Genomic DNA, 1153433 nt, shown 5'->3' on the forward strand with positions numbered 1-1153433 from the left:
ACATAAATAATTCACACTTTTGATAAACTCTAATATATTTAGATCAAACAACAATACAACTCACATTAATTCGTAACGCATCGTCTAATGGCGGCTAAGACCAGACAGAGACAAAAGAAGTCTACCCATTCGTAAAAAAACTCTTTCACAGTGTCCTACCGCAATGACTTCTGAACAGAGAAGACCAAAGAATACATAATGCATTGTGCTTAAATAGTATTGCTGACTATTAACATTTCTTTGCAAATTGACGATATTATTCTCTTCTGACAACATTTTATATATATCTCTGCTATCGCAAATACTGACACATTTTACAATCACATAATAAATACAGAAAAATTCCTATCCTAAATACAGAGAAATATTACAACAAAAAATATAAGGAGAATAACAAATGTCTTTTACACCACATTCAGTAATATTTTTTGTTCAATAATTACGATATATACAACTTGCCCAGAGCGGCGTATATGGTACAAATAAACTCTTGTTTAATAATGTGAGTTTGCCAGGGAACGTTACAGTATATGTAAACGTTTTAGTGCGATTTCCAAGTAAATAGCCGGACGCCGTAGCTGAGCGGTTCTAGGCGCTTCAGTCCGGAACCACACGGCTGCTACGGTCGCAGGTTCGAATCCTGCCTCGGGCATGGGTGTGTGTGATGTCCTTAGGTTTAAGTAGTTCTAAGTCTAGGGGACTGATGACCTCAGATGTTAAGTCCCATAGTGCTTAGAGCCATTTGAACCATTTTGAACCAAACAAATATTTCAGGTGATAGCAATAAACGCGAAGTTCATCACAAGCGACTTCTAATCAAATTGCGTGCCTATAGAGTTATCGTCTCAGTTGTGCGACTGGATGCGTGATTTACTGTCAGAAAGGTCAAAGTACGGCGCTACAGTTTGGAACCGCGTGACCGCTACGGTCGCAAGTTCGAATCTTGTCTCGGGCATGGATGTGTGTGATGCCCTTACGTTTGTTAGGTTTAAGTAGTTCTAAGCATAGGGGACTGATGACCTCAGAAGTTAAGTCCCATAGTGCTCTGAGCCATTTGAACCATTTTTTATGGTCAGAGTATGTAGTATTCGACGGAAAATCGTCGAATAAAACAGAAGTTGCCCAAGGAAGTGTTATAGGCCCTCTGCTGTTCTTGACCTTTATAGACGATTTAGAAGACAACCTGAGCAGCCCACTTCCATTGTCTGCAGATGATGCTGTGATTCACCGTCTTACAAAGATGACAAAAAGAAATTGCAAAAAGATTTAGGCAGGATATCTGCATGGCGCGAAAAGTGGCAACTGATTCTAAATCACAAGATGTGCGGAGTCATCCACAAGAGTACTAAAAGGAATCAGCTAAATTTCGGTTACAGGGTAAAACACACAAATCTAAAGGTTGTAAATTCAACTAAATGCTTATGGACTACAATTACGAATAACTTAAACTAGAGGAAAGTAAACCAAAAACTGCCATATATTGGCGGAACATTTAGAAAATTCAACAATTCTACTAAAGAGACTTACACTACGCTTGTCCGTCCTCTTCTGGAGCACTGCTTCCCAAAGTGGGAACCACGTAAGGTAGAACTGACTCAGGACATCGAGAAAGTTCAAATGAGGGCAGCTCGTTTTGTATTATCAGGAAACAGCGGAGAGAGTTTCACGGAACTGATACGCGAATCGGCGTGCCAATCATCAAAACACAGGCGTTTTTCGTTGTGACAGGATCTTCTCATGAAGTTGCAATCAAAAACTTTCTCCTCAGCGTGTGAAAATACACTCCTGGAAATTGAAATAAGAACACCGTGAATTCATTGTCCCAGGAAGGGGAAACTTTATTGACACATTCCTGGGGTCAGATACATCACATGATCACACTGACAGAACCACAGGCACATAGACACAGGCAACAGAGCATGCACAATGTCGGCACTAGTACAGTGTTTATCCACCTTTCGCAGCAATGCAGGCTGCTATTCTCCCATGGAGACGATCGTAGAGATGCTGGATGTAGTCCTGTGGAACGGCTTGCCATCCCATTTCCACCTGGCGCCTCAGTTGGACCAGCGTTCGTGCTGGACGTGCAGACCGCGTGAGACGACGCTTCATCCAGTCCCAAACATGCTCAATGGGGGACAGATCCGGAGATCTTGCTGGCCAAGGTAGTTGACTTACACCTTCTAGAGCACGTTGGGTGGCACGGGATACATGCGGACGTGCATTGTCCTGTTGGAACAGCAAGTTCCCTTGCCGGTCTAGGAATGGTAGAACGATGGGTTCGATGACGGTTTGGATGTACCGTGCACTATTCAGTGTCCCCTCGACGATCACCAGTGGTATACGGCCAGTGTAGGAGATCGCTCCCCACACCATGATGCCGGGTGTTGGCCCTGTGTGCCTCGGTCGTATGCAGTCCTGATTGTGGCGCTCACCTGCACGGCGCCAAACACGCATACGACCATCATTGGCACCAAGGCAGAAGCGACTCTCATCGCTGAAGACGACACGTCTCCATTCGTCCCTCCATTCACGCCTGTCGCGACACCACTGGAGGCGGGCTGCACGATGTTGGGGCGTGAGCGGAAGACGGCCTAACGGTGTGCGGGACCGTAGCCCAGCTTCATGGAGACGGTTGCGAATGGTCCTCGCCGATACCCCAGGAGCAACAGTGTCCCTAATTTGCTGGGAAGTGGCGGTGCGGTCCCCTACGGCACTGCGTAGGATCCTACGGTCTTGGCGTGCATCCGTGCGTCGCTGCGGTCCGGTCCCAGGTCGACGGGCACGTGCACCTTCCGCCGACCACTGGCGACAACATCGATGTACTGTGGAGACCTCACGCCCCACGTGTTGAGCAATTCGGCGGTACGTCCACCCGGCCTCCCGCATGCCCACTATACGCCCACGCTCAAAGTCCGTCAACTGCACATACGGTTCACGTCCACGCTGTCGCGGCATGCTACCAGTGTTAAAGACTGCGATGGAGCTCCGTATGCCACGGCAAACTGGCTGACACTGACGGCGGCGGTGCACAAATGCTGCGCAGCTAGCGCCATTCGACGGCCAACACCGCGGTTCCTGGTGTGTCCGCTGTGCCGTGCGTGTGATCATTGCTTGTACAGCCCTCTCGCAGTGTCCGGAGCAAGTATGGTGGGTCTGACACACCGGTGTCAATGTGTTCTTTTTTCCATTTCCAGGAGTGTATTTTGTTGGCGCCCACCTTTATGGAGATGAATGATCATCATAATGTTATGGCACAGAGTAATAAGAGGTTGAAAATTACAAAATATTATTTAAATTCATTTACCTTGCTACAGGCAAAGTGCGATCACGCCAGAGGCAGCGCCAGTAAATAAATTGGTATGTCGCAAGTGGATCAGGCCTCAGCACGTTACAACACCGCTCCGAGAGAGAGAGAGGACGAGCTCAGCTTGTAGCATGGGACAGAAAACCAACGGGAACGGGACACTCATATCCTTTAGCACGTAAGAGGTGTCGAAGGGAACAGTAGCTACTTCATAAGAGCTAGTATCAGAGAATCTACACAGCAGTTAGTAGCCTGTTAAGCGAATATAGCAGGATAAGAAGGACACATGCGTCCATTACAAACCGAGCATTGCGTCGTAGCTTCGCTTTAGCTCCCTTTAAATTCTCGAGCTCTCCAGCTCTCAAGCAGTTGATCATTGGGATCTATGGCGTTCACAGTATTAGCTCTCGATTCAATGATTACGATACTGTAGCGAATCTATGTCGTAGATACTTCAGAACAGACTACGAACCAGCCAAGTATGTACCTGAGGTGACAGTCTTTGTCTGTTGAACTTCATACTGTTCGCCGCCTACCGTTGCTGATGGAGGAGTTGACAGTCTTCTGACAACACCACATCGCAGACTGCTGACAGCACCTAACTTTAGAGCGGAAACCAGCAGCAGGGCCTTCTGAGGTTCACGTGCCTGTTCTACATTTAGGTGGATCCGGGTGCTGAAACCTACCTGGCCGGTTGGAAGGAGATCGACCGACCACACGATTTCCGACACCACATCGTGGGTGGATCATCAAGGGTCAACATAAAATTCGGAGTGGGATCGAGCACACTCCAGCAGTTAGTACGAGACCATTCGTACTGGACCGTAGCCGCGCCGGCAGCGCGACGCGGCGCGCGGTCACTCTTCGCCTGAGCCCGCAGTCGAGGAGCTGACTCGACAGCCGTCAGCGGGAATACAACACGCAGCTGAACGAGGCATCGGCTACGAGGCCGGTGTGGAACAAGACCACTGTAAACATGATTAATATGTAATTCAACTTTGACAAAGTTTTACTAGCCTCAGAGACGCTTCACAGGTCCCCAACTGCTATCCTGACTTCTTGCAGAGATGTCCCTCTGTAACAATAAAATAGAGAAATCAGAGCTCACACGGAAAGAGTTAGGTGTTCGTGTTTCCCGCGCGCTATTCGAGAGTGGAACGGTAGAGAAGCAGCTTCAAGGTGGTTCGATGAACCCTCCACTGCACACTTAATTGTGATTTTGCGGAGTAATCCTGTAGATGTAGAAGTAGATGCCTCACAAGCTGGCAAGGAGGTTTATGTACCGCATTTATAACTTTTTCGAATGTGAATCTGAAAGCGAGATTCTCATTTTTGACATTTTGAAGACTCTAGAAAGAACTGTAGAAGCACGTCTCGGCAAGGGAACTGTTCAGATAATAGTGAATGAAAGAATCAGAGCTGAAAAAACCTCAGGAAAATTTTTTTTCGTCCTGCCTGGAGAGCATCGAAATCGCAAGAAACCTGTAAGACAAATGAATGGTTTTGACAACATATTTTAAAGAGTTGCTTGTCTGAAATGGATGTAAGTAGCGAATACCTGGTATCTCAAAGACTTGTTACAATTGTGCACGTCACAAATTGGCTTCCAAGGTGACGCTTCATCAGTGCAACGAATTTTAAGACATTTCATTCAGACATGTTAAGAATAGAGTTTTGAATTGAAACAAGTGGCATACGTGCAGCACTAGCCACATCCCTTATAAGGATGCACTATACGAGAGGACATAGTTCCACAGTGTATCACCTTGACGAGATATAAGTGAGTCAGAATCATTCAATGAATACCTGCTGGAAAATGAGTAATGGTACATACGGTTTTGAAGTACCCATAGAAAAGGTTATGGGGATAATTATTCTGCATTCTGGCTCATCTTTTAATTTTGTGCCTCAGAGTAAACATGTAGCCGCGCGGGATTAGCCGAGTGGTCTAAGGCGCTGCAGTCATGGACTGTGCGGCTGATCCCGGCGGAGGTTCGAGTCCTCCCTAGGGCATGGGTGTGAGTGTTTGTCCTTAGGATAATTTAGGTTAAGTAGTGTGTAAGCTTAGAGACTGATGAACTTAGCAGTTAAGTCCTATAAGATTTCACACACATTTGAACTTTAAGTAAACTTGTATTAAGATATAATAATAAAAAAAACAGTGGCTGCCATACGGAAACGAACGCTATTACATTCAAGATGTGGCTACTTGAACAGTTCTTGTCGTACCTTGCTTCGAAGTCGGTCATTGTAATTACCACGACAGTTATTATTCATCTGTTACAGAGAAAACATCAAGTACAAGCACCAGGAAAGCGGCTATTGTGCTCTGACTGAAAAATAAAAATATTTCGGACAGAATAAAGCAGACTCACGCCGAACTTGTACTGCTCGTTAATTTATACAAGCCACGCGACAGAAAGCAGAAATTTGACTTTCCTACACGCGAATATGGTGACACAGTTTTGCTTTTACCAACATACCACTGTCAGTGTAATCTGATGGAAATAATTTGGGCACAGCTTAAAAGCTATGTGAGGGGAAGAGAGGAGGGCGGGGGATAGGACGTTCATGGTACAGACACAAACGCTTGTGCATGAAGCAATACACAACATAGCACTTCAACGTGGGTACACTGTGTGCGGCACGCTGAAAAGTTTCAGAAAGAAGGCTTTGATAGAGAGGTGAAGGTGGATATAAGCCTTGAATCTATCGCCCTAAATTTACAATTAGATGATTCGACATGGACTCAGATAGCAGTGGTAATGGTACAACAGTGCAGACTCTGTAACAAAGTAAAATAATAACACTTCTTGGTTTTAAAGAATCGTAGTCTAAAAACTATGTTTTTCGATATATCAACTGCATACATAGCATATTGAACTTCCTAGCCATTACTGATTAGGAAATTGTATTCAGACTATAATGTTCAATACATTGCCCAAGGAGGAGCTAAGCTTTTCCCATCATGGTATATGTTCTAATTACTGGCGAGAATGCGGTCGGATAAATTCGTCAAAACTCCAATATTTAGACCAATAAACTCATGTCATTTTTAAGGCACGAATCGGAAAATGCCTTAAAATGAAAGTTAAGGTTATACGTCGAGATATCGGTGGTTTTCGTCGTAATCGGTTAGCATTCACTCGAATTATTCACAGGATATGATTAATTGCTTTTTTTGTTCAAGGGATCATAGATGCGACCTCTCACTGCAATGTCGAAAGAGTTAGTTTTAAATCATACGAAAACGTAGGAAAACATACCGACAATTTTAACGATAGTCTTTTGCACTAGTTTTTGCTATCAGTAATTCGTTTTACGCTCAGCGATTTACATTAAACTTCAGTCAAACACACCAATATACATGAATTAAACAAATTTAAAAAGCAGTTGTCAAGGAAATATAATGATCTCGTTTTCAGTTTGAGGTTAATTTTGTTGTGTACTACATATACATATAGTCCAAATCGCACTAAGTGGCAATTATTGAAATCATTGTCGGTGATCTTGTCGTTAGATAATCGTCATTTTGAGAAAAATTGTACTTCACATCTCCGAAAATCTCGCCTGACAACGTTACAAGGACAACTTCTTTGAGCACTGGACACAGCGTCAACACGTGAAGTGAGATTTCTCTCATTTAGACGATTGATTCGAATCTGTTTTAAAATGTATTATTCTCCCTCATAGATTTGAATGTGTAATACGATGTACCAAAGACTTATGAACCTGATCGTTGTTTGCAGCGACACAGTTTGACAACAAGGACTTTGCCCACTCTCTGCCACCACACTTGCACAGACCGCTTCCAATCCACACTCATCCATCACTCCACCTCTCTGCATGGAAGCCTGTCGTACGGGACATGGACGATAGGATGGACTTTCGTCACACTTCCGGCATCAGTAATGTAGTGGCTGATTGTCTCTCACATGTCAGCAGCATAGTGAACCCTACCGAGTTTTCGGTACTGGCACACGCACAACAGGACGACCAAGAGCTCTAAACATTCGTTGACGATGTTACGTCAGCAGTAGGTCAAAGAGAGCACAAGGTCTCTTGCTAGTACAGGTTGCCTACATCAAGCGCAAGTATACATACATGGGCAAACCTATTGCTCTGCTATGTGGATTATGATCCCCTGGGGATAATCTGTCCTTCTGAGAAACCTCCCCACACCATTCCCCCTCCCCCTCCTCCTCCCAACCCCTCTGGAAACTGTTAACCGTCCCCCTCCTTCTCGTCAATATAAGCACACTTTCAGGCCTGAGTTATTTGAATAGCACCCTCCCATTCTCTCAATTTGATTGACCAATTAATTAAATTGATCGATTAATTAATCCTCCCCCCTCTGTTAATTCCACCAGCCCTCCTCTCCCCCACTTCCCCAATCCCCCCCTCACCAGGAAACTGGCGGCTCTTTGCTGGAGAGGAAGGATCTCACAACAGGAAATTCAGTTACATAGTAGAGGGTACTTATTTATAATAAATTCAATTTGCAGCGTTTGGATCTCTTTTGTTCATCATTCTCTGATGTTTGGGAAGATGAAAGTCTTGTAAAATACATCGAAAACAAGTAATTAAATCGATCGCTTTTTTAATCCCGATTGTACCAGGAATATCATCAACATAACTCATTGCACATAATTACACTGATAAATATCTTTCGATCTCGAAGCATGCGCCATCTGCCGGCCCGCACACAGTGCTGGCTTGTGCCACTGCTGCAGCCACTGGACTGCATTAATCCCATGAACAAAAACTTCAGGTTACGGCATCCCTTTGATATTTGTACCAGAGAAATTCGTGTCAAAAGAAATGCTGTCTCTCTCTCTAGTGCCCACATCCTGTCGCAATTCTTTGCTTCTTATGGTGGATACTAGCATTGGAATATTTGATGGTATTCGATCCTGCAACCACCCAGTTTCCAAACCATACTGGATTTTATTTTTCTCTTGCCTCCTATCAGTGGATACTGACACATTTACGTCATTTTGTAGGAAGTCCATTACGTTGAGGGTAGCTGAAATTTTCAAATTCCAGCTCAGTTGCATGCTATGTCCTTAATCTGCAGTGTGTGCTGGCAATGCCACTATCAGAAACAATAAATTGACCAATCAGGAATTCGACATTGCGATTGGGTTTTTGAAGCACTATAGTATGCCTAAAAGAGCTCCCCCACTTTTGTCAGCTCATGTCTGCAGCCCCACCCCACCCCCACTTCCCATGACGTAATAACTGTAATCACCAAGGAATGGAATGAGTTGTGGTATAGTAGGCACTGTTTGTATCTCCCGCATGTGTGTCTATCGCCAGGCCATCATGAGGGTCAAAATTGCCCAATGTCCGAATTACAGATCACTTTGGGGATCACTTTACTACACACTGACCACGGACCGGATATCGGCCTCCTTTAATCTTTATGCCCAAACAAATTCCAGACTTCTTCCTGTCTCTGTGTCTCTCAAGAGGCCACATCGTGTTTGTCCATGTGAACCAACTTCTCCAAACGTGCAGATGGAGTATGGAGGTTTCCATCTCTCCTCAGAATTCTATGTACCTATTGGTTAATGCTGGAGACAAAGGAAGAGCTCATAAAATTGTGATATCAAAAACAGAGTGAAATAATCCATTTGCACTACCCTATCAAACTAGTTGTTTAACAATTTACAGAAGTCAGATAGATCTCTTAAAACACTCACCTCCACCTTCTTTGCAGTAGAACATATTTCCAACGTTTGAGTATCACATGCAAATGCTACGCAAATCAAGTAATGAAATTTCTGCCCCAAACAGATCGCAGTGCTAAATAAAGCTTAGGTCTGTACACATAGACATTTGAGAACCCAAACACCTTCCTTCACCACGGCGTTTTCACTGCACATATCAGGTGGAAAAAAAAGGTTCTACTAGTCACACAAAGTCTCAATCGCAAAGAGCCCACCATCTGCTGACTACTGGGAGCCGCTGTCGTGCCATCTGCACCTGCCACTGGCAGGGACATCTCATCATGTCACAAGCGCTGTTGAGGAGAGACCCATACATGTATCCACCATGCCAGCAGCTGCACGCCCATCCCCTGGCCACCACACGCCAGCCATACCGAACACTCAGAGGTCAGAGAGAGAGACAGTCACCAAGTAGTCAATTTACATGGGGGGAATAATCGTCCAGCACAAACACCCATCATATTGAATTTTCTCATACAACACACACATCCACTTACATTGCTGCTCATACAGCACGCTGTTCACTTCGCCAGCCCCACTCAGTTTTAAAAAATCTGAGATAAGGATGTTGTTTTGTCAATACACCTAGAATTTCTCACAGGAAAGTTCGATTCCTCCTGTTAGCACGAGTTATTTTCGATGATAGAAGAAATAGGGGAACACACGAATTTTCACATCGCTAAACTGTCGTTACTTGTAGTGGAAATCTTGTACAACACTATGCCATAGGCTATATTTCCTCCAAGTATTTTCTCATCAGATAGAAAAATATCTTTTCTTATCTGTCATGTCTTGCATTACAGTATTAGAATATTAAACTTATTTTTGGCTCATAATGGAGTGCTAAGACCAACCACTCTCACAGGACGCCTCCTCGCTTTCAGACTCTTTCTTAAGGTAGCAACACAGAGAAGTTGTAAATATCAGGTTTGTATTATGTATCACTTTATGAATTCGGCAATACATCTGATTTTATTACAATGGTGGTCCCTCAGTGTGAAGGTGGGAGATTGAAATTTCATGAAAATATTTCACCAAAACGAGAAAACGCCTGATTTCTGCTCCTACTCCTGAGTCGTATCTGAGAGTCACTTTGTATGGCGAGCAATCTTTCTCCTATCAGCAGTTGGAGTACACTCACCAGGTAGTTGAAATGGGAATCCTGGATGGCAGACGATATTGTTTTCGAGGAACGCTATTGAGAACAAACATTTTAAGCTGACCAAAGAAGTATTCTATCCCCGGCAACATACATCGCGTAAGAACCACGCTATTATAAACATGATCACAACAAATATGTTACTGACACCATGCATAATAGCGGCGTGGTTCAACAGGCACACACAAGGGTCACTGATGATATCCATGATAACAGTGCTGTAGGGAGGGCTGGTCAAACAGAATTTGGGGATATCTTTCAGTCTCCAACTTTGTCCTAAGAATGTGAGAATACTCTGTGACTCCCATCTACATATGGAAAGACGGACAATCGTAATTGTAAATTCTGCACTATTATTGAAGTACTAGAAAAATGTAGATAACCTAACTTCGTCGCTATAGGATGCTGTCAGGTATACTTTGGTGTATGTGTTCGAGAATTAACCACGAATGGACATACTGCACAGTCATCAATCGACATTTGCGAACTAGTATATGGTGCACGCAAAGTAGTAGAGCGGTGGTTTAGCAATTATACAGAAATTGGGAAGCATGCTGCCATGTCATTGGTTCGTGTTGGAATTACGAAAAAACTGATAAAACTACTAAAATTGATCGCACTATCAACTGTGGTGCTTATTACAGTACATTGTCTCGTATCGACTGTGTCTTATCCATTCCATCCGTCCTGTGATATGCTGTTGATTCCCGTATAATGGTTGACTGACACCACTTGTTTGAGGTGGAGAGAGTCTTTGTGAAAGCAACATCTCCTGGGGAATGGCCAGCACCGAAAGAGTGATCACGTACATGACTGCAGTGTAAAGAATCAATGCATTTGGTCTCTTTGAGACAGAGCACCTACACATCTCTTAACCAATCAGAGTGGAAGATGAGATTAAATGTAGAGGCATCACCTTTGAACAGCTGTTTGGAAACGCTCCACAACGCCGCAAGCTCTTCCAGTTTCCATATGTTGCAATGTCTTCCATGTTTTTGTCAATAAGAAACACCGCCTCTGTCTTTTATTTCAACCTCCTAAGTGTTGTGGGAGCAGCATAGTTTACACGATGTGATATCCAACTTTCTGTGAGAGCCAAAGATCGAAACATGTCAATGTCATTTCAGTACCTTATACAGTCCTCGAAGCTGTGGTGGAAAACCAAAATGTATGGCCATGTATAAAGCTGTAGTCAGACACTGCTCACGTGTGTTACAGCAGAAAAAACAATGTATCAAACTTCTTAGGAAAGAACACAGGGACCCTCTCTTACGATTGATTGTGTGTGGGATATAGTCATCGGTGACGAAACTTTACACTGGTCTGTGCAAGCGACTTTGATCCCTGGCCACCTGCTCCAACAGACCAATATGTGTATATTTAATAGGATCACCATATATGTTCGATGTTCAGCACACTTATGGTATTTGTTTCAGATATATCGGAAGAGAGGGATGTGGTAATATCTTATTGGCTTCTCGACTGGTTGACGTTAGTGGAGTTCTTATAGTTCATAATTTTTCTCTATTGGATGGCACAAAATAGCGAGGACAGAGAAAAGGGGCAGGTGACCGACATGGATGCACCTTGAGTGATGTAGATCTCCTTCAGACTGCAGTATCAGTATGTAGTTTGGCGATGTGGTGTCACCGCCAGACACCACACTTGCTAGGTGGTAGCTTAAATCGCCCGCGGTCCATTTAGTACATGTCGGACCCCGTGTCACCACTGTGTGATCGCAGACCGAGCGCCACCACAAGGCAGGTCTCGAGATACGGGCTAGGACTCGCCCCAGTTGTACGACGACTTTGCTAGCGACTACACTGACGAAGCCTTTCTCTCATTTGCCGAGAGGCAGTTAGAATAGCCTTCAGCTAAGTCCAGGGCTACGACCTAGCGAGGCGCCATTAGCCTTACATAGTTTGATAGTTATCATATGAAATGTCTCATCAAGAATGCTGTATTCACATCAAAGAATAAAAGATAAGTATTCGAGGAGCTGCATACTTTTCTTATGAGAATTCACTACTTATCCTGTTCCAGAATTCACGCCCGTCTGCGTTAGATAGCGTGCATTTAGGCCTCCTCTATCTACAAGGTGTTGGCACATTTACCAACACATCAGGCGACACACTGCATCGCAGGAGCAAAATCCTCGTCGTTCTCCCAGTTCCTGTATGACGTGAAGTCTCCCTGATTTTTCCGATAAGAAACACCACCGTAACTGCTTGCACTGTCTTTTCTACTACCTTGTGTTGCAGAAGAAAGCTTCGTTTGCCGGTGGCCTTACACATTGTACATGGTTGGTGGGGTTATGACAGCATGTTCTCATTTGTGCCGAGTGGTCAAAAGATTGTCCTGTCACAGTAACTCAGTCTTCTTAGATATAGCGCTCTTCGACTCCTACACAGTTACAACTTAAATTGGAACAATCACATGGACCAACCTACAGGGAGTGTGGGAGAGAGACTAAGGAACAGTTACAGGATGCAGAGGGACTGTCTAAAACCACGCTGGAGTTTTGCTGAATGGGGTACGTAGCAGATAAGTTAAAAAAGTGTTACTCATTTCAAAAATGGTTCAAATGGCTCTGAGCACTATGGGACTTAAACCTAACTAACCTAAAGACATCACACCCATCCATGTCCAAGGCAGGATTCGAACCTGCGACTGTAGCGGTCGCACAGTTCCAGTCTGAAGCGCCTAGAACCGCTCGGCCACACCGGCCGCTGTTACTCGTTTCGAGATATGAAAGTGCTGCAAATATGATTTACCAGTGGCAGTAATTATTATAAGACATCTCATAGGACCCAGTGCAAGTATTTGGTTCAGTGGAGACACTTTATTCCAAATCACAGACAGCATTTCTACCAGAAAGCGTAAGAAAAGCCAGTGTAATGGTCATAGGATTTTGTATATTTCTTATGACCTCAGTCTAGCATTGCATTCTTTAAGTGATTCCTCACATAGCACACCATCTACTCTATGTATCATTCTCAATCAACCATCACCCTCCCTCGCCTGTGCATACATCACAGGACCTCCGATACCCTGTTTACAAGGTATCGAAATAGAATGTGTTACAAATACTGTTTGTTAGAGTGGAAAATATCTAGCAGTAGCAAGAGGGAGTTCCAAATATTGGCTTAGTACCATGTTACATAGCCGAACCACTTTCTAAATTCGATGGTAAGGGTGATTTTATTAGGAGCTTATCCTGCTGGTGACATGCCTCCGCCCTTTTGGTATGTCAATACTCACCCCGTGATCACTGTCTATATTCAATGTCGCGATATTTTTGTGGAAGATCACTTCATTCGGAAGCAGTACCATACGTCGATTTATAAAGCTTGTATAGTTTTTATCGTTGTATTTACTCATAGAACCACACCAATTTTATGTGGGGTAACAGTAACATAGTCGTTGTGATCATGTTTATGATAGCGCGGTCCTAATGCGATGTATGTTGCCAGGGGTAGAATACTTCTACGATCAGCTTAAAATGTCGGCTCCTCGAAAACAACATCGTCTTCCATCCAGCGACTGCAATGTCACCTACCTGGTGAGTGTACTCCAACTGCGGAAAAAAAATATTACTCGCCATACAAAGTGACTCTTAGATACGACTCAGGAGTAGGAGCAGTAATCAGGCGTTTTCTCGTTTTGGTGAAATATTTTCATGAAATTTCTGTCTCCCACCTTCACAGGGAAAGATGACCATTGTAATAAAATCAGATGTATTACCGAATTTATAAAGTGATACGTAGTATAAGCCTGATATTTACAACTTCTCTGTGTTGGTACCTTAGGAGAGAGTCTGAAAGTGAGGAGCCGTCCTGTGAAAGTGGTAGGTCTTAGCACCCCATTATGTGCCAAAAATGAGTTTAATATTCTAGTCCTGTAATGCAGGACATGACAGATAAGAAAAGATATTTTTCTACCTGATGAGAAAATACTTAGAGAAAATATAGCCTATGGTATAGTGTTGTACAAGATTTCCACAACAACTAACGACAGTTTAGCGATGTGAAAATTCGTGTATGCCCCTATTTCTTCTATGCACGAAAATAACTCGTGCAAACAGAAGGAATCTACATTTCCTGTGAGAAACTCTAGGTGTACTGACAAGGCAACATCCCTGTCTCAGACTTTTTGAATTGAACAGTCGATGTCAGGTATGCATCCCAGCCGCTGGTGAGTGAGCAGCGGCCAGAAGCAGGAACAGCCATAGACTCCGGCGACTGGAAGTTGTTGATAATCTCAGCCTGCGACAGGTGGTTATGTACCAAGAATGCACTGGCCTGTCTGATCTTGCCTGTGGCAGCAGAGGCTGATGAAGTGAATAGTGTGGTAGATGAGTGGCAATGGAAGCGGACGTGTGTGTTGTCTACATCTACATCTACATACATACTCCGCAATCCACCATACGGTGCGTGGCGGAGAGTACCTCGTACCACAACTAGCATTTTCTATCCCTGTTCCACTCCCAAACAGAACGAGGGAAAAATGACTGCCTATATGCCTCTGTACGAGCCCTAATCTCTCTTATCTTATCTTTGTAGTCTTTCTGTGAAATGTAAGTTGGCGGCAGTAAAACTGTACTGCACTCAGCCTCAAATGCTGGTTCTCTAAATTTCCTCAGTAGTGATTCACGAAAAGAACGCCTCCTTTCCTCCAGAGACTCCCACCCGAGTTCCTGAAGCATTTCCTTAACACTCGCGTGATGATCAAACCTACCAGTAACAAATCTAACAGCCCGCCTCTGAATTGCTTCTATGTCCTCCCTCAATCCGACCTGATAGGGATCCCAAACGCTCGAGCAGTACTCAAGAATAGGTCGTATTAGTGTTTTATAAGGGGTCTTCTTTACAGATGAACCACATCTTCCCAAAATTCTACCAATGAACCGAAGACGACTATCCGCCTTCCCCACAACTGCCATTACATGCTTGTCCCACTTCATATCGCTCTGCAATGTTACGCCCAAATATTTAATCGACGTGACTCTGTCAAGCGCTACACTACTAATGGAGTATTCAAACATTACGGGATTCTTTTTCCTATTCATCTGCATTAATTTACATTTATGTATATTTAGAGTTAGCTGCCAATCTTGACACCAATCACAAATCCTGTACAAGTCATCTTGTATCCTCCTACAGTCACTCAACGACGACACCTTCCCGTACACCACAGCATCATCAGCAAACAGCCGTACATCGCTATCCACCCTATCCAAAAGATCATTTATGTAGATAGAAAACAACAGTGGACCTACCATACTTCCCTGGGGCACTCCAAATGATACCCTCACCTCCGATGAACGCTCACCATCGAGGACAACGTACTGGGTTCTATTACTTAAGAAGTCTTCGAGCCACTCACATACTTGAGAACCAATCCCATATGCTCGTACCTTAGTTAGGAGCCTGCAGTGGGGCACCGAGTCAAACGCTTTCCGGAAGTCAAGGAATATGGCATCCGTCTGATACCCTTCATCCATGGTTCGCAAGATATCATGTGAAAAAAGGGCGAGTTGCGTTTCGCAGGAGCGATGCTTTCTAAAGCAGTGCTGATGCATGGACATCAACTTCTCTGTCTCAAGGAAATTCATTATTTTCGAACTGAGAATATGTTCGAGAATCCTGCAACAAACCGATGTTAAGGATATTGGTCTGTAATTTTGAGGATCCGTCCTTCTACCCTTCGTATATACAGGGGTCACCTGCGCTTTTTCCCAGTCGCTCGGGACTTTACGTTGGGCAAGAGATTAGCGATAAATGCAAGCTAAGTAAGAAGCAAACGCAGTAGAGTACTCTCTGTAAAACCAGCTAAGTAAGAAGCCAGTGCAGTAAAGTACTCTCTGTAAAACCGAATTGGAATCCCATCAGAACCTGGCGATTTATTTATTTTCAACCCATTCAGCTGAGAAGATTCAATATGATAGGTGTTTATGCTGGACAATTGTTCCCCCACGTAAATCGATCGGTTGACTGCTTGCTTGGTAAGAGTCTCTCTTCGACCTCTGAGTGTTCGGTAAGGTTGGCGCGTGGTTGCCAGGGGATGGGCGTGCAGCTGCCAGCCTGGCTGATACATGTGTGGCTCTCTCCTCACCACCGTTTGTGAGACAATGCGATGTCCGTGCGGGCGGCCATTGCGGATGGTGAGACAGTGGCTCCCGGCAGTCAGCAGATAGTGTACTTTCGTGATTGCGACTTTGCATGGCTGATAGAATGTTTTTCACTTGATATGTGTAGCAGAAACGTTTTGTTGGAAGAGAGTGTTCGGGTTCTCAAACGTCTTACAAGACCTCACATTTATTTAGCACTACGATCTATTTGTGGCAGAAATTTCATTACTTGATTTGCATAACGTTTGCACGTGATACTCATACGTTGAAAATATGTTTTATTACGAACAAGGATCATTGTACGGTGGAGGTGAGTGTATTAAACGATCTATTTCACTGCTGTCAATTGTTATACGATTAATTTGATAGGGTAGTGCAAATGGATTATTTCACTCTTTTTTTCTGTCGAAATTGCGTCAGCTTCCCCTTTCTTTCCAGCATTAGCCAACAGGTACACTGTATTCTGGGGAGAGATGAAAACCTCTGCTGCGTGTTTGGAGACACTGGTTCAAACAGACAAACGGGATGTGACCTCTTGAGAGAGCCAGAGACAGGAAGATGTCTGGATTTTGTTTGGGCATAGGGATCAAAGGAGGCCAATATTTGGTGCATGGTCGGTGGTATTTAGTAAAGTGATCTGTCATTAGGACATTGAGCGATTTTGACCTTCGTGGCGGTGCCCTGGCGATGGCCACACACGCTGAAGATCGCAAACGGTGGCTGCTATACCACACTTCATTGCATTCCTTGGTGGATGCAGTTGTTATGTCATGGGAAGTTGGGGTATAGGGGTACAGACGTTGGCTGTAAATAAGTGGAGGAGCACTTTTACGAATACTATAGTGGTTTAAAACCCCAATCGCAATGTCGAATTCCAGATGGATCAATTTGTTGTATCCGATAGTGCCTTCTGGTAGGGTTTGGAAACCAGGTGGTTGCAGGATCGAATACCATCAAATATTCCAATTCTAGTATCCACCAATAAGAAGCAAGGAAACGCGACAGGACGTGACCATTTGAGAGAGAGCATTTGTTTCGACAGGAATGTCTCAGGTATCAAATATCAAAGGGACGCTGCCACCTGTAGCTTTTGGTAGTTGGATTAGCACAGTTCAATGGTTACTGTTGTGGCGCAATTTGGCACTCTGTGTGGACTGGCAGACGCCACATGCTTTGAAATCGAAAGATTTTTATAAGTGTGATTATATGCACCGAGTTCTGGTGATGGTATACCTTACACAATCGATACTTAAAAAAGCGATCGATTTAATTAATTCTTTTCGATGTATTTTACAAGTCCTGTATCTTCCTAAACAGCAGTGAATGTTGAGCAAGAGAGATGCAACCCCTGAAAATTGATTTTTTTATAAACAAACAATATACCTTCTGCTATGTAATTGAATTTCTCATTGCGAGATCCTTCCTCTCGAGCACAGAGCTGCCAGTTTTCAGGTGGGAGGCGAGTGAGGAAGTGGTGGAGGGGAAGGGTGGGCTGGTGTATTTCCCAGAGAGGAAGAGTTGATTAATTGATCAATTTAATTAATTTGTCGATCAAATTGATAGAGTGGGAGGGGGCTATTCGAATAACTCAGTCCTGAAAGTGTACATTTATTGATGACGAGGGGGTGAGGGGGACACTTGGAGGTTTATAGAGGGGTTGGGAGGAGGAGCAGGAGGGGGAATGGTGGGAGGAAGTTTCTCAGAAGGACAGATTATCCCCAGCGGATCATAATACACTTAGCAGAACAAGACGTTAAGGATCTGTCAATCAAAAGAGAACAATAGGTTTGCCCCTGTATGTATGCTTGCCCATGACGTAGGCAACCAACACTAGCAAAATGGCCTCGTGCACTCTTTGCTCTCCTACTGATATAGCATCGTCCTGTTGTGCATGTTCCACTACAAAAAACTTAATAGGGCTCACTACACTGCTGACACGTGGAAGATCGTCAGCCACTACATTATCAATGCCGGAAGCTTCCCGTAAGTCCATATAAAGCCTGTGTCACTTACGACAGGCAGAGAGGCGAAGCGATGGGGAAGTGTGGAATGGATGAGGTCTATGCATGCGTGGCGGCAGAGAGCGGGCAAAGTCCTTGTTGCCGAGCTGTGTTGCTGCAGACAACAATCAGGTTCACTTGCCTTTGTTACATCGTATTACACAATCAAATCTATGACGGGGAACAATACATTTTAAAACAGAATCCGATCAATCGTCTAAAGGAGAGAAATCTTACTTCACTTGTTGTAGCTGTGTCTAATGCTCACAGCAGTTTTCTGCGTGACGTCGGCAGGCGAGAACAGCTGACGCATCTTTGTGAAGATATGATGTAAGATTTTTTCAAAATGACAATTGTCTAACGATAAGATCACCGATAATGATTGCAATAATTGACACTTATTGCGATTTTGAGTGCGGTATATTATGTATAAAAAATGTAATACACAACAAAATTAACTTCAAACTCAAATCGAAATCATTACATTCACTTGATAACTGCTTTCTTAAATGTGTATAATACATGTATATGGGTGTGGCTGACTGTAGTTCAGTGTAAATCGCTGTGGGTAAAACGAATTACTGGCAGTAAAAACTAGTGCACAAGACTATCGTGAAAACTGTCGATATGTTTTCCTACTTTTTTGTATGATTCTTCACTAACTCTTTCGACATTACAATACGAATCGCATCTATGATCCATTGAACAAAAAAAACTAGCCATCTTCTGTGAATAACTCGAGCGAATGCCAACCGATTACGTCGAAAACCACCGATATCTCGACCGGTAACTCTCTCTTTGAATTTAAGGCATTTACCAATTCATGCCTTGAAAATGACATGGGTTTACTGCTCGAAATATTGGAGTTTTTGACGAATTTACCCGCCGGCTTTATGGCCAGTAATTAGAGCATACAACATGCTGGGAAAAGCTTAACTTCTCCTTGGGCAATGTACTGAATATTAACGTTGGAATACAATTTCCTAATCAGCAATGGCTAGGAAGTTCTCATATACTATGTATGCAATTGATACATTGGTAAACATATTTTTTAGACCATGAGTCTTTGAAACCGAGAAATATTATTAGTTTTCTTTGTTCCAAAGTCTGCTTCGTAGTAGCACCATGATTGCTATCTGAGTACATGTTGAACCATCTAATAGTAAATTTAGGATGAGCACATCAACGCAGAACACATCAGTCACCAAGTGGTTTCGTGAATCCACCTTGAGAGCTATACTGACCTAGTTTTCCAAGATGGAAGTTAGGGAGTCAGCTAAAGCACTCAAACGAGTACTACGTCTGGACATCCACACACATGTCTATGAGCCAGTAAATGGAGAGTTCAGCTGTATCAAGCTTCCTATGGGCATAGCCACCAATCAGGCATGCATTAATGTTAATAATTAAAACCGATCAGTCCTCGTTTGCATGGTCAATCCTGGCATGTAACAGAAGTCACGAGAAAAATCCGCAGGGCACGTCTTGATACGGCATAGGTATCGACGTTCGTGAGTGTTATAACTTTGACAGTATCGAGTTCCTCTTTAAACTTCAGGATATACCTAAATTTGAAGCTCAGAGCACCTGAATATGGTTTCATGTCTATGGCCCGGAGAAATGTAGGTCAGATGGACAGAACAAGCATAAGGTAATCAGGCACTTGCATTTCTCAAAATCTGCAAGCTAGCGTAAGATGCAAGTGAACATGCTCTTATTCTCCGATGAGAAAAATGAGAACGACAATTTTTATTATTATGCTTGTTTCAAAGACATGTCCCGACTCCTATTCTCTCAGTTGAGCAAACATGAACATTAAAAGCATATTTGCTTCAGGTGCCTCAATGCCTTTTCCTCAGAGAGGTTATTAGCAAATCATCTAGTAGAATGCGATTACAAGGACCCGGTAATTACGTCTACTGAGGAAAACACATTCTTAAAGTTTAAAAATGCTCACCATCAAGAAAATGTCCGTCTGTGGCGTACGCCGACTTGACCCGCAGTGAGGGTGACCCTATGGCTTCGCATACTAACACGTATCATATGCGACAGCATTCCAAATTGTACGGCCTATGACTCAAGTCTTAAACACTACAAATCTTATTTCGGGGATAATCCTGCGGTTTGGCTTTTCACTGAACTTGAAAAGCTTTCATGGGAGGTTGATGAGGTTTACAGTCACAAATTTCCATGAGCAAATCGAAGGAGAATGAAGATTTGTACAAAAACGCGGTTGATTGTCATATCTGTGGACTGCCGTTAGATAGAAAAGTGGAAACTCCTCGTAGGGACCACTGTCATCTTACGAGAAAGTTCCATGGCGCAGCTCACAATACGTGCTATTTGAAGTACCATTTACGAAGGCATGTACCCATTTTCCTCCATAATTTAAGCGGGTATGACGCACATTTTCTTGTTGAGCACTTAGCTGATTTTGCTGGGAGAAAAATCACGTCATTGCCCTGCCTGACAGCGTCGAGAATACATTTCATTCTTCAAACGGATGACGCCAAGAATTCCGCTCCGCTCCTTTGACTCGCTACGTTTTATGCAGGGACCACTCCAGAAACTCGTTGAAACTCTACCTTGGTAGGATATGCACATCACTCGAGATGCTTTTCCTGACGAGGAACAGTTTCAACTTGTAACTAGTAAGATGGTTTTCCCATACGAGTTTCTCAATAGTAGTGCAAAATTCAACGAAACCAGGCGAGCCGACATAACTGTATTCAACAGAATCAGGCTACCGACATAGTTACTTTCTCCAGCAGTATTACTGGCAATGGTATAACGGATCCAGAGCGTGAACATGCTGTGAATGTCTGGCGAAAATTCATCTCCACTTTAGGAGAGTACGCATGGTTTTACATAGATACAGACGTGCGCTTGCTTGCGGACGTTTCCAAGAAATTCCGGAGTCTATGCATGAGAAAAGTAGGGGTAAGCTAAAAGAAGAGACGCGTAATATACAACATGTACAAGAGCCAAGACGGAATAATAAGAGTGGACGACCAAGAACCAAGTGCTCGAATTAAAAAGGGTGTAAGACAGGGATGTAGTCTCTCGTCCCTATTTTTCAATCTGTACATTGAAGAAACAATGATGGAAATAAAAGAAAGGTTCAGGAATGGAATCAAAAATTCAAGGTGTAAGGAGATCAGTGATACGATTCGCTAATGACATTGCTATCCCTAGTGAAAGTGAAGAAGAATTACAGAATCTGCTGAGTGGAATGAACAGTCTAATGAGTAGAGAATATGGACTGAGAGTAAATCGAAGAAAGACGAAAGTAATGAGAAGTAGCAGAAATGAGAACAGTGAGAAACTTAACAGCAGGATTGATGATCACGGAGTAGATGAAGTTAAGGAAATCTACAACCTAGGCAGCAAAATAACCAATAACGGACGGAACAAGGAGGACATCAGAAGCAGGCTCGCTGTGGGGAAAAGGGCATTCCTGAGCAAAAGAAGTCTACTAGTATCAAACATTGGCCTTAATTTGAGGAAGAAATTTCTCAAAATGTACATCTGGAGCACAGCGTTGTATGGTAGTGAAACATGGACTGTGGGAAAATCAGAACAGAAGATAATCGAAGCATTTGAGATGTGGCGCTAAATAAGAATGTTGAAAATTATATGGATTGATAAGATAAGGAATGAGGAGGTTCTGTGCAAAATGAGAGGAAAGGAATATGCGGAAAACACTGACAAGGAGAAGGGACAGGATGATAGAACATCTGTTAAGACATCAGGGAATAACTTCCATGGTACTAGAGGGTACTGTAGAGGGCAAAAACTGTAGAGGAAGACAGCAAATAATTGAGGACGTAGGTTGCAAGTGCCACTCTGAGATGAATAGGTTGGCACAGGACAAGAATTCGTGAAGGGCCACATCAAACCAGCGAGAAGACTGATGACTCAAAAAACAAAAAAGAATGCTTAGCCACATATTCTATGGATCCCGCCTTTTATTACATGGCACCTGGGTTGCTTTGCGATGCTATGCTTAAGAGAAGGAAGCGCAACATCGAATTATTGACTGATACTGACATGCTTCTTTTCTTTGAGCGACAGATCTGTGGGAGACATTGCTGATCTGTCCATAGCCATGCCAAGGCAAATATCCTATGGAGGGTGACAGGTTCAATGCGTCCCTTGAATCGAGTTACAGCATTTACCTGGATGTAAATAACTTACACGGGCATGCCATGTAACAGTCACTGCCGATTGACAAGTTTCAATGGGTGCGCAATGGTGAATGCAAAGGATTAGGGTGAAAAATCAAGGGTATGGATGCTGATTCTGATGTGGGGCACATGGTGGAGGCAGAAATCACATACCTTATAAATTGTCATGGCCCAGATGACGATTTGTAGCTGTGTCCAGAGCAATTGGTTCCACGAGGAGACTCCACCCCAAAAGCTGATGACAACGCCATGATACCAACTACATCAGATCTTGGTGTGTAATGAGCTTTTATAGGTAAATGGACGCTTGTAATAGTGATATATGTAGCCAGTATAATGCAATCATCTTACCGAATGAGTTAGAATGGCTACACCTTACATTATATAATGACAGGGCAGTTAAATAAGAAAAACAACAAAGATTTGCAATTATATATGCACACACAGATATATATATATATATATATATATATATATATATATGTATGTGTGTGTGTGTGTGTGTGTGTGTGTGTGTGTGTGTGTGTGTGTGTGTGTGTGCGTGTGTGTGTGAAATGGTAAATTGTATATATATATATATATATATATATATATATATATATATATATATATATATGTGTGTGTGTGTGTGTGTGTGTGTGTGTGTGTGTGTGTCTATTATTGCTGAAGTGTTATATAATTATATGACGATAAATTATATATATATATATACAATTTACCATTATATAATTTACATTTCACATTTCAGCATTAATAGATAGACATCAACAACAAAAATCACTGATTCATTTTTTTACTGCATTTCCCAAAAAACTGTTTCTTCGAAGCCTAAATTCTGCATCTGCTTGTCTCAAACTGATGGATGCTCCTTTAGCTTCTTTAACTTATTTAGCTTCTTTAACTGCCGCATCATTGTACAATGTAAGATGTAGCCATTGTAGCTCAATCGGTAAAATAACTGTGCTATAGTGGCTACATGTATTATTATTACAAGTGTTCATCTTCCTATAAAAGCCCATTACACACCAAAATCTAAAGTAGCCAGTAACATGGCCAAGTGGGTGAAGCATAAGGACTGTTGTAAGAGAGTGGTCCTGTGATGGTGTGGAAGAAGGCCAGAAGAAGAAGAGGAAGAAGAATGGGGTACTCCTACACAATAATATATGAGCAATAACTGTAAGTCTGCCCAACTATGGCAAGACAAATATAATTATGTCACTGCTAGCATACCCAGATGGAGTCTGCTTTGAGCATGTATGTACATTTTCAAAAACGCTATTTCAGCCCAAGCACCAGCTACTGCAAAAGATACTGCAGGGCATAGATGGTGTAATATAAACAACATTCAGTTAAAACAGTCAAATCTCCCCATCAGGAAAAGTAAAGCCAAACACAGTGTTCATATTTGACGATGTTGCTGTGGAGAACCAAGATCACATTCTATGATATTTCTGTTTTATTCGTCATATAGATATTGATGTACTTCATTTGAGTCAGCCATATCCCAGAATCCCAAAACAGTTGGTTGTGGGTAATGGAAATCTCATTATAGATTTCAGTCAAGACAATTTGAATCTAAAACGCATTCTCCAGGAGCATGTAGGAACTGACATGTCATTCAATGATATTGTAAATATATGTATAGCTGGCTGGAATCACACACAATACAGCTTTCTTATTATTGATAAATCAAGAGAACTGAATGACGGCCCAATAGAGGAATGTGTCAGTATCCATATAAAGTGACTTTGGATCTTTGAAATGAGTTTTCGCCAACTTATAATGAAAATGATACATGTGGAGTTTAGATAAGTCTAGTATGCACATCCCCACATACATAGGTTTCGTGAGCTCTACCTCAGTCCTCGCCATCTCCACTGCAACAAAGTCGTCATTGAATATTGTTCCCCATTTAAGATTTGGTCTGACAATGCATTTTCTTACACCCTTTGCCCATCCCATCCCATTCGATTCTAATCACAATTTCACATCATTCCCTCAAATTATCCATTGTTTTGCCGAAAATGTTATTCTTCATTGATTTATAAAAATCGTTTTCAAAGTCACACGTTGTGGAAACTCTCTGTATCGTATTCGGATCAATATACTCCTTAAACCAGGGGAATGCTTGAAGGAGATAGCCCAGATGAGTGTCACCAGCTCCATACCAAACCTGAGACACTGTTGGAGATTATGATAATGAATAATATATCTCTGCTCATTCCCCAGCGTTATCATCAGTTTTTGGTGGAGCCTCCTCACAGAACTAATTGCTCCAGACACAGCAGCAAATCGACATCGCATCATGCAAACTAATAGGGTATGTGAGTTCTGCCTCCGTCACATACCCCACATCAGAGTCAGCCTCCACACCTTTTATTTTTCCACCTTCCTTTCGTCATCAGGCACCCGTTGAAATTCGCCAGTGGTCAGTGGTTGTTACTTGGCATGCCTGTATAAGTTATTTACATCCAGGTACATGATGTGTTGAACCTGTCACCTATCCATAGGTTATTTGCCTTGGTGTGTGTATGGGGACATTGACATAGTACCCAGAGATTGACGAGGAAGAGAAGGTGGAGGAGGACGAGACACTTCGGTATCATGCCACTGCGTGTAGCCTGGCTGCAGCCACTGGTGCTGCTGCTGCAGCCCTGAACCGCTTCCTGGAGGGAGAATGGCCAACAGACGCCAGAGTGGTGCTGAGGCGGCGGTAGCTGCGGCGGCGGTGGGGGCAGCAATGGCGGCGACTTTTCGCGTGGCAGCAAGTGGCGCCCTAGCTGGCGAGGTATGTCTCACCAGACCCCACTTTAGCAAAGTGGGCTTCACCACCCCGAAAATTAAGTACAACATTCCAGACATGACCAGCTGCTGCAAGGAAAGAAGGAACACTGATTATTATTATTGGCAAGTAGAATGAGTACATGTACATAAATCTCCCATTTCGCTCTCGCTCCTCGGCATCTTCCTCAAGCCATCCAATACTTCGTCATGCCAATGAAGTTATCTCTCCATCCCCTTCCCCCCACCCGCCCCCGCCCCCTGTGGCATTTTGTCCTTGCCTGGATCAGGGAAGAGCCATCTGTCCATCTCACTAAAACCACATACTAATATTTTTAATAATAAACATTTACACATGCAGAAAACTATGAGAAAAAATTATTTTTTATAATATGCACTTACAAGAGATCTGCGATAGCTCCTCCTTATCCTCAATGCATACCCTACCCTCTTCCTTTTCTTCCCCCAGAAAATCGTTTACAACAACAACAAAGAATATGCACCATATTACATATACAATGAAATTGTTGTGAAACAGCAGTATATTATGAATGTACAGTGCTATGAAGAATAGAAATTTATATACTACTTACAGCGCTGAAGGTGCTGCTGTTGCTGGCTTTCAGGAGCCAGCTCACCAATTACAGGTTGGGTATATGTTGAAACAATAACATGACATGTACGAGGGTCACTCCAAAAGAAATGCACCCTATTTTTGTAAAAATACAGTTTTCATACTGCATGTGTGAAAGTCTTACAGTATGTAGATACATCCTTCCCACTCGTTTTCAAACTTAGTTCAACCTGTTCCAGTGAGTGACGCCATCACAGCATGTCTTCAAGATGGCTGCTACACTTGATGTTCGTCAGAAGCAACGTGCTGTCATAGAATTCCTGTGCTGTGAAAAAGAGACAGTGGGAAACATCCACAAGAGGTTGAAAAAGGGGCCTGGAGATGCTGCTGTCGATCGCAGTACAGTTAGTCGGAGGGCAAGCAGGTTACATGATGAAAGCGGGCACGGCAATATTGAGGATTGTCCTCGCAGTGGCAGGCCTCGTACTGCACACACTCCAGACATTGTGCAGAGAGTTAACGAATTGCTGACTGCTGACAGACACATCACAGTGAACGAATTGTCATGCTACATTGGGATAGGCGAAGGAAGTGTTTGCAGAATACTGAAAGTGTTGGCGTTAAAAAAGGTTTGTGCCAGGTGGGTTCCCAGGATGTTGGCAGTGACTCACAAAGGAAGAAGAAAAACGGTATGTAGCGCACTTTTGGAACAGTACGAGAATGGTGGAGATTAATTTCTTGAAGAATTGTGACACATGATGAAACATGGCTCCATCATTTTTCATCAGAGACGAAGAGGCATTCAATGGAGTGGCATCATGCAAATCCACCCAAGAAAAAAAATTCTAAACCACACCTCCTGCTGGAAAAGTTATGGTTACAGTGTTTTTCGATTCCGAAGGACTCTTGCTTGTGGACATCATGCCAAGTGGAACCACCATAAATTCTGATGCATATGTGATGACGCTGAAGAAATTTCAAGCTCGACTGAGTCATGTTCGAGCACATCAGCAAAAGCATGATGTTTTGCTGTTGCATGACAATGCACGGCTACATGTCAGTCAAAAAACCATGGAAGCGATGACAAAACTTGGATGGACAACACTGAAACACCCTCCTTACAGTGCTGACCTGGCTCCATGTGACTATCATCTCTTTGGGAAACTGAAAGACTCTCTTCGTGGAACAAGGTTTGAAGATGATGAGACGCTTGTGCACACTGTCAAACAGTGTCTCCAACAGGTTGGTACAGAATTGTACCGTGCTGGTATACAGGCGCTGGTTACAAGATGGTGTAAGGCAGTTGAGAGGGATGGAAATTATGTGGAGAAATGAAAATATTGTTCCTAAAGGATGTACCTACACACTGTAAAAATTTCAAACAAGTAGAATAAAATATGGATTTAAAAAAAGAAAAACAGTGTGCATTTCTTTTGGAGTGGCCCTCGTATTTAATACTACAAAATTCTTAGTGAAAAGTTACAGTTATCGATTTTGATTTTCGAAATCATGTACAACAGCAAAGACTCACTGACTGACCACGAAATTACAGCAACAAAGTGCATATATAAATAAGAATATATATACTACTTGCTGCTGAAACCTCTCCACCTCCAACAAATCCACAATTTGGTGGATATATGCTGAAACAATAAGACAAAAAGTATTTAATATCGCTACTACGAAGTTCTTAGTAGAAGAAAAAGTTACAGTTGTCGATTTAAATATTAACTTACCAGGTAATTCCCATTGCTTCAGGCGTTTGCTGCCACTGCTATTGCTTTATGTTGCCGCAGCTTCATGTTGGTACAGAGAAGGCCTCAACGAAGCAAACAGACTAGTAATGCATGAGGGAGGAATGAAATCGTGCTGACCAAACTGTGAATAATAGCAGAATGAGGTCGGGGGTGGAGGGGGCAGGCTTTATGTAGTCTATAGCTCTGTCCACTAATTTGGTAGGAACCAATCAGACTGCAGTATTGGGAGATATCTTGGTCGACAGATTTGGACAGGTTGGCTCATGCATGAACAGATGGGAAGTAACCACTGAAGAGAGGGTGAGGGGGAGATAGATAGAGTATGTATTTCGACAGGAATTTCTCAGGTTGCCACCACCTGTTGTTTTGTTTGAGGATTCGTCACAGTATTCCTTGGGCGATCGACGAAAAGTTATTTAGTTAGTTACTTCTTTTCAATGTATTTTACAAGATCTGCATCTTCCAAAACAGCAGAAAATGAAAAGCTTTTCCCGCCAAATAAAAGAGAGAGCCAACCCCTGCTAAATGAGTTTTCCACCAGTTTCCAGTTGGGGGAGGGGGACTGGGGGATTTTCCAAAGACAGAAGGGGTAACTAATTGATCAATATAATTAATTAGTCAATTAATTTGATATCAGATGTGTGCTTGTATTGGCGAAGGGATTTCCCAGAGGGGTGGGAGAGATGGAGGGTGAAGGTGAGGGGTGGGGGGCTTCTCAGGAGACTGGGTTATCCCCAGGGGGTCATAAGTCAATTAAAAGAACAATAGATTAAGGGGAGGGGGAACGATTACATGAAAATCACTTAGCAGTACAATAGATTAAGGCCATAAATCAATCACTCATTACAGTTTAAGTAATTTACGTATCAGTTCGATATCAAATGTCTGCTCATCACCATCAACCTACTGCCATGATATCGCATGCATATGACCACCAAAGCCTCCAGACACAGTGTGTCAACCACTTATATGCCCTGTGACTTGGAAAGCTGCATGCATGTCTTGCTTTGAATGGACAGCCACCACCATCCACTGGCCTGTACCATGTCCTATGATGAAGCATCCAGACTTAAGACATTGTGGTAAACGGTAAATCCATGATCATTGCCATTAACCATGTCAAATCTGCACTCGTGTTCAAAGAAGAGCCACCATGCACAGCACTGAGACTAAAGCAGCTTTCAGTACCATCGCCACAATCCCTACTACAGGAGCAATGACTGGCCATCGTCAACTGACAAGAGTGCCCAAGTCATGTACACTTCCCAGATCAGTCTCCTGACGATGCTCTGCTTCCACTGTAGGGGCTGATATAGCGTCTGCTACACTTGCTGGCAATGTTATTGTGTTCAGTGTACAGTGCTGTGTGTGTGGTCCGTGTTAACGAAAGATTCGCATCTGTCAAACAGCTTCTGCCCCAGTCGTAGAGATGCTCTGTTTTTTAATATGTTTTATATTCTTTGCCCGCATCTCGTGCTCGTGCGGTAGCGTTCTCGCTTCCCACGCCCGGGTTCCCGGGTTCGATTCCCGGCGGGGTCTGAGATTTTCTCTGCCTCGTGATGGCTGGGTGTTGTGTGCTGTCCTTAGGTTAGTTAGGTTTAAGTAGTTCTAAGTTCTAGGGGACTGATGACCATAGATGTTAAGTCCCATAGTGCTCAGAGCCATTTGAACCAATTTTTTATATTCTTTTCCATTGTTTAGTGGCCAGGCGACACAGTCTGTCGCCTGGCTACCGAGAGCTGTTGCAGGACGATTTGATTCACGGATCCAGTTATATGGCTTCTTCCATGTATAGTGATTTTATGACTATGACAAGTGGGGCCTGAAGATGGCATCAATGTAATGCTGAAACTGGTAGCACATAGAAGTTCATAAAATAAAATAAATTTCTACAATACATATGTCTGTTGGTAAATTATTGCATCAAGAAGTTCATGCCAGCCATCGTCCCATGATCCATAGTGGATCAACGAAGATTTTATTTGAATGGTTTGCAGAAGGTATCTGAGCATGCCCGCAAGTGTATTAGTGTATATGGGTATTATATTGGAAAATAAATTGGCATTATGAAATTTCTGTCATTCTTTATTTGTTAGGCTAGAAACTCGATCCTTACTCATACAACGAAACCCAAATGATATTCTACTATAAATATTGTAAGAATTATTTTGCCTTCTTCATTTAAGGATTTTCCAAGAAATATGTATAAAAATTATTAGGATGCAATATCTATTGTTCAACATTTCAGGAATCCTTTATTATTTTCTGCAATGACTTGCATTCCTAATCGCCCAGAAATTGTTAACAACACTGATCCACTTTAATCTGCTAATTTCCATTCAGAAAGTAGTGTGCAGGTATTCAAGACTAAATTAAAGGAGTGAATTGATGTAGTAGTAACAAGGCACATTTTTGTTGAAGTTCAAGCAATCATTTACACAACAGAATTCCAAAAAAGAGGATTGCCGTGTGCTCATATTTTAAACACTTTATGTGAAATCGATTAAATAGTAGACATTTGTGTAACTGATAAAGGTGTATGTGAAGAAATTCCAGATATTTGAGGATATCATGAACTGTATGAACATGTTGTGAAACATATCATGTGTGAACCATGTGGTGCAGTTAATCAAAATTCTGTGCGTATAAGATGGCAAATGCACAAAAAAAGTCCTAAGGATTTCTGAGAAACCACATGACAATTATTTAATGGACATCCATTGCCCAGATCGCATGATAATGGTGCTTGAGAACAATACAGTTAGCAAGGATACTTAATATATGATGAAAGAATATTTACTAAAAAATATTGTTTATTTGAGGCTTTTCATTGTTAAATTGAAGAATAAAGCAATTAATTCCCTCATTGTGTCTTTCACTCTCTTTTGCTCCCCCACACTATTTCTTACTTATTTGGGTAAGACCTGAAAATCTACATAGTGTTCCAGTAAGACGTAAGAATTTGCATACAAACAAACTAAAATTACTTATATTGAAAATTTTATGTTTTGTTACTTTATTCACATGATTGGTCGAATTTCGACCACAGAAAATACTAGTTAAATATCGTTACAGAAAGCTAACCTTTTAGGAATACGTGGTGAATCAAATAAGCGGTTACAGTTATGCCTCAAAGATAGGAGGTAGACAGTAGTACCATACAGAATAACGATTTTTGTTGTGGTCTGCCTTCATCAGACTGGGAATCATCGAATATAGAGTGCCACAAGGACCCATTCTTGGTCATTTGCTGTTCCTGATATTTATAAATTACCTAGCACAGTGTATGAAGCTACACTGCAATTTTACTATTTTTGCGCATGACATCAACATTATGATTGATGGATGCACATGTAAAAATCGGTAAGGATCTATTAACAATATACTCACTTATTTAGTAAATCGTTTAGCGTAAAAGATCTCTCATTAAACTTTAATAAAGCTAGATATACTTGGTTGACTGCAACTGCCAAAACTGAGGGAGAGATAACTGTTAAATGTGCCACAAAGACAATGGAAAAAGTTGAAACAATGAAGTTTCTGTGTGTTAGATTGACTGCAAACTAAACTGGCCTCATTACAACAAGATGGCGCCAATGGAGGTGGCAGATTATGTGAAGCATGATTTGTGGACTATGGTGTGGCAACTTCTTTCACAGAGATTGCGTTGACCTTACCAACAGGGAATTTCACTTAGTATGTTTTGTTGTGGTGCTTGTAGAGATAGGCTACACACTGGGCTTTCGGAAGTCATGTCTGCAGCAAAATATAAACAGTCTGTAATTGGAACCAGCCATATTAACAGAGAAAAAGTGGAGATAACTGACTATATTAAATTCATTAATGAGCACAAAAGTTTTGACATACAAGACAACTCACGAAATCAACCTCGTAAACCTTGTGGAGCTGAACTACTGGAGGCAGAAGCAGCATTTGTGATGTAAATAATACGAAAAATTAATTGAGTTCAATAGAGTCAGTTGAAGATTCAACAAAACAGTAAATCGACCAATAGAAGACAATTCTAAAATGAGAATACAACTCAATAGAGTGATCAACGTAAATTATAGATTAGAAAAACTAGTGTCACATCTGACAAAAACATCTCACAAAAGAAGTGGAAAAGGGCCAAAAAACGTTACATTTACAGCTCAAAATGGCTCCACTAAACGCTTAAATGCAAATCAAGAGCCGATTATTTAATCTGAAACACGTAGCTCTGGCACAAATATTTCAAATTCGAATCGAAGTATGTCACAGCCCTCAGCATTCCTTAAGAAACAAACTGACTGTGGGCATGAAAACAACATCATATCGATAAAATAATCTTGAAAATGATCTACAGAACATGACATAACTAATTACAATCACGATAGGCAAGTTGGAAGAAGTAAATAGTAATAAAGAGTCTGCAAGCCATGAGAAAATGCAGTATTCGTGTGTGAATAATGTATCTATTAACAAATGAAAAAATGGACATGAAAGGAACATTGCCTCTAAGATAGGTCTACATAACAAACTGAGACAAATAAAGAGACAAATAAATAACAATAAAGAGCCTATGGTTCATGAAGCACAGAGAATTGATTCTTGAATAATATTTCTTTATACATTTCAGAAACTGGTGTCAGTAACGATCAAAATAGTCTTCACAACTCTGTGTGTTTTTCAAAAGAGAAACTGTCACCCACCTAAAAATACAGACTGCCATGGAAACATCACAGGAAAAGAATTGCTCGTTGCACAGATAAGCAAGTGTCATCTGCTACAGCAAAACAACAAATTAACAACAGGCATGAAGTGACTCAGAATGGATCTGTACAGCCAACACTGCTGTATAAAACTGCACTTCAAAAACCTATTGAGAAAGAAGTGCCAATATCCCAAGCACCTGACATAGTTATTGTTGTATCTGGATCCCACTCCAGCTACTGCTGGGTCTGGGTAGTTACTATGGATTTTGGTAATATTAGTTATGGAGGGTGGCCAGATGCCCTTCCTGTCGCCACCCCATACCCTCCGAGACGGAAGTAGTATATCCCAGCTGTCTGCATCTAGTGTACAGTGGGAAAGAGTGCAAATGTGTGTCAAATATCTGCGCGTCATGGAACTGAGGCAGGACGTGGGGACCAGCCCGGTATTCACCTATGGGCATGTGGAAATCGCCCAAAAACCACATCCAGGCAGACCGGTACACTGGCCCTTCATCATTAATCCGCCGGGCAGATTCGATCCGGGGACGGCGCACCTACCCGAGTCCAGGAAGCAGCGCATTAGCGCTCTGGGCTAACCTATCGGGTCACCTGATATAGAAATTCAAGTGACAGCTACGGAAACAATCTGATAATAGGCACTGCTGATGAGCAAGGAATGCTATACAGAGATAAAAGGGCATGGTCCCATTTAGGAAAAAAGGCACAACTGGAAATGTAATAAGATTTCTGGAGAAAATCCTTCCAGAACATAGAAACTAGAAACTAAGGATGTCAACAACAGCTTCAAAATTGGCGTTGTCTTCCATCCAAAGGACAAGATAGTGAACACTGCTATGTGGCCTAAAAATACTGTAAGAAGGTGTTTTTTATTCCGCAGATCAACCAATGCCCCAATAAAAGAGAGTCTGAAAACCAGGACCACAGACTATCATATAGAAAGAACATTAGTGATGACTGTGTTATAGCAAGTGACACTGTGCATTGTTTAAGAACTGAGGTGAACATTCTATCATTCTTTATAGAAAAAGTGAGCCAGATTTTTATGTATAAGTGGCTCAAGGAGAAGGTGACTATTGCAAATCTATTGAATATTTAGATGTGGTAAGCTCATGGTATCGAGCTACTACAATTCACGGTGGCGTATTTACATATGCAGACAAAAATCTTAGTGTAAAGGAAACTGATTTAAAAAACTTTTGTATTGACCAGGACTCCAACTGGCTTCAATAGTGTTAGCAAATATTGGTCTCATTGTTGTCTTTGTGTAGCGTTCACCAGATGGTAACTTCGAAAACTTCGTTGCACAGATGGACAACTGTTTATCTTATGTTACACACCTTAAGTCTGAAATTGGATTTTGTGGTTACTTCAACATGCATGTAGGTGATGGAAGTACTAAAGAGAAAGTCTTCGTGAAGTTATGAGCTGTCTGTAGCAAACAAATTGCCAATGATGGATGATACTGTCTAGATGCAGTTATCACCACCCTCAGTATTTGGGATTAGTTGATTGCAGATCACAGTGCATTAGTAATGGAACTCAACATGAAGAGTAAGAGCAAACTGCAACCTAGCACAAGGCACTCAAGCTACACATTCAGTAACAGGTTTATCAAAGAAGAGAGATTAAATGACCTTAAGGCAGTGCTGTCTTATGTCAATTGACAACAGAAAATTGCAGAAATGGGGGCCAGTGACTCATCTGAATGTCTATTCACCCAAATCCCGAAAACAAAATTTGATGACATGTTCCCAGTAACCCTCAAGAAGTTTCCTTGGGGAAATCAGAAGAAGGGAAAAATCTATTACAGTGAAGAGGTCGTGTACACCTGAGCTAGATAGATTAATGGGCATTGTATTAATGTTCATAGACCATAGCTTTAGATCTTCCAACTGAAGATCTGCTTCATTGCAACTATTTGCAAGCGAAGGGGATTTACAGAAAGGGAGTGGAGGATGCAAAGAAGGAGTACAATGACGAGATCATTAAAGAGTCTCATAATCCACGAAAAGCAGCTTGAAATTTGGTAAATGAGCACAGAAAGAAGACTACTTCTACCTTAAGTTACTGTAGTCCTAATACCTTCAATCAGTACTTCATAAAGATAGTAAGAAATAGTGTAAATGAAATTAACTCATATAAAAAACATAAGCTGTTGCACTATTAAAAAGTGGAAGGAATTTCACCCTAAAGACACTTTAAAAATAGTGAACACATACAAACATTAAGAGAGTGCCGATATCTATGGCATGTCCCACACAATTCTCAAGAAAATTATTCCAGAGCTTGCTCAACCACTAGCCATAATAATCAACCAATATTTATTGTTTGGTGTCTTCCCAGAATTCCTGAAAGTGTCATGAACAGTACCACTCAAAAAAAAAAAAAAGAGTACCCATGTGAAGGGTCCAGTTTCAGACCAATTTTCATAATCCCCATTCTGGCTAAAGTTATGGAGTCTGTAACAAAACACCAGCTACAAAATCGCTTCTAAGGCAATAAACTCTTTCAGGACACAGCATGGTTTTTGCAACGGAAAGTCGACAGTTACAGCAGTAATGGACTTAAGAAGCAAGACAAGGCAAGTGTTTGAAGACAGGGAAAGTGTGGCACTGACACTCTGTGACCTCAGGAAGGCATCTGACTGCTTCTCCCACAAAATACTGCTTTTAATAAATTAAGGTGCTGTGGTACTGAAGGTGTTGTGCTGGCTGCTCTTCAATCCTATCTTGAAAACCGAAAGCTGGTAGTATCAGTTCATGGTGCAATCTCCCAAGAACAAACACTCGAGAATGGTGTACCCCATGGGTCCATCATAGGGCTTCTCGGCTTCCTTACTTACGTCAATGATCTGGGTTGGAACATACAAATATTACAGTTTGCTGACGACACCACTCTTTTTACTAAAGGAAACCTGCTGCACAAGCTCCACAAGCAACAGGTATATTGTCTGAAAACATCAAAAAATGGTTAATCGAAAATCAAGTGAAAAATGAATGAAGAAAAAACACAACATCTGATATGTATCTTAGCAATGTTGGATACCACGTTAAGATGGAGGCTGTCATACTGCTGAGAGTCATGACTGACCCAAAACAATCAAAAAATGAGCACACAGTGTATCTGTGCTCCAAGCTCTCCTGTGTAATATATCTCCTGGGAAGACTAGAAGGTGTATTAACTGAAGTAGACCTTATAGCAGTGTATTATGCACTATTTCATAGCCACATAAATTATGGTCTACTGTTATGGGGACACTCTGCAGGATGCAAGGATGTATTAATGGTGCAAAAGAAAGCAGTCACAATAATTACATCAAGCAAAAGACTGGAACATTGCAAGCCCGTATTCATACTGTTAAGAAAAATGACGATCTTCAGCCATTATATGCATCTATGTGTAATCAGTTTAAAATACAGCGAAGGAATTTTCAGCATGAGGCACGACATACATAATCATGACCCTCACTACAAGAGGAACATTGACATACCAAGCTGTCGACTGTCTGGAACTCAAGATAGTTTTCCAGTGGTTGCTTTCAAAATGTTCGGCTCATTGCCCTGACAAGTGGAGTCCCTGCCACCAGAACCATTCAAAAGGAAAATTTCACATGACCTGAAAGAACACCCATTATACTTCACTGAAAAATTCTTCAGTGGTGACCAAAGAGAATGAACAAAATAATACTGTCTCATTTGTGAACATTCTTCATTATATTATATGAAACGTGGTAAATAAGTCATATATATGTAATCCTGATGCAGTCTGTCCAGTCATGATAGGTAAACGATGCAGATCTGGTAGTGTAGTAATATACTAAAGGTCTTCACAAGAAACTTGGCTCATCGAGTTTTGCCATATGTATTATCTCTGAGAGTGGTAACTTCAGTACTATGACAGCAGCATACCATAGATATCCCTGTTCGATAATGATATATGAATTTTATGGAAACCTTTCACTACCAAAGAAAATATTCTTGGCCCAGAAGCGTTCTGTAAGGATAATGTGTGGCGGAGACTGTAGATCTAGTTGCAGAAACTTTTTCCATAAACTAAAAATTCTTACTATTGCTTCTCAACGTATATGTTCACTTACATGTTTCATCAGTAAAAATGCTGAGTTGTATAAAAGAAATAGCGACTATCATGAATATTATACAGGGCAAAAGCATGAATTATACAATGAATGTAAAAATTTGACAGTGGTGCAGAATGGTGTGCAGTGGAATGGCACAAGAGTTTGTAATACTCTCCATTCATATATTAAATGTAAGTTTGATAAGAAGTCCACGTGCCTGTGAGGCAATTTCTTCTAGAAAGAAGATGAGTTTCTTAGTCAAAATGAAAAAAAAAATCTTTTAGAATAAAAGCATATGTACAATTTAATATAACGTAAGATTGAACAATTATGTAGATACTCATTTTTTTAACTTTATATGTCGAAATAATGTATTACTACCTTTGCACGGTAATGATTTGTTTAAAAAGATCACAGATTGCCACATAAAACGTAAAAAAATGAATTGACACACTCTATTTCCTTGTGCGCTTATCACAGACGGATCGACGGAGTAAGAAATAAATAAGTAAATAATAAATAGAAGTATGCATTTTTATATCCTCTCATCAGTTATTTTGCTGCCCAAATGGTAAAATTCATCTACTACTATACTTTTATAGCTCGTTACGCTTTGCTACCGGTTGACTAGTGAGTAGGATATGCTTTCTAAACACAGTCGATTACAGAGTTTCTGAAAACTATTTACATCTACGCTTCCGTCAGCTGATTACGCATTTAAGTTTTCAATGTTGGCTTAACCGAAACCGAGCTGTAAGGTTGCCTGCCATGCAAATGTGCATGGAGGTTATTGTTTTGATATATATGGGATACAGACGAAAAGCATAAATTGGAAAGAAATATTTGCTTTTTTTCTGTTTAATATCAAGTTAACGGAAGTGAAATGGTTTTAACAGCAGATGTACAACTACCCACTGAGGAGGAACTAACTGTACAAGAAGTTAACTTAGGATCACCAGCTTTACGAGCTGGTGCCTTCCATTTAGGAAAATATTGTGAACAGGCAAATAATGTAAGTTGCCATTGAAAGAATAGGTAACCAGTTTTGAACGACCATAAATAATAATAATAAATAATACAAATAGCCATTGTTATTTATTGTCCATGTCTAGATTCTCGGAATACTGAACTTGGCCTACGTCCATGCCAGAACTTGGTAGAGGAGTCGTTTCACGACACTTTTTAACATTTCCTATGAACGTTGTAGTCAGGTCTCTTGCTATGTTTGGTGACTTAGTTTTTATCATGTCATGTGTGGTGTGAACTCAATAGTGAAATAGTTTTAATGCTATCTTTCGTGCCATTTGTTGTTTAACGAAGATCTGTATGTCAGATCCTAACTTTACGCTCCAACCAAAATGTGACCCCATTCTCTGTGATAATACTTTGTGCCATTTCTTTAACTCGCGACCTTCAATGCAGGAATTTATGCTATGTCGGACTGAATGGAAAGATCCCCGGAAATGCCTGGAAGAAGGAAAAGCTGTAACGAACTGCTCGCTTGAATTTTTTAGGAAAGTGAAAAAGTCGTGTCAGCAGGAGTTTGAGCAATACACAAACTGTATTGATAAGTCTAGCAGCCTTTTGGAGTACAAGTAGTAAGTGCACCACCTTTTGTGTACCTAATGACTTTTACAGTTCTTTCGTGTTGTGTTCTTTATTTTGTGGAAACTGCAAGTAGCTTTATAAAATACTAAAATCATCTTTATCCATTGTATGATGTGAGTGCAAGATTCCAATAACAAGTGCATTCAAATTGGAGATAAATACACTGCACTTGTTTGTAAATCTGTTCACCATAACTGTTGGGCCGTATAATTTAGCATGGCACTTAGATCATAGAGCTGCTTGCAGTTTTTCATTTGCAACAGAATTTTGCCACTGTTAAATAGTTTTTAGTTTTTTTCAAATATAAGAAACAGGTCAATTAAGGATACATATCTTAGCTTCGAGATGGCATCTGTAAATAAAAATTACTAGGTAATTTGTACTGAAGTGATGCTGACATCCTTGAAGTATAACATGGACAATTTTTCAATTTGAGCAGTCTGTGTTGCTTTTAGAAGTGTTGCCATATTGTGTTGTGCCTCTTTAGTGTGCAAAAATAAATAAATCAACAATAACAACACATAGTCCCTTATATCAGTAAAACATAATTGAATTAGTAGTAATCTCACATTGTTATGTATATCTGATGCCAGTACTTTTGTGTAAATAATAACTGAGTGTTAAGAAAGTAATAGTTGCTAAATTAAACTGCCTTGAAACCACAGTGCACTTTTTGAAAAGAAAAATTTCTGCAAATATTGATAAAGTATCTTAGGTGTAATGTTGAAAGTACTTTGGTGCTGTGCATGAGGTGCATTATCTGGAAGGATGATATTACTATCCCATATATGCTGAAGGAATCACTTGCCGCATAGCATGATAGTAACATATTCATCATTGCCAGAAGTGCTTCAGTTATTTCCTTTCCTGTTGCAATAGCATTGCACTTGCATAAAGATATAAGATAGCCTGTTCTACCTCTCGAACCCCCCCCCCCCCCCCCCCCCCCGCAAATGCATTATTTTCTAATTCAGAACTAGATGTTTCTTACAATTTTTTTTTTTTTTTTTTTTTTGTGTGTGTGTGTGTGTGTGTGTGTGTGTGCGAGAGAGAGAGAGAGAGAGAGAGAGAGGAAAAAAAATCTCAATTACGGGAGCTAAAAATCAGTGTACACAGTAGTTAGTTTTGATATGTTTTCATTGTATGAATGGTTTTGCAGCAGTAGTTTCATTAGCATTTGATCTGTAGTAAGATGTTACACATGTGAGCTCATACATACATAATTTTCTTCACAGCTGTCGCAAGACACAGGGAGCATTTGATAAATGTATGCTGGATAATCTGAACCTGGAACGCCCTCCATTTGGTTACTTCTGTGAAGCAAAAGTAATAGATACAAAACGACCAAAACCAGAGGAAGAAAAACCTGCAATCTATCCAGATGCTACTCCATATTTACCAGAAGATTACCCACGGCCACCAGCCAGATATGGTTCACGCTTCCACTGGTTCAACTAGATAACTGCAGATATGTTTTGTTCCTTGTGGAGTTGGCAACTTTTGTAGTAGGCCTATCTCAAATAATACTGCTGAGTAGGTCATATTTCTGTATCAATTTTGAGATCAGAATTAAACTAGACAAATGCTTTATTTAATTTGATGAACATGGTTCTCATTAATTTTCACAATATAATATTTGAGGGAAATTTTGAGGTTCCACCAATGTAACAAGTAAAATCTGGCTTTCCCCTCTTCTATTCACCTGTTTTGCTCAACAGTTTTATGACGTATGTGACATCTTGAGAGAGGTACAATTGCCATAGCAACTAATTTATAAGTTGCTCACCACAGTGCATTAAGGAACAAATGTAGTACCAGGTTCAAAGTGTTAGAAGAGATTATGTATTATATTTGTTACTGTTAAATAAAAATACGCCAATGCTGCTTTCAAAATAACTTTATTCTCTCATGGTAGAGTGACCATGAGGTTGTGTTATTCCAATATAAGTCTAATTTGTGACTGAACTGTTGTTTTTATTTTGGTTCCAGTGTGCAAAAATCGGTAGTTAAAGTTGTGTGCCAGTCATATTTTGCAATGTAGCCTCTAATAATGTATTCCATTTTTCAACCCAGTTAACCATATGTGTACTGCTATACCACTGGACCTATACAAGTAAAAGTTTTGCAATGTATGCATTAATTGTTACAGAAATTTGGTAATCAGCTTCATGTTGGGATTTTTAAGCATGTTAGCTTACTTCATACTTTTGTGAAGAATTGAAAATGCCTTTGAAATTACATTTTAAAGAGACTTCTGTGCAGTCTTGAAAGTATAATCAGAGATAACACATTATTTCTTGTGAGTGCTGGGTTTATATCTACAAGTAACTAAGTATTTGATCTTGCAGTATTAATCTAGTGATGAAAGACATTTGGTACGAGATCTACAATGTAGAGAGTAAAGACAGCTCAGCAGCAACAGCAGTGAGGCACATAAACAAGAAGCTGGGCATTGTAGCTAGCTTTCAAGCTTGCATTCTTTTTCAGACCCCATTTACACTCTGTGTGGATGCTAAGATTGAGTGACGGCCCTTCATTGATAGCCTGTGTCTTTAATGAGAATTACAATTTTTGAGCAGTTTGAATTCTTGGGAGTGGTCATGTATGTGCAGTAATGACAAATGCACGTCTTGTATCAAATAGTATTTTTCATTATCCCATTATGCATGTGGCATTACTTTTGTGGTGCACTTTGTCTACATGACCCTCTGTTTTATGTTACAAAAGTAGTTGTCTAGCTGTTCGATAGTGATGAATTTTCTGTTTTTCTGAGAATTGTTTTGTGATAAACACTATCTGAGTTCTCCCAAAGTCAAAACATGTACAAGAAAGATAATTGTCTTTGATTAAACTTGACAGGACTTCCTGTACGAAGTCATGTACATCTTCTTCCCTAGAGTGTCCATCACGATCATGAAACCAGGATGCATTTAACACATTTGTACACCTATAATGTGCAAGCCACTGTGAAGTGTGTGGCAGAAGGTACTTCCCGCTCTACCAGTTGGGACTTCTTCCGTTCCATTCAAGTATGGAACATGGAGTGAATGATAAGTTAAATATCTCTGTGTGAGCTGTAAGTTGTCTAATTGTGTCTTTTGATCTCTACGGGACTGGTATGTAGAGGCTTGTAATATGTTCATTGATTCCTCACTTAAAGCTCATTCTTGAAATCTTGTAAGTAGGCTTTCACTAGACAGCTTGCATCAACATGGAAGTGACTGCCATGTAGCATCACATGACACACACTCATTTGCTGCTCTTTTCTAGACATTCAGTATCCCTTGTTAGTCCTATTAGGTATTGCACACACTTGAGCAATATTCTAAGATATATCACACAGTTGTTGTAAGCAATCTCCTTTGTAGACTGAATGTGTTTCGCTAGTATTTTACAAATGAACCAAAGTCTGCCACCTGCTTTACCTACGACATATATGCTAAGTGCAGATAAAAAATTTTTTGTAGTTGATGTTCATGTGGTGCTAAACTAAGACTTTTCAAAAATACCTGTATCTATAGTCATTAGGATAATAAGTGAAGAGTGAAAGCAGTGTTTTCCATGGTTATTGCTCTTGGCCTCCAAGATCATTTGTTACCAGTATAAGATACATCTGGAATTCTGTGGATCAGTTCTGCTCCCCTCTGTTTCTTAATCACTGGGCACAGTTCTCCTCTCAAGGACTACGTGTATATTAGCACTATGAAGTTAATTCACTTGCTTATTTTTATACAAATTGACAGTGACTGTTTCGAATCTTGTGGCCTTATAGATTCGTTACTTATTTCAGTTGTGTTACACAAATCGCCTCCTATTTTTCAGCCATCTGTTCATGATAGTTCCAGTGTAAATATGATCATAGAAAGCAACAGATAAAGTAAGTTTTAGTTCAAGGAAGCCTTCATGTGCTTGTATGGTTTTCTGAGTCAGAAGAAACTTCACATTCATTAAATTGTTTCAGTCTTGTTTCCTCTGTAACATCGGAAGCTGATTATTTTGCTTGGATCTGATCTCAGGTTTTCTTAGTATATTGCTGATGAAAATGTCATTTATGTAGCCAGAAATCAAAGAGCCCATACACAGTACTTAATCATCACTCAAGCGATACTAAGTATACTCTGACTACACATGCACCATGGTCGAGGGGTAGTATCCTTGACTTATGACCAAACGGTTCTTGCACCGCTCCATCAGTTAAGCAGAGCAGTAGTTAAGTAACAAATAAAGTGTGTGTTATTTCAATTGAATTCAGTTAGAATTGGACCGTGCTGCAGATCTGATCCTTAAAGTAATCCTGCTGGCATGCAAGGACAGTAATGCAAAATAACTTTTGAATACCTCTACCCCAGCAGCATAGGACATCGGTAACTTTGTGCACGACATCAAAAATGGCTGTTATTTCTCATACCTAATCAGAAAAAAATTACTGATTATTAACAGTAATGGATGATTTATGGTTCACTACAAATAAGTAACAAACTATATTTTACATTAGTTTTATACGTTATATTCCATAGTTCTTCAGTGAGTGTAAGACTTGATCCTCAAAATTGATAGCCCAATGGCATATTAAATGTCTTAATGTGTGCAATTACAGGAGCAGGCAGATTTTTTACTGCTTTCAAACACATCTAGGCATGACGATGGTCTCGCGCGCGCGCACACACACACACACACACACACACACACACACACACACACACACACACACACACACACACACACACACACACAGCCAGAGAGAAATAGAGAGAGAGAGACTCACCATATAACACAAATGCTATGCAACAGATTTGCACCAGTGGTTTAATATCTTTTACGTGGATAGTAAATTTTCAAACAGAGATCAATTAATCAAACTAAAATTACACAAATTTACTTAAAAAAATAGTGATGGGTCCAAGCTTTGAACTCGGCCACTGCTTAGATTTTCATCAAAAATCATCAGCAATTGGGGCTGAAGACTTCCAGTATAAGATGTCGCCCTCAATCTGCCAACAGCCTTGTCAAAGAGGGACGAGGAGCAGTTACAGGTTCAGAGCATCCTCTTGCACTTGTTACGGAATCTGCCCCTAAAAATGGAAGGATCAGTAGGTGACAGCTTGAGTATGAAGAAGCCAATGGAAACCACTGCATTAAAGATAAATTATGTATATGCATAACAAATGTGATCTTTAACTGAAAGAGTGTTGTGATGGGGTATTCATTGACAAAATATTTTGGATTAATTACCCATTCAGATCACTGGGACCTGGCCATGAGAAAAGACTGAAAAACCAATGAAAGGGCAACATTCATGGGAGATAGTGTGAAGTCTCAAAAGTCTGGACGTGGTAGGGAAACTAGAAAATCTTAAAAGGGAAATTAACCCACAGAGCACCTAGAGGTCACTTTTAGTCACAGCAGATTGTTACACCTGCTGCTGTGTGCCAACTGGTGGCCACAGCAGGACACCCCCCCCCCCTCCCCCCACCACCACCACCACCACCACCACCACCACCACCTGATGATGTGGCCTGAATAGAGAAAGGAACAGTGTGTGTATTTTTATGTTTATTGTCAGGCTCTTTTTCTAGCTAGTCTGTTCTTTGCATCTGGCCGAAGTTAACATGTTTCTCTTGGTTTTTCAGATTTATATTAATAAAGTGGTAAAATTTCATTCAACAATCATCAGATGTTATTGTGCAGATTCATTGGAATGGATCTACCCACAATTGTCACACATGACAACACGTTGGTTTTACAATACAAGCAATAGAGCTGTCCAGCCAAACAGTAGATTATTCTGTCAGACAATTATTAGGACCAATAACTCAACAAAGTGATGTTTTTAAGGGATTGCAATATGTGATGAACTATATGGAGCAGACAGTTTGCAAGGCATTTGAAAATAATTGTTTCTTCTCTTGCATGGGTGTACGATCTCTTGGAACAACACTTTGATCTTGCTGACTTCAATACTGCTATACTGGCTTCCCAGATGAAGCCAAATGTGCTACCCTAAGGCAAATCTGTGTTCATGTGCCTGCTCCAGATTTGTTTATGTGAGTTTTCACCACCAAGGCAGCCCCCCACCCCTCCCCATATGATTTTATTGTACTGCCATCTCAGGCACTAAGCAGATGAATCCACATCCTTCCCATGCAGAACTCAGATTACCAAGTTACAGGAAAATAATATTGTGTTTTTTTTTCCGTGCCATGTAGATCAATGTGGTTGTGTATACCGACACCCTCAGATCACAGAACACTATTTTTGTGATGTTTCTACACCACAGTGTTCATTACCTGAATTGCCTTTATTTTGCTTTATTTCAACCTGAAATCCATAGACTTTGTTTGCTGTCACAGAGACTGCCAAAAGTTTTCTGCTTTGTTATGGAATATTGGTGACCACAAATATCTCATCAGTGATGTGATCCAGTCACTTCTGATCACATGTGTAAGATGTAGGTGCTTTGATTCCTGCGGTGACACTTTCTGGAGGTCACAACTGGCATTTGGGTATGAGCAAAGTGTAGAATTTTTGCGAGCATTTGCTCCGAAATGAGAATGTAACCAGCAAGAGTGTGCTCTCTGTCAGCTGTAATTGGGACCATGAGTCATGTCAGCTGAGAGCCGGTCTGCCAAACTAGAATTTGAAATGACAAAGGCGGCCTTACTGCAATGGCTGTGCAAATTGCTGGAGAATTCTGAGAAGCCAGGCACTGAAACGCCTTCCCAGTTGTGGAGGCACCTAGGATTATTGGTAGACACTACTCTTATGCCTGATGATGCATTATGGTCTACATGGTGAAGCAAATTATCTACTCAAATACCAGTTTTCTTGACTTCAAGTGAGACTGACACACAAGAGAGCAAACTGCACTTCACAGATTGAACTTTTACACTCCCACATCAGCACCATTAACATGAAGGGGCCTACAGTGACTTGCAACAGTTGCAGCCCTTATGCACCCCATCACAGTGAATTTCAGCCAAAGTGAGACACACACAGAGGAATTTGACATGGCTACCAAATGTAAACAACAGCCATCTCATAGGATCAGCTGCGCTTGGCAGTCTAGCTCTCAGCCGAGATGACTTTTGGTTCCAACTACACCCAACAGAGGGCACACTGTTGTTGGTTCTATTCTCATTTTGGAGCAAATGCTTACAAATATTCTGCACCTTGCTCATAGCCAAATGACAGTTGCGACCTCGAGAAGACGCCAAGGGCAGCAGAAAGATTCAAGAGCTCCTACATTTCAAGCATGTGAACGAAATTGGTTTGACCCAGTTTTCCAAGGACAGTGCCAGATTATCTGTTCTTGCCAAAAATACAAATCAGCATTTTCTTGTTGACAGACTCTGAAGTAAACACCACCACAGTTTAATCACATACCTTGGATTCTCTTCTACAGTTCTGGGCAGCAAACTACACCCCAATTAGACTGTATGAAACTACAGATTACACAGTCACTTGGAAACTACAAATTACACAGTCACTTGGTCGGCACATTCCGTTTACCTAGATATTCATGATGGCTGATGTCAATGAGCCACTGGGCGCAAACTATTTACAACGCTTCCACAAGTGCCCTGATTTGGCAAGTGACAAACTGTGCCAAAGCAACAGCAGAGATTCAGTGCCTGGCATTGTTGACAGACCACCTGTACATATGCCTCTGAACTCAACAGAATCCTATATTTCATCAACCAAAGAGGTATGGGACGTATACCACTTTTTAAAGACAGTGCACTGTGATGGATCAGGTGTACACAGATGTAAAGTTGGAACATTCAAATTTAGCAGATGAAAACCTGGTTTTACACAAAAACATTGCTGGACAGTAGTAGTGAGTTGGAAAAGGTCAAGCATAAGGTGATGCAGCTGAGGATTAGCACAACATCCGGACCAAAATTACCTCCATCTTTAAACCCCCAACTTGAAGCACTTTAGGAAGACATGGACAAACTACAGTGTATGAATGAGTGATTTTAGTGGCTCTTCCCAGGAGGAAGAAGAATTTATTCACCCGGAAGAGAAACTGAGACATTGTTGGAGTTGGATCTTGTGCACATGGTGCACAGAGGATGTGAAACAGATATGTAGGGACACGGTTCGAAATATTCACAAATACATTGACCAGTTGGAATCATCAATGACTATCATGAAGAAAAGGGATCTTTTCTGTCTTCCTTCTTCTCCCAACAGTGGACAACCTCAGAGCGAATACAGAACAGTGACATTAGTTAATCAACACTTTCTGTCACTGTTATATGTCCATGCCAAAAATACAAAGCTCGATATTGTTGCCAGCTATAATGGCAGGAGGTTACATTTCTAGGCCATTTAGTGAAATGGGGTGGCATTCTTGGCATATGGACTCATTAAACATACAGCACAAAGAGCCGAATTATGTACCACTAAAGCAGTTCTTTATCATTTCTTAAATCATTGGTACCTGACAGACTGCCCAGATCATTACCTGATGTTTCAGTATTCAGTGTTATTGACTGTGCAAAGGAATATCTGCAGATCCTGATGGCTCTGAAGGATATATCCAGAACTGGCATTATTACTCCTTTTGAACTATATTAATTCTTGTACATCCATCTGGGTGAAAAAAGGCTTCCCATACTTGGGAGTATTTCATTGATAGGACCCTTGGTAAACCCCCTTTCCACTTCCTGTATTTGAATGATATCCTGAGTGTCTCATATTCATTTGAACTGCTTGAAGAACACCTGCGCCAATTGGAATAGTTTTAAACAATGACAAATGTCAGCTACAATGACAGGAGGTTAGATTTTTAGTCCACTCAAATACATAGGACAGCATTCACCCCACTAAAGAAAACATAGACCTCATCAAACAGATGCTACAACTGACAATGTTTCATGAACTAGAAATGATGAAATTTTATTGGCATCATGTTCCTCATGCAACAAATATTCAGGCACCACTGAATAGTACCTTATGTGGGAAGAATGTTCATGTTAAACAGCTCCTGCAATGGATATCAGAGATGTAACATGCATTTGGTGCAATCAAAGACTGCCTCCACATCACCATTGCATTCAGCATACTTGTCCATAACAGTGGATGCTAGCGAAAACACAATTGATGCAATCTTACAACAAAGCATAGATGGCTAACAACAGCCACTTGTTTATAAAAAATCTTCTTGGGTTGATAGCAGAGTCAGTGCGTTGTTCTCCAGCAACGTTTTAGCAAGTTTCTTAAATGCCATCTTCAGGCGAAGTGTCGAGTTCACGTCTCGCTGAATCTTTATAGCCACTGGACCATGGGCTTCTCTGCATTCTCGGCGCCAGTTGGGCCAATTAGGCATGAGCGGAATCTGTGCGGCGGCACATGGGAGGGGGGGAGCTGTTCTTCTCCAGTATCCTGGCAATCTTGGCCGTGGGCGGCCCTGCCTATGGAAGGAACGCCAGACCTTTGTTGTTTTCTTCCTGAAGGTCCTCCTCCTCCTCTTCCTTCTTCTTCTCCTCCTCCTCCTCCTCCTCCTCCTCCTCCTCGCTCTCAAGATGAGCAAGGCGAAGAAGTAGGACCGTCAGGAAAAAGAGAACAACAAAGGTCTGGCGTTCCTTCCATACACAGGGCGCCCACAGCCAAGATTGCCAGGATACTGGAGAAGAACAAGATGAAAAACCATCTTCCATCCTCCAGCAAAAATCAGAAATCTGCTGGGCCCAATGAAGGACAACTTGGGTCTAAGAACACCGGGTGTCTATAGCATTTCCTGCAAATGTGGGAAACAATATATTGGACAGATGCAGCATTGCATAACACAATGCATCTCTGAACACGTGAGAAGCATTCGCCTTGGACAAAAAGAAAAATCCGCGGTAGTGGAGCACAGTCTCTGTGAAGAACACACATTTCAGTTTGAAGAAACCAAGAGACTGTGTAGAGCAAAAGGTTTCCAGGACTCTATTATTAAAGAGGCAGTGGAGATAAGGGTCAGTGATAACCTGGTCAATTGGGATAGTGGCTTCCAACTGGACACTGCGTGGAACACAACATTATCAAGAATAAGACAAGAGCGTACTGATGGAGGCAATTCGGTGGTAGCAGATGGAATAAACAGGCAGCACCAACACGATACGCCGGTACCCATTGCCAGCGCCCCCCCCCCCCCCCCCCACACACACACCCCTTGCTCCGCTGCATAGATTTTGCTATTTTGCTCACATCTGATTGGCCCAATCAGCACCGAGGATGCAGAGAAGCCCGTGGTCCAGCAGCTATAAAGAGATGGACGAGATGTGAACCCGACACATTGCCTGAAGATGGCAAGTAAGAAACTTGCTAAGACATTGCTGGAGAACTACGCATTTACTCAGCTGTCAACCAAAGAAGATTTTATCATCAATATTCGCCGAGAAAGCCTGCATTCTCATATAGCCACTTGATTCTTTTCTCAGGAACCTACAGTGGCTCAACAAATGTGGGTAGCCTACAGTCGGAGTTATTGGTGCTATATGAACCCATTAAACATTTCTGTGAGGATACTGAGGGATGCATACTAACAGTGTTCACTGACTGCCTTCATCTGTTACATGCAATTTGCAACCCAGTGAGAACTGCACTCTGCACTGTTCCCACATCTGCTGTACATGGACAATTTATTACGAATATTTACCGTGTTAGTGGTGCTGACAAAGTAGTTGCCAATATTCTGTCTTGCATTAACATGCTGAATGCTACAATATACTTTGGTGCAGGGTGTAGGCACAAAAGAATGACCAACAAATAACTGCACTCTTAAAGGTCAGCACCACTGAGTTGACTGTGGAGTGAATACCGATTCCTGGCACGAATGTACACCCAGGGTGCAGTACTTCAGAACATAAGATGCATCCTCCGGTCCCTTTAACTTCCACAGAATAATTTTTGATAACTTGTGTAACTTGTCACGCCCTGCCATCTGACCAACCACCAAGCTGCTCACGAAGCAGATTTTATTGATCAGCATGAAAGCTGGCTGCAGGAAGTGGACATGGACATGCATTAGCTCCCAGTGCAGCAAGCTCGGCCACCATGCTTTCCCACAGCAAGGCAAATGTGCTGTATGTAAAGGCATACAACATATACATCTAGACATAGTGGAACCACTGCCAGAATCAGACGGTTTCCATTACATACTATGAGCCACAGATAGAATAACCCGCTGGGTTGAAGCTGTTCTGCTAGTGAATATGACAGTTGAAACAACTGCTCTAGCTTTCCTACAGATGTGGACCATACATTTCAGCTGCTCTACATTGGTGAGCATGAACCAAGGTCAACAATTTAAGTTGCACCTGTTTGCTGAGCTATGCAAATTGCGTGGCCTCCAGTGGTTTCAAGTTATGACATACCACCCCGAAAGAAATGGCCTTTCCGAATGTTAATACTGCACTCTTAAGGCTAATCTCCTGTGCCACTCCACACAGTGGATGGAAGCACTGCCGTGGGTGTTGATTGGCATGCGAACAGCTTACAAAGAGGATCTGCAGTCATCATTGTGTTTATACTCACACCCTATCTTCAGACTTAGGGAGTTTAAGTTGAAGGATTGTGGTCACGTCATGCTTCGTGACATTATCCAGGCAGCCTTATAACTGTCTTATGTCAGACCACATACCCTTCCACAGCGTGGTGAACAAAAATTCAAAATGTTAGTGAATGGCAAGCCTTCCGCTGTTTCCATCCAAAGATTGAAATTGACATGGGTGCTTTATGAACCTGGAGTACATGAAGGACTCTCTATTCCACAAGAGGATCTCGTATCAACAGCCAACACACTACTCAGTGGGTTTCAACACAGTTCTTCTCCCACTGTCTAGTAGACAACGCATCACCACCACCAATTTTGGATGATACAGACCACACTCCCTGCTCCCGCTGTGGACAGAGCCTGCTGACCCTGCCCTACCTGACTGAGTACCTACGGGACTAAGGATACCACAACCTAAGGACAGTGAGGAAAGGTCCATCCGTGCACCACTTGGCACCCTGCATCTGTGTGGTTGACCACAGTATATCAGCTGACCACCTCTGTGGGGACAATGACCTACAAAAGATTGATTGTGCAGGCTGAAGTTAACATGTTTCACTTAGTGCCTCGCATTTTTGTTAATAAAGCAGTATAATTTTATTCAACCATCCATGAATTTTATTATGCATTTTCATTCACAGGGATCTACCCACACCTTTGTAGCTGATGACTCAAAACTCTAATTATGCATGTTTTATTAGTTTTGGATTATTGGTCTATGCATATGATATCATCTCTCTTTAACTACATGTCATAAAATGATATAATTTTTCAGGTACACTCTGTGGGTTAGATGGAAACTGTCTACAAAAGTGTTGCAAATAGAATTAGTATGAAGTAATAATAAATTAAGATGTCATGTCTGATGCTAAATCTTTACTGCATGAACAGCGAAAATATAGCTAGTGATAAACTTTCTTCCCTTCAGTATTTTGCGGGGGGGGGGGGGGGGGGGGGATAGATGGTGGAGGGGGAAGCTTCAGATGATTTGATGAAGATAAGTGTTGAGTGTTTTGATGGATGGTCATTGAAGAGGGTTGTGACAGACAATAACAGGATGACGTCTGCAGAAGTGACTGCAGAACTGAACGTAATTGAACCCTGTCAGCAACAAAACAACATGAAGGGAACTCCGTAAGCAGGAAACTGTAGAACAAGCTGGAATTCCAAAACCACTCATCAGTGATGCAAAAGCCCATAACAGGAAAACATGGTGCCGAAGCCATGGAGCAATGGAAGATTGTCATTTGGTCGGATGAGTCTCGTTTCTCATAGTTTCCAACTTACGGCAGCATTTACATCCAAAGAGTGAAACATGGTGAGGATTCAGTGATGAGGGTAGCCATATCTTTGTACTCCATGAGTCCCATGTTTACTGTGCAAGGGTGCATTACTGCCAACGAATATGCGACTGTTTTGGATGATCAAGTCCATCCTGTGGTACTATGTTTCAAGTCCATCCTGTGGTACTATGTTTTTCTTTCTTTTAATTCAAGTGCCATATAAGACACGTTATAAAATATATATGTGTTGTGATGGATGAGTGAAAATGTGAATGTTTTTTCTATTTCACTGCCAGATGTTTCAGTATGATGGTTGACTTAAGAGAATATAATTGTTATTTTACATTCTATCTGAAAGTTAGGAGCTCTTTTGGGATTTTTTACTAAATTTTTTGGTGTTTCAGGGGAATTTTTCATTATTTTCTAAAATTCTCCTTTTTACATTTTGGAAAATAGTTTAGGGTGGCATGTTGGGGTACAGATATCAATTCAGTTTATGTGTATTGAATATTTCCTTTATACCCTCTGGACTGAAGCCCACATGGTGTGAAAATGCTAATGTACTGTGAATGAATGTTAGACACTGTAAGGAAATTTTCTATGAACTTAGAAGTTTAAGAAATACAGTATCTAGTACAAATTGTTGTAATTTCAAGAGCCATTTCTCATTATTCTTTTGTGTGTTACTGATTTAGTTATTGGAACAGTAAGAATAGGAGTTTGACAGGGCAAATGTCACTGAGGCATGCGGTTAGGATCTTCATTACTGTGATACCTGTACCATGGGTTGTAAAGTTCCCCATCAGTGCTCTCAAGATCAAGGGTCTGATGCCAAAGCAATACAACAGCAAACTAAAGAACCCAGTATTCAAGATCCAACATTAATGTAAAACCTCTTGTACATAGCCCTTTGAAACAGGTAGCATACAAATATTTTTGTATAGCCTTGTCCTCACTACAGGTGGGTCCCCCTCATCTTTAAGTCTTCAGGGATCCGCTTTTCTTTTTAACCTTCCCCAACTCATACCTCTTGTCTCCCTGAGGAAGGAAATATTAGTTCTCTAAGCTAGCTCGTGTGTGACTTTTAATGTTTTATATCTGTTGGCCATACAAGACATTTCGCCTAATGAAGATAAGAACTGCCCAGCAATGAAGGTAAGTAATGGCCAGCAGTTCTGTCTCTCAATTTATTAGTTTTCGTGATTCAATTTTCCTGTGGTAAAGTATACTTATATATTGGCCACTACTGTAAGTGCATTATATTGTCCGTGAAACACAGTGTGTGTTTGGCCATTCAGATATACACTCCTGGAAATGGAAAAAAGAACACATTGACACCGGTGTGTCAGACCCACCATACTTGCTCCGGACACTGCGAGAGGGCTGTACAAGCAATGATCACACGCACGGCACAGCGGACACACCAGGAACCGCGGTGTTGGCCGTCGAATGGCGCTAGCTGCGCAGCATTTGTGCACCGCCGCTGTCAGTGTCAGCCAGTTTGCCGTGGCATACGGAGCTCCATCGCAGTCTTTAACACTGGTAGCATGCCGCAACAGCGTGGACGTGAACCGTATGTGCAGTTGACGGACTTTGAGCGAGGGCGTATAGTGGGCATGCGGGAGGCCGGGTGGATGTACCGCCGAATTGCTCAACACGTGGTGCGTGAGGTCTCCACAGTACATCGATGTTGTCGCCAGTGGTCGGCGGAAGGTGCACGTGCCCGTCGACCTGGGACCGGACCGCAGCGACGCACGGATGCACGCCAAGACCGTAGGATCCTACGCAGTGCCGTAGGGGACCGCACCGCCACTTCCCAGCAAATTAGGGACACTGTTGCTCCTGGGGTATCGGCGAGGACCATTCGCAACCGTCTCCATGAAGCTGGGCTACGGTCCCGCACACCGTTAGGCCGTCTTCCGCTCACGCCCCAACATCGTGCAGCCCGCCTCCAGTGGTGTCGCGACAGGCGTGAATGGAGGGACGAATGGAGACGTGTCGTCTTCAGCGATGAGAGTCGCTTCTGCCTTGGTGCCAATGATGGTCGTATGCGTGTTTGGCGCCGTGCAGGTGAGCGCCACAATCAGGACTGCATACGACCGAGGCACACAGGGCCAACACCCGGCATCATGGTGTGGGGAGCGATCTCCTACATTGGCCGTACACCACTGGTGATCGTCGAGGGGACACTGAATAGTGCACGGTACATCCAAACCGTCATCGAACCCATCGTTCTACCATTCCTAGACCGGCAAGGGAACTTGCTGTTCCAACAGGACAATGCACGTCCCATGTATCCCGTGCCACCCAACGTGCTCTAGAAGGTGTAAGTCAACTACCCTGGCCAGCAAGATCTCCGGATCTGTCCCCATTGAGCATGTTTGGGACTGGATGAAGCGTCGTCTCACGCGGTCTGCACGTCCAGCACGAACGCTGGTCCAACTGAGGCGCCAGGTGGAAATGGCATGGCAAGCCGTTCCACAGGACTACATCCAGCATCCCTACGATCGTCTCCATGGGAGAATAGCAGCCTGCATTGCTGGATATACACTATACTAGTGCCGACATTGTGCATGCTCTGTTGCCTGTGTCTATGTGCCTGTGGTTCTGTCAGTGTGATCATGTGCTGTATCTGACCCCAGGAATGTGTCAATAAAGTTTCCCCTTCCTGGGACAATGAATTCACGGTGTTCTTATTTCAATTTCCAGGAGTGTACAAACAGGGTGTTTACACACTGGAACAGCTGGGAAATCCAGGAAGACTCAGGAATTGTTTCATCTGGGAGAAAACTGTTAGAAACCTGGGAATTATTTAGAATTCCAGGATTTTTTCATTGTTTTAGTTTTGAGTTAAATTTTTGTAACCCACGAACCGTAATCTTTGCCATTGGTGAGGCGGCTTGCGTGCCTCAGCGATACAGATAGCCGTACCATAGGTGCAACCACAACAGAGAGGTATCTGTTGAGAGGCCAGACAAACCTGTGGTTCCTGAAGAAGGGCAGCAGCCTTTTTAATAATTGCAGGGGCAACAGTCTGGATGATTTACTGATCTGGCCTTGTAACACTAATCAAAACAGCCTTTCCGTGATGGTGCTGCGAACGGCTGAAAGTAAGGAGAAACTACAGCCATAATTTTTCTTGGGGGCATGCAGCTTTACTGTATGGTTAAATGATGATGGCGCCCTCTTGGGTAAAATATTCTGTAGGTAAAATAGACCCCCGTTCAGATCTCCAGGTGGGGACTGCTCAGGAGGACATTGTTATCAGGAGAAAGAAAACTGGCATTCTGCAGATCGGAGCGTGGAATGTCAGATCCCTTAATCGGGCAGATAGGTTATAAAATTTAAAAAGGGAAATGGATAGGTTAAAGTTAGATATAGTGGGAATTAGTGAAGTTCAGTGGCAGGAGGAACAAGACTTTGGTCTGGTGAATACAGGGTTATAAATACAAAATCAAATAGGGGTAGTGCAGGAGTAGGTTTAATAATGAATAAAAAAAATAGGAGTGCAGGTAAACTACTACAAACAGCATAGTGAATGCATTATTGTGCCAAGATAGACACGAAGCCCACGCCTACCAGAGTAGTACAAGTTTATACGCCAACTAGCTTCGCAGATGATGAAGAGATTGATGAAATATATGATGAGATAAAAGAAATTATTCAGATAGTGAAGGGAGACGAAACTTTAATAGTCATGGATGACTGGAATTCAATAGTAGGAAAAGGAAGAGAAGGAAACATAGCAGGTGAATATGGAATGGGGGTAAGAAATGAAAGAGGAAGCCGCCTGGTAGAATTTTCACATAGCCAACACGTGGTTCAAGAATCATAAAAGAAGGTTGTATACCTGGAAGAGGCCTGGAGATACTCAAAACTTTCAGATAGATTATATAATGGTAAGACAGATTTAGGAACCAGGTTTTTGATTGTAAGACGTTTCCAGGGGCAGATGTGGAATCTGACCACAATCTATTGGTTATGAACTGTAGATTAGAACTGAAGAAACACCAAAAAGGTGGGAATTTAAGGAGATGGGATCTGGATAAACTGACAGAACCAGAGGTTGTAGAGACCTTCAGGGAGAACATTAGGAAACAATTGACAAGAATGGGGGGGGGGGGGGGGGAAGAAATACAATAGAAGAAGAATGGGTAGCTTTGAGGGATGAAATAGTGAAGGCAGCAGAGGATCAAATAGGTAAAAAGACAAGAGCTAGTAGAAATCCTTGGGTAACAGAAGATATATGGAATTTAATTGATGAAAGGAGAAATATAAAAATGAAGCAGGCAAAAAGGAATACAAACGTCTCAAAAATGAGATTGACAGGAAGTGCAAAATGTCTATGCAGGGATGGCTAGAGGACAAAATTAAGGATGTAGAGGCATATCTCACTAGGGGTAAGATGGATACCGCCTACAGGAAAATTAAAGTGACATTTGGAGAAAAGAGAACCACTTGCATGAATATCAAGAGCTCAGATGGAAACCCAGTTCTAAGCAAAGGAGAGAAAGCAGAAATGTGGAAAGAGTATGTAGAGGGTCTGTACAAGGATAATGTACTTAAGGACAATATTATGGAAATGGAAGATGATGTAGATGAAGATGAAATGGGAGATATAATACTGCTTGAAGAGTTTGACTGAGCACTGAAAGACCTAAGCCAAAACAAGGCCCCAGGAGTAGACAACATTCCATTAGAACTACTGATAGCCTTGGGAGAGCCAGTCCTGACAAAACTCTACTATCTGGTGAGCAAGATGTACGAGACAGGCGAAATACCCTCGGACTTCAAGTAGAATATAATAATTCCAATCCCAAAGAAAGCAGATGTTGACAGATGCGAAAATTACCAAACATTGAGTTTAAAAAGCCACAGCTGCAAAATACTATCGTGAATTTTTTACAGACGAATGGAAAACTGGTAGAAGCCGACCTCGGGGAAGATCAGTTTGGATTCGATAGAAATTTTGGAACACGTGAGGCAATACTGACCCTACAACTTACCTTAGAAAATAGATTAAGGAAAGGCAAACCTATGTTTCTAGCATTTGTAGACTTTTGACAATGTTGACTGGAATACTCTCTTTCAAATTCTGAAGGTGGCAGGGGTAAAATATAGGGAGCGAAAGGCTATCTACAATTTGTACAGAAACCAGAGGGCAGTTATAAGAGTCAAGGGACATGAAAGGGAAGCAGTGATTGGAAAGGGAGTGAGACAGGGTTGTAGCCTATCCCCGATGTTATTCAATCTGTATATTGAGCAAGCTGTAAAGGAAACAAAAGAAAAATTCGGAGTAGGTATTAAAATCCATGGAAAAGAAATAAAAACTTTGAGGTTCGCCGATGACATTGTAATTCTGTCAGAGACAGCAAAGGACTTAGAAGTGCAGCTGAACGGAATGGGTAGTGTCTTGAAAGGAGGATATAAGATGAACATCAACAAAAGCAAAACGAGAATAATGGAATGTAATCGACTTAAATTGGGTGATGCTGAGGGTATTAGATTAGGAAATGATACGCTTAAAGTAGTAAATGAGTTTTGCTATTTGGGGACCAAAATAACTGATGATGGTCGAAGTAGAGAGGATATAAAATGTAGACTGGCAAAGGCAAGGAAAGTGTTTCTGAAGAAGAGAAATTTGTTAACATTGAGTATAGATTTAAGTGTCAGAAAGTCGTTTCTGAAAGTATTTGTATGGACTGTAGCTACGTATGGAAGTGAAACATGGACGATAAATAGTTTGGACAAGAAGAGAACAGAAGCTTTCGAAATGTGGTGCTACAGAAGAATGCTGAAGATTAAATGAGTAGATCACATAACTAATGAGGAGGTATTGAACAGAATTAGGGAGAAGAGAAATTTGTGGCACACCTTGACTAGAAGAAGGGATCAGTTGGTAGGACATGTTTTGAGGCATCAAGGGATCACCGATTTAATATTGGAGGGCAGCGTGGAGGGTAAAAATTGTAGAGGGAGACCAAGAGATGAATACACTAAGCAGATTCAGAAGGGTGTAGGTTGCAGTAGGTACTGGGAGATGAAGAAGCTTGCACAGGATAGAGTAGCATGGAGAGCTGCATCAAACCAGTCTATGGGCTGAAGACCACACCGACGACAATTTTGACACGTAAGAACTGATACTCTAACAGAGAATGTTACTTTAGACCGCTTCTGCAGAGTAAAAGTGCTGCAGCAATACACAAACAAGAGAAAATACATAACACGGTAAACTTAAAAAAAAATTGTGACATTCAGAATCTGTAAATAATAAAGTAGCAGAACCATTTAGTATTTTATCCATACTCTTTCAGTGTAGTCATTTCTGTGTTTGTCTTAGCAATTTTGTGCCCAGTATCGTTACTGAGAGTATTTGTCCAGTATTGCAGTCATATGCATCTCTCTTTTTTGTGCTGTGCCAAATATATACAGCTACTGCCAGGTAAGTACTCTTTCTTCATGGACATAGCAAAGGATAGTTTCCAATAGTCAGTCAATGTTGGATGCTACACCCATTATTTTACTGATTTTAATATTAGGAGACATTTTCATTAAGCGAATACTGAAGGTTGCCTAGTCAGTTTCAGTTAAACCAGACAATTCATAACCAGTGTTCTAAAATCAAATGAATTCAACAGCAGTAGTCCCTTTGCTGGAGGATATCTCCAAGTAGAACTTCAGCACTGCCTTTTTTCTTTTGGGTTCCTATTATTTGTTTTCTGCTCAATGTGTCATTATTAAATGTAATTTTTTTGCATCATATAGCAAGTTTGCAACATTTTTTAATTTTTTTTCTTTTTTGACTATTGCATGTTATTGTTTTTTCTCAATCTACATCTATACAAACTGGCACCCATAGCTTGAAACTCGCATTTGAAACAATTTTAATCATGCTTATAGTTTGGAGTTCCACTGTCGCATATGATGGCATTACTTCCCCATAGTGTTTCAGTAAACCCAACTCAGTCCAAAATTAAAAGAATATTAATACAATTCCTTGCAGACAGTACAAAAGAACATCTCGGAGGCCTATCTTTCAATGAAAACGTCTACAGCTGTTGAATTTGTTTGATTTCAAAATATTGAATAAGAATTGTGTCTACTTCAAATGAAAACAAGTAGACAACATTTAATGTTCACTTAATGAAACATCTTCTAATGTTGCAGTCAGAGAAATAATGGGCGTGCCATCAAACAGTAATTGAATATTGGGAAGATGTTTCCTTTGTTATGTCCATGAAGTGAGAGTACTCACATGGATAATGACAAATATAACACAGGTGTTACTATCACAGTTAGATTGGATTTAGCTTTCTGCCACCCTTGTGATGTCATTGAGAGAGGCATTTTCAGTTTTTAGCTCCACAAATACAGAAGTATATAAATGCCCTTTCTCCATGTAGGAACTGGGTTCACAACGCTACTTTCGATGATGAACATCTTATCCTCCTCTCTGTATTTAATGGAATTACTCATTTAAAATCACAGAAAGGCCAACTGAAATCTTCTGTTCAAATCTACATCTACATGATTACTCTGCAATTTACACATAAGTGTTTGGCAGAGAACCATTTTCAGACTATTTCTCTGGCGTTCCACTCTCTAATAGCACACGAGGAAAGTGAACACCTAAATCTTTCTGTGAAAGCTTTGATTTCTGTTATTTTTTCACAGTGATCATTTCTTGCTGTGTAGGTAAGAGTCAACAAAATATTTTAGCATTTGGGAAAGAAGGTTGGTGATTACAATTTTGTGAAAAAATGTTGTTGCAATTAAAAATGCCTATTTTCATGACTGCTTTCCGAGCTCACTTATCAAATCTGTGACACATTCTTCCCTTTTTAGTGATAATACAAAACAAACTGTCCTTCATTGAACTGTTTTGACATCCTGTATCAATCCTATCTGATATGTATCTGTACCACACAGTAGCACTCCAGAAGACGATGAACAAGTGTAGTACAGGAAGTCTCTTTAGAGGAGTTCAACAGTTATGGGAAGTATAGACTGCTATTCCCTGTAAAGATGAAATGTTGAATTGCAGACAGGCAACACACATGATCGCCATCTCAGGGCAGCCATAGGTATGCTGGTTCTGTGAATGTGTGCATGTTCTCCTTTTCTGATAATGGCTTTGTGCAAAAGCTTAAAGTGTAACAGTCTTCTCGCTGTGCCTGTCTGTGATTCAGTGTGTCATCTTTGTCCGCCACGGTAGCTGAGTGGTCAGCGTGACAGACTGTCAATCCTAAGGGCCCGGGTTCGATTCCCGGCTGGGTCGGAAATTTTCTCCGCTCAGGGACTGGGTGTTGTGTTGTCCTAATCATCATCATTTCATCCCCATCGACGCGCAGGTCGCCGAAGTGGCGTCAAATCGAAAGACCTGCACCAGGCGAACGGTCTACCCGACGGGAGGCCCTAGCCACACGACATTTCCATTTTTTTACCTTGAGTAGCAAACTATTCTTCCCATAATTGTTGACATTCGAACCTGGAAATCTTTAGAGGATTTGTTGCACCTTCTAAGCGTTCTGCCAATAAAACATTCTTTGATTCATCTTCCCCACAACTTTTTCTTTTTGATGATTTCAGTTTAAGTTGTTTATAACTGTGCATCAAAACGTTTAAATTTGTGTGATTTACCATGTAAACAAAGTTAATGGTATTTTTTTTTTTTAGTACTCATATGGAAGAAGTGACATTTTTTATTGTTCAGGCTTACCAGTTTTCAGATTTTTATTTTCACTTTGATTTTGATCTGATGATAACAATCTAAGAGGGCTGCTCAGACTGTCCCCGAAATCATTTATATAATGTATACTTGGGGAACCCCACATTGAGCTTTGGTTTCATTAGGTGAATTCCTGTCAGTTACTACAAACTGTCACCTTTCTACTATAAAATCATGAATCCAGTTGCACAACTGAGATAATACTCCAAAGGCACACAATTTGATTAGAAACTGCTTGTGAGCAATATTGTCAAAAGCCCTCTGGATATGTAGAAATAAGGAATTGACTTGAGGTCCCCTGTCAATAGCACTCATTAGTTCATGCAAATAAAGATTCAGTTGTGTTTCACAAGTATGATTTTTGAGGATCCATGCTTATTATGGATCAATAAGTGGTTTTCATTAAGGTATTTCATAATGTTGGAACATCTGAAATCCTACTACAAAGGATCAACTTTAGGTACAGATATTTTGTTGAGAGAGCCACTATATTTGATTGCTAAAGATGAAGCAATTTCATCAGCATATTATGAAAGGAATCTAATTAGTATACAATATGGAATGGAATACTTTTCTTTTTTAAGTGAGTTACATTGCTTCACTAAACCAAGGGTATCTACCACCAAATTATTCTTGTTGGCAGCTGTTCTTGGTTTGAATTCTAAAATATTTATTGCATCATCTGTGTTTAGTAACTCTGCTTTAGCAGCACTGTGATTAGTAACAGCGCCATTGCTATCATGTAGTGAAGGTATTGATTGATTGTGTCTTGCCACTGATGTACTGTACATGTGCCTATAATCTCTTTGGATTTACTGCTCAGACAGTGTTTCAATGTAGAAGTTATTAAGAACATATCACAGTGGAGTCTGCACTAAATTTCAGACATTTTTAAACTGTCACCAATCTTGATGATTCTGCATTCTTTTAAATCTGGCATGCTTTTCTCATTGCTTTTGCAATAGTTTCCTGACATGTTTGTGTACCATGGGGGACCTGTTCTCTCTCCTATTAATTTACTTAGTATGAAACTCTCAATTGCTGCCAATACTATTTCTTTGAATTTGAGCCACATTTGGTCAGTGATTGCATTCTTAGTAGGGAAAGAATGCAGACTGTCTGTAGGAAGGCATCAAACAAATTTTTATCTGATTTTTTAAATACTGTAGATGTGTTCTGTGTTTATTTTTGGTGGCCTTGTATGTTACTGTACTCAGTTTTGCTACCATTATTCAGTGACTGCTAATTCCTACATCTTTCGTGACACTGTCTCATTGCTCTGAATTGTTTGATGCTTATAGGTCTAGTATGTTATCACAACCATTTATCCTTCATGTGGCTCTGAAATAACTGCTCACAATTTTAAACATTTATTTTCACCAAGATATTGAGAGTAGATGTAGAAGTCTCTACCAACTATATTGTACAAGTCAGGTATCTATTTGAGATGAGACTTAAGTTTTCCCTGAACATTTCAGGAATCATAACATTTGAGTCAGGGATTAGTAAAAGCAATCAATTATTAATTTATTTTCAGTTGGCAAGTATACTACTTCTACACATAATAGTTTGCAGCAACTGGCTACTTAAATTTCATTACAAGACAAAGTACTTCAAACAGCAACAAGCAAACAGCCACAAATTGAATTTAGTTTATCCTTTCTGTAGACCAATAGACCCCCCCATGAACCATGGACCTTGCCGTGGTGGGGAGGCTTGCGTGCCTCAGCGGTACAGATGGCCGTACCGTAGGTGCAACCACAACGGAGGGGTATCTGTTGAGAGGCCAGACAAACATGTGGTTCCTGAAGAGGGGCAGCAGCCTTTTCAGTAGTTGCAGGGGCAACAGTCTGGATGATTGACTGATCTGGCCTTGTAACATTAACCAAAACGGCCTTGCTGTGCTGGTACTGCGAACGGCTGAAAGCAAGGGGAAACTACAGCCGTAATTTTTCCCGAGGACATGCAGCTTTACTGTAAGATTAAATGATGATGGCATCCTCTTGGATAAAATATTCTGGAGGTAAAATAGTCCCCCATTTGGATCTCCGGGCGGGGACTACCCAAGAGGATGTCGTTATCAGGAGAAAGAAAACTGGCATTCTACGGATCGGAGCGTGGAATGTCAGATCCCTTAATCGGGCAGGTAGGTTAGAAAATTTAAAAAGGGAAATGGATAGGTTAAAGTTAGATATAGTGGGAATTAGTGAAGTTCGGTGGCAGGAGGAGCAAGACTTTTGGTCAGGTGAATACAGGGTTATAAATACAAAATCAAATAGGGGTAATGCAGGAGTAGGTTTAATAATGAATAAAAAAATAGGAGTGCGGGTTAGCTACTACAAACAGCATAGTGAACGCATTATTGTGGCCAAGATAGACACAAAGCCCATGCCTACTACAGTAGTACAAGTTTATATGCCAACTAGCTCCGCAGATGATGAAGAAATAGATGAAATGTATGACGAGATAAAAGAAATTATTCAGGTAGTGAAGGGAGACGAAAATTTAATAGTCATGGGTGACTGGAATTCGTCAGTAGGAAAAGGGAGAGAAGGAAACATAGTAGGTGAATATGGATTGGGGGGAAGAAATGAAAGAGGAAGCCGCCTTGTAGAATTTTGCACAGAGCATGACTTAATCATAGCTAACACTTGGTTCAAGAATCATGAAAGAAGGTTGTATACCTGGAAGAATCCTGGAGATACTAAAAGGTATCAGATAGATTACATAATGGTAAGACAGAGATTTAGGAACCAGGTTTTAAATTGTAAGACATTTCCAGGGGCAGATGTGGATTCTGACCACAATCTATTGGTTATGAACTGCAGATTGAAACTGAAGAAACTGCAAAAAGGCGGGAATTTAAGGAGATGGGACCTGGATAAACTGAAAGAACCAGAGGTGGTACAGAGTTTCAGGGAGAGCATAAGGGAACAATTGACAGGAATGGGGGAAAGAAATACAGTAGAAGAAGAATGGGTAGCTCTGAGGGATGAAGTAGTGAAGGCAGCAGAGGATCAAGTAGGTAAAAAGACGAGGGCTAATAGAAATCCTTGGGTAACAGAAGAAATATTGAATTTAATTGATGAAAGGAGAAAATATAAAAATGCAGTAAATGAAGCAGGCAAAAAGGAATACAAACGTCTCAAAAATGAGATCGACAGGAAGTGCAAAATGGCTAAGCAGGGATGGCTAGAGGACAAATGTAAGGATGTAGAGGCTTGTCTCACTAGGGGTAAGATAGATACTGCCTACAGGAAAATTAAAGAGACCTTTGGAGAGAAGAGAACCACTTGTATGAATATCAAGAGCTCAGATGGCAACCCAGTTCTAAGCAAAGAAGGGAAGGCAGAAAGGTGGAAGGAGTATATAGAGGGTTTATACAAGGGCAATGTACTTGAGGACAATATTATGGAAATGGAAGAGGATGTAGATGAAGATGAAATGGGAGATAAGATACTGCGTGAAGAGTTTGACAGAGCACTGAAAGACCTGAGTCGAAACAAGGCCCCGGGAGTAGACAACATTCCATTAGAACTACTGATGGCCTTGGGAGAGCCAGTCATGACAAAACTCTACCATCTGGTGAGCAAGATGTATGAGACAGGCGAAATTCCCACAGACTTCAAGAAGAATATAATAATTCCAAACCCAAAGAAAGCAGGTGTTGACAGATGTGAAAATTACCGAACAATCAGTTTAATAAATCACAGCTGCAAAATACTAACGCGAATTCTTTACAGACGAATGGAAAAACTGGTAGAAGCAGACCTCGGGGAAGATCAGTTTGGATTCCGTAGAAATGTTGGAACACGTGAGGCAATACTAACCTTACGACTTCTCTTAGAAGAAAGATTAAGAAAAGGCAAACCTACGTTTCTAGCATTTGTAGACTTAGAGAAAGCTTTTGACAATGTTGACTGGAATACTCTCTTTCAAATTCTGAAGGTGGCAGGGGTAAAATACAGGGAGCGAAAGGCTATTTACAATTTGTACAGAAACCAGATGGCAGTTATAAGAGTCGAGGGGCATGAAAGGGAAGCAGTGGTTGGGAAAGGAGTGAGACAGGGTTGTAGCCTCTCCCCGATGTTATTCAATCTGTATATTGAGCAAGCAGTAAAGGAAACAAAAGAAAAATTCGGAGTAGGTATTAAAATCCATGGAGAAGAAATAAAAACTTTGAGGTTCGCTGATGACATTGTAATTCTGTCAGAGACAGCAAAGGACTTGGAAGAGCAGTTGAACGGAATGGACAGTGTCTTGAAAGGAGGATATAAGATGAACATCAACAAAACCAAAACGAGGATAATGGAATATAGTCAAATTAAATCGGGTGATGCTGAGGGGATTAGATTAGGAAATGAGACACTTAAAGTAGTAAAGAAGTTTTGCTATTTAGGGAGTAAAATAACTGATGATGGTCGAAGTAGGGATGATATAAAATGTAGACTGGCAATGGCAAGGAAATCGTTTCTGAAGAAGAGAAATTTGTTAACATCGAGTATAGATTTAAGTGTCAGGAAGTCGTTTCTGATAAGGTGGGTAGATCACGTAACTAATGAGGAGGTATTGAATAGGATTGGGGAGAAGAGAAGTTTGTGGCGCAACTTGACAAGAAGAAGGGATCGGTTGGTAGGACATGTTTTGAGGCATCAAGGGATCACAAATTTAGCATTGGAGGGCAGCGTGGAGGGTAAAAATCGTAGAGGGAGACCAAGAGATCAATACACTAAGCAGATTCAGAAGGATGTAGGTTGCAGTAGGTACTGGGAGATGAAGAAGCTTGCACAGGATAGAGTAGCATGGAGAGCTGCCTCAAACCAGTCTCCGGACTGAAGACCACAACAACAACAGACCAATAGACCACTGGTAAAACCTTTGGCCTCACTTCTCATCAGCTTTAGGCATCTTTCAGTACTGATAACAATTTCTGTGCTTCAACAGGAGCTTGAACCTCTGGCTCTTTGCCAACACAGCTATGATAATTTCCATGTGTCTACAGACAGTACTGGAATTTTGTCTCCCAAAGTAAGCATGGTCAGTCATTCTGCTATTTGATAATGTTATAGTTTTCTCAAGTGAATTCTCATTTTGGTGCAATTGATTATAATCAAATGATAAGAAAATTATGCAGAATGTGATGGTTTTGAACCACTTTAGAATTTCGAATGATCATAATCCAAAGCAAAATTATACACAAAGCGACAAATAAACCAACTCTTAAGTCAAGAAATATTTAAGAATATAGAAGTATACCAGATAAGATGAAGCCACAAGTTACTTATTTTAGGAAGTGAGAGGTATACAGACGCAGGCAAAAGAGACAAGTCTTTAATAAAAATACATAGGCAAACAGATGTTTTCAGGTACAAAGAAACCCAAAGAAAAGATAATCTCAAATGGAATGAGCTAGCTGCTAAAGAGAAGGCAAGAATTTCAAGTAAATGAATGAGATGGACTAGATAAAGTATGCAGTATTATTCAAAATCATTCATAAAGCTGTTTAAGAAAATGTGAGGTGACACTATGAAATTTTTTATAAGAAACAAATGACAAAAAAATCATATATAGGAAACATAATTTAGTTACATTTGGTTGACAACATATCATCAGTTAAGATATCACAGTAGGTAACAACAGTGAGAAAGTTGTAGAAGAATTGCAAGAGTTTTTAAAATATTTGTATAGTTCAAGATATGGATCACAAGTATAGATGGCACTAATGAAAATTAAGACATCCCAGGAGTAATGCTGGATGAAATGTATAAAGCCATTTGATGTCTGAAGAAAGGTAAGGTGCCAGATGATGGTGTTTCTGTAGGCTACGAAAGTAGGTAACTATTTTCTTGGAAAAATACAAATGTAATCATATGAATATTAAGTTACCATTAGAAGACAAATAGCTAGCTGAGGTGGCAACAAATACAGGGTTTTTATAATATTTTTGCCACTGACTGCATATATTTATTGTAAATCTCACTGTTGCAGTTTCAGCTTTAAGCGATTATCAAGTGGATTAGATAGGTTTCATTAATCAACAAAATCACAAGCAGTATCAAGATAGTTTATTGTTAATAATATGCCCAGTAGCAGTACACATTAAGTGTGCATGAGTTGCTTCCCTTTTGTTAGTGTTTATTGTGACTAGTTGAACACCCCTGAAAGTGCTCCTCCTTGATGGGATCCACAGAACATGAAGAAACTATAAACACATCACCTTCATCTCTATAATTTACAAAATATTTATTAAACTGACTAGCAACACACAGAGAAAGCATCAGATTTTAGTCAGGCAAAGGGACAAGCTAACAGTAGAAATGGATATAGTTTCGTGGATCATTAGTGTGTTATGGATGAAATTATAGAAAACAGCAATGGGTATAAATTACCACTTTCTCTTAAATCCATAGCTTTTGAGAAAGTTCAAGACTTAATGTGTACAAATAGCTCTAGAGAAACAGGACATTGATTCTTACTATGATTCTTACTATGGTAGTGCACTGAAGAATATATACATCAATGCTATAGCTTCCAATAAACTTAATATCTAAAATTGTGGAAAATAGAACCGAAAAACTTGTCTGTCAAGGAGATTCCATATCACAAAACTATTCTCTGCATACTTAGTGGAAGTTTCCAGATGCTTAAACTAGGAAAACAAAGATAGAATTCATGTTAATGGAACAAGTCTGAATCACTTTCATTTTACAGATGACACTGTACTGTCCGATACAGTTTGCCAACAAATGGAAGGACGTAAGAGAGGAATCATTTTAATTGATTCAACTGTGGGTTCTTGGTGAAACATTTTATATTGTATTAACTAAACAAAACAGTTATTTACTCTTGTTTCACAAACTTTATTATTACTTGATGGCCTAGGCTTTGAGCTATAAGCCCATTTCCTGGTACGCAACTGATTTCAAAGATGGCATCAAACATGCCTGAAAGAACAGACACCACACAACAACAGATATATCTAAGCTTGCATGGCTTTTCATGGTATCTTAAGTTAGATGTACCCTCAGTCCGACCTCTCACGGGAATAATGCAAGAAACTGAGAGCAATGAAGAAAATGAGCTAGGGAGTGCTATTTAAGTAGCATGCGACAAATTCCGACCTTTGGTTGGACATGAAGTGTGCTTGGATAGCTTAAGCAGTTCAGGCGGGAAATCCAGCTTTGAGTCTTGGTCCGGTACAAATTTTCACTTGTCTCCACTGAATTAGCTGCCATCGGTATTTCTCTTTCATCATGTAAATATGTGGCTGCAGTATTGTGACATTGTGGTGTCTGTCCCTTAGGACATGTCCAAAAGAAAAGAGACCACACATATGATAGTAATAAGGTTCTCTTTGTTGACAGTTTTGACACAGTTACGATTTGTACACTACAACATTCATTAGGGCAGCATTTACGATAACTATGAATAACATACACTGCAGTAGAACTATGTGAACAGTCATTTGTGTCATTATCTATTTATGAATAAAGGCATCCAAGTTCTTCCCTTTGTAGAGGTTGTAACATAGTCGAAAAGGGGTGAATAACAGAACTGAGTCTGCTCATTCAGTATCAAATGTGATGGTAGATACAACTGTGTGTAAATTTCTAATTTTATAATTATGTGAGCTTTGTACTCTTTGTCTCTGTGTGTAGGGCTTGTAGACCTATTACTTATTTGTGCTTTTGGTTAAAGCAATATTCAGCAAAGGATGAGTCTGGCTCCTTTAATCTCCAGCTTCTGTTGTGTTCTTTGAGCCTAGTAGAGAACAACCTCCCACTCTGTCTAATATAGCAGGACTGACACTCATTGCAGATGATCTTATAAATCTCACTTTTCATGATGGCCATTATTTATCTTTTGAACTGAAGCAACATCTGGATAATGTGTATAGGACAAAGAGAAACCTATTAAAAATTTTACCTATAAAAGGTAAACTGCACCATTTTTTTCCTTTTCAGTCTATCTGCCATTGTTCACTGCATGTAGTAAGAATATGGCTTGCATGGGTAAAGTGAGCTGTGTAATGGGGGTAACAAAAACTGATCATGTGGTCAAAATAAGCAGTGTGGTTCAAGAAATGGTCATCATCGCAGAGTTGAGGATATCTGCAGAACGGAAATGGTATGAACAGCTTTGTAATGGAGGTACAGTCCGTGACAGCATGTAATAATGTTGAGTCAGGTATCAACATACAGACTACTGGTTGTTGGATAGTGGTTGCACAGATGATGTTCATAATAAAAATTATTTTTCTGAGTGTGTAAGCTTAAAAGAGCATGTTAATGTAAAAATTGCAGATGGTATAGTTTTGCAAGCTACAAAAGTAGGAAACATATTTCATTGTTTTACACTTCATGGTGACATGATTCCAGTCAAAATGAATAACAATGTATTTTATGTCAATGGCATGGACAGAAATTTGATTAGCTATGCTAAATTAACAGAAACACTTAAAATTGTAACTGTAGACAACAAAGACAATAACTTACTTGTGATTGCTTTGACAGAAGATAGGCTGTACAAAATGACAAGTAGAATATACAAAAAAAAGTTTCATGTAGATGGTGTGAATAAAAAGGATAGTATATCAGTAAAGGAGAAATGGTATCATACACTTGAACATGTAAATTTTAACAGTTTTAATACGTTGTGTAAACATAAGATAACAGATGGGTTGCCAACAAATTTAGATCAGGATTTATTAAGTATAAAGTTTCTATCGAAAACAAAATGCACAATTTACCTTTTGAAAACAAAAGAAGAAAAGCAAACAAAACTTTAGATATTATTCATACTGACAGAAATGGGCCTCACTAACTCTCAGTTCACAAGGGGGAAGATGCTTTCTCACTTTTATTGATGATTATAGTAAAGCAGCTATTGTTCACATTTTCAAATCTAAAAATGAAGTTTGTGTTTGTTTTATGGAATATGTTAATAAAATTAAAAAATTAACTTGTAAAACTATTAAGGAATTGAGATATGACAACAGGAAAGCATATTTAAATTCAGATGTTTATCAGTTTATAAGAGAAAAAGGAATCATTTTAAATACATTTCCTCCCCATGTACATGAACTAAATGGTACAGCTGAAAATACTGGTCAATTATGGATATGCCACAGTGCTTATCAGCTGAAGCAAGAGTAGATAGGATATGTGGGCCTGATGCGGTTTGTGCAGCCACATGTCTCAAAAACAGAAGTTTTGTCAATACTATCAAAATGAAAACTCATTGTTTGGGAAGAAACCTAATTATAAAATTTTAAATTTGAATAGAAGTAGGGTTTTTGATGTGTACCAGAACAATTGAGGAAATCAAAGTGGGATTGTAAACCAGACTTGGGACTTTTAATAAGCTAAAGTGTTATTGACTAACAACAAAGTTGTTGCCAGACATGTTGATACTGTGGAAGAAGACATCAGAAAGAAGAGGATGTCAGGAGGATAGGACCATGTCCTGTCGTCTGTATGTCTGCTGCCTTTTACTGTGGCAGCTGACTCTTCCACATAATTACTTTAAATTTTGAAAGCTAGTGCAGAATCATAGACAATGAGTCTGTAAATGAGCAAATGGAAGAAAAGGGTATCAAAGGGTTGTCCAAGCAATCACAAAAAGGGCAAGAATGTGAGTTGAGAAGATTGACTCAACCACATAGAGTGCTTGATAGATCTGATGATATGTCATGAGTATCTTCATTTATTTAAACTTATGTAGTGCTGACAGTCCAGAAAATTTTGAAGGGACGGGAATAGTCCTGACTGAAATGTTTGGAAACAAGCAGTGGGTAAGAAAATTGCATACTTAAATAAAACTAGAACTTGGGAACTAGTAATTAAACCAATGAATGTAAATGTTCCGGAAATACATTGGGATTTTACAAGAAAGTCATATAACACTTGTAAAGCAAGTTTGGTTATAAGGGGCTTTCAACAATAGGAGGAGGAGGAGATTAGTGTTTAATATCCTGTCAACAATAAGGTCATTAGAGATGGAGCACAAGCTTGGATTAGGGAGGGATGGGGAAGGAAATCAGCAGTGCCCTTTCAAAGGAACCATCCGAGCATTTACCTGAAACAATTTAGGGAAATAATGGAAAACCTAAATCAGGATGGCCGGAGACAGGTTTGAACCGTCGTCCTCCCAAATTTCAACAAAAGGAAATTGTGGATGGTATTTATTCACCAGTTGCTATTGTTGCACGGAATGGAATTCTGGGTGAACACACACACACACACACACACACACACACACACACACACACACACACACACACACACACACACACAAAAATAGACACAAGCAGAGATGTCAGTCGAGGCGGAAGTACAGAGGCAAAGATGTTATTGAATGACAGGTGAGGTATGTGCGGCAGCAACTTGAAATTAGTGGAGGTTGAGGCCTGGTGGGTAACGGGAAGAGATGATATATTGAAGGGCAAGTTCCCATCTCCGGAGTTCTGACAGGTTGGTGTCAGTGGGAAGTATCCAGATAACCCAGACGGTGTAACACTGTGCCAAGATGTGCTGGCTGTGCACCAAGGGATGTTTAGCCACAGGGTGATCCTCATTACCAACAAACACTGTCTGCCTGTGTCCATTCATGCGAATGGACAGTTTGTTGCTGGTCATTCCCACATAGAAAGCTTCACAGTGTAGGCAGGTCAGTTGGTAAATCATGTGGGTGCTTTCACACGTGGCTCTGCCTGCGATTGTGTACACCTTCCGGGTTACAGGACTGGAGTAGGTGGTGGTGGGAGGGTGCATGGGACAGGTTTTACACCGGGGGGCGGTTACAGGGGTAGGAGAGGGTAGGGAAGGTGGTTTGGGGATTTCATATGGATGAACTAAGAGGTTACGAAGGTTATGTGGATGGCGGAAAGACACTCTTGGTGGAGTGTGTACCACCTCGATTGACATCTCTGCCCAAACTCTTTGCCTTTACATATGTCTGCTTGTGTCTGTTGTGTGCAGATGTGTGTGTGTCCCCAATGAAGTGTAAATTATGTAATGTGTCAGGGCACCAGTTGCCATGAACTAAGGCAGTGGCTGCAACACGTGTCCTATGTAAACAATTTGGTCATTCGGTGTAGGGCTGTTGCGAGTCCCAGTGGCTATGATACACCATAACACTAATCTAGTTTATTTTTTGTTATTTATTGTAAGTGCAGTTTTTCCATTTTCTTTTCTTTTGTTGTAATGGGAATTGTAGACTACACAAAATGCCACACACACGTGCAGCTGCTATGGGTTAGAATGTTGCCAAGTTTATTGGAATGGATAACCAGGTTGTTGTTGTTGTGGTCTTCAGTCCTGAGACTGGTTTGATGCAGCTCTCCATGTTACTGCCCATTAATTCTTAGCAGAAATAATACATTGAGGAGTTACGTAGGGAAGTGGAAGTATTGCAAGCCATTTAACAGAAGATACAGTCAGGATCAGGGGAAGCAAAACCAATGTTGAGTGTACTCCCTCCTTTAGTAGATCCATTAGCAGCCAATTTGATAACACCTTTTTCCAGGGATACAGTGGAGGACGTAACTGTGTTTATTAACAGTGTTGTACCTACTGCCATGTTGAGTAATTGGGCAGATGAAGCACGTCTATGTGTGGCTAATTTACAGTTAACAGGCATGGCTAAAAAATATGGTATGACTCATGAAACGATTATAAGGCACAAACATTCGAGCAGTAAGCTAATGGCCTGCACCAGTGCTGCTGAAAACAGAGTAGCATAAGATGCTTCAGGGAAAAACTTAGTAGCTTCGCTTAGAAGAATAATGAATAGGTGGAGCCCTTCTCAGATAGAATCTGGAAGGTTAATACACAAATAGATGAGCTGATGCAGAGTTCTGAGGCTGACAGGGTCATCGTGTGCGAGGCTGATAATAGGGCTCTTGATGTCCTTTTATTGTATGTTCCCACTGATATGTCACATGCAATCAGAATGGAGAATCTTCCTGATCTGGCTGCAGGTATTAGAATCACAACACGTTTAGAGGAAACTGATATCACTATAAAGGACATAGCAACTGTCAGGTCTTCACCTCTGAAATAAAATGTTACAGATGTGGACATAAGAGCCAGTTACAGAAGCAGTGTTGGCAGCCAGAGTGCTACAAGTGTGGGTGAGTCAGACATAAAGGATGGTAGTGTAGAAATAAAAAACAGGAACAAAAACATCAGCAGAAGTTAAAAAGTTTGCCAGAGGGATGTAAGCGTTTCAGAATAATTGGGCTGGACATTTTAGGACCATTTTAATAGAACACCAGCAGGGAATAGATATACTGATGTTAATAGACCATTTTCCACAGTTCATAACAGTGATCAACAAACTAACACAGTAGCAAAAGTGAAGGCAGATGATTGGCTTCTCAAGCTTGGCATACCAAATACCTTAATTACAGATAAAGGTACAAACTTTCATCTGCAGCAAATGGGTGAACAGAGAGGGTACATAGAACTATTTCTAAAATATTAAGCCACTATGTAAACAGCCAACACAATGACTGTGATTCGTACCTTGAGTTCGTAGTCTTACCTTGCAACTCCAAAGTACATACTAGCCTTTCACAATAAGAGGTGGAGTACAGCAGAAAGATGCCATCTCCTTTCAATGTGATAAAGTCTAAAATTAGAGCTAATAGTGAGTCAGTGAAGGAATTTGTGAAACATTAATGTAAAATTGGGCAAAAAGTGAAATGAGCCAATGTGAAAGCATTAGTGTGTCAGGAACAGATGGGGCAAAGTATAGGAAAACTACCACAGTGTAGAACTGGTAAGTGGGTACTAGTAAGAAATCTGTGTGTGTCTAAAGGTAGATCTAAGAGGTTTTCATCAAAGGGCCATGGTTCTTACCAAGTTATTGAAATGACTTCATGAGTAAATGTTAAGTTACAATTACTAATGAAAATGTCTATTGTTCATGTGAGTAGGGTCAAGCCAATCAAAGGAGTTTTGGATGCATTGCTACAAGTCCCATCAGCTGCACCAGTGCCACAGAAAACATCTAAGAAAGTTAGGAAACAACAGTCAGGAAACAATTACCTAATGATGATCACGATACACAAAGAGTGCTGTACACACACAGATCATGGGATAAGTAGTTTGTAATTAAGTTTTTATGCTGTTTCTGTGGTCATTGTTTACAATTGTTGCCTTTATTTTGTGATTTGTATTATGGGTTTTGGAAGTTTTTCTTTCCATTTTTTGTTGATGAGCAGGGTAGGAACTGTGTTTATAGTTTTTTCCCCCCTTGTTTGGACACATTTTTGGAAGTGGGTGGGGCTGATAAATATTCCTCTCTCATGGGTGGCATACCAACATGGACATCCGGGAGGATTGTCACAATCCTGGTGTTGCTACACTTCATCAGGGGTGGAGTACTAAATACAATTCATAACAAGCATTACAATTTTTTCAGCCAGAGTGGTACCGACTAAATCACAGGCATGTGAAGTGCAGTTGTTCATAGGTAAGCAGTGGCACAGTTTCACCTTCTGGATACAATTACCGGTCGACTACAATCAAGTTATCACACCCTGTGTTGTGCTGACTGGAAAAACCATCAGAAGTGTTTCCAGTGCAAAACCTCACTTTCCTAAATAACGCCTTGAACCCCAGGCTATTACACCCATTGGATGAACTTACAGCATCCCAGAGAGGAAAAATTTCTGTGGAACATACGTTTCAGCATATCCAGCTATACTGAGATAAACAATCTTATAACATCATGACTATAAGTATTACAACTACCAGCGTTGTCATGGTTCTATTAGACGTTCATGAACTCTACTTTTGCTATACATCAGATACCTGTGGAATGGCTTACTATTATCAATAAGGATCAGAGTGTGTAATGTAATGAAACTGTGAATTTGTATTAGCATATAAGAAGTAAACAGAGATAGTGTAGAATTAAGCTAGAGGAGTTCAATGAACCGAACATGATGAGTAGTGTCATAGGATTAACAAGCAAAACAAGAACCTAGTGATTCAGCTCTCATGAGCATTTAAATAATAAAACCTGTACACTATATAATTGTAAATGGAAAATATGTGGTGCAGCAGTCAAATTGCATTTTTTAAATGAGTGTAAAATAAACACAGATGCAAGTATCAAAATTTTATTCATACAATATTATTCTACGTTTAAAAGCATTTAAGAAACATCAACACATTTTTTTCATTGTTTGAAACTAACATCAGCAAGATGGCATCCTAATCAATCACGGCATTCATGCAGGCGATTTACGAAACTGTCTATCACATGACGGAGCATACCCTGAGGCATTCTCTCGATTTCCAGCCAGATTCTTGCTTTGAGATCACTACCATTGTGAGGACTTTCTATGTACACTTTGCTCTTACTGTAACCCCACAAGAAAAAAATCACAATCTCTAAGGTCGGGTGAATGGAGGGGGGGGGGGGGGGGGGACAAGCAGTCGCTCCATTCTTGGAAATCGCCCGGTTAGGAAAAACTTCATTGAGAACATTAATGCTCACATGGGCTGTGTGACTTGTTGCTCCATCTTGTTGAAATAATGTTTCATCATTCACTACATATTGATGAAGCTGAGGTATGAAGAATGTTCTTAACTCTGTTGAATAGTGCTCAGCATTCATTGTAACAGATTGTCCTCTTTCATTCTCAAATAAAAATGAGGGCCTATTATTCCCGATGAGGACATTGCACACCAAACTGTTACCTAGGTTGAGTGCAGGAGTTTTTCATGGATTTGGTGAGGCGTGTGATCAATCACATATCTAAAGTTCTGTTTATTCACATATTCATTGAGGTGAAAATTTGCCTCGGCTCTCATCCAGAGGTTGTGAACAAGCTCCTCATTTTCTTCAATCATTTGCAAAAGATTTTCACAGAAATGCTGTCGGAACACAAAGCCGTTATTATTCAAAGTGTTAACCACTTGGATTTTGTGTGGGTGGTCATGTAAGTCTAACCTCAAAATCCTTTTGACAGTCCTGTCAGAAGTTCCAAGTGCAACACTCTGTCTATGCACTGATCTGGGGGCTTCTTTCTACAACAATTCTTACACATTCCACATTCTTGGGAGTACACACTGACTTCGCTCTGCCCCCTCTTTTCCTTGTTGTTTCACCAACATTTTCAAAGTTTTTGACCCAGGTTTTTATTGAGTTAACTAAGGCACCAGCCTATTATGATTAATTTGGAAATTACGCTGAGCGGCTTTGGTAGAATGCTTTCACTGCAAATGAGCGTTGTTGCCTAGTCCACTGCTCCATGGCTACTGAAATGCTTTGTGTTGGGGAACGCAGTGGTGACCTTGGTTGCTCACCCCCCACTACTGCCAACACTCCCACGCACAAACAATAAATGCAAGTTTGGTTGCCACACCCTGTATGTGTAATGAGATTGTTTCAGAAGTAGCCTGAGAAATACTTTGGCTGAATGTTAGGGGAATGTTACACCACAGTATGGAATTCTGGATGAACCTACAATTTTTCCAAGTTTTTCCCCAGCAAACACAAAGCTGAGCTAAGACATTCAGGAATACAGTGTAAACCAGGGAGGAAAGCCAGTGCTGTAATAGCCACACACACAACTGGGGCATTGCCACACAACACTTGAGCAGAGGGTGCAGAATGCAACTGCAACCTAATGACCACACTATAACATAATTATGCCAGCACCATTAGCTGAAGTAAAATTGCGTGACACACATGCAAGAGTGCCTCGACAACATCCAGACAGTCCAGCAGAAGGTGCTAAGCTGAAGATCTGAATGCAACAGTCGGGATGGCGCAATACAACATAGAGCGCTAAAAAGCCTAGAAAAGGCACCAAATTTTGTTCATTGGCATGACTTGGTAACATCATAGGCATGAGTTCACAGTATAGTTTTGTAAGTTAACATTGAATATGCGTTGAAGATATTCCATGATGTGCCACTTATCGTTTGTTTGATGATTTCAGCTAGAATATACTACCCAGCCAGCCTGATGCACTCCACTGCCATGGATTGCTGTTACTGTCACCCTTGATGCTACTAACATAAGGACTGAGCAGCTTTGATCCACAATCCACTGGGGAGGGGGGGGGGGGGAGGTTTAGTAATCGAGGGTGAGTTCCGGCGTCACACATTCTGGGAGAGATGCCTTCTGGCTGCACCTGTGAGCAGCTACTGGTGTTGTGGGCGTCTCTCGTTGGGAGGCCAGGGCATATGTCTGCATGGTTACTGTCATCCCATGCAGGGTTGTTTACCACAGATCAGGGCATAAACAACAACATCAATGAGAGTGCCTTGGTGGAAAGGTTCACCAAGCTGTTAGTGTCCCGGTTGGATGGGCAATGCCTGCAGACCTTCTGGCTGGCATCCTGTTCATTGCTGCTCCCTGATCACAACAAGCAACATAGACACCTACTGAGTCAGACGAGTCAGCAACTCCCACCCACACATGCCACTCTACCTGCCACCGGTCAATGCCACAGAGAAGCTATTTTGTGGAGTATAAATCCTTATAATATTTATTTATTCACAGCCACTTCTGCCTTATGGACACCCATAGGTGTGCCATGGGACCACATTATTGCACTCAAATCATTGCATATTGCACATGTAGATATATTCCCTGGGTCTCCAAAATGTGATGAAAACCTTGAAACTTTTGTTGTCATACTGTTGTCAAAAGGGCTTAACTGTAGACCAAATCTATGTACAAATTGCACTTCTAAATGGAATGAAACAGATAGTTTGTAAGTTATTTAAGGCATGATATGGTTTGAAAGAAAGTCCCATAATGTGGTACACTTGTTTGGATGTGTTTTTAAAATGTCTGGTTTCGAAAGACATAAATATAATTGATGCTTTTAAGTACTGATAAGTGCAAATTATGTGATCTATGTAATTTGTGTGTGTGGAATAACTTCATTTGCTACAAGTCTACTCCTTAGTATTTTTTTTTTTCTTTTCCTGTAATCAAAATTCTTATCTAGGTTATGGGAACGGGCTCGGTAATCAGGATATAGAAAATAATTCCCATATATGTTGTAGCTCGTATATATTTACACTTGACACTACGCCCATACAGAATGAAGTATAAAAAAGAACTGACTAAAGTAAAGTTAAGATGGAGGCTCGACAGAGCCCTTAGAGTTCACAGGTATTAAGTTTCGTGGTCAATACGAACTATCGCTGCCACAAGGTGATAAATCATTGAACATCGTTACTCAGTAGCATACCATACTTGAGTTATGCTGATTCCAAGGGTAAAGTTAATTTTTCATACATTTTCCTTTAAAAAGTAGCTGTAATTTACAAAGTTCACTTTTCATGTGATTATAAAACTGTTGTGAGCTAATAACAGTTTATATACATAGTGACTTAGCTCTTTTGAAGGCTCCAATTTCCCTCTTCCCAGTAAACATTTTACTTTTTCTGAAAAGTTATTACTAGTAACTAAAAAGATATTAGTTATTAAATGTTCTACCATCCAGAAAGTGCTTTAGATATTTGAGCCTTTAATCTTGTTTGCTTCCAAGAACTGATGTCATAATTTTGTTGCTCATGTTTTTCTGATTCATAAGTAATTTTATTATTGAAATAGTATGTTAATTAAGAGATTAAGCAAATTAGGAAAACTATGCACTTGTGGAATTTACATGAAACTTGATAAATCCCTGCAGAGGTATACATGTTTAACAAAATAGTCCATATAACTTTATTAATTTTACAGTCACCTATCACACTGATAAACCAAATTATTACCTGGTTCTCTGTAATATCATTCCTACTAATTTTGACATTGTCATTTTTACGAACCAAATGTTTTTACTGACTTCTCTATATATTCATCCACTTGTCATTATATAAAACCACCAGACAATAAATTTGGCAGTTGGCACCTAATAATTGAAATGTTAACATCTGTATGCCATTCAACATCACTGTAAATGTTTTTCTCATAGTTCTTCAAACAGGACGTCTTTAGTAATCAACATAGTAATATCTATGCATGAAATGCATTCATAAAGCTTCGGGCCGGTCGGAGTGGCCGAGCGGTTCTAGGCGCTTCAGTCTGGAACCACGCGACCGCTACAGTTGCAGGTTCGAATCCTACCTCGGGCATGGATGTGTGTGATGTCCTTAGGTTAGTTAGGTTTAAGTAGTTCTAAGTTCAGGGGGACTGATGCCCTCAGATGTTAAGTCCCATAGTGCTCAGAGCCATTTGAACCATAAAGCTTCAGTGACTCAATCTGAGAACTATTTATAATTAATATTATATATGGTGATTTGTAAAGAAACACGGGTGCCATATTCAATACGGAAATGTGTACTTAGGAAATTGCCACTGTCTAGAGGTTATTCAGTGTAGTAGCTAACATAGTTTATTGATACTATTGCTGCAGAAGAAAGTTGACTGATCAAACAAGAATTAGAAATTACTTTTTTCGACAACATGAAAAGATGTTTGATAGAATGAGGTGATCATCACCAAAAAATTCTTCAGTATAAGACAACTTTCTGTTACTTGCATCTACGTTCTTAACTTGATATTTTATTTACACTGTATCGTTTATTGTATTTATGTAAGTTTATCTAAACTATATACAATTTGACACATTCCATATCCTTGCTACTCGCTTTCTATCTGGATCTGTGTAACACTATATAAATAAATAAATAAAATAAAAAAGGAATGTGTTTTGACACTATTAATGCAAAGCAATCTTAAGTGTAAATCAGTGGTATCATGTTCATTATTGAACTATTTCAGTAAATGAGACCTCAAAAAATCCAGGGTTACTGAAGACTTGGAGTAGTACAACCAGGTCAGCAACTTTCCAACTGCATTGGAAAATGTAATTTTGACTATTCAAAAATTAAATGTAGGTAGGCAGCTACATACAGCAAAGTTAATGAATGGTTAATGGATGAAGGAAATACTTGCATCTGTTTGTAGCAGAATCCTAGAACATAATCTGAGTTCAAAAATTATGATCTGGCTCGAACACAATTACTTTCTCTGTAAGAATCAGAACATGTTCCAAATGTTTTAGTCATGTGAAAATCTGTCTCTTTATGCAGTTTCCTCAGTGCTCTGAGTAGATGAAACTAGATTCATTCTGGGCTTCTGGACTTGTGATTCAGTACCGTTTTGGCCGTTTCTAAATTAAGTACATTCTTATGGGGTATCTAATGAGGATTGTAACTACACTGAAAAGCACCATGTTTTGCTAGGTGGAGAATCATACACTGACACTGAAGTAACATATCATGTGCTGCAGGGAAGTTAAATAGAATCATTGCTCGTCATGTTATACATTGACTGAACTGATACTACTATCTGAAAAACATTAGTCCTTGACAACAACCTAATTGTTGGTAGGCTGATGACTTTGAAATTTAGGCAGAAGCAAAAATTAATGTTTTTTTTTTTTTACTGAAAAGCATAAGGAGAGGGCATTAAGCATCATGGGTTGTCAAATGGCTGATAATGATGATGATGATGATTATAAGACTCTACTCCAAATAAGGGTTTATACTATGCATGTACTCAAATAATCCCTCAGATTGATAAAATCATTTGAGAGGTAAGAGTATGTCAAAGGTTATCACATTGAGACATTTATAGAGATTTTTTAGACAGCACTAGAAAAAAGTCCCTCACAGAGTCTGAAATCGTAGTCACACTCAAGAAACCAGAAATCTTTGGTTAACCAATCACTGAAATATATGACTCATCAAAAGGGGGTAAGTTACGTAAAGTACACAAATTATTTGATACGCCAAATGACAGGAGAACATTGTAGTTACTAAATGTTATTTTAGTATCAATCTTTATAATGACAAGGGATGGCCATGGTTCAAAAATAACCTACCCTTCGCCTGAGTTCATAAAATCTAGAAGCTTCTTAGTCCTTTCAGTGTAGTACCTTTCAACTTAGATAGCCTATTGAAATACCTACAACCAGGCAAACCTCATATACTCATGAACAGGGAGTGTCCAGCACTGTGGAGGGTGATTGTATAACATTGCATGAAATTGGGAAAAGACAAGGCTCATGAGTTCCTAAGTGGCACAACCGCAGGAAGTTAAAAAGAATGGAGTACAATGATTGAAGCTTTCCATGAGCCACTCATTTTCACAGTGATTACTAAGCTACACTTGAGGTAGTTTGAAGAGCAATTTCTTATATGGTATGGGGGTGCTTTTCATGGTTAGGGACTACTCCCCTTACAGCGCATAAGAAAACACTAAATGCAGAATGATATGAACACATTTTACAGCACTGATATGCATCTGGCCATCTAGATTAAGTTTTCCACGATTTCCCTAAGTCGCTCCAGGCTAATGCCGGAACGGTTCCTTTGGAAGGGCATGGCCAGTTTCCTTCCCCGTCCTTGAAACTTTCTGAGCTTTTGCGGCATCTCTAGTGACCTCAATGTCAACATATGTTAAACCCTAGTCTTACTTCCTTCCTTCCATAAGCATTGTGTACTATGTACAGTAGAGAAACAGGTGACAAATGTGTGTATGAGCATGGCAATGCACCCTGCTGTAAAGCAGAATCTGCAAGCCAATGCTTTGTGGACAGTGACATTCCTGAAATGGAATGGTCTGCCCAGACATCTGACCTGAATCCAATGGAATATCTTTAAGATGTGTTAGAGCATCAACTTTATTCCTAATCCTAGTGTCAGCCAAGTTGTTGTTTCCATTTTCTACATAATACAAAAGAGCATGAAAGAGCACAATGGACGTCAGGAATCGAACTCAGCTATAAATAGTACTGTGAGTCAAGAACAGATCCCAGTTTGGTTGTAGTGCAGGCAGTACGTAAAGAAGACAGCTGTGTCATTTGTCAAAATATTGTGCAGAAAATGGAAACAACAACTCGGAATTAATTAGTTAGTCACAGCTGGAATCAATTAACTTACACAAATACCTGGATGTAACATTTGCAGGGGTATGAAATGAAACAGTCACATAGGCTTAGTCACAAGTTAAGTAGCTGGTAGACTGTAGTTCATTGGTAGGCTACTGGAGAAATGAAATCATTCTACAAAGGAAATTTTTTACAAAATACTCATGCAGAGAATCCCAGAATACTGCTTAAGTGTGTGGAACCTGTGCCAACTAAGACTAACAGGGGAACTGAAAGTATACAAAGAAGGGCACCGTGTTTGATTACTAGTTTATTTGACCCATGGGAAAGTATCTTGATGAAGATGGAAAACCTTAACTGGCAAAAGTTCAAAAATAGACATAAATAATATTGTGAAAATTTTAAGTAAGGAATCTAGGAATATATTGCAATGCCCTACATATTGTTTCCAGATGGATCAGATAGACAAGATATGACTAATTACAGTGCACGTTGAGACATATAAGCAATCATTCATCCCACATCGATATGCGAATGAAATGAGAAGTAGCTCTAGTAGGTGATGCAATGGGAAGTAATCTCTACCATGTACTTTCAGAACGTTTGAGTGTGGATATAGAGCTATATTCTTTTTTCATTTTACCCTTTCTCCCCTCACTTTTCTTCAGATACTGATTCCGTGTTATTAACATCCAGGTCTGACACCTTTGGATGAAAAGATGATTTCAACAAAGGATTTGTTTTAAGAGTGGCTGCAATAGAGAGCTATTAAATTGTGACATCAATGGCTAGACATCCATGGATGATTTTTCTATTGTCTGTCAAGTGATGTGGTTCAATGATAAGACATTGGGCTTACACACAGGAAAATGAAGTTTTATGATTATAAATGTAGGTTTTCTTTGATTTTCTTAAATCACTTAAGTTAAAACCAGGTTGGTTCCTTTGAAAGAGCACAAACGATTTTCTTTCCCAATTCACACTCGCATCCATCTCTTTGTTGATGGCATGTTAAACCATAATCTTCCATTTTTTCTTCACTTTTCTGCTGCCCTTTCATCACTGTAACCATGGCTCATCAGCTGCACCTGTCAGTTAATAAGTTACTGAAGTGGACAGGTCATACTGATAGTAGTTTTATGTGCTATTCAAGAAAACTGTACTCTTTGGTACATTATGCAGCAACCATTATGTCATTGTGTAACATGGATATTTGAACCATCAGCTGTTTTTATTTTAAACCCAGACATCCACTGGTTTTTGTCTTGAACCCTCATCACGGATGAAGGATTAAAATGGTTTCAGCCACCATACTGCATTAGTCATTATTTACAATGTCATGTCATAAATGTAAATATAAGACGCAGGACTTTAAAAAGCAAACAAACTAATATATACAGAGCAGTACTGACATTATGTCATTGGTGATAGGGGCATGCTGGTATAATTGGTGCACTTGCAGTAAGAACAGATTCTGGTGCACTGTTGGTCCAGGCAGTGGTTCAAATGTAGCGGCAATTTTGGGTATTAAGCTAAATGATCCATCACTGCCATAAGGCTGGGGAGCCTGTCAACCCCGTACAATGCCATATTTCAGTGTCTACTGGTTTACTTCTCGGCTATTTCGCTTTCGTGCTAGTTTCTCATGCTGGTATCACTAGCAGCATTACTCTCTTCAGGGGATGTAATTCTATTGCAAATCAAATGTCATTTACAAAGTCGGTTTAGCCTTCTTTAAACGCCGGCCTTATTACGTTTTGAAAAAGAAGTTTTCATGCTGTTTTTACCATCCAGAAATAACAATACACTTCTTATATACAGATCGCCTATGTGTAGGCTTCTATTCAAAACAAAGCGTAATATCTTCTTTTTTGTCTCATAAATGGGGTCACAGTCCCGTGGATGATACTTCCAGTGTCGATATCGGTAACGCTGATATTAATTCACCGTGAAAGGGGCAATTAAACTGTTAATCAGTACTGTAACAAGAACAAGGTTGCTGTAGTCTGATTTTAACTACAGTTGACTAATGGCGTACCCGTTTAGATCAAAATTTCTCATCTCATAGCACTCTTTGATACTGAAAATCCATTTTATCGTAAGAGAATATTCATGGTCATAATCATGATTTTTCATCGCATGGAATTATTATTATTGCAACGCGTAATACGGGTGCAATGCGATGAAAGAAAACAGTGAAACGGACCAAACAATGACGAGGATTCCACGAAGAAAAGGAAAATGTTTGGTGTCGATCATCATAGGCCTTTTGTCAAGAAAAGCTTACAGGAGGAATAACAGGCCGACTTTCCTACATCTCGGAGACTGAGTCCTTGGAAGGAACTGGTGACCTTAACCCTTTGAACGGAACATCGGTCTGAGATACCGCCATAGTTGACATTAACAATGCTAACGGCGCTGCATTGTTCGTGAGGGTGGGGAGAAGCCCAGTAATCTTCAGTCGGGTCCCGAACCGCAGCTGGCCAACAACGTATTGTCGGCGCATGCATTGTTTTCAAGTAAGTAGAATTTTTGTTACGTATTGTCGGTCTGTGAGACCGTGTTCCGAAAAAATGCATTCCCCTCCCGGTCTGACAGACCGGGTGTTCCTAAAAGTGTCAAATTTTTGCCGGTCTCCCAGACCGGTGTTCCTAAAAGTATCACGCATTTGTCGGTCTGTATGACCGATGTTCCACTCTTTGAACTCTTCTGTTTTCTGTGTAGCAACATTTCATCTATTTGATTGAAATTTTTGCCACCACACGATGCTTAATACTTTTGTGTTCATAGAAGAACGAGAAAAAAGTGTAACAACTCGTATTTAACGTTTTAATTTTTCCTCTTTCCGTTTTTCACACACATTCTCCAATTTACCGCGCAAACTTATTACAGCGATAGAATTATCCCCATTAAATTTCGTTAAAACTCATTTTTCCCTTTTTCCTTGCAGGTTTACAATGGAAGGTCCGAAATATGTTTCAAATCGGTCGAAAAGAATTGTAGCCCTTGCACGCTCTCAAAATTACCTTGAAGAATCAGACTCGGAAGTGGATTCAGATGAATCATGCATTCCAGATGAGGACCTTACTATCCAAGATCCTCGCAATGAAACAGATAATGACGATGACTCTCCCAATGATGATGATCGCGATGATGAAACTATTCGAGAAATATTTGAAGTCGAAAATACCGCAGTTCGCGAAGAAACTGGAGAGCAACCACAGTCTGACATAACTTCTGGTGGAAGCAGACTAATCACTCCACAGAAGCCTGCTGATGTTGCTAGCTCATCTACGCGTTCTGATGACACTCTAGATGAGAGTCGTCTTCCAGTTTCTTACTACGGAAGAAACAAGTGTTTCACATGGTCATCAACTCCTGTTCGCTCTAAGACGCGAACAGCAGCATCCAATATAATAAAGGTACGGCTATCAAAGATACAAGGGCCTGCTCTTACCGTGGGGAAAAACCCACTCCCAGGTGAAGTGTGGCGCCTTTTGTTTACTGACGACATGATTGAGACGATTGTAAAGCATACTAATGAAAAGTTGGCCAAAATTCGTTCTGTTATTGAACTAAAAGAAAGTGTAGCTTACAGAGACACTACTGTGCAGGAAGTGAACGCTGTGATTGGAGTCACAGTTCTTTGCAGCATATTCAAATCTGCGAGGGAGCCTATGACCTCGCTGTTTTCCACTTCGGTCTTGGGGAGGCCAATTTTTCGATCAATAATAACAGAAAAGCGATTAGGAATATTGCTTAGGGCATTTAGATTCGATGACTCGAGCACGAGGGAACAGAGGGAAAAATATGACCCAGCTGCTGCCATTACAGACATATTTAATAAGTTTATTTGGAACTGCCAACAAATTTATAGCCCTGGAGCGCATTTGACAGTTGATGAAACTTTGGTGCCTTTCAGAGGGAGGGTTAAATTTCGTATATATATGCCGAATAAACCGGCTAAATATGGCATTAAGGTCATGGGTCTGGCAGATGCACACAATGCATATATTTACAATGCCTACATCTACTCCGGCAAAGGCTGTGATGGAGCCACACTTTCTACAGCAGAAAAGAAAAAGAGCATTCCCACGCAGTCTGTAATCCGCCTATCTAAAGGGCTGTATGGCACAAACAGAAATATTAGTTGCGACAATTGGTTTTGTTCTGTGGAACTTGCCCAGGAGCTACTAGCTCACAATTTGACATTAGTTGGGACACTAAAAAGAAACAGACCCCAGATACCAGCAGAATTTCAAGCAAGAAGCGATCGTGAAATTGGGTCCAGCCTTTATGGCTTTACGAAAGAAATGACTCTGCTTTCTTATGTCCCAAAAAGGAATAAGGCAGTCCTACTTCTTTCGTCAATGCATCATTCCAATTACACTGACGTTTCAAATGATAAACCTGAAATCATATCTTTTTATAACGCCACAAAAAGTGGAATAGACACGCTAGATATGAAGTGCAGTGTTTATTCTACTAATCGCAAAACAAGAAGGTGGCCGTTGGCTATTTTTTACCACATGGTGGCCATGGCTGGATCAAACGCAAGTATACTTTATGGACTTTTTGGAGAGAAGAAAACCGTATCACGTTTTGATTTCCTGAAAAGAGTTTCTCTATATTTGGTCTACGATTTCGTAAAATCCCGACTGGCAATCTCCAATCTGCCTCAAGAGCTACAAAGTATTATTTCATCTTTAGAAGAAGAGGCAGCAAAAGAAAAGCAAATCGTTAGCCAACGGAATAAATTTGTTGTTCGAGTTGATGAGTGTCCGACGGACACACTTGGTAAAAGAAAAACCTGTCGATTTTGTCCATATCAAAAAAAGAGGAAAACTGCCTACAAGTGTATTTCTTGCGAAGAACCAACGTGCTTGGAGTGTTCACGAAAAGTGTGCAAGACTTGTGCAATTAAAAATAAAAGTTAAATTTTTTCTTTGCATTACATTTTAGTATTCATTTTCTTTGTGTTGTAACTATAATAATGTAAAAAAAAAGTATTTCTAAAGGAGTAATGTGTAAACAACAAAACACTGCAAATTAAAGTTTTTCCTAGTAATAAACTTGAATTTACTGGTATTTTAACAAATATTATGGTTCAAAAACCTATTATTATGTTTAATTACACCTTAAAGAGAGAGAGAAGCAACGTAGAAGTGCGGAAAAGTCATAAAAATAGAGAAAAATACACTTTAAATGTCCTAGCGGTCTAGCAGACCGATGTTCCATCTTACCGCCGAGTAAAAGATGTTCCGGTTAGAGGGTTAAGGAACTATATGCTAATCAAAGCGATTTTATATTTTGGTTCCTAATCCAAGAGAGTGAACGTGTGCAAGAGCATCATTTAAGTTAGCTACCCGTGAACTAACACACCGAAATTAGGCTTTGACAGTTTTACGTTGTGCACTTATATTTTGTTACTTTTAATGCACACAGAAGCCAAAATTACTGTACTGTTGGTTGGTTTTAATACTAGCAAACAAGTTCAGGTGATTGCAACTCACATTCACCATTTCGTGTAGTCTTGCAAACTTTATATAAAAAATCCAGGAATATAACTAATTTTATCGTATCAGGTTTACATCATCTACCTATCAAGGAACAACTGTAATTAAATTTTCATTGTTGTTTCCTCGAAAGTATATTCGGACGCGATTTTCAGTTGCTTCTGTTCGCACACCTGTACTGAAACTGTTGCCATTACTTAGTTGTCAGCTTATTTTAGGTTCTACCACCGGTGCAAGATTTGAGACCCATTACAAGAACTTTTTCTTGGTAGTGGCGAAAATGCCATCGCACCCTGCTTACGACGGAGATTGATTTTTGTTTAGTTTTGCGGCGGACCGCCAGAGAGCAGCTGCTCTGCGAGGAAGGGTAGGCAAAAGGCACGGCAAGCGGGTTGACAGAGCCATCTGACCACAGTTACCTAAACCGTGTTTGAGAACATCAATGGCAGTGCACCTTACGAACTATTCGCGCATTGGCGAACAGCGCTCGAAGAGATGTGCGTCCTCTGTGTGAGAGCATAACTTAGATGCGTTGCAGAATCACTGTAGAATCGGTAAGTTATGAAATGTTGCCTGTTGCGTTTCTTTATGAATAGCGCATTGGCGAAAAAAAAATGCCGGCCCGATTGCTTTTTCGTCGCTGTTTCCATGAGCGGTTTTTTGGCGTGTTTTTGATATACGACTGCGAGTAACAATTTGTCTCTTTAAACAGCAGTGACGTACTTGGTGTTGAGATACTGTTTGCTGAAATTTTGTTAGATTTCACGGAAGACATTTGAATTTCTAGTAAATAGTAAGTAATTCACATTTGCGCACTTGTCATCGGTTCCACCAGCCATGGGATGGGCAAAACTTTATATTATTATGTGGCAATATATTTTATATTATAGCTCCACTCGTATAAAGGTAAACTCAACTGGCCAGAAAAACGACGCCAGACTTGGTATATGACAACAGATGATTGTAAGAGCTGCATTGTTGCGCTGCCTTTTGAAAATCATGACAGTGAAGCCTAAAATACAGTTCACACTGAGCGTACTATCGGATCTAGAGGTAAAAGCACATTTCTCGTCATAAATTAAATAAAATTTATCTGTGTAGTTAAATTAAATAAAATTTATCTGTGTAGTGTGGTGATAAGCAAAAAAGAAATTGTTGACTTATGTGAAAGGATCAACTTTCGACTTATTCAAAATTTATATACCACAAATATAAATGTGTGAAAAACAGTCGATATATAAAGCGAAGGTTCTTTAAGACGGATATCTCATTGTCTTTCGTACCCTGTCACTCCATGTATTTTGCAGAGGCGGGGTGAAATTTATGTTAAACGACTATTACGAAGTTCCATGTTTTAACAAGAAGGAAACAACAGTAGTTCAAATGTTACAGTGAGAAGGACTGGCTTAATTACAATTAATTGTTCTTTTATGAAATTACCAATGTTGCGTTATTGTAGACTGGCTTCTGACTAGTAACAGTAAATAAAAATGTAATTTTGTGCAACTGCCCAAATATAAATGTTTAGAGCTTGCTATATTTAAATATGTAGTTAACGTCTACAATGTAAAACATGTTCAAATGAGTGTGAAATCTTGTGGGACTTAACTGCTACGGTCATCAGTCCCTAAGCTTACAAACTACTTAACCTAGGTTATCCTAAGGACAAACACACACACCCATGACCGAGGGAGGACTCGAACCTCCGCCGGGACCAGCCGCACAGTCCATGACTGCCACGCCTGAGACCGCTCGGCTAATCCCGCGCGGCTCTACAATGTAGGTGCTTGAGTTTTTGAGATAAGAAACCGCACATTATGTCCTCTTATATTACGTCGAAATCAAATACCCTTGACTGTTAGAATTATTTGTTTGGTTCCTCTGGCACGAGAGGGACGTTTGTCGATATTCAGAGGCCGCTTACATTGTTTCTGATAGAAATTTGTTTTGTATGAAGTTACTGCGTATAGTTACGGTGCAATCCCTTGTGCCTTTTTCATCGATGTATACTTTGTCATTGACGAGTACGGAAGCATCCGTTCATTGTGTTGTCTCTCGCTAGTTAGCACGAGTTGAACGAACAATTAATGCCTCCCGCGTGAACCGATGCTATAAACAGAATACGAACGCGGCAAATGACTTGTAACGCCACTGAAAAAAATGAGACATCTTCAGCGGTTATACGTTATTTAGCGTTAACTGTTTCATTTTTTCTCACTTGGTTTCTATAGGCAAAAAATAGCTGGTAGTAACGAGGATGATTACACTGACGAAAACAGAATGTGTTAGTTTTGGTATTCCTAATTACGTTATATTGTGTTGCTGCGGAGGAGACAGATTTGCCCACACGATATTTCTAGAGACACTTAGAAATTAACACCTATGGTTCACTGGTTATAGTCAAACACGCTTTATTTATCGTGCATGGGATGTAATTATGGCTGATTGCTGCAGTGTTTCCAGACCGAGAAATTTAAAAAGTAAAGCACAAGATTGGGGAAGCGAAGACGCAGTTTTGCAGGTTTTTTAGTGGCTGCTGGAAACAGCATTGGGGGGAAGCTGGGTGGATAATTATCGCGTCAGGTTTCAACAGAAATAAGGAGTAAACTGTTACTAGACACACAAATCCATAATATTTGGCACGCGCGATGATTTTCTAAAGAAGCAAAGATGTGAAAGTATTGTTAAGGATGATCTTTTCTCAAGAAACCAGTAGCCATTGCTTGTTCGTCTGCCGTGTTGCCCCATGCTACTCCGGCTATCCGAGAGGTTTCGTCACACGGGTGTAACGTGCAGGTGATTAAAGCGTTCCCAATCGCGCATATCGTTTCAAGACTTGCTTCTGTATTGCCAAACAGTAAATCACGTAACAGCCGAAAAGGTCGACAGCTACAAAGAAAATTTAGTGATATCTCTTTTATTCATTTCATCGGTTCATTCTCTTTTCGGAAGTTGTAAAGTTACGGCGCATCAGGGCAACGTGTTATGTGAGGCAGTTATAATAACTCTGAGAAAATGTGAAGTCGTCGCTACGCAACATAAACGTGCAGTTGCGGTATACGGCAAACGAAGACGTAAAGCAACCTCGTACACAATGCAGCAATTTAGATTTTGACCGAAGTAAGATGGGAGCGGGCACCAAATATTGTATAAAAACATATTCATTTATTTCCTTTGGGTACTTTTTTTCGTGTTTTATGACTCTTCAGTAGAAGCGCAACACTCAGATGAGCCCAAGCTTTGGATGTGGCTGCTGCTTCATTAAAAGATTGAAAGTTAAGAGCTCAAAATCTCGTCGCGATCACTAGAGACGTAGCGCTAGCTAAAGTGAGCAAGGATAAGGAGAAAGAAGCTGCTGTGCCCTGTTTAATGAATCATTTCGGCATTTGCGTTAAGTTATTTAGAGAATCTTGGAAAACCTAAATTACGGTGACCGGGCAAGAACTTCAGTCTTTATCTCGCTCTGTGCTTTGTTAAAGAAAGTACTCCAGCATTCGTCTATAGTCATGCTACTGACTTCTACCATCTTAATAAGAGTCTGAAGGTATACTGAAGTAATGCTTCGTCTCCATGTTCTGACTGTATATTCTTTTAAGGGCCTATTGATCCCAGAAAGAGTAAGTAGGCTTGTTTCTAAACTCAGCCCAAGTTGTAGGGCTTGTCCCCACGTCCCGCCTCAGTTACACGGCTCGCAGACATCTGAACACTTTCGCACTATTCCATGGATTACACTAGTCGCAGACAGTTGGGGGTACACTAATTCCTACACAGGGGGTACGGGGTGGCGGTAGGAAGGACATTCGGCCACCCCTTCAACTAATATTGCCACATCCGATTAACCATGCCGACCCTGCGTATCCGCGGGGAAAACGGTACAAGCAAAAGAAAGAACAAAAAAGAAGAAAAGTTATAGTATTCTCACATATCAGCTGAACACGGGTTCTCGGGGACCTTGCGTGGTAGGTGCGTCGCTGTTCCTACGAGTCTGTTACCGAGGTTGGAGGTAAACATTGCTATATATATTGGGGTTCGAACTCCCACTGCAGATAAGGGCATTTGCGGCTGTGAACTGAGGTAGTAGGTACATTCTGAATAGGGTGTTGACTGCTGTTCAGGACGACAAGAATCTGAATCTCCGCTCTTGCATTCGAAGTTATTTTTTCTGTTTTTTCTCTCAAACCTTTCAGGCAGGTACTGGGATGGTCCCTTTAGAAAAACCATGGGGAGTTCGCCTCCCGTTCTTCTCCAGTTAGGATAGTGCTCCACTAGTAATACCCTCCATTTTTATACGAGATGTTACTTTTACCCTCCTTTCACGAGATGTTACTTTTACCCTCCTTTCTAGGTGTGGTTGTTTGAATCTTGACTGAACATACTTTTAGGCAAAATCTTATTCGTTGCTGATGAGATTGCTATTTATAAAACGAAAATGTACCTTATGAATTAATCATCGAATGAACTATGTCACGCTGGAGTTTTTCCACATTAGAGAGAAAAACAACTTGCAAAGAGATCGACCCACCTAGGAATAATACCATCATCAGTGAAAAATTAATAGAACAAACTTCACATTTCACGTACCTGGACTGTGAAATATTTTAATAAAAATAAGAACATTAGGAATTACTATCCATTTTTTAACCTGTGTAGCAAGAGAGAAACTGATTTTTTAAAAGAAATACGTATGGCGTTCTTCAACTGTATTTTGTCCAAAAGCTTAATAAGAGTAGCAAAAACAGGCGTAAATAAATTATGTTAAGGTAAGTTCACGACGAACAAGTGGGTGTCAGATCTGAAAAGGGCATATTGACGGAACGGAGTATCTGCCGTTGTCCTGTATGTAGAGCAGGGGTGCCCAAACTTTTAGTTTACTTGGCCCACATTGGAAAAAGACGAGGATTTTTGGACGTCTCATGATATACTTAACACTAAAAATAACTGCCAGAGGAAAGAAGAAACAAAACAGGATGGACCAACGAGAGAATAACATCATGGGGCGGGGGTTTCAGACCGAAAATATTTAACTTTATTCAACATAAACGGAATCGGCCAGCATATTGGACATCCCTCATGTAGGGATTTTGAAGATTACAGGGGAAGAGGAGTGTCAGTTTTCTGATAAACGAGATAATGGGTTGCATTTGACATGTTCATTTATATTGTTAATTCTGCACTTCAGTATCTCTGTGTCAGTTCTACATCAATATTCAGCAATACCTCCCGTCAATCTGTTGCAATAGGGACACAGTACAAGGGCATTTAAAAAAGGGCGGGGAAGGAAAGCGTCTGTGACTTTGCTGACGGAACCACCCGAGCATTTACCTCAAACCACGTGAAGTCAGTATCAGGATTATTTCACTTGCTGCTGTCACTGTAGCACCGATTTCAGATCTTCTGCATGAAATTCTGCGATTCACGTCCATCACCAATACAAGGACAGTATTGTTTTTCTATATTTGACGGGACTGGTACAAAATTAAAGTATTGATGTATTATGTATGCTGCTATCAAAATATGACTGCTCCGTAAATTTTTCAAAATGGAAAATATCTTTTTTTTTTTTTCAGTTCAAATAACTGCTAGGATGAAATTCACGATCGATCAGATTATGATTTTAAAGGCAGTTAGCTGTTTGGTTATTAGTCTCTCTATCGTTGGACGATCTGTCTGGGAATAATATCTTAATAAGAAAAGGGTGGCGTTTTCTGTCATATCATTCAACTCTTGCCTTTGTCGCAATGGACATCTTAAAAGTTAAAACTTGTCTTGTTATCTAATAGGCGTCAGTCAAAAGAATGGAGGAAGGCAGGCTGACAGTGTGGGGATAGATCCATCCTGAGCTTGTTTTAGACGCTAGAGGATGTAAATGTATGCTTCTCATTCTCATAACGTAACAACTAGGGAGCCGGCCGAAGTGGCCGTGCGGTTAAAGGCGCTGCAGTCTGGAACCGCAGGACCGCTACGGTCGCGGGTTCGAATCCTGCCTCGGGCATGGATGTTTGTGATGTCCTTAGGTTAGTTAGGTTTAACTAGTTCTAAGTTCTAGGGGACTAATGACCTCAGCAGTTGATTCCCATAGTGCTCAGAGCCATTTGAACAACTAGGGCTCTGCTTCTAACGACAATGATTTAAGCGAAAATTCATTTGCTGAACTGAGGTCAAAAGTTGAAGTTCATAGTAACGATATTGTTCCGAAGTAAACGAAAGTTACTAAGACCCAACGGGACTTCACTGATGCTGCTACAAGCGTCGTTTACTCGTCTCATACTGAACTAGTTAAGAGTTACCATAGATAATTAATTTATGATATTTATTAGCATTTCACATTGTTTCAGACTAATTTATAAAGTCCTTGTAGCAACCTTTTACACAACATAAAATACAACTTGGAGGAACACTCACTACAAATAGGATTCTAACCAGTAAACCCCGATTCTTTAAAGAGTCGAAATGCCACGTATAAAACAACTTCAAACGTCTGATTACAAATGAGTTACTGTATTAAATATTTACATTTAAGCATATAAGCGAGAAAAAGTTTAGGAAATGTTTGAAACTATGTTTAAAGTGCTCTCATTATGAAAAGCAGGATAATTTGCTCTCCATTTTAAGCAAAATTCTTCTAGGCAGCTCAGTGTTGCCGATGTCATATCACTGAACTACGTGTCGTACAGTGATATAATTTTGCGGGTACTTTCAGTGGTGTATAAGGATACTGTCTGCAAACTGTGCTGTGAGTAGAAGTAGTCAAGAAGTGATAAATTAAAACGCCGTGCCTAATTCTGAAGTTTGACTACACGAGAAGCGAAAATGACTAAGCGATAATTTTTTTCTTTCGTTGTTTTGTGGGGGTGCCAGCGAGAAGAAGTTACACGAAGGTTTGAAATTATGTGTAAACTTTGCTGGAAGTATTTAAGTGTTCTCTTTCTCAAATATTGGACGAATGAAGTCCGTGTATTTGCTCGCTGCCAGTTATGCTGCCGCAAGACAAACACAGTTTCTGACTGTGTAACTTGTTTTATTGTGTTACACTTTTAACATGAGATTATACCTCTTAATGAGTAGATTATGACAGCATTTTAAACTTTTATATTCGGTCAATAATTACGCGAAATATTGAAAATCGAATTTTTGTTGCCCCTACGCTGTAACTGGTACCGAGTTCCGGGATAGCATTTTACTAATGATTACACACTGAAGCGCATGCATGTTCAAATAGAGAGGTATGTAAACAGGCAAAATACGGCGCTGCGGTCGGAAACGCCTATATAATAAGACAAGTGTCTGGCGCAGTTGTCAGATCGGTTACTGCTGCTACTATGGCAGGTTATCAAGATTTAAGTGAGTTTGAACGTGATGTTACAGTCGGCGCACGGGCGATGGACGCAGCATCTCCGAGGTAGCGATGAAGTGGGGATTTTCCCGTACGATCATTTCACGAGTGTACCGTGAACATCAGAAATCCGGTTAAACATCAGATCTCTGACATCGCTGCGGCCGGAAAAAGATCATGCAAAACGGAACCAACGACGACTGAAGAGAATCGTTCAGCGTGACAGAAGTGCAACCCTTCCGCAAATTGCTGCAGATTTTAATGCAGGGCCATCAACAAGTGTCAGTGTGCGAACCATTCAACGGAACATCATCGATGTGGGCTTTCTGAGCCGAAGGCCCATTCGTGTATCCTTCATGACTGCCCGACACAAAGCTTTACGCCTCGCCTCGGCCCGTCAACACCGACATTGGACTGTTGATGATTGGAAACATTGTCCCTGGTCGGACGAGTCTCGTTTCAAATTGTATCGAGCGGATGGACGTGTACGGGTATGGAGACAACCTCGTGAATCCATGGACCCTGCATGTCAGCAGGGGACTGTTCAAGCTGGTGGAAGCCCTGTTATGGTGTGGGGCGTGTGCAGTTGGGGTGTTATGCGACCCCTGATACGTCTAGATATGACTCTGACAGGTGACACGTACGTAAGCATCCTGTCTGATCACCTGCATCCATTCATGTCCATTGTGCATTTCGACGGACTTGGACAGTTCCAGCAGGACAGTGCGACACCCCACACTTCCAAAATTGCTGCAGAGTGGCTCCAGGAACACTCTTCTGAGTTTAAACACTTCCGCTGGCCACCAGACTCCCCAGACATGAACATTATTGAGCATATCTGGGATGCCTTGCAACATGCTGTTGAGGAGATAACTCCACCCCCTTGTATTCTTACGGATTTATGGACAGCCCTGCAGGATTCATGGTGTCAATTTCTTTCAGCACTGCTTCAGACTTTAGTAGAGTCGATGCCACGTCGTGTTGCGGCACTTCTTCGTGCTCGCGGGGGTCCTCATGATATTAGGCAGGTGTATCAGTTTCTTTGGCTCTTAATTGTATAAGACTAGCGACCCCGGAAATGCTTCACAATTGTTAAATATGTATGAGAATTGGATATACGCCCTAATAATCTCCCTTCTCTTCCTCTGTCTATTCTTCTCTCCCCACCCTTCACTGTCCATCTGCTCCTCCCCCTCGCTCTGATCTTATTTATTGTTATTGCAGACGGACCCTTGATTGAGAATAGAAATTGAAATCAGTGAGTAAATCTACTGGAATTATTAGTACACGTGGTATGAGACAGAACTTTCTAGCTGCTGGATCTGTGAGGATAGTAGCTTTAATGACAGTATTTCGCATGGTTTTAATCTACGAAGAGACAGAATTATGAAGTAAGTCATAAACACAGATTTTCGGTTTTCAGTTAAAAATGACTGCGAAAAGGAGAACAACACCGCAAATTTTCACAACACAGCTAAACATGTTCGTTCTCGCTGCCCGTTTAACAGAAAGTGTTTATTGTATAATCCTTGTTCCAAACGCGGTCTATGCATTTCGTCAGTCTCATCATGTAGATGGCTTGCGATGCACATGCCCCGACCGATATTTCGACGTCTAACCAGTGGCATTTTTTTTCCAAATAAATAAGTAAAACACGAAATGAAATCAACTGAATGAGACCTCCTGGAAGATTAAAAACTGTGCGCCGGACCGAGACTCGAACTCGGAACCTTTGCCTTTCGCGGGCAAATGCTCTACCATCTCTTTTTTTATCGCGCTTTGTTCATTATTGGTCATTGTATTTATTCGGGGCGGACGCCTAATGACGCTTGTTCAAGTTCGTCGTTGATCCATTAACTCAGTTCTTTTATTACGGAGGGCAGCTTACCCTCTGGCCAAACACGCTGAGCTACAGTGCCGGCAAATGTGTGGTGAACTTGGATTCGAACCCGGGATCGCCTACTTACCAGACAGTTGCATTAACCACTGCTCCATCTGGGACACACCATCTGAGCTATCCAAGCACGACTCACGCCCCCTCCTCACAGCTTTACTTCCGCCAGTACCTCGTCTCCTACCTTTTAAACTTCACAGAAGGTCTGCGAAACTTGCAGCTAGCACTCTTGGAAGGAAGGATATTGCGGAGAGATGGCTTTGCAACATCCTGGAGAATGTTTCCAGAATGAAATTTTTGGAAATTTGTGTTAAGGTCTTATGGGACCAAACTGCTGAGGTCATCGTGCCCTAAGTCTACACTACTTAACTTCAACTAACTTACGCTATGGACAACACACGCACCCATGCCCGAGGGAGGACTCGAACCTCCGACGGGGGGAGCCGCACGGACCGTGACAAGGCGCCCTAAGACCGCGCGGCTATCCCGCGCGGCTGAAATCTTCACTCTGCAGCGGAGTGTGCGCTGATATGAGACGAGATACTGTCGGAAGTAAAGCTGTGGGGAGGGGGTGTGAGTCGTGCTTGGGTAGCTCAGATGGTAGAGCACTTGTCTCGGTCCGGCTCACAATTTTAATCTGCCAGGAAGTTTAATATCAGCGCACACTCCGCTGCAGAGCGAAAATTTCATTCTGGAAACATCCCCCAGGCTGTGGCAATGCCATGTCTCCGCAATATCCTTTCTTCCAGGAGTGCTAGTTCTGCAAGTTTCGCAGGAGAGCGTCTGTGAAGTTTGCGAGATAGGAGACGAGGTACTGGCGGAAGTAAGCTGTGAGGACGGGGCGTGAGCCGTGCTTGGGTAGCTCAGCGTGTTCGGTCAGAGGAGTAGCGGCTGTCTGTAATAACAAAAAAACAAAAAAAAAAAAAACTAGAGTTCATGGATGAACGATGAACTCGAACAAGAATCATGGAACGTCCGACACGAACAAATACAACGAACACCAACGCACAAAATGAGATAAAAAAATCAAAAAACGGTGGTAGAGCCCTTCTCCTCGAAAGGAAAAGGTCCCGAGTTCGAGTCTCGGTCTGGCACACAGTTTTAATCTGCCAGGAAGTTTCATATCAGCGCACACTCCGCTGCAGAGTGAAAATTTCATTCTGGAAATCAATTGAATGTTTGCAACACACCAAATTACCACCAACCGACATCGATTCAGTAATCACAACACACAAAAGGGACGATCACGACTAATAACACACTGAAATATAACTTTCAGTTATATTCTTTTTCGCAAAATATTAAGTTCATTGCGAATTTGTTGTTTTTGTTTTGAAAACATGCAACAGCAGTTCTGTCAAAGTGAACGTCATTTTTTTTTTTTTTTTATGAAGGCATATGACAGCAGAACTATCAAACCGACCATCAAATTTCTTTCATCGAGATTTTCATACAAAAATGCCATCCAGATTTCCGACTTTTGCAGTGGATTTTCTAAAAATTTTCTTTGGTACAAACCTTGTCCTGACAATTACGAACACAACCAGAAAAAATGAACCAAATCGGTCGAGCCTTTCTCAAGTGACGATCTTTCATGCATGCCTGATTTTAATTTATATAGGTAGATGTTGCGTCTGTTACTACAAATGAAACTCTCTCGCTTAGCGTATGTTCGATTTTTTTATTTTTCTTTTCTTTTTTCTTTTGTTATTCTGATCGCTCACCCAAGTTCTAAGAATATTAGGTTAAATTTTGTCTGCTCTGGATGCCGAGATCACTACAAACGAAGCGCACAGTTTTGCAAGCGAACCAGGCGATATCTGCCATGTCCATACTGACTGAAGCAGTCCGGCATTCGTCAGAAACCCTCGGAAAAGTTAAACGTTTGCGATTGTACGTAGATTTGAGCACCACTTCTCTCGACTAAGACTCCAGTGTCGTAACTATTGCGTTACTTGGATCGCCCTCAGTCTCATAATAACGGTTAGCAGTATGAATGCAGCTAATTAGTTGAATTATGGCCAATTAATTCTCTCCTTCGCGACCGTCCAATGAACTGTTATCGACCGATGAATGAAAGCCTTTCGCACTACTGGTCACCGTTGGCATCGCAACGACAGGTAGTATAAATACGACGCTTTGACTTCATAATCTGGAAAATTATTGCGTGGATAAAATATCAGTTCGCGAACGTCCAAATAAAACGTCATGCTTTCGATCAATGAGATATGAGCGCTGCCTCTACGTTATATGTTAATCGACAGTGTTTTTATATAGCTCCATCTCATGTAACAGGACAAAACTGGTTAATGTATCTGACTTCGTGGTCTGTCTTGGTTAGTGAAAAAGCAATACAGCTAACTTATCTACGGGAATTCACGTCGGTTTGAACAGGAGTACACACTGAGGTGACAGAGGACTTCCAACGACTTATTGAGTCCTTGCCACGTCGAGTCGGTGCACAATACCCGGCAAAAAGAGGTCCGACACGATATTGGGAGGTATCCTATAACTTTTATAGGATACCCCCTAATATCGTGTCAGACCTCTTTTTGCTAGGTATTGTGCACCGCCTCGAAGTTGCATGTACTCAATAAGTCGTTGGAAGTCTCTTGCAAAAATATTGAGACATGCTGCCTCTATAGCCGTCCATAATCTCGAAAGTGTTTGCGGTACAGGATGTTGTGCACAAATTGACCTCTCGTTTATGTCACATGAATGTTCGGTGGGATTCATATCAGACGGTGTGGGTGGCCGAATCGTTCGCTCGAACTATCGCTTACGTTCTTCAAACCAATAGCGAACAATTGTACCCCGATGACATGATATAGTTATTTGGGAACAGCAAGTCCGTGAATTGCTGCAAGTGGCCTCCAGGAAGCCGAACATAACCATTTCGGTTCAGTTGGACCAGAGGACCCAGTCCATTCCATGTAAACACATCCCACGCCATTGTGGCGCCACGACCAGTTTTTACAGTGCCTTGTTGACAACTTGGCTGGATGGCTTCGTGGGCTCTCCGCCACCGGTACTCCAATGATCAGTATCCATTGTTCCCGGACACCGTCCTTAAATGTGCAAGTTCCTTACGCAAATTCTCTGCATCCGACACCATATGTGCCCTGTGCATAAGGGTTTTAAGTACACTCATGGTTTGGGATGGGTGATGGCAACTTGGAGAATGTAGGTACAAATCAGTGTCAATGGGCTTACGATAAACATAGTGTCCCATCGAGCAGTCACTCACTCTTCCGTTTAACCAAAACATCTAGGAATGGAACGCAACCATCTTTCTCTAGCTCCATAGCAAGTCGAATATTCTCAAGGATGGAGTTAAGATGATGAAAAAACTCCAGTAACTTACCTTCTCCGTGGAGCCACACTATGAAAGTATCAATGGATACTCGACCCGGCAAATTAACAGGACCTTCTTAACTAGAGCCAGGAAGTGGATAAAGAAGAGAACGCGCCAGCCAGATCCCTTGTTTTTCTTCCATTCGTTGGAAATATCTCCTTCAAAATAGCGAGGATTCTTAATAATTTACATGTGAAAGTGGTTTCTCGTTCACCTTCTATGATTTCGGATTTTCTGCGATTGGTGAAAGATGATTTAACACTGCGGAAGGCGGGGATTTACAAAATACTGTGTCAATGTGTCATGACCTATATTGGACAGACAACGCGTACAGTGGAAGAGCGTTGTATGGAACATCAGCGTTGCACTCGCCTACTGCAACCCATTAAGTCTGCAGTTGCGGAACATTGTATTTCCAACGGATATTCAATGGAGTACGACAAAACTTCGATTTTGGCCACAGCAACAACTTTTTGGGAGTCCATCAAAGAATCCGTTGAAATACGCATCGTGGGAAACCTAATGAACCGTGACAGTGGTTACCAATTGAATAACGCGTGTAATCCCGTCATCTCCGAAATTTGCTCGAGTCTAAGACGCCAGAAGACTTCGATAGCTGCGACCAGCGACAATACCGACGGTAGCTGAGTCTTGCAGGTCCACCAGCGAGGGCGCTGTCCCTGGGCGGTGCGGTCTTTCTGTCTCCGCGACTGCAACGCATGCGCGACAGTACCATCCGCGCACTGTATAAGACGAAGCGAACGTCTTCGTTAGTCCTTGTTCAGCTCACCTGAAGGTGGCTGGCAGTTGTCCAGCCGAAATATCGTGCAACGAAGTTTACGACGACCGGCTGCAAGCCTGAAATCTTTTTGAACAACTACTTTTATTTGCTTCATGCAGTTTCAGCAAATAGTGTCTCAGATGATAGCATTGTCCTACAGCTGTCATCCATGAAAGCTATGTAGCTGTATCTATTTTATTTATTGATTTATGCCGTCTTTTATATCTTTTTCAATTTGCAAAGGTTTGTCAGAACATTGTATTCTCCACATTTACACAGCAAATGAACACAGCATCAGTACCTCACCTCGTCATCCTTGCGTGGTTATTTAATGAACAGTTTATATGTTGCTTGTAGCTTTATTTAAATGTGATTGCAAATGCTATTAAAAAGCTGACTGATTTAAGAGTGGTCAGTGTCTTGTGTTAGCAGACACCAGAGTTGAAAAGAGAATCAAAAGACTCTTCTCTCGAGAAGGTGTAAATAATTACTTAAATATCAGCAGTTCGTTGTCATTTAACGTTAGTACACTTGCACAAGAATACTGGCTTATTTATGTACAAACCTTTATTCATAATCATTGTAAATGATGTGAGTATAACTGAATGTTTATGACATTTCTTTCAAATGGTTCTGAGCGCTATGGGACTTAACATCTGAGGTCATCAGTCCCCTTGAACTTAGAACTACTTAAACCTAACTAACCTAAGGACATCACACACATCCATGCCCGAGGCAGGATTCGAACCTGCGACCGTAGCGGTCGCGTGGTTCCAGACTGAAGCGCCTAGAACCGCTCGGCCACACCGGCCGGCGACATTTCTTTATTTAAATATTATTTTAATGTATTAGTTTAGTCTGGAAAGTGGTCTATTTGAATCAAATCATGTCTGTAGAGTTTAAGAACGATGTATTTTAGTGGGGATGACTTTCAGTCAATGAAAAAAAAAAATGGAAATGAGCGTTTGGCGTCATTGGACGGGAGACCGCTTACGGGGCAGCTGTTATTACATTCGACGCCACATAGGGCGACCTGCGCGCCTATGGGTATGAAATGATGATGAAGACAACACAACACACAGTCCCTGAGCGGAGAAAATCCCAGACCCAGCCTGAAGTCGAACCCGGGCCCGTAGGACGGCAATCCGTCACGCTGACCACTTTTTTTTTCGTTGATCTTATTTTGTTTATATTGTTCGTTGAATTTGTTCGTGGCGGATGTCCGATGACACTCGTTCATGTTGTTCATTGATCCGTTCACTCAGTTTTTTTATTACAGAGGGTAGCTAAACCCTCTGACCAAACACGCTGAGCTACCGTGCCGGATACCACTCAGCTATCGGGGCGGATTTCAGTCAATGGAAAAGTAGACAGTAGCTGAACACTGCCAAATCAGGTGGAGACTGGGACTTTTCGAGTGAAGAGCACAAGGGAGCGATTCTGGAGACCTGATGTTGAGTTCTTGAAGAAGGCAGACCTGCCTGCACTAACATGCGTGATTCGGTATTTTTATTCTGGGCGGTGAATCGCTGCTACTATACTTTAATTTCTCTAGGGACGTTATATTTCGAGAGATCTGAAGGTTCTACAATGCAGGACTCTTAATTTATTCTGCTTGATTTACGGAACTGAGGATAGACAGAGTATGAGTTACTGTTCTTCGTATCATGTGTACTAATTTGCGAATCATCATGTTGGACTCTGAACTATTTTGAGCTGGTGAATCTCTGGTATATTGTGATCACGAAATGGATATAGTTTTCGCGAGTCTGATGACTGTTTAGTTTGGAGATGTTGCTACCATTCTCACAACGCCCTCAACGTAATTTTATTACATTTGATAACCATATTTTTCTTTGTATTTTAATTGAATGTCGTAGGACCACTTCCCATTAGTTTGAGATGTATTTTCGGGAATAAATATTATTCAACATAATTCTCTGTGCACTACCTCAATTGCAGATGTTAGAATAGGACCCTTGTTATTTATAACATGGTGTATACGCCCTGGGTCAAGCGGGAAATCGGATAAAAATTAGGGAATTTTTCATTATTTTAGTTGTCAGTTAAACGTCTGTAATTTTGACTGTTAAGAACTGAAACTCTAACAAAAAATTCGACTTTAGCCCGCTACTGCAGAATAATACTGCAGCAATAAAACATAAAAGAGATAATAACACCAAATTAAAATGTTAGTTGCAAAGAAAATTATCTGTTTACAACAACGGAGCACAGTGCACATACAAGCGTCTTCCGATAGCAAAATGTGGCAAAGGATTTAGGACGAAGACTATGCCATACTTTGTAACAACGAACTGCTTTCGGTGAGTGTGACGTAACAACTGTTTACATTTCTAATAGGTCGCGGCAATATAGCGAATGGTGGGTTCAGAAGCATTACTTTCAAAGTGAATTTCCACTTACGCAAGGCGATTTATGTTACGTGTGAGAATATGTGATGAATTTATTAAATCACGCAACGTTTGACACTCGTTCAGAACATAAAGCTTTGAGTACAAGGCACTTACTAAAATTCAAGCCCAGAGGACCAGCCATTTATGTCATAATTTAAAATTTTGCTAGCACTTTCGTGTTAGATATATTGTAAAGGGTAACACATGCCAAAAAGCCAATCTTCAGGGTTAGTTTTTCATATTTATTGTAGTTGTTGCACAGATAACAAATTTTGCAGTAACTATGGCAGTAAGTGTAATTATCCTTCCAAAAAAGTGCAGGATGAGTTCTTGAGCAATTTCACACGTAATCGGCTTTTCTGTGGAAAAGTCAAAGTCCTCGACGGAACATGTATTCAGTTAGGTGACCCACAAATGTGAATTTTACGATCGCGCTTGTCAAAAAAAAAAAAAATAAATAAATAAATAAAATAAAATAAAATATTATGACCAATATTACTTGATGAAAAATACTGTATCATCTAGTAGTCGTATTTCTCAAAGCAAGAATACATATTATCGCTCCATATTTTCCCGAATTCGAAGTTCAGTTCAGGCCTCTCCGAGCGCTACTACGGTGCTTTATTTGGTGATTTCGTATTTTTACTTTTATAATGCGAAAATATGCAGTGTAGGCGTCGCTACGCATTAAATATCTTTCCAAAATGTGTTAATTTTTGCTACGAGTGCCTGGTGTTTCTACGCCGGTATATAAAGCGTTTACCTTTCAAAGGGTTGATATGTTTTGCAACTTCGTCATTGTCACTTATCACGGAAAAAAGTGCTTTCACACAGCGTATAGTCTATTTTCACTCAGTAAACAGTGCATTTTCATCGAGAAGAAAGCGTATTTTTAACCGAGAAATCCGAGCACGTGTTTTTCTTGTGCGCGTGTACACCCTGTATTAAATTAATCATTTATCTTTTATTTTATATTTCTGGGTAATACATTACTTCCAATTCTAGCCAATGCTTAGACTATTTGACTGCAGGATCACAAGTTACCGGTTATTATTTGCAGCGATTTAGCTGCGGGGCATGAAAGTAGACGTGCACGGATCGACCTCATGACTACGTCTAGCCATTCTTTTTAAACAGCGCCGTGCACAGCCCAAGTACTTAAGTACGAGTAACCGCAAGTAAAGACGCAACTGGTTTGCTCGTTTGTATGCTATTAGGAAGAACAAGTACACAAGCAGTAACCGTTAGGTAACGTCGCAAGTTTGTGACAGTTTTTTCAAAACTTAGTGATTAGCATCAGTCCAGAGCAACTGTTATATTACTGCAGGAACCGCAGATTTAGCCGTGGGCAGTATTTTAGAGTAATCTTTGTCCGCTGACGGTGCTTTCTTACATAATGATTATTGCTTCGTGCGCGCGCTTAGCGTAGTCCTGTGGTAGCAGATATGACTGGAGTCTGTCGTTGTTGGGGGGCTGTACTCGATAATATGTTCGGGCTAATTACCCCCACCGCGTTCGCACGGGATTAAGGTTTCAGCGTGAAGTGATTAACGCCGTATTGTGGCATACGGGATGCTGCTAAAACTAAGAGTAGCTAAATTGATTTTGAAGTGAGAAATAATTTCAATATTAAGTAATACTATCAGTTATCCTTTCATCGCCCGCTTCCTAAACGTTACCAGCAAAAAACAGTATATCATTAGATCGTTGAGCGGAAGTTCTGATTAATAAAGCATCACTCAACGGTACGCTTACAAAATCTCTCACTGTTTGTGTGCATATCCCACAATTATGAAGAAGTTTCTCTGCAGATTCGCCCTTTTACAACATTTCTACAACTCCTTATCCCATTTTGATCGTTAAAACAACTCGCTTGCGTTTACCTCCTGTGGTCTTCTTAGCACATAGAAACTGCCCGTGAGTTCAACAACAAGAAATGTCGCAAGTGCTAACACTCATTTTCCATGACCCATTTTAGAAGGTGCGGAATTTTTGGGATCTAGAAAACAACGATCGGAAATGGTTTCGCCCTGGCTATATTTAACAGTATATTTTCATTTCGTAACAACATAAAATACGAATTCTGAAGGGAACCGTCCTGAAAGAAAACGTAAATCCTTTTCTTTTACTGTGTGCCTTAAGTCAGTTGGATATTATTAATTCTTAGCTCCTATGGAAAGGAGTAGAGCTTTTAGCTCCTAGGGAAAGGGGTAAACTAACTAGACAAGTAATCTGCTACGAATATGCTACAAGAGGAATCTGCCTCAAAATGAAATGGGAAACAACGAAAAAATATAAGGTTGGCGCTTAAGTTTGTAGCGTTTTTGTTCTGTTGGTATTCCGGTTGCTATGGGTTTATTCATCGATTGTCATTTTTTTATAACATTTCTGACATATTCTTCTGTTTGAGTCCGACAGTCGGGTGATAGCAGCGGAGGCAGCCAGAAACATTCTGTCCGTATATGGGGGTAATGCCATTGGACGGAGCAAGACAAGAAAATGGTTTTCTCGTTTTAAGAGGATCGTTTTGATATTAGTGACCTACGGGGTTTGAGGAAGATCGTTTAAACGCATTAATCCACAATGATACAGGCCGGCCGGAGTGGCCGTGCGGTTCTGGGCGCTACAGTCTGGAACCGAGCGACCGCTACGGTCGCAGGTTCGAATCCTGCCTCGGGCATGGATGTGTGTGATGTCCTTAGGTTAGTTAGGTTTAATTAGTTCTAAGTTATAGGCGACTGAAGACCTCAGAAGTTAAGTCGCATAGTGCTCAGAGCCATTTTGAACCACAATGATACACGTCCTTGTAGTCGAGAACTGGCAGATATGATGAACTGGTATCATTCGACCATCATGCGACTTTTGCTTGCAATCGGGTGTATGAGTACCGCATGCGCTAAGCTAAAATCACAAAAATCAGCGGCTGGCCGTACAGGCAACCCTGCTTGTTCGTCATTAGTTGGCTCGTGAACAATACCGGTCAAATGCCGGCCGAAGTGGCCGTGTGGTTAAAGGCGCTGCAGTCTGGAACCGCAAGACCGCTACGGTCGCAGGTTCGAATCCTGCCTCGGGCATGGATGTTTGTGATGTCCTTAGGTTAGTTAGGTTTAACTAGTTCTAAGTTCTAGGGGACTAATGACCTCAGCAGTTGAGTCCCATAGTGCTCAGAGCCATTTGAGCCAATACCGGTCAATCCAATCCTGTATCGTTACTGGCGACGAGAGATGCTGTCTTTATGCTAACATAAGTAAAAGAAAGGAATGAATGAGCCCATACAAAGACCTGCGCGCATCCACAAAAGGTAATGTTATGCATCAGGTGAAACAACGACGGCATGGTGTACTATGAATTGCTCCTCCGAGTTTAACCATCACTGCGGACATTTATTGTCAACAACTGGGACATCTTGCAAACGCAAACCAAGAACAACGACCAGGAAGACTGCGTAAAGTGATGATGCTTCACAATAACGTCCGCCCACATTCTGCTAGACTGACAGAAAAACACTGTACAGGCGTTGGATTGGTGATTCATTCCAGACCCATCTTATTTACCTGATCTTGCGCCCTCAGATTTTCACCTTTCTCGCTCCCAAGGAACTTCCTTTTTGGATGAAAATATGCTCCGAACATGGCTCCACGAGTTCTTCACCTCAAATCCAAGTGATTTCTGCAGTCGCGAAATCGAAAAGGTACACCGTCGTTGGCAGACTTGTAAATAGTGAAGGAGAATAAATTATTGATGACTAAAAGTCTCTTTTATGTGTATTTTTTGTGCTGTTTAAACGCATGGAAAAACGCTACGAACTTGTGCACTAACCTAACATTTCAGGGATGCCCGTCTGCGGAATTGGGGCCTGCATCCTCTTCTGGAGCTGAAACACGAGTCACATCTGTAACATTGTGTTCTAAACGAAAATTTTCGTTATAATCTATATTACTAACGGACTAACCTGGTCCATGGCCCCATGGTTCCAGTTGCAGGTTGCCTATCTAACAGCCTCCAGGAGCAACAACAGTTTGATATTCAACATTTCACATAATTATTAATCTAATTTAAAATCGTTTCATAATCTACTCATTAAGAGGCATAACCTTATTTTAAATGTTTTATATAGTAACACAAGTATTAGAGTTAGAAAGTGTGGAGTTGTCTTGTGGCAAAGTAGCTCACTATGCGCAAATTGGCCCGAGTATATTCATACAATATTTGAGAGTGAAAGCACGTAGTGACTTCTAACGAACTTTAAACATAATTTGAAACCCTTACGATTCTTTTTCTTGTCGATACTCCCAGAAAAATGACGAAAGAGAAAAAGTTTATCGCTTACTACGTTTTGCTGTCTTAGCAGTAAAACTTCGGCGTTAGGAATGACGTTTTAATTTAATAATTCTTTGCTACTATCTCTATTTGCAACTCAGTTGCAGACCCTATCCATATATACCACTGCCAGTACTTAAATTATATGATTCTTAGCCACATAGTTCAGGCGACACGACGTCGTAAACATTGACATGCGCGAAAAACTAGCTTTTGCTTAGAATGGAGTGCAAATTACCCACGCTATACTTGTTATGATGACGACGAACGAGACGTCGCCAATATTGACTGGTGGCCAATGGTAAAGAGAAACATATAAATCACAGCAGGTTTGTCAGTAACGTCGAGAAGGTGCTGGCTGCATGGTCTGGATCTGCAACGACCAAAATAATTAGAAGTCGTTGGTAAAAAGTAATATATATTGTATTTATCTGGTTGTACAGGATTCTTCTTGGCTGCATACGTATAATTGTAAACAGATAGCTATTGAGCCTCACTTAGGCCATACGTTACTAAGCGCCTTGTTAGAAGTTGCTTCCTGTCAGCTGAAGGCTATGCTACTTTACAACTTGACGTCCCGAGCAAGAGTGGACGAGAGCTCGTTAGAAACTTGATACAAGCCGCGGAGCGGCGCTGGTCGAGACTCGCGGGTCCAACGATATTAATACGGATCGCGGTCGATAACTGCAACCCCTAACAAGTGTGGTAGCGAACGTTGATACCACAATACTCATAGTGTGAAAGCACTTAGCGACTTCCAACAAACTTTAAACATAATTTCAAGCCTTTACTAATTAACTTTCTCGATTATATACTTAACGACAAATGTTCAACACGTTAGCTCATTTGTGAAGTACTCAAGACGTCTGAAAGTATTTTATGCATAGGAGTTCGATTCTTTAAAGACTCGGGAAAAAACTGGCTATAACGAAATACTGCAGGCTTTGATTTTTACTTTTTTTTCGAAAATCGCCGATGTAAGCAAGGATAATCCGCACACCGTGTAACCAGCGCCCTAATAACCGGAAGATTGCTTTATGTTCTAGTTTTTAGTGCACACATGGAATGCGGTTTGGTCTCTGTTGTTTTCCGTTGTTCTATCTGTTGTGTCTCCGCAGAACTCGGTACTCGCTACCTCAAGCGTCCAGTCGCTACTGCCTCGTAGTACGGATACACTCTGTGTAACGTAATACCGCGGCAGCGCCAGGCCGGGAAACTGCTGTGTCCGCGCACGCACTGTAGGTGACGTGTCTCTTTGTGCCGCCGCAGTAAGCAGAGGTCGTTAAGTGAACAAAGTAAGCCTCGGTTGCTTAGTGCTATGTGGCTTCCAGGCAGATGCGAAATTACATCTACCTCCTATTTAGCGGACAAAGCGGTGCGATGAACGTTTATGGCAATGAAATTGTATGTTTAAAACATTCTCGGTTTTCTTGCCACTTCACATCTGTCTAAAAACTTCTTTCGGCGATCACCTCTATTGTATTCGTCTGCAACAACTGACTGTCGCGGCTGCTGTTGTAAGGCCTTTTACAGCCCATTGGCAACTTTTGATTGGTCGACGTAAGTCATCATTACGTCATGTTTCCAGGGACCATATCAGTGACGCACTGGCTACACCACCACTCTCAAAGGTACGCAAATAATTCGGCGAACTTCTCCAGATGTGCAGGCGGATTTTAGGCATCTGTAAGTGTCATTGATTTGCTTGGATTTGCAATTCGATCGCTGTGGCTTCCACCCTGCTTACGTCATACTCATCTGCTAAGACCTAAGTTCTAAACACGCCTCCTGACGCTGATAGGCTAAAAACAGAAATAGACAGATCCTCTAGAGCTGTTTTCAGGCGCCGCGGAATGTCACGGTTGCTGTTCCGGCCACGTCCACTCATTTCCGTTGCAATCGTCTCTTCCGCCCTGATGTACTGGACATCATATAGCAGTACGAATTGTCAGTAATTAATGAATTGGACTCGGATCACAATTCTGTCCTCCTTACGTTGCGAGGCAATGCCCGCCGACAGGGCCACGGGCACACCGTCAGGACTACCCACACCAACTAGGAATGTTTCAACACCTTCGTTACCACTGACATTTCATCATTACCTATCTCAACTTCTAAGGCACCCATCAACAAAACCATTACTTCCTTGACGGACAACATTACAGAGGGCAACAAACGAGCAAGATCACACCAGCAGGTGTTTACTTCCTCACGACATCCAGGATCTTCTTTCAGGAAAACTGCTTTGCCACAGACGCTGCCAGAACTACTGCAATGCGTAAGACGGCCACCAGGAGAGTTACAGATGGCAAATCAAAGAGCAGCTCCGGCAACGTAGATTCTAGCGTTGAAAGGCATACCTTCAGCTGAGCGTAAGGTGAACCTGTTTTGGAGGATCATCAGATCGAGAAAACATCATTCTTCTACCATCAAACCACTTCATGGACGAAATGGGCTTGTTTACGACTCAGCGAAAAGCAGACGCCATGACTGACACTTTAAAACTTCAATTTAATACCTCTACCCCGGCGACCAGTAAAGCAAAAACCATGAATAAATTTTGATCAGAAGGATTAGCCCGCAGATTGTGTGCACCCATTATGGTAGACTGTCCTCACATTATTACGAAACAGTGTGCAGGTACTTCAGGCGACTTCATAACAATAAGGCTCATGAGCCAGACGAAATCACCTTCCGCCCCCCCCCCCCCCCCCAAACACCCACCACCTACTGGTTTTGCGTGCCTCACCAGCATCTATAACTCCTGCCTCGATATGTTCTGCTACCCACACCCCTGGAAGTTAGCAAAGGTTATCACCTTGCCTAAGCTGGGAAGGACTTTTCCCTTCAGTACTGTCCAGATAAAATCCTCGAACGAATCATTCTGCAGGTCCCCCCAAGAATTTATTACAGCCTGGAATGTCATTGCCCCTCAGCAATTCGGCCTCCGCAACTACCAAACCACCACTCACAAAACTCTGCGACTGTTCGAGCATGCCGGCCGTGGTGGGCGAGCGGTTCTAGACGCTTCAGTCTGGAACCGCGCGACCGCTACGGTCGCAAGTTCGAATCCTACTTCGAGCATGGATGTGTGTGATGTCCTTAGGTTAGTTAGGTTTAAGTAGTTCTAAGTTCTATGGGACTGATAACCTCAGATGTTAAGTCCCATAGTGCTCAGAGCCATTTGAACCTTTTTCTGTTCGAGCATGTTTGTGCCGCACGCCAAATCAGGACCAATACTAGTGCCGTATTTGTTTGTATGGAAAAAAACTTTCGAGAAGGTTTGATTCTGGGGCCTTACCTATAAACTTCTCCGTCATGATAATGCACATCATCAAAATAATCTTTCCCTTCCCCTGCAACAGGTACTTTTTTGGTCACTATTCAGTGCTGTGATAGCCAGCTACGTACAAAAGCTGCCTGAGTCCCTCAAGGCTCCGTTCAGGGCCAACTCTGTATTTCATCTACACGAACGACATTCCGCATCTGCTACGGTGTCATTTGTTTATCTTCGCCGATGGCATTGTGATTTACAGGACAACCTCTACCTAATGTACGCTGCACGGAAACTGCAGGAGTTCCTGAACTAATTTCATCAGTGGGTACATTATTGTACAACATAGCTAAAACGCGAGCTATTCTCTTCGCTTTCAAGCGCATACTCCACAATGTCAGACTGATGGCGTTTGGAAGTGACATATCGTGGAAGACAAGAATAAAATACCTAGACATCATCCTCCACTCCCGTCTAACATTGTGGAAAAGAGTACGTCTACAACATAGTTTCTGGATTGCTCTAACAACTATGTATGCTCCCTCAGGATGAAAACTCGATTTTTTAAAACGCTCTTGCTTCGTGTCATCACATATGGATCGTAAATCTTGGCATCAGGTCGGCTACTAGAGATGAAAAAGGTTCGAACTCTTTTAAAATCGATTTTTCCACATAGCGGCGGATGTTCTGCGCTTTTACTCCTCAGACTGCGCTGAACCATTTAGCACTTGTACCACAGTATGTTCATAAGCTCAGTTCCCTCATTCAAACCCCTAATTCTTCGACAAAAGGAAAGAGACTTAGCATATCCCAGGCCTTGAACCTTCATGGGGCTCGTCTCCATGAGACTCCGCTGTCGGTCGGTCTCTGTATCTTCTTAGCAACGAGAGATTTTGATGCCCCGTTGATGTTCCGCAACAGCGGTCGTAAATGGTACAGTTGGACTGATCGGTGTAGTTCCTTCCGCACTCAGACGTAATCTTTTAAATTATAGGCGCCTTGAGACTGTCCTTAACTAGACACAGCATCTTCTTTATCTTCTTAGACTTTTACACAGCAGTAAGAAAAGCGAGAACGCCTTATACAAGTACAAGGATGCCGTCGCGAGAAACGTCGTTGTAATAAAATGGTATGCCGCACTGGGAATCTAATCCGGATCCTTGCTTCCCGCAGGCGGTGTGTTTTCATTTGCACTGCCTGTGTACGCTCCTCGAAACGTCCCCTTTCTCTACTTGTCTTTACCGTACCTTCCAAGCTTCAAAGAGGCTGTGCTGCGCCGGTCCAATTGGGCGTGCATGTATACTGCATTTTCTGGCTCTTTGCCAGTGATAGCTAGGGATACTTGTTCGAGTCCCGGTCCTACTTGTAATTTTATCTTGATACACCTACAGCGGGAGTTTGGCGGTCATAAAGCGAAATGCTGTTTTGGAGTTGATTTGTCAGTGTTTTTTTCCCATGTAAGAAAAGATTGTGTAGATGACAGTGGCATAAAATAAAACACCAGACAAGTGCGAGTAGGACTGGCGGTGTGAGAATTCCTTATAAACTTAATTAGGCTTTAGGTAATTTTAATAATAATTTCGTTTGGCCCAATGGCCTGGTGCAGCTCTTTATTGGCTTTTTATGGGACGCCACTTGGGCAACTTTCGTGTTACTAACTTACTCCAGCTATCTAACGGGGAAAGGAGACCTAAAGTTTAACGTGGAATTCGAACCACGTGTTGTTTCTAGCAAATCATCACATCGTTGAGAGGAGAAGACTTTGAATAAAACCAAGGCTGCAAAATCCGTAGTTCAACCGAGATTTGATCCCGCGTTCTTTCGGTTGCTAGGTACGCACTATGCCGCTTTTTTCCCTCCATTTTCTCCGCTAGTGTTCTCGTCATTTGATCTGGGTGGACGTCACATGATCCACTTTCAAGTTCATCGTTGAATACTTCCATCGATATATATATACTAGCCCTCTGACCTAACACGTTGAGCTACTGTGCCGCCTTCGTTAGACCATCGGGCCCAATACATATGTCCGTATCTTCTGATTGCATTGACTTAGAAGCTTAAAATTTTACACCGCCAAGGGACCGTAGAACTTTGTATTTGACATGAATTTCAGCTTGATACCTGTATCTATTCGTGTTAAAAAGGGGTCTTAACAGTCGGATAGACAGGCAGACGGACAATGGTGACCTTATAACGATTTCCGTTTTTACTGACTGAGGTACAGAACCATAAAAATGATTTCCCAATGTGGTTCACCCGCCTACCATAGTAGACTACTGCAGTGCAATACTATCATAACGTCCACATCACCTAAAGACTCTCCGAACAGCCCGTCGTAGTAGACACTTTTACCTGCCTTGTGTAGAAAAATACCCAGTCCACGCCACAAAAGTGAATTATGCATATAAAGAACTGTTTATAGCCGGATAGCTTTACTTATGTACCAAGACCATGATTACAGCCTTCTAATCGGAGACCCACTAACTACAGAAGTGGGCGAAGAAGGTGATCTCAGTTCTCGGGATCACTAATGCTGTGAAACATTTTACTCAAGTACAAGATCATTAAATCTAAAAGTCTATCTAAACTAACAGAAGACATTGAAGTGAATTGTGGGAATTGCGCTCACAAATTATCACCCAGCTTTCAAACAGCAGACAGCAAAAATTAGTACTCGTACGAGCACATCGGAAATATAATATTTTATTTCTTGCTCTACAGTGACATGTTGGTTAGTGGTGTTTGAAAAATTCTTCATTAATTAGGTAAGATGGCTCTTCATTAATGATAACTATTCGCGTTTAAACAATGTGGCTGTCATCGAATCAGTTTCATAAATTGTGGCTCCTCAAGTTAAGGTTAATGGTCATCCCTTCTATATGCGCATTCATCTGTTACCTAGTCGAAAAGAGAGTACTTGTCTGTCGACACTAGGTTGTAATATTTTCGGAGCAGTAATCCCGATACCTGTATAAACTGATGAATGATCGGAGCTCAGAAATACTTCAGAGATGCATCCCATCCATGTTCCGTATCATGTCAGTTCAGCCAAAGTTTTCATCTTGGGGAATAGGAAGAGGTCAAACGAAGCATCTTGTTTTTAGTCGCAAATTCCTGAACAATGTAGGCCTTATGATGCCGTGTTCGTTTTCTTGTCACGTTCTCCTCAAACGTCTTAGAACATCGCTATGGAACTCTTTATTGAGCGGCCGGCCGGTGTGGCCGTGCGGTTCTAGGCGCTACAGTCTGGAACCGCGAGACCGCTACGGTCGCTGGTTCCAATCCTGCCTCGGTCATGGATGTGTGTGGTGTCCTTAGGTTAGTTAGGTTTAAGTAGTTCTAAGTTCTACGGGACTGATGACCTCAGCAGTTAAGTCCCATAGTGCTCAGAGCCATTTTTCTTTATTGAGCTCCGATCAGAAGGGACGAAATCAATGTTACTTTTGACTTGTGTCTTTTTTTTCCGAGGTGAAGAACTCATCCATCGCCACGATTGCTGCTTAGTTTCAGAGTCACAGCCATAATCCCAGCTTTCGTTGGGTCGTCTCTGACGTTTCTGATCAAGTCGATGCAGTAATGGCACAAACTTCACTGCAATCTATCTCATCTTCAATTCTTCTGATGACAAAGTACTTTCACATGTAATTAATGTTTGCAGAGGTCTTGGATGATCTCACTACAATCTTACAGAATCAGATACCTCACTTTCTGAATTTTCTCTGATGCGATGCCAGTTTGCTGCCGAGCGTAGCGGACTACGTCATCAGTCGACGTTCGCCCTGACCTAAAGTGTTGTCTCTATGAACTTGCTTGAACAACTGGCGCTTTTCTGCAGCGGTCAACCTAGTTTATAAAATTAAAAAACTTATTTCTACTCACGGAAACATGACAATGGAAATACCATGACCAACAACCAACCAGACCATTCAGCTCGCAGCCACTCGCTACAGTGAATCAAGAACAGAAAATTTCGGGAAATTTTGGCAAGCTGTTGAATTGAGTGTTCTCTAGTGGCTTTCGCATTGTCAGTGTGATGTGGCGGCGGAAACATAAGGCAGAAGTGTCGTCGCGCCGTCTACAAGGGCGCGCTAGTTATCACCTGTTACGGCGGGACGTCTATAAGCGACCGTGGCCGTAGGAACAGTGCCTGCTTTCAGACACCTCGGCGCTGCGCTGCGTCACACAGTTTGCAACGACTGCTCCTGGGGCACCTAGGTGCAGGATCCGGAGGCCAGCCTGCTCTTATCTTTATTGCTTCCGCTGTTTTCCTCTAGTTTCCCGTCTGCGCCCTACTATCTTCAGCAGAACTCGTTTCGCAGCTGTTTTTCTTGCCGTCGACGTTTATGACTTGCGATTTACCCGTCCACTCGGCTTTTAATGACACAGAGGTAGCAAAACCTCTGTAATGTCAACGGCACTAAAATCGACCTCTCCTTCCTCCTACGTTTCTGTTTGCTCGATGTTTCGTTAGCGTCTAGTCTGAATGTGCTATGTGGTGTGCATTCGAAACGCAGATTTGCCCTTTTGAGTGGTCGAGTGTCATTACATGTAAAATGTCGCCTAATCACCACGTCCGTTTCGATCTGCCATATGAACTCCGATGCGTAAATTATCGAATTCTCATTCTTTGCATATCACTTAATAGAAATCGAAGCGCCGCGCGGGATTAGCCGAGCGGTCAGGGCGCTGCAGTCACGGACTGTGCGGCTGATCCCGGTGGAGGTTCGAGTCCTCCCTCAGGCATTGGTGTGTGTGTTTGTCCTTAGGATAATTTAGGTTGTGTGTAAGCTTAGGGACTGATGACCTTAGCAGTTTAAGTCCCATAAATTTCACACACAATTTTTTGAGAAATCGAAGCATTTCCCATCTCAAAATGGATGATGAGGGTGCATTTCATACATCGTGTTCGGCCATTCTGCATAACGAATATCGACATACCATTATGACGAAGCTACAGCGGAACAGAAGGTGAAAGAAGGCCCATGGGGTGTCGACCGGCCACCGTGTCACCCTCTACCTTGCAGCGTCATGAGGGCGCGGTATGGAGGGGCAAGTGATCAGCACACCGACTTCCAGACCATGGAGCCGCTGCTACTCGGTCAAGTTTCTCCTCAGTTGGCATCACGAGGCTGAATGCATCCAGTATGAGCCCTCCCATCAAGGAAAAATACTTGTTAGTATCCAGGAATCGAGCCCGGCCTTCCTCGTGCCAGCCACCTTGCTGATCACTCAGCTACGGAAGCGGGCGTATTATCTAAGTGGTCGTAATTAACTGATTAAGCAACAAAGATTTGTTGCTGAAATTCTGTTTCTATAGAAATGTTCGGTCTCCAGTGGAAATACCTTTATTATGAAATCACAATAACACCTCACACAGCTGAAGGTACTAAATGTCTTCTTGAAAACTACATGAATCAGACGTGATTCCCATTTCTTACCCAAGATTGTCACTGTTCCGAACAGTTTAAATGCTGCTTTGGCAGAGTTTTAAAGTGCGCTTCCACTCATTCCAATTTATGACATTCCGTTGTTGTTGTTTTTTTTAATGTCTTCATTTAGGTAAGCACTGGGGTGGTACGTTCAACGTCAGTTTCGTCCCGTATCCTCCACTGGAACTACTTTTTCATCCCCATAGACATGATGCACGCAGCGCGGCATCCTTCGGCAATATGAAGATTGGAGATGCTTCAAATGACGTAGTGTATGCCGTTCAGGAAGCCTAATTCCTGCTGAATGGGTATATTATATGACGAGACTGGGAACCATTGAAGTCAATGGCAGTCAGTGCTGTGCCTTCTGAACTGTTCCTCTGCAGAAAGTAAGCGATTGCTAGCTGTATTGCCATGTTGAAAGATGACTTTATTTGGAAAATCAACTTGTTCCGGTGGAGATTATAAAAATCAAAGTCTCTCCACAGGTACTAAGGAGTCAATTTGTTGCTTCGTATATTTTTCTCACGCTATACAACGTTTACCACTGCCTTCCACATTTATTAGACCACATGGCAAACGAATCTTCAGCGTTATACGATTGAAATAAACCACGCCCCCCCCCCCCCCCCCAAACACACACACAAGCGCACTTGTAAAACCAGCAAACTTTTTGCTAGTAGTCACTTGGTTCGTTGGCATGCTTGCTGCACAGGCAAGTTGCTTTTGATGTGAGATGCTGGTGAGATACGGCTGATGGAGTGAACACATCCAGAACGAGCCCAGTACAACTAATAATTTGACATCTTTTCGTCGAGAATGTGTCGTCAGGTAAATGTCTGTTAAGTTGCTACTTATGACTCTACAATACTGCGTCATTGGATACGAAACAGTTACCTAATCCTGCGCTGTCCCTAATGTGAACGAGAATGAGATTTTCACTCTGCAGCGGAGTGTGCGCTGATATGAAACTTCCTGGCAGATTAAAACTGTTTGCCGGACCGAGACTCGAACTCTGGATCTTTGCCGGCCGCTGTGGCAGAGCGGTTCTAGGTGCTTCAGTTCGGAACCGCGCTGCTGCTACGGTCGCAGGTTCGAATGCTGCCTCGGGCATGGATATGTGTGTTGTCCTTAGGTTAGTTATGTTTAAGTAGTTCTAAGTCCAGGGGACTGATGACCTCAGATGTTAAGTCCCATAGTGCTCAGAGCCATTTGAACCATTTGTTAAGTCCCATAGTGCTCAGAGCCATTTGAACCATTTGATAACAATAGTGGGTGAAGTGCACGTGCTGCAGTGGCACCTTAAAAATCAAGGAATATTATTATATGACAACACGTAGAAGACACAAAACAAGTAATTCCGATAGTCTTACCTGGTTGATAAAACATTTTTATAGTTTTATCACCTTTATGATTAGCAATTTTATTTTGAAGTGGGTAAGATACAAACAATATTTTGTCAATGACTGCTGCTGCGAAAGACTCCATAATTATATAATCTTCCCGATAAGGGCTATTTTCAGAGTTTCCATGGCAAATGTTTTATTTAAGCTAGAAATCTAACTAAATGTGAGAGTAAGTTTTCATTGAGTACAATAAGTTTTAAGCCTTAGTTTTTCTGCAGCAGTTCATAAACAAACTTTCCCAAAAAACAGGTCTTTGGGGCAAATACAACTTTATTAGACACAAACTATGTTATTTATAACTAGTTATCTTCTAAATAATTTACTTTTAAATGAGATAATTAACTCAGAATACAGTAACTGGTCAAATTAGAATACAGTGATTATTAAAACATTTTGCTTACTCAAAAATCAGCTGAGTCGAAAATGTCGGAGTTTGTGTTGTTTACAGTCCTCGTTTGCTACTCTCTTTCCCATTTGGTGTAGAAAATTTTTTCATTAGCTGCTTGCTTAGTATTTGACCGAATAGTTACTAGAATACATGACACGTGCAGGTTTCCTGAATGACGTACACAACTTCGCTTGTATATCCAATTCAGATAAACAGATACCACACATAGGAAGGTAAAAGACGGCTGTCGAGACCATAGCTGTATGCCTAACTTACGAGCTACCTGCCCTACATGGTAACACGCACGAGTTGTTCAGCGACACAGTTGAAATTAGCCTTGTATGGAAGTGAAAGTTGGACGATAAGCAGTTCAGGCAAGAAGTGAATATAGGCTTTTGTAACGTGATACTATGGAAGAATGCTGAAGATTAGATGAGTAGCACGATTAACAAATGAGAAGAATGTGAGTCGAGTTGGGAAAAACTGTGCACAGCTTGACAAAAAGCAGAGATAGTTTCGTAGGACATATCCTGATGCATAAACGAATAGTCTTATGAGGTAATAGAAGTAACTGTTGTGTGCGGGGAAGGGGGGGCATAAAATTTATAAAAATACCAGTGTTTGAAAACAGAAAGCAGGTTCAAATGATGGATGTAGGTTGCGGTAGTTACGCAGTTTTGCACAGGATAGACTAGCACCGAAGGCTTCTTCAGACTTGTCTGCGCAACGACAACAACAACACAATTTTGACGGTATGGAGAGAAGGTGTGATGGGTTGCAGTTCTGAACGTCACAGCGTGAACGAATCTCATTGTATAAATCACAATCATTTACACAGTGTCTTAAGAAGTGGTGGCGTATGACACTGTTTGCGATCCGTCCATTCGACAGGGCCAAACACGGCGGCCAGCTTGGAGCTATTCGAGAGCAGTAGGGTTTCTGATGGTACCGGCTTTCACAATCTGTCTCCGCCTCTGTTGTTAACAACATAGCCGGCCGCTCTGGCCGAGCGGTTCTAGGCGCTTCAGTCCAGAACCACGCGGCTGCTCCGGTCGCAGGTTCGAATCCTGCCTCGGGCGTGGATGTGTGTGATATCCTTAGGTTAGTTAGATTTACGTAGTTCTAAGTCTAGGGGACTGATGACGTCAGATGTTAAGTCCCATAGTGCTTAGAGCCATTTGAACCATTTTTGTTAACAACATAAACACAACACTACGTTCCTGATGCACTTATCAGTCGCTTTCAATAAATAGATCCAGTTAAGGCGCGGTTCGTACTTTGCTAAGGTAATGTGACAATTTACGGTAAAGGAGAAATTCTTTTACATTAGACGTTTGAACTGCTTCTCGATGTCAGCCATATCATATGACTGTTTTCATATAATATACGGTTGGGAGGATTACGATTTTACCGGAGTCACTTGCTCCTTAAATGTTCATGCAGAAATGTACACACTCACCTAAGGTACCTGTACTACCCAAATTTAAGCGAAGCAAATTCTTTGCATTGCTGTAATCTGATCAGCCTATCTACAGGTTAACTACAACTCCGCAATAGCAGTTAATAGACTTGCCAAGCGTTGGAAAAAATAAAACCAACAGGAATGCTAAGTACCCAGAAGTATTGCGCCCTAAACACAAAATCATTTTCATGGTCATTATGGCACATACTCTGAGTCGAAGAGGTCTGTTTTACGAACGTCAGGAACAGGTTTGTTAGCATGCTTTGTGTTAGCTTACATGCCGTCGCTGAAACTACACTTCACTCTACTTGTGCAGGGTGAGTCAGGAGGAAAGGTAAATGTATTGAGGGGTGATAGTATCAGTGCCACTGGAGAAAAACGTCAAATGAACACATGTCCTGTTCTTAACAGTTTCCGGAACTAAGGAAAATAATGGTAAACAGGACAAATGCAGGTTATAATAAATGAAACACTGTGATCAAATGTTTTGTTTAATTACGCAAATTTACTCACAAAAATGTTCAAAAAGTCCATCTTCAAACGCAGTGCTTTTTGCAGCTCGTGTAGACAGCTATTGTGTTGCTGATCTGAGCTTATTCATACGGTCCTTTACATGAGCGCACGCTTGCAAAATACGAACGAGAAGTTTCTCCTTTGTGAAGTGCGCATTGAAATGCGCAGTAAAGAAAACGATACTTAGCCTAATGTCGCTGTGGTTATATTCGCTTGTGAGTGTTGACAGAAAAGGACATGCGCCCGACGCCCGTGTTTTTGAAACAGCTATTTGTCGGATACGGCGAAGAAAATATTCATTTGAATCACCAATACTATCACCCCTCAAAGCATGTACACTACTGGCTATTAAAATTGCTACACCAAGAAGAAATGCAGCTGATAAACGGGTATTCATTGGACAAATATACAAGAACTGACATGTGATTACATTTTCACGCAATTTGGGTGCATAGCTCCTGAGAAATCAGTACCCAGAACAACCACCTCTGGCCGTGATAACGGTCTTGATACGCCTGGGCATTGAGTCAAACAGAGCTTGGATGGCGTGTACAGGTACAGCTGCCCATGCAGCTTCAACACGATACCACAGTTGATCAAGAGTAGTGACTGGCGTATTGTGACGAGCCAGTTGCTCGGCCACCTTTGACCAGACGTTTTCAATTGGTGAGAGATCTGGAGAATGTGCTGGCCAGGGCAGCAGTCGAACATTTTCTGTATCCAGAGAGGCCCGTACAGGACCTGCAACATGCGGTCGTGCATTATCCTGCTAAAGGGTTTCGCAGGGATCGAATGAAGAGTAGAGCCACGGGTCGTAACACATCTGAAATGTAATGTCCACTGTTCAGAGTGCCGTCAATGCGAACAAGAGGTGACCGAGACGTGTAATCAATGGCACCCCATAGCACCACGCCGGGTGATACGCCTGTATGGCGATGACGAATACACGCTTCCAATGTGCGTTCACCTCGATGTCGCCAAACACGGATGCGACCATCATGATGCCGTAAACAGAAGCTGGATTCATCCGAAAAAATGACGTTTTGCCATTCGTGCACCCAGGTTCGTCGTTGAGTACACCATCGCAGGCGCTCCTGTCTGTGATGCAGCTTCAAGGGTAACCGCAGCCATGACTCCGAGCTGATAGTCCATGCTGCTGCAAACGTCGTCGAACTGTTCGTGCAGATGGTTGTTGTCTTGCAAACGTCCCCATCTGTTGACTCAGTGATCGAGACGTGGCTGCACGATCCGTTACAGCCATACGGATAAGATGCCTGTCATCTCGCCTGCTAGTGATACGAGGCCGTTGGGATCGAGCACGGCGTTCCGTATTACCCTCCTGAACCCACCGATTCCATATTCTGCTAACAGTCATTGGATCTCGACCAACGCGAGCAGCAATGTCGCGATACGATAAACCGCAATCGCGATAGGCTACAATCTGACCTTTATCAAAGTCGGAAACGTAATGGTACGCATTTCTCCTCCTTACATGAGGCATCGCAACAACGTTTCGCCAAGCTACGCCGGTCAACTGCTGTTTGTGTATGAGAAATCGGTTGGAAACTTTCCTCATGTCAGCACGTTGTAGGTGTCGCCACCGACGCCAACCTTGTGTGAATGCTCTGAGAATCTACTCATTTGTATATCACAGCATCTTCTTCCTGTCGGTTAAATTTCGCGTCTGTAGCACGTCATCTTCATGGTGTAGCAATTTTAATGGCCAGTAGTGTACTTCTCCTCCTGGTTCACCCAACATGCACTGCAAAAAAGAATTAAAGGATCATTTTCTTGAAATCCCTCATTCCCCCCCACCTTAATTGTGATGCAGAAGCGTGAAATTTGGCTGAAATTGCCTACTATCTTCCTTTGCAACGATGCAGAAACATGGCGCCGTGGGACTTCACTCTCCGGCTCGGCTACGCTTCAGACTGCAAAGTGTGGACACATGCGAAAAAAGCCCAGAGCTCACAAGTTCATGTGACGTGTAAGGTGAGTAAGTGAGATCACATTGGCACCGTTACGCCCATCGCCACCGTGGACGCATCACACAATGGGAAGGCCGCCACACCTCTCCTCCTCCCCTCCCCTCCCCTCCCCTGCCCTCCCCCCTTCCAACCAAATCTCACCCTTTATTTTGACGCCACCGCCATGGAGATCAGAACAGCGACTCATGGCGCTGAATCCACGCCATTTTCTTATGGGTACTTGAGGAAAACGTTTCAGACACACCGCCACTCTGAATCGTCACGAAAAGGCCTCGGGACATAGCATAAGGAGCGTGAATGAAACCACCCCTTCCTAGGGGCGATCATTTATACACATTTCGCGGTCGAAAAGGACACTTCACAGTGTGATGTGCAACAGAAAGACGTCCTTGATAATCTTAGACACTGTCGACACCCCCCCCCCCCTTACCCCCCAGATGATTCACCACTTCTATAAGGATATCGTGGGTCTGCAGCCCGACTGAAGTGATCTGACCCTCTTGGAGTGTAGCGCAACCACAATTTTTGCTGTGGTATACAGGATGGAACCCCTACGGACCATTGAAAGCCATTCAACGAAATTTGAGGTCCGAAGCAGCGAAGGGTGTTTAAGTTTTTCCAGCCCTCCTGTTTCGCGGACGCATGTGACATGATCAACCGGGGGAGGAGGTGGGGCGACATTGACACGTACATGAATAAAAGGTGTACTTATGTATTGTGTTTTTTACTAGCGTCACAAGGTATCTGTTCAAATGTTGTTTCAATTATAAAGAAAAATTTAATACCCAGGTTGTTGTTCTTTCACGCATTGTTTGTGACCTGTAAAGCTTTCAATGGTTTCAACGTTGGTACCGACTTTCATGATTCAGAGGGAGTAACTTTCTCTACTTTTCTCTTCAACTGCTGAACTGTGCTGACATCAGGTTACACTGAAAGATTTATGGTTAGTGGGATATAGAATCGAAGTCCCACACTCCGACAAAAAATTGACTCGTGTTAAGTATTCTACCCAATCCGTAATTTGATTTTAGGGTGTATCTTTTCTTCTGATCCTGTAGATCTTATCCGTAATTTTTCTGACAACGTTCATAGTCATGTTAGCCGTTATAAGCTTTATACGTGTGTTATGTGTTTAGTACAAACTCTAGGAACTGAGCGACGAAAGGATGCGGAACAAAAAAAACGTCTAATGAACTTACCTCCGGAAATGCATGGTTTCCATGCTAGAGACCATTTATTCAATCATACATTGTTACAGAAACTGCGGTGCAATACGCGCTGTACCGTGTAGCCACACCTGCAGCTACAGTATGTGTTGACAATGGTTTCCACGTGCCTCAACGCCTGCTTGTACGCGCCGTAGTACATTCTGTTTCATACGTTCACACCGACCAGGCTGCATCCGAACAGTGTCGAAGGGAGCATGAATACGCTGCTCAAGTGTCTCCACACCTGGAATGGGCTCTGCATACACGATACTTTCCAGATGGCCCCATAACCAGAAAACGCATTGGTTGAGGTCCTGTGAACGAGCAGGCCATTCAACTGGACCCCCTCGTCCGATCTATCGACCAGGGAAGACACGATTGAGATACGTCTGGACGTTAACGGCGAAGTGGGCTGGGGCACCACCATGTAGCAGCCACATAACCGTTCGAATCATCAATGGCGCTTCTTCCAGGCGGCGAGGCAAAGTCACCCGCAAGAAACGCATTTTAGGCGACGTAGAAGGAAGACTGGTCCCAAAATACGGTTGCCAATGACGTCGGCCCACACATTCCGGCTGCACCGATGCTGATGATTCGCTGTCACCATACCGTGGGGGTTCTGCATACTGTCCCACAGATGACTGTTATGAAAGTTGAAGATACCACTCCTCGTAAAGGTGGACTCATCTGCGAACAGGATGAATGACACAAATCCCGGAATCGTGGTTGCCTGGCGAAGAAACCAGTGATAAAACTGCTCCCCATGTGGATAGTTTGTCGCTAGTAAGCCCTGCACACGCTGTAAATGGAGAATGTTCCACACAGTCGTCTGGCTTACCCTGTGCTGGCGGCCCAACTGCCTGGTAATGACACGACGGTCGATTTCCACATTGTTAATCATATTTTCCGCCAAGTCTGGTGGCTGAACATTTCGGGTATGTCCTTCATGATTTTCTGCTTCCTGAAACGACACTGTCTCAGACAAACGGCGAAACACTGTTGCAAACATTGAATGCTTTTGAGTTGTCGGCGGGGCTAGGTCCAATACAACCTATGTGCCCGCCGCCCGTTGCCATATGCCTTTCCGTACGTCAACACCACGTCGGCAAGTTCTCGATTCGAATACGGAACCATTGTGTACAAAGCCGTATCGCATCCACTACAAGGTGAGTCAACAAGAGAAGTGAATCTTGCACAATATTACCAATTACTATAGCAGGAGAGGGCGGTAGTGCATGACGTTTGAGGAACAGTACCACCCTCTAGGAGGAAACCGTGCACACTAACTGTGGATGCGTAGTACAGCGCGTATTAGATTGCAGTCTCTGGAACAAAGTATGATTGAATAAATGGTCTCTAGCATGGAAACCATGCATTTCCGGACATAAGTTTATTAGATCTGTTTTGTTCCGTATCCTCACATCGGTCCATCCCTAGAATTTTATACGCTGGAAAAAAATCACCCTGTATAGTGATTGGTATTGAACGAATGAACAGTGTAGCACTGTGCAGCATGCACTGTTAAATAACTTCTTTGCAAGAATGTTCAGACAAAGGAGCATTGTACAGTAGGTAGAAGCCAAACGAAATTGCGTTGTTATTAAGAAACTGACCTCGTATTCAGGCCACCTTAATTTAGGTTTTCCGTTATTTTCCTAAATTAATTGCGACAAATGCCAAGATGGTTCACACACAGCCGTGTATAACAGTGACACAGATTTTTTCTCCATTTTGATATTCACGACATCATATATCCTTCAAAGGAAATACTGGGGACAATTAAGTTCGGATAAAATCGGCGACCTTGAAGTTACATCTCATATTTTCTCTTTGTACTGTTTTTATGTGCTTGCCTTCTTAATATGGCGTTTGAATTTCATCGTCTCGAAACGTCCAGCACCTTATCTTTTTACCATCTCTATTATAATTTCGTACTGCTTCAAATTCAACCTACACATAAAACTAGAAGGGAACCTATCTGTAGCGCTAAATTGTGAAACTATATTACCTTGAGACATGTCTAGGAGACTTTGGTGGTGCTCAGTAGCTTGAAACTGACGTGACATCTTTCTGGATCAGCTGGAAAATTTGTTAAGTGGCCAGACTGGCTTGCGCAACAAGAATCTGTGAGTACAGAATTATAAACACGTTCTCTCCTGGACTCGTTAGGACGGCCTAAATGACGTTTCCTGTAATTAAGGAGCAAAATCTACAACTGCGTGATCACACCCTACTGTAGTTAGCAAACACTATATCTTATTCAGACAGTACAAATTAACCTAGTGGAGTGAGACAGCAATAAACTTCTTAACTTGAGTACAGTAGTTAAATTTGTCTGACCGCTCAGACCTACAGTTTTTGTGTTTTACGGAACATTGTTCAAATACAATTTTCCGCTAGCTGCGTAGTCTCCAGCTTCTGTTTGTTTTAGACAAAATAGATATTGCTGAATTGCTTACAATTATCCGAAAATTTAGGCGTGCGTTTCACCGTGCCTTTGTGGGAAACAGTGATTTTCCATCTAGCTTTTCTATTTCCTCTTCGGCAAACCACTTGAAGATTTTCTTTTACATTTTTTAAATTAAAAAATCAGCGTCAGACGATGGTCACGCATCTCTCTGTCTCTAATTTCTGTTTCTTACAGTGTCAACAAGACGAGTTACAAAAACTGCAACAAAACTGTGAATGTACTGTTCCTCCACTCCATTTTTTAGTTTATATATAGAGAGTATAGAGCTTCTCAACTATAACTGAGCAGCCAGAACTATGATATTCTTTCTCTTTTTAGGAACATCTCTTAAAACATAATATCCTCAGAACTAATACAATTTGCCCACTCCTCTCGTCGACATTGCAGGTTCTGCAATAACTTTTCCATCATGTGACCTGAAGTACTTTTCATTGTTATTGTTGTTGTGGTCTTCAGTCCAGAGACTGGTTTGATGCAGCTTTCCATACAGTAAAGTTGGTTAGTGTTACAAGGCCAGATCAGTTAATCATCGAGACTGTTGCCCCTGAAACTACTGAAAAGGCTGCTGCCCCTCTTTTGGGAGTTTGTCTGGCCTCTCAACAGATACCCATCCGTTGTGGTTGCACCTACGGTACGGCTATCTGTATCGCTGAGGCACGCAAGCCTCCCAACCAGCGGCAAGGTCCATGGTTCACGGGGGGTCATTGTTGTTAGCATCTTGAAAAGAAATGAGAGTGAGCACATAATTAAAAATCTTGAAGCTTCTGCTAATCTGAGAAAGCCCTTCTTCGAAGCCACAACTGTTCCTGCATTATTTGTTATCTCCCTTTTTTCCACTTTATACAATTCCTGGACAAGCTGAGGACTTACACAGAATATGTGATATGCAATAACCCGAATAACTGATACCAGATGATTGGTAGATTTTCAAATAACAAATTGTATACCCAAAACTGTCTTGGCATAAAACAGAATATGATAAAACAAGCAGTTGAAAATATCAATTTACACCTATGTGTCTAAAAGGTTGAACGATCTTGGCTGCTCAGTAATTTGGCCCGGCCACGTATTGAACATCCGATTACCAACCGAAGTCTCTGGTATTCGAGCTACTAAATCTCTCATACGCCCCCACATTCAGTGTGCATTTCAGGTCATCGAGTACGTGTATTGTTCCAGCTCATCCAGGACACGCTCGCTTTTCTACAACATCGAGGAGATGAGGTACCTTCCTGCTGGGTAAAATAACAAATAGGAATCCACGGCAACGAACTGCCGAATATATCGTCCAAGGGGACTTGCGTAAGACCTAGTCCGGCCTTATATAAAGTCCCCCCCCCCCCCCCCCTACAAAGAGTGATTTGAGACAAAGGGCCATGCTTATTTGTGAGGCAGCGTGACTGGAAAGGAAGTTAATATGCTACAGTTGCTGAAGCCAACTACCCGCTAGTGACATAGCTCCTTATTGCACAAAACCAGAAGTCAATCACTCCTGCTCGACTAGAGGACTTGATAGTTTGCGTTGTGAGTGGCATCCGATTATGTAGGCGAAACGAATGTGTCTGCGCAGAAAGCACTCTGTACTTCACCAGATGGTAACGCTGTCTGTGTGCATACGTGAGTAGTGCTGGGCGATAATTAATATAGCGCGGAACACCAGAAGTTAAGGAGATTCTGTACCGCGAGTCAGTCTGGCAGATCGTAGACAACAATGACGACGCAATGCTTTGAAAGGCTCCGGAGGCGTATCATCATCTGAATCAATCCTCCCCCCTCTGCTATTGGAACAGCAATACCGTTGCTTTGCCCACCTAGGAAATCTGAGAGAGTAGTGACTCGATTCTTTTCTGGACGACGCTCCTCAACGAATGTGACTGTGTGCCTTCAGCCAAGGATTAAACCTGCTGCGCCGCGCGGGATTAGCCGAGCGGTCTCGGCGCTGCAGTCATGGACAGTGCGGCTGGTCCCGACGGGGGCTCCAGTCCTCCCTCGGGCATGGGTGTGTGTGTTTGTCCTTAGGATAATTTAGGTTAAGTAGCGTGTAAGCTTAGGGACTGATGACGTTAGCAGTTAAGTCCCATAAGATTTCACACACATTTTTTACACCTGCTGCAACCGAGGAGCCATGGAGAAAAGATGCAGACGGATACTTCTGTCCACCCAGAAACAGACGAAGAATCAGATTCTTCCACAACATTTGTAGTACACATCTACAGGCCGAGGTGCCACTGAGTGACCATGACGAGCATCTGATGCACAAAATTCTCAAATAACTAGTAACGATGGGCTTAGCGTGGTAAGGATAGATGTTATTAGCCATCATAATATTATTGGATTTAATAATGTTGGAGGTACACTTAGGCAGATGGAGTAGTAATAGTAACAATGGTGATGGTCGTATTATCATATTATTAATAGCAATAGCCCAACGAAAATAGTTCTCTGTATTTTTAATCGCAATGTCATTATTATTTAATTTAATGTAACTGTAAAAATAGAAGTTTAGAAAGAAAATGCGGTATGTTGTATAACATTAAGTTATAGGCTGCACTGTTGAACGAAGAAATGAATACCTGTATACAACGGATTGAAGGAGTGGATCCAGATTGATAACCATTAGGGTTGCCTTTGAGAGAAACAAGTGCCTGGTATTAAAGTTTCATCTAAGTAGAAACATAGAAGGAAGACTCATTCAGTAAGCCACTAATTATTTAGCTGAAGGTATTTCTGTATATTTTGAACAATATTTTTGTGTCTACTTTTTTCAAAAATGGTTCAAATGGCTCTGAGCACTATGGGACTTAAATTCTGAGGTCATCAGTCCCCTAGAACTTAGAACTACTTAAACCTAACTAACCTAAGGACATCACACACATCCATGCCCGAGGCAGGATTCGAACCTGCGACCGTAGCGGTCGCACGCTTCCAGACTGTAGCGTCTAGAACCGCTTGGCCACCCCGGCCGGCCCTACTTTTTTCAGCATTTTCTTTTATTTATCGTTATTTTCCTTTCTGATTGATGAATTTCCATAATTTATTCGATATGAGCCTCTGTTTATCCGTACTGGAACAGTAACTCCTACTCTCTAATCCTCAGCAAGAGCAAAAACCAAAACCGTAAGTACCATTTCGTAGGCTTTCGTCGGCTGCGCATGAATTAAAATTTTTAAATAGCTCTATGGAGGAGACTGGAACGGTATGCTGTTAACGTAAGGTTCTCTCACAAAGTGCACGGAAATCTTCGATAACAATGAGAAACAAGTGGCTGGTATTTCCCTAGCGACGCTGCAAATAGAGAGGAAAAAAAAAGTTAATACTTGGGAACATCCTGCCAGTGACATCAGCACAGTAACGTAAATGAGGCACTTGAGGGGGGAACACCCATTACAACAAGGTTTGTGGAAAGCTCAAGGTGCTAATACTCGCAGTAATGTGCAAAGTAATGTGCACGCTTTACCTTTTATTAGGTTAGTTAGAGTACAAGATTATAACTGAACACGATGGCCTTTCGTCTAAGAGATACTATCTTCACAATGTGGAAAAAGAGTTCATTACTGTCTCCTCTCCTTTCTTACATCAGCTTCCATTTGTGTTTTACAACTTTTACTTCAAAATAGTTCGTAAATGTTCAGTGTCATGGTACTTGGAAATCTGTTTAGGAAACCGAGGAACTACATTTCGTGCATTTATATCGTGTCATTTTAATTTACATTTTGGGGTTATTTCTCTTGGTACGCTTTCGTTGCGAAATACATTTTCCTTGCGGGGAAGGAAGCTTTCGCTAGCCAAAGTATTTTTTATTATTTTTTCAATACATAAAATTTAATTTATTGTGTTATCTGTGACATTCGTCGCCCTGAGCCAAGAGTGGATCAACCATCAGACATTTTTTCCCGCTCTGTTTCAATTTCTTTTTTCTTTACGGTAAACTTTTTTTCCTATTTTTTTTCAAAAAGTCGTCCATTTCTCGTCGAAATATATTTGTTATTTTTTCGCCTTGTTTAGGGAGTTAAAAAGCGCGACTATTAAAGGACCTCATGCTCGATTTCCTCCTCAAACAAAAACTAATAAGTACTGTATCGATTAGTGATTTCCTCACTACGAAAATATTCCATACTCTTGTTTTTCTGTACTCTTGCTTTTTCAGTGAGGAGAAACGTTTCAGTTTCATAGCATCAAAATTTCGACAGAAACCAAATTATCTACAACTTCAGTTTACATTTTTCAGTTGAATCGTTGAACTGCGTACATCGATAACTGCAGTAAGTAGTTTTAATGTTTGTTAGACAGTACTGTAAGTGTGTGTCTTAACACAAGTTATGCTGCTCGTATCCATATTATTTTCCGTCGGGAATTCATAAAAGGGCCTTTGCCTTTTCTAACTCAGTACATTCCCATACGACGTCTGAACATTTTGATCTGGATGCAGGGTACATTAGATTCATAAATTCCGTCGACGAGATAGTCAACACTGCAGACCCAACAAGGAAGAGTGACTTAATTGGGACGCTGCCTTGTCGAAGGAAGCATTTGCCGACAGTGATCTCTCGAAACGAAGAAAGAATCACATCTGTAAGCTCTTACGTGGATTTGCGCCTCATTCCTGTCGAAACCAGTGTCAGATACTGTGCCTCCCTCCTTGGCTCAAAAATGTTTCATAGAATACCAAGAATCTATAGTTCTCTGTAAAATCGCGTAATTAAAGTTTTCATCCAACATGTCGGTGATCAAGCTGACGTCGAAAGAGAAGACAACAGAACGGAACCAAAACCCTTGTGTTTGCTTATAAACGTTCTCTGACGGAGGAAGATCACTGCATAAAGTCTTAAATTAGTAATGCCATACAGCATAACCAGTAAGCAAATGATAAAATCAGACTCGCAGAAGAGAAGTAAAGGCTTTCTCGCCATGTTTTAACTTGCTTGTACTTTGGCATTGCTTACCTGTACCAGAAAATGGCTATCCCGGTTCGTAATTATTCGTGATTCACAATCGCAGTTGCAGGTTGCTTATCCAGCGGTTTTCACGGACAACAAAAGTTCTATTTTGTATATTTCATATAATTATTGACCGAATTTAAAAATTTGAAATGCTGCAAAATCAGCTCATTAAGATTTGTCTTAAACAGCACAATAAGAAAAGTTTTACTCTTAGAAACTATGTATATATCTTGAGGTAGCGTAACTCATCGTGCGCAAATATCCTGATTACACATAGTGACTTGCAACAACCTTTACACATAATTACAAGCCTTTCCAGACACTTTTTCTCGTCGACATCCCCCACGAGATAATGATATCGCGTGCCATATTTTCCCTGTTCATGCAGTAGAAACTATTAATTTATTACTTCTTTACTCCTAGCTCCATTGGCAATATAATTTGGAGATGGTATCGGCATATTACATTGAATGTATCCGTAAAATTAAGTAACTGTACTTATATTTCTGGAGATACGACAGCCTAAACATTGCGACTTCCTACAACTTTTAAACAAAATTTCAAACCTTTGCTAATATTTTTCTCGTTTACATGCTTAACGTCAAATATTTAACACATTAACTCATTTGTAATGTAATGAAAAGCTTGAGGTTGTTTTATCCATGGGAGTTCGATTCTTTAAAGAATCGACAGCGTACTGGTCCTCTCAGAAACAACTTATTTTTAATGTCTCACACACCGAACAGTTCCATGTGGTGGTAGTGTTAGATGTGGGAACAGATGTTAGTTATACACCGATGTTCCTAACGTCTGTCTGTTTCCCCAGTCTAGAATATTCTTCAGACTCCCGAGTAACGGCATTACATAAACTGAGAAACTTTAAAATTTTTCGGTTTTTATGCTCATCTCACTCACGAACTGACTTGATAAAGAAAAGACATTCCGTGTATCTACAGAAACAGGCGACTTCTCTGCATGTGAAATGACGTCTGCTTTGCATAATTAATGTATAACGCTTTTGCGAAGATGAAAGTTGGTTCATCTAAATAAGTCGTACGTTGAACAAGATTATGATTGCTTGCAGTGTGTACTCCGCCATCATTACAATCGAGTCAAACAACGGAAACCTCAACTCAGAATATCCGGACAAGGATTTGAACTGCGCTAGTACCGAAGTCAAGTCCGGTGCCTTGAGAATTAAATCATCCCACGCAGTCCGTTTCGGTCAAGACTAGAAACGGAGTAAAACAGTAGAACCGACTGTTAAGTTTGAAATATTTTTCGAGTGACTGTTTTGGTGTGATGGCGTTCTTCATTTAGTCTACGTTACCAGTAAATCTCCAGAGTAATCACGTAGCCGTAGACGCCCTATTCCTTAAAGAATCGAACTTCCATCTATAAAATATCATATCTCCCGAACTGTGTATCATACAATGGTATAATTTTTCCGGTACATTCACTGGTATATGTGGACAGTGTCTGAAAACTGTATTACGAATAGAAATAATAGTAAAGAGGTAATTAATTAAAACGGCATGCCTGGTGCTGTGGTTTTATTGTATGAATAGAAAAAATGTAGAAAGAGAGAAGCTTTTGTCCTTTCATGATTTTGTTGTGGCGTGTCAGCGAGAAAAAATTTTGAAAACGTTTGAAATTATTTATAAAGTTTGTTGGTAAGTCGTTAAAAGCTCTCATTGTCAAATACTGAATATAGTAATGTGTGCATTGTGAGTTTCTAATTTTAATACTTGCTGTGTGTGCAATGTAAGATTACAGCTCTTAATGAGCAGATTACGACAGAATTTTAGTTAATGTCAATAACTGAGAGATATATTGAAAACCAAATTTTTGTTGCCCCCGGAAGCTGTTAGATAGGCAGCTTGCTACTGAGAATGTGCCCCGGGTTAGCCGTTTGGGAATATCGGTAAGTCGGGCACTTGGACACTTCACACGTTTGTTGAAGTAACAGAGAAGGGAAAATATTTACACAATTTATTTTCTTTTACAATCTCGGCGAAATACGCTTGTTCGTACGTAAAATTACTCATTCAGAACATTTTTGACACCCAAGTAGAATGTGTTTGTTCTGAAACACATCGATGAGTTGTCATATCTTGTAACGTTAAAGCCGGCCATTGTGGTCGAGCGGTTCTAGGCGCTTCAGTCTGGAACCGCGTGACCGCTCCGGGCGCAGGTTCGAATCCTGCCTCGGGCATGGATGTGTGTGATGTCCTTAGGTTTAAGTAGTTCTAAGTTCTAGAGGACTGATGACCACAGATGTTAAGTCCCATAGTGCTCAGAGCCATTTGAACCATTTGTAACGTTATACACCATCGGCCAGTAATAGGAGAAAAAAAGTCAGCACGTCGTTCGTGGGGTTCTAACCTGAGAGATACCTGTATCCTTCTGTGCGACAGTCTGATCGCCTCGCCACTACCGCTCTCTGACGAGATACAAATATTTCACACGTACTGCACTGGTTATAACGCTGAAGTTGCAAGCAGCAACAGAATGCTTTTTATTAAAAGTCCACGCGACGAAACATACTGATAGACTTTCGAATACGGTACTCTTAGTTGGTTATTTTTGCTTTCAATACCTATACACTCCACTGTTCTGGAATTAAATCGAGACCATTTTTCAAGTTGTCCTTCCATACACTCTGATGAGAGCTTTCAGTATCAACATACGTGTTTCCGACCACAGATCCATCGGTCTCGGATTCTATCCTTGATCATCAGTCCTAGGTTTTACGTCACTTTCATTTCTTTCACCACTGGCAATGTTTGCTAATGTGAAAAATGCTGAGCTGCAACATGATTTCCAGTCCACGTTATTCTGTGGTCCCCCCCATAGCTGACTGGCTAAATCAATTCAGACGACGGAATAATGGAAGAATATACCTTTTCCGATAAGATCTTGTCTAGTAAATCCCTGCAGTGTCCAAACAAGCCTTTCTGCTTCCAAATATATCTAGACGTTTAGTACAAAAGCCAGAAGTTTAGAGAGATACAGTGTAATACGTTCAGTCATCACAGCAGTATGCGGAATTTCCACTGCGTATCATTTCTATTTAAATGAAAAAGTCTGAACCGATACAACACGTGGCAGGCCTCTCGCTTAAACTATTCGTATTTGTGTTCTTCATTGACGAGTGCTCATAAAAAACGGACCACGAAAGTATTATCCGAATGGGACGGAAATCGGCAGAAGTGACGTACACGATCAAACAAATAAAGGTTACGGTTCTGGAAATGAATGATTTATTCAAGGGGAAGATCTTCAGAAATTGAGGAAGTCAGTGACGCGTAGGCGCACCTTTGGCTCTTATAAAAGCAGTTATTATGCTTGGCATTTATTGATAGTGTTGTTGGATGTGGTTTTGAGGGACACCGTGACAAATTCTGTCCAATTGGCACGTTAGATCTCCAAAATCCTGAGATGGTTGGAGGGCCATGCCCACAATGCTCCAAACTATCACAATTGGGTAGAGACTGGCGACCTTACTATCCAAGGTATGGTTTGGCAAACACGAAGACAAGCAGTATAAACTCTCCCCGTGTGTAAGTGGACATTATCTTGTTGAAATGTAAGCTCTGGATGGCTTGCCATGGAGCGGAACAGAAAGGGGCGTTGAATATCGTCAACGTACCGCAGTGCGGTAAGAGTGCTGCGACTGACAAACAAAGAGGTTCTGCTATGGAAAGAAATGGCGCCCAAGACCATCAGTCCTGAGTGTCGGGCCGTATGACGGGTGACAGTCAGGTTGGTATCCCACCGGTGTCTGAGGCATCTCCAGACACGTCTTCGGCCTGGAATCTCATTGACTGGAGTACAGCCCTCTTCAGCGATGAGTCTCGCTTCGACCTGAGCCCCGATAACCACCGAAGACGTGCCTGGAGAAGCCCCAACAGCTGTGGATTACCAACCTGACTGTCACCCGCCATACGGCCCGACAACTATGAGTGGTGGTCTGCAGTGTCATTTCTTTTCATAGCAGGACTCCTTTGGTTGTCATCCGCAGCACCCTTGTAGTTCGTCGATGATATTCTACGCCCAATTTTGTTGCCCTTCATAGCAAGCCATCCTGGCTTTACATTTCAGCAAAATAATGCCCTCCTGCACACGGCTAGAGTTTCTACTGCTTGTCTTCGTGCTTGCCAAACCCTACCTCGGACAGCATGGTCACCGAATCTCTCCCAAACTTACAACATTGGTACACTATGGGCAGGCCCTCCAACCAGCTCGGGATTTTGACGACCTAACGCGCCAATTGGAAAGAATTTGGCACGGTAATCCGCAGGAGAACATCCAACAACTCTGGCAATCAACACCAAGCTGAATAACACCTTGCATAAGGGACAGGGGTGGGCCAACGCTTTAGTGATTTTCCCAATTTATGAAGCTATTTCTCTTGAATAAATCATCCTATTTTTCTGAAATCATAATCATTTGTTTGTCTGTACATGTGCATCACTTCCCCCGATTTCCGTCCCAATTTGGATAATTCCTTTGTGGTGCTCCGTTTTTTCCCTCTTAGAGGGTATTTTCAATAGTGACGCAAATTAGCCTTCTGCGCATACGAGTAGTCCTAACCCGCCTCCTTGGCCGAGTCACTGACACGATAATGTGGTCTGCTCCTCACGAAAATAGCCGATAATCTTGCCCTTATAAGAAATTTTCCTGACCGTTGTTTAGCTGAGAAGTGGGTGAGTTAGGGTGTCTTACAGTTCTTAATCGCCAATATCCTATGTTAAATTTCGAACGCATATACAAAATGCCTTTACACGGCAGAGTTGGATGATGAAAAAATGCTCAAATGTGTGTGAAATCTTGTGGGTCTTAACTGCTGTGGTCATCAGTTCCTAAGCTTACACACCACTTAACCTAAATTATCCTAAGGACAAACACACACACCCGTACCCGAAGGAGGACTCGAACCTCCGCCGGGACCATCCGCACAGTCGATGACTGCAGCACCTAAAACCTCTCGGCTAATCCCGCGCGGCTGGGTGATGAAAACGCCCGAGATACGAGTAGGGCCTCTTACCATTCCAGTCCGGAGTTCAATCAAAAGGCGTGAACTCAATGTTGTCAGCGAAACTAACGTAAACACGTTACGTGGAATATTTGATTTCCAAGGTCGGTCGCTCACACAGTATCATGCGAGTGGTGTCCCGCGCATGGTGGAGAGCTGATGTTGCAGTCCTACTCAATCTTTACCGAGGCAGGATTCATTCTATGTTGATTTACAGGTGCATATTATATGGAAATACCTCGACACATCTACAAAGCAACATCGGTACTCTGGAGTACCACGCCACCCGAATCTGAATTGAGGAAATGAATTCAAAAATGTTCAAATGGGTGTGAAATCTTATGGGACTTGAACTGCTAAGGCCATCAGTCCCTAAGCTTACAGGAACCGCGGGACTGCTACGGTCGCAGGTTCGAATCCTGCCTCGGGCATGGATGTGTGTGATGTCCTTAGGTTAGTTAGGTTTAATTAGTTCTAAGTTCTAGGCGACTGATGACCTCAGAAGTTAAGTCGCATAGTGCTCAGAGCCATTTGAACCATTTGAACCCTAAGCTTACACACTACTTAGCCTAAGTTATCCTAAGGACAAACACACACACCCATGCCCTAGGGAGGACGCGAACCTCCGCCGGGACCAGCGGCACGGTGGAAATGAATTGTGCAGCTGTGAATGCGCTTTTTGGTGGAGGCAAGGAAGATATTCCTTTAATTATGAAGGACTTTCTTAGTGTAGATATTCATACTTAGTATACAGCAATGCAAATAGTTTATCGTCTCCTTCATAATTGTAACTGCTTCAGTGAGGACAAGGGATTCGAAGGAGGGAGGCACCTCTACTAATGGAATGTTCCAGACAGCAAAGACATGTGATACTCGTCGTCCTAAAAGACTCTCCGTCTCCCGAATTGAACTTGAAATATGAAGTACTAAACTACCCGCCCAGAATCTTTTATCAGCCTGAAGGGTCCGATCCACCATTCACTTCTTCTACTGACATCTCCCATCTGTTTGGCCGTCATCGGTCATAATATTCACAGGCAGTTCAAAAACACAACAGGGCACTGGTTTTGCGTACTTCATCGGGGATCCACTACCTTGGGCTTTGTTTAAGCTTCCGACGGAAGCCACTATCTTTAGTGTCGAAGTTCTTGCAAATCAGTTCGATGACATTCATTTTGTCACAGATTCAAGGAGTGCACTGGAAAACCAAGAAAAGTAGCACTGGGACTACAACACTAACCGCCACTTCCTCAATATGATTAAGTTACTGTACCAGTGTGAGAAATAAAACAAATGTGTCCAGTTTTTATGAGTTAAGGGACACACCTGTATTGCATGTAACGAGTTGGCGGACCAGCCGACGAAACCAAGTGTGATTGATGACCAACTTTACTGCACTTGCCCTCAACATATAGATTTCATTGCTGGTGTAAAGAATTAAGTTCCTGAAGAGTGGTCACACTTATGACAGATCTTACGACAGTGTAAAGGAAGACATTTACCGCAATACAGCCGAGAATTCCGCTGAAACGCTGGTTTTATAACGCGCATCCAGCAAGGTCACGGCTGTTAGACCTGACATCTTTGTAGGATGAACTTTCGTCCGCCCCAGTACTGTAAAGTCCATCCAGCTGAGGTTGCAGGTATCATCAACGTGATATAAGAGTGTTCGCATTAAGACAGACAACCGTGCAAATTTCTCAGGGGGTTAGAGTTGGAATTCTCCAACCTACATCTGTGACGAACCTGTTCACAGCGGGCTATGTCAGTATATGCTTCTACAAGAAGCGGACATCCAATTATAAGTTATACACAAAGGATACAGCGTTAGAAGATGCCATTTATGGACTGTGTTGAGTCTATTAATTGATTAGGTGTGCCATGAAGCTTATTAATTGGTATCAATGTAATTTAATATGCCGGTACTGTATATACGATATCGTATACCAAGTGTGTAATTACTCTCTTCCCTGGCTAAAATGGTCCACGCCAAACACCAGTAACTAAACAAATGCGAAATTTAACCGACAGGAAGAAGATGCTGTGGTATGCAAATGATTAGCTTCTCAGAGCATTCACACAAGCTTGGCGCAGGAAAGTTTCCAACCGATTTCCAATACACAAACAGCAGTTGACCGGCGTTGCCTGGTGAAACGTTGTTGTGATGCCTCGTGTAAGGAGAAGAAATGCGTACCATCACGTTTCCGACTTTGATAAAGGTCGGATTGTGGCCTATCGCGATTGCGATTTATCGTATCGCGACATTGCTGCTCGCGTTGTTCGAGATCCAATGACTTTTAGCAGAATATGGAATCGGTGGGTTCAGGAGGGTAATACGGAACGCCGTGCTGGATCCTAACGGCCTCGTATTGCTAGCAGTCGAGATGACAGGCATCTTATCCGCATGGCTGTAACGGATCGTGCAGCCACGTCTCGATCCCTGAGTCAACAGATGGGGACGTTTGCAAGACAACAACAATCTGCACGAACAGTTCGACGACGTTTGCAGCAGCATGGACTATCAGCTCGGAGACCATGACTGCGGTTACCCTTGACGCTGCATCACAGACAGGAGCGCCTGCGATGGTGTACTCAACGACGAACCTGGGTGCACGAATGGCAAAACGTCATTCTTCCGGATGAATTCAGGCTCTGTATACAGCATCATGATGGTAGCACCCGTGTTTGGCGACATCGCGGTGAACGCACATTGGAAGCGTGTATTCGTCATCGCCATACAGGCGTATCACCCGGCGTGATGGTATGGGGTGCCATTGGTTACACGTCTCGGTCACCTCTTGTTCGCATTGACGGCACTTTGAACAGTGGACGGTACATTTCAGATGTGTTACGACCCGTGGCTCTACCTTTCATTCGATCCCTGTGAAACCCTACATTTCAGCAGGATAATGCACGACCGCATGTTGCAGGTCCTGTACGGGCCTTTCTGGATGCAGAAAATGTTCGACTACTGCCCTGGCCAGCACATTCTCCAGATCTCTCACCAACTGAAAACGTCTGATCAATGGTGGCCGAGCAAGTGGCTCGTCACAATACGCCAGTCAGTACTCTTGATGAACTGTGGTATCGTGTTGAAGCTGTATGGGCAGCTGTACCTGTACACGCTCTGTTTGACTCAATGCCCAGGCCAGAGGTGGTTGTTCTGGATACTGATTTCTCAGGATCTATGCAGCCAAATTGCGTGAAAATGTAATAACATATCAGTTCTGGTATAATATATTTGTCCAATGAATACCCGTTTCTTGGTGTAGCAATTTTAATGGCTAGTAGTGTACATACACTTAGCACACTATGCAGTGGAAAAAGAGAGTCCACTGCAACATTTCTGTATTTACAGCGAGAGCTATTGAAAGTGTGTAACAGTATTGAGGTCCAACTATTGACTAGGCATATCTATACCTAGCCGCCTGTCTATAACGCTCCAATAGCAAGATCACTCATGGTGCAAAAACTTAAAGATCTCGCCGCTGCTAGCCTTTGTTTTTTGAAGAGTCGCTCGACCTTACCTTCCCAGCGCGGCACTGACTTCTCTCTCTCTCTCTCTCTCTCTCTCTCTCTCACACACACTCAGCAGACGTGCCGCACGGGCGTGCTGGCGGCAGACTCTTCCTGAAACTCGTGCCAACACCACGCCCTCAACCACAGGCTCGTCCACAGATGTCCTCGACGTCAAACAGCTCCTCGCTAATGTGTCTGGCCGGCGACAACACGCTGTCCTCTTATTTATACATCAACGTTCCTGAAAGACACTGAGGCATCCGAACAAAAGAAAAAGCTGTCCATTCTGTCTAGAAGAAAAACAAACGTTCATGCAATTTGTGCTGTCACTTCAAAGAGTTCGCTTGGGCGAAGTTTGAAACTTAGTAGCAGATCACTCACAGCATGTCTAGAAGAAAAATAACTATTATGCAATTACGCTGTTATTTCAAAGAGTTCACTGGGAGAAGTCTGAAACTTATTAGCAGATCACTCACAGAAGACCGCCGCAAAACCTGTACGACTTTTGAAGTCTAGCATATGCAGATTGTTTTCTTTATGTTTTAAGAAACTACACTTTCAGTCTCCTTCCGAAAGTCACCTTCAGTAAATACGTATGTAACGTCACAGAAACTGGGAACTGCTTTTCATGGAGCCATGTTGTTTTTTCCCTTGCGAAACGGGAAAGTTTGCCTTGTACTCCATCTTGAGGAAGCCGTTGTTAAGTAATATGCCTTCCTTCAGCTTAAAGGAGAACCATGAAAACATTTTTTTATGAATAAAGGTCTCTCCTGCGCTTTTGTATCTTCGTATATTTGTTAAGAGTTGAGTAGCACTACAAGGTTAAATTTCTGTTCGCACGATTCGTACTTTTCATTACGTAAGAAATTTCTTCTATTTTCTCATTAGTGCAATCTCTCCAGCGAAAGAGGCGCTATCCTTCTTTTTCACATGTACTCTCGCTTTCTGTCAGCAATTATATCCACGTGTTGAGCATATGTATTAGATTGGTGCATATGTTCGTCGCGTTTTTGTTTTGCACGTTGGTATTCCCGTTGCTACCCGTATATTTATTGATTTACATTTTTTTATCCGTAGTTCATTGTTTCCACTTGAGTTACATTTTGTCATTTGTATATAGTCAGTGGAGCTCTTGACGCTAGAAAATGCAGATCCAAGTCGAGAAATCGGAACATTTCCGACATGTTCTACTGTTTGAGTTCAATAGAGGGGTGATAGCAGCAGAGGCAGCCAGAAACGTTTGCATCGTGTATGGGGATAATGCTATTGGACAGAGCACGACAAGAGAAGGTTTCCTCGTTTTAAGGAGCATCGTTTTGACGTTAGTGACTCTCCACGTTCAGGAAGAACTTAGGGGTTTGAAGAAGATCGTTTAAACACATTAATCCACAACGATCCACGTTAGTATACTCTAGAACTGGCAAATGTGGTGAACTGTTATCATCCCACCATCATGCGACTTTTGCGTGCAGTGGGGAAGTTTCAAAAATCGGGTGTATGTGTACCGAGGCTCTAAGCCACAATCTCAAAAATCAGCGGCTGGCCGTATATGCAACTCTGCTTGCTCGTCATCATTTGGTTCGTGAACAACAGCTACCATTCCTATCCTATATCGTTGCTGGTGGCGAGCAATCGTGTCTTTATGCTACCATGAGGAAAAGAAAGGAATGGTTGAGCGCAAACAAAGCAGCGTTCACAAAAGACAATGTTGCATATCTGGTGGAACTGCGATGGTGTGATGTACAGCGAAGTGCTTTTCCGAGGTGTAACTATCACTGGTGACATTTAGTGCTAACAACTGAGACGTCTTGCTGACTCAGTCCAAGAACAACGACCAGGAAGACTGCTTGAAGTGATGCTACTCCACAATAATGCCCGCCCGCATTCTGTGAGACTGACAAAGAACACTGCACAGGTGTTTGGAAGGGGAAGTCATTCCGCACCCACCTTATTCACCTGATCTTGCGCCCTCAGATTTTTCAACTTCTCCGCGCTCTGTCGAACAACCTTTAAAGAACTCCCTTTCCGGACAAAAATGGCTCGACGTATTCTTCGCCTCATATCAAAGTGATTTCGGCAGTCGCGAAATCGAAAAGTTACTGCAGCGTCGTCAGACTGTTGTAAATAATAGAGGAGAATATACGAGTGTTATTGACGAGTAAAGTTACTATTATGTGTATTTGTTGTGTTTATTAACCTTATGGAAAAACGCTAAGAACTTACGCGCCAACGCAATAGTATCTTACGAATTGGCAAGAACTGCAAGTGCTCGACAGAATGACGTACATATTTTCTTTTAAAATTATGAACAGGTTAATTCAAGTAATATTCGTATGTATTGCAGACTCTTTTTGCAATAATAATATATGAGGATTATCTAGCTATGCAAAATATGTAACATGCACTTGCAAATCATCTCACTGAACACATTGTAAAACTCTTTATTCATTCAACAAGACGCAATAAATTTTCTGTTAATATTCGGTGTACATGAAGTACCCAATTTTCTGTCTCAAAAACAATATAGCATGATCATCTGGAATACCGTTCTGTGTTCCCAGGATTTCCGTTCAAAATGACATATCTATTTTATTTAAAACTCCAAAGGTATTTTTCTCCACACATCCTGTTCCATCCATTACTCCGTTAACTTTTAAAATCCTCCACAGTCCTTACAAGCACCTCACATGCGCAACTATTAAAATTTTGTACACCACTTTAGCCTGTTCATTATGCCGGAGCACGGACGGTAGGCTTACGCCTAGCCTGAAATTTCGTCAGCCGAAGTCGGATTTGGTAATTTACCGCCTGTACACATAACCATATTTTAATGTGACTAAGAAAGTAGAAGCCAACCATGACCATATTTTAGTGCAACTTTCTTGATAAAACTATCTGTCGTTATTACTAAAGCGGATTTTGTGAAATTTTTTGAGATATTTCCGCAACACTGAGAAGTCGGATGAAGCCATGTTACAAAATGTTCAAATGTGTGTGAAATCGTATGGAACTTAACTGCTAAGGTCATCAGCCCCTTAGCTTACACACTACTTAACCTAAATTATCCTAAGGACAAACACACACACCCATGCCCGAGGGAGGACTCGAACCTCCGCCGGGACTAGCCGCACAGCCATGTTACAAGTTGTCGTATAGGTTCAATACTGTTAAATGTTATTCAAATAGTTCGTTTATAAAATGTACGTTCATTTACAGTAATGTAAAAACATTTTAACATGTTCATTTCTCAGTGTAATAAGCTTAGCACTGTGTACTTGTAAATATATTTAAGAGAAATATTGATAGTAGATTCATTGATTTCTCGTGAAAAATTACGTATGCGCATGTAATGCAATAGAAGAAAATTCTAATACTAATCTGGCCCCTTAACTTTTAGCCTCGAAGTACTTACAATTGCGGATATCTACAGGTATATCTGCGGATATCTATAGTGTCTAGGCTTTTATCTGGAAAGTAATTAATTAGATGTTGTATTTGAAATTATTGGTGTCTTAAACTAGACTTGTAGGGTTCACTTTCTTTTGTATCTCAGAGTTTGCAAATCAGCACCAAACACTTTAGTGCCTTCTCAGTCGGCAGCGGAGGGTCCATCACCACATCCGATACAATGACGAGTTGCCACTACTGTTAAAACAACGGCGGCGCCGATGACGACGACGGCAACAACAACGACGACATTCGCGATGGTGTTTATAATACGTAGAAAATACATTACAAGAACTAAGTATTCGACATAGACGTTCCGAGTAAATAAAACTCAGCATCTAAATCCCTAAAATTTATTGGTAGCGTTTAATGTTCGGTGTCAATCTTGATAACTTCCAAATACGAGTTCAATGTTATGGCACTAGACAACCAAACTGGTAAATTTCAGAACTCTCTGTGCGCCTTAGTTCTCCCACAGGCGGGCGGAGAATAAATTCTCTGTGGCTTTCAGTGGCATTTGCATCGTACATCCATTTAGCTGTTTACGGATTCATTGTTAGCTGGCACGAGATAGGCGTCAGTTGAGTGGAATGGCTACCAACGTTTTAGCGGCAACCAACCACAAAATAAACAGCCATCATGTTCAAACGACGCTTGGTGTTCAGCGCACGCGCAACTGAAAGTAGTCAGTTTTACTTCTTTACTAGGTTTTTGGCCGCGGCTTCGTCTGTGTACAAGTACGCGCGCGCGCTTGTGTGTGTGTGTGTGTGTGTGTGTGTGTGTGTGTGTGTGTAAATGGAAAAGATAGTTTTAAAACTGTAATAATCTGTTTCATCTTATTTCTTCATAGTCATTCACATTCCTTCTTTTTTTTTTAATTTTACCTATCGCTGATGTGCTGGCTCGTTCCCCCATTCCTTATAAAAGTGACTTTCACGTTGATTTTCAGATACACTAGGCCACATTGTGGCAGGAACGCATAGCCTGAAATCGATGGTGTCGTTGATAATCAGTTTCACTTCTTCGCGATAGTTTTTCATTCCTTTCCGCTGAATCTAACCGACAGTCTTCCGTTTCGTTTCAGGAGTATTGAAAACAGTAACTAACTGGCGTTTCGAGAAAAACGCCTGTCACTGGCAACTGTTTGATTTTCCGCACACAATGTGATCCCACAGAGGACGTTAAACGTGTCTGTGGTATTCAGCCGTGTGGCATGATCTTTGGCCCCAAAATTCTTTGACAAAATTATTGGCTCTCTGCAGTGTTCATTCTCGCGACCTAATTGACGCACCGAAGAATTTATATGAGGGACAGATTGTCCTTCATTCTGTAAAATATTCCAAGTCAATCAGATACAGGAAAGAAATGCGAGTAGGTTTTTTTTCCATGTCCCCACTTCCAATCCCAACCCCCACCTACATGTGTAGTAAACTTCTGTTGTTCGCACGGTAGATGTGTGGAAATAATGAGTCATGTTTATGCCAGATTTTGTTTAAATTACTCCAGCAGTTCATAACTTATCGTTTTACGCCACCCCTTTTCAACCAGCGCTCGGTCAGGGGGTAGTACAGGTGTCTTATTGTCACGGTAATTTTTCCAGATAGCAAGTGATACATATCTCAAGTTTGGCAGAAACTGGTTGAGGCATTGCAGAGACATGCAGGTGTGTTACAGTCTTTACATCGCCCCTGCTAGGAGTGAAACATCATCGGGACCGTCACCAAGGAGCCTAGCGACCGCAAAAACTGTTTATTCGAAATTTATAGCGGTCGTCATCAAATATTTTTGCGTGTCACGACTTCCCATCCGTCCCCCCACTCACCGTCTCAAAGTTGGTTGGGATGTATCCCCCCCCCCACAGAATTTTTATGCACAGAATATAAACAAAATTTAGTCGATACTGCTACAGACGCTCCGGAGGTGTGCTTCTATGTCCCTCCATTTTCACCCTCAACCTACCCCTATGGGAGATAGGTAGTTGCCCGCATCTCGTGGTCGTGCGGTAGCGTTCTCGCTTCCCACGCCCGGGTTCGATTCCCGGCGGGGTCTGAGATTTTCTCTGCCTCGTGATGGCTGGGTGTTGTGTGCTGTCCTTAGGTTAGTTAGGTTTAAGTAGATCTAAGTTCTAGGGGACTGATGACCATAGCTGTTAAGTCCCATAGTGCTCAGAGCCATTTGATAGGTAGTTCTTAACCTCACAGTGATTCATCCTGTGATATGTGCACCCCGTTTAGTTGAAACTGATTCGGTGGTTTAGGAGAAGACGTTGTATGTACATACATACATACAGACATAGATTTTTATAAATATACCAGTCATTGCTCCGGCTTCGAACAGCTAGCAATAAGCATCTACATACGGATAAATTGTCTGGCAAAGCGGTAGATTTATTTGTAGCTCACTGTGTAGAGTTATGATTAAAATTCAGAGAACAACATTAGGTAGTTGAACACCATCTCTTTCATATTAATTACACGTTTTAAGCAGCACACAACAGGTAAGTTCTCAAGAGGGACGAATGTTATCTCTTCCGCATTAAACTGGCGTTTGTAGTGGTATCTTTTGGCAATGGTGGGAGCTGCGATTTGCCGCACCGCTCGGTCCTTTGCCGGCAACCAAACTCCAGCGCCAGTCTGGCGCCAGCTTCGTTTTCTGCGTAACATTTTAGTCGCACATTTCCCTTCACATCAGACTCCAGTGCCAGTCTGGCATGAGATGCAGTGACATTTTCCTGCATTTCCCTTAACACCCCTTAAACATTAACTCTACACCAAGAAAGTGTTCTGATCAGCTTAGTTTCTGATACGTTTCCATCGCAGGTCGTTTAAGAAATCGTCGTAACTTGGCGCCGACCTCCCGTTAGCGGTAGCTGGGGCTGGCTTGGTACTGTAGTCGGGCGACCTCACCCATATAATATATTACACTGGTATCCAAAATTAAAGCAACAAACAGAAATTTTGAAAAGTTGCGTTTATTTTTCCACAAAATAGCATAAACAGGTGATAGTAAAGTAGAAACAATGTAAAGAATACAGAACGTAAACAACTGCAACTTGCATAACAGTAAAAATTTATGTTCTTGGTTTTTTTCCAACTTAACGGATTTAGACACACATACTGACAACGGGTTAATGTGCTCAGAATAGGGTGTGACCACCTCTGGCAGCCGTACAGGCCTGACAACGATGGGAAATGCTGTAAATCACGTCATCAATCTCATGTTAAGGTAATAACACCCATTCTTGCTGCAGAGCTGCTCGAAAGCCTTGGAGAGTGGTTGGTGGATGCTAACGTGATGAAACCCCTGTCCCTACTGCATCCCAGAATTGCTCTATGGGATTAAAAACGGGAGAGAGAGCAGGCCACGGCATGCGTACAAATTCTTTCGTTTCTAAGAAAATATCAACCACCCTGCTCTGTGAGGTCGAGCATTATTGTCCATCAGTACGAAGTCTGAGCCTGCAGCACTTTGCAACAACCCCACATGAGGTCCGAAGATCTCGTCGCAATACCTGACAGCAGTTAAACCTTGCCTGTTCAACTGTACAAGTTCATGAAGTGGTGTTCGAGTGGTCAACATAATCCCTGCTCACACCATTAGGGACACTACTCGATATGTCTCTTTCCGCAATGTTTGGGTCCCTAAACTGTGTTCCACATTCCATCTAGATGGAAATCCGTCGAGAATCACTCCCCAAACGAAATCGGGACTCATCCGTGTAAAGAACATTGCCCTACTGTTCGATTGCCCAGGTGGTGTGTTGATGACTCCACTGTAGACGTTCCCTTCTGTGAAGACGCTTCAGAGGTATAACTTTTGCCTCTATACAACACGTCCAGTGAGTACTGCGAGGTCAGATGCCAGTTGCCGTGTAGTATTAAGACCGCACCGTAGTCGCCTTTCAGTTAAACAACGGTCCTCTCTTTCTGATGTCACATGTGGTCAGCGCTGTTGTGGTCTTCGGGATGCAGTCTGGTCTCTATGAACTGTCGCCACATCCGAAAAACAATAGAACGTTTCACATTAAGCCATCGGACCACATCAGTTTGCGACTATCCTGCTACCATTCTATCTATGTCACTCCATCGCGGAGAGTCTGGCAGGCGTCTTCGCTGTGCCATACTGCACCACCTGTGATTGTGTACACTGCGATTTTGGATGTAACACTACCCAGCAAACAGTACTCCGTTTCATGGTGCCGGCCGTTGTGACCGAGCGGTTCTAGGCGCTTCAGTCCGGTGCCGCGCTGCTGCTACGGTCACAGATTCGAATCCTGCCTCGGGCATGGATGTGTGTGATGTCCTTGGGTTAGTTAGGTTTAAGTAGTTCTAAGTATAGGGGACTGAAGACCTCAGATGTGAATTCCTATAGTGCTTACAGCCATTTGAACCATCATCTTCGGCGTGGTTTTTCGTTGACCAGAATGCTATCTTCCGTGCAGAACACGATCGTAAAGACATCTGTTGACAGTTTGTACGATTATATCATTAATTAGACACAGGACGGGGAAACAGTGGTTTGTTGCTTTAATTTTGGACACCAGAGTTGGTGATTCAGCTGCCCCCACCAATGGGTTTTATGCAACCCGCAACGACTACAATTTCATATTCTCTCGGTCGCTACGTGCAAAGTGATTCGAAAACTACGGTCTCTAGCAAAAACGTATCACAGTACAAAATTTAACTCTATTAAATTTCTTACAAAAAGATCGTCTTCATTTTTTCTGTAGGACTAATAGTTTGCATGTAGTGAGCGAGAGGAGATGAAAATTTCTGCATGGTATTTGAAGATGTTATGGGTTGCACAAAACTCATTGGTAGGTGCATCTGAATCACCTTGTATACGGATGATTCCAAGAAGTTCTCTAGTCACTGCATGATAGCAATGGCACCTTTTTCACAGTGGCAGGTGACTTAGATTCATTGTGGTTAAGCTAATTTGCGAAAAATATTTATAAATTACATACACACACATTCCTTGTGAGACATTTTATCTATTAGTGAAAACTGTATCCAAATCTCCACAGTGGTTCCTAAAATTAGCCCGAACATACACACGAGAACCATTGCAGGTTACTTTATGTATATAAATAGATTGTCTGTTACCTGTGACTGCGCTCCTGTATCAGTAGTTTTTTTATGATGAGTGATGGTGAGCAAGTAAGCTATTTCTACATGCGCACGCACCTGTCTGCCTGTACGGGTAATCATAGCTTGTAATATGTGACCCTCCCCCTCCCCAAACACTACAACGCACAGCGACGCAGAATGGGGAGCATCGCTGCTGAGCGGTGTGTTCAGAGGGGCGTGCACGGGAGTGCGCGTATATGTATTGTGCTGCTGTAGCAGCTATGCATTATACAAGGTGTACAGTATGCGACAAACATAATAATTTTTAACACGGTTTATGTTCACTGATTTAAAAAAAATTCCAATCCTTACTTCACCATCTTAAGGATGGATTTATAATAATAATACTAATAATAATAATTAGTATTATTTGCTCACCGGCCGTGGTGGCCAAGCGGTTCTAGGCGCTTCAGTCCGGAACCGCGCGACTGCTACGGTCGCAGGTTCGAACCCTGCCTCGGGCATGGATGTGTGTGATGTCCTTAGGTTAGTTAGGTGTAATTAGTTCTAAGGTCTAGGGGACTGATGACCTCAGATGTTAAGTCCCATAGTGCTCAGAGCCATTTGAACTATTATCTGCTCCTGAAGTAGCATATGTTCTTCCTCAAGTTTCTAGCTATCTCCAAACCATATTATACCGAAATTGGTTCAACAGTTTAGTCGTGAAAATGTAACAGGCAGTTACTTACGCATTTAATAATATTAGACGGATGCGTGGATTAAACACATTGAAGATTGTATAAGCATTGTATTTGTTGTGTTGAATCGTATCACGTAGAACATATCAATAAATGCATGTTCACGAACACGACAAAGTTGAAGAGTCAAGCCGGCCTGGGTGGCCGAGCGGTCCTAGGCGCTACAGTCTGGAGCCGCGCGACCGCTATGGTCGCAGGTTCGAATCCTGCCTCGGGCATGGATGTGTGTGATGTCCTTAGGTTAGTTAGGTTTAAGTAGTTCTAAGTTCTAGGGGACTGATGACCTTAGAAGCTAAGTCCCATAGTGCTCAGGGCCATTTTTGAAGAGTCAAAGAGTAAATAGCTTTTTCAAATAGTATGTGGCAACGTCATTTATCCACTGCGCCAAAAACAGCGGGTGAAAGCTGCAATTGATAGATATTTATGCCGCGAGGGATTAGCCGAGCGGTCTAAGGCGCTGCAGTCATGGACTGTGCGGCTGGTCCCGGCGGAGGTTCGAGTCCTCCCTCGGGCATGGGTGTGTGTGTTTGTCCTTAGGATAATTTAGGTCTAATAGTGTGTAAGCTTAGGGACTAATGACATTAGCAGTTAAGTCCCATAAGGTTTCACACACATTTGAACATTAGATATTTATCTTTGCCGTCGTCGGCTTGGTTACGAGTTGTTTATTCTTGCTAGTTTTTGATCTGTGCTTGGAAAATAAAATGTTTTCTCATGTCATGAAAAAGCTGTTACTTCATAAAATATAAAGGCTCCCATAAGTAAATATTTTTCCCTGATTCGCATAATATACTTCAAATCAACGTATATCTTGTACTACACACTTGTTTGAAACCGCGTGACCGCTACGGTCGCAGGTTTGAATCCTGCCTCGGGCATGGATGTGTGTGATGTCCTTAGGTTAGTTAGGTTTAAGTAGTTCTAAGTTCTAAGGGACTCATGACCTCAGATGTTGAGTCCCATAGTGCTCAGAGCCATTTTGAACCTACTTTGGCACTCTTTCTTCCGTTCTCTGCACATGTCCAACCACTGAAACCTTCATACCCTTACGTCTGCGGTGATTGGTGGATTTTTATAGAGTTCGTACAGTTTTGCATTTGTTCTAATTCTCCAAGCACGATTTTCACATTTTGTTGTACAGTAATTTGCGTTCACATGCATCCAAGACTTTTCTGGCCTGTTGTGTTACTGTCTGCGTTTTGGACCCATATATAACAAGTTTTATAATCGTTTTGTGAACTCTCATCTTCAGTTTTCTTAAAATGCTGGAGCATTACAATGCGTTAAGGTTGCCATAACGATTCTTGCCTTTACACTGAGGTCACAAAAGTCATGGTACAGCGATGTGCACACATAAAAATAACGGTAGTATCGGCTACACAAGGTATAGAAGGACAGTACATTATATTTCCAGTTATTAAGGAGTTCCTTTTGCAGAAATTCGCCAGTTGTACCTGCATTTATTTAATTATTTTAACCATACTTCCTATACCATTATATCCACCAGTTGTCATTATTACAGTTGTCTGTTATCCTCTTTCTTCTTCAGATTTTCTAAATTATCGTAATTATCGAGATTTCTTAATCAGGCAAGTTTTATGAAGACTTGGCTCGATCTCAGAAACATCGCTACCTCGTCCATAGGCTCCAGTACCGGTATGTTATATTTCACACTTCGGGTTGAGACCGTAGCCACACCACGTGTAGACCTCTTTGTTCTGAGTTTATCTCTTGTAAAATCGTACCGATCACGTGTTCGAGAGTCCTTTCATGATCTCTTGGTCACTTCTCATATCGTCTTTTCGGCTGTCCTGTTTTCCAGCGTGTAACCTAATTCAACCAGCCAGAGTTCCATTCCGTACGCTTCCTGACTTCTACCCGCCCCCAGTACAGTCCATGCAGGCATCTGATTAACGACAGTGTGTCCAAATTTTGTTTCGGACCATTTTTTTGTCTCCCTGTTTTTCTACGGGAAAGATACATGTCACAGCCTCTTGTTGCTTTCCACTTAGGTAAACGGGGCGCCCACCACTTGCATAATTTTGTGTTTTGTGATCTACCGTCCGAAGAACGGCGTGGTGCTATTCTTCACCCTATTTATCCTGTATAAGTTTCTTCGCCTCTGCATAACTGTTGCAATCTGCATCCACTTGAACTAGTAACTGTAGTCAAGCATTGGCCTCCTCCTACCATTTTCATGCCCCACACTCCCTTCCATTAACAAACTGACAGTTCCTTGGTGCCTCAGTATGTGTTCTGCAACCAGTACCGTCTTTTAGTCAAGTTGCGCCATAAATTTTAATTCTCCCCAGTTCTGTTCAGTACTCGTTGATTAGTCTCCTCGCGTAGTGTTCAGCATTCTTCTGTGACACCATATTCCAAATGCTTCTTTTCGCTTCTTGTCTGAACTGCTTCTAGACCACGTTTCATTTCCGTGAAACAGTACAGTTCAGGCAGCTACCTTCAGAATGGAATTCCTGACATTTAAATTTATATTCTATTATATCTAAATTTAAATATACACTCCTGGAAATTGAAATAAGAACACCGTGAATTCATTGTCCCAGGAAGGGGAAACTTTATTGACACATTCCTGGGGTCAGATACATCACATGATAACACTGACAGAACCACAGGCACATAGACACAGGCAACAGAGCATGCACAATGTCGGCACTAGTACAGTGTATATCCACCTTTCGCAGCAATGCAGGCTGCTATTCTCCCATGGAGACGATCGTAGAGATGCTGGATGTAGTCCTGTGGAACGGCTTCCCATGCCATTTCCACCTGGCGCCTCAGTTGGACCAGCGTTCGTGCTGGACGTGCAGACCGCGTGAGACGACGCTTCATCCAGTCCCAAACATGCTCAATGGGGGACAGATCCGGAGATCTTGCTGGCCAGGGTAGTTGACTTACACCTTCTAGAGCACGTTGGGTGGCACGGGATACATGCGGACGTGCATTGTCCTGTTGGAACAGCAAGTTCCCTTGCCGGTCGAGGAATGGTAGAACGATGGGTTCGATGACGGTTTGGATGTACCGTGCACTATTCAGTGTCCCCTCGACGATCACCAGTGGTGTACGGCCAGTGTAGGAGATCGCTCCCCACACCATGATGCCGGGTGTTGGCCCTGTGTGCCTCGGTCGTATGCAGTCCTGATTGTGGCGCTCACCTGCACGGCGCCAAACACGCATACGACCATCATTGGCACCAAGGCAGAAGCGACTCTCATCGCTGAAGACGACACGTCTCCATTCGTCCCTCCATTCACGCCTGTCGCGACACCACTGGAGGCGGGCTGCACGATGTTGGGGCGTGAGCGGAAGACGGCCTAACGGTGTGCGGGACCGTAGCCCAGCTTCATGGAGACGGTTGCGAATGGTCCTCGCCGATATCCCAGGAGCAACAGTGTCCCTAATTTGCTGGGAAGTGGCGGTGCGGTCCCCTACGGCACTGCGTAGGATCCTACGGTCTTGGCGTGCATCCGTGCGTCGCTGCGGTTCGGTCCCAGGTCGACGGGCACGTGCACCTTCCGCCGACCACTGGCGACAACATCGATGTACTGTGGAGACCTCACGCCCCACGTGTTGAGCAGTTCGGCGGTACGTCCACCCAGCCTCCCGCATGCCCACTATACACCCTCGCTCAAAGTCCGTCAACTGCACATACGGTTCACGTCCACGCTGTCGCGGCATGCTACCAGTGTTAAAGACTGCGATGGAGCTCCGTATGCCACGGCAAACTGGCTGACACTGACGGCGGCGGTGCACAAATGCTGCGCAGCTAGCGCCATTCGACGGCCAACACCGCGGTTCCTGGTGTGTCCGCTGTGCCGTGCGTGTGATCATTGCTTGTACAGCCCTCTCGCAGTGTCCGGAGCAAGTATGGTGGGTCTGACACACCGGTGTCAATGTGTTCTTTTTTCCATTTCCAGGAGTGTATTTAAATTTATATTCTACGTTAACAAATATCTCTTTTCAGAGGTTCTTTTCTTTTTATCACCAGTCTTCATTTTATGTGCTGTCCATTTCGGCGATCGTCAATTATTTTGCTGCCCAAATAACAAAGCTCACTTACTACTTACACTATCTCACCCTCCCTAATATGATTCCGGTATCATCGCTTGATTTTGTTCGACTATGTTCAGTTATTATTGTTACACTTTTATTTATTGCCATCTTATAGCCTCTTTACACTACACTACCTGACAAAAAAAAAGAGCGCCCAGCAATCATGGTCGCACGTCAGTGTAATTCCGTACATTTATACACCATCGGAGATTACGTAAATTATTAGGATTGCAGTTCTCTGTGACAAGTAGAACGGCCACCAGAGTGTATTGGTGTTGTTCGTGTTCAGTGTTGTAACGAGGCCTCGTACGGTATACAAGGGGCCTAAACAGCGTCGGAGGTGGAGTGATTACTATAGGGTACGTATATGCCACATACTGAGCGCCTGAGTTCGAAAGTGGCTTTATTATGGAACTCCATTTGGCGGCTGACAGAATAGCACAGCATCAATCCCGCGTCCGGCCATCCTGATTTAGGTTTTCCGTGATTTCCCTAAATCACTCCAGGCAAATGCCGGGATGGTTCCTCTGAAAGGGCACGGCCGACTTCCTTCCCCATCCTTCCCTAATCCGATGAGACCGATGACCACGCTGTCTGGTCTCCTTCCCCAAAAACCAACCAACCAATAGCACAGCATCCAGATTAAAGGGGCACTCAGAATTGGCAGTGGCTCGATTTTGGTCTGAATTGGAACTTGAGGGCAGGCATACTCGTCGGCGAGGTTCCAGTCGACCATGTCTGACCAACATAACCGTATAACGCAACCAAGCACACACTCCCATCACATCTGCACCTGCCATCTGAGAACACATAGTGGACTCCCAGCAACTTTCTCTGTCATCGCGCGCCATTAGTCGGACACTATCAGCAACCGGATTAGGGATTTACTATCACGTGAGCCTGCCTTGAACACCACAACACAAACGGCTGCGTTTGGAGTGGATCGAGTGCTATGAGCTAGAAGCATGGAGTGGTGATGAATGGCATCGCGCTGTGTTCGGTAATGACCATAGTCAGCAAGTATGGCGGCGATTTTGGGCGGGGGGCGTCCTATTCTTCCAAGTTTTTCAAGAGGCGCAGCGGTGTCGCTCAGGACGTCATAGTGTGGGCAGCCATCGGCTAGGACGTGACGTCACGGTTGGTAGCGATGGAGGGAACTCTGACGACACAACGGCCCATCATGGACATCCTGCATCCTCATGCTAGAGTGTAGTATTGACATTTTTCAGCAGGATAATGGTACATGTGTCTGTTAACTGCCTGCATGATGTTGAGCTACTCACGTGACCAGCAGAATCTCCAGATCTGTGTTTGACAGGAAATGTATGGGACCCGCTTGGACATAATCTCCGTCCCAGTGCCGTTATCTAGGATATTAAGGACCTGTAGGAACGTTTGTGGCCATGTCGCTTCAGGTGAGGATACAACACCTTACTGACATCCTTCCCAATGGAATGAGTGGATACATCCAGGCCTGAGGGGTGCAATGTCACACTGATTAGTGGGCTCATACTGCAAAGTTCTTTCTAAATTTGACTCAATTTTGCAATGACTGAATTAACATCAGAAACCCACTCAACCTGATGCTATATTTCGTTTCCACCTCCCCTTTGGGTGCTTCGTCTTTTTGTCAGGCAGTGTACTCCGATCAACTGATCTTCAAACTCCTTTACCATCTCTGATGGAGTTACAATGTTTTCTCTCATTTTTAATTCCCATTCGAAATTTCTCCTTTCCTTTACTGCTTGTTCATTGTACTGATTAAATAATTTTGAGGAAAGGCTGCAACTCTGTCTCACTCATTTCTCAACGGCTATATACTTTTCATGTCCTTTGATTCTTATTATTACAGTGTGATGTCCGCACAAGCTGTATATAACCTTTCGCTTTTTAAGGATTTTTCGCGTACTAAAACACAACATTGCGCTGTAGTAGCGCTCGTCTGTCATCCACATAACGCAGAAACACGTGACACCTTCCTAAGAAAAAAAAGAATGGAAGCCCCCCCACATAGTGCTTTTCTTGTGACTCTTGAACACGTATTAAAATCGTTCGTAGTGATCCGATTTGCGTCGCTAACAACACAGTAAATTCTGCTCGTGTGTAAAGAATTAGCACGTTGTGTACCGGTAGGCCCCCGGAAAGAGACGTTCAGCAGGGTCTCCGCGAGAGTGGTGACCCCGTTAAGTGGCGGGACGAGTGTGTCGCAGTGCGACGCCAGCGGCTAGGTGTGGGCGCGACCTGCGACCCGTGACCTCGGCCGTGTGACGTGACGCGACTCGCCGACCGCAGCGCACGTACACAGTCGCCGTCCGTCCCCTGTTCCTGCACCTCTATCTGTGTTGGATGAATTTACGTTCCATTAAATCAGTGCACTAATTTCCGCCTGTTAATTAAACTTGAGGTCGTTTCGGTAGAGCAGTGTCATCATCAAACAGGGGCATCCGTAAGAGACTCCAACCTGCCCCCCACTCCACCCTTAGCCAAAGAAGAGGGGCGCTTGCCTCCGCCTACCATCTTGAGTACAGACTTTATTCATTATAGTATTCTCACGTATTTATACATTATCTGATCAAAAGTTTCCGGACGGCTACTATGGAGGTTAATATAAGGTATGTCCAATATTCGTCTTTATAATGGTTTGGACTCTGCTGGGGACGTCTTTACTGAGGTTTCTGAATGTCCCTGGGGGAACGGTAGCTCATTCTTCCTCAAGAGCTGAAACCAGAGAAGGCAGTGATGTAGGACGCTGGGTTCTGTAGCCAAGTCGACTTTCTAGCTCGTCCCAAAGATGTTCCATTGGGTTCAGGTCGGTACTCTTGGAAGACCAGTCTTTTCAGGAACGTTGTTTTCCACAAACCATTGCCTCACGAGCCAGCTTTATAACATGTGTGTTGTCATGCTGATATTATCATAGTCTCCAAACTGTTCTTCTACTGTACGCAGTACACACTGCTGTAAAATGTGTTAATATCCTCTCCCATATACCGTTTTCTTTAGCGCTATAAGGGGACCACACCGCAATTACGAAGAACACCCCCATACCGTAATGGCATATCCTCTGTGCTGCACTGTTGGCTTTACACATTGATGGCAGGTAACGTCCACCAGGCGTTTGCCAAACCCAAACCCTTTCATCTGGTTGCCACATGGTGCACGTGATTCATTAATCCAAATCACTCGTTTCCAGTCATACACTGTCCAACAGTCGAGTCGCTCTTTACACCACATCAAGCACCACGTTGCGTTGACTACAGTAATGTGTAGCTTAAGCTAAGCTGCTCGACCATTATACCCCATTTTAACTCCCTACGCCCAGTTATTCTGCTACCTGGACTGCTGACAGCACTTCGGAACTCATGACTGATTCCTTCCGCTGATTTCATGTGACTTTTCTCAACCACCTTCCGCAGTGCTCGACGGTCTCTGTTCGTCAGTACATGTAACCTGCTTGGGCTTGATTAAGTGTGGTTGTTCGTTCTCGTTTTCACTGCACACTCGCATCAACTACAGTCGACTTGCAAAGTTTTAGGAAGGCTGAAATGTGCCTGCTGGATTTTTTACTCAGGTAACATCCAATCACTAGTCCACGTTCAGAGTCACTGACCTGTCCTGACTGACCCATTCAGATGTCACTCCTCCTCCACTGACAAAACAGTACTAAATGGTTGCCGGCCGCGGTGGTCTAGCGGTTCTAGGCGCGCAGTCCGGAACCGCGCGACTGCTACGGTCGCAAGTTTGAATCCTGCCTCGGGCATGGATGTGTGTGATGTCCTTAGGTTAGTTAGGTTTAATTAGTTCTAAGCACTATGGGACTTAACTACTGTGGTCATCAGTCCCCTAGAATTTAGAACTACTTAAACCTCACTAACCTAAGGACATCACACACATCCATGCCCGAGGCAGGATTGAACCTGGGACCGTAGCAGCAGCGGAGTTCAGGACTGAAGCTCCTAGAACCACTCGGCCACAGCGGCCGGCAAAACAGTACTCCCCATTCCCTTTTACACTGGCCTGTCTGCCTCTCTTGGTGGTCAGTTCCGCATTATATACGATGATGAGATACAAATATACCTTTGCTGTTCTTGGATTCTAGTAAAACATAGATTTAGAAGTGATAACTTTTTCTGCCCGAACTGTTACTAACTATTGCAGGACTCTGGATGCCAATAAACAGAAAATAATAACTGAATGTAACGGGTCACACTGTTGCTTTAGGGAGCGCTACATCACTTGAATTTCTTTGGTTGCCAGGCTATTCATGGGAAGCTATGCTATTTTCTTGTCGCAATGGTGGTTTCAGCGCTGTTTTGCAATCGTGATGGATGCAAACATTTACAGAATATCAGAATATTTCATAAATACTGCCTCCAGTCTATTCTGTCCGCAGCTCGTGGTTCTATTCCCGGCGGGGTCAGGGATTTTCACCTGCCTCGAGATGACTGGTTGTTTGTGTTGTCCTCATCATGAAAGTGGCGGGATTGGACTGAGCAAAGGTTGGGCATTTGTACGGACGCTGATAACCGCGCAGTTGAGCGCTCCACAAACCAAACATCATCATCATCATCATCCAGTCTATTCTCTGCCACTTCCCCCTAGAGGTATTTTTCAGCTGGAGAAATGGACGGTTCCAACAGCCAGCCCAAAGTAAATTTAGCTGCAGTGTACATGCCTGACACCTGTCCCCAGTTCTCACAAGGACAAGATCTTCCCCTGTCGCACAACTTAATCTCAACAATACGTTACGGTACTATTTGTTTGTGGACAGAGAAGTGCGGTCAAGGCTTGCTTAGTCTGTGTTCAGTTTTACACAACTGAGAGTTAATAGAAGAGTTTCAAGAGTACAGTCATGCTATACTGGTGGGTCATCTATACATGGTGCTCAGAAACAGTCCGAAAAGCTTACAGTTGTGTTGTAGGGTATGCTGTGATGAGAAATAATTGTTAAGAAAAAAATTCGATACATTGCGCTATTTACGATTTAGTTATTGAAGTTCACCAGTCACGTCGCGGTGCTCACAAATTGAAGCAGCCTACTACAGATGGTGTTGTCCAAGTGTTCCTTGTTTGCTTATCTCGAACCAAACGAGGGATCCTTACTACCACCCTGTGTCCAACTTCGATATCGCTCTCTTGGTCTGTTTTACGAAACCAAATAAAGAATACTTTCTGCACCACCGCCTCTGGCGTCGTCTGTGGCAGGCTGCTTGAATTTGTGCGCACAGTGACCTGTTTAACGCTAATTAACTCGGATATGGCGCAACGTATCGAATTTTTTAATAATTATTTCGCAGCACCCTTACAAGCTTTTCAGACAGTTCGTGAGCCACCCTGTGCATCATCTGCACTGGTGAGACAAACTTTGTGAACTCTTCCCTCTGCGACACTGAATGCCGCCCGGTGGCGTTGCGAGCACGTAACGTGGCAAGGAAAGTGTACAAGTCGAGCAGAGACGAATGGAGACTCACATGTTGTGCTGCAAGTCCGGGCTGCGGGCTGTCTATAGATGTGGTTTCACTAGGCACGGCCTACACCTAAACAGGACAGGGAAGGGAAGATGCTGCAACTGATTTGTGAAAGTATAGGGGGTGCATCACCGACGCGTGCTCAAATACCTGTTGTCATGGTTAGGAGAAGTAGACTTTTTTTTTTTAACTCCGGCAGCAGATTCCGCTGCCTTAAAGAGTTTTTTCATCAGTTTAAAATTCCGTCATAATCACAAGATAGATTCTGACACACCAAATGGCACACTTATTACAATTCACAGACTGAACAGTTCTTCATCATCAAAACATACAATCAATAGCTATTAAAATATAGGAATGTGAAGTTGAGCTCGAATCGTCGAACTGAACAGCACTTTGCGTCAATGAGCAAAGGTGTAGAGACATAGAAATCTAACATCTAGTATTATAGTTGTATGAAAGGGAGACTTTTACTGGGGACTACTTCAGATGGTGGAGGATTGTGCATTTGTACCAGAAAAGGAACACAGTTCAAATAAAGACATGAGGTTAGTACAGTGAGTAAAGACAAACACTTGGAAATATCAGCTGTAGAATTTAGAGTCCTCGACATCAACAAGATATTAATCATTTTGTTATGAATCGATCGCCCAGCGATAATGTGGATCCTTTCCTCAACAAATTAGCAGAAGTTCTAGATAAAATCTCATGTACAAAAGTTAACATAATTTTGCGTGGAGACGAAAACACAAATACAGATGTTACAAATGAAAGTAGTGGCACCCTCATAAATATCCTTCAGAGTCTTGGCGCGTCCCGTTAGTCAGTAGTACAACAAGTGTAACTACAGTGACTGCATGGATAGTCGATAATTTGGCCACAAGTATTGACAGAGAGTAATTTGGTGTAACTGTAAATGATGTAGGACTCTTAGACCATTTCTGTCAAATCAGGTGTGGAAAGAACATCTAAACTGCAGGCGTAAGACAGATGTTGATCAGCAATCAAAAAACAAGATTTTTTCATGGGAACCAAAGTTAGGGTGAAGTATGTGGAAAAGCCAATGTTAATGCGAAATTCTTTAAGTTTTCAACATTATTTAAATTGAACTCTAAAAAGACATTTCCAAAAGTATCCACATTAGTAGCAATTTCTCACAAAAAATAGGTAATAGGAGGTATTAGGAAGTCCTGCCAAATTCGTAAGTACTTCAGCTCCACGAGAAGGAGCCAATATAGGCCACAATACTTAAATTTCTATCATAGACAAAAAAATATTTGTGGCAGGGTGCCGACTGCTGCAGAAAATCTATATAATGTCAAAATAATATACAATGCAAAGCAAAGAAGTCTGACAGGAAATAGGTAGAGACAAAGAAAAGCATAATAACATACTAATAAAGGCGGAGTATAAAGTAATAAATTATTCACACCAACTAGGAAGCTGTGCGAATAGTCATTTTTTTAAGTACCGCAGAAAAATTACCACAAAAATTTCCAAAATCAGATGTAACACTTGCAAGTAATTATGCATTAAGTACAAAGATATTTTTACAAACTACAGACCATGATGTCACTAAAACTGCACAAAGCGTAAAATGTAAAAAGTCAGTAGGCGAACTACTCGCTGTTGAAAGGAATGTCGTTACACGTATTGCCAAGTGCACTGAGGTTGACGGACATCATTTTGAGCATTTATTGCATTAATGTGGTATTTACAGGTAATCACGCTGTAACAACATGCGTTCTCAGAAATGATAAGTTCACCAAGGTACATGTATCACATTGGAACAACCGAAATAAAATGTTCAAACGTACCTACGTTCTGTATTTAAAATACTTGTTACCAACTGTTCTTCTAAAATTCTGAGCCATATGTTTGTGACTATTATAGCGCCATCTATCACAAAGCGAAAAAAGTGGTCCAACGAAAACATTCATATTTCTTTACGTACTACACGAATATGTAATAAAAAAATGGGGGTTCCTATTTAAAAAAGAACTCAGTTGATGTCCGATTGACCTATGTCAGCGCCATCTATCGGGCAAACCATAGCGCCATCTGGTTTCCCCCTTCAAGCTAGACGAGTTTCGTTCTTTGTAGTTTTTTCGTTTGATGCTTATTTCGTGAGATATCAATGGACCACCCTGTACATTCCACGACTCGCTAAATATCTCAGAGTTTTCTACTTCGAGTCTCAGCCAGTTCTCGGTCCCAAGAATAATTTGAGCACGAGAACTTTCCTGGAGGGCAGAATGTACGGTCGCAAGATGTCAAGGCCCCGGACGCCACGTGATACTGCTGCGGGGGAAGACCATCGTGTTCGGCGTATGGCTCTGGCCCTTCATACTACAGCTGCAGCAGTAATTTGAGCAGCAGTTGGCATCACAGTGACACAGTGAACTGTTAAATATCTGTTACTCTAAGGACAGCTCCGAGGCAGACGCCCTGTAGCGTGCATTCCACTGACCACCACCATTCGCGATTTCAGTGGTGCCAAGCAAGAGCTCATTGGAGGGCAGGGTGGACGTCTGTTGTGTTTTCTGATGAAAGCTGGTTCTGCCTAGGTGTCGGTGATGGCCTTGTGTTGATTAGAAGGAGGTAAGTTGAGGGCCTGCAACCAACCTATTTGCGTGCTGGACACACTGGCCTAGGCCTGGAGTTATGGTCTGGGGTGCAACTTCGTATGACGTTAGGAGCACTTTCCTGGTTATTCCATGCACTCTGACTGCAAGTTTGTACGTCAGTCAGGTGACTGGACCTGTTATGCTACCATTCTTGAACAGGAATCCAGGTGGTGTTTTCCAACAGGATAATGCTCGCCCACATTCCGCTGTTGTAACCCAACATGCCCTACAGTGTGTCGACATATTTGCCTTGGTCTACTCGATCACCAGATTCACTCCAGTCGAGCACGTATGGGACACCATCGGGCGACAAATCCAACGTCAACCACAACCAGTATTAACCGTCCCTTTATTGACCGACCAAATACAAAAGGCATGGAACTCCATCCCACAAACTTGCATCCGGCACCTGCAGAACACATACACGGACGTTTGCATGCTTGCATTCAACGTTCTGGCAACTACACCTGTTATGAATGTACCAGCAAAATGGCTCTGAGCACTATGGGACTCAACATCTTAGGTCATAAGTCCCCTAGAACTTAGAACTACTTAAACCTAACTAACCGAAGGACATCACACACACCCATGCCCGAGGCAGGATTTGAACCTGCGACCGTAGCAGTCCCGCGGTTCCGGACTGCAGCGCCAGAACCGCTAGACCACCGCGGCCGGCAATGTACCAGCATTTCACATTTGCAGTGTTTTATCTCGCACTTACATTAACGTGTTATCTTGCTATGTTAGTCACTTAAATAAGTTACCTATACAAATGTATTCCCGAAACGTTATTACTCTTTATTAATTATTTTTTGGTGTCGACGATTTTTTTCCGTCAATGTATTAAGGCATAACACAAGTTCAAACACGTTGAGACAGGCAGATTTTGTAGTGATCGTAGAAGTTTGTGGTTGTGAATTAATATTGAAAAATAGTTCACTTTTAATTCTGATTGTTTACAGATCCCAAATGGGATATTTTCAAATGTCTGTGAGGAATTTGGATTCCTTACTATGCTATATGTCAGACAGCAGCAAGCAGTCAGTAGTCTGTGGTGACTTCAATGTAGATTTTCTAAAGGATTCTGGTAGAAAAAATAATATGGAAACGTTAATTGGCTCCTGCAATTTTATCTCAGTGATAACTTCGCAACACGGCTGGATGAACACGTAGGAGTCTAACTGATAGTATTTACTTTGGTGAAGTTCAAAGAAAGAAAATAACTGTTTACCAAATAACAAATGCTCTCTCTGATATTGATACACGGTTGGGATAAATAACATAGTGCCTTACTGTATGGATACTCCTCAGTGAAAATCAATTAGAGTAATTAATGGGTCCAGGACAAATGTTTTTAGAAACATTTTACAAGAGATGACCTGGGATGAAAATTATAATGAAACGAATAATAGCGTAAAGTTTAATCTATTCCATGATAAACTGATATTATTATTTAAAAATAGTTTTCCACATAAGGTAAGAAGAAATGGCACTAAATGGCCACGTAAGAAACCATTGATCATTAGAGAGTTAATGTATGTTGTGAAAGGAAAAGGGAATTGTGTCTTTTGGCAAGAACAAATAGAGATCATGCAACAGTTGCTACAAAATTACTAAGAAAGATTATTAAAACATTAAGGAACATGCACATAATGTCTGAAAGCACTAATTCCGACAACAGACTTAAGGCTACGTAGACTGTAGCGAAACGAGAGAGAGGACAAGCCACAGAAGAGGATAACACCAATGTTTGACTGAATGCTGAATGCTGAATGCTGAATCACAGGTAACAGATGTATTTAATAACCATTTCGTAAACATAGCAGAAAGTATAGAGAAAAACAGTTTAAGATAAAAATCGCAGCAGTATGTGGAAAATATAACTCTCATAAAATTCAGTCACAGTAATGTATCACCAACTTCTGCTTCTTAAATGAAGAAAATTATATATTCTCTGGTTTTGATGGTATTTTCAATCGAATAATAAAGATCTTTTCCCGTACAATAAGCCCGGTCTTATATGAAATGTGTAATGCATTACTAACTCAAGGCATTTTTCCAGATAGACTGAAATATGCCGTTATCAAACTATTTCAGAAAGATGATACAGATGATAATAATTACCAATTTCACTGATGATATCAGTTTACAAAATTTTTGAGAAGGTGATGTATTCTAGAACATATCTCACCCGAGCAACAACAATATCCTCAGCAAATCATAGTTTTGATTCCAGAAAAAATGCGCTACTGAGAATGCCATTTACATTTTACTCACCAAATTTTACGAGCATCATTAAATAATAAAATTGCGCCGGTTGGTGTTTTCTGGTGCCTATACAAGGCATTTTACTGTGTGAATTACAGTAATCCCCTAGATGAATTGATGTTTTGTAGGATTGATGGTATAACCAGTCATTGGACATCATACCTAACAAAAAGAATGCAAAACGATGCTCTTAGTAATTCAAGCTATATAGTTCGGATACGTTATTCTGGCTAGGGAGAAATCATGTATGAGGTCCCCAAGGCTCAACCGTAAGTGCACTAGTGTTCCCCATACATGTAAACGATCTTCCGTCTAATATCAACATGCAGAATTAGTTCTTTTCTCAAAGGACACTAGTATTGTAATCAATCCAAGAATACATACTTAAACAGAAGAAATGGTAAACAGTATTCTAAAAGGTATCATTGACTGGTTTTCTGCGGATGGTCTCGCTCTCATTTTAAAAAGACACGACATATTCCGTTCTGCACGTTCAGGACCACCACATGGCGAGGAAATAATAGTGATGGTGGAAATCAGAATTTTTAGGTGTCTATATTGATGAGAATTTAAACTGTTAATACACATTTTGGAACTCCCAAAACAAATTAGTTCAGCAACATTTGCGCTTAGAGTCATTACAGATCTTGGACGGAAGTTGACATAGCTTGCGTATTTTCAATCAATAATTTCGTGTGGAATAACGTATTGGGGTACTCATCTTTAAGAAAGACGTGCTGTAAGAATAATATGTCGTGCTCACCCGCGTTCATCTTGTAGACATCTCTTTAAGGTGTTCTGACCACTACTGCTTCACGGTGTATTTATTCTCCCATAAAGTTTGTTGTGAAAAATCCCCTTTAGTTCAAAAGAAACAATGATGTACATAATTACAATATCAGAAGGAAAAATGACATTCTTTACTCCAAATTGCGGTATTTTTTGCACAAAAGGGGGTGCACAAAGCTGCAACTGAAATCTTTGAGCACTTACCCGGGGATATGAAATGTCTGACATACAGCAAAGTAAAATTTGAAAACAAATTGAAAAAGTTTCTCCTTTACAGCTCCTCCTATTCCGTAGAAGAGTTTCTATTATCGTAATGTGTAAAAGGAGCTGTATATTTAAAAGAAAGGCTTATACATGTTCAGCATTTAACCATATTTACAAACTAATTCGCGAAGCGAATGTAAAATGACTCGTTCCACATCAGTACGATTCATCGTGCAGAATGAACCATGGAACATTAAACTAACTAACACCTTCGATAAGTCTCTGGTTTACGTCATTAGCAATGATGTGAAGAGAGGTTTTGTAATAGTAGTGTATGTAAGTATGTACCATCATTGTGTGCAGAAAAGATCACTGACAATCTGATACGCGTATAGCTTATTAGTGTAGGTAGTTTTGATTTATTGCATTTCTGAAACGTACATGATGAAGAAAACAGATCTTGACACAATAGTAACTGTACGTCTGAGGTAAAACGCGAGAATCTTCTAGTTAACTAATTTAATCTCGTAATAATAACGTCACTGAAGAAACTGCCATTTGCGGTGTATGCTGAATAACGTAATTAGTTGAAGTGCGTCGTGATGAAGGCCTCTAATGAAGTCCGCTGTGTGTAGTACAACAGAAAAAAAAACCGCCCGTGAGCTGTGAGGTCACGCCCTCTCTCTTCTCATGATACGTGCACACGTGCCGGAAACTGAAGCACAAACACACTCGAATAATGTGCCTGTGCCTGTGTATACATTAACGCAGGAAGTTGCACATCTTTAGATTCCTTTCCTATTCCGCTGCGGCTAACTGGTCCAGATAAAAAATAAATAAAAAAGAGCTACTTCACTTGCGTAAGGAGCTGGGCTCTTCATACGCTTCCTCATGGATCTGCTATGTGTGTTTGGTTGGTAGTTGTGTTTGTGTCAGTATATCACCACTACGCATTTTACGTACACGAAACGACAACGGTACGTTTTTGAACTTTTTGAGATGCTGAAGATGACTTTGACTTTCGTTTTATATGCTCATTTTTGGAGAAAAAAGTAACAGTAAGGATTGTGGAGATTGTACGTAGCGTTCCATTTCTTCATGTGCCTTCAGTAAATGACTAGCTTGATTTTTCTGCTCCAAAGGACGTCTTGGTATAGTGCCGTCCTCGTAATTAAGCAAATGCTTCTCCCGGTTGGTCTATATTGGCTTAGTTAACGAATAGTAAGATACAACACTTCTTCATAACTACAAGAAATAGTCTGTGGACGCAGGCGCATACTTCCTTTGCAGCGAAGTTCATACTCATTATCCTCATCCAAATATGTTTTTTTTAAATGTATAACAGTGTTGAGAAAATTATTTCAGACAGAAAGAAAATGCCATCAGCTTCCAAAGGGAAAACATGGCCTTGAGAAGAGAACATAGTCTTTTGAAAGAAACATGTAAAGTAATTTAAGGATTCCAAAGGAATCTTGAATTCGGATGCTCAGATGGGAATATAAATCCTGCTGCTACCGAGTCGAGTCTTCTGCGTGAATCATTGAACCAGCTGCCTCGGTATTGTCGATTTCAGGATGTTCGACAGTTGCTCATCAGGCAGCCTCCAGGTTCCATCAGCGTTGTTTTTTTTTTTTTCCTGTATCTCTTTTCTCTGTGCTTCTTTCACACTTTTCGCATAGGTTCCTTCGATCCGACGCAAACATTAGACAATATATTGCGAATTAGTTTTCTTTTGCTAACTTCGGTACAAACTGGTAAGTGGACGCCTGCCCAGTTTTCAAGAATGTTCACGAATGAACTCTGCTCAGTCTCTGGGTGTGTGCGAATATAAATGAAACCACGTGGAACCAGCAAGAGTATAAAAGAAGGGAGGTTTTAAAGTCAAATATTAGTGAAGCGCTTTACGAGCTGCGCATAGGACTGTAGGTACCACGTACACGGATGCGCAAATGGATGTTAGAGATGGTTACAATGCAGCCCGGACAAAAGTTCTCTGCGCATTTGATAATGTCAAGATCATGAGACCAAACAAATTGGCCACTTCATCTCCAAGGTCGAGTGGGCGCAGAGTACTTCGTCGGAGGGCCCATGCAAGGGGTCACCTTGAACTAGGTTAAACCACTGACGCTAGAGCTAACTGTCGTAGTACGTAGCGTGTGAATGAAGGAAGCGACCATCAGTTAAGTGTCTCACTTCAATTATTGCCCGCACGTGCACTTTTCAGTGCAAAGTTTATATAACAAAATAATTAGAAGTAGTAGAAGAAGATGGAAATGACAAAATTCTTTGCCAGAATTATATTTAAGTGCCCACTTTGTCACTGCTGAGCGGTAATAACTGATGATTATTGTGTTAAGTTTACTAAAGAAAATGCTTACGTGTCGTTTATTACTTGCCTTCCTTTCCTCTAACAGTATTGGGACCCGGTAATATTTATGGTACAGAACATTACTCATTGCTCGTTGCCATGTGCCTGGCTGGATTTCTACTTGTAATAATTAAATAATTATTGCTCTGTTATTATTACCTGTATTAAGTATATTAACCGCATCATCTGTCATTAGAACGAATACCACGTCTCACAGTACAGAAATATTTGAGTACCAGACTTTCATTGAGTATTGGCCTGAGAGTGATCATTACATTTCATCAACTATTTCACATGTTATGAGCAAAAGTATTATTTCAGGTGCAGGTTTAACAGATAGCCATGTGACCGTTAAAGTGGCCACACCTGACATTCCGAACACTACAGAGATGTCTTACTTTTTAGCTCACATTATATGCCTGTCCCTCCCCCATCCCTCTCTCTCTCTCTCTCTCTCTCTCTCTCTCTCTCTGTTTGATTATCAACTCGTTACTACGTTTGTATGTTCTGTATCCATTTTAACCTGCTAAATGTGACACAATATCTTTTTTTCTACGTTCCGAAAACCATGCTGTTATTTGCTGTGGCAGGTTGGCAAGCTTCAGTAGTATAACAGTATGAGACGGCAAATAAGTCTCTGTTTCCTTCGTAACCGTTTTGATTTCTTGAATTACGGCAAATACAGCGTACTTAACGTCTCGTTATTTACAGGACTTCGACGTTTTGTCTGGGTCAAGATCTTCTGAGTGCAGAAACATTACCACTCTAGTGCCACAGGACGCAACCAAGAACTGAAAAGTTATAAGTTTCTATTTCAAACTAGATATTGATAACAGTAGCAGAATTCTAAACTCGGAACACTTAAACAAGATAAATAATATGTCCTTCATCTTGATATAAGCAGTAATGTTAAGTTTTCCGTTAAATGAACTGGAAAAGAAATGCTTAAAGCAATAAAATAATAATAATAATAATAAGTGCTTGTATATCATATCAGCAGTAATGTTGCCAGAACCTGCAGGCACACTATTTAAAAAATAGTTAGTAGTCAGTAAAATTAGATATTCATTACTGATATTGTGTCAGGAAATATTAGCTGTAGCAGAAAGGGATCTATGAAACATTTCTGTGTGCATTGTTAGATAAAAAGATTATTAATTAAAAGCACAGAAGTGTAATCTGCAGTAGTTCTAATGGTAGAAGATTTGTGGTTATATGAGCAGTAGAAGAAAACAATAATTTAAAAATAGTTGTAATCTGTTCCAGTTCTCTCTGTTTGTAGATTTCGCTGCATTGTTATTTCACTATCCCCAATAATACATCGTCTAATCACAGCCTTTAAAGACTGTTTAATTTCATACAGATTACTGTGACATTTCGACTGTTGGTAGATGACGGATCGAAAGTCCCATACTTTCTAAATTAGGCAAATGTTGCAGGGTCGAATTCAGCCTATTTGTTTACACGCCCTATGCTTCAACCTTGCGTAACCACTTTCGATGTAGCATTGCCGAAGCTTTAGAATAAGTACAAGTCTTTCTGTACTCGTACTTGTGCGAATGAAAGCCGACTGTGATGATGTCAGACTGTGTTAAAGCTTGTTTGTAGACCTTCGAGTCCCACAGTAACGAAGCTGCCGTGTTACAGCAGAGGTCCATCTTCTCGCAGACCGTACTTGGTTGACAAAGCCTGAATATACTTGAAAGAAAGCTTATTATGATCGCAGTTATCCTTGAGCCTGAGCTCCTGTCCTTTTTTTAACTGTAAACGCAAAATTCTATTTGCAAACCACGAAAGCCTCACTTTCTGGGTACAAAAAACTAGACATAATTAGTGCTCTGCAAAGCACCAAGGCTATACTAGCAAGATGTATATTGTCGTATACTAAACAAAAGTCGTCGTGTTCTTTAATTGATTATTGTTCTATTCGAACAAAATGTCTTAGTTCAGCGTTGGTCGTTCGTTGCCTTTATTTCTGCTACGTTAGGAAAGTACATGATAAACTTAATATTTTTGAGATTTTAACGATAAGTTCATATCGCTTGGAGGCAACCTTTATCATTTGCTGGAATGTAAACAAACTCTGAAAAATCTAAACCCAGTGGACACAGAAATAACACGTCTGTGTTTTTGATAAGGCATTAATATTTTATGGCACTCATGCTATACCTGAGATCCGCTTAACTTCAGTTGCTGAACAGAAGCATTTGGCAAAAGTGCGTATTCAGGCTGCTTTCTTGTTTGATGCTTGTTCTGCTTTAGCTGTGATGCAGTTCGACAAGGAAAGTTTGAGCATAATGTTCTGTAGGTAGCGCATTTAGAAGAGCAACAGTGTTAGTTGTATAAAGATGGTAAATTAAATAGAGCAGTTGTGTGGATGGACATGTGGGAAACAAGTTGAGAACTAAACCAAAGTGTCCATATTTCACCAAAGTGAAATATTTAGTTAGAACTACTGAATCAGAAAGAATTTTGTGTAGTCTCAGTCACATAATTCAGCACTGCCTCGCATCATACAGAGGAGACCAAGACGTGACTTTGCTAAACTCCGTGATCCCACTTATGGATGCAGCGTTCAGTTCGGATTGGTGATGGCACTGAAGCGAAAAAGAGACAAACCAGTTTCTGTCACAGCATTTTGATCTAAATTGTTTTTATCTTATTTCAGGTGAAATACCTGGTTTTTGCAAAGGACAAGCTAAAGTCATAAAGGTTTTTCTGCTTATGTTCGATATTGAAGATCGAAAGGCTCCTTACTGAGTTTCAGTACATTTCATTACATTATTAACATTCAGTTAAGCTGTATTTTATCACACCGCAGCTTTACAATTTAGGTGAGCAACAACAATTTGTTTCGTTCCTTTCGAGCAACAACAATTTGTTTCGTTCCTTTCGAAAGTCTGTAAGGCCAGACATTATTCAGTCTCAGATGCGCGGAACATCGTCTACGGAAACACTGCAAGATGTTATCGCTCCGGATGGATTCTCATCAAGCGAAAATAACAGCGTTGGATTCATTGTCAAGAGTGTCGTCAATTTTAATCACTCTGATGAGTTTTCTTTCTATTCCTCTCTTTTTTTCTTTCTATCCATCACCATTCGTGTATCCACGTCTGCATTCGATACCGGCACTCGTCCAGAAATATAGTACTAGGAAAGCGGCTCCGAGCGGCCTTAGGACGCGTGACGTAACAAGCTATTCCCGGCTAGAGCTGTACCACCTTCCTTCCAGGTACGAGCCTCGTAGCGCCGGCAGTGATAGCACCAGTGGACATAATCTTCCCTGAAGGCCACAATTTGATATTTCCTTCAATATTTCTCATTATCAGGCAGAAAGATAATTTGCTGTTTTGTTTTCAGAACGGTTTAAAGCATTGACTGAAACGCCACATTCAGTTCCGGATTAGCTCAAAAATTCGTTTGGACCCAACCTCATTTCCATTGTTCATGCTATTACTCCAAGCGAAGCTTAGGTTGTCCCGTCAATATAGATGTGGCCGAGTACCCTATCCCCTTCATGTATTATTACTTAAACCCTCTCTAAATCATTAGGAGCATATATGTAACGATCTTGGTGTAGGCAATCTATTAAACCTTAACAAGAAAGGGAAAAATTGTCTCTTATTACAAACGTAATATGCCAGAACGTTTCTTACCATATCATCGTGATATACAGTTTCTGTTTACTCATACATACAGGGGGTGGGGGGACAGGGATAATAAAATAATGTGTGTATAATCTTTCAAAACACAGTGACAGCAGGTTGTGTTAAACATGAAACTGAAGGAGAGCACGGCAAACATGACTGCACGATCCAATTTTCCGGATGCAAGCGTAGAAATAAATCAGTAATCAAAAGGTGCCGTAGCATCAACTAAAAGCTCCGTTGAAAAAACTCGACACAAACCACTGTGAATCGTGATGTGTGCAGCAAGCAAAATAGTGAGGATTATCCATCTTTCAGTAACAGACTTGGAAACCTGTTAATGACGATCCGAAAATACACCGCGGATCTGATAGCAGTAACGCATACACCGACAAGTTAAAGACAAATAAAAAAATATTCCAGTATATAAACTGGCGTGCGAAACTTAACGACGAAAGTTAACTTCCGCAAGCCATGGCGCTGCCAAATAACGTAGTTTGATGAAACTTTGGACCATTCAAAGAGAAATCTGCTACAGTATAGTACAGAAGGTAAGTGAAAGAAATACGCAATGAGACAAACAGAAATGACAGTTTTATTCAAAGACCATAGCTGCTGCGCTGAAGGCACCGCGGTTTGTGGTGGTTCCCTGGAAGCAAAACACGGTTCGTAATAGGAGCTATGATCACCATAGACGGTAGGAAATGTTCTGAAACGTTCTCCCATGCTAGACAAGGTTGGTAAGGAATTTTTGTGGTATGGAGTTCTATTTCTCCACCAGCGCGGTTGCCAAATGCTGCATGGTAATTGGTGCACATGGACAAACTGCAGTACGTCCCTCCACCACATCCCACACGTTCTCGGTAGGATTTAAATGGGAGGCCAGTCCATTCGCCGAATATCCTCTCTTTCCAAGAGCTCCTCCCCCCGCGCTTTTCAATGCGGTCAAGCGTTATCATCCATAAAAATAAAGCCGGGGCTGAAAACCCTCTGACAAGACTCACATGGGGAAGAGTACATTTTCGCAATAATGTCGAGTGGTGAGCGTAGATTTGGAGGTAAGTGTGTCCATGCAACATTACGCCTCACTACACAGTAACGCCTTCACCATCAAAACGACCATGTTCGACAATGTTCCTGGATGCATTACGGGTTCCCACCTCTCGCGATATGAGGGTACTCAGACTGAATCTGCTCTCATCCGAAAAGAGCACCTGATCTCACTCCCCGTTGGTCCAGTCCCTTTTCTCTTGGCACCAACGCAGACCTGTGCCCCCGATGTGAGAGTGTCGGAACACAACGTAGTAATCACCCAGCAATGAGACCATCCCTACGCAGTCTCAATGCCACTGTGGAGCGTCTGACTGGGTGCCTTGCAGTCCTGTTAAGTGTTGCAGTTTCACCAACTATTTAACGTGGTTCCTTCCTTGGCTTTTGCACAATGTAGCGGTCATCTGCTGCTTTAGTTGTCCGTGGTCCGCCACCTCCTCTCCTTCAGAAAGCAGTACCCTTGTTGGAACGCTCGCCAAGCACGTGAAACAGTGCTGTGGGCAGTACCAAACTCTTGGTCTATACTAGTCACCCTTCGTCCTTCTTCCAGTTCCCCGATGATTCTGCCCGATGTGAAGTCTTCCAAATGTTGTCTCCAGGCCATGGTATAATGAAGAACACCACAGTGCACTGTAACTGGTCGCTGACTGACACACACTGTCTTTTCCCGTTCTTTCAACTGCTTCGTGTTACAGTGCCAGGCCCATTTGTCACTAGTCATGCTGACCTAGCGCTAAGGGTGCGACATTGTACCCTCTGGCAGCACGCTCCTGCATTGTCATTCATTTACATCTTGTAATTAGTATGTTGTATACTCTACCTAGCTCGTTCTTAAGTTTTACAGGGCAGTGTATATATACAAGTAACTTGGAGAACAAATTACTATAATGTAAAATTTACTATGGAACCCATTGAAGTATTGGCCAAAACTAAAATTAGTTAATGGATCTAAATGTACGTTCTGTTGTTGGATGACGAAACAGATGATAGCAAATCGAACGTGAAAAATAAGTTTTATTTGCGAAATTATTTTATTGACCAAAAGAATATGTATCTCGTCTGTTCGTGAGTCACATGGTTTGCAATGATAGAAGTCGCAGCAGTTATTGTTTACGAAACTAAAAAGCGCGCTAAAGCGACGGATAAGAATATGATTTCCGAAATAATTTGAATTTTTTGTTTGTTTCTATTTTGTGCATGAAGAGCTGTGAAGTAGTCTCAATTTTTCAGTATGCATAAACGATTTATCATTCAGGCAGCACTCTAAGATTGCTCTCTGAAGAAGATGCTGTTTCGTAGAAGAGAGTGTAGCCGTTGCATGTTCGTAAGGAGTTGCGGGAATATTTGGAAAAAAATTCCACTTTCTATCATGAATGACAGCTCTCTTTAAACGCGGGTAAATGTAAGTTAACGCCTATAACAAACAGAAAGAACGCGGTAGCGTCTGATTACAAGGTCAGTGGGGGACATTTTGAGCGCGACACGTAGTGTAAATAATTACACTAATAGTAAGAAGAGATATGAAATGAACGGTCACGTAAATAAGTATAGGGGAAGGCGAATGGCAGATTTAGATTTGTTGGAAGTATTCTGGGAAAATACAGTTCATCTGTTTCTCTGCCTCGTGATGACTGGGTGTTGTGTGATGTCCTTAGGTTAGTTAGGTTTAAGTAGTTCTAAGTTCTAGGGGACTGATGACCATAGATGTTAAGTCCCATAGTGTTTAAAAAAAAAAGTTCATCTGTAAAGTAAATCGCATAAAACGCAATAGCCCAAACAATTCTGACGTACTGTTCCATCATTTGGAGACGTTTTCAAGTGGACATGACAAAAAAATTGGAATTAATTCTGAGGTATGGAGGTAGGATCGTATCAGGTGAGTGTAGCCCATACGAGATTGTTAACAAGAATTCTCGTGTGACTTAATTGTGCACCGTTGGAAGAAGTACGGCATAGTTCTCGTTAAGGGGACTGGTAAGTAGACAGAAGTTGAAATTTTGAAAAATATGTCAATTTCCTAAATAGTGTAACTCAAAGAATAAGACTTGTAAGCCCATGTAATACTTACCATCTTTTAACAGGTCTATTGGGAACATTTTGATGTATGAACCACAGTTTTTTTGTCTCACACTTTTTTCTGAGTTGTATTTTTTGTTGCAAGTGAAATAAAGCATGTCAATTATAAATGCACAGAGTAGGTAAGCATATCTCGAAATAAAAACAGTAAAGGCTTGAATTTTTTTCTGTTTAGTTTCTTACACTATTCTCTTTTAAATGGACGTTTAAAGAGACGCTGCTATCATAAACTAAGATTCAGAATTTTTTAATATAGGCTATAAAAAATTTCAGTTATTAACTCAAAATTTTTGTTTAAAAGGTCTTCGATTTTAAAATTTAACTTATAAGAATAGTCAACTTTAAAAGAATGTTTTAAGACCGTATACAAAATTTTAGGCCTCTGTCTTTACTAGTTTTTAACCAGCGTGTACCAGAACATCAAAAAAACGAGCTTCCGGGAAATCCAAGATAAAGTTAAAAAGTGTTTCTATACCTACCCTCTGTAACACTAATTCGTCGCAGCTCCACATTCATCTTGTTTATGGTGTTTTTTCCCTCCCTTTTCTATTTCAGACTTCTTATTTCTGCTTCTTTGGTGGCTTCCAACACTGGTTCCTCTGCTTCGAAGAGTCTCCTGTGGTCTGTGGCAATTAAAACTCCTTGCGTATTTAGTCCACCAGGCCTCCCACCAATTTCGTAACCTTAAACCTTGACACTGAAACATCACTGATCATGCAGCACACCTATTTTCAAAGTATTTGGTTGTCCTAGAATAGTTTTTGGTGTGTGTTTCTTTATACAGCTGTTAAAACTCACTTTTTTGTGTTGAGTCCTACCATTTAATTACTTCTCTAATAATACTGCCCTCCCCCCATGAACCATGGACCTTGTCGTTGGTGGGGAGGCTTACGTGCCTCAGCGATACAGATGGCCCTACCTTAGGTGCAACCACAACTGAGGGGTATCTGTTGAGAGGCCAGACAAACGTGTGGTTCCTGGAGAGATGCAGCAGCCTTTTCAGTAGCTGCGGGGGCAACAGTCGGGATGATTGACTGATCTGACCTTGTAACATCAACCAAAACAGCATTGCTGATCTGGTACTGCTAACGGCTGAAAACAAGGGGAAACTACAGTCATAATTTTTTGCCAAGTGAATGCGGCTTTACTGTACGGCTAAATGATGATGGCGTCCTCCTAGGTAAAATATTCTGGAGATAAAATAGTCCCCCATTCGGATCTCCGAGCTGGGATTAATCAGGAGGACGACGTTATCAGGAGAGAAAAAAACTGGCGTTCTACGGATCGGAGCATGGAATGTCAGATCCCTTAACCGGGTAGGTAGATTAGAAAACTTAAAAAGGGAAATGGATAGATTAAAGCTAGATATAGTGGGAATTAGTGAAGTTCGGTGGCAGGAGGAACAGGACTTCTGGTCTGCTGAAAGTAGGATTACAAATACAGAATCAAATAGGGCTAATGCAGGATTAGGATTAATAATGAATAAAGAAAATAGGGACGCGGATAAGCTACTACGAACAGCATAGTGAACGCATTATTACAGCCAAGATAGACACGAAGCCCACGCCTACCATAGCAGTACAAGTTTATACGCCAACTAGCTCCGCAGATGATGAAGAGATTGAAGAAATATATGATGTGATAAAAGAAGTTGTTCGGATAGTTAAGGGAGACGAAAATTTAATAGTGATGGGTGACTACAATTCGATAGTGGGAAAAGGAAGAGAAGGAAAAGTGGTAGACGAATATTGAAAGAAGGAAAGGAACGAAAGAGAAAGCCGCCTGGTAGAATTTTGCACAGACCATAACTTAATCATAGCTAACACTTGGTTTAAGTATCATGAAAGAAGGCTGCATACGTGGAAGAGACCTGGAGATACCGGAAGGTTTCAGATAGATTATATAATGGGAAGACAAAGATTTAGGAACCAGGTTTTAAATTTTAAGATATTTCCATGGCCAGATGCGAACTCTGATTACACTTTAGATTAAAACTGCAAAAAGGTAGGAATTTAAGGAGAAGGGACCAGGATGAACTGAAAGAACCAGACGTTATAGAGAGTTTCATAGGGAGCGTTAGGGAACAATTCAAAAGAACAGAGGAAAGGAATACAGTAGGAGAAGAATGGGTATCTCTGAGAGATGAAATAGTGAAAACAGCAGAGGATCAACTAGAAGACGAGCCGGCCGGAGTGGCCGAGCGGTTCTAGGCGCTACAGTCTGGAGCCGCGTTACCGCTACGGTTGCAGGTTCGAATCCTGCCTCGGGCATGGTTGTGTGTGATGTCCTTAGGTTAGTTAGGTTTAAGTAGTTCTAAGTTCTAGGGGACTGCTGACCTCAAATGTTAAGTCCCATAGTGCTCAGAGCCATTTGAACCATTTTTGAACTAGAAGACGAAGGCTAATAGAAATCCTTGGGTAATACAAGAGATATTGAAATTAATGGATAAAAGGAGAAAATATAAAAGTGCAGTAAATGAAGCAGGCTAAATGGAATACAGACTTCTCAAAAATGAGATCGACAGGAAGTGCAAAGTGGCTAAGCAGGAATGGATAGAGAAAAAAAATGTAAGGATCTAGAAGCATATATGGGTAAGATAGATGCCGCCTAAGGGGAAATTAAAGAGACCTTTGGAGAAAAGGTAAATAAACCTGTATGAGTATCAAGAGCTCAGAGAGAAAACAAGTCTTAATCAAAGAAGGGAAAGCGGAGAAGTGGAAGAGGTATATAGAGAGTGTATACAAGGGCGATGTACTTGAGGGCAATTTTATGCAAATAGAAGAGGATGTAGATGAAGATGAGATGGGAGATATGATACTGCGTGAAGAATTTGGCAGACCACTGAAAGACATAAGTCGAAACAAGGTCCCGGGAGTAGACTAAATTCAGTTAGAACTACTGATAGCCTTGGGAGAGCTAACCATGACAAATTTCTTCTATCTGATGAGCAAGATGTATGAGACAGTCGAAATACCGTCAGTCTTCAAGAAGAATATAATAATTACAATTCCAAAGAAAGTGCTGACGGGTGTGAGAATTACCAAACTATCAGTTTAATAAGTCAAAATGTAGGAACACGCGAAGCAATGCTGAACCTACGACTTATCTTAGAAGAGAGGTTAAGGAAAGACAAACCTAAATTTATATCATCTGTAGACTTTGAGAAAGCGTTTGACGGCGTTGACTGGAATACTATCTTTCAAATTCTGAAGGTGGCAGGCACAAAATACAGGGAGCAAAGAGCTATTTATAGTTTGTACAGAAACCATATATCAGTTATGAGTCGAGGGGCACGAAAGAGAAGCAGTGGTTGGGAAGGGACTGAAGGAGGGTTGTAGCCTAGCCCCGATGTTATTCAATCTGCATATTGAGCAAGTAGTAAAGGAAACAAAAGAAAAATTTGGAATAGGAATTAAAATTCAGGGAGAAAAAATAAAAAACTTTGAGGTTTTCCGATGACATTGTAATTCTGTCAGAGACAGCAAAGGACTTGGAAGAGCAGTCGGACGGAATAGACAGTGTCTTGAAAGTAGGATACAAGATGAACATCAGCAAAAGCAAAACATGGAAGGTAGTCGAATTAAATCAGGCGATGCTGAGGGAACTAGATTAGGAAATCAGACACTTAAAGCAGTACATGAGTTTTGCTATTTGGGCAACAAAGTAACTGATGGGGGTCGAAGTAGAGAGGATATAAAATGTAGACTGGCGATGGAAAGGAGAGCGTTTCTGAAGAATAGAAATTTGTTAACATCGAGTATAGTTTTAAGTGTCAGGAAGTCTTTTCTGAAAGAATTTGTGTGGAAGTGAAACATGGACCATAAACAGTGTAGACAAGAAGAGAATAGAAGCTTTTGAAATGTGGTGTTGCAGAAGAATGCTGAAGATTAAATGGGTAGATCACGGAACTAATGAGTGGGTTCTGAATAGAATTGGGGAGAAGAGGGTTTGTGGCACAACTTGACTAGAAGAAGGGACCGGTTAGTAGGACACGTTCCAAGACATCAAGGGATCGCCAATTTAGTATTTCAGGGAAGCGTGGAGGGTAAAAATCGTAGAGGGAGACCAAGACATGAGTACGCTAAGCATTTTCAGAAGGATGTTGATTGCAGTAGTTACTCGGAGATGAAGAGGTTTGCACGGGATAGAGTAGCATAGAGAGCTGCATCAAACCAGTCTTTGGACTGAAACCGCAACAGCAACGATAATATTGTGTCACTAAGACATTACAGACAAAAAGTCATAAATAACAGACAAGTGAGAACAAAATTCAGTTTTTAAGAGCTGTTTGTGTGTCACGGCTGTGTTGTCATGTGTGCAGACGCTTTTAAATTCCTATGATTTTGGGGCTTTGGTTCAAATAGCTCTGAGCACTATGGAACTTAACTTCTGAGGTCATCAGTCCCCTAGATCTTAGAACTACTTAAACCTAACCAACCTAAGGACATCACACACATCCATGCCCGAGGCAGGATTCGAACCAGCAACCGTAGCGGTCGTTCGGCTCCAGATTGTAGCACCTAGAACCGCACGGCCACTCCGGCGGGCTTTGGGGCTTTCTTCCGTACAGTTTCCTCGAAGTGAACTTATTCTTGTTCAGAAAAATTCAGATAATTTTTAAGCCAAAAAAGTAAAAAACTCTATTTTTAACGGTTTTTCACATTCTAGTCCCATTAAATCGGTTGGGTCGAGTTAGAGAACCTGTGGTGGAAGATGACTTTGCGACCATTATACGACCCCATTGTATATCTCGCGTAAGCATCATGAGAACAACAGAGATTAGGGCACGTAGAGAGCATGCCCGCTCGAATAACCGAGCACATTAAAGCGCCACTGTCGAGGTACTGGGAGACGAGCTCGATCCGGATCGAATCTGCTTCGCAGATTTACAACGAGGTGAGCCGGCCAGCCTGGCAGTGGTTTCCCACATACCAATACGTGGATACCTGGCTGCAATTTACAATCTTCATCCTTTAGTTTTTTGAGTTGGTGTATTGAAGTTTCTGTTCTCACACTTTTAGGCACACAAGGTTTCTTTATGCTGTTCTGCAATGAATTGCGCAGGCGTCTATCGTTCTTCCTTGAAGCAACCTGGGCGCTACTCATAAGACTACTGGACACTTCCCTCGACACTTAGTCATGTTCAAGCGTCAGTTCCTTATGGAGCACATGGGTATTCACAATATTTGCAGTAATAAAGTGCGAGAAGATAAGAGGCTGACATTTGCAGCTCTTACTGTCAATTTCCTACCTTGATTTCCTTTGATCAATACCTGGAAATATTACAGCATAGAGTATTGCCATTATATTCACCATCTTTCAGTAGTTCCCTACAGCGATCCACTACAAACGGAAACGAAGTTTATTAGCGCTCTCAAGCAATTTGACTGCACAGACAGTTCACGAAATGTGGTAACTCTACTCGATATTCCCCGCAGTATGTAACGCGGTGGGGAAACATTCACGTATGGTGGTACATATTTTGAAGTCAGAATTATTCACGAAATACTCCTTTTCTGTAGAATATATCTTAGATCCGTAATTCAATAATTATTCTCAATCCATAGAAATCATTATCTCACGTGTAAGAAAGACCCAAACCACAAAATACCACATAAATTGGAAACAATTACGCACCCCGGTTGCAGTGGGCATAAAGCAGAATTGTGCACACCGTGGGAAATAACTATAGTTACAGACGAACTGTTTGGCAACATGCTATTTCTGACCCCTTTCGGTCGTAGTGCGACCTGCCACATTACTTACAATGGGCGGTTCAGCAAACAAACCTTCATGCTGGATGTGTGAAGACTTGAAAATTAAGTGGTATGTTTTTTGTATCACCATGCACCGAAGGAAGGAGGAATGGTGGTGCCCCTTTTTACCATACACCCTGAAAGAGGTAATAGACTGATGCCAATAGATATTTCGTCACTTTAAATCCCATAATCATCCTCGTCAGTACAGAGCATTTAAACAGTCGTATTTTCCTCGTTCAGTACCCAGATGGAATAGGAAATAAAATCGGTAGTATTGGTACGATGTACCCTACGCCGAGCTCTATAAATTGGCTTGCGGAGTATTTATGTAGAGGTCGACAGTTTAACACCGAAAACGGTACTTCATCTACACGCAGTACTGATTGCACACCAAACCTAGTCCCACTTCTTGTTAACTAGGTCGAAGGAAGGGCGTTGTTTTCCACTCCACTGGAACGGAGCGCAAGTCACATCCGTTTCAGAAAAGTGTCGCAAGATAGGTCAGCCGTCTACGAATCCGTAGCCATTCATTGTGTAGGCCTACTCGAATTCGTGCTTGGGTGTGATGGCTTTTCTTCAGGATAGACAACGGAAGGATTTCAGAACCAACCCTGATCGAAACCAAATATACTTTTTTGTTGTTGTTTTCCAAAGACAGGAGATCAGTAGGTCTCTTGGAAGTAGATTTTCCCTAATTTTGAGAACTCTTTGGACACAGTTCCACACTGTCTTGATGAAGAACGTACTCACTCACAGAACATCACATACATCTGCTACAAAATAGGTGATTTCTTGACTACCAGTTGAACCTCGACGGCCACCCGGGGTAGCCGCGTGGTCTGAGACGTCTTGTCACGGTGCGCGCGACGTTAGTTTAAGTTAGATTAAGTAGTGTGTAAGCTTAGGGACCGATGACCTCAGCAGTTTGGCCCCATAAAACCTCGACGTCCGAACCTTTAAAGAATCGAATTCCCATGTATAAAGTAGCTTCGTAAGTCTGATTAATATTTAGTTAATAATTAAATATTAATATTTCACGTTAAGCGTGTAAGCGACAAAAAGCTTAGAAAATGTTCGAAGCACAATTTGCCATTCAACAAAGAAAATTACCAAAAAGAACTTGACATAATTATACAGATAGCCCAAAACAGCTGTTACAGAAGAAGTCATGAAAATAATTAGAATCAACCATAAAAAAAGTCATAGCCCTGCAAGAACATTACCACCTACAGAAAACCAAAGCAGAAAAGATAACTCGCACTGAATAAACAATGGCTCTGAGCACTATGGGACTTAACAGCTGTGCTCATCAGTCCCCTAGAACTTAGAACTACTTAAACCTAACTAACCTAGGGACATCACACACATCCATGCCCGAGGCAGGATTCGAACCTGCGACCGTAGCAGTCGCGCGGTTCCGGACTGCGCGCCTAGAACCGCGAGACCACCGCGGCCGGCCCTGAATAAACACCAACGCCTTCACTCCACAAGAAAAAAAACGTGCATAAATACTCCCCCCACCTCTCTCTCTCTCTCTCTCTCTCTCTCTCTCTCTCTCTCTCTCTCTCTCTCTCTGTCACACACACACTCAAGAGAGAGAGATAAACGTAACAGAAATGAATAGACGTTAGTTTTCAGCATATATTTCATTAGATTGGCAACATATACGTATACAAACCAAACAGAGTGAGACTCATAGTGAACTCACAGTAGTAACGTCTTGAAATCAGAGTTTTCGATCAAATATCTACAATTAATGACAGTAGAATGATAGTGCATCGCAATAATAAGAGCAAACAAGCTGAAAAGTGGGAAGAAAAAAGCTCTGAACATAAAACATGCTTATGCTTCGTGAATAAAGCTGTAGTGCAACCTCCAGCATGTGTCCAGATGAGAGGAAACACAGATGGGAATCAAAAACGTGAAGAACTGTAAGTTATCTCTTATTTACATAAATAATGAGACGTGAACTGTTTTGTAATCTACAAATAACACATAACAAAACAAAAGCGTATCATTCTACATCCCACTGATGATGCCTCACAGTGAAAAAGGCGAAACGCATCTGGGAGAAACAAAATACAGTGCAACAAGAAAATACGTCTTTTATTTACAGAACAAATGTTTGAAATTATGTTTAAAGTCTGTTGTAAGTCGCCAAGTGCTCTCACTATGAAACACTGGATGAATATAGTCTGGGTAATTTGCACTCCGTTTAAAGCAAAAGCTGGTTTTTCACATCAGTCCATGTTTATGTCATTATGTCTCCTGAACTTTGTGTCGTTCGGTGATTTAATTTTTCAGGTACATTTATTGGTACGTGAAGACACTGTCTACAAAATGTGTTGCGAATAGAGGTAATAGTAAAGAAGTAATAAATTAAAACTCAAGCTTGTGTGGCAATTTGACTGAACGAACAGCGAAAATGTAGTAACCGAAAAACTTCTTTTACTTTCATAGTTTTGTTGCGAGTGTCAGCGAGAAAACGTTTCGGAAAAGTTTGAAATTATGTGCAAAGTTTGTTGCTTTTCGATAAGTGTTCTCATTCTCAAGTGCTGGACGATCTGGGTGTTTGTACGAGATGAGTTACGGTGCCTCTAGTCATATACACATTTTCTAAGTGTAGTACTTGTTCTAACGGTGTTAAACCTTTAACATAAGATTATAACTCTCAGTGAGTAAATTATGACAGGTTTTTAAATTTTGAAATTCTGTCAGTTATTACTTGAGATGGGCCTACTAAAAACCCAGGTGTTGGTTGCCCCTGAAAGACATTACATAAGCAACCCTCAGCTGAATCTGGGTGCCTTGAACGGGACTAGTCGTGTAGTAATTATCAGATGCGTCGCTTTAAATATTCAACCATCTCTAAAAGTGAAAATATAAAAAGAAATTTATGGTTTCCCATTGTTCACTCTGTGGTGATTAATGATACTGCGGACTCACTAATCTTGTTAAATGACGTTGTTTCATAAATACAGGTTGATCGCGAACCCCACCGATCAAATTTCGGAGGCTGTTAAGGTGTACTTTTGAGTATAAGGGTTCCTTGATCGTTGATTCGCTCTTCCATTGTCTTCAGTGAACGCATACACGAGATGCATATCGGTCAAATTTTCAGCAGTGAATTTATCCGTACGGAAATGTATTACTTTTGACCCATCCCTAATAGAGAACAGCCAGTCCGTACTGAATGAAAGCTAGAGGATGAACAGAGTGGGCATTACTTTCCTCGAAAGAAGGTACCATGTATGAATGGAACAAGTTTGTTTTCAGAAATGATATACAGCGCATACCGTCCACATTTACAATTTTGTACAGATATTTTCGATGGTACAACGAAAAATTGGTACCAAAAACCTGGAGGGGGGGCAGACGAAATGCAATTACTCTGTAACGAGTCACCGGAGACATGGTTCCCGGCGACAAAATATTCAGGAAATATCCTTGAACGAAGTCAAACATTTAACCGGTGGACTTCGGGCCAGCCTGTAGAGAAGTGATGTTTCGGAATTGTAGTTGCGAAATGCAGGAAGACGCAGTCTGTGCTGTGACTAGCAAGTGGCTTGAAATATAGCTGAATTAAAATGGTAACAGTGAACAGGCAAAAGGCATCCACATCACACTGGTGATAAATCTCTCGACTCAGCAATGTCGTTGGTCGTATCCTGCGTCAAGGCGGCATCGATATTGTGGAGAGGGGGCGGACAAAGGAGAATCATGCAGGCGTAGCGTTTCTATTAATAAAATAAAATTATGCAACTAAAAGTTTCCAGACACTCGCTGCTATTAATTGACTAATAATGTGTATTATCTCCTTTCGCTTCTGTTACAACAAATCTTGACATTTAAGTTCTGCTACAGTGTAGAGTCTATTTTTCCTGCAACAGTTGGTGCTTCTGGCGAATTCAACTGACAAGCAGCAGACAATTTCAGAGTTGTTCGATGGAGTTCCAGACAGTCCCCAAAACGGCCATTTGCTATCTTTAGTTCGATTTGATCCAAGAAATTGTTCGGGTTATGGCGGACAAAAAACGGTTCTAACCTTCAGCGAGCCCGTTTGATTTGTCACGTCATGTAGAGTGACGCATCACTCAGTTCACTCAGTAAAATCTTATTCTGCTGGGCCACATAATAATGACCGCTTTGTTTATGCCACTCTGATGACCCGCGTTCTTCTAATTATGAGTTGTGACCACGGAGATACAGTCCCATCATACGTGACTTTCTGCTTCCCACTGACCTGTGCGCCCCTTGTGCAATGGATATCTGACGAGTGGTCCGTACAGCATGTTTCACTCTGCAACCAAGCGTGCGCTGTTTTGAAACTTTCTTGAAGATTAGTAGAACTGCGTGCAAGACTGGGTTTGAACCTAACGGTTGAGCTATCGAGGCAAGACGACCTCACCGCAGTACTGCAGTTCTACCATTACCTCTCTACTATTTTACAAACTTGACAGAAGCTATCCTTAGAATACTTGCTTGAGCAACATTTGTAGAAGAAAAGATGTCGCAAAAACATTTAGCCACAGACAGGGCGTTGTGTCTAGAGCAGGCAGAATTGAGGCGGGTGGTGAATTGTGTCTGGATAACTTACGTTAATCGCTAAGAGCATTGCCCGCAAAAGGTATAAGGCATAGTTCCAGGTTCTAATTCTGGTCCGGGAGACAATTTTGAAATGCGTAGAAGATTCTGAATAATGAACAGTTCTTCGCTACATAGTGATACATTTATTCTAGGAATAATCTTATAGGCTATGTGGGCTATAGTTATGGCTTATCACCGTGGTATCCTTTCTTCAGGGATGGAAGGAAGGCATATTAGGGTAAAGTCCATCGGCGACTAAGTCATTAGCGGAGAATTTCTTCCAAAAGTGCTGTCGAGCAATGTACGTAGCAGAGCGTTTGTGTAAGTTTGCAGAACAGGAGAGAAGTACTGCCAGAATGAGGCTGTCAGGGGGAATCGTGAATCCGTGGCTGAACAGTTCAGTTGCCTCGAAAAGCGGTTACACAGAGCGCGTCTAGTTGGGTTTGCAGAGGCTCGTTTGTAACATAACGTAGAATATGAGGCACTCTTACTAACTTTAATTCACAATTGTGTGTCATCTGCTTAGAAACGTTTCCATGTGCCACTGACAGAACAGTATGGTCCGAAAAAATTCACGCTGTTTTTGACGAGTTTTATCAGCATGAACAGTTACAGAATTGTCGAAAGCACCTTAAAAAAGTATCGTACGTAGCATTAAAGACCACTTACAATATGCTGACTACCCTCCTTCGCAGAGGGTGCTAAAAATGTCCCGTGCGGGTGTTGCTCAATGATACGACACTTGTGTCTTATTCTTGTGGAACAGAACTTAAATCCCGATTGAGCTTTCAAATATTTAAATGTGTGTGAATTCCTAAGGGACCAAACTGCTGAGGTCATCGGTCCCTAGACTTACACACTACTTAAACTAACTTAACGCTAAGGAAAACGCTCATGCCCATGCCCGAGAGAGGACTCGAACGATTAGTAACATGGCGCCACTAACCGCGCGGCCTCTCTGCGCGGCGATTCAGCTTTAATGATGCAAGGTCTCTATGCTAAATCACTTCAGTGATGAATGCATCAGGAGCAATTTCCCTCTCTTAGTGTGAAGTGATGTGATCTCTCTGGTTTTCTCGGCGAAATTCGTTAGTGGTGAGCTTTCAGAAATTCTGCCTAGTTGTTGATACCATTTTATGCACAGTATTTCGACGACTGACCCAGTCGTCTTCTCCGAGTTGTGCCGTGAAACTGAATTTCGCGGCACGGTTGGCTTTCTTCTCACCCAGCCGGCTGCAGCAGCACCGTTCTGGCGCTCGTAGTTTGGCCAGAGGGCGCAGTTGACGGCGTCGGAGCCGCAGCAGCCGAGCTCCGAGTTGCTGGGGCGGTGTGACGCAGTGGTAGTTAGTCAGCTGTGCCTAGTAGTAACGACGATTGGGGCCAAGGATCAAAGCAGCGGCCGAAGTTGTCCGTATCAACAGGTTGGGCCTGCATATGTATCGATAAACGGGAAAGGAAAATGTAGCGAATACAACTTCAGCCGCCCCGGAAGCCGCACTGGCTAGCAGCGGACGAGTCGTGGGGCATCACCAGTGTTGCTCTGGGGCATTGTCAGAACTTGTTTAGGGTGCGGCGTGGCGGGCCGAAGTTGTCGTGGGCCACAATTGGAGCAGACCAAAGAGATGGCTGTTGGCCAGAAACCGACACGTAAATCGAGCGGGAACGGGGTGTGCCAAGGAGATGAGCAGCCTGTATAGTCAATGGTCAACACAGGGCGTGGCGAAATTGCTGTGGAATACGGAGCACTAGGAGAGTGCTATGGTGACCTGTAGTATTTGATGGGCAGCTAACAAGTTGTCAGATTGAGAATATTGTATGGTGCGTGCTATGTACAGCGAAGACAGACAGTGGCTGGTGTATGTGTATGGATGTGAAGTATTCATTACTACTACCAATACGGCATGGAGTGCCTTGAAGGGCACAAAAGTGTGCTTACCTACTGTATCTTTCCTGCTTACAGAAGGAGTGCTCTACCATCATGCGAGGGGGAGAGTTCTGTATTTTGCTTGAAATCATCGTGAAGCCGTGTTCAACTATTGTGCATAACTAAGTTTTTTAAAATTTTATATTGCTGTTGTTGCCCGTAGACTATGTAGTCTCGTTAGGCCTATTGTAGGTAGCAGCAGTAAATTACTGGTGGAGTTGCGTGGCAGTAGAAGTGCATCTTTTTTATTGTATATTCACGCTGCATTATGACTGCCAGTGCCATTTTATTACTTTATGCAGGCCGTAGTACTCCGAAGCAGAACTGTGCTACACAGTTGAGGTTGGAAGTAAAAAATTAAAAATGTGTGGCGTATTTTAACAAGAGAACAAAAAGAAGACATGGAAGAGGGCTGTAGACGTCCCTTCACTCACATCACCTGAGGAAGAGGACTTGACACCGTACGTCAAGATCGGCATCCCTCTGTGTTGGAGGCCATGTTTGTATTACCCACATGAACATCACTCCTCACGAAAACTCAATTTGTTCAGTCCATGTAGATGTAACCTAATTTATATCAGTGGTGTTTATCACTGTGCTGTGTGTGTTGATGTCTGTACAGTTACAAGGCAACAACAACTACTACTAGGTTAGTATGTCAACAAATTTTGCATGGCATTGGAACAATATCCTGCCACAGGGATAGTTATGAATACATCTTATGTGGCCTTATAAAAATAATGGTTTATAATTATGAATACCCGACTGTAATGTACTACAGGTGTGGTGTGTGAATATTGTGCTTTCTGTTTTGATGTTCTTGGTTGATACCTGTTGATGTTTCACAGTAATTGAATCACACACACACACACACACACACTCACGCACACACACACACACACACACATATATATATATATATATATATATATATATATATATATATATATATATATATATACACAGGGTGTTTCAAAAATGACCGGTATATTTGAAACGGCAATAAAAACTAAACTAGCAGCGATAGAAATACACCGTTTGTTGCAATATGCTTGGGACAACAGTACATTTTCAGGCGGACAAACTTTCGAAATTACAGTAGTTACAATTTTCAACAACAGATGGCGCTGCAAGTGATGTGAAAGTTATAGAAGACAACGCAGTCTCTGGGTGCGCCATTCTGTACGTCGTCTTTCTGCTGTAAGCGTGTGCTGTTCACAACGTGCAAGTGTGCTGTAGACAACATGGTTTATTCCTTAGAACAGACGATTTTTCTGGTGTCGGAATTCCACCGCCTAGAACACAGTGTTGTTGCAACAAGACGAAGTTTTCAACGGAGGTTTAATGTAACCAAAGGACCGAAAAGCGATACAATAAAGGATCTGTTTGAAAAATTTCAACGGACTGGGAACGTGACGGATGAACGTGCTGGAAAGGTAGGGCGACCGCGTACGGCAACCACAGAGGGCAACGCGCAGCTAGTGCAGCAGGTGATCCAACAGCGGCCTCGGGTTTCCGTTCGCCGTGTTGCAGCTGCGGTCCAAATGACGCCAACGTCCACGTATCGTCTCATGCGCCAGAGTTTACACCTCTATCCATACAAAATTCAAACGCGGCAACCCCTCAGCGCCGCTACCATTGCTGCACGAGAGACATTCGCTAACGATATAGTGCACAGGATTGATGACGGCGATATGCATGTGGGCAGCATTTGGTTTACTGACGAAGCTTATTTTTACCTGGACGGCTTCATCAATAAACAGAACTGGCGCATATGGGGAACCGAAAAGCCCCATATTGCAGTCCCATCGTCCCTGCATCCTCAAAAAGTACTGATCTGGGCCGCCATTTCTTCCAAAGGAATCATTGGCCCATTTTTCAGATCCGAAACGATTACTGCATCACGCTATCTGGACATTCTTCGTGAATTTGTGGCGGTACAAACTGCCTTAGACGACACTGCGAACATCTCGTGGTTTATGCAAGATGGTGCCCGGCCGCATCGCACGGCCGACGTCTTTAATTTCCTGAATGAATATTTCGATGATCGTGAGATTGCTTTGGGCTATCCGAAACATACAGGAGGCGGCGTGGATTGGCCTCCCTATTCGCCAGACATGAACCCCTGTGACTTCTTTCTGTGGGGACACTTGAAAGACCAGGTGTACCGCCAGAATCCAGAAGCAATTGAACAGCTGAAGCAGTACATCTCATCTACATGTGAAGCCATTCCGCCAGACACGTTGTCAAGGGTTTCGGGTAATTTCATTCAGAGACTACGCCATATTATTGCTACGCATGGTGGATATGTGGAAAATATCGTACTATAGAGTTTCCCAGACCGCAGCGCCATCTGTTATTGAAAATTGTAACTACTGTAATTTCGAAAGTTTGTCTGCCTGAAAATGTACTGTTGTCCTAAGCATATTGCAACAAACGGTGTATTTCTATCGCTGCTCGTTTAGTTTTTATTGCCGTTTCAAATACACCGGTCATTTTTTAAACACCATATATATATATATATATATATATATATATATATATATATATATATTACTTAGGACGTTTTATTAGCTCTGGACCGCATGATGTTCATTTGTTATTACTTGCCCAATATTCTGTTGATGGCATTGTGTTTGTGTGAAAATACATACGTTAGTAATAAATGCTTTTATAAAATAAGCGTACAGCAGCACAACTCCCAGGCCCAACACCACTCCATCCAAAACCAGCGCTATACAGGGTCATGGCAGTCGTCCTGTTATGTCTAAACTCTGCCTGGACAAAGCCAACAACTGGGCTGAACACCAGAAAGCTCACCATTAATTTCCCTTCCTATGTTCCTGCAACTGAACTGCCGGCCGGAGTGGCGGAGCGGTTCTAGGCGCTACAGTCTGGAATTGCGCGACCGCTACGGTCACAGGTTCGAATCCTGCCTCGGGCATGGATGTGTGTGGCGTCCTTAGGTTAGTTAGGTTTAAGTAGTTCTAAGTTCTAGGGGACTGATGACCTCAGAAGTTAAGTCTCATAGTGCTCAGAGCCATTTGAACCACTTTTTTTTTTTTTTTTTTTTTTTTTTGCGACTGAACTCATGTTCTGTTTGTAGCAACGTTAAAATGGCGTGGAACTCTAATCTTACCGTCTTCCTAGCCTTCTTTCTTGAGGAAAAATCACACCTCTTTCCCCTTCGTGTATAATGCACCAAGACCGCAAAACTGCACCATTTAAGACATATTCAAACTCTCATATACACTGAAGAGCCAAAGAAACTGGTACACTTGCCTTATATCGTGAACGCAGAAGTGCTGCAACACGACGTGGCATGAGCTCGACTAATGTCTGAAGTAGTGCTGGAGGGAATTGACACCATGAATCCTGCAGGGATGTCCATAAATCCGTAGGAGTACGAGGGGGTGGAGATCTCTTCTGAACAGCACGTTGCAAGGCATCCAAGATATACTCAATAATGTTTATGTCTGGGGAGTTTGGTGGCCAGCGGAAGTGTTTAAACTCAGACGAGTGTTCCTGGAGCCACTCTGTAGCAATTCTGGAAGTGTGGGGTGTCGCATTGTCCTGCTAAAATTGCCTCAGTCCGTCGGAATGCACAATGGAAATGAGTGGATGCAGGTGATCAGACAGTATGCTTACATACGTGTCACCTGTCGGAGCCGTGTCTAGATGTAACAGGGGTCCCATATCACTCCAACTGCACATGCCCCACACCATTACAGAGCCTCCACCAGCTTGAACAGTCCCATGCTGACATGCAGGGTCCATGCATGGATGAGGTTGTCTCCATACCCGTACACGTCCATCCAGTCGATACAATTTGAAACGAGATTCGTCCGACCAGGCAGCATGTTTCCAATTATCAACAGTCCATTATTGGTATTGACGAGCACCAGGCGAGGCGTAAAACTTCATGTCGTGCAGTCACAACGTACATGAGTGGGTTTTCCGCTTCGAAAGCCCATATCGACGATGTTTCTTTCTTGCCCAGCACTGCAATCAGCAGCAATTTGCGGAAGCGATGCACTTCTATCACATTGAACGATTCTCTTAGTCGTCGTTGGTCCCGTTCTTGCAGGATCTTTTTACAGCCACAGCGATGTCGGAGATTTGATGTTTTATCGGATTCCTGATATTCACGGTACACTCGAAAATGATCGTACGGGAAAATCCCCACTTGATCGCTACATCGGAGATGCTGTGTTGCATCGCTCGTGCACTGACTATAACACCACGTTGAAACTCACTTACATTTTGATCACCTGCCTTTGTAGCAGCAGTATCCCATCCAACAACTGCGCCTGACAATTGTTATCTTATATGGGCGCTGCCGACCGTAGCGCCTTATTCTGCCTGTTTACATAACTCTGTATTTGAGTACGCATGCCTATACCAGTTTCTTTCGCCCATCAGTGTGTATTGTGAAAATTAATGGATCTATAACACACCGAAAGAGACTTTTACGCCTGAAGACTTCTCTCCATTGAGAATGAATGACATGATGTGTTCTGTATGCTAGAAACTCTCCATTCGAATCACGCAGTTGGTGTGATATTCCGTACGCTAGTATTTTATTCATTAGGCGGCAGTTCGGAATTATATCGAGTGCCTTACGGAAGTCAAGGCACTCGAAATCTAGCTGGACGCCGGTGTCTGCCGCCCGACACGAGTGACATCTTCATTACTTGCAGGCTGTTTCATTGGCGGTCGCGTAACTGTTTCTGAAGCGCTTGCAACGTGAGCTGAATAGCTATTCAGCCTGGATGCGCACAAAAGAAGGCTGTCACACGGTACATCCCTTTCTGTGTGTTCACTCTGCCTGTGCCATGAGAAACAAAGCGCTGGGAGAAGCATCTGAATGGGCTGAATACTCCGCTTTTGCAAGGCGCTTGTCTGCTATACGCTACAGCACGCGTTCGTCGGTAACTTTTGTCATTTCTCCGCACATTGAATCCTTCATTAATACACTGATAGGTGAAACAGTATGACCAATACCCACCGCGAGGTTGGATATCGCCTGTTGACGTTGCGGGAGCGTGACACCTTAAGTAAAGTATATAAGTGGCCAAAGACGGATGGGGACTCATTCTTGCGACGACGCGGGCTGCAAATGGAGAAGTCTACTGTCACAAGAGACTTTGACGAAGGTTATATTATTATTACCCAGAGCTTGTGAACGAGTATCTCGAAAACGGCATGTAAGTGATAGTACGACAGTGAAACAAGTGAAACTACCACTGGGCGATAAGTGGTTGAACGTCCACGACTCCTCACAGAATATGGGATTTGGAGGCTTTCCTGCTCTGTAAAGCAGGACAGATGGCGATCTGCGACATCTCAGAAGCTTTAGGATTACACAATCACATTCGTACACGAGAGTCATCATAACTTTCACCATAATGGGGCTCTGACGCACTTTCGACTTTCGTGGGATCCATAACGACACCATTCGTTGGTGGCGTTTTAGTCTTGGCTTCGTGGCATTCGCTTCAGAACTGTTCCAGAGATTCGACAGGCAGATGACCGCTCCAATCGCAACAAACAGGCTCTGCTAACAGTATACTATCTCGTAGATGCAGCTGCCATAGAAACTGTGGAGCCCACAGTAATAAAGATACGAAGATGCAGGGTGCTGTACATCTGGAAATTTACTGTGACATCGACTTGGTCTCCATGAAAAACTGATGTGCTAAAGAAAGTGTTGTCTTCGCCCCTCGTAATAGACTGCCTCTAAAAGGCGGAGTGCAAGGTTCATACCATTGACTGTGATTCAAGAGATTCGCAGCATTGCGTGAGAACCTTATTACTGTCCGTGCCCTCACATAAACAATAAATGATACGTAATGGCTCTTCAAAATGCGGGTCAGAGAATCTAGCCTGGCTTGCTGTAACACTGGTGCTCACCAAGCACACTCTCGGAGACTGGTCGTTAAGAGCGGCGTTAAAGGTAGTCAGTTGTCCTAGAGCGTTACTTCCGTGTTTAATTAGATCTAGGTTCAGGGACCCCTTGACATGTTCTCTATATCTGTATGTCCATCTTTTCAGAGATGTTTGTCCAACAGTCGGAAGGTGATGTTTGAAGAGATCGCTCCGCTCTCTCAAAAGTCTACAGATACCAGTCTTTAAATTCTGGTCCCTATTTTGACGGCAACCGAGGTTAATTTTGCATAGTGTCATCGCTAAACTGCAGCTGTCTCAGTACCCCCAATGGTGCGTTTACACCTGTGCGCCTTGTGGTTAGTCGCCATGCAGCTCCAGCTTGCCCCAGAAGGAAGGAGAGGTTCGAATGGCTCTAAGTACTATTGGACTTAACATCTAAGGTCATCAGTCCCCTAGACCTGGAACTACTTACACCGAACTAATCAAAGGACAGCACACACATCCATGCCCGAGGGAGGATTCGAACATGCGACCGTAGCAGCAGCGCGGTTTCGGACTGAAGCGCCTAGAACCGCTCGGCTTCAGAGGCCGGCTGGAAGTAAGAGGCGGCCAGTGTGAACACAGGTGTGAATGAAATCACTCGCACGCACGTGTTGGGGAATAGGCATGCAACCTACATGCGTGCCTCTATTCGCATGTGGGGCAAGCACAGTCGCATGGCAACTAGCCGCAAGGCGCATAGGTGTAAACGCACCTTAAGAAAGGCATGAAGTGGCATCACACTCCTTAAGAAAACACATCAAACGAGAGTAATAGCAATGCCAAGTCACTCGTTTCCACAGTACTAGAAGGGTTCTAACGTGTCCCAAGGTACGCCAGACAAACAGACGGTGTGAAGCACTCTCCTTGTTAAACGACCAATGAATCATCGATAGGACAGTACCTAACTGTTACCAGGTCCACCCTGACAGCGAAGGCACCACATTCTGTAGCCACGCGGGCTTTTGTGTGTGGGGAACACTTCTGGCGGATCGCTGACTACATAAAACAACCTCTCGAAACCGACGTTACACCGCTTGACGGAGGAAGTGTGAAGCAGTGGCGACTTCGATGTCTCTGTGTCGCGCTGGTGCTGTACTGGTTGGGCATATTCGGGCAGTTAAGGCGAGATAACTATCCTGGGGCTGTATCGTGCTTAATGCCTGACCTTGCTGCTGAATGTTTCCTCTCTTCTGGGATCTTCTCCACTACTCTTACCCTACTGGCGACATTGATCTCCCACCCTCGTACTGACTATGCTTGACTTCTAATCTATCAGTTATGCGGCCATACATGATGACAGTCTACATCTACATCTATATGGATACTCTGCAAATTACATTTAAGTGCCTGGCAGAGGGTTCATCGAATCACCTTCACAATAATACTCTATTACTCTAACCTCGTACAACGTGCGGAAAAAACGAACACCTACATCTTTCGGTGCGAGCTCTGATTTTTCGTATTATAATTATGGTGATCGCTTCTCCCTATGTAGGTCGGTGTCAACAAAATATTTTCGCATTCGGAGGAAAAAGTTGGTGACTGAAATTTGGTGAGAAGATTCCGCCGCAACGAAGAACGCCTTTGTTTTATAACACCTACCCCAAATCCTGTATTATTTCACTGGAACTCTCCCCTGTTTCGCGATAATACAAAACGTACTGCCCTTCTTTGAACTTTCTCGATGTTGTCCGTCAATCCTATCTGGAAAGTATCCTAGACCGCACAGCAATATTCTAAAAGAAGACAGACAAGCACAGTGTAGGCGGTCTCTTTAGTAGATCGGTTACATTTTCTAAGTGTCCTGTCAATAAAACGCAGTCAGTAGTTACCCTTCCCCACAACATTTTCTGTGTCTTCCTTCCAATTTAAGTTGTTCGTAATTGTGCTTCCTAGGTATTTAGTTGAATTTACGGACTTTAGATTTGACTGATTTATCGTGTAACCGAAGTTTAACGGATTCCTTTTAGCACTCATGTGGATGACCTCACAATTTTCATTATTTAGTGTCAATTTCCAATTTTCGCACCATACGAACATCTTTCTAAAACTATTTGCAATTTGTTTTGATCTTCTGATGACTTCACTAAACGATAAACGACAGCAACATCTGTAAACAACATAAGACGGTTGCTCAGATTCTCTCTTGAATCATTTATATAGATAATGAACAGCAGAGAGCCTATATCACTACCTTGGGGAATGACAAAAACAACTTCTGGTTTACTCGATGATTTCCGTGAGTTACTACGAACTGTGAACTCTCTGACAGGAAATCACAAATCCAGTCCCATAACTGAGACGATATTCCACAAGGATGCAATTTCTTACAAGTCACTTGTGAGATGCAGTGTCCGCAGAACATACAGGGCACTATGAAGCCGCGCAAGTGCCACAATGATACGGATGTAATTTTACTCAGTTTGAGCTAACCCGCTGCCACAAGGCTCAAGTGTCGTGATCAATAACGTGCGGATGTCAGAGGTCATCGCCTAGTTCGGGCTGCATCAGTGGGTGAACGAGCCACAATGCAAAAGGTCGTTCTGCAGCTCACTGCTACCTGACGACAATTAACGAGCGGACACACCATTCAGAACGTTTACGCCTTACAGAGCACAGGTGCCTTTGTGCCACAAGAGTATCTCTAGCCACAGAGATAAACATGGATGCAGGAACATAGGCATTGATTACTCGAAGTTTTGAAATAGCAATCTGCTAAGCTGGGTCGTCATACGTGTTTGTAAGAGTGCGTCTAAGAACAAACCGTGCAGTGGATTCCTCTGATCGGCGTAGTCAAATTCAGCCCAATTTTGGCATCCTTCTATAGGAAATATTTACACAGTATGACGTTGGCAACTGTTAAGTCTGCCACCGACCATCACATACAACAGATACTAATATTTTGTACGAGGATGGTTTGATAAGTCTGATAAATTTCGAAGAAATACTATGCGACTTTATTGTACAGTGTGGGTAACCGTGATACTTATGATGGCTTTGGTGAAACTTTATGTCTCATTATGCATAAACGAATAAAAATCAATTTCATGTAGTGTTCAGTCATTTTTATTTTTAAAAAAGTTATATGTCCCAAATAGAGACTGAGTGGCGGAAGTGTGTAGGGTCTTTCTACCAGATAGTTTACTTGCAGATAAGTTTAAACGGGAGTCTTCTTTGAAAAATGTCCGATAAAATTCGTAGTGTCTTAACAGAAGACCGGCTCGTCAAGATTCGTAATGCTGTGATGAACGGATGCGTGGTATATTGTATGGATCACTGTTTATGTGCAAGGTGATCGCATGATCGATGCCATGTCCGTCGAATCTACCATTACAACTCCGTAAACAAAACTGCGATCAAACCTGTGGATTGGGGAAAAACAGGTTTGTCGGTGGTGGTATGCGGTTATCTTTGGGACTCACAATATGTCACCATGACTGACTATGTGGGAGAAGATGAAATAGAGGAGACTGTATCCTGTGACAAATAATTTTTGAACCTTTTGCATAGCGAGCAGTAGCGACACGGGCAATGTGCCTGCACTATACACTGAGGTAACAACAGTCATGGGATACCTCCTAATATCGTGTCGGACCTCCTACTGCCTGGCATAGTGCAGCAACTGGATGTGACATGGACTCAACAAATCATTGGAATCCTTGTGCAGAAATAAGAACCCATGTGGCCGCTATAGCCGTCCATAATAGCGAAACTGTAGCCGGTGCAGGATTTTGTGCACGAAGTGATCTCTCGATTATGTCCTATATCGGGCGATCTAAGTGGAGAGATTATGCGCTCGAATTGTCCAGAATGTTATTCAAACCAGTCGCGAACAATTGTGGCCCGGTGACATAGTCCATTGTCATACATAAAAATTCCATCGTTGTTTGGGAACATAAAGTCTATTAATGGCTGCAAACGGTCTCCAAGTAGCCGAAAATAACTATTTCCAGTCAATCATCGGTTCAATTGAACCATGTAAACACAGCCCACACCATTATGGAGCCATCATCAGCTTGCTTAGTGGCTTGTTGACAACATGGTCCGTGGGGTCTCATCACGCTCGAACCTTACCATCAGCTCTTACCAACTGAAATGAGACTCATCTGGTCAGACCACAGTTTTCCGAACCCACGAGAGGCGCTGCAGGCGATGTCGTGCTAACAAAGGCACTCGCATCGGTTTTCTGCTGCCATAGCCCATTAACGCCAGATTTCGCCGCACTGTCCTAACGGATACGTTCTTCGTACGCCCCAAATTGGTTTCTACAGTTATTTCGCGCAGAGTTGCTTGTTTGTTAGCACTTACAACTCTGCGCAAACGGCGCTGCTCTCTGTCGTTAAGTGAAGACCGCCGGCCACTGCATAGTACGTGGTGATAGCTAATAACTGAATTTCGTTATTCTCGCCACCCTCTTGACTCTGTGGATCCCGGAATATTGAATTCCCCAACGATTTCCGAAATGGAATGTCCCAAGTGTGTAGTTCCAACTACTATTCCGCGTGCAAGAATCTGTTAACTACCGTCGTGCAGCCATAATCAGCTGAGTGCAAATGACAGCTGCGCCAATGCACTGCCCTTTCATATCTTGTGTACGCGGTACTGCCGTCATCTGTATATTTGCATATCGCTATCCCATGACTTTCGTCACCTCAGTGTATAGGTCTATGAGCTTCATCCCACGTCGTCTCCTCTGATGGCAAAACTGCTTGACCCGAGCTTCGAAATAGTCGCCCACATAGAATTTTTCTGTCCCCTCCCATCAAAAAATAATGTGAAAGGAAGAAATGTTAGTCTGTTTAGGAAGTGTGTGCAGTGAATAAGTGTTACGTTGGAAACAAATTTCCTTTCTGAGGGAATGAAACAGTTAGATCCCCTTTAACCAAATGCATGTAGAATACGATTTTTCTATGTTAGGCAGCGGTAACAGTGGCACAATTTTATCAGTAAACTTAGTTGCAGTTAAAACTGACATAATAGCTATGTGACTCTACGAGTCTCGACTGTATAGTACAGGGTGAGCACAAAGTCTTGCCCTGATTATAACAATTTATTACAGAATAACCGTTTGACATAATAACTTAAATTTGATGCCGTTACATAGGTTAGTGTTGCTAGTTTTTTTTTAGACCAGTTACATTAGTAAACCTTAACGTGTACTCCATTGGTAGTTCGGAGAATGTCGAGGCGGTATTCCAGTTCCCGCCAGGTGTTTCGTAATATGTGTTCTGTCACGGTACCCACGGCAGCTTGTGTCCTAGCCTTCAGATCGTCGACGTCAGCAACTGGTGTGACGAAGACTCAGGAAAGAAAGTCAAGGAGCGTAATGTCTGGAGAGGAGGGTAATGTCCGGATCGGTCCAACACCCTGGCCACCCCGCTGTCCAGAGATTACGCCCCTTGACTTTTTTCTGGGCTATATCAAGGACAGAGTCTTCGGCACACCAGTTGCTGACGTCGACGAACTGTAGGCAAGGATACAAGCTGCTGTGGGTACTGCGACAGAACACATGTTACGAAACACCTGGCGGGAACTGGAATACCGCCGCGACATTCTCCGAGTTACCAAGGACCACATGTTGAGGTTTACTAACATAAGTGGACGTAAAGAAAAACTAGTGACGCTAACCTATGTAACGGCATCAAACGTAAATTATTATGTCAAACGGTTATTCTGTAATAAATTTTTATAATCAGGGCAAGACTTTGTGCTCACTCTGTATTTTCAGTAGCTCATGTGCGTCGTCATTACCGAGCGCTATAATGCATGCGAGACTTCTACCACCCACACGTTGCCAAGGGTGTTATGACTACGCTGCGGAAGTTTCGCTGAGAAGTCCATATCCCATACACATCCTCCATGCAGTCCCGATCTCTTCCCAAGCGATTTACATATTTTTGGAGCCCTGAAAAAAAGACATTCTTGTCCGTTGATTTGTTTCGGACGAAGAGGTGCACGCTTGAGTACAATCATGGTTCTGCAGGCAACCGCAACGTGTCTCCATTGACCGTCTCGTTTTACAGTGAGATTGATGTATTAACAGTTATGGATTACTTTCGAATAATAAACAATTTACTTACTTTTTCCATCTGCCTCGTTTTCATTTGACTGTCCCTTATACACATGCCGTCCCAAACTAAGACCATTGTGCAACAACAGTGGCGCATTGTGAGAAGAGTGTACATACACTGATCAGCCAGAACATTAAGACCACCGACCTACTATCTATATCAACCTGCCTAGGCCAGTGGTTCCCAACAGGTGGTCCGCGGACCCCCAGGGGTCCGCGAGCTATGCCAGAGGGGTCCGCAAGATGCTATTAGAATAAAAAATATATTAAATATATTTCGTATGATTACAGATTTTTTTGTTTTGGCCGCTTCCTGCATGAGCAGAGCTTTAGCGAACGCTAACTTCTGCGTCTAACTTCTTCCTAGAATGTAAAGAGATCGGCAGTAAGCATGAGCAACTTCTTGTTCATATTGAAGTAAGATGGCTTTGTCAAGATTTTTTGAACTTAGAGATGAGGTTCGTGTCTTCCTTCTTGACACAAAGTACGCGGATTCACTCACTAACTTGGCTTTGCTCAGTTGCGTACTTAGCTGATATGTTTGAACACTTGAATGTGTTAAACTTGAGTTTACAAGGAAAAAATGTAGACATGTTCAAAGTTGAGGATAAGATTAGTGCTATGGTCAAAAAGTGTCAGATCGGGGCGTCAAGGATAGAAAACGAGTCACTAACTTTTCTACTTTAAAACAATTCTTGGACTCATCGAAGGAGACTTTGCCTGACCAGATCAAGATCAATGTAGCCGAACATCTACGCAGCCTAGCCACCACTTTTAGAGAGTATTTCCCAGAACCTGACCCTGACGACAGATGGATTCGAAATCCCTTTAGCTGTGAAGAAATAGACAAAATCCAAGGAGTCACTGAAGAAGAGCAAGATCAACTTGTGGATCTGTCCAGCTGTGGGACGATGATAAAGATTTTCATCGGTGATAAAATTAGACTTCTGGGCATCAGCACGCAAGGACTACAAGAAACTTGGAGATAAGGCAATGAGAAAGATCCATTTGCAACCACATATCGGTGTGAGCAAGCATTTTCTTCCGTGTGTTTCATGAAAAACAAATATAGGAATCGGCTCGACATGTGGTCGGATTTCAGAGTGAAAATTTCAAGTTTGGAATCTAATATTTCAGAAATAATTGACTCAAAGGTCAGATTGCACTCATTTCATTACGAACTGAAAATTAAAACTAACTGTATACTGAAGCCTACACGCTATGATTAACTGTATACTGATGGAGTACTCTGCTGTAACTATATTTTTTCAAATAAATAATATCTTGTATGAAATTAGTGTTTTCGTACATGTCTACTCAATGCAATCTCAAGTGTAGTACACTTGAAAGACCAATACACTCAGTTTTAATTTTTTCCTGTAATTTTCAGTTCATACTCAATTTTTATTTTTTTAAGGAGTTTGTTATACTAAACACCCAGATTTGAAGACAAAGATTTTGAGCAATAATCAAAAATTTAACAATAACAATGATGGCTAAATTGAAAGCTCATTATTTTTTCAATAATGAACATGTCAATGTTTTTTCTAAGTACCAAAAACAGAAAACGTGTAAAAAGATTCTTAATTCGGCTTTTTTAGGTACTTGACACTGTGATATGACAAGGTACCAATCATGTTGGATGTGGGGGTCCTCGAGAAAATTTTGTTAGGAACCCCTGGCCTAGGCGATAGCAGCGCCACCTGGCGAGGAATGACTGCTAATCAGACACACGAACGGTGCAAGTATTTTCAGTGAGCGTGCTGTCCACGTATGGAATGGGGAACCGCGCGATCTGCCTGAGTTTGACCGAGGGCAGATTGTGACATCACGGAGGATTGGCAGGAGCATTTCGGAAACTGCATGACTTGTCGGATGTTCGAGGAGTGTTGCGGTGCGAAGAGTGCTGTGGTGAGTATCTTCAACACGCGGCGACACCAAGGTGAAACCACGTCCAGGAGTCGTGGGGTTGGGCGGCTAACCGTCATTACAGATGTCGGACTTCGTAGGGTAGGCGGACTGGTAGAACAGAACAGGCGACGAACAGTGCTAGAGCTAACATCAGATTTTAATTTTAGGAAGAGTACAAATGTGCCTGAATACGCAGTACATCGAACACTCCGAACGATGGGCTTCCCCAGCCGACGACCCATGCAAGTGCCAATGTTGACACCCCACCATATGCAACTACGACTGAAATGGGCACGTGACCGTCAGCAGTGGACGTTGGCGCAGTGGCAGAGCAATGCATGGTCTGATGAATCCCGATACTTTGATCATCATGCCGAAGGGAGGGCACGAATCCGTCGTCTTCCAGGGGAACAGCTCCTTGACACCTATACTGTGGGACGGAAACAAGCTGGCGGCGGTTCCATTATGCTCTGGGGAACATTCACGTGGGTATCCATAGGTCCACTGGAGTTTGTGCAAGGCACCATGACGGCCAAGGAGTATCGTACACTGGTTACAGACCACGTACATTCCTTCATGACAGTCATGTTTCCCAACGGCGGTGGCATTTTTCAGCAATGTAATGCGCCATGTCGCAATTCCAGTAGCATGATAGAGTGGTTCGAGGAACACAGTGGCGAGTTCCAATTGATGTATTGTCTCCCCCCCCCCCCCCCCCAATTCCCAGACCTGAAACCAGTCGAACACATTTGGGATGAGACTGAACAAAGAGTCAGAGCTCATTGCTCCCCAGCCCGGAATTTACGGGTATTAGGTGACTTGTGTATGCAGATGTGGTGCCAACTCCCTCCAGCGAGCTACTAAGGGCTCATTGCTTCCATGCCACGACGTGTCGAAAGGCTGTTGGGTAGGTAGTCATAATGTTCTGGCTGATCAGCGTATTACGGGTTTCCTGCAGACACCGCTCTGATGTGGTACGGATAACAGGCGCATCGCTGTGTGCGATTGAAATGGCACTGCAACTGGAAACGTACTCAGAATACAAAGTACGCGAGGCAGTAAGATGGGCAAAACTCCTAAACTGCTCATAGATTCACTGTAAATTTTGGCGGTGTATGGACCAAATTCAATGTTGCATCCAGTAGTGAAGCAGAGCGAACAATCTGACCAAGGCCGAATAGCCGTGAGTGATCCTGATCGCCGAGTCTATATCTTGCACCATTTCATTTTCGTGTTTTCGGCAAGATGAAAGAACATCCGGGGGAAAGTGGTTTTCCAACCACGAGGACGTTCACACAGCGGTTCTCGACTGGCCCCGTCACCGGAGAGCAGATCTCTGTTGTCGAGGAATTAAATGATTGGCAGCACGCTCCGACCGTTGTTTACAGATAGGTGAATATGTTCTAAAATAGGGTCAAGTATCTGTGTTGCTTTTAAGTGTAATGCTGCTTAAAGCAAAAGTTATTTGGCCTGTCACAATAATGTGTAGTTTATTTATTGAAATCCATCGGTACTTACCATGTTAAAAAGTATCCGAACGACTGGAATTAAATTCTGCCTGAATTGCATGCAACTCACATAACGTAACTCTCTTGCGGGTCCTCTAATGTCTTTTCGGTACAGTCGTTTGACAATATAAAATCGCTACCAAAACTGTTCTATGTGTCAAATTAATATCACGTTATTATAGATAACAGGCAGGCAGGCACTCCGTCTTCAAGCCCATCGGGACCATCCGACCGCCGTGTCATCCTCAGTCTAGGATGCGGATAGGAGAGGCGTGTGGTCAGCACACCGCTCTCCTAGTCGTTATGATGGTTTTCTTTGACCAGAGCCGCTACTATTCGGTCGAGTAGCTCCTCAGTTGGCATCACGATGCATTGCAGGCAACAGCAAACATGTTATTAGAGATTCTGGTTGTAGACTTATATTTATTACAACAAACGACATATCAAAAATGTTACCACTCGCATTAGCATTTGACACAACTAACATTCGTAACTCTGTGACAGAAATAATGTTGAGATCTTTAGCCAAAATTAAATTTTTGCCTATAAGAGATTTTGCAAGAATATGTGGACTTCCAAAATTTGGTGATAACTCGACGTATTCTTTCTCTCTGAAAGGTTTTCCGACTACTTGTTACTCATTGTTTGACTGGCAAATGGCTTTGCATAAACTAGTCAATGACCTAAACAGTTAAAAAAAAGATTAACAGTTTCAAGCGCTCTATGGAAACCGCAGCGTCAACAGCACATCACCAGTCAGTTTTACTGTACTGTGATAGCTCTTGGATGGCATGATGTACAGTTCGACAGTAACTTGTCACTCTTGTAATCCAGCACAAAGTAGCGTTAAATGTTTAAGGGGTTCATAGGCAGGTAGTTGTACACATGTTGGAATTGTAAATGACAAGCCGAAGTGTTTTTTTCTCGTTTTAGATTCAAACCTAACGCCTATGGTCAATGCTAGGCAAGTACAGCTTTCGTGTCTGACCGAGCCTCGAACACAGGACCTATCGCCATTGGTGACTAGGCGTGAAGAGACGTGAGGTACCTAATCTCTGGCCACTATTAGTTAGCTAGTCTCATCTTATAACTACATGTCAATAACTTTTCTGTTCACCTTGGATTCCTATCCAGCAACTAGTGTTCGTGTTAACGAACCACGAAAGATGTTAAACATGGTTTAATTTGGAAGTAACAAAGGGTGCCCATGTTTAAACTTGAAACGACGTGAAGCAAGTAGTTGTATTGGACGGGGATTCAAAATGAGCACCTTGTCAACTAAGCATAGTCAGATGTTAAAGTATCGAATTTTTCACAAACAGTGATATGTTTCAACTCAAAATAACGAGGAGACTTTTGTATTGTTATTTATTTATTTATTTTACTGGGATTCAAAGCCAGCACCCACCACCATTGTTTTCTAGCTCGAATAGACGTTAAATATAGGTTTCCTTCATCAGTAGCAAGAGACGCGCATGTTTGACCTAAAAATAACTTGACTAAAAGTTTTGTACTGACTGTAAATCGAGCCCTGCACATATCGTCGTTGTTGGCTGCACCCGATGAAAAGTTAACTACAAATTTCTTTTTTATCACTGTCTGGGAGTCACAATACCTGAAACAATGTGATGAAAAATTATGTCCGACTGAGAGGCAAAACCAGCTTTTTTGACAACCCGTGAAGATGGCGAAATCAAAATTATTTTTCACTAATAGTTAAATGCATGCAAGCTATAGCTTGAAATGACATGATCGAAACTTTAGTACCGTGTCCGGATTCGAACCCAGACACACGCCTTTCATGGAGACATTGAGGAGTTTTAATATATGGACAAACAACGAAATGATGGAACTTAATTGTTCCAAAGGGGTCAAATCTCACGAAAAGGAAGATCCGAGTTCGAATCCCAATCTACCAATAATAATTTTGACATATCGAGTTAAAATAATATAAGAAATAAGTGCCCTGTGACATTATACGAGGATTGGTTTATTAACCAAAATAAATTTTCTAGTGTAATAAAGCTTACTGGTTCCACTTTCGCCTTTGTCGTGGGCAACAATTAACAAAAAAGTCAGAATCTGTCAGAACAGAAAAGGAAGTAGCTTCCACAGACTCCATGTTTGTATTTTATTTAACTAAAGAAGTTTTGCTTCTCGATCTTGATATCAACTGATCCACACCACATTAAGATAAGATAGGAAAAAATGTACATTATTTACTATTACTAGACATATCTTAGTTTTCGTAGTCCGTACCTGATAAGTCTCTTTACTCATCGATATTCAGGTACTTTTTTGTAATTCCGTATGACTTTCCTGACACCACAACGTCACCTTCATATGAGGAGACGAATGTCGCGCGTTTCATCTGTAGAAGAATCACGTAAAATAGCATGCAAGACTGCAGTCGTTACCCCTCTCTTTTGAGCAGTATTTCAATACACCACATCTCACTAGCGCCGCGTACTCGCGATACCTTAACGGCGTACTGCATGAACTCATGGAAGATGTGCCACTGTACGTGCGCCAAAACATGCGGTTCCAGCACGATGGCTCACCACCTCATTTTTCGCTTGCGGTCCGAGATCATCTGGACGAACGATTTCGGCAAGGATGGGATAGACCGTGGTGGCCCGATTGCTAAGTCTGCACGTTCCGATTTGAACTCGCTAGGCTTCTATGTGTGGGATCACATTAAATCTTTGACCAACGAGACACTTGTGGCCTCCGAGGAAGACCTATTGGCGCGGGTTACGGCTACGGCGGATGCTGGGGCACGAAGTATTTGTGAGCCTGTGTACCGGAACGTTGTACGGTAGTACCGAATCTCACATCGAGCCCTACTTATATATGACCCCGGACGTTGAGCAACACGAGTCAGAGAGCAATGTGTGTTGTGGTATTTTGCGTGTAGAGGGAAAACGGTGCGTTTCCAAACATAGGTTCCTATGCTAAACTTAACCGTCATGGTCTCTACAATAAGTCCTCAAAGCCAGTAAAGGGAATTTAGTTATACCCTGTATATTCGAAACTACGAGTGAGTGAGGCTCCGTTGGATTTGCGTTTTTCAGGTCTTCAGAACGAGCAGTTTGAAATAACGAGGTCGATACCTTTATCTCTGTGAAGAATATTACTTTGATAGGAGCTATAAATCGATTATCGAGCTAGGAGCTATAAATCGATTATCGAGCACTTTCTTAAAATTCAAAGGATCAAGTAGTTGCAAGGTATCAGCGCCACGAAGGACGGTCCCACCGTCAGGAGAAAAGCCACCGCAAACATCTGTCTTACTGTACCAAATGTAAGCAAGCATGTAACACCGGTAAGGCTGGCTTGAAACCGTTGTAGCGATCAGACAACTTGCTCGCGAAGCTATTCAGACTTCAAAATATATAGAACATTCGGAAAAGTGGATATAGCTTTATTTTAGTACAGGACCGTACCGGAGGGCGCTAATAGAAAAGGTGTATCAGCTTAGGCAAACGTCTCGGCACCTCACCTCAAAGATGTAGATGTCGCGGAGCCAGCGGAGTGGTACAGCCCTAACGATACTACAGATTAAACAGAGAGGTGGAGGCCAGAATGACCACTACAAACCCAGGGACCTCCAAAAGCCACAATAAATACATACAGACAACGCTTTAGAGAGAAAGTAGCGGTGCGGTTCTAATGCTGAATGGTATCCTGACAGCGCGAAGCCCTCACGATCTGTCTTTGCAGACATTATCCATAGACTGGAAGTGTGTGGGATATAATGAGCCAACGGAAAAGAATGTCACTGCGCAGAAATGCGATTACCATTTTGGCAGCAATAACACAAATCGGTACCTCAATCAACCAAGAGAGTGTTCTCAACATCGGATCTCATTCTTTCCACATTTTTCTCCACTAACAGCTTTATGGACACGATTCACAAAATCGGTTACAGTCCTCCGAACTAAGTCTGTGAAAACTGCAAAGTGACGCCACGTTTCTGTGCAAGAGTTTGTTTACGAATAAATGATCGTTCACAAACCTTTCGTAAATTCATCTTCATATATGCACTACCGGTCAGTTGAAAAACCACGTTGGTTGAAAGACACGAATGTGTGGTGCGGGCTTTTCAGCACTCAAAAAATTTGTTCCTGTTTCATTGATGAGGTCCTAAATAGCAAGAAGTATCTACAGTTTATAACAGATATGCTGCTGCAGTTATTAGACGACATCCCACTGGACATAAGGCAATCCATGTTTTACCAACATAACGGATGTTCCACCCATTCTGCGCAGACAATTACAGACCTTTTTAACAAGAAATTTGAATATCGTTAAATCGGTCGTTGGAGAACACAAGATTTAATACCTCTGGAATTTGCGTGGATAAACTTAAAATAAGTTGTCTGCAAAGAAACCCCTACGACTCTAGAATACATGAAATGTCGTATACCAAGCGTCTGTGCTACAATAAGCCCAGATCAGATTCCACATGCAGTGTTACCTGTACGGAATGGCTTTACAGTAGTATCAGTGCTCAAGGTCAACATTTTGTGCACCTGTGTGTGACAGTAATAATAATAAAAACACGACCCATACTGGAGTTACATGTTTGCTCACATTTGCTACAGTAGAGCAGTGGTTCGCAGCTTTGATGTCGTGTTCCTATTTGATCCAGTTGCATACATGTTATGTCATTGAGGTCCAATTCGAAGGCTCTTTCCAGTGCTACAGAAAAAGTGTATAGTTCCATTGAAAAATGTCATAATTTTGCAGCTATAAATGTTAAAATTTACTTGAAAATTCGCCACCTAGACCGCTATAACTTAGCGAAACTCACATTTCGATGTATTTAGTCGTTCAGGACATATTTTGGGGGAGGGGGGGGGAGAGGGCTATCTTACCAGTATGGGTACAGCTTCCGACGGATTTATACCTCTTATTAAAACAGTCAGTGGCCCAGAAAGAAGTTCCATTTGCAGCAAAAAAATTTTTTCATCATTTGCGCAGTAACATAAAATGTCTGAGACATATAATTTTAGAGGTCGGGATATCACAGCCAAAATTCCACATGGTGAATAAAATCTTCCGCACTGGCTGTTAAAATCCTTGTATTAAGAAGTCACTACCCGGTTGGCATCAGTAGAAATGCATCTTCAGGTGACAGATTTTTAATAAAATGATTGCGCGGCAAAGTGGTTGCATAGGGCCAAGTCCCATCGTCCATCATCTAGATAAAACCGATAGCACGTTTAAAGCGGTTGTCGGTGGTTTAACTGATTGGGATCGCGCGGCATGTAATATCGACACGTCAGTACAGTTTACACTGCGGCCTTGCACACCTCTATGCTGTCTGCGGCATGGTGCCGCGCGAGCGCAGTCGGTTTAATCATAGACAATCGCTTTTAGCGTGCTATTGGTTTTATCTGGATGACGAACGGTAGGACATGACTAAGCAATCACTTTTCCGCGCCACGATTTTTTAAAATGTTATCACTTGAAGATGCGGCACGGTTAGTGCGGAAGATTTTATTCACCAAATATCTAACAAGGGGACCCTCCGTACTGTAAATCATGGATTTTGATGCGCTTCAATAATGTTGTAGAGGCACTTACCCTGAGTACTTGGCTATCCGGTTTTTTAGCGACGGGCCTCGGTTTTTGAGAAAATCGATTTTGAAGTTCATTGCGCGCTTTGTATACCCGTAACATTACATACATTCCGAGCAAGGCTGGCGTCAAATCGAAAGACTTGTACCTGGCGAACGGTCTACCCGACAGGAGGCCCTAGTCACACGACATTCTATTTTAGCGTAGCGCAGCTGTAAAGGTTCACGGCTAGCGCGCTGGAGGTACCGTGTTCGAATCCTGCTCGTGTTCAAATGGTTCAAATGGCTCTGAGCACTATGGGACTTAACATCTATGGTCATCAGTCCCCTAGAACTTAGAACTACTTAAACCTAACTAACCTAAGGACAGCACACAACACCCAACCATCACGAGGCAGAGAAAATCCCTGACCCCGCCGGGAATCGAACCCGGGAACCCGGGTGTGGGAAGCGAGAACGCTACCGCACGACCACGAGATGCGGGCCTGCTCGTGTACTTTCGTTTTTTTTTTGTTTTTTTTTTTTTAATCTACCATATTTTCCAATTTTATTTCAAAGAATATCAACAAACAGTGTAAGGTGTGCGAAATTATAAACATATATTCAGTTATTAATTTTTTCTGTCATACAATATTATAAATTCTTATTTTTCATCGTCCACATTGTTTGATATGCCAGAACAATATTGTGGGTGATACTTATCATAGAAAGAACCGAAGCACAAATTTTCGCAACACCACGCGCATTTTATGAAAGCAACCGTCTTGCAGACGGTTCTTCGTGAGTGATACCGGGAAACACAGTTCTTTTGCATTCAAAAATATTTGTCTTTCATCCGCTAATTTCGGTGCAAACCATGCGTATCTAATCATGCTTTCAAAATTAGTTGCGCTGAATTGATGTTGGATTAGCGAATGCAGTATTGTCGAATATTCCCTAGAAGGGATCTCTCTATTGTCAAGTCGGGAGTATTCTGACTAATTTTCTTGAAGATTTTCACCTGTCGGTAAAAATAAACATCGCAGGACTGGCAATAACGAGTGCACACTTTGGTGGGACCACTTTTAGGGTGCAGGCGCTCGCTTTCCTTTCAGTAGTGAATAGATGGTCTTATATAGTTGAATCGGTTTGCCCTCCCCACGAATCGATAATGTACAACAATATTTTTCTGTCCGACGTGCGGAAGAATTACAGAACGCAAAAATTCTTCGTACACCAGAGCTTCCCGGATTTCGTGCAGGACACGCCTACATTTCTGTATTTCACAGTTAATTCGTCTACTCGTTTTTGAACGTTAGGACCAAATTTTCCGGACGGTTCTTGCATTCATAAAAAATCATGGGAGCAGGATTCGAACACAGGGCCTCCAGCGCGGTAGCCGTGAAACTTTACCGCTGCGCTAAGCTGACTTGCGCGGAATATATGTAATGTTACGGGTATACAAAGCGCGCAGTGAACTTCAAAATCGATTTTCTCAAAAACCAAGGCCCGTCGCTAAAACACCGGATAGCCAGGTACTCAGGGTATGTGCCTCTATAACATATTTGAAGCGCATGAAAATCGGTGGTTTACAGTATGGAGGGTCCCCTTGTAAGAGGTGGCAAAGCAAGTTTTAAATGTAACTAAAAATGTTTCTCCCTGACAACTGCTTTATTACAATGATGTATTTCTACTTAAAAACTAGTTGTCAATTTTATAAGAATGATTTTTAAATGTGTTGCATGAGTAGGACTAAAAAATGTGTCCATTTATGTTAACACTAGTCGTGTGTACATACCCTGTAACCTGTCTCGTTCCGTATAATTTCGATGAAACAATCGTTCAAATGATTTATGGTGCATGCAGCTAACTATCGTTAGGATAGCTTTGCTTTTATACAAAGTGAGGTTTCCCATGCAAACGTTTTATACGAATATTTCAGTTTTTCATTTCATTATCCGTATTTTCGGAGGAAAAGCGGTTTACAGGGACTTAATTTAACACTGGTAGCCTCCATAAACCGATAAGACCAAGAAAATTAAAAATAACTTCGTTAACAGACTTCACATGCCTGACCTTCAACGTAACCCTGGAGACATTGTGTAACATTTCGTCATTCAAGGCTGCAGAGAGAAATAGCATTTCCTCGCTCTCACCGCATCCGTCTTGCTGTCCGCTGCTAGGCAAAGGCGGCTCGTAGAATCCAGCCAGCTCTTTCAGTACGGATATAGCTGAGCGTCCGAGCTGGGGTCAGTGACGACCCGCAGCTGAGCGGCGTTGCTTTCTGTTTACGAGTAAGTGGAGACAAGTCACTGGACTTTGCGCATAGTCGCAAACTAAATGTTCGTTATTTGTCAACCTGTAGTCCAATAAGCCTTAAGGTGTCCTTCTCACATCTGTCGGCAAGTGTATGAATCGACAAGAATTGAAATCTTTGTCTCGCATAACATGTGCTTCGGTCGTGAACAGTTGTCTAACTTTACATTAATGCAGATTTTCGTCGCAGTTTCACTCTGTGAGTTTCTCTTGAACAACGTTTTTGACCCACTATAGTTCGGTTATGAGTGGACTTGTCGTATTATGAATAGAGAGGCACTGTGCTTTGATGAAACACAACAGTCATTTTACATCTTTGTGAACGATGTTGGTGACATGACCAGGAAAAGAGCCGTCCATTTTACATTTATATCTATGCTTGTAAAGTACGTGGCAAAGGATTCTTTATGTAATAGCATTATGCAACAATTTTCCTTCGTTCTTTACTCGAATCGAGCGTGCGGAAAAAGTGATTTATTATATGCTTATTGGCAAACTGTTATCAAAGTGGGCTTCTTTTGAAATTATTTGTAGGAGGTTGAAAAATATCTGTAGATCCTGCCTTAAAAAGGCGTTCGTAGAATTTTCTGAGTAGCTTTTCGCGAAATGTTCACTGTATTTTTCGAGTATCTGCCAGTTCTGATTTTTCTGCGCTTTTGTTACACTTTCCCACCGTGTTTAACCAGCCTGTGACCTTTCGCGCTGTTCTGCTTTGTATACGATCGATAGACCCCCGTCATTTGAGCAGTATTTCAGTATAAGCTGAAAAACTCTCGTGCAAGCTGCAGATGTCTGGTATCCGCCCAATAAATCACAGCTTGAAGCCTGATATACCTACAGTTAAGCACATACGGTCCTTCCACTACACTGCACCATAAATTGTTGCTACTAGGAATTTAAATGATTCGTCTGACTCCAGATGTAACTTCTCGATCCTGCAATCAAAGGGCTGTAATTTTATGTTTCGCTACTTGCTGAACTTAACGTATACAGTCTGCTAAGTAAGCTCGTTGTCTGGTTGACCTACTGCATATACGAATAAAAGAAAAATGCACCCTCAGCGTCGATAATTGCTTGGTATCTCAGAGGCATGCTTGAAGCCGAGTTTTCCGCGTATTCACAAGGAAGAGACCTCCAGATGTATCGAATTTGTGGTGACAGCTGTTTCAAAGTAAAGATCTTTTTTTCCTTGCAAACTTCTTTTTGAGGTAATACCATACATTTTCAGTAGGATCAGCGCCGGGTAACTGTGAGAGCCAATCAGTACCTGCACATCTATCTCTTTTTTCCACGCGCTGCAAAGCCTGCTGGGTGCTTCGAATTATTGTCCTCCAGCAGTATCCAGTGTTCAGTTCTGCCAGTGCACTAACGTTTGGCAGTTGGCATCAAACATCTTTGATGAACACGACGCTTAATCTGCCCTCATGTCTCTTCTTGTGTATCTCAGTCGAGAAAACAAAGTAAACTAATGCTTTATGGATACTGCAAGATGTACAAAGTCTTGGGTTGCGAAAGAACTAAGGCGGTATCTTTTACAATCTGTGTGTAACGCCGACCACGCTCTGACATAGCCGACTGTATATGCTTAAGGGCTCAATGCCATGCTTTGTAATAGGATACTGATACAGTTTAATCTGGTTACACTGAGGCTGCAACTTATCGTAAGCATTATGATTACCCGTTACACAACCGCTCACTTGCTTAGGATCTCCATCCTGTCACCTCCAGAGTATGTCACGTGGCACAGGATTGGTGCGTTAGTGAATTAAGAACATTTAAAAAACTACCAAAGTAGCTGATGTAATTCTAAAGTAAGAGGCTGTATCTGGAAGGAAGAAGGCGAATGACGGTAAGTCAAGTACCTGAACATTAAAGTAATAATAATATTTTTTCGCATTAAAAGGCCGTCTCTAACAGCCGTAAGTCAAAACTGATAACACACATTATTATTGTAAACTTTGCGTTTCAGGCGCTTCAGTAGCTTAGTTCTGAGAACTATTGAGGTTATCACCAGCACACTAACTCGATTATATGTTCATGTGTGCTCTGTCGTTGTCTACGAAAACTTACCAACTGGTTCTCTGATGCCATTTTAATGCTTTTCAGTGTGTTCACTGCATAATTTTCTAACCTGCATTCAAACATGCTACATGATTGTTGAAGTTAATGTGCACCTAATGCAACTAATACTATATGCGAAGTACGTAATATTAACAAGAACGGTCGTGGGGCTATTCCTATATCTCTTACTGCGACGGACGAGTCCATGATAATGTGCTACGTTCCACCAGTCAAGAAACTGTCAGTCCTTTGTCAAACCTCGCCAGATTCTCATTAGAATCCTTGATAGTTATTTTAAAAACACACAAAGAAGCCAGATGACCTCAGAAGTCAGAAAAGCTAGGCCTTCGATTAGCGTCGCAGTGTATCTTCCCGTCTAGGAGAGGGCCAACAAGAAAGTAGTCAGACTTAAGACGATACTGTGGAAAAGCGTTTTGGTAAATTCCACGTAAATTTTCTTCAACTGCGATCCCAATAGAAACTCAGAGATGGAGAGGAAGTCGCTGCCTGCCTATCAACAGTCACGCTAAACAGTTCATCCGTGTGTAGTACTCTCTTAAGCTGCTATATTAATAAAACCAGTATGCTTGCACCTGTAACTAAAATGTACTCTTAAGGCTCTCTGTGCTCGTTAAAGCACAAAGGCTCTTAGGTTGAAATTAGTCGTTGACCAAGTCCTGTTAACAGCGCTCTAAAACATAATTTTGCTGCGTACAACGGGAACACCACATGCTGATGTTTGTAAGTAAGGAGATTCTTGTATACATTGCTGTATGTCCAGAGGAACAGCCGGCCGGGATGGCCGAGCGGTTCTAGGCGCTACAGTCTGGAAACGAGCGACCGCTACGGTTGCTGGTTCGAATCCTGCCTAGGGCATGGATGTGTGTGATGTCCTTAGGTTGGTTAGGTTTTTAGTAGTTCTAAGTTCTAGGGGACTGATGACCTCAGAAGTTAAGTGCCATAGTGCTCAGAGCCATTTAAACCATTTTTGGACCAGGGGAACAAAATAAAAGAGCTGCCATTGAAAACTGATTCCCAGTGCTCTACAGATTAATGGACATCTTGCTTCAAATAACTAAATGGACATTGTACTTTATTAAGTTGCTTTCTGGGAGACTTTTTTTTCTTAATTTATCATGCTGCTCCTTGTGGGACTGGGCCGCCTGATGGAGACGAAAGTCTTTCCAGCCATTCGTGGTGTTATGTTCTTGGAGCACAGTTAATTTTACAAAATTTCTGGTTTATTTAATAATTTCTTTTCTTCTTTCAAGTACCTTTGGGAATAGTTCACAGGCTCTTGCCTTGCAGATGATAGGATCACCTCTAAAACTTCACATAAGATTTGATTATGTTCGATTTTTTTTTTTTTTTTGTTTTCGTGTACTTGTGACCCTGGCTTTCTTGTGACTGAAGAACAGCAACACGGACCACCAAAAGATATTGTAACGAAATTTTACTCACAGACAACTACTTTTGGTAAAGTGTCCATCTTCAGGTCACAGATTGATACTACATCAAGTGTAATGTTCGTTCTTTGTCGTCAAATACATATCTGCTGTCAGTTGCAGCATCTGCCACACAACCGTGTGTCTGTTGTCTTTTCATGCAAAAATCGACAGTCCATTGCAGAGCTAAGCGTGCTGCCTGGCCGAAGTCATGTCATACACGTGGGGATTGATGAAAAATGCGTAAGATAACAGACACTTGCACGTGACAGATACTGAAGCTAAAAGCAGTTAAATATGTGAAGCCAAAAAGCGTTCTCACTTCGCTTGATCGAAACGAGCTCTCTATGAATAAGTGTTCATTGACACAGCTTTTGCCGGCCGGTGTGGCCGAGCGGTTCTAGGCGCTTCAGTCTGGAACCGCGCGACCGCTACGGTCGCAGGTTCGAATCCTGCCTCGGGCATGGATGTGTGTGATGGCCTTAGGTTAGTCAGGTTTAAGTAGTTCTAAGTTCTGGGGGACTGATGACCTCAGATGTTAAGTCCCATAGTGCTCAGAGCCATTTGAGGCATTTGAACACAGCTTTTGGTGCTTCCACCATTCCGCTCTGTAAGTACACTATCTGATTAAAACAATCCGGACACCTGTTCGTGGACATCAAGGGTTAAGTCTTTATGAAGACTGGCACTCTGCTGGGTCACTTTCAGTGAGGTGTGTGAATGTTTGTGGCAGCCCATTCTTGATCAAGTGCCGAAACTGGAGATGATAGTGATGTCGGACCCTGAGGTCTGGAGCGAAGTCGACGTTCTGATTTCTTCCAAAGGTGTCACATTGGGTTGAGGTCGGTACTCTGAGCTGGCCAGTCCATTCCAGGAATGTTATTGTCCACAAACTATTGCCTCAAAGGTGCTGGATTACGAGATGGCGCATTCTCATGCTGATACAATCAGTCTTAAGTCCCCGAACTGTTAATCTGCTGTTCGCAGTACACAATGCTGTGAAGTGTGTTCGTATCCATGCGCATTTAGCAATTTCTTAAGCGCTGTAAAGGGAACACATACAAACCACGGGAAACACCGCCAGACCGCGACACCGCCTCCTCTGTACTTCGCTGTTGGCTCTACACATGATGGGAAGTAACGTTTTCCAGGTTCACCAAACCCAGACCCTTCCATCAGACTGCCACAGGATGTAGCGTGATTCATCACTCCCTTTACACCATATCAAGCGTCGCTTAGTATTGATTATGGATACGTGTGGCGTATGAGGAGCTAGTCGATTATTGAACCCCTTCTTTTTAACTCACTATTATTGTCAATATGCTAGCTGGCCTACTGGCAGCACTTTGAGCTGTGCTTGTCCCTTCGAGTTTTCATTTCTCAATGACATCACCAACAGTTCACTTGGGCAGTTTTCGAAGTGTTTAAATGTCCCTGTTGGATGTTTTAGGCGGCACCCAATGACTAGCCCACGTTCGAAGTTACTGAGCTCACCTGATCGCTCATTCTGTTGTTACTGCTTCTCTACTGATAACACAGTACTGGCCTCTTTTTGTACTGGGGGCTCGGGGGCGTGGGGCCCGTCTCTCATGGCTAGTGGTCAATTCCGCAATGCATAGCGATGTCCGGATACTTTTGATCAGATAGTATACAGTGAAGGTGAACAACAAGGTCTAAACATATTTCTTGTTAATCGATGTTCTGGTATTTATTTTCTCTCTTGTGATCTAAGGACGCATCACATCATTCATTAGCAGTATCTGTAAGAAATTTCCGATCCTTCTTTTCTTAGTGGCATCGTCGCCTGAGCACTTCTAATGACGAAGGTGCTTAACAGACGATGGAAATTACAAAGCCCTAGGAGACAACAGAGCTATTATTTTCAAGGAGGCAAAAATAATGTAATTACTTTTTGTTAATTGCTGGTTTCGGAACCACCCGTGTTGTAAGAAGCAAACAGTCATTATGCCAGCTCGGCTGCACAATATCGCTTGCACTGTTTATTTTCAAATGGTTCAAATGGCTCGGAGCACTATGGGATTCAACATCTGAGGTCATCAGTCCCCTAGAACTTAGAACTACTTAAACCGAACTAACCTAAGGACATCACACACATCCATGCCCGAGGCAGGATTCGAACCTGCGACCGTAGCGGTCGCGCGGTTCCACACTGAAGCGCCTAGAACCGCTCGGCCACACAGGCCGGTCACTGTTTATTTTACTTCGTCGTTAGTCATTTCAATCATTAGGCCTACCTGGATAGAAATCACCGTCACACGCTATCCAGCGACAAGCTACAAGCAGAAAAATTAAGCATCGAGATGAACAATGTTATCCCTGCAGAGTGTGTGACGTTGGTTTGTATCCGGGTAGATCTTGAAAACGGTTATGGGCAAAACTACTCGTTTTGTAAATTTAATGATGACATCCGAGGTGGGAGAACGGTTGTGTCCTCCTCACAATGTAATTAACTCGTGCCTTGACTCAGCGTTACACGCTAGATTTCTGCTGTCAAGCGCACATTTGTACTCTGCTGTGTCAGATGCGTTGGGCCATCCAACTCACAATAACTTTGTTGTCACCAAGCGATCCGTTTGCTGCTCCGCGCTCCATATTGCAACAGTTCGTTGTAGAACGGCTTACTCCTTCTTCTACTCCCGCTTTCTCAAAACGACTAACGAACGGCTGAAGTAACACCTTCAGCTATCGAACGCTACCAGGGTTTATCTTTTAGGAACACTGCTGCCAGCTACCATTACTCTTGGACTGTAATCATTTACCATGATAGTAGAGCAAATATTAGTACATCACTATAAACTGCCGAACTTCAAGCACATCTTTATAGTTTAATTTTACTCAACTATCATGGTACAGACGGGGAAAATATTTTCAACGTACTTTTCGGGCACTCACCGTATTTGTTAACCCTCGCTGCAGTGACACGTGTGTAAAGAATTGTATCAATTACGAGCTTCGTGAGACTATGATATTTGAATATAATAACTTCTCATTCATTCAAAACCAGACTTTGTGGTCTGTTCTCGTAGATATTTGTAGTGGATACAAAAATACTCATACACTGATTTCAGAATAAAGTTCAAGGAACACAACCGGGCTTTGAGAACAGTCAGTCTACATTTTACATGCACCTTCGAAACTAAAAACACAAAGCAGCAGAACTAGAAAATGCAGTAAAAATTCTACATAGGATACCCACGGGGCATACACCTCTGTGCCTCTCCAAAACGCTGGGAGAATGCGATGTCGCATCAGGTCGCCGCCATAATCACTGACGATGATAATACAGGGTGGAAAAGAAATGCAATTTCTGGCTGAACAGAGTGCAATGCCATTTATCAGTAATCCATGCTTTCGGTTCGCGGAAACACTCCATCGGTTGGCGGAAACACTCCAGACCCCGTTTGGGTTGTGATGTTAACGGCAACCTACGTTTGGTTCGGTAATTTCGTAGTCGACTGCTGCTTGTAGTCTCAGATCGATGTCACGGGGCAATCAGAATGTTACAGGAAGTCCATTACTTGTTGTCGGATAGCGATGCATATGTGAAGACATATGCTTGGTGCGCAATACGGCGATCCTCCCTTGTGTTGGTCAGACGTCGATTACGCCTGTCCCCAAGTACCCATGCAGTCCAATGTCAGGCCGCTGTCACAGCCGAATGCCCCACCTTTCTTCCAAGCAGCCAAATGGAGACCTCCGATGATGCCCCATTCGAACTCTGTCAAGCGCTGATAACACTGTCTCACACGGATACGCAGTATCTGTACATCTACGTCTACATCTACATGGATACCCTGCAAATCACATTTAAGTGACTGGCAGAGTGTTCGTTAACCACCTTCACAATAATTCTCTTAGTTCAATTTCGAACATCGCGCGGAAAAGACGAACACCTATATCTTTCGGTGCAAGCTCTGATTTCCCTAACTAAGTCGGCGTCAACAAAATATTTTCGCATTCGGAGGAGAAAGTTGGAGACGGAAATTTCGTGAGAAGATCCTGCCGCTACGAAAAACTCCTTTGTTTTAATGGTGTCCACCCCAAATGCTGTATCATTTCAGTGACACTCTCTCCCCTATTTCGCGATAATACAAAACGTGCTGCCCTCCTTTGAACTTTCTCGATGTACTCAGTCAATCCTGTCTGTTAAGGATCACAGACCGCGTAGCAGCATTCTAATAGAGGACGGACAAGCGTAGTGTAGACAGTCTCCTTAGTAGACATGTTACTTTTCTAAGTGTTCTGCCAATAAAACCCAGTATTTGGTTAGCCTTCAAAAAATGGCTCTGAGCACTATGGGACTTAACTTCTTTGGTCATCAGTCCCCTAGAACTTAGAACTACTTAAACCTAACTAACCTGAGGACATCACACACATCCAAGCCCGAAGGAGGATTCGAACCTGCGACCGTAGCGGTCGCGTGGTTCCAGACTGTAGCACCTAGAACCGCTCGGCCACTCCGGCCGGCGGTTAGCCTTCCCCAAACGCAGTCTTTGGTTAGCCTTCCGCAAAACATTTTCTGTGTGTTCCTTCCAAGTTAAGATGTTCGTAATTGTAATTCCTAGGTATTTATTTGAATTTACGGCCTTTAGATTTGACTGATTTGTCGTGTAATCGAAGTTTAACGATTCGTTTTAGCACTCATATGGATGACCTCACACTTTTCATTATTTAGCATCAGTTGCCAATTTTTGCATCACACAGATATCTTTCTAAATTGTTTTTCAGTTTGTTTTGTTCTTCTAATGGCTTTACTAGTCGATAAACGACAGCATCATCCGCAAACAACGTAAGACGGCTGCTCAGATTGTCTCCTAAATCGTTTATATAGATGAGGAACAGCATAGGGCCTATAACACTACCTTGGGGAACGCCAGAAATCACTTCTGTTGTACTTGATGACTTTCCGTCGATTACTGCGAACTGTGACCTCTCTGACAGGAAATCACGAATGCAGTCACATAACTGAGTCGATATTCCATAAGCACGCAATATCACTACAAGCCGCTTATGTGGTAGAGTGCCAAAAGCCTTCTGGAAATGTAGAAATACGGAATCACTCTGAAATCCCTTGTCAATAGCACTCAATACTTCGTGTTAGTAAAGAGCTAGTTGTGTGGCACAAGAACGATGTTTTCTAAAATCTGTGTCAATAGACCGTTTTCTTTGCGGTAATTCCTGTCTCCTTCTCAGTGGTCACTCAAAATCTGACGCTTCTCATGCTCCTTATTTACCGTAGCAGGCGTGATAACAGCACCCAGTACGAATAACGCATATGTCCTCTGGTGGCCGTTCTACCTGTCACACAGAACTGAAACTCCAATTATTTGCATACCCGCCGATGGTGTGTACGTGTACGAAGTAACATTAACATTGATATATCCGAAAGAACAGATACCATCTTCATATTTATATATAGTTAAGGCTCACCGCCCATTTGTTTAAATGTTCAAATGTGTGTGAAACTGCTAAGGTCATCAGTCCCTAAGTTAACACACTACTTAACCTAAATTAACCTAAGGACAAACACACACACCCATGCCCGAGCCGGCCGGAGTGGCCATGCGGTTCTAGCCGCTACAGTCTGGAACCGAGCGACCGCTCCGGTCGCAGGTTCGAATCCTGCCTCGGGCATGGATGTGTGTGATGTCCTTAGGTTAGTTAGGTTTAATTAGTTCTAAGTTCTAGGCGACTGATGACCTCAGCAGTTAAGTCGCATAGCGCTCAGAGCTATTTGAACCCATGCCCGATGGAGGACTCGAACCTCCGCCGGGACCAGCCGCACAGTCCGTGACAGCAGCGCCTTGGACCGCTCGGCTAATCCCGCGCGGCCCGCCCATTTGACCATCTTCTTCTGTGCGGATGCACAAACAGTCCCCGAACTCTTACGGGAATCGGCAGTAAAGCCGCAAGTAATGAGTATAATGGGCAGGGGCACTATGAATATAGTACGAGACAATAAGTTGCGAATGTGGGTCTCACGGGAGGCGTGCCAGAGAGAAGTTCCTGCAGTCGCACTAGCCTCTGTGTCCTCGGTGGCGCAGCTGGACGCCGGCACGGTAGCTCAGCGTGTTCGGTCAGAGAGTTGGCTGCCCTCTGTAATAAAAAACTGAGTCAGCGGCTCAACACTGAACTTGAACGAGTGTAATGGGACAACCGCACCGAACAAATGCAACTCGCAAAATCGAACAAAATGAGAACACTAAAAAAAAAAAACAAAAAAAGATGGATAGAGCGTCTACCATTTAAGCAGGAGATCCCGGGTTCGAGTCCCGGTCGGGGCACATATTTTCAACTGCCCCCGTTGACTTATATCAACGCCTGTATGCAGCTGGGACTATTCATTTCATTGTAATTATATTAACATTTGACTGTGTCAAAATGTCCTCTGGTGTACTTCCGGTCTACAGTGTCCAACGGGCACAATATTTCGGCGATCATACATGTCGCCATCATCAGGTGAACTGACGGACTGAGCTCCTGTGAACGTGCCGGTACGGAGAACCGTACGCTATGGCTGTTCAGGGGGAACTGGGTTCGGTCGCGGCGGCGGCCGATTTAAATACCCTCCGCCCGCGGCTCTCTCCCTCCGCTGTCCGCGCCACGCGCCACGGTCGTGGAACAGATTGCGACGGCGTCTGAGATGACGGTGTGATGGCTCTGTCCGCCGTGGTCGTCACAGCTATACGTTTGCTCGATTTACTCTTGATTAACCCAATCGCTGGTTCCCAAGCCTTGCTAAGATTATAGCCACAGTCACGGTTTATGAGGTCTTCATTGGTGCGAATTTCGATGGCCTCTCACACAACGCTGTCCCAGTATCTCGACGTCTGTACCAGAATCCTCGTGCGTTCATACTCCACAGCGTGATTTTCCGACAAACAATGTTCAGCGACCGCCGACTTGCTCGGATACATCAGTCGAGTGTGCCTCTGGTGTTCCCGTTGGACACTGTAGACCGGCAGTACACCAGTGGATATTTTGACTATCAAATACGCCGGGAGAAACTCAAGAATCACATTTGACTGTGTGTTCGGGGTGCTTCACTTTTTTGTCAGACAGGGTAAATTCCTGATGACGAGCAGTGTGTGTTTGTTTACAGGTGACGAGATGTGAGCGAACGGAGTTTGTACGTGGTTGGTGTGCTTGCAGGAGCGGCACCATGCCCCGGGCAGAGTGAGCGGCCGTAGGCGGCGCCGTGTCTCGGCGATGCGCCAAGCATGACCGCGGCCTGCTGCAGCGCCACACGTCGCCGCGCCGCGGACACACGTGAGTCACGAGCCGGCACCGGCTAAAACCGTGGCTCGCGCTGGACTTGGACACTGAGGGGACAGAGCTGGGTAGCTGGACATGGATGCGGCCGTTCCGGGTTCGAATCCCATTCCAGCAAACTGTATTTTTTTTTCCTCCTTCTAGGACGTTTCAAGTAGCGCACACTGTCTACATCTACATGATTACTCTGCAATTCACATTTAAGTGTTTGGCAGAGGGTTCATCGAACCACAATCATACTATCTCTCTACCATTCCACTCCCGAACAGCGCGCGGGAAAAACGAACACCTAAACCTTTCTGTTCGAGCTCTGATTTCTCTTATTTTATTTTGATGATCATTCCTACCTATGTAGGTTGGGCTCAACAAAATATTTTCGCATTCGGAAGAGAAAGTTGGTGACTGAAATTTCGTAAATAGATCTCGCCGCGACGGAAAACGTCTTTGCTTTAATGACTTCCATCCCAACTCGCGTATCATATCTCCCACACTCTCTCCCCTATTACGTGATAATACAAAACGAGCTGCCCTTTTTTGCACCCTTTCGATGTCCTCCGTCAATCCCACCTGGTAAGGATCCCACACCGCGCAGCAATATTCTAACAGAGGACGAACGAGTGTAGTGTAAGCTGTCTCTTTAGTGGACTTTTTGCATCTTCTAAGTGTCCTGCCAATGAAACGCAACCTCTGGCTCGCCTTCCCCACAATATTATCTATGTGGTCTTTCCAACTGAAGTTGTTCGTAATTTTAACACCCAGGTACTTAGTTGAATTGACAGCATTGAGAATTGTACTATTTATCGAGTAATCGAATTCCAACGGATTTATTTTGGAACTCATGTGGATCACCTCACACTTTTCGTTATTTAGCGTCAACCGTCACCTGCCACACCATACAGCAATCTTTTCTAAATCGCTTTGCAACTGATACTGGTCTTCGGATGACCTTACTAGACGGTAAATTACAGGATCATCTGCGAACAACCTAAGAGAACTGCTCAGATTGTCACCCAGGTCGTTTATATAGATCAGGAACAGCAGAGGTCCCAGGACGCTTCCCTGGGGAACACCTGATATCACTTCAGTTTTACTCGATGATTTGCCATCTATTACTACGAACTGCGACCTTCCTGACAGGAAATCACGAATCCAGTCGCACAACTGAGACGATACCCCGTAGGCCCGCAGCTTGATTAGAAGTCGCTTGTGAGGAACGGTGTCAAAAGCTTTCCAGAAATCTAGAAATACGGAATCAATTTGAGATCCCCTGTCGATAGCGGCCATTACTTCGTGCGAATAAAGAGCTAGCTGCGTTGCACAAGAACGATGTTTTCTGAAAGCATGCTGATTACGTATCAATAGATCGTTCCCTTCGTGGTGATTCATAATGTTTGAATGCAGTATATGCTCCAAAACCCTACTGCAAACCGACGTCAATGATATAGGTCTGTAGTTAAATTGATTACTCCTACTACCCTTCTTAAACACTGGTGCGACCTGGGCAATTTTCCAATCTGTAGGTACAGATCTATCGGTGAGCGAGCGGTTGTATATGATTGCTAAGTAGGGAGCTATTGTATCAGCGTAATGTGAAAGGAACCTAATCGGTATACAGTCTGGACCTGAAGACTTGCCCGTATCAAGCTATTTGAGTTGCTTTGCAACCCCTAAGGTATCTACTACTAAGAAACTCATGCTAGCAACTGTTCATGTTTCAGTCTGCCACACTGCAGAGCGAAGCACTCGTTCGGGAAACAACCTCTAGGCTGCATTTCTGTGTGATGTCCATTCTTTCAGAAGTAAGAGCATCTGGACTATCAGACCAATTGTCTGATTGGTTTGAAGAGTTCCTAGATAACAGAACGCAGGATGTCATTCTCAATGGAGAGAAGTCTTCCGAAGTAAGAGTGATTTCAGTTGTGCCGCAGGGGAGTGTCGGAGGACCGTTGCTATTCACAATATAAATAAATGACCTTGTGGATAGAATCGAAAGTTCACTGAGGCTTTTTGCGGATGATGCTGTAGTATATCGAGAGGTTGTAACAATGGAAAATTGCACTGAAATGCAGGAGGATCTGCAACGAATTGACGCATGCTGCAAGGAATGGCTATTGAATCTCAATGTAGACAAGTGTAATGTGCTGCGAATACATAGAAAGAAAGATCCTTTATCATTTAGCTACAATATAGCAGGTCAGCAACTGGAAGCAGTTAATTCCATAAATTATCTGGGAGTACGCATTAGGAGTGATTTAAAATGGAATGATCATATAAAGTTGATCGTCGGTAAAGCAGATGCCAGACTGAGATTCATTGGAAGAATCCTAAGGAAATGCAATCCGAAAACAAAGGAAGTAGGTTACAGTACACTTGTTCGTGCGCTGCTTGAAAACTGCTCACCAGTGTGGGATCCGTACCAGGTAGGGTTGATAGAAGAGATAGAGAAGATCCAACGGAGAGCAGCGCGCTTCGTTACAGGAAAATTTAGTAATCGCGAAAGCGTTACGGAGACGATTGATAAACTCCAGTGGAAGACTTTGCAGGAGAGACGCTCAGTAGCTCGGTACGGGCTTTTGTTGAAGTTTCGAGAACATACCTTCACCGAGGAGTCAAGCAATATATTGCTCCCTCCTACGTATATCTCGCGAAGAGACCATGAGGATAAAAATCAGAGAAATTAGAGCCCACACATAGGCATACCGACAATCTTTCTTTCTGAGAACAATACGAGACTGGAATAGAAGGGAGAACCGATAGAGGTAGTCCCGCCACACACCGTCAGGTGGCTTGCGGAATATGGATGTAGATGTAGAGTTAGTCCAGCAAGTTATGCAGGAGATCTGCGACGTCTGAAAAGTACCAAAGCTGCTGACAGATCTGCAGCTGTGAAGGTGAGCCACGTGTCACGTCTGGATAGTTCAGTCCAGTGCTTCCGAACCTCTAAAGGTGGGGGGGGAGGGGGGGGGGAGGTGTTGAGAGATTTATAAGTGGGGCACCGACATCTCAGAAAAAAGCACAAAAATGCTACCGAGGCCTTTGGGACGCTATAGTTTAGTATTACTCTACATTTGGTAGCCCTTCTTTTACTAAAGTGTCGATCGCAGATTACTCTCAAATAAAGTTTTTCGAAAGAATCAAAAACGCTTATATATAAAATTCTCGTGGCACAGTTAGTTGCCATACTCCTCCGAAACGGCTTGATCGATTCTGATGAAATTTTACATGTATATTCGGCACATATGAGAATCGATCGTAATCTATTTTTCATAGCCCTAAGTGATAAGGGTGGTCCACCCCCAAAATTTTTTTTTGGACAGAACTTTTTAATTTTTTTTTATGATGTGGCATTAAAAAATACACACAACCCTAAATTTTCACCCTTTTACCACCAACTCCTATATATATCGTACGATCAAATTCTTTTAGTGGAACAAAGAAGTTCCTATGCTCTCCTTTGTTCCTCTAAAAGAATTTAATCATCGTACAATATTTTTACGTACGATAAAAATCGGTGCGTGTGCGCTTGGCCTTATTCATAATGCTGGAGAACACGTTTCAACACGAAATTGCCGCTACCTTTGTACGTTCATGGACGAGCCGTGTATCGGTTGCAATTGTTAAATCCGCGCGGTCTACCGTAGAAACACTAGAACTAATAGTGGACGATACTGCCGGTCTTCCCCCTAAGCCTTTTCTCACTCCCTACGCAGTTTTCGGCCATTGTTATTGTTTGTGTCACGACCTCCCGCCAACAACGGCTATTGTGTTACACGTATACATTGTGTTACACGTAAACATTATTCTTATAGACTAGAGATAATTTATATGGCAAATCAAACGTTTGCCGCGTCAGCTATAACATATAAAGATTTTCAGAGGCGTAACGAAGTTCGCCGGGTATAGCTAATCAATCAATAAATTAAATAAGCATTGAGGGGGGGGGATATGAGATACTGTGGCGTTGTAAAAGAGGGCACCACGTAGAAAAGATTAGGAGCCCCTGGTTTAGTCAGAAAGAGCATTCTCCGCTAGTTTCAGAGTTCCAGGTTCGAGTCTCAGTGTGGCAGGCTGTTTTCATGTGCCATGAAGCTAGAGTACAGCGCACGCGGCAATGCAGAGTGGAAGATTCTTTGTGGATGCAACACGAAAAATGGTTCTGAGGTGGTGAAGTACTGTTAAACAGAAATATACCGCTGTGTAAAAGAATGGCATTGCTGCCCTCTCCCTACTGAAGGCGGCAAGTCTGAAGCTGTTATTTGCAACGTCTCTACGTCAATAGCATGCCGGCTAATGTTGTTGATTAATTTCAGTATGAAGTATCACGAGACAGGAAAATGAAGTCTGGCTAAATGTTTCAATGAGACATGATAATATTAACAGAATAATTTTATTTTGTGTGGGGGGGGGGAGAGGGGGGGGGGCAGGGGAGGGGACATGTGTATTCCGTACTGGAAAACTGTTACTGACTTGTCAACAAGACGATCATGAATGCAGAATTCTCTGAAGCTAAAACTTTTCATTTCTCCCGATTCCACATCTTGTTTCTTAGAAGTGACTATCTGCGAACTTGTCGCCTGACTACTTGTCTTCATAGCGCCTCCACAGTTCCACGAACGACTGATTCAGCGCTTGCCAGCCTGCAGCTTTTATTTACTTCTCCATTAGCGCCTCCAGGAATGCCAACAGGACGCGCCAACCATTGGACTCAAGCGGTTACTCATAACTTAGAGAGCCGGGCTTCGAATCGATAATAGGCAATGAAAACCCTCGTGAATCCATTTCATTAAATTTTACAGGAGAAGCAAAGACAGTTTCTTAAAAAATAACAGATAATGTTGTTACCTGTGTAGTATATAGTAGAAGCCTAGTTTAAATTTATCCAACACTTTCTATCGTCTACGTGCTTGGTGACGTTTCTCAGACATTGCAAATTTTCAGTGCTCCAGAGCGCGTGATTCTGCTATGGTGTAGCACTACTATTTCGGTTACTGTTATTCTTGTCACAAAGAGATGTCCTCAGGGATGGGACCGACTCTTTGAAATCATCTATATGGTAGTGTAGGTTAGGTTGGGTTTTTGGGGGGGAGAGACCAAACTGGTAAGTTATCGGTCTCATCGGATTAGGGAAGGACGGGGAAGGAAGTCGGCCGTGCCCTTTCAAAGGAACCATCTCGGCATTTGCCTGGAGCGATTTAGGGAAATCATGGAAAACCTAAATCAGGATGGCCGGACGCGGGATTGAACCGTCGTCCTCCCGAATGCGAGGCCAGTGTGCCACCTCGCTCGGTGTAGGTTAGGCTCCCAGGTATCTCACTCTGGAGCTATTCACCCTGGTGACCCCTTGTTTGCGAGTAATCGACGAAAGAAGTCCTAATTTTGCGTGATTACCCTTAACATTGACAGCTATACGTATAGTGTTATTGCAGCGAAATGGTTAGCATACAAGACTAACTCAAAAGGCTGAGGGGGCAACTCTAGTCAACTACTAAGATTGTTTTTATTTTTAAGTAGTTATCGAAACGACTTTGATTGTTATTTTTATTCAGTTAATTCGTTTTAATGTAATTTTTTCAAATTTCTAATCCTTTGTCACGTCATTTTAATCATCGTATTAACTTTTACATTTGCTTTTTCTTTTCTTCCTATCATTCTTTTTCTATTTGGAATCTTTGTGCGTGCGATTTGAATTAGTTTTATTTATTCATCACAATGTTTGAACGTTAGAAAATGCCGATCCACAAAAGACGAAACAATCTATATTGGCTCTGCAATTTTGCCCAAAATGCATTTTTTGTTACGTGTAAGATGCACAATTTTTTAGGTGGTAATCGTCATGCAAACATTTAAAACACAAATTCTTGTTGCACTATGGACAAAAGAACGCAGATGAACATTCAAAAGAAAGAAGAGATTATTAATAAATGCGCAAAATGAGGAATAGAAATAATGAATGCTATAACGTGAACGAAAATATAAATATAAAATAATCAAAGGGAGGAAATTAAATCAAAATTAATACAAAAAATTGTTAAAATCAAGTTCACAAAAGATTCCAAAGGAAAACAGAATGATGGGAACAAAAAATAACAGCAAACGAAAAAGTTTTGCTATGATGAAAATGACAAGACAGAGGATCAGAAATTTCAAAAAATTAAATTCAAACCAATTGACCGAATAAAAATAATGACTTCAGTCACTTCGATAACTATTTAAAAATAAAAAGGGATTGAAGTTTTGAAACCAGGACCTTCTGCATGTCAATCTCTTATACTAGCCACTAAACTATAACATCACTCGTTGTATTATTTTCAAATTTAAGGCCCTACAAGGTCACTCAGAATAACGAAATTTTTTTCGTCGATTACTAACAAACGAGGGCCAATCCGAGTGAGTGGCTGCAGAGTGCGGTGCCTGGGACCATAATTTATATTATCGTGTTGATAGTTTCAAAAAGTCGACCCTACTCCTCTCCTTGTCAGAGTGAGTGCATGTTCACAGTCGGTCTTTGTAACGCCTGCCGGTCATTAGGAAGTCACAGAATCAAGCAATATTACGCCTTTAGTGCGCTGCCTAGTACGAGAAACATTCTTTCGAGTTCGCGTGTCGTGTCCAGACAAAGGAAGAGAATTTGCAAAGGACTTTTACTTAGGAACGTCGTCGCATTTTCATCCCATTGCGTTAAGTTGTAGTAGAAGAGCCCTCGAAAAACTTCCCGTTGTTTCATTTCTCCTGCAGCTCCGCTACCATGTCAGTTCGCAAAAAATTGCTGTAGACGATTATTGCCGAGTCATGGAAGAACGTTCTGTAAGGGAATTCTTCAAGCAAGATATCGCAGAACCCTTTTTACTCTTTGCGATGGTCATTTTCTTTTAAATGACGTAGCGCTAATGGAGCACTGTTATCTCAGATAATTAACACAAGCTAACCACCCGCTACGCTGTTGCCAGGTTTGTGGATTTTGTTCTGCAGGTGGTGGAGACGTGCAGGACGTTCATGAAATGTTACAAGGACCGTATGTTACTGGTTCTGCCACTGAACAGTTAAAATACCTGTGAATTACTTAGTGAATATTCATCGAAATTTCTTATCGAGAACAGATCTAAGGAATACTGAAATGAAGCTCTCATTATATCCTTAATACTGTTAAGTCACCACGAATTCGTAATTAGTCAACTGATGGCTCCTTGCCCTACGGGGGCTAACATTTCGTGTGCACATGAACATTTTTGTGCCCCGTGTTTCTTTTCGTGTGTTAGATTTAACTCTATTTGAGATTTCGTAGTTTTGTCCGTCCCTTTATCTCTTAGTTTCGTTTTTGAACGCCAGTAAAGTATTATTTGCTTATTCGTGGCTGACACTTTACTGCGTGGTATTTAATATGACTACTGTCGAGAAATCTTTCTTTTTTGTGAATTTCGAGAACTGTTTGATGGCTGTAGTAGTTAATGTACTCCGAATTTTGACGGACAGGAAATTTGGTATTTCGGAATCCGCTAAGACTATTCCAGACAGCAGACTGACTGTTTCACGTTTAACATTCTTTTTCCAGATACTGACAGCAATGGAAATGTAGTGACGGTCTTGGATTTAAATGAGGAAGGACAACGGTTTCTTTTCTTCGACAAATTAAAATATGCAACTTACGCTTGTTACATAAAACAACTTTATGATTAGGCAAAGGAGACACTGAGAAAAGTTTAGTGATCAAAAAAGTTAAAGTAGCGTATCAGATGCAGGGTACTAGGATATTTTGCAGCAGCACCTTACAATTGGGAAAATTAATTAAAATCGAAGACTTGAAATAAAACAGGCTCTAAGAGCCAAAAATCATGAATTTGAGGAAAATGAGTTTTTAAGTGTACTAGGTAGGTAATGGCCGTAATTGTACTCATTAACGTGTTTTATTTGAAAGTTCAGCATAGTATTGATCTAGTTTCCAAAGGAAATGACAAAGGTTGAACTGTAAAACTATGAAAAACTTACTAAGTGCGATAGTTCAAAAGTCAGCAAAAAGATACTAAAAGTTCATTCTTCTGTTGTAAAACTATATGTTGTCATTATTTATCAGGTACTGCATCATTTCAATCAAATCTTTCGTCTGTTCTTCACAGATCTGGCTTGTAACCCCATGGCAGGTAGTTGAATTTTGTTGACGTCCTGTACTTGTACACCTTTTCTCAAAATAAAATGGGAATACCTTCCCAGGCCCCAGTTTCATTTAAGCGTCTGGTTCTAACTACGTGAAGCTTATGTTTGTCTAACCATAGTAACTGTACTTTGGATACATCTGGATTTGCTGTGTTTGTATTACAGTCTGCTGCTTTCTTCGGATATAAGAAGTCCGATGCATTTACGTTACTGACGATAAATGGCTTTATTTGCCTTGATTGCAATATCATGCCCCTCACATCGGAAACAATACGCTTGGTAAATCAAGAATAAACAGTCTGTCTGTGATTTAGGTTATCGATCAGTAATGAGACTTGCTGCTGAGCTCGATGAGCTTTTGCAGGAATATATTTATTACTCGAACTTCTGTATTCATCCCCTCCATTTTTCATTTTTTTCCTCATTGCTGACATAGTATCTGCTCCTTTAACTCGCCGTTTCTTTCCAGTCAAACTGTTATAATCATCTGCTGCCTTCGCCATTTATCTAACACTGAGGGGTAATCGCGCGGAACGTTGAGCCTTTCATATTTTAACAGTAGTGGCTGTTAAACCACGTGCCAGTTGTTGATTGCATTGAAGTACTGCATTTCCATTCGTGGAGTCTTAACCTTAAACGTTGTTGGGCTTTTCATGTAGACCCCAATTCACACAAAACTTCAAAATTTCTTATTATGGCACCTAGAGCCTTTTATATTCCCAGTCTTCAACTGTCCGTTGTAAGCTGCATATGAAGGTACTGTTCCAGAGAATGAGAGAATATCGATAAAATGGCTCGTAGCTTCATCGTGCAATAGAAAGATAGACTTTGAAAGTAAAAACTAGCCCACTAGCCCACGTCTCTTCAAATTTCTTCTCAGACAATAGACGTTGCGACTCCTCTATTGCGATCTCCTGGTGTCCCCAGTTAGCTGAACACTTACAAAAGGAAGTAATTGCAGTCTTCTCTGTGGAAATTAAGTTCATTCTTAGAAAGCTCAATCGCTTCTCGGACATTCCTTCAATAAATATTGCATTCTATGGCCAGCAAACACCCATACGTTATTGGAATTTATATCTTGCCGCATTTCTCCAGGTGTCCATTTACTGGATATTTCACACTTTGTTTTAAAAGCTTGTGACCTTTGTGCTCTTCAGTCCTTCTCTCACTGTCCCAGTTTCAGTTATATAGGCTTTCCTACAGCAGCATGTCACTCCATACGAGGGCTGTTCAATAAGTAATGCACCACATTTTTTCTCAAGGCTAGTTGGTTTTATTCAGGATTGCAATATTCCATATTATTCCCCACTCTTTTGGTTACAAGACCCCCCTTTTTTTTTTACAACATAATCTCCGTTCAATGCGACGGCCTTACTTAACTTACTGAGAGGGCCAGTGTACCCGCATGGTACCACTGTACTGGTAGACGCCAGAGCCAACGTCTTGCTGCATCAGTAACCTCCTTATCATCCACGTACTGCGTCCCGCGGAGTGTGTCCTTCATTGCGCCAAATAGATGGAAGGTGGAAGGTACGATATCTGGGCTGTAGAGTGGATGAGGACGAACGGTTTATTGAAACTTTGTGAGCTCCTCTCGGAAGAAGCGCCGACTTGTGTGAGACCTTGCGCTGTCATGAGAAGGAGAAGTTCGTCTGCACTGTTTTGGCGGCGAATGAGAGTGTCCGCACGTTCCAACATTGCAGGCGTCACATCTGTTTGCGGCCAGCCGGCACGCGAGGGATCGGTCAGGTTTGCGCAACCTTATTGCGATGATGACAGACGTCTCGTCAATGGCTCACCGTGCTTTTGTTCAATGCCAGGTCTCCGTAGACATTCTGCAAGCGCCTTTAAATATGTACGATGCTCTGGTTTTCCGCCAAAAGCAACTCAATGACAGCTCTCTGCTTGGAACGCATGTCCGTTTCAGGCGCCATTTTGATGGTATAGCTCCGCCACCTTCAGAAGTTAGTGAGACTATAAGGGCAGAAGTGGGAATATTCTACGATGTCTCACAGCAAATTGCGTATTTTTTCAAGAGAAACTGGCCGAGAAAAAATGTATTACTCATTGAATTCTCCTCGTAGATTCCTGCAATGTGAAGATGATCTGGCGCGTCCGTTTTACGTCGGAAAGAGACCTTCATTTCCGTCAGCCTCCGTAACTCGGTGCTCAGCGTTTCTGCCTCCTATGCGGAGGACATGGATTCGATTCCTGGTACTGCCACGAATTTTCCGTGGGTGACCTGACTGGACCAGGGGCAATGTCTGCCTCGTGATGCCAACTGAGCAACTACTTCAGCGAGAAGTAGCGGCTCCTGGATAAAGAAAGCTGACAACGACTGGGAGGGTAGTGTGCTGACGATGCGCCCTTTCATACTGCATCCGGTGATGCCACTGGCGAAAGATGAACGGCGGTCGATCGATCCACCAGCACCAGAAGATGGAACTTTGCTTTTGCTTCGCAATGGCATTCTCCCGAACAATGTTGCTTATGCTGTCAGTAGCTCGGGAAACAAACTTTAACCTTATAGAGCGTTAAGGTGGTTCTTTGACCTTCTTATTAGCATAATTAATTCTATTTCTTACATGTAACTCAAAGATGGAGAGGGGAGAAAGGAAAGGAAAAGAATTATTGATGATGTCAGCCGCATCAGAACATTGCGCGGAATCAGCGCGGACTAGTATAAATATGTGCCGGAATGGGATTCGAACCCGGGATCTCCTATTTACTAGACTGGTGCATTAACCAATGCGCCATCCGGACAGTGTTCAGCGCAACTTAGCGGACTGTCTCGGCACGCCTCATGGCCGACCTTCACTACCACCGACTGCCACCTATCAGCATTCCCTGCCCATTTCCTCCATGCTCGCTACTCAGAGATTCCCACAGGAGTTCGGACGTACTTGTGCATCCACATTGAAGGAGGTGGATCTATTCTGTTCTTTCGGAGGTATCCGAAAGAGCAGACACCACGCGGAATCCGTAGCTGCGAAACATTATATGTAAATTGAAGGTGGAGAGGGGAGAAAGTAAAGTACGTCCGACCTCCTGTGTTAATCTCAGAGTACCGAGCATGGAGGAAATGGACAGGGACTGCACATAGGTGGCGCTCGATGGGAGTGCTGATCGCCCATGAGGCGTGCCGAGATAGTCTACGCCAGTGGTTCCCAATAGGTGGTCCACGGACTTCCAGGGGTCCGCGAGCTATGCCAGAGGGATCCTCAAGATGCTATTAGAATAAAAAATATGTTAAATATTTTTCGTATGATAACAGATTTTTTTTGTTTTGGTCGCTCAATATTTTTTCAATAATGAATATGTCAATGTTTTTTCTAAGTACCAAAAATAGAAAACGTATAAAAAGACTCTTGAATTTGGCTTTTTTAGGTACCTGATACTGTGATATGCCAAGGTACCAATCATGCTCGATGAGAGGGTCCTCGAGAAAATTTTGTTGGGAACCTCTGGTCTACGCAGTTGCGAAGAGTACTGTGTCCGAATGGCGCAGTGGTTAAGGCACCTGCCTAGTAAGCAGGCGATTTTGTGTTCGAATCCTGGTGTGGCATACATTTTTAATCGTCGCTGCTGATTCCGCGTAATGTCCTAATGCAGCTGACTTCAGTAGCCCCTTACCTTTCCTTTCGTTTCTCGCCCCTCCACCTTCAGTTTACATACAATGTATCATAGCGGCGGATTCCGCGTGGTGTGTGCTTTCGGACACGTCCGAAAAAAAGAGACACCACGCATTGGTATAATACTATTTACTTTGAAAGCAATGTCTTTGGACAAACATCTTAGCTGTTGGCTTTCAGTGTCTCCTTTAACAAATGCAGCTGCGATTCCAAGCTGTTATTGCCACTGATGCGGAACGCACCCGAAAACTCAACGTCAGGCACTGGTTGCTTCTGGGCTGGGTGGTAGTGCGAACTAGCATCTGAATATCTATTTGAGTTTGTGGGATTTCCGCACACTCTTTGCCCTAGAGTATTATCAGATCTTGTGTAAGCCAACACCTCATGATTGTGCCACCCACATAATGAAGCCAACAAAAGAAGGTCCTTGTGGAGCGATATTTAATTCATGTTGTCCTAAATGTGGAAGAGCTTCGTGTTTATGGTCTTCGCCCCACGCTAAGGCTATTGTGCAAGTGTGGCGCGTTGTCAGAAGAGCGCAGATGTTTCGGGTTTCTCGCAGTCGCAGATCTGCTGCGGTACAGATAGCAGGTGCGTCACAGCGTGCATCTGAAATGGCGTGGCAGCTGTAGATGTTCACCAAAGTCGCACTACGCGGGGAACAGGATTCTTATGGGTGAAAAGTTAAATTGCACACAGGCTCTCAGTGTGGCAGTACATGGACGGAACGTAATGTCGCATCCAGCCGTCGTGAAATTAAATTGCACGCAGATTCTCAGTGAAATTATGGCGTTGTGAAATGGTGCCACCAATTTGACCAAGGCTACACAGGCGTGGGTGATACTGATCCGCCTAACACTCCAGATATTGCAGATGAAATAACGTCTGAGGGAAATAGATTTTCCAACCATGAGGACGTTTATACATCGGTTTTTTCGAATGGTTCCGTGACCAAAAGCGGATTTGTATCGTAAGGAATTTACATCTACGTCTACATTTACACTCCGCAAGCCACCCAACGATGTGTGGCGGAGGGCACTTTACGTGCCACTGTCATTACCTCCCTTTCCCGTTCCACTCGCGTATGGTTCACGGGAAGAACGACTGCCGGAAAGCATCCGTGCGCGCTCGAATATCTAATTTTACATTCGTGATCTCCTCGGGATGTATAAGTAGGGGGAAGCAATATATTCGATACCTCATCCAGAAACGCACCCTCTCGAAACCTGGACAGCAAGCTACACCGCGATACAGAGCGCCTCTCTTGCAGAGTCTGCCACTTCAGTTTGCTAAACATCTCCGTAACGCTATCACGCTTACCAAATAACCCTGTGACGAAACGCACCGCTCTTTTTTGGATCTTCTCTATCTCCTTTGTCAACCCGACCTGGTACGGATCCCACACCGATAAGCGATACTCAAGTATAGGTCGAACGAGTGTTTTGTAAGGCACCTCCTTTGTTGATGGACTACATTTTCTAAGGATTCTCCCAATGAATCTCAACCTGGCACCCGCCTTACCAACAATTAATTTTATATGATCATTCCACTTCGAATGGTTCCGTACGCATACTCCCAGATATTTTGCAGACGTAACTGCTACCAGTGTTTGTTCCGCTATCATATAATCATACAATAAAGGATCCTTCTTTCTATGTATTCGCAATACATTACATTTGTCTATGTTAAGGGTCAATTGCCACTCCCTGCACCAAGTGCCTATCCGCTGCAGATCTTCCTGCATTTCGCTACAATTTTCTAATGCTGCAACTTCTCTGTATACTACAGCATCATTCGCGAAAAGCCGCATGGAACTTCCGACACTATCTACTAGGTCATTTATATATATTGTGAAAAGCAATGGTCCCATAGCACTCCCCTGTGGCACGCCAGAGGTTACTTTAACGTCTGTAGACGTCTCTCCATTGAGAACAACGTGCTGTGTTCTGTTTGCTAAAAACTCTTCAATCCAGCCACACAGTTGGTCTGATATTCCGTAGGCTGTTACTTTGTTTATCAGGCGACAGTGCGGAACTATATCGAACGCCTTCCGGAAGTCAAGGAAAATGGCATCTACCTGGGAGCCTGTATCTAATATTTTCTGGGTCTCATGAACAAACAAAGCGAGTTGGGTGTCATACGATCGCTGTTTACGGAATCCATGTTGATTCCTACAGAGTAGTTTCTGGGTTTCCAGAAATGACATGATACGCGAGCAAAAAATATGTTCTAAAATTCTTCAACAGATCGATGTCAGAGATATAGGCCTATAGTTTTGCACATCTGCTGGACGACGATTGGTACAATGTCCCGATCGTTATTTACAGAGACTCGGCGACTATGTTTATACAGGGTGTCATGTATCTTCCTCACTTTGAAGTGTAGTGCAGCATCCAATAAAAATTACTTGTTGTTCAAAATATTTCTTCTAACAGTCAGTTCCAAATGGTCACACTTGATGACTTGTTTCGATCATAAGTAACGATCATTTTCAGATCTAAAAAAGGATATTAATTAATAACTATTTCTGTAGATGACATATTATTTTACAGATTTCTCTATGTTATTTTGAAGAATATTAACTTTTCACATCTCGTGATTAGTCAGGTACAATTTTTGAGAGTATTAAATTTTAAATATTGTGAGTCTACGTTATCTGCATGTTCAGGTTCAGTTATAAAATGTTTAAAATTTTAAGTAATTTCATTTTATGTCATTTCAGAAATAGTTATTTGTTAATGTTTTATTTTATTTTAAATCTTAAAATGATCGTTACTTATGGCGGGAGCTAATTATCAAGTGTGACTATTTGCGCCGGCCACTGTGGCCTAGCGGTTCTAGGCGCTTCAGTCCGAAACCGCGCTGCTGCTACGGTCACAGGTTCGAATCCTGCCTCGGGCATGGATGTGTGTGATGTCCTTAGCTGAGTTAGGTTTAAGTAGTTCTAAGTCTAGGGGACTGATGACCTCAGATGTTAAGTCCCATAGTGCTTAGAGCCATTTGACTGCTTGCGACTGACTTTTGTAATACACTTTTTCCAAAAAGGAAACAGTTGCGGAATATCTCGTAATCCATTTATCCTGCCAAAACACTATTTGATTTATTTCGTGAAGGCCCCTTGTAGATTCCACATGGCCAACTACTTGCTCCAAGTACAGAAATGCTGATAGATATGTATTTTCCTTTTTCCCTTGGTCTGTAACGCCATGACATAGCAGATATACTTGTAGAAGTGATATGAATGTTAACTGTCCATAAACTATTGCCTCGCAGATGCTTATTTATGACATGTTGTAGTGTCACGCTGTTGCAATTAATTATCGTCTCCGAACTGTTATTCTAGTGTATACGGTACACAGTGCTGTAAAGTGTGTTCATGCCCTTCAACATTTAACGTGTTCTTAAACATAATAATAGGACCACGCCCTAACCACGGAAAACACCCCCATATCATAGCAGCATCAACTCTGCAGTTCACTGTTGGCCCTATACCTGATAGAAGGTAACGTTCTCCAGGAATTCGCCTAACCCAAACCCTTCCATCAAATTTCCATACGGGGTGTGACCTGATTCATCGCTCCAAATCACTCGTGTCTAGCCATCCACTGACTAGTGGTGTTGCTCTTTGCATCACCTCAACTATCGCTTAGCGTAGAAATGTGTCGCTTATGAGGAGCTGCTCGACCACCATACTCCTTTGTTTTTCACGCGCTATGCACAGTCATTGTGCTAGCTGGAGTGCTGGTAGGACTTTGGTACTCACGAGGGATTCTTTCCGCTGATTTCATGCTATTTTTTACAACCATTCTCCGTGTTTCTCAACACTCCCTCTCCATCAGTACATGAGGTCTGCCTGGTCTTGGTTTATCTGTGGTAGTTCAGAAATTGGAAATTTGTGATAAGTTCTGTGGAACCAAACTGCTGAGGTCATCGGTCCCTAGGCTTTCACACTACTTAATCTATCTTACGCTAAGGACAACACACACACCCATGCTCGAGGGAGGACTGGAACCTCCGACGGGGGGAGTCGAGCGGACCGTGACAAGGCGCCAAAGACCGCGCGGCTACCCCGCACAGCTATGTCGTAGTTCCTTCGCCTTCCACTTCACAGTGACATCACCAACATTCGGCTTGGGCAGCTGGATTTGTTACTCAGGTGACGTCCAGATTTCCAGAAGGCTTTCGACACCGTTCCTCACAAGCGTCTTCTAACCAAACTGTGCGCCTATGGAATATCGCCTCAGTTGTGCGACTGGATTCGTGATTTCCTGTCAGAAAGGTCACAGTTCCTAGTAATAGACGGAAAGTCATCGAGTAAAACAGAAATAGTATCCGGCGTTCCCCAAGGAAGTGTTATGGGCCCTCTATTGTTCCTGATCTATATTAACGACATAGGAGACAATCTGAGTAGCCGTCTTATATTGTTTGCAGGTGATGCTGTCATTTACCGTCTTGTAAAGTCGTCAGATGATCAAAAGGACTTGCAAAATGATTTAGACAAGATATCTGTATGGTGCGAAAAGTGACAATTGATCCTGAATAAAGAAAAGTGTGAAGTCATTCACTTGAGTACTAAAAGAAATCAGCTAAATTTCGATTACGCGATAAGTCAGACAAATCTGAAGGCTGTAAATTCAGCTAAATGCTTAGGGATTACAATTACAAATAACCTAAATTGCAACGATCACGTAGATAATATTATGGGTAGAGCAAACCAAAGACTGCGATCCATTGGCAGAACACTTAGAAAGTGCAACAGGTCTACTAAAGAGACTGCTTACACCACGCTTTTCTGCCCTATTCTGTAGTATTACTGTGCGGTGTGGGATCCGCGTCAGATGGGACTGACGGAAGACATCGAAAAAGTACAAAGAAGGGCACCTCGCTTTGTATTATCGCGAAATAGGGGAGATAGTGTCACAGACCCGATACGTGAATTGGAGTAGCAATCATTAAAACAAAGGCGTTTTTCGTTGCGACGGGATCTTCTCATGAAATTTCAATCACCAGTTTCCTCCTCCGATTGCGAAAACATTCTGTTGGCACCCACCTACATTTGGAGAAATGATCATCACGATGAAATAAGAGAAATCAGTGCTCGTGTTTCCCGCGTGCCGTTCGAGAGTAGAACAGTAGAGAGACAGCTTGAAGGTAGTTCATTGAACCCTGTACCAGGCACTTTATTGTGAATAGCAGAGTAATCACGTAGATGTAGATATGACTAGTCCACGTTCGACGTAAATGATTTCTCCTGACCGACTCATTTTACTTTAACTGCGTCTGTAATGACAGTGCAATTCTTTGGGGGGAAGGGGGTCCTCCACTCGTGATCAATTACGCATTACATTGGGGTGTCAGGATACGTTTGCTCAGATAGTGTAAGAGTGCCCAAGTAGATTCCTTACTTTACTTTTACGCGATCACGCCCAATAGACAGCACTGTGCTACAAGTTTCTTTCTCCATCGCCTTCTATCCACCGTTGCCATTTGCCTTCCATCCACATCTATTGGTGAGTATTGCAGGACTTCATAGTGGACATACCTTCCTTGACATTTCTGGGGGTCTCCCAGCTATGCGGGTGAAATCCAGGAGCTGCCATGGCCATCTATTGTCTTTCAAATGACCACATGTCTCTTGCTTCCACTTTCTTCTCAAATACGAGGGTGAGTCAAATGAAAACCTTAAATATTTTTTTAAATATTTTTTATTGTGCAGAAGTGGTACAAAGCTGTATCACGTTTCATCATAATCTCCCCCACGCTCAATGCAAGTCCTCCAGCGCTTGCAAAGTGCATAAATCACTTTATAAAAAAATTCTTTTGGTAGTCGGCGCAACCACTCATGCACCACGTGGCGTACCTCTTCATCAGAACGGAACTTCTTTCCTCCCATTGCGTCTTTGAGTGGTCCAAACGTATGGAAATCACTTGGAGCAAGGTCTGGTGAGTATGGTGGATGAGGAAGACACTAAAAATGCAGGTCTGTGATTGTTGGAACTGTTGTACGGGCAGTGTGGGGCCTTGCATTGTCATGTTGCAAAAGGACACCTGCTGACAGCAATCCACGTCGCTTTGATTTGATTGCAGGCCGCAGATGATTTTTTTTTTTTTTAGGAGATCTGTGTATGATACACTGGTGACAGTGGTCCCTCTAGGCATGTTGTGCTCCAAAATGACGCCTTTTTCGTCCCAAAAGAGAGTCAGCATAACCTTCCCTGCTGATGGTTCTGTTCGAAAATTCTTTGGTTTTGGTAGTGATGAATGGTGCCATTCCTTGCTCACTCTCTTCATTTACGGTTGGGGGAAGTGAACCCAGGTTTCGTCCCCAGTAACGATTTTTTCAAGGAAGGCATCACCTTCTCGTTCAAAGCGCCGAAGAAGTTCTTCACAAGCATCAACACGTCGTTCTCTCATTTCAGGAGTCAGCTGCCGTGGCACCCATGTTGCAGACACTTTGTGAAACTGGAGCTTATCATGCACAATGTGGTGTGCTGACCCATGACTAATCTGTAAACATTCTACAATGTCATTCAGTGTTACTCGGCGGTTTTCCTTCACTATGGCTTCAACTGCTGAATGTTCTGTGGAGTGACAACTCGTATCTGAACTGGACGAGGAGCATCTTCCATTGAAGTCATATCGTTTGCGAACTTCCTACTCCATTCGTAGACTTGCTGCTGTGACAAACATGCATCACCGTACTGAACCTTCATTCGTCGATGAATTTCAATAGGTTTCTCACCTTCACTACGCAAAAACCGAATAGCAGAACGCTGTTCTTCCCTGGTGCAAGTCGCAAGTGGGGCGGCCATCTTTATACTGATACTGCGACGGTATGTGTGCATCTGCACTATGCTGCCACCTACAGGCCATTCTGCACGCTGTTTGTAGCACGCTTACCAACTTACAGGATAACTGCGCGAAATTTCGATTTGTTATTACAAATTCAAGGTTTTCATTTGACTCACCCTCGTACGATAAGTTCCTGAAAGCCCTGCTTTCGGATACGCTACGTACCACACGTACGTGGCACCACAGGTTGGATCTGGGTTTTATACAATCGAATCTTGAACCGAAACTAGAGAGTTGTGTCCGGCAGTAGAACGATCGCTCTCCTGCCAGAATCCTGGCGTTGATCTCTACCTCGCATAATGAGTTCTCCGTGAAGACCGCTCCCAGTTCGCTAACTCTTTTGTAGGACTGGTCTCCCACCCACAGTGGCTGTAGTTGTGCGGTATCATGACCCTTCTTGACTTCGTTTATGAGTGCCCCAGATTTTCTGGCGACCATCTCCAGTGCACTGGTCATTGCTGATGATGACCAATGTGTGTTCCTTTACAGAAGATGAGCGGATTTTATAAGTTCCTGCCAGATGTTGCGCTGTGAAACGGTGGTGTGCTGGCGGGAACGGCATGCCCCGGACAGAGCGAGCGAATACTTTTGATCAGATGGTATACTTTCAGAGCGCATAGCACGCGAACGGTATTCACGACATATTGCCTGTGTGTAACAAGCGCAGCGGAGGAGCCGTGGCGGCAGATGTTTGAGCCTGAGCTGTGGAGCTGCAGCGGCCGCGATTGCTTCATTTCCCGTGCGAGGCGCGCCTCTGCTTGTGCGTCGCAATATCCTGTGAATAGCCGCAGGGGACGCCGGCACTTTGGTCCGGTCGGCAGTAATTTGCCGGCTCAGGCGAAGGGCGGCAGCCGGGGTGTGGCGGCAGTCCTCGCAGTCCCGGGGCAAAACATTCCCCTCTGTATTTAGCAGAGAGCGCTTGCGTCAGCCGTCTCCACACAAGTTGGTGCCGCTGCCTGCGCGCGTGTGTATTCGTTAGCCGACGCTGTCGTCTCTTTTTAATCTCGACGAGTGCCAAAAGCAGCTGCAAACGGTTCTAGTTTACGCTTTACATCTATGTACGAGGGGCGTTCAATAACATCTATATCTACATACTCCGCAATCCACCATACTGTGCGTGGCGGAGGGTACCTCGTACCACAACTAGCATCTTCTCTCCACGTTCCACTCCCAAACCGAACGAGGGAAAAGTGACTGCCTATATGCCTCTGTACGAGCCCTAATCTCTCTTATCTTTGTGATCTTTCCGCGAAATATAAGTTGGCGGCAGTAAAATTGTACTGCACTCAGCCTCAAATGCTGGTTCTCTAAATTTCCTCAGTAGCGATTCACGAAAAGAACGCCTCCTTTCCTCCAGAGACTCCCACCCGAGTTCCTGAAGCATTTCCGTAACACTCGCGTGATGATCAAACCTACCAGTAACAAATCTAGCAGCCCGCCTCTGAATTGCTTCTATGTCCTCCCTCAATCCGACCTGACAGGGATCCCAAACGCTCGAGCAGTACTCAAGAATAGGTCGTATTAGTGTTTTATAAGCGGTCTCCTTTACAGATGAACCACATCTTCCCAAAATTCTACCAATGAACCGAAGACGACTATCCGCCTTCCCCACAACTGCCATTACGTGCTTGTCCCACTTCATATCGCTCTGCAATGTTACGCCCAAATATTTAATCGACGTGACTGCGTCACGCGCTACACTACTAATGGAGTATTCAAACATTACGGGATTCTTTTTCCTATTCATCTGCATTAATTTACATTTATATAAGTAGTGCAACACATTTTTTCTGAAATCAGGTTGGTTTTATTCAGGATCCCAATACGTCAAATTATTCCCCACTCTTTTGGCTACAAAACCGTATTTTTGAACAAAATCTCTGTTCAGTGCGACGGCCTTACGCCACCTTCCTGGAAGGACCAGTATGCCCGCGTGGTACCACTCCACTAGTCGACGTCGGAGCCAAGGTCTTGCTGCTGCAATAACTTCCCTCGTATCGCGCAAACATTTCCGCACAGATTGCCCTTCATTGCTCTTTATGGTCTTTTGTTAGGCGGCGAGAAACTCAGCGGGCACACACCTTTGAGTACCCCAACTGGTGGACGATCGTGTCAGCATTAGCAACAGAGAAGTCCTGTTGTGCATTGAGGTGTTTGATTGTGATCCGTCGATCACCTCGAATGAAAGTGGCTGCACGTTCCAACATTGCTGGAGTCATAGATCTGTGCGGTCGGCAGGCACGCGAGAGATCGGACAGGTTTGCGCGCCCTTGTAGTGATTATGACATACGCCTTGCCCAACGGCTCACCGTCCTTTTATTCGCTGCCAGGTCTCCGTAGACATTTGACAAGCGCCTATGAATATCTGCGATGCTATGGTTTTCTGCCCAAAGAAACTCGGGAACAGCTCTCTGCTTGGAACGCACCTCCGTTACGGACGCCATTTTGAAGGCTCGTATAGCGCCGCCACATATCATAACTTCATAAAGCTATAGGGGCTGAAGTGGGAATATTCTACGATATCCCATACGTAATTCTGCATTTTTTCAATCTAAATTGGCCGAGAAAATTATTGCATTATTTACTGAACGATCCTCGTAATTACTTTATGTGGATTGCAGGAGAACTAAGGTAGTCGAAGCATCTGAGACGTGTTGTTGCGTGAAGATGCTGACAGGAACACGCCTAGTCTATCGGTCGATGGAAGAACAGCAGTATTGCCCTTCCCCCTCCCCCTTCTGCCATCCAGCTGATATTGAAATTATATTGATAAGCTACGGGCATATTGATTTTGTTTTAGGAGTAACACAAAAACACATTCCGTAGAAGCTTCATACACCATATACTCATACAATACTAAATATAAAATTAGTCATTCAGTTTTAAAAATAACAAAAATATTTACGGCACATCTGCTTTGCGTGCTTTGTTATCCAGAAAATTTATAACGACGTCACTAATTTTAATATGAATATCTTGTTGAGTACTAATCAAAGATAAATTAATTAGTCTACTTTGTGGTAACATCGTACTGTTATTTATAAAAACATATTTCACTGTGAGCTTCTGTGACTGCTGATGTTAGCTAAATTCTAACGTGCTTATCGTCCAGGCCTTGTTGGTCGAAGGGATATCGACCAGCCGCTGTGTTATCCTTTGCCTTGCAGCGTCACGCGGATGCGGTATAGGTGGTCATGTGATCTGCCGACTTTCCAAGACTTCTCATTCAAGCAGCTCCTCAGTTGGCATCACGAGGCTGAGTGGATCCCATACCATACCTTCCTTGGCGATACTGCGAACTGAATCCGGGCCCTCCACATTGCAGCAACCTACACTGACCACGCAGCTACGGAGGCGGACGTAAATTATAACTGCTATCGATAAATTCAGAATTGCTGAAATTAACATGTACAAATTAAATAATTCAGCATGTCTAACTGGGTCGTGTAATCAACAAGCAAGATACGTAAAAAATTTGTTTCATTAAATACATTGCCTGACAAAAAACTTAAGCACTTAGAAGACACGGTTGGATGTCAGTGTCACTTCACACGGACACACCATTGGCGGGTTGTTGTTGTTGTTGTTTTGGTGGTGGTCTTCAGTTCAGAGACTGGTTTGATGCAGATTAAATCTTCACGGGCTTCCATACGGGTAGCTGCGTCGAAAATCCGCGACGTTCCGATGGGTGTCATTCTCATCATCTTCTGGCGAATTCCAAAGAGATTTCATCAGCAGTATACACCGGAAAAGCCAACCTTCACATATGGTTTGATGCAGCTCTCCATGCTACTCTATCCTGTGCAAGCCTCTTCATCTCCGAATAACTACCGCAACTTACACCCTTCTGAATCTGCTTAGCGTATTCATTTATTGGTCTCCCTCTACGATTTTTATCCTCCACGCTTCCCTCCAGTACTAAATTGGTGAATTCTTGATGCCTCAGAAAGTGTCCTACCAACTGATCCCTTCGTCTTGTCGAGTTGTGCCACAAATTCCTCGTCTCCCCAATTCTGTTCAGTACCTCCTCACTAGTTACGTGATCTACGTACCCATCTAATCTTCAGCATTATTCTGTAGCACCACGTTTCGAAAGCTCCTATTCTCTTCTTGTCTAAACTGTTTATCGTCCATGTTTAACTTCCATACAAATACTTTCAGAAACGACTTCCTGACACTTAAATCTATACTCGATGTTAACAAATTTCTCTTCGCCAGAAACGCTTTCCTTGCCGCAGCCAGTCTACATTTTATATCCTTTCTACTCCGACCATCATGAGCTATTTTGCTCCGCAAATAACATAATTCATTTACTACTTTTAACACTTACTGTGCGGCTGACTTAATATTACTGCGCTGGCGGGAGACGGGAATGTGCGACGGATGTCACACTACGTCACGTAAGTTATGGTGATTTTCAGCGGTGTCAAACTTACATTTACGGCTCCCGCAAACGTGTCTCATGTCTGCTGTTTTCGTAGTTTTTGCTGTATGGTAAGAGTGGTATGACTGGATAAATTCGTCGTTTTTGAAACCTTTGTTATCGTCTCTCGTAGGCGGTTGCTTACGTTCAGGTTCTCTCCCTTTCGTGCGTGTTGCATGCTTTTGTGTTGATTCTGTGTTCAAAACTTGCAATGAAGAGAAGAAATGACTGGAGCAAATTATTTATGAAGCCTCTGACGAATCTGAAGATGTTAGGAACGGAGTATTTGATGACGATTCAGCTTACACGTTTCTCGTGCTATTTTCACAGATTGTATTGTTATGTAGGAATTCTCTGCAGGTAAATCAGGATATCAATGCAGTGTATCATTCTAGTGAGTGTAATGTTTGTATCACACTGTACTTTCGATGAACACTCTGCCAAGCAAGAACTTAACTGTGAATTGCAGAGTAGCATGTAGATGTACCAATGTCTTACACAACCGAGCGAGGTGGCGCAGTGGTTAGCACACTGGACTCGCATTCGGGAGGACGACGGTTCAATCCCGTCTCCGGCCATCCAGATTTAGGTTTTCCGTGATTTCCCTAAATCGTTTCAGGCAAATGCCGGGATGGTTCCTTTGAAAGGGCACGGCCGATTTCCTTCCCAATCCTTCCCTAACCCGATCTTGCGCTCCTTCTCTAATGACCTCGTTGTCGACGGGACGTTAAACACTAACCACCACCACCACACTGTCTTACACCCTAATTCTTATTCTATTAACGAATGAGGCTCGTGAAGAATTGATCGCTGCTAAAGCTCCTTATGAGATCTAATTTCTCTAATTTTCTTGTTGAATCTTTGCTTTCTTCTTGAGTTTTTTGTCTTCCTTTAGGATTAAAAGGACTGTAACAGAAATTTAAACATATAGATCACTTGTTTATTTACTAGGGTATGTATTTGAATACGAGGACACCTTTTTAATTATTTTTATGCGATAATTAGTATTAATTTGAACTTTTACCTGTGGACTCAGATTTAACATAAGCATTGAGAAAATATGTATATTTAAAATAGAAAGCCCAATAAACCTAAAAACGCTCGGAAATTCGAACTACATATTTGTACACTCGAGTTATTTCTTCCCAGAGCCACATATTTTAGCCTTACCATAGTTAATGGCAGCTGTGTGCAAGACTAGCACCGTAAGTGTTAAGTTTCTGATTTCCTAATCTAATACTCTCAGCATTGCCTGATTTAATTCGACTACATTCCATTATCCTCGTTTTGCTTTTGTTGATGTTCATCTTATATCCTCTTTCAAGACAGTGTCCAATCCGCTCAGCTGCTCTTCCAGGTATTGCGGGATATTTAAATGATGAAAACTGCAATTGTCTGTGACTGGTAGAACGGCCACCAGAGAACGTTAGTGTTTTTCGTGCTTAGTGTTGTTATCAGGCCTGCTAGGGTATATAAGGAGCGTGAGAAGCGTTAAAAACCGTGCGATAGTTGTGAAGGACACGGAGATGGGAGATATGTCAGAGAAACAGTGTTATCAGCGCCTAACACAGTTTGAAAGGGGCCTCATGGCTCATCTCCATTTGACCTTCTAGCCGAATCTTGCAATATCAAGATTCATGGGGAATTCGGTGATGACAGTGGCCCCACGACTGACCACCTCTAGGGATATTCACCGCATTGTGCACCGAGCATATTGTAATCCCCTCATACATTATGTGATAAAAAGTATCCGGACACACCCAAAAACATACGTTTTTCATATTAGGTGTATTGTGTTGCCACCTACTGCCAGGTACTCACATCAGCGACCTCAGTAGTCATTAGACATTGTGAGAGAGCAGTATGGGGCGCTCCGCGGAACTCACGGACTTCGAGCGTGGTCAGGTAGTTGGGTGTCACTTGTGTCATACGTCTGTACCCGAAATTTCCACACTCCTAAACATCCCTAGGTCCACTGTTTCCGGTGTGATAGTGAAGTGGAAACGTGAAGGGACACGTACAGCACAAAAGCGTATAGGCCGACCTCGTATTTTGACTGACGGAGACCGCCGACTGTTGAAGAGGATCGTAATGTGTAATAGACAGACATCTATCCAGACCATCACACAGGAATTCCAAACTGCATCATGATCCATTGCAAGTACTATGAAATTTAGGCGGGAGGTGAGAAAACTTGGATTTCATGGTCGAGCAGGTGATCATAAGCCACGCATCACGCCGGTAAATGCCAAACGACGCCTCGCTTGGTGTAAGGAGCGTAAACATTTGACGATTGAACAGTGGAAACACGTTGTGTGGAGTGACGAATTACGGTACACAATGTGGCGATCCGATGGCAGGGTGTGGGCATGGCGAATGCCCGGTGAACGTCATCGGCCAGAGTGTGTAGTGCCTACAGTAAAATTCGGAGGCTGTGGTGTTATGGTGTGGTCGTGTTTTTCGTGGAGGGGCTTGCACCGTTTGTTGTTGTTCGTGGCACTATCACAGCACAGGCCTACATTGATGTTTTAAGCACTTTCTTGCTTCCCACTGTTAAAGAGCAATTCGTCGATCGCGATTGCATCTTTCAACTCGATCCAGCATCTGTTCACATTGCACGGCTTGTGGCGGGATGGTTACACGTCTATAACATCCCTGTAACGAACTGACCTGTACAGAGTCCTAACCTGAATCTTATAGAACACCTTTGGGATGTTTTGGAACGCCGGCTTCGTGCCAGGCCTCAACGACCGACATCGATACCTCTCCTTAGTGCAGCACTCCGTGAAGAATGGGCTGCCATTCTCCAAGAAACCTTCAAGCACCTGACTGAACGTATGCCTGCGAGAGCGGAAGCTATCATCAAGGCTAAGGGTGGGCCAACACCATGTTGAATTCCAGCGTTACCGATGGAGGGCGCCACGAATTTTTAAGTCATTTTCAGCCAGGTATCCGGATACTTTTGATCACTTAGTGTATATGCGCTTGCCAGTGGAGAACGAGTAATGGACCCGTTGCAACATTCTGTATAATCCCGCATCTTTTGTCGTAGACTAGCAGCAACCAGACTAGGGAATCACTATCACAGCACTGGCCTTTCATTTATGTTCTAAGCACCTTCTTGCTTCCCACTGTTGAAGAGCAATTCGGGGATGGCGATTGCATCTTTCAACACGATCGAGCGTCTGTTCATATTGCACGGCCTGTGGTGGGATGGTTACACGACAATAGTATCCCTGTAATGGACTGGCCTGCACAGAGTTCTGGCCTGAATCCTGTAGAACACCTTTGGGTGTTATCGTCCGGTGTGTAGGCTAATGTTAACACCACGCACATGCAGCTGCGTTTGAAGTGGTGTCATGATCTGGAAGCATGCATTACTGATGAATGTCATAAATTTGTCTTCAGCCCGGATGACCTTCGTCGTCGATCATGACAGTGACCTGGGGAGAGGCCGGATTCATTGGTTTTGGTGAGGCACTGCGGTGCTTCTCCTATCCTCATGGTGTGACTTCAGCTCACGACCATTAGTGACTGAGGGAATTCTGACGCCACAGCATTACCCCGGGGACTCCTGACTCCTCATGTGTTGCCTCTTATGCGACATCATCGTAGTGCCATTTTTCAACAGGACAATGCTCATCCACACATGGCACGGGTCTTTATGAACTGTCTCCGTGATGTTGAGGTATTCACGTGGTCAGTAAGATACCCAGATCTGTCTCCGTTGGAACATGAGTGCGACACGCTCGGACGTCAACCCTGTCGCATTGTTAGTATCCAGGATATTAAGGACCAGTTACAACATTTGTGGGCCATTTTGCCTCAGGAGGGGGTACAACATCTTTATGAAACCCTTGCCAACATCAGTGCTTGCGCCCAGGCCAGAAGAGGTGCAGCATTATACGTGGGCTCATGTTGAGTAGATCTTCGTAAATCTGACTCGATTTTATAATCACTGAAATAATATATCGTACCTTCTTAACTTCTGCAGTTTCGTTTCCGCTTCTCCTCCACTCCTGAGGGTTTCACTTTTATCCGCAGGCGCTATAGGTTGAGATCAGTATCACAGTTTACGCCGCTGCTCACTCTATTTGAAAATTTTTCGCGGGCCTTTCTTCAAGTTTGGTAGACAGGAAAATCTGTACAGCTTCATTTAAAAAATCGAAATAATTTGTGGAGTTATGTTATAACGGTAACCAGAAAGTAATAGTAACAATTTAATTTCAGATATGTTTGTTGGTCATTCTTCGGCTCGTTTGTAATCTCGTTTTTTTTTCTTTTTTTCCTGAGCGGAGGATGGGTCGGTGGGGGAATTAACCTCTTTATTCAATTCTTTTGCGCCACTGATCATTTCTTTGACCGCACCCAGGAGCTCGTGGTTTTGTGGTTAGTGTTGCTGACCATCAATCACAGGGCCATGGGTTCGATTCCCGGCCGGGTTTTGGATTTTCGGTGCTCGGTAGTCTGTGCGAGTGCACGCGCGAACATTCAAGATGCGGTCTTCCGGCCAATAGTGCTATACGCACATTTCATTCTTTTCTTTTTTTTCTCTCTGAACGCAGATTCAATTCGAATTTCAACTAATTTTTCTTTCGCTTGAGATGTCATTTAGACAGCGACTGATAGAACAACGGTGTATTTTTTTTTTAAATTTTTGCTCATAGTATTAATTTTCAACAGAACACCGTACCAAAGAATTATGGAGCTGATTAATTTGAACGACTTTAACTTCACCGTTGATGAACTGACCATGTTATTTGTTTCAGTGCCCCTATTTTCATCACAGCAAATTTTATGTGAAACATCATACATCTTTCCTAAGTTGAAACGAGGTGCTTTTAACACCTGTACTCAGCCCTCACACCGAGCAGTGGACGACGGGTTTAGACTCAAAGTAGGCATTACACTAATAAGTAGTTACGAACTTGCCGATGGATGGCGAAAGAAATTATCGACGTTTCTTGAACTACAGAAAAAGTCTGTTATTTCTACTGAACTTCTAGTGGCGTTCTTTATTTGTAAATTGAGACTCTGATGTTTTAGGGATAGGGATGCGAAATGCACGTGGGTTAAGGTCTAGCATTCGTTTCTCTCTTTACCTCCAATTTTCTAGCCGTTATTATAGCCTTGACCACGCGTATCTTGTGAAGCAGTGTTATACGACGATGAAAAATCAAATGTAAATGTAGTTAGCCTCTGGCCATTTGCGTCTATTATAGGGGAAAACGGGAAAAAATTGTTTTATCTCGGCTTTCTTTGTACAAGACTTAATAAAATCTAAAGTGATAACAACTCAAGTAAGTTCATCGTGTGCTAAGTCGGCTGCCCCGTACCAAACGACGTTTGCTACGCTCTCCACAGCAAAATAGAGCCGTACCCACGACTGCAGGATATTTACAGATCGGAATTGCTAAAGGAGGACCCATTTAAATATGTGAACCACACGTCTTCTGAAGCCAGCCACTCATATAGAACGGATCTATTACCCATATTTGTATGTTCTGACTTTTGAGCTCTCCTGGAGCCGGTGCTTGGATGCAATTCACCGCCGGGTAGAGCCATCTTTGTGTGCTGAAAACTATGTGGTCTTAGATATGAAATGAGAAGGTTCTTCGCAGAATCGGCGGGGAAAGGTATACATGTAAAAATCGATTATAAACAGGGACGGGATGATAGGATACGTGTTAAGACATCAGGGAATAACTTCCATGGTACTAGATGTAGTCGTAGAGGGGAAAAACTGTAGGGGAAGACTGAGATTGGAATCTGTCCCACAAATAATTGAAGACATGGGATGTTAGTGCAAACTTGGACATGAAGATGTCGGCGCAGGAGAGGAAGTCGTGGAGGCCTGCATCAAACTAAAAAATAATAATAAAAATCCATAGGCTCTGTATTCAAGCTTCATTCGATGATAAGATTTCTTTCTTTATTCATCTGTTCTTTTACCTCTGGCTATGGTTTGTGTATGCGAGAACTGTCAAATTGCCCTATGTTTCGGAGTCCACTTGAAACTGCTGAGTCAGCTGTCACTGGTCATCATTTCTAAGACCACAGAAAGGCAAGGGCATATCACTTCCAATAGGACAATGTCTAGTAAGGCACTGCAATGTTCAAATCAACATTCGGGCTCATGGCAGTTTCACTACACCTTAGCAGCTTGCCAAGGTTATCGGGAGTTTCGACAGATGGCGTCGCTAAAACTGTGCAATATTTTGACTGGGCACTTACTCATAACCATCAGACGAAGGTGTCGACTAGACATATATCCTGGCAGGATGGTAACTGTCGTGCAGAAACTCTATTCACTTCCCTCAAGCAGTAAAGCTCTAGCACTCCGGTAAAAGCCCGCTTTGTTAAAAGGCGAAAGAAATACGTCTCCGTGTGGGCAGCCGTATCAGTGGGCGCAAAGTAATAGCTTCTTAGCTCTCTTATTGTTTCATCGTCTGTAGTCCACATAGTTTCAAACTATCTGCAAAAACTGTTAGTTAATATTTCTAGAGGAATTTTAGTTAATATACTGACGTCACTTGACGAAGGAAAGTGCTGCTTTCGTTTAGGCCAATGTGTCATTTTTTACGGCATTGGAAACTTGAAGAATTTATAGGGTATCAGATCACATGCATAATGTGGGTAAAGCAACACTCGTGTCTTTTCTTTTCGCAAAAGGTCGACGCTTCTCGTCATTGTAAAGCCCTGGTACATTTTCGTCGTACAAAAGGCGATAACTTTTCTTAGACCTCGTTCCCTTCGAACCCCATCTGCGAATGGCTTGAGAGAATCAGTGAGCAACTTCTTCTACTTCAACGATGAATTTGTTAGTTGAATCAATTGACGTTTATATTATTAGTAGTGACAAATAACTTCTATTTTAGGTAAAATCTGACCCCTGCAGGTCTCCAGAGCAGTAATGTAATCAACGTAAATAAGTGTTTTATACTGAGGTGACAAAAGTCGTGGAATAGTGTTATGCACGTAGACAGTGGTGTCAGTATCACGTACATAAGGTATAAAAGGGTAGAGCATTGGCGGAGCTGTCATTTGTACTAAGATGATTCGTGTGGAAAGTTTTCTGACGTAATTGTGACCGCACGACGGTAATGAACAAACTTAGTACGCGGGATAGTAATTCGAGCTAGACTCATGGACATCCCCTTTTGGAAATCACTAGGGAATTCAATATTCCGCGATCCACAGTGTCAAGAGTGTGCAGAGAATACCAAATTTCAGTCATTACCTCTCACCACGGGCAATTCAGGGACCCGTAGCCTTCACTTAACGACATATAGCAGCGGTGTTTGCCTAAAGTTGTCAGTGCTAACAGACAAGCAACATTGCGCGAAATAACTGCAGAAATTAATACGGGACGTACGACGAACATATCTGTCAGGACAGTGCGGCGAAATTTGGCGTTAATGGGCTATGGCAGCAGACGACCGACGCGAGTGCCTTTGGTAACAGCACGATATCGAATGCAGCTCATCTCATGGGCTCGCAACCTTATGGGCTGGACCCTAGACGACTGGGAAACCGTGGCCTGGTCAAATAAGTTCCAATTTCAGTTGGTAAGAGCTGATGGTAGGTTATAATGTGGCGCAGACCTCACGACGCCATGGACCCAAGTTGTCAACAAGGCACTGTGCAAGCTGGTGATGGCTCCATAATGGTGTGGGCTGTGTTTATATGGAATGGACAGGGTCCTCTGGTCCAACTGAACCGATCATTTACAGGATCTCGTTATGTTCGGCTACGTCGAGGCCAATTTCAGTCATATATGATCTACATTTATTTATTTATGCATTTATTTTACCTGGCAAGATTAGGGCCCTCAGGCCCTCTCTTACACCTAACCAGGCATACTCAGATTGAACGAATTTCAGTTTGTACAGAACATTATGGACATACCACGTGTTATACAGTATTAACGTTAAAGAAAAAAATAGAGATTATAACAGTAGTACAAGGATAATTATAACAATCAAAAAATAATTATAACAGTCAAGAATAATAATAATAATAGTTGTTGTTGTTGTTGTGGTCTTCAGTCCTGAGAGTGGCTTGATGCAGCTCTCCATGCTACTCTATCCTGTGCAAGTTTCTTCATCTCCCAGTACCTACTGCAACCTACATCCTTCTGAATCTGCTTAGTGTATTCATCTCTTGGTCTCCCTCTACGATTTTTACCCTCCACGCCGCCCTCCGATACTAAATGGGTGATCCCTTGATGCCTTAGAACATGTCCCACCAACCGATCCCTTCTTCTAGTCAAGTTGTGCCACAAACTTCTCTTCTCCCCAATCCTATTCAGCACCTCCTCATTAGTTATGTGATCTACCCATCTAACCTTCAGCATTCTTCTGTAGCACAGTAATGACTATGTATATGAAAGTAAACATATTTTTCTATTATGAATGTCAGTCCTATTGCTAGTTGGGAATTTTCTCGTTATGTTCTTGCAGCTTGAGAGTTATTCACATCGAGCAGAGACATAAGACGATAGAATGGGGTGAAAGAGATATAGAAGAGGTAGCTAGGTTAGAGGAAGAGAAATAGAATGGTAAAATTCGAAGCTATGATGGAGAGGAGAAAGAAAGAGATGAGAGGGGCACAACAATGGTGGCTATACCGTCCCTAATATTTAAGTTTTGAGTTCCCTCTTGAATGTTGAGTGGTTCTCGATAAGACGCGGATCACAGGGGAACGCGTTCCATAGTCGTATGGCTGAGATGAAGAATGACACGGAGAAAGATTTTGTGTTATGTAAAGGTACAGCCAAGATGCTAGACGTATCCGATCTGGTATTGCGGTTGTGGAATGATGATAGGTGTTTAATGTGAGAAGATAAGTATTTGGGGCACCAGTGACTAAGAAATCGATGAAGTAAGCACATCGTGTGGAGGTCGCTTACCTTATGTGGGCGTATCCAACCTAGCTGGGAGTATGAAGGACTGATATGATCATACAACCGTATATTGCACACGTATCTAACGCAAGCATTCATCACTCAACCGTATATTGCACACGTATCTAACGCAAGCATTCATCACTAGCTCGAGGCATCTCGAATTTTCACTATTTGTGCCGTGTTGAACAGTGTTTGGGCTAATTCTTGTTTAACATGGGTTGGAAATATTTTTCTAAATTTTTGGATTTTATGTAGGGAGGAGAGCTATTTCCGGCAAGCTGTGACTGTTTGTTCTTCCCAGTTTAGGTGTTCATTCAAGATTATTCCAAGGTCTTTTACTGTTTTTTGGTATTGTAGTTGGGTACCATTGAGGAGTATTTGAGGGACTGTTTCGCGAAAGTACCGACTGATTAACTTTGGATGAGATATTAGAATGACCTGGGATTTCTTGGGGTTTAGTTTCAGACCAAGGTTCTGTGCCCATCGAGAAACAGAGCAGAGATCCGCGTTCATACTCGCTACTGCGTCAGCAATGTTCTTGGGGCTTGCACTTATGTACAGTTAGATGGTAGTTGCAGGAGTGAATCACTGAAGAAATATTATTAATGTACAGTGAGAAGAGTAATGGACCAAGAACGGAGCCTTGGGGAACTCCAGAGCGCACGTTTCTCCATGATGACTTCTCTGACCCACAAATGACTTGTTGACTTCTGTTTTTGAGGTAGCTGTTGTTCCCCAAACAACGTTGGCATTTTTATGGACCTTATGTCACCGGGCCAGAATTGTTCGCAATTGGTTTGAAGAAAATTCTGGACAATTCGAGTAAATAATTTGGCCTCTCAGATTTCCCGACATGAATTCAATCGGACATTTATGGGACATAATCGAAAAGTCTATTCGTGCACAAAATACTGCAGTGGCAACACTTTCGCAATTAAAGACGGTTGTAGAAATAGCAGGGGTCAATATTTCTACAAGGGACTTCCAACGACTTTTCATTCCATCTCACGTCGAGTTGCTACACTAATTCAGGCAAAAGGAGGTCCAACACGATATTAGGAGGTATCCCACGACTTTTGTCACCTTAGCGTTGATTGATTTCTCTCTGATAATGCGGCACTACAGTAACCTAAAAACTATCGTACGTATATCATATGTACATCAGTGTATCATACATTTACACGTTTTGTGACAATTTTGTTAATACCTTTCAAATGGAAATATGTTTAAGATTTTTGACTTATTTCACATCCATGAGGATAATTTCACTTACCATCTGCGGAAGGGACATTAACATAACCTTTCTCAAGTCTATTATTTATTCTTCTTATATGAAATTCTGTTTCCTAGAACAAAAATTGCATCTCCTCCAGTCCCATGGTTCGAATAGTAGGGAAAGTAAATGAAACAGTGGGCTGATTCGGTAACTGGAATTTGAGTTCTGATTATAATGTGCATTAATCTTTTACGAAATAACAATTTTCATTAAAAGTGCATAAAAGGAAATTGTTAGTAGCCTTTCAAGCTGCGTTTCGTCTAAATCCTAATGGGTCTGCGTTACTAGGAATACAGCAAATAGTGAAGTGTCTTATTGCTTCTGATTTGTTAGGGTATAGTCATCTATCTTACTAGGAAAGGGGGGCAGGCCTTGCCAACCTTTCCAGCTGGCGGACCCTTTCTTCAGTAGAAAATTGTAGCGTTGCTCTTGGGGGACAAAACATAAAAAGAATTGTTACTTTTTTTTTTTAATGTCGAAAAAGTGAATATTTTGGTGGGCCACTTGGCAACAGAATCAGGGATTTATTACACTATTATAATAACATACGTTGACCATTAAATACCTGAATAAGAGCAGCATATTGATATATATATATATTTGAGATCGCTCGGAAGAAACATTATCATTTCTGTGCATTTTTATAGTCGCGATGTAGTCATACCCGGATCAACACTAAGGGACCAGAAGATTTATAGACTTTAAAAGAAATGCAACACTACACGATTAAGAAAAAAGTTGGTTCAGAAATAATAGGAAAACAATAATGTTCCTTCTTCCTCATGCTGCGTTCGGCCCATCAGCGTGATCGTAATTTCTGATGATGAAGTAACACAAAATAATTAAGTTAAGTAAATAAGGAGATGGACTCATCAAGGTTAATTTACGAAAATAAGCACACTTATCTTTAACACACTTTTTTTTTAATGCTACGTACCTTTTCATATTAAATTACAATAGATGACCATTGTGGTTAAATACTTTATACATAACAGTCAAAATGTCCTCTTGATGCTGTCTGTTCGATATCAGTTACAAGAAACTACATCTTTTCTGATTAAAAAAAATAACAATTAGCATATTCACTCAATATTTTCACATCAAATATAAAATACATTTGTGGAACGCAGCAAGTCCGCGTCCGCCTCTCCTGGAAAACAAACAGTAAAAGGTGAGGCGCCAAAAGCCTCATTTGTCTTGAAACAACAGAATTCTTTTTTATACCATTAATCGATATATGTACATAGAGATTTACTGGCACCGCGCAAGAACGGCAAAGATAAAGAATAATAGATTCTGTCGCTGCTATGCGATGATTCATTTCTTTTATTTTACAATTGTTCGATAACTTTAGGCCATCAGGCGTTTACTATTGAGCGTATATTAATGTTTGTGAGGCGAAAATTACTAATATTACACTGCCTCCCATGAGGAGGGAAGGAATACCGAAGGTATTACTTTCATCCTCATGCCCATTGGAATATTTGTAATTTTCGGATGTAACATACAGGTTATTAAAAGTCTCATTTCATATTCATTCCATAATAAAAGAATTAATGTTTCAATTTGTAATTACTGACGGTGGATCATTGTGAATTTGTTCTGTATGTCTATCAGTGTTTGTATGGATTCAGTCTATCTTGATGATTCTTAAAATTAAGGCTATAAGTACACATATTTACAAGATTTATAAGGAAATAGAGTCACACTTCATTTTTCATCGTTGCAAAAGTAATTTGACTATCACAACTGGTACACAACTTTCAGTTTTGACAGTATTCATTATATTGTCATCGTCTTGTCGATTGATTGCCTTGTCCGTCGTCGCATTTAATTATACATTTATTTTCGTCGCACATACACTATTTATGATAGACTTGGATTGTAGAGCGGCCACTGGTGATGGCTTCGAAAAGGAAGTCCATATCTTTCACTTTCAGGGCTCGAGTGTGGCTCTCCGAATTATTTCACATATGAAACAGATAAAATATCTTATATTAGAATAGCTTACAAAACTAATTTTATATACATGTGGGATGGGATATAGGAAGGATCGGATCCTTTGACGTATTTTCGTGTGCTTATTTTCATTCGTATCGTGACCTCTCGTCAAAGTTTACATTTCAACAGTGTTCAGAGGTGACCTTGTGACTTGTCTCTGTGTACAATCAGTCATTATAATAATTACGTTAACTTCTCTATTTTAGAGTCTCTCGGAAGGTTTATGATACATACAAAATGTTTTCAGTACTGGGTGTGAATGTTTTTGCTACAGAATGTAGCGCACAGCAACTGTGTTGGCGGTTGAACGTTTACATTATTTCGTCACGTGGTGGCTGTCCGCCTCCACTGTTGCGAGCAATCTTGAAATTCAGTCTGTGCGCGCGCACGTGACCGGAGCTTTCTTGCAGAGCGTTGATTTCGCGCTTGAGGTGCCGTGCGTCGCTTTTGTTCGGCGGATCGTGGCTTTGTGCTTTTTAGATTGCTGGAGGGAGCTTCTGCCACCGAAACTGCCTCACATCACTTCCTGTCCACTATCCAGTTACGGATTCACAGGTAAGTGGTAGCTACCGCTGCAACTGCATGTGTGGAATGACACTGATTGTTACACACTGCACACATCAACGAAATTTTCACACATATGGTGCAGTAGAATACTGCCACTGACAATCGTCGAACTTTAAAACTTCACTTGCACTGTGGTGAGCGTCTGCGTGAACGGTGTATTAAAAGAAATTTTCGCGTCATAACATCACACGGTGTTTACAAGTTGATTTACATACTAATATTTACAAGAGTTCATTTAAATCGATAAATAATCTAATTGACCACTTTGAATCAAAACAATTGTTTCTCAATTAGTCTTTTTTTTTTATTTAAGCCTACGATCACAGGTAGGCTATTATAAGTACTTTTTCTTTGACCAAATCCATTCCAATCTCCTTTACAAATTAATTTCATTCATAGTAATCTTTATCACGCTTGCTTATTCGTTTTGTAGGACCAATACTTTTTTTTTTTTTTTTTTTAGTGCTCGTCTTATTTAGTGTCAAAAGTTTTTCTCGTATGTGCTTGTCTTTAAAGAAAGTTCGAGGACAGATTTGAAAATAGCAATTCCGCCTCTGAGTTTCGTGTAGAAATACAAACAGTCGAAAAAAAGAAAGGTGGAAAAAGCGGGTCTACTCGCTGATCGTCGACAGAATTTAAATTACTCCTCAACCAGGTCGAAAATTTAATTTACCTTGCGCATTACAAAAGCAATATGCGCGTCGCGAACCTACTCATTTTTATATGTAGTGCCTCACTTCCTAAGCACACGTGCATCTTTACAAGTTGATCCTGAGGAGTGGATAGGATCAAGGATCTTAAAGGATTTGCACTTAGGAAAGGGATTCAATAATCACATAATCACAGAGAAAACAATAAATATTGCAGTGCACACTTAAAATAAAATCTATCACTTCAAGCATGTATATCTAATATGTATCTTGCTGCAGCTTGCTTACTACTCTTTGCTCATTTCTTAGACTAAGTCAAGTTTATGCATTACGCATTTGGGTATTAATTATCATTTGTATATATAAGCCTCTCACTAGAGTGTTGTTTTTTGCTGCTGTCGCTACCTGTGAAGCTTGGGCGAGATCCTTATTCTATGTGCTGCTAGCTTGTGAATTTGCAGTATCGCTAATGCTCAATAGTACCGTGAAGTTGGCATAATAAACCATGTTACTCATATCTTCTTTGACTCAGCTTGTTTATAGTCTAGACTCATCTTACTTTGCGTTATACAATAAACTTCCTTTTTATTCCATCACGCTTTTACTTAAGGTTAACGTCAGGCCTTTTTTAGAACAATTGCACTGCGTCATCAATCTGTTCATGCTTAATCCTAGGTATCTGTTCACTTCAAAGAGATGTTATTTTATCGCTGGCACAGCACTGTGCTGGAATTTACAAGTTAAATCTACCGACTGTTTTACGCTAACAGGTGGTGCCTTATTTACGTCACCTTTGAAAATAGGGAATAACCTCATGGAATCGAATCTTTTCTTACAACTTTCCTATTTTGTCTGGACGTTTAAGTATTTCCTTTTAAAACAGGTCATTAATTTGTCCTCGATTAAATTTCACTTACTAATACTAAGCACATATAATCATCATTTTCATATTACTATTTAGTGAGAGAAGTGCATTATTCGCTCCTTCCTGCTCATTCTCAAATTACTATTTAGCGAGAGAAGTGCATTATTCGCTCCTTCCTCTTTCCTCATTTTAGTACCTCGGGGCTAATTAATACCTCTCGAGTACATCATTTTCCTTACATACTAACTTATAACTAGAATTGAAAATCGCCTCTAGGACATGTCCTCCTGTTTACATAAAGATTATTCATGTAAATACTTGTCTGCAACTTATTCTGTATTTTATTTTCCAGACACGTTGTTTTGATACATAAGGTTTCCTTTCAGCACCGGTTAACGTCCGTAGTCAGTTCAGTTCCGTTTTTGTTACTCATTGGTTAATCCTGATCTCCAATACCTTAGAATTTTCTTACAGCTTAAATTAACTTAATTCCTGGCGTTATAAAATTTTCTTAAATCTTGATGGTGGAACAATCCTTTGATTTTATTCGTGGCAGGGTCAGATAACAAATAGCTACCAATGTGTGGTTTCCTCATTATCACAAAGGGACCTTCATAAATGTGTTGCCACTTACGATTCTTCTTTAACAACAGGGATGGTTTAAAGTGAGTCCTGACTAATAACTAACTCCAAGAAACTTCTGCAGATGCTCTTCAAGAGCCTCTGGTCTCGTTCTTATGGGTACTATAATTTTATTGATTAATGTTGCATCTAGGACTAGCCTTACGCTACCATCTGATTTTAGCACAGACAATAAAGGACTCGAATAAGGTGAATGAGATACTTCTATCACATTCCAGCGTAACATTTTCTTGATCTCGCACTTGACAGCTTCGCGTCTCGCATATGGAATGGAATAGCTTGTTCTACAGTAGGTTGAATGGGGCAGGACATCCATTCGATATTCAAAGCCTTTTATTAGTCCAGGTTTCTTAGAAAATACTTGAACGTAATCTGTTAACAAATTGTAAAGCTCATTCTTCTGTTGTTTGGATAATTCAATGGACTCACTAGCTTTACCGTATAATTCATTCTGACCGGGAATTAGGTCTTTATACTCATCGTCATTAACACTTTCAAGATCTGTCATGTCTTCTGTCTGACTGTACTGTTGTCTTTTAGTCCATGGCCGTACTGCTGTTTGAAGCACCCCAAAGTTTGTCTTCACCTTACTTCTTAACAAATTTACAGTTACTTGTTACTGGCTCGCTACTAGAGTACAGATTCCACACTCGATGTCAATTTTAGCTTTCGTCTGCCTCAAGAATTCCATACTCAGGATACATGGCACTGATAGGTTTTTAACAATAAGAAAAATGCACGTTACTGAAATAGACTCTCTCTGGATTTGAAGCTGAGTCTGAAGATTTACACGTTGTGTTAGTGGACCAATTGCTCCCGATACGGTGCAACCTTGAATTGGAAGTGATAAAACTTTGCATACAGAGGATATTTGCTTAAATAAACATAAAGATAAGACATTTATATTAGCTCCTGTATCTACAATAGCTGTTACTGGTATGTTGGCAATTGATACCCTTATGGAAGCTTGAACTTGTTCGTCCCATACGTCATCATTGTCTTTCGTCTCAGTGTCTGCTACTAGATCATCCCGTAAGTTTGTCTCTTTGTCATACCTAATTGCTTTAATTTCGTATGGACTAAGGGACAGGGTGCCCCCATTCAAACCTGCAGCATCCTCTAGGAGGCTCAAAGGTGCTGCTTTTAATTTTCCGCTCGACGCTTACTTTCCTGCTGATTTATATTTCTTAATGTTTCTTCCGTCTGGAACTGGTGTTGGTTTTGTGGTACGAACTCGGTTGGAAACAGATCTTGTTGTCCTGGCGTATTCGCTTGCGCATAATAAATTTGCGTATTATGCGGGCGTTTAGGCTTCAGAGTTCCCGAAGGTCCGTTCGCTTGTTGCGTGAAGTGTATATTTTGTGGCTGAAAGGTATTTTGCTGTGGCTTGTGTTGATTGTAACCGTTACTGAAAGGTGTACATTGGTCTCCACCTTGATTATGCCATTTATTTCTTTTCCACTGACGATTTGAATCGTAAGACTGATCGTTTTGATAATTACCGTTGATCGGTTGCGTGTTTCCGTATTGATGGGGCTGTGTGCTATAATGTGTATTTTCGTACTGAGGTGGTGACGAATTATATATTGGATTGTATCTCTGGCCGTTATTGTACTTATTTTTGTATTTGCTGTTGGAGTACGTAGTGCGTTTATTTTTGAAACCGTTGTGGGGTTGGTACTGGCTGTCGCTGTGACGCGCTTTCGCTCGGCCACCATTGTTGCCTGCGTATTCTGTATTGTGCTGGCCGCCTGCACTGAAGTGGGCGTTGCCAACATCAACTCTAGCGTCCTCGTAAATCAGATCTAACGAGTCTAACACAGATAGGAAAGTGTCCGTATCGTCCTCAGACACGTTTACTAACTTTTCTCTGATCGCAATCGGTAGCTTAGTTTTTAGAATCATAATAACGTCTTTGGCGGTGATCGGCGAATCCCAGAACTTGATTTTCGCTAAATACTTTTCAAAATATCTTCTCAAACTACCGCGCTTACTGTTAAACACTTCGGCGTTGTAAACCTCTTTTCTCAGGCGCTGCTGCACACCAGAACTCCAGAATTTAGCTAAAAACATCTGTTCAAACTCTTTGTAACTTTTACAAGAGTCGACCATTTCGGTTCCCCATAAGGCAGCATCGCCTACGATAAATCCACTAACAAATTGATTTCGCTGGCGGTCACTCCAGCTACTCGGGAAAATTCCTGAAAAATTTCGGAGGAACACTATAGGATGAATTTCTCTTTTCTGTGGGTGAAAGGTCGGAAAAATACGATGTTTGATCACGCTTTCCTCCTGCATCAAACTGACAAAAGTGGGTGGGCTGGTACTCTGGTTAACTTGTGCTTCTATAGAACTATGAGTTTGAGCGTTAACAAATGGTGAACGGTAATGTACCTGCTGTTGTTCATTACTTCGTGGTGAATTATTTCAGTTTCCTGACACGGGAGGTGGGGAATTTTCAACTTGACATTTTAGTGTACGAACTTCATCAACTATCTGTTGACGCCATTCAGGTAAATCTTGAGCTAACGCTCGTCTTATCTGGCCTAATTCTGACATCACCGTGTCTCCTGTTTTTCCAGGGGCTGCCAATATTTCAAAGGTCATGTTTTTGACAGTTTCCCTGAGTTCGTTCTTGACCTTGTTTTCTATGAATCCGTCTTTGTTTTTAATCCACTCTTGGTAGTGATCAGACAATGCTTCAGCATGTGCCTTAACAGTATTCTTTATTTGGTCCTCTACATTAAGAGTCTCAATCTGTTTCGAAAGATCATCAACAACATTCTCGATCGTGTCTACTGCGGTTTTAACTCCTTTGACCTCATCAGAGATTGCAGTATAATCTTTTTTTAAGGTCGCAGCTTGTTTTTGATATTCTATCACTTTTGAATTTATCTCCCCCTTGGCTGCTTCGATTTTTTCATCTAACCGTTTTGAAATATCCTCTATTTTTGACTCTACTTGTGTGTCAATTTCTAGCCTCATGATCGTGATCTGACTGCTGATTTGGCTTTGGACATTACCCAACAGGGTATTTAAATCAGCTGTTATGTCTGCCTTTAGTTCGACCTTTACCGAATTTAACCGTGTATTTAGGTCATTTATCTCCGTTTGCAGATCTGTTTTTACTGAATTTATGTCTGTTTTTTACCGAATTTATTTCTGTTTTTACTGAATTTATGTCTTCTTTTACTGAGTTGCACAGATTTGTAAGGACCTGATTTTTATTATGCCGTCTTTCGGCCTTCTCTTTTTCTTCGCGGGCCTTTTCATCTAATTTTTCCTGCTTTTCACGTTCCTGTCTTTGCGCCTCTCTCTGTCTTTGACTTTCGAACTTGCGTTCCATTATTGCTTCGATCATTGCAGCCAAGTCATTTTTTTCAAAAGCGGGAATAGTTTGCACACTAGGACCAGCTTCTAAAACTTCGGTCGAGGCTGCTTCTGCCTCCGCTCGTGTACCTATCGCGCGTGATCGTAATGGATAGTGAGGTCCATTCGCATCACCGCTGTCGTCTGGTTTTGTTTGTGTCCGCTGTTTACCGTCAGCCATGTTCATGAATTATTTGTCAAACGTCAAAATGCTACAGATATTGTTTGTCACTGCCGTCAGTCGTTTGTCTGTGACGTAGTGCTATGGCTTACTGGGACCTAAGATAAAATTTTAACTCTGGGTAACAACTGACGTTCATTTACGCCAAGAAGACAAGATGGTTCCTACTAATTACAAACAAATGAAATATCACACGTTTTACCGGTTTTGAGCGTAGTTATCCGCCATATCGTAATTTTTTTATGCACTGACAACAATGTTACACTTTCACTGAATTTAACTACGTAAGAATGGACTATGGACAAATTGAAATAAAGCTGTTTCAAGGCAAGGAAAGACAGGTTTACGTTCTGATCAACTCGAAAGATGCTACGTCACTACGAAAGCTTGGCTACTGCGTATAAAAATTTGACTTACTATGACTGTCTTGATAATGATACAGCTGGATACTCGCGTTTTTTGGTAATTTCATCAATCGTTCTTCTGAATTAATTAAAAGGTTTTCCCACTTCTCTTTCTCGGTTGAATTGCATCCACATGAAAAAATGAAACAGTTATTAGAACAAGCAAAGAAAATTTTTTAAACACATACATGAAATGATTTTTTGATCAAGTCCCTGTTCGGGCGCCAAGTGTAGCGTTGCTCTTGGGGGACAAAACATAAAAAGAATTGTTACTTTTTTTTTTTAATGTCGAAAAAGTGAATATTTTGGTGGGCCACTTGGCAACAGAATCAGGGATTTATTACACTATTATAATAACATACGTTGACCATTAAATACCTGAATAAGAGCAGCATATTGATATATATATATATTTGAGATCGCTCGGAAGAAACATTATCATTTCTGTGCATTTTTATAGTCGCGATGTAGTCATACCCGGATCAACACTAAGGGACCAGAAGATTTATAGACTTTAAAAGAAATGCAACACTACACGATTAAGAAAAAAGTTGGTTCAGAAATAATAGGAAAACAATAATGTTCCTTCTTCCTCATGCTGCGTTCGGCCCATCAGCGTGATCGTAATTTCTGATGATGAAGTAACACAAAATAATTAAGTTAAGTAAATAAGGAGATGGACTCATCAAGGTTAATTTACGAAAATAAGCACACTTATCTTTAACACACTTTTTTTTTAATGCTACGTACCTTTTCATATTAAATTACAATAGATGACCATTGTGGTTAAATACTTTATACATAACAGTCAAAATGTCCTCTTGATGCTGTCTGTTCGATATCAGTTACAAGAAACTACATCTTTTCTGATTAAAAAAAAATAACAATTAGCATATTCACTCAATATTTTCACATCAAATATAAAATACATTTGTGGAACGCAGCAAGTCCGCGTCCGCCTCTCCTGGAAAACAAACAGTAAAAGGTGAGGCGCCAAAAGCCTCATTTGTCTTGAAACAACAGAATTCTTTTTTATACCATTAATCGATATATGTACATAGAGATTTACTGGCACCGCGCAAGAACGGCAAAGATAAAGAATAATAGATTCTGTCGCTGCTATGCGATGATTCATTTCTTTTATTTTACAATTGTTCGATAACTTTAGGCCATCAGGCGTTTACTATTGAGCGTATATTAATGTTTGTGAGGCGAAAATTACTAATATTACAAAATCCATGGCGGACCCCTAGTCAGTCAAGAGCACAGTAACTTTAAATTTCAGAGCGAAACCCATGGGAACTGAAAGCTTCTTAATGCAAATGCCATGTTCCTAATGAGCTCCCCTTCCCCCCCCCCCCCCCCCCCCTCCCCTCCAGAAGTATCAATAGTCTTTGGTTTAGAGAGCAACCTGAAATTAACGATCCAATTATGAGACTTTCTTCAATGGTATGAACTTTGCCTGTTTTGCCACTCGATAACTAAGCAAGAAAGAAGATTTTAATGAATTTTCATTAATTGTTTTTGCATGAGTTTTCATGCAATGCTGAGAAGCAGCTAGTTCAGCACTCTTCCTTTTGAAAAAACCGATGTCTGTAGCAGGGAAATCCGGGTAAGTACCTTCGCAATGACGGCGCAATTTAACTGGAACCATTGAACTGTTCGGAAGGACTCGCGCACAAATTACACACTGAGCTTTACCCTCCTTTGTCTCATAAAGCCCATTTCTAAATAGCTTTCATTATACTTACGCTTCTTGGTTATCCTACTTCCACAGGATATTGCAACCAATGGAGTACTTGCAGCGTTTTCACATAATAAATCCGGCTGTGGAGCTTCTTGTGATTGTTCTTCCTTTGGTCGTCCTCCTTCCTCATTCATTTCAACTGGAAACTTCCTTTGTCGTGAAGGCTACGGATAAACTGCACCCTTCTTCAATGATCCTGACTTCAGCGACCGATCCACGTTAGAAGTAATAAACTGGTCAAAAATCGGCGTATGAAATAGGTAGTGCACTGCCAAAGCAACTTAAACATTTAATGATGCCTGCGGCCGCTTACGTGCCAGCGAGCGCTGTGATTGGTCGACAAGGCTCGCTCCGCGCATGCGTAAAAGGTTTCAGCGAATCTAGCGCCGTGAGCCGGCGCACAAACGACCCCCGTATTGTTGCGAAACAGTCCATCAGAGAAGCGGCATTCTCCGGCACTAAACTGTGTATGCGTTCTCACTTAGGAACCGCAGAGGTTGCTTGGGAATACGACCTGAAGTAAAAGTACAAATGTTTTTCACACGAAAAAAATAGTGAGAATTTGATTTTCACATTTTTATTCAATAATTTTACTCATTATTTTACGCGATTTGGTGAAAGGTGGCCGCGGACCCCCTAGAAAGAACCAGCGGACCACACGTTGGGAAGCCCTGTGTTAGGGTATAGTCATGTATCTTAAACAGATATCCTTCTACCTCTCAGCTGTTAGGTCAGGAACCGTGGCACTCACGTTTCACATGGTTAGCACACTGGACTCGCATTCGGGAGGACGACGGTTCAATCCCGTCTCCGGCCATCCTGATTTAGGTTTTCTGCGATTTCCCTAAATCGTTTCAGGCAAATGCCGGGATGGTTCCTTTGAAAGGGCACGGCCGATTTCCTTCCCAATCCTTCCCTAACCCGAGCTTGTGCTCCGTCTCTAATGACCTCGTTGTCGACGGGACGTTAAACACTAACCACCACCCACGTTTCACAGCGCTATATTTTCTTGTTCTTGCGTCAATTGCTGTTGAGGTCCAGAAAGGGTATTATCTTAGAAATTGCCATTCTCTTCTAAACTCATGACACTAATTTTGCTGATTATCTTCATGGACGGGACGCACTCTCCTAAACATGTATCTGGTAACAGTAGTAGTCTTTTACTCGTACATTCAAGATTTCATTACTCAAACATAGTACGAAAACTACGTCAACAGAGGTCCGTTTCTGAATGTAGCGTGTCTCAGCTGACGTTTCTTCGCCCATTCCATTGTACAGAACGCCCTCGGCTACTGCGAATGCAATGAGACTAAAAAAATAAACAACGTTTCATATCCCAACAGTTCAATTATTATCGTAGACGTTGTGTAGCGATGCCGCTAAAAAGTTTAGCGCCAATAAGAAAACCAGCATCAGACGTAAGAGCATCGTATGGAAACCCCGAAAATGAGTAAAGTTTCTGGCGTTACTAGCAGGCCTGTGTTCGTGGGTATGTGAGACCGACAATTTTCTTACATTTTCAAATTGTGGGGATGTATTTTTTAAATTAAAAACCGTCATATTTGCAATTTGTAGGAACGTAAGTGCTTGTGCTTCTACAACGAGAAATAAAGGTTACTTTTTACTTAATTATTAATTCAGTGCTACATCTTGTATAATTTGTAAAAAAAGTTTACTATTTGTGTAGTAATTAAAGGAAAGGAGCTTAAAACAGGATGTATGTTGCTTTTCCTTCTTTCTGTTTTGGGTTTATAGAGACGACGTAACATAATGAAATGGATTCACTGTTTCCCGTTTTTCAGCTTGTTTCTCGCTTTCTAAGAGTTCTTCATCATCTAACTTTTTCCGCCTTACTCTCGCCAACAGTCGTTTCTGTCCCTCCTCTCTGAAAACCTTAAAAATCTGTACCAGATTTCTAAATATAGTTTTGTATCGTATTTATGATTACTTTTCCTACTTTTGGAACACAGACGAAATTTTTTTATTGGTTGAATTCTTTGGTTAGTCTACTGTTGTCCATCCTCACTCTACGTTCAAGGAACGTAAGCCAGTGTTTTCTTGCTCTTTCAAACATTTATTCACTTTCTTAATTCTTCTAGAAATCTTAGACTCTCAGTATCTAAACTCGTCTTTCTTTGTTCCCACTTGCCCCAAGATTTTTCTTAAAACGTGTCTCCCCTTTTTTCTATTTTTCTTTGTGTCAATAGGACTATTCATTCTCCAACGTAATGACTTACCATGTTGAAAAATGCATTACAGTGTGTGCTGTGTGTTGATTGTGTGTACCTTCATTCTTTTCCCATCGTCGCTTGTTGCTCGTTTAAACAAATTACGATCATTTAACTGTGTCAAAACATGGAAAAATTAAGCAATACCATTATAACAGAGAGAGATTAGTACAGGAAACCAGAGCCGGTAAAGACGATTAAATAAAAAAAAGGAAAATTTAAATGAGTTGCGTGGAAGGGAAAAAAGGATTCAGAAGGAAAGAAGGTCGGGATTTAAAATCACGTCCACATCTAGATCATTAGAAACGTAGCATTAGATCAGCTGAAGAAGTTTGTGGGGGTGAATCTTCCCCCATGACCAGTCCTGCCGTAAGTCAGAACGCAAAGTTGATTTATACTGTGTCAAAACATGGAAAAATTGAGTAGTACTGTTATTTACAGAGAGAGTAATAGTATTGGAAAATAGAACAGGTGACGTCTGATTAAATGACAAAAAGAAAATGTATATGCGCTGCGTGGAAGGGAAAAAAAAAGTTCAGAAGGAAAGAAGGTCGGGGTTTACAATCACGTCTACATGTAGATCATTAAAGACGTAGCATTAGATCAGCTGAAGAAGTTCATGGGGCTGACTCAGCCGAGACCGTTTTAAAGAGACTATCCGATATCATTTAAAACCATTTTACGGAAATAACAGAAAAACACAATCAGGAAGACTGTACGGGGATTGAAGCCCACTCCTCCTGGATGTGAGCCCAGTAGCTTAACTTCTGCACACTCTTGCTTGGTACGAGATTTGTTGTTTAACCTCTTGCCGTCGTATAACACCTTAAAGATGTAGGAGTGACGAAACTGAAAAAAATTAGGGACAAATCGTTCGTAATGTAATTGAAGGAACCATCCAGTCATTATTGTGAAATAATTTAGAGGTACGATGGATACATAAATGACTCTGACTTGAATACTACTCACCAGCAATAAAAAACAGACTCACTTGCAAATGCGAAACCACATGAACCTGCAATATACAACTGACGCCGAGGTGAACAGTTTAGTTTCGATGCGTAAGTTAAAATTCATCCTGAGTTTCTAGAGTAACAGGTGCTTCAAACAGGTCATACTTCCATGTCTTTCTGTTGTGGAGTCATGAGCCTTCATCATAGTTTGTCGTAGTTATTGTAGAGCAAAGGATTTAAATGGTTATCGATCTAACACATTTCTCGCGTTTTACAACCGTAGTATCCTGTTGCGCACTAGAGCCAACTTCGCACCACAGAGATTCATGTTTGTTTGTCGAATGGAGACCAATAATACACTGCTTACTGCTTCTCTTTACTACTTTTGGCATTCGCCCACTGGCTTGTGCACTCAAAAGCTGCCTATGATGTATGACAGTGGCGCTTGACAGTGGATAACGTGGCACACTTCCAGTTCCACCGGCAGTCAGATTTCGGCTAAATCACTTGCCTACGAAATCTTGACGTTTGGTGAATTTTCTCTAATATTATGTACATAGTTAACGTATGATTTATGTTTAGGGAGAAGATGTTGTTTATTTTGTCTACCTAGACAATTTGTCGGAGGCCAACATTTCCTGTTTCTCATTTAGCTAATGGAATGCACTTTGGCACTCGTGCAAACTAAACAAACCTGAAACGAATGCTGCAGCATGCTCATAAATTTCCTTGCGGCCATTATGACTCTTTCGTAGATGATATTGCCTCGAATTTCTCTCGAAAAATTAAGATTTTCAATTTCGCTCTCCTATTATAATACCACTTCGTCGCTTCATTTTTATTTATTTATTTGTTTCACATTGTATGATCAGTGCGAGATACGCGGCCAGTGTGATTGGTTTTTATTGACGTTTTTAACAACCCTAGAGGCTTTCAACTAGTTACTTGTGTGACGTTGCATTTTTTTACGTAGAGGTTGGACTTGTGTGACGTTGCATTGTTTTACGTAGAGGTTGGGTATAGGCCATTGCACCAGCCGTTAATAAGTCTTCCCAAAACTACAGGGTTCTCAGAAACTATTTCTAAACAAATTACACCTTCTCCTGCGAATTGTCTTAGAGAGCTACTTACATTATTTACTGAGATTTCATGTATACTGCGAATTGTTGTCACGAATTAGTTTTCCTGACATTAAGAACTTTGTGCGATATTTATTTTTAATTTTTTAGTTATTTTTCCTGCCTTCTTATTGTGGTTGGCAACGTATTCCAGCGATGTGCAGTGCGGTGTACTATTTATCGGACTGACTGTTAGCACCATTATTTATTTTTAATTAGGCTGTGAAAAACCTATCACACGATAATTGCAGGCTCAATGCGCACAACAATCAATCTGCTAAACGTTTTGCCATCCCACCATATGCGAAATTTCCATACAATATGTTTATCAGTAACTGAGTATAACTACATAATGAGAAGAGTAAATTACAAATTTATTGAACGTCCAGTAACTCTAGTACGATGCAATGTCATGAAACTGAGAACAAAACGTCTCTCTTTCTCCTGTCGACATAATATAAGCAACAGCTCTTTTTTCTTAATAATATTCCTTTACGAGAAGTAGTGGACAGTTGAACTGCGGCCATGTAAAAATTATGAACCAGAAGCGTCTATGACTCTCACAGATAATAAACTACTACCCTGACCTCGCGCGAAAAGCGAGCAACAATAATTGTTGAAATAAGCTAATAAGCCCTTTTGGGATGTTACAGCGACCCGGCAAGGAATATTGTAGTGTTTAAGCAGACTGATACGTCGGCATACCTTCCGCTTCGTCACCTATCACGTCACGTGCATGCGAGTGAGAAATACTAAAGGAAGTGGGAAACAGACAAGGAAAAATTAAACTGACTGTATATTCTAAGTAAGGGGGTTCATAGAGTATGTTCCAAACAGAGTCATTCGATTTCACGAAACTATCTCCGGCATTAGTGAAGATATAAACTTGGGGTAAATTTTGGCTCACGCATTGGATTCCGACGTTTTTATTTTCAAAGAAACCTTCTGATAACACCAGAATATATCATTTACATGCGTTCACGTGCAATCTTGAGGTACTTTTTACAATTACGTTGGGGATCGAAGTTTTCATTTACATCTGCCCCACCACCAGGCGCACGACAGTAATTCTGACGATAGTCAGACTCGTCGTGTGAAGTTGGGTGAATCTTTTTGAAAGAACCTGAATTATTACGACGAAAGTGGCGGATTTGTCAGTTGTTTAATGCGCAAAACACTAACCAGTAGTTACCGGTGTGCCTCGTTCGCTAGCGGACCAAGACGGACATGCGGCAAACGCTGTGCAGTGTAAGCACCGCGAAGCGCGCGTAGTCGCTTCGCGCCTTGTCCGCCCCGGGGGAGGCTGCGCAATCGATACTGGCTCTCCGCCCGCATACCGTGCCGCGGTCGCGCTTTACGTGCTACGAGCGACACCCTGTTATCTACTCCACTAGCCAAACTGGCTCCTACTCTAAAGGCATGTTCTCGCCTAATATACACACAACACTGTTAATTACACTACTGGACATTAAAATTCCTACACCAAGAAGAAATGCAGATGATAAACGGGTACTCATTGGACAAATATATTATACTAGAACTGACATGTGATTACATTATCACGCAGTTTTGGTGCATAGATGCTGAGAAATCAGTACCCAGAACAACCACCTCTGGCCGTAATAACGGCCTTCATACGCCTGGGCATTGAGTCAAACACAGCTTGGATGGCGTTTACAGGTACAGCTGCCCATGCAGCTTCAACACGATACCACGGTTCATCAACAGTAGTGACTGGCGTCTTGTGACGAGCCAGTTGCTCGGCCACCTTTGGCCAGACGTTTTCAATTGGTGAGAGATCTGGAGAATGTGCTGACCAGAGCAGCAGTCGAACATTTTCTGTATCCAGAAAGGCCCGTACAGGACCTGCAACATGCGGTCGTGCATAACCCTGCTGAAATGTAGGATTTAGCAGGGATCGAATGAAGGGTAGAGCCACGGGTCGTAACACATCTGAAAAGTAACGTCCACTATTCAAAGTGCCGTCAATGCGAACAAGAGGTGAACGAGACATTTAACCAATGGCACCCCATACCATCACGCCGGGTAATACGCCAGTATGGCGATGACGAATACACGCTTCCAATGTGCGTTCACCTCGATGTGGCCAAACACGGATGCGACCATCATGATACTGTAAACAGAACCTGGATTCATCCGAAAAAATGACGTTTTGCCATTCGTGCACCCAGGTTCGTCGTTGAGTACACCATCGCAGGCGCTCCTGTCTGTGATGCAGCGTCAAGGGTAAGCGCAGCCATGGTCTCCGAACTGATAGTCCATGCTGCTGCAAACGTCGTCGAACTGTTCGTGCAGATGGTTGTTGTCTTGCAAACGTCCCCATCTGTTGACTCAGGGATCGAGACGTAGCTGCACGATCTGTTACAGCCATGCGGATAAGATGCCTGTCATCTCGACTGCTAGTGATACGAGGCCGTTGGGATCCAGCACGGCGTTCCGTATCACCTTCCTGAACCCACCGATTCCATATTCTGCAACAGTCATTGGATCTCGACCAACGCGAGCAGGGACAGGGAATGTGATTTGCTGTGTTCGGATGAGGACAAGAGTTGGCATCCCTTCGCTCACAGCTGCAAGCGGCGCTGACTTCGGTCGCGCAGCTTGAGGCTGTTGCCAATGGGCACCACTGTGGGGAGCCGGACTTGGGTATCACGGGGATGTCAACCTCGTCCCGTCTGTCCCCAGATCGGTGTGCCGCTGTGGTTGCCCCGGTTGCTGCCCGCAGTGGGGCTGAGCTCTCGCCTGTGGTTGATTGGGAGGTCGTTCCAAGGCGTGGCAGGCAGCGAAAGACGTCCCCGGAGGCTGATCAGAAAGCCTCCCCGGTGCGTCTGACAAAACAGGTTTCAGGCACTGTCTCTGGCTGAGCCAGATGCAGCTGCCTGCCCTGTTTCAGAGGTTCATTCTCAGCCTTCAAGGTCCAGGCAATCGCAAAGAGGGTGGGCTTACTGGTAGTTGGGAGCTCCAATGTTAGGCGCGTAATGGGCCCCCTTAGGGATATGGCGGCTAAGGAGGGGAAGAAATCCAGTGTGCACTCCGTGTGCATTCCGGATGGAGTCATTCCTGATGAGGAAAGGGTCCTTCCGGATGCCATGAAGCCAGCCAGCTGTAGGTGGTGGCACATGTCGGCACTAATGACGTGTGTCGCTTTGGGTCTGAGGAAATTCTCTCTGGATTCCAGCGGCTATCTGATTTGGTGAAGGCTGCCGGTCTTGCTTACGAGATGAAGGCAGAGCTCACCATCTGCAGCATCGTTGACAGAACCGACTGCGGACCTTTGGTGCAGAGCCGGGTGGAGGGTCTGAATCAGAGGCTCAGACGGTTTTGCGACCGTGTTGGCTGCAGATTCCTTGACTTGCGCCATAGGGTGGTGCGGTTTCGGGTTCCGCTGAATAGGTCAGGAGTTCACTACACTCAGCTGGCGGCTACACGGGTAGCGGAGGCTGTGTGGCGTGGACTGGGCGGTTTTTTAGGTTAGAAGGCCTCGGGAAAGTGCGGGGTGGGCTGCAATCTCAAAGGGTGCATGGCAAATACAGGACGTGCTTGGATCAAGGAACAGTCGGAATTGTAGTTGTAAATTGTTGTAGTTGTGCTGGGAAAGTCCCTGAGCTACAAGCGCTAATAGAAAGCACAGAATCTGAAATCGTTATAGGTACAGAAAGCTGGCTAAAGCCTGAAATAAGTTCTGCAGAAGTTTTTACGAAGTCTCAGGCGGTGTTCAGGAAAGATAGATTAGGCAGAATTGGTGGTGGAGTGTTTGTGTCTGTCAGTAGTGGTTCATCTTGTAGTGAAGTCGAAGTAGATACTCAGTGCGAATTGGTAACAAATAAATACCCCACTCATACGGTTATAGTTGGTGGGGACTTCAACCTTCCCTCGATATGTTGGCAAAAATACTTGTTCAAAACCGGTGGTAGGCAGAAAACATCTTCCGAGATTGTCCTAAATGCTTTCTCAGAAAATTATTTCGAGCAGTTAGTCCACGAACCCACGCGAATTGTAAATGGTTGCGAAAACACACTTGACCTCTTAGCCACAAACAATCCAGAGCTAATAGACAGCATCATGACTGATACAGGGATTAGTGATCACAAGGTCGTTGTAGCTAGGCTCAATACCGTTTCTTCCAAATCCACCAGAAACAAACACAAAATAATTTTATTTAAAAAAGCGGATAAAGTGTCACTAGAAGCCTTCCTAAGAGACAATCTCCATTCCTTCCGAACTGACTATGCAAATGTAGACGAGATGTGGCTCAAATTCAAAGATATAGTAACAACAGCAATTGAGAGATTCATACCTCATAAATTGGAAAGAGATGGAACTAATCCCCCATGGTACACAGAACAGGTCCGAACGCTGTTGCAGAAGCAACGGAAAAAGCATGCGAAGTTCAGTAGAACGCGAAATCCCGAAGATTGGCTAAAATTTACAGACGCGCGAAATTTGGCACGGACTTCAATGCGAGATGCCTTTAATGGGTTCCACAACGAAACATTGTCTCGAAATGTGGTAGAAAATCCGAATAAATTCTGGTCGTATGTAAAGTACACAAGCGGAAAGACGCAGTCAACACCTTCGCTGCGCAGTGCCGATGGTACTGTTACCGACGACTGTGCCGCTAAAGCGGAGTTATTGAACGCAGTTTTCCGAAATTCCTTCACCAGGGAAGACGAATGGAATATTCCAGAATTTGAAACACGAACAGCTGCTAGCATGAGTTATTAGAAGTAGATACCTTAGGGGTTGCGAAGCAACTCAAATCACTTGATACGGGCAAGTCTTCAAGTCCAGATTGTATACCGATTAGGTTCCTTTCAGATTACGCTGATACAATAGCTCCCTACTTAGCAATCATATACAACCGCTCGCTCACCGATAGATCTGTACCTACAGATGGGAAAATTGCGCAGGTCGCATCAATTTTTAAGAAGGGTAGTAGGAGTAATCCATCGAACTACAGACCTATATCATTGACGTCGGTTTGCAGTAGGGTTTTGGAGCATATACTGTATTCAAACATTATGAATCACCTCGAAAGGAGCGATCTATTGCTACGTAATCAGCATGGTTTCAGAAAACATCGTTCTTGTGCAACGCAGCTAGCTCTTTATTCGCACGAAGTAATGGCCGCTATCGACAGGGGATCTCAGGTTGATTCCGTATTTCTGGATTTCCGGAAAGCTTTTGACACCGTTCCTCTCAAGCGACTTCTAATCAAGCTGCGGGCCTATGGGATATCGTCTCAGTTGTGCGACTGGATTTGTGATTTCCTGTCAGGAAGGTCGCAGTTCGTAGTAATAGACGGCAAATGATCGAGTAAAACTGAAGTGATATCAGGTGTTCCCCAGGGAAGCGTCCTGGGACCTCTGCTGTTCCTGATCTATATAAATGACCTGGGTGACAATCTGAGCAGTTCTCTTAGGTTGTTCGCAGATGATGCTGTAATTTACCGTCTAGTAAGGTCATCCGAAGACCAGTATCAGTTGCAAAGCGATTTAGAAAAGATTGCTGTATGGCGTGGCAGGTGGCAGTTGACGCTAAATAACGAAAAGTGTGAGGTGATCCACATGAGTTCCAAAAGAAATCCGTTGGAATTCGATTACTCGATAAATAGTACAATTCTCAAGGCTGTCAATTCAACCAAGTACTTGGGTGTTAAAATCACGAACAACTTCAGTTGGAAAGACCACATAGATAATACTGTGGGGAAGGCGAGCCAAAGGTTGCGTTTCATTGGCAGGACACTTAGAAGATCAACAAGTCCACTAAAGAGACAGCTTACACTACACTCGTTCGTCCTCTGTTAGAATATTGCTGCGCGGTGTGGGGTCCTTACCAGGTGGGATTGACGGAGGACATCGAAAGGGTGCAAAAAAAGGGCAGCTCGTTTCGTATTATCACGTAATAGGGGAGAGAGTGTGGCAGATATGATACGCGAGTTGGGATGGAAGTCATTAAAGCAAAGACGTTTTTCGTCGCGGCGAGATCTATTTACGAAATTTCAGTCACCAACTTTCTCTTCCGAATGCGAAAATATTTTGTTGAGCCCAATCTACATAGGTAGGAATGATCATCAAAATAAAATAAGAGAAATCAGAGCTCGACAGAAAGGTTTAGGTGTTCGTTTTTCCCGCGCGCTGTTCGGGAGTGGAATGGTAGAGAGATAGTATGATTGTGGTTCGATGAACCCATTGCCAAGCACTTAAATGTGAATTGCAGAGTAGTCATGTAGATGTAGATGTAGATGATACGATAAACTGCAATTGCGGTGGGCTACAATCCGACCTTTATCAGAGTCGGAAACGTGATGGTACACATTTCTCCTCCTTACACGAGGCATCACAACAATGTTTCACCAGGCAACGCCGGTCAACTGCTGTTTGCGTATGAGAAATCGGTTGGAAACTTTCCTCATGTCAGCACGTTGTAGGTGTCGCCGCTGGCGCCAACCTTCTGTGAATGCTCTGAAAAGCTAATCATTTGCATGTCACAGCATTTTTCTTCCTGTCGGTTAAATTTCGCGTCTTTAGCACGTCATCTTCGTGGTGTAGCAATTTTAATGGCCAGTAGTGTACTTCATCTGCTATGCTGTCAATTGCTCTTCGCACTACATTGTTACCAACTCCTCGAAACCAAGCGGGTGACTCAACTGTTAAGGTACTGGACTCGAATTTGGAAACATTAGGCTTTAGATACCTGTTTTACGATAATCATCGTCTCTGGCTACTGCCGGAAGACGACGAACATACATTGCAATGGGACTCGAAACCTTAAAGTTTGTTTGGTGGTACTCGCCTAAGCGATGAAGGCTAGGCACACAAAAGGCCTGTTTGCATTTGGAATTACTTTACAATGTTGGCAGTTTAAAATCCAACACCGTGTAGCCAACTTGCACGCAACAAATATCACATTAGCATGAGGTGTACAATATACTTGGATATGCAAATGATTAACTATACCGGCAAAGCGCACCAGCATGAAGCAGGTACAGAAACATCTACATGCATACATAGTCCAGAAGCAACCGTACTGTGTGTGGCGGAGGGTTTGTACCACTACTAGTCATTTCCTTTCATGTCTGACTCGCAAATAGAGCTAGGGAAAAACGACTGTCTGTACGCCTCCTTATGAGCCCTAATTTCCCCTACCTTACCTTCGTGATCCTGACGCGATATGTACGTTGGTGGCAGTGCTGTCAGCTTCAAATGCTGGTTCTCTAAGTATTCCCTATAGTGATCGTCGAAAAGATACCCTTATCTCTAGTGAACACTCGCCGTCGAGGACAACATACTGGGTTCTATTACTCAAGAACTCTTCGAGCCACTCACGTATCTGGGAACCTATTCCTTATACTCGTACCTTCACTAACAATCTGCAGTGGGGTGCCGTGTCAGAAGCTTTCCAGAAGTCTAGAGACAGGGGCTCTACCTGTTTGCCCTCCGTCTTGGTTCGCAGGATCACATGTGAGGAAAGGTCAAGCTGAGTTTCGCACTAGCCATGTTTTCTAAAACCATGATGATTCGCGCACGTAACCTTCTCGGTCTCAAAAAACTTATTGTATTGCAACTAAGAATATATTCCAAGGATTCTGCAGCAGATCGATGTTACGGATATTGGTCTGTGATTTTGCGGGCCCGTCTTGTACCTTCCCTATACGAGGGTTGGAACTTTAAAAGTGGTAACTATTTATTTGCAGCTCGTACAAAATACATACTTGTTTCAAAGTTTTACTGACCTTCAAAGTAGTCACCAGCATTGTGTATAACCCGTTGCCACCGATGTGGAAACCGAGCGAGGTGGCGCAGTGGTTAGACACTGGACTCGCATTCGGGAGGACGACGGTTCAATCCCGCATCCGGCCATCCTGATTTAGGTTTTCTGTGATTTCCCTAAATCGGTCCAGGCAAATGCCGGGATGGTTCCTTTCAAAGGGCACGGCGGACTTCCTTCCCCGTCCTTCCCTGATCCTATGAGACCGATGACCTCGCTGTCTGGTCTCCTTCCCCAAACCAACCAACCAACCAACCGATGTGGAAGTCGTAGGATACTCTTAGCAGTCCAGTCGTGTTGACAGTTCGAGCGGCGCGGTCTATTGGCCGACGAATTTGTAGCAGTTCTGAAGCGAATGCCTTGAAGTGTTTCCTCCAGTTTAGAAATCGAGTTGAACTCACGAGTGCTTAAGTCAGGGGAGTGCAGTAGGTGGTATAGCACTTAGCAGCCCCATCAGTCAAACAAATCAGTATCAGCTTGCACTGGACGTGCTCAAGCATTGTCCTGCAAAATGATGGTCAGGTCCTACAGAAAGTGTTAGCACTTCTTCCTCTAAGCTGGTCGTAGGTTGTGTTCCAAAAATGAACAGCATAGAGACAGAAGTGATGACACTTTCTGCCGGACCTGACCATCGTTTTGCAGGACAATGCTCAAGCACGTACAGAGCAAGCTGTTGCTGATTTGTTTGACTGATGGGGCTGCCAAGTGCTATACCACCTACTGCAATCCCCTGACCCTCGTTAAGTTCAACTCGATTTCTAAACTGAAGGGAACACTTCATGGCATTCGCTTCAGAACTGCTACAAATTCGCCGGGCACCGCCCGAACTATCAACACAGCAGGACTGCTAAGAGTATCCTACGACTTCCACATCGCTGGCAACGGGTTGTGCACAATGCTGGTGATTACTTTGAAGGTCAGTAAAATTTTGGAAAACGTATCTATTTTGTACGAGCTGTAAAGTTCCAACCCTCGTATACAGGAGTCGCCTGCGATTTTTCCAGTAACTTGGGATTTTGCGCTGGCGAGAGATTGTGATAAATGCAAGCTAATGCCGTAAAGGACTCTTTGTAAAACCGAATTGGGATTTCATCCGGACCTGGCGACTTATTTGCTTTCAGTTCTTTCTCTGCGCCAGGGATGCTTATTACTCTGTCGTTCATAGGGGAGCACGTTCAATTGTCAAACGACGGTATGCTTGTGCGATTCACCTGCGTTAACGATTTCTTAAATGCGAAATTTAAAACTTCGGCTTTATTTTCGCTATCTTCTATTGCCAAAGCAATTGCGAGAAGCCTCAGTCGCACTTCGCGGTTTTACAAAGGACCAGAATTTTCTCGGCTTCTTGGCAAGATCTATTGCTAAGATATGACGGTAGCATCGATATTTTTTCAGATGCAAGAATACTGTTAAATTTTGCCTGTTGTCATTACTGCGTTCTTGTTTGAACCGGGAATGCAACGGTCATTGCTTCCTCAGCATTTTCTAAATTTCGTTATTGAACCGCGGTGGGTGTTTTCCGTCCGTAATCCACTTTACTTGGCACATCGTTCTCTAGAGCACGATTTACAGTCTCTTTACACCTTGCCCATAATTCCTCTATGTCCAAATTACTGGAACCAAATGATGTCAGTTCAGTAAGTGAGATCGGTTCCTCATTCAGAAATGGCATTTGAATGTTGGTTATTTCGAGAAGGTGATTCCATGCCTTGTGTAAAGTGAAGAAACGTGTAGCAGTACGGAATGTCAAATTAAACACATTTCAACTGTCTAAATTTCCAAATTTTTATTTTATTGGGCTACCAGCTTCGGCTACACCACCAACTTGAAAAGAAAGCACGTTCAGACATAGAACTTATTGGTGTGAATTAAAAACCTTGCCAAGTCTGTCCCATTCACTAAACACACCTGTGCACAAGGACACATTCACAGAATCTGTAAATTTCCCAAAATAGCAAGAAATAACTTGATTGATGACCATGGATCACCTGCTCCCAACTTCTGAAATACACTACATCCACCCCAGGGGCCACAACACTGCTTCACTAGACAAAGGGAGCCAGCCGGCTCCTCAATTTTGTGAACTCCAGACGACTTCACAAAATTATTTAACATTCAGGCCTCCAGCCAATTTGAAGCAGAGGCAGAATGTAGGCATTTTCATGTGTTTTCTGATAGAGCTTCTGTAAGGTACTGCTTCTTGGACTATCATGGGGAAATTATTCATCCTTACAGTCAGCCTAGTTGACGCCTACTGCCACCAATTTTGGAGGATTATGGGAATCAAGGGATCACAAATTTAGCATTGGAGGGCACCGTGGAGGGTAAAAATCGTAGAGGGAGACCAAGAGATGAATACACTAAGCAGATTCAGAAGGATGTAGGTTGCAGTAGGTACTGGGAGATGAAGAAGCTTGCACAGGATAGAGTAGCATGGAGAGCTGCATCAAACCAGTCTCAGGACTGAAGACCACAACAACAACAACATGGGAAGATGGGCTCATTGTCTTTAGACTGAACTAAAATACCTGTCCCCTGCAAGTGGAAACAGGCCAAGGTGACTACAATAGTAAACAGGTCTAGCACAAATAGGCAGCCAGGAAATGAGGCGTTTTATCACTTCATTTGTGAGGTACCAGCCTTCGAGCACTGGGGCATCCCCTTACAATTCCTGGTTCGTCACAGAGAGATGGTCAACCACAATGTTCTTTGTCATTCAGACTTGTTTGAGCACAATGGAACCTAAGACCATCTGTGCCACCTAACGAGTGTCATATGATGTTGCATTGTTGCCGTACACTGCCACCAACCCAGTATGGATTGCTGCAGCATTGTACACTTCAAATGCCACCATACTGTTGGAACAGTCTATCTATTCCCTTTATTTGAATAAAAACTTTAGTTACAAATTCTGTCCGGATTAAAGAATTCGGTGCGCAGCAGAAGCTTCTTGCTGGTTGCACTTACATAAAGGATCAACACTGAAATTTTGCAAGTCCTTATGTTCAAAAATGGCTCTGAGCACTATGGGACTTAACAGCTGTGGTCATCAGTCCCCTACTTAAACCTAACTACCTAAGGACATCACACACATCCATGCCCGAGGCAGGATTGGAACCTGCAACCGTAGCAGTCGCGCGGTTCCGGACTGCGCGCCTAGAACCGCGAGACCACTGCGGCCGGCTCCTTATGTTAGGCTCAAGTCTGTTGTAATGCTGTGTGAATCTCAGCCAGAGACAAATAACAAATATAATCCAGGTTCACAGTGCAATTTGTTGATAGTGCAATAACCAGTGCATATTTGATGAGCATGTGGGGAAGAATGCCAGAATGAGTTGTCTCTGTGCATGGAACTTTATCCTGCTCCAGAGATGACAGTATCGCAGCATGTGACATGGCATCATAGAAGAGGGTTTATCTCTGGCCCATTGCTGTGTACTTCCTACTTGCTGCAAGTATGTGCACTAATTGCGGCAGTGAGTACATGTCTCATTCTCTGTGTCTGGCTACAGCAAGCATAATACTCAACTTTATAAATGGGCTATGCTGTTTTGCTTTGGTTCCTCTAACGGCTTGCTAAGGTACTGTGGCATGGGGATTTCAAGTGTACCAAGACTGCAGAGATTTATCTGTAAGAAAGCAAAAAGCCACACAGCGAGAGGACACCCTAAAAGGATTTCTCAACCATCTGAACAGCATACATGAGAACATCAAGTTCACAATGAAATTAGAAGAAAATGAGTGCCTAACCTTCCTCAATATCCTAATAAAGAAGAAAACAGATGGCACGCTGAGACACTTGGTCTACTGAAAGAAAACACACAAGAACCTGTACCTCAACACCCACAGCTTCCACCACCCAGCACAATGGAAATCCATGCTCACTGCCCTTGTCCACAGAGTGCATGACACGCAACAAGGACAATCTACCTACTGAGAGCCTTTCAGAAAAATGGCTACACTGGAATGCAGATTAGACATGCCCTCAAAATTAGCAAGAAGAAAGATGACCTACAGTACAACGAGGACAACAAGGGCCTGGCATTGCTTCCATACGTGGGGCTGCCCACGGCAAAGATTGCCAGACGATCAAGATCAAAACCATCTTCCATCAGAAATCAGGAACATGCTGGTCTCAATGAAGGATAACTTGAGTCTCAGAACACTGGGTGTCTACAGCATTTCCTCTGAATATGGAACATAGTATACTGGACCGATGCAGCCTTACATCACACAATGCATCTCCGAGCATATGAGAAGTGTTTGCCTCAGACAAAAGGAAAAATCTGCGGTACCGGAGAACAGCCTCCGTGAAGAATACATGTTTCAAATGGAACAAACCTAGATGCTGTGTAGAGCGAATGGTTTCTGGGGCTCAATTATTAAAGAGGCATTAGAGATAACCTGGTCAGTAGGGATAGTGGCTTTGAACTTAGCACTGCTTGGGACACAAATTAGCAAGAATAAAATGAGAGCAAATCCATGGAGGCAGGACAGGGGCAACTGACGGAAGAAACAGGCCGCACCGAGACAAGACAGTGGAACCCACCACCCACGGCTCCCACCTACCACACGCTGCTGCGCTGATTCCACTCACACCTGATTAGTCTGACCAACGCCAAGGATGCAGAGAAGCCCATGACCCAGTAGCTATAAAGACCCAGATGATTCATGAACCCAACACATTGCCTGAAGATGGCAAGTAAGAAATTTGCTGAAACGTTGCTGGAGAATGATGTATTGACTTGACTGTCAACTCGAGAAGATTTTATCATCAAGATTTGCTGAGAAAGCCAGCATTCTCATGTACCTTAAAGTGTTGTAATCAATTAATCAGAGGTCTAAAGACGTATTATATAGAAGAGTATGTCTACTGATGTGAATTATACATGAGGCACATGGATCTTAGTGAGGTTGTGAAACACTGAAACTTGATTTCTTCTAGCCAGTTTGAGATGCTTAACTTATAAACACTTTCTATCTAGTAGAGTGCAGCAAACATGATCATTCATTGTTTCATTAAGTTGTGAAACACTAAAACTTGATTTGTTGTGACAGTCTAGGACACTTAACTCATAAATATGGTTCATGTAGTAGAGTGCAACATTCATGATCGTTCAGTGTTTCATTAATATTTAAGAATAACTAGTAAATAAAAGCCACCAAAACACTGACAAAGTTCTGACCAGAATAGAACAGAATAAATCATTATTCACCTATCAGAACTGTCCAAACAATTGACTTTACCAAAGTTTACATTATAGTCAAGTTTTATACAATAATCAACTACATACACAGAAAATAACTAGCTTAGTTAAGAATTTTAAGATTCTCTTTAATACTTGTGAAACACATATATTATAAAGATTTTTTTCTAGGAAATCTTCAGTTGAATAGAATTTGCTGTATTTTAGCTAAGTTTGTAATACACTCTCATATTTATTTGGTGGTATTGTACAAACTGAGTATGATAACTTCGTGGAAAATTTTATGCTTAAGTACAGTACTTATAACAGAGCAGCATATATATCACTGATCAAAGCAGAGTCAATTCCACTCTTTAAAATTGCATGATTTGTTCATTTACTTCATTTGGTCCAAATACTATGATATTCCTAGTTGCTTTAACAATACTGCAGGTAAATCGGTGCTTGAAGAATAGACATAAAACTTACGGTTCACATCAAAACCAGTAGTTGCCGACTATTTAGAATTTGTCTGGTTCTTTCCTTATATACAGTGACAGTTATTCACCTATAAGTACACTGGTGACATTTGAAACTGTTTCGCCATATCCATCCATTCAAATATTAGCCACTGAATACCTCATTGTTAAAAAAACAACATGTCAGTTCTGTGGCACCAAATGTCTAATTCCTCTAATACATCACTTTGCTATCATACATTCTGTTTACTTTAACATCCCTGAAAGTTCTACTTCATAATAGAATGTGCAGAACTTGATGAATGAATCTTAGTTGTGCATGTGGGTTACCAATGTTCTAGTCATTGTCTTGTTGGATGTAATGTTTTCTTCGTCTTCTTATGTATGTTAGATACTTTCTTTGTTTAAAAAAGTACAGTATTTAAATATTTGTCACAAAACAGAAAATTACCTGACACTCATAAGTTGTTTTAGTCACATGAGTCTCACTAAACAACAGTGTGCGTGTGAAAAGGAGGAAGAACTTAGAGCTACAAAACATAACAACCTTAATAAGAATAAGAATCTTTATTAGCCGTTCAGTATTTTCGTATACAATGGGCTTCGTCAGTAAGTTCAATTACAGTATGAAGATGGTTATATTCTCATAACAATGTATATATAAATCATATGAAATTTAGTGTAGTACAATAGCACACATTTGGAATTTTATATATTATTAATTTTACAATAAAAAGGAAAACATTATACAGATTCATATTAAGCAGGGAGTGTTCATGTTGATGACACTATGTCATTATCCTAAGCTATTGATACAAATTTAGGTCCTACTACAGGCAGAGGTACCTTTCTCTATGTTAAAACAGCAAATCTGCCATATTACAATCTTTAAATTCATCAGCTGAGTAAAATGGTTTACCTTTGAGCCATTGACCCAATGTTGTCTTAAATTTACTTTTAGATACTGTTTGTACAATTTTAGGGAGCATATTAAACAGTTCGAGGCCTACAAATTTATAACTATAATGTATCTCAGACAGTCTAGAGTATGGCAGATCAATTGTGTGGTTTCGTCTTGTATTGTGGGTGTGGACAGATGACCTAAGGGGATATTGAGCTATGTTTTCTTTTACGTGTAGTAAGCAATAATAGATGTACAAATAAGGAACTGTCATGATGTTAAGTTTTTTGAAATGTTTCCTGCATGTATCACTAGGAGATAAACCCACTATACATCGAAGAGCTTTTTTTTGCCATCTGAAAATTGATATTGAATTGGGAGAATTTCCCCAGAGCAGAATACCATATGAAAGATGGGGGTGGGTATAAGCAAAATAGGAATGCAGCAGTAAGTTTTGGCTGACATTACTCCTAAGCTTATAAAGTAGGAACATAGCATAGATTGGGTTGTGCATTCAGATACACCATTTGCATATATGAAGACATAAAAACATTATGTATTCTTCATTAATTTATATTTGGTACTCTCTGGTAGCCCTAATTTAAAAATATTCATGTTTGTTGTCCGATTTCCTTCCATGCTAAAGAACCATTTGAGGCATTTGCAATGAAAAGAATTTGTAACTTTGTGTAGTGTTATGTTAACTTGATTTTGTGTGTAACATTAAAGATTTTCAATAGGGTTGTGCTAGAGTGGCAGAATTTATTTCTGCTCTTGTGCTTTATTGAAATTAATTTTTTTCTTCTGTAGTTACTAATATTTTTACTGTTTGCAGTTATGCTGTTGCTGCTCTTTTTACCGTTGCTGAATGTAACATCTGGAACCAAGGAGACAGAAGAGGAAGATGTGTACAAAGTCTTACTACCATCTAGTCAGACGTTCTTGAAAAAGCATGTACAAGCCATATCCAGTTACCAAGATCCAAAGGCTGTGAAGAAAGAGAATTCTGTTGCTATTGTAAATCGACCAGGAGTTACATTTGTCCATAAAAGAGCTATTTCAAGTGGTGAACTGGATCTATTAGAGCTTAATTCTGTACAGTCTAATAATGGGCACAGTGGCAGTGATTTCAGTAGGAAAGCAAGTGTCTTCCATGAACAATTCACTACTCCACTTTCTGCTGACCCAGACAAACTATTGAACCCAAATAAGGAACATCCAAGTTTACAAGTTGTAAATACTGCAGCCATATGGAAGAATGTGTTTGAAACAAGTGCAAATGCCCCAGTATTAAAGAAAGTTGGAGACAAAAGTGTATTTTTGTACAACATAAATTCAAACACAAAAAGTGAAAGTTTTAACAAAGTGGACAGTGAATTTCAGTATGGTTTCCAAAACAAAAATTCTCATAGTTTGAAGAAGAACAAGAGGTCTGTCATTACCCTTGGGGATTCAGAAACTGTACAGACAGCGGACTGTGTGAACAGATCATCAGTAAATAGCACTTGTGGAAATGATGGTAGGTTTAACTTTGTGCCTGGCAGTGATGATTCCAGCAGAACTGCAAGTAATATTCAGCTGAACAATACTTCCAGTGACAGAAATCGTAAAAGCGTGAAAGACTTCAGCATGTTTTCGCAATCAAGACTGACATTGCCATTTCAAAAAAAGAAGTTAGTTGATATTACAGATAGCAGTATGGGTTACAGATCACCATCAACTATTGATTCTTCTCAGAAACATCAACCACCTTCAGGGAACAGCAGTGAAACCAGTGCCACTGCAAGCAGATCAATAAACATATCATACTCGATCCCCAGTGTGAAGTCAGCTGGAAGATTATCAGCTACAACCATCCCTCCTGAAGGTCTGGATGCTGCATCAATAACAGGAATTACTGTGGGATTAGTTGTCTTCCTTGGCATAGTAGGTAAGTTTTAATGACCATCTGTTTTCATATTCATGATGAAATACCATGTAAAAAAAATTGCATCTTAGTACATGTATGTGCTCATATCTTGTATACTGCAGGGACAAAACCAGAAGCTGTAATGCAGTAGTATAGAAAGTAAACATACTAATAACCAAAATTTGATACCTGAGCTTTCAAAATTATTATTAAAGTTTGAATAATCCATTTTTCTTTGTTCGATAATTGAATGACAAAGGAAATAGCAATAAATGTGATGCATTGATTCTTAATGGTCAAATAAATAGGCTTGGAAGAATGGATTCAGAGAAACTGAAGAGTGTTTTGTGATAGAGGCACTATAATAATAAATAATAATAATTTTATTGTCATTCGGCCATTACAGCAATAGACAACGTCATATACATACTAAAATACAATTAATAGTTTGAAAGAAACAACAGGTTTCTTGTTAACATTATAGTATTATATTACAGTTGATAAATTCTCTTATGTCATAGAATGGGTGGAGGACTAGCCAGTCATGAATTGTTTGTTTGAATAATTGTTCAGGTAATTCTTGAACAGATTGACGAAGATTATTAAATAATTTGTACCCCATGATTTCGTAGCTGTTGAGTGACTTTGACAATCTGTGGTAAGGAATATAGAGGCACCTATTCCTTCTTGTCTTGTGGCTGTGTACATTTTCTCTGGTTTTTGTTTCTGGTAATTTCTTCTTCGTATAAATTAGAATATAGTATATGTACAAGTTTATAACAGTCATGATTTTCTGTTCACAGAACAATGGTTTACAGTGTGCCTTACATGCAGAACCAGTAATTATCCTAATAGCTTTTTTCTGCAGTATTAATATGTCATGTACACAGCTAGAGTTCCCCCACAAAATAATTCCATATGTTATTATACTTTGAAAGAATGAAAAATAGGATGTTCTAACATATTTTTCAGGAACACAATCCATAAGTTGCCTTAACAGGTAAATAACTCTTGACAATTTACCACTAATATATTGTACATGTTGACCCCAAGATAATTTATCATCAATGTATACCCCAAAAATTTGACATAACTTGGATCATCTGACAGAAGCTTGTCTCTAAGACTACAGACCATCTGCTGTGTTTTGTTTTCATTCAGCAGGAATCCATTTGCCTTGAACCAATAGGATGCTTGGTCAATTGTCTTTGCTGCACAAGTTTTAAGGCTATTGAAATCCACACTAGCATGAAGAAATGTTGTATCATCTGCATACAACACAGTGGTGGACTTGATAAATGACGGCAGATCATTTATCATTATCAGGAACAAAAAGGGGCCCAGCACAGATCCCTGCGTAACACCTACCTTGACTTGCTCTATACTCGACATTTCTCTCCCTACACAAACAACTTGCTTACGATTCTGAAGATATGATTTTATTAATTTAAGGCTGTTATGTCTAATGCCATAGAATTCCAGTTTTTCTAGGAGTGGCTTATGCTTTACACAGTCAAAAGCTTTGCTTAGATGACAAGATGTGAGTTGAGCATAGCCCTTATCCTCAAACACTTGATGTAAGTATTTGACTAAAAAGTCTATAGCATCCACAGTAGACAACTTTTTCCTAAAACCATACTGAGATTCACTAATTATTCCTAATTTTTCAAAATAGACAGATAGCTGTCGGTAAATTACACATTCCAGTATTTTAGAAAAAGCTGGGACTATGGAGATTGGTCTGTAACTGGAAGGTAAGTCCATATCTCCCTTTTTATATATTGGAATTACCCTAGCCACTTTGAGTTCTTCGGGAAAATATCCTTCAGATATGCATTTATTTATACAGAATGTTAAGGGGTACACAATATAGTCTATTACTTTCTTTAGTAAATTACAGGATATGTCATATATATCTATACTGTCTGAAGATTTCTTCCGTTTTACAATGCTTAGGACATGACTAGGTGAGACCTCGGAGAACATAAACGTACCTGTGTCTGTTGGTGTTCTGCAAACATTTTTAGAAAGTAACTCTGATGAACTGATATCGGGTTTAATTATAGTATTTCCTACATTTTCAACAGATTTAATAAAGAAATCATTGAATTTTTGGGGACTTATATTAATTGTTTTGCTTCTTACATCTTTAGCAACACCATTTATTAATTTCCATGTAGCTTTGCACTTATTTGTGGAATTATCAATGGTATTGAAATTATGTGCTTTTTTGGCTTCCACGATGGCTTTTTTATACTCATTCCTGCATTTTATATAGGCTAATCTGGCATATTCTGTTTTCTGATTGCTACATATATTGTGCAACACCATAACTTGGTTTTTCATATTTGATAATTGTTTAGTGAACTATGAATTTTGTCTGTTTGTAGCCCTGTTTGTAAAGCCTTTGTCAGTTAATTTGCATTTCTTTATGGGGATGCTGTCATTAAATTGTGTCAGAAATGTTTTAAAAAATCTCTCAAATAATAGTTTCCCTGACAAATCAGCACTAAGACTATATCTTGTGTCACCATGACATTGGTTGAACCAGTCTCTTTCAGCAAGGGACTTACAGAGCTGAACAATTTTGTCATCTGTGACAGGTCTGGTGATTATAACTTTTGGGACAGGCTTAGGAATATTACTATTATCAATACGGAACCTACTTGTATAGTTTAAAGATACAGAGTCATGATCTGAAAATGGAAACGCTGTAACAGCACATGATTCTTCTGTAGTTTTAAAGTTGACAAAAATATTGTCAAGACATGCTTTATCTCTTGTGGGCCTGTTATTGATTGAGTGCAAATTGCACTGTCTTAGAAGGTTTTTCAACTCAGTCACAGTACGTTTATGTGTTGTTATATCAAAATCTGCATTCAGATCTCCACCAATTACTACGTCATAATGCAACCATCTCATCCCTCTTAGTACGTCTAACAGCACGTCCAATTTTTCTAGAAATACATTGATGATACCCTTAGGTGACCTGTAAAGGGATACTATTACTAACTTAAGATTGTCCATAACTATACCAGTGGCTTCAAAGTTCTGTTCCTCACATAAATAATCTAGGTCCAACTTAACAACGGAGCTTCTGAATGACTGATTAATATATATTGCCACACCACCTCTTATATGCAGTTTTCTACAGTAACTATTTGCTACATTATAGTTATCAAGTTTGACAACTGGAAGTACACTCTCAGTAACCCAATGTTCACTCAGACAGAAAATATCAAATTTGTTATGTAGTCCAAAACTGTTTACAATAAATTCTTTATTTATTAGTCCTTGAACATTCAGATAACAAATTTTAAGATCATAATTGTTGTTTATTTTAGATTGAACGTTTTGGTGAGGTGTTATGAAATTTGTTACACTACTTATCTCGTGGGCTTCTTCATCTTGCTGCCTTCCACTAAAAAATCATTTAGATGGACAGGAGGTGCTGTTTTCCGTCTACCCGTAACACTTGATGCTGCTTCTCCTGCTGCAATTCTCATTTCTCCTTTTAGAGGCACTATAGTTACTGTTGCTGGTGAAACTTCTGCTGTTGATGCTACTGTTACTTCCTTTTCCACTGCTGCTACTGATAATGCCACTGGTGACTGTGACGCTTTACATGTTTGCACAGTTGTAATTTTTTCATCGTAGGGTGTATCTGCAGATGTTTCTTCCTCATATGCTGTTGGTGCACTTTTCTTTTCTGTTGTCATTGGCAGAAAACCTGTTGCAGGTAGTGCTATTTTTACATAGGCATCCACTCCTGCTGTCTTTATCACCTGGAGAATTTCTTTGGCCAGCACTTTCTTGCCTAGGTTGTTTCTGTGCAGTCCATGTCTAGTAAAACGCTCTCTTACTGAATTCATTGCTTCAGTGAAAGTTGTGTGCACAAAACCGCTACAAATCTTCCTGAATTTCCGATTTGTTGCGATGATTTCTCTGTTTACACACGAGTCTTCCATTAAGTCGTGTCTGTAGGGAATGTTTACAACAAATACCTTCGCCTGTGAAATTTTTCCTAGCGATTCTTTCAGTGTTCTTATAGCAAGGCTGCTTTCATTTTTATAGACATCATTTCCCCCTCTGATTATGGCGCAGTTGACGTCGCTTTTCACAGAACTTTCACAGTTTTTCAGCACTTCCCGTAGAGGAGCACCAGGTTTCGAAATTCCAGTCACTTTATATTCGGACTGCATATCAGACATGTTTGTAGCCAGTCCCTTGCCATGACTCTTCAATAATATGTATATTTCTTCCTTCTTCTTCTCTGTTTCCTTTTTTGTCTCGTATTCAGTTTTATTACAAGTTGCTCTCACACGATTTTTTCGTTTAATGGTATTTGATGGTAATGTGTTTCTGCTGGCACTTTTTTGTTCAACAGATCATTCCGAGCAGTTACCTGTTACACTGAGATTTTTTGTCCGTGATTCTGAACTGTCTGCACTTAGAACATCGTATTTATTCATTAGTGGAACACGAAAAACATTGGTATTTAAGACAGGTCAAGAGATTTTCGTAGGCCTAGTATATACACACTCTCGTTTGCCTGTTTGCGTATCTGTGGGGGCACTGTATACAAAGAGAAAATTATAAAGAAGTTAACAAGCAGACATAAGTGGAATGTAATGTGAATGCATGTGACAGCGCCAACAGTTGTAATAAATACATTTTCAAGAGGCTAACCACTAAGGCGAGAATAAATAAATGAGAAAAATTGGAAGCAGAAGCATTTTCGTGTATAAACATTGATAGTGTCAATATAAATTAAAATGGTGAACTAAGGTGTTGAAAAAAGAAAAATAAGAAAGAAGGGTAAGAAAGGAAGTGACAGGTAGCAGGAAAATCAGAAAATGGAAAAAAATATTGAGCACATGTACAAGAGTACTGGTGAACCAAGCCAGTGAAAAAGATAAACTTTAGAGAGTAGCAGACTGAAGAAACCAAGTGGCCCAGGAAATATGAGGTTAGTGGGAGTCAAGAGAAAATGCCAGAACAGGAAAAGAAATGACTACAGAATGAGTTAAGATAATTAGAGGAATGTCCTTGTATTTTAGTAGTTATTTTACTGTGTCTGCCACATTTTGCGTGTATTTCTATTGTTTACTATGTACTTTACCTTATTCTGTGCAAAACTCAATCTCTAGGGTGATACTTTTTAATATGTCAGTCATTAAATTTACAATTGTGTGTTCAATCAAGCAATGGAAAATCCAGGTGATTATGAAAGTTGCTACTCACCATACAGCGGAGATGGTGAGTCGCAGATAGGCATAACAAAAAGATTGTCACAAATAATCTTTCGGTCAATGAGGCTTTTGTCGAAAATAGACAACAGTCACACACACACACACACACACACACACACACACACATGCAAACACACATGCAAACACACCTCTCACACACACACACACACACACACACACACACACACACACACAACTGCACTCTCTAGCAGCTGAAGCCACATTGCAAGCAGCAGCAAATGCAACTCACACACACAACGGCAGTCTATGGCAGGTGAAGCCACTTACATGCTACACACTTATCCATCTGCGATACAGCTCCCAGTCATGGCAGAATTCATTTGGCGTCATATCACAGGGGCAACTAAATAAACTCCCTCAAACATTTTTAAATTGGCATGGAAATAGAATAGTTTCCCAACTTATGAAATAAGTAATTTTAATTTTCCTCCTGCAAAGGACTGAAGCTTCTGAAGCAATTACCATAGTGCTGTCCTTACTAGCACTGCAAAAAATACCATGAAACAGATTATGAACACCTTCTCTGGATATTAAAATCAAGTAAACTCTTTATCTGCTGTTAATGTGAGTAGATGAGATATTATTCCTTTGTTGATAATGAGGTACTACCTGTGATAATACTTGGATGAATAATGTTTCCATGCAGCTTAAAAGTATGAGGCTTATCATAGTTATGAGGTTCCAACACAAGTTTAAATACCGAAACCGTAAAGTTCTATCAGACTAGTTTGAACAAAAGAGCAGTGACAAAGTACATTTTAAGCATAACTAGCTCTGTTATTAATTATTAATTAATACACATCTAATGAAAGGAGAACTGTTGCATTACCTTCTTCCTCTGGTACAGTTAATAAATCTGGATCAGATTGCTGTCCTTATGACAGAGGTGATATTAGCTAACTAGGAGGAGCCTACCTCATTGTATGAGTAAACTCATGTCTGATTTCTTCCCCAAAATTCAAAGCATGTCATCATCAGTATCTTTACTCATGAGGTTACCAGGGGCTGTTGATGGGTGTAGTCACCTGATGTTGAGGGTCGAGAACAAATGTGACGAAAATTTGAAGATTACCTAGTAGCGATGCTCCTGTCACTCTATTAGATAGAACAACCCACACATTCACAAGATGCTGCTGACAGTGGAGACAAAACCTCCAAGTACAAGTAAAACAAATCTTTAAGAATAACATCGAGTTGTGTATGAACAAAACGAATGTGCTCTACAACACATTCCTTGTGCTGGAAATACGTACCTCGGCTTTTCAGTGTAGTAGTGTAAATGTATATTCCAGGTTGTCATTTAAAATGTGCAAATCCATCACATCTTGCAGTTTTTCTTAAATCCACTAACCTTGTGTCTTCAGAGATGTCCCTTCACTGCAGTGGAGGTGCTCAGTCATGGTCTTGTACAGAAGCGGTAGATGTAGCTCTGTAGTGGTGGTATTTAGAGGATATCCTTAACTACTTGCCCTGCAGTAAACAGCACACAGTTTAACATCACAGTTCACTGTCCACTTAATGCATTGCACAAGATAGTTGTTATCAATAAGTCTGCAATTATGGGCAGATGGCAGTTTAATTACTTCCAGCACCCATATGGTACAGCACTATAGATCGGCCTGCACCTATGCAATCATAAATGACATTTTAATGATAAATCTTAACAGCTGATGAGAGCCACTACAGATGCAACTGTACACTGTGGACTCTGCTCGTAGACTGCTTTTACAATGTAATGATTAGCCTAACTGGCAAGTGCCTCCACTGATACAACTGCTCACTGTGGGCCCTGCTACAGCCCTGACCTTCGAGTTCCTGTTGACATAGGAGCTCTTCTGTGTCAGTCATTTCAGCCAGTCCCAGCCATGAAAATTTTATGTTATTACATATAACTTGCTCAACTAGTAGTAAGCTTCTGACTTGGGTGATGCTAGTCCACATCATCAAGGTGCCTTGTAACATCCACATCATTCATATATCATATTGTACCTCTAGGCAGACAGTAGGCTTTGCACAGTATCACATTTTGCACAGTATTGCACAAGCTTGTGAAGTCCTAGATACCTTTTCCATAACATAAATGTTATAGCTCCCTTACTGGGGCAAAATTAGCATGATTCTCATAATAATGGCCATTTTGGTGTTTATAAAGTTTATCAAACTTAATGTACAGGTTAAACCATTTCCTTCCCACACAGACACTTGTGACCATGTATAAATTACCAGCATATAAATTAATTATATTCTTGTTGGGTTGCAGCTGGATCACACAGTAATATTGACACAATATTTTCAGCATTTTAACTGGCCACTATCTTCAGGTGAGAAAATTTTTTGGAAAATCTCACCTGAACTGATTCCTACAATGAACAGTGGGTCTTTTATACATGGAGAACCAAAGCACCAGTGAGAGAAACTATTGCTCTGCCTCTTAATACAAAGTGAAGGTACAGCACCTCACTGGTGAAACCTGGCAGAAATGATGAATCACTGCAGAGTATATGCCTCTGCCAGCCAAGCCAAAGACAGTTGTTTAAGTCAAGATAAAACAGTTTTCATCTTTTACTTTAATTCACATAATTCCATTTTTATTTACAGAGTTTTGAGTTATAGTCTTTATGAATCAGTGGAAGTTGATTCACTGCTCATGTTCATTTCCAGGAATATTTTTAGCTCAGGAAAGGTCAGTAGACGTATCTGTGGTGTCAGTTTGCATACTCCAGTTCTGTGTGTTAGTTCCTCATAGTAGTTAAAAACTTTTCTCTGCGACATGTTATTTATTTTTACACTCTCTCATAATTCTTTTTCATCTTTTATTGATTCCTTAATTCTTTTGTTCATAAATTTTCTAATCAGCCTTCTGTAAACTAAGCACTAACTCATTCCACAATGAAATAACTGTAAAATATGTGTTTATTGTACTGTTTTCACTTTTTACAGGAATCTCTTTTGCTGTTTTAACTTTCTTGTTACTATTAGGCTGGTCCAATAAATAACATTGCTTCAGAAATAAAAATAAACTGATTGACTATATGAATTAAGTAAGTTAATATTCATCAAAATATAACCTTCATACATCCAATATGATGTTATCGCTTTTTCCAGTTTTCATATGCCCTTCAAAAGCCCATCAAAACCACTTGGACAATCTCAGTCATACTGAAACAATTTCCCTTATGTTTCTGGTTGATCTGAGGGAACAAAATGAAGTTGAAGAAGGCCAATCTGGACTGTATATGGCTGAGTTAGCTCTGCCACATTGTACATAGCCAGTTCCTCCCTCATAGTTAGTAAAGTGTGTCTCTGTTCATTGTTGTATCAACAAACAAGGTATGTTCTTCTGTTAGAAAAAGTGGGCCCTAATCTTTAAATGTTTGAACACTTCAGTATAAATTTTTCTGTGCACTGAATGTCCAGCAGGCACAAACTCCTTATGAATCACACGTTTTTCAGTGAAGGATGCAATGAGCATGAAATTTACTCTTGATTTTTTTAATACATGCTTTTTTATTATCTGCAAATATTCACAACAAGGACTGATGCTGCTGAGATGTCATATGGTGCTTTTTATGATCACCTGACAAAAATTATCTGGGTTATTGGTGTCACCTTTGTGCACCACTTTTGCATTTGCAAATTAGTGATAACTGTTGAATGAACAGTTGATTTCAGTTAATCTAACTTCTACGCTATTAAATGGACTCTTTAATTGGTGATCACAGTTCAGACATTCCCACATTCTAGCCACATTTTTGTAATTTTGGTTAGATGTCAGAGATCCTGGGCATTTTCTGCCTTCAGTGTTCCTATTCATCTTTAAATTTTTCATCTTACACAAAACAATGTGTGTTCTGATCAAGACTTCATCCTTGCAACCTACACAGATAATTTTAAAAGTTTCTATAGCAGATATGTTCAGTTTATTAGAAAATTTTATGGCTCACTGGTTTACAGCATCTTGGCTCACAGTGCAAGCATTAACAGACATTCATTTTCAACATCATCTACATGTTCTAAGGCTAAGAGGCAACTGAGCTGAGTCTTCTAGATCACCTGATATTCTCTACCACTTATCTCATCCACAGACACTATCCTCTACCCTTCCCCCCCTTCCCCAATGGCTGGGAAAAATCAGTTCCTGAATTTTATCCAATTATTCACTCACTTCTGTTATCAGAACGCAACTCTAAAGCATCATATTGATATGAATTACCTTGATTCATTTCAGGTGCCATGTGCTTCATTCTTTATAAGCGGAGGAACCAAAACAAACCACAGACGCTGAGTGACAAAAGCAGCAACCCTGATTCCAGTGTATACATCGAAGAAAGCTCTGTAAGGGTATGAGTTAATTAGGGCATGAAAATATGAGATGCAAAATTCAGTGTGTGACTGACAATGTCAGCATTAATGCCACTTTCAAATACTTGGATGCAATCCTTGGTATTTGTTTTGTAGTTGCGTGCTTTGTTAGATGCTATTCATTGACTATCACCCAAGTTTTTCTTTTAATTTCTGATCAACTTATAATCCAGTTATGAAAATGAGAACACTGTGCGAGTATTTATAGTTATTGAGGAAATAAGGACAATCACTGCTATTGGTAATGCTATTTTGTAATTCTCTCATACTTTTGTAGCCATTTCTGTGCACTTTTTCAGTTGTTTCCCGTAAGAAATTTTGTCATCCTTTCATTACTTGAGCAGAAAAACTTATGAATCAAATAACTTCCAGAAATTTTAAATGATTTCTACACACATTTCTTTTGAATGCATGAGTATGAACAAGAAATGCACCCTAGGAAATGAAGTTTAGAATGTGTAATGATTCAGTGGAAACTATACTTGGAATCGACAGTGTGTGACTGTTTCACACCAGAGTAAACAGACACACAACTAATTTCTTTTATGATGACAACTTACAAATAAGTCGAAACAAACTACTAGCAGAAGTAAAGCTGTGAGGACGGGGCATGAGTCGTGCTTGGGTAGCTCAGATGGTAGAGCACTTGCCCATGAAAGGCAAAGGTCCTGAGTTCGAGTCTCGGTCCGGCACACAGTTTTAATCTTCCAGCGCACACTCCGCTGCAGAGTGAAAATCTCATTCTTGAAGTTGAAACAAGTTTACCATTCATCTAACCCAAACTGAAAACCACAGTAAACGGATTTTTATCCCTCAGGTTTTCTCAGCACATTTCATTAAAGGTGTGCATCCAGGTGTTTTGCTGAGTTGTTGTTTCAATGACCCACCTCGCTGTCTTCTTCAGATGCTGTGAATTTTGCTATTATATGTATTCACTGCCTGACTGTGAACTATTGTTTGTCTCCTGCCACTGTTTATAGCTGAATTCAACTCCAGATGCCCACTATGCCCTTTGATACTCATTTGTTCACACTGATATTCTGTGAAACAGAAATTCTCTCAGCATTTTCCAGATTTGGTGGATGTGATTGCGGGTAAGGTTTCAATAAATTGAATGCTGGAACCCAATCCATGATCAAATTGAAACCTCTACCCCTGTTTATTTGGTTTTCTATCTTTATTTCAATAGACTCTGTGGAAAACACTGATAGAATTTGTGTTACATGGAATTTCAACGTGAGCTATGTCCGCCTCAATAGCTGAGTGGTCAGCGTGACGGATTGCCGTCCTACAGGCCCGGGTTCGATTCCCGGCTGGGTCGGGGATTTCTCCATTCAGGGACTGGGTGTTGTGTTGTCTTCATCATCATTTCATCCCTATCCGGCGCGCAGATCGCCCAATGTGGCATCAAATGTAATAAGACCTGCACCAAGGCAGCCGGACCTGCCCCATAAGGGGCCTCCCGGCCAATGATGCCAAACGCTCATTTCCATTTCCAATGTGAGCTCTGAAAAACAAAAAAGCATCAAACGGCATAGCAGGCTTCACTTACAACTTCCGGGTTGATAGGCCATGGTTTATGTATAAAACTCTTCCCTGACGTTTCATCTCCAACTGCGGGAGGCATACTATGAGGTAAAGCAGCAAACTGTTCACCTCTTTACCTCAGAGAATGTTTCCTGCAGTTGGATACGAAATGTCAGGGGAGAGTTCTATACACTGACCATGGCCTACCAGCCCAGAAGTTTTAAGTGAAGACAATATCAGTCGTGAAAGCCTACAGTGTATGACTGGGTGTAGTGGACATTGTAAGTTGAACTTGGATATAAATACCAATGTGAGACCAACAATAGTGCCCAGTACAGGTGAAATGTAATCAGCAAGTACACATAACAGCAAAACTTGCAGCACCTGAAGAAGATGGCTGGGTCAGTTGTTGAAATATTGTTCATAAAATGGAAGCTGCTTGGCAGAACACCTGGAAGTACACCGTTAAACAATAAAAGAAATCTGTTTGTAAGTCAGTCACTGAGTTCTCCTAAGGCAGTATGCTTATTTGGTGTAAGACACAGAAATGGAACAAAGTTGCATATAATTTATGGTTCAAATTTTTAATATCCATGTAAAATACATTCTAGTAAAAATATTTTGTATGTATTAAGAATATGTTTTAAAGATCAAGGGACTACATTTTCATGAAAAATTGTACTTCAGGAATTGAGGGGAATAGTGCGAAAGTATTTGCTGAATTTTAAAATTCTGATGAACTTGTTAGGCATGACATCATGTAAAAAAAATGGCACTGGCAGAAGTGAAGTATGTAAAACAGCAAATATAATGTAATATGAATGGAACACATATTGGGCCATAACCACCACTGTAGCCCAGCATTTTGTTACTTGGCTATGTTGTTCAGTATCTGAACTGATAAAGCAAATGCCTTTTCTACTAAGACATAGCAAGTAGTCACACACTGAACATGCTCATGGCTAAACCAGTTGGGACAAGTAGATAATGTTACTTACAATATTTTCATAGCCATTAAAATGATATTCAGTTTTTCACTTGAACATCTGTGTTTGGATAGATGACAGTATTATCAGTAGATATCGATGTATAACTGATTGGCATCATTCTTTTTATTTTCAGGATGACTCAGAGGAAATGTATAGTTTAGATAATGATTCTTTCTTGAATAGTCTAGAAGCCATGACTATCCAGAACTACTGGACAGAAAATGTCAAACATACCAAACTATAGGAGAGCTATTATATATTATTTAATAGAAACTGTAAGTAAAGCAACTCTGAAAACTATTTTAGTGTTATGTTGCATCAAAATGTGTGTTTTACACGAGAAGAAAGCAAATAAAATTTGGTTATTTCCACTGTAGCTACATTTTTTTTTTCCTTCAAATTAATGAGCATAAATAGAATAGGCACAACTGCCATGACAAATGTTAGACATGCAATTAATTTGTGGCATTCTCAGTTATAGGCAGACTTGCTTCCTGGAAAACTTCCTGCTTGTTAATTCCTTGTAACCTTAATTACTATTATTTGTAAATAGTTTTTCCATTACATTATTGTTTCTTCTCATACGCTATTCTGAAAATGAAATAGTAACAGAAGCAAATCTAAAGAAATAAATTAAATTAAAAAAGTAGTAATATTTTTACTTGATATTGATTTCTTCATGCATGTTTTTGGTTCTTCCTAAAATAAGAGAAACAAGAAAGCAGGCTGTGTAATTATCTTCAGTTTTAATGTGCCAAGTCGTATTTTAACATAGAACAAATTTCAATTTATTTTTGAAATAGATGTTCCACAGCTGCAGTTCATTTTTATTGTATTTATCTTTTGTTCTTTGCTAGTATTTTCAGGGTCAGGAGCCCATTCTCCAGCAATCACCTGTCGTCATCCAAACTGTAAAGCTGGAATCCTCATGACCAATAGTCACTGCCAAACTAAATTGCCTGTCCGCCCCCCCCCCCCCCCCCAACAGCTTGGCGTATGACAGGAATGACTGCTTGAGAGTAGGGGTGCAACCCCAAAACTAAAAGCAAAGAACAAAAAAATCATAAATAAAATATAACTGTGAAACATCTATTTCCAAATAAATACTTTTGTCAGCTATTGTTCCACCAATAAAATTCTGCTCCGAAAGTTGTGAAGATCATTAATTATCTTTCAGCTTCATTAACTATCTTTCAGCTTCACAATTTAGCTTTGTTAATATGGAAGAAGGAAGTCACTTCTGTTGACAATTATTTTGTTACTGTGTGTCATGTGTGGTTTTACATTTGCCTGAAGCTAATTTTATAAAAAGACACTAATGCATAAGATTTGATTTGGCTTCGTAAAGTACTTCCATCTGATATAAAGTCTGATGTGCTCTTCCACTGACCATAATGTTCGAGAAATCAAAAATAATGGTTCTTCTCATTTTCAGATGACAGATTTTAGATGTCTGTTTAGTAGACCAAAGATGGTGGAAAAACTGGACTGCTTTATATTAAGGTTCCACTAGTTACAGGTAATGCATATGTATTTAATTCTTTTCAGATTTCTTTTTGTGTAGATTGAGAATGTTCGCTTTAGTTACAAACTACTTGTCACAGTACAAGTCAACATAACTAGCAGTTCCTTTACACACACACACACGCACACATATACACACAAACAGAATGAAGGAAAGTTGGAAGTGAAACATAAAGCAGCAATTTTCATTCGTAAATTCACAGAAAAACAATGTTTAGAAACTGAAAGGGTGAGAAATGCTGAAGAATTCCATATCCTGAAAGAACTTAATCACACTTTTAATGTTTATGTAAGCAAATGGTATCAATTTTAGAAGTTCAACTTTGAAATTACGAGGGCAGTTCAATAAGTAATGCAACACATTTTTTTTCTCGGCCAATTTTGGTTGAAAAAACCGAAAATTTCTTGTGGAATATTTTCAAACATTCCCGCTTCGTCTCGTATAGTTTCATTGACTTCCGACAGGTGGCAGCGCTGTACGGAGCTGTTAAAATGGCGTCTGTAACGGATGTGCGTTGCAAACAACGGGCAGTGATCGAGTTTCTTTTGGCGGAAAACCAGGGCATCTCAGATATTCATAGGCACTTGCAGAATGTCTACGGTGATCTGGCAGTGGACAATAGCACGGTGAGTCATTGGGCAAAGCGTGTGTCATCATCGCCGCAAGGTCAAGCAAGACTGTCTGATCTCCCGCGTGCGGGCCGGCCATGCACAGCTGTGACTCCTGCAATGGCGGAGCGTGCGAACACACTCGTTCGAGATGATCGACGGATCACCATCAAACAACTCAGTGCTCAACTTGACATCTCTGTTGGTAGTGCTGTCACAATTGTTCACCAGTTGGGATATTCAAAGGTTTTTTCCCGCTGGGTCCCTCGTTGTCTAACTGAACACCATAAAGAGCAAAGGAGAACCATCTGTGCAGAATTGCTTGCTCGTCATGTGGCTGAGGGTGACAATTTCTTGTCAAAGATTGTTACAGGCGATGAAACATGGGTTCATCACTTCGAACCTGAAACAAAACGGCAATCAATGGAGTGGCGCCACACCCACTCCCCTACCAAGAAAAAGTTTAAAGCCATACCCTCAGCCGGTAAAGTCATGGTCACAGTCTTCTGGGACGCTGAAGGGGTTATTCTGTTCGATGTCCTTCCCCATGGTCAAACGATCAACTCTGAAGTGTATTGTGCTACTCTTCAGAAATTGAAGAAATGACTTCAGCGTGTTCGTAGGCACAAAAATCTGAACGAACTTCTCCTTCTTCATGACAACGCAAGACCTCACACAAGTCTTCGCACCCGAGAGGAGCTCACAAAACTTCAGTAGACTGTTCTTCCTCATGCACCCTACAGCCCCGATCTCGCACCGTCGGATTTCCATATGTTTGGCCCAATGAAGGACGCAATCCGTGGGAGGCACTACGCGGATGATGGAGAAGTTATTGATGCAGTATGACGTTGGCTCCGACATCGACCAGTGGAATGGTACCGTGCAGGCATACAGGCCCTCATTTCAAGGTGGCGTAAGACCGTAGCATTGAATGGAGATTATGTTGAAAAATAGTGTTGTGTAGCTAAAAGATTGGGGAATAACCTGGTGTATTTCAATGCTGAATAAAACAACCCCTGTTTCAGAAAAAAAATGTGTTGCATTACTTATTGAACTGCCCTCGTACTTTTAATTCTGTAAGCCAATAGATACATACTGCTACATAAATATGATAGCCAGTGTGCTAAGACCCATGTAAATAAAATTTTGCTGAGATTTTGACAACAAATAATAGTTATCATGATAAAGGCTCTCATGGAAAAAAGTGTGCTACTTAGCTGTAGTAATTTATTCATCAAAGGATGACCATTTTACAATGATGTGGGATTTGTCAGCTTATTACAAGGAAAACACGTGCAGACACTTGTGAATATATGCACGGGGTGAGTGGGAAAAGGAGAAGCAGTTGGCTGAGACTTCATTCAATGAATAGGCATGTAACTGAAGTGGTCCCAACATGCAACACACTTTTCTGGTAATAGGTTGTGCTCAGTCTCATGGCTTGCTGTGTGGTCTCATAATTATGGATGGTTCCAATTAAATGAGTGAGCTGTTTTTGTTTAATAGTTACGTCTTAAGAAACGATTAGTATTGTAAATATATACAGATGTTAGAGTCAAAATGCTAAGTTTCCTGAAATGTTGTCTACATGACTCATTTTTCCCAGACTGAACGTTGTACAACCTGCCTTTTTTAAGATATCTGTGCTGCATGGTTAGTTTCCCCTCAAGCCGATTCCGTACTATAACATGAAGTGAAAGTAAGAATATTTTATTTGTAATAGAACTGAATTGGGAATGATTTGCTGAGTACTTTTAGAATATAATTAATTGACAGCTAAATTTAGATATAGTTGACATCGGTATTCCATTTAAGATTTTCTTCAAGCCTTATACACAGAAACTGGCAGTACTTATATTAGACAGCTCTTGGTTCTTAGGAACAGCCTTGGAATTACTTGTTTTTGAGTTGAGATGGTGCAACTGATAATGGATTTGTACATTTACAGTGAGATTGTTCTCAATGAACCATTCACTCACTGATGACATAAACTGTTTAATCTCTTGGTCATGATCAACTTTGTCAGTGACTGTTATCAAAATACTTGTATCATCAGCAAATAGTGTAGTATACCCTGCAGTAAGCTTTGTGTTTATGTCATCAATATATAACAAAAACAGTATGAGACCCAAGATTTTGCTGTATGGTACACTATATCTAACTAGCATTATGTTATTTTCTGTAATCTGTTTGACAGATGTAATTCTAACCATTGGTTATCAATACCAATCATAGCTTTACCTGGTAGCTTTCTTAGGAGTATGGTGTGATTAGTATCATAAAGGCTTTCAACAAATAGCAGCAATAATTTCCTTATTATCTAATGATTTTAAGGTTGTGTAGAGATATTCATGTACTGCTGTGGATTTTGTTGCAACACAACATGAACAAATACTAGTTTTTTAATGTGTTTGGTAGGCTACAACACACTAAGGCATAATGCAGAATAACGTGAAACTGACTGGAGACAATACAAGGCCAATAGCATAACAACGTCCAAATCTTGAGGGCTGCACAATCAGTAACAGTTGACAGCACGACGCAGTAGGCTCATGTCAGCCATGATGCAGGCAAGCATAGACATCACTGGTAGTGGTGGTGCTAGTTTTGAGTTGGGACATGCAGCCAGTGTTGTAGGCTCATGCTGGAGGCTGATGATGGAGTCTCTGATGTTGATCTGCACATCCATGGCTAGCAAGCCATAGATCAGTGCATCAAGTAACATCTGTGATGAGCCAGCATGCCCATTTGCAGGCACTGCCAGCACAGCTTATGGATCTGGAGCAAGGTAGATGGTGAAAGCTAGCAATATAGCTGTGGTTTTACAACACCCTTTCCCTACCAGATAGTGGCGGGGGGGGGGGGGGGGGGGGGGGGGGGGGACTGCACTGTGCACTGTGGCCAGCCCCATGCCATGTGGAGAGTGAGGTGTAAGACATCCATTCATCCCTTCTGCAACCCACTGCCTCACCCCCCCCCCCCCCCCCCCCACCCCTCCCAACAGTTTAGGCTCCAGGTGCTTCTGGTCTGTGTGCACTCAGTTGTAAGGCTGAAAGTGACCTGGCCAATGGTGGCTGTGCTGGGTGGGCAGTGTTGGGAACACTGGTTAGGTGGTAGACACTGGAGGTGACATTGTGATGACATTTGGGCTCCAGTGTGTCATCTGCTCTGCTGGTACAACCACTGCGGATGTCCCCCATTGTGGTAACTCAGTCTGAAGTGTTGGTCTGCCCTGGGGCAGGGAAGCCAGTTTTGAGACCAGACTCACATCCTGGGGCTGTGGTGGCCTGAAATAACTAAAATTAGAATTAGAGGAGTTTGGTGAAGGAGGATGGGGCGAGTGGGCTCCAGCATGATCTCTTCTTCTGCTGAAGGGTGGGAAAATGGACTGCGGTGTAAGGGATGGGGAGAAAAAGATGGGGAGGCAGTCACGTAACCAGAGCTGGTTCCAGTGGTGGGTGATGGTCCAGTCTACAGTATCGAGAATAAAAGCCTGTTAGCCCCATTGCTGATGAATGTTAGCTTGGAACCAATGATCTTGTTGGCCTAAGCCACAGGCCCACAAACGTATGCCAGGCCAGGACTTTCGGGAGGTAGCAGGAACCAGTGTGCTGGGAGTGGGCAGCAGTAAATGCAGGACAGAATGGGGTTGACACCCATATAAGAACTCTGATGGGCACTTATCACCAAATGGTGTTGCCCAATATGAACTTTTAAAAAATGTCAGTGAAACTTGCCTGGAAGCATCTTGTATGTATTTCTTTATCTGCTGTTTGGGTGAACCTCTCTGCCTTTCCTTCGATTGTGGATGAAAAGGAGGTGAAGAGACGTGCTTCATTCCACTTTTAGCATACAAATCCTCAAAGACCTCTGCTCGAAATTGTGGACCATTGTCTCTCACTAATGTCTGTGGCAGGCCGTCAGTGGCAAAATTTTTTAACAGCACCCTCACTGTGTATTTCACTGTGTATTCCACTTTGGTTGTATGGCAGTTAACAATACTTGGGAATCTGGAAAAAGTGTCAATGATAGTGAATCATGTAGTATTCAGGAACAAAACTGCAAAATCGAGATGCATTCGTTTCCAAGGTTTGATGGTTGCTGGCCAAGGAGAAAAACTGATGTAGGAGCACTATGATTTGGGACATGAGCTGTTGTGTTGAACACCGTGATCAAAGCCTTATGGTCCATTGCCAGGTGGACCTTGGTGTCATAAAGAAAGACATGAAATTTCTTCAAAGTGGGTGTCATTGCCAGTTTTTCCTTCTCTATTGGAGGGTATTTCATTTGTGCAAAGGGGAGGGTTTTTGAAGCATATGTGATGGGGTGTTCTGAACCATAAACCTCTCAGTGAGCCAGGACATCCCCCACCCCATGCTCCAATGCATGCATCACAACCACTGTCTGCTTCCTGGGTTGGAACATTGCTAAACAAAGTGCTGAGTGTAGACACTGTTTGAGCTCAGAGAATGCCATTTCACATGCTGCCAAACACATGAAAAATCACTCCTTTCTTATACAAGTAATGTAATGGATGAGTTATTTGAGATGCTGCTGGAATTAATTTTCCACAATATGTAATATTTCCCAGAAATGCCTTGAGCTGCTGAGATTCACCAGCCAAGGCTTGGTTGTACTTGCTTTGATGTGTTTCTGGACTGGTGATATACCTTCATGAGAATGTATGTGGTCTAAACTTGGCAGAAATTCCATTTTAATCCTGCCTTCTAAAAAATGAAAATGAGAGAGTTCATGGTGGCTAAAAGTCACTTGGTGGAAATTCCCACAAGAGAAATGCCTTCCAAACAGTTAATGAAACCCAGCATGTTGTAAAGCAGCTCTTCCAGGAGTCTGTAGAAAATCGCGAGGGCACTGGAGACCCCAAAATTCAACCATTTCTATTTGTGTAAGCCATGTGGTGTATTAATCAACAATATCTTTCGTGAACATTTGTCTAACGGGAACTGTAAGTACACTATGGCAAGGTCAATTTTAAGAAGAAGTGTCCACCCTCTAGCTCTGCATGTAGTTCCTCAGGCTCTGGAATGTGGAACATGTCCACATCAGCTTGAGCATTCAAGGTGACTTAAAGTCCCCACAAAGTCTTGAGTTTGTCAGATGGTTTCTTGGCAACATCAAGGGGAGTATCACATTGACTCAGTGATATACATTCTATTACATCCAGTCCCTGCAACCTGTTTGATTAATCATTGACCTGGTTCTAGAGTGCCAGAGGAAATGGCCAGGGTCAAAAAAAGTAAGGCAGTACCATAGGTTTTCAGCGAAATGTGAGCTTTAAAATGATTCGCTTTTTGTAGACCACAAGAAAAAAAAATCAGGAAATTTGGTGCAGAGCATGTCCAGTTGTGGATAAGGACTATTCTCAGTGATCAGAGTTACTGTATCATTGGTGGAAAATCCAAAAGACTTCTGTGCGTCCAGACTGAAAAGGTGCTCAGTGTCAGTACTGTTTATGATTAAGTAAGTTATGTCCCTGGTTAAATTTTTGTTCAGGGCTTCCATGGTAAATTGACCTTCCATGGTAAATTGACCTATCAATGGAATGTATTGCTTATTATAAGTTACCAACCATCAAACTGTTAGAAGTAGTATGGTTGCCCCTAGTTATAAATATGTTTGAAAATTGATGTCTGGCAGTGGCATCCGTATTTACTTAAAAGCAGACTCTCTTGCCAAGTATGAAGCTGAGAATTTAAGTGGTTTCTTCCTACAGTATACAGAAAGGTTTTGTTCCTCTTCTATGACAGAATGTCACTTGCTGTGTAAAGAAAACAACATTTCAGAAGTGCTATTTGTGAAATCCAATTTCCTATTTATGTCCCATGAAACAGAAAGGAGCTTACAAGTTTGGTGACTACACAACATTAAGAGTGTCAGTTTGAATTATTACAATAACCCTTCAAGCAAATAGCTGCCAACATGCCTAGCATGTTGGTGGTAGTTTATATGGCTAGTTGGTACAAGAATGCAACATTTTGTTTAAATTGCTATAGTGCAAGAATTCATTTGTTGAAAATCAATAAAATTTCAGGAACAGTTAACAATAGACCTCTGTTACATTTGAAACATACATGATCAATGAAAACTAAAGCTCAGTGTGGTATATTTGGTAACAAACTTCAAAACAAAAGTCCTGCACTGCAGTATCTTCCCATGTGTTTCTAGCAACCAGTTAATATATGAAGCCTGAAATTTATGTGTATAGCTTCCTTTGCCTTCTCAGTATCCTGATAAACAATAAATGCACTGTGCACTGACATATTTCGTAGCCATCTAAATATTTTCATGCATCACGCCATTTTTTTCTTTTTCTTTGAAGTTCCTGATTTCTTCTGACTTGTTCACTTTCCAATAAATATCTTAATGCTACATCAGCATAGAAACACAGCTGACAAAGTAGTGTTCCTGCTATTAACTGATGGGCAAGCAATGCAGCTTTACAGGTGATACTACAACTGATGAGTATGTGGTTGAGTAACCACCAGAGCAGATGCCTGCGGCGCATGATTACATACTGAGGTTCCAAAGGTGTAAGAGACAGCAAAGAAGTGTTTCTGGAGGTTTCATTGCAAATTGTTGAAACAGATAGGGTAGGTGCTGAGTGACTACTTGCACACTATTGGTCAGAAAACTTCTTACAATGGGTTGCCATAAAAAAAGAGGAAGTATTCCTTATCTCCCAACATTTCCAGCTTTTACAAACTCCATATCTCTTCATTCATTGCTCTTCATACTGACACACTGCAAAACATGTGAATGTGAAACAAGTATAATTGTACAGACTCTAAAGTGTGACTTCTATAAACAATTTGATGAGAAATGTACCTAAATTATCACTACAGGAAAATCTCATAGTGCTCAGAAACTACACGGTATACCCTACAGGAAAAAACACATGGATTACTGTAGCTAATTGTTGCTTAAAATGAGTAGTCTGTTATTTGAGGTTCCATTCTCACTTAAGTTTGCTCATCTTCTGAGTGCATATCAAGTTCACAGTCAGTTCTTTCACTGTATTAATATTCACTGCTGTGTTCCTAATGCTCTGTTTGAAGTAATCTCTTTCTCACTTCTTCTGAACAGTCTTTAACATAACATTCAAATCTTTTTCTGTAAAATGTTCCAGAGCTTCATCGGTAAAGCGTGGAACACCAGCAAACTTAAAGGATGTATTCCTGTTTGCGACATTCCTTTTTACTTTGACATATATCAGCTCAGTCGATTATATTCCAGTTCTTATATTTTCATTTATCCTTTTACATGGTGGTTGGATAAAGGAGCATCCCTAGATGTGGGAAGGGAGAATGTAACCAGTCTGCAGTGGTTGCTTTAAGCCTGGGTAATATTGTACGTCAACTAGCATGGATTGATGGCTAAAAAATCATCCATTACTATAAGGCAGCATTCTTCCATTAAGGGCAGCACAACACATTAACTATAAAATTCTTAAAAAATGTTACCATTCCCTTCTGAATGCTGATTGGATCAACAGGAGTGTTAGAGCCATGAAAAACAAGTTTTGCTCCTGGTATAAAACATATATTTACTTAAGTACCATGGACCACAGTGAGGCAACCACGTCTATCTGTAGTTACTTTCAGGACACTGCTCCCCTTGGAGACAAGTCGAAAGTAATGTTCATCTGTAGGTACTTTCAGGACACTGACCCCAATGGCAACAAGTCAGAAGTAATGTTTGTCTGTAGGTACTATATACACAAACCTTCCTCGTGAATCAGTCTGACCATTAGTGGAAACTGTATCAAAATCTTACCGTAGTTCCTGATGTTAGTCCAAACATATATGCTCAAACTGTAGTAGGGGACTTTAATGTATATTTGTATATAATAAAATTAGAAATTGTGGCTGTTCTTCAAGCTTCTTTATTTTTTATGTATACTTTGGCAAGTTATAGGATTGTGTGTCAGCAAAAAAAAAAAAAAAAAAAAAAAAAAAAAAAACAACAACTTTCCTCGTAAGCACTCTTCTTGGGACAATGGCCATTGCACACATGTTGGAGACTGATAAAAAAGTTTGGCAATGACAATGCAGAAAGTGATTGCTTATCAATACATTAAACTTGATAATAAAAATCATGCATGGGCACGTGCATGTCTACAGTCATATTCATGGTCTTTTTTCACACTCAAATAAAGCCTGTAATGAAATCATGATACAAAATGATAAATAAAATGAGAATTAGCTCAGATAAATGCCAAATGTTATTCCCTAGTACATGCGGCTGGCTGTCCACTAATAAAAATGGGGAAAGAACCAGTCAATATTGAGATTAAGTAAATGACGGTTAACAGTTCTATACATTAATGTTAAAATGCTTAGGAAGAAACCACAGTTTAACAAGATATATTAAAAGAGAAATGGATGCTATAACATGCTGACTATTGTCCTAAACACAAGTTTTAGAGTTTACATTTCAAATCCAAGCACTTTTTAGCTATATTGATGGAACTGCTAATGTAGTGGTTTAACTTACATGCAGAGTGGCACAGTTATATATAGACACCACAGAGTACATATTTTACACAAATCAGACTAGGGATGATTTGGACCCTGGGAACTTGGTGCATGATTAAAGATGTAAGTATAATTCTGTTTCAGTTCCCCTCAAACTTTCACAATGACTTAGAAAATGTTTCACCACAGCCCATCATACCACTCAGTTTGTAACAAAAATCCAAACTACAGTGGAGACAAAAACCCCCAAAGATACTAAGCCAATACAGGGACATGCTGTCACAGCCACAATCATGTTTATAATCTTTCAACAGTTAATAAATGTCTTACTTTTTTAAAATGTAATTATAATTAAGACTGTTAATTTATGAAGTGTTGCAACTTCTTATAATGTTTTTGTGTGCTTTAACCTTAATATTCAAAAATGCAACTGCCTGTGAATATCCATAAATAATCAATGAAATACATAAAATTTGTAAATTTACAACTCTAGATTTTGTATAAGTAATTTACAATTTAGTACTAACATTACATGTGTAATTTTTTCCCATATGTTTCCTACTGAACCTAGAAATTTAATTAAAGGCTACTGGAAAAATGCATATCTTGTATTAATGGTCAACTATTAATGAAATGTAGCATGTTACAAAAACTGAAACTACCACAAAATAAATATAAAATACACAGAACACATTAAAACAACTCATCGTAGTGGAATGAAGCATCTTCTGCAAATACAAATATGAAAAGATACGAGTAATACATTACAATATTGTGAAGAGGAAAGTTGCTGCACACCATATAGCAGAGATGCTGAGTCGCAGATAGGCACAACAAAAAGACTGTCACAAATATGTCTTTCGGCCAGTAAGGCCTACACAGTCACGCACATACACATGACTACAGTCTCAGGCAACTGAGGCCACACTGCCAAGAGAAACAAAGGAAAGAAGAGAAAGAAGAACGGGCATTGAGTATAGAGAAAATAGTAAGAAAGGAAAACAGCACTGGTTGAGGATTGAAGAAAAGCCGTCAAGCAAAAATCGAACAATGAAAAATCCAGGAATGGAATGTAATGATATTGTGAGAAGGAAAATTGCTACTCACCATATAGTGGAGATGCTGAGTTGCTGATAGGCACAACCAAAAGACTGTCACAAATATAGCTTTCGACCAGTAAGGCCTTTGTTGTCTAATTTGGACAAAGGCCTTACTGGCCGAAAGCTATATTTGTGACAGTCTTCATGTTGTGCCTTCCTGTGATTCAGCCTCTCCACAATATAGTGAGTAGCAAGTTTCCTTTTCACAATAATATTACATTCCATCCTGGATTTTCCATTGTTTGTAATACATTACAAGCTGGCAAAGGTGGTTATATTTCATCACACAGTCAATATTGTAAAACTGATACAAATGGCTGGACAGGTGAGCGTCTAAAAAAATATGACTCAGCCACTCTAACAAACAAAATAACCCACCCAATTGTCTGCGCAGCAGTCCTGACATGACATAATAACTTAAGATCATTTCCACACTCCTCTTACTATTATGTAATAAATTTGTTTAACCACAAAAAAATTCAGTAACTTGGCCATCCTGTATTAATTAAAATACCACTCAGTTGTTATAAAAATAAGTGTTACTAATGGAATATTACTGCTGTTAATTTAAAGGATGCCAGAACTATGTTGTAACTAATATTTTTGCCTTTCAGTTTAGATTCCTGGTAGTTGAAGATGAGAGAAATCCCTTTACTGGACAATTATGAACACTTTGTTGGGACTGAAGACTTCTGTGTTTGACCAAGGAAAGAGTACAAATGACTGAATATAGTGATCTTTTTATGTATTAAATGAAAAATCTCATATTGTATTCTGTAATTTTACCTATTTTGACATATTACATTTCATTAAATTAATCATTAAAAGTATTTCTTTAGAAATATTGCAGTTAGTTATTGCTAGGAACACCTTACATCCTTAGTATGAATACTTGCAGCAGCATAATGATGCAAGATTTCAGTTTAGAGTGCTCAAAAAAGAACTTTTAAATTCTGAAATATGTTTGATTGATAGTACAAGAATGTGCTTGAGTGAGAAACATTGAAAGTGTAAAATCGTGTTTTGTGTGAAAAATTACTTTTATAAGTTTCAAGAACCAGACATCAGTAAGGATTATAAATAGTGTCATGTTGTCTTCATCCAGTATGTCACCCAACAGGGAAAGGGGGTGGGGATGTTAATGCCCCATCAACAGTTACTCAATGGATTTATTTGTGTGCCCCTTTATAATGATATATTTTTGTATGTTTCTTTCCAGCTTCCAAATGTTTGTGCTTTAGGATATTTAACAATCCAAATTTGTGAACAAACTTGTGTTTACATATTGTTGACATAACTTTGCTTTTATTTACTGAACTTGTCACATGGAAGCTTTATAACATTTTGTTACCTTTTTGTCTTTTGCATCACACATAATAGTATACATTCATCAGTGAACAGACATTGTTTACTGTTGTCCAGATTTGTCCTTTTTCTATGAGAAATTCCACATCCTTGTTTAAGACCGTGATTAGTTTTTAAGTAGAGTTGTTATGATTTTGACTGTGTTACGGCATTTACTAAATATATAGATCTGTATTCTTCCAGTATTTCTCACAAGCATTATATAGAAACTAACCCTACCATAAACATTCTCCTAATACGGATAGATAAGAACAGAAGATATATTTTCTATGTTTCTTCCATTAACAGTGTAGTCATAAATCTTATACCTGTACATAACCTTCTCTTCCTGAATCAACATTGTACACCCTATAGTATGTTTTCTCCAACTGGTTGCAATTTCGATTTCATTTCAGATACACATATTTGTAGGCAGTATTCAGTAATGATGTGACTGTAACTGTTAACCATTTTTTCACTCATTAACACTACTCAAAATGAACATGGCATGAAGCCTTGACAAAATTCCAATTAGATTTTATATGGAACAGAAGGCAACATTAGTGCATTTCCTAAATCATATATATTGTTGATCTCTTGCATAGCAAACAGGTTTGCATACTGGAAAAGGACCACAAGTCATTCCCCTGTACAAGAAGGGGAAAAGTGGATGCACTGAATTAACAACCAATATCACTGATGTCCATGGTCATTGAGAACATTCTAAACTCAAAACACTATAACGTTTGTGGATGAAAAGAACCACCTTCAAAGAATGATCATGGAGGAAAACCAACTAGTGTGAAAAACAGCTCACATTATTCATAAGTGATACCTTGAAAACAGTTAATGCAGATGAACAAGTAGATTCTATTTTGCTAGCTTACCAAATGACACTGGATACACTACCACAGTGTCAACTGATACTGAAGGGCATATGTTCAACACAAACAAAAGGAATGTTGGGTGTGCCCCAAGAAAGTATGATAAAACCTCTACTATTCTCAGTATACATAAATAAATTATAAACGGGGTAAGCAGCACTACCGGGTTATTCACTGATTCTTTTCTCTTCTTAAGATGATGGCCAACATAAAAGAATTTTTTACAAGTCAAAATCAAGCATGTGCAAATTGTAAGAATGAGGTTTCAGAACTGAAAGAAACATGTGTCAAGTCCGCAATTTAATACCAGTGCACTGAAAATAGATATTAATAAACTTAAAGCAGCAAAATGTGTATGACTGACAAAGACGCTGAAAAATCTACCAGAAACATTTCCTTTGTTCTGATAATGGGTCTGAAGTGAAACACAACAATAAAGTTAACAACCTGCTGCAGGAAGAAAACAGTGTTATGAAGCTTAAAACGGGGATTTGTAAATAAAAGTAGATTACTACGAACAAGCTGTAATGAAAAGACCAAGGTGTGATGCACGTAAAACATGTGGCCTGTTAAGCCTAAAAAAAAGTGCTATTAAAGATACTAGATAACAAGTCACAATAAACAGTAAATTTGAAGTGCAAACTAATTTATGTGATGATCCAGAACTAAATCATTCACTGAGAATTGGAAAAGAAAAGTTTAGTGCACTGACAGTAAATAATCAATGAAATGAAGTACTTTTCATAAGTGATAGTCAAGGAAGAAACCGGGGGAAGATACTGGAAGACAAATTGGGTAATCATTTCACTGTGCAAAGTATTATAAAAACTGATGCATCAATCAAGGAACCTGTTAAAAACATGGACGAATTAACTAATAACTTCTCAGTGAATAATACATTAATTATTATTGATGACTCAAATGACAAAACAACAACAAAAAAAGAAAGAAGCTGCAATACGCCTACCGAGCTGGATTTCAAACCAACTTAATTAATGGATAGATGGGTGAAAAAAGACTGTAATATAGTGGAAATTGGAAACATGTCAACAGAAGAAAGGCAGAATCCCACATCCAGTGAACCAATAAGCCAAAAGTCAAACACCTTCAATCCCACCATTGGCAGAAATGTGATTTTTTCCCACTATAGACACTAGTGCAAAGTGTGAGGTAAGTGATCAAGAAATAAATGACACATAATTTTAAATTGCTACATTAGGCTTAAACAAGATGTACTGAAGGAAAATATCAGGTTATATCAAAGAAAATATGGAATTCAACAGTGTAATTAAATATCATAACCTGTACAGTGAAAGAGATGAATACTTTGTAGTTGAATTTCTAGGTGAAATACAATTATTATTTGTATGTACACTTCACCACATTAAGACAAAAAAGTGTTTTGTAATCATGTGAAGGAACTTTTGGAAGAAAGTAACTCCCCCAAGAGAAATATAATTGTTTTTGGTGATGTTAATACTGATTTCTCAAAATCTAATCAGTTCAAAGAGAATATAAATTTACTACAGTCACCCAACATAAGCTCAGTTGTACCTGAAGCAACAAAGAAAACAGCAACTTCTGAATCTATCATTGACCAGTTTTTGGTACAAGTGGTAAACACAGATTTTAGTGGTCACTAGGCTCAAATTGTATACTGAATGTAGGAGTACACTCAAAACTCCATGAAGTAAGGTGGACAGTAAAAAAATTCAAAATTAAAAAATTTGAATATTTTAGTTTTCTCCTGAAGAATGAAAATTAGAATGATAAAATAATGGCAAGTTTATCAGCACACTAGCTTAGTGCCTGCTACTTTGTTCAAACAGAATGCATGGTCTACAAAGGTTTCTATTTTCCTTTTTTATTTTTTTATTTTTATTGTTTTTTAATTTTTGTGTTCTTCACAAATTGCAACACTTTCTAAACTTTTCACAATAGTTAAGGCCATATAAGCCAGTCGTTTATGAATATACTTCTGATCAAAAACTGATTCTGGTAGCTAGAGTCCAAGGTTTCTGTTAACCATGCCGTTTGTGTTCTTGTGGTGATATTTCTCTAGAACTTTCATCCACTAACACTTACTTCTTTACATCTACCTGAGAAGCGAAATACCAGTTTTCATAGATTTAGCTTTCAAGTTTCTTTAATATAATGAAATATGTTCTTAGGTTCTTTAAGATAATGAAATATTTCTTAAAAATGTAAAGCCACTATTTCACCCCCTTAGGGGATGAATTACCAAAAACAGTGAAAAAAAATTTTTTTTTATTTCTAACCAAGAAGTGAAATACAGATTTACATAGACTTAGCTTTGAAAATGCTTTCATAATGAACTAATTTCATAAAACGTATGATCCTCTATTTCACTCCCTTATGGGTTGAATTTCCAAAAACACCAGAACATGAATTTATTTTATTTCTAACTGAAAAGCCAAATATCAGTTTTCATATTTAGCTTCAAAAACGCTTTCACAGTGAAATTTTTTCATAAAACATTCCATCCCCCTAAGGGGTTAAATTCCAAAAATAGTGAAATGAGTTTTTGTTTTTAACGGGGACGCCAAATACAAAATTTCACAGATTTAGCTTCAAAAATTCTTGCATAATGAAATGTTTCTGTTAAAATTTCCATCCTCTATCTCCCCCTCCCCCCCCCCCCCCCCCCCCCCGATAATAACGGCTGAATTTGAAATAACGAGATGCCAAATGCAATTTTCCATAGGCTTAGTGTTAAAAATGCTTCCACAATGAAATATTTCATAAAACATTTCATTCCCTATTTCACCCCCATAGAGACTGGATTTCCAAAAACACTGAAACAGTGTTTTTTTCTTTTGTAACCATTTTTCATAGCTGCAATTTTAAAAATACTTTAGTAGTTCTTTAATAGTGATTTATTCTCAAAAAGACTTTCACCCACTATATCACCCCTACAGATGTTAAATTTACAAAAACTGCTGAAACATGTATTTCTTTATTTCTGACAGAGAATCCAAATACCAGTTTCTTAGGTTTAACTTTAAAATTGCCTTAATAGCAACATATTTTCAAAACCCTTTCGTGTCCTATTTAACCACAATAGGGCTGGAATTTTTTAAAATCCTTTCTTAAACAATGCCTACAGTATAAGATCAACATCTTCTCCAAACTTAAAGTTTCTATCCTTAGCAGTTTGGGCAGGACGGAGATGAGTCAGTGAGTGAGTCAATCCATCAGTACATTGCTTTTTATATGTAAAGATTAAAAAAATTTTGAAATAGATTTTCCCTTCAAAACAACTACATTGAACTCTGTTCGAAAAACAAACAAGCAAATCACAAAAGGAATAAAGAAATCATGCCAAAATAGGAGGATATTGTATTAGTATTCTAAGTAACATACTAGTCTCGATTTTATTACTTACTTCAAATGATACAAATGGATACTAACCCAAGTTACATCAGAAACAAAGAAACTTAAAAGAGACAATCTATTGTGCTATTCCAAGAATGGAACTAAAGCAGTGTAGCACATTATAAGAGGGGAAATAGGTGCTAGTTCAGTTAACCGCAGCAAGATAAGATTGATTAAGAATAACAATAAACTAACTGACTCCAGATTGGTAGCTAGAGCTTTAAAGATTATTTCTCAAACATAGCTATGCAGTAGGAAATGCACATCATGACAAGTAGCCAGACAAGAAGAGAGTACAGTCATATAAAAAAATTCATGCAAATACATTATTCATGTATCCAGCAACACCTGAGGGACTGTCTAAAATTGTAAAGGGTTTCTTTTTCTTGTGCCTTCATTCCGCATTGTCGCAGGGTCACCATGGTTATTAACAGTTTGATATGGTTAGTTTAAGAGATGGTCAGTTGCACTTCCTGTCACCATCATGTTAACCTCCCCCCAAATGCAATACGTGTACCCCAACTGTCTGCATGTAGTGTTATTCATATAAAAGTGAGATAAAGCTTTTCAAAATGTTTTCAAATCGTTTATTTGAAGCTGTACTTGTGTACCAGGCCAGTTTTCACCTAGTGGGATGTGGAAAATTACCTAAAAGCCTCATCCGGACTGGCTGGCACACCAATACTTCTTATTAATACATCAAGCAGATTAAATGAGGTGATAGTGCACCACCTCATTCAGTGGGTGCTGGTCCAGTGGGTGCTGATGAGATACCAGATGCTATCATCGAAGCTAATGCAATACCTATTGTAGAACCACTAGTAGGAGAGAGGTGTATTTCCAGTTTTAAAACTGCAAAAGTAACCCCTCTGCATAAGAAAGCTGAAAATGTGAAATTGCTTATTATAGGCCAGTTTTTCCAGGCTTCAGCAAAATTATGGAAAAATGTTCCTTATAAGATTAACAGCCTTCTTAAATAAAGAAACGCTAAGTAAATGACTCACAACGTGGGTTCAGAGCTGTAAAGTCAACCAATTCAGCAGTTTTTGCCTTTTTAAATAAATTACTGCAAGAGATGATGATACAACATGTATCTGGGACATTTCTTGATCTTAATAATGTCTTTGATATTAATCATCATGACATTCTCTTGCATAAGTTAAGTAACTATGGATTTCAAATGGCTCTGAGCACTATGGGACTCAACTGCTGAGGTCATTAGTCCCCTAGAACTTAGAACTAGTTAAACCTAACTAACCTAAGGACATCACAAACATCCATGCCCGAGGCAGGATTCGAACCTGCGACCATAGCGGTCTTGCGGTTCCAACCTGCAGTGCCATTTACCGGACGGCCACTTCGGCCGGCAACTATGGATTTCAAGGCAGACTGAAAAGTGTATTCAAACAGATTACAGAAACAAAATACAAAGACAGTGAACCAAAAAATTCTAGTTTTTACAGTAATAATTTCAAGTATAGAGTCCCACAAGGGTCAGTTTTGGGACTTATGCTATTTCTTATGTATGTAACTGACTGATAAAATTAATGATGGAACAACAAAACTCTTTGGAGATGACACGAATATTCTAAGTAAGTCACACAGACACGAAAATCTGCAAGAAATTGCAACATTGCTTATGTATAGTTTAGCACAGTGGTTCAGAACCAACAACTTCATCACAAACTCTGAAAAAAGTGTCACATTTAACTTCTGCACCACACAAAATTTGCATCCTGCAGACCCTGTTTTCAATATCTCAAATGTGAGTTACAGAAAGTTTTTAGGTATACATATTCAGGAGGGCTTGAAGTGGGTGATCCTCTTAAACAATCTAAATAAAAAAGTGCTCACCAAGCGGCAGCAGGAGAACACACATATAAAAAAAGGTGTTCTCCTGCCGCCACTTGGTGAGTAGATTTTTATCTATCCAATTTATACTGTAAAAAAAGTTTACCATATTAGTATGCCATCACTTCTGATCTAAGGAATAATTTTTTGGTGGAATTCTGCATCTTAAAAACCATTTTAAAAAAAGAAAAAGATTATCGGGGTGATAGAGGAACCTAACAAAGGAATTCCTGTGGACCCCCTTTCAAAAGTCTGAAAATACTGCCTTTTCCTTGCTTGTGTAAATAATAAATACTGATTTTTAACAAAAGGGAGCATCTTTAAAAATCAGCACGTTTTTAAGCATAACTATGATTTACAAACATATGACAAGCAGCAACTTAACCTGCATGTAACACGGTAAGTACAAACTTGTGCAAAAGAGGAGTATACTATAGTGGATTTATGTTATAAAACCGTATGCATATCTAGAGCTGCACTAGGTGACAGTGAGGTAGACATACAATAAAATGACGCAAGTTAGATATAAGACACGTTTTATTCCGAGAAGAAGTATGCAGTAAAAGGCAACCAAATACACCAAAGCTATTAAGCTTACTGACTGTCAAAGACGGCTTGTATGGCCTTGGTTGCCCCATCAGTGATGATCTTCAGAGTTCCCACAGAGAACACACCCCATTTCCCTCTAGTGGAAACCACTGAGAGGGAAGGCAAATGGGGTGGGATGGTGTCAAGCCACTGTGGAGGGGGACTGTTAGTCCATGCAGTGTCTGGGTGTGATAGATAGCATGTTGCCAGCTGTGGAGTCAATGTTGAGCGGCAATGTACAGCACATGGCATACAGGTGATAAATCATGGAGGTGGGCAAGCACAAGGGGGGGGGGGGGGGGGCTGAAGCGAGAGTGCGAAATGGCATCTGGTCAGGAGCAGTAGCTGGAGTTGGATGACGCTGGTGGCAAAACACGGTGTGGTGGGTACAAGCATCATGAGGATACCATTGACCAAGAAGCAAGAGGTGAGGGCAGCAGTGTCAACATTGTGCGAGAATTTGACTGTTTTGTGAAAGCAGCGGGCGACAGAGCCAACCGTGGTCTGATGATCTGGATGCTACCCTTCAATGAAGATTTCAGTATCTACCAGGCTCCAGGCAGGAAATTGTGGACATCAATTCACAAGTTGAAGGTCAGAGGTGCACCAGCAGCAATAGCTGAGACATCAAAGGAAGAAAGTGTGTAAGCTCAGAAGGAATCAACATCTGGAAGAACCTCTTGCTGTGTCCATACTGGCTTAAATCACTTGACAAATTCTGGGAGGGGGGTGGGGGGGGAGTGTGGAGGTGCAATACTGGTGGTACTGTGTTGTCACTCAACTTCTTGACAAACACAGTCTTTGAGGGCCTTGTGAATAAAGGCTTTAGGCATTTTGTGTGGGAGAGGGGAGGGTTCCTTGGAGGTGAGCGATATGTTGCTTAACATGTGAGACTAGTTCAGGCAGGTCTGGAGTTGTAATTGGAGATTATTGGAGCACAAAGACCACCTGCAGGGTGTGCCTTCACCCTATAGGATCTCAATTAACGAGTCTCTCAGGTCATGACTGTGGGCCTTATGGATTCCAAGAAGTACCCACAGCAATGCCTCAGGCTGTAGTCCTTCATGGCACTTGACAGTTGGTTTTGCTGTGCAGTGCCATCGTTCAATGAGACCATTACCCTGCAGGTGATATGCAGAATTCTGACCATGTTGTGCGGCTCAAGGAAGAAGGTGCATTCAAATTACCAACCATGGTCACTTGTGATCGACGTGGGAGAGCCGAAGTGCAAGATCCACATGTCAATAAAGATTTCGGTGGTGGACTCGACTGTTAATCCTTAAGCAGCACTTCTTCAGTCCATTGCATGATGTGATTGATCACTGACAGAACATAGTGATAGCCATCAGAGATGGGAAGGGGTCCCGCAAGGTCAAGTACACAAGTGAGAATGTCTTTTTGGGACTTCAAAGTGGCCCATCCTATAGGATCTCAATTAACAAGTCTCTCAGGTCATCAGGTCATGATTGTGGGCCTTATGGATTCCAAGAAGTACCCACAGCAATGCCTCAGGCTGTAGTCCATGGCACTTGACAGCTGCTTTTACTGTACAGTGCCATCATTCAATGAGACCATTACCCTGCAGGTGATATGCAGAATTCTGACCATGTTGTGCAGTTCAAGGAAGAAGTTGCATTCAGATTGCCAACCATGGTCACTTGTGATCGACTTGGGACACCCGAAGTGCAAGATCCACATGTCAATAAAGATTTCAGTGGTGGACTCGACTGTTAATCCTTAAGCGGCACTGCTTCAGTCAATTGCATGATGTGATTGATCACCGACAGAACATAGTGATAGCCATCAGAGATGGGAAGGGGTCCCACAAGGTCAAGTATGCAAGTGAAAATGTTTTTTGGACTTCAAAGTGACATGAAATGTTAATCTTTTGGCATGGAACTCATGCATGAGTCCAGGTTTGCAATCCTTCTTTATGTTTGGTCATAGAAACTGTCTGTCATGAGTGTGTAATTGGACGTAGGCTGGGGTGCCAAGCTATTTAATTGGTGAAACATGACATGATGAAAAGATTGAGGAATGAGGGCACCTGATTGATTTTGCAAAACATCACAGCTGATCATATGATTCATGCCCAGGATAGGTCAAAGTTTGATACGTAGGTTTGTAGAGGCATTGTCCAGCAAGTGCTGTATCCACTGGTCTTGTTGTTGTGTTACTGTCAACTGTTCATCATTGAAATAAGATGACATGGTGCTAATGTGCGAGAAATAATATGTGATAATGTGTTTTGTATCTTTCAGTTGATGGATGTCTGTCATGAACTGAGCAATGTTGTCAAAAGCATGGGCAAGTGTCCTTGGGTGAGTTATGGATAGTCAGCGAGTGAACGATGATCCATGTAAATGATCAGAGGGTGTGCTTCCACATCTTGCCAGAAGTAGCATACTGCTTCATAAAGTGCCAGTAGTTGCCGATCATATGCTGACCACTTTCACTGTCAAGGCAAGAGCTACAGAAGGTTGGGTGAGACACCTCTGCATGAAGTCAGGAGGGTTAATCGCAACCTGTGAAGCATCAATGACATTAGTAAAATATCAATAATCGCTCAGTTCAGTCATTTATTCTCATGGTTAAAAAGTCATCATTCTTCCACACCAGTGCTGGCTGTAGGTCATTCAGCTGCATGTTGGATTCTAGCTGACTTTTGTCCAGTCAACTTCATGGTTGCACGCTCAGGCAAGGCTTAGTGATCCTGGTGCTGTGGCAGGTTGCTGGCAAACAGGTGCAGTCATTGCCCAGCACAAAGTGGTCTTGGGCCGGCTGCTGGAGTATCCAAATTCAACACTGTACCTTGATGACCAATCTGTGATGTATCTGGTGTCGGCAGACGTGTGGCTGATGGATTTCCTCCCTACCCCTGGTAGGTTTCAGCACCCTGAGGTGCGTGAATGTTCAACAGTAGCATGGAGCCCAAGAGGTCCTGTTGCTGACTTCCACATTGAAGTTCATCACCCTGTGATGTGATGTTGTTGGAAGACAGTCAGTTGTTCCATCAGTAGATGCTGAGCAGCATGAAGTTCATGAGGTGAAGGCTATCATCTTGAATACATCGTCAGCTAGTTCATTGCTGGAGCATCTAGGACATAGACTCAGTATGGTATCATGGAACTGAGTACTATTACTGTAAACAACATTGACCACAACAATCAACTCATGACGAGAGTTGGAGTATTTAAAAGGAGCTGGCATGAGGCTATAATGTGAGGCTTAGTTCATAATGACTACACATGTCCTCTTTATTCTGCTGTATTCACTTGACGGGCTGCCAACTGCTGTGTCAGTTCCTCAACATGTAGTCTTGTGAAAGAGGTAGAGTTTCTTGCAACATGTCTTATGAGCTAAAGAATATGCTTGTCTCATTTCCTTTGGTTGTCTGTCAGTCTCCTTTATACTGAATGTGTATTCTCACATGGCAGATAGTGCCATAATGTGTTGACAAGCTGACCCACTTGCGACATACTGGCTTGCTTTCTACTTCTGCCTCAGTTTCTGGAATGACTTGATTTTGCCTTTGGCAATGGGAGTGAGTTTTAATAAAAATTTTCTAATTTCTGCCACTTACTGTTCTGTGTTGTAACAGAGCTTATTTGAAAAAAAAGTGGCCTTTGAACACCCCATATCTCTAGATGCAGGGCAATTCTGACAGCAGAGTCACTCGCATCTGCTGTTATTATCAACTGATTTGGATGAAGCAGTCTTTAATGTGTCCAAAGGCAGATTGCATCTCTATTACCCACTAGAATTTGCTGACGAGGGCTTGAGTGAGTGGTGCCTGAAGGGAAGCTTCCTGTGAAAAGTGTCTTCAATAAGAGTTTACTACGACTAAGAACTGACATAATTCTTGATAATCCTGTGGTCACAAGAGTTGTTGAATGATTTCTGTAAACTGTGGTGAAAGGTGGATGCCAGAATTGTTTACTACGTGATCAGGAAAGATGACTTCTTTGAGTCAAGAGTTGACATTTCTCTTTATTACTGGTGGCACTACTGTCAAAAACTAGTTTTAGATGTGTGTCGTGGGAGTGACCGTCTGGTGAATAAATAAGGATATTGTCAAGGTAGGCATAAGAGAATGGAAATGTGAATATTCACCATCAATATAGCATTCCATGTTTGTGCTACTTCCTTAAGTCTGAACAGCGTAAATGTAAACTTGAACAGGCCAAAAGTGTGACAATAGTTGTTTTGTGAACATTGTCTGAGTTCAATGGGATTTGCAGGTATGCTTTCTTGCGGTCAACAATACTGCACACTGAGGAATTCTCCTGATAATGAGTGAAGTCCTGAATGTTCAGAACTGGGTAGTTGTCCAGGACAGTATGAGGTTTGAGAACTCTGCTACACAACCTGACAAAAACTGTCTTTTTTTGGGGACCAGTTTGATGGGTAAACCCCAGGCACTGTCAAGGGTTGAACAGTGCCAGTGAGTAAACGATTGTCTACTGCTGTTTTAGTAGTTTGAAGTAAATGCAGCAGTAGTTGGCACAGTCTGTAGCACGCTGGGGGACCAGGCATAGTGCAGTCTTATGGACCGTTTAATTCTTAATGGCACACTGCTGAGAAGCAATCAAAGACACTGTAGGACGTGGGTTAGCAAAAAGTCTAGTAATGACCTTTGTGTCGATAAGCGGAGAAAGTGCTGCGAGTGTGTCTACAAGTACTGGAAGGACTGTTGGATCCATGCAATATGAAGAGGTCAGTGTGGCTACAGGATCAAGAGGATGCTGATGGAGTAGCCCATCAAGGTACCATTGTGCTGCTCTGCTGGAGTTCTGTCTCAGTGTCACAAATTCTGTGGCAGATAGCATTGTTGTCATATTGCAGGCGGAGTTCAATATGCACATGCCCAAGTAGAGCTGTATTACTTTTTGGATGTAGTCAGCAGTGCGGAGGCAGTCTTGAAAGAGCCAATGGCCATTGGGCATTTCCGAGAGTGTCCGGAACTGCTGCATAAAGTGAGCCACATTGTTGTGCCGAGTCACTGTGGGATCTTGGCGAGGGACACTTCTGGCAGAGTGGCTGCTAGCAGTGTGAGTTGAGACACCATTTTTCAGGTCAGGGACCAAGCAGAAGTGGCAGAGGAAGGTCACTGACAACAGCAACCTGTCCAGGTGAAGGCATTGTCAAATCCTAAGTTCACTGTACATGTATAGGATCTTTAGACTCAGATTGTTGAGTTGTTTGCTGCACAAAGCTGACTGGGTGAGCAGGTATGCATTGGAGAAGATGATGAATGCAGCGAAGTACTGACTTCCAAGCCAGAGTCAATGAGGAAGTGTCATCCACTGATGTGATCAGGTATGATGAGTCTATTTTTGAAACAAGAGCAATGCTGAAGGGGCCAGTGTCATCATTCTGGGTGCCTTGGGAACTTAAATACCGTGCACAGTTTAGTGCACCTCTTGTAAACCATGTCAAGTATGGGAAGTTACATGGAGAATGGCAGTTGTGAGCAGATTCACCAAATTGGTCATGGCATCAGCAGAAGCAGTTCTGTGCAGGTGCAATGCAGTTGATGATGTTCTGGGCAGATGTAGGTGTGGCACAGTTGGGAGCGATCTGCATGGGAATGGCTGCAGTGTAAGGTAAGATCGGCTAAGACCATGGTGAGCAAGAGAGTGGTTGTGCTCCTGCTGCAGTTGCATATCATGCTGGCTGCCATTATTATCTGAATTATTTATACAGTGTCAATGTTGAATGGCGGAGAATATTCTATCCACAAGTTTAAGTCATGAGTCCAGTGCCACATGCTTATGAGAAACAGTGGGCATCTGAACTTGCAGGAGAAGCTTGACAACCCATAACGTCCATAATCTGTCATCAGGCATGAAGTCAAATCAATTTGTATATGTAGCCAGTACCATAGCTTTGATGGATTCTTGTTCTTAAAATCTCAGTCATATATGACACGTTGTAATTGTTCTTCTGGGGAGTGGATGATGCAGCAAAGTAATGCAACTTTCACAGTCTCATATTTTGTCTGCAGGGGTGGCAAGGATGATATTGCTTATCATATCCCTGAAGTGACTAACTGCAGAGATGAATTTTGTGCTGTCACAGATGATGTTACTTGAAGTAAAACTGCTGTCCACAATGGTAAACCAAAGGTTTGGCTGACCTGGCCGTAAAAGTGGTAGCTTAGAATTGTTCCTGTCTGAAAGGGTGCCAGGGTGACAACTGTAGGGGGAGAGCAGGAGAGCAATTAGAGTCCATGCACAGCGTGACCAGATGTGCATTAGGTGGGACAGAAGACAATGCAGCCACTTTATGAGGCCCAGAGCAGCTGTGAGGGTAAGTCAATTATTATAATCTATTGTAATCAAATAGGAAACTTCCAAGAACATCATTTTTCAACATAGTCTCCTTGGATTTCAACACACTTGGTCCATTGTTGTACAAGCTTCCTGATGCCCTCATTAAAGAAGATTCTTGGTTGAGCTGCGATCCAGGAATGCACCGCTTCTCTCATTGCTTCGTCCGAGGCAAATCGACAAGTGATGGTCAGAAGGGACATGATCGTGACTATGTGGAGGATGAACCAGTACTTCAAATTTGAGTTTCTGGAGAGTTTCAGCAGTGTGGGCAGCAGTATGTGGATGGGCATTGTCGTGTAACAACACAACACCTTTTGTCAGCAATCCTTGGTGTTTGCTTCGAATTGCAGTCTTTAGCCTGGCAGTAGGCACCTCACTGTAACATACACTGTTTATTGTTGTGCCCCTATCCCCATAATGTCCTAGTACTGGACATTGTGCATCTCAAAAAACTGTAAGCATCAGTTTTCCTGCAGAGGGTTGGTTCTTGAACTTTTTCTTGCACGGCAAATTTGGATGTTTCCATTCCATACTCCGCCATTTACTCTCCAGCTCATAATGACTGATCCATGTTTCGTCACCAGTAATGATCCTGTCTAAGAAGTTGTCCCATTCATTACCATAGTGATCCAAATGTTTTTGCGGATGTTCAAGCACATTTGTTTATGCAACTGTGTGAGTTGCACAAACTTTATGAAACCCAATTCTGTTGTGGATGATAGTTAATCGACTGTCTAAGAGAATCATTTCATGTGAATGATCAATGGTTTCTTCATTTGCGGCGGTAAACAGTCATCCAGCTCCTCATCGTGTGTAACACTTGTGTGACCATTTCAGAATTTTTCAATCCAGTCATAGACAATCTGCTGTGCCAAACACTGTTCATGTACTGTAACAAAAGTCTTTGATGAATTTCCGCCCCTGATACATCTTCTGACCACAAAAAACTTCTTTGGTTCAAATAGACAGTGGAGCAGTCTTGATTAACAGCACAGCAGCAATAACGAAACTAACCTAGCAGCTTTAAAACTGCAAAGACATAACAACAAATAAACAAAGCATGCATTATCAACGTAAAATGGCAGTACTACCAAAATAAATAAAAATATAACTAAATTGCGGATAATAATTGACTTACCCTCGTATATTCACCTGTGGTGTGGATGATCCCTCACCTAAAGTGAGTGGACATGAATCCAACTGGTTGTTTGGACATAGCCTAGTTTGTGAGTGAAATGGAATTCATTGAAAGATCACAGAGTAAATTTTGGATGCGCTAAATTGTTTGGCACCACTGTTCACAATCAGAGCACCGAAAAGAAGAGTGGCAGGGTCACTTTTAATCACTTCAGGTGTGTTATCCGTAGCACCTGATACTGAAGCATGAGAAACATTGTTCAAAAGCATGAATTGTCAGCAGCATTCTAGTTGCATAATAATGATAAATGTTTGAAATAAGCTCAAACACGGTCATCGGAGGTCAGCAATGTAGAGCTACACTATGTTTCCAGTGTGGTAGATGCATAATAACAGATGTATAATAACGCAATATGAGTCAGATAGAACACCCTTTTTCTTCTGCAAGAAGCTTACAGGCAAAAGGCAACCAAAGCAAGTAAGCTGACTGACTGTCAAAGATCACACTTATGGCCTTGGTCAATCACCATTGGCGATCTTTGGAATCACAGAGTTCTCACATCTTCTTACTTAAAATGCATACTGACATGAAATTCATTTACCTTAAAACTGAAACACTTTTTGCGTGACCCCTTTTTCTAAACCTCTTAGTCCTTTTCCTTCACCCTTCTTCTTTCCCCTTCAACCCTTCTTCCAGAAGAAGGACCCAGTGGCTCCAAAAGTTTGCCAATTAAAACCGTCTTTTACATGTGTGTTCTGCCACTGCTCGGTGAGTGGATTTTTTATCTATCCAGTTTAATTATTATATTCAAAATTAATATAAAAAGTCCTAGGTTTGATTTAAAATTTCCACTAGTGTTAAAAATGGCCACATATTCAATGCTGCAGGAAACCTATCTCTATCTGGCAACTTTAGATTCAGTTGGCAGCCACAGTGCACCAAGGTGATGAACATGAGTTGCAGGAATTCACAAGTTTTCTAACACTGTCTCCCTCCTGCCCACCCATCACAAACCCAGCACTCTGTCTAGCCTGTGATGCATGATTGCTGTCTACAATGCTAATGAACTTGAACTGAAAGTGATTTGTGTTATCGGTAAGGGTACAATATTTTTGTTAGTAGCCAGTTTCATAATGGAAGAAAATAAAAGATATTTGTATGAGGTAGACTATAAATTTAAAGTAATACCATATGCAAAAGGACATGAAAACAGAGCAGCTGAGTGGCACTTCGGCGCTCCACCAACAAAAAAAAAAAAAAAAAAAAAAAAGAAAACATTTAAGATTGGCAGGCTAGTGAAGAAAAAGTGAACAAAATGAGGAAGACTAAATTTGCAACTGGAGGACTGATTGCAAAATGACCAAAACTAGAAGATGATGTACTGAAATGGATACAAGGACATCGTAAAAATGGCACTGGGACTAATACAAAAATGATTCAAATGTATATGACGTCATGATGAAAATATGTTGTATGATATTGTAGTTATTTATTCTAACAAATATTTATTTATACTGTAAGAACATTTACTGAGGAAATAGTTGTGGACAGATCCCAGTTCTGCAGTACATAGGTGCTATGAACAGCTGCTTTAAATGCTGAGATATTTTTGATTGTTTTGGTCTCACAAGGTATTTTGTTTTACAGCTTGCTTACTTCTTGAAGTGGTCCACTTTGTTTCAGTGTTGTATTTGAATACTGGATATGTATATCCTAGTTTCTTCTTGTGTTATGTGAGTGAATACCCTGGTTTCTAACTACAGGTTGGCTATTATCATCTATCGTCAAGTATTACTTGCAAAACATATAACCAAGGCAATGGAAGGACTTGTAGTTTTTTGAATAAAGGCTTGCACAAGCTTCTAAGAGCTGCCCTTTCCATGTTTCATGCGATTCTCTTTTGGGCTGTGAAACTTTTCTTTTAGAATTCGAGTCTCACCAGAAGAAAGAATGAACCAAGCTCAATCAGCAGAGGGTGGTAACTGGACCTAATGTGTTATCTGTATAATTCTGTATTAATTTCATAAAGGAACTTCCTTTTCTCATAGCAGCAGTTTTTGTAGGATGCTGGAGCAATGAAGCATTCTGAGCAATTCGAAAAGGTGCTGGTCATTTCTGTTTTCAGTAGGGTCGCAGACTGATGTGCATAACTATAGGCCTAGAGAGCTGATGTCATTCTGCTGCATAATTATGAAACATGTTTTATGTTTGCGTATTATGACCTCAGCCGAGACCAAAAATCTCCTATGTAGCAATCAACACAAATTCCGTCAACAATGACCACATGAAACTCAGCCCATCCATCCACCTATAAGACCAATATAGGAGCAGCCAGATTGGTGCCATGTTCATCGATTTCAGGTAGATATTTGACATAGTTCTGCACTGTTGCTTAGTGAACAAAATGGAGTGCATGAAATATTGGACCAGCTTTGTGAGTGGATCCAGGATCCCCAAGCAGTTAGAACCCATACTGTGAGCTCATGATGAAAATCTCATCTCTCAGAAAAGCTATGCGTGGTTTTCTCTCTTATTATGGTTGCCCAGCAGTGCATGTGGTTTCTCTATTCCCACACCTGAGTGCAGGCAATCTCCTGTTGGCTTACTTGTGGCTGAAGTGCAAGGTCTTCTCCCCGATAATGGAATAAAAATATTTTTGTTTTACTTTTCAGGTATGAGGTTTTCATTCTAAGCTGATGATATGTCATTTTTAACAGCGCGAAATCATCAGATGTGAAAGTAACTTCTGATGTACCCATGGTAAAGGTATCAGACCATTTCTGTTGGATAATGTTGGTAGCTCTGTGACGCTGTAATGAATTATACTGTTGAATATATGGAAGTTGCATTGCTGGAAAGTTGAGGTATTGGCATGGAGAGCTGTAGAAGATTGACACTTGGTGTAGTTGAGCCTCAGCAGATACAAATGCAACATATTGTATATAAAGGGCAGAAAGACCTATTATTTTTAAATTATATGACAGATGTTTAATCACTAGAAATGATAAAAACCACAAAATATCTATGAGTCTGTGTCTAAAATGACCAAGTGGAAATAAGGGATGTACAAAAATAGATTCACTGGCAGAATCTTAATAAGATGTAGATCACCAACAAAAGGGGTAGCTCACAGAATGCTAATTTGATCAGTTCTTGAGTATTGTTCATTACTGAAGGGCTCTCATCAGGTAGGATTAATGAAGGTGAACCAAAGGAGAATGGCTTGTTTCAGTATGGGTCCATTTCATAAGCTCATTAAATTCCAGTGACAAAAGCTCAAAAGAATTGTTAGGCATCAAGGAGAGGCTTGCTGTTAAAATTCTGAGGGTGTAGACTTCTTGAAAGGTTTATTTATTTTTTGCACAACCTTTATGGTTGCCATCTACACACTGTGTCAAACTGTAGATTCCATTAATAACACAATGAACAATCACAGCTGCAGTAATAAAATCACATAAATTATGGTGTTTAGTTACATTTTACATTACAATTATGAACCATAGACTGTGCTGTGTTGGATGGCTTGTGTTCCTCAACAATACAGGTAGCCATACCATAGTTACAACCACAACAAAGGGGCATTGTGGAGAGGCCAGACAAACACCTGGTTCCTGACGAGAAGCAGCGGCCTTTTCAATAGTTATAGGGGCAACAGTCTGGATGATTGACTGATCTGGCCTTGTAACATTAGCCAGCGTGGACCTGTTACACTGCTACAGCAAATAGCTGAAAGCAAGGGGAAACTACAGCTGATATTTTTCACAAGTGCATACGTCTCTGCTGGCTAAATGATGATGACATTCTCTTTGGTAAAATATTCCAGAGGTAAAGTAGTTACCCGTTTGGTTCTCTGGGCTAGGACTACTTAGGAAGGTTTCATTATGTGGATAAACGTAACTGGATTTCTATGAGTCAGAGTGGCAAGTGTTAAATTCTGTAATCTGTTAGGTAGGCCAGAGGTCTGACGAAGAGTTGATAAAAAATGATACTATGACAAGAATTTGGCAGAACACTGAAATATCTCAGTGAAAACAAGGCACATGGTGCAGACAACATTGTCTAGAATTATTGAGGTCCTTGGGAGATCCAGCCATGACAGAGATATTCCACATGATATATGAGGCAAGAGAAATACCTTCAGACTTCAAGAATAATGTAATAATTCCAGTTCCAAAGAAAGCAGGTGCTGAGAGGTGTAAGCCTAACTGAAGCATCAGTTCAATAGCTCATGCTTGCAAAATACTGACATGAATGATTTACAGAAGAATAGAAAAACTTACAGAAGCCAACCATGGAGAAAATCTGTTGGGGAATTTGGAAAAAATGTAAAACTGCATGAGGCAATACTGCCTCTATGACCTGTCTTAGGAGATAGACTGAAGAAAGGCAAACTCATTTATCACTTTTGTAGATTTAGAGAAGGCATTTGACAATATGGACTGGAATGCATTCTTTGAAATTCTGAAGGTAACAGGGATAAAACACAGAGTGTGAGAGGTTATTTACAAGAGAGGACATAAAATGTACACTGGTTGCATCACAAACAGCATTTTTTGAAAAGGAGAAATTTGTTAACACCTGATATAAACTGAAACTATGGAATATTCAGGATAGAATAACAATAAAATTAAAAGTAAACACTTTAGGAGTAAAGGAGACAACTTACCATAAAGCAGAAGTGTTGCCACCAATAAGAACACACAAAAGGAAGGAAAATTCTCTAGCTTGTGGAGTAATCCTTTTTTGAGCTAGAATACAAACAAGACCTGCCAAATCTATCCACTGAGTACTTCCTATTCTATTCCTGTCACACGCTTATCCTACCCCATTAGAGGCTGGCCACCTGTGAATGCAGCCATGTCATATACCAATTCTGCTGTGAACAGTGCACAGTTTTTTATGCCGGGATGACTACCAACCAGCTGTCCACCTGGATAATGGCCACTGCCAAACTGTTGCCAAGAATAAAGTTGACCACACAGTAGCACAACATACAGCTGAGAATAACATGCTCAATTTAAACAGCTGCTTCACAGCCTGGGTTGCCTGGATACTTTCCTCCACCACCAGCTTTTCTGAAATGCACAGATGAGAGTTATCCTTGCAAAATATCCTCTCCTCTCTTAACAGTCCTGGACTCATTATCCAGTAACCACAACCTCAAGCCAACAGTTTCCCCCTCCTTTAACCTATCACCACCTCCCAATTCACATCCCCATGTCACCTTCAGTGTGTGCCACTCCCCTTTGGCTTCGGCACATCATGCATTACATGCCCAACCTGTGCACCTGACAACCATCCCTCTCACATCCTGAGCTGATAAACCAGCAGCCACCCTGCGAGTCAATAGCCACCCATTCCCAACCCCTCTCTGTCCCCCAACTCTCTCCCCTTACACACACCCTACTGAACACAACCCCAACCCCCAACCTAGTCCACCTGCCAAAATGTAGCAATAGCGTGCATCCAGCTATCACCATGTAAGGGCACAGGCATGCGTATGTGTGCTTGTTTTTGTGTGTGTGTATTTTTTGTGTGTATTTGCACTCTAGCTCGAGAAAGGATTACTCAAAAAGCTAGAAAGTTTTCTTTCATTTATGTGTGTGGCTGCCCACGATTCAACTCTTGTGCTTTTTGGTGAGTGGTCTCCTTTACTTCTAAAATATTTACATTCTACCAGAACAACAGGGAAAGGATAGATTGGTACCCACCACATAGAGGAGGCATTGAGTCACAGAAAGGCACAACAAAAAAGAATACTAGAAATATTTAAGCATTTTGACAAAAGTATAACTGTCATACATTCATAAAACAATAATGCCTCAATGCCCAGAGACATCAGCCATGTGAATGCGAGTTGTTGTTGTTGTGTGAATGTGTGAGAGTTCTATTTCTAAGGACTGACTTTGTCCAAAAGCTGAAATATTTCTAGTAATATAAATGTAAGTGTTATTACATCTTTTATGAAGGTAATTGACGGGTGTGTAGCTTTTTATGGAAGTGAAATGCGGAGGGTAAGCAGTTGACACAAGAAGAGAATAGAAGATTTTGAGGTGTGGTGCTACAAAAGTATGCTGAAGAATAGGTGACTAGGTTAACTAATGAGGGGGGTACTGAAGTCAATTGGTGCAAATCAACTAAAAGAAGGGATTGATTGATGGGACACATCCTGAGGTATGAAGAAACTGTAAGTTTGGTAAAGGAGTCACCTATTGCCAGTGTGGCCATGTATTCAGTACTTAGGATAGCCCGTTTTGGGTTGGTTACAGCAACTGGCACCTTAGCATTACAACAACTTTTTATGACTCCAACACTAGGCGGAAAAGACTACAGTTGATAGTAATGGACTTAGGGTTCTTGAAGACACAATTTTTCCACTCTCAGCTCCTGGAACATTCTTCTCAGCTCTGCAGAGACTAGTATGCTCCTTACAGCATTTATTTATAGTAATTTCTCACTAGATGTTCCTTGTAAATGTGTAGCATTTCAGAGCTGCCTGTGAGGTGTAAAAGTACACTGTTCCATGGCTCTCACTAAATACCTATATACCTTGTTGAGATTCAATTCTTCAAATCACCACATGTGTATATGACTAAGCAATTCACTAAGCTCTTGGGAATTTATTGGCAGTTTATCAGACTGAAGGACCATTTGACCCATTTGTTCTGTTGTAAGTCAGTCTTGTTAATAGCCTTTGTATTGTTGTATGGTAATTTTGTTCACTACGCTGTTAAGTTTAAATTCTTTGTATAAATCTTTGTAGGATTACTGGTTGCAGTTTTTAAGTTATAAGGTCTCGTCTCCAAGATTATCCTTGCTACTGAAGACTCTACTAATTGAAAGTGTACTATCAACTTTTCCATATTGGCTCTTTGGGTTGCTAGAGCCAATTATATTTACCTAATATCAAATTTTTTGGGTATATTACTCTTACTGAAATGTAGCAGACTGATTTCACCACTTTCTCACTTTCAGGAGTGCCACATACAGTTGTACAAATCACTGTTGATGATTTTTCTCATCTTGGAAGAAAGCCATTTGAATAGCTTTGTGGATACCCACACCCATTTCCTTAGCTGTCTCCTGTTCAAGCAGTTTACCTTCCAGCTCCTTCATATGTGAAAGGAACTGCAGTTGGAAACCGGCCTGCAAGCAGTCAGTGCTTAATGCATTCAGCAACTGTGGGCTCAATGTGTCATCGCTACTATAGGTCGTGTCCATTTCTATTAGGGATGTGTGTATACCACTTCCATCTCAAACACAGACTGCAGTGCATTTTTATCAATCACTCTGTCCTGCTGGAGAAGCATCAGGTGTCACTGCGTGGCAGTGGCTCACTGTTACGTAATGGTGCACAGTCATCTATGGTCTCAGGTGCAGTGGGATTTGTTTTTTCTGTTCTTCTCAGTTGTGTACCAGGCACAAAATTACTAGGAGAAGCTACATTATATTCTGGCATTTCTCTTGCATTGAAATCCACACATAATTTACTAATTGTACTCCACTTAGGCAGCTGCTGGCACATTTCACATTCTCTTTCTGTTATACTGACACCTACGCATCGCACATGGTATGTACCTCACCTTACTCTCATTTTTTTACGGCCCCTTTTTTGGTAACTTTTGTCTCTAAGCTTCACACATTATTCTGTCATGGAATTTCACTGGGTGACCTTAGTGAGTGGTCAAACGACAGGCTTATCTCAGTAGCATGATTTGCTTACACCTAGATCCCATTTTGAATCTAGCCTTGATCTAGCTTTTAAATTCATGTTTACTGATGACCACAGTCAGTTTTAATTTATAATTTTCCTCCATTTCAGTCCTCTGCTGCAGAGTCCGGTAACTGATAAATTGTGATCAAGAAATTTCTCTTTTTAGGCTCATAACACCTTTCATATTTTTTTACCTGGAAGCTTTTAGTGTCTTTTTGGGACACAGTTTCCACTATGATTGCATTTATAGGCATTCTGATTTGTCTAATCCTTAAAAGATCCATATGAGAGCTAATCTCTCTGATGAGGAGTTTCTGTACTTGCTTGGTATCCTGCTTGTTAGTGGATCTGGTGTAGAGCGAGTGACATTTGTGATATAACAATACACAGTGCTGTGGTGGCTGCATCTAGTATTGTATAAACTGTAGAAAGCAGAGTCTCTCTAGCTCCTTGCCACATCAATGAGACATGTGCATGCCTGTGTACCTGTCAAGTTAAATTAAAATGGAATGGAGGAAGTTTCTGGAAAAACAGCATGAGCAGCTGTCATAGCACATGGTGTCTTTTTGTTTCTAAAGAATGTGAATGTTTGTGTAACTGAGTGCTTCATGAAAATAAATTTATTACTCAACATGTTGACTGCTATGACTGGTATCTCTACACAACTGTAGCTTGTGCCCATCCTCTAATCTGACAACAAGGTTCCTTCCAGACCTGAAACATATTAATTCTTAAATGTGCAGGACACAAGGAACGAACACCAAGAAAGTGGGAGCTTACAAGTATCATGGCTTGTCACGATTTCGCCTATTGTACCTTCGCCACAATGAGGCACCTGTTTTTCCCTTCAGCTAATGCAACAGATGGATGAGACTCCTTGATGCTGCTGCTTTTTCTGTTCCAATGGTACAAATGGCTCTGAGCACTATGGGACTTAACTTCTGAGGTCATCAGTCCCCTAGACCTTAGAACTACTTAAACCTAACTAACCTAAGGACATCACACACATCCATTCCCGAGGCAGGATTCGAACCTGCAACCGTAGCGGTCGCGCGGTGCCAGACTGTAGCGCCTAGAACCACTCGGCCACTCCGGCCGGCTGCTTTTTCCGTGGAGACGCATTTTCCACCTCTAATCACTGTATTCACATGTTTGCTTCTGGTGACTTACAAGTGTGGAACTTCTCCTCTGCTATGAGATAGTCGAGTTGTCCTTCAAGTTTTGTCTGGCAGCATGGGCAGACAAAACTTGAAGGACAGCTCGACTAATTCATAGCAGAGGAGAAGTTCCATTCTTGTAAGCCACTGGAAGAACTAAGTTCATGATGACTGGAGAGCCCTAACAAGTTTTAAAATATGACAGTGATTTGATTTTCCATTTCACCTAGAATGTTCAGCATGGTGGATTCCAGACAGAGGTGTAAGTCAAGGCAGAGGACTTCAGTGGTGTCAGTTGGTGGTCTATGCAGCTGTGTCATTCCATGAGGACTCAAGCAGCATATTATTTCTTTCCACATACATCTCGTGAAAAACCATTGCAGTAAAACTGGAGAAATTTGAGCTCATATGCAGCCTTACCAATAATCATAATCGTTCATCTTGTGCACAATTCATGAGTGGAATAGGAGTAAGGGAAAAATGATAGTTGTACCCAATGTAACTCCTGCCACAAATCGTAAGGTGGTCTGCACAGAAAACAGCTATATACAGATACCATCAACCTGGCTTCAGTGCTACTATACAGGGTGGTCGATTATTCATGACTGGGCCAAATATCTCACAAAATAAGCATCAAATGAAAAAACTACAAAGAACAAAACTTGTCTAGCTTGATGGGGGAAACCAGATGGCGCTATGGTTGGCCCGCTAGATGGCGCTGCCAAAGGTCAGACTGATATCAACTGTGTTTTTTTTAAATAGGAACCTCCATTTTTTATTACATATTCATGTAGTATGTTAAGAAATATGAATGTTTTAGTTGGACCACTTTTTTCGCTTTGTGATAGATGGCGCTGTAATAGTCACAAACATATGGCTCACAATTTTAGACAAACAGTTGGTAACAGGTAAGCTTTTTAAATTAAAATACAGAACATAGGTAAGTTTGAACATTTTATTTCGGTTGTTCCAATGTGATACATTTACCTTTGTGAACTCATCATGTCTGAGAACGCATGCTGTTACAGTGTGATTACCTGTAAATACCACATTAATGCAATAAATACTCAAAATTATGTCCGTCAACCTCAATGCATTTGGCAATGTGTGTAACGACATTCCTCTCAACAGTGAGTAGTTCACCTTCTGTAATGTTTGCACATGCATTGACAATGCACTGCGCTGACGCATTTTGTCAGGCGTTGTCGGCGGATCATCCAGGGAAGTCAGATCCGGTCAACGTGTGGGCCATGGTATGGTGCTTCGATGACCAATCCACGTGTCATGAAATATGCTATTCAATACCACTTCAACCGCACATGAGCTACGTGCCGGACATCCATCATGTTGGACGTACATCGCCATTCTGTCATGCAGTGAAACATCTTGTAGTAACATTGGTAGAACATTACGTAGGAAATCAGCATACATTGCACCATTTAGATTGCCATAGATAAAATGGGGGCCAATTATCCTTCCTCCCATAATGCCGCACCATACATTAACCCGTCAAGGTCGCTGATGTTCCACTTGTCACAGCCATCATGGATTTTCCGTTGCCCAAGAGCGCATATTATGCTGGTTTACGTTACCACTGTTGGTGAATGACGCTTTGTCACTAAATAGAATGCATGCAAAGAAATCTGTCATCATCCGATAATTTCTCTTGTGCCCAGTGGCAGAACTTTACACGACATTCAAAGTCGTCGCCATGCACTTCCTGGTGCCTAGAAATATGGTACGGGTGCAACTGATGTTGATGTAGCATTCTCAACACCGACATTTTTGTGATTCCCGATTCCCGCGCAATTTGTCTGCTACTGATGTGTGGATTAGCCGCGACAGCAGCTAAAACACCTACTTGGACATCATCATTTGTTGCAGGTCGTGGTTGACGTTTCACACGTGGCTGAGCACTTCCTGTTTCCTTAAATAACGTAACTATCCAGCAAACAGTCCGGGAACTTGGATGATGTCGTCCAGGATACCGAGCAGCATACATAGCACATGCCCATTGGGAATTTTGATCACAGTAGCCATACATCAACAGGATATCAACCTTTTCCGCATTTGGTAAATGGTACATTTTAACACGGATAATGTATCTCAAAGCAAATACCGTTGGCACTGGCGGAATGTTACGTGATGCCACAACTTGTCCTCACAGCCTTACTTTCTCCAGTACCTTATCTCCTACCTTTCAAACTTCACATAACTTTTCTTCAGTTATCACACATTGAGATCACCCCTAGACTGACAATGTCAGGAATATAAGTGTGCACTTGTTGCACCAAGTTCCAATTTGTTATTGTTGTGTGGAATGTTAGAGACAGCTACAATATATCAATAAAAATGTATGAACAGCTACTGTAGCAAAAATTTAATATTTGCACTGAGTTTGGGGCACTCTACACAAATGGTCCTGTACCTTCTATTCTCTCAAAGATTTTATAACTGGAAAAACCAAATCTCACATGTCTTCTGTAACAAGATGGAGAATGAGTTTCTGCTCTTACAGCTTCAAAACACCCTCTGGTCTTATGGATGCAGATTACTTTCTACAGATACTAATGTGCCACTGAAACTTACACTGAGAGACAGATTATCTCCTACTTACTGTTTGTCCAATATTTATAAATTTTTAAAGTCCTTTGTTAGGAGAATATTCAAATCAGCAGACTAACATCACTTAGTCAGAAAAGTTTGTATCCTTTAGCATGCTTGAATGGTATTTCAGAGTGCCCCCAAAGTGTCACTAGAATGCAAAACAATATTTTTTGATTACTCAACCATATAAGACTATTACATCACATGCTCTTTCTGGAGAACAATATGCTCCAGATTTCTGGAGAACAACAAAATGAACTGTTTCACCACTGTCAATAGGTCTGCTGTATCTTTTGAAAACTTTAGTGAGAAAATTGATTGTGCTTTATTTCATTTGTCCTTTATTCATACAGTCTCTTGTGCAAACACCGTGAGGTGCAGCAGATGTTGATAAACTAGGCATTATATTTACCAAGCCCCATTAGTAGCCTATGTATAATTCAAAAAATCAGGTGTTGTAAATTATCCAGACACCTCTTGAACAAAGTTGACATTGTTTGCTCAGACATACCACTACTGATGACAAAAATAACGAGTGAAATGTGCAAGGGTACCTACTTCTCAATTTCGTTAATAAATTACGTACTTGGAATCTGAAGTGATGCATTCCCTAGCAGCATTTATGCTGCCACTCAGTGTCATGAAGACATGCACTGCAAATGAAGAATGATATTTCTCTCAATGGGACATTAAATATTAAGTTTTCAAGGAAATTATCTTCACTTTGGAATACTGCATGTGGTCTATTTTGGCAACAGACAAGGTTGCAGACAATCTGTTTGAGGAATAATGTTACAAATGCTTATCAATTTTCTTCTGAACACAAAGAGTGAGGATACAGAAGATATGAAGTTTTTTTGGAGCACTATATTTTTTGGGTGCTATATGCAAGAACAAAATCACAAGAAAGATTGTAAAATTTGTAGATTATGTGAAAAATGAAATAATTCAAGTAAATAAGTCTCGGTCACACACAGAACAATGGGAACTTTTTACCTAACTATGGTACATTGGATGTTGCAGACATCAGCAATCTGCAGATGTGCTGAAGTTCTATGCTACAAGATCAGAGTTCTACTACACCTAGGTAAAACAGAAATCACTGTGACATTGATAGAGCTTTAAAGACAATATGAGAACGACAGCAGCACACTGTAACTCACTCTAAATGATGGTTGGAACGCATATGGTACAACCATTAGTGGATGCAGAAGGCCCAAAATTTTGTCTACTAATGACTTAGTAACAAATATTGTTACCCATTGCTGCCAGGTACTGTTGATAATGACATGAGTGCTACTACTTGCTTTGCAGTAACTTCACTTACCTTCACTGATACTTTTTTCTTGATGATAAGAATGCAGAGTATGCTGATGACACACAATATAGCCAAAAATGGCTCCTATTTTGGGCAGCAAGGAACCAAAGTACACTCAAATCTAAGTAAACTTTCATAAAAACTCTTTGAGCTTCTTCTCTCCAGCCTGAAGACAGGCTTCCATTCTCCCCACTGAAGATGCACACAAACACAACGGAATACCTCCGTACTATAATGAACTACAGCTAATGCTTATCTATCACTGCAATTGATACCTGATATTTATACTCATTCACTAATCTTCTTAAGTGTCCCCATAAAAATCAGATGAACAAGTCTAGAAATGGAGAGCATGGTGGTAATGCTGCAGATTAGTGTTAATGTGGTGTCTCATTAAAAATGAAACGGAGTGCTATCTTGCATGAACTGCATATTCAGTCTTGCAGCCATATACAGCAAGATTTAAACAGAGCTTGAAACACTTTTTGATAGGCAACTCATTCTACTCTATAGATGAATATCTTAACAGACTGTTAGGCCAGCTTAAGTAAAAATGTCTGTTAGATTTCAGTTTTGACAGCACTTTGTCAGAACAGTCAAGATTAGATATTTTGTGTATGATAAATTTATTAATAGTGCATAACAATGATTCATTCTGACAGTGTATTAATTCTGTAAATATTAGCCAGTTTACTGTATTATATTCACTTAGTTTGACAATCTCCTGACAAATGATGAGGGTAGTAAGTATTATATTAATTTTTTAATGTTTTTATGTTATAATTTCTGACATGCTTCGCACCCACAAGAATCATCTTATTTTTTGGGTCTATGGAACAAAATCTGAATCTAACCTAATCTAATCTCTCAACGTCTTCCAGTAAGTCTGGGAATTATACAGCAGTAGATCAGAAACTAAACTGATTTAGTGTGTAAGTGTTGTTGGTAACAACTTGTCTAGTGTCGTGGAGTCTTCTCCGCTTGTCAGTGGATGGTTCTTGCCAGCTCGAATTCTTGGTCAACACTCACTGTGCAGATAGATGCTTCATAGGACCCAGTTCCACCTCCAAGTGCACTGACAGACAAATGTATTACTCATGGGCAAGTGCTCTACCAATGGAGCAGGAGTGCTAGTCCTATGAGTTCCACAGGAGAAGTTGTGTTAAGTCTGGAAGGTAGGAGATGAGTCATTAGCATAAGTAAAGCAGTAAGGACTTGCTGTGAATTATGCTCAGGTTGCTCAGTTGCTAGAGAACGTGCCACAAAAGACTTGCACACAGTTTCAATCTGCCAGGAAGTTTCATATCAGTACACAATCTGCTGCAGAGTGAAAATTCTGTCTGGGATTGTGTTATTGCTGGCTGGTGGCTAAAGGCAACCCTGTGTGGAGGATATGTTCCCTTCAGTGCAGTAATCTTTCAAGTCTAATTTCTGAGGTGATATGTGAAACTGGTTGTGGATACCCCTATACTTGACAACTGACAGATTGTGTGACTCCACACTGGTACAAGACACTTTTTTGACTAAATGACATTCCACTTCTATGTGCAATTCTGCAAAAATGCTCCCTGCAAATGAATGTAATTAGTTAGGGGCATTAGTTGAAATACCACTGGAGAGCAGTTGGAACCATAAAGTCACTACTGGCTTTGGTACAAACACATTACACAAAGTACTATAGCAAAGCTCTCCCAAGGCTCACCTCGCATTTCCAACAAATGTAACATATATTATTAATACCGAGCCTAAACAGTATCGTGATGAATACTACTTGTTGTTGTTGTTGTGGTCTTCAGTCCTGAGACTGGTTTGATGCAGCTCTCCATGCTACCCTATCCTGTGCAAGCTTCTTCATCTCCCAGTATTTACTGCAACCCACATCCTTCTGAATCTGCTTAGTGTATTCATCTCTTGGTCTCCCTCTACGATTTTTACCCTCCATGCTGCCCTCCAATGCTAAATTTGTGATCCCTTGATGCCTCAGAACATATTCTACTAACCGGTCCCTTCTTTTTGTCAAGTTGTGCCACATACTCCTCTTCTCCCCAATTCTATTCAATACTTCATCATTAGTTATATGATCTACCATCTAATCTTCAGCATTCTTCTGTAGCACCACATTTCGAAAGCTTCTATTCTCTTCTTGTCCAAACTATTTATCGTCCATGTTTCACATCCATACATGGCTACACTCCATACAAATACTTTCAGAAACGACTTCCTGACACTCAAATCTATACTCGATGTTAACAAATTTCTCTTCTTCAGAAACGCTTTCCTTGCCATTGCGTCTACATTTTATATCTTCTCTACTTCGACCATCATCAGTTATTTTGCTCCGCAAATAGCAAAACTCCTTTACTACTTTAAGTGTCTCATTTCCTAATCTAATTCCCTCAGCATCACCCGACTTAATTCGACTACATTCTATTATCCTCGTTTTGCTTTTGTTGATGTTCATCTTATATCCTCCTTTCAAGACACTGTCCATTCCGTTCAACTGCTCTTCCAAGTCCTTTTCTGACTCTGATAGAATTACAATGTCATCGGCGAACCTCAAAATTTTTATTTCTTCTCGCTGGATTTTAATACCTACTCCGAATTTTTCTTTTGTTTCCTTTACTGCTTGCTCAATATACAGATTGAATAACATCGGGGAGAGGCTACAACCCTGTCTCACTCCCTTCCCAACCACTGCTTCCCTTTCATGCCCCTCGACTCTTATAACTGCCATCTGGTTTCTGTACAAATTGTAAATAGCCTTTCGCTCCGTGTATTTTACCCCTGCCACCTTCAGAATTTGAAAGAGAGTATTCCAATCAACGTTGTCAAAAGCTTTCTCTAAGTCTAAAAATGCTAGAAACGTAGGTTTGCCTTTCCTTAATCTTTCTTCTAAGATATGTCGTAAGGTCAGTATTGCCTCACGTGTTCCAATATTTCTACGGAATCCAAACTGATCTTCCCCGAGGTCGGCTTCTACCAGTTTTTCCATTCGTCTGTAAAGAATTCGCGTTAGTATTTTGCAGCTGTGACTTATTAAACTGATAGTTCGGTAATTTTCACATCTGTCAACACCTGCTTTCTTTGGAATTGGAATTATTCTATTCTTCTTGAAATCTGAGAGTATTTCGCCTGTCTCATACATCTTGCTCACCAGATGGTAGACTTTTGTCAGGACTGGCTCTCCCAAGGCCATCAGTAGCTCTAATGGAATGTTGTCTAATCCCGGGGCCTTGTTTCGACTCAGGTCTTTCAGTGCTCTGTCAAACTCTTCACGCAGTATCGTATCTCCCATTTCATCTTCATCTACATCCTCTTCCATTTCCATAATATTGTCCTCAAGTACATCACCCTTGTATAGACCCTCCATATACTCCTTCCACCTTTCTGCTTTCCCTTCTTTGCTTAGAACTGGGTTTCCATCTGAGCTCTTGATATTCATACAAATGCTTCTCTTTTCTCCAAAGGTCTCTTTAATTTTCCTGTAGGCAATATCTATCTTACCCCTAGTGAGATAAGCCTCAACATCCTTACATTTGTCCTCTAGCCATCCCTGCATAGCCATTTTGCACTTCCTGTCGATCTCATTTTTGAGACGGCTGTATTCCTTTTTGCCTGCTTCATTCACTGCATTTTTATATTTTCTCCTTTCATCAATTAAGTTCAATATTTCTTCTGTTACCCAAGGAGTTTTACTAGCCCTCGTCTTTTTACCTACTTGTTCCTCTGCCGCCTTCACTACTTCACCCCTCAGAGCTACCCATTCTTCTTCTACTGTACTTCTTTCCCCAATTCCTGTCAATTGTTCCCTTATGCTCTCCCTGAAACTCTGTACAACCTCTGGTTCTTTCAATTTATCCGGGTCCCATCTCCTTAAATTCCCACCTTTTTGCAGTTTCTTCAGTTTTAATCTACAGTTCATAACCAATAGATTGTGGTCAGAGTCCACATCTGCCCCTGGAAATGTCTTACAATTTAAAACCCGGTTCCTAAATCTCTGTCTTACCATTATATAATCTATCTGATACCTTCTAGTATCTCCAGGATTTTTCCATGTATACAACCTTCTTTCATGATTCTTGAACCAATTGTTAGCTATGATTAAATTATGCTCTGTGCAAAACTCTACTAGGTGGCTTCCTCTTTCATTTCTGTCCCCCAATCCATATTCACCTACTATGTTTCCTTCTCTCCCTTTACCTACTCTCGAATTCCAGTCACCCATGACTATTAAATTTTCACTACCTGAATAATTTCTTTTATCCCATCATACATTTCTTCAATTTCTTCATCATCTGCAGAGCTAGGTGGCATATAAACTTGTACTACTGTAGTAGGTGTGGGCTTCATGTCTATCTTGGCCAGAATAATGCGTTCAAAATACTGACCAAAAGTCTTGTTCCTCCTGCCACCGAACTTCACTAATTCCCACTATATCTAACTTTAACCTATCCATTTTCCTTTTTAAATTTTCTAATCTACCTACCCGGTTAAGGGATCTGACATTCCACGCTCCGATCCGTAGAACGCCAGTTTTCTTTCTCCTGATAACGACGTCCTCCTGAGTAGTCCCCGCCCGGAGATCCGAATGGGGGACTATTTTACCTCCGGAATATTTTACCCAAGAGGACGCCATCACCATTTATCCATACATTAAAGCTGCATGCCCACAGGAAAAATTATGGCCGTAGTTTCCCCTTGCTTTCAGCCGTTCGCAGTACCAGCACAGCAAGGCTGTTTTGGTTAATGTTGAAAGGCCAGGTCAGTCAATCATCCAGACTGTTGCCCCTGAACTACTGAAAAGGCTGCTGCCCCTCTTCGGGAACCACATGTTTGTCTGGCCTCTCAACAGATACCCCTCCGTTGTGGTTGCACCTAACGTACGGTCATCTGTATCGCTGAGGCACGCAAGCCTCCCCACCAACGGCAAGGTCCATGGTTCATGGGGAAGGGAATACTGCTTAATGACAGTGAAAAACTCGAGATGTTTTCCATTCTTTTGGCTAATTTAAGAGGAGCATAATTTCCTTTCTGCACTTAAATGCTTGTACTTTTTATGTACTGTTTCTGCATGCATGAAACAATTTTTTAACAAAAATGACTCATGTTAAGTGGTCTATTTTATTTGTTGCTCTAGATATGATTCAAATGGCTCTGAGCACTATGGGACTTAACATCTGAGGTCATCAGTCCCCTCTAGGATTCCCATTATATAGTTAAGCAGAAGTAATTTAAGTGTTTTTCGTGTATTTGTAGTTTGGTTGTTTTGCTGTAGGGTATAATTCACTTTATGGTTATAGATTCAAGTGCCAAAATTGGCATAGTCCTATGAACTAATCAAAGTTCCACATTCTGGTCCCGATGGGCCAATCAAGACTGACTGACCTCTATGTCATCCTCTGCCACTGCATCAATGGATGCAGTATGGATGCATGTGGAACCAACACACCGCTCTCTCATATATTGTTGGCTTTCCTGATCTTGGACCAACTACTTCTTACTCCTCAACTGGCATTGCAGGGTTGATTGTACACCATTACTGTCCTCCCAACAAGGAAACCATACTGGCTGTACTGCAAATTGGGTTAGGTGAGTCTCCATCCAATCCAAATAATCAGAGCTGCATGAAACCCAGCGTAAGATCAAAAGAAATGCCTTTCACAGGTGAGTGTATTAAAATCCTAATGGTAAACTGCAGAAGCATTCACAACAAAGTGCCAGGATTTGAAGTGCTTATGAAAAGTAGTGAAGCTCACATAATACTATGTACAGAAAGCTGGCTGAAACCTAAAAGTGATAGCAGCGAGGTAGAAACTGAAGCTGCATGTGAGACTGTCTGAGTTAGACTCAGTATCAGTGGTGGGCGTAAAATGATAACTGGATCCTTCTATCACCCAGCAGACTCATCTCCTGATGTAACTAAAAACTGTAGAGAAAACCTCAGTTCACTTGTACATAAGTTCCCCAATCATACTGTAATCATCCAACAATTAATTGGGACAATTGCAGTTTTGTTAGTGGTGGGCATGGTAAGACATCCTGTGAAATAGTACTAAATGCCTTCCCTAAAACTACCTAGTAGGTACTCAACTAAAAAGGTTAATATGTAATATGTAGATGTTATAATTCTTTCAGTGAATAGGCTATAGACATTTATTTATTTCTAAAAAAATATTTTTTTTATCTCATTTCAAATGAATCTCCAGTACCGTATATATTCATATTGATTCTGGCAATCTGTTGTACCGCATTAAGCCACTGGTATATGGACTGCGCTCTGTTACTTTTAATTTCGTTTTCTGTTTCTAAAGGCGTTTTGTTGTTTCTTGTGTTGTGATTAGCGATATATATCAGACATGACAAGTGAGATATTTTTTTATGATAGGTGCATCACAGAAACTCTCTTTTGTAGAAACAGTATTCTGTTCAATTGCACGTGTTGTAATTTCTTCACTCCAGCTATCTCCAGGGATCATCAATTAGTAATAATAATTTGATTTCGTTTTGTAATTTACGTGAAGGTTGTAGGATCATGTTTTTACTGCTTACTGATTTTGTGCTGGTCGAAACTCTGAAGTGCACATTTGTTGTTGCCATGCCACTTGCTGAAGCCTTACAATAACGTTTGGCAAAACGTGCCGGTACCGAAAAATCTGCTCTATCACCGTTTTTCCGATGTCTCTTTCCATTGACGCAGAGTCCAACTGAGGTTATGTTCTTCATGTGCAGCGCGCAAATTATCCATCTAATCACAATAACACGACTTCGAGGTGCGCTTTACGTTGAACCTGTGTGTTTCGTTTACCTTTTGATGGTAGACACCCCTGTACCCTTTTGCACTTCATGTACATCGACGAATGTTCATAGAATTTTGTCGGCCACTACAATAGTCTGTATTTCATTTCATTTATTTTCATCCTTTTCATCATTTACATGATACAAATTTCCTTCCCCCCGGAAAAAAAATACTGGCAACTCTTTTCACTTTTATAATATAGTATTATGTTAGTTTTTGACACCTCTGTTCGGCTCAACTTTTGATTACTTGTAACAGTGTCTGCGTTTTGTATCAACAAAGCTCAACAATCTTGTATCTTTTCGTTTCTGTCCTGTTTACGTTACCTATGATAAAAAGGGATCTTGTCATTATGGCAAAAATCTACATTTTGTTATGGAAACAGGCCTTATAACATAATATTTTAATAGTTTTACGGCCTACAGATGTACGGCATAGAACAGAAATACGAAAAGATTAATGCAAAGTATCATCCGATGGCAAAATGTTTATAGACTTTCCAATGGTATTAGAACACCGCCACCTTTTCCTCTATCCGCGAAGCCTTCAACGAGGTGTCCCACCAACATGCCAAATAATCCTACCTAGTCTGCCGCATTGCCGCTAGATGGCGAGGTCACTGACGAATGCCGGAAAAGCTGCAATTGCAGCTGCTGCGACCTGGCGGCAAGTTCGGATACATTTCGCGTTTACCTGTCATTGGTGTAGTGTTTGTTGTCAAGTGCTACAGGTTTAAACCATCGGGCTTTGGTGCTCTCGTATCATTGCGTTTGTTTACATGAGGAGCATTCTCTTTGGCGGTGAGTCGCTGTATATTTACTTTGTTTATCTCACTAAAATATTGTAGCAACTTGTTTTGAAGCAAATAAAACGCTAAAGCTGGTAAACGTCGAACAGGTGCTGTTGTTTGCTGCAGGAGCGCGGCGGCTTTTGAAATGTTGTCAGTTGTGTTCATTCATTTTTGTGAGTGGCTAATCGCTTTGTTTTAAAATATGTGTAAATTACTATTGCGTTAAAAATGGCTTTCATAATTTTAGCGGGCTATGCAGCTTTAGAGTTGCAGAACCAGTTTTGTATGTAAAAACAGCAATGAAGACCCGCGTAGTTTAAATTGCGGTCGTAAAATTATATTTGCTTGCTATGGTTCCTTTTTATTTATTAGAAAAAAATGCCTTGTACACTAAACTACGTATTCAAAGCAAATTTGTTGCACACGTAGGGAACATATTTTGCTCCAAGAGCAGATTGAGACAGAAAGGTGGACTTTCGTTAGACATATTATCGTCTATTGCTGAAAACGATATATAATGTGCACTTTTGTGTGGAATGCCGCGCTACTTTCTGCATCTTGCTAGTAATCTAAGTCGTAATGTACCCATTTTCATTGTTCAAAGAATCGAGAAAAAAATTTCATAAATAATATTTCTTTTACTAAGCACGGTTTGGCTAAATAAACTTGTTACGTACGACACAAAGTGGTTAAATCTGATTGGAGACGGCTTGAACAGCTTCCGTATACTTTTCTTTTTAACCTTAAAATAAAGTTTTAAATGATACAGTTGCGTCAACCTCTACTTTCTTGGCAATTTGGAAGTAAGAACAAGAAAGTTGTGTTCGTTCTTTTGATTTTAATTTTCCTCGCCTTTCAGTATTTACTTTCGGGATGGTCTTTGTTAGAATGCTTGTCTAGTCCCTGGAGTTTCCGTCAAATTGCTTGGACAGGAACACTGGTGACTTCTGTTTTTATGTCTTCCTAATTTTGCATTATTTCCACTTTGAGATCATTAAACACTTCTGGGAAATGAGGCGCATTTTATTGGCTTCTATGGAGTGATGTTCAAATTAGCGTTCAGCCACTTTTATTTAGTGTCCTGTCGATTCCTTCTTGTTATTTCATCATTTTTTGTCCCTTCCCTAGCAGAGTTCACTAATGCCAGACTTAACTCATCAAATGTTTAGCTGTCATTTTTCTTTACTTCCTTGCCTGGATGCGCTTCCAGTCACCACCGCGGTTTCCATTAATGTCTGAAGGTCTATACGAATATGATTTTTTAGATAAGTGCATACTTCATTTCTTCCTACTAATCGTACTTTCAACCGAGATAAGCGTTCATTCACAGAACTATGGAAGGTTGCAATTTTTGTTTAGTTGTACGTTCGAAATAATTTTCTTCGATGTGCATACGTTCTTTAAACACGTAACTGGCCAAACGACAATAGGCTATCCGAACAAAACTAATCGACTTTTTCTAAAGTACAAGCTCCGAGCGGGTGGAAAACTCTTAACCTTCCCGCTAGCCACCTTCCATCTGATTTATTGAAGTGAGTGATGTTTATCCTTGGATCATTTTTGTTCAATTTATTTCACCGTGCACTCAGAGCATCTCTGCGTCCTTCAAATTCTTGTATCCGATTACTATTTCCTAGGTGTCTTTTAAGGACTGCGCACATTCGTTATCATAAGACTGCAAGAGGTTTTCATCCGCAGTACGTTAGTTTAGCGTAACTTCGATTCGTGAACGGTATTTGATAGTGGACACAACACATTTAAAAGATTACTCTGAAGTAGGCTGTGGTCACCCACTCGTCGGTGGGCCAAGATTTTGAAACGGCCACATTCGCCTTCAGATGCTCATTTCGAGTTTCAAAACTTTGTTGGAACATCAAACTAATGTAGGACACGTTCCCAACAAATTGAATCACCAAAGATTCATCTGACTGTTAATATTTCTCTCTCTCTGTCACACACACACACACACACACACACACACACACACACACACACCGCACATTTCTTCCTTTGCAATACTCAGTGTGTATATGACGGATGGAGGAAAAACAGCGGAAACAACCGACATCCGAGTTTATGGCTTCTGCTGACCAGCCAAATAACTTACGGGATTTTGTTAGCATTGCAAATCTTAATCATCTTTAGCAGCATCTGTGTTGTTGTGGAACATTCTTGTTGTTCCTCTGCGTTCCGTCTTTGGCTGTACGACGTAACCATGTCGGAAAATAAACGTGCCCCCGTCGATATCTAGACTGCATATTTTAGTAATCGTTACCGGCGTGTTGGTGCACGTCGATAATGACGGAACTCTATACAGATGCGTCACACTCCATGCGGGAAGATTAGAAAACGGATCTGGTTACTGCGTTTGTGGTACGCTTCAGCCTGTATGTAGGGGAAAAAACGCACAAAACTGAAATTACGAATGATTTAACTACAGCAAACGCTTTATATGATTATCTAGTGCTGCTTTATCTTAAGAATCGAATAAAAAATTTTGAAAACTGATCTAATACTCCCTTCTTTCTGTCCATTGACCTGTGTTGAGTGCACCAACGCTGGATCAGTCGAAACTGTGTTCGTCAGAATTCCATACTCTTAACAAATTTTTTAACTTCATTACATACATTATTTGTATGTTTTTCTCTGCAAAGACCAGTGTATCATTGACATACATTGTGCTGAGTGAGTCCTGAGTACTTGGAACGTCATTTTAGTTTGTCTAACTGTGCTTCCAGTAGCGACAGCACTCGTTTTCTAATTTTAATTTGCTGCTAAAAGTTCTTGCCCGCAGTACATATGCAAAGAGGGTAAAGAAAACTTTTTGATAAAAATCTGACTAAGTCTGGTAAATGATGTTCCGCGATATGATGTACTGAACCCTCCCTCCCCGTCGCTGAGGTGAACCGCGTCTCGATAGGGTGATTTGTGGTCCTTATCGAAGCAGAAAGCTGAACGATAGGTGTAACCATTTCATTTATTCATCCGGGGATCATCTAACAGCGATATAGGATTTGTCATCAAAATACAATGAAAATAAATACATTCATATCGCATACAAGTGCATAAGTATGCTTTCAGGATATGACAGGGGATGGGCCGTAGCCTTGATGAAGGAAGCATCCCAGTGCCTCCCTGAAACGTTTTAGGAAAACGTAAGGAAGACTGGACGGACAGAGAAAAAAAATTCCATCCTCCTGAGTATGAGGCCAGCATCTTAACGACTGCACCGCCTTATTCGGTTGGTCTCTTTTGTATAGTGTTCTGTTCACACGTAATTTGTACAAGATAAGTTATAATACGATAATAGTTTTGCACTGTTTTTTCGCATCGCAACCATGTTGGAACTAACGTATGGCTCCTCAAGAGGGAGATGAACCTTTCCTGCAGTTTCTGAAGCAGCAGTCTAGAATGTTGACTGATATTGCTTGTTAATATTAACCATCACTGCCTCGACATGGCAAAAATCAAGGGAAAGTACAGCCGTTATATTTCCCGAGAACATGGACCACTACTCCGTGGAGTAGAGAGCTGCATCAAACCACTTTTCGGATTGATGCCTACAACACCATTGTGCACTGCATGCTACTTTGAAAGTTGCTGAAATTCTTTTCCTTTACCACAAGCGCTTATTGACGACTAACACTATCATAACAGCCAGGAGTTTAACTAGTAATCACGCCATCTTCAACGTCACTAAAATATGTTCACAGATATTCAGCTCGAGGAATCATGAAGAACTGGGCAGTGGCCCACGACTGTCAAAACAAGAACTGTCTAAAATATAGTTTCGATTGAACTTCAAACGAACATTACATTAAAGTATGCAGTGATTCCATCATGTTGCAGGTAGTACAGTTCTGTAATATTATGTAACTTGATGGTGGAGGGGGGGGGAGGGAATTTATCAGCTGCATCGGGACCTGGGAATCAGCGGCGGCGAGTGAAAATATGTGCCGGACCGGGACTCGAACACGGGATCTCCTGCTCACTATGCAGTTGCGTTAACCATTGCGCCATTCTGGCATAGTGCTTCTCGCAAATACGCAAACATCTTGACACGCTTCCCACCCGACCATGTTCCCACCTAGCGCCACTTGCCCGCTGTCCCCGTCCATGCCCTCCATACTCGCTGATTTTTAGATTACCGCAAAAAGTCGAACGAAGTGCGCATCTGCAATGAAGATTGTGGATTCATTGTCCATCAAGGCGAATTATTTTTGTGAACGCGTGACGTATGTTCTTTCGCGTTCAGATAATCAGTTCTGTAACAGGCAGACGGATTTTCTCCGACACTTCCAGTAACACATGCAGATATACCAGACAGATTTCTCCTAGGAGCGTCTTTGGAAGAAAATGTCTAACGAGACTTGTCTCTAGCAGGAAAATCGTGTAATAGACTGTCGTCATATATTAATAGTCCTAAAGCTTTTGGCAACGATCATAATAGGAGAAACATTTTCACTGCAGAATTTTACGTGGAAGATGACTAATCCATTTGATTGACTGATTTATCACAGTCAGTGCTTGTTATTGCGGTTAGTCTCTAGACGATGTCCCTTACCCTGCATTAGGCGTACGCAGTTACCCGCACAATATCTAATTTTTTCTTCGCGATTTGTGATAACAACTGTGCGACTAATGGAGGACGAAAAATGCAGGTTGCGCGAATGATTTTAATCGTCATTTCGTTGCACAGCCAGTGTTAAGGATAGCCATAGGTCTTTGCCCCTCTTACGCGCGACAGAATTATTTCATGAATAGTTTATTCAGTACGCTTGCCAGATATTCACATAGCTAGAGAAAATTCATATCTTGTAACCACGAAGATCGACGTGTTCCCTAGAGAAGGGAAATCCGCGTCTTGGACTGATCATCCGCTTAGTGCCTTGTCTGCTTTTAAGACACTGACCAAAGAGTCTGTTCCTCGTCGTTACTCGTTACTCGTTGCTCATTTTTTTTCCGGTTACCTGAAAGCTTTCAAACCAAAACGTAAAATTAGGGGTTAACGTCCGTCGTTTACAAGGTACCTTGAGAGACGGAGTACAAGCTCGTATTATACAAAAATTGGGAAGCAAAACGACCATGTCGTCTTCTGGAAGGAATCATCCCAGAATTTGTCATAATACGTTTGGGGAAATGGTGGAAAACCTAAATTATGGTGGCCAGACGAGAATTTGAATCCAGCTTCAGTAAAATGCGAGTGCAGAGTCTTATCTACTATTCGTTTTGCTATAGTTCTAGACTGACAAATTCGCGGATATTGCGGAGGAAAATCCAATTTGGTTAGCTGCAATATATTTCATAATTTTCATTAGTTTATCGCAGTGCTGCTCAGTTCATAGATATTCTGATGAGAGTTTAAAAATTTGCCCGTCAGTGTATGTGAGAACCCCTTCCTTGCAAGCTTCATCTACAGTGTGTTGATTGAGCACCTTTTTATGTTCTTGTGCCGAGAAAAATATCGTAAATCTTGCAGCTATTCTCAAGAGTTTTTCAACTACATCTGTGATTGTCACTTCTTGTGGCCTCCGATGGACAGTATTCAACAGTGATTCGCTCTCTCAGATATGACCAGTTTCGACAGAACGTTTCCGATGGGTAACAGTCTTGAACGTCGTCTTCAGTACAGCAGACGTATGATCGCCCAGTGTTGGTTCTCTTTAAGTACTCGAGCCAATGTATTTAAATGAGATTGTCTCTTAACATACTCAGTGTACGAGATTTTGATTTTCGCGTTATGTCGATTGAAGGAAAACGTTTCGAGGATCGCACCTGATGTATCGAAACATCGTACCATGTTGACACACCTGGCTTGATGACTCCCGAGAATTTTTCTTCAAGATATCCTCTAGGAGAAGACTTCGCTCTCACTGCGTCGATTGCTAACTATCGGGTGGTGTTCCATAGTTTCATAGGACGTTTAGGTTTTCGTGGAAATTTCCTGCCCTACTGTCATAGAGCATACTTGACTTATTCTGTGTATATCTGTATTTTGAGCTGTTGATTGTGTTACCATGACAATCCCTGTGTCATTCTGACATGGTTCTTGGATGAACAAAAATAAATATGTAAATTACATCATTGTCCACTGATCAACTTGGGTACATACAGGCTAGATACTAATATTCTACTGGGCAATGAAAAATGAAATCTCTTCAGCAACGATCTCAAGCAAATGACGATTTGCTCTCATGTTATACTAGTTTTACGGATAATCACTGAATCATACATCCATGGATAGATTCTCTTGGACAATAACTACTGCATCTCGTGTGTAGCCACGTTCGCTTGTAGTGCAGTCTTGCATTCGTTCAGCGAGACGGCCATAACGTTGGATAACATTATTGTTTGTCGTAGATATTGCAAAAAGTTGAACCAATATTTGGGTCGGTGCAACAGTTGTCGAAACGTTGGTTCAACTTTTTACGATATGATGCTGCTTAAGAATTTTATGTATCTGAGACCTGCCGCAGAAGCCTACAAACTTTCATAAAACCGTCAGATGTCATTCTACGCCACGCTCACAGATGGTTGCAGCTGGACTCCAAGGAATGCCGCTGACCGTGCAGAAATGAGAACTGAAGCATGTGCCACATCTTCGTGCTAGCCAGGGCAGTGCGTTGGGTAACGCGAAAAATGCGCACTCTGGAATTCTCCTGCTAAGAACACAACTCTTTGATTTTGCAGGAACGGTGACGTAATGGATTGCACAATCTTCTGGACTTGCTCTGCACACTTCATTGTCCTCCGACAGACACTACACGCACTACAATGGCCAGAGCCTCTCCAGTATGGTATTTGCTGGTCTGCGTAGCATCACTGTTTGGGACCTGAGTTTCTTTCGGCATATACAATTATCAGATATGTTACGAGAATGCAGCCGGGTCATCGACAACGGCCGTATTTCGGCAGGTGACCACCCTGTCATTTTCAAGGCACCCCCTCTCTCTCTCTCTCTCTCTCTCTCTCTCTCTCTCTCTCTCTCTCTCTCTCACACACACACACACACACACACACACACACACACGTGCGCCCTCGCGTGCGTGTACGCACACTATTGTAAAACTATCACCATCACTACACCAGAAGCTATTGATAGTGAAAATTACTAAGCATCGGGCGCAGTAACATTGACTTTGCCCCTCTGTTTTTTGACAAGGTGAAGAGCAGGCTTCCACGCAGAATTTAAGCAAAAGCCTCCATCTAAGTAAGTTTTGATGCAGTGTTCCCCTGTCTGATTCGTGACGGTTAATTGAGATTACGCTTGATGTTGAATTAAAAAATCTATTTGACACGAATTGATTTCCACTTTTTATTCAATAACCAGTGCTATTGGCAAACAGATGGAGTTACGATGGGAATCGCGTTGTCGCCAATTATTTCTAATTTCCTTATGGAATGTGGCTTGGAGTCGGCGGCTTTGAAACTTGCGTTTTTCTTTTCTTTTCTTTTTTTTTTTTTTTTTTTTTTCTTCTCCATATGTGTAGACGATACGTTTGCTGTCTGGTCTCATGTCAGTGAGAATTTAAAGGACTTTTCACTACACCTGAATCCAATCCAACCGAATATTCGTTTCACAATGGAGATGGAAAAGGATGGCTGCCTTCCCTTCTTTGACTTGGTCAGGGGGCAGGTTTATTGTACGTTGGTATATGCTGTTTATAGGGAGCCTACTCACACTGATAGGCTGATAGTTGTCACCATCTGGCTCAGCGTGAAAGGGTACTTGGTAACTTAGTCCACAGTGTCGACGTCATTTCAGACTCTGAGAGTTTACAAGATGAGTTAACTCATCATGACGTCACCTTCATTCAGAATGAAAGACAGAGCAGAGGTGCGTTGACCTATCTACTAACCGTGCATCGCGTGAGTGATGATAAAACGAGTTGGCACCAGGGAGCATCTCCAACAATATATTTCGTATTTTGCGGAGATACTATGTTAAACGCGTTATCCGCCCTCCATCTAAGATTAGGCTCCGTTTATGTCCCTTTAAGGACGATTTTAGTCTGCGTAAGGCGGCTGTCTACCGCATTCTTTGCAGTTGTAGCATGTCCTATATTGGTCACACTATCAGAAATGTGGAGGGCAGTTGTGCTGAGCGCAAGCGTCACGCCTGCTACAACAGCTGAGTAAATCTGCTACTGCGGAACACTGCCTTGGCACTGGCCATCCTATGGAACACGACATCACGAATATTGTCATGCACTTCCAGCTGTTGGGATAGTGTTACTAAGGAAGCAGTTTAGAGTAAATTAGCAGGTAACCTCGTAAACAGATATGGAGGTTTTTGCTTGAATTCCGCTTGGAGTCCTGCTCTCTCCATTATCAAAAAAAACAGTAGGACAGAGATAAAGCTACATCACTCATTGTTTAGTGATTTTCACTATTGATAACTTGGGTTGTGTGGTGGCGCTAGTGTTGTGTGTGTGTGTGTGTGTGTGTGTGTGTGTGTGTGTGTGTGTGTGTGTGTGTGGGCGCGCGCGCGCGTGCCCGTTTGCTGTGTGGATCGAGGTTTCACTTGCACACCGCTTACTTGCTTTGTCTTGAAAATGACAGGATGGGCACCTGTCGAAATATCGGCGGTTGTCGACGATGTGGCCTGGTTGCATTCCCGTAAGTTATTTGAATAACCAACAGTGTTTCTCGCATCCCTAACAGATGAAAGAACGTCCTCTGGCACGGGCACGGACTTGGTCCGTGTTCTCCAATTGGCGCCTCACGAGTGACTGAACTTTGCCAGCCTCCAGTAGTTAACGTCACCGGCGTGTGGGAAAGAGAACCCTATGGTCAGCCGCGGGAATTAAATGTCGAACGGTCGCCCGTACCCGGCTGCTTCTTGGCAGATCGTGAAGTGACACACAAAATTTTCGAACGCGCGGAACTTCTGAGCGACGGTACCAAATACACTACGAGGTGCATTCAAGTTCTAAGGCCTCCGATTTTTTTTTCTCCGGACTGGAAAGAGATAGAAACATGCGCATTGTTTTAAAATGAGGCCGCGTTCATTGTCAATACGTCCCAGAGATTGCAGCACCGTACGGCAGATGGAATTTTACCGCCAGCGGCGAGAATGAGAACTGTTTTAGATACTTAAAATGGCGACGTTTTCCTTACTTGAACAGCGTGCAATCATTAGTTTTCTGATTTGCGTGGTGTGAAACCAATTGAAATTCATCGACCGTTGAAGGAGACATGTGGTGATGGAGTTATGAATGTGTCGAACGTGCGTTCGTGGGTGCGACAGTTTAATGAAGGCAGAACATCATGTGACAACAAACCGAAACAACCTCAGGCTCGCACAAGCCGGTCTGACGACATGATCGAGAAAGTGGAGAGAATTGTTTTGGGGGATCGCCGAATGACTGTTCAACAGATCGCCTCCAGAGTTGGCATTTCTGTGGGTTCTGTGCACACAATCCTGAATAACGACCTGAAAATGCGAAAAGTGTCATCCAGGTGGGTGCCACGAATGCTGATGGACGACCACATGGCTGCCCGTGTGGCATGTTGCCAAGCAATGTTGACGCGCAACGACAGCATGAATGGGACTTTCTTTTTGTCGATTGTGACAATGGATGAGACGTGGTTGCCATTTTTCAATCCAGAAACAAAGCGCCAGTCAGCTCAATGGAAGCACACAGATTCGCCGCCACCAAAAAAATTTCGGGCAACTGCCAGTGCTGAAAAAATGATGGTGTCCATGTTCTGGGATAGCGAGGGCGTAATCCTTACCCATTGCGTTCCAAAGGGCACTACGGTAACAGGTGCGTCCTATGAAAATGTTTTGAAGAACAAATTCCTTCCTGCACTGCAACAAAAACGTGCGGGAAGGGCTGCGCGTGTGCTGTTTCACCAAGACAACGCACCTGCACATCGAGCTAACGTTACGCAACAGTTTCTTCGTGATAACCACTTTGAAGTGATTCCTCATGCTCCCTGCTCCCTACTCACCTGACCTGGCTCCTAGTGACTTTTGGCTTTTTCCAACAATGAAAGACACACTCCGTGGCCGCACATTCACCAGCCGTGCTGCTATTGCCTCAGCGATTTTCCAGTGGTCAAAACAGACTCCTAAAGAAGCCTTCGCCGCTGCCATGGAATTATGGCGTCAGCGTTGTGAAAAATGTGTACGTCTGCAGGGCGATTACGTCGAGAAGTAACGCCAGTTTCATCGATTTCGGGTGAGCAGTTAATTAGAAAAAAAGTCGGAGGCCTTAGAACTTGAATGCACCTCGTACTGGCCATTAAAATTGCTACACCACGAAGATGACGTGCTACAGACGCGAAATTTAACCGACAGGAAGAAGATGCTGTGATATGCAAATGATTAGCTTTTCAGAGCATTCACACAAGGTTGGCGCCGGTGGCGACACCTACAACGTGCTGACGTGAGGAAAGTTTCCAACCGATTTCTCATACACAAACGGCAGTTGACGGGCATTTCCTGGTGAAATGGATCGTGCAGCCACGCCTCGATCCCTGAGTCTCCAGATGGGGACGTTTGCAAGACAACCACCATCTGCACGAACAGTTCGACGACGTTTGCAGCAACATGGACTATCGGCTCGGAGACCATAGCTGCGGTTACCCTTGACGCTGCATCACAGACAGGAGCGCCTCCGATGGTGTACTCAACGACGAACCTGGGTGCACGAATGGCAAAACGTCGTTTTCTCGGATGAATCCAGGTTCTGCTTACAGCATCATGATGGGCGCATCCGTGTTTGGCGACATCGCGGTGAACGCACATTGGAAGCGTGTATTCATCATCGCTATACTGGCGTATCACCCGGCGTGATGGTATGGCGTGCCATTGGTTACACGTCTCGGTCACCTCTTGTTCGCAATGACGGCACTTTGAAGAGTGGACGTTACATTTCAGATGTGTTACGACCCATGGCTCTACCCTTCATTCGATCCCTGCGAAACCCTACATTTCAGCAGGATAATGCACGACCGAATGTTGCAGATCCTGTACGGGCCTTTCTGGATACAGAAAATGTTCGACTGCTGCCCTGGCCAGCACATTCTCCAGATCTCTCACCAATTGAAAACGTCTGGTCAATGGTGGCCGAGCAACTGGCTCGTCACAATACGCCAGTCACAACTCTTGATGAACTGTGGTATAGTGTTGAAGGTGCATGGGCAGCTGTACCTGTACACGCCATCCAAGCTCTGTTTGTCTCTATACCCAGGCGTATAAAGGCGTTATTACGGCCAGAGGTGGTTGTTCTGGGTACTGATTTCTCAGGATCTATGCACCCAAATTGCGTGAAAATGTAATCACATGTCAGTTCTAGTATAATATATTTGTCCAATGAATACCCGTTTATCATCTGCTCTTCTTCTTGGTGTAGCAATTTTAATGGCCAGTAGTGTACTTTCTCCGGGACTGCGAGTGTTCGACAGAGGCAAAACTAACGTCCAGGGTGCACCCTAAGTAGTGAGATAGAACTGCTACTGTTCTCCACGCACATAAACGACATGTCGGACAGAATGGGCAACTGTCCGAAACTTTGCTCATCATGATGATGTGTAAGATAAACTGTCGTCGCTGAGTGACTGTAGGACAGATGGTTTATTCGGTACGGGTACAGCGAGAAACACCGCCTAAATTGTAGTCCTTCTGCGCGATTGGCTGCTGCGTTCGGTAGTAGCGCGTCAAAATGACAAACTTTTGATATTGATATCAGAAAAACTAAACAGTGAATTTACATGCCTTTCGTATAAAATCATCTCACAGTAGCAGGATATTATTCCATTATTTAAAAAATGTTAATTACCAACAGAATAATAGACAATTGCTAAACGAAAAGGGAAACGAAGCACTTCGATTCGTGTCTAACTTGGATGGTGGGCGAAGTGGTACGGCTGTAAGAGTAGAGCTGGTTCGGCAGTCTCGGTGGACAGACATGTTTTCTGCCTTGGTCGGTGTCGGTTAAGAACTTAATTAGTAATCTCTCATTATTTGGACATGTATTTGTGAACAGTTGGATAGCAGTTACGCTAATATGCAGTTCATTATTTTGTTTACTTTCTATGAAAGTATGAAGAATGGAAATTATTTGTGATTCATAAAGTGAAATATCTATGTGCAGTTTCTCGTATTCTACTAATAGAAAACGAGTGGCGTCCCATTTAAAGAAACCAGTTCAAAATTTAATTATTTATACAATACCAGTTCCTCGCTAATAGTTTATTACAACCTCAAGATAACGGACTTGCGACCTATGTGCTGTTTTCTGCGCAAGGGACAACTATAGAATACTGCAGGTTCGTAAACATTAATCAGAGCTTATCTGCATTCCACTCAGAGCAACTAGGCACCTCGCATTTGTTGCCTGCTTAGTAGAAATGAGATCAGTGACACGCCATCTGTGGTAACACTGCGAAGATACGGAGGAGGGAAATTATCGAGGGAAGGAATTGGTCATTCACACGTGAATCCCGCTCGCTTTCTATCTCTCCCTCCCTTTCACTTGCCGTACGCTGTTTAGTATCCGATGGTGATTCGGATTCTCCGCCCAGCTCAAGTATCTATTATATTAATATTAAAAGCCTTATGTGCTATTTGGACAGTGCTGATGACAGTACAATAAAATTTATTAGTATTTAGTGCCATGAGAATTATTAGCTATTGTAGATATATATAACATTACAAGATTTGTTTCTTAATCTGCAGATAGGTGGAGAAATTTTATTTATATTGGAATGTGGGAATTACTTACTGGAAGGTTCCCAGAAAACACTCAAGTACCAATAAGTTTCTCCACCTATCTGCAGACCAAGTAACAAATCTGGAAATATTACATGTTTCTACAATAATTAGTAATTTTCATGCCACAAAAATTTTTAAAGTAATCACCAACACTTTTCAAATAGCGCATATGGTTTTCACGTACCTTCTTGTCCACTTTCATTTTTGTACCATTTTGTAGATTAATTTCGCAATACTGTAATTCACTAAATCCCATTTCTTTCTGTGTATTTATTGTCCTATATTTAATATAAAATACGTTTTCAATTTAATATAATAGAAATACGCACCCCCTTTCCCCAAAGGCAATATTTTTGAAAGATATCATTGAATCGCAGTATCTTTGACACTCGTGTACTTTGTAAAGAAACTGTATTTCTTTTCATATGTTGTAAGTCAAACACGTGGTGCGCATTGGTAATATTTGTTTTGTAGCCCAACGAGTGTGTTTATTAATGAAAACCAACGTGTGAGAGTGTGAAAATACAAACAACATCATGAATACGTTTCGTCGGAGAGAAACTCCAGACGGACATTTCACGTAACTTTCATTCTAACACAAGTCTGTTGCGCAATCATCTTTGATATACGTTTGTAACTGTAAATTATAGTTCATTTTAGGATAGCTGAGCAGGAAACCAAAATAACATGCGTTTTGACGAAAGCATGAAAGCCATCAGACGATGAACTGTATTAATTGAAAACCGGTAATAGGGTATTTTGGATAAAGTAACGTAAAACCAATTTGTGGCTGGTTGCTGCTGTACACCTGTTCCATTCTCTTATGGAGGGTGGAAAGAATGATTGGTGAAATGCACCTGTGCGCGCTGTAGTTTTGACTTGTCCCCGCTATATCAGGCTGTAATGCATTCCAAGATTCACCATTTAAAACTAGCACTAGAAACTTTACAAGCAGGGTTTCGCGGGATAATTGACGTCCATCTTCAGGCATCTGCCAGTTCAGAATTTTCAGGATACCCGTGTCGCTCACTCAAAGCCAAAGGAAGCTGTGGCCATTCGTGATGCCCTTCCTAGTATGCGTCTAAAATAACACGTCTGTGTGTTACGAGTCAAACTGAACAGATTTCATACTACAAATGTATAGGGAGGAGGGGGAAGGGAGGGACATATTAATTGATAACTGCACAAGTGAAAAAGAAATAAGGTGAAGAGTCAGACTGGCAAAGCAAGTTCTCCAGAAGAAGAAACGCTTATTATGCAGCGAATTTGTGCTAGAGTTCAGTAGGTTGGTGGTTGAATGCTTCATATGGAGTGTTCTCGTGCACAGCTTAACCAACGAAGAGGAGCGGAGAGAGAGAGAGAGAGAGAGAGAGAGAGAGAGAGAGAGAGAGAGAGAGAGACCAAAATTGAAGCATTTGAGATGTGGTTTTGGAAGAGGATGGAACAAATAGAGTGGATGTATGAAGTGAAGAACGGTGAAGTACCGGAAAGACCTCCCCTAAATGTTGTTAAGAAAGCGAAAGTTGACTGGATGGAACATGTACAGCGAGGAAAAGGAATTCTAAAAAACAGCTATCGAAAGTACAGTGGAAGGACAGAAGGAGATACAGAGGAAGAGAATAAAAATGCTGGGTAAAGCCAATAGTGGGTGATACCAGACTGCGAAGCGGATCAGGTGGAGACAGCAACGGTGTCAGAAACCCGCCAATGGGCAGAACATCTTGTGGTGGTGGTGGTGGTGGTGATATGTGTGTGTCACACTTGGGCAATATGCAATGATAGGTTGCACGAGTGTTGAGTAAGCAATCACCTTTGTAAACCGTAACAGAATTTCCATTTCTGGACGCCTGTAGTATCCCAGGCAGTACCGAGAATTACCTTCGCTTAGAATTGCAGTGTTGCTTGAACAGTCCGTACATGGATGACGGAAATGATGAAAGAAAGGTTTCAGCTTAATGTTGCGTTGATGTTGAAGTCGTTAGAGACAGAGCATGAAACCATATTGGACAGTATTAGGGAAAGCAATTAGCCATGGCCTTGCTTTAAGGAACCATGGCACAAATCGCCAAAAATTAGTCAAGAAACCACGGGAAACCTAATTGAAGGCATCCGAACGAGAATTAATGTCTGGGTCATCTTGACGTCCTGTACCTCCGAAATTGTGTGTGTGTGTGTGAGAGAGAGAGAGAGAGAGAGAGAGAGAGAGAGAGAGTGTTCATCGGCCCCTAGACTTACACACTACTTAAACTAACCTAAACTAACTTACGCTAACACACACACACACACACACACACACACCCATGTCCGTGGGAGGACTCGAACCTCCGGCGGGAGGGGCCGCGCAGTCAGTTACATGACGCCTCAAACCGAAATTCATCGATGCCGTATTCTCTCTCTCTCTCTCTCTCTCTCTCTCTCTCTCTCTCTCTCTCTCTCTCCTCCCCCCCCCCCCCCCCCCCCACTTTATAACTATATCTTGTAATTTCTTTTAAATTATCTTACAATTTTCTGTTCCTACTTATGAAATCATCAATACATCTTAAAATTCAACATCAGGATCTTGTAACAACAGACCTCAATTCAAAACGTAATCAGTAAATCGAGCATACAGGTTTATTTCATGGCTCCTGTACACAGTGATTTTTGTTCAGAATACATGGGAACAAAGTCTACCAAACTCGATGAATTTATTGCTCTTGTCGATCAGAGAGCACCCCGGTAAGCTTTTACGTATCATAAACAGTTATTTGTAAATGCCGACAAAAACTAATCGTGTTTGTTCCAGTTTTGCTTTACACCGTGTTATTTGTTTTATTATAACGAGCTTTTTGTTGTTGTTTTCATGCATACCCTCAGAGTTTATATCTGCCATGGGATTTGCACCTTTAAAAAACCGAACCCAGTTTATGAACTACATGAACATTTTCCGGCGATGTATGTGTACGTGGGAAGCCGTCCAGTGGTATCATGTGAAAAAAGCTGCTCTGAAGGGTGTTATTGTGGATGACGGTGATAATCCTGTTAAATTAACGTAGGCAGCGATGCGCCAATTTCAGATTATTCGTGGTCCGAAAAGCTTCTGAGGCAGCTAATAGGATACCCCTGTCTTGTCACGGAGAAAAAAGCGATTAAAATGATGAATTACTGAGATTTTTCAGTACTGTTTCTTTATAACTTGGAAGGTCCTGAGATGACACCATGATTAGCACTCTGACTTCATTTTCAAGGAAACTCGGATGCGAATTAGAAGGCCTCAGCCGATTTATTTTCCTGCTGTTGTCCGAGCCCAACTTGCCCTCTGTTTTTAATGACTTGGACATCAACGGAGTAAGTATCCATTCTGTTACCCAGATGTGCATTGTTTAGGAAACTTTTAATTCTAAACGGAAGTAATGCTTAACACGATCATAAGCTTATGAGCAAAATTCCATTCTTTCAATCCAAAATTTTAAACATGGCTGCGCCTCAGCAATGGTGCACATAGAAACTTGACAAGATTGGAAAACTGGTTGGCTGCTGTTTTCCAATCTTATCAAGGTTCTTTCAGTTCATATAGAACTCCATCGGTAAACTTCAGTCACTTCGTTACGGTGGTCGGATAGATACGTCAACAACAAAAGTTTGTATGGTGTTTTATACATCCGGTTTCTTAGTATGTACAGCATTCTCATTTGAAGAGTCTCAGTTTCACTGCCACCGAGCGAGGCGGCATTCGAGAGGACGACGGTTCAAGCCCGCGTCCGGCCATCCTGATTTAGGTTTCCTGTGATTTCCCTAAATAGCTTCAGGCAAATGCCGGATGGTTCCTTTTAAAGGACACTGCCGATTTTCCTCCCTGTCCTTCCATAATCCGAGCTCCGTCTCTAATGACTTCGCTGTCGACGGGACGTTAAACACTAAATCTCCTCATCTTCAGGCTCATTGCCTACATTTGTCGAGGAATTTCAATCTAGCAACTTGAACAGAGGTGAAATATGCTTAAGAGTTTTGTCTGATATACGAGAAAACTGTCTTTAAGAATTATTTACGTGCTTATAAATTAATTTAAGAGGTAGTGACTGTGGAATAGGCTGCGGATTTGTTTGCGTTTAAACGTACGCTGTAAGTGGGCTGCTTCTGTGTAGGCAGCGCTGTGTAGTGCTTTGCATTGGATCTCTGACTGCGCATTCTTTGTATGTGACTTTGTGGCTGGTTCGACTCGTTGTTGAAGGTTAATCGCCAGTAGTGTTCGGCAGTTGGAAGTTAGCCGCCAGCAGAGAAGGAAGTACTGTTGGGCAGTTGGAGGTGAACAGCCAGCAGTGATGGATGTTAGATGTGAGAAGTTATCATTGATGGAGGGTAGAGGTCTGAAGTGTTAGCGTAGGCTAACGATCTGTACATGTTCGACTTGGAGATTGAATATTATTCATGACCTTTGTACTAAATGTCAGTGACGATTTATATTCGTGGTTCAAATAGCTCTGAGCACTATGGGACTTAACATCTGAGGTCATCAGTCCCCTAGACTTAGAAATACTTAAACCGAACTTAATCTAAGGACATCACCCACATCCATTCCCGAGGCAGGATTTGAAACTGCGACCGTAACAGCAGCGCGGTTCCTGACTGAAGCACCTAGAACCGCTCGGTTACAGCGACCGGCTATATTCGTGTCTGAACTGGATGTCACGTTATTAAGGCAAAAAATACATTATTTGGTTTGCAACAAAATCTTTCCTTTGCTAACCACGTGCCTATTAGTAGTTAGTGGCTTTAGTAATTAGAATCTTTTGTTTGGCTGGCAGTATCGGCGCTCGCTGTGTTGCAGTAGTTCGCGTAATGAAGATTTTTGTGAGGTAAGTGCTTAATGCAATGCATAGGTTACTGTTAAGATTTTTTAGTCAGGGCCATTCTTTTGAATTAATTATTTGAAGTCAGGTTGTAATTTCTTTGAGCAGTCAGATTGCGTTGCGCTAGAATATTGTGGGGCAGTGTTGACATGATAAGAAAATAGTAAGAGAAAGTAGGCTCAGTACGTCCAGTTTTACTCAGCTGTTTCAGAATCAAATAACGTAGAAGTTTCACCTTCTCAGTCATTCTGCAATTTAAGTACAGACAAACTCATTTAAATGAATAAGTTTCAGTGCATATTTGCAACTTGTAGCTCCACCGTATGTCTCTGAAACTGTATTGAGGGAATGGAGAGAGGAGAACACTTTAAGTATTTTGCAGTGAACAGTACAGTCTTTCATATACATTACTGGTTTGCAGAATACACTATGTGATTAAAGGTATCCGGACGCCACTGTGTAACGCAGAATTGACCACTAGATGTCAAGAGAAGCGGACCCGCCAGTATAAAAGGAAGCGGAGGGGGGGAGTATTGTGTTGTCAGTGGAGAATACCAGAATGAATCGCGCAGGAGAGTTCAGTCACTTCGAACATGAACTAGCCATTGCATGTCACCTGAGTAGAAAATCCTTCAGGACATTTCAACCCTTCTAAAGTTGCCTAACTCGGCTGTTATGCTGATTTAGTTGTAAGGAGGAAACGCGAAGGAACAACCGCAGCTAAACCAAGATCGGGAATACCTCATGTAGTAAAGGACGGGGACCGCCGAGCATTGCGGAGGGTGGATGTAAATAATCTCATGAAATCGGCGGAAGGAGTCATTCGTGAGTTCCAAAGTGCCGCCAGCAGTCCAGCTAGCAAAGTAATGTGCGTAGTGAGTTAAAGAGACTGAGACACAAAGGTCGAACAGTCCTCATAAGCCGTACATTTCTTTAGTCAGCACTAAGTGACACAAGTTGTGGTGTAAAGAGCGACGCAACTGGACGGTGGATGACTGGAAGCGAATGATTTGGAGAGATGAACCAAGCTATTCCCTAGCGCAATCCTACTGAAGGGTTTGGGTTAGGCGAATGCCGCCGGCCGGTGTGGCCGAGCGGTTCTAGGCGCTTCAGTCTGGAACCGCGTGACCGCTCTGCGGCCGCAGGCTCGAATCCTGCTTCGGGCATGGATGTGTGTGGTGTCCTTAGGTAGTTCTAAGTTCTAGGGGACTGATGACTTCAGATGTTAAGTACCATAGTGCTCAGAGCCATTTGAACCATTTTTTTAGGCGAATGCCTAGACGACAGTACCTGCCATCATTTGTAGTACCAATAGTGAAGCACGCAAGACGTGGTACGGGGTGTTCAAAAAGTCTCTGCGCAGTGCCGCATGATTGTTACCCGCGCGTGCCGTATGCTGCAGTGAAATATACCGAAATGAAACTCAGTGAAATACAAGTTATTAATTTATTGAATATTCAATTTTACTTACAAATTTTCATATAAATGTTGAAAGTGTCCCCCCCCCCCCCCCTGTTATTGAAAACGCAATTCAATTCGTCTAATCGTGTTTCCAAACACAAGCTGTAACATTTCTTCTGTAACAGAAGCAGTAAAAGTGGATATTGCAGTTTTCAATTCATCGATGGATTTTGGACGGTTTTTATAGACAGTTGTTTTCGCTACACCCCAGAAGAAAGTCAGTTGGTGTTAGGTCAGCCCATCGTGGAGGCCAAAGCCCCTGTGAAATAATGCGATCACCAAAATCAGCAAGTAGTGACATTGAAACGCGAGCTGTATGCGCGGTTGCACCATCTTGTTGAAAATAACCGTTCAGTATTTCACTTAACACAAGTTCTCCTATGAATTCGTACAGAATATCACTCCAGTATCGTTGTGCGTTTATTGTTTCGTTGAAAAATATGGGACCCACAATCCGACGTCTAGAAATTGCAATCCAAACTCCTATTTTCACAGAATAAAGTGGTTACTCATGAATACACAATATAGATTTGCAGTACTCCACATACGAGAATTTTGCGAGTTCATGAACCCGGATAAATGAAACCACGCCCCATCAGTGAAATTCGTTTCATTAAGAATATCCCTTCCATTTTGTTGAACGAAATTTTTGAACCATTGACAATAATGAAGTCTCTTGCCATGATCAGTATTTTTCAATTCTTGCACGACTGTTACTTTGTATGGGTAAAGTTCAACTTTTTTCCTTACAGCTGTGTGGGCCGTTCCGACACCAACTTCGATTTCCTAGACGAGTTTTCTTACTGACTTGTTCGGACTCATGGACATTTTATCAGAAATATCTTGTAGTTTATCCTCAGACAAAACGCTAGGACGACCACTTCTCGGTGCGAATCCGTACTTCGAAATTTGTTAATCAAATCTCGCACAGTATCGCGATGTGGGAGTGTTGTCTCCGTAAAAACTGAATTAAATGTTTGACGAACCGAAACTGTGTATTTACCGCCAGCTTTGTAACACTTGTTCGACTAAAAACACACGTTCTTCAATGGTTAGCATTTTAACAGTGACAAAAACGAAACAAACGAACAAAGGAACAAAACTTAAAACTTCACGTCAGCACGTAACACCACCACTCACACACGATACTACTGACGCTGGCTGAGATTAACGAAACAGTGGAATACCGAAAGAGTCCACTTGAAGGGAAGCAACCCAGGCAGGCGAACAATCATACAGGCGCGGCTAACAATCATACGGCACTGCGGAGATACTTTTTGAACACCCCGTATTACTATATGCAGGTGTTTGTCGCAGTTAATGTGTGGTCCGCTTATTCCATTTAAGAAAACGCCAAATTCGGACGGATAAGAACACATTTTACAGCATTGTGTACTGCAGACAGTAGAGGAGCTATTCGGACAAGATGATTGTATCGGCGTGACAATGTACCCTGTCATAAAGCACCATGTGTGAGACAATGCCTTGTGGACAGTAACATTTCTGAAATGGATAGGCCTGCCCAGAGTCCCAACCTTAACCAGATGGAGCACCTTTGGCATGAGTCAGAACGTAGACTTCGCTCCAGACCCCATCGTTCCTCTCTGGTTTCGGCTTTTGAGGAAGAATGGGCTCCACATACATTCAGACACCTCATTAAGTGTCCGCAGCAGACTCAAAGTGGTCATAAAGGCGAATGGTGGGTCACGCCCATTCTAATGTCAACTAATAAGGGTCCAGATACTTCTCGTCAGACCGGGACTCGAACCCCGATTTTCCGCTTGTTGCGAATGGTCGTCTTAACATCTTCGGTTATCCGAGCGCGCTTCCAGGACCGACCGAAATCTACACATGTCCCAGTCCCGGTTAGGGGCAAATTTTCGTACGTTTCCAGTAAATTGTATATCTGCTGCGGACCGCATTCTCAGTCTGCGAATACATTTCATGATTTAATATGGCTATCGATCGTCAGCAGTGCATGTTCGTTCGGACGTACCCCACATGCATACATTTCCGAAGGAACCTTGCATCGAATTATACAGAAACTGTCAGATATAGATACTGTACTATTGTAATGTGTACATGCATGAAAAGCTGAGGATCTGAGACGTTGTCTTGGATGTATCAGATGTTCAGTGGCGTATTTTATGGATTCCGCGAAGAGGATAGGAGCTGACGCTGTAGCCGACGCAGCATTTTTCTTAGCTCGCAAGCATATTTGAATTTCGACTCCACTCCTGCAAGCAAAACTAAAGAAATAAAGCTTCTCGAGTACAGGCAATAACATAGTTTTGCAATGAAACCGCAAACGCGGAACAATCGTTACGCAAAACAGAAGCGAGGAAACCGTCACGGCCGTTTTCTATAGGTCTCTCCACAATTGTCTGAGTGGGCTTGCAGTAGGGCAACCCACTTCCTTCATTCAATGAACAGAGAACCTTTTCGGCCTCGATGAGTAGCTTAAAAGAAACCAACAAAAAACAAACCCATATAGACAAATGATAGTGTGGGCTATGCCAAAAAGCAGAGGGCGAAGATGATGCGAGCGGGGGGGGGGGGGGGGGGGGGGGGAAGGGGGCGTGAGAAAAAGATGGGAAGGAAGACTTGACACCTCAGTCCCATTTCTTATTGTCTCAATATAGTTTCCCCTATGCTTATTATATCTCTCCGTCCTTCAACGCCACTTGTCAGATCATTTTCACTCCAAATGTGTAACGGGAGCTGCACATATTCATCGTCTTAAGTATGCAAAAGTTCTGCAGTGAGTCGTCATTCTTTTACATGAGTTGTTGCTTGTGGCAGTAAGGCAAAACCAGATGAGACATAATCTGAGCTAAGGGGGGATGCTCAAGAACTTTGAAGGCCGCTGCAGTTAAATAGTTAATAAAGATTCTGACATATCGATGTGGTGAGCCACTATAGCGCTGAAAGAAAAAGCTGGCAGTTACATATCTGTAACGGATGTTTCTAAACAACTGATAGTCTCGATACTGCATTGTTTAGCTTTGCGTTAACTTGTTAGAGGTTTGTTATTGGAACACCATACGCTTCAAGATTCTCCTAGAAGAAAACTTTCACCGTTATCATCTTAACAGGCCAGAGTTTATTTTGTTACTGTGATATGTTGCGCTATCACACATTGAGACCTTCGCTTCTCGTTCGAAACTTGCTAATGATATCATCAAGAGAAAGTCAGAATGCGCCGTTCGCAACGAATCTAATTACACAGGACAATACCTAACATTAAGAGTAGAAAAGTATTGCGTGAATAGTTAGGCCATGCCATTCGCATGACACAAACTAACGAGCCGAAACATTATCACTGCCCACTGCGAGACTATCACCTGGTGGCGTTGCCGGATGTAACACGGTAAGGGCCAGCCGGTGTGGTCGAGCGGTACTAGGCGCTTCAGTCTGGAACCCCGCGACCGCTCCGGTCGCAGGAACGAATCCTGCCTCAGGCATGGATGTTCAAATGGCTCTGAGCACTATAGGACTTAACTTCTGAGGTCATCAGTCCCCTAGAACTTAGAACTACTAAAACCTAACTAACCTAAGGACATCATACACATCCATGCCCGAGGCAGGATTCGAATCTGCGACCGTAGCGGTCACGCGGTTCCAGACTGTAGCGCCTAGAACCGCACGGCCACTCCGGCCGGCGGCATGGATGTGTGTGATGTCCTTAGGTTGGTTAGGTTTAAGTAGTTCTAAGTTCTAGGGGACTGATAACCTCAGAAGTTAAGTTCCATAGTGCTCAGAGCCATTTTTTCCTAACACGGTAAGGAAATTATGTTAATTATCGGAGCAGGGGAGAATGGGGAATCATTCTATCGACGATACCGGCCGAAAATAGATAAATCCACTGATCCAAGCGACTTTGACAAATTGAAGATTATGGCCTGGCTCCTCGGAACGATAATCTCAGAAATGGCAAAGCTGGTCGGCTGTTTGTGTGCTACTGTCGTGAGTATATATGGAAAGTTGTTGAACGCTGAAACCACGAGTAGGTGGAAAGTTATTTGACGTCGGCGCCTCATCACAGAATGCTGGCTCTGTAAATCAGTCTAGGCAGATCTGTATCTGTGGCAGATCTGACAATAGCGTGCAATGCTGGTGCAGGCGTAATTTTTTCGGAGCACACCCTTCAGCGCACATTGTTGAACATGGGGCTTCGCAGCAGACGACCCCTACATGTTACCATGTTGACAGTTACGATTGCAGTGAGCACGGGGCCGTAGAGATTGGACCTTAAATCAATTGGAACGCGTCGCCTCATCCAATGGATCACGTTTCTTGTTGAAACAGTTCGATGGCCGAGTCCAGATACACATCCCTTGATGCCTGATGTCTTTCACAACGGCGATGACATTTTCCAGCGGGGTAACTGTCCTTGTCACAAGGCCAGGATCGTGCTACGGTGCTTGAAGGAGTACGATAGTGAATTAACGTTGATGTCTTGGCAGAAAAATTCGCCTGATCAGAACACATCTGAGACGCAACCGTGCGCCAACTCCGCGCCCACAAACCACCAGCCCGTAATTTACGGGAACTGCGTGAATTGTGAATAGACATCTGATCTCTCATACCTACGGAAACCTACCGAGGTTTGCTGAATCTATGCCGCACAGAATCATTTCAGTATAGCGTTCTAAGGTGGACCAGCTCACTTTGAAGCAGGTGGTCACAATTTTTTGGGTCATCGGCGTAATTATCGGTAATACATCTTTTACTTTTTTTATTGTTTGGCATGTGCGTCTTCGAAAATGTCAGGATTTATCGGCTGTGCCAGCAAACAAGTCATGCACTTGAGTTTCGCCAAAATAGTGTAAGAATACACGATCCATGTACTCATTGACTGCAGAAGACCGTTGTATTGTCGAGGCCCAAGTAGAGGAACTCCGTCACCAGTAAGCACGTAACGAAGAGAGAGGCAAGAGTGGAAACCAGAGCCGTCACATAGCCTACACCTCGAAAAGAACGCGAAGGGCCATAACACAATCGTAGCAATGAAGTTGTCCAACATGTAAGATTTATAGCCAAACAGGAAAAGACACACACACGAGAGAGAGAGAGAGAGAGAGAGAGAGAGAGAGAGAGAGAGAGAGAAGCAACGAGGGGCACGATAGCGCTTACCTAACCCTTAGCATCTCGCCGTATTATGCAGACGGCAATTGGCGATTGTTTTCGGATCACTTGAATTACGTATATTGTTTACGTCTCGCGAATAGAAAACAAAATACGTGATTTTCAACTGGCTCTCACTACCTCTACAAGTGCATGAGACCTTACAGTAGGACTTTCGTCAATAAGGCACATACCAAGAGGTCCTCTGTCATCAAAACTGTCTAAGAGGACGCTACATGTTGACTGTTCTAGGACGCCGACAAAGATGGGGCTGTTGATCCTGCTGGGTCCTGTTTAAAAACTAAGTTCCAGCAAGAAAACAGCAGACTGTTGAAATAAGTACATTTAAACGGCCGTTCCTGCAAAAGCTATGCTCGTCTTTAACGAGTTCTGGCGGAACTCTGCAGACCCGTTAGGTTGCTATTACCTGGTTGGTCGTAACCGCCAACATCGTCCCAGGCAAGTGCTCCTGAGCTCCTAGTCTCTTTTTTTCAAACCAAGGATCCTCTCTGGCGGTCAATGTCATCTTGCTGATCACCGGTAATTACATTTTCAAAGCCGTTGCGTTAAAGTTAACCTGGCCCAAAATTACTCCTGTGCAGAGTTATCTGTAATTCCTGTTTCATTCTCTCCTTGAGGAGACACACAAAATCCGGAGGCGATCAAAACTTTTTGTTCAAAGGCCGTACAATTCATAATCGGTATGTCCCACTGACGCACTAGGTTAAAGATACCTGTTTGATAAAAACACTGTGTCCTGTGGGTGAGGCTGTGCTCCCAGATCGGCCGACGTTTTATGTCGAATCGCGACCATCACGGCACTTGGACCACCATTTGACAACGGCGGTTTTCGACGGATATGCTGCCCCCATACACATTCTTCGTTCTCTATTGGGTGTCTGACGGTATTTTTCTTTCGGAAGCAAAGAAAAGAATAATAGTACGTTGGTCCTGTTTGGATACATTTGGTAATAACGTCGCCGTAGTTCACGTTTCCGCATTTACCACACGCACATCGGATAGATACGAATGCCTCACTGTCCCTCGCCTATATGTCGGTGCTCATATGTTCGTATCGGAGTCATGCTACGTTGCATATACGCTGCAGCAGCGCTCTCAAACGGAAACTTTTTCGTCGCCCCCTTATAAATTACAACTTAACTAGCGACACCGTCCTGCTTCGCATGAGTAGCACTATGTGACTACGCCTGGACGACTTTTTTAGCGAACCAATAATGCATTTCCTCACAAGGGAGTGGAGCGCCCAGGAGGGAAGGAGGAAACGAAATGAAACTTGTCGGACTGAGGTGGTATATGACGTTATTTCAGTGATTAAAAAATCGAGTCGAGTCTTCCAAGGACGTGGCAGTACGAGCTGACTTACCAGTATGACGTTGCACCCCCCTCTGGCTCGGATGTATGCACTGATTGGGTTGGAAAGCAGCTCACCAAACCGCCATAGCCTCTACTGAGGTAAGCTGGCCCACAGCGGTTGTAACTGATGCTTGATATCCCGGATAACGGCACTGGGACGGAGTTGACATCTAAACTGGACCCACACACATTCTATCGCGGACAGAACTGCGGATGGTGCTGGCCAAGGGAGCACCTCAACATCAAATATGCAGCTCTTGGAGACATGTGCCCTACGAGGGGCGTTTGAAAAGTCGGTGCAAAAATAAAAACTACTTACGTGTTTGGGGTAAACCTTTTTTATTTTTCGACATAATCTCCTTTTAGACTTATACACTTCGTCTAACGCTGTTCTTATTTGTTGATCCCTTCCGAATAACAGGAATTGTCAAAGTCTGCAAAACAGCTATTAGTTGCTGCAGTCACCTCCTCGTTTGAATAAAATCTTTGTCCCACCAACCATTTCTTCAAATTGGGAAACAAATAGTAGTCCGAGGGAGCCAAGTCTGGAGAATAGGGGGGATGTGAAACGAGTTGGAATCCTATTTCCATTAATTTTGCGACCCCAACTGCTGAGGTATGTGCTGGTGCATTGTCATGATGGAAAAGGACTTTTTTGCGGTCCAATCGCCGGCGTTTTTCTTGCAGCTCGGTTTTCAAACGGTCCAATAAAGATGAATAATATGCAAGTGTAATAGTTTTACCATTTTCCAGATAGTCGATGAGGATTATCCCTTGCGAATTCCAAAAGACAGTCGCCACAACCTTTCCGATCGAAGGAATGGTCTTCGCCTTTTTGGTGCAGGTTCTCCTTTGGTAACCCATTGATTTAGATTGTTGTTTGGTCTCAGGAGTATAGTAATGCATCTATGTTTCATCCACAGTGACGAAACGACGCTTAAAGTCTGCGGATTCTTCCTGAACAACTGCAAACAATCCTTGCAACACTTCACACGATTCCGTTTTTGGTCAAGCGTGAGCATTCGCGGAACCCATTTTGCGGATAGCTTTCTCATGTCCAAATGTTTATGCAAAGTATTGTGTTCCTGTTTATTCGAGATGCCCACAGCACTAGCACTCTCACGAACCTTTACTCTTCTGTGATCCATCACCATATCGTGGATTTTATCAATGATTTCTGGAGTCGTCATCTCCACAGGGCGTCCAGAACGTTCAGCATCACTTGTACTCATATGGCCACACCGAAAATTTTGAAACCACTTACAAACTGTTCTAATCGAAGGTGCAGAGTCACCGTAATGTTTATCAATCTTCTCTTTAGTCTCCTGAGGCGTTTTTCCTTTCATAAAGTAATGTTTAATCACCACACGAAATGCTTTTTCGTTCATTTTTTGACAACCACTCGACTTCCTTGATTCACACGAATGCCAAACACAAAGAAATAGACCAATATGGCTGAAACTTGGTGTGCGTTCGTTCCAAAGATGCTACTAACTAAACATGATCTCGATACGTGCTGGTGGTGCCATCTCTCGGACTTTGCACGGACTTTTCAAACGCCCCTCGTGTGTGGACGAGCACTATCCCGTTGAAAAAAGGCAATGCGATACTGTTGCGTGAGAGAGAATACTGGGAGTAACAAGCGGTGCCGCTTCTATCACTGCAAGAACCGGACTTCTCCTCAGGTCGCCACCTTACTCTCTGACGATGGTTATTCTGGATAGTGCAGATCCGCGATTCATCGCTGAACACATTGCGACGCCATTCATCAGCAGACCATGCTTCCTGGTTACGGCACACAATTGTTTGCGTTGTTTTGTTAATGGCAGCCTACGCATGGGACAGTAATCTCCGAGGCTAGCTGCGGTTGGTCCCCGATCAGTGGTGCAGGATGACAAAGAATCTTACATGGAGTCCATTACTTGTCCTCGGATCACAGGAGCAGATGTGAAGGGCTTACCATGTGCATGGGGGCACGTTACGGTGATCCTCCCTTGTGATGATCAGACGTGGTAGGCCGCAATCTTGACGGCGAGTCTGGCAGCCCTCGCGTTGCCATGCAGTCCAACATCGGTTTATTGTCACTTCCTAATGTCCGACAAATCTGGATATTGCACCATTCGACCAGCCGGCCAAGTGGAAATCCACAATGAGACCATTTTCAAATTATGACAGGTGCTGATACCCCTCTCTCTCACGAGTACGTGACATTTCCGCGTTCTTACAGACATCACTCAATATCTAAAACTGTTCTCACGCCTTATATGCTCACCAGCCCTGGTAAAAACACTAAACACGAACAACACTATTGCAATCTGGTCGCCGTTCTACGTGTCACGACGAGATGCAACTCTAGTCATCTGCAGATTCGTCGATGGTGTGTACGTGTAGGAAGTTACATTGACATCCTATCATGTCTCCTGGGTGCATCTTATTCTTCGTCACGAAGTGTAAATCATGTACGCAAAGCTTCCTCGTGAATCAGTATATCTATTAGTGGCAACCAAACCAAAACCCTTACAGTTGTTCTTGAACTACCCTTCACTTACAGACAGATAAACGCGGCGTGTATGTATAGATGATCTCAAGTAGCCTGTTCTAAGAGGATCAGTTCAAATAAACACCGCTCCCAAGAAATTAATGTCTTCCATTTGCTTTTCTTCGTACTAATTTCGTGTGTTCTTCCATTTTCATGTTTCGCACTATCTTGTATGAGGGACAATCGCAGCCATAAATAGACGTCTTGAATAGTAACCACTTGGGCTGATCTTGTAAATAATTTATTTAACGATCGGTTTCGTAGCCTATAAGCCACATAATCGGGTTAAATGGTATACTTCTCCTGTTGTCACTCAGTTCATTAAGGAAGTTTTTACAAACTAATCACAAGATTTCAGAGACTTTACTAGTCTCGTACAGATATGATTTTACGTATATAGACTGAAGCGGCGAGTGAAAACTTGTATCAAGGCCGCGAATCGAAGACGGGTCTCCTGCTTGCTTGGCAGGTGCGTTAGTCACTAAGCCACCGTGGCAAGCGGTTCACACAACAGCATCAATTACCCTGGCACGCTCCCCTCCTCGATCCAAATTCTCCAGTTGAGTGAATTACTGTGCCAAAGTGGATTAGTGGCTAATGCACCTGCCCAGTAAGCAGAAGACCACAGTTCTACTCCCGGCAGTGGTACAAATTTTCACTCGTTGCTTCAGTCTATACAAATAAAATCATGTCTGTATGAGATCAGTAAAGTATTTGAAATTGTGTCATTTCATGTGTGTAAGTACCCGCACATGGGTTTCAGGTTGGATCCTCCATTTACTTTCGATGCTGATGTGCTCTTCCAGAACATGGAGAGCCTCTGCAATTCTATTCGTGTGTAATGGGGAATTTAAAGTAGACTGGGGCGGCAGTGAGAATCTGGATCGAGGAAGGCGGCTTGCTAGGGTAATTCATGCAGTTGTGTGAACTGCTGTTCTAAGCTGGCTTAGTGGTTAACCCACTTGTATAGTAAGCAGGAGACCCAGGTTCAATTCCTGGCTTCGCTACAGATTCACTCGCCGCTTCAGTTTATACGGGGTGTTACAAAAAGGTACGGCCAAACTTTCAGGAAACATTCCTCACACACAAAGAAAGAAAATATGTTATGTGGACATGTGTCCGGAAACGCTCATTTTATTACTTCTCTTCAAATCACATTAATCATGGAATGGAAACACACGGCAACAGAACGTACCAGCGTGACTTCACACACTTTGTCACAAAAAATGTTCAAAATGTCCTCCGTTAGCGAGGATACATGCATCCACCCTCCGTCGCATGGATTCCCTGATGCGCTGATGTAGCCCTGGAAAATGGCGTATTGTATCACAGCCGTCCACAATACGAGCACGAAGAGTCTCTACATTTGGTACCGGGGTTGCATAGACAAGAGCTTTCAAATGCCCCCATAAATGAAAGTCAAAAGGGTTGAGGTCAGGAGAGCGTGGAGGCCATGGAATTGGTCCGCCTCTACCAATCCATCGGTCACCGAGTCTGTTGTTGAGAAGCGTACGAACACTTCGACCGAAATGTGCAGGAGCTCCATCGTGCATGAACCACATGTTGTGTCGTACTTGTAAAGGCACATGTTCTAGCTGCACAGATAGAGTATCCCGTATGAAATCATGATAACGTGCTCCATTGAGCGTAGATGGAAGAACATGGGGCCCAATCAAGACATCACCAACAATGCCTGCCCAAACGTTCACAGAAAATCTGTGTTGATGACGTGATTGCACAATTGCGTGCGGATTCAACATTACCTTCCTTCAATTGGGCCAACTGGCGGTGAATCGAGGAAGTACAGTACATACTGACGAAACTAAAATGAGCTCTAACATGGAAATTAAGCGTTTCCGGACACATGTCCACATAACATCTTTTCTTTATTTGTGTGTGAGGAATGTTTCCTGAAAGTTTGGCAGTACCTTTTTGTAACACCCTGTATATATAAAAAAAAGGTGTTTATTATCCAAGAGTATGTGTTAAAGATAATATGTAATGCCCATTCTAGAAACTCTTTTAGACAGCTTTGTAACACAGTTGGTACCGTGAACAACACAGTCTCATAGTACATTTACTTTCGTAACACGTTTCTTGTCCTCATCAATCACAGTGTGTTTAACTCTGTGACGATTGTCATCAAGTTCCGTGACACGTCCCACAGCTTCTCAAAGACCTATAAATTATGTACAAAAGCAGTCAAGTGATTATTATTCGAAATTTCATATTTGTTGATATTTTAAGTTACGTGTCACGCTCTTGAAATTTTCTACTGACCTTCTACATGTACATTCCGCAAGCCATTTTATGGGAGATACACGTAGGAGGGAGTAGTATATTGGGTGACTGTTCTAAGTACTTGCGCTCTCGGAATATTAACAGTAAACTACATCGTGATGCAGAACACCTCTCTTGCACCGTCTGACGCTGGTGTTGTAACTCTTTAGCCCTTTCTAAACGAACCCGTAACGAAAAGTTTTGCTTTTTTGTGGAACTTCTCTGTTTCATCTAGCAATCCCATCTGCTGCGGATCTCGTACTGACGGGCAATATTCAATTACCGCTCGAGCGAATATTTCGTAAGCTACTTCCTTTGTAAATGGACTACATTTCGTGAGAATTCTTCCTCTGAATCTGTCTGGCTTCTGCCTTACTCGCGATTAATTTTTCACATCGCTTAGTACGCGTACTCCTAGACATTTTATGGGAGTTACTGCTTCGAGTGAGTGTTCTGCAACCGTGTAATCACACACTTTAAGGTCGTGCCTGCCATGCCATGGCTGTGAGGAGGGTCAGCGCAATATGCTTTTACGCTCAATCGGTGCTTACAGAACATCTCCTGGGGGGGGGGGGGGGCTGGCAGGTACTATTAATTCTCATGGGATTATGCCCCTTGGACATTAAAATCAGGGAACAAGCAGCCTGGTATTGGGTTAAAAGAGGGGAAGTTGCAAAAAAACGAACACATTCTGTGGGAGACAAACCTGCAATTAGAAGGAGTGGGGAAGAACTGTGGCAGGAATTCTTGGAAAGAGAAGAGGCAGGAAGGAGGACATACCAGCTGCTGCCAAATATTGAGGAATGACTTCAACTCTCGCACTTAAAACCGAGCAAGGGATTGCTGCACTTCCTTACATGTCATGGGCCGTACCCTGCATATCTTTGCCGGTTCGGAAAGACGGCTACCCCTCGTGTGACTGTGGTGCTGAAATTGGCACTCCGGACCACTTGATATACTAGTATCCCATTTTCGATGCCGTAGCCACCGATGTAAGACGCCAGTTACCCAATAAAGACACACCATCTGATTACAGACCTAACCACATTGAAGATCGTCGATAGTCTTGCCAGAGAGGTATCGGCAAAGGTCCTGCAAGAATATCGTCGAGACAATCTATACATCGTGATCGAAATATGAAATACCCGCACCTACCCCATTCCGCCGGGGCGTGGACTAGCCCGTCGCCGTGACGGTCGGAACTCTCCAACATCTTGGAGCAGGGGGAAGATGCGAAAAATCCCGGATTTGACTTATGCACACCGATAATGAATCCTAGTAGGTAGGTAGTTTTTTAAGTAGACAGTAGATTTCGGACACCCATTAACAGTACCTGCAGCGGTTTGAATGTTAAGGCCAGCCCAGTGCCTGGGGCGCGCCCACCGGGGTTAGGTCGGTGGGCACGGCCAAAAGTTGTAGGTTTGTAGATCATCTGACACATCTGTGACGCTGCAGGAGTAGCTTGTTAGGACAGTAGAGTAGATAAAGTAGAAAGGAGAAAGTAGACTTACCCATGGCAAACAAACATTTTCACATCCTGTTGCAAGGTAGAAAACTTGTAATTGTAATAATGCTGCAATGTAAATAACTGTACTGTAGTAATTAAGACCCACTAATGTATAAGGTGATGGGTTATTATGTATGAATATCTTGGTTGAATAAAGAATTTAAAAAAAAAATCATACAGTTAAAGACTTTCTCTGCAAAAATTAGGAACACTTTACATTTGTTTATGTTGAAGGTCAATTGACTCTCCCTGCCCCAAGTGTCGATCCTCCGCAGATCATCATGTATTTTGCTTCACTTTCCTAGCATTGCGACTTCTCTGCGTATAAAAGCATCATCCGTGGAAAGCCTCGTGGAACTTCCCACGTCATCTACTACGTCATTTATGTATACTGTGTAAAGTAGTGGTCCTGTAATACTTCGTTTGGCCTCGGCTGAAATTACTTTTCACATCTAAGGATCCTCTACGTTGAGAAAGACATGTTACGTTCTGTTTACTAGAATATCTTCAATTGCACAATTGATCTGATACTCCAAAAGCTCTTATTTTGTTCGTTGTGGGGCAGTGTGGAACTGTATGAATGCCTTCCGGAAGTCGAGGAACACACCATCTACCTGGGCGACTGTATCTACTGCTTCCTCGGTCTCGTGAACGAACAGAGCGAGGTGGCTTTCACTCGGTCATTGTTTTCGGAACCCATATTGATTCCTACTGGGGAGATTTTCGGTCTCCAGAAATGTCGTAATTTGCGAGCATAAAACGTATTCCAAAATTCTACAACAGACGGACGTCAGAAATATAGGCCTATAGTTTCGTGCGTCTGGTCGACAGTCCTTTTTCAAAACGGGAAAGACTTGTGCTTTTCATTGTTTTTTCGGTTATTAGGAACGCTTCTTCCGTCCAGATGCCTACAATGAGAGCAAAACTTCTTAGGATTTTCTGTCAAGTCGGTGGATAGGATTTTACTTTCGAATTCATTGAATGCTTCATGTATATCGGTCACTACGGTAATATTGGCTTAGTTATTATTTGTCTGTGAGGGTTTGGCTACGTTTAAATTTACACTGAAGCTCTCTTTGCTTTTGTAGCAGCTTTAAAGCAGGGTTGTCGAACCATTGTGGTTCTTTTCCATTTACCACAACTCTCCTCGACCCGTACCAGTGTAAAACGTGTTGTACAATTCTGTTAAACTTCATCCATTGATAATTAACAATGTCAGTGCTGAAGGTGAAGTTTTCATGTTGACCTGTCAGGTAATCTGAAACCTATTGCTTATCGCTCTAGCTAAACAAAGACGGCATTATGATCACCGATTCCTTGTTCTCTGCTGAGTAGAAAAGTTTGGGCCCGTTTATCACCAGCAGGTTCAAAATATTACCTTCACGGGTCGGTTCTTTCATTAACTGCTCAAGGTGATTTTCAGATAAACCACTCAGAACAATTTCACATCATTTCCTGTCTCTATGACACGTCCTAATCACTTGAGTATTGTAATCTGTAGCTGGTAAGTTGAAATCTCCACTTAAGTTATAACACGACCAAGAAATTTACGCGATATATTCCCCAATTCCCCCCCCCCCCCCCCCTCCCCCCAGATACTTCGCCAGTACGGTTGCTGAGAAAGGGCAACCATAAAACCATCCGACGACCATGTTTGATCCACATTTAACACTTTTCAACCAAATTATTTCACATTCTGAATCTGTACTAATATCACTAGATATTATCGTCACTTCTGTTGCTATAAACACGCCTCCACTACCAGCGTTCAACCTATCTTTAGAATATACGTTCCAGTCAGAGTTTAGAACTTGGGTGCTATTGACATTTGGTTTCAGCCAACTTTCTGTCCCTAGTATTGTATTAGCATTGCTACCGTTTATAAACAAGATTAGTTTCAGGACCTTTCCATAGATGCTCCTGCAGTTAATTCTGTATTAATATTTTCTTTCTCCGATCTGCTATGAGAAATTCTATCGTGTATGGACTCAGGACGTCTTTTCGGGTCTATGGAGGGATTTCTCTCTCGCAAAAAGCCCACATGTACACGCCTCACGTACTCCACTACCCTAGTAGCTGCCGAGGTGTAGTGAACGCCTGACCTATTAAAAGGGTCCTAAACTTTCCCACCCGATAGCGGAGATCGAGAAATCCGCATCAAAAACCTCTGGTATAAGCCTTCCACTCGACTACAAACCAGAAATCAGAACACCGCTACCGCCTCTGAGAACGATGCTACAAAACGATAGTTCTGCTTCTACCCTGTAAGCCAGCCAACAGCCTGCAGGAACCGATGACGGCCTCTGAACCCAGGCGAGAGGCGTCATTCGTGCTGACATGAGCCACGATTTGCAGCCGGGTGAACGCAGCGTGCTCGGTCGCTGTCCGCGGTGCCTTCTCCACGTTTCGAACGAGATCCCTCCGCCCAGCAAGCAGGCAGAGTAGTCACTGGACATCTTTCCTGATCTGGCCGATATTTCCCCGAGGGTCTCCATCTCCTCCCTAACGTTGGAATTCCCAATGACAAGCAGTCTCACGTCTGCACTTGCCCGGACGACACAGGAAGATCGGACACAATCCCAACAGGTGAGGCAGCCTGTACTGGCTCAGATGTACTTTCATCAGTGGGCGTCCGCCCCTGGTAGCTGAGTGGTCAGCGCGACGGAATGTCATAGCTAACGGCACGTGTTTGATTTCCGGCTGGGTCGGAGATTTTCTCCGCTCAGGGACTGGGTGTTGTGTTGTCCTAATCATCATCATTTCATCCCCATCGACACACAAGTCGCCGAAGTGGCGCCAACTTGAAAGACTTGCACCAGGCGACCGGTCTACTCGACAGGAGGCCCTAGCTACACGGCATTTTAATTTCTATCAGTGAGCAATACCTCAGGCATCATTTTGAGCCGTGAGGGGACAGCTGTGTGCCAGGCACCCACTTTCACCTTCCGCCCTGTAATTCGCACCGTCGCCACTGTTCCTCAATCACCGTCATCTGAGCTGTAGTCGGCCGGAACGTGTGAATCTAAAGGCATAACGGAATCAGGGATCCCTGACAACGCTGTAGTCTCCAGAGGTGCCAAAGCATTCGACTCAGGTGCCCCAACACCACAAACCCGGGGCAGCAGCTTTGAAGCCTGTCGACCGCTACCAACACAGATTCCAGCTGTTTACGGGCGTTGGCCAATTTCCCCTGCATCGACACACAACAGGCACAGTCCCTATCCATTTGTAATCATTTTTTTTTCTACATCACAATTACTTAGCTGTAACCCAAGAAGTCGTAGGGTGGAATCTAAGTTCTGCTGCTACGTTATTCTAGCTTATACTACACCAGAAAGTTAGCTCTCACACACAGGTCCCCCCTGCGGGTCCGGGGATTAGAATAGGCCCGCGGTATTCCTGCCTGTCGTAAGAGGCGACTAAAAGGAGTCTCAAATGTTTTGGCCTTAATGTGATGGTCCCCCTTGGGGTTTGACCTCCATTTTTCAAAATTCTACAGAAGTACGAGCCTTTTGGGGAAGGACACCTTACATGGTGTACCACTGGTCCTAAGTGCACTAAGACCTTGGCACTCAGCATTGCACCGGCGTTGTCACCATACCCATTATTCCTCAAATTGGGCCTAAACGCCTGATGGGTTGTCCACGTTACGCCCATAGTGCCTCTCCATCTGCACCAGCGATCATGATGGACTTTCCATGGCACCAGAAATCCAGCACGGTAGCCAGCCCGTTGTGGTGGGGTCGTCATGTACCCTCTAGGTTGTAGCCCCCTGACAACACAGGGATCGTACTGCCGATACCTGAGCTGCACCCTCCCCACGTTGGCCAAGGAGTAGATGCCCGTCTCCTTGGGGCATCAGGACTCCCGGCAATGGTCATCCTGCCAGGTGGCCCTTGCTGCGGCTGGGTGGCGCCCGTGGGGAGAGCCCCTGGTCGGAGTGGGTGGTATCGGGGCGGACGTTTCGCACATGAAACGTCAACACGTATCAGGTCGCTCTGCGGCCGAGTCTTCCAAAAGAAAAGGTACCGTTTCTAGTTCTGGTTCTCCTGCCCTTTCCCCCTTGGCCACTCCATGGGAGGAGGGACAGGCCCGCCGGCTTGGGGCGAAGTACTTCCCCCGCTATTTGGTCTGTTCTCGAACAGATGGGGCGACGTTCGCCACCTCCAAGCCCATGTTCTTTGTTCAACACATTGAGGACGTCTTCGGGGAAATCGAGGCTCTCAGCAAGATGCGATCTGGGTCCGTTCTTATCAAGACCACCTCTGCCACACAATCGGCGGCACTCCAGGCGTGCGACCGCCTAGGGGACATCCCAATCTCCATTGTCCCACATCTGGCACTAAATAGGACGCAGGGGGTCATTTTTCATCGTGACCTCCTGCTACAATCTGATGAGGAGCTCAGGGCCAACCTGGAGCGCCGCGGCGTGCATTTCGTCCGGCGAGTCCAGCGCGGCCCCAAAGACCGTCGCATCGACACCGGGGCCTTTATCCTCGCCTTCGAGGGGGACGTTCTCCCGGAGAAGGTAAAGGTGATGTGCTACCGGTGCGACGTGCGACCTTACGTCCCGCCTCCTATGCGCTGTTTTAGGTGTTTGCGTTTTGGGCACATGTCGTCCCGGTGTGAGGCTGAGCCCCTTTGTGGCGACTGTGGACGTCCTCTTCGTGAGGAACATACTTGCACCCCACCACCTCGGTGCCCTAATTGTCCTGGCGTCCACTCGCCTAGGTCCCCAGACTGCCCCGCCTATCAGAAGGAGAAAAAGTTACAAGAAATCAAAACTTTGGATCGGCTCTCTTATTCTGAGGCCAGGAAGAAGTATGACCGCCTTCATCCCGTGTCACTGGCCACTTCGTTTGCCTCAGTTGTGTCCACTCCTTCCGCTGTATCCTCACCTTTATCCTGTCCCCCCTCCGTCTCCTCTGCCCGTCAGGGGGCTCTGCCTCCGCCTCCCAAATCCCTCCCTTCTAACTCCTCCTCCCCCGTGGCCCCCACCCCCCCTGCCCCAGGGGCCACCCTTCCTCCTCCTCCTCCTCCCCCCACGCCACCAGAGAAGCGATCCTCTTCTCAGGCGTCCATCGGGGAAACGTTCCGGACCCCAGCTTCCGAGGTCCGGCGTTCCAAAACGGACCCCGCGCGTGAGGACCTTCTTCGGGTCCAGCCCACCATCCCTGTGCCTCCTCGGCCTTCCAAGAAGGCCTCCAAGAAGAAATCTCTATCCCCCTCTCCACCCCGGCGCGTTTCATCTGACGCTTCATCCGTGAGTCGCTGCTCCCGGCCGTCCTCAGTTTCGCCAGGACGCTCTGCTGCCAGGCGTTCCGCCGGCCTTTTGTCGGCAAATGATGCGGCCCCTCCTACACAATCAGGGACAGCGGCCGCAGCTGGCGACGAGTTGATGGAACCGGATCCGCCTGCCGTCAGTTGTAGCGTAGTTGCCTCGCAACCTGGCCCTCCGCGGCCATCGAGGTGACCAGCTCTTCCCCGTCTCGTTCCCCCAACTTTTTGACTAGCGATGGCGTTGTTTCATTGGAACATAAGAGGTATTCGATCTAATCGGGAGGAATTACAACTGCTCCTCCGCCTGCACTGTCCGCTCGTCCTTGGTCTCCAGGAAACCAAGTTGCGCCCGACTGACCGTATTGCCTTTTCCCACTATACCTCGGAGCGGTATGACCTCGCCCCTGTGGACGGTATCCCAGCTCATGGTGGGGTCATGTTGCTCGTTCGGGACGATGTCTATTACCATCCCATCCCATTGACCACCCCACTCCAAGCAATAGCTATCCGCATTACTCTTTCTGCTTTTACTTTTTCAGTTTGTACCGTCTACACTCCACCGTCATCTGCTGTTAGTCGGGCAGACATGATGCACCTGATCGATCAGCTTCCCCCGCCGTTCTTATTGTTTGGCGACTTCAATGCCCATCATCCCCTTTGGGGCTCTCCTGCATCCTGTCAAAGAGGCTCACTCTTGGCGGATGTCTTCAACCATCTCAATCTTGTCTGCCTCAATACCGGCGCCCCGACTTTCCTCTCGGACTCTACTCATACCTACTCCCACTTGGACCTCTCGATCTGTTCTACCACTCTTGCCCGTCGGTTCGAGTGGTATGTCCTTTCTGACACCTATTCGAGCGACCACTTCCCCTGTGTCGTTCGTCTCCTGCACCACACCCCATCCCCACGTCCTTCGCGCTGGAACATACTGAAAGCTGACTGGGGACTTTACTCCTCCCTGGCGACCTTTCCGGACCGCGATTTTTCCAGTTGTGACAGTCAGGTCGAATACCTCACGGCTGTTATTATCAATGCTGCCGAACGTTCCATACCTCGTACTACTTCTTCTTCATGTCGCGTTTCCGTCCCCTGGTGGAACGAGGCTTGTAGGGACGCTATCCGTGCTCGACGACGTGCTTTACGCACCTTTCGCCGCCATCCTACGTTGGCGAATTGTATTGAATACAAACGACTCCGAGCGCAATGCCGTAGAGTCATCAAAGACAGCAAAAAAGCTTGCTGGGCCTCTTTCACGAGCTCCTTTACTAGTTTTACTCCCTCTTCCGTTGTTTGGGGTAGCCTGCGCCGGCTGTCGGGCATTAAGGCCCACTCCTCAGTACCTGGCCTGACCTCAGGTAATGAGGTCCTTGTTGATCCTGTGGCTGTCTCCAACGCCTTTGGCCGCTTTTTCGCAGAGGTTTCAAGCTCCGCCCATTACCATCCTGCCTTCCTTCCCAGGAAAGAGGCAGACGAGGCTCGGCGACCTTCCTTCCACTCGCTGAATCTGGAGACTTACAATGCCCCCTTTACTATGCGGGAACTCGAACGTGCGCTTGCACTGTCCCGGTCCTCTGCTCCGGGGCCAGATGCCATTCACGTTCAGATGCTGGCACACCTTTCTCCGGCGGGCAAAAGCTTCCTTCTTCGTACCTACAATCGCGTCTGGACCGAAGGTCAGGTCCCCATGCGTTGGCGTGACGCCGTTGTTGTTCCTATACCCAAACCCGGGAAGGATAGACACCTTCCTTCTAGTTACCGCCCCATTTCTCTTACAAGCTGTGTCTGTAAGGTGATGGAGCGCATGGTTAATGCTCGGTTAGTTTGGATTCTTGAATCTCGACGACTACTTACTAATGTCCAATGCGGCTTTCGTCGCCGCCGCTCCGCTGTTGACCACCTTGTGACCTTGTCGACATTCATCATGAACAACTTTTTGCGAAGGCGCCAAACGGTAGCCGTGTTCTTCGACTTGGAGAAGGCTTATGATACCTGTTGGAGAGGAGGTATCCTCCGCACTATGCACAAGTGGGGCCTACGTGGTCGTCTGCCCCTTTTTATTGATTCCTTTTTAACGGATCGAAAGTTTAGGGTACGTGTGGGTTCAGTATTGTCCGACGTCTTCCTCCAGGAGAACGGAGTGCCTCAGGGCTCCGTCTTGAGCGTAGCCCTTTTTGCCATCGCGATCAATCCAATTATGGATTGCATTCCACCTAATGTCTCAGGCTCTCTCTTTGTCGATGACTTCGCGATCTACTGCAGTGCCCAGAGAACATGCCTCCTGGAGCGCTGCCTCCAGCGTTGTCTAGACAGCCTCTACTCATGGAGCGTGGCAAATGGCTTCCGGTTCTCTGAAGAGAAGACGGTTTGTATCAACTTTTGGCGATATAAAGCGTTCCTTCCGCCATCCTTACATCTCGGTCCCGTTGTTCTCCCATTCGTGGACACAACTAAGTTTCTAGGGCTCACGTTGGACCGGAAACTGTGTTGGTCTCCACATGTCTCTTATTTGGCGGCCCGTTGTACAAGTTCCCTTAATGTCCTCAGAGTTCTTAGCGGTTCATCTTGGGGAGCGGATCGCACTGTCCTGCTTCGCTTGTATCGGTCCATAGTCCGATCGAAGCTGGATTATGGGAGCTTCGTCTACTCGTCCGCTCGGCCATCCCTCTTACGCCGGCTCAACTCCATCCACCATCGGGGGATACGTCTTGCGACCGGAGCCTTCTACACTAGTCCTGTCGAGAGTCTTTACGCTGAAGCTGCCGAGTTACCGTTGACCTACCGGCGCGACATACTGCTGTGTCGGTATGCCTGCCGGCTGTTGTCTATGCCCGACCACCCCTCTTACAAGTCCTTCTTCGCTGATTCTCTCGACCGTCAGTACGGGTTATATGTGTCTGCCCTACTGCCCCCCGGAGTCCGCTTCCGTCGCCTGCTTCGACAATTGGATTTTGCCCTCCCTACCACCTTCAGAGAGGGTGAGAGCCCGACACCACCTTGGCTCCAGGCTCCGGTTCGTATTTATCTCGACCTCAGCTCACTCCCGAAGGAGGGTACTCCGGCTGCAGTGTATTGCTCACGGTTTGTCGAACTTCGTGCTCGACTTGCTGGTCACACCTTTATTTACACCGATGGCTCCAAAACTGACGATGGTGTCGGCTGTGCCTTTGTCGTCGGGACCGCCACCTTTAAATACCGGCTCCTTGACCAATGTTCCAGCTTTACGGCCGAGCTTTTTGCTCTCCATCAGGCCATTCAGTATGCCCGCCGCCACCGCCATTCATCGTATGTCCTCTGCACTGACTCACTCAGTGCTCTTCAGAGCCTTGGGGCTCCCTATCCGGTCCATCCCTTGATTCAACGAATACAGCAGTCCCTCCATTGTTTCGCCGATAATGGCGGCTCTGTCAGCTTTATGTGGGTCCCCGGACATGTAGGAGTGCCTGGGAATGAGGCTGCGGATGCTGCAGCCAAGGCTGCAGTCCTCCAGCCTCGGCCAGCCTCCCATTGTGTCCCGTCATCTGACGTTTGTGGGGATGTATGTAAGAGGCTTGTGTCCTTGTGGTGGGATGCTTGGTCATCCCTCCAAGGAAACAAGCTCCAGGCAGTAAAACCGCTCCCAACTGCTTGGACAACTTCCTCCCGACCATCTCGGCGCGAGGAGGTCCTTCTGACCAGGTTGCGGATTGGGCATTGCCGGTTTAGCCACCGCTACCTGCTCTCTGGTGACCCAGCCCCGCAGTGCCCTTGTGGTCAGGCATTAACGGTGCGCCATGTTTTATTGTCGTGTCCCCGTTTTAGTCAATTTCGTGTTGTCCTGTCCCTGCCATCTACCTTACCGGATGTTTTAGCTGATGACGCTCGAGCAGCTGCTCGTCTTCTGCGTTTTATAACTTTAACTGGCTTGACCAAAGACATTTAACCTTTTTACTTATTTCATCTGCATCTTTGTCAGGTCCTTTTGATGTCCCCCCATCCCCTTGAGTTTTAGCAGGTTCCTTGTGCTCTAACACCAGTGACTGGGCGCTAATGACCTCAGCAGTTGAGCGCCCTTAAACCCTACCAAAAAAAAAAAAAAAAAAAAAACACACAGGTAATGCACTGAGGTTTACATAAAGTCTGGAGAAGGTGGTAAACATTATTTTACTTTATGATTCACTTCTTTACAGAAAAACGTCCAAACAGAAACTGAACTAAATTACATTGTATAAATCAGAGGCTGCTAGTGCTCCAGGCACCCGTATTACCAGGTTCTTCCTCTTTGTGAAGGGTATTGCCATGCGCATATCCATTTAGTAAAGCAAGGGTGGCCATTATAAGTACACCACGGATCAGAGACTTAAAGAGTCGTGAATAACGCGAGGAATACTCCAGCTTATTAGTGAAACAAGAAAATATGGGACTGCAAGGGGAGGAACAGAAAGCAAATCAATCAAAGCACGCCACGTAAAAATTAAATCAACAGGAAATGAAATGGCGTAAACATGGTAGTGAGGGAGAGATGCCTGGAAAGAAACTGAAAAATAGATGGTCTTAGAAATACTTTACCCAAAGCGAACATAATTTCAATTGTCATTTCGAGGATGTAAAAAGGAAATATGCCAGGCAACAAAGTGTAAGACAGGAAGCTTCTGTTAATCGCGGAAAAAAAGGCTTCAGTGGCAGAAGTACAGGGTGATTCAAAAAGAATACCACAACTTTAAAAATGTGTATTTAATCAAAGAAACATAATATAACCTTCTGTTATACATCATTACAAAGAGTATTTAAAAAGGTTTTTTTTCACTCAAAAACAAGTTCAGAGGTGTTCAATATGGCCCCCTCCAGACACTCGAGCAATATCAACCCGATACTCCAACTCGTTCCACACTCTCTGTAGCATATCAGGCGTAACAATTTGGATAGCTGCTGTTATTTCTCGTTTCAAATCATCAATGGTGGCTGGGAGAGGTGGCCGAAACACCATATCCTTAACATACCCCCATAAGAAAAAATCGCAGGGGGTAAGATCAGGGCTTCTTGGAGGCCAGTGATGAAGTGCTCTGTCACGGGCTGCCTGGCGGCCGATCCATCGCCTCGGGATAAGGTTTCATAACTAACCTTTTTCGTAGGACTTTCCATACAGTTGATTGTGGAATTTGCAGCTCTCTGCTAGCTCTGCGAGTCGATTTTCCTGGGCTGCGAACAAATGCTTGCTGGATGCGTGTTACATTTTCATCACTCGTTCTCGGCCGTCCAGAACTTTTCCCTTTGCACAAACACCCATTCTCTGTAAACTGTTTATACCAACGTTTAATACGCCACCTATCAGGAGGTTTAACACCATACTTCGTTCGAAATGCACGCTGAACAACTGTCGTCGATTCACTTCTGCCGTACTCAATAACACTAAAAGCTTTCTGTTGAGCGGTCGCCGTCTTAGCATCAACTGACGCTGACGCCTAGTCAACAGCGCCTCAAGCGAACAAATGTACAACTAAATGAAACTTTATAGCTCCCTTAATTCGCCGACAGATAGTGCTTAGCTCTGCCTTTTGTCATTGCAGAGTTTTAAATTCCTAAAGTTGTGGTATTCTTTTTGAATCACCCTGTATATTGAAGGTCGGTTTACGTGAAATAGCTGTTCCGCGGCGCGATAAAAGACGAGGAGTATTGTGACGGATAAGAAGCGAAATAAATCAGACCTGATCAGAGAATCGCCTACAGTGAAGTTAGCGCCGATACTGCGTTAAATTCTAACATTTCTTCCTTCGTATTAGCTACTTCAGCTCTTTGATCTGTATTTCACGCCGATGTAGCAACCTAACTTGTGAATGCTGTTGATTTAGCATTAATGACGAAACAGGGTGTAAGAACATTTTACGGAATTCATAACTTCTGATACAATTCTCGGAGCGTGTCGTATTTTACATTTGTGTTGTGGCGATTTTTCTTTTTGCAGAAATCTGTAAAAGCACACTGAAAGATAGTCAGCCAGTATGTGTCAAATGATCTGTACAGTCCCGGCAGTGAGGATTGCTGTATCTTAATGTACGTACAAAGATCTCTTGTTTTTGGGTCCCTTTTTCAACAATTAAATTAGAATTCTGGAATTAATTTTCAGTCTGGACCGATGTCTGCGCTGATTTGGAACTTTCTGGCAGATTAAAACCATGTGCTAAACCGAGACTCGAATCGGGGACCTTTGCCTTCGCCCGTACTTAATTTCCTACCTTCCAAGCTTACATCCTTCCATCCAGGAATGTTAGTCGCGCAAGGTATGCGGCAGATATTGTGTGAAGTTCCGAAGCTGGGAGATGAGGCACTGACAGAAGTGAAGCTGTAACGGCGAGCCGTGGGTTGCGAGTAGAGCTTGGATAGCTCTGTCGGTAAAGCCCTTGCCCGCGAAGGGCAAAGGTCTCAGCTTCGAGTCCCGGTCCGGCACACGGTTTTCATCTGTCAGGACGTTTCATATCAGCATTCTAGTAACTGTATAGGCAGTGAATCGTACCTTGAACGAGTAATCCTGAGTCAGGTGGCCCCATGGAAATCGAGAAAGTGAGTAAACGCAATTACCAAGTTAGCGCGCTATGGTTAAACTGTCACAGTAATTAACCAAAGCGATTACCGTTCTTGGACTTACACAAACAGTGCTCTGTGCCAGCTAAACAATCAGATTGTTTTTCATGACCTCGTCATCAGATGAACATGAGTATTTAACGCCCCCATCTTCCTCTAAATAATCAAAGCAAGCCGTACGGCATGACTCAAATCTTAGGTCTAATAAGAAGAACGAGGTTCTAATTCCATCCAGATTTAGGTATTCTGTTGATTTCATAAATAAAATAAGATGAATGACGGGTTGATTCCTTTGGAGGGCACATGGCCGATTTCCTTACCTCTCCTTGCATTACGGGCGCTTGCGCTTTTCGTAATGTCGAAGTCGATGTTGGGCGTTAATCTCTAATCTTCCTTCCTTCCTTTCTTCTATTTTTCGCAGACTCCGTTTTTTCTCCTCTGTGTGCACAGTTTGTCTGTCCGAAAGGTTTAGGCATCTGTGGTAGGAGCATAAGAATCACATTCATGTACTTGACCCTGATAGGTCAGAGGGCTTTGTCAATAGGTACATTTTGATGATAGGCGTATACATTAGTATTTTCTGTCTCTGCCAAAGTGTAGAAGCCACTTAAAAACTAGTGTAAAGCGCCCCTTCAAAAGCCTCAATAAAATAAATGAGAAGAGCCAAATGCTTTGCAGATGAATGTGGGTGACAATTCTAATATACGCGAAAGATCTTGGTGTATCGAAAGACCAATACCGAAGTAGGCGATAAATGAAGTGTATCGATGAAATAATTTCTTCAACAGACATATTAGTTAAATTCATGCCAAGACTACATGTGTGAATGGCTCAGACACCTCTAACAAATGAAAATTCGTTATGGGATGAGAACCAATTGTTTATATAGAGGTAAGGAAGCTAACATCCGTGGGTCAAAAAGTGTGTAAATTTCTTTAAACTGAATGACTGAGGTTTCATCAATATATTGAGTTGTGAATTCTGAGTAATAGGCGTAGTCAGGGCGTAGGATAGCTCTGCAGTTTACTTGGAAACAGGCTTACATTCTCCGCGGTAATCTCCAGTGATGGCGCTTGGTAATTGAATAGGGGGATAACGTAAACAGGACAAACCATAATGGAACATTGTTTACTCTGCTGAAGCGCACAATCAAGAGGGGCCCCAAAATGAGCATAGGCACCACCATACTCCGTACGAGACCGCATGTTAAATAGCTTGCATGAAGTTCATGTATTTAAAACGGGCGTCTGCTCGCTGGCTACTAAGGCGCATAAATACTGGTCGTTCGCCCTTTTTTAAAAAAAAATTCTTTATTTATACTGTGGTGTGAAGTGAGGCTTTGGGTTGAGCGGTAAGCGTATAGTCCACGAAAATATTTAACAAAACTCAACAATCTCTTTTTGATCCTTGAGATTATTTAATACACCCAGCACAAATGAATCAGTGAACGAAGAGAGCAACATCTCATTATCAAATTTAGCGTTCCGTAACAGGAATAACACTTTAAATTAAATTTTCCAAAGATGCGGTTCCGACGCGCGGGGTATTCTCAGCTTGGCCTCTTGGACAGGTAAGACACAAGTAAAACAGAGATAGGGTACATTGTAAAAGACGCAGAACATAAAGTCTTAAGGCCAGCCAGAATCGACCACAAATAACCCAGATAGCGAAATTCTAAGGATTCCTTTCAACAAGACCTTAAATAATGAAACCTTTAAGTTTAGCTCTAGATAATAAAAAATCTTTAAAACAAAGAACATTAGAACATTAAGCTTCAAATAAGACTTAAGGCTTGTGATTATAACTGTGGCTAAAGAACTCTTAATAACATTCAAATGACACTGATGTACTGGAAAACTCCAACTTCATGAATTTCACTAAGCTAAAGTTTGCAACAAACTCAATAACTCTGCACCACAACAGACGAGTTATTTACAGCAAACAGCTTGCATACTAGTGACTAAAAATAACGTCTCTGTGATAAAGCACAACAGTTCACAATGTTTCAGAAAATCGCCGTTACAGGTCAGTTATTACGTCTTCTCAGTTTGCAGCCAGTCAGAAGTAAGATGGCGTCCGCTCAACGGAATGCGTTCTGTGTGCTGCCGTTTGCAGAGTGAGGTTGTTTGGTTGGTCGGTTGGTTTGTTTGTTGACTAAGGTACTAAAATGCAAAGCAATGATTTTAATTCGCCGTGCTTTTCGTCGGCGTTTTGGCATTGATCCTCCTGAATCCAAAAACATTCGTCGTTGGTACTGACAATTTGAAGAGACTGGATACTTGTGCAAAGTGAATAGTGCAGATCGAACTCGCGCTTCTGATGACATGGTGAAAAAAATTCGGCAAACGTTTGAGCGGAGTCCACGAAGGTCTCTTCGCCGTGCAAGCAGAGCACTGATTGTGCCTCATACGGCTGTCTGGCGTGTGTTAAGGCATCGTTTGAGTTATAAACCATATAGATAGAGTTAGTGTAAGCTCTTCTGGTTGGTGGCTTCAGCAATGCTCTGTTGCAGGAAGTGGAAGGCGATACATTTTTACCACAGCTAATTTTCAGTGGTCAAGCAACATCTCATATTAGCCGTAAAGTAAACCGTCAAAAAATGCGCGTATGGGTACTCCAGGATCATCATGACATTGTTGATCGTGGATGAGACTCACCTAAAGTGACCCATTTGTAAGATTACTCCTTAAGAAGTGTACGGTCCCTTCTTTTTTGAGAAAAACAGTGGCTAGACTTAGCTGTCTTCAAACGCTAAAAAATTGACTTTTTTCTCACCTTCAGGAAGACCCTGACGATTTCATTTTCCAACAGGATGGATCTCCACCACACTATCGCAACAACGCACACTAGTTTCTGAATGACATTCTGCCTCAACGCTTGATAAGGCACACGGGAAACAATGCCCTGCATTTTTTGCCTCCAGGATCGCCACAAGTGACCCCATGAGATTTTTTCTTGTAGGGATACGTGAAGGAAAGTGTAAACATCTCCGCTTTACCTCGTGACATAGAAATGAAGACCAGAATAACAACCGCCATAACTTCTGTAAAAGCAGATAGGCTGTGTAAAGTTTATGGTGAATTTAGCTGTCGTCTAGATGATATTCGTGCTACTGCTGATGGAAACACAGAATACTTCTAGTAGCATAGCTAAAACTGTAAGATTTTGTCAGTGTATTGCAAGTCGCCTCAGGTGTGTAGTATGTTTTTATTAGTAAACATGGAGTTTCGAAATCAGGTAATTGTTTTTGAAACGCCTGGTATATTAATGTATGAAACTGCCTCTCCTGAAAAATCACTCCTTATGTATAATATTTTTATCGTCTAATTTATCTATGTTCTTTGGTCATGTAACGTTGTTCGTACGTGGCCAGTGTGTTCATCATATGAAGGGCTTATTTCAATAGTGGCACAAGTCCATTACCTCCACTTTTCTGCCTATAATGCTTCTGCAATTAATGATCCAAACAAACAGAAAGAAAGGTTCATCTCTAGCAAGAAACCATAGGCTTGGATATTTCTGTTATCTCAACTGCAGATTTTTCAGCGCTCATTTAACTTTCGGACTCTGTATCTCACAATGAACAAAAATGGACTTGTACCACTATTGAAATAAGCCCTTCATATATACTGACAACCTTTCCTTGTAGACGACCGAATATTCAGCGTGGGTGGCTGACTAGAGGGATAAGAATATCTTGTAGAACAAAGTGGCAATTATATGAAAACGTTAGAAACAGTCAAAATCTAAATGCAGCAGCCCATTACAAACAGTATTGTAAGGTGCTTAAAAATGTTATTAGGAAGGCAAAAAGTATGTGGTATGCAGATAGAATAGCTAAGTCCCAGGATAAAATTAAAACCTTATGGTCAGTCGTAAAGGAAGTTGCTGGTCTGCAGAGACAGGTCGAGGATGTAGAATGAGTGCGTAGTGGGAATGTCCGTGTTACTGATAAGTCGCATATATGTACAGTATTTAATAATCATTTTCTGAATATAGCAGGTGAACTAAATAGTAACCTAGTCCCAACAGGGAATCATATAGCGCTCTTAGAAAAAAGTGTTCCGAGACTATTACCTGAAATGCTCATCCATGATACTGACAAGAGGGAGATTGAGTTAATAATTAAATCACTAAAGACCAAGAACTCTCATGGATATGACGGGGTATCTAGCAGAATACTGAAGTATTGTTCTATGTATGTTAGCCCATTTCTCAGCCATATCTGTAACTTTTCCTTTAGGAGTGGTCGGTTTCCTGACCGATTAAAGTACTCGGTAGTGAAGCCACTTTATAAAAAGGGAGACATTGATAATGTTGACAATTTTAGACCTATTTCTATGCCATCGGTGTTTGCTAAAGTTATCGAGAAGGTTGTATATACAAGGTTACTGGAGCATTTAAATTCACATAATTTGCTGTCAAATGTTCAGTTTGGTTTTAGAAACGGTTTAACAACTGAAAATGCTATATTCTCTTTTCTCTGTGAGGTTTTGGACGGATTAATAAAAGGTTGCGAACGCTAGGTGTTTTCTTTGATTTAACGAAGGCTTTTGACTGTGTTGACCACAAAATATTACTGCAGAAGTTGGAACATTATGGAGTAAGGGGAGTACCTTACAATTGGTTCGCCTTTTGCTTTAAGAACAGAAAGCAGAGGGTAATTCTCCGCAATATTCAGAGTGGTAGTGATGTTCAGTCCCAATGGGGCACTGTTAAGTGGGGCGTTCCCCAAGGGTCGGTGCTGGGGCCACTGCTGTTTCTTATTTATATAAATGATATGCCTTCTAGTATTACAGGTGATTCAAAAATATTTCTGTTTGCTGATGACACCAGCTTGATAGTGAAGGATCTTGTGTGTAATATTGAAACTGTAACAAATAATGTAGTTCATGAAATAAGTTCGTGGCTTGTGGAAAATAATTTGATGCTAAATCACAGTAAGACTCAGTTTTTACAGTTTCTAACTCACAATTCAACAAGAACCGATATTTTGATCAGACAGAATAGGCATATTGTAAGCGAGACGGAACAGTTCAAGTTCCTAGGCGTTCGGATAGATAGTAAGCTGTTGTGGAAAGCCCATGTCCAGGATCTTGTTCAGAAGCTAAATGCTGCTTTATTTACCATTAGAACAGTATCTGAAAAAAGTGACACTTCAACACGAAAAGTAGTCTACTTCGCATATTTTCATACACTTATGTCGTATGGTATTATTTTTTGGGGTAATTCTTCTGATTCAAAAAGGGTATTTTTGGCTCAAAAACGGGCTGTTCGAGCTATATGTGGTGTAAGTTCGAGAACGTCTTGTCGACCCCTATTCAAAAACCTGAGAATTCTGACATTGCCCTCACAGTATATATTTTCTTTAATGTCGTTTGTTGTTAGCAATATTAGCCTATTCCCAAGATTTAGCAGCTTTCACTCAGTTAATACTAGGCAGAAATCAAATCTGCATGTAGAATGCACTTCCTTGACTCTTGTGAAGAAAGGAGTGCAGTATTCTGCTGCATCCATTTTCAATAAGCTACCACAAGAACTCAAAAATCTTAGCAGTAGCCTAAACTCTTTTAAGTCTAAACTGAAGAGTTTCCTCATGGCTCACTCCTTCTATTCTGTCGAGGAGCTCCTGGAAGAGCTAAAAAATTAAGCAAATTCCAGTGTTACATTGTTGATTTTCTTAATTTAAACTTACGACTTGTCACCTGAATATGTTTTTTTTATATTTCATTTTATCTGTTTCTAATATCGTGTTATAATTTCATGTATTGACTCGTTCCATGACCATGGAGACTTCTCCTTAATTTGGTCCCACGGAACAATAAATAAATAAATTCTGTGTTTATTTTTCTACTTTTCATTCTCTACTCCAAGGAGTAGAGCGGGATGATAGAGCTCCATTTAAAACACAGTGGCAGTTCTTTTCAACCAGCTACTGGGGAAGCTTTTTGTTGGGCAGAGGTTCCCAATTGGGAAAAAATGGTAGGGAATTAGCAGTTTCGGCGTTTTCCTTGGAACCAAGAGAAACTACCCAAAAATCTCTTCGTGAATTGGGGTAATGGAACTGTTTTTATTTCTAGGTCGATGTTGTTCGTCATCCCAGAATAATAATAAAAAAAAAAAAAAAAAAAAAAAAAACATTAGTGAGTTTATGAAAACTGGACATCTGGCCCAGTTTCAGGAAAAAGGGTGTGGCTAACCTCCTTGAAATCGCTTACAGGCCCAATATCCACCAGTATAGCAGACCTCATATCTAGATGGAAATGCCGAGTGAGATAGCCACACTGGAATCGTTTCGGGAGGAAAGGGACGAAATCTCCGTACAGCCATCCACATTTAGGTTTTTCATGCCGACCTTAAACCACTACAAGCAAGTGTCGCATTGTCTTTTTCCTTTTTTTTTTTTTTTTAAAAAAAAAAGCTAATTTCACGCTTGGCCGAACTCCAGTATGATGATGCACTCTGTCTCCCATGGAACCCTCCTCGTTAACTTGGTCCATTCCTCCCTCCCTCAGGGGTTTTGTAGATCATTGTATACAAAAAAATCCAAGTTTCCCAAGATTTTCCTGGCACTGACTGTGGCATCCACATAGGCCAGTGGTTTACGCATGTGGAAAAAAAAAGTTGCGCTGTAGTTCTGATTTCACTTTAAACTGTATATCCTTTTGTAAGTAGCTACCTGGTTGGTTCTCAGGTCGGAGGAAGAAAACGGCATTCTGCCTGCTTTAGGAGCACGTCTGCTAAAACACTGTGGTGTTCAAACCAACCATCGGGCTGATGCTAACATTACTTAAGATGCACTTAAATAGGCCATATTTTACGGCAATATTTGGATGCAATAGCGTCGCCGTCGGTGCTGCACTGTGGGCGCAACAGACGGCAAATTTGAAGTATGGCTGGACGGTATCGCTGTTTCAGGTAGTTGCTGACGTATCACCGGTGTTGTTCACAATGGCTGGGGAACATTTCGTATTGCGAGGCACTACGTATTTCTGCACTTGGCTTTAAATGCATCTCTCTCGCTCTGACCTTTGTTTCCTGCTTCTCTCAGCGACAGCGCTGCAGTCAAGTGCCTGAGCTACTACAATACTGTTTCGCTTTCGTCGAAAATTTGCGCGCATACTTATAGCCACATGTTTTGTAGTTTTTTGTTGTGTACAACAATGGAAAAGTGGACAAACGAGAAAACAACTGTATGAGTTCTATAAATGCAATTCACGTTCGACCAGTGCTACGGGTTGTCGAAAGGAAGATCGGAATCTGAAGAAGAAAAACAAACAAACAAACAGCAGGTGAGGTGTTGCCGATGAGCTCGGAATGACGTTTGATAAAGCATACAAAGAATTCCGAAGTCTTCGAACCTATGTGGATACGAGACAAAAAAAAATTGCATACTGAGAGTGGTAGCGCAAGTGGCTCTCCATCAACGTGATTGTATTTGATGCTATGAGCTTCATATTATCATGTGCTGTACCTGAAGCAGTAAGTGATGGTGTAAACAGAGGTGTATGCTGGTGAACAAAAATAAAATAAAAACTGTATTTTTATTTCAAACCCTCCCTTAGTGGAATCTTTTAGTCCTTCTACAAAAGCATTGGTGCCATGAGGCTTATTGATTAATAGTGAAATTCAAATAGGTATTTGAACATTAAACGTCTGTGCGAATCACCAGTAGTTAAAAACCGCAGGGTGATCGCCAATTGTGTTGTGGGTTGTACAGATTTTACCAATTTTCAGACCAATTAATTGCCTGTAGGAGATATTAGAAATCGTGTTTCGACATTCTGGTAATATTGTATAAAAGATATGTATCCAGCATCACTTCACTAATTAAGTCTTCTGAAACATTCCTCTTACTTAAAAAAGAACGCTGCCACAAAGCCCGAGTGCTCTTGCTCTTTCTAACTCGATTCCTTACGTGTTGTGAAAGCAGTAGCCGCACTCACTTCCATTAGTTCGCGTTCGTCCAATTTGTGGCAGTAGTGTAGCACTTTGTAAACACTTCTAGCTCGAAAATATATTACCTCAAACATTGTCCGCTATAATGGTCAATAATGTTGTGGCAAATGTGGCTGCAATTCATGTTGCCGGACAACATTGTTGGGCTTCATTGTCGGCAATATACAATTTTTAGGGCCCATTGAATGTACCTTAAGTGGCTAACTCTCGCTCAAACGTGATTGTAGATGCCCCGAGCTGTCTCATAATACAAGGTGTTTGTAAACGACTCATCAGATCTCACAAGACTATTTCTTCTACGTGAAAGAAGTAAACGTATGCATCGAAATGCCAGTTGTAAGTTGCCGGTTCGTGTTGTTATCGGCAGAGGTTTCCCTGCTCATTGTGCGGCAATTCGAGAAGGCGAAGAAAAAAGCAACAAAAAGCTTCTCGCTTTCTCGGTTTTAACAGGCGCAATTCAGTTACAACTGTGCGCGTCGTGACTTTCGTCAAGAATCCAACTCTGCACCTCTTACAGCTCAAAGTTTTCCACGATAGTATCACCAGTTTCTAGGCAGTGGTTGTTTCTGTGTACGGGGCCTGTTTGACGTATTTTCTTTTCCTTTGTCGTTTATTATGATTTTCATCGAGGTCGGCTTGTGTTGTTGGACAATAGATATCTATTGTACGGGTCGAAAGTGACTAAGAGTAGTTTTTGGTTAGTATCTTTCAATTATAAGTTGTTCTTAGGTGGTGATCACACCACCGACAGTAATTATAAGCTGATCATGAACTACGAGTCACAAAATAAATGCTTTGCTTAAGGACGTTAAAAATACATTAGCAATCGCAGTTGAAGCTTTCTTAGAGGACATATTTCGGGCTTATGATCATCTTCAGGTGGTTTCATGCAGTTTATAAATTTACACGCTCAATGTTGGAGTTCATTGTTTAACATAAAAGGCAAATTATATCATGTTGGTTAAGAAGACGTTACATTAAAGCACTGAAAGTGACAAAGTGACGCGAGTTCAGTATACTAATGTACTTACATTTATATCGACAATCGAAATGCTTATTGCATTTTTGACTGCGAAGTAGTCATCTGTAACACAATGTTCATATAGTAAATACTAATTATTCCTCGTAAAATCCTATAAACTGTGGATAAAACGTGAAGTCACTGCGTTCAACGTGCTTAAACAAAGAGTGAACTCAGACATTGAACTTCTAAAGACAATATTGAATTAACCACCTGAAGATGAGTATAAAGCCAAAACCGATAGTCATTTAAATATACAGCGTCCAATTATGACTGACAGTTGATTTTCTTTAACCTTGCTCTTTAAAGGCTCACAGCTCAGCAACGTCCGTTATGCATAAAATTAACTTTGCAGTGGTGTTGCGTTGCAGTCTCGGATTGGTTGTCTCGCTTTATTGGTGTAACTGTTTTCCTTTTTCGTCCATCATGAGGTTGCCCGAGGCAGAGCTGTAGGCGAACCGCGGTACTGGCTACAGAAAAAAGCGAGCGGACCCGATCCATAATGATTCCCTTCAGAGCTAGAAGCAATCCGGAAAAGAAACGCAAATCGGTAATCATCTGTGTGTAGTGGGAACTTCATAACGTTTCCAGCAGGAGATGGTGGTCAGGGTTAGCGTGGAACGGCGTCGCTATGCTGCTGGCACGTTGGTGTGTCTTTGCAGTCAAAATGTGTTGCATCACGTTGTGCATCTCGGAGAGGTTTGCAGTTGAAATTCTGAGAGCGTGCGTTCCAAGAAGAGTCGGACAACGCACTTACATTACTTCCTCCCATGTATGTCTCGCGAATTGGTTACGACGAGGAAATCAGAGAACTTCCAGTTTATACGAAGCTTTATCGACAACCACTCGCGTTCCACACACATTCATGAAACTAACTGGAAAGGAGGGAAAAAATACTAGTACCCAAACTACTTTCCGACTCTATACAGATGAAAAAGTATGCGGTGTGGACTCTCTTACAAAGGTAATAAATGCCACGACCTAATGGAATTAATTAAATCTCCGTGTAGTCTACTAAGCGGTAAGTAAATAAAGCACATTGCAGTTACCACAATATTTAATTTCTTGAGCTACACATTTTTCTTCGTATCATATCAAGCGAAATGACTCCCGCTCGGGTAGCTGCGCTTACAAGCACGCCGCTTCTGGGATCTGAAGAGGTGCACCGACCCAGGACAGAAACCGCCTGTCAAGTTAATAACAAGGACCTATGTGCGGGCCAGCCAGCCTGGATATAGTTTTTATGCGGTTTCCCACATCCGACTAGGTGACTACGTCCCTTCTCAGTTACACGATTCGCAAACATTTCGAACACATTCTCACACTTGCACAAGAGATTACACTAGACGCAGCAGATTGAGATTACACACAATTCCACTCCATGTGGAGAGGGGGTGGGGGGTCAGGGGTGGCAATAGTTAGGACATCTGGCTACACTATCACCAATATTGCCAAATACAGATTAACATTCCGACCCTTTGAAGATACGAGATAAGGCCAGGAAGAAGAAGAAGAAGAAGAAGAAGAAGATGTCAAGCGATATGACAACTATTAAAATTTTAGAGATAGCGAGTGTTGACACTCAAACGATCAGTTCACCGCAAAAATACATTAGCAGTCACAATTGAAACTTTTTTACAGGGCCTATTTCGGGCTTATGATCGGCTTCAGGTGGTTTTATGCAGTTTATAAATTTACACACTCAGTGTTTGGGTTCACAAAAAATGGCTCTGAGCACTATGGGACTTAACTTGTGAGGTCATCAGCCCCCTAGAACTTAGAACTACTTAAACCTAACTAACCTAAGGACATCACACACATCCATTCCCGAGGCAGGATTCGAACCTGCGACCGTAGCAGCAGCGCGGATCCGGACTGAAGCGCCTAGAACCGCTCGGCGACAGCTGCCGGCCATCGCCGTTGGAGAAGACTTGAAGCGTCACGGTGTACTGTTGATCAGCAATAATGTTCACTTAGTCCACAGCCGTTACGGTGCCTGGGTCCAATGAAAGCCCGGGTTAATGTCCCCCATAGCATAGTACTCACCCCACCGGCCTGTGTCCATGGCCCGATACATGTTTAGAGCAGCCGTTCCCCTGGATGACTTCGATCCCGGACGCGACTAATGAGGTAGAGTAAGAAGTGACGCGAGTCATTCCACCAGGCTGCTCAATTCCACTGATACACAGTCGTATCTCGATGATCCATTGCTCAGAGCAATTTTAATTTGCAAACTCGTTGGGTCAACAAGGGCGCACTTAGGGGGTCATCTGCTGTGGAGCTGTGTCCAGCAGTGTTACTGTACGTTGTGCTACAACATTTGTGCCAGCACCAGCAGATCACTGAAACGTGGGGTTTGGGACAAGGGATGGCACGAAAGAGAGAAGACCACTTGCACTTACCTGCAGCATCAGAATTATACAGCTGATAAAGAGTCGTAAAGAGAGCATATAGAGATAATAAGCTAATGGTCGACTGCGAATACTTAGTTTTTTACAAAGTACATGCCATTGAAGTTCAGGTGAATGTCCCCCATTGCGTAATACTGCCCCTCATTGGCCTGCAATCGTGGCGCGATGCCGAAACGTATATGTAGTATTCGTAGTACTCAGATTACTGTTGCGAGACCCCGACAAACCCTTGCGCCAGCATCGCGGAACAATAAAAGGCTGTCTCGGTGAGTCATGACTATGCCACTGTCACGTTCTGCTTCTCCTTAATGTACGAGGCATAACACGATTTCCTCGCAAACAAACGACACTGAAACGAGATTTCAAATGGAGAAACCCGTTGCGAAATCTTTCGTTTTAAACATAATATAGATGGCATTGCTCTTACTATTAGGGCGACTGGAAAGTAATGTTTCCTTATATTAAATTCAATAAATTGTTAATAAGATATTATTTTTAATCAGTGATGCAATCACTTTCATTATCAACAACCTTTTGCCATCTAATGTGCAAATTTTAAATGCTGGATCGATAAAAATCAATTGGTTTTTGAACAAAATATCTGTAGATGGAATTTTGGACGTCATCCACGTTTTCAAAATTTTTGCCGCTTAAAAAATCTTGTAGCTGTCGCAATAAATGGAATTTCTAAGGCGTACTATTGGGCGAGTATGTTGGGTGAGGCAATACATCCCACCCCAAATTCATTAATTTTTACCATAGTTTGTCTTGTGCAGCGCGGTCTTCCATTGTTGTGTTGCAGAACAACGCCTTTTCTGTTGACAATCGCCGAGCGTTTTTGAATTAAAGAATTACTCGATCTAACTGTTCACAGTAAATGACTGTCTGTTCAGGTTTCAGAACTACAAAATGAACGACCCCACGAATAGTCCACCAAAAACACACGGCGTCTTTTTGGGGTGTACACCTGGATTAGCTGCATTTCATGGCGATTCATTCGGAGAGAAACACTGCCTTTAGCAATTTGAATTATCGTAGAGTACCCTTTCTTCATCTCTAGTGATCAGGCAATCAAAAATTCTTCTATATTGCGCCGCTGAAGCTGTAAGTTGCATGTGGTGGATCGATTAGCTTTGTTTGACTTTATCAGTCTGTTGCAGCTGTTCTTGGATGATCGACCGAGATTAGTTAAGAGTGATAGTTCCTCGATTGCCTGACATGGACTTGCTTCTACTTCCGTCCGTAACATGCCATTGTCTAAAATTGTTGATCGTCCTAATGAACAAGGGCTGGAAAGATCAGTAACGGATTTGAACTTAAAAACCAGCTTTGGCGTTTACGAATGTCTAACGCACTTCGATAAATAGAGCAAAAGTTTTGGTAGCAACTGTTGCGTTACTATCTTTGCGAAACTGAAAAAGCATTCAATGACGGATAAGCAGCTCTTCTGGTATTTTGCTAGCCATGTCACCATAAATAGCAAAAAAAGGTTGAATTATTTACGAATAAACAAGTCACTGTAACCTTAAAATGTCTTTGGTACGACTGTGAAGTACACATTGAGTTAATAAATGACAAATTAGTAACAATATGCACAGAAAAGACATAACTATACGGCCCGCGTAATAATTTGAGTGGTTGCCCCCAAAGGCTAATCATTTGCATTTCCGAGCTTGTAGAACGCTTAATGCCAGCCAGTTTGATGGTTGTTACACGGCTCCTTCATGGAGTTGGCAGTTTTGATAGCCACCAGTGTACTTGCAGGCAGCGGTACCGTTTGGGTGACAGTGAAGTCGTTAACGAGCGGTACCACGGCTGCAGTGTTTAAGATTCTGGCGCGTAGCCGCCGTGCTGCGTCGGCCGCGTCGGCGCGGTATTATTCTGTCGGCGTCTCGGCAATGAAGGCCGCGGCGCGGCGATTGCACTTTCGTCACGTTCGCGAGAGGTTCTCAGAGGTCCGCAAGGTTCCAACCGCGTCACCCCCTCTATGGGAGCAATTTCTCTTTCCGTCGAGGCACCTGTTCAGCTTGGGAGTTCCGTTGCACTTCAGATCTGCAACCACTACGCCATTACCGGAACTTCATTCGTAATGACTGATGCCTTACGGCTACTCGTGTGTCTCGCTGCTCGATTATTGGAGCCACGAAGGAAGATTTGACCATGTCAGCAGGTCAGTCGTCCGCCTTTTTTCTCGTGCAAAGTTGTAGACAAAAACCTTGAGAGGCGCTAACGTACTTGCGCACTGCGTGTCAAGCGCCTTTGAGCACTCCGTTGCTAAACACATCGACACGAAATATCTGTCGCGTGACTCGTTGGCGCTGCTACGCCATCGGCCTGCCAGACAAATAGATTTGTTGTATCTGAGGATCAAAAGACACTTCGTATTCCATTACTTCTTCAATAGTGTTTCTTCCAAGTTAGGTTATGTGCAGTAAATGACTGTTCGAAGAAACTGATCTCTCCTTTGTCAAGGATAGCAGCGGCGACACCTCGTGGCATGGAAGCAATGAGACCTTGGTACGTCTCTGGAGGAAGTTGGCACCTCATCTGCATACACACGTCACCTAATTTCCTTAAATCCTGGGGGGAGCGGGGGGCGGGGGGGGGGGGGGGGGAGGCGAGGCGACGATGACCTCTGACGCCACGTTCAATCACATCCCAGATGTGTTCGATCCGATTCAGATCTGGCGAGTTGGGAGGCCTGCAAAACAATTGGAATGCGCCACTCTGATCCTCGAACCACTCATCACAATCCTGGCCTTTTGACATGGCGCATTATCTTCTTGCTAAACGCCACTGACGCCGGGAATCATGATCGTCATGAAGGGATGCACGTGGATGTTCACGTGAATGATCTCTTGAGCATAATGGATCCGTCGCCAGCTTGTCTCCGCCCCGCAGCACAGGTGTCAAGGAGCTGTACCCCTGAAAGGCGACGGGTTTGTTCCCTCCCATCGGCATGATGATGAAGGTATCGGGATTCATCAGACCGTGCAATGCTCTGCTACTGATCTAACGTCCAGTGCCGATGGTCACATACTCTTTTCCGTCGTAGTTGTCGATGTGATGGTGTTAACGTTGGCACATGCATGGGTCGTCGGCTGCGGAGGCCCATCGTCAGCAGTGTTCCCTGCACTGTGTGTCCACACACACTTGTATTCTCCCCAGCATTAAAGTATGATGTTCGTATCGCCACAGTTCGCCACCTGCCCTGTTTTTCCAGGGGTGGCCGCCCAACCCCACGATGTCTGGGCGTGGTTTCACCATGTGTTGGAGACACTCACCACAGCTCTCTTCGAAAGCCTAACAAGTCATAATTTTCGAAATGCTCGGCCCGAGCTTCCGGGCCATCACAAGCTGCACTCGCTCAAACTCAGATGGATCGTGCGCCTTCCCCATTCTACACATGGGCAGCACGCTCACTGATAGTTCATGCACCATCTGACTAGCAGTCGTTCCTTGCCAGGTGACGATATATCTGGATGATCAGCGTACGTAGTAACATAGTGCTGCAGGAACTGATTGCGAGATGAGTGTTGAAGACTTTAATGTAACATCCTGAGAATAAAGTTGCTGTGATTGGTAGTCTGAAGGCTGATTCGATGCAGCTTTCCACGCTAGTCCATACAGCAGAGGCGCATGTCCTTGGGAAATCTTAAATATCTAGGTGTAACGTTGAAATGCGACGTCAGATGAAGCTACCCCGTAAATTCGGTTGAGAGAAGCATAATAAACAATATAACACATGAATCTGCTTAATTTTTATCCAGGAACTGCCCAACTGAGTAGGAGGAGTGAACCATGAAGAAGTTCTTTAGTTTAGACTCACTCACTAGATTTCATGTGCTGTCTGTGTTCATACGAATTTTGTTCAAACGTGCTGCAAGAATTCATACAACAATATTGTCAGCAAATACAGGGCGTTTCACAATTCCTATTACTGACAAAACTGTCAAATTTCACAGTCTGCAGATCGCTTATGTATATTTTCAAATAAAATTGTCCATCTTCAGATCATTTGTTACAGTCACGGAGTAATTTGTTCATACACGAAGTTTAAGTTCACAGTAATTGTTAAAGTAATGAATTATAAAACAGCAATACTTAAACCAGCAAATTTCATATGCACATCCATCGAAAAAGAAGACGCTGTGGTTGAGTTAGGACCAGTGTGTGGGAGGAGCCGGATTCAGGTAGCCCTGACACCATCTCAATTTAGATTTTTTTGTGTGGTTCCCGTAAATCAGTCCAGGCAAATATCAGAATGATAACTTCAAAACGTGTGACCCTTCACCGCGGGTTTCCAACCGAACTATTGCTCCGCCTCTAATGATCACGATGTCGACGCGATACTAAAAATCAAGCCATGCCAAGCGGAGAACTACACAGTTTACACAAAGTAACTACGAAATATTAGTCAAGTATGAGGATCTTATACTCTCAAGATAGTTACTGTACTCCTTTTTCTCATAACATATCCAAAGAGCTCATCATAGATCTTGATATTGGCCCTAACGGATTTACTTATAATGTACCTGATGGCAATGTGACCTTAAGTTACAAACTATATCACAGGGTACAAGAAGTCTTCATCGTTAATTTTCATGTTGCACACATTCTGAACTCAGTTCACAAGAAAATCATTAGGCCATCGTAACAGTCTGTCATGAGTTTGAGCACCTGTAACAGGCGGTTCTTGTGTAAACACTCATAATCGGACGATCAAGTGCAGAGGTGGAGGGAACATGTTAAGTAAGAAATAAAATAAAGGAATATAGACATGATATAGGAATTTCGCAGCAAATTTCTGAAACATTTTACAACGGTAGGAACTATATTACATGTACTCTGAAGAGCCAAAGAAACTGGTACATCTGCCTAAAATCGTGTAGAACCCCCGCTAGCACGCAGAAGTGCCGCAACTCGACGTGGCATGGACTCGACTAATGTCTGAAGTAGTGCTGGAGGGAACTTACACCATGAATCTTGCAGGGATGTCCATAAATCTGTAAGAGTACGAGGGGATGCAGATCTCTTCTGAACAGCAGGTTGCAAGACATCCCAGATATGATCAATGATGTCTATGTCGGGGGAGTTTAGTGGCCAGCGAAAGTGTTTAAACTCAGAATAGTGTTCCTGGAGCCACTCTGTAGCAATTCTGGAGATGTGGGGTGTCGCATTGCCCTGCTGGAATTGCCCAAGTACGTCTGAACGCGCAGTGAACATGAATGGATGCAGGTGACCAGACACGATGCTTACATACGTGTCACCTGTCAGAGTCGTATCTAGACGTATCTTGGGTCCCATATCACTCCAACTGCACACGCCCCACACCATTACAGAGCCTCCACCAGTTTGAACAGTCCCCTGCTGACATGCAGGGTCTGTGGATTCATGAGGTTGTCTCCATACCCGTACATGTCCATCCGCTCGATACCATTTGAAACGAGATTCGTCCGACCAGGCAACATGTTTTTAGTCATCAGCCGTCCATTGTCGGTGGTCACGGGCCCAGGCGAGAAGTAAAGCCTCTTGTCGTGCATCCAGCAAAAGTACGTGAGTGGGCTTTCGGCTCTGAAAGCTCATATCGATGGCGTTTCAATGAATGGTTCGCACGCTGACACTTGTTGATGGCCCAGCGTTGAAATCTGCAGCAATTTGCGGAAGGATTGCACTTCTGTCACGTTTAACGATTCTCTTCAGTCGTCGTTGGTCCCGTTCTTGCAGGATCATTTTCCGGCTGCAGCGAGGTCGGAGATTTGATGTTTTACCTGATTCCTGATGTTCACGGTACACTCGTGAAATGATCGTATGGGAAAATCCCCAGTTGATCGCTGCATCGGACATGCTGTGTTGCATCGCTCGTGCGCTGACTATAACACCATGTTGAAACTCGCTTAAACTTTGATAACCTGCCATTATAGCATCATTAATCGATCTAACAACTCCACCAGATACTTTTTGTCTTATATAGGCGTTGCTGACCGCAGCGACGTATTCTGTCTGTTAACGTATCTCTGTATTTGAATACGCTTGCCTATACCAGTTTCTTCGGCGCTTCAGTGCAGTTACTGCAACGTTTGCAACCTACCGATAATGACATCATAATCGAATTTTGCTGTCCTATGCAGGAAGCAATCGACAAAGTCGCCACAGTTGTTCATTTGGTAAAGAGACAATATTTGACAGAATAGAAAGTTGTACTACTACAAAATTCGAGTAGGGGCAGTGGACGCTGCGCTATCATTCAGGTGGATGGAGGTTCAAATCCCCATGATTTCCCAATATGGCTGAAGGCAATAGCCGAGAGTGATTCCTTCGAAAAGTACATGACCTTCTCTATCCTTCCCCAATCAGTGTTTATGCTGCATCTCCAGTGGCATCTTTATTCAGATGTTAAACCGTGCCCTTCCTTCTGATGACGGGTCACAGAAAGCCCCTAAGTTCCTGTGGAACGGGAATGAGATATTGACGAACTAAACGTGTTATATAAGAGCTCAGAAAAAACACTGTTAGTCACGAAAATTGCAGCACCGTGAAAGCAGTATGCAAAAAAACCTCAAATCGCCGCACAAGATAAATGATTAGCATTTTAGCGCAATTGCACAAAGCAGGTAGGAGTAACCCCATCTGGTGGATACCATGTTTATTTTGTGTTTAAGGTAAGATTACACAGCAGGTTTCTCATGTCATATGTGAATATTGTATGTTTGATCGTTATGTAGGCTGTGTGTCAAGTAAGATGTAGAAACATCTAGTAGCGTGTGTCTCAATTCGAAAATGCCATATCGTGGTCTGTGGAGAGTGTGGTTTAACATTTCGCAAGTTTGGGCTTCGCGCTTGTCAGGATTTTACGGCAGGCAAGCGAATGCATTGATGTGTTCAGGAGAGCTGTAACGCCATACAGCATCTCTAAGGTCCCAGACGACTAGCGCCCAAGAGGACAGACATATTGTTCGCTCGGTAGCGAGGGATTGCACTGCAATGTCACGTAACTTGAGTTGGAATTGGCTTTGCTTGCAGCAAAGCAAATATTCACATGGACAGTTCAACACTATCTTGAGCTCCATGGACTGTCAGCACGGTGGCTTCCATCGACGCCGTAGCAGAGAGGGGTGCGCTGGTAGTGTTGCTCTGGACACAGCAGTGTCACCGTGATGCCGTTCCAGACGAATCTCAGTTCGACGTACAGCATCATGTTGGACGTATTCCTGTGAGAAGGCTCTGAGAAGAACGGACGTTGCCAGATTGCTTTCATCATTCTCATGCAGGTGCAGCAATGGGTATGGAATGTCACTGGGCGAACAATACGATCGCCTTTGGCTCACGTACCTGATAATTTGGACCGCAGATGTCACATTTCTGAAATCTTAAGGTTGATGACTATGCCCTATCTTAGAGATATCAGTGACGCTATCTTTCAACCAGATAACACAAGATCGCATGTTATCCGAGCTGTCGTGACCTTCCTGAATAGAGATTGTATTCGACTGTTGTTGTTCTCCAGATATCACAGCCGTTGAAAACACGTGGCTACTAGCTTAGCATCCGCTGCTTCGCTCATGTATACTGTGTGGTCTGCACAGATATTTTTCTTTTTCGTTAATCGAACTTTTATGTTCTTCACAAATTGCAACATCATCTAAACTTTCCACGCTAGTCAAGTTCATAGAAGACTGGATTTCTCCGAATGTACTTCTGACCAAAAAGCGATTCTGGTAGCTGGAGTGTGAGTGTGGGTGTGTTTGGAACTTATGGGCGTAACGCGACGAGGTTCTCAGCGCTCTGACAGCCGTTAAAACAAAAGAATGTGGGTGAAATCTCTGAAATTGTTGTCTGCAGTCAGGAGGAAATCTATAGAGTTACACTCATACACAAACTGCCACATCACGCGCGCGAAGCCACACGATCACACTATCTCACATGCCTAAAGTCAACTGAGCTGGAGTCCAGAGTCTAATCATGTCTTTTGCGTTTTGTAGTGTATTTCCTTAGAAACTTTCATCTCCCAATACACTTGACTTCAAAAAATTTTTTAATGCAACGAAATATTTTCTTAAAAACTTTCATCCTCAATTTCTTCCCCTTAGGGGTTAAATTTCCAAATAGAGTGAAATATTTTTTTATTTATTACCGACAAGCCAAATACAAATTTTCGTAGGTTTAGCTATAGAAATGCTTCCACAATGAAATATTTTCATAGTACATATTACCCCCTTGGGGGTGGATTTCCAAAAACAGTGAACACGTATTTTTTTTATTTGCAACTGAGAAGACAAATAGCAATTTTTGTAGATGTTGCTTTAAAAATACTTTAGTGGTTATTCAATAATGATTTATTTTCAACAAAAACTTTCACCCAGTATTCCACACCCATAGCAGTTAAATTTTGAAAAGCACTGAAAAACAAATTTTATTTCTGACAGAGAGGTCTAGCTACGAAATTCCCCTGATAGTGTCGTGTTTTCAAAAACTCTTTCATTCCCTATTTCACCCCCTTAGGTGGTGGCATTTCGAAAAATCACTTCTTAACGAGGTCTACAGCATAAGATCAGCACCCTCTGCAAGTCTCAAGTATCTATTCTTGGTGGTTGGGGCTGGGTGATGATGAGTCAGTGAGCTGGGACACTGTCTTTTATACGTAGAGACTGATTGTCGAAATCTGTCACTGGGCCAATCGCGAGGAATCACGACTGGTGAACTCCGGCATTGAGCCGTTGTTGATGGCAGAGATGGCGGTTGTGTGTACTAAATTTCGCATTTTCTGTACCTCAAATCACCTACAAATTTAAGCATAAGCTTTTCCTACTGTACTGTGTACGCGCAAAAAAGAACTTTTTTCCCTATCCTTCCTGGTGTTGCAGTTTTAATAGCCAGTATTGAATATATGACTGTTTGCCAAAAAGAAAATTGTCGGTGCTGTACCTAATCTTGAAATGTCGCAACCGTGGCTGTCTCAGAATTTAAAAGGCGACCCAAACAATTTCATTGCCCATAAATGCGAGTTTCTACCTCGTTGGTATAGTTAAATGTGGCGCTACGTGAGTGAGGGACTCGCATATCATTCATTGGGGTGTATGATGAGAATGCAATGCTTTGGAGACATGTTGAAGTTTATAATCGAGCTCCTCGTCCAGCGTGTAAGGCACAAATGATGCCGACCTGTCGCCGTGTCATCCTCTGTCTCGCGGCGTCATGCGGATGCTTTGCCGAATTTCAATGAAGTAGCTCCTTAAATAATATCACTAGACTGAGTGCATCCCATACCAGTCCTCCTACCAAGGAAAAATCCTTGGCAATACTAGGAATCGAACCCGGGTCCTCCACATGATAACCGTCTAGGCTGACCAGTTACAGAGGCGGACTGTTGAAGTTAATAAATAGGTCAGAATAATCGCTTACGCCGATCGCTAGGGACATGCTGCAACCTGTGCAGAAATAAATCGACTTCTGCATGGATGTGTGCCGTTTGGCGAAAGGAAGACAAATTACCATTATTTCACGGTTTCTCCGGAGAAACATGAGTCTCGATTTACATTATATTCTTTCTCAAATAAAAGTATACAAAGTCCAACAGTTCTTTTGTAACTATCGTGAATATAAACAGTGAGATTGATTTCTGATTGTAGCCTCAGAGATCTCTCTGCGGTTGAGTCCATGTCTAGAACCTGTGCTCTTGTTTCACACCGCAGATACTTGTGAGCGAGTGAGTCACATAGTACTCTTTCCTCTGATGTCTCTTGGTGTACCTAGATGAGAGCGTGATTCATACGTGGCGCTCACTTCACTGTATCAGTATCCGTTTCGCTTTACGCAAAGCCCGTGTCGCGGCACTTAGTGCTGGCTACAAAGCAACGAGCATAAATACTTCTCGAAGGCACAATCTCCCTGTAATCAAAAAAATGTCCAAATGTGTGTGAAATCTTACATACTACTTAACCTAAATTATCTTAAGGCAAAACACACACACCCATGACCGAGGGAGGACTCGAACCTCCGCCGGGATCAGCCGCACAGCCCATGACTGCAGCGCCTAAGACCACTCGGCTAATCCCGCGCGGCTCCCTATAATTGAATGGCAAGCTGGATGAGACCAGATTTATGGGCATATGAATGAAGCGTTTGCTTTCGGCTGCAGAATATTTGCAGCTAATATCTGGATCATTTTAAATTCGATTTCATCTGTAAGGTTATGGCTCTACATAGAGACTGGCCGTAAGAGAAAACAAAGGTTAAAAGCTATTGAACTACTTCAAAATTCAGTCTCTGTACAGTAATGTTAAATAAACACTGACGTGTAGAGGGAGGATGCTAGTTGTGTCACGGGCTTTGTGTTTTCAGTCGCGGTTTTGTAGTATCTGATATGAAAAACAAAAAAATCCTAACTTTTTTCTCAGTGGGAGTTGGTTCATAAAATTTAGCTGATGTGAGTTGTGAAATTAGTGCCGAGTAATCTGGACCAAATAACGGGAAAACGTAAACTGTCTAAACACAATGTCATATTTTCCCTGCAACTGCACAATTTGCATCCAACCACAGGATGTCCACAGATTAGTATAATTACTCCATTTGATGCTTTACTCGATTTGATGCTCCTTTGTTGTTTTCGTTTCGCGTTTTGGATCATTGCAGTTCTCCTTTATGATCTTTTGCACCCCTCCCTCCTTACAAGCGCATCAACACTAATCTAACAGTAATATCCGCTTTTCTCTCAACATGTCGTAGCCGGCCGGCGTGACCGAGCGGTTCTAGGCGCTATAGTCTGGAACCGCGCGATCCCTACGGTCGCAGGTTCGAATCCTGCCTCGGGCATGGATGTGTGAGATGTCTTTAGGTTAGTTAGGTTTAAGCAGTTCTAAGTCCTCGGGGACTGATGACCTCAGATATTAAGTCCCATAGTGCTCGGAGCCATTTGAACCATTTTTTCGGCATGTCGTGCCAGCCACGTCTCTGTATCACAGGTGATGCTCTACTATGGAAAACCAGTTCATTACATTCTTCGTATAAAAGTTAAATCGTATTGTGTGCCATGCCAACCAGTATTTAAGCTTAGCTGAAAACGGTAAACAAGTACGCAGCTATGGGTGCTTCTAGAACACTGTGAAAGCTAGTTGGTACTACAACACAAAGATAAGAATCATTCCAGGTGTTCATCTGATGCTATTGCGCCTGGAGCCTTTCAGGCAAACTTGGTACTCCTACAAGCGCGGTAAGCAAGCGGAACACAGAGCATAGGGAATCATTCTTGCGACGATACGGTCCGAAAATCGGGAAATGCGCTGACAAAAGCGACTTTGATAAAGGGCAGATTGTTATGACACGGGGCTTGGGAATAGGCGTCTCGGAAACTGTTATGGACTATGAAACCATGTGTGGGCTACAAGCTGCTGGACGCCCATACCATATCACGAAACGTGAAGGTGTGCGGCATGCTCGATCTGTAAAGCAGGATATGCGGCAGTTTGTGGCAGATCTGACGACAGAATACTATGCTGCTCCAGACACAACTGTTGCAAAGCAGGCCGTTCAGCGCGCATTGTTGAACAGGAGTAAACAATCCCACATGTTCCCATGTTGACCCAACGACATAGTCAGTTAAAAATGCAATGAGCAAGGGGTCACAGAGATTAGACGATGGATCAATGAAAATTTGTCGCTTGATAAAATTAATCACATGTCCCGTTACGCCAGGTATATTGGCCGTATCCGGATACGCCGTTATCCATGTGAATGGCTGCTGGAAACATGCACTGCACCAACGATGCCGGCCGGTGGTGATTGTATTATGTTATTGGGGACATTGACCTGAGCTTCCATGGAACCTTGGAAGTAACTGAAGGCACGATGAGAGCTATATGAAGATTACTGCGGACCACCTGCATCTCTTCATGGTTTTGGTGTCTTCCCCAACGGCGATGACATCTTCCTGCATGATAACTGTCCCTGTCACATGGCCAAAATCGTGCTACAGCGATTTGAGGGGTATGATAATGAATTAATGATGATGTCTTGGTCATCAGATTCGCCTTATCTGAACCCAATGGAACTCATCTGGGGGCGCTATCGGGCATCACATCCTCACCGACCAGTAATTTACAGGAATTATTTGACTTGTATGCCACATACCTGCGGAAGCCCACTTAGAATTTACTGAGTTAATACCACGCAAAATCCATGCTGTATTACGTCCCAACGGTGAGCATGCTGTTAAGCAGGTGGTTATATATTGGCTCAACAGTATAAATGATTAACAATCTGAACAAAATTGTGGAGTCATAACATCTCTAGTACTCCCAGCTGTGGGAGAAGGAAGATAGTGACTTGGAGGAATGGAGACACTTCAATCACTGTTAGTATACATGTGACTTTCTATCTAAGGAAATATACTGTTGGAGTAAGTCTCCAGTTGCACCATTGTGGGTTGGATGTAGGTGCAAAGAGGTAAGAATAATCAAATGTTAGTATCGAATCCCTATTATCCAGAGTTATTAGGCTGGTTGGTGACAATTTTCATTGCAATTGACCCATAGTGGTGGGAGAGCAAAGTGACAATCTTAACTGGAACGGGAGGATTCACACAGTCTTTTTCCCACAGATACCACTCATTTCGACGAATCTCCCTTCTAAGAGATTGCAGTTTGCAACGAGGCGTGCATTCTCGATCAATAAATTACAGGGGAAGTCTATTATGTATTATGGGTAGTTCAGAGGTCGTCATTTTATCCCATGGACAACTTACGTTCGCTGAAGAGTGCGTGTATCGTAGTTTTTGCACTTGAAGGGAAAACAAAGTATTTCATATAATCAACTTTCTTGTTAAAGGAAGATTACATTGAATTAGGGACTATTTTATTTTATTCTTCATACTTTATGAATAATTTTAAAATATGTACGTTAACTAATTACTTTTATAGAGGAGACGATTTCATTCTTTTTTCTGACTAATATAGGATTAGACTAAATAAGTGACCAGTCGATGCCGAGTAATCAGTTAGTTGTAAGATAAACTGGAACTCATCCGTGAAGTGAACTGTCCTGCATTGATATGCAGCACAGTGCTGATGTTGCAGAGGCTCCCTCTTGTGGCCACGGTACACAAAGGGCAACTCGTCTCCGACAAACATCACCTTAAGGAAGACACCCGCGCACGATACTCGATGATATCACGGTTCTGTTAACTGCAGCAAGGACAGACCCTAGTTGGGATTGAATCGCGGTCCTATTCTGTGAAGAACGCGCGATGTTGCCCTCAGGCGTCGACGGCTAAACCATTTGCGTACTGACACAGTGCTTAAGTTACATAGTCTGTGAACACTTATGTGGACATTTGTTTCAGTCTACCTGTCTGCAATCTGTCAGTCTTCTTCCACTTCAGTTCAGCCAGCAGATGATGCTTAGTCGTCATGTCAGCAAGCTGAATACACTCAGCTTCGCTGTCAGTTGCTACGTTTTCCGGAATTATTCCTGTTTTTTCTAAATTTAAAGATAGCTGTCTATTTTCACCATTCCGAAAATATAACCTACCTCCTCAAACTCTTGTTGTATTTAAATTCTCCTCTTTTTTTATCCTCTAAAGAGAGTGATGCAGAAACTTGTGTGATTGTTGTATGTGTTAGTTTAGTTTGACTTAGAACAGAGTATTTTTATTCGCACAGGCGTCATAAACATCCTTTTTCTTAGTTCCTTTTACATCCACAACCCCTGCTAGATGCATTGCTCCGTAACTTGGTTATATTCCGATTGCTTTGTAGAGTTTCCAGACTAACAGTTTTTCTCCTTTTCTACAACCATCATACATCACTAGACTGTATCGAATCGGAGTATCTCTTCAAAGGGTTAAATTTACCCATTGTATTTGAACTCCCGTGCTGGTATGCTCAATGTACTGTATGCAATATCGTCGTAATCTTGCCTAGGGGCTATTAGACGCACACTTTTTTAAAGTTAATCGGCTCACGTTGCAGTTTTATCTCACCACGATTTCAAGTATCCAAAAGTTTGTTATACGAGCGAAGAAGATTTAGTTCGTCTAAGGAAAGGTACTTCTGATTTCAATTAAGGGGAATCGATAAAAGAAAAGAAATAAAATAACCTTTACTTCACATCACATGTAGTCCGAACCAGTGACCTTTTACTGCCTTTGTTACACAACTGGTGTACGAGCAGGCGATACTTTTTCTGACATTTACTATGCTATATTAAACTTTCAGTAAAAGAGAGCATTCTAACTTTCAACAGTTTAATAGGGCACAAAGGAAAATTATTTCTGGCGTATTGATTAACGTCCTACGCTACAAGGCATTGCTCCCTGCGGGAAAACTCTTCTAAGAGTTGTCTTTGTTGTACAGCCCTTTGAATTCCGGCAGTTTGATTGAAATGCCACTTTACTACTAAATACAATGCAGTAATTTTTTTTTCTGGTCCGCAAACTTTTCCAGATGTTCGTGCATAATCGCATAGACCGTCAATGAGACCGTTATTACCACGTATCGATCTTAAAGCGTAATAGCAGCGCTGTGGATAGCCCTAGCAGTCTTCGTGTTTTCCGTAACACATTTGTGCATCCTTTAGAACTGGGGAACAGCCCTGTTAATTTTCGCCGCCACAATTTGTCTCCACTGTTTCTGCTGGCGCTATACGTGGCTGATTTGTTGTACTGATTTGAAATCAAAAGCTGCGAAGCTGAAACTTAACGCCATTCATTCTCACGTGAACGTAGCTACACACCAACAGAACTGTCAAGGTTAATAAGCGATTCGGATTCGAGGTTCGTTGCATATGTTGGCTATTGGCTTGTCCAGGCGGGCCTAGTAAGAAAACAGAACTTCGACTGAAGTAACCCAACTCGCTCTCATCCTATAAATGTGTTTACTAGATATTTTCCGTTGAAAAGTTGAATGATGTGCAGTCATTATTTTAAATGTCCCTAATACATATGTGTGTCATTTTCAGTGTGTGGTACACTATCTCCATGATATTAAACAGAACGAAATTAAAAAAAAAAAATGGCTCTGAGCACAATGGGACTGAACTTCTAAGGTCATCAGTCCCCTAGAACTTAGGAACTACTTAAACCTAACCAACCTAAGGACATCACACACATCCATGCCCGAAGCAGGATTCGAACCTGCGACCGTAGCGGTTCAAGGCGCGGTTCAAGGCGCCTTGAACCGCTCGGCCATCACGGCCGGCCGAACGAAATTTCAGTCTGCACCGGAGTGTGCGCTGATTTCAAATTTCCGGGCATATTAAAACTGTGGGCGGACCTGGGCTCGAAGCTGGGACCGCCGCTTTTTCCGGGCAAAAGCTCAGAGTGATACACCCTCAAGCTACACCCTCACAGCTTTAATTCCGGCGGTACCTCTCTCTTATCTTGCAAATTTCGCAGAATTTCCACATCTACAAATGTATTCTGCAAGCCACCTATGGTGGAGGATCCCATGTATCACTACCCCCTAGCCCCATTCCTTCCCTGTGCCACTTGCCAATAGACCAAGAGAAAAACGGGTATCTATATGCATCCGTTCGTGCTCTAGTTTTCCTTAGCTTGTCTTCGTGGTCCTTACACGCACTGTAGATTGGCGGCAGTACGATCGTTCTGAAAATGGCTGTTCTCTAAATTTTCTCAACAGTGTTGCGCTACTTCCTCCAGGGATTCGATTTGAGCTCACAAAGCATCTCACTAACACTCGCCCGTTGATCGAATCTACCAGTGACAAATCTAGAAGCACGCCTCAGAATTCCTTCGATGTTGTTGTGGTCTTCAGTCCAGAGACTGGTTTGATGCAGCGCTCCATGCTACTCTATCCTGTGCAAGCTCCTTCATCTCCCAGTACCTACTGCAACCTACGTCCTTCTGAATCTGTGTAGTGTATTCATCTCTTGGTCTCCTTCTACGATTTTTACCCTCCACGCTGCCCTCCAATACTAAACTGGTGATACCTTGAAGCCTCAGAATATGCCCTACCAACCGATTCCTTCTTCTAGTCAAGTTGTGCCACAAACTCCTCTTCTCCCCAATCCTATTCAATACCTCCTCATTAGTTCTGTGATCTACCCATCTAATCTTCAGCATTCTTCTGTAGCACCACATTTCGAAAGCTTCTATTCTCTTCTTGTCTAAACTATTTATCGTCCACGACAAATACTTTCAGAAACGACTTCCTGACATTTAAATCTAAACTCGATGTTAACAAATTTCTCTTCTTCAGAAACGCTTTCCTTGCCATTGCCGGACTACACTTTATATCCTCTCCACTTCGACCATCATCAGTTATTTTGCTCCCCATATAGCAAAACACATTTACTACTTTAAGCGTCTCATTTCCTAATCTAATTCCCGCAGCATCAGTCGATTTAATTCGACTACATTCCATTATCCTCGTTTTGCTTTTGTTAATGTTCATCTTATATCCTCCTTTCAAGACACTGTCCATTCCGTTCAGCTGCTCTTCCAGGTCCTTTGCTGTCTGACAGGATTACAATCTCATCGGCGAACCTCAAAGTTTTTATTTCTTCTCCATGGATTTCAATTCCTACTCCGAATTTTTCTTTTGTTTCCTTTACTGTTCGCTCAGTATACAGATTGAATAACTTTGGGGATAGGTTTGTAGCCTGTCTCACTCCCTTCCCAACCACTGGTTCCCTTTCATGCCCCTCGACTCATATAACTGCCATCTAGTTTCTGTACAAATTGTAAATAGCCTTTCGCTCCCTGTGTTTTACCCCAGCCATCTTCAGAATTTGTAAGAGAGTATCTTTAGGATTGTAATCATATTCTCCTTGAAGTGTGAGGGTATTTCGCCTGTCTCATACATCTTGCTCGCTAGATGGTAGAGTTTTGTTAGGCCTGGCTCTCCCAAGGCTGTCAGTAGTTCTGATGGAATGTTGTCTCCTCCCGGGGCCTTGTTTCGACTCAGGTCTTTCAGTGCTCTGTAAAACTCTTCACGCAGTATCATATCTCCCATTTCATCTTCATCTACATCCTCTTCCATTTCCATAATATTGTCCTCAAGTACTTCGCCCTTGTATAGACCCTCTATATACTCCTTCCACCTTTCTGCTTTCCCTTCTTTGCTTAGAACTGGGTTTCCATCAAAGCTCTTGATATTCATGCAAGTGGTTTTCCTTCCTCCAAAGGTTTCTTTAATTTTCCTGTAGGCAGTATCTATCTTACCCCTAGTGAGATAAGCCTCTACATCCTTACATTTGTCCTCTAGCCATCCCTGCTTAGCCCTTTTGCATTTCCTGTCAATCTCATTTTTGAGACATTTGTATTCCTTTTTGCCTGCTTCATTTACCGCATTTTTATATTTTCTCCTTTCATCAATTAAATTCAATATTTCTTTTGTTACCCAAGGATTTCTACTAGCCCTCGTCTTTTTACCTATTTGATCCTCTGCTGCTTCGCTATTTCATCCCTCAAAGCTACCCATTCTTCTTCTAGTGTGTTTTTCTCTCCCATTCCTGTCAATTGTTCCCTTATGCTCTCCCTGAAACCCTGTACAACCTCTGGTTCTTTCAGGTTATCCAGGTCCCATCTCCTCAAATTCCCACCTTTTTGCAGTTTCTTCAGTTTTAATCTACATTTCATATCTAATAGATTGTGGTCAGAGTCCACATCTGCCCCTGGAAATGTCTTACAATTTAAAACCTGGTTCCTGAATCTCTGTCTTACCATTATATAATCTATCTGAGACCTTCCAGTATCTCCAGGCTTCTTCCATGTATACAACCTTCTTTTATGTTTCTTGAACCAAGTGATTCCTAATCATCATTTCATCCCCACCGACGCGCAAGTCGCTGAAGTGATGTCAAATCTATAGATTTGCACCCGGCGAACGGTCTACCCGACGGGAGGCCCTAGTCACATGACTGCGGAGTCACCTAAGCGGGTTAACAACGTTCGTAATGGGAAGGGACGAAAATACATTTAAAAATTTAATCGGCTAAAACAGTGGTTTCTCTTTGATGTGTGAACTGAGCTAATAAAGCAAACTTTGAGGAGTGGTTTTAGTGGTTTCGCTAGTGCCAAATGCAACAATATGTTATTAGACATTACCTTCACATATCATGTGGATGTACAGCACGTTAAAAAAACGAGTGCGTACTCCTATTGCTGAATAGGTGCTGCGGGCCCCACGATGGTAAACCGGCACTTTATTAGGGATGACCTGATCAGTATTTACAGTTTCGTGCAATACGCGTGTAGTAACGAAAATGCACCACTTACAACAGCCTGAGAAGGTGAAAGAGGAGAGCTGCTAGATTAAGAAGGTAGACTTTGGAGCGCTGTGTGCCGGTGTTGACGGAAGGGCCGCTATCCAGAACTAGGCTAGACCAGGGCTCTTGTCGGGTGTCCCCGCTCAGCTGGAACACGCGGCCGTAACGCGACCCCGGGCCCGGCCGCACGTCTCGCGTTTCGCGGCCAGACACATCCCTCCGGTATCGCTCCGGTCATCTGCACGGACCGCGGCGTGCGCACTCCGCCTGCCTGTGTGTTTGGTTACCGACCACACTACGTTAAGCTCTAGACCGTGCGCCTTGTTCGCCGTTCAGGAGTGTACAGGGCAGGTCAGATTACTGCAGTCAGCCGCAAGGGAGCACTGCGAAGGGCCTTAAGGAAATTTTGCAGTACTAACGATCAATTTGTTCTCTGTTTTCATAGAATAAGTTTCAGTACACCACTGCAGCTCTAACTGCTTCGAAACCATTCATCTTATCTTTCTTTAGGTGTATTCTGAGGGTAATTTGCATTCGTCGTCCTGTAACTGCAAGAGCGATTCATCCGTAAAAGTGACCTTGCTTTCGGCGAAGTTTCGACACTGTTTTTATTTACACTATGTATATATAATTATACATATTTTAACGTCATCGTCATCATCGGTGGGAGCAACAGCAGCATATTCATAAGCACTATCTCACGCGCTTGTTCAGAGAAACGGTAGAAATCAAAAACACGCGAACAGTATCAACAGGAAAGAGGAAAGCCTTAAGGTAAACGGATCCTGGCTTCCCGTACTGCAGCGAACGACCGTCGCAGGTAGCAAAGAGGAGAACCGCACCGGAAGTGACCGCAGAGAAGCCCACGGACGTTGGCGCGCCAGGTACATATAGTCTGCGGCCGCGAGGTCGGCTCCAGTTCACCAACGGCAATGAAGGGTGAAGCTTTGACAATGCCAGCCATTCGTGCTGGCGAAACGTCAGTAAAATCATTAGATGAAGATCGGCCGAAGAAACTGAGACAGAAGCCAATAGGCAGTTTGTCAACAAGTGGTCACGAAAGCCTTAACAATTTTCCATCTTCATAAACTTCAGCAAATCATGAAATCTCTTAGCTGTAGAATGACAGTGTTGATCCATTTGGCTTATTTTTTTTTATAAATAATCCTTTTTTCCAGTTCGTTTTAATTGTTCCATATCACTTTAAATACTATCGAGGTATCTTTTACGCGGACGTCCAAGTTGTTGTTTTCTTGTGGGATGATCTGTAATTCTTTCGGTATACTTATTTGGTGGTACACCCTAATTATATTTCCTAACCATAGTAATAATTTGGCTTTGAATTTTGCTACCATATCTGATTCTTTTTATAATTACAAACTTCATCCGTGTGTAGTATTCTCCAATCCATATTATTCTTCTCTCTTATGGACGCAAATATTCTCTTTAATGCCGTTTTATCGAAAACTGAGATGGAGAGGCCGTGGCTGGGTCTAAATTTGGGTTATTATTACAGTATAAAAACAACAACCAGCCACTGTTAATAATGCCATGTATTAAAGCCAAATAGCACTGTTACAAATTTCGAACGGTCAACTTCTTCATCAGGGGACAGTTCACATATAAATTATACTATGTCGTACATGTGATGTTCGCTGATGGTGGCGAAAGTTCCTTAGAGTGGTGGTTCCCTACAGCAAAAAACAATGTAAGAAAAAAGGCCTATAGAAAATGGACCTAACAATGAATTATAACAACGTAAACAACTTACTAAGATATGAACTGAATTAGTTTTGTGTTGTGTACTGCTTTCGAAGTAGTACATATTCCACCGAATACCAGCAGAGATTTAATAATTTCTTGAGCTCTAAAGACATAGATAGCAGGTAGTGTAGAGCGACCCACTTCTCTCCCTCCACATACACGTAGAAATAGTTCGACCACACGGATGTTTGTATAGAAAGATGGTGCTGTACAAAAAAACAACTGTGCCAAAAACTGTGTCTCAGAGAAGTTTCAATAGGTCCACAGATGACGCGACAGAAAATTCACAGAGCATAGGTGTTGTAGCAAATGCAGTGTACATTGAATGGGCACTGATTATATCTAATGTAAGCAAAGTCCGTTCTTCATAAAAATTATGGAAACAGAAATTCTACTAAGTTTTATGAAATACAAAAAGTGTGAGAAACCGGTACACACATATAGTGTTAGATATTATTGCAGTTTGCTAGTATTTTGCATTTTTATAGTTATTGTATAATAGGCTTGAGAACACACAAAGTTTTACGTATATAGCTGTTATTATAGTGGGTACTATATCTACGTTGTGACAGCTTTCGGTAAGCCTAGATTAATTTAATTCGTGTGTTAATTTATGAAAATGTGTTTAATGAATTAGCTGGCTGTTATATTTTAGGAGACAGAAAAGTCTGAGTTTTATTATTATCATTGTGAGTGGTGTTTACTTATGTTTCATAGTAGAAAGTAATTGGCCAAAACCTCTAGAAACGCTGAAAAGGCATTTCAACTTCGAGTAGTATTTGGGTGAAACATACGTATGTGATTGGTTGTGTGTCGCTGACTGCAGGGGTGGTAGTCCCTTCTTGAGGGAATGCTTGGTTTTAGAATTATAAAGAAATATGATTTGCGAACTATGTCATTGTTGCGCACAACTACACCACAGCACGTGTACTGCGTGCTTTATGGTATTGAGAGATGGGTCTTTTACGGTACATTCATTCAGGCAGTTCCCATTGCTGCTGCCGTGTAGATGGAACTAAAGGTAATACGCTAGTGTGTATTTACACGTCCTAGATCATACTAGCTTATTACTGTTAAATATTCAAGTATGTTTAAAGTGTAATCGCGATGACTTTACGATCATACTATAAGGACATTTATTCTTCTGTTCAAAAGTTTTCACATAAATATTATAAACTTCTGTTTTTCACCCAGCATGCATCACATCAGTTCAATTTATGTCGTGGATGTTTTACGGAACTACGTGGCACAGTCGACAGTTTATCGCAAAGTGATAGAAGATGGAACTTAATATATATAAACGAATTGACAGGAACCGTTACAGAGAGGTATAAGAAAATGTATACATAACGGAAAATAATTAAAAAAGAAGCTTAATAGAGACTATGTATCAATGACGGCAAATTGTATAACAAATACAAATAAAGCGGAAAGATTTTGCAGAACCCCTCCAAAATCATGTAAGTATTCTTTAATAAAAAAGGAAATGTCTGAAAAATTTGAAGAATACAGGGAACGTGATCTGATTGTTCATGATTGCTGTTTACAAAATCGTATTATTTCTGCTAAGAAACGGAACTGTAAATGCCTTACGTCGAAAACTTTTGTAGACGGATATAAAAGAAAAACCGCATTCAAGACCTGTTTTTACGGAAGAAATAAAGGACGGAAAAGACATAATGGAGTATGCTGCCGCATTTGTACGCATGGTTAACCCGTTAATAACAGGAGAAGCGTTTAGTGGTAACAGCATTTTCAATACAGTCCAATCACGATTTGAATATGAAATGGGAAGTGATGTCTTCTTCCAAAGATGTAGGCCTGCATTTGTTTTCAACAACAACATGTACAGTTAGGACCAAGGATGAGACAGCTGATAACGCGGAAGTAACATTTAACATATTTGTTGATGCCAGCACCTCTGCTTAACTTATGCGGAACCATATTATCCGGTATTTAAAAAATATTTTAATTACAAGTTTCAAACACAACACCGTATTGTTACTTGACTCTTGGACATGGCAAAACGGTGGAGCTATATTTCAAGAACCTGAAATTCAGAAGTCCTGAAATGGGAAGCATATTCGCACAGAAATAAACCCCCACCAACCACCAAATACATCAAGAGACATCTACGTTTTCAAGCAGTATAGACTTGTTGAAATATAAACTTTTTGTTTGCAGGCTTCTAGATTGCATTAGAAATCAATTTGTTTTGGAGATACCACAGGATACGTTACGTGACTAAGTATTAATAATGAAACTTTATTCAGCTGCTTATCATCAGGGATCTTCGCCAGTTTTTAAGGACGTGTTCATTTATGCCCAGCAGACCTGTGGATGTGTTACAAAGCAAACTGTTAGCGAATTTCATCAGCGTACTAGAATCACTATTACTAGAAGGAAATAGTGATTGTGGTATCAAACAGTGTTAGGACTGCGCTGTTATTAATTGTAGTATTCTCTAAAGTTCTGCCCGGAACATTCTGTAATGAGGTCTTATTATCACATATGAACAGTATGGGTTGATGCAGCAAAATAGACCAGTATAGAAATGCCATTTTGCAACAGAAAAGTATAAGTCAGTTCTTGTAGATATGTTACAGCTTATACAGAATATAAACTGTGTACATTTAATTATGCGTGTATTTATGTACGTATTTGTGTGTGTGTGTGTGCGTGTGCGCAAGCAGGCATGTTAAAGGATGAAAATAAACGTGTCCGTTGGTGTATAAACTGTTTCCTGTTACGTACGGTACAGTGTATTGCGGAATTTATTTTCATTAGGAAATAACACTGCAGTTTGCCTCCAAAATCGACACACGGCTCATAAACTTAGTTGTCAAAGATGACACTCCCGTTATGTAGGTCAAACCGGAAGAAATTACAGGATTCGATTCAAATAACGCGTAGACGCCATACATACGAAAAACACATCAAAATCGGCATTTGAAAAGCTCACATCTTTCAGCAAAGATGAATGGAAAGGAAGAGAGACTGGGTTTAGCGACCCGTCGACATCGAGGTCATCAGAGACGGAGCACAAGTTCGGATTGTGGCAAGGATAGGGAAGAAAATGGGCAGTGCCCTTTCAAAGGAACCATCCTTACATTTACATCGAGCGATTTAGTGAAATAACGGAAAATCTAAATCCGGATGGCCAGACACGGGTTTGAACAGAAGTCCTCCTGAATTTGTGTCCAGTGTTAGTATGAAGAAGAGCAGATAGAAGAGGTTGACAGTCTTAAATTCCTGTGATTACAACTTGATAATAAATTAGTTGGGAGGAGCACACCACAGAACTGCAGAAACACCTTAACAAATCTGTGTTTGCAATTCGAGTGTTAGCTGACATAGGCGACACAAAAATGAAAAAGCATGCATACTTTGCCTGCTTTCATTCCATAATGTCATATGGTATAATATTTTGGGGTAACTCTTCAAGTCAAACAATAGTTTTCAGAGTCCAAAAGCGTGTAGTACGTATTATTTGTGGAGTAAATTCACAGACGTCCTGTAGGAACATCTTCAAAGAACCGGGTATACTAACTACTGCCTCTCAGTATATTTACTCCTTAATGAAATTTGTCCTAAATAATATAACTCTTTCTCCAACAAACAGCTCAGTTCATACATACAATACCAGGAGCAAAAATGATCTGCACAAGGACTTAAAAGCACCTACTTTAGTTCAAAAAGGGGTCCACTACTCAGGAACACTCATCTCCAATAATTTGGCAGCAAACATAAAAAATTTAGTTACAAATAAAGATCAGTTTAAAAGGAGCCTGAAAGACTTACTAGTGGCAAATTCCTTCTACTCCATTGATGAATTTTTTAATAGAAACAAATTATGTATTGTATATATTCATACTATTAGTATCGTTATTTCAGCTTTTTTTTAAAAATAACAAATTGACATGTTCCACATCCACGAGGATCTCCTTAGCACGGATCTATGGAACGAAAAACTAATCTAATCTAGTGTGCTAATCACTGAGCCACCTCGCTCGGTCCGAAGAGATGGAATAAAAGCATTGAAGACCATTTCCAAATATTGAAGTATGCTGAAAAAGATATCCTTATGAATCGCTTTGAGGAGACGAAAATGTTGCTGCATAAAAGCAAATCACAACAACATCTACTCAATGAAAAGAGAGAGGGGGGTGGGGGGCCGCGCTGTTCATCAGAGTGAGACCGGCCGCGCTTGCCGGGCTCTCGTCCTGAACCGCGGACGCTGCGCCCAGAGTCCTCTGCGAGCTCCCACGCCACTTGCCCGCAGCGGCAGCTGTCGTTAGCGTGTATTTCCTTACGTTTTAAAAGTGCTGCGCAGTTGGGTTCTGCATAAATGTACATTCAGTTTCTGGACAAACTAACAAGACTTGCTGCAAATATTTGTTCGAGTAACGCACAGCACAAATTCACTAATGTTACACATGAAGATTACCTGAATAACTTCCTCGGCACTTTATGATGCTAACCCCCAATTTGTAAATGCGAATCGTGAAGATATTCTTATGTCCTACTCTAGCTCGTGAAAGATGTCAGCTTGTGATGTTAAGCACAGCTGGACACCAAGCAACAGTTAAATTGCAACACCAGGAACGATAACAAAAAACGAAATGTTGTTCACCTAATTACTATACAGGGTAGGAGAAGAAACATATAATTAAATTAGATGTAGTATGGGAGATATGATGCGGCCCTCCACGAGTTCCTCTCCTACGCCAACTTCTTTACCTCAGCGTAGCATTGCAACCTACATCCTCGCTCATTTTCTGGATATATTCCAAACTCTGTCTTCATCTACAGGTTTTACTCCCTATAGCTCCCTCCAGCACCGAGGAAATTATTCCGTGATGTCCTACCATCCTGTCCGTACTTCTTGTCAGTGTTTTCCATATACTCCTTTCCTCGTCAACTCAGAGAATCTCCTCCTTTCTTACCTTATCATTCCACCTAATTTTCAGCATTCGTCTGTAGCACCACATCTCAGATGATTCGATTTTCTGATTTTTCCACAGTCCATGTTTCCATATCCTACAATTTTGTGCTCCAAATATACATTCTGAGAAATTTCTTCCTCAAATTAAGGCCTATGTTTGACACTGGTAGACTTCTCTTGCCCGGGAATGCCCTTTCTGCCAGTGCTAGTTTGTTTTTTATGTTGTCCTTGCTCCGTCCATCATGGGTTGTTTTGTTGCCTAGGAAGCAGAATTCCTTTACTTCGTCTACTCCGTGATCCCCTTTCTGATAAGTTTCTCACTGTTTTCAATTCTGCTGCTTCTCATTCTTTCGTCTTTCTTCGATTTACTCTTAATCGATATCCTGTACTCATTAGAGTTTTCATTCCACTTAACAGATCTTGGAATTCTTCTTCACTTTCATTGAGGATAGGAACGTCATCAGCGAATCCTATTGGTATCCTTTCACTTTAAATTTTAATTCCACTCTTGAATCTTTCTTTTATTCACGTCATTGCTTCATTGCTGTACAGATTGAACTGTAGGGGAGAAAGACTACACCCTTGCCTTACACCGTTTTTAATCCGAGCACTTCGTTCTTGGTATTCCACTCTTATTGTCCCCCCCCCCCCCCTTTGTTTTTTGTACATGTTGTACATTACCTATTTTTCCTACAGTTTACTACCATTTCCCTCATAATTTCGAACACCTTACACCATTTTACGTCCTCGAACGCTTTTTCGAGGTCGACAAATCCTATCTACGTGTCTTGATTTTTCCTTAGACTTGCTTCCATTATCAACTGCAACGTGAGAGCTGTCTCACTGGCGGCAGACTTATCGTCAGCTAACACATCCTTAGTTTTCTTTTCCATTCTTCAGTATATTATTCTTTTCAACAACTTGGTGCATGAACTGTTAAGCTCCGAAAACTCTTTATTCAAAAAACATGGCTGAATAAGACACTCCTAACATTATAATGATGTATTGTTTTCTTCAGTAGTAATACAAAGTCATGTATCTTACTCTCCCTTCTTAACCTATCAGAACTTCGTTTATAATTACACTCTTTTGTACACTGCGTGAGGACACTTCTGCTGCAGCAACCATTAATAATCAGCTATCATGCTGACGGCCCGTGAGTCCTGGCACCTCCGTTCCGTTTTATAATATATCGGTGGAATCATTCTCCCTGTTTATCTGTCATAGCATCTGCATTTTATAGAAACTAGATGAGTGGAGAGTCGGGGAAATGCAGCTTCAAGTTCATTTAGGCACCCAATACTCTGACTTTATCAAGCATGTTTCTTAGTGCAAGGTTCGTCTGAGAAGTTGCGTGAATGGTCTCAGAAGATAAATGAAAATAGTGTTACTAACAAAACACCTTTGCTGGCCGTCAGAGTAATCACCATGAGCTACAGCACTCTTCTGGCATAGGTTGTGAAACGGTTGGAAACTTGTCAGCTGACGCTTCTTGTGGAATTACTCGACCCACCAAGATTACTCGTTGCTGGATATTCGCTCATTACAGGAGAAGAGTCCAATTGATATAAGTACGATATGGAGACGAAGCGAAGTCAACTGTATGGTATTAATCGTCTTCCCCGGCTCCCAAAGAAAATCAGCTAACAATGTTAAAGATTAAGATGATGCTCATTGCGTTTTTCAACAGCAAGGGCTTGATCCATCATAAATTTCTACCCGATGGAGGTGGGGAGACGATTAACGCCGTGCCATTGACAGTCTTAAGCAGGATCACATTGGTTGCTCCAGGTGTCATTCTCCTGCAATGATGCGGATATCCAATAATGCGTGATCACGGTGCTTCGAGCGATTCCATGAGAAGCGTTTGCTAACAGTTACCAAAATCTCTACTACAGATGTCTGAAGTGTGTTGTAGCCTATGGTGATTTCTTTGAATGTCAGTAAAGGTATGTTGTTTGCTAGTACGGTTTCCTTTATTTTTTGAGACCAGTCACTGATATTTTCAGACGCACATTGTACAGGGTGTTTCTGTAAGAGCGTGCAAAAATTTAACAAGACATAGAGGATGCTCCACTGAACGATTTGAGGCAGGGAACGTGGGGTCGGAGAAGCCAACTTAGGAGATAGTAGGAATAAAATCACATTACTGTGTACTTTTTTGTGTGTGTTAGTTAAAGTTAACTGCAAATGCCATCACCGACACAATGAACACACTATTTGCACTGTGTCTTACAAAATGTGCTGAAACTGACGGCCATCAACCTCAATCCAAGCATGACATCGGCGAACAAGATTATGAGACACCCTGACAAATACGCCTGGTGCTACCATTCTGGCAACTAATTCCATCTCCGTATCCACTTGGGACTCACACACAAGTTACTTTAAATATCTCCTTGGAAAAAATCAAGGAGATGGTTGCCGATATCCACACTGAATTAAGGCGGTGCACCGTTGTGTTGTATCCACAGCCTCTGATGAACAGTCAAGGGTACGTTCTCCAACAACTCAGGTATAATCCTTTGCACGAACCTCAAGTAAACAAACCCTGCATCATGAGTCCCTAATAATCTGTCCCGTCTTCCTTGTTTCCTTGCAGGAGGTAGAGATTCTACATCTAAATGAACAGCACAATACGTGTAAACTTGTACGAATGTTAGTTGTAAACAACCTGATATCATATTTTCGGGATTTCGTTCTCACTCGGTCCTAAGATTTTCTTCTGTCTGTTGTTGCTTCTTTTATATTTATCAGTAACTTGTGTTTATGAGAAGTGCCATTCCCAGATGATTTCCTATCCTGTGACTTTCAGCATAGGCAGGCGTGTATTGTGCTTTACTGAGTGCGCCGTCAACCAAACAGGTGGGCCGCCGTAATCCACTCTTTTTTTAAAGTCTCATAAATCAGCATCGTTCCTCGATGTCTGCATGTAGTATCGAACAAATCATATCTCTGAGGAATGGTTCTTGTTTTGTGTGTTTAGTATAGCTACGCTTGATGGTAGATGCGCTTGATGATAGTGTGTGAGCGTTACCTCGCTGGCAGGGTGTTTGTTGATGATGATCTTGTCTTGACATGTGTCAAATAGAAGGTAAGAAGAAAGTAGCAATAAATTTCGTGTGGTGTTACTGGTGGTCATTCTCGGTAACAGTACGAGCTCATACATGTAACAAACTTTGGGGCAAATCCCTATTTACGCTGCGTTACCTAAGTATTGTGTTCGGTCGGAATCACTGAAATGAATTATTCTTTTATTTTCGGGTGAGTGAATGGTCGAGTGCTTTGCTAGTGACTGTGAATCAGCAGTCATCACCTAAGCGCCAACTTTTGCAAGGCAAGTTTACATCCAGTTTATCCACTACGAAATGATTGTCGGAATGACGGAAATGGTGGTTGGAATGACGGCAACTGTTTTCCACAAATCTTCGTGCTTCCCTCCTTCTGCCCCTCCCCTCGCTCTACCACCATAGACAGAAGTTGTGTTATTTTATGTTTGAAGACGATGAAGGTTAACTCATTAACTGTTCGTCGACCTGTCTATCGCCCAGCAGAAATGTTACCAAGTGCGCACAAAAAAATCAATGACGGACAGGTCGAGAATCATAGTGTTATGCGTAAAGTCAGTCATCTACATGCAACTGTTGAGTGGCAGGGAAAAGGAGACGATTAAAACATATCAAGGTGCAGTACTTAGGAGAAAAGAACAGACTAATCAAACAGCACGATGATGGATTGCACCACACATTCATTTCGTTGTCCTCCGGAAAATAGTGTTTTCAGGATACAAAAACATCAGTTGTAGCAGTTTATTTTCAACCTTAAATTGTGACTCGTCAAATTAGAAAATTAATCTTTTCGAAACATGCCTTTAAACACTCTCAGTACTGCAACTGGGTCAGTATCGGTACGAAGAGCAGTACCGGAAACACACAATTCATCGCTCACTTGATTAGCCTACTACACATTCACGGGACATTAACAGACGTTTGCGGTGATCATGTAAAGTTTTTAAACGCTGCAGCACCAGCAGCTGGACGCGTTTGTACTCGTGGTTGTTCAGATACAGTTATTTTCTCGTTCAACACCGTGAACCGTACTATCGACTTACGCTTTATCGACAATACTGGCAGTTTTTCTGCCTTACTTCTAATCCGGGCTACAAAATCGTTCAAACTTTTAATGTTTCCGTGCTTCCAGACCTACTTCAATACAGAGTTTCTTTATATTCATATGACCGTCATCGATTCAAAAATCATTACGCTACACTACCGCAGTCGTTAGCACACTGGTCTCGCATTTTTGGAGGGAGGACGATGGTTCAAACCCGTGTCCGACCATCCTGATTTAGGTTTTCCGTGATTTTCCTAAACCACTTCAGGCAAATGTCGGGATGATTCCTATGATAGGGCACGGCCAACTTCATTCCCCCTCCTTCCCTAATCCGATGAGACCGATGACCTCGCTTTTTGGTCCCTTCTCACAAATCAACCAACCAACCATTAAACTGTCACTCAAGACAGGTAATTGCATTTAATTTTGTTTCAAAGATATAAACTGTTAATGATTGCCCCTTGAAACTAGAACAAATCTTGTATGTTAGAATATATCCTTCACGGTATCGCAACTAGGCTTTTAGTAACTAATAGCACGAAAAATAGGAGTGCTTTTTATGCGTGAAAAATAATCTTAACTTTAATTACGACGACAGTGAAGAACTACGTTGATTTAGATTGAACAATGTGATTATTTTAACGACCTTAGATCGATCGTGACCATGGAAGTTGTAAACTCCCTACCAGTAAATTACCACAGTTTAATTACTTTTCGGTTGGTGATATTTGCTTCTGACAATAACCGTCTGCCAGAGCCAATACGATCACGGTTAAAGCCATTTTTGTGTGTATGTACTACTACTGACTACTTCTGTGTAAGTACTACTACTGACTACTTCTGTGTAAGTACTACTACTGACTACTTGTGTGTATGTACTACTATTGACTAACAACAGCTGAAGTCAAGTTTCACGACATCTTTAGAATTTGTTCTCAACTATGGCTCGTAGTTTTGGTGTCCATACTGTTGAAATTATAGTTTTACCTTTTATGCACCATAACGCCATTACCGACGAAAGTGTACTTTGCTCCTGGCTGAGGCAAACAGTGCGCTTAGAAAAAGTACAATTAAAATTTTTGCCAGTGTCACGGGCATAAAACAGGATCGTACAATACTTTGAATGTGTAGAAAAAGAGCAAAATTTATGTAAAAGATAATTTAGAAAATCACGTTAAAAGAATATGGAAACAATGAACGCAGCTTAAAGAAGGGAAGCGAGTAAATATTTTTTTCTTGTTAGATGTACACTACTGGCCATTAAAATTGCAACGCCACGAAGATGACGTACTACAGACGCGAGATTAAACCGACAGGAAGAAGATGCTGTGATATGCAAATGATTAGCTTTTCAGAGCATTCACACAAGGTTGGCGCCGGTGGCGACACCTACAACGTGCTGACAGGAGGAAAGTTTCCAACCGATTTCTCATACACAAACAGCAGTCGACCGGCGTTGCCTGGTGAAACGTTGTTGTGATGCCTCCTATAAGGAGGAGAAATGCGTACCATCACGTTTCCGACTTTGATAGAGGTCGGATTGTACCCTATCGCGATTGCGGTTTATCGTATCGCGACATTGCTGATCGCGTTGGTCGAGATCCAATGACTGTTAGCAGAATATGGAATGGGTTCAGGAGGGTAACACGGAACGCCATGCTGGATCCCAAAGGCTTCGTATCACTAGCAGTCGAGATGACAGGCATCTTATCCGCATGGCTGTAACGGATCGTGCAGCCACGTTTCGATCCCTGAGTCAACAGACGGGGACGTTTGCAAGGCAACAACCATCTGCACCAACAGTTCGACGACGTTTGCAGCAGCATGGATTATCAGCTCGGTGATCATGGCAGCGGTTACCCTTGACGCTGCATCACAGACAGGAGCGCCTGCGATGGTGTACTCAACGACGAACCTGGGTGCACGAATGGCAAAACGTCATTTTTTCGGATGAATCTAGGTTCTGTTTACAGCATCATGATGGTCGCATCCGTGTTCGGCGACATCGCGGTGAACGCACATTGGAAGCGTGTATTCGTCATCGCCATACTGGCGTATCACCCGGCGTGATGGTATGGGGTGCCATTGGTTATACGTCTCGGTCACCTCTTGTTTGCATTGACGGCACTTTGAACAGTGGACGTTACATTTCAGATGTGTTACGACCCGTGGCTCTACCCTTCATTCGATCAGCAGGATAATGCACGACCGAATGTTGCAGATCCTGTACGGGCCTTTCTGGATACAGAAAATGTTCGACTGCTGCCCTGGCCAGCACATTCTCCAGATCTCTCACCAATTGAAAACGTCTGGTCAATGGTGGCTGAGCAACTGGCTCGTCACAATACGCCAGTCACCACTCTTGATGAACTGTGGTATCGTGTTGCAGCTGCATGGGCAGCTGTACCTGTACACGCCATCCAAGCTATGTTTGACTCAATTCCCAGGCGTATCAAGGCCGGTATTATGGCCAGAGGTGGCTGTTCTGGGTACTGATTTCTCAGTATCTATGCACCCAAATTGCGTGAAAATGTAATCACATGTCAGTTCTAGTATAATATATTTGTCCAATGAATACCCGTGTATCATCTGCATTTCTTCTTGGTGTAGCAATTTTAATGGCCAGTAGTGTAGTTCAGAAAGCAGTATAAGAGTGAATTGGAAATAATCGTCTATTTCGAATAAATAAAGACAAAATATCAGCCTTAGTGTATATATGTGCAAAGGTAACTTACGTGTATTCCCACTTCAACCCAGAACAACTAATTTGTTTTCATTACGTATATATTCTGTGAAATGTGCTTTGCTGTTGTACAGTAATGAGCTGTGATCGCCAGGATTTTAATACTAAGTAAGTAAATATGTACACATTAAAATTAAATTAAAAATTTTAAATTAAATTAAATTTAAAAAAATTAGGAAATGTACACACGAACATAAGGTTACTAACATTATATTTCATGTTTTTAATTTTTGCTTTCAAAGCTAATGGACAAAATTAAGAGAATCAATCGAAATGAAACATATGTCATTATTTTGACAAGCTCTGTTTTAATCTATAGTACTTGGCAGGGAGCAGTCTTTTTTAATAATAATAATGATTATTATTATTATTATTATTATTATTATTATTATTATTGCAGTTGTGTTGAATCTCTTTGGACTGGATAGGTAGTTCAGAATTTGTCATTTCAGTCTGAAACGTGCCATTGTTTTAATGATGATGTAGTTCGTTTTATCTGCTTTGTGGAAGGGAATGTGTTAAAAGTGTGATATTAACCTTTTTGACAAGGATTTCATTAGATTTATAGTGTAGAAGACCATAGCCAAAAGTTTTCTTCAGAAATATTCCTTCAACTCCTGCTAAGCAGCTCCTTTCCCCGTACTTCACCCACTCAACAGTGTGTTGATGTACTGAGGCGTTGCACGCTGTTAATTTTTTTGTTAACACTTCTGGAATACTTTGTTGTGCGAAATTTTTTATTTGATTTTTCCATAAGTGATGAATTTCCCGTAATTTAAATACGAACAACAAGTTGACTGGATGGTCTTTTAACTTTCAGTTACAGAAAACATCGTTAATTTTCCGTTTTACTTGCATGTGCATGGTAGTAAGCAAGCTGTGCGCTACAAAAGATACTTTCATTGTCGTGATATGCAGAAGACATATTCTCTTAGTAACCCCCCTCCTCCTCTCCCCACTCCACCGTATTTAAATACAGACACTCTTTACCAATAAATATTGTAAAAGTTTAGCAAGTCGTTTTAAGGCAGATTCAAAATTCAGCGTTTTATTTTCTTTCCTACCCACTTGCTGCAATGACTAAAGAAAAATACGTGTCTTTCTCGCTGTTTAATATGCCAAATTCCCAGAGGGCAATGGTGAAACATTTTATGTCAGAATGTAAGGTTCCTTTGAACAAAAAAGTTGTATTTATTCGTGTCGTAAACTGTCTTATCAACCACAAATATACAATACTGCTGAGAGTCGCAGCTAATTCGGATTGGTCTGCATATTCGTAACAGAAGAGAGATCGGCGAAGATTCGCGCAGCCGTAATTAGCTGCGTGAGTCCATATTGTCTACATGTGGGAAACAGCGTGTTACAGCGTCCCTTTCTCGGGCTCACTCTGTTGTTAACTACATGCCCTAATGGTAGACCCGGACGCTCACGAGCTTCCATCGCATTTTCACAGTTGATGAGGAGGCTGTAATGAATGTAGCGCTTCAGTTGCGGCTTTATTCACGTTTTTACTTTGACCATAAACATATTTTGTTATCAGATAATCTGCCTCCACATGTAGTCAGTACTTTGGAAATCACTGAAGTGCATGGTAAAGGGTACTTGCAATTATACCACATAGAGATTTTCTTCCAGTTCCATTCGTTTATGGAGCGCGGGAAGAATGATTGCGTAACTGCTTCTGTGCGCGCTGTAAGTAGTCTAATCTTGTCTTCGAGCTTGCTACAGGGGCGATACGTATTGAGTCGTAGTATATCCCTAAATTTATCACTTTATACTGTTTCTTGGAACTGTTTAATCTTTGACGGGGTAGTTTGCGTCTGCCTTTAAGCGTCTGCCAGGTCAGGTTTTTCAGCATCTCACTGATGCTCTCTTATGGATCAAACAAACTTGTAACCACTGGTGCAGCCCGTATTTTGTGTACCTTCAGCATTCTCTGTTACTCCTATTTGGTAAGGGTCTCCACACTCTTGGTCAATAAAAAAATGGTTCAAATGGCTCTGAGCACTATGGGACTTAACATCTGAGGTCATCAGTCCCCTAGGACTTAGAACTACTTAAACCTAACTAACCTAAGGACATCGCACACATTCATGCCCGAGGCATGATTCGAACCTGTGACCGTAGCGGTCCCGCGGTTCCAGACTGAAGCGCCTAGAACCGGTCGGTCACCCCGGACGGCACTTGGTCAATACTTACTCCCTTGGTTTTGCACAGCAATTTGTTTAGAACAAGTATAATTCCAGTCATGTACACACTCTTGAGTATAATAATGATTGATATCGTGTGAGTGGAAAGGCGCCAAAAAAAAAAAAAAAAAAAAAAACAGTTGAACGCAGGACTGACAAGATTTGCGGTATCAGCATAGCTGCTGCACGACGCACGAGACACTCCGTCTCCGAGATGATGCAGGTATTGAGATTTTCTTGTGATACATTTTAAAAAGTGTGGCGCCAGCGCTTAGTCAGCTGCGGTGGGCAGTCACTGTTGTAGAAAATCGTGAATTGTAACAGCGGATGAACGGGACACTAAGCGAGTAACTGGTCAATTCAGTACTGTACAACACTGTTGAGCAGTCACACTACTTAGGCGGTACAGCAGACATCACCCCACATCTATACCTGTGCTCACCGAACATCGTTAGGGAAATCGATTAGCTGGGACGCAGGGACCCCACCATTCAAAGCTGAGTACATGGAAAAGTGCCGTCAGGACTGAGAGGTACACGTGATAGAGTGCTGTTACACCGAAAACGACATGAAACGTTTGCCAGTGCGCTGCAGACAACTGCTGCAGTTATTCTAGTATGGACGATTTTCATTTGGGATATTATGGTACCTTCACCATTGTCTCTGTCTGGAAAACAATACCGGAACTTCCCGACATTGTGTATCCATTTGTTCACCTACAACAACCTGGAAGCGACCTGTATCTTAAGAAGAGTAAGAAGTCACTCCATCGAGCGCGAACGGTGTCACAGTGGTTTGTCGAACACTGCATGGACATTGAGAGTGCTTGTGTGGCACTGAGGTGGGACTTGACCTCAGTCACAGCTTGCAGTTTGTGACGCCAGTGAGAAAGACGTTAGCATCTTGGACATCGCTCCCTACCTCCATTAGCTGTAATCGGCGATTTATCGGTTAGGAATCAGGAGGGCTGACTAACTATAGTGCTACATTGTCCTCTGTGTATACCAAATATTTAGTTGTAACTAAATTTTGTGCAGGTGGTGCCCCACAGACCTTTTCAGTTCATAAATATTTCGCTAGAGGCCATATTTCAGAACCATCAATAAGTGGCGATGAAATAAACCATCACTATCAGTTTCGATACACCGATCATCAAGTACCGTAAAAATTATTTAAATCAGCTGTATGGCAACATACATACTGTGATGTCCAAAATAAAATTGCAAGCAACTATTAAGCGTCACTGAAACATTATTTATCTGTTTTTCACTCCATGATAAGGAAGCTGTCGTACGGACCGATGTAAAGACTTTTATGGGTGAGGATGATCAGTTGATCCCACAATACAGGAGGCTGCACCATTTTGGCTCTCTGTGTACGCTTTGCGCAATTTTATGCTTGATCAAGATGGAGCAGCGCCATCTTGAGTTCAATATGGAGACTATCTAGCCAACGTTGGCTTGGTCTCCCTATAGGTCGTTTATCATCAGCTTTGAACGAAAATCTACGTTTTGCTATTATTTCTTGACCTGCTTGAAGTACTTGTCAATGTCACTGTAGACGGCGTTTCCTCGTCTTCTCAACTACAGGAGCTATTCTGTAGCATTTGCGAATTTCATCATTGGTTTCATGATCAGGAAACGGTAGTAAGGGTTTACGTCAATAGCTACTCCTGGTAGTACTGAAATATTTTCCCTAAAACTTAAAGATTGTACAGATACCTGTACAAAGCTGAGGGAAATCACGGTCGAAATCATTATTTTATTGCAGTTATGAGGACTGCCCATGCATCATCTTGTTTACTGGGATCACCACGTGTCCACGATGATCAAACATCACAGCGTTCCACATGGCGAAGGCAAAATTTTTTCCGTAAAATCGTTTCGGATTTTAATCAGTAAACCAGACATGACCGAACACGCGATATTGCTGGCACCGAGGCTTATTGCAAAACCTATAAATCACGTAATAAAATGGTCGCTGTAACTGGAGCTCACAAGCTAATTCGTTCACAATGAGCTAAGGAAAACCCAAGTCCAAAGTACTATAGAAAAGACATACTTTCCATTTACGAGGTCGCCACTCGAACACAAGGACACCATACATGCTGTCAACGTGATGTGCAGAACGGCTTGTGAGGGTTCCTTACAAACGCACGCAACTTGTAGCACAACAACAGTATCACAGAATGTTGTTCTCCTAAACACTACAGATTTACAAGTTGCACACGTTCTAACATTCTAAAATTAATCATAATGTTTTTAACAATAACTTAAATTTCTTTTTAATTAAGTACAATTAGTCTGTTGCACTTATAGAAGAAAACTGTTCTATGTCCAACGGTCAGGAAATTCTGAGGGCAGGGATGGAGCCATCAGCCCTCTGCCTTGTCCCTTTTCCACTTTCTGGTTTTTGGTTACGTGTCTATGCGCCAAAGTAACATCTTTGACTAAGGTCCAGAGCAGTGATGTCTACATTGTAGTATAAAGATTACTGGTTCAAAGTCTCTGGGGCTCAGAGCAGCTTCTATGCAACCACGGCGTACCATCAGCAAATCACGAAAGATCTGGCGATAACGTAGACCGTGCTTTCGGTGTCCAATGGAGTCCATGCCTCGAAGTTTCGTCGTCATAATTTCAGCGAAAGCGATGACTACAATGCGTTAATTCAGTTGATCTAGAGTGTATAGTGCAGTCACCGAAATTCAGTAGGTGCACAGATGCATCCTCTTGTATACAGCTTCGTTTCAGTGTTCAAATATAGGCTTTACCATGGAAGTTAGCTTTACATACTGGTTACGGCAGTTAAGATAGGTTACCCCAGACGTATCCAGAACGAGTAACTAAATCGCACTGGCCGGCCGCTGTGACGAGCGGTTGAGGCGCTTCAGTCTAGAACCGCGCGACCGCTACGTCGCAGGTTCGAATCCTGCCTCGGACATGGCTGTGTGTGATGTCCTTAGGTTAGTTAGGTTTAAGTAGTTCAAAGTTCTAGGGGACTGATGACCTCAGATGTTAAGTCCCATAGTGCTCAGAGCCATTTGAATAATTTTTTGAAATCTAGCTGCGATTTTCGCTAAGCTTTAGCAGACAATGTGACGAATTTTCCGACGTACGCAACTAATTTTTAACGTTTGTAGCTACCCGATCCTCTCCCCCCTTGAGCCATGAACCTTGCTATTGTCCGTAGACTCAGAGCTTTTGACTGGAATACTCTCTTTGAACTTCTAAAGGTAACAATGGTAACATGCGTTGAGCGAAAGGCTTTTAACAACTGGTACATAAACCAGAAGGCAGTTACAAGAGTCGAGATACATGAAAGGGAAGCAGTGGCTGAGAAAGGAGTGAGACGGAGTCATAACCTATCGGCGATGTTATTCAATCTGTACATTGAGCAAGCATTAAAGGAAACCAAATAAAAATTAGCAGTAGTAATTAATCCAGGGAGAAGAAATAAAAATTTCGAGGTTTGTGGATAACATTGTAATTCTGTTAGAAATAGCAAAGGGCTTGGAAGAGCAGTTGAACGGCTTGGACATTGTCTTGAAGGGAGCAAAACAAAACAAGGATAATGGAAAAAAATGGTTCAAATGGCTCTGAGCACTATGGGACTTAACATCTATGGTCATCAGTCCCCTAGAACTTAGAACTACTTAAACCTAACTAACCTACGGACATCACACAACACCCAGTCATCACGAGGCAGAGAAAATCCCTGACCCCACCGGGAACCGAACCCGGGAACCCGGGCGCGGGAAGCGAGAACGCTACCGCACGACCACGAGCTGCGGACAAGGATAATGGAATGTAATCGAATTAAATTAGGTAATGCCAAGGGAATTAGATTAACGAGCGAGACCCTGAAAGTTGTAGATGAGTTTTGCTGTTTGGGCTACAAAACGACTGATGGTGGCCGAAGTAGAAAGGATGTAATATGTAGAATGGTAACAGCAAAAAAAGCGTTTCTGAAGAAGAGAAATTTAACGCCGAATATAAATTTATATTTTTAAATGCGACCATTTTAGGTTAGGCTTTACCGTGGCTGTTATTGACATTAAATGAAACAACAAGTTTACTGTTACCAGTCATCGTTTTATTTATCTCCACGACGCGTTTTAAAGGTTTAAACCTCCATATGAGGTGGATTTACATTAGTTAGTATGACATTTGTGTGTGTGTGTGTGTGTGTGTGTGTGTGTGTGTGTGTGTGTGTGTGTAGTGTTAATAGACAGTGCCACAAGTTCCTCCAAAAAAACCGTAACACAACATACACACAAATATCGCACTAACTAATGTAAAATTCACCTGATGATGGAGGTTTAAACCTTTGAAACGCGTCGTGGAGATAAATAAAACGGTAATTGGTAACAGTAAACTTCTTGTTTCGTTTAATAGATTTATATGTCAAGAAGTCTCTTCTGAACGTTCACTGCTGAAAAAAATTTAGTGCACCTTGAAGGACGACGTCGATTTTGATCCGAAGACGGCCTATGCCACCTAGGGGATAGTAGATATATCGATAATAGTTTGAGCGTCGTCCACCAACTGGTAGCGTAGTGGCATAACTGTCAGAGCGCCGCGTGTCTCTATCCTTTAACAGGGATTGCTCACAGCCGGAAAGCTGTCTGGTGCAGACGTGTGAAGCAAGCAGGCAACCGTGTCACGGAGCCGCACTCGTGGTTCCTGCAGCCAAGTGAGCGAGTTTGAAGGGTTTCGTTGAAATTGTGGCCTTCCGAGTGGCGGGATTTCCGAGAACTGCGACACAATTCGGAAGAGCTGCGTCGGTTGTGCAACGGTGCTGTTATCAGTGGTCACGTGAACATTCTCACACCCGTGGACGACGTTATGAACGTCCACACAGCAAAGACGTCCGCCAGGATCGTCGTATTGTAAGGGCAGCAGTGCAGATCGTACAGCTACCACAGTAGAAATAAGAGAGCTTGTGAGCCCAGGCGTCTCAACATGAACTGTGACGAACCCGTTATTAGCGGTGGGGCTGCAGGCCCGCACACCTTTAACTCGTATTCCAGTCACGCTTCAGAATCGACGTACACGGCTCGAATGGTGCGTCAGAGGCTTCCCGCATCTGCCGCTACTTTTTGTAACAAGTGGAACCCTAAGAGGGTGACGCCGTACCATGTGGCTTTCAAGCACCTGGGTCGACTCTACTGTAATAATAATAATAATAATAATAATAATAATAGTAGTAGTAGTAGTAGCAATTGCGGGTGCAAGTTTTTCAACTGGACGCCACTTTGGCGACTAGTGCTTCCCTCACCTCCTCCAGTTATCCAAAGAGGATCTGGAAAAAGTACCAAGAGTTTAATGTGAAGTTCTAGCCATTTCGGGCGACTCCTAACACACATCGTTGAGAAGAGAATAATAGTTTAAAGACAGGCAAAGTCCCCGTGGTTCGGCCAAGATTGGATCATGCGAACTCTTGCTTTCCAGACATACGCTTTCACGCTGGGCGACAAGGCCTCACTGGACCCTCCTGAAGGCGTGAATCAGTCAGTCAGTTTGAAAAGGAAGGGCCATGTCTCGATCAAAACAGTCGAAGTAGCTAAATTTGACTCATTAATTGAAATATTAAGCAATGAAATATGGATGAAAGAGTGCACTAGTATTTGATACTGGATTTCAGATGTGATCAAGCACCAATTAAAAATCAAGTTACAGAATGACGTCAAGGAAGACATTACAAGTTTGAGATGAGTGACAGAGAGAGGTATTAACAATGAGAAGCATTATGGGATGTTACCTTGCCTGTCAGTAGCAGCAACTGGCTGTGTTATGTAAGTGATCGAGGAGGCCTTACAGCAGGGATGCGCAGACCGCGGCCCGCAAGCCGTATGCGGCCCGCCACTGACCTGATGGTGGCTCCCACCTCACCAATTGTCCTTGAATTTATTTTTTTTTACTTTCATTCTCCGCCAGAAAGTAGAGGGCGGGCGCTTGTAGGACTCCGTTCTTTTGAGAATACTTTGATGTAATTGTACTTGTTAAATCAAGTGAGTGTTTGTGAAACATATGTATATCTTGCAGTGAACACACAGTGTGTTGTGGGGCGATCACCCTGTTGTAGAAATAATTCAAAAGCCAAGATCGCTTAAATACTGTTTACTAGATGACCTGTTTCAACATATTAAAGGTGTCATCATTGGATCTGAATGACTCACACATGTTAAGCTACATTCAGATCCGATGATGGCACCTTTAGTATGTTGAAACCGGTCATCTAGTAAACAGTATTTAAGCGGTCTTGGCTTTTGAATTATTTCCACATATGTATATCTTTTGCGGTCTTTACGTAGTCACTGTGAGGGCGCTGCAGTCATGGACTGTGCGGCTGGTCCCGGCGGACGTTCGAGTCCTCCCTCGGGCATGGGTGTGTGTGTTTGTCCTTAGGATAATTTAGGTTAAGTAGTGTGTAAGCTTAGGGACTGATGACCTTAGCAGTTAATTCCCATAAGATTTCACACACATTTGAACGTAACTGTGAGGGACTACTACACTACCTGTTGATTCCTCCAGGACACTGACAAAAATGGGCCTGAGCGGCTCTGCTGGGTCCTTTTTAAAACTCGGTCCCAGCAATAATACAGCAGACTGCCAGCGCAGGCACAGTTTCCTACTGCCACCATAAACGACCGTTCCTAGAAATGGCCACATCGCCTCACAAGTGAATTCTGAGTGGACTCTCCAAATCTGTTACGTTGCAATTACGTGGCTGGCTGGTCCTAAACGACTAGTAGATTCTAGGAAGGTACGAGTATACGTGGGCTCCTGGCGTCCTTGAGACCAAGGACCCTTTCTGACGGTCAGTGCCATCTTGGTGGCCACCAGCAAGTACAGATTTTTTGAAGTCTTTGCATTAAAATTAACCTGGTCCAAAGTTACTCTAGTACAGAGGGGATATTCAGGCGCACTCTCGTTTCTGAGACACACTGCAAATCTGGAGGCAAAGTTTGTTTCTATCGAAACAAATGTGGCGCCACAAACTTCTGGCCAGCCGTAGTAGACTTGTGTATACGAAAGGAGATGACACCCTCATCAGGGTCGATGAGCCAGCAGAAAAGCTAGTTTCCTGACAAAAAAAGGCAGCGCGACCAGTTGTGTGTGATGTGCGGCGCGCAGCCTCACAGCACGGCAGAGCCCGGCCGAACCGGCCGCGCGGAACCGGCCCGCCAGCCGCGGTGAGCAGGAAGCCGCGCCCGCTGCATCCGCCGCGCACAAAGCGCGTCGCACGCCGCCGCCGCCGCTGCCGGTGGGGGAGGCAGCGCGTGCGGTGGCGCCTCGCATGCGCCCCTCGTGCATGCCGCCGGCCTTGACACGCTCCGGCGCCCACGCCGCGCCGTGCCGGTCCGAACCACCTGGACAGCCGTTGACCGGAGCTGCGCGCGGTCATTACAGAGGTAACCGGCCACCTGCTCTGGACTCGGCTAGCGCTCTCCAGCGTCGTACTGGACGTCGTGAGCGGTCCTCCGTTCCAACTGCAATTCCGAAACTGGAATAAAGAAGACTGGACTGTCGTAATCTCTAGATTTCACACTGCGTTATGTGGAGAAATACAGCGACCAGCCTCATTGTGTATAGCTTAATTTATGCCAAATCACGTTTCGGGCTTTCACCCATCTTCAGTTGCGGTAATACTTCTACACGTTGGTTATACGAGTAAAAAATTCTCACGTAGTTAAACTTTCACTACTTCAACTAGTGCAGATGTTACCCTATGGGCACCCAACTTTATAGGAATGATTCTCAGATTGTGCGCTGCAGGATTTACGTTGTTGGTAGTCTTAAGTTAGGGGTGGCAGTTATCGCTGAAACAACCGTTTTTCCGTTACATCGATTTTTTTCTCAGTTTACCCTGAGTATTAAAACCTCTCAAACAACCGGTTTTTGAAATAACCGGTTTTGGTTTTTTATTCTCATTATTTCCTGTAATAAACTTATAAATAGTACAAAGAGTGAAAAATGTTGACTCTGTCTGTTTCAAGGTATATACAATCAAAATATTAAATTAGATGTGCAAATAAAAGGAAACTTAGTCATTCCATCATTCGCTGCTTTTCTCGAAATGTGCCAAGTGACTGAGTACTACAAAAAAATCACTAGTATTTTCCTGTTTATTCAAAATTTTTAGAAACTGTGCTCAAAAATCATTTCCTAATCTATATCATATCACTAACTGAGCACTACGAATAGTCAGTGCTCAAGAGTGAAAGCTGTCCGTTTTCAAAGGCTACAAGCAAATAAAAGCATATTATATAGACACAGGCAGCAAATCAGCTACTTTCTGTTTTTATTGTAAAGTGTGAATGAATTGTCGAGTTTCAAGTTTTCTACTGTTGTTGTTGTTGTTGTTGTTGTTGTTGTTGTTGTTGTGGTCTTCAGTAAAGAGACTGGTTTGATGCAGCTCTCCATGCTACTCTATCCTGTGCAAGCTTCTACATCTCCCAGTACTACTGCAACCTATATCCTTCTGAATATGCTTAGTGTATTCATCTCTTGGTCTCCCTCTACGATTTTTACCCTTCACGCTGCCCTCCAATGCTAAATTAGTGATCCCTTGATGCCTCGGAATATGCCCTACCAACCGATCCCTTCTTCTACTCAAGTTGTGCCACAAATTTCTCTTCTTTCCAATTCTGTTTAGTACCTCGTCATTAATTGCGTGATCTACCCGTCTAATCTTCAGCATTCTTCTGTAGCACCACATTTCGAAAGCATCTATTCTCTTCTTGTCTAAGCTATTTATCGCCCACGTTTCACTTCCATACATGGCTACACTCCATACAAATTCTTTCAGAAACGACGTCCTGACACTGTACTCGATGTTAACAAATTACTCTTCTTCAGAAACACTTTCCTTGCCATTCCCAGTCTACATTTTATATCCTCTCTACTTCGACCATCATCAGTTATTTTGCTCCCCAAATAGCAAAACTCATTTACTACTTTAAGCGTCTCATTTCCTAATCTAATTCCCGCAGCATCACCCGATTTAATTCGACTACATTCCATTATCCTCGTTTTGATTTTGTTGGTGTTCATCTTATATCCTCCTTTCAAGACGCTGTGCATTCCGTTCAGCTGCTCTTCCAGGTCCTTTGCTCTCTCTGACAGAATTACAATGTCATCGGCGAACCTCAAAGTTTTTATTTCTTCTCCATGGATTTTAATTCCTACTCAGAGTTTTTCTTTTGTTTCCTTTACTGCTTGCTTAATATACAGATTGAATAACATCAGGGATAGGCTACAACCCTGTCTCACTCCCTTGCCAACCACTACCTCCCTTTCATGCCCCTTGACTCTTATAACTGCCATCTGGTTTCTGTACAAATTGCAAATAGCTTTTCGCTCCCTGTATTTTACCTCTGCCACCTTCAGAATTTGAAAAAGCATTCCAGTCAACACTGTCAAAAGGTTTCTCTAAGTCTACAAATGCTAGAAACGTAGGTTTGCCTTTCTTAGTCTGTTATCTGAGATATTATTCTTATTATTTCCTATAATAGACTTATAAATCGAACAAAGAGTGAAAAGTGTTGACTCTCTCTGTTTCAAGGTACATACAATCAAAATATTAAATTAGATGTGCAAATAAAAGGAAACTTTGCCATTCCACCATTCGCTGCTTTTTTCGAAATGTGGCAAGTGGCTGAGTACTACAAAAAATTACTAGTATTTTCCTATTGATTGTAATTTTGTAGAAACTGTGCTCAAAAATCATTTCGTAATCTAGATCATACCACTAACTGAGCATTACGTATAGCCAGTGCTCAGTTGTGAAAGCGGAGAATGAAGAACTCTGTTTTTGATGCTAATTTGTCCGTTTTCAAAAGCTACAAGGAAATGAAGATTTATTATATAGACACAGGCAGAAAATCAGATGCTTTCTATTCTTATTGTAAAGTGTGAATGAATTGTCAAGTTTCAAGTTTTCTACTTATATGATGTCGCAAATTTGTTGTGGCTCCTCCCTTTTCTTAATCTTTGAAAGCAAATGGGACATTGCACTTCGTTTGTCCGTTTTCAAAAGCTACAAGCAAATAAAGGCGTTTATATAGACACGGGCAGCAAATCAGCTACTTTCTGTTTTTATTGTAAAGTGTGAATGAATTGTGAAGTTTCAAGTTTTCTACTTACGCGATGTCGCAAATTTGTTGTGGCTCCTCCCTTTCTTAATATTTGAAAGCAAATGGGACATTGCACTTCGTTGATACCGCATTTCGTAAAATACTTCCAGACCAGCGATGATGCCATTCTGTAATAGAACTAATGCCCGACGACTATAGCGTGAAACAAACATATACAGCAGGTGGGACAAATTTCTCGTACTACATGTACACGCGTACTATACAATAGGCCATGTCACATGGTAGCAGGTGCATTGTCATCTCAGCAATGTTGTACCAGTTCTTATGCCATGTGTTTGTTGTTCGTTTCTATTGGCATTATTATTAAAACAGCATTGATCGCTTTTCCCATTTACTAATACAATGCAGTATTTCAGAGCAATGGATATTTTACGAATAAAAATTACTCGCTCTTTCAAAACAAGTTTATTTAAAAATTAAAATTTTAGCTCTGCTGCTATGGCTAATTGTTACTTCGGGTTATTCCCCAGTTATTAGTAAAAAATAAAAAACACCTGTTATAAAAGAGACCAGATAAATACGAAAAAATACCGGTTACTCAGAACTAAAATACGGGTATCGGTTTTAACCAGTCGGTTTTTCCCATCCCTAGCCGAAGTGTTATGACTTGCCGCTAGGCGTCGGTACTAGTACTGCGACGTAGGGTTGAAACACAAACATCATTGTGCTTCAGAGTTACAGTCAGTCAACGTGGGTCTAGCAGGGCTTCACTCATAAAGCGGTTCTACCAAAACAACAGCAACAGTGCTGCTGTTATTCGCTAGTATCAACGCATTAAAGCCCTCTGGAGAGGTAGTCTTTCCGCTCCGGGTTTGAAGAACGTGACTCGGAAGTTCGAATTAACTGGCCATGGCTGAGAATGCTGAACGCAATGTGCGATCTTAAAACCGTGGACGAGCTATGTCTCGACAGCAGAACCTTGCACGACCCACAGTTTGAAAATTGCTGCGAACAATTGTGATACAGTATCTCTAGTTTAGTTCCAGTGTGTCGTGAATGCAAGACACTCGTCATATTGAGCTACGTTTGTAACCTGGAACATAAACATCGTAACCTTTAATGCAGAAATTAAAATGTGTTTCTTTCGATGGTACATTCGTTATTCCTCTTCTTCATGTCCTTACTGTTGTCCTTAGATTTTCATGGTGGCTCTCTCAAGTAGCCAAAGTTTAATTATAACCACGCTGTACATCTGTATCCACACTCTGCAAACCACTGTGAAGTACATGGCAGAGAATGCTTCCCACTACAACAGTTATTAGGGCTTCTTCCCCCTTCCATTCACGTGTGGAGGATAAGTTAGTGTGATACCCATCTCGCTCTCTTCGTTCACGAGACCCAGAAAACAGTAGATAAAGGCTCCCAGGTAGATCTCAGGTTCCTTGACTTGAAAGCATTGGACACACTTCTGCACTGCCGTCTACTGAACAAAATGCGAGCGTACAAAATATCAGACCAAATGTGTGATTGCACTGAAGAGTTCCTAGCAAACAGAATACAGCATTTCACACTGACCAGAGAGAAGTCTTCAGACGCAAAAGTAACTTCGCGTGTGGCCCAAGGGAGTGTTAAAGGACCATTACTTTTCACGATATTTATAAGTGACCCAGCAGATAACGTCAGAAGTTCCGTAAGGCTTTTCGGGGATGGAAATGCCGTGTGGCTAGGGCCTCCGGTCGGGTAGACCGTTCGCCTGGTGCGAGTCTTTCGAGTGGACGCCACTTCGGCGACTTGCATGTCGATGGGGATGACAACACAACACCTAGACCCTGAGCCGAGAAAATCTCCGACCGAGCCGGGAATCGAACCCGGGCCGTTAGGTATGACATTCCGTCGCGCTGACCACTCAGCTACCAGGGGGCGGACTTTTCGGGGATTATGCTGTTGTACATAGACAACTCGCAGCGACCTAGAAAATTGTAGGAAAGAGTAGGAAGATCTGCGGAGAAGCTACGCGTGGTGGAGAGAGTGGCAATTGACTCCCAGCATAAACAAATGTACCGTATCGCGAATAAATAGACAGAAAGATGCCTTTGTGTATGATTACGCCTTAGCAGAAAAATCGCTGGAAGCAGTTACTTCGATAAAATGTTTAGGAGGTGAGACAATTCTCGTCTATTTTTCCATCTCAGGTGCACATTTTTGATTAGATTACATGTTTCGATCTCTCTGGGTCATCTTCTGATCCAAGTAGTTGCGTAGTACGTAGTGGTTCCAAAGAAGAGCAGTACGTTTTGATACGCGTTGATTTAACAAGCGCGAAACCATCACGGAGATGCTCGGCCAATCCACTTGAGGCGCTGCGAGAGAGGAGTTTTGCATCACGAAATGGTCTACTCTTAAAGTTCTAAGAGAGTACTTTGCTAGAAGAGTCAACCAATATGTTGCTTCCTGCTACGTATATCTCGCTAAAAGACCACGAAGATAAAATTATACAGAGATGCGAGCCCACACACAGGCTTACCGGTAATCGTTCTTCCCTCAAACGATACGCGACTGGAACAGGATAAGGAGGAAATAAGACTGATACGCAAAGTAACATCCTCCACAAACCGCAAGGTGGCTTGCGGAGCATAGATGTAGATGTTCAACTCTGTCTGAGCGTGCTGTAGTTAATATAATCCTGTCCTCACGGTCCCTACGGGAGCGATACGTAGGAGTTTGTACTATATTTCTGTAGTCATCATTTAAAAGGAATTCCCTAGTATATTCAAGTAGGCTTTGTCGGGATACTTTACATCTACCTTCAAGAATCTGACAGTTCAGTGTCTTCAGCATCTACCCATGACACCCTCCCGCAGGCCAAACAAACCTTTGTCCTTCCGTGCTGCCTCTTTCTGTTACATTCAGTATCGCCTATTAGTCCTGTTTGTTATAGGTACCATGCACTTGAGTAGTATTCTAGAATAGGTCGCCGACTTGGAAGCAGTATTCTTTGTAGACTGACTGCATTTCCTAAGTATTCTACTGTATGAGACAGTGCAGTGGTTAGCACAATGTATTAGCATTCGGGAGGACGACGGTTCAAATCCCTGTCTTGCAATACAGATTTAGACTTTCAGTGATTTCCCTAAATCGCTCCAAACAAATGCCAGGATGGTTCCTTTAAAATAACACGGTCGATTTCCTTCCCCTATCCTTTCTTCGTAATCCGTCCATAAAGACCGCGATGTCGAGGGGATGTTGAACTCTAATCTTCCTTCGTTTACGTAGTATTTTACCAACAAAGCAAATTCTACCACTTCCCTTACCTACGAATGAGCCTATTTCAGCGTTTCATTTTGTACTCCTGGACAGTGTTACAGCCAAGTAATTGTAGGAACAACAATGACTTGTTGATACTGTAGTCAAACGACACTAAGTTTTTCCGTTTTATGATGTTCACACTTATTACGTTTTTGAACATTTAAAGTAAGTTGTCGCTATTGCCACCATTTTGAAATCTGCATGAAGATTTGTGCAGCATTTTTCAGAGAGTACTCCATTACACATACCTACATCATTTGCGAAAAGACTGAGGTACATTGATTGCCTTAAAGCGTTCATTAATGATTGTCAACAGGTGCAATTTCGAACGTTACATGTTCGTTTTCAAGCCAGGTATACTGAAGCTACAAAAAGCTGTACATAATTGTCAGTGAACAGTGAATACAAATATGGTATTAGAACACAAAGTTCAAATGTAATAGAAATTAGTTATTAGAATATAAATATACCTGCACTGACAGTACCTGATCTTAATGACAAAAATCAAAGTGGCAACACATGCTTTACAAATGTTTGCAGAATGAATGCCACAATCCACACGCCTCTTACCAAGTCAAAATAAAACTGGAGGTTAACATAGCTGACAGCACCAGGAAAATTTCGAAGGCGCTAGTGTCGCTCTTCACGTACAGGCGCACTTCCGCAGCCAATTTGCGTGTCGCTTTTTAAAATGAGGATGCGTCTAAGCATCTTTATTAACCCTGACAACAGTACGACAGTACAAATACAAATACTAGTGTCGCGTGTATTCGTTACACATTTGAATAGGACTCTATTTATACCGATCCTTTCTCCGTTCGAACTAGAATATGGGTGTTTCGTTTATTCATCTGCGCGTCCGTCCGTCTTACGCCTTCTTAACACAATCCACCATTGTAGAATACCTTTGGCCACTGGCGCCTTGTGCACTAGTCCGGCTGACAGTGTCTATAGAGAAGCTGCCGAACTACCACTGTCATATCGACATGATTTTCTCCTCAGCGGATACGAATGGCGTTAGAATTATATATTAATATCTTCAGCTGCTGACGGGCGTTGATATATATCAACGGGGACAGGTGAAAATGTTTGCCCCGACCGGGACTCAAACCCTGGATCTCCCGATTACATGGTAGACACTCTATCCATCTGAGCCACCGAGGGCACAGAGGATAGTGCGACTCCAGGACTCTCTCGCGCACGCCTCCCGCGAGACCCACATTCTCACCTTACATGTCCACACACTACATTCGTAGTGTGCCTACCCAACACACTCATTACTCGTGGAAGACATTCTTACCAAGTCCCGTAAGAGTTCGGGTAATATGTGTACATCCGCACAGAAGAGGAAGGTCATGGCCGGTATTGCCAGAACCATTTACTTGTATGGATATGGTGTCTGTTCTTTCGGACATGTCCGAAAGATCCATATAAGTATATAGTTCTGGCAGTCTTGCTGCTAGCTCTTCCACTCGTTCGGATGATCTCCGTGTTGCCGTCTGTCGGCAGCTGGTGTCACTTGGGCATCACCACTGGTCTTTTATTCACGGGAACAAGTTACGGGGAACTAAACCTCTCCCAACGGCGTGCCCGATCTCCTCCCGGCCCTCTCGTTGCGTATTGGAAACTGCCATTTCAGCCATCGGCATTTGTTACGTGGTGATCCCCCACCATTTTGTGCTCATTGTCATCAACTTTTGGTGGTTCTCCATTTCCTGACCCAGTGCCCTTTTTTTTTAACCGCATACGTTCCAGTGTATGTTTACCATCCGAGTTATCGGCCGTTTTAGCAAACGACTCGCGGGCTGTCGATTGCGTTACACTTCTTATCCGTCGTAGCAATACTTTGTGAATATCAGTTAGACTGTTTTTTTTTAAGATGTGCTTTTGAGCGCCTTTTTTTTAAAGTTATGAATTTATTCGACGTCCTTGAGTTTTTTATGCAAATAGCGACTTTAATGTCGTAAATCAAAACCTGTACAGTGGTTTTACAAATGAATAATTATGTTCAAGAGTTACTCTCTTCAGAATTCACAGTGAGACTTCTAAAAGTTTTTCATACCACACGTTACTTTTCTTCCAAAAAATTGGGGTCTTCAGTTACCGTTCGTTAATGCCCATGTAAGGGACCGAGATTAGTTTCAGATATAGCTTCACGGGTCATATTAATGTGTAATTCGATATGCTTGGGCAAGGGAAACAACGGAAAGATATTTACTGAATTTACAACTTACGATAATGGCTCTGAGCACTATGGGACTTAACATCTGAGGTCATCAGTCCTCTATAACCTAGAACTACTTAAGCCTCACTAACCTAAGGACATCACACACATCCATACCCGAGGCAGGATTCGAACCTGCGACCGTAGCAGTCGCGCGGTTCCGGACTGAAGCGCCTTGAACCGCTCGTCCACCGCGGCCGGCCAACTTATGATAATGCCGATCTGTGAACACACATCTTATTCCTAAGAACTATAACTTGCGGGATTTAAATATTTATTACTAACCTTTACTAACTACTGTAAAACACAATAAATCATTACAAATGTGCTGGACATTAGATACAAACAAGTTTGACGTTATTTGTCGGTAAAACTGAGATAGGACTTTGAGTTCGTCGTAACTTTCTCCACTCTTGTTTAAATAATTTTGCGGAAGAGCGTATGAACATCCGCTTGATACGCAACATTTTTTCCTTCAGTGACAAATCATAAAAATATGATGGCTCAAATCCTGCAACGCTTGCCATTATGGGTTCTCAGTCGCCCTAAGAGTGACCTAACGCGATATTTTTTGCAATAGTGTAATTTAAAACAGCTATAGCATGTTATCTATTGGTGATAATGTACTGCCGTTTACATAAATTTAGCCCCAGAAAACGCAGTGGTGCAATGAAACGAATAATGCCATAACTAGAGTTACGTCTTTCTTCCATCATTTTCTTAATTGAGAATTGTAATCGACGCTTAGCTTCATTACGGGATTTTGTTACAAAGGAGAACCAAATTTGTTACTGCTTGAAAAGGGAGATACATTCGCTATCTGATTAGCCACTGGATGTAATTAGTATTTCGCATACTGGAACGGTACTCTAGGATGTGTTGTGAGAAATGGAAATGAGCGTTTGGCGTCATTGGCCGGGAGGCCCCTTACTGGGCAGGTCCGGCCGCCTTGGTGCAGGTCTTATTACATTCGACGCCACACTGGGCGATCTGCGCGCCGTATGGGAATAAAATGATGATGAAGACAACACAACACCCAGTCCCTGAGCGGAGAAAATCCCAGACCCATCTGGGAATCGAACCCGGGCCCCTTAGGACAGCAGTCCGTCACTCTGACCATTCAGCTTTTTTTTTTAATCTCATTTCGTTCGCTTTTGTTCGTTGGATCTGCTCGGGGCGGACGTCGTAAGACATCTGTTTAAGTTCGTTGTTGATCGATTAACTCAGTTTTTTTTGTTACAGAGGGCAGCTTACCCTCTGACCAAACACGCTGAGCTACCGTGCCGGCTTCGCATAACATTTTCATAGAAAAGCGGTGATAGCGCAAGCGGCTACGGAAGTAAACTAGAAGTCTGCAGTAACGTCCGACCTCCTTCGAGAATCACGATAAATGCTGCAGGCAATGAGGATGGTGGACACGTGGGCGTTATGGGCGTAATGTACGGCAAGCTGGGATTTTGGGTTGGACGGAAAGCGTGTTCGGATAGCCGAAAACGCATAAAGCGACCGCTTCCGTAACGTAGGAAAACCGGGTGCGGCACAAATTTTCATTTGCGGCCATTGAATTATATCACTGCCCTAATGCGGCTGACGTCAGTATTTCTCTTTCATCATGTTTATAAATACCTTCATGCACGTATCGTAGTGAATTCAAACCTGCCTGCTTTGAATGACCTAAACTATATTTACAATACGCGCATGAATGTAACGATAAGTAAATGTTCACCTCACCACGAATCCTAATTATACCTCGGCACAAATAGACCACGATGATGATGATGATGATGATGATGATAATACTATCACCGCCATCACTACTTTCCGCCGGCCGGAGTGGCCGTGCGGTTCTAGGCGCTACAGTCTGGAGTCGAGCGACCGCCACGGTCGCAGGTTCGAATCCTGCCTCGGGCATGGATGTTTGTGGTGTCCTTAGGTTAGTTAGGTTTAATTAGTTCTAAGTTCTAGACGACTAATGACCTCAGAAGTTAAGTCGCATAGTACTCAGAGCCATTTTGAACTACTTTCCGAAGACACATGAGGCATTGCAGCGATAGATTGTGTTTGATGGAAGATTAGAAAAAGTAAGAAAATTTTACGATTCGAATGCAGTAAGCGCAGATTTAAAATCTATCGCCTCACCAGCATGAGGCAACGTCACTGCTTGTCGGTTGGCGGTGTTCAAAAGAATCGTAAAACTCTGAATTTCGATTTCTGTTAAACGGTTGAGAATCGCATCGTACTAGCGCAGCATTCGTTACATCTACGCATATACTACAGGCAGTTCGAGAGATAGACAAGATGGGCGACTCTTTGGTTGTATGCTTCGCTTCTGAGAGTGTCTTAGTGCTGGTTTACGTAAAACTCTAGCTGCTGAAACTGAGACACATTTACCGGTGGCCAGTAGGTGAAATCTGGCATAGTACTGACTCAGGGGAAGCTGTAGTTTCTGCAACTGAGACACATTTCGCGGTGGCCAGCAGGTGAGATCTGGCAGTCTAATAAAGGGCGCGTGCGAAGGAAATCCGGCCCGCTTCTTGCAAGGCACAGAAAACCGACCGCGTCACCTGCTCTGCCTACGGAAAGTCCCGCAGCACACGTCACTGCCGCGGGCGTCGGAGGCTGCTTTCGTAATTACCTGCCGGGAGTGCAGAAACACGCTGTCGGTGCTCTAATTGTATTTATGTGCAAGCCAGAAACACTTGTAGCTTGAACATTAGGAAGATTAAGGTGGAAAGAGTCTTCGAAGGAAACAAAATACGGTGAGGCGAGTATCAGTGTTACGTACACTATCTGATCGAAAGTATACGGAGATCTGTCAGTGGACCTTAAAAGGGGCTGTGTCTACCATTCGGCTGTATGACGGCTTGAACTGGGGACACTTTCAGTGAGGTGTCTGAATGTCTGTGGAGGAATGGCAGCCCTTTCTTCCTCTAAATTCGAAATCAAAGGAGGACGTTGGAGTCTGTAGCGAAACTGTCGCTCTAATTCATTCCGAAAGAGTTCCATTGGGTTAAGTTGGAAGTCTGGTCGAGCTAGTTCATTTTAGGAATGCTATTTACCAGAAACAATTGCCTCACTGACGCTGATTTATGACAGGATGCACTTTTATGCTGAAACAGTCATAGTTCCCGAATTGCAACTCTACTGTACGCAGGACACTGTGCTGTAAAATCCTTTCACATTTAATGTTTTCTTAAGTGTAGTAAGGATACCACACTCTGAACACGAAAAACGCCTCCATAGCGTAACACCACTTCCTCCGTACCACACTGTTGGCACTACACGTGAAGGCATATAACGTTTACCACCTATTCGCCAAATACAAACCTTTCCATCCAATTGTCATGGATGGTAAATCACTCAACACAACTCGTTTCCTGTCATTAATTCATCCATTGGCACCACTCTTTACAGTACCTCAAGCTTCGCTTAGCATTGATCACAGAAATTGGTGGTTTCTGAGGAGTTGCTCGATCATTGTACCCCGTATTCTTAACTACCTAGGCCTAGTCATTGTGCTAAGACTCTGAAACTCAAGAGTTATACCTTCCACATTCGATATTTACGACCGTCCCCCGTAATGCTCGACTGTCCCCGTCCGTCAATACAGGAGGTCTGCCTGGTCCCGGTTTAGCTATGGTTGTTCCTTTGCGTTTCCACTTAACAGTCGCACCACCAACATTCGAATTGAGATGTTTTAGAAGGCTTGAAATGTCTCTGGCAGTTTTGTTACTCAGGTGATATCCAATGAGCAGTCCACGTTCGAAGTGACTGAGCTCTCCTGACGAACCCACTCCGCTCTTACTGCTTCTCTGTTGACAACGCAGTACTCCGCGCCTCCTTTTATACTGACGGGTCCGCTTCTTGTGACGTCTAGTAGTCAATTCCTAATCATTTAGGGTTGTCGAGATACTTCTGGACAGTGAGCGTACTAGCCCAGCGTAAGGCAAACAACTTAGCGGCGTTTAGTTAACAATCTCCTCGACGTATTTTGCACCAAGAAACTGCTCTGACATTCAAAAGTAGGAGCAACTGAGTTTCACGCACTTCTTTATTAGCAAGTAGCTTCAGCCTTCATCCTGATTATAGCATTTATACTTCGTGGAATTAAGTTTGCAAGGCTTCGGAAACACAGGTAGGCCATTCTATTCCTCGACCACTCACCAGCTTCCCACAAGTGGTGCACAGCGCAATGGTCCCTCTCCGCGACATTCAACACAGGACTTGCGACAGTTTACCAGAAATTACGGAAGCTGACAGTAAAAGAACGACACTTTTCGCGTTAGTGACGAACGGTTCGTCATCTCCATAACATGAGCTGTTCGCCTAGGCTGTTACAGAGGTATCATCTGAATGAATAAACTCCTCAGAGGCCTCGCGGAAAAAGACACGCAGAAAAAGTTTGATCAGTGGAGGGAACGAATTTAAATATGTGTGGACTTGCGTGGGCTCTACTTTTAAGGCGGTAGCAGTAACTCAACAGATTGTTAAGTATGCAAATTAGCAGCACTAGTCTCGTTTGTTTCGTGATGGACGTCATTCACATTTTCCGACGGAGCAGTAAAACGTCTGCAGTAAACTGCTCATCCACTTTCTCTGAGTTGATTTGAAGCATCTCAAAGCGTAAGGACACAGTTTAAAGTCAATAAACAGTTGCGCGTTGTTACACCACGGCAAACAGGTTTTTAGTGATGCAAGAAATCTCCTTTGCTTGCAGTCAGACAATGTATTTCTCGAAAAACCACGTAGCTAATTAACCGGATACGAGCAGCAACACTTTGTTTATAGACGATACATCATTTCTGCAACATAAGAAAATTGTGCTATTTTGTCCAAAACTGATATTTTGAGGCCGTGGCTGTGTGCAAAATACAGGTTGATTCTTGCAGAGAAGAAAACAGCAACTAGCCACTTTATTTATCCTCAGCAATAGCGCCATTGCCGGTTTCGAACCGATAGGTTGTTCATACGGCTGTGCACGTTATGATGCGCACCTTTTGTTCTTCGCGTTAGTTTTCAGTTTTTATTCTTCATTGTGGTGAAAAATTCTTGGGTGGTGGTGCCCTACAACCAAAACACGATGTGAGAAACAGCCTATTTAACTGTAATTATACCTAATAATGATTGAAAACAATGTAAACAAATCATTAAAACTACAACAGATCCACTTTAATGATTTGTTTACATTGTTTTCAATCGTTATTAGGTACAGTTACAGTTACATAGTCCATTTCTCACATCGTGTTTTGGTTGCTGGGTACCCCACCCCAAGAATTTTTCATCACAAGGGGAGTAAAAAGTGAGAACCAATGACAAGAACAAAAAATATGTGTCTTTAACAGTCGTCTGACAATGTCCGTGTTGGTTTGAAACAGGTGACGGCGCTATTAATGTGAATAAATAACATTATTGAAAGTGGCTGGTTGGTGTTTCCTTGTATAAGAAAATTATGCGGAGAAGCAAGCAAACCATTTAGTTGCGTGCAGACTCAAACACTTCAGAATAAATGCAAGTTGGACAGTAGTGTTCAAAAAATATTCAAATGTGTGTGAAATCTTATGGGAATTAACTGCTAAGGTCATCAGTACCTAAATTTACACACTACGTAAACTAAATTGTCCTAAGGACAAACACACATACCCATGCCTGAGGGAGGACTCGAACCTCCTCCGGGACTAGCCGCACAGTGACAGTAGTGTCCTTGGATCGTTACTGCAATGTTACACACATAATTAATCAGAATTTACACGTTTGCGATTGTAAAATTCGTGATTGGCCCAGCAGTGGCCTACACAGTAACGTTTATCACCAACACGTCATTTGAGCTGTTTGACATCACGTCATTCACAAGGGGACTCTGGTATATAGGCAGTGCCGTGAACTTAACACGGGAAAATGAATATGCTGAGCTGGTTTTCTTCAAATTTATTTTCATCCTTTCTCTTTATAATAGCAGTAAAACCTGAAGACTGCAGATGTCTAGTACTAATGGTAATAGAGAGTGTTGTTTTGACTCTGTGTAATTCTGGATTTTTTCTGGTATGTGACCTCTGGAACTGGGCGTACTCAGTTCGGATGAACCCACATAAATAGAGGTTGTGTAAGAGAAAGCAGTGTGTTGTAGCTCACGTAAGGGATATAACGGCTGATGAATCATGCCAAGATAAACGTTTCCCAAAATCTGGACTACCTGGAGAGAGCAATATCTGTGAAGCTTTTTCTGGCAAATTTTTTGTAATTTGCCACTACGTTGACGGTCTGGTGCATATCAACAGCACAGGGAAGACTGCACTTTGAGTGTTTGCCAAGTAGCGTGGATCATAAAACAGATTTAAAATCATCTTCAAAGTATTCTCGTTTCCTTAAATCATTGCAAGCGACTGTTGGCACAGTTCTTTGTGCGAGCTTCCGTGACTTGTCTTAACTATCCAGATCTTAAAGCCTCACTTACTGCCCTTTCTTTGCGTGGGATTTGGTGAGTCTTCTGTTTCGCATTGGGTAAGTCTCAACGTCAATAATGACCTTCATTGCCTGTTAGCGGTACACAGAGAGAGGCAGCAAGTTGTCAAACGCGTTCCTCTACGAAAGGAAGAATAAAGTGTAGGGAGTGGGTGGATGTGGAGGGGGGGCTGCGGGAACACTGAGACTGTTTGTAAAGCAGCGTCACGCGCTGATTGACGACATCGCTGCCGTGACGAGGCGTTGGGTCTCCACTGTCGCAACGACGCTAGCCTCTCTCCGCAGAAGGTATACTAAGGGAATACCTTACAGGTAATTCACAGTCTGTAGCATAGTGCAGCAGTTCATAAGTTTTTATATTTCTCATATCGTTGGGAAGCGAGATGAAGTGCCATATTAGGGGTACGGCAATAGCAATAAAAGCAAAATGTTTTCGCTGCTGTTGAGCCACAGTCACGCAATATTTTTTAAAGACTAAACCGACATTTGAGTGCGTATTACTACATTTATCTTCTTTACTATCTGGATTACGGCCTTGTGCTTGATAATGACATAAAGGCCGAAATCTAGATAGTACAGACGATCAATACAGTAATACAAAATCAAATGGCGGTTTAATTAATAACCAAAGCAGGAAAAGCGTTTCTGAAGAGGCAAGGGTCGGATGATAGGACGCCTCCTAAAACATCAAGGAATTATTTGGTGGTGTGGGAGGAGTGGGGGGAGGATGGAGTACAAATTGTATTGGGACACCAAGGCTTGATTGGATTAAGCAAGGTGAAATGGAAGTTAGGTTGCAGCAGGTGAAGGGTAGTCGCACAGTTAGGTTGCAGCAGGTGAAGGGTAGTCGCACAGCTTGGGGAGCTGCAACATATCAGTTAGGGGACTGAGGACTGACGACGACAGAAAGCCATTTGAAATCTTCGTACAATTGACGTCATCGAATCGAGAAAGCTTTTAATCTTCTGCGGACCTGTGCCCCTGATATAGTTTTCGGTCCGACTCTACACATGCCCATAAGTGCCGGGGCGGGGACTGGGGTGGTTGTTGGAGAGTGACGGACTAGTTGGTAACTGTCAATAGGCGACACTTGTCAAGCAGGCGACGTATGTACCAAACAGATGGACGGAGACGGAATAGGTTGTTTCTGTCCTGAGAAGGAAGGATACTACTTTAGCCATCAAAACTTCCCTGAAGTAGCAGTTTCTGTTGAGCTTCCCACACCTCGGTGCAGTCTCTATCGTGGATGGTACTGGTCTGGTATTCCGGGGCAACAAGGTTCAGATCCCCATTCGGTCATCGGACTGAGATTTTTATGGTTGCCTTACATTAAGGAGAATGTCGCGATGGTTCCCTTCAAAATGCCATGGCAGATTTTTTTCTACATTTTTACCCTTTAGAATCCTATCAGATGTTGCCCCGGTCTCCAGTAGCTCGTCGTCGACGAAACCTTATGATCCAGTCTTCATTCCTACGTAGATAATATTACGCTTCTCCCACTGCCATGCTATCTTGTGTGTCCAATAACCAAAATGCAGTATGATGTAATCAAAACATCGATGCCTCACGCTACACTCGTTGAACGAATACAGTCGATTTGCTACCAGTGGATGGAAGTCCTAGTTTCGCAACAAGTTTATATTAACTTCTTCTCTATAGATAAAAGGAAATTAATCATCACCGCCAAGCCCAATCCGCTAAGGATGGAAACTTGAAATTTAGAGAGAGTGTAGGCGTCTTTAAGAAAGGACTTTCCGAAACTTAAAATAGAGGATGAAAGGTGTTTTGAAAATATAATACTATCAGGGCAATTTTGAAGCTAGAACTACGAAAATTGGACTTGCTTTGTCGGTTAGAAATAAAAAAGATACTTATTTCAGAATTTTTGGAAATTTAACCCCTGACGTGGTGTAATAGGGGATGCAAACTTTTCTGAAAATATTTCGTTACCAAAAAAGAAAAGTGTGCAGACCGTACAATCTACGCGAACGAAGCAGTGAGCAATAGACTAGTCTTAAGTAAATTTTACCAGATACGTTACTGCGTCGTTATGTCGCTAAATGGACCGCAGTTGCAAACGGCATTCATCAAGATGGTTTAACAGTGCAGGAGGCATTGGTCTCCAGCACAACATATCGATGCGCCCAAGTACCCGGAAAAGTGTTAATTGACGGTAGCAACGGCGGCGGAAGACTAAGCTCTCAAGAACTGTGTATCATTAACTGCAATGATGGCCAGTTTCACGTTAGGTATCTGTTGTGTGTCTTCGAACACTCTTGAAACTTCTTACGAGACGAATGGTAGCCACAATGGCGTGGTTTCTTCTGTAGAATTTCAAATCTCTGCTCCTACGGAAATAGTTGTTCGCAATAGCATCCGCTAGTTTGTAGAAGTTCTAAAGCTATAATGTGGTGCATCTGTATAGGTGTTGGTCATAACTGACATAAATGTTGTTCTGAGAATGAATTCCGTTATTTGATGCCTGGTATATAAGGTGCAATAACTGTGCGAGATAAATTAAAACTGTGTAGGATCACGGGACTTTCAGCGACAGTACGCTACTGCCATCCGAACACTTGTCCTTGTAGTTGTGCATGGATTCTACGACGGTGCCGAGAGGCTAACAGAGGAAGGATATGGCGGGAAGTTTGACTTACCACAGCCTTGGGGCAGTCATTGTGCAAACGCCTTTCTGGTAGTTAAATCGAACACAATTACGCAGCTGAAATTGTTTCCTGTCCAGCACATCGATTCGGACCACTGATTGCTAATGATGTGGTTCCATGTCGCTTTGCCCATGGTGTCCCACGGGACAGCTCCGAAGGCTACTCGTACACTGCCCAATGCCAGGCCCAGTTTAGCAGTGGAGACTTGAAATGATGCAGGTGACGTCGTATAAAGTATTGGCGCGTACTTTAACATCTGTTACAGCGTGATAAGGCTTTTTTCTATGTAACTTATAAAAAAGTTAAAGGAATCAACATTTTGATAAGTACACGTAAGAAGTGTTACCCCTTCTGCGGAGTTATGAACACATTTCATTTAGTCATTTTCCAGAATCTTACAGCAGCGAGTTATAATTCTTAAATAGAAAATTATTTTTTCTGTTGTGTAATCTATGTATTTAAACCAACTGTATACAAATCACTTCTATTCAAATGATTGTCGATTTTAGTTTCGGAGCTGGAAGCAGCGTGTCACTGCGTGACACCAACAGCTTCCCAGCTCGTCGTGCATCCAGGAAAATGGGCGCTCATTTGATCAGCTGATGGCGGAATGTTCATTAAAGTGAGGAGTTCGAACGACGGCCAGTATTCATTAACGCACAACTCAGTGCGCCTTCTAAACTATATGGAGATGAGAGGTGAAGTTGCTAGTGCCACAGGGCGACAAGCTTCTTCGAGCTCTCAAACTGAAATTGATTGAAATTTGATTAGAATTGATTTGTACACAGTCCGTTGAAGTACACCAGCTACACGGTGGGAAAAAATGATGTTCTGTGTGACAAATTGAACTAGTTGCTGTAGCTCCTTGGAAAATAGCTAAATAAACTGTGTTCGTTACTACACAAAAGTCTAACAGTTCTTACGTATACCTACCTAAATATTAATTCCTTTCACTAGCTGTTTTGTAAGTTACAGAGTAAAACATCTCATCTGAAACAACCTGCAGGTAAATAGCTTGCATGCATCAAAGAGAACTGGAGAGATTACAACTGCATCTTACGTACGCTCTGTGAGTCGTCGTTAAATTTGTAGTAGAGCCACATATTAAGGCTCCCTCCCACCTGTTCAGAGATGGAGCGTGGGAAGAAAGACTGCTTGTACGCCCCTAGGCAAGCTGCTATTTGCCCAATTTTATCTGCACGATCTCTACCGGTTAGATGCTGTGGGGAAATGAAGAGTATTAATAGTGGTTGCCCTGCTTAACGGGTTTCAGGTTTCCTCAGAGATGCACGACACGTCTTTCGGTGCCTCTATCACTTAAGATTGTTCAGTATTTTGTTACATACTTTCGTTACTCAAGCAAGTCTCTGATCACTCACACCGATCTTCTTTGAGTACACTCGATGCGTGTTCTGACCATATACGGGTTTCGTACACTTGAGCAGTATGCAGTTAAGGGCCGTTCTGTGTGCAATCTCTTACGTAGACGAACGTTACTTTCCTAGTAGCATACGAATGAATCGTAATCTACAATTTCCTTTAAGTACAACTGAGCATTCCACGTCGTATATCGTTAGTATCAAATATTTCTGTCATTGCCAACTCCAGCTGTGACTCAGTCAATGATACGTCGTTGTTCCGAGAACACAACTTAGCCCCTCTACGTTAGGTGCAAGCTGACAGTTTTCGCACCGGATTGATAATTTGTGGAAATCTATCTCGATATTGCTACACTTCTTAGTAGATAGAATTCCGCCTAGGTAATTGTATCATGTGCAAAAAGCATGAGACAACAACGATAGTGCAGTGCATACATCTCCGAAGGAACAGGCACTGCGGTGACTACAGCTATTATGAATTACATTAAGTGTATTCGCAGATGCGAATATGGACAACCTTCAGCTGTGCCATGGATGCTTGTCGCGAGCGTTCGCCTTAACCACTTAAGTTATCCGGAACATGCCTCGCGGTCAGACTCAGACTTCCACACTTTTATGTCGTTGAGCATGTGTCTTGAACGTGCACTCGTACATTCACTATGTATATTCCCGTACAGGGGAGACTTTTTAATTGAAAGTCGCTTGCGCAATATTGGCGGATAAATAAGATACTGCAATGCATGAATGTATTTCGTAACAGCTGTAGTCGCCGCCATGCCTGTTCATTCAGGATGCATGCACTGAAACATCGTACTTATCCGCCAATACCGGGCACGCCACTTTCAATTAAAATGTCTCCCCTGTACGGAAATACACGTAATGAACGTACGAGTGAAGGTTGTAGACACACAGCCTACGGCATATGGAAGTATGGATCTTGCTGCGAAGCGGGCTCGGATACCATGAGTTGTTTTGGCGACCATTCAGACAGGAGGGAAATTCGGGCTAGAGTCACGTCCGGCTCAAATTTTCAATGTCGTAATGTCGTCATTCTATTATACAACTGAAGGTTGTCCATATTCGCATTTGCGGATACAGTTTCATGTATTTAACGGCAAAGGTCATTTTACACTTGTATAGAAAACTGAGGCCATTATGCATTTCCTCTACAGTGCCGTCCATTAAAGCTGCTACAGCAGGAAGAATAACAAGTAACATCATTTTACTTGTCGTGCGTACACAATGTAGTAGGAAGAATAGATAATTAAGTTTATAGGTGATCTGGGGTATAAAACGAGCTTCTCGTCCTGGTCTTGAAGGCCCGAGGGATGTAGACCAACCATCGTACCATCCTCAGACTTTGAGTCTTGCGCATGCGGTATGGAGTGGCGTCTGGTCAGCAACCGCTCTCCCGGCCGTTTGGCCGACTTTCCATACCGTGGAGCCGCTATTTCCCATTCTAGTAGCCGCTCAGCAGGCTTCGGGAGGCTGAGAGCACCCCGTACAACTCCTCCCACCAAGGACAAATCATTATCAGTACCGGGAATTGAAGCTGGGCCCTCCATGTGGCAGCCACCTACACTGACCACTCGGCTACGGTGGCATCCTGATTTGGGGTATGCAAGTTGGAAAATACAGAGCTGCCACCTCCGGCAGGAACCAACGGGTCTAATGCAGTAGGGCATAGAGTAGAGCTGAGCTTGGAGGACAGTTACACGCGAATCATCCCGTGGTGCTTCAACTCTGTCGTAGACTTTATTCATCGTAGTGGCTGGTGAGTAGTGTGTGCTGGTCCCTCGGTAAGCCATGAACAGGTGTTAGCAGTAGGTTCCAGATATGGAGAAAGAGAATGACGGGGCAACAGTCTAACATACTCCGCATCGACGTGGGTCGGGACAGCACAGGCAACCTACAGTCTTGCATTATTTTGTTGGTAGATAACTTGACGGGGACATCAGAGGCAGTGCACAGCTGTTGGCCTGAACACTTGAAAAATGCATCGGTTTATGTTCAAATTACCATCCATGCGAACTGGCGGTGGCAAATTGTGTATCTAATGGGAACACACATTATTACGGTAGGTGCTGAATTGGTTTGACGATAACGAATGCGATCTGGTGACACACACTTTCATCGTGGTGCTGCGTGCAAAACCGGGACTAGTAAAAGAAAGAAAAAAAAAAGATTTTAATCCTACTACTCTATGGCCATGTTGCAGCAACCATGATAAATTTTGAGTAGGAAAAAATCCGTCTAGGTTACAATGTCAACGGGAGCTTTATTGACGGGTTTCATCTTTTTGAGGCATCTTCAGAATTTGTTTAGGAACTGCAGGTAGCGCATAGTCGTAAATAGCCAAAAATTTTTGGTGTGCACCTTCGGCGAGGGCATGCAGCTACGCTTAGATAGGGCCACCATTCTAATCTTCACATAGAAAATATAATAGCCGTTAATACGTGACTGCATGTGCACACATGCGGTCATGTATTCACGGTAACTACAATTTCTGTGTCATGGTTAGAAGGGTGGCCCTATCTAAGCACAGTTGCACGCATTCGCCGAAGGCGCACACCAAAAGTTTTGGCTACTTGCGACTAATGCGTTGCCCGCAGTTCCTAAATAAATTCTGAAGTTGCCTCAAAAAGGCGACACGCTTCAGTACAGCTTTTGCTGACTTTGCAACCTTAACTGTTATTTCGTACTAAAAAGTAAGATTTGTTGGCAAACTTGTGTCCAGTACTGTTGGGCGTACCAACGCCAGTGCACTTTTCTCTGCTGCCACGTCACGGGAAGCTGCATCAATGATCGCCGTGCTGATAGACCATGGTGTTTCGCATTGTCCATGGGTATACTTGTTTTGCTAAAAAAATAGAACATTCCTGGACGCGAAGTACGTTAGGTAGCTGTGTAATCCTGCACAGTTAACAATGCCTGTCCTCTCGGGCGCTAGTCGCGTGTTGGCATTGACATCCTTTGTGACGTTGAGTGTAACTCACGAAACCCGTTGATTCCATATTCGGTTTACGGACGTTGGATCCCTACCAATTCGAACAGCATTATTGCGAAACGAGAGACTGCAGTCTGGACATGCCATGATGCTGCCGCTCTCTAATTCTGACACGTGATGGTAGACGTTCCTGCATCTTAGACGAGGCATAACGCCACCTTCTAGGAATGAACAAATATCCAAATGCAATTTCTGAATGAGGAAGCCAGACCGTACAGAATATGTAGGGTGTTAGTTGTCGGCGCGGTTCTACTGAAATGCTGATCATTTGACTATCAAAGAATGTAGCTCACTTCGTGCCAGTTCGACGTTTCTTGCGTGAGGCCTCCACGATGCGGAAATTTTTATGGTCAGCAGTGTAGGACAGCATACTGCGTCCTGCTTGTCAGCAAATTCTCAATTGCGACGCTGTTGCTGCTGCATGAGGTTTCAAAACATTGCTTGTTAATGTCGAATACATCACCGCACTAGTGCAACGCTAGGTAAAGATAACTATTTAAGTTTTATGCTTTAGCTGTGTACTGTCGCATTATGTTCCTGAAAATATTGTTCGTAGAAAATAGCTGCAAATATTTCTAAATAATAATGTTTAGCATGAATTGTATTCGCTGTTACGAAATGGACATGTATAATCGAATGGCAACAGTGAAAATTTGCGCCAGACCGGGACTCGAACCCGGATTTCTCGCTTATCGCGAGCGGTCACCTTACCATTAGGTTATCCGACCACGACTTACGGGCAGACCCAAACTTCCATAGGAAGGGCTTATTTCAATAGTGGTACAAGTCCATTTTTGTTCATTCTGAGATACAGAGTCCTAAAGTATACTTGAATATTTCTGGTGTCTCAACTGCAGATTTTTCAGCGCTCATTTAACTTTAGGACTCTGTATCTCAGAATCAACAAAAATGGTCTTGTACCACTATTGAAATAAGCCCTTCATATGTCGTCAAACATGTGTCCATAGCCTGTACTCGTACATCCATTATGTATATCTCGTACAGGAGAGAGACTTTAATTGAGAGTCTCTTGCTTGGTGTCGGTTGATAAACACGATATTGCATTTCTTGTATTGTTCCGAAGTGCGATACAATATTTCTTCGGACATGCAAGGAACTGATGAGCGCGACTACAGCCGTTATGAAATGCGTGCATCCGTGTCCGAGTAAATACTGCATCGTACCTTGGAAAAACACAGGCACTGCAATATCGTAATAATGTTTAGGGATGATTTCAAATTACTGTAGTCTCCGACATACATGCACAGAGTCGTTCTTCGTTGGAGCAGTTGGAGTTAACCGACTCACTGAAGTTAAATTGTAACCACCAGTCGATTACTCTAAATGCGAACAAAATGGTTCAAATGGCTCTGAGCCCTATGGGACTTAACTGCTGAGGTCATCAGTCCCCTAGAACTGAGAACTTAATAAACCTAACTAACCTAAGGACATCACACACACCCATGCCCGAGGCAGGATTCGAACCTGCGACCGTAGCGGTCGCGCTTCCAGACTGTAGCGCTTAGAACCGCTCGGCCACTCCGGCCGGCAAATGCGAACAATTTTTAGAGTATTGATCCTAATATTACTCCCAACGCCTAGTCCCTTCAAAAGTGAAAGTGTCGCGAATTGCTGATGGAGCTTCAAACACCAAGTCTCTCCTAAGTTCATGAATTTAGCACATCTCTCGACAGTGTGGTTGAACTGCCACCAGTACCTACCCAGGTTGTCAGCACAAACGTGTCTCGCTCAGTAGCACGTTCTTTGAAGAGAAGCGCTTCAAATAAAATGCGCGCTACCTTTTCGGCAGACCATCTACACTGAAGAGCTCTTTGAGAAACAAGGTCAGTTGGTAATGCGAGAGGCGTCCTAGAAGCTAGTGGTTGGCGCTCGGCGTTTTGTTTGGCTGGTGGGCACCGGTACGGCACCAGTGGCTGCGCGCGGCAGACAGACTGTGACGGCCGCGGACAAAGGAGTAACGGCGGGCCGGCAGCTCTGGTGGCGCTTTGTCGGTGCTCCCGACCGTAGCGTGACGTGACGTGCCGTGGGGCGGCGCGCCGGGGCTGACGGCCGCCCATCCGCCCCAGAGACCGGAGGCCGACTCGCCATACGGCGGAACCACGGGGTCGCGGAATCTGGAGCGGTTGCACACCTCACTTCCCGCTGCTGCGAACCGAGAGGGCCGAAGAACGGACACGAGGAAATTCGTTGCACCAGGTGGTTATAATTAAAGTGCAGCTACTCGCGGAGGTACAGTGTGGGCCGTAATTATCGTATTCTGCGAAACTTGATAGATGAAATAATGCGGAATAGATTTACACTACAAAACAATTAGTTCCAATTTTGGCCACTAGATGCAAATCTAGCGTTGTATGCCGTTTATATGACGGTATGACATCCACGCTGTAAATAGCAGTATGACTATCGAGAAGAGAAACCACGCACCGCTGAAGTGCCAAAGAAACTGGTACACCTGCCTAATATCGTGTAGGGCTCCCGCGAGCACGCAGAAGTACCGCACTACGACGTGGCATGGACTCGACTAATGTCTCAAGTCAAATGTTGATGGTGTTAGGACAGCAACCAGCCACAAATTTACTTTCAGTTCCTTTATTCAAAGGATACCGTTACCGGTTTCGAATCGTTGTGATTCATCCTCAGACGGTTTGCACGCTTTGTTTATGATATGTGGTGTGCTTTTACAGATTAGTTGTCGTGTAACGTCGGTTTCGAGTGTTTGTTTTTATAACATTCGACCAACAGATATAAATGCATTCCCACTGTATCCTCGTTGTTGCACACGTAAATAGCTCTCACTGAACACTTTAGATTTGTCGCTGAGATCATTTCTACCACGAACCACATGTTTTGATACATACAAAGAGCTTACAACGATTCGAAACCGGTAACGGTATCCTTTGAATAAAGGAACTGAAAGTAAATTTGTGGCTGGTTACTGTCCTAACACCATCAACATTTGTCTTCAAATAACAGCCACGGTCTCCATCATGTCATCATATGACAAAATTGCGTTAAGCTTACCTCGCCAGGTAATGAGAAATATACATGCTTTCAAGAAACATAAAATTAACCTAATTTGTAAACTCTTTGTACGTATCAAAACATGTGGTGCGTGGTAGAAATGATCTCAGCGACAAATCTAAAGGGTTCAGTGAGAACTATTTACGTGTGCAACAACGAGGATGCAGTGGGAATGCATTTACATCTGTTGGACGAATGTTATGAAAACAAACACTCGAAACCGACGTTTCACGACAATTAATCTGTAAAAACACACCACATATCATAAAGAAAGCGTGTAAACCGTCTGAGGATGAATCACAACGATTTGAAACCTGTAACGTTATCCTTTGAATAAAGGAACTGAAAGTAAATTTGTGGCTGGTTGCTGTCCTAACACCATCAACATTTGTCTTCAAACAACAGCCACGGTCTCCATCATGCCATCATATGACAAAATTGCATGAATGTCTGAAGTAGTGATGCAGGGAACTCACACCATGAATCTTGCAGGACTATCCATAAATTCGCTAGAGTTCGAGGGGGTGGAGATCTCTTGTGAATAGCACGTTGCAAGGCATCCCAGAGATGCTTAATAATGTTCATGTCTGACGAATCGGGCAGCCACCGGAAGTGTTTTAACTCAGAAGAGCGTTCCTGGAGCCACTCTGTAGCAATTCTGGACGCGTGGGGTGTCGCGTTGTCCTGCTGGAATTGCCCAACACCGTCGGAATGAACAATGGACGTGAATGGATGCAGCTGATCAGACAGGATGCTTACGTACGTATCAACTGTCAGAGTTGTATCTACACGTATCACTGGTCCCATATCACTCCAAATGCACATGCCATGCACCTTTACAGAGCCTCAACCAGTTTGATCCGTCCCCTGCTGACATGCAGGATCCATGGATTCATGAGGTCGTCTCCATACGCGAACACATCCATCCGCTCGATGCAATTTGAAACGAGACTCGTCCGACCAGACAACATGTTTCCAGTCACCAGCAGTCCAATGTCGGCGTTGACAGGGCCAGGCGAGGAGTAAAGCTTTGTGTCGTGCAGCCATCAAGGCTACATGAGTGGGCCTTCGGCTCCTAAACCTCATATCGATGATGTTTCGTTGAATAGTTCGTACGCTGACACTTGCTGATGGCGCAGCAGTTTGCGGAAGGGTTGCACTTCTGTCGCGTTGAACGATTCTCTTCAGTCGCCATTAGTCCCGTTCTTACCGTATCTTTTTTCCGGTCACGGCGATTTTCTGTTTTACCGGATTCCTGACACTCACGGTGCTCTTGTGAAATGGTTGTACGGAAAAATTCCCACTTCATTGCTACTTCGGAGATGCTGTGTCCTATCGCTCGTGCGCCGACTATAGCACTACATTCAAACTCACTTAAATCCTGATAACCTGTCATCGTAGCAGCAGTAACCGATCTAACAATTGCGCCACACACTTGTCTTATACAGGTGTTGCCGACCGAAGCGGCGTATTCTATTTGCATATCTCTGAATACGCATGCCTATACTAGTTTCTTTGGCGCTTCAGTGTATATGTGAACGGTAACAATTACAGTGCTGCATTGAGAGAGTATCGCCGACTGAAACGTCTGAGGAGAGGCCGGATTTCATTAAATGATGACGAAATTAGGAAACACGGGTGAGTTTAGTGTGGCACCTGGAAGAGGAAGGCGTCCTATCTCGGTGGCAGTTATTTACGAGGTTGCTGTTACTGTAACTGACGATGCAGCTCGTACCCCGGGTAGTGCTAGTGTTCGTCCAATATCACGAGAATTGTCCATCACATAGTCAACGTTACGGAAAGTTTAGCGGGCTGTTTTAAACGGGTATACACGCACGGAACATCCAGAAGGTGCAGAAGCGAAACTTCATGAGCCGCAGCAAAGTCTGAATTTGCTCTTCGGTTTCTGGTACGGATCGAATTTGGTGACCTGTGACCGGGCAATGTACTATAGAATGACGAGTCACATTTTAGACAACAGGCTGCAGCGAGCACACAGAACTGCCGAATTTGGGATACTGTTAAGCCGTGTTGTACACGAGGAGCCATTGCGGTATGTTACTGTGGTGTGGATGCACAAACACTTTATTCTCGGTCCGTTCTTCTTTGAAGAGAACGCCCCCAAAGGGTCTGTCAGAGGTACGGTGGCGTCTGCACGTTATCGAGACGACCCTGTACAGCATGCAATTCTTGCTTTGGAGAGCGCAACTGTGTGGAAACCATTGTTCTCATACAGCATGGGCAATACCTCATGTTGTTTGCCCACTGAAATAGCTGCTTAACGCTACCATCCACGAACGTATTGTATCCAGAGGTTTTCCAGATCCATGGCCTGCAAGATGACCTGACCTGAACCAGTGTGATTTTTGGTTCTGGGGATATCTAAAAGAACGCATTTGCCAGGACCACATTCGGTTGTCTCTACCTGATCTTGAAGGCCAGTACACAGGAACACGTTCACATTCCACCGGAACTGCTGCGAGCAACTGTCGATTACGCCGTTTTACGGATGCGGCATCTCGTCGACGTCTCCGACGCTTGCGTTGAACAAATAGTGTAAGCGGCGGTTGATAATAATGTCAACATTATTGCATCGTATTCAGAATGACTCAGGCAATGCAGTATCATGTTTATCCGCCGACACCGGGGAAGCGACTTCCACCTGTACGTATATGCATAACGGATGAAAAAGTGCACGTTGTAGAAGAACGTTTGGCGACATATGGAAGCTCAGGCCTGGCCGTGAGTCGTGGTTGGATAGTCAAATGGTAAGAAGACCGCTCGTGATGAGCGGGAAATCCAGGTTCGAGTCCCGGTACAGCACAAATTTTCATTGTCATCATTCTGTTCTACAGCTGATGGTTTTCCTTATTCGCATTTGCGAATACATTTAATGCATTTAATAACGGCTGTAGTTGCCGCAGTGCTTGTTCCTTTGAACATGGATGGACGTCCAAAGGAACTTCGCATCGTATTCAGAATAACACAGGAACCGCAGTATAGCATTTTGTTGGTGGTGCTGACGTAAGCTGTTGTCGGTGTCGCTGATTGGGAATGTGTAGTGACATTCAAATATCCACAGTTCGCATGTTTGGGTACATGTGAATTCACGAGTACGCGACTTCGTGCTAATAAACTGCACTCTCTCCGGCAGATTAATTGGACTATACCTTCTTCCATTCCGCCTCAACGGATGGCGATATCACATCTTCGTGGAAAATTTGTTGCGAGAACTGCTGGAGGATGTGCCTCTAAATGTTAGACAAAGGATGTACATCCTGCACAATGGGGCGCCAGCTCATTTCAGTGTTACTGTGAGGAATCATAAGAGAGCCATCTTCGGAAATCGATGGATCGGCCGAGGTGACCCTTGGTGTGGCCACACGGGTCACCTGACGTCACGTGTCGGAATTTATTCCTCTGGGAGCTTATGAAGCAGCTGGTGTACGAAACCTTTGTGAAAACAAAAGACGACCTTGTTCTAGTATTGCTGTCGCTGCTGGTACCATCACGGACGTGCCAGAATCCTCGAACGGACATGACAGTCGATGGTCCAACGATGTACTGCGTGCATACACGCCAATGGTCGTGCATTCGAGCAGTTCCTGTGAATGCTACTACTTTTTTAATTAGCATGCAAGAACTGCCTTGTGGGTAAATCGTTCCTAGCATCAGAAATTGCCGTCAGCGATACATGTACAATGACTAAATGTATTGTTTTGATGCTCTTTACCTCCTGTATTGATTCGAACCAATAGTTTCGGAACGCCCTGTGTATTGCAATTTCGGCGTTACTCCGATGTCAATCACAAATAATTTGTGCCATGTGACGGCAGAGATATAAGTATCGGTACCCGTGTAGGGTTGTGTCCCACATTATAGCACTGGAACCAGCAGCTGTGAGCACTTTCTGCAGTGCCTTTTGCAGCCACCCGTTGTTATGAAGAACGGCGAGCATACATACCACTTTCACGAGCCCTTGGGTCCTCAATGACGCCTTTCTCTGGCAGGCGTCGAGAACAGTTTGTATGGGATCGCGGTTCTGTTCCATCGACTACGTACCAGCAAATAGCGAAAATTGGTGCACATTGTTGACTTCAGACATCCTTCGCATTGGCTGTACCATCTCCATGTCGAATCCGCGGGTATAACTTGTGGCCATATTCCACGAAACCACAGGGGCACTATAATTTAACAAACTGACCAATACCGCCTGAATTGAGATCGACTTTTTGAAGTTGATGATGCTCTTGACTCCTCAGTTATTGATATTAAACGTGGTTCTGAATGAAAAGGATAGGGCTTTCGACAACTGTCGCAACGCAGAATATCATTGAAAAAGTTGGTTATTCGGTAATAAGGTAATAGGAAATGAAAAGAGAGAGAGAGACCGACCAACCACCCGCTGTGTTCACTTCGCAGTACCCTCTGGCCATCAACGCTATCATTTCCGCTTCCTAGTCGTTGCTCGGCGTTACCGTCAGTGACCACGTATAAAGTGCTGGTTAGTGCGTAGTACCGTTATGTGCGTACTGAAGGCGATGGTCATGCGCTGTTAATCATGCAACAGACTCTTCTTACAAGCTGAGGAATCATATATTCTTTCCGGATGCACGTAGAGTCTGATTTTAGCCATCAGAAAATGTATCAAGCGTACCGTCTTAAACATGATACATGCTGCTAGGGTGGATTTATATTCGTGTGAATAGATGGTAAACATGATCATCTAACTACGTCGACAGGTCCCCGTTATGCAGACAGTGTTTTAGCAGATTTATGAGAGTGAACCTCTCATTCTGCAGCCACCAGTACACAGTAATGAAATTCTCAGACAGATCAAGAGCTGTGCGTGCGCGCGCGCGCGCGCCCGAGAAACGAACCCGCGCCCTTGGCTTCCATAGGCAACTTCGTTACGAATTGCGCTATTCAGGAGGCACCATGATCTCAAAAGGTACTTCGTTGTGCTGGTGCTTAAATTTTTTTCCAGAAATGCTAGTCCCGCAAGGTATACAGGAGAGTGTCTGGAGTTGGGAAAGCTGTAAGGAGGTACAGGCACCATCAATATTTGAATTGTAGCATTGGGTGGAAACATCAATTGGTGAAAGAGTTTCCGCGTAATACAGAGATACCGGAACGGCTTCTATACCGACTGACGCTTTTAAGTTCGTCAAGCTTAATCTTCCTTCCTCTTTTTTAACATGTTTTCATTTGTCGCTTTCTTGTCTGTCCCTCTGTTCGATACAAAGACCGCAATTGATTTTAAAGTAACTACCCGATTAGATAGAGACTTGAAACTTTCAATTTAGCTCGCAGATGGATGACACTGCAATATTAACTCGCTTTTTTGTCTGGTGTGTGTTGAAGGGTACTTTGTTTACCACTGCTATTTTCCCCTTTTCCTGCTTCAGTCGCGAATGTGTCGCAGTAAGAATGATTGCTGGTAAGGCTGCGCCTGATGTCCTTCCTCTCTAATTTTTATATTCAGGGTCTTCCGCGAGAAATGCTTAGTAGGTAACAGTATATTGCTTAACTCTGGTAGTGAGAAACTGAAATAAATCTGAAATTTACCACATGTCTCTGTTGTAATCTCAACAAAAAGGTTGAAGCGAATTGAAAAATTTCGCACACGCAAGACTGAAGAGCAGAAAATATTCATTTCTACATCTACATGGATACTCTGCAAATCACATTTAAGTGTCTGGCAGAGGGTTCATCGAACCACCTTCACAATTCTCTGTTATTCCAATCTTGTATAGCGCGCGGAAAGAACGAACACCTATATCTTTCAGTACGAGCTCTGATTTCCCTTATTTTATCGTGCTGATCGTTTCTCCCTATGTATGTCGGTGTCAACAAAATATTTTTGTATTCGGAGGAGAAAGTTGATGATTGGGATTTCGTGAGAAGATTCCGTCGCAACGAAAAAGGCCTTTCTTTTAATGATGTCCGGCCCAAATCCTGTATCATTTCTGTGACACTCTCTCCCATATTTCGCGATAATACAAAACGTGCTGCCTTTCTTTGAACTTTTTCCATGTACTCCGTCAGTCCTATCTGGTAAGGATCCCACACCGCGCAGCAGTATTCTAAAAGAGGACGGACAAGCGTAGTGTAGGCAGGCTCCTTAGTAGGTCTGTTACATTTTCTAAGTTTCCTGCCAATAAAACGCAGTCTTTGGTTAGTCTTTCCCACAACATTTTCTATGTGTTCCTTCCAATTTAAGTTGTTCGTAAGTGTAATACCTTGGTATTTAGTTGTATTTAGTTGAATTTACGGCTTTTAGATTAGACTGATTTATCGTGTAACCGAAGTTTAACGAATTCCTTTTAGCACTCATGTGGATGACCTGCCACTCTTCGCACCATTCAGATATCTTTTCTAAATCGTTTTGCAATTTGTTTTGATCTTCTGATGACTTTATTAGTCGATAAACGACAGCGTCATTCGCAACCAACCTAAGACGGCTATTCAGATTGTCTCCCAAATCGTTTATATAGATCAGGAACAGCAAAGGGCTTATAACACTACCTTGGAGAACACCAGAAATCACTTCTGTTTTGCTCGATGACTTTCCGTCAATTACTACGAACTGTGATCTCTCTGGCAGGGAATCACAAATCCAGTCACATAACTGGGACGGTATTCCATAAGCATGCAATTTCACTACGAGCCGCTTGTGTGGTACAGTGTCAAAAGTCTTGCGGAAATCCAGAAATACTGAATCGATCTGAAATCCCTTGTCAATAGCACTCAACACTTCATGTGAATAAAGAGCTGGTTGTGTTTCACAGGAACGATGTTTTCTAAACCAATGTTAACTGTGTGTCAATAGACCGTTTCCGCCGGCCGGGGTGGCCGAGCGGTTCTGGGCGCTACAGTCTGGAAACGCGCGACCGCTACGATCGCAGGTTCGAATCTTGCCTCGGGCATGGGTGTGTGATGTCCTTAGGTTAGTTTGGTTTAAGTAGTTCTAAGTTCTAGGCGACTGATGACCTCAGAAGTTAAGTCCCATAATGCTCAGAGCCATTTGAGCCAGACCGTTTTCTTCGAGGTAATTCATAATGTTTGAACATAATATATGTTCCAAAATCCTGCTGCATATCGACGTAAACGATATGGGCTTGTAATTTAGTAGTACTCCTACTACCTTTCTTGAATATTGGTGTGACCTGTGCAACTTTCCACTCTTTAGGTACCGATCTTTTGTCGAGCGAACGATTGTTTGATTGTTAAGTATGGAGCTAATGCATCAGCATACTCCGAAAGGAACCTAATTGGTATACAGTCTGGACCAGAAGACTTGCTTTTATTAAGTGATTTGAGTTGCTTCACTACTCTGAGGATATTTACTTCTACGTTACTCATGTTGGCAGCTGTTCTCGATTCGAATTCTGAAATATTTACTTCCTCGTCTTTTGTGAAGGCATTTCGGGTGACTGTGTTTAGTAACTCTGCTTTGGAAGCACTGTCTTCTATAGTATCTCCATTGCTATCGCTTGGAGAAGGCATTGATTGTTTGATTAAAAAGCGTTTTAATGTAACACATTTGTATAACGAACTAAATATTACAAAATAATTTCTCCTGGCTCCTTATGTATTCCTAACCCTACACAGATAGTCCTGGTAATTTGTGCATGTGAATTTTTGTTAGTCAAGAAAATTCTTGTAAATTTTAAAACGATAAACTTGGAACACATGCAACAGATAATACACATATCAAAAAAGGTTTTGCAACATTTCGGTTCCGAGAGTTCCGGAACTATTACAGAGAATTGGAATAGAAATCAATATAAACATCATTTCCGCCTTTTTTTATTACTTATGAAAACAACACATTGCGCGTTGTACCACCACACAGCGAGACTTTCGCGAGGTGGTGGTCCAGATTGCTGTAGACACCGGTACCTCTAATACCCAGTAGCACGCCCTCTTGCATTGATGCATGCCTGTATTCGTCGTGGCATACTATCCACAAGTTCATCAAGACACTGTTGGTCCAGATTGTCCCACTCCTGAACGGCGATTCGGCGTAGATCCCGCAGAGTGGTTGGTGAGTCACGTCGTCCATAAACAGCCCTTTTCCATCTATCCTAGGCATGTTCGATAGGATTCATGTCTCGAAAACATGCAGGTTGCTCTAGCCAAGCGATGTCGTTATCCTGAAGGAAGTCATTCACAAGATGTGCACGATGGGGTTGCGAATTGTCGTCCATGAAGACGAATGCCTCGCCAATATGCTGCCGATATGGTTGCACTCTCTGTTGGAGGTTGGCATTCACGTATCGTACTGCTGTTACAGCGCCTTCGATGACCACCAGCGGCGTAGGTGGGCCGCACATAATGCCACCCTAATGCAGCAGGAAATCTCTAGCTAGCTTCTCTCCCTGGACAGTGTGTCTAAGGCGTTCAGCCTGAGCAGGTTACCTCCAAACACGTCTCCGACGATTATCTGATTGAAGCATATTCGAAACTCATCGCTAAAGAGAACATGATGCCAATCCTGAGCAGCCCGTTCGGCATGTTATTGGCCCCATCTGTACCGCGCTGCGTGGTGTCGTGGCTGCAAAGATGGACCACGTCATGGACGTCGGGAGTGAAGTTGCGCTTGAGTAGTAACACGTCGTCCTATGGCTGCACGAAAAGCATTATTCAACTTCTTGGTATAGCTGTCAGGGTTCCTCCGAGCCATAATCCGTAGGTAGCGGTCATCCACTGCAGTAGTAGCCGTTGGGCGGCCTCAGCGAAGTACGTCATCGACAGTTCCTGTCTCTCTGTATCTCCTCCATGTCCGAACAACATCGCTTTGGTTCCCGCCGAGACGCCTGGACACTTCCCTCGTTGAAAGCCCTTCCTGACACAAGGTAACAATGCGGACGCGATCGAAGCGCGGTATTGACCGTTTAGGCATGGTTGAACTACAGACAACATGAGCCGTGTTCCTCCTTCCTGGAGGAATTAGAGGAACTGATCAGCTGCCGGACCCCTCCGTCTAATAGGCGCTGCTCATGCATGGTTGTTTACATCTTTGGGTGGGTCTAGTGATATCTCTGAACAGTCAAAGGGACTGTGTCTCGGATACAATATCCACAGTAAACGTTTACCTTCAGGAGTTCTGGGAACCGAAGTGATGCAGATTTTTTTTTGTGTGTTTCGTAAGTAGTGTGGAGAGTAGCGGTCGTTGAGAAAAATCACAGAAAAATTCATATCGTTTGCCAGATTTACTGGTTATCGCGAGCAGTCGCCTTACCATTTGGCTATCCGAGCTCGAAAGTCGCTTGTCCGATGTCGGCTGATAAGTATGATACCACAGTGCCTTTGTTATTCCGAATTACGATTTACTGTTCCTTTGGATATCACTGCAATATCCTATCGCATTGCTATTAACCGTTGTCAGTATGCGCTCCGCAGCAAAGAGGGTTTGCCTCACGTACTGCGAAAGAAGACAGAGATCTGCTCTTTCTGCTGCATTACTGTTTCTTCTGTTTGCAGCACCAAGCACAAATACTCGGAAATAAATCAGTAATATGCAGTCTACAAGTCACATCTAAGGAATCCAAGGATTTCTTAAATGCTAATCTTTTTATATCACGCTTGGCACTGGACATTGTCAGGACAATTTGTTAGAACTTGTCTTTGGATTTAATTTGACTTTTGAAACGTCACTTATTTTGACCGAGCGGTTCTAGGCGCTTCAGTCTGGAACCGCGCGACCGCTACGGTCGCAGGTTCGAATCCTGCCTCGGGCATGGATGTGTGTGATGTCCTTAGGTTAGTTAGGTTTAAGTAGTTCTAAGTTCTAGGGGACTGATGACCTCAGATGTTAAGTCCCATAGTGCTCAGAGCCATTTGAACCATTTTTGAACTTATTTTGACATATTTTGTTTAAAGAAAACCAGAATAAAGCCAAAACGGCAAACAAGTTAAAACATTGCTTGTCTCTTGGACCACTCTGTTTTCAGTAATGATGCCGTATGCGTAATTACAACCAAACTACTGTGACAGTGCTGTACGGAGAATAGCTACAATTCGTGAAACTGTAATAATAATTTATTATTATTATTATTATTATTTCTTTCTTGTCTCAGACGTTATGTCTGGTTAAAAATGGAAGGTGACGCGGACCTTGATCAAGCGTGACTTCCTTTTAACTGTACGGTATATGTTATATTGCATTTAGGAACTTTCGGGTAATTGAACAAGTGTCAATAATTACAGATTTCTGTAGTTGTTTATATAAGTTTGGATGTAGCTGTATTGCATTGATGTACTGGTGGATATTGTGTGGTATGACTCCTGTAGTTGATAGTATAATTGGTATAATGTCAACTTTATCCTGGTGCCACATGTCCTTGACTTCCACAGCCAGTTGGATGTATTTTTCAATTTTTTCTCCCGTTTTCTTTTGTATATTTGTTGTATTGGGTATGGATATTTCGATTAGTTGTGTTAATTTTTTCTTTTTATTGGTGAGTATGATGTCAGGTTTGTTATGTGGTGTTGTTTTATGTGTTATAATGGTTCTGTACCAGTATAATTGGTATTCATCGTTCTCCAGTACATTTTTTGGTGCATACTTGTATGTGGGAACATGTTGTTTTATAAGTTTATGTTGTAAGGCAAGCTGTTGATGTATTATTTTTGCTACATTGTCATGTCTTCTGGGGTATTCTGTATTTACTAGTATTGTACATCTGTTTGTGATGTAATCTACTGTTTCTATTTGTTGTTTGCAAAGTCTGCATTTATCTGTTGTGGTATTGGGATCTTTAATAATATGCTTGCTGTAATATCTGGTGTTTATTGTTTGATCCTGTATTGCAATCATGAATCCTTCCGTCTCACTGTATATATTGCCTTTTCTTAGCCATGTGTTGGATGCGTCTTGATCGATGTGTGGCTGTGTTAGATGATACGGGTGCTTGCCATGTAGTGTTTTCTTTTTCCAATTTACTTTCTTCGTATCTGTTGATGTTATGTGATCTAAAGGGTTGTAGAAGTGGTTATGAAATTGCAGTGGTGTAGCCGATGTATTTATATGAGTGATTGCTTTGTGTATTTTGCTAGTTTCTGCTCGTTCTAGAAAGAATTTTCTTAAATTGTCTACCTGTCCATAAAGTAGGTTTTTTATGTCGATAAATCCCCTTCCTCCTTCCTTTCTGCTTAATGTGAATCTTTCAGTTGCTGAATGTATGTGATGTATTCTATATTTGTGGCATTGTGATCGTGTAAGTGTATTGAGTGCTTCTAGGTCTGTGTTACTCCATTTCACTACTCCAAATGAGTAGGTCAATATTGGTATAGCATAAGTATTTATTGCTTTTGTCTTGTTTCTTGTTGTCAATTCTGTTTTCAGTATTTTTGTTAGTCTTTGTCTATATTTTTCTTTTAGTTCTTCTTTAATATTTGTATTATCTATTCCTATTTTTTGTATGTATCCTAGATATTTATAGGCATCTGTTTTTTCCATCGCTTGTATGCAGTCGCTGTGGTTATCCAATATGTAATCTTCTTGTTTAGTGTGTTTTCCCTTGACTATGCTATTTTTCTTACATTTGTCTGCTCCAAAAGCTATATTTATATCATTGCTGAATACTTCTGTTATCTTTAGTAATTGGTTGAGTTGTTGATTGGTTGCTGCCAGTAGTTTTAGATCATCCATGTATAGCAGATGTGTGATTTTGTGTGGGTATGTTCCAGTAATATTGTATCCATAATTTGTATTATTTAGCATGTTGGAAAGTGGGTTCAGAGCAAGGCAGAACCAGAAAGGACTTAATGAGTCTCCTTGGTATATTCCACGCTTAATCTGTGTTGGCTGTGATGTGATATTATTTGAATTTGTTTGGTATTAAGTGTGGTTTTCCAATTTTTCATTATGTTTAGGAACTGTATCAATTTAGGATCTACTTTGTATATTTCCAATATTTGTAGTAACCATGAGTGGGGTACACTATCAAAAGCTTTTTGGTAATCAATGTATGCATAGTGTAGCGACCTTTGTTTAGTTTTAGCTTGATATGTCACCTTTGCATCCATTATCAGTTGCTCTTTACATCCTCGTGCTCCTTTGCAACAGCCTTTTTGTTCTTCATTTATAATTTTGTTCTGTGTTGTATGTGTCATTAATTTCTGTGTAATGACTGAAGTTAATATTTTGTATATTGTTGGTAGGCATGTTATGGGGCGATATTTAGCTGGGTTTGCTGTGTCTGCTTGATCTTTAGGTTTCAGATAAGTTATTCCATGTGTAAGTGTATCAGGGAATGTGTATGGGTCTGCAATGTAACTGTTAAATAATTTAGTTAGATGTGAATGTGTTGAGGTGAATTTCTTTAGCCAGAAATTTGCTATTTTATCTTTTCCAGGGGCTTTCCAATTGTGAGTAGAATTAATTGCTTGGGTGACGTCATGTTGCAAAATTACCACTTCAGGCATTTGTGGTATCATCTTGTATGTATCTGTTTCTGCTTGTATCCACCGTGCATGCCTGTTATGTTGTACCGGGTTTGACCATATGTTGCTCCAGAAGTTGTTATTATTATTATTATTATTATAACAATAAGTCATTGCAACGAGGAGATAATGGCAGTATACATTGAAAGAGGAAGGAATAGGCGATAGGTGCACAACGTGTGGGGATCATTAGAAGACGGTGTCACAGTTTGTATCTTGATATAAAACATTGCAACCTATGGAATGTTTTCTAAGCGTGATGAGGTGGCCATAATAAGCCACGACAAGTACCTGACAGCAGAATCAGTTACTGAAAGACTTCTCTGCATAGTAGTGGAACGATCCTATCACTGTTGCTGAAAACGAAAAGTTAAAAATTTGCTGGAATCGCAACACAATAATCAGTGAAACTATCCGCTGTAATTGACTTCACGGAAGTGGTGAATAAAGCTGACCAAAATGTGCAAACCACCTGTAATGAGGTGGCCTAATGCAGGGTTCTGACAGATGAGGTAAAACCCATGTTGAAACAGAAGTCTGTGCATGTCGTCTCTGAGCTAATATCGAACGAAGGAGTTACCCGAAAACTGTTTGTTGAGAACTCACGGGACCTAAAACCTACATCCTGCACTCTGTTGGAAACTGCAGAAGGCACTTGTTCTGAACACCTGAAAGATACTCTTGAGTACTTTAACAACATAGTTAACTTAATAACAACTTGTTATTTAAACTGTTATTATATAGATACCATGTACAGAAGTGTGAGTCAACAAATTTTATTATTATTATTAATAATAATATTTTATCTATCTGCTGGGAAGATTCAACATTGAGCGTAACGGATATTATACCACTACAAAATGATAACTCACGGGACCTAAAACCTACATCCTGCACTCTGTTGGAAACTGCAGAAGGCACTTGTTCTGAACACCTGAAAGATACTCTTGAGTACTTTAACAACATAGTTAACTTAATAACAACTTGTTATTTAAACTGTTATTATATAGATACCATGTACAGAAGTGTGAGTCAACAAATTTTATTATTATTATTAATAATAATATTTTATCTATCTGCTGGGAAGATTCAACATTGAGCGTAACGGATATTATACCACTACAAAATGATATTAAAGAAATCTCGCACTATACTTTCCTTTTTTTCTTTTCTGTATAATTACCGTTTTCAGTGTGTTGTATTTCTATAGTTCTTTAAATCCTGCTACAGTTATTTTGTGATACGTAATTACGTCAGTACTATTTGGTCATAATGAGAACCAAAGCGGAGTTTAAAATGTGCAGAAATTACGTGGCTCGAGAAAATTGAAAAGGTCGGTGAGTAGCTTCAGAGCGTTAGTCATTCTGTGTCCTGAGCCCCGCACGCGTTCACCTCTTGCGCAGCGAGCTGTTGAAACAGGCAGCGACGAACAAAAGGCTGCGAGCATTTCTCGCGACCATTGCGCACGAAAGCCGTAAAAAAGTGCGAGCGCTTTGAAAAAGTCTCCGTATTATAGTGGCGCGTGGAGGTGCCTGGCTGACATTTACACACACAGTACCGGCATGGGAAGAACCGTGGAGAGGAGGGGAAGGGGGGGTGAAATGGGGGGCTGTTTGTCGACAACGTCTTCACGTTGTGCTCATGTGAGTTCGTCATTTTTACTCAATTAACCTATGAGTGATGAATGAGAAATATGCGACTTGCAAGTCGATAGGGACACATTCAAACCATCCTGGGTGGTTCCCACGGCGTAACCCTGTACTGAAAGTTCTAGAAACCTGGACCATCTTCCCTCTAAGACTACTTCATTGATTAAAATAATCCCGTGATTCCCGTTTTGCCCAACTGCAACATCAGTGTCGTTAATATCTGCGCCTGTGTAGAACAACAATAGAGTAAAACTGGATAATAAATAATACCCAGAAAGTGAAAACAGATGCAACAATAGCGACTAACCATCGCTGACACGTATGTGTGACCAAGATGGTTGTTTCAACGGGTCACACATAGTTTATTAGATGTTCAAAACAGATGGTACACACAACACAAACTGTTTCTGTATAAAACTATAGTATCAACAAATTTATTAGTCATTCTATGAAAAATGAAGGTTTTGTTACGTCTGTGAGCACGCTGTTCCTTTGTTTTATGGCAAATCAACACAGCTCCATCATAGACCTTCGCTGTATGTAGTGTCATATTTAGGTCTATCTATTTTTTATTTACATAATAATACTTCAATGTAAATTATTCATATTTTAAGTCGGTAACCATGGAATGAACCTTGTGTAGAAACTGAGAAATATGTGGCCCATTTGATGTATTTTTAACGTCCTACCTTCTCCCTCATAGGATATTTCCGTCCGCGTATGACGTAATTCTTTTGCATTATTTGCGCCCTTCGCCAGCCTAAAATCAATTGCAGTTCTTCAGACGAAAACTGCTTTGTAAAAAATAACCTAAATTTTAACTTGATAAAAGTTAGACCTGAATTAACATAACACACACTTTCCCACAACGTAAAATTGCTCGAAGTTATCTGTCCGTTTCCATACAGGTATTCCTACTTGTATTTACTTCATCATTTGCCCTCCCCGTGGTCCAAGTTTTTGAATTGAGTTTTCCCTTTTGCGAATTAACCCCACTTTGCTAACGTATTGTACATCGGACGTAATAAATTTCGTGGACCATGTCTGCCATTAACTATCCCACTAGGCCGGACGTGAGAGTACTGCTAGTCCTGATTCTCTCTCTCTCTCTCTCTCTCTCTCTCTCTCTCTCTCTCTCACACACACACACACACACACACACACACACACACACACACACATAGTAAGTTCACAAAAGTACATGTATCAGACTGGAACAACCGAAATAAAATGTTCAAACGTACCTATGTTCTGTATTTTAATTTAAAAAAATCTACCTGTTACCAAGTGTTCGTCTAAAATTGTGAGCCATATGTTTGTGACTATTACAGCGCCATCTATCACAAAGCGAAAAAGTGGTCCAACTGAAACATTCATATTTCTTTCCGTACCACACGAATATGTAATAAAAAATTGGGGCTCCTATTTTAAAAAAAAACGCAGTTGATATCCGTTTGACCTATGGCGGCGCCATCTAGCGGGCCAACCATAGCGTCATCTGGTTTCCCCCTTCCAACTAGACGAGTTTCGTTCGTTGTAGTTTTTTCGTTTGATGCTTATTTCATGAGATATTTGGCCCGGTCACTATCAATGGACCACGCTGTATATATAAAAGCGGTCAAATTAACCCGACTCCGATAACCACTTCCATTTAAATGACGAAGTATTGTTGTTGATGAAAACAGCGATAAAGATTCATCGATAATTATCGTAATACTGCGTCTAAAGAAAATACAATTTGAGTACCGTAATCCTGTGATCAAATAGAATCGCTTGATTTACATCATAATAACACTGCATGTTTTTTTTTATTTTGGCATTTTTCTGGTGAGCTTTGTTTGTCTAGGCCTCTTTCACCCCAGTTCATAACAGTGGTGTGCAATACTTAAGGACGAAAGTAACTTATGCATGATTTGTCACTGCCAAGTAATCACACCTCGATTAAATTTGAACAATACGTACAAAGAACTGTGACAAGAAGGTAATAGTAAGAAATACACAAATGGACGAATAGAAATGACACTTTATTTTAAAAAATTACGCGCAATTCATGGTAGTACTCTGGACATTAGAAAAAGCGAGATATGTTCTTAATTATGGTTTGTGATCACCAAGAACGGCAGTGCATGCTCTGCAACGTGGTCACGTACTGAACGTACCCTTATATGGCGAGAGGTGGAACACGTAATGCCCCCAGAAACACTGTCAAACATGATCGTTTTGGTGGTCCAGGTGGTATGCTGTGGGGAGGCATAATGCTGCATGAGTGTGCTGACCTCAACATATTTGAACGCATTACACTCACTTGCAAAGTTATCGCGGCACTGTACTCGTTGCCCATGTGCGTGTTTTCAGAGGTGCATCCGGCCCTGACTTCATTTTCGTGAACAACAATCCGCTATCACACGTAACAGAGCAGGTGGAGCAGCTCTTGGAATGAGAAGATATTCGGCGAGTGGACTGGCCTGTCCGTTCTCCGTCTTAAACCCCATCGAGCACATTTGATATGCGTTGGGGAGACGTATAGCAGCACCTCCACATGCACCAATGACTATTCAGCAGTTGTCAACCGCGCTGGTGGAGAAATGAAATGCTCTACTGCAAGAACTCATCAGTCTTGTAGCCAGCATGTTAGCACGTTGTAGAGAATTCCCTGCCGTTTGTGGTGATCACACATGTACCACCTTTCGTACTGTCCAAGGGACCATCATGAATCACGGTGAGTTAAGTGTAATTTCTCTACGTCGTCGTGCATATTTCCTTCAGTTACCTTCTTAACTATACTGTAGCAGTTTTCTGTGCATGGTCCAAATTTCAGCGAGCTATGTTGCTTGGCAGAGGCACATCAAGCAAAAATTACTTTCATCTTAAGTTTCACACGCCAGTATATTATAAACACCATCTGCATGCGAAAGTCAGCGGCCTTGCCGCAGTGGTAACACCGGTTCCCGTCAGATCACCGAAGTTGAGCGCTGTCGGGCTGGGCTAGCACTTGGATGGGTGACCATCCGATTTGCCGAGCGCTGTTGGGTAGCGGGATGCACTCAGCCCTTGTGAGGCAAACTGAGGAGCTACTTGGTTAAGAAGTAGCGGCTCCGGTCTCGGAAACTGGCATACGGCCGGGAGAGCGGTGTGCTGACCGCATGTCCCTCCATATCTGCATCCAGTGACACCTGTGGTCTGAGGATGACACGGCGGCCGGTCGGTACCTTTGGGCCTTCATGGCCTGTTCGGGAGGAAGATCTGCATGCGAACGAAAATGGCAAATTGTGAGGGACTATCATTTAGATACGCTGAATTATACATCTAATTGGCCATCAGCTTAAATTAAAATAGTATGAAAGTTAATTTTGATTCATAAGATGCGTACAGTTCTGGCGTAGGCTTTCTTGACGCCATGAGAACTGAATATGGTTTCGTCACTTTGAACAGATACCATAAGCTAAACCCGTTGCTGCTATAACGTATAAATTCTTTACGTCAAAAGAAAGCTAAATATTCATTACCGACCGTTATTTACTTGTCCCAAAGTCCTTGGAAAAAGATCACTTATTTGTATAATTTCGTTCATAAAGTTATTTGGATACTGCATAATTGGGCTACACGAATGAAATTAAGAGATATTAAAGTTGCGGTTATTCTAAACAAAACAAACCTCATGAATGTTATTAACTATTTCGTGGTTTTAAAACATTTTACTTTGGTTGATGTATTCGCTGCGTTGATCATACTGAAATTGCAAGCTTCTGTATGAAGCGTGAATCAGTATTAAAGTTGAGAACTGTATCCCAGACTACCAGAGAGGCGCGTCTAGATTTATGCTCCCATAGCTGTAACTTGTGATGAATATTTCACCCATTCCTGTTTATATATTTGCTGTATTAGAAAAAATATAATAATGTCGTCTCATTTTTCAGGGCCCTTCCGAAGATTGATTTGCAATGAGGCATCAATCAAAAGTTCATTGAAATGCTGAATAGCCATCTGCTGAATTCCGAGAAGAGACGTCACGTATTCATTAACGTAGGTAAGTGGCACTTTGAAGGAGTCGTAAATGCACTGATAAGATCATAACAATGTTCAGAACCAAATGGAGAGCATAGCCAGCAACATTTACGAACAGCAGTATTTTCTGACTACACATGCGCTTCTGAACAGACTCGAAATGGAAATCTCAGACAGGACAGTGCAAGAGACACTGAATAGCGTTCTAGATGAGTTTCATTCATCCACTCATTTATCAGTCTTTCCCACTCTACAAGCTGATACTTACGACTGAACAGCTCGTAAGGTGCTGCATAATCTAAGTAATGACTCGAATATATGTTAACAGTTACTCTCAGAGACATTTCTTCATTCATATACACTATAACAGCTGTGGCCCCAGATCTTGCGTATTCGCACTCTGGCAGACGATTGGAGCATCTTAAAGACTGGACGTTTCTGGTGCAAACGAAATTTCTAAATGTTAGCTGCAGTTGTAGTTTTAAAATCACAGGTGCCGCAATGTGCGCAGTTTCATTTTAAACAGTGACAGCAATAGTCGTTTTAGTTATTAGTTGTCTGTACAAACAAGCTTGACCATAATCAAGTGAGGAGAACAACCGCCATCAGAATGAGATACTTTAATGATATACGATCTCTTCAGTGCGGATACACATCAGGCTCGAACTCTTACGGGAATCAGCGAAATGCCGCGAGTAGTGAGGGTAATGGGCAAGGGACACTACGCTCGTAGCGTGTGAATAGGTTGAGAATTTAGGTGTGACGGGAGGCGAGCTAGGTTAGTCTGTGCAGTAGCGATGACCGCTGTGTCCAGATGGCGCAGTGGCCAGCGCATCTGCCTGGTAAGCAGGAGACCTGGGTTTTAATCCCCATCCAGTATAAATTTTCAACCTTCCCAACTGATCTAATCAATGCCCACTCGCAGCCAATGTCTGTAATTCCTTTGTGTCGTAAACTTAAATGGGTTGAGCCGAGCGGTCTAAGGCGCTGCAGTCATGGACTGTGCGGCTTGTCCCGGCGGAGGTTAGAGTCCTCCCTCGGGCATGTGTGTGTGTGTGTGTGTGTGTGTGTGTGTGTGTGTGTGTGTGTGTGTGTGTGTGTGTGTGTTTGTGCTTAGGATAATTTAGCTTAAGTAGTGTGTAAGCTTAGGGACTGATGACCTTAGCAGTTAAGTCCCATAAGATTTCACACACATTTTTAACTTTATAGGGTTGGTCTTGTTCGGTATACACAACAGTGGACTGGATTACTGCATACTGAGAAAGCTTCGAAATTAATTTTGCTTGTTAAAATAGACGCAGTTCTTCTTGTTGAGCAGCAGTGGAGAAATGGGAAGGTTATCTTATTAGCATAGGCGACAGTCAAACGATAACGGGGCGTGTAGGCAAAAAGTAAGTAAACATTATTATTTCAGAAGCTATTGTCATAACTTCTAGCACATTTATCCTACTGTGAGACAAGACGTCAATGCTTTCATGAGGAAATGTTTGTGATTGCCTACGGAACCGTGGTTCTACCCTGGGTTGCACTACTTCGTCCGAAGCAAACCGACGACTCCAAAAATATGGAAATAGCTTCGGGAGAGATCAAAGACGTATGGAGGATATGTAACGCTTTCGCAGCGAAATGTCTGCAGCGTAGTCGAAACAACCTTGGCAACATGTGGGTACGCATTATCTTGCAACAGCATGATGCCGTTCATCAACCAGGTGCTCATTGACTTTCTGAAGGACAGCGCCACAAGTAATGTACAGCGGTGCAGGGACACTACAAAAAATTAGGTGCACCATCAAGTCCAAACGCCCGGGAATGTTGCAGGATAATATTCACCCGCATGCCGACGAAGTCGTTTCGATCAGACTGTAGAAGTTTCGCTGGAAAGCCCTTACACATCCTCAATACAGTGTCGATCTCTCCCCCATGCGATTTCCATTTTTTTGGAATCTTAAAGAAAGACATTCGTGGTCATCGATTTGATTCGGACGAAGAGGAACACGCCAGGGCACAATCATGGTTCCGCAGGCACCAGCAACCATTTTTCCATGAAAGCACTGACCGTATTGTTCCACAGTGGGATAAATAATACACAGTTTACTTACTTTTCTCCATCGGTCTCGTTTTCTTTTGAGTACCCCTTATATATGACAAAGAATTGAGAATTGTGCTTGAGTGTCTCCCAAGGAAATTGAACGAAGAGTATCACTTGTTAACGAGCTCGGTGGCTCGTTCTCGACAGTCTAGCCCCTCACCCCCCAATACAGGAAGTCAGAAAAGGGCGTGGTGGACATTTGTCTCGTTGACAGCTCTCCTATCACAGATGCGAAGCAATTAGGGAAAGAGGTAGAAACCTAGATCTAGATGCCTGGGGACAGTTTTAGAACCATCATCTCCAGAACAGCGTAATTTCTTAATGACTGTGCGACGTTGCTCGTTTCATGACTTCGGTTGTTTCTTTAAATAATTTTAGGCACATTATGGATCTCAGATCAGTTTCAGATTAATAACCTAATTTTTTTCATTATGTTGTCACCTTTAACAACATTTATTCATTGGAGGATCGTTTAGTAAATAATACTCCACATTTTTTTCTCAGAACATAGTTATTCTTGAGAGTTACAATTCGGTGGTGATGTAAGTCAACATTTCATGTACATGTACTGTTCTTATACATACATAGTCTACGTCACGTTCTAGAACTAAACGCCAGCGTTACAAAGAGCATGTATTCCCTGTTTGTAAAAGCTCTTGTTCTATGCTCGTAGCCATATTTTCACTGCATGAGTTACGCTCTCATAATCTTCAAACTGCCACGTAGTCGTCCAGACGGATAGAAATCAGAGAGTGCCAGGTCTGGGCTATATGTCGGATGACACAGTGGTGTCCAACCTAATTTCGCCATGTACTTGTAAGTTCTGTGGTGTCACTTCTTTTAGACTCGAAGTGATGAACCAGGTTCCGTCACGTGTATCAATTCATGACAGAAACACCTCTCCATTGGCCTCAAACTGCTCCAATAGTTAAGATGAAGTGGCTTTTCTTTGAATATCTCAGTGTCTCGTGAGCATTCGTGTAATCAATCTTGAGCACACCTTTGATTATGAAACTTCCTGGCAGATTAAAACTGTGTGCCGGACCGAGACTCGAACTGTGGACCTTTGCCTTTCGCGGGCAAGTGCTCTACCAACTGAGCTACCCAAGCACGACTCACGCCCCGTGCTCACAGCTTTACTTCCGCCAGTACCTCGTCTCCTACCTTCCGAACTTTACAGAAGCTCTCCTGCGAACCTTGCAGAACTACCACTCCTGAAAGAGAGGATGTTATTATTGATTATGATAGTCTGTCATTGCACTAGCGCTTCCAACCGTCACTGATAGGCGAGTTGTATTGATCCGGTCTGCGCGAATAATGGTAAAAGCACGGTTTGTCGTGTCTGGAGCAGTGGCTGTGACAGGACGCCTCAAACGTGGTCGAGCATGGAGCTCATTTTCTGCAATTTCTGGCGTATTATGTCTCCTTATTGATCGCCCAACAGTTTTATTAACTGCATCGTTACAGTACTCTGCACACAAACGTTTGTAGATGTTCACTACTGTTACTTTCGTCGTAACCGAGAATTCAATTACAGCACTTTCCTTGTGACGAACGTCTTGCGTAGACGCCATTTTGCTGGTTCACCGCGGCTCTGACGCCTGTCGAACCTGTTCGAAACTTCGCGCATCAAATTTGAACCACTTAAAAGTACGTTTTCCTGTGTAATACTAACGACTGCAAAATTTTATTGGTCCATCATTTACTGAACGAGCCTAGTACATGAGAACATTAAATAATGAAAGCACTAGTATCAAATTTGTTTTACGATCTAAAAATTTATTCTTGAATAAATAAATTGTACACAAATGCGCATGCACCCTTTTGCTACCTAATTCTTCCGTCTTTCCGACAGATTATTTTAGCTGAAGTTGTGACACGCTTGTTGATTAGGATTTAGCGTCCAATTGATGATGTCATTAGAGTTGCAGCCCAAGTTCGCATAGGGGAAGGACACTGGTTATGTCCTTGTTATCAAAGGTACCGTCCTGGTATTTGCCTCAATCGATTTTTGGAAGCTACGGGAAACGCACTTGCGATAGACTGGATGAGGATTTGAAACGCACTCGTCCCGAATGCAAGTCAAGAGTCTGATCGGTGCAGTTGTGATCTGAGGATGGAATCAGAATCCGAAAAGTGGTTAGTAAATAAATAAAAGTTGCAGTAAGACATCCTCAAAGAAAGCTTTTTCTTTTTTTTATCACGACACACAGCTTCTTTTCAAGGAACAGATTTATTGTCTTTAGATTTCAGTTTCTACAGAAATACTGTTTTCTTCTCGTTGAAATTGAAATACAGTGTTACAAATGTTTGAATTTAGGTGTCTAGTCCTAAAGTATTGTACTGAAACCTAAAGGTAGTTAATAATGTTGTAAGGAGGTAAAAGTCACTTTAATTCCACAGGAGATACTTTATCGGTATTTTTTAAATACAAAAATTAATTCAAACATATTTAGATATATTAATGTAATAGAAATGAGGATGTGCAGTAATAAGAGGGAAATTACAGAGAAGATATCTCAAGTCAAACTAGTTTCAAACAACATTAACTCCGTGTAATGGTCAGAGAAAATCCAGAAGTTAGAGCTAGAATGCTCCTGCACTTCCGATGATCTAACTGACTCAATTCCATTAATTACAGAGGGAGATGGACTACGAAACATAATTCACCTTGGCTTTTTTCATAATACAAGTCATTGTCAAATATGGAAAAAGCGGTAAGTGGTAGGAGATATTGTAGGATCAACCGAGGATTGATCGTTTTGATGGTCCAGGTGTTATATTATAGGATATTCGGCAAATGGACTGGCCTATCCCGTTCCCCCGACTTCAGTCCCATCGGGCACGTGTGTGGTGCGTTGGGGAGACGTATTTCCGAGCTCCACTTGCACCAACGTCCATCCAACAGCTGTTAACGAGCTGGTTGAGGAATGGAACTCCCCACGACAAGAACTCCTTACCAACCTTGTGACCAACCAGGGAGCACATTGCAGTGTACGCATAACCGTCCATGGTGCTCACACACACTATTAAGAACCATGTGCAGTCGTTTGTAATGTGCAGGGGAGCGTCATGAAGCGCGGTGACTTCAGTGTAATCACTGTCTTTGAATAAGAGAGTCAGTTCCGTTCGTCTCATTGCCTATTTCTTTTAGTTACCTTGTGTATCATACTGCAGCAGCTCTGTCTGTATATGGTCCATGTTTCATTGAGCTGTGTTACTAGGCAGTGACATATCATGCGAAAGTTAGTTTCGTCATTAAGTTTTTCGCACCAGTTTATTATAAACACCATTTGCTTGCGAATAGAATCGGCAAATTGTAAGGGATCCCGAACGTCATTTAGGTATATTGCATTATACGTCTAACTGGCCATCAGCTTAAATTTAAAAAATAATTTGATTCATAAGATGCATATAATTCTGACTCAGGCTTGTCTGACACCATGAGAGCCTCCGAGAATCAATTATTCGTAGTTTATTACCCTGTGGCATGGCGAGAGGAGAGGAGGTGGGAGACATGGACAGCGACACAGATAAATCGATGAAGCGGTTTTTTTTTCCTTTTTCTCCCTCAGTCTTTTTGGTTGCTTGATGCGACCCGACCCTAATTCATCTCCTGAGCCAAGATCTTCACCACAAGGTAGTTTTTACACCCTACTTCAATTACTAGTTAGATCTTTCTACAGCAACACATCTCAAACCGATTCGCTTCTTTTTCAGTTTTCCCACAGTCCTTGATTCACTACCATACAATCTTCTGCACCAAACGAATATTCTCAGAAATTCATTCCTCAGACTTGTTCGATACTAGTGGATTTCTTTTGCCCAAGAATGCTCTTTGCCTGTACTAATCTGCTTTAAAGTCTCTTTTGGTTCGTCCGTTAGCAGAAGGTACCTGAATTCCTTCACGTCTACATTTTGGTTCTTAATTTTAAAGTTAAGTTTATCGCTAGTCCCATTTCTGCTACTCTTCCTTACTTTTAGTTTTCTTCGGTTCACTCTGTTTCTAGTGTGTGCTCATTACGAATTTCATTCCATTCAACAGGTCCTGCAGTTCTTCCTCATTTTCACTCAAGACAGCAATGTCATCAACGAATCTACTTAGCTGCTTAAATAAAGAAGCGGCAGGTTTCAGCTATTGGCAATAACGACCGGAGGGATGGCGACTTGCTGGTCACATGTCCTACGATCACAAGTATCTCCTCGCACTGCCTTGTAGGCAGCTGTCAGCCAATCGGAACTGGCCTAAGGCCTAATTCGAGACTGGCGTTTACATTTTGTTTCTTCGATGTGTAGATTGAACAGTAGATGCGAAAGGCTGCAGCCCCGTCTTACACCTACACGAGTCTCTTGTAGAAGACGTACGAGTAAATTGACCTTGAACGATTACAGGAGCGTAGACTGAAGCGGCATTGGGAATGGGGAAACATCATTGCCCAGTGAGAGCATGGGAATGACAGCGGCAACCACAGCGAAGGAAGGAAGGAAGAAAGAAAGGAAGAAGAAGAAGAGCGGAGACTTCCCTGAACAACGCTATTAATAATAGAGGGAAAGAAATATATGTTCGTATAAGCCACTTACAATATGTCTGATATCAATACCACCTAGGCGCGCCACATAAAGAAATCGGATAAAAACTGCGTGTACCAGGGGTTGCCCCGGTGAGAATGCGGGTTCGATCATATAGTGAACAGTTTACGAACGTTAATTGCTGTTACAGGACTGGAATTTTCGACAAAAAAATAACGCGGGTAGACTGAAACATTGCGTAGTCCATCTATGAATGTTACTGGTTGACCGTGCCAATATACGGAACTGAGATATGGCTACTGAGGGTAGAGGAAGAAAGATGAATGGAAGCATTTGAGATGTGGATTCAGAGGCTCCCTGCCGCCGTTGAATAAGCAGCTGCAGCAGCAAGTCGTATACTCCTAGCTCACTCATTTGTTACATGGTGTAATTCTTAATTTCTTTGCGTGTTTTTGGTACTTGCATTGTTTAATTCATAAATTTCGGGCGTGTTATAGTATTTGGGAGTTGTAGCATCGCGTTTTAGTACCTGAATAGTGTAAAATCGCGTAGTCTCCTTCCGCCGCCGAGCAGTGTGTCAGCAGTGCGCAAGTAGCACCATTACTGCATTTACTAGGCAATCTTGTATTTTAATAACCGTTTAAATTTTGTGTCGATTTGTTTGCGCTCTCTGTAGATTAGTTCAGACGTTCTTTGCACAACAGCTTTTAGCATGGATAGGGACTGCAACTGCTGTGTTCGGATGCAGGCTGAGTTGGCATCCCTTCGAGCCCAGCTTCAGGCAGTGTTGGCTTCGGTCACACAGCTTGAGGCTGTTGCCAATGGGCCTCACCGTGGGGGTCCGGATGGGGGTTTGTCGGGGACGGCCAGCTCGTCCCACGCATCCCCCGATCGGACTACGACTGTGGTTGCCCGGGATACTGCCCGCATTGAGGCTGATCCCTCACCTGTGGTAGAGTGGGAGATCGTCTCAAGGTGTGGCAGGGGGCGAAAGACATTCCGGAGGGCTGAACGGAAGGCCTCTCCAGTTTGTCTGACGAACCGGTTTCAGGCTCTGTCTCAGGCTGATACTGACCTTCGGCCTGACATGGCTGCTTGTCCTGTTCCAGAGGTTGCCCCTCAGTCTGCAAGATCAGAGCGGTCGCAGAGGGTGGGCTTACTGGTAGTTGGGAGCTCCAGCGTCAGGCGCGTAATGGGGCCCCTTAGGGATATGGCAGCAAGAGAGGGGAAGAAAACCAATGTGCACTCCGTGTGCATACCGGGGGGAATCATTCCAGATGTGGAAAGGGTCCTTCCGGATGCCATGAAGGGTACAGGGTGCACCCATCTGCAGGTGGTCGCTCATGTCGGCACCAATGATGTGTGTCGCTATGGATCGGAGGAAATCCTCTCTGGATTCCGGCGGCTATCTGATTTGGTGAAGACTGCCAGTCTCGCTAGCGGGATGAAAGCAGAGCTCACCATCTGCAGCATCGTCGACAGGACTGACTGCGGACCTTTGGTACAGAGCTGCGTGGAGGGTCTGAATCAGAGGCTGAGACGGTTCTACGACCGTGTGGCCTGCAGATTCCTCGACTTGCGCCATAGGGTGGTGGGGTTTCGGGTTCCGCTGGATAGGTGAGGAGTCCACTACACGCAACAGGCGGCTACACGGGTAGCAGGGGTTGTGTGGCGTGGGCTGGGCGGTTTTTTAGGTTAGATGGCCTTGGGCAAGTACAGAAAGGGCAACCGCCTCAACGGGTGCGGGGCAAAGTCAGGACATGCGGGGACCAAGCAGCAATCGGTATTGTAATTGTAAACTGTCGAAGCTGCGTTGGTAAAGTACCGGAACTTCAAGCGCTGATAGAAGGCACCGAAGCTGAAATCGTTATAGGTACAGAAAGCTGGCTGAAGCCAGAGATAAATTCTGCCGAAGTTTTTACAAAGGTACAGACGGTGTTTAGAAAGGATAGATTGCATGCAACCGGTGGTGGAGTGTTCGTCGCTGTAGTAGTTTATCCTGTAGTGAAGTAGAAGTGGATAGTTCCTGTGAATTATTATGGGTGGAGGTTACACTAAACAACCGAACTAGGTTAATAATTGGCTCCTTTTACCGACCTCCCGACTCAGCAGCATTAGTGGCAGAACAACTGAGAGAAAATTTGGAATACATTTCACATAAATTTTCTCAGCATGTTATAGTCTTAGGTGGAGATTTCAATTTACCAGATATAGACTGGGACACTCAGATGTTTAGGACGGGTGGTAGGGACAGAGCATCGAGTGACATTATACTGAGTGCACTATCCAAATATTACCTCGAGCAATTAAACAGAGAACCGACTCGTGGAGATAACATCTTGGACCTGCTGATAACAAACAGACCCGAACTTTTCGACTCTGTATGTGCAGAACTGGGAATCAGTGGTCATAAGGTCGTTGCAGCATCCTTGAATATGGAAGTTAATAGGAATATAAAAAAAGGGAGGAAGGTTTATCTGTTTAGCAAGAGTAATAGAAGGCAGATTTCAGACTACCTAACAGATCAAAACGAAAATTTCTGTTCCGACACTGACAATGTTGAGTGTTTATGGAAAAAGTTCAAGGCAATCGTAAAATGCGTTTTAGACCGGTACGTGCCGAGTAAAACTGTGAGGGACGGGAAAAACCCACCGTGGTACAACAACAAAGTTAGGAAACTACTGCGAAAGCAAAGAGAGCTTCACTCCAAGTTTAAACGCAGCCAAAACCTCTCAGACAAACAGAAGCTAAACGATGTCAAAGTTACCGTAAGGAGGGTCTATGCGTGAAGCGTTCAGTGAATTCGAAAGTAAAATTCTATGTACCGACTTGACAGAAAATCCTCGGAAGTTCTGGTCTTACGTTAAATCAGTAAGTGGCTCGAAACAGCATATCCAGACACTCCGGGATGATGATGGCATTGAAACAGAGGATGACACGCGTAAAGCTGAAATACTAAACACTTTTTTCCAAAGCTGTTTCACAGAGGAAGACCGCACTGCAGTTCCTTCTCTAAATCCTCGCACAAACGAAAAAATGTCTGACATCGAAATAAGTGTCCAAGGAATAGAAAAGCAACTGGAATCACTCAACAGAGGAAAGTCCACTGGACCTGACGGGATACCAATTCGATTCTACACAGAGTACGCGAAAGAATTTGCCCCTTTCTAACAGCCGTGTACCGCAAGTCTCTAGAGGAACGGAAGGTTCCAAATGATTGGAAAAGAGCACAAGTAGTCCCAGTCTTCAAGAAGGGTCGTCGAGCAGATGCGCAAAACTATGGACCTATATCTCTGACGTCGATCTGTTGTAGAATTTTAGAACATGTCTTTTGCTCGAGTATCATGTCGTTTTTGGAAACCCAGAATCTACTATGTAGGAATCAACATGGATTCCGGAAACAGCGATCGTGTGAGACCCAACTCGCTTTATTTGTTCATGAGACCCAGAAACTATTAGATACAGGCTCCCAGGTAGATGCTATTTTTCTTGACTTCCGGAAGGCGTTCGATACAGTTCCGCACTGTCGCCTGATAAACAAAGTAAGAGCCTACGGAATATCAGACCAGCTGTGTGGCTGGATTGAAGAGTTTTTAGCAAACAGAACACAGCATGTTGTTACCAATGGAGAGACGTCTACAGACGTTAAGGTAACCTCTGACGTGCCACAGGGGAGTGTTATGGGACCATTGCTTTTCACAATATATATAAATGACCTAGTAGATAGTGTCGGAAGTTCCATGCGGCTTTTCGCGGATGATGCTGTAGTATACAGTGAAGTTGCAGCATTAGAAAATTGTAGCGAAATGCAGGAAAATCTGCAGCGGATAGGCACTTGGTGCAGGGAGTGACAACTGACCCTTAACATAGACAAATGTAATGTATTGCGAATACATAGAAAGAAGGATCCTTTATTGTATGATTATATGATAGCGGAACAAACACTGGTAGCAGTTACCTCTGTAAAATATCTGGGAATATGCGTGCGGAACGATTTGAAGTTGAATGATCATATAAAATTAATTGTTGGTAAGGCCGGTACCAGGTTGAGATTCATTGGGAGAGTCCTTAGAAAATGTAGTCCATCAACAAAGGAGGTGGCTTACAAAACACTCGTTCGACCTACACTTGAGTATTGCTCATCAGTGTGGGATCCGTACCAGATCGGGTTGACGGAGGACATAGAAAAGATCGAAAGAAGAGCGGCGCGTTTCGTCACAGGGTTATTTGGTAACCGTGATAGCGTTACGGAGATGTTTAACAAACTCAAGTGGCAGACTCTGCAAGAGAGGCGCTCTGCATCGCGGTGTAGCTTGCTCGCCAGGTTTCGAGGGGGTGCGTTTCTGGATGAGGTATCGAATATATTGCTTCCCCCTACTTATACCTCCCGAGGAGATCACGAATGTAAAATTAGAGAGATTCGAGCGCGCACGGAGGCTTTCAGACAGTCGTTCTTCCCGCGAACCATACGCGACTGGAACAGGAAAGGGAGGTAATGACAGTGGCACGTAAAGTGCCCTCCGCCACACACCGTTGGGTGGCTTGCGGATTATAAATGTAGATGTAGATGTAGATGTAGATGTAGGAGCATGGAAAGGATAAAATGGGTAGAGAAAGAGAGAAATTTGGTGTTGAGATGAGTGGGGGGAGGAGAGAGAAATTTTAAATGTAATCAGGAGAATGAAACACAGTTGGCTTGGACATTGGATGAAAAGAGTGTAAGGACAGAAAACAACTATGATGAAAGGAAGAGGGTAGCAAATGACAGGACTGCATGTAGGAGTAATCCACTAAATTACAGGCCCATATCGTTAACGTCGATATGCAGCAGGATTTTAGAACACATATTGTGTTCGAACATAATTACCTCGAAGAAAACGGTCTATTGACTCACAGTCAACATTGGTTTAGAAAACATCGTTCCTGTGAAGCACAACTAGCTCTTTATTCACATGAAGTGCTATTGACAAGGGATTTCAGATCGATTCAGTATTTCTGGATTTCCCGAAGGCTTCTGACACTGTACCACACAAGCGGCCCGTAGTGAAATTGCGTGCTTGTGGAATATCGTCTCAGTTATGTGACTGGATCTGTGATTTCCTGTCAGAGAGGTCACAGCTCGTAGTAATTGACGGAAAGTCATCGAGTAAAACATAAGTGATTTCTGGCGTTCTCCAAGGTAGTGTTAAAGGCCCTTTGCTGTTCCTTATCTATATAAACGATTTGGGAGACAATCTGAGCAGCCGTCTTTGGTTGTTTGCAGATGACGCAGTCGTTTATCGACTAATAAAGTCATCAGAAGATCAAAACAAACTGCAAATCGATTTACAAGAAATATCGGAATGGTGCGAAAAGTGGCAGTTGATATTAAATAACGAAAAGTGTGAGGTCATCCACATAAGTACTAAAAGGAAAGCGTTAAACTTCGGTTACACGGTAAATCAGTCTAATCTAAAAGCCGTAAATTCAACTAAATACCTAGGTATTACAATTACGAACAATTTAAAAATTTTCAAATGTGTGTGAAATCTTATGGGACTTAACTGCTAAGGTCATCAGTCCCTAAGCTTACACACTACTTAACTAAATTATCCTAAGGACAAACACAGACACCCATGCCCGAGGGAGGATTCGAACCTCCGCCGGGACCAGCCGCACAGTCCATGATTGTAGCGCCCCGGACCGCTCGGCTAATCCCACGCGGCCCGAACAATTTAAATTGGAAGGAACACACAGAAAATGTTGTGGGTAAGGCTAACCAGAGACTGCGTTTTATTGGGAGGACACTTAGAAAATGTAGCAGACCTACTAAGGAGACTGTCTACACTACGCTAGTCCGTCGTCTTTTAGAATACTGCTGCGCGGTGTGGGATCCTTAACAGACAGGATTGACGGAGTACATCGAGAAAGTTCAAAGAAAGGCAGCACATTTTGTATTATCGCGAAATATGGGGGAGAGTGTCACAGAAATGATACAGGGTTTGGGATGGACATCATTAAAAGAAATTCGTTTTTCGTTGCGACGGAATCTTCTAACGAAATTCCAATCACCAACTTTCTCCTGCGAATGCGAAAATATTTTGTTGACACCGACTTAGGTAGGGAGGAACGATCACCAAGATAAAATAAGGGAAATCAGAGCTCGTACGGAAAGATATAGGTGTTGATTCTTCCCGCGCGCTATACGAGATTGGAATAATAGAGAATTGTGATGGTGGTTCGATGAACCCTTTGCCAGGCCCTTAAATGTGATTTGATGGATATGTAGATGGTGAGCTACATGTGAAGCACTGCCCTAGGGCAAAATACATTATTATCATCATGATCATGATAATAATCTCTGAAAACTAATCAAAATTTAGCAATAGTTGTGCAAAGCTAAAAACAACGGAAAGAATCAAAACGGAAATCATGAAAATGAAAGATTTGTATGTGTTGTGCTGTACGCAAGTTATGCGTGTCGTGTTCTCCAGTACTATTTGATACTGGCAATTACATTACAACAGGCACCGGTCGAATACTCATTCGTCGTCCGTCTGCCTGTACTATGTAGTCCATTGGCTCTAGGCTAAGCATACGTATGAGCTGAAAACACGTTTTAGCAATGAGCATACGAAAATATACTGCGAAAGAACAGCCAGCTGGAACCCCCTCTCGGCTGTTCAGGCAACACGAGAATGTATGGAAAAGTGTGCTTGAAACTCCGAACGAAACTGCAACAGAATCAAAGAGAGGAGGAAGAAAGCAGTGAGATGGTCTTTCACAGCGTTTCGCGTTTCCTGCTTAAGAATGAAATGAAGAAATACGTCGCATTATGTCGGTGTCCTAGTATTAGATGTGCGCTGCAATTAGCTTTAGTGTGGTACCCACATGTTGTTGTTCTTGTTGTTGTGGTCTTCAGTCCTGAGACTGGTTTGATGCAACTCTCCATGCTACTCATCTGTGCAAGCTTCATCATCTCCCAGTACCTACTGCAACCTACATCCTTCTGAATCTGCTTAGTGTATTCATCTCTTGGTCTCCCTCTACGATTTTTACCCTCCACGCTGCCCTCCAATACTAAATTGGTGATCCCTTGATGCCTCAGAACATGTACTACCAACCGATCCCTTCTTCTAGTGAAGTTGCGCCACAAACTTCTCTTCTCCCCAATCCTATTCAATACTTCCTAATTAGTTATGTGATCTACCCATCTAATCTTCAGTATTCTTCTGTAGCATCACATTTCGAAAGCTTCTATTCTCTTCTTGTTCAAACTATTTATCGTCCATGTTTCACTTCTATACATGGCTACACTCCAATCAAATACTTTCAGAAATGACTTCCTGACACTTAAATCTATACTCGATGTTAACAAATTTCTCTTCTTCAGAAACACTTTCCTTGCCTTTGCCAGTCTACATTTTATATCCTCTCTACTTCGACCATCATCAGTTATTTTGCTCCCCAAATAGCAAAACTCCTTTACTACTTTAAGTCTCTCATTTCCTTATCTAATTCCCTCAGCATCACCCGACTTAATTCGACTACATTTCATTATCCTCGTTTTGCTTATGTTCAAGACACTGTCCATTCCATTCAACTGCTCTTCCAAGTCCTTCGCTGTCTCTGACAGAATTACAATGTCATCGGCGAACCTCAAAGTTTTTATTTCTTCTCCATGGATTTTAATACCTACTCCGAATTTTTCTTTTGTTTCTTTTACTGCTTGCTCAATATACAGATTGAATAACATCGGGGAGAGGCTACAACCCTGTCTTACATCCTTCCCAACCACTGCTTCCTTTCATGTCCCTCGACTCTTATAACTGCCATCTGGTTTCTGTACAAATTGTAAATACCCTTTCGCTCCCTGTATTTTCCCCCTGCCACCTTTAGAATTTGAAAGAGAGTATTCCAGTCAACATTGTCAAAAGCTTTCTCTAAGTCTACAAATGCTAGAAACGTAGGTTTGCCTTTCCTTAATCTTTCTTCTAAGATAAGTCGTAAGGTCAGTATTGCCTCACGTGTTCCAACATTTCTACGGAATCCAAACTGATCTTCCCCAAGGTCGGCTTCTACCAGTTTTTCCATTCGTCTGTAAATAATTACTGTTTGTATTTTGCAGCTGTGGCTTATTAAACTGATTGTTCGGTAATTTTCACATCTGTCAACACCTGCTTTTTTTGGGATTGGAATTATTATATTCTTCTTGAAGTCTGAGGGTATTTCGCGTGTCTCATACATCTTGCTCACCATATGGTAGTTTTGTCAGGACTGGCTCTTCCAAGGCAGTCAGTAGTTCCAATGGAATGTTGTCTACTCCGGGGGCCTTGTTTCGACTCAGGTCTTTCAGTGCTCTGTCAAACTCTTCACGCAGTATCGTATCTCCCATTTCATCTTCGTCTACATCTTCTTCAATTTCCATAATATTGTCCTCAAGTACATCGCCCTTGTATAGAGCCTCTATATACTCCTTCCACCTTTCTGCTTTCCCTTCTTTGCTTAGAACTAGGTTTCCATCTGAGCTCTTGATGTTCATGCAAGTGGTTCTCGTATCTCCAAAGGTCTCTTTAATTTTCCTGTAGGCAGTATCTATCTTACCCCTAGTGAGATACGCCTCTGCATCCTTACATTTGTCCTCTAGCCATCCCTGCTTAGCCATTTTGCACTTCCTGTCGATCTCATTTTTGAGACGTTTGTATTCCTTTTTGCCTGCTTCATTTATTGCATTTTTATATTTTCTCCTTTCATCAATTAAATTCAATATTTCTTCTGTTACCGAAGGATTTCTACTAGCCCTCGTCTTTTTACCTACTTGATCGTCTGCTGCCTTCACTACTTCATCCCTCAAAGCTGCCCATTCTTCTTCTACTGTATTTCTTTCCCCCATTCCTGACAATTGTTCCCTTATGCTCTCCCTGAAACTCTGTACAACCTCTGGTTCTTTCAGTTTATCCAGGTCCCATCTCCTTAAATTCCCACCTTTTTGCAGTTTCTTCAGTTTTAATCTACAGGTCATAACCAATAGATTGTGGTCAGAGTCCACATCTGCCTCTGGAAATGTCTTGCAATTTAAAACCTGGTTCCTAAATCTCTGTCTTACCATTATATAATCTATCTAATACCTTCTAGTGTCTCCAGAATTCTTCCATGTATACAACCAACTTTCATGATTCTTGAACCAAGTGTTAGCTATGATTAAGTTGTGCTCTGTGCAAAATTCTACCAGGCGGTACCCACATACGCAGTGCATGAATGAAGCTGTGGCGGTAGACGTAGCCGGCAGAACAGAAAGGCGCTGTTACTTGGCAGGTACAGTACGGGCGACGTGCGGGAGACGGAGTGCTGTCGGTTTGGTTTGGCTTGGCGAGGGAACCGGTTTGGCCGCGACGATTAGGAGTGGAGGGAGTGCGTGCGTGGGTCGCGGCGCCCGTTTTCCGGCACGGAGCGCCTCCACAGCTTCATCACGGGCAGGCGGCGTGGGTGTGGGAGGGCCGAGAGCCGAGGGCTGGCCGTGTTGTTGCAGCGGCGGTGTCTGCCTGAGGTCAAGATCGGACGGCCGCTCCTTTGTTTTCCGCGCTCTCGCTTTCTCCTCGGCGTGTCGCGGCGGGCCGTCCCGTGAGTCACTGCAGTTGTCGGCGGCGGGAAGGGCAGGCGGCGCATGGTTGGGGGAGGACCACATTCCATCCCGTCTAAATCATCCGAAAACTAACAAAGCGACTTTCCTCCATCAAAATAACTTTAATTTTGAAACAAATTGTGTAATTTTCAAATATAGGTAACCTTATCCCGTAAAAACCTAGAAAATTCCCCATCAAATATTTTTTTTCAAATGTAAATTGTATGTAAATCAGCAAATTGATTTTATGCAATACTTAATCTCATCTCGTCAACCATTGTCAGCTAATAAAATCATTCAAGACAGAATAATTTGGCGCGTAATTATTAACTATATTAATCTCCTTAGTCGAGCAGGAAGGTAAGATACTTTAAAAAGGTAACTGGACAGGCTGAAGTTAGATACCGAAGGAGTCAGTGGAGTACGGTAGTAGTAAACACACGACTTCTGGTCGGGCGAATATAGGTTTAAAAAAATCAAATAAGGGTAATGGAGGAACAGGTCCGAGACATACGGACAGGTGAAATGTACTAAGAATTCAGGAAAAATGTGATAATATCTGTTTAGAAGAAGGCAGTCACTGACAGGTGTGAATATTACCGAACCTTTAGTTCAGTAAGTCGTGCTTCCTAAATACTGACAAGAATTATTTGCAGAAGAACGAAGGAAAAAAAAGCGACTTAGGGGATGATCTGTTTGGCTTCCGGTGAAATATAGCGGAACGCGAAGTGTAACACTGACCCAACGACTTACCTTACAAAGGATTTCAAAGAAAGGAAACCGGCAAATTTGCTAGCGTCGGGTATAAGTTGAAGTATTACGAAGTCTTTTCTAAAGGTATTAGCTGCAGCCTTGAACGGAAGCGAAACGTGGACGATAGACAGCTCTGCCAAGAGAGAATAGAAGCTTTTCTAATGTGCTATAGAAGAATGCTGAAAATTAGATGAGTAAATCGCGTAGCTAATTAGGTGGTACTGGAAAGAATTTTAAGGCATAACTTAACTAAAAGAAGGGATCGGTTGATAGGACACGTTCTGCGGCATCAGGGAATCGTCAGTTTAGTATTGGAGGGGAGGGGAGTGTGTGTGTGTGTGTGTGTGTGTGGGGGGGGGGGGGGGGGGGTTAAAATTGCAGAGAGAAACCAATAGATGAATCCAGTAAAGAGGTTCAAATGGAAGTAGGCCGCAGAAGTTATGTGGAGATGGAGAGCTGCGTCAAACAGATCTTCGGACTAAACACCAACACACCAATATCACGGCACCATATGTATAACAGTTGCAATTCTACAATGTAAAAACTCGAATACTTACTTTCGATGAGGATGAAGGGGTCCACATCGTTTCAACAAATAAAACTTGAATCTAACTTTAACTTCCATTTATTCGAGAAATGCACAAGACAAAGAGCCTCGAAAAATCAAATTGCCATTTTCAGCAGCTTCTGCTATGTATATATTTATATATTTATGATAGTACCGTACTTTTAATTATTAATACAGTAATTTTACATAGTTTTTCACATTATTAATTATTTTACTTCGTCCTTCATAATCAATATTACCACAGTGACTTCTGAAAATTGCATATCTGCCTTGGTGAATGGTTATTTTTGGTCACATGAAAATTCGGTATTGCTGCACACTTTTTCCACTAGTATTGGGCTTTAACATTTCCCTACTTTTGTACCACTAATTCAGCTGGAAACATTTTCAGTGAGGTGCTGTGGAGATATGACAGCCCATCTTCCTCAAGAGCGGAAATCAGAGAAAGTAATGATGTTGGACGTTGCTGTCAGAGGCGAAGTCGTTCCGACTCATCCCGAAGGTGTTCCATAGGGTTCCGGCCGAGGCTCTGGCTAGGCCAAACCTTTTAAGTGTGTTACTGTCCACAAACCATTGCCTCAAAGATACTACTTCGACAGAGCGCACTTTCATGCTGCTATAATCAATTATCGTGTCCGAATGCTGTACATCACATTCATATTCTTCCGCATGTAGTGTTTTCTGAAGCACTGTAATGGGACCACGGCCTAACCACGAAACATACTCGCACGTCATAACACCGCCTTCTCCGTACTTCACTGCTGGTACATGATGGCAGGAATCGTTCTCCAAGCATTCCATTGAATTACTGCGGGGTATTGCGTGATTCCTCATTCCAAATCAATCATTGCTGGTTATCTATTGTCCAGTGGCGACACCCTTTACACTACCTCAAACTTCGCTTTTGCATTGTGGTTTAAGAGGCTCCGCACTACCATTGTACCTAACTGTTTTTAACTGCAACGCACAGTCATTATGCTAGCTGGGCAGCTGATAGCACTTCGGAATTCACGATTGATTCCTTCTGCTGATTTCGTGGTATTTCTTACAGCTTCCCAATGCAATACTCGACGGTCCCTGACCGTTATGACATGAGGTCTGTCCGGGCTTAGTATAGTTATGGTTGTTCTTGCGGGATTCCACTTTACAGTCAGATCACCATCAGTCGACCTGAGAAACTTTAAAACGGTTGAAATGTCCTCTGATCCTTCATCCTTGAAAAATTGAGTACAGTATGATACCTATACGACGAATAATGGAAAACTAAATTTGCCTTTCTGTAGCTAGAATATTCCGGATATTTAGTATGTAACGGATAAATACGAATCCATTACCTAAAATACCGTAACATACCTTGAAAACTTTTTTTATAATTTCTTTGAAATTATTTTGTTTGTATTTGGCTATGTAGACATTAATGTAGTTTTGCAAATGTTCTATGCAACAAATTTATTGGGTTCATTTGTTTAATGATGTTGAACATAAATTGAAAAAAAACTGACGTAAAGTTTCACCCAAATAGTATCGATAGTATAATATCTATGACGTGAGTTACTGATGACGTGAAGCGCGCCAAAAGTGTATGCGCCCGCCGCGGGTTATAAAAGAAAGAATAAGATAAGGTAGTAATATGGCGAAAATTGCTTTACAACTACTGCAAGTGGTCGTACTTGAAATGCAGGACTGTGAGCGAAGTTCAGTCTGATTTTATTAAAAGTGTTATACAAGGACTCAGTAAACTACTGAGTAGTGCTACATGTAATTATGGTGTGGATTAAGCGTTATTTACGTGTGCAAAGGAGAATGTTGTGTATCGTGATAAGTGTGTGCCTTGCTAATGGATTGAGGTCAGAAGAAAAATAGAGCAGATTATAAGGAATGGGTTTTTTACTCTAAATATAGTTTGTCAACCTAATTAACATTTTAGTTCGTGTAATGTAGGAGTTCAAAAGCTCGGTATTTCTGTAGCAAGAAGAATGAGCTTATCTTATCACGTGAAGAAAAGCACACTTAGCTACTAAATAAAATACTTAATATAAGAGCTCTAAAATATTCAACCACGCACATGAAAAGGCATGATAGGCATGATTTTTGTCTCTGATGAAACTGTGTTTCAATAATAACTGGATATAACTGTTTAGTATTTTCCGTTCATGAAAGCAACCTGTTAACTCAAATGAACGAAGTGAGTAGATGTTCTTTACAAAGTACAGGAAAGCTCCACATACTAGGGCCTTCAGCTACACAAATTAATAAAATACAGAGCCAAGTTCCTTGTTAAGTCCAGATAATTAACTTGTTATTAGCTCTTACGCATTTACCCCGCATACTAGAGTCTGAAAATTGTTTCTGTTATTTTAACGTTCACACAATACAAGTAAATAAACATAGTTAATGGTAATGTATGTGAGCTAAATTACTGCACAGTTTAACAGAAATATGAAAATACATTAGCTGTTTAGGGTGTTAGTATGTACAGAAGTCTTATTAGACAGTAGTTAAAGATCTACAGTACTATTTTAAGAAAGCAAGTAGTAAATATAGCTCATACAATTTACAGTCTGCGAAAACGCTCGGTTAGATTCGTATAGTGATCATTGAACTGCCAGTACTATCCAAGTTATAGTATGGATCAGTCTGTTCCTGAGGTTCAGTTAGTATCACATAAAACATAGTGAGACAAAATTTCAAAAACCGAGTGAGGTGGCGCAATGGTTAGCACACTGGACTCACATTCGGGAGGATGACGGTTCAAACCCGTGTCCGGCCATCCTGATTTAGGTTTTCCGTGATTTGCCTAAATCTCTTCAGGCAAATACCAGAATGGCTCCTTTGGAAGGGCACGGCCGATTTCCTTCCCTATCCCTCCCTCATCCGATGGGACCGATGACCTCGCTGTTAGGTTCTCTCCCCTAAGTCAACCAACCATCATTTGAAGTTTAAACTATTGTAGCTTTACAAAATTTAGCAACAAATATATGTTGTTGTTGTTGTTGTTGTTGTTGTCTTCAGTCCTGAGACTGGTTTGATGCAGCTCTCCATGTTACCCTATCCTATGCAAGCTTCTTCATCTCCCAGTACTTACTGCAACCCACATCCTTCTGACTCTGCTTAGTGTATTCATCTCTTGGTCTCCGTCTACGATTTTTACCCTCCACGCTGCCCTCCAATGCTAAATTTGTGATCCCTTGATGCCTCAGAATATGTCCTACTAACCGGTCCCTTCTTTTTGTCAAGTTGTGCCACATACTCCTCTTCTCCCCAATTCTGTTCAATACTTCATCATTGGATATGTGATCTACCCATCTAATCTTCAGCATTCTTCTGTAGCACCACATTTCGAAAGCTTCTATTCTCTTCTTGTCCAAACTATTTATCGTCCATGTTTCACTTCTATACATGGCTACACTCCATACAAATACTTTCAGAAATGACTTCCTGACACTTAAATCTATACTCGATGTTAACAAATTCCTCTTCTTCAGAAACGCTTTCCTTGCCATTGCCAGTCTACATTTTATATCCTCCCTACTTCGACCTACTTGCTCCCCAAGTAGCAAAACTCCTTTACTACAAATATATATCTAGTGCCTTACTTGAATACTTAATGAAAAGTTATGAAAGTAAATACATCATCTTTCGTTTAGTACACTATTAAAGTTAAAACACAATTACATAAAGTTCCCACGCCTTAAGTCATTATAACCTTTGTGTACAATGCACAGAGTTCATGCCTTTTAGACATTTTTAGAAATCATTTCCAAAAGCAAATTTATCTTCTTTGAACAGATTATGATAGACTTCACAATTCAAAGAAAACACACAGGTTTTTTTAGCTTTGTGTACGAACTAGAGTAATGGGAAGTAAAGTGCGAGTAGGAAACTAGCGACTTCGAGTCGTACAGGGCACTGTGGAAATGCAATGGCAAAAATTTTTGTGCTGGACTGGAACTCGAACCCGGATTTACCGCTTCTGCTGGAATGTAGGTGGAACATTTAATGATAAGTACAATCTTACGTGTGCTGGATGTGCTTAAACTGCACTGTCCCTAATTTGGAATTTGTAGATGAAGACTAAAAAGCACGTAGGACGTAAAGTGTTACGTGATGGCCAATTTAGAGTGTGTGGGGTTTTTGGATTCAGACCACCTACATTAGAGCTAGGTCACGGTCTAGGCACATTGTAAAGTATTTCCGTAGTTACCTAGTGAGTTGTTGTGGTTGAGCAAAGATGGATTAAAATAGTTCTTGTGTGTGTCATTACCTCAAAATTAATGACAGATAACTCCTTAAAATTTCCTTTCAAAATAAATTATTTCAACTCGGCTTATTTACAGAAAGGCGACCATGGTCTAAAATAGACTGAGAGCAAATAATTCTCTAGGAGAGACACTCTACATCGATTAGATAATTACTGACAAGAAAACAAGAAAGTTTATTTCATTATTCATTGCGGAAAGCACTGAGAAAATGCCGAATGTAGATTGTCGACCATAGACCGAATTATAGCAGACAATGACGGAGCTGTTAGTATAAAAATAAGAGATGAAGAATATTAGGCCATTATATAATTCATTACAGGGACAGGTCTTTATGTGCGAGGGCTATATGGAAATTAACGTCCGATAGGTCGAGAAATGGAAACGATAGTTGCACTGTTGCGTTGGGTAGTGTCTCTACTATGCCTGTCGATCCCGTCACGCCGCTGTTTTCAGTTCTGAGCACACAGCGATCACGTAAAGATGCCTGGAACAGTAGTGTCTCCCACCAAGTGTGGGTGCCCGCTGCAAGATTTTGCCTGATTTCATGCAACCCCACATAACTTACCTATCATGCATTTTCTTCTTCACGACTATTCTCAGCCGCGCACTGCAGTGGCATTGTTTTCGATGGGAGGTGTTTGATTACCCACTATACAGGCCGAACTTGTTCCCTCTGCTCATATGAACCGTTGGCTATGAAGACAACATTTTGTCTCAGAAAAAGAACTGCAGACCAGCGTAGAGAAATGGCGGAAAGCACAGACGGCTGCCTTCTATGACGAGGGTGTTGGAAAGTTAGTACAACACAACAGATGTCTTAAGTCGGAGCGCCGACTATGTGGAGAAATAGCTGGAAGGTGTATCAAAGTGTTGGAAATAAAACCTTTTTTATTTCCACTGTGGTTTCCATTTCGCGGCGGATCGGACCTCATTTTCCGAAGAGCATTCGTATTTTGTTACAGCAACGAAACTAGATATACCAAAATAAACGTTGGGCCTGTTCTATATTCGGGAAAAAGGTAGTGTAAAGATAGGGCGGTTGCAAGTACTTGTGAATAGTGCGTAGCTCATAAGGAAAGATAGATTACATATCAGTAAACACCAGGCGTTACTTATAAGCTGTAATAAAGTGCAATCAAGGTGCCGATTGACTGTGTGATGAAATTAAGCTATCCCAGTAAGAAGGGGATGCATGGAGAGTGTTTAGTCTCAGAAATCTTGCCTTCCTGGGGAAGCAAACTGAAATCGTCTGTACGCCAGTCTGATGTCTAATCGCTATACGACACACAATAACATAAAACATATAAAAATGATCTTCTTTGTACTGTTAATAATGGCTTAATTGTTTTGGTTGCCATTGTATGTGGAAGGATATCTGACGAATTATATGTGACATAAGCCTGTGTTTGGTGGCTGAAAAATATAAAGTAATTATTTCTATTTGCTACCAAGTAGTTGTTCACAAATTTCGCTGTCTTGTGAAATACTGCCGTCAGTCAAGCAACAGTTCGACAAAACATGCTGTAAAATACAGAACCGCACGGTTGCTACGGTCGCAGGTTCGAATCCTGCCTCGGGCATGGATGTGTGTGATGTTTTGGGTTAGTTAAGTTTAAGTAGTTCTAAATTCTAGGGTACTGATGACCTCAGATGTTAAGTCCCATAGTGCTTAGAGTCATTTGAATCAACTACAGACTTCAGAAACTTCTTGTTAATCCTCTGAGAAATGAAGCCAATACATATGTGTATTATTAGGACATACAGTCATGATAGAATATAACGTACATCTTGTGTACTAATGTGCAGAAAACGTGCTATGTGTTTGTTGTTCCTTGCATTACAATAAGAAACAAAGATATTTTATCCATGCTTGAAACAGATCATAAAAAGTTATGTGGGTGACATATGGAATGTTTGGCAATGAATGGAAACTCTTTTATAATTGAAGGAATTCATTGTACGTCCTTGCGCAATACCGTGGGAATATTCCCGTCAATCGTTTCGAAGCGCCTGGTTCAGATCCGACCAAGCACTTTCTTCTCGAGCTACCTGCGCCTCTGTTGAAGACCGTTCCTAGACGGCACGTGAGCCGAGAGAAGGACGCACACTGCTCATCAGCGTGTTTCGCTCGTAATTGCAAGGCTGCACGGCGGATGCAGGATACTCATTTTAATTAAGACGAGATACAGGACGCGCTCCTCTTCGGTAATGTGAAACGTCTTTGTTTATGTACAAGGTTACTGTGCAGGGCACGTGAAACTGAAGGTCGTACCAGTCACTTGTTTACTGTATCGGGTATAAGAAATTTACTAAACATATTTATTGGTGGTCATGTTGGCAAAGTCTGCAAGCACAACAACAAACAGCTTATCTCTCTCTCTTTCCCCTCCCTCCCTCACTCTCAGCCGTAACAGTCTTTTGTTCGCTTCGAGCAAATGTAATTCCTGTCGTTTACAGAGCGTGGAAAATTATGTATCGGTCAGACAGACATAACTATGGCACTAAAGTTACCTGAACACTGAACATAAGAAGGGCTGGAGATTAACGAAAAAAGATACGTTTGCCGATGATCTTCTAACAGAAAACCATTCATATGATGCAGACTCTGAACTTTTGCATTCTATTGAGAAAAGCAGAAAGAGAACACTACTGGAAATCAACAAACATATGACTTTAGTACTGAATAATCACTCAGTTCCCTTTTTCCTCGTCAACTGCTGCTGCTGCTGCTGCTGCTGCTACTACTACTGCTACTACTACTACTACTACTACTACTACATTTGTTCTGTGTGTCTCTACATAAAAGTACTTTGTTGTCCCCTTTATTATTATTATTTACTTCTTATGGCCTTCATTCGACCACTCTAGCAAACTTTATACAAAGAATTTTTCAGTTTCTTGTCAGCCCAGTACTTCCTCATTCTCTCGGATCTCATCCTTCTTTCTTCATCGGAAATCACCCTTCCTATTGTCTGTCTCTTGATTCTCGTTTGCAGTCTGGTTTGTTTGTCTGTGAGTTTCCTGATTTTTGTCAGTTTTGTTTCTTAGGCCTTCCAATGTAATCTGTAGCTCACCCATATCTTCCTTTTGTAGTTAATATAATTATTTGTATGTGACAAAAAGTAATGTTTATATATGTAAACACACTACGTCATTTTTGTTATCTTTGTGCAAATAACATCTGTTTAATTCTTACATCGTTTTATCTGTGTTGCTGATATCTGGCTGTCACCTGAAGACCGCGTAAGAGGCCGAAAGCTGGTTCTTGACTAAATAATTGACGTTAGGAAGTGTTTCCTATGTAATACTGGAAAACATATTTTAATTCAGTGTACCATCTATCTTACACATAAGCTCTACGCATACCAAAAATGCCCCAGATATACTGACGAGTTGGGTGTGTATGCTTCAACTGTTTATTTTTCCCCAAATGGCAGAAATTCAAGAACAAACAGTGTACCATTTTCATAGAAGATAGCGCCCCGCCTCATCACCATGTCGAAGTGCGCAACATACTAAACAACAAATTCCCAAATGGTTGGGTAGGCAGCGATGCGCCTTATCCCTAGGCAGCCAGAAGTCCTGATCTTACCTCTTTAGACGTCTTTTTGTGGGGATAAGTAAAGAACATTTTCTAGGCAGAAGAAACTTTGAAATTTGAGGCATCTGCAGGAGAGAATTTCGACAGCCGTCGCGACTGTTACACCAGAGATGCTGCAAAACACATGGCATGCAACAGAATATCATTTTGATGGCTGCAGAACAACAGATGGAGCCAACATCGAAACTTATTAAGGTACAAATGGAAGAACTTGGCATTTAAATCGTTTCATTATATCGAACAGATTTTCTGTTAGCGCTTGTTCAATGTCCGGGCCTTCTTTTTGGAATACCCCGTATGTGTATATATTCAAAGAAAGTGAGGGCTTGCAGCAAGTCGTTTAATGCGAGTACATCACACGATATTTCAGCTAGGCAACTGCAGTCATTTTCTGGTGAGCCATCGTAGACTGATGAAGACGAGCTCAGTTCAGCAGTATACAGCGCGCTGCAAGTATAACACGCAGTCGTCAAAATCAGGTTGACAGACGGCCCACACTTCGCGAAGACAGCGAAATCCCTGATGGAACCGCGGAACTCAGCTGTTCTCCTCTGTGTTGCTGTTCGCCGCGGCCGTTAGCGCACTCTTTCGTCTCTGATGAGAACAAATCGAGGAGATGGAGTTCCATGGACTGTCCAACTGGTAGCCGCTGTCGCGGTTCATCAGATTTTCCACCAGGCGTATTTCCACGGATTCCACGGATTCGGGAGGACGACGGTTCAATCCCGCGTCCGGCCATCCTGATTTAGGTTTTCCGCGATTTCCCTAAATCGCTCCAGGCAAATGCCGAGATGGTTCCTTTGAAAGGGCACGGCCCTTTCCCGTCCTTCCTTAATCCAATGAGACCGATGACCTCGCTGTCTGATCTCCTCCCCCAAACAATCCAACTCTATAACAATGGAGTCCCCACGCCCCCCCCCCCCCAAAAAAAATCATAGTTCTCTCATACTGCATTGGATGTACAATGGAAAACAGTAAGCAGATTCAGAAGGACGTAGATTGCAGTAGTTATTCGGAAAGGAACAAGCTTGCAAAGGATGGAGTAGCATGGAGAGCTGCACCAAACCGGTCTTCGGACACAAGACCACAACAATTAAATTGACAAGGTATTTTGTAAATACAGGCCTTCCACAATAAAAAGTCGTCCCTCACTAATCCCAAAAGGTCTGTAATCTTAGACGGACGGAAAATGACAGTCACTGAAATTTATGGAGGATTCTTCCTGTTTTAAATGGAATGTTCCCCACAAAAGGACGAACCGCTAAAGATTTTTCCGGCCTGTTCTTCTCTTTGCCGCGCGGGATTAGCCGAGCGGTCTTATGCGCTGCAGTCATGGACTGTGCGGCTGGTCCCGGCGGAGGTTCGAGTCCTCCCTCGGGCATGGGTGTGTGTGTTTGTCCTTAGGATAGTTTAGGTTAGGTAGTGTGTAAACTTAGGGACTGGTGACCTTAGCAGTTAAATCTCATAAGATTTCACACACAGTTGAACATTTTTTTTCTCCTCTTTATCCACTTCTTGATTCTTGTTGTTACGGACAGTGCTCTATTTATCAGCTGCGTGGAAAATTCATTTTTTTCTGAACACTGTGTTGAGGTGGACGAGCTCTTTAGTAGAAACTACCTAGATCCGAGATAGTGTCATCTGTGTGTACGATTGTTGTAAGGACACTCATAGTTTGGGATGGGTCATGTCAGCTTGACGCTTGCAAATTCAAATCAATATGACTAGGCTTGCGATAAACTGAATGCCCCAGAGAGCCATCATTCTTTCGTCTAACCAAGATAGCCAAGAAAGGCAGACAACAATATTTTTCCATATCCAACGAGAACCGAATATTAGGAATGGAGCTGAGGCGGTGAAGAAACTCCATCAATCTGAACAGCCTACTCAGTTCGCTGAGAAAATTTTATAATTCGCGCTTTGTATGTACAGGTACATGTAGATGGATTATAATAATGTAATGGGGCGAGTACTAGGCTCCGTTATGAAGAGGGAGTGCTGTGGTTTCAGCACGAGTGTTGCCTTCAGAATGCGTCCCTGGATATCGTGGCTTCTTAAGAAGCCCGCAGCCGCGTGCAGCGGTAAGACGAGAACAAAAGGATGCTCGGCTGGCTGCGACTCTCGCTCGCAGCGTGCGTCGCACGTGAGCCGTGTGAATGCGAACTGCGTCAAGGCTAGTGGGGGTCGGCCGCCCCGCGTGTTGTAACAGCGGTGGGAGGTGAGCTGAACTGAGGTGAGGCATTGGCTCAGTGGCTGGGAAGCGGGCCGCGCCTGATAGCATTGCGGGGGCGGCCACCTGCGCTGTCTGCGGCCGCGTGAACAGTCGCCTCGAACTGGGCCCAGCTGACTGCGAGTGCGGATGAGTGCTCCTGCGTCGCCACAGGTACGTGTCGTTACCGTGTCACCTGCGCTGGATTCGTGCTTGCAGTAACACAGGGTGTTTCAAAAAGAGTCGCCCGACCTGAATGAAAGTATAAACCTGGGATAAATTGTAACTGTCGCATAGAAACTGAAAGTTTGTTTGCTCCAGCTGTAAGTTCCCGGATCAAGTGGTTGCAGCTACACATCTCCCTGGTGCAACTAGCTCCTTCCATTCCTCCCTCTCTTGTTTTTTCTTTACTGTAACTGGAATCGAGTTTAAGCTTGTACTCCGGCAGCCAGTGCATACATACATGCATTAATCCTTGTTCCATAGATCATGAATACGACATGTCGTAATGATGTGGAACATGTCACTTTAACATAAGTTTTATTTACACAAAATTATTAATTAATTAATTTTTTAAGGTTACTACTTCATATCTAAGAATTCATCTATTGAGTAGGAGGAGTTGTCATCCAGAAATCTTTTAATTTGCTTTCAATTGTTGGTTGGCTATCTGTCAGACTTTTAATACTATTTGGCAAATGACCAAAGATTTTTGTGGCAGCATAATTCACTTCTTTCTGTGCCAAAGTGAGATTTAATCCTGAGTAGTGAATATCGTCATTTCTTCTAATGTTGTAGCTGTACACTTCGCTGTTATCTTTGAAATGGGATGGGTTATTAATGACAAATTTCATAAGTGAATATACGTATTGCGAAGGTACTGTGAATATCCCGAGTTCCTTAAATAAAAGTGATCTTGAGTGGGCTCCGGCTATTATTCTGATTACACGCTTTTGTGCAATGATTACTTTCTCTCTTAATGACGAATTGCCCCAAAATATGATGCCATATGAAAGCAGTGAATGAAAATAGGCATAGTAGGCTAATTTACTGATATGTTTACCACCAAAATTTGCAATAACCCTAATAGCATAAGTAGCTGAACCTAACCGTTTCAGCAGATCATCGATGTGTTTCTTCCAATTCAATTTCTCATCAGTGCACACAAATTTTGAGTACTCTACCTTAGCAACAGACTTCCGCTCATAGTCTATATTTATCAATGGTGTTATGCCATTTACTGTACACAATTGTATAAACTGTGTTTTCTCAAAATTTAGTGAGAGTCCATTTGCAGAGAACCACTCAATAATTTTATGAAAGACATTATTTGCAATTTCCTCAGCTGATTCTTGCTACTTGGGTGTAATTACTATACTTGTATCATCATAAAAAAGAACTAACTTTGCATCTTCATGAATATAGACTGGCAAGTCATTAATATATATTAACAATAAGGGACCCAAGACTGAACCCTGTGAGACACCATTCTTGATACCTTCCCAGTTAGAGGACTCTGCTGGTTTTTGTAGACTATCTGTACTGTTAATTTCAACCTTCTGCATTCTTCCAGTTAAGTATGAATTAAACCATTTGTGCACTGTCCCACTCATACCACAATACTTAAGCTTATCTAGAAGAATTTCATGATTCACACAATCAAAAGCCTTGGAGAGATCACAAAATATCCCAATGGGTGATGTTTGGTTATTCATTGCATTTAATATTTGATCAGTGAAAGCATATTCTGTTGAAAAACCTTTCTGAAAACCAAACTGACATTTTGTTAGCACTTCATTTTTACAAATATGGGGTCAGCACTGTTCTGAGCGCCCTGCTGTGATTGTTGAAGCCAATGCGAACATTAACTGTGATCGGTGCGAGTGATTTAGTGAATCCTTATTCCATTTCTTGCGAGTTGTTTTCGCTCCAGGTGGTAATAAGCGACAAATTCTACATGAGCAAGCGAGACACACAATTTGCAGGACACTTGCTTTCTTCAGGCACAGAGCACATGTATGCGTGTATCGGAACTGTCACTTGGAACCGGCAACATGCAACCCTCGTCCGTGCCTAAACCTGTGCTAACCACCATCGTTCGCGAATCGGACTGTAGTGCTATGCTTGTGCACGGCTCGAATGGCTCGAGCTGTTGACGTCACAGTTCGAGAAATTTCGTGCTTAGCCCGACCTTTCGATCGCCGTACGGTCTCTTAGCAGTATTAATTCATTATGGATTTTGCAGACAATTTTGTATTTGGGCATACACAACTGTGAAATTGTGTCATGATGAAACACGCCACTTCAGATCTATGACAAATATTTATTTATGGCGTTAGGGCCACATCTTCAGGGATACGCACCTATTTTCAAGCTATATCCAGTAGACTACGCAACATTTTCTGCCCAGTTGTAATACCGACCTCTTGGCACTTCAGCATTTTTATTGCAATTGGACAAAGAATGCTGGTTCGTCCGCTGATTGTCACTTCAACTAAGTTATGAAGTGAAATGTAAGTGTCCTGAAAATGTGACTAACGCCATCAAACTAGCTGGCTCATAAATAAATATTTAGCACGAAACGATTTCTTCATCATGATCCTGCATTTTAATAATAGAAATAACCTTATAACTCGGATGCACTCTCTTACAGAATGTAACTCATTGAAATTTAGTCTAATCCTCGATCTAGTGGCGTATGTCGGCACTATCTCCACGACGAGCCCTTCTGGCTGCCGCTGTCATTTATTCTCACGATCGGAAGTACACTCAGTTTTACACGATTTACTTCGTGTATTTGGCATTCAGTTCACATTTTTCTACGGTTTTAACATCTTCATTCAAAGATGGTACCTTTTTTACACGTTATTCGTATGTGTGAACTGCAATCGACATGCTCTTCTCCCACTCACTTGCTAAATCGTTGTCGTCTATTCAGCAAATAAAATGGTTTATTGGGTTCAGAGACAGGTTAATATTTTTGAATATGACTCTTAGAATTTTCTTGAAATCACCGTGAACTTTTATATAGCCATAAATACCGTATGACAACTATTAGTGCAAATTTGTTCAAATACAATCAGTGTTTGTATGGAGCTAGGGTTTATTGCTGCTTCTCCCTGTCTTACACGAAACTGGCAGATTTCAAGCAAACCTTATTTTTGTGACTAGTTCGTAAATTCTGGGACCGCTTTCTCTCGCGACGCGTGAGTCAAACGCCACCTGATTGCCGGGACAGCGCTCGTTACTGTATCGTGCGCGGTCGGACGCGATTACCGTTTGTCCAGCCCTATTCATTACCGACTGTGTGTCGAGTCGGCAGTGCGATAACATAGCAATGAAAGGCGTCTTGCGATCTCCATTTCAACAGGTATGATTCACTTCGATCTACAACTAGAATTGTGTGGCTTGGTTTTTATCGCGAGTGCAGTGCAGCACAGGACGCCCTGCTCTGGTTAAACGGTGGATCAGCCGTAAGGAGCGTACACATCTCGCACTGCAGCATGGACCTCCAAGGTCACCTCATCTCTCACTGTGTGCTTTTCGGTGGGTGTTTGTGAAAAACTCCATATATGCGCTTCCACAACTCCACGTCAGCCGTAACGCCGAAAAGCAACGCAGTAGACGCAGGAACTTCAGACATGAGCGCGGAGACTGAACCAGTTTGACTATCGTCTAGATATTGTCGAGCGTCAGATGGGGAGCAAATTGAAGACTTTGGCCAAAAGTGAATGAAAATTTTGATCCTAAATGCAACTGTGAAAGGCACCCCAAGGTTCTGCGTACATGCATAACATATTCTGTTGGTTCTTTTGAAAATAAAAATTTTATAGTTCTTTCCGTAAGTTAAAATTCGCCTTCATTCATCTAGAAAATGTAGTCTTCTAAAACTGGATGAATCTTTTTACAACTTGGTGTAAGTTCTGTTGACGGACTTCGAGGACTTGTAGAGGAGATCAATACGGTTAAGTTTAATATATGTAGGAATTCTTGTCCAGTAACGTACCGTTTTACCGACACGCGCAAAATACATCACTTGCTGCTCTCTAATACTTGCTGCTTGTCGTCTGGGTCCACTTACAAGTAGCGCTCGATGTGATGATCACAGACGTCAACAGATATACGGTACCTCTGTACCATATTCCGGTACACCAATCCCTTATGCTGTAGCATCCGCCGCAGCCATAACCCGCGCCAGTAGGTCTTCATCGGATGCTACAGGGGTCTTGTAAATCAAGGGTTTCGTGTGACCCCACAGGTAGTAGTATAGCGGGTTCATGTCTGGAGAACACGCAAGCCAGGCAGTTGGGCCATCATGACCTATTCTGGCCAAACCATTAGTCCAGCTGATATAAGGCCGCACGTGAGAGATGAGGTTTTGCGCCATCATGCTCGAACCACATGTTTCGACTCTCATGCAGTCGCACGTCTTCCAGGAGCCCATGCAATACGCCGTCAAGGAATCGTAAGTACGCCGAACAAGATACGGCCCACACACGTCCGTCTAGGAACCCTTTCCAAATGTTCAGACCTTATCGTTCCCGAAACCCGGGGGGGTGCGTAGTTTGCAGGTTTTCTTCAGCCCACAAATGACTGTTGTGGGAATTGGGAACGTCTTCTGTGCTGTACTTGTCTTCGTCCGTGAAAAGACTCCGCCGAAGCAGGGCTCGTCAACGCAACGTTGTAAGAACCACGTGCTGAATTGGGGCTCGCCTCGCAAAGTTCTGTGGCTGCATTGCTTTTACTTTCTGTAACAGCTGCTCAAGCAGATCACGCCGGACATTTCGGTGGTCCAGATTCAGTGTACCTGCTGTGTTTCTGAAACTCGTCGTCGCATCCTCTTCCATGGCATGGAGTACAGCCTCTTCAAAAGCGGGTGTGCGGCGCCGCTATGGACCACCACAGTCGGCCCTGCCGGTGGCGAATGTGCCCGTCTCAGAGGTCCGGAGGTACACCGTAGCGAAGAGGGAGCGCCAAGGTGTCTGGCGGTGTGGAAAACGCTCGCATACCAGTCAAGAGCAGCCCTCCCACTACACCGAGCTTCGCCGTTCAGTAATATCATGTCGGCGTATTCCGCAAACGTGTAGTTCACCATGATCAACAGCATCATACTAAAACGGAAATGTACGTATAGCTTGCATTCTGCATTGTAGTGAACGATTACTACTGCACTGTAGTACAGTATGAACAAAGACCCCCAAGCAGTATAGCCGGTACAGTCCTCTTTGTGTAAATGACAAACTCAACTGAATCGCACGTAAATAACCCTGCAGTGGGCATGAAATATCAGGTGATCGGTGAATGTCTACTTAATACCTCAGTCAGCGGCGCCGAAAATGCGGGCTGTTTAAACGTGTGTCGTGCTATTTTGCGTGTAGCGGGAAAGCCGTACGTTTCCAGACATTAATCTCTGTGCTAGTCATAACTGCCCAGGTCCTCATTAAAAGTCCTCAACGTCTGTAAACGGAATTTAGTTAAATACTGTATAATGGTGGCACCAAATCTGTTCTACAGCCCTTTTTAAACACCGTTTCTCTGTGTTGACTCAACAGCGCTTTACAAGAACAGCGTCATCATTCTGAGTACCTGCTACGATTCCTGAGCGTCACCGTTGTCTTTTTCTACACGGTGTGCTAATGTTTTACGATTCTAGCAGTGCATTTCTGAATTCGATGCGTACCTCGTGCTACGTAATAGGGCCTGTAAACATTAGACCTGTACCATAGAACTGGTGGCACTAGAATCTGCTAAACGGTTTTCTTTACCGTACATCGCATTTTCACTGAACTTTCCCAAGAAATCCTAGTCTTCCATTTTCCATCTCTACTACTGACTTCACGTGTTCGTCTCATTTTGTGCCGTTTTCTAACATTACCCCAGACATATAAACGATTCGGGAAATTCCAGAAACTTCTCTTCAAAAATGATCCATCATAATTTGGGAAAATCAGTGATATCCGTATCTACGACACTAGAGGAAAAAATTACCTTTATTACCCATTGCTAAAATGTCAGTGACTCAGAAAGGAGTTCAGTATACAGCAACAAAAAATTTTCGATCGTTTGCTCAATAAAATAAAATGTCTGGCAGGTACCAAAGCAAGTTTTAAATCTTAGCTAAAATTATTTCTTCAGAATAACTTCCTCTATTCCATGGACGAATTTATGTTTAAAAATTGGTAGCCTGTGAAAATATCCTAGTTTGTAAGTGTAGTTGCATGATTAGAACTGAAAAATGTGTTCATTAATTTTAACACTAATGATGTCTATATATCTTGTAAACTGACTACTTCCACATCAGTTAGGTAGAAGAATCGTTCAAATGATGTAACTAACGTATTCAGCTCAGTGTTTATATCTTGTAACCACACACTACAGCGTTCTTGTTTTAGTTATCACGTTATCTTACATTTTCCCTCGTTTAAGAAGAGATTACTTTCAGTACACCAACTGAAAGTGCTGCACAAGTCTTTCTTGGTTTCCTTAAAATCGTATTCTTTCCTGCAGGGAACACCGATACCACCAATGAAACATCTGAATGTACGGCTGGTGCAATCTGACATCTTTTGTACGTACTAAGAAGTTTTGATTCTATTACGCTTTCTTGTGAAACACCTGAGTTTAGTTTCATTTATGTTGAACGTTAGCCGTACTATATGACTTATTGGATTCCATTACTAGATTTGGTTGTTTCTGAACCAATCACTTATCTGTAAAGTTAGTTAGTATCCTATCTCTGTTATTCGTCGACAGTGTGGGACAGTGTTCTGGGAATCTAGAAAAGCATCTATCCCTACACCTTTATTTCCTATGTGTGAACAAGGCAAGTTTTTCAAAACACAATGGTTTCCTCCTGAACCGTACTAGTTCCTTCAGTAGATATTTTCCTTCCGGATCATCATAATGTTAGAGCTTAAAACAGGCCCCAAAATTCTGCGATAATGGGCGCTAGCAGTCGTGGTCTTTATTTCTGTGCATCTGTTGTTTTATCCTCTGAATTAACAGGAATGATTCGCACTCCTCCGCCCTCCTTCACGCGGAACACCTCACAGCGGGAGAGTTCTGAACAGGTATGAGCTAGGAAGAAAGGTATGATTCCGAGAGAAATCAACAGTATTTCCGTCAGGCAGTGGCGTCTTGTTCAGCTTCAGTAGTCTTTACTGTTCTTCCACATCTCATTTGTGAGTGTGTGCGACGATTAAAAAAAAAGTGTTGTAGCATCCTCACGCGTGTTTGCATTTTTGAATGCAGAATTTAATACATCAGCTTTCTGTCTGTCGCCTTCAGTTTAATTTAGTATGTCTATGACTTCCCAGAAGTTCCTTATCCATATTTTTACAGGATTGACTGAGAGTTAGTGTACAAGCACGGGCGACTTACCCTTCATCAATTTCAGTGCATTCTTTTTACAATGATAGTATAGTTTAAAAATGTTAGTGTCGGTACATCTGTACGGAAGATTGAATAACGTCGCATTCAACGTATCTGAATTTTATGTATCCCGTATTGCATAAGATGGCAGATACGACGACATGGCATTTAATCTCGTTTGTGTTTGATCCCTCAAAGCGTTTGGAAATGGTGCAAACGCAGAAACTGTTAGTCACAGTTAAGAATTAATGTTCACTGTAGAGCCGCGCGTGCAAAATAATGATTCCTTTAAAAACATGTTTTATTTATAGTACCAGCCTCGAATGGTGCTGTTCCTTTCCTCATATTAATCTCAGAAATTACGTGTTGCTAACAGAGACTCTCCTGTGCGCATTGGCTTTCTACTGCACGGTTTAGCGCTGATATTATTGTAACTGTTGTCTAGAAGTAATAGGAAGTGATCTGTTGCGTAGCGGTCTGTCCGTACGCTGTTACAGTACGTGGTAGCATCTGGTGTCTCTCCTTGCTATGCATTGGCGGGCTGACCTTGATATCTGAGTCGAGGTAGACGCTATTGACAGGGTGGTTCACAAAAAGCCCAACGTCTGTCCGACTGTCGCGGTCGAGAGGTACTCTTCCAGTTATGTGAAAGATAACGCCGCTCAAATTGATAATGAGTGTATTTTCGCTAATGGTCCCATGCCTCTGGCAACATATAATATTATTAACTGACTGTAGATCTACGAGCGAAGAAATTCTTCGTGCCAACCGGTACTTTATTAACGTGTAAGATATACTTTCAAACAATGATGAAAACGGGCAAACGCCCTGTAATGGATTCGGAGAAGAAACGAAGCATGGAAGTAAGTCAGAACAACAATTAAGCCCCAGATCACGCAAGACCATATTACGTGAACTAGGATTAAAACATGTGAATTCACGTCCCACCAGCCATTGTATTCTCCGATTGCCATTAACTGAGGCTCAACAGGTAACTACCCCTGTTGTGGACGTTATTGACCTGTGGCATTGGAAACGTGTGTGTGTGCGTGTGCATGTGCATGTGTGTGCGTGCGTTTCACGCTCATTACCGTCACACTGCGTCCCAATCACTGGACGCGTCGAAGTGCGCTGTTTGCATTGCCCTGCCCTGTCCGCATACGGGAAACCTGATAGCTATGAGCTGTTTGCCTGATATATGCGTGGCCACTGGCGGAGTGCGCTGCACTCCATCGTTATCGACTTCAGCTTTTTTGACGGTACTGTCGGCGCAATCTCGACTAAACTCGTGTTCTGCAACAGTTATTAACTTGGTAATCTACTGCGGAGCTGATCACACGCGATGTGAGAGTAGCGCTGCCATTTACAGACGTGGACTAAGCTAAATGGGCTAACTCCTTCCACAGCCGGCTCTGCGCTTTTTCTTGTTGCCTTTGTGCTCGAGGAATTATACGTGGGAAAGGAGTGCGCTGTTTGACAGCATTAATTCGGGTGATGTACGACCGTGTTATATTGCAATAAAATACGACGAAATGCATCGCAATGTACAGCAGTGGATTTCGAGCTTCGTTTCAAGCGCAAATAAGACTACAGGTTGTAAAATGAGAAAATCAGTGATTCACGTAGTTCTAAACGGATGGCGTCTCGTCATCACATCACCCAACTGTTGCTTCACTTCTATAATAAACTGCAGAAGCATAAAAGCCGTACATATAAGTAATCAAGGATGCAGGTCAGGTATGTCTCAATCACATTATCACACAATACATGAATATTGTGATAATTATTTGATTGAGTTTAAGACTACTACAATAGACATCTTAAATGTTAAACATCCGAGGAAAGAAAGCCGAGTCTGAAGGACGCTCATATATGTTCATTTGTTTTGTTCTACAAGAAAAAAGGCTACTTAAAATATACCAAGGTCACGTAAATTATTGCCGGCCGTGGTGGCCGAGCGGTTCTAGGCGCTTCAGTCCGGAATCACGCTGCTGCTACGGTCGCAGGTTCGAATCCTGCCTCGGGCATGGATGTGTGTGATGTCCTCAAGTTAGTTAGGTTTAAGTAGTTCTAAGTCTAGGGGACTGATGACCTCAGATGTTAAGTCCCATAGTGCTCAGAGCCATTTGAATTTGAACGTAAATTATTCTCTGAGAAGTGAGTCGATATAAGACAAATCTTTTTCAAACTTGACCAAAAGAAGATATGTTGATGTGACACATCCACAGCCATCAAAGAATTGTCTATGTGATACCAGAAGTAAGTAAGCGTGGGGTATAAAAAATGTGTAGGTAGGCCACGGCTTAAATTCAGTAAACAGGTTGAAATACATGTAGGTCGTCATCAACATGCTCGGCAGTGTCAGCTATCTTACTTGTGATAATTGCTTATGAAGAAACAGTCACGATCGCAAAATATCATTCATTTGAAGTAACCGGTTTCGACACGAGCAGTAGGCCACCTTCAGATTGCTTGCACTGTAAAGATTATAAAAGTGCGCATGGTAATTAGGGTAGTCAGTCTCGTATAAATATCCTAAGATTAAACCAAAAAGGTGTGATGTTTTACCCATTTGCTGGAGCTGGCGACGTGCTGAGCAGCTGTGCATTGCCAAGACGATAACTGCCGCTACTGACTGTGCTGCTACGCCTTAAATAGCGCGCCAATTTGGTGCATTACGTCAGCTGCAGTCAATGGGAACTTGCTTAAAATAAAAATATTTATGACGTGCAAATTGAGTCTAAAACTAACAGTACAGTTTTATGTATATCATTATAGAAGTCCTGCTGTTTAAATAAGTAGTGCAGGTCGTTAATGAAATTGCTTAACTTGAAATAAAGTTTAAATACAAGTGCACCAGTACAAAAGGTTTCCGAACGTTAAACGCCAACTCCAGCAAATGGGTAAAACATCATGGCGTTTTAGCTTAATCTTTGTAAATTTATGCAAGACTGACTTCCCTAATTGCCATGCTCTTCTATAACCTTTAAAGTACAATCAATCTGAAGATGGCCTACTCTATGTGCCTAAACCGCTCATTTCAAGTTAATGACATTTTGCGATTGTGATTGTTTCGTTATAACTGATGTAGGCTGAAGTAGTTATGCAGAGATGAAGAGGCTTGTACTGGATAGAGTGACGTGCAGAGGATGCACCAAACCTTTCTCCCGACTGAACACAACAACGACGTGACAAATATTACAATTTACAGTTTTTAAGTATACAGATATCGATAGCGCAACGATGTATCGTATCTTACCCTCACCAGCCTCAGCTGTACACAGGTGGCGGGGGATAACTCTCGGCTATGGACTGGTGTAAGCTTTTGGGCGCCTGCAGAAGAGGCGCGTAGGTATTTAACAGATCGGATCATAGAGTGGAGGAAGAAAGCCGGGCGCGGCCTCCTCCACCTCCACTTCTTCTTCTTCTTCTTCCTCCTCCTCCTCCTCCTCCTCCTCCTCCTCCTCCTCCGCCTTTTACCGTTTCCCGTTGAGCGATCCACAAACCAATCATCATTACCGTTTCTCTACGGCGTTGGCATTGGTAATTACTGTATACACTTGACAGGTTTTCACTGTCAGAGAAGTTTTGCAAGTAATGTGCCGTGTAAACAGCGCCGAGAGTCAACCCGTCGGCAGCGCTGAGAGCGGGGCAAAATCTTATATCAGTCCTCTCGTGTAGACGGCAACACCTATCTCCCGAGAGTTGCTCGCTTTAGCTCTCTGGCAAGAAAGATTGTGCAGGCATTGTCGGGGTAGCTGAGAGTACTATGTGAGGATTTGTGCTGTATTTCACAGTTTTTACGCTACCATATCTTGGTAATATTTCATGCAGCACTCAAGCACACATTAAATGAAAGTACTCACGAAATTGCGTGTTTGAGCCATAACTTGCGACCGTGGTATGTTTCTGAGCGAAGACATCGCTCCTTTTACTTCTTAGACGAACAACAAGAGCAGTTAGCCTGTTTCGGAAGTTCGAGTCTTGAACAATGCAACATAACAAAGAACTTATAGAAACATCATAGACATAATGTACTGAACAAATAAGCGAAAAAAAGAATTGTCACGAGGAGAATCGATGCTACGTTAATGTGAATGAGAGACTGCAAATGTGCCTCTTCTATGAAGTTACATGTACGAAAACGACGGAGAAAAGAATGTTTGCTGGTGCTAAAATGTTAAAAACGCTTTTCTTGGATTATGTGGTGAGTTTACACTGTTCATCTTTTCCCCTATTTTGCACATATTTTCCGCGCTCGACTGACGAAATTCATAACCTAACATTAAACCTTTTCGTGACAGGAATATGCATTTCACCTCATTCAAGAGAAGTAGTAAAACAGGTATTAGGACAAATTACACCTGATGATGGACCCACAGAGTCCGAAATGCATCTTGTATTTAATAAAACACGAAAAGTTGTGACTGACGACTTTTTTTAATTCATACCTCCAGTGTACTGAATTCACTCACGTTTGAAGCTGCAAAATATGTATAAAATTTAAAAAAATAAGTTGTTTAACATCAAGATCTCTTTTATCACAGTACTTTTAATGTTACTTATATTGATCGGTGCTGTAGCAGCTTGAAAGGACACGTGTCATGTAGGCAAACGGGCGTGCATTTCCGAAATCAGTTGTTCTATAATGCCAGGAACAGATAATCCAGTGCTGAATTAATACGACAGCACACAACACGTATCCCGTACTAAGCCAATCGACAATTTAATAAAACCAAGAGACCCGTGCGAAACTTCTGAATTCTTGTGGTTTTAAATAATGACAATATTTGGAATAAGTGTAGTCCTTGGGATAAGAGTAGTTGTGGGAATGAAGAGAAGACGTGTTTAAAAATGAACCGAATTACGTGAAATAATAATCATGAATTTATGATACTTCCAGGCCGTCGCAATAGGTTAATCACAATTAAAGGCGACATTGATAAATATATTTGTTGTTTCCGAAAGTATATTCGTTTAGTAAACTCAACTTCTACGCAAAATCGGTATACAATGGCAGAGGTTAAAAATCTTTGCTAATGATAGTTCATTCCTCCCTGTAACATTAGTATTTGTTGAGAAAAAGGGATGTTAACATGAGAAATAATATATGTAATCGTCAATCGGCCGTACAACTAACAAGTTACATAGCCGACATTGCTTCTAGAATGTCGTTTTGCTATTAGTAACGGCGCTTAGCAGCATTCATACATTTTTAAACCTCCTTTGTCGGCAATGGTCCCAGTATTCTATTTATGACTATCTATCTTATTCCCTCAAGCCATCCGTTGTACTGATTTGAAATGTTTGAGCTATCTTTTCATTTTAATCCTACCTTTTCAGTCTTATGTAACCTCTCATTCCTGTCTTGGCAACTGTGCGTAATTGTAAACATTTGATTTCTTAGTCACTCCTCATCGACACTGTTAAGGGCCTCATAAAATATAGAAAATTCGTTTCAAGCTTCCCGTTTCGTCTTTTCTTGTCATTCGGAAGGTAGGACTTGCGTGCACACTTTTTAAGTAAACTTAGTGTCCGATTCTAGCTCGTCATGAGGTGGATCTCTTACTTTATAAATAGTGGAAAAGTCATTGAAAGTACAACAAAAAACGAAAGGCGTAGATATTTTTGATAAACTGGGTTTTTAGCTTCTTATCTTTCTCTCTCTCGTCCCTCGTGACACAACCTCAAATTTATTTTCAGGTTTCGGATGATTGGCTCAATTAACAGAATTCTGACCTCTGTTCACTTCAGAAACATATTATCAGATAGCCACTTTTCTGTATAGAGGAAAGGAATTTGTGCGGAACAACAGTGAACAGACAAATCTGTACGTTCAGGTCCTGTCGGCCCCTTGGTAAATGCTCAACAAATTACTAGCGGGGAAACCGACAATGCCGCCTGCCAGCGCAAAACGAAGAAAAGTCTGTGCTGAATGCCCGCGCCGCCTGCGCCACGAGTTACGTGCACGCTCTGAACCAGGCAAGCCGCAAACCGTGTATTATTCGCATGCTACGAGCTGCGACACACCGCGCGCACGGTTTACATAACTGCACGGACCCTCACCAGTTGGTCTAAGCCGGGGTACCTGCTGAGATCTTTTTTTGTTCTCTCGTCCCTCACACTGAGCTTTTCATCACCAAACATGCAATAAGCGCGAGAATACCCTGACAAAAATCACAAGTTTGTGTGTGTGTGTGTGTGTGTGTGTGTGTGTGTGTGTGTGTGTGTGTGTGTATGCGCGCGCACAAAAGTTCTCAAAAGACCACATGACGGCATCGGATAATTACTTAATTCTGTCAGTAAAATATTTGATGTCAGCTGGCTCTCTGTATGCATGTTTGCGGTGTGTACGTGTACTGTAGGTAAGATTTGCAGTTTTCTTCGCTCAAAAATTCTCTGAAGCTTTTGGATCACTCATTCTTCTCTTAATTCATGCCCAGCGGATAACGTCCGAAACTCCGTAAGGCTGTTCGCGGATGATGCTGCTGTATACTGGGTGAGGCAGCTAAGACAGACCACATCAGATATATCCAGAATTGTTAAATATAGCGAGGTACGATTTTCGCCAAAAGTTGTAGCGGACAATATGGCGAATGTGCTGACGTTCGTAAGTAATTTTTATCGTTCATACCTGAATTACGACACCGAGTTTGTGTTTATGTGATGCAACTATTTACTTCTTCTGAGGTCTTTGAAAGAAGCTTCTAAGAGAACTTCGACATAACGTGTATGGGGCTTGGTCAAATATTATCTTGATAACAGCCTGCGAACCACAGTCCCACCAACAGAAGAAGAGCGTCCACAAAGGTCTGCCTTATTATACCAATTGTAAGCAAACACGTAACTCAGGTAAGGTCGGTGTGTTTATTGTCGCGGCTGTCATAACAAATTGTTGACCTTGAGCACTGATACACGCTATAAAGTGATTCTGGGGAGACGGTAGTGCAAGTTGAATTTCATCTGGAGTTACTGGCAGCGCACACTCATGTTATAAGGCATTTCATGCATTCGGGAATAGTCGGTGTTTCCTAATAGACCGCCTCTTTTAATTTTCCCCATAGATAAAAAGTATGCAAGTGTTAAATATGGTGACTGTGCAGACTGTTTTGCGTTTCCTAAATGACCGTTACAATACTCTGCAATTGTTCTCTTAATAGGAGAATGGGAGGGACATCCGTCATGTTGATATAACACTTAGTGCCTTATGTGCAGTGGGATATCCAACAATAATTGCAGCATCAGATCTTAGGAATTCTAGATACGTGAGCGTATTTAAATTCCCATCAATAAGTACCAAACGCTGATCGACCAAGAACGTTGTTTCTATCCACTTCTTTGTGTCATTGCGGATTTTCAACTAACGATTAGTGCATTTTGCAAAGATTGACTTTCCCGTGGTTTGTAAACGATGCTTTTTCTTTAAACAAAGCTCTTCATAGACATGCCACATCACTTTGCGCGTTTTGTGGATAGCATTCGGAAAACTGTAATCAATTCTGGAAGTCACTGCCATGAAGCTGTAGATGCAGCGAAATGTGAAGATTATCAAATGGGATGGAATTTAGTGTTCGCAGAACATTCGTTTGGTTTATCCCTCTCGTAGGCTACTTCGGAGATGCCTCTCAGTGACACTTGTATTGTGTGTTTCTGCAGCTTCATTTCTTTCATCAGTTGCTTTTCGTCGTCCTTAGCATATTTTATTGTCCACGCTCCTAGAATCTAGAATTTTTTTTTATAATGTTTGCAAATACTATTCAGCATATAACCGCACCGCTGCTCCGTGGTTTGGCAACAATTGCCATACACGATATTCACTTTTTCGACTGTTGTGTGTACTGTGAATGTCTTAATAGCTTTACGAGCAAGTTATCTGATAGCTGCACCAACAGAACATAGACTGATGGGCTTCAGGCGCACAGGTAAACACAAGAACCATAAATGAGTTGCGTGTTTCATTACATTTGTTACAACGGGGCAAATGTTTGAGCAGCCTCTTCTCCTGACAGCGGGACAGTCGTTTGCGGCGCTATTTATCGTGATACTATTTGACTGTTATGTTGTCAAACATCTGTTAGAAGCTTCTTTCACCTGCCTCAGAAAAATGAATAGAGTTCCATTAGAATAAACAAATTCGATGTCTTAATTTGGTGACTATAAAAGATTTTGCGACTACAAAGGACAAAAGGGGTTAGCCGGTGTGGCCGTGCGGTTCTAGGCGCTTCAGTCTGGAACCGCGTGACCACTACGGTCGCAGGTTCGAATCCTGCCTCGGGCATGGCTGTATGTGATGTCATTAGGTTAGTTAGGTTTAAGTAGTTCTAAGTTCCAGGGGACTGATGACCACAGATGTTAAGTCCCATAGTGCTTAGAGCCATTTTTTGAAGGACAAAAATTACTTCCGAACGTCAGGAAATCTGACATATTGTCCGCTATAACTTAGCGAAAACCGCACCTCTCGATAGGTTTGGGCCTCAGCTGCTTCACCCTATATAGAGAAGTCACACCGCTGGAAAATTGTAGCCACTAAATGCAGGAATATCTGCAGAGGATCGAGACTTGGTGCTTTTATTGGCAGCTGAACCTCAACATAAACAAACTGAACGTATTGCACAGAAACAGTTATTCCATGATTACACGACTGCCTAACAATCACTGAAAGCAGTAATATCAATAAATATTTGGGAATAAGCATGCGGAACGCTTTAAAGTGGAACGATCAAACAAAACTAATCGTAGGGAATCCAGATGCCAGACTGAAGTTTTGTCGGAGAATCCTCAGTGTAGCGCACCGACGAAGGAAATATACTGCAAAACTCACGTTCGACCCATACCTTGGTATTGCTCGTCAGACTGGAACCTTAACCATATAAAAGTGATAGAGGAAGTACAGAGGATCCAAAGAAGAGCAATGCGTTTGTCACAGGTTCGTTTAGCAAGCGCGAAAGCTCCTTGGAGATATTGTTCCAACTACAGTGGCACACGATATAAGTGTGTCGTTGTGCATCACGATGTGACTTACTGTTAAAATTCCGAGAGCATACATTTTTAGAACAGTCAATCGACATATTTCTGCCTCCCATGTACTTTTCTACAAAAGACTACAAAGGTAAAATTCGAGCTCACACATAGGCCTACGAACAACCGTTCTTCCCGCGCAAGATTCATAACTGGAGGACGATGATGGAGGCGGGAGAGGGGGAGGGGGGGGGGGCGGGGGGCCGGGGAAGGGATTAAAAGGCAATTTCACACAAAGTACCATCCGCCATCCGCCACTGTGGACTATAGATATCGATATATACGCAGATTTGTAAAGTGTCGTGCCATTCAAGCTGAAACCACGACGCTGTAATAAGCATGGTGCTGGTCGGTTTTTGATTAGTTCAAGATTATTTTATGAGAAGCAGTAACTAATTTAAATGTTCTTTCTGCTAATTTATATTGAGTGTTAGTTGCAGTAACCTAACCAAGTGATCCACTGGTTAAGACTCTGAACTGGTATCCTGGCCTCCGGTTGTACTTTTTATGATCTGTTACGTGGCTACTGAATTTAGGTCTTCGATGCGAGGAGTGTTTTGACTTACGTGATTACTGAGTATCTACGTCGGTTGGGGATATGGAGAATATAGAAGGCATCCAAAAGGTTATTTAGCATTGTACTTAGTGTGGTGGCCACCACTGTCACGTTTCAGGAAAACTCTATTTCTGGGGTTCGGGAAGTTTGGTATTGTTGCAGGGAGTCGACGTTTTAACGAAGAACTAGAATGTGCTGCATTGTAACTATGTCTCCTCTAATTTTTTAAAATTTTTTTTGTGTCTAGTGGGATCTGCTAATGACGGGGAATCGCCCAAACATGATTTGCGATTATTTGAATCTTTCACCCGGATGCCCTCACTGTCGCGATACTCGTGAGATACCGCCAAGGATGAAAGTCATGTAATACCCACCGTGACAACCTTCTGACCCCAAACGTCACAATCTAGAGAGCGACCTGGTCGTTTTAGTTTCAGCACGTCAGTGTCAGATTCACTTTAGTGTGAATTGCAGAGCAGTCACGTAACTGCAGGTGTACCAGGCGGACGTGTAGCCCTTCACGGCTTAAAAAGTTGATTGATTGAAATCTAAATTGGGTCGACGTGGAGATATGACAGAATGACACAAAGGAGCCATCGAGTTTGGACGTGCTAGTCACCACACTGTGAATGTAGCCCTCCGATGTAGTGGTGTATTAGCACGGACTGTCCAGCGTGTTTATGAGAAAAGGTGTAGCACTTGCAGCCTTGTAACAAACCGTTATAACACTGCTTGTACAAAGATCTTAACCGACAAGGACGGTAGGCGGATGTCACACCTTGTAAATGACCATGTTTCCAACCCGACAGGTATTGGCGCTGTCAGCGAATGCAGGTCCATCTCAGCCAGTTTCCGGGGAACATTGCGGGAGAAATTGCATGTAATGAAAATCTGGAGTCGGCTACCTCTCAAAAGGCCAGTGTGTGCTGCGCTACATGAATTTCACTTCTTCTGTGGGCCAGACAACACGGAAATTGGAGAGCAGCTGACTGGGTAATGTGATCCTACGAGTCGCCATTTTGCCTCTTTTTCAAATTACACGGGGCATCAAATGCGCCGATGACCCGATGAGAAGCTTAATCCGTAGTGTGTAAATGGTGTAGTTAAAGCTGCAGGTGGTTCTGTGGTGTTTTGTGCGTATCTTTTCGTACCATAACTTGGGCCTACACACAGTTCAGTACGTATACTCGTATTTCAACATTCTCGGTTCCCAAGTCTGCCTTCTCTCCTACATTCTCATGAAGAGTATGCTGTGAATTCACTCGTCTTCCGAGATGACAAGAGCCACATTCACAGGCGTGCACGCATGTGTTGCTGGTTTAACGAAACTAAAGTACCGTATCGGCCTCGACTGACCCTCTAAATAGACCGATCTTAGTCCCACAGACAGTACTACGAAATTGATTAAGGAAATGCAAAAAAGTTTTGACGTCGCCTTAACGACGTGGGCCATCCGTGAACGCCTTCCGGGCCGACGCACACTTCCATAATTCAAGCTGTCCATCTCCCCTGTGCGCGCACTTTGTGACTCCCGCACAGAGAGACGCAAATTTTTATCGTCATTTTTGCCCGTCGAGGCATATATACCAATGATTTTCACAAGATCTGTGTTTGTACTGTTTGTGGATGTTACATTACAATTTTCTTCAGACACGCATGCCTGTCAGAAGGAATAGACACTGGCTATTCAGAACTGTTGTGAATATCACGAAATGGATTCGTAGACTGCGGATGCAACATGACATATGGAAGTTTGGGTCGGTCCAGGAGGCGTGCACGGGTGGCCGAGAAATTGTTAACGCGACTGCTAGCGAGAAGCATGAAATCCAGGTTCGAGTTCCGGTCCGGCACAAATTTTCAGCTGTCTCTAATAAAATGCATGATTGACCTCAAAATCCATTTCCTAATCGTTACAACAGTTGTGAAACGTCAAACACTGTCTGCATACATGTCAGAAGGACGTTGCAGTGCAACATACAGACACTGTATAAACACAAAATAGTGAAAACCATTGCCCGTAGATAGTATCTAAAAATAATGGAACGACGAGTAAAATGTACACTACTGGCCATTAAAATTGCTACACCACGAAGATGACGTGCTACAGACGCGAAATTTAACCGACAGGAAGAAGATGCAAATGATTAGCATTTCAGAGCATTCACACAAGGTTGGCGCCGCTGGCGACACCTACAACGTGCTGACATTAGAAACGTTTCCAACCGATTTCTCATACAGAAACAGCAGTTGACCGGCGTTGGCTGGTGAAACGTTGTTGTGATGCCTAGTGTGAGGAGGAGAACTGCGTACCATCACGTTTCCGACTTTGATAAAGGTCGGATTGTAGCATATCGCGATTGCGGTTTATCGTATCGCGACACTGCTGCTCGCGTTGGTCGAGATCCAGTGGCTGTTAGCAGAATATGGAATCGGTGGGTTCAGAAGGGTAATACGGAACGCCGTGCTGGATCCCAACGGCCTCGTAGCAGTCGAGATAACAGGCATCTTATCCGCATGGCTATAACGGATCGTGCAGCCATGTCTCGATCCCTGAGTCAACAGATGGGGACGTTTGCAAGACAATAACCATCTGCACGAACAGTTCGACGACGTTTGCAGCAACATGTACTATCAGCTCGGAGACCATGGCTGCGTTTACCCTTGACGCTGCATCACCGACAGGAGCGCCTGCCATGGTGTACTCAACGACGAACCTGGCTGCACGAATGGCAAAACGTCATTTTTTTCGGATGAATCCAGGTTCCGTTTACAGCATCATGATGGTGGCATCTGTGTTTGGCGTCATCGCGGTGAACGCACTTTGAAAGCGTGTATTCGTCATCGCCATACTGGCGTATCACCCGGCGTAATGGTATGGGGTGCCATTGGTTACACGTCTTGGTCACCTCTTGTTCGCATTGACGGCACATTGAACAGCGGACGTTACATTTCAGATGTGTTACGACCCGTGGCTCTACCCTTCATTCGATCCCTGCGAAACCCTACATTTCAGCAGGATAATGCACGAACGAATGTTGCAGATCCTGTACGGGCCTTTCTGGATACAGAAAATGTTCGACTGCTGCCCTGGCCAGCACATTCTCCAGATCTCTCACCAATTGAAAACGTCTGGTCAATGGTGGCCGAGCAACTGGCTCGTCGCAATACGCCAGTCACAACTCTTGATGAACTGTGGTATCGTGTTGAGGCTGCATGGGCAGCTGTATCTGCACACGCCATCCAAGCTCTGTTTGACTCAATTCCCAGGCGTATCAAGGCCGTTATTACGGACAGAGGTGGTAGTTCTGGGTACTGATTTCTCAGTATCTATGCACCCAAATTGCGTGAAAATGTAATCACATGACAGTTCTAGTATAATATATTTGTCCAATGAATACCCGTTTATCATCTGCATTTCTTCTTGGTGTAGCAATTTTAATAGCCAGTGGTGTAGTAATCGACATAATCGCACTTCGGTAGCTCTAGTGGATTTAATCACCAATGAGTTACTCCAGCTGAATACGGCATACCTGAAAAAAGGTTATGGACTCTCTTCGTCTCTGAATTCAGACTAGAGACGACGTTATACGGTATTAGTGTGATTTATCGTAGGTGGGAGAGGGGGGGGGGGGTGCATATTACTGCCTGGTGTGCTTACCTGAATGCGACAGTTTTAATCTTCCAGGAAGTTTTAGATCAGCGGACGGTCCGCTGCATACAAGGGAACCTCCCCATCGCACCTCCCTCAGATTTAGTTATAAGTTGGTACAGTGGATAGGCCTTAAAAACTGAACACAGATCAATCGAGAAAACAGGAAGAAGTTATGTGGAACTATGAAAAAAATAAGCAAAATATTCGAACTGATAGTCCATGTGCAAGATAGGCAACATAAGGATAGTGCGAGGTCAGGAGCGCCGTGGTCCCGTGGTTAGCGTGAGCAGCTGCAGAACGAGAGGTCTTTGGTTCAAGTTTTCCCTCGAGCGAAAATTTTACTATCTTTATTTTCGCAAAGTTATGATCTGTCCGTTCGTTCATTGACGCCTGTGTTCGCTGTAGTATGTATGTGTTTTGCGACAGCACAGCAAAACCGTGCGATTAGTAGACGAAAGGACGTGCCTCTCCAGTGGGAACCGAAAACATTTGATCGCAAGGTCATAGGTCAATCGATTCCTCCACAGAAAACACGTCCGATTTATTCTATACGACACTGGTGACGGCATGTGCGTCACATGACAGGAATATGTTGTCGACCTATCTAACTTGTACGCTTGGTTAATGGGTAAAAAGATTCTTCTACCTTGCCCGATTTAGGTTTTTCTGTGGATGTGATAATCACTCCCAAAAAAGTGATGAAAACATAAGAGTTCGTCACATAAACTGCAACAAATGAATGCAACAGTTTCACAGTCGCGCAGTTTTCCCTGGGCTCTGTCAAAACATATGCATCAGCCGGACGGACGAACAGATAATAATTGTCTGAAAACAAAAAAGAAAACTTTTCACTCGAGGAAATACTTGAACCCAGGAATTTTCGTTCCGCAGCTGCTCACGCTAACCACGGGACCACTGCGGTCCTACACTCATACTCTCCATGATGTTGCATATCTTGCGCATGGACTACTCGGTTTGTATATTTTCCTTATTTTTTCATAGTTCCACACAACCTCTTCCAGTTTTCTCGATTGAACTGTGTTCAGTTTTTCAAGACCTATCCACTGTGCCAACTTATAACTAAATCTGAAGAGGGTGCGATGGGGAGGTTCCCTTGTTAGTGAAAATTAACTCAGCAAACATTCTTTAAGCTGTGGCTAAGGTACTTCTACCAGGATTGCTAATCCCGCAAGTGCCAGACATATTAAATTTCTGAAGCTACATATACGTTTTCAGCAGTTTTGCTTAGTGAAGATGAACGCGACGGACTGGGATCCCCGCCGGCTGGCTGCGTGTCTGGTTCGGCCCAGCAGGGCGCGCGCCGCATCGGCTAATGCCCTGCGCCCTGCAGATAGCGAAACGACGCCACCCGACTCGTTACGGCCGCTAATGGCGCCTACTTATCTGTCCCCACTGGAGCCGCGCCCCCGCTACCCGCCGTTTCTGGTTTCCCTTTCCTTTGTGTTCGAGCGCTCGTTTCTGCAGCGTCACCTGCTGCGTTGCTGTGCCGCGCGCCCTAATGACATTGGGACAGGTTGTTATTTTTGTCCTCATTTCAGATTCAGTTGAATCACCTGCAGAGCCTTAATGTTTTTCCGCAGTACATAAATTCTAAACAAAGGCGCTGGACGCTTTAACCTTTAACTAAGAATTTTTCGAACTTGAAAGCTACTGTGTTTAATAGCAAATTACACACCCGAAGAACTGTCAAACACACACTCATCTCGACTAATAGTTTCTGACTCCCAAATCGTTTCCCTCTAGCGTCGTGTTGATTCGTGGGAAAAAATTTTTCTCCAATCACGTCGTTCGCCTTTCGATTAAAAATTCGTGTTGTAACATTTCCTACAGCAGTTGGCGCCCGGAGGCATTTGCCCTCTCGTGGGATCTGAATACAGGCTTTTTATTCATTACAAAGTTCTCTCACATTTATAGCAATGACCAACAGCGACTATACTGAATTACTGGTTTAACACTGCTAAGCCCGACGGGAAAACTGTAACTTAAGCCATCAATATGTGTTTGCAGTTATCGCATTCAGAAAAAAATTCTTTACTACTCAACATTCCAAATTATTATTTTCATTCATTACTAGTTTCGGCTATAGCTGTTAGCCATCTTCAGATATGTAATCAAGTAGAAAATTGCCTATAAGGAGAAATGGTATTATACGAACTGCCAATATAAAATAGTTCCACGACGCAAATACCTACCACAAGATAAGAAAAAGTGTTTTCTCTGTATACTTCGACATAAATTTTGTGCAAGCTGCGTAGCTCAGTCCTATAGTACAGCTCGATGAAACAACATGAAATCACTAAAAGAATTTTTTGGATAGGGTCCGCCTTTAGCAAAACACAATTTTGTTTTTCGACCCAAACATGTTTCACTGCAGTTGCAGCATCTTCAGTGGGCTTTCATTTTATGGCGGTTAAAGATAAAGAATGTTCTTTACTGTTTGTCTACATTTAAATATTAGCTGTTAAATAGTAATTACATATATTTGAAAAAACACACAACATTATGAATTCATACCTTTTTACCACATGGTGTGGTTTTCCTGATATGTTTGTACAGTGACTGGTTTGCTTCACAGTTGGTCATCTGCAACCACTTACACCTTAAAGTAGGCAAATTATTTAAGTCAAAATTACGATATGAAAATTGTTTTGACTATGCCTGAAATTAATTATTCTGTGTGTGTGTGTGTGTGTACACACATTATGTTTCACTTACGTTTCCTTTTTCCTCATCTCCATCACTGTGGATCAGTATGTATTGAACTTTCACTGTCACTGTTTCACTGTTTACCCGTTGTAAAAACAACATGGCGGACAGTTTGTTTTTACAGCTGGTAAACAGTGAAACAGTGACAGCTCAATATACAATGTTTCACAGTGATGAAGATGAGGAAAAAGGAAACGTAAGTGATGCATAATGTAACACCCCCCCCCCCCCCCCACACACACACACACACAGAATTAATTAATTTCAGGCATAGTCAAAACAATTTGTCTACTTTCAGGTGTAAGTGGTTGCAGATGACAAACTGTGAAACAAAACAGTCACTGTAGAAACGTAATACATCAGGAAAACCACAACATTTGGTAAAAAGGTATGAATTCATAATTTTAAGTTTTTTCAGATATCTGTAATTACGACTTAAAAGCTAATATTTACATGTAGACAACCAGTATAGAACATTCTTTATCTTTAACGGCCATATAATAAAAGCCCACTGAAGATGCTGCAACTGCAGCGAAACTTGTTTGGGTTCAAAAACAAAATTTTGTTTCGCTAAAGACGCACCCTATCCAGAAATATATGTATTGTTAAAGAAAACACAGGAGGAAAGAGCTTCAACGACAAGATGATTGTTGCTAAAAAAGTATTTACATCATGAATAACTATTATGACGCTTGCTCAATCATATCAAAGGAAAGTGAAGACCACATAATTTTTACCAAGACTAAGAAATCGTCGCATCCACTCTGTGATAACATTATATCAGATAATCTCCACATGTGCGAAGAGAGGTCACAGTTAAAACATTACGCCACTCTGGAGACGTAGCGCCAGAAACCAATACACAGTTTTCGCTAAATCATATGAGGTCATATCCACTGTGCAAGTGTTGTATTGCATAGACCCCTTGAGCGCAGTGTGAACACTGCAGTTCACAGAATGAGCTACCCGTAACACGTAGCATCGGTTAACAAGAAGGAAAATGCCCGTACCATAACTAGCAAGACACGAAACGGTGCTATGCCTTAAGGCATACAAGAAAGCATAGTTCCGCTAGGTACCACTATTGGTGGAATATACATGGAAGAAAAAGATGACCAATTTACAAACTGTAGCAGTAGGAATAAAAATTGTGTCGGTAGCAAGAGAGAACACGAAAACTTCGTACAATTACAAATCAGTTTCCTACATGCCGCACAGGGCATAGAAACTTCTATATAATATATTTGAAAGTACCACCAATAACATATGCAGTATCTATGGCTCTTTGTAACTGAGTATAAGTATCACAAGCAGCGACATTGTTGCAAATAAAACAGTGACAATAAGTTTCCTTTAATTTACGTCTATGGTCACAAACTTTTTGTTAACAGATTATCGGTTTCGGTCTATAATGACCATCATCAGACCTGTTTTATAAAAACAAAGTCCAAATGTACTACAGCCATAGTGGCATCGTTAAATGTAGAATCAGCACCAGCATTGTCAAATATATATAAATAACATCATATGCACGGGTCATGTTGTCAGTAGCACAAGTGTTCAAAACAAGCTTAGGACTTTGTTTTTATAAAACACAACTGATGATGGTCATTATAGACCGAAACCGGTAATCTGTTAACAAAAAGTTTGTGACCATTGACGTAAATTAAAGGAAACTTTGAGTACAAGTAACTGAAAATTCAAATACAGAATATGAGAGAATCATATGAAACTGTAAAATTAACAGGAGCTCTTTAGTAACCTGACCGATTATGAGAAGGTGCCACAAGCAGTCTGTAAGCGTTTCGTGGTTTTTACATCAGCATTCTTAGTGACAGTGTTCAGTGATAAATATTTTGAAGCATGAGCTTTTGCAACCATTATGCGCGACTTATTCATATTTAATAAATAATTAATTTAAATATTTAATAAATAACAGGTGTACACAGCTTACAAATAGCCGTTGTTTGTGAATAACGTCGAATCACAGTTGAACATAGGGATGTAAAAAATAGAAAGCATCTTGATTTTGTTTTTTCGTTGCAACTCTGTTCGGGAAACTATGACGATTCCTAGTTTCGATGGCGGTTTCAGATCGGTTCTACAGCCAAGGTGAAAGCACAGCTTTAGACCCGTCCGGAAACAGTGTCCTCAATGTTTCCTCTGTTACTTCCTCAAACAGCCCTTATCGAACTGCTTATTCCCTGGCGCGCCGATTCCGACGCCGATTCCCAGACCAACATAAACATGGCAGCAGGATAAGTACCCGTCGTCAGTCCGCCAGTTCCCGTAAGGACGCTCCCCCTCCCTTTGCTGCATAAAGGAAACATACATGATTTCACACGCAGAACTACTGTATGTAGTAATTTCTGAAAAACTTGGTTAGTCTTGGGAGCTAAAATACGTCAGCCGAAAAAAGGTAATACCATTTGCTACTTTATAAGAGACGAAAAAGTGTGGATTATTGAGATCGAAAAGACGTCCTCTCCACGGATGGAGACACTCTCGAACTCTGTGCTACGCAACACAGCGCCAAATGCATTCATAGAGCTACGAATACTGCAGTCCACTTGACCTGGCTTCACAATAATGTTACAAACTGCCGATTGAGAGATTGCCCACCAGCCAGTTCAAAAACTGTTGCTTTCAAAACGTATTTTGTTGAATTATAACTATGCCAATCAAGACTAAAAATATAAAGCTTGCAAGTAACCAATAAACCAATTAGCGTGATCAGATGTGAAGTTTCGTAAGGAAACAAATTTTTATGTCATCGAAGTTGAGTAACTGTGTTTTGAAGGTTTTGTTTAAGTTTGTCCATTTCATGGAACAATAAAGTGGCAGTTATTGTTGGTAATTTTGGTTTGATGTTCAGTAGGATTTACTCTTTCGCTCTGAATTTTTGCACTTCAGGTATTTAATTTCACGCCCAGTCTATCATAAGTATAATACTTTTTTTTGTAAATGTTTTCTTTCTATAAGTCACAGCTCATTGGTTACCCTGCATGCAGTCACGCGATAATATAATTTAAGATTGTTGAAAGAAAAAAGGATAGCATCCACATTCACATTAATAATATTAAAATATTTCATAGACTATTTTCTATATGACACCGAAGTTAAGCGCTGTCGGGCGTGGCTGGCACTTGGATGGGTTACCATCCGGGCCGCCATGTGCTGTTACCATTTTTCGGGGTGCCCTCGGTCTCGTGATGCCAACTGAGGAGCTACTCGACCGAATAGTAGCGGCTCCGGTCAAAGAAAACCATCATAACGACCGGCAGAGCGGTGTGTTGACCACACGCCCCTCCTATCCGCATCCTCATCTGAGGATGACACGGCGGTCGGATAGTCCCGATGGGCCACTTGTGGCCTGATGACGGAGTGCTATTTTCTATATGTGGCCTATGCGAGTCGCTTTAGTGTCAAAGTGTTTTACCTTAAAAAGACTATGTGGATAATTATCAATAGTTTGAGGTATAGTAAGCCTTGTGTATTTACTAGGAAAATCAGTGCTTGGGGCACGACCGTTTTCATACTCAGCGAATCAGTTTTAGCAAAAAATGGCAGTTTTACAGTTTTGTGCCCTCTTGGATAAATTCCTGCAGCCACTCATGCTTGTACTCAACAGCCTCAGCGATAACCATGTACAAAATTATGTGGCCTCAGTAGTCTCCGTTCATTCTAAGAGATAAATCCTCTTTGATTTTTGCGGAATGGTTGCACATACACGCCCACAGGTATGACGTCACGCGACTGTGTTAGCTATGGTCTGTGGTAACTTAGCGAATTTTAAATATCACGACGTTTGATTCAGAATTTAGTTTGGAATGTCGCATGAAGATTTAAAGACACACAGCGTTTCTTGATTTTCTTTTCAGTTGGCTCCTGCTCAGGTCCTAGACGACGCCAGTGAGAGATCAATTCATATTAGAATTCTTACGTAAACATGTCTACACAGCATAAAGTTTGTTTCCTGGTGCTACTGCACAGAGTACATGGGAAGGTTCTACGGAAAAAATTGTTGGTAATAGTGTTGTAATAATATGGTTTTCAGCATATTAGCAGTACATAGCACAAAATATGGCCTGAGACTGCTACTAGAAATGCATCCAGAAATCTACTATTACAATTTTTCGAGACTGGGAAATCGATCAGAATCATCCTGTTTCATTTTCAGGAAGGTTAGTAGAATTCTGGAAACAAATAATTACTTGGAAATCGGAGACAATATTAAGTCAGAAAATACAATTACAAAAAAAAGTTTGCGCATAAGGTAATTCGCATTGTGTCAAATTCTGAATGGACAGCGTGTTTATGGGCACCAGAAAATTCAGTCTTCTTCCTTTTACCTCAGAGTAAGCAATATTTTAGGTATCTGAGTTAAACGAGCTGGAACAGAAACTGTTGGTAAGGCATATGGCTAATCTAAAACAGTACAGACATCATAACGATATTAAAAGATGTCAACAACAATGGAAGTAACCTAGACTGGCAATTGCTTCCTCCGTTTCAGAGACCACACTTGTGTTGTTGATAAAGGCGTTTGAGACGTAGGCAGTTAGGCCATCCAGCATTGAGGCACGGGAATCACATTTGGCAGCAATAAAGTTTCAACTCCGACATGGTTTCTTCTCCAGTACCACTACCAGTTCAGTACTCTCGACTAGAGGAACATTTGCAACACATTGTGAACCTATTTCTTTAGAAGCTATAGCTTTGCGTAGTACATTTCCAAATGCACATCGGCGCTGGGATGTAACCGACAGCTGTTTCTCACCGACTCTGTTGTGCTGCGGCCCACTTACCGAATTTTTCGGAGTAAGGCGCCCTCACATAAAGAACAAAGACACGAATTAACAGTGTCTTTAAGCGCGCCATCGCCCAAGAACAATGCCATGTCACGGATTGCCCCCCCCCCCCCCCCCTCATCACCCCCGCTAGTGGTTCGAGTCCTCCCTCGGGCATGGGTGTATGTGTTGTCCTTAGCGTAAGTTAGAGTAGTCTGTAAGTCTAGGGACCGATGACCTCAGCAGGTTGGTCCCTTAACAATTAAAACACACACACACACACACGTTCATCAGGCAAATGCCTCGTCCGAAACAGGTTCATGAATGGCATATAAAATTCATGGATGGTTGTTGCTTGTCCAAACGGAAAAATGAACAAGAGCCGACATACAACAGATGAAATTGCTCTATACTGTGATCGTAGTTCGAACACCTCAGATACCGATGTTTCCTGGAAAACTATTGGCCTATGAAACTATGAAAGTCACTTCACACTGGCGATCATAAAATCGTAATTTTTAACGAACAGTTGCACAGAGTATTAAGGCGGAGACATTTTTACGTTCATTTCCTTTCATTTTGACAACATGAATCGCATTATCGTTGGTATTTGCGAGATTGCATATCACGGCATTAGACAAGGTTAAAATTATTTAACCCGAATACACGAAATAGGCTACTGGCCATTAAAATTGCTACACCAAGAAGAAATGCAGATGATAAACGGGTATTCACTGGACAAATATATTATACTAGAACTGACTCTTGATTACATTTTCACGCAATTTTGGTGCATAGCTCCTGAGAAATCAGTACCCAGAACAACCACCTCTGGCCGTAATAACGGCCTTTATACGCCTGGGCATTGGGTCAAACAGAGCTTGGATGGCGTGTACAGGTACAGATGCCAATGCGACTTCAACACGATACCACAGTTCATCAAGAGTAGTGACTGGCGTATTGTGACGAGCCAGTTGCTCGGCCGACCTTGACCAGACGTTTTCAATTGTTGAGAGACCTGGAGAATGTGCTGGCCAGGGCAGCAGTCGACCATTTTCTGTATCCAGAAAGGCCCGTACAGGACCTGCAACATGCGGTCGCGCATTATCCTGCTGAAATGAAGGGTTTCGCAGGGATCGAATGAAGGGAAGAGCCACGGGTCGTAACACATCTGAAATGTAACGTCCACTGTTCAAAGTGCCGTCAGTGCGAACAAGAGGTGACCGAGACGTGTAACCAATGGCACCCCATACCATCACGCCAGGTGATACGCCAGTATGGCGATGACGAATACACGCTTCCAATGTGCGTTCTACGCGATGTCGCCAAACACGGATGCGACCATCATGATGCTGTAAACAGAACCTGGATTCATCCGAAAAAATGACGTTTTGCCATTCGTGCAGCCAGGTTAGTCGTTGAGTACACCATGGCAGGCGCTCCTGTCTGTGATGCAGCGTCAAGGGTAAACGCAGCGATGGTCTCCGAGCTGATAGTCCATGTTGCCGGCCGCTGTGGCCGTGCGGTTCTAGGCGCTTCAGTCTGCAACCGCGTGACCGCTACGGTCGCAGGTTCGAATCCTGCCTCGGGCATGGATGTGTTTGATATCCTTAGGTTAGTTAGGTTTAACTAGTTCTAAGTTCTAGGGGACTAATGACCTCAGCAGTTGAGTCCCATAGTGCTCAGAGCCATTTTTTTGATCTCGACCAACGCGAGCGGCAATGTCGCGATATGATAAACCGCAATCGCGATAGACCACAATCCGACCTTTATCAAAGTCGGAAACGTGATGGTACGCATTTCTCCTCCCTATACGAGGCATCACAAAAACGTTTCGCCAGGCAACGCCGGTCAGCTGCTATTTGTGTATGAGAAATCGGAAACTTTCCTCATGTCAGTACGTTTTAGGTGTCGCCACCGGCGCCAACCTTGTGTGAATGCTCTGAAAAGCTAATCATTTGCATATGACAGCATCTTCTTCCTGTCGGTTAAATTTCGCGTCTGTAGCACGTCATCTTCGTGGTGTAGCAATTTTAATGGCCAGTAGTGTAATTAGAATGAGTACAGTATTGAACACCAAAGACAAAAGCCTCGCAGAGTGGACTCGCGGTTTGATGCGCCATGTCACGGATTGCCCCCCCCCTCATCACCCCCGCCAGTGGTTCGAGTCCTTCCTCGGGCATGGGTGTATGTGTTGTCCTTAGCGTAAGTTAGAGTAGTCTGTAAGTCTAGGGACCGATGACCTCAGCAGGTTGGCCCCTTAACAATTAACACACACACACACACACACACACACACACACACACACACACAAAATGGCGAACTATCCTTCAAAATATATAAATAGGATAACTGAATGAATCCTGATGCGATTGAAGTAGAATATTGGTGATGATTATGTATTATCTAACTGTTACCAAGTGAGCCTGCACAGCTGTAAAATTCTGGACTCGCATTTGGAGAGACAGTGGTTCAAATTCTGGAAGCTTTTCTGTACACCTTGCCGGAACGGGGATACCGCGGAGAAAGGGAAAAGAGGGGAGAGTTTTTGTAGAGGTGAAGCTATGAGGGCAGTATGAGTATTTATAGATTACAAATAGTGGTATGTTTAATAAATCTCAATTCCAATGCAAATAAAGCAAAAGAGAAAAACACATGCATGTTACTTCGACACAAAGTAAAAACACAACAGCATCAGAAACAGTAAGTAACACGAAATTTAATACATACATACGTAATGATTTTCGGTCTGAAATGCACCAAAAAAAAAAAAATTAAGTACCGTAACGTTTTGCTGTTTGTAGATGAGAAGCTGTAGCTTGCGTAGTAGAACTAAAGCTACCAGCCTAAACATCCAATAGCTTCCTGTGAGGAATGTAAACAAATGGATACATCCACTTTACTTCCAGATGTACTACAAAAACTGCAACCTTTAGATATATCATAAATAATCAACGTAGAATGCTTCAACACATTTATACGTTTCTCAATCAGTACTGTACACTAATCAATTTGAAGTATTTGACAATAATCACTCATTTTACAAATGTAAATATTTTTACCAGAATTTTCTTTAGAGGTAACATGTAGCAATTTTTCAGACGAAACACGGGTTCCCGGGTTCGATTCCCGGCGGGGTCAGGGATTTTCTCTGCCTCGTGATGACTGGGTGTTGTGTGATGTCCTTAGGTTAGTTAGGTTTAAGCAGTTCTAAGTTCTAGGGGACTGATGACCATAGATGTTAAGTCCCATAGTGCTCAGAGCCATTTGAACCATTTCAGACGAAACAAACCCACTGAAGATAGCGAAAAAAAAACTGGGTTAAAAAAAAAAACTAAGAAGTGTTTTGCATAATCCGAAATTCCCTTCCAATTTCATTAGCAAACACGGAAAGAATAATTGTAACATTCACAAGGTGATTACAAAACTGACTTTAGACCTTTATTGAACACCCTTTAAGATTGTGTTACGCATTTTTTAAAGTAAAAAAAAGCTTGCACCCAGAGGACACTAGACGACAATGGTTCAATGGCTCTGAGCACTATGGGACTTAACATCTGAGGTCATCAGCCCCCTAGAACTTAGAACTACTTAAACCTAATAACCTAAGGACATCACACACATCGCGCGGTTCCAGACTGAAGTGCCTAGAACCGCTCGGCCACACCGGCCGGCCACTACACGACATCGACGTAAGGCTTTCACGGAGTGCGAGGTCGGTTGGTGGGAGCTCTAAACGCCACAATTTTCAACCTAGATCAAAATTTCAAAAACTGCTCTGAAACTGATGATACTGTCTAACGAAGTACGTAGGGACATTAAAAAAATGATTTTAACTAAATTGCGGTACTCTGAAATAGGTCATTTTTTCTACAAAAAAGTCGTTAAAAAACGTACACCAAAAATTGAAATTATAATGTGCTGCAAAAAAATCCTACGTACTGCAACAGAAAAAAACGCGGACCCATACATTACAAAGAGGTATAACGTAATTGCATGTATATTTCATAAGGTATAGCTCCTTCCAAGTTGCAAATTGTTGTTTTGGAAAAAAAACAAGCGTTTAAATTTTCAACGTGTATCTTTTAATATTGGAACTGATCAAATCTTTAACCAGCAAAGCCAGAACCGTGGAATTGGCCTTTTTTCGCCATGTTTGAAATACTCTGATTTTAACGAAATTTTATCGATTAACTGGCTTCCGCTTCCCTATTTTAGCAATTTTTTCGCAATTGGGATTACTTTTCAAACCTTTTTTATCGGTATAAATACATTTGTTTATAATTTTCAATCTCACGGGTTTTATTTCGTATAAAAAATAAGCAAATTCACAACTTAAAAAGACGCGAGAGAAGCACGTGCTTATGAACTGTTTATCGTAAATGGCTCGTATTACAGAGTCAAGTCTTGTTGTGAATAGTGTTTTAGTTGATACGAATGCCGTCTGTGATAGTGTCCGAAACTGAAAGGACCCCTATTCCGTCGGTAACTACAGTAGTACTATATCGGTTGCATTTGAGCGCTCAGGTGCGCCAGATCCCCATGCAGTAAATCGCACTTGTACTATATTTTAACACATTTCGACATTTATGGCACACTACATATGAATGGATCTTAAAAATAGTCTCTCTTAGAAACATCTAAGCCAACAAGAAAATTGGGCTCAAAAAAATTTCTACCCTGGTCCACCACTTTAATACTGATTTGTAAACCATTCTTAGCTGTGGTCGTTTTTACATTGTAGTTTGCCAAAATAAATGTTCATGACAATCTGACTGCTTTCTTGCGGTTGGCGCTCCCAGTCCCTTTACTTATTATGCAAATTACGCACTGAGGTGCAAATAAAATCAAATGCTAATTAGTAAATGTCAACCCAAACTCCAGAACCACTACAAACTATAGCGAAGCACGTGGTCACCTGGCATGGTGTAACGCAGGCTGAGAATTGCGTTATAGCTGTGGCTCAGGGCTAGGACGAAATCGCCGAGAGGACTCGTGCGCGCGTGTGTGGTTTTGGGAGGCGGCGGCGGCGGCGGCGGCGGCGGCGGCTGTCAACCCCCAGCCGCAGCGGCCAAATTCCAAGCGTTCCGCTCTCCCCACACCACAGCCCAGTGTCTGCAGTCCCGAAGAAGGCCCGCCACGCGGGATTCCGCCAGCTATGCGGTTAATTTTGGCCGGCAATTCTCCGCCACCAGGCGACGGCATTCCTCGCGAGTCCCCCGCGAGCGCGGTTATTGGACGCGATCCGTCGCTGCAATGCACAGCATAGCCTCATTCGTAGAGCCACCAAGGATTACATGCGGCCGGTCAGGGCTGGAACCACTGGTACCATTCCTCTCTCCTATATCTAGGGTTTATTCTGTCGCACGGGATCGACTATTTTCATAGTCTTGCAAATGTATTTAACGATGACGTCACATGCCTTCCCTGTTGCAAGAAGTGCATGTTAAGGGAGAAAAGTCCTGTGCGCAAACCGTCTGCGAGTTGTGTAAACAGTGTGCTGGTTGGGTATTGTAATTTCTGACGAGAAGATTGAGCGCCAAAACAAGCGTGGAAAACCGAAAAGACACCATACTTGGGTTTTCCTTTGCACCTGACCCACTGTCGTTAAGGCGCCGCAAAGATTCGTTCCAGGATTGTATCACATCTCCGACCCGAAAGACAGCTGTGCGTGAAGATTTACGAGCGGCTCTGATCGCAACCCTCCCTCTCACTGCTGTTAATATCACAACATAAACTACATCACTCCCACTCATTGGTTTTTCCAGAAAATGATTTGTGGAGAACTAATTGGAAAATGCAAATAAACAGTGCTCCAATAGATGTGAATAAAAAATTAATCGCCGCTTAAGTTGAATAAGTAGTTCTTCAAAACGTGTCTGCAAATACGTAAAGTCAGTTGTGGCATGTTTATTCTGGAAAACAAACTTTATCGGAAAAAATTGTTTTATCAGATTCTTTGGGACTACATCTGCTCCCTCATAAAACGCGAATTTTATCGTTCAACTTGAAGAAGAAAAGTAAACATAGTGGAATACTGAGTATGTTTTACTACCAGACAGACAGAACCTCTACATTAACACGAGGAACCCCTTCGCAAAAGAAGAGGAGTGTCGTCAATGAAGCCTATTGAATCGTCTTAGAAAACCCCAAATTTTACTGTTCGAATTTTGCTTTTCTCTCGTAAGTATGTTGATAACAAACGTACAAATTAGCTCAAATTTTTTTGTCTACTAGTTCAGGAAGAGTTTCGTAAGAGCAGTTCTTCATTCGGGCAAGTGCAGTTTGTTTACAATGAGTCTGTACTGCTATTCATAAATACTGTGGAGATTATATGTAATACTATGACAATTTTAGGGATTCGTAGATGTTTGAACGCCAACTTCTTCAATGCACTGACAACGTGGCTGTACCTATTCACGTGATCAAGGGAATTCCTGCTTCGGCCGGTTCTACGGTACGCTTTGTCGGGCAATTGTGTCATTAACACTCAACCAAATGGTGCAAATGGCTCTAAGCACTATGGGACTTAACATCTGAGGTCATCAGACCCATAGACTTAGAACTACTTAAACCTAACTAACCTAAGGACATCACACACATCCATGCCCGAGGCAGGATTCTAAACTGCGACCTTAGCAGCAGCGCAGTTCCGGACTGAAGCGCCTAGAACCGCTCAGCCACAGCGCCCGGCAACACTCAGCCACCAGCACGTGTTTGCATCGATCTGCAGTGCTTGTAACAGTCGCCTATTAGCAACATAATTACACACACAGCAGAGTCCATTTCTTTCGCTTCCATCCGTACCTTCAGATGACGTCGGAATGAACATAAACAAGAGGGATGTTGAAACTTCCTCACGCTGAACTTGCAGAAATTGTTTTTAGTTCCGTTTTGTTTCTCCTTTTGCAATTGCGGTGGTATGGCAAATACATATAAAATGTCAAGTGCTTGTAGTAAGAGCACTGTCACGTACCACTGCAGGCCAATTGCACTTTACAGGGCGCTCGTTTTCTGCAAACAAACAAAGAAGAGACTTCTTTTAAAAATGTAGTTTTCTCTGTCAAATTTTACATTTTAATTCTCTTTTCTGCTAATTTATTTCATTCGTCTTATTGACTGTTGAACAGATTTTCTCTACAGAATACGATTGTAACGAAATAAGGTAATAATTTTTCTGTCTTTCACAACCTGCAGCTCTCCCGTTTTTAGCTAAACTAAACTCGTTACAGCGTACAAGAGAACAATACAATTTACTAGATGACATTTATCAGGAGTGATATAATCAAATCAGAAAAATTATCGATGTAAAACATTCTAAAACTAATTACATCTAAAACGCGAAATGTCTAACGCACGAAGGTGCGTGAGGCAAGAGGTAAACAGCAGTTACCTGTCACAAAGAAGCAAAGAGCAGCCAGAAGTTTTGCTTCACGGCAGTTCTACGAACCCTATTGCACGATAAAATCCTTGGCAAACGAATGATTTCGGCGTCTAAGCAACACAAGGCTTGACAGTGGTGGAACTGATGTTGTAATTGTCGGAATGACGTTGCCACTTCGTATTATTTGTATTTTCTGTTTCTTCAAATCGTTACGCGCTATCATGTCATCCGAGAAACAGTAGCGAACAGATAGGATGCAGGCATTGCTGGAAAAGACCAAAAATACACTTCTTTCTCTGGGATGTCGGAATTTTTTTGGAAAAATACTTCCTGTTATTCAGCTAGTTGTGTCTGACTAGGTACACCGCCTCGATTGCAAGTGGCCTTGCATATAGTGTGTTTCTGTGACCAGATGCTTTTGAGGCGCCAGAAAATTACCTTAATAATTACTAAAGCTGTTTGCGCCCATTTTCTGCGTACAATATACATGACGTCACAAGGGCTATTGTATTAATTTAAACGTTTGAGGACTGTTTTCTGGGGTGCCGTCGGAAACACAGAACCGGCCGCAATCCGCATGAATAGTTGAGAAAAACGTTGGTAACCCGCACCTCCCCACCCCCTTACCCGTCTCACAGAATGACCGATTCTGATATTCGATCTGACTCCCCATTTTCAATCGCAAATTAGCGCACTACGCATTGCACTCTTGTTTACTAATAATTGCGGAAGTGACAAACTGATGAACGAACAGTAACGCAGAAATATTCACGCATATACATATTGTTAACACATCTTATTTTAGAAAACGTGCAGTTGCTAAATGGAAGTGGATAGGTGGAGACAACAATGGGTGGAGAAATCTGGAGGAAACCTTTGTCCAGCGGTGCATGTTGATGGATGATATCTTTCAACCTGTCCTTTGATGTGATTGTCAATCACAGCCGAGCCTCGCAGGTTCGAATCCTGCTTCGGGCATGGATGTGGGTGATGTCCTTAGGTTAGTTTGGTTTAAGTAGTTCTAAGTTCTAGGGGACTGATGACCTCAGATGTTAAGTCCCATAGTGCTCAGAGCCATTTGAACCATTTTTTTGACACCCAGAGTCGTCTTAGTCGCGGGATGCTCAAGGCGAGAGAATAGGAGACGGTAGATAGTCACATCTACCCAACGTGTTTTGAATTCTTGTTCGAGGACACGTTTATCTGCGCGAAAAATAGTTACTGATATGGGTATGTGATATGTCAGTAGTATTTTAACAATACCCTCGTATTGATACTATATATATATATATATATATATATATATATATATAAAATCAAAACGAATAACCCTAAGAGACTAAGGAACTGTTATGAAATTAAGTTAATGATATTCAATTAACAGTTCAATCGTTCTAGTGACGTTGAAGAATAGGGCATCTTCTGCAAATGTACTTGACTTTAGCAGTGCCAACTTTAAAATTCAAAGAAAGTAACGCATAACAGCGATGTTAATAATTGAACAGCGCTACGCTACTTTGTTAATGACACACTAATTCGTTTCACTTATTTACACTTCTAGCGCTACGCTACGTCGCTAATGAAACACTAACTTGTGTCATTCATTTACATTGCACACATGAATCGCAACATAAAACTGTTCTAAACAGGGAGGTATCTGGCAACAGGTAAGGAGGGCTATGCGTGAAGCGTTCAGTGAATTCGAAAGTAAAATTCTATGTACCGACTTGACAGAAAATCCTCGGAAGTTCTGGTCTTACGTTAAATCAGTAAGTGGCTCGAAACAGCATATCCAGACACTCCGGGATGATGATGGCATTGAAACAGAGGATGACACGCGTAAAGCTGAAATACTAAACACCTTTTTCCAAAGCTGTTTCACAGAGGAAGACCGCACTGCAGTTCCTTCTCTAAATCCTCGCACAAACGAAAAAATAGCTGACATCGAAATGAGTGTCCAAGTAATAGAAAAGCAACTGGAATCACTCAACAGAGGAACGTCCACTGGACCTGACGGGATACCAATTTGGTTCTATACAGAGTACGCGAAAGAACTTGCCCCCCTTCTAACAGCCGTGTACCGCAAGTCTCTAGAAGAACGGAAGATTCCAAATGATTGGAAAAGAGCACAGGTAGTCTCAGTCTTCAAGAAGGGTCGTCGAGCAGATGCGCAAAACTATAGACCTATATCTCAAGAGCTGAGATGGAAACCCAGTTCTAAGCAAAGAAGGGAAAGCAGAAAGGTGGAAAGAGTATATAGAGGGTCTATACAAGGGCGATGTACTTGAGGACAATATTATGGAAATGGAAGAGGATGTAGACGAAGATGAAATGGGAAATATGATACTGCGTGAAGAGTTTGACAGAGCACTGAAAGACCTGAGTCGAAACAAGGCCCCGGGAGTAGACAACATTCCATTAGAACTACTGGCGGCCTTGGGAGAGCCAGTCCTGACAAAACTCTACCATCTGGTGAGCAAAATGTATGAGACAGGCGAAATAACCTCAGACTTCAAGAAGAATATAATTATTCCAATTCCGAAGAAAGCAGGCGTTGACAGATGTGAAAATTACCGAACTATCAGATTAATAAGTCACGGCTGCAAAATACTAACTCGAATTCTTTACAGACGAATGGAAAAACTGGTAGAAGCCGACCTCGGGGAAGATCAGTTTGGATTCTGTAGAAATATGGGGACACGTGAGGCAATACTGACCCTACGACTTATTTTAGAAGCTAGATTAAGAAAAGGCAAACCTACGTTTCTAGCATTTGTAGACTTAAAGAAAGCTTTTGACAATGTTGACTGGAATACTCGGTTTCAAATTCTGAAGGTGGCAGGAGTAAAATACAGGTAGCAAAAGGCTATTTACAATTTGTACAGAAACCAGATGGCAGTTACAAGAGTCGAGGGACATGAAAGGGAAGCGGTGGTTGGAAAGGGAGTGAGACGGGGTTGTAGTCTCTCCCCGATGTTATTCAATCTGTATATTGAGCAAGCAGTAAAGGAAACAAAAGAAAAATTCGGAGTAGGTATTAAAATCCATGGAGAAGAAATAAAAACTTTCAGATTCGCCGATGACATTGTAATTCTGTCAGAGACAGCAAAGGACTTGGAAAAGCAGTTGAACGGAATGGACATTGTCTTGAAAGGAGGATATAAGATGATCATCAATAAAAGCAAAACGAGAGTAATGGAATGTAGTCGAATTAAGTCGGGTGATGCTGAGGGAATTAGATTAGGAAATGAGACACTTAAAGCAGTAAAGGAGTTTTGCTATTTGGGGAGCAAAATAACTGATGATGGTCGAAGTAGAGAGGATATAAAATGTAGACTGGCAATGGCAAGGAAAGCGTTTCTGAAGAAGAGGAATTTGTTAACATTGAGTATAGATTTAAGTGTCAGGAAGTCGTTTCTGAAAGTATATATATGAAGTGTAGCCATGTATGGAAGTGAAACATGGACGATAAATAGTTTGGACAAGAAGAGAATAGAAGCTTTCGAAATGTGGTGCTACAGAAGAATGCTGAAGATTAGATGGGTAGATCACATAACGAATGAGGAGGTACTGAATAGGATTGGGGAGGAGTTTGTGGCACAACTTGACTAGAAGAAGGGATCGGTTGGTAGGACATGTTCTGAGGCATCAAGGGATCACAAATTTAGTATTGGAGGGCAGCGTGGAGGGTAAAAATCGTAGAGGGAGACCAAGAGATGAATACACTAAGCAGATTCAGAAGGATGAAGGTTGCAGTAGGTACTGGAAGATGATGAAGCTTGCACAGATGAGTAGCGTGGAGAGCTACATCAAACCAGTCTCAGGACTGAAGACCACAACAACAACAACAGTAACAACAACATATCTCTGACGTCGATCTGTTGTAGAATTTTAGAACATGTTTTTTGCTCGAGTATCATGTCGTTTTTGGAAACCCAGAATCTACTCTGTAGGAATCAACATGGATTCCGTAAACAGCGATCGTGTGAGACCCAACTAGCTTTATTTGTTCACGAAACCCAGAAAATATTAGATGCATGCTCCCAGGTAGATGCTATTTTCCTTGTCTTCCGGAAGGCGTTCGATACAGTTCCGCACTGTCGCCTGATAAACAAAGTAACAGCCTACGGAATATCAGACCAGCTGTGTGGCTGGATTGAAGAATTTTTAGCAAACAGAACACAGCATGTTGTTACCAATGGAGAGACGTCTACAGACGTTAAGGTAACCTCTGACGTGCCACAGGGGAGTGTTATGGGACCATTGCTTTTCACAATATATATAAATGACCTAGCAGATAGTGTCGGAAGTTCCCTGCGGCTTTTCCGTGGATGATGCTGTAGTATACAGAGAGGTTGCACCATTAGAAAATTGTAGCGAAATGCAGGAAGATCTGCAGCGGATAGGCACTTGGTGCAGGGAGTGGCAACTGTCCCTTAACATAGACAAATGTAACGTATTGCGAATACATAGAAAGAAGGATCCTTTATTGTATGATTATATGATAGCGGAACAAACACTGGTAGCAGTTACTTCTGTAAAATATCTGGGAGTATGCGTGCGGAACGATTTGAAGTGGAATGATCATATAAAATTAATTGTTGGTAATTCGGGTACCAGGTTGAGATTCATTGGGAGAGTCCTTAGAAAATGTAGTTCATCAACAAAGGAGGTGGCTTACAAAACACTCGTTCGACCTATACTTGAGTATTGCTCATCAGTGTGGGATTCGTACCAGATCGGGTTGACGGAGGAGATAGAGAAGATCGAAAGAAGAGCGGCGCGTTTCGTCATAGGGTTATTTGGTAACTGTGATAGCGTTACGGAGATGTTAAGCAAACTCAAGTGGCACTCTCTGCAAGAGAGGCGCTCTACATCGCGGTGTAGCTTGTTGTCCAGGTTTCGAGAGGGTGCGTTTCTGGATGAGGTATCGAATATATTGCTTCCCCCTACTTATACCACCCGAAGAGATCACGAATGTAAAATTAGAGAGATTCGAGCGCGCGCGGAGGCTTTCAGACAGTCGTTCTTCCCGCGAACCATACGCGACTGGAACAGAAAAGGGAGGTAATGACAGTGGCACGTAAAGTGCTCTCCGCCACACACCGTTGGGTGGCTTGCGGAGTAGAAATGTAGATGTAGTTGTAGATGTACACGTTAGAAACCTCATGTTTTAACATAATCAACAAAGAATGTTAACAATGTCAAAACAATAATTCTCAAATCTCCACTGCTTAACACTTCGCACTCCGGCCGTAGGTAGCTGCAGTGGGGCGGAGCGTGTGAGAAACATGCGACGCGCCCGAAAGCTTAAAAGCTATGCTGTCAGACGGTCTGGACTGCGTACTATCAGATTTATGGCCCAAATTTTTTGATGGGATCGATTGCTGGGGACTAATAACTTTCAAGTGTGCTTTTTTTCTTCTTAAAATATGAGGTCAGGTTGGTGATATTTCCTCGTTGGATGACCAGTGTGTAGCTGCTGTCAGCCACAACGGCTAACAGCTGACAACTCGCACAACATTACTATTGCCGGCCGATATGGCCGAGCGGTTCTAGTCGCTTCAGTCTGGAACCACGCGACCGCTACGGTCGCAGTTTCGAATCCTGCCTCGGATGTGTGTTATGTCCTTAGGTTGGTTAGGTTTAATAGTTCTAAGTTCTAGGCGACTGATGACCTCAGATGTTAAGTCCCATAGTGCTTGGAGCCATATGAACCATTTTTTTTAGTTACTAGAAAACGTGACACCACAAGTTTATAAAAGACGAGGGCCATTATCGGTCGGAGATATACCAGTGAGAATACAGTCGTAACTTTCCGAAACGGAATAAAACGATGTGAGAATGTAAAAACTGTCGAGTTGCGTTACGTGTACCGCATTGTTTCGAAAAACATCACACAGTTGCAAATTACTAATTGTGTGCTCAAAACGTAACTAATTTAAGCTTGGTATTAATTTACAAATTGGTACTGATACGTTATCCACTGGCAAACAATAAATCATTTTTGTTCACTGATGAACCCATCATATTTACCTCCCAGACATCTTAAAATTGCTGATTGTGCCCAAACGTTTATTATTTCACAGCTTCTTACCTTGCGCTGAAATACACGTTATACGACGCATACTTTTCGCGAAGGTTCGAGCACACGACTAAACTGCTGAGTTGCTGTGCACACGACAGACCTTCTGGCTTACTATGACCCGAGCGATCGGCAGATAGCGGGCAGGCCGAGCGGGCGTTAATCCTGGTTCACGTCGGGGCTCGAACACGACACTCACGACATCAGAAGGAATTGGCAATTCCTTTGACCGTATATGAGTTCTGCTTTCGCAGAAGCACAGAACACGGTTTTCGGGTGCGAGGAGTTGGGGCTTGACCCCCTTCCGTCGGGTGGCCGTAGCTCTCGTGACCAACTGCCACGATATATTGTGCGCACCCTACTGTCTCTTCTCCCTACTCCTCTTCGTAAACAAAAATATCTTATTGTTTCCTTCACTTGTGACATTGGGACCACAACAAACAACGTCTAATTTTTTTTATTTCTCTGCCTTATCCTAGAATACGGCGAGTACGTCGACATAAGCGTTCTGATATTACGTTTCGCAAAGCAGACATTTAAGGCAAGTAACAAAACAGCTCCCGATGCAGTCTTTAGAGGACACTGATGTAATAAAACTGTGAGCGGTCACCTGGAAACTCTGGCCAACGACAGCAACGATGAGGTCTAGGGCAGGACTCGGTCGCCCACGCAACGAAGCACGCCCCCGCATAGGGACGGGCGTCGCGTGCCCAACATGGAAGGGCGCTCGGGCAACCTCCTCACAAGGTAGGACAGCACAGCAAAGGCAAAGTCCACGTCCCATGTGCCTTGCCGTGGCTGCGTTTGTTCTGAGGCGTAGCCGGCAGTTACTCACGCTTCTTCTGGCGGTACACCTCGCCTTCCCACCACTTCCGCTAGCAAGGGGAATCCGTGTTAGTGATGTTGTGCCGTGTGATCTTGGAACCACCTAACTCGATTCTACACGCAGGCGTAAATCAAACAAATGATCTGAAAGGAGAAATTTCGATCTCTGCCGCATTCGGGTAATGAAACAATTCATTGGTGACAAATGAAAATTTTTTGCCGAGGCCAGGATTCGAACCCAGGTCTTCTGCTTACTATGCAGGTGGGTTAACCATATACGCCACCTTGGCAAAGTTGTTAATCACAACTGCACGGACTACCCAAGCACTCCTTCCCCCTCAGTCGAAATTACCATTTGCCGCCCTCTACCAAACTAGCGTCTCTTAGCCCTTTTTCCTCTTTTTTGCTCGTTGTAACATGTGAAGTCCTGCACGATATCGGGCGAAGAGTGCTCTACACTGTATAATATTAGCCTTGATGGCTAATATATACCTACATATCCGAAGGAACAGACAGACATAACTCATAGAGATGTAAACCAAGCGGTCATTACTCAATGCTTATGAAAGGGATGTAGCTCAAGAGAACGGACCGTATCGCAACACAAAAACGCGTGTGGCCAAAATTTGACTCATTCAATGCAATTTATTGTGCATTGAATATTTAGAAACAGGAAAACGAATATTCAACACTGAAATCGGAAGGAAACAGTGCACTAGCATTTGATATCGGGATTCATACTAGATGAAGCATCAGTTAAAAGTTAACGGTTAGAGGACGCCATGTGATTGATACGAGGGAGGGAGATGTAGACTAACAATGAGGAACATCAGTGGAGCATGATGGCGTGTTACCTAGCTTGTAGACGGTACCATCTAGCCGTGTCATCGAGACGGCGGCCGCGCTTACCTTTCGATCGCGTGGATCACGTACATAATTCACGTCTCGTGGATGGCAAACATCATATTCGATTTTCAAAGCTCTGTAAGCTATGGGACTTAACATCTGAGGTCATCAGTCGCCTATCTTTATACGGGTGGTTGAGGGACTTCGGCTGTTCAACATAGAATATCAAATCAAAGACACCTTCAGGCGTCTTCTTTTCAAATTTAATGTTACTTATGCGACAAGTTTCGTCGTTCCAATACGTCATCTTCAAATTCCCTGACCGTCGTGTAGGAACAATCTGACCTGATGTGCAATCGAAATAGGGAACAGCATTCAGTAACTGGTATCCGAAGACTAATTTTTTTAACAATGCGATTTCTTCGTTTGCAATTGATGAATGAAGGGATCGCGTTGTTAAAAAAAAGTAGTCTACGCATACCAGTCACTGACTGCTGGCCCATATTTCAATTGCACATAAGGTCGGAATTTTCCTACACGTCGGTCAGGGGGAGCTGAGGATGGCATAGTGAAACGCCGAAACTAGTCCCGTAACTAAGATAAATTTTCAAATATAGGCAGCTGAAAGTGTTTTTGATTTGATGTTTAGACTTTCTGTGGCTCTCACTACCTTTGTGAGTGGGACGCCTTACAGCCACAATTGGGGACTACTACATTGGTCGCCTGTGATGACCAATGACTACGCGGACGTTTCGTGTTGACTGCGCCAGGAAACTAAGAAACGTGAGGCTTACTGACTCTGCTGAGCTCTGTTTGAAGTCCTAGTCTGCTCAGTAATACAGTAGACTACCAGGCAGGTACTGTTTTCTGTTCCCAACTTAAACGACTGTCCACAATAAACGCCATGTTCATCTCACAAGCGAGTTCTGAGGGAATTCTCTTAATCTGTTAATTTGTTACCAATGAACTCTTGATTTTTTAAAGAATAGAATTCCCATCTACAAAACAGCTTCAAACGTCTGATTACTTCACAAATGGGTTACGCGCTCCAAAGTTTGCTAAGTCGCAAGTGCTCTCGTTCTCAGATACTGTATGAATAATGTCCAGGTGTTTCCGCGCCGTCGGCTACGCGCCTCAAGCCAAACACGCAATTTCTAATTGCAGTACTTGTCTTATTGTGTTAAACTTTTAACATAATTGCCGGCCGCTGTGGTCTAGCGGTTCTAGGCTCTTCAGTCCGGAACCACGTGGCTGCTACTGTCGCAGGTTCGAATCCTGCCTTGGGCATGGATGTGTGTGATGTCCTTAGATTAGTTATGTTTAAGTAGTTCTAAGTCTATGGGAGTAATGGCCTCAGATGTTAAGTCCCATATTGCTTAGAGCCATTTGAACCCTTTTTAACATAATTAGTAGATTGACAGAATTGTAAATTTTTAAATTCGGTCAATAACTGTGTGAAATATTGTCGTCCCTGGAAGCCTATAGACAGGTCACATGCAGCTGGAACTGTGTTCCGGGATAGCCGCTTAGTGTAACAGAAATGTTTGGACAAACTTCCAGGTAACATTCTTGGCTCTTAGAGGAAAAAATCTGTTATATGTCCACAAGTGTGAATAGCTTTATTTCCATGTTAGAGCTTATTTTTTAGACCTCTTCATAATCACAATCATAGGAAACACACACAAACAGATCGCACCAGCATTACATACGTATTCTGACATGAAATGTTCAAAACACCCCCTGATTACGTTTGGTCAGAATGTAGTGTAAGTACACTACTGGCCATTGAAATAGCTACGCCACGAAGGTGACGTGCTACAGACGCTAAATGTAACCGACAGGAAGAAGATGCTGTCATATGCAAATGATTAGTTTTTCAGAGCATTCACACAAGGATGGCGCCGGTGGCGACACCTACAACGTGCTGACATCAGGAAAGTTTCCAACCGATTTCTCTTACACAAACAGCAGTTGACCGGCGTTGCCTGGTGAAACGTTGTTGTGATGCCTCGTGTAGGGAGGAGAAACGCGTACCATCTCGTTTCCGACTTTGATAAAGGTCGGATTGTAGCCTATCGCGATTGCGGTTTATCGTATCGCGACATTGCTGCTCGCGTTGGTCGAGATCCAATGACTGTTAGCAGAATATGGAATCAGTGGGTTCAGGAGGGTAATACGGAACGCCGTGCTGGATCCCAACGGCCTCGTATCACTAGCAGTCGGGATGACAGGCATCTTATCCGCATGGCTGTATCGGATCGTGCAGCCACGTCTCGATCCCAGAGTCAACAGATGGGGACGTTTGCAAGACAACAACCATTTGCCCGAACAGTTCGACGACGTTAGCAACAGCATGGACTATCAGTTCGGATACCATGGCTGCGGTTACCCTTGACGCTGCATCATAGACAGGAGCACCTGCGATGGTGTACTCGACGACGCACCTGGGTGCACGAATGGCAAAACGTCACTTTTTCGGATGAATGCAGGTTCTGTTTACACCATCATGATGGTCGCATAAGTGTTTGGCGACATCGCGGTAACGCACAATGGAAGCGTGTATTCGTCATCGGCATACTGGCGTCTCACATGGCGTGATGGTATGGGGTGCCATTGGTTACACGTCTCGGTCACCTCTTGTTCGGATTGACGGCACTTTGAACAGTGGACGTTACATTTCAGATGTGTTACGACACGTGGCTCTACCCTTCATTCGATCCCTGCGAAACGCTACATTTCAGCAGGATGATGCACGACCGTATGTTGCAGGTCCTGCACGGGCCTTTCTGGATACAGAAAATGTTCGATTGCTGCCCTTGCAAGCACATTCTCCAGATCTCTCACCAACTGAAAACGTCTGGTCAATGGTGGCCGAGCAACTGGCTCGTCACAATACGCCAGTCACTACTCTTGATGAACTGTGGTATCGTGTTAAAGTTGCATGGGCAGCTGGACCTGTACACTCCATCCAAGCTCTGCTTGACTCAATGGCCAGGCATATCAAGGCCGTTATTACGGCCTGAGGTGGTTGTTCTTGGTACTGATTTCTCAGGATCTATGCACCCAAATTGCGTGAAAATGTAATCACATGTCAGTTCTAGTATTATATAGTTGTTCAATGAATACCCGTTTATCATCAGCATTTCTTAGCGATTTTAATGGCCAGTAGTGTTTAAATTCTAAGGTTCACCACCACAGTTGGTTGTTCCAAATGAACGAAGGTAATGCTGACATGCGACTCATTTCACTGCTCTACTGCATAAAGCACGTAGCATCAACTATGTAATGTCCATTACATATTGTACAAGCACGTAGCAACAGCTGTTTAGCGTTCATTATAGACTTTGTTTCTGGTACAGTGCAATGGAGGGGTACTCAAATGCGGAGTTGGTAGATGCCCATTTGCTGTACAGTTTAGCAGGTGTAGACGCTCTTGTCTTCCAAGATATCAGCGTTGTTCACAGGGATGCACTGTTATATTCTCGGTCTGACGAACATAGAGACACCCTACCGCACTTCTACTGGCCCGCTATATCACCCAGTCTTAATCTCATCGATTTTTGAGACTATTTGGAGCAGCGGGTGAAATATAGCAATCAACATCCCCCCTACCCCACCCCACCCCCTCCACCTCAGATTTGATAGCTGCACGGGCTGTAATCATCATTGAGTGGTTTCAGTCTGACATGACACACTTCGCCGAACTGAGGCCATCATCGAGGTTAGGGGCAGTATTACACGAGAGTAGCACCGTGTCTCCAGGTCCAGGAGGTATCCTATCTTTCAGTCGGTGCGCACAACTCCGTCATGCACGACAAGCCATAGACGTATTGTGAAACCTTAACTTTTCCTTGCGAATTGAATGTTCAAATAATTTACAGGTTTGCTGCCGGGTGACCTCGTCGACCACCGCCGGTTATTTCGGCAGGAGCACACCCTGCCATTCTCAAGGCACAACTGCAAGGAGGAAGCAATGTGCAAGTGACTTCCACTTACTTTTTATTCAATGGTCAGTACTACGAACAGACTGATGAGAGTTGCAATGGGAAGCCCGTTGTCACCTATTGTGGCCAATTTGTTTATGGAGGACTTTGAGGAACGTGCATTGGAGTAAACGACCTTCAAACCTGGGTGTTTTTTCAGATATGTATACGATACTTTTGTTGTGTGGCCTCATGGTAGTGAGAATTTAAACCGATTTTTGGAACATCTGAATTCAATCCACCCGAATATTCAGTTCGCTATGGAGGTGGAAAAGAATGGATGCCTTCCATTCCTTGATGGTGAGAAGGAAGACTGATGGTACGTTGGGACATTCTGTTTATAGGAAGCCTACTCACACTGACTTGCATCTGCGAGCTGATAGTTGTCACCAGCTCAGCGTGAAGGAGTACTCGTACCTTGGTTCACAGGTCCCACGTTATCTCAGACCCTGAAAGTTTGGCAGCTGAGCTATCACTTCTCGAAGTCACCTTTCGTCAGAATGGTTATAGTGAGAGGCAGATCAAACGTGCGTTGCGCTATCAGCCTTCTGTGCAACGGGTGAGTGACGATAGCAACAAAGTGGCACGTAAGTCTACTGCCTTTTTGCCTTACGCAGGAAGCATTTCCAACAGGATTGGCCGTCTTTTGCGGAAATATGATGTGAAATGTGTTTTTCGACCACCTTCTAATCTTAAGGCCCTGTTGGCCTCCGTAAAAGATGATCTTGGTTTGCGTAAGGTTGGTGTCTATCGTATTCCTTGCAGTTGAGGCACATCATATATTGGTCAGACAATCACGACTGTGGAAGACCGGTGTATTGAACATAAGCGTCACACACGCTTACATCTGCCTAGGAAATCCGCTATTGCAGAACATTGCCTTGACTCCGGTCATCCTATGGAATACAACAGCACGGAGATTTTGGCTTGCACGTCCAGCTATTGGGATAGTGTCATTAAGGAAGCTGTTAAAATCAAACTATCAAGCAACCTTATAAACAGAGATGGTGGATTTTGTCTAAATGCTGCTTGGAATCCGGCTCTGTGTCTCATCAAAAAACAGAGCGACAGAATTAGGGCTACCTCAACCTGTTGACTAATATTCACTATCGATATTCTGATGTTGGTTATCTTTGGTTGTGTGTTGACTTTGCGGTTACTTGTTCTGTGTGTGGTACCTTCCTTGTATCTCCTCTGTGAACCGAGGTATCAAATTCCCTTGCACAGTGCTCCCTCCTTGCAGTTGCGCCTTGAGAATGGCAGGGTGTGCTCCTGCCGAAATATCCGGCGGTGGTCGACGACGTCACCCGGCAGCAAACCCGTAAATTATTTGAACAGAGACGTGTTTTCCTTGCCCGCTAGCCGCTGCCGTGGAGGTTTTGTTGCGCCGTCGTGCCTGTCGGACAGGCGGCGTGTCGCAAGACCGTCCCGCAGGAAACCACACCGACAACTGTGTACGACGACTGGTAGGCCACCTGAGACCGCAGCGGAGCGGCACGCGTCCGCCGGTGCCACCGTACTGCGCGCCGCGCTCTTCCTGTAGCACTGGGGCCGGCACACCGTGTCGGATCTACATTCTCCGCAACCGACGTCACAATTTATGGTGGAGGACAGGTTTTGTACCATTGTTATTCCCACCACCGCCATGTATCCTTCTCCGCTTGCGAATGCGACACAGGAAGAACTACTGTCGATCTCATCTTCTCCTTTAGTGGTCAACACTGAGGTTGGTTTACATCAGTACGCCATTACCGTCTTCTGTCAGCCTCGCCCATCGTTTCCGCATGTGTAGCGCATCTCACATCATTCATAATCCACAGCATGTCTGATAGATGGTCGTTCTCGGCGATTCCTTCCCTCAATAGCACCTTCTGCTGTCATTAAAATGTTATTATGTCTTAAAATGTGTCTCTTGTTGTCTGGATGTGCCTCAACAGAATCTCTTTTCCTGCACTCCTCTCAGCATCTTTTCATGGGTAACTGTCTGCAATTGATCTTCTTCATGCTTCTGTAGCACCAAATCTCAAAGACATCTACCCTTCTTCTCTACTTTCCTGTTGTCCATGTTTCACATTCGTATAGGCGACACTCCAAACAAGATCTTTGTAAGAGGACGAATGTGTCTCATTTTACCCTCATAGTCATCCCGTAAGTTGTAGGTGGGACGAACCTTCGTCGGCAGTATTAAATACACGAATAAAATACATATCAATTGAACATACCCCAAAAAGAAGAGGGTAACCATTTTTGTTTTGGGGTTTAGTTAAAACGAGCTTCCGCTATCACAAGTAATCTTTCCCAGCGAATGGAACAACTAAATAAAGAAAGTTTCAAAGCACTCCTGAAACGAATTATAGTAACACATCAATAGTGTGTAACCAATATGTTGTTCTTATGTTCTTCAATCTAAAGACTGCTTTCATGCAGCCCTACGTGCTACTCTATCCTGTGCAAGCCTCTTCATCGCCAGATAACTTCTGCAACGTACATCGTTTTGAACGTGCTTACTGTATTTATCTCTTGGCCTTCCTGTACGATTTTTACCCCTCCCGCCGGCCGTTGTGGCCGGAACCGCGCTGCTGCTACGATCGCAGGTTCGAATCCTGCCTCGGGCGTGGCTGTGTGTGATGTCCTTAGGTTAGTTGGGTTTAAGTAGTTCTAAGTTCTCTAGGGGACTGATGACCTCAGATGTCAAGTCCCATAGTGCTTAGAGCCATTTGAATTTTTTTTACCCCTCCCCCATACTTCCCTCCGATAGTAAATTAGTGATCTCTTATGTATCAGAATGTGTCCTATCAACCGATCCCTCCTTTTAGTCAAGTTGTAACAGAAATTTCTTTTGTGTACAATTCTATTCAGTACGTCTTCATTAGTTACAGGAGCTACACACCTAATCCATAGCATTCTTCTGTAGCACCATGTTCCAGAACCTTCTATTTTCTTCTTGTTAAAATAGTTTATCGTTCATGTTTCGCTTCCATACAACTCTACATTCCGCACAAATACTTTCAGAAAAGACTCCCTAACACTCAACACAATGTTAACAAATTTGCTCAGAAACGTTTTCTTGCCATTACCATTCTACATTTTGTATCCTCTCTACTTCAGTCATCATCAATTATTTTACTGTTGAAATACCAAAGCTCTTGTACTTCAGTGTATCGTTTTCTAAGCGAATACCCTCAGCACCGCCTGATTCTCGTAAGTCTTTTGTTGTCTCTAACAGAATTACAATGTTATCGGCAATCCTCAAAGTTTTTATTTCTTTTCCCTTAACTTATTTTCCTTACCAAGTTTTTGTGTGGTTTCCTTTACTGCTTGCTCAAGGTACAGATTGAATAACATCGTGGGTAGGTTACAACCCTGTCTCACTCCAGTCTCAACCACTGCTTGCCTTTTGTGCCTCGTGCCAAACTGCCATCTGGTTTCTGTACAATTTCGAAATACTGAGCACTCCTGACCGACCCCGTTTGTAATGGAGGGTCCACCTCTCGTGACTTGTTACTTCCACATTACACTTAGGTGATAATGAATCTCTCCAGTAATCGCTGGCGAGGCCCCAATTTGTGAATTGTTTCTACATTAAAACCCTCTCACTGTCATGTCAACAATGGTACCGCACATTCATTTTCAGGTACATGGGAAGCTTAACTTCGAAAACTCTGGCAGGAATGCTTTTGGTATACAATTTCTATTGCTCAGTTTATTCGTTTTATTGCCCACTCTGCAATTTTTATGAACTTTCCTAAAGACAAAATCCCATAAAATGGTTCTATGACTGCACTGTACATTAGTACAATTTCCTTTCGTTGCACTGATTGTGCATTATTTTACTTTTAATTGACTTTTATGGCCATTCTCAAATTTGCTCCATTACGTTATTCTGTTCGTTGCTGTAGCTCATCTGCTCTATACGGAAACAGCAGAATGGCACCAGCAAAAAGAGGATGGTACATATATGCCCCATAACATATATTCTACTTATTTTTTCAGTTTTAGGGAGATCTTAGACATGTCGTAGAAAGCATATTTAAGTCATTGTCGACGCAACATTCTGCAATGCGCTGCACACATGTAGCGTTTGGCAGTTACTTTAAGGAGCCCGTACAAGTACTCTGCAAATATTAATAGAAAAAAATAGACTTGAAGGCAGTTTTGAACTCCAGCTATGTCTTATGAACAAATTAGAACAGAAATTTAGTTGTGAGCCGGCAATTTATTTGTGAATTTATCTGGAACTTTCGGCAGCTTTTTAACCGTAATGTAGATCGGACTCTAATAACTGTAAAATATTTAAAGATTAATTGGGAAAAAACTTTCTCAGTTATGTATTCTAATCTAAATACACTGATAAGCCAAAACATTAATGATCACTGCGCACCGCGACGTTGGATGTCCCCTGGTGGCGTTGCGGGCGCGCTAGTAACGCTGTAACAAAAGTATGAAAGCAGAGCAGACAAGGACGGGGGATCACCCTAGCGAAGATATGGGCCGCAAATGAGGAAATCCATTGAGATAATCGACTTCGACAAAGGGCAGATTATTATCATGCAGAGCCTGTAAACGAATATCTCGAAAACGACGAAGCTGGTCGAATGTTCACGTGCTACTGTCTTGAGCATCTACGGGAAGAAGTAAAACGCCAGTGAAACTACCAGTAGGCGCTAAATGGTTGGACATCCACGACTTTTCACAGAACGTGGGGTTCGAAGGCTTATCTGCTTGGTAAAGTAGGATAGGTGGCATTTCTACGGAAAGAATACGATGCTGATGCACGCACAAGTGTTTCGGAGCACACTGTTCATCGCATATTGTTGAACATGGAGCTCTTCAGCAGACCTCCCTACGAGTTCACATGTTGACACGACGACATCGCCAGTTACGATTGCAGTGGGCACGGGACCATCGGGATTCGATCGTCGATCGATGGAGACATGTCGGCTCTTCGAGTGAATCACGTTCTTGCTACACTAGGTCGATAGTTGCCTCGACAAACGACGCACCGAGGTGGACGTGGCTCGAAACGTGCAGTGCGCCTGGTACAGAGGCTTGTGGGAGCAGTGCAGTATCATGCTATGGGAAACATTCTCTTGCGCTTGCATGGGATCTATGGTAGTATTCGAAGACATGCTGACAGCTGCGAACCCCTGCATCCTTTCATGCTTGATATCTTCGTCGACGGCGATGTCATCTTTCAGCAGTATAATTGTCCTTGCGTCGGAGCCAGAACCGTGCTACGGTGCTTCAAAAAAATGGCTCCAAGCACTATGGGACTTAACGTCTGAGGTCATCAGTACCCTAGACTTAGAACTACTTAAACCTAACCAACCTAAGGACATCACACACATCCATGTCCGAGGCAGGATTCGAACCTGCGACCGTAGCAGCGGCGTGGTTCCGGATTGAAGCGCCTAGAACCGCTCGACAACAGCGGCCGGCGCGCTACGGTCGTGTGAAGAGCGTTATAGTGAACTCAAGTTGATGTTGCGGCTACCAAATTCGCCTGATGTAAATCCGATGCGACCCATCTGGGTCACTATCGGGCGCCATCACCGCGAACGCAAATCAGCGGCCCGTTATTTACGCGAATTACATGAGCAGTGTGTAGACATCTAATACCACATACTTCCACAAACCTACCAGCAAACCTCGTATTCCTGATACTCAGAATCTGAGATATATTTCGTTTCAAAGTTGGACAAATAAGCTATTAAGCAGGTGGTCATAATGTTTTGCCTCATCAGTGTATATCTTCATCGATTACAGAATGCGACATGCCCTGAATCCAGCAGCATCTGCACGTACACTCAAGTTAGCTGACATATACATTCAGCTCGTCAATAACCAGAGGGCATCCTGTGCCAGAAAAGTAGGGAAGTGAGCCTGTTTATGGAGGGAAACGCGCCCACACTCGCGGAACACTGCACTCTGAATACGATACGAGGCTGCTTCCTGCTGCTGTAGCTTTAAGCATGCGGGCTGCCACACCACCACCACTGCCTCCTCTGTATCTCAGGCGCGTACTCCGTGAATGAATTTGAATAATTGACTGTGCTTTACAAATTTAGAAGCTGCACCAAAATGTTAAACTATGATAACCTTGCTTTCCGTGCAACACATACGTTGTGATTGTGTAGTTGTAGTATTTATTGCTGTTTTGGTAGTGGTTGTTTTCAGTCGAAAGAGAGTTCTGATGCAGCACTCTACGCTAATGTGTCCTGTGCAAGCCTCTTCATCACTGTATAATTTCTGCAACCTACATCCATTTCAAGCTGATGATTGTGTTCAAACCTTGGTCTCCCTCTACACTTTTTTCGCCTGCCGCCCCCCCCCCCCCCCAAAATCTACGCATTCGTTAAAAACTAAAGATTCCTTGATGCCTCAGAACCAGTCCCTTTTTTTTAGCCAAGATGTGTAACTAGTTTCTTTTCTCTACAATTCTGTTCAGTATCTCCTCGTTAGTTATTCGATCTACTGAGATGCTCAGCATTCTTCTTTCGAAAGCTTCCATTCTCTTCCTATTACAACTTTTTATCTTCAATGTTTGACTTCCGTACAAGACTACTCAATATAAATACCTTCAGAAAAGAATTCCTAACAGCTGAATTCGTTGTTAACAAATTTCACTTTTTCAAAACTGCCTTTCTTACTATGTCCTGTCTGTATTTTATATTCTCTCTAAGTCGGCCATTGTTAACATTCTTCGCTATCCAAATAACAAAACTCAGCCAGTACTTTTAGTGTCGCACTTCGCAGTCTAATTTCCTCAAAATAGCCTAATTTAAATCTACTACATTCCATTGCCTTTGTTTCACTTTCATTGATATTCATTTTACAAACTGTTTTTAAGACACTGTCCCTTGCGTTTAACTGCCCTTCATAGTCCTTTACCACTTCTGACAATTACAGTCTCATCAGCAAACGTCAAAGTTTTTATTTCTTCTCCCAGACCTTCATTTCGCTTTCCAAATTTCTCCTTGGTTTCCTTCAGAATTTGTTCAATGTACCAACTGAATAACATCGGGGATAGGCTGCAACCCTGTCTCATTCCTATCTCAACTTCCTTTTCATGCCCATCGACTGCAGTCTGGTTTGTGGACAAGCCATAAATACCCTTGCACTGCCCGTGTTTATCCCTATTACTTTCAGCATTTCGAAGAAAATATTCCCTCTGAGATGAAGCATCTCATCTGCTATGTTTTTTGAAGATTTTACAAATTTTTTCCTGAACTTTGTTAAGTGCAGTTGTTTCAGGTTCATAAATAAGCTTAGCTCTATTGAATTTCATTGGTCATTACATACTACTTGTTAATGTAGTTGCAGTTATCTAATTAGTTAACTCACAAACTTTGTTAATTAAGAAGTATTCTTAGTTGAAAAGGTTAAATGTCTCACCTTACATATTTAGTGATCGGTATGAAACATACTTCGGTATGTTAACGCCTATCATTTGAAAGTATATCTGTCTTCCGTAAGGCACCTAAGACTGTCTGAAACTGATTATCTTCCGATCTGATTGACATTAAAGCTGTAGACCATTGATAACTTCAATTACGAACGATGTTAAAATTACTGTCAGATTCTGATCTTTGAATTTTAGTTTTGTGGATAAATTTTTTATGTTACGTTTGACATATAGCGTTTATTAATTAACTCACTAATTAGAAAGTTCAATATTCTGTGGGTCATAAAATATTTTATTTAAGGTTTCTACCGTCATTAATGAGTAGTGTAAAACATAGTGTTCATAGACGAAACCTGTTATTCTGCTAGAAAACATTACTCAGATAATGAATGTAAATTTTTTTTATAAATCAAGATGATGGTCCACCTATTATTCCTACAACATGCTGACAGTGTCTTAACTTGATTTTCAACATTCGTATGTGAATTTCCTGTAGGTAACTATACTGCAGATTTCCTAATACACAAGGAGCCACTATTAACTGCAATAGTTTCCACACGCTGGAATAACTTTCTGTGTCTATCCATAAGCCCCGCATCGTTGTCACTGCCTCGTGGTGGAGAGGAACTGCTTCCCTCTCCTCTCACTCCCTTCTCCCTCTCCCCAGATACTTTTGATTACATAGTGTACCTCTTGAAGGTGAAACTGACTTTCTTGTCACTGAAAAGTGTTTGATTCTTTGCGCTGATCTGGTAATGTTCCCATAAGAGTAGCAATATGTGCATTTTGTTTATTAATATCGCGATTAGCTCCAGTCACAAAAATTCTAAATATAGCTTTAATCGATTTAAAATATATACATATAATCAGATGAGAACATCCTCTCTAAATTCTGATATTTGGTTAGTTCTGTTCGCGAGACTGTGGTGTGCCAAATCACCTAGAAAACAATGCGCCAGCCTTCCTTCCCGTTCCTGCCAACAGAGCCTCATATTTCTCGGCTGCGCGATGGATGCGGCCACAGTCTCTTACGCCCATTGAACACTCTCTGACAACGACCGCCGCACAACTGAAGGGCGCTGAGCCGTGTCAGAAACCTGTTTTGTCGTCACCGACTTGGGTTCGCAGCGTGGCGACTTCAGGAACCATTGAGCTAACGTAAGCCACGTCGCTCACGTACCATCATGCCTCCGTTAGAAGTCATACCGCAACACAAGGATTAAGAGTAAATCTCTACAAGAATTTCCATTTAAACGTAACAGAGGAACGCAGTCAGATCAGCTCAAAATGAAAAGCATTGCAGTGTTTTTCAGCATCAATGCCTCAAGTATCAATCATGCTACTCCAGTTTATTGGTAAGTCAGAAATTAATTTAATTTTAAAAGTAAAAATGCATTTAGATTACTAATATCGCAATTAAACAATTAAAAGCACGTTTTCCCGATACACCTGTTGCCTTCAGTCATATATACAGGGCGGTCAGAAACAATCTGTAAAGTTTTTAAGTGTGTTTCAAGAGAGTTATGCTGAGAAATAATTGTTAAGAAAAAATTCGATACGGTGCGCCGTTTCCGAGTTACTTACCATTGAATGTTAGCCAATCAGGTCGCTGTGCGCGCAGATTCAAGCCGCCTGAGGCGGTGTCACCAAAGGCAATCTTTGTTTGGTTTCCTCAAACCGAACAAACGTAGCTTTTGCTCACCTAGCATAAATGTATCACTTTCGAAAACGCACATTTTAACTGGTAATGAGCGTTTCAACAAGTGGTAACTAACGGACCCCACAGATGTCTGTGCATGACCGCATTTTAGCGCATGCAAGTTCTTGAATTTGTGCTAACTGAGTGGGTAACTTCAGTGCTAAATAACGCTGAAACTGCCCAACGTATAGATTTTTTTTTTCTTTTTTCTAAGCACTGTCGCCCCTGCAACAATCTTACATGATTCCTAAACTTTTTCTAACCCATGTATAACGAATCACTTTCGCAAAGCATATTTCCACAAGTATGGACTGTGAGACCTCCATCTAAGAAATTTATTACCACGCTTATTAACAACTATATCTACCTGTTTCATTATTAACACATTTCAAAAAAAAAAACTTATGGAAAAGGCGAGTTATATAATATCTGTAAATGTGGGAGTTCGCCTCAACTTACATTCCAGAAGAGCCTCTACACTGAATATGATATATAGCATTTCACTGGTCGTACATTAAAATAATTTGACTTAAAAAATTTCACGTACTTGGCTTCTTTCAATTCTTGGAGAAACTGGTTGTTTATGATCTTCAAGGTACGATGAGTAATTAGTCAAATGGTTCAAATGGCTCTGAGCACTATGGGAGTTAACTTCTAAGGTCATCAGTCCCCTAGAACTTAGAAGTACTTAAACCTAACTAACCTAAGGACGTCACACACATCCATGCCCGAGGCAGGATTCGAACCTGCGACCGCAGCAGTCGCGCGGTTCCAGACTGAAGCGCCTAGAACCGCTCAGCCACCCCGGCCGGCAGTAATTAGTCGGTCGATTCATATACAATTTTAGCAACTGGTCTGAGATGAAGAATGATGTCAATAAAACTGGGGAAACCACTGCCTGTCACCAGTTCCCAAGACAAGTTGCAGCACTCATCCGCTAATCTTTTGTCACTGTACAATGCGGACGTCAGGCTGCTGCTTTTGGCATACGTTTCAGCGCCTAGTTGACAGTTCAGTTCAAAGAAAAAGGAATAGTGAGAAAGCTACAGAATAATGATAGCCAGTAAACGCAAATAAATTTGAATATACGAGAGGCGTACAGCAAGTAATGCAACACACTTTTTTTTTTCCTCGGCAAATTTGTGGACTGCTGAGGTCATCGGTCCCTAGACTTACACTACTCAAACTAAGTCATCCTAAGAACAACACACATACCCATGTCTGAGGGAGGACTCGAACCTCCGGCGGGAGGGTCCGCGCCTCAAACCGCGCGGACACCCCGCGCGGCTGTGGATTATTCCCGCTTCAGCCTCTATATTTTCATAAAGTTCCGATAGGTGGCGGCGGCGCTATACGTAGCGTTCAAAATGGCGTCTGTAACGGAAACGCGTTCCAAGCAGAAACCTGCCGCTGCGTTTCTTTTGTCGGAAAACCAGAGCATCGCAGATATTCATAGGCGCTTGCGGAATATCTACGGAGACCTGGCAGTGAACAAAATCTCGGCGAGTTGATGGGCGGGGCGTCTGTCATTCGCGCAAGTGGCCCAAACCTGTTCGATCTCCTGCGTGCCAATCTGCTGCCCACAGCTGTGACTCCTGCAATGTGGGCACGTTCGGACACTCTCGGTCGAGGTCATCGACGGACCACACACAAACACCTTGCTGCTCAAATGGATGCCTCTGTTGGTAGTGCTGACACACACGTCCACCGGTTGGAGCACCCAAAGGCGAGTGTCCTCCGGGTTCCTTCCCGCCTAACAGAACTCCATAGAGAGCAACGGAAGACCATGTGTGCCGAATTGCTTGCGTGTTAAGAGGCTAATCCTGACAATTTTTTGTCGAACATCGTCTCAGGGTATGAAAGATGTGCTGATGACTTCGAACCGGAAGCAAAATGGCAATCCATGGAGTGGCGCGACACCACCTCTCGTTCGAAGAAGTCCGCGGCTCGTGGTCTCGCGGTCGCGTTCTCGCCTCCCGAGCACGGGTTACCGGGTTCGGTTCCCGGCCGGGAGATGACTGGGTGTTTGCATCACTCATGAAAGTGGCGAGATTGGACTGTGCAAAGATTGGGAATTTGTACAGGTGCTGATACCCGCGCAGTTGACCGCACGACAAACTAAACCTCATTATCATCCTTCGAAGAAAAAATTGAGAGCTGGGCCCTCGGCTGGTAATGTCATGGCGACGGTCTTCCGGAACTTTGAAGGGGTTGTTCTGTTTAATGTCCTCTCTCAGGGTGCAACGTTCAACAATGTACTGTGCTACCCTCAGGAAACGACTTCAAGGTGTTCGTCGCAACAAGAATGCAAACGAACTTCCCCTCCGTGACAACGCAAGACCTCACACACGTCTGCGCACACGAGAGGAGCTCACAAACCTTCATTGGACTGTTCTTTCTGATCCACCCTATAGACCGGATCTCACTCCTTCTAACTTGCATTGTTAGGCCAATGATGGATGAACTCCGCGGGAAGCAGTACGTGGGTGATGGGGAGGTTATTCATGCAACAAGACATTGGCTCCGACGTCGACAAGTAGAGTGGTGCCATGCAGGCATACAGGTCCTCCCCGTAAGGTGCCGCAAGGCCGTCGCATCAAACGGAGATTATGTTGAAAGATAGGGTTTTGTTGCCAAAAGGGTGGGAAATAGTATGATGTATTGGAATCCTGAATAAAACCAACCTGCTTTCAGAAAAAGTTTACCTTACTTATTGAACATGTCGCTTATATTGCAGTAAGCGTCGTAGCTTCTAACATTGCCATATAGAAAACGTCGACAATTCTGGATGGCTAGGCGAGATGTCGCTTTGATATAGGACATAGAAACAAAAAGACCCAAACTCAACGCGAAATCTAAGCGAGAATGCGTCCAGGCGCTCTAGAGTGAGGAATATTCGACTGAAATGAATCAAGAAATTGAGAGTTGAGAGCCATATTAGGTGTACAGAAGCAGGAGCCAACTGCAGAGCTTACCACAATGAGATCAGCGCAGAAGCAATGTCGGATTGTTGCGGTCAAAAAAAGGCGTGATCGCAAGAAAGCAACTACAGCAGTTGATGCGTGTTTCCTGTCGCGTATATGCTGACCAAACCCAGGGGGTCTTGACACAAAACTGCTTCCTATGTGGTGGAAGGCAACGCTTGCGTACCAAAAGAGGAAACTGCCGCACTCATACTATCTGTGACGTATACTCGTCCAAGAGCAGCAACCGAATTAGCTGGAGAGTGGCTCTCTCTGCTATTTGTGAACTTCGACGCCGAACCGTAGCGTGCGCCCACAGTTAACCAATAGGTCCCCGCAGCCAACATCACAGGGAAGAAAGAAACAGTTGGTGCAGCCTTAATCCGGCGGGCGCCATGGTCTCTTTGACCCTCAATTTGGGACGCCTGATCGGCGCCAGTTTCCCGATCGAGGGAAGAAATGGGTGCCTCCTCTCACGCGTGGCTTCAACTTAAATTCAAATCTAAACAATTCAGTCATCTTGAGCACTTTACATCCTCCATTCGATGACCATGTAGGCAATTCACCGGTGGTATTTGTTGGCCAGGGAAAATTAATCTAATTGCTTAAACTGATCAATTAGGTTTTATAATTTTCTGTGGATTAGTAATGTAGTAGTAGTATGGTATCCTGCCTTGCGGGAGGTCTTGTCATGGGTTAAGCCTCTTCCACTTTTGTCTGTTCATAGCGAGTCTTTTCATTTCTGAATATTTGTCTCCTTTGATATTGCCTCATTTTTTTCCCTCCACCATTCCTTCCTTCAATAAACAGTCCCTCCTCAAACAATGTCCAATCCAGTCCCGTTTTCTCTTGCTGATGACTTTCAGCATGTTTCTTTCTTCGCCAACTCTTCTTAATACTTCTTCATTCCTCACTCTATCTTCCCATTTCACTTTTTCCATTCCTCTGGAGTCCTCGTTGTATTCCCCTCCCGTAGATACGATTGAGGGGAAGCTTTACCTCCGGAATATTGTACAAATAGATCCATCCCATGAACGTCTAGGGAAGCAATTCCAGTAGTGGATTCAAATGGTTCAAATGGCTCTGAGCACTATGGGACTTAACATCTTAGGTCATCAGTCTCCTAGAACGTAGAACTACTTAAACCTAACTAACCTAAGGACATCACACACATCCATGCCCGAGGCAGGATTCGAACCTGCGACGTAGCAGCCCCGCGGTTCCGGACTGCAGCGCTAGAACCGCACGGCCACCGTGGCCGGCAGTAGTGGGTTCCCGTTGCCTTCTACTGTCCTCTACATTCTCTCGGCTCGCTGACCCAGTTTCCCGCTAGGGTTGGTTACCCAACCTTCCACTGGGTTCAGGCTGAGATCTTTATAAATAAGTTCAGAATTTTGTAGACGTCCCAAATCTATGGTTTGGAATTATGAAATTAATTTTGTCTCTCTCCCTTTGCGAGAGGGACTGGCGTCGACAGCCGTTGCGGCTGCGCCATGCGTGTTGCATGCCTTCAAAAGTCTCCGCATTATAAACTTTCAGCAACTGATAGGGAACAGAGAGACATGCTAGGCAGCCCAGACAGATTTCATGCTGAGTCGTATTGCGAATGTCGACATACCACCACTGGTATTCTGCACTGCTCGGTATTCGGTCCACTCCTACTCTTGTTATTTACAGTTTAAACGACCTATCTTATACCGATAAAGCATAAATTATTTTACTTGCTGCCGACACCAACATCATAACCAAAATTTGAAAGTCGCAAAGCCAGGAAGTCGTAAATAAATTTAAGAAGCCCTGCCGAGGATCGACCCTTGGCGATTAATCCTGAGAATAAACAAGTCTAAAGTATTTCTCACAAATAGAAGAAAGACACACTGTTCCATGATCGCACGATTGTCATCACAGGAAGCTGTCACATCCACTAAAGATCTTAAAACGTGCGTACTGAAAGATCTAAAGACGAACGACTATATAAAACTAACCGCAGAATATCCAGATGCCAGAATGAGATTCACTGGAGGAATTCAGAGGAAATATAATCCTCCAACAAAGGAGGTAGCTTGCAAAAGCGTAGTCCGACCAATACCTGAAATTTGCTCGTCAGGTTGGGGCCTAGTCCGCGCACGATTTATAAAGGAAATAGAGAATATCGAAAGAAAGGCAGCGCGTCTCGAAACAGATTATTAAGTAAGAGCTAAAGCGTCACGGAGATGACTAACCAACTCCAAAGGCAGAGGCTGCCAGAGCAGCGTTGCGCATAATGGTGTTGTCTACTACTAAAATACCGACAGTTTGTTTTCTCGAAGAGTCTACCAATATGTTTCATTCTCATACAGTATATCTCGCGGGAAGGCCATGAAGGCAAAATTAGAAATTCAAGATAACACGAAGTCCTACCAACAATCGTTTCTCCCGCGCAATATTGTAGACTGGAAAGGGAAAGAGGTATCGCTTGAGAGAGCGGGAAAGGGGGGCGGGGGCAGCCTCAGTGGTACCGAAGTGCCTTCTGCCACGCACCACGTTACACAACCTGGCTTGCGGACTACAGCTATAACGATATCTGACTGATGTTTATTTTTGAATTATCAGTCTTCACTGTATTTTCAAGTTAGTCAATCCTTCGTAACAGCCCTGAGTGGATCTGTTTTGTCAAATTTAATTAATCTGCCTGGTTCTTATATTTTCCTGTACTACTGTTTCTACATCGGATTCAGCAGCAAGTATTTTGATGTTAAAATGGAAATATTGTTTCACAGTTGTAAATTTCATTAATGTTTTAATAAAATTTTCTCGAGCTTCCAGCCGCGTCAGGTGGTTAAAATCCCACGAGCTTTCGACCGAGCTCTCCTCAGTCATTGTCAAGTGCTAACAAGGGAACCTCCCCATCGCACCCCCCCCCCCCCCCCCCAGATTTAGTTATAAGTTAGCACAGTGGGTAGGCCTTGAAAAACTGAACACAGATCAATCGAGCCGGCCGCGGTGGTCTCGCGGTTCTGGGCGCGCAGTCCGGAAACGCGCGACTGCTATGGTCGCAGGTTCGAATCCTGCCTCGGGCATGGATGTGTGTGATGTCCTTACGTTAGTTAGGTTTAACTAGTTCTAAGTTCTAGGGGACTGATGACCTAAGATGTTAAGTCCCATAGTGCTCAGAGCCATTTTTTTGAACAGATCAATCGAGAAAACAGGAAGAAGTTGTGTGGAACTATGAAAAAAATAAGCAAAATATACAAACTGAGTAGTCCATGCACAATATAGGCAACATCTAGGAAACCGTAATCAAAGGAGCGCCGTGGTCCCATGGTTAGCGTGAGCAGCTGCGGGACGAGAGGTCGTGGGTTCAAGCCTTTCCTCGAGTGAAAATTTTAATTTTTTATTTTCAGTTTACGTGACAAACACTTATGTTTTTATCACTTTTTTGGGAGTGATTATCACATCCACAAGAAAACCTAAGTCGGGCTAGGTAAAGAATCCTTTTAGCCATTCGCCAAGTGTACAAATTAGGTGGGTCGACAACATATTCCTGTCATGTGACGCACATGCCGTCACCAGTGGCGTATAGAATATATCAGACGTGTTTTCCTGTGAGGAATCGGTTGACCTATGACCTTGCGATCAAATGTTTTCGGTTCCCATTGGAGAGGCACGTCCTTTCGTCTACTAATCGCACGGTTTTGCGGTGCGGTCGCAAAACACAGACACTAAACTTATTACAGTGAACAGAGACGTCAATGAACGAATGGACAGATCATAACTTTGCGAAAATAAAGAAAAAATTTTCGCTCGAGGGAAGACTTGAACCAAGAACCCCTCGATCCGCAGCTACTCACGCTAACCACGGGACAACGGCGCTCCTTTGCTCACTGTATCCTATATGTTGCTTATCTTACACATGGACTACTCAGTTTGTATATTTTGCTTTTTTTTCATAGTTTCACACAACTTCTTCCTGTTTTCTCGATTGATCTGTGTTCAGTTTTTCAAGGCGTATCCACTGTGCCAACTTATAACTAAATCTGAGGGGGGTGCGATGGGGAGGTTCCCTTGTAAGAATGACTGTATCGCCGTGTCCGCGTCGTTATATAGCCGCACTGCTGGCTATGACGTCTCTAGTGCTCTCTTCCTCGCCATATATGGTAATGTTTTCATCCCGCGTCCGTCGCGGCCGTTTTAATCTCGCGATGGCAGGGTCCCAGGCTGTGCTGAGCTGCAAACCGCCGTCCTTGTTGATGGTGTTTTCAGAGGTTTTTATTTCAATAGTCCGAGAAAATTTTATTAATTCGTATCGCCGCGAAACCATGCATTCATTCATTAATGTTTATTTCATAATGAGCAAAACTGATATTTTTCGGATTCTGTACTTTGACTCGTGACCGAGCACAGTCATCTAATATAAATTTGTATCTTTCACACACAAATTTTTTAATATACCAGCTTGATGTCAACTTGTACTACCAGTAGATCCCTTGTACCAGTGTTTTTAAACGTTATACTAAGTTTGCCAAGCCTGTCAAAATACATTTTCTTACAGAGTCATGGTTCGTGGTACATGATATCTATTCAGAGGTGCGAATGTGAACACTGAAGATGCATGTCTAATGTTAGTGCCCTTAGAGTGTTGTAGACACAATAGAACGCTCTCTGTGGTCTCTAACTACTTTTTCTGGCTAGACTCAAATTACTAAACTCGGTATTATTTATTTTCGATTGTTTCTATTACTTTCGTAGAAATTGATTCAACTGACGATGACCGGATAGTTTAAGATTCAGATACATCCATTTAATGAATTTACTGTTACGTTATTCAGTGTAGTTATATTTTACAATGTAGTTAATGTATATACTATTATCACCTCTTCTTGCCCTCCGTTTTCATCTGTTTTGTTCTAGGATACCTGTACTTCGTACCAGAATGTTTCACACGGGCGAATTATTACTAAGGACAAGACTACGTCACTAGCTTATTTTTATGTTTTTTTTGCTGAGATATGTCCTTGTCCAAATTGTGTTTTACTGTTTAATACAAGGAAGAGTAGTATACCACAGACATTTCCGAGAAAATAACTGTGAGAGAAGAAATAAATGAGATAGCTCTAGAGTCTAGACTTTATCTCGCTAGGAAAGTGAGCTCTTACCAAAAATGAGCATAGGTATATGGCGAGATTGACTTGACACTCATTATTTGATACATTTTGTGTATTTCAACGAACTGTTGTATTATCACTAAAGGTGTGGTCATATACCAACATTTAGTGGGCTGGAATCTGTGCAACGAAACACCAGTAGGTAAACTAATTCACAGGGGAGATCATAGACGACAAGAATGAAAATTAAAAGCTAGTCTCACGTAAGAACATAAATTTCTTAAATTCTAGTTAGTTTTCTGTAATTTACTCTCTCGATCCATCCATCATATCCGGGATACGTCATTGAGTTCGGGAACAAAGCATCTGGTTTGCAAAAACGACTTTCTCAGTGAGAGCAGGGTTACGTTTACTTGACTGCCTTTTGCGTGACTTTTTATTTACAATTAAAGTTACTAACTGCATCTATTAAGAAAAATATTTGGAGAGTAAAAGGAGTTGTCATGCAAAAAAAGATTACAATATAAAATTGAAACTAATTTGTTGGGACCTTTATTGACAAGCGAGGCAGTGTAACATTTTTATAGCCGTCCGCTATACTAGTCTCTATATAAGACAAGAAGTTTTGACTAAAAAAGTCAATTACTGTTTCTAGTATTATATTTATGAAATTTAATATTATTTTGAATTTGTCACCGGTTCATTGTAAGTAGTTTCATATATGTATTGTGTGGTTGCTTTCAACACGTCTAGTTTTTCAAACAGCACTGAGCACTATGGGACTTAACTTCTGAGGTCATCAGTCCCCTAAAACTTAGAACTACTTAAACCTAACTAACGTAAGGACATCACACACATCCATGCCCGAGGCAGGACTCGAACCTGCGACCGTAGCGGTCGCGTGGTTCCAGACTGAAGCGCCTAGAATCGCTCGGCCACAACGGCCGGCTTATTCGAGGGTGTCCGCCAGTCAATGTTCCATCGATGTTGGGCATGCGTAGCGTCTGATGGTGCAAACTTCTAGCATCTGTTGTAACATTAGAGCTGAATGTAGGATATCTACATCAGGTGTTCTCATTATGACTAATAAACGTTTCAATGGATCACTTTCTTGTTCCTTTCTGATCTTTGACCTCTGGTACCACTTACCCCTGACGATTACGGCAGTGGATTGGTATGCAGTTCTCAGTCATTATGTGCCCCACTTTCCCAAGAAGTTTGCCGCAACCTTTCTGGGACGCCCCGTACATCGTGAATAATTGTGGTCCTGTAATATTCCCGTATGGTGCGCTCGAAGTTAGTTTCACATCTCAATTGTTCTCACCGTTGAGAAAGACAAGCTGTGTTCACTTTGTTAGGAACTTCTCAACCAATTCACAAAGCGACTCTGGTGTTCCGTACGCTGGTATTTTGTTCATTAGGTGACAGTACATAACTGCATCGGATGTCTTGCACAAGCCAAGACATGCGTCAGGAACCTGAACTCCGGTGTCTACTGCCTTCTCGGTCTGGTGGACGACCAGAGCGAGCGAGATCTGACGCCATATTTGTCTGTGAAATCCACGTGGATTCTTACAAGGAAGTTTTTCGGTATCCAGAAAGGTCAAAGGCAGTATATAAGCATAAAATTCGTTCTAAATTCTACAACAGACTGACTTCAGCGATATAGACCTATAACTGTGTGCTTCCGTTCGACGATCCTACTTGTAAATGGGGATTGTTGTTTTCGCTAGATCGCTGAGCGACGTCTGTCAAAAAATGGTTCGAATGGCTCTGAGCACTATGGGACTTAACATCTGAGGTCATCAGTTCCCTAGAACGTAGAACTACTTAAACCTAACTAACCTAAGGACATCACACACATCCACGCCCGAGGCAGGATTCGAACCTGCGACCGTAGCAGTCGCGCGGTTCCGGACTGAAGCGCCTAGAACCGCTCGGCCACCGCAGCCGGCGACGTCAGTCACATTCGGTGAAACTGGAGGCCACCACAAGCAATGGCGAGCTGGGAACGGTGTGTTAGGTGGCGTCTGGCAGCTTCAGGAGGGTCTCTCTCTTTCTCTGCTGCCTTCATATTCTGAAATGCAAAAAACTCCACCATTAGGATCACACCCTCGAGAAGGGGGAATTTCTCAATCATCTCTGAATTTGTGATGCAGGTTTTCGAGTTAAGATTTTTCGATTTCTTCACCTTATCTGTTCACTGTAGAGCTGAACTCGCTCGCGGCGGGCGAGAGCGTGTGTGTGACGACTCTCTGATCCCTTTGTGTCCTACCAAGCCTAGGAGTACGCCCGTGACGTCCGTGTCCAAGCCAGGAACTCCAGATTACGCATTACTTCAGAGTCCGTATAGTCATCTGCTCCGCCGTGTTAAAGTATTTGCAATATCCAAATAAGTCCTGCTGCACTGTCTTCCAGCCTAACAGAGAAAGGTATTAGCGGTATAGTACTTTGTTAATTCAACAATTGAATCGTCCTGTGCCGCTGCTCACACTAATGACGTTAGGTGTCCTAATTACGTATCTGGTCACACACCTCTCTATAAAACGTTCTTCTATTGCTACAAAAAATAAATAAATAAATAAAATAAATCAGCTCTTCACGTCACCATACTAATTAATGGTCGTCGTGGACTCTGTGTGATTAGTGACATCTAGTGTGTGTAGCGTGACCACTCATTATTGGTTTCATTATTGGTCATCATGAGACTGTTGTTTCGTAGCTCATTGACCAAAAGCAAGCAGTTCTAAGTTTTTGCGTCGTAATTGGCGCTCATTGACACCTTTCTACAATTAGTGCGTGTTGTGAAATGTAGCTTACACTTCACCATTATTTACATCGTTGGGAAGAGAAGTCGTATCTGAGCAAGATGCTCCTGTGCGAAAGCAGTTTTACTGTTCAGGAGAATCAGTTGATTTGTTACATGTGTCACAGCGATGACTGAGTGTAGTGCGTCCCAAAGTTTCCACTTCTCAATACCAGCGAATGCGGGCTCATTTAACTCGTGTGACATAGGAGATGGGAACCCTGAAATGGGGTCCTATACAGGGTGTTACAAAAAGGTACGGCCAAACTTTCAGGAAACATTCCTCACACACAAAGAAAGAAAATACGTTATGTGGACATGTGTCCGGAAACGCTTACTTTCCATGTTAGAGCTCATTTTATTACTTCTTTTCAAATCACATTAATCATGGAATGGAAACACACAGCAACAGAACGTACCAGCGTGACTTCAAACACTTTTTTACAGGAAATGTTCAAAATGTCTTCCGTTAGCGAGGATACACGCATCCACCATCCGTCACATGGAATCCCTGATGCGCTGATGCAGCCCTGGAGAATGGCGTATTGTATCACAGCCGTCCACAATACGAGCACGAAGAGTCTCTACATTTGGTACCGGGGTTGCGTAGACAAGAGCTTTCAAATGCCCCCATAAATGAAATTCAAGAGCGTTGATGTCAGGAGAGCGTGGAGGCCATGGAATTTGTCCGCCTCTACCAATCCATCGGTCACCAAATCTGTTGTTGAGAAGCGTACGAACACTTCGACTGAAATGTGCAGGAGCTCCATCGTGCATGAACCACATGTTGTGTCGTACCTGTAAAGGCACATGTTCTAGCAGCACAGGTAGAGTATCCCGTATGAAACCATGATAACGTGCCCCATTGAGCGTAGGTGGAAGAACATGGGGCCCAATCAAGACATCACCAACAATGCCTGCCCAAACGTTCACAGAAAATCTGTGTTGATGACGTGATTGCAAAATTGCGTGCGGATTCTCGTCAGCCCACACATGTTGATTGTGAACATTTAGAATTTGATCACGTTGGAATGAAGCCTCATCCATAAAGAGAACATTTGCACTGAAATGAGGATTGACACATTCTTAGATGAACCATTCGCAGAAGTGTACCCGTGGAGGCCAATCAGCTGCTGATAGTGCCTGCACACGCTGTACATCGCACGGAAACAACTGGTTCTCCCGTAGCACTCTCCGTACAGTGACATGGTCAACGTTACCTTGTACAGCAGCAACTTCTCTGACGCTGACATTGGGGTTATCGTCAACTGCACGAAGAATTGGCTCGTCCATTACAGGTGTCCTCGTCGTTCTAGGTCTTCCCCAGTCGCGAGTCATAGGCTGGAATGTTCCGTGCTCCCTAAGACGCCGATCAATTGCTTCGAACGTCTTCCTGTCGGGACACCTTCGTTCTGGAAATCTGTCTCGATACAAACGTACCGCGCCACGACTATTGCCCCGTGCTAATCCATACATCAAATGGGCATCTGCCAACTCCGCATTTGTAAACATTGCACTGACTGACCACGTTCGTGATGAACACTAACCTGTTGATGCTACGTACTGATGTGCTTGATGCTAGTACTGTAGAGCAATGAGTCGCATGTGAACACAAGCACCGAAGTCAGCATTACCTTCCTTCAATTGGGCCAACTGGCGGTGAATCGAGGAAGTACAGTACATACTCACGAAACTAAAATGAGCTCTAACATGGAAATTAAGTGCTTCCGGGCACATGTCCACATAACATCTTTTCTTTATTTGTGTCTGATGAATGTTTCCTGAAAGTTTGGCCGTACCTTTTTGTAACACCCTGTATATTGACACCCTTTTCGAACTCAGTTCTCCGTCAGCTCTTTCTTAAATAAAACACGCCTACGGAGCGTTTTTCATGTCTAAATTACCTTCGGTGCATGATCTTTACTTCATAGTACAGATCACTTGTAGGTCGCCCCTAATGCAGTCGTTTCTAAATTGGTCTCGTCTTGTCTTCTGCGGAACAGATCGTAAAAATTTTATCTTTCATGCTTGTGGAATGAGATTTTTCACTCTGCAGCGGAGTGTGCGCTGATATGAAACTTCCTTGCAGATTAAAACTGTGTGCCGGACCGAGACTCGAACTCGGGACCGGGTCCCGAGTTCGAGTCTCGGTTCGGCACACAGTTTTAATCTGCCAGGAAGTTTCATGCTTCTGGTTTGGTGACTTCTGTTTTCGATATCATCACGTCTCCAAGCCGCATGTCATGATTGACAGAAGTTATGATTTGATTGTTTGTTTTGCTTTTACAGAAACTGCTGAGTCTTTACTTATTTTTGTCATTTAAACACTGACCTACCGAATTTTCCCTGACAAGGACAACTCAAGCTTAACCTATTCATTTATTACCCACAATATACAAGCCCCACGCAATCCGACTGCTATACAGTGACAACATGCCTTCCAATAATTAAGATAAAAGAATAGCCCTGAATTTAAAGTAAGAGCCTACGGAATATCAGAACAGCTGTGTGGCTGGTTGAAGTGTTTTCAGCAAACAGAACACAGCATGTTGTTACCAATGGAGAGACGTCTACAGACGTTAAGGTAACCTCTGGCGTGCCACGGGGGAGTGTTATGGGACCCTTGATTTTCACAATATATATATAAATGACCTAGTAGATAGTGTCGGAAGTTCCATGAGGCTTTTCGCGGATGATGCTGTAGTATACAGAGAAGTTGCAGCATTAGAAAATTGTAGCGAAATGCAGGAACATCTGCAGCGGATAGCCGCTTGGTGCGGGGAGTGGCAACTGACCCTTAACATAGACAAATGTAATGTATTGTGAAGACATAGAAAGAAGGATACTTTATTTTATGATTATATGATAGCGGAACAAACACTGGTAGCAGTTACTTCTGTAAAGTACCTGGGAGTATGCGTGCGGAACGATTTGAAGTGGAATGATCATATAAAATTAATTGTTGGTAAGGCGGGTACCAGGTTGAGATTCATTGGGAGAGTCCTTAGAAAATGTAGTCCATCAACAAAGGAGGTGGCTTACAAAACACTCGTTCGACCTATTCTTGAGTATTGTTCATCAGTGTGGGATCCGTACCAGATCGGGTTGACGGAGGAGATAGAGAAGATCCAAAGAAGAGCGACGCGTTTCGTCACAGGGTTATTTGGTAACTGTGATAGCGTTACGGAGATGTTAAGCAAACTCAAGTGGCAGACTCTGCAAGAGAGGCGCTCTACATCGCGGTGTAGGTTTTTGTCCAGGTTTCGAGAGGGTGCGTTTCTGGATGAGGTATCGAATATATTGCTTCCCCCTACCTATACCTCCCGAGGAGATCACGAATGTAAAATTAGAGAGATTCGAGCGTGCACGGAGGCTTTCAGACAGTCGTTCTCCCCGCGAACCATACGCGACTGGAACAGAAAAGGGAGGTAATGACAGTGGCACGTAAAGTGCCCTCCGCCACACACCGTTGGGTGGCTTGCGGAGTATAAATGTAGATGTAGAATTGCAAGAAATCCTAACAATAACAAAAATCTAAAAATATGAAATTAAAGAAATATGAAACTACCTCCAGCTCGCTTAATTGTCTAAACTCATTTCAATCACGAGCCCTATTTTCTTTTTTATATGTCACTTACCTCACAGAAAATCTTCGTAACACGTAATACAGGCTGGCCGTTGTAGCCGAGCGGCTCTAGGTGCTTCAGTCTGGAACCGCACGACCGCTACGGTCGCAGGTTCGAATCCTGCCTCGGGCATGGTTGTGTGTGTTGTCCTTACGTTAGTTATGTTTAAGTAGTTCTAAGTTCTAGGGAACTGATGACCTCAGATGTTAAGTCCCATAGTGCTCAGAGCCATTTTAACAATTTTTTTGAACGAACTACAGCAATTACAGCAAGCAGCAACTACAGCCAGCTTAATAAAAATATTCTAACCACTATACACTCTAACTACTACGAGGCTTATTGTCAACAATACCACTGGTCAGATACTATCAACAACATCCATCATCCTACATTTCCTTGCGTCTCACTTTACAACCCATGTCCTACCAACATACGAGTATTCCGTAAGAAAAACATGTCCATACACTTCTCTACCCGCTATCTGCTAGTCCTTCCAACCACTGAATCTCTTGCTGTCAGCGATATTAACACAGTCTATAGCGCTGCCAATATACAAACAGGCTACTTACACTGCCTTATCTCAAATCAGATTTCATAATGTAGGGGAGCAAGGAATTTTTTGACACTGTGTTTTGGACTTCTAATTTAGCACACCCCTTGTTTGATACGATACTTCCAAGATAACTGAAGCTTTCTACACATTCAGTTCTTTCTCCTTGAAATTTGAGTTTGTTGGCTTGGTGTTCTGCTGAATTTTATTGTTACTGTTTTCGTTTTACGGTTAACTTTTACTTATTAAATTTGTTAATTCAACAATCTAATTTTCTCGGAACTTCTCTCTCTCTCTCTCTCTCTCTCTCTCTCTCTCTCTCTCTCTCGTCTCGCCCGATGGCAACGTCACCTACAAACAGAAAGAAAACAAATATCTAACTTTAATTTTTTCCATAATTACATCCATGAGCGCAGTGAGAACTTTTGGAGATAGTGCACCACCTTGTACACGCTTCGTTGTTCGGAACCATTGTGCTCTACTATTTACTTCTTGTGGATTGCTTTCACAGTTCCGTAGAGCAATTGGATCTTTCGAATTAGAGAACTTGGAAGCCACCTAGTTTATGCAGAAACTAACACACATTTTGCGCCTTGAAACTCTGTTCGTATCATGTACGAGCAAAACAGTCTGAGTGGTAATGTTAATGAGGAAAGGTGATTAATAAGCGTAAGAAAAGGAAGGGACCTAAGCTGGGACCTTGGGGGGGGGGGGCATCACATGTAATTAGTACGAGTTGGGTGATGATTGATGGCTGTGTTTGCACGCTGGCCGATGTGCAGGCTGATGTGACGCGGAGTGCATTCAGTAATGTATTCAGAACTAATCTGCACAGCGTGGGGTCGCAGCGCAGCGGTTCGCAGAGCGACAGGCGCTGAGTCAGTGTCGCGGCAAGGTCGGCGGCGACCTACCTACCGCCTGCCGTCGCCGCAGTGACGCAACAGGGGCGCGTGAGCAGGTGCACTGCCGCCCGCCTTCGCAGCGAGCGCCAGCTCACATTTGCCTTTCAAAACACCGCCTCCTGGCGCAAGGTCGGCAAATACGAGAGCGAGCGCAGAGCGCGCATTGTGTAGCTGAGTTGGCCGACTCTCTGCAGAATCGAATATTTTCCCGGCTGGAGAGAATCGTAGCAGACAGCTTTCCAGATATTGCTATTCCAGTGGTGATTCGTTTCAAATTATACGAAGATGCTACAATGGTGGTGACCACAACCTTTTGATTTACGATGATAGTAACAGTAACTAGTCCGCCCGGTTGGCCGTGCGGTCTAACGCACTGCTTTCCGGACGGGAAGGAGCGCCGGTCCCCAGCACGAATCCGCCCGGCGGATTTGTGCCGAGGTCCGGTGAGCCGGCCAGTCTGTGGATGGTTTTTAGGCGGTTTTCCATCTGCCTCGGCGAATGCGGGCTGGTTCCCCTTATTCCGCTTCAGCTACACTATGTCGGCGATTGCTGCGCAAACAAGTTCTCCACGTACGCGTACACCACCATTACTCTCCCACGCAAACATAGGTCTCGTGTGAGACGTTCCCTGGGGGTCCACCGGGGGCCGAACCGCACAATAACCCTGGGTTCGGTGTGGGGCGGCGGACGGGTGAAGTGGACTGCGATAGTCGTCGTGGGCTTACGGATCACTGTGGCTGCGGCGGGGACGGAGCCTCTCCGTCGTTTCTCGGTCCCCGGTTAACATAACATAACTAAATTTAATATATTTGTTTTATGTACGAGGCCTGTTTTTTAAGTAAGTACCGTTTTGAAATTAAAAAAGACGTGCTAAGATATCTCAATAATTTTATTTTTACATGAAAGCCTGTACCTTAATCTACTTTTCTACATAATTTCCGTCAATATTGAGGCACTTGTCATAACGTTATACCAGTTTTTGGATACCCTCCTCATAGAAGTCTGCCGCCTGACTTGTTAACCACTGCATCACCACTGTTTTGACTTCATCGTCTTGAAGACGCTGACCGCCCAGGTGTTTCTTCAAGTGCAGGAACAGATGGTAGTCATTGGGCGCAAGTTCGGGGATGTACGGAGGATGATTCACAGTTTCCCATCGAAAAGATGTGATGAAATCTTTGGTTTGATTCGCCACATGCGGACGGGCATTGTCTTGCAGCAAAACGATGCCCTTTCTCAACTTCCATGGACTGTTGCTTTGATTCTGGTGTGACGTAGGCCACACGTGTTTCATCGGCCGTAACAATTTGGCTTAAGAAATCATCACCGTCGTTGTAGTACCGCTCAAGGAAAGTCAATGCACTGCCTAAACGTTTGGTTTTGTGCACATCCGTCAACACTTTCGGTACCCAACGTGCGCACAATTTTCGGTAATTCAAGTGCTCGGTCACAATGACATACAAAACACTACGAGAAACATTAGAAAAGTCATCCCGCAAGGAGGAAATCGTAAAGTGTCTGTTTTCTCTCACCTTATTGTCCACTTCCTGCACCAAACTTTCATTAACGACAGAAGGACGCCCACTCCGTTGTTCATCATGCACATTTCTGCGGCCATCTTTAAATGCTCTCACACTTTCTTACCATTCCATCACTCATAATGTTTTCTCCGTAAACTGCACAGATCTCACGATGAATATCGATCGATTTTAGGCCTTAGCCCGTACTTCACAGTCGGCGGGATTCACGATTATCGGAGGCATTTTAAACACTCAATACACGACGTAAACAAGTAAGGATTAGACTGTAATGGCGTCATTGCGTAGATTAAGGTACAGGCTTTCATGTAAAAATAAAATTATTAAGATATCTTAGCACGTCTTTTTTTCAATTTCAAAACGGTACTTACTTAAAAAACACGCCTCGTATATAAACTGAACTGTTCACATGAACTTAAATTTTATGATTATTTGCTTAACATTCCAAAGAATAAAATAAAATACGGAAAAAAGTATCAGTGGGAATGGAACCTGGTCCGCTAATTACCAATGGATGTTTCAGACCAGTCGTTCACAAAGGAATCATAACGTCAGTGCTTTAAAAATCCGTCATACTGTACACTTGCACAGTACTCTACACGCAATGTCAAGGAAAAGTATTTACATGGTGCTGTGAGCAACGTAGAACTGGTAGCGCCTCAAGGGATGACGTCATAACAGCATGCGCATTAGAAAACAGATGCTGCATCGTTTCTGACAAGGGAACGTCCCCATCGCACCCTCCTCAGATTTAGTTATACGTTGGCACAGTGGATAGGCCTTGAAAAACTGAACACAGATCAATCGAGAAAACAGAAAGAAGTTGTGTGGGACTATGAAAAAAATAAGCAAAATATACAAACTGAGTAGTCAATGCGCAAGATAGGCAACATCAAGGATAACGTAAGCTCAGGAGCGCCGTGGTCCCGTGGTTAGCGTGAGCAGTTGCTGACCGAGAGGGCCTGGGTTCAAACCTTCCCTCGAGTGAAAAGCTTAGTTTCTTTATTTTCGCAAAGTTATGATCTGTCCATTCGTTCATTGACGTCTCTGTTCACTGTAATAAGTGTAGTGTCTGTGTTTTGCGACCGCACCGCAAAACCGTGCGATTAGTAGACGAGAGGACATGCCTCTCCAATGGGAACCGAAAACATTTGATCGCAAGGTCATAGGTCAACCGATTCCTCCTCAGGAAAACACGTCTGATATATTTTATACGACACTGATGACGGCTTGTGCGTCACATGACAGGAATATGTTGTCGACCCACCTAACTTGTACACTTGGCGAATGGGTAAAAAGATTCTTCTACCTTGCCCGATTTAGATTTTCTTGCGGATGTGATAATCACTCCCACAAAAGTGAAGAAATCATAGGAGTTTGTCACATAAACTGAAAATAAAAAATTAAATTTTTCACTCGAGGTAAGACTTGAACCAAGCACCTCTCGCTCCGTAGCTGCTCCGCTAACCACGGGACCACGGCGCTCCTGAGCACACGCTTTACTTGATGTTGCCTATCGTGCGCATGGACTACTCAGTGTGCATATTTTGCTTATTTTTTTCATAGTTCCACACAACTTCTTCCTGTTTGCTCGATTGATCTGTGTTCAGTTTTCAAGGCCTATCCACTGTGCCAACTTATAACTAAATCTGAGGGGGGTGCGATGGGGAGGTTCCCTTGTGAGTTGGTCGTAGCGCGGCTGACAAGTCATTTCAGGACTCGGCACAGGTTTCTAGTTATCGCGGAGAGAGCGCTGGAAAACATATTTTCGTCCATTTTATTTGCATACAAGCACGCATTCGAAGAGAAAAGGCGTAATTTTAGAGCGATTTCCGCTCGCTTTCTTAGCGTAGCGGCATAATTTTAGTCGATGATTACAACGTGCTGTAGCACATTAGCACAAGTTAAAAGGCCGCCTGTGTGCTTTCCTAATAAAATACAATGCGATTCGATAGCATGGCGCCAGTCTAAACTAGCGTTACCGTCCTGTCGTGAAATATTTTCCTTGGTGCAACATAGGGAAAGATCGCTTAGATACAGGGTATAAATGATAACTGTGTGCAATGTACCACAGTGGAGTAGAGGAAGACGAGATGTACAGTTTGGTATAGGACATTCTTGCGCTGTATAAACCCGGGAAACAACTACAAATTGGTCTGCAAAAGCCAACTAAGGTATAGCGCAAGCGCGTCGCGCGAAGTTTTCAATCTTCTCTCGCTTTCTTACTCCACCAGCTTAGTTGGCTATTTCGTTAACATTATTCATTAATTTAAACATTCTCGTAACATACACATTACTCCACCCCGTTTTGGCATGATGCAGCATCAGTGTTCAATGTTCCCAAAATAGAAAAGTCTCTGTTGCAAATGTTGTATTGACGCGTTATAAGTAACAACAATCTTGTTACGTAACAGTTTGCGAACATGTCTAGCACCGACCCATAGGATAAGGCGAGTAGTAAAATGATTCACTTGCCTCGAACGGCAGAGATCATATTTAAAAGCCATTGATTGATGGCGTTAAAGCAAAAACTGCAATCGTCAAATATGGGCACAGGGAAGTCTGAAATGGCAAGTGAAAACCTGTAAGTTAAAGCCGCAAAACTACAACATTAATAACAAATCCGCGTGGGATTGGTAACAAAGAAAGAAACTCGGGAAACCAAGACAATATGCGGTGCGAGGATAGGTTAGCGATCACAGCCATATATGACAGTGGTAAACAAATACTGCCCTAGACAACGTATCCGTATCTGCTGAAGCTTTGTGGGCAGCACAGTAGATTGACGTGAGAACGAAACTTAATGAAAGCGCCAAGTGGCGGCGCTGATAGTAATCAGGGATTAAAATAAAGTAAATCCCACAATTTTTAACTTGCTCTGTTCAGCATTTACTTTATTTCAATCCCTGTTCACTATCAGCGCTGCCACTCGGTGGCATTCAGTTTGTAAGAAGATTGTTGTTACTTATTCCAGATAATCTGAAGATGTGCTAATCGCGCGAAACGCGTCGTTATTTGTAAATCATTTTCAACAGGGACGGTTTTCTAATTCTGGAGAATTTCCGTAAGGATACTAAAAGAAAAAAATCTCTCAGAAAATTCATGAAAAATTAACTAGTTTTACAATTCGATCCAAACTTAACCCTTACAAGCATATTACGTTTGTAGTAGCCGCGCGGTGTGGCCGCGCTGTTTAAGGCGCTATGTCACGGATTGCGCGACCCCTCCTGCCGGAGGTTCGAGTCCTCCCTCGGGCATGTGTGTGTGTGTGTGTGTGTGTGTGTGTGTGTGTGTGTGTGTTGTTCTTAACATAAGTTAGTTTAAGTAATGACCTCAGCAGTTTGGTCCCTTCGGAATTCACACACATTTGAACATTTTTTGTAGTAAGAAGGCCAGACAAATAAAACTATTTAATTGTTAATTTTCAGATGCATGACATTTTAAGGTAAAATTTACACAAACGTCAATTTCACATTTTATACGCGCAAGCCCAACGTGTTTTTAATAATAAAGGACAATTTTACCCAAAATCTTGCGCGTGCACTGTAGCGATTTCTGTAGACCAATTTTAGGGCTGCTTTCTGCCTTGATAGACCCCAAGTGTCCTGTATCAATTCGTTCGACTCGACTTAGCCTATACCACTGTGTTATGTTGTAAACTGTTCTCATTTACACCCATCATATGAAAGCGGTAACAGTAAGAATACAAGACCAGTCATTCTGGCCAGTTGTTTAAGCTATGCATTGAAGAAGCAGTTAGTGAAGTGAAAGAAAGATTCATAAGCGCGATTAATACTCTTGATGAAAGGATACAAATGGTAAGATTCGCTGATTAATTGCTGTCCTATTTGAAAGCGAGAAACAATTAAAGACGTACTGAATGGAATGAACTTTATGGTATGTTCAGATTATGGGCTAAAATAAACCAATGGAAGTACAGAGACCAGAGAAGAGACGCGATAAACTTCACGTGAGAATTGGAGGTACAAAAGCAGACAAAGTGAAGGAATTGTGCTAACTTCGGAAACAAAGTAATGCTTGTCAGACTATTAAGGAGGACATAGGAAGCATAAACGGGCCTCTCCAGAGGTGCAAGGGATGCACCGCAACCGGGCACCGGCTCCAGGAAGCGTGAGCGAGTTATTCGTTCACCTGGGGCTGATACTGAAGAGAGCTGAATTTGCTTGCTGACCTGGATGCGAGGCGGCGAGACGAGGACGTCACAGGGCCGCCCCACTAGAGCTCAGGTGCATCTACAGCTACATGGTTGCTGTGCAAATCATACTTAACTGCTTGGCAGAGGATTCATCGAAACACCTTGACACTAATTCTCTGTTTTTCCATTCTCTCACAGGGTGCGGAAAAAGAACAGCACATGTGTCTTTCCGTGCCGAGATGCTGGAGTTGGCGGTCGTTTGCGCGTGAGGTGTGCTTGCTTGGGTGTGTGAATGCTGAGTGTCTCTTTTTTACTGATGTAAGCTGTGGCCAAAAGCTTTATGTAAGTGTCTTTCAATTGTGCCTGTCTGCAACATGATGTGTCTTCTTTACGATAAGTAGTAATCTGTCTTTTCCTACAGTGTTGATATTCGTTTCGCTCTATGTACGTCGGCGTCAGGAAAATATTTTTGCATTCGGAGGAGAAAGTTGGCGATTGAAATTTTGTGAGAAGATCCCACTGCAACGACAAACGCCTTTGTTTTAATGATTCCTACCACAAATCCTGTACCCTGTATCATGTCCATGACACTCTCTCCCCTATTTCTCTATAATAGAAAAATTGTTGCTCTTCTTTGAACTTCCTCAATGTACTCTGTTAATCCTACACGGTAAGGATCCCACACCGCACAGCAGTACTCCAAAAGAAGACGGGGAAGTGTAATGTAGGCAGTCTCTTCAGGAGATCCGTTGCATCTTCTAATTGTTCTGCCAATAAAACAGTCTTTGGTTAGCCTTCCCCACAACATTTTCTGTGTGTCCTGTTATGTATGAGGCGGAACTATGGGCCTCATGGAAAAATGGTGACACGGCTGAGTCACCCAATTTGACTCTTAGTCTGATCACAAGGTGTGGCCAATAATTGCACGCGCTGATCACGTAGGGTTTCGTGAGGATCAATGAACTATACTTGACGGGATGTATCTGGAACATCTTACGTGATAAGAAAATTAGTAGCCAGGAATACAATTAAATATTTAGCTTTAATTCAGCATCAGCCGTGAACGTCGATCTTGACTTTGTACAATAATATTTAAAAGTGGAGTTATAGACTGAACTGCTAATACTTCTTTACAATTCTGATTGCTTCGCACACATCGATCAATAGTCAATGCAAAAACTGTATGTGACGCCTGGCTAGGTCGTAGCCACTGACTTAGCTGAAGGCTATGCTAACTAGCGTCTCTGCAAATGAGATCTCTGTAGCTGTAACAAGTGAACCTTTCCAAGTTAAGTCGGCTGTAGAACTGGCCGGTGCGCTAGCTTGTCTCGTAAGACCAGCCGAGTGGCGGCGCTCGGTCTGCTAGCGTCGACAGTGGCGACTCGCGGGTCCAATGTGTACCGACGGAGCGCGGTCGATTTGAAGCCTACAACCTAGCAAGTGTGGTGCCTTGCGGTGACACCACATGTCCTTTCCGATTTAAGTTGTTCGTAACTGTAATTCGTATGTATTTAACTGAATTTACCACCTTTAGGTTTGATTGATTTATCGTGTAGCCGAATTTGATCGGATCCCTTTTTGTACTCAAGTGGATGACCTCACACTTCCATTATTTAGGGTCAACTGCCAATTTTCGAACCATATGGATATCTTATCTAAATCGGTTTGAAATTGGTTTTAATCTTCTGATGATTTACTAGACGATAAACGACAGCACTATCAGCAAACGATCTAAGATGGCTGCTCAGATGGTCTCCGAAATCTTTTATGGAGATAAGGAACAGGGGAGGGCCTATAGCACTATCTTCGGGAACGCCGAAAATCACATATGTTTTACTCGATAATTCTTGGTCAGTTTTCAGAGACAAGAAGCATGTCGCCGGAAATGGATAAATCCCAAAGTTGGAAATTTGGACGGTTGTAGCTCACATTCCCTTTGTGCACGAGATCACCAAAAATGGCAGTGTCATACAAGCTGAAGGATGGCTTCTTAAAGCTCTTTCAGAATCTATAATAATTTACGGTTGAATATTAAAGTGAATCTGAATGCATCTCCCATCTCATAAAAATGAAGCGCATTCAGTGACATGACACTATTTCAATATCTTGAGAACTGCAGAAGTTAATGTTCTATAGCAAATAAACGTACTCACAATCGGCCTCTGAATTAACAAATTTTAAATGCTTCATGCGATTTCAACATACCGTATCTCAGATGATAGCATTGCACGATAGCTATCATCCCAGAAATTCCTCTCATCTGCATCTACACACATCAAAAAAAGTTTTGCTTCTCATCGATTCCCAGAACTCCTGAAGATAGACGTTGACTGTGGATATTGTACCACAGACACAGTCCCTCTGACTGTCACTAAACCCGCCCAAAGATGTAAACAGCCATGCATGAGCAGCGCCTATTAGACGGAGGGGGTCCGACAGCCGATCAGTTCCAGTCATTCCATCAGGAAGGAGGTATATGGCTCGTGCTATCTGTAGTTCAACCATGTCTAGACGGTCCATACCGCGGCGCGATCGCGTCCGCTTGGTTACTTTGTGCCAGGAAGGGCTCTAAACGAGGGATGTGTCCAGGCGTCTGGGCGTGAACCAAAGCGATGTTGTTCGGACATGGAGGAGATACAGAGAGAGAGGAACTGTCGATGACATACCTCGTTGATGCCGCCCAAGGGCTACTACTGCAGTGGATGACCACTACCTACAGATTATGGCTCGGAGGAACCCAGACAGCAACGCCACCATGTTGAATAATGCTTTTCGTGCAGCCACAGGACGTCGTGTTGCGACTCAAAACTGTGCGCAATAGGCTGCATGATGCGCAACTTCACTCCCGACGTCCTTGGCGAGGTCCATCTTTGCAACCACGGCACCATGCAGCGCAGTACAGATGGGTCCAACAACATGTTGAATGGACCGCTCTGGATTGGCATCACGTTCTCTTCTCCGATGAGTGTCGCATATGCCTTCAACCAAGACAATCGTCGGAGACTTATTTGAAGGCAACCCGATCTGGCTGAACGTCTTAGACACACTGTCCAGCGGGTGTAGCAAGGTGGAGGTTCCCTAATGTTTTGGGGTGCCATTGTGTGGGGTTGACATACACCGCTGGTGGTCGTGGAACGCGCCGTAACGGCTATACGATATGTGAATGCCGTCCTTCGACCAATCGTGCAACCATATCGGCAGCATATTGGGGAGGCATTCGTCGTCATGGACGACAATTCGCACCCCCATCGTGCACATCTTGTGAATGACTTCCTTCAGGATAACGATATCGCTCGACTAGAGTGGCCAGCGTGTTCTTCGGACATGAACCTTATCGAACACGGCTGGGATAGATTGAAAACCACCAACCACTCTCCGGGATCTACGCCGAATTGCCGTAGTGGAGTGGGACAGTTAGGACCAACAATGACTTCATGAACTTGTGGATAGTATGCCACGACAAACACAGGCATGCATCAATGGATGGGGACGTGCTGCTGGGTATTAGAGGTACTGGTGTGTACAGAAATCTGGACTACCACCTCTGAAGGTCTCGCAGTATGGTGGTAAAACATCCAATGTGCGGTTTTCATGAGCAGTAATGAGGACGGAAATATTTATGTTGATCTCTATTCTGATTTTCTGTACAGGTTTCGGAATTCTCGGAACGGAGGTGATACAAAACTTTTCTTGACATATGTATTTTGTATAGTGACTCATGACATCTTTTACAACTGTTTCATTGTGCAAGTGCTTTTCAGAACATTGTGAACTCCACAGTTATGCAGCAAACGAATATATATGAATACCGCACATTTTGTCATACTTGTACATTTATTTAATGAAGAGTTTACTATTTTACCCGCTACTTTATTTAAGTATTGATTGCAAGTGCTATTAAAAACTATACTAATTTAAAAGTGGTCAGTCAGTGTGTTAGTGGACTCCACAACTGAAGAGAGAACCAAAAAGACGATTCTGAGAAGAAGGCACAAATAATTCTTTAAACAATATTTAACTACAATCTGTTGTCATTTATGATAGGTGTGCTTGTGCAGGAGTACGTGCTTATTTATTTCTGTATAAACTTTGACTTATATTTATTGTGAAAAGCCTGAGTGTGACCAGATGTTTATAACATTTCTTTATTTAGTCGAGAAAGTAGTCAAGATGAGTCAAATCATGTGTGTAGAAATTAAGAACGATGTATTTTTAGTACCAGTGGAAATGGAGACAGTTACAGAACACAGTAGGTGTCAAGCGGCGACTGGAACGTTTCCGAATGAATAGCTCAGAGGAGCGACTGGGGACACTTGGATATTTGTTCTGGACTAAGGCAGACATGCCTGTGGTGTAGTGTGGGTTTCGATGGAGTGGGTGACGGTTTCTGAATGGTGAATGGCAGCCGTGAGACTTCTGAAGGGAGGTCTGAACGTGCTCCAGAATACGACCTTTAACTTTCTCCCGCGTGTATCACAGAACTGAGGATAGACAGAGTATGACCTGCTATACTCTGTATCGCGTGTGTTAATTTGTGTATCATCATGCCGAACTCTGAACTGTTTTGAACAGGTGCATATATCATGTATTGTGATTACGAAATGGACTGAGTTTTTCACGTATCTTTGATTGCAGTTTAGTTTGGGGTTTTGTTACCATTCTCGTAACGCTCTCAAGGTAACTTTCCTGCATTTGATAAGGATATTTTTTGTCTGTATTTTAACTGAATATCGTAGGACCACTGCCCATTTCTGAGATGTCCTTTCCTGAATAAACGATGTTCAACATAATTCTCTGTCGACACATCAGTTACAGGCATTAGCCTCGAACCCTCGTTATTAAATTATTCATTTAACTTTTGTTTTGCATTTCTGTGTATTTCATAAAACTCGCAATTCTAGCCAATGCATAGTCTATTTGACTGCAGAAGCATAGCTACAGGTTATTATTTGCAGCTAATTAGCTGTGGGGTTTGAAAGCAGATGTGCGCGGATCGACTCTGTGTCTATTTCGAACTATTCTTTTTTAAATAGAGCCGTGCATAGTCCAAGAACCTAAAATAAAAGTAACCTAGGTAACTATACAACTTGTCTGCTGGTATGGGATGCTGTTTAGAAGAGCAACAACTCTCAGCAGTAACCGTTAGTTACTGTCACTAACGCGATTATTAATTTGTATAAAAATAATGAATGACTAATCTCCCTTTTAGTGTTATACTAGTAACTCAACCCCAGTCTTTAAAGAATCGAACTCCCGTGTACAAAAACGCATCTGTATTTTTATAAGGTCATATCTTCTGAAATATGGGTTATGTAATGATATGATTGTGCAGGCAGATTCAGTGGTATGTTTGGATACTGTATGCAAAATGTGTTGCAAATTAGGTTGGTCCCAAAGAAGTGATTAATTAAAACATCATGCCCGATGCGGAAGTTTTAACTACATGAACAGCGAAGATGTAAGCGACGACCCTTTTTCGTGCATCCATTATATTGTGGAGGATATCAGCGAGAAGTAGTTTAGAAAAGACCTGAAAAAATGTGTAGTTTGTAGGAAGTCACTAAGTGCTCTCATTCTCATATAGTCGATTAATAGTCTGGGTGATTTGCGCGCCGTGAGTTAAGACATACACACAGTTTCTAACTTTCATAATTGTCTTACTGTGTAAAACTATATGATTGCACCTCTTAATTAGTAGATTATAACAACATATTAAAAATTTAAGCTAGGCCAGTAATTGTATGAAGAATATGGAAAAACAGTTATTGCCCCTGGAAGCCATTTGATAGGCAACCGGCAATTGAAAAGGTTTCTGTGCCCCGGGTTAGTCGCTTAGTAATACACAATGGTGTGCAGAACTTGAGGATGAAAGTAATTTTCGCATGGTGTGTGACTGCCAAGTAACATACTTACTTTTACGCGCTGATACAAGTTACTTCTCCTTTGTCTTCTATCCATCGCTGTCACCCACCATCCGTCCACATCTATCGCTGACTGTTGCTTGGTCTTCTAAGATGTTTTCTACCTGTGCTGATGAAATCCAGGAACCTCCCGTCATCTTCCACCCGAGCCACATGTCAAGCCCATGCATCTTACGATACCTGCTATTTTGGAATCTCGGTACAGTTCGTCTAGTTCATGGTTGTGTCTGATTCTCCATTCACCGGTGTTTGCGTCCAACACCGGACCAAAGATCTTCCACAGCACTTTTCTCTCAAATACGACAAGTTTATGAAAGACTTGCTTTCGGATACTCCATGTCTGACAGCCGTATAGTACTATATGTGGATCAGGGTATTATATAGTCGAATCAGGAACTGCCTCGAAAGACACCTGGAGCGAAGCATTTGTGTTAGGCTGTAGAAGGGTCTATTTTCTGCCTGTATCCTGACTTTGACCTGTTCTTCGTATGACGAGTTCTCCGTGAAAAGCCCTCCCAGGTATTAAAATTCGCAGGCTCTCTCGTAGGACCGGACTCCCTCCCACAGTAACTGAAGCTGTTCGGTATCCTGATCGTGTCTACGAATCATAATGAGGTAATCTGTCGTGGCTTCGTTCATGATTACCTCAAATTTGCAGGCAGCCATCTCCAGTGACCTGGTCACTTGTAATTTCTCTTCAGAGCTGCTGATTAAGCTTTTCAAGGGCTAGATATGTCAGATTCTTCCTTTCGACTTGCCTTTCTTCAAAGTTTTGTTTAAAAGTCTCACGTATGATAATCTCGAGGACAAAACTGAAGAGGATAAGAGATAAACCGTCTCCTTGCCTGAGACGCTTCACAATTTGAAAGTCACCTGTTGGTCGGTTCTCCGTCTTCACCTTACTATTTGTTTCACTGAGGCATATCATTACCAAGTTGATGAGTAACATAGCTTGAATAAACTTGGACTATACATAGAAAGAACTGCTACAGTGTAATACAGAAAATAACTGAAACAAATACGAATTGAGAATAACAGGAGACGTTTATTCAAAGACAATAATTACACCGAAGTCACCATGAATTTTGATGGTCCCCTGGACATTATAAAAGGCGGAACATAGATCTTTATAGGGTGTGCGATCACCACTAACAGCAGTGCATGCTCTGCAACGTGTTCCCATCCTGGACACAAGGTTGCTAAGTAGTAATTGTGGTAGGGTCTATTATTCTGTTTTTCCAAGATCTCTTCCACATGAGTTGTTCGAAATGGCCTCCGGTGTGTACCATAAGGCGGCTTGCGGAGTGTAGACGTTGGTGTTGATATGCGATCAAGACGTTTGTGAACAAAAGGAGGATTGCAAGTGCCTCGCGATGTGTTGCTGAATCGGTAAGTATGTTACACGGTGATTCAATAGTGGTACTGGCTGGTATCTGGAAGTAGCAAATTGATACACTGTTTACTTTGGTTTTTGGAATAAATTTCGTTTGGTGAATGGCTGAAGTGGCTTTTCACTCCCATTTATTCCCAAATGGAAAACCTTCCGTCCCACCACCAGCCCGCTGAGTACCACGACTGCACAGTGGGCCACGTCTCAAACAGCCCACTTCGAGCAGAGACTGAGAAAAAGGGGAGAGAGAGAGAGAGAGAGAGAGAGAGAGAGAGAGAGAGAGAGAGAGAGAGAGAGAGAGAGAGAGATGCTGGATACGCGACGCAGATATATTTTCCAATACACTCACCCTATAAAAACCCAGTGTGTGTAACGCATGATTTTTCTTACGTTTAAATCAAGTCCATAGTACAAAGCAACAAGTGCCCACAACTTTTTTAAGTTTATCAAAAAGATGGCAATGTTATCAATTTCGAATCGACACACTAGTCTTCAGACGACTTACATGCTTTCATCAGAAGACGTGGACGTTGCTTAGAAGATAAGGTTGCGTGAAATGACAACCAGGAATTATCATCTTTATGGAACGACACCGAGCGAGGTGGGTCAGTGGTTAGCACACTAAGCTCACATTCGGAAGGACCATCCAGATTTCGGTTTTCCGTGATTTTCCTGAATCGCTCCAGACATATACCGGGATGGTTCCTTTCAAAGGACACTGTCTATTTCCTTACCCATCCTTGAAAGAAACTGAGCTTGTGCTCCGTCGATGATGACCTCGATGTCGACGGGACGTTCAACTGTCATCTTCCTTTGAACGAACAGCACTTATGTTGTTGTTCATGTTTACAAATACGCTCACTGCACTCTACATTACCATTCATATTCGTTGGACAGCAACACAATACATGGAAGCTCGTTTTGACTCACGTATATGAGAGCGCCCACTCTTTCGCTCGCGTAGGCTTTATAGCATGCAGAGTTTTTTTATTTAATCGAATTTTTATGTTGCTCACACATTGCAACACCTTCTAATATTTTCACGCTAATTAAGGCGATATAAGCATGGTCTTTTTCGAATGTACTTCTGACCAAAAAGCCACTCTTAGCTGGGGTCCAAAGTTTTTTTTTTAAAAAAAATCATGCCTTTTGCGTTGTTCTGGATTTATTTCCTTAGCAACTTTCATACATCCAGTAACAAATATTTTTTATATCTAACAAAAAAGTGTAATGCCAATTTTGATAAATTTAGCTTTAAAATTTTTTAATGTAACGGAATATTTTCTGAAAAATTTTCATCCCCTACTGAACTCCTTCAGGGGTTGAATTTCCAGAAACACTGAAACACGTATTTTTTTATTTGTAACTGAGAAGTCAGATACCAGTCGTCAAGCCTTAAAAATCCTTTAGTAGTTCTTTATTAATTATTTACTTAAAAAACCATCATTTTAGCTCCTTAGTGGTGGAATTTTCATAAATGCTGAAACACGTATTTTTTTTTTATTTTCTGACTGAGAAAGTACCAGTTTCCGTAGTTCTAGCTTCAAAATTCCCCTAACAGCGACATACTTTCAAAAAGGCTTTCATCCTCTATTTCACCCCTTTAGGAGTGGTATTTCGCATAATCCCTTTTAAAATTATGCCTACGGTATAAGATCCATACGCTCTCTAAACTTCTAGTTTCTATCCTTAGAGGTTTGGGCTGCGCGATGATGAGTTTGTGAATCAGTCTGATCAAATTTCACCCCTTAAAGTTTTGATTTCCAGAAATAGTGACATGCGTTTGTTTTATTTCTAAGTGAGTAGCCATATTCAAATTTTCATAGATTTAGCTTTAAAAAGTCTTTCATAATAAAATATTTTCATAAAAACATCTCATCCCTATGTCACCACCTTAGGGGTTCAATTTCCAAAAATACTGAAACAGGTATTTTTTTATTTGTAACCGAGAAGTGAGATACTATTGTTCATAGATGTGCCACTAAAAATGCTTTCCTAGTTCTTTAATAATGATATATTTTCAAAACAACCTTCAGCCATTCTTTCACCCCCACAGGGTTAAATTTCCAAAAATGCTGAAACACGTATTTCTTTATTTCTGCCCGAGAAACCAAATACTACTTTGGTCTAGCTTCAAAACTGCCTTAATAACGACATTTTTCAGAACCCTGAATCCCCTATTTCACCGCCTTAGAGTTGGAATTTCGAAAAATCCCTACTTAAATGACGAGTACAGCATAACACCCACACCCTCTTCGGATTTCAAGTATCTCCCCATAGCGTTTTGGGCTGGGCGATAGTCAGCCAGCCAGCCAGCCAGCCAGTCAGTCAGAACATTGCCTTTTATATATGAGATGAAGACGAAAAAAACACATGCTGCAGCTGTGTCCGGACAATGCAAAAAACTTCCTTAGCTGTGTAGGCTGGCGTGACAAATCTGCAACATTTCTACTGCTGTCGAGAGCTTGTCAACGTACGATACTCCACTCAGTCATAGAGTTGCGGCATTTACTTCTGGTTTCTTTAGCGGCGTGCTGCGGTACTGTGGCGAGGGTAATCGTATTTCTGATTGTACGAGGACTGCTGACATATCTCAGTCAACAAATAAAATATTAACTGCGTAACTTTACTTTTTTAAAGTGATGTTGAAAGCTTTTTTACTATTCATGTGCTCTACACTTTTGAGTAAATGAAGCTAATGCCGCAGACAACGTAAGAAGTATCGTCGCTTGCTTTGGAAAGAACTTGATCAATGCTGTGTCATTCTTCGGCAATGAGAAGACGAGAACCGTTGGAGCAGAAGGATCAGGAGGGGCGAGCTAGACTAAAGACGAAAGCTGTTAAAAGAAGCGTGTATCAAGAATTGTCTACCGACTTACGAAATGGCTCCTAGTACTCGGACACACACACACACACACACACACACACACACATCTATAAACTGTTGTTGTAAATACAAACACAGTGTCCCCACAAATTTACTTCTTACCACATAAGGAACATTTTCAGCTGAAATGGTCGAGATAAGGACAAAACATTTTCATTGTTTGTATAGCATGTCAGTTTCCACATAACATCATAGCCTGTTCGGTATGTGTGTGAAAATAAAAGCACATTACCTACAGAAATTGGTGAAAAAGTTGTTTTAATTTTCTGAGCTACAAAAAATCTGAAGAATGGGCCTACTCAAGTTCCTCCAATAAATAGCGCTAGCCTACACTGATAAGTCAAAAAATTATGGCCACTTACTTAACAACTTGTTTTTCCGTCTTTGGAACGAAATATTTCATTGATGCTGCGTGTCAGGGATCCGGCAGTTTGTTGGTTGGTTTGCTGAGGTACGTGGTATTAGATGTCTACGCCAAGGTCATGAATTCGCGCAAATAACAGGCCGCTGATTTGCGTACGCGGTGATGGTCCCCGATAGCGACCCAGATAGGTTACGTGGGATTTACATCAGGCGAATTTGGTCGTCGAGACATCCACGTGAGTCCAGTATAAAGCTCCTCAGAACACTGTAGCATACTTCTAGCTCCGAGACACGGACAATTATACTGCTGATAGATGACATCGCCGTCGGGGAAGACATGAAGCATGAAGGTTCAAAATGGCTCTGAGTACTATGCGACTTAACTTCTGAGGTCATCAGTCGCCTAGAACTAATTAAACCTAACTAACCTAAGGACATCATACACATCCATGCCCGAGGCAGGATTCGAACCTGCGACCGTAGCGGTCGCTCGCCTCCAGACTGTACGCCTAGAACCGCACGGCCACTCCGGCCGGCTAAGCATGAAGGGATGCAGGTGGTTAGCAGCTGTCAGCATGTCTTCGATTACTACCTCAGGTCCTGCGTGAGCGCGGGAGGATATCTCCTATAGCTCAATACTGCTCCCACCATCCTGAACCCGTGGTGCGGTGCATGTTTCGAGCCGCCGTCCATCTCGTTGACGGCGTCTGTGAAGACGGCCATCGACGTAGTGTAGCAAAAAATGTGATTCACCTGAAGAGCTGACACGTTTCCGTTGATCGACGCTCGAATCCCGATGGCCCCGAGGCCACTGCAATCGTAACGGCCGATATCGTTGTGTCAACATGTGAACACGTAGGGTAGTTCGCTGCAGAGCTCCATGTTCAACAATGTACGATGAACGGTTTGCTCCGAAACACTTCTACGTGCGTCAGCATTGTGCTCTTTCGGTTGAGGTGCCCAGAACGTCATCTGTTCTACTTCGCAGAGCAGACACGCCTCCGAACCCCACGTTCTGTGAAGAGTGGTGAACGTCCAACTATTTAGCGCCTAGTAGTAGTTTCGTTGTCCGCCTACATCTTTCCGTAGACACTCACGGCAGTAGCAGGTGAACATTAGACTAGTTTCCCGACATACTCGTTCACGGGCTTTGCGTAATAATAATCTGCCCTTTGTCAAAGTCGCTTATCTCAATGGATTTCCCCATTTGCAGACCATAACTGCGCTGGGGTGATCCCCCTGGCCGTGTCTGCTCCGCTTACATACACTCCTGGAAATGGAAACAAGAACACATTGACACCGGTGTGTCAGACCCACCATACTTGCTCCGGACACTGCGAGAGGGCTGTACAAGCAATGATCACACGCACGGCACAGCGGACACACCAGGAACCGCGGTGTTGGCCGTCGAATGGCGCTAGCTGCGCAGCATTTGTGCACCGCCGCCGTCAGTGTCAGCCAGTTTGCCGTGGCATACGGAGCTCCATCGCAGTCTTTAACACTGGTAGCATGCCGCGACAGCATGGACGTGAACCGTATGTGCAGTTGACGGACTTTGAGCGAGGGCGTATAGTGGGCATGCGGGAGGCCGGGTGGACGTACCGCCGAATTGCTCAACACGTGGGGCGTGAGGTCTCCACAGTACATCGATGTTGTCGCCAGTGTTCGGCGGAAGGTGCACGTGCCCGTCGACCTGGGACCGGACCGCAGCGACGCACGGATGCACGCCAAGACCGTAGGATCCTACGCAGTGCCGTAGGGGACCGCACCGCCACTTCCCAGCAAATTAGGGACACTGTTGCTCCTGGGGTATCGGCGAGGACCATTCGCAACCGTCTCCATGAAGCTGGGCTACGGTCCCGCACACCGTTAGGCCGTCTTCCGCTCACGCCCCAACATCGTGCAGCCCGCCTCCAGTGGTGTCGCGACAGGTATGAATGGAGGGACGAATGGAGACGTGTCGTCTTCAGCGATGAGAGTCGCTTCTGCCTTGGTGCCAATGATGGTCGTATGCGTGTTTGGCTCCGTGCAGGTGAGCGCCACAATCAGGACTGCATACGACCGAGGCACACAGGGCCAACACCCGGCATCATGGTGTGGGGAGCGATCTCCTACACTGGCCGTACACCACTGGTGATCGTCGAGGGGACACTGAATAGTGCACGGTACATCCAAACCGTCATCGAACCCATGGTTCTACCATTCCTAGACCGGCAAGGGAACTTGCTGTTCCAACAGGACAATGCACGTCCGCATGTATCCCGTGCCACCCAACGTGCTCTAGAAGGTGTAAGTCAACTACCCTGGCCAGCAAGATCTCCGGATCTGTCCCCCATTGAGCATGTTTGGGACTGGATGAAGCGTCGTCTCACGCGGCCTGCACGTCCAGCACGAACGCTGGTCCAACTGAGGCGCCAGGTGGAAATGGCATGGCAAGCCGTTCCACAGGACTACATCCAGCATCTCTACGATCGTCTCCATGGGACAATAGCAGCCTGCATTGCTGCGAAAGGTGGATATACACTGTACTAGTGCCGACATTGTGCATGCTCTGTTGCCTGTGTCTATGTGCCTGTGGTTCTGTCAGTGTGATCATGTGATGTATCTGACCCCAGGAATGTGTCAATAAAGTTTCCCCTTCCTGGGACAATGAATTCACGGTGTTCTTATTTCAATTTCCAGGAGTGTATAATGATATACATAAAACTGTACTGTTAGTTTTAGACTCAATTTGCACGTCATAAATATTTTTATTTTAAGCAAGTTCCCATTGACTGCAGCTGACGTAATGCACCAAATTGGCGCGCTATTTAAGGCGTAGCAGCACAGTCAGTAGCGGCAGTTATCGTCTTGGCAATGCACAGCTGCTCAGCACGTCGCCAGCTCCAGCAAATGGGTAAAACATCACACCTTTTTGGTTTAATCTTAGGATATTTATACGAGACTGACTACCCTAATTACCACGCGCACTTTTATAGTCTTTACAGTGCAAGCAATCTGAAGGTGGCCTACTGCTCGTGTCGAAACCGGTTACTTCAAATGAATGATATTTTGCGATCGTGACTGTTTCTTCATAAGCAATTATCACAAGTAAGATAGCCGACACTGCCGACCATGTTGATGACGACCTACATGTATTTCAACCTGTTTACTGAATTAAAGCCGTGGCCTACCTACACATTTTTTATACCCCACACTTACTTACTTCTGGTATCACATAGACAATTCTTTGATGGCTGTGGATGTGTCACATCAACATATCTACTTTTGGTCAAGTTTGAAAAAGATTTGTCATATATCGACTCACTTCACAGAGAATAATTTACGTTCAAATTCAAATGGCTCTGAGCACTATGGGACTTAACATCTGAGGTCATCAGTCCCCTAGACTTAGAACTACTTAAACCTCACTAACTTGAGGACATCACACACATCCATGCCCGAGGCAGGATTCGAACCTGCGACCGTAGCAGCAGCGTGGTTCCGGACTGAAGCGCCTAGAACCGCTCGGCCACAACGGCCGGCAATAATTTACGTGACTTTGGTATATTTTAAGTAGCCTTTTTTCTTGTAGAACGAAACAAATGAACATATATGAGCGTCCTTCAGACTCGGCTTTCTTTCCTCGGATATTTAACATTTAAGATGTCTATTGTAGTAGTCTTAAACTCAATGAAATAATTATCACAATATTCATGTATTGTGTGATAATGTGATTGAGACGTACCTGACCTGCATCCTTGATTACTTATATGTACGGCTCTTATGCTTCTGCAGTTTATTATAGAAGTGAAGTAACAGTTCGGTGATGTGATGACGAGACGCCATCCGTTTAGAACTACGTGAATCACTGATTTTCTCATTTTACAACCTGTAGTCTTATTTGCGCTTGAAACGAAGTCCGAAATCCATTGCTGTACATTGCGATGCATTTCGTCGTATTTTATTGCAATATTACACGGTCGTACATCACCCGAATTAATGCTGTCAAACAGCGCACTCCTTTCCCACGTATAATTCCTCGAGCACAAAGGGCAACAAGAAAAAGCGCAGAACCGGCTGTGGAAGGAGTTAGCCCATTTAGCTTAGTCCACGTCTGTAAATGGCAGCGCTACTCTCACATCGCGTGTGATCAGCTCCGCAGTAGATTACCAAGTTAATAACTGTTGCAGAACACGAGTTTAGTCGAGATTGCGCCGACAGTACCGTCAAAAAAGCTGAAGTCGATAACGATGGAGTGCAGCGCACTCCGCCAGTGGCCACGCATATATCAGGCAAACAGCTCATAGCTATCAGGTTTCCCGTATGCGGACAGGGCAGGGCAATGCAAACAGCGCACTTCGACGCGTCCAGTGATTGGGACGCAGTGTGACGGTAATAAGCGTGAAACGCACACACATGCACATACGCACACACACACACACGTTTCCAATGCCACAGGTCAATAACGTCCACAACAGGGGTAGTTACCTGTTGAGCCTCAGTTAATGGCAATCAGAGAATACAATGGCTGGTGGGACGTGAATTCACATGTTTTAATCCTAGTTCACGTAATATGGTCTTGCGTGATCTGGGGCTTAATTGTTGTTCTGACCTACTTCCATGCTTCGTTTCTTCTCCGAATCCATTACAGGGCGTTTGCCCGTTTTCATCATTGTTTGAAAGTATATCTTACACGTTAATAAAGTACCGGTTGGCACGAAGAATTTCTTCGCTCGTAGATTTACAGTCAGTTAATAATATTATATGTTGCCAGAGGCATGGGACCATTAGCGAAAATACACTCATTATCAATTTGAGCGGCGTTATCTTTCACATAACTGGAAGAGTACCTCACGACCGCGACAGTCGGACAGACGTTGGGCTTTTTGTGAACCACCCTGTCAATAGCGTCTACCTCGACTCAGATATCAAGGTCAGCCCGCCAATGCATAACAAGGAGAGACACCAGATGCTACAACGTACTGTAACAGCGTACGGACAGACCGCTACGCAACAGATCACTTCCTATTACTTCTAGACAACAGTTACAATAATATCAGCGCTAAACCGTGCAGTAGAAAGCCAATGCGCACAGGAGAGTCTCTGTTAGCAGCACGTAATTTCTGAGATTAATATGGGGAAAGGAACAGCACCATTCGAGGCTGGTACTATAAATAAAACATGTTTTTAAAGGAATCATTATTTTGCACGCGCGGCTCTACAGTGAACATTAATTCTTAACTGTGACTAACAGTTTCTGCGTTTGCACCATTTCCAAACGCTTTGAGGGATCAAACACAAACGAGATTAAATGCCATGTCGTCGTATCTGCCATCTTATGCAATATGGGATACATAAAATTCAGATACGTTGAATGCGACGTTATTCAATCTTCCGTACAGATGTACCGACACTAACATTTTTAAACTATACAATCATTGTAAAAAGAATGCACTGAAATTGATGAAGGGTAAGTCGCCCGTGCTTGTACACTAATTCTCAGTCAATCCTGTAAAAATATGGATCAGGAACTTCTGGGAAGTCATAGACATACTAAATTAAACTGAAGGCGACAGACAGAAAGCTGATGTATTAAATTCTGCATTCAAAAATGCAAACACGCGTGAGGATGCTACAACACTTTTTTTTTAACCGTCGCACACACTCACAAATGAGATGCGGAAGAACAGTAAAGACTACTGAAGCTGAACAAGACGCCACTGCCTGACGGAAATACTGTTAGATTTCTCTCGGAATCACACCTTTCTTCCTAGCTCATACCTGTTCAGAACTCTCCCGCTGTGAGGTGTTCCGCGTGAAGGAGGGCGGAGGAGTGCGAATCATTCCTGTTAATTCAGAGGATAAAACAACAGATGCACAGAAATAAAGACCACGACTGCTAGCGCCCACTATCGCAGAATTTTGGAGCCTGTTTTAAGCTCTAACATTATGATGATCCGGAAGGAAAATATCTACTGAAGGAACTAGTACGGTTCAGGAGGAAACCATTGTGTTTTGAAACACTTGCCTTGTTCACACATAGGAAATAAAGGTGTAGGGATAGATGCTTTTCTAGATTCCCAGAACACTGTCCCACACTGTCGACGAATAACAGAGATAGGATACTAACTAACTTTACAGATAAGTGATTGGTTCAGAAACAACCAAATCTAGTAATGGAATCCAATAAGTCATATAGTACGGCTAACGTTCAACATAAATGAAACTAAACTCAGGTGTTTCACAAGAAAGCGTAATAGAATCAAAACTTCTTAGTACGTACAAAAGATGTCAGATTGCACCAGCCGTACATTCAGATGTTTCATTGGTGGTATCGGTGTTCCCTGCAGGAAAGAATACGATTTTAAGGAAACCAAGAAAGACTTGTGCAGCACTTTCAGTTGGTGTACTGAAAGTAATCTCTTCTTAAACGAGGGAAAATGTAAGATAACGTGATAACTAAAACAAGAACGCTGTAGTGTGTGGTTACAAGATATAAACACTGAGCTGAATACGTTAGTTACATCATTTGAACGATTCTTCTACCTAACTGATGTGGAAGTAGTCAGTTTACAAGATATATAGACATCATTAGTGTTAAAATTAATGAACACATTTTTCAGTTCTAATCATGCAACTACACTTACAAACTAGGATATTTTCACAGGCTACCAATTTTTAAACATAAATTCGTCCATGGAATAGAGGAAGTTATTCTGAAGAAATAATTTTAGCTAAGATTTAAAACTTGCTTTGGTACCTGCCAGACATTTTATTTTATTGAGCAAACGATCGAAAATTTTTTGTTGCTGTATACTGAACTCCTTTCTGAGTCACTGACATTTTAGCAATGGGTAATAAAGGTAATTTTTTCCTCTAGTGTCGTAGATACGGATATCACTGATTTTCCCAAATTATGATGGATCATTTTTGAAGAGAAGTTTCTGGAATTTCCCGAATCGTTTATATGTCTGGGGTAATGTTAGAAAACGGCACAAAATGAGACGAACACGTGAAGTCAGTAGTAGAGATGGAAAATGGAAGACTAGGATTTCTTGGGAAAGTTCAGTGAAAATGCGATGTACGGTAAAGAAAACCGTTTAGCAGATTCTAGTGCCACCAGTTCTATGGTACATGTCTAATGTTTACAGACCCTATTACGCAGCACGAGGTACGCATCGAATTCAGAAATGCACTGGTAGAATCGTAAAACATTAGCACACCGTGTAGAAAAAGACAACGGTGACGCTCAGGAATCGCAGCTGGTACTCGGAATGATGACGCTGTTCTTGTAAAGCGCTGTTGAGTCAACACAGAGAAACGGTGTTTAAAAAGGGCTGTAGAACAGATTTGGTGCCACCATTATACAGTATTTAACTAAATTCCGTGTCAATAAAGTTTCCCCTTCCTGGGACAATGAATTCACGGTGTTCTTATTTCAATTTCCAGGAGTGTACTTCTGTTACCGCGTCACGTGCCCGGAACGCCACAAGGCAGTGGTCATAATGTTTTGACTTATCACTGTCCTCTCCATCTAACTCCAAAAAAGAGTCTTTACATTGCGTGTGGCATAAAAGAAAATGTTCCTTAAATTTAACATCGCGCTTATAAGGGTACGGGTCGCATTAAAATGTTGAACTAGGAGGATACGCCATTTCATACTCTAAAGTAAATATATAGTTATATAATACGATTATAGTAATACAAATGTGTTTTCTTTCAGAAAATGGCGTACTATAATTATGGATTATGTCTATATTTGCCAGATGATAACATAAATTGTCGAAACTACTTGCCACATGGTAAAGATCTTAGCAGGTTAGTGGTCGGATGCATAAAATTGTAATTTGTTTTCCTCCCTCCCCCTCCCCCCAGACATGAGGCAGTTCCTGTCTCGCTTGAAATTGTGATTAACTCGAGGCTACATCATGAAAGTGGGAACGCGGCAGACGCAAACTTCGGAAGCGTCTTCGTTGTCTGTCGTAGATGGAGAGGAATGCTGGAACAAAGTTCAGCAGTAAGCAGAAATTATTCTTAGTCCTTCTTCCGGAAGTAATTAGAGAACTCCACTTTTGTGAGGACTCGTTATTAGGTACAGAGCTTCGCCGGAATTGCGCAAGCGGGCAATCAGCTAATTGGCGCTCAGAAGGCGCTTTCCCGTCTCACCTCGGATAATTCGATTTCCGAAGAGAAGCACGTAGAGCGCAGCTCTTAAGAATTATTTAAACAGGAAGAACCAAGTCGAGTACATGATCGCGCTAAGAAAGGACAGAAAGGAATCACGTCACCGACTTAGGCAACGAAGCTGTTAGTCGTCTTAGACTCTTTAATAAAGTCGCTTTCTTATATCCCAGTGAAGGTAGCATGTCTTTTAAGTTTGCACAGCTCCATAGAAACCCGTAAATATGCTCTTAAGACAAGAAATGATTACACCACCAAGGGATTATCCGAATGGGACGGAAATCGGTAGATGTGATGAACATGTACAGGCAAACAAATTATTAAAATTTGAGGAAATTTGCATTATTTACTCGGGAGAAGGAGCTTCACAATCTAAACAAGTCAATAAGGCGTTGGTACACGTCTGGACCGAGCAAGGTGGCGCAGTGGTTAGCACGCTGGACTCGCATTCGGGAGGACGGCGATTCAGTCCCGCGTCCGGCCATCCTGATTTAGGTTTTCCGTGATTTCCCTAAATTGCTTCGGGCAAATGCCGGGATGGTTCCTTTGACAGAGCACGGCCGACTTCCTTCCCCGTCCTTCCCTAATCCGACGAGACTGATGATCTCGCTGTTTGGTCTCTTCCCCCAAATCAATCCAATCCACCTCTGACTTTTACGCAAGCAGTTATTCGACTTGACAATGACGGGCAGAGCTGTTGGATGCCCTCCGGAGGGATTGTATCCAAGTGGCGCGTTATTCTCCCTATCTGGTTGGAGGGCCCTGCCTATAATGTTCCAAAAGATCGCCACTGACTAGAGATCTCGCGACCTTGCTGTCGAAGGTAGGTTTTGGCAAGCGCGAATGCAAGCAGTAGAGATGGGCAAAACTGTTCTTTTCAGAGATTGGATCAGAACTGTTCACTCCCTGAAATGAACTAGCTCTTTTTCATGACTCACCACTCATTCACAACAGAAAATAAATGGAAGACACTTTGCCCTTTAAACTTGGTTTATTCCAGTACTATACCTGTATTTTGATCTTATTTGATCCTATTTTGAAGTAACACAGATAATGAGTAAGAATTTTGTATTGTTTATTGAAATTTCCACGATATAACAAAGTTTTTGATTATTGATTTATTTTGCACTATCGTGGTTTTTTGGGTGATCGGAAAATGTTGTAACTTGAGATTTACATTAACAATATATTTGGCTATAATGTATTAAAATTTCATTAACCTCGTACAAATACATCGCAAGCCATATATTTTTAAAGTGAACGTTTCCTTCCGAAGACGCCTAAAATCGCAAAATCCGTACTACAATAAGAAAAAAATATATAAATTTGACTGTAAGACCAAAGTGCTGCATATAGCCTTCCGCAGAATAAAACAAGGAAAATATTGGTGTATCACTTTTGCTATATGTTTATCGGTTCGCTCGTAATTAAAGTGTAAATTCGAGTGACCATAATAAAAAATCCTATAGTAAGAGGAGCCGTCAGGAACCTAATCTGATCAGTTCAAACAAATAAAAATAAAATAAAAACAAATGACGTATAGATAACATAATTATGTAATATACATAGCGGTATTAGTACGAAGAACAATATCCAGTAGAGACGAACTCCGATGCAGAGGCGCTGAGTCAAGCAGGTGGAGCCGCGAGCTGTATTACTGCGTGAGCTAAGACCGCAGAGAGCAGAGTGACACCTGAGTTGCTTTGCTCAACGCTCTGGCTAGAGTCGAGAACGGTGGGGTGAGCGTTGAGCGGGCGAGTTCCGAGGGTGGGGGGAGCGGTGAGCGGCCACCAGTCACCTGCTCCGAGACAAATCGTCCGCTCTCTTGCGAGCAGGTTGTTGCAAGTAGTTCTTATGTTCTCCGCTAGGAGGCTCTCTGTCCTGTTGCTCGCATCAACCACCCAGAGGGCAGGATGTGCGACTGAAACGATCGCCGACGGAGTGCTATGCGAAGTTAAGGTGCGCCAGACACTGCACGCCGCAGAGGAAGCACAGAGACGGCACGGCATGTGTGAAACACAAAATCCAATGGGGCACTGCACAATGCAGGCAGCCAAGGCAGAAGCAGGGCAGAGGCCGGCGCCGGCTGTGTTGTGTGGCGTGCTGTGTGCTCTGACCGGCAGAGGCCCCGCTGACCTGCTTCGAGTCTCTCTCTCTCTCTCTCTCTCTCTCTCTCTCTCTCTCTCTCTGCTGTGGGAAACGTTTGGAGCTACCGTTCTTTTTTTCTGAATCACTGATTGTTCACTCCTTTGAAAGATTCAACTCTATGAATCAGTTCAGGAGCGGATCCCCCATCTCTAGCAAGCAGTAGAAACTCTTGCCGTCTGCGGGCGGACGTTATCTTGCTGAAATTAAACTCAGAATGGCTTGCCATTAAGGGCAACAAAACAGAGTTTAGAATATTGTTGGCGTACGGCTGTGCAGTAAGGTTGCCGCGTATGACAATCAAAAGGGTTCTGCTATAAAAATAAGTCATCCCAGAACATCACTCCAATTTGTCGGGCTGTATAGCGGGTGACAGGTTGGTACCCCACAGCTGTCCGAGCTGTCTCCAGACATGTATTCGGCCTGGAATCTCATTGACTGGAGTAGGATTTTCTTGGGTGATGAATCCCGCTTCGAGTCGCGCGATGACCAGCGCAGACGTGTCTGGAAACGCCCCGCACAGCTGTGTGATACCAGCCTGACTGTCGCCCGCTATACAGCCCGAGAAAAAGGGAGTGATGGTCTGGGTGATATTTCTTTTCACAGAAGGACTCCTTTGGTTGTCATCTGCGGCACCCTTATAACACAGCGGTACGTCTACGATATTCCACGCCCCGTCTTGTTGCGCGTCTTGGCAAGCCATCGTGAGTTCCAACCAGCTCAGGATTTTGATGCTCTAACACACCAGTTGCTGAGAATTTGGCACGATACCGCTCAGGAGGACATCCAACAAATCTATAAATCAATGCTAAGCCGAATAACTGCTTACATAAGGGCCAGATGGGGACCAACGCATTATTGAATTGCTCAATTTGTGAAGCTGTTTCCCCTGAATCAAAGAACCAATCTTTTTAAATTGTAAATATTTCTTTGTCTGTATATGTACATCACGTCTGCCGATTTGCGTTCCATTTGAATAATTCTTTCGTGGTGGGCATTCTTTTTTGTCTTAGACTGTGTCATAAAAATGGATTTGTGTATGTCCCATACCCCCAAAACGAGTGGACCGGTTTAAACCAAACTTGGTACACATATCGTTTACCGTCAGGCAACAGTGGCTGTGAGGGTAGGAACCACCGACTTATGGTAGATCCGGAAATATAACATCGTAAGCAGTGAGCTGTGTGACATTTAAATTTATTACTTTTGTGCTACTAACTCTATTCGCAACGTATTTGGCAGACAGTGTCCACATATTGTCTCTGAATGCTCCTATCCAACTATATCATTGTACGGCACACAGATATGACTAGTGTGCAGTACTAGGGAACCTCCGCGTGTGCTCGACTCAACGGATTAGGAATGGTGGAACCATTAGAGGAAAATGAGAATTGTTTTATAACATTTTTAAATGTATTGGGGCATAAAATTATTGATGTTACAAATGCAAATTGAGCACCAGATAATTATTATGAATTAAAGTGATTTTAATAAGGGAACCACTATTTCATTAGAAAAAAACGTGAAACAGAACCAAGATTGGTAACAGGTTTGGGTGTCCTTTCAAGAGTCGTATAAGTTTTATTCGAATTTCCTAATGAAAAGTTTTAAGATTCTTTAATTAAGAAAAAGTACACACACACACACACACACACACACACACACACACACACACACACACACACACACACACACAACAGTCCCGGCCGAAGTGGCCGTACGGTTCTAGGCGCTGCAGTCTGGAACCGCGAGACCGCTACGGTCGCAGGTTCGAATCCTGCCTCGGCCATGGACGTGTGTGATGTCCTTAGGTTAGTTAGGTTTAACTAGTTCTGAGTTCTAGGGGACTGATGACCTTAGAAGTTGAGTCCCATAGTGCTCAGAGCCATTTGAACCATTTGAACACACAATAGTAAACTATAAACGGTAAAAGGTAAAAATACCAAACATAACGAGCAGAATATAGACAGAAATGGTGCTTGTAAAGCGTGATCACCAACATCGTGTTCCAAGACCGGCAAGGCTCCCAGCCGCCACGTCAACCAAAACAGGCACACACAAGGTCCGCCCAGGCTGCACAGGCACACGCCTAAGCGGGCGTGAGGGCCAGATTATAATTGACTTCTGTAACACGCTTAAATTGTTAAGGCAAGTGAGAAAACGCTTATTACAACCCCCACCCCCCTTTTTTAATTTAATAAAAAAAACAGGGGTGCCTGGAGAAAGGTTGCTACTTTAAAAAAATTTAAGCATGAAATAGCAAAAGGTGGCTCAAATAGCCAAGCATGCTTCAAATAAACTTACAGCGGGTACATTAGCCCAAACATGATAACATATAAAGCCCAATACAAACGGTAAAAATACCCAACATCACACACGCACACTACTACACTTTAACAGGTGAACACAACACAACAGAAACGCTAGGCAATAGAAGGCAAGAATAATACAAATTACATCCAAGACGGAGGCTGAGCATAGTGGTGCTAGATCGACACGAACACAACCAAGGCACACTAAATGAGGCAGAAAGTGATGCACCACAACAGGTTGCCGAATAATATTCCAAAAACTGTGCTACACACTCCACTGCCCGGCTCTGAGGAAAATCACGAACGCACGTGAATAATTACGCTGCTCACCCAGTCCTAATAAGTCCAGGAGCAGCTAAGCTCCACTCTTGGCATCAGCCAGCACCAGCAGCGAGATCTGGAAAATATAAGCCGGCCGCGGTGGTCGTGCGGTTCTAGCGCTGCAGTCCGGAACCGCGGGACTGCTACGGCCGCAGGCTCGAATTCTGCCTCGGGCATGGATGTGTGTGATGTCCTTAGGTTAGTTAGGTTTAAGTAGTTCTAAGTTCTAGGGGACTGCTGACCTAAAATGTTAAATCCCATAGTGCTCAGAGCCATTTGAACCATTTTTGGAAAATATAAGTTGTTACAGGCCGCACGTCCTCGGGTCACGGCGCGTTCCCGGTACAGGAACGTCCTCCGTGGCGTGTTCACGCTGTTGCTCCTTACTCGCCCATCGACATCCACAACAGCGTCCGTTCGTACCGAGCGCCTCGTAGCCAAAACAGACCGCCAGCCATCTTTTTCGACGGCAACCAACCGAAATTTCTATCTCTCTGCCCGCTGCTTCCAGCCTGCTCTATCTAACCAAGCCAAAGAGATCCTCACATCGCGGCACCACGGATATACTCGCAGGTCGGGAGTGAGATATCGGCATCAACCTTATAGCATGGCTCAATGACGTCAAGAACATTAAGATGCGTAAAAAATGCCGCATCATGCATGAAGTTTTAATACATTCATTCTTTAGTACTAATAAACTCCTACAGAAGAATCAACTTAAGGATCTCCCTAACTCCTGACAGCGCTTTTGGTAGCTTTCAGTTGCGAAACGCAGCGCTTTTGACGGCTTTCAATTGCTAAACACGAACGGCCTTAGGCGAAAACAATAGCTGCCTGTAGAGCTATGAAGAGACGTTGCCTTAGAGATGTTTACACAATCGCGTTGTACGCACGCGGAGCGCTGCACTCAGCTATCGAAATTGTTCTGAATACTGTACTTGTACATTTGTTACATTATGCACATTTCTTTGTACGTCTGTTTCATAATTTAAAAGATGTCTTCAAGAATACATGCGTTCAAATTTTTTACGACATTACGTTACCAACGCAATTCATTTTCTTGTTTTCATTTCTGGTATAAAACTGGCAAAATGAATACCCAGTCAATGCCAGGTTTGTCAGCTAGTAGTAGATAAATCAATGCTAGTATTAGAAGAAGCTTGGAGGATTTGGAAGATTGATATATAGAGCTAGTGGAACGATTCAAGGTTATTACCCATAAATGCCTGGTCATTCTGTAGTGACAGGAAGAGAGAGAAATTGGTCAGCACTACAAGAAGACACTACCGCATTTTGAATGGCGGGTAAGGACAGAGATTGTTGAGGAATTGTACTAAATGTTTTTTCAAACTTATTAGACCTGGTGGCAATAAACATACCTGAACTTTTCTATTCTCTGGATGTAGAGATAGGAATGGGTTAACTTCGTTATAGCACTATTAGTCACAGCTGTTGCCCTAAAAGTTAAGATACATAAAAAGCTATTTCTGTCATGGGCGTCCGCAGAAGTGTTTCCAGAGTGGGACAAAACATTCAAATTGTCATATTGGTGTAAGTGAGTTGGTCAGTTTCTAGACATGTCGTGCCACAAGAACTAATTTTTACAGCTGACACAAAAGACTTATTATATCCTAGAGAATTGACGGTTATCCACAGAATGTGTAAATAAAAACTTTGTACTCTAGATTCCATAGGGCGGGGAGGGGAGGGGGGGCTGGGGGGGGGGATTCGCAAGTTCCGAAGTGCCCCCTTTGCCCTCCTGGCGGACGTCTATGATTTCTGCTGAACAGCAAATATTCAACTCGCGGCAGGGGAAGGCATTAGAACAATAGGGAAAGCATTTAGCAATATCTAAAACAGCCTTAACCTACAGTTAAACGCGTAAACCTCTAAGAAGTTTGGATCCTGCGAGGATCAATCAGTGGCTCGAAGTATCTATTTGATAGGTGCCTAGAATAACACAGCTTTCCACATGATCGAAAAAAAGAGGTAATTCCATTCAGTCCTATCTCATTGACGTCAGTTCTCTGTAGAATTGTTGTTGCTGTTTTCATCCCAAAGACTGATCTGATGCGCCTCTCCTCGCTAGTCTATCCTGTACAAGCTTAAAATGGCCATGAGCACTGTGGGACTTAACATCTGAGGTCATCAGTCCACTAGACTTTGAACTACGTAAACCTAACTAACCTATGGACATCACACACATCCATGGCCGAGACAGGATTCGAACCTGCGACCGTAGCGGTCACGCGGCTCCAGACTGAAGCGCTTAGAACCGCTCAGCCACAACGGCCGGCCCTGTGCAAGCCTCTTCATTCATGAATAACTACAGAAACCTACATGCATTTGGACTTGACTACTGAATTCATGACATGGTCTTCCTCTATTGTTTTACTCATCAGACATTCCGTGCACTACCAAAATGACGATTCATCCATCCTTCAAGACGTATTTTATCTACGAGTCATTGTTTTAGTCAAGTTGTGCTATAAATTTCTATGTCCTACAATTTTATTCAATACCTCCTCATTAGTTACGCGATCCACCCGTCTAATATTCAGCATTCTTCTATAGCGTCACATTTCAAAAGCTTCTATTCACTTCTTGCCTGAATTGCCTATTGCTCACATTTCCTTTCGTACAAGGCTATACTCCAGGCAAATACCTTCAGAAAAGACTTCCTAGCACTTAAATTTATATTAAATGTTAACAAATTCCTCTTCGCCAGAAATGCTTTTCTTGCTATAGCCAGTCTGCATTTTTATCCTATATCTGCCATCACTTACGTTGCTGCTCAAAGAGCAAAACTCATCTACTATTGCCTCACTTCCTGATTTGTGGCCTTCAGCATCGCGTGCTTTAATTCGCCTACATGCTATTGGATGTTTTCATCTTGAGGCTGAAGTTCTTCTGTCCTTGTTTGCTTACAAATAGCAAATTTACTATTAGCATTATTTTGCTTCCGAGCGAGGTGGTGCAATGGTTAACACACTTGACTCGCGTTTGGGAGGATGACGGTTCAACCCCGCGTCCGGCCATCCTGATTTAGGTTTTCCGTGGTGTCCCTATATCGCTTCAGGCGATTGGCGGGACGGTTCCTTTGAAAGGGCACGGCCGATTTCCTTCCCCATCTGTCCCTAATACGATGCGACCAATGACCTCGCTGTTTGGTACCCTCCCCGCCAAATATCTGAAAACATCTGTTCGAAGCGTTTTCGGGTGGAAAGACATATTAAATGTAACCCTGGGGAGGCGTTTTCAAGGATTAAATTTATCAAAGGAATCTTAGAAAACTATAATTTACCCAGCTAGGTAGATGACAAAACCATTGCTCGACCAGTTCTCGAATGCTGTTTACTAGCTTGGAAGCCTTTACAAAACAGGATTAACGGAAGCGATAGAGTAAGTTCAAATAAGAGCTGCACGATTTGTCACGGTTTTAATCACTCGGCGGTAGAGCATTACAAAGAGGCTCAAAAATTCGTATGAGAGACGCTGCAAAAAGGCGCTGCGCATCGTGTTTACGTACTCTCAATAATTTGAGAGAGCACGTTCCAAAACTAATAAAAAACGGACTTACTTCACTTTCTATATCTCATAACTGCCACTGGGACAAAACTAGAGGAATTCCGGCGTATACAGGGTGATACCTTCCTCATCCTTTATTTGAAGAGAATGAGGAAGAAAAATAATTCTGGTACACTACGTGTCGATCTCGCGTCGGACGGAGGCTTGTGGGGTACAGGTGGAAAATTGGTTTACGTACAAAGCTGAGCTTTTAGGGCCTTTTTTGTTATTTTTTCCCGTCGCTAAATAAGTTGTTTACAACTGCCTTTAGCAAAAGCTAGGCACAGAAACTCTACTCACTTACAGTCGAAAAGATTGTCATTGATTACATAAATCAAAGAATGACTCTGCCATAATCGCTCCTGCGAATTAGTGGATAATGTAGAATGAGCGTTGACTAATTCGGAAAAGTGATGGAATTGAATTTTACACATAATTTTTAGACATACTGGTTCGTCGCATGTAGGCAGTCACATAGTAGGTTTGCGCGAGATGTCTCCTACCATTTCCTTATCCGTGAAACATGTACTTCTGAGGTAAAAACCACGTAACGATCTTTAAAATAGTTGTATTGTATTAAACCGACGACCTAGAAACGACGGAGAGACTTCGTCCCGCAGTAGCCCTCAGTGGTTCACAACCCCACAACAGGCCGCATGAGTCCACCGAAAGCCGGACATTTGCTACGCCGGACATTTGCCACACTTGGCCCTTCGCCAGGTAGCGATCCCTCAAGTAAGGGACGCCCTTCCTCGTACTACTTCCGTCCGCTTTAAAACCGCCGTCTCCACATCTTACTCGATACAACCAGTACGTAAGAGACCTTCTTCTTCGACATCTTGGCCAAATACAGAGCTTCTTTTCTGATATCGAAATATTTATAACTTTTGGGAAACGAAAGCAATACCGACGATTATGTCGGTATGTGATTAGTTCTGCCAAGTATAAATATAGATTCCACTGTCTGTACGGTAGCTTTCTTTCACACTTACTGATTGCGATAGAAACAGTCCATCGCCATGGGAGCAACAAGAGAATGCGAATGTGCGCTAATCATTTCTTTTTGACACTACATTTGTGCCTACTTTAATTACTACAACTGCATGCCCAAAGGACAACAAGGAAGGAAGAAATGGGTATATGGGTATGTGAATGTTTGAAAAGAAGAACGACATACTCCATACTAATTTACTCTCTAAAATACGATATCCTTGCGGCGAAACATTAGTTAATCAAGTGTAGTGGGACAATGTTCAAAACATGACTGAAAATACGTTCACTAAATAGAGATAAGAACATGTATGATTGACATGTCATCTAAAGTCGACGTACAATTTTAAAATGTTAGAAATAAGGAAATGAAGTAAAACAGAATGCTCTGCTTGTAACGTACGTTGTTGTTCTACATTGTTTAGTTCTGGTATTTACAGGGTCACAGAGAAAGCATCCTAGGTTTTGGAGGGAAAAGCCGTAATTGTAATGATCTGCACTACAACAGAAAGAAGAAGCACAACTTAAGGAAAAATAATGTAATGTGTGTTCCAGCTCACAACCAACATTGAAGCAGATAGTTCCTGTGACTTAGTATGGGCAGAGGTTATATTCGACAACCGGAATAAATTAATAACTGGCTCCTTTTACCGACCCCCGGTCTCAGATGAAACAGTTGCTGAACAGTTCAAAGAAAACGTGAGTCTCGCCACAAATAGGTATCCTATTCCTACAATTATAGTTGGCAGTTACTTCAATCTACCTCCCGTATGTTGACAAAAAGATCCTATTGTAGATAGAAAACAACTTCCGTAATTGTTCTAAATGCTTTTTTTTAAATTATTTTGAAGAATTAGTTCACGAGGCCATTCAAATTTTAAATGGTGACGAAAACGCACTTGACCTCTTAGCCACAAACAATCCTGAGCATCACGACGGATACAGGGATTGGTGAACACACAGTCGCAGTGAGGCTCAATTCCGTAACAAAGAAAGTCACCAAAATTAAACTCGAAATGTATCTATTTACAAAAGCAACTAAAAATTCGGTTTACGTCTTTCTAAGAGATAGTCTCCAATCCTTCCAAACTAAGTGGCTTAAGTTCAAAGAAATAGTATCAACAGAACTCGAGAGATTCACATCAAATAAATTAATAAGAGACGGAACTGATCCGCCACAGTACACAAAACAGAAAGCTGCTGCAGGAGCACCGAAAAGGGCAAGTGTAATTTAGACGAACGCAAAATCTCCAAGATTGCGAAGTTTTACTGAGGCTTGAAATTTGGTGCGGATTTCAATGCGAGATGCATTTAATAGTTTTCACAACGAAACACTCTCTAGGAATGTGGTGGAAAATCCAAAGAGATTCTGGTTCTATGTTAAGCAAACCAGCGGAAAGGCTCAGTAAGCGATGAGGAGGAGTCTCCCTCGGGAACGTCTCAATCGCCGACACAGTTAACTGAGGCGGAATAAGTGGAACCAGCCCGCTTTTGCCGAGGTAGATGGAAAACCGCCTTAAAAACCACGCACAGGCTGGCCGGCACACCGTATCTCGACACTAATCCGCCGAGCGGATTCGTGCCGGGGATTTGACTCTGTAGCCAGGTATTGCGTGCTGCCTGATACGCACACAATCCAAACGACGAAAATCTCCATCTGCTATAGTCGTTTGGCTTTACAAAGCAGTATTCTTTCGGCTAGCTGTTTCGTATTTTCACGTAACCATAAACAAATTTACATCACATCAACTTGGCATCGTTTTTATTTTAAAATTTCGGGTTTGAACATAAAACGTTTCTCCACGCTATGAATCAACAAATTGAAACGTATGCAGTAGTACGGAAGTTCCCCACTCATACTGTAATCATTGGTGGAGACAATCATCCAACAATTAACTGGGAAAATTACAGTTTTGTTAGTGGTGGGCGTAATGAGAGATCATGTGAAACAGTACTAAATGCCTGTCTAGAAGTGGGAACACATTGGATCTAATGCCAACAGACCGACCTGACTTCTTTGAGGATGTACACTTCGAAACTGGTACCAGTGACCATCCACCCGGTTGTGGCAACAATGATTATCCAAGTACAAAGGACAATTAAACCAAGCAGAAAGATATGTATGTTCAGTAAACTAGATAAAAACCAGTAGTGTCATATCTCAGTAAGGAGCTTGAAACTTTCCGCACAGGACAGGGATGTAGAGGATCTCTATGGCTTAAGTTTAAAAGAATAGTTGACTACGCACTGGATAGATAGGTACCCACTTGCTTTTTTGGTTGATTTGGGGAGAGGAGACCAAACAGCGTTTCATCGGAATGGGGAAGGATGGGGAAGGAAATCGGCCGTGGCCTTTCAAAGGAACCATCCGGTACTTGCCTGAAGCGGTTTAGGGAAATCACGAAAAACCTAAATCAGGATGGCACCCCGGACGTGGGTTTGAACCGTCGTCCACCCGAATATGAGTCCAGTGTGCTAACCACTGCGCCACTTCGCTCGCTGTATGTACAGAGTAGAACAGTCCATAGTGGGAAGGAACCTACATCTACATCACATTTAAGTGCCTGGCAGAGGGTTCATCGAACCACCAATTTTCTATTCTTCCAATCTCGTATGGCGCGCGGAAAAAACGAAGATCTATATCTTTCCGTACGAGCTCTGATTTCCCTTATTTTATCGTGGTGATCGTTTCCCCCTATGTAGGTCGGTGTCAACAAAATATTTTCGCATTCGGAGGAGAAAGTTGGTTATTGGAATTTCGTGAGAAGATTCCGTCGCCTTTCTTTTAATGATGTCCAGCTCAAATTCTGTATAATTTCAGTGACACTCTCTCCCATATTTCGCGATAATACAAAATGTGCTGCCCTTCTTTGAACTTTTTCGATGTACTCCGTCAGTCCTATCTGGTAAGGATCCCACACCGCGCAGCAGTATTCTAAGAAGAGGACGGATAAGCGTAGTGTAGACAGTCTCGTTAGTAGACATGTTACTTTTTCTGTGTCCTGCCAATAAAACGCAGTCTTTGGTTAGCCTTCCCCACAACATTTTCTATGTGTTCCTTCCAATTTAAGTTCTTCGTAATTGTAATACCTAGGTATTTAGTTGAATTTACGGCTTTTAGATTAGACTGATTCATCGTGTAACCGAAGTTTAACGAATTCCTTTTAGCACTCATGTGGATGACCTCACACTTTTCGTTATTTAGGGTCAACTGCCAATTTTCGCAACATTCAGATGTCTTTTCTAAATCGTATTGCAATTTGTTTTTATGCTCTGATGACTTTATTAGTCGATAAACGGCAGCGTCATCTGCAAACAACCTAAGACGGCTGCTTACATTGTCTCCTAAATCGTTTACATAGATAAGGAGCAGCAAAGGGCGTATAACATTACCTTGGGGAACGCCAAAAATCACTTCTGTTCTACTCGATGACTTTCCGTCAATTACTACGAACTGTGATCTCTGACAGGGAGTCACAAATCCAGTCACGTAACTGAGACGATATTCCATAAGCACGCAATTTCAATACGAGCCGCTTGTGTAGTATAGTGTCAAAAGCCTTACGGAAATCCAGAAATACGGAATGGAACTGAAATCCCTTGTCAATAGCACTCAACACTTCATGCGAATAAAGAGCTAGTTGTGTTTCACAGAACCGATGTTTTCTAAACCCATGTTAACTGTTATAAAAGATATCATATTTACGCCAGTGACTGTAACACTTCATTTCACGATTGCAATTTCGGCCTTAGGCCATTATCAAGTGAATCTGAAAAATACAGAATGTTTTTAAATTATTTAACAAAATCGGTGTGTATCTTGATATTCTGCCGTCTATACAGGATAAAAATGCGATTGCGTAAGCATGTTACTGAAATGTTATGGCTTTTAGGCCATGTCAACCTAAAATGAGCTGACACATTTATATGTCGTTGTAATTACTATTAAATACATTGGTGGCGCTGTTACATTGTGCGAGCACACATATCTATATGTCATACAACAACATAGTCTGTAGACACTCATGTTCGATGGCCCATCACTAGTCATATATCACTAAACTGCAGCGGGAGATTACTGTTTACAGGCTACTGGCGCGTAAACGGATTACAGATATTGTTTTGCTCTGTGTGGAGCGCCATTGCCGTTCAGCGACTGTACTAGGAAGCATAGAGTGTGCCCTCGTTGTGCCACTATAATATCTTACGTAACCTATTTTTAATACATCGTACATCCTGTATTTTTCAGCTTCATTTGATAATGGTCTAAAGCCGAAATTGCAATCGTGAAATAAAGAAAGTGTTACAGTCCTTGCCGTAAATATGTCTTTTATAAAGTTCTACATGACTATGGATCCCAGGTATAAAAAGTTAATTAATTTCTTGCCTAGGCAGGCACACGGGATGTTGCTGAACTACCAACGAACGAAGATAAAACTACTAAAGACAACAGAATGAATAAAGTTTAACAAACAGTGCAAGAATAATGAAGTTTTTCCAGAATACATCAACGTGAAAATTAAAGCTGCCTCCACAGCAGCAAAACGAGCTAGAAAGGTATGTGAAAAAGTGTGGCTCAAAGAACAAATTAGACAGTTTTAAATGAAAAAAGTGATTAGGTAAAAAGTTAACATGTTGCCTGTGTGTCAGTAGACCGTTTTCTACGAGGTAATTCATATGTTCCAGAATCCCAGTATACAGATACTGTAAAGCAACTTCTAAAGAAACAGAGATTACTGCGTAATATGTGTAAAACAAAGCGTAGGCTGTAGATACAGAGACGCTGAATGAAACGCATTTTGGCTGTCAAGAGAGCAGTGCATGATACCTTCAGTGACTAGCGTAGCAGAATATTGCCATATAAATGCTGTTAGTGGCACCAAAGTTAGTGTCCAGTCCCCAGTGAATGAATGAGACAGGAAGTGAAATTGAGATTAGCAAAGCAAAAGCTGAAACGCTTAACTCCATTTTCAAATGATCCTTTACAAAGGAAAACCCAGGAGAATCGCCCCATTTCGGTCCTCTTACTAAGTATTAGTGTCAGTGGTGTTGAAAAACAGCTGAAATCGATAAAACTGAACGAAGCTCGAGGACCCGTGGAATCCCTGTCACATCGTGTATTGAATTTGGGGCCGAATTAGACCTCCATCGTAATCTATCGTAGGTCTCTTTAACAAAAAGCCCTGCCCAGTTCTTGGAAATAAGCACAGGTCACACCCGTTTATAAGAAGGGTAGTAGAAATAAACCACAGAACTACTGTCCAATGTCGTAAACATCAATTTGTTGTAGAATGTTAGAAAATTTTCTCAGCTCAAACGTAATGACGGATTTATTTGTGATTTCTGTTATCAGTTACTTTTTGTTTTTGTTTTATTTATGCTTAATGCAACGTAATACAACGCTTTTCTAACATGTTCTGTTCATCATCAGGCGTTTATACATACATACATACATACATACAGAGAAATGTTACTTAAAAATAAATTGTCTTATACTAAATTAACCTAGTACGTTTTGTCCATTGTTCGTTACTGTAGTGGCAGGTGTGGTATTCAGAGGGGGGAGGGGGGCCAGAAATCGATGTCAGTGATGTTTGCTGTTGGTTTTCCTTGTTGTTGGTTATGTATGAAATCACGGCGATTTTATCACCTTGTAGCTTCACTCGCATCCTTGGTGTAATGGCGGAGCTGTTGAGTAACATTACACTATTGGACTTTGTGTTTTGTAACTATTTTCCGACATAATTCACTGCACAAATTGTTTCGACGTACATGTAAACATTATGCTCTTAATACATGACGTATCTTGAAAAGAATGACCACCTCAACTCCCTAGCAGTATGGTTTCCGAATACATAGATTATGTGAAACCCAACTCGCATTTTTTTTTTTTTTTTCGCGAGATACTGAAAACTTTGGATCAAGACAATCAGTAGATGCAGTATTTCTTGCTTTCCGAAAAGCGTTTGGTTCAGTACCACATCTATGCTTATTGTCAAAAGTTCGAACATATGGGGCATCGAGTGAAATATGTGACTGGATTGAAAACTTTTTGGTAGGGAGCACACAGCATGTTATCTTGGGTGGAGAGTCATCGTCAGTTAACTTGGGGTGTACCGCAGGGAAATGCGTTGGGATCCTTGCTGTTTATATTGTATATTAATGACGTTGCAGACAACGTTAATAGTAAAATCAGGCTTTTTGCAAATGATAGAGTTATCTATGATGTACTATCTGAAAGAAGCTGCATAAATATTCAGTCAGATCTTCATATGATTTCAAAGTGGTGCAAAGACTGGAAACTTGCTTTAAATGTTCAGAAATATAAAATTGTGCGCTTCACAAAATGAGAAAACTAAGTATCCTATGACTAAAATATCGTGTTGGAATCGGCCAATTCATACAAATACCTGGGTGTAACACTCTGTAGGGATATAAAATGGAATGATCACATAGGCTCATTTGTGGGTAAAGCAGACGAAAGACTTCGGTTTACTGGTAGAATACTGGGGAAGTGCAATCACTCTACAAAGGAGATTGCCTACAAATCATTCATGGGACCCATCCTAGAATATTTCTCAGGTGCGTGGCACCCGTGTCAAGTAGCACTAACAGGGGATATTGAACGTATAAAAACAGGCAGCACGAATGGTTACAGGTTTTTTTAATACGCACGGAGATACTGAAGGAACTGAACTGGAACACTCTTGAAGGTAGGCGTAAACTATCCCGAGAAAATCTGTTAACAAAGTTTCAAGAAACAGCTTTAATTGTTGACTCTAGGAATATACCACAATCTCCTACGTATGGCTCACAGAGGGATCATGAGGATAAGATTAGAATAATCATTGCACACACAGAGGCATTCAGACAATCATTCTTCCAGCGCTCCATACGTGAATGGAACAAGAAGAAATCCTAATAACTGGTACAATGGGACATGTCCTCTGTCGTGCACCTCACAGTGGGTTGCAGAGTATAGATGTAGACATAAAAGTACGAGTTTTTATAAACTATAATCATTATATAATATTGGAAACTACATTTAAAAATTAATAATGATAATACATCATAGCAATAAATGAGTTATACCACATAAACAACATGTACACCTTCGATGAGGTTTCGGGATTGCAGCCGGATCATGTTGACTTCTTGCCACGATATTTTGGCGGGCAATCTTCCAGCCATCTTCAGGTGAGTGTCCATCACTGTGATGCGCGCGCGCGCGTGTATTATTTGTTGGACAAATATTTGTCGGGACTGTACGTAACGGAGCCGACTTATGAATGAATTTCCCTTGGTTATCGAGCAGGTGGTAAGTAGTCGGCCGATTCACAGCTAAGAGCGACGAGCGTCATGCACAAGATAGGCCGCGTGTGACTGTCAGCTGCGTTTCAGCCAAGTTGCCGCATTGGCATGAACACGGCAGCAAAACGGTAGTTGTTCTGTGTACTGATCTCGCATGTGAGTTCACAGAATCAAACGGTCCTTCAGTATAGTTTTTAACTGGGCTGTTTTATTAAATTCGTTATGTTGCAGTGACACCTACATCTATATCTATATCATGCCAACCATTGTGGAGGCTATTTCCCTTTGTACCACGTTTTAGGGTTTCTCCCCGATCGGCTTGCTACTGATTGCATGAAGAATGCCTGTGTGCGATGTAGTTACTCTAATCTTCGAGGTCCCTACGTGAATGGTATGCAAGGGATTGTTTGCCATGTTACTGTTTTCCTCCTTTGATGATGGTCCTTGAAAGTTCTTCACAAGAAGACTTTTGCGGGATGTTGAGTGCTGGTCTTGAAGCGCCTGCCAGATACGAATTTTTCCAGTATTTCCCTGGCGCTCTGCTGCGGGTTCACACACTCGTGCTGCGCTTCTTTACGCCCTGTTAGTCGTATTTGTTAAGGGTCCCACACACTTCATCAATGTTCTAGGTTGGGTGATACTAGTGTTTTGTAAGCATGGACTTTGTAGTTTTCCCAGTGCCCTACCTGTGGACTGAAATCTACCGTCGTACCTACGACTGAGTCTACGTGATCATTATATTCCATACCTACACAAACTCTTTCTATGAGTTCACTGATTCCACTTGTGACTCATTGGTGTTGCACTCATTGAATACTATGGTTTATTTTTTCATATGACGAAGTGTACAAGTTTATGTTTCTGAATATTTCAGGCAAGTTACCGATGTCTGATAATCAACTGGTGGGTATCGATGTGTATTGGTCATCTCTGACGACGTGATAATTTATGCAAAGTTTCTACAGCTGTAGGATTAACTTGACAAAAGAATACGAACACTTTTTTTAGTTCATGTGTACTGCAACGATTGTATATTCTTGTACCACACTTCACCCAGACTAAGTAGCCTCAGTCAATTTCAAGCTTTCTTCCATGGTAAATAAGTGCGAATTCCAAGTTCGTTTTTGGTCGACTTTTTGTCCTGCGGATCTTTCTGTTTCCGTTATATGCGTTGGACGGCCGTAGACGGTGAGGCAGTGGTCTCGGAGACGGAACATCTGGATGTTTTATCCTTAAGTTAACATTGGAATTTTTGCAGTGTTGAAGATGTGAAAGTTTTGAGATGGAATTGAATGGATTGTTAATATGAATGGAGAATATTATCAGTCCGTAGACAGTAGGAAAGATTGAGGAGTATCCATTTTTGAAGTGGCTCCATGGGAGAGGATGATTTTGGGACGACATCTCCGTGTAGTAGATTAAGAGATGTTTCTAGCAAGGATAAAAGATAGTCCTGACCGGGGAAGGTTTTATTTTTTTGCACTACAGGCTTTTATTACATGCAATGTGTTTATCTGTTTATATCTGTGCGTGATGTGCAACATAAGTATTAAACGTTCAGTATGCAGTTTGTCTGGAAGAAGTAGGCTGCCTTGTGGAAGAGAGAATAATGTGGAGCATGACCGTCGTTTGTAAGAAGTTAGTTGAACCCTTACGGTACTTATTTCAGTTCATGAATGGTATTGTATCGAATTAAGTACGTAGTAGCTAAAATTTATCTGCTTTGTTTTCATCCACGTTGGCATGTGTCTGTAATTCTTAACGGAATCTTAATGTGTTCGAAACATCAGTGTGGAGGAACGAGCTGTAGAGTCTGGAGGATCCTCAGAGAATTTAAAGAAGCCGTGAATGATGGTAAGAAGTAGATGCAATGTTTCGGTATATGTGTAGTTAAAGCTTTAGTCAAGGGTTGTTTAAGAATGTGAAAGTAATAGTGGAGATCTCTCCAGAAACGTAACAGCGAGTCATCCAATTTGGCTATGCGTATTCTCCCGATAGTCATACCATTTTGGGGTACCTTGTTTAACTTGCGTTGGGTTTGTTGCTGTGGACTGTCTGTCAGAAATAAGAGTTGGAATTCGTCGTTAACGCTTCAATTTCTAAGAAAGAATTTGCATATATGTATCCAAGAAGGTTTGCCAATGTTATTACAGCAGGTGCGTAGTTGCTTTCAAGATTTATATCGCGAGGATCAGAGTTTTCATCGTCAGGGGAGAAGGTGATAAATTTACGTCATTTGTTGTGTTTGTCTTGGAAGTAACTATATATCCTGAGTTCAGCAGCGATAACATAGGTCGGAAAGGATAGGTCAATGTAGGCGAGGAAATTGGATACTGTGGAATGATAGGGGTACGTGAAGATAGTGGCACGGATAGCCCTTAAAGGGTGAAAAATTTGAACAATATTCTACTACATTATGATGCACAAGGGTTGCGTCGAACTGAGATGTTTATGAAATATTCAATGGCGAATACACCCTCTGCCACTAGGAGGCGATTGTCGTTTCGTTGGAGACTGCAGGGAGGCATTTGCAGTATGTGGTGGGGTCAGCCATTAAATTGGTTACTGCTCTTAATACGCCTTTAAAGAACACACTGTTAACAAGAGCAATGCGATGGGATATGTGTAGGAAACATTCATGGTGAGCTGCTGCTGCTAGAAATCGTGTAAAACTATATGAACTCAAAATATCGGCAGCAGCTGGACAAGGGGCACAAAATAGTGCAGAATGTGTGCACGTGCGGCGTATTCCAAACGACGCACACAATTCACCTCTTCTTGCAACTGTACAAAATGGTGAAATTTCTGAATTCCTTGGGCAATAAGTCGTATAATCAAATTAAAATGGTAAGTTAATGATAAAATCTACGAAACTGTTACCAGTGGCCACGTTCATTCAATGATGCAGACAATGTTACTAGAAGAGTGCTGTATTATCCAACTTACATCGTAACGTCCGCTAACAATTGAGATATTTAAACTGTGACCCCATAATGCACCAAGTGCCAGATGCCACAAAACTGCCTCTTCCTTTAATTGACAAGAAATTCTTCGGCTGTCGGACCTTGGTTATGGTGCTAAGTGAGATTCAATAATATGATACCTGCATGGTCAAAACAAAAGTTGAGTATAGAAATTCGCTCGCTTTCTCTGTTCCCCCTATATCGGTGTCGTAAATGCCATCGTAAACGCCGTAGAAAACACACTTTGCCTCTGGAAACAGCCCAAGCCGCAGGTACAGTAACTTTCGGCCTTCCGCGCTCTTCTTTACTCGGGGACGAAGTGGATGAAACTGGCCCGACGCAAAGTAAAACTTACTACATTCATACCACTGCTCCACATTAACCTGACCTGTCAACACAATTGCTGAAAGGAACTCCAGCTTCATGGAAGGAGCTGAACCCCAATGTATACGAGAATAAGATGAATGATAAAAGCTTCTATGTTGTTGTTGTTGTTGTTGTGGTCTTCAGTCCTGAGACTGGTTTGATGCAGCTCTCCATGCTACTCTATCCTGTGCAAGCTTTTTCATCTCCCAGTACCTACTGCAACCTACATCCTTCTGAATCTGCTTAGTGTATTCATCTCTTGGTCTCCCTCTACGATTTTTACCCTCCACGCTGCCCTCCAATACTAAATTGGTGATCCCTTGATGCCTCAGAACATGTCCTACCAACCGATCCCTTCTTCTGGTCAAGTTGTGCCACAAACTTCTCTTCTCCCCAATCCTATTCAATACTTCCTCATTAGTTATGTGATCTACCCATCTAATCTTCAGCATTCTTCTGTAGCACCACATTTCGAAAGCTTCTATTCTCTTCTTGTCCAAACTATTTATCGTCCATGTTTCACTTCCATAAATGGCTACACTCCATACAAATACTTTCAGAAATGCCAAGATATTAACTGCCTATGGGGAAATCCATTGCGATAAGCAATTTTGATTAAGGGGAGATTATCATTACGCAGAGGTGAATGAGTATCTGGAAAACGGCGAAGCTGGTCGAATGTTCACCTGCTACTGTTGTGAGCGATTACGGAAAGAGGTAGGAGGACATTGAAGCTACCACTACGCACTAGATGGTTGGACGTCCACGACTCTTCACAGAAGTGGGGTTCGAAGGTTTGTCTGCTCTGTAAAGTAGGATGGATTGTTATCTGTGGCGTACCTGCCGAAAGAGCGCAATGCTAGTGCACGTGGTAAGTGTTTCGGAGCACACCTTTCACCGTATATTGTTGAATATGGAGCTCCGCTGCAGACCACCATTACGTGTTCACATGTTGACAACAATATCGCCAGTTACGATTGCAGTGGGCACGGGACCATTGGGATTCGACACTCGATCAATGGAAACTTGTCAGCTCTTTGGGTTAATAACATTTTTGCTACACTAGGTCGACGGTCGTCTCCACAAACGCCGTCATCGAGGTGAACGGCGGCTCGAAACGTGCAGCGCGCCACGGATTCAGGCTGGTGGGAGCAGTATTAAACTATGGGAGATATTCTCACGCGCTCGCGTAGGACCTGTGGCAGTAATTGAAGACTCGCAGACATCTGCTAACCACCTGCATCCCTTCATGCTGATGTCCTCCCCGGCGGCGATGTCATCTTTCAGCAGTATAATCGTCAGTGTCTCGGAGCTAGAACAGTGTTACAGTGGTCTCAGGAGCATTTTGGTGAACTCACGTTGATGTCTCAGCAACCAACTTCGCCTGATACAAATCGTCTGGCACCATCTACGTCGCTATCAGGCGCCATCACCGCGTACGCACATCAGCGGCCCGCTATTTACGCAAATTACATGACCTGTGCGTAGATTCCTAATGCCACATTCTTCCACTAACCTACCAACAAACTGTCGGATCCCTGATATGCAGAATCAGTGCTGTACTCCGTTCCAAAGACGGACAAACCAGCTGTTAAGCAGGTGGTCGTAATGTTCTGGCTCATCAGTGAACATAGGAAGTGCAGGGAAGCCAACGCTAAATGGCTGCAAGAAAGATGTGAAAAAAAAACGAAAAAGAAATGGTCGTCGGAAGGACTGATTCAGTATATAGAAAGGTCAGAAAACCTTCAGTGAAATTAAATGCAAGAGTTGTAATATTAAAATTGCATTGGAAATTTTACGGTCAAAAATGCAGGAGAGAGCAGATAGGTGGGAAAAATATATTTAAGGCCTCTGTGTGGAGGGAGGACTTGTCTGATGATGTGATAGAAGAAGAAACAGTAGTCAGTAGGGAAGAGATAGGGGATCCAGTATTAGGATCAGAATTTAAAAGAACTTTAGACGATCTAACATCAAATAAAGGTGAAGGGAAAGATAACATACCATCGGAATTCATAAAATCAATGAGGAGGTGGCGACAAAACGATTATTCACATCGGTGTGTAGAATGTGAGAGACTGCCGAAATACTATCAGAGTTCTGCAAAAACATCATCCACAAAATTCTGAAGATAGCAAGAGCCGACAAGAGCAAGAATTATCGCACTATCAGCTTAACAGCTCATGCATCAACGTTTCTGACAAGAATAATATACAGAAAAAAGGAAAAGAAAATCGAGGATCTGTTAGATGATGATCAGTTCGGCTTTAGGAAAAGTAATGGTGTCCGAGAGGCAATTATGCCGAAGAAAAATCAACACAAGTTCAAACGATCATACTTTCGTAGTTATTCTTGGTGGCAATAGTTAGTGACTCAACCTGCACATAGTATGTCTTCGTAAATTCCCAAGTAAAGGCCTGCGTAAAATCTAAGTATGCACGTTATCTAAAGCCTTATAAACATTTTGTGGACAATAAAACTGCAAAACGCTGGTTCATAAGTAATCAATTACTCTACTTAACGAAAACTCATATTACCTGACATAGTATTACCAGGAATGAACGAAGCGAGTGATCTAGAAAAAGCGTTCGACAACGTAAAATGGTGCGTGATGTTCGAAATTCTAAGAAGAATAGGGGTAATGTGTAATACACTCCTGGAAATGGAAAAAAGAACACATTGACACCGGTGTGTCAGACCCACCATACTTGCTCCGGACACTGCGAGAGGGCTGTACAAGCAATGATCACACGCACGGCACAGCGGACACACCAGGAACCGTGGTGTTGGCCGTCGAATGGCGCTAGCTGCGCAGCATTTGTGCACCGCCGCCATCAGTGTCAGCCAGTTTGCCGTGGCATACGGAGCTCCATCGCAGTCTTTAACACTGGTAGCATGCCGCGACAGCGTGGACGTGAACCGTATGTGCAGTTGACGGACTTTGAGCGAGGGCGTATAGTGGGCATGCGGGAGGCCGGGTGGACGTACCGCCGAATTGCTCAACACGTGGGGCGTGAGGTCTCCACAGTACATCGATGTTGTCGCCAGTGGTCGGCGGAAGGTGCACGTGCCCGTCGACCTGGGACCGGACCGCAGCGACGCACGGATGCACGCCAAGACCGTAGGATCCTACGCAGTGCCGTAGGGGCCGCACCGCCACTTCCCAGCAAATTAGGGACACTGTTGCTCCTGGGGTATCAGCGAGGACCATTCGCAACCGTCTCCATGAAGCTGGGCTACGGTCCCGCACACCGTTAGGCCGTCTTCCGCTCACGCCCCAACATCGTGCAGCCCGCCTCCAGTGGTGTCGCGACAGGCGTGAATGGAGGGACGAATGGAGACGTGTCGTCTTCAGCGATGAGAGTCGCTTCTGCGTTGGTGCCAATGATGGTCGTATGCGTGTTTGGCGCCGTGCAGGTGAGCGCCACAATCAGGACGGCATACGACCGAGGCACACAGGTCCAACACCCGGCATCATGGTGTGGGGAGCGATCTCCTACACTGGCCGTACACCACTGGTGATCGTCGAGGGTACACTGAATAGTGCACGGTACATCCAAACCGTCATCGAACCCATCGTTCTACCATTCCTAGACCGGCAAGGGAACTTGCTGTTCCAACAGGACAATGCACGTCCGCATGTATCCCGTGCCACCCAACGTGCTCTAGAAGGTGTAAGTCAACTACCCTGGCCAGCAAGATCTCCGGATCTGTCCCCCATTGAGCATGTTTGGGACTGGATGAAGCGTCGTCTCAAGCGGTCTGCACGTCCAGCACGAACGCTGGTCCAACTGAGGCGCCAGGTGGAAATGGCATGGCAAGCCGTTCCACAGGACTACATCCAGCATCTGTACGATCGTCTCCATGGGAGAATAGCAGCCTGCATTGCTGCGAAAGGTGGATATACACTGTACTAGTGCCGACATTGTGCATGCTCTGTTGCCTGTGTCTATGTGCCTGTGGTTCTGTCAGTGTGATCATGTGATGTATCTGACCCCAGGAATGTGTCAATAAAGTTTCCCCTTCCTGGGACAATGAATTCACGATGTTCTTATTTCAATTTCCAGGAGTGTATGTACAAGAACCAAGGGGAAACAATACGAGTGGGAAACAAAGAACGAAGTGCTTGGATTAAAAGGGGTGTAAGAAAGGGATGTAGTCTTTCGCCCATACTGTTGAATCTATACGTCGAAGAAGCAAAGACGGAAATAAAAGAAAAATTCAGGGGCAGGATTAAAATTTAGGTTGAAAGGGTATGATAAGATCGGCAGGTGATATTGCTACCTTGAGTGAAAGTGAAGAAGAAATACACAATGTTTTGAACGGAATGGACAGTCTAATGAGTACAGAATATGGAGTAAATCGAATGAAGACGAAAGTAATAAGACGTAGCGAGAAACTTAACATCAGGGTTGGTGATCACGAAGTAGATGAATTTAAGGAAGTCTGCTATCTAGGCAGCAAAATAACCCATGACGGACAGGACAAGGAGTGCGTAAAAAGTACACTAGCACTGACCGGGAGAAGTGTACTAATACGAGACATAGGCCTAAATACTTTCTTGAAAATGTACGTTTGGAGCACAGAACGCCGGCCGGAGTGGCCGAGCGGTTCTAGGCGCTACAGTCTGGAGCCGCGCGACCGCTACGGTCGCAGGTTCGAATCCTGCCTCGGGCATGGATGCGTGTGATGTCCTTAGTTAGGTTTAAGTAGTTCTAAGTTCTAGGGGACTGATGACCTCAGAATTTAAGTCCCATAGTGCTCAGAGCCATTTGAACCATTTGAGCACAGAACTTTATGATAGAGACTGTGGGAAAACCGGAACAGAAAAGAATCGAAGCATTTAAGATATGGTGCTAGAGAAGAATTTTGAAAATTAGGTGGGGTGATAAGGTAAGGAATGATGAAGTACTGTGCGAAATTAGCGAGGGAAGCAATGTATTGGAAACACTGACAAGAAGGGACAGTATGAGTATACACCTCTTCAGACATCAGGGAAGAACTTCCTTGGTATTAGAGGCAGCTGCAGAGGTCAAAAACTGTAGGAGAAGACAGAGATTGGAGTACATCCAGCAAATAATTGAGGACGTAGGTTGCAAGTGGTACTCTGACGTGAAGAGCGTGTTAGAGGAGAAGATTTTGTGGCGGGCCGCGTCAAACCAGTCAGAAGACTGATGACTCAAAACAAAATGAGGTAATATGTCACAGGCTCAAATATCTTTCATGAAGACGTTGAGAGAACTGTGTGACTGTGGTTGCGGAAACAATGCGTCGACTTCTTCCATGACGGCTTCAGAAAACTGGTTATTAAAATAAACCAATCAAAACCCAATTAACGAAGGTGGAGGCATTACTTTTCATTCAACCCTCGTATGCTCGCGCACGCGCGCACACGCACGCACACGCACACATCACACCTCTCTCTACTTAAAATTATTCTTCCAAACAGTCGTCGGATAGGAAATGATAAATGACTGAAGTGCAAAATATTACACCGTGAACATCTTGGCCGAAAGTGATACTCCACTATTTCTTTGTCTGAGAGATATATTGATTAAAATTTCTTCGATGTGTTACCTTGTTTTTAGTACAAGAAATAATTTCTACTCTCGAAGAACGATGCAAATACATGGTAGCTATTGGGTGTGCGTAACGTTCCATGTGGAGATTGCAATACGGCACACCCAGAGGACGGACGCATGCAGTTTACCGGCATCTTTCAGACTCTGAGAATCATTGACGACAGGGACATGAGAGCAGCATACTGACCGATTGCACAAACCATTTCCCGTGGAGAGCTAGGGGTCACGAGATGAACAGTACAAAAAGAAATGTAGGTACCCGTCGTTTCAGAAGGATCACACAACGATAAGATCGTAGGGTTTCGATTGTCTCTGACAAATAGACGAATGACAGGAACTGATATCTGGACAGAGGCTACAGACAGGGTCTCTCTGAGCCGTCGGGAACAGATTTAAGGAGGCTGCATTGAGGCCTCGAGGTATCGTCGTCTGTCGCTAACACCATACCGCAAGCAACAGAAACTTGCACAGTGTAGAGACAGTCAGCTGCGATATGTCGTGACATTCTGTAGGGTTCAGCGATGAATGTAGATTCTGTTCGTGGTGGTTAGATGGTCGCCAAGGTGTCTGTAGACGACCTGGTGGAAGGTCGCAGAAGGCAGCGATTGTGTACAACCATACCCGTCCAACTCGAGGTCGAGGTGAGGCGAAGTATGGGATATGACAACAGGACTGATTCGGTAATTCCTGAGGGAGGCAGCAAGCTATGGCAAGTGTGGTAAATCCCATTGTGATCCCGTTGGTGAAAAAGGCACCAGTATCTTCCAGCAGGACACTGCAAGACTCTCAGTGCAATCCAAGTGACAAACCCCATGCTTTGTCGCCTGTAGAGCATGGCTGTGATGCCATGGGATGCCTCCAGCTAGCCAAATTCATGAACTGACACAGCTTGTGTTTTGAAGCATCGCGAGACATTGCTCAAGATAACGTTACTTCCATGCTTCAACGAATAGAAGAATCTACTTGTAGCCTGATGTGCGACACTTATATTCTCAAAGTTTGATAAATATCGTACTAGTGCTGCATAGTGTGGCATTTTACATTACCACCAATGTATGTCGTGCCTATGCGTTGTAGCGAACTGTGCGTCTACTGCTCGTCAAGTACCAGTCGTAACTGTTATCAACAATCAAAAGTAAACGTAGCGTATGCGTGTGTGAGAGAAGGTTTTCTCTGAGAAGTGTCTCGATAGTAGAGTAAAATCCAGCCTCTAGGATGGTTCGGTTCCTGAGGCACGTATACGGAAGTATAGTTTCACACTGCTGGACGCTCAGTGTTTCACTGCTTCTCCATTAAGAGTATAGAGTGGACGCCCACTCGTGATGTGTCCACAGCGAGCACGGGTCGGTGTCGGTGACACGTGAGAGCGCACTGAGTGGCGAGCAGCGGGCTCTCTGGGCAGCCCGCCAGCAATCGATACGGCACAGGGGGCTACGGCCGCTGCCGCTGCCGCTGCCACGGCCACGGGCATCTCCCGGCGGCTGCTGTCGCTGCTCTTGACCCACACACCCTCTCTCCCGCCCCCCCCGTGCCCACCACTGAGAGCCGGGTCGCCATACGGAAGAAATGCTCCAACTGCTGCAGTCTGCAACTGTTCTTCCCTCACAATACTTGCACTGAACTCTTCTGATCTTCTAGTGTCAACGGTGCGAAACCAGTCGCCAGGGGACAAGACGGAATTATTCTTTGCATAATACGTCTACATCTAGGTGGATGTAGGTCTACATGCATATACCGCAAGCCACCATACTCTAGAAAGCGTCATGAAAGTATTCTGCACACGATCTCCTTTATACTCGTAGACGAGCTACACTTTCCTAGAATTCTCGTAATAATCGAAGTCGATCATTCGCCTTACCTACAACCCACCTTACGTGCTTGTTCCATTTCATGTTGTTTTTCAACTTAACGCGTAGATATTTAATCGACGTGACTGGCACTAATAGCACGCCATTAATTCTGTATTCCAACATCACAGGATTGTTTTTTCCTCATCTTCCGCATTAACGTACGTTTTGCCACATTTATCGCATCAAATACGAAGTCTATCCACGTCATCTGTTTTTGTCACTTAAAGATGACACTACTCCGTACGCTACAGCATCATCAACAAACAGTCGCAGACTGTTGCTTACCCAATCCGTCAAATAGACAAGAGCGGTCTTGTCACTCTTCGCTGGGGCACTCCTGATAGTACTTACGTCTTATGAACACTTACATTGCACAGCGGTAGTAGTGGCTTTCTAATAGTTGGAAGGTGTGAAAGTCATGGCACAGATAGATTCGTCTACTTCGTTGCTAAAGATATAAGCTGTCTTTATCATTTGCAACTACTCTTTTTATGGACTGCTTATGGCGTGAAGTGTGCACTGATTTGAAAGTTCGTGGTAGATCAAAACTGTGTGTCGAATTGGGATTTAATGTTGGATCGGGACTCTAGCTTGCCTTCAGTGGGCAAGTGCTCTACTGACTGCGTTATTCACGCACGTTTTAAAACAGACCTCACAGCTTTACTTCTACCAGCATCTGTCTCCTGAAAGTTGTAATGGCGGGTCGACAGATGAGCCTGGATACCTCATTCGGTACCACAACTGCTCGCAAAAGGCAGTCAGTGGTTCTGGTTAAGAGTACGTCAGACAAGCAGTTTCATTCTGTGCATATTACTACTCTGTATATGAGGAAGACAACTTCAAGGACATACCCCCCCCCCCCCCCCTCCCTTGCCAGTCCTAAAAGTTTCCAGCTGCATTAATAAAACACAGAAAAATTAAGATAGTAGTTTTAATGCTTCAAGCGTTCCACATAGCGTACTCCATCCCTGACCTGTGTGCAACAATGTTTACATAAGAAACTTCCTGGCAGATTAAAACTGTACCGGACCGAGACTCGAACTCGGGACCTTTGCTCTACCATATTTATTTATTTATTTATTTATTGTTGACCGGTGGCGGCTCTAACAATTTTTTTTTTTCATTTTGTTCGTTATGGTCCGTTGTATTTCGTTGTAGCGGACGTCACATGACATCTGTCGAAGCTCGTTGTTGATCTTTTCACTCAGTTTTTTTTATTACAGAGGGCAGCCAGCTCTCTGACCGAACACGCTGAGCTACCGTGCCGGCCCGTTCCATCTGAGCTACCCAAGCACGACTCACGCTCCGTCCTCACGGCTTGACTTCTGCCAGTACCTCGTCTCATACCTTCCAAACTTTACAGAAGCTCTCCTGCGAAAGGCAAAGGTCCCGAGTTCGAGTCTCGGTCCGGCACACAGTTTTAATCTACCAGGAAGTTTCATATCAACGCACACTCCGTGGCAGAGTGAAAATCTCATTCGGGAATGTTTACATAACCAAATGAAACTGCCAGAAAAGTCGTTGTTTAGAATGGTTCAAATCGCGCGTCACATTGCCTTGACTGTCGCTTATGTCGTCAAAGTGCTGACCATTCATGTGAATTTATGTACGTTGTTGTTCTGTCGTAGGCTTGTATTGCTAATACCAACGTCTTGCCACTCGTGATAATTTGTTCCAAAGAATTGTCCGCGTTTACATTTCAGCCGAGTCGCGACACGTGTCCACGCGTTGTCGTTTTTGCTAGAGAATAAAGGTGCGCAAGACAAGCTTTGCATGCACTTTTCTGTTTTTACGTATCGTATAATAACTGGCAGTACAGCATATATTGTTTTTACTGTTTTATTTACGTTACTAGTCAGAGTATCTAATACAGAGATTAATACACTGCAAACAGAGTATTTATTTAACCCTTAACATTCTCCCCACCGTGGTCGATCTCCAGTGGGATGACCTGTTGCAATGACCGAGTAATATTTATTCCATCTGGGGTTCGAGGAATAAAAGCCCACACTATTCCATCTCTTGTTTCCATAATGCGGGATTTCTTCCACGTATGTCTTGGTTGCTTATCCCCATGTAAGAGCACAATGTCTCCCACTCTACATTTAACCGGTGTCTTGTTAGGACGCTGAGTTTCATGAAAGTGTCTTAATTCCAACAAATATTCTTTCTTTCATCTTTTCACAAAATCGTCTTGCAATTTTTCTCGTAGCTTCGCTTCTCTTTGCAGATCCGTCTGTATACTAGGTTCAGTACCTGTGGGTGTTGTAGTTAACCGTTCTCCCGTTAAGATAGGGCTTGGTGTCAGTGCATCTGATCTCCGAGTGCGATTGTTTTTGAGCTGATGACGACTTCTATTTCTACTAATAAATTGCTAAGTCCCCGAATCATCCGGAGGCAACGTTTCGTAGTTTCTGTCAAGCGTTTCCACCAGCCTCGCCACTAAGCCACCCGTGGTACAATAAACATCTAAGAGACACATAGGTGAGCGGAGTACTGGCTGATCCTTGCGCCTTCGAAGAAATGAACGATGTCTTCCAGTTCTCCGTTTGCTGCTTGAATGCGAATAATTAGTATTTGGTAGCAACAGCTCCCATAGCACATTTGCTGACCACCTTATAGCCAACAATTACCACCCAACCACAATAGAAACAGACTTAAGAATACTAAAATCCAGCCACAGCCTATACAGTAAACTGACCATTGAGGAAAACTTCCATTTACAGAAGGCAATAGCAGAAGGAAAACAGGTCTTAAACATAGCAAACCGCAATCACACTGTGTTCTGGTGTAGTGAAAAAGTGTTTTACTACGTTATTTGAGGAAAATACTTGTTATAGTTCCGTATGCATCACAACATATCAGCATGATGTGGAGAATGGGAGTGCTTGCCACACGAAAACGTAAGTAAATACGTGATACTGAGAAAAACGGTGTTTTGCGTAACTGGCGGACCTCACATCCAAAAATTTTTAACTGCAAACACGGCCAATACAAGGAGCTGCAAATCAAAAAGATGAGTATTTGGTAGTCCTCTTCTTGCAGTAAATCTTCTGAAGGCCATCAAAAATACATCTGTGCTCATATCTGATGCGAGTTCGAGGTGGAGAGCTCTTGTAGTAGCACATGTAAATAGTAACCTACAACATTTTCGTTACAAGTTGCCAAGTTTGACGAAAAGCGGTCCTGTGAAACTTCAGCCTGTTACTGCAAATGGCTTATGAATTTAATGCGGTCAGATGGTAGAGAAGGTTCTCTCTCGAATCTTCGGGCACTTCCGGCTAACTTACAAGGGGGAAACGTATGTACGTCTCCTTTTACTGTTTGTCTTCCCCTTAAAATCCAGTGTTGTTCCCGTAATTCAGCAACTACTATAACAGTTCCTAGGTGGTGTAAGCATAGGTGCGTTTGTCGAATAAGTAAGTCTACAAATGGTTTGGAACGTTGTAAGATTCCAGTACATTCAAGTCCGCAAAATGAAGTCGTCCTCCAAGTCACATGAGTCCATCCTGATGGAACGGGTCGTAACTTTATATCTTTGATTTTGGCGGAAACTGTCTTGCTTTTAAGCGCGTGGTATTCCGCTGGAATGGTTCCCTGCTGGACTATCGGTTTTCAACTTCGTTTTGCTGATTCAGTGAATTTATCTTTTGTCTTTACTGGACGTGTAACATTATGGATGAAACGGAGAATCCATGCCATTATGTGCGTTTCCAATAGGAACTGTATTTTGATGCGACAATGGGACACTCGCATGCATTAATGGTTAAGGCTTGCTTATATATCTTTTGTGTTTCTGGTAATGGGTCACAACAGACTTGTTGTTGAGGCGGAGTTTCAGGTTTTCTATATTAGCCATGAAGGCCCATGCCACCATATCACGGAAGATAGTAATCTTTCTACCGAAGTTCCACGTGATAGCAAATCTGCCGGACACTCTGTGGTAGGGCAGTGTCTCCACTGCGATGGCGTTAAAATGTCATTGATTCTAGTTATTCTATTAGCAAAAATCGTATTCCAGCAATTTGGATCGCTTCATTTCGTGCCAAATACTACCATGGAATCCTTCCACATTATCATGTTCGCGATGTCAAATCCGGAAGGCTGGTGGTAATATAATAGAAGGCGTGAACCCTGTAGGGCAGCTAGTTATTCAAGATGCGGAAGCTTTACCCTTTTGATTGGAGAAGTTTGCATGGGACGTTTTACATTACGTATCACAGTCGTCAGAGTTCCTGTCGCGGCTGAAGCTGGTGTCAGATTTGACGACGACAAACTAACCTTAGCCCTTCTAGATGCCTTCAAAATTGCTTTCCTAGCGATGTCTACATGTTCCACGCACCTACTGGCATCGGCGTCATAGTCTGTATCGGAAAGCAGATCCTGAATTGCATCGTCAAGCACTCTCAAAACATCTAACGTCTACAGTCGCGTCCGAAAGTACTCATAATTTGTATCTTCTCGTGCATCTCCTGCATCAATTGCCGTACTGAACCTTGCTACTAATGTTCTTTCCGTCTTTCTTTTCCTTTTCAAGTTGCATAAACGTCTTTCTATATCTGTCTCCGTCATCGTAGTTTGAACTGATGTCATACACAGACAATCACAGAATGCATACAAGAAACTGCAAATACTGCGCTCTCTCAGATTGTAGTACAACAAACATTCGACGGCGCTGTTTGCTCTCATAATGTCACTACTCAACAGTACTCAGTATCCTTCCTTGTCATTGAATATGAGTTAATATGCACGTCCATTAATAAGCTTCTGCCAGGAAGAACGTACTACTCAAATGCAGTTGCTGCTAGGCTGAATACCGTAACACATACAATCATTACAAGGAAACGCAAAGTATATCTCTTTAAAAAAAAGCTGATAAAAATGCTCTTAACGCCTTTTAAAGAGACAGTCTTCACTCCTTCCGATCTGATCATGTAAGTGTAGAAAAGTTGTGTAATGTTTTCAAAGAGATAGTGTGGACAGCAATTGAGACATATATAACACATAAATTAATAAGTGATGGCATTGATTTCCCATGGTTCACAAAACGGGCCAGATCGTTGATGCAGAAGCAACGAAAAAAGCATGCCACATTTAAAAGAACGCAAAAACCCAAAATTGGCAAAGCTTTACAGAAGTTCGAAATATAGCGCGTACTTCAATGCGAGATGCTTTTAATAATTTCCACGACGAAATTCTGTCGCGAAATCTGGCAGAAAACACAAAGAGATTCTGGTCATACATAAAGCACACGAGCGGCAAAACGCAATCGATACCTTCACTGCGCGATAACAACGGTGAAGTCACTGATGACAGTGCCACTAAAGCAGAGTTATTAAACACGATTTTCCGAAACTCCTTCACCAAAGAAGACGAAGTAAATATTCCTGAATTCCAATCAAGAACAACTGCCAAGATGAGAAACATAGAAGTAGATACCCTCGGAGTAACGAAGCAGCTTAAATCACTTAATAAAGGCAAGGCCTCCGGTCCAGATTGTATACCAGTCAGGTTCCTCTCACAGTATGTCATAAAATAGCTCCATATTTAGCAATTATATACAACCACTCGCTCAAAGAAAGATCCGTACCTAAAGACTGGAAAATTGCTCAAGTTACACCAATACCCAAAAAAGGGAAGTAGGAGTATTCCGCTGAGTTACAGGCCTATATCACTAAAGTCGATTTGTAGTAGGGCTTTGGAACACATACTGTATTCGAACGATTTATTGACACATAGTCAGCACAGTTTCAGAAAATATCGTTCTTGTGAAACACAAACAGCTCTTTATACTCATGAAGTAATAAGTGCTATCGACACGGGATGTCAAATTGATTCCATATTTTTAGATTTACAGAAGGCTTTCGACACCGTTCCTCACAAGCATCTTCTAACTAAACTGCGTGCTTACGGAGTATCGCCTCAGTTCTGCGACTGGATTAGTGATTTCCTGTCAGAAATGTCACAGTTCGTAGTAATAGACGGAAAGTCATCGAGTAAAACAGAAGTAATATCCGGAGTTCCCCAAGGAAGTGTTATAGGCCCTCTATTATTCCTGATCTATATTAATGACATAGGAGACAATCTGAGTAGCCGTCTTAGATTGTTTGCATATGATGCTGTCATTTACCGTCTTGTAAAGTCATCAGATGATGAAAACGACTTGCAAAATGATTTAGATAAGATATCTGTGGGGTGCGATAAGTGGCAATTGACCCTGAATAGGGAAATGTGTGAAGTTATTCACATGAGTACTAAAAGAAATCAGCTAAATTTCGATTACGCGATAAGTCACACAAATCTGAAGACTGTGAATTCAACTAAATACTTAGAGATTACAATTACAGATAACCTAAATGGGAACGATCTCATAGATAATATTGTGGGTAGAGCAAACGAAAGACTGCGATTCATTGGTAGAACACTTAGAAGGTGCAACAGGTCCTACTAAAGAGACTGCTTACACCACGCTTGTCCACTTTATTCTGGAGTATTTCTGAGCGGTGTGGAATCAGCATCAGGTGGGACTGACGGATGACATCGAAAAAGTACAAAGAAGGTCAGCTCGTTTTGTATTATCGCGAAATAGGGGAGATAGTGTCACAGACATGATACGTGAATTTCAGTGGTAATCATTAAAACAAAGGCGTTTTTCGTTGAGACGGGATCTTCTCATGAAATTTCAATCACCAGTTTTATCCTCCGATTGCGAAAACATTCTGTTGGCACCGACCTACATAGGGAGAAATGATTATCACGATAAAATAAGAGACATCAGGGCTCGCATAGAAAAATTTAAGTGCTCCTTTTTCCGCGTGCCGTTCGAGAGTGGAACGGTAGAGAGGCAATTGAAGGTGGTTCATTTACCTCTCTGCCAGGCACTTTATTGTGAATAGCAAAGTAATCACGTAGAAGTAGATGAACGTGATTACAGACTGCCGTGCTATAGGCTGTCTCCGCTCTTACCTCGTTTCGAGGATGTAAAACAAGCGGACGCCATTTTCTGCTTTCCTTTTCCGTCCAGCATTTGGTTCCTTTACCACCAGTTACGATATTCCGGGTCTCAGCACCATTTTCTGTATCGTATAACAACTGACAAGGTAACATATCGTTCTTACAGTTTTATTTACTTACTTGTCAGAGATACGTAATACAAAGATTAACACACTGCAGACAGAGTATTTATTTGACATTCAACAGTAGTTATCCAGAACATTCTGGAGAATGATGACGTCACCATTACTGGAGGGTGAAGCTTTGACAATGCAAGCCACTCATGACGGCGAAACGTCAGAAAAATCATCGACTGTCAAGTGGCCACAAAAACGCCAACAATTTTGTATTTTGGAGAGTTTGGTGGACACTTGATTCAGAGTTGTTGTTCTGTCCCAATTTATGATAAACAATGTTGACGCACTACAGCCGTGGTCAACGGGAAGGGAATCCGGTCACCCATTAAATGAACCATGCCAAATCAGCTCATAACCACGCCAATCCCGCTCAGATGCGGGACAAAGGCACAGCAAAAATAAGAGGAGGAAGACGAAGAAGAAGAAGAAGAAGAAGAAAGTTGTACTGCTTGCATGTAAAAAATATAACTTTGTAAAAAGAGATGGATCTTTCGAAAATAAAGTCTTCGTAGCCGTATGCGTAAGTTAAAATTTATCCCATGTATAATATCATTTATGTGGAAGATACAGTCTTGTGACATCGGATGAGCCATTTGAAACGGCTTGTCTTCCTGGGGATTCAACCTCCTCGTAGTTCACCTGCAACCTCACAAAGCTTGTGCCGTGACAAGTCAAGTTTCCGACCAACCATGTCGGATGGGCGACGTGTTAGGCGGACAAGCACTCAAGAGAAAGTACTATATTCCTTAGATTTAGACCTGCATATTCTTCACTTTTTTTTATCCGGGACTTGTCCTCTTGAAATATGGAACTGCAGTTGCCTGAAAGGTCGTCAATTAAAACAAAATAAAATTCAGCCTAGACGTGATTCTATGCCGCACATTCTCTTCCATATAACTATGTTAACCTTTCTATGCTTCATGTTTGTTTCGTCAATAAAGAAAAAGAGGTTACTATGGTTTTATATGCCGGCCGCGGTGGCCGAGCGGTTCTAGACGCTCCAATCCGGAACCGCGCGACTGCTACGGTCGCAGGTTCGAATCCTGCCTCGGACATGGGTGTGTGTGATGTCCTTAGATTAGTTAGGTTTAAGTAGTTCTAAGTTCTAGGGGACTGATGACCACCGGTGGTAAGTCCTATAGTGCTCAGAGCCATTTGAACCATTTTTTGGTTTTACATAATTACGTGGATCTACAGCTGAAGCTGAGGTAGCCGGCCAGTGTGGCCACGCGGTTCTAGGCGCTTCAGTCTGGAACCGCGCGACCGCTACGGTCGCAGGTTCGAATCCTGCCTCGGGCATGGATGTGTGTGATGTTCTTAGGTTGGTTAGGTTTAAGTAGTTTTAAGTTCTAGGGGACTGATGACCTCAGATGTTAAGTCCTTTAGTGCTCAGAGCCATTTGAACCATTTGAAACTGAGATACTGCAGCAAGTCAAGGCTCTGACACTGTAAAAACTCATTCGTACACACCAGCGTCATCGGAACGTTCATTGTAGAGACAATAATACATCTATTTATAAAGGAGGGAGGTATTTATAGACTGCCTATTAGCTCGAATTGGACAATGACTTGGAAGGAAATAAATCTTGTCATTTTTAAAGTTAGCATATCTGCATTCAGCTTATCAAATTTAGGAAAACCGCCGAAAATTTAAATCAGAATCGTCTAACGGGGATTTGATCTTAATGCCCACGGATGAGCCTCCAGACCTGAAACCACTGCCCATCTTACTCGCAAGGTACAGGTACATCACAGATAATACAGGTGTACTGGGTGTGGAAAAACACGCTTGATAATTGGGTCAGAATAGGAGAGGGAAATACAGTCAAGCAAAAAAAAAAGTAGGACTTATGTATCCATCATTCTGGAGCTACATCCACAAAACAGCATCGGTCACGTCCGCACGCATATGCAAACAAAATCCTAGCTTCTCTAGGCAACATCTGTTACGTGAAACGTCATGCATTCGTTTGAAATAGCTGCTTAAGCTGTACTATCGAAGCTGGGTATATTTCAGATTCATATCCGAGTGTAGTTAGATTAGACATGATTTTTCTGTGATTTCTTGTACTGGACAGAGCAGTCTAACAAAACCGCACTGTTTAAAACACTTACTACGGTCGGTTTACCGGACAAACTTCGGTGCACTTGGGTACTATGGCGAAAAATGACAACCTTTTGGCGATAACAGTAAAATTTCGATCTGTGGTTCTGCTGCACAATTTGTTAAAGCTACTTTTTCTACTCCCAATATGCAGAAGTAATCCCTTAGTAAAGTATGATTTCCGTCAATTTCAAACTTTATTTATGTGGAGTTTTTCAGTTTTTGTGATTTTACCGTTATCTATGACTGGAAAAAATTATTGTGATAATAATTATTGTCACACTAGGATCTGAGGACTTCAATAACCTGTTGAAATATTCCGGACTGTTATTGTAATACGAAATTCATCCTACCACAGCATAATAGCGCGGAGTATTTTATTACGTTTTGATATTTCCGACCGTGGAAGTTACTTTTACATGATTAATTTCTTTTTTATTCCTTGAAACGTAGAAATAATGTATGATGAAGAATAAATTTCAGAACCTTGCTCACGCTTACACAATTTAGCGACCTAGTGCAAAACTGTGAATCGGTTCTCACCAGTAGCAACAAACAGTAATTTAGCAGGGATAACAGGAATGTTTGTTCTCGACGAGCAGTTGCATTCACGCAGTCATAGATTTTACCACTACATGTTTCATGACTGATACTTCGATGGCTTAGTTAGCCTAATGTGAAGAGAATGATGTTACATTCTAATGATCTTTGAATAGCTGTAAGCATAGCATTTTTGGTATACCATACAATTAAAAGCCCTGATAAGTTTATGGGGATGCCCAAGATAGGGGGCGTTCCTTATCTTACTTCTGCAGTTTTTAAGCGACAGTTATTTTTTATTTGGTTCCTCGCAGTCGTTCACTACTGTCTAGCCGACGTCAATCTTCTCCGCTGTGACAATCTTTCGCGTGTAACCTCTCCATTAATCAGTGCTACATACTACAGTCTTTGTATTTCCATGAAACATTCCTTATAGCTCCATGTATTGCCAAATTATCTAAACCAGTCTCCCCCGCCCCGCCTCCGCCAACTATCCTAAGACCTCACAGTTCACCTCCAACAACCAAACCAACCTGTCCCTTGTTCTTCGTTCCATAAACAAGCGATGTGGCACAGCGGTTTAGGAACTTGTCTCGCATCCATGAGGACGGCGGTTCTAATTTCTGTCCAGCCACCCAGGTTTGGGCTTCCCCTGGATCCCTAAGATTACTTTCAGCAAACGGCATAAGGGCTTCCTTCGAAAAGGACACAGCCAGTTTCCGTCTCATCCTTGATTCGATCCCATTTTGTGCTGTGCCCCTAATGAGGTCGTCGTCGTCCTCGTCGTCGAAGACACGTCAAATCATAATCTTCAGTGCTTCTTGTTCATCGAGGTGGCGCAGTGGTCAGAACCCTGGAGTCGCTTTCGGAAGGGCAACGGTTCATGTCCCCATCAGAACATTGAAATCTCGGTTCTTCGTGACTATCCTAAATCGCATAAGGCGAATGCCGGTGTGATCCCTTTCAAAGGCCATTTCCTCCCCTCTTCCCCCCCCCCCCTTTCTCTACTCTGAGATTGTGCTCCGACTCTAATGAACTCTTTGTCGATTGAACGTCAAATTCTAGTCTTCCTTCCCTCGGTTTAGTTACAGGTCAGCACTCCAAACCTGAAGTATTTGAAAATATTTTGTAACACTAAACTAGGTGCCTGTAATCTAGGTAGACTGCCTTCGCATGCAGTAGTCCCTTTCTTTTATCCCATTTCCATCTCCAATTTTGTGTAATTTTTGCTGTCTACAGACTTTAATGGAAGGGGTCGGCGGGAGGAAGTGCTGTTCCTGAGTTTGGTAAGAACCAATAAACCCCCGATTCTTTAAGAAGGCGAACACCCATTTACAAAATAGCTTCACACGTCTGATTACAATAAGTTAATGTATTCAATATTTTACATTAAGCGTATAAGCGAGGTTTGAAGTTACGAAGAAAATTTGTTGGAAGTCGCTAAGTAGTTTCTTTCTCAGTACAGTTGCCGTGATTCAAACAATGAGTCACTCTGCCTCTAGTCACACAGTTTCTAACTGTAATACGTTTCTTAGCGTGATAAGCGTTTAACTTCACATTATACCTCTTATTGAGCAGATTATGAGACCATTGTGAAATTTCAAATTAGCTTCATAATTATATAAAAATCAAATTTTTGTTTCCCTAGGAAGCCGTTTGGTGGGCAACCTGCAACTGGGAACGTGCACCATGAATCATGAACCAGGTTAGCCGTTCCCTGATTCGGATGAGTCTGGTCACGCAGTCTCTTGTACGAGGGTCGTTCCGAAAGTAATCCCGCCTATTTTTATTCATGCAAACTACAGGAGGTACATAAATCACAACAGCACAGCTACAGGCTGTTTTTCCACATAGTCACCACCATTCGTTACGGACTTTCGCCAACGACGAACCAGTGCCTGCATGCCGCGCTTGTAAAAATCGGAACCAAGGTTGACAACAACATCAGAGTCTTGAAAATATTCGCCACGTAGTCCACATTTCAGAGACCCAGAGAGATGGAAGTCTTTAGGCGCTAAATCAGGACTGTTATGTGGATGTAGTAAGACAGTTCAGCCGAATTTTGCTATGAGTTGCGTGGTCGCAAAACTGGTGTGGGGCCTGGCATTATCATGCAACAGGTGAAAGTTGGTCTTCTTCTCTGGCCTTTCACTGGAAATTCGGGCTTCCAGCTTAGTTACTGTCGTCTTGTATCGTGCTGAACTCAGTTTCTTCAGGCTCCAGCACATCCAAAAGAACCACACCCTGGCTATCCCAGAAGACTGTTCAAATCACTTTGTCTGCAGACGACTGTGTGTTGAATTTCTTCTGTAACAGAGAACTCGCATGTCGACATTCCATTGACTGTCTTTTGGATTGCGGCTCGTAGTAGTGACACCACGTCTCATCTCCAGTGACAATGCTATTCAGAAAATTGTCACTTTCAGCTTGATATTGGTCCAGCAGGTCCCGACAAATTTCCTTTCAGTGAGTTTTTTTTTTTTCTTCTGTAAGCATCCGCAGGACCCACATTGCACAGGCTTTGCGATAAAGAAGATGTTCCAACATTGTTTTCAAGGCATTACACCCGACATTCAGCTTTTAATACAATTCTCTGGTTGTTAACCTTCTGTGGCCGAGCGGTTCTAGGCGCTTCAGTGTGGAACCGCGCGACCGCTACGATCGCAGGTTCGAATCCTGCCTCGGGCATAGATGTGTGTGATGTCCTTAGATTAGTTAGGTTTAAGTAGTTCTAAGTTCTGGGGGACTGATGACCTCAGAAGTTAAGTCCCAAAGTGCTCAGAGCCATTTGAAGCTTTTTTTTTTATTTTTATTTACCGTTGATCACCATGGATGAATTGATTAAGACGCTCTTGACTGCGAGAGATGACAGCTGTGCAGGGTCGACAGGGCCGTGGTTTGTAATACACACTCTTTTCACCATCTTCAAAATGCCGTACTCATCGCCTCACACTGATCACGTCTATTGTAACGTCTCCATGCACATTTAGCAGGCGTCGATGGATTTCAATCGGTGCAGTTTCCTCAGCGATGGATCACACATCGCTGTTATATACGTGCGTCCATGACAGACTCCATTTTGGAACACTCCTTTGCTGGCGCCAACTATCCTAGAACAGCGGAACCACCTGTAAATGAAAGAGGAAGGTTCAAACGTTAGCGCTACACCAATGACATCTGGCGCGGACATCCAGTGTCGCCAAAAAAACAGGATGCATTACTTCCGGAACGACCCTCGTATTTTCAAATACTCCACACCCCAGTGACAAGTCGTTCTCTGTATACTGCCAGATAGCACTGTCTATCATATATACTGAATTTGTTCGGTTTTGCAGGACAGCTACAAGTCACCCTTAATATTTGTTATTGACTGGATTCGCTCAGTTTAACAATAACGTCGTCAGAAATCAAATGAAAACGACATAAGTAACCTGTTTATTATTTAAAAAGTAATCGCCTTAACTGTTAATGCATTCATCCCATTTAGAGACAAGATCGTTAATGCCCTTATGGAAAAAAGCTTGCGGTTGCCTACGGAACCACAATGGTGTCCAGGCGTATCGTCCGAAGGAAATCGACTGCCACAAATTTCTTTGTCCAGGGCTCCAAAAATATGGAAATCGCATGGGGAGGAGTCAAGGCTGTATGGAAACTGTGTAAGGGATTCCCAGCGAAACATTTGGAGCGTAGTCGAAACAACCTTGGCAACGTGTCGACGGGCGTTACCATTTAACAGAATGATGCTGTCCGTCAACATTCCTGGGCATTTGGACTTACTGCCGCGGTTCACTTTTTGCATAGTGCCCACATACCGCTGTAGGTTAATTGTGTTGCCCTGTTGCAAAAATTCGGTGAGCAACGGGCCGTTACAATCAAAGAAAAAGGTCATCATGACTATCCCGGAGCTGGAGTGACTATTGTTTTGTCTACGCTGCATAAGTTTTACGGGGAAGCCCTTATACAGCCTCCGTACAGTCCCGATCTCTCCTCGTGTGACTTCCACTTTTTTCGAGACCTGAAGATAGACATTCGTGGCTGTCGGTTTGCTTCGGACGAAGAGGTTCATACCTGGGCACAATCATGGTTTCATAGGCAACCACAGACATTTTTCTATGGAGGCATTGTCTGTCTTGTCTCACAGTGGGATAAATGAATTAACAATTCTGAGGATTAATTTTGAAATAATAACCAGTTTTCTTACTTTTTATCTGTGTCGTTTTCATTTGACAACCCTTATACTTCTAACTTAAATTCGTCAGTTACAAATGATGCTGTTGTAAAATTGAGCGAAACCGTTCAATAAAAAAAATATTGAGTGCGACTTGTGGCTGTCGTGAAAACTTAATTTTAGCAGTAGCTGTTTCTCCTGCAGGTAATGCCTGCTCTCACTAAATTTGTCCTATTATGTTTATTTTCTTGTCTTTGAAATTAACGAAACATTTAATACACAAGAACTCAAAATACATCAGTGCCTTAGACTGTACACAATTTAGGAGCGTTTTTTCAAAACTCGATAAATGCAAGAGATAAAGTTTTTCATAAAATGAGCTGTTCTGTTTTCACCTACATAGACATGTTTGAGCACTTGAATTTTTACTTGACTTATAAATCTTACTGACATTGATAAAGCCTTATATTATAATGAAATGTATTAAATTGTTTTTTATAACAGTACATTGAGGTGTGAGTTTTACTAGTTGTTTTCAGAAGTCGATAAATGCTTATAATTATTGCTCGTATCACTTACGTTGCCTTCAATTCCGTGGATTTTTTTCCCACAATTAACTTTTGTATGTACTACAGTGTTTATGATATAATAAACACTACAGCCCTGCATTGTTAGCAAATGCGTATTTTCGCATATATTCTTATATATAGCATTTTTTAATTTATAGTTTTGACTTAACTGAGAATACAATCAATAAGAAAAATACAATGGCGTAAAACAAAAATAGTAATGATAACTATTTTAACATAACTGTTTAGCTTATATCATTATTATCAGTGCTACATGAAGTACGAAATGAATAACACAAAAAGTATTGCATGTTACAATCACATTGTTATTGTCAAGTTTTCCCTCTTACATTCATATACCATTCGTCTATGATATCTTATTAAAACTCCTTTGCATCATCTGGAATTTCAAAATACTTTAGCAAGGCAGACACATCTTTCTAGTTTTCTTTGCTTACCATATTTTGTTTTGATAAAAGGTTGAATGTTAGTACTGTTGGATAACACGGTTTCATTCGTCTCAGGATGCCAACTTCTACTGTATCTCCAGAGTACGTATCACTTGCTGACACATTAACAATTTTCTTTGCTTTCTTGTATGAGATGACGCACTGCCCATTCATTTTGAATGGCAGCTTGAATTTTAGTACATTCTCTGCACTAGCTTGTAGATTTTTGAAAACAGTCCAATCTGTGTTAAGAACTTTAAGAGTACCATGCTCTTCTAAAATATCGTGATATTCTTTCTCAGTTCCACCAAACACTCGGTCTGGAGGCGTATAGCTATGGGATGAAGTGACGAGCAGTACTGAATTTTGCGCTCTTTTCCAAGAACGCTGTAAGCATCGCCATCATACAGCTGTTATTATTTTTGCTGCTGCAAGAATCTGAGAATAGATATATAGTATTGGTGCTACCATTTGGTGTTTTTTTTTATCCAAGTCGGAAAGAAAGTCCAGCAAAGCCGAAGTACGTTGACTGCATCCTCTTGAAGATTCTGTCTCCAACCAAGTTTGCTCCTTCTTAGGGATCATGATGCGCAGATTGTGTAACCATACTCCTCTAACGCAGAAAATCTCACCGACCGCTAGTTTTGGAGTAGGCTGGTTTTGCTGCGTGTCAAAGCAAATGTTAATGACTGTAGGATTATCCTATTTCATTTCATCGTAAAATTGCTTTGCACGAATTTTATTTAATCTGCGTCTAGTTCGTAATTCGCTTTTCTTCTGCAGTAATGTTTCTGCCTTTATTTCCATGAAACAGAGCTTACAAGTGCACCAGGTGTCGGTATGAGATGCACTGAATGATAGAATGAAATGTTTGTGAAATATATGCTTGTATTTTGATAAGGAGCATTGTTTCAGTCCTAATTTTTTTTTCTTTCTTCACGGAATCTCTTGAACATTTGATTGAGTGTGAGATCTAAAGACAAATAACCTCTCGTAGACTCCACCTTACTAGGTGACTCACTCTGATTTATATATTTTTTTATATCATTCTTAATGGTAGTGGTTACCTCCTTATGATGCTTTGCCGTTCTGTCGCCTCCTGTCCTTTCCTTTGGCAACCTTCCACGTTCATGGAACCTGCTTGCTAGATAGGTTAACCTATCCTACATTCCAGATAATCCTTGGAAAGTGGCAGCACAAAACAGGCACTACTTCAGCATTCCTTTTTCTATTGGTATATTACACTGTCACAGTTTTCTTCCTTTTTTGCGTTCTGGGTGTCCACTACTCTGCGCTGAGGCGAAGGAATTTAACAGAAACTTGCCTTGATCCATTTTATTTAATGACACGTGGTGGAAGTACGAAATACCTTCGTAGCAGAGTTCAGCAGCCTTACACTCTCTCATTCCTTTAGCTTTTGAAGGTAATACCTCAAATCCATGATTGCATTTTGTAGTAGGTTCCTTTTTACATTTGTTCTTTGCGTTTCAGGTCGACGTAAGATCTTCTTGAATCGGGATTTCCTCCCATCGGAACATTCTTTGACATGTATGCCGTTTTCAGAATCACAAGACTCGTCATCCATGCTGCTTCCGCCTAGCGTCAAGTGAATATTTGTCTAAAAGTAAGCTGCAGGTGTTCCAACCAACAATGCAGTCTGGTTGCAGCACTATTCCTGCCAGTAAATACTGTTACTACAATGAGTAATATCACCTGAAGCAACCAGTATGCACCATCCTTGTTAACTGCTTGCTGAGCAAAGAGAGCCGAGGTACGAGAGAGTAATTACTTTGCATAGTTTGCTGTAACTATAAGAATGCATATATCGTGTAAAACCTTGCAATGTGGAGTGTTCATACACGCAGCAGTAGTCGGCTTTTGCAAAAACTTGGTTCATAGGTTGACGTAAAAGGCCAACTCAATTTAGAATTTTTTTTGCATATATCGAGTTTTCGATAAACGTTCCTCAATTTTTTGTTGTAAAGTCTGTGCGGCAGTAGCATGCGTCAAGATGGCGCGAGGGACCGGAAGTGCTTAACACACAGCGGGATTCTCCCGACACTTGGGACATCCGCTTACAAAGCAGGCAGGTCTCTATAGCGTATAGCCGCTACCGCGGCGTCGACGGCCGACTCTTTGGTGCTGCGGCCCCGCCTGGCCTCGCCGCTTCCCGCCGTTCCATTGTTCGGCGGGCTCTCGGTCTTTTGAGGCTTTGACTTTCACTTGCGATGTATTCCCATACGCGGTGCCGTTTCTTGCGTCAATAGCAGCTCCCCGCTGCATCAGAGCCCTAGGGACCGCCGCCGCCGCCGCCGCCTCGGAGCGGAGTGCGTCTTCCTGTCTGCAGCCTTTCAAAACAATGGGCGTGCGGCTCACGCAACCGCACACCTTCCGGCATTGCCTGATAAGCGACGGATTCAAACCAGGCGCCGTGGATCCGGCAACGGTTCAGCACTCACAGACGACGGACTTTCTCGAACGGGCAACCACCTCACGATACGGTTCCACTCGCCGGATCCTTACTGTGCTGTTCTAGTCCTCCGAGTTTTTCTCATATCTTGTCATAAGGCTTGGCTACATTTTTGTCGTTCTTTCCGCCATTTAGCCTAGATGATGAGAGAAGCACGGCAGAGAACTCAGACATTCCGGTTCCGCAATCTGCGCATGAGACGTAACAAAGCATTCGGGCCCGCAGAGGTAGTGACGTGAAGTGGCGTGTAGCGGTTCCACCGGGAAACTTGCGTGGTCCACTGGGAGTCCTGAACCGCACTATAACCTTGAGTTCTGTTTGGGACAGCAATGGGGCGGGTGGACTGCTGTGGCCTGTTGTTGGATGAACCACTGAGGGATAAGGCGGGACGAAGCCTCTCCGTCGTTTCTAGGTCCTCGGTTCAATAGACAATACATCTCTCATCAGCATACAGGCTGTTTCGCTCTAGTGAATAAATTTAACGCAGGTGATCGCATTAGAGGCTAGAGGGACTGGAGGTGAAAGGTTAGGAAAGAAAACAACGGCGGTCAATAATGGGCGAAAGCGTCGGCTGTGGCATCTTACTTCAAACAATTGCAGCTTTCTCCTCGAATTATTTAGGAAACTACTAGAATTTTAGATCAGGACAGTGGAATTTGAAGCCTGTCCCGCGTGAATATGGGTCGAGTTGTTTAACGACTGCCTCATCTCGCAACGTAGATGATTAGAAAGGCAGAATGACATCTTTTCACCAGACAGTTATTTAAAAATAGTACTTTATGAATCAGTGCTATGTAGTTTAGCGTTTTGCTGGAGATCATCCTCTTAAGCTGCGAAAAACAAAAGTCCCATGCTATTCACAGGTATGCACAGTATGATTATCAGTGTACAAGAACTCGGAAAAATTATGTACGAGGTGTGTGAGAAAAGTAATGAGACTGATTTTATCTACCGAAGTTTTTGATGTTTCCAAACAATATTGCCCCCTTCAAAGTAGTTCTATTCGGCAGTTATACACTGGCGGAGTCGTTCCCACTCCTGGAAGCAGCGCTGAAAGTCTTCAACTGGTAGGGCCTTCAACGTGTCGGCCAAATTTTCCGGAGTCCCAAATGATGTCCTTATAAGACATTTTTTTATTTTCGTGAAAAGAAAAATGTCGCAATGAATTAGGCAAGGTGAAAAGGGGTCTGTGGAACAACACGAGTGCCTTTTAGGACAAATCTCCTTGATGGAAGTGACATGATGCGTTGTCATGATGTAGCATTCACTTGTCTCCAATGACCGGTCTCATTCGATTCACTCTTTTCCTGAGCCTTTCAGGGAACTCTTTGTAAACGATTGGTTGGCTTTGTCCTGGAAAGACAAATTGGGTCTAATCTCACAAGAGCACTCATATGTTCGAAGTTTTCGTCGCTTTTAGAAATTGAATGTCTCCGGCCGGCCGATGTGACCAAGCGGTTCTAGGCGCTTCAGTCCGGAACCGCGCTGCTGCTACGGTAGGAGGTTCGAATCCTGCCTCGGTCTTGGATGTGTGTGATGTCCTTAGGTTAGTTGGGTTTAAGTAGTACTACGTCTAGGGGACTGATGACCTCAGATGTTAAGTCCATAGTGCTTAGAGCCATTTGAACCATTTGAATGTCTCCCTGAGTGAGGTTCTTCTCCAACGTGTTTTTAGCCTGCCAAAAATGATTTGTACCGGCGAAAAAATTTGTGTTCTTAATAAGGAATGTTCCTCATAGACCTGTTTCAACTTTTCGAAGTTTATACTCGTAGATTCCCTAAGTTTAACACACAATTTGACTGCATAACCATGCTCTAAATTCTGCTGCTCCACTTTCGTAACACAGAACAAAAACACAACTTCACTAACAGCGCTGTCAGAAATCACGTGATGGCTGTAAGGAGCTGAAACGCGGACTGAGCATCTGGAAGGGAAGAACACACCGATCTACACATGTGATAACACAGCGTTACCAGCTCGCTCTCAGTGTTCTCTGTCTCATTACTTTTCTCACTCGCTTCGTACAAATTAGACATACAGACAGCTGTTTAAAGTTCCTTTACGTGTGCAAATAGCTGCGTACTTTGACAAATATGCTGTGCATGGCATGGGACTTCCGTTTTACGCAACTTAATGAGTACCACGTATGCACTTCGGAAAGAGCAAGGCACGAAATTAGCTAACAGTGCTTGATAAAGTACTATTTCAAATTAGCAGTGTGGTGGAAACTATGTCGTTCTTCAAGTTTTTCGGGGCTGTGGTGTCCTAGCAGAAGTACTCAACAGATGGCTAGATGTCACTCATTGTGGCCTGTCGTAAAGGTTCGAGCAACCTGCAAGATCTAAGCCAACAGTGACCATCCTACTTAGATTTGATTGACACCATGAACAGAAACATCTCTACACCCTCTACGTCGAAATTTCATATCGAATAGCTGTGGTTTCGCTGGGAACGTGGACAAAGAGCCATATGGATTCATCGGTGGTATCATTACTGCTACTACGTTGATTAGCCGTAAATGTTATCGCTGATGTTTACTATTAACGTTATTAGGAAATACAGGACTTTCAAAAACAATAAATTTTATTTCTCTATAATTATTGGACAAATACTAAGACTAAATCTAGAATCAACAGTTGCAATAATTCAAGCTTATGTCTTCCCAATTTTAAGATCCCTTAAGAGTTTCTGAAGGAGATTATATGATCTTTCGTGCTAAGCTACACCTGTAGGGGTGCGTGATCGTCAGTCGATAAGCGGGAAAATATCGCCAGTGAGAAGCTGGCCATTGTCGAAATTTTAGTACACGCTTTGAAACAGATCATTTTATGCTCCACATACTCGTGGTGGACAGAAAAGTGGTTTTATGTGCACTACATTCCCGGAATTCTAGCAGGGTTCATTGCGGAGGTCTTACCTGCGCCGATGAATCGATATTCCTGTTCCCTGGATGAGAAAGATATTGTGTCATGTAAGAAACAGAGAACCACTTACCAGTTTTAGTTGTTAAGGGAAGATGAGGGATCGGCCACTTTGGTTTGTTGACTGTGTCCGCTCTCGTCTGTGGAACCACTACGGCAGAGACGGCACTACTGATTAATTCTTACGGCCTTATAGTATTCTAGAAGGCAACTGAGAGTAAACTTGGAAGATAGAAGCATCGTACAGCGTACAGGCCGCCTAGCAAGTGTATTATTTGTTGTTGTTGTGGTCTTCAGTCCAAAGACTGGTTTGATGCAGCTCTCGATGCAGTCTCTTATTGTACCAAAGTTTTTCTGAAATTATTTTCTTGTATCATCGCATTATAATTCTATCTGGCCTATGTGCCAAGTAAGGTCAGCGCCCCAGCAGCATCCTAAGAACTAGTGTAGCTGAAAATCTGATCTCCAAGCACTCGGTTTGTATAGCAAACAGGGAACTTGGGGAATCCATCACGTGTTGACTGCTGATCGCCGCTGAAGAGGGCTACCCCTAACCAAAAGGTCACTCTCGCATCGGCACCCAGCTAGTAGATAGGTCGTGATAACTTCGAAACACCTTCGTGGACCTAGATCCGCGATGGGACACGTACCTTCCTAACTTGATCACCTCTCAGCCCCGCCATGGCTGCCTGACAGCCGTTCAACCTAACCTGGGCTCACCAACACAACAAAATATAAAGAATACCTTTTGCATCACGAAAAAAGTGAATGTTGAGACTGAACGCTCGTTACTTATGTCCACTCAATGATTATCCCGGTCAGGCTCGCCCTGCACTTGAGCTGTAGAATATGACAGCCTGATAGCTGTATTCTGCCAGTCAGAGTTAGTACAGTGTTTGGCAACTGCTAAGGAACAACTGACATATGCAAAGGAACAACTGCCATTTGGTGCAGAAGAACCGGCAATTGCTATGGAATACCCGACCAATAACAGTAAAGAGAAATGTGGAGGTCAGGACGTGTTGACTGCAGCGAATGCTGCTCACGAACGCTCTGCATGCATTCGGTAGTTCATGCAGCACGGTGTTTGACAATAGTGTGACATTCCGTGTGGTACGGCAACAGATCTGCAAGAGACTGAGTGCTTACGATCGCAGACGAGCAGTTGAAGGGCTCGAAGCCGGTCAAAGTGTAACTACTACGGTCACAGTAACGGGCGTTTCCAAAAGTGTCATCTCGCGAAAAAAGGGCCACTGAAGGTGTAAATACTATGCGAGAGCATGCCGGTGGTGGTAAACGGACCACTACACCGCAAGAGGATCGACACGTAACACTAATCACGAAAAGGCACGGACAACTCACCCCTGGGCAGATCGCTGCAGACCTTGCAACCTCTACCAGAACATGTCCCTCCCCCAGAACCATTTCGCAGCAATTAAACCAGGCTGGTTTGTATGCTCGGAAGCCCGTTAAAAGCATCCCAATTCAACCACACCATCGTCGAGAAAGAGTTCGTTGGTATAGGGAGCATGTTGGTTGGCGTCAGCAACAGTGGTCCAGAGTGATGTTCTACGACGAATCCCGCTTCACTGTGGCAAGTGACTGTGGCCAGTACTAGCATGGAAGGAGAGAGGATCACATTACTAACCACAGAATGTTCATGAATGCCATCGTTACAGCCTAGGCGTTATTGTGTAGGCAGGCATCGCCCACAATCGCCGAATACCGCTGCATATCTTTGTGCCAGATACCGTAAAGCACAGCTGTATTTCAGGGAGATTATTCTGTACCGTCAGTCTGTTTAGAGGAGGCGCAGGTCCCGAGTTTCTGTTTGTTGACGACAATGTCCGTCCCCACAGGATCACTGACATGACGGCCACACTGGAAAGTGAAGATACTGAACGTATGGAATGTCTTGCGTACTCCACGGACTTACATCCTGTAGAACATGCTCAAAATGGTTCAATTGGCTCTGAGCACTATAGGACTTAACATCTGAGGTCATCAGTGCCCTAGACTTAGAACTACATAAGCCTAACTAACCAAAGGACATCACACATATCCATGCCCGAGGCAGGATTCGAACCTGCGACCGTAGCAGCAACGCGGTTCCGGACTGAACCGCCTATAAGCGCTCGGCCACAACGGCCGGCGTAGAAAATGCCTGCGACGCCCTTGTCAAAAGTGTTTCTCAACGAACACCCTCCTTCTCGAACCTTGCAAGAACTGAAAACCGCCTTGAGAGAGGAGTAGGACAATATCCACCAAGGACTACTCAACAGTTAGGTAGCCAGCATTAATAATAGATGCAAAATGTCCATTAGTGCCCAATATGGACATATTCCTTACTAAGAGTCTGATATCGACCTTTATGTTGGGTGTTTGACATGTGTCTGACACAAACGTTATTTATGTCTTCTGACCTGCTAGCCCATCTGGTAAGAGCTGTAACATTTTTCGTTATAATTATACCACTCTACCTCTATTACGTATCTACTGTGTTTGATGCCGTCCACCATTGCCTGTGATTATTCCTGTTCAAAAAATGGTTCAAATGGGTATGAGCACTATGGGACTTAACTGCTGAGGTCATCAGTCCCCTAGAACTTAGAACTACTTAAACCTAACTAACCTAAGTACATCACACACATCCATGCCCGAGGCAGGATTCGATCCTGCGACCGTAGAGGTCGCGCGGTTCCAGACTGTAGCGCCTACAACCGCTCGGCTGCGCCGGCCGGCTATTCCTATTCAACAATGTCTCTGTTCCTTAGCAATTGTCAAACAGTGTATTGTGACCGAAGAGGGCATAGAGCTGTTGGCTACAGTGTAAGCATGGCGAAATGTAAACATGCACCGACAAATACAGCTACCAGTCCATCGGGTGCCTCAAAGTACGGAACTTCCCTCGCACCCTTTGTAACTGAGTGAGTCATTTCTGTTTGTGTGCGCAGTACTTTGTTTGCATGCACACCAGGCCAGAGGCGGTGCAGGCGCGGACGTAGACGGGTGTCCGCGGGGCACGCAGTGCTGGCCGGCTCTGGCAGTTAATATTGATCGTCCCCCTCCCCCCCCCCCCCCCCCCCCCCCCGTCCTGCCCCATGACTCTGGCACGCAGCCGGCCACGGTATATTGGGCCGCGAGCCGCGGGTCACTGCGGTCGCGCTCCAGCAGCACTGGGTGGCGCACAGTACTCACAGCTACGGCTGACGCGCTCTTCCAAATCTACTCTGCACTACAACCTAATAAAGCTGCGGCCGTCATCGTGGGTCGAGGCCGCTAACGATCATGACGTTCAAAAACTAGTTCCGTGCGAAGCTCAGGTAGGTTGTGAAGAATGCTTTCCGCATGAACACCCTGTCTCAAGATATACCAGGTTTTATTTGATAGAGAGGAGTACCCTAGGACTCGGGAGCCTGATTGCCACACTGTTGGAGCGAATCACAGCAACGGAAAGTAAATATTGCCGGCCGGGGTGGCCGAGTGGTTCTAGGCGCTTCAGTCCGGAAACGCGCGATTGCTACGGTCGCAGGTTCGAATCCTGCCTCGGGCATGGATGTGTGCGATGTCCTTAGGTTAGTTAGATTTAAGTAGTTCTAAGTTCTAGGGGACTGATGACCTAAGATGTTAAGTCCCATAGTGCTCAGAGCCATTTGAACCAAAGTAAATATTGTTAAAGCATTCGTGAAAGACCATGAGGTGCCTTCGGGTAGTGAATGAGAATTGAGATCAGTTTAAAATACAAAATGTGCATAGATTAAATAAATAATAACTGGAACATTTCAACCCTAACTCAGTTTTAACTGAACCTTCGCTTTGATAACGAACTGGGATTCGTGATGAACAAATATTGAATCTAAAGATGACCTTATCAAAGTTCCAAATCGGTAATTCGAAGAAACATGAAAGTGATCCAGACGGTATCTGCCTTAATTACAGTCTCAATAAAGCTTTTTGTGATAATTTCACTTGTCGCTAGTAATGTACGAGGGTAATCCCAAAAGTAAGGTCTCCTATTTTTTTCTACGTACATAGACCTGTCTATTTCTACAATGGTTTAAATCAGTTTACAGCTTGAGCATTTAGCTAATTTTCGACATAATCACCATTTCTGTCGATGCATTTTTGTAGACACTGTGGCAATTTTTGTATGCCCATGTCATACCAGCTCGCCGCCATCCTGTTCAGAAAATTATGAACCTCTTCTTTCACCTAAAACAACTGTATGAAACCTCTCTTCACCATAAGAAAAATGAATTTAATCTTCGCACTAGCATTAAACACTGGACATCTTTGGTAGCAAAATCATCAAACGGAGTCGTCAATTTTTATGCTTATTACGCCGTATTTCAGACTTACATCGGTCTATATCCTAAATCGGTTTCTTAAAGGAAAAAACGCGCTATTTTCCCGAATCAGGAAAACTGGAGATTCTGATAAATAGTTTCAGCTGAATTCTTGTAGATTTAAACTTAATGAAGACTTGCCCTTGAAGGTTCTGTAATGCGATAGAGCGCTGACAATAATGAACAACAATACAGATGCCTCCGTAAAATATCTTAGAAGTATTCATATGGCTCCTTTTTTTGAAATACTAGAATATGTACGAAGGGTACGTTACAGTTTCCTTCATATACTACTGTTAAATCTGCTTTGCGCTAATGAGCGATACGAGGGGCGTTTGAAAAGTGCGTGCAAAGTCCGAGAGGTGGCACCACCGCCGTGTATCGAGGTCATGTTTAGTTAGTAGCATCTTTGGAAAGAACGCACATCAAGTTTCAGCCATATTGGTGTATTTCTTTGTGTTTGGCATTCGTGTGAATCAAAGAAGTCGAGTGATTGTCAAAAAATGGACGAAAAAGAATTTCGTGTGGTGATTAAACATTACTTTATGAAAGGCAAAACGCCTCAGGAGACGAAAGAGAAGCTTGATAAACATTACGGTGACTTTGCACCTTCGATTAGAACAGTTGGTAAGTGGTTTCAAAATTTTCGGAGTGGCCATATGGGTACAAGTGATGTTGAACGTTCTCGGCGCCCTGTGGAGGTTACGACTCCAGAAATCTTTGATAAAATCCATCTTATGGTGATGGATGACAGAACAGTTTAGGTGTGTGAGATTGCTAGTGCTGTGGGCATCTCGAATGAACTGGTACGTAATATTTTGCGTAAACATTTGGACATGAGAACGCTATCCGCAAGATGGATTCCGCGATTGCTTACGCTTGACCGAAAACGGAATTGTGTGAAGTGTTGCAAGGATGGTTTGCAGTTGTTCAGGAAGAATCCGCAGGACTTTAAGCGTCGTTTCGTCACTCCTGAGACCAAACAACAATCTAAACAATGGGTTACCAAGGAGAATCTGCACCAATTCCTTCGGCCGGAAAGGTTATGGCGACTGTCTTTTGGGATTCGCAAGGGATAATCTTCATCGACTATCTGGAAAAGGGTAAAACTATTACAGATGCATATTATTGATCGTTATTGGACCGTTTGAAAACCGAGCGGCAAGAAAAAGGCTGGCGATTGGAGCGCAAAAGTCCTTTTCCATCACGACAACGCACCAGCACACACCTCAGCAGTTGTGGTCGCAAAATTAATGGAAATAGGATTCCAATTCGTTTCACATCTCCCCTATTCTCCAGGCTTGCTTCCCTCGGGCTACTATTTGTTCCCCAAATTGAAGAAATGGCTGGTGGGACAAAGATTTTATTCAAATAGGTGGTGATTGCAGCAACTAATAGCAATTTTGCAGACTTCGACAATTCCTGTTATTCGGAAGGGATCAACAAATTAGAACGGCGTTGGACGAAGTGTATAAGACTAAAAGGAGACTATGTCGAAAAATAAAAAAGGTTTACCCCAAACACGTAAGTAGTTTTTATTTTTGCACGGACTTTTCAAATGCCCTTCGTACTCCATGGTCTTTCTTGCTTAAAACTCGATGACAACAACTGACTTCACACAGTCTTTACATTCGCACTACCCATGTTTCTCAATAATATATTGTCTTTATATGGGGGGTTTATAATGCTGTTGTTATCTATAAAGGTTAATTTGATACGTAGAAAAACAGTAAACTGTCTTGTTGCTACAATCCGTCATTTTTAGAAATGTTATGTATGCATAAACTGTGAAATACATTGCTTGGTTATAAGCCCTTACGTGGAAAGTGATGTATTTGTTTGTTTCATGATACGCGTGCTCATATGCGAACATTTTAAATTCCTTTGCAGACTCCTCCGATTCTTAAATGGAGCGCAACGTAAACCTAATCCACCTCCCCAGTCTTCCATGCCTGAGAGCATCAAAGTCTAAACCAGAAGCGTTCATCGCGCTGTCGAGGACAAATTTCCAGCCGTAAGAGACCCTGGCAAATAAAATTCTCCCGTACAAAAAGAGCCGGAGGGGCCGTTGGAGGCGGCGTAGCGTGAATATCTTTCCGCGCTGTGCATTGTGCCGCTCGATGGCGCTGGCACTTCGCCAGGAGAGTTTGGACGGGAAGGAAAAATATTATGGCCTCTAAGGGCGCGGCCAAATTTCACTTCTCTGAAGTTTTCCGCTTTTAGGCCCCTCGACAACGTAAATATTTAACGTGCAGCTGGCGTGTTTGAATTCAGCAGCGACGTGGGTCCGACACTTTGTAAACCCACATTGGCTTCCGCGGCTGAGAGCATGGCGCAGAGTAATCCGAGTCAGCGTTTTAACTGCCACTGAATACTCCGGCAGAATGTGAAAGGTTATCTGTCCTGCCGTAAAAGCCTCATTGTACTTAATCTCTTCCTGCGTTTTCGACAAACTCAGACTCTGGGAGATTGAAGAGTAATAACCACGCCATAAGGGAAATTGAACGATTGCACTCTTACTTTGATGAGTTTATATAATTACTTGTCTTTCACTTCCTGTTGCATTTAACACTTCATCTGCTTCTGCTAGCAACCCTATTAAGAGGCGATAATAATTACGTCAGTTACGTTCCGTAATTCTGATGAGTAGTGCGGCTTAATTAATACGGCACTGAGCAGCAAATATATCGCACCCCGGCGAGAACAGTGACACAACTCAAAAGTGCAGTACTTGTGAAAAACCGACCTAAAGAATTCTATAAAACTTACACTGTAGCAGCATATGCGCCATTTTAATTTCTATTTAGAAGTTTAGGCAGTAAAATCCATTATGGACTATACAACAGTAATATGGACATGTATTTCTGTACTCGTTCAATATGAGATGTTGCCAGATTAATTAATTCCTTGAGTTGTGCTACTCTTCTTGATTTTCTAAATGACTGCTCGTGTAGTAATTCAACCACTTTTACTTACTTTGATGTAATATGACATTCGAACGTCGATCACGCAAAATTAGAACGTAAGCTGAAATAACAAATGAAAAACAAGTTGAAATTTTTGTGTTAGAAAAATAAAACACGTAAATTTGTGATTTATGAAAATTAATAATGAACATGCATTAGGTACAATTTAAGGAACACAATTTACGAAATCATCATAAATGGGCTTACAAGTTGTGGAAACACTTTTCGCCAAGGGAAGGTACCGTATACAATGTGAACTTTCTTTACAGCAGAAATATCCATTTTTTTATGTACGCTGCAACGAACGAATTTTCGTAATATTTACAACAATTGTAACCCTCAAAATATTGTCTATACCTTTAGAGACGCATACGTGTCTGAAGGACATGGCAAGATAGACATAGCATAAACAGACATCGTAATAATCAATGATACTAAAAATTATATTCAGTTTCACCTTATACGTCAGAAGTTTCACAGCTCAGAATGTGCTGCTCATGTTGAATGATCCATGCACACCTGCCAGTAGCAACGCTGAAGTGAATCTGATCTTGCCGTGACGTTCCCAAAATGGCACGTTACATCGAAAGAGAACTGATCTAGGCTACTGAAGTTTCACCAAAGCTTCCTTTAATCTTACACGTGCGCCGACAGGACGCCCTGTTACTGCGACCAAAGTGCCGCACGTAACGAATCGTTTGCTTTCAAACAGAAACGTGCAGATGAGGGACTCTTCACATTTCACTCTCTGCTCTCTCGTGTAGTTAGCTTCACAGCAGGAGCTGTCTGATATCGAGGACGGGACAGTCCTACGATTCTCCCCATTCTGAAGGAGACTGTTTTATAGAGGCAACTCAGCTCCAGGTAACTAAATGGAACAGTAACTGTTTTTATTTACTTAATTCATTGCATTAGTATATAAAAGTGAACTTCGATTTGTTCAAAAATGGTTCAAATGGCTCTGAGCACTATGGGACTTAACAGCTGTGGTCATCAGTCCCCTAGAACTTAGAACTACTTAAACCTAACTAACCTAAGGACATCACACACATCCATGCCCGAGGCAGGATTCGAACCTGCGACCGTAGCAGTCGCGCGGTTCCGGACTGCGCGCCTAGAACCGCGAGACCACTGCGGCCGGCACTTCGATTTGTAATTATTAATTACGGGTACAGCGAACGTCTGTACGACACGGCTTGTAAATGATCGGGCTAAGTGTGTGCGTGTGCGTGCGTGTGTCTTCTCAATAAAGATATCAGCCAGTATATTTCCTTTGGGGTATTGCATATTACGTCAGTAATCCTACTACATATAGTGGGTACTAAAGAATGATAGCACAAGGAAAAAAGCTCTCTTAGTACATCAGTAATGAAATGGTGCAAATTGTACAGTTACTACGGTTGCTTATAATGTCCACAGCTAGGCTTCAGACGCTTCTTATAACGGCTAATTGCTACTGGGGATATGTCTATCAAACAGTCCACTGTAACTGTGGCTCATGCCATTTCAGTTTCTACCCAAAAAAATGTGCCAGTGTAGCTGTTTTTGTGCGGCACAGCAGTGTGGAGTCATTTTTGGTAAAAGTCCATCGGTTATTAAATACACGGAATTCACTTGTATATGTTAGTCCTGTCCGTTTCCCTGAAAGGATCATCGAGAAAAGCTTGCAGGTCCCGCTAATAATATGGTAGTGTTTTTAGTCCCAACAAGATGCCCAGTCTAATTGCTGTAGAGTGGCGTAACGACTAGTAAGACGGATGGTGGAAATGCATGCATATATATGCAAATGCATGCATATACACAGTGTACTGATGTGACTGTTTGGGCACCCTTTGTGGGACAGGTGTTTCATTTGGTCTGTATTTGGTACCACATTTCCAACCCTGACGAATTGGCTGTCACTTTACTTATCAATCTAATGACCTTGTCCTTAGCGCGTTGCATTTTTTCCGCTAGCGTACGTTCATTATCGTGCCACGTGCCCGCAACGTCAACAGACGGCACTCAGTCACGTGGTGGGTACTGGTCGTCATGTTGCGTCTCACCAGTGTGTACATGAATGTTTAGCGGCAGTACAAATGAGGTGTTCAGAGTAAGTCCTGATTCACGCAAGGTACTGCAATTGCTAGTCGACAAAGATATCACCAGACAACATCCACATTTGTCCGAGACTGATTTAGGTGGATCTCTGCAGAACACTCTTAGCAGTGTCTCCGGTCTTCCTCCTTGTTTGCATCTCTTTATTCATTTAGAGGAGACACATTTTCGATCCACACTGTCGACGTGACACCGTCTCTTCCGAGCAGAGCTGAGGATCGCAACTGCCGCGACTCGTAACTTCGACATCAGTCAAGGATATGCAGGACTAATAAACCACGGCTAGTTGAAATATTGCAAAGTGTGTTTAGAGTGAAACTCAGTGTAACTCAGAGATATTCAGAAACATCACCGATAGAAGTAAGGTAGCATCATTCGATATATTAGCAAGGAGGACCATGTAGTCGATTAGTAGTTGATATCTGACTTGATACATATGCTTCACACTTATCCGTGAGTTTGAGGTATTGTTTAGATACAAGCGACAGAAGGTCACAAAGGGTCCGTAGCAACATATAAACAATTACATGCGGAGCAAACGTATCCAAACATGGTTCAACTGTCATCTGGTGTTGAATTCACCATTTTGCCAACGTATGTTATGTGGGAGGCTAATGGTTTGCGACTGAAAGACGCGTGATTTAGGCAGTGAAGTAGTAGTAATGCATACATCAGCTGGACTTATGAACAGTGTGCATCAGATCAGAAGAACAGCTAAGGTTAATACCTAAAGTTTGCTTATTATGTTTATGAATAAAATTTCTGCGTTTACACATACAATATTTATTCATTTCAAGTTACTCACCTTTGTACGTACTAGAATGCTGCTATCTGAACCCGTCATACCGCTATCTCTGTGTGATTAGAAAAAATATTTCCTGACTATAGTTTCACTCGCGGCACCAAAAACAAATAACAGAGGCGTGTCTACTCAAAACAAGACGGTGTTGTATACTGAATTGAAACAGTATGTCTCCCCAGTCCTTGTCCATCGAAGCCGCTGGTCCGTGCATACTGATTTCAATATCGACGTGACATAAAGCTCGTACATACTTCCCGCCTTTCCTTGGAAATACACTTCGATCAGTTGGTTCTTTGTTCAAGCGAAATTCCGTCGGCTCATTGATCAACGCAGTTAGCATTTCATAACAACGTACGGAACGATACATTAGCTGCCTTTAGATACGCAAAATAGCGCTTTCGAGTCCACTGATTTGTATTCGAACTACCGGTACAGGAACTACAGGGATAACGTACCAAAGATGTTTTCGTGCTAATCGTGCGTTTTCTAGGTTCTGGAACGCAGAAAAGCGCGAGCACCAGCAAAGATTGTGATTTAGTGTCACGCGATGACTTGTGAGCTTGTTGCGAAACAGCGGTACGTGTCTTGATATGTTGCTGACAAGAGCCCATATAAAGGTAACAAGTGTTGAGAAGTCATCGAGGAATAATTAGAATTTTACTGCTCCAATATGCTGTGTTTGAGATATTGCTGTACGAAGAAACTGTGCTATTGATTTTATAAAGATTTTCAGCACGACGCGTCTTGCAGCTTTCAAATATGGAAGAAAATACATTTTTAAAAAGTAATGGCTGTAGCCCAGAGCTAGTAAACAAACTATATAAAAAGAAATTAAATACAAAACAGAACAGCATTAAAGACGAAATTACCCTGACAAAGACTGCAACAAGAAAGAAAGATAAATTTATAATACTTCCGTACTGTGGACATGCATCAGACAATAGATAATACACTAAAGAAAGCAAATCTCAAAATACAGTTCCATACCAGCAACACATTAGGAGGCAACATCAGTCACAAAACAGAAAAACACAGCGATAGAATCATTCCGTGTTTACAAAATCAAATGCAGCTAATGTAATAAAGCCTAAGTTGGACTGACAAAGACAGCTTTTGAAACGACCCAGAGAACACACAAATAAAGCAAAAATAACCTTTCAGTTTTCGGCACGCATCTCAGATAAAGTAAACACTCCAAGGAAATTCCTGAGAGAAATGTCACTATTTTACATATTGTCTGCAAAGGCCAAATTAATGGGCATTTTATGAGATATACATATCTCGATTCACACGACTAAGCACCGAGAATAACCAGATTTGCGCAAAAAGTTGTATAAACTATCCGTAGCACCTTAATTAATCAGCGTATTAATTCACTCCATCCTGCCTTAATCACAAAGTACGCCACTACGAACTATACAATGTAAATTATAACAGCGTAACAATACTATCTATACAGATTCCATTGAAATACGAATAAAATAATACGTTTTCTATTAAATAGTGCTCAAAAAGAAAAGAAAAAAAGTTATACAAATGTGATATGATGGAACGCTGTGTTTCACACAGTCTACAGTCATTGGTACTAAAACAATCCTGAAGTAAACTGAAAATACCAGAGGTTATAAAGGACGTTATAATAAAATTCTTTGCGCCATCATCTGTCAAAATCATGGTAACATCAATGAAAAATAAGCCATCGTGATTCACAGTGTAATTCAAAGACAAAATATTCTCCACTGTTTATAAAAGATGGTTTTCACGTAGATCACATAATGGGGGATAATGAAGATATCACAATGAAGCCAAAAACATATTATGCGCATAATACAGTAACTTGTAACTACAACTGTGATATCTTTTAACGCATTATCTCAAATTCATTTAAGTATGACGACATACATAAGAATGTCCACAGTATACATATCCTAAATACAAAAAAAAATAGTTTAGTAGATACCGTATGAACCGTATTATTACTGATAGCTTTGTTACCCACATTCGATGCATCCACTCATCACTCATAACAAATTGTGATCACTGTAATAGTTACTGCCTGCAGAGTCAAAACAGAGGATGCACAGACTGGTCTCCTGAGTAACCTCCGATCGGCGATGACAGTGACAAATGAATCACTAACGCAATAGCTCCTCCGTGTATACATGTTATAACCTGGTGCCCCAGAACACAACCTTTGAGGGTGTTGCTTTTTTCTTTGCCCCGGCAGTGTGCGAAAACCGTACAGTGACGAATGGGAAATCATTCTTGCATACGGGTCGCAAGTGGACTGAGATAAGCAACTTTGACAGAACGAAAAGTGTTAAGGGCCGGCAACTCGTAACGGGTATCTCGGCTGCTATTGTCGTGAGAATCTATGGAAAGTGCTTCACGGACGGGGAAACTACTAGTAAGCGAAAAGGTCTTGGACGCGCACTCCTCATCACAGAAGGATTGGCCAGAAACCAGGATATGCGGCAATCTGTGACAGATCTGACGACAGAGCACAATATTGGTGCAGGCACATGTAATCCAGAGCACACCTTCCAGCGCATTATGTTGAACTTGGGGTCCGGCAGCTTACGACTCCTGTGTGTTCTCATGTTGACCCAAACACATCGTCAGCCAACACTGCAATAGCCATGGGATCACTGAAATTGGACCGTGGATCAATGGAAATGACTTTCGTGGTCGGATGAAAAACATTTATTTTTTACACCTTATCGACGGTCTTGTCCGGATACGCCGTCATTTAGGCGAACAAATGGTCGAAACACGCATCGCATCACGCACATAGGCTGGCGGGGCCAGTATTGTGATGCGGACATCGTTCATCTGGGCTGCCATAGGACGTGATCTGTAGAAGTGACCGAAGGCCCATTGACAACTGTGGACTAAGAAAGGTCATTGTGGACCACCTACGGCCCTTGACGGTTGATGCCATCCACGAAAGCGATGGCATTTTGCAGTAGGGTAACTGTGCTTGTCGGAAGGTCAGAATCGCGCTTAAGTGGTTTGAGGTGCTTGATTGTGAATTCACGGCTACCAAATTCGTCTGATCTGAACACATGTGGAACGTTTTCGAGCTCCAGCTCCGCGGCCACAGTTTACGGGAATTTCGTGACCTATCCGTAGACATCGGTGCCATATACCTCCGGAAAACTTAAAGACTTATGGAAACCATGCTACGCAGAATCGCTGCTCTATTCTCTATTGCGTTTCAGTGGTGGTCCTAGACGCTGTTAAACAAGTGGTTATAATGTTTTGTATCATTAATTTATATGTATGCTAAGATGGAGTATAGAGTCAACATGCGTCTTTGAATATATTGTAAGTGCTACTTATATTTATTTTACATAAAACCACGAAGCTTTATTGGCTTCATTACTTTATGACTGTACCATATTTACGTATGTTGCTCTATGTGATTAAAAAAATTGTTTGTACGCATGCCCTCAGGATGGTCATCGTAGACCGAAATTAATTTTGTGCTTTAAAAATATTGTGGTCAATAACTGGAATAAAGACAGAAACGGTTCGCTAAATTTATCGCTCCTGAATTTTCCGAGAAGAACGTCGCCTTTTCTTTTTTTATACATTTCCGAGCATGTCTGTTATACTTTCGTGTGGATTAGTACGGACATGTTACACGCACGTCTCTGAATTCTATCGATTTCTTTCATGCTGACTTCACAAGCACACAAAAAACTACAATAATACTGTGTAATTGGTGGCATTAGCATCTTCTTTGCAATTTAGATGTACATTGACTTCCTCAGAACGCTTCCAACAAATGTGAGTCTTCTATTTGGCTTTCTTAATGCCGATGTCCGCCCCCGGTAGATGAGTGGCCAGCGCGACAGAATGTCAATCCTAAGGGCCCGGGTTCGATTTGTGGCTGGGTCGAAGATTTTCTCCGCTCAGGGACTGGGTGTTGTGTTGTCCTAATCATCATCCTTTCATCCCCATCGACGCGCAAGTCGCCGAAGTGGCGTCAAATCGAAAGACTTGCACCCGGGGAACGGTCTACCCGACGGGAGGCCCTAGTCAGCCGACATTTACATTCATTTTTAATGCCGATGTCTTTTCGTATCGCTTCTTAGCATGTCTGTAAATATTTAAAACCATATAGTGTGCGCCAGAAGTTTTCCACCAATTGTGCTATACAATCGGGTTCTTATGGTGAACATCCTTGTTTGTGGCTTTTTTGGTTAAAAAATTATTTCTTTTTAATATGAAGGAATAAATTCAAGGCGCTTTACGATCGTGACTTTCGCTCCGGGTCGCACGCTGCAGTCCGTATGAGGTGAACCGTGCCTTCTTCGTTAGTTGTTTGTGCCCTCTGGCCGTTGAATCATTCTAAAGCAGTGGGCGCTTCGCCTTAAAAATATCGCCATAGTTCTTCGCTCACCAGGCGTCACGCGATAGTCTGTTCGCGCTCGCTGCCGTCAGCACTGCGGACGATGCTCTTTCAACTATTCTCGGTAATTTCTCAGAACGCTCGCGAGCACCTCACTTCCAGTAACTGGACTTTCTAACGCAATGTTCGACGTACTGGCGTTCCCAAGTTCCCGCATGAGAAATGCCCTTCCTTATCGTTCGATACGTGTGTTACCACCGTTTCCTGTTTCGCAAGGTATCGTTCTTCTGAATGCATTCAGCACCGTGTCTTCTAACTAAATATTACTTTCTGACATATCTTTCTGTTACTTCTAACAACTACGATAGAAATACTTATGAGAGAAGGGCACGGTGTATAACTACACAAATAAACCAAAACATTATGACCACTCCCCACTGCGACGTTGGAAGTCTCCTGGTGGCGTTGCGGGCACGTGACGCTGCAAGTAAAGTATGTAAGAGGAACAGCCACGGACGGGGAATGTCAGTTAAGTCCCATAAGACTTCACACACACGGGGGATGTTCCTAGCGAAGCTATGTGGTGCAAATGGGGAAAGCCGTTGAGACATAAGACTTCGACAAAGGGCAGATTATTATTACGCAGAGCCCGTGAACAGGTATCTCCAAAACGGCGAAGCTGGTCGGATGTTCACGGGCTACTGTCGTGAGCATCTACGGAAAGAGGTAGAAGTACAGTGAAATCACCAGTAGAAGCTAAATCGTTGCCCGTCCACGGCTCTTCACGGAACGTAGGCTTGATTGCTCTGTAAAGTAGGACAGATGATGATCTGTGGATCTCTGCCGAAAGAGCACGAACAAGTGCTTCGAAGAACACCGTTCATCGTATTGTTGAACATCAAGTTCCGCAGCAGACTACCCCTACGTGTTCACATGTTGACACGATGACATCGCCAGTTATGATTGCAGTGGGCACGGGACCATCGGGATCAAATCGTCGATCAGTGGAGACATGTCGACTCTTCGGGTGGATCACATTTTTGCTACGTTAGGTTGATAGTCGCCTCCACAAACTCTGTCATGGAGGTGAGCGGTGGCTCTAAACATGCAGCGCGCCACGGACGCACGCTGGTGGGAGCAGAATTATCCTATGAGAGACATTCTCATGCGCTCGCGTGCGACCTGTGGCAGTAATCGAAGACACGCTGATATCTGATAACCACCTGCATCCCTTCGTGCTGACGTCCTCCCCGACGGCGATGTCATCTTTCAGCAGAGTAATTGTCCGTGGCTCGGAGCTAAAACCGCGCTACAGTGGTTCGAGGACCAATATAGTGAACTCACGTTGATGTCTCGACGACCAAATGCGCCTGATGTAAATCCAATGGAACCCATTTGGGACGCTATCGGGCGCCATCACCACGTACGCAAATCAGCGGCCCGTTATTTACGCAAATTACATGTCTTGTGCGCAGACATCTAACGCCACATGTCTCCAGATACCTATCAACAAACTATCGGGTCCCTGATACGGAAAATCAGTGATGTGAAGTCGGGCAGACACACTATTAAGGAAGTGGTCATAATGTTTTCGCTCGTCGGTGTACACTATTCATTATAGTCTCTCTCTCTCTCTCGCTCTCGCTCTCGCTCTCTCTCTCTCTCTCAACGTAATTGTTCGATAAGCACACATAGTTAGTCTCGCATTTGTGTGGTCTGGTCTTCTTTAGTAAGTTCTTCGAGCTAGCACTGGTATCAAACCACAAATTATTCAATTTTATAGCTATTTATACACTTTGCCTTTTCCAACAAACATAATGTTACAATAGTTAGTAGTCTACTATTGAACGACAGCATTTATAGCCGCATCACTGGAATGGCAGCTTGAATTTATATTAGGGTGTTCTTAATTAGATTAAATTTTGCTCAATTGTAACCAGCATTCCGCAAGTCGGAACGGGCCTGAGGCCTAATCCATGAGTGATGTTTACGTTTACGTTTGTTACTGTTACTCATTTGTCTGTTTGAGTTTTCTACGTACTCACTTGCTTCGAAAGTATAACGAACGGTGCACGAGAAGGGATAACTGGTGAACGTTGCAGCGCGGGGTAGCCGCGCGGTCTTAGGAGTCTTGTCATGGTCCGTGCGGCTCCCCACGTCGGAGGTTCGAGTCCTCCCTCGGGCGTGGGTGTGTGTGTGTGTTGTCCGCAGTGTAAGTTAGTTTAAGTTAGATTAAGTAGTGTGTAGGCTTAGGGACCGATGACCTCTGCAGTTTGGTCCCATAAGACCTTACCACAAATTTCCAAATATTAATAAAATTATAGGGAACACGTTCCAAGAAATTGAGAGTGGATTTAGCGAATGATCTCTTTAAAATATGAATAAATCCAGTGTAGTGCTTAGAAACACTTACACGACAGCAGAAAAAATGTTGTTTCCTATATGACTAGTTATAGTGCTGGATAGAGTGGAAAGATTCTAGGAAAAACTTTAACGAAAAAAAAAGAAAAAGAAAAAAGGACAATACGACAATACGCCAATACGCTGTTGCTTGATGAATTCTTGGGTACTGTTAAGGTGTTTGAAGGTGTATGTGATGTTCAACAAGTAGAACTGAAAAAATAGACCGAAGGATTTCAGAGAGATCCGGATAGACAAGTTTGTTCCCGAAATTTCGTTGCTCTACATCTATTATGTTTGGGTGTTGTGATTTTTTTCCGTCAGCGTATATAGTTATTTGCTTATAGTTTTACTTATTTGCTTATAATTTTACTGTTATCAGTAAGAATAAGACGAAATTGCCTCAATAGGGGTTTCTCTTGCTGTGCCTGCAGAGAGGAGATCGCGACACTGCGACGGCGGCGGTGGGCGGTAGGCGTGGCAGACTACTGCTTGGCGACCACACCCCGCTCTGGACTAACGAGGTGAGCTGCGGGCCCCACAGGGCGCCGCGCTTGTATACTGTGTACTTATACCACTGTGCTAGCAAGCGCGCGCCACGGTTAAATGGTACTGCGGAGGCGCTGTGGCGTTCTTGTTCATTGCTCATTTAAATCAGCAAGCTCAACAAATATGCTGCCTGATTCAAGATAACAATGTAACTCTGTCGAGTAATGCTGCTAAAACTTAGCCGCCAGAGATGTGTCCCTAGACTAAATTCAGTAGTTGTTAATCCACTGTTAGTTTATTCTACACATGAGGCCTTAGTTCACTCTATACCACCTAACTAAATTGCTTTGAAACATAATTGTGATCTATTTTCAAATAGAAAACTCACAAATGGCGCCACCAAGTGTCTGCTTGTACAAATAGTACACATTTCTAAATAACAGTTCATAGTACAAAAGTTAATGCTTGTCTATTCCTTCACTGTTCAGTTCACTCACACTAAACACTCTCACTGACAGAGCCCATGTAGAATCAACGATGACAACTAATAGACAAATATTCTCAAAATATCGATAACTATTTCTGTTAGCGCAAATATTTCACAGTTCCTCATTTCTCGGCGAACTAGTGTCTCTAATAAAAGTTTGCCTTACATGGCGCGTGGTGTTATGATGTGCAGCACAAAAGGCAGTTTTCACTTTAGCCACCAAAACTTTCAGAAAAAGCATCTAAATGGGATATTAATGATACTGTTTTCTTTATAATCTCCTTCGTCACACGTGGTCAACAAAATGCTTTTTCTAACCATGTTACCAAAATTTCATACTCTTTGACTTGTGACTTACGGGCAGAAGAAAACCTGGGAGGGGAGGGGGGGGGGGGGCGCTGGGCGCTCTTCTCTGTCTGACTATGGCCAATGAGAGTTGGAGCTGCCCTCGTGTACACATACTTGGCACATAATTTAATGAACTCGCTTTTTCTCCTTAGATATGCTGCCTGAAAAGGCGAGCAAACTTTAACTAACAAATTTTTTAAGTTGTGGAAGGACTGGAGTAAAAATACTTCAACCGTATAAATACTAGAAATTTTTGCGTACTTTAGTTCATACAGTGGCCGTAATTCATTACATGACTGTACAATAGTAGGTATCCACTCAGCAAAATGGTTCAAATGGCTCTGAGCACTATGGGACTCAACTGCTGAGGTCATTAGTCCCCTAGAACTTAGAACTAGTTAAACCTAACTAACCTAAGGTCATCACAAACATCTATGCCCGAGGCAGGATTCGAACCTGCGACCGTAGCGGTCTTGCGGTTCCAGACTGCAGCGCCTTTAACCGCACGGCCACTTCGGCCGGCTCCACTCAGCACTCATTCATAGTTCATTACTTACAATTTTAAAATTCAGTGTACACTCCATCACACTTTCTGAAAGTGTAACTTCATTTTATCAACCAAAAACAACTTGAAACTAAAAAGAATTTCCCGAAAATATTTGTGAACCACATCATTCTTTTTGTCGTTAAGGACTACCTTATGGCTATTTGACAATGTATTTACGTAATTTTTTTCTGTGATGTGTGCACAGTGTTATATAAATAAGCTGTTGTTTAAACACACACACACACACACACACACACACACACACACACACACACACACTGTACACCAGATAGTGCATGGGCAGCGTCGGTACAGTTCTCTCGGGTACAACTCCGCATAGCTTCCTCACAGGCACACATTTCTGACTCTTAATGAGTGATGAAACAACATTGCCACGGTACAGTACCACTCAGAAAAGGTAGACACTCTCGCTAGAAGTGAAACTGTTGGTAAACTGACAGAAAATTTAATAGAAATTCCCACATCCATAGGGATGGTTGCGCGTGAAGCCTGTAATAATTGTCACAGAGGATCTTAGCGAAAGAGCTATCGGAAAAGCCTAGGAAGTTCTGGTCATATGTAAGGTCAGTGAACGGATCCATACATTCCGTTCAGTCTCTTCTGGACCAGTCTCGTGTTGAAACTAGAGGTAACATAGAAAGCAGAAATATTGAATTCCGCATTTTAAAATGTATTTATGCATGAGACAATTACCGTACCAACGTTCAACCGACGCACACACTCACAAATGAGAAGTATCGTTATAGAAATCCTGGGTATTGACAAACAGTGCTACTCAGAACACGAAATGTGTTCACAATTGCGAACATGGACATCCGTCAGCTGTATAACGGAAAGGGACAGTGGAAATTTGTGCCCGACCGGGCCTCGAAGCCGGACTTCCCGCTCATAACGAGCGCTCGTCTTAACATTAGGCTATCCTAGCACGCTTCACGTCCAGACTCAAGCTTTCATATGCAGTCAACCAAGTGCCTACAACCTGTACTTGTCGATCCATTATGTATATTCCCGTACAGGGGAGATATTTTAATTGAAAGTCGCTTGTCCGGTGTCTGCGGACAAATACGATACTGTAGTGCCTGTTTTGTGCAGAAGTACGCATCGTAAATACTACTCAAAGTTAACTAGCCACTAAGCCCTGACTGATTACCAAGTAGATTTCACGATGAAAAACGCCGCGGTATGCGAGAATATGTTGCACAGCGAATAGTCTCTCACGACTGGGAAACATTGTTCACAGAAAGGATAAAGGAACGGATTCTCGGTGTAACAGTCCAGTATAGCGGAAAGGATAAAGAAACGGATTCTTGGTATTACAGTCCAGTACAGCTGACGTTTGTCTGTTGTAGGGTCCTGGAGCATGGTGTGAGTATTACGAGGACAGTTTCTGACATTAAAACGCCCCCTCGTAATACTACCATAAGCGCACTGACTATACGCTCTTGCATTGTCCTGCTTGCAATAACCGAAGATCCATACGTTACTTCTCTGAAAAAAAGATTGCATATTGTTCAAATGTCTATCAGGAATTATGATTGCGAGAAAAAGATTAGTCCAATAATTCGTGTTTTGACATAATGCAAAGACTCCTGATGAGGATTTGCAGAACTTTGCGGTCGACTGTTCTGAGAGTTCACGTATTTGCTGAAACCGTTACGTTATCTGCCACAATAACCACGTAACAGTCCTGGGCGGCAGTCGAAACTTTCACGGAGTTACTGACTGCCGTGTAACGGCGGAGACAGCACCATCTTTGAGCACACTGTTACTATTATTATTATTATTATCATCGTTGTTGTTATCGTTGTTGTTGTTGTGGTCGTCGTTGTCGTCGTCGTTGTCGTCTTAGGGCCTTCGATTGCATGTGCAGGCTGCCCGAGTCGGCTATATTGAACGTAGTTCGCAGCGCATCCGACGAAACAAAATGGATGCAGAAGCGCCGGAAATTGACTGAGCTGTGCGTACATTATGCGTACTGGATTGTTTAACTAAATGAAATCTTTTATGACTGTCATGAAACGTATGTTTTCGTAAACAAGAGTCTTATCTAAGTGACCTACGTTTCATACTGCAGGCACAATAGCATCTCATTCACTGGTTCCACGGGGTCAACAGAAGCGCAGTACTGTGAAAAGTCGTTTCATTCACGAAAGAAGTGAAGGAAGTATAATGAGTTTTATGGGCATGTAGCCATGTTTACAATTTATTGTCTGCAAACCTTCGGACATGAAGCTAAACTCGGCCACTCCATTCATTATGTAAGCGGCTATCGTTACAATGACTGGCATATCATTAGCAAGTCTCATTGGGTGAAGATCACAGGAACACAAGGACCACAATCTAGAATGAAATACTGTGATTCCAATGATCGGCGTGGCCTTATTGTAGGTGGTATGACTCTGTTTCGGCACTCACAGCCCACCATCTGTACAAATCACTGCCAGGCGCTATCACGCCCGGTGACGTGACGCTTCCAGACAATTTATTCACAGGAAAAGGTTGTGCCACCAGAATGCGGACAAAGTTAAATTTATATTTGCCGCCGGCCGCGGTGGCCTTGCGGTTCTAGGCGCTCAGTCCGGAACCGCGCGACTGCTACGGTCGCAGGTTCGAATCCTGCCTCGGGCATGGATGTGTGTGATGTCATTAGGTTAGTTAGGTTTAAGTAGTTCTAAGTTCTAGGGGACTGATGACCTCAGATGTTAAGTCCCATAGTGCTCAGAGCCATTTGAACCATTTTTAAATTTGCCGTCGCATTATTTTTCCCACCGATGGTGATCGTAGGATTTTTGCCCTGCCGGTTGTTTCTAATAAACAGTCGTAATTTCAAAATGTCCAATATGTTGAAAGGAGGTGCAGGGTATGATAAAAAAAGAGGGGGGGGGGCGATTATGAAAGGCCTTCGTGCTGCACGCTCAGCATAGATGTAATTTGCTTCTTTAAATATCCTAAACCCCCTATTTATGGCGATTTGGTGAAATATTCGGTTTCAGAAAAGTCGAACGAGGATTACTGTGTGTCGACGAGGAAACGTCACTCGATGGACCTCATCGCTGGGTTCGCTGATGACGCGGCGAGAGCTCAAGCGCTTATTTTAAAAAAAATCCAGAGCAATCATTGCGACCATTCGTGAATATTATTGGTGTGAAGGAACCAACAAGACGTACATTTGCCGAGAAGAACCTTCGATATAAATCCTACGCATCGAAAGTGAGACTGCTTGGTCAAACCGAGCCAGTCGCTGCAGTTCAATAAAAAATGAATCCGTGGGACGAATCGGATTCTTTTATGATGAAAAAATTTTCTTAGCAGATGACAAAAGCAACCGGATAAATGCAAGCTTCAGAGAACATCCCGGTTGGCGCCAGAATAAAATTTCTTGTGAGTCTTCAACTGCTAAGTGTGTCATGTCATGACATAACACGTTTGTAAAGAAAAAGTCACTAAAGATTTTTATTTGAGAGTTATTGTGTTTTGAAGCTGTGGATGGAAACATTAGCGTCTCGAACTGTGTGTTTTTTCAGGAAGACAGTGTGCCAACACCCAAGAGCCGTTTGGTTCAAAACTGTGTCAGTTTTGATATGTATTGATTTATGATCTTTCGACCTGTCTACTGCTCTGATTTAAATGCATGGATTAATACATATGTATCCTACTTGAAATGGCCTCCAACAAATGTCGAATTCCTCATGGTACGTTTAAGGATCTCCATTGTGGCAGCATTTCCCGACATGGACTCGGATACTTGACACCGATGTGAAAAAAGTCATTGGATACCTTCTAATATCGTGTCGGACCTCCTTTTTCCCGGCGTAGAGCAGCAGCTCGTCATGGCATGGACTCTTTGAGGTCGCTAGAAGTCCCCTGAAGGAATACTGAACCATGCTGCCTCTACAGACGTCCATAATTGTGGAAGTGTTGCCGGTGCAGTAATTTTGTGAACGAATTGACCTCTCAGTTATGTCCCATAAATGTTCTATGGGATTCATATCGGGCGATCTGGGTGGCCAAACCTTTCGTTCTAACTGTCCAGAATGTTCTTCATCCAGTCCGGAACAACTGTGGCCGGTGACATGGCGCATTGTCGCCCATAAAAATTCCACCGTTGCTTGGGATCATGAAGTCCATGGATGGCTTCAGATGGTCTCCAAGTAGCCAAACACAACCATTTCCAGTTAGTGACCGGTTCAATTTGACCAGTGGACCCAGCCCACACCGTGTAAACACAGCCCAGACTGTTATGGAGCCACCACCAGCTTGCACAGTGCTTTGTTGGTAACTTGGGTCCATGGCTTCGTGGGGTCTGCGTCACACCCGAACCCTACCATCAGCTCTTAAAAAGTGAAAGCGGGACTCATCTGGCTAGGCCACGGTTTTCCAGTTCTCTAGGGTCCAACCGATATGGTCACGAGCCCAGGAGAGGCGCTGCAGGCGAGGACGTGCTGTTAGCAAAGGCACTCCGTCGGTTGTCTGCTGCCATAGCCCATTAACGCCAAATTTCGCAGTACTGTCCTAACGGATATGTTCGTCGTACGCCCCACGTAGATTTCAGCGGCTATATCAGTCAATGTTGATTGTATCATAGCACTGACAACTCTAGGCATACGCCGTTTCTCTCGGTCGTTAAGTAAAGGTCGTCGACCACTGAGTTGTCCGTGGTGAGAGGTAATCCCGGAAATCTGGTACTCTCGGTACTGCTTGACACTGTGAATTCCGTAATATTGAATTTCTTAAAAATTTCCGTAATCGACTGTCCCATGCGTCCAACTACCATTCCGCGTTCAAAGTCTGTTAATTCTCGTCGTGCGGCCATAATCACGTCGGAAACCATTTCACATGCATCACCAGCTCCGCCAATGCACTGCCATTTTATCGCTTGTGTACGTGATACTACCGCCATCTGTATATGTGCAGATCGCTATGCCATACCTCAGCGTACGTTGTCCAGGCACACGTTTTTGACTGATATAGGAAACAGTTTTTTTGTCACCAGTCTACCGACTGGTTTGATGCGGCCCGCCACGAATTCCTTTCCTGTGCTAACCTCTTCATTTCATAGTAGCACTTGCAACCTACGTCCTCAATTATTTGCTTGACGTATTCCAATCTCTGTCTTCCTCTACAGTTTTTGCCCCCTACAGCTCCCTCTAGTACCATGGAAGTCATTCCCTCATGTCTTAGCAGATGTCCTATCATCCTGTCCCTTCTCTTTATCAGTGTTTTCCACCTATTCCTTTCCTCTTCGATTCTGCGTAGAACCTCGTCATTCCTTACCTTATCAGTCCACCTAATTTTCAACATTCGTCTATAGCACCACATCTCAAATGCTTCGATTCTCTTCTGTTCCGGTTTTCCCACAGTCCATGTTTCACTACCATACAATGCTGTACTCCAGACGTACATTCTCAGAAATTTCTTCCTCAAATTAAGGCCGGTATTTGATATTAGTAGACTTCTCTTGGCCAGAAATGCCTTTTTTGCCATAGCGAGTTTGCTTTTGATGTCCTCCTTGCTCCGTCCGTCATTGGTTATTTTACTGCCTAGGTAGCAGAATTCCTCAACTTCATTGATTTCGTGACCATCAATCCTGATGTTAAGTTTCTCGCTGTTCTCGTTTCTACAGTTATTTAAGTTAAAAGGCGATAGATAGAATAATGGTGCTCTTTAACTGTCTCCAGAAAAATGATTTTTTTAAATATTTGGCAGCTTAATATTTCGTTTCTAAAATTTTGTTTGTCACTGGGTCACACTTTTACAGCACGATAGGCGGTCCATCAAGCATGTGTGTAGTTCGTGTCGGGGCCGTGTGCTCCACTCAGACCTATTATAGAGACAAGAAGTCGGTGAAGGGCCTCCCTATGCTCTGAGGTCGCATCTGCGGGATTTCATAAGGGCGTGCGTCGCGCCTCGGCGCTACCTCGGCTCGCAGCCAGCGTGAGCGATGGCCCAGCCCTTAAGCAGCTTTCCCTGGAGATTACGTCCACGGCGGCTCGGAGAACTCCTCCAAGGGATCGCCCGCTGCTCCGCCTGCCAGACTGGAGGCATCTAGCAGCTCTTAACTCACTGCCGCGAACTGAATTTTCTGCAGACGTTGCGTCTCCATATACATTCACAAAGAAGTTACGTTGCGCGTTCCGTTAAATAAGTAACTCTTAAAACTGGTAATACTTTTGTAAATTATTATTTTAAGTCCGTGCGGAATTACAACGCGGCAAAATTATTACTGAGGGCTGTTACGCAGCCCAGAATACAAATAGAAATAAACTTATCTCTCTCTTTGGCCTTTGCCGGTATTTATACCGTTGGTTTATGTTCGTCTTCAAAGAAACATGATGTTGGAACTAAACCATGCTGCCTTGGGAAATGATCCTGCATCGCTGTTTTAGATGAGGAAGATTGACTAATTGTACACAGCGTACCCATAAACTGACGTCTCTCTCTCTCTCTCTCTCTCTCACACACACACACACACACACACACACACACACACACACACACACACACAAACTGCGCTTTGGATACACCAATACGGCGAGTGCAAACCTACAGGGCTAATTATCTTTTGAAGGTATCAGTTTGCGTCAGGGGTAGTCAACCTTTTTTTATCTGCCACCCACCTTTGTATCTCTGATAGTAGTAAAATTTTCTGTCTATTGTTTCCACAATAGTGCTGATTTATAAAGTTGGGAAGTGACTTTACTTTGTTAAATTTATAGAGTTATAATATATAATAGTAATGGTTTAGCAAGCACTTAATGTCAAAAATCCCTACCGCCCACCATGAAAGGTAGAACGCCCAATAGTTGGCTGTAGGGATCAGGTTGACTACCACTTGTCGATCTTTCCTGAGGTGTTTAAAATATGAATTTCAATGACAGTGGATTTGCACATTGACCTCTTAGATTGCTCGCCAGGTTTCCATATGAGTAAATTAAGCAGCTACACACACACACACACACACACACACACACACACACACACACACACACAAATTGAACGATTACAATACAATTATTACTTTCGACACGAATTCGGCAAGCAATTTATCAATGTTTTATAACTGATGTCAAGATTAAAACACTCGAGGGAGATACTCGACTGGTGTTGACCACCTCGATACTTAGCCAATCCGATACTCTTCTGCATCTAGGATAGTCAAAATATATGTGGTTGACGTCCTGGATCTCCAAGCAGAGAGACAGAGATTAGACAAAAATATAGAAACTCAAAAACACAACTGATTACCATGCCTAATACGGATTAGGACAACAGTTTGCATTCAAAACAGCCTCCATCCGTCTCTGAAAATGATACAGGACCTGTATCTATCCATTCCAAGGAGTCTTGTACCATTTTTCCTCCAAAATAGTGACAAGTTATGGTGACGATTGTGGAGATGGATAGATAACATGCAGCTTCACTCAGCTCATTCTCCAAAATAAACCTTAAAGGTTCAAAACAATGATTCTGGTGAGTGTGGTGGCCAGGGGAGATGCGACAATTCATGATCATGCTCACAAATCCAGTCCTGCACGATTGAGTTGTGTCAACAGGGGCCCTGTCGTCTTGGAACACAACATCGCTATCAGGGACCAAAATGGCTCAAATGGCTCTGAGCACTATGGGACTTAACATCTGAGGTCGTTAGTCCCCTGGAACTTAGAACTACTTAAACCTAACTAACCTAAGGACATCACACACAGGATTCGAACCTGCGACCGTAGCAGTCAGGCGGTTCCGGACTGAAGCGCCTAGAACCGCTCGGCCACCACGGCCGGCTATCAGGGACCAAGCATTAACAATGGAGGCCATGGAATACCACGATATTCCCAAATCACCACCGACTCCCTGCCATGTTTCTCTCTTGTAAATTCGGTCAGAACTTGGAAACAGTGTGAAACAAGATTCATTCGACCAAATTTATTTCTTCCATTGCACTGTAGTCCAGATTTTGTGATTTCGGCATCACGTTTTCCTATTACGGGCATTTGCATCACTGACGTGTGGTTTTTGGAATTCCAGTTCGCCCTTCAGTTTTCCGCTAAGGAGCTCCCTGCTTGTCGTTTTGGTGCTGGCAGGGTTCGCTATTGCAGCATTCGGTCCTGCAGTGACTTTTGCAGCTGTCGTCCTCTTTATTTTTCGTTACAATGCTCTACGAGCGTTCCTATTATTCACACAGCACACACTTTCGCCCGCATTGTGACTTTGCGGAAGTTTTTCCACTTTTCGCGTATACGGTACAAATCTTCGATACGGGACCTCTTGATACACAAACACTTCGGCTACTTTGGATGTGGAAGCACCCGGCAGCCCTCATACGAGTGACAACAATTTGCCCATGTTCGAATTCACTTAGCTCTGTTCTGACCAGGATTGACACTTGCAAATTATTGAGGGCATCGCACAACCGCTGCTCTTGGTCAGATACAACAGCGCAACCAGCAGGCTTGTCTAGCATCTGCATTTATGTTAAAGTGTGCAGTTCTAGCGGTGTGTCAGTGTTTCTGTCCAACCCCTGTGTGCGTTTGTTTGAAATACAGTGTAAGCCTAGATAGCTCTGAAATGAGTTTTCTGCTTCATTGGTATGGCTTTTCTGAAATATGTATTTTCTTCGATACAAGTTGAACAATTTATTCCAGAATATCACAACCGAAGACTAACATGCTTGTGATAAAGGGGAAGCAAGTGATTTCCATAGTGAGTCGTCGTAGAAAGCTAGTCTCACCATATCTTCTACAGTGCGGTATGTTTTCCTAGACGAACGACTTTTTCTTTCTTTCTTTTTTTATAGTATTAAACCGGTATTATACATCACTAAATCGTCCTCTTCACTATATACGCGGGTAATCCCAAATCCGCGCCCGGGTTCGATTCCCGGCAGGGTCAGGGATTTTCTCTGCCTCGTGATGACTGGGTGTTGTGTGCTGTCCTTAGGTTAGTTAGGTTTAAGTAGTTCTAAGTTCTAGGGGACTGATGACCATAGCTGTTAAGTCCCATAGTGCTCAGAGCCATTTGAACCATTTAATACCAAAAGTAAGGTCTCATATTTTTTTATAAGTAAGTAGACCTGTTAATTTTTACAATGGTTTACATCAGTTAACAGGTTGAATATTTAGCTATTTTTCGACATGATCACCATTTCTGTCGATGCATTTTTGTAGACACTGTGGCAGTTTTTGTATGTCCATGTCATATCAGCTCACCGCCATGCTGCGAAGAAGAATACCGCCACTGGTGTGATTGTTGCTTGGTCTCAGGTGTAAAGTGGTATGCCCAGGTTTCGTCATCCGTGACAATTGAGTCCAGAAATTTGTCCTGTTCGGCTGCAAGGCGGTGAAGAAAAGTTCGGGAAGCATCAACTCGCTGATGCATGTGGTCCTCAGTCAGCATGCATGGCACCAATCGTGCGCACATCTTCCGGTAGTTCAATGTTTCCGTTAAAATTCTGTGAGTGGTGCTTCGGGAAAACCTCAGGAACTAACGTGCAGAGATCATCCAGGGTGATCCGCCGATCTTCACGCATGCTTTGCTCAACCTTCAACACTGTCTCCTCAGAAGACGGTCTCCCGCTCCTTTGTTCGTCGTGAATTTCGGTCCGACCAGCTACAAACTCTCTACACCAGTTACGAACATTTTTGACATCAGTGCCAGACATACCGTACACTTCCGTTAATTGACGATGGATTTCAATCGGCGCAGTGGCCTTTGCGTTCAAAAACTGAGTAACTGCGCTCAATTCGCACTTGGCGGGAACATCCAACGGGAGCTCCATTCTCAACGGCTGCCAAGCCAAGACTGAGCGCCTCAGCGCGGCGTGCGCATGTTTACACACAGCGCGTGAAGCACTCTTTATAACAGTGTGACCAACTGCCACACAAACAGAGTTCTGCACCTATAAAAAAATAGGAGACCTTACTTTTGGGATTAATCTCGTATGGTACAGCATACAGTGTTGGCGGAGACGCGACCAATGAATGAATCATTAACCGATTCCGATGATCGGAGCAAACATTAATTTCTTTGCAACACGAACCATGAGTAGACGTTCCTTGGGATACGGCGTACTCGTTAGCAGTACACTGCCATCTTCACTTTCCTGTTATCTTTCACAAAGATAGTGGTGACTCAGAAGTCGGATGGAGTTCAGAATTTATCAGAGTATTCCGATGAAACATTTCCTTCGGAAATGTGGCAAGATGAGAGATGTAAAAAAAATCTCAAAGGAAGGATGCTCATAGTTTGTCTGATCGATGACGAGACTGAGCAAATTTTAGGATGGGGAAAGGAAATATGCTGTATTCTTTCTCAATGGAATCCTCTAGGAGTTCGTTTTAGCGATCTAGGGTAACCAAAGAAAATCTAATCCTTGATGGTCGAGCTGTGATTTTAACTCCTGTCCTGTCGAATGCGAGGCTAGTGTGTATCACTACCGCTTCGCTTGGTAAGTAGAGGAGGAAGCTATAAGAAAGCATGCGCAAGAAAGCCGCTAATTTTGGGATAGCAGTACTGAATTTATAGTCGTATCGCCCTTCCACAGAAAATGGCCAACCGCACCACCACATAAGGTGAGCTCCGGCACTGATTGATGCAGGAATCTTGCAAGCAGTCCTCGCTTCTTGGCGGACTGTGCCTAACGTAAATCTCACTGTGGAGCGACAAGCGCGCGTGCCTGCAGAGGAGACGGCAGTGGGAGTCGGGCAGGAGATACTGCCCCCCCCCTCCCCCCTCCACCCATTAGCTAGTGCAGTGCTAAGCCGGAGTGGCGCGAGGTGTCGCCAACGAACTGGAGTGTTTAGGCGAGGAGGAGGCTCTGCCGGCGCGCTGAGCTCACGGCTAATCCACTTACCCCTCTCTGTCTCCAGCAGTTAGCCGCGTTGCGCTCCTCGCGGCGATCTTACTTTCCCTCTAAGGCAGCAGAGCAACTTTACCTCTGGAAACACATTAGCCCAAGGCGGATTAAAAATATTTATATAGGCAACAAAGATAATAGTTCATTTGCTAGCAACTACACCTCGGTTTTGTTAACCAGTTTTTAATTGGGGCGGCTAGAAACCAAAGGAGGTGAGGGCGCTTTACTAAAGATCTCTACAATGCTTTGAGACCTGATCCAACATAGTATTTTGTTTTTCCATTGTGGGCAACATTATTGCATTGTATCTTCATTGCGCGTATAAGATTCCAGACGCCATCTTTGCTCTCTTCCGTGTTCACAGTGTGTGATAGTGTGTGTGATGCAGCACGACAGAAAAAGGAGCATGTGACCACTGGAGGTATTTTTAATTTTACATTTATGTTTATGTTTTTGTTCGTATTTTCAAAGACCTCGAAAAAAATTATTAAAAAAGTTAAAAATCTCACGCTACTGATTACAACCCACTCTGTACGTGAAGCCGCGCTGGATTAGACGAGCGGTCAGGGGCACTACAGTGATAAGGCAGAGGTTCGAGTCCTGCTCGGGCATGGATGTTTGTGTTTGTCCTTAGGATAATTTAGGTTAAGTAGTGTGTAAGCTTAGGGACTGATGACCTTAGGAGTGAAGTCCCATAAGATATCACACACATTTTTGTACGTGAAAACACCCTTCTGTTCGATACTATCCTGAGTGTCAACTGAGGTCTGCTTTCGGTAAAATCTCCAAATTATTGAATCATTTTTATTTCATGCAATAAAGACAACTTAATCTGCGAATCATATCATTTTTTAATCATATCATTTTTTAATCATATCATTTTTTAATCATATCATTTTTTAATCATATCATTTTTTAATCATATCATTTTTTAATCATATCATTTTTTAATCATATAATTTTTTAATCATATCATTTTTCATATCGTTTTTTTAATCATATCGTTTTTTTAATCATATCGTTTTTTTAATCATATCGTTTTTTTAATCATATCGTTTTTTTAATCATATCGTTTTTTTAATCATATCGTTTTTTTAATCATATCGTTTTTTTAATCATATCGTTTTTTAATCATATCGTTTTTTTAATCATATCGTTTTTTTAATCAAAACGATTTTTTAATCATATCGATTTTTTAATCATATCGATTTTTTAATCATATCGATTTTTTAATCATATCGATTTTTTAATCATATCGGTTTTTTAAGCATATCGGTTTTTTAAGCATATCGGTTTTTTAAGCATATCGGTTTTTTAAGCATATCGGTTTTTTAAGCATATCGGTTTTTTAATCATATCGGTTTTTTAATCATATCGTTTTTCTAATCATATCGTTTTTCTAATCATATCGTTTTTCTAATCATATCGTTTTTCTAATCATATCATTTTTTTCTAAATATATCATTTTTTCTAAATATATCATTTTATCTTAATCATATAATTTTTTTCTAATCATATCATTTTTTTCTAATCATATCATTTTTTTCTAATCATATCATTTTTTTCTAATCATATCATTTTTTCTAATTATATCATTTTTTTCTAATATTTTTTAAATTTATTGACCTTCGGTATGTGCCCATACAGCCATCTCAACAGTGGAAAGATGGTACGATAGTGTGCTTCGACAGTTCAGAACATTCATGAGGGTCAAGCCATACCCTGGTACGAAGTTATACAGGGTGTTACAAAAAGGTACGGCCAAACTTTCAGGAAACATTCCTCACACACAAAGAAAGAAAGTATGTTATGTGGACATGTGTCCGTAAACGCTTATTTTCCATGTTAGAGCTCATTTTATCACTTCTCTTCAAATCACATTAATCATGGAATGGAAACACACAGCAACAGAACGTACCAGCGTGACTTCAGACGCTTTGTTACAGGAAATGTTCAAAATGTCCTCCGTTAGCGAGGATACATGCATCCACCCTCCGTCACATGGAATCCCTGATGCGCTGATGCAGCCCTGGAGAATGGCGTATTGTATCACAGCCGTCCACAATATGAGCATGAAGAGTCTCTACATTTGGTACCGGGGTTGCGTAGACAAGAGCTTTCAAATTTCCCCTTAAATGAAAGTCAAGAGAGCTGAGGTCAGGAGAGCGTGGAGGCCATGGAATTCGTCCGCCTGTACCAATCCATTGGTCACCGAATCTGTTGTTGAGAAGCGTACGACCACTTGGACTGAAATGTGCAGAAGCTCCATCGTGCATGAACCACATGTTGTGTCGTACTTGTAAAGGCACATGTTCTAGCAGCACAGGTACAGTATCCCGTATGAAATCATGATAACGTGCTCCATTGAGCGTAGGTGGAAGAACGTGGGGCCCAATCAAGACATCACCAACAATGCCTGTCCAAACGTTCACAGAAAATCTGTGTTGATGACGTGATTGCACAATTGCGTGCGGATTCTCGTCAGCCCACACATGTTGATTGTGAAAATTTACAATTTGATCACGTTGGAATGAAGCCTCATGCATAAAGAGAACATTTGCACTGAAATGAGGATTGACACATTGTTGGATGAACCATTTGCAGAAGTGTACCCGTGGAGGCCAATCAGCTGCTGATAGTGCCTGCACACGCTGTACATGGTACGGAAACAACTGGTTCGCCCATAGCACTCTCCATACAGTGACGTGGTCAATGTTACCTTGTACAGCAGCAACTTCTCTGACGCTGACATTAGGGTTATCGTCAACTGCACGAAGAATTGCCTCGTCTATTGCCGGTGTCCTCGTCGTTCTAGGTCTTCCCCAGTCGCCAGTCATAGGCTGGAATGTTCCGTGCTCCCTAAGACGCCGATCAATTGCTTCGAACGTCTTCCTGTAGGGTCACCTTCGTTTTGGAAATCTGTCTCGATACAAACGTACCGCGCCACGGCTATTGCCCCGTGCCAATCCATACATCAAATGGGCATCTGCCAACTCCGCATTTGTAAACATTGCACTGACTGCAAAACCACGTTCGTGATGAACACTAACCTGTTGATGCTACGTACTGATGCGCTTTATGCTATTACTGTAGAGGAATGAGTCGCATGTCAACACAAGCACCGAAGTCAACATTACCTCCCTTCAATTGGGCCAACTGGCGGTGAATCGAGGAAGTACAGTACACACTGACGAAACTAAAATGAGCTCTAACATGGAAATCAAGCGTTTCCGGACACGTGTCCACATAACATCTTTTCTTTATTTGTTTGTGAAAAATGTTTCCTGAAAGTTTGGCCGTACCTTTTTGTAACACCCTGTGTAGACTTAGACTTGTCATGTGACGAGATGCAGGCGATTTTTCGTGTCAGTTATGACGATATGAAGATAAGAACAACGCGACACCCAGTCGTCGAGCGAAGGAAATCTCCGACCCGCCTGGGAATCGAACGCAGGCCTCTTCGGTCAGCTATCTGTCACGCTGATCCCGCAGCTACCGAGGCGGACTAAACATCTTATAATTAGCAACTTTCACACCGTATGTAGCACGAAGTCGTACATTGACCGTTGCTGCCTCCGGATCACGAGGTCCCAAGTTCTGTTCTCGGCCGGGTCGGGGATATTCTCCGTCCGGAGACTGGGTATTTGTGTTGTCCTCATCATTTCATCATCATACGGGAAAATTGGCGTGATTGGACTGTGACAAGATTGGGAATCTGTACGGGCACTGATGACGACGCAGTTGAGCGCTGCACAAACCAAATATCATCATCATCATCTTACACTGACAAGGGGAAAGTGTTACACCACGAATCACAAGGCCGATTTATCAGACTGTTTCTGTTCCTCACATAGCGAATATTAAACGATTACACCTTAATTTTGGAACTAATTCTTTCATTAAGATGTGAAGTGTGACCCACAGGCTCTAGTACATGATCGTATTCGTTGTGACCTGGAAAGAAACTGCTTCCGCGTGACATCTTCAGGAATTTCTTACCATGTTTGAAACACGTCCTATGTCAGTTCTTGAAAATTGCTGGCTGGTATGAAAGAATACGTCTTCCCATCGAAATCTCGATATGACCCAGGAGAGACACATCAGGGATCAGGCAGATCAATCAAGGTTCCGTACATTCCTCAAGGTGTTCGCGCTGTCAACTGCAGTGTGGAGTGTTGCAGTATCCTACTGAAATATGTCATTTGGTACACTGGTCGTGAAGGCTCGGACAAATGAGTTCCCGTTCTTGCCAGATACTAGCGAACATTCAGTCTCTCTTCAGTAGTTACTAAATCGGTTCTGTTAACATATCCAGCAGCTCCGCATCTCAGATTCCAAGTGTTGTACAGTGTCGACAGTCGCCTCTCCCTCTGACGTTTTACGAGGTTGTCAACTGACATAGTGGCGTCAATCTGATCACCACAAGCAAAAGCCAGATTCAGCGCTGAATACCGCTGAATGCCACTCGATGTCCCAACTGACTCGAGCTCTATACCAGGCATATTCCTATTGTCTGTGATATGGGGCTTTTGTTAACAACTCATGGAGACTTGATATCCCAACCTACCTGCCAGTAATCTGTTCCCAACCGTTTGTGGTGACACTCTGCCTGTAATCTCTTTCTGGATTTCAGCTACTGTAATAAATCTACTTGTCAGAGTCAATCGAATAATCATACAATCTCCTCATGGTGTGGTCCTTCTGGAAGGACCTGTGCCTTCCCTTGTTAGTACATTGTCATCCTGAGTCCATCTCGTGACCATACATTCTGCTGTTGTAGCCCACTACAACCAGTTACCTTTGCATGCCAATGGCTGGACCTTCCTCAAAGTTTGGACGATGGTTATAAGCTGTACATGCACGTCCTCAGGGCATGCTGTGTTGTAATCTGCACCAAAAAAGTTCGAGTAACGTTAGACACAAAGAAAAGCCATCCGTACTCACAACATTCTTCGTTTGTAGTAACCGTCGTTTTCTGTACTGAAAATAAGCTCGAATATGGATGAAACTTTTGTGGTATCAGCTAGAAATCGCGGTGCCACACCAAAATCGGCAACGCGAATCAATATCACAGACATCAGCGAGGGCTCGCTGCAATCCGCAATTGTGTATGGGACGTGTTGCTGAAGACCACACCTGCCCTCAGCGTGGTAGCGCCATCACCCTGAGGTCAAATATAGTGTCAAGTACGCAAGAGCTCACTCCTGTTTGAGACCTCAGCCTCAGCAGTCAACAAAATCATGAAAGAACAACGATCATGAAGTTTCAGATGAAGGTGTGCTTCAATTAAATTTGAACATTGTACTTCAAGAGAACAGTTTGTGATTGTATGCATCAAATGCTGCTTTCATAGTCAATGACAGCTGTAAATATTCTACTTTCTACTGTGGCAAAGAAGTGTCTCAAGTTAAGTAAATCTTTTTATGTAATAAATTGTACTAATGTTTCATCTGTTGTAGTTACAAATGAACCATCTCCCAGACCTCTCAAAGAACCGACAATTGTGACCGGACGATTGTAGTTTCATCTGGTCAGAACACGTTTCACCATAAGTGTGGTAATACTTTATATGTGTGTGGCAGCGTTCGCTCGAAACGTTCACTGTGCAACACGTGCAATTTTAGTCAGCATATTTATTGATACTCTACTTTTGTTTTCTGTGGCCGAGCGGTTCTAGGCGCTTCAGTCCTGAACTGCGCGACCGCCACGGTCGGTGTGATGTCCTTAGGTTAATTTGGTTTAAGTAGTTCTAAGTTTTAGGGGACTGATGACCTCAGATGTTAAGTCCCATAGTGCTCAGAGCCATTTGAACCGCACATGGTTTACACAGGTTTTTCCCATAATATTCTCACGGTTTGATGTGGTCCGCCACGATTTCCCCTTCTATGTTAATCCCTTCATCTAAGAGTAACACCAGAACCAATTTTCATCAATATTATTTGTGTATGCAGCTGTATTAACTTACGAATCTTCCTCCATAATTTGTGTAAATATGAACTAGAGAACATATTCGTAATTATGAAGAGATTCGAGATGAGATAGCAGTCTGCTTCTATAGTTCATCTTCACTCTGTGTTGTTCCATTTACATTGTTTACTGCTTCCTCTAAGGCCTCAAACTCCATGAAGATCCTACTATTCCATAATTCTCCTTTCCGTTACTAAGCGCGAAGTTAGGAAGCCCTCTCGTCATCTTTACTCCTGTGCAGCTGGACCGGTCGTAGCCAGTAGCTCTTAATACCGGGATAGACACGTCCACGTATCACGAATCGCCGTGACTCAGTTGACGCCTACGCATACGAGACGGCCGTGACGCATGCACCTGATTCACTTGCGTCACGCCAACTATCCACCTGCCTCTCGCCTTATCCATATGCCATTGGCATTGCGCCATACATAGGCGTCATCTGTGCACAATATCTCTCAGAATTCCATCACACGTACCTACTGAAAGCGATGGCGATGGAGTTAACAGTGCACATGGTCAAATTCATTGTTCACCCACTAGCGTCCCCAATAACGTGTAATAGACCGACTATCTCACTGCCACGGGGAACTGTGAAATCAGCGAGAATTCTGCAACTGCATATTCTGGCCACCGGCCCTTTCATATCTTTCTGATGTTGTACAGTGTCTTAGAATAGATTGTGAATGTCTAAGCTACCGATTAATTAACGACGCTGCAAACACTACCCTGTTTGATAGGTGCCCTGACGTTATTGGTGGCGTGGTTGTCCGTTGATCGGAATGTCATCTTCTGAGCAGAACACGATCGTGACGACATCTGTTGACAGTTTGTATGATTATATCGTGAATTAGACACAGGATGGGGAAATAGCAGTTTGTTGCTTTAATTTTGGAATTATATCTCAAAAAGACTTATGCATTAATAAAAGTAGCAGACAACCTGACGCTGATCATGGACAGACAAGAGCCGACCATCAAGCGATTTTTGTATTTCAGCAAAACGTTCCTTGTTGTAGGAATCGACAGTTTACTTACCAATCTCAACAACGTTTTTTTCTCCAAACACAATACATTGGCTTTGCTTGTATCTGATATCCCACAAACAATGAGTAAGTTTTGGAAGTAGTAAATGGGAACAGAGACAAGTAGTATCAGGCGTTCCTTACGGTCCGATTGTGATAAGCTCTTCCTTGTGAGTCAGTCACATGTCTCAGTTCTATCCCAAGGCAAATATGGCACGTATGCCTCCAGTTGCACATGACTGAGAAGCCATTTAACTTGAGGAGAGCCATCGCGAATTTCGATGCTGATCTGTTTACAATATCGAAATGGCCACAGAGCACACGATTCAAGCTCAATATAACCAAACCGAAACCAGATAGTTACGTATGATCATTTTAAAATCATTGGCCCGAAGTTTCCGGATTCCCTCTCATCCTTTGTGCCAAATGTGTCAAACTTACTGTTTTCTTCCTTCCAGGTCAGGATAGAGTAACACAAACTGAAAACTGGGCTCACACATTTGTTTACTGCAAGGAAGCATAATTCCCCCCCCCCCCCCTCCCACACACACACACACACACACAAGCGCGCGCGCGACGGGATTAGTAGCACTGCTGGAAATAAAGCTGTGAGGGCGAGTCGTGAGCTTAGTTTGGGAGGTCAGCCTGTAGAGCACTTGCCCGCGAAAGCCAAAGGTCCCAAGTTCGAGTCTCGGTCCCGCACACAAATCTGCCTGGAAGTTTCAAATCAGCGCACAGTTCGTTGCAGAGAGAAAATTAATTCTGGATGTAAAAATTTGTTACCTTCGTATTTGAAATATAAATTTGTAGAAATACGTACTTGTGCCTTCAGTTATGCAGTGTTGTTATTGCTAAATGACTTCTTCAGGAAAGGCCACGACGTTAGGACCTAATGATGGACGCTTGGTGATGATATGTCTTTGACGTTCGTCATTTTGATCATAATGTGGCCCAGACGAATACTTCAAGGAACAGCCCCTCAGTTTCATGTCAGCATCTAAAACCAAGAGCGCCCATTTATATATTTACTAATTTTTTTTTAACGAAGAAATCTTTCTCCTCCTGTGCCAATCTACTTCTGACGTCTTCGTTGCTTTGCTTACCCTGTATAACCTTGATTCCTAAACATAATTGATTCAATTCTACCGCTATACTGTCGTTCCCGATATTGACGTTAAGAAAAACTGTTATTTTCACTTCTGGTACTTTTCATCACCTTCGCCTTTTCCCTAAGCCATATTGTGTGTGCTCTCCATCCCTTTCAGCAGATCTAAGCCTTCGATACATCCCACAACGAAAATTATCTTGTGTGTAAAGCGTATCATTGCTTTGTGTTTCCTTTGCACTATTCTCATAAATTGCCTTTCACTTTCTCCATTCTTTCTTCGACGTACACATTGAGCAACACTGTTGGGTAGCTGCAGCACCCTTTTTAACATGACCTCTTCTTTCATGACCTTCCACCCGGGGTTTGAAGAAGTTGGAGACTATTGTACTTCCTTTCTAATCTTATTGTTGCCCTCTTATCGAAATTTATGTTGACGACGGCATTTTATAAGTCCACAAATGTTCGGAAGGTTCCTAACTTTTCTTAATTCTACCTAACATTACAAAGTGCATCGGCAGAATTATTTCTCTGATACCTTTTTCGTTCCAGATTGCAAACCGATTTATTTACAGTACTTCAGTTTTCCTTTTGTTCTTCTGCGTATTATTGTGGTCAACAGTTTACAAGCGTCACCTGTCACGATACTCATCCTTTTCCACTTCCGCACGACTATTCTGAAATTCAGAATTAAATGCCTGCCATAGGTTACATCGAATCACCTTCAAGCTATTTCTCTACCGTTCCACTTCGAACAGCGCGGGAAAAGCGAACACGCAAATCTTTTTGTGCGATCTCTGAATTCTTTTATTTTATTACTAAGATCATTTCTCCCTATGTAGGTGGGTACCAACAAAATACTTTCGCATTCGGAGAAAAAAGTTGGTGATCGAAATTTCATGAAAAGACCCCGCCGCAACGAAAAACACCTTTGTTTTGATGGTTGCCCCCCACCCCCTATTTGCGTATCGTATCTGTTCCTCCGCTATTTCGCGATAATAGAGAAAGAGCCGCCATTTTCTGAACTTTTTAGATGTCTCCCGTCAATCCTATCTGATGCGAATTCCACACCGCGCAGCAATAATCCAAAAGAAAAGTGACAAGCGTAATATTGGTAGTCTCTTTAGTGGACCTGTTGCATCTCAAAATTGTTCTACCAACTAAACGCAGTCTTTGGTACCACACTATCTATGTTAGGGCTAGACAACCTTTTTTCCTACCTTCCACTTTTGCATCTCTGTTAACAGAAACATTTTCTAACAGCCCATTGCTGTAAAATAATGATTACTTTTAAAGTAGGAAAGTAACTCTACTGTGTAAAATTTATGATGTGTGTTACTGAGAGTTAAGGCATATCATTATTAACTGCCAAGCGTTTTATGTTAAAATTTTGTGAAAACCTAAGGAAAATGTTTCTTAAAGCACTACCACTCACCGCCCACCATGAAAGCTGAAACGCCTAGTAGTGGGCGACTATCACCGTTGCGTGTGATCGGTCTCCAATTTAGCCGGCCGTTGTGGCCGAGCGGTTCTAGGCGCTTCAGTCCGGAACCGCGTTGCTGCTACGGTCGCAGGTTCGGATTCTGCCTCGGACATTGATGTGTGTGATGTCCTTAGGTTAGTTAGGTTTAAGTAGTTCTAAGTTCTAGGGGACTGATGACCTCAGATGTTAAGTCCCATAGTGCGTGGAGCCATTTCGTTCTCCAATTTAAGTTGTTTGTAGCTGTAATCCCTAGGTATTCAACTGACAACCATTAGATTTGTGTGATTTATGGTGTAACCGAAATTTAGTTTTTTTTGTGGTCATGAGGATGTCTTCACACTTTTCGTTATTTAAAGGCAGATACCAATTTTCGCACCGTACAGAAATCTTGTCTAAATCGTTTTGCAGTTAGTTTTGATCTTCTTATGACTTTACTTGACAGTAAATGAGAGCTTTGTCTGCAAACAATCTAAGGGGAGCTGCTCAGATTGTCTTCTCTATTGTTTATGTAGACGGAGAACAGTAGTAGTCCTATAACACTCCATGGGGAACGGCAGATATTCCTTCAGTTTTACTCGATTTTCCTTCAGATATTACGAACTGTGACCTTTCTGATAGGAAATCACGAATCCGGTCACACACCTGAGACGATATTCCATAGGCGCGCAGTTTGATCAGAAGTCGCTTTTGAGGAACGTGCCAAAAGCCTTCTAGAAATGTAAAAATATGGAATCAGTTTCACCTGTCGTTAGCACTCATTACTTCGTGCGAATAGAATGCTAGTTGTGTTTCACAAGAACGATATTTTCTTATTGGTATTGGCTATTTGCCAAAAAATCATTCTCTTCGCGGTAGTTCATAATGTTTGAACACAGTATACGTTCCAAATGCCTACTGCAAATTGACTTTTGTGATACGGGTCTATAATTCATCGGATTACTTCCCCATTTATCCGCACGCGTCTTCTGTGGTAATGTGATCACAGTGTTCCTCTAGAGATCAGTTGGTAAGTCACCCATTTCATATATTATGTAGACTAACTGAATCTCCTACGTCTCTGAAGATATGTCGTCGGCTCCTGGTACGTGTTTCAGGTCAGATAATTCAATTCCCCGTGAAATTGTGAGCGCATTGCTGAATCACCTATTTCTCCCTCCTATTACACTTTGGGACAGTCCCTATCCATCGTACAGTCCTTCGATTTACTACTGTCATCTATTTGCCATTTCGTCTGCCTTCTATAGACCTTTTCCATCTGCACTTCTTCGAAGATTCGTTTTATGTTCATGTAAGCCGTGTCGATTGTTCTTACCGTCATATCTTTCTCAGTCTCATGTAAAATGACTTTTTTTTTTAATAATATTATATTTATATATGTGTTTGGAGAGAGAGAGAGAGAGAGAGAGAGAGAGAGAGAGAGATTGATTTTTGATTGAGATTTTTACTTGAAGTCGTAACTGGTACCTGAATTTTGGTTGCTGCCTTCTTGAATGATCAGCTTCTGCACCAGTTGTTGACGTATTGCAATTTGGAGGACATTATTGTTCTTTAAGGTTTAAAATACGACTCTTTCAGTTACTTGGCCGTATTGCGGATAGCTTTGAGCCCATGTATTCGTAGCTTTTCATACCTAAGGGACCACTGTTGTAAGTAAGAAAGATCAAACAGCAATCTGATTTTCGTGAGAAAAGGAGATTGCTTGACACACAAACTTCCTTCAAACTACACGTCGTGCTACATCAAAATTGGTGAACTTTGTACACTTGCAAGTCTGTCAATTAATAGACGGCGACGACAATGAAGTTCACCTCCTTTTCCAAAAACAAGATATTTCTATTCTTCACTTCCAGAAAATTTGTATACATAAATGTTTTGCAACTCTTATCATACTTCACTCGGTTTTATCACTAAAATATCATTTTTTATCAAATGTAACAATACGTTCTGAGCGACGGTTGAGTCCATACTCAAAGATTCTCTAATACAGGGTGGCGCAGGGGAACGGGAAATTTTGAACGTTACAGTTGGCAGCACTGTAGCGGCGGCAGAAGTTCGAAACTTTGCACAATGGATGTGAACGCATTGCCATTTAGTAATCATGGAGAATTGGACTGGTGCGGAACGTGCAGTAGCTGTGAGAGCGTTTTACAAAAATGGTGATAGTGCGACTGCCGCATTACCAGCTTGGACGTCATGGACGTGTCCCATCTGCGCATGCGATTACAACGTGGGTGCGCATTTTGAAGAAACAGGATCTGCCTTGAAAAAGAAACCTCCAGGTGGCATTCCAACGGTACGTACCCCAGAGAACATTGCAGCTGCTAGAGCTGCAATCGAGAGAAGTCCTCGCTGCTCCGTTCGACAGCATGCATATTCGCTAGAGATTAAGCGACGAAGCTTACAAAGAATACTGCACGAATTAGACTTCCATCCCTATAAGTTACAGATTGTGCAACACTTACATGAACGAGACCCAGCGTCACGTATGTATTTTAGTAGCCAGCTATTGGCTAAAATCAACGAGGACGCGAATTTCCTTGGTAACTTATGGATATCAGACGAAGCCCATTTCCACCTGAACGGATTCGTGAACAAACAGAATTTTCGTTATTGGGCACAGGACAATCCTTGTGAGTTTCACCAGCGACCACTACATAGCGCCAAGGTCACAATATGGTGTGCTGTATCATGTCATGGTGTTATCGGCCGTTATTTTTTTGAACTTGAGGATGATAGTGCAGTGACAGTAACATCCGCTCGATATGTTGAAATGCTTCAAACATTCTTTACACCGAGACTGTACGAGCTTAATCTTAACGTTGAAAACATGTGGTTTCAGCAGGACGGAGCCACGTCACACTGCTCGACAATCGATGGCAGCAGTTAGTCAATTGTTTGGAAGACGCATTATTTCACGTAACGGTGACATTGCATGGCCTGCGAGATCCCCTGATCTTAGTGCGACTTCTTCCTGTGGGGATATCTTAAAGGCAAGGTTTACCGTACACGTCCTGCAACAATCCATGAACTGAAGGAGAACATTGAAAACGAAATCACTGCCCTTCCCCAAGATTTGCTACACCGCGCATTCCAGAGTTTTCATAACAGGCTGTTAGAGTGTGAACGCCGAATGGGAGCACATCTTTCCGATGTCATCTTTAAAAAGTAAAGAGACAATTTTGGACATTTTGATTGTAAAGACATACTGAATAATGGCATACTGAATACATTCACTTTCGTTAATAAATGACTAGTTTTATGAATTTATTCATGGAAATGACGTTATTTCGAAATTTCCCGTTTCCCTGCGCCACCCTGTACGATCGTTGCGGGGATTGCGCGCTTAAGGAGTTTCTTGCTGTCCAGCTGCGTTTCACTTCACTTTAAGTACTTTTTGAACCACATTTACATTTTCGGTATTTACATACATTACTGAGCTTCTCAGAATAAAATCAGGCACAAATTAGTTAAAGGAAAAAAAAAGCAGTGAGGCAAACATATCGTTACACGCTGTACTTGCGTTGCATAGCACATAGCTTCGAAGTGTAGCTGCCGAATTTCTTGTTCGCCCTTTGAACAGCGACACAGTGTAAGTTACAAGGATGTCCCGTTGGTGTCCGTGTGAGCAGAAGATGGCGCGGCAGATAGTGTGGTGTTTAATTAGACAGCGGTGTATCGGCCTGTGACTGAGGTGCTGATTAGATAGCGGCTGTCGTGGGCGCGCGCGCTCCGTTGTTCCAGTCGGTCGCACCCACTGCACGAATACACACGCGGAGGTGAGCGCCTGGTGACCGCCGCTTCCCGAAAAAACCGTGGTGAGTCTGCTGTTTGGAGCGTAGTGTGTATCGCAGCAGTGCGCGCAAGCCTCGACCCTACACATACGTGTTATCGAAGTCATATTCCAAGCAGCCACGCCCACAGAGAGATACACCTCTGTGTTTAACAAGTACCTGAACCATTTTTATTTGACTGTTCATGGTTAGTTTGTGTCTGTGAGGCAAACACTTTTCTGCCCTTGATAGCCAGTGTGCTGTATGATGTTTCTTCCCCGTGATGTGTTCTGTTATTTTAAATTTGGTCATGAAAGTAATATGTTATCGAATGAAGGGTGCTTTACATTACTGATAAAAAAAGAAAACATGTAATTATAAAATTGGCAGTGTATTAGCTTTATTAATCTTTTCTTATGGCATAAAATGATTTTCACTCGTATGAGTTAACTTTCATTCACATGCAAGAATTAGCTTTGGGACAAGTAGTTGTTGGAAAGCAGAGAACTTCGTGACGAGAAGCCATGTTACCTTAACTGTGAATGCAGGGAAATAGTCTGAATAATAATAATAATAATAATAATAATAATAATAATCGCGATCGGATTTCGTCTAAAACATAGGGCGCAGTTTGGACTTGCAAACGTGAAGAAGGGAAAAACGATAGCGCGATCACCTCGTAATGGAACTGACTTCTTCCATGTAATTTAAAGCCCAAATATTATATAAAACAAACTTCGTTAGCACGGGAACACACAAATTCGCACCGTGATACAAAGACAGAGAGGAAATAATTTAAATAGCATTATTATTTATAACAGAATTCAAGTTGCAGAAATGATACAATCTTGTCTCTCCGATGCTCGAAGAAGAAGAAGAAGGGAATATCAGTTGTATTACTTTAACAAAAAAGGACCTCCCGACTGCTACGGTCGCTGGTTCGAATCCTGCCTCGGGCATGGGTGTGTGTGATGTCCTTAGGTTAGTTAGGTTTAAGTAGTTCTAAGTTCTAGGAGACTGATGATCACACATGTTAAGTCCCACAGTGCTCAGAGCCATTTCGACTATTTGACAAACGTCATGAGTGCAGTGGATGCGGGTGAAACAGTATGTTTCAAACTGTAGCAAAATGCAGTCAGTGCTCAGAGCTTGGGTTCATAGCAAATTACATCGGAATGCAGTTGTAAATATTGCTTGTATTTTTGCTAAAATTTGAAACATACTCTTTCACCCACATCCCCTGTATTCATTATGTTTTTACTACGGGTACTGGAAAATAGTCTTTGGTGAATACTGGTTGCGTATTAAAGAATATTATTAAGAGCATCTTATAATAGTACTTGATGGTATTTCAAAAGTTGATGAAAACTGTGGAACGAACTCAACAGCAAATATTGTCATAAAATTGAGGTTTCCTTACTAAGCAGTTTATTTCGTATGCCATATAACTATCCTAAATAATAAACACCTCTATCACGTAAAAGGATTATTTCATTAATAAAGAAAATAAATTTCCTAAATATATTTGAGATCATTCTGGTATTTTTTTGTGCTTAAGGCCGTCTAGATCACTTATAAATTTCTTTTCTTATAACGACGTTTCAGCTACCACCACCAACAGATGGAAACGTCCTGCTTGTGCATCGTTTCTACTGAAACTGACACTGATCTATAGGATTTACAAGCTATAACTTTTGATCTGGCAGTAGCCCGTATGTCGTTGCCAGTCGAGACATGTATCACACGATGTAGGAGGTTTCATCTTCAAAATACACGATTCATTGTTGCACTCGCGTTCCTGTTCCTGAATAATTTTGTTCAAGACGTCGCACCTTCGTTCAAAGGTGAATACTAGTTACATAGTAGTAACAAAATGTTACAAATTGTCAGATTGTCACAATTACTCTTAAATCGCGATGTAAATTTCTGTTTCAAATAAGGGACAGTCCTCTACGAACACAGGATCTTCATTACGCTGTCTATGGATCATTTACTTAACTTTGTGTCGTGTAACTCCAAACAAGGGAGTCATCCACTGGCAACAACTTTAGAAACAGACACTCAAAGATCAAGGATTCATAGCGCAAATAAACCAGGCTCTGTGTTTCATTTTGCCGTCGGCTAATGTAATTGATCGGTCTTTGTCACTTCTACTCCGGTCTCCATAGTTCATTAGGATCAGGATGAATTTAGTGACACTTCTGCCCCTGTTCACTGTGTTCCCGGAATTTATTGGAATATATTGATAAATTCTGGGTTTGGCTGTAGAAGAACGTGTTAGGGTTTGATTCTCGCTTCTCTAGAATGTCATCCTAGTGTCTTTATTAGTCTTTCGGCACCCGTTGTTATAAGGCTATATCTGTACGTAAACGTTGTGTATGGGGGGAAAAAAAAACCACACACGTTACTTCAAGTGCCATGCATCGTGAGAGCATATTAGTATAGTAAGTCAATACGCTGCTGTATTCAAGGACTTTCTATTGTTGTTGCTGGCCGTAGCAGTGCGTTCTAAGGCGTCTTGTCGCGTGTCGCGCGGCTCCCCCCGTCGGAGGTTCGAGTCCTCCATCGGGCATGGGTGTGCATGTTGTCCTTAGCTAAGTTAGTTTAAGTTAGATTAAGTAGTGCGTAAGCGTAGGGACCGATGACCACAGCAGTTTGGCACCATAGTCCTTACCACAAAATCCCAAAATTTTTGTTGTTGTAATTCTTGTTGTTGTGGTCTTCAGTCCGAAGACTGGTTTGATGCAGCTCTCCATGCTACTCTATGCTGTGTAACCCTCTTCATCTCTGAATAACTACTGGTTCGATTAACACCTGCGTCAAAATCGTTGACTTCGGTGTCAGCTGAAGTCATCAAACTTACAAATAATTGTTAAATGGGTCTTAGCGAATATTGCTTAGCAATAAGTTCCACTTCCGAGGCGTTACATGTATAAAGAGTAACAATTTCGTCTGCGGTATACTTACGATATGCAGAAATACAAGCAACGAAATAGGTGCATAACACTAGAGAATAACATCTTAATAAAAAGTGTTTGAATGTAGCAGCATTTTGGCTTACTATACATATAATTTCCTTACGACACATCGATACCGCTGCAGACCCAGAAGAATTCAAAATGTTGCAGTTGACTATGTTACAGCTAATTCCTCCTCAAACAGCTAGTTTCTCCAAGTCGAGCACAGTTACCAGTTTATACCCTTCTCGAGATATCGTGTCACGAAGTGTAAATTGTGATTTTCCGAACCGAGTAGGCAGATTCATCGGAAGAATCCTCAGGAAATGTTGGCCATCCAGAAATGAGGCAGCATACAAGCTTCGTTTGATCAGTAACTAAATAGCGCCCTTCAGCCTGGGATCTGTACCAGAAAGGATTGCTAGAGGAAAAACTCAAAGAAGGGCAACGCGTTTCTTTACGGGTTCCCTTAATAAGCGCGAAAGCGACACGGAGATGCCCAGCCAACACAGGTGGCAAACGCTGCCAGAGGGGCGTTCGGGCATCAGGGTGTGGCTTACTGTTAAAATTCCGAAGCGCGAACGTTCCTAAAAGAGCCAAACAGTCTGTAGCTTTCTCCTACTTATATAACGCGGAAAGACCATGTAAGTAAAATAATGTAGATTTGAGCTCACACGGAGCAATCGTTCTTCCCTAGAATCAATCGTGATTAGAATAGGAGGGGGGGGGGGGGTGTTTACCGCACGTTCAGAATGTTGCCAGTTCCCACGAGGATACGAGATTGAAGGTAATATGACGCTGTCGAGTTCAAACAATAAGGTAATCATTGACGATAACTATTGCTTGGTAAGATACGCAGGATCCATGCCTTGACGACAGTTACTTTCTACACTCTCTCTTCTTTCATACTTTAACGGTTCAGTTTCATATTCCCACAAGAAAGGTAACGACGATCGTACACTTCATCGTTTTGCTCTCAGGCGGTTGAAATTCTTGAACAAAACTTCCAGGCGTGACATACAGAAAGTCTCTAGTCTACATCTACGTACATACACCTGACGTTGTGTGGCGGAGGGTACCTTGAGTTGGTTCTCCCTTCTATTCCAGTCTCGTATTGTTCGTGGAAAGAAAGATTGTCGGTATGCCTCTGTGTGGGCTCCGATCTCTCTGATTTTATCCTCATGGTCTGTCTCACAAGATACCTACTATATTCACTGCAGAATATTGCCACTTGAATTTTCACCGTTTTTTTTTTAATTTAAACATTGTTCCCTAAGGCAGAACCTCTTACATTTTAACCGCGTAAGCGACTTTGTTGTTGTAGCAACAAAGTTATTCACGACTGCAAACGCTTCTAAAAACTTCTGCGGTAATATGAACTGGATACTAGTTATTATTTCACAAGGCGCACACAAAACATACTTCAGTGCTTTTTTTTCATTCGGTATTTTAACACTAATTTAGAATGCGACATGAGGCTATCTTTCACTAATACTATAGGAAAGCGTCCGCTTTAATAAAGAGTTTCACAGGCAATTACATTTAGACTTTTCAGTAGACTTAGCTTGGTGCTGTTTTTCCTGACCGAAACGAAGGGAAGATGACCGTACTGGGGGTAGTTAATGGTGACTGTTAGCATTTCTCTATAAGCAAACTGAACTTCCACCGAAAATTATTTGTGCTTTCATAATCGAAGTCCTGCCATAACGTAGGCATTGTGGCTACTTGCATTTAGTGACATATTACTCACTTTTGAATTCTCTGTTCAGCTGTGATAGCTGTTTGCTCGCAATATAAGACACGGACGGTAGCTGTGCTAATTTTTCTGAACATTGTATATCAAAATTACATTCCTTGATGAAGAGAGTGTATAAAGAACTTGCAATGTTATAATTTTTATCTTCGACATTTATCTACATTCATAGATAACTATATGGCTAAGAATAATTTATCAGCGTGCACGATTATCAGTACACTGTTTCTTTTCGTCTTACACGATATCGTACATTTGTAGATAGTACATAGCTAAACATGTTAAGTTGCTCTGACTTGCATAATAGGCGTCCTACAGATGCTTTCCCTCTCATTTGCTGTTAAAGTTGCAGTCCTCGTGAGGTGACTGGTACCTCACTCTAATTCCATCCAGGAGAACACACTGATCCAGTCAGAAGTATTCTGATTGGTGTTATATATTTTATATATTGCAGTTCTAATGGATAAGGCTCCTTCTGACACAATATCATTGCTCTACGTATTCTCTCTTCATCTTAATGTAAGTTTCTCTGCAGATTGTAGTGCGGAGTAGCACATCAGTTAGGACACTAGAGCCTGCTCGAGAGAACGGCAGATCAAATGTTCGTCCGGTTTTCTAGATTTAAGAATTATTTGGTTTTCTTTGAAAACGACGAGATGGAATTGCTTCTCCAAACGGAGCTTGTTCTTCGTAGCTAACGATCAAGTCCTGTCTGGTATTTCATCTCCACCTCTCTCTCTCTCTCTCTCTCTCTCTCTCTCTCTCTCTCTCTGATATGTGCGTTCGCATAATTATTCATACTCAAGCATTGTCTGAAAAATGAAAGTCTGTATCAGTCATACATTAATTGTATAGACTGCTGTTGGCTGAAAGGAATGCAAGAGAGGGAGCAGAATCTTTGAAGAGTCATTTGAAAAATGGCCTTAGAAGATTAACTTAGGCATCAACTATACACTCCTCATAGTGAAGAATTAAAATTATAAGTGATGTTCAGATGAAAAGGTACGAAACGTCGTAACAAACAACCCGGTTGAAATTTGAATATGCCGCTTTGGGATAACGTAGTGAGACATACATGCAAGGGAATCTTGCGTCGTCACCTCCCCCAAAAATATTCAAAGCTGTCCCATCAGCAGACAAGATGATAGTCTTTTTCGACGGTGGAGGTCCGATACTCATCGAATTCCTCTAGCACAAAAAAAAAACCATCAACAGTGAGGTGTGCTGTGAAACACTTCGTAGGCTACGCAAGTCCATCGAGAGCACACGTCGTGGGCCGTTCACGGAGAGAGTGCTCAGCTCCCTGATGACGTGCGCGTCCACGGGTCTACAAGGTTACACAAAGTGTAAAGGTCAAGTTTAAGTGGGAGCAGCTTGAGGGTGTGCCCTACGGCGCATACATGTCGCCATGCGACATCATGTGTTTCGACCACTAAAAAAAAGCCTCAAAGGTATGCGCTTCAACTCGGACGGTGAACTTAAGGAGTATGACGACTGGCTCCTGTCACAGCCACAGGATTTCTGGGAATCCTGGGGCTCGTGAAACAATGGGAAAATTGTGCTCAGGCCTCTGACCTAAAGACTTCAGTTATACCCATAGTGTTGTTTCGTATCTTTTCTTTGGAACACCTCTCTTACCATAAAAGCGAAATACTTATCGGACTGTGTCAAGATGCGCTGTATCTTTTCCACAAAAATTACGTAATTTAAACTGCATAGCTCCACTGTACGAGTGTCACAATCTCGAACAAGTGCCTGATTTGGGATGCCCTCGATCTCTTCAAAATGTCGAATAAAGAAGGGTCTAGAGTAAGTGGCGGTTTGAAGAGTTTTCCTATAGAGGCCCCCACGTGTGGACGTGAAGAGCGCACACAGGGTGGGTGGCGCGTGGCCGTGGCTACAGGCGGGCCACGGGCCCTGGGTCGATACTCGCCGTGATTGCCGGCGAGCACGCCAGCAGCTCGCCATTTTCACGCCCATTCACGGGATAATCCCGCACAACTCGGCGCTCTGCCTTTGTCTCGTGGCCCGGTCCTTTGTGTACCGCCACAGGACGCCATCTAACGGAAGCTGCAGGGCGAACGAGCCACACAGGAGGAGATGCTGTTACTGGATGCAGTGTCAACTTTTAATCTTCGGTAACGAATGGAACGTTTGCATGAGAATAGAACGAGTAACTCTGAACTAGCAGCCCGTCCGATTCGCGGGCAGTCAGCATCAGTGAGGAGAAAGGGTCGTTTGGACGAGGTCTTAATATACCATTCTTCGCCTGGCTTGCCCTTATTCGCAGTCTACCATATTCCAGTAGCACCATAGTGTTATTATGTTAAGTTCAACAGATAAACAGCACTGAATCCTACAGTGTAAAAATTAATGACTTACTGGATCAGCACCACCGTCATAATGAAAGGCACGGTAACTCTTTGTGAACCTTGGTCTTCTTGCCTGTTCCTCCAATTCTAAATTCCAATTTTCCTTGTGTCCCCTCTGACACTTTCCTCCCACACTGGCTTTGGTTCCAACCGTCCTGGCTCATTCAGGCACAGCGTTGAATATCTTCTTAACCATTCTTTCACTAGGTCTCAGTACACATCCTGACCATTTCAGCCTTTTAATATTAATGCAACTTACAATGTCTTGTTCATTGTACAAATCTATAATTCATAGTGGAAGTTCCTCCACCAGGCGCCATTTTCTTTCACTATCCCGAGATTTTCTTTCAAATATGCCAAGCTACTTTTCATCGAATTCGTTAGTATCCATGTTTCAACAGTTGTTAGCATCGGCCACACTAAAACTTTGTACATCGTAACTTAAGTTTTCTTCAACAGGAACATAGATTTCAGATGTTTTCTGAGGCCGCGTAACACGGTTTCGGATATCACTGCTGACTTCAGACTCAACATAAGTGAAACTACCCACATCAGACTTACTGTACCATGTTCTGTGAATTAGTGTGTCCACACGTTCCAACACTGCATGAGTGACGTGTTTGCGCAACCTTGTTACCTTGTTTCGATGATGATAGACGCCTCGCCCAACGACTCACCGTGCTTTTTTCACTGTCAGTCTCCGTAGACACTCTGTAAGCGCCTCTGAATAATTCATTACGATAATCTTTCTTAGTTACAAGCATCTACTTAGTGTTCTCTTCATTTATCTATAGGGTCATCTTTTTGGCAGATCTTTCAAGATTTGTAAGGGATTCTTCAATTAGTCTTGGCGGTCTCGCAATTACATCAGTGTCATCTGCTTATGCCAGCATCTGAAGTGATTTTTACTCTCCAATATTACTCTTACGTACAGTAGTTGATAACATTTTCTGTATCTTAATGTCACTAGGACGTTCAGTTTATTACGAGTCTCTAACTCATCCATTGCTGTATATAGATCATTCAGTCATTATTGTCACAGGCTGTTCTGAAATATATAAAGAGGTGATGTGTATCGATCCAAAATTCCTTACTTTTTTCGTATTTAACGTTTCGTGTATATCTGATTAGCAGTAGATCTTCCTTGACGAAATCCATATTGTTAGTCACCAACATTATTTTCAGAATAAGGTGGAAGCCTGCCAAAGAGGATGTTGGTGGATTTTTTTTTTTTTTTTTTTGTGGTCGGTAATAGGCAAATTCTTCTGCAGTTAAACCACACCATAATATCGCCTATCTGACGCCCTGAATTCCTATTCTTAATACTACGTGTGGCGAAAGACCGGGACATTCCACACTGTTTTCTTGTCAACAGTCTAGTAAAGTTGGTATACTATTGACTTCCTTCCGGAAGTAGGTAATGTATCAGTTATGTATCTATATCGTTGCTTAACTGTAGTGAGAATTTGTGCAGAAAAAAGAGAAAGGAAAGTTAGATTTTTAATTCCCATCGACGACGAGATCGTTAGAGTTGTAGTACAAGCCCAGATGGGAGATGAATAGTGAAGAACATCGACTTTATCTTTCTTTAAAGAAACAATTCCAGCATTTGACAAAAGGAAAAAAACCATGGAAAACCTTAAATCTAAACGACTCGTCAATGATTTGAACCGCCATCCTCACGAATGCAAATCCATTGATGAATGCGCCACCTAGCTCAGTTTGTCAGTAGTGTTTCGTGTGATTGATGATGACGAGAGTGAGAAGGGAGTGTGTGAAGCGCACACGCTCCTGCCCTCTACACCAGCCCAGTCCTCGTACGTGGTCTTAGCCCCCAAACGCGGACCTCTTTAGTTCTGAAAGATAATAATTTAATAATAGTAACAAGCAAAACATTTAAACCATAAAATTAGGGCTGCTAATTAAAATATACATTTAATCAAAGGTCAGCATCTAGTGATGAAGACAATTGACAGTAGAAGGAGCAGCAATAATAAACTCGCTGGAAGGTCCTGCATACTTTCTCAGAAGGCAATCGCGGACAATATGCTGAACATTCTCGGGCCCCTCAATCGCAGGCTGGAGAGTTTCAAATGGTTCAAATGGCTCTGAGCACTATGGGACTCAACTTCTGAGGTCATCAGTCCACTAGAACTTAGAACTACTTAAACCTAACTAACCTAAGGACATAGCACACATCCATGCCCGAGGCAGGATTCGAACCTGCGACCGTAGCCGTCTCGCGGCTCCAGACTGTAGCGCCTAGAACCGCAAGGCCTCGCCGGCCGGCAGGAGAGTTTCGGAGACCCCACTTGTGCATCATAGCATTGCACTTGGTGTGGCCGGTTCTTATCTTGATCAGTTCTGTCCGCTCAGTTCTCTTAACGTCATATCCTGGTAGGCTGCTAGATGGATACCGATGTTTTATTGTTGCAGCATTCCATTTCTTGCGCCACTCTTTTTTAACGTCAAACTCTTTGTTGTTTCTTCCATTATGCCACAGTGGAGTGCTTCATAGCAAGCGGTCTGGGAGAGGGTCATTTATGACTGTAGGAGTTAGAAAGTCTTGAGGATAGTCGGGGCGACGCAACTGCTTCTTGGCGTCTAAATTCACGTGGTGGAATATTGTTGTTGTTGTGCAGCCACGGGATCGGTGTGGATGTTAGTGTATCCGTAACAATTCTCATTGATTTGTTCAATGCATGTCCGTGTACGAGCATCTTGTTGCCATATTAGGGCACAATTTTAGCTGGGTATACTAGTCAGAGCTACACTCCTTAGAGTGGATGACGTTTTACTACCCAAGGCTGTGCCAGACAGTTTCTTTACGATGTTATTTCAGGTCTTTAGCTTTTAGATGATATTTTCCGGGTGTCTTTCATACGCCGAAGATCGATCCAGTGTGACACGAAAGTATTTGTGCTGGAAATTGTGTCTACTCCTCTGTTGACAGAAGTTAACATTGAGCTGTTGATCTGCAATTCTGTTGTTTAGGTGCTCAGATTTCTGTATTGGCTGCATTTGATTGGAGTCTTTGTGCTTTGCAACATCTGATGAGATTTTCTAAGTCTCTAGACAATATATTTTCTCATTCCTTGAGTATGCTGTTTTGTGTGGCTACAGCAAGCTCATCGCCATAGTAAAACCTCTTGCTAGTAGTGTGTGGCATGTCACTGGTGTAGAGACTGAAGAGAAAGGATGCTAGGACTGATTCTTGGAAGATCCATCTTTTATGATAAGGAACTTACTCTGATTTTGTCCCGCGCTAACGTTGCAGTGTCAGTTGGTTAACATGTCTCCCAGAGTCGACAGTTTATTATTTGGAATGTACTTTTTTAACTTCAGCAATAGTCCATATAGCGACAGAGTATTTATATATTGCTGACAGATCGGCGGGTGCCACCGATTTATTTAGTGTGTTTCGGAATCCAGCCTCAGTGTAAAATGCCAAGGCTAGAACCTGTTCAGAGCAGCTTCACTGGCTTCCGAACCTAGCCTGGTATGTTGGAGTTACATTATTTATTATTCATTGAATTCTGTTAAGGATGCGTCGTTCCAATGGTATTAGGCACACACTCAGCTATGCGATTGGGTGGCAACTTCAGGGCTCGTCTACTGGTTTTCCGGATTGCTAGTGTATGTGAAATCTTGAACAGCTGTACTTTTACGGTTGCGAGTATATCATTGTAGAACCTCTTCAGCCACGTTTTTCAATGTTACCCCATATGTTTCATAACTTCGGGGAATATGCCATCCAGTCCTGCTGCTTTCCTCATTTTCAGTTTTCTGATAGCGTGATTTGTATCTCTTATACTAAAGGAAGCTATCGGTCTCATTCAGTTCGTTCATTATCTTTTCTTTGGTATTTGAACCTACAGGGATTTTTTCAGCCCAGATTTTATATTTAATGCCAGTTCTGATGGCATTATCTTCGGTTCCTGGTTGCAGATATTGATTGCAGTGCCGAGTTTCCTGAATAACGTCCACGCTTTTGTGGTTGAATGAGTGAAATTTACGCTGGAAGTTAAGTCCACACATTTCTGCTTTTTCACTTCGTTTAGCACTTCTAGTATTCTTCTACCAGTATCAAGGTTTTCAATTTGTTGGTATTCCACGTACAAGCCGGCCCCGGTGGCCGTGCCGTTCTAGGCGCTTCAGTCCGGAACCGCGGGACTGCTACGGTCGCAGGTTCGAATCCTGCCTCGGGCATGGATGTGTGTGATGTCCTTAGGTTAGTTAGGTTTAAGTAGTTCTAAGTTCTAGGGGACTGATGACCTAAGATGTTAAGTCCCATAGTGCTCAGAGCCACTCCACGTACATGTTTCCTATTGAGTCATCCCGACGAGGAATGCTAAGAGTGTTGTGGGGCTGTGCTGGTTTCTTGGGAAGCTTTTTAGGACTTTCCTTTTATGTCTCAAAGGAAGTGTGTTTTCATTAGAGGAGGGAAAGGACAGCCCAGGAGTGGTAGAAGTGTGCCATCTGGCAGAGCGTAGGTTTTCATTTGGTTGGCGTCATAACTAAGATGAAGGGTTGCTCCGTTTGCCCATTCTAATAGTTTTTCTCCATTTTAATCACTGTCTTTTAACCCTAGGTTGTGTGGTGGATGTTGAAATCATCTAAATATATACACGTCTGCTGTACAAATGATATGACTCGAGCGAGCCACTGGACGTCCAGTGGGTTGTAGACTGAAGTAACGTTGACCCACTCAGCTCCAGAGTGATGACGTGTGTGCCACTGATCTCTTGGCACCATACTCCCTTAATATCAATTAGGCTATTTCTTATATATGTGGTGGAGCTGTGTACTGATGATGATAGGTATCATGCCATTTTGTATCTCACAACCTTACGCTTTGTTATATTATCTTCATTTCGACGGGATTCTTGAAGAGCTATGATATCGGTGTTACGATCAATGCTCAGTTTGCTCAAGTAGTCACATTTGTCTTTAGATAGTCCTTCTGCACTGATCTGTAAAATATGGATATATGTCCAGGATTGTTCGTCATCTTTGGCTCTGAGAATAGCTTTTGTTGCAGTTCGTGTCTTTGCGATATTGTCCTTGAATAACCTTGAGAGATCATTGATTTAGTACGACTGCCGGTGGAACGGACTTTTCGCCGTCGTGCCTTTGCAGGCTGTTCCCTGGGCCCACCATTTTAGAGTTTGTCTACACGTCGCATCCCTAGTCCTGTAACTTGTACACACTTGCAGTCATTTCAGCAGTTAACCAGATTAACGACCCAGTTATTACATATAACAATTGTAACAATGAACCGGAATCGTTATGCCACTTATTTTGCTAGTGTACAAAGCTTTGTAAGATGTAGGAACCACATAAATAGACAGACGAATATCCTGGCACTTTTCAGTTCAGTGCAGTAATCACCATTTGAATCGCCCAGCCGGACAGAGATGACGGCCCCCCTGTCAGTTCGCCACTCCCAGCCTGCTTCTGTGACAGTCGGGACCTGTTCTTCAACATTGCTCTGTCGGAGTACACGTGAAGGTCCAGTGCAACGCCACGGACTGAGCAACGCCGTTGCGAGATTAGAGGCAGCGAGTGCTTGCTAACAAAGGCTGTTAGCGTCTTTGGGAGAAAGCACGCACTCAACAATGGTCTGCATGTTTAAAAGGGGAGCTTGTATGTCGCAGAGTTTTGGGAAGTCTGACGTCTCTCGGAGCATACCCGTCCTCTTATATTTTACCGACAGAGTGCTGACTGTGGTACACTGGAAATATGGTCCCACGCACCTCTGACCTGTTCCTTTAATAGTTCTGGATCAGCGCACGCTACGTTGCGGAATAAAATAGGTCGTTTTAAAATATTATAGTCCTTTAACAATTATATGGGAATGAAACCTTTCTTAGCGAATTTCATTGATGAAATCTTCTCGAATTTTCAGCCAAAATGTGGCACCGTGCTGTCGCAACGTCTCGACGGGTTTCCTGCTCACATCGTCTGAAGGTGACTAGTAGGATATTCGCCAAAACGCTGCGATAGCACGACGCCACGAGTCCCTGAACACTTCTCTAAAATTACTGATGGTAATGATAATGAGCAAATGATTTACGAAGAGGGGACAGCACAATAAATTTTAGCCGTCGTGAATGGATAAATTTTTGTCCATTTGTTTCCACACTTCTTGAACATTTAGTTAACTCTCTTCAGAATATTAACACGTCAGTGTGTGTCTAAGTAGTTCAGAACTGTAAATGTCTTCATATCAAGTTGAAGCTTTTATAATCGTCAGACGTCGGTTAACTGAGCTTCCAAGCAAGTTCCTGACGGAATTACAATATCTTCGGTATAAACATCAGTTTTAATTTTTTTCTTTCTAAATTTAATCCTATCTCCATTTCCTAATTTCTCCTAGATTCTCTTCAAAACTTGCCCAGTGTATAGATTGAATGATAAGTTACAGCTCTGCATCATTCCCTCTTCAAATGCTAGTTCCCTTTTGTGTCCTTCGACACTCATGACTGCGGTTTTTTTTTTCCTACAGTTTGTCGATAACCACTGGCTCCCTTTATTATATCCCAGATACATTAAGAATGTCAGAGTATTCTAGTTAACAATGTTAAAAGCTTTCAGATAACCTACAAATGCTCTAAACGTGCTTTCCTTTCTTCAGTTTTTTTTCTAAGATAAGATGAAAGGCCAATATTTGCTCGCGTGTTCATCCATTTCTTCGGAACCCAAACTGATATTTCCCAATATACTTGCACTTGTGCGGCGGCGCGGTTCTTTCCGTCCCTTTATGACGAACCTGCACCTACCTGTGAACATTGTCTTAGCAGATCATCAGTAGGAAAGACGAGTGAAACCTACTGTACTTTGACGTGAACCAGGCTGCAATTTAAGTCACTGATCTAAGTTTCGGGAGAAACACGAAATGAAAGTTTCGAAATTTAGTCCTCAATTAATATATTCTGAAACTTAGGTGAACAAGTATCACTGCCAAGCCCGTGCTAGTCTTAACACAGTCACTCACAATCCCTTTCACTCACGTTAGCAAGTTTATGGTGTTTGCATTTCCCGAAAACGTAATAGCTACAAAAATACTAATTGTTTTTGATTGAGAACGCTCACCAAGTATTAAACCTGTCGGTACCAAATGCAGTCACAGTTTTTAGCCACCGACCTGCTCAATACGCCACGCGGAATATAAGTCTTTTCTCTTCACAAAATTCACTTAAAAATTCCGAAATTTCTACACGCCCATCGGAATAATTATGCCGTCACTTTACCACACTTTTGATGTATGAAACACTGCTAGTTCCGGCAGCTTATCATTTCCATCGGAACTGTTTCATGGCTAGGCTTCGACTCCTCCCTAGAATACTCTGTCTTCTCTACCAGCAGAGAAAGGCGCGCGAAGAATATTGCTTTACCATTGGTCAGTTTACTCAACAGCCAATAGCAAAACAACACTCTCCCGCGTCAGTCCGCGCTTTTCATCAATAACCAATCGCAAAATAGTAAATCTAACGACTGCACCTTTTACCGATGTAATTATCTAATATGCTGAAGTTTTGTTTATGCATAAAGTTATTTACTATTGTTATTTATACCTGAATTAACTTTCCCTTTAGCATAAACTTACTTTACAAATCTATTCTACAAACATCCACTTTGTTCATATCCATACTTCTTCGAAATGTTCCCACACTAAATCCTACTACATAACTCGTTAAACAATTATCTTCATATTAACATTAACCCACACTCACGCTTCATTCATACTGCTAAAACACATTTATAACATTTTACATACACAAAAAGACATAACACTCTATGAAAATACTAGAACAGTTTATGAAAAACATTCTGTTACTTTAGTGCACTCTACTGGGCACAATCGAAACTAAAATAACAGCCCCGCTATCCCATATTGTCCTCTATCGGCTGATACATAAACTACGTGCGCGTCCAGTCTCGCGTCACCATCTGTCACTCTCCAGCTCTGAGACACATCTCCCACTTAACTGTCTCCAAGGCAGGATCGTTATACGGCGCACACCACTCAGCTACGCATGAAAGCGCTGTGCTTGCTGCTCTTTCGCTACTTCCTACACAGAGTCTCCACCAATACAATTGGCAGCAGACTTTTTTTGTAATCCTTGGTTAACTTGTTATGCTCCTCCCACACAGATAAAAATGGTAGCATCTCTGGTACGAAAAGCGTACTGAGGATTCTTGCACATATCAACAGATAAGACATGGGCACAGTTTCCGCAAGAACTAAAAGTTCATCATCACTACAAGTCTACGACGTCGACAACAAGCTGTGAATGTTTTTTAGCCCCCTCCTCCCAAGATGAGGATTTACAGTTTCCTGCTTTTTCCGGACCACTAAAAAATCATTCACTGTAGAAAGAGGTACCGGAAATTTGTCCAAAATCTCATCACTGAGGTTCTGATTCCCCTGTCTTTCCCAGCTCTCGCCGACTGCTGTATTTAGAGAATACCATTGCTGCCTATCAATTAAGGCCAATATGTTGGCCGTTCTTCTGGTGTGCGTGGTCGTGTCTACTTATACTTCGCAAAAGATAATTGATAATTTGATGACAGAAATTTCCCGGCAGCTTTACATACCTAGAATCCTCATGCGCTTAGAGGCAGCGGCGCTGTATGATCTGACAGCGAAGGAGTGTAAATATTGCCTTCAATCTTTTAAGAGAGGAGACCTGCCATTGTCATGGCAGGGTGATAAGAAGAAAAACCCAGGTAAATTTATAAATCAGTACTCCGTTCTGAACACTTCGCTGTTGTAGGGGTCATCAGAAAGGGAAGAAGAGGAACACTTATAAGATTGCGTGAGGGTACAGATATCGATAAAGTTCCTACCACATCAAACAGCGCCGCTACTCACCTCTGGCGGACCAGTGCCCACAGATGGCGCGGGGATACCCCATCATCCAAGTACATGGTTGGGGTCCTGCCGTATTGGCGTGCGGCAGTCAGTAACCGGTAGTAGCCGGTAGTTGGTCCGAAGGAGTCTGCAGAGCTAGTGGCAGGCCAGCGCGGGGTGCTAAAATTGCGCATCGAAGTGCGGAAGCGTCCGGGGTGATCCACCGCAGCACTGGCAAACTTGGGTGAAGTTGTGTGATGGCGTCAATGCCGAAGCACTGTGAACTAACTTTAGACATCATAGAGACGTTGTACTATAAGCTAAAAGTGTAATAAGTGTTCTGATTTCAAAGGGCTTAGTTGTGTAATGAGAGTGAGAATTTGATAGGGCTTCTGTCTCTTAGACACAAAAATAATTTGATTACCGTCATACATGTATCTTGAGAGGAAAGCTACACGCCAGTACTGTCAAGATAGCGTGTCCTGTACCAAATTAATACGACAGAAAACTGAAGATGTCAGCATTCAAAAGCTAGCAATTATTGTAATTCCGGATGGAGCTTTACAAGTTCACAACATACGGTTTGATACGGTCTGTGCCAAAAGATAATGTTCTTGGAGGCCGTTGTTTATGGAGGCCGTTGTTTATGGAGGGATGTTTGTAGTGCCTCGTTGCAAAATGGACTTAGCTTTGTTGCAAGTAGTTTTAAAGCGAGTACTTTTTTTCTTTTCCCTGAGAACTGGAAGACAAAGGTACAACAGTCTTACTTGCCGGAGAGAGTGCCAGTACAACAGGAAGAGCCGAATGTACGTGAAATTGTGATACTGCACGTGGCTTTGAAGCGAAGGAATATTTAAAGTATGGATATACAAAATTTAAAAAAATTTGCGATAGTGAAGTAGGCTCCAATGAAAACAACGAAGGGGCTATGCAGCAACCATTAGAACAGTATTCGTGGCACGATAAGGGCTACCTACGCCTGTTTTCGTTCATGGTGTAAATAACGGAAGAAAGAGGCTCTCATTAACGGCGCCCAGTACCAAGCATGTAATCAAAGTACAATACCAATTGCCGTCGTAGTTATACCGAGCCGACCGCTGTGGCCGAGCGAGTCTAGGCGCTTCAGTCCGGAACCACGCGGCTGCTACGGTCGCAGGTTCGATTCCTGCCACGGGCATGGATGTGTGTGATGTCCTTAGGTTAGTCAGGTTTAAGTAGTTCTAAGTCTAGGGGACTGATGACATCAGATGTTAAGTCCTATAGCGCTTAGAGCCATTTGAACCATTTTGAGTTATACAGATACAGATTTAAATCAGATTTTCGAAACAGCTTATAATCTACAAATATAGACTCTAAGGAAAAAAGACGTACCACGAAGAAATTACCAGAATGGGACGGATATCGGTAGATGTGATGTACATTTACAGGCAAACGAATGGTCACAATTTCAGAAAAACTGGATGATTTATTCAAGAGAAAGAGCTTCACTAATTGAGCAAGTCAATAACGCATTGGTCCACCTCTGGCCCAAATGCAAGCAGTTATTTAGCTTGACATTGTTGGCATTGATAGAGTTGCTGGATGTCCTCCTACCTAAGGGATATGCCAAATTCTATCCAACTGGCTCTTAGATCGTCAAAATCCCGAGCTGGTTGGAGGCCCTGCCCGTAATGCTCAAGAGATCCGGCGACCTTGCTGGCCGAGGTAGGATCTGGGAAGTACGAAGGCAAGCAGTAGAAACTCTCGCCGTGTGCAGGTGAGCATTTGGCGAAATGTAAGCCCAGGATTATGGCTTGCGTTGAAGGGTATCAAAGCGGAGTGTAAATATCGTCGACGTACAGCTGTACTCTAAGGATGCCACGGATGACGACCAATGGGGTCCTGCTAAGAAATGATATGGCATCCCAGATCATCACTGCTGTTTGTCGGGCCGTAAGGTGGGCTACACTCACGTTGGTATCCTACCGCTGCCCGAAGCATCTCCCGACACGCTGGTCATCGGGCACAGTTAGAAGTGGGACTCACCACAGAAGACAATTCTACTCCAGTCAATAAGATTCCAGACCGAATGTGCACGAGATCACTGCAAACGCGTTTGTTGGCGTACAGGGGTCAATGGTAGGCGACAAAAGGGGTGCCGTGAGCTTAGCCACTTTTCAGTGAGCCGCCTAGTAATGGTCTCTGTGGTCACTGAAACACCAGTTGCACGTTGAGTCGATGACAATGATGAATCCTGGGCCCTGAGTGCCTCTCTGACCATTGTTCAGTCCTCTAGTTCTGTCGTCTCCCTAGGTCGACCGCTCCCTTTTTGACGCCGTGTTCGGCCATGGTTCACCCATTCCTGCCACCATCTTCGAATAGAATGCATAGTTATTGTCCAGCTGAGAACACGGAATGAAATTCGCAAAGACTTTCCGCCCTGATATCGGCATGTCTCCTGTTTTCTATTCTTGAATGCTGCCCCGGTGAAATTGCGCTGCAGCGTCGAACATTCATCAATCAGCCGCCAAAGTTAAGTTTTGCATTTTCCGTCGATACCTTTACAAATATCAGTTTGTAACCAGTTTGCGTAAGTCCTCCTTGGTTCGTCATCTTTTTGTTTTAGAGTGCTCTCTTTTTTCCAGCTTAACAAATTAACCTTCCATTCCGCAAGTTTTATAAGTGACCATTAAAAATATTTTCATGTGGAGGATGGTTCAAGAAAAATAGGAGAAAACATTGCTCACGCTTTTTTTTACATTAGTTTTTTTTTTGTAATTTTGCATATTCGACAAACAGCGTGTACGTATACGAGTAACAATTTAAAGCTGCGCAAATTCAAATGAGCGAAGTAGTCGGCAACGTTAAACACTGACAGTAGAGGAAATCCAGTTGAAACTCTGCTTCGCAGATGTGCTTTGACTCGCCTCCGCCACATACCGGTAACATAAAACGTGAGACATAACTCTCTTTTATCCTGCTATAGAGGTCGGTGAGGTAAACATCTGAAAGGAAAGAGACGACAACGATAAGGCTCAAATCCTTCCATCAGAGTGGAATGTCGCGAGGAAGCAGCAGCATTCAAACAAAGGGACGCTGATGGACCCCTTGGCGTCGTGGACTCCTGCCTTCACAACCATCCCATTTCCTCTTCTCTCTACCCCCCACCTCAACCCCCCCCCCCCCCCCCCCGCGCCACCCACGCCAACCCTGTCACGGCCGCTCCACAAACAAAAACTCCGACGCCTGCTATGCGTGATGAAGCACCGTTGAAGCTCTGAAAGAGTGTTTAACGCTTTTGTTTAGGACTGAGCATCTGGTAACGGCGCTGTAACTTCGTATTTGCACTCCGTTTCCCAGCTATCTATTAAGTCAATAGTAATAAACGAAATGACACAGTTTCAGAGACTTTACCGGTCTCATATAGGTATCATTTAATGTATCTTGACTGAAAATGGCGAGTTGAAATTTGTACCAAGGTTGGGAATCGAACTCGGGTCTCCTGCTTACTAGACAGGTGCGTTAGCGACTAAGCCACCTCGGCGCAGCGCTTCATACAACTACACGGAATCGCTGTGCCAAAGTGGCTTAATGGGTAACGCACCTGCGCAGTAAGCAGCAGACCCGGGTTCGATTCCCAACCTTGTTACAAGTTTCCACTCATCACTCACTTCTCCCCCTGTGGGTCTGTGGGTTAGCTCTGCCTGTCATAAGAGGTGACTAAAAGGAGTATCACACTTTTCGGCCCTATAAGTTCAGGTCCCATTTTATGGTTTGACCTGCCACTTTCCAAATTCCATAGAAGTGCGGGCCTTATGGGTAAGGACGCCTTACGTGGTGCACGAGTTATCCATAGTGCCCTTAGATTTGATCCCCTGAACCTCTTGTCGTGGCTTTGCATCTCCATCTGCAATTCAACTATTTGGGCGAGGACACTTTCCAGCGTGTGTCATCTTTTTCCGTTGCCTGCTGTCCTCTTTCACCCTCATGACAATAATGGATTTCTCTGTGCCAAATATCCAGCAAGGTAGCCAGTCCGTTGTTGTGGGGCTGTCATGTACCCATGTGGCGGTAGCCCCTGACAACACAGGGATCGCACTGCTGATAACCGAGCATGTAAATTCCCAACGTATGCCAAGGAGTAGATGCCTGTCTTCCTGGGGCGTCAGGTCTCCTGGCAAACGCCATTAGGCCAGGTGGCCTTTGCTGTGGCTGGGTGGCGCGCGGGAGGAGAGTCCCCGATCGAAGTGGGTGGCATAAGGGTGGATGATCCGCAATGAAGCGGGCTAAGTCATCTCTTGCTGGTGACCGTACGGCGCCAGCAGTCTCTAAGAAGAGAAAGATCGAGTACAATGCTGACAGATATGACCCTAATCGTTTCCCTCCCTCGCTACACCATGGGAGGAACGTAGGGCTACAGAAAGAAGAGAGCCATATTCGCCTGAGTATTTAGTCTGTAGTAGAATGGATGGGGACTCCTTTCTACCTATGAAATCTAATTTTTTTGTTGAGCATCTTGAGGTTAAGCTTGGCCAAGTGACAGCACTGTCCAAGATGAGAAGCGGTGCAGTCTTGATTCAGACTGCATCCGCCAGCCCAATCCCGGGCGTTACTCGCTTGTGACCAGCTGGGTGATATTCCTGTTTCCGTCACTTCCCATAAAAGCCTCAACAGGTCCAGGGGATTATTTTCCATCGCGACCTCCTCTTGCAGTCTGACGACGAGTTCCGCGCCAATCTTGAACGGCGGGGTGTTCATTGCATCCGGCGCGTTTGCAGCGCACCCAAAAACAACAGGGTTGCTACTGGTGTCTTCATCTTCCCCTTTGAGGGTGATTCATTGCCTGAAAAGTTCACGGTGACGGCTTACCACTGTGACGTTAAAACATACGCATTAAGTGCTGGAAATTCGGGCACATGTCTTCCTGGTACACTTCCAGCACCACATGTCGAGACAGCGGACGTCTGCTGCATCCAACTACTCCCTGTGCGTCTCCTCCCACTGGTATCAACTGCGGAGATAAGCACTCCCCCCACTCGTCAGACTGCACAGTACTCTAAAAGGAGCGGAAAATCATGGAGTACAAGACCCTGGACCAGTAGACTTATCAAGAGGCTAAACGTAAATTTGAACAATTACACCCCATTTGGTTGACGTCCACGTACGCTGCAGCTACATTACCATCGCCATCACAAGTACCATACCACACTCTGTGCCACAAACAGTGGGCCAAATTGGTTCAAATGGCTCTGAGCACTATAGGACTTAACATCTGTGGTCATCAGTCCCCTAGAACTTAGAACTACTTAAACCTAACTAACCTAAGGACATCACACACATCCATGCTCGAGGCAGGATTCGAACCTGCTACCGTAGCGGTCACGCGGTTCCAGACTGAAGCGCCTAGAACCGCATGGCCACACCGGCCGGCAAACAGTGGGCCATCTGGGCCTCCAGAATACATCTGCCCCCTTGATGATAAGGGAAAAATCTCCTTCCGTTGCTCCCAAAATACCTACTTCGGGAGCAAGCACCTCCCCTCCCCCCCGCCCGCCCAAATGCAGGGGACATCGGTACTGTCCCCCCAGTCGGAGAAGCAACAGCCTCCTCTGGCTCCTCTCATGCGGAATGGGTCCTTTGGGATCCGCTCCATTAATGCCACAGTGGACACTCTCCAGTGGCTAAAGGAGCCAAAAGCTGCTGGACGAAGACCTTCACAGTCTTCCTCCATGCCTGAAGCTACTTCAGAGAAGTCCTCCCAGCAAGCCCCTAAAGAGAAGCGAGAGGGCAAGCAAACAAAGAAGTCTAAGAAAAAGGACCCTCTGGTGGCCCCAATACCACCACTCCCTACCAGTTCTGCACCTGCAGATGAGGTGGAGATATCAATGTCCACTTAGGACCTGGATTCACTAAGGCCTCATCCACAATAGGAATGGATACAAATACTCAATCGGTGACAGCAGGTGACCTTGAGGCGTAACCTCCACCTCCTTGCATGCTTCATACCTTCTCAGCCTCACGATAACGTTATCCTCCAGTGAAATTACTGCCGTTTTTTTTCACCACCTGGCTGGGCTACGGCAACTGTTAAGCTTTACACCTGCTTTCTGCATTGCCCTCCAGGAAACGTGGTTCCCGACATTGCGGTCCCCTGCCCTTCGCGGCTATAGGGGATATTACAAGAACTATAGCGAATATAATAGAGTGTCAGATGGAATTTGCGTTTATGTCCTCAACTCGGTATGTAGTGAACCTGTGCCCCTTCAAACTCCTCTTGAAGCTGTGGCTGGCAGGATACAGACGACGCAGGAAATAACTGTCTGCAACGTATATCCCCCTCCAGATCGTGCGGTACTCCTCAACATGTTGGCCGCACTGATTGATCAACTCCCTAAACATTTCCTACTTATGGGATATTTTAACCCCTTATGGAGTAGCACCATGCTTACTGGCTGTGGCAGAGATGTCAAAAATTTACTGTCCCAATGGTAGTTACTCGGCCATTGATTTATCAATTTGCCGCCCAGGTCATCTTCCATCTATCCACTGGGGAGCAGATGACGACCTGTGTGGTAGTGACCAGTTCCCCATCTTCCTGTCACTCCCCCAGTGTCATACCCACGGACGCCTACCCAGATGGGCTTTAAACAAGATAGACCAGGTAGCCTTCACCTCTGCTGTCACCGTTGAATCTCCCCCATATGGTACCATCGATGTGCTAGTTGAGCAGGTCACTAGAACGATCGTTTCTACGGCGGAAAACACGATCCCTTGTACATTAGGGTGCCACTGGAGAAATTCAATACCTTGGTGGTCGCCGGAAATCGCTGAAGCCATTGAAAAGCGTCCGGCGAGCTCTACAGCGACATAAGCGGCACCCTTCCGTAGAGTACCTAATAGCTTTTAAACGGCTCTGTGCCCGCGTTCGTCACCTTATAAAAGACAAACATGCGTGTTGAGAGGTACGTCTCGACCATTGGGTGCCATACGTCACCTTCCCAAGTCTGGACGAAGATTAGACGTGTTTGTGGGTACCAGACTCCAACAGGTGTCCCTGGCATCAACATCAATGACGTAAAATCAATTGTCGAGCACTTTGCTGACCACTGTGCTCGAGCCTCCGCATCAGAGAAATATCCCCCCAGCGTTTCGCACCGTCAAATGGCGGATGAAAAGGAAAGCAATCTCGTTCACTGAACGTCACAGTGAACCCTACAATGCTCCATTTACAGTGTGTGAGCTCCTCATAGTCCTTGCACATTGCTACGACACAGCTCCTGGGCGAGATCGGATCCACAATCAGATGATCAAACATCTCTCGTCCGACTACAAGCGACATCTCCTCGTGATATTCAACCGGATCTGGTGCGATGGCGTCTTTCCATCGCAGTGGCGTGAGAGCACCGTCATTCCAGTGCTCAAACCCAGTAAAAACCCGCTTGATGTGAATAGCTATAGGCCCATCAGCCTCACCAAAGTTCTTCGTAAGCTGTCAGAAGGTATGGTAAGTCAGCGATTGTGTAGGATCCTGGAGTCACGTGGCCTACTGGCTCCATGCCAGGGCGGTTTCCGCCAGGGTCGCTGTACCATTCATAATCTATTATCCCTCGAGTCTGCCATCCGAACAGCCTTTTCCAGACAACACCTTATTGCCGTCTTTTTTGATTTACGAAAAGCTTACAAGACGACCTGGCGACATCATATCCTTGCCACATTATATGAGTGCGGTCTGCTGGGTCAGCTTCCGATTTTTATCCAAAATTTCCTGTCGCTCTGTTCTTTCCGTGTCCAAGCTGGTGCCTCCCGTAGTTCCCCCCATATCTAGGAGAGTGAGGTCCCGCAGGGTTCTGTATTGAATGTGTCTATTTTTAATGGCTGTTAACGGTCTAGCAGCAGCTGTCCGGCCGTCGGTCTCACCTTCTCTGTATGCATACGACATCTGCATTTCGTACTGTTCCACCAGTACTGGTGTTACCGAGCGGCGCCTACAGAGAGGCATCCACAAAGCGCAGTCAGGGACTCTAGCCGACAGCTTCCGGTTTTCAGCCGCAAAGTCGTGTGTCATGCGCTTCTATCGTCGTCTTACCGTTCATCCAGAACCAGAAGTTTACCTTGGAGACATATCGATTCTTAGGACTGGTTTTCGACGCCCGATTGACTTGGCTTCCTCATCTTCATCAGCTGAAGCGGAAGTGCTGGCAGCACCACAATGCCCTCCGCTGCCTGAGCAACACCTGTCTGGGGTGCAGATCACTCTACGCTGCTGCAACTCTACAGAGTTCTAGTTCAATCCTGTCTTGACTATGGGAGTTTGGTGTATGGTTCGACGGCGCCCTCATCGTTGCGTTTACTCGACCCAGTTCAACACCGTGGCGTTCGACCGGCAACAGGAACTTTTAGGACGAGTCCGGTGGCCAGCGTCATGGTGGAGGCCGGAGTTCCTCCATTGAAGGTTAGACGTGCACAACTGCTCGCCGGTTATCTTGCACACATTCATAGTTCCCCTGAGCATCCGAATTACCGTCTCCGTTTCCCATCGACAGCGGTTCATCCCCCTTATCACAGGCCCAGGTCAGGGCTTAAGATTACGGGTCGCATCCAATCTCTTCTGTATTCTGTTTTCACTGCAGAGCTGGCGGCCATTTCTCGTGCTCTTGAGCGCATCCGCTCCTGCCCTGGCGAGTCGTTTCTCCTCTGTACTGACTACTTGAGCAGCGTACAAGCTGTCGAGTAGTGCCACCCCCGCCATCCTTTGATAGCGACGATCCAGGAGTCCATTTATGCCCTGGAACGGTCCAGTCGTTCCGTTGTGTTTATGTGGACCCCAGGCCACGTCGGAATCCAAGGAAATGAACTTGCCGAAAGGCTGGCCAAACAGGCTACACGGAAGCTGCTTCTGGAGATCGGCATCCCTGTAACTGACCTGTGATCATTATTACGCCGCAAGGTTTTTCAGCTTTGGGAGACGGAATGGCATAATCTCAGAATGCACAACGAACTGCGTGCCCTTAAGGAGACAACAAATATGCGGAAGACCTCCATGCGGGCCTCTCGCAGGGACTCTGTGGTTCACTATCGGTTCCGCATTGGCCATATGTGGCTAACACATGGCTACCTCCTCCGTCGCGAGGACCCAGCTCGGTGTCACTGTGGCTCACATATGAATGTCGTCCACAACTTGCTGGACTGCCCACTTTCAACCGTTCTGCGGCGGACTTTTAACCTTCTCAGCACCCTACCTTCGGTGTCGGGCGACAATGTCACAACAGCAGATTTAGTTTCACGTTTTATTCGTGAGGGAGGGGGGGGGGGGTTATCGTACCATCTAAGGGTGGGCATTTAACCTTCTCTCTGAGGTCACCAACCTCCATCCATTTTTAACTTGCGTTTGTTTGTCTTGGGGGTTGTCTTTTCCCTACATGTGTTCATCTCGCCTTGTCTTTTTGGGGCGGTCATTTGAATGTGTTGCAGAAAGGCTGGCTCATCCTCCTTTAATATTGTGGTCGTCAAGCCCGGACCATATGCTCTATGGTTTTAATACCTTCTTCTACTTTTCCTTGTGGTGTATGTTTTCAGAGTTTCTTTTTGTTCGTTCCATTCGCTTTCTTTTTAGGTGTGGTGTTGGGTGTTTTTGTACCTTGAGCCTTGCTAGCGTCAGGAAAAAGGGACTGATGACCCTGTAGTTTGGTTCCTTTATACCCAAAACCAACTATCCGATTTTTTGAAGGTACACTCCTGGAAATGGAAAAAAGAACACATTGACACCGGTGTGTCAGACCCACCATACTTGCTCCGGACACTGCGAGAGGGCTGTACAAGCAATGATCACACGCACGGCACAGCGGACACACGAGGAACCGCGGTGTTGGCCGTCGAATGGCGCTAGCTGCGCAGCATTTGTGCATCGCCGCCGTCAGTGTCAGCCAGTTTGCCGTGGCATACGGAGCTCCATCGCAGTCTTTAACACTTCCACGTGGCAAGACTTGGGCAACAGTGTGAGTGGGATCGGGAACAGGGGAGGTAACTCACATAACCACTCCTGGGCCCGAGCCCAGTCACAGTGGCTAAGAGGCTTAATACGACCCACCATAAGCAATTATAAGGTGGGTCAATAAATAAAGAGCAGCAAGTGAAAAAAAAAAAAAAAGTCTTTAACACTGGTAGCATGCCGCGACAGCGTGGACGTGAACCGTATGTGCAGTTGACGGACTTTGAGCGAGGGCGTATAGTGGGCATGCGGGAGGCCGGGTGGACGTACCGCCGAATTGCTCAACACGTGGGGCGTGAGGTCTCCACAGTACATCGATGTTGTCGCCAGTGGTCGGCGGAAGGTGCACGTGCCCGTCGACCTGGGACCGGACCGCAGCGACGCACGGATGCACGCCAAGACCGTAGGATCCTACGCAGTGCCGTAGGGGACCGCACCGCCACTTCCCAGCAAATTAGGGACACTGTTGCTCCTGGGGTATCGGCGAGGACCATTCGCAACCGTCTCCATGAAGCTGGGCTACGGTCCCGCACACCGTTAGGCCGTCTTCCGCTCACGCCCCAACATCGTGCAGCCCGCCTCCAGTGGTGTCGCGACAGGCGTGAATGGAGGGACGAATGGAGACGTGTCGTCTTCAGCGATGAGAGTCGCTTCTGCCTTGGTGCCAATGATGGTCGTATGCGTGTTTGGCGCCGTGCAGGTGAGCGCCACAATCAGGACTGCATACGACCGAGGCACACAGGGCCAACACCCGGCATCATGGTGTGGGGAGCGATCTCCTACACTGGCCGTACACCACTGGTGATCGTCGAGGGGACACTGAATAGTGCACGGTACATCCAAACCGTCATCGAACCCATCGTTCTACCATTCCTAGACCGGCAAGGGAACTTGCTGTTCCAACAGGACAATGCACGTTCGCATGTATCCCGTGCCACCCAACGTGCTCTAGAAGGTGTAAGTCAACTACCCTGGCCAGCAAGATCTCCGAATCTGTCCCCCATTGAGCATGTTTGGGACTGGATGAAGCGTCGTCTCACGCGGGCTGCACGTCCAGCACGAACGCTGGTCCAACTGAGGCGCCAGGTGGAAATGGCATGGCAAGCCGTTCCACAGGACTACATCCAGCATCTCTACGATCGTCTCCATGGGAGAATAGCAGCCTGCATTGCTGCGAAAGGTGGATATACACTGTACTAGTGCCGACATTGTGCATGCTCTGTTGCCTGTGTCTATGTGCCTGTGGTTCTGTCAGTGTGATCATGTGATGTATCTGACGCCAGGAATGTGTCAATAAAGTTTCCCCTTCCTGGGACAATGAATTCACGGTGTTCTTATTTCAATTTCCAGGAGTGTAGAAAAGAAATGTCTAACGAAGAAGCGCATCTTGCTGTAACAACAGTGCATTGGGTGCTTAGAAGATAGTGAAATATCGATCTTTGTAGTTGTATGTAGTTGTCGTACGGGTATAATGACACGTTAATGTCCAGCACATGCGATGTGTGTATCGTTATATGTAAAACGTGTGTGACTGCTTCACAAGCAGCTCAGTTCCCTGAAAATTTCTGCTTTTACACCATGAAGACATACAGGGCTATTCAGAAAGATGGGACAGATTTTAGACATTTATTGCTTCCAAACTACAAGAGATAGAAACACAATCCCATGTTCCTAGAAAGAGAAAAGTCCAAATTTTCATGCATGCAATGTGAGTACCAAGTGTTACACGAGAAATATCAAAACGGTGGCTCATTTCTTGGTACACAGGAAGCAGCTGGTCTCTCTTTATCGAATTCACAGCTTCAGCAATGCTACGTCGCAGAATTTCAAGAGTGTCAGGCATAGGGGAAGACAAAACTGCAGTCTTTTACGTGACTCCACAGGTAAGTCACAAGGTGTGAGGTCTGGAGACCTGGGACACCACGGGCGATGAAATTAATCTTCTGCTCCTCCTCTTCCAAACCACAGTCACGTTGTAGGACGACATCATCATTCAGATAACGTCGGGCGTGCTTAGAGAATTTCTCTGTGGCTTTACGTGAAATACCGCGTTTTTGTCCCCCCTGTGCCTGACACTCTTGAAATTCTGCGACATCGCATTGCTGAAGCTGTGAATTCGATAAAGAGAGACCAGCTGCTTCCCGTGTAGCAGGAAATGAGCCACCGTTTTGATATTTGTCGTGTAACATTTGGAACTCACACTGAATGCATAAAAATTTGAACTTCCCTCTTTCTAGGGACATTGGTATTGTTTTACTATCTTTTGTAGTTTGGAAGCAATAGACGTCTGAAGTCTTTTCCATCATTCTGACTAGCCCTGTGTTTATTAAAGCAGCTGTGAGGACGGGACATGAGTCGTGCTAGGGTAGTTCAGTCGGTAGGCGAAAGGCAGAGGTCTCGGGTTCAAGTCCTGATCCGGCACACAATTTTAATCTACCAGGAAGTTTCATATTTATTAAATGTTTAATTACGTTTTGTTAATTTCTCAGTAATATCCTCAGTTTACCTCTAGGTGCATTTTTTTTTACCATCAGTTTTCCTGCGATTTTATATTATGTGTACTCGGTAGACGCCATTGGAACGGCCAGCATTCTGTATGGTGACCACCAGAATAAAACATACCATATCGGATAGAAGAGAGACATGTGCGTACAGAATAGAATTCACACTCAGATCTGTGACGACGACCTGCTGCTCGATCCCTACCGCAGCCTCTACTTCGTCCTTGAATGTCTTAGTGTTGTGGTCAGACAAGTGTTTTATCCCGCCGTTAAGATAGGCTTTAAAAGCCAGAGCCGCTCGTGCTGCCTGACGTACGTACTCCGCTATCGTCACTAGGCTGAGTGGCCCCTTCCATGCCTCCCACTACGGTAAAGTCTTTGTATCAGCGTTCGATCCTGCTACTGTGTGTGCTAGTCGCACACGGTGACCCCTCACTCACAAAGGCTGACAAATTCTATGATAGAAACGTAAAAGCCTTAACTGAGAGCAACCAGCGATTAAATGCTATGGCAACTGATGCGATGCTCCACTGCAGTTAAATGTGTAGTTTCAGTTTTTATTTGATTCTAGTACTTCATTAATTCTTTTGGAACCTAAAATGCTGTGTAGCATATGGTCACAATAAAATGCAAAATTACTCTGTAGCGTAACTTTATGAGGAAACATTTGTTTTATTTGTACGAGAGAGAGAGAGAGAGAGAGAGAGAGAGAGAGAGAGAGAGAGGGAGAGAGAGAGAGAGAGAGAATAGTTATAATGAAACGCGCACTCGATTGCGCCACTATCCTCATCATCAAATTCATTTTCATCTTGGATATTAATAACCGCTTCAGCTGTATTTGGTCCTTTATTACTGTATCACTACCGGTTTCGTGGCGCTAAAAGCCACATCTGCAGATGAAAATATGATTAAAACATTAAAGCGGAAAAGCTCGGTATCTTGTTTTCCAACATTCGTTGTCCGTCAGAACAAAACACCGCTAAAAGACGGTATGTCATTTATTAAAAACTGCCAGATTCCAATGTAGTGGATGGGTCCAAAACAAATCGGACCATAGTGATCGCTTCTCCGATATATATCAAACCGCGTACAAGGGAGAAGCGAGCACTATGGTACGATTTGTTTTGGACCCATCCACTATATTGAAATGTGGCAGTTTTTAATCCATGACATACCGTCTTTTAGCGGTGTTCTGTTTTGACAGACAACGAACAATGGGAAAAAAGATTCCGAGATTTCCCACTCTAATGTTTTAATCATATGTTAACCTGAAGATGTGGCTTGTAGCGCCACGAAACCGATTGTGATACAGTAATAAAGGACCAAATACAGCTGAAGCGGTTATTAATACCCAAGATGAATACTCATAGCTGTGGTTGCCCCACCTACAAGGTTGTCTGCAAATTCATTTTCGTTCGACAACAGATTTTTAAAATAGCGTTTAGATAGCGTTTACTTTTCCATCGTGTACTCCCTACGCAGCATATAAATAGATAATTAAAACATGTTTCAAATGTTAGTACTCGGCTACAACCCATTCCTATTTTTCAGTCTTCCCACCGACTTGCCCCTCTCTTTCTATTTCGTTTTCCTGTGAAACTTCAGCGATTTCAAAGTAGGACGGCTCAGAAGTCCAGTGTAACTGATGTAACATCCTAGAAAGGCGAGATGCCGTCAGTGGTTTCGAGATAATACAGCGTTCATCGGTGACGAAAATCTAGCTTACTTCAACATGCACTTGATTTATAAGTTTACGTTTCACGATTAAGCGGAAGTCACAGTATCCTTTAATCCTTTCTATTCATTATTTTTCCCATCGGTACGAATACTCCTGGTCCGCGCTGCCTGTTTTAATTTTTAGTGAATGGCTCAGGGGAACAAGTTGTGTAAGCGGAATAGAGTCGAATTCTCGTGCACGTGCAGAATTAAGCTGCACTCTTGCGACGTGGGAATGCTGTATGCAGTGTGCAGTGTGGGAAGTGTCTGTGGGGAGCACCGTGCCGCTGCGAGCCTTCTCTACAGCCCAGTGTTGGCCCCCCTGCGAGCAGGCATAACGTAGGGCTTAGCATATGAGCTGTGCTGGCAGATTCCTGATAACACATATGCGTTAACACGGTTCTTTTCTGGAATGGTTGTGTCAGTGTCGTATGTTATTACCGAGTATGCTATATATTTCAATTCTTATTTCCATACAGTCCACTATTGTGGGTTATCGCTGTGATTTTTTTCTTTCCTTGCTGAAGTTAATGCCTTTGTTAGCACTAGCCTGATTTGATCTGTACGTTGTTTTTGCCTTGTTTTCTCGTCATTATAACGTAATTTCTCTCAGCTACTCTTCGTCGCCAATATTCATGCTGTACTTGCGATTACAACCCTGAGCTCTGAGCTCCGACACATCAGACGTATCTGAACATCATCAATGATGGAACCTGTAACATCTTGTTGTCCTGCGTACTGTATTGCGTTCTTTTGTAACAAGAAGATAAAGATACTTCCTGCGTTCTAATTGTGTATCCTGTATTTCAAACAATACTGCCCAAAACGTTGCTCAAGGGAAAAACAGCCGGCGCCGATGTCCTTCGAATTGGTAACGCTGGCTAGCTGTGCAGGTGGGAATACAGCGTTGTGTCAGAGCAATACCGAAAACTTTCTGTAGTCCGTGAGTTTAAGCTTTGAGACCAACATGCGAATTTCCTACGGATTGTATCGGAATGAAATGGTATTCAGATATTGCAGTCTTCAGTTTTTCGTCTCCTCAAATGAGACCTAGTTCAGGAAACTAACAGTGCGTCATTATGCATCGCTAAGTCGCCATCAGTGCATGAACAGCCGTTGCATATTGCTAATGTTACTGTCCGTTGGGGAATTCTCGGATCGCTTTTATTTATGCCAATGTGTGATTGAAACAGTATCATTCTGTCTTTCCCTGTAGCTTCGTGTGGCGGAAGGATGTCTTTGAACGCCGATTAAGCTACAGGGTGTAGCAAAAATACATCGAAAAACTTCGAGGTACCGTAGAGTGTGTCTTGAACAAATTGTTGACATGAATCCAGGTCCGGAAACGTGATCCATCGACGCTGCAAAGAGTCGAAGCTACAGAGGACAAAATCTTCCCGGTAAGGTACCACCTCGGTAACGAACCTGAGTTGTAACGCTGACGGACCGTAGGGCGAACTCCTTGTAATAGACCTGACGCGACATGTATGGCGTCGAACGCTTGCGTCCAGGCCTTCCTTAACAACGCCGTAAAGACAGCAAAGAGTCAACCTGGCAATTCACGTTTTCCGTCGAAAGAGCAGCCCAACGGCAGGTATTTTACTTTCAATGTTCTGTAGCGTTGTAGGTGAGGCTTCCGGACATAGATTTCTTACTGAACTTATTCCTCAAGACAACCTCTCAAAGTTTGTTTGCATACTTCCGTTGCACTCTGTACAGTTGAAGGCGTGAGCAAATAACCAAAAAAATCCAGAGGCTACATACCATCTTCTTCTTCTTCTTCTTCTTCTTCTTCGTCGTCGTCGTCGTCCTTTCAAGGATTAGGCTGTTCCCTGTTCCGAACTCACAAACAACATCCTACCCATCCGTTCCCAGGTCTTCTAGTATCTCTCTTCGCATTCAGATTGTAGTTCAGGATCCTCTGGGGAATTCTGTGACCTGCCATTCTCATAAGGCGTTATATCCAGTCTTCACGATAGTTTTCTGTTTTTTGATTCATGTTGAAAATATTTAATTCTTTTCTAATATCTTAATTTCTAATAATGATTTGTGTAGCCCTTTGTCTTCCTTATGAAGTTTTAAAGTTGTATTTCTTGCGTATTTCGTTCAGCTGGTATTCTGATTTTTGGAGCTCATCTTCATCCTTTTCAATAATAACGGTATGATCTGCAGACAAAAGTACATTCAGGTGTTCCTCATTCATTATCTTACTTCCTTCGTTCAAAAAAATGGTTCAAATGGCTCTGAGCACTATTGGACTTAACATCTATGGTCATCAGTTCCCTAGAACTTAGAACTACTTAAACCTAACTAACCTAAGGACATCACACAACACCCAGTCATCACGAAGCAGAGAAAGTTCTTTGTTCACTTTACAATAAAAAGGGTAGTTGACAATCCATACCCTTGAGTAACGCATTGGTTAATAATTACTTTTAATCGATTCCTACCTGCGTTTATTAAATTGCGCATATTTTTGTCAAGGCTTTTCACTGTCTCCATTAAATAGTAAGGATATCCACATTCAGAGATTATCTTCCATAGGCTAACACGGCTTACAAGGTCAAAAGATTTCTCAAATGTTCAAATGTGTGTGAAATCTTATGGGACTTAACTGCTAAGGTCGTCAGTCCCTAAGCTTACACACTACTTAACCTAAATTATCCTAGGGACAAACATACACACGCATGCCCGAGGGAGGTCTCGAACCTCCGCCGGGAGCAGCCGCACAGCCCGTGACTGCAGCGCCCTAGACCGCCCGGCTAATCCCTCGCGGCTCAAAAGACTTCTCAAGGTCGATAAAGGCCGTATAGGTTTCTACATTAAATTCTCTGTGTTTTTCTATAAAGTTTATAATTACAAAAGCATTGTCTGTGCATGAACGACCTGGTCTAAATCAACATTTTTCTTCAGAAATAATAGCTTTCTGTGACATTCTTCATTGGATTTTTGATTATCATTGAGTATAGTTTCTAGCCAATGTTTAGAAGACTGATCCCAAGATAATTTTTAGTCATTACGTTTCCCTTTCTTGAAAAGAGAGATCACTTATGACACACACAGTGGTTACGGTTACTACAAGCCACACCACAAGTTGGGAAACGGGGCCAAATTTCTAGTGGTTTACTGTCAAGTTGAGATTTTCACAAATGTTTTATTCGTATATTACAGAAACTAGCAGTACGGCAATAAACAGCCTTTTAAACACGCCGCTAACGGCAATCAAAGTAATTTATAACAATACAACAATTTAAAAAAATTAAAGAACATTAGTAAACAGGCTATTAAAGTAAATACAGAACTTTGTTAATAAAGTACGGTGAGGTAGTGAAGCTACCAACACCGCCATTAAAAAAATTAAACAGGTCTCACCAAACACACAATTAATGGCAATAAAAAGAATTTACAAACTTGGAGGAATTTAAAAAAGTTTTTAAATAAAAGTGTCCTGGAATATCATTAGAACATAAGAGATATGGCAGACACGCGTAAGGCGGCCACAAATCACCCACTCAGGGATGCTCAGGCTAGACAGAATACTGACCAATTTAAATACGCCCGTAAACACAATTGCCACTCTCAGGCTGGTCAGTGCACCGACTTTTAGCCAGCGAAAACTTGTTATAAGATGGCTTAACTTGCTGACAGAATTAGAGCTAACCTCGTACAAGGAAACATTACACCACACAGTCCTGAATGAGCGGCCACATGATCAACCAACAAGAAGCATGAATTTACTCATTACACACGACAGAATAGCGAAACAATTAAACTGCGAAAACTACACCTCCCATCGGGCAGTAACGAGAGGAGGAGGAAAGATCACGATCTTCAATTACATCGGTGCCGGGGACAGGAAACCTTGTCGCCGGAGGCCACAAGGCAGAAGAGACGCTGGTTACACAAACTTATTACTTAATGATTAAACCTTCCACGAACTTAACTTGTAATTATGCTCGAACAGGCAGTACACGACCTCCGATGGCAAGGATCCACACATCGGACCGCGCACCGCGCGCGCGTCGCCAGCGTACCCAACACGCCACGGTCACGCGACAACACGCTCTGTCACCGGAGTTCACATCTCTGCAACGTTGACGGGTAGTGACCGCTCCTTCATGTTAGGTGTCTCCTTTTAAACTCCAATGTTGAAACGGAGGATTTAAAGAAGCTTGTTAAAGCGAAATGAACGGCAACTACTCGTGGGGCGATTCTGTATACAACCAACACGCGGGGAGCTCTTCTGTCAACTCGACCCGCTCGTTACACACAACCAACATACATCACGTGGCAACTCGGTACAACCGACCATGCCTGCTTCGCGCTGGAGAGCCACACTGCCCTCCCCTACTTCCGTGCCACCACACCAAGAGGTTGCAACCGGTCAAAGATCTCACTTCCTCCATAGCAGTTTCCCGGAAGCAAAAACGCAGATATCGATAGCAGAGGGAAAAGACAACCAAGCAGCCACTTAATGACAGACAACATATCAAACAAATATGTCAGGGGAAGAAAAGGAAAACCAATGCAATCTAAACACAAGGTGTAGCACGAGTCGATACACGGCTCAACTTATCTGAGAGTGTACACTAAATAGCAATAAATAAAGAACTGTAGAAAGTCAACACTGACATTGGGTTCCAGAAAGCCAGATTTCTGATGTTATTTTCCCCGTTTTGTAGCTACTTCTGTGTATGTGATTGGTGTCTGCTAACGTCCGCTACGCTACAGTGAGACAGTTTGTCTTAAGTCACACATAGGCGCCGCCCTGGCCCACTGCCGTTGAGTCGATGTCCTGGAGGGCTCTCAGAGCTGACACGGACCCCCCTCCCCCCCAATGGAGTAGGGGCACTGCTCATTCATACCACGACCGGCCCCGGCTGCTCTTGGTATCCCCACTCGTCCATCTAGGACCGCAGACGCGAGTGTCGAGCACTTGCAGTAGTTAAGGCGATTTTGGAACGTTGTAAATCGTCTGCTTCAGAAAGAAAAACTTTACACTTCCGAGACGGCGCCCTAGTCTCGCTCGTGCATAGCCAGTGACCGAGTAAGACTCGGGCGCCACCTCGAAAGAGTTAACATTGTGAAAAAACGTATCAATTACAAGAACAGAATCACCTTCATCTTTATTGACGGAATCACCTGAAAAAAAGAAAAAAAACGCTGTCCTATGCTTCTTTACAGGTCTAATGATGCAACTGTCACTGGAATCGTTTTCAGAACCATGAAAACAACTATTCAGTCATCTGGACCTTCATTCCCGCTAGGAACACCTCAATAATCATTGTCAAAACCACCGAAAGCATTTCAAATTTGTTCATTACCTTCCGTTTTCTGAATAGGGCCACCTCTGAAAGCAGGAGAAACGTCACGACGAAAATAGTAACTATTTGAAATATCAAAATACAATCAAAATCCAAAATAATGGAAAATCAATTCTAATGCATAGACAACTGGTGAAAACACCTACACAGACAAAGTTGTTAAAAAATATAACAGCAGATGGTATCTTCAGACGATATGTGGGAAGCACGAGTAGTGTCGAAATCCGTCCATAACGTATGGCGCTCGAAACACGAGTAATCTCGGGATCCGTCCACATTGTGTTAAAACTCTTGTCACACACTGTGACGTCCAGCGGATCGATGAAAACATTATCCTCGCAATGAAACATTGCCAGGGATTCTGAAAACGTCATATATGATGTATTGCAGTGAGTAAAGGTACTAGACGTTACCCTAGGGCTAAACAGATTTTTTATATGGAGCCCGAATTCGTTGGCCGTATTATAAAAGATTAAAAACCTCCAATATAAGTTCAAACGGTAGAAGGAATACTGGAAGTATTACACAATCACGTTACAACAAAAATGAAATTTAAATATCTGTAGAGGACCTGACGATGAGGACAGGAGTAAAATGAAGTGCGGTGATACAACCAGCAATCGGAAACCGAAGTCCGTAAAACGTCGTCATCAGCATTCATACAGGCGGATTGTTCTTAGAAATTCGAAACCTTGAAGTCTCGTTTGTTGGAATTAAAATGCAACTACTCATACAGGGCCAGCGTCGACTGTAATTATCATATGGAACCGCAACTCTGTAGATACTCTAATGCGTTAATGCGGAACCGATTTACGCTGGCAAAGAAATAGTTCCGGTTTTTTTCACCAGGTGCAAATATGGCGCTGTGAATGCAAGAAAAACGTTTAGAAAAGTTTCCATATGTAATGGGATAGGAACGGGACACAGGCAGAACAGGTCAAACAAATGAGAGAAAGGTATAATGTTGATGTTGTTATTATTAGCTGACACACAATTTGTTAAATGCAAGCACCAGAGACGTCGACGGGATGCTGTGCAACGCCAGATTTGCACATCGTGACCAGAATTGAAACTAATTTTTTCCAGTGTAAATCGGTTCCGCATTGGCGCATTAGAATATCTACCAAGTTCCGCTGCCACACGACAGTAACAAGCCCACACTTGACCTCTGTGAAGAGCTGCTGGGAAATTCGTTTCAGTAGTAAAGTTGTGAAATGCCGGTGCCCTTTAAGTCTTACGCTGAAGGTCGAACATTTACTACGTGGTTGCCCCTGCTCGAAGAAACCTCAGGGAAAAGGTTTTATGAATGAGGACAATCAGATAGGCGCCAGCACGGTCTCTCAAATGTTGTGTGCTGCGGGGAATGGTAATCTTGGCTTGGTCGCCTGGATTGCGAGGAAAGCCAACCTCTATAAAAACCCCTCAATCTTACGGTGTGCTCCGCACCTGTAAGATGCATGGCTGTTGGGGTGGAACAAGTCGCAAGCCTCAACGGAAACAACCAAGTGTAGCTGGTGCAGACTTGAGAATATAAAAGCTTAAGCCTGACGCAATGCATAACGAGAAAAAAACTTTAAAAAGCGTCGTGATTAGCACGATAACTATTGTTAAGGAGTGACAGGTAACAAGAATAGTGTATTCTGAATGAAAAATATTCACGTATTCCTACAACTGAAGATTTTCCACATAACGTTTTTATTGTATGATGAAGAAAACCTAAATCTTAGACAATTCCTGCGAGTTATAACTATTTCGTCGTATCGTCAATTTTTTTATTTGTTGGTTTATTTGTTTTTGTTCCTTCTTTACAGTACCAATGAAACCTTTCTCTCTTAAAAATAAACAATTTTGGCTTTGTGTTCTTCGGACACTGTAATTAAAGACAACTAAATTAAAAGACTAAACCACATTTCCGCACATTAATAGTTTCACATTGCCCTTATAATAATGCGTGGCTCCAAATGCAAAGTATGCTGAACATATGTTGTAGCACGTATTAGGTGGAATCTGTAAAACGTGTGCATTTTACCTCGTCCAGTAAGTGTTTATCTACAGTAGCAAAAAAAAAGGTGTTGCCAGCTACAGAATGCAGCTCCATGTCAATGTTGTCTTTATCTTTTGTTTATCTGCCGAAAATGCCACGGAGTGGCGAATTAATCAGGTTTTCAGTAGGTGGACTGGTTGCCCGTGTTAGAAAGACTCCATTTGATCAGTATTTTCCTGATAGCGGGGAGGGATCACGTCGCATCGTCTGTTAGCTCCAGCTTGTTGATCCTCGTCATTATTAACGAACGTGCAAGAAACATTAATGACAGTGGTTTTTTTCTACTTCGCGGTGCCTTTTTTGTGAATAAACGTTAGACCATCTAGAATTTACAGTCTTCCCTGAGCGTTGGCGTTGGTTGCACAGAACTTAAATGGGACGTTTTTTATGCCCTCTAATACATTTATTTCCTTTTAGCACAGAGTACAAGGCTAATTCAGAAAAGGCCTGACATATTGCGCATTCCCGCAGTGGAGACTGATGTCAGGCTTTCGACCAAGATCGCAAGCTTTCCTCAGCATTATGCTTCGGTCGACACACGTTGTTGTTGTTGTTGTTGTTGCTGTTGTTCATTCTCTCACTGTTTAAAATAAAGTGATAGCAAATCCCGCGGACTGTGCGGTCATGCGCAGTATTCTGGTTCTGATTGCTTGGTTCTATAATCTTCAGAAATTTACCGGCAAGCAATAGATGTAAGTGTACGGAGCTACAGTAACGAAGGAAAGAAACTTGAGAAAGTGAAGTGAAATGTTAAACAATGGACGAGTAAATCTGCATGATGATGATTAACCCGGACAACCGTCACTCATTCATACGATTTGATGAATCAAATGAGGAACGAAATCGTACAAGACACCTATTCACTAAGCTCAAAGAGTTCACGGACGGAAAACATTTTGGAAATAACTAAATGAAGAATAGAGAGAACTTGACAGACTGGCTACTGCACAGATAAGACAAATGTTTGCATAACGAAGGTGGCTATGTAGAGAAATAAAGTCAACTTTAATTGGTTTTTTATTAATTTGTTAAAACCAAACTATTGTTAGTTCCTGGATTACCTTCGTATTTCCACAAGTACCAAAATGCTGTCAATACGAATACTTGTTAGGCCTCAGAAATTGACCGCTGCTTAAATTTAACGCATGTACTACGCATTGAAAATAAATAGCATGGCTTCTAAATTTACAGTTTGCCTTTTTTCCTTTTTTTGCGCTTATTGGCATTTGGCCATCGTCATGTAGTCAGTCATCCGTCACATTCATATAGTATCGTTCTTAATGGCTATTCTGGTAGGCACTTTGTTAATTGCTACTTAAAATAAAACGAGGGTATGAGTAAATAATGAAAATATGACAGCACTAGAAACTACTACTAAAGTAATTCTGCAGTAAATAATAAAAAAACGTAGCGTTATACGAAATCTACAGATTTTATGCACTGTCGATTGACATAGTTAAAACACACACATTTAAGTGGTTGAACGTCACATTTAATACTAGTTCATTCTTTCGAGTTGCTAGCAACTCCGATGTTGGAACCGAAACTTCTGCGTTAACAAATGCTCGGATAAAGAATTTTTGTTGTGTCTTACAACTGGTACACGAAAGTAGCCGATGGTTCACGTATCCTCCGCTATTGAAAAAATCGCATAGTTCATACTGTTTACTCTTGTTGTGTGACTCTCTGTGCGCTGATTCATGGTCTCGCTGAAATTTCGCAATATTTCAGCGGAGCACCAGCTTGTTATCTGAAAGCGACGGTGTTGACTGTTGGTGAAAGACACTCTCAGAGTGTGGTTACAGCTGCTGTCAGCGACCGTGATCGATACCGCCACGGCCACGGGCAGGCTCGACACAGGTTGGACGGGCGCCGCGCTCGCTCCAGATATTAGTCACGCCGCGCCGTTCAGCCGGTGACCCTGTTATCGATTGTGAAGAAGGGCGGCCAGTCGACCAGGCGCGAGACCTTCGAAAGTGGCAGTCGGCGCCAGCTGCCGCCGGAAGGAAGGTCCCCTTTTCGCGAGGAAGAACACAGGAAGTCGCTTTCCCCGCTGTGGGAACAGCGCAAGTGACAACGGCCTTGGGACCACGGCTCGTGCTTAGATTACGTCCAGCACTCACAGTGCAAACTGTCACTTCCTCGTAAAAGTACTGGTAGAGATACCAGACAAAACTAAGGGGTTAGTATAATTCGTTTAGTACAGGGGACTCCAAACTACGGCCCGCGGGCCGAAACCGGTCCGCGATTGCCGACAAACCGGCCCGCGTTAGCTGGCCGGACATCCCCGGTATCCGGCCCGCCAAATATTTGAGGTGGTACCTATACGGGCAACAATTGAGTTTCGAGTCCTATCGCGACCAATACACCGCGACATTGTCGGAGCTCTATCTTTACAAAGCGGAAGGTCATGGTTAAACTTGTGGCTATCCACGATGAACAGGCACACCATTCTCCGTGCGATGGTGAAAAATAAAAAAGAACTGTTAACAGACTAGTTTGGCAAAAACATTTAAAGTAAAAAAAAATTCTTTGCATTATATTCTACTCACGAGTCTGGCGCAAGTCTTTCAAAAGGACGCCACTTCGGCGACTAGCCTTAGTAATCAATCATTATGGAGATGCTTCTTAAGCGAGGTTTCACTTTCTTTTGATTACGTTATAAAATACGTCTTGCAGTAATAGTGTTGCTAAAAATGATTTTGAAATTTCGTTGACTTTGCAGGACGCTTTCGTGAAGAATGTGCAGTGACATACTTTTTTGTCGGTGAAATTCGCCAGAATAAAATACGCCAGAATTTCGGTCAGGTACCTCCACCAATCAAAATTATGTAATTAAATAAAAATCGTAGTTCGTTTCAGGGCTAGCTATTCCCACAACCTTAGACTCATGCGATTTCATCTTTTCTTTAGCCTTACATTATGGTGATCACGGAGTGCTAGGGTGCTTCAATCCCACTAGGTAGATCTTGGCCCTTAAGACTTCGTGAAGGAGTCAGTGTGGCCCGCGGACTAAAAAGATTGGAGACCCCTGGTTTCGTACATACCCTAATGAGATATAAAATCGTACAAATTTGCGTGCTTTTGTACACTGGTGTGTAAAAATTAAGGACGCAAGTAACTTTCGCTTGCTGTGTCACTGCCAAGTAAGATAGCTCGATGAAACTTTGGCCATACATAGAAAGACGTGCTACAATATGCTACAGAATGTAACCGAAAAAAAGTTCAGTGAGACGAAAGGAAATGACATTGACCTGGACATTAAAAACGTCGAGAAATGGTCCTTAGTAGGGTGTGTGATCACCAAGAACGGCAGCCCTGAGCATCGTCCTCTTTGCTCATAGCAGTTAACACTACGCCGTCCGGTGACACCACAGTGGTGTCGTCCGCGATATAGCGGTCAACGGCCGGCGACATCACAGTGGTGTTTTCTGCTTAGTATCGCTCAGTGGCCGGCGATAGCACTTTAGTATCTTTTGCATTCTGTTGGTGTTTTGTTTAGGTAACAATAAGTTACACACGTCAACAAGTTTTTAGTTCTTATAAGTACTTGTGCCCTTTCATCATGGCGGACGAAACAGACAATTGGATTATTTACGATGAATGCGGGGACGTCTTGTCTGACGTTCCGGATGACTTGGCCGACTGGGAAGAAGACATTGGATATCACAAAAATGAAAGTGAAACAGAGTCGTAGGAAGATAGTGAAATACGTCGATGAAGAACTCAGACGAAGAAGGCAGTTCACAGTGGTCGGACTTTGATTTACCGAGGACCAATAATGAATCTGAAGGATCCCCGGGTCCGAACATATTTCCCAAAGATACACAGAGCGTCGAGGATATCGTAGAATTATATATTGGGAACTATCTATTTGAATATATTAGCAACGTAACCAACAAGTACTACAGTCAGAATTGCAATAGAAGGAAACTGGATTTATAAAATGCCAAATGTGTCGACGTTACGGGACCCGAACTTAGAAAATGGTTTGGGCTTGCTATCCTTATGGGATTTGTAAAGAAAGCAAGGCTTGATACTCATTCGGATGCTGTGTGATTCGATTACAGGATACATTTCCTCATTCAAGATATATTCCGGCGTTGGACAGCCTTTAGCAAAAACAGTGGTGGAACTATTGACACCTTCTAATGGAAAATAGCATCACCTCTGCATGGATAATTATTATAACAGTGTAGAACTTGCAGAGAAGTTACTTGAAATGAAAATTCGAGTTTGTGGAACGATACGGCAAATAGAGGACTTCCGGAAAATTAAAGCGCGCAAAAGTCAATGTGTTCGAAGCTTGTCATCGACGGAAAGGTGACAAGGGGCCGGCGCCAAGCGAATAAAGTTCGCCCGGGATCTCCGGCTCCCTTTTCGTTGACGATTTTGCGATCTATTGCGGTTCTCTACGGACTTGTCACCTTGAGCGGCGTCTTCAGCGATGTCTCGGCCGTCTGTACTCGTGGAGCATCGGCACTGGCTTTTGCCTGTCCGCTGGCAAAACCGTTTCTATGAGTTTCTGGCGGTGCATTCGGTTTCTTTCATCGTCTTTACGTCTTGCGCCTGTTGCTCTTCCGTTCGCTGAAACTACGAAATTCCTGGGGCTCATGCTCGATAGGAAACTTCCTTGGTCCTCCCACGTTTAGTTGGCCGCCCGTTGTACCCAGTCCCTCAGCGTCCTCCGTATCCGCAGCGCTACTTCCCGGGGAGCGCGATCGAATCACCCTCCTCCGTTTGTACCGAATCCTTGTCCGTTAGAAACTAGACAGTGGGTGCTTCGTTTATGCATCTGCACTTTCCTCCGTCTTACGCCGTCTAAATAAAATCCACCATCATGGAATCCGTTTGGCCACTGGCGCCTTTTATACTAGCCCGGTTGAGAGTCTAAGCAGAAGATGCCGAACTATCGCCGTCATACCGACGTGAAGGTCTCCTCAGCGCATACTCATGCCGTTTGTCTGCCATGCTCGGCCACCCATCCTACGCCGCCTCCTTCTTCGATGACTCCTTTGACCGCCAGTATGGGGCGTGTCCCTCTTCTCTGTTACCTCCTGGAGTTTGCTTTCGGCTATTGCTCTGACAGCTTAACTACACGCTACCTGCCACTTTCGCGATGTCTGTGAACTCTTCACCATCTAGGCTTCGTGCGGCGGCCCGTGTTTACCTTGGACTTCATTCGCTTCCTAAGGAACCACACCAGATTCGATCTATCGCTGTAAGTTTCTCGACCTGCGCACGCAACTTAGCGATAGTACCTTTGTGTCCACTGATGGCTCTCCGACTGACCGTGGTGTCGGATGTGCCTTCGTCATTGGCGCCGACCACTTTCGGTATCGGCTTCCGGACCACCGCTCAGTATTTACAACAGAGCTCTTCTCCCTGTATCAGGCCACGCAGTACGTCAGGCTTTTCAGTAGTGCCATCTGCTCAGATTCTCTCAGTGCTCTTCAGAGCCTCCGTGTTATGTACACGGTCCACCTCTTAGTGCAACGGGTCCAAGAAAGCTTTCGCTTAGTCAGCCCTGAGGGACCTACTGTGATGATTATGTGGGTCGCTGGTCACGTCGATCTGATAGGGAACGAGGCTGCTGACGCTGGTGCCAAGGCTACAGACTCATACCTCGGCCCACTAGTTTTTCCATTCTACCTGGTAATCTCCGTGTTGCCGTCTGTCAGCAGGTGGTATCGCTTTGGTTTCACCACTAGTCTTCCCTACATGGGAACAAACTTCGCGGAATTAAACCTCTCCCAGCTGCTTGGCCGAACCCCTCTCGGCCCTCTCGCCGCGAGATCACTTTAGCCAGATGGCTAATTGGGCACTGTCGTTTTAGCCATCTCCATTTGTTAAGTGGTTATCCGCCACTACTTTGTACCCATTGTCACCAGCCTTTGACGGTCGGTTACCCTTTTTGTAATCATTTACGTTCTAATGTATGTTTGTCGTCTGAGTTACCGGCCGTTTTAGCGAAAGACGCGCGGGATATCGACAGCGTTTTACTTTCTATCCGTCGTAGCAATATGGCGAAGGACATTCAATCTTTAGTTCGGGACCTCCGTTGTCTTTACGGCGTATTTTGTGGACTTTTCTCAAAGAGAAAGTCGTTGTTCTTCTCTCTCTTTCCTTCCATCGATTGAGCGTAACGTGTACTCGCTTTTAATTCCTTTTTCGTTTTAGTGTTCTCAGGTTCTCACATGGACGCGTATGACCTTAGTTGTTTTTGCACACTAAAACAAAACGTAGTTGGTGTCTGTAGATGCGCTGCCGCAACCCATACGTGCTCGATGGGATTTAAGTTGGGGAACGGACAGACCAGTCTACTCGCTGAATATCTTCTCCTTTCAAGAGCTGCTCCACCTGCTCTGTTCGATGGTGTCGCCAATTATCATCCATAACAATGAAGTCATGTCCAATGAGTATCTCGCGGTTCTAGGCGCGCAGTCCGGAACCGTGCGACTGCTACGGTCGCAGGTTCGAATCCTGCCTCGGGCATGGATGTGTGTGATGTCCTTAGGTTAGTTAGGTTTAAGTAGTTCTAAGTTCTAGGGGACTGATGACCACAGCTGTTAAGTCCCATAGTGCTCAGAGCCATTTGAACCATTTAAACCATCCAATGAGTAGAGTGTGACAGTAACGTTGAGCGGTGAGTACCGTATTCAAGAATTTGGCGATCAGTACGCCGGTGCAACATTATACTTCTCCACACCGGAAATCTTCAAAACGATCATGTTCACAATGTTCCTGGCTGTATTACCTGTTCCCACCTCTCGCCATATCAGGGTACGTCCAAAATCACTGAATCTGCTCTCATCCCAGAAGACCATGCGACCCCACTCAACGGTGGTGTGGTCCCTATGCCCTTGGCACCATTGCAGGCGGTGCCGCCGATGTGCGGTTGTCAGTGGAACACAAGGTACTAATGACGGGAAAAGCAGCCCACCCCATGCAGTCACCGTGTCACTACGGAGCGAGCCATTGCGTTCCTTGCGTCCTCTTCAATGTGGTAGCAGTTGCACCCGCTGTTCGACGCGAGACTTTCCTGTTGCACGACGTAGCGGTCATCTGCTGCTGTAGTTGGCCGTGGTCGACCACCTCCTCACCTTCGGGCAGCAGTGACTGAGGCTCGGACCACTCCCCATGCTTGTGAAACAGTACCAGGCTCCAGGGCGCTTCATCCTTTTTTAAAAATGGTTCAAATGGCTCTGAGCACTTTGAGACTTAACATCTGAGGTCATCAGTCCCCTAGAAGTTAGAACTACGTAAACCTAACTAACCTAAGGACATCACACACATCCATGCCCGAGGCAGGATTCGAACCTGCGACCGTAGCGGTCTCGCGGTTCCAGACTGCAGCGTCCAGAACCGCACGGCCACAATCCTTTTTACAGTTCCCCGATGATCCTTCCCCGTATGAAGTTATCAAGATCATGTCTCCGGGCCATGTCGTAGTGCGGAATACCACCACAATGCTACGCGGCCGGCTTTGTGGCCGAGCGGTTCTAGGCGCCTCAGTCCGTAACCGCGCGACCGCTACGGTCGCAGGTTCGAATCCTGCCTCGGGCATGGATGTGTGTGATGTCCTTAGGTTAGTTAGATTTAATTAGTTCTAAGTTCTAGGGGACTGATGACTACAGATGTTAAGTCCCATAGTGCTCAGAGCCATTTGAACAAATGCAACGCGCTCGCTGATCTACACACACTTTCTTCTCCCGTTCCCTCAACTGCCTCGTGTTGCGAGGCCATGTGACGTCGAATTTTCTGTGTACAGCTGGTAAATCAATGACAATGTGCTCCCGCACTTTCATTTATTTCCACTGAGAAGTTAATATGTTACGTAACTTTATCTATCTCGTCCTTAACTTTTACAGAGCAGTGTCTTCGAGGCGGCAACAGGATAGATGCTCTGTAGTAGTTCTGGTAAATTTGAATATTCAAAACCAGATGTCTAATATGACGAAAACGGAAGGTTGACAATCAATGTGTATTACTAGTTTCGGCTTGGCAATGAGAAATTACCTTTTGATTTTGTTGTCATTCAAAACTAACGGCTTCTTAACAAACAGGTGAGTTGTCTACTGGGAATCACAAAAGGAAAACGAACAAATGAAGCGAAGATCGAAATAGAATGGGAGATGTAATTACGACTGGGCTATTTTATCAGTGGATAAAATTTTGAGAATACCGATGTTATGCGGAAAAATAAGTCTTTTTAAAGCTACTAGCAACTCCATTAATAATATATTTTTAAATCGTTATATTCATGCAAATCGGAAGCTGAATGTAAACTTGAATAATATAACCCTCGGACACACTGACAAACCGACGACCTGGGTGTCGTACTGGATCGGTTACAGACGTACGAACATCACTGCGAGAAGACCCGTCATAAAGCCGCAGCAAAAAGTAATAAAGTGAAAGCTAATAGCATATGAGGGACAGGACTGAAGGTGTTGAGAGCCACAGTCCAGGCACTTTGTTGCTCCTCGCAGGAATATGCTTGCCTGATTTGATCCAGATCTCTATATGCCAAGAAGATCAACTTAAGCTTAAATGAGACATGCCGACTAATAACCCGTTGCATGAAACTCACGTCGCACCATTAATTGTACAAAACGAACGGATTCACATATCCCCAACTCCCGAAGATCCGGTCACAAGCACACTGACAAGCTTAAGCATATCTTGGATGAAGGCCACTCCTTATTTGGAGCTTCGTGTGGACTTATAAGACAAATTTCAGAAGATATTCTTGAACAAAAAACTTACCGAAACTTCAAACCATACCCACACGACAGGAGATGCCCAGCGGTGAGAACATGAGGTGGGAGATTTGAAGGAGTCTGCAAACGCATCGCCGCCCGCGGTGGCCGAGCGGTTCTAGGCGCTTCAGTCTGACCGCCACGGTCGCAGGTTCGAATCCTGCCTCGGGCATTGATGTGTGTGATGTCCTTAGGTTAGTTAGGTTTAAGTAGTTCTAAGTTCTAGGGGACTGATGACCTCAGATGTTAAGTCCCATAGTGCTCAGAGCCATTTGAACCATTTTTTTGCAAACGCATCAGACCAGGTGAACACCTGTGAAGGGAAACATGATCAAGTAGGGCATTATATGACAAAATGTGTGATAGTGACCTAACTGTCCCTATAAATGTACCCTCCATAAATTAGCGAAGGAAAACAAGGAAGCATCGGATATAGTCGAATTTTGGGCTGAAAAATTTCGATCTGCAGAAGTAAGTAAAACATTTTACTCTTTCTTGCTATTTCTGGATTCGTCCATTATGTTTGTCAGATGACATTATTTCATTTATAGATAAGCTGCTGAAAGTTTACAGTACCACAATGAACTGCTGTGGAACGAGATACATTCGAAATGATAAAGGTAATCTGGGATAACGTCAAGCTAAATACAAGAGGCCGAATGTATGTCTTGCATTTTCTGAACAGCAAGTTAGGAAGTAGACATAATTACAACCCTTGCTTAAATGCCGCTTAGGAGTAGCACGCCTTCATATATAGATTCTACTTTAGTAGACTTTTAAAGTCCTTAATTCTGAGTCTTGGCGGGGAAAAAAGCTGTAAACGAAGGACACGCAAGGTTGGGCAAGATGTGTGCCACGGCGGCGTCCATAATTATGAGAGAGCTGCTGTTCCACACGCGTCTGCGCAATTGGGACGCCGGACACATCGTCCGTGAAAATGGGGCTCTACAAAAACACCATCCGCGTTTCACATCTGTAACGCAGCGTTTCTATGAGATCGAAGTTATGTGCCGTTTTCCTTGTCGTTATCAGCACTGTCCACGCCATTTTCTGCACACAATGAGTATTAGGAAAGCATATCGTAAACTCGGGAAGGTCGGTAAATTCGTTGATGCTAATCAGATACTTTCGGAATTAAGTGATGATGGAATTGCTTACCTGCAGCTGTAAGTCAAAAATATTCGTATTTGTTCTCACTCTACAGATCACAGACAATTCTATAGAATCTTTATTACTGCATTAGAGATCGTAATTTGACCGAAGGGAATAACACGAGCTAAGAATTCTTTGTGTATAATGTTAATTAACGCTTACGCAAAGAGAGATAAGAAACATGCACTGAGTCCGCAGCTCGTGGTCTCTCGGTCGCGTTCTCGTTTCCCGAGCACGGGGTCCTTGGTTCGATTCCCGGCGGGGTCAGGGATTTTCACCTGCCTCGAGATGACTGGGTGTTTGTGCTGTCCTCATCATTTCATCATCATTCCTGAAAGTGGCGAGATTGGGCTGAGCAAAGGTTGGGAATTTGTAAGGGCGCTGATAACCGCGCAGTTGAGCGCCCCACAAACCAAACATCATCATCAAACATGCACAGAGGTGACAAATGTCACGGGATACCTCCTAATATCGTGTCGGACCTCTTTTTTCCCGGCATAGTGCAGCAACTCGACGTGGGGAGTGCCCTGCAGAAATATTGAACCACGATGCCTCTTTAGCAGTCCATAAATGCGAAAGCGTTACCGTTGCAGGACTTCGACACGAACTGACGTCTCGATTGTATCTCATAAATATTCGATGGGAATCATATAGGGCAATTTGGGTGGCCAAATTCGCTCGGATGGTCCAGACCAGTCGCAAAAAGTTGTGGCCCGGTCACATGACAGCATTGTTTGTGAAGATGATGACCATGAACGGCTGCGGATGGTCTCCAAGTAGTCGAACATAATCAGTACCAGTCAATGATTGGTTCAGTTTGACCAGCGGACACACTCCACTCCATGTAAGCGCAGCCCACACCATTATGGAGCCACCACGAGCTTGCACAGTGCCTAACGTAAAAAAATTATTTTTTATGTTTTCGAACTTCCACTGCAATGAATGTGAATCCTGAATCCTTCCTGGTCATGCTGGCAAAGTTTTATGAATTTATTTGTAAAAGTATAGACACTGGAAATTAAAATGTCCTGTGATGCCTCTCCTGCTCCAAGTCGGCCCGTTTGACGTCCTACCCCCCTTAAGGCAAAACGTATTAATTTATTACTTATTTTTTACAAACTTTATTCGCAAAGCATTTTGCAGACCGTATCCACAAATATCGCTGAACGTTCCTACAAAATTATGTTATTGTACGACACACAGTTCAGGGAGATTTGATGTCATAAACTTTCAGGTGCATGAAAAAGTAGCTTCTGCTTAAAACAGAGTGCGTATTGCCCAGAATATTCTCATCCAATGTTTGATAATGAGAGCACTTAGCGGCTTCCCACAAATTTAAACGCAGTTTATAACTTCTTCTGAACTTTTTCTCGCCAACTCTAACGTCAAATATGCATTACATTAACTCATTTATAAAGTAATCAGACGTTGAAAGTGTTTTATACATGAGGATTTGATTTTTTAAAGAATCTGAATGGTTTGGAAGGGGGAGAGTGTTTACTGGTCTTTTTGTAACTGAGATAAAATCTTGGGTCTTTCGTTGTTGGGGAATTCAGGAAATGTCTATTTGTAAGAAAAAAATTTTTTCACTATCTCAGTTGCATTGCATAAGTGACTGAAAACTAGTTTGGATCATTCATGGATTTCCTCCACATCTGAATATTAACCGTTGGAGATTATCAAAATAACTGCTAGCTGAACACTGATTCTGACTTATCGCCAGTTGTGAACATTCAGAGATAAAGATGACAGTACAATGCTCGAAAATAGTCATCAGTCATTTATGTCATGTAACTGAGACTGTGAAAAAATTTATTTGTTCCACACGTAATACTAAACGTGCCTTCAGTTTACAAGTACCATTTTAACATTTTTTTTTTTTCTTTCTGCGAAGTCGAATTTCACTTTCTATAATCAACGTGATTGATGGACACCACTTTGCGCATATCACAAGACTGGTCATCGGGGGAAGTGATGGGTATCCTTAACCTAAAGAAAAGCATGTACATATACGCGCAACACAAATTCTGTTACTTGAGAAACCTCGTCCTGTTGGTGGTGCAACTGTGGCCTATTCAGGAGGCTCCTACAGTTCTCCACTCGATGGCAGATATCAGTAAATACTCATCAGTGATAGTTGTAGAAATGTCTGAGGTTCTGGCGTAACACATGCCTCTGCTTCCGCAGCAGAAAACCATGATTGGTCCTGAGTTGAAAAACTACAGTGTGGCATCTAAGATAGGAATCCACAAAACTTATCTTACTTGGCGATGTCACAATCCTATGAAGTTCAGAGTAGTTCACCGTTAGTCAACAGAAGGCAAGGAAAATACAAACAAGAAAATGTGGAAACAAAGAAAGATGAGTATTTTGTCTTTGAAACGGTAAATGACACCAGCGATACACTCCTGAAAGTTACACTGAGACTAAAGGGCAAGCACTGAGAAGTTAGCGCAAAAGTACAGCACGCGTTTTTACCCCCTCCAAGTGTGAGTGTAAGTCTCAAGTTTCTCGTTACAAGCGATTTTAATTAAACTGTTAATATTTTAGTATGTAAGCTATCGGAAATGTATTAGGTTTTCTGTGTCTAACTGCACAAACTAAACAAAGGAAGCGAGTTATTTTGGTACAAATTTATCTCTTGCATTCTCCGGTATATGTCGGTGCACAGAGGCTATACCGACTGCCTGTTGAGGGCATTTGTCAGCGAGAGATTAGCCGGCGTACACAGGCGTCGAGCCGGCACGGACTGCCAGTCCGGGAAGTGCGGGGCGCGCAGCCTATTACTGCGTCGGCGCTAAGCCGCGAAAATCCAGATTGGTGACGCGCTTGTGCTGGTGCACAATGCGTGACGTCACGAGAGGCTCGCGCTAGCAGCGGAATAACTGCGTCCCTCGCTAGATGGCTCTCACTGTAAAATGAAGCAGATGAATCGGAAATGGGCGCTCTCGGATGGGCAGGCTACCGTAAATGCTAATTGAGTTACACTGATTAAGCGCATTTAGGACTGGTCTGCTGAAAATTGAGTTACGGCCGATCAGCGTCCGCCGTCTCACCGCTGGTGTAATGTATCCAGCAGCAACGCTCCGCATCTAATCGGGATTTAGCGAAATTATGCGGGTTTGTTGTACAGTCTAGTAAAGGGACGGTTACGATGACTATATTTGTATCCAACCGCAACACAACGGGAACACCATTCAGCGAAGTCTAGACATCGTAGCCACGTTTTGTTGCAGTTATGCCTGTATTACAGAACATTTTTGATCAATCTTATACAAAAAAAAAAAAAAAAAAACAACTAGAACCACGTTCCAGACTGTACAAATGATGTGATATAAAAGCAACGCAGTGCATTGTCAAGTATATTGCAGAGGTCTTTGTAATAGTTCTACATAATAGTTTTGCAGGGTAATAAAGGTCTTACGTGTTGATTCAACTTGTAGCCGTTTCTTTCCTTGGTAAAAGTTTTATAAACGACGCATTCGAAGGACAAGGAAGTGACACAGCAAGTAGTAACACAAAGCGCCTGAAATATCTCAGATATCTGTCAACGCGAAAGGTAATTTAAAATGTGTAGGATTAAAAGATTAATTTAGTTTCATGTTGCAGCACTCGGCAGTTCAAATGGTTCAAATGACTCTGAGCACTATGGGACTTAACATCTGTGGTCATCAGTCCCCTAGAACTTAGAACTACTTAAACCTAACTAACCTAAGGACATCACACACATCCATTCCCGAGGCAGGATTCGAACCTGCGACCGTAACAGTCCCGCGGTTCCGGACTGCAGCGCCTAGAACCGCAAGACCACCGCGGCCGGCTACGTCAGTAGTGTATGGATAGGTTGAGAATTTGGGTCCGACGGGAGGCATGTTAGGGCAGTCCGTGCGGTTGTGGTGACCACTGTGTCGTAGTGGTCTGCTCATCTGCCTAGGAAGCAGGAGACACGGGTTCAAATCCTGGTCCGGCACAAGTTTTCAACTTGCGCCATTGATTTAAATCAATACTCACTCGCAGTTAATGTCTTTAATTACTCTTTGACTTTTATTTTCATTATGGACGCCACAGCAGTAATGATGCGATGGGCAATGCGAAATTTTCTGTTAGCTGATGAGATGGTGCATCGTTTCGACAGCTGACTGGTACCCAGAATAGGCCACTGCCATTTCAGTGAGTCCTGCACTGACATCTCAATAACATTTTGGTCATAATATACATAGTCGAAACAGGTTGCACGAAAATTAGATTAAAAAACGGATTTGACTCTGTCAGGATTAGTGGATGATCAAATAGCCTGAAACTAACAGTAAATTAAGGTTTAGTACTTAGTAGCTTGTGGTGTCAGAAAAAAGGGACGTCTCCACATATTTACGACCTGTGGGACAGCATACGAACAAAAATATAAAAGCAAGATTTTGAGTGAAGTAAGACTGGCAGCCACTATAAACTGTCTGAATAATATTATTTTACTACACTGATTGCAGCTGGATAGCTGGAAACATCCTTTTATTTTGTTTCTACTGCTATGAAAATGGCTTCACAGCCGATATTGTGCATGCCAGTATGATGATGACCTGTCAAAAGGACACACTTGGATTTGAGTCTAAGAACTCATCAAATCACCCAATTAGTAATGTAAATGTAGGAGGTTGGCCGGTGGCCACACTTCCAGTCTACGCATTGCACAAAGCGTATTGGAACAGTAGTAATCTAGCATACCACATTAGGATTTTAAGGGCGTATTGGACTACGTTTAGCAAATCTTGCGACTAAATTACCCAAGATAAACCTGCAGGATAACAGACGTTCATTCTGTAGGCATCGTTGTTTTTTCCTCGTTCTCCACATTGAAAATATCTCTGACAGGGGCATGCTATTCAAAGTTAGCAGTGCAAGAGTTCGATGTCTAAACGAGGATGTATTGGTAGACTGAGTGTTGTTTTAATGGCTTTGTACAGAGTTGACTCGAGTATGCCGGCCGCGGTGGTCTCGCGGTTCTAGGCGCGCAGTCCGGAACCGTGCGACTGCTACGGTCGCAGGTTCGAATCCTGCCTCGGGCATGGATGTGTGTGATGTCCTTAGGTTAGTTAGGTTTAAGTAGTTCTAAGTTCTAGGGGACTGATGACCACAGCAGTTGAGTCCCATAGTGCTCAGAGCCATTTGAACCATTTTTTTGACTCGAGTATATCTCCTTCACGACCGCTTACGTGTCAAGGCGAACGATGACAGTAATTCGATCGTATCCTACAGTAATGTTTAAATTGGCTTAATTTACCTCTAGCTGGCAAAGTAAGCCACTGAATGAGTGTTTGACTATTACCAGAAAGCAAACACGTTTCCATTTTACACTATCCATTTTGTTTCAGACTTCGCAGTTTACCGATTCGTTTCAAGCAAATATTGGAATGATTCATTCCACGGACGTGGTTCTTTATTATTGCTTGTCAAGACTAGAATGGCTCTCATTCGACTCCTACTAGCAAGAAGAGGTCTCGAAATGAATTTGTTCACATTTATGAGGATAGCATAGAAACTGCTGTAAGAAGTAAACCAGTGGCTCCAGCTTTCAGAACCGAAGTTGGCGGTCGAACGTCAGACACCGAGCAGGAAAGGGAAAGAAATACCAGAGTTTAACGTCCCGTTAACGGCTAGTGCATTAGAGACGGAGCACTAGCTCATTTCGGCTGTCCTTTCCAAAGAAACCATCGCAACATTTGCAGTAAGAAATTTAAGGAAACCACAGAATACCTAGATCTGGGTGGCCGGACAGGAATTTGAAGCGCAGACCTCAGAGCCACCTGAGACTGCTGACAACAAAACCCGTGAATAAAATAAATTCAATAAAATAATGCCCAAGCTAGAGCTCGACTGGAATGTCATAGCTCCTAATCATAAAGTCAATGTACCTGTGTCATAGGATAAGCGACGTCGGATGTTTGTGTATGTGTCCGATACATATTCTTGGTGAATTTCCGTACAATACCATTAGAAATGTAGTATTCTCAGAGAGACGAGTACATCAGGAGTTGTATAGATTGTACAGAAAGGGATAGAAAAAAGCCTTGCTACCACCGAACTGCCTGCACTGAGGCTTGCCAGTGCGCGCTATGTTTAGCTGTACCGCGAGTGCGAAGAACTCGATGTAAACTCATAAAATGCTAAAAGCGGCGGCCGCTGCCACTGCGGCGCCGGTTACGCCCACGTCTCTGCGCGCTGCCGCCCACACCTGCCGTCCAAGGCTACTCACGGCAAATACAGTACTCACTGCTCTGCCTGCTCTCAAACGCAACAGATCGCGTTTTGACAGTAAAAGTGGATCAATTCGTCCTGATTCGCCTCTATACTGACGGCCTCTTCTTTAGCGTTGGTAACCTAGGAAAACATGTGCTTCGCTCATTTCATTATGTGCACACGTCGCCAAAAACTGTGCGTTGCTTTCGGCGGTGCTTCAGACTTGTAAATTTTAAGACTCTAGGCAGAATTCGCAACAAATAACAAGTATTTCATTCTATCATTTTAGATTTGGGACCACAGTCAGGTGCCTGCATCTGTATTTACATCGCTCATCCTCATAAAGGGCGGCTGTTCGATGTGTACGGTAACTTTTCAGGAAGGGCAGATAGTGTGCAGACCAAAATTCCTCTCCATGTTTTTTCTCTTTTCCTCTACCTTAGTCAGTTATTAACGACAAAGATTTTCTTCTTATTGGAACGCTATCCGGAAAGCGTCAGTAGCTGCAAGAAGCACATGCACAGGTGACTTGCTGATACCTGATCAAAAGTATTCGGACCCTCTTGTGTAATGTGAATTTGACCACTAGCTGTCAAGAGAGGCCGACGCCAGTGTAAAAGGAGGCGGGAGTACTGTGTGCCACCAGAGAAGCAGAATGAGTCGGTCAGGAGATGGTTCAAATGGCTCTGAGCACTATGGGACTTAACATCTGAGGTCATCAGCCCCTAGAACTTAGGACTACTTAAACTTAACTAACCTAAGGACATCACACACATCCATGCCCAAGGCAGGATTCGAACCCGCGACCGTAGCAGTCGCGCGGTTTCGGACTGAAGCGGCTAGAACCGCTCGGCCACCGCGGCCGGCTCGGTCAGGAGAGCTTGGACTTCTTAGTAACGAATCCATCAGCGATACTTCACCCCTCATAAGCTTCCCAAGTCGACTGTTGGTGACGTGATTGTGGAGTGACATGATAAGCTTTGAGGTGTGTGAAAAACTAGCTTTTGCTTAAAACACAGCGCAAATTACCCAGACTGTATTCATCCAGTAGGCCTGTTTGACAGTGGGAACACTTAGCGACTTCCTACAAACTTAGAACAAACTTTCAAACCTTTTCTAAAAATTTTCTCGCTTACACGATTATAGTCAGATATTTAACACAGTAACTCATTTGTAAAGCAATCAGGCGCTTGGAACAGTTTTATAGATCGGAGGACTATTGTTTAAAGAATGAAGGTTGGTAGGCTCCCAAAGGATGCCACCAGAGATTGTCCCACTGGGAGTGAGTGTGACAATAGCACAAGTGGAAGAATAGGGTTTGGTTGCGTGGTTGATTTTGGTGAGGGGACCAAACAGCGAGGTCATCCGTCCCATCGGATACGGAAGGAAGTCGGCTGTGCCCTTTCAAAGGAACCATCCGGGCATTTGCCTGAAGCGATTTAGGAAAATCACGGAAAACCTAAATCAGGATGGCCGGACGCCAGTTCGAACCGTCATCCTCCCCAATGCGAGTCCAGTGTGCTAACCACTGCTCCACCTCGCTCGGTAATAGGGTTTGGTGGAGACCCGTAGTTTACCCTCGCGCAGAGATGCACAGCAGACAAACTGAATTAAACCCACTGATTTCGTATTATTGATTTCATTCACTCATTTCATTTCGAATATTTAAACGGTACATATCCCTAAGGCAGTCTAATGCATGGCCATTCATCAAACCCGTGCCACGAATGGTGCTATTCTCACCTATTTCGTGGAACAACCTCCAGTAGAAGTGTTTGAAAATAGTAGGTGGAAATGTGAGTTACTATGAACATTTGAGTCGGGCCTGGTGGCATACATAGATAGCCTAAAGGCTAGGGTGACTGCTCAGGATAAACTGCAAATACTCCGAGTCGCGGTCTGGCACAAATTGATCACTGGACAGTTAGGGTCCGCTGTACGAACACCGCGGGCCGAGTCGACAAGAAGAATGTCCGAGTTGTATGTTCGTAGCAGTCCATTGCGGTAACCCGCTGCAGGTTTTGTGGCATTCCTTGTGCTGGCGCGATGGAGCGTGTGAATCGCGGCAGGTGGGCCTCGTCCGCTGCCCGCCTCGCCGTTTATTTTGCCTTTCCGCCTGGACGGCGCACAGCCAGGCGGCCGGGCAGCTTAGGTATTTCTGCTGCACGCCCTGTCTCACCCTTCTCGCTCTGGGTGTTCTTCCTTCCTGCGGGCAGTCTCTGCTCCGGTCCGCTGGCGACCACCCGGAACGCTGGAGGCGGCTCCGTCGTCTCCAGATGCAGGTGAGCCAGCCCTTGCATAACCTACTACAGTTTTGCGGCAGTAGAAGTCCAGTTCCTGCTCCTTGAGGAATTAGACACTGTGTCGTCACCACGTGACTGGACACTGCTCTCTGGAGTGTGATTGATACCACTAGTAATAATTTTCTCTAAAACAAATATTCGTTTACTTCCTAGACACGCTTACACCTGGATAAAGAATAACAGGGACAGTTTAGACACGGACAGGAGCGATATTGGTGACTGGCAGTATTCTGCACACACATGTGGCCGCGGCAGCAACAGCTGTGAATATTAAAGCGCTAACCGGGGCACGGTCAAGTGTCAGTTCCATGTTCCCTGTATAACGGTTTGCAGGGGACGACAAAATTTGGTTCTCAGTTTACGTTAAACAGTACAAGCATTTTCAAAAATATATAGTTGAAAATTCAAAAAGTAATTACTGTACCACTGTTCGCGATATACTTTTTAAATCAGTGAATATCTTGAAGCTTCTTGGCAGATGAAAACTGTTGGAAGTCAAGTCAAACAAAAGTTTTCAGAGTCCAAAATCGTGTAATACGTATTATTTGCGGAGTAAATTCAAGGACCTCCTGTAGAAACCTCTTCAAAGAACTGGGTATACTAACTACTGCCTCTCAGTATATTTACTCCTTAATGAAATTTGTCCTAAATAATATATCTCTTTTTCCAACAAACAGCTCAGTTCATACATACAATACCAGGAACAAAAATGATCTGCAGAAGGACTTAAAAGCACTTACTTTAGTTCAAAAATGGGTCCACTACTCAGGAATACTCATCTTCAATAATTTGCCAGCAAACATAAAAAATTTAATTACAAATAACGATCAGTTTAAAAGGAGCCTGAAAGACTTACTAGTGGCCAACTCCTTCTACTCCAGTGACGAATTTTTTAATAGAAACAAATGATGTATATATTCATACTATTCGTATTGCTATTTCAGCATAAAAAAATTTACATGTTCCACATCCACGAGGATCTCCTCAACACGGATCTGTGGAACGAAAAACTAATCTAATCTAATCTAATCTCAAAGTAGGAGACGAGGTACTGCCGGAAGTAAAGCTGTGAGGACGGGGCGTGAGTTGTGCTTGGGTAGTTCAGACGGTAGAACACTTTCCCGCGAAAGGCGAAGGGCCCGAGTTCGAGTCTTGGTCCGGCACACAGTTTTAATCTGTCAGGAAGTTTCATATCAGCGCACACTCCGCTGCAGAATGAAAATCTCATTCTGGAATGAATATCTTGTATAACACACTTTTAAAAGTAGCCTATGTGTTAATTCAGGGTATAAGTTATAATTCCATTCCTAATTTCTTCCTAATCAGTTCAGCCATTCCAGCGTGAAAAAGTAACAAACACACTCACGCACAAACATTCGCGCTTATACACTGAGGAGCCAAAGAAATTGGAACACCTGCTAATATCGCGTACAGCCCCCGCGACCACTCAGAAGCGCCGCAACACGATGTGGCAAGGACTCGACTAATGTCTGAAGGGCTACGTGGGGTTTCCTACCGTGGGGTTTCCTACAAGGGTGCAGCAGGTAGCGAAGCTGTCCAGAGCAACCGGTTCCCTAGCGAGGTGTTTGCGAACTGAACCTCCCCCACTGCTTGTCTACACCAGTCGCTCACCCTCAGTGCAGGTGTTGTCACCGTTTCTCAGACAGTGTCGTCGTCGATCAGCATCAATAATTTCGCAAAGTTAACTTGCCGATTCTTGAGTTTCGTCATATATGTCATACGAAACTAATTATTTGTATTTGTCGGATCTCATTCACAAAAGTACGCCCTCAACGGTATTTCTAAAGTTCTAATACACAATCTGCTGTTTATTGATTTTTTTATCTCAACAAAACTGTAATTTTACTTGGTAAATTCTTACATAACATGGTCACTTGCCCTGTGAAGCTTCCAAAATTTTTGGTGAGGAAGGCGGAATGAGGAATCAGACAGCTGGTTGCCCACTTTTCTGTCAGAGACTTTTAAACACGATCATATTTGCCTTTAGTGTGCTCCAACAGGAGCATTTTTCAGCTGATTATTATGTAGTTCATTTTATAAAGATGAAATTCCAACTAGATGAACTTTGGTGGAGTCATCTATATTAAGCAACGAATTTTATCATCTGTAGACATCAAGAACAACACTCTAGTTATCGATACTTTATACGCCGCATCTAACCACAGGGAAATATTCTGTAATTTCTTTCAGATGAACACGCCCATTGTCGCGTAAATCTTTATCTAATTACTAACTGTAAACCGGCGTTGCCCGGATATTTACTCATCCCAGTTTTATGTCAGTTCATCCCCTCTTCCCTCATCTCTCTTGTCCATTTAGTTCAATCTCGTCTCTCTATCCACCTCCTACTTCCGCCCATCCGTCTCTCTTTCCATCTCCTCCATCTGCCCTCCCCTCTCTCACAACACTTCCTCCTCCTCTCCATCCTCCTCTCCTTCTCCATCCATCATCCCGTCTCTGTCCACCTCCTCCTCCGCTTTTTCTAATAGTACATCAAATTCACAATAACACCCCTAATTTATGTATTTATTACAGTGTTCCATTAGTCATTCATCACCTTCCCCCTTTCTCTGTTTACCTGCTGCTCCCTCTCTCTTTTAATCTGATTCTTTCACTTCTCTGGATGCACCTCCTCCCCGCCCCCATCAAGTTCTTCTCTCTCTGTATATCTCCTCCTCCGCCTCCGTCATGCCATCTCCTCTTTCTCCGTCTATGAAAAAATACGTATATCTGCCAACTTTCATGCTGATTGACGAGGCGATGTTGAATTTATTTAACGGTAGGCCAACCATCCGCCATCCAGCATACTTTGGCTTGTGGAAATGCCTTCACCAAGAAAACATACATACATGAGCCAACTCCCAAGCTGATCAATCAAATGCTGTGTAATTCTGTTGTAAGGCACCCTCCGCCATACACCGTATGAAATTTCACGTAGACGGTGAGGTTCCCCTTTCTTTGAAGATCAAATGTATAAAATTTCATTAATATCGGAGCAACACTGTGGCTTTTGTTGAAATCCCTAAGTAAAGTACCCTCCATCATGCACTGAACGAAGTTTTATGTAGACAGTGACCTTCCTCTTGATTTTGGAAATAGGAATCCATTTTTATACACCCCGCTCGCTCTATGCCGACTTAGTTGCGAAACATAAATAATAGATTCGAACAACAGAAATCATGAAATGATTTCTGTCATATAAGGGGCAACATAGCTATTAAATAATAGTAACGAGATTACCAGAGCAGTCACTTTCAGTGTTACGTAAAATAATGTTATACCTTGTAAATTATCACGACACAAAATGAAGATGATAAGCAATGTGGGACTTCCTTCCGTTTGCGTTTGAAACTCTCGGAGAAATCCTGTGTGGTGAGGATGGTGGGAGGGGGCAGCAAGGGGAGCCTCAATTTGTTTTGCCGGCCCGGGCCTCTGACAGGTTTAGTGTGCCACTGGTCGTAGGAAACCCCACGATAGGAAACCACACGACACCGTCTGAAGCAGTGCGGAAAGGAATTGACGCCATGAATCCTTCAGGGCTGTCCAAAAATCCGTAAGAGTATGAGGGGATGGAGATATCTTCTGAAGAGCGCGTTGCAAGGCATCCCAGATATACTCAATAATGTTCATGTTTTGGGACTTCGGTGGCCAGCGGAAGTGTTTAAACTCAGAAGGGTGTTCTGGAGCCACTCTGTAGCAATTCTGGACGTGTGGGGTGTCACATTGTCCTGCTGGAATTGCCCAAATCCGTCGGAATGCAAAATGGACATGAATGGATGCAGGTGATCAGACAGGATGCTTACGTACGTGTCACGTGTCACAATCGTATCCAGACGTATCAGGGGTCCCATATCACTCCAAGTGCACACATCCCACACCATTACAGAGCCTCCATCAGCCTGAGCATGGATTCATGAGGTTGTCTCCCCGTACACGTCCATCCGCTTGAAACAATTTGAAATGAAACTCGTCTGACTACGCAATATGTTTCCAGTCATAAACGGTTCAATGTCGTGCGCCGACTGCACAACCACCGCCTTCAAACTCGCTTAAATCTTGATACCATCGTAGCAGCAGTAACCGATCTAACAACTGCGCCAGACACTTGTCTTATATAGGCGTTGCCGGCCGCAATGCCGTATTATGCCTGTTTACATATCTTTTCATTTGAACATGTATGCTTATACCAGTTTCTTTGACGCTTCAGTGTATATAAACGCGTATGTTTGTTACTTCTTTACGCTGAAACGGCTGGACGGGTTAGGAAGAAATTTGGAATGGAAATACAGCTTATACGCTGAATTAACACACAGGCTACTTTTAAAAGTGAGTTGTACGAGATACTTACTGGTTTGAAGAATATAACGCGAGAAGTGGAACAGTTATCACTCTTAGGAATAGCTATTTACTCTTTGACTTTTAAACTTACGTTTGTGAAAATGCTTATATTGTTTAATATGTCCTACATAATACGATCAACGTAATGGATATAATCCTTATACAATCTCCAAAGTATTTAATCAAAACTTGAGTATAAACCCTTTGCATTTTACCCACCGAGCGTCAGGCTTCTGAGACGCTTGAAGACCCAAAACGACGGTGGCTTTTAAACGCTGTACGACGAAGAGACGCCGTGCCTTTACATCCAGAACGTGGTAGGCTTTTGGTGAGGCCGAATTCGATTACATTACGCTAGCGTATCCGCTGGTAACAGGCGCGTGCTTGAAAGCGAATGACGGTGTTGCTCCTAAAAGTAGTACAAAATTGCGTTGCACCAAACTAGAAATTGCTTATTTTGTTTCTTCGTCGAGTTAATATGTTTGTTATTCCTTCACGCTGATGTGGCTGGGCGAATTTGGATGAACTGGAGAATGCAGGTGGCTTATACCCTGAATTAACACACAGGTATTCCGAAAAAAATCACTGTTCCTTTGGGATGGTCATGTTGCCTACTTCTCTAATCGGAAAATTAGCGTAGCTCTGTTCCTGTGGAATGTGTAAGGTGAATAAAAACTCGTCCATTAGAGTTAACTATCAAATAAATGCACCAAGTTTAGCGTAGAGATTAGCTTGTAACTATTTTGAAAAATGAAATAAGTAAATAAATCCAGGACAACAGAAAAATTCCTGTAGGATAAAATCATCACTAACCTCAATAAAATGTAACGTATGCGCATGAAAATATCTCTCAGCGCATAGAATGTTACGTAAGCGTCTTGGATTGTGATATTATCGGGAACACTATAAATAAGAGTCAAGGACGAGGTTAAAAGTGGCTGGTATTCATGTGGCCACACCATATTTTTTGCACGGACAGCTCTTATGTTGGCTGCTCACGTATATCGAGAGCCAGAAATCTGCACTTACATGCAGTCAAGAAAAAGTCTCGGAACGTTGTTTATAGCGATATATTACAGTAGATTTCCGGCTCTCCATACAAACCAAAACAGTTATGATCTTTTCCGTGTTAGGCATTTCGCAACTGATCGTGAAATTACTCGCTCCCCTTCCTGGTACATTTTTTAATTCGCTACTCGGTTGCACAAAAAATTTTTCGGTAAGTAAATGAATGCGTTGTGAACGACATTTATTGTGTGAGCTTCTCCCATCTTCTCAAAATCTGGTGTTTTTGTTTTATTTATTTATTTTTTCGATGTCGCACGGTTTGCTGGGCCGCAAGTGGTTCGCTTCTCAATACCTTAATGAGAACTTTCTGTGTGGATAGTGAGTTTCGCATTAACATTTCTTTATAAACAACTGTTTAACCGCGTGTAACATCGCGGGGCGCAGTAGATTATTGACCGAATTTAAATTGTTTTCATAATCTACTTTTAAGTTAATGGTTTAACCCAGTAGTACAAATATTACTCTTAGCAACTGTGCATATATCTTGAGACAACGTAACTGATGGTGCGCAAATTACCCAGACTATATTTATACGGTATTTGAGAATGAGAACACTTGGCAACTTCTAGCAACATTTAAACATAATTTGAAACCTTTTATAAACTTTTTCTAACTTACACGCTTAACGTCAAATACTTAACACATTAAGCTATTCTTAACAATATTCAGATATCTGAAGCTGTTATATACATCGGAGTACGATTTCTTAAAGAATCGGGAGGGAGGGGGGTGTTCCTGGTAGATTCCTAAATTCCTTCTTTTCCGTTAACCTGGAATATTGAGTTTACCTTGAAGGATCGTAAAGAAACTGCTGCCCTTTTACGCTGTTAACTGCAGACATTCTTTTGCGTATCACAAAAAATTAGCAGAAAGAAACAAGCACATGACGAATACGAGCCCCTTGTCAGCAGTTACATTAGCAGTCGTTTGTCCGCAGAGCGATATGACAAGGGCGAACAAAGCAGAGGGCGGCACCAAGGTCGTTCCCTGGTTTGTTGTCGCTATGGCTCTCTTGTACATACAAGTAGCTGTCACTTTGTTATTCTTAGCCACGTGCGATCATATTACTATGCATGGAGTTTTATGTTGTATTGACACCGTTGATATTTCACAAGTGTTTCAAGGTTCCCAGCAAAATTTTCCTGTAAGTAATAGCACGAAAAGGTACGAATATTTTGCTCTTTTTTTCCACTGTTCGTTTTCCGTGTTCAAAGACATTGAAGTAACTATTAAAAAGAATGACGACGAGGTTTTCTAATGGTGTTAGACACCTCATGAAAAAGAGGGTTACAGTTATGTAACACTTGTGACATGTTTAAGGGAACTATTTCACGTAAATAACCGTGTAGTTTGCTAAATGCGAATATGAGGGCTGCCGATACGGAGCAGTTTCAAGTCCGTTGTTGCGTAAAATGATTTGAAAGCCCCTTGTCTTCACATTGAATACCTTTCTCGGCTGTTGTGTGAAAAGTTTTACTCGAAACGATGATTTTATCAGTTATCGAATGCTGTTTAAAAAGTACATAGTTCCATTCAAGAAGGAGTAGAAGAAGTAGTATTGGCATCTTAATAGATAAAGAACTCATTGTGTTACCTTACATCAAATAACTCGCCCCTTCGAATACTTTTTCTCTTCTTTCGTTTCACCCTCTTTCGGCTACGCTGGATCAATCATTTCTTTGCGCGTTGTTCTTTTTCTAGGGCCCAGTATTTCTTCATTCTTTCTGATCTTCTTTCCCCTCTCTTCTTCCGAGATGCAGGGTTTGGACTTTTGTGTGGATTTGTCTTGGAACCTTATGTTTTCATCTTTAGTAATTAATTTAGCTGTTCGATCAATAAGTGAATTTTCTGAAATCTTTAATTCTACTAGGTCTTTCTCAGTTTCTTTAAACCAGTTGGGTTTCGTTTTGCGGTTACGGAAAAAGTCAAAAATTTGTTTAGTTGATCTGTTGGAATTCATTCGGAGAAGATAAAAATCTATCCTCCTTTTTCGCATAGTATCTGAACGTTTTTCAATTTTCTTGCAGAGAGTTTCATGTTTGATGCATATAATCTTATTGTCTTGGAATTTTGGTCCTATGATTTTCCTTAAAATTTTTCTTTTCTTTAGCTCAAGTTTCTCCATTTGGCCTTTGAAATTCATGTTTAGTATTTCTGGTGCATACAGTGCTTCTGGCTTAATCACTGTCTGTTGGACCCCCATGAAAGGGATTTTTTGTTGTATGTATTTTTTGTTAGTTGGAAGGCCAATTCAAGTTTATTTTTTCTGGATTTCATTGCTTTGGTTTCCCCAGCATTCCAACTAATCCATTATCAGAGATATTTGAATTCATTTACTATTTGAATCTTTTGTTCTTGAACTTTGAGGTATTTACACGAAGGCTATTCCTTGAAGATTTTTTTATTCTGCAATATTAGGACTGTCCACGCTACTTGGACACCTTGTACGTCTACACCTATGTTCCGCAAGCCACCTTGCACTGTGTTACCGAAGATACTTTGGGTGTCGCTATCATGTTCCCCTCTTGTGTTCCATTCACAAATGATTCTCGTCAAGTGTCTGTATGAGCTCAAATATCTTTGATTTTTCCGTCAAGGTCGTTTAGCGAGATGAATGGTTGAGCCGGCCGGCGTGGCCAAGCGGTTCTAGTCGCTACAGTCTGGAACCGCGCGACCGTTACGGTCGCAGGTTCGAATCCTGCCTCGGGCATGGATGTGTGTGATGTCCTTACCTTAGTTAGGTTTAAATAGTTATAAGTTCTAGGGGACTGATGACCTTAGAAGTTACGGCCCATAGTGCTCAGAGCCATTTGAACCATTTTTGAATGGTTGAGATCAAATGTTACCGGATTTTTCCAGGGTTCAATTCTGAAATTTTAAAACTCAATATTTCCGCGATGCACGATGCCTCTCTTGTAATGTCTGCAACTGGAGTTCAGTGCGCATTCCGTGTCGCTATTAGGGCTTCTAAATTATTTCGTCGCGAAACGCGCTGCTCTCCTTTTGACCTTCCCTGTGTCCTTCATTACCAGAGTGACGGGTAATATTCAAAAATACGTAAACCGGGTGTTGTAACGAAATGTTATTCAGTCCCCAAAGATGTAGCTTATGAGTCTTCCAACGAATTTGTGTGACATCTATCTTTCCTAAACAAAGTATTGTGGTCGTTCCACTTTCCGGACACATAAACTAGGTATTTTATAGTGTCCAGTATTCGATCGCTACTGGTGTTGTTGAACAGTAATGCGTATATGGATTTATTTATGCACAGTCTCTCTCTCTCTCTCTTTCTCTCTCTATTCGTTTAGTCGGTTCCGACTCTTCGTGACCCCATGAACCAAATCACGCCACTTTTTCCTGTCTTGCACTTTCTCCCGTAGACCTTCCAGGTTGGAACACATTGCTTCTGTGATGCCATCGATCCATCTCATCCTCTGACGTCCTCTTCTTCTGGTTCCTTCAATCTTCCCCAGCATTAATGTTTTTTCCAGCGAGGCATGCCTTCGCATTGTGTGTCCAAAGTAGGTCAGTTTTTGTTTTAATATTAGACCTTCCAGGGAGAAATCTGGTTTAATTTGCTCCAATATTGATCTGTTGGTTCTCTTTGCAGTCCATGGAACTCTAAGAAGTTTCCTCCAACACCACAATTCGAAGGAGTCAATTCTTCGCCGTTCAGCCTTTCTAATGGTCCAGGTCTCACATCCATACATCACAACTGGAAAGACCATAGCCCTCACAATACGGATCTTTGTTGCTAGTGTTATATCTCTGGACCTTATAACCTCGTCAAGGTTTGACATCGCCTGTCTACCGAGCAACAGGCGTCTCCGGATTTCATGGCTGCAGTCGCCGTCAGCAGAGATCTGGGAACCGAGATAACTGAATGTGGTCACTACCTCCATGGTTTCTCCTGCTATATCCCACGAATTGGTAGGTGTAGTTGCCATAATTTTCGTTTTCTTCACATTCAGCATAAGACCGGCCTTTTCACTTTCGTCTTTCACCTTCAGTAAGAGTTCTCAATTCTTCTTCACTTTCTGCCAACAGGATTTATGCACAGTATTCTACATATATTTATGAGACTTGCTGGTGCATTTTCAATGAAGAGGGATTGCGAGTAACAGTGTCTTTCCACTTCCACCTACGGCAAATTTTTCACATCAATAAATATGAAACGTTTGCAGCAAATGACGTAAAAGGCGGCAAATTGCCTCGGGCGCCTTTATATTCTTTTTCAGCTGAAGTAGATCTTTATGCGCCTTATGTTTCGTCATTACATAGCAGTAGAAAACATTATATGTGGCTGCTAGTTTGTTATATCAATTTGTATTTATATCAGACCTTTTTGCAGCGAGAAATAAATCAGGTTCAACGGTCGTCCTGCGTGGAATAGAACGCAAGTCATGCTCTCTTTGTTTCTGCGAACATCAAAGCTTTCACAGTTCCTGCTGTCCGTGCTTTTTGATAGCGAAAGTGTTTGTAGATATGACATTGACGTTTCTCTGACGGCGCACGTGAAGAAAATTTCTGACGAGGTGTGTTATGAGGATTTTACTGCTATATTTCTGTGCTTAGATAGCAGGCCAACGAAATTTTGTAATGACAGGTGCTGAATTTGCGTGATTGTGAAACGAACCAAATACCGTCAGCCGCTTCCAAGCTTCCAAGTTATTCGACAGCGCTTCCTTGACTGTGTACCTGAGACACCTCAATATAGTTGGCCTTTATCCATATTTCGTCCGTCCAAAGTGCTAATGCAGGTTGTCTAATTAGGAATGTTCACTATTCAATGACATGACAGGAACGATGATTCGAAGCAAAAAAGGATCTCATATGCCGTATTCCGAATTGTTTCCGAGATAGAACCAGTTTAATGTATATGGTTGTGTATTTTCTGTTGTATTCAGTACGTTATCATTGTTTACAACTTTACACAGCGGTGTAGAGAAAGTCGAGTCGAAAATTTTTATGTGAGACACTTATGGTCTACCAAGTCGGGAAACTATTTCAAATTGGCCTAAAAGAAAAATATACGCTACAGCGCTTGCGCTTCGCTCTACAATTTCAATATTCTCTCGCTCTCTTCGTGCAAAATATTAGTGCTAAAGAAAAATGAATAGAACCTTTTTTTAGGAAATCTGATTTAGTTTAATTTTGTACTGAGACATGTTTTCGCTAAAGCCCTCCGTTTACTCGAAAACGTAAGAAAGTGATATTAAATGTGTTCGTCTTGGAAACACTTCGCAATAGGGCATATGACCATAAGAAGCTTTTTATTTCGAATGAGCGTTCCTGTCATGTCCCTGAACATTGCCTGTTCCCCCTGGAACATCCTACATGTGTGTCATGTGACGTAGTAGCTAAGCACAGGTGTGTGGCGGAGTTGGCTTCTGTACTCCGTAGGCATGCATTGGTTCTGGGTGGCATGGCTGCTCACCGCTGCTGTTGTCCGGCAATGAATTGATGAGTCATGTGCTGCAGCCTGGCCCGCTTTCCAGCTGTTCTGATCCCCAAAATTTCAGCGGCGGCATCCGCCATCGACATGTTCTTGCCCACGGTAGTTCATTAGGGACGTCAGCAGTACACCCTCAGGACAGTGACACGTGGAAACTCCAGTGCTTTTATGACCTCATATCCGCAGCTCGTGGTCTGGTGTGTATTATTCAGGAACACACATTTTCAGTAACTTGCCAGCAGCCATAAAAAGCTTAACAACCAATGAAATTCAGTTTAAGAGAAGCCTAAAGGATTTATTGGTGGCCAACTCCTCCTACTCCATTGATGAATTTCTCAGTGGAACCAACTGATTTGTGTATATATATATATATATATATATAAGTACAATATAACTTCTGCACAATTTCAGTGCAGTAATGTGTTCATTGTAAATAAGTGTGTGTGTGTGTGTGTGTGTGTGTGTGTGTGTGTGTAAGTACAATCTAACTTCTGCACCAGTTCAGTGCAGTAATGTGTTCATTGTAAGTAAGTATTTAGTAGTTGTATTACACGTTTATTACCTTATAAATCCCCCCATGAACCATGGACCTTGCCGTTGGTGGGGAGGCTTGCGTGCCTCAGCGATACAGATGGCCGTACCGTAGGTGCAGCCACAACGGAGGGGTATCTGTTGAGAGGCCAGACAAACATGTGGTTCCTGAAGAGGGGCAGCAGCCTTTTCAGTAGTTGCAGGGGCAACAGTCTGGATGATTGACTGATCTGGCCTTGTAACATTAACCAAAACGGCCTTGCTGTGCTGGTACTGCGAACGGCTGAAAGCAAGGGGAAACTACAGCCGTAATTTTTCCCGAGGACATGCAGCTTTACTGTATCATTAAATGATGATGGCGTCCTCTTGGGTAAAATATTCCGGAGGTAAAACAGTCCCCCATTCGGATCTCCGGGCGGGGACTACTCAAGAGGACGTCGTTATCAGGGGAAAGAAAACTGGCATTCTATGGATCGGAGCGTGGAATGTCAGATCCCTTAATCGGGCAGGTAGGTTAGAAAATTTAAAAAGTGAAATGGATAGGTTAAAGTTAGATATAGTGGGAATTAGTGAAGTTCGGTGGCAGGAGGAACAAGACTTTTGGTCAGGTGATTACAGGGTTATAAATACAAAATCAAAAGAGGGGTAATGCAGGAGTAGGTTTAATAATGAATAAAAAATAGAAGTGCGGGTTAGCTACTACAAACAGCATAGTGAACGCATTATTGTGACCAAGATAGACACAAAGCCCATGCCTACTACAGTAGTACAAGTTTATATGCCAACTAGCTCTGCAGATGATGAAGAAATTGATGAAATGTATGACGAGATAAAAGAAATTATTCAGGTAGTGAAGGGAGACGAAAATTTAATAGTCATGGGTGACTGGTATTCGTCAGTAGGAAAAGGGAGAGAAGGAAACATAGTAAGTGAATTTGGATTGGGGGGAAGAAATGAAAGAGGAAGCCGCCTTGTAGAATTTTGCACAGAGCATAACTTAATCATAGCTAACACTTGGTTCAGGAATCATGAAAGAAGGTTGTATACCTGGAAGAATCCTGGAGATACTAAAAGGTATCAGATAGATTATATAATGGTAAGACAGAGATTTAGGAACCAGGTTTTAAATTGTAAGACATTTCCAGGGGCAGATGTGGATTCTGACCTCAATCTGACCTCAATCTATTGGTTATGAACTGCAGATTGAAACTGAAGAAACTGCAAAAAGGTGGGAATTTAAGGAGATGGGACCTGGATAAACTGAAAGAAGCAGAGGATGTAGAGAGTTTCAGGGAGAGCATAAGGAACAATTGACAGGAATGGGGGAAAGAAATACAGTAGAAGAAGAATGGGTAGCTCCGAGGGATGTAGTAGTGAAGGCAGCAGAGGATCAAGTAGGTAAAAAGACGAGGGCTAATAGAAATCCTTGGGTAACAGAAGAAATATTGAATTTAATTGATGAAAGGAGAAAATATAAAAATGCAGTAAATGAAGCAGGCAAAAAGGAATACAAACGTTTCAAAAATGAAATAGACAGGAAGTGCAAAATGGCTAAGCAGGGATGGCTAGAGGACAAATGTAAGGATGTAGAGCCTTGTCTCACTAGGGGTAAGATAGATACTGCGTACAGGAAAATTAAAGAGACCTTTGGAGATAAGAGAACCACTTGTATGAATATCAAGAGCTCAGATGGAAACCCAGTTCTAAGCAAAGAGGGGAAAGCAGAAAGGTGGAAGGAGTTTATAGAGGGTCTATACAAGGGCGATGTACTTGAGGACAATATTATGGAAATAGAAGAGGATGTAGATGAAGATGAAATGGGAGATAAGATACTGCGTGAAGAGTTTGACAGAGCACAGAAAGACATGAGTCGAAACAAGGCCCCGGGAGTAGACAACATTCCATTAGAACTACTGATGGCCTTGGGAGAGCCAGTCATGACAAAACTCTACCATCTGGTGAGCAAGATGTATGAGACAGGCGAAATACCCACAGACTTCAAGAACAATATAATAATTCCAAACCCAAAGAAAGCAGGTGTTGACAGATGTGAAAATTACCGAACTATCAGTTTAATAAGTCACAGCTGTAAAATACTAACGCGAATTCTTTACAGACGCATGGAAAAACTGGTAGAAGCGGACCTCGGGGAAGATCCGTTTGGATTCCGTAGAAATGTTGGAACACGTGAGGCAATACTAACCTTAAGACTTATCTTAGAAGAAAGATTAAGAAAAGGCAAACCTACGTTTCTAGCATTTGTAGACTTAGAGAAAGCTTTTGGCAACGTTAACTGGAATACTCTCTTTCAAATTCTGAAGGTGGCAGGGGTGAAATACAGGGAGCGAAAGGCTATTTACAATTTGTACAGAAACCAGATGGCAGTTATAAGAGTCGAGGGACATGAAAGGGAAGCAGTGGTTGGGAAAGGAGTGAGACAGGGTTGTAGCCTCTCCCCGATGTTATTCAATCTGTATATTGAGCAAGCAGTAAAGGAAACAAAAGAAAAATTCGGAGTAGGTATTAAAATTCATGGAGAAGAAGTAAAAACTTTGAGATTCGCCGATGATATTGTAATTCTGTCAGAGACACCAAAGGACTTGGAAGAGCAGTTGAATGGAATGGATAGTGTCTTGAAAGGAGGGTATAAGATGAACATCAACAAAAGCAAAACGAGGATAATGGAATGTAGTCAAATTAAATCGGGTGATGCTGAGGGGATTCAGGAAGTCGTTTCTGAAAGTATTTGTATGGAGTGTAGCCATGTATGGAAGTGAAACATGGACGATAACCAGTTTGGACAGGAAGAGAATAGAAGAATGCTGAAGATAAGGTGGGTAGATCACGTAACTAATAAGGAGGTATTGAATAGGATTGGGGAGAAGAGAAGTTTGTGGCACAACTTGACTAGAAGAAGGGATCGGTTGGTAGGACATGTTTTGAGGCATCAAGGGATCGCAAATTTAGCATTGGAGGGCAGCGTGGAGGGTAAAAATCGTAGAGGGAGACCAAGAGATGAATACACTAAGCAGATTCAGAGGGATGTAGGTTGCAGTAGGTACTAGGAGATGAAGAAGCTTGCACAGGATAGAGTTGCATGGAGAGCTGCATCAAACCAGTCTCAGGACTGAAGACCACAACAACAACACCTTATAAATAAATAAAAAACTTTTTTATTTTAAATTCAATGCATTAGTATTTGTAAAGTAATTCTTTCATATATCGTTCATTAAAAAATGACGACCATGCCACTTGGGACCTGTGGAATGGTACATTAGCTTATTTGTTTGAGTTGTAAATATTTGTCATGTATTGTTGTTTTTCTGACATGTTCTACATTCTGGAGGACCCCCTCACTACGGATCAATTGGAATGAAAGTAAATCTAATCTAATCACTGCCGGCAGCCCCAGTCTCGTGATACGCTCAACTTCTTCATTCGCTTTACTGACGCGGTAGTTCTCACCTGGTTACCTGTATTTCAGTTCTTCAGCAGATCAAGAAATAAACACACAAATTATATGATATCGGGGTGTATATATAGAGGAAAGAGGAAGGGGGGGAGAGAGAGAGAGAGAGAGAGAGAAACGCACAACACTGGAGCAGGTGAAGTCTAGACTAAGAGATAGCTGTGTATTTCACTTGGGATCTATCACGCTGTGAAATAACCTCAAACTACGAAAAATAAAGAAATAAATAAAAGGCCACCAGGGCCACAGCGGATGCGCGCCGCGCGAGACTTTGCCTACATTGGTCCTTGAATATTGTGACACCCAGCAGCTTAGAATTAACAATTAAATCGTTTTCCTTGTCTGGTATCCTTACTACAAAACTATTGTGCTTGTAAGGCTTACGTTTTGATCGAATTGTAAAGGTAATTAGTTTTTGCGTAACGTTTACAAAATTCTTTTTTCTTTCATTAATCTCACTGAGCAGATCAAATTAATAATGCTTACGAAGTAGCTGACTAAGCCCGTGACGTAAGAGAGCGAGAGAGTACTGAATGCGCTGTATAGCTTAGGTCATTTTTGTATTGCGAAAAACGCGACATGTTTATTTTTCAAGAAGATGGAGCACCATCGCACTGGCCCCTGCATTCTTAAGAAGCAAAGGACTTACCGTGTTAAATATGTGGGTCGATAAGTGTCCTCATTATCAAACACTGAATGAATGTAGTCTGGGTAATTTAGGCTCCGTTTTAATAAAAATTCGTTTTTCACGCATGTCAACATTTATGACCTGATATCTCCTGAACTATGATCCGTAAAATATTTTGTTAGTAAATTCAGTGATGTAAGTGGATACAGTCTCTAAAATGTGTGACAATGACAGCGTTTTGAATTTTTAAATCCGGTCAATAACTATTAGAAATAATGAAAATGAAATATTTGTTGTCCATGGACGCCGTTAGGCAGGCAAACGGCAACTGGCCTGTGTGTGTGTGTGTGTGTGTGTGTGTGTGTGTGTGTGTGTGTGTTTTGACGCTCATCCAACAACTTTCTGTAAACTGCAACGCGCCATTGTATAGTAACAACAGTGAATGAGTGAATGCAGTAACTTCAGACACGCTCGCAAAAGTATGGGACGAGTTTGGCGCTGAACTTTGATTAAATGAAAACAAACATTGATCATAAACGTAATTCTAAGAAGCACCCAAAAGCTGTATGTGCATGTGTCTAAAGCTTCTACTCTCGTCTAATCTGAATGATTCCTTCGAAAATAAAATCTTTGATGTCGCTTGTGTTAGTTAAAATTCAGTTCAGATTTGTCTTCGGTCTTGTGTTAGAGGATAAATGTTTTAGAGACGTTCTGTGCATTCAGGGGATCGGTTGACTGTGTTCCTTTAACGGTCCTAGTACCACTGTGTCAATATGACCCTATAATCACATTGAAAAATCATATTTCCCTTGTTTTCAAAGCTGTATGTTTAAAAAAAAAAAAACTTTCTCTCTCTGAGTCAGTTGAATAAAAAGATGTTTTGTTCAGTTTTATATTTACAAGACATTAAATATATTCAGTTTTTTGCACTGAGTACCACTGCAGTCGGCACGACCCCACTCTAAAATTCTTTTTGTTTTTTTGAACGTAATATTTACGAAAACAGAATCATCACTGTTACACTGAACGATTTCTTTTGTACGTTTTTATGTTCATTAAAATAACGCCAATGTATGCGGTGTACATTAGTTGTGGTCTATGTGACCCCAGTGGTACTCAGTAAGAGAAGAAAAAGTCTGGTAACAGGAAGGTTAACATGACTGTGCTACATTTGTCACAGCTGTTCTTCACCAATCTGTCCGTGATTGCTGGTGCCGATCTCTCTCATGCGCAACACTTTTGCACACGTACGAAAATAGAGTATTGTAGGCATCTGGTTTGGAAAAAGGCTTCATTTTTGGTACATTCAGACGTAGTTATTAGTCTTTGTACTTGACTTAAATTTTATCGGCTGCAGAATGTGTATCTCTTATTTGTGAAAGTAGACTATCATTATTTTCTAGAAAAACTGCTTTACCTGCAAAAAGATTCAGATCACAAATAACTATCTACCATGTCAATAAGCTATCAGTATGAGTAGCACAAGTTACTGTCCCTGATTAGTTTGGACGACGAATAGGACAGTTTTGTAGTTCAGTTGACGATGAGGTCACTGTAGGTGGATAACCCGCAAATGGATGGGACAAGCATGGGGCGTGGAACTAGCGGCGACATTTTGGAGGCAAAATGAGAAAAACTACCAGTCGGTTTCCGTGTGGAGCGAGGGACGCAAACCGTGTTTGTTATTTATGATACTTGTCTTAGTATCAAAATGAAGGCCTAAAAATCCACCACCGAGCTGATTACCTACCCCTGAAATGACGAATTACTGAATGAAAAGTGTAAAAACTAGTTTGGGGAAGGCATAATGCGGACGTACAACCTGCCAATACCAAGTCGTGGCTAAAGATCGTAATTTGTCTAAATGAACTACCGTCACTGTTTGCTAAATGAGATTTCGACATGGATGTTTTTCGTTTCATCTGTACAGAATGAACATTAATGTAACGTCATTTTCTGACTGTCACAATTATTCCCTCTGACACCCAAACCAGCTGTTATTCTCAGGCAGTATGAAGCTGCGAGAGAAAAAGTCTTGCAGCAGTTTTAAGTTCGTTACATGTCCAGTATCTATATAATAATACTTCACTCTTCAGTAGGCATGACCCTAAAGCAATCAGTGAACTGATATCGAAAAGCAATTTTACTATTTAAATTTGAGTGTGACTAAGTTACAGCTATAAAACCTTGTGGATTGATGTTCTGTAGTGTTTTAATGTCCCTATCATATTATCTTTGCATTAACTTGTGTTAACACTTGTAGAGAGGAATCAATGAATGACGTTTGTTCTGAAGACTAGGACTAAAACTTACAATGGGCAGTTGTCAATAACCAAACTGCAAGGTCCTACGGACCAAATGTCAGTAGAATAAGCAAACACTGTAAGCATTGTCTTCTTCCATAACAGACGTCCGCGAGATTCCATTATTCATACAGTACACTGAATACGATAACGACCACAAAATGTATGTACACTACTGGCCATTAAAATTGCTACACCAAGAAGAAATGCAGATGATAAACGGGTATTCATTGGACAAATATATTATACTAGAACTGACATGTGATTACATTTTCACTCAGTTTGGGTGCATAGTTCCTGAGAAATCAGTACCCAGAACAACCACCTCTGGCCGTAATAACGACCTTGATACGCCTGGACATTGAGTCAAACGGAGCTTGGATGGCGTGTACAGATACAGCTGCCCATGTAGCTTCAACACGATACCACAGTCCATCAAGAGTAGTGACTGGCGTATTGTGACGAGCCAGTTGCTCGGCCACCATTCACCAGACGTTTTCAATTGGTGAGAGATCTGGAGAATGTGCTGGCCAGGGCAGCAGTCGAACATTTTCTGTATCCAGAAAGGCCCGTACAGGACCTGCAACATGCGGTCGTGCATTATACTGCTGAAATGTAGGGTTTCTCAGGGATCGAATGTAGGTTAGAGCCACGGGTCGTAACACATTTGAAATGTAACGTTCGCTGTTCAAAGTGCCGTCAATGTGAACAAGAGGTGACCGATACGTGTAACCAACGGCACTTCACACCATCACCCCGGGTGATACGCCAGTATGGCGATGACGAATACACGCTTCCAATGTGCGTTCACCGCGATGTCGCCAAACACTGATGCAACTATCATGATGCTGTTAACAGAACCTGGATTCATCCGAAAAAATGACGTTTTGCCTTCGTGCACCCAGGTTCGTCGTTGAGTACACCATCGCAGGCGCTACTGTCTGTGCTGCAGCGTCAAGGGTAACCGCAGCCATGGTCTCCGAGCTGATTGTCCATGCTGCTGAAAACGTCGTCGAACTGTTCGTACAGATGGTTGTTGTCTTGCAAACGTCCCCATCTGTTGACTCAGGGATCGAGACGTGGCTGCACGATCCGTTACAGCCATGCGCTTAAGATGCCTGTCATCTCGACTGCTAGTGGTACGAGGCCTTTGGGATCCAGCACGGCGTTCCGTATTACCCTCCTGAACCCACCGATTCCATACTCTGCTAACAGTCATTGGATCTCGACCAAAGCGAGCAGCAATGTCGCGATACGATAAACCGCAATCGCGATAGGCTACAATCCGACCTTTATCAACGTCGGAAACGTGATGGTACGCATTTCTCCTCCTTACACGAGGCATCACAACAACGTTTCACCAAGCAACGCCGGTCAACTGCTGTTTGTGTATGAGAAATCGGTTGGAAACTTTCCTCATGTCAGCACGTTGTCGGTGTCGCCACCGGCGCCAACCTTGTGTGAATGCTCTCAAAAGCCAATTATTTGCATATCACAGCATCTTCTTCCTGTCGGTTAAATTTCGCATCTGTAGTACGTCATCTTCGTGGTGTAGCAATTTTAATGGCCAGTAGTGTATAAGGGGGCGGTCAAATGAAAACTAGATAGAGTATATACTGAGCATGACGCGGACGCTGGTAACGATGTGTGTGTTGAAGTGCCCTCCACTGGGAAAAGGAAGGAGCAGTGCGAACTTCCTGTGAAGGCCAGAAAAGAGAAATAGCGGGCGCGGTGCTGTTTTTGACTGCGGAAAGTACAGCAGGAAGTAAAATTTATGCCAGAACATCTGTCAGTATGCCATACGCGCCCTTGTTTGCGTGGAACAAACGATTTCGGCTGTCATTGAAAGGGAGCTGTCGGCCCGGACAGGCTCATCGTGTCGTTACCTCTTCTCTGAAATCTGCGGTGGACGTTGTTGGCCGACGACGGACGCTGTGCTACCGCACACGCCTTCATGATTGAGCTTATGAAGTTCCAGAAAATCTGTGCGCATTGGTTCCACAAAGCCTGAAGACGAGCAGAAGTCGACATCACTGCAACATCTGAAACGACACTGGAGAGCAGGAATCAGAAACAACAATGAAGGCACGTGGATTCGCCCCCACCGAAAAAATAGAGTCGTGCACGCCAGCTGCGGGAAAGTTATGATGCCCTTTTTCTTTCACTGCAAATGCCTGCCGCTCATTGACTTCCTGGAACGCGGCGCCACGATTAAAGCAGAGTAGTATGTGGACACTTTGCAAAGATTGAAGCGCGCCATCAAGTTCAAACGCCCAGGAATTTTGACGGACATCATCATTCTGTTGCAGAATAAGGCCCAGCCACATGTTGCCAAGCTAGTTTAGACTACACTGCAGAAACTTCCTGGCAGGTTAAAACTGTGTGCCGGGCCGAGACTCGAACTCAGGACCTTTGCCTTTCGCGGGCGAGTGCTCTACCATCTGAGCTACCCAAGCACGACTCACGCCCCGTCCTAACAGCTTTACTTCTGCCAGTACCTCGTCAGAAGTAAAGCTGTGAGGACGGGGCGTGAGTCGTGCTTGGGTAGCTCAGATGGCAGAGCACTTGCCCGCCAAAGGCAAAGGTCCAGAGTTCGAGTCTCGGTTCGGCACACAGTTTTAATCTATCAGGAATTTTCATATCAGCGCACACTCCGCTGCAGAGTGAAAATCTCATTCTGAATACACTGCAGAACTTCCTCTGGGAAGCCCTTACACAGTCTCCGTAGATTCCTGATCTCTCTCAATGTGATTTCCGTATTTTTGGAGCACTGAAGAGAGACATTTGTGTCCGCCGATTTACTTCGGACGAAGAGGTATTCGCCGCACTGCAGCCACGATTCCGTAGGCACCCGCAAACATTTTTCCATAATTGCATTGAGCGTGTTGTGTCACAGTGGGTTTTGCAACAATAAACAGCTAGCATATTTTTTTCCCATCTATCTTGTTTTCATTTGGTTGCTCCTCATACTCAAATTATCCTGCCTTCGAAGTTGAATCTTGGAGATACTAATTACTTGATACACCGAGATGTAATTGGTTATCTCAGAAATGAAAAGCATTACACCGAGCAGTTCGGTGCTACCTTTCTTAGCTGGGGCACATAATGTTTACCGGCTTCTCCAACCTGTATTGTTAAACTACGTGCTAAGACGATATCGAGCAAGTGGAATAGAGTGGAGCAGTTACAGAAGATTTAATTACTTGTGTTGACCTCAAACTGCTCGTTTCCGCACAGTCAGATAGTGATGAATGGGCGCTCTCGTAATTAAAGCCTCCGCTCGTATCGCGCTACAATGTTTTACGCTACGTGGCAGTAATTATCCGCACGAGTTCACAGGCATTTGCGTTAATCAGGAGTAGGAGCAGTGATACGTTATAGTGCAGATATGGCACACACGAGCGGGCAGCGAAATTAAGCGAGGCATGCGGCCGGGCTGAGTCCGACAGCCGCGTGTCACATTTAGCGGTGACAGCCGTGTCGTCCTCACGTCACCCCACGTCAATAGTAGTACCACTGCTTTACTGCTGTCTTCATTACAGAGGACAACGGACGGGATTTCAGTAATGGAATCTGACGCTGCTGTAGATAAGGAAAAACGAACGATTCCTAAAACCGCTGAGAGTTACATGGTGACAGAAAGAAAATCTGTTCCATTTGAGGAAATAGCCACTTGTCGGAAATTACCCAAAAACTTACTTAGGGTACAGAAACGCTCTGCTGATTTTCATATTTCACTCATCAAAAGAAATCAGACCCATCATATCAATCCAGCTGAAATATATCTGATATATACATTAACTGCAACAATTTCTACATAGGTTGAAGTAGCACGAAATTAAGAAATGTCTAATGAAAATCGTGTAGCCCCTCGCCTTCAACGTCCAAGGAAATCGGCAGTGGTTGCCCATTTCTTTCAAGCTGAACACACTACTGGCAGTATTGGAACGACCGGAATATACTACACATGTAAAGCAAAAGTCGAAAACTGGACTCCGTATAACATTCAGAAATTTTCAGGCACAGAAATACGCACCCAATGACACACTCAACGAATAGACAGACAGTGACTTCATTGGAGATCTATGTATTTTCAAAAAACTTTCGCTCAAGGTGTCCAATGCATTGTGAGCTCTTATTTATATCTTCTTCTACTCCGTGGCAAGTCAATTCGTAACAAAAGATCTGTAAAAATACTCTGTACCTCTTTCCATTAGAATCTACATAATGTCTCCTAACTCTAAGAATGTAGTATACCTGTCTATAGAGGAGGGCTTCTTTAAGAGAATATCTTTGGTCACATAGGATGTTTATTTTCATTGTTTTCATACTTCAGTCTCTTGACGAAGTATGTGCTATGAAAACCAAACAACATAGAGGAATTTCACTAGGAGCACCAATGAAGCAGATCTGCAGGTTTTTACACGAGCCTGTTTTTTCTTCTTTTTTCCCCTTTAATAGAGTATCCATCAGGTGCGTCTGCCTCACCAGCTGATGACGAGAACGTCGAATAAATTATGACAACCCTGATGATGGAACTTTCGCTCCGAAATGTGTGTCGTAAATAAAAATCTAAAAAAGCAAGGTAGAAGTAGTCGACGGATTTTTATTCAAAAAACATGTGTCTATTGTGCCGCGTGAAACCATTGTGGATTCATTAAGACAGACATTAACGTTTGAGCAATTCAAAAAGAATCATACTCGGAAGAATAGTGAAGCACAATACGTGATCATCACTAAAGAGACAGGGCTAGGTATACTCCTAGCAGTACTCTGTTTTCTAAATGGCAATCGCAGTATTACGCGATGACTACGAGTGGAGGGGGACGTACATCAAAAAGCACAGGAGACTATGCATCCGCTTGCTAAGAGTGCACCGTAGAGACAGGTACGGAGGCTGTCTCCATGAAATAAAATGGGGCCTTGTAGCGTCCGCTATCGTCTCCTACGGGCAAACTATGTACTAACCTACTGTCTGAGCAGCTGCGTTCGTTCATTTGCCTACTGCACCCCTTAGGCGGCTTGTAACTGCAGCAAGAGAATAAATACACCACTGGAATGGTTTAAGGAACACTACGCAGATATGGCGACACTTGCAGAGTCCTTCAGATTGCCCGACGTCATCCGTGTGTAGCAAAACTGAGACACCATCGAGATCCTACCCGTCTCTCAGAGTTGTGGACTGCGGCTGAGCTACAGCACATTGCAAAGACATTACCATTGCTTTCATGCCCCGATACATCGCCACCACCATCATCATGGCGAAAGGCCATAGGCTGTAAGTGAGGCCTGTCTGATGTAATTACTCATTAGCATATACTGGGTGTCTCCCCTAAGAATCGCTAGGCACATTTTCTCTGGTGTTTTGGGTAGATATTTGCAATTTTATTTTTGCATTGCGTAGCGGGATACAGCCCTGACAATTCCTGCTCTTCACGTCTTTCATGCGACAGCCAGTGACGACAAAACGGGCTAACCCCCAAGTGTAAAAACTTAGAGATTAGTGTTTCCATCTGCTGCTGGGTATGGGAACTATCAAAATTGACATTGGTCTCCTCCCTAAGTGATATTTAGGGGTCAGACCAATGTCAGTATTGATAGTTCCCGTACCCAGCAACAGATGACAGCACTTAACTCTATATCTTTACATTTGAGGGTTAGCCCGTTTTTCCGCGCATATCTGGCTGCGTTTGACTACAGTTCCATAAGCACAAGCTAAATAATGTTCTCTGAACTAAAGGCGGAAGAAAACTAATCTTCTGTCTTGTTGTGCTATTCGAAGGACAGTTCCGTACTAACGGTACTCAGTTAAATATGTAGGCAAGTGGTCTTTGTCCACATGCGATAATTCTATTCGCTGTTCTGTTTCTACTGAGGGCTAACCGCTGTCTGTATGCAGGCCACTGCTTCTGTCTCATTCAGACGGCTTGAAGACACGACGAACGTTCTGCAGGAACTCCCCAGTAAGACTCAGACTGACAACTGTGTTCGTGCACGCTTACTTGAGCGCGCGTCTCTCTTCTTGGTGGCGCTGCCGCTCCAGAGGGCGTGATTCTCGCGAACAGCATGATGATTTGCAGGCAGCGATGTTCCTACTGCGGGCAGACGTCCATGGTATTTCTGGGACCAACCGTCGTAAACTCTTAGTGTGTGCGGTAGCTCAGTACACCACAGTTTGTGTGCAGGCGGTAGTATGGAATCACCACTGTAAGATTGCTCGATTTGGAGATGGGCAGAAAAGAACTAAAGCACTATCATGTTTGAACGTGACCGTGACCACACCCTGAATGAACACCGGCAGTTACGTAACTTGGTATGAGGACAGTAATCGTAAAAAGACCCTAACCGACAGGGAACGTAGATGAGAGTCACTCCTGATCGATGACAGTCGCTATCAAACTCGTCAACATTTGGTGCTGTCAATTATAGGTCCATCTAAATCAGTCCCCGAACGACCATTACGAAGGAAATTGCACGCATTCGACATTTGTAGTTGGGTACCTATCAAAAGCTCATTGCTCACAGAGGTCAATAAAATGCACGTCTTCAATGGGCCAAGAGACATAGAAACTGGGCAGTGCTAATCGGAGGCGTGTAGGGTGTGTGATCTGAGGAATGGCGATTTTGCCTTTTTTCAATTGATACAAGGTGACAAGTATAGCGACGGCTCTATAAGACGTTTACCCGCAGTGTGTGGACAGTGCAGCTGATGCCGGAGGCATTTATGCGATGTTTTGGGGGTGTTTTTCATACTATGACTTGGGCCCAATTGTTTAGATTACTGTGAACATTCTGAGTGACTAATAGTTGCACTTTCCCGTACATCTTCAGGCAGTGGACACTTCCTTCTAAAAGTAAAATATCTATTTTAATAGCTGCACGCACACATTCCTGGTTTTACGAGCCTTCTGGCACAGTATCACACCTTGTCTGGCTCTCCAGACAATCCGGTCTTAATCCCATAGGAGATGCACGAGCCTTCTGGCACAGTGTCACACTTGCTCTGGCCCACTAGACAATTCAATCTTCCAACAGGAGAAGTTTGGGTCACTTTGGAACAAAATTTGAAACATAGAAATCCTCATAATTTTGTTGCTATGGGATTTAATCATCAATTATAGATTTTACTGGATATGGCATATGTGAAGAAACTTGTTGACTACGTTTACGTTTATACTTCATTTACAATTTTACGGTACGTGGTAATCTTTCTGAAACTTCCTGTTACTTTCAGTGAGGTGCCTCCTTCCAAAAATAGCGTACTAATCTAAACATAGCAGAAATTTTGAGCCCGTAAAGTGATGTTAACAAATTGTGCTTTGATCATTTAACAGCGCATAAAATCACATCACAAATACTACTACTGCTACTACTACTACTACTACTACTACTACTACTACTACTAATAATAATAATAATAATAATAATAATAATAATAATAAAAGAAAAAATATGATCATCCAAATTAAATGAACTGACAGAATTAGAAATACCGTAACGTAGTAAGTTTACGAATCGTCAAAGCATCAAATTTTGACTGTTAAATATTTCCGCAGAAAAATGTCGTTGTTACTCGTAATTACTGAAAGTCTGAGGCATACATAAATAATTATCTCTGCTGCTGTTTAGGAAATGGTTTAGTTTTCACTACATTTTGCGTTCATCGGACAGCAACGTAACGGAAACATTCGGTAGGATACGTATGTCACTGCTCGGATTAAAAAGTATGTACAACAGGGACGCAGTCTTTCCCACCTCACACGTCGATAGCGCACACTACTGCTCAAATTGTACATGCAAGAAGCTACGAAGTAAATAAAAGAAACCTTCATCAGTGGGATTAAAACTGAGGGTGAAAGGGGGATCTCAGTCATAAGATTTACTAATGATATTGCTACCCTCAGTGAAAGAACTAGAGAATTTTTTGAGTGGAATGAAGCTTCTAATGAGCACAGAAAATGTATTCAGAGGGAAGCGAAGAAAGAAGAAAGTCGTGAGGATTATCAGGAACGAGATTAGCGACAAAATTCATACAGAAATTAGGGGGCACGAAGTAGACGAAGTGAAGCAAAATTAAGTGTGACGGGCGAAGTAGACTAGCTCAGGCAAAGAGGACACATCTCCCTACAAGGATATGTCTGAGAATTTCTCATGGAGGATGGCAATGTGTGGAAGTGAATCGTGGACCGTGGGAAAACCGGAAGAGAAGAGAGTCGAAGCATTTGAGATGTGGTTCTATAGAAGAATGTTGAAAATTGAGTGGATTGATAATGTAAGAAATGAGCTGCTTCGCAGAATCAGCACGGAAAGGAATATGTGAAAAATATTGGTAAGAAGAGGGAACAGGAGGGTAAGAGCTGTACGGGTAGATACAGTTGGGAATGTATTCAATAAATTAACTTCTCATGGTCGGGATTCACAGTCATATTATATTTCTTAAAAGACATCATAGTCGCCGTTGACTGTATAAAATATTTATTATTACGATTGCAATTTCGGCCTTAGGGCCATTTTCAAGTAATACTCCAAAGTTACATTCTGTCAGAATATAAGACTATCTGACATGAGTACATGTCGTCGTCAAAATGCAGCCTTTTGACTGTGATAGTCCCACAAGATCCGATGAGTACGACACTTATTACATCGTAAAATGCTGTTAAATGTGTACTGAACTGTCAGTGTTACCATCGTTCTAATAATCTCACACACATTCAAGCTCAGGTGCACTGACAACATGTGGAGCTAAGACTCAGCTCCACATGTTGTCAGTGCACCTGAGCTTGTATGTGTGATACAGGGTGGCGCACGAAATGTGTTACCATTTTGTTTTTGAATATAAACTTTATTGTCAATACAATCTGAAAGGAACATACACTACAATCAAGAGTCGTCCATGGAGATTTGCTCAATATGTCCACCATTTCGTTTCCTAACTTCCTTCAAACGAACACTGAAGTTAGTGATTACCCTACGGCACACGTATTCCATAATTTCACTGCAAGCTTGAAGAATATGTCTTCTCAGTTCCATTAAATCACGTGGACGTTTCGGGAAAATTTTTTCCTTTAGGTACCCCCAAAGAAAAAAGTCACATGGATTGAGGTCTTGACTATTGGGGGGCCAATTTTGTCCGTCATTGAAGCGACCTGGAAACATGAGTGAAATGATCCGCATGTCGAAATGCTCGTGTAAAAACTCCAACACAGTGCTTGCAATATATGGCCTTGCTCCATCTTGCACGAACCACTGCGTGTTGAAGGGCAAGGCAGTAGTAAGAAGCTGTGGAATGAAGCTATTGCGAAGCATGCTCAAATAACGCTCGCTGTTCAGTTTCTTCAATGAAAAAGGGTCCAATAAGTCCGCGACTGGAAATTGCTGCCCACGCTGTTATCCTCGGAGCATAATGTTGTCGTTCATGAAGCACTTGTGGGTTTTCAGTGGCACAAAAGCGTACATTTTGTCTGTTAACCACACCGTCTAAATGAAAATGCGCCTCGTCTGAAAACCAAACGTTGTTGAGAGTTTCTTCCCTATCCTCCGCCCACTGAGCAAACAGTAGTCTCTGCTTCTTGTGTTCTTCAGTGAGCTTCTGTGCACAGGTCATCTTGTATGGGTACATATGGAGGTTACTTTTAAGAATGCATTGAACGGAGCATCTGGATATTCCCAGTTGCACTGCTGCCTTTCTACACGATTTCCCGGGACTTCTCTGTACAGCAACTCGTACCGCTACAATATTCTCCGGCGAACAAACAGGCTTCGGCCGAGGTCGCTTCGCTTCCAATACTGTTCCTTCCTGTACAAATTTATCGTACAACCTGTGGATGGTCTTCTTGCAAGGGACCCATCGTGTGTTGTCGAAAACGCCTCTGAGTCACAACAAGGCTTTTCGCTTCATGAAAAAGTAACACAATTGGCGATCGTTGCTGTGTCGTCAGTCTTCCATTGTCAGCCATTGCTGCTTACTAGTCTCCTAGCGGCAGTATCGTGAATTACACGTCATTTCGTAACTCGTTTGTTTTTCCAAGTTTTGCTGGTACTGCTGTAGAGATCCCAGCGGAATACCTAATGTGCGTCGTAAATTGTGAAAGAAACAATTGGTAACACATTTCGTGCGCCACCCTGTAGATTGACGACGACATGTACTCATGTACTTTGCCAAATTTCAAGTGTGTTTCTGCAACATGAAGCTTTCTATTTAGCCGTAGAAAATATCTTCATCAAGTGCAAATACTATTGCAAGAGGAAACAAACCGAAGTGAGAACTTTTACGCTTCCAGTTGGGTGACGTCGTGAGGCCATCGTAGCGCTGATGACAGTGGTGATGATTCCGTGACATGCGCTCTGAGTGCCAGATGGGGACGGAGGTAGGGCACAGGCCATGTCTGCCAGCAGATGCGAGCGCAGAGCGCTGCTCGAGAGGTTCCTGGCCGTGGCTGTGCGTGGGCACAGCGAGCGGCCCCGCCGGTATTCGAATGCAGCTTGGCAAACTGGCGCTCCCGGCTGCTGCAGGGCCCAGCAGTTACGCTCATCTCATCTCACCCCACTCTTCGGTTCGTAACTAATATCAGAGCCGGTATCGCGCGCGCTCTCCGCTCCTCCGTGCTAGCCTGGCGGGCAGGCCGCGTTTCCTCCTCTTTCGAAACAACGCCCACGCAGCTCTGGGGCCACTAACCTCACTTGTCAACAAAGCGTGCACTCCTCGTGGCAGTAGGAGGCCTCTCTGTGCTGTACGGACTAATCACGTTAGCTTTCGTTGTATTTCTCCAGTTTGGCCTAGTAGTGCTGACGCCATGCGCGGATCCAGGGGGCGTACATGGGGCTCTGACCCCTCCCCCTCCCATTCACTGCAAGAAACATAAAACGTTTCTCTCAAAGTATTTACGTTTCTACACATTAATTCCTAAGTTCCAGACTAATATTAGGAAAAACGTAGCCTGAAAGCAGTGCATGAATAGCAAGGGATTCTAGAAAATTACTTGAATAGGAACGTTGATCGAAACCTTCCAGTTAGGCAAAGGCATCCAGGTAGACCATACCCGTCGTCAACAGCACCCAAAGGCAGAACCGACAAACCACAAGAAGTTCAGAAAAGCAATACAGAGAGGCAAACATCCTCGATGAAGAAATAAATAACTGAGACAAACAGTATTCCCCACGCTCATACAACCATAGTCTGCAGATTTGTGTTCACAGTCGTAGAGCTACCTTAAGTGTTGATAACGGTGAGTGCACACTTGGATTTTTTGTTGTTTAAATTACGGCTTTTCAAAGTAGTTGCTATCACTTGTCAGATTCGGGGACGAATGCTTTTGCAAATTATGTTAAAGCAGTGTACTAAACACTAATCAAGACGAAATTATTATTATATTAAAACACTTCCACCTATACAGAATGCCATCACACAGACTGACCAAACAGATCTTTGACTCGCTAACCACTAGAAACAACAAATGGGTGGCAGAGGTAAAAAACGACCTACCAACTCAACATAACAGCAGACACAATAAACAACAGAATAAAATTCAGAAACATTATTAAGAAAAGTAAACTACATGAGATACACTGTGACAAACGAACAGGCGTAAAATGGACCGAAGAACGCAAGCAAGATCACAGCCGGAAGATGAAAGAAATATGGGTACCCAAAAAGGCGATCAAGATGAAGCCGAACACACTAAGCCGACAAGAAGCATGGACAGAGGACCGGAAACAGAAACACAGTGAGCGAAAGAGGGAAGTTTGGGCAGCAAGGAAGGCAGCAAAAGGAACTGGCCATGTAGTTTAGTCCAACTGTGCGCTCTTTAAGGACAAAACACCAATAATAATAATAATTAAGACACTTCAATATATTTTATTGTTATTAAAATCGCAGACACTGCTATCACTCCCATTTTTAACACTTGACAAACTACATTGGGGGTGGCAGGAGAAAGTAAGGAAACTTATAACACCATCCCAGAACACAGTCCCGCATCCGCACATGGGTAACGCTATTCTCGAAGAATTACTTCATTAATATAATTACTTTATAATTAAATTTACAGGGTGTCCCAGGAGAAGGAAAGAAAAAAGGAAGGAAAACAAAAGTCTTGTAAACGTGGGCTCTAAAATGCATGCATTAAGATGTATGAGCACTTGTTCAGTAGAAGAGATGTGTTTCGCAGTAGCTAAGATGAACAAACGCTTGTAGGTGTTGCTGTATGTTTTACAGTCCATATTTACACGACTTTTTTTCTTCCAATGCACTTTCCTGTCACATCCTCGAATATTGATCATTTCTTCTCCTGGGACACCCTGTATGTTATTGAGCGAGGTGAGGCAGTGGTAAGATAATGATCTCGTATTCGGCAGGCAGTGGTTCAAAATCTCGTTCTGCCGTCCAGAATTAGATTTGACGTGATTTCCCCAAAATTCTCTACGTGAATAACTGGTGAGTTCATTTGAAAGGTCTCCACCGTTTCCTTCCGCATCCGCCCAGTCCAAGCTTGTGTTCCGTCGCTAATGACCTCATCATCTACTGGCCGCTATAGTCTAACCTTTTCTTTTTCCTACATCTATATTCGTTAATTTCATCTCGTTCTTGAATGGTTACCTTCCCACTTTAAAGTACTTCTTCCTCTTGTACTTCTGCAATCCCCGGAAGAGCAGCTCCTCTTCTGTATTCTGAGATGTGCTCTACTGGTTTACAATGACGAGGAGGGAAAGCGGACCTCATCCGCCTTCGTCGATATCGTGAAACCACAGAAACTCTGAAACTGCATAATAGGACAGCTATTTGAACACACTCACCCCAAGAGCACATATTTTATATGCTTATACAATGTGTAGCTTCTTTTCTTATTACGTAGTCTTCTCTTCCATAACTGTTGTGGTTCTCAGATACTTCAGGCCTGCACTTAAAAATATTTTTGCTAAGCACTGGAAGTATGTTTCATTTGAGAAAAGGGGAAAAAGGGAAAAAAAACTTAGAAAAGGTAGTCATGTCAGAGATTGTTCTTGCGACGTAGCCAGTTGGATATGTCCATACTTATTATTGTGTAAGACAGTTTGACTCCCCAAACATCTGAAGGATAATAATTATTTCAGATGTTTTTCACCATCATAGCTTGGACCAGACCTTTGTCGCAGAAAGCCACCTCCTCAATCTGACTTTCGAAGATCTCATCACCATTTAGTTTACGGAGATGATTAAAGTTATATGTACACTTAAACTTTCATTATTGAGGCGTAGGCTGGGTATAGAAATATGTTCAAAGCACTGCTTTTTCATATCTCGGTATCTCAGTGTGTGTGTGTGTGTGTGTGTGTGTGTGTGTGTGTGTGTGTGTGTGTATGTGTGTTGCTTTCAGTGTTGGGAAAAAGCAATGAATGTAATTATTCAAACTAGTTGGGAATATTAGACAATTTTTTTGTATTCATTTATATATTAAAATTTCAACTGTCTTTATTTTGCTTGGGATTACTTACAAACAGCTGTTCCTTCTATAGTATTTCATGTCGTTTATTAATTTGCTGGGACCATTAATGTCCAAAGTTTTATCTGACTACATTATCACACTTTAGAAATAACGTTTTTATTGGTTTGAAGATAGTTCATATCAGTTGTTTCAACATCAAATTATGGTTTAATTTTTTAATGGATGTCAATATAAGACAAATTACAGTGGGACACACAGTGGACAGGTATTTTTTCTGTGACAAGAATTAAGCTGTTTCTTACCTTCCCATTTACTAATAATGCGTACAGGGGAAAAAATTCTTATACGCTCCTCTGTTATCTATTATTAGATAAATTTTCTCTTCACCACACCTTTCAGTAACTACATATACAGTGTTCAAGAACATTTGTAAATGTTACCCTAAAAGGTGATCGTCGATAGTAAAAGTAGGTTCCGTCAAGATATGAGGTGTCTTTCATTGTGCACCACTTGATATACCTGTGATACTCTCAGACGAGTCAGCCAATCTTGTAGCTAACCGTGCCACTCCTCTCAGAACATACATGATACCATGTGCTAGTCAGGTTGGTATGGATTTCAGTCGTTTAGCGGCGTACTATTGCAGACGGTAACAGCGTTTCACTAGCAACCGTTTTCATAGACAAACCACAATTTCTCGGTATCGTAGCGGTGAGTCAACGCCCGCTATTCTTGATATCGACGACTGCATCTATACCACTGTGTTCAGTTTCATATTCTTTCAGTATTTGTGGAAATTGGTCAGGTATGCAGATAATTCACCAGAATTAATCAAAGACTAGGTCAGTATTATGTTTCTTGAAACATTCAGTTTAAATTTGTCTGCATTGAAGATGAAGACATCTTAGTACAAGACTGATACTTTTACTAATATTTCCAAGATTGCTTTCGGTTAATGTATTGCTGCGAGCTGTGGTGCCGTAGTGATTAGTGCGCGTCACCAGTTCAAACCCGACCACCGGTAATAATGTTATTTACAATTTGCATTTCTCAAAGGTTCTTGTACTATTTTATGTTTGTAATGTTAGTATATTCTGGAATATTTGATGTTCGTGTAAATATCGGCATTATGAAATATTCAGTGTTTGTGCAAATAGCTGCACATTAGGTGCAGGAGGTCAGTTCTGTCCTGGATATACACTCATGTGCACAATAAACGTGCTTTCAGTTGTAAGCGTTGTGCTTCGTTGAGGACCATACTTTCGGATTTGGACCTGATTATGGTTCCGACGTGACACCTTCATCCTAAGAAAGGGATTGTCAGCGGAAAGCATGAGACTGCAGTTAAATAATCCCCAAAGCCATTAATGTACAGGGTATTCGGGTTAAACATATAATAATGTAAATGTAATAACTTGAGAAGTAATTGAGATTTTTTGACGGTATATGTAACTCAGATTTTTTACACACCTATTATACCTCGAAATGCTCACCGTTAATGGCACGATAGACATCTAGTCTGTATTCCACTTCTCTCAAAGTGTTTTGCAGCATTGCAGGCGTAACGTTTGCGATAGTTTCACGAATACGATAGCGTAGATCTGGTAAATCACGAACTTGCTTCTGGTACACTCGATCCTTGATAAACCCCTACAGAAAAAAAAAAATCAAGTAGCGTAATGTCTGGGCATCTAGGGGGCCAAGCAATCGATGGTCTACCTTACCCAAACCAAGACATCGCTCATGATGTTCGCAAAATAACATGGTGCGCCATCTTGTTGAAAGATCATGTCACGAGGAAATTGTAGCACAGCTACAGGTCCAACATGTCTACGCGAAGAAGAATGGACATATAGTTCTGTCTTTCAACAATCCAAAACAAACATTCATTTTTGGAGGGTCACGTTCGCACTCTGTCTCTATGTGGGGGGATTCAGTTCCCCAGATGCCGCAAGTGTGGAGTGTAGCCTCGTCCGAGAAACAGACGAAATCTAGGAATACCTCGTTGTCACCCATTTTTTCCAGAATCGTCTCAGCGGATGCCTTCCGTCGCGGCCTGTCGTTTGGCTTGATTTGCTGAAGCTGCAGTTTGTGCGCCCGTAGACGCAATCTTTTGTAGACAACATCGTGCACTGTTTAACACCGTAGCTGTCACTGCCTGTTTGCTTGGCGGATTGACTTTGAGGGTTCCTCTGAAAGACGTATTGGTTAATTCAGCAGTAGCCTCTGAACTGCGTGCTTGGCGTGATGGCCCAACATCGAAAGCAAACTTTCGGTTTCCCGAAGACTCTTGTCTCATTTCTTGATTGTTAAGTTAGTCGGAACAGTGTAAATTTGGAAATTTGTGGTAAGGACTACGGGACCAAACTGCTGAGGTCGTTGGTCCCTAGGTTTACGCACTACTTAATCTAACTTAAACTAACTTACACTAAGGACCCCCCCTCCCCACACACACACACACACACACACACACGAGAGAGAGGACTCGGACCTCCGACGGGGGAGCCGCGCAAACCGTGACAAGACGTCATAGACCGCACGGCCACCTCGCGCGGCTCGGAACAGTTTAACCGACGTTAGCCCTGCCAGAGGAAGTAAACAGAACACCGTCTGTTGTGGAGACTACATGGCCACTGAGACGCTTCTACGAAAGCAATTACCCGAATGCGCACGTGGTACCAGCTGCCACAAGCAAACACAGAAAACACTTTGTGTTACCATATTTGTAGAAGCAAGCCACCAGTAAATATCTCAGTTACGTCTCAGTTTATTACATTTTATATTGTTATATGATTATCCTGGACACCCTGTATAGTATGACGCGCAGTAATGCAACTTTTGTCCCTCGGGTAGACCTACAATTTATTCTGTGAGTGACTCATCTTCGAATTGTCACTAACATCGCATTCCAGTCGAAAATATGGTTCAGTTGTATTTTCGGTAGTACCCCTCAGTATGGTAAGATGCAGAATCCATTTTATTAACTCTATTCAAGGCCATTAACGTATGATGTGGAAAGAAGACCAAACTTGCACGCTCGAGTAATGTACTACGGTAAAGTACATTCGCAGGACCCACATAATGAGTTACCCTGAACAGTATCAGATTTGGATGAGTCACCTAGTTGTGACTTCAGTATGAATTACAGTTTAATTGGTGTACATTTAGCCGGTTGCTCGTTTAAAAGGACAAACAGGAGAGCAGTTCATATGGTAGAGAATTACATTTTTAAGTTTAATATTATTTCTGAAATTCTTCCAATGGATTTTTATCGAGTAGAACCAATGTGATTTCTCCAAGACACCTCAAACTCCTCACTATTACCTTCTCTGCTACCGAAGTTGCATCTTCGAGCCATAGACGAGACAAATGGTATAGATTTAGCTGCCAAGAACTGTAGTACTCTTTTTCTTGGCTGACTGCATTGAGACAGAAAACTAGGCAACGCGTATGGGAGAACGAGGTTCTATGCCTGCGATCGTCCAAGCAGAACAAAGACTGGGGCATCATGTGAGCATCCTTCCAGAGATGTCGTCGGTCATCGTAAGGCTACCGTAGTGCGCCCCTTCCAGTAAATGAACCGATTTCGGCACAAAATTATTGAGTTAAAACGCTGCATCAGGTGAAAATCATAGTTCGGCACTGGCATTGTGGAGTCGTTTTACGGGTCACCTTTCGTACTAAAATGCATTTTATTTTTATCTATATTAGCATCGGGGACAAATTACCCTTTGTTTGCTTACTGTTGCTGTCCTGGCTGTTGCAGATGCGTTGCCACTGGTTGCGGTGCTGAAGGCGTGCTGATGTCGGACCGCTCGCCATGACAGTTCACTGGTGGATGCATTGGTTCTGGATCACAACTGGTAAGTTTGCTCTGTTCGCTCGTCGTTCGCTTTTTACCTTCTTCATCTTTCCCTGACTTTCACAGATTAGGTCCATCGATCTGTTCTGGCCTCCGTTTCATCTTTTAATTGGCCTTTCCATGTTCCTCTTTCCTTTGGGTTTGTATTGTAAGGCCATCTCTGGCATCCTTGTTTCTTCCATCCGTTCCAGGCGTTCCTTCCACTTTTGTTTATGTTCTATTTTGTCATTTATTGCAAAAATATTCAGTTCTTGTCCAATATTTTCACTAGGGATCCTGTCCAACTTCGTGCACTCTTTGACTTCTCGTAAAAATTTTACTCCAACCCCCTGAACATGCAGGGATGTATTCTGTCACCTACCTTGTTCTTTTTGGTACTGGACAGCGTAATGAAAAGTGTTGTTGATGGTAGGAGAAATAGGTATTCGGTGGGCAATGCAAGGCAGGCTTGAAGACCTTGACTTTGCTGACGATATCTTGTCTGCTCTCGCAAAGATTACGTGACATGGAAGAAAAGTTGGAAAGACTGAAAGAGGAAGTATAAATTGCAGGACTTAAAATAAATCTCCAGAAAACTAAGGAAATGAGAATTCAATCTGAAAAACAAGCGAAGCAACAGTGTATGGAAAGGAATTGGAACAAGTAGACTCCTTTGTATATCTAGGAAGCACCGTCTGTAAAGATGGAGGGGCCGAGGAGGATCTAAGGGCTCAGATACGGAAGGCAAATGGAGCCTTTGTACAACTGTACCCTGTCTGTCGTAATAAGAACATCTCGAGACGAACCAAGCTGCCCTTGTTCAGTAGCAACGTAAAGTCAGTCCTCTTGTATAGTTGCGAAACATGGAAGGTAACAAACATGATTGTAAATCAGCTGCAAGTCTTCATAAACCCGTGTTTTCGGCAAATTATAAATGTGAGGTGGCCAGATGTTATATCAAATGACGAATTGTGGGAGATGACAACCTAGCGACCAGTCCGTGAACAAATAAAGGAAAGAAAATGGAGGTGGATTGGTCACACAACACGCAAACAACAAGGTGCTGTTGAAAAGGCAGCACTGGATTGGAACCCACAAGGAACACGTAGACGTGGCCTCCCGAAAAAGACATGGAAAAGAAGGGGGGAAGAATAAGCTCTGAAAGCCGATAAAACATGGAGTGAAGCGAAATGTTTGGCTGCCAATAGAACCAGATGGAACAGGAAATAAGTCAAGTAAGTCAAGTCCCCCTGAACATGGCTAGCTTTTTTTCTCCTCATAATCCAGGTTTCACATCCGTACAATGGAATCTATACAGCCAGCATCTTACAGAACTTATGTTTGTGTTTCTTACTGTATTTTGTAATGTTGTTCTTGCAGTATATGCTATGATCTCTCTTTAATTTACGAGGGTGAGTCAGTAAATAAGTCGCAACTGGGATAGAGACAACAGAGCCGCGTGTACAAGTCTGAAATTTATTTTGCTTTTCAACATTAAGTTTATTTGGTTCCTTAATATGCTGCAACCCACAAGGTCGATGTGTCGTAGGGTAGCTGTATCCAGCTGCACAAAAATTTCCATGAACTACAGTTAAAACCTTATGCTTGGCGAATTTCGCTACAGTCGTGATTTGCGTAAATTCCATCGGCTCACAAAAATAGTTTTGTTGTAGTCGTGTGCAAATTCATGTCACACCTGCCATCTTGACCTGACTGCATGTCATTAGTCATTGACCGCGGAATACTGTGTATCGGCTGCCTTCCACGCGACATGTGCTGCCACCTTCTAGATACGTACAGGCGCGAAATTTAATACGGTATTCGAAATTCTGGCGTTTGCGACTTATTTATTGACTCACCCTCGTAATATTTACATCCTTGCCTTCGTTAAAATTAATATAGCTCCCTAGGTAATTGAAATGCTGAACTTGTTTCAAAATCTGGTCTTGAATTACAATTTTTTTCGTTGTACACTTTTGATATCACGGTTTCACCCAGTAAGTTCCTCGTTCAACGTTTCTCGCAGCACTTTCCATTACTAAAATATTAAATGCTATTTAGTGAAGAGAGGTCTCCAGTTCCCACTTCCAGGCAGTGAAAATAACAAATTTATATGAATAGAAACACATTGATCAGTTACACAGTGCACTTAAGACCAATGTATTGCAGGAGAAGATAGGTAACATCATTAATTGCTTGTAATGGTAGATAAAGGTACACCATATACCAATAATAGCTTGTAAAAATTTCTAAGTTGAGAAATGTAAGATTGAAGGCGATTTATTTGAAGGAGAATAGAAGAAAACAGTGACAAAGTGCATATAATTGTGTTAGACGTTGACGATTAAGTGCGTAAAATAAGTGACGCCATAAGAATATTAGAAGAACGAGCCTTGAATATTTTCCTGGAAGAATTAACTTTGAGGAAACTTTGGCTAAGATCGGTATGTACTTATCGAACGTTGACAAGAGTAAATACAATCACACATTTAAAAAAAATCGAACTGAATTTGATAATTGGTTTGTTGCTGTGGGTACAGCGCTTCATTCCAGGAACGAAACGGCAATCGTAGAAACGATTGGAATCTGATGATAATGCACAAAAAACGTTTTCATCTGCTACCTATGACCCTTATAAATGACGGAAAAAATCCATAACCTGAAAGGGGACTTCTCCAAAACCCAATTGTGGAATTCGAGGTAGTTATCCTGTGGACATCGATTGAAAATACCGATGAAAATACTTTAACAGTTTTATTCACAGTGGCTTTCAACGAAAATTTATCAATGTCCTCTTCGTTGTTTTGCTATTTTTCACAAATATAATCCCAAAATGCTCTTCCTTTAACTCACCAACGAAACACGTAATATAAACATAATGCAGCCATCCTGAAGATGCCCGAAAGCAGTAGTGGTACAAGGAATGTCTTTATCGAATGACAGTAACAGAAATATTAATTATTATATACATATTGTACGTATATTAGTCTTCTCTCTCTCTCTCTCTCTCTCTCTCTCTCTCTCTCTCTCTCTCTCACGGTGTTTGGAGTTCCGCTCCACCAAAACTACGGTTCGATAGTTACGGTACTGTACATAAATGACGTAGTAAGTGGTAGGATTGGTTGCATTGGTAGGGGAAGAAACACGTAAATGAATGTATGCGAGAGAAACGGGGAGCCGACGACTTCTCAATTTTTTTTTTCCGCTCCACATAATTAGAACCGCACATCGCACAGTTTTAGTCCGTCGTGCAGTGCATTTTCTGTCATCGCAAAATATAAATTCGCTTCGCCTGAAGATGACAAGGAAGAAACTTGCTGGAACGTTGCCAGAGAACGACGCATTGACTCGGCTGTCAACCCGAGATGATTTTATCATATAAATTGTATTTTATAAGTAATAAAAATTAGTTTATCGAGTAACTTTCGCATTTTTGTACAACCAATGCAATTCAAGTGCACAAACATAAAATATATATAATTGGTGTTATTTTGTACCCAGTGGAGCGTTATTCATCACAATCAAAGGCAAGATTTTCCTGTTACTACTGATATGTGCGAAAGTTTTTATGAACATCAACATGTTTCATACAAACTCAACGCCATATTGAGTTATTAGATATGTTTCTGGTTTGCTTTTTAATAATTTTACTTCTTATGAGGAAAATGCGTTTTCTAGCGCTACATGATAAATTTGTATTGTCTTTTTTTATTTTTGCTACAACATACATCTGTTCCAAGTTACAAATCAAAATGTTTACGTAACAGGCAGGAGGATAGCTACGCAGAACAAAAATGTTCTGTAGGTTATGTGGTCCTGTATATATCCTCACTGAGTTCCTAGACAGTTCACCACTTTCGTTTTCTAGGTGAATCTATTACAAGACTGATCACATATGCAAACAAAGCGACTGAAATGAGGTAACGCCCGATAGAAATGCAACACGCCCAACATACAAGTAATGCGGTTACGATCTTGACTGAACAAAGCTACTAGAGTAACTACCGTAGTCTACGCTCGCTTCTGATAGTCTACGCTACAGTAGTTTTACAACTCTGTGTTACATCATGTGCAGTGTACAGGCTGCCTCAGAGTATTTGTGACAAACGTGTAGGGGTGACCAATCAAGGCATGGGGAACAACCTTTGCCAGAGACAAAATGTTCGCTGACGCTTCCTAGTGACGATGTTAGGTGTCCTTTAGCATTCGCCAGCGCTGGGACGACGAGGTTTCACCGAACTACCAATCAGGTGTGCAGCATACTACCTACCCCAGTAAACTGATAGTGATTTTCAAGAAGAAAACCTTAGGAATCAGAGTATTTCATCGGGAAACTATACAGGGTGAGTCACCTAACGTTACCGCTGGATATATTTCGTAAACCACATCAAATACTGACGAACCGATTCCACAGACCGGACGTGAGGAGAGGGGCTTGTGTAATTGTTTAATACAAACCATACAAAAATGCACGGAAGTATGTTTTTTAAGACAAATCTACGTTTTTTTAAAAATGGAACCACGTTAGTTTTGTTAGCACATCTGAACATATAAACAAATACGTAATCAGTGCCGTTTGTTGCATTGTAAAATGTTAATTACATCCGGAGATATTGTAACCTAAAGTTGACGCTTGAGTACCACTCCTCCGCTGTTCGATCGTGTGTATCGGAGAGCACTGCGCAACATACATCGCGTTTCGACAGAATGATCTGCCAACATTGCTCGAAAATGTCCCACTGGAAACGCGTCGACGTATGTGGTATCAGCATGATGGCGCACCTGCACATTCCGCAATTAACACTAGGCTGACCCTTGACAGGATGTTCGACGGGCGTTTCATAGGACGTGGAGGACGCATAAATTGGCCAGCCCGTTCTCCTGATCTTACACCTCTGGACTTCTTTCTGCGGGGTACGTTAAAGGAAAATGTGTACCGTGATGTGCCTACAACCCCAGAGGATATGAAACAACGTATTGCGGCAGCCTGCGGCGACATTACACCAGATGTACTGCGGCGTGTACGACATTCATTACGCCAGAGATTGCAATTGTGTGCAGCAAATGATGGCCACCACATTGAACATCTATTGGCCTGACATGTCGGGACACACTCTATTCCACTCCATAATTGAAAACGGAAACCACGTGTGTACGTGTACCTCACCCCTCATGGTAATGTACATGTGCGTCAGTGAAAAAGACCAATAAAAAGGTGTTAGCATGTGGACGTAATGTGCTGTTCCAGTCTCTTCTGTACCTAAGGTCCATCACCGTTCCCTTTGGATCCCTACGTAATTCGGCGCTCTCCGATACACACGATCGAACAGCGGAGGAGTGGTACTCAAACATCAACTTTAGGTTATAATATCTCCGGATGTAATTAACATTTTACAATGCAACAAACGGCACTGATTACGTATTTGTTTATATGTTCAGATGTGCTAACAAAACTAACGGGATTCCATTTAAAAAAACGTAGGTTTGTGTTAAAAAAACATACTTCCGTGCATTTTTGTATGGTTTGTAGTAAACAATTACACTAGCCCCTCTCCTCACGTTCGGTCACTGGAATCGGTTCGTCAGTATTTGATGTTGTTGTGGTCTTCAGTCCGGAGACTGGTTTGATGCAGCTCTCCATGCTACTCTATCCTGTGCAAGCTTCTTCATCTCCCAGTACGTACTGCAACCTACATCCTTCTGAATCTGCTTAGTGTATTCATCTCTTGGTCTCCCTCTACGATTTTTACCCTCCACTCTGCCCTCCAATACTAAATTGGTGATCCCTTGATGCCTCAGAACATGTCCTATCAACCGATCCCTACTTCTAGTCAAGTTGTGCCACAAACTCTTCTTCTCCCCAATTCTATTCAATACCTCCTCATTAATTATGTGATCCATCCATCTAATCTTCAGCATTCTTCTGTAGCACCACATTTCGAAAGCTTCTATTCTCTTCTTGTCAAAACTATTTATCGTCCATGTTTCACTTCCGTACATGGCTACACCCCATACAAATACTTTCAGAAACGACTTCCTGACATTTAAATCTATACTCAATGTTAACAAATTTCCCTTCTTCAGAAACGCTTTCCTAGCCATTGTCAGTCTACATTTTATATCCTCTCTACTTCGATCATCATCAGTTATTTTGCTCCCCAAATAGCAAAACTCCTTTACTACTTTCAGTGTCTCATTTCCTAATCTAATTCCCTCAGCATCACCCGACTTAATTCGAGTACATTCCATGATCCTCGTTTTGCTTTTGTTGATGTTCATCTTATATCCTCCTTTCAAAACACTGTCCATTCCGTTCAACTGCTCTTCCAAGTCCTTTGCTGTCTCTGACAGAATTACAATGTCATCGGCGAACCTCAAAGTTTTTATTTCTTCTCCATGGATTTTAATACCTACTCCGAATTTTTCTTTTGTTTCTTTTACTGCTTGCTCAATATACAGATTGAACAACATCGGGGAGAGGCTACAACCCTGTCTCACTCCCTTCCCAACCAGTGCTTCCCTTTCATGTCCCTCGACTCTTATAACTGCCATCTGTTTTCTGTACAAATTGTAAATAGCCTTTCGCTCCCTGTATTTTACACCTGCCACCTTCAGAATTTGAAAGAGAGTATTCCAGTCAACATTGTCAAAAGCTTTCTCCAAGTCTACAAATGCTAGAAACGTAGGTTTGCCTTTTCTTAATCTAGCTTCTAAAATAAGTCGTAAGGTCAGTATTGCCTCACGTGTTCCAACATTTCTGCGGAATCCAAACTGATCTTCCCCAAGGTCGGCTTCTACCAGTTTTCCATTCGTCTGTAAAGAATTAGTGTTAGTATTTTGCAGCTGTGGCTTATTAAACTAATTGTTCCGTAATTTTCACATCTGTCAACGCCTGCCTTCTTTGGAATTGGAATTATTATATTCTTCTTGAATTCTGAGGTTATTTCGCCTGTCTCATACATTTTGCTCACCAGATGGTAGAGTTTTGTCAGGACTGGCTCTCCTAAGGCTGTCAGTAGTTCTAATGGAATGTTGTCTACTCCCGGGGCCTTGTTTCGACTTAGGTCTTTCAGTGCTCTATCAAACTCTTCACGCAGTATGCTAGCTCCCATTTCATCTTCGTCTACATCCTCTTCCATTTCCATTATATTGTCCTCAAGTACATCGCCCTTGTACAGACCCTCTATATACTCCTTCCACCTTTCTGCTTTCCCTTCATTGCTTAGAACTAGATTTCCATCTGAGCTCTTGGTATTTGATGTGGTTTACGAAATATATCCAGCGGTAACGTTAGGTGACTCACCCTGTATTTTAGAAGCGAATCAATTTTGCTCGTCCTACCGCCTTCCACGCGCAGCAGCAGACTGGATGATAGGCAACACGTATTCCATATAAACGCTGCCGGCTGCTTACATCCTGCTGCCTCTGAGGGGAAGCCTCAGCGAACATTTTGTTTCTAACAAAAGTTCCCCATGACATGATCCATCACCTGTAGACGTTTGCCACAAGAACTTAGAAACATCCCGTATTTCGCATGTATAGTCATTTCAGGACGAAATGGTTGTTGTTTGTTTTTGTACTGTGTGACTTTATGAACATAGCAGAGTCTAGATCACATATTTATTATTGTAATAACTGGTTTCGGCTAATTAAGCGTTTTTTATGCTTGAAATGTTCAAACTCCTTACAGGAAAATGTTAATAAAAACTACAGACTAACTGCTGAAAGCTGTCAAATTATTTTGTGCTTTGTAGTATGGGACACTCGCACTCAAAGCACGAAACCGACAACTTGAAGGGTGTTGTTCAGACTGTACTGCACTGCACTCGGCGAAAGATTCCAACTCTGTTTCGTCCTATTCTCCTTGTCGAATATTTTAATTACCGCATTGCGCGTGTGGACGTACACCATAGGGAACACAAAAATCACTCTGCTCCTTTCACGAGCGCGAGCTGCAGTTTTTTCGCCGCCAGCCTTTGTCCTTTTTGGCTGGCACGCTTTATCGGTGCCTCGGCAGCGCGGGAGTCGCCAAACAAAAGAGCAACGCGTGCTGCCCCCGCCCCTCCGCCGCCCGCCGTGCTTCTTTTGTCGCAGACTGCAGCGACGCGCCTCGGCGTTCTGACAATGTAACACACCGACGGGTGAATGTGTGGCGCGAAGCAGATTACACTGCATTTTAACAGATGCCAGGCGCTTCGCAAAACAAAGACAGAAGAAATGAACCGCTATGTTTACAGCTGTCCGTTCTGTGCAACAAGAAATGATTTTCAAACTTTTCACTTTCCCCAGAACGTAAAACTGACGTCTATTATTAGCTGCAAAGTTAAACCAATCTGAATTCATTTACAAGTGAAAAAGTGATTGCTGATAAAATATTCACTCAGGTGGAATGAGGAATGATGAATCTGCAATGATTCTTAAAAAATGCGAGTAGAACAATATACTATTGACTTTTACATGAATATGTTGCTCTATGGTTGCCGTCGAAGTAAAAATCGGGTACGTTTCTAGTACACACCGTCACGTAGTTCCGCCGACACTCGTCAATGCTCTTAAAATTTCGATAAGTGACTGAATGTAAGTTTTGTCAGGTGCTGAAACCATTGTTTTTCAACTATTATTTCATTATGCGATGAAAGTGAATTTTCCTCTAGATTTTCCTTAAGCTTTGGTACGGTTTACGATGACAGAGAGCCAGATTTAGTGTCTACTTAGAATGGTATTGAGAACATTTGTTCCGCAGCACAATATATTGCTCGTGACGGAGCGCATGTACTCGTTCATTGTGACATCTGTCCTTAATTTGACCCCAAAGCTTTCAGTGGTCAGCCTAGAGTGACAGACTGCCATCCAGCGTGGGTGCTGATAGTTGATAGAAACGCGTTGCTAATACAGTGACATTGTCTGAAATAAAGGAAAAGGAATCCTCTTCACAGAGTAATATGAAGGAAACAAGAGAGACGTTGGCAAATTTGGATCAGACCAAAGCGGCGACACGGTTTCCAGTTGCTTCGCAAATTATTCCTGCAAGATTTTTACCGAGCGAGGTGGCGCAGTGGTTAGGACAATGGACTCACATTCGGGAGGACGACGATTCAATCCTGCGTCCGGTCATTCAGAGTTGGGTCTTCCGTGATTTCCCTAAACCTCTTAAGGCAAGTGCGAAGATGGTTCCGTTGAAAGGGCATGGCCCATTCCCGCCTGCGTCTTTCCCTCATCGGAGATTGTCCCTCGCCTCTAATGACCCCGTTGTCGACGGGACGTTAAACACTCTCCTCTTCCTGCTTCAAGAGTATTTGTTACCTCACTAAGCTCCACATATTCCACTGCCTGTTCTTAGGGCGACAAAGTACCTTAGCCAAGAAAAGCTGTGGAAGACTGCATTGCTTGGGTTTCTAGACTGCATCATTTTTAGTATTAATTTGTTGGATGCTCCTACTACACCTCGGGATTAGATTCTCTACTAGCTGAAGTAAGTTCTTTGAAAAACAACTGATGAATACTTTCAAACAGTAAAGTAACAAGAAAGTCTGCATTTTAACTACAACTACATGTTTATGACGGAATACAATATGGAATACAATTTAATATTAAGCGATTATTTCCTTCTTCAGAAAATTCATACCACACATTAACAGTCCGAATCCAAATCGAACCGACGGCCTTGCGTTAAGAAATCATGATTGAGCCAGTTTACTAAGCGTCTCAATTTCCACAGTGTTCAATAGATCGTTATGTTCATAAAAATACTACACAGTTCACTTGTTAGTATCGATCTAATGTCTCTAACGACATTTGGGTAAGGTGCCACGCGGCGTTTACAACACTAGTAAGAGACAAGTTACGCTGTAACAAAATAAATTCTCAGAATCGCCATCCAAATCAGGTATCATTGCGCATGCCTTCACTATACTATCCGAGATCTCACAGTTCCTCACCAAAACGCATTTTTTGCAATATATTACCAAAATTATAAGGGCGAAGGCAGACACATTGTCACTCTCTGATGACTAGAGTACTATCGATACTTTATATTGTGCAGACATCACCCGGCTTCCAGAATCTAGGAACGCGCTCACCTCTGATTGATCCTATCTGTGGCCAGGGTTGTTGTATCTGCTACTCTACAACTAGGTCAGTCCCATACATGTCAAATCATGTTTTAAATAAAGCTTACGCTTTCACCCAAAATTTATTCTCAAAAATACTGAATGAACATTAATTAAGCACATATTTACATATTTTTAAGAACAGGGTAAATATGCTACTTTGCCGATGTAATTACTGGCTGTTTTTACATTGTATCTTCCATTCAGGATAGAGACCCATTCCACTATTGGACAACACTTTGGACGTGCTCGGACTTTCTTAGTTGCTCATTATCTCAAGGTTCGTCCTCCGAGGGCACTTCTCATTCACTTCACACACGTTCTTTAAATATACATGCTATATACTGTTACTTACTACGGGAAAACTTTGAGTTGTAGGTAATGTTCTGTATGTAATAAACTATACATTTCAGAAAAAGTTCTGCATCACCTCGGTTCCGAGAGCTCTGCAACCTGTACAGAAAACTGGAATACGGATCAACACAAAATCATTTCCGCTCTTTTTGTTGCTCATGAAAGCCACACAATGCATGTTGTGCGACCATACAGCAGGACCTCCAGAGGTGGTGGTCCAGATTGCTGTACACACCGATAACTCTAATACCCAGTAGCACGTCCTCTTGCATTGATGGATGCCTGTATTCGTCGTCGCATACTATCCACAAGTTCATCAAGGCATTGTTGATCCAGATTGTCCCATTCCTCAACGGCGATTCGGCGTAGATCCCACAGAGTTGTTGGTGGGTCACGTCGTCCATAAACAGCTCTTTTCAATCTATCCCAGACATGTTAGATAGGGTTCATGTCTGGAGAATATGCTGGCCACTCTAGTCGAGCGATGTCGTTATCCCGAAGGAAGTCATTCACAAGATGTGCACGATGGGGACGCGAATTGAATGAAGACCGAAGACGAGTGCCTCGCCAATACGCTGCCGATATGGTTGCACTGTCGGTCGGAGGATGACATTAACGTATCGTACAGCCGTTACGGCGCCTTCGATGACCACCAGCGGCATACGTCGGCTCCACATAATGCCACCCCAAAACAGTAGGGAACCTCCACCTTGCTGCACTCGCTGGACAGTATGTCTAAGGCATTCAGTCTGACCAGTTTGCCTCCAAATACGTCTCCGACGATTGTCTGGTTGAAGGCATATGCGACACTTATCGGTGAAGAGAACGTGATGCGAATCCTGAGCGGTCCATTCGGCATGTTGCTGGGCCCATCTGTACCGCGCTGCATGGTGTCGTGGTTGCAAAGATGGACCTCGCCATGGATGTCGGGAGTGAAGTTGCGCATTATGCAGCCTATTACGCACAGTTTGAGTCGTAATACGACATCCTGTGGCTGCGCAAAAAGCATTATTCAACACGGTGGCGTTGCTGTCACTGTTACTCCGAGCCATAATCCGTAGGCAGCGGTCATCCACTGCAGTATTGGCCCTTGGGCGGTCTGAGCGAAGCTTGTCATCGACAGTTCCTGTCTGTCTGTATCTCCTCCTTGTCCGAACAACATCGCTTTGATTCACTCCGAGACCCCTGGACACTTCCTTTGTGCAGAACCCTTCGTGGCACAAAGTAACAATGCGGACGCGATCGAACCGCGGTATTGACCGTCTAGGCATGGTTGAACTACAGACAACAAGAGCCGTGTACCTCCTCCCTGGTAGAATGACTGGAACTGAACGGCTGTCGGACCCCATCCGTTTAATAGGTGCTGCTCATGCATGGTTGTTTACATCCTTGGGCGGGTTTAGTGACATCTCTGAACAGTCAGAGGTACTGTGTCTGTGATACAATATCCACAGTCAACGTCTATCTTCAAGAGTTCTGGGAACGAGTGAGATGCAAAACTTCTTTTGATGTGTGTATTAATGATATAAAACTGAAGTTCAAATGGTGAACTGTCGGTTTTGTGTCCCGCCTGGAAGGCGGCGCGTGGATCTGCTCCTGCAAACTGAAAGGTTGGCCGAATGAAGGAAGCGAGTAAGAAGTAGGAGCAGGTGAGGTAAACCACGTCGGTACTGCGAGTGAGTAAAAGTGGTTTACTGGTGCATGAACATTCACAGAGGCATACATAACTTAGTACGTAGGTGCGAATCTGAAGCGAAGTGTCCCAGCTGTCTACTGTTCATGAAATGGGCTGAATCTTGAGCGGAGCTCGTAGAGCTCCACAGCATCGGCTAGAAGGCGCTGTCGGTGTCTGTCGTAGTGCCAACGTAAGTCGTGGCATCGTAGCTATCGATACCACAGTCGTTGTTATTAGACATCGTTGTATAATCTGTTCAAAGAAAGTCAGAAATAAGAAAGGTGGTCCTATGTCTTAGGTGTCTATATAGCCTGAAGTCTCGCATTACGCCAGCTGACCTAAATAGGCGGATACAGCGTGCGAGCATGTCACATTACCACTTCGCATCTGTATGAGTAATCAGCACTAGCTCTAGAGACGAATAGATACTACAATGGCACGTAGGCCTGCATTATTCGCAGTATTGGATATAAATTATTTGGACATGTAACCCTTTTCCGATTTACAGCCGTCTTCCTTTAAACGCAGTGCACACGTAATCGCCAACTACTAGACTACGCGTCCTCTCTTGGACGTTGATTGTTTTTTTTTTTTTTTTTTTTTTTTTTTTTTTTTTTTTTTTTTTTAAAGAGCAGGTGATGGCTGTAAAGCTAAAAGAGTTTACCTGTTCAAATATTTGTGTCCAAGGCCCGCGAATTCTGCAGTTTCGTAAGGTTTGTAGGTCACCGGTGCTTTGCAAAAGGTCGAAGCGAACACGTTTCGCAGCTGCCGCTGAATGATGAGCTGCGACCGCCATAAGAACGGTAGGAGTAGTGTGTTGCGGGCTGTTGGCCCTCGGCGCCCTTCGTTTGGTGGACGAGCGGGGGCGGCGGAGGCGGCGGCGGCGGCCACGGAAGCGGCGACGCGGGGCCATTGTGGCCGGGCTTTGTGCCGGCAGCATCCTCCGTGCCGGCCATCGATCCCGCCGGAGGCCTTCCTGTCTAAACGCCGGGCCCCGAGATTAAATGGAGGCACTGCCGGCTCCGTCTCGCAGCCTCGACCTGTTGAATCCAGCGCACAGATTCACCCTTTTAGTAAATGACCGAAGTTGTGGCTAGAAGCACTCTGGTAAATCTTGTTTCTCTTTTCTCTAGAAACGCTCCCAGTTGCGTCTTACTGGAGAATACAACTTTTTCACCTTTCTCCATGGCGATGTCTTCGAATGCGTGGAGCACGTGCAGATTTCTTCAGCCACCAACTACAACTCAAAATCGTTGACGCATTAGCAACAGGCGTCACTTTTTAGAGCACCGCAAAGCGTGCCTCAGGAGCAAGGTAGAAAATGTGATAAGACCGTTACTGTTTAAATACAGGGTGAAAAGTATTTAAACCGACAAACTCTGGGTGGTTGTAGGGGACATCAAAACAGATATTTTTCCCTAATGTCATTTTTTCCTATGAGGATTATTTAAACCGGTGGAGGCCCTATTGCAATCTTCAATTGTTAGAGGGCGTATTACGTTCTTCAGTTGTAGGGAACTGCTGTCCACCAATGTAGTAGTGCATTGTCTCTGTTTACTAATGGAGCGATACACCTGGAGTGAGTATACTGATATGGTTGGTGCGTACTACGTAGCGCATCACAACGGACGAGCTGCACAGCGGGTTTATCAACAACGATATCCTAATCCCGCATCATACGATCTTTGTTGCTGTGTACCAACGTCTGCGTGAGACCGGGTCATTTAGCAGATTACCTGGACAGGGACGCCGTCGCACGGTAAGAACGCTGCAATTTGAGGAAGCTGTCTTGCAGCATGTGCAGCGGGATCCTTCAATCTGCACTCGTGCAATTGCACTTAACATGGGGACGAATCAGACGAATGTAAGAACAGTCCTTCGAGAGCAATTGTTACGTCCATTTCACTTACAGCGTGTCCACAACCTGGAACCAGTTGATTATCCACCCACAGCACAGTTTTCCCAGTGGTACCTGGAATAGTGTGAAATGCATCCTACATTTCCATCCTCTGTGTTGTTTATCGATGAAGCAACGTTCGGGCGTGATGTAATCTTCAACATGCACAATTCGCATGTTTGGAGTGAGGATAACCCACATGCCACAGTTACTAGCGCTCATCAAGTGCGGTTCTGCGTTAGTGTGTGGGTCGGTGTTGTTGGGGGCTGTTTAATTGGGCCGCATCTGCTACCTAGGCCATTAAATGGCAGGCACTATTACAATTTTCTCACCAGAGCATTGCCATCATTCCTGGAAGACGTCCCGCTCCCTACAAGACAACGCATGTGGTTCTAACATGATGGGACGACGGCACATTTCAGTCGTCGTGTGCGTCGATTCCTGGACCGACGGTTCCCAGAAACGTGGATTGGCAGAGGTGGTCCTGTACCAAGGCCTGCTCGATCCCCAGATATGTCCCCTTTTTTGTGTGAGGAGAGATGCTCAACCTTGTTTACGCAACTCCTGTTGCACCAGAAGAGGATCTGGTTGCCCGGATAGTAGCAGCAGCAGCAGAAACAATTCAAGATAATCCTGGGGTTTTTGCCCGTGTCAGACAGAACATAATCCGACAGTGTAATCTTTGTTTACGTGTCAATGGAGGCATTTTTGAAAATCTGCTGTAATTGAAATTGGGTTGTGTTAATGTGTGGTCTCTTGGTCATAAAAAAATGGAAAAGTGTTTCTTAGTTTAATTAATTTGCCACCAGAGAAATATTCCTCTACCGGTTTAAATACTCCTCATATGGAAAAATGACATTGGGAAAAATATTTGTTTTGATGTCCCCTACAACCTCCCAGGGTTTAAATACTTTTCACCCTGTATACGTTAACGATCCATGGGTAACGTCATAAGCTACATGAGGCTGCACGCCAACGATGCAGTTATCGATAATAAGGCAGCAACACCAGAAGACTCTAGCGAACTGTAGGGAATAGATGATTAGTGCACGGACTAGCAGTTGATCCTGAACGTAAATATAATGCACTGCGCATAGACAGGCGAAGAAATTCACTACCGTTCAGTTATAGTATCTGCGAAAAATCACTAAAATCACTGGGAACAGTATCTACTGTATAGTATCTGTGCGTAACCATCTGGAGCGATTCAAAGTGGGATGACCACACTAAACAAATTGCAGGAAAAGCAGATGCCAATTTGAGATTCCTTGGAAGAATGGTAAGGAAATGTAATACGTCCACCAAATAAATATCTAACAAAACACTTTTCGATCAGTTTTTGAGTATTGCTAATCGTTGTGGGCCGTTTACACAGCTAACAGTTGTGAAGGTCCAATGAGGGGCTGCACGTTTCACCCTCATTCGTTTAGTACATGAGATTTTTGCTTAGATATTCCACAAACTTCAGTGGCAGACGGTACAAAAGAGGCGTTGTACATCACGAAGAGGTTTCCTGTGGCAACTGCGATAGCGTATGTTCGAAGAAAAGTCGGGCAACAAAATATTTCTTCGCGAAATAACCGTGACTAGCAAATCACGTAAATTTGCAGCTCATACGTAGATTTACACATCTACATCCATACTCCGCAAACCACCTGACGGCGTGTGGCGGAGGGTACCTTGAGTACCTCTATCGGTTCTCAGTCATTCTTTCCACAATGAATTTTTCACTCTCCAGCGCAGTGCGTGCTGTTTCGAAACTCCGTCAGAGATTAAAATTGTGTGCTGGACTGGGACTCGTACCTGGCTCCAATGGCTAAGCCATGTCCCTGTAGTATTCTTTCCTCGTGCAGCGCTAGTCTCACAAGGTATGCAGGAAAACTTCTGTGAAGTTTGGAAGGTAGGAGATCAGGAACTGGTGCAGGTGAAACTGTCAGACCGGGTCGTGAGTCATGGTTGGCTAACTCAATCGGTAGAGCACTTGCCCGAGGAAGGCAGGGGTCCCAGGTTCGAGTCCCTGCCCTGCACACAGACTTACCCTGCCAGAAAGTTTCAATAGCTATTCTTTCCACGCGCAATTCGAGAATGGAACACCGCAAAAGGGGCAGAGGGGGTCAGAAGCATTATCCGCCAAAAATCTTAAGGTAGCTTGCGGGTTATAGACATAGATGTCTTAGGACATGATAGATTGTATTCGCTATTATGAAGGAAAATCCTCCAGTAAATGTATTCTCTAATCGCCACGGTTTCCGAGGTATAGCGATTCGACACTAATGGCGTTGGTAATTTGATATGAATTACGTTCGTTTGGCTTCAAGGGCAGCGATATACACCGGCCGTCCAGAAAATTCCGACACTGACTTTTTCCTGGCTTATAAGCGACGTAGCGCAGTAACTACGGTCGCAGTTGAACTGACAACTGTATATAACAGAACTTCTTTCGACCGGTCACTTATGAGCAGATAGTGTTAAGCAGCGGACGTGCGGTCGTAGTGCACCAGCATAGTTGTGTCACAAATCGCAATGGAGAAACATCTGTAAATCAAGTGTTCAAGACATTCTCTAGCATGTCTGGAAGAAGAGAAAGTGTGTGCAATGTTTGTCCCTCACATCTTGACTCCCGAACGAAGTCGACACCGCTTGGACACGTGCAGCGGCTTGACTGAAATGCAAAACGTGAAGAATTATTTTCGGATGATGTTCCGAGCAGAACCAACAAGCTTCACCATTACAGATTTGGTTCTCTGTGATGGCGAGCCTTTCACGTCTTCCGCAAGCTAAATAAGAAATCACTTAACAGTTTTGAGAGCCTGAGTGTAAAACTCATTCTGCAAACATCCCCCTCCAGGAGTGCTAGTTCTGCTAGTTTCGCAGAAGAGCTTCTGTGAAGTTTGGAAAGTAGGAGACGAGGTACTGGCGGAAGTAAAGCTGTGAGGACAGGTCGTGAGTTGTGCTTGGATTGCTCAGTTTTGGCCGGCACGATAGCTCTGCGTGTTCGGCCAGAGGGTTAGCTACCCTGTGTAACAAAAAACTGAGTGAATGAGTCAACGAAGACCCTAAACGGGTGTCATCGGACGTATGCCCCCGAACAAATTCAGCGAACAATGTTGAACGAAATGAGATCAACAAACAATAGAAAAAGTTTGGTACAGCGAAAGCAATGGTCCCGAGTTCGAGTCACGGTCCGGCACACAGTTTTAATCATAACAGCGCACACTCCGCTGCAGAATGAGAATCTCATTCTGGAATATCTCATTTTTCAGTGATGTACAACGATATGTGGTGTTTTGTCAGCCCAAAAACACCGGGTGTTCCGCTGAGCTGTTGAGATTTGTCTCGAAAGTGAATGGTAATGTCATGCCCACAAATTATGTATTTTCCATTTTTAGCATGCCATTTTGTGAAACACCGTTCTTCCATCAAAATTAAATCGGGGTACGTCTATGTTCTGTAATCTAAAAGCATCCATCATTTGAAATAACATGATTCTAAAATTCGACACACACATATGAAGTTTTACCAACACACAAATTTTCCCCAACTAATTGGTAAAATTTTTATTTACTGGTATCTCCTTTTACTGAACTGATAGGTACACAATGGACTGGCAGTGTACTATGGCGTAAAGTCATCAAATGTTGTGGCGTACAAGCACACGTACAAACTTGGCAGTCGACAATGTGCATCACTTATATGATACCCAGAGATTGCAGCGAATAGTTCAGTTGACATTATTTGAAGTAATTGATAATATTGTAAACTTCGTATTTTACTTTTACCTACTACTTCAAGAGTATGAAAATCACGAGGAGAACAATAAATATAGCATATCAGCAATTAAAGAGACTCGACGTGTGAACGGCTGAGCATCCACGAACGGAATGAATGATCCTGTCAATGTCATTGGATTTTATCGTCGATGCTTCGGTTATGCATAGTCATTGAAAACATCGATGCTAATTCTGATGTTTATGGACGAAACCTCGATGTTTTCACTTCGTCGATGTATCGTTTGCATTTCTAGTCAGGAAGTAGTAGTCGGTTATACATGGACGCTCGGCTATGTGTGTCGTGACCGATTATCTCGTTTAATTGTTGTTTCATATGTAGTGCTCGGTACTAGATTAATCGGTCAAATAGGGAAATGGCTGAGCTGAAGATTCAGTGTGAAAAAATGTACTAGAAGTTGTGACGTACAGTCGATTTCAGACATTATGTAATTCCATTGTTGGAGTTTGAGCTCGCGATTAACTGTGGCAAATGACAGCCCATGTTGGGGATATTGTAATATCACATTTCATTAAAGAAGTAACTATGTCCGATACTGTGCTGTGTGTAGGAACCAAAGACGTTCCTCTTTGCAGAAGAAAAGGGGAAACGCGAACATAATCATTGCATTATCTCTGATCTTTATTATCTGCGTTGTTGAATGTAATGTTAATAACTCATATTTTGTTCCGCCTTTATTAAGACTAAGGGATCTTATGACTGGTGAATATTACGTATTATAACTCGATAGTAAGAGTAGAAGTTGTACTCCAGGTAGAAATAAGCGAGTGTTTTATCTCTGATAAATAATTAAGTGAGACCCTAGAGTAAATATTACACTTCCTAGACATTCCACTTCCAATAGAAAATTTCAGCTACACTCCGTCGACGTGAATTTGGAGATACGCTGGGGAGACCGGCAAACGAACATGCAAATTAACAAGGCGGCTTTCAACGAACTCAAGAGCACGCAACAAGAAATCTGTCACAGCTCTTTAATAACATATTACCACACGACAAAACACACACAAGACGAGTTTAGTTTCAATGAACATTTGAATACGCCATATGAAAACCAAGAATACACGCTAATCTTGTCTATAAAACCATAAAATACAATAAAAGTAATAACATATCATCATCGGCTGATCCTCATTTAAACCATTTCATGACGGTATTAAAGCAAAATAGAGACTTTGACCTCTATTACTAAACCGAAAACCAATAGCCGACACCAGTCACAGGTTGCCTATCTAAAGGCTTCCAGGGGCAACAAAAATTTGATTTTCAATTTTGCGTGATTATTAACCTGATTTAAAATTTTTAAATGCTGTCATAAACTACCCATTAACAGGTATAACCTGTGTGTTTCTCTTGAAGCATCGTAACTGACGACACACAAATAAGCGGACTACATTCATCCGGTACTTGAGAACGAGAGCACTTAGCTACTTCCAAAAAAGGTTAAGCATAATTTCCAACCTTTTCTAAGCTTCTTCTCGCTTAGACGTTTAACGTCAAATCTTAAGCAAATTAAAACGTTTGAAGCTGTTTTATAAGTGGGAGTTTGATTCTTTAAAGAATCGCGGGTTTACTGTTTGTCTGAGAAACGACGAGATAGAGTGGAACAGGAGAAGGGGATTGTTGTGATATCACCATTCCGGTGGGAGTGATACAGTGTCAACGAGACATTAAACCCCGATCTTTCTACCTTCTTCTGCCAACTGCTCTGAGCACAATAACCCACTCGTATCCGATAGGAGAAGTCGAGTGGGATGACGTCAGTGGAGCGTGGAGGCCAGGGACTGGGCGTCTCCCTCCAATAGCTCTCTGAAGATGTCCTCGAGATATCTGCAGGTCAGGCGATCGATGTGCGTCGAAGCGCATTCGTGCTCCTACCAAATGTCGCTGATCAATTGCAGGGAACGTCCTTCAGTATTTCAGGGAAAACATGCTGACGTTCCAGCGCGGAGCACAAGTCAAACGAAATAGCAAGTAGCAAACTGGTTCCTACAATGAAATAATCACCAATGATTGCCTACTAAGCATTATTTCGAAGTACTTACGGTAGCTTTCGTGACGGATGCTACGAGCATCTTCAGCGGTCCAGAATTTGATAACTCGAAAGAACTGTAAATGCTGTAAGGAATATTGTGATTCGAATACTCTTGTCTTGATTCAAAATCGGTCTGCTTTCGCTTTTGAATGAGCTAACTAAATCATTCTAAAGCCTGCCATGTGGAACTCACCAAACACTCATGTGGTAGGCGTCCACTGCAAGGACTGTGCCGTTGCTAGAGGGGCAGTTTCTCGATATAGACTTAGTCAGTATTCAGGGATTCGTGTGCTACAGCGACATTCCAGCGAGATTCCCCCATAGCACTGACGATATTGAATTGCTTTGAATGTATTTAATTACGCTTTGAAGTAGTTTTGTTTCCAAAAACGTCGAGACTACCAAAATAGAGAAAACTCTGAATTTATTCATGACTGGATGTGAGGTGGCTGCTGTATTGCAAAAGCACTTATTGTATTGCAAAAGCACTTATTTAAAGTGTTTTCATGGTTATGCCTTCATTATCAGAACAATCTACACCAAGGATCTTCACTGCATGGAATACATTTATAAAACGTCATCCACGCAATATCCTCACAGTAATGTCATTATTTTTACCTTGATACAATAATGACTTTACCCTCAACGATTCACCCCTCCTTCCACACACACTCTTTCCTACCTTACCATATTAATAATCATTGCTCTCTCAGGATATGTCCTTCTAACCTGTCTTTTTGTTTTAGTTATATTGTACCAGAAACATCTTTCTTCCTCAGTTTCATTCAGTACTATTTAGTTCCTCGCACAACTCATCCTCAACAGCATTTTTCTGTAGCTCCGTATTTCAAAAGATCACATTTTCTTCTTATCCGTATTGTTTATCGTCCACGTTTTATGTTCACATCATGCTACACTCCAAACAAATATTTTCAGAAATGAATTCCTAACACTTAGCACACTTTCTGTATCAATTCTGACCAGCTGTAAACGAATTTTTTTGACGCCTCTATTCTGGGCTTGCGAGTTACACGTGAAACTGTCATTATTCACCTTAACCCGTACCGACTAGAGATGGGCAAAACTGTTCTTTTCAGAGATTGGATCAGAACTGTTCACTCCCTGAAATGAATTAGCTCTTTTTCATGACTCACCACTCATTTACAATAGAAAATAAATGGAAGGCACATTGTCCTTTAAACTTGGTTTATTGCAGTACTACACCTGTATTTTGATCTTATTTGATCCTATTTTTAAGAAACACAGATAATGAGAAAGAATTTTGTATTGTTTATTGAAATTTCCACGATATGACAAAGTTTTTGATTATTGATTTATTTTGCACTATCGTGGTTTTTTGGGTGATCGGAAAATGTTGTAACTTGAGATTTACATTAACAATATATTTGGCTATAATGTATTAAAATTTCATTAACCTCATACAAATTCATCGCAAGCCATATATTTTTAAAGTGAACGTTTCCTTCCGAAGACGCCTAAAATCGCAAAATCCGTACCAGAATAAGAAAAAAAAATATAAATTTGACTGTAAAACGAAAGTGCTGCATATAGCCTTACGCAGAATAAAACAAGGAAAATATTGGTGTATCACATTTTGCGATACGTTTATCGGTTCGCTCGTAATTAAAGCGTAAATTCGAGTGTCCATAATAAAAATCCTATAGTAAGAGGAGTCATCAGGAACCTAATCTAATCAGTTTAAACAAATAAAAATAAAATAAAAACAATTGATGTATACATAACATAATAATGTAATATACATAGCGGTATTACTACGAAGAACAATATCCAGTAGAGACGAAGTCCGATGCAGAGGCGCTGAGTCGAGCGGGTCGAGCGGCGAGCTGTATTACTGCGTGAGCTGAGACCGCAGAGACCAGAGTGACACCTGAGTCGCTTTGCTCAACGCTCTGGCTAGAGTCGAGACGGTGGGGTGAGCGTTGAGCGGGCGAGTTCCGAGGGTGGGGGGAGCGGTGAACTCACCCGCTCCGAAACAAATCGTCCGTTCTTTTGCGAGCAGGTTGTTGCAAGTAGTTCCTATGTTATCCGCTAGGTGGCTCTCTGTCCTGTTGCTCGCATCAACTGCCCAGAGGGCAGGACGTGCTACTGAAACGATCGCCGACAGAGTGCGATGCGAAGTTAAGCTGCGCCAGACACTGCGCGCGGCAGACGACGCACATGGACGGCACGGCATATGTGAAACACAAAATCCAATGGGGCACTGCACAATGCAGGCAGCCAAGGTAGAAGCAGGGCAGAGGCCGGCGCTGGCTGTGTTGTGTGGCGTGCACTGTGCTCTGACTAGCAGAGGCGCTGCTGATATGCTCCGTCTCTCTCTCTCTCTCTCTCTCTCTCTCTCTCTCTCTGCCGTGGGAAACGTTTGGAGCTACCGTTCTTTTTTTCTGAATCACTGATTGTTCACTCCTTTGAAAGATTCAACTCTATGAATTAGTTCAAGAGCGCATCCCCCATCTCTAGTACCGACAGGAACGAGATACTTGCTAATGAATTTACAGATATCATCGTACCGCCATTAGTTACAAAGCTGTTTGTGTCAAATTTTCTGTTCAACTTGTGATAGTAATAGGTTTCTTTATAATGGAAACGAATAATTCGAAATAATGTCTGTTCGTAATAACACAGAATTTGGCTGTGTGTACATGAGATCGGCTACATCATCGTTGCGAAGTCCATTACACTCTTCAGGAAATTACGCATCTGCCTGACGCATCGGTAAAAACTGATGCATTAGTAACAGGGCGATAAATCGTTTTATATGTGCGGTAAATCGGTCATTTGATATTAGGACTAATCAAAAATATAAACATACAAGCTTATATGTGCGGTAAATCGGTCATTTGATATTAGGACTAATCAAAAATATAAACATACAAGCTATCTCTGCTTTTAATTTCTCCATGTAATCGTAGACATGCTTCAGACCGATGATCGGAATTATCTTGCATACGGTACCTGCCTGGAGTACAAAGAATTTGCGGGAAGCCTGTGCTGGACGGGATTTACACAAATTTTTGACACTTACAAAAGTCTTGTGTCATGTAGTACAAGGGAAGTAATCTTTCTCGTGCACTAAAATATCACTGTTTTCCAGCATTAATGAATCTTTGTCTTCTTTTCTTGTAGTTTTTCGAGTATTGTTCCGTATACAAAATTATATGAGAGTTTCTTCCAATTGCCTTTTCATTATAATAGATGTCAGTTAGCATGGATTGGGATTTTCTTTTCTTTCTTATAAGCGGCAGTGAGATGAATGATGAAACAGGTAATGAAACTGTTTATTACTTCAAAAGTTATCGCCAGTCCACTTAATGCATTTATCTTTCTCTGGGACAAAACCGTCAATGCTTTCATGGGAAAATGTTTGCGTTTGTCTACGGAATCATGACCGTACCCACACGTGCTCAGCCGAAGCAACGACGGCCACGAACGTTTTCTTCAGGCCTCTAAAAAAATATGGAAACCGCTTGGAGAGATGTAGGTAGTTTGTGGAGCATGTGCGATACTTCTGCAGCGTAGTCGAAACAACCCTGACAAAATGTGGGCAGGGATTCTGCAACAAAATGATGCCGTTCGTCAACATTCCCGAGCGTTTGGACTTCACGACGCGCTACAGTTTCTGCGAAGTGTTCACATACTGCTGTGCGTTAATTGGGGCTCTGTATCTCAGAAAGTCAATGAGCAACAGACCCTTGCAGCCAGAGAAAAATATCATGTTTTTCCGCAGTTGGTGTGCCTGTTGTTTCGAATACGCTGCAGAAGTTTCGCTGGGAAATCATTACACATCCTCCATATAAACCTGTTCTCTTCCCATGCGATTTGCATGTTTTTGAAGTCCTGAAGAAAGACCTTCATTGCCGTCCATTTGCTTCGCTCGCCTCGGTACAATCTTGGTCCCTTAAACAACAGCAAATCTTTTACCACAGTTGCACTGAGAGTGTTGTCTCACAGTGGGATAATTTTGTTTACAGTTATGGGGATTACTTTTGAAACAATAAATAGGTTACTTACTTTTTTCCACCCACTTAAGTATTCTCGTGTTTTGTATTATTCTGATATAAAAATGAGTGGTACTGAGCTGCGTTATCTTTCAGATTTTGCACCACATGTATATCTGCGAACGTTTTGGCTTAGATTCAAGGGGAGCATAGAATGAAAGACTAAGCAATAAGAAGTCATATGCGACCCCATGAAAACTCCATTCGTTATACCTCCATGGTACTGGTAGTGTCAGGGCTCTCGTAGGATCATAAAAAATTCAGTGCATTTCTCTGTGTCCTCTCAGCGTGGGGAGCTCGTTTCCACGCACTATCAAGATTACAGCCACTGTCCGGATTGAAACTGTTCTCGCACATTCTAATTTTGGTCCTTCTTTGATAACTGAATCGCAGTAGGTAGAAAGGTGGGACAAGATATTAATTTCTTAAACATTATTCTGTGTTTCGTTGTTAGACAGCGCTTATCAGCTGCTGATTTCTCGAGTTCTCATTTTTCAATGTACCTAACAGCGTCCGATAATGGTACAGGTAGACCAGTTGACGTACACTACTGGCCATTAAAATTGCTACACCAAGAAGAAATACAGATGATAAACGGGTATTCAAGGGACAAATATTTTATACTAGAACTGACATGTGATTACATTTGCACGAAATTTGGCTGCATAGATCCTGAGAAATCAGTACCCAGAACAACCACCTCTGGCCATAGTAACGGCCTTTATACGCCTGGGCATTGAGTCAGAGCTTTGATAGCGGGTACAGGTACAGCTGCCCATGCAGCTTCAACACGATACCACAGTTCATCAAGAGTAATGACTGGCGTATTGTGACGAGCCAGTTGCTCGGCCACCATTGACCAGACGTTTTCAATTGGTGAGAGATATGGAGAATTTGCTGGCCAGGGTAGCAGTCGAACATTTTCTATATCCAGAAAGGCCCTACAGGACCTGCAACATGCGGTCGTGCATTATCCTGCCGAAATGTAGGGTTTCGCAGGAATCGAATGAAGGGTAGAGCCACGGGTCGTAGCACATCTGAAATGTAACGTCCACCGTTGAAAGTGCCGTCAATGCAAACAAGAGTTGACAGAGACGTGTAACCAATGGCACCCCATACCATCACGCCGGGTGATACGCCAGTATGGCGATGACGAATACACGCTTCCAATGTGCGCTCGCCATGATGTCGCCAAACACGCATGCGACCATCATGATGCTCTAAACAGAACCTGGATTCATCCGAAAAAATGACGTTTTGCCATTCGTGCACCCAGATTCGTCGTTGAGTACACCATCGCAGGCGCTCCTGTCTGTGATGCAGCGTCAAGGGTAACCGCAGCCATGGTCTCCCATCTGTAGTCCATGCTGCTGCAAACGTCGTCGAACTGTTCGTGCAGATGGTTGTTGCCTTGCAAACGTCCCCATCTGTTGACTCAGGGATCGAGACGTGGCTGCAGGATCCGTTACAGCCATGCAGATAAGATGCCTGTCATATCGACTGCTAGTGATACTAGTCCGTTGGGATCCAGCATGGCGTTCCGTATTACAACAGTTATTGGATCTCGACCAACGCGAGGAGCAATGTCGCGATACGATAAACCACAATCGCGATAAGCTACAATCCGACGTTTATCAACGTCTGAAACGTGTTGGTATACATTTCTCCTCCTTACACGAGGCATTACAACAACGTTTCACCAGGCAACGCGTGTCAACTGCTGTTTGTGTATGAGAAATCGGTTGGAAACTTTCCTCATGTCAGCACGTTGTAGGTGTCGCCACCGGCGCCAACGTTGTGTGAATGCTCTGAAAAGCTAATCGTTTGCATATCACAGCATCTTATTCCTGTCGGTTAAATTTCGCGTCTGTAGCACGTGATCTTCGTGGTGTAGCAATTTTAATGGCCAATAGTGTAGTTACTTCCGCGTTCAGAAGGAAATTATAAATTCCACGGGATCCTGAGACCGAGACTGTCCGTAACCAAGCACAATGTCAGTTATACGAGACTGTCGTTGCGATAACTATAATGTTGTTCCTGTGGTGATATGCAGGGCAGTAACACGATGAAGTCAGCCGTGTTTGCGTGGGTGGTAGAGTGCCGTCCGCAGTCAGCACGTGACGGGCAGCTGACGCCGCACAGAGTCAGCAGTGGAGGGCAGCGCAGTGCGGGCGGACACAAGGGCGAGCCAGCAGACAGCGCCGGAGCGGCGCGTCGAGTCGAGTGCGCTGGAGAGGCCGGCGCGTGCTCAACGGGCCGCGCCGCCCGCGGTGCATCAGCCGCTGCGGCCGCTGCGGCCGCTGCCGCCCTGTCCGGTGCACGGGCTTCAGCTGCGTATCAGACCCTCTCCCACTGACCCTCCAGGCTGGTTTTTAGTTCACAGCGACTAGTATACGACAACCTGCTGTGCCCAGCACCCACTTCAGTTCTTCCTTGCGGCGTGACCCCAGCGGAGCGGTTAACGCAGTGGTCGTCAAACTTTTTTGCTCAAGAGCCAATACAGACATTGTGGCTCGGCTCCCCGAGCCGCATACTTACCGATCTTATTATTAACTGGTGACCTACATAAATTACTATGCTATGAGTCCCCACTAGACAAGCTCAGCAATTCTCAACCTGTGGGACATAGTAACAATACGAGTCAAGATAGATGTAACGGAACTTGAATAGCGTATTTGCCTCTATTGGTTACGGTAGAGAGATCGATCTTTCGGTCCTGTCTGTATATTTATATATAATATTACCTGAATAAAGGCTGGGCGAGTGTAAAGCTATCGTTAAAAACGCACGCCACGCGATTTGTTGCTGTTTGGTCGGTCATAATAATTATAACATGCTTTTGAATACAATTAAAATATAACGGCGATACCTATTTAGTGTTATTGGAAATAATATGTAGTAAAATAATGAGTAAGGTAGCCGATCCTATAAGAAGAGATAAAATTGGGCATATTGAGGTGTTTTGCTTTATATCGACGGTGCCGATGATCCGGCGTCATTTTTTTCGTTTACTCTTAGAAATAAACAAGTAAAGAAGTGCTAATTGTGCGTAGTGAAAAAAAATATAGGGGCAAGTTTTAAATAACTACAGTATACGATCGGAGTAACAAAAGGATATTTAGTTACACGAAATCGCGAATAGCGAAGTGTGGTCATTAAATTGAGTACACCTACAGGCCGGTCAATTCCCGGATAAATCTATAAACATCTCACGAGGGACGCGGGATTGTGACCGTTTTTTTTATACTCCACATCAGAGTGTAAATGAGTGGTGAATGCGAAATAAAACTGTGAACAAAGTTACGTTAAATAAAACAGGAGAAACAAGACAGTTTGGTCGTATCTGTTATTATTCCATAAACTGTAACATTTCTTATCGTTGTAGGAAGCCTTTATACTCGTAGGTGATCGTTGTGACAAATTGCTTCGAAGGGATCTCGTTACCAGTTAAATTTTCGGGACCTGGTCAAGAGGGTGTAGTTCGTAGATCCTAACTACTGCAGCTATTCTGGAATCAGGTGCTACCGTGACCGTTGTGTGTTGTCAATGACTTAAGGTTACCATATCTCATGCTCTAAGATCGACGCGCCTTCCCACTTGGTATAACGGTGCCTCACGGCAACAACGACAACGCCGGCGACGAAGGAAGACACGGTAGAACGTCCGCCACCTTCTCCCCCGACAGAGGTGTTATAACACTAAATGGGGATGCGAGCGTATTGAACAGAAGCAAATACAAATTTAAAAATTAATTAATTGGCTGAAACAAAAGAAAAGTACGGTCCGACATAATAAAAAATTAAAATTCATATTTACAAAGATATAATGCACTTTTAAGTAGGACTATATCAGTACTCTAGGTAGGAATATCAACAAAGTAGGAAAAGATAGTTTGCTACTTACCGTAAAGAAGACAAGTCAACCTGCAGACAGGCACGATTAAAAGACACTCACATGTAGCTTTCGGCCACAGCCTTTGTAAGGAAAGAGAAACACACACAGAACATTCACACACACAGCATTGCGCGCGCGCGCGCGCGCGCGCGCGCGCGCGTGTGTGTGTGTGTGTGTGTGTGTGTGTGTGTGTGTGTGTGTGTGTGTTTACTGACGAAGGCTGTGGCCGAAAGCTACACGTGAGTGTCTTTTAATCGTGCCTGTCTGCAGCTTGACTTGTCTTCTTTACGGTAAGTAGCAAACTATCTTTTCCTACATCGTTACTGTATCAGTACTGTACGATGCAGTTGATAATTAACTATTCACAATAAATCAAAAACAAGTTCAGTAATTATTACGAACTCCTTTGGCATGGCTTGCAGAGCAAAGTTTTTCGAAGGCTGGTTTACTATTAGAAATAAGACACAGGTCTTTTTCTATACTTAGCTGAGATCTATATTTTGCCGGTTTCGCAAAGGTAGGACATTGAAAATGGTAATAGTGTACGAAATGCCGTTGTTATAGGTGCACGACCATAATTATCCACACCTGTCCAAAATACAAAGAGCAATTTTTTACTAAATTTTCTTTAGATTTCGCCACTTGCCTTGAAATGGAGGAAAGATTTCTTCTTCTACAGTTGCGAGACCTTCGGGAGAATTTTGATATGGATCCCTAACCCATTCGTAGCGTGCTGCCAAGTAGCTGCCCGCAAGAAAATACTTTTTGAAATTCTTTTCTGGCATGTTTAAATGATTTACAGTGGTTGAAGAAACAGCTTTCAGATGTTTTTCTTCGGCCTTATGTGTTTTAAAACGGTCACCCACATTTGCGAGCGCTTCTATGGTTTTCTTCTGATCGACAACTCCAATTTTCAACAAACCATCACTTTATCACTCGTTTCCCACATATGTGTATTTGCTCCTTGCAGTTGAAAATTCAAGATATTTAATTTCTCGAATATGTGTCCAAGTAGCTCAATTTCATCACAAGTCAGCCATCTCAACACTTTTCAGCTACCAGTCAGGTTTCTTTTCTAGAAAATTGGAGATATTTTTTCTTAACTTATAAACACGATGAAAAAGTATCAATTTCTCTCTCTCTCTCTCTCTCTCTCTCTCTCTCTCTCTCTCTCTCACACACACACACACACACACACACACACACACACACACACACACAGCTCCGGATATATCTCTCCAAGTGTAAAAGTACTCAACATAGGAGGATGGGGGCGACGAAAATAGATGACTGCCAATAGGTGGCGCTATGTGGGAATGTGGGTCAACGAGGGGAGTACCGAGATAGTCCGTGCGGTTGCGATGAACACTATGCCCGTGTGGCGCAGTGGTTAACGCACCTGATTAGTAAGTAGATCCCGGTTTCGAATCCCAGTCTGGCACTTTTTCATTCATAGTCGCGGACTCCACCTAAAGCTCCGATACAACTGACATGACGAATTTCGATCCTCTCCTCTCCTTTCCTTTTCTCTCCTCTCCTCTCCTTTTCTCTCCTCTCCTCTCCTTTTCTCTCCTCTCCTTTTCTTTTCTCTCCTCTCCTTTTCTTTCCTCTCCTCTCCTTTTCTTTCCTTTCCTCTCCTTTTCTTTCCTTTCTCCCCCCCCCCCGTACCCCTTTCCACCTTCAGTTTACGTAATCGGTTTACCCTTACCACAGATAGGAACAGTGGAGAGAAAGAGAATAACAAAGGCGCTGTGTATCACATCAAGCCTTCCTCTCAAAATTCAGGAAATTATTGTTCGCATGAAAGTTAAGAAACATGTTACATTCTCCAACATATACAGTGTATTAGGGGTATAGGTACAGATATTTGATAACTGTTAACTTAATATGTTTTTTCTCTGCGTCTAACAGTCTTCCTGCAAAAATAATTTACTAACTGGTGTAACTGCGCCACGAAGTGGACTACGCCTGTCAGTATAGACTTTCCATTTTGCGTCCATGCGTCCACACTGCTGCCCAGGGTAAAGGGAACATTAATGGTTTCCTTGTGCCAGAGGTAGTTGGAGGTATTACCTAAACTACGAGTGTAAGTCAGTTATTATCCGGAATTTAGTTATATTTTTGTTTATTTTGGTAGTACTTTCGTTTTATGTTAATGACGCACACTTTATTTGTTGTTATATCATTGCAATTTTCAAGCTGCTAGATTAGTCTGGTTATCGCTGCCGTGCTGTTAATCATGGCTGCTCCTCTGTCTATTTGCACCAAAGAAGAGCAACGTTCAGTGATCCGTTTTTGTGGTCGGAAGGCGTATCAGGGGCCGAATGTCATCGAAGACTTTTGGTACTGTATGGAAACAGTGTTTTGCGACTGCGGAATGTCTACGAATGGACTGAAAAATTCCGAAATGGTGGCACAAATGTTACGCACGATGAAGGAGCCGGACGACCGCTTACCACCATAAATGAAGAAACCATTGAGCGTTCACGTGAAATGATTCTCTTAGACAGACGATTAACTAGTGACGAAGTGGCACATGGTCTGCAAATTAGTCACGGTTCTCCCTAGGAATCGTCCACAACAGACTTGGGTTTCATAAAGTTTGTGCAAGATGTGTCCCAAAACAACCCACACAGTTCCATAAACAAACGCGCTTGGACATGTGCAAAAAACATTTGTATCGCTATGGTAACGAAGGGGACAACTTCTTAGACAGGATCATTACTGGTGACGAAACATGGATCCATCATTACGAGCCGGAGAGTAAACGGCAGAGTATGGAATGGTAACATCCAAATTCGCCGTGCAAGAAAACATTCAGGATCCAACCGTCCACAGGAAAACTGATGCTTACGGTTTTTTTGGGACGCACGAGGTCCAGTACTGGAACATTATGGACAAAGGAGCACAACAATATACAATGTACGTTACAGTGAGATGCTTACTGCCAGGCTAAAGTCTGCAATTCGAAGCAAACGTCGAGGATTGCTGTCAAAAAGTGTTATTTCACGATAATTCCCGTACGCATACTGCTGCCCACACTGCTGAAATGCTCCTGAAACTCAAATTTGAAGTACTGGATCTTCCTCCATGTAGTCCCCATCTTGCCCCTTCTGACTGTCACTTGTTTGGTCCACTCAAACAGGCATTAAGGGGCCGTAGATTTGCCTCGGATGAAGCAGTGAAAGAAGCGGTGCATTCTTAGCTCGCAGCTCAACCGAGAACCTTCTTTCATGAGGTAATCAGGAAGCTTGTATAACGATGGACCGAGTGCGTTGACACGCAAGGAGACTATGTCGAAAAATGATGTTCTTGGAAGTTTCCTATCTGATTACAATAAAATTTTATTACTACTTTGCAGATAATAATTGACTTATCTCTTAAAAACATACTACTCGTAGTAGCCTTAATTACTAGTCCAAATCCGGCCGGAGTGGCCGTGCGGTTCTAGGCGCTACAGTCTGGAACCGAGTGACCGCTACGGTCGCAGGTTCGAATCCTGCCTCGGGCATGGATGTGTGTGATGTCCTTAGGTTAGTTAGGTTTAATTAGTTCTAAGTTCTAGGCGACTGATGACCTCAGAAGTTAAGTCGCATAGTGCTCATAGCCATTTGAATTTGAACTAGTCCAAATGAAGTAAATATGTTATGTTGTTCGCTACATTGTCGTCACTTATCAACAGAAATATATGCATTTACATCCGTAACACCCTCTATAACGTGTAATGCCCAAGTACACAGAATTTTACAAATTCGGCCTTGTGTAGAAAGGTATCGTAAATGATTCTTCCAGCTCGCCGTCCGCGAATGGAACAGAATAAACGATCGACGTACGGTCCGAGGGGAGTGGGAACACGAATAGGTGCTTCTGGTACTCTCTGCACTCTCCGCCACACGCCGCGTGTTAACTCAGTTGTAGATGTAGCGTGAACCAGCGATTAGTCAGTAGGCGTGTGACCCGCGGAACACTACCGCCACGGAGGTGCTTTATATTTTGAAGTCTAAGCAGGAAAGATGATCAGTATATAACATCCCACTGATGACGATGCCCATAGAGACGGAGCAAAACTTCGAAGTGATTAAAGATCAGAAAAGAAATCTGCTGTGTTCTCTTCTAAGTAACCATCCCAGAATTCGCTTTAAGCTGTTTAGGAGAACCACAGGAAAGCTATATCTGGAAGCATCGACGGGGAATTGGCTTTGATCCTCCCGATTGTGAATTCGGTGCGTCGTCTCATTCCACCTATACGGTCTAGTTAATTCACCTTGCTCCACTTTTACAGTTTCGTGATTTTAATCTTTAGGTGCTCACGTGTCGACACTTCTTTAGCAACCCCTAATCATCAAAATTTTATTCATAATTTACTTTGCTGTAATTGGTCAAGCACTAGTGTGTGTGTGTGTAATAAATGAAATATAATTGGAACTGGTGGATGGATTCTTAACTCAGGTCTTCAGAATGGTACGTTTACTGGTATGTTCTTAGTGCCTGATTGCTTTGTGGAACTGTCAATTGTTACGACAAGAAGTTTCTTTGACTCTTTGGGGACAGACTTCCGTCAATAAGCAAGAGGCCGGCCGCTGTGGTCTAGCGGTTCTAGGCGCTTCAGTCCGGAAGCGCGCGGCTGCTACGGTCGCAGGTTCGAATTCTGTCTCGAGCATGGATGTGTGTGATGTGTCCTTAGGTTGGTTAGGTTTATGTAGTTCTAGGGGACTGATGACCTCAGATGTTAAGTCCCATAGTGCTTAGAGCCATTTGAACCATTTGAATTTGAATAAGCAAGATTGTGCGTCACCTGTAATTTAACACGGTGAATTTTTTACTTTACTATTATGCCATGATAAATTGAAATATATTTTTACGGTTTGCACATTCAATATATTCTCTGCAGATAATGTATCATATCGAGTTCCATTATACAGGGTGTTACAAAAAGGTACGGCCAAACTTTCAGAAAACATTTCTCACACACAAAGAAAGAAAATATGTTATTTGGACATGTGTCCGCAATCGCTTACTTTCCATGTTAGAGCTCATTTTATTACTTCTCTTCAAATCACATTAATCATGGAATGGAAACACACAGCAACAGAAGGTACCAGCGTGACTTCAAATACTTTGTTACAGGAAATGTTCAAAATGTCTGCCGTTAGCGAGGATACATGCATGCACCCTCCGTCGCATGGAATCCCTGATGCGCTGATGCAGCCCTGGAGGATGGCGTATTGTATCACAGCCGTCCACAATACGAGCACGAAGAGTCTCTACATTTGGTACCGGGGTTGCGTAGACAAGAGCTTTCGAATGCCCCCGTAAATGAAAGTCAAGAGGGTTGAGGTCAGGAGAGCGTGGTGGCCATGGAATTGGTCCGCCTCTACCAATCCATCGGTCACCGAGTCTGTTGTTGAGAAGCGTACGAACACTTCGACTGAAATGTGCAGGAGCTCCATCGTGCACGAACCACATGTGACGTACTGGTTCTAGCAGCACAGGTAGAGTATCCCGTATGAAATCATGATAACGTGCTCCATTGAGCGTAGGTGGAAGAACATGGGGCCCAATCAAGAACATCACCAACAATGCCTGCCCAAACGTTCACAGAATTGGAAAGAAGCCTCATCCGTAAAGAGAACATTTGCACTGAAATGAGGATTGACACATTGTTGGATGAACCATTCGCAGAAGTGTACCCGTGGAGGCCAATCAGTTGCTGATAGTGCCTGCACACGCTGTACATGGTACGGAAACAACTGGTTCTCCCGTAGCACTTTCCATACAGTGACGTGGTCAACGTTACCTTGTACGGCAGCAACTTCTCTGACGCTGACATTAGGGTTATCGTCAACTGCACGAAGAATTGCATCGCCCATTGCAGGTGTCCTCGTCGTTCTAGGTCTTCCCCAGTCGCGAGTCATAGGCTGGAATGTTCCGTGCTCCCTAAGACGCCGATCAGTTGCTTCGAACGTCTTCCTGTCGGGACACCTTCGTTCTGGAAATCTGTCTCGATACAAACGTACCGCGCCACGGCTATTGCCCCGTGCTAATCCTTATATCAAATGGGCAACTGCCAACTCCGCATTTGTAAACATTGCACTGACTGCAAAACCACGTTCGTGATGAACACTAACCTGTTGATGCTACGTACTGATGTGCTTGATGCTAGAGTACTGTAGAGCAATGAGTCGCATGTCAACACAAGCACTGAAGTCAACATTACCTTCCTTCAATTGGGCCAACTGGCGGTGAATCGAGGAAGTACAGTACATACTGACGAAACTAAAATGAGCTCTAACATGGAAATTAAGCGTTTCCGGACACATGTTCACATAACATCTTTTCTTTATTTGTGTGTGAGGAATGTTTCATGAAAGTTTGGCCTTACCTTTTTATAACACCCTGTATACCGAAAAAGAGAGAAGGAAGATGACCGATTCACCAAAAGAATAATGATTCTGGGTACTCATAGATCTATAGCGTCTTCTGTGCTGTCAACATAATCTATGCACAAATATCATGTTACTCATGTTCTAAGATGTATAATTTTATATGTCTTACCTCTGCAGTGATCATTTTGACAAAGGAATGATACATCAAATCCCTGTTCGGTGTAACAACATATAAATATTGCGTGGTAGTCCAACTCTGTTGTTCTGGAGTGCGTCGGCTCAGTATCGGTCACGTTTTGTCCTTCTGCTGCTGGCTCTGAGCCAAAGGCAAAAATCGGAAACCGGGAGAACGGTGATTGTAAGAAAGGCAGCAGTATTTCACGTACTGTAGCTACGGAGCGCACGGCGAGGAAACTCACGTTTCTGATCGCTCGATTTCACACGAGTCATTCGCCCTGAGAGTGCATAGCTCCCGTTCTCGTGTTTACGTAATACGAAGATTGGGAGTAATTCACAAGGTTTCGCCAGTCTTAAAACAGTCACTGACAACAGACGTTATGTAACAGCTGATGCCCAGGTTGTCTGTCGCTTCGGAAGCTTACTTAACGTGCATTACACAACTATATATGTAACTGCAATTTATCCAGGATGCGCCTGATCACCACGACACATGTCATGTATTAAAATAAATAGACATTATGCCTCTTCTGTGTATTCGAAAAATCATTAGGTGTTGCGCCGGAAAAAAAAATTGGCAGTTCACATGGCAGTTAGTGTCTAGGTAGTTCCTGGATGTATAGTGCATCAAATCATTTTGTCTCGTTTCTGTCCTCCTTGCACAATTTAAACATATCTTGTAGACGTATTATTCTCCCTGTCAATTTCTTAAACTAATTTTTTTTACAAGCTCACCGAGTGAGGTGATGCAGTGGTTAGGACACTGGACTCGCATTTGCGAGGGCGACAGTTCAAATTTGAGTCCGACCATTTTCCATGATTTCCCTAAATCGCTCCACGCAAATGCCGGCACGGCCGATTTCCTCCCCCTTCCTTGCAAAATGGTTCAAATGGCTCTGAGCACTATGGGACTTAACATCTGAGGTCATCAGTCCCCTAGAACTTAGAACTACTTAAACCTAACTAACCTAAGGACATAACACACATCCATGCCCGAGGCAGGATTCGAACCTGCGACCGTAGCAGCAACGCGGTTCCGGACTGAAGCACCTAGAACCGCTCGGCCACAACGGCCGGCCCCTTCCTTGCAACAAGCCGAGCTTGTGCTCCGTCTCTGATGACTTCGATGTCGACGAGATGTTAAACCCTGATCTTCCTTCTTCCTTCAAGCTTGGTAGCCTGGTTAAGCGCAATGACGTGTCCCTAGCTGAAATGCCTGTCAGGTAACACTTACGAAAATGTAAATCGATTTTCGTAAGTGGTTAAACTTTTTGAAACGTGCTAACTAACGTTAGGAATGTTGTTAGGACTCCTTCTCAAATTGTAGTTCCTAACACGACAGACTGGATGAAATAGTTCACAAGTTAGAAGACAAGGAAAATCATCACAAATGAAACATCACTGCACACCCTGCGATGCGAAAATCAATCTCTGGATAAATAATTGCTTTCCTCTGCTTTTCTTACGTTATCTAAATTGACGTAAATCATTTCTGTTAGCAGTAGTGCTCATCAAGAACGATCTGCAGCAGTCAACAGTTCAGCAGTGTAGAAGATCCGTCCAATGTTATTTATCTATGAGGGAACTGTCAGTAACATCCCTCTGTAATAATTCAGGGATTCCAATCTACACTCAAAGCGCAACACATATTTATTGTATAAAGATTTATTGTCTTACTGCGCCTCTTTCTGAAGTGACAGAACTGTTGTGAAGGCCAGCGGTTAATGTGACGATTTCCTGTCTCTTTGGTTGTCTTGCAAAGTTAACTGAACCAGTTACTCAGATCGCCAGTACGTGTAGTTGATCTGCACCCGGACCTTCATTACGTTAATTCTTCCAGTCTAGAAAGGAAGAAAAGCAAAATGTGGGTAGAAGGGCCTCATGAACTCATGATTAGGTGAGACGACATACACTTACCAGCTATCTGATTAACAGTGTTTTGGTGCACTATTAAAAGAAAATATAGCAGCGTTTCTGAGCAGCACGGATTCGAAGAGTCTCTCGTATTTTTCCGAAAGTATGTGGCATCAGATGTTTACGCGCAGGTCACGCAGTTCCCGCAGATTACGTGCCGGTGGTTTCTGGGAACAGAGCTGGCGAACAGTGACGATGGCCTTCGGACTCAGGTCAAGCGAATCTGGGAGGAATCAGATCACTTCACTAACATGCTCCTCAAACCATTGCACCATGGCAGGACAATTCTCCTGCTGAGAAAACGCCATCTACGAGTGGGAAGGGAGGTTTCAAACAGTGTCAAAGCCCCTTAATGAGGTTTTCATAGGTAAGTTGTGCATACCTTGGGGCACCGTAAAGACTTTGTTTCGTAAGTATCAGGTCATGAAAAAAATCGTAATTGTAAGTTTTATACATACTAAATTATAAATGCGAGAGTAACTCTGTAACGGTAAACACGGTGAACCTATTTCGATTAAATATGCTGTGGAGATAGCTTTAATCCCGAGGAAAAACTTAGGCTGCTCTAGGAAGTGTATAATACAAGATACTTATTGATTTGAAGAATATAACCACAGTGTAATACACACAGACGCGACATTCTCTGGGGTGAAAATTGTTACCGTTTGGCAGCTGGAGCGACATGAGCGCTCCAAGTGACGAGAATGCAGACAGTGGCACGTATTGCAAGGATAATGCATGTTTTATTTATTTTCCTACTTAATGAACGAAATAATTTTTATTTTTTTGCGTTCCATGCATTACTAAATTGCCACGGTACATGAATTATCGTGCAGTAAATGTAAAAATAGACGAATTTCACTTATTCAGTGATGTAAGCTATAACTTATTCACTAAGAAATACTTTCGAATATATGAATAATTGTAGCTTATTCCGCTGAAAGTAAGATTAAGAAATACTTTCGAATATACGAATAATTGTAGCTTATTCCGTTGAAAGCAAGGTAATATAAATACATATTTCATGCCTAAGAATCATATGTTTCTTTTGTAGTCTGTTCTTATTATGACCGGCACTTTCCTTGACATGAAAATATTTTTTATGGATTGTAAAGTTTCGCCTATTCTTACACTTCATTCGACTTCCTGATACACGAATATTTTTGCAAATGTAATTACGTTTGCTTCAAGAATAAATACGTTGAAGATCCCTGTCTTCTGTGGCTCTGGTGTTGCATCAATTGTGTAATTGGTTTCTTCCGTGTTGCGAAAGCTGTCTTGTTTTTTGGCGTTGAATTATGACGTCTGTGGGCTACAGTCACTTATTGGCTGGAAGTGTAGCGAACAAAACTTCGCATTGTTGTGTAGAGGCCTTTCTGCCAAAAGGTCAGGTTTTCTTTTCTGAGGTTTACTGGAAATTTTATATTATTAAAGAAAACAGATATTCTTCAGGAATTATCAGCACGTTACATTTACATGAGAATCATAGATAGTGTGTCCTGTAATCTACAGTTTCCTTTGGAAACTAAGGAATGACAAATGTGACGTCAGTTTTTAGTTATTGTCAATTTTTATGGCACTGCGTACGCTTCCTATTGTAAAAACTATATAAGTGATGGTGTTCGCACTCATCCGATATCGTACTAATAAGTATCACGTGACGCTCTGCTATCGAAATGGGTAACAGCAACCAGGGGGAGTGGCTCAAATGGCTCTGAGCACTATGGGACTTAACATCTGTGGTCCTCAGTCCCCTAGAACTTAGAACTACTTAAACCTAACTAACCTAAGGACATCACACACATCCATGCCCGAGGCAGGATTCGAACCTGCGACCGTAGCAGTCTCGCGGTTCCGGACTGAGCGCCTAGAACCGCGAGACCACCGCGGCCGGCCCAGGGGGATTGTCACGACTGTTATGTTAAATTGTGATGCTACGTGAATTAGGGAAAAATATTTACTCTTTGAAATAGCTATTTACTGTTTGACTTTTGCTCTTTATCATATTGCTGAAAATTCATTTGTTGGTTGGTATGTGCTATGTGGTACTATTAACAGTAATGAATATAACGGTTATACTATCTTCGGTGTGTTTAATCCATACCTGCGCACTATTTATTGCATAATGTACACGTTGTATAACGTATAGCTTAGCACGATGCATACCTAATACGCGCTATGTGCCCACGCTCCGCAGCGAGGCTGTACATGCCGACCCACAGTGGATTTGGTCATCTTGGGAGGGGAGTAAAGCGGATCGCACGTGACGAGCTATGCTTACCCGAACACACAGACATGTGACGGCAGCTGATGTTATCGTACTTACAGTAGCTTACTTACTCATCATAGCAAAACTACAGCCGCTGTTAAGGGCTAGTATAAAATATGGAACATGCTGAAAAACGCTCCGCCCTTGTGGTAACAAATGAGCTATTGTCGTAGAACTCAGAATGAATTAGGCCGTTAACAGGCATCTGGACGCAGCCATAGGAGCAGAAATGTGAAGACATTGCATCAGATTAGTCAACAGATAACAACTCCTTTATTTTCTTGTTCCTGCTAAACATAAGACAGTGGTCATCAAATCTAGGAATATATTAACGTATATAATCAGAATATGCGCGGTTTGTCTTAATTTACCGCACCCGTAAAGGGTTATAGTGAGAAAATCGTGGGAACATAACAAGATACATGTGTAAGTAAGAAATTTGACTGTAACAATGGCTAAAAATATTAACCTTGTGTTTGAGATACCAAGTTGAGATTCATTAGAAGCATCCTAAGTAAATGTAAATCCATAAAAGGAAAGCGCACTCTTGACCGAGTGTTGTCGCCAGTGTGGGACCCTTACCATATAGGATTAGTGGAAGAGATTAGAGAATATGCAAAGACGAATGACGCGTTTCGTCATGAGTTTATTTAGTAAGCACGAGAGAGCTATGGAGACTCGCATCAAATTCAAGTGGCAGACGCTACAAGACAGGTGTTGTGCATTACGGAGAGATTTACTGTTGAAATTTCGAGAGTTGACATTCTAGGAGTCAAGTAATATATTACTTCCTCCGACACACACACATCTCGTGACATGACCATGAACGTACAAATCAGATGCCGGCCGGTGTGGCCGAGCGGTTCTAAGCGCTTCAGTCTGGAACCGTGCGACCCCTACGGTCGCAGGTTCGAATCCTGCCTTGGGCATGGATGTGTGTGATGTCCTTCGGTTAGTTAGGTTTAAGTCGTTCTAAGTTCTAGGGGAGATGTTACATCCCATAGTGCTCAGAGCCATTTGTAAAAATCAAATAAATCGGAGCCCATGTGGATTCTTACTGACCATCGTTTTTCCCATGCACCATCCGCGAGTTCAATAGGTAAAGCGGGGAAACTACAGCGGTACCCTAAGTGCCATCCACCGTAACCGCAGAGAAGGCCTTTCGGAATATTAATTTCGATAACGTTTATTCAGCTACAAAAGTAACGAGTTGTGTTACCATGCGCATTACATCTTATTGGAGCAAAACATTCGCAGTGGTAGTCTTTCCTCATATGTTTCCGCTTGTTTTTGATGTGTATGTGTTATCTCTGTGCTGATTTTGCAAGATTTCTTTTCCCCAGGTCTGTTTTTTCTTGCCCTTTCTTTGCGGTACACACTGGGAAGAGACGAGGAAACTCCACAAAAAAGGAAACGCGTATGGAAGACGAAAAACGCATTATTTCAGTAGCTTCAAACAGGGTACGAAAACCAATGATGTACTTATAAGGCAACTAGTCAAACAAAAAAACTGTCTTTCAGTTTTGAGAGCACAAAGGCGTATATGATTAAAACGTTACAACTTGTTAGCGTTTTCCGTTCTATTGTTTGACAACAGTCTAGGATTTTTTCGTACTGAATATCTCCAAACAAAAGCGAGGGCTACTACAACGAACAAGCACATCACTGCGTAAAGTGCGTTGCAGAGGAAAGGAGGCGACTCGGTAATAAGACAAGTGGCTTTTAGCTGAATGCTCAGGTGTAGTTCTATTTATACACAAGTACATTTGTTTCAGAATTGGGACGGATTACGCACAAGACACTTATAGATAAGCTTGTTTGCGTGCCGTTGCACCGTGCATAGAAACTTCGCTAAGAAGAAATAATTACCATTTTGATCAGGGCAAAGACACGTTTCGATCTGTTTCCGCTCTATAATTCGTGTTTGCTGTTTCAGTCCGCTCAGCGTTGGAAAAAACAGATTAACCTTTACGTTGCGTAACGGCAGTGCCTATTAAAGAAGCCTTCGCGCGGGAAGACCTTCAGCGCCGTCAGAATCGTAATATGCAAAAAGGTCCGGTCGGCATTAATCACAATAAAAGCAGGCGCGACAAGCGGCTGGACATGGCTGACAGCGGTCGGGCTTCCGGCGGCGGCGGCGGCTCTGTTGGCCCCAAGGCGGAGCCCGGCCACCGGCCGCGACCGCCGTGCTCACTGCCACAGTCAACTGTCAGCAGGGTATAAGAGCTGCGTCAGAATAGTAACGAGACTGAACTTTTGTCTACCAAAGTTTTTATTTTGTTTTTGTACTTCCAACATTGCAGCCCAGTCAGGAATCGTGATAATCTAATATATAAGAAACTATCAGCCTCGATTGCGGTAATGAAACCAACCTTTACCTAGGTTTCGACCCAAATAATTGAGCCTTCTTCAGAAGATATATCTGAATCTATAATTTGTCTAAGAGGGCATGGTCTAGAAATAAAACTAAAACAGCCTGAATAAGCGTAGTCAGGCTGTTTTACTTTTATTTCCAGACCATGCCCTCTTAGACAAATTATAGATTCACGTATATCTTTATTCGCACGAAGTAATGGCCGCTATCGACAGGGGATCTCAAATTGATTCCGTATTTCCAGATTTCCGGAAAGCTTTTGACACCGTTCCTCACAAGCGACTTCTAATCAAGCTGAGGGCCTATGGGGTATCGTCTCAGTTGCGCCACTGGATTCGCGATTTCCTTTCAGGAAGGTGGCAGTTCGTAGTAATAGACGGCAAATCATCGAGTAAAACTGAAGTGATATCAGGTGTTCCCCAGGGAAGCGTCCTGGGACCTCTGCCGTTCCTGATCTATATAAATGACCTGGGTGACAATCTGAGCAGTTCTCTTAGGTTGTTCGCAGATGATGTAATTTACCGTCTAGTAAGGTCATCCGAAGACCAGTATCAGTTGCAAAGCGATTTATAAAAGATTGCTGTATGGTGTGGCAGGTGGCAGTTGACGCTAAATAACGAAAAGTATGAGGTGATCCACATGAGTTCCAAAAGAAATCCATTGGAATTAGATTACTCGATAAATAGTACAATTCTCAAGGCTGTCAATTCAACTAAGTACCTGGGTGTTAAAATTACGAACAACTTCAGCTGGAAAAACCACATAGATAATAGTGTGGGGAAGGCGAGCCAAAGGTTGCGTTTCATTGGCAGGACACTTAGAAGATGCAACAAGTCCACTAAAGAGACAGCTTACACTACACTCTTTCGTCCTCTGTTAGAATATTGCTGCGCAGTGTGGGATCCTTACCAGGTGGGATTGACGGAGGACATCGAAAGGGTGCAAAAAAGGGCAGCTCGTTTTGCATTATCACGTAATAGGGGAGAGAGTGTGGCAGATATAATACGCGAGTTGGGATGGAAGTCATTAAAGCAAAGACGTTTTTCGTCGCGGCGAGATCTATTTGCGAAATTTCAGCCACCAACTTTCTCTTCCGAATGCGAATATATTTTGTTGAGCCCAATAGGTAGGAATGATCATCAAAATAAAATAAGAGAAATCAGAGCTCGAACAGAAAGTTTTAGGTGTTCGTTTTTCCCGCGCGCTGTTCGGGGGTGGAATGGTAGAGAGATAGTATGATTGTGGTTCTATGAACCCTCTGCCAAGCACTTAAATGTGAATTGCAGAGTAATCATGTAGATGCAGATGTAGATATCATCTGAAGGAGGCTCAATTATTTGGGCTGAAACCTAGGTAAAGGTTGGTTTCATTACCGCAATCGAGGCTGATAGTTTCTTATATATTTTTATTTTGTTCATGCAACAGTCTTGTCCACTTCAAAGCTGTTTCCTTCGGCAGCTGTACACAGACGGAGTCGTTGTTCCCAGTCTTGGTAGCCGCGCTGAAAGGCCTCAGCTGGTAGGGCCTTTAACATGTCGGTCACATTCTTTTGAATGTTGTCCACAGTCCCAAAATGACATCCTTTTAAGACATGTTTCAGTTTCGAGAAAAGAAAAGAGTCACAAGGACTCAGATAAGGAAAACGGGAGGGGGAGGGGGGGAGGCTGTGAAACACCAGCAATGGCTTTTGAGGTTAAAAATTGTGAGGTGGAAGTGACCGTGTACTTGGGGCGTTGTCATAATGCAGCATCCACTTGTGCGCAATGTCCGGTCTCACTCGATTCACCGTTTTCTTAGCTTTTCAAAGACATCTTTGTAAAACAACTGGTTGACAGTTTGTGCTGGAGGAACAAACAGAAAGCAGATCACCATTGTTTTAGTCTTTGCTTAACTCATTCGAGTTTGTTTCGGTCGAGGAGATGTCTCAGGGTGTCACTCCCATTTTACCGTTTTGTCTCAGGATCGTACTTGAAAATCCAGGATTCATCACCTGTGATCACACCACTGAATCATTCGTGGTCATTGGCAATCCTCTCAAGGAGATCAACGCACACGTTTCTTCGACTATCCTTGTACTCAGTTGTGAAGTTTTTCGGCGCCATTTTGGCACAAACCTTTCGCATGTACGAAACTTTAGTCAAATTTTGATGTACGGTGAAAGTGTTAAACGGGTCACCGCCATCCGTATTGTTTAACGTCAGTCTGATCCACAAGAGCACGTTCGACGTTTTCGTCGGTTATTGAAGCTGAAGGTCTTCTTCAGCGAGGTTCATTTTCAACGTGTTCTTGGCCTTCCATCCGGCCGGAGTGGCCGAGTGGTTCTTGGCGCTACAGTCTGGAACCGCGCGACCGCTGCCTCGGACATGGATGTGTGTGATGTCCTTAGGTTAGTTAGGTTTAAGTAGTTCTACGTTCTAGGGGATTGATGACCTCAGAAGTTAAGTCCCATAGTGCTCAGAGCCATTTGAACCATTCGGCCTTCCAAAAGCGACTTTTGGCAGTGAAAACCTTGTGTCTTCATAAGGAATGTTCCCCATAGACCAGTTTCAAATTTGCAAAGATCACAGTCGCCGATTTCGAAAGTTTAACACACAACTTTTTGTACGAACTGTAATTAAATATTTGCCACTATTAAAGTTCCAACCCTCGTGCTGGAGATAGGTTCCTTAGGTCCACTATTGCGTATCACTATTGAACAGGATATATTAAAAAGATTTCTATGATTTTACAAGATTGTATCTCCTACATGCATGACTTTAGAAATTTGGGGCAAATTTTAACTTGTGCTTAAGACTACGAATTTTTATTTTTATTTATTTATTTATTTATTTTTTTTTTTTTAAATCCATCAGATTTTACTCGTATGTAACCTTTACACGCATACACATACAATGTTTGTGTATTCTTTACACTTACATTAAAGATCAGAGTTTTCCTTTCACAAACGTTCCGTGTGCCCTCTACCGGACGAGCGTTGAACATTTACACGATATTCAAACTGGCCCATAGCTCTGCGAGGATGTCTGGATTCATTGAACTCACTGTTGTTACTTGATGAATTTGCAGTTCACTCACAGTTGGAACGGGAGGCAAATAGACGAAATCTTGCATAAACTCCTACCAAAAATAAAAAAAATCACGTACCGTGAGATAATGTCAGGTGCAGTGTAAGATCCACATGCTCACTACGCTCTAGGTCTTGTAGGAGACTCTATTCCGTATTCACGACGAAACTCACGCCACAGTAACTGTAACTCAGTTGCACCTGTTGAAATGGAGAACGCTAACTTCATCCGTACGTGCGTTGCCGCATCAACTCAACGCACATTAGGAAATGGACGAGTGAGTTAGCACAAGAGATACCCCTACCGACAACCACATGAACAGGCAACTTGCAACTGATGGCAAGGTAAACTTGTTGTTTCTATGCGTAAGTTAAGATCGACACCAGCTCTCTCTCTCTCTCTCTCTCTCTCTCTCTCTCTCTCTCCATTCATGTTGAAGATATTATCTTCTGAATTCGGATGTATCTTTTCGAATCTCCCTGTTTAAAAATGAAAACCGAACACCGGCCACAAGGGGACCATGGACTGATTCCACTCAAAAATGATCACACGTGTTATGGCATTTATGTCACTGGGAGGACGAGTCGTCCAATTCCGGTTTCCTAGAAAGCAGTTGGCCGCTGAGGGATCCACAACCGCACCCACTCTTGCTAGTACTCTTTCGCGTCCAACGCATGTTATTCGTCAGGTTGCAGAAGATTTGAAAATCACACGGTGAAAGATCCGGACTCTACGGCGGATGTTGCAGTGTTTCCCAACCAAATCGCTGAAACGTAGCCTTCGTCCGATTGGCATTGTGGAGAAGGGCTTTATTGTGCGTCATGATTCTATCCGACAGCATTCGTGGCGTTTAAATTTTATGGCTCGTGGCGGTTTCTGCAAAGCGTCTTCGTAGCGCTGCGCATTGATTGTTGTTCCACGCTCGAGGAACTCTACGAGCAGAGGGTCCTTACAGTCGAAAGAGGAGGCCACCATGACCGTCCCAGAATTTGTGTGAACAGCTTTGGATTTCTTTGATGGAGGAGATGTGAGATGTTTCTACTGCCCGCTTTGCCGTTTGCCCTCGGGCTGCCGGAATGCTGTTGGACGAAATTATCCTGTTGCCCGATAACACCCTACCAATCGGTGAAGCGCTGCGCTTCAGCGATTTCGTTGGGAAACACTGCAACATCCTCCGCACAGCCCGAATCTTTCACTGCGTGATTTTCACGTCTTTGGCGACCTGAAGAAAGACAGACATGAACATCAGTTTCAGTCGGACGAGGAAATGCGCAAGTGGGTGCGGGACGGATCCGTCAGCGGCTAACCGCTTTCTACGAAACAGGGACTGCTCGTATCGTTTCCCAGCGGAAAAATCCTTTTAAAGCGCGTTCCACGATCTCATTGTGGCGAGTGTTCGGTTTTTTTTCCATTGGACTGCCCCTCATAGATAACGCCCGTTAGTGGATCAAAATCGTCAGTGTAATCGTTTCGATTATATTCTACACGCTGCGTATAGAAAACACTTCAGTTCGCATTTGTTCTTTTTGATGGAGTACCTTTCCGCTAGATAGAAGTGAAAATACGCCGCTGTTGGGTTCTTTTCTTACCAGAATGTCTCCTCCTTTGTATTGCATTTTTATTCCGTTAAACACTAATAGAATCGCCATTCCTCCTCTTTCTATAGTTCTTAATTTTTTCCTGCGCTTTAATCCAAAGAATACTTCCCTAGTTCTCTATTACAGTGAAATCAAACAAGATTACAGATAATCGAACTTACCTAAATCACGATCGGTTTGAGCGAGTGGTAGCCTGGAAAGTTTAATAAACGTTATTTATTTAAAAAGAAATCGACAAAATTTAATATCGCTGGGAATCGAAGACATGTGCAGCACAGAAACTTCCTGGCAGATTAAAATTGTGTGCCGGACCGAGACTCGAACTCGAGACCTTTGCCTTTCGCGGGCAAGTGCTCTATCGACTGAGCTACCCAAGCACGACTCAGGCCCCGTTCTCACAGCTTCAATTCTGCCAGTACCTCGTCTCCTACCTTCCAAACTTCACCGAAGCTCTCCTGCGAACCTTGCAGAACTAGCACTCCTGGAAGAAAGGATATTGCGGAGACATGGCTTAGCCACAGCCTTTCGTTCTAGAAACATGTGCAGCAATTGGTGGTAGTATGTAACTGAAATAGGACGTGTTGAAATAATTGTATTAAAATCAAAGATAACAGAAAATTAACGAAATATTCTGTATTCTTTTATTTGGAAACTGTTATACGAAAGAGCTAAGCGATCACGGACTCGAAGAAAATTAATTAAAGCAGCTTAACAAAGAGAACATCTCAATGATACTGTATCATTTTATTCGATTCGATACATACTATGCAATAGATCTGATCTTTGTTTTTAAAAATCTCTGTAGAACATCGCTAAAGCAAGGAAGAGTCCGGAATGAGAGGTCGCGTGGACTTCTATCAATTCACATGATCCTCAAATCTTATACAGCTACGGTCAGGTTGCTGCCAAGTTTGTATAACTGACACAAAATATCATATTATGTATTTCTGTGCGGTAAACATACTTTCTGACAGAAATGTAACATAAGTAAACGGCACGATAGTATCAATGTATCTAAGAAAATTTCGTTCTTCCATTTCTTCTTCACCACCACCACCACCACCACCACCACCACCACCATTACTGCTGTAGGTGCCGTCTTGTCACCGAATGTTGGTGACATTAATGAAAGATCTTTCTCCGTCTTCAGTTGTTCCAGTCATGATGATGGTATGTCTTCTTCACGTGTCCAGTGTTTGAGATTCAGCCACTAAAAACCTCTTCTCCGCCCTTGTCAAACTTTCGCTTCCAAGTTTCCTTCAGTGATAAGTGGCATGAGGCTATATTTCTCGCTCAGTAAGATGGGCATAAAAAGACTGTTTCTGTGGCTTTAATGGAGGTCAAGATATCGGGAGTCTTACAACCACACTGAAGTACTTTCTCGTTGGTTACCTTTGACTTCATGTGAGATAAGCAGCTATCTAGAATCGTACAGCTATCTCATCAGGTCATGCTGCTTTCCTTTGCTGAACGATTCCGGCTATTTTCTATCCCGCAATCACTTATTTTAGTATCTTTCATTTCGGCTTTTGTTCTTTCGTGAAAGTAGGAACTGCGGTGAAGAATTAATGAGAGATAATACGTTCAAGGGCGATTTTGTTACTTGCATTCAAGGTTTAAGAGATTTGAGATATTTCATTTCAAAGTCTGTGTTACAACAAAATAAAGACGAACAGAAAGAGTTTAATCTGTAGGAAACAGATTGACTTGCATTACATACATGTTGTTGTTGTTGACCACTTGCACGTATGCTGTCTGCAACGCAGTGGGGTTGTGCAGATTGCATAACTGCTCGTTGGCAGGCGTATCCTGCTCGGCAATTGGACGTGAAGGCAGTGCGTTTAGATCTCGTATCAAACGCATCTGAATAACGTTTCCGTGGAAAATACCACTAAACAGTCCAACTAAAATACTTCTCCTTGGATTATTTACGACACTGTGGGTTTAATGGCTATAGCCTTCATAACTGCGACAGTGATAAATTTAAGACACTGTTGTTTCAATTAACGCCAGATTCCAGTTTGCCTCTCAGCGATGGTCTTGCTGCTAAGATTGACGAAGCTTAAATTTCTTGTGTGTGTGTGTGTGTGTGTGTGTGTGTGTGTGTGTGTGGAGAGGGGCGGAAGTAACATTTTCCTTTAAACAGCTTTAAAAATGTTAAACGGCATCTTCTGTTTGATGCTGAAATTGTATGGCGGAAGTTGGGGGAATAGACAGGACTATCAGTGCAACAGTTTAGATGAAAAAGAGTATGTGCTGCGAATAAACCGTTTCTTGGGTGACTAATATAAATGCACCAAAAAGATTTTATAAATTAACAACTGATTTTGGTGGTGGTGGTGGTGGTGGTGGTGGTGGTGGTGGTGGTTAGTGTTTAACGTCCCGTCGACAACGAGGTCATTAGAGACGGAAGTAATTTTGGAAGTAGTTGCTGACGATTTCTTTTATACTCCTTAACGAAAAAAGCACTGCAGCTTCTGGTCGCTGCTGTCAGTATATTTCTGCATTTTCACACTTTACATGTTTTTCTACTTACACTGCGAAGCGGCAGTATCATATCTTTAAAATGCCTCGAAGGAAAACTACATTTTTGTTGTGTTACACTGAGAGTGAGATGGCGCAGTCCTAAGGCACTGCACTAACGGCTGAGAGGAGCTACTTTCAAATGGCCGTTCACTCTTCCTGACCACGGTTTCCGTGGCTTTCCTGGATCACGAAAGGCGAACTGCCCAGGTGAGCCCAGGCGAATGATTTCCTCCATCTTCGTCCACAGCGAGTTTGTAATCTCTAATCATCTCGTCAACGGGCGTACAATCTTATATTCCTTTCTTCCGGTTTGTTTTACACAATGGCTGATGTGATTAAATTCATTTGATTGACCATATTGTACGTAGTTGCTTCACAATTATTGAGGGTAATTTAAATCCGTCTTTGCAACTACAAGAAAACGCTTGTTTTTGCCACCAAAAGCGCTTCGTTTTACTGAAATAAAAATCATCAGCGGTCTGCAGCGAAAGCGTCCACTTGCACGTTCATGGATTATTTCTTCGTTTCGACTGATAAGAGGTCTATGGTTCTTTGTTTTGTGACGGCACTATATCTCATGGAGATTAATATCAATATATTTATTTTACTTGGGTACTGACAGAGGAAGAACGACGGGTGCAAGCTACACAGGGTTCACTTGGAAGTCGATGTTCTTTTGTGGCTGATAGTGATGTGGCTGAGAGCGACTTGAGACGCGGCCCATGACAGAGTACCGGTTCCTTTCAACCAAATACCAGGCGAGGTAGTAATGGCGATACTGAGGAAGGGCTTTGCAGGTCCGGCACTTGCTTTACAACCAAGGGAAACATTTAGATAACGTTGACCAGAACTGCAGGTTAGGAATTACTTTTAGTGTAATTCTTGGGCAATATATCCAGAAAAAACTGTAACGCTATTATATGTGAAGGTGTCTTTATTAATGGGTATACGGAGTGAAGCCGATGACTCGCCCGACATGTACAGCACATGTATGTCGCTATCGTCCCAGGAAGCCCGTGACAACAAATTTTGCAACATGTAGCACAAAATGACTGAGAATTCGGGGCGTTACTATACGAGCTTGCTGGGATTACATATGAGAGATGTTGACTTTGATGTGGCCAATGTTGTTCATTTACTATTTTTCCCGGAACTCATTTCAGGAGAACTAAACCACTATTCTTTCAAGAAGTCAAGAGGTGACATCATCCCATACCAGCGTTAAAACAGAATCATCCACGTCCAAAACCCTAACAAATAGAAATTTCGAGCGCTACCGTCTCACATTTATCTTACTTTAGTGGTCAGTGATCATCATCCACATATCCACAAGTATCTACGCATACAAAAAATTCGCTTATGACCCAAACTGTGATGTGATTTGTAAAATACTGATCAATGTGGAACGAGATGCTGCGTAACAAAGAAAGTGGCTCGTTTTCGGAAGGAGATGCCTTCAGTTCTCGGTTCTGTCATTGTGACTGAAGAATTCTGTGGCGTTTGTAAATAACTCCGATTGATTAACAAAATATTTCCAGCTCTATCTCAGTAACGACGCTTTCGCTCATATTTGACGCAAATGTACTGGTGCTTCGTGCTGGGACGATACCTAAACGACTAGTCGCAAAGATAAGTCGCATAATTTTTCAGCTGAGGTGCATTATTTGCTATTACGTTTTTATGAAAATAAAGGACTGAAAAAATGGAAACTGTAAAGGCATAACGAAACAAGCAAAGATGCTGCCAGTAACCTGTAAGTTGGTATGCATGTATCTAACAGTGTTCGAGATGTTGACTAAATGTACAGATACCGGCATAGGTATAGCGTATCAATGATTGCCAAGTAAGCAACTTGAGCTAGGGACCAACAGTGTTACGTATTTATAGTTTTCATTTGACTCGTCCTCGTAGTTCGCTAATGCAGATATCATGTCTTGGTCGATCTTAGTTTACGTAGCAGCACAGGTCCTGCAGTCTTAACGTCTTAATAACAATAGCCAAATTTGCTTAGTTTTCTCCCGACTGATAAGCTGAACTGTTGTGCGTCGTTTTGTGCTGCCGATAAAACGGATATTAGGTATTTAGACAGGAAGATGACGGATGAGGATTTGATTCGTCGTTTCAGGGGAGGTAACTGTGTAGCAGGTCACTTTTTTTTCATCGCAAAGCCTTTGATGGATCAGATTAAATATCTTACGAGTATGTCCGAGCATTGCCAGGGTAATGGGATCGTCACATAAAGTCAGACAGCAACAGGTTTCAGAGCAAATAAATTTTAGATTGAGGTCAAACCAAATTGAATCAACTGTTAAGTTGGAAGATTAAACCTTTATTATTATTTTCGTTGCCGTATTTCGATGTGACCTGGCAGTGGAATAGCAGTTTTCGTACGACGTGGACTGCCAGTGAAATCTGGGATTTTAATTTTTTGCTGTAAGATCCAGGTAGCCATTTATCTTATACCATTTTCAGTTGCCGTGATTAATATGTGAACCTTCTCATCTATTATTCTTTCTTGGTAACGCGCCAATCAAAACTTTAGGGACTTTCGTTGACTGTGCGACATTGCATCGTGAGCTATCTTCTCTCTGACAAATATCATTTAATTACGTTGGAAAAGCAGCAATTCTCTTACGTGAAACTGAGGGATAGTCAACGCTACGTTAATTATTGAAAATGACATTTCATCTACAAATTTCTTTTTCCCATTTTGTACGCTGTTTGTACTGCGTTGCAATACTTAATTCCCGGAATATGCGAACTATTGCACTAGTTACGAGACTGCACTTGCAATCCTTAGCTGCTGCTCATCCATTTTTTGAGAGAAGTTGCTGTTTTCAGCCTGTGCTGAAGTAAATAGAAAACAGTGGAAGTTACGTAGAAAGTTAACTGTAGCCATCTATTTAGTTGCCACAAAATTCATTGGAGATGTTTTAAATCTGTAATTGTCCACAGCTGATGTTTCTAACTTGATACAGAGTTAACAAGTTTCCATGATAATTCAGCACACAGGAAACAGGTCATTTTTTTATTATAAAGGAAGTCATTTATTATAAATGGGGAAATAAAAGCTACAAATCGTCTGAATAATGTATCGGTCAATGATCACAGGATATTGCTGTTCCTAAAGATGCTTTATGAGTGTCCAATAGTAATTATCTAACAAGGATTCACAGAGAAACAGCAGCTAAATTTCTCATCACTTACTACAATGTTATTGAGGTTTTAATACTTGATCAATTTGAATATACACAGGACAACGATAAGCCTTCCTTTAATTTGGCTTTACAGAGAGATGAAAATTTGTTATGCAGATACGGTAATGTTTGCCAGTCTTACCGATGTCTTTCACCATGTTCTTAGTAAAGCTGTACAATTTTAGATTAAGATCAGGAAGTAGAATTTAGCTGGATTCTAAAAGTGGTTTGTTTATCACTTTCTGTGTTCCATTTTGATGTTACTAGTGAATAGGCAGACAGGCAAACCACCACAGTCGACACGAGCCACGTGTTGCACCCTTTGCTTTCCCTCTTCTGTCCCTGCGCTCCCACGCTAAAAATAGAGTAAAAACAATCACAAAACCCCCTGCATGTTTCCTGAAACGAACAGCACGTATGTTACCATACGTGAGGTTTTTAAAACAAATTTAGGAAACTCAGAATAATGCTTATCGGTAAATGACACGCGCCCCATTAATACGTCGAAAGTAGAGCTGATCAGCGGTGTTCATGGTCGTTTGGGTTGTAGTCGTTTTAAGAAGGAATATCTAGTTTCGTTCAAGGAGCATTTTTAATTTAGTCCAATCTGCTTATGTGCGAATAAAACCCAACAAGAAAAACAAATGTCACTTGGTAAGTAAGTTCGTATGTGTCACTACGTAAGTAGGCTGTTCAGGTTTTTATGTTGGTAACGCCACGTAGTGCTCTGTATGAAAATCGCTGACTGCGCTGTGTGCAGTCTGTGGCTGGCTGGACTCATTGTTGGAATATTCGCTAGTGTAGCGTTGGACAGTTGGATGTGAGCCGTGGATGTGGGGAGAGAGAGGCCAGAGTTTTGAGAGGTTACTATGAGCGGACGATCTGGACGTGTGTCCGCCAGAAAAAGGATATCATAAACCGATATATATACACTTTTGAACACTATTAAGGTAAATACATTGTTTTTTCTCTATCAAAATCTTTGATTTGCTAACTATGCCTATCAGTAGTTAGTGCCTTCAGTAGTTTGAATCTTTTATTTAGCTGGCAGTATTGGAGCTCGCTGTATTGCAGTAGTTTGAGTAACGAAGATTTTTGTGAGGTAAGTGATTCACGAAAGGTATAGGTTATTGTTAGTCAGGGGCATTCTTTTGTAGGGATTATTGAAAGTCAGATTCCGTTGCACTAAAAATATTGTGTGTCAGTTCAGTGATGATCAGAATAAGTAAAGAGAGAACTGTCTGAGTACGTTCAGTTTTGCTCTGCTGTTTGAAAATCAAATAACGTAAGAGTTTTTCCAGCACTGTCATTTTTGTTTTTTTGTTTTTTTTGTTTTTGCACACAAAGGGGAAGTTTCAGCAGCACAAACCGTAGGTTCAATCGTCGATCGGTCCTAGGCTTATTTTCTCTTATCGCTTGTTTCACTAGTAGCAATGATTAATCGGTGTGAAAAATGTAGGTTGCATCGTGGTTCGTTAAGCTATGACGGACCTTTTGCCCGGTTTAGTCCAGCAACTCGACGTGGCATGCACTCAACAAGTTGTTAGAAGTCCCCTACAAAAATACTGTGTCATTGCTGCTTCTGTCGACGTCTATAATTGCGAAAGTGTTGCCGTTGCATGATTTTGTGCAAGAACTGACCTCCTGAACATGTCCCATAAACGTTCGATGGGATCCATGTCGAGCGATTTGGGTAGCCATATCATTCGCTCGAACTGACCAAAATTTTCTTCAAACAAACCGCAAACGATTGTAACCCGGTGACAAGGGACACTGTCATCCATAAAAATTCCTGTCGTTGTCTGGGAAATGAAGTCCATGAATGGCTGCAAATGGTCTCCAAGTAGCCGAACATAACCATTTCCAGACAATGAATGGACCAGGGGACCCAGTCCATTCCATACAGACACAGCCCACACCATTATGGAGCCGCCACCAGCTTGCACCGTGTCTTGTTTGACATCTTGGGCCCATGGTGTCGTGATGTCTGCACCACACTCGAACCCTGCCAAGAGCTCTTACTATTTAAAATCCGGACTCATCTTTCCAATCGTCTAGGGTCCACCCGAATGGACACGATCCCAGAAGAAGCGCTGCAGGTGATGTGCTTTTAGCAGAGGCACTCGCTTAGATCGTCTGCTGCCATACCCTATTAACATCAAATTTCGCCGCACTGACGTATACATTCATCCTACTTCTAACATTGATTTCTGCGGTTAGTGACGCAGTGTTGCTTGTCTGTTAGCACTGACATCTCAACGCAAACGTCGCTGCTCTCGGTCGTTAACTGAAGGCCGTCGGCCACTGCGTTGTTTTTGGTGAGAAGTAATGCCTGAAATTTGGTATTCTCGGCACATTCTTGACACTGTGGATCTCAGAATATTGAATTCCCGTACGATTTCCAAAATGGAATGTCCTTTGAGTCTAGCTGCAACTACCATTCCGCGTTCAAAGACTGTTAATTCCCATCATGCGGCCGTAATCACATCGGAAACCATTTCACGTGAATCACCTGAGTCTAAATGACAGCTCGGCCAATGCACTGCCCGTTTATATCTTGTGTACGTGATACTACCGTCATCTGTCCGCAGCTCGTGGTCTAGTGGCTTGCGTTGCTACCTCTGGATCATGGGGTACCAGGTTCGATTCCCGGTAGGGTTGGGGATTTTCTCTGCTTGGGGACTGGGTGTCTCTGTTGTCTTCATCATCATCATCATCATCATCATCATCATCATCATTCGTGACAGTGGCTAGATTGGTCTGTGAATAATCTTGGAATGTGAAAAAATTGGGACTTTGTACGGGCGCTGATGACTGCGCAGTCTAGCGCCCCACAAATCAACATCATCATCACCACCGTCATCTGTATATGTGCTTCTCGCTGTCCCATGGCTTTTGTCACCTCAGTGTACGTCCTCCATAACTCACTGGGTAAGAATGTTCAAACGTCGGACTAATGAAAGGCCATACTACCTCCTGTAGGACCATGTGTAGTAAGGCACTGTAGTGTTCAAACCAACCTTCGGTTTGAGAAATGGGATCATCGCAACGGTTAAATATTTAGTGATATCAATGTCAAACGACTTAATCTGAATGACTTCATGAATCTGGTTGCGGACTAGACTGATATTCACTTGAAGAGTACTTGTTAAACGTAGTTGATCGACGGAAGACGTTGGTAACAAAACTGCCATCAGATCTCTTCTTGAATATTTTCCATTCTTTTTCTTTCTCCTCGTCTTCTTCTTCTTCTTCTTCTTCTTCTTCTTCCATCATGGTCTATGCCATAGGTCAGTTCCGTCATCTAAATATCCAGCCATTTCTTTCTTGGTCTTCCTACGGATCTGGTCCCTAAAGCTCTGAAATGTAATACTTGTATTGGTAGTCTCGAATCTGAAATTTTACGTAGTTCTTCTAGCCAGCTTTGTTGTTACGACTTGATCTTCTCATTTATAGCATACATCCCAAGCTCTACTTTACATTCGTTCCTTAGTCTATCTAATCTTGTGCAGCCCTTAAGTCCTCTTAGAAATTTGATTTCTGTCGCTTAGATTCTAGTTTATTGCTTTTTAGCGATTGTCCAAGTTCAAATAGCAAAGTAGGGGCGGCCATCACCTGATAAAAAAGATTCTTTTGTGTTTCCTATGTTTCTCAATGTTCTAGTGATTGGTGGCATATCAATTGATGTTTCTTCAATTTGTTGTCCATGTCGAGTTCATTCTGGTAGGTTGTATTATTTCCCAGGTAACTGAAGTGACTAACTTGTTCAATTGTTTTGTTTCCTATTGTGATCTTAGTCCTCAATGTCTTTGCCCCTTTGAAAGCCATAACTCTTATTTTTGGAATAGATATTTTCATATTATTTTCCTTAGACATCTGGTTAAGCCTGTGGATGGATCTTTGTATCGAAATTTCGCTGTCCTGTACGACGACAAGATCATCTTCAAAAAGAATTTTATTAAAGAATATGACAGTGATAATCTCAAGCCTGGACCAAGATATTGTTTCATGTCTCAGTCATATAGTCACCATATATACATATATTAAAAGAGTGAGTGATAACTAAACCCTTGTCGGGACCGCTTGATTTATAGGTATGTCTTCTGATGCAGCATGGTTAGTCTGTATTATGTTTGTACATTTACGGAGAATATTCTTTCTTGTCTAATATGTTCCATAACAGTTTTTTGCGTATTAAGTCTATAAATGCGATGTTGTGTTTCCCTCTTGAACTCTTTGTTTCTCTATAACTTGTTTAAGTGTGAAAGCACCAGTGCAGAATCTCGCTTTTCTGAAACCATTTTGTTATTCAGATAACAGATTTTCAGCAATAATTTGCAGACCTCGATTTATTATTTTGGCGCAAATCGTATACACTCATTTTGCGCCCTTCCCCCCTCTTTTAAACCAACCAACCATCTTTTACACAGTGTCATCTAATGTTGAATTCACAAGGGAAACAAAAACGAAGCAAAATTAAGCGTCTGCTTCCTTGTAGTTAGGTGACTGGCTTACCAAAAGCTAGGGGAAGTAAACCTTGATCAAAAGTTACTGGTAAGTCATGAGGCCGAAAGTTGACAGCTCCCAACACGTCTCTAGAATGACTGCAGTGTCTTACTCATGATCTTAAAAGCAATTAGCTGATGGATTAAATAGAAGACGCATCAAGCAAGAAAAGGATAACCGGCTTGGATTAATGTGGAGTACTTAACAAGATCAATTAACGGAAGAAAGAAAGAGAATTGAAAGTGCTGCACATTTTACCATGGGTTTGTTAAATCGATGGAAGAACGTGGCTGAAATGTTCATCAGTCCTCCGACAGTGAGTCTGAAGAACATCATGCACTACATAAAAGTATACTGTTAAAATTGAGAGTGCGTGTATTTTAAGCAGGGGTAAGGAACGTTACTTCTTCCCGCATAAATCTGTCGTACTGTTGTTGAGAATAAAGTTAGGAATACACAACGTTTTTTAAAACTTTGACGGTAATTTTGTTATTTTGCATTGTCAAGACAGCGTTTTTGTTACGAAGTGCGGAAGCTTATGAGAACGAACTACTTAGCTGTTACGTCGTACAACGTTTCTATCTGATAGCTGAAACGCAGATACGAGTTGAGATCAGGGCGGTAAAGATGGACAACGCCGAAGATAACTGCCAGAAGACAAAGGTTATGAAGGCACCACTTTGATACTAATTATCGAAGTTTTGGAATTGGTTCAGAGTCCTGAAGACAGAAAAATCACATGAAAACATTCCAGTTTCCAAGAGCACAAAACTACTCACTTGTACTTTGATAAATGTGTTAAGTCCGTTTGTTCGACTAACAACTCATTCAGATAGCTATTAGTTCCCTGATGTAAATGCAGAACTGATGCCGAATAGCAACACCATCTTGGGCTAAATCAACCGTAGGCTCGACTTGGCACGAAACAGTAATCGATTAGGCATTACTGCAGCAAAGCTACCTCCGTAGAATCACATCCGCCTGCACTAAAATGACAGAGTTCGTCTACGAAACTCGGCGAACTGGCTGTAACACTATTCACCCTGCCTTCGCTGGACCTGTTGTCTGCCCTCATCGAGGATGCGCTGCCGACCCTCCGATTTCGCGAGGTCAGATCAGCCCCCGAAATTTGTTAAGGATTGTGATTTCTTAGTCAATTAATGGCACAGATAATAAAAATCAGTAGTTTATAATGGAAGGAGAATGTTTAACAAAAAGGAAAGTAACATCGATTGCGTTCCAAAGAAGCGCAATGGGATCTCTACGCGATTAGAATGGGACAGAAAATCGCTAATATCGAAAGGAAAACGCCCTGGAAAGACTATTTTGGCCGGCATAAAGTATGCCACTGTGACTCTAAGTAAGCATCTGACTGCGTAATGTTAAGCACTCTCTAGACGATCGATAATACACTCCTGGAAATTGAAATAAGAACACCGTGAATTCATTGTCCCAGGAAGGGGAAACTTTATTGACACATTCCTGGGGTCAGATACATCACATGATCACACTGACAGAACCACAGGCACATAGACACAGGCAACAGAGCATGCACAATGTCGGCACTAGTACAGTGTATATCCGCCTTTCGCAGCAATGCAGGCTGCTATTCTCCCATGGAGACGATCGTAGAGATGCTGGATGTAGTCCTGTGGAACGGCTTGCCATGCCATTTCCACCTGGCGCCTCAGTTGGACCAGCGTTCGTGCTGGACGTGCAGACCGCGTGAGACGACGCTTCATCCAGTCCCAAACATGCTCAATGGGGGACAGATCCGGAGATCTTGCTGGCCAGGGTAGTTGACTTACACCTTCTAGAGCACGTTGGGTGGCACGGGATACATGCGGACGTGCATTGTCCTGTTGGAACAGCAAGTTCCCTTGCCGGTCTAGGAATGGTAGAACGATGGGTTCGATGACGGTTTGGATGTACCGTGCACTATTCAGTGTCCCCTCGACGATCACCAGTGGTGTACGGCCAGTGTAGGAGATCGCTCCCCACACCATGATGCCGGGTGTTGGCCCTGTGTGCCTCGGTGGTATGCAGTCCTGATTGTGGCGCTCACCTGCACGGCGCCAAACACGCATACGACCATCATTGGCACCAAGGCAGAAGCGACTCTCATCGCTGAAGACGACACGTCTCCATTCGTCCCTCCATTCACGCCTGTCGCGACACCACTGGAGGCGGGCTGCACGATGTTGGGGCGTGAGCGGAAGACGGCCTAACGGTGTGCGGGACCGTAGCCCAGCTTCATGGAGACGGTTGCGAATGGTCCTCGCCGATACCCCAGGAGCAACAGTGTCCCTAATTTGCTGGGAAGTGGCGGTGCGGTCCCCTACGGCACTGCGTAGGATCCTACGGTCTTGGCGTGCATCAGTGCGTCGCTGCGGTCCGGTCCCAGGTCGACGGGCACGTGCACCTTCCGCCGACCACTGCCGACAACATCGATGTACTATGGAGACCTCTCGCCCCACGTGTTGAGCTATTCGGCGGTACATCCACACGGCCTCCCGCATGCCCACTATACGCCCTCGCTCAAAGTCCGTCAACTGCACATACGGTTCACGTCCACGCTGTCGCGGCATGCTACCAGTGTTAAAGACTGCGATGGAGCTCCGTATGCCACGGCAAACTGGCTGACACTGACGGCGGCGGTGCACAAATGCTGCGCAGCTAGCGCCATTCGACGGCCAACACCGCGGTTCCTGGTGTGTCCGCTGTGCCGTGCGTGTGATCATTGCTTGTACAGCCTTCTCGCAGTGTCCGGAGCAAGTATGGTGGGTCTGACACACCGGTGTCAATGTGTTCTTTTTTCCATTTCCAGGAGTGTATTATGCCACAATATTCTGTTTAGGAATGTTGGACGATAAAAACGCTGCTGCTTTGTTAATAATTGCACTACTTTGTCACTCCAGGCAAATGCCGGGATGGTTCCCCTGAAAGGGCACGGCCGACTTCCCTCCCCATCCTTCCCTAATCCGATGAGACCGATGACCACACTGTCTGGTCTCCTTCCCCAAAACAACCAACCACTACTTTGTTGCAAGCCGAAGAAAAAGGTGGATCGAAATTCGGTTCAAGGAGCGTTGAAGATCATTCATGAGGGAGAGAATTGAGGGTAAACGAAAAAAGATTATAACTTTTTACGTGGTGATGGTTCCGATAAACGTCGTCGTTAACCAAATGTAGCACTACTTGGCTGATGGCTGCGATGCAATACTATGGCTTTAGCAACTGATGCATAACGTACGTTAGTTTGTTGGTTTTAAGTGCCAAAGAAATCTACTTGTAACAGATAGCCATCATTTATCTGGGACATAACAAGTTTTTTGTGTGACCAACGAATTTATGTACAAAATGCCAATTTTAGAGTCTTTCTCTCGCCCCGTGGACTTCGCATGTATTAATTTTTTTATTTCCTTTTTTGGAAATATCGTCCTTCGTGGCTGTAGAGTACCTTTCTATGTATTTCTAAGAAACATATCATATGATTCATATTTCTGTTTGTGTACTCCAATGCCATAACTTCCCAGAATGCCGGCAGAGATTTATACATTTCGATGCACTCTAATAAGAAAACCCTTTCGTATTGTTTTGAACTCATTTTCAATACAACAATAACGAACTGCGAACACGGAGATACCCAGAGACTGTTGCACGCGAGAGACTGGCGCATGGATTGCCAGCGGTATTGTCAATACTGCCGACAGTTTTTCAGAAATTTTTGATGTGCTACATATTATTGCGCAACCTCTGTCTCGCTCCTACATGTTCAGTATTACTGTGCATGGAAATATTGCGCAATAATATTGACTGTCTGTAGGGGACATTTAAATAATTGCCGCTGCGTGGAGTTTCTTCAAACAGCTGAATTAAAAGTTGGAATTCCAATGAATAAACAATTGTTCCGAGTCGTAAACGCCGATTGTAATTTTTCACTTCAAAAATTTATGTCAAATTAAATTAAAGGTAACTGTTTCAAGCGCACTTTCTCATCGGATCACATACATTTCCTTGACATACAAATCCAGTAGGAGTGAAAAATAGTTGAACACTGCGTCTTGCTGTCTCTTCTAATTTTCTCAATACATGCAATAAAAAATGGCTCTGAGCACTATGGGACTCAACTGCTGAGGTCATTAGTCCCCTAGAACTTAGAACTAATTAAACCTAACTAACCTAAGGACATCACACACATCCATGCCCGAGGCAGGATTCGAACCTGCGACCGTAGTGGTCTTGCGGTTCCAGACTGCAGCGCCTTTAACCGCACGGCCACTTCGGCCGGCTAATACATGCAATAGTTCTAGCCTGACGGAACTAAAATTTGTCAACCCAGTTCGAATACGGAGCAACCATTACAGTCTAATATATGCAGTTGCGACGTTTCCTCATCGTGGTTCCCTGTTATGAAAATTGTTACCGTGGAGCGACACGCCTCTAGCGGCGAGTAAAACAGCTGAATCTTGAAGAAATACTTTCGAATAGGCTTATAATTGTAACTTATCCCGCTGAAATTAAGAGGCGGACACACACACACACACACACACACACACACACGCACACACACACACACACACACATTTTATGCATGGAGAAGTGCGTATGTTTATGTTGTCCGTTCTTATTACGATAGGCACTTTCCTTGTACGGAATCTAATGATTCGCACATTCTTACACTTCAATCGAGTTTCTAATGCACGAATATTTTTGTAAATGTATTTTTGTTTCAGAAGCGATGTGCTGATCCTTGCCGTTTGTAGTCAGATGTAGCAACAATTGTGGAGTTGGTTTCTCCTGTTGTTGGGAAAGAGTTTTATTGCTTCTGACGTTTTATTGTCACGTTGTGTGGATTCCCCTTCAGCCGCAGTTGGGGTAACTCATTCGGTACTTTCAGTAATGTAGGTATTGTATTTCATTAGTTTCCTACGTTCCACAGTCATTGAAGTTGCTGGAAGTGTAATGAAGAAAACTTCACGTTGTTGACTAGACATACACGACGTCTTTCTGCAAAAGGTCAGGTCTTCTTCCAGGTACTAATCATTTTGTCTTCTTAAAAGAAAAGGCAGCCTTCATTAGATGTATAGATGACAAGAGAATCGTAAATAAACTGCATCTAATGTACGGCTTCATACCTGCTGGGATCCACAAGAAACTAAAGAAAGACAAATATGGCGTAATTTTTTAGTTGCTGCCGATTTTCATGTCATCATACGCCTCTTATCGTAAAACTGTGTTACAAATCAATATAAACGATAATGTTCGCACTCATCCGACATCTTGTTCAGAACATTAGCTTTGAGTCCGCTTGGAGCCCTGCTGTCGCAGTGATAACAAAAATAAGCAGAAGTGTCGTGACTGTTGTGTTACACTGTGACAATGACTGACTTCATTACAATACAGTTCTATATAACTACAAAAGTAGATATTTGTTCATAATCTCATATCTCCGAAAGTTGTTCACGGATTGCTTGGAAATTTTGGCACAACATTGCATTCGAATACTTACGAGTTTTTATAGGCCTACTGCAACGCCATCTAGTATATATATGTAATAAAAGTGGAAACTCTGTAAAAATGTAAATGTTGTTTCGTTCAAAATCGTTAATCTCCGAAAGTTCTTGACCGATTGCTTTGAAATGACACAACATTCTATTGGTATTCGCTCTTGTATTTTATTTACCTATTTTCAAGTATATGTAATACATAAATTTATGTAAATTTAATAACAGGGGAACGTTGTTAACAAGCAGGAAAGTTGTACTCATGTTTATGGATTATTAGTTTATGATTAGAATATTACAAAAGACTCTGAATATGCAGTGGCAATAAACAAGGTTCATGGTGAGAGAGAGTGGAAAAGAGGAGATAGACAGAGAGGGGTAATAGGAAATGGTCATAGAAAACGGGAAGGAGGAGATGGACAGAGGCAGAGGGGAGAGTGGAGGCAGGAGGATATGGAGAGAGAGGGCGGATTAGAAGGTGGACAGAGACAGAAGGGGAAGCTGATGGACAGAGACAGGGAGAAGTAGGAGGAGATGGACAAAGAAAGGGGGAATGGGAGATGGACGGAGACGGGGGAGAGAACGAGAGTAGGACGTATATCCAGTTACCATATATATTAGAAACGTGTGCTTTCTTTTTCCTTTCTTTTCCATTTCAATAGACTGGACCACAGCAAAGCATGGCCGGATACACCTGATGTATATTGTAACACAATTATTAGTGAAAGGTTTCCCCCCCCCCCCTCGTTCCATTTTGTCTCAGGAACGAATCCACTTGTATGCACCCTCTTTCGTTTTAAGTTATATCTTAAGGGGAATAAAAGAAGCAGATGTAAGTTGATCTTAACAACCTGCCTAGATCTCGGCCTGAAGATGCGGGTTAGGTTACGGAGGAGATTAGACCTTTCTGTTTACTCGTAGTTGTGCAGATGCTGTGCGCAGTATCCACGTGAGCCCACTGTTGGGCGGAAGGTAGCGTGGGAGGCGGTGACTTAGGGCAGTTGGCAAGAGACGCAGCAGAGCGCCTGCCACACTCGGCGGGGCAGTGCGCGGCGTTAAACGCCGCGGGGCGCCCCACGGCTCGGTGTGGTGTGGTGTGGTGTGTGGGCGCGCGTGACGCTGTTTACGTAAGCCGTAATCCCCGGCAGGGCGCCGCGAGGGGCTTCTGCGGCCGGCCGCGGTGGCGGGGCCCGGGCCGCCGCTGAGTCCGCGCGCGCCCCCACAGCCGCATGGAGCTGCGATACGGAGCAGGTGAGGGTCGGGTGACCAGCTCCCCCGCACTTCCCAGCATCTCCCGTGTAGCACCAATTTTTTTCTGTCCTCCCGATTCCTTTATTAACTGCCTCTTTCCCCCGTATATTTCGTCAGTGATCACGCTTACAAGTAGAATCCCGGGAAGTAGTCTACTATCGCTAGTTCAGACCTCCTGATTGACAGGTATCGAAAAGTTTACGTGTAGTAAACGATATTGTTGTCAACGTACAGTCTTTTTTCTGTTCATGCTTCTACGGAAAGAAGAAGGTTTGCCTCAAGGGAACGCTGGGAGCGGAGAAGGAATGACACAGCCTACGCGTCTAGAGACGTCGCGAGAGGGGAATTTTTACTCGTTTCTCGCTCAGTACTGGCAACCAACGGATGCACTCGCCTCGTACCGATCAGCACCTACGATACTGTATAAATAACACACGGAAGTAATAAGAACTCAGGAAATCGGATTGTATAGACGTTCATGTTTAACCAAACTCGTTACATTATTTATTTCTCAGTTGACTTGAGGACCCATGTCACGGTGTACGCGGCCCCTCCCGCCAGAGGTTCGAGTCCTCCTCCGGGCATGGGTGTGTGTGTTGTTCTTAGCATAACTTAGTTTAAATAGTGTGTAAGTCTATGGACCGATGGCCTCAGCAGCTTGGTCCCTTAGAAATTCACACACATTTGAACATTTTTTGACTCTAGGACAGTCAATACGAAATTTTCTGATTTGCGTATACTTCTTTCCGTGTTTGTAGCAACTATACTATTCAGCGTTCAAGCGTGTGTACACTCGCTTCTGAACTGAATCAATTGTTATCATATGCTCTCGCAATGAAAATGAAGATGTAAAAACTCCACGAAGCAAGAAGATTGAACGCTGTCATGTGTTTATTTGAATAAGTGGAAGCAACAATATCCTTGGTTAAAATCGATTGTCTCCAACAGTAACCTAGCGTACTGCGTTTTACGTCAGCGTAACTTCCGCGTCGCTCGTGGGAGTAATGCCGACTACAGGCAACATTCTTTCAATTACAAATCATAGTACAACAATTTACTACTAATTTTGTAAATGAAGGTATTCTATATGAAGAGATTTCTAGTGCAGAAAGTGCTATGGGCGTAGTGAAACAAGAAACACAGACGAAAGTTGGGTAAAAGTTTCAAAGATTTAAAACGCAAAGAAACTGATGTGCCAAACATTAGTAGCTTTGTAGGATTGAAGACGTATTGCTTAAAACAGACTTCATTAAGGAAGGAATATACTGAGAAGCAGTAGCTAGTATAACCAGCTCTTTGAACGGGTTTAGGTATGCTGTTCTTGAATTTAGACCACAAATGAGTATTATTACACGCTTTTCCACTCTTAGGAAATTTCTCTCGGCTTCTGGAGTTACCCCAAAGTATGATACCGTAAGACATAATAGACTAAAAGTAAGCAAAATATGCCAATTTTTTTTAAAAAATATCTATGGTTTCATTGTCACCCATTCCAAGATAATGTGATCTAGTTGGGAGCTGAAATTTATTGCAACCAAATCTCCCTTAAACTAACCGTAAAATCATTGTCAGATGTGCCCATCTTCGTTAAAAGCATGATCAAATGTTGATCGCCGTAGGTGAGGATCAGCAGCCACCTATCGATCTGTTGCTCGTTGCTCTTGTACTCGTCCTCACTCCGTACACCTCTGTGCTGGACGAAATGAAATAAGACGGCGGCCGTCTACTGAATACGGAGTAAATTTACAGAATTATTTGTACTTGTGTACCGATGCACATCTTACACCGACCTGATAGTAGCTTCAGTAGAAGTATAACATTTACAAACTGTCTGTCCCACATGAAATGAAACTTTTAATACTCCATGCTGTTATTGCGGGCTCCTGTTCGAAGAATGATTTGATGCAGTCTCTACGTTAGTCTGTCCTGCTATCCTGAACAAGTCTCATCTATACGTAGCTGGTGGAACCTAAATCCAGCTGACCTGCTCACTGTGCTCAAGCTTTGCTCCCCCTGTACGACTTTTGTCCCTTCGCATTTCCCTCCATTACAAAATTAATCAGTAATGCCTCAGGATATGTTCCACTAACCGATCCCTTATTCCAGTCAGTTTTGGCGTAAATTTCTTCTCTCCCCAATTCGATTCGATACCTGTCATAAATCCAGTGATGAGGTTTCGGCAGTCCACAAAGAAACCAACAATTTGCTGTAGGCTTTATTTTCGTAACTCTTTTTATCTATAGATATAGCTTTTGGTTTTTAAATCTGTGTAGGGAAGAGTGTTCTGCGTTGGTACTCTTTCGCTTCTAGCCAGTGCTGTAATAGAAGTTTAATATACAATGACAAAAAAAAATCGCAACGCCAAAAATAATTAATGTCAAATAATGGAATTTGGGAATACATTTGTCTACGTAACATATTTAAGTAATTAACATTGCAAGATCACAGGTTAATGGAAGCATCACATAAGCTATCGCAAATGTGAAATGCTGGTACATTAATAACCGGTGTAACTGCCAGAATATTGTGTGCAACATGCAAATGTGCATGGATTCTCTGGTACAGGTGCCGGCCGTCAGTTTGAGGAATGGAGTTCCATGCCCGTTGCACTTGTTCGCTCAACACAGGGACGGCTAATGCTGTTTGTGGATGACGCTGGAGTTGTTGCCTGATAATGTCTCGAATGGGCTCGAGTGGAGACAGATCTGGTGATTCGCCAAGACAAGACAACATGTCGACAGCGCTATAGGGCATGTTGGGTTGCAACGGCAGTATATCGGCGAGCGTTATCCTGTTGGAAAACACCACCTGGAAGAGGTCGAACCACCAGACTAACGTACAGATTTGCAGTAAGAATGCGTGGGATAACAGCGAGACTGCTCCTGCTGTCATACGAAATCGCACCCCAGACCATAACTCCAGGTATATGTCCAGTGTGTCCAGCACGCAGACAGGTTGTTTGCAGGCCCGCAACTGAGCTCTTTCTAACCAACACACGGCAATCCCTAGCACCGAGGCAGAACCAACATTCATCAGAAAACACAACAGATCTCCACCCTGCTCTCCAATGAGCTCTCGCTTGTCACAACTAATGTCGCAAATGGCCGCAGTTTGGGGTCAGCGGAATGCACGGCACAGGGCGTCTTGGCTCGGAACTGTGCTTGAAATAACCGATTTGTAACAGTCCGTTGTCTCACTGTGGTGCCAACTGTTGCTCAAATTGCTGCTGCAGATGCAGCACGATGCACCAGAGCCGTACGATGCGCCACAGCCACAGCGAAACACGATGGTCTTCCCTATCGGTAGCGCTGCGTGGGTCTGGAGCCCGGTTTTCTTGCGACCGTAAATTCCCATGACCACTGCTGCGAGCAATCACGTACAGTGGCTACATTCTCGTCAATTCATTCTACGATATCGCAGAACTAACATCTAACTTCTCGTAGCCCTATTACATGACCTCTTTCAAACTCATTGAGGCGTTGATAAAAGCGTCTTTGCCACCTTAAAGCCACTCTTGACAAACATCAACTCGCCACCTTCATTCTCGTAGGTAACAGACATTCGCAGCTGTTACAGCGTGAATTTAAAGCAAACCTGATTTGCATCCTCATAGTGGCGCTAATAGCACTACTCTTATGCAACTGGCGCGAGATTTAAATAGACATCATCTTTCAGATGTGGAAAGACGTCTATCAACTTTTCTTTTATGCCGCACTACTCCGTGGCGTTGAGACTTCTTTTCCATCAGTGTATTTTCTTAATCCATTTTTAAATGATGGCATTAACTTTTTATGTGCTGTAGTCTTTTTCTGAAATTACAGAAGTTACTCCGGAAAAAGTTTTTCCAAATTTGTATGTACCTACGAATAAATATTGTATTGAAATTTAGAAGTGTTGAAAGCGAAAAAATCTTGTCAGTATTGTGCAGTATTTAACCGCCTATCTGTCACACGTTGCTCTGCTACACCCCAGTAATCAGTAAGTGACATCAAATTAAGCTGAAGCACTATCAGAAACCCTTACAAGTTAAATACATGTTGAAATATAAGCTATTGCAAACTAGAACCATTTTCCATTTTCAAGAAAGGTAAAATTATTAACACATTAAAGAAAAACCGTTAATTTTCAAGTATCACATGTTACACGGCGGAAGACTTTCCTTCGATTTCTGGGTACAAGATAGTGCACGACAGGCGGAGAATGGTTTAACTATTCACAAGTCATATAAACGTTTGTAAAATACACAGAATTTTTCTCACCGTAAAATTCTGTACCTTAAGAATTAACAATATATTCCAAATCGCTTTAATATATCAGACATCACTCAAATGTGTAACATTTACAAGTGCTGCAGAAAAGACAGTCTCGTGTATAACAGCAGCAAAACTGTAGAAAATGGCGGAAACTGCATAGGGCGGTCTATACCGCGTTTCTTCATGTGATTCTAAAATAAGTAACTATACTGAAGTACTTACCAAAAAAACATGTGTTCTAACGTACACTGTCTCCCCTACTTTTTAAGGGCATTTGGTATAGTTCACGGGAAGAAAAGGAAGATAAGTGTCTAATTTCCTGCCGTCGTCTTCATCATTAGTCTTAAGCACAAAGCTCAGTTAGGGAAAGGACGAGAAAGGAAATCGGCCATACTCTTTCAAAGGAACCATCTTAGCATTAAACGTAGCGATTCGGGTAATCTACGTGAAACCTAAGGCTGGACAGTCGGACGGACATCTGAACCGCTATCCGCCGAATAAAAGCCCAGTTCTCAGCTCGTGAGAAGATGAGTACGGAGGTAGAACTCACGCCAACGTCCAGAGTAAAACGTTTTGCAAGAATTGCCAGAAAATATGTGTTTGAAGAGGGCCGCACCAATGTTGCCTCCTGTTCTCTGTGACGTAAACATCAAATAACTAGCCTTAAATTCCGCTGTATGCAGACTTCGGCATTATTTTTAGCACAATTACAGACTAGTTTTCCAAAACGTCGCTGTGAACATTTACAGTTTATATCACTGCAGTCTTCTTTTGGCAAACTATCGAATGGTGATTCGAACAACAGATCATCCCATTAAAACCGTGTCCCTTCGATATCTCTATAGATGCAGTAATTGAGAGCACTAAACAGTACAGAATAAAAACTCGCCATTCTTTCCTGTACGATTGTTTCCCATAATAATTTTCTCTTTTTCTCGACCCTTTTATACAATAATCCAAGTGGCGATAAAAGCTTTAAACTGCAGCCTGTTAACAACAGTAAAAAAATATCAACTGTGCACACATTATATATTATGGTTATTTAGAACCAATGTGTAAGGGGCAATCAAAAGGTTTCCGTTAGAAGGCCTTACAATATATAATCAGTATGCCAATCAGACAAATTCGCCGTTAGCATTGAGGCAATCATCCCACTGACTCACCAAGTTGAAGATAGCCGTTTGACAGAACACTGTGCTCGGCTGTGTGAAGAAGTCCGTAAGTGCCTGCTTCACGTCCTCGTCCGACAGGAATCGCGACACTTCAAGGCTTTTTTGTATGGGACCGAAGGCATGATAATCGCATGGGGATAGATTTGGACTATAGGGCGTAGAGTTGTAAAATTACCTTAGGCTACCAAAGACTATCAGAAGTAAGCGTAGAGTGCGGTAGTTTTCCTAGTAGCCTTGTGAGTTAATATCGCAACCGTGTTACCTGTACATTAGGTGTGTTGCATATCTATCAGGCGTTACCCCATTTCAATCTCTTTGTCTTTGCGCACGGTCAATGTCTTACTCGGTTCCCCTAGAGACTGGAAGCAGTCAACCGTCCAGAAACTGAGTTAGGGTACATAGGGCCACATAGTCTACAGAACACTTTTGTTCTGCACAGTTTCATCTAATCTGTTACTTAAAAATAAACAGTATTTACAGCGAAACTGAAACGGTCAATGTTTAATTCCGGTTTTATTTGAACATTTTTAATTGGAAATAGAGGGATGTTGTAGTAAAAATACAGGGTGTCCAGAAAAGGACTCCCTGATTTCAAAATTAAATATCTCGAAAACAAAGATCGATAGAGGAATGCAGTAAACGGTATGTTTATTGTGAAAGCTGTAAGAAGTTTATACAGCAGTTTGAAATAACAGTTACAAAAGCTACTAACAGATGGCGCTGTAATCTCCATACGTAATGCCTAGTATAAAGAGTGATCCGAAGCCCAGAGCGATCAGTTCCACTATTGAAACGTGAAAGGAGGTTAGCGTACCGAAGGAAGAGATTAAAACCATGTACTCCATTGAACAACGCGTTTTTCTGGTGCTAGAGTACCACAGGTTAGAAGAGAGTCCTACGGCAACAAGGTGAAGTTTCCAAGCACGATTTCATGTTCCAAAAGGACCCGATGCGAAAACCATTCGTACGCTCTTCGCAAAATTTCAACGAACAGGCAGCGTAACTGATGATCTAGTGGGGCATGTTGGCCGCAAGCAAACCGCAGTTACGCCTTAAAATATCGCCACAGTTTCTGGAATTATTCAGCGAAATCCAATGTCATCCGTCCGTAGAATTGCATCTGAGGCTGGTTTGAAGCGTTCCAGCACGCAGGAAATACTGAGAAAGAGCCTACACATGTTTCCATTCAAAATTCAAACGCACCAGGCCATACCCGTACGAGCTGTGCAACAAAGGGTTGCCTTTGCTAATCAGATGCTCACAATGATTGATAGTGAAGGATTTGATGTTGGCTGCATCTGGTTTACAGATGAAGCACACTTCCACCTGATTGGATACGTGAATAACCAGAACTGGCGATTTTGGGGTTCCGAAAATCCATATTGGTGTGAAGCGAAACCCCTGAATTCTCCTAAAGTTACTGTTTGGGCTGCAGTGTGCAGCAGAGGCATTATTGGCCATTTTTTCATTCGAGAAACGGTCACTGGTGCACGTTACGTTGCAATTTTGGAACGATTTGTCGCCACACAGCAAGCGTTAGAGGATCGACCAGGTACTGAATGGTTTATGCAAGATGGAGCCCGACCACATCGGACCGAACAAGTGTTTCGCTTTATTGAGGAATACTTCGGGAATCGAGTCATTGCTTTGGAATATTCCAAATTTACTAGTGCAGGCATGGATTGGCCTCCATATTCGCCGGATTTGACTCCCTGTGACTTTTTTTTTTTGTGGGGCACAGTGAAAGACATGGTCTACCCGAAGCATCCCGCCACGCTGGACGAGCTTGAATCGGCGATCTCTCTGGCATGTGAATCCATTTCGGTTGAGACACTACGAAATGTGATGGCGAATTTCATTCTGCGTTTGCGCCACCTTTGTAGTGCCAATGGTGAACATTTTGAAAGCATTGTGATGTGACTGTTTGCAAAGATTGTTTTCATACGATTATTTCACTTATGTATGCTGATATGAGCTGTTCAGCGTACAGCGCCATCTGTTAGCAGCTTTTGTAACTATTATTTCAAACTGCTGTATAAACGTCTTACAGCCTTCACAATAAACATACCGTTTACTGCATTCCTGTATCGATCTTTGTTTTCGAGATATTTAATTTTGAAATCAGAGAGCCCTTTTCTGGACACCCTGTAAAAGGAAACAATACAGATTTATCATACAGCGCTAGAAAATGCAATTTCCTAAAAAAAGTAAAATAAAAAACTCGAAACATAAACATATCAAACATCGTTTCAGTACTTCGTCGAGCTTTTATAAAACATGTTTCTGCTATCCATTAACAACTTGTGCACCTATTAATAAAAACAGGAAACCTTTGAAACTTCCTGGCAGATTAAAACTGTGTGCCGGACCGAGACTCGAACTCGGGACCTTTGCCATTCGCGGGTAAGTGCTCTACCAACTGAGCTACCCAAGCACAACTCACGCCCCGTCCTCACAGCTTTACTCCCGCCAGTACCTCGTCCCCTTGTCTCAGGAGTACTAGTCCTGCATGGTTCGCAGGAGAGCTTCTGTAGAGTTTTGAGAGAGCTTCTGTAGAGTTTGGAAGGTAGGAGACGAGGTACTGGCGGAAGTAAAGCTGTGAGTACGGGGCGTCCTGGCGGAAGTAAAGCCGTGAGGACGGGGCGTGAGTCGTGCTTGGGTAGCGATAGTTAGGTCGGGTAGTAAGAGCAGTAGCGGGTGTCTTATTGCCTGCGACAGGTCACGCAAGAGTAGGCTTTGTTAGTAGTGGGTATCGTGCATGTCGATACCTTTGACGTCGTGCGGTGCTCTTATTCGGCGGCTGCCGCTGGGTGCCGGTGTTGATCTCTCGGTCAGCTTAAGCATACCTGTAACAGTTAGGTTCATCATTGTTTTGTGTCCAATAGGTCATACATCAGATGCACAGTGTAGGGTGATGTTGGCGATTTTTTTTTTTTTTTTTTTTTTTTTTTTTCCGCGTCAGTGGTTGAGCTCGTCGGTTTTCCCGCTGTAGCCTGTTCGTTAGCAACTGGTATCTCCAGTCAATCTTGCTGATATGCAGGGGCTTGCGACGTTTGCCGCATGTTGGTGTGTGTTAGCTTGTCATAGGTGGTTATGCCCTAGCTAGTAGTGTCTAGTAGCGCCTTTGGCTGCCCATACACAATCCTCACTCTCCGATGAATGTCTACCGGTGTATGCTCTTCGACAGTAAAATAAAATAAAAGAGATAACAGCATGTTGGTGCTGTTTGGACGCGTTTGGTAATAACGTTGCCATAGTTCACGTATCCGAATTTACGTCACGCATGCTGGAAAAACACGAATGCCACTATAATCTCTCGCCTACAAGTTGGTGCTTATATACCAGCATTGGAGTCGTGCTACATTGCATATAGGCTGCAGGAACACCCCCAAACGATAACTTCTTGTTCGCCGCTTATAATTTGCTCAACTCCCTACCCCATTACTGGGTATTGAATACAAATAATGCTATCCAGTAAATTTCTGATAGGCCTACGCCACAATTTGTTCAAAATTTTTCGGTGTACATTTGGGTGAGAATTTTAAATAGGAAACTTTCTGGAGAGTATTAAATAGTTACGTTATCCTCTTCGTTTCATAAGTCTCAGAAAGGAGAGAATTGAATAAAATCAATTTTACCTGTTTTAATTTGCTAGTGCCATATGGAACGCGCTTCCGCAGCCGAGGTCGCTAATGCACGATGGCGGACGGAGGTAACCGGTTCGAAATGTTGGTTTTAAAAGTAACTTTGATCACTGGAATTTTATAAGCAGCGGTTGTGGGCGTTGTGAATTATAGTTCTAGATCATTGGACGCTGTACCAATGTCCTGAGCTTCATTCCAGAGATTTCGATAGTCGTGGAATGAGGGTGGTTGAATGTGTTCCGTCCGTAGGTTGGGGGACGTTAGGTTCTGTGCCTCCCTGGAACAATATGAGACAGGTAATCTATGTGGCGCACTGCTATTCTCTCTCTTTCTTTCCTTCTCTCTTTCTTTCCTTCTCTCTTTCTTTCCTTCTCTCTTTCTTTCCTTCTCTCTTTCTTTCCTTCTCTCTTTCTTTCCTTCTCTCTTTCTTTCCTTCTCTCTTTCCCACCCCATTACCCCCTTTAGTATTCAGCAAATAACACTGCACTAGAGAAGTATTGGTTCAAATGGCTCTGAGCACTGTTGGACTTAACATCTGAGGTCATCAGTCCCCTAGAACTTAGAACTACTTAAACCTAATTAACCGCAGGACATCACATACATCCATGCCCGAGGCAGGATTCGAACCTGCGACCGTAGCAGTAGCGCGGTTCCGGACTGAAGCGCCTAGAACCGCTCGGCCACATCGGCCGGCAAGGAAGTATTCATCACACTCATCCACACTATAGAGATGGACAGTTCATTGATAGACTTGAGGAAGACAAGATGTAATGGCATATACTAAGACAGTAGCACAGGATTCTCATATTGCACATCTAACAATCACTGACGATTACAGGCCATGGGGAACAATAGAGAGAGAGAACTCATATTTTAGGAATGAACTCTTCACTACTAATGAAATGTTGCTTAAAAGCCACTCCATAGTGCTAATTCGGTATCATGATATAGAAATCCTTCTAAGAGTTAAGCTTCACTCACTTAATACAAATTAATTCCATTCATTTTATGCCACTCAAATTAATTCAGTTGGGGGTGTGAACACTAAACGAAGCTTTCGCTTGCCACATTTACGCAGACAGCGTTATCGTGACGATAACTGTGCGCCGCGAACGGAGTTGGGAGCCCGGACTCGTGCCTTTTATGGGCAGTGTTCTTCCGATACTGGAGCACCCGCTCGTGCCCCTCAGATCAACTGCAACTGCCACGAGCTCCCCCCCTCCATTCAAGCTCCACGGAGCCCTCTTGTTAACCCTGCAGGACTGCTGCCCATGGAACGGGAATGTTGCGGTGAGACTAGTTCTTCATCGCCTGTGCGTTTCAACGTTTTGCGGTCTTTTATTTTCAAAGATATATTCGTTTTGTTGAATATTCATCGCGAGGTAAAACGGCGTACCAGTCTGGCTCTCAATTTTTCTTGTCATGAATAGTCATTATATCGAGTACCGTGCTAGATGAAAGAGATTGCAACGTGTGATCGTCATTGCCTCAGAATGATCACAAATCACTCTACGAGAGCAAAATCGTTATGTGTTTGCTTTATTTTCTCCGTCTCATTTAAGACGTGCAGCTGGAAGATTTTGAACACAGAGAACATACTTAACTTGTAACAGCTACTATAGTTATGGTTTTTTGTAACACAACCGTTTGCAAAACATCAAGTTTCAAGTACACCTTTACGCTGCTTTCCGCAACATTACGGTGTGCGAGTCACATCGTGATGCTGCGGAGGGCGTTTATGGGTTTTACAGGTGCACTGGACAATGAATTTAATATTTAGAAATTATACCAGAATTTCCAGACTGAAATCATTCCGATTTACGCTATTAAAACAATATTTACTGCGATTTCAATTTCGACGCGTGGTCATTTTCAAGTTTTGTGGGATGTTGTAACGCACTCAGTAAAATAAAGCTGTGACATTCTGTGTAACAGCAGTTGCATCTGGTGTTGTGAATTTATCTGCTGTTCCATATACCATACACTTTAGAAAGCTGGTGAAATAATGGAATTATCACTTAAGATTAACCTTCATGTAGTAGGGTAAACGGACGACAAAAGCGGTAAGCCTGCTACATGAAATTTAAAGTTGAGTATCTATATCATTATTCCATCAGCTTTCTAATGTGTATGGTATATGGAACAGCAAATAAATTCACAACACCTCATGCAACTCTTCTTCCTCAGCATGTCAGAGCTTTATATTACTAAGTGCAATGAAACATCCTACAATGCTTGGAAATGACCACCTAACGAAATTGCAATCGCAATAATGTTTTAACACCCTAAAGCGGAATGATTTCACTTAAAAATTTCACGAAGGCTGTGGAGCCAATCATCATCAAACTTCTGCATATCAGAACTTGCCTGCTATGACATGGAAAACCACCTAAAACGTAGATCACGATAGCTGGACTAAAATTTGGAGGTCAGTTCAGCGCACCATTAGCTCAAAATTTTAATAGAGGATTACTTTGCAGCTCCCTACATAATTGGGAAAGGAGAGATGACTGCTTTGTGATTGATGCCCGTATGTCATGTCAAAGGGATCGTAAGATACTGTATTTTGACAGCATGGAAATTTGGAGCATCGGTAATCGCACGTCGGAACTGATATTAACGGTGCAACGCTCTTTTTGTGTCATGGTTACAATTTCAGATTGATAAAGATTTGGAACAAGACAGCCGTCTTTTCACGAAAATTCATAGTTCTGAATGGAACACCAGTGTCGTTTTTCCATCTTATCAGTACAGCTGTACACGAGAATTCCGCCGCTATGGAAGGAAAATCGTAGTTGGTACGTGTCGCTTTCCTTTCTGATAAAGTCTTCGTTCCTTCTCAAGTAAAATTACATTCTCATCGATATCAGCTACGGAATATTCGTTTGACACGCATGCCATGCTGTATTCTCTCTCGCTTAATTCCGTATCTGCTTCACAGTGTGTAGCAACTGCGTTTTCTTATTACGAGTCTTGAACTTCATGGTGCTACAATGTAATAATTTTTTTTCAGTAGCAGTCTTTCAAAAAAGCAGTTTGAACAGACCCAGCTATTGTTAGGTCGGTCTCCTGGTCCTCTGATACCTGTCCACAAGTCCGCCCCCGGTAGCTGAGTGGTCAGCGTGACGGAATGTCAATCCTAAGGGCCCGGGTTCGATTCCCAGCTGGGTCGGAGATTTTCTACGCTCAGGGACTGGGTGTTGTGTTGTCCTAATCATCATCATTTCATCCCCATCGACGCGCAGGTCGCCGAAGTGGCGTCAACTCGAAAGACCTGCACCAGGCGAACGGTCTACCCGACGGGAGGCCCTAGTCACACGACATTTCATTTCACCTGTCCACAAATCTATTAAGAAAGTTCATCATATCCTTGTCGTTTGTGACTTATGTAGATATGTATTTCGATATAATTAATAATTAGGAACCATTAGCGGTTCTTTCATATTTTGGGGCTTGACTCTAAGCAAAGAAATGAGAGATCATGTGCTAACGTCATCTAAAGTTTTGCATCACCCCATTATTTCGAAAGTAATGGCACAGGAAAAAAATTCGCTCTGATGCATGCGTATATATTCATTTGCAAATTGTCTAGACCACCAAGTAAAGAAAAGTGTGTGACGACAAAGTCGTGTGTTTCTCACATCAAGCCGATACGTGCCGGAACGTCCCCCTTTCTCGGATACAACTTGAAACCGTCGCGACATACCATCGATGAGAGTAACAAATTTTCCCACTCTCCAGTGGCGATAGGTCTAAGTCTCGCAGAGTACTTGTCGAAGTCCAAAAACAGCTCGTTTCAACACATCCCACACGTTATATTCGATTGATGTCCGGGGAAAAAAAGGTCACTCCATTACGTGATTCTAGTATGTTGAAGGAACGTGTTCACGAGAACAGCGAGAATACGCGAGCTGTCATCCAGTAAGATGAAAAGTCACCAAATTTTGGTGATACGATCCAGCTATTGGTTGCAAAATCTTGTCCGTGTAACGTAGAGCGGTGAGGTTGGCATCGATAACCACAAAAGGTGTTCAGTGGCCCCATGTAACGCTACCTCAGAAGATCACTCAACCACCATCTTGTTGCACACTTGGGACACAGCGTTGAAGGCTTTCGATATTACCGATATTATCAGGGTACAAACAGATCTGAGGCAAGCACGCCCTACCATGACTATCCTGTTGCATAGCTACCGAGCAAACACGTATTCAAACAGCTGTAGCATGGAAACGGTACTTTTCAGGACTTGGGTTCCACTTCAAAATATTGTCTACTGACTCCCCTCTACAAGTTCTAGAAGTGTGTCAGGAGAAGTTTAGAACAGCAAGTGTAGTCTTTCCGCTCCGCCAACCGCTACCAGGGTATTGCAATAACATTAATAGCCCATGTCTCACCCAAACCGCGCCAAAAACGTTATTTTTTTTCTAAATACTTGGCCACCCGGAGCCCTCGCTTGTCTTTCATTGCTGCCTAAGCAGTGCATATACAGGGCTACTCAAAACCAAGGAAAAGATTTCAGACATTTATTACTTCCAAAGTACAAAGGATAGAAACTCAATTCCAACGTTCCTGGAAAGACAAAAGTTACAATTTTTATGCGTTCAGTGTGAGTACCATGTGTTGCACGATAAATATCAAAACTGTGGCTCATTTCTTGCCACACACGAAGCAGCTGGTCTCTCGTATCGAATTCACAGAAACAAAGGGGGACAAAAACGCGGTCTTTCGCGTAACCCTGCAGATAAGTCACATGGTGGGGCGTCTAGAGATCTGAGAGACCACCGACGATGAAGATCAACTTCTGTTCCTCGTCTTCCAGTCCAACGCCATGGAATGGTGTCATTCAGGTAACGTCGGACGTGCTTAGAGAATTTCATTGAGTGCGTAAAAATCTGAACATTTCGCTTTCCAGGAACGTTAAAATTGTGTTTCTATCTTTTGTAGTTTGGAAGCAATAAATCTTTGAAATCTGTTCCTTCTTTTTTCAATAGCCCTGTACTACACTGCAGAGCCAAAGAAACAGGTAAACTTGCCTGCTATCGTGAAGGGCCGACGCGAGCACGGAAAAGTGCCGCAAGGCAACGTGCCATGGACTCTACTAATGTTTGAAGTGGTGCTGGAGGGAACTGACACCATGAATCCTGCGGCGCTCTCCATAAATCCGTAAGAGTACGAAGGATTGCAGATCTCTTCTGAAAAGCACGTTGCAAGGCATTCCAGATATGCTCAATAATGATCATGTCTGGGGAGTTTGGCGGCCAGCGGAAGTGTTTAAACACAGAAGAGTATTCCTGGAGCAAGTCTGCAGCAATTCTGGACGTGTGGGGTGTCACATTGTCGCGCAGGAAATGCCCAAGTTCGTCGGAGTGCACAATGGACATGGATGGATGTAGTTGATCAGACAGAATGATTACGCACGTGTCACCTATCAGAGTCATATCTAGACGTATCAGGGGTCCCATATCACTCGAACTACACACGCCCCACACCATTACAGAGCCTTCACGAGCTTGAACAGTCCCCTGCTGACAAGCAGGGTCCATGGATCCATGAGGTTGTCTCAACACCTGTACACGTCCACCCGCTCGATACAATTTGAAACGAGACTCGTCCGTCCAGGCGACATGTTTCCAGTCATCAACAGTTAAATGACGGTGTTGACGGGCCCAGGCGAGGAGTAAAGCTTTGTGTCGTGCAGTCATAAAGGGTACACGAGTCGGCTTCTGCTCCGAAAGCCCCTATCGATGATGTTTCGTTGAAAGGTTCGCACGCTGACACTTGTTGATGGCCCAGCACAGAAATCTGCATCAATTTGCGGAAGAATTTCACTTCTGTCACGTTGAACGGTTCTCTTCAGTCGTCGTTGCTCCCGTTGTTGCAGGATCTTTTTCCGACCTCAGCGATGTCGGAGTTTTGGTGTTTTACCGGATTCCTGAAATTCACGGTACACTCGTGAAATGGTCGTACGGAAAAATCCCCATTTCATCGCTGTCTCAGAGGTACTGTGTCCTACCGCTCGTTCGCCGAGAATAACACCACGTTCAAACACACTTAAATCTTGATAACCTGCTATTGTAGCAGCAGTAACCGATCTAACGCCAGACACTTGTTGTGTTTTATATAGGCATTGCCGACCGCAGCGGCGTATTCTGAGTGTTTACATATCTCTGTATTTGAATTCGCATGCATGTACCAGTTTCTTTGGCGCTTCAATGTATAAATTTGGACGAAATCGGTGGTGACTAGTAGACGCCATCCTGTTGTGAGTGCAGTGGACGGTCGGCACGTGCACGTGTTCGCTCTGTCAGCAGATGGGTGTGCGGCGAAGTACCTCTACTGGCTAGTTTGGGACCGTAAGAAAGTGCATTCCGATCACTTTAGTGGCTTACATTTACAGCCGCTGACTCGTTTAACACTTCCGTGGGCAAAATTATTGAGCAGTTTTTTTTTAACGAATGGAGATCAGATGGTAGTTAACAGGTAGGTATATTTCTCATACAGAATATCAAATTTTCTCCAACTGTGAAACTGAGGTCATACAGCAAGGTGGGAAGTATTCTTCCCACTGCCTTTCCTTGGAGTTAAATGACAAAAACAACTTTTTCAATATATGTCATATTTATTTGATAAATTTACTTCTCTTGTTACAATGATTGTTCACAATTACTTGCCATGAAATTTTCTGAAACATGGGTCCATGAAAAGTGGTATTTGACGATATGTACAAACACAGCGAGTGCTCTTTTCCGCAGCTTTGGTACTACAATGACGGCACGTCCAGTAGGTTCTCCTAAAATGGGTTGATGCTCCCCTACAGCCATACGACGAAAATCTGCAGGTACTTTACCCCTTTTTGCCAGAAAGGTTTTTGTCCACGCCTTTTTTGGGATGAGAAGCCGGCGATCAATTGTCTGGCTAGATGTATCCTGTATGTGAGCTGATCATGCTGTCCACTTTCTCTTTTACTAATTTTCCTCATGATAAAACTGTTCACTGCAGCAACATCCACCAGGAAATAAAATATTCTGTGCCACCATTTTACAGAACGTCTGCTAATAGCATACCATTCTCGTAATTGATCAAACTTATCGACACCACCCATTATTTTGTTTTATTCTGCCACAACTTCAGGATAATAAATCTCTGTACTAGTACCATCCTTGTTTTTCCTTTTCACTGTGGCTGCTTCTCATGGGTCATGAATTGAGGACAGGAAAGTGACTGGATGGTTATCCATCCATTTTACTGCAGAAATGGCTCCTTTTGTTTCAAACTGGAATTCTCCAAGTTCCAATTTTACGTGGTCCTTCATAAATTTGGTTAAATCAAAAGTATTTACCTTATACTATAGCTTTGAGGAAAAAAATCACAAAATATCACGCAAACAGCACTGAAACGCTCCTCTACAGAGCAACACTCAGCTATTCAATGCTTCTGCGCGAAGGTACAGCAAAAACGGCGGGAACTTCCGATTGGAAGTATTACCCTGTACTGTTCACTAGGTGGTAACACCATACAGAGGTGGGAACTGTGAATCCCACGGGACTAGGAGCGAGTTCATTGTAGTGGGAAGCATGTTTCCCACGGCTCATGAAAGGGTTAATGAAGGACTAGGCCCAAGTTTGCACATATAATAAATTTTATTATAGTGTAGTTCCTCAGAACATGTTCACATTCCTTGGCACTCAAAAAAATGTACTGTACAATTTACATTCATTACACTCTTTATCCTTTAGCAAACAGATTTTGAAATAAATACGATCACTATCAAATTCTCTTTAAACCATTTCAGTAACACCAAAAATTTAATCAAAGGCTTTCGAAGTGAACTCAGAAAGAAACTCATCTCACAACCAGGCTAAAGTTTACCTTTCCCTTAAATAAAATATACTAAAAGACTCAACGTTAAAAAAATATTTACCCAATTAATAAAATTATTGAACGTTCAACACTATCTTAGCAAACCTTGAACAAAACAAAATTTCTGCAAGCTTAATTAACCACACTTTTAAGCATAAGCTCCTCAGACAATTATAGCTCAGTAAGATTGCTAAATTACAGGAAGAAAATACAATGTAGAATTTTACAGTCCTGCTCAGGAGACATGCCCTTTTTGCTCTCCGAACGGACCCACACGACCCGCGTACTCCTCTGGGCCAAGGTAGATAAACATTGAAACTAGAACAAGAAAGCCTTCTAGAACACACAGAAATCTGCTATTAGAAACATTTCTACCCACGGCCTTATACATACGTTGCAGTCTTTAACATGCAAATAAAACACAATAAAATAGTGGCCATACAATCAAGAAAACAACCCCGCAACTTAATTACGAGTAAAAAACCTTAACAATTACACATCTCTCTTTAACTGATGAAAAGAACATTCACTGATATACACATACGAAAACCAAAATGCCTCTTTCGCAACCAATTAGCATGTCCCGGCTTAGTCGAATATTAATTAACGACAAGTAATGAGCAGCACCAGTATCATAATATGAATCTGAACTGAGAAAGTTTTTATACGACGAACGAGCCTGCGCAATTCTTTAATTTTTGCGATAACCACAGTTGTCATTGGAATGATGCTCACTAGAAAGATTATCGGTAAGACTGAAACTCCAGCAGATGGAAATGGAGCCCTGTAACCAACGTCTGAGGGCCGGAGAGCAGATCAACGTCCAGTGTTAACACCAAGGCTGTCCAGCCGTCACTGGCCTCTCTCACACACTATGCTCCAGTCGCAGCGCACGACAGTTGCGCCTCCTGGTCGCTCAGTTCCGTCAGCCACACTGATTGTTTTTTATTTCATTCCCCTGCCCAATATGGGCAGGAGAGGGCTGTCAGCGGCATAATCCGCCGCTCTTCAGCCGAGTGGCATGACAACTTAAAATAAGAATAAAATGTTACCTACATAAGGGGAACTTAAAACAGAATAATGGGAGAAAATAGAGGTAAAAAATATAGACTAACACGGAGACATTCACAGAGGACAGTTAAAAAAAAGTCACCAGAAAGTTAAAAAATACAGTTGGCGATTCTTCAAAACTCAGAGAATGCACTTAATGGACATGCACACGTTAAAAGTCGGCCACAGTAGTAAAAACACTCCGGAACAACACACTCAAAACCCACTTGGAGCACATACGACGAAGAATTAAAGTGCCAGGCGGGACCTGCCGAGGGAAAGGGCAGAGAGGATGGAAAAGGGACAGCAGGGGAAGCGGTGGGATAAAGAGAGGAGGGGCATCAGTGGGTTCATGAAGAGGCGGGAGACACGTGGGGCGGGAGATGAAGAGGGAAGACAGGGCAGGAGGGTGTGCAGAGACACTGAAAGGTGGCACAAGAGATGGAGGGGGAGTAGGAGGGGGAATCCGCTCAGGAGGAGGGAGAGGGAGCCCTCAGGAGGAGGCAGGAAAATGGGGTTAGATTTGGTAGGAAGGGTAGATGTCATGGCGAAGCTCATCATCCGGGAGGGGTAGACGGTGGAAGTTGCGTTGGGAAAGGAGATGAAGAGTGTGGAGATGGAGAGAGGGTGGGACACAACGGTAAAGGCACGGCAACTGGTTGGGGGTGGAGAGGAAAGGAGACACCAGGGGGTGAGGGGGATCAAGGCGGCGGCCAACATATAGTGTGCGGATGTGTTCAAGGAAAAGGAGAAGGTGGGGGAAGGGGATGAGGTCGTAGAGGATGCACGTGGGGGACGGAAGGCGGATGCAGAAGGCGAGACAGAGCGCATGGCGTTCGAGGATTTGGAGGGCTTTATAGAACCGGGGAGGGGCGTAAATCCAAGCTACGCTGGCATAACAGAGGATGGGGCGGATCAAGGATTTGTAGGTGTGAAGGATGGTGGAAGGATGCAGACCCCACGTCCTGTCGGACAGGAGTTTCAGGAGGCGGAGGCGGTTGTGAGCTTTGTTTTGGCTGGTAAGGAGGTGGGGAGTCCAGGTGAGGTGGCGGTCGAGTGTGAGGCCAAGGTATTTGAGGGTAGGAGTGAGGTGGATAGCACACTGCTTGCCTCAGACATGCGATATATATCCAGCCAGCGCGAGACAAAATCGATACTGGCTAGCTTACATAGTCTTTGAACCAGAGGAGATAGACTCCATTACCTCGATGTGAACATATCATATACCTTATTTTTTCAAATGTGAGACCTCAGTTTCCTCTACGGCGATCTACGGTTCACATTGTCGAGTAATACGATGTCGTCGATTGTGACTGTGGTGGTGGTGGTGTTGCAGTGGTGGCAGCCCTGCTGCTGGTGCCGCTGGCGACCGGCCACCCCACGGCCGGCCCCACGTCGCCGCCGTCGGCAGCAGGGGGGCGCTCGGCGCACGCCGGCCCCCGCGACTGGCACTCCTGGCCGCCGCCCTACGAGGACGAAGAGGACGACGAGGACGGCTTCCTGGGGCCGCGCGCGCTGCCGCTCGAGGGCCGCCCGCCCGACGAACCGCCGGAGGAGCTGGTGCCGCAAGACGCAGACGTGGACGGCGAGATCCTCGCCGAATACGCTCGCGAGGTGGCTGCTAGCCGCGCCGCCGCTCGCAACTCCGACGTACCTGAAGGGAACGGGGCACCCGGAGAGCAGCCCGCCTCCAAGGCTCTGACCACCAGGGATGTACTGAATGTTGCGCCGTCGGTGGCCAACTCCACAGTCGTCGACGCAGTTTCGTCTAGTCAGCCAAATAATTCGGGCAGTCGCGGTAACTCTAGTAGCGATAGTGTGACGACTGGCGCGAGAGAGAGCAAGTCTTTCAGCTCTTCGGTGGCGCCAGTTTCTGTGGCACCTGTGAAGCCTCTGAAGGCGGAGACGGGGCATAACAACGTGGATACCGAGACTAAGGCGGGCACCGCGCGGGACCGGCTGCCGACGTCAGCTCCGGTGGCGCTCGCGTCTGGGAGCAGCACTGCCGCCCCCGAGAGCGCCGAGCCGCAGGGCGGCGTCGCGACGGCCCGGGCCGAGGTCGCGCCGCAGGACAGCTCCGACGCGCCGCAGGCCGGCGGCGTAGCTGCCTCGGCGGAAGCCGGCAGCCCCCAGCCGGCAGAAGAGGACGCGTACGCCACGGCACCAGCGGAGACAGTGCCGGAGACGGGCCCGGACGCGTCCTCCGTGCCGCCGGAGGAAGAGAGCGCCTGGACGGCGTACGACGCCTCCGCGGCGGCGGCAGCGGCGGCCGACGACGACGTGGACGTGGTGGGCCAGCAGGAGGAGGCGGCGCCACGGTCGCGCACGGCGGAGCGCGAGGCGGCCGACGAGGAGGAAGTCCCGGCGGCGGAGGCGGACGCGCCGGTGAGCCGCGGCCGCGTCGCGCCCGCCGCGCCGCCCACCGCCGCCATGGACGCCGCCTCCATCACCGGCATCGCGCTCGGCATCGTCGTCTTCTCCAGCCTCGTCGGTGAGCACTCCGCTCGTTTTTCTCCGACCCACTGTGCATTAATTGGGGGCGGGGTTACCTTCACCCGAACTTGGTGTCTGACGAGGGAATACTCGATGGGGGACAATAATGAGTTTCACAAAATAAATTAGATGCCTCCCAACCACGAGAAACACGTATAAATTCAGTAACAATTTAGAGAAGGGAGGAACGTGTAATCAGTGGTGAAAAGAGGGCAAAGGGCGCCAAATGGTCTCCAGACAAACAAGATAATTTCGAAAAATATTATTATTATTATCACCATCATCATCATCATCATCATCATCATCATCATCACAGAGTAAATTCTGTATATTATATTACTGTATGTGTTTCTTGAGGGGGAGTACGGCAAGAAAGGAAGAATAAATTGATTGTTGGTGTTAATAACGATCATCCACCTTTACCTCCTCTGCATTACTGCAGATGAAGTGTCACTGAGCACATTTGTTCTGTGCATGCAGTACACGTGAGGCGCCTAGTTGTTTCCACTGCACCGTGTGGAATACGAAGGTTCTGTTATAGTTTACTAACCTGCTGTCTTCAAGTTGATGTCCCCAGCGCAGAAAACAGCACGCAGGTCTTAGGTTCTGTATCTTGAGGCTGAAACTGACTTAGCGAGGTTCTGTTCTGAAATAATGTATCACTTCTTTGGGATGCCACTCGCGTATTGTAATATAGCCACACGAGAAGACTACATGATCTTAATACAACACCTTCTGATACAGCAAAGTACATGATCAAACACAATGTGTACGAAAATGTATCTTTACACTATTTGTGGCACGTGTCTGTGCCTCATGACTACCGAAGTGAATCTTTTAATACTGAATACTGCCAAACGGGTTCCTGCCACAGACAACATGACTGTACATCTCGACTGCCTAATCCAGAATGACGAACAGGAACTTAAATAAAATTGGAAACACATCCTACGACAGACAACATGTCTGTTCTTCTAGACTGCCTAATCCAGAGTGACGAACAGCCCGAAACATTTCGCGCGCCATACCATAAAAGGCGTAACCCGAACGCTTCCGAAGTGCTTCGTCTGCAATTTCGTCAGTCTTTTGTTTTTTTAAATTGTTTTTAATAATTCTAAAATGACTGAATGATAGTCAGCTCTTGAGAGATATTTATATTAAAAAGCGAAGTCATTCCAGTGAGTAGTTTAACTAATAATGACAACTATACTTAAACGTTTTGGCGCCCTTGCTCCGAACACAGCAGCCAATCACAGAACAGTAACATTACGCAGGCGGTCTTTCTCACGGGAATGGTACCGAATCTAACATGTCACAGGTGCCTCGCACCACATTTCGTCATCTATATACTTCTTCCACCTCCACTGCTCTGGGAACAGCTTCTTGGAGCCTAATATGATGACTGACTAAGCCAGAAATATTACAGGAGGACGTTAACAAAATGTAACGTGGTATCCCTGGCGCCGAGGAGGCGGGTGACAAGTGTTGTCTCGGGCGCCGATGGCGGCAGTAAAATGTTGTGCCCTGGCCACTGATAGGGGAGCGGACGCCAAAAAGTGTCGTGCTCCGGGCGCGAGTTGTGTTTGCTACGCTACTACATATAATCGTTACTGACTACTCCGATTGAAATTACTTTGTATTTGAGGCTTCACGCATTGCACCTGGTTTTCTCCACTCAGAGCGTTCAACATCACACTCGATCCGTTAATGCTCGATCCTGGGTAATGGGTCTGGCACTTTTATTTCGTATTTCATCACACGCATGCACACATAAGCGCGCGCGCGCGCCTTTCATACACAGCACTGACTCGACAAAGCTGCAATTCGTTTTTGCGACTAGGTCACCACACTCATAAATATAGAGGGGTACAAAAAATGTATCCACTGTTTAAAAGTCCATAACTGGCAAACTAATTGACGGGAGTTGTCTCATCTTCAATAGTGTAATAGTTTGTAGTTCCGGTAATCGCCACACAAGCGTTGTATTGCGTTGTTTTGTTTTGTTTTGTCAGATGACAGTCGGCAGATAGTCAGTGTTTTGTTCTTAGTTGCACTTAGTTACTCGAGTAAACATGGCTGGCGCAAGGTTTACATTTGATGAAAGGAAGTCAGTTTTGAAGTGATATTTTAAGTACGAAAACATTGATGAGGTTTAACGGCAATGGCGAAATGAGTATCAAACAGAGTCACCGACACGTTTAACGATTCGTCGCATTCTAGAAAAATTTGAAGCCGAAGGCTGTGTTAAAGATGTACACAAACAACGACCTGGACGACCTGTAACAGTAACAAATCCAGCTAACTCCCGTCGTCTGTTAAAACAATTCACTCGCTCACCACAGAAGTATGTGAGACAGTGTGCCCGTAAAACTGGAGTGAGTCGCTCAAGTGTTCGGCGAATTTTGAAGACAGCAAACTGGAAGTGCTACATCCCACGATTGCTACACGCAATGAACGAGGACGACCCAGATCGTAGAATGGAGTACTGCGAGTGGTTTGCTAACATGGTGCGCAACGATGAAGAGTTTGCAGAGATGATTGTGTGGTCTGATGAGGCACAGTTCGAGCTCAGTGGTACAATAAATTTCCACAATTGCATCTACTGGGCCGCCGAAAATCCGAACCTCCATGTAGAAAAAGCCGTGAATTTTCCAGGGGTAAATGTGTGGTGTGAGCTGTCTTACTGGGGCTTCATTGGTCCATTCTTCTATGACATCGGTGAGGTGTACCTTCAGAAACTTCAGACATCCATTTCACCTGCCATCCGAGACTTGTATGAAGACGAAGGAGTTTACTTTCAACAAGATGGTACCTCAGCCCACTACCAAAATCGTGTTAGGGCGTATCTCGACGAAAATCTACCAGGAAGATGGATAGGCCGTAAAGCCACGCACACTGGATGAGCTTCGAGAATCCATCGTACATTCATGTGCAAATGTTCAACTGAACACGTTGCAGTCAGTAGTTCGTGCTGCAGTTCGGCGGCATCGTTTGTGTGTGGATGCTAATGGTGACAATTTCGAACACCTAAAGTGATGTCTTTAAGTTGGACTTTAAGCTACACTTTCACCAAAAATAAGACAACTTCGTCAATTAGTTTGCAAGTTATGGACTTTTAAACAGTGGATACATTTTTTTGGACCCCTCTGTATAACTACTTAACTCTGTATTGTCGCGTTATAGAATGATAAGACTATAAACCTGACGTGTAGAAGATAGGTTCGAATCTCGTCAAAAATTGTCAATTTTTTTATTTTTAAATATAATCGAAAGAGAGTAATTATTATGTTTATTCAATTAACTGTTCGAAGTGCAATCTTTTTTATTTCTAATTCTTTGCTGCGTCACTTTCATCATCGTATTGACTTCTTTATTAGGTCTTATTTTTCTTCCTATCAGTCTTCTTTCGTCTGGAATTCGCCCGTGTCGCCTATAACATGCAATTAAGTGCCAACGAGGGCTGATCGTCGGTTCGAAACGCGCGCGTCAGCTTGTGTAGCTATATAGTGCGAACATAGTTTCAGCTAACCAATGACAGAGAGAAATTAGTTTCTTTTTGGCGCCGGAACTGAATTTCTTCTATCTTGAATTTACTCGTAGAGGTTAGTTTTAGTCAGCGTGGACAAAGCGACCGTGGTTTCATTTCCGCTGTAGACTGTTGACTTATCTTTTGTCGGATGCATTGCACTTTACAGGTTGTGATTAGCTTAGGACAGGGCTACAAAACGCGTCGCCTGCCGCAGTTCAGTCGTTGGTCACTTAAAATCAGCTGTCCACATAGCATCTCGCATTTCCGACATACCTCGCAGCGCAGCTTCCAACACTGCACCACGTTACACATTAACAGCATTTTTGAAGTGACCCGCCGTGTTTATATGGTACCTACAACTGAGCGGTAGCCGGCACCTGCTATGGCAACATTGTAGCGGCAAGTGGCAGACATCAACTATCAAGCAATTTTAATCAGACTATAGTAGCAAGTGTACCCAGCACTAGATTTTGCGAAATCTCAGAACCTTTTCGCCATTGACAATGAAACTAATATGAATTTCAGAATCTGAAGGTCTGATTCAGACGTCTAGAAATTTAAGCAAATTGCTTCTAGGTTTTTTCTTGTGCCCGGAATGGGAGGAGCAAACGAAACGAAACATTGCGGTTATGAGAGGGGATGTGATGTTATTTCAGTGGCTGCAACATCGAATCGAAGAAATTTTGTGTGCGCGGTCCAGGTCAGCGCCTTATATTTTTCGTGAAAACTTTGCGATAAAATCATAACTAGTGTTCCGTATTAATATGTAACTAAATTGTAAGTCTCTATAATACAATGGTTAGACAGGGTAGTATAATGGTTACAGAATAGATAAATCACAAGTTTCAACAGTCGCTGCCCTTGCATGCTCGAGGGCCAGTTATGTAATCAATTGCGCAGTTTTTTCTTCATTTCCTTTTCAACGCTGATGTACCGTTCACATTCTCTGTGCATTAGACTTCTTTGGCGTTTTGGATTCCTTTCGACGCGAGCTTTCGTATGTCTTGGGTTTTCTATAATTCTTAGCATATTTACGAATCGTATGAGATGACATCTTCCATTACTTTGTAATTTCCAGTTGAATACCGGTTTCCATTGCGGCGAATACTTTTATTGTCTCACTTTGGACCCTGGTAGTGCTCCGGAAGCTCTTGAAATTGACACCCGAATCAACGTAGCTAAGCACGTTCCCATGCTACAGCAGTTTTAACTTCATGCAAAGCTAATTCGTAACAAGCACGCACATGCACTGGTACATTGAGGTAACAGGCAAAATAAATACTGTGCAACAAACACCTATGGAATTGATCTATCCATTGTCTTCTCAACCATTGCTTAAACATTATTAGTCTGGTAGTTATTAGCGATGCAAATCTGAAGGTACTGTGTCTCACAGGATTGTTCGACTGAAGAGTGAACAGACGTTTTCAGCTCAATATTCAAAGAAGTTGACAGTATGAGCTCATTTATCAGTATGACGTTTCACCCATTTTAGCCTAGAGGCGTGCACTGATTCGGCAGTGCCATAAAGCCATTTTATCCTCTCCTGAAGCAAGCTGGCTTGCAGTTGTAGCCCGTCCTTGATATCCAGGATACTGGCACTGGGATGGATTTGACGTCTGAGTTGGTCCTCACATGTTCTGTAGGGGCATACCCGGGGATCCTGCTGGCCACAGAAATACCTCAACATAGTGCAAACAGTTCATACACACACGTGCCATTTGTGGATGAGCATTGTCCTGTTGAAAAATGTCACCACAGTATTACTGCATGAGAGGTAACACATGGCTCCTCCATGATGCCAAGAGTAACACCACTCTACCTGTCCAAAACCTCGGAAGTGTGGGGCCTCTTCCCCATACTCACCAATGGCTGTTGTCCTGGGTATTGCGGAACCACGGTTCACTGCGGAACACACTGTGATGCTACTCGTCAACAGTCCATCCTTCCCCATCATAATATCATTCCAGATGCCGGCGTTTGTTGTGTGGTGTTAATGGCAGTCCATATGGCGGCGCAATTGGTTTCTCCAAAAATATTTACATCTTGGGCATGTTGCTCTTCTGTTCTTTGAAACCTACGAAATTCCTGGGGCTCCTGCTTGATGGGAAACACTCTTGGTCATCCCACATGTCTTACTTGGCAGCCTGCTGCACACAGTCTCTCAATGCCCTATGTGTCCTCAATGGTATTTCCTGGGGTGCAGATCGAACCACCCTCTTCCATTTGTACTGGTTCCTTGTCCGTTCGAAACTAGACTATGGGTTCCTTGTTTATGCACCTGCACATCCGTCCCTCTTACACTGTCTCAAAACTATCCACCATTGTGGCATCCGTATGGCCACTGGCGCCTATTATACTACTCCAGTCGAGAGTCTGTGTGCAGAAGCTGCAGAGCTACCGCTTTCCTACCTCCGTGACTTTCTCCTCAGCTGGTATGCATGCTGTTTGTCTGCCATGCATGGCCACCCATCCTATGCCACCTCCTTCGATGACTCCTTTGTTCACCAGTATGGGGCACTTCCCTCTTTTCTGTTACGTCCTGAAGTTCACTTTTGGCTCATTCTTTGCCAGCTTCACCTCACACTACCTACAACTTTCCCGGTGGTTGTGAACCCTTCAGCACCTTGGCCCGTGTTCACCTTGGCCTTCATTCACTGCATAAGGACACTGCTCCAGCCTCGCTCTATTGCCTTCAGTTTCACGACCTTCGCATGGAACTTTGCAATAGTACCTTTGTGTACACAGATGGATGTGGGACCGACTGTGGTTTCGGGTGTGCCTTTGTCATTGGGGCTGACGTTTTTCAGTATCGGTTTCTGGCACACTGCTCAGTATTTACTGCAGAGCTCTTCGCCCTGTATCAGGCCACAGAGTACATTCCGGCGACACAGGCTTTTCAGTTGTGTCATCTGCTGAGACTCTCTCAGCTCCCTTCAAAGCCCCTGCATATTGTACACAACCCATCCTTCAGTGCAACGGGTCCAGGAAAACCGTCACTTGCTCACTCTTGACGGAGCCACCGTGATGTTCTTGTGGGTTCCTGGCCATGTCGGTCTGAGAGGAAACGAGGCTGCTGACACTGCTTCCAAGGCTGCAGTCCTTGTACCTCAGCCCACTAGTTCTTATATTCCCTCTGATAGTCTTTGTTTTGCCATCTGTCAGGAGGTGGTGTCACTTTGTCATTGTCACTGGTCCTCCCATCATGGGAATAAGCTCCGGGTTATTAAGCCACACCCACCGACTTGGACGACCTCCTCTCGGCCATCCCACTGCGAAGAGGTCATTTTAACTAGATTGCATATTGGGCACTGCCTTTTTAGCCACCGCCATTTGTTAAGTGGCGCTCCTCCACAATGTGCTTGGTTCTCACAATGCAGTGATAATCTGTAGTGGTGGTCAGACATGGTCGTCTGGAATCTTGATGACAATTATGCTTGCCCTCTCATTCCCGTCGAATCCAATACTAACCTGCTGTCACATCTGAAAACCCCCTAAATTTGGATATGGTACATTTTGCCCAGGCAACCTAATGGAGACCCACAATGCAGCCCCTTTCAAACTTGGTCACATACCAGTAAGGCTGTCGCACATGTGTATTCGTCACCATAGTGCCCTTCGCAGTGATCACTCAACATCTGACACTCTTCACATCCCTTGTATACCCTACCAGGCAGGTAAAAACACCAATGCACTCTGATAGCATTTACCTGTTGCAGAGAATTGTAACTCTAAATTATTTACATACATACCATGTGTTTGAAGTTACATTGATGTCTGACGGCGTCTTCTGGGTACTTCACACTTTTTGTCAGTCCGTGTAAAATCTGTGGTGCAACGTCAATAAAAATGGGGGACCAATGCAATTACTATAATTTAGTTATTGAGAGATTAAGTTTTAAAACAGATATGTCACTGTCCTTACTGAGTTGAAACAAGGCCCCAGGAGTAGACAACATTCCATTAGAACTACGGACGGCCTTGGGAGAGCCAGTCCTGACAAAACTCTACCATCTGGTGAGCAAGATGTATGAGACAGGTGAAATACCCTCAGACTTTAAGAAGAATATAATAATTCCAATCCCAAAGAAAGCAGGTGCTGACAGATGTGAAAATTACAAAACAATCAGTTTAATAAGTCATGGATGCAAAATACTAACGTGAATTCTTCACAGACGAATGGAAAAACTGGTAGAAGCTGACCTCGGGGAAGATCAGTTTGGATTCCGTAGAAGTATTGGAACACGTGAGGCAATACTGACCCTACGACTTATCTTAGAAGCTAGATTAAGGAAAGGCAAACCTACATTTGTAGCATTTGTAGACTTAGAGAAAGCTTTTGACAATGTTGACTGGAATACTCTATTTCAAATTCTGAAGGTGGCAGGGGTAAAATACAGGGAGCGAAAGGCTATTTACAGTTTGTACAGAAACCAGATGGCAGTTACAAGAGTCGAGGGACATGAAAGGGAAGCAGTGATTGGGAAGGGAGTGAGACAGGGTTGTAGTAGCCTCTCCCCGATGTTATTCAATCTGTATATTGAGCAAGCAGTGAAGGAAAAACAAGAAAAATTCGGAGTAGGCATTAAAATCCATGGAGAAGAAATAAAAACTTTGAGGTTCACTGATGACATTGTAATTCTGTCAGAGACAGCAAAGGACTTGGAAGAGCAGTTGAACGGAATGGACAGTGTCTTGAAAGGAGGGTATAAGATGAACATCAACAAAAGCAAAACGAGGATAATGGAATGTAGTCGATTTAAGTCGGGTGATGCTGAGGGGATTAGATTAGGAAATGAGACAAAGTAGTAAAGGAGTTTTGCTATTTGGGGAGCAAAATAACTGATGATGGTCAAAGTAGAGAGGATATAAAATATATACTGGCAATGGCAAAGAAAGCGTTTCTGAAGAAGAGAAATTTGTTAACATTTGTATTGATTTAAGTGTTAGTAAGTCGTTTCTGAAAGTATTTGTATGGAGTGTAGCTGTGTATGGAAGTGAAACGTGCACGATAAATAGTTTAGACAAAAAGAGAATAGAAGTTTTCGAAATGTGGTGCTACAGAAGAATGCTGAAGATTAGATGGATAGACCATATAACTAATGAGGAGGTATTCAATAGAATTGGGGAGAAGAGAAGTTTGTGGCACAACTTGACTAGAAGAAGGGATCGGTTGGTAGGACATGTTCTGAGGCATCAAGGGATCACCAATTTAGTACTGGAGGGCAGCGTGGAGGGTAAAAATCGTAGAGGGAGACCAAGAGATGAGTTCATTAAGCAGATTCAGAAGGATGTAGGCTGCAGTAGGTACTGGGAGATGAAGAAGCTTGCACAGGATAGAGTAGCATGGAGAGCTGCATCAAACCAGTCTCAGGACTGAAGACCACAACAACTACGTTCTGCCACATCAAATTCTGTATTATTGTATACCCATAAAACACTTGTAATGCTCAATCTAACTTAATTCTGTTGTGGCACCCCATGCAGTGTCTCACAGTAGTGTTCACTCTTAGATACTATTCTTTCAACATTGAATGTCTTGAACAGATGTACACCTTAACTGTACTGAAACTAACTTAAAATTATGTCTCTCAAACACTGTGTTGCGCTACCCAAAACAGAGGTGGCAAACAAAATTGTTCTTCCCTTTTCACACACTGTAGGGGTTGTCTTAAAATCACTCTCCGGCTACCCTGATTTATGTTTCTATAAAACATGCCAGGCAAATATTAAGCATGACCCTTTAACAAGGTCATAGCTGCCATTTTCTCCCATAATGCTGCTCATGAGCTAGTGCTCCATTGCTGCTGGATTTAACATTGTTACCACCATGTCATGAATGTTTGTTTGTCATGACATTTAGTTGACTTCTTGACGAAGGGAGATGTAAATTAGAATATCTCCATAAGATAAATAATTACTAACATTCTTAGTCCTGTGTTCAAAGTGTGGGAAAGATTAATGTTGTTTGATTTCAAGCAGCATTTAGATGCTACAGTGCTTCCTTTTTAAAGTTCTCATTCTCCACATTAAATTAAAATAAATTGTGTACATGCTTGCCATAAGCTAGTCAACCTTTCTATGCTGACAGCAAACTGTGTATTCTCAGAATATAGCTGGAGCCGTATTAGCAGTCAGCCTCCTCTCATTTACAAAACACACAAGCATTACAAGGAACATTATTGGTATATGAGGTTGCAAAGCTAAATTTTCCTTGAAAACGAATGAGATTGTACAATTTTTTTGACACTGGGCTTGTTTTCAAAGTGGGATACCAAATTCCTTCTGACCAGTTTGATATAATTTAACCACTGTCTCCCTAAACCATTTTGGTTGGTAGAAGGATGGTTTCTTCAATAAAGCTAAGGCCATTTACCTATGTCAGTCTTATACTACCAAGTCAGTCTTCAATGACTGTCATGGTGATGGGACACAACAATTTCTGACCAGCCAGCATTTTAAATGTTGTTCTTGTGGTCTGCAATCCAAAGACTTGCATGATGCGGCTCTCCATGCTACTACATTCTGTGTAAGCCTCTTCATCTCTAACAACTAGTGCTACCTTCATCCTTCTGAATCCGCTTACTGTATTCATCTCTTGGTCTCCCTCCACACTTCCCTCCAAACTAATGATCCCTTTATATCTCAGAACATGTCCTGTCAACTGATCCCTTCTTCCGGCCAAGTTGTGCCACAAATTTCTTGTCTCCCCAATTCTATTCAGTACCTCCTCATTAGTTACATGATCTACCCATCTAAATTTCAACATTCTCCTGTAGTACAATGTTTTGAAAGCTTCTATTCTCATTTTGTCTGAAGTGTTTATCATCCACATTTCACATTGGCACATGGCTACATTCCATACAAATACTTTCAGAAAGGACTTCCTGATGCTCAAATCTATACTCAATGTTAACAAATTTCTCTTCTTCAGAAACACTTTTCTTGCCATTGCCAATCTGCATTTTATATCCTCCCTACATCGACCATTATCAGTTATTTTGTTGCCCAAATAACACAGCTCAACTACTCCTTTAAGTGTGTTGTTTCCTGATCCCTTAGCATCACCTAATTTAATTTGTCTATTTTCTGTTAGCCTTCTTTTGCTTTTGTTGATGTTCATATTCTGTCCTCCTTTCAAAACACTGTCTATTCAATTCAGCTGCTCTTCAAAATTAGAGTATCATTGGCAAATGTCAAAGGTTTTATTTCTTTTCCCAGAACTTTAATTCCTAAATCAAAATTTTCTTTGGTTTCCTTTACTGCTTGTGCAATATAGATATTGAATAACATTGGGGACAGGCTGCAACCCTGCCTCACTTCCTTTTCAACCACTGCCTCCCTTTTGTGCCCCTTGACTCTTACAACTACTGTCTGGTTTCTGTATGAATTGTAAATAGCCTTTCGCTCCCTGTTACCTTCAGAATTTTAGACAGAGTATTACAGTCAACAGTGTCAAAAGCTTTCTCTAAGTTAACAAACGCTGTAAACGTAGGTTTGCCTTTCCTTAAACTATCTTGTAGTGTAAGGCATAGGCTCAGTATTGCCTAACATACTGCTACATATTGCCTGAGGTCAGCTTACCAGTTTTTCCATTCTTCTGTAAAGAGTGTGTTGGTATTTTGCAACCATGATTTATTAAACTGATAGTTTGGTAATATTCACATTTGTCAGCACCTGCTTTCTTTGAAAAATGGATTATTACATTCTTCTTGAATTCTGAGCATATTTCGCCTGTCTCACACATCTTGCACACTAGATGGAAAAGTTTTGTCATGACTGCTCTACCAAGGCTATCAGTAGTTCCAATGGAATATAGTCTGCTCCCAGGGCTTCATTTTGACTTAGGTCTTTCAGAGCTCTGTCAAATTCTTCTTGCAGTATCATATCTCCCATCTCATCTTCATCTACATTCATTTCCCTTGTATAGACCTTCTATATAATCCTTCCACCTTTCAGCTTTCCTTTCTTTGCTTAGGACTAGTTTTTTATCTGATCCCTTGATGTTCACACAGCTACTTCTCTTTTCCCCAAAAGCCTCTTTAATTTTCCTGTATCCAGTATCCATCTTTCCCCTAGTGAAATATGCCTCTAAATCCTTACTGGGAGATGAAAAAGCTTGCACAGGATAGAGTAGCATGGAGAGCTGCATCAAACCAGTCTCAGGACTGAAGACCACAACAACAACATCCTTACATTAATCATCTAGCCATTTCTGCTAAGCCATTTTGCACTTTCTGTCAATCTCATTTTTTAAACATTTGCAGTCCCTTCTGCCTGCATCACTTGCTGCGTTTTCATTTCAGCTAGTCTCTCTATAATGAGTATACAATTATATATCATTCTTGATATCGGATGTAAAAGGTTTATGTATATCCCTCAACAACAAAATTCAGCCAGTATAGTTTTCATTAATTGTACATCATGGATATCATGTAGAAGTATTTCTGGGAATTTGAAAAGTCAGAGATGTACAATTTAAGTGCAGTTGATTAAAATTACTTAAATTTCTGAGTGTTTACAATATTAAAATGCTAATATTAATTGTCTCATAACACAAAACTTTAATTTTAGTAATGTGAAAGTGCTCTTCAATAGAATAGAAGGAATTCCAAACAGAAAGCTCTTTAATACAGTCTTAAGCAACATGACATTTTAGTGGTATTATGAGATAAATTGATTTTGTTTCACAAATCCTGACACTGTTCATAATTTAGAAGGCAGTTTAGCATCATTACAACTACAATTTCATGTTTTAACAAACCTTTGTATATATCATTAATTTACTTTATTGAGAACTAACATGATTTAATATGATTATACTTCAATTTTTTAAACTTTGATGAACACTAGCAAGTAAAATTTATGATGAACATGTTGGCATTGATCACATACCTCTATTTGGAAATTGTGTACTTAAGTTGCTATTGCTGAATGCTATCTGCTGACAGTTTTTAAATGTGGAATTTTACTCAAGAGAGTACTTTACTTTGTGAAATTAATGATTTCAGGAGCAGTAAGCTTCGTAATGTACCGACGACGATATCTGAACAAGCCACAGACATTGAATGACAAGTGCAGTAATCCTGATTCAAGTGGTTACATTGACGACAGTACACTACGGGTGAGTTCCAGCAAGGGTCACAGAGTTATGACATACAAGGTACCATTAAGACACATGCACTGGCATTTTGATGAAGTAGATGGTCTAATGTATGCTTCCTATTCTGGTATAGAACCAATGAATCAAAAATCACTTTATCCTTCAGATGAGAAGAGTATTCGTCTTGTTACACAGTAATGTTCTAAACTAGAATATATTAGCTACAAACATCAAAAATAGTTTTGCATAACCTTGGTTCCGAGAGTTCCGGAACCTGTTCAGAAAATTGAAATAGTGATCAACATAAAAATCATTTCCACCCTTTTTATTGCTAATGAAAACCACACATTGCATTTTGTTACCACCGTACAGTGAGACCTTCAGAGGTGGTGGTCGAGATTGCTGTACACACCAGTACCTTCAATACCCAGTAGCACATCCTCTTGCATTGGTGCATACCTGTATTCGTAGTGGCATACTATCCACAAGTTAATCAAGGCGCTGTTGGTCCAGATTGTCCTGCTCCTCAACAGCAATTTGGCATAGATCCTGCAGAGTGGTTGGTGGGTCACGTCATCCATAAACAGCCCTTTTCAATTCATCCAAGGCATGTTCAGTAGGGTTCATGTCTGGAGAACATGCTAGCCACTCTAGTCAAGCGATGTCGTTATCCTTAAGGAAGTGATTCACAAGATGTGCGCGATGGGGGGTGCAAATTGTCATCTATGAGGACAAATGCCTTGCCAATATGCTGCCAATATGGTTGCACTATCGGTCGGGGGATGGCATTCACGTATCGTACAGCCATTACGGTGCCTTCCGTGACCACCAGCGGCATACGTTGGCCCCACTTAGTGCCACCCCAAAACAGCAGGGAACTTCCACCCAGCTGCACTCGCAGGACAGTGTGTCTAAGATGTTCAGCCTGATGGGGTTGCCTCCAAACGTGTCTCCGACAGTTGTCTGGTTGAAGGCATATGCGACACTAATCGGTGAAGAGAATGTGATACCAATCCTGAGCAGTCCATTTGGCATGTTGTTGGACCCACCTGTAACAAGTGAAGCTGCACATCATGCAGCCTATTGCGCACAGTTTGAGTCGTAACATGATGTCCTGTGGTTGCACAAAAAGCATTATTCAACATGGTGGCGTTGCTGTCAGGGTTTCTCCGAGCCATAATCAATAGGTAGCAGTTATCCACTGCAGTAGTAGCCCTTGGGTGGCCAGAGAGAGGCATGTTATCGACAGTTCCTGTCTCTCTCTATCTCCTCCATGTCCGAACTACATTGCTTTGGTTCACTCAGAGATGCCTGGACATCTCCCTTGTTGAGAGCCCTTCCTGGTACAAAATAACAATGCGGATACGATCAAACCACAGTATTGACCGTCTAGTCAAGGTTGAACTACCGTCAATACGAACCGTGTTCCTCCTTCCTGGTGAAATGACTGGAACTGATTGACTGTCCGACCCCCACCATCTAATATACGCTGCTGAGGCATGGTTGTTTACATTTTTGGGCTGGTTCAGTGACCTCTGAACAGTCAAAGGAAATGTGTCTGTGATATAATATCCACAGTTAACATCTATCTTCAGGAGTTCAGGGAACTGGGGTGATCCAAAACTTTACTTGATGTTTGTATATGGCTTATAATTTCCATAAATTATGCCCCTAAATAAACTCTCCCTTCAGTGTCTTCCCACACAGAACTAAGAATTTTTCATTAATTTCCCAATATCTTGTAAAAAATGTGTGCCTCTCCTCGACCCATTCATTTGTCATATGCTAAATAATCTTGTGTGCAACCTAATTCCAAAAACTGTGTACTGCATCTTTTGCCTCCATTTACTTCAGTGCCGTGATCTATAAGATATGCTTCATGAAACTATCACTTTTGATAAAATACATGTCATTTGTCACTGAGGTGCAATAATTAATCTGCCAGTGAGAATATGCCATATCTTTCAAAACAATAATATGCTGTTACAGAACAGATGCTGCAGCATAACAACAGTGTTTTATTTCTTTTTAAATTCAATCAAGATTGTATGCCTGCATCTTTTTTGTGCCGAGAGAGATAAATGCAGATTGAATATGGTATGCACAATATTTAAAATGGTTTTTGTGCATTGCACATTTTCTTTCTGTTGACTGATTTATCAGTGTATAATTATAGGATTTTATTGTTGCTTCTACTCTTGTTCTATTCTGTATCTCCCTTGATCTGGATTCCTGGAGAATTTTTGCTGTAGCATGGTTCACAAAGAACTCCCCAATATTAAAATGAAGTAACCCAGAAATGGCAAACAACATAAAATTAGATAAAGAAGTTTAACCATTAGGTACAAATGTTAGCAAGATGTGATCCAAGTTGTGGTCTTCAACCCCGTGCTTGCTGTTGTTATACATGATAATCTGAGGACATCCTGTGGATCATTTGCAGCTGAGCCTCTGTTAACATTAACCAGTACTTACTGAATCCTATGAAATAATGTAAATGTGCATCTGTAAAAGGTGCAGTGTCACCAGCCAATATATAAAGAGAAGAGTTTGAGAGTCTATATGTACATCTACATGAGTGCCCTGCAAGTCACACTTAATTGACTTAACAATAATTCTCTATTATTCCACTCTTAGAACAACACATAGAAAAAACAAATGCCTATATCTTTCTGTGCGAGCCCTGATTTCCCTTGTTTTGTTAAGATGATTGTGCCAACCAAATATTTTTCATTCAGAGGAGGAAGCTGGAGATTGAAATTACATGAGAAGTTCCCGTCACTATGAGAAACACCTTTGATTTAACCATGTCCATGCTGAAACCTGTATCATTTCTGTGACACTCTCCCCCTTATTTCTTGATAATACAAAAAGTCTGCCCTTCTTTGAACTTTCTTATGTACTCTGTTGATATTACCTGGCAAGGATCCCATACCACACAGAGGATAGACAAGCATTGTGTAGGCAGTCTCTTTAGTAGATTTATTGCATTTTGTAAGTGTTCTGCCAATAAAACGCAGTCTTTGGTTTGTCTTTCCCACAGCAGTATCGATGTACTCTTTCCAATTTAAGTTGTTTGTAATTGTAATTTCTATATATTTAGTTGAATTTATGGCCTTTAGATTTGATTGATTCAGCATGTAACAAAAGTTTAATGGATTCCTTTTGGCATTAGCACACACATGGATGACCTCACACTTTGTCATTATTTTGTGTTAGTTGCCAATTTTTGGACCATACTGACAACTTTTTAAAATCTTTTTGCAATTTGATCTTCTGCTGACTTTATTAAACAATAAATGACAGCATTGCCTGCAAATAACCTATGACAGATGCTCAGATTGTCTCCCAAATTGTTTATATAGACAAAGAACAGCAGAGGGCCTATAATACTAACTTTGTGGAATGCCAGAAGCTTTCCTTGATTGGTAGTTACAGATTTGATGGTGGTAATATTCCGTTTCTGGATGAGACACATTTTTGTTGGGGGATTTTACAAACATATAAATCTAGCATTCTTAAGGTACTGAAAATCTGCATTTGCATCAAACATAGGCACTACATTTCACAAAATTGACTCTTTAGCTACAGTATTCCCAAAAGGCGTTACTGGCACTTTTGTTGTGTGGGGAATGGGATGCTGAAGGTCTTACCCAGCATGTCATGGTTTGTACAAGAGAGAGCCTGATTGTACCAAACACTGCTGATGTTGACCTTTTTTGTGAATACTAGTGTTATCAATTCACTGCTATGTGTAATATCACATTTACAGTGGCAAGTATGGACTGGTTTCCATACCTGCCTAACCTTGCCTCCTACAACCATTTCTTGTGGGGAATAGTGACAAAGACATGTCCGCCAAAAAAGTATAATATATTTTGTGAGACTGTGTGTGTTTTGAGCTAAATAAGGCTGTGTTATGTAAGTTGTATACAAATTTAAAAATTCAAGACTTCACATGTTTTCAGCTAATGTATATTAAAAATCGGAGGACATTTTTAATGGTAAACTCAAGTTTGAAATTTACCACTCTAGACTCATCATAGCTGTTATCATTATGTTATAAGTGACACACAACATATGTATTTGCCTATTTGCCTGGCTCCATTCTTGTGGAGGAAACAAATAATATCATTGAAAATTCAAATGAACGATCTTTTATTGCAACAATGTATCTTCAGTTCAGAATACAGACAAGTTCTTTTACTTCTATTATAGTGATAGGAATTTATAGAACCAGGTTAAAAGACATGAAATGGATGTATTTGTCATAGAAAGTAACTAGCAATATTATGAAAAGGACAGTTGCTACCCACCATGTAGTGGAGATGTTGAGTCGCAGATACGCACAACGAAAAGACTGTCTCAAAACGAGCTTTCGGTCAACAAGGCCTTTGTCAAAAATAGATGACATATGCACCCCCACCCTCTCTCTCTCTCTCTCTCTCTCTCTCTCTCTCTCTCTCTCTCTCTCTCTCTCTCTCTCTCTCTCTACCAACTCACACACGCATGACAACAACAGTGTCTGGCAGCTGAAGCCAGGCTGTGGCCGTGTGTGTGTGTGTGTGTGTGTGTGTGTGTGTGTGTGTGTGTGTGTGCGCGCGCGTGTGTTGTATATTCTTGACAAAGGCCTTGTTGGCTGTGCATGTGTATCTGGCTGTCATGTATTTTTGGCAAAGGCCTTGTTGGCTGGAAGCTTATTTTGTGAAGTCCTTTTCTTGTGCCTATCTGTGACTCAGCATCTCCACTCTATGGTGAGTAGCAACTATCCTTTTCATAATATTGTTACATCCCATCCTGGGCATTCCACTGTTAGAAAGTACCTAGCTAATTATATGGAATAATTTGTCTTTGTAGGTAACTCCCAGTGCTAGTTTGAATGTGAGTTTAATTTTTGATGTTTCAGCTATGTAGATTCACTGAAACTTAAAATAAGATCTTTTTTCCTTTCTTGTTTCAGGAGAACTCGGAAGAAATGTACAGTCTGGATAATGATTCATTTTTAAATAGTCTTGAAGCAATGACGATACAAAATTATTGGACAGACAATGTAAAACATACTAAACTGTAGTATTTGTCCTTTAATTTGTGAGAAAATTCCTAATCCTAATTTTATTTGGTCAGATTAGGCCCTTGTATAAGAAACTCTAGTAATTTGATGACATATTTATGTCTAGGTGAAGTCCATAAAAGTTTTGCAGGTCATGTAACAGAAGTAATTAAATGACCACTTAAAAACAATTACCTTATTTGTAGAATTTCACTGCTGCCACAGAGTTAAATTTGATGTTACTTCTCTACAATGCAGGTAATTTTCAGATAACTGTATAACAATATATTATGTTACTACTACTTACTTCTCAGATATCTCTTAACTTTTTGAAAGTGAATATGAATGCAGTAAATAAAATTGCACTTTGTACTCTTTATTCCAAACAGAAACAATTTATCATATTTGATGTACCTTCCTGCAACAATCAGGTGCCCCTCTTGTAGTTACCTTCAGTTCATTAGACTCGATCCAAGATATGTAAACACTTTTGTAGAAATGAGGAAGTATAAAAAGTAGTAATATATTTTGAAGTAATTCTGCAGCAATAAAACTGTATATTATGTATAGTGTAACCTGTTGGTTGTTTGTTATAGTAAATGTTTCAGCAGAAGACTGTTAAAGTGGTTTATTGTGTGTGTGTGTGTGTGTGTGTGTGTGTGTGTGTGCACATTTTAGCAAATATGTGAAAAATGGTATCAAGTACAATCTCTACAAAAGTTCATTAGCAATTCTATGTATGAATGAATACAATTTCAAAATAGTAGTTTTAGCATCTGACTGTTATACTTGTATTTAATCAAATATATTTTAAAAATGTAGTTGGATAAATTCAAGTTGTAGCTTCCAGCATTACATCAGCTGGTAAAGACAGATTGTGAGCTATTTACTCAAGAATGTAAAAGCAAATTTTATGGTATTTTGCTAATTTGTATCAAAGTTTTGTTAATTTCTGTAAATCATGTATTTAAAACATTTAATAAAATATTTTCCAGGAACAGTCACAGTTCCATGAACTGTTTTTCTTACACATGTATTTGTTTGTGTGTGTGGCCATGCAGTGTGTGATATGCATAAAATATACTTTCCAAAAGGAAGGACATGGGAAACACCATGCAGCAACAATCAAATCAGTAAAGCAGACAGAAAATAAAAAATGTATCTGTCTTCTACAACTATTATTAATTGTTTTCTTCCTCACCCGTGTATCTAATGGAAGGACTGTGTATGGAATATTAGTAGTAAAGGGCTTGCCAATTGTAATAAATGTTGCTGAGACTTCTGCACATGCCATTAGATGGTGCCACAACCATGTGATACGTGGCAAAGCACTCATCGTCTTGAGGCATTGATGTCAACTGCTTGTGAAAGATCCCAGCAGGATGTTAATTATTAGGGCAATATAAGTATGAATGTGTGAACAATGGTCTTTAGGGCTGGCTAACTGTATTTCGTGAAATAGATGTGAGCCCCATAATAAATGTTTTATCTGACCATGATGGTAAATGACAGCAATATAGAATCTCCTTCAGTAACACAGGAAAATCACAATTTTACCTATTTTCTCCTAACAATATTCTTGCAATGCTGTCTACTTAGTTTTCCTTTATGACAGGTAAGGGGCAGTAACAGTGAAAGCCAAGAAGAAGGGTAACTAACACCTGTAATGAAAGTATCTTGTGCCAGGAAGAGAGAGCTTCATCAATGCAGAGGATTGGTTCCAATCAAGACTTAAAATTCTTCACAATGGCATCAAAAAGGCAAAATGTATATACTGTGCACAAAAAATTCAAAATTCCAAGAACAAGCAAGGCATTTTTGAGCATTATTAGGCATAAAATTAATGATCTTGATAATGCAAATAATATTCAACTCCCTGATGACACTAGCAGTTAAATAGATGATATTAAATTCAAATAATCTTCCACTACATTCTGTAAATTCTTCCTCAGTAGCTGAGAGCATGGGGACCAAAAAAAAAGGTCCATTGAAAGTAGTTCCTTTAGATTTACTTACTCAGGCCTTACAAACTCCACCACCAGATATAAGTTTTGTCAAATCATATGTTATAGAGAGATCACAAAATTTATTACTATTCTTGCTACATTTGCGACCAGTCAATGATCATGGTGTTTATCCTGAATGAATGGATTATGCAGTAGTAACAACAGTGTACAAAAGTGGAGGTGAGCAACATACCTCCAATTATAAGCTCATGCTTGTCCTTGCATTCTCAAAAAGAGAGAGAGAGAGAGAGAGAGAGAGAGAGAGAGAGAGAGAGAGAGAGAGAAATAGTTTACAATATCAAACCACTTTACTGAGAATAACCTTTCAACAACAGCTGAGTTTTGGTTACTTATAGCTTTCTCTATGGAAAAAGAAATTACATGATGTCACAAATTCAGGTGCTGTAGCAGTAAAGAAGAAAAATACAGTGTTGTTATTTCGGTGATCTTGTCAATGCATTAGGATGTGTGGATCAAAATGTTGTATTAAGCAAACTAAAATACTGTGGCATTAAGAGTGTTCCCTTTGCTTGGATAGAGTTGTATTTTAAAAATAGAAAATGAGGGTAATGTTAACAAATGGAATAAGACTAAATTCAGATGTGGGGTGAGGAAGGGAAGGGGGGTGGGGGGGGGGGGGGGGCATAAAATAGTGTGTCCCACAATGTTCAGTGCTTGACCCACTCCTGTTCTTGACATACAATAAACGATTAATTTGGGACATTTCTTCATAGACTGTGATTGTTGCTGATAACGTATGTATACTGGTAAAGGGAGCAAACAAAAAAAACCCAGAATTAGCCAGGGGAGTAATAAAGCAGGCTAACAGGTGGTTTGCAGCAAATATCTTAACCCTTAATCATACAAACTCTCTGTTATAACTTCAAGTTGAAGAAATATATTTCAAGGAAGACGCAATACATGAAAGCCGCAGATCAAGTAAACAGAGTAAGACGTGTGTACACTTTAACAGTCAAATCATAACTGAGTCCAAGTCTAGCGGCCGCTGGCTGGCTGGCCGCTTAGGTGGTGCTGCTGCTGCATGGCTGGCAGACAGCGCCGCATGTAGGGGACGCACGTAACTGCGTGGCGGCACTTTGAAAGATCAGCGAGTCACAATACTTTTCCCCCCTTTGAAGCTTTTGCGCAGGTCTTGATGGAGGTGGCCTGTAGATTGCTAACGTCCATAGGTGTTGTTTGACTGGCAGTAAAGCCTCGAGGAGGAGGCTTCCTGTACGGACGGAAGTGTCCCCGATGATAATGGGTTGAGATGACAGGAGACGTGGGGGTCCAATCTGCTGGGGCCTCATGCACCAATCTACCCGTTGCGGCAAGTCCGGTTGTTATAACAGTAGATATGGGCAATGTGTCTGCATCCGTGGGAGAAGGAGGCAAGTAGAGTTGCTCCGACAGATGATGGTCATCTGGTTCCTGCATGGTCACGTCTCCTGGTGGTGTCAGTTCTTGTGCTGGCACTGATATGATGGTGAGAGGACTGCATTGTGAGTAATGAGAGATTCCAGTATCCTGAGCGTGAGGTAGAGCCAAAGGTGGTGTAGAAGCATCCAGGACAGGCGTTGCCGGCACGCGAGGCCAAAGCTGGTCCGAATGACGCACTGCAACACGCATATCCGTCTGGATTTCATACAGGCGTTGGCCACGGTGTCGTAAGATGCAGCCAGGACTCCATTTTGGCCGCCTGCCATATCCCTGTACCCATACAAGGTCGTCGGCGGTGAACCAGACAAGCGAAGGCACCTGCGGCAGTGAGGTGGAAGGCTGCAGAAGATGAAGTAATGTGCGGGGCTGTCGGCCATCTAAAGAGCTCAACTGGGCTGTGGTCGCCCATGGGGGTGAAACGGTAAGAAGCCAGAAATTGGAGAAGTGCATCATCAGCAGCAGAAGAAGTCAGGAGTTTCCGCATCTGAGCCTTTAATGTACGGACCAGTCGTTCAGCCTCACCGTTTGACTGTGGATGGAACGGAGGGGCCGTGACATGCATGACGCCATGACAGGCACAAAAATCCGCAAAATCAGAAGAGGCAAATTGCGGACCATTATCAGTAACAAGAGTAGAGGGAAGGCCTTCCAAAGAGAAAATGCGAGCTAGAGCATTGGTGGTTGCTGCAGTGGTAGGTGACGTGCAACGGACAATGAAAGGAAAGTTAGAGTAGGCATCAATAACGAGAAGCCAATAAGTACCTAAAAAAGGTCCTGCGAAGTCAGTATGAATACACTCCCAGGGCTTCTCAGGCAAAGGCCACGGTGACAAAGATTACTTCGGGGCGGCGGCCTGTGACGCACAAGGGCCGCAGGCAATGACCATATGTGTGATTTCAGAGTCGATGCCAGGCCAGTACACATGACAGCGTGCCAGAGATTTTGTGCAAGAGAGACCCCAGTGCCCTTGGTGAAGGAGGCGCAAGACTGAAGCATGCAAAGACGCAGGTACCACAACACGCGGCGAAGCATTTTTGGTGGAAACAAGCCGTGAGGGAGTAACGCAAAGCGTAGTAGTTCCGCAATGGATCAGAAGTCTTAGCAGACATAAGATCTGGCCAACTCTTCTGAATACAGCGTAAAATCCGGGAGAGGGTAGGATCAGAACCCGTAGTAGCCGCCAGACGGTCCCCAGTGATGGGGAACCTGTCCACAACCCACTGCTTGGCAACATCCAGGTGGAAAAGTTTGTCCCTATCTGATGCCAGATCAGGACCCATGGGAAGGTGAGACAGTGCATCAGCATTCGCATGTTGAGCTGTCAGCTGGAAATGAATCTCATAATTGAAATGAGACAAGTAAAGAGCCCAATGCTGGAGGCGGTGGGCAGCCTTGTCGGGAAGTGACGTTGATGGGTGAAACAAGTGGTTTGTGATCCATAACAAGATGAAATTTGGATCCATAGAGAAAAACACCAAACTTATGAAGAGCATAAATAATGGTCAAAGCTTCTTTTTCAATTTGAGAATACTTTTGTTGGACATCTGTGAGCATTTTGGAGGTACAAGCAATGGGTTGTTCAGAACCGTCAGAAAAACGGTGCGCAAGGACTGCACCAACCCTATATTGAGAGGCGTCTGTGGCAAGAACAAGATGTTGGCCAGGTCAATAAGTAGCCAGCCAGGCATGGGGCCTGTTTCAGCATAGTCTTCAATTTCTGGAAAGCTGCATCGCATGACGCAGACCAGTGAAAAGGCGTGTTTCTATGCAACAGGCGATGCAACGGCTGAGCCACCAAAGCCGCAGACTGTAAAAACCTGTGATAGTATGCTATTTTCCCCAAGAAGGCCTGCAGTTCCTTAACAGATGTAGGGTGAGGAAGGGCATCGATCACAGCGACAGTTTGCTGAAGCAGACAAATACGATCCCGAGAGAGTTGAAACCCCAAGTACGTGATAGATGGCTGAAAAAATTTTGATTTCTGAAGATTACACTTAAGACCGGGAGTCTGCAAGACATGAAAAAGTGTGCAGAGATTTTGGAGATGTTCGTCAGTGGTGGAGCCAGTGACAACAATGTCGTCCTGGTAATTTATACACCCAGGGACAGTGAGCAATAATTGTTCCAAGAACTGCTGAAAGAGAGCAGGGGCGCTGGCAACCCCGAATGGCAATCGTTGGTATCGATAGAGGCCGAAAGGCGTGCTAAGGACCAGAAACAGCCGGGAAGCAGTGTCGAGAGGAAGTTGATGATAAGCCTCTGACAGGTCAAGTTTAGAAAAATACTGGCCTCCAGCAAGTTTAGCGAACAATTCTTCAGGTCAAGGCATAGGGTAAGTGTCGATAAGGCATTGAGCATTTACAGTGGCTTTGAAATCGCCTCAGTGACGAATATCACCTTTTGGCTTAGCAACGACAATGACGGGAGAGGACCACTCACTGGAAGTGACAGAAAGCAAGACCCAGTGAGACGATCCAGCTCCCGTTTGATCTGATCACGAAGGGCCACAGAAATGGGCCGAGCCCAAAAAAACTTTGGCTGAGTAGTGGGTTTGAGCATGATATGAGCTTCAAAGTCGTTTGCACAGCCTAACCCAGGAGAAAAAAGGGACGAAAATGTCGTCGACAAGGAATCCAATTGAGCATAAGGAATAGCATCAGAGACGATATTGACAGTCATCTATGGAGAACCCAAAAACACGAAAGGCATCGAAACCAAAAAGATTCTCCGTGTTACTATGGTCGACCACAAATATAGGAACAGTGCAAACGAGCAAACGACAGATTTGTAAGATACCTCAGCATCAAATTGTCCCAAGAGAGAAATCTTCTGTTTATTGTAAGTCCGTAATTGCCTAGTGACAGGTGACAGGATTGGAGAACCCAACTGAAGATATGTCTGAGAATTGATGATAGTGGCAGCAGAACTAGTATCCACCTGCATGTGAACATCTCGACCAAGTATTTGGACAGTGAGGAATAACTTCCCTGAAAGGGAAGAAGTACAATTGGCAGACAACACAGAATCAGAATCAGCGTCATGTTCATGAACATCATGTATGCGGTCAGATTTGCAAACGGATGACACATGACCCTCTTTTTTTTTTTGCATTTGTGACACACGGCCCAACATTGTTGACAATCTTCTCGTGAATGTTTCGTAGAACACCGCGGGCATGAAGGCAGTTGCCGTGGGTTTTGCTGCAGTTTCTTAGAGGTTTGTTTACGATTAGCCTGATGCTGTGCTTGGGAGTGTACTGCAGCCACATCGGCCGGTGGGGACATGCCACACGCTTCGTCAACATCACAGAGGTTGTATTTCCCCGATGTCGCTCCATGCCTCTATTTGCGCTCCGGCGATGCGAGAAATTTCTAAAGACTGAGCGACGGATAGGACTTCATCTAGAATCAGATTTGCCAACTGAAGGGCACATTGCCTAACTTTGTCGAGCGCCGATTGGTTAATAGCATCCCGTACCATGGAATCGGTGTAGGATTCTTTGTGAACTTCAGTAACAAATTGACACTTTCTACTGAGGCTGTCAAGTTCAGCAGCCCAAGTGCGATTGGATTGATTTGGTTGATTTTGACAACGATAAAAGCCAAAAAAAAAAAAAAAAAATACCTGTGGTCTAGTGGTAGCGTCTTTGATTCATAATCAAAATGTCTTTGGTCCCGGGTTCGATCCCCGCCACTGCCTAAATTTTCATAAATAATCAGCATTGGCGGCCGAAGACTTCCGGCATAAAATGTCAGCCTCATTCTGCCAATGGCCTTGTCAAAGAGGGCGGAGGAGCAGATAGAGGTTCAGGGCACTCTCTTGCCCTAGGGGTGGGAAATTGCCCCTAAAGGCGGAAGAATCAGCAATGATCAACGACATGAGGATGCAGAAGGCAATGGAAACCACTGCATTAAAGACACATAACATGTATCCACAGGACATGTGGCCTGTATTTGAAGACATGATGATATCTCCATTGGCAAAAGATTCCGGAATAGTCCCCCATTCGGATCTCGAGAAGGGGACTGCCAAGGGGGAGGTTACCAAGAGAAAAAGATTGAATAAACAATGAAAGGATAACGTTCTGTGAGTCGGGGCATGGAATGTCAGAAGCTTGAACGTGGTAGGGAAACTAGAAAATCTGAAAATGGAAATGCAAAGGCTCAATCTAGATATAGTAGGGGGTCAGTGAAGTGAAGTGGAAGGAAGACAAGGATTTCTGGGCAGATGAGTATCGGGTAATATCAACAGCAGCAGAAAATGGTATAACAGGTGTAGGATTCGTTATGAATAGGAAGGTAGGGCAGAGGGTGTGTTACTGTGAACGGTTCAGTGACCGGGTTGTTCTAATCAGAATCGACAGCAGACCAACACCGACAACGATAGTTCAGGTATACATGCTGACATCGCAAGCTGAAGATGAACAGATAGAGAAAGTGTATGAGGATATTGAAAGGGTAATGCAGTATGTAAAGGGGGACAAAAATCTAATAGTCATGGGCGACTGGAATGCAGCTGTAGGGGAAGGAGTAGAAGAAAAGGTTACAGGAGAATATGGGCTTGGGACAAGGAATGAAAGAGGAGAAAGACTAATTGAGTTCTGTAACAAGTTTCAGCTAGTAATAGCGAATACCCTGTTCAAGAATCACAAGAGGAGGAGGTATACTTGGAAAAGACCGGGTGATACGGGAAGATTTCAATTAGATTACATCATGGTCACACAGAGATTCCAAAATCTGATACTGGATTGTAAGGCGTACCCAGGAGCAGATATAGACTCAGATCACAATATAGTAGTGATGAAGAGTAGGCTGAAGTTCAAGACATTAGTCAGGAAGAATCAATACGCAAAGAAGTGGGATACGGAAGTACTGAGGAATGACGAGATACGTTTGAAGTTCTCTAACGCTATAGATACAGCAATAAGGAATAGTGCAGTAGGCAGTACAGTTGAAGAGGAATGGACATCTCTAAAAAGGGCCATCACAGAAGTTGAGAAGGAAAACATAGGTACAAAGAAGGTAGCTGTGAAGAAACCATGGGTAACAGAAGAAATACTTCAGTTGATTGATGAAAGGAGGAAGTACAAACATGTTCCAGGAAAATCAGGAATACAGAAATACAAGTCGCTGAGGAATGAAATAAATAGGAAGTGCAGGGAAGCTAAGATGAAATGGCTGCAGGAAAAATGTGAAGACATCGAAAAAGATATGATTGTCGGAAGGACAGACTCGGCATACAAGAAAGTCAAAACAACCTTTGGTGACATTAAAAGCAACGGTGGTAACATTAAGAGTGCAACAGGAATTCCACTGTTAAATGCAGAGGAGAGAGCAGATAGGTGGAAAGTATACATTGAAAGCCTCTATGAGGGTGAAGATTTGTCTGATGTGATAGAAAAAGAAACAGGAGTCGATTTAGAAGAGATAGGGGATCCAGTATTAGAATGGGAATTTAAAAGAGCTTTGGAGGACTTACGGTCAAATAAGGCAGAAGGGATAGATAACATTCCATCAGAATTTCTAAAATCATTGGGGGAAGTGGCAACAAAACGACTATTCACGTTGGTGTGTAGAATATATGAGTCTGGTGATATACCATCTGACTTTCGGAAAAGCATCATCCACACAATTCCGAAGACGGCAAGAGCTGACAAGTGCGAGAATTATTGCACCATCAGCTTAACAGCTCATGCATCGAAGCTGCTTACAAGAATAAGATACAGAAGAATGGAAAAGAAAATTGAGAATGCGCTAGGTGACGATCATTTTGGCTTTAGGAAAAGTAAAGGGACGAGAGAGACAATTCTGACGTTACGGCTAATAATGGAAGCAAGGCTAAAGAAAAATCAAGACACTTTCATAGGATTTGTCGACCTGGAAAAAGCGTTCGACAATATAAAATGGTGCAAGCTGTTCGAGATTCTGAAAAAAGTAGGGGTAAGCTATAGGGAGAGACGGGTCATATACAATATGTACAACAACCAAGAGGGAATAATAAGAGTGGATGATCAAGAACAAAGTGCTCGTATTAAGAAGGGTGTAAGACAAGGCTGTAGCCTTTTGCCCCTACTCTTCAATCTGTACATCGAGGAAGCAATGATGGAAATAAAAGAAAGGTTCAGGAGTGGAATTAAAATACAAGGTGAAAGGATACCAATGATATGATTCGCTGATGACATTGCTATCCTGAGTGAAAGTGAAGAAGAATTAAATGATCTGCTGAACGGAATGAACAGTCTAATGAGTACACAGTATGGTTTGAGAGTAAATCAGAGAAAGATGAAGTTGATGAGAAGTAGTAGAAATGAGAACAGCGAGAAACTTAATATTAGGATTGATGGTCACGAAGTCAATGAAGTTAAGGAATTCTGCTACCTAGGCAGTAAAATAACCAATGACGGACGGAGCAAGGAGGACATCAAAGGCAGACTCGCTATGGCAAAAAAGGCATTTCTGGCCAAGAGATGTCTACTAATATCATATACCGGCCTTAATTTGAGGAAGAAATTTCTGAGGATGTATGTCTGGAGTACAGCATTGTATGGTAGTGAAACATGGACTGTGGGAAAACTGGAACAGAAGAGAATCGAAGCATTTGAAGGTGCTATAGACGAATGTTGAAAATTAGGTGGACTGATAAGGTAAGGAATGAGGAGGTTCTACGCAGAATCGGAGAGGAAAGGAATATGTGGAAAACACTGATAAGGAGAAGGGACAGGATGATAGGACATCTGTTAAGACATGAGGGAATGACTTCCATGGTACTAGAGGGAGCTGTAGAGGGCAAAAACTGTAGAGGAAGACAGAGAGTGGAATACGTCAAGCAAATAATTGAGGACATAGGTTGCAAGTGCTACTCTGAGATGAAGAGGTTAGCACAGGAAAGGAATTCGTGGCGGGCCGCATCAAACCAGTCAGTAGACTGATGACAAAAAAAAAAGCAACACGAGAGGCTACCACATGCATTTGCTTTTGAAAATAGATGGACAGAAGTGAGCACATTTCAGCAAAGGACAAAGATGCAGGATCTTTCAAAGGAGTCAATTGCGACAACAACCGATACATTTGAGGTGAAATCCATGAAAGGAACAGAGACTTCAATGTTTGTTCATGCGTGACATGAAATGCCAAGAAGTGCTGTTGAAGACATTTTTCGTAATCAGACCAGTCCTCCGCCGTCTCATTGTAAGGAGGAAAAGGAGGTAGAGACAATGACGAGAGACGCCCCGCATTTGATGCCGCGACAAAATCGTGAATCGCATTTGTGAGAAGCATTTGCTGTTCTATGAGACCTTGCAATAGTTGCTCTAAAGTAGCCATGGAAACATGTGGGTCAATGATGGAAAAGAAAAATCACTACCTCGTCGCTGATTGTTATGACTTCAAGTTGAACAAATATATTTCAAGGAAGACACAATACATGAAAGTCACAGATCAAGTAAACAGAGTAAGACGTGTGTACACTTTAACAGTCAAATCATAACTGAGTCCAAGTCTAGCGGCCGCTGGCTGGCTGGCCGCTTAGGTGGTGCTGCTGCTGCATGGTGCGTAGCTGCGCGGCGGCACTTTGAAAGATCGGCGAGTCACAACACTCTCGTGTTGTGCAGTTGTGAACAAATAATTATGACTTCTCTGTACCAGAAGTAGAGATAATTGAGTGTACACTCAATGAAGCTTTATGTGTGAAGTTCCTAGGTATCCAGATGTATAGTAAACTGAGGTGGCATCGGCATGTGACTAGGTTGATGAGAAAGTTGTGCTATGCCTGCCATTCACTTATAAATTTCTGCCATAATGTTGACTTACAGACAATTGCTATCATCCCTTACATAATTCCCCTCAATACTGTTTAATAATTTTGTTTATTCTCTAATTCTTCTTTTTTCTAGTAGTGCGCTGTAAGAAAGTTATGTAAATATAACTCAGCATCTTGCAGAATCTTATACTTACCTGTTAATAACATATTTTCTAATGATATTTGTGGTTAATGATGAGGGAATTTCTTATGAAGTGTGTAATTCACACCCATAATACTAGAAATAAAAATAATTTCCATATATACTTCATGCCTATATACCGGGTTCCGAATGGAGTTTTATACCCTGATGCGGAAGTGTGGAGCAGTTTGCCAGCAGACATTGTGGAAGTGATTGAAACCCTTAGATATTAAAAAAACAATATTAAAAGAATACTTCATTTGCCACTCCTTTTACAGTTTATCAGGATGTATGAACTCAAAGACGTAAGTTCTGTGTCATTATAATTTATTTTTTATTTTGACTTTGTAAGTAAATAGGCACTGACAGTGGTCTGCATAAATCATTACTTCCAAGATGATGTCATTTGGGAATATGTCACTATGATTGGCACTAATTATGAGGGTGTGCTGAAAAGTGATGCCTTTGGTTTTTTTGTGAACTCTCACAGCTTTTTAAATAAAACTCATGTTATTAACAGCCTACACCTTTACTCTTCATGTTTACATATATGCAGCCCACGCTGCCAGAGGGCTCTGAACTGTAACATGTAACAGGTGGTGTGGAACATAGTTATGTCAGTGTGTGACAAGCAGCATGCTGTAATCAAGTTTTGAATTCATAGAGTTTGTCCACACATAGAGATTCATCTCCATTAGCATGACAACGCCAGACCATACACAAGTGTAGTGATGTCTGCAACAATCCAACACCTTGGGTTCACGGTCATCCGTCAGCCTCCATACTGTCCCGTTTGATACGTTTTGCTCTCAGCATCCTCATATCTGTTGTACAAAATATAACCTGAGAAAAGACTGAAAACGATTTTCTGTGCAATGACACCAATATACAAAATGTAACGTGGAGACTAGATGGAGAACAATTGTCTGTATATGACACAATGAGATGAGTTATGTACCTTAACAATTAGTCAATTGTAAAAATTCTTACTTAGCAAAAATGACCAAACTGGCACAGATACCTTGGCATATTAAAAAGTAAACATATTTTGAGATGTGTACATATGAATCTATACAAATTGTGTATTTAGAATTGTGATTTTTCAAGACATAAATACATACAAGAGTAGCAGTTTTATATAAAGAAGAAAGAACCTTTATTACAACAACCTTTATTGTTAACAAAACAGTAAGGTGACAGAAATCTTTATTACAACAACCTTTGGAAATGATCATGTGTATCAACATGAGTAATGTGAAACTACTGGTGTAACAATGCTACATTCTTCTTGATCGTTACTTAAGGTTACTTAACTTTTTCCTGGAGTTCATTTTGATGAAAGAAAATAAATTTGCAACTTCTAATTATTTATTGACAACTGAACTGCATTCTCGACATGCTTAAACAAAACACTTCACAGACATCACTGATCTCTTTGACTTCCAAAAGTAACTTCGAAACTGACTGACAAAACAACAACTCAAGAACTGACTCACAGCCTTGCTGCTTTCCCTTATATAGAATTTTAACAATTGCTCACAAAATATTCCATTATTAGTTTTGTATAATTTCAATGTTACAATTAAAATTTACAAAATGTAAAGAAACTGATGTTACATCCGAATAAGATATAAAATACAATATATGAATAACAATCTTTCCTAGTAATATCTTTAGTTTTCCATAAGAAAATCATTCTGAACTTTAATTACAATAATGTCTCCTATATTATTTTAGTTTTGTAATTAATTACAGTTTGGATTTTGTTATTAATATGTAATGGTATTACAAATCTTGTGCTTTATCTGACTGCATATGAGAAAGTTACAAATAAAGCCTCAAATTCTGAAACTGCAAAACTGTGAGATGTAAACAGTTGGAGAGTTAATTAGAAATGTAATTACAAGGACTATTAATTGCAGAGGAAGACATAAAAATAAATAACAAATGAAAATACATCACTTGCTAATAACTGTCAAGCCCTTTCTCGAGATAATGAGGTTCTTTGTGTTAACTCGTTACTTGATTGTATTTATGGTAATTAGAGGCACTGGCCACCTATGCCAACACTTCCACAGCATTTTAATATTTTCTACCAAATATTTATCCCTTCAATTTCTTTATTATACATTCAATCCAGCATTTGTATGTAATTTTGTTAATGACAACAATCTCTTGATAATGATGACAATATATGTTCCTCTAGAATATTCCATACACTTCGCAATGAATGTCAAGTTTTTGAGATGAGTTATGTACCTTAATGAGTTATGTACCTTAATGGGCACACAATTAGTCAATTGTAAAAATTCTTACTTAGCAAAAATGACCAAACTGGCGCAGATACCTTGGCATATTAAAAAGTAAACACACACACATAAAAACACACATACAAGGCCTTAGGATGCACTGAATTGTCCGATAACTATCCGAATGAATATTAAAAAGTGGTATCAGACATTTCATATGAATTTTGGGGAAGGCTGTATCGCTATATTGGGACACCATTTCTTTAAATGAAATGCAATGAAAATGTATCCCATATTCAATTTCAAGTATTAAAAATGTACAAACTATGACAAAACAATTTTTACAAATTATATACTGATGAGTTAGTAACAAATATGTTGTTGGTAGCTTAGTGATAGCTGTAGCTGTTGTGTTTTAACATAACTAAAATGAAGAATCACGTATAAAGAATATGTACACTAGAATTAAACCACAGTAGCCAACAACAATTTTAAGGAAAGGATAGACTGCTACTTGCTGTAAAGATGACATGTTGAGTTGCAGACAGGCATAATGAAATGATGGTTACTTGTTTAGCTTCCAGGTAAACTTTCTACACACACACACACACACACACACACACACACACACACACACACACACACACAACCACTATCTCGGACAGCTTGGATTTCTGGTACAAGTTGCTGGAGATGGCTGGCGCATGTGTGAAGTGTGCTTGCTTGTATGAATGCACGTGTGTCTATGCTTTCTTTTCTGAAGAAGGCTTTAGCTGAAAGCTAAATGAGTAACAGTCTTTTCATCATGACTGTCTGCATCTCATTGTGTCCTCTTCGGGGTGAGCAGCAGTCTACCCTTTCTCTAATATTGTTGATATTCTAGCCCGGAGTTTCTACGATAACCAACAGTTACACAAAATGTCAGTTACATAGAACACTATGAAAATTTATCTCTTCTGGTATGAAGCAAAATAGTCACCCTGTGGCTACATGATAATTTACGTTTACCAGTGACAATAGTGAAACTAAGAATAAAAACTAACAAATGTGTGCTGTGTATATCTCTCATGGTTGTATGGAGATAAAAATGCAAAAAATTGGTATGTTGCATCTAAAAGTTTTTAAGTGTGTACCAGTTTTGTAACTAAGCATTCGCATGTCACAGATATTTTTTGATGTGTTGGAGATGATTTCTCCAATGCCATTGTGTTGCAAAAGACGTCTACTTTGTTACAATATGGCATGAATCAGTTTGGCCACTGACATTAAGTAAGAATATTTATAATGGACTAGATACTATGTATTTATTCATGTATGTAACTCAACTCATTGCATTGTGTACATACAAGTGTTCTCCACCTAATCATTTGTTACAGTTTGTATACTGCATCATGGTGCAGAAAACTGTTTTCTGACTTTTCTCAGACTGTATTTTGTACCGTGCATCTGATGATGCTGAGAATAAAATGTGTGTAAAGAGTAAAAACTAAAAAGAAATATTGGTGACCAAGACAAGACTAATTTATTAGGTCTGCATGAAGTTATATAAATGTTTTATTTGCAGTTAGTAGATAAAAAGTATGTACAATGTAAGAGGAGGAACAGGTGGTGTTTCCAAAGTAGCTAATATGTGTAATATAAATTGTTCTACAAGTAATTCTTAAAATTGCCAGTGTCACTAAATTAACACTACTCTTACTTAATACACTTTCCAGAAATAGCCTACAAAGACCACTGTTTCCTGTTAATGGATAGTATCAATAAAAAGTGAGCTACAGCTTGAAACTTACTTTTTCTTAGCCACTGCTCAGTTCATACCAATAAATATGTCTGTCTCAAGTGTCATGTGAGCTCCAACTTAAGCAACAGTTCATCCCATCCAGCAATTTAAATGTGAGCTATAATTGGTTTTAATATAACCTAATGCTGACTAATGAAGGTGAGACACAGCTTGGAGTTCCTTAAGCCACCTCATGTGGCGTCTCACCACAGGCGAGTGAGGAATGTCATGACAGAACTGGTAATGGTGTTTTCTTGACAAAATAACATGTAAAATAGCTTAGTGATTACTTTGTTGTTGAAACAATACAATAAAGAGCTGCAACTGAAAGTCTGTAACAGAAGATGAATATCTAACAAAGAGACTGATTTTCAGTGTTAAAGAGCTACAACTGTGGCCCAAATGTTGTACCACAAATATATCACAAAGAATGTGCTATAATTGAAGACTGTTTTGGACAGGTAAAACAGCACTTTTCAGTTACCACCCACCCACCCACCCACCCACGCGCGCACACACACACACACACACACACACAGACAGAGAGAGAGAGAGAGAGAGAGAGAGAGAGAGAGAGAGAGAGAGAGAGAGAGTTGATGTTGGGCATTTCTAAAAATTCTTCTAATGAATAGAATGGATTAGTTAACAAGAAGTTATGTACATTTTCTTTAAATAATTTATCAGGCTTGATTGGCATGTTCTTAGACAATTTGTTATATATTTTAATTGCCATATACTTACGACTATTGTATATGGCAATTAAAAGCGAGAGAACTTTAGCTTTCAGTTATTTTACATGAAAGGTCAATTTTGAAATTCTGCAAGTTGACTATGGCAGAAGAAAAATGAAGGAACAGCAAAAGAATTCCAGAACACACAACCTGTCAGTCAGAAAGGACAACAAGGTAGGGACAGAACTGCAAGAATGAAATGAGACCATCAGAGTTGACCTGGTTCTCTGTTTTCTCTGCAATAACACATATTGTCCTTAATTCACATTTGATTTGTTGAAAGACAGAGTTTGACTGTCAGAACTTGTTTGGTTGAATCACAAATTTTTTTTCTTTTCTATAGTGATTCAAGTACTGTATATTATTTTCTACATTCCTTGTGGATATTAATTTGGTTTCTTGGTCATTTAGGTACAATGTATGTGCCTTTATCATCTACTATCATTAAAGGACATGAACTAGCAGGGTATACCATGATAGATCTTCCAGCAGCTGGAATTGTTGCCTGAAGATGAGTGAGTGCTATGCTGAAATACCAATATCAGCAACACCGTACAAGACTACATCTGACAGCCTCAGCTACTTCAGTCATTATGCTCCTGTTGCTGCTTTTGAGTACATGTACACATTTTCACAGTGAATACAGCTTTCCCATGTACCTTCAAGTAGTTTGTAACCTTCCTTTCATAACTACGTGTTCAGTTTTCCTATTTATAAAATATTTCATAAGTCAGCTGCACAATTTAAAAATAACTGTGAGAGTGACTGTCTTGCACACTCCAATGTCTGCCTTATAGTTAATATGAAGATCTGTAACAGCAGACTCTAGGCATATGCTGAAATTTTTTATAACAATATAGCTCTTCTGCTAGTCTAAATATCCTTCTATTAAAACTAAGGCTGTCACAAAGAATTAGATCAGTGGGTTAATCTCATCAGTTTGCTTGATGTTTAATACATTTGGCCTCTTCAAGAATGCATTATTAATCAATTTTCATCAGAGAAACACATTTCCTCAACTCATAAAAAGGCAGTAAAATAAGAGAACTTCCATACACCACAGTTTTTATATTGTGTTTCACACAAGACAAAATATGACCATACATTAGTTAAACTGAATGGCTTGTGTTGTGATGTAATTTCATTTTAATCGTGTTCCTGTAAGTACATATCACATTGTCAGTAATTTTTAATTTTTTAATTATTTTTGTTCATTCTTTCTTTCATTTCTTTTGTTCATTCTATCTTTCTTTCTCCCTATATTGCATTGGTTGTTGATGAATGTTGTGTGTCACTGTGTATGGAAATTATTCTCAACAAACGTGACCTGCGTAATCAATGTTTTAACTCATAAAAAGGCAGTAAAATAAGAGAACTTTCATACACCACAGTTTTTATATTGTGTTTCACACAAGACAAAATATGACCATACATTGGTTAAACTGAATGGCTTGTGTTGTGATGTAATTTCATTTTAATCGTGTTCCTGTAAGTACATATCACATTGTCAGTAATTTTTAATTTTTTAATTATTTTTTTCATTCCTTCTTCTTTCTTTCATTTCTTTTGTTCATTCTATCTTTCTTTCTCCCTATATTGCATTGGTTGGTGATGAATGTTGTGTGTCACTGTGTATGGAAATTATTCTCAACAAATGTGACCTGTGTAATTAATGTTTTTTGTGTTATGGGCATTGTGAAAAGGTGTTTTTGTTAATGTGCTTCTGCTATCAACTGTAGAAGTGAATGCACAATCAAAATAAAGTTGTGAGTTCTTGTATTTTCATTTTGTTTCTGAAATGCCATGCAATTTTATTTCCAAATGATCAATATAAATGGCTTTGTGACGTTTAACAATATTATGAAAAGGGAAGTTGCCTCTCACCATATATGCAAATAAATGCAAATAAATATTTAACACAAAACAACCTGTTTATGAATCAGTCTAAAACAATGAATGTAGTATTTCAGACCAAGCATAGTGAAAATTATAATATAAATGTTAATATAAATGGAAAGACTATTAAAGAAGTAACCAGCACAAATTTTCTAGGAACTGTAATAGACAAACATTTGGCATGGGGAGAGCACATAGATGCACTGTGTAAAAAGATAAACAAACAGATCTTCATCATGCATAAAACAGCTAAGACTGTGGATGATAAAGTCCTCAGATCAATGTATTATGGACTTGTCTTCCCACATTTGTCTTATTCAGTTCATATATGGGGAAATGCACAAGCTGGCTACCTAAAAAGAATATTCACAATTCAGAAAAGGGCAGTGAGATGCATTGCAAAAATACCACCAAGACATACCTGTAGGCAAGCTTTTATACACTATAATATTATGACAGTATATTCACTGTATATATACCAAAGCATAATGGTGGTAAGGTCAAGTGATAAACACCTCCTAAATAAAGATGTACACAAACACGGTACAAGAGGAAATGAAAATTACTACATGATAAACAGAAATCTAAAACTGTCTATGACTGCCCCAGAAGAAGCAGGCAAAAGGTTTTTTAATAAACTCCCCAAAATAATTAAAAAAGAAACAGATCTAAAATGTTTTAAAAATCATTTGAAACTATATCTCACAGAGAAATGTATATACTGTTTGAGTGAATACTAAGATGGTGTTTAAATATATCATTACTGAAATGTACCTGTAAAAATTATCATTTCTGTATGTTTTTTCGATTTGTGTGTATGTATAATGTGAAACATGTAAAACCTTTGTATGATTATGGACTATTTCTGTTTAATAATTTGTTTCATTTATATATATATATTGAAATCAAGTTTGATGTTAATAGGCTATTGTATGACACACCCAATACTCTCAGCTGGATTTTCAGCTGGAGTCCATGGGCAAAGAATAAATAAATAAATAAATAAATAAATAAATATGGTGGAGATGCTGAGTCACAGATAGGCTCAACAAAAAGACTCTCACAATATAAGCATTCAGCCATCAAAGCCTTTGTTGAAACTCTCTCTCTCTCTCTCTCTCTCTCTCTCTCTCTCTCTCTCTCACACACACACACACATACACACACACACACACACACACACGTACATATACATGCAAATGCAAGCTTTTTGTCGAGCCTAGCTGCAACTCAACATCTCTGCTCTATGCTGATTACTAACTTTCCTTTTCATAATACATAATATGGTTGCATTCTGTCCTGGATTTTCGATTGTTTGATTTGTGATTTTTAAGTTTGTTGTGAAGTTCACAAACACTGGATACCAAAGGAAAGGTCAATGGCTTCTGTTTTTCTACAGCATGCAGCTATGAGTTGCTGCTCTAAAGAGATACAGTGGCTTTGAGACAGTTGTAACGGTTCTTCTGTTTCTACATTTGCATTTACACTTTAACTCCAAAGTCACAGTGTAGCAGTATATCTGGTGTTAATGCCAACTGTTGCTGTTCTTATTATTCTCCTGTATATACTCCCTTGTTTCTCAAAATTTATTATTTCTACATTTGAGTAATCATTCTAAAATAAGGGCTGATATATTTCTACAATTCTAAAATTGTAAAATTTAAAACTTCTTTTTATTACTAAGCACAATATTTTTCTTGTAATCATCTTTCATAGGAGCTCATTAAGCAGCTCTGCAGTAAACTTCTGCTGACCTAGTAAACCCTTCCAACTTTCACATTTCTCCTCTGGATGTATTCACTCATTTTGAAATGACAAGAATTCCACTAAGACAAGAAATGGCCTAGGATTGGTCAAACATGTATATGACTTTGCAAGCATGTTCTAGTTTTACTTTTAACCAACAGATAAAACAGCCACAAAAAGTGCAGTCTCTACACTTACTTTTTGAGTTTGTGGTATCTCCATGAATTCTGATAAGTTACATTAATCATATTTTGATATAGGTTATCACTTCTCCAGTATTTTCATGAAGCTTTAAGTCAGCTTTGGAAATAAAAAGCCAGAAATTGATAGAATTCTTTATGAATGTTGAGCTTCTGTTTTCATAACTACATTGTTACTTTAAAAGAAGTGCTTCTGCTGGGTAAATTAACAACAAACTTTGCTACATGTCTCAGTGCATACACTGGCGATAGTTTACTGCAAGTTAGAAGTAATGCATTTATGCTTTACATCAAGAATAAAACGTATATGGCAAACATGAAATCTAGGTTTTGTGCTGTCAAAAATATCACACATCCTATTAACTTAGTATTGCCAACAAGAAATAATAAACATGGAAGAAAGTTTTAAGTTCTTAGCCATGTACCAGCTGATGAAAACTTAAAACTGGAAAAGACATATAGCAGAGCTACTAAAATGTTGAAGCCTACTTTTGACATACAATAATTGCTAATTTTGGGGACATATAAGTCAGTACATTAACATATTTTGCATATTTTCTTTGTGGATGGTCTTACAGGATAATATTCTGGGATAAATACCGACTTAGGCAGACAGTAATCATTGAAAAAAAAGTAATTAGAATTGTGTCTGGAGTTTACACATATGTATATTGCAAGTAACTCTTAAAGCAACTGGGAATATTAACACCAATCTTACAGTATATTTACTTACTTACGAAATTTGCTGTCAAAACTTCCTCTGAATTTCAGAGCAATAGTGATATTCGTAAGTACAACATGAGGAGGAAAACTATCTGCATTAGCCTTTAATAAATCTAACTTTGACATAGAAAGAGGTGAAATAAGCAGAAATAAAACTCTTTGACTGTCTATCTACAATTTCACAAGCCACCTTATAATGTACAGTGGAGGGTACTTTGTGTACCACTGTCACTTTACACTTTTCCTGTTCTAGTCTCAAATGATTCACAGGAAGAACAATAGCCGGAAAAGCCTCTGTGTGGGTTCAAATCTCTCTACTTTTACCTTCATGGTCTTTTCAGGAAATGTACATCAGAGGAAGCAATATCGTGGTTGACTCTTCTAGGAACGTATGCCTTAAAATTTTAGCAGTAAACCACAGCATGATTCAAAGCAATGGCTCTCTTGCATTGTCTACCACAGATTTTGGCTGAACTTTCCTTGATGCTTTGGCACTTATTAAAAAAACCTGTAATGAAATACACTGCTCTTTTTTGGATCCTCTCTGTTTCCACTACCATTCCTATCTGTAATGGATCCCAGACTGATGAGCAATATTCAAGTACTGGTTGAGCAAGAGTTTTGTAAGCTACCTCCTTTGTGGATGGACTACACTTCCTGAGGATTCCTCCTGTGAATCTCAGTCTGACATCTATCTTATTTGCAATTTGTTTTATGTGGTAGTTCACCTTTAAATCACTCTGTATGCATATTCCATGATATTATATGAAATTGACTGCTACCAGTGACTATTCTGCATTCATAGTCTTATGATGATGGGTCTTTCCACCTATTTTTGTGCAATATATTATATTTGTTTGTGATGAGGGTCAACTGCTGATCCTTTCTCCAAGTGTCAATCCCCTGCAGGTCTGTCTGCATTTTGCTAGAATTTTCTAGCATTGTGACTTCTCTGTACACATCTGCAAAAAAATCCATGGAACTTCCAACGTTATGAGGAGGATTACCGGGTTGGTTGCACCAATAATCACACCCATTTAGCAATAGTTCATTTATTAACCTTAACACGTACAAGGATCACAAAGAACTAACTTGAACATGGCGGAACAGCCAAAGATAATGTGTAGTGTCCAAAGGTGAATGCATATTGATGTTGGTGTCGCCCCTCCCCTCCCCCCCCCACCCCCCCACCCCCCCGCCCCCCCGCAGTACGGAGTACTCTTGAGAGGCCGGACGGGGGGTGATTATGGTGTCAGCAGGGGTGGTCCGCGGGAGCCGGACCACAGTCAGCTTGAAAGCATTGTCGGGGAGCTGTGTGGGTAGATGTCGTGAAGGAAGGTTTGGCCACCAAACCTGGAAGTTGTTGAAGCAAGCTGGGCATCGTACTGGGCGTTCTGGTTGTGCGGCGACTGGTAGGCCAGCGGTTTGCAGGTGGAACGGAGCAACGACAACGATGTCTCCGGTGGGCGTGCGAACACATAAAGCATGTCCAGGTCGACGTCGGGCAGGAGGGGAACACATTTCACTAGGTGGCAGGGAATGGCGGAGGTTGTGTCATGAGCAGTGGATGAAGAGAAACACACGCAAACAATGTATAATCACGCAGAATTATTGAGATGTCATGGATTATGTCCAAGGGGGCAGGCACAAACACCTTGAGCGAGGGCACATTCAAGATGGGGGTGTGTGAGAAACCTCAACAGGGTGAGGTAGGCGACGGTGGAGAGGTCAAAGGGACCGGCGAAGATCCCGGTGGCGAGGGCACGATCGTAGGTAAGCTCGACGTGGGGAGCATGTGGTCACGCGACGGAGTATGTGAGACCAGTGTAGAGGGCGAGGTCGGAGGAGAGCTTGATGATTGGAGCTGGAAGTCACACGATCGAGTGTGTAAGTCTGATGTGGAGGGAGTGGTCGGAGCATCGTGAGCCACGACAGTGAGTGGCGTGGTCGTGGCCTGAAGGGGGGGGGGGGGGTAGAAGAAGGCTCACCATGAGCAGGCTTAAGTCTGTTGAGATACTCTGTAACAGCTGAATCTTTCATCTGGATGTCATAGATGTTGGCTGAGTGCCAGAGAACTCGGTACAGACCGGTATATGGAGGTTGGAGGGGAGCACGGATGGTGTCATCTCAGAGCATGACGTAATCGCAATTGTCCAGAGATTTTGGGACGTGAACCTTAGGGCGGGAATGGCTGGCGGTTGGAGGGATATGGAGGTTGATGAAGTGGCATCTGATGCAGTCCACGAAGGAAAGTAAGTCAGACTGAGGGAGAGAAGCAGAAGGGCTCACAAGTTCACCAGGGAGAACAATGTTCTGGCCGCATACAAACTCGGCTATTGTGCCTTTGAGGTCTTCCTTATAGATCACACGAATGACAAGTAGCACAAGGGGAAGGGCCTCCATCCATAGAGAGTCGTTGCATTGAAGAGCCGCCTTGAAAGTGCGGTGCCAGCGCTCAACTAGCCCGTTACTTTGCGGGTGATATGCTGTGGTACGGATGCGCCGGATGCCGCAAGTGTTACAAATCCCGTTGAACAGGGCTGATTCAAATTGTCTGCCCTAATCAGTCATGATGATAGCTGGACATCTGAAAAAACGCTATGCCAATGAATCTACGAAAGCTCGAGCAACAGTTTCTGCCGTAATATTGGGGAGGGGGACAGCCTCGACCCAGCGAGTTGTTCGGTTGATAGACGAGAGAAGATAACAAAAGCTGTTAGAGGGGGAGAGAGGGCTGAAAATGTCAATATGAATATGCTGGAAACGCCCAGGAGGGATTAAAAACACTCCAAGGGGGGGGGGGGGGGGGGGTGAAGTGTGCTTGTGTACTTTGCAGTGTTGGCACTCGACGCAGGAGCGTGCCCAATGCCTGCAGCCCTTGTTGACTTATCTCCACACAAAGCACTCTGCTACGAGACAGGCAGATGCACGAACACCGGGGTGGGCTAAATTATGCAATGCATTGAAGACAGCTCGATGGAGCGAGGTTGGGATGAGGGGGCATAACATGCCCGTACTGTCGTCGCATCAGATCTCACCAGAAATGCCAGGGAAGGTAGTGCGGACAAAGTGTAGTGAATAAGTTGAGTCTGAAATCAGGTTTTGTGTTTCCTCGTCAGTGGGTTAGAGGTTAGGCAGTTCAGAGAGGTCTAACAGCGAATTGACAGTGTCGACTCATAAAAGGAAATCAGCAACTATATTGTCAGCACCCTTTATGTGGCTGACATTGGTGGTGAACTGAGATATGAAGTCCATGTATCTGAAGCGGCGAGGAGGTGGGTCTGGTGGTAGGCCCGTTTGCAATCAATGACAGAGAACGTGGTTGCACCTGCGAGGGAACTGGTAAAGTTGGCAATGTTGGGTATGGGGTAGGTGTCCATAATTGTTCGTGCGTTTAGTCGACGGTAGTCTCCGCACATGCGCCAGGACCCGTCTTTCTTGGGTATCATATGTACGGGTGTAGACCAGCTACTGGCAGAGGGTTCAATGACGCCAGAGCTTAGTAGTTCAGAAATCTGATTTTTAAGGTCGGAGAGGCGCTCGGGACAAAGTCGACGTGGTTTACTGGAGATTGGGGGACCTGGTGTGAGACGAAGCTTATGAACCGTGCCGTTGGTGACGACGGAAATGTTTCTGGCGGCACGGGAGGCAGTTTGTTTACAATATGTGGTGGGCGGGGCAGGCGAGGCGTGGTTGTGGTGTTCAGAGCCACTCGGCAGATCTGGCGGGAGCCTAGGCGGGGAAGAGTCCCAGGAGTCAATGTGACAAGATGGCCGCCGGCCCGAAGCAGTGGAATCGTGGTCGGGTGAGCTCGGTAGAGCTCGTGAGCCATTAGTGAGTCCATTGTCTGAGGGCGCGGCCTGTGGCAGCACCGTTGCGGGCGAAACGCTTGGCACGAGTGCACTGTTTGTGTTTTCAGGGGCGGTCACACGGCGGCGCACAGGAGCCGAAGTTGCATAGTTTGAGGTGCTGTCCGCAAGGGGCGGGGTAGGAGCTGTCAGTTCAGGAACACGTGATGCTCGTCGCACATGCGCACTTGTGTCCGGCCGAGTGTCAAACGCTGCCATGTTAGGAGGGTGTGGCCCAGCGGAACTGTCAGTACACGTTATAGCAGTCTTGACAGCACAGTTGTGAGGGGTAGTGGGAGGTATACACACAGAGGCTCGATTGCTGGGATTGCAAGCAGATTCGGCACACTTACTGACCTTGCTTTGTCCTTGCTGTAGTGTCTGTAATTCCTTTGCTGCATCAGAGAGCTGGAGCTGTGTTCCATGGAGCCGGAGGAAGAGCTCAAAGTTTTCCTTGCATAGGCAAGTGACGTGTTCAAGCTCGACAAGGCACTTGTGTGTGGTTTCTTGTAACGTCGTCGACAGAGATGAGCTTGTATGGATGAGATGAGCCCGGACCGGTGTGTCACGGGGGGGTTGCTCGACGGAGCACAGCGGAGGTGAGTCTTAGACAGATGATGAAACACGGGGTTTCGCACTAGGTCTGGTGAAAGTTTGTGGTGTCGCTAGAACTCAATGCCTAGTATAGGTTCGTCAATTTCGCACACTAAAAAAGTCCACTCGAGTTTGCAGTTTGTGGAGAGTGAGACGACGTGGGAAGTTGAACCCGAGCATTGTAGTTTAGTTGAATTCACAGCTTGCAGTGAAGTATGATGAGGGCGAATGTTCAATGATGCCAAGGATGTAGGCAGCAGTGAAACATCAGCGTTTGTGTCCACTAGGAAAAGGTATCCTGACGAAATGTCTTTAATGTAAAGTCATCCACAATTATCGGGTCGTTTCTGGACAGAATGGAGCACTGCGGGGTGCCTTTCATGTTGTGCGCAGGAGGTGGCACCCAGACCTACCTGTGATGGGCTTTGGGAAGTAGCAGGGTGGTCTGCAGTTCCGTGTCGCCTCACCAAACCGTGTGTGGAAGTAACAGTACGGGTAGTGCTGCGGTTACATTTCCTGTGGAAGGTTCGTTGCCAGTGGCGGTGGCCGAGGTTTGGTGGCTGCAGCGGGTTCAGTTGCAGGAGGGGCCGTGACGATGGGTGGTGCCAGTGACATCCCAGTTGCTTGTTTACTGCTTCCCAGAGCGACCGGAATGGTCAGCACAGTGCAGCCCCAGCCACGTCTGGACTGAGGGCGATGAGCCTGAACCTGAGACTTGTCAGGCAGGCAGTGGCTGGCGAAATAGAGCAGTGATGCATCGTGTAGCTTGTCAGCAATTGTCATTCTTTGCTCAACAGGTTCAGGAGACCTCTGAGCCAGAGCAAAGCGGATGTGAAGAGAGAGTTTATCTGACCAGATGGCGAGGAGAGCTGGGTCAGAGAGTAGATTGGTGCTGACCAGAGCACGTAGTCATCTCCAGAGCTGGGAAGGTTTGCCGTTGCCTAGTTGCTCAACTTTGAGCACTTGCCGTATTGCTGCCTCAGTTGAGCATGCAAGACAACGTAGAACTGTCTTTTTGGCTAGAGTGTACCGGGAAGATGAGTCTGGGGCATCGACCAGGTTAGCAATCAAGTCCTCCTGGTCGTGCAGGTGGGTGATAAGGCACAGAAACCTGGTTGACTCGTCGAGTTTGTAATGGTCGAACACTTCGGCCACAATTTTGAACCAGGTTGTTGCTCTGTCGGGATTAAATGGTGGCAGTGTTGGTAAGCATTGTGGAATGTTCGGAAGAACAGGTTGAGTTGAGTTAGTTGGGTCACTGCCTGAATCGAGCTGTTGTTGCTGTAGTATTCCAGGGGAGTGTGCCTCCAGGGGATGTGGCAACGATGGCTGTTCGGGTGACAGCGTGTAGGTGACACGTTGTGGTTGAGCACGAAGGCCGACGTGGATGAGACACCATAATGTCTCGATTGCGGTTGCGGAAGCTCAACACGTTGCGGGTGTGTTTGGATTGATGCGTCGCAGAAGACTGATGCGGATGAGGCACCGAGATGTGCCGAGAATGGTAGCGGAAACTCGACTGGAGCCGGCACAGGGGAGATAGGTGAGAAAAAGTTCAAAGTTTGAGAACGCTTGTTAGTCCACGGAAAGCTCAACATATTATCAGAGCTGGGGCCACCTGTGTTCCAGGGAGGCTGTGGAGGTGCGGGCTGTCCAGAAGCACAGTGTGGGAAATGATGTTGAACGTGGGACGGAATGTGTGAATGTTCACTGTTCATAGTCACTCCACTCAAAATGGTGTGTGGATAAGGTGAATGTCGTGGCACAAAACACTGAAGCGTAGCAGTGGGACAGAGATGGAGGTCAGGCACAGATAACAAGTTATTGTTCCTGTTGCAGGCCGAGGTATCGAAGTAAGAAGGCATGTGCTGATGCTGAACCGAGGCAGACGAGGGCGTGGTCGGATTCTGAGGAGGTAGACCTGTGAACAAAGCAGTTCTGGCCACGTGGCAGGTATCTGCGGGGTACTGCATGGATTGTGGCGTAGCAAATCGTTGTCCTGGTGGTAGTAGGTTGTCCAACGTAGCATTTGCAGAAATCGGCATTGGTCCCGCACTGCACAGAGATCCGTAAGAGGTAACTGCACAGTCTATGAGGGAGGTCACATGTGGCGGGAACAAAGACATTTGATAGCTGGAGTCATGCACACTCCTAACCTCATTTACTGTTACAGGCTCGAAAACGTCCAGCGAAATCGGCGGAATCATCAAGTGAGAGGCATTGTGCTGCAGGACTGGCAGGTCACCCGCAACATGATGCATGTCAATCACAAAATCCGGCATTAGGCGCTGGGCTAAAAGTGATTGTTCGATGCTATGTCGATGTAATACATGCGAAAATAACCGATGCGGAGGTTGCGGACACAGTAAAACGTCAAAAACGGAAGACGTTACAACTCGGGGTCACCAGTGAGGAGGATTACCGGGTTGGTTGCACCAATAATCACACCCATTTAGCAATAGTTCACTTATTAACTTTAACACATACAAGGATCACAAAGAACTAACTTGAACATGGAGGAACAGCCAAAGATAATGCTTAGAGTCCACAGATGAATGCATATTGATGTTGGTGTCAATTTCATCGTTGCCACAGTTACCTACTAGGTCATATACGAGGTCTGTTCAGTAAACTTCAGAACTTTGTCCACAAAATTTTACTATGCTTACCTTTTACTTACTGTGCATGGTCTACTTCAAAATACTCTCCTCCACAACTAATACACGGATCCCAATGCGTTTTGCACTTCTAGAAGCAGCCTTGGTACACCTCTTGCTGATTTGTGTGAAGCACCGTCTGTGAGTTTTGTTTTATCTTCCTATAACAGGAATGGAATAGGTAGTGCTGGGTGGATGGATTGGGCAGGTCTTGCACCTGGGTTTTCCACAGTGATATGATTCCTGTGGCAAGGGGCTGGCATTGGGTGTGGTATATGGATGGACTAGGATTTTTTTGGAGTTTCAGGTGTGTGATAGAACAACACCTTAGCAGCGTGGGGAAGGATCTTGGGTAGGATGACCCTCGTTTTGGTGCATGGTGAAAGATAGTCAAAGTCTTGATGAAGTATGTGGTTCAGCTGTTCCAGCCTGGGGTAGCACTGAGTGGTGTTTCTCTCTTTGGGGTGTAGTGATAGGCAATCAAAGCCTTGATGAAGAATATGGTTAAGCTGTTCCAGTCTGGAGTAGTACTGGGTGATGAAGGAGATGCCCCTTTGTAAGGTTTCTTGGAGGTGGTGGGAGGAGGACCACCTACAAAGGATTGTCCCCTTCATCACCCAGTACTTAACCCAAACTGGAACAACTGAACCACATCTTTCGTGAGGGCTTTAATTATGTATCACCATGCCCCAAACAAAGGGACATCCTATCCAAGATCCTTCCCAACCCTTATAAAATGGTGTTCTATCACCCACCCAAACTCCAAAATATCATAGTCCATCCCTATGCCACTCCCAAACCCCAGCCCCTTGCCACATGTGCGAGACCTGCCCAATCCATCCACCCAGCACTCCCTATTCCAGTCCTGTCACAGGCACCTGTGAAAGTAACCATGTCATACACAAGCTCTGCTCCAGTCATTGCACAGCTTAAAACCAACCAGCTGTCCAACAGGACAATTGGCCATTGCCAAACTGTAGCAAAGAGCGAAATGGACCACCCTGTGGAACAATATGTAGCTGAACATGAAATGCTTGATTTCAATGGCTGCCTCACAACCCAGGCCATCTGGTTCCTCCCCTCCACCACAAACATTTCTGCACTGTGCAGATGTGAATCCTCCTTGCAACATACTCTCTGTTGCTGAAATTATCCCAGCCTCAACCTGCAATAACCTACTGTCCCCATCTGCCACCCAATGGTTTCACCCCCTACTGTCCTATCACCTCCTCCCAACTCATGTCCCTTCACACTCATTATGCAATGCTCTCTGTCAAGGCATCCAACAGTCTTTTCCCCTCTCTGCTCCCCCAATTTTCTGATCACCACCCCCACACCAACCTCCATAGCCTACCAATACTGTGTCTGGCAGCCTTGTTATGTCACCTTCTAGTCCCTGCACTCTCTTCCAGACAGTATTCTTCTCTCCCTCCAACTGTGCCCTGCTATGCCCCCCCCCCCTACCCTGTCCCACTGTGGACATCTGCTTTTGTTCAATGCAACAGTTGCAGTCTGGCCAGAGTAGTTGGAGATAGTGGTCATGTGCATGTGACATGTGCCTGCTTGTGTGAATGTGTATATTTTCCTTACTTCTCTGAAGAAGGCTTTGGCCAAAAGTTCAGGTGTAACAGTCTTTTTGTCGTGGCTGTCTGCAACTCAACATGTCATCTTTATGGTGTGCAGCAATCTATCCTTTTCATAATTGCTGATATTCCAACCTGGACTTTCTATTGTTTGCATTTAGAACAATTTCACATAATTCCCTGTCCCTACCACCCACTCTAAGCATTTGAGTCTCTCAGTCTATAGTTGGTAAGTTGAGATCTCCACCTAGTACTATAATACAACCAGGATATTTGTGCAAAATATTCTCTCAAGTTCCACCTGAAATGTTCCACCACTAGTGCTCCAGAGGCAGGGGGCTATAAAAGCATTCCATGAACACGTTTGATCTGTTTTAACACCTATCTTCACCCAAGTTCTTTCACTTTCTGAATCTATAAGAGTCTTACTAGACATTATTGTATTTTTATGGCTATAAGCATGCCACCACCACTGGTGTTCAACTTAGCTTTGTGATATACATTCCAATCAGAATTTAGAATTTTGTTGCTGTTAATATCTGGCTTCAGTCAGCTTTCTTTACCTGGTACTATGTGAGCATTGTTACTGTTTATAAGAGACACTTGTGGCAGACCTTTCCATACATGTTCCTGCAGTTAACTAATATTATATCAGTAACTTGTGTCTCCTGTCTGTCAAGATGAATGCTACTATATTTAATTAATGGGGCTTGTATTCTTCCTTGTTAGAAATCAAAACAAATCTGTCCATTGATATAAAATAGTATATAACAGACAGAATAAGTGTCTTAAATGCAGATTAAAGGTGTTTCTTCTTAACAGCTCCTTCTATACCACAGAGGGATTCTTGAATAGAAATAATTAGTCATTTACAGACCTCTAAATGGGCAGCATGTAACATATATTTTTTTTGTTTTTAAAAAATGATTGTTCTATGCTTGTTCAGTTGAAATTTTCTAAATCATAATATTTGTCATGAATATTACCTCTGGAACTTCTAACTTCTGGTTCTTGCTGATCTAGTTTGGTAAGCTAATTTCTGCTATTAGAAAGAACAATATTGTTCACTAATGAGCGTTTAACTTATCATTATTTGATACAAAATATTTGTTATGGTGGAGGAGGGTTCTCAAGAGAGAGTGCTGGAAACTAACACCTTCAATTTTTTATGTTAAAACTTTTAAAGATTTTGAAGTAGAACAAATGTTTTTAACATTCTACAACTTTTTTCTTGATGTCTACATATTTATTTCTCAATACACCAATGAAAATAATCAGCTTTTGGCAATATATTGTAACTGGATAGATAAAAAAAGCTACTCACGAAGCAGTGGCCAGTGGATCCTCCTTCCAGCAGGAAGGCCGAAGGGGAAGAAAAAGGCCTGGAGAGGTTTAGAAAAAGGGGCAGAGTTCATCATGCATGAGTTAATAACAGTAAAAAGCTAAGTGAATCGTATGTAACAGAGGTGGGAGGGGATGCCAAAAAATAGACAGGTCAGAAAGTGAAAGATGTAGAAAACTAAAACAGAGTGAAGAAAGGAGTAGTTACTGTGAAGAACTGCTGAGATGAAAAAAATTAAGGTAAATTAAGGCCAGATGGGTGTTAAGAACCAAGGTCATGTTGTAGCAATTGTTCCCACCTGCTGAGTTCTGGGAAACTGGTGTCTGAGGGAAGAAAGAGGCACCAAGGGAAGACACAGGCACCGAGATCATGATTGTCATGTTGTAGAGCATGCTCTGCAACAGGATATTGTGTATTGCCAGTATATGCCCTTTGCCTATGCCCATTCATCCTAACTAATAACTTGATGGTAGTCATGTCATTGTAAAAGGCCAAACAGTGTTTACATAACAGCTGGCATATAACATGTTTTTTGCCAGTTACAGGGCTGGTAAAGGTGGTGGTAGGAGGGTGCATAGGGCAAGTCTTGCAGTGGGGATGGTCACAGTGATAGGAGCCATAGAGTAGGAAATGGGTGCAGAAGGAGCATAGGGTTCCTTCCTATGCCAACTTTTTCATGGGTTGTATGGAGGTGTTTTTTCTGGGATCCATAACCTTCAGCCCCTGGTTTGGTTTAGATTCATTGATGACATCTTTGCCATATGGAGTCAAGATGAGGCTGACCTGTCAGAATTTCTGGAACTTCTAAATACCTTCTCCCAATTAAATTTCACATGGTCCTATTCCAAATCCCATGCCACTTTATTTGATGTTGATCTCATCCCTACTGAAGGTCAGCTACACACTTCTGCCCACATTAAACCTACTAACAAACAACAATACTTACATTTTGACGGTTACCATCCTTTCCATGTCAAATGTTCCCTTCAATACAGCCTTGGCATTTGAGGCAAACATATTTGTTTGGATTCAGATTCTTTACAGCAATACACCACCATTCTCACCTCAGCCTTCACTGTATGTAATTACCCTACTAACCTAGTTCAAAAGCAGATTTCCTGGGCCATCACATCCAAATATGTAGACATGAATAATAAAGATGTAGAATGATTGTCTTATTTAAAAAAGTTTAGGACTTTTTACATGTAAAATTTGGGGACATTACCTTCCAGCGCACTCTCATACTAGGTGCATAGTCTGAGAAAGAGCCTGTTAATGCAACAGTTTCAGATCTGAGCACTTCAATCTGCAAAATAAATATTTAACATGACTGATTAAAAGTAAGTTATGTAAGTAGTCATTATAATACTGGTTTCTTAAATTATTTACCTCTGTTCACAAAATATTTATTGGTTTTATTTTACTGAAGAGAGTTGCAGTCAGTGGGCTGACAGGAAAAGTGACTGATCTCGTGTTAAATGAGCAAGGGCCAGCCAGTGTTGACTTACTGTCTGACAGTGTGTGGGGCAGCAGCAGAGCCGCACAGTCTTTGAGTATGTGTCAGTGGAGGTGAGTAGGGATTGGCTGCTGCCAATGTGTGATTGTTGCCCCATATGGATGGAGGACAGGGCAGCCAATGCTATCTGAATGTTGTCAGTGAAAGTGTATAGTGAGGCAGTCGAACAGCTTGGACTTGGAAAGGCAACTGAGGAGCCAAGTGTTGGGTGTGACTGAAAACACTTGTGGGCAGTCCCAAGGCTTAGGAGCATGGGATATGTGGTGATGTCTTAGTGTCTGTTCATTGTTACTCTTGAATACCACAGACTGGGGCAGCACTTTGGGCCATGCATGAGTCTCACATATGGCTTTTCACATGGGCAAGAGCAAGTAGATCTTAAGTCAGCCTGCTACATGACTTACCTGGCCTTACTGGAAATAGAATAGTACTAGTGATACATAGAATTTCAGGGCAGCTGGTTTGTGCAAAGCTGACCATGTCCTTACACTGCCTTTAACTGATTTTGTATGTGTTTGGTTATGCCTGCTTATGAATCTCATGGCTAACATCATTTATTGCAGTCCTTGTAGCAATATTGGGTGAAGCAAGTTTTTATGTATGTTGTTTAATGATGTATTTTCACCTGGAGGATCAAATGTTTTTGGGGCCAAATTAGTAGTGATGGTTATGTTGTTAATTCTGATGCTCACTTCATTGCATCATTTTGCAAGACTTGTGAGCATCACAAAGTATTCTGGGCATTTGACTGCTACATTCTAGTACAATTAAATTGGCTTGTGTGGTACCTTGAGAACTGATCTTCTACTGCAAAATTTTATTTAGTTGATGAAAATTTTAATTCTTTGGTTTGGCTTAGTGTAAAACAATAATTATTTTGTTTTTAGTATTATTAGTATTGTCATGTTATTCTCTGAATACAGTTCTTTCCTTTTGGATTTTAATTTTTATTCTACATTGTTTGGCAAGCCATTAGCACTGTTCCTAAATATCTGACTTGAAATTTGCTTATCTGCTGGTGAATCTTACAGCTTTTGTGTGGTCCATGAAACCTTCCCATTCCTGACATTTCATCCAGAGATGTGGAAACGTTTAATGGATCACAACCACAAAACCAGGAATATTTACCAGCAGATAAGACATCCAGTCATGAAGGCCTTCATTGTATGACTGAAATGTGTTATTCTTGTGAGTTTCTTAAGGATTTCTTTTAATTTTCTATATTATAATGAACTGAATCACTTGTTGCAAATGGTTTTTGTTGTTCTGTTGTTAATAAACTGTGTATTCTGTGACAGTTTGATGAGTAAAACTGTCAATATTTATTTTAATCTTTGAGTATATCATCAGGTTATTAGGTTTTTAATAACCTTCGCTGCTGAGAGGCCAAGTGGACTGCAGGTAGAGAAAATTTTTTGTGCAAATTAGGATAGGCCTCACTGCATCCGTATGTATCAGGGGAGCTAACTGTACCTGATAACAAGATGGTAGGGCTACAATCCCGACCAACAAACACTATTCCTGAATAATGAAAAAAAATAAAAAGTAATGTGTTGTATTTGTGAAACACTTAAGCACCGGGCCAAGGTTACTCTGATTATTTTGTTGGGTTGTAACTGAACCTGGTAGAGATTAGTCAGGGAATATTATGGTACTTCATGTGTAAATAGTATTCCCAGAATGGATGAGGATCTTGTGACTGTATTTGTGCTCTTCTGACACTCAGCCTGGTGTGTAACAAAGTGGCTACCTTTTGCAATGGTAATTTGATGAAGTTTATCATTGAGCAGTTTTACTTAAATCAGTTTACAGAAAATGACATATAGTTATTCCATGAAAATGCTAGAATCTCCATGAGTACTGGAAATTTTATCAGTTGTGAGCAGTCACAATTTTTAACTTGAAATCCTATGTAGATAGATGACAACATATCCATCAGAATCAAAACAACTATTAATCATCATGCATTCTCAGGGGATTTGTTTTAGACCCATTCAGTTGGTGTTTCCACCTGCATTGGGTTTAAGATTTGTTGCATGTTCGAGTTTTGGAAGGTGGGAAAATGAATTGACTTACTGACATCAGTTATAATGTTCACTTCCTGATAGGCAGACTGCCACAATCCTGACAGCCCCAAGTTATTTCTGCTCTTTAGCCTACGTTGCTACTAATCCTATTGTACCAACAGCATTATCAAATAGTGCAGAGATTCATGCCTTATCTCACTTAATTTTTTATCAACAAACTGCTCCCTCTGAATTACACTGTACAGTAGCATAACATCAGGTACAGTGGATTTAAATGGATTGTAAATCCATAATATTAATTAGTCATGGATGTATGTCCATCAGTTGCACATACACGTTCATTTTCAGAGGGAATATATTTTTCTTTCAGAAAATCTTCCAGTCTCCTAAACACAGAATATCCTTTCATGTAGGTGGTCAAATTTTTGGCAAAAAAAGCAACAATCCATCATTACCTCATCTTTCTGATTAATGGACAAAATGTAAGCTAGCAACAACACCTTATAGATTCTATGTTATTCAAGATATTATAAAGCTTTTCATCTGCATAAAATGCCATCTTAGTATATCTTCTTGAAAGATTTCTCAAATGAACTGATTTCATCATGGCACTTCATGTGTCAGGTCCCAGTATTGTACTGACAGTTTCTTTAACTGTGGGGAATGGGAGAAAAAAACTAAAATCACTGATAGACTAGTGCACTAGGGGAAACAAATAATGACTTTAAGTTCTCTTGCTTAGTTTTTGCAGACAATGTAATGACAGTGACAGACAGTGAAATCACAGCAAAAAAACAGAAGTTCCCAAAATATTGCTGATAAATCTGGTGTATAATCCTATTTTGAAAAAAGAAAATGAGTTCATCTGCACTAAACTTAAGATTTAGAAATTAAATACAAAGTATGGGCAAATCAAAGGGGTCAAACAGTCCCAAGTATCTTGATCAGATCACACAACCAAAGGGGCTACGCAAAGCAGCATAGAGAGTTCAATTACAGAGACTCGAGAGAGCATTCAGGAGAATGCATGACATCTGGAATGAAAAGTGAATTTCCACACTTCTTGGCCAGAAAAAACAGAAGATAGATGCACTCTGAAATCCTGTAAAGCAGCAGAGATAGTCAAACCTGGCAGCAAACATTACAAAATAAAGGTTTAAATTTTATGGGCATGTTCAAAGACTGCCAGAAATCAGGCTCACATGCAACATTATGACATCCATCAGAGTATTAAAGAATATACCACAGACCCCAACAAGGACCTCAAGAAAGCCCAGATAGAAGCACTTGAGGCAGTAGACAGGTAGAGAGGAATCTGTAAAGTCAAAACATATACTGTTGAGTGATGTAACTAGAAAATGAGGTAAAAAGAAAAAAAGAACCACATGGACCAAATACAGAAAAACAGCCTATAGAGAAGGAATTAAAGCAGGTGGAAGATCACAAAAACGAATGTTTCAGGTGCTCTGAGACCCAGAAGGATGTGTATGAATTATATATCGCATTTGGAACAGTTGGTTAGTTGCCATTTCCCACAGTTATTTTAGAAATTCCAAAGAAATGTTATCTATAACTTTTGCCTCTTTTTTATTACTAGTCATCCAAAGTTCTGGCAAACTCTGATTCTAATACTGGATCCCCTAGGTCTTCCCAATCTGTTGGGAATGCAAGAGGACAGCGTAAGTTATTTTCAATCAGAAAGATTCCCAACAATTAGTAATAAAATGATATTTATTAAATACTAAGAAATACTCAACTTAAATGATACTTTGTTATGTACAGAAAGTTCTGGTTGAGAATAACAAATTATTTGCGAATAAAGGAGATGACTCACCTAAAGGCAGAAGCACTGCATTGTCGACAGATACACTCACAAAAGGTACTAGGCTTTACTTTGCTAGCTTTTGGAATGGTATTCCTTCCTCAAGCTGTTTCACACACACACACACACACATTCATATGCATGTCTGTCCCCCTACAGTGCACTCATTCGACTGAGCAAAATGTAGGGAGGCATGTGTGTGTGTGTTTTCTCCTACAGCTTGAGAAAGGAATTCCATTCTGAAAGCTAGGAAAGTAAAGCTCTGTACCTTTTGTGTGTGTACCTGTCGACAATGCAGCACTTTTGCCTTTAGGTGAATGGTAGTCTTTCTTTCTAAATAATTCATTAAATGATGCTTCTTTTCATGAAATGTCTAGCACAATTAGACATTTGAAATTATTACAAGAACTCTAAAATATTAAAGTCGTTTCACTGTGGCTTTGAGTGATGCCTACATAGAGTCCAGAGCTGACTTAGGATACCTACAGGGCCTAAGTCTTGGAGACGATGGATGAACACTGCAGCTTGTAGACTCTGTGGCAACTCGAGACTGTACATGACTTGTTGCTCTGAAGAGAACTGTCTGCAATAGCTCAGTGCTTCAGTATTTGACAAGACATTAACCAATCATTATCCACACATCTGATGTCCATGGGTTGGCAGCTGCAATCCCTGGCGGACCTAGGTATAGTTCATACTACCAACCCATACAGCTGCTTCACTATGAGTATTTTGAGTGCATCTTATCAATTGTGGTGTGGTACACTCTGCAGTAATGAGTAATGTCACCACAAAATCAACTTCTTTTCCTTCTTGCACCATTTCTGCCTGCATTTTGTCACCCTAGTAGAGACCTTTGATGTATTCTTTCCAACTATCTGGTCTGTGCTCTATGTTTAACAGCAGAATTTACTCTGTTCTCTTAATGTTGACATCTTTACTCTTAATTTCACTGAAGGTTATTTTGACTTTTCTGTATGCTGAATGTGTCCCTCTGACAACTATTTCTTTTTCAACTTCTTCACATTTTTTCTGTAGCTATTTCTCTTTAGCTCACCTGCACTTTCTGTTTATTTCATTTCTAAATGGCTTATATTGCTGTATCTCTGAATTTCCCTGAGCATTTTCACACTTTCTTTTTTCATTGCTCAACTGAAGTATTTATCCCATTACTGAAGCAGTTTCCTTGCTTGTACCTATGTCTGTCTGTCCAATTCCTGTGATCTACTGAATTGCCTGTAGTGACATTCACTAAACAGTACCTACAGAATCAGAAAAATTCACACACACATAATTATTTATCAGTACTTCCAAACTCTGCTTCTTTCCACACTGATTTTTCTGGGCAATTCATTTAAACTTCACTCTGCTCTTCATCATTTCTAAATTATCATTGAGTCTGTATCTACTCCTGGGTATACCTTACAATCTGACATCTGATTTCAGATTCTTTGTCTGGCAATGATGTAACCCAACTGGAATTTTTCCGTATCTCCAGGCCTTTCTGAAGTATACTTACGGTGACAGTAATTTCTTAAACTAGGTATTTGCTATTGCTAGCTGAAATTTTTGGCAGACCACAGACTCTTTCTTCCCATATTCCAAGTAACAAGCCCGTATTCTTCTGCAATGTCATTTTCAATTTCTTCCCCTGCCACATGGGTGTTTGCAGAAATTTTTCCAAGACGGTGCAAAATTCTGAAATTTTTGTTTTTTGTGTAACCGGTTCAGTTAGCTTCAGAAGGTGTTATGGCCCAGGAACTGCGAAATAAACTAAGAAGTAAGCTATGACATAAAGGTAGAAAATATTTACAAAATAATTATTTATTGTCCCATAATATGGTATGAAAAAAATTAAAAATCACAGAAATAAAACAAGTCAAATTCTGTTAACAGCAACAAAAAATAACTAATGTTAACACTACTCAAAGTAGAGGAATGGTCTGTGAACTCTGAAAAAAGACTTATTAGATCTGAGTCATTTACAGCACTTTCTTTCCTTACAAAAACATACCATATCAGGTAAATGGTTTTATTTGATCACTTTCATGCTTCCTGTTTTTTTATGTTGATTGGCATAACAAAAATGAAACAAAATCAATTTTGAAAACTACATTTGTTTGGCTTGGTTATTTAAAGTGTAGCCTAGGGCCTGTGACCAAGTAGACAATTTCCAAAAGTACCCTCAAACTGGAACACAGAATCAATGTCTAACCACCTGGGACCAAACCAAATCAATCCTTATCTCTTGAATTTGTCACATTATATCTGCAGCTATACCAACTTCACTGCATGTGGTGTTGAGTTCCATGCCACAGAGTTGAGAAGGTTTCATTTCTTAGAGAGGACATCTCTTTGACCTCGAAATGTTACACTTATTCTCTCTCTTCTAGCACATAAAATAGGTTTCCTGTTTTGACTGAAGCATTTGGGCTCTCAGATTAAGTACAGTTGGTTTTGTTCTTCAGTGATTACTGCAACAGATCTGCTGTGTGAAAGAGTAAAGAAATTGCAAGTCATTATGTGTTTCTTTGTCTACATTAAGTACTATTGAGATCCTGTTGTTCAGAAAGGGTAGGGGCATTCTTGAGGAAGTTGGGGACTGATGACAGGCATGTATATTGCTGTCATGCTTATGTTGTACTGAAATCTGCACTTCAGAAAACTTATTCTCTCTTTCTGCAGCTTAAAACAAGCTGTATGACGAAGAGGTGGAGGAAAGAATGGTGATATGATTTCTGCATTGTTCTGTAAATGTTCACATCCATGTTGACTGCAGAACAGTTAATCTGCAATTAGTTGTGTCGCAGACAATCATTGCTAGAAATCTGAGAGAATTCTATGATGAATAACATCTACATCTACGTGATTACTCTGCTATTCACAATAAAGTGCCTGGCAGAGGGTTCAGTGAACCAGCTTCAAGCTGTCTCTCTATAGTTCCACTCTCAAACGGCATGCGGGAAAAAATGAGCTCTTAAATTATTCTGTGCGAGCCCTGATTTCTCTTATTTTATCGTGATAATCATTTCTCTCTGTGTAGGTGGCTGCCAACAGAATGTTTTCGCAATCTGAGGAGAAAACTGGTGATTGAAATTTCATGAGAAGAAGCCATCATCCCGAAAAACGCCTTTGTTTTAATGATTGCCACTCCAATTCATGTATCATGTCTGTGACACTATCTCTCCTATTTCGCGATAATATGAAATGAGCTGCCCTTCTTTGTACTTTTTTGATGTCATCTGTCAGTCCCACCTGATGCAGATCCCACACCACACAGCAATACTCCAGAACAGGGCAGTCAAGTGTGGTGTAAGCAGTCTCTTTAGTAGACCTGTTGCACCTTCTAAGTGTTCTGCCAATGAATCGCAGTCTTTGGTTTGTTGTACCCACAACATTATCTATATGATCGCTCCAATTTAGGTTATTTGTAATTGTAATCCCTAAGTATTTATTTGAATTTACAGCCTTCAAATTTGTGTGACTTATCGCGTAATCGAAATTTAGCTGATTTCTTTTAATATTCTTGTGAATAACTTCACACTTTTCCTTATTCATGGTCAATTTTCACTTTTCGCACCATACAGATATCTTATCTAAACTATTTTGCAAGTCGTTTTGATGATCTGATGAGTTTACAAGATGGTAAATGACAACAAAATCTGCAAACAATCTAAGATACCTACTCAGATTGTCTCCTATGTCGTTAATATAGATCAGGAACAATAAAGGGCCTATAACACTACCTTGGGGAACACCGGATATTACTTCTGTTTTACTCAATGACTTTCCATCTATTACTATGAACTGTGACATTTCTGACAGGAAATCACGAATCCAGTCGCACAACTGAGGCAATACTCCATAAGCACGCAGTTTGGTTAGAAGACGCTTGTGAGGAATGGTGTCGAAAGCTTTCTGGAAATCTAAAAATATGGAATCAATTTGACATCCCCTGTTGATAGCACTTATTACTTCATGAATATAAAGAGCTAGTTGTGTTTCACAAGAACGATTTTTTCTGAAACCGTGCTGACCATGTGTCAATAAATCGTTTTGTTTAAGGTACTTCATAGTGTTTGAATACAGTATATGTTCCAAAATACTACTGCAAATCGACGTTAGTGATATAGGCCTGTAATTCAGCGGATTACTCCTACTTCCCTTGAGCAACTTTCCAGTCTTTAGGTACGGATCTTTCTATGAGCGAGTGGTTGTATATAATTGCTAAATATGGAGCTATTGTATCAGCATACTCTGAGAGGAACCTGACTGGTATACAATCTGGACTGGAGGCCTTGCCTCTATTAAGTGATTTAAGCTGCTTTGTTACTCTGAGGATATCTACTTCCATGTTTCACATCTTGGCAGTTGTTCTTGATTGGAATTCAGAAATATTTACTTTGTCTTCTTTGGTGAAGTAGTTTTGGAAAACAGTGTTTAATAACTCTGCTTTAGTGGCACTGTCATCAGTGACTTCACCATTGTTATCGCGCAATGAAGGTATTGATTGCATCTAGCAACTGGTGTGCTTTATGTATGACCAGAATCTCTTTGGATTTTCTGCCAGATTTTGAGACAGAATTTTGTTGTGAAAATTATTAAAAACATCTCACATTGAAGTACACGCCATATTTCGAACTTCTGTAAAACTTTGCCAATCTTGGGGATTTTGTGTTCTTTTAAATTTGGCATGCTTTTTTCACTGCTTCTGCAACAGTGATCTGACCCGTTTTGTGTACCATGGGGGATCAGTACCATCACTTATTAATTTATGTGGTATATATCTCTCAATTACTGTCAATACTATTGTAACCTCCATGTGACACAGTACTTGTTAAAGCCTGTGCTATGGTAAGTGAGCGGGGCTTCACCTTATGAGAAAGGATTTTCGTATAGTTATCGACCGCGTGTGCCTGAATGGTGGCAAATCAGACTTACATCCACTCTGTAATAACAATGATATGTCAAGTAAGTTCTAAGTGCAATTACACGTCAGGATGGACCAAAAGCAACTTTGAAGATGCTACCAATTTGTTAATAATATGGTTGCCAGCCTAATTAGGCATTAACTGAGTTTCTTCCCTGTACAAGTTGGTATATATTTATGTAAAACAACAAGTAGTAACACTGCATAATATAGTAGAATTTTAGAACCAGGAAATCTATTGAACTGATAGTCTCACGTTCTGTACTGATATGAAAAAACCGTTAATACATAACACTACACTACACTGCATACTACAAAACTTTATACTGTCTATTAATCTGATTAAAATCAGGCATAGGTTACCCTAGAAATATCCCTTTCATACCACACACAAAATGTCAATTTTGATAAAGATAAAACACTGATAAATTTTGACTTTTATATTGACTTTAACTTTTGCTGGTCAAACCAATTTAGAACACTTCAGAATTCAAATGAAAAAAAGGGGGGGGGGAGACCCTGAAACTGTTATGATCACTGTATTAAAAAATTGATTACTGAATTTATTATGCGTTCAAGATTTCCAGTATATAAGTTACTACTCTTTTCATCTTATTTACGGCTCATTTAAATACCTTTATATCTGTCTCGAAATAATAAACTTCTTTACTATATCAATATTAAAGTTATCTTTCAACTTCATTAGACCTTCGTTATTCATTTACTGGTTCATTAACAAAACATTTCTTTAAACACCATTCTAACATAGCTAGTTCTGCAAATAATTATTACTAACACAAATTTTAATTTTCATTTTTGGGACACTCAGATTGCACAACATTTGGAAAGGACCCTGTCTAGGTTAGTTGTGAGGATAATTAAATGATGGGAAAGTTCTGGTAAAATTTAGGTTATTATTGCACAGTTCACTCTCTGATCCATACGAATACAGTATTAGAAGTTTCAACCTGCTAGTATCGATGCGGCGGTTGGCGGGCGGTGAGATGACAAGGCACAGAGCACACATACAACCACAGCTATGGCTCTTGACATATCAGCACTTTAATTCTTCTTAGCATCGCAATACTTTTCCATTTAGTGCCTATGGAATTTTGCCATGCTGTGTGGGCGTTGGAATGGCATACCCGAGGCTCAATGAAGCTATGTCTTCCAGGAGAGCCTCCTCGCTCCAGAAGGTGTTGCTCAAACCAGTGCCAAACTCCAACTAACTACTGAGCCCGTTGTGCCGTGCAGTGCCCGTGTGCATTTTCCCCCCCTCGCCTGCCATCCACCTTTTACTGCTACATATGGACCAGATGTACAGTTACAGTTTTAAACATCTTACGGCAGTCTCAACATTTGTTACATTTCAGTTCTATTACAATATTACTTGACATTTGACATAAACATTAATATTCACACTGAAACTTGTTTACAGTTTTCTTAACATAATGACATGAAACAAAAAAGAAATGAAATCAGAACATCAATTACATAAGTTTATCAAAAAATCAGAAGAAAAAATATTATTCAAAAAAAGTGGTTCAAATGGCTCTGAGCACTATGGGACTTAACATCTATGGTCATCAGTCCCCTATAACTTAGAACTACTTAAACCTAACTAACCTAAGGACAGCACACAACACCCAGTCATCACAAAAAATATTATTTATATGTACTATATAGGAGGGGCAAGTGAACTCTTTTGCCCCCTCCCCCTCCCCCCCCTTGTTGCCTTTGCAGACACTTATGACACTCCCCCCACCCTCCTCAACTCACCACCACAGTGTTCCAATACCCCACAATTATTACAATATTCTCTCCTGTTATATGATGAGTTATTTGTTAAATGCCTTTGTATAATCTCTCTATCTCATCATCTTCTGCTGGTGATGTTGGTGTGAATACATGAATTATTGTTGTTGGAGTTGGTTTGTTGTAGACTTTGATGAGATTAATCCTACAACTGAACTGTTCAAAGTAAGTTACTCTCTGATCTAACTTCCAATTCATAATGAATCCTGTTCCTATTATACCATTTTCTGCTGTAGTCAATATTACCCTGTGTTCATCTGAGCAGATCCCTCATCTTCCATCCATTTCACTTTGCTGACTCCTACTATGTCTAGATTTACCATCTCCAGTTCCCTTTTCAGAATTTTTACCTTCCGTACAACATTCAGACTTCTGGCATTCCACACTCTGTCTCATGTAATGTTGCCCTTTCATTTGTTTTTAAAACTTTTTCTTGTGGTTATCTCCTCCCTGGCAGTCCCCTCCTGGAGATACAAATAGTAGACTAATCCACAATCCCTTGCAAACAAAAAAAAAAGTCATCATGACATTTTTTCAGTTACAGATTGCATATCCTGTGGTTACATGTCGTGTGTCTTTAATACAGTGGTTTCCATTGCCTACTGCATCCTCACACCATTGATCACTGCCAATTATTCCACCTTTTATGGGCAGTCCCCCCCCCCCCCCCCCTTTGTCCCCTCAAGGGCAAGAGGGTGACTCAAACCTCTGTTGTGCACTCCTTTGCCCTCTTTGACAGGGCTGATGGCAGAATAATGGTGTCTCCTTATTTCAGATGTCTTTGGTTTTCATTGCTGACAATTTTTATTCATAATTTAAGGAATGGATGGGGTCAAACCCTGGACAAAGCCATTCTGATTACTAGTCAAAGACACTACCCCTACATCAAGGGTCCACCAGTGACACTTTGATTTTAAGGCTCTGAAAGATGAAATTGGCTTACCCACCTCATCAGAATGCAATTTTCCAAGGTTATTGTTTAATGTTGATAGCTTTGTAGCTTCTTTTGAAAACGCTTTTTTACAAATAAGTTGCAGCGGTGGTTTTCCATGTTTCAAGTTTCATTAGAACATGGACAGATTTTTTATCATACTCCACCAACTGTATGCACAATGAATAAACTTTGCCTCTCTCAGAGCTCATTCGCTTTATGTATACAAACAGACTCAAGACTAAACTCCTGCTGGCATGACAGTGAAAACTGAAGTATTAATTCTTACAAAATGGTATTTGAAAGTATTTTGTATTTATATGTCTTCATAAGTTTTTATGGAACTGACTGGTAAAACAAAATATCATCTTAAAAGTAGATATTAGCTTAGCAGTCATGTAGTTTCATACCAATATTTAGAAAATTGAATTCACCTATTGTTAATCCTTATTTGCTTCGAAAATAAGTATGGCATTTTTTTTTTTTTTTTTTTTAAAAAAAAGGGAGAATTGCTGTGAAGCCATTCATGTGGTCTACACGTTAGGTTGCAACCACTGTGCTGCATTCTATGTGGGCATGGCAACCAACAAGCTGTCTGTCCACATGAATGGAAACTGACAAACTATGGCCAAGAAACAAGTGGATCACCCTGTAGCTGAACATGCTGCCAAACATAATATCCTTCATTTCAATGACTGCTTCGCAGCCTGTGTCATATGGATCCTTCCCACCAACACCAGCTTTTCTGAACTGCACGGGTAGGAACTTTCCCTGTAATACATCCTATATTCCCATAACCCTCCTCACCTCAAACTTCGTTAGTCACTGTCATCACCCACCCAGCCCCATCCCTGTTCCCATTCCAGCACTACACAGCTGTCATTCCACCACCCCCAGCCTTTTTTTTTCTCTCTCTCCTTTTCCGGTACTTTCCCCCCGCCCCACCTCTGCCTAAAATGCAGTACTTCACTGTCTGCCACCCTCAACGTAGTATCCCTCCCCCTCCCTGCCCCAGCCTCCTCCATACCCACAACCAGTTTCCACTCCCATCATGCACTGGTGCTACTGCTCGCAGTTCAATTTCAGTTGCCTGAGACTGCAGTCATGTGTGTGAGTTGCATTTGTGTGAAAGTGTGCATATGTGTGTCTGTTTATTGATGAAGGCCAATGGCCAAAAACTTTAATTGTGAGAGTCTTTTTGTTGTGCCTATCTGTGACTCAGCATTTCTGCTATATGGTGAGTAGCAACTTTCTTTCTCATAATATTGTTTCCACATTTCAGTTTTTTAAATGCCTGTAATTCTTTGTGTGTTGAACGTAGCCATTTGTCAGAATCTTCCAGCACCGATGTGTCGTAGTGAATCATATCTTTAGAGTGATGTGAAAAATACTTACCATTTTTTTCTTTATTTTCTCTATCAGCAATGGGTATTGCAAAATAATGACAGTGCTGTCACATTAGGTGAGTTTACCAGAGAGACTGCCATATTATGTTGTTTGAAATGTAAATTATTGTGAGGTTTTAAATCTCATGTTTCAGCGGACGTATTTTCATCTCCTGTTTTCTGAGTACATGGTGCTGGTATATAATGTTGCTGATACAGTGTTGCATTGTTTAATATTGATGTAGACATGTAATGTCATGGCAGATGACATATGAAAATGGATCCATAACATTCCAAAACTGATCACATTGGCAAGTTAACTGTCAGCAGTAAAGTGTGAGTAAATGCTATACAAAATACTCATGCATCTGGTAAGATTTAGGTACTTTGGAAGATCTTATCAGTGGCTAAATTTGCTGAGATGGCCCAACACATTCGTAAACAATGAAATCTTGTGTGCTGCTTTCATTCAGGCCATAGCCACTTGTTTTGATTCACTTTCTTAGACTCCAGTTTCTGTTTTTATCAGTACCCTTTTCATATTTGAATGGGATAAATATTTCATTTCATTCTTGTGAAGGATTTTAGTCATTCTACTCATTGGGTTACCTGCTGGATACAACCTAATGATTCTAAATCTGGAAAATTTTAATGTTCTTATCATAAGAGATTCATTTAAAGTTAACTTACTGCAAGAAGCAATGGATGAAATTTGATGTAAATAATCATTATAGCAACTTGGTTATTCACATTAAAATGAAGATAATTGGAATTATGATTATAGTCCTAGAAGTATTTGACTTTAGTTGATTTTTGTCAACCATTTCCTCACTGAAAATGACACCCCTTGAATGTGCACTGACTGGGGAACGAAATCAAAACAGCAAAAAATAATTAATGCAGATTAAAGAAGTTTTGGAAATACTTTTGTCCAAGTAACATATTTAAGTGATTAACATTACAGGATCACAACCTGATGTAAGCATGACATAAATCATTGCAAATGTGAAATGCTGGTACATTAATAACTGGTGTGACTGTCAGAATGTTGAATGCAAGTACTCAAACATGCATGCATTGTGTTGCACAGGTGCCAGATGACAGTTTGTGGGATGGAGTTCCATGCCTGTTGCAGTCTGTCAGTCAATACAGGGACAATTAATACTTTTTGTGGATGATATTGGAGTTGTCACCTTATGATATCTCAAATGTGATCAAGTGGAGACTCATCTGGTGATTGTCCAGGACAAGACAACATACCGACACACTGTAGAGCATGTTGGGTTACAACAGTGGGTGTGGGTGAGCATTATCCTGTTGGAAAACACCCCCTGTGACAACTAATTTCAGGGGGTGACAAATTCATATTTTTGAAGAAAAAGACCTGGTTTCACAAAGCGACTACCCTCCAGTGCATGTTGATCTATTGATTGTTCATATGATTTTGAAACACATCCCTGTTGGTTTTTGAAATTATTCTAAGTCGATATCTGAACAAATCATAAGTTGATTTTTGAATGTGTGCATAGTGTACATAATGTTTCTGCCAGAGGAGAATCCATGTCACATCTAGAAATAAAAACATTCCAGTAAACAAAAGGGGACAGGGCTGTACAAGCTGATGCAAATAAACCAGAATGGATAATGAATGCCAATTGCTGTTTGTTTATGTGGTTGATTAGGTGTGTGAATGATTAGCATTGCTGTAATTATTAGCGGAATCCATAGATTCAGACTACCGGAGTAGAAATAAATGACTAACAGGTAAAATATAAAATATAATATAAAATATAAAAACAAAGATGATGTAACTTACAAAACAAAAGTTATATATAAAAACAAAGATGAGGTGACTTACCGAACAAAAACGCTGGCAGGTCGATAGACACACAAACAAACACAAACATACACACAAAATTCAAGCTTTCGCAACAAATTGTTGCCTCATCAGGAAAGAGGGAAGGAGAGGGGAAGACGAAAGGAAGTGGGTTTTAAAGGAGAGGGTAAGGAGTCATTCCAATCCCGGGAGCGGAAAGACTTACCCTAGGGGGAAAAAAGGACAGGTATACACTCGCACACACGCACATATCCATCCACACATACAGACACAAGCAGACATATTTAAAGATTTGGTCTTTAAATATGTCTGCTTGTGTCTGTATGTGTGGATGGATATGTGCGTGTGTGCGAGTGTATACCTGTCCTTTTTTCCCCCTAAGGTAAGTCTTTCCGCTCCCGGGATTGGAATGACTCCTTACCCTCTCCTTTAAAACCCACTCCTTTCGTCTTCCCCTCTCCTTCCCTCTTTCCTGATGAGGCAACAATTTGTTGCGAAAGCTTGAATTTTGTGTGTTTGTTTGTGTGTCTATCGACCTGCCAGCGTTTTTGTTCGGTAAGTCACCTCATCTTTGTTTTTATATATAATTTTTCCCACGTGGAATGTTTCCTTCCATTATATTGTTACCAAACAAAAGCATTGATATGTTGATAGACACACAAACAAACACAAACACACACACAAAATTCAAGCTTTTGCAACCCATGGTTGCTTCATCAGGAAAGAGGGAAGGAGAGGGAAAGACGAAAGGATGTGGGTTTTAAGGGAGAGGGTAAGGAGTCATCCCAATGCCAGGAGCGGAAAGACTTACCTTAGGGGGAAAAAAGGACAGGTATACACTCGCACGCACACACACACACACACACACACACACACACACACACACATATATATATATATATCCATCCGCACATATAGAGACACAAGCAGAAAATGTGATGACAAGATTGTTTGTAAGAATGAGGAAGGAGAAGAAAAGAGGTCATCACACAAATTATATGGAAGAATATGATGATTCCAAATTTATATAAAAATTCCATACTACTACTATTTGATCTCTTGCATGAGAAACTGGAGCATATGAAAGAAATGTGAAACTATTTCTGACATAAGACTTTTTGCTTGTAATTGGTGTAATAGGCATCTGATATTGATACTTCATGAATTATATTCTGTCTTGTTATTTATGTAAATGAGGTAGATAAAAATGACTATTTGTGCCAAAAAATCTCATATATTTGGCATGTGTTACAGTTGCTGCAATATTAGAAATGCCTATTTTGTTCAGTGTAGCAGACACTGACAAAACTGATGTAATCAAATAGAGAAACCAGACCAATCTTGGGTACTACTCGAATTAACAGCTTTCTGAGTATTAGACAATCACATTTTGATTTTTCATGTAGCAAAACAGTTGATGAACTTTGATGAGGTAATAGATTCTTTTGCAGAAACAATAGTATGCCATGTAAAGCTGTAACAAAACTGGAGAGAAAAAAATGCTCGGACCCAAGGGTTGAAAAAATGTGCACTGTTTTGCTTGCCTCTTGTCTTTAATGCTTTTATGTTTCCTGTATTCAGTTTTATATCACATAAAATAGAAAGTTATTAGCTAATAGGCAATAAAGAGAGAAAGTTGTCTGAAGAGTTCTTATTCTCCTGGTCACAAATAATTCCACCCAGTATTAATTGTGAGGTTTTTTTTTTAAGGGGTTAGAATGTCAAACCAGCCAACAGGGAGCAGGAGATGCACCACAGGACATTTTAATTTACACTGTCCTGAATGTAGGTTTGATGGCTTCTGTTACAATCTATACTTGTTTGAATTCCACAGGGTAAAACACAGTGACGTGCAATAGATGAATACTGTGGGAAGAGGTGTGGCACTGCACTTTGTCAAACTGAAGACCAAATAACATGTCATACATTTCCTCAAACACATATTTTTTACATATCAAACTCTTCAGAAAGATGTGCATTCCAAAATGAACATATTTTTGAAAAATCAATTTTTTTTTAAATTTTGACGTCCTATCTCAAGCTCTCAAGGGGGAGGAGGAGGCACCACTATCAAGTTTTTGCCCCAGTTCAGAAATATAGATCCAGGGCTGCCTTGGAATGCTGTCCATGAATGATGGAACTACAGGCTGAATCACCAAATACACATAGAAATTTGCAATCAGATGGATGGAATAACACCGAGAGTGCGCCTGCTGTCATACAAAATTGCAGCCCAACCGTAACTCTAGGAGTAGGTCCAGTGTGTCTAGCACTCAAACAGGTTGGTTGCAGGTCCTCAGCTAGCTTCCTTCTAACCAACACATGGCCATCACTGACACCAAGGCGGAACTAGCCTCCATTAGAAAACATAACAGACCTCCAAGTAGTCCTCCAGTGATCTCTTGCTTGACACCATGAAGTCACAAATAGTGGTCCTTTGGGGTCAGTGGAATGCACGCTACAGGACATATGGCTCAGACTGTCCTAGAAGCAGCTGATTTTTAACACAAACAATCCAGTCAGAAGTACATCTGCAACTGAGCGTTATACCAGAGGTTGAAAATAGTGCTATAGTTCTAAGGTTCTTTTTAGTTAACACATTACCATTTCAGGCTCTTATATGCCCATCTTCAGGTGTTGTACTGAAAATAGCAAGAGACAAGAGATAATTTTTACTCGCAGCAATTCACATAAGAAACAAAAAAATACATAGAAAATTTAAAAAATGCCAATGTGACACCAGACAGTACTACAGACGACTGTCTGGGTAAAGAAATATGCAAAGAATATCAGGACACTTACACTTGGTGCTGTGACCATGCGCACTGCGGTGGGCATGTACAAGACACAGTGTGCTCCCAACGAGCGCAAAGCATGGAATAGCGGATGCGAAGGAGGAAGCAAACTGGTAAACCAGAGTGGCAAAAGTAATGCCATCAGTTGACAGGAAGAAGAATGTGGGGCCACTAGCCCAGCTGTTCACAATTTGAATTAGTGATTTACATTTAAAATGAGGAATAAATAAAAAAAGACATATTATATAAAAATATAATAGAGGGAAACATTCCACATGGGAAAAATATATCTAAAAACAAAGATTATGTGACTTACCAAATGAAAGTGCTGGCAGGTCGATAGACACACAAACAAACACAAACATACACACAAAATTGAAGCTTTCGCAACCAACAGTTGCTTCATCAGGAAAGAGGGGAAGACGAAAGGATGTGGGTTTTAAGGGAGAGGGTAAGGAGTCATTCCAATCCCGGGAGTGGAAAGACTTACCTTAGGGGGAAAAAAGGACAGGTATACACTTGCACACACACTCATATCCATCCGCACATACATAGACAAAAGCAGACATTTGTGTGTGTCTATCAACCTGCCAGCACTTTCGTTTGGTAAGTCACATCATCTTTGTTTTTAGATATATATTATATAAAAAGTTACATGAAAAATGTTAAAAGTGCATTATGCATGGTAAGGGAACATACTGAACAGAGCAGTACAGGACTGTACTAAAATTGAGTGGAAGCTGCAACATATAAGTTATGTATAAACTGTAAAACACAAAAAAACTTTTCTCTTTATGGGAGTGGCATACAAGTTTTCAATTTAGTGGGGATATATATGTGGCAATGTGGAACAAGATTCAGTGTATTATAGAATACCACTCTGGCTTTACATTCCAATTTCTAGATCTGGAAATTTCATTACAGGACAGTAAAGTTCACTTTAACATATTTAGGAAACCAACTACAACTAGTTTTATCATCCATTGCTCTTCAGTTAATCCAAAGCAGCAAAAGATGGCAGCTCTTTGTGCTATGCTCTACTGTGTGGCCAGAGTCTCTCTCTCAAAACAAAAGTTTTCAATTTAGTGGGGATACATATGTGGCAATGTGGAACAAGATTCAGTGTATGATAGAATACCACTCTGGCTTTACACTCCAATTTTTAGATCTGGAAATTTCATTACAGGACAGTAAAGTTCACTTTAACATATTTAGGAAACCAACTACAGCTAGTTTTATCATCCATTGCTCTTCAGTTAATCCAAAGCAGCAAAAGATGGCAGCTCTTTGTGCTATGCTCTACTGTGTGGCCAGAGTCTCTCTCTCAAAACAAAACTACCAGCAAGAGTTGAATACCATTACATTCATACCACATGCTAATGTATACCAGTCAAATGTTGTTGATGTTCTTCATCAGCAAATGCGATCAAATGCCACTTCCAATTATCTGTATGGGATTACCCTGTCATCTACTAATAATAATAACTCTAAAAATTTCTTTTGCAGAATCGCATATGTAGGTGTTATATCTGACAGGATCAGCAAATGGCTTAGAAAAGAGAGGGGCTATACCCACCTTCTACACTCTGCATATGGTTGGGCACCTATCGAAGCACCACAGAAGAAGAGAAGATAATTGCCACACACAATCTTGTGTCTATCGCACCCAGTGTAGTGAGTGTCCTTCCGCATACATAGGCCAAACTGGCCGCTTCTTTAACATACAGTTCAGAGAGCATCAGGTTCTTAGCAATTCCAAATCTGCTCTCACTAACTACCTGAAGAATCATAACCATTTGATTTGAAATATAAACACAAATTGCAGAATTCTACATATTCAACATAAGGAACTAGTTTTAAAAATATTAGAAGAAGTAGAAATGATCTTCAGCATTTGCTGTGATCCGTCTGGCATTTTGAACAAACAATCTGCACTTAAGCATGCAATCCTGCTAAATAACTTTCTTTTCTGAAGCAGCACCGAGCCTCACTTCCTTCTCTTTCTGGTTTCTGATTATTGTACACCATACATGAATATTTCTTAACTGGGTCAGTGTATTTTGCCATTAATTTTGTGGTCTTCAATTAGACTTAACAGTTGTACAGCATGTGCCTGTTTCCTATAGTGAGGTCTGCGAGGTCCACCCAGTTCATTTTATGTAGCTGTAAAATTGTCCTCCTTTAATAGAAGTTTGCATTTTTTCATATGTCCTATGACTACAGTGCATTATTGTGCTGTTTCATTATCTGTGTCCTCACTAATTTGAAATTCACCTTTCTTTCATGATGTAAAATGCATCTCAGGCCTTATCTCACGTAAGCGTCAGTTAGTTGTTGACTTTTAGTTAGCAGGTTTTAAAATGACCACATTTTTAATGTGTCCCTTTAGTGCTATTGCTGCTGGCAATTAATTGACATAATAGTTTCTGACAGTGTGGACTGTAAGGTTTCACTACTTTCCCTTTTGGTCAGTAGCGAGATGCTTGTAAATAAGAGTGGCACAAGAGTATGTTCTTTTGACTGATGACTATGGTGTGTTGTTCCATGTTGCCACATATATATCCCTACTAAATCAAAAATTTGCATGCCACTCCTCTAAAGGGAAAAGTTTAATTTCATTTTATGGTTTATACACGAAATTTATGTCGCAGCTTCCACTCAGTTTTACTACAGTCCTTTACTGCTCTGTCCAACTTGTTCCTTTACCATGCCTAATGCACTTTTAACATTTTTCATGTAACTTTTTATGTATTGTTTCTTTTTTAATCCTAATTTTAAATGTAAATCACTAATTCAAATTGTGAACGGCTGGGCTAGTGGCCCGCATTCCTCTTCCTGTCAACTGATGGCAGTACTTTTGCCACTCTGGTTTACCAGTTTGCTTCCTCCTTTGTGTCCGCTACGCCATGCTCTGTGCTTGTTAGTAGCACACTGCATCTTGTATACATCCACTGCAGTGCACAGGGTCACAGCACCAAGTGTAAGTGTCCTGGTATTCTTTGCATATTTCTTTACTCAGGCAGTCGTCTGTCTGTAGTACTGTCCGGTATCACATTGGCATTGATTTAGGTTTCACAGTGCCTAGCCAGACTGATGGTTTTTTTAAAATGTTTTTAAATTTTCTTTGTATTTTTTTGTTTTTTATGTCTATTGCTGCGTATAAAAATTAAAAAAATAAAAAATAAAAAAAATAAAAATAAAAATTATCTCTCATCTCTTGCATGCTTGGATAATGCTTTTGTCAACTGTGCTCGTGATATGTACTCCACCAAGGTAAAGGAATTTGTTTTCTCAGACCACTCCATGTTAACAGTAGAGTTAAGACATTTTATAAAAGGGGATGAGAGCAAGGCTGCACAAAGGTTAACAAAATCCAATACCTTAATATTTACAAAACACAATCTCATAAAACTAACACACCAGCTGAGCATAACAAACTGGGACAGATTATTTCAAAACTGTGATTCCAGTGCCCAAACAGTTTATGAAACATTCCACAATTACTTAACAGGTACTTTAAAAGCCCATATTGTTCAAAAGAAATAACATAAAACAAGAAAGGGTAAATTTTGGTACACCAAAAAACTGGAGAATCTAAAAAATAAGCTCTACTGTTGAAGCACCTTGCCAAAGTAAACAATTCTAATGAAATTAAGGATCTCGAAAAATCACTAAGAAACTGTATAAGAAAGAGTTGCAATTGGCGAAACAAAGATACAACACAAATCTCATAAAAAATAGTAAAAACCAATGCAAAACAGCCTGGTCAGTAATTAACACTGTTAAAGGTGAAGTCAGAAACTTTGACAAGACAGTCCCAATACCAGCAGATACATTCAATAAATATTTTGTAAGCTGTGTTGATGATATCAAAAAGTTGATCAGTAAACCCAATGTAACACGTATAGATTATATTAAGGGGATACGGAATCGGATTTTGGGTTAAAAAATCGAATTTTTTTTTATTGGCGTATTATATTCTGCCATGTTTCCTCTTTAAAATGACGTATCATGCATAGCTCTACTACAATTATAACTATTTTATTTTTATATATTTGTGAGATCGGGTATTGCGCTTTAGTTATACACGTCTCTCGTGGCTGACCATGAACTTTTTGGCAGTACCTTTAAAGTGACATGAATTCAAATATCCCGGTTTCCAGCGACTATTTATACACTAGTTGCCCGAAAATGTTTCTCTCTGGTTTCCTCAAGTTACTCTTTGACTTTGTGGCGGGACTGTTTTGTAAACAGTGTGATATAAGTAGTTGTTGTTGAGTTATTTCGTATTTAGTGCTTCATTTTTCGCAGTGAAAATGCCTAGAGCTAAAGCAAAAGTATTTAAAAAGCGTGTGAACTGGCAAAAGAAATAATGATTCATTAGCAAAGGAAAGCAGTTCATCATCATCACTGTTGGAAAATGTGAATCCACTTATTACTGATTTGCCGAACGAACTTACACCAAATGAAAACAGTGCTTCTCATAAAAAACTAAGAGATTTGGAAGAGAAATATAATTTACTTGATAGAGGGAATGAAGTTTTTGAACTCACTGATACGAATATATTGTGTGAAGCTCTTGAAAACAGTTTGTGCTGCAAAAAATGTCATGGAAACGTTTCTCTGAAAGTAGAATCCCATGTTGGCCTGGCTGCCCAGTTTAATTTAATATGCAGTGTTTGTAAATACAGCTGTAAGTTTCCAAGTTCGGTTTCAGTAACTGTAAATAATGGATACAAGAAAACTGAACTTTATAGTGTAAATATTAGGTTAGTTTATGGATTGCGAGCAATTGGTAAGGGCAAAGCAGCTGGTGATATGCTATGTGGTGTTCTAAATCTTCCAAGTGCACCTTCAAAGTTTGAAGCTTACAATTATGTACTAGGATCTGCAGTTGAAGATGTAGCACAGAAGTCAATGCAGGTTGCTGTGGAAGAAGCAGTGGAAGAAAATGACGGCAGTCGTGACCTCACAGTGGCGTTTGATGGCACGTGGCAGAAAAGGGGCCACACCTCCAACAATGGTGTTGTAACAGCAACTAGTGTTGATACTGGCAAGGTTATTGATGTTGCAATAATGTCTAAATACTGTAGGTGCACAGGCAGGCTGAAAAATGAACACAGTGATGACTGTATTGCTAATTATTATGGTAGTAGTGGTGGCATGGAGGTTGCTGGGGTGAAGAAAATTTTTCATCGCTCTTCACAGTGGTATAATGTTCGCTATGTCAAATATCTGGGAGATGGTGACTCTAAAGCATTCAAAGAAGTTTTGGAAAGCAAACCATATGGGAACAGTGTAAATATAAGCAAACTTGAATGTATAGGACATGTGCAGAAGAGAATGGGTGCCAGGCTGAGAAGGTTAAAATCAGTTATGAAAGGGAAAAAACTAGATGATGGGAAAACCTTGGATGGCAGAGGAAGATTGACTGATTCCATAATAGACCACATTCAGAACTGCTATGGCCTTGCAATCAGGCAAAATACAGGCAATCTTGAAGAAATGAGGAGAGCTATATGGGCTTTATATTTCCACACCGCATCCACGGATGAGCATCCACAACATGGTTTGTGCCCCAAAGGTGAAAACAGCTGGTGTAAATACAATAGGGGACTAACAACAGGAGAGAAATACATTCACCACCACAGTCTACCACCAGCCATCATGGCAGAAATAAAGCCCATTTTCAGAGATCTGGCTGACAGAAGTCTTCTGATGAAATGTCTTCACGGAAAAACGCAGAACCCCAACGAGTGCTTGAATTGTGTGATATGGCATCGTCTCCCAAAAACAGTGTTTGTCGGAATTAATACACTACATTTTGGTGTGTATGATGCTGTGGCAACCTTCAATCTTGGAAATATAACTAAATGCCAGGTCCTTCAAAAGTTGGGTATGTGTGTTGGTTCCCGTACGGTACGTGCTATGTTCTTTTTAGATCAGCACAGACTAAGGCATGCTGATAATATAATCAAGACATTAGTGAAAAAAGCAAGACAGGTGCAGAGGGGTGCCAAAAGAAGACTTGAAGATGATTATGAAGACTGTGAAGGGGGTATTAGCTACGGATCAGGAATGTTTTAATCTTCTTTCTCCGTTTCCCGTAAGTTTACTTTTTACTTCATCTAGGAACATTATCTCAGGTACTGGTCAACCTAGAAGTCTGAAATTTTTATGACGTAGTGACATAGGTCCCTATTACATACTGAAACAACGATTTTTTAATTACTTGATTTACAAAAGACTTAGGGGTGATAGTCTAGTAAAAAGCGATGGAAAAAATTTACTTAAAAATAAATGTACAATAACTCTGTAAGAAAATACTTTGACAATAAACTGTTGTTTCAGTATTGTTGTAACATATGAATGCACATACAGTAAAATTTTTACCTCTCTGTCTCCAGTAGTTTGTGAGAAAATGTTCCCTATAGTAGGCATATATTAACATTGCGGGGATAGGTGATTCCGTATCCCCTTAAGAGAGCAAACCTAAATCATAATAGGGCCATATCACCATTGAAACACTTTAAAGAGGTACGTCCACATGAAGTTCTTAAAATAGTCAAAGAAATGAAAAATTCATACAGTACAGATATTTTTAATATGTCAAACAATCTATTGAAAGAAATCATACATTACATTGCAGCACCATTAACATATTCTATAAACCTGTGTCTCATAGAAGGGTTTTTTCCTGATCCTCTCAAACTATCCAAGGTAACTCCAGTCTTTAAGAAGGGTGTCAAATCAGATCCTGCAAACTACAGACCAATTTCACTAATTCCAGTACTAGGAAAAGTCCTTGAAGGCATAATATATCAGCAGAAGTATGAGTACCTAGAACTAAATGGTATGTTAAGTGCATCACAGTTTGGTTACAGAAAATGAAGGTTAGCTATACATGCCATAGAGCTCTTAGTCAGAGACATTCTAGCAGCATTTGAGGACCATGCGCACACACAGGTAACCTTATGTGATCTGGGCAAAGCTTTTGACTGTGTTGACTACTCACTTTTGCTCTCTGAACTTGAGTACTGTGGAATATGTGATAAAAGTTTAAAACTCATCAAATCATACCTCAATAAAAGGAAACAGGTGGTGAGTTCAGGAAGTCATCTGTCAAACATACTCTAGGTTCAACACGGAGTGCCACAGGGATCTAAATTGGGTCCACTTCTTTTCCCTGTACACGTAAATGACTTACCAGGAAATATAGATGTAAAGACATATATGTATGCAGATGACACAACTTTTCTATCTGTAAACCATGTACTTGATAACCTTGTAAGTGATATGAAATTGGCAAAAGAAAATGCATCATCATGGTTTAATGCCAATGGTCTGCTATTAAATGAGGAAAAGATCCAGAATACGTGGTTCAGTCTATCAAAGACTACAAAAATAGAACAACAAAAGGCAAAGTTTTTAGGTATCGTACTTGGCAACAGTCTAATATGGAACTCTCATGTTGATCACATAGTGGTTAGGTTGTCAAGAGTTATATATTTGTTGAAGAGACTGATGTGTTGTGTGACATTTGAGTGCACAATGACAGCGTACTTTACCCTTTTTCAATCTGTTTTAAGGTATGGGTTAATACTCTGGGGAAACAGCAGAAAAATAAATGAAATTATGGTGATCCAGAAGAAAGCAATCAGAGTAATGGCCAAGGTAGATAATAGAACACATTGTAAACCATTGTTCATTAAATATAGAATTTTAACAGTTATTAATTTATATATTCTTGACAGTTTTAACTACATACTTGCCAAACTAACTAACTTAAGTGTAACAAATCAAAGGCATGACTACTATACAAGAACCTGTACTTCTCTACTATTTCCACAAAATAGATTAGCTAAAACTAGCAATAGTCATAAGTATATGGCAATTAAAATATATAACAAATTGTCTAATATGGGTCAATCAAGCCTGACAAATTATTTAAAGAAAATGTTCATAATTTCTTGTTAACTAATCCATTCTATTCATTGGAAGGATTTTTAGAAATGCCCAATATCAACTTAAATATGTAAAAATTTATTTTGTAAAATTAATAGGTTAAGTGAATTGACGAAGTCTATTGCATGTAATAATGCTGAATGACCAATAAAGAATCTAAATCTAAATCAATCTGAATCTTGCTATTTTCATTATGACACCTGAAGATGGGCATATTCGAGCTCAAAGTGGTCACGTGTTAAATAAAAAGAACCTTACAACTATAGCAGTATTTTCAACCTCTGGTGATTTGTAATAGTTCATTCTGTCACTTTGGTGCCAACTGCTGCTCAAATTGCTACTGCAGATGCAATATGATGCACATTCCTGCCAAGTCTTTCCGCAGTACCACAGAAGGAACATCCAGCTCTTGTACCCCTGTTACATGACCATTCAAACTCAGTGAGATGTTGATAATAGTGTCTTTGTTCCCTTGAAGTCATTCTTGATTAACACCAACTCACTACATCCAATCTCAAAGGTAACTAATGCCCATGATCATTAGAGCATGTATTCGTATTTAAAGCAAACCTGATTTGCGTCATCATAGTGGCACAACTAGTGCTACTCTTATGCAACTGGCACAAAATTTGAATAAAAATCTTCTTTTGGGACCGATGGCCTTTGTAGTCTAGTCCCTTCAACCCCCAAAAAACCATCCAACATCTTCTTTCAGATGTAGAAACATGCCTACCAACTTTTGCTTATGTCACACAACTCCTTCCTGGTGTTTTGATTTTTTTTTCTGTCAGTGTATAATTGTCATGAGTAGGTTCCAGTAAGTGGTATGCTTTACTTTCTTCACAGTACCCTACAAGAATAGGATTCATGTTTTTCCTATCTCAGTTATGCATAACCACCTCTTAGGAAAAGTGTTCATAGTGATCTGTTGAAGAGATGACACTACAGCAGCAACTGTTTATGCTCAAATCGTAGAGGGTAATTTAGTTTCAGATAACAAGAATCAAGTGTTTCAAATAATGGTCTTCTTACAACACTTGGATAAGCTATTTTGTTCTGGAGAGGAAATAAGTTATTGTTTACTTTCACATAGTTCATCAACTTCTCACCCACAGACTTGCAAATATTAAAGTTGTTTGTTTAAATGAGCACTGGTTTAATGAAGACACAATTAAAATTCTAAACAAAATAGGGAACTTCAGATTAGCAAGTAGCGTTTGCAAAAGAAACAAGTCATGTGGAGGCTCATGTATACTTCTACATAGTGATATAAATTATGAGACTAGAAACTTATTTAAATGAAGAATGTGTGTTTGAGAGTTGTTGTGTAGAAATAGTGGACTCACTAGCAAATATTGCAATAATCTCAATATACAGAATTCCAGGGACGTCAACAACAGAACTATTCTTATCTAAGTTTCAAATTATGCTAGAAAACAGGAAAATAGAATTTCTAGATGAATGTCTAAAAAATGTACTTCAAAATCTGAGTCATTTACTATGGTTGGTTATGTAGATAATTGCAGCCCATGTTGCAAAAGAGGCTAAATCCTGATTTTTGCAGTTTTCTGCATAAGTATTGTAATTCTGAACCTCTAGATCTCAGTAACAGATAATGAAATAAAAAAAGTTCTGAATGTCCCTGAGAATATCACTTTGAGAACGTACTGTAAAATTTCAATGATCTGCCTTGAATAGAGATTGTTGTTGTGCTCTTCAGTCCAGAGACTGGTTTGATGCAGCTCTCCATGCTACTCTATCCTGTGCAAGCTTCTTCATCTCCCAGTACCTACTGCAACCTACTTCCTTCTAATCTGTTTAGTGTATTCATCTCTTGGCCTCCCTCTACGATTTTTACCCTCCATGCTGCCCTCCAATGCTAAATTGGTGATTCCTTGATGCCTCAGAATATGCCCTACCAACCAATCCCTTCTTCTAGTCAAGTTGTGCCACAAATTTCTCTTCTCTCCAATTCTGTTCAATACCTCTTCATTAGTTATGTCATCTACCCATCTAATCTTCAGCATTCTTCTGTAGCACCACATTTCGATAGCTTCTATTCTCTTCTTGTCTAAGCTATGTGTCATCCACATTTCACTTCCGTACATGGCTACACTCTATACAAATACTTTCAGAAATGACTTCCTGACACTTAAATCTATACTCGATGTTAACAAATTTCTTTTCTTCAGAAACGCTTTCCTTGCCATTGTCAGTCTACATTTTATATCCTCTCTACTTTGACCATCATCAGTTATTTCGCTCCCCAAATAACAAAACTCCTTTACTACTGTAAGTGTCTCATTTACTAATCTAATTCCCTCAGCATCACCTGACTTAATTTGACTCCATTCCATTATCCTTGTTTTGCTTTTGTTGATGTTCACCTTATATCCTCCTTTCAAGACACTGTCCATTCTGTTCAACTGCTCTGCCAGGTCCTTCGCTGTCTCTGACAGAATTACAGTGTCATCAGTAAACCTCAAAGTTTTTATTTTTCTCCAAGGATTTTAATTCCTATTCCAAATTTTTCTTTTGTTTCCTTTACTGCTTGCTCATTATAAAGCTTGAATAACATCAGGGATAGTCTACAACCCTGTCTCACTCCCTTCTCTACCACTGTTTCACTTTCATGCTGCTCAACTCTTATAACTGCCATCTGGTTTCTGTACAAATTGTACGTAGCCTTTTGCTCCCTGTATTTGACCCCTGCCACCTTCAGAATTTGAAAGAGAGTATTTCAGTCAACACTGTTAAAAGCCTTCTCTAAGTCTACAAATTCTAGAAAATAGGTTTGCCTTTCCTTAATCTATCTTGTAAGATAAGTCGTAGTGTCAGTATTGCTTCATGTGTTCCATCATTTCTGAGGAATCCAAACTAATCTTCCATGATGTCAGCTTCTACTAGTTTCTCCATTCATGTGTAAAGAATTCATGTTTGTATTTTGCAGCTGTGACTTATCCAACTGATAGTTTGTTAATTTTCATACCTGTTAACACCTGCTTTCTTTGGGATTGGAATTATTACATTCTTCTTGAAGTCTGAGGGAATTTCACCCGTCTCATACATCATGCTCACCAGATGGAAGAGTTTTGTCACAGCTAGCTCTCCCAAGGCTATCAGTAGTTCTAATGAAATGTTGTCCACTCCTGGGCCTTGTCTCAACTTAGATCTTTCAGTCAGAACATTAAATATATGATTAACAATAACTTTACAGTAAAGTTTTTACAATTTGATTCCTTCTCTTTTAGGAATATTCTTATATACTAATGTCAATGATTATTTCAAAATATTCTATTATCTTATAAAATGGGTGTTTGAGTAACCAGTCATAAATCTTACATTTGAAAATATTACTGGTCAGTGACCGAGCAGATGCTGGAAGTTTATTGAAGAGTTTTAAACTCATTATTTTGTGTGAGTTTGCAGTCTTTGTGAGCCTGTGTCTTGGTATGTTGGTCCAGTTTGCCTCTGGTGTTGTTGGGATCTATGTTCTCTCTGGGCTCGAACTCATTTAAGTTGCTTTTGACATAAACCAGTGCTGTGTAGATGTATAGATTCACAACAGTTAATATCATGTGCTTGATAAAGAGGGGGCGGCAGTGTTCCTTGGGCTTAACTTTGCTCATTATTCTGATTGCTTTTTTTTTTATTTTCAGAATTTCACTGACAAAGCAAGAATGTCCCCATAACAATATGCTGTAGGAAATGTGTGACTGAAAGAGGTCAAAATATACCACCTTTAGATACTCATCAGTGACTACATCTGTCAGTCTCCAGATGAGATAACACACTCTTGCTATTCAATGCATGGTTTACAGAATCAAACACCTTTGTGAGTTCGCAGAAAATTCCTGCCACCTTATTTCTCTTGTCTAATGACATACTTATTTTCTCAATGAAACTGTTCACTCCATTGATGGTGTTTTTACCCTGCTGAAATCCAAATTGATTGTTTAGAATAACAGAATATTTTGCAACAAAGTTTTGGATTTGTGCAACAGCAAGTTTTTCAAATATTTTAGATAGGACTGGGAGAATCAGGATAGGACAATAATTTCCCATGATCTCTCTTGATCCCTTCTTGAAGAGTGGTAAGACTTCAGCATATTTCAGTACCTCTAGGAAACAGCCCTCTTCAAAACATTGATTTATTATCTGAGCTAGTGGGTTTGCAATTCTGTTGTGTACCGCTTTAATAACTTTGGTGGGTATTCCATCCCAACTTGTAGATTTTTTATTTCTTAATGTTAGAATAGCATTTTATACATCCTCCACAGAAACTTGGGAATTTTGTGAAGTTTTCAGAGTTTTCATCTAGGCCAAAGGGGTTTACTTTGTTGTGATAATCTGTTGCATCTACATCAGACTTTGCTACATCTATAAAGAATTCATTAAAGTACTCTGGTATTTGAGTTGGATTTACAATAGTATTTCCTTCAATGTCAACTTTTGGAATTTCTTGGTTACAGGCTTTAACACCTAACTAAGATTTCATGACTGACCACACAGCCTTTGTCTTATTTTTATGATTTAAAATTAGCTGTTATTTGCCAGTTGTTTTTCTGCCTTGACAACTCTTTTAAATACAGTTTTATAGAGTCTAACGTATTTAATGAAATCAATATCTTTATTATATTTTAGTTCTCTGTGCAGTTGCCTTTTCCTTACACTGGAAATTTTTATGCCCTGGGTAATCCACTTTACTGTATTTGTTATTTTACTGCTGCAGAGTCTAGGTGGAAATGTTTCATTAAAGTCTCCAAGAAAACTATCTAGGAATTTCTCAAAGTTTTTGTCACTTGAGTTACAATAATCAAAAGGTCATGTTTTATATCTTAGCTTCTCACTAAATGTAAGCAAGTTTTCTTTGCTAAAGTTCCTGCTCATATGGGTTCTCATACATGAAATGTTCCTGTCTGTCTCTGTCAACTCAATGAACAATGCACAATGATCTGAAATACCTAGATCTAGACAAAATTTATACACATCTTCATATACATAATTAGTTAGAACATTGTCAATGCATGTTGCTGATTGCCCATTGTCTCTGATAGGTTCAAAGAAATTCAATTTGAAACCATATTTCTTTACTAAGTCAGTGAAACTTGAAGCATGGCTACTACCACATGTGTTATCGATATTAAAATCAGCAGCTATTACAACTTTTTTCTTTTTTTCTCTGCAAAAGTCTTCTAGCATAATTTGAAACTTAGATAAGAATAGTTCTGTTGTTGACGTCCCTTGAATTCTGTATATTGAGATTATTGCAATATTTGCTAGTGAGTCCACTATTTCTACACAACAGCTCTCAAACACACATTCTTCATTTAAATAATTAAAACAGTTTCTAGTCTCATAATTTATATCACTATGTAGAAGTATACATGAGCCTCCACATGACTTGTTTCTTTTGCAAACGCTACTTGCTAATCTGAAGTTCCCTATTTTGTTTAGAATTTTAACTGTGTCTTCATTAAACCAGTGCTCATTTAAACTAACAACTTTAATATTTGCATATTCTGACAGAATGATTTCCAATTCGTCTATTTTGGAGCTTTTATTGTTAGAAGCATCAGTGTTTAAGCCATTTATATTCCAGAGGATAACATACCTACTCTCACTATCACTTACAGGCTTTAGCATATTTCCTGCCAGATAATGGTTTGGTTCTGTCTTTCTTAATGCTACACAAGTTTTTTCAGCCCCATCACTACTTATAAGTTTCCCTTATTTTTTATGATCTGGCAAGTACCTATGAACATCTTACTGAATATTTTTGAACCCAACCTATTTAGATGTAGACCATCTTTGGCAAGACACTTTGCACTTAGAAATTTGTTAGGACCAATGAAAACAACTACTAGTTTATTGCGGTGCAGAGAGAACAGCTGACACCTCTGGTTGAACGAGGGCAAATGGCCACCTGACCTGCTACAATCATGTCTGGATTTAGATACCCCTGTTTCAGACATCTTGTACTCAGTGTCTAGTCATTTTATCTGAATCACTGATCCCGACAGAAATGACAGTCTCACTAGTTACAGGTTAGCTCTGCTGGCAAACCATGTTGTGCTACTTGCTGCCTGTTTGTAGACTTCAACTAGGAGACTGCAGCCTGCTGGCTGTGGTTGGACATCAACACTCAATGCTGCCACTACCGACAAGTCAAAGCCATGAATGATAGAAAATGTGGACTTACTAGGCCCTTCTATGGTGATGGGTCAAACTGACTGACTACAAGCTGACATCTGTTTGCTGAGTGGGCACCTGATGTTGCCTCCTAGGTTGTACGTGTACTGCCTTCCTGACAGTATATGTGTATGCTGAAGTAGCCCTGGCCTTCTGCCCTCATGACAGTCACCATCCTGATGGTGCTATAGGTACAGTTCTAAGTGAAAATCCATCTTTGAGAGCACTGAGGCCTATCGTAGCAACAGAGGCACTTCCACAGACAGCCTCATTGGCTCCCATTACTGCACCGCACACTGCCTTGCTTTCAGGTAGAGTGCCTGACCTGCAGCAAGCTACAAGAGCTGTCAGAGTGCTGCTTCTAGCATTCCTCATTAACGCCTGAGCGAGCTGCCCAGCTCATTTCATGAGTGCCCGAGAAGGCAATATTCACTGTAGTGATCAGGTTAATAAAGTGTTATTACACGTACTGCTGTGTGACTGACACCTTTGTGCATAAGACTGGAACACTCACCAGCCCTCGACATTTTCGCCAGCTCATCTGATCAAACCTCAACAACCACTTATCTGATCTGACGGGCGACCATTATGAAACAGATGAAGGCAGCATGAACCAGTAACCACATAAAGTTGTTGTTGTTTTTGGGGAAGGAGACCAGACAGCGAGGTCATTGGTCTCATCGGATTAGGGAAGGACGGGGAAGGAACTCGGCCATGCCCTTTGAAAGGAACCATCCCGGCATTTGCCTGGCGCGATTTAGGGAAATCACGGAAAACCTAAATCAGGACGGCCGGACGTGGGATTGAACTGTCGTCCTCCCGAATGCGAGTCCAGTGTTTAACCACTGCGCCACCTCGTTCGGTACCACATAAAGCAATTATATCAGTAGTGTCAATATGTACTCTAAAGTCAGGAGCCATAACTGGATGCGGCAACATGATCACATCCACATGTATGTGTGCATGACTTTCCACAGTTAATAATTAAGTGCCTGACAGTGGGTGCATTGAATCACTTTCCGACTATTTCTCTACCGCTCCACTCCCAAACAACATTGGGTGCGGGGGGAAGGGGGGGGGGGGAAAGAAAATTTAAATATTTTTGCATATGAGCTCTCATTTCTCTTACTTCATGATGATGATCATTTCTTCCTATCTAGGTGGACATAACACACAAGTATAAAACGTTTTTATGAATATCTGCCAGTCAGTTGAATGAATCTTTCAGTCAAAATGCAGGCTGTATTTAAAAAAATAAAACACAACTGACAAGGCTGTGTGCAGGATTTTTGAGCATTTGTCTGTTTCACAGTTTAGTCTGATAACTTTCAGACTTATGCATATACAATCCCTGGATTGGTTTCCCATGTCCACAGTAAAAAAAAACAGTGTTCCATGTAAGACCGACACTACTATTCATGAAACTCTGCTGACTAATATTTAGGGAACTTGCATCTGAGATAGTCCGTGTGATAATTCTGTGCTAGCCATTGTATGTATCGCGTTGAGGTCATAGGAAGAAGATAAGAGGGACAGGTGAAGCAAAAAGAAGAATTAATATTGGGAGGTCTGTATTGATTGACAGCCTCATACACACAACAGCAAGATACATAAAGAGTTTGGTGCATTACACTCCATGTGCAACTTGAGAGTCAATGACTTTGACACTGGATTTAGGATAGAGTAGGTATGTCTCTTCCGTCTGCTGCAGTATCCTCAAAGTACAGTATCTGCATTATATCAGACTTTGACTAGAGTAGACTATATTCCCCCCACCCTCTCTCCCCACCGAGCAAGGTGGTGAAGTGGTTAGCATACTGGACTCACATTTTGGAGAACGATGGTTCAAACCCACATCCAGCCATTCTCATTTAGGTTTTCTGCGATTTTCCTAAATTGCTTCAGGCAAATGCTGGAATGGTTCCTTTGAAAGGGCACGGCTGACTTCCTTCTCCATGTTTTCCTAATCCGATGGGACCGATAGCCTTGCTGTTTGGTCCTATCCCCAAAAATCAACTAACCAACTGACCATCCCCCCTCCCCTCCATTTTTCCACCCCCTCCAAATGGACACTGTGTGAACTCTTTCAATTTAGCTACATTTGTGATCTAGATATGTTTCTTTTTATGAGTTGAAATGGCATTCAAAATACAACAGCTTTTCGAGACGATCCTAGTTTCTACAGGGAAACTCTGCAGATAAAATAGGATTTGTAACATCCAGATGCCACCTTACAGTGTGTGGTAGAGGGTACATTAACATCCATCCTGCTCCATTTGCGCCGCACGGGATTAGCCGAGCGGTCTAGGGCGCTGCAGTCATGGACTGTGCGACTGGTCCCAGCGGAGGTTTGAGTCCTCCCTCGGCCATGGGTGTGTGTTTATCCTTAGGGTGATTTAGGTTAAGTAGTGTGTAAGCTTAGGGACTGATGACCTTAGCAGTTAAGTCCCATAAGATTTCACACACACTCACACGCTCCATTCGCATGGAAAGAACGACTGCTGGTAAACATCCATAATTCTTGGTTGTTATTTCGTGGCACATATATGCAAGGAAGTTAAACATCAATGCTATATACTTTCTTGGAACTTTTTCTCTATAGTAAACCTCTCCAGCAACTCTAATGCAGAGGCCATAACCCGGGATGGAGATTTAGAGGTATTATCGTGACGCTTATATTATAGTTCATAGGTATATTGCATTGTTGCATGGTAAACAGACACATACTGCAAAATCCGAATCTATCTGCAATGTATGCAACGATTATGATCTCACACAGGAATTAGAGACTATCTGGTGTAGTTTTCTGATGGCTACTTGGAGAAGAATACCTCCAAGTAATACAGCCATTGCAGAAAGCAGTGTCAGCTAACTCAGTACTACAATCCTACCCAATATTGATTTAGTCGACGTATACATCCCTGCAAAGCCACGGTACGTTGTGTGGTGGAGGGTACCCTGTACCTCAATTAGTCATTTCCATTCCTAATCCACTCACCAATAGAGCGAGGGAGAAACGACTGTCTACATGCCATGCGAAATGTATGTTGGCAGCAGTAGAATTGTTCTGCAGTCAGCTTCAAATGCTGGTTCTCTAAAATTTTTCAGTAGTGTTCCTCGCAAAGAATATGGCTTTCCATCCAGGGATTGCCATTTGAGTTCCCGAAGCATCTCCATCACTTTGCTTGTTGTTCGAACCTCCTGGTAACAAATGTAGCAGGCCGCCTCTGAATTGCTTCGATGTCTTCCTTAACTCCGACCAGGTGCGGATCCCAAACACTCAAGTAGTACCCAAGAATAGGCCGCACTAGCGTCCCGTATGCGGTCTCCTTTAAAAATGAAACACACTTTCCTAAAATTCTCCCGATAAACCAAAGTCGACCATTCGACTTCATTAGCGCAATCTTCACACGCTCGTTCCATTTCACATTGTTCTGCAACGTGAGGCCCAGAAATTTAAACGATGTGACTGTGTGAAGCAGGATATTATTAATGCTGTACCCGAACATTACTGGTTTGTTTCTCCTACTCATGCGCTTTAATTTATATTTTTCTAGTTTTAGAACTGGCTACCATTCATCACATCAAGTAGAAATTTTGCCTATGTCATCTTGTACCAGCCCACAGTTACTCATCTTCGACACCTTTCCGTACGCCTCAGCATCATCAACACACAACCCCAGATTGCAACTCATGCTGTCTGCCAGACCATTTGTGTGAATAGAAAATAACAGCGGCGCTATCACACTTCTCTGCGGCACTCCTGACAATACCGATGTCTGTGATGAACACTCGGCGTCGCAGACAACAAACTGGGTTCTATTACTTGAGACGTTTTCGAGACACTCACATATCTGGGAACCTATTCCATATGCTAGTACTTTCGTTAATAGTATGCAGTGTCAAATGCTTTTCGGAAATCTAGAAATATGGAATCTGCCTGTTGTCTTCGCCAACAGTTCGCAGTATATCATGTGACGAAAGGGCAAGCTGAGTTTCGCACGAGCGATGCTTTCTATATCCCCTTTTAATTTTTGGACAGAAGCTCTTCCGTCTCAAGGGAATTTATTATATTCGAACTCAGAATATGTTCAAGAGCTCTGCAACAAACCGTTGTTAAGTATATTGGTCACTAATTTTGCGGGTCCGTTCTTTTACCCTTCTTATATACAGGAGTCAGTCACCTGCGCTTTTTTTCCCATCCTTTTGGGACTTTGCAATGGGCGAGAGATTCGCGATAAATTCAAGTTGAGTAAGACGCCAAGGCCGTAGAGTACTCTTTGTAAAACCGATTTGGGGTTCCATCCGGACACGGCACCTTATTTGTTGTCAACTTGGCTCAAATGGCTCTGAGCACTATGCGACTTAACTTCTGAGGTCATCAGTCGCCTAGAACTTAGAACTAATTAAACCTAACTAACCTAAGGACATCACACACATCCATGCCCGAGGCAGGATTCAAACCTGCAACCATAGCGGTCGCTCGGTTCCAGACTGTAGCGCCTAGAACCGCACGGCCACTCCGGCCGGCTGGGATGTTGTCAACTCTTTCAGTTGTTGCTCTACGACAGGGATGTCTATTATTGTGTTTTCCATAAGGGAGTCTGTTCGTTGGTCAAACGACGATCTGTTTGTATGATTCTCCTGCGTGACCGATCTCTTAAACGCGAAATTCAAAACTTTGGCTTTCGTTTTGGTACCTTCAGCTGCCACACTAGACCGGTCAATGAGTAGTAGTCGGAAGCTTTAGACCCACTCAGCGATTTTACATAGGACCAGAATTTTCTCGGGTTCTCAGCTAGATCTTTTGCTAAGGCATGACAGTGGTAATTGTTCGCGCATAGGCATTTTCGCAGACGCACGGATCTCTACTAACCTTTGGCTGTTGTCATTTCTGCATTCTCTTTTGAACCGAGAGTGCAACAGCCTTTGCTTCCTCAACGGTTTCCGAATTTTGTTGCTAAACTGCGGTGGATCTTTTCCGTTCTTAATCAACTTACTAGGCACATACTTGTCCAGAGCACGAATTACACTCTCTTTCTTTGTGTACTGTCACAACGGAATCGGGTGCCCGGTAAAAACATCCAACATTTAACTTGATTTCAGCTAGACCAATGGTACGCGACCAGATATTCACCATTGCACTAAATTTCAACGTTAATCGAGACAATATTTTTGTCTCCTACAACGAACGCTGCCTCTCCTGTTAGCGTCTTATATGTCCTTCCGATACACGTTCAATGAATCACTAAATATCTCACAGCTTTCTGCATCTAGTATTAGCCAGCTCTCAGAACCAAGAATAATTTAAGAGTGGAAACTTTCCTGGAGGACAGTAAACAGGAACTTTCACGAATATTTGATGAACTCAGCGAGGATCCGACCCAAGTAAATCGGCTGTTCTTCTGTGTCGGAGTGTGTGTTAACAAAGATGGTCTACATTACACCTCTTAGTTCTCTTTACTGCAGAGTTTTGCCGTTTGGTACTGCCTCCTGCCATTAACAAATGTTCTACTGGGTGGTTGTAATTTAACTTTCCCTATTTAGCACGTTCTAACACGGAAACTAATTATCATACGAGTACCAAACTTGGTGGTATTAATGTCAAGGGCATAGGGAAGAGAAATAGTGCAGAATCAATTGAGTTGAAACACTTTTAATGTGCTGCTACGGTACATCATACCATTACATACCGGTAACATTGCTGCTGCAAAGGGGGCTCAATGAGGCGCCCATCAGGGTAAAAAGAGTCGGAAAGCACAGGATTGCATTCTGCACAGCAGAACGAAGCATGTCTGTAGGTATGCTGGCTACCTCTCTTGATACGCTGTGCTTCAGATCAGTACATGTGTGAATGTTCCCCTGGTAAACCCCGTCATTCAGGTAGCCCCACAAGCAAAACTCACAGGGAGTGAGATCAGGTGATCATCCTGGCCAAGCATTTGGAAACGATCGGCTGATAATTCGATAAGTCAATCATTTCCAGACGTGTTTCTGAGAAATAGATGAACTTCACATGCGATGTGCGGTGGGGCCCCATCTTGAATGAAAACCGTTGAGTTTCTCTCCTGTAGAGCGGGTGTGACATGCTGGCGAAGCATATCGCAGTAAAACTGGCCAGTCACACTGCACGTCTTTGGTCCTCGAGCGCCAGCTTGTTCAAAAAAGAATGGGCCAATGATGAACGTAGCTGTGAAGCCACACATTACGGTGACACGTTCATCATACAGAGGAACTTCATGCACGGTGACTGAAGGTACAGATCCCCACACAGGGCAACTCTGTGTGTTCACCTCACCCATCAGAGAAAAATGAGCTTCGTCTGCCCATAGGATGGTCCTGGGCCAGCCCTCGTCAGCTTCAATTCTTGCGAGAAAGTGCAGAGCGAAGTCAACACGTCGTTGTGCGTCCTGTGGTGCAAGCTGCTGTACGATGTGGATCTTGTACGAATACCATTTGTGAATGGTTCAAAGCACCTTCCGTACAGTGGACGATGGGATATTCAATTGTCGTGACACAGCAAGCACACTGTCTGACGTCGGGAGTTGAGCGCAGCGTTGTCTGCCATAGCAACAGCGATTTCATCAACCACCTGTGGAGCAACCGGTCGTCGGCCTTTCCCCGGAGCGACTCAATTCTCCAGTTTATTCGAACTTCATCATCATGCTCCGCACAGCAGGTGAAGAAAGAGGACCCTTTCCGTAGTCCATTCAGCTGGCGATATTCTCGATGTGCGGCTACAACATTACTGTTGTTTTGATAATAGAGCTTCACTAACAATGTCCTGCTCCTTTTGTACAAGCTCCCAACAAGTGCAGTGTGACTGGTCAAGGGTGTGAGACTATGAATCACGATGACTGATCACAGCACCTGGTAGCGTTGTCTGCCATGGCAACAGCGATTTCATCAACCACCTGTAGTTGGAACTGGATGGTGGCGCTGCGACGCACGGAAATCATGCATCGCATGCTCTGGGTATTAATGCTACAAAGTGTGGTACTCGTACGGTTATTAGTTTCCGTGTTATAATGTGTTAAATAGAGAAAGTTTAATTATAATCTCCCGGTATTAAAAAACTACACTGTGACGCATGGTTCGAATCCTGCCTCGGGCATGGATGTGTGTGATGTCCTTAGGTTAGTTAGGTTTAAGTAGTTGTAAGTTCTAGGGGACTGATGACCACAGATGTTAAGTCCCATAGTGCTCAGAGCCGTTTGTGACGCATGGAAATCAGCATCCCATACTCTGGATGTTAATGCTACCATGTGTGGTAGTCGTATGGTTATTATTTCCGTGTTATAACGTGTTAAATAGAGAAAGTTTAATTATAATCATCCAGTATTAAAAAACTACAGTCTTCTACTGCATATACACTCCTGGAAATGGAAAAAAGAACACATTGACACCGGTGTGTCAGACCCACCATACTTGCTCCGGACACTGCGAGAGGGCTGTACAAGCAATGATCACACGCACGGCACAGCAGACACACCAGGAACCGCGGTGTTGGCCGTCGAATGGCGCTAGCTGCGCAGCATTTGTGCACCGCCGCCGTCAGTGTCAGCCAGTTTGCCGTGGCATACGGAGCTCCATCGCAGTCTTTAACACTGGTAGCATGCCGCGACAGCGTTGACGTGAACCGTATGTGCAGTTGACGGACTTTGAGCGAGGGCGTATAGTGGGCATGCGGGAGGCCGGGTGGACGTACCGCCGAATTGCTCAACACGTGGGGCGTGAGGTCTCCACAGTACATCGATGTTGTCGCCAGTGGTCGGCGGAAGGTCCACATGCCCGTCGACCTGGGACCGGACCGCAGCGACGCACGGATGCACGCCAAGACCGTAGGATCCTACGCAGTGCCGTAGGGGACCGCACCGCCACTTCCCAGCAAATTAGGGACACTGTTGCTCCTGGGGTATCGGCGAGGACAATTCGCAACCATCTCCATGAAGCTGGGCTACGGTCCCGCACACTGTTAGGCCGTCTTCCGCTCACGCCCCAACATCGTGCAGCCCGCCTCCAGTGGTGTCGCGATAGGCGTGAATGGAGGGACGAATGGAGATGTGTCGTCTTCAGCGATGAGAGTCGCTTCTGCCTTGGTGCCAATGATGGTCGTATGCGTGTTTGGCGGCGTGCAGGTGAGCGCCACAATCAGGACTGCATACGACCGAGGCACACAGGGCCAACACCCGGCATCATGGTGTAGGGAGCGATCTCCTACACTGGCCGTACACCACTGGTGATCGTCGAGGGGACACTGAATAGTGCACGGTACATCCAAACCGTCATCGAACCCATCATTCTACCATTCCTATACCGGCAAGGGAACTTGCTGTTCCAACAGGACAATGCACGTCCGCATGTATCCCGTGCCACCCAACGTGCTCTAGAAGGTGTAAGTCAACTACCCTGGCCAGCAAGATCTCCGGATCTGTCCCCCATTGAGCATGTTTGGGACTGGATGAAGCGTCGTCTCACGCGGTCTGCACGTCCAACACGAACGCTGGTCCAACTGAGGTGCCAGGTGGAAATGGCATGGCAAGCCGTTCCACAGGACTACATCCAGCATCTCTACGATCGTCTCCATGGGAGAATAGCAGCCTGCATTGCTGCGAAAGGCGGATATACACTGTACTAGTGCCGACATTGTGCATGCTCTGTTGCCTGTGTCTATGTGCCTGTGGTTCTGTCAGTGTGATCATGTGATGTATCTGACCCCAGGAATGTGTCAATAAAGTTTCCCCTTCCTGGGACAATGAATTCACGGTGTTCTTATTTCAATTTCCAGGAGTGTACATCTCCTCCAGATTTTGAAATGCAATTTTCTTACAACGAGTAGTCAGCACTCCAGCAAAGCAGTGTAACATAGAATTCCACCAAGAGAGAGTCTACAATATTACTGTCAGTATCACAATTTAGTACTGCGCTCACCGTCGTCAAATATAAACATTACAGTCTTCTATAGCATGTACACCCCCTCCTATATTTTGAAATGTAATTTGCTTACAACTATAGAAGGATGAGGCAATGATCTCTACAATTTTCTGGATAGCGTAGTGCAGACTGCAGGGGTGAGGATCTGATGGGCACCCGAAGGTGCGTATGTAACATTGCTAACAGAATACACATTTATTAATCACAAGTATACACATCTTCCCCAGGTCGCCAGCAGTCAGACGAGGCATTATGTGCTGATGTGTGCTTACCTTGAAGTTTTGGCTCGGCGTTGACAAGATTGCTTATGCCGCGGCAGCTACATCATGAACAGTCGTTGACCCGACATACTGCGGAAGCTGCCGGTGCGGGCCCGATGGCCAGCAACTCTAAGGGGGCAGATGTTTGCTAGTTATCAGTAGCTCCAGCTCTAGATGCGTAATGGAGCCCCTTAAGGAAAAAGAACTCGGGGCCAAAAAGAAAACCGAGATACGGATGAGGCCATGCCTGCAGCTGAAGAGCGTGCAGGGTGCAGTTATCTGCAAGCTGTGGATCATGTCGGCACCAATGATGGCTGTCGCTTGGGTTCTGAGCCCATCCTCAGTTCATACAAGTAGCTGGCGGAACTGAAGAATGCTGGTCTCGCGCTCGGGTGCAGGCAGAGCTCACAATTTGCAGCGTTTTTCCCAGGGTTTATCTGGGTCCTGTGGTTTGGAGGTGATTGGAGGGTGTCAGCCAAGGGTTTTGTCGATTCTGTGACGGTCTTGGTTGCAGATTTCTGGACCTGCGTTATCGGGTGGTGAATTGTACGACTCCCCTTGGTATGTCAGGAGTGCACTAAACAAAGGAATCAGGAGCAGAGTACTTGTGGAGTGCACATGAGAGTAGCCTGCAGTACTCTGACGAACACTCGCCAGAAGACACGCAGATAATGAAACCAGACCGTATTCAGAGTAATGACACTTCGACTGTACAAATTTTTAAACTGCCGAAATATTCGTAACAGACTTCCCGAATTTAATGCCGTCCAGGAAAGTTCTCGCGCTCAAATTATTCTCGGGACCGAGAGCTAGTTGAAACTCGAATTAGAAAGTTTGGAGATATTTAGCGATACATGAAAAGTATATCGAAAACACAGATTAGACGCCTTAGGAGGGAAAGTGTTCATTGCAGTTGACAAAAATATTGTCTCTATTGAGATCGAATTTGAGTGTGACAGGCCGGCCGTAGTGGCCGAGCGGTTCTAGGCGCTACAGTCTGGAACCACGAGACCGCTACGGTCGCAGGTTCGAATCCTGCCTCGGGCATGGATGTGTCTGATGTCCTTAGGTTAGTTAGATTTAAGTAGTTCTAAGTACTGATGACCTCAGTAGTTAAGTCCCATAGTGCTCAGAGCCATTTGAACCATTTGAGTGTGACAGTGAAGTTGTTCGGCCGCTTATAACAGTTCTTGGTGAATCAGGTTAATTCTTGGATTTTTTACTGGCCACCTGATTCCGATGCGACAATTTTAGCCATTCAAAGGAAGTACATGGACAGTAGCACAGAAATACCTAGACCATGCGATATCCATTGGAGCAGACTTTAACCTACCGAGTATAGAATGGGACGACCATGGATTCACCCAAATTAGCTACAATTTTTCAATGAATTCTTACAACATACTGTACACACACAATAAGTAAAATTTCTTTGATTGCTATCTTTCCTGATGTTGCAGTTTTAGTTGCCAGCAGTGTACTAATTCATCTCTACATGTGCCGGCCGAGGTGGCCGAGCGGTTCAAGGCGCTACAGTCTGGAACCACGCGACCGCTACGGTCGCAGGTTCGAATCCTGCCTCGGGCATGGATGTGTGTGATGTCCTTAGGTTAGTTAGGTTTAAGTAGTTCTAAGTTCTAGGGGACTGATGACCTCAGAAGTTAAGTCCCATGGTGCTCAGAGCCATCTGAACATCTCTACATGTTATTGCTGCAGTGCCATGTTTGTCTCTATTAACACATGTTTCTCGCAGCCGACTGCGCTGTTCTCATACACTGCAAAGGCGTAAAAATTCACTGTACTTTCTTAACGTAAAATTACACGTAATTTTAGGACTGCTTATGCCCCTTTCCATTCGACTTCCTGACTCAGACGTTTCGGTACATAAGTTCTTCTACTCAGCACGGACTACTAATTTCACCGACAAAAAAGAAATAATGCATGAGAGGTTCGGAAATAGTTTGCAACAGTCCTCTTGGGCTCCTAGTTGTAGCGCCACACTGTCATTATAGCTTCTTTGCCGTGTTCCAAGGCGATACATTAATCTGTGCGTAGTTGGACGCGTTCCGCTGACCATCCGAAGCGTCACTGTTATCACTTTGACCTACTTCGTAGCTTTGTATTAGTTCCATTCCTTGGACTGAAGGAAACCGAGTGCTCAGCCGGTAGAAGAAAGCAGATTATCGTCCGACGAAAAGGCCTATTTTCTTGGAAGCACAACTGAATATTCTCGATCTCGTTGCTCGTTTTTTAGTACCTTTATATGAAAAAAAGAGTAGGAAATATAATGCTCAGTGTTCTAGATAAGATTTTCCTAGATTAGAAGAACGTTTCCCTCTTTATCATAACACAGTTCAATGTCAGTATGATCGGCAGACACACTCATCTCTTGGTCGGGCTATTGCCTATATAACCTCGATATGTGCAGCGTATAAGCTGCACAGTTTTATTGAGCTAGTTAGGAACTCATCAGCGGATCTGTTAACAATCGACAAGCTTCTTAAGCACGGAAAATAGGGGGATGTTGGTACTAAGCTCTATATGACCTGAATTTTCAATGTTTTTTGGTGTATTGCACTTACCTTATACTGGTATCTAAAATTCTACATCAGTCCGTTTTGTCGCGAATCGCTTACTCTCCCGAATTCGCTTTGCCCTTCTTCTGTAGGGGTGCTTAAATACGCAGTACAGTGTGCATAAAAGAAGTAAGAGCACAACGATAAATGTCACTATTCTACTTAATGTTTCTTTAAAAAAAAACAACAACAACAAAAACAGGAAATGAATCGTAGCGAAATTGTCGAGTGAATCTGGGGATCGAAGCAAAGTAGCGCTTTTCACATGGGGCCTATAACACCACATGTATTGTTGTTTCAGTTACGCAATCGTAGGCCTTTTGTCGATTTAGGATATGGCTGCCCACTGTTAAAAGACGCACGAGATAATATTTTATTACTACTAGTGACACTATCAAGTGCGTCTGAAGAAGCAGTCGTAATGTTAAGAAGCAATAATTGTTATACAAAAGGTGTATTATTACAGACAGTCCAATTGCTACTCCATTCAATGAAAAATGTTCTCAGAACTGTAATCTCGATAAGCGGAAAGAAGAGCAGCAGCGCAATAAAAAGATATGGAGGAGGGGTCATGAACTGATGGTATAATTGTGGACAAAGTTCTAGTGAAGACCACACGTTGTACGAAAGACTGACAACGACTTAAGAAATTATAGTGCGTGACAGCACCGCTTCTTCCATACGTCTCCATGTATCACAATGCAGACAACGTTCCAGATGCATCAATGTACAGAAGCTAGATCCGCTCCTTTTGCAACGATGACATGAGTTTCAGCAGCTCGTCACCACTAGCACGGTTCAGCACCGCTGCTTACTTTCATTCTCTTATGTCACATGGGAATTTTGTATTCTGACCACTGCTTCTTAGTATATTTATTCCTTAAGGAAATTTGTTGCACGTAATATATCTCTATTTCCAACTAATAGCTCAATGCATAGTATCAATACTAGGAATAAGAACAATCTGCATAAAGACCCAAAATCGCTTACCTTGGTCCAAAAAGGAGTCCAATAATCAGGAGCACACATTTTCAATAAACTGCCAGCAACTATTAAAAACTAGATTTCTGTTAAAGCACTGTTCAAACAGAGTTTGAAAGACTTTTTTTATAGGCAACTCCTTCTATTCTATAGATGAACATTTTAACAAGGTCGGTAAGACCAGCTTAAGTAAAAATCACTCTTAGATTTCAGTTTGGCAGCACTTGGTCACAACAGTCAAGATTAGGTATTTTGTGTATGATAAATTTATTAAAAGTGGTTAACAATGTTTTATTCTGACAGCGTATTAATTCTGTAAATATTAGCAGCTGCAGTTTACTGTCACGTATTCACCTATTTTAACAATCTCCTGACAAATGACCAGGACAGTAAGTATTATATTCAAATGTTTTATGTTCTTTATATTGTACTTTCTGACATGTTCCACACCCACGAGATTCTTCTCATTTTTTGGGTCTACGAACGAAAACTGAATCTAATCTAATCTATCTGATCATATCACGCAACTGCATATGGCAGTATACATATTGAGAAATTTTCTCCTTCTCTCCTGTCATTCCCATCCATTTTAAAGGTTTGCGGAGATAAAACGCTAGACTGCCTCTTTTTGTGCACTTGTGAACTTCTTTTATACCATAAACAAATAGCGAAGGGTAAACAGCGCTAATACCATGGTTCTACTGAACAGAAGAAAGTCTTGCCGACCAAAAAATGAAACAACGCAATGCCATACGAAATGTCACTCTGTATAGAGTACTTTTGAGAACACCGAGCAAAGCCGAGATAGATCGAGCCACGGTCCACATGCTGCTCTTACATCGTGCTCACGTGCACTTTGGTACGTCATGGCCGAACCTATTATAAGTACTAAAGATAAGGAAGAACACCGTGTATTTGTTCTTGAGCTCACAGTCAAACTTAGGGAGACATTGTTTCAGCTGAAGGGGGCAGATGTAAATGGTTCATTGTCGCAAGGTTCTGTTATCATGAAAGTATAACGACCTAAATTAATTCAAAGAATAAAAGGAATTTTTTTTATTAAAAAAAGATACGAGAAAGCATGGTAGAAGACATAGTCGATCTGTATTCAGCTTTAAAGTAAAGGAAATAATTGTAATTACCAACCAGTTTTTTGTTGGAGTAGTACTGTGCATAGTTTTTGGTGTAAGTATTGTTTTATGAATATGTTTTCTGAGGAAATATAGGGGGTAAGTTTTATTTCAAAGACACGCTCCATATGCGACTAGTGAAATTAGATGTGTTGTTGGACAAAACCGATTCAGGCTTGCCTGCCATAGGAATCTAGTTATTTATTATTCTCATAACGACTGGTGTGGCAAGCTCATTTCACTGCATAGAGCTTAACATATTTAGAAAAGATATTATATAAGCCAACAATATATTTAACCTCCCCCTCAATGGCAGAAGGTAGTGGACCTGAAAGGCAGTACTAAACACACTCAGAGGTTTTTTTAAGGTAATATCGGATGCAATGCCGTCTTACTATCCAAGTTCGAAAGTTTTGCCTTTTTTTTGCGCTGCAATGCCGCCAAACACAATGGGTCCGCCATACAATTGCTTTGCAGTGGGAACACACACACACGCACACACACACACCACTTCTCTGATAGGACATCTCTCCTATAGAGCTAAACACTGTCGTATAATTGGTAATGTTGTTGTATCTTGGGATTATTCCCTTGCTGAAGAAGAAGCTCCACTTTACTCCACCTGGGGTCTTTACTTTGTCATTCCTTCATGTTCTTATTCATGGATAGAAAATATATCTTTCCTCAGCATAATTTTGAATTCAGAGGTTTGTTCTACCAGATCTTCAAACTCGTATAATCCCTGAGGCAATCGTGATAAGGCTTCAGCAATGATATTCTAATTTCTTTTTATGTAAACGGTCTCAAAATCATATGACTGAAGAAACACTGTCCAATGGGCAAGACGATTGCGTAGCAGTTTATATAACAGTAAGAAACCCAAGGCTCAGTGATCACAGTAAGCCTTGACAAGTGTTCTAAACAAATAATGGTTAAATTTTGTAAAAGCCCAGACAACAGCCAAGTTCTCTAGTTCAGCTGCAGAACATCTCCATTTGCACTCGGATAAGGAACTACTGGCCAGGCTGATTACCCTTATTAATTTTTTTCCTTTTTTGGGTATAAGCTGAAAGATACATTCCCCCTGTCCATAAAATGAGGCGTCAGAGGCAAGGCCAAATTCTTTCGACATGATGGGATGATCCAACATGTCGGAGTGAACTAACGCATGCTTTATTGTCTCAAAGTCATCATTCCAACTCTCTGTCCACGAACACGGACTATTCCTTAAAAGGGCTAATAAGGCATTGCTATTCGACAGCTAATATGGCACAAACCGCCTAAAAATGAACATAACCCTATAAAGGTTTTCAGTTGTCGTGTGTTCCTTGGAAACAGAAATTTCTTAATAGCACTCAGTTTCTTGGAATCAGGTGTTACACCCTCTGATGAAATTACATGGCCTGGGAGTTTTATCTTGCTTTGCACAAACTTGAGTTTTGATAAGTTTGCAGTAGCTTCAGCAGATGAAAATTTCTGCAGGTTTTTTTTTCTAACAATTCAATGTGTTCTTGCCAGGTAGTAATGACAATTAGGATGTTATCGAGATAGACACTAATTTTATCCAATAATTCTGGGCCAAGTTCTGTGTCAGGCGTGGCTATAATGAATCCTGAACTAACGATCAATCCAATGGGCGACACACAGTGTTGGTAAGATCTTCAAGCACAGATAAATTCAGTGTATTTCCTCGAATCTTCTGAGGACAAAATTTGCCAGCAGGAAGATCGGATGTCGATGCAAAAAGTTTCATGGAGTTTGACCTCCATGCAGTATTCGTAAGTTTTAATTACGTCTGGCTTCTTGTCAAATCCGCCATTATGCTGCACTATGACAGTAAACTGCTCCTGCTATTAGAGAGTAATATCGGTGGATTCTAAGACTTTATCCTATGATGAAACGTATCATCAATAAGTAACTGTTTCGTTTTGACAACCTGTAATCGAATTTTTTGACAATACTTATCGTAAAGCTTAAGTGTTTTGATTAAATCAACAGCGACTTCCTTCTCATAAACCCAAAGATAGCATTTACCCAACTCTAAGTCAATTTTGACACGCTTCTGCTTTAATAACTCAATACCAGAAGTATACCTTCCTATAAAATTTTCCACTACTAAATAAATGCATTCTATGGCTGTGCTCTCTACAATCACGTTAACATGAGTTTGGATTTTTACTTGTTTTGAATTATTACCCATTGCAGTAACGATTGTGCAGTTGTGAACGGGGTAAGTTGGCAGCTTTCGAATTTTACTTATTTCATCAAATAATACTCTGGACATAACATTGATCATTGTCGCAGTGTTGAGCAACATAACATTAAAGTGGTTTCTATGAGTCCACTACTGCCCTCGAACCCTCACCACACGTGTGAAAATTATCCGTTAATTCCGTCTTTCAAATCTACATCTTCATTATTCCTTAACAGGCGATCATTTTAACCCACTCCATCCTATGGCCAACAAATCAAGGGGGGAGGGGGGGGGGGGGGTAGGAGGGGTTAATGTGGCCGAACTGGTTTGTTGGACTAGTCACTAGTCACTACAGGGCAAGACTCATTTGTGATGTCGGCAATATTCGCTGTGGGATTTTGATTACATCAGGGAGTGCCAGCATCGCGATTTACTTTGGGATTCTGTTGCGGATAAGTGTCTCGTTAAGGGGTTTCTGATTCTGCTGACTGAAATGCCACTGGTTGTTTGAATTACTTTGCGTTGTACTGAATTGTGGTGTGTTCTGAGCATTGGGATACCACTGATTACGGTTATTGTATTCACTCCAAGGGCGTACTCCATTATTTTGATAACCCGGATGACATCCGAGGCGCCGGCGGAAGGGCAACAAAACCGGCGCGAGCTTCAGCTGACCAGTCGTGATTGTTGCCGTACTGCTGGCGCACTGATTCATTCCAGTATTACTAGCGCTTGCATCTTCATTTATTAAAGCAATGGAGTCTAGTAAAGATAAAAGTATATCAAACTGGATTCAGGTATCTGCACTACTTTTCTCTAATGTGAATTGACAACAGACCTTGCAGAATATGTAACACATCTTTATCTGGTACAAGTTCATCCCAGAGGTGAATCTTGTTGAAATATTTCTGAAAATACTTTCTTAGGCTTCCTTGCCTGGGACTGAATAATTCTGGATTAGAGAGTTCCTTTTACATTTTTTCTTGAGCGCATTTTGAAGAGTACTTTGCCGAAATGGAATTTTTGAATTGTTAATACGATTAACAACGCTCTGCAGTCACGGTAGCGCACAGGGCAGCCCCGACATGGACAAAGCACGTGATGAACCGAATCTTTTATGGGTCAGACCAAGTTTTAGGCAATACATTTCTAAAAGATTTAATGAAAATAACAGGATGTACACGTTTTTTTCTGGTATGAACACCTGGAATTGTCTATGATTGAGGAGACTTTCCTGCAACAAGACAGATATAAAGGTGTGTCCTACCAAGAGTCCGCAGCTCGCGGTCGTGCGGTAGCGTTCTCGCTTCCCGCGTCCGGGTTCCCGGGTTCGATACCCGGCGGGGTCAGGGATTTTCTCTGCCTCGTGATGACTGGGTGTTGTGTGATGTCCTTAGGTTAGTTATGTTTAAGTAGTCCTAAGTTCTAGGGGACTGATGACCATCGATGTTAAGTCCCATAGTGCTCAGAACCATTTGAAGCCTTTGTGCTTCCAAGAAACTGCTATTATAGTTTTGAGGCAATAGTGTAGCCGGCCGCTGTGGCCTAGCGGTTCTAGGCGCTTCAGTCAGGAAGCGCGCGGCTGCTACGGTCGCAGGTTCGAATCCTGCCTCTGGCATGGATATGTCTGATGTCCTTAGGTTAGTTAGATTTAAGTAGTTCTAAGTACTGATGACCTCAGAAGTTAAGTCCCATAGTTCTCAGAGCCATTTGAACCATTTTGAGCAAATGTCTACCCCAGCATATGTCATCAACGCACGCACTGTTTTGTGTTATCGGACTGTGATAGTGGTCACTGCCTCCATGTGCTTGAGTTGTATGTGACGTTTTATCGCCAATTCGCCCTTTTACAGCACTTAATTCCTTTTCCTCACGATCAGTTTGACCACTGCATTTATTTGGAACTTCTTGTTGCCACCTGGGGAGATACTGAGTCAATATTTTGCTCATGAAACTATGTTCGCTCTTGACTTCTTGCGCTGTAGTTAGGGTTGCCATCCGTCCCAATATATCGGGACCGTCACAGTTATAGACCTTCTTGTCCCACCATCCCGACAAGACCCAATTATGTCCCAACTTTGCAAAATACTCTTACAAGCTTGGACCAAGTACTGAAATAACACTATCAGTTAACGCAATATGTAAATGCACCCTCAGTTAGTTTTATTTACGCCACCAAGTTTATGTGGACAAAGTCGTCTCATAGATGGCGTTGCGTGTTGCGTATCCTGACCTACGATGCAAGTCACTTCCAAATATGAAGATGGCATCTGTTCTTTCGGACATGTCCGAAAGAACAGATGCCATCTTCATATCGTTTAAGGCTAACCGGCTGATGACCGTCTTCAGTACGGATGCACACGATTTGCCTGAACTCAAATGGGACTCGGTGGATTGTCTGCCGCGAGTAATGGGTATGATGGCAGGGTCACTACGAATGTAGTGTGTGGACTGTAAGTTGAGAATGTTGGTCTCAACGGAGAGCGTGCCGGCGATAAATCCCTGCAGTCGCACTATCCTCTGTGCCCTCGGTGGCTCAGATAGTTCGATCGTCTGCCATGTAAGCAGGAGATCCCAGGTTCGAGTTCCGGTCAGGGCACACATTTTCATCTGTCCCCGTTGATCTATATCAACGCCTGTCGGCAGCTAATGGTATTGAGTTAATCATAATTTCACTTCCAGATATAGCGCCATCATTCGAGAAAGCAGATTTCTCCTGTGTTAAGCAGAGCCACGTGGAATAGTCGGGCAGTTCCCATTTGAATAGCGATCTGATAAGACGATTCTTCCTAAACGTAATACTAGCAACGATTGCAAGTTAGTAATGTCTGAAGTGCGGGTATGCAGGGCGTGAAATGTGTAGTGACGTGTACTTCGATGACTAAAGTGTTATTGTCGACTATTTTCCGTCTTACAATCTTATCTTATCAATGCTTATGAAAATGCCTAGGATGGAAAGAGAAAGTGTCACTTTTCGGACGATTACGCAAAAGAGTGGTCTTTTATCAAGAAAGGGCGTACGAATCAGGAAGCGCTGTGTGAGATTTATAAGCTGTTTAATTTCAGTAACTCACGGAGATAAGGCAGATGTGAGGCATCACATTTCTACCAAGACTCATAGTATTAGTTTCGCGCTAGCATCGACATCAAAGCCTATTTCTGCATTCGAGATTGAAGCAGATAACCAGCTCGTTGCTGTTGCAGAGCCAACAATATCTTACAAAGTTGTCAAGCATCATCAATCCTTCAGTTATCTTGACTGTACCGTAAAACTGAAAGTCACAATGTATCTTTACTCTAAAGCAGTCTACAGCCAGGGCAAATCTACGGGATTGTTAAAAATACTCTTGCACCACGCTCCATGTCCGAATGCACAGATTTAGAAGAAGAAATTAAATATTTGAAAAGTATTCATTAGCCTATTCCAATGATTACTTGCTTTAAAGCCGGCCGGTGTGGCCGTGCGGTTCTAGGCGCTTCAGTCTGGAACCGCGTGACCGCTACGGTCGCAGGTTCGAATCCTGCCTCGGGCATGGATGTGTGTGATGTCCTTAGGTTAGTTAGGTTTAACTAGTTCTAAGTTCTAGGGGACTGATGACCACAGATGTTAAGTCCCATAGTGCTCAGAGCCATTTGAACCAACTTGCTTTAAAACCTCTCGAATAAGATGAACGAGCATAAAATCTCAAGCTCATTTCCGAAAGTATGTATAGCTATGCGCATGAGGCAGAAAGGTCATTCAGCACACTGTCTTGTATTAAAAACTGTGTCAGATCAACCATGCATTGACAGCGTCTCACAGTTTTGGGGATATTGGCAACTGAATATATTTTGGCAAGGCAGCTAGACTTTGATGCCATGATTCAAGTATTTGATGAATGAAAGGCTCGCAAAGCGCTACTCGCAGTGTTATAGGCAATCACATTATAGTGTTCTACACGTTGCTCAACTCATTTCGGTTTACATGTGAGCGCGATGATGTCTATTTACTGAAATGTGGCATGGCAGGAAACGAGAGGGGATAGAACACTCCAGATCGCAGCGTTACAGGCACCAGACATTTCGTGAATGTACAAAGCCATTTGCTTTAAGGCGAAGCTAAAGTAAATTGAACCAATCCAAAAAATAAATTTACAATAATTTGTTGTAGAGTAGCATCAGAAGTCAAGCTTGAAATTCATGAGTCGGTTCACTTTTTCTCTTGCCAGGCATGTCTCGGTCGAGCTATCTTCCAAGTCCCTTGCTATGGTACTCAAAGTTTTCTAATCACTGCCTTCGCCACTACTTTTAAAACCAGAATTTATTGCTATTCTTTCAACCTCCTGCTCCATGAAAGCGACATGGTACTGATATACTTTCTTTATATACTCGTATTTAACCTTAGCACACTCATTCGCTATTCATCTGATTGGTGTGTTCTTTCAAAGCCGTAGAAGGGAAATTAGAAACACTGATTATGATACACTCCTGGAAATGGAAAAAAGAACACATTGACACCGGTGTGTCAGACCCACCATACTTGCTCCGGACACTGCGAGAGTGCTGTACAAGCAATGATCACACGCACGGCACAGCGGACACACCAGGAACCGCGGTGTTGGCCGTCGAATGGCGCTAGCTGCGCAGCATTTGTGCACCGCCGCCGTCAGTGTCAGCCAGTTTGCCGTGGCATACGGAGGTCCATCGCAGTCTTTAACAGTGGTAGCATGCCGCGACAGCGTGGACGTGAACCGTATGTGCAGTTGACGGACTTTGAGCGAGGGGGTATAGTGGACATGCGGGAGGCCGGATGGACGTACCGCCGAATTGCTCAACACGTGGGGCGTGAGGTCTCCACAGTACATCGATGTTGTCGCCAGTGGTCGGCGGAAGGTGCACGTGCCCGTCGACCTGGGACCGGACCGCAGCGACGCACGGATGCACGCCAAGACCGTAGGATCCTACGCAGTGCCGTAGGGGACCGCACCGCCACTTCCCAGCAAATTAGGGACACTGTTGCTCCTGGGGTATTGGCGAGGACCATTCGCAACCGTCTCCATGAAGCTGGGGTACGGTCCCGCACACCGTTAGGCCGTCTTCCGCTCACGCCCCAACATCGTGCAGCCCGCCCCCAGTGGTGTCGCGACAGGCGTGAATGGAGGGACGAATGGAGACGTGTCGTCTTCAGCGATGAGAGTCGCTTCTGCCTTGGTGCCAATGATGGTCGTATGCGTGTTTGGCGCCGTGCAGGTGAGCGCCACAATCAGGACTGCATACGACCGAGGCACACAGGGCCAACACCCGGCATCATGGTGTGGGGAGCGATCTCCTACACTGGCCGTACACCACTGGTGATCGTCGAGGGGACACTGAATAGTGCACGGTACATCCAAACCGTCATCGAACCCATCGTTCTACCATTCCTAGACCGGCAAGGGAACTTGCTGTTCCAACAGGACAATGCACGTCCGCATGTATCCCGTGCCACCCAACGTGCTTTAGAAGGTGTAAGTCAACTACCCTGGCCAGCAAGATCTCCGGATCTGTCCTCCATTGAGCATGTTTGGGACTGGATGAAGCGTCGTCTCACGCGGTCTGCACGTCCAGCACGAACGCTGGTCCAACTGAGGCGCCAGGTGGAAATGGCATGGCAAGCCGTTCCACAGGACTACATCCAGCATCTCTACGATCGTCTCCATGGGAGAATAGCAGCCTGCATTGCTGCGAAAGGTGGATATACACTGTACTAGTGCCGACATTGTGCATGCTCTGTTGCCTGTGTCTATGTGCCTGTGGTTCTGTCAGTGTGATCATGTGATGTATCTGACCCCAGGAATGTGTCAATAAAGTTTCCCCTTCCTGGGACAATGAATTCACGGTGTTCTTATTTCAATTTCCAGGAGTATACTTTTTGTTTCTCTACATTCCAAATGATTGTGATTGTCATACAACGATGTACAAGGTGTATCATAATAACTATCTGTAGTTTTCTGAAATAGTAGAGAGTATGAAATTAAACATTTTTGTAAATAAAATGATGGCCAGTAATGCGTCATTCTGAACTAGTACTGGGATGAAGGAAAACTGTATACTGTAATACTCTTGCTGGATGGACTTTATAGCAAAACGAGTGTGGAATTTAGAGCACGATCTTAGCAATAGCACATCACTATTTCCTTAGTACGAAATTATTATACGCAGATGAAAAAAATCGAAACATCAAGAAGGAGTTGTCCGTCTTAAACGAAAGTTGGTAGCCGTGCTTCTACATCTGAAACATGACGTTTACTCAAATATCGCACCATTCGCATAACAGCGACGCTAATAGGACCCCTATGACGATGAAAATCAGATTTGCTTTAAGAACACGTTGTGACGGTCGTGAGCGTTAGCTACCGTTGATAATGGACGTGGTGAGTTTCTGTTAGACAAGACCTTTCAGGTGAACGAGATGCCATTATCAACACCTTACTGAGTTAGAACGAGGTCGTGTAATAGGGCTACAAGAAGCTGGATGTTACTTCTGCGATACTGCAGAAAAACTTGACAGAAATCTAGTCACTTTACATGACTGCTGGCAGCGGTGGTCAAGAGTACGTACGGTCGCAAGAGACCGGGCTACAGACGGTCACACAGCACTACCGAGAAGGAAGACCATCATGTTCGGCGTATGGCTCAGGCGCATCGTACTGAATCTGCAGCAGCAGAGTGGGCAGCAGTTGGCACCAGTGACGCAATGACTGTCAGAAATCGGTTACTTCAAGGACACGGCTGAGCCACACGCCCTGCAGCTTGCATTCCATTGGCCACAAATCACTGCCATTTGAGCCTTCAGTGATGTCAAGCGAGAGCTCATTGGTGGGCAGAGTGGAGGTCTATTGTGTTTTTTGATGAAAGCTGCTTCTGGCTCCGTGCCAGTGATGGGCATGTGTTGGTTAGGAGGAGGTCAGTACAGGGCCAGCAACCCACCTGCCTGCGTAATAGACGCACTAGACCTATACCTGGAGCTATGGTTTGGGTTATGATTTCATATCACGGCAGGAACACTCTCTTGGTTATCCCACGCAACCTGACTGCGAATTTGTACGTCAGTCTGGTGATTCGACCTGTTGTGCTGTCAGTCATGAACAACATACCAGGATGTGTTTTCCAACTGGATAACGCCCGTCCACACATCGTTGTTGTAACTCAGCGCGTTCTACAAAGTGTCGACAAGATGCCTTGGCCAATTCGATCAGCAGATCTGTCTCTAATCGAGCAAGTCTGGGATATCATCGAACGACAACTCTAGCGTCATTCGTAAAATGCATTAACTGTCCCTTTATTGGCCCTCCAAGTGCAACTGGCATGGCACTCCAGCCGACAAACAGACGTCCGGCACCTGTACAACACACTGCACACACGTCTGCATACTTGCATTCACTATTCAGGCGGTTAGCCCGATTATTAATGTACCAGCATTTCAGATTTGCAGTGGCTTATCTCATGCTTACATTAACCTGAGATCTTGCAATGTTAGCCGTCAGTGCCTTTAAATGTAAAGCAAATTGCAAATACATTAACTTAAACTTGTAGTTACCGCAATCTATTCTAATTCTGATTGAAAATGTATGTGGAAATCAGAACTGCGAACGCAGAAATTGCGCTCGGGAAAAAATTTCGTACTGGAGTCAAGAAGTCTAACTTTAAATATCATTTCCGTAATTAGGAAGCTTGTTTTTCTGCAGTTTCGTAGAAAAACAATGTTATGAAGTTTAATACCCGAAACTAAGTAACCAAATTTCATAGAAGATATTCTGTAGCTTATAAGAACAAACTACACTACTGGCCATTAAAATTGCTACACCAAGAAGAAATGCAGAAGATAATCGGATATTCATTGGACAACTATATTATACTAGAATTGACATGTGATTACATTTTCACGCAATTTCGGTGCATAGATCCTGACAAACCACTACCCAGAACAACCACCTCTGGCCGTAATAACGGCTTTGATACTCCTGGGCATTGAGTCAAACAGAGCTTGGATGGCGTGTACAGGTACAACTGCCCATGCAGCTTCAACACGATACCACAGTTCATCAGGAGATACCACAGTTCATCAAGAGTAGTAACTGGCGTATTGTGACGAGCCAGTTGCTCGGCCACCATTGACCAGACGTTTTCAGTTGGTGAGAGATCTGGAGAATGTGCTGGCCAGGGCAGCAGTCGAACATTTTCTGTATCCAGAAAGGCCCGTACAGGACCTGCAACATGCGGTCGTGCATTATCCTGCTGAAATGTAGCGTTTCGCAGGGATCGAATAGAGGGTAGAGCCACAGGTCGTAACACCTCTGAAATGTTACGTCCACTGTTCAAAGTGCCGTCAATGCGAACAAGAGGTGACCGAGACGTGTAACCAATCGCACCCCATACCATCATGCCGGGTGATACGCCAGTATGGCGATGACCAATACACGCTTCCATTGTGCGTTCACCGCGATGTCGCCAAACACGGATGCGACCATCATGATGCTGTAGCCGGCCGAAGTGGCCGTGCGGTTAAAGGCGCTGCAGCCTGGAACCGCAAGACCGCTACGGTCGCAGGTTCGAATCCTGCCTCGGGCATGGATGTTTGTGATGTCCTTAGGTTAGTTAGGTTTAACTAGTTCTAAGTTCTAGGGGACTAATGACCTCAGCAGTTGAGTCCCATAGTGCTCAGAGCCATTTGAACCATTTGAACCATGATGCTGTAAACAGAACCTGGATTCATCCGAAAAAATGACGTTTTGCCATTCGTGCGCCCAGGTTCGTCGTTGAGTACAACATCGCAGGCGCTCCTGTCTGTGATGCAGCGTCAAGTGTAACCGCAGCCATAGTCTCCGAGCTGATAGTCCATGCTGCTGCAAACGTCGTCGAACTGTTCGTGCAGATGGTTGTTGTCTTGCAAACGTCCCTATCTGTTGACTCAGGGATCGAGACGTGGCTGCACGATCCGTTACAGCCATGCGGATAAGATGCTTGTCATCCCGACTGCTAGTGATACGAGGCCGTTGGGATCCAGCACGGCGTTCCGTATTACCCTCCTGAACCCACTGATTGCATATTCTGCTAACAGTCATTGGATCTCGACCAACGCGAGCATCAATGTCGCGATACGATAAACCGCAATCGCGATAGGCTACAATCCGACCTTTATCAAAGTCGGAAACTTGATGGTACGCATTTCTCCTCCTTACACGAGGCATCACAACAATATTTCACCAGGCAAAGCCGGTCAACAGCTGTTCATGTATGAGAAATCGGTTGAACACTTTCCTCATGTCAGCACGTTGTAGGTGTCGCCACCGGCGCCAGCCTTGTGTGAATACTCTGAAAAGCTAATCATTTGCATATCACAGCATCTTCTTTCCGTCGGTTAAATTTTGCGTCTGTAGCATGTCATCTTCGTGGTGTAGCAATTTTAATGGCCAGTAGTGTAATTTCAGTAGATCATTGTTTCTATGATAAGAATAGCAGCTGAAACAAAAGCATCAAACATTTAAGTGACGAACCATTTGCAGACATTGTGATATTGACAAGCAGTGTTTATGTTCATGTCCTCTGCATGAGAAAATTAGGAGCAGTTACTCTAACTTCGGAGCAATGAGCGCTATTTCTTGGGGCCTCTGCTTTCGAAATACAATGCAATAACATGTCGCAGTCTGTATAATTTCCTCGAATGTTTACAGGCTCTGTAATGCAGGACAACACTGCACCCAATGTGCAACCGAACGTAGTGCTCGATGGTACACGTGTAAATACTATCGTGCCCTCTGATTCAACCTAATGCGTAATTAACAGCATAGTTCGCTCGAATTCCGTCGTCAATATCTCGTGCAACGTGTAGTGCCATTGCATACATATTGTTTGTGCACATATGTTTAGCTATTGCACGTATATTTATGAAATTATATTTATTGCTTATTTCATCCTAATGAGCCTATTCCAATGATTACTTGCTTTAAAGCCGGCCGGTGTGGCCGTGCGGTTCTAGGCGCTTCAGTCTGGAACCGCGCGACCGCTACGGTCGCAGGTTCGAATCCTGCCTCGGGCATGGATGTGTGCGATGTCCTTAGGTTAGTTAGGTTTAAGTAGTTGTAAGTTCTAGGGGACTGATAACCTAAGATGTCAAGTCCCATAGTGCTGAGAGCCATTTGAACCATTTTTTGAATCACCATCGCGGTTAAAAACTCCTGTTTGATCCGATCGCACATTATCTCTCATAAAAATTAAGTCAGGGCCCAGTGCATCAGAGAAAGGACGCACATAGTGAAGGAGTACCATAATGTTGCACGGTGATTGTTCCGCGTACAAAGATTTGGTGTTCAGTACGCCCATGCAATGTTATGCCTCCCCACACCATAGCATCTCGACCACCACAACAATTACGTTCAACAATTCTGGACGTATCCTCACATGGCGAGACGTGGGAACCTATAATGTACCCAGGAAGAAGCTGAGCTTAAACAGGGGAGGGATGAGTTGAGGAAGAGGTTGTAGTGGGCAAGGAAGGTTGACAGGAGGAAGCAAAGATTGATAAGATCATATGAAGAATGCTTTAAACGTAAAATGAAATACTGAAAACGGTTGTCTTAAACAGCACCAAGGTTTTTGTAAGCGAAGCTATTGTGTCAAGACAACTACGTAATTTTAATGCACCGGATTCTTCCGCAGAAAAAAGCTCCATAAATACTTTTAGGTAAAAAGCAGGAAGTTGTTGGGCGATTCCCCTTGCCATTTTTTCACAAGCAGGCTAGTAATTCGTATACATCATCTTGTAACGGGACATCCTGGTCTACCATTTCTTTTCCTCAACAGTAGTTGTCGGTACCAGTATTATTTTTCGAATTTTGGACAGGTTAATTTTATCGCAGTTGTTTTTCTGAAAACTTTCATATAATTTTCTACACAGTATGTTATATTTCAAGTTAAAATTTATGAAAATGAATTACTTTATTAAATGTTTTGGTCTCGATGTTATAATCGGTAAGTACTAGTTCTGAACGCACAGTAAAAACAATTTTTTTATAAACATTTGAAATTACGAACTATTGGCACACTTAAAATTTCTATTATTAATTACGCAATATTGTACTGGTTTCTATGTTTATTCCCGGATTCACTTATGAAATAATAATCGAAAGTAATAATGTAACAGATAGTAGTAGAAATTCATTTAAGAAAAATTGCAAACCCTTTGAAAAACGGTTATTTCCGCTGAGTCGTAAGCATGCCTCTGATGTGATCGGGCGTATTTTTGTATTTTTCTGCGAACAATGTAATTTCGGCTTTGTTAACGTGAAAAACCAAAAGAACATAGGATGTACTAAAATGTGACAAAATATATTTACGTAAAAAAAATTTGCATCAACAATCTTCAAATTTATTTAGTTCAGTTCAACCGTGAGAACCCAAAATGAGAGAACTTCAGCTTCATGAATCAGACCCCTAGATAAGAAGAACTGGAGCCAACTCAACATGATAAGCTAAGTAAACTAGAAAGTTTGTTCTAATCTTCGCCCCTCTCAAATTTTTCATAAAAGACTTCGCTTATTGTGGGCAATAGCTGCAAGCAGAAAGGAGGGGGTGGATTACAGCCCGGATTCCTGCGGAGCAATAAGATCCAACAGTCTTCTCCCTTCAAATTCCATTTTCGTATAACGTATGACCGTAAATGTGTGATGACAAACGGCGTCTTGTGGACACAGCGATTTCCATGCCCATTAGCTTATCTTACATCAGGCCATTGGTGATAACTGCCTACTGATGACTCTCCATTAAGGTTAATGTTCTGGCCGTCATTCAACTCACAGAAACGGCCTAAATACGAAGTTTAACCATATCCACTTTAAGATTCATTGCGATGGTGCTGGATAGGTAGATCCATGACATTCAGAATCAAAGTGTAGGCTAGGTGAAATGGAAAAAGACTAAAATACAGTAATCCAATGTATTGCGCAGTGGACTGTGCTACAAACAGATTTCATCAACTTCGTAGACAAACTTCGCTCATCTATTCACTGCATTAGCCCTCTGTTACTTACTGTGGTTTACTGCATGTAGCGACAGTGTTAATTTAGTAGCAACTTTTATAGAGCCCCAATAGTTTTGAGTGTCATCGATGGGGAACTCGAGGCAACTTTAAGATCCGTCCAGTACGTTGCGGAAAAACGCATACTAAGGTTAGTCAACGCAGCACCTTACTGTGTCCGACAATATCCAAACAAGGGACCCTGAACTAGTATTCAGGGTCAATGGGCTTTATTTCCTCGTCCCATCATGCACGTCTCGTACACTGCGTGACAAGAAAAGTGGAGCACCCAGAAGGAAAGGAGGAAACGAAAGATATTTCACACGTTGACAGGGTATCTGACGGTATTTCAGTGATTACCATATTTTCAAGAACTAGGCAGTTGAGCCCGCTTGTCAGTAAGGTGTTGCACTCCATCTGGTCTGGACGCATGCAGTGATTAGCTTGGGAAAGTGCCATATAGCCGTTGCATCCTCTCCTTGGGCAAGCTGGCCCACGACTGTTCTAATTGGTCCCTGATATCGTGGATACTGGCACTGGGATGGAGTTGACGTCCGAGCTGGTCCCACACATGTTCCGTCAGTGACAGATCTGGGAATCTCGCATGCAACATCACTTTCGCAATTCATAGAGACACATGCCATGTGTTGAAAAATGTCACTACGAGACTGTCGCTTGAAAAGGAACACATGAGAGCACAGGACGTTTGTGAGGTACCATTGTGCCATCAGTTCCCTCACTAACTACCAACCGTAACCTGAAGTAATACCCGATGGCTCCCCGCAGCAGTAACGTAACCGAACCTCTCTAAAACGTTGGAAGATGGAACCTCTCCCCAGGAAGCCACCACAAAAAAAAAAGGTTCAAATGGCTCTGAGCACTAAGGGACTTAACATCTGAGGTTATCAGTCCCCTAGAACTACTTAAACTAACTTAGGGACATCACACACATCCATGCCCGAGGCAGGATTCGAACCTGGGACCGTAGCGGTAGCGCGGTTCCAGACTGAAGCGCCTAGAACTGCTCGGCCACAACGGCCGGCGAAGCCACCACACTCACCGACGATGGTCATCTGGGGCACTGCAGAAACACGATTCATCACTGAACACAATCTAAAACTCCATGCTTCCCGGACATGACACCGCGCCAAACACAGCCATTTGTTGTGTTACAGCAGTCAAGGAATGGGATGGTCATTCCCCAGTCTTGTCTCCTACCAATGGGGCAGGATGCCACAGAATGTTGCACGGCGTCCATTACTTTTTCTTGGATGGCAGGCGGAGATCTGAAGGAGTTTCGATGTTTCTTGGTGCACAATGCACCAATCCCCCTTTTGGTCGACTGTAACCTCGACGACGAGTAGCGGTACACCCGCCTTCACATTGCCACGCAACCCAAAATCTGGCGACTGTCACATCCGAATGTACCCCAAATCTGAATATTGCAGTATTCGAGCAGCCTTCCAAATGGACACCCACGATGTGGCCCCGTTTCAAATTCTGTAAAGTTCTGATGACGCTGTCTCACACGGGTATACGATATCTCCGTCATTTTCTCAGTGTTCACTCACATCTCACGCTGTTCACGCCCATTATATACCGTACCAGACCTTGTAACAACACTAAACACGGTCAACCGCTAATGCATTCTGGCGGCTATGTTACCTGTCACGGAAAAATGCAAGATAATCATTTGCACATCCGACCACGCTGTGTACATGTATAAAATTAAAATGTCTTCAGACCATGTATTCTGGGTGTTTACCTTTTATTTCAGGCCGTTTAGTTTTTGCGTGAGTTCCCTAAACCAACTGAAGCGAATGCTGGAGTACTTCGTTTGGACAGGACAGGGCTGATTTCCTTCTCCCTCTAACAACCACGTCATAACGGAAAATTGAACTCTCACTTTCCTTCCTTCTGACTATGTTTAGGGTATTTCTGATGCTCAAAACAAACATTTCTGGCGTTCCCCAAGGTAACGTTATAGGCCCTTTGCTGTTCCTTATCTATATAAACGATCTGGGACACAATCTGAGCAGCCGTCTTCGGTTGTTTGCAGATGGCGCTGTCGTTTATCGACTAATAAAGTCATCAGAAGATCAAAACAAACTGCAAAACGATTTAGAAAAAATATCTGAATGGTGCGAAAAGTGGCAGTTGACCCTGAATAACGATAAGTGTGAGGCCATCCACATTAGTGCTAAAAGGAACTCATTAAACTTCGGTTACACGATAAATCAGTCTAATCTAAAAGCCGTAAATTCAACTAAATACCTATAAAAATGGTTCAAATGGCTCTGAGCACTATGGGACTCGACTGCTGTCGTCATCAGTCCCCTAGAACTTAGAACTACTTAAACCTAACTAACCTAAGGACATCACACACACCCATGCGCGAGGCAGGATTCGAACCTGCGACCGTAGCAGCAGCGCGGCTCCGGACTGGAGCGCCTAGAACCGCACGGCAATCGCGGCCGGTAAATACCTAGGTATTACCATTACGAACAACTTAAATTGGAAGGAACACATAGAAAATGTTGTGGGGAAGGCTAACCAAAGACTGCGTTTTATTGGCAGGACACTTAGAAAATGTAACAGACCTACTAAGGAGACTGCCTACTCTACGCTTGTCCGTCCTCTTTTAGAATACTGCTGCGCGGTGTGGGATTCTTACCAGATAGGACTGACGGAGTACATCGAAAAAGTTCAAAGAAAGGCAGCACGTTTTGTATTATCGCGAAATATGGGAGAGAGTGTCACAGAAATGATACTGGAAATCGTTAAAAGAAAGGCGTTTTTCGTTGCGACGGAAACTTCTCGCGAAATTCCAATCACCAACTTTCTCCTCCGAATCCGGAAATATTTTGTTGACACCGACCTACATAGGGAGGAACTATCACCACGATAAAATAAGGGAAGTAAGAGCTCGTACAGAAAGATATAGGTGTTCATTCTTTCCGCGGGCTATACGAGATTGGAGTAATAGAGAATTGTGAAGGTGGTTCGATGAACTCTCTGCCAGACACTTAAATGTGATTTGCAGAGTATCCATGTAGATGCAGATGTAGATTTTCCACTTAGATAAAAATTTACTATTCTACCTGACAGACATCTTATGCAGTTGTATTCAAGATTTCTGTGCTATCATACAGAACCACGGACACTGATTGAATGATAAGTAATGCAGATCATTTGTTATAATATTGTGGCTGTGTAGATAACTGTTCTTTCTAACGGTAATGGATTTTTCATGACGAATTTCATTGGCGAGTAAATATATTCTGAAGTACTGTTGAAATGCCTAACTCTTTGAAGAACCACCAACAAGGTGACCGTGGGTGGCACCTCCATTATTCCCATTTTTGGTTAATAAAGAGTTTCATTCCAAGCGATGACTTGCTCAGAACATTATGCTGTAAGATATTAATGAGTGTAAATTTGCACCATACGAGGACAAGGTGAAAATTTGACTGTCTAGCAAATGAAATACTGTGCTTCACAACCAAAAAAATCACTAGTTTGCTAATATAGCCCCTTAGGATAATGCATTTTGTCCCACGTTTTTCGAGTGAATGTGTTATAACTTTGAATTTAGGTTCTGAAAGGTCTGGAAATGTTTCATCTACGGCATCCATGACCTTCTCACTGGAGAGAAAATATTTTTCATTCATGAATTTCTTCAAGTATGGGTATAAGTGGAATGGTCCCTAATCCAGCCAACGTGGCGTACATTCTAACGATTCATTCTTCAAACCCCTCAGTTCACCTGTTGTCACAGCACCTTCGTGGCCAAACACAGTGTTCTGATTTAAGACAATTTGTCGTGATGTCTGTTGGTGCTTGTCATGGGACCTTCAGCCAACGGTCATTTAGTGGTACTTCTGTCGTTTCGGCAGCACGAGTGCCTAGCATTGTCAAGGATTCACCCTCCATTGCTGGTGGCAAACCCACTACAATGGAGACTGAATCACAGATAATGCTAGCCACTTGTGCTGGTGAAAATAAAAAGAAACCACTAAACTACCGTTGGCCTAAGATCCTCAGATGTGCGTCAACAGGCGAGACATAAAGAAGTGGCCGAAAAAGCCTCAACAATTTTACAAAAGTGATTAGTTTATTTATTCTGAAATCCAACTCTCTTATCACCCATTTCTTTTGCATTCGAAACGATTTGTTAGTGTTCGCCAGTAATTGCCTTACCATATTTACTGCAAGATAATCAATAAGAATCGTCACTCTTGTACTTCAAAAATACTGGCCATAAATCATACTGTGAGACAAAATCGAATTTTTTTAACGCCATAGGCTACCACTTGCTGCACCTGTTGTTTTGTCTAAAGGAAAGAGTACGTCCACGCCTAACCCATAATATAAAATTGTCCGCCGCGGTAGCTGAGTGGTCAGCGTGACAGACTGTCAATCCTAAGGGCCCGGGTTCGATTCCCGGCTGGGTCGGAGATTTTCTCCGCTCAGGGACTGGGTGTTGTGTTGTCCTAATCATCATCATTTCATCCCCATCGACACGCAGGTCGCCGAAGTGGCGTCAAATCGAAAGACCTGCACCAGGCGAACGGTCTACCCGACGGGAGGCCCTAGCCACACGACATTTCCATTTTTCCATATAAAATTGACACATAATGTGTGTTGAATTCTTTGTAAAACGGTCCAAACATTACTGATAAGTTCGTTTTCCCATTTGCTTTCGGCTAGCTTTCAATTACACGGTTATTCACAAGTACCTCTGGGATTTTCATAGTGTGTGAAAACTACAAGAAATATAGAAAAACCGCGTAAGTGTGAGTATGACTCGCGTTCTGAGTGTTCCAGAAACAATAAAAAAAGAAGGAATTATCCGAATGGGTCCTGCTATGAAACAAAATGGCACACCAGACCATCACTCCAGATTGGCGGACCGTATGGCGGGTGACAGTCGGTTGGTATCCCACTGCTATCCAGGGCTTCTTCAGAGACGTCTTCGGCATGGAATCTCATTTACTGCAGAAGAGTTGCCTTCAGTGACGAGTACTGCTCCAAACTGAAACCCGATTACCAGACAGTGGGAAGTACTAACCTGATTATCGCCCACCGACAACCAGGAGTGATGGTCTGTGCTGCCATTTCTTTTCGTAGCAGGAACCCTTTGGTTGTCATCCTCTGCACCCTTCCAGCTCAGCGGTACATCAACGATATTCTACACCGCGTTGTTGCCCCTCATGGCAAGCGATCCTGGGCTTAAATCTTAGCAAGATAATACCCGTCCGCACGCAGTGACAATTTCTACTCCTTGTCTTCACGATTTCCAAACCCTACCTTGGCCAGCAAGGTCACCTGGTCTCTCCTCAGTTGAGAACGATTGGAGCATGACCGGCAGGGCCTTTCAACCACCTCGATATTTTGAAGATCTCAAGCGCCAATTGGACAGAATTTGGCACGATATCCCTCAGGAGGAAATGCAACATCTCTGTCAATAAATTCCAAGCCGAATAACTGGTTGCATAAGGCCACAGGTGGACCAACGCATTATTGACTTGCTCAGTTTGTGAATCGTCTTATCTTGAATAAATCATACAAATTTTCTGAAGGTGTAATCACTTTTTTGTCTGTACATGTATATCACACTACTGATTTCCGTCCCATTCGGGTAATTCCTTCGTGGTGCTTTTTTTGTCTTAAGAGGATGTATGGAGAATAATAATAACTTCGTGTGGCTCACTGGCCTTGTGTAAGTCTTGTTATTGGACACTACTTCGCCGACTTGCATGTCCGTAAGCTATCCCAGTTATCCAACTGGGGAAACGGAACACACAGTTTAAGATGGAATAACAACCACGTGTTCTTTCTTGTGACTCCTCAGATCGTTGAGAGGTGAAGGCTCGGTTGAAACAAAGACTGAAAGACCCGATAAGCGAGCAAAATTCTATCCCACAATCTCTAGGTTTCTAGACAAGCGTTTTTTCCACTAGACCACCAGGACCAAGATGTATACAGCAAGGTCACATATAGGTTTTGATGAGTGAGTCTGCAAGTACCAAAATATGTGATATATCTAACCGTATGTGTTGATTGCATTGACTTAGAGGTTTTAATTATTTACACCACCAGGGGACCGTAGTCATTAGTGTGTGACATAAATTTCAACTTGATTCCCGAGAAAAAGGGTTCTTAAGAGTCGGACAGACAGGCAGACGGACAACAAAGTGATCCTACACTCCTGGAAACTGAAATAAGAACACCGTGAATTCATTGTCCCAGGAAGGGGAAACTTTATTGACACATTCCTGGGGTCAGATACATCACATGATCACACTGACAGAACCACAGGCACATAGACACAGGCAACAGAGCATGCACAATGTCGGCACTAGTACAGTGTATATCCACCTTTCGCAGCAATGCAGGCTGCTATTCTCCCATGGAGACGATCGTAGAGATGCTGGATGTAGTCCTGTGGAATGGCTTGCCATGCCATTTCCACCTGGCGCCTCAGTTGGACCAGCGTTCGTGCTGGACGTGCAGACCGCGTGAGACGACGCTTCATCCAGTCCCAAACATGCTCAATGGGAGACAGATCCGGAGATCTTGCTGGCCAGGGTAGTTGACTTACACCTTCTAGAGCACGTTGGGTGGCACGGGATACATGCGGACGTGCATTGTCCTGTTGGAACAGCAAGTTCCCTTGCCGGTCTAGGAATGGTAGAACGATGGGTTCGATGACGGTTTGGATGTACCGTGCACTATTCAGTGTCCCCTCGACGATCACCAGTGGTGTACGGCCAGTGTAGGAGATCGCTCCCCACACCATGATGCCGGGTGTTGGCCCTGTGTCCCTCGATCGTATGCAGTCCTGATTGTGGCGCTCACCTGCACGGCGCCAAACACGCATACGACCATCATTGGCACCAAGGCAGAAGCGACTCTCATCGATGAAGACGACACGTCACCATTCGTCCCTCCATTCACGTCTGTCGCGACACCACTGGAGGCGGGCTGTACGATGTTGGGGCGTGAGCGGAAGACGGCCTAACGGTGTGCGGGACCGTAGCCCAGCTTCATGGAGACGGTTGCGAATGGTCCTCGCCGATACCCCAGGAGCAACAGTGCCCCTAATTTGCTGGGAAGTGGCGGTGCGGTTCCCTACGGCACTGCGTAGGATCCTACGGTCTTGGCGTGCATCCGTGCCTCGCTGCGGTCCGGTCCCAGGTCGACGGGCACGTGCACCTTCCGCCGACCACTGGCGACAACATCGATGTACTGTGGAAACCTCACGCCCCACGTGTTGAGCAATTCGGCGGTACGTCCACCCGGCCTCCCGCATGCCCACTATACGCCCTCGCTCAAAGTCCGTCAACTGCACATACGGTTCACGTCCACGCTGTCGCGGCATGCTACTAGTGTTAAAGACTGCGATGGAGCTCCGTATGCCACGGCAAACTGGCTGACACTGACGGCGGCGGTGCACAAATGCTGCGCAGCTAGCGCCATTCGACGGCCAACACCGCGGTTCCTGGTGTGTCCGCTGTGCCGTGCGTGTGATCATTGCTTGTACAGCCCTCTCGCAGTGTCCGGAGCAAGTATGGTGGGTCTGACACACAGGTGTCAATGTGTTCTGTTTTCCATTTCCAGGAGTGTATATGGGTTCCGTTATTACCACTACTGAGATTTTTTTTTCATCAGTCTTCTGACTGGTTTTGATGCGGCCCGCCACAAATTGCTCTCCTGAACTAAGCTCTTCATCTCAGAGTAGCACTTTCGACCTACGTCCTCAATTATTTCCTGCATGTATTGCAATCTCTGTATTCCTCAGTTCCTCTGCGGTTTTAGCCCTCTACAGCTCCCTCTAGTACCATGGAAGTCATTCCCTGATGTCTTAACAGATGTCCTATCATCCTGTCCCTTCTCCTTATCAGTGTTTTCCACATATTGCTTTCCTCTCCGATTCTGCGCAGAACCACCTCTTTCGCGCGCCTTTTCGACAGCATCTCACGCTGTCAGACTCTTATTTTCTTCCATTTTGTTCAAATGAACTGAAATTGTATTCCTGTTAGGAATTTGTTTAATTTCGCCATTATTATCGCCAATTGCGATTACTGATATGACTTTACTATGAATACTTTTTTTTCTTTCGGTCCAGAGTCGGGCTAAGATTATTGTAATTTTTACGTTTTTCGCCGGAATATGGCGTTCAAAACTGTGAGATTAATGCACGAGATGTCAGATTGTATAAAAAGATTCTTTCGTTAAATAATAATTGTTAAATTTGGCATTTATGCTTTCATTTCGTAGTAACGATCATCAATCCCCAATTTATAAGTGTTACAGATTTTGCTTTACTACATTTTTTCTTACGTTGCCCCTGCGATACCCAAGAAATTAAATTAAACTATTCTGAATTTTCTCGCGAGGCGAGAAGACTGTTAGTAATCCCTTGAGATTATAGAAACTCAAATTAAACGTTTTTCAACACGCCACGAGTCTATCGGCCTTCACTTCAAACAGTAAAAAACGGTAAAAAAGAGTAGAATTAACTAAGGAGTGCCGGCCGTGGCGGCCAAGCGGTTCTAGGCGCTTCAGACCGGAACCGCGCGACTACTACGGTCGCAGGTTCGAATCCTGCCTCGGGCGTGGATGTGCGTGATGTCCTTAGGTTAGTTAGGTTTAAGTAGTTCTAAGTTCTAGGGGACTGATGACCTCAGATGTCAAGTCCCTTAGTGCTCAGAACCATTTGAACTAAAGAGTGAAGTGATTTATTTTACGTAGTGTGCATCATCCGACAAAAAATTATTTTCATTATAGAGATTAAGAAAGTGGTGTGTGTGTGTGTGTGTGTGTGTGTGTGTGTGTGTGTGTGTGCGTGTGAAATATTTAGGTTCATTTTACTTTGCATTTACTAGATTTCCTTTTAATTAATTATTTATTTAATTATTATTATAGTCAGTTCGTGCACAAAATCCTCCCATGCTTGACTGGATCCCGCAAGGACGACGGAGACGAGGCAGGCCCAAAATGACATGGAGACGGTCAGTTGAAGCAGACGGCCATCAGCAAGGAATAGGATGGGAAGAAATGACGATACTAGCAGAAGACAGAACAAGATGGCGATCCTTTGTTGCAGCCCTATGCTCCACGTAAGGAGTTAAAGGAATTAATAAAATAAAATAAAAATAGAGGCAGCATGGCTGAATATTTTTGCAGGGAACTTCCAACGACATGTTGAGTCCATGCCACGTCGAGGTGCTGCACTACGCCGGGTAGAAGGAGGTCCGACACGATATTAGGTGGTATCCCATGACTTTAGTCACCTCGGTGTATTGAGATTTGCCGCGTCACATGCGGCGCTCAAACGTAGCACTGTATTGCAAATCAACAACTTGGCAAGATGCTCATCTACTGATACCGTTCCTGACGAGCGGCATCCAATCAGAGTGCGTGCCCATGGAGTATCGCCTCAGTTGTGCTACTGGATTCGTGATTTTCTGTCAGAAAGGTCACAGTTCGCAGTAACTGATGCAAAGTCGTCGAGTAAAACGGAAGTGACATCTGGCGTTCCCCAAGAAGTGTTATAGGCCCTCTGCTGTTTCTATTCTATGTAAGTGAAATAGGAGACCATCTGAGCAGCCATCTCAGATTGTTTGCATATTATGCTGTCATTTACCGTTTAGTAAAGTCATCAGAAGATCGAAACCGATTGCAATGTTTGAAATGGCTCTGAGCACTATGGGACTTAACTACTGTGGTCATCAGTCCCCTAGAACTTAGAACTACTTAAACCTAACTAACCTAAGGACATCACACACATCCATGCCCGAGGCAGGATTCGAACCTGCGACCGTAGCAGTCGCGCGGTTCCGGACTGTGCGCCTAGAACTGCAATGTTTGAGACTAGATATACGTATTGTACGAAAAGTGACAATTGGCCCTCAATAATGAGAACTGTGAGGTCGTTGACAAGAGTACTAGAAGGAATCTGTTAAATTTCGGTTGCATTAATTCACGCCAATCTAAAATCTGTCAGCTGAATTAAGTACCTAGGAATCAAAACTATCAACAACTTATATTAGGAGGATCACTTAGGTAATATTGTGAGGAACGCAAATCAAAGACTTCGATTTATTGTCAGAACACTGAGAAGGTGCAACATGTCTACTAAAGATACTGCCTACATAAGGGGTGTTCAACACGCTGCCCGAGGGCCCGCTTGCGGCTCAGAGCAAGTATCAATGTGGCCCAAGAAGTGAGCATCTACCACACAATTGGTAAAAAAAAAAAAAAAAGTAATCTGGCAAGTTTCTGACCTTACATTGCCAGAAAACTGTATAAAAGCGGAAATGTTATCTGTTCTTCCCGTTCTTAACTTTGCCGCCCATGCTATACTTGAACCCCCAGAGTCTCGTTCTTATAATCGGCCAATCCATCAGACGCGCTAGGTTGTAATCTTACGGCTACTTCAGTTGCAACTGCGAAACTAGATATTTAGAGACGTACAATAAAATTAATTTATGGAAATACAAGTAACTTCTGTGATATTTCTGTACAGCTGTCATAAAGAATCATCTGGTAACATACGAGGGTTGCCTAGAAAGTAATGCACTGTATTTTATTTCTCAGCCGAAAATAATGCTACGAATGCAAAACGTTACGTATGTATTATTTGAAGTCTCCTGAGTGGGCGAGCCAAGTTTTCGTCACTTCCGACAGATAGCGTAGCTGCAGGTCGGTTTCAAAACGGCGTCTATAGGTGGTGTACGTTACAAGCAACGTGCCGACATTGAATTTCTCACTGCAGAGAAAGAGACAGTGGGGAATATTCACAAACACTTCTGCGAAGTCTACTGAGCATCTGCGGTCGACAGAAGTACAGTTAGTCGCTGGACACGGAGGGTGACGTCAGCAGAAGCGCTTCCGCGGAGCTCCACGATTTGCAGCGGTCGCGGAGACGATCCACGGCTGCCGCACCTGACACGTTGCAGCGAGCTGATGTTGCCATTCGCGAGGACAGACGCATTACGACTCTGCAGATGGCGCTGCATCTGTCAATGAGTAAAGGAAGTGTGGATGCACTTATCCACACTCTTGGATATTCAAAAGTGTGTGCAGGATGAGTGCCGTCGTGTCTAACGGTGGCTCACAAATCGCACGCAAAAAACATTTGTCTTGATTTGTTCCAACGGTTTGAAGCTGAGGGAAAGGCCTTCTTGTTCTGGATTTTGACAGGTCATGCAACCTGGGTTCACCGTTTTGAGCCCGAAAGAAAACGAGGAGATGGAATAGCACCAATCCCACTCTCCACAGAAGAAAAAATTCAGAACAACTGCTTCCGCCGGTAAGGTCATGATCATCGTGTTCTGGGACTGTGAAAGTGTGATTCTCATTCATGTAATGCCAAGAGGCTGCACCATTAATTCAGAAGCATATGTCAACACATTAATTGCAGAGTAGTCATGTAGATATGTGCCTATTTTCTGTATGTCTTGTAGTTTTCTCACTGTTGTCTTCAGTAACCTCGGACACACTCACGAGTAATCCTGTATATGTCGGCGTTCCACTTCATGACTACTTAGCTGTGTGAAGAAAATAATTACCTGATCAAACTGACACTTGGTTTACGTTATTGCACATCATGTTGTAACATGCAAAACGAAAATTTTATGGATATCTATGCAATGTCTGCGTCAGGCCGACATCCTTTTCGCTTTGACCACATAGTACACTACTGGCCATTAAAATTGCTACACCGCGAAGATGACATGCTACAGACGCGAAATTTAACCGACAGGAAGAAGATGCTGTGATATGTAAATGATTAGCTTTACAGAGCATTCACACAAGGCTGGCGCCGGTGGCGATACCTACAACGTGCTGACATGAGGAAAGTTTCCAACCGATATCTCATACACAAGCAGCAGTTGACCGGCGGTGCCTGGTGAAACGTTGTTGTGATGCCACGTGTAAGGAGGAGAAATGCGTATCATCACGTTTCCGACTTTGATAAAGGTCGGATTGTAGCCTATCGCGATTGCTGTTTATTGTATAGCGACATTGCTGCTCGCGTTGGTCGAGATCCAATGACTGTTAGCAGAATATGGAATCGGTGGGTTCAGGAGGGTAATATGGAACGCCGTGCTGGATCCCAACGGCCTCGTATCACTAGCAGTCGAGATGACAGGCATCTTATCCGCATGGCTGTAACGGATCGTGCAGGCACGGCTCGATCCCTGAGTCAACAGATGGAGACGTTCGCAACACAACAATCATCTGCACGAACAGTTCGACGACGTTTGCAGTAGCATGGACTATCAGCTCGGAGACCACGGCTGCGGTTACCCTTGACGCTGCATCACAGATAGGAACGCTTGCGATGGTGTACTCAACGACGAACCTGGGTGCACGAATGGCAAAACGTCTTTTTTTCGGATGAATCCAGGTTCTGTTTACAGCATCATGATGGTCGCATCCGTGTTTGGCGACATCGCGGTGAACGCACAATGGAAGCGTGCATTGGTCATCGCCACACTGGCGTATCATCCGGCATGATGGTATGGGGTGCGATTGGTTACACGTCTCGGTCACCTCTTGTTCGCATTGACGGGACTTTGAACAGTGAACGTTACATTTCAGATGCGTTACGACCCGTGGCTCTACCCTTCATTCGATCCCTGTACGGGCCTTTCTGAATACAGAAAATGTTCGACTGCTGCCCTGGCCAGAACATTCTCCAGATCTCTCACCAAATGAAAACGTCTGGTCAATAGTAGCCGAGCAACTGGCTCGTCACAATACGCCAGCCACTACTCTTGATGAACTGTGGTAACTTGTTGAAGCTGCATGGGCAGCTGTACCTGTACACGCCATCCAAGCTCTGTTTGGCTCAATGCCCAGGCGTATCAAGGCCGTTTTTACGGCCAGAGGTGGTTGTTCTAGGTACTGATTTCTCAGGATCTATGCACCCAAATGTAATCACATGTCAGTTCTAGTATAATATATTTGTCCAATGAATACTCGTTCATCATCTGCATTTCTTCTTGGTGTGCGGGAAACAGTGCGGGCATTGTCGTGATGTGGAAACGAAGCGATTTGTATGACGCTCAAAAGGCATGATCATTGGCTTTCGGTTCAAGGTTGGAAGCATTTCCGAGCCCGCTAAGTTTGTAAACTTTTCGCATGTCGTCATGGTTAAAGTACACCGCACTCAGCGTTGAGCTAACTGTGGTGCACACGGTGCATAGATGACAAGGGTGAACGACGGCTAGGGAGATGTGTACAGGCGAATAGATGTGCAGCCGCTGAGCAACTGATCACCCAGATGAACCAAAGGGCTGCCAAAAGTGTCTCTTGAACGATTTTTCAGCGAACGTTGCTGCATGTGGGCCTCCACAGGAAGTGCCTGGTTCAATGCTGACTGCTGTTCATTGGCAACGAACGCTGGAATCTGCACGCCAATACTGCAACTGGGTGTCCACTGAGTGGGGACAGGTGGCTTTTTCAGATGAATCACGTTTTATGCTCTACTACGAGACAGATGGTCATTGGCGTGCACAGCATGAAAAATCTAAAAACCAACACCCTGGAAGGTCCAGGTCAGAGTTCATACGCTGGGTGATCTCATCATTCTGGAAGGCACACTGGATCAACACAAGTATGCATCTATCCTTGGGAACCATGTCCATCCCTACATGCAGTTTCTTTTTCCTTGGCCGATGGCATCTACCAGCGGGACAAGGTAATGTGTCACGCAGCTCGCAGTGCACATGCGTGGTTCAAAGAGGACCAGGATGTGCTTACCGCACTCCCCTGTGCACAAAACTCGCCAGATTGAAACCCAATCGATAATATGTGGGACCATCTCGATCAGGCTGTTCGCGCCATGGATCCTCATCCGAGAAACCTAGCACAGCTGGCCATGGCATTGGAGTTGGCATGCCTTCACATTTCTGTGATACCTTCCATTACCTCACTGAGTTTCTTCATGTACATCTCACAGTGGTCCATGCTGCAAAAGATGGTCTTTCAGGCTTTTGACAGGTGGTCACACTAAATTGATTGGACAGTGTATGTGCACCACAATTGATGATGATGATGATTGGTTTGTGGGGCACTCAACTGCGCAATTATCAGCACACGTACAAATTCCCAACCTTTGTTCAGTCCAGTCTCGTCACTTTCATGAATGATGATGAAATTATGAGGATAACACAAACACCCAGTCATCTCGAGGCAGGTGAAAATCCCTGAGCCTGCCAGGAATCGAAGCCGGGACCCCGTGCTCAGGAAGCGAGAATGCGACAGTGAGACCACGAGCCGTGGACTACACCACACTTGAGCTGATTATGATAATAATGTGTAGATCTATGTTTTCATACCATGGTGATGATGATGATGATGATGATGAGAAGTAAGGGAAACAGCAAAATCCGATGTCTACACACTGACTGTTCTCCCAATGTTGAGGAGGTATCGGGCTGACGAATGGGTGCCGATGTCACCATCCCAAATCCTCGCCTGCTGGATGGGATTAACACACTGGAAGGCATGAGCTCACCAGACAAAATATTACTAATCCCCTAAAAAGAGTAAACTATCCTCTTGGAGTGCTGTAGGCCGCGTAAAACTGGTAACACAGAGATATGTGACGCTACGCCACAGACCTATATTATCGCATTGAAGTGGTGAGTATGTGTCAATTGGTTGTACGGAATCAGTACAGTAAGATGGGTCGAGGTGCAGACGTGACAGAATGGCAGAAAAGAGTCGCTGTGTTCCGGCACGCCTGTAGCCACACTGTGACTGAAGAAGCCCTTCTTGTTGGTGTATCAGTGCGGCCTGTCCATCGTGTCTACAAGAAATGATGTACCACTCTCAGGAGGTAAAATGGCCTAAGAACAGCGACCATTAAAAGATCCTGGCAACCAGGTACCAGAGACAAGTGTCAAGACTTGTCAATAGCAATCCGTTTCAGACCCAATAGGAACTACTGCTGTCGGTGATGTAGGTCCATCTCAACCAGTTTCCGAGCATGCTTGCAAAGGGAACCGCATTATATCGACATTTGGAGTTGGGTACCTCACAAAAGACCTTTGCTCACACGGCACACAAAGATGCATGGCTTCAAAGGGCAAAAAACACCGAAATTGGTCAGTAGCTGACTGAAGACTTGTACTCTGGACTGACAAGTCGCAGTGCTACCTCTTCTCAAATGATGCAAGGAATCTAGTACATCAACAGCGCAAGGAGGCGTTTAACATGCAGTGTGTGAAGGATGTATTTCAACCTAGAGGTTCTTCTGTGAATTTTTGGGGGTGTTTTTGTACCATCATTTAGGACCCCTCACTCAGGCTGTGACATTACCAGTCTGTGTGAGCTGGTGGAACTCGCGTTAATTGACGGTGCGGCAGCTGTCTTGGGCTGGTCCAAAGTATGCAGAGTGACCTTCTGGGGCGGAATATTCCCTACTGAGTACAGGCTGGCATAGATAATGCGTGTGGAAAAGACACATTGACGACTGCAGTCAAAGAAATGTAGGATGGATATTGCATTCTCGGGGAAAGTACAGACCTCGCACAGCTGACACAATAAAACGGAGCATGTCATAAAAATCAAAGCAGTGAGACGAGCTGCTGTGTGTGCCGTGTGAGCAATGGCCTCCAACTGTCTCAAGAATACCAACTATTTACGATTAACAATTAAACATTCGGAGAGATCACATCATACCTGAAGAATCGGATGAAAGATGACGACGTAAGTAAATACCGTAATAGGCTACTTTTCATATCCAAATAATTTTAGAAAAGTTAAAACGGCAAATATGCCACAGCGATAAATCTTCCACAAGCTACATGTAATATGAAGGCAGCATGAGTTACCTATTCCTAGAGGGGCCGATGACCTCAACAGTTTGGTCCCTTAGGAATTCACACACACACCTATTCCTTCGCATAGCCACCCAAGATAACAACTTCCTACAATTAGCTATTAGATTTAGTCTAAATGATTATTTATGTAAATGGTCATTAAAAATCTATGGGAGAGCAAATAATAAAAAAATAAAACATGAAAGGACATGTATAAAAAGTGCAGAAGTATGTGCTTTCTTCAAGCCTGTTTTGTAATTTAGCATAACTATTTCATTTTTTTTAAATATAATGCCAGTATACTTAGGAATTTTGCTAATAACTGATGTAATACTATATTGTTTTTGTAATGAGAGGTCACAAAATAATCGTAATAATTATGTATTTATTCTAATAATTGACCTGCTTTGACAACATTATTAATCCCACAGTACTTATCCATGCAGCCTGCTTATTATTAAATTATCTCGCTACTTGCCAACTAAATTAGAATGGTGTAAGGATTTGTTATTTAGTAAATGCATGTGCTTCGGAGTGCTGGCATTAAGACAGCCGTTACGACACTGAAGCGATCCAAGCTAATCGTTTAGGTCGAGCATTGACCACACCAAAAGTGGGTGTGGGCATAAAAACTGGGAGTGCAGGCGTAAGCTTATCATGAACAAGGACCAAGTTGCTTATTTTAGTTTGCTCGCTGACCCAGTGCGGTCCTTCTTTTTACATCTCCGTGATGAGGGTGATATGAACACTCCAGTCTTCTAAGACGACAATGACCATGGCCATGTTCAAAGGGCAAATTCTGAGGCAACCTGTCGCACCTTAACTGGCCCACGTAGTCACCTGATCCCATAGAAAATATCTGGAAGTATTTGGAACAGCAGGTGCGACGTAGTGATCAATATCTCAACAGTTTGTTAGCTCTACGGGAGTGCTTAATTGACTATGGGACACCTGAAGATACTTGTACACTCTTCCTCAATAAATCAAGATAATTATCAAAGCTAGAGGCGGTATTCTGCAGCGTTAGCGTGTCTTCTTCTATGGGGGGGGGGGGGGGGAGGATAATTATTTTCTAAGGTGTGCTTATGATGGGTACAATATGTAATCCAGCACATTGTCAGGCCATCTAATATCTGGGACATAACGGATAGCCACTTCTCTTCACCGATCAAACAGTGGTGATGATCTTACCTGTATGGTCTTCTTAAACTCTTACTCAGTAGAACCTAGTAGTTACTAATAGGCAATCCACCTTAAAGTCTAATGATTTTGGAAATAAAGGAAGTCTGTATTGGAAAGTTAAAACAGATTTAAATGTGACTGTTGTCATTTTCTAATAAGGCTTGAGACAGTACAAACATTTCATTTACTAACAATATAAGTCCCAAATCCTAAATCATACGAACTGGAGCGGATTCCTTATTCTTTACTGAAATTAAGTAAGATGTCTGAACGATCAATCGCCAAAGGCTTCAAATGGCTCTGAGCACTATGGGACTTAACTTCTGAGGTCATCAGTCCCATAGAACTTAGAACTACTTAAACCTAACTAACCTAAGGACATCACACACATCCATGCCCGAGGTAGGAGTCGAACCTGCGACCGTAGCGGTCGCGCGGTTCCAGACTGTAGCGCCTAGAACCGCTCGGTCACCCTGGCCGGCAATCGCCGAAGGCCTTTAATGTTTTGCTCAGTTAATAAGACCAATAAAAGTTAACATCCTTCGCTGTAGACATTAAACTTCATAGCAGTGAATCTGTACTGGTAATTCTGAACTTCTCTGTACAGTTAATGAAGCAAATACTTAACGAAATTTTTTCATACACTATGTTATATAAATATGAACTTGGATAACAGGGTATTTTGCAGTCCATCAAAGACGTTGAACTTATTACGTGATATATTGTCAAAATCTAGAAAAACACTGATCGACACTCTTTTACAAAATGAATTTAAAAAGAAAATTACAGCACTTTCCTTTTGTGGTCGACGACGGTGAGACGCTCGGTTCGTTGGTGCTCAGGCATGTTGCGTCATGCTGCACAGCTCACACACTATTTGCATATTCTCGTTCCTTGCGTGCTTCTGTACGTGCAAATGTAGTTATTACAGGATATCCATCTGAGACGAATAATCATTACCTTGAGCGGTGCGCAGTCAAATTTGTCTGCTCTCAGGTTTTTTCTTGCCTCTTATGCAGCGCTGAATAGCTACGCCGTTCGAGGAACACACACCACATCTAACTGTTACATACTGATCTTTTTGCATGCTTGATTTAAGTTCTTCTGTAGTTTCCTTCGGGCATCTCAGGTACACGAGAAAATGACTTCTTAAACAAGATCAACCAAGATACCCTTGTCAGACTGAGCCAGGCGTGTTTTACGCGATCGTCTACGCAGTATAAATCGACTACTCGTAGTGACTGTGCCTCACTTGCCAGCGTATAAATCAGCCACCAAGCACGTAGCAAGTTGACCAATGATCAACTAATTGTACCGGGTTTAGAGTTCTAAAATATTGAGAGCGCTGATCACTGAGTATGTGCGTTACAAGAGAGAGTGGCGTTATCGTCTAAGATTACAAGTTAACCAGATCTCGCTATGCGCATTCATGTTAAAGTAATAGACTTTGCGCTTTTTGTGTTTTATTAATGCCTATTTTATGGTTTGCTTTGTTTTCGAGTCTCCGGCAATCCTGATTTAGGTTTTCCGTGATTTCCCTAAATCGCTTCAGGCAAATGCCGGGATGGTTCCTTTGAAAGGGCACACGGCCGATTTCCTTCCCCATCCTTCCCTCACCCGAGCTTGCGCTCCGTCTCTAATGACCTCGTTGTCGACGGGACGTTAAACACTAATATCCTCCTCCTCCTCCTTTGTTTTCGAGACACATTCCAAAGGTACCATCAAGGGATATCGATAATAGAGACAAACTATGTTCAAGCAAAAAGCTATTTAGGTTTTATGATACCTAAAAAGTCTACACTGTGCATAAATGGAAACGTAAATAGATGAGAAAAGTTTTTTAATGGAAATTGTTTCAACAGAGAAAGGCCCAGCTGTATTGAAGGAAAAAATCAGTTTTGTACACATAAGATAAAGTAAAATGGAAGTTTGTTGTATCTTCTAAATATTGTTTGATATTTTTTCTGTCAATAAATGTTCATATTTTGAAATTTTTAGACGTCACTTTTCCCATTCTTTCGTTCTCGCCAGTGAATTTATCATACGAGCTTCGTCAAGCACATTCACTACGAATTTCGCTTTGGTCATTAATAAACTCTACTATCACTGCATATTCCTTAATGCTGTTGTTATTTTCCGACTCTTTGTTTGGACATTGTCTTGTAACCTCATTTTCAGCGATCAGGCCCCAAAGTGAGCGAGAGACCGGACTCAGAATAGACTTAATTTTGAAGCTGGCGTGTGAATATAAACGATTATCCTGTCAAGCGCCAGGGGAGCTGCAATACACTCACCTGCCCGAGTAGTCGATTGGCACGCGAAAATCGCGCTTGCTGAAGAGGTTTAAATAATAGTTCCCCTCCACATGGTGGACATCTCTACATCTACGCTCCGCAAACCATCTGTGGTGTGCGGCAAAGGGTACATCCCTTTATTTTTGCAGTCGCGAATGGTGGGCTGGAACAACGATTATTGAAAAATCTCAGTCTAGTCTCGAATCTCTCTAATCTTAGCGATATACGTAGAAGAATGCAGTATACTGACTGCGCTCTAGGAATTTTGAAACAGTAAACCACTCGATGTAGTACGTCGCCTGGCTTGTACCTGCCACTGCACTTGGATAAGCATCTCTGTGATGCTTTCATGCTTACTTAATGAACCTGTGACGAAATGTGTTGTTCTTCTTTGGATCTTCTCAGTTTCCTCTATCGATTCTTTCTGGTACCGGTCTCAGACGGACGAGTAATATTTAGGTATCAGTGAAACGGGGCTTTTTTATGTGTCGTATCTACCTTATCTGTTTACTTTTGTGTAGTAACTCCGCTTTAAATGGCTTCATAATCATACTCCCAGATAGTTAATAGATGTGGCTGCTTCCAGTGATTAATGAGTAATCGTGCAATCAGAGAATAACAAGTTTTTGCGCCTTTTTATTATAAAATTAGTCTGATATACAGCACGTTTGTACTTCATTGCATCAAACGTTATAATATGGGGATCTGCAGCTGAAGATATGCATTCTTGAAAAATAACAGCAAACAGCTGTTGTATGATCCTGATTGGGAATGATGGGACGTTCAATGCACTCAGCATTTATTTGAATTCGTAGTGTCCGTTCCTTCGCAAGAACAGACACGACGATCATCCCACAGCTGTGAAAAACTATATGTAAATTGAAAGGGGATTATTGCTGTCAGCTGTAGCGGAACATTAAGCGGAATCAGCGAAAATGTGTAACGGACCGGGATTCGAACCCGGGATCTCCTGCTTACTAGGCCGGTGCCGTGCCCACTGCGCTATCCGGGAGAAAGGGTTATCGCAACTGCACGCCTCACGGCCGATCTACCTTCCACCGAGCGACATCCTGTCCACAGTCCCTGTCCGCTTATATTCCCATTCGCTACTTAGAGATTCCCACAGGAGGTCGGACGTGTTTGTGCAATCGCACTGAAGAAGTGGATCCATTGCCCAGCCAGGCTAATCAATTATGTGAATGCGTCGTGTCTGTTCGGTGAAAAGGTGGCTCGGACGTGAGGCGTACCGAAATAGTCCGTGCAGTTGCGATAACACCAGTGTCCCGGATGGCGCAGTGGTTACCGCGCACCTGCCTAGTAAGAAGGTGATCCTAAGTTCGAATCCCAGTCCGGTACATATATCCGCTAGTCGCCGCTGATCTACCTACAATTTACATTCCATTTTTGCCGTAAACGACCTGATAATAAGTAAGTCGACTTCTATATTTAAATTTGCTTCTGCTAGTTACGTCCTTCGTATATGATGTTATATTCTTCTCCCTAGATTTTTGCCATTTTGAAATCTTTTCAAATTCTTAATCCCCTCAAGTGCTATTGTCTATTTAGATCAGTGATCGTCAAATTTTTTTGCCCAAGACCCAATATTTACATTGTGCGGAGGCACCTCGAGCCGCATATGTACCGATCTCATTATTAATTGGTTAATTTATTATGTTATGACCCTCCAATAGACTGCATATAGTAAGGGCGCGATAAGGTGGCCGCCAGCCCGGAAGTACTAATCAAAGTCAGCACCATTCAAAACACTTCGTGTCCACTGTTCTGTTTCAAATTGCTACCACATTCCGCGACTCCACAGCTGTGGAACTGTAACTGCCTGACGAAAATTTTGTGTATTGTCTGTGTGAGATGATGAACTGGTCAATAATGGCAACTGTAGTTATATTTAAATGCATTGTGCAATACCAAACACAATCACGAATGTTTATTAAATATTTCGAATGCCATTATCCTTATACTCATTTTGTTGTATTGCAACAGCCGTAATCAGTTTAATGTTCCTTTCTACAAGTAAGTATCGCATTTGAAGACGGCTGTCTCTGTATTGGGTATACACGAATCCACGTTACTTCCGTGTGAAAATTTGTATCGTAGCATGCGTACCCCCGTATATTGGACACAATCAATAAACTATTTCCCTCTCAATCCTCTGACCTTGCAGTGGCCACGCTAATTACCCCTCTGCCCCTGAGGTAAACTGCCAACTTTACTTAGCTCACGAAGAAATTCCCTAACGTAAATTAAAATTAAAAACATACTTAAAATATTAGCGTTTCTGTATGTATTTTTATTTGCTACTGAGCAGGAAAACTACGCTTAAGAAGCTCTTAACATTAGTTGATGTCATTAGATTGGGTGTTAGTTACTACGTGCATATTATTATAAAATACGGCTGAGAATCGTGGAATCTACGAATGCCTGATTTGTGCCGCATGCTGCCCTCAGATCGCATTTTGACGACCACTGATTTAGACGAACCTGAAGACGCAACTCTAACGTTGTAAAACTAGTAGTACTACTAAATGATAATACAACAGCTGTTTGTGTTTTTGTTGTTGTTTTTTCGAACGCATTCCAGAAGTCAAGGACAACAGCGTAACAACTGCCTTTTGGATCTTGCGCGTGAGGAGAGCGAGCTAGGTTTCACACAATAATTGTTTGTTTGTCGATTCTATATTGATTGCTACTGAGGAGATTTTCAGATTCACAAATATCATATTAAGTGAGCATAAAATGTGTTCTAAAATCCCACAACAAACTGGCGTCAGTGAAATATAACAAAACAATAGTTTCGTGTGTCTGTTCGACGACCCCCCACTGAAAAAAGAACGACTTGCAAATTTTTTTCAACGCAGAAACCAAACTGTGACCGAAGGGGCGTAGTATGGTTTAACGGTCTCACGCCTCAGCTAACGCGCTAAATCACCTGACCTTGATGCCTTGGTCTATTTGGAACAGCGGATAAAAGTAGCAATCAATAATCCCTCAGTTTGGTAGCTCTACAGCAGTGGTCGAATCAGGTATTCGAGAAGCCCGCTATTCTAAGCCATATGTTCTAATACTTCTAGCTGAGAAACTAGTCATTTCCCTGGTATTCATTTTTGCGCGGCCTCTCCCGCCAGAGGTACGAGTCCTCCCTCAGGCATGGGTGTGTGTGTGTGTTTTGTTCTTAGCATAAGTCAGTTTAAGTTGTGTGTAAATCTAGAGATCGATGACCTGAGCAGTTTGCCCCCTCAGGAATTCACACACATTTGAAGGCGTCTGGGATTTCCTTGTTGACTCGACTGTAGGAGTTTCTTAATAGTCAAGAATAAAGGATCTAAAGCTTCATGCATGATGCATTTTTTCACGCATCTCAGTACTTATGACGTCATGTCTCTTGAAATGTGTGTAGTACGATGATATATTTGAGTAGGTACACTCAGCGATATGCGGATAGTGTCTGCGACATACGTTGCTAATAGAGTTACTAACAAAAAAGTAAACGACATACACAATTCGGTAGTTTTTCACGCTTCTCAGTGTTTATGACGTCATATCTCCTGAAAAATGTGTGGTGTCCTGATACATTAGCAAACGTTTATGGTCTCACAGTGTATGATGCATCTACAAGTAAGTACAATTACTGTTTTATTTTATTCATGTCTAATTTTCAACAACTGTAGTATATATTTTAGAATAAAATTGAGTCCTCAGTTGGCAAATACGAATTATCAATCTGTGTCTACAATAATCACAAGCAACATGTTCATTTTTGGACCTATCATGGTATTATGCTTCTACAAAGAAGATATTGACATCTGCTAAACCAGTGCTAGGTAAGTTTCTGTAATGTACTTGTTATACTTTCTATAAATGTAATAGACATTGTCTACAAATTTATTATATCCTTAATTTAGTAGGCTTCTGAAGATAATAAATTAATTTGTCAAACCGCCAAAGCGAAATAAAAATATATTTGAAACTGATGACTGAATTTTATTCTGAAACAATTACCTTTATTAAGAACTTAATCATTCGCTTACACAGACACCATAACCCTTCGTCAGGTAATTGTACTGTCACAGTTTTGGTGGCAGCAACCTGAGACAGAGAACAGTCGACACGAAGTGGTCCGAATGCCGACTTTTAAAGAGCGGTATTTGAGAGACAGCGGCCAACTTATCGCGCCCCTACTATAGCTAGTCTACTGGGGACTCATAACATGCTAACTTATATAGGCTAACAATTCATAATAAGATCGGTACAAGTGTGCGGCTTGAGGTATTAGGTCTTGAGCAGAAAAGTTTGATGACTACTGCTCTACAGCATCTAATTACCAATGGGTGGCTTCAGCTGTATACGGAAATCTCTTCCTCGTTAAATTGAGGCCATTTTCGAGGCTATTAAGCGGTGTTAATCAGTGATGTCTCCTGGAACAGATTAATGTTTGGTCTGGTGTGCTTATATTCGGTCTTTTTGTAACGACGGCCCCTCAGAATCTTACTTTCACCTACCAGGCGCCAAACTGTACAGCAGGCAACACTATGAACACTTATAATGGTGGCACCAAGGTGTGAACAAAAAAACTGACGCTCATCACAGACGTGTCTCAGCACCACAACAGTACTCCAGGGTCACTGCAATACACTCAGTTGCCACGATTGGTCGACTGAAACAAGGAATTCGCTCGTGTAAAAGGGACTTCTAATAACAATTCTTCTCCTCTTCCTTCACAGGGTCGTTACTTGCTCAGATTATGGTAATGTTAAATTGCAACAAAATAGAGGCGCTCCTCGGAGCTGCTACGAAGCAGAAATGAAGGTGACGAACGGCCGTTCCCACGGTTTCTCCTCTGCGGTTCTCGGAAGAGCTGAGAGAGCGTGAAGGCACCGTCAGCGCCAGACGGTCCACAGCATCGCCAGTATCTGGGCCGCGTCGACGCTTTCGCCAGGCACCGTTGCGGGGTCGGCCTGCAGCCGGTTAACGCTTGCTGGCCGGGATGGAACATTTCATTATCTTTACATTTACAGCACCTGTACAGTTTAAAGAACATATATAGTAAGGGCAACGTAACGGTTAAAAACAGTTCGCTGCAAGTCCTCTCTACAAGGAACTGGTTCGAATCATTAAGTGACAAATGCTACCTAAGCCTATGGTTGGTAATGTGTGGAAACGCGAAGAAATAACCAGAGCTAAAGCAAGACCAGATAGACCTCTTGTACTGACCAATAGGGACAGTCGAGTAATGTAGGCGATGGTTGTAGAAAATCGCATGAAATCAGCGGAAGGAATCACTCCCTAGTTCCAAAGTGTCACCATTAGTATCGCTAGCACAATGACTGCGTAGGGATTTAAAAAGAATAGGGTACAGCGGTCCAACAGTTCCTCACAAACCACACACTTCTGTGGTGATACTTGAGGTGGCGTGAAGAGCGAAGCCACTGGAAACGAGTGATTAATCAAGCTATACTCTGTTGCAATCCAATGGAAGAGTTTTGGTTTGACGAATGCCTGGAGAACGTTATCTACTATCATATGCAATGCCAACAGTGAACTACGGAGAAGGCTGTGTTTCAGGATGGGGGTGTTTTTCTTTGTTAGGGTCTGGAGCCCTTACAACTTTTAAGAGAACGCCGAGTGCAGAAGTATAAACAGCACAATGAACATAATTCGCCTCTTAAAATTACTCAGTGGACTGAATAATAAAACAATTATATGTGTAGATAAAGGTGTCTACAAAGGTCTGTCTCTTATCTTACGTGAATCCGTACTCGACGTTCGAAAATAGAGATTCTGCAATCGCAAACTGTTCCAGATAAATGAGCTGCATATACTGGATGGTTATAATTAAAGTGCAGCTACTCACAGTGGTCCAGTATGCAATGTAAGTATTGTACGACAGTGAAACTTGGTAGGTATTGTAATGCGATAATGTGGAAACCGGTTTACACTGAAAGAAGTTAATTCCAATTTTGATCACCAGCTGCAAATTTGACTATGAATGCGGGAAAGACAGACGTACAGAAATGTTTCCATGTGTATTGGACAAGGAACGCAAAGGTCAAACAAGTGACAAAGGCATAATGTTGATTTTATTATTAAACGCTGCTTACACAATTGGTTCAATAAGAGCACCAGAGATCTCGGCGACATGCTGCACAACACCGTATTTGCACCTGGTGGCCAAAATTGGAAATAATTTTTTTCGCGTGTATATCAGTTCTGCATTAAAATATTAGCAAATCTACCTAGTTTCTCTGCCATACGATAATTACAGCCCACATTGGGCCTCTGTGAGTAGCTGCACTTGAACTATAACCACCCGCGATTTATTATCAACATAAATCGCCTAGCTAAAAGCCAACAACATTGATAACATTCAAATTGTAAATTCAGCTTACAACGAACAGTAGGTTGCGTATCTGGGATATCATGACAGACAGACAAAAACGGGGAATGTTATCGCTTCCTAGGTCATTGATGACCACCTGGATTTGGCTAGGTATGTCATTGACGCGATTTGTATCATGGTTTAGAAAACATCTGCGACAATTATCTGGAGGGGCGTTTGGTCATCATTATCCTGCATTCGTCTGTAACTTGGCGCAATGTGTGCATCGGAGTTTGCAATGGTGGTGATGTGCGCATGGGTGTACCCAGCGGGAAGATTGATAGCTGCACCCCCCCCCCCCCCCCCCCCCCAACGAACACAAACCAGAGAAGAAATTATCTTCACAAATATAATCCTCGTCCTGCCCCGCGACGTACACACATCAGTTTGAAAAAGAGCCAGACACGTAAATAGATACTGACTACTAGCAAGTACACTTCTTGTCCTGAAACGTCACAATTAGCTTCATGCTAGGCTTTTGTGGCCACGGCACACGTAGGACTTGGCTTATCGGTCGAGAAAGTAGGTATTGGGCAGAGCGTTCGACACTTCTTTCATCGTCCTTGTACTGAACACGGTGACTACCACGAGACCGCCGGCGGACACAGCGGAGTTAGCTGCCTGCCAAATCTTCCACTGTTTCGTACAGTACGCATTTTGATAACACGTAAAAAAATAAAGTTCAAAACCTTGATGATTTGTACCTGATATCCTGTACATCAGCGTCAACTCAATGAAGAAATAGAAGTTAACGCACAGTAGAGAACTATAGTGGGCGTCACGGTTATAAGTACACATTTTTTATACGTGGTACCGTAATATGTACACACATCACTGTGTTACTTGTTTTCTGCACCACTAAGTGGACTACGCATGTCAGTCTAGACAAAGCGTTTCGCGTCCACGCTTCAACACGACATGCTGCCCAAAAGAATTAATGGCTTGCTCTTGCCACACACATTTCGAGGTACTAACCAACCTAAAAACCTACGATTTGTAATAGCTATAATTATTATTCTGCAAACGACATAAATACTGATGTAATGTTCAGTACAATGTCCTTCACCAATAGACATATCTGCACTTTTACCCGTTACACCCTGTATGCTGTGTCCACCAGCAGCTTCGTGACAGTCTGTGTTAAGGTGCCAATAACAGAATTGATGTATCCACCTCTGATAGTTATTTGTGGGTTGTATGTACAAAAGCGTAAAGTCGAATTTAACCTGCTTGCACTCTTGTAAATTTTGTGAGTTGGTCAGCGACCTACGTGTATTGTAGCATCATCTTTCTGTACTATCCATATGCGTTGTTACAGGTACCGCCTACCTTCAATACATTTGCACTACAGCTGTAATTACGTCCACCATTCCAGTCTGCTCCATAAACCTTTTTGTATCTTCATAAGTAATACCTAAGACCTTTGCCGGTACAGTAGCTCATGTTCTGTCAGAGGGATAGCTGCCCTCTGTAGTAAAAAAGTAAAAGAAATTGAAGTTTTCACCGACAATTTGACATGTCATGTGATACACGCCACACAGTACAAATAACGAAAAAATGACGAAGAATCAGATAAAACTACTATAATAGTGGCAGCTTGGTGGCAAAGTGCCATGCTACGAACCCAAGATCTCAGGTTTGATTAGCGGTTAATACAGGATTTTTGTCACATATCACTTCTTTCACATCTGGAAACGTTTGAATGTGAAAAAGGCCGAGTTGCACTGTTGTTCGGAATCCACGTTAAACGCTATGTCTCCCTATAACTGGCTGAGTCAGTCCAACGGCCAGAGCAAGGCAACAGCATCATACCTAGTAAACGACCACTGTGTTCAAAAAAATCTTTGGACTTTTGACAGCTTTACTTTTAGTGGTCCTAAGTAAAGTTAAGAAGTGTTATTCTTACATAACTCCCGTGGCTCAAATAACGGCTGTGTGTCAGCTACAGTCAGAGAACCTTGCTATACTCAGACTTTCTACACTCACCGTGGCGTAGCTGTGCACCACTAAAGAAAATGGTTGTGGAGATACACAAACGCCGTGGTTGGATTTTTTTGTCTTTGAATTGTAATAATTTGTGCATTTTTTTTTTAAATGCATCGGATATTTCATATCAGATGATATCCTGAAGTTCCAAAGGACAACATAGTTTAGCGAATGTACAAGGGCTATTCGGAAAGTAAGGAACGATCGGTCGCAACATGGAAACCACAGCAAAAATTAAAACTATTCGCAACAGTCAGCTACATCTTCCAGCTACTTCTCTACACAGTCTGCTCCGACTTTGACATCTGTTCTAGCACTGTACCAACTTCCCAATGCCCTCAGAGAAGGCAGCCTCCTGGTGTTTTTTTTTAATGACTATTTTCTGCGATTGACAGCAGCTCGTCTGTGCCAAAATGCCATCTTTGCCAGAGGTTCACTTGAGAGAAGATCAGAGGGATCCACATCTGGGCTGTATGGTGGTTTTTCCCCTAGAGAACACTGCAGGAGCATCCTCATTGGCCCCACAATGTGTGGGAAATGCACGATGGTTTCATTATGTGGGGGTTGCATGAATTCATGCATCCATACTTTGTGCTCACAAATGAGAACGACGTGATGCTGCCTATGGCTACACCAGAGACACTGCCCAACACATCTGTGCAAAGCTTTGTCATTTTCACTGGTTTTCATTTGTGACTGACCATCCCTTACTTTCCAAAGTATCCCTAACATGAGAATCATCAACTTCAGATATCACAGTAATAAACAGTATGGGCACCTTAAGTAAATGTCTGTGTCAAACTATAGTGAGCATCCAGAATGAATTTTTGTCTGCAGCAAAGCGTGCAATGATTGGATACTTTCTGGCAGATAAAACCTGTGTTGGGCAGGGATTAGATCTGGGACCTTTGCCTTTCCCACGAAAGTGCTCTAACAACTCAGCTATCCAATTATGACTCGTCACCTGCTCCTGGAAGGTAGGACACGAGATACTGACTGAAGTGGGGCTGTGAGGGCAGGTTCACTAGTTGTACTTGGATAGCCAATTCTGTAGAGCATTTGCTAATTAAAGGCATACGTCCCTGGTTCAAGTCCCAGTCTGGCACACAGTTTTAACCTGACAGGAAGTTCTAGTGGGTTTGGTTGCTGGAGGCAATGAACTACAAGAATGGCTAGCTTTGCACAGACTTCCTGGTTGTGTTTCTAAGCAAACTTTTATTTAGATAACTTGACAGCTTTGTTTCATATATCAAAGTGAGTCATATCTTACACATCCGGGATGAAGAAAACGCTCAACTAAGATACATTTTCGTGGTTCTAATGTGAATGAATTTTGTGTTACGGCCTTTTCCATACACATTGAACAATTTTTTTAATTCGTCATAAGGTAATGCTTGAAAAGTTCGTGTGGGCAGTTTACAAACATTGTCGGAATGACAGCATAATTCAAAGTTGTGGTGGTTGGATAAAATGTCAGTTCTACTCACCTCTTCATTAACACACCAGTTTGAAAGCAAAATATCAGTAGTAAAAAAAACTAGTGTGCTGCAGGCAGAGTTGGCTACAGTTTGGTAGCTTTGGACATCTACATAAATAACACAGTAGATGAAAGGACTAGAGGTAGTTATCATAGGGAAAGAAACGAATGTGTAAGAGAAAACTGAAGCCGACAATTTTTTTTTTGTTTGCGTACAATTGGGACCACATACAATTCAGCGTTAGTCCAGTGTATATTCTATATCCGTAATATAAATTGCAGTTTATAATTAATAAAAATTAGTTGACCACCTACCTTCTGCAGGTGGCTCTGAGCACTATGGGACTTAACTTCTGAGGTCATCAGTCTCCTAGGACTTAGAACTACTTAAACCTAACTAACCTAAGGACATCACAGACATCCATGCCCAAGGCAGGATTCAAACCTGCGACCGTAGCAGTCATGCGGTTCCAGACTATAGAGCCTAGAACCACTCGGCCACTCCGGTTGGCCTACCTTCTGCACTTATGTCAACAAAGCAATTACTTTTGTTGCAAGTACAGTTTACATGCAAAAAAAAAAAAGTATTTTGTACTCAATAGAACATTCATCATGATCAAAGGTAAGAGTTCCTTGTTATTGCCAAAAGGATTTTTTTTTGTGAATCACAGAAACATGTTGAATATAAATTCGATGAACTACTGAAGAAATGTTTTTTACTTTTTGTTCATGAAATTGAATTTTCTGGCACTAAATGACAAATCCGTATTATTTTCTTTATTTTTACTACAACATTCCTCTGTTTCACATTATAAATCAATTTTTGAATAACGTATGAATTACTCATTGACAATTTCAGTTTTGCTATAAACATTGTTTATTATTAATTAACAGAGGAGCATAACACTGTACAAAAAATGTTCTGTTGATTACCCAGCCCTTTGTATATCCTCACTAAGTTTGTGAACAGTTCACTGCTTCCGGTTTTCAGGAGAATTCAGTAACACACACTGCATACGTAAAGTGATCATGAGGTAATGCCCAATAGGTATGCAACGTACCCAAAATACAGAACTTAGGTACAACTAACTGACCAAAGCTACTAGAGCTACTGAGTCTACATTTATGGTAGTTCACAATAGCCTACAGTAGTTTGACACTGCCTCCTTTCAGTTGTCGTACGAACATCGAAATGGCAGGTATTGAGATAACTGATCGCGGAATTGAAAAGCAGCTACAATCGTTTAGTAATGGAAAGGCTTCAACACCAGATGAGATACCTATAACATTCTATAAAGATTATGCGAAAGAACTTGCTCCCTTTTAGAAGTAATTTATCATAGATCGCTTGAGCAAAGAAAGGTACCTAACAACTGCGAAAAGTGCAGGTCATTCCCACCTTCCTTAAAGGCCGCAAGACAGATCCACAGAATTATAGACCTATATCATTGACAATCTGCTACAGAATTATGGAGCATGTTTTATGCTCTAGGCTTATGAAATTTTTGAAAACTGAACATCTCCTCTATAAAAATCAATATGAATTCCACAAACTGAGATACTGCGAAATTCAGCTCGATCTGTTCCTCCACAAGATCCATGGTGCAGTGGACAACAGCACTCAGGTTGATGCTGTGTTCCTTTATTTCAGGAAGACATTTGACACCGTTCCGTGTTGCCACTTAATGAAAAAATACGGGCTCGTGGAATATTTAGCAGACCTGCGACTGGATTCAAGACTTTCTTGCAAATAGAACACATAGCTCTAAATGTAACTAAATCGACAGATGTAAAGGTAATATCCAGAGTACCACAGGGAAGTGTGATAGGACTGTTGTTTACAATATATATAAATTATCTAGTAGGAAGCGTTGGATGATCTTCAAGGCTATTCACAGGTGATGCAGTTTTCTATACCAAAGTAGCAATGCCACAAGATAGTATGAACTTGCAGAACAACCTGCAGATTAATTATGAATGGTGGAGGCTCTGGCAGTTGACCCTATACATAAATAACACATTGCGCATAAATAGGAAAAGAAATGTACTACTGTACAGCTGCATTATAGATGACAAACAGCTCGAGACAGCATCTGCCATAAAATATCCAGGCATAACTATCCCGAGTGACCTTAAGTGGAGTGACCACATAAAACAGTGGGAAAAGCGGACAGCAGACTCAGATTCATTGGAAGAATCTTAATGTAACTCATCCATAAAAGAAGTGGCTTATAAGGGACTTGTTCACCCGATTCTTAAGTTTGTTCATCTATCTGCGACCACTATCAGGTAGGACCGCTAGAGGAGATAGAGAAGATCCAATGTAGAGCGAGTCTTTTCATCACAGGGTCGCTTAGCTGGCATTACAGGGACGCTAAAACTCCCATGGCGGATGTTACAAGAGAGGTGTTTTGCCTCACAGAGATTTACTATTGAAATTTTGGGACAGCACTTTTCAGGAGCCTGACAATGTATTACTTCCCCCAGATACATCTCGTGTACTGACCATGAGGACAAAGTTTGAGAAATTAGAGCCAATACAGAGAGAGGCTTACTGATTCTGACAATCATTTTTCCCACACACTATTCACGAGTGGAACAGAGTTGGAGGGTTCAGACAGTAGTACCGAAAGTACACTCCACCACACACCATTGGGTGGCTGTGGAGTATAATGTAGATCTGCAGACAGTTGCCAGATGTCCTTCCTGACAAGTCACATAAGTGAAGTAAGTCATGTGTGCCACCTATCAGATTGCAATGTTAAGTCTACCTACAAAGGTAACAATGTTCAAAGCATGTGAATGAAGCACGGACCTCTATGCTTTGAGTAGGATAATTTTCAGCTTATTTCTGAATGTACCATGCACTCAATTTTCTTATCAAGAGAGTTCTTACTACACTCTCAGCCACTGCAGAGACCCACACCTGACATGTCCACCAGTGGCCACACTGTTTAATACAGTATACAGTGCAGTACTGTGCATTATTCTGTATTTTCCAACACATTGACTTCTACAATGTTACCACAGCAGTCTTCCACCTACCACCTTGCACAAGCCAGCAGTGACAGCAGAGACTCTAATATGATTGTGTGGCCTTGCAGTGAAACATCCATCACTGTGTGCAGCAGTTAACAGGTCTAATTCACACCACTATACAGGAAAAATCTGGTACAATATACCATTCAGTGTTTCGAATTTCATTTTAAGCAACTTCATCTTCAGAGTTTTTGTTACTAATTCTTATGATATTTCAACACTGTTCTACTTACCTTGTAAAGCTGACTGCTAATTTATATTTTGGCTTTGTTTTATCATATGAGTATTAACAGGTCCCATACTGTCAAACAGTTGGATGCTATGCATAGTAAACAAAAATGATTGGCTTTACTTATAAATTACTGAGTATGTTTGAAGTATCAGCTTTAGTCACCAGTGACCCAGCATTAGCAAATATTCCGATGCATTGTGGACAACTGATAGTGACGTCAGTGATAATGCTAATGATTGTATTTGTAATGGTCACAGCAATGGACAGCAGTAAATCTACAACAAACAAAACTAAGAAATCTAAAACACCTTTAGCTGCCTGTACTTCCAATTTTATTTTACTGCTGGTTTTGGCATTACATCATCTTCAGGGCCCCCTACCAACTTGCAGCAAGAAGCCCACTTGTTCTAGAATCACAATAGAGGCCTGCCCCACATTCACTGGTATCTGTACACTTCTTTACAACAAAGCGATCCCTTCGATCACTGCTTGCATTGTACTGCTTAACACAGGTCTGTCTTAAGGTGGGTGCTGTTGCTCCTTCTTGGGAGTGAAGTTTTGCAGTATCATCCATACTACCTCAACCTTCACTAGCAACTTAATTTTCAAAGTAGCAGAACTAGCTCAGTCTGAAGGCAAAGAATAAGGCAGGCACAACATTTGTATCTCTCTGGAAAACAAAGGAGCCTACTTTCAGTCTGAAAGCATGTACTGGAATGTAAAGATTGTTTTACATATACAATGTCTTTAGAATAAGATTTCTTCAAGAATATTTTTATGTCCTGTAGGGACAGTGAAGCAATTTGACAACACATTTCCTGGTGGAGCCAGTATGTCTTTCTGCAGGAGTCGTGTAAGCTGTTACCTCAAATTTTTCCATTCCATGATTACATGATCTTGCTCAGGTATGTGGATGACTACACAACTTTCAGATTAAATTCCCATTTCTTTCACTTTTACTGCTTATAACAGTCTCCAAATAAATCCATCTTACATTATTCTCTTCAGCTGTTCATGCACATTAGACATCAGAGAGTAATCCCATTAGTTTTGAAATGTTTACAACTTTACTTGTTTTAGTACAGCTATTATGCTTGATCATTTACATTCAAGACATTTTGCAAGTTACAATGAAAAGTAGCCTGGTACATAAGTAATAGCTGTGCATGAAGCTTAATGCTTACCAGGTCCATACAATCATGCAACAAATACAGAAACACTAAAAATAAGGGAGAAAAGTTACATGTATCAATTCAAAAGGATTCAATAAAACTTTAAACTGTGAGGGACTTTGGGAGGCGGTGGTCAACCAATTTCACAGTGCTGTGACAGCCAAATAATGGATCCACAAGTGAATGCTTACGCACACAAAACCCCAGTCATGTGTACACTGCTATTGTTCACAACTGCTGAAAGGGATTTACAAAAAGTTATTTGCAACCTGGAAATAAATGTATTTGTAAACACAAAGTATTCTCAAAAATTGACTCTACAATGCAAAGAAATTCATTTTTTTCACAGAAAAACTTGTGCAGTGTTCAAAGTTACTCTACAGATGTGCTACAAACTTCTCATTCAACTTTATCTTCAGCATGTTACAGTCTTTTTTTCAAAGGGGAGAGAACTGCACCAAATGGAAGGATCCCACGTGAAACAGAAGACAGCTTAATATTTTTGACTTAACAAATCTTTGACACTTCTGCCTAGTTAAAAACTGTTTGCCACGAAAGCAAATATTTTGATCACTTAACAGTTTCTTTTTTAGTTCCCAGCTAGTGAAATTTCCAATTACACCAGCTACAAGGAAAAATCTGAATTTATAGCATTGGAACACTGGGCAGTTTAATGATGGTAAAGTACGCAGCACATTGAAAAAGAATTCACACATCGGGCAACCACAAAAATTGAGCAAATTTTGCAAATTTATCAATTTTGATATACTTACATGGCAGGATAGAAATATCAAATATAATTCATATTTTAAGAACTGTCTTTTTGGGTTGTCAACAGTTTCAAAGTGTAAGTTTCTCCCCAGTGAATTTCCTACATTATACTGAAAAGAGTCATTTAGCTTCAATTGGCCAGATCTTTTATCCCAACAATAATCCAAAAGCATTTTCTGACTCTTCAGATGGACAGTTATTTCACAGCACTACTGTACACAATACAGAAATATGAACATGCTCCATTAACATTTAATGTTATCAATACATCTCACATGCAGCAATTTACACACATGGGGGATAGGACTGACATGTTATTCCAATATGAATGCAAAAAACCTCAATGTATCGAAAGTATTTGTATACTCACTATGGTAAGTCACATCATCTTTGTTTTTAAATATATTTTTCCTGTGTGGAATGTTTCCCTCTATTATATACTCACTGTATGTTTGACAGCTAATCTCTTTACTGCAAATTGAGAAAGTTTCACAATTCAATGCACAAACTGCCAGAGAAAATAAATGGGAAAAGCACAGAAACTCCAGACCTAGTTTCTCATTATGTATGCCTCATGAGCCAAGAACATTGTGTTGTGGAATTGTGAGGTTATATCCAGATTTAACTGCTACAAGCCTCAGAAGCTTCTGAATTCGAAAACTTTTGCATGGCATCCATACAGCCTCACATGAAAAGCTGTGATTGTAACAGTAAGACCAACAATACAATTCTGAAAAGCTATTAAAATGGCACCAAGTTGCTAAGTATACACTAGCTGTCATGACTTCTTGTCATTAACCAGTCATTCTTGATACTACAATCCTAGTATAGATATCTTTTTTCATATATGCTGCATTTTAAGTTTAAATCACAATGATTGTTACTAAACAGCTTGTCACCCAGTCCCAGTTTCAGGGTACCTAATGGCTTCAATGAGCATCAAAAATCTGATTTTCAGGATTTCATACACTGTTCAAATTTAAAATTGTTATCTACTCTAAGGTGCAAGATCTGACAAAGATTTTTCACACTAAGTATTAAAGTTAGAAACTGCATACATGTCTTAACATAGCATTAACGTACCTCACAGTGCAGACTACCTAGACTATTTTATCCAGTATTTCAGATAAAGTACTTTCAGACAGCCAACTTTATGCAAATGCAAACCTTTTCAAAACTTGCCATTGACACCCACCACAAAGAAAGGAGGAAAGTTTACCAGTTACCTCATTTTCATTGTTCTTGCAGTGAAACTTCAGTATCAGGCACTGCATTTTAATTTAATAGTTCTTTTCTATTTTGTCATGGGAGTGAGTCTTCAAAGAATTAGGGTAGGTGTGATTGCTTAGTTAAATAGTTATATGCACGAATATTAAATAAAGACAAAAGAGGTACAAGTCAAGGGAAGGGCAGCTTAGAACTTCATCCAATGAAATGCTAACCCATTACTTTTGTTTCTACAGATAATAAAAAATGATGTTTGCAAGAAGTCTTACTTTTTCCTAGCCAAGTTCAGTTCATAACATTCGAGTCAAAGAAGATAACAATATTTAAAACAAACCAGATTACATACGTAAGCCATGTAATGGCTTAACCAAACATAAGACTGGAACTGACACGTCTGCATATTTACTTTTTGCTACAGAGTGCATATGCACACCAGAGGACACCAAATCAAGAAAAAATTGAAATGAAAAATCAATGGTAATACACTATTCTGGATACAAATACAACTCACCACCAGGGTGTTTCTGCAAGCATTATCTGCCATTTTTACTCCATGTAAACAGTTTACAAAGAAACTGCACTTTGAACTCAAAAATTCATGCACCTATACAACCACACCGTTTTTTAAAACATTAACAACATACTGTCCCTACCCCTACTAAGATGAATTTCCATGGATTTGCATTACAATGCAGTATCTTACAAAACCCACTTCTTTCACTGCATTAAAACAGTTTACTTGTCTAGCTGCAGTTCAAAATGTGTGTGCAAACAATAACACTGAAGCTGAAAATTAATGACCTGAATTCAATTCAAAATAATGCGGGGAAAGTAAAAGTTCACATGCATTCCATTAACACAAAGACCTAAATTACTTGGATCTGACATCACAGCACCAACAGCCCTCATCATGGTTCCACACAATAAGGATAACAGAAGTTTCCAGCATGATCATTTTTAGACTGAATTAACATGTTAATTACACCATCAGGTGTAAAAGCAATAAAGACAAGACATAGAATAAATAAATTTTATAGTACGTAATGCTACAGAAAATTTCACTTCCAAGTAATGTAACTCCTGAAGCTATATTTGTTTGCAAGAAGAAATCCAAAAGCATACTTAAACACAAAAGTACCTCACAGCACAGCAGAACGAAGTTATTTAGCAGCCATAATGATTTTCTCTGCAAACTTCACATATTAAAATTTTTTGCATCACACTTTATATAGACTATATTTCACAACACTTTACTATTACTAAAAAGTAGAGATCATAAATCTTTCAGCAAATTTGTCCACTTTCAAATAAACAGCAATAAAATTGAATATTTTAACAAAATGATTACTACACTGCGTAACATTCACAAGACAATATTCCCAACAAATTAATGCAAAATTTGGGGTTGGAAAATTTGAAAGCATTATGCAGTTCAGCACAAGGACATGAAGACCACTGTACCGATAATACACAGTACTGCCATAAAGAAACAAGGATAACTCAATATTTCTCACAATAGAAGAACTGATGACAAAATGAGTAAGATACTGATGCTCTGATTACACCATCTTAGGTAAACTGGAATGTAAAATATTTAATGTGATACATAGAAACAGTCAACAAAATATTGAGTACTCCTGCCTGTGCAGTTTACATAACTTTTTTAAATATTTATTTTGGCATTAACCATATGAAGAAATATTTGTTAAAAAAGTTTTTCTGAACAGGTGAAACATTTAGTAGTTACCGTACATCTATAGTAGACTATGGTATAGATATTAAATGAACTAACAGAACATTGTAAGCTCAGTTTTTAAACTTTACAAGTTCATTTATTTTCAAATAGTGCAAATGAGTATCATGCAATCACTAAAATTAGCTATAGTTTCAGAAATGCAATTGTAAAAATTGTTTCACAGGATACAGCTTAGTTATGTAAATGGAAGAATGTTCTAAAATTCATCCCCCCCTTTTGCACACTCAATAATACTGTGCATATGTCAAGATGAACTCGCACCACAGTTGTTTACTGTCCACTGTTTATTGTTCCCCATAGAAAAATTAGTACATACATTATGGCAGAATTGCCAACTGTTATATCATAGAGCAATATCCTTTAAATCTTGTGGAAGTTCATTTTTGGGATGCTTATTTTCAAAATGCTGCCTGTATGTCTTCGGATCTGGCATCTGTGCCTGTAACAATGTACGAAAACCTTACTTGAAAACTCAAGAATTTAAACAATTTTCATGAACACTCAAAAATTCAGTACAGTCACCATATTTACTTAAATGTTCTATTAATATGGTTACAGTAATGCAATCCTCCCAGCCTCAACATTTGTGAAGTTGAAAAACAGAATCCCATCATTTAGTTTTTGTATTTAATAACTACCTGCACAATAGCAGCAATAATCAAAGTTTGAATCATGAGTGCCATATCTAATTGTAGTATCAGTGTTCTACAGCTTCATAAATATTTTTATTTGCAAAACTAAGACATACTAACAAAATATAAAAAACTTTGATCACATCTGTGGAAGTTGCAGCAACACAATGGATCTGTAGCATAGCCTGAGGTGTGGATCAGATTGGTGTTCAATATTTGGAATTGAGCGAGGCCAACGAATGCGCCATCAGAAGTTTGGCCACTGCTACTGAACATAAAGATTCAAAAGACTGACTGTAGGAAGGTTATAACCTCGATAACACCACTCTTGAAAGATCGTTTGTACTACTGACTACATTAAATTTTGAAATTTCCACACAAATTTCTGTACACAGATAAATTTGCCAGCGATGAAGTTTTGATTAGATTCAAATAAAAGAGATTAAACTGTCATCCAATTCATTGCAGCTGTGTGCAAGTCAACATACCTCAACGAAATATGTAACAATTCGTACGTCATACCATATAAATATTTCTTTCAATAGTCCATACTAGGATGTGTTCTAATATTACATTTCATCTGTGACTTGCATGTTACAAGCTTCTGCTTGTGTTTTGTGCTGGAATACAAGTTAAATGCAAATTTTCATTTCAGTCTTCCAAGTTAAAAAAAGAAAATTTCTTCAAGAAACAATACCGGACAAGAAAAACGAAGTGTCTTTGTAATGCGAAGATAGTATTCATAATTTTGTTCCAGTGCAGAACATCAAAGAACGCCACAAACTTCTTAGATCTCATCAGTTTTAGAGTAGATAATCATGTACGAATTTCTAATGCACCTTAAGTCATAGGAAATTCTAACGCCAATTCATCATCATAAAAAATTTCAGCACAGTACAATTAACCACAACAAAAAATACAGGGAACACAATACAGGACTCTGCCAAAAATAATTCATATCATCGAAGTCTACAAGCTTTGAACACCCTCTTGTTCACAGAAAGTAAGCCAAATGATAAAAGACTGACATTATGAAATAAGAGATTTAATGGCATTTACCAGATGCCCGAGTTTGTGTCAAGCTCTGGTGCCTTGACCAACCTTCATATTGGTGTCTAGTTTCCTATATCAGTAACAGAAACTTCTTTCCAGCTTCACTAACATACACAATCTCTTACTAATTGATTTAAGAGTGTTGCCATCTTCTAAAAATTACAATTTTCCTTAAAGCATTTAACTAAATGACTGATCAACGAAGTTCAGCAAACAGGACTATGCAACCAGTAACAAAGTATTTTAAATGTTTTGCTACTTCGCAAGCCACTTAAGTGAATGCACTTAAGCAATGGCTAACTCCTAGGATCTATCAGAATCAACACCAGAATCTGAAGATTTTTAGAGGCATAGCAACCAAATTAATACATACATAATTTTTGTTAACAAAGAAGGTACCTCTTAAATTACCAACTCCCAATAGCTGGCTATTCGAGTCTGGTGTGACCTTGGTTGCCTGTCATGAACTATAGAGGTTGCATGGCAGTAGCCATTGTGGTTGTGGAGATGAGAAGATAATCATATCATGGTCACAGGGACATCATCTTCACTTCAATATATTTTCAAGGAGGGGGAAAAAAATCACAATGTTCTTTTAATGTTCATGAGCTTGTACAAATATTCTAGAACAACTTGGAAACACATATTACATTGATCCACACTGGTAAAATCTTTTAAATTGACAAGTTGTGCAAAGTTATAAAGACATTAACAACTCAAAGAATTTTACCTACTTGTAGAGAGAAACAATGCAAGCAAAAGGCATGAGTGAACAATTTTAACAACAAAAATGATCTTCAACAAACAAATCAATACATACAGAATATGACATCAGGGGAATAATAAATATTTAAATCCAGCGATAACAATTATCAAGACAAAAACCATACTGTCCAGTAGAATTCTCAAATTCACTCCATATTCCTGCTTTGCCCTCACAAAGCAGCTTCTAATCATTGTACAAGCAGACTTATTAACTGTAGGGTGGCAGGGGAGAGGGGGGCATTCCAGCTGTCATACCATATATTCAACTCATTTCAACCAACTTACCAACTAGTTTTGAAAGGCTACAATTCCCAGTAATATTAGTATATTGTGCGAGTCAAAGCACAGGAGTACATATCTCAATGTTGCAGAGTGAACTTAAAATAGTCAGGTTTCTCCTATTGAGAACTATACATAGAATGTCTGCTGTACAACCACAAAACTTGCACCCAAAAGAAAACACCAAATGCAGTTTATATGGATATACAAGGTGTCCCAAAAGGTACATTACAACATCAAAGTTTTAACTACTCGTTAATTAAGTGACAAAAGCTCAATTTGTCTAATGCACCAATTCACTTTTTAATTTAAGTTATTCAATAAATTTTGTGGCATTCCAGGCTACAAGAGCAACATAACTGAAGTATTTTCATTGTTGCTGCAGGATGTTAGGAGTACTGTGAGTGAATCACGAATGGAGTCTGAACAGGAAAAGGCATAGTGTGTGGCTTTGTTTATTGAAACCAAATCAGAACCCAAGTTAAGCAATTTTCAGAATACGATATGAGAAACCATTCTCTCAGCCACCCATAAGATACCGGCACAGGACATTCATGGAAACCGGGAGTGTCAATCTGGAGCATCTCAGGCAGGTCAAGGACAGAGTTGTTACCAGTTTTCCAAGTGAAATTCCCTGATTTCCAGGAAAGTTTTAGCATTTTTCCCTGAAATTTTGAGAACTCAAGGGTACGTAAAGACTTAAGTTGACAACTTTAAGGACTTCTGTATGTCTCCCCTGTATAATACATTTTGTGACAAAAATACGCATTTCCTTGGAGTCGCAACACAGATTTAAAATATCTTCACTCATTTCAGAAATAATCTCAGAAAAAAGTAGACCTCTTGAAAGATGTGTACGAGGCATGTTTAAGTAAGTCCTGTTTTGAAATTAGAAAAGACGTGCTAAGATATCTCAATTTTATTTTTACATGAAAGCCTGTACCTTAATCTACTTTTCTACATAATTTCCATCAATATTGAGGAACTTGTCATAATGTTGTACCAGATTTTGAAAACCCTCCTCGTAGATGTCTGCCGCCTGACTTGTTAATCACTGCGTCACACTGTTTTGACTTCGTCATCGTCTTGAAGATGACGACCACCTGGTGTTTCTTTAAGTGCAGGAACAGATGGTAGTCACTGGGTGCAAGATCGGGGCTGTACAGAGGATGATCCAGAGTTTCAGATCGAAAAGATGTGATGAGATCTTTGGTCTGATTTGCCACATGCGGACAGGCATTTTCTTGCAGCAAAACGATGCCCTTGCTCAACTTCCATGGACTGTTGCTTCGATTCTGGTGTGACGTAGGCCACCCATGTTTCATCACTCGTCATGGTACCGCTCAAGGAAAGTCACTGTCTAAACATTTGGTTTTGTGCACATCCGTCAACATTGTTGGTACCCAATGTGCGCACAATTTTCGGTAATTCACGTGCATGGTCACAATGCCAAACAAAACACTATGAGAAACTAGGACAGTCATGCCGCAAGGAGGAAATTGTAAAGCGTCTGTTTTCTCTCACCTTATTGTCCACTTCCTGCACCAAACTTTAACGACCAAAGGATGCCCACTCCATTGTTTATCATGCACATTTGTGCTGCCATCTTTAAATGCTCTCACCCACTTTCTTACCATTCCATCACTTTTCTCCATAAACTGCACAGATCTCACGAATATCTATCAATTTTAGGTCTTTAGCACTAAGAAATCTTAACAGCCCACACTTCAGTCAGCAGGATTCACGATTATCGGAGACATCTTAAACACTTGGTACACAACGTAAACAAGGCATAATCAGACTGTAATGGCGTCAGTGCATAGATTAAGGTACAGGCTTTCATGCAAAAATAAAATTGAGATATCTTAGCACATCTTTTTATAATTTGAAAACAGTAGGCCTACTTGCTTAAAATCACACCTCATAAGGCAGGAGGAATTGTGCAAACCAACACTACGAGTTACAACCAACAAAATTTTGGTTCTACTATGTTTGTTTATGTTGGCTATTAGTCACTGTGTTGTCTTATTTCACAGATATTGTATGATTTTTCTCTTGTGTATTTCTCAAGTACATAGCGCACAAACTGCCAGCGACTGCCACAATTTTCTTATTGTCCATAGTTTCTTACATATAAATTATTTTCGAAGTGGCAAAAGGTACTAGAATAAATGCCTATAAAATGTTGCACTGTGCTTGCAGTGAGACAGTAGCAATTCATGAAATCCATTGGACCTGGCCTCTGGCGCCACAGTCCTGGGTCATTGGATAAACCCTGAAAATTCAACACATTATCTCACACACAAACAGATCCAGCCTGCAGGCAGATCGATGAGATTAGATCCTAAGGGCAGGCCTTGCACATTAGTGGGAAGCAATGGGCATCTGATCGGCAGGCCCAATCTGTTAGAGATACCCACAGATATGAGCTGCAGTTTTGATCCATCATGGAAGTCCACTAATGTGACTGGCTATTCATGTGTCACAGACACCATGCTGATGAAATGAGACCACAGTGATCAATCCATGCAACAGATAACTTGTGCAGACAATCAATACCAATGAGGATAGCCAGCAACTCACCGTAAAGATGATTGCTGAGCCACAGACAGGTAGAACAGAATCTCACACTCAACTAACATTTTGGCTGTAGCCTTTGTCAGAACAGGACAGCAAACACACAATCACTCGACAACCCTCGTGCACATTACCACCATCTCTGGCTGCTGCATCAACAATCTCTGAGAATCACATCCGAAAAAAAAAGAAAAAAAAAAAAAAAAAACACTACACGCCTTCCTGCCTCTCGTCGGTAGCTGCTAGGCTAGTGGCAAGAAGTGGTGGCAACACTGACTGCAGGCTGAGGGGAAAGGTAGGAAGGGGAGAAGCAGCATGAGTGATGGAGTAGCATAGCAGTGCACATACTCAGCTGTGTGCAGCCAGTGACAATGCATGACATCGCAGTAAACAAACAAATTTCATCTACTGAGACAAAAAACAAGATTTTTCCAGTGTTTTCTTCAAATTTCCCTGATATTTCTGACATTTGAAATTCCTTGATATTTCTCAATTTCCAGAACTTGTGGCAACTGTGAAGGAGAAGTGAAGAAGAGACAGAAAATTAGACATGATTTCCAGCATTTACAGCTTACATCTGTTCATAAGGCAGCAAAAGAACTGAATCCCTCTAACAACAGTGCACCAACCTGATACTCTGAGCATTTCATCTGTTTCTGACTTCTTTTTAAATAAATGAAGCCACTCACTGTACCTTTTCCTCTAGCCCCAGTACAACAAAGAAAATCCCTTATTTCAGTCACATTGCTCTTGTCACTTTTAAAGGTGAAACATTTAGTCATATTACATTACAAAATATAACTTTTAGTCAAGTTATACAATACTGAAGTTTCGACATACATTTTGGGACACCCCGTATCTTGAGCTTCAAGTTAGATGTTGCACAAATAAGTTGATTAGTTACACAGTTTTACAATTCAGAAAACAAATGAGAGAAGTGACCAGGCAAAATGGGTCCTTCTCAAATAGTTAATATTCATTAATAAAGTGATTATTTTCATTTTAGAGACTACAGAAATCCTTATATCAATAACAACCTTTGTCAGAAGGACACCCAATTAAAGTTTAAACTACTTTATGTCTGGTTTCTGATATGTACATTTTTAAGTTTTGTGTAAATGTAATTTTTAGTTTGAAGCAATGAAGAACTGTGTGCCATTCAATATATTTGAGTTTTACCTACCTAAAAGTTTGTTATCTGAAGAGGGGAATCCACATTTCACTTATTGACCTATATGTAGCTCAGTTTAAAGGTAACAGATGAACAGCAAAAAAGATACATTGGTAAAAAGATAAATGTTATCGGGCTGAATAAATGAAGGTATGGCAATGTAACAAAGGGGTATTAACATTTATGACTATTGTGGGAATAAACTATTATGGTTTAATGCAAAGAATAGTGTCAGGCACAGCAGGGGTGAAACTGGCAACTTCACACGAAGCTTGGTACGCACCCCATTACATTTCGCGAGAGCAGCCACAATAACTATTCTAATATTTCAGCCATGTACTTTTTGGTTATATTCAGAGTGAGGCAGCCATGTGGACCGCACTACAACTTGCAAGCTTAACACTCTGGAGATTTGTGACTTTGCTAAAAATGTGGCAGCAATTCTGTCTAGGCAAGACAGGAGAAAAGAACATAGACAATACTACGTGTTATTTTCTTTGTGACATTCACATTCACCTTGTTATGTGCAGCTCCTCAAGGTCGTAAACAGTGCAAAGGACTTTCATTGTTGTCTGCTACACTTAATTTCCAAGAGGACCTTACAGTACAGTATTGAAAAACAGAACGGGATAGCTAAATATCTAATTGCCCAGAAGTTGAAAAAATTAACTATTGCAGGCAAGACCATTTGCTGTTTGTGAACTGTAAATACACTAGGAAAGTATTTCATTTGATAACAAGACAAAGTGATTGCATCCAATGCAATGTCAGAACTAAATTAGGAATGATAGAGATAATACAATTTTATTTCATCTTTAAGTATAATAGAAGCAAGACTAATGTGGAACAATGTCACACTAATACTATTGAAATGAATGTTACATTTCACAATTGTAAATTTGTATGTTAGCTGAGGGCTACTAGCCAACATATTCTCGACTTCGTTTCTGAACAGAGAGGGGCTTTGATGAACAAAGGAGGCCTGGTTGAATCAACTTTCACTCAAGATAGTTCACTTTTAAGCAGGCGCGGTGGAAGACATTTTCCTGAATTGATTCCAGCTACAAAAATGTCCAAATGGTCTTAGAGGAGATGCACAATTTGTGCAGAATGGAATTAGGCAAAATCTGGAAAGTAGCAAAACAAGGTATTGGATGCAATTGTGAGGAATGTGCTGTTGGTCTGTTTTCCAAAACACTTTGGGAATTCATGCTAAGAAACTAAGCAATTTTTAACAAAAATCTACATTTTCATACCATTAATTCTGGTAGCAACCATTTATAATCCCATCTCAATTTACAAAACGAAAGACAAAATTTTCTTGTCATGCAAAGAATTTCAGACCATTAACAGATGCCTTAACTGCCCAGTCCCAAATTGTTAAAAGAACTGAGTGAATGCTATAGCTTCAATCTGCCAGCTCACTTGGAAAAAAGGTTGAAATATCAGAAATAAAGTTTATGCAGCTGCTTGCTCTGGATTCAATTTAGCAGCTATTTTGCTGCAAAAAACATGAAAATGCATGTGTCAATATGTGTTTCACACTATGGCATCCCATTGGTTAATATTGCCATGGAACAGGTGACCACTACCTGTAAAGAAATATTTTACCTGTTTAAGTCATTTATGCTTTGACCCAATATCTAAATAGGCAACAAACCACTCACTGAAACACAATGTACATGAACTACAATTGATAGCAAGAATTAAAATTCTCATGACATCACACACACACAAACTGAATTATCCTCCAATAGAGGCTACACCTAAGGCAATGCTGTCAACCTACATACCAAAAAATAAAGGCAACGTGAGTATTGTCAGTGTCTTGCATGTTTACAAACGCACGGCATAATGTATCCCATCATTAAGTAATGGGCCAAAGCTGCCTCTCCCACCTTGAATCTAAAATTCAAATGATGCTTTAAAATAAACATAGAACTGCAGTGCTCATAGTTTACCCTAAATTAAAGAAATAAGGATTACTTTTCATACTTTATGAATGCACAAACAAGAATTTGTGTGTTTCAAAGTAGAAGTCTAGGTGTCATCACAACATGGGGAAAAACATTAAGACAGAAAATATTCACCAATGCTTCCCAGCAATGCTAGGCATCTTTCTACTGAATTTTTCAACCATGGGACAAGATTTCACCAAACTAACAAGGGTCATGCCATGTAAACACTCATTTTGTCATATTGTAAGGAGATCATTTCATGGATACCTACATGTCTTAATAGACAGACTGCCAAATAGCACTGCCTGAGCTAACCATTTTTGATAAATTCAGGTTTGCAGGCTGAAGGGTGTGTAACTGGTCAGGCACCAATTTCTCTATTTTTAGAGATTTACTACTTACTTTTGAGACGACCTACAGACCTGTGTTTTTATGACCTATGTAAGACATTAAGTTGATACAATGTATAGAAAGTAGAATAAATCATTCCGATTTAATGCAAAATGTTTGGAACAATTTTTCCACAACATTTTTTACATTAACATGTTCTTAGGAAGTGTTAACTGTACAAGAAAACAGTCAAAACTTCTACTTGTGCACTGCAACTTGTTAGTCCTATTATTAAGTATAAGTAATACTGGAAAGCATATGGCATCTAAATATTTCTTATTTTCACTAAAGGATGACTCCATCAGAGATAGGTCAAATTTGATAAACTTCAAAGTCTTCGTGCATGCGTGCATGTGGACACTTTAATCTCAACTTTATTTTTTTGCTGAAATGTTAATATATCTGGCAGCAATCTTAGGTGCTAAGGAGAACTTAACACAGTTTATTCATTGGCAAAAAATGAAATGAAAATGTCTTTTACACATACCACCCAATTCAGCACAAGAACTCCATAGATGAATATCTTAGACTTAAGCCACCTTAAGTAAAAGTATGTTAGATTTCAGTTGTGACAGAACTTTGTCACAACAGTCAAGATTATGTATTTTGTGTATGATAAATTAATTAATAGTGCATAACAGTGTTTCATTCTGACAGCATGTTAATTCTGTAAAGATTAACTGTTCCAGTTTACCGCATTGTATTCACCTATTTCGACAGTCTCCTGACAAATGATCAGGATAGCAAGTATTACATTGAAATGTTTTATGTTTTTATGTTACACTTTCTGGCATGTTCCACACCCACAAAAATCATCTTTTTTGGGTCTATGGAACAAAAAGTGAATATAATTAATGGCAATGGTAAATAAAAACCATGAGTATTCTTTAAAACATTGTTTCCAGAATATTGGTGGTTGACCTGTAGGTCAGAACTGTAAACAGGTTAAAGCTGAAAACTATAAACCTTTTTCTTACTGTACATGTATTTCACTATTCAATGTCTTCAGTGTAAACCATTATAAGAGCTTGGGTGCAAAAATGTGATACTCATTCTGTTACTGTAAATTAGAAAGAACTTTAATGAGACAGAACAAAGCTGCAAGCAAAAATCAGATATTTAATAACTTTTTATACATACTAGTATGTATGCATGCAGAGTCAAATTCAAATGTAAATAAGGAAATTGTTATTAAAATTAATTCCATCTTGCCTGTAACATCTTCCTTGACATCTTGATCAAAAAACAATAAGTTCACTTAAATGTGGATATACAATCTCTTCATGGCACTTTCTGTCACATTATACAACTGTGTATAAAGACTTCGTAATGAGACATCCAGCTTACATGTGAAATTGGAGAAGTAAACCCGAACAGCATCTTTCCTACTGGGCCATGAAAGGACTTTTCAGTCAGCAGCAGGGACGCAGTTAATCTCAAAATCTTTAAATTTGTGTAATACCCGGGAATCTCTCATATATATATATATACCACTGTCATATTTGTAAGTCTAATACTGCCCCACTTTCAGTTGCTCCAACAACATTTTCATGAGCTCCCTTAGCAACAGGGTTCCCATTTGCATGTGTTTAAAGTCTCGTCATTAGAAAGGTGTTAGTAGCACTGGCAAAAAATGCATTAAGTGATCATGTTCCTGTGTTCAGAAAAACCTTGACAATATTTATCTCTTGTGGAGAAATTAAAAACATTAACACACTGTATGTTATGGAGTATTTTGTGCAGAACTTTCAGATTAACTAAAATAAGTCTTCCCTGCACATGATCCTTCTTGTTATCTACTAAGACAATTTTTCCTTCCTGCACAATGCCTTGTGTAATAATAAAAAATTATGATTAGCATAACTGGGAAGAGCCAGCAAACATTTTTGCTCTAACAAAAGTTGTTCCCCATGACAATCATCATCCCTAGACAGTCGATGCAAAGACAAATACCCTGTATGTATTAAAATATTCCAACTTGGCTTATCTAATACAGACAGTCTGAATTTAACTTCCTGTTTTAATTTGATGGTTGCATTAAATAACAATGCATTAAATGACTATACTACAGAGCAATCTCTTATCACAATTATTTCACCATCAACCAAACTGTCACTGTCCAATCTAACCTAGACCTCTAAGCTACAGATAAGCTACCACAGCCAAGATTCCAGAAGGAGTGGATGGCAGTAACACTAGCCAGAGCTTATGATATATCATAAGCCATTAGCAGCTCACTGTCAGGTCTTTAATTGTGGCAATAAAGAGTTTTAGGCTGAGTTTAGCACTGAAGAAATTTATTATTGCCAAAGGGCAAATAACAGGACTTGAGATGTGTGGAATCGGTGAAACTGGTTACAGCACAAACATAAAATTTGCTGTTTAGAAAATTTTCAAAGCCGCAAAAAAAAAAATAGCTAGGCACAAATGTCAGGCAACAACAAAAAAACATGGAAAAGTGAAGCAAACATATCCGCAAAAGTAACTTGAAATGAGTAAATTTACACACAAGAGTGTCTAAATACATCAGAACTTAGATGGGACATGCCTGTAAATTAGTAAGATTATAACCTCTACCTGATCTGACCAAAAATGAAATACTGTTAGACAGGAAAACAAAAGATAGAAAATATAAAACTACATGGGTGCAAATACTTCCTATAACCATTTTTTAAACAAAGCTATTAATACCATGCAGCCTGCAATTTCACCTCTGATAAAACACTGCACTGCAATGAGCAGATCTAAATCCAAATTTCTTTCAGCATGCAAAGCCAACATTAAAAGTAAAATAGAAGCATCATTTCAAGAAAGTCAATAAAAGTTTTAATTTTATACCTTGATATGTACTATGCCCTGGCTGCAAATACAGAACCACACAGCTGACTTTAAATTGTCCATTATGCACTGAACAGATTTACATCACAAATTTTTTCCATAGGAAAGCTGTTAGGGAAAACTACAGAACATGCCCTCAACCTTGTTATTAATTTACAAAATGCATTTTCGGAGCTTTCTTGTAACAGTCATCACATTTACCTTGCACACTACACAGACATGCACAAGCGCCGCTTGTGCAGCCTTCTTCTGGGTATTGGCATTGTGACCCTGCTGCTTTTTCTGTTTAGCTAACTTTTCGGCAGCTTTGGCCTGCGACTGCAATTTCTGCTGTCCTCGTGCCATTGCAAACTACGACAAACAGAAAGCATGTTTTACTTTATGGAACGTAATGTATGCAATGTATGCAATCGCAATTACGATCGCTTACGAACAATGACAAGAGACCTATTTAACAATGTTTACGTATTCGGTTTTGAAAACTGTCACACCATGTTAATTTATTGCAACTTACATAAAATTACTCATCGTGAAAAGTTACGGTTGTAACATACGATCAAATTCCAATTAAAAATCCCGCTACTACAGACCTCAGCGCACGCCGTACAGTTAATGGTAGCAGCTAGTGTGTCAATGTCCTACATCAACCTTATGAATCATCATACATTTCTTCGCTCACGCACATTCTTACTACATTAATTACAACGTTAATTACAATACTTACGCACTCCGCTACGAATTTGCCACGACTCACAAGAAGAGTGAAAGTGAATCTACAATCCAAATTCTAACGATGCAACACCTTTCACGAAAGCAGAAGCGTTTCCGAAGCTTATCGCAGATAACAAAAGTGCTGCCAACTTTAAGGACTTCAATGTCCTGAATCAATTCGATTTATTGTTGATCCGGCCGATTATTATAACATTGAACACAATTTCCTTTATTTACATTTTCATAAAGCACAGTTACTTGTATTCGCATATCTCTAGAGACTCATCAAAATAATTAAGTAGTCGACAATTTCGATAACCAAATTATTTTTGTCAATTTATTAAAAACTAATATACGTATGCAGCGTAGAAAAAGAACACTGAATTTGTAACTTATTAAGTTACTCCAATGTATTTCACAGAAGTAAGCGCTAGATTTGAATGTTCAATGGCTTTAAAAATTAAGCACTGCCAATGTTACAAAATCTCTGGTGAGAGTTCAAAACGGAATGTTTGTTTACAAACACAATTTGACAAATTACAAATTTCAAAAATGTGTCACGAATTTGCTAAAAGGCACCTTGAAGCTACGGAACTGGAACTGTTTGTTACAGTCGTTTTACGCGTAATTTAACGTTATAGTGTTATTTTTGTAAGGTAGGTACATGTCACAAAAAAGTCAAAAAAGTCATTTTTCATAACCTGCCGTACAGTACAGTGCAATTATTTGATTTTTTCCCCTAAGGATAAGACCATGTAAGCACTAGTATGCGAAAATACGTAGACCAGTTTTAACTACTTGAACTGTCATGTCAGCATTAGGTGGTTAATTGATAAAGTAATACAGACATGCCGTTTCGTAAATCTAAGGACAAAGGAGACTCGTAAACGATGTCGAAGCTGTCAGTTGCCCAGTTATCAACCGCTGTATATTATCCATCAGCTGGTTATGAGAAATTATTCAGCAGCATTTGCTTTACAACTACTGAACCCCACACTGCAGAATGCGATTCCATCACTCCTTGTATTGCTCAGATTCGTCTCATTGCTAACAATGTTTAAATACTGTACTAGTTGCATATTCCTGAAGGCCGTCATTGATATTAGAGGCTTGACAACACAATGTATGAAAAAAAAGTCCGTGTACCTCAAGATCGTTACCATATTTTTCAAATGACATTTCTCAGCACGGTGGAACCAACGTAACGGCTAACACTTGTCATCTACGTTAGGCCTGATCCTATTTGCAGCTTGATAGCAGCTACATCCAACGTATTGTCTACAATGGTAGTAGAGCATGGCTCTTCATCAGTAGCTCTTAGTTTCCAACCTGGACTGGTTTGGCTGTTCCCAAGCACATTCCTTTAGGGATGATTTCTGAATTCTTATCGATTGGTGATTTGAAGTCCTCTTTGCCCTCTTGCAGTGCTTATGATTATCACTAGTATGTGGATTTCTTATTTTGCGAAACTGAAAAACTTGGGAACTGACAAAAATTTTGCAGTTTAACTGAGCATCTAGGTTCATGGGAGAAACTCATCTCATTGATGATGGTGGGATAACCACATTTTCAGCAGCTAACGACTGCCTAGAGAAATCTCTATTATGTGTGATTCTTGGGATAGCTTTGGGCAATTCCATAGTTACGGGTGTTACATGTACACACCTTAAAATCAGGAAAAATAATCTAAGAAAAAATATTTATTGTATTTATTGGATTTAATATTGAGAACTTTTAAGGCTTACATTATATTTCATGTTAGAAATGTTGATACTGGAATTGTTTTATTGTTCTCCTGGTTATTAATCAAAAAAGTAGTGTTACGGGTGTAGACCTGGCCCCTGTTATGAGTTAGTGAATTCTCTAATTTCTGCAAAGTTGATGAAGCTTTTATTCTTGTAAAACCACTGTTAAGAGGTATTGCCCCAAATTTTATTTTGAAATATAAATTTTTATTTTTTTTTGACATCATAACTCAGTATATATATATTGTTTGCTGTTACGGCTGTTACATTAAATGTTACGGGTGTTACATAGATGCATCAGATTTGATTCTTGAAGGAATAAATCTACCTCTTACAATTGCATTAAAAGAAAAGAAGTATTATAGTTTATTTGGAATAAAAGTACGTACTTAGAAAACATATTTGAAGGAAAAAGCTATTTATTACACAAAAAAATTTTGTTACAGTTTTAAAACACAACTAGGCCAAGATATCATTACTTACATTTACCTCATTTTGTAGGCCTAATAAATTTATGACAAAAATGTTTTCTTATTATTGATAGGTTTAAAAACTTTTTAATAATCTTTTTCAGCAACATCTAACTCAAAATTGAAGTCATAGTCCAAATGGTTACCTTGTTGTTTGATTTCTGGTGTTGTTACCTTAGATAGTACTGGACTGAATTTCACAAAACAAACATCAGTTTCATCTAGTTTAAAAAGTGTTTTACTTTTTCCTGCTGACTTCAGAAACATTATTTTCACATCCTCCTCTTCATCAACCTCACTCTGGCAGATTCCCAAGTAACAGTATTGAATTTTGTATAGGGTTGGCTTCTTTTTGTCACTTGGAATGTTAACCAAGACAAATAACCCAAATTTTAAATCAGACTTTTTAGTTTTATTAGTTAGGCTTAACTCACAATCACTTCCAATATTGCCTTGTGATTCAGATAGTGAAACAGTCTCTTGATCAGAATCATCAGAACTGCACACTTCATAGAAGTTTATGCATCTTTTTGCGTGTAATGTTTTAACTTTGGCCTCCTCAGTAATAAATACTGACACCCTTGTCATTAATGACTCTGCTGTTTTTGAAACCAGCAAATCAGTTGTGTTAAAAGGCCAAAAGTGATGACAGCCCTGAATTTGAGGAATCGCTTGTAAATTTTTCCACCTTTCATCCAAAATAGGAATGTTATGCTCCACTGTTATGTTATCAACCCATAATACCTTAATTTTAGAAAAATTATTCCGAGTGTAGTCATAACAGTCAATTGTTTTGTTAATAATAATTTTCCTAGATCTAACAGCTGTCCACATGCTCCTCTTCAGTGCACCTCCAATGCCATCCATGGCTCCTTTACCATGTGAACTGGCAAAAAAATTCCACTCAACTGTCAGTCCAAAGTCTCTCTCAAAATAACATAGATTGGACAGAGTATATTTAATTTTCAACTGCCCAGCACAGTACATTGTTAAACATAGGCTCTTATGAATGACTAGAATGTGCCTCAATTAGCAGTTTACTGGGCCTATATAAAATTTAAAACTGAGGTTAGAAATATTGTTGTTCTTGGAAAAGTTAGAATGGAAAACATAAACTATATGTAATCTAAAGAATTTTGGGCTTAATTAACTTTTTAGGAGAACATCAGTTGAGTCAGGTTATTGCTCTAATTAACTTTTATAATGTAGGTGTAGTGCTTAAACAAATGTATGCATAGGAATAAAAATTTTAGTTTTCATGCTTAAAACTGTTTTCATATTTAATAAACATAGGTAAAAAACTTTTTTCATTCATAATAATACCCTTTGGTTATAATTTAAATGTAGGGCCTAGGCCCACTAAAGATGAATGTGGCATTAAACCTTCCAATTCAAGTTACGGGTGTTACCCATGTGTTAAGTAACACCCGAAACAAAAATTAGTAACACCCGTAACAGCTCTAAGAGTGTTAAATAAGATTTCAAAATGCCATGTAATGGTATGATATTGTAAAACATGTGCATAACCTCACTTTTACAGAAAGGTATTGTACAGAACAAATTTACTAGATTACAAATTAAATTTTTGTATCTTTTTTGTTACGGGTGTTACAAGCTGCATATATATTATAAAACTAACAAAATAAAGAAATGCAATTAGCTTACTTCAACAAAACAAAATATTATGAGCTATAACAATGTTGACTTCAATATTCTTTGCAACAATAGAACAATCAGCCATAGATAACACAACTAATACTCATCTGGAAATAGCATAAAACATACCTCTCTGTGGTGCCAGAGAGTAGTGCACTTTAAACGCTTAGTAAAGGTAGAAATTAATTTTTTTCATATTCATGATCATTTTGCAATGAACAAATGTACTTTTAACTTGGAATTTTTAAGGTTATATTTGTAATATTGTCATTTTAATTTTTTTGTCACAAAGTCTCTTTAACATGGAATGACCCCTTTGTCATTCTGGAGCCTTGATCTTCCACAGTCTACTACTGCCTGCAAAAGAATGAATCCAAGAGTAACATAATGACTGCATTCTGTTAAAACAACAAGTTATAAGGCCTCTGATCTGTTATTGATAGTTATTCTTTCAATATATGTTCCCTTTGGCTAATCTGTTTCCCATTTGTGACTTTCAGAACAATCACTTCCTTATCATGGAACAAAGTCCTTGTTCACTGGACATTCAACATTACAGAACAAGAAACCTTGGATTTGAATAGTGCTCACGTAGGTTGGCTGTCGATGATATCAATAAGGTTTCCTGACATCTTGGATGACAGTTGTCCATGGAGGATTTTCATATGTGGTGGCGTCACCTCTATACATGGTAGCCTTGCTTAATTTTCTTGAATTCATCAGTTAGGTGAGTGGCTGATACCTCTTTCTGGCAACAGGGAATGCCTAAAACATATTGGGGAGTGACGTAATTCAAGGTACGGTGATGAGATTCATTCCATAGGTTGACTATAATCATCTGCAATTGACTGGCATCAATAGGACTGTTGTGATGTTTCATGTTTTGCAGCATAATAGCTGTCAAACACTTGTCTTTTTTCTCTTGAGTAGTGTAGGCCTACAGTGAATCCAGGACATCTACAGTGGAAACATACTGACATGTTTTCGTCTGTCCTGCTAATGTCTGTTCCTCTGTGGGGCTGCTTTATGCTTGGTGGAGAAATTTGTTTTACCTTTGTTGGTCAGATGCTGGGTTGATGTTTGACAGCGGTGCCATAAACCTTTGTTATCCAAGTCCATTCTTCATGGTGCTTTAGACTGGTGGTGGAGATTGGTGCTAAACATTGAAATGCCTCTCCTTCAACATTTCCTGTCGCCTCCTGACATGGGATCAACATTCATTGCTGCTGTCTCTTGTGTACTCGGTTCGATATTTCCTGCTGTATATTATCTATTACTACCTGGCATTTGAGAGAGTCTAGGTCATGGTGGTTTTCCACAACAGCCATAGGGGGACATTCAGGATTTGGTCGTACCTCTTTCATCCATCTGTTTTCTGTTACATTTCCTCGACCACTTGATGAATTCCTCTGTTGTTACATCCTTTACAAGAAAAGCTTGGCACATGTCTTCTGTGACTCCTTTCATAAAGTGTGAGATTTTGTCAATTTTATCACTTTCACATTCACTTTGTGACAAAGGGCCAATACATTCTGTATGTAAGACTTGAATTGTTACCTTGTCTGAAATAGTGTGTTTAGATTATGATAACCATTGCTTTGTAATTCTGAATTCCCGCTTCCTGATTTAATGTTCAGACTAACCATGTTGGTAGTTCTTCTCCATTGCAACTGTATCTTTGTTGGAAATTAGTATATCCACCAGTAGCCAGATATCAGCACATGCATCAGAACCCAGGAGAGCAGAAGGGCATCTTGCAGAAGAGAACACAAAACCAAATGGTAGTCGGCCAAACGTGGCTGACACAGTGGACAAGAAACAAATAGGACAAGCCCAAAGCAACGTGTGCAACAACAAGGTGGAAGCCAAATCCTTCATCACAACAGTGTCAACAGGCCAAGAGCAAAGAGAGACACAATCCAAAATGCGACCAGAGAGAACAACCAAGTACCAAGCAAGTTTGTTGTGGAATACTCCATTAGTACAGCGATGTACTATCAGATGCAATTACAGAGCTGACTAACCATTTGCTGGGTGGCTGTATTTATACTGTCAGACAGGACAGTATTTCCAGCATATTCACATGGTGAGACGGGGGATGTAATCGCTATATGAGCACAGTTCTGCGGTGGTACTAGCTATCTAACGCGTATTTCTTCCAGCAGACATTGAAATTTCACAGAGCCTGATAGCAGAGAAATTTAAAACTCTATTCTATTTTTAACTTTCTACCAGTTAATAGGAATTATTTCGTAATAAATCGGATTATACTGCTCTTTCAGATACAATGAGGTAATACTTCAAAAAGATTGTGTATTCATACATGAGCAATGACATTACATGTGTTCTGTATAACACTGAAATTTGACAGTTCTGTCCTGATCTGACAGACAGAATTTCACTTCTTTTCTTCCATAGTGTTGCTCTCATTGTCATGAAAGGCACTGTTTCATTGCGTGCCTTACTTCTCTGGTCGGGCAGGTAATGCAGTGCGTAGTGTAAATTGCCTGGAAGAGCTGTGACATCCATCAAAAGTAAATGCAGAAATAACATTAATTTTTCCAGCTATTTGTGCCTCCAAAGTAATTATTTTCATAGGGGTGATCATCAATCATTGGCTAAGTAGACATTGGGTATCACATCACTTTACCAAAATGATATTTTGCACCACATATTCCCACCCTTATGTGTATCATGTCACCATCACAACTCTACCACATAACTAAACAAAGAATATTTGTAATTATGAACAACATTTTGTATTCACAAATGGAAATAGTGACAACTCACATCTTTATGGTGCCACCTTTCAAACCTTGCAATGTAGAAACTGTTAACATATAGCAGTTGTATACCACTTTATTCTTTTATAAAATTCAATTTTTTAACCTCATTAATTATGACATTGGGGTTGGGGTTGTTTTGAGGGAAGAGACCAGACAGTGAGGTCATCGGTCTAATTATGACATTGTCATACCATTACATAATCATTATGTGTGGACCGACCATAAAGAATCAGTAACCACTAAGCTTTGTAAAGTAACTGACCTTGACCTTGATCAAGGTTACATAAATGTCACTGCAAAGTAACCAAGGTATAAATTTCACTAGTACAAAGCTCATAGAAAATAAGTTTACTGCTAATCATAAGAAAAGTATAAAAACTCTATAATACTTACCAGTTTATAGTTCCATAGTAAGGGTATATCTCCAGTCTGTGAATATTTTCATAGATATTTTAGGCTTTCCAACAGCCCTTACATATCTGTAATGTCTATCGAAATACCTGTTATGTACTGTACACTGAAGAGTTTTGTATACTTTTCTCATAGTTTTGAGTAATATTGTGGTGCACTTCAGTGGTCTAGGAGTAGCGTCCTTGACTGGTAATCAAAATGTCCAGGATCTCAGGTTCAAACCCAGCCACAGATTACATTTTGAATCAAAATCATCAGCATTGGTGTTTGAAGACTTCCAGCATGAGAAATAACCCTCATTCTGCCAGCAGCCTTGTCAAAGAGGGCAGAAGAGCAAAAGAGGTTCAGGGCACACTTTTACCATTGGTGTGGGAAACTACCCCTAATAGACAGGAGAATCAGCAGTGCTGAATGTCATGAGGATGCAGAAAGGAATGCAAACCACTGCATTAAAGACACACAGTCGGAATCCACAAGACAAGTTGTATGTAACTGAAAAAGTGTCATTGGCAAAAGATTCCTGATTAGGCCCCCATTCGGATCTCGTGGAGGGGACAGCCAAGTGGGAGGCGACCATGAGATAAAGGTGGAGTAACCAATGAAGAAATAACATTCCATGGGTCAGAGCATGGAATGTCACAGGTTTGGATATAGAAGGAAAGCTAGAAAATCTAAAAAGGAAAATGGAGATGCTCAATCTATATTGTTTGGGGTTGGTGAAGTGAAATGGAAATAAAATAATGATTTCTGGCCATATGAATATGGAGTAATATAAACAGCAGCAGAAAATGGATTAATGGGAGTAGGATTAGTTATGAAGAGGAAAGGAGGGCAGAAAGTGAGCTACTGTGAACAGTTCAATGATAGGGTTGCTCTCATCAGATTCAGCAGCAAACCATTCCCGAAAATTATACTTCAGGTATATGTGGTGTGTTCAAAAAGTAAGGTGACTTTATACTTTCATGAAAGAATATTTATTTATTCATCAATATTCAAGTTGTCCCCTTCAAAGTAATCCCCTCAGATACAACACACTTGTGCCAACGCTTCTTCCAATCCTTGAAGCACTTCTCATAAGCACTTTTTCGTTCAGCCTTGAGTACTTCCAATGATGCCGTTTGTATTTCCTCAGTCATTGAAAATCTTCATCCTTTCATAGGTCTCTTCAGTTTTGGGAGGAGGAAAAAGTTGCATGGGGCCATATCTGGTGAATATGGTGGCTGAGACATGATTGTCATGTTGTTTTTGGCCATAAAATCTCTCACAAGCAACAATGAATGAGCAGGTGCATTGTCATGATGCAAAAGCCATGAATTGTTTTTCCACAATTCCAGACATTTTTTGTGTATTGCTTCTCGCAAACAGCACATAAATCAATGTAATATTCTTTATTGATTGTATGACCTAGAGGCAAAAATTCATGATGCCCTACACCATTGTAATTGGGAAAATTAGTAAGCAAAACTTTGACACTTGATCAAACTTGGCGTGCTTTTTTCGGTTTTGGCTCTCCAGGATGCTTCCATTGGGATGATTGGGCTTGGACTTTGACATCATAACCGTAAACCCATGTTAAATCACCAGTTATGACCATTGTGGGCAAATCGGGCTCATAATTGATGTCATTGAAGAGTTCCTGAGTGATGCTCATGCAACGGTTCTTCTGATCAAAATAAAGAGGTTTTGGAACAAACTTCCCTGACACATGTCTCATTCCCAAAACATCCGAAAAAATTGCATAACACAAGACAACCGATATGCCAACATCCTCACCAACTTCTCTTACGGTAATTCTATGATTTTCCAAAACAATTTTCTTCACAACTTTGACGTTATCATCTGTTGTTGTTGTGCTGGGGCGTCCAGAGCAAGTTTCGTCATTGGCATCTTCTCGGCCATCTTGGAAGAGCTTGTATCATTTGTAAACTTTTTTTTTTTTTTTTTACTGAGAACAGAGTCACCTTCTGCCACAGTCAACATCTCAAGCGTTTTAGAGCACTTGATTTCATTTTTCACACAAAATCTGATGCAAATTCTTTGCTCCATTTTTTATAATAATCAAAAATCGCTGGGCATGCTACAACACGTCTAACCTTTCTGTCGAAAACAAATGAAGTATGGTGTGCACTTGAAAATGTGAACATGTGTTTGGGACATATGTACAGATGTAAGAAAAAAGATCGCTAATCGAATGTACATATCCCATGCAATTTGAAAAGTCACCTTACTTTTTGAGCAGCCCTCATACATGCTGATGTTTCAAGTAGAAGATGAAGAGACAGAGAATGTATATGAAGATACTGAATGAATAATTTAGGACATAAAGGGAAATGAAAATCTGAGGGACTGGAATGCAGTTGTAGGGAAAGGAATAGGAGAAAGGCTATGGGAGAATATGGTCTAGGTAGTAGGAGTGAGGTAAAAGGCAGACTTAATTGAGCTCTGCAATAAATTTCAGATGGTAATGGCTGTTCAAGAATCATAAGAGGAGGAGGTATGCATGGAAAAAACCAGAAACACTGGAAAATTTCAGCTTGATTGCATCATGGTCAGACAGAGAGTTTGAAATCAGGTATTGGATTGTAAGAAGCAGGTAAAGACTGAGATCACAGTTTAGTAATGATGAAGATTAGACTGAAGTTTAAGAGGATCATCGGAAGAATGAGTGTGGAAGGGAATGGGATACTGAAGTACTTAGGAATGATGAGACATGTTTGGAGTTCGCTAAAGATACGGATATGTGATAATAAATACCATTTCAGTTGAAGAGGAGTGGACATCTATAAAAATGGCAATCACACACGTCTGACAGACAAATATAGGTATAAAGAAGGTGAATGCGAGGAAACCTTGGGTAACCAAAGAACTACTTTAATTGATCAACAAAAGAAGGAAGTACAAAAATTCTCAGGAAAAAACTGGAATATAACAATATAAATATAAGAAATGCAGGGAAGCCAAGGCTAAATGGCTGAAGGACAAATCAGAAAACCTTAAAATTAAAAGCAAGGTTGGCAACATTAAAAGTACAATGGAAATTTCACAGTTAAAAAGCAGTGGAGAGAGCAGATATGTAAGAAGAATACACTGAATGCCTCTTTGAGATGGAGGACTTGTCTGACAAAATGATAGAAGAAGAAATTGGAGTTATCATGGAAGACATACGGAATCCGTTATTAGAGTCAAAATTTAAAAGAACTCTGGAAGACTTGATATCACCAAGGCATTGGAACCCCTGAAACCATTGGGGGAATGGCAACCAAACAACTATTTAAGTTGGTGTGTGGATTATATGAGACTGGCGACATAGCCATCAGACTTTCCAAAAAATATCCTCCATGCATTTTCGAAGAAAGCAAGGGCAGGTAAGTGTGAGAACTATCGCACAAGCAGCTTAACAGCTCATGCATCCAAGCTTCTGGCGAGAAAAATATACAGAAAAATGGAAACAAAAACTGAGGATCTGATAGATGGCAATTAGTTTGGCTTTAGGAAAGGTAAAGGCACCAGAGAGGTGTTGTTACCTCTGATGTTGGGTTTGACGAAGGAAGCAAGACAAGAAAAATCAAGGCACACTTATAGGACTTGTTTACCAAGAAAAAGCAATTGACTATGTAAAAGGTGCAATATGTTCGAAATTTGAGAAAAACAGGAGTAAGCTGTATGGAAAGACAGGCAATGCACTGTGTGTACAAGAACCAAGAAAGGAAAATAAGATCGGATGACTAGAAATGAAGTGCTTAGATTAAGTAAGGCGTAAGACAGGAAGGCAGCCTTTTGCCTAATCGGGTCCATGCAGTATTTCTTGGTTTCCATAAAGCATTGACTCAGTACCACATCTAAGCTTATTGTCAAAAGTACATCATATGGGGCATCAAGTGAAACTTTTTTTCAGATTGAGGATTTTTGGTTGGGAATACACAGCATGTTATCTTGAATGGAGAGTCATCATCAGATGTAGAAGTAACTTTAGGTGTGCCCCAAGGAAGTGTGTTGGCACTGTTGCTGTTCATGTTGCAGACAATATTAACAGTAAAATCAGGCTTCTGCAGACAATCCAGTTATGTATGATGAAATACTACCTGAAAGAAGCTGCATAAATATTCAGTCAGATCTTTATAAGATTTGAACTTGGTGCGGAGATTGGCAACTTGCTCTAAATATTCAGAAATGTAATATCCTGGGACTGTAATATCAATAAGTCTTTGTTGGAATTGGCCAACTCATTCAAATGTAATGCTTTATAGGGATATGAAATGGAATGATTTCATAGGTTCAGTCATGGGTAAAGCAGGTGGTAGACTTCAGTTTATTGGTAGAATACTGGGGAAGTGCAATCAGTCTACAAAGGAAATTGATTACAAGTCATTCATGTGATGTGACCAGTTCTAGAGTATTGCTCAAATGTGTGGGACCCGTACCAGATAGGACTGACAGGGGATATTCATTGTATACAGAGAAGGCCAGCACGAATGGTTACATGTTTTGTTCAGTCTATGAGAGGGTGCCATAGAGATACTCAAGGAACTGAACTGGAAGACTCATGAAAATAGATGTAAACTATCCTGAGAAACTTTATTAACAAAGTTTCAGGAACTGGATTCAAATGATTACTCTACGAATACAGTACAAACCCCTACTTGCTCACATAGGAATTGTGAGGATAAGATTAGAATAAATACTGCACACATAGAGGCATTCAGACACTCATTCTTCCCACTCTCTGGACGTGAATGGAACAGGAAGAAACTCTAATAACTGGTACAATGGTATGTACCCTCTGCCATGCACTTCACAGTGGTTTGCAGAGTACAGATGTAGATGTCCATATATAGTGATAGGAATGTGGGAGGAAGGGGCGGCACGTGCAGGGGCAAGGCATGTGACACAAGGCCTCTGGAGCCAGACAATTTGTGTGGTGCACGATGAAGATTGTGTGGATAGGGAGAGCGTGACAGGGCAAAGGAAGGGGAAGTTGTTGGGTAGAAGGTGTGGGAACAATGGGCTATGTGGAGACTGAGGGTAGGAATACTGTGGGAAGCAAGTGTTGTGCAAGAATAACTCTCATCTACATAGTTCAGAAAAGCTGGTGTTGGAGGGAATGATCCAGATGGCAAAGATTGTGAAGCCACCATTGAACTCTTGTGTTACAATCAGCAACGTGTTGTGCAAATGCATGGTCAACTTTGTTCATGGCCACAGTTTGGCAGTAGTCATTCAATCTGGTGGACAGTTGGACAGTTGGTTGGTGGCCATGCCCACATAAAATGCTGTGCAGAAATTGCAGTGGAGCAGGTATATGACACATCTGGTTTCACAGGTGAACTGGCTTCTGATAGAATAGAATAACCCTGGACAAGACTGGAGTAGGATGTGCTGGGGCAAGTCATGAACCTCTCACACACACACACACACACACACACACACACACACGACTGTAGCCTCTGACAGCTGAAGCTGGCCAGGAGCATGAGGAATGTTTAGGGAGGCGGCATCAACGGTGACAACTTGGGATCCAGGTAGTGGTGGGGGGAAGGGGGGGGGAGGGGGGAGAGGAAGGCATTTTTCAGTCAGTGAAGGAAGCAGTTTGTATCTTTTATATGGCAGGCTAGACTATGAGCAGTTTATTGGAGGTGTTGAAGCAGAGATTCTTTCACAGTAACCAACTACAGTGGGATGTTTCAGAGCGCTTTGTAAAATTGGAACCAATGCTGCAGATGCTACTTGAAGTGGTCTTTGTGATGAAAGCCACTGGCAAAATTCGCTGAAACATTGTTTCATCATTTTCAGGAGATAGTCTACAAGTTAGAATTTTATGCAAATTGACTCTGGTCACAAAAACCTAAAAACAGACGTTTGATGCAATTATTAAACAGATTTTTTAAAACTGTGTGCTAGACCAAGACTCGAACCCAGGACCTTTGCACTTTGCGGGCAGGTGCTCTACCATTTGAGCTACCCAAGAATGACTCATGTCCTGTCCTCAGCTGTACTTCTGCCAGTACCTTGTCTCCTACCTTCCAAACTTCACAGAAGCTCTCCTGCAAACACATTCTGAGATATCAAGGGATCACCACTTTAGCATTTGAGGGAAGTGAGGGGGGGGGGGGGGGGAGGGGAGTAAAAATCTTAGACGAAGACCAAGAAATGAATACAGTAAGCAGATTCAGAGGGACTTAGATTGCAGTGTCTTGAAAGGAGGGTATAAGATGAACATCAACAAAAGCAAAACGAGGTTAGTGGGATGTTGTCGAATTAAGCCGGGTGATGCTGAGGGAATTAGATTAGGAAATGAGACACTTAAAGTAGTAAAGGAGTTTTGATATTTGGGGAGCAAAATAACTGATGATGGTCGAAGTAGAGAGGGTATAAAATGTAGACTGGCAATGGCAAGGAAAGCGTTTCTGAAGATGTGGTGCTACAGAAGAATGCTGAAGATTAGATGGGTAGATCACATAACTGATGAGGAGGTAATGAATAGAATTGGGGAGAAGAGGAGTTTGTGGTGCAACTTGACTAGAAGAAGGGATCGGTTGGTAGGACATGTTCTGAGACATCGAGGGATCACCACTTTAGTATTGGAGGGCAGCGTGGAGGGTAAAAATCGTAGAGGGAGACCAAGAGATGAATACACTAAGCAGATTCAGAAGGGTGTAGGCTGCAGTTGGTACTGGGAGATGAAGAAACTTGCACAGGATAGAGTAGCATGGAGAGCTGCATCAAACCAGTCTCAGGACTGAAGACCACAACAACAACATAGATTGCAGTAGTTATTCAGAGATGAAGAGGCTCGCACAGGATTGAGTAGCATGGAGAGCTGCATCAAATCAAGCTTCCAACTGAAGACCACAACAACATGCATTCTGATGTTGTAGATTTTGGATGATTCTTAGAAATAGTGGCATGTCTGACACCTTCTCATGCCAGAAGCTCTTTAAAGCAATTTCTTACAAATTACATTCCGTTATCTGTGAGTAAACAGTTGGGGCTTTCCCATGCTTGCAAAGTATTCTCATAAATGACATTATAGTAGCAATGTTTGCCACTTTTATGGAATATAGTTTTACATGCTTCTACCAACATTCTATTGCCACAAATACATGTGTAACTCTGCATCTACCCTTACACAAAAGTCCAAACAAATTGGTTGCTGTTAAATTGTTTAGAACTTTTGATGTTACTGGACACATTTTATAAGTTACCTGTCTATTGTCTTCTTTAACTTTTTGATACAGCTCACAAGTTTGTAAAATTTTCTGTATCCCCTTCTTAAATTCTTAAAATACTAGATTGCATCATACACTTGATACACTTCCTTATCCCAAAGTGTCTGTAGTCTTTATATAAAAACCAAATCAGATCTTGTACTGCTATTTCAAGAATTCATAACTTCCAATGTTTTAAATCCATATTTATTCTCCAAAATAAAGTATCTTCACATAAAAATCATTTATTCTTTTCCTTTTCTGACAGTGTTCCTTGTTTCCATGATAAAACCATATTACCAAAATATTCATCAGACTTCCCTCCTTCTTTTATATTTCTAGTTAGAAGTTATATCTCATTACTCTTCAGCCCTGGGTAAACACTTCTGTAAGGCGTATTAACACTGAGCTGAACGGGATGCTCCAGACACCGGCAAAATCTCACATGCGTGTTGTTCCAGCTGTTGCTATTGGTAGGTGGGGTTACACTACACATGGCCTGCACCTTAATAGGAAGGGGAAAGATAAGTTAGCTTCTCTATTAGCGGATACAGTAAGGGGGGCCACAGTCACACAGGGGGTGATCCCTGTGGTTATTGGGACCAGACAGACAGGTTTTTTTAGGTTAAAGCCAAATTCCAGACAGACAGCAACAAGGAAAATAGAAGAAAAGAAACTTCATGCACAGTAAATGTGTGTGGACCTGGTACTCGATGATTTGGGCAATATCAACTTACTTCACCAAAATATCAGGGGAATAAAAAATAAAGTAGATGAGCTGATAATGTGTTCAGATGATCTCAAAAATAAGAATGAGATTGATATACTTTGTCTGAGCACCATGTAACTGAGGGGATGGAAAATGTCAGTATAAATGGGTATAATTTAGCATCTTACACTTGTAAATCTAGTATGGATAAAGGAGGAGTTGCCATTTTCATAAAACAAGGGTAGAAATACAGAACTGTTGAAGTAAGCAAATTTTGTGTTGATCAGCACTTTGAGGTTTGTGCATGTGAACTTCAGCTAGATAATGTTGTGTTGATATTAGCAACAGTGTACAGGTCTCCACTAGGAGATTGGGAGCTATTCATAAAAAAGTTGGACTCCCTATTATATTGTCTGTCAGACAAAAAGAAGAAGTTATTAATCTGTGGTGATTTCAGTGTTAACTTTCTAAGCAATTCTGATAGGAAAAGTAAACTAGAAGTGTTGTTAACAACATATAATCAGTGATCAATTTCCTTACACGTATAGCTCAGGACAGTAGTACTCTAGTAGATAATGTATTTGTACAGCAAGAAGATATAGAATAAACATATGCTTTCCCTGTGGTAAATGGATTATCTGACCATGATGCACAACTGATTAACTAACAAAACCTAACAGGGCGTACACTTCAGAAACCAATAAGTGAAAGTGTGAGGGTGCTCAACCTGGTATCTATAGATCACTTCAGAGAAAGTTTAGGAAATGTAAACTGGGAAGATGTATATAATGAGCCTAATGATAATGATAAATGCAGCATATTTCTTGATAAATTTATATCCCTTTTTGAACATTGTTTTCCAAAGAAAATTACTAAATGTAACACCACAAACTTTTCAAAGAAACCTTGGATTACTACAGGTATTAAAGTGTCTTCAGAAAGAAAAAGAAAACTGTATGAGACAGCAAGAATAGTAAAAATCCAGAAGTAGTTTTACGCTATAAAAATTATTGTAACACACTGAGAAAAGTTGTAAGGAAATCAAGAAATATGTATTAACAACTCCAGCAATAAAATCAAATCAATATGGAATGTTGTTAGAAGGGAGACAGGAAAAGTAACCACTGGGGTAGGAAGTATTACTGTTAAAGAGAATGAGCCCATCTTAACCAACAGTGCACAGGTAGCCGATGTATTTACCAATCACTTCTTAAGTGTAGGAGAAAAAATTTGCGAGAATAGTTCAAAAGAAAAACCAGGCAGTATATGGAAGAGTCAATTTAAAAAAAAAATTAGTCAGATTAAGTTTCATCTAACAACCTCTTGTGAAACAAGGAAAATTATTAAATCTTTAAAAAATAGATGTTCTGTTGGAGTAGATGACATCTCTAACAAGTTATTAAAACAATGTGGAGCAATTACAGCTGATGTTTTGAGTCACATATGTAAAGCATCACTGACTCAGGGTATTTTTCCAGACAGGTTAAAATATGCCATTGTCAGGCCTCTCTACAAAAAGGGGGAAACAACAGATGTCAACAATTACCAGCCAGTATCCTTGCTTACAGCATTTTCAATTTTTTTTTTTTTTTTTGAGAAAGTAATATACTCAAGAGTGGTTAGCCATCTCAATAGTAATGGGATTCTTGGTAAATCACAGTTCGGATTTCAGAAATGCTGTTCCACTGAGACAGCAATATACAATTTCACTGGCCACATAATAGAATCTTTAAATAGTAAAACGTCACCAGTAGGAATATTCTGTGACTTATCCAATGCATTTGATTGTGTGAACCATGATATTATGTTAGAGAAATTATAATTCTATGGTATAAATGGAACAGTATATGAGTGGTTTAAGTCATATCTACAGAACAGGAAGCAAAAAGTCTCTTTATATGCTTCAAGTGATTCAAAGGAGTTTGCCACTTCATCTAACTGGGGTGAAATTACATTAGGTGTTCCACAAGGTTCGATCATGGATCCCCTCCTGTTCTTGATATATATGAATGACTTCACTTCTTATGTGAAACAAGATGCTGAACTGACACTGTTTGCTGATGATACAAGCATAATTATTAATCCAGTAAAAGAAAAATTATACAAATGACGTCTGCGGAAAAGTCATTAATTCGTTTTCTGCGAATGGGCTTGTTCTGAACTTTGAAAAAACACAGTACATCCAATTTTCTACTGCAAAAAGTATAATTCCTTCAATAAACATAACACATCAAAAGAAGTCAGTAGCCAGGGTAGAGCATACTAAGTTTTTGGTGTACATACAGATGAGAATCTTAATTGGAAAAGCCATATTTTTGATCTCCTAAAGCGACTAGGTTCAGCAACTTTTGCAATCAGAATAATTGCCAATTCTGAGGATTTAGAAATTAGTAAGCTAACATATTTTGCATACTGCCACTCGCTGAGGTCATACGGAATAATATTCTGGGGCAACTCAACACTTAGGTAAAAGGTATTCACTGCTCAAAAGAAAGTAATTAGAATAATGTGTTGGGTTCATAGTCGCACATCTTGTAGGCATCTGTTTAAAAGGTTAGGAATTCTTACAACTGCTTCACCGTACATTTACTCAGTAATGAATTTTTTTCTCAGCAACACAGACCAGTTTAAAATCAACAGCTACAAGATTACAATACCAGAAAAAAGTAAGACCTACACTATCCTTTACTTTGACATGGAAAGGGGTAAAATATGCTATAAAATTTTTTGATTAAAAAAAAAAAAAAAACACCTGTTGCGTCAAATAACCCTCATAATCTGCAAGCATCTTAAAGTTGCTGATGAAGTTCTCTTTGTCAGAGCTGGCTGCTTCGCCATGCCTCACGAAGCTTTCTCTTAAACTTTTCAAACCACCCATGGCTTCCCTTAAACACTTCTGGGCACTGATGGTCCTAATGCCTTCCTAATGAGGTCAGTGAAAATCATTCACACCTTCTCACAAATGATGTTCTTGTTAATAGTGTTGCCTTGCAATTGCTTTTCATTTATTCATATAAGGAACAACCTTTCAACATCGTCCAGATGTTTTTTGAAAACAGTTACAAAAAGTGCTCGAAATTATACCCATCTGCTTGAATGCACACCATGCAAAGATGCTGGACTGACTTGTGTTCTTTCAAACACTGCTGGCAAAATTTAAATTGCATAGGAGGCTGCCCTAATGTGAAGTATCAGCTCTTCTTCAGTCTCAATAGGTATTTCATAGTCGACAAGTTTCAGATGGTACCAGGAGAAAAAAATATGTGGGTGTCAAGTCAGGGGGAATGTGCAGGCCATGCCACTGGCCCACTGTGCCATATCCAGTTCTCACCAAAAGTTTCATCCAAATGTGTTCACACTGCATGTGTGAAGTGCGCATTGCACTATTGTGTTAGTACCTCATTTACCATCGCATGTTGAGAAGGACATGTTCCGACAACGCTGGCAGAGCTTTACCCTCTCTGGTAAACGATGCCTCATCCATAAAAAGTACATGGTCCAGAAAGTCTGGTTGAATGGCAAACCTTTGCAAAAACCAGTGACAGAATTCAGTCTATGTGGAAAATCATCTGGTTAAGGGCTTCAACCTTCCAAAGGCATGGCAGGGGTGCAAATCATCTTCATGCCACACACACCAAATTGTGGATTGGCTTACACCCATTTCCTGTGCAACACACCAAGAGCTTGTATTTTCAAACATTACTAATGCCTCCTATTGAAGTCCTCATGTAAGTACTGTGCATTAACGACCATGTCTATCAGGTCTTCACACCTGTAACACAAAATGAATACACCAGTTTTCAGAATAGGCCATTACAAGAACATGCCAGTGGAAATCATACCTCAAGTGAATATGTCTCTCGTAGGACCTGTGGATGACAGTAAATGTGTGTGGACCTGGTACTCGATGATTTGGAAACCACCAAATGTTCAAACATTGGGCAGTGTGAGCATACATCTGCAGCTCCATAAGCACGGTGCATGTCTGCCCATTCTTCCCAAGAATAGAGCTCCATTTCCTGTGTGCTTCACACAGTAACAAACACAAGAGTGTCCCCATTTGATGACAAAGTGACACATGGCAAACCAAACTCCACAGTGTGCACAGGTGTTACCCTCTATGCAACACCTATCAAACAGGTATCTCCACAGCCACAAGCAATGTGTTCATGTCCCAATAAGACGCAGAAAACCCATAGTGTTTTCCTGCCTGGAATATCTGCAACTATGTTGACTACACCATTTGCAAATAAAGGTCATGAAACTTCAACCTGACATCTCTTTTACCTTGATGTCACAAATGTAATAAAATCATTGTCCTACAGACTTGCTATCGTGACGGTTCGAATGGCATGTTATGTGCCTACCCTCATAGTGACACATGATACTGTTCAATGACGCCTGGCACCATATGCTAAGGACTGCAGACAAGGGTTGCTATGTGAAATATGCGTGATATGACACACTCTACCAGCCTTCTCATTTCTCTACATTGATTACACATACACCCTGTATATCTTGGTGACCACAGTCTTCCTAGATCTTTGCCATATTTTAAGAGAATGTGATAGCAGTGCTATAAGTCTGTAGTTCAATATTTATATGAGTCATATAACTTCTTAATAATGATTTGACTCTTGAATTTCTTTGATTCGAAATATATCTGACATCTAATGATGGCATAAATATTCACGAGGTTTTTAAATGGGAAATGAACTTTAAAATTCAAGTTAAAAAGTGAGCTAAATGCAGGCATTCCTGTAGACCCTTTTTAAAAGTCTGAAAATACAGCTTCTGCACAGTTTCTATGTATATGAAACACAAATCTTTACAAAAGGGTACATCTTAAAAAAAGGAAAACATTTTCAAACATAACTATGTGTTAGGCTTATATGAAACTAGGCAGAAGCTTAACCTACACGTAAACATGGTAGTTACAAATTTATATAAAAGAGGAATATGTCATACTGCAGTTATGTGGTATAATTGTGTGCCTTCTTAGTTAAAAATGCATAGCGACATTAAATTCGTGTAATGTAAATTTGAAACAATTCTTATTTGGGAACATCATAATCAAGTAAACCTTATTTATCAAATATTGTTAATTTTATCATGTCATTTAATATTATTATTTGGTTGTGTTGATCATGTACACTTACTTAATAACTACTATAATCATGAATTAATTGTGTTACCCCTGACTTGTCCTGTATCGTATGTTCAAACAATGTACAAAAAATGATGTACTGGATCAAATAAAAATTAATTAAGTAACAGATTATAAATATGTGCCAGTTATTTTTCAGAACAGTTGATAGCTTAAAGGGTCCATTCTGATTTTGCAATCACTTATTTTAGTACAAAAGCTTTGATAGGTTCCTAAGACATACTCATTTAACCGGTATTTTTGTGCATTAGTAGCTATTGTGAGGACCACTGTTCAAAATTCCTGTTAACATTCTATGCCAAAATCTTTATATCAGAATTAGCTATATAATTTTGCAAATAAAATTTAAATTTAATGCGGGTATATGAATATACTTTTATATGTGTTCAGAAATTTAAGCTAAGCATGATTTTTTTTTTCAGAAAAATGGATTTATTGTTTCTAAAAGGGGTCAGTGTGTTCATCAGATCAGTTTCTAAAGAGTTGAGTCAGCCCTGCATAGCAACGAGAAATTTTACAACAAGCGTACAATGCTTTGTGAAGAGGAAATATCCTATAAATGAAGAAGAATCAAAGTTACTTCCAGGTAGCTGTTACAATTAATACTGGTGCCACTGTAATATAGTATAATGATTGATGTTATTTATGAACTGTTTACATATTTTAAACTAGTGTTTAGTGTTTCAGTATCCTGTGAGCTCCAGGAGTAATCGCCGTGTCTATGTATGGGGTTTGGCAGAGCATGGAGCATTGGGAAATGCACTGGAATGCACAAAAAGTAAAAGGACACCTCTAAAAAGTGTTCGCCATCCAAACAGACTTCATTTTGCAGAGAAACACAAGGTAAATATTGTAACTGTAAGCTCTGTATCAAAAGGAAAATTCAGTTGAGGAAACTATAAAATTATGAGAAAGGATCACTGACCAGTACTTGCCTTCAAGAGACAAAAATTTTAGTACTGCCAACAGACCAATATAAAAGATCGTAGTAGAAGAAACTGACTTAGGTTTTGGAACTTTAGTTCTTTTCATGGGGAGAACAGAGACATAGGTTGGGGAAGGTTAAAAAAATAAGGGGAGATCTCTTGGATCACTCATTGAGAGGGACCCACTTGTGAGGATAGAGGGGATAAAAAGAGGAAGAGGGAAGTCTCAGAGAGGGTAAGAGGTCAAAAACAGTACATTGGTACACACTGTGCTTCAGTCCAGAGGTGATGAGGACAGAGTGAGAAGTAAGATTATGCATCCATTATAGGGATCAGAATGGAGATTTATAGTCTGTTGCTAAGACCTGTTTTAACAGGTTACTGTTGGGCATCAGGGGATTGTAAATTCACATAACTGCAATATTTGAGCATGTAGATCATGACCGGCTAAGTTTCACAGAAGCTCAAAATTTAGTTCAGATGTCAATGCGAGGTGCTTTTAATAGTTTCCACAATGAAACATTGTCTCAAAATATGGTAGAAAACCCAAAGAGATTCTGGTCATATCTAAAGTACACCACTGGCAAAAAACCAGTCAATACCATCATTGCGTGATAGTGATGGAAATGTTACCGATGATGGTGCCACTTAAGCAGAGTTACTAAATACAGTTTTCCATAATTCCTTCACAAAAGAAGACAAAGTAAATATTCCAGAATTCGAAATCAGAACAGCTGTTAGTATGCGTGACATAAAAGTAGATATCTTAGGTGTTGTGAAACAACTCAAATGACTTAAGAAAGGCAAGTCTTCCAGTCCATGTGGTATACCAATCAGGTTCCTTTCAGAATATGCAGACACAATAGCGCCTTTCTTAGCAATCATGTACAACCGCTCACTTGACGAAAGGTCTGTTCCTAAAGACTGGAAAGTAGCACAGATCACACTAATATTCAAGAAAGGAGATAGGAGTAACCCATTGAATAACAGACCCATATCACTGACCTCAATTTGCTGGAGGATTTTGGATGAATCACCTTGAAGAAAATGACTTATTGATACATAACCAACACGGATCCAGAAAATATCATTCTTGTGCAACACAGCTACTCTTTATTCCCATGAAGTAATGAGTGGTGTCAACAAGGGATCTCAGATCGATTCTATATTCCTAGATTTCCTGAAGGCTTTTGATACTGTTCCTCACAAGCAACTATTAATCAAATTGTGTGCATATGGAGTATCATGTCAGTTGAGTGACTGGATTCGTGATTTCCTCTCAGAGAGGTTACAGTTTATAAAATTATAGGGTAGAACAAAAGTGATATCTGGCGTTCCGCAAGTTAGTGTCATAGGCCCTCTGCTGTTCCCGATTTACATAAATGATCTAGGTGATAATCTGAGCAGCTCCTTAGATTGTTTGCAGATGACACTGTAATCTACCGTCTAGTAAAATCATCAGTCCATCAATTCCAATTACTAAATGATCTAGAGAGAATTTTTTGTATGGTGTGAAAAGTGGCAATTGCCACTAAACAAAGAAAAGTGCGAGGTCATCCACATGGGTCCTAAAAGAAATCCAGTAAATTTTGGATATATGATAAATCGCACAAATCTAAGGGCTGTCAATTCGACTAAATACGTAGAAATTACGATTACGACCAACTTAAATTGGAAAGACCACATAGATAATATTGTGGGGAAGGTGAAACAAAGATTGGGCTTTGTTGGCAGAACACTTAGAAGATGCGACAAACCCACTAAAGAGTCAGCCTACATTACACTTGTCCGTCCTCTGCTGGAATATTGCTGTGCAGTGTGGGTTCCTTACCAGGTAGGATTGACAGAGGACACAGAAATAGTGCAAAGAAGGGCAGCTTGTTTCGTGTTGTCACGCAACAGGGGTGAGAGTGTCACTGATATGATACACGAGTTGGGGTGGCAGTCACTGAAACAAAGGCAGTTTTCTTTGTGGCGAGATCTGTTTAAGAAATTTCGATCACCAACTTTGTCTTCTGAATGCAAAAATATTTTGTTGACACCCGCCTACATAGGGAGTAATGATCATCATAATAAAATAAGAGAAATCAGAGCTCGATCGCAAAGATTTAGGTGTTCCTTTTTCCCATGCACCATTCGGGAGTGGAATGGTAGAGAAGTAGTATGAAAATGGTTCGATTAACCCTCTGCCAGGCACTTAAGTGTGAATCACAGAGTAACGATGTAGATGTAGATGTAATTAGACAGCTGATAGTGGTTTGTGCAAAGCTACATGAATGCTTTTCTTGAAGTACTAGCTAAAAGTAACAGGTGAGTAGAGTAGGAAAAGGAATAGTGGCTTTTCCCCCAAAGTAACTTTTTATTGTAATGCACATACATAAAGCAATCTAGAAGTAATTGTTGGTACCATAATTATCAGTTTGAGTTTATTAACACTAGTCATAATTTGTTATTAGTGTACTTTACGGAAGTATCCAGCATTGGTTGCTTCTGCCTGGTAATGTAAACTTGACTCAATTTTCTTGTGGTGGCCATTTTCACAAAAGCTATATATAAATTGCATTACTTTAACAGAAAAATGCCTTTTGCATGCTGCACGTTAAGTTTTTTATTTAGCTTCTGCACTTAGAGGCATTTGCCTTATTTGCAAGGCATCTTCAGTGGCTGTCCTGAAATAAGACATGATTTTTTCATTTGCAAATATACACTATGTGATCAAAAGTATCTGGACACCCCCAAAAACATATGTTTTTCATATTAGTTGCGTTGTGCTGCCACCTATTGCCAGGTACTCCATATCAGCGACCTCAGTAGTCGTTAGACATCGTGAGAGAGTAGAATGGGACACTCCATGGAACTCTCGGACTTCGAACTTGGTCAGGTGATTGGGTGTCACCTGTGTCATATGTCTGTACACGAGATTTTCACACTCTTAAACATCCCTAGGTCCACTGTTTTCAATGTGATAGTGAAGTGGAAACGTGAAGGGACATGTACAGCACAAAAGCGTACAGGCCAACCTCATCTGTTGACTGACAGAGACCACTGACAGTTTAAGAGGGTCATAATGCGTAATAGGCAGACATCACACAGGTATTCCAAACTGCGTCAGGATCCACTGCAGGTACTATGACACTGTGACACTGGGAGGCGAGAAAATTTGTATTTCATGGCTGAGTGGCTGCTCGTAAGCCACACATCACGCCGATACATGCCAAATGATGCTTTGGTTGGTGTAGGGAGCATAAACATTGGATAACTGAATGGTGGAAAAACATTGTGTGGAGTGACGATTCACGGTACATGTTGTGGCAATCCGATGGCAGGGTGTGGGTATGGTGAATGCCCGGTGAACATCATCTGGCAGCATGTGTAGTGCCAACAGTAAAATTCGAAGGCGGTGGTGTTATGGTGTGGTCATGTTTTTCACGGAGGGGGCTTGCACCCCTTGTGGTTTTGCGTGGCACTATTGCAGCAGAGGCCTACACTGTTTAACAGCAATTCGGGGATGGTGATTGCATCTTTCAACACGATAGAGCACCTGTTCATAATGCACGACTTGTGGCGAAGTGGTTACTAACAATAACATCCCTGTAATGGACTGGCCTACACGGAGCTCTGACATGAATCCTATAGAACATCTTTGGAATGTTTTGGAACATCGACTTCGTGCCAGGCCTCACCAACCAAAATCGATACCTCTCCACAGTGCAGCAATCTGTGAAGAATGGGCTTCCATTCCCCAAGAAACCTTCCAGCATGTGATTGAACATATGCCTGTGAGAGTGGAATCTGTCATCAAGGCTAAGAGTAGGCCAGCACCATATTGAATTCCAGCATTACCAATGGAGGGCACCACGAACTTGTAAGTCATTTTCAGCCAGGTGTCCGGATACTTTTGATCAAATAGTGCAGGTTACAGATTTAAAACAGTTCACTGCTGTTTTTTTATAGGAAGGTGGAAAGGTATTTACAGATTATATCCAATTCATTATTTATGAACCACACAGCATTGTCACATGAGAGAAATAATTAATTAGACGCTGATCTGCAAGTATCTTTCCATTTTATTATAAAATTTAAATCTGTAAGCTATATGTGCAAACGATAACCTATGTATGCAAACAAAAACAAAAAAATCATGTAATATTTCATAACACCCACTGAAGATGCCTTGTAAATAAGGTGAAACACATCTGGGTATACACGTTAAATAAAAAACTTAACATGCAGCATGCAAAAGATGGTTTTCTTTTTAACTATTGCCATTTAAACTTGACTCGTTCCTCACTCCTGAAGGCCTTCTCCATAGCAGGATTGACAGAGCACGGTGTGTGTGTGAGTAAATGAATGAATGAACAAATGAATAACTATAATGAAGCACTATAAAATATAGCTGTAAGCATTCTTGTGTTCAAGTTCCCAGTGTTAGTAGAGTGCATAAGGTAGGATTTCTTCATGTTATTGTAGGTCATCATGTTCCTAACCTTGTGAGAAAGAGAGGGAATAAACTGCTTCTGAACATGCCTTATAAGACTCAATGGTACTGACTGACCGCAGTGTCATCCTCAGCCGATAGGCATCACTGGGTGCAGATATGGAGGGGCATGTTGTCAGCACACTGCTCTCTTGGCTGTTGTCAGTTTTCATGAATGGAGCTGCTATTCTCAGAAAGTAGCTCCTTTATTGGCCTTACAAGGGCTCATTGCTCTCCACTTGTCAACAGCACCCAGTAGACCAGTCAGTCACCCATCCAAGTGCTAGCCAAGCCGGCCAGATTTGACAGTGCTTAACTATAGTGATCTGATAGGAACTGGTGTTGCCACCATGGCAAGGCTATTGGTGTCGTAAACTTGCACACTGATGTAACTGGCTGTCACATCGTGTCTAATAATAAGCTGTCTATCTGTGAGAAATGTAATGCATACATGAAGCTAGAACAGAATGTAACTCCTCGTGTGTCGTCTGTTCAAACTAACATCCAGTGTGGAGTAGAGAGTTTGCCAAATAGCAGTAAAAAAAAAAAAAAAAAATACAGAATGAGTACCATTTGCATTGGCAAGAAATTGTAGAAGGCCTACATAGCTGCCAGCTGGGATGGCTGAGCGGTTCTAGGCACTACAGTCTGGAACCGCGCGCGGGTGTGTGTGATGTCCTTAGGTTAGTTAGGTTTAAGTAGTTCTAAGTTCTAGGGGACTGATGACCTCAGAAGTTGAGTCTCATAGTGCTCAGAGCCATTTTTGAATCTACACAGCTGTCAATATTTTAAATATCTTTTTTCTCTGTTCTCAAGAGTTTGACCTTCAATATAAATTCAAAAACACAGAAAAATTCTTCTAAACCAAGCACATGCAAAAGAAGGCAGGTTAAAAAAAATCACAGTATCTTCTATGCATTTGTCGAATACATTAAAGGTAATTAAAATGGAGGTTAATCCATCACTACAAGAAGATAAAACCGAAAACAGTGTTGTGTCATCTAAAAGCACACTTTCCTCTAATCATGAGTTAAAACTCATAGAGAAAGAAAAGATTTTCCAAGAGAACAGGCTGTAAATCGTCCGACTACAGTTGATTGATATTGTCATGTACTGAAGACACCTCATCAGGTACCGGTGGAATTAATGTTGATATCTGCCAGAGATCACCAAGAAGTCTCTCAATTCCTTTGCCAACTGTCACAGGTTCCTCATGTAGGTAGAAAGGAAATAGAAATGCTGAGCTAAATCTCGCCAATAATATGGCCCAAATTTTACATTGGAACCCTTCTGGGGTAATTAAAACTACTGACACAGTTAAGAGGCATTTGCACTTGTCTCCAGACCCGTTACTAATAAGCATCATATTTGTGAAAAGGGATTACTCCTTCCATAGGAATGATGGCCACATGGTGAGAGAGCTGAGGAGAATGTTGTTGTGTTTGTCAGTAACAAGTATAATGTGTTACTTGTCACTTTTTCACTACTGATTTGCAAGCAGGGGCAGTCACAATGTGTACCCAGAAGTTAGTAGCACTCATTAAGTCTTATCAAGTGAAAGCACTTATGCCTCCTCAATACCAGACATATGACCTATTTCATCATTACTTTGGTATCATTTTTTGTATTCACATGTCATTATGCTTTCTATCTCTCAGGTAAACAGATGATGCTCAGTGGGAAGTGGATGGCATTGTTCATTCAAGCAACCACTCCCATCACTGGATTCACATGCAAGGTTATCTTTTGGTGTAATGACACTCTGTAGTCAGAAACAAGTGGGCAATGCTGAAAAAGCTCAAGTGCTAATTCCATAAAAATATGAGGTGCTATCAGAGGACTTCCAAGACACAATCCTTGTCATCAGTAACAGCTGTACTTGCACAATGGAGCTTACACATTGATAGTGCAGACATTACCTAGGCAATGAAAGAATGTTAATGCTGATGTGACTGCAACAAGTAGCATGGATCCAACATTTTACCTTCCCCAAGATTTCATGGAAAGGGGCAACAGGAATTTCTCTTCCAACTATGAAGAAGAGTGCAGTTGTTGTTTCTCTGTGTGGCAATCTGATTCCAGCCTGCATAAGGCTCAGGACATGCCTCCATGTAGTGACCAAATTGAGTACAGCAAGCTGTGACAACTTAATAATCAGTGATAAGGAATTCTCGTCTTGTATTTTGATCAGATTTGGCAGACATGACATAAGCATAATCCCCCCTGCGGGTCCGGGGGTTAGAATAGGCCCGAGGTATTCCTGCCCGTCATACGAGGCGACTAAAAGAAGTTTCACACGTTTTGGCCTTTATGTGATGGTCCCCTGTAGGTTTTGACCTTCATTCTTCAACATTTTCCCGAAAAGCGAGCCATTTGGGGAAGGGCACCTTACATGGTGCATCGTGTCCATCGTGCATTGAGATCTTTAGCCCACTTTCTCGTCGTCGCATTGCAGTCCTGCCAGTTCTCCATCTCTTGGGAGAGGATACCTTCCTGGGTGCATTTTCCACCATGTACTATGCAGTGTCGACTTCTGCTTCGACAATGACCATGGACTTCTTGGCACCTGATATCCATCACGGTAGTCCGTCCATTGTGGTGGGGCCGCCATGTACCCTGTTGGTTGTAGCCCCCTGACCACTCAGGGATCGCTCTGCTGATGCCTGTGCTGTTAACTCCCCACGTATGCCAAGGAGTAGATGCCCACCCCCCTGAGGCATCGGGACTCCCGACAATGGCCATCCTGCCAGATGGCCTTTGCTGTGGCTGGGTGGTGCCCATGAGGAGGGCCCCTGGTTGGAGTGGGTGGCATCAGGATGGATGACACGCGATGAAGCATAGTCCATCATCTCTTGCTGATGGTGAAACACCAGCAGTCTGTAAGTGATCACGAGCTCAATTCAGTGCAAAGAAGTATGACCCAAAATCGTTCCCCTCTCTGGCCACACCATGGGAGGAACGTCAGGCTAAGGATGGCAGCAGATCTTATTCACCTCAGTACCTCGTATGTTCGAAAGCTGATGGGGAATCTTTCATGACAATGAAACCTCAGTTTTTTGTTGAGTAATTAGGGGACGAGTTTGGGGAGGTGGAGGGCTTGTCCAAAATGAGATCTGGGTCAGTCTTGATCAAAACAGCATCCTCTGCCCAGTCATGGGAGTTACTCGCTTGTGACAATCTTGGGGGATGTTTCTGTAACCATTACACCCCATAAGAGCTTAAATATGGTCCAGGGTATCATATTTCACAGAGACCTTCTTTTGAAATCCAATGATGAGCTGCACACCAATTTAGAGTTGCGAGGTTTACATTTCGTCCAGCTTGTCTACCGGGGTCCGAAGGATAATCAGGTTGCCACCAGTGCCTTCATCTTGGCCTTTGAGGGTGATACATTGCCCAAGAAGGTCAAGGTGATGGTCTACGAGTGTGATGTAAAGCCCTGTATCCCTCCCCCAATGCGGTGCTTTAAGTGCTGGAAGTTCGGCCATATGTCTTCCCGCATCACATGCTGAGATTGTGGATGCCCATCATATCCCAATACCCCATGTGGCCCGCCTCCCATCTGTGTCAACGACCGAGAACACTATTCGCTTTGCTTGCCTGACTGCAGGATTCTCCAGAAAGAAAGGAAAATCATGGAGTACAAGACCCTGGACAGACTGACCTACACTGAGGCTAAGAGAAAATTTGAACACCTGCATCCCGTGTGTATGACATTGTCTTACGCCGCCAGTACTGGTACCATCAGCTCTGCCAACCCAGGTCACTTCTCAGATCCAGAAGACTACACCTGCCCCCTTGATGGTGGGGGGCCTTCCCCTCCCTGTTGCTCCTACACCACCTACTTCGGGAGCAACCCCCCCCACAATCGGGGACATCCGTCCCCACTTCTAAGCTGGAGAAGCATAAGTCTTCTTCAGCTTCTCTCACCAGGAAGGTGTCCCTTGGGTCACTCCCTTCCCAGGTTTCTGCTAGTGGGGAAGACGACACCTGCCAGTGGCTGAAAAGCCCAAAAGCAGCTGGTCGTAGGGCTTCACGCTCATCCTCAGTCCCAGAGACTGAGCCAGTGAAGTCCTTCTAGCCAGAGAAACCCAAGGAGCAGTGAGAGAAAATCCAAAAAGAAAACCCCTAAGACCAAGGAAATTGCAGTGGTACCCACACCACCGCTACCTACAAGCTCTGCGGCTGAGGATAGGGTGGAGATTTTGGCGTCCGCTGAGGACCTAGATTTCGCCAGACCCTCAGCCACAATGGATATAGACTGCTCAGGCAATAAATTGGTGGCAGCAGGTGACTCTGAGGTGTAAACTGCCTCATTAAATGTTCCATGCCTTCCCAGTCTCACGATGTCATCCTCTAGTGGAACTGCGGTGGTTTTTTCCACCGCCTGGCTGAGCTACGGCAACTGTTAAGCTTTACACCTGCTATCTGCATTGCCCTCCGCGGCTATAAGAGATATTACAGGAACCGTAGCGACTATAATTGAGTGTCAGGTGGAGATTGTGTTTATGTCCTAAACTCAGTCTGTAGTGACACTGTGCCCACGCAAACCCCTCTTGAAGCTGTGGCTGTCAGTATAAGGACGACGCAGGAAATAACTGCCTGCAGTGTATAGCTTCCTCCAGATGGTGCAGTACCCCTGAATGTATTAGCTGCACTGATTGATCAACTCCCTAAACCTTTCCTACTTCTGGGAGATTTTAATGCCCATAACCCCTTGTGGGGTGGTACCATGCTTACTGGCCAAGGCAGAGATGTTGAAACTTTACTGTCGCAATTTGACCTCTGCCTCTTAAATATTGGGGCCACCACACATTTCAGTGTGCCTCATGGTAGTTACTCAGCCATTGATTTATCAATTTGCAGCCCAGGACTTCTCCCATCTATCCACTGGAGAGCACAAGACGACCTGAGTGGTAGTGACCACTTCCCCATCTTCCTGTCACTGCCCTAGCATCAGGCGCCCGGAGCCAGCCCAGATGGGCTTTGATCTAGGTGGACGGGGGAACTTTCATCTCTGCTGTCACTGCTGAATCTCCCCCACATGATAACAGCGATGTGATGGTTGAGCAGGTGACTAGCACAATTGTTTCTGCGGCTGAAAACATGATCCCTCGCTCTTTAGGTTGCTCGAGGTGTAAGACAGTCCCTTGGTGGTCGCCAGAAGTCGCTGAAGCAATTAAGGAGTGTTGGCGAGCTCTACAGTGGTATAATGGCGAGTTATGTACCAACACAGACGCGATTGCCGAGCACTTTGCTGAGCACTTTGCTCGAGCCTCTGCGTCGGAGAATTACCCCCCAGCCTTTCGCACACTCAAATGGCAGCTGGAAGGGAACGTCCTTTCATTCACTGCATGCTGCAGTGAAATAACACCCTATTTACAGAGTGGGAGTTCCTCAGTGCCCTTGCACATTGCCCTGACACAGCTCCTGGGCCTGATCGCATCCACAGTCAGAGGATTAAACATCTCTCATCTGACTACAAGTGACATCTTCTCATCATCTTCAACTGGATCTGGTGCGATGGCATATTTCCATCACAATGGCAGGAGAGCACCATCATTCCGGTGCTCAAACCTGGTAAAAACCCACTCGATGTGGATAGCTATCGGCCCATCAGCCTCACCAACGTTCTTTGTAAGCTGCTGGAACGTATGGTATGTCGGCGCTTGTGTTGGGTCCTGGAGTCATGTGGCTTGCTGGCTCCATGACAGGACAGCTTCCGCCAGGGTCGCTCTACCACTGATAATCTTGTGTCCATCGAGTCTGCCATCCAAACAGCCTTTTCCAGACGGCAGCACCTGGTTGCCGACTTTTTTGACTTACGTAAAGCATACGACACTACTTGACGACATCATATCCTTGCCACATTGTATGAGTGGGGTCCCCAGGGACCACTCACGATTTTTATCCAAAACTTCCTGTCACTCTGTACTTTTCGTGTCCAAGTGGTGACTCCCATAGTTCCATCCATATCCAGGAGAATGGAGTCCCTCAGGGCTCTGTATTGAGTGTCTCTCTATTTTTAGTGGCCATTAGTGGTCTAGCAGCAGCTGTCGGTCCCTCCATCTCACCTTCTCTGTATGCAGACGACTTCTGCATTTTGTACTGCTACTCCAGTACTGTTGTTGCTGAGCTGTGCCTCCAGGGAGCCATACACAAGGTGCAGTCATGGGGTCTAGCCCATGGCTTCCAGTTTTCAGCACTTTTGTCGACGTCGTACTGTTCATCCAGAACCCGCACTGTACCTTAATGATGATCCACTCACTGTATTGGAGACATATGAATTCCTAGGACTGGTTTTCGATGCTTGATTGACTTGGCTCCCTCATCTTCGTCGGCTTAAGTAGAAGTGCTGGCAGCACCTCAATGCGCTCCGTTGCCTGAGCAACACCAATTGGGGTGCAGATCGCTCTACGCTGCTGCAGCTCTACAGAGCCCGTGTCCAATCCTGAATTGACTATGGGAGTGTGGTTTATGCTTCAGCAGCGCCTTCAGCATTGCATTTACTCGACCCTGTGCACCACTGTGGGGTTAAATTAGCAACAGGAGCTTTAAGGACAAGTCTGGTGACCAGCGTACTGGTGGAGGCTGGTGTCCCTCAACTGCAGATCAGACGTGCGCAACTGCTTGCCAGTTACGCAGCACACATTCATAGTTCCCCTGAGCATCCAAATTACCATCTCCTTTCCCCGCCTGCGGCAGTCCATCTCTCGCATCGGTGGCCCAGATCGGGGCTAACGATTGCGGTTTGTGTGTGGTACCTTCTCTCCAAACTGAAGTTCTTCCCTTTACCACCTCTACTTGTGGTCCGTTCACGTACGCCTCGGCCACAGCTTCATCTGGACCTTTTGCATGGCCCTAAGGACTCTGTTAATCCCATCGCTCTCCACTGTCACTTCCTCTTGACTCTTCCGGGGCTCTGAAGTGGTTTACACCGACGGCTCAATGGCTGATGGTCACTTAGGCTTTGCATATGTTCATGGAGGACATATTGAGCAGCACTCCTTGCCAGTTCGCTGCAGTGTTTTCACTGCAGAGCTGGCGGCCATATCTCATGCTCTTGAGGCCATCCCCTCATGCCCTGGTGAGTCATTTCTCCTGTGTACTGACTCATTGAGCAGCCTACAAGCTATCGACCAGTGCTACCCTCCCCACCCTCTGGTAGCATCCATTCAGGAGTCCATCTATGCCCTGGAACAGTCCCACCATTCCGTGGTGTCTGTGTGGTCTCCAGGACACATCGGAATCCCCGGCTATGAACTTGCCGACAGGCTGGCCAAACAGACAACGTGGAAACTGCTTCTGGAGATAAGCATCTCCAAAGCTGACCTGCATTCTATCTTACACCACATGGTTTTCCAGCTTTGGGAGACGGAATGGCATAACAGTACGCGCAACAAACTGCGTGTCATCAAGGAGACTATGAATGTATGAAAGTCTTCCATGCAGGCCTCTCGCAGGGAATCAGTTGCCCTCTGCTGGCTCCACATTGGCTATATGTGGCTAACACATGGTTACCTACTCCGTTGCGAGGACCCACCTCAGTGTCGCTGTGGCTCCCAAATGACAGTTGTCCACCTCTTGCTCGACTGCCCACTTTTAGCCTCTTTGCAGCAGACTTTTAACTTTCCCAACACCCTGCCTTCGATGTTGAGCAGCAATGCCTCCACAGCAGCTTTAGTTTTACATTTTATCTGTGAGAGTGGGTTTTATACTTCTATGTAGGTTTTAGCACATGTCCTTTGTCCCTTTGTGTCATCCACCCTAGTGCTTTTAGGGTGGAGGTTTTAATGTGTTGCAGAGTGGCTGGCTTTCCCTTTTTATTCTCGTGGTTGGCCAGCTACTGTAATCTGCTTTCATGTTTTACTCTCTTCTGTTTCTAGCGTCTCTCTGTTGTTTTCTTGTCCTCTTTTGTTCCTCTTTTGTTCCTTTTAGTGTTTGTTGCTTTCCCTTCACTCTTGTGGCTTTTCCTTTCTTTCCGTTTTGTGTTATATGTTTCGTCCATTTTATTCTCACACTTGTGGCATTGTTTTATTAGGAACAAGGGACAGATGTCCTCATAGTTTGGTCCCTTCTCCCACCTTTAAACCAACCAACCAACCATAAACATAATCCGCTGCTTCTTCTGTAACCAGAGAAGTGCCTTAGTTTCCAAGTACTTATCACAATGTACTACTTATAAGCTTCATAGGTAAGACATTGCAGCGTGTGACAAACGAATGACTAACTTGAGTTCTAGAAACTGTGTAGATCTTTGTTCACCACCTGAGGCAATATCATTCAACTAAGGCTAACCTTGACTGATGACCTCAGCAGTTAAGTCCCATAGTGCTCAGAACCATTTAAGGCTAACCTTATCCTATTTTAAGAGGTTACACAGCCGGCCCTCTGAAGTAGGCAACACTGTGTGGGCATCTGCTTCAAAATAGCATGATTATACTTAAGAGAACTCCACAAATGGCTATTCTGTGGTTGGCTTTTCATACTATACACCCCTTCCTGTCAAAATGGTACATGAGATACTTTTTTGGTCAATTCCCTTCTGAACAGTTTGAGCAGGAGATGATACTCCACAGGAAGTATTCCCTTTGTCGGAAAAGTTCTAGGATGAGTTCTCTTTATCTCTGAGTTTGCAATACTAAAAGCAACAATTATTGTTTTTATGTTACCAGGTACATCTGCATCTTGAAATGATCTTGGCCATGTTTCTGTGCATACTCCCTAGGTGGGAGGGTTGTGCTTAGCAATACACTGTTTAAATTCTTGGTGCATTTAATTATGGTGACACAATGGATGCTCATTGTGAGCAAAGAGTGAACATTAAGTTCTGCGTTAAGCTCAGGAAAACCCCTGGTGAAGTGGGGACAGTGTTTAAGCAAGCATCTGCAGATGATGCACTTTCAAGAAGTTGTGTTTTTGAGTGGCACAAAAGGTTTCAGGAAGGCAGAGATTCAGTGCATGCAATATCAGAAGAACTTAATTTGAACTGTGATGTGTGTCATAACATTTTACACAAAGATTCAGGAAAATGGAAACTCAATGCAAAACTTGTCCCTCACACACTAACAGACAAACAGAAAGAGGAAAGACGAAGAATTTTTGCTGAACTACTGGACAGAGCTAGATGTGATCCCACATTTCTGTGTAAGATTATTGCTGGGGATGAAAGTTGGTGCTACCAGTATGACCCCCACACAAAGTGTCAAAAGTGCTAAATGGTAGAGTCCTAGATCACTAGTGTTTAAAAATGTCAAACGACAACCTTCGAGAACAAAGACAATGTTGATCACATTCTTTGATAGTAAAGAATTAATTCACCATGAGAATGTTTCTCCAGGTCAAACAGTGAAACCAACTCTGTACATCAAATGCACGAAACATTTGCAACAAGCAATTCAGCATCACTGACCCGATTTGTGGCATTCTCAGGACTGGTTCTTACTGCATGACAATGCAAGACCATATACTGCTCTATCTGTTACTGAGTATTTGACCAGACATTCTGTTATTGCCATCCCACATCTGCCATATTTGCCCAGCTTGTTACCTTGCGATTTTTTCGTGTTTATGCAAGTGAAAAGGCGAGATCCTAACTCACAATTACTTCTTCTTTGAAGGGAAGGTATACAAATAAATCTGCGTCACAGCTGTGGACATCCATATGGCACCCACCTATGCTAACCTGTTTATGGGCCATCTGAGGATACCTTCCTAGCCTCCGAAAATGCTAAACTGCTTTCCTGTTTCAGGTTCATTGATGATATCTTCATGATCTGGGCTTAGGGCCCGAGACACTCCCTTCCATACAACCTAGCCACCCAGGGATGGCATATCTGCAGTGACAAGAACTCTCTTGCCCAGTATGCTGAGGGTCTCATCAAGGCCTTCACAGACAGGCAGTATGTCCCAGACCTAGTCCGCAAACAGATCTTCCATGCCATTTCTCCTCACACCCCCAATCCTCCCACTCTTCCTCAAGAACCAACCACAAAGGGTGCCTCCTTCATTACCAAATACCACCACGGACTGGAAAAACTGAACCATGTCCTTCGCCAGGGCTTTGATTGCCTACCATCATGCCCTGAAATAAGGGACACCCTACCCAAGATCCTTCCCACCCTCCTAAAGTGGTGTTCTATCATCCACCCAAATCTCCACAACATCCTAGTCCATTGCTATGTCACTCCCAACGCCAACCCGTTACCGCAAGGATCTTATACTTGTGGGAGACCCAGGTGCAAGACTGCCCAATCCACCCACCCAGCACTTCCAGTCCTGTCACAGATTTATCTTACCCTGCCAGTGGTTGGGCCACCTGTGACAGCAACTATGTCATTTACCAGCTCTGCTGTAATCATTGCACAGCATTACTGCCAACCAGCTGTCCACGAGGATGAATGGTCACTGTGACCAAAAGGAAAGTGGAGCACTCTGTGGCACAACTTGCAACTGAACATAATATGCTTGATTTCAATGGCTGCTTCAATACCTAAGCCATCTGGATCCTCCCTTCTACCACCAGCTTTTCTGAACTGGGCAGATGGGAGTCATCCTTACAAAACATTCTTTGCTCCCATAATTATCCCAGCCTCAACCTACCGTAACAGACTGTCCCTACACCCTCCATCCAACAGTTTCAGCCCCCTCTGTCCTATCACCTCCTCCCCATCCTCGTCTTTGACCCTCTTTGTTTGCCACCCTCTGCCAACATACCCACCCATCTTTTCCTGCTCCTTTCCTTTCTTGCTCCTTTTCCCCCAGGTCTCTGCCGCACAACATCCTGGTGCTGCACATGTTGGAATTTTAGTCCATGCACACTCTGCCAGACAGTGCTTCTCTCTTCCCTCACCCATACACTGCTGTCCCTTCTCCTTCCCCTCCAGATTGCTGCTTCCGTCCATCATGACACTTGCGTTCTGATCTGAGCTGCCAGAGTTGGAGGTCATGTGCGCTTACTTGTGTGAATGACTGTTGTGTGTTCCTTTTTCTCTGATGAAGGCTGAGGCCAAAAGCGTATGTGAAAGTGTCTCTTTTTAATTGTGCTGTCTGCAATTCAGCATGTTATCTTTACAATAAGTTGCAATCTATCTTTTTCTATATTGTTGATATTCCTACCTCGAGTTTCCATTGTTTTGTATTAATTACTCATTTCTTGAGATTTCAAGCAAGCCACTCTTGTATTTCAGATAGTGGACATTGCATGTGGATATGGTTTTACAGCATTTGCTGTAGATGCCAAGGATGGATACAAAGTATTTGGCTGTGGGATAAATACAGATTCACAGATAGGTAAATGAAACATTTCAATTGCTTATTTTACTTTTGTAAAATATTGGTATCAAGTATTCTCTATAATTTTAATGCTCATTCCTCTCGCTAATGAAAAGGATCTCCAAAATGAAAGTGCAAGGAAGTGAAAATGGATAAAAGTTCTACTTCTCAGGTGGTAGTTGTCATAGACAAAAAAGGTGGCACATATGCTGGTCTATTTGACAATATTTTTCTTCCTTTGTCAAAATAATACATTGTTGGAGGAAACTGCCCTATTCAGGAACTAAGTAGAAAACCTGTTCAGAACCACTGATCAACAGATACAGCAGGACATGGCAATAGGTAAATCATCAATGGAGAACAGAACACATTTGAAAAATTGAATAAAGGCTATCACTATGTTCATTGTAAGAGGCAGACGTGCAAAACTGAAGCATGGCAGTTATGATGTGGTAGAGTATGGAGTTATTGACTGTGTAATGGTATACGTGTCAATCCGGTATTTGATGGATCAATTTGCCCCTTACACTTCTTTGCTGCAGCACAGCATGCCTCTTTGTGACTTCACTAAGGAGGATGCCCCGTAGTTCTGGAAGGTGCGAATTGGTGCTAGAGATTGGTTGGCAGTGCAGCAGTCACTCGTGTGCAATACCCAGAGCCATCAAATGAGCAAGACATGAATATGTATGAGAGTGCTATTGCAGGAAATGTGTTAAAAATATTAGTTTGTTGGTTATGAAAATGATTAATATTGAAAAGATGGCTACAGGAAAAAGATGGCAGGGTTAAATCATTTTATATCATGAATGATGAGTATATGCAAGTGAAGTGCGAGTGCTGTTAGAAGCCATGTTAATGTGATTTGCAATCAAGGAGTGAATAAAATTTAGTGTTCAGCACAAGTTTCTTATGTGATAGATAACCTGAATAATTTTCATAACTTTTGGATGAACTGTTTTGTGTTACGTGAATGGAGTGAATAAGGCATGTGTCGGAAGGTACATGGTTGGGATTCTAATTACCAACACAAGTACCTTGGATGTAAGTTTGCCTATCTAGAAACTGGCTAATTGAGATATCCAATGTCTTTAAAAATATCAGTCATGCTGAAACAATTTTCCAGCAATTCAACCTTAGTGACTTGGTTGTCAGCCTGATGACTTGTTTTAAGCCTCTGCTTAACACTGCGTGATCCCTACACACCACTGCTAAGGTGTATGGAAGGGAGAGTCATATTTGAAATTATCTATATTATACTAGTGGATCCATTGTTCTTGTTTGTGTGTCAACATAGAAACCACTAAGCTGTTAGTAAGAATGATTGGATGCAGAAAGAGGGTAAACATTGGTAAAATCAGTGTCTGTGATATAGCATGCTCTTCAGTTAAATGGGTGTGACTTTAATACTTGCTTTTCCATAAGCACGATGTAGACTTTTTCCTTCCACTGGAATTAATAGAGAGGAACCTCCTTTCTCTCCAGCTCTTTGTTCTGCTATCATCCTCAGTCATATTTAATTTAAGTATCTAGTTTTTCATAATTAGTGATAGCACACTGGACTCGCATTCGGAAGGATGACAGTTCAAACCCATGTCCGGCCATCCTGATTTAGGTTTTCCGTGACTTCCCTAAATCGCTTCAGACAAATGTGGGGATGGTTCCTTTGAAAGGGCATGGCTGGCTTCCTTCCCAAATCCGATGGGACTGATGACCTCACTGTTTGGTCCTGTCCCCACAACCAACCAACCAATAATTAGTGATTTCTCTTTTTTTTCTTTCCTTTAGCTGCTTTGTCTGCATTTTATACTGCTCTCTTACTCTATTACTGTTATGACATTACAAGCATGGACATCCTGCAGGCAATAATGTTTGTAAAACAAAACTCAGAGTATAATGTAACAAATAGTAATGTACATAAGTACAATACACAGGAAAGGGAAAATTTTCACAGAATTGCAGTAAAAAAATAAATAAATAAATAAATAAATAAATAAATAAAAATAAAAAATAAAAAAAAAGCTGCAGCCCATAGTTCACGTATAATAGTAACCATCTTTTATAACAGACTCCCATCTGACCTCAAGACAGAGAATTTAAACACTTTAAAGAATAAACTTAAGCATTTATTAACAGAGAAAAGCAGTTATTCAGTAGAAGATTTCAAGTTGTAATATCCCTTTTTAAAACAGTTTATATAGCAGGAGTTTGTTTTTGCAACACAAAAATGATAATTTCTGACCTTCACACACTATATCAATGTAAGCTTTTAATTTCACATTGTAAAGTCTCTCTGTAAAACAGTGTATATAGGCATAAGTTTATTTTTGCTACGAAAAATGATATTATCTGATCGTAACTATTTATATCAATGTGTGTTAATTAAACCTTTGTACATATGGACTAAAGTCTATGACAATGTCCGAAAACTGATTGTTAAATGAAAAGCAAAAAAACAAATAAACAAGCCTAACAGTCTACTACAGCAGATGATGTGAACTTATTCTCTGTAGGTTTGCAGCCTCCAAGGAAAAGCTGTGCAGAGTGAGTCACATATTTTCTGGTAAGAAGTGAATAAATATGCTACTAGCCAAGGCACCTTGGAAATTTCAGCTCTTACAGGCCAACTGAAAACAAAGAGCAGTGAAATGTCTGGGACTTAAAATTATTTCAGGGATATATGTATTAATTAGCCACTGGAACTTTGCAAAAACTGAAAGCAGCATTACCACTGAAAATAATACTGAATGCATGCAGTATAATGGCCCGGTTATTAGAAGCCATTCAAGCTTAATTACATTATCTCAAAAAAATCCAGTTGTGACTAAGAAACTCGGTGATGATGTTAATCCTGCTTCACAAATTCACCCTTCAATGCAACACATTTTTCACAACAATAAATGACTTGGCAAAGACCGTGGTTGTAGAAGCCTGCATTTTGCCTTTGCAGAAAATATTCCACCCCGAAAACCAACTCACTGGCAACCTGAAAAGCCTACCATGGAGTGGTTTGTTCCAATGAGGATAGAGGATGAAATCACTTGGTGTCATTTCAGCAGAGTATTGGGATGAGACAAAATTTGATAGCCCAAAGAAACAAATGTGTAAATGTGTCTTGTGCAGAATGAGGTGGGGGCTTGTCATGGAGCAAAAACACCCTCTCTGGACAGTATCTCATAACACTTCACCTTGACGGCCCTCCTCATCAGGAAAGTTTAGCAGTATGCTTATGTGTCAGCATTGCCGGTATTTTCTGTGATAAAGAATTAAGTACTTTCACATTAGTTACTGCATAATTTGAGGTATAATGAAGTTATGACATAACCAATTACACCAATTGACTGTGCACAGATAACTGGTTTTAACCCTGTATCTGGCACACCCAGAAATGTTGTGATGAAAAATAATTAAGTTACTTAAATTAAATGTATATGGTCATGTAAACAATTTACATGATTTTTTAAATACAGTAACTTGCCTGTAAGTATTATTTCTTGCAAAAGGCACATGGGTGCTGCATACAACGTTGTTCCTGTGGCTGAAATAGTGGATGCATTGTACACTATTTCATGTGAAATGTCTTAAAACAATTCCTTTTTGCTACAAAATACAGAACAGTTCCACTGTTCCACATTTTAAAGTTGAATTCCTTTTTGCTACAAAATACAGAACAGTTCCACTGTTTCCACATTTTAAAGTTGAATGCCCCTGAGGGCAATGCCTGCATCTTACCTTTTTTCCCATATTCTGGCCAGTGACCAAAACTATCATACTGTACATCATTCACTGGAACAAGATGTCTATTTTTCTTCTTCTTCTAGAATTATCATCCATCCAGTACTCAAAGTCAGTTTTTCTCTTTCCAGAAAAGATAAGTTAGTTTGCAGCATCCCAGGGAAGAGCTTGCGGACATATTTGTATAATAACTCAATTTCAAGACTTCCGCTTTACTTCTGTAAGCAGTCTTCATTGTACAAGAAAAAACAGAGCAACAAAGAAACTGGTACATCAGTAACTAATGGTCACATAACATTGCACGGTGTCTGCTAAAGATGCGCACTATTCAGAAATTTTTCACCAGGTACAACGGAATATCATTGTGTAAGAGTAGGGTTAAAAATTGCATGCAAACAGCACTGGCCTTTCAAGGACGAAACTCACAACATATTACAGAAAACAGCTCACCACAACTTTGATGTTGTGTAATAGCAACATTGCCAAATAAAGGTTAAAGGCAACCTACATGTGTGAGTAAACCTATAGTATTTGAATAACAGATTAAAATACAGTTGAAATTATTTGCTTATGAAAAATGTATCTGCTAACACATCTTAGGGACAAATGGCTCTTTCATGATAGAGGGTGTACATAGAGAGTCTTCCACATATGGCATTAGCAGTCTAAGTGCATGTGCAGGGCAGTTCACAAGACTTCCTTGGGGATATGTGAAACTCTGATAATGCATAGTGTCTCTACGTGAGACTTATTTTTTGCTGAGTCATTCAGCTTATGTGAGGCTTGAAAATTGTCTCTTGACATACATGGAGTGGGACAGTGTTTTTGGTATTTGACTTGCTGCAATTGGACTTGAATATGTTGTTATCATGTACTGATTTGGATTTGGGTGTGTCTTGTTCTGGGAGGGAGACTTAACTCATGTGGGCTTATGATGAAGAACAACTCAATTTACTTATGGGCTTCTGTGTGTTGTATGTTGGTAAAATTCTTGAGAGCACATGGGTTTTTTGGTTACCATTTACCTGTGGGAGCTTTGCTGATTGTCACTAGGATAGCATAGTTGTAGGGAATAAACTTTTTATTATATAGTGACCAGAATGTGACAAGACTGGGAACAACTCGAGAGCCCACTGAAACTGTCTGACCTGCCAGGGTCCATCTACAAGAAGTCACAAAGAGTTAACAACAGGACAACAACAAGAGGAAGGACAATGGAGACAGTAGAGCTGAATAACAAGTCCAGTAAGTAAACCAAGAGTGAAAGCTAGACATATTGAATCCAGGAACAAAACAATGATGTGTAGAGAGATCAGTACAAAATCACAGTGGAATTACATCTGAAGACTGAGCTGCTGCAGTGCTAGCTTTAAAGGGCAGCTGGGGGTGCTAACAGGTTGGCAAGATGGGCATGGCCCCACAGCCAGCACTTTCAGGAGTGTTGCCAGCGCCCTCAGCGCAGTCTAATGGCTGTCATCAAGGTCCATGCATTCCAGCAGACCTTCAAACTCGCTGGGCGAGCATACCTGATCTTTTCTCCCTGAAATGGTTTCATATGGCCAGAGGTGCCCAGACAATGCTTTGGAAGGTGAATTGGTAGTATGGTTGACATCATGGCATTATAAAGACTACTAGCTGGCAGGAGGAACCCAGGATGTCTGGCAACATACTGGGGCATGGCAGTGTGGATTATGATTACTGAGGGGTTGGAGGCTGCAGCAAAACCTCTTCCTCCATGCCTGTATTCACCCATGCTGGGGTGGTATCAACAAGGATGGCGGTTTAATAACGAGGGGTAGATGGAAGTGGTCAGTATGACAGTATCCAAACCCCAGGCAGTGTCAACTGTCATAAGGTGCTGCCAGTGAGTGGTAATCACCATAGCTGGCATCCTTGAGTCTTTTGCCCCATACTAGCGTGGCTGCGTATGTGACTGTTCCTGGTGGAATGTGCCCAATGTACTGGGTCCGGGTTTCCTGGGTCTGTGGCATCATGAGGTGGAGGAGAGTACACAGCTGCCTCCCATGGAGGAGCTCTGCTGGGCTAAGGTCGTGGACACCATGAGCACAACTGTGGTGGTGGCAGTGGTGGAGGCGGTGGCGGAGGCGGTGGCGGCGGTGGCGGCACCCACCACTTGTAATGTTTAAACAACAAACATCCATACTATATGCTCTGCACTACCATTGGAGGATGCATGAAACAGAGGACTAAACAGGTGTTTTATACTATTCATGGTGTAGGATTGTTTCAAAGCCGTTGCCGTGAATTAGGGTCCATTGTCCAACATAATGGTTCAGGGAACCCCGTTGATGGCAGGAACCTGGATGAATTTATTAAGTGTGGTGTCAGTGGTGGTGGACAGCATGCTGACCACATATGTGTACTTAGGAATAAATGTCCACAACAATGAGCCACATTGAGCCTCGAAAGGAACCAGCAAAGCCCAGATAATGTGTTTCGAAGTCAACGGAGGAGGTGGGCCAGGGAACTAAAGATGGCGTGGTGCCAGGCGCAAGCAGAACAGTTGTGCATCTCAGCTTCCAAGTCTTTATTCAGTTCTGGACAGTAGGAATGTCACATTTCATCCATAACATACACCAATGCCTGCGAAGGAGGAGTTGGAAAACTTGGAAAAGCAGCATAGGTAGGATGACAACACAGTTAGTAAACAGTTCTCCATCAAGCAGGAGTCAACTGTGATGGAGGTGAAATCAGATCTGGAGCTCTGGAATGATGTTCTTTGGAAGATAAAGATAGGGTCATGGTGTATGTCCACAGCGATTTGAGTAGCTGTGTTGTGTTGCTGTTCCACATCAGTGTGGAAACACAAGATTCTCTGTTGGTAAAATGCCAGGTCTGAGTATGCAGGTAGAATATAGAGATCATACACATTTGCCAGTCGTGCGTGGGCTTGTATTTAACGTATAATTCTAGGAGCTGAGGAAAGAATCCAATGCTGGAGACATCGTACCATCCACTCTGGAAGCTGGAAGCACAGCCCAAAGAGCACTACCAGCAGTTTGTGATCTGTAAACTTGGTCCCGAATAGGTAAACATGGGACTTCTTAGTGGCATTAGTGGCAAAGATATTCACTAAAGCTCCTTTTCTATCTGCAAGTGATTTGATTGAGTGGATGTCACCATCTTCAGCATGTGGGAAATTGGTTGCTCAATACCATCATCATCCCTATGCTTCAAGACTGCACCAGTGCCATAGGGAGAGGCACTCACAGCCAAAACCAGAGGCAGTGTTAGGGTAAAAGAGTGTAAGGCAGTGCGCCGAGTGCAGCAGACAACTCAGCTGTGTGAAAGTCTGTTTGCAGGCAGCTGTCCATCTGTATTGACAACTTTCTTTCATAACTGTTTCAGTGGATGCATAATATGGGCTCCTTGTGAGATGAACTTCGAATAACAATTCACCTTTCTGAAAAAAAGCCTGCAGCTCTTGCAAATTTTGGGTATAGGTTAGAGAGTCAATTGCTGCCACATTGTGGTCAGTGAGCTGGAGCCCTTCTTTGTTGCACAAGTGTCTGAAATATTCCAATTGCTCCTGAAAAAAACTGGCATTTGTGTAAGCGACAATAGAGCCATGTGTCACAGAACATAATAAAGAAGGTGCAAAGGTTACGCAGGTGGTCCTGACACTTAGTGCCAATAACAGTTAAGTCATCAAGATAGTATAAATGGAAATGGACATCATTAACTGTTCCAGGTATCTGCCAAAGTGGAAGAGATCCCAAAAGGTCTGCCATAAAAAAATATTCACCTCCAACAAGCTTCATGGGGAGGCCGTCTGGTTGTCAGTTTAAAATCTCCACATAGCTGCAGGGAGCCATCAGCTTTCTTGACCACTACCAGGTGTGTGGCCGAAATGTTGGTTTTAACAGGTTCAGTCACTCCAGCATATGTACACAGTCTAACTCCTGCATAATGAATGCCTATAAGAAAACCAGAATAGGCTGTGCCCGGCAGAAATGGGGCACTGTGTCAGGACGCAAAGAGCTATGGGCTGGAAAGTCTTTGGCACATCCCAGGTATAGACAACCTGAACCTCTTCAGTGATGGAGAATCCAAACAATGAGGAGCCATCCTGACAGAAATATGAGGTTTGCCCAGAAAGTAATGCACCGCATTTTTTTTCTTCAACAATTCTTAATTGAACTTAATGAGAATTACACACACACAAAAGAATGGTATTTTATCTATACACCCTATTTTTCCACGTAATCTCGATCCCGAACTATGGCCTTGATCCAGCGCAAAACAAGGGTGTGTATGCCCTGTCGGTAGCAATCCTTGTCCTGGTGGCGGAGCCAGTGCTTCACTGTGTGAATCACCTCCTCATCATCCTCAAAATATCTTCCATGAATGGGATCCTTTAATGGCCCAAACAAGTGGAAGTCTGAGGGGGCCAGGCCAAGGCTGTAGGGTGGATGGGGTAACATTGTCCAACCCTGTTTTGCAATGTGTTCAGTAGTCCTCAGACTTGTGTGGGGTTGAGCATTATTGTGTTGCAGCAAAACATCTCCTGGGTTGCTGTGATGCCAAAGTCGCCAGAAGTGCGTCTTGAGTTTTGTTAATGTGTTGACAAATGCTTCTGGGTTAATGGTACTGCCTCTTGGCATTACACCATTGAGAATCACATCTTCACAGTCCCAGAACATGGTGATCATGACCTTACCGGTGGAGGCAATTGCTTTAAATTTCTTTTTCTGTGGAGAGTGGGAATGGCGCCATTCCATCGACTTTCATTTTGTTTCAGGCTCAAAATGGTGAATCTGGTTTCATCACCTGTCACAGTCTGGGACACGAAGCCCTTCCCCCTCAGCTTCAAAACGTTGCAACAAATCAGGACAATTGTTTTTCTGTGCGATTTGTGATCCAGCATTAGATATCGCAGGACCCATCTTGCAAATACTTTTGAATACCCAAGAGTGCAGAAAAGTGCATCCCCACTTCCTTTACTGATTGACAGATGCAGTGCCAACTGCTGGGTCATAATGCGCCTGTCCTTGCGAATGACAACATCAGCTCACTGCAACAAGTCAGGTGTGACAGCCGTTGATTGTTTCCCCGACCACTGCAAATTGTGGAGCTCCACCGAACAACCTTCTGATGACCTTACCCTCTGTGCCCAGTAACTGTTGACAGCAGATGCTCCATAGGTTTTGCACAAGTGTTTGTGAATATTCCCCACAGTTTCTTTCTCTGCAGTGAGAAATTCAGCTTGTAACATATGTCACTTACAGACACCATTTTGAAACAATCCTGCAGCTATGCTGTCTGTCGGAAGTGACCCACGCAGGAGACTTCAAATAATACATATGTAACATGTCGCATTCGTAACATTGTTTTTGGCTGAGAAAAAACTGATGCATTACTTTCTGGGCAACACTAGTAAGTGTTCCTGGCCAAGCAACAATGAACTGCATCATCAACTGTGTGATCTTTTTGTAGGTAGCTATGATTGTGAATTGATTCTGGGGAGAAACTGAATTGTCATCATTTGTGACTAATGTACAGGACAGTGGTACCAATTCACTGGAACCCATATAATTATTCATTTGCAAGTTTACCAAGGAAACAGTAGCTCCTATGTCCACCTGGAAATGGATACCCTGATCGCTGTTGTGGGGTTAATAAACAACTTGGTAGTGGAAGGATCACCCGGAATTACAACTGTCTGAAGCTCATACACAATCCCTGGACATGTATGGGAGGAACAGGGTCAATTCTTCCCCCAAGATTTACAACTGACAGTATGGAGATGGCCGTCTGTTCCATACTGGGGGTAGTGCATCTAGTGATCCAGATAGTTTGCATGCAGGTGCAGTACAAAGCAGTAGGGACAAGAGCTTATGCTGAGTGAGTGTGTGGCTTTCCAGAAGCCACTGATACATTAGAAATCAACGAATCACAATGACACCAATGGGGAAGAGGCTTATGAGGGTTCTGCCTCTAGAAAATTGAAAATATTGTTGCTAATAATGAAGGAATCTCAGACAGAATATCAAGACATGGTTTAAGAATAAAAGAAAGGTATTACATGTGAACTGTTAAAGTGTATGCACCTCACAGTCTTACATTTTTTTGAGGAATGAGAAGAGTTACAGAGGCTGGTAAGTAACAGCGTATCCGTTTTTAAGATGATTGGGAGATTTTAATACAAATGTAGGGCAAGAAGTAAAGAATAGTTCTTCAGTGAGGAGCTTCAGATATATCAGAAATGACAGAGCTCATACATTAATAAAATTTGTTAAGAAGACTACATGTTCTTCTAGAAAAAAGCCAACAAAAACAAAACAAAAAAGATAGACAAGAATGAAATAGAACTAAAAATGAAACTGATTGTATTTTATCAAATAACTTAAAAAATGTAAAGTTACTAAGAGACAGAATGCCTGGCCAGTATTTATTTTCAGGAACAAATTCTGTTGTTGTTGTGGTCTTCAGTCCTGAGACTGGTTTGATGCAGCTCTCCATGCTACTCTATCCTGTGCAAACTTCTTCATCTCCCAGTACCTATTGCAACCTACATCCTTCTGAATCTGCTTAGTGTATTGATCTCTTGGTCTCCCTCTATGATTTTTACCCTCCACGCTGCCCTCCAATGCTAAATTTGTGATCCCTTGATGCCTCAAAACATGTCCTACCAACCGATCCCTTCTTCTAGTCAAGTTGTGCCACAAACTTCTCTTCTCCCCAATCCTATTCAATACCTCCTCATTAGTTACGTGATCTACCCACCTTATCTTCAGCATTCTTCTGTAGCACCACATTTCGAAATTCACAAATTCACAAATTCTATCAGCATTGATAGACACATTTAAAAGTTTAAAAACTCTTCATGGCTTTCAGTACTGTTGATTCCTTCTTCAGTTCAGGGGGTAGATTGGGGAAGGTTAGAAAGGAGGGGTAAGTCACTCAGGATCCACATACTGTGAGCTCAGAAGTACATTCACTAAGATCATGGTCACTTTTTGTACAATTCCTTTAAGAATGGAGCAATCTCCCAGCTTGGATTTCACCCAACTATCTTAGAAAAAATAATAAATCTGACCAGTTATTTGAAGCCAATATATAACTAATACAATTTATAAATGGCTCGGATGACTCTGTGATGATCTTATATGTGGGTTTCTTGACCTCTGCTGTTGGGTGGAGAAGCATAGGACCCTCTCAATAGGTCACGCATGCACTATATGCAGGAAGAGGTTACTAGCATAGCAGAGTGCTCATGGCATGCACATGTGGGTTTTTTAGGATAGAGAAATTCTTCTGCAAGCCCAACAAAATGTGTTCTGACACCAGAGAGGGTAGTATTTGTCATACCATATCACAGAAAAAGAAAAAAAAGCATTAATATAGTATTAGACAACTGCAGGGACATCTACGGAAAGGCTCTGGAACTAGCCTTGCTTATAAATGGTAAAAATGCCCTTGTAGTAGAATGGACAGAAAACTGCCTAAAAACAGAATTTAACAGGAATGAAATTCTAAACTCCAACTGGAATGTACAAAACCAACTGCAATGTATATCCCAAAGATAGTTTTTATGCTAGTTGTGGAGGTGTGTTTACAGCCATACAAAATATGATAAAATCTAGTGAGATTGGTACAGATTGAGAACACAAAATAATTTGGATGAAGGTAAGTGTTAATAGTGGATCAAACATATTTTTATATATCCCCTGCCTCAGCACCGTTAGTTGCAGAACATTCAATGGGAAACGTGGAACTATTTTATGTAAATTTCCTGGCCATATTATAGTTTTGGATGGAGATTTCAACTTACCAGCTATAGAATAACAAGACTCAAGTGATTAGGATCATTAGTACGGGTAGAGAATTATGTGAAATTGTTGTAAGTTTGTTATCTGAAAATTACATTGCGCAATTAACCAGATAATTGACTCATGAAAGTAACATCTTAGACTTGCTGGTGACAAACAGGCCTGAATTTTTCGAGTCAGTGTAGAACAGAAAACCAGTGATCATAAGGTCATTACAACATCACTGAATGTGGCTGTAAATAGGAATTTAAAGAAAGGTAGGATGATCTTTCTGTTTGGCAGAAGTGAGAAGAAAGAGATTTCAGATTATCTGACAGCTCAACATGAAAATTCCATCTCCAACACTATCAATGTTGAGCATGATTGGACAAAGCTGAGCACATTTATGAGAGATGGAAATGACCTGCTGTGGTTTGGTAACCGTATTAGAAAGTTGCTACAAAAGCAGTGAGAGCTTCATTACAAATTTAAACCTAACCAAAGCTTCACAGACAAATGAATACTAAACGAAGTCAAATTTAGTGTAAGGGACTGATGACCTCAGATGTTAAGTCCCATAGGGCTCACAGCCATTTTTAGTGTAAAGAGAGCCATGTGCAAAGCATTCAACAAATTCTAAAGTAAAATTCTTTCTGCTGACTTTACAGAAAATACTAAGAAATTTTGGACTTATTAAATTGGTAAACAAATTGTCACTATCTACCCAAACACTCAATGACCATAATAGCATTGAAACAAAGAATGACACAAAAAAGGCCATAATACTGCACATATTTTTCCAAAACCATTTCACAGTGAAAGATGACATGGTAGTACCTCCTTTAACTAGTCACACAAACTATAAAATGACAATTGAATTAGCTGGCCAAAGAATAGAAAAACAATTAAAATTGTTCAACAGAGGAAAGGCCACTGGACCTGATGAAATACCAACTTGATTCTACATGGAGTATGCAAAAGAACTTTCATCTCTTCTAACTGCAGTTTACTGCATGTTTCTGGAGGTGTGAAGCATTCCTAATTATTGAAAAAACCACACGCCATTTCCATTTTCATCAAAGGTCATCAAACAGACACACAGAACTGTAGTCCTATATCTCTGATGCCAGTCTGGTGTAGAATTTTGGAACATTTTTTATGCCCACATATTATGGCATTTCTGCAGAATGAAAAGCTCCCCCATAGGAATCAACATGGGTTTTGAAAACAAAGATTGTGTGAAACCCAGCTTGCTCAGTTTGTCCACAAGATCCAGAAAGCAGTAGATACAGGCACACAGGAAAATGCCGTATACCCTCACTTTCAGAAGGTGTTCAGTATAGTTCCACACTATCATATAATGAACAAAACACAAGCATTCTGAATACCAGACCAGATGCGTGATTGGATTGAAGACTTTCTAGCAAACAGAGCACAGCATGAAACTTCCTGGCAGATTAAAACTGTGTGCTGGACCAAACCTCAGGACCTTTGTCTTTCGCAGGTAAGTGCTCCACTGACTGAGCTACCCAAGCATGACTCACGATCCATCCTCACAACTTCAGTTCTGCCAGTGCCATGTCTCCTACCTTCCAACTGAAGCTGTGGGGACAGGTTATGAGTCATGCTTGGGTAGCTCAGTTGGTGGAGCACTTGCCCGCGAAAGGAAAAGGTCCCAATCTGCCAGGAAGTTTCAAATCAGCGCACACTCTGCTGCAGAGTGAAAGTTTCATTCTAGAGCTCAGCATACCATTCTCAGTGGGGAAAAGTTTTCCGACAAAAAAATAACTTGAGGCATGCCCCAAGGAAGAGTTATAGGACAATTGCTTTTCACAGTATATATAAGTGGCCTAGTAGACAGTGTCAGAAGTTCTATGAGGCTTTTTGTGGATGATGCTATTGTATACAGAGAAGTCACAACTCTAGAAAACTGTAGGAAATGCAGGAAAACCTGCAGACAATCAACACTTGGTGCATGGAGTGATAGTTGACCCTCAAAATAAACAAATGCAACATACTGTGAATATGTAGACAGGGAGACCGTTCACTGTCTGATTACCCAATTGCAAAACAGTCACTAGAATCTGTTACTTCCATAAAATATTTGGGAGTACGTGTATGGAGTGACCTGAAGTGGAATGACCATATAAAATTAACCTTGGGGCAGGCAGATGTGGGGCTGAGATTCATTGGAAGAATGCTCAGGAAGTGTTGGCTGTCCGCAAGAGAAGGAGCTTGCAATACACTCGTTTGACCAATATTGCTCCTCAGTCTGGGCTCCATACCAGATACAATTGATAGAGGAAATAGAGTAGATCCAAAAAAGAGGAGCACATTTTGTTACAGGTTCATTTAGTAAGCGTAATAAAGGCAGAGAGATTCTCAGCGCACATTGTAAGAGAGGCATGATGCGGACTGCTGTTAATACTCTGAGAGCTTGCGGTCGTGGAAGAGTAAACAATACATTGTTCCTTCTTATGTATATCTTTTGAAAAGACCACATACATAAAACTAGAAATATTCAAGCCCACACAGAAGTTTACCAGCAATCATTCTTCCCATGAACCATTCATGATTGGAACAGGTAGTGGGGGAAGTGACTCTGGTACAGAAAGTACCCTCCGCCAAACACTGTAAAGTGGCTTGTGGAATATAGATGTAGATGTTGATGTAAAAGTGAAGAGATGAACCCATAAGTGTGAGTCATTCTGAAACATTACAGTTGTATGTATGCCTTTTGTCGTGTTCATTAACAGCAAGAAATGTGAATGATAATTGCAGGTGAAATACGTTACAAAAATACATATTTATTTATTTATTTATTTATTTACAGCTCAAAACATGTATTTAACATGAATGGGCAATGTTATAATAATTACATTTAGATTATTGATACACAATATAAATAGATTACGTGCTATTAAGTAAAATATCATTTAAGTGTATTTAACATAGCATTCCTGAGGTCAAATCATGTCAGCACCATACTGTATGGGCACTTCAATATAAGCCATTTTTTTAACTCGTTTTTAAAAATTCTACCAGAAAGCTGTTTCAGGTTGTTTGGCAGAGAATTATAAAATATTGCTCCCTTAATGAATGGGGTATTTGTTGTTAGATTCAATCGTCTGCTCACCATATGAAAGTCTGATTTTTGTCTTGTATTGTAATCATGGATTTCAGTATTCCTGTTTGTCACTTTTTTGTATAAATACAAGTAACAAATGAAACTAGAGCAATTTTAGATGAACCCATTTTGACTTATGCCTAATTTTTATTGTTATTGTTTTAAACAACATGCACTTATTCTTTTACTTGTGTGGGGTAAGGATACTATGGATTTATCACATACTGTCATCATATCTCGTATACTTATAACACAATTAGTTGCCTGTTCACATATAGATTTGAGGGATGCTTAATTATTGCCACAACATTGAAATTGCCAGTTGTGTCAACATGGAGTTTTAATCAAATATTTTTTATTTGAGACATCATATGTTTCTTTATCAATCAGGCTTCAGGAGTAATTGTGGTTTTTAAAGACTTAATTTGATATTTGTAGAGGAAGCTTTAAGTTGTCGACAGTCACATGCAAAAGAGAAGGAAAACTCACTAGCTTTCTTCAGAATAAATCCTTTTTCAAGCTAGAGTACACACATACTCATGTATGCACACATGCGTGTGCTTCTACATAGTGCCAGTTGAATGCACAATGTAAGGGTTGCAGTCTGGCAGTTGTATGACGGGGCAGGGTCTGTGCTGGTTGCGATGGGTAGAGGGTGGGAGAGAGACGGGAGGTAGGAAGAGGGGTTGGGGATGAGTAGCTAGTGGCTTAGAGGGAGGCAGCCGGTTTGCTAGCAGGGAACGAGGGAGGAGTATGGGCTAGGCTAGGCATGTGATGCATGGGTGCCGGAGACAGTGGGGAGCAGTGCGCATTGAAGCTGATGTGGAGATGTGAATTGGGAGAGCGTGATAGGACAGAAGAAGGGTTAATGGAGATTAGGGCCAGGAGGGTTACAAGAATGAATTATGAATTACAAGGACAACTCGTATCTGTGCAGTTCAGAGAGTTGGAGGGCCAGGATTGTGAAGCAGACATTTAAATTGAGCATGTTGTGTGTTACGACTGAAAGAACACAGAATCAGTTGTTGACCTATGTTTATTACTCATACCACAAAAATGCAAGTCCACTTCACAAGCCAAGGTCTGTTCAGATAAACAGTGTTCAGGTATTCCAGCCAATGTAGACAGTGAATGATAGAGTATACCAAAACGCTAGTCCAGAATTCAAAGCGTGGTCATAACTCTTGATCGTTGGCATGGGTAGGATCCTAGCACAGTGAAATGAGATGAACTGGCTGTAGCAACTTGTGTGGTCATTTAAATAAGGCCACTCTTAGTCTTTGAGCCTGTGTGAGCACGGCGGTGACCAAAGATGAGGCTTTCTTCGCCCGTATCAAAGGTGGCCTGTCTGGCCAGCTTGCGAGTCTTCCCAGCATGCTGTGGCTAGTGTTGTTGTTGTTAATCTGTTTGGCAGATCAGTTGAGGAAGTCATAGTCAGACACAATGCTGTCGCTGCTCAGACTGGCTTGCTTCTCATATTGGGCTTTAATTTGAAGTGGCAGTCACCATGCCCCTCCCCCCCAGAAGGGTGGAATGGGGACCCAGGCCCTGGTGACAATTGAAGTGCTGTTGGATCCACATATGGGAGATGTCCATTTGCTCTGGCACACAAAGATGTCCCCCAGTGCTGGGTCATCCATGGCCTGCAGTAGCTGCCAGCCAGCAGGGATAGGACTGTAGGGCCAGAAGTGTCCTGAGTGGAAGTGTCAACAACTTCTAGAAAGTGCAGCTCTGGGTGCAGGGACAGGGTCACGGAATGGTGGTGAAGGCATCTCCATCTCTGGAGGCTGCTCAGGAGGCAGGGTGGCTGATAGGAGACAGTTGCTGGGAATCAGCAAATGGTGATAATAGGTCCCGCACGGCCTCCTGGCAGAGATAGGCAAATTTTGCTTTGCTCTCTGTTGGATATTTTTATATCACTGGGTAACTGATCAAAAATTTTGGTTGCAGCAATTTTGTACTCAAGACAACCTTAATGTGGAGTAATGAATGTAGTTTTCCTTTTGAACTATAGTGGATTATTTACAACAAACTTCATGAGTGAATAAATGCTCAGCTCCTTAAACAGAGCTACAAGATGACTGTAGACGGGCACCCCATATTACTTTTACAGCACATTTCTGAGCAATGATGACTTTCTTAAAGATGAATTACCCCAGGACATTATTCCCTACAATATTATTGAATAAAAATATGTAAACTTACTGGTTTCTCTCTTCCAAAGGTTTGCATTGATTCTAAGTGCAAAAGTGTCTGAACTAAGTTGTTAGTAGTTCCAAAATGTACTTTTTCCAGTTTAAATTCTCATCAGTATGGACACCTAAGAATTTTGAAGTTTTCACCCTATTTATTATTTCCTCACCAAGTGTCACATTTGTCATTGATGTAATATCTCTAGATGTGCAAAACTGAAAATGGTGTGCATTTTTAAAATTAAGAAAACCAGACAATGATACTTTTAAGAAGTTGTTACCATTTTTGCTTCTATATGTACGCTAAGATTGATCACAATGCTATTGCCATCTGCAAAAAGAATTATTTCTGCTTGTTGTGTATTAGATAGAATGTTGTTTCCATATATGAGGAACAATGGAAGACCTAAGATTGAGCCTTCAGAAACCCCATATGTGATTTCTCCCCTGTCAGAATTATGTCCTTTGTTGGATTACTAAGTACAACTTTCTGCTTTCTTTTGGTTAGCTATGACATTATCCATTTGTTGGCTATACTACCAATCCCATAAAACTTCAGTTTATTTGGGTGAGTACTGTCGTTCTCAGAGTTGAATGCCTCAGATAGGATGTGGAAAATACCAGCTAGTGGTATTTTATTATTTACTGCTTATGAAATGTGGTGAGTGAACATGGAAATGGCATTCTGAGTAGAGCAACTCTTCTGAAACCCAAACTTTGATTTGCTGAGGACATTGCTGCTGCTAAGGTGAGATATTATTCTGGAATACATCACCTTCTGCAGGATTTTGGAAAATGGTGTCAGCAGTGAAACAGATTGGTAGTTATTGACATCTCTCCTGTGCTCCATCTGAAGAATATAGTTCCCCACATAAGTACAAAGAATTTAGTAAGTACATCACAGTTTAAGTTACAGAATTATTGTGCAAGAGAGAATGTCATTTATACAGTTACTAACCAGATATTAAAAAGCTTACGTAACAAAATATCAACAGTTGGTATTTTTTGTGATCTGCACAAAGCATTGCTTTCATGAAATTGAATGTGTTACAAACAATTTGTTTGAATCATCTTCTGCTTTCAAAAGGTTATTCCTAACCTCTGCAACTACAGCTTCCTCTCTTCATCAGTTCTCTTAATCTCCATGTATGAAGAACATCCCATCTCATTGATCATCTTTTGTATATAGGATGTTCTGGATCATCCCTTCATTTTCTTCTCTATGATCTTACCTTCGAAAGTGTTTTGTAGAAAAATATTGTGTCTAATTAAGTGTCCAACGAGTTTTGCTTCACACAAGCCTATAACATACAGTAGTTCTTTCTTCCTTCCCATTTGCTGTAGAACTACGTCACTCATTTTTGTCAGTTCAGCGAGTTATTGTAATTCTCCTCCAGAAACACATTTCTCTAGCTTCAAGGCAAGCTTTCTCCTGTTTTGTTAATGTCCAGGTTTCATATCCATATGCCAGGACACTCTGGCCAAAGGTCTTTAAAAGTATCTTCTTCTTCTTCTTCTTTTTTAAAAAATGTGCAGAAGCTGATATACTTGTTGAATAGGAATGTTCTTATTTTGGAAATTGTCATTATTATCTTGATTTCCTTGAGACATCTATTGTTTTCCTCCACAGTGCTGCTGAGACAGTGAAATTCAGTTACTCTGTTGAGCTGCTCACTGGCAGTTTTTATGTCAGTCTTACCACTACAGTAGAACCCCTCTAATCTGACCTTGGATGGTCCGTCACTCCGGTTAGTCCGACCATGCTCAGGCTCGCAAGCCTGTGCCGACTTGTTACTGACTGGACGCCTGTCGGGCCATTGTTGCGGTGTCTATCGCTGTGCATATTGTTATACTGTACGTTATTGTGCAGTTTTATCCTTTGTTGGGATTTAAAAAAAACGTCGTTGTTTGCTTTGTTCCATGTTCTCTACAGTACTGGTTACTGTAAATTCATTGTGTGTGCAGTTGTCTGTTTTTTCAACATGTCTGTATTCAAACGTGAACATGTAACTCTTTCACTAAATGAAAAATTTGCAGGGCTACAAAGACTAGGCGAAGGAGAATGGCACCAAAAATTGCAAAGGAACTGAATGCAGGTGTTACTACAATTAAGAATTGGAGGAAGAATCGGAAAGACATTGAATCCTATACAGTTACGATTGATGGTAAAAACACTCTGAAGAAACGCAAAACATTAAAAAAGCCTAAACTTCAACTGCTTGATAACGCATTGTGGATGTGGTTTTGTCAAGAAAGAATGAAAGGAACTCCAATATCTGGGCCAATTCTCAAAGAAAAAGAGATAGTTTTGCACAAAAAATCTGGAAGCTGAAAGTAAATTTGCTGCCAGTGAAGGCTGGATTGATTGTTGGAAAACTCGTCCTGGTGTCAGATTTGTTTCTATTTCCGGTGAAAAAGTATCTGCCGACGCTGCAGCTGCTAGCAGTTTTCTGTTAAGTTTCAATAAATTGTAGAAGAAAATGAACTGTTACTCTACCAAGTGTATAACATAGATGAGACAGGGCTGAACTTTAAAATGTTGCCAACAAAAACGCTCACAACTTCAAATGAATCCGTGGTAGGAACGAAACCTATAAAAGATAGAATAACAGTCATTTCTTGTAGCAACACAGATGGTACCCCCAAGCTCCCCTTGTTCGTCATTGGCAAATCTAAGAAGCCAAGGGCATTCAAAAATATAAACTTATCTTCCTTGCCGGTTTATTACCGAATTCAAAAACATGCTTGGATGGGCTGCAACCTTTTTAAATCCTGGTTTTTCGACGAGTCTGTGCCATCGGTCGAAAAGGACTTGAAGCAAAAAAATCTGCCTGTTAGTGCTCTACTACTGTTGGATAACGCACCATCACATCCATCTGAGGAAGATTTGGTGAAAGAGGCCATAAAAGCTCTCTTTCTGCCTCCTAATGTGACCTCACTCATCCATCCAATGGATCAGTGCATTATCGAATGGTTAAAAAGGCCATACCGCAGACAGCATATCACCTCAATCTTGGAAAAATCTGAAGGAGGTCATATTTTATTTGAGGCAATGAAATCCCTGAATATCAAAGATGCTATCTACACAATCACTGCAGCATGGAATGAACTGAAACCTGATACACTGCGGAAATCGTGGCGTAAGCTTTGGCCACAAGTTATGACTGAAAATGAGCATACCGAAGATGAGCAAAACGACGACGCACTGGAAATCGTTAAAGAGCTACAAACTTTGGAGCCAAACGTCCCTGCCAATGAAGCTGAAGAGTGGATAAACGAATATGACAAAGACTGTGACACTTTTGAAGAATTCAATGACGACCAGATTGTTGTCGCTGTTTGCCAGGAAACTCTGAATGAGGACTCGGATGGTGAAGACGAACCCCCCACCCGGATTTCACACAACGATGCCATAAAACGCTTTTGACATCGCCCTTCAATACATCGAGCAGAATCCAACTTCTTCTCCAATGGACGTTTTGTAAATAAAAAAATGGAGGTACACTGCAGATAAATCTAGAATAACATCTGCTAAACAAAAATGTATCACTGACCTTTTCTTGAAGTAATTTGTTTTCGTTTTTACTGTAAAAACAATGCATACAGTATAATCATTTCTTAGTTTGTACATACAGTAGTTTATTTCTTTGTAAAAAATTTCTTTTTATATACACTGCTATAAACATTTTTTAGTTTACAGTATATATCGTTTATACGTTATTAAGTACAGTACAGTACTGTAATATATTTGTCGTTTTTCCTTTTAAAACCAATACATATTATAGTGTGGGAAGAAGTTTTTTGGTTAATATATTGTTTAACACTGTGTAAAAAAATCTTTTTATATTACTGTAGATTCCTTTTAGTTCTCAAATCGTTTAATTTTTTTGTACTAAATGTCTTTTTATGTTTTTTGCAATAAATATTAGATTTTTCAGATAATCCGACCTTTTTTCGTTCTGACCATGGTCCCGATCCCGAAGGTGACGAATTAGTGGGGTTCTACTGTACCTCCTTTCTTGTCTATAGCCATGACTTTTGTCTAATTGGTAATTATTTTTAGTTTCACCATTGTTAGCTCTTTATTTAAGACCTTAAGGAGTTTATTTAGTTATTTCTCTGATCCTTCCCATATTACAGTGTCATCGAAAACTCTGATGCAGTGAATATGAATACCATTAATTTTTATTCTCAGTTGTCTTTTCTTTCATTGTTGTTGTTGCCTCCTTGATGAACATATTAAATAAGTAAGGTAACAGAGAGCATCCTTGTCTTACTACAATTCTGATTTTTTCTTCTTTCTTCCTATCATTAATTTCCAGTTCACTACCTTGACTTTCTTATATGTACTCAGTCAAAATTAATTTCCTGCCCTTCCAGTCAAGGTGAACTTTGTACATTGCTTTAAATAATAACTGCCAGTCAACAAAGTCAAATGCTTTTTCTAGGTCGATAAATGCTATATAAGTTTTTCTGTTTACTTCTAATCTTCTTTCCAAAATTTGACATAGTGTCAATATTACTTTTCTTGCTTCTTTCCCTCTTCTGAAGCAAAATCAGTCATTGGCTTGGTTACAATCTTTGTTCTTTCTAATTCTCTCTTTAACTGTTGACAGAAATATTTTTATGCATGTGAAAGAAGGGCTAGTGTTCTGTAATTAGTGCAGTCCTTTGCATTTGTCTCCTTCATTAATGCAATGTTTCTACTTGTTGTGAAGTCTTGTGATATGGTACCCTCTCTATAACATTTAGATACTGCAGTAAATAATTTGCTTCTGATGTTGTCGCTGCTGTCTTGTAGGAGCTCTACAGAGAAGTCATCTACACCTGTTGTTTTATTTGATTATAACCTATTCAGCACAAAGAAGGACTCTTCTTTTGTTATCAATGATCCTTCATAGTTTTAATCAATTATTTTTTCATCCTCAGTATACTCATCTGAACGTCCAGTTTCAGCACCACTGCACAAATCTTTAATATACGATTCCTATCTGTTACTTATCACTTCTGTGCCAAATATCAGTTTCCTATTTTTGTCTCTTACTATGTTACTCTTGATTCTCTCTTTTTGTTCCAGCAGCTTAATCTTGGAGAAAGCTTCATCTTATTTTCCATGTTTAAAATCGGCTTCTATTTCTTTGGGAATTTTTTCCAGAGTCTTTTCTTTTTCTGTAGATGGCACCTTGTTGTCATCATATTTTTTGTTTGTATTGATCAAGACTTTTTTCTTTTAGTCTATTTCTTTTGTCAATAAGTTCGAGCATTTCTTTGGTCACCCAAGGCTTCCTAGGCTCTAACGTTCTTATTCTTAATCTGTCTGTGACTGTATTTGTTGTATTTGACTTAGTAACATCTCAACTACTTTCTTCTCTGTTTGATGCTATTGTCACATTCTTGAATTCCTGCAGAACCTCTGCATCCTTCAGTTTATATAGTGCCCATTTCTTTGAGTATTTCAGATAGAGTTTCATAAATTTGATATGGCACTTTGCCACAACAAGTGTATAGTCATTATCTGCATTAGCACTTGGGTATCTATGATTAGATTTCACTTGGTTCCTGCACCTCAGCTTTACTATTCCATGTTCAGTCATGTATCTCCCACTATCAACAGGTGTCTTCTCTTTGGATCTTCATAACATGTGTTTATTATGCCCATCTCACATTTTTCACAAATTCTAATAATTTCTCACCTCTTGAATTCACTGTTCCCAGCTTGAACTTACTAGCACATTTTTGGTTCTTTTGTATGTCTATTGACATATTAAAAGATCCCCTAAGACTAACATTGTCTTTGGTGTTCCATTTCCATTAGTTCTTCAGTGGAGTCATATGTTTTTTTTTTTATTTTATTTCTTCATTGTTACTATTTGTCAATGGTAAGTATACTTGAGTTATTGTTATGTCCACTGGACTAGCATTTACCTTTATCATTTATACCCTATCATTCACATGGTATATGTTTATATTACAGTATGCAACCATTACTTTGTTAATACAATAGATACTCCACTGTTCCCTGACTATTGGTTCTCACTGTGAATTATTCTGAAATCTTCGTATCTAAAGTCACAATTTCCAGCCCATCTTGTCTCAGGTAGTCCTAGAATGTCCAGTTGACGCTTTTGCATAGTCTATTTAACTTTCTCCAATTTTCCAAGATTTAAGTGTATTCACACATTGCATGTGCCAATGTTAAATTTATCATTTTCTTCTTCTTCTTCTTCTTCATCATCATCATCTTCATCTTCCTGCTCCTTCTCTTCACGGATTTCATGGAATGACGAAGTGAGAAGCCTCACCACTGCTCATGCCAGACATTGGGCTTTGAAATCCATGATCAGTAAGGATACATATATTATTTTATTCTGCCTTAGTTGCTACACACAGGATATCCAGTGTATTGTTACTGTGGTAATTTCCCATTGCTTTCTACTTATTGATGCTGTTGGCCTTGGTGACTCATCTGCCTTTAGGGTTGATTTCCCATTCCAAGGGCAATGGGGTGCCCTATTTCTGTCTACTCATCTGCTCTCCAAGGAGACTGATGGCACTTTATAGAGGTTAAATCCTTGCTTCTAGGAGACATTTGGTCTCCATGTACGTTGGCTGCCTGAAGCGTTGTGAAGCTCCCCACCAATAGGAGATGTAGGTGGGGTTTTCCATTCATTGAGGATGAGATCATGAAGCATTTCTCATAGCTCTCCAGTACTTTTGATTTGAATCACATTTAATAAAAATGCTAAAGATGATGCTGAATGATTCAAATAGTGCACACTTTAGTATCTGGAGAGAAATCGCAATTTAAGTCCCACAGGGTTGAGTTTTGGATACACTAATATTTTGTATGTACTTGAGTGACCTACAATTTTACATATATCAAGCAGACAATTGGTACTCCCTTTTAATTTTAAAAAACACAATGTATTCAGGTACCTACAACATATGGAATAACCCCAACAGCTAATTTAAGCTGCTTTCTGAAGAAAAGAATCAAGTATGGTTCTCATAAGACATCTTAAAGACAACAAAATTGCAAAAAAATTACAAAAATAATCCAATTATCATAGGCAAGAAATACAGTGATGCTTTTGGATATGAACTGTCTCAAGCAAATACAGTGTTTTCTTCTTTTTGCCTGGACATATTTCGCTGAAGTTACAGCATCATCACTGTTTTCTTTTGTTTTAATTTTTGTTACCACATGCTGTAGTTTTTGTGGATTTCTGTATTTTGCGTTTAGCTATCTTTATTTCACAGTATGTGATAGCTATAATTCAAAGTACAGGAATCCATAACACGTGGTTACAAGAAAGAAAATGAAAACATCACTGATGATGCTGTAACTTCAGTAAAACATGTCTGGGTAAAAAGACGAAAACATAGTGTTTGCTCAAGGCTAGTAATATCCAAAAGCAAATTTATTGGATAGCCAACACTAACGTAAGAGTAAGCGTCAATCTGACTAATGCGGTGCTGTCTGAAGAAAAAGTGACTAAAATTGAAAAAAAATTCTTTGTGCAATATCTGAAAGAAGTAATTAAGATAACGAAATTAAACATACATTGAAGTGCCAAAGGAACTGGTGTAGATATGCGTTTTTAAGTACAGGGATATGTAAACAGGCAGAAGATGGGGCCGTGGTTGGCAGCGCCTATATAAGACAGCAAGTGTCTGGTGCAATTGTTAAATCTGTTACTGCTGCTACAATGGCAAGTTATCAAGATTTAAGTGAATTTGAACGTGGTGTTACAGTCAGCACATGAGCGATGGAGAGCAATAAAGTGGGGATTTTCCCATACGACCATTTCACGAGTGTACTGTGAAGATCAGGAATTCGGTAAAACATCAAATTTCCGACATCGCTACGGCTGGAAAAAGATCCTGCAAAAATGGGAGAAACAATGACTGAAGAGAATCGTTCAAAGTGACAGAAGTGCAACCCTTCCACAAATTGCTGCAGATTTCAAATGTTGGTGTGCAAACCATACAATGAAACATCATTGATATGGACTTTCGGAGCCGAAGGCCCACTTGTTTCTGCTTGATGACCTGCATGACACAAAGCTTTACACCTCGCCTGGGCCCATCAACACTGACGTTGGACTGTTGATGACTGGAAACATGTTGGCTGGTCAGACAAGTCTCATTTCAAATCGCATTTAGTGGATGGACGTATAAGTGTATTGAGATAACCTCAAGAATCCATGGATCTTGCATGTCAGCAGGGGACTGTTTAAGCTGGTGGAGGCATGTGCAGTTGGAGTGATATGGGACCCCTGATATGTCTAGATATGGCTCTGACAGGTGACACGTATGTAGGTATCCTGTTTGATCACCTGCATCCATTCATGTCCATTGTGCATTCCAATGGACATGGATAATTCCAGCAGGACATGGATAATTCCAGCAGGACAATGCGACTTCCCACACATCCCGAATTGCTATAGAGTGGCTCCAGGAACACCCTTCTGAGTTCTGACACTTCTGCTGGCCACCAAACTCCCCAGACATGAACATTATTGAGCATATCTGGGATGCCTTGCAATATGCTGTTCAGAAGAGATCTCCAGCCCCTCGTACTCTTACAGATTTACAGACAGCCTTGCAGGATTCATGGTGTCAGTTCCCTCCAGCACTAGTTGAGACATTAGTCAAGTTCATGCCATGTCGTGTTGCAGCACTTCTGCATGTTCACAGGAGCCCTACATGATATTAGGCAGGTGTACCAGTTTCTTTGGCTCCTCAGTGTTTGATAGCCTGCATTGATTTATGCAACAGTCTAGCACACACAGGGAAAGTCTACAATCTAATTGCTTTTTTTTCATATTGCTAATATTAATAAATAATGCATTTAGAATAACTGAAAACTAATTTTTTTAGTTCATCTATGTTAAACGCACTGCGTAGAAATATTAGGACATTTATACATTGTTGAAGCACTACATCTTGATTTGATTTGAATTGATTTGATTTTGACAGGGAAGCTACAACAGCTTTGGTCTAACCCGCCACTGCTCACACCGAAACCGAGTTTATTGTGCGGTATCTCTCCCTGTATATCTAGTAAAGCCAGCCAATGCCCTTAAATAGTGCAAGGAATCCGTTTACCACTTTTTTGTTAGACTAAATTTCTACAGGTCTAGTTGTCCCGAAAATTCTGTATCTTTTGCTCTACAGTGCCATGCATTCGAAGATTAGGTGTGATGCAGTTTCTTCACCCTCATCACAGATCCTACATTTAGGGTCTTCTTCCAATATACCCATTGTGTGTAGGTGTTTTTTTGAAATTCCCATGGCCGGTCATCAGTCGAGTTATGAGTTTAATCTCTTTCCTGTTCAATCCCAGGATTACAGAACTTCTTTTAAAACACGGCTTAGCTATCATTACCTTGCCATGTTTTTGTATATGGACCTTGGTCCAATATTCTGTGTGCTGTTTCCTAAGTCAGTTCTGTAGTTCTAGTTTGATCACAGCCTTGGTGATAGTCAGGACAGGTTCTGGTCCAATAAATGGAGTCATTGCCCCCATCTTGGCCAATCTGTTGGCTTGTTCATTGCCTGAGTGGCCAAGGACCCACACTAGGTTTACCTTATTGCTTCCGCCTAGCTCCACCAGAGCCATTTGGCATTCTCTAACGATCTTAGATCTCACTGTAGGAGCTGCCAGTGATTTCGGAGCTGCCTGGCTGTCTGAATAGATGTACGAGGGGCGTTTGAAAAGTCCGTACAGAGTCTGAGAAATGGCACCACCGGCACGTATCAAGGTCATGTTTAGTTAGTATCATCTTTGGAAAGAATGCACACCAAGTTTCAGGCATACTGGTCTATTTGTGTTTGGCATTTGTGTGAATCAAGGAAGTCGAGCGATTGTCAAAAAATAGACGAAAAAGAATTTCATGTGGTGATTAAACGTTACTTTATGAAAGGCAAAACGCCTCAGGAGACTAAAGAGAAGCTTGATAAACATTATGGTGACTCTGCACCTTCAATTAGAACAGTTTATAAGTGGTTTGAAAATTTTCGGAGTGGCTATATGGGCACAAGAGATGCTGAACGTTCTAGACGCCCTGTGGAGGTTATGACTCCAGAAATCGTTGATAAAATCCTTGATATGGTGATGGATGACAGAAGAGTTACGGTGCGTGAGATTGCTAGTGCTGTGGGCATCTCGAATGAATGGGTACATAATATTTTGCATAATTATTTGGGCATGAGAAAGCTATCCACAAGATGAGTTCCGCTGTTGCTCACACTTGACCAAAAATTGAATCGTGGGAAGTGTTGCAAGGATGGTTTGCAGCTGTTCATGGAGAATCCGCAGGACTTTAAGCATCGTTCCGTTACTGTTGATGAAACATGGATACATTACTATACTCCTGAGACCAAAGAACAATCTAAACAATGGGTTACCAAGGAAGAATCTGCACCAAAAAGGGCAAAGACCATTCCTTTGGCTGGAAAGGTTATGGCCACTGTCTTTTGGGATTCACAAGGGATAATCCTCATCAACTATCTGGAAAAGGGTAAAACTATTACAGGTGCATAATATTCATCATTATTGGACTGTTTGAAAACCAAGCTGCAAGCAAAACGCCGGCGATTGGACCGCAAAAAAGTCCTTTTCCATCATGACAATGTTCCAGCACACACCTCAGCAGTTGTGGTCGCAAAATTAATGGAAATAGGATTCAAACTCATTTCGCATCCCCCCTGTTCTCCAGACTTGGCTCCCTTGGACTACTATTAGTTCCCCAGTTTGAAGAAATGGCTGGTGGGATGAAGATTTTATTCAAACAAGGAGGTGATTGCAGCAACTAATAGCTATTTTGCAGACTTGGACAATTCCTATTATTCGGAAGGGATCAACAAATTAGAACAGCGTTGGATGAAGTGTATAAGTGTAAAAGGAGATTATGTCGAAAAATAAAAAAGGTTTACCCCAAACACGTAAGTAGTTTTTATTTTTGCACGGACTTTTCAAGCACTCCTCGTAGATGCTACAGTCCTTGTAGCATCTATGCATATTCTCCTCTACACATGCCCTGATTGCAGTAATTTCAGCTTGGAATACCGAGGCCAGTTTTCCTAGAGAGATGATGCCTTCTAGTCTTGGCTGAACCCCGTACACCCCTGCCCCAATGCCTTGGTCTGATTTTGACCCATTGGTGAACCAAACAGTGTCCCCCATATGGTGCTGAACTGTTTTTTCCCACTGCTCCCTGCTTCCAATTATTTTACTGTAAGGCTTGTTGAAGCAATTGGGAGTTATTATATAGTCGGCTGGCATTTCCCCAGCCATTCCTATATTTACCTCACTCACTACCTTATTGTGTGATTCTGGATTTCCCTGTGAGATCCAGTTTTTATCAGTTTTAAGTCTGTATGCCCCAGCTGCTGCCCCCATCTTGACCCAAAGGTGTAGTGGAGGCATATACAGCATGGGTTCTGTCCCAGAAGTTGGTTTGCTGCTAATTCCGCCTACTATGGCTAAGCAGGCCAGTCTCTGAACCTTAGCAAGCTCCTTAGCGGCAACCCGCTGTTCTGCCTTCTTCCACCACACTATGGCTCCATAGGATATCGTAGGTCTAACCACTGTGGAGTATATCCAGTGCATACCTCTGGGGCTTGGGCCCCAGTTTTCACCACAAGCCCTTCTGGTACTCACTAGAGTACCTTTCACATTGGATCAGATACCCTTAATGTGAAAGGTCCATGTTAGTTTCTCATCTAAGGTTACCCCTAGACACTACATCTTAGTCTGTATGTTTTCTTCTGTATTTTAAACACTACTATTTTCAGCAGCCTTCTTTCAGGAAAATTTGACATTCCATCTTACATTTGTCCAATGGTATTGCCAACAAGTTTCACCTTATACCAGCATCCAGAGATGTGGTGTTCCTTGAGGTTTCTTTTGAAGGTGTTCAGTTCCTTTATTCTCTTGAGGCTAGATGGTATACTGTTATAAAATAAGCTTCCTGCAATTGTAGGGTCCATGTCTGTCATTTTCAATATTTTGTGAAACAAATACTAACAAAGAGATAGAGGGGCTGGCCAGTACTTACCTCAGCTCAGTACAGCCGATAGATACACATAAAACAGAACTGAAAATTTACATTCCTAGCTTTCGGAACTTTGTTCCTTCATCAGGGAGGAGAGAGGGGAAAAAAGGGAAGAAGGGAAAGTGGATTCAGTTACTCACAACCCAGGTTATGAAGCAACAGGGAAAGGTAAACAGGGAGGGTAGCAAGGATGGAGGCATGGTTGTCAGAGGGAAGCCAAAGATATTCTACTCTAAGTACTGTGCCAGCTTCAAACCAAAGAGGGGCCTCTTTGGTTTGAAGCTGGCACAGTACTTAGAGTAGAATATCTTTGGCTTCCCTCTGACAACCATGCCTCCATCCTTGCTACCCTCCCTGTTTACCTTTCCCTGTTGCTTCATAACCTGGGTTGTGAGTAACTGAATCCACTTTCCCTTCTTCCCTTTTTTCCCCTCTCTCCTCCCTGATGAAGGAACAAAGCTCCGAAAGCTAGGAATGTAAATTTTCAGTTCTGTTTTATGTGTATCTATCGGCTGTACTGAGCTGAGGTAAGTACTGGCCAGCCCCTCTATCTCTTTGTTAGTATTTGTTTCACATCTTATATGAGATTTTCCATTAATCATTTTCAATATTTTGCCGCAGATGTAATTTTCTCTGGTTCTTGTGTTGTGGTCATGAAAGTCTGTAAAAGATGCTGTACAATTTACCATTAGAAGAAGTATTGTCTCATGTATGTATAAACTTGGTACAGTTAATATTTTAAATTCCTTGAATTTGTTTTTGCAGGATTCCTAAGGCGTTAGGATATCTATACATCTACTGGCTTTCTTTTGAAGTCTTAGGATTCTTTCTACAAGTGCATCTGCTGCACTGTCCCATATTGGGAAAAATAAGTCTTTAGTAAATTTCAAGCAAATTTTCTGTGTCCACTGTAACCACATTTTTTCATAAAAAATATATTTGTGTTATTTTGGAACAGATTCTATCATTGTGGTTTTCTCATGTCAGAAATTTGTCCACGTCTATACCCAGAAACCTGTTACAGCCCAGTACATCCCCAATACACAGAGTAAGTTACTCTGCTCTGATGGTTCTGCTTGTTTCGAAATTTGTACACACAGTTTTTTTCCTGTTGATCAATAAGTTATTTTCTGTAAAATACTGTTCTGCCATTTGCAAGTTCTCACTGGCTCTTTTTTCCACCTCCTTTACTGAGTCACTAAATGCTACTAAAGTTGTGTCATGGGCATACATGATCACTTTTTCATTTACAGCAGTGATCACTTTTTCATTTACAGCAGTGGACATATCATTTATATATAAGATAAAAAGCAGAGGTCCTAGTACTGAACCCTGAGCTACTTCATATTTTACCTGCAGAAAATCAGAGTAGACATTTCTCTCTGTATTTCCAGATTTATGTTTTATTTCAACACACTGTTGTCTGTTTTCAACAAAGGTTTTTATAATATCAGCAGCTTTCCCTCTTATGCCATCGCAGTCCAGTTTCTGTAGAAAAGTTTTATGGCAGGCACAGTGAAAAGCTTTTGAAAGGTCTAAATTTACATTTGATACTTTCTTTTGATGATTCAATGCCTCACTGATGTGTGTTGTGAAGTTTGTCACTGCAGTCTTGGTGGATCTTCCCTCTCTAAATCCATGTTGTACCTCATTTGAGATGTTATGCTTCTCTATGAAGTTTATAAATCTATCTTTAATCACTGTTTCTACTGTTTTAGACAGAACAGGCATAATCGTTATGGGCCTGTAGTTTTTGGGGTCTCCTTTATCCCCTCCTTTGAATACTGGCACAACTTTACTTATTTTTAAGCATTTCGGAAATATCATTGTTTCATTTCTAAATTTACAAGGAATGCTAGAGGCTTAGCAAGCTGGCACAGTGTTTGACCATTTTTGCTGAGATACCATCCAGACCTTTTGTATTTTTATTTTTTAGTGCCCCAATTTTCTTAAGAACTTCCAATTCATCTCTAGGGAGGAGGTATAAACTCTCAGCCACTTTTTTGGGACTTTCTATCCTTTTTGGCACTAATATGTTTTGTTGTAGAAGTTTCTCCACTATATCTAAATAGTGCTGGTTGAAAATATTGCACACTTGTTGTGCATCATTCACTTCTTTTCCTTCCCTTGTCAACACTATATTTGTATCTTTCAAGGCATGTGACTATTTTCTGTTTTCATTTATACAGTTCCAGACTGTTTTAGATACATTACAGGAAGATTGTATTTCAGATTTTTGGTGGCTGGCCTCTGCTTTTCTTATCATCCTAGTGTATGCTTTCTTTTACACTTGTAAGCCTGATGACTGACCTGACCTTTTCCTTTCTGGTATGTTTCAAAGAGTTCAATCAGTTCATCTCTTGCCTTTTTAATTTCTGCGATGAACCATTTTTTGTTTGGTTTACCCATAACAGTTCTGCATATTTTAGGACAAGCTGTACTATGTGGTTTCTTAATACACCACAGAAAGATTCCCAGCTCTTTTCTACTCTGTCCTCTCTGTACATATCATCCCACTTTTCTTTTTTTTTTTAGCAAAATTTATAACCTGCTTAGATGTGTTTGTCTAAATTCAGCCACTACATTTTCCTCAGTTTTTTTGTGAGCTCGCAGTACAGTCGTTTGTTCAAAACGATCTGCATCAACAGTATTTATAACCCGAATTATTTGTCTGTCAGTAGGTATATTTGATAGAACACGATCTATTAATGTGCTAGATGTTTGTGTATGTCTTGTTGGTGGATTTATTACATGAAACTAGAGATTGTGTGTCCTTATAATGTCTTGAAAACTTATTGTGCAGCCTCTGACTTTAAGCATTCTATTATTTAAGTCACCAGCTATTACTATGTAAGTGTATTGCTTTGTTACTTTATGCAGGAGTGCATCAATTTCCAGTAAAAATCTTTCAGTGCGTGAGCTAGGGGGTCAGTATATTCCTATTACAAGGCATTTTTCCCCCAGGAAATTTATTTGTACTGTTGATTCAAAGCAAAATTCTGTACAGTTTGTGATTTTCTGTGAAGTGCAATTCGTTACTTTGCTGTCTACACATATTGCTACTCCACCACTTTTATGTGTGGTTCTGCAGTAATACGCTACGTTTTTATATCCCATGATATTGAAGACCTTTCATTTATTCTGCTTTAAACCATGTTCAGCCATTATGAAAATGTTGGGCACTTCAGCAGCTAATAACACTCCTGCTTCCTCTGATTTGTTGGATGCATATTGAACATTTTGAAGCAGTATTTTTAAATTGAATTTCTTTGAATCTATGCTTTACTTGTTATACTGGTCTTTTTCCCTACCTATGGGTATCAAAAATTTCGGTCCTTTCGTGAGGGCTTCCTGTTCTTGGTGCTTCTTAATGTGGGTCCAGGTGCTGATGCTACTGTCAGAAGATCTGTTGCTGTGTTTGCACTGCTTTTGCTGTGGATGCTGGAAATACTACTTCCCTGGACACTAGTGTGATGGCCCCCTATTCTAAAAAAAACTTCTTGCTTGTAATATAGAGCAGTTCTTTGCTAGTTTTGTTGAACATTTCACTCAACTGAGAAACTAGCTTGGCCTTTCCTATTCTGTGTAGGTGTAGACCATGGCTTGTGTGATCATCGCAGTTCATTTCACTAAGGTCTACCAATTGTGTGTAGTTAAATTTTTCACACAATTTTTTTAACTCAGAATTATACAGTTTCATTTCTTCATTTACACACGACCATATTGGCCGATCATATCCCACTGGACCAGTTGTGTTGACAACATTTGTATTAAACAGTTTTGGCAATACGCTTTGGAAACATCACAGGGCAGTCTTGTTTTCGTTTGTATACATTTCATTTCTGCCACCAATAATAATGGTGTGATCATTGTTTTTTAGTTGGCTTGTATCTGTTGCTATATTTTCCACCACTACATCTAACTTGACAGATGGCTTTACTTTCATGAAAACTGAATGTTTTGAATGCATACCCTCATGTGGCAGGGGTAAAATACAGGGAGCGAAAGGCTATTTACAATTTGTACAGAAACCAGATGGCAGTTATAAGAGTCGAGGGACATGAAAGGGAAGCAGTGGTTGGGAAGGGAGTAAGACAGGGTTGTAGCCTCTCCCCGATGTTGTCCAATCTGTATATTGAGCAAGCAGTAAAGGAAGCAAAAGAAAAATTCGGAGTAGGTATTAAAATTCATGGAGAAGAAATAAAAACTTTGAGGTTCGCCGGTGACATTGTAATTCTGTCAGAGACAGCAAAGGACTTGGAAGAGCAGTTGAATGGAATGGACAGTGTCTTGAAAGGAGGATATAAGATGAAGATCAACAAAAGCAAAACAAGGATAATGGAATGTAGTCTAATTAGGTCGGGTGATGCTGAGGGAATTAGATTAGGAAATGAGGCACTTAAAGTAGTAAAGGAGTTTTGCTATTTGGGGAGCAAAATAACTGATGATGGTCGAAGTAGAGAGGATATAAAATGTAGGCTGGCAATGGCAAGGAAAGCGTTTCTGAAGAAGAGAAATTTGTTAACATCCAGTATTGATTTAAGTGTCAGGAAGTCATTTCTGAAAGTATTCGTATGGAGTGTAGCCATGTATGGAAGTGAAACATGGACGATAAATAGTTTGGACAAGAAGAGAATAGAAGCTTTCGAAATGTGGTGCTACAGAAGAATGCTGAAGATTAGATGGGTAGATCACATAACTAATGAGGAAGTATTGAATAGGATTGGGGAGAAGAGAAGTTTGTGGCACAACTTGACCAGAAGAAGGGATCGGTTGGTAGGACACGTTCTGAGGCATCAAGGGATCACCAATTTAGTATTGGAGGGCAGCGTGGAGGGTAAAAATCGTAGAGGGAGACCAAGAGATGAATACACTAAGCAGATTCAGAAGGATGTAGGTTGCAGTAGGTACTGGGAGATGAAAAAGCTTGCACAGGATAGAGTAGCATGGAGAGCTGCATCAAACCAGTCTCAGGACTGAAGACCACAACAACAACAACAACAACAACAACAACCCTCATGTAAGCGTCTGGTGAGGCCTTTTCCATGACTGTCAGTGTACATTTGGGTGCTTGCACAAAAACAGACACTAAGAATAGCCTCACCTATTAATACTGTAGGCTACAACATTAAAACGAAAAAAATTGACCTTCTTTATTCAGTAGTAAAGCTGTCAGCAGCTCATAAAAGAGGACATTATGGAAACACAGAAGTCTTTGATCATATGGCCCATAATACAAAATACCTGCCAGGTAGCAAAGTAAATTATCAGTCTTATCTGAAATCATTTTTTCAGGACAAGTCCTATTCAATATACAAATAATTAATTAATCATTGTTGGAATGGTTGTATGGTAGACAAAGATATTTACATTTTTGTTAAATTTGTATTTCACATATAAAATGAGTACTGGAAAAGGTTAACATGTCCATTTCATCTACATCTACATCTACATCTACATGGATACTCTGAATCACCTATATCTTTCTGTACAAGCTCTGATTTCCCTTATTTTATCATGATGATAATTTCTCCCTATGTAGGTCAGCATCAATAATGTATTTTCGCATTCGGACGAGAAAGTTGGTGATTGGAATTTCATGAGAAAATTTCTCCGCAACGAAAAACGCTTTTGTTTTAATGATGTCCATCCCAAATCCTGTATCATTTCAGTGACACACTCTCCTTTATTTCCCGATAATACAAAACATGCTGCCCTTCTTTGAACTTTTCCATGTACTCCACAATCCTGTGTGATAAGGATCCCACAACGCACAGCAGTATTCTAAAAGAGGACAGACAATTCTAGTTTAGGCGGTCTCTTTAGTAGAACTGTTACATTCCTAAGTGTCCTGCCAATAAATCACAGTCTTTGGTTAGCCTTCCACACAACATTTTCTGTGTGCTCCTTCCAGTTTAAGCTGTTTGTAATTGTAATTTAACCAAAGTTTAACAGATTCATTTTATCACTCATGTGGATGACCTGACACTTTTCATTATTTATGGTCAATTGCCAATTTTTGCATCATACATAAATCTTTTCTAAATCATTTTGCAATTTGTTTTGATCTTCTGGTGACTTGACTAGTCAATAAATGACAGCTGCTGAGATTGTCTCCTAAATCATGTGTATAGATAAGGGACAGCAAAGGGCCTAAAACACTACCTTAGAAAACACCAGAAAACACTTCTGTTTTACACAATGACTTGCCATCAATTGCTACAAACTGTGACCTCTCTGACAAGAAATCAAGAATCCAGTCACATAACTGGGACAATATTCAATAGGCACGCAGTTTCACTAGAAGCCGCTTGTGTGGTGCAATGTCAAAAGCCTTTCAGAAATCCAGAAATACGGGGTCAATTAGAAATCCTTTGTCAATATCACTCAACACTTCATGTGAGTAAAGAGCTAGCTGTGTTTCACAAGAACAGCGTTTCCTAAATCCGTGTTGACTGTGTGTCAATAGACTGATTTCTTTGTGGTAATTCATAATTTTTCGAACACAATATATGTTCCAAAATCCTGCTGCATATCGATGTTAATGTTATGGGCCTGTGATTTAGCAGATTACTCCTACTACCTTTCTTGAATATTCATGTGACCTGTGCCCTGTGCAACTGTCCAGTCTTTGGGTTTGGATCTTTTGTTGAGCGAACAGTTGTATATGATTGTTAAGTATGGAGCTCTTGCATCAGTATACTCTGAAAGGAACCTACTTGTATACAGTTTGGACCAGAAGACTTGCTTTCATTATGTGATTTAAATTGCTTCACTACTCTGAGGATATCTACATCTACGTTACTCATGTTGGTAGCCGTTCTTAATTTGAATTCCGGAATATTTGCTTCGTCTTCTTTTGTGAAGGCATTTCGGAAATCTGTGTGTACTATGTCTGCTTTGGCAGCATTGTCTTCAATAGTATCTCCATTGCTGTCATGCAGAGAAGGCCTTGATTGTCTCTCACCATTTGCATACTTCACATATGACCAGGATCTCTTTGGATTTTCTGCCAGGTTTCGAGACAAAGTTTCATTGTGGAAACTATTATAAGCATCTCGCATTGAAGTCTGCTCTAAATATCGAACTTCTGTGAAAGATCGCGAAACTTGGAGATTTTGCGTCTGTTTAAATTTGGCATGTTTTTTTCATTGTTTCTGCAACAATGTTCTGACCTAATTTGTGTGCCAAGGAGGATCAATTCTGTCACTTGTTAATTTATTTGGTATAAATCTCTCAACTGCTGCCGATACTACTACTTTGAATTAAAGCCACATCTGTTCTGCACTTACATTATTAATTTGGAAGGAGTGGAGATTGTCTCTCAGGAAGGAGTCAAGTGGATTTTTCTCTGCGTTTTTGAATATGTATATTTTTCATTTATTTTTGGAGTATTTGGGGATTACAATATCCAATCCCAGTACGACAACCCTATGTTCACCCATCCCTTGAATGTAATACTTTCAAGATAAAGTCTTCTGTCTACTCTCAGTCTTAATATCATCACACCAACAGCTTGTACCCCCCGTCAGCTTGAAACTGTATGTACATCAACTATTGGTGCAAATTGTTCATCCATCTGCATATTTTAAAGCATTAATCAATGTATTACCCCAACCTTTAGGCAGTTATTACATGTAACACAAATAATCTAAAGACCCCCTGCTTTGTAAAGTTTGCTCTCATACAATCACTCCTTCCACCCTCCCCCTCTCTCACCCCTCTCCTTTTCTCTTTCTCTTCCTCTCCCTCTGCCTCCAGCCTATCTGTGAATCTGTGAATCCCAACCAAAATGGTTAATTGTATATAATTTTACCAATGTAGCCAACGTAATTATTGTACGTATGACTATGAAATTTAAGCTATATTACCTTGTCAAAATTGGATTTATATACTACCTGAATTATTTATTCCAATGCATGCATTCGACACCTCAAACAAACATCTCAAAAATCCTATAAAAACTTTATTCTGTAATAATGTTGTTACGGTGTATATTCTTTGTACTTTGTGATAATGTTTTCTCTTCTGCTATATGATCCTTGCACCTAATAGTTTTCAGACACCATATTTGTTTAAAAAATATGACAGTATACATGTGATGTGTACAACAATGAAAGGAACCTGTGACCATTGTAGGTACTCTGTTTTACTTATTTCATTTTTACTGTTAGATATACATATAGTTTTTTGTCAAAAGAAACCCAAAACCATGTTCTGAAATAGTGTTTTGTTTCTCCACTAGACAGTGCCACAATTCCTCCAAAAAATCATAACACAAAACACACACACGCACACACACACACACACACACACACACACACACACACACACACACACACACACACACACACATACAAATGTCATATTAAGAGGTTTAAATCTTTGAAACGTGTTGTGGAGATAAATAAACAGCATCTGGTAACAGTAAACTTGTTGTTTCTTTTAATGTCAATAACAGTCACAGTAAAACCTAACCAAAAATGTTCACATTGAAAAAAAAGAAACAGAGTGTTAGTCAAAAAGCACTTTATTACTGTGAAATGATATAAAAAATTATTGAGATAGCTCACAGAATCGGTAGATGTGTCATTTTATAGCGACCAGTCTCAGGTTTGATTCACATAGTGCATCAGTACCCCATTCCTCACTAGGAGCACCAGTATAGCACACAGTTAAAATGGCTACTTTCATTGGTGAGAAGTATGCTTGCTGTATGTTTTTATTTCATGAAGTGAACTGTACATCAACTGTTCAGTGTAAATTTCACACAGGATATGCTAAAGAACCTCCAAGCAAGCCTACAATTGACTCTTGGCACAAGTGTTTTGATGGAGTATACTAAATAAGTGATCTTTAGACTCTTGTTTCTTTCCAGCATGCAGTAGTTCACTTATCTAGCTCCAGACATCCACATGTAGACCATACCATGTATGACTAAATGACTGAATTGCACTTATGTGCTCAGCATCAAGAAACTGGTTACTAAATGTCTTTTCATGCTACTTGAAGTATGTCACAGTCTTAACTCTAGTTTGAGAAGCGTTGCTAGCAATTTGAACGGTGTGATCTTTGATTTTGTTCATCTTTGTTGCACTGTAACAGTACTTTTCCAAAGGGACATTGAAATCTTAGCCCGTTTCCCTCTTTGTTATAGAAGAAACAAAAGGTTATGGAAGAGCAGATGGAAGAGTAAGAGGAAGGTGAGGAGAAGAAGGTTTGTTCTAAACTGTCATGAAGTGCAATCTGCCTGATTAATTTTCACTGTCTCTAAAAGTGTCTTCGTTAGTGATTTTTTCCTTCATGTGCCTTCTGCTTATTGGTATTTCTGTTCACTTGTGTGTGTATCTTCATGTTATTTCAGAGTATACCCAGCAGCATTTTATTGTGTATGTGTGAAGGTGAATTGTGTTTTGCTATCTGTTGTCACTTTAAGAGTGCACTCAATACAAACTTTATCCTTTTTTAGTACATTGTTGTCAATATTTGTTTCAAGGGTACCATGCACCACGTAGGGATCATCCCCTGGGGCTTGTATTAGCACCTGCCCCTGTGGAGTTGCCAGTGCACAGTCGAGTGAAGAAAGTTGCTGCTGGGCGTGCACATCTTATTGTATTATCAGAGAGAGAAGGAGCTTTTACTCTTGGCAATAATGCTTATGGACAGTGTGGCAGGAGGATAATTGAAGATGAGAAGTACTCTGGGAGCCAGACAGTCCATTGTATTCCTTCCCTTGATGGAGCTGTGATTGAAAAGGTCTTTTGTGGACAAGATCACAGGTGAATAAATAATGTCAGAAACAATGCATCAATGTACCATTTTGTGGCCAGTCTTTCCTGCATGCCATGTTCTATTTTGATCTTGAATCATGCTTTTCAAACAGTCTGGTCATTTTGCATTACATTTTCAATTAATTTACTATCATTATGCTCACTTGTTCTTTTCATTTATCTGCAGTTCTAGTTGACAGCATGTCAATGAATTTATGCTGTATGTAATGTTTTGTAGAACATTGTGGTTCCCTCTTTTGCTCATTTAATTATTGTTTGATTCAAGAGAGCATGTACGAGGACCATCATCCCTAGTGTAGATAACATTCTTTAACCACTCTTTAACCATTGACAGACAGATGTGGGTTATGAATTAGCATATTCACAGCAACTTGTAAACCTATTTTTTGTAAACTCATTTTCAGTATTTGTGTACACTTTGTTGGTATACAAATCATTGTGAAATTAATGGGAGAGAGAGTATTACTGTTAGGTGCTGGATTGTCATATATTCTTGCATGGAAACTGGTTTCCGATATTTTGTAAATGCATTTCCACAAGAGTGTGCTTACTTTCCTTTGGGTGTTTGTAGTTTCAAATAATGAACTTTCTCCTTCACTCACATGTGAGTTGAACTAACTAATGACATTCTGTGTTGGACTTCTCTGCATACATTAAAGTCCTTATTAATTTACCCTGGCATTGGTAGTACACATTTAAGCAGATCACTGACAGTTCTTGCTACAGTGATGAGATTACAACTGCAAGAATCTGTTAATAAACAGCTGATGTAGATCTGTAAAGTATTTTGTCAAATGGGGGAAACCTACTTTTCATGTTGCCCACAGTGAAGCTGCCAGGAGCATTCCACTTTTTCTCCATGTACTCCAAATATTGGAGGAATTGTAGAAGGTGTTATGCCGGAGCCAAGGTAGCCTCTGAGGGCCAGCAACCCATATTACACCACAGAGGATGGGGTTGTCTATGTCCAAGGCGTACCAAAAACACCATGATAAACACCAGCTATTTACATACAAGATAATGGAAACAGACATTCTGAGCACTACTTCCTGCAGGGGGAGATCGAGCCACGGCCTGCAGGAAGTATCACTATGCCAAAACCTGATTGGCTGGACACAGCTATTTAGGGGCTAGAACCAGCCCCAAAGTTCAGTTCACTCCAGATGCTGACCTCGTGGACTTTGATCACTGAAGATTATGTCTTCGTCTCTGAATTGGACTTTTACTAATGTGTGTGTGTGTGTGTGTGTGTGTGTGTTACCACAAACCTTTGTGGAAAATTTAGAAGTGAACTTTTTGTTTGCCTCAATTAGGAGACTTTTACTGGCATCGTTATTCTTACCTTTCTGTTGTTGTTAGTCATCAACCTTGTAAACTTACATAAATAAAAGTTGTGTTTCTGAAAAATTGCGAATTGTCAGTCACTACACAAGTGGCGAAGAGTTGGTGCCTGCGTGTGTCTTCCTCATGGCGGAAGTTGTACTTCAGCAGCTGGTCCAAAGTGTGCATGACTTACTACAAGGTTTTCAACAGTTTTGCAAGAAATCTCAGGATACACAGGAATGTTTATTTATGGAACTCTTGCAAAACCACCTGGTTCCACCACCCCTGCCGTTTCCCACTTTCAACGAGCATGCTGAAGACTGGGAAATGTACAAGAAGCGGCTCCAACAGCATTCTCAAATCAACCAAGTTGTCTAAGAGGCTGCTCGTCGTTACTGCTTTTTGTCCCGGAACCAGTCCAAAGTGTATATTCTCTTGACGAAACTCCAACCTCGACCTCCGGATTCTTTGACTTTCTCCCAGATTTGTGAGGTTCTTGCAGCTTACTACCGACAACGGTTCCACCTGTTGGCTGCCCGTGTCAAATTTTGCCAGCGTCGCAAGAAGGCTGTCCAATCCTATCGACAGTGGGCAGTGGAACTGCAAGGTCTCAGCTGGAAATGTCACTTCACCACACAAGTCTCCAAAGAATCCTACGCGCATGAGATGGTCCGTGACCACCACATCCAGGACGCCCCTGACGCGGCTTTCTGGCGCGATGCCCTTAGACTCGACGATCCTACCCTGGGCCAGATCATTGGTCTAGCATTCAAGTACAAAGTCTTGCATTTGGAATCCTGCGCAGAAGTGGCAGCCCTCCGCAACCACGACACCTCAGAGTCCGTCGCATCACTGACGAAGGTCGAAGATGTTGCCACCGCCCATTCCAGTTACCGGCGTCAACCATCCTGTTCTGCACAGTGTCGACAGGGCAGCCGCCCTGTCCAGGAATTCACACCCTCAGATGACTCCATGGGTCCAGTGCAGACCTTCGGTGCACGGAGGCCCCTGCACCCTTGCCAGTGCCACCTGCCCCTCCTGCTGCCATCCTGCCTGGGATGCCTTAAGAACCATGCACGGGAAGACTGCCCTGACAGGTGGGCGTAGTGTGCAGTGTGTACCTATAACGGACATGTCAGTTCGGTCTACTGATCTTGGCAACCCCCTCCTAATCCAGCCAATGACCATCGGGGACCTGTACCCATGGATATCAACCAGGTGCAGTCTTCGGGATCTTCCAAGCTGATGATTGACGTTCAGGTCAATGGTTGGCCACTGCAGATGCAGGTGGATACCAGAGCAGTGGTCTCACTGATCAACTATTTCTCTTATGCGAAGATTTCCCCCCCCCCCCCCCCCCCCCTCCCCCTGGCGCCCACACCCAAGCACCTCCTTACTTATAATAAGCAAGCAATTGCCCTGTTGGGTTAGTTCATGGCTTCCATCCTGTATAAATCGGTTCGCTGAGAAGTTACCTTCCTTGTGGTCAACAATGTGGCCATGGTGGATATCTTCGGGTTGGATGCCTTCCGGGTCTTTGGCTTCACCATCGACGACAGTGTTCATCTGGTGTCTTCCCAGGTTCCATTCCTGGCAGTCGATACCTTGTGCACGTAATTCCAAGACCTCTTCTCGCCTGGCGACGGCTGTGCTCAAGATTTTCATGCGTCACTCCAGCTGAAACTGTCTGCCCGCCCGAAGTACTTCCGGGCTTGGCAAGTTCCCCACGCCCTCCAGCAGCCTCTTCAACAAGAAATGGACTGTCTCACCATGGAGGGAGTCGTCACTCCAATCCGTTACAGTTTGTGGGCGACACCCTTGGTCGTCCTCAAGAGACCAGATTGGCGTCTGCGAGTTTGTGGCGACTTCAAGGCTACGCTTAACCCTCAGCTACAAGTTGAAGACTATCCCCTCCTGTGTCCTGAGGACCCGTTCTCCAACCTCACAGGGGGACAATTTTTTTCGAAGATCGATCTTGCTGAGGCCTACCTCCAAATACCTTTTGATGAGCCTTCTACTCCCTTGGCCGTCGTCAACACACTGTTTGGACTGTTCCGGTCGAACCGCCTCATGTATGGCATCGCTAGTGCACCGACCATCTTTCAGCATTACTTGGAACAGCTCCTGTGGGATGTGCCAGGTTGTATAACCCACCTCAGTGACATCATCGTCACCGACCGTACCATGGAAGAACATCTCAGTCATCTGCGACAATTGTTCCTGTGCCTGCGGACTGCGGGCCTAAAATGCAACCTTGCTAAATGCTTCTTTTTTCAATCTGCTATCTCCTACCTGGGTCACATTATTTTCTGCGATGGCATATCACCTACCTCCTCCCACATCGCCATCACCGCTGTAACGGCCCTTCGCCGTCCACATGACGTCCACCAACTGCGGTCTTTCCTGGGTAAAATTGCTTTCTATTGAAAGTTCATTCCCTCTGCTGCCCACATTGCTGTACCCCTCCATCACCTATGCCGAAAGAATGTACCTTTTCATTGGTCCCCCACTTGTGAATCGGCTTTCCAAACCTTAAAGCGGAGGTTGCACTCTGCAGCGTGTCTCATGCCACATAACCCCTCTCTTCCTCTCCTCTTGGCTACGGACACCTCAGACTATGGTGTTGGGGCTGTCCTTTCTCACCTTCTACCAGATGGATCAGAACGCCCGGTGGTGTACATATCTAAATCCCTTACAGATGCCCAATGCAAATATTTCCAAATTGAGAAGGAGGCCCTAGCCATCGTGGTTGCCCATACCAAGTTCCTCCTGTACCTTTCTGGTATGTCTCTTCGCTTAATCACTGACCAAAAGCCCATCGTGACCTTATTTTCTCTGTCAGCCCAGTTACCTACGAAGACTTCCCACCGCCTGCAGTGATGGGACCTATTCCTTTCATGTTTTAGGTACACCATCCATTTCCGGCCCACCTCCCAGCATGCCAACGCCGATGTCTTGTCTCGGGTCCCCTCCAGCCAGGATTCTGCATTTGATTCATTGGACCTCCTCAGTTTTCAGGTCAATGACAACATACAGGATGCGTTCACTGCATTCCCAGTCACAGCTGAGAGGGTGGCCGCAGTGATGACCGCAGATCTGCTCCTAGAACTGTTGCGCCTGGCCAACGCTTCCTCCACTTCGTGCTCAGGCTGACCTCTGATTCTTCTACTCCATCCGCCATCAACTGGTGGCTGTCAATAGGGTGCTCCTCCGTGTGGCAAATGACGCCAATCCATGAGTCATCGTACCAACTTCCCTGTGGTCCCGGATACTCCACGTCTTACATCATGGTCACTGGGATATCGCCCGGACAAAAACCCTCGCACGTCGCCATGTCTTCTGGGTAGGCATGATAGCAGATGTGGAGTGCATGGTCTGGGTATGTCAGCAGTGTACCCAGGCCCTTCCTGCACCGCGTCACTCCTTCCAATCCTGGCTGGCCGCTTCCCTCCCATGGGAACGCATCCATGTGGATTTTGTGGGATCCTTCCTCAGCGCTTACTGGTTACTCGTCACGGATGCCTGCTCCCACTTCCCTTTCATTATCCGATGCTCCTCTATCACCGCAGAGAATACCATCATGGCCCTGTCAAAGATATTTTCCATTGAAGGCCTTCCCATCACCTTAGTATCAAGACAACGGCCCGCATTTCGCAGTTAAGAGTTTGCCAAATTCTGACATGATAATGGTAGCCACCATGTCTTTACCCCTCCTTTCCATCCCCAATCCAATGGAGAGGCAGAGCGCCTTAGTTCACACTTTTAAAACTCGGATGAAGAAGTACACAGAGGACTGTTCTCCAGAAGAAGCTCTTACGTTATTTCTCAGTACCTACAGGGCCACGCCAGTGGGTGACAAGAGTCCAGCCAAACTGCTCCATGGTCGCCAGCCTCGGACCCTACTCCATCTCCTCCTGCCGCAGGGTGGATCTCGTGCCCTGCCCGGCAGTTCTCGATATTCATCTGGCTTCAAGGTGTTGGCTCGCGGTTTTTGGGCCCAGTCCAGATAGCTTCCGGGGGTCGTTATCCAGCCCCGTGGTTAACAACTGTTCGACGTACGCCTGGACATCAGGGTGGTTTCATGTCACCGCAACCAACTTCGTCCTTGTTTCCTCAAGCAGCCGTAACCCCAAACACTGGCTCCTCTCTCTCTCCCATCGCTGGCCACTTCCGGGAGGCTATGTTGATGCCCTCTCCTCAGTTGGTAGATGATCTTCCCAGAGATAGTCAGCAGATGCCGGCTGCTAGCCCAAGGCCCCCGCATACTCCGGACCTTCCCCTGAATCCTCCTCCCAGCCCCTCTTCAGTGCTGACTTGGTTGGGCAGCGTGGATGTCCACGTGCCGCTTACACAGCCCAACATTGCCTCGCATCTGCCACTACTTCGGCGTTCCAGCCGCCTGTTGCGGAAGGCGGCACCCTACTCTCTGGTGGCCGGGTTCCCTGCCTCCTTCAGGAGGACTTAGCTGCAGATCAGCCTGCGGCTCCGGACTATTGGTACTTCCCCCCCCCCCCCTCCCCCCCAATCCACAATCGCCCGTGACGCACCAGCTTTTCCAAAGGGGGGAGGGGTATTATGCCGGACGGAAGGTAGTCCCTGAGGACCGGCAACCCATATCAACCCATATTACACCACAAAAGACAGGGTTGTCAATGTCCAAGGTGTACCAAAAGCACCATGGTAAACACCGGCTATTTACATACAAGATAATGAAAACAGACATTCCAAGCACTACTTCCTGCAGGGGGAGCTCGAGCCACAGCCTGCAGGGTGTATCACTACACCAAAACCTGATTGGCTGGAGACAGCGATTTAGGGGCTAGAACCAGCCCCGAGGTTCAGTTCACTCTGGATGCCGACCTCGTGGACTTCGACTGCTGAAGATTATGTCTTTGTCTCTGAATTGGATTAGTGTGTGTGTGTGTGTGTGTGTGTGTGTGTTCAAACAAGAATTTGGGGATGGTATTAACTAGCTGTCAGATTGGGTAATGGATCAACTAAATATAAACATTTGGGTTGTCAAAAAGTTGTCAGAGAAAATATGAAATCACCTACAGTTCTTTCTGCTGTTGGGGATGAGTGGACAATAACTGAACCTCTGAAGACACAGTTGAGCTATTGTTATATATATATGCTTCTCCCCGTGTGCGTGGACCCTGAGGTGCGAACTCACACAGCAAAGAGCTTAATTGATTAATATGAGAATGGCTTAAGAGTTTACATCATTTTGGTGGAGGAATTAGCAGATGTTATACACTATCTTTGGAGTGGAAGTCCTCAGTCCAGACAAAGATTTCTGTCGAATTATACAGAGATCATCACTCAAATTAAAACCTGTGTAAAATTGGCTTCTCTATGAATTTTTTATGCAAGACAGATTTTCCAGTATTTTAAAATGTCCAGGAGTGGAAATATTATTGAAGAAACCAGGAAAGGATCATGTTTCATTAATCGTACTGTCCAATTTGTTCAATAGATGTAATGAGCAAATTATTAGAAAATTTCATTGCACTGGCTCACATGTCATCATATATTGTAAAGAAAGAACAAGTGACATTTCACATAGATGATGTAAATCAGTGGAAGAAAAATATGTAGCTGATATTTTGGGACCTTTGGCAGTTTCTGGTGGCCTTTACTGTTCTCTCTCTTTTGAGGAGTACAGTGTCCACAAGTGCTCCTTTATTTTCTGGAAGATTACCGTAAGCACACAAAGGTGAATCTGCCGTTATCTGATGCATTAATTATAAAACTGCTTGGGATCAGTATGTAGGCCCTTTTGAGATTTAAAAATGGAACCATTGCTGATATCCTTACAGCAAGATGATTCAGCTCTGGAACAATAAATAGCTTATGCCAACAACCTACTCATGCATTTAATGAATCTGGAATAAGCAATATAATTTTAGATCTGTCAACAGCTATAAGAAGTGACACTCTCTGCATAAAAAGCACCTCTGAGGTGTATCTCAATATGTAGGAGAGAGATTAAAAACAATATACTTTTATCAAAAAAAGGAATAATACGCTTCCTGACATACCATTTCAGACAGGAAAAAGGTCATACTGGAAAAAGATAGTACCTGTTTATGAATACGGGACACCTAAAGATAATCCTGATCCCAAGCTGTTTCATTTTCCTATTATATACGCATTAGTTTGCTCTGTGGGGAGGCAATTATGTAAATTTATTTTTCTGATATGGAAGTAAAGAAAAGCTGAAGACATTGGGTGATTTAGCAGTACGGATTTCAAAAAGGCCTCACATAGACTACACTGGGCACTTGAAACATATTTACACTATGTGAGCAAAAGTATCCAGACACCTGGCTAAAAATGACTTAAAAGTTCGTGGCGCCCTCCATTGGTAATACTGGAATTCAATATGGTCTTGGCCCACCCTTAGAATTGATGATAGCTTCCACTCTTGCAGGCATACGTTCAATCAGGTGCTGGAAGGTTACTTGGGGAATGGAAGCCCATTCTTCATGGAGTGCTGCACTGAGGAGAGGTATCAATGTCAGTCAGTGAGGCCTGGCATGAAGTCTGTTCCAATACATCCCAAAGGTGTTCTGTAGGATTCAGGTCAGGACTCTGTGCAGGGCAGTCCATTACAGGGATGTTATTGTTAGTAACCACCAACGGCCTTTCCGCAGTGGTAACACCGGTTCCCGTCAGATCACCGAAGTTAAGAGCTGCCAGGCTGGGCTAGCACTTGGATGGGTGCCCATCCGGTCTGCTGGGCGCTGTTGGCAATGAGGTGCACTCAGCCCTTGTGAGGCAAACTGAGGAGCTACTTGATGGAGAAGTAGCGGCTCTGGACTCGGAAAATTGCATACGTCTGGGAGAGCGGTGTGCTGACCACACGCCCCTTCATATCCGCATCCAGTGATGCCTATGGGCTGTGGATGACACGGCGGCTGGTCAGTCCATTGAGCCTTCATGGCCTGTTTGGGAGGAGTTTAGTTGTGTTAGTAACCACTTCGCCACAGGCCGTGCATTATGAACAGGTGCTCTATCATGTTGAAAGATGCAGTCGCCATCCTTGAATTGCTCTTCAATAGTGGGAAGCAAGAAGGTGCTTAAATCATCAATGTAGGCCTGTGCTGTGATAGTGTCAGGCAAAGCAACAAGGTATGCAAGCCCCCTCTATTAAAAACACGACCACACCATAACACCACCGCCTCTGAATTTTACTGTTGGCACAGGACACACTGGCAGATGACGTTCACCGTGCATTCGTCATACCCACACCCTACCATTGGATTGCCACAACATGTACCGTGATTTGTCACTCCACACAATGTTTTTTCACTGTTCAATCATCCAATGTTTATGCTCCTTGCACTAAGCGAGGCATCGTTTGGCACATACGGACATGATGTGTGGCTTATGAGCAGCCACTCGACCATGAATTCCATGTTTTCTCACGTCCCCCTAACTGTCATAGTACTTGCAGTGGATCCTGATGCAGTTTGGAATTCCTGTGTGATGGTCTGGATAGATGTCTGCCTTTTATATATTACAACCATCTTCAACTGTCGGCGGTCTCTGTCAGTCAACAGGCGAGGTCAGCCTGTATGCTTTTGTTCGGTATGTGTCCCTTCATGTTTCCACTTCACTATGACATTGGAAACAGTGGACATGGGGATGTTCAGGAGTGTCGAAATCTCACTTATGACGCAAGTGACACCCAATCACCTGACCACATTTGAAGTCCGTGAATTCTGTGGAATGCCCCATTCTGCTCTCTTATGATGTCTAATGACTACTGCGGTCACTGATATGGAGTACCTGGCAGTAGGTGGCAGCACAGTGCACCTAATATGAAAAACGTATGTTTTAGGGGATGTCCAGATACTTTTGATCACATAGTATAAGTGAACAACAGCTGAGGCTACATCTACTGCAGAATATTGCAGTGTAAATATTTGAATGGCATTTCAAGCTTAAAGGTTGCATCCCTAACGGAATTAGGACTATTTTGTAAAACCTAATGCACTCTTTCTTTCATCTATATTTTAAACTATATTAACTGATCATTTATTTGTGAATGTCTGCTTTCCCGGCGTATACAGCTGGCGAAGAGTTCTCGGGCTTCCAGCCGGGTGGCGGTGTCTTCAAACTGCGACGTTTCGACGAGTGACATACTCATCATCTTCTGGCGAAGTGCCGAGACTTTGCGGATGCCGGTCCCTTTATACCTGCGGTGTGCCCCCCACCACCTGGCCGCGGGAGGCTGGGTCCAGAAGAGCCGACGGGCGAGGTGGAGGGGGAAGCGGGTGCGCCGTTCGTGTCTCCGTCAGAGCATTCTGATCGCGTCTCGTGAGCTGGACGGTTCTTGTTGCGTTCCTGGCGTATTGCGGCTAATGCTGAAACAGGACATCATCAGCAGCGTAGAGGAAGCAATCCGGGGCCTACCCAAGGAGGAAGCTGAGCAGATCCGAAGGGAGACCTGCAGGATCATCGACAAATCACGACTCCCTAAAGCTTACATTACTGCGCCAGAGCGAGTGGCTATCCGCGCACTGAGGGATGACGCTGACATCATGGTCCTCCCAGCAGACAAGGGAAATGCGACGGTGCTGATTTGCACAGTCGACTACCAACAGAAAATCTGCTCTCTGCTGCAAGACCCAGCCTACAGGAAACTCAACAAGGACCCTACATCGACGATGACCAGGAAAACCGTGGCGCTACTGAAGGACTCAGATCTACCAGAGGCAGTGCAGAAACGGCTGTATCCCAGAGCGCCAACGACACTGCGCCTGTATGGATTGCCCAAGATTCACAAAGATGGGGTGCCTCTACAGCCGATTCTGGACACTATCAACTCGCACAGTTATGGACTGGCCAAATACTTGGCGACACTATTGAAACCACTGGTGGGACACTGCAGTCATCACGTGAAAAACTCCGCGGATTTCGTTAGAATACTGAAGGACATCCGAATACAGAGTGATGACCTACTCGTGAGCTTCGACGTCACCTCCTTGTTCACAAAAGTACCGCTACAAGACGCCTTGGCGCTCCTTAATCGGCACTTCGAGCCTGAAACAGTGAAGCTCTTTGAATATGCACTTACGACCACCTTCTTCAAGTGCAATGGAGAGCATTATGAACAAGTGGATGGAGTGGCCATGGGATCTCCCCTTGCTCCAGGGATCGCGAATCTTTATATGGAACACTTTGAGGAGGTGGCACTACAAACTGCTCACCGTAAACCCAGGCACTTCTTCCGCTATGTGGACGACACTTTCGTGATTTGGCAGCATGGCAGGCAGGCACTGGAGGAGTTTATGGACCACCTAAACGGCATACATGAGAATATCACCTTCACGATGGAAGTAGAAGAGAATGGCTGTATTCCATTCCTGGACATACTGATCAGGAAGAAAGCGGATGGCACGCTGGGCCATTCAGTATACAGAAAAAAGACGCACACAGACCTGTACCTCCATGCAACCAGCTGCCACCATCCGGCGCAACGCCAGTCAGTACTGACCACCTTGGTGCATAGGGCGCACGTCATTTGTGACAAAGAAAGCCTCTCAGACGAATTACACCACCTAAGAGAGGTATTTTGGAAAAACGGGTACAGTGAAAAACAGATTGGCAGGACCTTCAAGAGGAGACAGGCTGACAAAGTTCAGGAAGAGGAAGAGGAAGTTAACAAGAGACTCGCCTTTCTTCCATATTTGGGGCCCACATCAGTCAAAATCGGGAGGCTATTAAGAAAATCTAACATAAATACCGTCTTCCGACCACCGTCGAAGACGAAAGAGCTGCTGGGCTCAGCTAAAGACCCACTCAAACTAAACACACCTGGTATATACAACATTGCCTGCGAATGTGGTGTGCAGTACATTGGTCAAACGCAGCGCTGCATCTCTAAAAGGTGCGAGGAACACATCAGGCATGTTCGACTTGGGACAGATAGAGAAATCTGCTATAACTGAACATAGCATCAAAGAAAACCACACCTTTGACTTCGAAAACACCAGGGTGCTATGCCGAGCCGGGAGCTATTGGGATAGCGTCATTAAGAATCAATAGAAATACGGGTCCACGAGAACCTTGTGAACAGGGACGAAGGCTATCAACTGAGCGCGGCCTGGAATCCAGCATTAGCCGCAATACGCCAGGAATGTAACAAGAACCGTCCAGCCCACGAGACGCGATCAGAATGCTCTGACGGAGACACGAACGGCGTACCCGCTTCCCCCTCCACCTCGCCCGCCGGCTCCTCTGGACCCAGCCTCCCACGGCCAGGTGGTGGGGGGCACACCGCAGGTATAAAGGGACCGGCATCCACAAAGTCTCGGCACTTCGCCAGAAGATGATGAGTATGTCACTCGTCAAAACGTCGCAGTTTGAAGACACCGCCACCCGGCTGGAAGCCCGAGAACTCTTCGCCTGATCATTTACTTGTTAGATACTTCGTTAGAGTTGTCATGAAAGATATGTAATTTAGATATGTAATGTAGACCGGTGCATGGCAGGTAACAGTAGCTGTACTTAGTTTTTATAGAGCATTATGTTTAGTTGCCTTACTGTGTGCTTCTTAGTAGTGGTTAACCATAACTGTTTATCTGTTTGCATTGAGTAGTGATTAATAAATTCCTTTGCCTAATTGTGTGCTGGTGTCACATTATCCTGGTAATCTGTCAGCTTTCGCCATAATAATTATCTCACATCTTTAGATTCTTTATACTATTTGGCCAGACAGCCTTAGATTGTCTTTATTCTTTCACATATGGTACTTAAACAATAGAAACTCCAAGTAGGAATACCAACAATGTAGAAAAATACAGATTGCTACTTACCATGAAGAAGACACGTCAACTTGCAGACATGTACAATTAAAAGACACTTACGTATAGCTTTTGTCCCCAGCCTTCACCAGTAAAAGAGAGACACAAACCATTCACACACAGGAAGCACACCTCACACATACAAGAACAGCAACACCGCCATCTCGGGCTGGAATGGAGGGCGCAGGGACTAGAACATCAACAGGCACAATGTCAGGAAGTTGTGGTGCAGGGAGGTGGGGAAAAAAGGAGAGAAGCAGGGGAAGACAGTCGGATGCATTGGCAGAGGGCTGCGAATAAACAGGGTGGGAGATGAGAATGGGGATAGAGGAGATGGAAACTGTTGGGTGGAGGGTTTGGGGACAGTACATTACCGTAGGTAAAGGCCGGAATAATTACGGGAGCAGAGAATGTGTTTTAAAGGTAACTCCCAACTTTGCAGTTCCTATAAGTTGGTGGTGGAGGGAAGAATCCAGATAGTTCGGGTAGTGAAGCAGCCGTTGTTGTGTTCAGCTGCATGTTGTGCCACAGTATGGTCTACTTTGCTCTTGGCCAGAGTTTGGCGATGGTTATTCATCCCGGTGGACAGCTGTTTCAGAGTCATACCATATTGTAGGCCACTGAAAGAATTTTGGCCCTCATTGACCAACATCTCCAGCCAGTTGACCGTAATGTAGCCTCCCACATCAAAGACACCACCCACTTCCTTCACCGACTCTCCACCATCCCCACCCCTTTATCTCCTGGATCCCTACTCATCACTGTTGCCACCACTTCCTTATACACCAAGATTCCACATGCCCATGGTCTTACTGCTATTGAACACTACCTTTCCCAATGACCTTCATACTCCAAACCCACTACATCATTCCTCATACACCATAATCCTCACCCACAACTACTTCTCATTTGAAGGGAAGGTACATAAACAAATCTGTGACACAGCCATGGACACCCACATGGCACCCTCCTATGCCAGCCTTTTTATGGACCATCTAGAGGAGACCTTCCTAGCCTCCCAAAACACCAAATCCCTACTCTGGTTCAGGTTCATTGATGATATCTTCATGATCTAGACTCGGGGCCAAAACCCTTATCTTTGTTCCTTCACAAACTCATCACCTCCTCTCCCATCCACTCCATGTGTTCCTCTGCAACCCAGCGTGCCACCTTCCTAGATGTTGACCTCCTCCTCTCTGATGGCTCCATGCACACCTCTGTCCACATTAAACCCACCAACCACCAACAGTATCTGCATTTTGATAGCTGTCATCCCCTTCACACAAGAAAATCCTTCCCATACTGTATGGCCACCCACAGACGGTGTATCTCAGTCTGCTGAGGGTCTCACCAAGGCCTTCACAGAAAGGCTCTATTCACCAGACCTAATCTGCAAACAGATCTCCTGTGCCTTTCCCCTCGTATTCCCAATCCTCCCACCACCCCCAAGAACCAGCCACAACGAAGTGTCCTCTTCATCACCCAGTACCACCCTGAACTAGAATAACTGAACCACGTCCTTCACCAGGGCTTTGATTACCTATCATCATGCCCTGAAATGAGGGACATCCTACCTGAGATACTTCCCACCCCTCCTGACGTAGTATTCCATCCCCCACTCAACCTTCATAACATCCTAGTGCATTCCTGTGCCACTCCCTCCCAATCCCAACCCCTTGTCACAAGCATCTTATCCATGTGGATGACCCAAGTGCAAAATCTGCCCAATCACCTATCGAGCACTTCCTATTCCAGTCCTGTCACAGGTTTAACAGGGTTATTCTATCTCATCAGGGCTCAGGCCACCTGTGAGAGCAGCCATGTCATTTACTAGCTTTACTTTGGCCTAGAGCAAATTAGACCATCCTGTGGCACAACATGCATCTCAACACAACACATTTGATTTCAGTGGCTGCTTCACTATCCAAGCCATCTGAACCTTCCCTCAACCACCAACTTTTATGAACTGTGCAGATGAGAGTTATCCTTAAAACACATTCTCTGCTCCCATAATTATCCCAGCCTCAACCTACAGTAACGTACTATCCCCACACCCTCCACCCAACAGTTTCCACCCCCTCTTTCCACAGTCTCATCTCCCACACTGTTTATTTACAGCACTCTGCCAATGCATCTGCTCATCTTTCCCCACTCCTCTCCTTTTTTGCTTTTTTTTCCCCACCTCCCTGTCCCACAACCTGTCAATGCTATGCCTGTTGACATTCTTGTCACTACACCCCCCACCAGTCCACCAGACAGCATTTGTCTACACCATCCTTTCCCCTTCCCCGCCCCCTCCAAATTGCTACTTGCATCCCACGTGATGTTGCATTCTGGCCAGAGATGCTGGAGTTGGCGGTTGTGTGCACCTGAGGTGTGCTTGCTTGTGTGTGAATGGAATATCTCTCTTACTGATAAAGGCTGTGGCTGAAGGCTATATGTAAGTGTCTTTTAATTGCACCTGTCTGCAGCTTGACATGTCTTTTTTATGGTAAGTAGCAATTTGTCTCTTCCAGTATGATTTAGCTAACATACCTAGGAACTGTGTTTGTTATGTACAGATGTAAGATATGTGACTGCTGTCTACAAAGATCTGGAAGCTGTGTTGGGCTGCAGTTGAAAACACCTTCATACTGCTGTCCAGAACTGTTGGGGGGGGGGGGGGGGGGGAGGAGAAAAAAAAGGAAGGAGATATGATTTACAATAATTGGTCCAGCATGAGAATAACTATAAAACAGTTTACAGTTAGACAGAAATGGTTGTTGCAAAGGGGCAGAAACTGTAGTTGCAAGAGGAGTCACATCCAAAATACTCTGAAGACACGAATATTGTGTACTGCCAACAGTCATCTAAATTGCTTGTGGGAAATCCTGAATCCTATTCTGTAATGAGTTGAATGAAATTTACAACAACCCAAATATTATATGCATGATGAGATTATAATGTCAAGTTTGGACAGGTCTTGTCCATCTATAAAACAGCGCAGTTTTATTTCTCAAACATTGGAAACTCCAGGTAGGAATATCAACAATGCAGGGAAAGACAGTTTGCTACTTACTGCAAAGGAGACACGTTAAGTTGCAGACAGGTAAAATTAAAAGACACTTACATAAAGCTTTTGGCCACTGCCTTCATCAGCAATCTAATATTGCTGCTTGCATTCTGTGCGATAGCTGCATTCCGGCGTGAGATTCTGCGGTTGGTGGTCATGTGTGGATAAGTTGTGCTTGTTTGTGTGTGTGAATAGTGTGTGTTTCTTTTTTGCTGATGAAGGCTGTGGCTGAAAGCTTTATGTAAGTTACTTTTAATTGTGTCAGTCTGCAACTTAACATGTCTTTTTATGGTAAGAAGCCATTTCCCTTTTTCTACATTGTCAATTTTATATCTAACAGGCAAAGACCTTGAGGAAAGCCAAGAAAACAACGGAGGGATCGACTATTTAAGCAACTGAAGATCAGCATACAGGCTGACTGGTAGAGGAGAGCAAGAAACAGAACACTGTGGAGAAGCAGATTTTAGCTGTGCACAATTCCCTTGGCATGATTGTGATATTATTATTATTATTACTCTTTCTTTTCTTAGACGTTATGTCTGGTCAAAAATGGAAAGTGACGCGGACCTTGATCAAGCGTGACTTCCTTTTAACTGTACGGTATATGTTATATTGCATTTAGGAACTTTCGGGTAATTGAACATGCATCAATAATTACGGATTTCTGTAGTTGTATGTATAAGTTTGGATGTAGCTGTATTGCATTGATGTACTGGTGGATATTGTGTGGTATGACTCCTGTAGTTGATAGTATAATTGGTATAATGTCAACTTTATCCTGGTGCCACATGTCCTTGACTTCCTCAGCCAGTTGGATGTATTTTTCATTTTTTTCTCCCGTTTTCTTTTGTATATTTGTTGTATTGGGTATGGATATTTCGATTAGTTGTGTTAATTTCTTCTTTTTATTGGTGAGTAGGATGTCAGGTTTGTTATGTGGTGTTGTTTTATCTGTTATAATGATTCTGTTCCAGTATAATTTGTATTCATCATTCTCCGGTACATTTTGTGGTGCATACTTGTATGTGGGAACGTGTTGTTTTATAAGTTTATGTTGTAAGGCAAGCTGTTGATGTATTATTTTTGCTACATTGTCATGTCTTCTGGGGTATTCTGTATTTGCTAGTATTGTACATCCGCTTGTGATGTGATCTACTGTTTCTATTTGTTGTTTGCAAAGTCTGCATTTATCTGTTGTGGTATTGGGATCTTTAATAATATGCTTGCTGTAATATCTGGTGTTTATTGTTTGATCCTGTATTGCAATCATGAATCCTTCCGTCTCACTGTATATATTGCCTTTTCTTAGCCATGTGTTGGATGCGTCTTGATCGATGTGTGGCTGTGTTAGATGATACGGCTGATAGCCATGTAGTGTTTTCTTTTTCCAATTTACTTTCTTCGTATCTGTTGATGTTATGTGATCTAAAGGGTTGTAGAAGTGGTTATGAAATTGCAGTGGTGTAGCTGATGTATTTATATGAGTGATTGCTTTGTGTATTTTGCTAGTTTCTGCTCGTTCTAGAAAGAATTTTCTTAAATTGTCTACCTGTCCATAATGTAGGTTTTTTATATCGATAAATCCCCTTCCTCCTTCCTTTCTGCTTAATGTGAATCTTTCTGTTGCTGAATGTATGTGATGTATTCTATATTTGTGGCATTGTGATCTTGTAAGTATTATTATTATTATTATTATTATTATTATATTGTGCAAGAATGACTGTAAGTAAGTGTATAGCATCTGCATTTATAATATGTTTGCACCAGATGTTTTGTATCAAGTAATATTGTATGGCCACATGGCACCCTCTATTGTAAAATGCTCTGTTACGTCATGATTTACTCTTATTTGGTGTATGTACGTTTTTTGTTAAATCAAATAGCAGTTAAAACATCTGAAACATTTCTTGTTCTAGTATCTTTGTCACTAAAAATGGAGATCTATATGCATGTGGTTGGGGAGCTGATGGCCAAACTGGATTAGGCACTTATGACACAGTTTATACACCTACAAAGTTGAAAGGTGATGTTGAAGGAGAGAATATCATAAAAGTTTCGTGTGCAGCTGATTGTGTGTTGGCACTTAATGGTTGGTATTTTATAGTCACTTTATTTATTCCAGTCACAACAAAACAATAAGTGATAGGAAAAGTGGCAATTTATTAGACACAGATTATTGACTTCAAGTCATTAAGGCACAGATGCATCTAACAGCTTAGTTTGTGTTCAACTTTTATTGTTTGTTTGATTGAACCTTTTTTTGAAATGAATGTAAATGTAAATTGTGCCTCCAGTAACAAAATATGTTTATTTAAATTAAACTGTGCAACATTGCTGAGGATCTATCTTCTTCCATTTTCTTTGTACATATTATACATAACAACTTTTTTTGTTAAGACCAGAAGCAATAAATCACTTCAAAGAGATATGCAGAGGCTGTAAGAGCCAAAGGACCTGAAAATAGATCTGTGGGTACTGGAAGGCATGGGTCACAGTTTAAATAAAGTTATTTTACAACTGAAAGTGAAATTCTGTGTCCATAAATTATCCTTACAAGTTTAGATTTTAACAGCTTTAAAACTGTATTAGATAATAACAACTAACTTTCAGCATGTGACAAGATAGCTCATAAAGTTTTGCTTCCTCATTCAAACATGTCAATGTTTGCATGCTTATTTGTATCTGTATATGCTCCAAGGTCTCCATGGTGATACATTGTGAATGTGTGTCTTGATGTACTGTAGGTCAATAACCGTAGTTTACTTCACCCAATCCCTTAAAATGACTGTTGGAAAAAGTCTAGTGGAATGAGTTCAGGTGGTCCCGATGACCACCAAATCATACCATTTCATCCAGTCTACTTATGGAAACTTTTAATCCATAATTTGATGGAAGTGTAGGGACCAGTGAAGTGTTACCCCATCCTGCTGGAATATGATGTCAAGTTTTGGGTGTCCCAGTTGTGGCACAGCTGACTCTTGTAACATATCCAAGTAAAAATCCCTGTTGTCTGTAGACTCGATGGAAAAGAAATGACCACAGATCCAATTAACTAATGCCTGAGCCTGGACTACACATTGACCTGGGACTATTGTTTTCCATTTCACGCGTAGCATTAGGCCCTCTGCTCTCCATATATGAATGTTATGGAAGCTCAGATTGTTGAGTACATCAAAACTTAACTCATCAAAGAAACAAATATTTTCCTAATCCCATTGTTAGCATCAGTCTTTGCTGGCACATCCACAGCCAACTCTTAGCACTGAGATCCATACATCAGTTTTAGTGACCAGAGCAGCTTCATGCTGTAGGTGTAAAGACATACCCTCTTAAGCAATACTTTGTGCACTGTTGGGTGATGCATTTCCAACTCTGTGGGTGCCTTACACACTGATTTTGTCAGACTCCTTAAAAGAAGTTGCTGTACTCTGCCCTCGTTGATGTCTGAAACAGACAGGCAACTCACCCCATGTTTGTGGTGAGCAATACCTGCTTCCATAATTGATAGGTAATCAGAACAGTGGCTTTCTTTCATACTGCATCCAACAGTTTTGATGACACGTGGGTGTCACACTTTTGTCTGTATGATCTAGGATACAGCCTGAGATATTTTCTGTGGCATCTGCTGTGGTGCCCAAATACCAGACACTGGTGCAACACACACAACATTTAAGTAGTTTGGGTTACCACGAGATTCACTCCTATGGAACAGATGCCAGGTGAAATCTGAGTTCCGGAACTCCATGGTTAGACCAGTAGCTAGTGATGACAGTGTTCTGGCCAGGCCACCAAGCAGCATCCACATCGGCAGTACAAGTTGCTGATGTACCACACTATTTCCTGCATCCGCAATATCACATGTCAAAAATAGGTCCACTTTTATCCTACCACGAAGCAGCTATTTAGATCACCAACAAGCACAGCAAGCCAGTTCCATCACAGCAGGCAACCTGCAAGAAGACTCCAGCAATATCTCCCTATGGAGTCTGCCACTATTTTCCATGACAGCACACCCACTCCTCCAGTGGCGAAGTACTGCCTAGGACTTGGTATAATTTCTCCAGTTTTTAATTCACCTTCTAGATATACCAAGAATTTGCTTTGTGATTATGTCCTTGCTGGACGTAGAAATTTTCTATGCTGTTTGATCATGGCTACTTCTCCTGTGAAGAATGACTGTAAGATATTTTGAAAGTGTTTTTTGTGTGATTTAAGGTAGAGTGCAGACCTAATTTATTTTCAAACCTAAGATTTAAGAAACTTGTTTTATATTGATTTTTAACTTTATTCTGACTTCAAGATACTGCTCACCTTTAAAGAGTGTTGTAGTCTCTCTTATCAACTGATTATTTTCACGTGTTGAGGAATTTAATCATTTTTTTGATTAAAGAACTTTAATTTTGTTTGCTGTTGGAAAACTATTGTTTGTTTTTCACTTGGGAAGAACTTTGTTTAATTTCACGCTTGAAGATACTGTACTTACATAATGCATTGAAGACTTTGTTAAAGTTGTGTTCAAGAAATAAACTTGTTAACACTGTGGCGCGTAGCATCCACTACTGTGGGTAGCTGTTAATGGTCTCTTCTTTGGGGTTTTCAGTCAGACCTAAGACTGCAGTCCGCTGGAATGGGCACTCCCTACTGGTGTTGTGCCATGCATGCATTTGTAATCTCATGACTGACTGAAAGTGCCAGAGAACTAACCACTAACAGCTATCCACTGTAGTGAAAATGTATCACAGTGTTATTGTGACTGCCTGTCTCTGTAGTGGATATCTCCATGGAACTGGACATACCACATTCCACTTTGTTTGCCAGATCTTGGCACATGGAAAGTAAAAATAACAAACTTTATGAGGTATATTATCAGAGTTTGAAAACTGGTTGTTATAATCTTATATAGTTATATATAGTATATATAGTACACATCATTTGTGGGCATGCTCTAGATAAATGTATTTATGTGAATTGCCTTGTAATGAACAGTTTTCGATGTAATGGATAACATAAAGCTGTTTTAATGATTCAACATTAAAAATCACAGTGAATAAAGAAGATGAATTAGTTAACAGTATTACCTATTTCAAGATTAAACACCATTATCTGACTGTAGTGTATATGTCACTTCATATGCTTTTAATTTCCAAGGCTTCCTATGTGACTTTTTGAATCAGTTTTAATCTGTATTTCTGTACTGAAACATTAATTCTCATACTGTCCTAAAATTATCATTCAAAATCAGAGTCATAGTCTATTCCATACTGTACAAAATATGAATTTGGCTGTAATATTCTATTAAAATATGTTTTAATTTTGTCTCAGCTATGTAATCAAGTAACCTATGTATGCTTTACATGTTTCATTATTATTTATGTTTTTGCTTTTTTAGCTAAGGGTGAAGTTTTTGGTTGGGGAAACAATGAATATGGACAGCTTCTGTTGCCAACTGACTTGCAACAACTGAATGCACCGAGACACATCAAGCTTGCTGGTGTGGGCAAAGTATTGGATATTGCTTCTGGAGGATCTTTCTGTCTTGTAGTAAATGGTAAGAAGAGCTATCAGAATGAATTGTGCATTTTCTCCTGATAACATTAATTATAAAAAAGAGCTATTTTCTGTGTTATTCATTGCATTCATTACTTGTGCATCTGTCCATTTTGTCACAAGAGAGACACTGTTTGACTGCAAAAGTGAAGCACCCAGAAGGGGAGAAGGACGCAAGGTGAAATTTCATGAGCTATGTGATGGTATTTCAGTGATTACAAAACTTAGTAAAATTGCTGAAGAACTTGATACTGTGAGCCCACTTACCAATATGACATTGTACATATGCTGGCCTGTATCCAAGTTCTGATTTGATTGTGAAGGGTGTCATAAAACCATTGTATTCTCTCCTGAGGTAAGGTGGCCAACAACTGTTGTAAATAGTCCTTGATACTCTAGATCCTGGTACTGGAACTGGGACAGAGTTGCCATATGAGCTGGCCCCACACATTTTCTATCAGGGCCGAGTCTGGGATCTTGCTGGTCACATGAATATGTCAGCATCACACAGTCAGTTCACAGAGACACGTGCCATGTGTGGACATCGATTGTCTTGTTGAAAAATGGGTCCACGATACTGTCCTATGAGAGTAACACATAAGGACGTGGAATGTCTGTGACATACCATTGTGCCATTGCCATTCTTTAAATCACTCCCAGCCATGACCTGAAGTCATACCTGATGGCTCCCCATACCATGACACTGTAAGTAATGCCGCTGTGTCTCTCCAAAACATTGGAAGGGTGGGGTCTCTCTCAGGTTGCTCACATACTCAACAACAGTGGTCATCCAGGGTAGTACAGAACCGCAAAACATTGCTGAATGCAATGTGACACCATTTATCAGCAGTCCATGCTTCCTTGTCACTCCAATGCAGCCATATTTGTTGTGGCATAAATGGAAACCCATGCATGTGACAGTAATTCCTTAGTTCAACTGCTACTAGTCTCCACTGAATGGTATGGGATGACACAGAATGTTGCAGGGGGCCCATTACTTGTTCTCAGATAGCAGGTGCAGATGTGATGGGGTTATGATGTGCTTGGCACACAGTCTGGTGATCCTTGTTAGTGACTGAAAAATGGAAATTTCATGTAAGAACATCAACAATGTAGGAAAAGACAGATTGCTACTTACTCCAAAGAAGACGTGTCAGGTTGCAGACAGGAACAATTAAAAGACACTCACATATAGCTTTCGGCCAAGGCCTTCATCAGTGACAGACTCTCTCTCTCTCTCTCTCTCTCTCTCTCTCTCACACACACACACACACACACACACACACACACACACACACACACACACACACACACAACACCACACCACCACCACATTCACACAAGCAAGCATACCTCACACACACCCGACCGCCAACTCCAGCATCTCAGACCGGAATGCAGCATCACGTAGGTTGTGAGCAGCAGTCTTGAAGGGATGAGGGAGGGGAAGGGGAAGAGATAGTAGTGTACAGATGGGGAGAGAGACGAACACTGTCTGATGGTGTATGCAGGGACTAGACTGCCAACAGGCACATCATCGGAAGGTTGTGGGGCAGGGAGGTGGGGAAAAAAGGATCATAAAAGATAGGAGCAGGGACAGCGAGTGGATGCATTGGCAGAGGGCTGCAAATAAACAGGGTAGGAGATGAGAATGGGGAGGAGGTGATAGGACAGACAGGATGGGCTGTGGCACAACATGCAGCTGAACGTAATACCCTTGATTTCAATGGCTGCTTCACTACCCAAGCCATCTCGATCCTTTCCTCCACCACCAGCTTCTCTGAACTGTGCAGATGGGAGTTATCCTTGCTAGTAATTAGTCATATGTGGTGGATCAGAACCTTGATGACAAGTATGCTTGCCCTTGCATTCCATGGAGGCCAGGATCGAGCAGCTGTCACATCCCACAAAGTCGAATATTGCACAGTTCAATCAGCGACCAACTGGAGACTTACAATGAGGCCCCTTTGAAATTGAGTCTGGTGCTGATAACACTATCTCATGTGAGAACATGGCACCATTGTCTCCTTCACAGTGATCACTCAATGCCTGATGCTGTTGACGCCTTTTGTATACCCTAGCAGGCCTGATAGCAACACTAAACATGAACAACAATAATGCACTCTGGTGGCCACTCTACGCATCACAAAGAAATGAAGCAACTATAATGATTTACGAGGGTTGAATGAAAAGTAATGCCTCCACCTTCGTTAATGGGGTTTGGATGGGAATATTTTAATAAATCAAATATGGAAATAGTCCTTAGAATGTGATCTTTAATTATAAGTATTCTCTTTTCCGTGTTGTCACCATCCAATAGGATACATCTCTGCCAACAATGATTAAGTTTTCTGAAGCCATCACAGAAGAAGTCGACACTCTTTTAATGCAACCACAGCCTCACAGTTCTCTCAACGTCTTCATCAGAAGCATAATGATGTCCCTGCAGATCGTCTTTCATTATCAGGAACAGATGGAAGTCAGATGGTACTAAATCTGGACTGTACGGAGGATGCCATATGGTGGTGAGATTCAGTCTCTGAAGTCCACTGTGGTGGCAGGTGAAGTGTGTGGTTTGGCATTGTCATGCTGCAGGGAAACATTTTCCCTCTCAGACCCTTGTTAGGCATTGTTTCAGAGTTCACAGTGTTGTGATGTAACACTCTGAATTTATTGTTGTTCCTCGATCAAGGAAATCAACATGGATAACACCATCTGCATCCCAGAATGCTGTAGCCATGATTTTTCCAGCTGAGGGCTGCGTATTGGATTTCTTTTTCTGGGGCGAGTCTGCGTGTCGATATTCCATAGACTGACGTTTCATCTCCGGGTCATAATGGTGTACCCATGTTTCATCTCCTGTAACATCTGAATGGATAAAGGCATCACCTTCATTCTTGTAACGTGAGAGGAGTTCCTGGCAAATTTCAAGTCTGTGCACTTTCATTTCAGGAGTCAGCATCCGGGGTACCCATCATGCACAGATCTTCTGATAGCCAAGTGAAGCAAAAATGTGACTCTCAATTTCTTGTGAAATGCCAGTTGTGCTTGCAGTTTCTCTTTGAGTGACACAACGATTGTCCTGAATAAATCTGTCAACATTTTGCTTGTGAAGCTCGGTGGTAGCTGTCACAGGACGTCCAACTCTTTGTTTGTCACCCAGGTCAGATGTTCCCACCTCAACATCTTTCAACTTACTTGCCCAGTGATGCACAGTACTCACATCAACAAATTCACCATAAGCTGCTTTCATTCTCTGATGAATCTCCTTTGGGTGACACCTTCTGCTGTCAAGAATTCAGTGACTGCACGTTACTTAAATTGCATTGACCAATGCTGCCAACTGTTGAAGAATTACAAAGGGGGAGGCATTACTTTTCAGTCAACCCACATACATAGCCACCAGGGGGTGTATTTTTACATAGTTATGTTGACATCTGACCATTTCTTCTTGGTGCTTCACTTTTTGTAGATGTCGCATAACATTATTTGTAATGTGTATGTAAAACTAGAAAGTTAAAATTTGGTAAAAGTTCTGTACATGGAGCAACAACAGTTGTTAGTAAAAATGGCAGTATTATGAAGAAAGTAAAACTAAGAATTATGAAATCTTTGGGTTTTTCATAAGAAGCTAAGAATAAGAAACAAAAAATAAACTCTGCACATTTGCATTGTGTATTGAAGAGAAATGGTAGAGACAGAAAACAGGAACTTGTATAAAAAAGGCAACAACGAAAAAATATTAGTGTAAGTAAATAGTATATTAATTCCTGTTGTTATTGTTCTGATTTCTTTACATGCCTGCTGCTCAAAGAGAAAATCATTGCTGATGATTACAGTGATGTGGAACTATTCAGTTGATTAAGTGTCCTAAGAAAGTGCTATGCGCTAGATACACCTTATGTGCTAAAAATGATGCTTTAAAGAATGGGGATATTGTACAAAATGAAACTATTATAGAAATGGTTAACATCGTGAATGTGAAGAGTTCTAGTCAGTTGTAAAATTCATGTATATACAACTTAAATTAAAAGTTTAAGTGAGGTGTCAAGCAGTAGCCAGGATGTATGGTTCTGTGTATACAGGATGTAACAAAAAGGTATGGCCAAACTTTCAGGGAACATTCCTCACATTTAGAGGAAGAAATTTTGTTGTATGGACATGGATCTGGAAATGCTTTATTTCCTTGTTAGAGCTCAGTTTCTATGACTTTTTAACATATTAATCATGGGAAACACGCAGGAAAAGAATGTATCAGCATGAAACACTTTCCTGAAGAAAATGTTCAAAATTTCCACTTCTAACGTTATAACGACTCAAAGTGTGAGTGTGAGTTTTGGCTATATCGGTTAATTTCCACAAACCACCTTCCACTTCTTTACGAGGTGACTTACTTGGAACTTGCAGCCAGTCTTCTTTACTGGCTAGCTGGTTGCTGGAAACCCCCTTAACTTCTTGTCCATTGAATAACGCTAGGTACAAAAATTTTTAGACTCTTTTTACTTATGAAATAAGTAGACGTACAAACTTTACTTTTCATCAGTTAACGATGTATTTAACCTCCATACACAGTAAAACTGTCACTTTCCACATAAATATGTAAGTTCCTGTAAGTCCCTCATACAGCCGAACACCAGAAACAAATTGAGTTACAGTAAAAGAAAGTTGGCTTAGATACCATAACTTCTCTTAACATGAATCAGAAAAAAGTCTTGCCTATAGCAAGCTTACGTCAAGTGTTTTCAAGAGCTATTATTCAACTGTCCTTGTTTTAATAACAATAGTCAATGACACAATAAGCACAGAGCTGCATATAAACTCAATTGTTCTTCCTTACACACTCACTAAAATGTCTATGGATTGCCTGACAGGTACTTGTTGGTGCCGTTTGTCTGCCGCATCTACTTTCTTCTCACAACTAATTTTAAACCTGCAGATACAAACATGCGATGCACAGTTGGTAGGATTCTACCATCCCATACTCATATCCAGAATATTGTGTGTTCTAGGTGGTAGAAGGCTGAGTGGTTCTATAATTTACACAGAAATTCTCGAATCACTACACTGTGTAAGCAGTGATACTAGCATCAAAATTCCATCACACAGTCATGTGGTCAACATTACCTGTTGCTGCTAACTGTCTTACGCTGACACTAGGGTTGTTGTCAACTATGCAACAGAGTTTCTCCTTCAATTGTGGTTTCCTTGTCTTTTTAGGCTTTCCCAAGTCCCCTGTCCTGTGCTCTTTGAGATGATGCTCAATTGCTTCAGATATTGTCCTGTTGGGGTACTGTTATTCTGGAAATCTCTCCTGTTACAAACATTGAGTACTATGGCCATTACAATTTGCTAATCTGTAAAGCAAATGGGAATCTTCCAAGTCCGCTTTGAGTACACTTCCATTGCACTGTACCAGAAATCCAATCTATGATGAGCACTAAACGTTTGATAATACATGAGTGGACAGGCTGTGAAGAACATTAAACAGTTGAGCTTGATGCTATAAGAGCGATGAAGTTAGTCACATGTCAACACAAGCTATGAAGTGAGTCACGTGTCAACATTACCTTCATTCAGTTGGAACAACAAACACTGGCAGTTGTAATAAACTTGATTATTGTGAGATAAATGTACTAACCGATCTTGGATCATATGAAGTGAAAGATACCACACCAAACATAAAAACGAAAATTCACTTCTACATAGCTATGCAAAAATGTTTAAATTTCAACATTTATAAATACTTAATATAATTACAATGATGATTATGGACTTCTCAAAAAAGACAGACAATTAATTGTATTTTATTTATGAAATGTGTGTTCCAAAGATTGTTTTGCATAAATAGATTAATATATGTATATTATGTGATGATTTACAATTTGCAGATGCAGGTGATGTTTTTGTCTGGGGTTATGGCATACTTGGAGTGGGTCCCTCAGTTGACCATGCAAAAAAGCCAGTTCTTATACCAACAACACTCTTTGGTAGAAATGAATTCAGCACAGAATCAAGAATTGTTAGTGTTGCTGCTGGAATGAGCCATATGGCTGCTGTTACCAATTACGGGGATTTGTACATGTGGGGCCGAAACAGGGGTGGTTGCTTGGGTCTTGGACATGAAAACAACCAATTCTTTCCTCTTAGGGTAAGTATTGTGTCAACCTGTTGCAGTTTAGATAAAATGTAATTGTCTTAGTTTGCAGTTATGTTGTAGTTCAATATATTTACTGTTGCAGAACATATTCCTTCCATTAAGTATCAACACTGAAAAATTAAAAAAAAAAGTAGAGATATTTATGTTTATCTAATTGAATAGCATTCCATCATCATTGTTAAAGCAATTGATGCAGACTCTTAAGTACGTTGTAAATAATGAATGTGTTTTAATTATTTAATTTTTTTTCTGAAAGTGTACCAGCTTGTAAATTCACTTGCAGTAAGTGTATAACACTACTGGCGATTGTTGAATTAATAATATGCCAGTAATGTTATTCCTATGAAAGGATACTACTTTGACCATGATCATGTGTAATGAAAAGATATCAGCTTAGTTTCATTTCTGTGAACTTTTCTATTGAAAGGAAACAGTAGTAATATAAATGGGAGTCAAACCAGTGTTCTGTTAGTACTCAAGTAAACTGTAATCAAATAAAAGGAAACAGTCACCAACCTAATTAGGCAAAGTTATACCTAATCCTAGCACGATTCGTAAAGAAAGTTAGCTATTGGGACTGACTTGATACTGAACTTCTGTTTGGCTGATAAGATACAAGACAGTAGCACAGTTTAGCAAATAATGTACCAGTGATTTGACCTGCATTAGTTAGGAGGAGTATTAACACATTTAGGCAACAACCGGCTGTCAATAACACTTACAGTCTGTACATTACATTAGCAAGATAATGATAATAATAGGTAAATGATTACTAATGGTGGAGCACTACTGACTTGGACAAAAGATTCTCTTTTCAGTTTAATTATAAGAAATTACTACTATTGAAATAGTTATGAAGTAACTGTATCTTTTGTACTGATTATTATTTGCATTCTCATGGAATATTCACCTCCATATGGCATTTAGCTCAAATGGAACATGTGATACATGGATCTAGTATAGTTTGAGTATTTATAGCTAGTTGCTGATTTTTGATTACTGTTATTGTAACACAACATTTATATCTGGCCTGGAGACTGAAAAACTAATCTATCGCTAGACTCAGATCAAGGTGGTTAGTGTTTAACGTCCCGTCGACAACGAGGTCAGTAGAGACGGAGCGCAAGCTCGGGTTAGGGAAGGATTGGGAAGGAAATTGGCCGTGCCCTTTCAAAGGAACCATCCCGGCATTTGCCTGAAACGATTTAGGGAAATCACGGAAAACCTAAATCTGGATGGCCGGAGACGGGATTGAACCGTCGTCCTCCCGAATGCGAGTCCAGTGTGCTAACCACTGCGCCACCTCGCTCGGTGGACTCAGATCAAGACTGAACACTTTAGTCTCAACACATTATGGGAAACACTGTTAACTACATAACACATGAAATTGTGAACACTATTATTTCAATAAGAAAAATCTTTGTGCTGAATACCGTAGATCTTCTGTTAGTAATTGTGTTTTGATGAAACCTCAACTGTTCACTTATGAAAACTACATGGAGTATTTCAAAACTTATGCTCATTAAATAATTATGTACTTTACAATTCCATGAAGTTTATTAACTTTTGTTAAGGGAGGTAATGGCTTTTCAGTTCAGTAAAATAGGGTACTTGGATTTATCATAGCACTAAGGATAAAATATGGTGACTCAATACACAGTTTACAGAATACAAAATTATTACTGAAAATGAATCCGCATTACTGATCCGTGCTGTTATACAATATTTGACAGATAATTTGAGATGAAGGTGATGGCAGCATTGATCTCCTGTGCTATTCCAAAAAGGTAGAAAAATTATCTGTGGATCTTCCTGTGGAACGAGCTCTGAAAATTCTCTTCTTAGCCCTGGATTTTCGTAGTACAGAGCTAACCAAAGCCAATTGCGTCTGCATTCAAGGCTATATTACGTGATCTTGCAGTTCTCACCTCTTTCAGTTTGCCATTTCACCAGATGTGCAACCTTTGCCCGGTAGCCACCGACTGACTCACACCACAAAGGAGCTTTGCAGTTTGATTGCCAGATCCACCTTTTCTATCCAAGTCTAGCTAATTCTGTTGCAGAGGGCTTACTTTCAAGTTTTTCATGATTAGAAACTTGCTTTCCGGACACATGAACCAGTGTTAACAATTAAAGTTTTAATTTTTATATTTTTTAGAGCACATCACTTTTAAAATTACATTCATAGAGTAATTGCAATTATATAAATTATCATAACCAATGAATAAAACATTTAAATGGATGTTACATCAAAGAATGTGATTATACAGAAATCACATTAAGTAAATCCAGACAAGAATTTAGATAAGACTATTATAGGTAATACTGATAATAATATTGCAAGTGCTCAGCAAATTTAAGTTGATACTGTTCCCTTTGATTCTTTGATCATATTAAATGTAATGAGTATTACAATAAAAGAAAGAAACATTGAAAAAGTTTTCAAACTGCACACTGCTAGTTAAAAATGTAAGCTTTGATAGAACTATCAGAAAGCTAAAAAAAGGTTATTAAAAGCTTTTACTTTTTGTGCTTAAAAGTATAAGAGTGGAGGGATGGAAAGAGAGTATGTAAAAATATGGTATGTTTGGCAAAGGAAAAACTGAATTATTACAAAGTTTCTTTTCTAAAGATGTGGAATTAGCATGATAAACCAGGAAAGACTTAAGTTACAGTCAAGTTGATTAACTATTAGCAGTGAAAGGTGGACTTTTTCAGCTAATATGTGACATGCTGGATAATGAAAAAAAGAAAAAAGAAAACATTGAAGACAACATGCTGAAAGAAGAACTATGGAGAAGTAAGAAAATGTGGAGAGCCGTAGGTATAAAGAAGATTGGCACATGTGATGGTGGATGTAAACTTTTGATTTTTACAAAATCAATTGCTTGTGTGTTTGCAGGTATCCGCCTCCAGTCCTGGTACACAGATATCTGCACCATAGTATTGCAGCATTCCACTGGAAGAATAAAAATGAACTGGCACTGCCCATCTCCACCTTATTAGTGTTTGGAGCCATTTTGTTGTGGCTCCTGTAGTAGCATGCTTCAGTACTGTGGTGTGGAGCCTTTCATGTGTACCATGTCTGCAGACATTTATCTGCAACCAAACAAACAAATAATTAAATTATCTAACTTTATTTTTTTGAGATGATAATTAAAATGTCATGACTACCCCTTGCACATAGATAAAAGTTTTAGTATGTTCTGGAGAACAGGGCTTATTTGTAAAAGACTGTAACCTTACACTGAGGTGACAAAAGTCGTGGGATACCTCCTAATATCATGTCAGATCTTTTGCCTGGCATAGTGTGGCAACTTGACATGGTGTGGAGGCATCAACTCATTGGAAATTCCGTGCAGAAATACTGAGCCATGGTGCCTTTATAGCTGTCCATAATCGTGGAAGTGTTGCTGGTGCAGAATTTTGTTCACGAACTAACTTCTCAATTATGTCCATAAATATATGATGGGATTCATGTTGGATGATTGGGATGGCCAGACCATTCGCTTCAAGTGTCCAGAATGTTCATCAAACCAGTTGTGGCCCGGTGACATGGCACATTGTCACCCATAAAAATTCCATCGTTATTTGGGAACATGAAGTCCACAAATGGCTGTCATTTCCAATTAATGATTAGTACAGGTGGAACAGAGGACACAGACCATTCCTTGTAAACACAGCCCACATCATTATAGAGCCACCACAAGCTTGATGGCAACTTTGGTCCATGGCTTTATGTGGTCTGTGCACATGTGAACTCTACCATCACTCTTACAAGTAGGGACTCAACTGACTAGGCCACTGTTTTCCAGTTATCTGGGGTCCAACTGATATGGTCAAGAGCCTAGGATAGGGGCTGCAGGCAGTGTTGTGGTATTATCAAAGGCGTTCATATTAGTCATCTGCTGCCATAGCCTGTTAATGCCAAATTTCTACACACTGTCCTAATGGAAACATTCATTGGTGGTTAAGTGAGGGCTGTCAGCCTCTTTGTTGTTCATTGTGAGAGGTAATGCCTGAAATTTGGAGTTCTCAGCATACTCTTGACACTGTGTGTCTCTGAATATTGAATTCCCCAATCTAGCTCCAACTACCATTCTGCGTTCGAAGTCTGTTAATTCCCATCATGCCATAGACACATTAGAAACCTTTTCACATGAATCACCTGAGTACAAATAATAGCTCTGCCAATTTACTACCATTTTGTATCTTGTGTATGTGATACTGCTGCCATATGTATTTTATTTTGTTCAGCAACAACATATGCAACTGTTATTGTTGTTATTGTTATGGTCATGGTCATCATCATCATCATCATTTTCATCATCACCATCACCATCATCTTTATGAACTTCATATAATTGTTATTAACAATAATAATAATCTTTATTATTGTTATCTTTATTAGTACTGGAAGTCATGTGGTATTTTTTGTAAACCCTCGTCACCAGTTTTGTAGAGGCCTCGCCACTACTGCTGTGGAGACCAAGTTGCCTCTATTGTTACGGTAGGCCAAGTTTGTGAGTTCGTGAAATGGCATCTGGTGCAGTACACTGCTGAGCAGTTTCTCCCTGCCACTATTACACAGCTAAGCCTCAGGGCCAGGTAACAGGATAGGAAAATGAAGGCTCTACAACACTCCAACAAATTAGTAACAAAGTCACACAAATGAGTTAAAAAGGTCTACTTATATTTGTGACTTGTTGAATAATGAAGTCTGCAATACTTCTTGTAATGTAACACAAGAAAAGGCCCTCAGTGGCTAAGTGCAAATAATCATCGGTAAACTTCACAGTACATAGCAAATGGAATTTACAACAACTGTTTATTCAGTTCTAAGAGTTCACTAAATGACGTTCCTTGTCTAAGTCAGCCCTGGACGATGATCCTCAACCAAGTGGATGAGAACTACTCTTCTGTCTTCTGAGTAGGCTTCTATCCATTGTCGTCCAGTCATTGGCGGATTTTACTCGTCCAGCAGTTGGCTGAGGCGAAGTCGATATCTTCATCCTCATCACCACCCGTGGTGCTGGTGGAACTTACACAAATGGCGAATCTCTATGACACTGGCATCAGCTCACATCTTTGCACCTTTGATGCCTTTGCCATGGCTGTGTTTTGTTCGGATGATACACCAGTGTCCATAACAAGATGGACTGCTGAAAAATATTTGTATGTGGGTGTGTACTTCCTAAGTTGCTCTCATGCTGATGACATACATCTTATTAGCATAAAGATTGTGTGGTGTATCTTGGAGGTAGTCAGTAACAATGCGTTCTTGATTAACAGCATATGGCCTGAAAAATGTGATTGGAGAATAGTAACACATGGCTAGTCTCTATGGAATAGGTAAGGACATTTTCCAGAAACAGCTTAATCTGGGAGTTCATTTGAGGAAATTATGCTATTTACTAGAGATAAATAATTAATTTAACATGAGAATGATTTGCATAAAAATTTATTATTGGTTTATGGAGTTCATTTATGTTTCTGCTAGTTTTATCATACAAGTGGACACCCTTAAACTACCAGATTTTTAAATAACAAAAAGCAGTCAAGATAACAACAGTTTATTTATTTATTTATTTATTGCTTATTTTTAATTCCGGTAATTGGTTTCCACCTATATGACCATCTTCAGACTGAAGGATCCAGAGGACATGAGGAGCCAGTTCGTGAAGCTGCTGTGTGGCACCTACTGCTGCCTGTCACACATCTGGACGGCTTTTTATTATTAAAATGTTAAGAACAATCACTGTGGTTCCCCAATGATGTCAACAAGTATTTTCTTAGGGACTATGAATTTAATGTGGTATTCTTGCAGCTGATATATATATATATATATATATATATATATATATATATATATATATATATATATATATATATATATATATATATATATAATGGAAGGAAACATTCCACGTGGGAAAAATTATATATAAAAACAAAGATGAGGTGACTTACCGAACAAAAGCGCTGGCAGGTCGATAGACACACAAACAAACACAAACACACACACAAAATTCAAGCTTTCGCAACAAACTGTTGCCTCATCAGGAAAGAGGGAAGGAGAGGGGAAGACGAAAGGAAGTGGTTTTTAAGGGAGAGGGTAAGGAGTCATTCCAATCCCGGGAGCGGAAAGACTTACCTTAGGGGGAAAAAAGGACAGGTATACACTCGCACACACGCACATATCCATCCACACATACAGACACAAGCAGACATATTTAAAGACCAATATGTCTTTAAATATGTCTGCTTGTGTCTGTATGTGTGGATGGATACGTGCGTGTGTGCGAGTGTATACCTGTCCTTTTTTCCCCCTAAGGTAAGTCTTTCCGCTCCCGGGATTGGAATGACTCCTTACCCTCTCCCTTAAAAACCACTTCCTTTCGTCTTCCCCTCTCCTTCCCTCTTTCCTGATGAGGCAACAGTTTGTTGCGAAAGCTTGAATTTTGTGTGTGTGTTTGTGTTTGTTTGTGTGTCTATCGACCTGCCAGCGCTTTTGTTCGGTAAGTCACCTCATCTTTGTTTTTTTAATATATATATATATATATATATATATATATATATATATATATATATATATATATATATTTCCTCAATATAGTTCCACTTAAAATTAAAGTTAGGTCACCTGGCTCATTGTTTTGAATGTTCACAAGTCTTAGTGACACTGTCCATTAATAGCTGTTATTTACAGAATTAATCTTTCACTCTGCAATGGAGTGTGTGCTGATATGAAAATATTCCTGGCAGATTAAAACTGTGTACCAAGCTGAGATGTAAACTCAAAACATGAGTTATTATTCAGGACAATCTATAGCATCTTTTCACAATTTCTTCGTTGTTCCATTTATTTACCCCACTCACCTGAAATTTTTGCTTCAATGTTCCACATCCCTTTACAGCTGTTCTTACTTAGAACCACCTACAGTGTGTATTCTTCCCTTTGTCCAACAACTACTCTTCACCTGAAATGAAAATATTATGTGAACTCAAGTTTAGTTCTCACTCCTTTCATAGAAATCTTGTAGTAAATCACTGTGGAAGAGAAAGTAATTAAACATGCATTTTTGCACAAAATATACTTAACCATAGTGAACTACTAATAACTCATAACTGAGTGACGACAATCTTACTATGTTGGAAGTATGCAGACAAGGTTATTGATATCAGATATTGATTCAAACATGTAAATGGTAGAAAATCACTGAAGTTGAGGATTACTGTTTAGGTAGCTATATTTTAAGCTATTATTTTCCTTTTGGCAGCCAAGGGCTTTAAGATTGTGATAGCCACAAGACTAACCACTTCCTCAAACTTTGTCATATTTTTTTTGTGATTTGTTGGAACGTCACATTAATGAAGCCAGGTTTTTGGCCCCCCAACTATGGAGATGCATAGTTCCAAATAGCTTTTGAGTAGTTTTTTGCTCCATGAGACATGATATTCCATTTGCTCCTCTTTCACAGTGTGTGGTACTCTAAATAAACAAATCTTCTTTACTTCAATGTGATTTTAAATAATTTTATGGTTTGCAGTTGCAGACAGGGCAAGAATTCTTTTGTCTGTTGATAAGCTCTGTTTTGCAATGGAAGATATGTGAATTGGCTTATCCATGTCCTGTAAAGCACTGATCTAATATCTGTTCTTGAAAAAATGTGTCTCACAGCTGCTCTCCATTTTTCTTTTCTTCACTGCTGCGTCTATTGGTTCCAACTGATATGAGTAGAACAAGATTCTGCCTATACTCCGTTTATGAACTGACCTGAATGTGAGTAGAAGCCAGTTGTGTCTTGTCCACATGGATTCTCAAATTGGAAGATTTAATAGTACTAAAATAGTATTGTATTCTCTGGAATCTTGCTGGTGTTGTTTGGCTTAAATTTATAAATGATAAATTGTCACACACTACTGTGATTAGAATTAGGCATTCACACAAATTATGCTTTTTTACAATAGGTAAATGTTGGTGCAGTTTTAAATTTATAGCTGTGGGAAATGAAGAGATTTATTCTGTATACTCATAATATGGCACTTCAAAAATGATGCTGTTACTTTATCCTTTGCATTATCATGAAGGATCTATCCATTAATGCCCCATCTTCAATTTATTTGACCATGCTGTCAATGATAAAAATCACTGATCTCACTGTACATTCTCTTTAGTTTATTCTATATTACCTAAAATGCCAGATTTCTGTTTGAACTACAATCCTGTTTTAGTATGTCCAACTGTTGTCTGGTCTTCAGGATTCCACAAATTCCCAAAATTTATAGAACTGTTAAGGTACGTAATTAACATTTTAGGAAAATATATTATGACTTCAGCTTTCCATTTCAAGCTGTTTAAGCAACAAAAGTTATTCTGTGACCAACATGGATGTCCACAGATATTTACCCAAAGTGAGTGGAAAGGTGACGGTTGGTGGTTGAGGGGGGGGGGGGGGGGGGACTCAGAAATAGCCATTTTTACGGTTCTGTACTTCAAATGAAAAAACAGGACTCTTAAAGGCTCACTTAGTTGTATGTCTGTCTGTAACAGTTAGAGGTATCAAATTGCAGTTATTACTAAGGTACCGCGGCAATGTACAAAGCTTAACCTTTTAAGTCAACGCAATCAAAAGAGTAAGCCACTTATGTCACACATTTTGTTACTTGGAAACTCATTCATCAAAACTTGTAGGGGGCTTCCCAGCAATCTGAATCATAAAATTTTCCAAGAAGCAAGCATTCACAGTAAAAGTAACAAAAAAAAAAAAAAAAAAAAAATCTGGAAATTGTTAATTTGTAATTATATCACATAATTTTTTTCCCATTTGTTGTACATCTGTCTGTCTGACTGTTCATGTAACTTTTTCTCAGGAACAGACAGAGGTGTCCCATTGAATTTTATATCAAGTATTAAGGTCTACAGTCCCTTTGTGGTGTAAAAAATTTAAGCTTCTAAGTCAGTGTAGTCAAAAGTTTCCTCAGGAATGGGTGTAGATATGAAGCTGAAGTTAATAACTAAGGTTTACAGTCAGTTAGTAGTGTAAATAATTGAAGCCTCTAAGTAGATGCAATCAAAATTTATAGCCATATGTGTCACATATGTGGATACTGACAAACCCACTCATCAGAACCTATAGATGAACTATTTATATACATGTCAAGGCTGGTGTTCTAGCGATAAAGTGTGTGCCTCAAAACTGAGAGGTAACAGGATTGAACCTTGGTCAGGCCATGGATTTTTCAGTCTGCATTTACAGCTAGCCTTGACATACCAATAACGTAAGGAGTCTCCAGAAACATCATGTGCTTTTGATTCCATGTTGAACTGCATGTCCCTTTCTGTGGTTTGATAACTGGTGTGGGTTAGGAAAACTAAAGTTGCTAAAGTGGAATTCAGTAGAAATACTTGCACCAGGCCATTGAGCCACAAGAAATTATTATCTACATATGTAATTAAGTTTGTACGGACCCTCATAGTGTGTGTCCTATTCACAGTTATCCAGATTTTTTTAACTGAGTTGGTAAGTTTGCATATATATCAAAGGCACAAAAACTAAATTGTGTATGAGAGACAGAAAACTTGTATCATAAAGAATTGATAATTATATCTTTAATATGTTTGAAGGAAGGTTACTTTTGTATTATAAAAATAATTATGTGAGTGATACATTTTTTAAGTTGATAATCAGAAATTGTACGATTCAATCCATCACAATAAGTATCTATGGAAGAATACTGATAATTAGATGGATAGACTGGATAGATGAAGAAATTGAAGATATGTATGGTCAAATAGAACCATTGCTAGAAGTAAGAAGTAAAAATGACGATGACTGACTTTTAATGCATGTATAAGCAGCCATCACAGTTCAAAATGGGTTGACAAATTTTGACTGGAAAACATGAATAGTAGAGGAAAAATGCTATTAGAATTCTGTGAAAATCATGAAATGGTACTAACAAATACATGATTTATAGTTCCTGTCAGAAGAAGGTGTGTGCAAAGCACCAAGAGATAGTGCTAGATATATTATACATTATATTCTAGTCAAACTTCTGATATGACCAGCTATGTGGAGTATTCAATTGAAACTCCAGGTAGGAATATCAACAGTGTAGCAAAAGATAGATTGCAACTTATCATGAAGATAACGCGCTAAGTTGCAGACAAACACAATCAGTAGACACTTACACATGAGCTTTTGGCCACAGCCTTCATTGGAAAAAGAAAAACACACACCATTCATTCACACAAGCAAGAATGCCACACACACACACACACACACACACACACACACACACACACACACACACACACACACAAAACACACACACACACACACACACATGACTGCCAACTCTGACAGCTTGAGCCAGAATGCCAGAGTTGACGGTCATGTGTGCATGAGGTGTGCTTGCATGTGTGAATGAATGGTGTGTGTTTCTCTACGTTCCTGTAACCCTCTTGGACTCAACCTTTGTTAGTCATTGTCCTCAACTGTCTAACCCCTTCTCTGTTCCCATTCCAGCACTACACAGCCCTCTACTCCACCAACACAATCAGTCTTTTTACCACTCTCCTTTTCCATCCCCCCCCCCCCCTCCCCCGCCCGCCATCTCTCCCCCGACTGCATTTAGCTGCCCTACCGTCTCTCCATCTCGTCCCTGCATGCTCCCCAGCAGCACTTCACTGTCTCCCACCCCTACCCTGCAATCACTCCCCCTCCCCGCTCCAGACTCCTCCTTACCCCACCCAGTTGTCTCTTTTTTTATGTAACATTGTTTGTGTTGATCCAAGGAAGGATTCTGCTTGAAGCATTCTTTGGAGCAACATATGCCACTGAGATACCTCTGCTACACCTGAGCTGACATCAGAGCATTGGGCACTGCACACCCAACTCTGCACAAAGCCTAATAAATACCTTGGACAGAAATTGTAAAATACCAGCAGGAATGTAATGCAGTGCATGTCCCTTAAATAAATCATTGGTCTACAAAATGAAAATATTGTTTAATTTTAGCTATTCACAATCAAAACGAAGAGTGCAGAAATTTTAAATTTAAAAAATATAAATGAGGATCTCCCAAACTAAAATCTCAAAATTTTTGCACCCTCTCCACATAATACTTAGAGCAACAAAGTCCAGTGGAACTAAGTGGCGTATAGAACAGTGAAGTCACAGCTGATAAATTTAGGGTGGATACATAGAAAATCGATCAGAAAATTGTAAGTTGGGAAGAAATAAGAAGAAACTGGAGGAGTACAGAATGCACTAGGGAAGAAGAAACTGAAGCAATGTAACTATAAATGGTACAGGTAATACTGGATTTCATAAAAGGATGAAGTAGATTGAGAAAAGTAGATTTTGTGTGATACAGAAAAATCAGACAGGAAATAACAACTGAGTTAAAAAAAAAAAAAAAAATATAGAGAAAGTTAAGTGGATGAGACAGATAAGTAGGGAAGTAGAAGGAAATGTTGCAAAATCAAATGAAGACAAGAAGTACTCAAAAATTACACCGCTAAGTGAAAAAATAGCAGATGGGGGGAAAATACATTGTTGGAGAAGATGTCAAAGATTTTTCAGATTATATGAGTGCAATGGAAAAAGTGGAAAATGTATTCATAATACCATAAGTTCCCAGTTCAGAATTCAACAATGTGCTGAACAATGACAAAGTGACTAGCCCAAATAACATCCCCATTGATTTATTAAAGAATGCCAAAGATAAGACAAAATAACAGCTGTACAAATTTATGTGTGTCTGCAATGAGGACAGAGCACTGTCAGTGGAATTAATAAAAAGTAAAACAGTTTCCATACTTAAGAAAGGGATTGCCAATTATTGTTCAAATCATAGAACCTTGGCATTATTAAGCTGTATTCCAAACATTCTACTCAGTACTGTTAAGGAATGACTAGAAGCTAAAATTAACCATAAATTAGGAAAAGACTAATTTGGATTTAGGGAAGTAAAAGAAACCGAGCAAGCTACAATGGCACTTTGAATGAACTTAGAAAGAAGCATTGATGTGAACAGGAAAGCATATGCCTCAGTCATTGACCTATGTGAGGGTTTTGATAGAGTGGACTGGAAGATGCTGTTTGGAAATTGAATAAACTTGGAATAGATGGAAGGGATGAAAGTTTGATTCTCAATTGAAACAGAAAACTGAAGTACAGAAACTGATGTCAGTGGCACTAAGAAAGAGGCTTAGACAAAGAGGTGTTTAACAAGGCTCTTTTTTCCTTTCTAATTTATTTACAGAAAATATAGTACAAAAAATGAAAAGCAGCATGAAAGGGATCAAAATTAATGGTAAACAAATACAATGTATTTGATTTGCTGATATTATAGTAATAGCAGATTCTGAAAAGGACAAGAGCTACATGTTAAAAATTTCATCTGACCCCTTCGATAACCACAAACAAGACTAAAATAATGGAGGTAGTAAAATCCAGCAGACAAGAAAGGGCAAAATAAAATGCTAATGTAAGTAAATGATTTTGGCTGTTTGAAAAGTATAGTAACAGATAACAGCAGCTGTATAATGGCTTTGAAAAGAAGAATTGTGATGACTAAACAAACATTCAGAAATAAGAGTAATTTATTAATGAACAGCCCCTTTAATATAGAAATAAAAAGAAATTCATCAAGATGTTAGTGTGGAGTATTTTAAGAGAGGACTCATGGGAAACAAGGAAATAGACATTAGAAGCAGTAGAGGTAGGATTATGGAGAACAACCACACACAAATATCTTGAACTGAAAGAAATATAATTGAACAAACACTCGAAGAAATTAAAGAGAAAAGGACTTGATCAACATGATACAGAGAAGAAAAACTAAATTAATTGGTCACCTAATTTGACACAATAGCTATATCAAAAAACATCTTGGAAGTTAAAATTCTAGGGAAAAGATCAAGAGGCATGCTCAAAATATCCGTATCACAAAGCATCATTAGTGGACTGAACTGCAGTAACTACAACCAGATAGCAAAGATGTTGAGAAACATAAAAGGATGGCAAGACCATCTAGGAATTGCATTTAGTGTCTGAAGATGACAATGAGATTGAGTAACTAATGAGGATATACTGAATTGAGTTGGGGAGAAAAGAAATTTATGGCACAACCTGACTAAAAGAAGGGAATGGTTGATACAAAACATCCTTAGGCATCCAGGAGCAATCAGTTTGGTAGTGGGGGGAACTGTAGTGAATAAAAACAGCAAGATGTAGGTTGCAGTTGTTATTCATAGGTGAAGAGGGTTGCTTAGGATAGACTAGCATCAAACCAGTCTTTGGACTGCAGACCAAAACAAGAAAATGATCCGTAAGTTAGGAAATAAAACAGTAAAATTTTTGTTAAACATATTTTTATTCTTATACCAATATGAGGTTGTAACTAAAATGTGAAACATTGAAATAGGAAAAAAAAAATGAGACCAATGAGTATCAACAAAAATAACTGTCCGCCCCAGTAGCTGAGTGGTCAGCATGACAAAATGTCATCCCAAGGAGCCCGGGTTTGATTCCTGGCTGGGTTGGAGATTTTCTCCACTCAGGGTCTGGGTGTTGTGTTGTCCTAATTATTATCATCACATCCTCATTGACATCCTAGTCAACTCAAAAGTCTTGCACCAGGCAAACGGTCTACCCGACTCGAGGCCCTAGCCACACTACATTTCATTTCAACAAAAATAACTAGTCAAAAAGTGTACAACAACAATGGAAATTCCTGGATGGACTAAGATTTAAAATAAAGGAAAGATAACCACTCAACTATAGCTGGATGATGGTGGTGATTCTTAGACACATGCAACAGAAAATACTGGCTTTCGAACTCTTGCTCTTTTTCTAACAAAAGTACACATGTTCTCGCACACAACCATACAGTCACCCAAATGGACATGCCTGTAGCCATGGTGAGACTCATGGCTACTAGTGTGTTCATTTGGGTATCTGTGTGTGTACTTCTACTAGAAAAGTAACAAGAGGTCAAAAACTAGTATAAATACATTTTCCTTTTGCATGTGCCTGTGCACCAGACTTCAGTCAGCGATAGGTGTATGGTAACCTTTCCTTTATTTTATATATTAGTCAAAAACTTTCTATGACCAAGAATTCTCAAGAATGTAAAAGCTGAAAAGAGTTTAAAGTGTGCTTATTCAATTTCACTGTCTTCTAGAAAACTGTTTACAATATTCCATACCTGTTAATGTGTATGTATTTACTGCTTAATCTACATGTCATCTGTTTTGTAACATTGACAGGAATAAATGAGGGTTGACAAACTCATGTCAGAAGATATATTTTTGTCCCTTATGTAACATGTAACCCAGGTATAGTATTCACCTGGATGAATATGTGGAACATCCAGATCATCATCATCTTCATTTACTCATCATCATCATCATTTACGACTGATTATGCCTTTCAGCGTTCAGTCTGGAACTTAGTCCCCCTTATAAAATTCCTCCATGATCCCCTATTCAGTGCTAACATTGGTGTCTCTTCTGATGTTAAGCCTATTACTTCAAAATCATTCTTAACCGAATCCAGGTACCTTCTCCTTGGTCTACCCTGACTCCTCCTACCCTCTACTGTTGAACCCATGAGTCTCTTGGGTAACCTTGCTTCTCCCATGCGTGTAACGTGACCCCACCATCCAAGCCTGTTCGCCCTGACTGCTACATCTATAGAGTTCATTCCTAATTTTTCTTTGATTTCCTCATTGTGGACACCCTCCTGCCATTGTTCCCATCTACTAGAACCTGCAATCATCCTAGCTACTTTCATATCCGTAGCCTCAACCTTATTGATGAGGTAACCTGAATCTACCCAGCTTTCACTCTCATACAACAAAGTTGGTCGAAAGATTGAACGGTGCACAGATAACTTAGTCTTGGTACTGACTTCCTTCTTGTAGAAGAGAGTAGATCGTAGCTGAGCACTCACTGCATTAGCTTTGCTGCACCTCGCTTCCAGTTCATTCACTATGTTGCCATCCTGTGAGAATATGCATCCTAAGTACTTGAAAACGTCCATCTGTTCTAACTTTGTTCTTCCTATTTGGCACTCAATCCGTTTATACCTCTTTCCCACTGACATTACTTTCGTTTTGGAGATGCTAATCTTCATACCATAGGCCTTACATTTCTGATCTAGCTCTGAAATATTACTTTGCAAACTTTCAATCGAATTTGCCATCACAACTAAGTCATCAGCATATGCGAGACTGCTTATTTTGTGTCCACATATCTTAATCTCACCCAGCCAGTCTATTGTTTTCAACATATGATCCGTAAATAATATGAACAACAGTGGAGACAGGTTGCAGTCTTGTCTTACCCCTGAAACTACTCTGAACCATGAACTCAATTTACCTTCAACTCTAACTGCTGCCTGACTATCTATGTAAAGACCTTTAATTGCTTGCAAAAGTTTGCCTCCTATTCCATAATCTCGTAGAACAGACAATAACTTCCTCCTAGGAACCCGGTCAAATGCCTTTTCTAGATCTATAAAGCATAGATACAATTCCCTGTTCCACTCATAACACTTCTCCATTATTTGCTGTAAGCTAAAGATCTGGTCCTGACAACCTCTAACAGGCCTAAACCCACACTGATTTTCATCCAATTTGTCCTCAACTAATACTCACACTTTCCTTTCAACAATACCTGAGAAGATTTTACCCACAATGCTGATTAAAGAGATACCTCTGTAGTTGTTACAATCTTTTCTGTTTCCATGTTTAAAGATTGGTGTGATTACTGCTTTTGTCCAGTCTGATGGAACGTGTCCCGACTCCCACACCATTTCAATTATCCTGTATAGCCATTTAAGACCTGACATTCCACTGTATTTGATGAGTTCCGACTTAATTTCATCCACCCCAGCCGCTTTATTGCTCTGCAATCTATTGACCATTTTCTCCACTTCCTCAAATGTGATCCTATTTCCATCATCATTCCTATCCCATTGTACATCGGAATCTGAAACATTACTGATCATATTTTCACCTACACTGAGCAACTCTTCAAAATATTCCCTCCATCGGCCCAAGGGACCAACAGGATTCACCAGCAGTTTTCCTGGCCTGTCCAAAGTACTTGTCATTTCCTTCTTACCTCCCTTTTGAAGACTGCTAATTACACTCCAGAATGGTTTTCCAGCAGCTCGACCCAAAGTCTCCAACCTGTTTCCAAAGTCTTCCCAGGATTTCTTCTTGGATGCTGCAATTATCTGTTTGGCTTTGTTTCTTTCTTCAACATATCTTTCTCTGTCTACCTGAGTTCTAGTATGTAGCCATTTCTGATACGCCTTCTTTTTCCATTTACAGGCTGCCCTGACTGTGTCATTCCACCAAGCTGTTTGCTTCATCCTACCTTTACACACTACTGTTCCAAGACATTCTTTAGCCACTTCTAGTACTGTGTCCCTGTACCTTGTCCATTCCTTTTCCAGTGACTGTAATTGACTACATTCAACTAACTGGTACCTTTCTGAGATCACTGTTATGTTCTTGTGCCTGATTTCCTTATCCTGAAGTTTCTCCACTCTTATCCTCCTACATATGGACCTGACCTCCTGCACTTTCGGCCTCATAATACCAATTTCACTGCAGATTAAATAGTGATCAGTATCATCAAAGAATCCCCTGAATACACGTGTGTCCCTCACAGCCTTCCTGAATTTCTGATCTGTTATTATATAGTCAATGACAGATCTGGTTCCCCTGTCTTCCCAAGTATACCAGTGAATGTTCTTATGTTTAAAAAAGGGGTTTGTGGTTACTAAGCCCATACTGGCTCAGAAATCCAAGAGTTGTTTCCCATTCCTGTTGGCCTCCACATCCTCTCCAAATTTGCCCATAACCTTTTCATACCCTTCTGTTCGATTTCCAATCCTGGCATTGAAATCACCCATGAGCAGAACACTGTCGTTGTCCTTTAGTCTAACAACTACATCACTGAGTGTGTCATAAAAGCTATCCATCTTATCTTGATCTGTCCCTTCACAATGCGAATATACTGACACAATCCTAATTTTCTTACTAGACACTGTCAAATCTATCCACATCAGTCGTTCATTCACATACCTTATTGCAACTACACTGAGTTCCATTTCTTTCCTGATGTAAAGCCCTAAACCGTATTGTGCTATTCCTGCTTTGACTCCTGACAGGTAGACCTTGTGTTCTCCCACTTCCTCTTCTTTCTCACCCCTTACCCGAATGTCACTAACAGCTAAAACGTCCAACCCCATCTTACTTGCAGCCTCTGCCAGCTCTACCTTCTTCTCAGAGTAGCCCCCATTGATATTAATAGCTCCCCATCTCGTTACCATTCGTTTGCCGAGTCGTATCGTAGGAGTCCCTGGTTTGTCAATTAGAGGTGGGACTCCGTCACCTCCAAAGGTCCAAGGCATTTTGCTCTGATTGTTGCCAGCATCATATTTAAAGTACCAGGGAAGCAGGTTGCTAGCCTTACTTGCCCCAGGTCCCATTGAGTTTTACCCCTAACGGTTAAGGGACTAACCGGTGGATTTAGTAGTCTTTGCCGTCTGAGCACAAAGGTGACCACGACTCAGAATATGTCCGAGATGCCCAGCCTTACTCCAAAGTAACTGGTATCCCGACTGTCAGGACCACTTACTTGGTCACTCATACATTGCCCGTGGTTCATGAACTATGACGGGACAACAGGAACCCACACCAATCACATTGCAACTATGCTAGAAGATTGCAGAATTTGTAATTATGTATCTGAAATTTAAGTGGTGTTGCAGAATAGTCAAGTTTGAGAAATGCCAACTCACAGAGATGACAAATTTTCAAGCTTGACAAATGTTTCATGCCATTTTTCGTGACTTTAGTAAAAATTACATATGCTCTACTTATGTGTGTGACTGCTAGGTGGATGCATATTCAGCTCCACAGCAAAAAATCCAGATAAATGCAAGTAAAATGTGCGCACTGAGTGTCCGTATTATGTATATAGATAGTTCATCCAGCCCAGGAATTGAAAATCTGGATGATTTTTTACTATTTTCAATATTGATACTAGCATGATATTGATCCCAGGGATTCAAGACTTTCAAGAATGTTTTAATTTTTAAGTTTACATATTTAATGTTATGTTTTAACTTTAAGTTTGAATATTTTATGTCACTTTGCATTCACTTTTTAATAATTTTTCATTTGTTTTATTGGTTTTGGAGTTGTACTAAAAGGTCATGCTAGCTGGCAATTGCAGATGTACTGACTTTATGCACTCTTGTACTTGTTATTTACTCATGTAAAGAAGTCCCTAGAGAAGAAAATGCGACAGCTGATCATGGAGCTACTATTGTTACACAGATGTCGAATTGTTCTGTGGAGCACTTCAGTTGACATTTTCTGGGGTATCGGAACCTCATTCCAAATGATGCAAGTGCAATATTGCATCAATCAGTATTAATTTACTTTGAAACATTACAGATGCTGTACATGTCATAGGCATAGACTGTCAGCATGGTTGTGGGAAAACTTATGCCTATCATGGCTATATGGCAAAGCTATCATTTTTGCAGCATGAAATGTTTGTAAATTTTATACAGATAAATCTTCCTTGTGAATAACTCTACCTATCACTGAAAGTCAGATCAGAATCTCTATACTAGTTGCTGAGATTTTTGACAGATCGCAAATGCAATGTAAGTTTGTAATACCAAAAAAATTTCTATGTGATATAATCACAATTTAACAATTTTCAGATTTTTTTCCCTTTACTTTACCGTGAAACCTTGCCTCTTGCCAAATTTCATGATCATAGGTCAACAGGAAGTTGGTGGGTTTGATGAATGAGTTCGTGAGTATCAAAATATGACATAAATGGCCATATCCTCTGATTGCATCGACTTACAGGCTTAAAATTTTTAGACTGCCAAGGGACCCTAGACCTAGTATGTGACATAAATTTCAACTTCTCTAACAAAGAGGGTTCTTCACAGTCGGACAGACAGACAGATGGACCACATAGTGATCCTACAAGGGTTCCATTTTTACTGACTGAAGTAGGGAACACTAAAAACAGACTGTTGGGCTTATGATTAATTTGATGTGGTGTTTTGTAATCAGTTTGTTCATCTTTAATGTGATAAATATGGAACTGAAATTTCTGTTTATTAATCAAAATGAGAAATCTTATCTTAAGTTACCTATTGAGAAAAAGAAGAATAGCAGCACACAGATGACTTCAGTATTGAATAAATGACACCACAAACAGTCTGAAAGATTTCTATTTTATGCTAAATCTAGCCACCGGGAAGAGTATTCTGATTACACAAATGAGAAGTTATGAAATTGGTTGGCTGGGAGGCACCATTGTCTGGTATTGGTAGGTGTTCTGTGGCTGTGGGAGCCAGTGGGATTGACTGAATGCCTGGTGTGCTTCCCAATATGAAGCTCATCCCACTACTTCTTTCATGGCAATCTGCCCTACAGTAATTTAGAAGTTTAGCTTGCTTTGTGTATCACCTGAGAAGGGGGCCACAAAGTGAGGCATCAATTTTGAAGAAGCACATTTGGTGACCCATCAGGAGTGCAGAAATTCAAAATAAGCGATTAAACAACAAATGTGTGAATTATTTTAAAACTAGAATACTTTCATGCATAAGTGCATATGCAGCTGGTTTATTCAATCTTTAAAGGATTACTGTAACTACTTTCAGATTTTAAAGTTGATGGTTACTCTTCATAGGAGGTAAATTTACTCTATATCTTCACACATAGGACTACATTTTTTTCCTTATAGTGCAGTAGATACAGAAACTGAATCCCATTCATAAAGAATACATGCACAAGACTCAGGAGAGAGGTAAGGATGGGGGGGGAGGTTATGTTCTGTTGTTAAGGCTTGGAGTGCTCCAAAGGTCTCAGGCATTATGCATTTATTAGACTTTTTTAAGTGTGGATGTAAGAAAGATGAGTTTAATTTATAGAAATTTCAGTTAATGTTGTGAAGAACACCTTCTTTTCTCTTAGCAAGGGGTTTGAAATGGTAAAATGAGGCACACATTTATGGAGCACAAGTTTGTTTCTTTTATGAGTTATTCTTCCTTCCATGTTTTTGAGTTTGCTGCTGTACTGCGTAACAAAGGAATGTGAGAATGAAACTGCTCTGATTTGTCATGCAGATTTCTCTTATTGCCTTCTTCAGCATACTGCTGCTGAGCTGTCTACAAGGCATATCTACTATGTTACTAAATGAGTAAAACAGTTACATGGTCCCAGTTGCACATTTTCTATGTAAAGGCTTCCACAGAAAACAAAAGTTTGAGTTTTGGTATTTCATGTAAGTACTAACAGAATTTCAAATTTAAAATGCTGTTATAATCTACTATTTAGAAATAAATCTACTATTAAGAGATAAAATCTCACGTTATAGGTCTAACACAGTACCTCAAGAAACCATGTGTACGAAACTTCCTGGTAGATTAAAAGTGTATACCGGGCCGGGACTAGAGGACCTGCATGCAAAAGACAAAGGTCCCGGGTTCAAAGGCTGGCCCAACACACAATTTTAAATCTGCCAGAAAGTTTCATATCACGGCACACACTACTGCAGAGAGAAAATTTCATGCTGGAAACTGTGTTTATATCCTGAGGTATGTGCACCGTGCAAATCACCCAGAATGTATTCCTCCAGTATTTCAGAAGAGAGCTCTTAGTGACTGCCAACAGACTTTGCACATAATTTCAAATCTTTTCATACTTTATATCTCATTGACATACCCCACAAAACAGTAAAAGAAAAAAATTATCCCTTATTACATTTTTGATGTTCCTGCAGGAAAGTTCCAGCAACAGGCATGACATTAATTTATTCATCTACATCTACATCTTCATACATACTCCGCAATCCACCATACGGTGCGTGGCGGAGGGTACCTCTCCTTGTTCCACTCCCAAACAGAACGAGGGAAAAATGACTGCCTATATGCCTCTGTACGAGCCCTAATCTCTCTTATCTTATCTTTGTGGTCTTTCCGTGAAATGTAAGTTCGCGGCAGTAAAATTGTACTGCAGTCAGCCTCAAATGCTGGTTCTCTAAATTTCC

General features: G+C 42.1%; 5 protein-coding genes and 1 pseudogene across 15 annotated transcripts in view; 5 read left to right on the plus strand and 1 right to left on the minus strand.

Moving 5' to 3' along the window:
- The first annotated feature begins 37154 nt into the window (after positions 1–37154).
- On the plus strand, positions 37155–39623 carry LOC126414963 (NADH dehydrogenase [ubiquinone] 1 alpha subcomplex subunit 8). The gene is made up of 3 exons (XM_050083393.1): positions 37155–37432; positions 37843–38018; positions 39264–39623. The coding sequence occupies exons 1-3, from the start codon at positions 37304–37306 to the stop codon at positions 39484–39486; spliced, it is 528 nt and encodes a 175-aa protein (XP_049939350.1). The 5' UTR covers positions 37155–37303; the 3' UTR covers positions 39487–39623.
- A 46770-nt stretch (positions 39624–86393) lies between these two features.
- Positions 86394–306857, plus strand: LOC126414979 (uncharacterized). Of its 4 annotated transcripts, none has more exons than XM_050083394.1 (7): positions 86394–86529; positions 217799–217915; positions 281075–282169; positions 291650–291756; positions 294433–294574; positions 295735–295818; positions 306642–306857. In XM_050083394.1, exons 2-5 carry the CDS (start codon positions 217867–217869, stop codon positions 294541–294543), a joined length of 1362 nt encoding a protein of 453 aa, XP_049939351.1. In that variant the 5' UTR covers positions 86394–86529; positions 217799–217866; the 3' UTR covers positions 294544–294574; positions 295735–295818; positions 306642–306857. The 4 variants fall into 4 exon arrangements, with proteins under 4 accessions (XP_049939351.1, XP_049939354.1, XP_049939352.1 ...); XM_050083395.1 differs by lacking the exon at positions 86394–86529 and adding an exon at positions 207033–207097; XM_050083397.1 differs by lacking the exon at positions 217799–217915 and having other exon boundaries at positions 86407–86529.
- A 34963-nt stretch (positions 306858–341820) lies between these two features.
- Positions 341821–889119, plus strand: LOC126415026 (skin secretory protein xP2-like). 7 transcript variants are annotated; one of them, XM_050083400.1, is made up of 8 exons: positions 341821–341955; positions 481190–481299; positions 515398–515458; positions 670739–670828; positions 787331–787427; positions 869281–870435; positions 882978–883129; positions 888030–889119. In XM_050083400.1, the coding sequence occupies exons 5-8, from the start codon at positions 787385–787387 to the stop codon at positions 888138–888140; spliced, it is 1461 nt and encodes a 486-aa protein (XP_049939357.1). In that variant the 5' UTR covers positions 341821–341955; positions 481190–481299; positions 515398–515458; positions 670739–670828; positions 787331–787384; the 3' UTR covers positions 888141–889119. The 7 variants fall into 7 exon arrangements, with proteins under 7 accessions (XP_049939357.1, XP_049939355.1, XP_049939362.1 ...); XM_050083398.1 differs by lacking the exon at positions 515398–515458; XM_050083405.1 differs by lacking the exon at positions 515398–515458 and having other exon boundaries at positions 882978–883090.
- On the plus strand, positions 480187–480304 carry LOC126425350 (5S ribosomal RNA; annotated as a pseudogene).
- Positions 889120–1016812: 127693 nt separating the features above from the next.
- On the minus strand, positions 1016813–1030090 carry LOC126415144 (zinc finger protein 706-like). Its single transcript, XM_050083409.1, has 3 exons — positions 1029940–1030090; positions 1029417–1029566; positions 1016813–1017991 (listed from the first exon to the last, which is right to left on the minus strand). Exons 2-3 carry the CDS (start codon positions 1029558–1029560, stop codon positions 1017896–1017898), a joined length of 240 nt encoding a protein of 79 aa, XP_049939366.1. The 5' UTR covers positions 1029561–1029566; positions 1029940–1030090; the 3' UTR covers positions 1016813–1017895.
- A 306-nt stretch (positions 1030091–1030396) lies between these two features.
- The window catches only part of LOC126415102 (RCC1-like G exchanging factor-like protein), a 155710-nt gene continuing 32673 nt past the window's right edge, over positions 1030397–1153433 (plus strand). Inside the window, exons 1-8 of one of the 2 annotated variants that reach the window (XM_050083406.1) lie at positions 1030397–1030582; positions 1050498–1050661; positions 1050755–1050918; positions 1066668–1066770; positions 1105134–1105416; positions 1122534–1122706; positions 1126007–1126165; positions 1132053–1132312. In XM_050083406.1, coding sequence (XP_049939363.1) covers positions 1050502–1050661; positions 1050755–1050918; positions 1066668–1066770; positions 1105134–1105416; positions 1122534–1122706; positions 1126007–1126165; positions 1132053–1132312 — 1302 coding nt within the window. In that variant the 5' untranslated portion in view covers positions 1030397–1030582; positions 1050498–1050501. Of the gene's footprint in view, positions 1030583–1034368; positions 1034389–1050497; positions 1050662–1050754; positions 1050919–1066667; positions 1066771–1105133; positions 1105417–1122533; positions 1122707–1126006; positions 1126166–1132052; positions 1132313–1153433 lie in introns of those variants that run through there. The other variant, XM_050083407.1, reaches the window with a different exon arrangement.

The sequence above is a fragment of the Schistocerca serialis genome, chromosome 1, assembly GCF_023864345.2.
Source record: "Schistocerca serialis cubense isolate TAMUIC-IGC-003099 chromosome 1, iqSchSeri2.2, whole genome shotgun sequence".
Taxonomy (NCBI): domain Eukaryota; kingdom Metazoa; phylum Arthropoda; class Insecta; order Orthoptera; family Acrididae; genus Schistocerca; species Schistocerca serialis.

Coding starts and splice junctions, on each gene's coding strand:
- LOC126414963 (XM_050083393.1), top strand. CDS start 37,304: ATGGTTTTAACAGCAGATGTACAACTACCCACTGAGGAGGAACTAACT. Junction 37,433..37,842: donor ATTGTGAACAGGCAAATAAT/GTAAGTTGCCAT, acceptor CCTTCAATGCAG/GAATTTATGCTATGTCGGAC. Junction 38,019..39,263: donor AGCCTTTTGGAGTACAAGTA/GTAAGTGCACCA, acceptor TTTTCTTCACAG/CTGTCGCAAGACACAGGGAG.
- LOC126414979 (XM_050083394.1), top strand. CDS start 217,867: ATGACCGCGGCCTGCTGCAGCGCCACACGTCGCCGCGCCGCGGACACA. Junction 217,916..281,074: donor TCGCCGCGCCGCGGACACAC/GTGAGTCACGAG, acceptor TACTGTTTGCAG/TTATGCTGTTGCTGCTCTTT. Junction 282,170..291,649: donor TGTCTTCCTTGGCATAGTAG/GTAAGTTTTAAT, acceptor GATTCATTTCAG/GTGCCATGTGCTTCATTCTT.
- LOC126415026 (XM_050083400.1), top strand. CDS start 787,385: ATGACAGTTCACTGGTGGATGCATTGGTTCTGGATCACAACTG. Junction 870,436..882,977: donor CGTCTTCTCCAGCCTCGTCG/GTGAGCACTCCG, acceptor TAATGATTTCAG/GAGCAGTAAGCTTCGTAATG. Junction 883,130..888,029: donor ACAGAGTTATGACATACAAG/GTACCATTAAGA, acceptor TTCTTGTTTCAG/GAGAACTCGGAAGAAATGTA.
- LOC126415144 (XM_050083409.1), bottom strand. CDS start 1,029,560: ATGGCACGAGGACAGCAGAAATTGCAGTCGCAGGCCAAAGCTGCCGAA. Junction 1,017,992..1,029,416: donor ATGTCTGTGTAGTGTGCAAG/GTAAATGTGATG, acceptor ACATTGTTACAG/GCACAGATGCCAGATCCGAA.